This window comes from Neovison vison, chromosome 11 (genome assembly GCF_020171115.1).
Source record: "Neovison vison isolate M4711 chromosome 11, ASM_NN_V1, whole genome shotgun sequence".
Classification (NCBI taxonomy): domain Eukaryota; kingdom Metazoa; phylum Chordata; class Mammalia; order Carnivora; family Mustelidae; genus Neogale; species Neogale vison.
In genome coordinates this window covers 209,579,232-210,684,377 of record NC_058101.1, presented here as the reverse complement: position 1 = coordinate 210,684,377, position 1,105,146 = coordinate 209,579,232, and the positions used below count along the sequence as shown (strand labels likewise).

The 1,105,146-nt window shown below is 42.4% G+C and overlaps 1 protein-coding gene, 1 long non-coding RNA gene and 2 other non-coding genes across 5 annotated transcripts; 1 reads left to right on the top strand and 3 right to left on the bottom strand.

Annotated features, from left to right (window-relative positions):
• Nucleotides 1-269,168: 269,168 nt before the first annotated feature.
• On the top strand, nt 269,169-1,001,842 carry CSMD1 (CUB and Sushi multiple domains 1). Its single transcript, XM_044225749.1, has 65 exons — nt 269,169-269,281; nt 328,916-328,993; nt 409,507-409,594; nt 435,205-435,329; nt 446,292-446,413; nt 533,158-533,261; nt 556,318-556,430; nt 610,039-610,221; nt 611,455-611,781; nt 612,805-612,999; nt 619,505-619,643; nt 623,831-624,018; nt 635,740-635,928; nt 646,970-647,086; nt 649,009-649,224; nt 651,830-652,018; nt 662,339-662,508; nt 666,764-666,920; nt 691,951-692,142; nt 692,612-692,738; nt 707,856-708,058; nt 742,351-742,542; nt 747,659-747,797; nt 751,192-751,379; nt 756,523-756,717; nt 770,341-770,457; nt 774,567-774,680; nt 776,119-776,214; nt 783,607-783,810; nt 784,707-784,831; nt 785,383-785,479; nt 798,941-799,045; nt 818,670-818,788; nt 822,078-822,147; nt 825,602-825,718; nt 834,400-834,609; nt 844,722-844,910; nt 853,088-853,265; nt 855,425-855,570; nt 856,375-856,455; nt 857,511-857,624; nt 864,174-864,362; nt 868,481-868,627; nt 873,153-873,341; nt 902,120-902,305; nt 921,634-921,828; nt 930,115-930,288; nt 950,338-950,511; nt 951,901-952,074; nt 961,712-961,900; nt 964,793-964,966; nt 966,702-966,884; nt 974,461-974,637; nt 975,133-975,312; nt 977,873-978,046; nt 978,457-978,630; nt 980,229-980,302; nt 983,200-983,311; nt 984,983-985,162; nt 986,454-986,498; nt 988,970-989,131; nt 990,888-991,000; nt 991,776-991,863; nt 998,511-998,643; nt 1,001,604-1,001,842. The coding sequence occupies exons 1-65, from the start codon at nt 269,179-269,181 to the stop codon at nt 1,001,761-1,001,763; spliced, it is 9,867 nt and encodes a 3,288-aa protein (XP_044081684.1). The 5' UTR covers nt 269,169-269,178; the 3' UTR covers nt 1,001,764-1,001,842.
• On the bottom strand, nt 363,420-363,525 carry LOC122890745. Its single transcript, XR_006381173.1, has one exon. It is a non-coding gene; the product is annotated as a U6 spliceosomal RNA (small nuclear RNA).
• On the bottom strand, nt 472,960-473,061 carry LOC122890754. Its single transcript, XR_006381179.1, has one exon. It is a non-coding gene; the product is annotated as a U6 spliceosomal RNA (small nuclear RNA).
• Nucleotides 1,001,843-1,016,418: 14,576 nt separating the features above from the next.
• LOC122889207 lies at nt 1,016,419-1,017,794 on the bottom strand. 2 transcript variants are annotated; one of them, XR_006380844.1, is made up of 3 exons: nt 1,017,541-1,017,794; nt 1,016,920-1,017,174; nt 1,016,419-1,016,839 (listed from the first exon to the last, which is right to left on the bottom strand). It is a non-coding gene; the product is annotated as an uncharacterized LOC122889207 (long non-coding RNA). The 2 variants fall into 2 exon arrangements; XR_006380845.1 differs by having other exon boundaries at nt 1,016,419-1,016,751.
• Nucleotides 1,017,795-1,105,146: the final 87,352 nt, after the last annotated feature.

Here is a 1,105,146-nt window from a genome sequence, read left to right as displayed (position 1 = left end):
GCATGGGTACTTAACGTGCCCTCATTTGGGACTCTTGTAAAGCATTCCAGAGATGGCAACTAAGTAAGCTAAGTCGGTTTTTTTGGGTTTGTTCTGGAGCTGAGTCAATGTAAGCAGATATTTTTAGATGATGGTCATTTGGAAATGTCATGTTACCAACCGTGTGTCTGCTCCGCTGCAGACAGAGGAGAGCATATTAATTTTCCTTCCTGAAGACGCTGCACCTGGGAAGGTCAGAGGCAAACCATAAATAGTGATCCGACAGAGATATAAAATTAGTTGACTGAGGATCACTTCTCTGGCGTGTGTGCTAGTGGACACAGAAGAAAAGTGAGTCTAACCAATTACAGTGGATTTAGGTCCAGGTTTGGGTTGCAAGAATCGCATTAGTTGTGCCCGTAAATGCAGTGGAAGAGGGGAAATTCAGAGAATAGATGTTTGAAGACTTTATGTCTCAAATTCAGTTATTTGTTGTGAATTGAATTGGCTTTAATTATTTCATTCCTTAGTATTTTAAAAATTCTATTAATTCTCTACTTCAGATCTTGAGTGGTGAGCCAACTTGTATATATGGGTATATCAATGAGGGTGTAATTCAGAGGAGATGTTGGCCATACATGCTTTGGTAGAGGAGATTATGAATTGAGTGATTGTGAATATTTTGATGGGTCAAAGTTTGCTTTTCAGGATAAAGGTTAAAGTATGAAAAACCATCAACTGTGAAACATGTTATAAAATTAGACCATCTGTTTTAAACCAGTTATTGAAATGGAAATTTACTTTCTGAGGCTCAAGACCCAAAGCAGAGGTTCATATTAATGGATGAAACGCTTTCCGTACTTTAGTTATGCCGTGATTATATTAGACATTCCCTCAAGAGAAAAACAGTCCCAGACTCTCTGAGCTTTGTTTACATTTGAGTCATCTGAAACGATGCTGAACAAGTTACCTGTTGTTTGTTTTGTGTTCCACAGTTTTAACCGCTCAAGAATGTGTTGATCCTATCTGACTCACTTTGTGTAACATCAGCGTTAGTGGAAACAAGTTGGGAACCTAAAGCTGGCTTCCCTGGGTTCTCCTCTGAGCTTGGCCAAGTTCTGCCTTATGACCTTGGACAGATCACATAATGTTTTAAATGGCATAGGGGGGCTATTAAATCAACTTTTGAGTTCATTCGTTAAATATCTATTAATTCCATATTCTCCATCCATCATTATAAGAGATTCAGTGATTAAAGCATTTAAAATTGCCTTGTTTTGGTTTTCAGAAATTCGTTGCAATATAAAACATATGGTGAGTGATTCTCAGAAACTATCTGATTAGTGGGAAAGGTCTTATTTATGAGAGAGTCTAGAGATCGTGGGCAGGGACCACCCATCTTGCTGCTAAGGTGTGAGGTCAGGACAGAGAGGAGAAGAGTGAGGCATCTCGGACAATGATTTTAGAAGCCATGGTTGGGACGGCTGCTGCCAAACAGACCTCGTTTATGTAAGGGAGGAAACGTGAAGGTGCAGATGTCCATACCGAGGTCTGAAATAAAAATAGGGCGTGTGAAATCAGAAGGAGGCACAACTCTCCAAAAGGGCTTCTGGCTCCTGCAAACACTGTGACTGAGAGGCAAAAGCATTCATCTCATTTGTTTTCATAAAAGATGGCGGCAGGAGCTGGAGTGTTGTGACTTGTTGCTCATTTCTTCTTTGCTTATCCCTACTGTTTTCTCTCACACTCTCTCGTCTCTCTCTGTGCGTTCCTCGCTACTTGTCCCGGCCACTTCAATATCAGACTCAGAAAAGTGTGTGTGGATGGGGTCAGAGGTGAACGAAAATTGAATTCTGTCTGAAACGTGAGATGGGGCCCCTGATTCCTGCGGAGCCCAAGAGCAACAATTCCAAGTCGTTGTCAGAGTGAGAATTGGTGTGGCGGCCAGGAGATGGGCCCATCTTTTGGTGTCTGGATTCGGGCTAGAAAGCATTTTCTAGCTCTCTGAAATATATCAAGGTATTTGCCAGGGCACCAAGATTGATGATCTGTGTACAAATTGGGGACAAATAAATAAATAAAACATCGGCAGTCGTTGGGAAAGTTCTTGGTGGGAACTTGGATCCAGTCTGTGTTCCTTCTGGTCCAACAAACGGGGTGGCCCATTGGCTCAACGTGCTCTTTCTCTCAGCGGGGGCTGTTAGAGTTGCATTCGTACCTGTATTCATATGATGATTTGTATTGTCCTCTGGGCTTGGCAGGAAAGTCCCAGGGGTACTTGTTAGGATTCTCTGGCTTTGAGGGATGAAGTTGCTGAGAGCAGAGCTCAACTCAAGCCCTCTGACTCCAAGTTACGTTTCCTTCTCACTCCACTGCAGCCCCTGTAATGGGAGGACGTGGGTCTGGACTCAGTGCTGTTTTGCAGAATTACCTTTTCTCTATGTCGGGACCTTAGGTTGTATCCTAAAGGCTTGAACAGGTTACTACCACAGGGGACAAGAACCAGCTGAGAGGCAAGGGCACCCTCGTGCTGCGTCAGTTGAGGGTCGGTGCAGACAGAACGTACTGGGGCGACATTTGGCGTTGATCATAACTACAAACGGACTGTCCTGACACGGCCTTGGGACCACTGCAGCGAGCTCTCATCCCTCAGTTACTCGTCCTGGAGGCTACGGAGGAGAACGTGGGTCGCTACGGAAACAGGAACACATTAGGAATACAAAAGAGCCACTTGACGTCCCCTTTTAAGATTGATACAAATGCATAATATGGCTTATCCCAAAAAAGACTATTATTTTACTATAATTTTAGACTGAGAGTCTCTGAAATGTTTAATGGTTCAGACTGGCGTATTTAGAAGATGTATTATTTCTACCATTCAAGGAAGATCCCCAGGACAGTGTGTGTGTGTGCGGGTGTGTGTGCCCCCCTCGAGCGCAGGGTCACGGAGCCGAGACAGCCGGTCAGTGTGGAAGGCTGAGCGTACCGCGCACCGACACATACGATTTTCCAATCATCTGTTTTTAAAAGACATGAATTACCAGCAAGGGCACTCTCAGTAGAAGCTGCTTGGGAAATGGTTAAGAACAATAATAGGATTAGCCTTATTTTCATTGAATTTGGAGTGAAATTACCAACTCAGCTGTGTTTTATGTAAGGGTTGCCATGGCTACCTTGGAGCAGTCTAAATGTGGTGAATGATGTCACGGGCCACGATTATTCATATATTAAGTGTGGAGGGTGTGGGAGTCAAACCTAATCCACTATACATATGTTAGACAAGCCTGATTATCATCATCATCATCATTATTATTATTTTTATTTTTACTAGTCAGAGTCTAATTGTATACAGGCTCATTTTTTATCAATATCCTATTTTATCAGAGAGCTGCCATTTCTAATTCTCTTTGCAACATGGTCTAGTAATTATGATTTTTCTTGCAATTACAAACGTGGTTAGCAGGGAAGCTTGCCAAGTATTCTTTCTTTCTGAAGTGATTCGATGGCATAGCGTATAGCTCCTAACTCTGGAAATACCAAGAAGAAAGAAAATGGATTTTATTTCTGAGTTAACCTACGGTGGTTTCTAAATTAGGACATGGCGGTTAAAGGGACTAGGGACAGATCGTCTTGCCAGGGCACAACTAAGGGAGCCTTTACTGTCTTTCAAGGAGGCACGCGTGTCATGAGAGTAATTTATGCATCCCCACGTATGACAGGTAGAGCGTGTAAGGTGCAGAAGGAAAGGAAGGAAAGAAGAGTAAACCCATTTAAGGAGCATCTCAAAACCTGAAATGCATCCGTTCCTCCAGAATCTGCAATGATTGAGCCACAGGACATCAAAATTAAACCATGTGCCTTTGTGTGTATTTCGAGCCTTGCCATAGCACGTGCAGCCTGCCCTGCATCCCGCCACACTCCACCCCTGCATCCTGCAGACTGCCTCTCCAAACACATCCCTGTTTCTCGTTAGCACATATCTGTGTCCCTGGCCCATGTGCTCACGTACACACGTCCACATGGAAATCCTGCACCAGCGCGCAAATCCACATTCAATTAAAGTAGTGCTTACAGTGCCCCGTGGATGGTCTCCCCTAGCGGAGTCCCAGCACTGGACCAGTTTGTGGGATCTCCTCCCCCGGAAGATGTCCTCGGAGATAAGACGAGGCTGTTTCTGGGCTGCTTTGGGTTAGACCTGCCTCATTCTATCACTAAAACATCTGTTACTTTAGGATTCTTTTAAGGTTTCGGTCCAATTATTCACTAACTGGTGTATCTCTACCCTGTTGCCTATCTGATTTGTGCAAGACTAGTCCTGAGGGAACCCAAAAAAGTTTCGTAACCGCACTTTATTTTGTTCCCATTAACAACGCATAATCTCACTATTAAATCAGTCTAATCAGTGACTTGCCAAAGCCAAAACAGAACTTCAAAGACACTGGAGACGCTGAGTGAGCTTCAAAGAACCCTAGAAGGGTCAATTAACACCTACAATGTTTATCCAACTTGTCATTTAATTGAGAAGTGACTTGGTGCATATTTAATTGCTAATGAGCGGGATTATGGAGGCTACACAGAGTGACGTTTTCTGGAAGGCACTTTGCACTCCCCTGCCCAAGGTAGAAGAAAAGGAAGGACTCTTCCCCTCTCTCCTTATTTTGTTTTTTTAACTGTTCATTTTGAAATCATTTCACAGAGCATCTGTAAAGCTAACTCAGAGGGTTGTTGTATACCCTGAGCCAGCCTCCTCCGACACTAACGTCTTACAGAACGCTAGTATAATTATAAGAAATTCATTCTGGCACAGGTATAACTGAGGTACAGACCGATCTGAGTTCTCCTGGCCGTCCCGCCGGTGCCTTCGTTCTGCTCCTGGAGTCGGCCCAGGGAGCTACCTGGCACTGAGCGCCGCCTCTTCCGCTTCCTCCAACCCGTGACTGTTTTCAGTTTTTCTTTGTTTCCGTGGCCTTGACCTCCCTCATGTCGAAAATTCACGCTGGTAACATTATTTTGGAAAGTCCGTGGCATCCTTTAGGAAGACGGAGACTACAGAGCAATGCCCCATGATAGCCTGCTGAAATAACTGGGTTTGCCTCGTGTTTTGCATTTTAAAGTTAAATTCAGGAATCCTATTCTACAAAGATACTGTAATATATACACTTCAGCATTTTTATGGAAGCCAGCATAACATAGATAAGAAACAAATATTGTGTGCATACACAGATATATATGTGGATTTCTGTGTATTGTGTTTGTGTGTGTGTGTGTGTATATATATATACATATGTACATATGTTTGTGTATATATGTATATATACACACACAAACACAATACACAGAAATCCACATATGTGTGTGTATGTATACACAAACATACACACACACATACATATAATATGAATTTCTTCTTTTCTTGATCTTCTACACACTGCCTAGGAGTCTAAGGACATAAATAATGTGTTATCACATTATTCTTCTTCCTAAGCCTTTTTCTAATCAAAATATGTTTATAGGGGCACCTGGGTGGCTCAGTGGGTTAAGCTGCTGCCTTCGGCTCAGGTCATGATCTCAGGGTCCTGGGATCGAGTCCCGCATCGGGCTCTCTGCTCAGCAGGGAGCCTGCTTCCTCCTCTCTCTCTGCCTGCCTCTCTGCCTGCCTCTCTGCCTGCTTGTGATCTGTCTCTGTCAAATAAATAAGTAAAATCTAAAAAAAAAAAAATATGTTTATAAAAAGGTATTTGAATAATGTATTTTCATAACTACTGCACAGAATGATAATATGCACTGATTATTTGCAAGTGCAAACAGAAGTCACTTAGAGTCACTGCCATCTCCATTTTAGAGCTGAGAAAAACCAAGCCCAGAGGAGTCCAGTATCTTCCCATCCCGCTGTTGGGGGCGGGAGTGGGGATTTAAGCAGAGAGAGTCCCAAGCCATATTTCCTCCTTTATTTAGATATGTCAAGGTGGTACTTCTTACTGACTTTAAGCCAGGAAGATAACAGCGGTGTGCTTGTCCTCCAAGACTGGCGCATCTCTGTGGGGCACAAGGGAAGGGCGAGGCTGCTTCAAGTCCGCAGCTGGCCCTGTTACTTTGTGCTGTGGTTACCACGAAATCTGCTTCTGAAGGTTCATTTTTGTGTGTGTTATTAAGTATATAGCCAGGTAATAAATAAATACATCTTATTGTACTTACCTGTTATATATACTTTTGGGTATAAATATAATTGTGGATATTAATAAGGCTTCTAACATGTGACCTAAATGACAGGTCTGAAGTTATCCTAAAGATATGGCCCAGCAGTATAAATATTAAGGCTTCTCTTTGATTCCTTAAAATGGCGGGGGCGGGGGGTACATAAAGGCCAACTCACACCCCACCAAGCCCATGTTACCGTCATCCAAAAACTCAAAAGGGTCATAAAGGAAAATATATTTGATAACAGTAATTGCACAAAATGAAGAATTTCTAACTTGATCATGATATTCTTCTGCCTGTGTCATCCAAATGATATTTATCTTCCTGAGCCTGGGGGAGCTCCGTCCACAAAGCCTCTGGTGAAACCCGTTTTCACTCCATCCCCCATCCGCAGCCAGCTGCCCTGGATACTTGAGCAGGAAGGGAGTCTTTGGCAATACCGTTGCCAGCCTACAAGCTGAGCAAAGCGGGCAGGCTGTGTTGGCATGAGTTCCAGGCACTGGTCTCCTCCCACTTCCCTGAGATGCGCCGTCTGCAGGCAATGCTCAGGGGTCTTGGACGCTGGGATCCACCATGAGGAGAGAAGCAGGAGGTGCTTTCTGATGGGGCCGTAGGAAACTCCTGCCTTATTTTCAGTTCTCCAGCGGTAGGGCCAGGATTAGGAGCAGACACATGCGCTGGCAGTGAGGGGTTCCAAGCCGTGCACTCCCCTCCGACGAGTGACACATTCATCACGCGCCCCCTCACCACTTCTCTGTCCAGAATCAGGTCTGCCTTGGCTGTTGCTTCACCCGTCTGAAGGATCGTCCTCAGTTTGTCTTTGGTAACTTTCACTGTGGCTGAAGTCAGGATACAGATTTTCAGAAGACGAAGATTGAGGAAGTTAAAAAATCACCCATTTTAATTAATATTTTGAATACTGAAAGTTTACATAGTTTATTGAATGGTGGTAGTCATGGATAAAAGGCAGTATTCTCTCCTAGGACAGTCGCATGCACAATGACCAGACTAAGGGATAACAAAAATGAGAAAAATAAAACATCTCTCTTCCCTGAAGCTGGAAGCCGTTGGGAAAATGGATCGTGAGCCTGGGAAGAGTCCCAGACTGTGTTTCTGTGTCACAATCAGGTCCCGTACCACATCACAGAACCCGTGACTTTGTCCTAATATGGCTTTCCTCATGGGAAACCCCAACCACGTGACCTCATTTTATTGAAAAATGCATTTCTTATTAATCGTTTATGTCAAAGGTAATGGGAAAACTTTGCCCCTCTAGAGGTTTGCATTCATTTCACAAAATACAAGTACATGTTTTTTTGTAGTCACAAGTCTGTCTTTCTGCATGCACTCTTTTGTCTAGGAAACCAAAGCAGCACAATTAAATGAATGTTTTCAAATAAATTTGCCTTTTAAAAGCACTCTTCCTTTCACAGGGGACATTGTGCCCATTCTGTTCGACTTACTCTCCAATAATCCTTGCAGACTTTCAGTGACTAGCCCAACTCAGTCAATTTGTACCTCATGGTGTTCCAACTCTACATTTGGATATCTCCCTTTACAGTTTCTCTCAAAACCCTGAATATCTAATTTTTCTCTTCTTAAAATAGAGTCTGTATAATTTCATGGAGGACTGGTTAGGAGAATAAGGTAATTTTGTTCAATCCAGTACTTCTCCAACAAGTGTGACCTTTTATTGGTCAGGAGTCATCCTACAGGTACTTGCCATGCCAGCCTGATAACCCTTTCAATGAACAGTTGCCGGAAATGTTAACATTTCCCATCTTTTGACTTTAATAAATAAAAGCACCCAAGTTACTCTGATTTGAAACCCTTTGGGGAATTATAGCAACAATTTTTTAAACTTTTTAATTTTTTTATAAACATATAATGTATTATTAGCCCCAGGGGTACAGGTCTGTGAATTACTAGGTTTACACACTTCACAGCACTCACCATAGCACATGCCCTCCCCAATGTCCATCACCCAGCCACCCTCTCCCCACCCCCCAACCCCCAGCAACCCTCAGTTTGTTTTGTGAGATTAAGAGTCACTTATGGTTTGTCTCCCTCCCAATCCCATCTCGTTTCATTGATTCTTTTCCCACCCCCCACCCCCCCATGTTGCATCTCTACTTCCTCATATCAGGGAGATCATATGATAGTTGTCTTTCTCCGATTGACTTATTTCGCTAAGCATGATACGCTCTAGTTCCATCCATGTTGTCGCAAATGGCAAGATTTCATTCCTTTTGATGGTATAGCATCAATTCTTAATAAAGATCTACATCTTGGAAGTTTTGATTTTCATGCACTGTAAATTGTAGTGTGGCCAGAGCACGAGAAATCTAATCCAACCACTTTATTGCATGGGACGGAACGCTGCCTCCTAAAATAACAGGCACTTGCCCTAAATGCGCAGTTGGGTGGTTAGGAGAGAAGCTAGGTCTTCTGTCTGCTCGCAGAGCTCGGTCTGTCTTACGTGAAGCTGGGGCCCTGGGGGTCATTGCTGTTTTATCTGTCCTTTTCTCCCTGTGAACAGGCAGGACAGAGGTCACCAAGACTGAGGATTCATATCTCCTTGTAAATCAGACTCAGGCTCTGGTCCTGATCTCGCCACTTCCTGGGCTTGACAACCTAGAGCAGGTTGGCTCTCTGCAATCCCACATCCCCGTCTGTAAGATGGAAATGATCATGACAGGCTCTCGGAGGCTTGGCAAATGGAGCAAATGAGGGAATGTTTGTAAAGCCCTCAGAACAATGCCTACGGCAGACGGATTTCTGTAACTAACTGCCTGTCTGTTGCTCCAAGAAAACACCCGTCCTCAAAAGTTCAGGTTTCTACCTTAGATCACAGCAACAGTCTTCAGAAGTGAAAATCTTATTGTTGTTGTTTTTCTAAAAACAGGGTAGTTTCTAACATATTATTCATTTAAGAAAGACTATTTTTATGAAGTAAGTTCCAAATGTTTTAAATTAGAAAATTGCTCTTTTTTCTGTGATGGTCTTTTAGAACCTGTGTCTTCTCTTTGCTACAAACGTCTGTGATACTAAAAGTCACAGTAATGATAATCCTTTCAAAAAAAAGTTAGAACCAAAATGCTAACCCCTCTTTGACTTTGGCAATGTATTTGACCATAATAAATAATTTTTTTTTAATTTTTTTTTTCTTTTTTTTACTATTCAGGGATATCCGTATATACCCCATTCAATCTCTTGGAAATCCCACTGACATACGTGTCCGGATCAGATATTGCTAATGGGATACAACTTAGTAAAACACAAGACGTGAGAACCCTAGAATTCCTACTACAGTGAGATGCTTGCATTTGGCAAGTACTGTTTGAGTGATAGCATGTGCCAGAGACTGTGATAGGGGTGGGTCTAGTGCTTCTCAAATTTCAACATGTGCCGGAATCTCCTGAAATCTTCTCAAAATGTAGATTGTGACTCAGTAGATTTGGGGTAGGTGAGATTCTTACTTTGTACCAAGCTCCCATGTGATGTAGATGCTGCTGTTCTGTGGACCAGAAAAGTAATTAGGGTGTAGAGTGTGTGAACAATGCACAGTTGACACTAAGGGAAGTAGAGTCACAACGAGTGAAATTTCAGGTGTGGAATAGATTTCATTGTATACTGTATCCTCAGAACTTACTCATCATGTCACCAAAACTGTGTATCCTTTGACCAACATCTCCCTACTTCCCCCACCCCCGGAAACTACCATTCTGTCTCTGCCTGTTCAACCTTGTGTTCTGTTTTGTTTAGATTTTACGTATATTGTCTTTCTCTGCCTGACATATTACTTAACCATGATGCCCTCAAGGGCCATCCCTTTTGGTGTAAATGGCAGGATTTCCTTCTTTTTTAAGGCTGGATAATATTCCATTGTGCACATAAACCACATTTTTTTTTTTTTTTAATCTACTCCTCTGTTGATGCACACTTAGCTTGTCTTGGCTGTTGTGGATAATGGTGCAGCAGACTTGGTGTGGGGGGGTGGGTAATGGCTCTCTCCTCTGGATAATAGCTTCTCAGATTTCTGCTTTTGATCTCTTCCTGGTCATTGTGACTTGAAGATCAGGTAGAGGACACTGCATTCACCAAATGTATTCGACCATGAAGCCTCTCTTTATGGAAGGGTGTAGGTTAACATGAAGGATCTGAATAAGGTCTGAATAAGGCTGTGCCTCTTGCTGTGGTACAGACACTGGCCTGACCTTAGCTCTGTAGGCATTTACCTTGCATTGTGCACTTAAGCTGAGAGTGACTTGATTCAGCATACTGTTTCCCTTCACTATGGCTTCAGTCCATTTCCTCTGTCTAGAGGCTTCTCTTCTGTGCTGCCAGGAAAGCCTTAGTAACCCTTAATAGCTGAGCACCTCCCATCAAAAGGGATCTGGCCTTGGATGAAGAGAGGCGATAGGTTAACCATTTTGCCCTTTCCCTTGGAGTTGGGTGATTTCGGTTAGTTATTCAGACTCCCAGTTCTTGTTTCCTGACCATAAAATGAGGTTAATAATACTCATCTTGCTGGGTGAAGGTTAAAATATAGGTCAGGATCTAACACTGTACCTAGTACAGAGGTGCCTGATAAACTTTATCCATTAGCGATCATCATGCTGTGTATGAAAAAATGACAAAACAGCACTAGAGGTAACGAGATGTTGTCAGAGCTTGAGGATAGAGAAGCAGTCCCCTAGTGAGGTCATCAAAGATTATTTCACAGAGAAGTTGGTATTTGACATGTACCCATGTAGAGTAGAAAGGGTCTGGGTAGAAAATGTATGTGGGTATTTTAGGCATGGGATGTGTAAAATAAAAAGTACACATGTGGGAAGCACAAGACATATTTAGGTGATATGAAAGAAAGAAACCCATTGTTTTTGATGGAACAAAACCAAATAACTTCATTTTTGATGGCAAGCTCTATTTTTTGGTCGATAAAATGTTCTTTGTGTTCCTAAACGCTGCTGGTAGAAGGAAAATAACGCTTCAGGAAAATGAAGATGATTTTGGCATGTTGCATGAATTGAAAAAGAAGAAAGTAAAGATAATAAACAGTTATAAATGTCTGTGACCAGGACACGTAGAATTTATCAGACTGTGCGGTTACAGAATCAGAAAGACCAAGGGAAGAGAGGGCACTATTGGAAGCCGGGAAAGTCAGATGCTGGACTTGCCAAATGACTGTGCAGAACTATTTCAACTTTCAGCTTATGCTTAGGACTTGTTAACAGTCCACATGTCCTCGTAGCTGTGAAGTTTCACTGGGGATGTGTGGGTGTGTCCAAGAATGTCCATTTTGGTAGGCGCTCTGGAAGAGTTTGAGGGAATGGCACTTTTTAGAACCCTGTGCGTGATGTATGCCGAAAGCTTGGTGCTCATAGCTGGAAGGGGTCAGTTATGGAGGACTTGGCTGCCCTTCCTCTGCTCACCCCTCATCCTCCTGCCAACACAGAGTACTTGCCTGGTTTAAAATGGAAATGCTCTTGGAAGATCTTCTAAGGCAGTGGATCCCAAATGAGCTGAGGGCCCATGTTCATTTCAGCTTATAGCTCCCAGCAGTGCAATCCTGGTCTTCAGGGTGGCCTCTTTGTACAAGGAAGTAGGAGAAGAATCAGAGCCTTAAGGAAGAGCAAAGAGCCAGGGTGAAAGCCTACATAAATCTCGAGTAAGATAAAACAAGAGGAAATTTTAGGCTAAATTTGTAAAAAGAAAAAATATATATATATCATCCAGTTAACGCAGAGGGATTTGAAATGTTCAAAGCAGGAAAGCATGACAAATTTGAAAGGAAAAATTATTTAGTGGCCCAACAGACCCAGGGAAAACTCTTATCATTTGGAAAGTGTTTGTGGTAAGAATGCTAGCATCTACCTTGTGCAGCTTTTATGAGTGTATAGATTAGTGTTGTGAAGAACTTTGTTGGGGAGGAATATTTTTTCTCTACCCTTCAACATTCTTCTGGCTGGTCTTAGAAATAAATTGACATGAGACAGAATAATAGGAGAAAATAAAATTTAATTACATAAGTATGATGAATCCACAAAAATACAAGAGATTCCAAAAGGAGGCATAATAAGATGTATATTTCATTCCAGACTAAGGATAGAGGTTAAGGGCCTGGGGCTTCAAAGGGAAAAAGTGCAATCACAGGAGGGATAGAGAGAGTCATTAAAAGTTTGTTAAACAGATGTTTGTTGGGCCATAGAGCAAGAGAGGGACAAAGAGAGGATAGAGGGGCCCCTGGGTGGCCCAGTGGGTTAAGCCTCTGCCTTCAGCTCAGATCATGATCTCTGGGTCCTGGGATTAAGCCCCATGTTGGGTTCCCTGCTCAGTGCAGAGTCTGCAACTTCTCCCCCAACTACCTGCCAGCTCTTGATCTCTCTCTCTCTCTCTCTCTTTTTCAAATAAATAAAATCCTTAAAAAATAATCACCCTAAAATAATCCACATGCCAAAGACATCCATTTTGGGTCACCACTCTGTTCCCTTAGAGCTTCAGATACTAGAACGTGGCCACTAGTCAACACAGGAAAACCGTTACTGTTCAAAAGAAGAGCAACCAAGTAAATAGAATTATGTGTGCATTTTCTTCAGCTGTTGATGTATTGCTAATGAACAGTTTTTAAGCAGTGATTCTGTTCAAAAGCATGTGTGAATGTGTGTGTGTGTGTGTGTGTTAGACCCATCAAGAAGGTAGTTTTGCATATATTTGCTTTCTAATAAAAAAGAGAAACAGTATAATATGTAATCCTAATGAATGGAAACAGATATGCCTGCTTAAAAAACCATTTATTCTCAGCAAATGTGCCTTGTTGACGATAGGGGAATATCCTAAAGCATAAAATGGGACTTTAATTTATAACACATCAGTGCTTCTTTGGTACCTTCTAATTTGCCACCAGCTGTGGGAAGGGACAAGGAAGGCTCCATCTGCATCCATCACGCCACATCGCAGAGTCTGGAGCAGCACACAGTCTATGGTGTAATTTTTCATACGGGTCACACCTGAGAACCATCAAAGCGGCCGTGTTCTGAAAGCTGAGAACACGGATGTAGTCATCAAAAACTGGTCAGAGCAACTCTGTGGGACCAGCTTGTATTTCTGTATCTGGATTTTCCTCTTCTCCCCCATCATCACCAAATTCTAATTTGTGTTATTTTTATCAGCTTTCCCTGAATTAAACTACGAGCTGAGAGAGAGAGAGACACAGAATATAATTTTCTACACATTCAGGCTTTCTCTTCCTTGTGGACATCTTCCCTGCTCCCCTGTCTGCCTTGCCCTCCGGCCCTCCCCTTCTGTCCATTCTCGCCCACACACATACAGGTGCATTTGTATACTACCCCACTGAGCCCGGAGCCAGGAAAGTGCTGGGATTTTTGAGAAAAGATTGACAGTTTGTTCAAATCAAACTCTGGATATATCTTTTCCTATGTTAACTGAAAAATCAAACTATTAGCTATTTTTTTCCCTTAATGTATCTAGTGGAAAATCAAAATATCATACTTGTAAGTCCCAGAATTCAGAGTGACCTAGTCATTGTTTAATGTCATACTCCATTATAGAAACCTATATTAACGGATCTCTGTATCCAGCTGTATCATCTGATCACCAAAGATACTAACTGCTTTGAAATGGGACCTTCCACATTGGAAAACAACGACTCATCCATAGTCTACATTTTCTCTTTGGCAGGAGATCAGAATTTGGCTCAGTACACTGGGTGCATGTGTGAAATTGTAGCGAGAACATCAATCTGGCTGTTGAAATCAAGCTTGCCCCTGACCTGGGGGTATTGTTTCACCATGTGGGTCATGGATTTGAAGGATGCTGGTAGCCCGGCTCTGGATGCGGTACCAGGAGAGCTGTCGTGGTGGTAGTTACTGGCCCTGTTGCCTCCGTGACCCTCCAGCTTCTTCCCCTTCCTCTCTCTCTGTTCTGCTAGCATCAGCTTCTCCATCACCCCGTTCCTATGCATCACCTTCCCTCTGTCCTGGGAACATGAGAGACATCCCAGGATTGTGTCCTGGGCTCTGACCTCCCTGGAGAGCACCTTGCTGTCCTTAATATAGTCCTTCTTTAAAACAGTACTTCTTAATGGCAGGCGCACTTCTCAGTGGACACACCACATCTAAATGACATGCAAGTACTTTTTGGTGAATCAGTACTCTGCTCATTACAGAGTATTTAGTAACAGCAATAGTAATAAAAAGGGTGAAGTCTGTTCATTGAGTCTGTGTGCCAAGCGTTGTTGTAAGGGCTTCCCATATCTTAGCGCGCTTCATTCTCTCCACTACCCTCGATGCGTGAGAAGTCATGATCCCTATTTTGCAGAGGAGGAAACTAAGACATGGAGACATTGTGTAAATCACAAAGCATCGCCCAGCCCCTAAGAGCAGATTCAGGATTGAAATCTGAGTACTCAGACTTCAGCACAGATCACAGTTAACTTTCTTTAGCTTTATAGTCAAGGGCCTGCAGGTAAAACCAGAGTATCCGCACTCGGTGCCCAGCAACTCGCTGGCCCGCTGCAGAACGAGGCTCTGGGGACTCCTGCTCTCCCCGTCTTTGCCAAGGGCATGGGTGTGGGCTCAGAGGTCCTTTGCTGCACATCTGATGAGTGTGTGACACTCATACACTCATCCCCAGATCGTCTTTATTTAGGGGACTCTGCGAATCAAAGACATTGTAGTATGGAAACCCTGGAAGGCAATTTGAGGGGGACATTGCTTGTCTAATTTACCAAATTTAAAATGTAAAATTGTAGTCCTCTGTCGTGGAAAGTTGCTTAGAAAGATTTAGGTAAAGAAGGTTGCATTTTCTCCACTGGGGACACTTTGTGGACTCTAGATTCTTAGAGTACCTGTGCAGAGGGCATCGTGTTCACAGGTCCCTGATGGTCTCCTGAGCTCTCAGTGAATTGTGTCACATGAACAGTGAAAGGAGAGAAGCATCCACGTGGGGGTGTGTGACTGTGGAGAAGGGAGGGTTTGCACATGGCAGTTGGGCAGTGAGGGCCCTGGGTGTGGGTGGTCCTGTGGACCCCCGTGAGAGGCGAGGTGGGGTCTTTTATGGGAAAACCTGAGGGAAAAGGCAGAGACACTTTGGAGCAGTTGTGGGAGTTTCAACCTCAAAGGACTCCCAACACCTGAAAACCTGAAAGGACTTGAGGAGAAGCCAGCCAGCTGGGGGCCCGCGGGGCTGTGGGAAGTCAGCCAGGAGGCCACGGGGTCAGGAGTATGTGGGGTCAGGAGCTAGGACCTCAGTCCTTGTGAGAAGCCCGCCTGCACTGGACACGACTGGGACTTGCCACGCCGTCATGCCTTGTCGCACAGTCCTTTGAAGGGGAAAATCTAGGGAGAATAGAAGCTACCAAATTATTCAGATTTGGAAAAAAACAAGCAGAAGCTAGTTCATTTTAATGGGGGGGGGGCAACCAGAGAGCATTAGCATTAACTGAGTGGAAGGAAGGTATCCTGGGGAGTAACCAGCAAAGGGGCTTGAGCTGAAGGGGGCCTGTTGCCATCAGAGTGTGGGACAGGAAAGCCGACAGAGAACCCTCAGTACCAGATGGCAAAGCCACCCCCAGGCAGAGAGAAGCAGGGCCCATGGATGGGCAGTCTGGCCACAGATGTCTTAGCCGTGGTCTCAGATGCCAGAGGTCCTCTGACCGGAAGATGGGAGACTGCGTTGGGCTGTTAGGGACGCATCGCACATAAAACACATAATGTGACGTCCAGGAGCACGTGGCAGCCGTCTTCCCGGGGCACTTCGGTTGGGACCTAAGACAGCATTGAAATGTGCTCAGGGGCCCCGAGTATTCACTGTTCCCGATCCCTCTGTCCCCACACGGGCCGACCCTTTATGATCTGCAGAACCCGTAGGATCCTTAAACAGGTTGACGTTCCATCATATGGGAGAAAATGCTTTGTGGACTGGAGAGCAGTAGCGGACGATGAAACCAATTTTCTACTTAGGAAAATGTAGAAAGGAGACAGTGGAGAAAAGTAAGCAAGCGGGATGGGCCGGTGAGACCTTGCTGGGCCCGCGGGTGAGAACAGCGCGGTACTCCTGTGGGAACGCACAGCCGAAACTCCCCGGGAGCCACTGGCCCAGCCCTGCCGTTTGGGCCGCGGCGGAGGACAGCGGTCCATTCCTGGAGGCAAGCGGTCTTCTCGGAGGGCGCCGCGTGTTGCCTGGGTGGTTGGGAGCGTGCCGGTGCTCAAACAGCCCTTCACACGGAGCTCCGTTTCCGCAGGGTCTCCGTCTGCTCAGGCTGCTATGACAAAGTTCCATAGACCGGGAGGCTTATACACAGCAGAAATTCCTCACGCTTCTGGAGCCTGCAGGCCCAAGATCAGGGTGTGGGCCATTGAGGTTCCCGTTAGATCCCTCCTCCTGGCCCACAGAGGCCTCTCCTTTCTCCCCAGGTCCACCCTGTGGGGAGGGGTGGTGAGAAGCTTCATCTCTCCTTCTTAGAAGGACGGGGATCCCATGAGGATGCCCCCCCCCCATGAGCTCTGTCACCTCCCAAAGGCTCCACCACCAGATAGCACCCCTTTGGCCATTAAGGCATCTGCATAGGAATTGGGGAGCACACATTCAGTCCAGAAGACACAACCTACCCTGTGAGTTAAATACAAATGGGGTAAGTACGTTTCCTGCTCACTTTCCCATTAGCCTTTCCTGCTGTGCTGCTGCCTCCTTATAACTCTATCAGCATTTCCATCGCATCTTGTAGTGGCAGTCAGAATAAAATAATATGTGGTCAGCACCTCGGATGCCATATATAGACCCATTAGAACACATTACCATCTGCTCCCAGGAATGAAGTTGTCTGAAAGTCTCTGGCCTAAAACCTCCTAGTTGTTGGGATTGTGCCATGCCTGTGTCTGAGTGTGTGTTAGAACTGACCAGAGGTCTCTCTCTCTGCCTGCCTCTCTGCCTACTCGTGATCTCTCTCTGTCAAATAAATAAATAAAATATTTAAAAAAAGGGGGGCACCTGGGTGGCTCAGTGGGTTAAGCCACTGCCTTCGGCTCGGGTCAGGATCTCAGGGTCCTGGGATCGAGTCCCGCATTGGGTTCTCTGCTCAGCAGGGAGCCTGCTTCCTCCTCTCTCTCTGCCTGCCTCTCTGCCTACTCCTGATCTCTCTCTGTCAAATAAATAAATAAAATCTTTAAAAAAAAAAAAAAAAAGAACTGACCAGAGGACTGAAATTTGCAGAGGGGCAAAGGCACCATATTTGAATGGGTGAAGTCGAACCATCCACGGTAACTGTCTTTTGTTCAGAGACTGCTGTGCACATCTGGAAGAGACTTCTTGGAGCCCAGGTGTTGAATACTATTTTTTATGTATTTATTTTTAAATTTTTTTTGTCTCTTTCTCGTCTCCTAATCATCGCAAAGAGCAAGCTTCCAGGAGGCAGTTTAAAAACAGTGGAACCTGTGGCCAGCAATCAAATCCATATTCCGACAATAGTTCCCTACCCACTCGTGGCTCCTATATTGTGTTCCTTTCATTAAAGCTAATGACAGCTCTGAGAAGGTACCAGAGCAGACCAGACCTCAGGAAATAAAGGATGCCTCCAACATGGGGAGCTGCTTTCCCTAAAAGCATTAGCACTGCGATGCATTCATGTAATATACTTGGGATCCATCTTTTACACCAATATCAGAGTGTTCAATTAGTGGTAATTAGAGACCAGCTGGGCAAGAGTAATTTCAATACCGCAGCAGAGAGGGTGAGTGTTGCGGACGACTTTTCATCCGAATTACTTCCCCGCAAATATGACTCAATCTATTCATTAGTCCCTAGGAGGAGCTCTATTTTTCAAACCCCTTGCCAAATTTGCGTGTGTGTGTTACATGGGGCACTGAAGAGTGTATTGAAATATTTAAATTTACAGACACATTCATGGGTTTCTTGCAATAATGCCTTTATTGGTAGGTAGGTTCCAAGAGTGTGGATAGAAAGAATATGAGGTGAATAAATCCATGAATGATGAATATTTTATAAATGAGAGGTAAAAATTATATGTGCTCAGAAAATAGAGCCCGATGTAGAGAGAGAAACGTGGAACAGTCAGGATCCTGGGGGATGCAAGTTTATGGGGTGGCTGAAGCTCTCCCTGCCATGATTTCCCACTCGAGTGGGACTCGGAGCCCCCCGCAGTCCGAGGGGGCAGGACTTGTCTCCCCAGTAAAGCTAGTTGGGCTGGAGAGGAGCAGTTTCTTCACCAGAGGGGAAGCTTTTCTTGAGCGCAAAGCTGGCCAGTCATGTTGCTTTCCCCATGAGCTTCTCCATAAATGGTTCTTTGAGGATGGAGCTTGTTGGCATAAAAATTCACATTTACAGCTGCCTAGTTCAGCGTTTGTTCTGGTGCCGTCCTTATCTTTGGGGGAAGCTGTAATGTGAGATGAACAAGTAACATTCAGATGTCCATGTGCGCTCTCGTTGCCGTTATGTGAGGCAGTGGATCCAGAGATCTGCCACTGTTCTTTTGTTGATTAAATTTATTCATAACCTGTGTTTACAGATTCCTTCCAGTGACTTGTTTGAACAAAACACATGCAGAATAATATAATGAAATAGAAAATGAAAGTCAGGAGGATAGAATTAATTAACTATAAATGGAGATTAATAGAATCACGGAGACCAAAATTAATATTTAATTTTTAATTTCCAGGCATCTATAGCAAAAAAAAAAAAAAAAAAAAGGCAATTTACCACACTCTCGTTAGCAGAAAAGGGAAGTTAAAAAAAAAAAAAAAGAAAAGGGAAGTTTCCAAGTTTCCCTGAAGAGTAGCAAAGTTTCTTTTTCTTTTGTTTTGTTGTAGTGCTATTTGAAAATGAAATTTAACCTGGGACTATACACCTAGGCCCCAGAGGAATAGAAGTATTTAATGTTCTGAACAGGGAAGTGTGAAATTCAATCTCAAATTACCTATGAGCTTCTCTCAATGTAATTTTAAGTCAAGTTCAAGTCATCCAAAAAAATTTAGAGAACACACACAAACACACAACCCTTTATATGCAGAATAAATTTCAGCAAGGTTTATTCTTCACTTTCTATTTTAGGCTGCTGTGCCAGGTCTGGCAGGATATCCAGAGAAAAATGAGACACAGTTTGTCTTCAGGGAACCCATAGTCTAGTTGGATCCTCTTGGGGGAATTACTTCCTATGGTCAGTAGAATGTGGAATGTGGTCATGTAGCCCAAGAAGGGTAGTGACTATTGACGGATTGTAATCCCAGATGAATTTAGATGACACTGTAGTCTGAAAGAGCGGGCTCATTTTTTTTAATATTTCTTTAAAGATTTTATGTATTTATTTGAGAGAGAGGAGGGTCAGAGAGAGAAGCAGGGAGCCCAATGCGGGACTCAATCCCGGGACTCCAGGATCATGACCTGAGTGGAAGGCAGTAGCTTAACCAACTGAGCCACCCAGACTCTCGAATGGGCTCATTTTAATTAATGAAATTTGATTTCAGGATTTTGTAAGGCAGAGATTAGGGTGAAAGGAATGAAATAAAAATCTAGGTGGAAAAATAATGGAGTGAAAGATGTTTGAAGCCCTCCCTAGACGCACTTCCTGTACGCACGCACAGACCCTCACACTCGCATACTTGGACACATATGGGACTGAATCCCCGATGCTCAGACTGAGCCGTGTGTAAATACTGGCCCGCTGACACTCTAATCACCCCTCTGTTAACTAAAATAGCAGGAAACGTGGATGGCCTCCCTCTGACATTGCCGGGCCTTGGTCTGTTGAAGAGTTTCAGTCCAGTTGTGGCAGGAATTAATCTTACCACACGTCAAGGAGCGCTCATCGTGGGTGTGGATAGTCGTGATATCAATAGTCACTACCAGCTGCCCTCCTCCCCCTTGAGAAATAAATCTCCTGATGAAGACGATCTCCTGTTTGAACAGTTGGGAGACTAAAATATGCTTCTTTGTTTCTGTGTCCTTAGAAGGATACAGTTTCAAGTATTTGCACTGGTCTCCTGGATGGCCATATTCCATTTCTCAGGAGCTTTATTATTTGGTATAAAATCAGCACAGAGTGTGTAAACTGTATAATTGAGGCCAATCAATTAACGGGGCTTTGATATTTGTTATGTAACTGGAAATGAAATCCGTATACTTGGCAATTATTCTTTCCTACTAATATTTGACTGAAACATAAAGCTAGATTCTAAAAGTATTTTTTAACAATGGTGTAAAAGTTGAAAGTGTTCTTGTCATGGTGAGAAGAATAAGGGCTTTGAAATGAGACAAATCCCAATTCAGCCACTTAGGCAAGGTATTTAATGTAGCTGAAATTAATTTTATTTTCCTTATTCTCTAAGGAGAACATCTACTAGACCAAGTTCATTTATTAATGAATTCCATTTTAATTTTACCTACTTTTCCTAGGCTGTACTCAATGTCCTTGCCTTCATGGACTTTACAATCTATAAACATATAAAAAAGCAAATACCTACCAATTAGGGTAGAAGCCACGGGTGCCAGGGTCAACATGTCAGTGTGTGTCCCTCAGCCACACTAGAAAATGGAGCGACTCTAACATGGAGACATTATGGGGCCCACCTGAACTGGACACTAACTGGCTGGCAAGCCTAACCTGCCCTCCCAGGAATTTCTGGGATCTGGGCTTTCCCTGCTTTTGAGGATTCACAAGGATGGGATTCTGACATTGAATATGCAGTCCCACCACATTAAATGGCCAAGGCTTGAACTTAACCGAAATATGTTAATGTAAAATATGAGAAAAAAATCCACATAGATACTATTGAGCAAGTGTCCAACGGTTTAAATATACAACACAGCATAGAATGTAAATCCTAATGTATATATGCCCATAGTATATATTGTGTGTATAAGTTGGTTATAAATATAAACTTCTATACATATATAAATAAAGTTATTAAGTTATAAGTTAAAAAAAATTTATATATATATTTGCTTAATATGACAACTTCAGAATATATAATAGATATATATTAACTTATAATAACTTTAGTTATTATAATAACTTCACTTATTAACACATTTCAATAAAAACAAGTTAGGTAAAATATTTGCCTAATTAGATACTTTGTATAAAATACTGAAGGCTCAAGAAATGATAAAATATACCATCTTCACTTTAGCAGATACATTTTTCTATTTTGAAAGTAATTTGATAAGAATCTGAAAATGGTGTATACCATCTTGCCCTAAATCTTAGTCCTCAAAACTATCCTAAGAAATTAGTCCAAATCATTAAAACAAAACAAAAAACTTATGGACAAAAATTGTGTTAATAATAATGATTAAAATTATGCAATGGAAACATGTAAGGTGTAGAAAACCTGGGGGCGCCTGGTGTCTGTTGGTTTCTACCTTTGGCTTAAGTCAGGCCCACAGGGTCCTGGGATGGAGTCCTGCATCCGGCTCCCTGCTCATCACGGAGTCTGCTTCTCCTCCACCCCCTCGCTCATGCTTTCTCGTGTGCACACTCACTCTAATAAATAATTAAAATCTTAAAAAGAAAGTCTACCCGTATATAGGTTACAGATTTGGGTGTCTTAGAACCAGTGCTGGTAGCCGCGTTGATGCCCTTCACACTCTCCTTCTGCCAGAGAAGGTGTTTCCTGAGCCTTTGAAGCGGGGTGCTAGCAGAGGTGTCCCCTGAAGACCGGATCCGACGTTCAGTCAGAGAGGACCCTGGGAAAGTGAGTGTCCTTTGGTGGGGAAAGTCATAAAAGCCACTCATGGGGCTTGCAGACTGGAGCAAGTTTCCTGAGCCTTTGGGGTTCACTTTGACCATCTATAAAACAGCACTAACAATAGGGGTCCTGCCGTAGCATTCTTGTGGGGATTAAATAAGCTGAGAGAAAATCTGGGGACGATAGATGCTCAAGGAAGTCTTGGCCATGTTGAATGGGGCTGGTCAGGACAGAAGTAGAAGGACACTGTAACAATATAATTAGCATTAACGCAGATCCAGCTTTGTTTTCCTTGTTCTTAATTGGTAAGATTGAGAAGGTCGACAAGAGCTTGTAAAGGTATATTTTGACTTTATTCCACAAATATTTATTGACTGTTGTGTTAGTAACTCCCCTAAACTCTGGAGACTGATGCATCTATAAACAAAAGGGAAAAAATTTTCCCTGAGGTGTTCCACACTAATGAATAATGCACAACTTGAAAATAACTCAAGTGTCTTCACCAGCATCGTAATATTTACCTTCCTGGTTTAGTAATTAAAGAAGCATTGACCATATGAGAAAAATTTATGAGTTTACTCTGACAGGTAAGAGTAAGCTCAGAAGGTAAATTTTTAATAATTTAATAATATATATATATTTCAAGTATTCATGAAACCAGTATATAAGTGATTAAAAAATAAGCACAAATCATTTATTATTTAAAATCTCAGGTTATGCATCATTGCTATAGAGTTTCTACTCTAGTTAATGAGTTTTCTTTATTAGATTCTTACTAGTCTCTGGCCAAAAAAGTTTCTAGCAGGTGAATTATAGATTTCTATCAGTACATATTAAATAAATCTCTCACTTTTATTCTCAAATTTTTATTTTAATGATCCATAAAACGTCCTGCAAATACATTTGTGCAGCTGTACACTCCCTCATGTTGCAACTAACGAAAACACTATATTGTTATTTAACTAATAAAGGACAACAGCAACTAGAAATTACATGTGGAAAAATTCATATTGCAACTAATGAAAATACTGTAATAACAAAGGACAACAGCAACTAGAAATTACATGTGGAAAAATTACATTTTTTAAATAAAAATTAAAATACACAAACGTTTTTAAAAAGTAAGGTAGAGAATACTTTGGACTACCCTACCATGATTTCCCCGTTTTTCTTTAGTTTGCCTAATATGAAGTTGGTGCCAACCATGCCCTTTAGTCAATCATCTCCTGGACGTCTCAGTCAGTACTGCCAAGCACTCCTGTGGAGTCACAGGGCTTTATTCACAGAAACCCACTTTGTTTCACTCAGCATAATCTCTTCCAGTCCCATCCATGTTGCTACAAAAGTTGGGTATTCATCCTTTCTGATGGAGGCATAATACTCCATAGTGTATGTGGACCACATCTTCCTTATCCATTCATCCATTGAAGGGCATCTTGGTTCTTTCCACAGTTTGGCGACCGTAGACATTGCTGCTATAAACATTGGGGTACAGATGGCCCTTCTTTTCACATCTGTATCTTTGGGGTAAATACCCAGGAGTGCAATTGCAGGGTCATAGGGAAGTTCTATTTTTAATTTCTTGAGGAATCTCCACACTGTTCTCCAAAGAGGCTGCACCAACTTGCATTCCCACCAACAGTGTAAGAGGGTTCCCCCTTCTCCACATCCTCTCCAACACATGTTGTTTCCTGTCTTGCTAATTTTGGCCATTCTAACTGGTGTAAGTTGATATAAGTCAAACAGAGAGAGTCAATTCTCATATGGTTTCACTGATTTGTGGAGCATAACAAAAAGCATGGAGGACATGGGGAGTTAGGAGAAGGGAGTTGGGGGAAATTGGAAGGGGAGGTGAACCATGAGAGACTATGGACTCTGAAAAACAATCTGAGGGGTTTGAAGGGGCGGGGGGTGGGAGGTTGGGGTACCAGGTGGTGGGTATTAGAGAGGGCATGGATTGCATGGAGCACTGGGTGTGGTGAAAAAATAATGAATACTGTTATGCTGAAAATAAATAAATTAAAAAAGAAAAAGAAAAAGAAAAAGAAACCCATTTTGTAAGTCATATGAGGGAGGTGGCCTCTGTGGTAAAGGGCTGACCGTCCTCCCGAGGCTGGGAAGAGTCACTGCAGCGGGGAGCTGAGGGGAAGAGTCTCCATCCCGCCTTATGCCCTGACAGCCGTTCCACTGGGATTTATTAGTGTGTTTTAAAATTGAATTTTTGCGGTGTCTGAGTGGCTCAGTGGGTTAAGCCACTGTTTTCAGCTTGGGTCATAATCTCAGGGTCCTGGGATCGAGCCCCACGTTGGGCTCTCTGCTTAGCAGGGAGCCTGCTTCCCCCTCTCTGTCTCTACCTGCCTCTCTGCCTACTTGTGATCTCTCTCTCTCTCTGTCACATAAATAAAAAATAAAACCAACCTGAATTTTTACAGGGGGTGTGAATGGGTTCCATCTAATGGTTAGAAAAAGAAATGTGCATTTAGTGCATATCCCTAAAAAGCATAGAGCTTCTCCCTGCCCCACCCCCCCCCACCCAGGGGAAGTCCACAAACATCTAAAACTGAACCACACTTATTTATATCAATCAAACTTGTTCCAGGACGTGGAAAAAAATGAATTTGGAACACGCTCTTCTCTCACATCGCTGTTTCTGTACGACAGGATTAACACACAGCAGTGTGATGGATGGCGCAAGTGAAAGATCCAGACAGGAGAAACGACCTTGTGACTAGAAGCTGAGCGGTTCCTATACAGAAAGGAATTAAGAGAGTATTGTCCTGGATCCCGGGGCTGGTTGGAGGGCAGCCTTGCGGGGCTCCCACCAGAAAGGCATGTAGATAATGCTCGGTGTTTCAGGGAAGTCAAAGTGTTGGGTAGAATTGGAATGTAGAGGCTCTAAGTTTTATCAGAAATGCTGTTACTGGTAATCAATGTGTGGGTAGGTTAATGTCACCTGCCTTCTGCCCCCCACATCTCTGTTTTTAATTACCATAGTCATTTTATGATGTATTCAACCATTATGATATGTATAGTGTGTGGGCAGCCTATCTCCTAATTTTCACAAACGTTAAATGTGTATTTTATGTGTGAATGTGTGAGTAAATTAGGAGATAGGGATTATCCGACAAATAAAAAAAAGTGGCTTAGGATTTTCAGTAAAATGCTAGTTTGTCAAGTGAGTAGATGATCACCCTTCCTCAAATCTGGAACTTGTCAACTGTCCCAAAGGACTGTTGGGAGCCAAATGTGCGCACCCCTGGTTGGAATTGGTAACACTGTCTTCAGAAGCAAGGACACTATGTAATGAATTAATGATTTTTTTTTGGCCGCTTGTTATTGAGTTTGGTTATCTCCTGTTACGTAAGTCGATTTACATTAACACGTGACTCTGAGTGATTGTGTAATTCACATGAAGGGCTGTTCTTAAATTTGCATGTCTAATCGGACATACTTTAGCAATGTGCCAATCATGCGTATGACCTGTAAACATGAATAGTATTTTCAAATCATTAAAACAAGGGTTTTTTTTTTTAGACTTATGAAATAAACTTCCCAGGAAAGTTCTATATTCACCAAATGAGACTTCAGATATGTAACTCACTTTTAACATTGCCGACGAGTCCAGCAACAACTCGTTAGGTAGAGGACGTCCTGCTTTCTTAATGGACACTCGTGGGGATCTGTTCTATCTAAATAAGAGGATTTCATTGTAACGGTTAATCAGTCTGATAGCTTAAAACTATTTCAGTTCCTATGGTCTGGAGCTTATTTCACTGTAAATCCGGTAATGCGTGTTAATTTTCTCATTGCATACGTCCATCAACAGCTGTGAAGGCCAGCATTGCCACCCCATTTAAAGACATTCCCTGTTTTTTAAGCAGTTGAATGTTCTTTCACCAAATAATGAGTGTTTATTACGAGCAAGGGTTATTATTATGGAGAGGAATGTATGATTGTCACCAGTTGTGAATGTAAACATTTAAATATTTTGAGAGAACTAAATATGTACTATACAGTATTTCCTCTCTTATTATCCAAATATTTTTGCAGTTTTACCGTAACGTTATAGGCAGCTATGCACTATTATTTGCAGATACTACTTTGAAAATCTTGTTCAAGTGAAAATAGAATATATGCTTTATTTCCCCAGCAGAATATAATCTATATATTTTCTAATTATATACAGAGATCTATATATACACCCATGTGCCCCATAAGTAGATACTTTTAATTTAAATGTTTTTGTAAAAGACTTTGGATGGGGGCACCTGGGTGGCTCAGTCCATTGTATCTGGCTTTGGCTCAGGTCATGATCCCAGTGTCCTGGGATGGAGGCTCCCACCAAGCTCCCTGCCTGTGCAGGGTCTGCTTCTCCCTCCCTCCCTGCTAATGTTCTCTCTCTCGTTCTCTCTCTCTCTCTCTGTCCCTCTCTCTCAAATATATGAATAAAATCTTTTTTTAAAAATATTTTTGGACTTCTAGCTAGTAAACTGGGCTGTGTGTGTGTGTGTGTGTGTGTATCTGTGTTACTGTGAATATACAGAAATATAAAACTATATATAAAATACATATTAGACCACAATTGATTTCTGGGAACAAGCTGCTAATTCTAAGATCATGTCAAATTGAATGATTTAAATAAATACACAACTAAAATACTGATCTTGGACAATGATAAAATACTTCCTATTAAATCTTTGTTTCTAGTACCAATGATATTGTGATATATTTAAGGAATTAAATTTAAAAAAATCAAATACTACACTTTTAGAATTTTTCCCTTTCCATTATTACTTATTATTATTATTTTTTTGAAATTCTAGAATGACAAAGAGTTTGTGGTTTTCAGCAGGGCATTTCTGTTTACACAGGAATGATTTGTTGAGTCGTGGGCTATTTTTAAAAGATAACTTCAGGAATATTACAATATATTTTCAAAGGAAGTTTGTAATATGCACATGCTTCACTTGCAGAGCACGACAGGTCAGAAAAGGAGGTAAATATATAAAAGTTAAACATTCTTTTGAAAATAGTCTAACTAGCCCCAAGCAGGTTGTGGCGGATTTGCATTCCCTCTGTGCAGATGGGAACCTTTCTAAGCTGGTTCAGTTGGAGGTACAGCCCCCGGAGCACCCCACCAGGCCCGTGCTTTGTGTGAGGTAGGGCTGGAGGCAGAGTCCTCCATTCAAACTAGTTTGCAGTTAAAGTATTAAGGACTTATTCAGATTTTATTTCCATTGGTTCCCATCTGCCAAGAAAGTATGCTTGCAGGAAGAAGACTTGCTATAAAACATTTGTCAACAAATGATGTTTTTCCATGATGTGCTTGGAAAGTGAGTTTTAAGAGAAAAAATAAAAAGTTAAGCATACAGTTAAGTGTGATGAACCTGAGTTTTCCACTTATGCATTGAGTCATTTTTATTTTATTTTTATTAGTTTATTTTTTCACTAATTCCCTATCTCAGTCATATCACTGGTGTTCCTACTGTATACATTGGTGGGATTTGTTTTCTTTGCTGTTTTACCTAACGGAGAGATGAATGCCAACGTCTATGTGTAAATATCCAGATATTTTTCATGACATTCCTAAAACTGGCTAGGACATCGATTATGTACATTTTTTATGGGTTTAATTGGCACTGTACGTTTACTCCCACAAGAAGTATTTAAAAGAATCTGCTGGCAATATCTATGCTAATGCTGGTTCTAGTTGGTTGTGTTTTTACTATCAAATGTGAAATGCCTTCGATAAATGGCTTTGTAATACATTAAAAAATGTCATTTTATAAATATGAACAGGGTCGGAGGGCCCAGGTGGGCAATGAGTGCTCACATTCCCTCACTTTGCACAGAATGGCCGAGACAAAAACTCATTCTGGGAGGGAAGGAACAGAAAGAGCCCAGGAAATAAGGGTTTCAAAGACCTAAGGTAGCATTAAATATCTGTTAATCACACAACTTGCCAATGTGCCTTCTGTCTGTAGAAAGGAGACTTAGCAGGGGCGCCTGGGTGGCTGAGTTGGTTAAACTCTGCCTTAGTCTGGTCCCAGGGTCCTGGAATCAAGCCCCAGGTTGGGCTCCCTGCTCGGTCGGGAGTCTGCTTTTTCCTCTGTCCCTCCCCCAACTCTTGATCTCTGTCTTTCTCAAATAAATAAAGTCTTTAAAAAAAAAAAAGAAAAAGAAAAAAAAAGAGCCTTAGCAAGGAGTAAAATTTTAGGAAAAAACATGACATTATTGGAAAACTGGAATTTTAAACTTGGGTTATGGTAGGAACTTATGTAACCAGTGCTTTCAAAAAACCTTCAGAAAAAAGAAAACAACACCACCAAAAACAAACAAGGTCAACATACTCCAAATGACATCCTTTTTATTCTTTTTTTTTTTTTCCCCTTTCAAGAAATTGATAAAGAACGTCATCTCTGAATTTAGGCAGCAGGTACACAGGCAAACTGCAAGACTCCGGTAATTCATGTGCCAATCAGAGGAAACAGGGCAGTATTTGTTTCAACTCTCCACTTTGATGATTCCCCCTATGGGATTTACGAAAATACAGCAGTTTATTGAGTCATGAGAATTGATCCCAAAAGTGAGAGCCTGGTATTAACTCTTCCTCACTTTCCCGAGATCTCTGTTTTCTTATTTTTAAAAGGAATAGGATTGACCTAAAGTTCACCTCAGCCAGCAGAACTACAAGTACTCCAAAACTAGGGGGAAAAAAAAAATCCACATCCTATAAAAATTGTGGTATTGTAATTTTTTTTAAGTTTCCTGGACTTTGTCTCTTATTTAAAATTCGACCATAAGATTAGACTTCTGATTTACTAAATAGGTTATCTGAAGTTCTAAACTTGCAATTTGACAAGTCAAATCCCAAACCATAGGAAGAGGGGGGAAAAAAAATTGTGAAACATCTTATGGAAAATTAATGGGCACAGTAATCATTTGTATTTTCAGAATGTTACTGGAAACAGAACACATCTGAAAAGGCAGCTGCAGCCTGTGGGGACTCATGAGAGCCTGGGCAGAGGTGAGGGGAATATAAATGAGGGCTTGAGAGAGAAAAACACAGGCAGGGCATGAGCACCCTACAGACTCCAGCAAACCTAGACGTGAACAGGGTACTCAGTGCTGGGTCTCTCCATTGTGCCAGGAGGCAGGATAAATGGAGGACTTAACACTCGCGATGTCACAGAGGCTTGGACGACTAGCTAGCTGCCACAGTGTCCCCAGGACCCCCTGGACTTGCCTGGCGTGGGCATGGACATACACATGAGTGTTTCCTTAGACCTTCCCACTGTCAGCGGAGAGACCGAAGCTGGTAGAGGATGACTCGATGGCCCTGTTCCTAGCGTGTCCTTGAAGACGACTCCAAAGGGGTCATTTCTCTACATCCCTGGCTCGTAACTCTTGTTGTATTCATAGTACCATGTCAATAGCAAAATGCTGAACTCTGGCTTTGGGGTCCCGCACTGCATCTCTGGAGTCCTTCGTGTGAGCGATGATGAATTTCCCTGTGGTTGCTCCTTGAGTCGGCACAGACACGGCTCTTCCTCACGGCCCCAGCCCTGTGTCTGTAAAGTCCAGAACCTGCCTCTTCCCTTGTGGCTCAGGGGTCCCAGCCGGGTCACAGGTGAGCTCTTGTGAAGTCTTCTGCTGGTTCAGGACTTTTGTCGTGAACTTAGTGCCTCTGTAAACACATGAAGAACATATCCCTGTTTTTGGACGGACTCTCCCTCACTGAAGAGGAGGAGCTTCTGGGTGAGCACTTGTCAGGGAAATGAGACCCCGCAGCCGATGGGTTTCTTCCTTCATGACTAGATGTCCCCCCAAAGTCATTATTTCAGGGCGTATGGGAAGGGCTCCAGACCTCTCAGGAAAATGTGTACTTAATTTTGAACCATGTCAACACAAGTTGTGTGGTCATGGAGCAACCCTTTGTGGATGGTATAGGAAATGGGAAATCGCCCAATAACTCAGATGTTGACTAACAACTTTTCCTGGAGTCACAGCAGTGCTGGATGACATTGTTTAAATAGAATAAGGTTTTTTGTTTTGTTTTGTTTTTAATTTACCTGGATCTCTCCACTCTAACTTGGCAACTTTCCAGAGAGTCTCTCATAGCAGAACCCTTCATTTTAAAATCCCCCTTTCTCCTAGGGAGAAGATAGCTTTCTTCTTCAGTGAATTAAAATGACTCTCTCTCTCTATATATATATATATATAGATAGATAGATAGATAGATCATTTGTAAGGATTTTATATGGTTATTTTATTATCAGAATTATCACTTGGTCTTGATCTATCAATAGAACCAACCAGTGTCATCACCATAAAAACATTTCAGACTTAAATTGTTGTAGCAGTTACTTAAATATTGATTGAATTTTAGGCCAAGTTAGGAGGCAACACAGTTCACTTTCCTTATCCCATCACCAGTGGATACGAGGTTGGCATATTCTCATAATTCCTTCAAAAGCCTACTTATGTTCTGAATCCCTTTTGGGTACTAAGCTGACCACTCCGACATGGGCAGCCAAAATCCCGCTAAGATGCGAAATAGCCTGTCCTACGGTGTAGACTCGGTCAATACACGTGTCAGGGCAATGCACTAGGGAAAGCTGTCCAGATGGGATTTTGTGTTTGAGGAAGAGACAAGCTCTTGTCACCAAATTTTCATTCTAAAAAGAAAAAAAATCTATCATAAGGTGAGGGATGCTTTAGGGTAGACAGCCTTGAGCAAACGAAGAAGCGCGGAACACTCTCTTTCCATCGATGCTGGAACGTCACCTCCACTCGCTTCAGCGTCTAGGTTCCTGGTTTGCAGGAACAGCCCCGCCCACTGGGCACCTGCTGTCTGCAGGGGGGCGAGGGGAGGACACACAAAATGGAAGATGGACTCCTAGCCTCTAAGAAGCTTCACACAGATTTGAGATGAGAAAATGCCTACAGTCACCCAACGTAAAAGCTGGGAAAGTAAAAATAAATATTAGGAAAGGGACTTAATTTTTTGAAAAGATGTATTTGTTTTAGGGAGAGAGCAAGCAGGAGGGACAGAGGGAGAGGGAGAGAAAGAGAATCTTCCAGCAGACTCCATGCTGAGTGGGGAGCCCACCACAGGGCTGGAGTCACAGTCCTGAGACCATGATCTGAGCCAAAATCGAGAGTCGGCTGCTTATGCCCGAGTTACTTACGTCAGTTCTTTATAGGGTAACAGCGAATGAGTACAGGCAGCGAATGGCATGTTCTCCTGGAAAGGAGCGTGCAAGGTTGTGTGGCTGTTGATGACTTTCCGGTCCCTCTTTTTGTCCCCCTGAGCGAGGATTGGCAGCGTCAGCCCTCTGTCAACCCCCTCCTCTGGGTTGTGTGTTGGGAGACGCCAAGAGGAGTTGAGGGTTGCAAACCTACTGGGTACGCGGACTGAGTGCATTGTTGGGGTAACAGAGGAGCTGAGGTGGTCCCCTTGTTAACAGCTCTTTAAACCAAACGTCTTGGTGTCCCCATATCTGCTCTTAGGTGATCTGCATGTGGGTCTCCACTGGGGAGCTTCTCCCTGGGGCCATGACACCACGCTTCGCGGAGACTCCCACTCCAGCATGGAGAAAGCGTCAGAGGCATGATTTGCCTGTGCGTCTCCCCTCTACCTTGTAGTGTTTACGTTTTGAACGAGAACCCGAGGGGGAGGGCAGTACTTCACCCAAACCGTAGTCTCCACCACAGGAGGTCAAAGCACTGAGGGGCGCATGCTTCGGACACGACATTTGGGGACAGTGTGTCTTTCTCCCACCCCGGCTCCTCACTTCTGCTCAGCTCCTTCCTGGAGCCTGGCCATCCCAGCAGGCACGACGTGGGATGAGTCTGGGACGTCAGAGTTTAGTTTGCGTCGTCCACACTGGTGCCTTCCTTAGTCCGCGTTGACCCCGCACACAGGGCTCTGTTATGACTCCTTTCCTGATTGCCGCAGGGAAGCTCGTGCACATCCTGGCTCTGCTACCCTGGGAAAGGCAGAGACGGTGACAGGAAGCCTGCGGGTGCACCCCGCGTCCCTCGCCCCCTCCCCTGCATGCATGCCCTGCGCTCGGCTTCTGTGATCCCTTCTTGAGTTTGTCTTCTGTGCCGATTCCCCAGATGTGTCACAAGAAACAAGACCTTTCTTGTCCATCGCCGGTACTTGGCAGAGAAAGCCATGGTCGCCGTGAACTCTTTGAAGCCACTTCTAACCTTTTTCTTTCCGGATGGGAATGGAATGTTAGGGTTTCTTTTTTTTTTTTTTTTAAGATTTTATTTTATTTATTTGAGAGAGAGAGACAGTGAGAGAGAGCATGAGCGAGGAGAAGGTCAGAGGGAGAAGCAGACTCCCCATGGAGCTGGGAGCCTGATGTGGGACTCGATCCCGGGACTCCAGGATCACGCCCTGAGCCAGAGGCAGTCGTTTAACCAACTGCGCCACCCAGGCGTCCCAATGTTAGGGTTTCTTTATCCGTTGTTCGGTCACTGTCATGTTTACTATTTTGACGGCGTTGCACAAATGAAGGAACTCTGGCTTATTTTTGTTTCCCCTCGCCATGGGGTCCGAAGCCCGGTAAGACCCAAGGAGGGCGGGCAGAGCATTTGCGGACCCAGGCAGCAGAATACATTGGAATCGAGAAAGGAGGTGTCTGCTTTGCATCGTTGTCTCGTGTTCGGCGAGTTGCTGACTAGTGAGTGGGTGCTTAGCCGACTGTGCAGGTGTATTATGCATGCTTCTGGGGAGTGAGACACAGGTATTTGAAGCTCCGGGGGAATTTTTCTGTGGAAAATGCTACCATTGTACTGAAATAAAAATAATCATCTGTGACTATACACACACACACACACACACACACACACACAGTTAATATAAATTCCAACAAGTTGCATACATAAATATACCATTATGTGTGTATACGTACATATTATATATATTAGTGTATATATTCATATATGTGCATGTATATATTCCCAATAAATATTCATATAAGTATTCACATGAATGTTCATACATGTACACATATATATTCTCAGTAACGGGGGAATTATATCCAGTTCTCAGTCACTGAGTTCTCCCATGAACTGGGCAGAAAGTACCCGGCGTTACTCCAGGCCTATTGTAAGGGTTCCTTTTTCATCTGTTCGGGCACCATCTTAGTTAAGCTCTACAACATGGCAACAGGACGGGTCCTATTACCATCCCCAATTTATAGAGCTTTTTCCAGATTAAACAACTTTTATAAGATCAAACCAAACCCTAGTTCACAGGCTGGAGTCTTCGCCATGACCAGTTACTTTAAGCCGCAGTCTTGTAGGAAGGAGAGGGTGGGAGCTGCAGCTTCCGTTCTGAGTTTCACATTCTGTGCATTCTGGGCGGTCACAGCAGGACGCAAGGTGAGGAAACACGGCCCTGGGAAGGTGGGCTTTCCTTCTAATCTTAACATGCTCTGTCAGGTCTGTTCTATTTTAGTCTTTATTATTATTTTTTCAGTCCTATAAAAGTATAATTAATAACCTTGTAGGCAGCACCCGGCTGGATCAGTCAGTGCACCTTGTGACTCTAGGTCTCAGGGTCATGAGTTAAAGACCCACACTGGACAGGGAGCTTACTGAACACACACACACACACACACACACACATTGTAATATATATATTGTGAAAATATTTACACCATTAACACATGTCATCATCTTGTTCATATTGCATGCTACGACGACTGTCACACACCCCTGGCATATGTCACTGTGATCACGTAGGTTCATGCATGAGGTTGTCAAGCCCTATCCATCTTGTCACTAAACGCTTGTACCCTTTTTGCCAACCTTGCCCTAGTTCACCTGCCCTCAATCCCTGCCAACCACTACCCTGCTCTGTTTCTCTGACTTTGATTTAATCTTTTCATTCTACATAATAGGGATACATTTCCCATGTATCTTTCTCTGCCTGGCTTACTTGTATCCCGCATCCCAGGTTCATCTGTGCTGTCATAAACGTAGCATCTCCTCCTTCCTGGCTGAAAAACAGTCTATTCAGAATATGTATCTGAGTAATATTCTGGATATCTAGCTCTGTATGTCTCTATCTGGATATACACACTGTAGATACAATAGAATGTTGTACTCCATGCTTTATCTGTTCATCCATTGGTGGACACTTAGGTTGTCTTCATACCTTGGTTGTTGTGAACAATGCTGGAGTGGACATCTCAGGACAGATAGCTCTTCAAGATAATAGCTTGTTTCCTTTGGGTGTATACTCAGAAATGGAATTACTGGATCGTATGATAGTTCCAGTTGTATTTTCTCAAGGAACCTTCATATTGTGTCCCACAGTGACTGTACTCTAGTCAGTGCATTCCCACTGACCATGCATGAGGGTTACTTTTCCTCTCATCCTTGCCAGCACTTGTTTTTTCTTTCTGTTTTTTTTCTTTTTTCTTTTTTTTTTTTTTTTGATAATTAACATTCTGACAGGTGTGAGGTAATATCTCATTGAGATTTCACTTTACATTTCCCTGATGATTAGAGATACTGAGTATTTCTCATGTACCTGCTGGCCATTTGGATGTCTTCTTGGGAGAAAATATCTGTTTGGGACATCTGCCCATTTCTTAATCAGGTTATTATCATTTTGCTGTTTAGTTGCTTGTGGTGTATGTTTTGGCTCTGAACACCGTCTTGCAGCTGTGGTTTGTAAATAGTTCTTAACATTTCACAGGTGACTTTCATTTGGGTTCCTTTGCTGTGCAGTTATTATTTTTAATATCGCTTTTCTACATTTGGTTTTGAATAAAGGAGAATGGGAGGTTTCAGGCCCTGAAAATTTTGAAATGAAATAATATGCAAGGGGCACCTGTCTGGCCCAGTCAGTGAAGCTCGCAACTCTTAATTTTGGGGTCATGAGTTCAAGCCCCTTGTTGAGTGTAGCGATTACTGAAAAAAAGAAAATCTTTTTAAAAATTATGCAATATGCTTTTATAATGAAAATTGCTTAGAATATGAATTATGTGAATCTTGCATGAAAGAAATTACACTTGCGTGATCAAATATAATTAAGGGCCAAATATGGGCACATATTGGATCAGTGCCATTTTGTTTCTTTTTCCTTGTAATTCCAGATCCTGCCCCTGTCGTCCCCCTGTTGGTTCTTGAGGCTGTATATATGCTAAGGACCCAATAGATCATAGATACTGTAATTAGAGCTGCACAATAGTTAACACTAACTGAGCACTCACTTCTCAGTTTGTACACACAGAAGGTAGCATCTAAGGCAGTAAAACATTATTTTGTGTTCTGTGAAAGGAAAGACATCTTCCTTAGAAAATGTTCTGACCTATTTCCTCTGTAATTGTTAAAATATTTTTACAATCCAAAAGACAGCTTTAGCAGTATGTTGTTTAATTATGTTGAATGTGCAAGATTCATTTAACCAGAAAGATTTCTATAGGAAAAAAGCAACTCTCTGGCTAATGGGTGTGTCCGCATGCCGATAGCTGAAGGAAGGAGATTTTGAGAATTGTTAGGTTTCCACACTGGGTGGGGACTAGGTTTGGCCTCTCCCAGAATTAATAGCCTCTGTCCAGGCAACACCTACACTCCTACAACTGGGACATAAAATAAGTTACAGAAGAACCTTCTGGAAAATTCTTAGTGAAACAGAATGCTGGGGCATCTTGGTAGCTCAGTTGGTTAAGCATCTTCATTTGGCTCAGGTCATGATCTCAGGGTCCTGGGATTGAGTCCAGCATCTGGCTCCTTGCTCAGCAGGGAGTCTGCTTCTCCCTCTCGACCTCCCCCTCCCCCTGCTCATTTTCTCTCTCTCTCTGACAAACAAATAAAATCTTAAAACAAACAAACAAACAAAAAAAAAACAGGATGCTTTCATGATAAGTTGTTTTCCAATCCTGTAAGGATAAATGCCTAAACAGATAATACTCATATAAAAAGTAATATCTCAAGTTAAACGCCATTCTTCCTTCCTGGTCTCTGTTGGGTTCGCCTTTTGCTCAACCTCCCGTCCTCTTTGGAATGTATCTTTATCTATGGTCGAAGAGCACCCGTAGGTAGAAGCAGAGAGCGAAAGAACAGGGGAGGTGCGCACGTGACAGGACGTCGTGTTAGCAGAAATCATCAGAGTCAAAACAAGAGACTGAGCGCCGGCATCTGCTGGGCTCACACACACTTCATTTCTGTCTCCCTTGTTAATTCTCTGTCCAAGTCAGCAGTACGTCTGTCTGGACAACCGTCCCCATGTCCCTCCCTTAAGCAGGTAGATCTGGCCCGAGGAAGCTGACCCATCAGGTGATGGCAGGTTGAGTAAGAGCCCAATGCCAGAACAGCGAAGCTGTGATGCTGTGTTTACAGGCTCGGGGTCAAACTGGAGAAGGTGCACAGCCATCTCGGGTCCCGCAGAAACGGAGGAACCAAGACAAGAGGGCAGGGAGCAAACAGTGGCCAGACCTGGGGCAGAATAGGAAAAGATGGGAAGGAAGACGGATACTCCAGTTCAAAGTTGAACAGGGGAACGTAACAGTTTTAACGTGTAGGAAAATCCAAATAGATAAAACTATTTTATATTCTTCAATAAAAATCATAGCCTTGTTGCCCTTTCATAATGACTTACTTATGTCCGACTTTGATGCCTTGATTACATGGTCTAAAACCGCCTTGGAGAAAATTTCCTCAGTTCATTATATGACTCTGTAGTGTCAGGCTTATCCTCCACTCTTTAAAATTCAATGAAGGGCTTGGATTATCTGTGGATCACGTTCTATCACACCGCCAACCTCTTCATTCAGTTCACCGGCATTTAATTCAAATTGGAAACCTGACATGTGTAGCATGATGCCACTTAAATCAGTTTGTCAACAGACTCGATTCAGATGGAACATACGTTATTTCTTGAGACCCATTCTCAGACCTACCAGTGTGTGTGTGTGTGTGTGTGTGTGTGTGTGTGTGTGTTTGCGCGTGCGCACACATGTGTACACACACACAACCTGTCAGGCACTGTATAGACTCTGATCATGGATACCCAGAAACACAAGACATGGTCTCTGCCCTCAAGGACCTTTTAGGCTGATTGAAAAAATAATGAACATAAGCACTACCTGTCAAAGACTACAAGCCCATGTTTACCAGAGAGAAATCAATAAAATAAACCCGAAAATAACCAACGCCATTATTTTCCCCCTGGAAGTAGCTCTTCTGTTTTTCCAGGACACCCATAGCAGAAATGGGGGGAAAAAAAAGAATCAAAATTGCCCCCAAAGTTGCGATAGTTGGATGTTTATAATTTTGAGAAAGCGAAGGAGGAAGAGAGATTTTCTTTCTCTTTCTTTGATTATTCTTCATTTTAGCTTCTCTACAATGTTTGTACCTGTGCGATACTGATTACATATGGGAGGGAAGTCATTGAGCCAGAGAACTGGGAATCGGGCATATTTTGTACTGTCTGGTCTCAGACCTCCTCTCTTCTGCATCGTTTTTAATGGAGATCATGTAGACAGTATACCTTGGTGACTCTTATATAAATGGTGCATTTTTCTCTCTTCTCATTGCAGGTAGAACTTCCTTTTTTTTTTTTTTTTAATTCTATGATAATTCTCTAGTCAGTATTTCCTTCTGTCTAAAGTTGTATCTGTTCTTCAAATTAAAATTTCATTTTTCCTTAAGTTCCTTCTTAAACAACTTTAATAGCTCTTATGTCTTATAAAAATAATAAAAATTAGGGATGCCTGGGTGGCTCAGTGGGTTAAGCCTCTGCCTTCAGCTCAGGTCATGATTTCGGATTGAGCCCCACATTGGGCTCTCTGCTCAGCGGGGAGCCTGCCTCTCTCCCCGCTCCCCTGCCTGCCTCTCTGCCTATTTGTGATCTCTGTCTGTCAAATAAATAAAAACTTAAGAAAATATAATAAAAATGAACTCTAAGGTCTGGAAGGCTCTCTATTCCATGACCAATTTTTCTGGACTCTACAATTCAGTCAAAGTGCAAAGATTCATTTAAAAAAATTTAGAGAAGTTTTAGGTTCATCTCAAAATTGGTAGGAAGACACAGAGATTTCCCATCGACCCCCTGCCCGTCATGCGCACAGATCCCCCCCATTCAACAGTCCTCGTTATCCTGGTACATTTGGCATAACCGATGAACCTACACTGACACATCAGTACTGTCTCAAGTCTTCAGTCCACACGAGAGCTCTTCCTATTCTGTATTTTGTAAGTGTGGACACATGTATAGTGACACATATCCACCACTATAATTCAACCACCCTTAAAGCCGCTGCGCTTCTCCTGCTGGTCCCTCCCTTCCCCCAGCCCTGGCAGCCATTGGTCTTCCTGTCCCCCTAGCTTTGCCTTTTTCAGAGTGTCCTATCGCTGGAATCACACAACAAGCGGCCTTTCCAGATTGGTTTCTTTCCCTTAGTTACATGCACTTCAGGGTCCCTCCGGGCCTTTTCATGGCTTGAGAGCCCATTTCCTATCCGAGTTGGATACTCTGCCACGGTCTGGATGGGCCGCAGTTCATGCGTTCATCTGCTTGAGGACATCTTGGTTGCTTCCAAGTTTTGGCAGTTATGAATTAAGCTGCTATAAATGTCTGGATCCAGGGTTTTGTTTGGACATAAGCTTTTAAGTCCTTTGGGTAAACACCAGGAAACAAAATTTCTGGGTCTTGTGGGAAGAGCATGCTTGGTTTTGTGAGAAACCCCCCAACTACCTTCCCAGGTGGCCGTACAGTTTACCTGCCCGCGGGCGGCGGATGGCTGTCCTTGCTACTACTCTGCGTTCTCACCGACACTTGGTGCTGCCTTCTGGATCTTGACCCCTCTCACCAGTGTAGCCCACTGCTCATTCTCGGTCTTACTTTGTTATACCCTCTATAACATATAGAGGGTATAACATATGAATTCTATAGATCAAATAGAATTCTACCAGGAACATCCTACCTATTTTTCCAGTGGCATCTTAAAAACTACTTCTGTGTGATCATATATGTATATAAAGCTTGTTTACAAAAACTTTTAAAAACCTCATCTGCTTTCACTATCAAAGAATGGTAGTATCTTGATTTTAGCAGTAAGATGACCGATGCTTAGATCTTAGCAACAAATTCAAGAGAATAAATCCACAGCTAAGCCTAAAGCCTACCCCTTTTATGTTCCATAGCAACCCTGGACTCCCCTCTTTCCTCCCGTTCCTCATGAGTTTTCTTTGGGGACTCTTACATATGTGTACACAAACATATAATAAAGCAACATAAATCAAACATAAAACAAGATGAAATACACAATATATTTATTAAAAAGAAAAATTTATGTAACCCATTTTGCTTAATTTCACACTCTAGTATGGTAGAAAATATAATCTCAACATAATGAGAAAAATAATGTCTTACAGGGTCTGAAATGACTCAGCCCTAATCACGTGCTGAAAACAAAGTAAAAACCTATATATTTGTATATATATGATTAAAGAAAAGTATGGTTAATGCATAATCATAGTTGTTTTAAAAACAGAAATGCTACCAGTGAGGAAATACATATGACCAATTTGTGATCTTAACAGATTCTCAACAAATAATTGTTAAGTACATGAGTCTTTTGGGAGGGATCCAGGATATTTTGCAAGTGCGTTAAAACTGATTTCTAAAACTTCTTTGTGTGTTTTTTAAGTAATTATGGTGAGTTATAAAATAAAAATATAGTGAAATCTCCCCCCTAATAGATAGATTTAGTATTTTCCTTCCAACTAACTCAGAAATTGTATTTGAATTTTAAATGGATGCAGAAACCAGAGGACTACGTTTTCATGGGGGGAAGGGTGTGCATTTCTCTCCATCCCAGCTGGAGGACACAGGCAAAGACCGACTTAAAACAAACAAGCATTTGCTTCTCTTTCCACTGACTAACAAGGCCTGAGTCAGAACAGAGAACCAACTCTAAATAATATATTGAAATTAAAGCAAATGCATATAAATTAACTTGCGCAAATAGTCGAATAAGTCATGGTAGGGCTTATTGGTAGTGACTGTGGAATTTTCCCTGAAGTCACCAGTTCGCTTTAGAAATGTTAGTACGTGAGCTCTAAGTCTCAGAGGGAATATTAGCAAAAAGTATAATTTAGTAAATTACTCTGATTTATATAGTCTTTTTTTTTTAAAAAAATGACTTTAATGTTTACTTGTTAAGACGAAAATTAGTTGTCACCCTCTCCTGTAAATTTCACGCACAACCTCTCTTCTGAAAGCAGGTTCTTTTCACTGTTGACAAAAAAGTTATTCAAGCAAGCACCTCATGCCGTGCTATTAATGAAAATAATTTATGCAAAGCATGAAGTTTCTTTATATATTCTGTTAATGTTCAAGTAATTCTGTTTGACTAAATACCTTTTAAATTCTCAAACTTCTAAGAGGGAGAACATTAAGGCTGGAGGGAGTTTAGAAATTCCTCCAGGAATAAAATCACACATAGACCTTCCTTCCTTATACTAACATTTTACAATTCTATTTAATTTCATTTCAAAACAGAAGTTTTATACAGCATTTACTTCAAAATTGTGTGTTAGTCTGATGTGGGTTGATACACACACATACACACACACACACACAATAAGCTATTGTTACATGCATATAACTTTTATTTTGCCATCAAAATGACTTCATTTTATCTAGGAAGAAAACTGTATTATATAGAATACACATAGTTTTACAATTGTAAATGAAACAATTCCGGTATGTTTTATTACATTTAAACCTTATTCTTTTTGTTAGTATATTTAATGCACTTAAACTATTATAAAATTCATTTTACATTTTAACATAGAACAGTGTTAAAAAATAAATAAAAGAAAGTAGAACAGTGATCTCTAAATTTAAAAATATAAACCCCAGGGATGCCTGGGTGGCTCAGTTGTTAAGCCTCTGCCTTCGGCTCAGGTCATGATCTCAGGGTCCTGGGATCGAGCCCCACATCGGGCTCTCTGCTCAGCAGGAAGCCTGCTTCTCCCTCTCCCATTCCCCCTTCTTTTGTTTCCTCTCTCCATGTCTCTCTCTCTGGCAAATAAGTAAATAAAATCTTTAAAAAATATACAAACCTCCAATACTTCCAAAGCACAGTTTAAAATTGAGGATTTATATTAAGTTGGGCAATGAGATTAGTGAGATATTTTTAACCATAGAGTACAGAACATCCAGATATTACTGAATATATTACTAGATGAATACCAAACATTCTCTCAAAAACACATTTAATTGGCGTTGTTGGATGAAAGCCACTGACAAGACACCTTTGTCATTCATTTATTTATGTGTTCTTTTGTTAAGTGATTATTAAAGCTGCACAGTGTTTAAAGTACTGAGCAAAATGTCCTGGCTGTGGTGGGGTTGGGGGTGGATAAGGATACATAAAAACAAATGCAGACTTCACTAAGGTTTTACTGCCTGACACACACTAAGTAAGGGAAATCACTTCTGTTTCATCAGAGCATGTAAAGTGTAAAAGGACCCTCAATGCCTTCCATGTCAAGTAATTGTGCATGGGGGTGTAATCCCAACATCAGCCACTTGGAGTGCCCTAAGCCTTCCAGTCAATCAAACTGTATTTGCAGGCCCCTGGTACAGCACACGCAGGGCTCTCTGCACCCTTCCACTGGCTTCCTCAGCTGTCCCTGTAGTGCAGTACCCATGCTCCTATTTTAAGTCCATCCCCTCACTTTTGGGTTAAATGCCATTCATCTCACTTGTGTGAGGATATAACTCCACCAATGCTCCTGTTTCTATCATGGATTTTTTTTTCTCTTTATGATATGAAATCATGATCCTTACAGTTCTCTATGCAATTAACCTATTACTATTGATGTTGGGGCCATCATTGATCTTGATGTTACAAACAGGAGGGTGACATGTAGGACACAAATATTCTTACCCCATATGGCGCAAGAAGCGGGACAATGCTTACAGCTGGACTCTGTGTCTGCTGGGTGACCAGGCAGTAACTGTGACCAGTGTATGCAACCACAGGCTGAACTGGAAACGCCTACCATGTGCAGCCACACTACTGGGACAGAGTTCTTCCCAGCTGAACTTGTGTGGTGATTTTACAACGGAAGGACCGAGCAACGACCAGATCCAGAGTGGAAGTCTTTATGAAGAGAAGAAAACCATAGATGCTAGATGGTCTAATTCAAGATTTTTTTCCTTCAGCCAACACAGAGCGAACAGATACATGGATGAGATCCAGTAGCATTGACTGGATGTGCAGAATAGAAGGGCAGTCCTGGCTGACTGTGGACTCCAGTTGTGTCTAGAAAGGAAAGTTACACTCACTTGTCCAAGAATTCCAAGAAAACGATATGAAGATGATAGAACCATGCAAATCTTTAAAAAAAGACATTACAATGAGCAACACTCCCTTTCCTTTTATGTGTCAGGAAAATAATTGTTATTTTTGTAAATACACAAAACCGCATGTTTTTTAGTGATGACTCAAGAAGTAATAAAGTATTACCATTTAATGACTAAAGAATAAGGTCTCTGCTTCTCATGATGGTGCTTTATTTATCTCATGGTATTTCTAGGAGGATATGCTAAAAGCCCAGTTCCTCACCAATCCTGATCTCTATATAGCGAAAGACTGGGGCCATGTGCTTTACACACCACATGAGAGATATCCATATGAGTTTCATGGCTACCTTGTTTTGAAGTTTGGTTTTACTTGCCTTATTAGTTATTTCTGATTAAGAGGTTCCCACAAAAGGATATTATATTAGGAATGGTGTCAGAATTAAGATCTCAAGGCATTTCATTGACATTTCTAGTGGAGATTAATTCCTACAGCAGATCTAGTAGCATTTTCAGAACTCCAGAATTGTTTCCAATAGAGACCTATGTGGCTACTCTTGGAAATGGCGTCTTCATCTGCATCAAAGATGAATGAATATCTAGAAAATACTCTGGAACTCTAAAGCTGAGGGGACTCGATAACTCGGCATCATTTTTCTACCATGATTTACCTGGAGAAATATTTTTCTTTAATCAGGAGGATGAGTATTATGTTAGAGGCAGAGAGAATGCCGTGTTATATGAACAAAGATGCAGAGATTTCCCCCATGGGTGAGAAGAAATGTTCTGTGCAATCTATAAATTCACAGAGTCTTTGTAGCTTTTGGATTTGTTTATGTTCCATATTGCTTGGATTCTGAATTCTCTTTTCCTCAGGTGTCAAGTGAGTATTAGAATAGAATTTAAATGTTTCATAAGACTTTAACACATTCTGGGAAGGATCTGAATCATCCGAACAGCTTAAAGTGTCATATTACCGCTTCATTACCTGCAAGGATCTGACAGGAGAGCATAAGGACTCCGTAACTGATGCTCGGTACAAACATTCGGTGTACATTTTCCTCACTTTATTACAGTAGTATTATTACAGACTAATGTTCATCTGGTAGGAATAATAAGTGATAATTTAACAGTTTTCCTATGAGCTTTTACCATAATCTCTTGGTTTTAGGTGATTAAACAAGTCAATATATTAATACCTAAATTAGTATGTAAGTAAAATGTTTAAGATAATTTGTTTTGCTCTATCAATAAAGAAATCCTCCAAGTTTACAAATCCTTCTCTAAATGGTATGGCTAAGTGCTATTATTCAGATTTTCTCGGTAGTTTACATGAATTGAAGTTTCTAAAAGCATAATCAGAGATCCCTCAGATTTGGAAAATGAATCCCTCACTCAGTTCCAGCACACTTGCCTCAAGAGGTGATTACGGGGAGATGAACATATTCACTGATGTGCCAGAAGATTCCTTGCAAGGGTTTTAATCTTTATTTTTTTAAAAAAATATTTATTTGACAGATCACAAATAGGCAGAGGCAGGTAGAGAAAGAGAGGGAAGCAGGCTTCCGCCAAGCAGGGAGCCCAGTGCAGGGCTCGATCCTAGGACCCTGAGATCATGACCTGAGCCGAAGGCAGCGGCTTAACCCACTGAGCCACCCAGGCGTCCCTTCTTGCAAGGGATTTAATCTTTAAAAACATGTTGTCACTCATGGACCCTATTTTATTTAATAATTGTGCACATTTTCTGTGATGAAGAGCCTACTCTTGGAACTTGGAGGGTCACCAAGACATCCAACAACCGACAGGAAAACAGAGCACGCATCATGTACATTGTGATATGGGAAGTTTTTCTTTGTATCACTTGGTGCATTTTCTCCCACATAATAATTGTATTTGCTTGTCAAGGGGACAAAATGCTCCATATGGCTTTCACCGCTTCATTGAAATGTTGCCCTTCTCCTTCCAGAAACAGAGTAACTAAACATTTAGCTAGTCTGTGAAGAATATACAGGCAAAAACCATGCTCCATTTTCTGACACCATTAGTGCTGGAACACGGACATTACACTGTCAGTCTCTGAGGAACAGGATGTTATCTCTGGGCTCCCCCCGTTTTAACCTAGAATGTTAAGCACGCAAAAAGCCATAAAAACAAACAAAAACTCTTTTCAGCTATCATACCCTGCATCCTTGAGAAATATTCCTCTGGCCAAATGGAAGAAGGAAGCCCCCATTAGTCTCCCCGAACCACCCCGTGTGCCTGCCCTGGCTGCGTAATTCACCATGTCTGTGTCCTCTATGCCGAACACAGCTACCGATGCAGCTCTTCTTGATGTGGAAAATATACATTAAAGCTTAACATAAGTTCTTCATTGGTCTCTTAGGTATATCCCAGGCAATTTAAATTCAAGAACATTTGAGATGAATAAAAAAAATTTAAAACAATAATAAGTGAACTTGTAATAGACGGTGTGTAAAATACAGAATTTCTGAAATGCTTGCCAAGATTCTTGAAAGGCAGTTTGTAGGTTTATTGGCACAAGAACACCTACGGACTGGCATGTAGATTTCCAACCCTGAAATCATAATACTTCTCTGGTGTCTGTCACCTTCCTTGGAGCCTAGTATGTTGGCGACACTCATAAATACGCCTCAAAAGAAAGCAGTGAAGAACGCCTACTTCTGAGGGGCGCAAGGAGCATGGGTCCCCACTGCGAATGTAAGACATCGATCGGGAAGCTCTGTTTGGCCCCGTTTTCTGTCTTCTCTCTGTGGAAAGGTTCTAGGTCCTCAGTAGAGCAGGAATATAACAGGGACAGTCACAGACACAGGAGAGGGAAGTTGGGGAAAGTCAGGAATACAGGATATGAGAAGTCAACATTTTGAGGCACCTCGGAGTGTCCCACTAGTGTCCTTGTCCCCATAGTAACTTTCTTCCATCCACCATAGGCTCCCTGTTCTCCTTTCCCCTATGAACTCCAGCCTGGGTTCCAGTTCCTATCGTGGCCCCGCAGGAAGCAGAGGCAGTCCCTGTTCCTTGCTCCCCCGGAAAAGGCACCGCTCCTTTTAGATATGGAAGGCATTTTTAGTGCTAGCGACAATGTGGACAGGACATTCAAAGCACATGGGCTCTGGTGAAACTCCTAACATTCCCCCTTCCTTGAGTAAAGGTTCAGCAACATCTAAACCTGTGAGTCCATTCTTTCATTCATTTAAAAAAATTTTTTTAAATTTATTTGACACAGAGAGAGAGAGCACAAGCAGGAGAGGGGAAAGCAGGCTCCCCACTAAACAGGAGCCTGATGTGGACGGAGCTGGATCCCAGGACCCTGGGATCACAGCCTGAGATGAAGGCAGGTGCTCCCCCACTGAGCCACCCAGGTGTCCTGAGCCTGTTCTTTTAGGATTGTGTTTATTTGTGCTCGAAGGGTAGGGTTAAGGTAGTGGTCAAGTTCATTCTTCTGCGCGTAGTTGTCCGGGTTTCCCATAACCATTTATTGAAGGTCTCGTCCTCTCCCCGTTGTATACTCTTGCCTCTACTGTTGTAACTTAACGGGCCATATATGTGTGAGCGGGTCGCTTGGCTCCCTTTGTGTTCCATTGACTTGTGTGTCTGTTTTTATGCAACACCACACCGTTTTGATACTATAATTTGATAACAGTTTGAACTCAGGGGTCATCAGGCTGCCGTCTTTGTTCTTTCTCAAGATGACTTTGGCTATTCAGTGTCTTTTGTGATTCCATACAAATTTTATTATTATTCTAGTTCTCTGGAAAATGCGAGTGCTACTTTGATAAGGATTGCATTGAATTTATACTTTCCCTTTAGTAGTAGGGGCATTTTAGCAGTGTTAGTTCTTCCAATTGATGAACCTGGAATATGTTTCCATTTGCTTGTGTCATCTTCAATTTCTTTCTTCAATATCTTAGTTTTCAGGGCATAGGTCTTTCACTTCTTTGGTTAAATTTATACCTAAGTTGGAGTGCCTGGGTGGCTTAGTGGGTTAAGCCTCTGCCTTTGGCTCAGGTCATGATCCCAGAGCCCCGCACTGGGCTCTCTGCTCAGCAGGGAGCTGCTATCCCTCCTCTCTCTCTGCCTACTTGTGCGCTCGCTTGGTCACTCTCTCCCTCCCTCTCTCTCACTGTCAAATAAATAAATCATTTAAAAAATTATTCCAGAGTATTTTTTAAAGAGCACTTAGGATTGCTCTTTAAATTTCTCTTTCTGCTATTTTGTTGTTAGAGTATAGAAATGCAACCAATTTTTGTGTATTGATTTTGTATCCTGCAACTTTACTGAATTTATTAATCCTAACAGTTTTTTGGTGGAGTCCTTAGCGTTTTCTATATATCGTATCATGTAATCTACAAAAGTGACTGGGATGCCTTTTCTTATTCTTACCTGATTGTTGTGACTAGGATTCCCAGCACTTCTTTTATGTTGAGTAGCGTTGGTAAGAGTGGACATCCTTGTCTTGATCCTGACCTTAGAGGAAAATCTTTCAGTGCCCTACTGTCGTGTATGATGTTTGCTGTGGGGTTTTCCTCTATGGTTTTCATTATATTGAGGTACATTTCCTCTAAACCTACTTTGTTGAGTTTTTATCATGAACGGATGTTTTGTCCAAAGCTCTTTTCTGCATCTATTGAGACATTCATATGATTTTCATCCTTCCTCTGGTTAATACTACATATCACAATGATTGATTTGCAAATACTGAACCTCCCTTGCCTCTCTGGAATAAATAACAATCATGGTTAATGATTTTTTCCGATGTGATGTTGAATTTAGTTTGCTAATATTTTGTTGAGATTATTTGCATCTATGATCATCAGAGTTATTGGCACTTTTTTGGGGAGGGAGGGTAGTGTCTTTGGTTTTGTTATCAGGGTAATGCTGGTCTTGCATAGTGAATTAAGAAGTTTTCCTCCCCTGACCCCCGGATTTTTTTTAAAGAATAGTTTGAGAAAACTGGTTATTAACTTATTCTTAGGTTTTGAGTAGAATTTACCTGTGAGACAATCTGGTCCTGGACTTTGATTTGATGGGAGTTTTTGGATTACTGATTCAACTTCATTGCTAATATTAGTTCTGTTCAAATTTTCTGTTTTCCTGATTCACTTTTGGAAGGTTATACATTTCTAGGAACTTACCCATTTCTTCTAGGAGGTTCAGTTTGTTGACGTATACCATTTCATAATAGTCTCTTGTAGTCCCTTGTATCTTTCTGGTGTTAGTCGTCCTCCTCCCTCATCTCTGATCTTATCTGAGCCCACTTGCCTTTTTCTTGATGACTTTGCCTATAGGTTTATTAATTGTTTATCTTTTCAAAGAAGCAGTTCTTGTTTTCATTCATCTTTTCCATTGTTTCTTTTAAATCTGCATTTCATGTATCTCTACTCTAATCTTTATTATTTCCTTCTACCAGCTTGGACTTTGTTTGCTCCTCATTTTCTGGCTCCTATAGGTGTACGCTACATCATTTGAGATTTTTCTTTTTTCTTGAGGTAGGCCTATATAGCTCAAATTTCCCACTTAGAACTATTTTTGTTGCATCCTAAAGATTCTGGACCACTGTATATTATTCATTGCTATCTATATCCATGCTTTGTTTTTTTAAATTTCCTGCCCAATTTACTTTTTGACCCATTTGCTGTGTAGTAGCATGTTATAGTTTCCATAGGTCTGTATTTATCCCATATTTTTTGTAATTGATTTCTAATATTGTTGTGGTCAGAAAAGATATTTGATTTGCTTTCAATCTTCCTAAATTCATTGAGACTTGCTTTGGGGCTTAATGTGTGCTATATTCCTGAAAATATTCCATGTGTACCTAAAAATAACGCATATTCTGCTGTTTTTCGATGGTGTGTTCCTTACATATCTGTGGGGTCCATCTGGTCTCATGTGTCAAAGACACTGTTTCCTCATTGATTTTCCATCTGGATGATCTGTCCGTTGATACAAGTTGGTATTAAAGTCCACACTATTATTACTGCCAATTTCTCTCTTAATGTCTGTTAATATTTGCTTTATGCATTCCTGTCTTCCTACGTTGGGTGTGTAGATATTTAAAACTGTCATATCCTCTTTTTGGGTTGACCACTTTATTAGTATGTTTATCCTTCTTTATCACTTGTTACAGTGTTTTGAGTTTATTTTGTCTAATATAAGTATGGTTACCCCAGTTGTCATGTCATTTTGTTTTTACTTAATTTGCACATTATAGGTTTTTCTATTCCTTCACTCTGTCTACATGTATCTTTACACCTGAAGTGAGTCTTTTGTAGAGAGCAAAGATGAATCTTGTTTTTTGTTCTTTTATTGTTTTCAGTCACCCTGTGTCTCATGGTTGGAGGATTTACAGTTAAAGTACTTATTGATCGGTATGTGCTAATTGTTATTTTGTTAATTGTTTTCTGGTTCTTTTATAATTCACAAATTTTCCTTACTTGTCTTGTTCTCTTATGGTTTCATGGCATTTCTTAGGGTTATGCTCGGACTCCTTTTTTATTTTTTGTGTTTTTATTACAGATTTTTGATTTGTGGTTAGCATTTGATACATATATAACATCTTATGTGTATATAGTCTATATTAATTTGTTGGTCACTTATTTGAATGTATTCTAAAAGCACTATTCTTAGTCTCCATTTTTTTGGTATATAATGCTGTATTTTATATCTTTTTGTGTGTCCTTTGGGTTTTTATGTTTGTTTGTTTGTTTTTCCTGATAAAACAGATTTTTCTATTGTTGGGTTTTAACCTCCATCCTGGCCTTATAAGTGATTAATCAACTGCCTTTACTATATGTTTGCTTTTACCTGTGAAACTTTTCATGATTCTGTTCTATTTGTATTTATGGTCTTTTCTTTCCACAGAAGAGATTTCCTTTAACATTTCTTACATGCTTGGTTTAGTGGTGGTGAACTCCTTTAATCTTTGTTTGTCTGCGGACCTCTTCTTTTCTGAACGATAGCTCTGGAGCATTCTTACTTGTGTGTTTTCCTTTCAGCATTTTGTATGTATCACAACCCTCAACACTGCCTTCTGGCCTGCAAAATTTCTGCTAAAAAATCAGCTGATAGCCTTGAAGAGTTTGCTTTGTATATAACTGTTTTCTCTTGCTGTTTTTGAAATTCTCTTTATCACTACATTTTGCCATGTTAATTATTATGTGTCTTGGAGTAACCCTCATAGGTTTCATCTTGTTAGGGTCTCTCTCTGCCTCCTGGAACAGATGTCATTTTCCTCCCCTAGATTCGGAAAGTTTTTAGCTATTTGTTTAAGTTTTCTGCCCCTTTCTCTCTCTCCTCCTGAAGTGCCTATAATGTGAATGTTGGTATTCTTAATGATGTCACAGAGTTCCCTTAACTTACTATTTTCTATCGTTTTATCTTTTTGCTGTTCAGCTAGGTTGCTTTGCTTCACACCCTGTGTCCAGAATTCTCATCTGTTCTTCTGCATCCTCTAATCTGTTGTTCATTCCCTCTGGTGTATTTTTATTTTAGGTATTGAATTCCTTAGCTTTGTTTTTTGAAATATATATATTTTATTTCATTGCTGAAGCTGTTATGAGTTTATCCATTCTTCTCTCAATTCTGGCACATCTCTATGATCATTATTTTAAGTTATTTACCAGGCATATTGCTTACCTCCATTTTACTTAGTGCTATTGCTATGATTTTGTCTTGTTCTTTGATTTGTGACCTATTCTCTATCTCCTCATTTTGTCTAATTATCTGTGCTTGTCCTATGTTCTAGTAAGTCAGCTACGTTTTCTGGTCTTGAAGTGGTAGCCTGGTGGAGAAGAGGTCCTGTGGTGCTTTGTAGTGCAATCTCCCAGTTACCAGAACTAGGAACTCTAGGGGTATCCCTGTGTGGGCTACATGTGTCCTTTAGCAGTGACTGAGGCATGGCTATCCCAGATGGCTGCAGTGGCCCACTTGGTTTTATGGGCAGGTTTGGTCCTCAGGCTATTCAGGGACCTGTGGCTGCCTTGGGCTTGTTGGTGCACATGGCTGGTAGTCCACCTGTGCCACAGCTGCAGGTGCACAGACGAGCAGGTCTTGCTCCCTATTCAGGTAGCTGACTGTAGGATCTGTGGGCACGTTGGCATGTAAGCTTATCTCCTCTCCCTAGGGCAAGAGTCACCCTGTACTGGTGTCACAGGGACATAGTTTCTAAAGGACATTGAGCAACTAGATGTACTTATTAATTAATTTTTAACAGTTTTATTAAGATAGAGTTGATATACCAAAACTGTTATGTATTTATCATATACAACTTGGTGGATATCAGCATATGTATGATGCTAAAATTTTGACCCTCTATTTTTTCTTGGTTTTGGGGGGAGTGTTTCGAGTTGTGATGTCCGTACCATCCATCCCCTCTTGTAGCCCTCTGGGACACTGTTTCTGTATCAGCAGGAATAGAGGCTGGGAAGTATTTGTTGGTAACATTTAGTGTTGAGCAGAATGGGCAGTACAGGTGGCAGAGTTGCCACCTATAATGTTGAAACCTGTTGTTCAAGCCCCGATCTTCTATTGGGTCAGGCTGATAAGTTGAGAAAACAATAGGACAAGAGTCAACGTTAAGTTTTGTTATTGTTGTTTATGTATCTCAAAGGGAACCTAAGGATCCACTTAAAGTGTGAACTAGTGAGAAGGGGAATTTATTGTTTTTATTGCAGCATATTAAGGCAGAGGATCACTTAATGGGTTCAAGGTGCTCCTGTGAGACTTCATTCAGGCTGATGGGTTCAATTCAGCAATTTCTCCTACTTCCCTTCAATGAAATACGTACTAAATTCTAAATGTTAAGCTACAGCCATCAGTCTCGGAAATTTTTATTTAAATATTTTAAGCAATCTTTAAAAATAGGAGAAAATGTTGAAAGTCACATCTCCCAGGTGGCAACATTGAGATATGTGGAGCTAAAATGTTCTTCCTGCCTCTCTCTTCATGAGTTTTGAAGATGATGAGCAAAATTCCACGTTAATGTATATCCAGTGCATTTTTTATGCATTTTTCAGTGTAAAATGTCTCAGAATGATAGTTGTATTTATCAAAGTAAAAATAATACGATGGATATATTAGAGGATTTCTCCTTGTCAGCACACTCTAAGGAAAAATGAGCTTATATTAAATTTTACTCACAACTCTATGGGACAAGATATACTTATATCCATTTTACAAACACACAGACACACAATAAATGGAGACATAAAGAAACTTGAGCATCGTCACAGAGTATGAATCCAGGGTATTTTTTTTCCCCTCACAATTGTTTATTCCTTTCCACTTTCCCATATACTTAACCATATCAACTGTATATCTGCAAATAGAGGAAGTTTGTTTCTACCTTTGTAATATCTTCTATTTCTTTTTTTTTAATTCTAGAATATTTAATGCACGGCATTACATTAGTTTCAGGTGTATAATATAGTGATTTGCCAATTCTATACATTACTCAGTGCTCATCAGGATAAGCGTACTCTTAATTCCCTTCTCCTCTTTCACCGCCCTCCCCCCACCCCCACTGTAACCATCATTTCCTTCTCTATAGTTAAGAGTCTGGCTTTTGGTTTGTCTCTTTTTTCCACTATTGGTTTGTTTTGTTTCTTAAATTACATACATATATGAAATTATATAGTATTTGTCTTTCCCTTTTTGACTTATTTCATTTGGCATTATGCTCTCTAGACTTGTCCATACTGTTGCAAATTGGAAGATTTCATTCTTTTTTTATGGCTGAGTAATATTCCATCGAATATGTGTACAGTATCTTCCTTGTCCCTTCATTTTTGATGACACTTGTGTTGTTTCTATAATTTGGCTATTGTAAATAACTCTTCAATAAGCACAGAAATACACCCCTTTTCAAATTAGTGTCTTTGTATTCTTTGGGTAGATACCAGGTAAAGGAGTTACTGAATCACGTGATAATTTTATTTTACATTTTTTGAGGAACTTCTTGTCTTCCACAGTGGCTGCACCAGTTTGTATTCCCACCAACGGTGCCCATCGGTTCCTTTTTCTCCACATCCTCACCAACACTCATTTCTTCTGTTGATTATAGCCTTTATGGCAAGTGTGAGGTGGTACCTCATTGTAGTTTTGATGTGCATTTCCCTGATGTTGAGTGATGGTGAGCATCTTTGCATGTGTCTCTTGGCCATCTGGATGTCTTCTTTGGAGAAATGTCTGCTCATGTCCTTTGTCCATTTTTAATTGGATTCCGTTTTGTTTTGGTGTTGAGTTGTGTAAGTTCTTTATATTTTTTGGATATTAACCCTTTATCAGATATGTCATTTGCAAATATTTCCTGTCATTTAGTAGGTTGCCTTTTAGTTTTGTTGATTGTTTTGTGGGGCAGAAGCTTTTTATTTTAATATAGTACCAAGAGTTTATTTTTGCTTTTCTGTCCTATGACTCAGGAGACATATCTAGAAAAATGTAGTACAACCGATGTCAGAGAAATTAGTGCTTGTGCTCTTTTCTAGTATTTTTGTATTTTTGGTATCCAGTCTCACACTGGGTCTTTATTTTGAGTTTATTTTTGTGTGTGCTATAATAAAGTGGTTCAGTTTCACTCTTATACATGTAGCTGTCCAGTTTCTTCTGCACCATTTATTGAAGGGATGGTCTGTTCCCGATTGCATATTTTCTTGCCTTTTGAAGATTAATTGACCGTATAGTTTTATTGAAAATTTATTTTTTAAAGTTTCTTTTCAGTGTTCCAGAATTCATTGTTTATGCACCACACCCAGTGCTCCATGCAATACGTGCCCTCCTTAATACCCACCACGAGGCTCACCCATCTCTCCACCCCCCACCCCTCCAAACCCCTCAGTTGGTGTTTGGTTCTTAATTGCGGTCTTCAAATAAGCAAATGTATCTATCCTCCAAAAAAGCATGGCTCTCAGTAGGCAGGAAGTTCTAGTTATGCAAGATGAATAAGCTCCAGACATCTGTTATGTAACATGTTACCTGTAGTTAAAACACTGCATTGTGTATGCAAAGATTTGTTGAAAGGGTAGATCTCCTGTTGCGTGTTCCTACCACACAGACAAAACATGTGCAGTTCTAACTCATTATACTAGTTTCCTATCAGATACGAATTCTTTTCACCCCTCTGTATGTGGACATCCCCTTTATTTCCACTTTTGTCATTTTAGCTAATACTGTAATAAATGTATATTTACATATCCTCCATGAGAGAGAGAGCCCCATAATTTGGATTGTGTCACTTCAGCAAATGGGTTATTTTTTTATTTTAATGGCTATTGCCAGATGGTTTCATAAAACTTCTACCAGTCAGCTAAATTTATATAGTGCGTGTGTGTGTGTGTGTACACAGAGAGGGAGAACTTTGTTTCCTTTATGTATGGAGAGATATTTACTTTGCATTTCCCCATCGTCTCATGTTTGAATGTGCTCCTCCATTAAATATCTATATCTATGTTTGGCTCACTTTTTCTAGTAGGATGGGTTTCTTTTTCCCTGGTTGTCTCTTAATAGATATCATGGACATTGTCTTCTTGCTTCACTGTGAATGCAATAACTGTGTGCTTGGCATTGACATTGCTTTTAGCTGGCTTTGTTGGTAGTATTTTGAGGGGCTGCTTTATGACAGATGGAGGCCCATTTCACATGCTACCACCAAGTGGCCAAAGATGAAGGGAACACAGTTCTTCACTCTTCTCAAGAGCCTACAAAGCCTCTTGAGGGAGAGGATCAGGCTGTGGGTGCTAACAGGGATTCCCCCCAGCTCCCTGGGGTCCTGTTGGAGCAGGTGACCCTGCACCTTTGTGGGGGTGCTGGCCATGAAAAGGAACAGGTTTCTTTGCCCCTCCTTTCTAAAGGCTAGACCCAAACCATGCAAGTTTTCCTATGTGATTGTGTCCCTCACTGGTGGCCAAGAGGCAAACATTTAGGGCTTCAACAGTGCCTCATTCTGGGAACCTTTCATAAATTGATTCATTCAGCCATCGACCCAGAGAACAGGACACATGTCATAGATGTTCATTTCTGAAGGTCCAGTGGGTTTCTGGAAAAGTCTCAGTCATCACATGGCACTGGCCCGATGGTTCAGAAGTCTCCTGGGCAGCTCTGATGTGGGGTGCTCTCTTCAGGGCCAGGTGTCCACAGGGTCATTCTGGCCTCCAGCATCTCACGGGTCACGAGGATTTCAGATGAGGAACCTGGCTGGCTATAATGTACCATGCTCTACCCAGACCTCAAAGCTCAGTCTTTGTACGCTTGAACTTGGGACTTTAACTCCAATTGTTCATTTAGGAAATGTCCAACTTCTAAAACTCTACTCAGGACCAAGTGAATCCCTGAAGTTCCCAATGCCTATCTCTCAAAATGCTTGTGGGCGTATCTGTAATAAAGAGCTTCTATATACGAACAGTCCATATAATCATTACATGTGAACATCTAAATCTATACAGACACTTTTGTGGAGCTGTATATGTTTATACATAATATATACATTATATATACCAATAGTCTATTTTCCATAGTTCCTGTCCTTTTTTTTAATCTGTAAGGACAACTTTAATCCCTTCAATAGTCCTATAATCCTATTTTATAATATCTATGGTTTTTATATAGAGTTCCATGATTATTTTCTTTTGTATTGGTCTTTTTGGAAAAAACAAACAGATTTTGGGCTTAGTCCTTTTTCTTAACTATCATTTGTTTTATAGTCTTTGCAATAATCACAGTTTTGTCTTTGTTAATTCTTATTATCAAAATTTTAGGTAACTCTTAATGCCTATTTTTAAATTTTTTCTTGTTATTTTCATCTAATAGTTTAATAGAGTTTTAATAGAGTTCATACATTTTCCTATTTTCCTTACTACTGAAGTCATTTAAGGCTATAAACTGCCCTCTAAATACAGTTTTCATTGAGTCACACTGTGTTTCTTTTTGACTATATTCCAAATTTTTCTTTTTGATTAGAGTACTGGATATCAGGTAGTTATTTTATTGAGGTGAAATCTGGATATCGCATAATTAAACATTTTTAAGTGTACAGTTGATTGACATTTACTGCATTTATAATGTTGAGCACTCATCATCTCTCTGGAGTGTCCAAACGTTTTCATCACCCGTAAGAATAATTCGGTTGACAAAATAACCCTCCTTTCTCCTGGCAATCACTAGCCTGTTTTCTGCCTTGATGGATTTTCCTGTTGTTGTGATGTATGTGTGTGTGTGTGTGTGTGTGTGTATACACACACACAAAGAAGTCAAAGAACTTATGACCTTTTCTATCTGGCTGCTTTCACTGAGCATAAGGTTTGTAAGTTGTATCCAGGTTTCAACATGTAAACAAGTACTGTAAGTCTCTTCCTCATTTTATGCCTGAATAATACTCCATTTTACATATGCCCCAGTTTATCCATTCACCACCTGAGGAACATTTGGGTTGTTTCTATCTTTTGGCTTATTTTGAATAATGCTACTATGAATGTTCATGGACAAGTTTCTATGTGGATAGAAACTTAACTATATACCTAGAAGTGGAATTTCTGGGCCATTTGGTAATTCTGTGTTGAAATTTTTGAGAAACTACCAAACAGAAGATTACATGAGTGTGTACTGCCTTCTTCACACTATTAAATATTTAAATAATTAAATATTCTAATCCATAAATACTGGATGTCTGTTTAGTTAGGTCTCCTTTAATTTTTTCAGCAATGTTTCCTAGTTTTCAATGTCCAAGCCACCGCTTTGGTTAAATTTATTTGTAGATATTTATTCTTTTGGATACTATTATAAATGTAATTGCTCATCGCTGGCTGATAGAAACCCAAATGATTTTGTAGGTTGATCGTGTGTACTTCATCTCTGCTGAACTCATTTATTAGGTCTAGTAATTGTGTATGTGTTGCATGTGTGTGTATGGATTCCTTGGGACTCTGTACAGGATCATTTCATCTGAAAATGGTTGTCATTTATTTCTTTTCCCTGCTTAATTACTCTGGCTTGAAGTTCCAGTGCAAACTTAAAATAGCAGTGGTAAAAGTGAGCATCTTTGTCTTGGTCTGGATTTTAGGGGGGAAGTTTTCAATTTTTCACCACTATCATGTTAGCTGTTGGAGTTTATAAAAGCCTTCTATCATGTGGAGTAATTCCCTTCCACTCCCAATTTTGAGCATTTTTCTAAAGAAAGGGTTTTGAATTTTGTCAAAAGCTTTTCATCTGTCAATTGAGACAGTTATGTATTTTTCCCTTCCTTTGTTAATGTGGTCTAATGCATTCATTTTTCTTCTTCTTCTTCTTTTTTTTTTAATATCAAGTGACCCTTGCGTTCAGGGGATAAACTTCACTTGGTCCTGGTATAGGATCCTTCATTGTGCTACTCAGCTCAGTTTGTTGGTTTTTTGTTGAGGAACTTTGCATCTGTTTTCAGTAGAGATATTATCTACAATTTTCATATGGTATCTTCCTGAAATGGGGCCTCACAGAATGTATTAGGGAGTAGTTCCTCCTCTTCCATTTTTGGAAGATTTTGGGCAGAGTTGATGTTAACTGTCCTTAATAATTTGGTAGATTTCACTAGTGATATCATCTGGCCCTCGGCTTCTCTTCATAATTTTTTTTAATTTACTGATCCAAACTCTTTTATAGGGCTTTTGTCTATCTCTTCTTGAGTCAATTTTGATAATTTTTAATATGTTTCTAGTAATTTTTCTACTCAGATTATTTAATATGCTCACAAATAACTACTTGTAGTAAATTCTTGCCCTTTCCATTTCTGTGGATAGTATTATTTAAACTTCTTTTCTGATGTTGATTGTATCTTTTTCTTAGCCTGGATAAGGTTTGTTATTTTTGTTGATCTTTTCAAAGAGCTGGTTTTGTTGTTTCTGTATTTTTTCCTATATTCTATTACATTTATCTGTGATCTAATCATTGTTTCCTATTGTGTCTGGGTTTAGTTTTTTCTTCTGTTTCTAGTTCCATTAGCTGTATAGTTATAAATTTTAAGTCCTGCTTTTTAAATAATTTACAGCTATAAATTTCCTTTGAGCACTGCATTTGCTGAACCACATAAGGTTTGTTGATTTGTATTTTTTTATTTTATTTGTCCCAAAGTATTTTCTAATTTCACTACAAGTTTGTCCCAACAGTCTTTAAGGGTAGGTGATGTAGGAGCTCCTGGCTGGCTGAGTTGGAAGGACTTAAGACCCTTTGTCTTGAGTCATGAGTTTGAGCACCACACCAGGCGTAGAGATTACCTAAATACATAAATAAAACTTAAATAGAGAGTGGACTAATTTCCATGTATTTGTTTATTTTCTAATTTCTTTTTGGCTAATTGTTAGCTTTATTACACTATGGCTGTAAGGTGCTTCACATTTCATTGCTTTTAAGTATATCGATAGTTGGTTTTTGGTGTGACATGGGGAAATGCTCAGTGTCCCAAGTGCACTGGAGAAGAATGTGTATTTGGCTATTGTTGGCAGAGTGTCCTTTTGGTCCAGTCGGATTCCCACATTGTTCACTTAGGTGGTTTCTTTCTGACTGATCTTCTAGGCAGGACTGAAAGTACCACACTGAAGTCTCCAGCTATTTTTGTATAATTGTTTCTCCCTTTCATTCTGTCAAAATTTGCTGCATATTTTTAGGAGCTATAGTTTTTGGTGTGTATAGGTTTAAAATTGTTTGATGAACTGACCCTTTTTTTCACTAAATAACGTACTTCTCATAACAGTCTTCAACTTAAAATCTCTTTTGTCTGATGACAACATCTGTTTTGATTAATATTTGTGTAGCCAAATTTTCTGTACTTTCATTCTGCTGGTATCTTTTGGTCTAAAGTAAGTCTCTGTCATTTTATACTTTTTTCCATCTCACCATTTCTTTTATTTGGTGAGTTAAATCTATTTACATTTAAAGTATCACTAATTCTGCCATTTTGCTATTTCCTGTTTATCTTCTCTCTTTGATGTGCTTTAGTCCCCGTCACTGCTGCCTTCTTTTGATTTGGTGGAATTTTCTCGTGTACTAATTTGATTCACTGTCCTCCCCCATCTATTTTTTAGTTATTTTCTTAGTGGTTACTATGAAATTATAGTTAACATCTGAAGTTATACCAATCTTGTTTAAATTTATATCAATTTAGCTTCATTAACTCTGTACTTTTACAGTTTTGTTCCCCTCCGTGTTTGTTGTTACAGTTTATGTCTTCATCCATTGTGCCCATAAATGTTGATTACAATTAGTTTTATGCATTAACCTTTGAAAATCTCACAGAAAGCACCAATTTGTTTTAAAAAAAAGGATTACAAAGTAAAGTTATGATATCTTTTTAAAAATTTACCTGGGCAGTTACCTTATCGCTATTTTTTCATATGACTTTGCATTAATGTCCAGGGTCATCTTCTTTCAACTTGCAGGGTTTCCTTTAGCATTTTTTTTTTTTTTTAAGGAAAGATCTATGAGTAATGAAATCCTTAAGCTTTCTTTTATCTGGTAATCTCTTAATTTTTTTTTCATTTTGGAAGATCAGTTTCCCCAGATAGAGAATTCTGTTTGGCAGCTATTTTTTTTTTCCTTTTTTGTACTTTAATGGTATCATCCCACTGCCTCTTGGATTCCATGGTTTCTTTGACTGCTATTGAGAATCCCAGGTATAGGATTCTTTTTTCTTTTCAGATTTTTGTCTTTGTTTTTACAGGGTAAATGCAGTGGGTCTTGGTGCAGATTTCTTTGAATTTACCTTCCCTAGAGGTTATTTAAACTTCTTAGTTTTTAAAGGTTCTTGTTTTTAATCACAGGTGGGGAGTTATTCTGTCCTTTAGCTCTCCTCCTTCTATGACTTCAGTAATGCATATGCTGGATGGCGTCCCATACATCCCTTAAAATGGTTTTCTCTGTGCCTTACTTCTTTCTGCCACTCAGACTTCATAGTTTCAGCTGCCCTATATTCACATTTGCTAATTTGTTCTGCTGTCTGCTCAGATCTCTTGTTTAACTCTTCTAGTGTGTTTGTCATATAAGCTACTACATTTTTCAGATCCAGAATTGCTCCTTGGTTCTTTTTAGTATCTCTCTATAATGATAATTCTCTACTTATTTAGGCATCATCCTTTTAATTGCCTTTCTTCTTACTTTTTAAAAATTGACCCTATTTGACCTATAACCCGAGTAAATTTGATGTGTACTTGTTACTTTGTATTTACACATTACAATATTGCTGTTATGGTGATATATCACACCACATATTTATAGTATGGTATGTCTATATTCAATATACTGTGTATTAGATCTTTATGGCTTATTTACTGCTTGTTTTAAGTTTGTACTCTTGAACTACTTCAGTCTTATTCCTCTCCCCACTCCCCAATCCCTGATGACCACCATTTTACTTTTTTTGCTTTTTCACTAGCTTGACTTTTTCAGATTCCAAATTTAAGTAATATCATACAGTACTTGTCTTTCTCTGACTTCTTTCACTTAATGTGTTCAGTGTCCATTGGTGTTGCAAATGACCAGAGAGTCTGCATTCTTGTGGCCAAATAATACTGTGTATGTGTACCACATCTCTTTTAGCCATTTATCTGTTGTTATGGAAAGAACCTAAATGCTTATCTTGGCTATTGTGAATATTGCTACAGTACACATGTGGATACATGTATCTCTTCACAATCCTGTTTTCATTTCCTTTAGTTGTATTTCAGAAGTGGATATTCTGGTACATATGGTAGACCTAATTTTAATTTTTTGAGGAACCGCCATTTGGTTTTCCAAAGTTGGTTGGGCCAATTTACATTCCCACCAACAGGGCATAAGTGTTTCCTTTCACTACATTCTCACCAGCATCTGTTGTCTCTTGTCTTCCAAGGGTGAAGCCATTGTGAGATCTCCTTGTGGTTTTGATTTGCATTTGCCTGATGATTAATGGTACCAACCATCTTTTCATGTCTTTATTGGCCATTTTGATGTGTTCAATGGAAAAATGTCAATTTAGCACTTCTGTCTCAACACACACAAAACAGACAATCATATCAAAAAGTGGGCAGAAGATATGGACAGACACTTCTCCAGTGAAGACATACAAATGGCTATCAGACACATGAAAAAATGTTCATCATCATTAGCCATCAGGGAGACTCAAATAAAACCACATTGAGATACCACCTTACACCAGTTAGAATGGCCAAAATTAGCAAGACAGGAAACAACGTGTGTTGGAGAGGATGTGGAGAAAGGGGAACCTCTGACACTCTTGGTGGGAATGCAAGTTGGTGCAGCCTCTTTGGAGAACAGTGTGGAGATTCTTCAAGAAATTAAAAATAGAACATCTCAATTTAACACTTTAAATTGACTCTGAGAGAGATACAGTCATCATAAAATGAGCATAATTTTACTTTTTTTTTTGTTTGTATGCACTTTTTTTCTGTCTTGCTTAATTCTACCATCTGGGGTTTCTAATATTTTATTGAATAAGAGTAGTGAGTAGTGAGACTATACATCCTTGCCTTGTTCCCAATCTTAGAGGGAACAGTTTCAACTTTTCTCCATTGAATATCCTGTTCATTGTGGGTTTCTCATTTGTAAACTTTATTAAGTTGAACGATGTCTCTTTTAGACTATTCTGCTTTTTCGGGAAAGGATGTTGCATTTAGTCAAATTCTTCTTCCACACCTATTGATGTGATTATGTTTTTTAATCTTTTACTAATTAGCACATTTATAATGTATTACATTTATTGATTTGTGTATGTTGAATTGTCCTTGCATACTGGGATGGGGGGAACACTTGATCATGTTGTGTAATCATTTTGGTATGTTCTTGACTCTGGCTTGCTAATGTTTTGACAAATTTTGCACCTATAGTCGTCATATAAATAGGGCTATAGTTTAGCTTTCTTATGGTATCCTTTCTGGTTTTGGTGTCAAGTTAATAATACCGACCTCTTAAACTGAGTATGAACACATTCACTCTCCTTGATATTTTGGAAGAGTTTGAGAAGTAGTGGTATTAATTTATGTTGGTATATTTGGTAGAATTCACCAGTGAAGCTCTCTCATCCTGGAATTTTCTGTGGTGAATTGTTTCGGATTATTAATTCAGTATCTTTACCTGTTAATCTGTTTAAATTTTCTCTTTCTTCCTGATTTAGTCTTGGTAGGTAGTGTGTTTCTAGAAATGTATTCATTTGTTCAGTCTTGTTTGTTAATATAACTGTTCATGGTATTCTCTTACAATCTTATAAATTTTCGTAGTACAGTTATGTCTTCTCTTTCATTTCTGACTTTGTTGAGTCTTCTCTTTTTTTCTTGATGAGTTGAGCTAAAGATTTGTCAATTTTATTGGTCTTTTCACAGAACTAGCTTGTAGTTTTATTGATCTATTTTATTGTTTTTCTGGTCTTTATTTCTACTCTGATCTTTATTATTTCCTTAATTTCAGTAACTTTAGGCTCAGTTTATTTCTCTAATTCCTTGAGGTGTTATGTTTGCTTGAAATTTTTATTCTTAATTTATCTATATTGCTATAAACTTTACTCCCAGCACTAATTTGTTGCATCCCACAAGATTTCATAAGCTGCATTTCCATTTTCATTAGTTTTGAGGAAAAAAAATTATTTTCTTTTGATTATTTAGAAGTGTGTTATTCAGGGGCTGCCTGAGTGGCTCAGTTGGTTAAGCATCTCTGCCTTTAGCTCTGGTCATGATACTGGGGTCCTGAGGTCAAATCCTGCATCTGGCTCCCTGCTCAGCGAGGAGACGGATACTCCCTCTCCCTCTGCCTGCTGCTCCCCCCGCTCATGCTGTCTCTCTTTCTCACTCTCTCTCAACTAAATAAAAATAATAAAAATCTCAAAAGTGTGTTAGTTTATACATCTATATGTATATGTATATATATTCATAATTTGTAGAGCTTCACTTTCTTTTTATTAATTTCTAGTGTCATACCATTTTGGTTAAAAAAAGTTGATATCATTTCAATCTTAAATTTGCTAATCTTTTTATGTTTTGTGTCCTTTCCTATGATCTATCCCAGAGAAAGCTGCATGTGCACTTGAGAAGAAGGTGTATTCTGCTGCTATTGGATGGGAAGTTTTGTATATATCAAAGTATAGGTAGAACAAATGTACTTAAGTCCAATGTTTCCTTTCGATTTGCTATCTGTATGACCTTTCCATTGTTGACAGTGGGATATTTACAGCCTCTACAATTACAATATTGTCTGTGTTTCTCTTAAGTTCTATTAGTATTTCTTAATATATTTTGGTACTTACTTATTGTTAGAAGCATATATACTTTTGATTGTTATATCTTCTTGATATATTGGTATTTTTATTACCATTTTGGATTGAAGTCGATTTGTCTGATATAAATATGGCTTTTCGTTTGCACTTACTTGAAATATCTTCTTTTATCCCTTCTTGTGAGTTTATGTGTCTGTACAGCTGAAATGAGTTACCTGTAGGTAGCATATTAACTTTTATTTTGTAATACATCGAGTTACTCTGTGCCTTTGTATTGCTGAGTTTAGTCCTATACATTCAGAGTGATTTTTGCCTTCTGGTTATTTTATATCTCTGTTGTTTTTCTTTTTTCATAAGCTTCTGTAAATTGATGGTTTTCTGTAGTGGTATGCTCAATATCCTCTTTTTATGGTTTAGGGATCTACTATAGAGTTTTCCTTTGTGGTTACCATAAAGTTTACATATCTCATGGATAAAACAGTCCTTTTCTTCTGATAGGAATTTCATTTGTTTATGAAGATTCTATCTGTTTACTCCTCAAATAAATTAATAAAATCTATAAATAATTTATTTGAGAGAGAGAGAGAGAGAGAGGGAAACCCAACATGGGGCTTGTTCCTAGGACGCTTGGATCATGACCTGAGCTGCAAGTAGACACTTAACTGACAGAGCCACCCATGCACCCCTCCACTTTATATTTTTGATGTTGCAAATTATCTCTTTATTCTGTGACTCACTATGATAAAAACTACAGGTTTTAATCCTCTTTTAACCTTTCCCATATCATTATCACACTCTTCTAGAGTTATGGTTTTCTAATTGTGTAATTTTTGTCACCTTACTCAGAATTTTTTGTCATTTAGATTTTTTGTTTTAGCTTGAAGAACTCTTTTCAACATTTCTTGTACAGCAAGTCCAGTGGTGCTGAACGTTGTTCTTTCTTTTATCTGGGAAAACCTTTATATTTCTCTTTCATACCTGCAATATAATTGCTGGATAAAATATTCTTTAAAGTTTATTTTTGTGTATGGTAAAGGAAAGTAATCTAGTTTTCCCAGCACCATTTATTAAAGAAACTACCTTTTCCTCAATATGTATCCTTGCCTCCTTTGTCTTAAATTAATTGACCCTGTAAACATAGGTTTATTTCTGGGCTCTCTATTCTGTTCCATTGACCTATGTGTCCATTTTTTGTGCCAGGACCCCAGTTTTGATTATTACAGCTTTGTAGTATAGTCTAAAAACTGGGATCATGAGATATCCGGCCTTGTTCTTTTTCCTCAAGATTACTTTGGCTCTTCTGAGTCCTTTCTGCTTCCTACAAATTTTATAATTACTCTAGTTCTATGAAAAATGATACTGATATTTTGATAGAATCTGCACTGAATCTGTAAATACTTTTGGATAGTATAGACATTTTAATAATATTCTTCCAACTCTTCCATTTATTTGTGTTATCTTCCATTTTTCATCAATATGTTATAACTTTCAGAGTATAGGATTTTAGCTCCTTGTTTAAATTTACTCCTAGGTATTTTATTCTTTTTGGTGCAATTATGAATCAGATTTTTTTCACTTTCCTTTCTGCTAGTTTTTATGAAAACACCACATGATACCTTCTAGCTCCATCTGTATTGTTACAAATGGCAAGATTTCATTCTTTATTATGGCTGAATAATATTCCTTTGTAGGAAAAATTGATACATATTAATATATACAATTGTAGGGAATAAAATTTTAGGGAATAATATATTAACATTAAATTTAAATATTGTTTATATTATATTTAGATATGATGTAAATTAATAATTAGTATATAACTATTATATGTTTTATATAATACATGTAATATATTAAATTTTATATATCTATATATAGATCTATATATCTCACATCTTCTTTATTAATTTATCAATAGATGTTTGGCCTCCTTCCACATTTTGGCTATTGTATGTAATGCTGCTATTAACATATGCATGTGTTCCTTTGAATTAGTGTTCTTATATTCTTTGGGTAAATAGTCAGTAGGGCAATTGCTGGATCATAGGCTACTTCTTGAGGAATCCCCATGCTGTTTTCCACAGTGTCTGCACCAGTTTGCATTCCCATGAACAGTGCACAAGGGTTACTTTTTCTCCATATTCTTTCAATGACATAACTAGAGCTATAGAGTAGAATGCTAATCAAAATAAGCAGAGAAAGACAAACACCAAGAGTGAAATAATATGTGTGATTTAAGAAGAAAAATGAAGAAGCAAAGGGAAAAAACTAAGAGAAAGGCAAAGCGAGAAACAAATTATTCCTTATACAGAACAAATTGGTGGTTCCCAGAGGAAGGTGGGAAGGGGGTGATTTTTAGTAGGTGATAGCGATTAAGGAGTGCCCTTGTCATGATGAGCACTGGGAGTGGTACAGTCGCTATATTGTACACTTTGAAGCTAATATCACACTGTATGTTAGCGGTATTGGAATTAAATCGCATGATATCTTAATTAAAACAAACACACCACAGATTTCTATGATTCATGTCTTGCAACATTACAGAATTCACTTCAGTACCATGTCTTCTGCAAATAGTGAAGATTTTTTCTTTCTACGGATTTTAATATCTTTTATTTCTTTTTGTCTCTGATTGCTGTGGCTTGGACTTTCTTCCAATACTATGTTGAGTAAAAATGGTGAGAATGAATGTCCTTGTATTGTTCCTGATCTTCCTGGAGTATACAGTTAGCCTGAGTTGTCATATATGGTATTGATTATATGTTCCTTCAATCTTCACTCTTGAGTTTTAACCAGGTGTTGTATTTTGGCAAATGCTTTTTCTGCATCTATTAAGATATCATGTGATTTTTATCCAGTTTGTTAATTTGGTATATCATTTTGATTTGTGACTATTGAACCACCCTTGCATACTTGAATTAAATCCCTCTTAATGGTTGATGATGATCCTTTTAATGTGTTCTTCCATTTCATTTACTGAAATCAAGGATTTTTGAATCTATGTTCATCAAGAATACGGACCTGTATGGGGCATCTGGGTAGATCAGTTGGTTCAGTGTCTGCCTCTTGATTTTTGGCTCAGGTCATGACCTTAGGATCCTGAGACTAGCCCCACATGGGGCTCCATGCTCAAAAAGGAGTCTGCTTGAAATTTTCTCCCACCCACTGTACCTTCCCACACCCCAAATAAATCAATCTTGGGTGGAGAGAAAAGAATATTGACCTGTAAACTTTTGCTTGTATTTTGATTTTGTAGTAAGGTAGTGATGACCTTATAGAACGGATTTGGAAGCATCCTTCCTCTCTCTCTCCTTTTTTTCCCTTTGCTGCAATAGTTTGAGAAGAATAGGTTTTATCACTTCTTTAAATGTTTAATTTAAACAAACATTTAATTTAAACATCACTAGTGAAGCCATGTGGTCATGAATTTTCGTTTGCTGGGATTTTTTGTTCACTAATTCAATTTTGTGAATAGTTAACAGTCTGTTCAGATTTCCTATTTCTTCTTGATTCATTATTGGAAGATTTATGTTTCTAAGCATTTATGCATTTATTTTAGGTTGTTCAGCCCTTTCACATATTTTTTTCATAATCTCTTATAATGATTTGTATTTCTGTGGTATCATTGGGTCTATATCCTATATCTGATTTTGGGTCCTATCTTTTTCTTGGTGATCTGGTTAAAGGCTTATTTCCCTTTTCCAAAGCCAGTGCTTTGGTTTACTGACCTTTTCAATTTTTTTTTTTATATCCTTCATTTTTCTGAAGTCTGATCTTTATTATTGTATTCCTTCCAACATTGGACTTTGTTCTTTTTAGCCCAGTTTGGTGTAAGTTTAGATTGTACTTTTTCTTGTTTCTTGAGGCTGGCCTGTATCATTATAAACTTTTCTCTTAGAATTGCTTTTGATGCATCCCCCAAACACTAGAACCATAATTTGTTTCCATTTTCTCCTATACTTTTTGATTTCCTCTTTGGTCATTGAAGAACATATTGAGTTAGCCTCCATATTTGTGGGGTTTTTTCCCCCAGTTTGTTTTGTAAATTCTAGTTGCATAAATTCTACCACTGTGTTGAGCAAGATGGTTGTTATTTCAATATTAAGCATTTTGAAACTTGTTTTAGGCCTAACTTGGAAAATGTCCATGTTCATTTGAAAAGAATGTATGATCTATTTTGGGATTTGGTGTTCCATATATATGTGGTCTAATGCTACTTATTCTTTATCGGTTTTCTATCTGGTGATCTGTTTATTGATGTAAGTGGGGTGAAGTTCCCTACTATTATTGTGTTGTCAATATCTCTCAGTCTTTTAATATTTGCTTTATATATTTAGGTGCTCTGATATTGGGAGCATAAATATTCACAATCACTATATCTTCTTATTAGCTTGATTCCTTTATATTATGTAATGTCCTTTGCCTCTTGTGAATCTCTTTTAGTGTCTATTTTGTCTGAAATTAAGAATGCTACCCCAGCTTTTTTTTTTTTTCCTTTCACTGACATGGAAATTCTTTTTATCCCTTCACTTTGTGTCTTTAGGTCTTAAGTGAGACTCTCGTATGCAACATATAGATTGGTCTTATTTTTATTCATCCAGTTACCCTATCTATGTCTTTTGATTAAAGTAATTATTAATCGATATGCACTTCATTGTTTTCTGGTTCTTTTTGTAACTTTTTTCCCCTTATGATCTCATGACTCTATGTATTACAGGTTTTTTGTTTTTTGGTTTCTGTGTGGTTACCATGAGTTTCATCCATAGCATGCTATGTGTATAGCAGCCTATAGTAAATTTTTTCTGTCTAATTTCAAACACATTACAGCACTGCAACGCCTCATTCACACTTGCTCATATATATTTTGCATGTGTATCTATTGTAGTTATAATTGATTGTATGTTGTCTTTTAAAGTTCCTACTTGCTTACTCTGCTCTTACCACCATAATTTTTTCCTATTATAATTTTCTTTTGGTTATAATGATTTTTTCTGCTTAAAGAAGTTTCTATAAGGCCAGTTTAATGCTGATGAACTTAACTTTTCTTCATCTTGGAAACTAGCTCTCCTTCAGTTATGAATAATATACTTCCTGAGTTCAGTATTCTTGGTTGTAGGTTTTTGTTCATTTTTTCTTTCAGGACATATTATGTCCCTCCCATGGGCCTGAAAAGTTTATGTTGAAAAATTAGCAGATAGACTTATGGGTTTCCTTTGTATATAACTATTTGCTTTTCTCTTGCTGCTTTTGCGATCCTCTTTTTAATTTTTGACAATTTGTTATGTGTCTTGCTGTGGACTTTCTCATCTTTATCCTTTCTAGGCCTTCTGTGTTCTTCTAAGACCCTTTTCCCCTCCCCGTCTCTCACAGTTTAAGGAAATTGTCTGCCCCTTTTGCCTTCAAGGACCCATATAATGTGAAGGTCAGTATGCTTGATGTTGTCTCAGAGGTCCATTAGTATAACCTCATTTTTAAAAATCCTGTGTTTTTGTAGTTCAGCTTGGATGAATTTCCACTTCCCTGTCTTCTAGATTGTAGATCCATTCCTGTGCATCCACTAATCTACTGTTAATTCCCTCCAGTATATTTTCATTTTAGTTATGGTATTCTTCAACACTGAATGGTTCTTTTTTTATATTTCCTATTTCTTTGTTGAAGTTCTCACAGAGTTTATCCAATCTTCTCTCATAAGCATTACACTGAACTCTTTATCAGGTAGACTGCTTATCTCTACTTCATGTAGTTTATTCTAAAGTTTTGTTCCTTTGTTTGGAATATATACCTCTGACTCTTCATTTTGCCTGTTTTCTATTTGTTTCTGTGTGTTAGGTAGGATGGCTCTGTCTCTGTCTTGAAAGTAGTGACCTTATGTAGGAGGTATCCTGTGGGGCCCAGTAGCACAACCCCTGCTGGTCATTAAAACCATGTGCTCCAGAGTATCCCCTGTGCGAGCTGTATACACCCTCCTGTTGTCACAGATATGTTGATGGACAGGCTTGACCCATCTTCCTGATTCAAGACTCCCTTTGGTGTGATACCAGTGCTGCTAGCATGATGGCTACCTTCTAGGAACGCTGATCCCAGATGAGGTTGGCCCACTATGTATGGTGGGGCTTGAGACACTTTGGAGAGGAATAAGCTGTGGTGGGTGAAGAAGATAGACTGAAAGATGTGAGGAAAACTTACGCTTTCATAAGTTAACCACACACCAGTTGCCTTTAAAATTCTTTCGTTATTGTTGATCTTTGCCAGTTTCATTATTAGTTTGTCTTGGTAAAGTTCTTTGTGCACTGAAATAATACAGTATTCAGTTAGCTTTGTGAAATTGTCCAGTTCTTGTCCCAAGTTTGGGAAGTTCTGAGCTAACATTACTTTAAAGAATTTATTTATTTGACAGAGTGAGAGAGCACAAGCAGGGGGAGCAGCAGGAGGAGGGAGAAGCAGGCTCCCCTCTGAGTGGGGAGCCTGATGTGGGGCGGATCCCAGGACCTTGGGATCATGACTTAGATGCTTAACCAAGTGAACCACCTAGGCAGGCACCCTGTAATATTCTTTATTTCATATCTATTATTCTTATATCAGTTTTTTCTAATAAATATTTAAAGTTTCTTCACTTTTAAACACTACCAGTCTCTTTTTTTCTCCTCTTCCACCTGAACCATTTCTACATTCTTATTTTCCAAATTATGTATTCTCTCTTCCATTTGATCTGCTCTGTTTTCAGCAGTTTATAATGCATTCTTCATCTATTTTGAGTTCTTCAGTTCCAGAATTTAATTTTATTCATGAATTCATTGAATTGGCTTTCTGAATTTTCTTTGAGCTTGTTGAGTTTCTTCATAAGAGCTAGTCTGAAATCTTTGCAAGTTATATCACAATATTCCTTGTCTCTGAGTTTGGTTACTGGAGAATTCATTTTCTTTTTGTGATACCATATTGCCGTGCTTCTTCATAGCATTTGATGGATATACCACATTGTTACATTTGAAGTAGCGAATGTTTGTTTTCATAGAGATGAGACTTTGTTTACCTAGAATTCTATAGCTGACCCTTGACTAAAGCCCCGGCTTGGGGTGCTAACCTCTTGTACATTGAGAAATTTGTGTCTAACGTTAGAGTCTACTTAAATACTTAGGCAGCTGTTGACAGGAAGCCTTGTAAACTATTTAAAGTCAATGAAAACATATGTATTATATGCCTTAAATTAAAATACTGTACTGCATCAAAAAACTCCACAACAACAACAACAACAACAAAACATCTACAATTTGCTGAGCACAAATAGTTCAAGGGCCAACTGTCATTACCGGCCTGTTGGACTGGTAGAATCATTCTTTCATTTTCCATAAGGTGGCACTATAGCATAAGTTTTTGGTTTCTTCTCCCAAAGCTGACTTTCCCCACTGCCCCTGCTCCCTAAGCTGGCATAAAATTCTTTCAGCACAGTCTGGAGAGTTGTGTGCTTAGCACTTCAGGGCTCTGTATGATTATTCCTGTGTTTGGGCATATATATTGCATTTCAATACGTGCTTCATTTCTTACACTTAAGTCCAGTCATTTTGTAGGCAAGTGATTGAATTCCTATAAGTGGAGGGAAGTATGGCATTCTGTGTCTCTGTAAAGAATAGAATTTAAGTTGCCATCAGCCAACCCATGTCCTCTTCCCAGTCATTCAGTTAAGGTGTTGTTATATCCTTGCTCTGGGCATGATGCTTGGCTGGTAGTTTGGAAGTAAACATGCCATGTCAAGCTTAAAGACCAAACAGGGACAGGGAGAAGATCCAATCCAGTCTTAGTGCACTCTAGAAGCAAAACCACCTGTGTCATCCCCCACTAAGTCTTCATTTAGGGTTTTTGCTTGAAACTGTCTAAAGACAACCAACTTCCAGATATCCCCTCCTTCAAAGAGATTTATAGCTATGTTTCTACGTAAGCCATCTCCTCCCTATAGGTCAAAACTAACCCTAAATGGATTATGCTCTTGCAATGGTTGGGTTAAGAAAAATGTTATGATAGGTTAAATAGTAGAATATTCCTTTAAAAAGATTAATTTCATTATCAGGTCTATTACGCCTGAAGAATTTATGAATACTCTGCATTGTTCATTAGTGCTGTGTAAAAATAAATAAAATACTGAAAATGTTAATTACACATAAAGTAAGAAATTTTATGGACGGCTCAATAATGCATTATTAAAGTAGTGGTGAAACATATACTCTTTAACCATAACAGAGAGAAAGATCAAACGTTTCCCTGCAGAGTCACAACCTAATGGTGGTTCAATATTTCATGTAGTATGGCTACAGGCAAGTGGAATGCTTGTACTGAAACCCTGTCCTGCTGTGAAAACTGACAGTGGAGGATGGAGAGACAGCATTATAGGCCACACCGTGTTGGTATATTAGTGGCCAAATGGCCAGTGCTTCCAGGACACAGAGCTGTCTGCCTCTTAAACTGACCCTTAGGCAGCTGGGAACTCTACTGGAGAGTTCTATGCTCTTTGCTGGAATTATTAGCATTTGCACAGACTAGCTAAAGCCAGATGGCTTTTCTAAATGGAAACCATAATATTGGAAATTAATTCTTTTTAAATAAATTTTGTTTTAACATCAAGCTACAAATAAATTCAACAACTTAATTCTAACCTTGCCTGGTAACTTTATAGTTATTATTTTTTGTGATCTCAAAGAACTTTGAGTTTATCTCTTTTCCTTAAGTCTCTGTTATTATAAGGTATCTAATTGTCATTATTATGATGATGATTAGCATGGAAATAGGTTCCTTTTCATTTCTCAGCAACTCAGTTCTGTCTTTAGCATGACAGATGTCTCTACCACACACAAGAGTCCCCCAGGGTCTTGGCCCTTGTGGTGGGCAGTTCCATATGAGCTCAACGCTGTCAGCATGCACCTGCAGCTGTTCCATTTTTCTTTTCACATCCTAACACAGTTCCTAGGGCTCATCAGGCCTGTATAGAGATGCAGCCTGGAAGACACAGTTGGGGGAGGGAGGGGACCTTCCCAGGGCACCTTAACCAATGGAGAATAGAAGCCAGTAGGGGTAAAATGCCTCAGTTTTCCATCTATTGAGAGCACAGTTTTGGTGGTCATGTTGTATACTTCTCAGAAATATCAAAGGGATGTAGCCATATAGCACGGGCTAAGAAACACTCATACCATATCTCCTTCCTCTTTCTCATTCACCTTGTTCATCCAACTCTGCCGGAAATTACCTGCCAACAAACTACCCACATTGAACTTCTCAGCATCTGAGAACCCCCCAAGCAGCAGCCCCACTCACTATTGATAACATTTTAACTCGTGTAACATAGATGGTTGGTATTTATTCTCTTGTCTACATTACATTCCTTTTACAAAATAGGAAATTCTAGTTCAGGTTTGAGTAATCTGAATCATACACACAATTTCTCACGTGGTGATAAATATTTTCCAGTAGTGCTTCATCAATTATTTTACCAGTCAGTCCTCTGGGGAACTTTCTCTTTTTTCATTGCAAAACAGTGTAAACAATGAAAATTCAAGCTTCCATGTGAAACAAATGTCTTATGAAAATGACAATGGATGCTAAAACTGGGCTCATGGTCATACAAGTCATATTGAATAAATCCCATATCTATTCCACTGAAGTAAGAGACCGTATCATTGACCATTTTTTTATTCATTACTAAGTTGACAGCATAGAACTTATCCTTCTATTACTTATATAGAAAACTGGTGCCTTATGAAAATATTTAGAAATAAGTATGTGAAACCAGTATGCCAGGGATATTTCACATTCCTCCTGAAACAGGAGGAAACGTCAAACAAAAATCTCCACCCAGCACCCAATTATAATTAAAAGGCAATTAAAATATTTAAAATTATTTGAGAAGTATCCATCTCCAACAAAAATGTTCACTACAAAGCACAATAAAACCTAACATCTTGCTCTAATTTTCCTCTTCAACAGGGTAAAGCTCCCTTAATCCTATATTCACACAGATATTAAGCCCCTCAAGTTCTAACCCTAACAATACTGTTAAAACACAGCCTATAGCAAGTACCTGGAAGCTTTCCGTACTCTTCTGTTTTTTGGAATAGTTTGAGAAGAACACATATGAGATCTTTAAGTGTTTGGTAGAATTTGCCTGTGAATCCATCTAGTTCTGGACTTGTTTTGGGAGTTTTCAGATTACCAATTCCATTTTGTTACTAGTACTTCTCTATTCAGATTCTGTATAAAATAGAAGAGAAAGAAATACTACCAAATTCATTCTAAAACCCAGGAGTACATGGATATCAAAAACAGAAAAGAAAACTACTATTATCTCTGTTTAGTATAGATGTAAAAACCATCGATAAAATATTAGCAAAACAGATTTAACAAGCATCATTCATCATGATCGACAAGGACTCATTCCAGGGATGCAAGGACAGATTAAGATCTGTGAATCCATTGACAAGAAAAACCACACTAACAGAATCAAAGATGAAAATGATGTGATCATCTCAATAGATGCAGAAAAAGCATTTGATAAAATTCAACATCCATTCATAATAACAACTGTCAACCATGTGTTAAAGGGAAAATACCTCAACATAATAAAGGCCATATATGAGTAACCCACAGCTAACACCATACTCAATGGGGGAAAACTGAGAGCTTTTCCTGTGGGATCATGAACAAGACAAGGAGGACCACTCTTGACACTTTCATTCAACATGGCGCTGAATGCGCTAGCTGCCGCAATCAGACAAGTGAAATAAATAAGTGGCATCTATCTTGGTAAAGAACTAAAACTGTTACTATTTGCAGATGACAAGATAAGATACATAGAAAATCCTAAAGACTCCACCAAAAAAAACTTATTAAAGTAATAAATTCAGTAAAGTTGTTCCCATTCCCACGGAGGGCATGTGGTTTGCCTATGTTGCTGCACACATGTCCCTGATGGGCCCAGAGCCAAGTATTTCACACCTTCTATTTTTTTGTGGTTTTAAAAGCAACCTAGTGCGAGCCTATATATTCATGAGGGAACAGACTGTGGGGGAGTACATGTTGGTAAATGGTAGAGTCAGGACTGAATCCCAATGCTGGCAACCAAAGACCCCTGTGCACACCAGTCTTCCCCGTCACTGTTTCGCCCCCCAGGTCTTTGCTATGACATCGGACCACTGGACCAATATATGCTATTGCCACTACTGCTGAATACTGCTTAATTTGTTTAGATAAACAGTAAACATTAAAGTACAGGTATACTACAACAATGGATATACTGTTTCCTCGAATGCTTTTTCTAACAGGAGAATTTAGAAGTGAAGTTTTTAGTCTCAAGATTTATTTATTTTTCCTAAATAATAAAAGCTAGCCCTTCTTTAATTAAGGGACGGTAAGGAGGATATAGTAGGTAGATCATTAATACAAAAAAAAGAAAAAGACCAAAGTTGAATGCTGAGAACTCAAATTACTAAGAAGACAAGAAGGAAAACTCCAGAGAAGTGGGCTACAGAAATTAGGCAGGCAGCATCCAAGACATGCCCATGATCCTGGCTTCCTGTAGTCACACGTTGCTATTAATCCCCCTGGAGTGTGGGCTGGACTGGCTAACTCAGTTTGCTTTCTTCTGCTTTAACACTAAAATTGCAACCTGGGCCTCTTGCCCTGGGCTTCCTATCCTCTCTCTTGCTATGTGTTTCTCCTTATCATTCACCATTATGTATACTGTAACTTCTACTTAAATTCAACTTGTTTTCTGTTTCCTTGATAGAATAAAACTTCGTGAAGCTAGGTTATGCTATCCTAGCCACTTATTCTTCCTCGGTTTCTTTTCTGATTTATTATTAAATATCTATTTATAGTATTTGGCATTAACATTTGTTGCATTAATGAATAAATATTTTGCTGTTATCATTTTGATTATATTTTATATTCATGTGTTGTTTACTAGAGGCAGATGATTTTTCTTTTAATTTTTACTTTAATGCATATTCTAACATGGTAAGCTCCAAATATTATTCATTACTTAAAGCATTTTATAGTTTATAATATAAATTATTAAAATAATTGACCTGGAATTTTACATTATTTTTAAATATTTTTTATTGTATTAGTTACCATACAGTACATCATTAGTTCTGAGGCAGTGTTCCATGATTCATTGTTTGCATATAAAACCCAGTGCTCCATGCAATCCGTGCCCTCCTTAATACTCATCATTAAAATGCAATTACTGTCAATCTTAACACCTTTTAAAGTATTTTCTCTTTGCGGGACGCCTGGGTGGCTCAGTTGGTTGGACGACTACCTTGGGCTCAGGGCGTGATCCTGGAGTCCCGGGATCGAGTCCCACATCGGGCTCCCAGCTCCATGGGGAGTCTGCTTCGCTCTCTGACCTTCTCCTCGCTCATGCTCTCTCTCACTGTCTCTCTCTCTCAAATAAATAAATAAAATTAAAAAAAAAAATAAATAAAGTATTTTCTCTTTGTCTTATTTTTATAAGAGAATTTAGAAACAAACTCTTCCATTTTGTTTCAGTTTCAGGTTCGGGGTTATTTTGGTGGTAATGATGTTTTGTTTATTTTTTTACATTTTTAATTTTTATTCCAGTATAGTTAACGTACGGTGTTACATTAATTTCAGGTGTACAATACCGTGATTTAATACTTCCCTACATTACTCAGTGTTCGTCATGAGAGGTGTACTTAGTTTTACAGTTTGTAAACTGAGAGTCATGGGAATCACTGCGAGTGGGATGAGGTTATCACAAAATGCTGAAGCTGTAATTCATTCAGGGCTTCATTCCCATCAGTCTCCAGTGGATAAGTCCTGAATCTCCTTTATTCTAGTCTGAATACAAACAAATGGGTCAGGTAACATATTATACTTTTTAGCCTTAATCAACCAGATAACCCAGAAGATTCTCAGTTAATCTTACATTATCAGAACACCAACAACAATATTTGCCAAATATTTTAGGTTCTAAGTTAAGACTAAAAACTCACCATTACTTTTCAGAAAGAAAATTTGTCTCAAAACAAGTATATAGTGTCAGATGTGATCTTTTTGATATCTGTCTTATCATTATTTGGGTAGATGTATAGAACATTGTATGTGTGTGTGAAATGTAGTTACCAAGTAGCATGTTTCTAACCTATGAGAACACATGTGGTTAACAACAAAGCAAATTTTAAAAATAATCTCATAGGAACAAACACTTGTTTAATATGATATTTAAGGCTTAACTTTAAAACATATTAATTGCCAGTTTTGCAATACCATCTGCTGAATTCATTTTAGTTTAACATTTTAAATTTTTTTTGAATAATTGCAGCATCCAATTTTTCTGAAACTTACCAAAAGCATTGGTGGAGGTTTGTGGTTAGAAAAAAATACTAGAAGTACAAAGAAAGGTAAATAATCTACAGATTTAATTTCTATTAAAAACTTATATTTCAAGTAAGCTACTGAGAAAATAATATGAGAATGATGTTAATTTAGTAAAATGGAAAAGACAATAGATACAAATTAGGAAGCCTGATACAATGTCAGTCATTCCCTCCTTTATTTATTTTTCTCTTAATTCCGAGGCTGAGTTGTAAATATGGGATTTCTTTCCCCCTGCAAAGTGTAGGAAAAATTTGTAGGTGGCTGTAAGCATCCTCCAAAGTCCTAACTTTTCTAAAAACCAAAGTATACTTTCCCCGATCAGGGAGCCCTAATGGGGGCTCCATCCCAGTCAGGACCCTGGGACCTGACCTGAGCTGAAGGCAGACACTTAACCAACTGAGCCACCGAGGAGTCCCCAAACACTTTAAAAAACTGCTTAGTACAAGGTTAAATTATTTCTTCAGGTATTTATGATATATACAATAAAACATTTAAATGAGATTTGGTTTAATTATATATTTTACACTTTTTGCCAACTTTACCGAAATATAAGGAGCAAATAAAAATTGTATATGTTTAAGAGGTACTTTAAGATGCTTTCAAATAAGTGCATCATGAAATACTCAACACAGTTGAGGTAATTAACTTATCTGTCGCCTCACGTAGTTAGAATTTTCTTCTTGTGTGTGACTAAAACACTGCAGCTGTAGCCGTGTCGCAACTGGCAAATGCACAACGTATTGTTAAGCAGTTGCGCGACTATGAGCTCATCTCCAGCCCTTACCCGTCCTGCTCAACTCTTTGTAGCCCTCGGACCGACACCTCTCTTTAACAGAGAGTATGTCTGATTTATTTCCTCTGAAATTCTCTATTAAGAAAACCTGCATTACAAATAAATCATTTTCAGGGTAGAAAATGCATATACATATATTCTTATTTTAGACAGTCGCAGTGGGGGGGACTCTTTTTAATTGAGACTCAACTGATCTCATTATATTTGCTTCAGGAATGCATCATAATGATCTGATATCTGTATATATTGAAAAACAATAACCATAATAAGTGGGACATCTGTCACATACATAGTTACAGAATGTTTCTTGTGATTAGAACTGTGAAGGTCCTCGCAACTGGAGAATTAACTGTACCCGTCAGGCTCTATATTACATCTCTTTGGCTTATCTATTTTAAAATTGGAAGTTTGTACCATTGGGCTTCCCATATCTTACCCATTCCCTACCTCCACCTTCGGCAACGAAAATCCGTTCTCTGAGTTTATGGGGTCTTTCGTTCATTTGCTCTTTATTTTAGATTCCACATACGACAGAATCATATGGTACTTATTTTTCTGTCTGACTTATTTCACTTAAGATAATACCCTTAATATCCACACATGTTGTCTCAAATGGCAATATTTAATTTTGAGTGGGTGAATAATGTACTATTGTACGTAGAGGACGTTTTCTTCATTCTTTTGTCAGAGGACACTTAGGTTGTGTCTGTATCTTGGATATTGTAAATAGGACTGCATGCATGTTTTGGAGTTAATGTTTTCATTTTCTTCACATAATACCAAGAGTGCAGTTGCTGTATGATCCACTAGTTCTATCTTAATTTTGCGAGGAAATGCCATACTGTTCCGCACAGTAGCTGCACCAATTGACATTCCAATAAGAGGCACACGCCTTCCCTTTTCTGCACATTCTCACCAATGCTTATCATTTCTGGTCTTTTTGATTCTGACCATCCTTCCTGTTGTGAAGTGAAATCTCATGGTGGTTTTGATTTCAATTTCCCTGACGGTTGTAATGTTGAGTACATTTTCCTGTGTCTGTTAGCCATCTGCATGCCTTTTATGGAGAAATGTTTATTCAGGGGTATCTGTGTGGCTCAGTGTGTTAAAGCCTCTGCCTTTGGCTCGGGTCATGATCCCAGGGTCCTGGGATTGAGCCCCGCATCGGACTCTTGAGCCTGCTTCTTCCTCTCTCTCTGCCTGTCTCTCTGCCCACTTGTGATCTCTGTCAAATAAATAAATAAAATCTTTAAAAAAAAAAGTCTATTCAGAAACTGCCCAATTTTTAATCAGTTGGTTGGTTTCTTTGCTATTGACTTGTATGAGTTCTTACATAATTTGTGTACCACCATCTTCTCAGATATAATCTACAATATGTTCTTCCATTCAGTAGGTTGTCTTCTAATGCTGTTGGTGGTTTACTGTACAGAGTTTTTTAGTTTGATGTACTCTTAACCAATTCTTCATTTAGCTGCCTTTGTTTTTGCTGTCAGACTTGAAAAATCATTTTTAAAACTGATGCCTTATTGGCATCATGGATCTTATTGCCTTTATTTTTTTTCTAGGAGTTCTATGGTTTCAGGTCTTACATTCAAGTCTCTAATCCATATTCAGTCTTTGTATGTGGTATAAGATTGTGGGGTTGAAGAGATTGTCTTTCCCTCATGGCATATTCTTGGCTCCTCTGTCATCAATGAATTAACCATATATGGGTGGCTTTCCTTCCGGGCTTTCTGTTCTGTTCCTTTGAACTATGTGTCTTTTTTATTCCAATGCCACACTCTTTAGATTACTGTAGCTTTATAAAACAGTTTGAAATCAGGGGGCATGGTACCTCCAGCTTTGTCCTTCTTTCTCAAGATTGCGTTGGCTTTTTTCTTAAGTTTTTATATAAACCCCAGCTAACCTCCAGTGGCTGTTAGTCTCAGATGTACAAGATAGCGGTGCCGCAGGGCCAGGCATCCCTCTGCCCGCTGTGACCAGTGCACTCCGTCAGCCCGTCATCTGCGGTTTCACACAAATTTTAGGATTGTTCTATTTTGTGAAAAATGTCTTTGGAATTTTGATCGGGGTCACATAGAATCTATAGATTGTTTTGGACATTATGGACAGTTTAACGATATTCTTCCAGGAGCGCCTGGGGGGCTCAGTGGGTTAAGCCTCTGCCTTCAGCTCAGGTCATGATCCCAGGGTCCTGGGATGGAGCCCGCATCGGCCTCCTTGCGCAGCGGGGAGTCTGCTTCTCCTTCTCCTCCTGCTCTTGCTCTCTGTTGCTATCTCTGTCTCTGTCTCTCAAATAAATAAAATCTTTTAAAAAATACAAAAAACAAAAAACAAAACTCTTCCAATTTGTAAACATGAGTATCTTTCCATGTTAGTGTCCTCCTCAGTGTGTTACAGTTTTCACTCTCCGGGTCCTTTATCTCCCTGGTTAAGTCATTTCTAAATATTTTATTCTTTTTAATTCTCTCTCATGGAAATAGGATTAAAGAAATTATTTTTCTGATCCTTCATTAATCAGATATGAAATACAGCAGGTTTCTGTTTATTGCTGCAACTTGACTGAATTCACATATGAGTTTTGTTTTTTTTTTTTTAAAGATTTTATTTATTTATTTGACAGATAGAGATCACAGGTAGGCAGAGAGGCAGGCAGAGAGAGAGGGAAGCAGGCTCCCTGCTGAGCAGAGAGCCCGATGCGGGACTCGATCCCAGGACCCTGAGATCATGACCTGAGCTGAAGGCAGAGGCTTAACCCACTGAGCCACCCAGGCGCCCCTCACGTATGAGTTTTAACAGTTTTTGTTTGTTTGTTTTTTGGTAAAGTCTTTAGGGGTTTCTGTGTATAAAATGTCCTTGGCAAATAGTGATAGTTTTACTTCTTCTTTACAGTTTGGAAACATTTCATTTCTTCTTCTCATCAGAGTACTGTCGCTAGGGCTTCCAGTGGTGTGTTAAGTGAAAGTGGTAGGAATGGGTACCCTTGTCTTGTTCCTGACCTTAGAGGAAAAGCTTTCAGCTATTTTTTTTAAAACTTTACAAAAAACATTTTAATTATATGTCTATATTTTGCCAAATAAAACAGCTTTCAGCTTTACCACTGAGTGTGAAATTAGGCAAGGGCTTGTTACAGATGGATTTTTTAAGGTCAGGTTAATTCCCTCACCTATTTTCTGGAGAGTTTTTATAATACATGGGTGTTAAATTTTGACAAATGCTTTTCCTGCATCTACTGAGTTAAATTTTGACAAATGCTTTTCCTGCATCTACTGAGATGGTCATAAACTTGTTATCTATTTTGTGAATGTGCTGTGTCACATTAACTTGTGAATATAGAACCTTTCTACCCCACAATAACTCTCACTTGGTCATGGTACATGATGATATTGTTGAATATACCATTGAAATGCTTATATTTTGTTGAGGATTTTTGTATCTATGTTCCTTAGGGATATATGCCCCTTTTTTGTAACATCCTTGTCTAATTTTGTTATCAGGGTGATTCTGGCCCATAAAATTAGCTGGGAAGCATTCCCAAACCTAGTTTTTGAATGTTTTGAGAAAAATAGGTAATAATTCCTCTTTGAATTGTTGGTAGAGTTCTCTAGGGAAGCTGCCTGTTCCTGGTCTTGATTTTTGGAAGAGATTTGGATTTTGGTTCAAATACATTACCTGTTATCATATGTCCAGATTTTGTATTTCTTCCTGATTTAGTCTTGGTTTTAGTCTTAGATTTTATCTTTCTGGAATTTATCCATTTTTTCCTAGGCTCCCCGACTTTTGGAGTATTGTTGTTCCTGGTAGTCTCTTAGGAGCCTTTGTATTTCTGTGAGAGCAGGTGTAGTATTTCTTTGTCGTTACTGGTTTTGACCCCTTTCTTGTTGAAGCTAAAGATTCTTCAGTTCTGTTTCTTTTCAGAAAACCACCTTTTAGTCTTACTGAACTTCTCTATTGTCCTTGGAGTCCCTATTTAATTTTATGGTCTTGTCTCTGTCATTTTCTTCCTTCTCACACTGGGCTTCATTCATTTATTTATTTATTTATTTATTTATTTATTTGAACTAGTTTCTTGAGTTACCACGTTAGGTTGTTTGAGATTTTTCTTGTTCCTGGAGGCAAGCATGGATTGCAATGAACTTCTTCTTGGAACTGCTTTAGCTGCATCTCATAAGCTTTGTTGTATTACTGTTTTCATTTGCCTCTAGGTATTTGTTTTAACCCATTGGTTGGTCAGAAGCGTATTGCTTTATCTCCAAATATTTGCGAGTTTTATTTCCTGTGACTGACATCCAGTGTCATACCACTGTCATTAGGAAAGATGCTTGCCGTGAGATCAGTCCTCTTAAACTTACTGAGACTTGCTTTGTGGCCTGATATATAATCTATCTAGAAGGTTTTACGTGTGCTTGGGGAGAATGTGCATTGTGCTGCTTTGGGTTGGTGTGTTCTGTACGTATCTATTAAGTCCCTCTGAGTGGGGCCCCCAGGGTCTCAGCGGGTTGAAGCCCTGCCTTCAGCTCAGGTCACGATCTCAGGGTCCTAGGATTGAGCTCCGTATTGGGCTTCCCGCTCCGTGGGGAGTCTGCTTCTCCCTCTTCCTCTGCCCTTCCCCATCTCATGTGCATGCACAAGCATGCACACAGTCTCTCAAATGAATGAAGTGTTCTATATATATATAAAAAAAAACTTCATCTGATCTAATTGTTGTTTAAGGACAGTGTTCCCTTCCAGATCTTCTGTCCAAGTTGTCTATCCGTCGATGTAAGTGGTACTACAGCCCCCCACTAGTATCGTATTGCTGTCGTTGCTCAGTTAGGGGCGTTAGTATTTGCTTTATGGATTTAGGTGCACCTGTGTTTGATGCATGAACAGTTATGAGTGTTACATCAACCTGTTGCATTGATCCATTTATCATTACGCGATGCTTTTGTCTCTCAGTACGGTCTTTAAAGTCTGTTTTGTCTGAAATATGTATAGTTAGCTACCCCACCTTTCTTTTGGCTCATATTTGCATGGAATGTCTTTTTGTACCTCTTTACTATCAGTCTGTTTGTTCTTATATCTGAGATAAGTATCTTGGAGGCAGCATATATAGATAGGCCTTTTTTTCTCCAGTGATATGCTTAGATTAACTCCTTATCTTTATATATCTACTATAGGGTATAAGATTTTTTGCTTGCTGAGTATGTGAAGCTTACATAGAGCAACTTAGATATTTAACAGTCTAATTAAGCTCACTCAGGTTGAATTGCATTCTAATGCTCTACAGGTTTACTGTCCCTCATCCCACATTGCATGTTTGTGATGCCACATTCTGTATCTTTTTATGTTTCTTAACTTATTACAAATTATTTGTATTACCTTTGTCTTTTAGACTTCCTACCATCTTTATAAATGATTAATTCACTACATTTGCTATATATTTACTGTTTGAACTGGGACTTGTGTTTTCATATGATTTATTGTTACTGATTAATGTCCTTTTTAGCTCAAAAAAAGTTCCTTTCACATTTCCTGTAGTGTTGGTTTATTGGTGATAAATTCCTTTAGCTTTTGTCTGCCAGTAAAACTCTCTCTCTCTTCTTCTATTTGGAATGATAACTAGGCTGAATAGAGTATTCTTAGTTGGAAGTTTTTTTTTTTTTTTTCCCTTTCAGCACTTTAAATATACTGTGACTCTCTCCTGCAAAGTTTCTGCTGAAAAAGCTCCTGGTGTTCTTGTGGGGGTTGCCTAGTATACAACCAGTGGCTATTCTCATGTTAATTTTAAGAGTCTTTAACTTTTGACATTTTAATCATTATGTGTCTTGGTGTGGGTCTTTTTGGATTCACTTTATTTGGAAGTCTGACATTCCTGAATCTGTTTCCCAGCTTAGGGAATTTTTCAGTCATTATTTCTTCAAAAAAATTTTTTTTTTCTTTTTCAGCTTCTTTCTCTCTCACTTCTCTTTCTGAGACTCTTATAATGCAAATGTTCTTGTGTTTGATGTCGCCCCTATGTCTCTTAAGCTATCTTCATTTTTTTTTTTTTTTCGTTCTTTCTTTTTGCTGCTTGGATTGGGTGATTTCTAGTGTTCTGCATTTCAGGTCACTGGTCCTTTCTTTTGCTTCATTCGGTTTGCTCATGAAATCCTCTCACTATTTTTAAGTACAGTTATTGCATTATTCAACAGTAATGACTTCTGTCCAGTACTTTCTTATATTTTATATTTGTTGAAATTCTGTGTTCATCCACTCTTCCCCTGAATTTTGTGTGCATCTTTATGAGTAGGAAGAGGGGTCCACCAGCTGGTCCCCAAGGAGTATCCCAGCGGGTCCCTGCCCCTTAGACAAACGCTTTAAAAATAGCAAATGAACCACTTTCACATAAATCTGGGCACTTTTCAAGGAGCTGCATCTGAGCTGGGCCCTGGTGGGGGTATCTGCATGTTAGATAACATGTTAGAACCTGTTATGTCTGTTTCATAGTTCCACAGAGCCCCACAGGTCTCGCTGGTGAGAGCCTCACTGGTCTCCAAAGCCAGGCTTTAGGGTATGTGTCTTTACAATGTAGGGTGCCTGGTGTGGGCTAAGAAGCATTTCCTCCTCAGGGAGGAGCTCCAGATTTTGAGTTCCCTCCTGACTGTGGGTTGTGGGCTAGGATAGGTTTTATGGAAAGACAAGGCTCTGCCTCTGCCACCCATTTCCATGTGGTTCCCCCCTTGTCTTATATCATTGAAACTTGCCAGCTTTAGGGGTTTTCTCAGAGGAAATCTTTCTATATGTAATTGTAGATTCAATGTACCCTTGAGAGGAGGTACATTCAGCTCTTTCTTGGTGTCCATGTTGATCCAGGACCTCAGAAAAGTCTTAGAATCACTGCAGCTAGGGTTGAAACTTCAGTTCCCTCCCACTCAACCACCTCTTGTGAGAGACGTGTTGTGGGGGAGGGGCAGGAGGTAGAACGGCTATGGGTGTTTTGTCTGTGCAGGGCCCTGGAAGCTAAGTGGTGAAGCTCGAAGTTAATGCCATTAACAGGAAATGGGTTGCCTGTCTATTCTGATGCAGTAGTTTTATATAAAACATGGAAAACAATGATAGTCACTATTTTGTCTTTAATAGAAAAAGTATCTAATTTGAAAACACATTTATATGAATAAAAATATACAACTCTTGGGGCACCTGGGTGGCCCAGTTAGTTAAGGGTCTGACTTCAGGTCATGATCTCACGGGACTGAGCCCCGTGTCAAGCCCCATCTTCAGTACGGAGTCTTCCTGTTTCTCTCCCTCTGCCCCTTGCCGCTGCTCATTCTGTCTCTCAAATAAATAAAATCATGCACACACACACATACACACACACACACACACACAGAGCTCTCTTACTAGAATGTGTATGGGATAAACATTGAGGAATAATTGGTACAATTAAAGTTTTCTTCTAATGTTGATTTATGGGAAATCATCTCTGAGAGGTGTTTGTTGTTTGGGGTTGGTTCTCTTCTGGAGATATGGTCTTTATCTGGTGGTAGAATTACCTACAAACAGTTCCAGAGGACTAACAATCAGTGCTATCATGTGATAGTGAAACAAACAATGACCAGGTTCTATAATATGATTCTAGACAAAGGGACAAGATTTTCTATAAATTTGCACTTAAAATATGTATTTTTAGGTATTGTGTATTTTAAGGCTCAACCTATTTTTACCCTATTTTTAAAACTTAGTCTATTTTGCAGAAAAATAAATTATAGTGTTTTTAAACCAATTGATTCACTTCTTGGTAAGGTCCTCAATAACCTAATTTATATCAGCAAAAATGTCCAGTAGTGTAGTGCACTATTTATACATGTTAACTAGCCAGAGTGCTAATTACCCCATGGAAAATCTTCCCTGCGGTGTGATTACTAGAATAAGGTTTTTAATCTTCGTCATCTTTAAATATATCTTAAAAGTCAAGAATTATGGTTCCATTTACCACAGATAATTTTAGCTAAACATCTTTGAAACTTTCAAAGCATCACCACTCACATTTATTTAAGACAACACTGACAAAGTTGAGAGTCTCAGAATAAATTTTGTTAGGCTCTGACTACATTCTGCATTTTGGATTTAAAATAAATGGTTAATAAATGGTTTTCTTAAATGTAAAGGATTTGTGAAGTAAAAGTAAACCAAGGGTGGGTTTCTCCTTATTTCTTTGGCTCTGACTTGAATGTCGGACTTTATTTATTCCAGGGGCTCTGGGAAAAAAATGTTTGAAACGGTTTTGTTTTGTTTTTTTAAACATGGAAACTCATCAGGTTGTGACTCTTTTAAAAATTATGGATACCCATGCTCAACCACATCCTTACCAAATTAGAATTGATCGATTTAATAGACTTCTTTCAGAAGAAGGTCAAGAGAAACTACCTCTTAACTGACTAAACCCATTGTCCCATGTGGACAAAGCAGCTAGTGAAAAATGTGTACAGTGTGATGGTTTTTTACCTCACAGAGATGACTTTTTTGTAAGAGAACTGCAGCATAAAAGAATAAAGCCATTTGAAGGCTTTAATCTGGATCCACACAAGAGAGAACAGGTGATCAAGGAGAGGCTACTCCTTGGGTCCATAATAGTGAATGGACAATGGGATGGTCTATTTAAGCATATGACTGTATTATCTTGAATGCAGAGATGCAAAGGGAGAGGTGATTTTTATTTCCAAGGAGCTTAGGAAAAAGGAGACAGGAAGAAAAACCACAGAATCTAACTGTAGCTGTAAATTGGGAAAAAAAAATTTTAAACATTAAACTAGTACAGATTTAGATCTAGAGGTGCCGGAAGGAACACCGTGACTTCCTTCTTCAACTCTAATCTCATCTGGGGGTGGGATTCCTTATAAACAGGCCTGTTTAAATGGCTGAAATCCAGAATGTTTTGAAATTAGGTGATTTTATGGCTGGTGTACTAAGGGCGCCACTGGAGTGGCACTGAAACAGATGGAGGCGTCTTCTTGGCTCTAGCTCGGGTCCCTAGTACTTCCCAGCCAAGGATCAAGAGGAGGAGAGAAAAATCCCCCCAAGGTAATAGCTTGATTGGAATTCTCGAGAAGTTTTGTCGCTTAATCATGTGCACAAAATCTTTACTGATGCAACTTTCCCTGTTTATGTTACAGCCACTTGGGGGTTGCTCTGTATCTGCAACATACGCTGCCTACATTGACATTTCTAATGGTATTTGGCTCTTCCAGCACAGCTCAAGCTCGGTAATAAGACCTTGATACGTAGGGCCTTGATACTAAGTCTAGGCGAAGTGGCAGATGTTAACCTTATTAAATCAATCAAGCCACACAATTAAAGTTCAGCTTATTGCAGTTTAATTAGTACTGTGGCTAGTTAAAAGCCTATAAACAATATCCTCTTTCACCAAACATTTATGCTGACATTTTGTATCTTGTTGAGGAATCCTCAAAAAGCCTGTCCAATAAGCTTATAGGAACATTAATCATTAAGGATGGACTTTAATGTTAACGGCTTTAATGGAATGTAATGAAGCACGAATAACAGACATAAAAATGTTGAATTTTAAGTGTAAATATAAGGTAATTCATGTGTTCTCTTTTTGAAACAGTTTTATTAGAATTCACTATTTTAAGGTATAAAGAGAGCGGGTGTATTCTGGATTTTTCACATTTTTTGAGGGAGACCTGGATGGCTATGTATTTCCTCCTTAGGACCGCCTTTGCTCTATCCCATAGATTTGGGACTGAAGTGTTTTCATTCTCATTAGTTTCCATGGATTGTTTAAGTTCTTCTTTGATTTCCTGGTTGGTCAAACATTCTTGAGCAAGGTGGTCTTTAGCTTCCAGGTATTTGTGCTCCTTCCAAACTTTTTCTTGTGGTTAAGCTCCAGTTTCAAAGCATTGTGGTCTGAGAATATGCAGGGAATAATCTCAGTCTTTTGGAATCGGTTGAGCCCTGATTGTGACCCAGTATGTGGTCTATTCTGGAGAAGGTTCCGTGTGCACTTAAGAAGAATGAGTATTCTCTTGTTTTAGGGTGGAATGTTCTGTATATATCTATGAGGGCCATCTGGTCCAATGCGTCATTCAATGCTCTTGTTTCTTTATTGATTTTCTGCTTGGATGATCTGTTAACTGAGAGTGGTGTGTTAAGACACTTTACTATTAATGTATTCATATCAATATGACTCTTTATCTTGATTAACAGCTGTCTTCTGTAGTTGGCTGCTCCTGTATTGGGTGCATAAATATTTATAGTTGTTAGATCTTCTTGGTGGATAGTCCCTTTAAGAATGATGTAGTGTCCTTCTGTATCTCTGACTACAGTCTTTAGTTTAAAATATAATTTATCTGATATGAGAATCGCTACCCCCACCTTCTTTTGAGGACCATTGCCATGAAAGATGCTTCTCCATCCCTTCACTTTCAGTTGGGAGGTACCTTTAGGTTCCAAATGGGTCTCCTGCAGACAACATGTGGATGGGTCCTGTCGTTTTATCCAATCTGCAACCCTGTGCCATTTTATGGGCGCATTTAGGCCATTCATGTTGAGAGTGATTATTGAGAGATACGTTTTTATTGACATCGTGTTTCCTGTGAAGTCCTTGTTTCTATAGATTGTCCTCATAAATTTCGGTTCAATGACACTCTTGGGTTCTTTCTTCTTTTATAGAACCCCCCCTTAATATTTCTTGTAGAATTCACTATTTTGTGAAATTCAAAAATGCTTTAGAATTTCTTATTCTAATGAGAACACACTTCTATTAAAACAAACAAAAATAAATTTAAAAAAACCCTTCAAAATAAGAGTATATGAATTTTGTACTTTTGCTTTCTAACATCCTAAAAATTTTATAAATAGTGTGCATAGATTCGGAAAGGTATTTTATTTTAAACATTATGGTAAAATGCATTGTTAAACAGAAAAGAAAAAAACACTATATTCCTCCTAGCCATCAGGCTCATATATTTGGATTTTTACATACTGTAATAATGAATTTATTTAAGACACAACATTATGGTGAAACCATTAATTTCACACTTCAGCTCTTAATTAAAAAAAAAAAGATGAAATCAGATTTAGAGTGAGTGCATGTAAAATGGATTTTTTGGAGTCCCTTTTAAACTGTGCTTCTCTGCAAACTAAAGGCATTTTTATATCACTGGAACAATTTTAAACTGTTTAAGGAGACATTTCAATTTAGTTCCCACTAAAGTACATACATAAAAGCAATATATCCAGATGAGTGTGTGTGTGTGTGTGTGGTAGGCAAAGCCGCGCACTTGCCCTGCCCTCCCCACTACCTTCTTGGAGGGAGAGAAGTCTGGGGAGTCTTAGAAAAAGAAGACAAGAGTCCAGGCACAGCACACAATACTTTAGAAAAGACATGAGCTGGTATGATTTTTAGAATATATTGTTTTGGTTAAGAGAATGGTAGTTCCTATGTACAAGACATTTCCGCAAAAATTTAATTATTTTTAGAAGTATTTTGCATCCGATCTGTAGTTCTTTTTTGTGCCTTAGAATGATGGAAAGGTCCTTAAAGCAAAAAGGAAGGTCAGATTTATGAGGCTTTATACACTTTCTCAGAAGTTTTATTTTTTTAATGATTTGGATCTCTTACTTAGGACCAATTAGTCCACGAAGGCTGTACTTCCGTGTTCTGATTCAGTCTGTTGCATTCAACAAAGCTTTTTTCTGTACCTTTGTGAGGCCGCCTGGTGTGTACAGGTGAAAAATGCAAAGAAAAGTAAAGCAAGGTCTTGGGTACGAGGAACTCACAGGCCATTGCCGGGAAATATCTTAGACCAACATTAGCCACAGTATACGAACCCGCAGTGTTTACTGTGCTCTCGACGCTGTCCAAACGGACAGTTTTATTTTTTTAAGGCATGTTTCTGAAAACTAAAAGTCCAGATATAAAATGAACATACTTCATGATGAAGATGGTCTCATCACATTACAAAGATAATGAACTAGACTTTTGGGTAGACCAGAATCTTAATTCTATTGGAATCCAAGCTAATCAATGTGGAAGAGTCGATTGATAAGTGTTCTCAATCAATCACTGGTTGTTTGTCAATTGAACCTGTGCTCTAATGCCTGGAAGTGTATGTGAGTATAGGAGCTACAAGAGTTAACATGCAAATACAGAGGAGAAAGAGAAATGATCTCACACTAGTTTTCATCCATGTCTATAGAAATCCATCAAATGCAGAGGACCTTTACGGAAAAATTGTCCAAGTTTTCAAAATGAGCAACTGATTAGTTTGCAAGTATTTTCAGAAACTGAAGGGAAGGTAATACCACAGGACTAGGTGTGTGCGACCTTCACTGCAGTCATGAGACAACAGGTGAAAGTCATCAGGCGTAACCGGTGGTCCAGGCCAAGGCATTTCATACCTGGTATTTCATAACGGACTCAGGGGTTAGTGCATTTGTTTGGGTTCTCCAGGAAGAATATTATAATTAGGGGAGTGGAAGACAGATGGAAGTAATATTTACTAAAACTTTACCAGGCATCCAGATCTAAGCTCAGTGTACATATAATCGAGGACAACCTAGATTCAACTCCAAAACCTAACCTCAATCATTCTTAATTATGAAATTATAATATGCTTATATCTAGCATTTAAAATTGTGCTGATTCACACATTTCCTCTGTCAGAATTAAGAATTTTAAATGTTAGAACATGACCCTTATTTTACTCTAAATTGTAAAAGCTCCAGTAAGAGAAATGGGAATTATTTGAAAAATTAGAATAACGGAATTATATGAAAGGTTCTCAGAGATAACACATTTTATATTTTAGTATATTCCAGATCATAAAATATTTATCAGTTACAACTGGTTATTTTATTTCATAGATTTTCATATACATTAATAACAGGCATTTTATCCATACATATTCTTATTTTCTTTCTTAAAACATCATATAAGTTATTATTAGTTAAGATGTGATTTACTCTTATGTAGTAAGAGCCTCACATAGAATATTTACTTGAATTGTGCCTTCAACAGGAATCTTTATGATCTATAGTTTAAATAGCCCTGAAACTCAATTAAATGTCATTTCTTGTCACTCATCATGAGGTAACTTTGTTTGACCATATTACATGACACAGTCCCAATTTCAACTCTGCCAAGTGTAAAACCCAGCCCCTAATAATTATAAAACAATTGACAGAAATGCTTCTCTAAGTTCCAAACACATTAAGAAGATTACATAAGTTCATACATGTAACCTTTTTTGAAAGTAAATTATATGGAACGTCAAGTGAAAATGAGCATTTTACTGATTCTTGGAAAATCTGAGTCAGTAAGACAGTGCATTTGCCTTTCACATCAGTGCCCTTTAGTTTTGCTATCCAGTCAACAAACTTGCGCTTAAAAAGATTTACTGTACAAGAAAAATATAATTGCAGACCACGTAACATTTCCTTCTAGCTGAAGAAAAGAAATCACCTGTTCAAGGGAATAATTCCTTAGGTCGTTGGTGTTTTGGGGAGACACACAAGTTTATATAATCTTGAACCAACGGATGAACTTAAAGGTTTCGTTGGCTGGGAGGCAGTAAATTGAGCACAGTGCATGCAGCCAAGGAGAGGTTCTGCGGGGAGTGGCTCTAGGGGATGGGACTACCACGGGTTACACTCTTTCAGTCAGCACTTGGACAGCAGCGGGGCCCTGGGCCGCCAGAGCTGTGTTGTGCTGTGGTCAGGCAGGATCCTCTGTGGCTGCCTCGCCTTGCTTCCTTGGACTGGTGGTAGCGTAGGCTGCTTTCTTTACAGCCCGGCCATCAGCTGGACAGCTTTAGAGCACGGGCTGTCACTCTACAACAGGTAGACACCTAATATAAATTACTGTTCTCATCTCAAGAGAGTATCCAAATGGAGTCCCTTTGCTATCAACTTGAGATAAATCCAAATATTGTCATTAGTTAGATAGTTGCATAATGTATCTTTTATACAAAGTAAAATTCTCCAGAAGATAAATGAATTATTAAATGTGGTAACTATCTATCTACATGTTAATTTTTTTTTTTTTTACCATTCTCTAACACAGTAATATTTGTGTGCTCCATAAAAATAACACTCGTGCCCAGGGGGCTACAAGGTATGGAAGGAAATTTTGTATTAACGATGAAATGATGTTTATTCTCACATAGGAAATGTTGAGGCGACAGTCTAAATTTCCTAAGATGTGTAAATTGTTGAGTTTATTGATTGAGAATAAACCGGAGTGTTTGTGAATGTCAGTCTGTACTTAGGAACCCAACACAAAATTATGATTTTTATTTAAAATAGTTCACTGTGAAAAAAGTGTAAAAACCTTGTTTCAAATCTAAAAACTGGAGACCTGTAGATTTGTAAATAACATCTAAATTCAGGTAACCTGTGCCCAGTTTGTTTTATAAGATATTACAAGTTACTGACTTTCTATTTTAACCATGCAGTATTTTGAGTATGATTGTTGAAAAGTTCTGCCCTAAAAAAAAAAAAAAAAAAAAAAAGAAAAGTTCTGCCCTCACATATTAAAATAGAGGAAAAAATAATTATGATTTTACATATAGAAGTAAAAGAACTCTAGAATATTAATGATGGCCATTTTAGGATAATAAATAACTTTAATATTTTTAAAAATCTGTATTTTTATATAAGTATGTTAGCAATTATAAGAGAAAGCTATTCTGAAAAATATCAAATAATGTCAATATTTATAACAAGTAGATTGTTAAGAGGGGAAAAATATAATTTGAAACAAAACATTCAGTACATTTAGTGAAATTTCAATTTGTGTCCTAGTGGGTGGGGAGGAGTTTTGTGTCTGTGTGTGTATGTTTGTATGTATATACATATGTCACAATATTGATAACTGACACGTAATTTTAAAGATTTTTTAAAAAATTATTTGACAGAGATCACAAGTAGGCAGAGAGGCAGGCAGAGAGAGAGGGGGAAGCAGACTCCCTGCTGAGCAGAGAGCCCGATGCGGGGCTGGATCCCGGGATCCTGGGATCATGACCTGAGCCAAAGGCAGAGGCTTAACCCACTGAGCCACCCAGGCACCCCCATATGTAATCTTAAGTTTTGTCTTTATGTTCCCTATTTCAGGGATTTCGAAAAAATATATGTTATATAATGTAATAGTAAAAATAGTAAAATTGATAATAAAATATAAAAATTTTAAAATAGTAAGAATAAAAATATATTAGTAATAGTATTAGTAATAGTGGTATTAAAATGTTATATTAATATACACTTAAAAATAAAAATACTGGGGCGCCTGGGTGGCTCAGTGGGTTAAAGCCTCTGCCTTCGGCTCAGTTCATGATCCCAGGGTCCTGGGATCGAGCCCGGCATCGGGCTCTCTGCTCAGCGGGGAGCCTGCTTCCCCTTCTCTCTCTGCCTGCCTCTCTGCCTACTTGTGATTTCTCTCTCTCTGTCAAATAAATAAAATTTTTAAAAATAAAAATACTATATATTTTAATTAAATAAGAAGCTTGGATCTAGCTGAATGACTAAGTCCCAAAACTAATATTTTAATCAGAAGCTATAAAATGTCCTATTTCAACTATATTTCTTCATCCATATCTTTATTATATAAATTGATTATTATTATATAAATTGATAATTATTTTCAAATAATTTTATGACTTACCAATATTTTCAAATTGAGTATTTCTGTCCATCAACCTAGGAAAATTGATTTCCTAAAACACTGAATTCCTATCAAATGCATACTTGAGGCACCTGGCTAGAAGGAGTTTCGATTTAAATGTACATGAGTTAATTGGCCTTCTCTCCAAGCAGTGAGTTTCCAGGAATGCCTACTCAGTTAAGTATTTGACAATTCATGAAGAAAATACTCAGTTGAAAAAGAATTAAAACAGACCCTTGAACTACACATGCCAACAGAATTTGACTAGAATTTGAGACTTTTTTTCCAAATACTTTTTTTTTTTAAATGATGTAGCTAAACCTTGCATACAGCAGGATGGTTGTACACAAACTCTGTACTATGATTCACTCTCTTCTCTTTTCCACATAAACAAGGAAAAGTATAAATTTAATGCAATTCCTCAACCAAAACTTTTTTTTTCAGAAAGTGATGTAGCTAATGCAAAGACCAACAGCTGATGATGTTAGAATGCCTCCAAACATCCTCAAAACATCGTCTTCTTACCCAGGATCACAGGGCATTCTAACAAAGCATTCACCTAAAATCCCAAGTGAAATCATCCGTAATGCAGCACAGCAGCAGAATTTTATGATGTTGGTCTTACTGTAGCCTCTCAAAACTATGACTTCATGGGGTACCAAAGTAAAACTTGAATAACTTAGACCTAGTGATAGTAAAGTACGAGGAAAGCAACTGGAATATATTGACTTCATGGTGTCATAGTCAGTGGTATTTCTAATTAAAAGATTGAGAAAGTGCCTAATGTTATCTTCACTGGGTTTTATTAGCCTATCACATCAATTTGTGGGAAATTACTATAGCTGAATGGTTGTCCTTATTATCATGTATCCCCAAACTGTTTCCCTCATCTCACTTAGTGTTTAAACAACAAAATGCATAAATGCATCATTTGACATCCTTTATTAGGACTGTAGGAATTAGAAAGGGATTTGCAAGTTACATACAGTAGAAAAAGTGAAACTGAAGCGGATCCATAAGTAGGACAATCAGTTTAGCATTGCATTTGGAGTAACAAATACCATCTTCCCCAGCACACGGACTTGAACACAGTTTCCAATCTAGCTACATCGCTCAGAGTTAAAGATCATGAGTCGTCATAGTACATCGCTACATCACGAGGCAGGGCATCTGTGCCAAATAGAAAAGCTTTGATAAGGCTGCTCTCGAAACTGAGAACTCCAGGGTATTTCTAATGCACTGCTTGACCTATAGTGTTCAAATTCACAGCAATTCTGTAGTTTTTCTCCCCCGCCCCCAAAAATGCTTCTGTTGTCTCTTGGTCACCATTTCCCATCCCCCCCCCACACATAGCCACCCCTCAAACACGCCTGTTTCTTTTGGGTCTTGAGTCAGAATACATATAAGAAATTGATGCTGAATGTATAAAAGTTAAAAACTGCTAACTTATTTTTGTTTGGGGTTAATTTTTTATACTAAAATCATTTTGAAGAACTTTAGTTCTCTCTTTAGACTTTTTACATAAAGGATACAGAAGGTATTTTTTTTTTCCTTGATAACTGCGAGATAGTTGACTGAGATATATCAGAATGTATCTTAGAAGTTCCCCAGTACTTGTTTGTAGCAAAATTATCAGTGGATGCTAAAATTAGTAGGGGAAAATATTATGGGAAATGAAATATTTACACAAATTCAGATCTCAATATGTGCTTTTTTTATTGTCATGCCTGCCAGACACCACTTAAATGAGAGTTCAAATTTATTATCACCAGTAATAAGATATATCAGCATACACCTCCTAAATAATTAATGGAGAAGGACACCAGGCCAATTGTATTGCTACTTAAAAAAAAAAAAAAAAAAAAAAAGAACGAAAGAAAGAAGGAAGGAAAGAAAAGACCAAAATCCAATTATAAGGAAATAGACAAGCCCAAATTGAGGGACAGTCCACAAAATAATTGGCCTTACTCTTGAAAAGTTTCAAAGGGCACCAAAGGCAGGTTTATTTTGTTTTTTTTTTTGTTGTTGTTTTTGGTGGTGGTGGTGGTTGGTTGGTTTTTACTAAGGACGATAAGAGATGGCAACTCATGAATGTGAGACTGAATTACATTCTGGACCCCCCACCCCCCAAAAAAGTGAGATTATTAGTATTTGGTGGTGATGAAGGATTCCCATTTTTGCTCTCAGCCATTTCAGAAGAATATGTAAACAGAAAAGTAAATGTGCTAAAATTTTAACATTTCGGGAATCTTGATGAAGGGCGCATGGAATTTTTGTACTATTTATGTACTATTGGGTAAGCCTGAAATTATCATCTGTCTCTTTCAAAGAGAAGGCCAAGAAAGGAAGTCTGTGGCCTGGATAATGACCTTTTGTAAAATATTTATTAAAGCATTATTTCTGTGATAAAGTTCGAGGTACTCTGGTGTATGCCTCAATATTAACAACTCGGTGTGGGGCCTTCTTTTACATCACCAATGAGAACGCCGTTCTGGTTTTTGTGGGGTTTTCCCCTGTAAGTTTTGATACTGTCAGATCCCTTTAACCTCTGTATTAATCAGAGTCTGCATTTTAACTATAGCATTTATTTTCAAGCAAAGGAACACTAGCTATAAATTTTGAAACTTCTCTGTGTGAATCCTCAGGTATGTCAACAAATTCATTGACAGATTTTTCCTATAAAATTGGTGGGCTCCTTTTTTGAGGGGTGGAAAGTAAAAAGATCTACATTAAAGATGCTTCAGGACTTTAGCATCTGATTGAAATTTCAAAGTAATTTGTTTTCTTACAAATGCACAGATGATCTGTTGTTGGTTTCTTAAAATGAATTAAAGACAAAATGGGTTTCTTAAAATGCATTAAAGACAAAATAGTTGCCCAAATTGGTTATATCTCCTGAAGTCAGTCCTTTAAATTTTGTTTTCTAATTTTCTTTCCCACATCGGGCTCTCACTGGCTTCTGCCTCTATGTTACAGTGGTAAGCAAGGAGCCTGGCCATTGCTAGTGAAACATTGTTCACCCCAAATCCAATATGAAGGGCTAGAGACCCAGATCGAGGAATCCATAATCTCACGTTATAAAATGTTTAATTTGAAACTCAGAAAACATGAAGTGCCTTGTCTAAACTACCCACGAAAAACAAAGCATTTAAAAATGATAGTTTAAAAAATAACCTTCACTAATTTGACCATGATAAGTGGGAAAAAGCTAAATACTTACTTTAGAAAATTGTGTTTTTAGGTAGAAGATGTATATAATCAGAAGTACAACTTCTGAGGGTACTTGGGTGGCTCAGCGGGTTAAGCATCTTCCTTCGGCTCAGGACATGATCCCAGGGTCCCGGGATTGAGCCCTGCATCGGGTCCCTGCCTCTCCACCCACTTGTGTGCTCTCTCTCCCTCTCCAATAGAATCTTAAAAAGAGAACTTCTGTTGTGATCAGCTGGGTTGTTATACATAACTAATGAATCATGGAACACTACATCAAAAACTAATGATGTACTATATGTTGGCTAACGGAACATAAAAAATTATATATATATGTAAAATCTTCTGAGGCACCTGGGTGGCTCCATCACTTAAACGTCCAACTCTTGATTTCAGCTCAGGTCATGATCGCAGGGTTGGGAGATCAAGCCCTGTGTCAGGCTCCCTCTAGGCTTGGAGCCTCCTTAAGATTGTCTCTTTCCCTCTCCCTCTGCCCCTCCTGCTGAACCCTCACGCTTCTGCATAGGCTCGCTCAAAAAAAAAACATAAACAAAAACAAAAAAACAAATATACATAATTTTCTCTCTCTCTTTAAGCCATTTATAATTTCCCTTGGATATGTTTTAGAGTTTGAGCACAGAGTCCTGCCCATTTAAAATATATATATTTCTAAGTATTTCATATTTTGATATTATTATAAATAGTATAGTTTTCAAATTTCATTTTCTAATTCATTGCTGGTATTGATTTAAATTTTGGCCTTGCCCCAGGCAGCTTATTACCTCACTTGTCCTGTTAGGTTTATATAGATTTATTTTAAATTCTACAGTGGTGATGACATCATATAAATAAAGACATCTTTATTCATTCTCTTGACCTGGCACTAGCCAGGAACTCCACTACAATTTGAATACAAGTTGTAAAAGTAGACATTGTTGCCTTGTTACTGGGCTTATGAAAAACGTATATACGCTTTCATCATTAAGAAATTAACTATAAATTTTCTTTAGGTGCCCTGTATTGGGTTGGGGAAGTTTCCTTCAGTAACCAGAGAAATGAGACTCTGTATCATAAAAAGGTATTGGCTATTTGTCAAAAACCTTGTCCCCCATCTATTGATATAATGTTTTTTAGTTTTAATGTTTTTTAAAAATTTTTTTAATTTTTTAAAAAATTTTCAATCTATTAATACCATGAATTGCATAAATTTTCTAATTTTGAACCAGTTTTGTTTTCCTGGGACAGACCCTACTTGGTAATGATATACTATGAATTTTTTTAACTTGCAGGATTTGATTTGTCAGAATTTTGTAACAAGATTTGTGTTTCCAATTTCACATAGTTCGAAATGTTTTCGTATTTATCCTTGTGATACCTATTTTGACCTGTGGGTTATTTAGAAGCAAATTGTTTAATTTCCAAATATTTGGAGATTTTCCATAATCTTCTGTCAATTTTTAGTCTAATTCCTATGTGACTTAGGAGTGTAATTTTAAACTTTAAAAATTTATCAAGCCATCTTTTAATGACCCAGAATATAGAGTAACTTGGTGAAAGTTCCATGTGCACCTGAAAAGGTGTGTGTACTGCTGTCCTTGGAGGAGCATCTAAAAAATAACAATTAGGTCAACTTAGTTAATGGGGTTGATGACGTTTCCATACCCTTACTAATTTATATCTACTTCGTTAATGAGATGATTAATTTCCAACTGCAATTGTAGATTTCACTTTCATATCAGTTTTTGCTTCATTTATCCTATTTTTAATATACATAATATTTAATGTTACTTCATTTCCTTTTAATAAATTCACTGGTTTGTTACTATATGTTGTCCACCACTATTTCTGGAAAATACCTTGTTCTAAATTTTTTTTATCTGATATTAATTTCAGCTTTGAGTAATGCTCAATTTACATACATATTTTATCTTTTTAACTACTTTTAATATTAATGTCTCTATATTAATGTAGATTTCCTAATAGATCTCACTCATAGATTTTCTGTTTATTTGGGGATTTTAGACCACTGTATCATATATATATTAATATGTCTAGGTTTCAAAAGACTAGGTTACCATTTGTTCCCATTTTTTTTTCCTTTTTCATTTTTTTCCCTTCTTGCTGCCCTTTAATGGATTAATGAATTTTTAAATATGTTACATTTTCTTTACACAGTTATTAGCTAAACCTTACTCATTGTTATTATAGCTTATTGGTTGCTACAGGGTTACCATATACATATTCTTACACTATACATCCTACCTTCAAATCATGGTTCACGTAGAATGTAAGGAAAACACAATCATATGCCTCCATTTACCTACTCATTTCCTAGGTGTTGTCATATTTTATTGTACATATATTGTGAACACTAAACTACATGAATTTAAATTTTGCTTTAAAGAATTATTTTGTATATGTGCTGCCGAAGTGAGCTATCTCAAAGTGGTTAAAATAAGAAATATATATTTACTGTTTCAACAGCTCTTCATTCCTACTTGTAAGGCTATATTGCATTTTTTTTCTTCTGCCTAACTCAATTTTCAAAATATTTCTTACACTGTATATCTGCTGGCAATGAATCTTAAGATTTTTTTTAACATTTTCACTGGGTATAAAATTCTAAATGAATTTTTATCTCTGGATTTTGAAGATACTGCTCTACTATCTTCTGGATTGAACAGTTTATCTTCTGAAAATGAGCCTGCTGTCATTTTATATTTGTTCCTTTGGACACTATGTATCTTTTAATTTTGGATGCTTTTAGAATTCCCTTTTAATACTTGGTTTTCAGAAGTGTGAGTATGGAGTGGCTTGGCGTGGTTTTCTTTGTGTTCCTTCGGGTTGGTGTTGGTTAAGCCTTCTAAGATCTGTAGGTTTTTATTTTACATCAAGTCTGATAATTTCTCAGCCATTATCTTTCATGTGTTTTGTTTTGTTTTTATTTTTTCCCCATGTCCTTTTACACCTCTGTAGATTCATATTATCTGTATATTACATCACTTGACTTTGTCCTACAGATCAACAAGAATATTATTATCAGTTTTGTTTCCCTTTTCTTTGTGTTTCATGACCAAGTGGGAAGAGATATAGAAGTAACTTGTGATAAAGTGGCAGAATTATTAAAAGAGTCGAATTGTTGGAGAGTGTCCTAATCATGAAAACTGGAAACTATCCCAGACGTGAACTTAGCAAGAAGGACTGAATAGGAAAGCAAAGAGCAGACAGAGTAAGTCAACAGTTTCTTAGGGCATGTAGAGATTAGTCAATGACAGATAATTTGCAGTGAATAATGAATGCCATTCCTTCAGGATTACTGTTAGCCTTACTGAGTTAATATATGTAGAGTGTTTAAAACAGTCCAGGAGGGCACCTGAGTGGCTCAGTGGATTAAAGCCTCTGCCTTCAGCTCAGGTCATGATCTCAGGGTTCTTGGATTGAGCCCCACATCAGGCTCTCAGCGGGGAGTCTGCTTCACTTCCTCTCTCTCTGCCTGCCTCTCTGCCTACTTGTGAGCTGGGTCAAATAAATTAAAAAAAAAAATCTTAAAAAAAAATTTTTAAAAGGTCCAGGAGAGTATGTTCTATACGTATTTATTAAAATAATAAAAAATAAAAATGCAGATTACAAGTCCCTTAAGTACTGAAGTATAGTTTATATACAATGTTACATTAGTCTCAGATAGTGATTCAATATGTCTATAGTTATATCATGCTTCCCACAAGTATGGTTACCATTGGTCGCCAGACAGTGTTACTACAATACCATTCATGATATTCCTTATGCTGTACCTTTCACCCTATGACTAACTCATTCCATATCTGGAAGCCTATATTTCCTACTGTCCTTCAATTTTTTTGCCCATTCCCCTACCCTTTCCCCTCTAGCAACCATCAGTTTCTTCTCCTTATTTCTTGCACTACATATATTTTGTCTGTGCATTTCTTTTCTTTTTTGATTCCCCACAGAAGTGAAATCCTAGGGAATCTGTCTTTCTCTGACTTACTTAGCTTAATACATTCCAGGTCTGTCCATGTTGCCGCAAAGGGCAAGAGCTCATTCTTTTCTATAGCTGAGTAATATTCCATTATACACAGATGTGCATGCGCGCACACACACAACACACACACACACACACACACACCACATCTTCTTCATCCATTCCCCTATCAATGGTTATTTGGTTGTTTCCTTATATTGCCTATTCTAAAACACGTTTCACTGAATATAGGGCTGCATATATCTTTTCAATCTTTTGAGGAAGCTTCATACTGTTTTCTGCAGTGACTACATAATTTTAAATTCCTACCAATAGTGTAGGTGCCTTCCTTTTTCTCCATATACTTGTCTGCATTTGTCATTTCTTCTCTTTCTCATACTAGCCATGCTAACAGGTGTAAGGTGATCTCATTGGTGATCTCTCATCAAGATCTCATTTCTTGTTTTTGAGTATTGGTGAAACACATTATTACATTAGTTTCAGGGGTACAATGTAATGATTTGACAAGTTTATACATAGGCTATGTTCACAAGTATAGCTCCCACCTGCCCCAATTCATCACTGTTACAATGTCACTGACCATGTTGCCCATACTCTGCTCTTCATTCCCAAAACTTACTCATCCCATACTGAAGGACTGTATCTCCCTCTCTTCTTTACCCATTTTGCCCAACCTTCTCACTTCTGACAACCACCAATTTATTTATTCATTTTTTAAAGATTGCATTTATGAATGCAGGCATATAGTATTTGTCTTTCTCAGTCTGACTTATTTCACTTATCACAGTCCCTTTAAGTCCATTCCTCTTGCCTCAAATGGCATAATATCAACCTATTTTATAGCTGTGTAATATTCCATTATATAATATACATACACAAACACACACACACATTTTCCTTATTGATTTGTTTATCGATGGCTACTTCCATGTCTTAACGATTGTAAATCTGCAATCAACATAGAGGTGCATCTATCTTCTCCAGTTTGTGTTTTCATTTTTCCTGGGTAAATACCCAACAGGAGAAGTATTGGATCATATGGTATTGCTATTTTTAATTTTTTAAAGATTTATTTATTTTAGAGAGAGTGAGAGAGGGTAATGGGAGAGGCAGAGGGGGGAAGAGAATCCTGAAACAAACTCCTGCTGGGTGCGGAGTCTGGCACAGGGCTCAGGCCCAGGACACTGAAATTACAGCAGCCAACATCAAGAGTCGGATGCTTAACTGACAGTGCCCTGATGTTTTTAATCTTTTGAGGAACCTCTAGACTCTTTTCTACAGTGGCTGAACCAATTTACATTCCTACCAACAGTGAAAGAGAATTCCTGTTTCTCTACATCCTTGCCAACTTGTTTGTTTTCTTGATTTTAGACTTTCAGACAAGTATGACAGGATATCTTTGTGGTTTTGATTTGCATATACCTGGTGGTGAGTGATGTTGAGCATCTTTTCATGTGTCTGTTGATGTATCTGTACATCTTTAGAGAATGTCTATTCAGGTCCTCTGCCCATTATTTTAATTGATTTTGGGGGGGTTCTTGATTTGTATAAGTTCTTTATATATTTTGGATATTAATCCTTCATCAGATATATCATTTGTAAATATCTTCTTTCCTTCAGTAGGTTGTCATTTTGTTTTGTTGGTTTCTTCCTTTGCTGTGCAAAAGCTTTTTATTTTGATGCAGTCTGATAGGTTTTTTGTTTGTTTTTGTTTCCCTTGCCTTTGGAGACATATCTAGAAAAATGTCAGTGCCAGAGAAATTATTGCCTGTGTTCTGTGCTAGGATCTTTCTGCTTTCAGGTTGCAACATAAGGTCATAAATCCATTTTGTGTTTGTGAATGGTGGTAAACTGTAGTTTCATTGCTTTGCATGTAGCCATCCACTTTTCCCAGCAGCATTTATTGAAGAGATTATCTTTTTTACAATTGTATATTCTTACCTCCTTTGTTGTAGAATAACTGGCCATGTGAATGTGGTTTTACTTCTCCGTATTCTGTTCTATTGTCCTATATGTTTATTTTTGAGCCAGTACTATACTGTTGTGATTACTAGTTTTGTGATATATCTTGAAATCTGGAGTTGTTATATCTCCAACTTCATTCATCTTAGAATTGTTTTGTCTACTCAGATTCTTCTGTGGTTCCATACAAATTTAGGATTATTGTAGTTTTGTGAAAATTTCTGTTGGTATTTTGATAGGGATTGCATTGAACCTATCGATTACTTTGAGTAATATGAATATTTTAACAGTATTAGTTCTTCCAATTCATGAGCATGGGCTATCTTTCCATTTGTTTGTATTTATGGTTTTCCAGAATATGGTTATTTTGTCCCTTTGGTTGTCTATTCCAAAGTATTTTATTCCTTTTGGTGCAATTGAGAAGATTGTTATTAGTGTATAGAAATACTACTGATTTCTAGATATTTGTATTCTGAGATCTCTTCTCCGAGTCTCTTTTCGGGAGCAACTGCTACTATTCTGAGTAGCTGCCTAGTTTCTATGGAAATGTATCATAACATCAGATGTCAAGAAGCAAATAAAGTGAGTTTTCATTAGTAACATGGGAACATAGAAAAGTGGAGGCTCACAATTTTTCTCTGGAAATAAGAGATAAGAAGATAAGGAGCAACTTCTAGTTTATTACTTTTTTTTTCTTTTTTTTTTTAAATATGCCTGAGTTCTGTTTCCCGACTGGCTGGGAGTTTTCCTTCGGATTCCCACCTCCACTCTCCACAGAGCTCACAAGCCTCCAGGTTCCGTCCGCACCCCACACTTTGTACCGCAGACTGCCCCCTTACTCCTCTGAGGACTCCCGAAGAAACAGCACCTGCTCCATCAGCGCAAGGAGGGAGGGATGTGTGTCGGGTTCCCGAGCAGTAGCCACGTCTGCATGCATCAACCGGTGATGCTAACGTCTGAATTCAACCAAGTGTACGTGGTTGATTGCTGAATGTTGTAACCTAGGCAGAGGGGTCATTCAGTACCCATTAATAGAAAACGTAGAGAAAGCAAGACTTCCTAGGAAGTAAATATCGTAGTTAATATTAGTATCTTACTTTGTTAAAAAGAAAAAAAACCTTTAGACATAGTAATTTATAAAAATAATTTCATGTCCTCCAAAAATCCTGCACGTGGATGTTTATGGCAGCTTTCTTCATAATTGCCAACACTTGAAAGCTTCGAGGATGTCCTTCAGTAGATGAATGGATGAGTCAAGTGTGGCACACCCACATACTGGGGTATTACTCAACAGTATACAGAAATGAGCTTTCCCAAGTCCGGGGTTTATTCTCTGGAGAGGTCCCTGAACCTCAGTATCCCAGGCACATACCCTAACCCTTGTCCCCAACCCTAACCCTAGATTTAAGGAAGTGGCTTTCTGAACACATGACAAGAAAAGATGAGTAGCGGCCTAGTTATTCTGGAGAAGATAGATAGTATCTCTAAAATGGATGGGAAGGTGGTAAAAACAGGCTAATTCAGTATCTACTTAAAGAGAGTTTAGAGGCCCCAGTCCCCTCCTTGCCTCAGCTCTACGGCTGGCTGCCATGTCTATTATTTTCTTTTCTTTCTTCTTCTTCTTCTTCTTCTTCTTCTTTTAATATTTATTTGACACAGAGAGAGATCACAGTAGGCGGAGAGGCAGGTGGAGAGAGAGGAGGAAGCAGACTCCCCACTGAGCAGACAGCCCGATGTGGGGCTTGATCCCAGGACCCTGAGATCATGACCTGAGCCAAAAGCAGAGGCTTAACCCACTGAGCCACCTAGGCGCCCCTGCCACATCTATTCTTAACCCCCCTACGCCACCCCCAAAAAAGGGAAATGAGGTATGAAGCCATGAAACCACAGGCACGGGTCTGATATGGACACTCTTCTAGGCAGCTGCTGTTCCAGGTACAGAATGGCCTCTAGTGACTGGAGACCAACACTGCCAGATGACGGAAGCAACAGAGGACGTCCGCCATTTTATCTCTTGGAAAACATGGTCAAAAATATTCTTGAATTACAAACGAAAGACGTTCAATACTTGCAAGTCATAAAGAACCCACTCAAACCATGATTCCTTCTAACAGGATTTATTACTATTTAGAAATTAATTTGTAAAATTTGGTGACAAATATTTTAACTTTGAAATATGGTGTTTAAGGCAAACATATCTTCCGAAAATATTACTTCTATTTTAGGAGCATTTAAGTTTGCTTGAAAAGTAAAACCCCAAAGTCAACCCCCCCCCAAAAAAAAAAGGTCTGCAGAGGTCTCCGAAGTATACACTATAATGTAGCTTTAGTTGAGGCGCCTGGTGGCTCAGCTCAGTCGGTGAAGCATTGGGCTCCTTTCATCTCAGATCCTGATCGTAGGGTCATGGGATTCATCCCTGCATCAGGCTCTGTGCCGAGTGCAGAGTCTACTTAAGATTCTCTCCTGCCCTGTCTCCCATTGCCCCTTACCTCTTCATGTTCTCTCAAATAAATCTTCTAAAAAGCAGTTTCAGTTAATGAACATAAGTTTATGTACTTGAGTTTTAGTAAAATTTCACGAGAGTATCAAGTAAGTTGTGAAAACAATTAACTTGGTGAAAAAAATAAATTTGGCAAAAAAAAAAAAAGTATCAAAAACTCCCTGAGTGTCTAGTTCTTCAGTTTCTCCACGTATTTCCCAGCATCCCAGCTCTGTGTGGGTATGTAGCAAGGATTCCTTACATGGACCTCCTTAACCTAAAAACCCTTCTGCAAAGGTGGAATGGAGAATTGTAGAATTAACTCTTCTAAATCCTTTTTAATTTATTATCCTTCCGACAGAACATCACTTTTCTTGTTCCTCTGATTCTTAATTCTTTTTGTACTAAATTTTTCTAAAAGTTGACCAAAGTGTAATATGCAACATTCAACGCAGGCCTCTTGATTTCCTTGTTCAAAAATGACTTTCTGGATTGGAAGGCACAGACAGGCAAACCCTAAGTGGTTTAGGACAGTAACACTGCGTATGGTCCTGTAATGATACGTGCCTGCCTTCCTCGATTTACCCAAAGCCATGGAATGTACAGTTTCAAGAGTGAGCCATGACGCAGGCTGCCTGCAGGTATCTCAAGTGTAACGGACATGCCCCAGCTGGGATGTGGATGGTGAGGGAGGTTGTGGGGGGTGGGAGGGGCAGAAGGTCTGTGGGAAAGCTCTGTACCTTCCTCTCAATTTTGCTGTGAACCTAAAACCATGTTAAAAAAGTTATTTGAAAACAGGAGTGACTTCCTAGTACATAATATGATCCCATACGATCAATAAACACCCATTGGGAATAATGTGCTAATCCACATCTGCGTCATGGTCATTAAAGCAGCTACCACCTGACTTAATTTTTAACGGCATGTCTGATGACGAGAAACAAGTGCACGACTGAAAAACCGACACCAGAAGGCTTTGTTGTTCATACAAATTTAAGCATTTCTGCTCATTTCTGCATAGCAATCCTATCACAGATTAACTTCGGAAGAGCCCCCCGCTTCTGTTAGCCGTTGTCCATCTTTCCCTCTGTTTGAGCTGCCGAGCAAACAGCCGGTTGATCAGTCCTCAGCTGCCACTTTACAGAAAAGGAAACTGAGGCCTGCAAGAGGAAACCGTTTCAGAAGTGGACACAACTGAGTGGAAGAAGCTACAGGGGGTTTCTTCGGACTCCTACGTCAATGCTCTTTGATGCTACCTCTCAGCATTTAACACACTCTGTGGGAAACGGCTCCCCTCTCTATCTGCAGCACAGAACGAAATTTCAAAACTCAGACATTTCCCTGGAGAACTTCTAAAGTCCCTGAGACTTTCCCACCGGGATCTTAGCCTTCTGGCGTTTCTTGGCGGGTAACTATTACTCCAAAGCAGCTTGAACCGCTGATTCTGTGGCCTGGGAGTGTCTTCTCGTCTCTGGGTCTGAAGCAGAGGGGATGGCCGTGGGAAACGTCAGGACGCATCTGCGGGAGGGCGAGGGGCAGCTCGGTCCACGCTGCAGCCCATCGCATCGTCCATTTCCTCCCGAGCACGAGCTCTCGGCCGTGGCGGGCCGCGCCTTCTCCAGATCGCAGCCGTCGTCCGTCTCAAGTGACCTCAGCAGCGGCCCCGGCTCCTTTTCTATTTTTGAGACTTTTCCTTCCCATGTGGTTCGTCCGATCTGAGTCTCCGTGACTGTCATTTAAAGCAGGCCATGTGTTTTTCCTGTTCAGAAACCAATATCTTGCGTACTTCTCGACTTTCAAGAACAAGTTCATGTCCAGGCACACCTGCCGCGACACACCGGAGTCACGCCAGCCCCTTCCCCTCTCCTCTCTGACGCGGCTCCTCTGCTTCCGTCCCTGGACATTCACACGGGACACCCGCCTCTTCAAAGTCTCCCAGCCCCTCCTCGCTGTTTAAAACGCAACTCTGGTGTCAGACCTTCACAAATGCCACTGAGTTCTCACCTCCATTGCTCTGGTGATGTCTCAGCATTTGTTGACCAGTTGCAATTCATGATTCAGGACAGGTTAATATGTTTGTTTTTGTTGGCGTTCTTGCACATTTTTTATTTTTGTCGAATCATCTCTCTGGAATAGAGTTAGGCCTTGAGGGCAGAGACCATGACTTTGGCCTCCTTTGTTCCTCCCCCGGGTGCTAAATGTCAGGGACTGCATACAGGAATCACTCAATAAAGAATGACAGAGTGACAGTGATGGGCCATATGGCCAATAGTCTGCCCTTTGGAACAGCTGTAATTCTCCTAATACTCTTCCCCTAGACCTGGATGAACACCACCACATTTAAAGGCTTCTCTTTTCTCCTCCCCAGTTCGGCCTCATCTTACACACACATAGTCCAAGGTCTTGCTACTAAAACACAAACCTGTTCAAGCAGCATCGCCTTCCCCCGGTAGCTTGTCAGAAACGCAGAGCCACAGGCCATATCAGGCCTGACGAAGCTCCTCTGCTCTTCTCGCGTGATCCCTCCCAGAAGGCTGTGTGCCCATTAACACCCAAAAAGCAATATTGTAAGGGGATTGATTTTCTTCTAGGTTTTCTCCCTCTGGAAAGCCCTATCCTATGAAGCCATTCTGTTCACAGCCTGCAGCTGATGTGGGGAACAAAGGCAAAAGGAAATGTAGATGAAATTACATTTCCTTATTCCCCACAGCCCACTGACAAATACTTGAGGCGGCCGAGGACCGTGGTCCTCCCAGAACCTCCTGTCTGTCTTCCTGCTAAAGCTGTGCTGGAGGAAAAGCCCCCTTAGCTTGACAATAGCCGGGCCTCCAGGACCCCTGTGTGTCGTCTTTCACACATGAAAATCCTCCGGGACACTTCCTTTACCTCTGCCATCACCTCGCCGCTTAATGTACACCTTATATTAGCCGAGGACCACCTGCCCCTCCCCATCTCTGCGCCGTTCTTTCTACTCACACATCCTGTCTGGAGGCTTTAATAAAACCAAGCTTTTTGTACCAAACACATCTTAAGAATTGTTTTTTAACCATGGGCTCCCAGACCCCCACATCAAATCACAGCCCAGCTGCTTCGTTTCACACCCTGGGCTGTCGGCCCTTAAACCACTGAGCTGGTCAAGTTTTAAACGGGGATGAGGACAGGCACCCCTCAGCTACGTTACAGGTTTGTTTCCAAACCACAGCAACAGAGCAAATATCACCAAAAAGTGAGTCGAGTAATTTTTTACGTTTCTCGGTGCATCTCAAGGGAGGCTAACATTGTAGTATAGTCTGTAAGTGTTCGATCGCTTGTCTAAGGAAGCATGCTCGCCTTCACTTATAAACATTCCTTGTTGCCAAATAAGCGAACCATCGCCTGAGCTTTCAGCAAGTCGTGTTTTTGCTGGCGGAGGGTCTTGTCTCAGCGCGGACGGCCGGGACTGAGCCGTGAGCTGCTCCCAGCGACGGAGCTATGGCCGTTCCTTAACAAGAATGGAGTTGACCACACGGCTTGACTTTCCTTCCCAGATGGTTTCTCTGTAGGATGCAGGGTTTTTGCTACCAAGTCACCCACAGAACTTCAGCTCTGGAGTCAGTCCTCCCGAACGCTGCCGCTGCTTGTCAGCTACGTTTCGGGAATGTTCTAAGTCCTCGGTCGCCGCTTCACCAGTCTTCCCAGCACCTTCCCCAGGAGCGCGTCCGTCCCCGGAGCCCACGTTCCGTCTCCTGCGCGAGAAGCAGCTCCTCGTCTGTCCGAGCGCGGCCCGAGAGCGCAGCGGAGCAGCCCCGGCCGCAGGCCCCTCTGCGGAGGCCCGTTCTCCGGCCCCTTCGGCCCCGTCTGCGGTTCCTCCTGCACCGAGGCCGGACCCTCCGGGTCATCCGTGCGCGCCGGACGCCCTTCCTCCGACCTCCTCTTTGTGCTGACGCTCCGATCTCGTCCCAGGAATCGCACGTGTCCTCAGTGGCGTCGAGGACGCTGAGTCGTTTCTGGAAGGTTTACTCTGCCCCGATCGGGAGAGGAATCCCCGTCCGCGGCAGCCGGGACCTGACGAAACGCATTCCTTCGGCGAGAGGATGGAGAGTTGAAGTGACCCCTTGATCGCGGGCTGCAGGACGGACGCTGCATCCGCGCCGGGAAAACCCGTGACTCTCGCGGTCCGGCCCCGTCACAGCTCTGGGGCGACCGGGTGCCCCGTCCGCGAGCAGCCGTGCTTTGGAAGAAACCTTGTTCTCGAGCATTTGGCCCCGACGGCGGGTGGACCGTACTCAGGGCACCGCGTTGGGGACGGACGCGCCGTCATCGGGCCGTGTGGGTCCGTGTGCGGGGCCCAGGCAGAGCCGACCGAGCGCGATGCCGAAGGACCCCAGGGTTCTCAGAGCGGGACGTGCGCGCCGGCTTCCACTTAGGGTCACCGGCTGCACCAGCCCCTCACGGGGGAGCGGCCTGTCCTTCGCGGCTCTGAAGCCGGGCGCTGACTTGTCTCTGGCGGTGCGAGTCCCAGATGGCGTCGTCTCCCGGCAGAGGCTGCTCGGTCTACACCCGCAGTCCGTTGTGGAGCGCAGCCGCCAGCCTGAGCTCTCGGAGCTGCATCTCCTGGGTGACTTGCTGCAGCGTCTCCGTGGGCACCTGCGGCCTCACCTGGTCCTTGCATCTTACAGAGTCGGCTGCTTCCCTGAATCCCACTAACACGCCTCTGCTGCTTCAGATGTTTCTTCGCCCCTTCCTTACCTCTCTCAGCCTTCATAGAACTGAGCGGAATTAGGGCCTTGCTCTGCATCAGGCTTTGGCTTAATGGTGGCTGATTTGATTTTCAGTTCAGACCACTCAAGCATTATACATATTGGCAAGAAGGCCGGTTGGCTTTCTTATTTTAGCACACTTACTAATTTCTTTAAGAACTTTTCCTTTGTGGGCACCTGGAAGGCTCAGTTGGTTAAGCGTCTGCCTTAGGCTCAGGTCATGATTCTGGGTCCTGGGATTGAGCTCTGCATTGGGCTCCCTGCTCAGTGGAGAGCTTGTTTCTCTCTCTCTCTCTCTCTCTGCTCCTCACCCCACTTGTGTTCTTTTTCATGCTTTCTCTCTCTCACTCAAATAATTAAATAATTAATTAAAAAACCAAACCAACTTTTCCTTTGCATTCACGCTGGTGCGTGAGGTCCATCGTGACTCTCAACACACCTTCTGCACGAAGCTTAATCATTTCGGTGTGAGACTTTGCCTTTCACTTGAACACTCAGAAGTAATGCGAGAGTTACTAGTTTGCCTAATTTCAGGATTAGGGAAGAGGGATGCCCAAGGAGAGGGGGAGAGATGTGGAGATGGCTGATAGATGGAACAATCAGAACATATATTTTTCCTTAAGTTTCCAGCATTACAAGGACTGGGTTCGTGGTGCCCCCAAAACAATGATTGTAGTGATATCAAAGACCGCTGATCACAGATCACTGTAACAGATACCGTAATGAAAACATTGGAAATATTTTGAGAATTACCAAAATTTGGGAGACACAAAGTGAGTATATGCTTCTGGAAAAATGGCGCTGGTAGACTTGCTCAATGTCAGGCTGCCATAAACCTTTAATTCATTAAAAAAAAAAAAAAGAAACTTCTTGCATAATACAATAGAATGAGGTATGCCTATGTATGTTCACTAAATAAACTTATCCTTGATCACAAAAGTTCACCCATGTACGCTTCAAAGTCTCCTGTTCTATGCAGTGAGTACAGAATCAGTACTTAAACCAGTGAATCAACAAATAGATTTCCATTAGCTACTCTGTGAATTATTCTCTATTATGTGTCATGGTATTGCAGTAAATATTCGACACACCTTCCCTGTCTTCAAGGAGCTTGCAGCCAGTTGGTTTACTCACCCTATCTTGATATAATAGTATTTTTTAATTTGTAAAATGAATGAATAAAAATCCTATGATTATTTTAATTATTTATCCTATCCTATAATTTAGCTACTTTAATTATGTAGCAATATCTCACAGTTCTAATTTGCATTTTCCTGATGATTACTGATGTTGAGAGACTTTTCAAGTGTTTTTGTCATTCTTAGATCTTCTTTAATATTTACTCAAGTTATTTGTTCATTTTTAATATTTTAATTATTGATTTATAGTAGTTATTTATATAAATACCAGGTATATAACTTTATTATATACAACTGTTTTGAATATTTTCTTTCAATCTATAGTATTATTTCCTTAGTTGCATATTTTGATGATACAAAATGTATCAGTTTAATTTCCCTTTATGGTTAGTGTTTCATCTATCCTAGTACAACTCAGTCTACCCCACGAGTGTGAAGTTACGTTATCTTTCAGAAGTTTTACAGTATTATCATTTACACTTAGGTCTAACATATGTCTAAATATTTTTTGCAAGTGCTGTCAGGTAAGAATGGAGTTTAATTTATATGCTCATTTTCCTTTCAGACTCTACTTGATCCATTGCTTTGTGGACATACTGCAATTTTAAAGGTTAGGAACGAAATACAGCAAGGATCATTTATAAATACTTTCCTAGAGATTTAAAAGGTCATTACAGTAGAAAGTCAATTAAAGTGAAATAATAACTCCCTGATCCTGTGAAACCAGGACTCATACAAATATATATGTATTTGTATCTATAATGTGTAAAGGAGCATATGTATAAATTTACACACATGCATATATATTTATGCACCTATAAATAATATAATTGTGACTATACACACAGAGAAAGGACACCTTGTATCATGATGTAGAAATTTTTGAACTATATGCTTATCTAATTCTGGGGTATTGGTTTGTAAGAGATGGGACAGCTGATTCAAATTGAGTGAAGTATATCTTTCACTAATACTTTCATATTTTTTTTTGTTCAGAGAGACATAAGTTTATATGTATAAATGAAAAAGAAAATGTAAAGAATTAACCTAAACATGTTACCTTATATACAGAAAGTTCTTCCATAGATTCTCTCATTCAGTATGTATGGGTGAATAATAAACCACATAAACGTAATACTCTTCTTTTAGTGCTGGAAAAATGAATAAACTATGTATCATATGCATTAATAATTAAGATATGGAAAAACTTCCAAGCATTTTTATCACCCTTGATTTGCTACATACTGTATAATAGTATTCTTTAATACTTTAATAAAAAGTTTCATAATGTATTCATTTTAAACCATAAAAAAATAGGAATGGATGACACAGTCTACTTATCACAACTCGTTTTACTATTTTGGGATTTGAAAAAGTGAAACGTGCATAATGTGAAATAGTGCTTCTGAAATACATAATTAATAAAACTTTTTACTTTGAAATTGAATAAATCATTTTCCCATTGGTACAGTTTTATATGCCCTTATAATTGTAGCACTGCACAAGTCAGATATGTATTTTGGGTTAATTTTACCCCATTCTTTGAAAGTTAAAGGTGCTTCAGTTTCTAAGTGTCTAACACTCTAGTCTTATAAGAAAGTGTCCAAAACCTTGATCATTGCTAGATCACATAATCAAATCCATGAAATTCTGTAACTTCTATGACAAATCTCTAACTTGAATGGAGAGGACATTAGGTTTGGCATACCATAGATTTTAATCCAGTGTAAATTACCCATCTGCTGTATAAATTGAAGCTACTCATATAACCTTTCTGTATCCCATGTTTCATTATTGAGGTTGGGGAAAAAAAAAAAAAAAGAATATCCTGGCTTTACATGTAACACTCTGAAATGTACTATCTGTGATGCTTCCACTTGACTTTTGAATCTTGAGTCTCTTGTTGAACTGTGAATAAAAGTACTCACAGCTAATGTTGTGTTACGTGAAGCTCTAATGAGATATATTGTGTGTGGGTTGTTGCTATGTGAAAACAGCGTAAAATGAGTGCCTGAATATAAATATCCAGCAAAGAGCAGGCTTTCAACAAACATATTGATTATGACATAATTGCACTTGATTGGAATAACAAGATATATTGGGAAAATAGAGACTTAATGTCATCAGAAATTATATTTGGAGTCAGTTCAAAGTGGTGACATAGGAGGATCCAGAACCCCCATCTACTCATGGACATACCCAATCTACAGTTATATATGGAACAATTTTCTCTGAAAAAAGAACAGAAAACTAGCAGAGCAACTGCTTCACATTGACAAATGAGGGAAGAGCCACATCAAAATGGTAGCAGAGGCTGAGACCCAATCCTTCCATAAACCTGTTACAGAGACCTACATTAGGAAAGGAACCCCAAAACATGAAGCTGCTCACTGAGGCACACAAGATTTCATACCCTACATCAGGCAGCTCCATTTTGAAGATTTGCCCCTGACTAATGAGCACGCATAACATCTGGCTGTGAAAACCAATGAAGCTCTCATCAGCAAGCCCTAAAGCTGTTAGAAAACCATGAAGTGCCTCCTGAAGGGCTCATACATGGACTCAGTCACTGCATGCCCAGGTTGGAAGTAGCCATTTGACAAATATAGATTAAATGGCAGAGGTTCATTTGCTAATCTTAAAGCATCAGCTTCAGTGGTAGGGGCTACTCGGATAATTTACAGTAATGGAAGCACAGGCAGGCATCATGGTTGCTCTCTCTTTGTACCCTATGAAAGCCAGTAGGCACCATTTTGTTTTCCTCAGAGGGTGCAATTTTCACATCTCCTTCTGCTATGTTTCAGAACCATTTTCTCCTAAAAGAAGATTCTACACACATCTGTTGCCCTGTGTTTAAATCTGTATCCCAGTTTTTGTGGCTGTAGCCTAGGGTCACCTCTTCATTGCCTGGCTCTGGAAGCCAAGTGACCTTGTGTTTCTGGGTCCCATGGGATTTTAAACAATAGAAGAGATAGTTCCTGGCAGACTACCACATCCACCACACTAGAGAGATAGCATACTAAAAAATGTCCCCTGTCTTTCTGAGAAAGATACCTATTTGCTTGAGCAGAAGCTTTGGCCTCAGCGGTAGTCTTCAAGCCTGGCACATGGCTAGAGGCTACAGAAGTGCTCTCAGGGAACAGAGACTAAGGGATGCCATCTTGTCACTTTCTCTTTGCCTTGCTACAACTCATTGATATCTTTAGGAGTTTATATGCTACTCTGGGGCCCCAAATTTTATGACTGTTGGTCAGGGGACAGGTCTCCATGACCTTGTCTGCTGGCCAGCAGGACTTATGCTTACAGGTGCCCTTCCCCTCCCACCCATGGGACCACATGTATTTCCATAATTTAAAAACTGCTGCCTATGATTCTGGCTTCCAATCAATCTTAAACTATGTGTCAATGAATATCCTCCCTGTGTTAGGATACTGACAGGTCTGGGCACAGACTAAACTACTGGCATATATTAAAAATGAAATAGGCAGTTTAGGAAATGAGAAAGGTTTGAGAGACAAGAATTGGACAGAGTTAAATGATAATGTTCCTTTGCTCCACAAAGATAATTCATCAGAAGGGAGAGGTAGCTGTTTTATCGAATGCATAGAAACTAACACAGAGAGTCAAACAAAATGAAGAAACAGAAGAATATGTTCCAAATCAAAGAACAAATAAAACCTCAAAGAAACAGAGATGAGTAACTTTCTAATAAAGAGTTCAACATAGTGGTCATAAGGATGCTAATTGAATGTGGGAGAAGAATGAACAAACATTGTGAGAACTCCAACAATGAGATAGAAAATATGAAGAAAAACAAACAGAAGTCACAGAGCTGAAAACTATAATCGATGAATTGAAAAGTACATGACAGTGGGTACAAACAGACTAGATGAAAAAGGAGAAAGAATTGGTGAGCTTGAAGTCTGGACAGAGGAACTCAAAATCCAAGTGATGATAGCTTAAGGGACTTGTGGTACAACATCAAGCAGGCTAACATTCTTATTCCAGAGGTTACAAAAGAAGAAGAGAGAAACTGGCAGAAAACTTATTTGAATATATATATAATGGCTAAAAATTTCTCTAACCTGGGGAAAGAAACTGGCATCCAAATTCAAGATGCCCATAAAGTTCCAAAAAAGATAAACACAAAGAGACATAAACCAAGATACCTTATAATTAAAGTGTCAAAAGTTAAAGAGACATCTAAAAGGCAACAAAAGGAAAACAAGTTGTTATATACAAGGCAACCCCCATAAGATTATCAGCAGATTTTCAGCAGAAACTTTTCAGGCCAGAAGAGTATGTTGGTATATATTCAAAGCACTGGGAAATATATCTTTCAACTAAGAACCTAGCAGAGTTATTCAGAATTGAAGGATGGATCGTTATCCTGACAGTCTAAACTGAAAGCTTCCATCATCAATAAACCAGCTTACAAGAAATATTAAAGGGACTTCTTTAAAGTAAAAAGAAAGGGCACTAATTAACAGTGAGAAAATGTATGGAAGTGTAAATTTCACTGGAAAAGGTAAATATATAGTAATGGTTGTGAATTAATCACTTATAAAGCTAGTGTAAAGGTTAAAAGAGAAAAGCAGTAAAGATAATAATGACTAGTTAAAGAATACTCAAGAATATGTAAAATGTTACATAAAACAAAGTTTTGGGGGGCACCTGGGTGGCTCAGTTGGTTGGGCATCTGCCTTTGGCTCAGGTCGTGATCCCAGGGTGCTGGGATCAGACACTGCAGCGGGCTTGTTGCTCAGAGGGAATCTGCTTCTTTCTCTGCCTCTCCCCTGACTCATGCTTGCTCTCTCTCTCAAATAAATAAAAATCTTAAAAAAAAAAAAAGTTGGTGGGGAGAGTAAAAATGTGGAGCTGTAAAAGGTATACATTAAGTTGTTAGAGAAATATACTATTAAATATAGGTTGTTATATGTAAACTTCATGGTAACCATTAGCAAATTCCTATATACACAAAAGATAGAAAGAAATCTGGGAATACCACTTAAGAAAGCCATCAAACCATCAAATAAGATAGCAAGAGAAGAAAAAATCAACAGAGGAATTACAAAACCTAGGTATGGGGAGGACCCTCCAGAAAATAGAAAGTGACAAGTACATACCAGAAAATTATTAGTTTACATGTAAATAACTTGTTCAGTGAAAAGACAGAATGTCTGGGGACATCTGGGTAGCACAGTCAGTTAAGAATTCACTCTTGATTTCAGCTGAGGTCATGATCTCTGGGTCATGAGATCAAGCCCTGTGTCAAGCTCCACACTCAGCAAGGAGTCTGCTCCTCTCTTCCCTCTCCCTCTGCCGTTCTCCCTGCTCATGCTGTCTCTACAATGAATGAATGAATCAATCAATCAATCAAAGAAAGAAAAGACAGAGGGGCCGAATGAGGAGAAAAACAAGACCTATCTGTATATTGCTGGGAAGAGATTCGCTTCAATAACCAAAACCTCACCAGAAAATAAAATCTTAAAAAAAAAATGGGGGCGGGGTGCGGGGATGCCTGCATGATTCAGTTGGTCAAGTGTCTGCCTTCAGCTCAAGTCATGATTCCAGGGTCCTTGGATCAAGCCCCATACCAGGCTCCTAACTCAGCAGAGAGTCTGATTTTCCCTCTGCCTGCTACTCCCCCCGCTTGTGCTAGTTCTTTCTCTCTGACAAATAAATAAATAAAATCTTTAAGACACAAAACCAAACATAATTTTTAAAAAATATCACCAGATACAAAATCAATGACCAGACAACTTCACTGGTGAATTTTACCAAACATTTAAATAAGAATTAGTATTGATTCTTCACAAAATCTTTCAAAAAACAGAGTAAGGTCTGCTTTCCATCTCATTTTAGAAGGCCAGCATTATCCTGATACCAAAACAAGGACAACATGAGGAAAAAATATATATATATAGGCCAATTTCTCTGATAAACACAAATACAAAACTACTCAACAAAATATTAGCAACCTAACTGAACAATACATTGCAACAATTTTAAACCAATATTCTGTGGGATTTATTTCAGGGATGTAAGGATGGTTCTGTAACATCCACAAATCAACATGATACACCACATTAACAAAATAAAGGATAAAGATTATAGATACTGAAAAAGCCTTTGATAAAATTCAACATCAATTTGTGATAATAATGTTCAATAAAATGAGTAGAGAGGGAATGCATCTACATAATAAAGGCCATTTATAACAAGTCCTCAGCTAACATCACACTCAATGGTGAAAGCTGAAAGCTTTTCCTCTAAGATTAGGAACAAGACAAGCATATCCTCTGTCAACATTAAGGCCTAGCCTCAGCAATTAGGCAAGAAAATTAAATAAAAGTCATACAAATTGGGAAGGTATAAGTAATACTGACACTATCTGCAGATGTTATAATATGTATTAAAATCCCTAAAGATTTCACATACACACAGGAAAAAAAAACTATTAGAACTAATAAATACAGTGAATTTTCAGGAAGCAATATTAATATACAAAATTCTGTATCATTTCTACACTAATAATGAACTATAAGCAAAAGTAAAAAAAAAAAAAAAAGCAATCTCATTTGCAATTGTGTCAATAAGAACACTTGAAAATAAATTTAGCCAAAGAGATCAAGCATGTGTATTCTGAAAACTATAGAACATTGATGAAAGAAACTGAAGAAGACACAAATGGAAAAATATTTCATGCTTGTGGATTGGAAAAAAATTAATATTGTTAAAATGTCCATATTTTCCAAAATAATTTAGATTTTCAATGCAATCTGTATCAAAATTCTAATGGTGTTTTTTTCACCATAGAACAGTTCTGAAATTCATATGTAACCACAAGAGATCCTAAATAACCAAAGTAATCTTGATTTAAAAGCAACGACAATAACAACAAAAAGCTAGAGGTGTGCTTCCTGAGTTCAAACTATATTATAAAGTTCAAGTAATCCAAACAGACTGCTTTGGCATAAAAACACACAGAGATCAGTGAAACAAAATAGAGAAACAAGAAATAAACCCAAACACTTACGGTCAGTTGCAACAGAGGAGCCAAGAATATATAATAAGAAAAGGACAGTCTTTTCAACAACGTGTCGGGTAAATAGGACAGCCATATGCAAAACGAAACTGGACCACTCTCTCACACCATATACAAACAGTAACTCAAAACAGATTCAAGACTTGAGTGGGAGACCTGAAGCTAGAAAAATAAGCCTAGAGAAAGATAAGCAGTCAGCTCTGTAACATTAGTCCTAGCCATCATTTTTTTAGATTTTATTCCAATAGCAAAGGCATCAAAATACAAAATCAACAAGTAGGACTATATCAAACTTAGGAGGTTCTGCACAACAAAGGAAGCCATCAACAAAATAAATAGACAACCTATGGGATGGAAGAAAATATTTGTAAATCATCTATCTGATAAAAGTTAATATCCAGAATATATAAAGAACTCATACAACTCAGTATTTAAGGGAGGGAGGGTGGGAGAGAAGAAGGAAGGAAGGAAAATCCAGTTTTAAAAAATGAGCAGAGGATTCTAAGTGGGCATTTTTCCAAAAAAAGACACATAGATGGCCAACAGGTTCAAGAAAAGATGTTCAAAATTCCTAATCATCAAGAAATGCAAATCAAACCAGGTGCCTGGGTGGCTCAGTGGGTTAAGCCTCTGCCTTTGGCTCAGGTCATGATCCCCGGGTCCTGGGATCGAGTCCCGCATCAGGCTCTCTGCTCAGTGGGGAGCCTGTTTCCTGCTCTCTCTCTGCCTGCCTCTCTGCCTACTTGTCGATTTCTGTCAAATAAATAAATAAAATATTTTAAAGAAAAGAAATGCAAATCAAAACCACAATGTGATTTCACTTCACACTTGTTAGAATGGCTACTATTAAAAAAAGAACAAATAAATCTAATAATAGATTATTGCTTTGGGTGCACAATGTTGTAAATACATTAAAATGTATTTGTACATTTTAAGTAGGTAATTTAAGATATGAAAATTATATCTCAATGAGGCTATTTAGAAAAAGACAAAATGAAAATATCCTTTGATGCTGCAAATATAAAAATATATTACAATCGTAATTAAGGGAGGAATTAAAGGCTGGCTTGTGCTAATCCCACAATTGATTTGTGAATCCTTAAAGATATACATTATGGGAATGTATAATTATCTTGGGAAATCGACATGATTTTCCACTTTAAAAAACGATCCCAGGGGTGCCTGGGTAGCTCGGAAGTTAAGCGTCTGCCTTTGGCTCAGGTCATGATCTCAGGGTCCTGGGATCAAGCCCCGCATTGGGCTCTCTGGTCAGCAGGGAGCCTGCTTCCACCTCTCTCTCTGCCTGCCTCTGCCTACTTGTGATCTCTCTCTCTGTCAAATAAAATCTTAAAAAAAAAAAATTAAAATCCCATTTTTATGCTACTTTCCATTATATGTTTGTGTGTATATATATGCACATTTGTGTTTGTAGATAAATTTAAATTTTTTATGTTGTATTTTCAAAATCATCTTATATTTAAATAGATTTTTCTATTAAATTGATAGCTTTACATAGAAGCATCTATTTTATCTTCGTGAGGTTAATGTGAGGATACCTGGTAGGCTCATGGGGAGTATTTTTCCATAACAGCTTTGCTCCTGCTTAAAGAGTGAAATACAGATTTACTGGATTCTATAGTCACCAACTATTTATACAATTTTATGCCCTTAGCCTTATAGCAATCACACGGTTGTTGTTATTTTGCTACCTTAACCATGGCACATCAAAACTCAATAAAATCCTGCTCTTCAAGATTTTCTTTAATTTATTATAATTAAAAGATGTCCCAAGAGGGCAGTAGGCATGCTTGAAAGTTTAAAGCTTCGTTCCCTTTGCTACATCTAAAGAAGGGTTCGCTTCTCGATTAAGTGAAGTACACTTCTGAGATTCCAAACTACATGATGTAGTCTTTCAAAAAGAGTAGTTTGACATGATGAAGGAAAAGAAGAATTTTGGATGGGCCTAGAGGACTAACGTCTTCTAATGTGAAATTTTTATTTCTTTCTGTAATAGGAAAAATTAAGTCTAGAAAAATAAAAAAAATTAATTAAGAAAATGGTGGAAGCAGATTTTTCCTCCATGTGTGTGGCAATGCCATGGTCATTCCAACACGCTGCTTCCTTATGAAGGACTTCATTCTAAACACTTCGGATCTGGTCATCCCTGAAGCAATGTGAAATCATCTATTTTTTCAGAACTAAGTATTCAGTTTCTACTGTGTGCCCATACCTGTTCTAAGTGCTCAGTAAATAGCAGGTACAAGGGGTTTTATTGATTAAAGCTGATAGTTTACAAGGTTCACTGGGGACATGGATCGTAAGCAGATACTTGGGCAAGAATTAGAGGCTAACCTGATCCTGAAAACTCAGCTGGAGAGTGGAGAGCGAGCTATCAGAGAAGGTGTGGTCAAGGACAGTCCTCGGGGGAAATAAGGTAAACCCTGAAGTATGGTCTCAGGGTTGGGGCCATGGCAAGGCGTGGAGCACAGCAGATGGGCTGGCCAGGGCAGGAGTGATGTGGGGGGCCCAGGTCACACCAGGGCATTGACAGAATGTGAGCCTGGAATAGAGGAGGTGAGCGAGAAACCAGTAGGAAATCACCTCTAGTTTTGCTCGGGGAAGGACCCTGAGAGTGGACGTCCCAGATGAGTTCTGATCAGGGGTGTGACATAATCCAGTGGACATCGGGGAACAATTACTCTTCTTGCTGTGCTGAGAATAGACCACAGTGTTCCATGGAGGAAACATGCTCCCCAGCGGGAATGAACAAACAGTAAAGATACAGAGACATTCCCCTTCTCCAACTGTCTCAACTCTCAGTTCAGAATATTTAAGTCATAGGTGCGAAGTGCTAGTCTGAGCCCAGCTGAAATTCTAAAACATCATAAAGGAAGCAGTGCCAAAAATATGCAAGGTAAATTAACTGGCCACAAACAGTGAGGAAGGATGGCATAAATTGAGGGGTTTCCCCCGAGAAGAAAGAAAGGTATTCATTTCCCAGATCCGTGTGACTGAACATAACAGACTATGAACAACGGATGTGGTCCCTTTATTAACGTGAGTGGTTCTAATGCGGGTGTCCGCCCCCTGCTGTGGATGAAGGAAATGCAGCTGAAGCCCCAGTGGCTCACTTCTATGCATGTATATATTTTTTCTTTAAAGTCCCCTCCTTTTTTTTTTTTTTTTTTTAGTTTGAAGTTTTTATTTAATTCTGGTTCATTAACATACGGTGTAGTATTAGTTTTAGCTGCGGGATTTAGTGATTCAGCACACGGAGAGCACCCCTTCATCCCCCCCACTTCATCCCCTTCTCCCGTCCTCCTCCCCACCTTCCTCCCACACCCCTTAGTTTGCTCTCTTTCAATAATCGTCTTTTATGGTTTGCTGCTGTTTCTTTCCCATATGTTCTTCAGTTTTGTTTCTTAAATTCCCCATGAGTGAAATCATATGGTATTTGTCTTTCTCTGACTTCTTTCCCTTAGCACAATATGCTCTAGTTACATACATGTCATTGCAGATGGCAAGATTTCATTCTCTTTGATGGCTAATATTCCATCACACACACACACGCACACACACACTCCTGCACACACCACCTCTTTATCCATTCATCAGTCAACGCATATTTGAGCTGTTTCTATAATTTGGCTGTTGTTGATAATGCTATACATATCAGGGTGCATGTGGCCCCTCGAATCTGTGTTTTTGGATCCTTTCTGTAAATACCCAGCACTGCAGTTGCTGAGTCATAGGATAGCTCTATGTTTTACTCTTTGAGGTAACTCCATGGTGTTTTCCAGACTGGCTGCACCAATCGACATGCCCACCGACAGGGTGTGAGGGTTCCCCTTTCTCTACACCCTTGCCCACACCTGTTGTTCTTATGTTAATTTTATCCATGTTGACAAGTGTGAGATGATATCTCATTGTGGTTTTGATTTGCATTCCTCTGATGATCAGTGACGTTAAACAACTTTTCAGGTGTCTGTTGGACATCAGGATATCATCTTTGGAAAAATGTCACCTTGTCTTCTGCCCATCTCTTAAGTGGATTGTTTGTGTTTTGGGTGTTGAATTTGTAAGTTCTTTATATATTTTGCATACTAAGCCATTATCAGATACACCACTTACAAAAACACCACAGAAATACAAATATAAGAGAACATTTATGATAAATCATGTCCCAACACGCTGGGCAATATGGAAGAAATGGATAAATTCCTAGAAACATATAAACTGCCAAAACTGAAACAGGAAGAAATAGAAAACTTGAACAGACTGATAACTAGCAAAGAAATTGACTCAGTAATCAAAAATCTCCCAGAAAACAAAATTCTAGGGCCATTAAAGTCACTTTAAAATAAAATATACACACTCTTCAAAATATAAAGAAAATAAACAGGAATATGATTATAAAGGGAAATATGTACCATATTTCTATAAAATATTTTCTTCATTTCACCATTAAATGTATCTTTGAATTTCTTGACAGTCAAGACACAAAATATGTTTGGTCACATATTTTCCTACAGGATCATTAAGAACATCTGATTACAAAGAACGAGTGTGTTTGACCTTGCTGCTATGTGACTATGGAAAGTGGCATGGGTCACTTCATAGCACAGAGCTGAAGCACTTAGTTCGTCCCTCCCTGTGTGCCGGAGACAGCATTTTGCTCACAAGTCCCCTCTCTTGGCCATGATGGCCTGGCTCCTGTTAGCGGTGGAGGGCAGCTCAGCCCTGGCTGACGGCGTTAGAGCGATGCGGATTATAGACACACCATGGCGGTGGTCATGAACGGATAGAAGCTGGGCTCACTACATTTGCCTCCAGGATGCCAGCATGTCAGAGCAAGAAGCTACATCTGCCCCCTCAGAGACCATGATCATAGAAAGAGACACACGTTTTTCTGGGACACCATCACCACAGGGGAAAAAAAAACACCACTTCCCTTCGAACACCATCATCCTGAGGGCTAGAAGACATGATTTCCCACGAGCACCATCATCTAGGAGCGACTACCATTTCCTCTGGAACAGGCATACCAGGAGGGGGGAAGTTACATCTCCTGAAGACTCTGTTGTCACATTCATGTGGCACCTCCCTGCCGGGGAGTGGAGCCTTTATCCATCTACCTCCCTCCGTCTGGTGGCCAGCTCCAGCTCCGCAAAGGTTTCTGGGTTTTGGAACATACCCCCTTCTTCAGGGTAAAGGATTTCTTGTTTGTAAGAACCATGTGGAACATATCTGAATCAGCGTCCCAGGCCAAAGCGATGTCCTTAGCCAGACAAGGGTCTTCGGCTGCAGGCTGATGGGGGGTAGTCGAGGCTTTGATTGCATCAGGATACCACTGTGTTTGCGTCTCTCATTTTTAATTTTCTTTTTTTAAGAATCTCATTAATTTGGGCTGTTTGAATCCCCTCTACCCTGCGTTCATTGGTGGCCTCTTCCACTATGTTAGGATTAAAACTTGTACCTGTTCAACCTCATTTATGACAGCAGTTCACCGTGCCTCAGTTTCCTGGATTGCTCTCCTGGGGCAGCCTTAACACTTTCTTGCAAAGGAGCATGTTCCCCAGAAATCACCCAGAGATCTGCTCTAGAAACACCCACTCCTTCCGCCTTAGATTCTGGGTAGAACTTTTGATCATGCAGGCTGAGGAGGGCATCCCACAGTGTTGTTTCACATAAATTGGTTCAACAGATCTTAATTTGAATTGGAAAAAAATCAGGTGGTTTGGTGGTCTCTAATGTCCCATTCAGTTTTAAAAGTTTTTTGGGAAGGCATGAAAACAACACAGTTCCACCTGTAATAATCAACTACATGCGAATACTTGGCATGACTTGCCTGAACGCGCTACTTTGGATTTTTTTTTTTTCTCCCTAGATCCTGGAATAAATAACACTTGTTTTAACTGTCAGTTAGAGGGCCCAGTTTCTATCCTCTCTAATGGATCACTCACTTAATTAAAGTGGATAATAGCTTTTCTATAGCCAAGTTTGAAAATGGAAATGCTAGCCAAGATGTTACTGAGGCCATGTGGCACCAATATGTGGGCAAGTCTTAAATATCCAAATACTGCGAAGGGCCCACCGTGACGAATTTGAAGATATCAGCTTCCGTAAGTGACCTCTCCAAGAGAACCAAGAGGGGGCTTTGGCTTTCCATGTTCACATCTCAGCACACACACGCACATCACAGAAGCATAAGCGTTGGTAGAGCCCCTTCAAATGGTGCTGATGGCAGTAACAAGAGTAAATTCAACTTGATTCAGCCTCGTGCACACTGAGAGATAATCTGATCACCCCCCCTTCCGAACAATCCAACGAGAATCACTACTCCCAGATTAGATACAGAGAAACTGTAGCTGAGTTATTATAGAAGGTAAATTACCTGGAAAAATATTAGTTGCTTTAGCTTCTAAACACTAGATAAAACATACTAGAGAATTATTTTTGTCTACTTTAACTACTAGAAACAACTTAACGTAATAGAGATTAAAGGACAGCAGCGCCCTCTTATTTGTGGGGGCTACGTTCCAATACCCCATTCTATGACAAAAACCACAGATAATACCAAACCCCATAATATATGCTTATAATAAAGCGTAATTTATAAATTAGGCAGAGTAAGAAATAAACAGTATTAAATGAATAATTATAAAAATATGTTGTAATAAAACTTATGTGAGTGTGGTCCTTCTCTCGAACTAGCTTATTGTCTTGTCCTCACCCTTCTTATGATGATATGAGATGAAGAGATCCCTCCAGGAGGAGGTGAAGTGACCTAGTGATTAGGCATTGAGATGTGGGATCAGGCTACTATTGACCTTCGGATGCTGGTCAGAACAAGGACTGCCTCTTCTAGACCTCGACGGACCTCGGGCAATTGAAACCGCTGAGAGCAAATCATGACTTCCTCCAACTCCCGAACCCCAACTGCCACATGTCGGAGGACTGGCGACATTGTAGCCCAGGCAGTCCGACGGCAGAACCAGTAGCCTCCTCTCCCCCACTTGCCGTGTCCATGCCCTGGAGCACGCGTCCATCGACTTAGACAGGCTGAATACCAACAGGAGGGTTTGACCTTTATTCTTGGCCTTCACTTTTCTCTAGCAATGATCTGCCCTGGATATTTCCATGAAATAGCCAGGACGCTGGTAAACCCACATTTCCATGCCATAGTAATTTTCCTTCTGTAATCAACAGAATCTTAACCAATTTATACAGCATGCCAGCAAAATATTCAATTTTGTACTTGACAGAAAGAAAAGTAATAGAAAGAGATTAAGCTGGGAATATCACCAAGCCCTTTAGAGTAATTCAATACTGTGTTTAGCAGAGGGTGTTTTCTCGTTTTTTTCTTTTTTCCTACTTGTAGTGAAAGGCAAAGATCATTAAACCAGAAATGTCAAGTTATCTTTGAAAGATGAATTCAGTGTTACCAGTGTGGAGCTTAAATAGATACTAATGATATGTTAATTGGTTAATTGCACATTTTAATAACAGACTCACAAAGCCAGGAATTCTTTATGTTTAAATAACATAATTATGTGTTAGTTTTGTTTTTGATAAACACTGGGATGTTTTCATTCACCTACACGTCTCTATATAATTAAGTTTTGGCTTTTTCTCCTCGAGCTATAATTGATCCTAATGTCTTTACTAAATAGGAGTCATCTTGAGTAATCTATTTTTAGTCCCATTTCTGAGCTATCTAGGTTGTCATTCAGACACCAGAAAATAGACAGACCCTCACTGGGATGTTAGTGCTTTACAAATGCTGCTGTCTCTCGGGTATTACAATGTCCAAAAGCGCTCTCTGCTCTTGTCTGGAAATCACAGAAAAGAAATTATCAATTTCTGAGGGTATGTGGCTTCCCTAAGTTGCTCGACAAGACATGAAACCCTGTTCTCATGTCATTTAAGATATTTTAAATCCTTCTTGAACTCTTTTTTTTTTCCTTTATTTCTTTTTTTGAGAGCAGGGGCAGTTGCCAAGCCCAGCCTGAGCCAACGTGGGGCTCAGTCTGTCAACCCTGAGATGATTACCTGAACCCAAACCAAGAGTTGCTGTCTCAACCAACTGAGCCACTGAGAAGCCCCTTTGTTTCTATTTTTTTTTTCTATTTTTAAAATGACTTTTCTTACAGAAGTTATAGCAGTTGCTGGGGGAAAAAACGTGGTTTGACTGGGGAAGACCTGTTACGTTTCAGCCGTATCATTCAAGAATGTGTCTCTTTGAAATCATCTAAATGGTCCTCAAAAGTAAATATATCTGTATCTATATCCATCTAGTTAAAGACTTTTGCAAGACAACTTTATCATGAATTGTATCAAGAGATCCATGATACACAATATAACATTTTATAGTCACACTAAGGGAAACATAGGTGTCTTCTTTTTTGGTTCTCATGTTAATTGGAAACTCTAAAATAAAGAAAATATGGGAACGACTGGAATCTCAGTATAACTGGAGGGTTAGCTGTGATCTATAAAACTATCATCAAATTTAATTTTTATCTACTCAACAAAACTTGTGGAAATGACTGTTCATAAATCTGTATCCTTCTCATGAAGAGTTTACAATTGTACATCTTCTCTATCATGAACAAGGAAGGGGTAATAACACAGTAGATACAGGTCAGTCTGCATCATGGGCAGGAGCCTCATGTTTGGCAAAAATTGTGCCACCATCTCACTAGTATCTTATTAAGTTGTGCTGTATCAGAGGTAATTCCTAAGCAAGAGAGATTTAAGTCTATCCATAGAATCCTTCTGGTATTTAGCAATGAAGCAGTTTTCTCTGTTGCTTAAAATTCAAGGGTTCATCCTCTCTCAAGAGTATGATGGCAAGAATGCGAAAGTTCGATTTATATAATTTACAGTTTGTTTCAGAGTGGGACATGGCGGGGGGTGGAGGGAGTTTATTTCCAAATCAAAAAGCAGTCCTTTTGCCCTGATGACAAGACTATGGAATCTCAAGGATTTTAGACTTTCCTCTGTCTTGAGCAAAGCTCTGTGCAGGTGCTACGGAATAGTCCGCCCATGCAGAATGTTCGTTTGCAAGAACAGACACACAGATACAAATAGCTTGAGAAGACACAGATGCTCAGAAGGTAGGGAGGGGATGGGATCTGCTCAGCCTTCAAACAGCCCCTGGAGAATCAGATAACTTCTGTGATGTGTGGCAACCTCCCCCCGGCCAAACATTAGCCTTTATTTAATAATTTGGGCTCAGTACATCTTTGCTTGATGTGACTTCTATATGCAGTGAGATCTCTGTGTACAATTATCATGTCCTTTTGTGTGCTATTATGTAAATACAAATTTGTGAAAAATCTGTTTGAGAGCAGATTCAAAGTCAAACTTTGGTTTCCTATTCTGCTGAACACAGTTGAGTAATCGGAAATGCAGAAAGTTTCCATGAATTACACATGGTGGCCACTAACTAGCAAAAGGGCAAAACTCAAATGCAGGGTAAGTTAGGCTCGTTCATACCACTGCTGCCTGCCTTTGCAAAGAGAGAACCCATGACAAAGCATAAAGATAGGAAACGCACTGAGGCTGGAGGCCAGTAGACCAGGCTGCTCCTGTCCCTACCCATCTGCTCAAAAGATTAAGGGTATCAGTCTCTTAGGTTCCATATCCAACAAGGCAGGAAGTTCTCCTCTGAAGGACCATGTATTATTCATGCGGGTGCACATGTTTCTCAATGAAAATGCACTGTTTATAGCTCTTATTCAAAAATATCATTGATAAATATTTGTGTAATTATTTATATTCGTCTTTCTCACTAGGCTCCATTTTGTGGAATTGGGCATGGTGACTCTTTATCATCCCTATATTGGCAGTGATTAGTACAAACTATCTGGTTCTTTACTTGGAAAATGAGGTTGTCGGGCTACATGATTGTTAAGGTTCCCTTCAATTTCCATCATCCTAGAAACGTGGAGTTCTCAAACTTCTACCTGCTTCAGAATTACCTGCTGGCCTTGATAAAACACAGAGGGCTGGGATCCCCCTCGAGACAGATGGTTCAGACATTTTCTTTGGAACACATTTCCACATAATTGTCAGTCTGCTAGTCTGGGAATCAGAGTGTAAACTAGCATCACAGGGGTAAACCCCACGAGTATGGTCAGGCTTTGTTGGGGGGTGGAGACAGCAGGAAGTCATTAGAAAAGTCATTAGAATTGATGGTTGCTGGAGGAGGAAGAGAAGATGCTCTGTTCCCGAACTGAAAGACAAGCTCACGGGCTTCTGGTCGGACCCCTCAGAAAGACTGTGACGTCACCCTTGCTGTGCCTGCATTCCTTTCTTCTCTAAGCCATCATCATTCGCTCGGCATTCAGCAAATGCTTACCTATGCAGGGACCACCCCATATGTGTGATTCAGCCTTAAGCTCACGTTGGCTCTGGTTTCCACATGCACAATTAAGAAGTTTTCCTTCTGTGTCATTACTCTCCCCATCTCTATGGTCATCTTGGGGAGCCTCGAATGTTTCTCTTGATTTGTTATGATACTAACACATCTCCTAATGACCGTTACAGGGCCGGGTATAGAGTCAGCGATCAAAAGAAATCCAGAACAGCCAAGGGAATGTCTCGTCTCTGATGGTGTAGAGAACTTTCATCAAGATATTAAAAGGAACTCTGCTGTTTCTTTTATGTCTGAGATCTCATAGGAGGAAGGGAAGCCAAAAGCCAAACTACGAGAATGATCACACAAAATTCATTCTCATTCATGAAAATCAAGTTCGGATTCAGGAAATATCCTAACTTGGGGGAAGGAGTCCTGTCCATGTGTTGCCTCTTCCAAAAGCAGGCAGGACAGAAGGATACGAACCTGGCACATGCATGCGATGCCTCCGAGGCAGCCTCCCACCTCTGGGGTTGGGTGTGCAGGGCTGAAGGTGGAGGTACCTTTTCAGGGAAGGTGTAATTATCTAGCTAGGACAACTCCTCACCATCACACACCCACTGGTGTTGGCAAGGCTGGAGGTTGTCGTTTGTACAGTTTTTTGATGAAGTGGGGAGAAACTATTAGCTATGAAGAAAGAACACTGAAATCATGAACAGAAAATCCTGGTTCCCTTCCTGGCTGTGGCAGTTAATAGCAACGTGCTGGACCCAGCCGTACAACAGTTGGCCATGCTCACATTTCTGAACTTCCGAGTCAGGAGGTAACACAGGTGATGTTATAGGGCCTTTTTCAGCTTGAACCGAATTTGCTTTGCCCAGAGGTGCGGGGAGTACTGCCCACCTTCGGGCCCTTTGTTTATTTGAGAAATGGAGATGAGAAAACTTCTCCTCTGTTGGTCCAGATGAAAGTGCTTTGAGGCTCCCAAGTAATGTGACATCCATTTGATGGTTCCAGCTTATTGGCAGGGGATGAGCCTTAAATTTTTCAGAGCTGCCTTCTTGAGTGCACAATGAAAGCTTGTTCTAAGGACGATCCTTCTGTGCCAGTGTCTGTACATCTCTGCTCTGTGTTGTTAAAAATCTACAGTTCTGTGATCTTGGAATCCTTCCTATAATTACAGTATTTGTAAGGAGGAAGGGAACTATGTGAGCACAAAACACTGAAATTAATTATGAGGCACTGAGATCACTGGAGGTAGGTTTATGACCACAGAAAACTGCCAACCTGTTGTAAGGTTAGCACGGTAGCTTAATTACAGATAATTAAGGCTTTAAAATTCCACCTGTACCTACAATTCTTATTACTTTGGATTCACAGAGCATCTTAGGGGACAATTTACTTCACTTTATTCTCACTTATAGTAGGCGTCTGCTTTCATCTGTACTGGATATCCACTTTTCCCCTTTCATGTGTCTCTTGACACCGTGGTAAAGCAGTTTGCTGACTTTTCTTTAAAAGCACATTCTTGGGGTGCCTGGGTGACTCAGTGGGTTAAGCCTCTGCCTTCGGCTCAGGTCATGATCTCAGGGTCCTGGGATCGAGTCCCACGTCGGGCTCTCTGCTCAGCAGGGAGCTTGCCTCCCCCTCTCTCTCTGCCTGACTCTCTGCCTACTTGTGATCTCTCTCTGTCAAATAAATCTTTAAAAATGAATGAATGAATGAATGAATGAATGAATGAAAGCACACTCTTTTCTCTGTGGTCTGTGTAAGTGGGCACACTGAGAACACGCCAGGTCAAGGACCAAAGCAGGGTAACATAGCAGCTCACTTCTGGCTGTGGGATTGGGCATTGGACATAAGCCAGACCATCCCCTGCCATTATAAGCACCAAGAACGCATTGTAAGTGTTTGTTTTGTTAGGAAAATGGTGGACTTTTTTCTTGCTGTATTTGCTAGAGAAAAAAAAAAAAATTGGATTTGCTGCTGTAGGAGATGTTGAGAATACCAAAAGGAAGTGACTTCCCAGACCAAAGCTGAACCAGGCTTACCCCAGAGACCCAAGAGACAAAGAAAGCTACAGGGCATGGCTTGCACACCCATTCGGCAGCGTCTGGGTATCCTCCTAGTGCTGGGGTTTCCAGTCACCCCCTCCAACACATTCTTCAGTTTTCCTTAAGCCAGTTTGGCAGAAAGTTTTGGTCATTTGAAACCTAAACAGTCTAAGCAAAAGGTACATTGGTAGGAGTGAAGGAAAGTGCTTCCTGAGTGTTTCTTTGAGACGCTTGGACCTTAACCCTAAGTCAGTGATTGATGATGTTTTAGTAGGTTTTACTGCTTAGTGTGGGGGAAAAAAAATTCCATGAAACACTTCAAGGTTTTCTCAGTCACTAAGATGAATTAGTGAAACTTGATATAATGATTTCCTTAGAGGAATACAACAGACACCCTTGCTAGAATATGTTTATATACCTATTTCTTTAATGTTTATGCAAATTTAAGCAGCGATTATTCTGATTCAGAGACAACATACAAATAATAGTTTTCTTCTATGCCTAAAATATGGGAACAGCAAGTTCGTAGAAGAAATGAAATAATAATGCCATCGTGTCTTTGGGGGACTAGAATCACACAGAGCACAGCTCTGAGTTTTGCCCACCGTGAGCAATGTGTGTGTCAGTTTGTTTTCTGAACCCAGTATGTATGCCAGATGGTAAGATACTTAAATGAAGGAAAAAGTAAGGAGTTGCCACACTTAAATATTAATTAAAATGTTCCACAGTGACGTGACTAGATTACAATATGACACAGTCCCTTCATCATGGCTCGTGTGGTTTTAGAACACTCAAAAGCCACTCTGTGGAAAATAGTTCAAAAGTCAAGCTGAAATTCCATTCTATGTGAAATCTTGTTTAGGGAGGGATGAAAAACTTAATCCATAAATGACCAAGACAGAAAATGCATTAACTAACGAATCCGTGTACTGTTCAGAGCAGAAAAGCAGTAAGAGGTGATGAAGCATGTGGATGACAACGGGAGATCTTTGTTATCCCAGCCGACCCGGGGTACCCTGCACCTGTCCATTCTTGCCCATTTTAATTAACCAAGGGTCAATCAATAGTAGCCATTGAATTAACCGCCTTTCCTTTGAGGTTGCAAAGAGTTTTGAAGCATGCATTCAATCAGTTCCCAAATTAGCCAATGAGGACCAGTTTAATGGCATGCCAGTTCTTTTGTGGTCATGATAATGTGTTTTGTCTTTTTTGATAACATCAGGTATCTATCATGGTAAAGGGAAAAGGCAGTACAATTCTGTGGGAGGAAATTTGGAATTAACTCGGGCTCCTCAACAGAGTAGGATGACACCATTTAAAAAACAAGGGTTTTAGGAAGACGAGTATAGAAATAAAACCCTATTTTCAGCTAGTGTCATTTTATTGGCTAGACACTTTCACATATGTTTCCACAAATTTTTAACACAATTACACCTCAAAGAGACTCATGACATTTTAATTCCAATTTGACATCTTTACTAATAAAAAAAAAAAAAGGAGGGAGAAACTATGTTGCCAACATTAATAAAGCAAATCAGGTTGCAAGTATGCATCAGCAAATGTGTACAGACACTTACTGGTCTAAGAGTTTACGGGATATGACAGTGCAGGAGCAGATAGATTCACCACAGATGCATCTGATTATGCAAATGATTTGAATAAACGATCCCAGCCCTTGAAGGAAGCCATATTTCCCTGAAAGTCCTATGTAAGGACATTTTTTTAAAAAAAATTTATTTATTTATTTGTCAGAGAGAGAGAGAGGAGTGAGAGCGAGCACAAGCAGACAGAGTGGCAGGCAGAGGCAGAGGGAGAAGCAGGCTCCGTGCCGACCAAGGAGCTCGATGTGGGACTTGATCCCACGATGCTGGGATCATGACCTGAGCCGAAGGCAGCTGCTTAACCAACTGAGCCACCCAGGCGTCCCTGTAAGGACATTTTTAATTAAGTCTGTGAGCCCTTGTTCAGTCTACCTCCTACGCTTTGAAAATGTGTATGAATTCAAAGAGAGGGCACAATGAATGTGAAGATTGACGGACCTAAAAGGCCCTAATATTAACAGAACACAAAGGTACCTACAACTCAATTTAACAATTTCAGTGTAGTTTTAAGACGATTCTACAAACCGCCTGTGTCCTATAGGGAAGTTAACATGTTACTTAGAAGCAATTCTCCAAGTGGCTTAAAAGCCCTAAGCTCGCCCTTCTTCAACTCCTCCCCCACAAACTGTCCATCCCTGAGTGAGGTGAAGAGTGTGGGGGGGGGGAACGCAATAGAAAACGACATCACTCTACCAATGCCCTCCATGACTGACTGAACTTGGAGTCTAATTTTCATCTCTAAAGCTTGGAAATTTTGTATTTTCAATCAGACACATTAAGAGGAAAAAGTGATCACTCCCTTTTCTGCTGCTGTTCTTAGTAAGTCTCTGCTCTTGCAACCATTTGTGACAAATCTCTTGAAAATCTGAAATATGTGATTTTTACTTAAGTAAAACGACAGCACGTTAATAGATTCATACAACAGAATAAAAGTAGCTATAAAATTAAACTGATAATTACTATCCTGAGATAATTTAAACTGAGAATTATTATCCTAAAATTCTCCAATTTTCCAAGGGCAATATGGGAGTTTCCAACACTTGAGCTGCAGTTCCTGGCACATCCTTTTAGTTGCGTTCAGAAGAGTAAGAATAGCACGTATTGACCTTCTCAATACCCAGCACCAGGCTCACCCGTCCCCTCACCAGCACCCCGAAACTCAGCTTGTTTCTCAGAGTCCAGAGTCTCTCATTCTTCTTCTCCCTCTTCAATCCCACCTTCATTTTCCTCCTCCTTCTGCTCTCCTCCATGCTATCCCTTCTATTCCACAAATAAGTCAAACCAAATAACAACTGACTCTCTCTGCTTGACTTATTTCACTCAGCAGAATTTCCTCCAGCCTCACCCATGTTGATGCAAAAGTTGGGTATTCATCCTTTCTGATGGCTGAGTGATAGTCCATTGTATATATGGACCACATCTTCTTCATCCATTTGTCTGCCAAGGGCATCTTGCTTCAAAAAATTAAAAATAGAGCTACCCTCTGACCCAGCAAAGGCACTACTGGGTATTTACCCCAAAGATACAGATGGAGTGAAAAGAAGGGCCCAATGTTCATAGCAGCAATGTCCACAATAGCCAAACTGTGGAAATGAGATTTTTCTTACACCCAGTTCTGAAATTCTGCCTCTGAACCGCAAATCATTGGTCTTACTACCATTGTTCCTGCAAAACAGGACCTATTATCCAATTGAGGACACTTTCAACTCCAAAAATATCCTCTTTTTATATACCCTATCAGAGACTAAACACTCTGCAGACTGCCACGGGGTAATGGTATTGGCATGAAAGGATGCCTTCGTACACTCCACGTAGTCCCTTAGCTCAGACTTTTCAACTGTGGGAGATTTTGCAACCCTTCTCTCTCACGTTTGACACTGTCTAGGGAGAAATCTGTTGTCATATCTGAGTGAATGCCCCTGAAATTGGGCAGTAGAAGCCACAGATGAACTAAATATCCTATAAGACACAAGACAACCCCCATAAATAAGAATTATCCAGTCCACACTGTCAATGGTGCCACGGTGGGGAAACCCGGTTAGTCCTATGGTTATTGGTAGTTTGGGAGTGGTGGTCCTATCTCACACATGAATCTACAACATGCATTTTTTATTTACCATTCTACCACTCTTTTCTATTTATTTATCATTTTATGATCACATCAATTCTAATTCTGCAAAGAGACATACTACAGCAGACTCACTTGTGTTATTCAAAATTATAGCAAAAAAACACACAACTTTCATTACTTCTGAAACCACTCATTAAGCAAATATATTTAAAGACATAATGGTCTGCCCAGGTTAAAAAAAATAAAGATAAATAAAATTAAAAAAATAATCAATGTGGTTACATAATATCAGTTTTTAGACTGATAAAAGTTTTTAGACTGATAAAAACTGATAGTTTTTAGTTTTTAGACTAAACTGAGCAAAGGCAGAAAGTGCAAAGGTATTTAACTATCTCCTGACAATGAGCAAGACATTTTTTAGAAGATAATTCAAAATAGGTGATAATTTGCTTAGTATCTGTCTCAGATAGGGTGATGGTAGCTCCTACATTTCAGTTATTGGTGGTCACTGGAGTTCTCTCTTTTACTCTTCTATTCAGTTTTATAGGAACACAGGAAACTGTAAAATCTGGGGGAAATGTCTACAGATGTGTGACCCTGAAAACAGAAATAAAAATGAATGTCGTTCTCTATTAGTCCACTCGTGGATGGAGTCATGCACGACATGTACCCTAGGAGTCAGGGAATGCCATGATATCTTATAAATGGTAAATTTATTAAGATTAATTATGTTTATAGTATATAGAATTGACATGGAAAGCTATTTTGCCAGTTCCTTGGGTTTCTGTGCAAATATAAAAGGTAAAGTCTAAAGTATATGGGTGGTAATGTTTAAGCATGATAACAAATGAAATGAAAGAAAAAAGTGTGGTTTTGCAAAAACTAGTAGTGCTTTGAAATTATATGAGATAATACAATTCCAAAAGGTCTAGATCTGATAGACAATTCAGAAATCATGTTTTCAACAAAAAACAACCTAGACTACACACTCCCAGCCTCTTATAACTGATCATGACTTTTTTCATATTCTGGATTCATCTAACACCATCTGTCTCTTTGAACTGAGAGATTTTCACACAGATTACAGAAGGTCATAAAAACACATTGTTCCTTTGATCTACAGTAGTGAGTCAGTGAAAGTGTCTCAAGAGGTTAAATTCTAGCCTTTGAATCACAGCATGTGGCCATGAAATTAAAGCCAGCTTTCCTCCACACTTATTAAACAAAATTATCATCAAAAGTAAATGGAAAGAGAAGAAGAGAAATAATTCATTGGACTAGAAATTTCATTTATTTCTCCAATAGGTTTACTGATAAAAGCATTATGGAATCAAACTTTAGAAATCAATAAGATATTGTCTGCAGTATTAGGTCTTACTGGGTCATCTCTCTTCAGGAAAATTTTTGCCTTTATGATAAACTTCCCAGTTGCATTTTTCCTAGTCCTCCTTTGAACTGAATTTAGATAACAGCCGTTACCATTCAGGTCCTGTTTTCAGGAAGCCGTGCCATAACCAGCTAGTATAGTTATATATAAATGGGTTGGGCCCTCTCTTCCCCAAGTTATAAATAGTGGTAGATTAGAAAAGATGTGGTTTGCTCTGTGGGGTTACTCAAGAATGAAAAAAAAAAAAGTGTATGAGTATCATAAGCAGATTAAGCAAATCTTTGGTAATATGTAAATCAATTAACAGTATATACTGTGACTCTTCTAAACGATGCCTAGTCAGGCACTTCATGAGAGAAAGTAACCACAGGTGCTGATCGTCCTGGGCTCTGTAGAGGATGTAGAAAATTTCCCTTCCTTGATGTTGAGCCCGTGTCTACCTTCTACGTCCCTTACCATCAATACCCCACGCTCCAGGTCTAAGAAAACACAATTTTAAAAAAATGTTTCTCTCTCATTCCAGAATAAGGAAGAAGCACATTTTTTTTTTAATATAGCCAGGGAAATACTTGATTCCAGGCATTACAAATTTCTTTCTTCTAAATTAAGCTGTATTTCACTTTCACCACGCTCTGTCTCATCTCTACATGACCCTTCTCCTAGACAATGACCCAAGAAGAGGACAAGCCAACAAATAAATACATAAACAGACTCAAACCATGCTTCTGAGGGTTGCGCAAGGAAAGAGAGGGAGTCACAAGGGAAAAGCAGCAGCAAAGAGAGGGAAGAGACTAGCATCGGGCTGGGCTCCTGCGAATATGACCTGACGAGGAGAGGGAGTGATGCAGAGCGTTTAGCCCACTGGATCTGAGGACCAAAGTTGTCGAATCTTCTGTCCCCAGATTCACGAGGAACGGCGGAGGGGCATTTTAGGAAAGCACTCGCGTGTTAAAGCCCAAGTGGATTTCCACTCATCCACCTTCAGAATGTATCCTGAGCTTCCACATCAACAGAGGAAAGAACCCTCCAGGCAAAGGGGTAGAAAAGATTCAGAATATTTAATACACACGTTTATCGACCCTTGCCAGACCTGATTTTCAGTGACTGCCTTGAGCATATGCCTTACCCGCTTATGTGCTTGGTATGGGTCCCGTGAACTGTAGACGGGAAGCTGTTAGTACAGAACTGGCTTTTGCTGGTATGTTCTGAATGCTTAGGTTAGTTTAAAGAAAAACAAACATTTCGACATTTTCCACTGAGGCCCAAAGCTATGACTTTTGGTCCATTCTGTGGGAGGCAGGAATGGAGGTGCGGGGCTTGGGCAGTGTGGTTCAGTTTTATTCCCTGAGGCAGACTTGGGCAGGCTTTGGACCCCTAAAAAGCCAGTGTGTCGACCAGGGTTTCAGGCAAGGGCAGTACTTCCTTTGGTTCTCACACTGTCCCAGCTGCCCCCTCCCCAGATCCGCTCCTCTGTGGCAATGTGCAACCCTCCGATCCCAGCCCAAAAGATACCCCTTCTCTGCTCTGAGTCACAAGAGGCGGCGACGGAGAGAGAGATCGCTCACACAGCTCTCCTAAAGCTGCGCTTGAAAAGGGGGAAGACGCCTCCTAATGGAAACTTCTGCAAGGCTACGTTTAGAAGAAGGTCAACCTCAAGAAATTAAAAATAGAGCTTCCCTACGACCCTGCAATTGCACTCCTGGGTATTTACCCCAAAGATACAGATGTCGTGAAAAGAAGGGCCATCTGTACCCCAATGTTTATAGCAGCAATGGCCACAGTCGCCAAACTATGGAAAGAACCAAGATGCCCTTCAACGGATGAATGGATAAGGAAGATGTGGTCCATATACACTATGGAGTATTATGCCTTCATCAGAAAGGATGAATATCCAACTTTTGTAGCAACATGGACGGGACTGGAAGAGATTATGCTGTGTGAAATAAGTCAAGCAGAGAGAGTCAATTATCATATGGTTTCACTCATTTGTGGAGCATAACCAATAACATGGAGGACAAGGGGCGTTAGAGAGGAGTAGGGAATTTGGGTAAATTGGAAGGGGAGGTGAACCATGAGAGACTATGGACTCTGAAAAACAGTCTGAGGGGTTTGAAGTGGTGGGGGGGTGGGAGGTTGGGGTACCAGGTGGTATTATAGAGGTATTATAGAGGGCACAGCTTGCATGGAGCACTGGGTGTGGTGAAAAAATAATGAATACTGTTTTTCTGAAAAAAAAAATAAATTGGGAAAAAAAAATGAAAGGGAAAAAAAAGAAGAAGGTCAAACTTTCAGGAAAAACAGAAAAAATATAGCTATCATTAATAAATTAGCCCGTGCATCACATATTAATTGAGCTCATTATATGTGCCCAGTACTTCCTCCGGCAGTAGAGACACAACAGCAACAAGACAGTCTGGGGATGTCCCCTGAAGGGGCAGCAGAGCGCAGAGATGGTTCAGACATACACGGAAAGCTCTCAGAGGGGAAGCACTTGCACCTGGGGACCACACAGTTGGCGAGCTGGCCTCACCTTAAGCAAGCAACGATGAGCTGCCCAGAAAAATGACATTCACTACAGCATGTGAGGCGGAGCCCACAGCCCAGTGACAGACACGGGTGTGAAAGCACACCTGCACTATCCCAAACACGGCTGTGTCCCTCTCTGGCTGTGTCCCTCTCTGGCTGTGTCCCTCTCCGGCTGTAAGCCACCTGGGTCACTCTCACTAATGAACCCCGTGTTGGAGAGTAACCGTGGCCGGAGCTGGGGTCAGTTACTACAGTGAGGCAGAGTCAGGAGAAGGGAAGGGAGAGGTAGGACAGAGACTGACCTACACAGCGGGAAGGGACTAAACACCACCAGTAACTTAGAGGACAGTGCTTCCGAGGTCCCCGAGGCTGATTTCTATACAGCCCCTGCTGCTGTGTGGGCAGGCGTCCCCTGCTTTAAACTTCTACTTATGAGGGAGCTATTTTTCTCTCAAAGAAATTGCTACAGTGATTAAAACAGAATGGTACTGGCAAAGAGACAGGCATGCAGGCCAACGGGACAGAACAGAATAAATACAGCCAAGGAATAAACCCATGTGTATATGGTCAACTGATCTTTGACAGATGTGCCACAAAAACACAATTAGGAATGGCCAGATGTTGGGGAAATAGGATAGCCACATGCAGAAGAATGAAACTGGCCCTCATCTTACTTCAACGAGGTCAGTGGATTAACGATTTAAATACAAAACTATAAAACTGCTAGAAGAAACAGAATAAGAAAAGCAAAATTAGACAGGTGGGGCTTCCTCTAACTAAAAAACCTCAGCACTGCAATGGAAATAGTCAAGAGTAAAAGAAAAAAAAGCTTTCAGAATGGGAGAAAACATTTGCAAACTATATATCTGATAAGAGACTGCTATATAAAATATGTTGAGACTCTCCTTCAACCAACTACCAAAAACGAAATCAATTTTAAAAATGAGCAAAGGACTCTCCATAGAAGACGTGCAGGTGCTCCTCAGTCCCACGAAAAAGTGCTCAGCGTCCTTCGTCGTTAGAGGACAGCAAAACGGAACTGTAAGAGACATCCCCTCACACCCACTAGAAGGTTATTTTTAAAAACCAAAGAGAAGTATTGGCAGGAACATGAAGAAATTAGGACCCTGGTGTATTGTTGGTGGGTATGTACAATGCTGTGCTGCTGCTTTGAAAAATCGGCATGCAGATTTCTCAAAAATTAAAAATAAAACTAGTATTTGATTCAGCAATTCCACTCCTGAGTATCCAACCAAGGGAAACAAAGTCAGATTCTCAAAATGATACCTGCACTTCCATATTCATTGCAGCATTATTTAGAATAGCCGAGACATGGAAACAGCCTAATTGCCCTCTGACATGTGAATGCATAAAGAAAATGGGGCATATGCATACAACCAAATAGTATTCAGCCTTCAAGGAGAGGGAAAGCCTGCCATTTATGACAATATGAATGAACCTGGAGAACATTATACTAAGCAAAATAAGCCAGTTGTAAAAGAGCAGATATTGCATAATTGCACCTCCATGAATTCTCTAAATTTGTTAACCTTACAGAAACAGAAGCATCTGGTTGTGATTGCCAGGAGCTAAGAGGAGGGCTGAACAAACAGCAGTTGCTCCCCTGATAAAAAGCTTCAGTTACGCAGGACAAATCAGTTCTAGAGTTTTAGCGTATCTCGAGGATATCTGCATTCCTCCAAAGAATTGCTGGATACATGTTTCTGAACATGTTTCTGAACATTTAGGGTGTGCTCTGACCTTCCGCTTTCTTCCAGTGGGTTTGTATTTCCCTCAGTCAACACACAGGTTCATGAGTCCCTGTCTTCTCTGAATCCCCACTTCCTTCACGCTCTACCCACTTTTCTATGTCACACCATCATTTACGTCTTCTCAAGTCTGTGCCAGGTGGACTTCCCGGGTGAGCCGCATCTTAAAATCCTCTGAGTTTAGGATGGCATCAAACTTTCAGTATGGGTTTGTTGACAGCAAAGAACAGACGAATGATTGATTCATGAAGCAGGACTGTGGGTTTCCTTTGGATTAGTGACACAGAAATAAGTGCCTGTGGCATTTCAGACAGCGTATCTAAATTTGAGCTGGATTAACTTGCCTTGCTGTAGAGAGCTAATGAAGACTCGCTGATAGCCCATGATCCTACCAAGCAACATTGGAATCAACTCGATATGTTGTCTAGGTTCCCTTTGGTTATGAAGGCTGCGTCAGCTGAAGAAATAATTCAGCATCAATATTCTAGGATGTACATGGTCATGGAAGAGCTTTCAAAAGGAAAAAATTGCCTGTGATATTATGGGCCTTTTAGACAAATGCCCGTTATCCTGCAGATGTAAACTGTTGTCTGTGATTCCAGAGCCTCTGCATTTCTCTCTGCTACGTAAGAGTGATCGCAGTTGGCAATATTGTTACCAGTTATTGGTTTAGGTAAAGAACTAAATAGTTGAGAACTTCAAAATGGGTCAATTTTGCCAGAACATGTGCAGAATCTCTTTCTCCTAAAAAATACCCTGCTTTATGTGTAATAAAAATCTAGTACTGTCATTTTTAATCCTGGTTGCATTACTTAACGGAGAATTAAATATCCTTAGATTTCAGGGGAGAGATCACATTTCTTATGCAGACATTTCAGGAAGGAACTGTAATTTTAACTGTTTGTTTGGTTTTTGTTTTTTTGTTTTTTTCCCTTAAGGACACTCCACACTCAATGTGCAGCCCAGTATAGGGCTTGAACTCACAAACCTGAATTCAAGACCTGAACTGAGAGTAAGAGTCGCACATTTAACTTACTGAGCTACGCAGGTGTTCCTTTAATTTATTTTTGAATTAACTTATTTTTTTCATGATGCATAAAGTATGCTTATATGTTTGTCCCTTTTAAATATTTTGTCGATATTGGTTAAATATAAACATGTTAAAGATTATTTTGATAAAGATGGTAGTTTTTTTTAAACTAGCTTAATGATTTTATAGTTTTGTCATTACAGTCCTCCATTAATGTGGAGAATTAAAGCTTAGGTTTTTGCATCTACCTCTCAATTTCTACTATTATACAAACATCTCAAATGCGCTAATTAAGTCCAATGATGCCTGTGCCCCTGATAAATGGCGCTGCGCTTTCCTTTTATTCAAAGGTCCCTTTTGCTTTGCTTCATTTTGGTTTTGGATGGTTTGTGAGGTTTGGGAATAAAGTGTAAATATGAAACTAGTCTCCTATTTCTGAAGAAATATTTCCTTCAGAATAAGAATAAAGTATTACAATATTACAATAGAACAATAGGAACATCTGTAGTTTGGGAGACTATGTCTAATTTGACAGAGTTCTTGATTTATTTGAAAAAGGAATTCTAAAAACAAAAAACAAAAAACAAAAACAAAAAACAAAACCCTGCCAACTCCTTTCCTTAATCACATTTTCCCAAACCAGCGCGCATGCGCGCGCGCACACACACACACACACACACACACACACAGTCTATGAATTTTCTGAGACTTCCAGGTACACTGTACAATGTTTTTCAAATGACAGCAAACAATTTCTGAGCAAAGCTCAGAGCCATAAAGCTTCCAGTAAGGGGGTACCTGGGTGGCTCAGTGGGTTAAAGCCTCTGCTTTCAGCTCAGGTCATGATCTCAGGGTCCTGGGATCGAGCCCCACATCGGGCTCTCTGCTCAGCAGGGAGCCTGCTTCCCCCCCTCTCTCTGCCTGGCTCTCTGCCTACTTGTGATCTCTCTCTGTCAAATCTTTAAGGAAAAAAAAGAAGCTTCCAATAAGAAGTAAAATGGACATTATAATCATATGTACCTTTTTCCACCCCTCCAGAGCTGTAATGCCCAATATAGCAGCCACCAGCCCCATGTGGCCATTAACTCTGGAAATGTGAGTAGACATGCATTGCAATTGTGTGAAATACAGGACGAGATTCAATGACTTAGTAGGAAAAAAAGAAAGTAAGATTTCAGTAACATTTTTATATTAATCATATGTTGAAATCATTGGTATCTATTGAGCTAAAAATTCACATGGAAATTAATTTCACCTGTTTTTATTCTTTTTAATTTGGCTCCTAGAATAATTAAGATTGGTACGTACGGCTCACAACCTACTGCATAGCATTGCTCTGTAGCCTACACGTGGGTGCGAAAATTCTCTGCAAGATACTTGCAAATCAAACCTAATAGTACATTGAGAGAATCATTCACCATGATCAAGTGGGGTTTATGCCTGGACTACAGGCTTAGTTCAGTATTCGAAAATCAATCAACGTGGTATACCATATTAAAAAAGGCTAAGAACCATATGATCTTCTCAATACATGCAGAAAAAGCATTTGATAAAATATAGCCTCCATTCTTTTTTTTTTTTAAAGACAAGGTTTTCAATTTTTTTATTGACTTAATGTAATGGTTTTTTTTATTATTCTTTTTTTCCAATTTATTTATTTTCAGAAAAACAGTATTCATTATTTTTTCACCACACCCAGTGCTCCATGCAAGCCATGCCCTCTATAATACCCACCACCTGGTACCCCAACCTCCCACGCCCCCGCCACTTCAAACCCCTCAGACTGTTTTTCAGAGTCCATAGTCTCTCATGGTTCACCGCCCCTTCCAATTTACCCCAACTCCCTTCTCCTCTCTAACGCCCCTTGTCCTCCATGCTATTTGTTATGCTCCACAAATAAGTGAAACCATATGATAATTGACTCTCTCTGCTTGACTTATTTCACTCAGCAGAATCTCTTCCAGTCCCGTCCATGTTGCTACAAAAGTTGGATATTCATCCTTTCTGATGGAGGCATAATACTCCATAGTGTATATGGACCACATCTTCCTTATCCATTCATCTGTTGAAGGGCATCTTGGTTCTTTCCATAGTTTGGCGACTGTGGCCATTGCTGCTATAAACATTGGGGTACAGATGGCCCTTCTTTTCATTACATCTGTATCTTTGGGGTAAATACCCAGGAGTGCAGTTGCAGGGTCGTAGGGAAGCTCTATTTTTAATTTCTTGAGGAATCTCCACACTGTTCTCCAAAGAGGCTGCACCAACTTGCATTCCCACCATTCTTGATCAAATCCACAACAAAAAAGGGGGTAGGTGGAACATACATCAACATCGTAATGGCCATATTCAAAAGTCCCACGGCTCCCATCATCCTCCGTGGGGAAAACCTGAGAGCTCTTCCATTGTGGTGAGGACGAAGACCCGGACGTCCTCTCTCACCACTATAATTTAACATAGTACTAGAAGTACAAGCTTCAGGAATCAGACAACTAAAATAAGTAAAAAGCACCCAAATCAGCAAAGAAGTCAAACGTTTTATTGACTGCAGATGACATGACACTGTATGTAGCAAAATCAAAAGACTCCACCAAAAAATGACCAGAACTGATACACAAATTCAGCAGTCACAGGACATAAAAACAACGTATAGAAATCTGTTGCATTTCTACACAACAAAAATGAAGAAGCAGAGAGAGAAATCAGGGAATCAATCCCATTTATGACTGCACCAAAAATAATAGGATACTTAGGAATTAACCTAACCAAAGAGGCAAAAGATCTGTACTCTGAAAACTGTAGAAAACCATGTTTTCTACAGTTTGCTCATGGATTGGAAGAATATTCTTAAAATGTCTACCCTACCCAAAGCAATCCACACATTTAAAGCAATCCCTATCAAAATACCACCAGCATTTTTCACAGAGCCAGAACAAACAATCCTAAAGTTTGTATGGCATGATGAAAGACCCAGAATAGCCAAAGCAGTCTTAAAAAAGAAAACCAAAGCTGGTGGCATCACGATTCCAGACTCCAAGCTCTATGACAAAGTTGTCTTCATCAAGACAGTATGGTACTGGCACAAAAACAGACACGCAGGTCATTGGAACAGAGTAACTCAGAAATGAACCCATGGCCAACTGAACTCTACGGCCAACTAATCTTCGACAAAGCAGGAAAGAATGTCCTGGGGAGAAAAGATAGTCTCTTCAACAAATGGTGTTGGGAAACCTGGACAGCCACGTGCAGAAGAATGAAATATCGTACACAAAAACAAATGAAAAATGGATGAAAGACCTGAAAGGGAGACAGGAAACCATCAGGATCTTAGAGGAGAACATAGGCAGCAACCCCTTTGACATCCATCACAGAAACTTATTAGACATGTCTCCCAAAGCAAGGGAAACAAAGGCAAGAGAAAGAAAAACAAAAAATGAACTTTGGGGAATTTATCAAGAGAAAATCTTCTGCACAGTGAAAGGAAAACAAATCAACAAAACTAAAAGTCAGGCTACGGAATGGGAGAAGATATTTGTAAAGGCTGTATATGGTAAAGGGTTAGCATGAGGATCTATAAATAACTTAACCAAACTCAACTTACAAAAAGCAAATAATGTAGTTAAGAAGCAGGCAGAAGACATAGACACTTTTCCAAAGATAATATCCAAATGGCCAACAGACACATAAAAGGACGCTTATCATCACTCAGCATCAGGAAAATGCAAATCAAAACCACAACGAGATACAGGGGTCAGAATAGCTAAAATTAATGACAAGGAAATATTAGGTGTTGGTGAGGATGCAGAGAAAGGGGAACCCTCTTACATTGTGGATAGGAAGGCAAATTGCTGTAGCCACTCTGGAAAGCAGTATGAAGGTTCTTCCAAAATATAGTGCCCTACGACCCAGCAGTTCGTTATTTACCCAAAGGATACAAAAAATACAGATCCAAAGGGGTACGTGCACCCTGATGTTTACAGCAGCAGTGTCCACAATAGCCGAAGTAGGGACACGTCCATACATGTCCAGCTGTGGAGATGTCCATCAACAGATGAATGGATAAAGAGGTGGTGTGTGTGTGTGTGTGTGTGTATGTGTGTGTGTTTGTGTGTGCACGCGCGTGTGCGTGCATGTGCGTATGTACAATAGCATATGACTCAGCTATCAAAAAGAATGAAATTTTGCCATTTGCAAGGACATGTAAGAGTTAGAGAGTATGATGCTAAGCGAAATAAGTCAGAGACAGACAAATACCATAAGGAGAAAAGAAGGAGGGAAGCCAAGCAAGAGACTTGATTATAGAGAACTAAGGGTGTTCGGAGGGACGGCGGCTGGAGCACGGACTAGAGGGGTGAGTGCTGGGTGGAGGACGGGCTAAGGAGAGCACTTGTAGGTGAGCAGTGCCTGGGGTGGTGTAAGTAAGGACTCACTAAATCCTACTCCGAAAATATATTATGCTGTATATTAATTAACTAGAGTTTAAATAAATATTTGGAAAAACAAAAACAAAACCAAACTGGGGCGCCTAGGTAGCTCAGTTGGTTAAGTGTCTGCCTTGGACTCAGGTCATGATCCCAACGTCCTCAGCGGGGAACCTGCTTTTCCCTCTCCCTGTCTGTCACTCCCTATGATTGTGCTCGTTCTCTCTACCAAACAAATAAATTTAAAAAGTTTAAAAAGAAAAAAAAAACAACAACAACTGATGAACAATTGAATAAATAGTACCACCTGACACAGATTTTAATAAAATTAGAATTCTAAAAACTTTAGTGCTGTTGGTCTAGTACTATAAGAACAACTGTGATGTATTTTTAAAAACTATTATTTAGGGGCACCTGGGGGGCTCAGTGGATTAAAGCCTCTGCCTTTGGCTCAGGTCATGATCTCAGGGTCCTGGGATCGAGTCCGGCATCAGGCTCTTTGCTCGGCGGGGAGCCTGCTTCCCTCTCTCTCTCTGCCTGCCTCTCTGCCTACTTGTGATCTTTGTCAAAAAACAAAGTCAACAACAACAACAACAAAATCCTATTATTTAATACTGATGCTATTTTTTAAGTTTTAAACATTTGAAGTGTGCTAAAATACTGGTGTTCTTTTATCTTTTATGAGGCTTCATTATGATTGAGACCCATGGGTGTGGTTTATTCTGCCAGGCATTTCTCAGGAAATTCCTTTAGAAAAGGGAAGCACATAGGAGCATTCTAGTTTTGTATTTTGCAGAAGTTGAGGGTCTGATTTTAAAGACTGTTCACTGAGGGGGCAGTAAAAGTAAATGAATACAAAGTCACATAGAAAACACTTGAGAAGGACTTTCTTTGGAGGTGTCAAGGAAGGCATGTGGTTGTGGGGTGGGGGGTGCAGTTTTATTTATTTACTTGGATGAGGGAGGGGAACGCAGAAGCATATATGATTTGTACATGGGATATAAAACACACAATCCTTAAACCTGCTGAGAAACATGTCTGCTCTGCAGAGAACCAACGGCTCTCTCAAAGATGCAGAAGGTAGTTATGAACAATTATCTCTGAAGCACATATGGAGGCTGGTGAAGCCACATGAAGTGTTGAATTAGTCACATTTTCAGGCTTAGTCCAGATTGTGTAGAATTTAGAGGCTTTAAGTACAATTTTGATATAAAATGTGCTTCTATAATTATCAACTCATTGTACAGTAGAGCAAGATGGAAAATTGAGATGAAGAGACAAAATCAGACACAAAAGTGGAAATTCACTTTGATGAACTCTGAGTAAAATAAAACCCCTTGTTTTATTTAGACTTTCAGCAGGAAACTAGTCTCTGTCCCTTTATCCTTTCTCCATAAAGACCAACATATTGCCTGCCGCCTGTAGCCCACCGGGACGCGTTTGTAACAAGTCAGCTAGACACGACTTCACTTATGCAGCTGGCGAGCTTGTTCTGAGAAGAAAGACTTTTCTATGTGATGATGAAGGGCCTCACTGAAAGCCCACTGTCGCGTGTGGGAGCGGGACTGGCCACTAGAGAGAAGACATTCCGCCTGGGGTTAACCCAAGCAAAGCTCGTGCAAAGAAGCCACTACTTCAGGTCACAAAGGAAGTTGAGATTGTCTGAGTCTGGGGCTTGCAATGAATCACAAGAATTATTTCTATTTAAAATCAGCCTAAGATGCAGATTCTGAAAGAATTTCCAGGGGAAATGATTGCTAATTAAAGACTTAAATGCTAAAACAATTTTTAAGCGAGGATAGTCCTTTCTGATAGGTGGGCTCTTCTTTCCTTCATACTGAAGGCAGTCCTTTTCTATCTTAGAGGTAAGGGAACCATAAAACTACTCCAGATTCAACATTTCAGATGTCTTGTCTTCTGATTACCTAACATAAGACCTAAAACACATGCTCTGGGCTGTCTGGAATCTTTCCCAGTGGGTTAAAGTCTGCTTCTGGGTCAATCAAGCTGTTTGCCTCTTTTTCCTTCTCTGGGATCCTACATCGGAGTCCTGTATCTCTTTGCAGTATATACCTAGGTATGATTTGGCCCTTAATCATTTATTTAAAAATTAAAGGTTAGTATTAGAACCCAGTTATGAACATATTCTTAAACATTGGCATATTTGAGGTAGAGAAGATAATTATGAAACCCTATATCTGCTAACACAGTTTTGATCTTTAATATAACCATGCTTGTTCCTTCTTGAAACACCACATGCTTTTTCAGAATAAGTACAAACTTGCCTTTCATTCTTGCTATGCCATGTGTGTTTGCTCTCCCCTAAATTTCCTAGTTGAGGTTCTGGTGCATAAACAATGGATCTTGGAACACTGAAAAAAATAAAGACGTTAAAAATAAAATAAATGTCCTACTTGAAAATCCTAACACTTAAAGTGATAGTATCAGAAAGTGGAGTCATTGGGAGGTTTTGGGGGCAGGAGGGGAGATCTTGGGAATGGGATTAGTGCCCTCATAGAAGAATCTCCAAAGAGTACCCTCGCCCCTTCACATAGGGAGAAGTCAACCGTCTATGACCAGAAAGGTGTTCCCAGCTAGAATGCAACCGTATTAGCTCCCCAATCTTGGACTTCAGCCTCTGGAATTGTGAGAACTAAATGTCTATGGTTCGTAAGCCACCCAGTTGATGGTTCTTTGTTATAGCAGCTCAGGCCGAATAAGTCCGGAATTGTCTGCCAATACTAAAATGAACTGCATGTACCCTTGCTAGTTCTATTTAAACCACAGGTGATTGGAATCAAAGGTTCTATATAAATAGAAATAATTAATCATGAATAATTAAAGACCTTAAAAGACAGCCTGTTTTAGTAGCACCTGTATTTAGAGATCATCTGTATCTGGTTGAAAAAGAAAAAAACAAACACATTTTATTAAAGTATTATTTTAGTGGCTCAAAACATGTCTAGTCATTTATGATGAGATTTTTAACTTGTTATTCCTCTGTGACATCTAGATTTCCCCAAGGTACTGTCATATTCCTGAAATGTTTTCTGCTAGATCAAAGTCCAAGATAAAATTTCAATTACATCAATGAAATGAACTATTCATATGGAACTAATCTTTCTATAAAAACCTCTTCAAATAAAAAACATCATTTTTGAAAGGCAGATAAACCCGATTTATTGACTCAGTGGTGACTTTTATCAGGATATATGTTGTCAACATCCTTGTATTTCTCCAATGCACAATAATGGATGACTGACTACAAGGAGTCTGCCCTACGAAGTGTTGCCGGTTATGCAGATTTTGGAGCTGGGGAAGTTGGCCCACTAATCCCAGGCATGCGTGTTACAGGATGGTAGCTCTCAGAGTTCCATCCCCAAGAGCTCATTCAAGGTAAATGATACAGTAAGCACAATTTGAAATCAGAAAATAAAGTATCTTGATATTGTTACACAAATAGGAATTCTCATGCTTGGCAGACCTGCCATCTATATGAATTTGTGGGTGATGTACTCCACATCGATGAGCAAAAAGTTATGCCACAAAGAACTTAATTACATTCTATAGTGGATGCGAACAGCCCATATGGTGGTACCTGGGAACGTCCTAATTGAAAGTCACTTAACATTTGCAAAGACAATCCGAAGCTTAACCACAATACAATTCTTCACATCCCCGGCCAGAAAAGACACCTTTGCTCTCATGGAAAATAAATGATAATGCTCTGTAAGTTCTCATGATTCTTCTCAACGTGCTTATTTTCAGTTTGGAACACCTGTCACGGCTTTCACTTAATTATAATGCATCTATAATTAAGAATCTGTTAGATTTTCATAGAATATTCAGTTTTGAGAAAATTGCATTAACATACTGTCAGATTCCAACAGCCTCTGTCTTGGAGTACAAAAAAATATAGAAATAAAAAACAAAACAGAAAGACTCATACATAGAGAACAATCTGGTGTTTGCCAAAGGGGGTGGGGAATGGGCAAAACGGGGGAAAGGGATTAAAAGGCATGAACTTCCAGTTATGAAATGAAACAGGAGGATACAATGTGTAGCAGAGGGAATATAGTTAATATGTAGTAACTTTGTATGGAGATGGTTGGAGCTAGGTTTAGAGTGGGGATCACTGGGTAACGTATAGAACTGCTGAATTACTAGGTTGTACGACTGGAACTAATCTTGTATGCCAGCTGTAATAAAAACGACCTATACATGTCACATGAACAAAGAACTTGATCTTTATCCGTGTTTCCCAAACCCTAGTTTTCACCAATTTCTCCTCTTATCTCACTTCTCACATCTTCTATGACAAGCCTCACCGACTCTCCACAGAACCTCTACCCATTTCTCCTGCATCTCTTCCATCACGGTTATGTCTTCTTTCTCAACCCTAGACCAAGCTGTCATCATCTTTCTGTGGACATTTTTTCAGGTATTTTTTATCGTGTTTCACGTTTGTTCTTGGCCTCCTGCCCCCTTTCTCTATGTTAGCCACAAATACTTTATTAAATCAAAAATGGGACCGAGTATTTTCCCTCTGGAGTATCCCCTATTGCATCTCAAGTTAAAACCAAATTCCTTGCTCTTGGCTACAAAATCCAATGAGACTGTGTCTTGTCTCTAATTCCATTTCACATCACGGACCCTCTGGCCCACAACAACAACAGCCCCCAGCTTGCCTGTGACTTCAATGTATTGGTCTCTGTTTCTCAAGTGTGATAGGCCCAATTCCTTAGGGTTTATACTATAGAATGTCCTCTGTCTGCAATGATCTTTGCATTGCCTGGCCATTCTTGTTACTCAGAAGTTAGTCTAAATGTCACCCCTTCAGAGAGGCCTTCCGTGGCCATCGATCTCGCAGCCAGACTGAGACAGGTCAGTCCTTAACTCAGCTACGAGTTCAGATGCTGTGCCAAACCCTGGCCACCATCCTGCCCTTCTTGTTTGTTTGTTCCGTCTGTCCCCAGCCTGCATTAGAATATGCATGAGCTTAGGGAATTGCCATGATTTCCCTTGCTGTGACCTCAAGTATTCAGAATAGTGACTGACACATAATAGCTACTGAATAAACATGTAAGGAATGAAGAACTGAAGGTGTCCTATGCAATACATATAATGGAATCAAATGGGCTCAAGAAATATTGGGATAAAAATTCAGTTTTCTGTAGCACTTTTTTCCAGAATTTCTCATAGAATGTGATCATGCAGTAGCTTCTTAAATGATTTCCAAAAATTCGTTTGACCCCTGGATACTTTTTTTCAAGGAGCAGCTCTGCCTAGTCTATGAAGATTAATTTACAAGTCACCCACATGAACACATCTATCTAAACAGACCTATTGAAAAATTTAAGATTTTTTTTTTAAGAAAATGATCTATGCAAAAAAGGTTTAACTCATTATTTGGTTTGTTTTCCTTTTTTCCATTTTATTTTATTTCTTTTCAGTGTTCCAAAATTCTTTGTTTATGCACCACACCCAGGGCTCCGTGTAATGTAATCCATGCCCTCCATAATACCCACCACCAGGCTCCCCCAATCCCCCACCCCCCTCCCCTCCAAAACCCTCAGTTTGTTTCTCAGAGTCCACAGTTTCTCATGGTTTGTCTCCCCCTAAGATTTCCCCCAACTCACTTCTCCTTTTTACCAAGATAATTAGATTCCAAGTCTAACTCTGCTAACGACTACTTGTGTTGACTTTCAACAAGTCATTTTAATTTTTGTGCCCATTTTATCAATTGTAAAATGAGGGAGAACAATTTCTGTAGTTTCACCTGAGTCTGTATATTTTAGAGTTTCGCTTCCATCAAGACTGATAATAAAGAGGAACAAGCAGGGCTTGAGGTCAAATAATGAAAAACACTGTTATAAAAGTGATGACGCATGGTTGAAGCACAGAGGAGCTCAGTGATCACTTAGGAAGGCACCTGTCTTTTTGGCAAGCCGAACCATCACCTCTGCAGACCCTGTGGCTAACCACTGGCCTTTCAAACCTCAGCTCAGAGGCTGCTCCCCCCAAGAATCATTTGCTGCATCCTAGAGCCCAGATCAGACCTTCTTACAAGTCTCTGCTTCTTCCGTTCAGTGTGATTCTACATGGATTCCCATGAATTCTTTCACAGGAGGATCCTGCTCTAAGTTTTGAGCTCTATGCAAGGGAGCATCACGGTGTTTTGAAGACTCTTACCTCCTTAATACTTCAAAGACGTCTTGGCAAGTAGAAGGCACTTAATAAGTATGTGTTGAAGAATGGGAGTTAAAAAAAGCTCTGATATAAAATAATTTAATTCGCTACCATGGTCAATATCAAAGTGCATAGCCATTCATATTCAGATCAGAGTGAGATAATGAGTCTGAAAATTCCTCCCAATTCTGCTCAATTTTGGGTTTATTCAAATGTGATCACTGTTTCAGAGCACATAGTCTCAGGATGAATAGACAGACGTACCAGTACAAATGCTAATTGAAATAAAATGATTAGGGGCTAGTAAGCTCTCCTTCCATGAATGCCTAATGACAATTTTAGGAGTTTCTTCATTGAAGTTGGCTATGCTACTAAAATCTATATCCTGCTTCTCCCTGAAATTCTTTGTTCCTAAAACTCTTTCCAGGGCGAGTTTATATCAGGACAGTCAACAAATGGGAAGCGATACCACACAAAGAACTTCTGCCTGTTGGCTCTGAAGGGAGCCTGGTATGAGATCAAGACGTGGGTCATGGAACTGACCAGAAGGAAGTCATCGGATATTGAATATCTCATACCAATGAGAATTTGAAGTTAAATATTATTTCACAAATGTTTTCACAATTGAGAAGAAAACCAATCTCTCTGGAGAGCGCAGATGGATGAGTGATCATTTTTTCATAAAAACATGTGAAAAGTTAAAAGAAAAGAAACATTTTGAGAGAATGCTGTTATTAGTTATTTCTGCTCCTCAGGGGGGCTGACCCTGGAGGGCTGCAGCATGTTGCATTCATTTGGCTCCATCTGTCTCCTTCTGGAATTATTAACAGCACTTGCAAGCTTGTCTTTGTGATGCAGACAAGGATTCTTGGACTTGCCCTAACAATGACCAAAAGCACACTAGAATTCCATAAGAAAATATCCAGGGGATTCCTTATAAATATGTTAGTAAGCTATTAAAACATACAGTGTAGAGAGTTAAAAGCTAATTTTAAAGAACAGGCTGGAGGAAAATGATATTTTAACCCTCCTCTGTGCTCACTGCAATAGCAGAACATCCCAAATGTTCTCTTTATTATCGAGCCATTTTCATTACATTGCACAATTTACGGATTTCCTTCAAAATGGGTGTATGAGGAGTACGCTCTCTACTGACAAAAATGTTTAGGAAGCTAACGCATTTGTGATTGAGAAAGAGAAACTCGGTTTCAGACTACTGTTATCAGATGGAGAGTGCCCTTGTGACAGTTCTGTCCACTCATCGGGGTGCTGTGGGATACGAGGTATGAGGTTTCAGATGGCTCTTTCATGAAGATAGCATCTTTTCAATTAAAGTTGTACAGTTTAGTAATCAAGAAATATTGAAACATGAAAATACTCTATATTTTGGCTGTGATGAATTGGCAGAGTTTATTAGGTTTCTTTAATTCGTGTTGCCATGTCCCACATTAACAGATGATTTTAACTCTGTGGCTCTCTGTACGGTCATGTACTGTGGCATCTCGACATCGACAGGCTTGCATAGAAACTGTATTATGTAAAGGTAGGGAAGTGGTAACTTTGGGGTTACTTGAGGAAATGGAAATGCAGTTACACCAGCCAAGTCAAATGGGACAAAGGTGCTGTCCTCATCTGAATCCACACTCTGCGTTCCGACCTTGCCTGAGGTCCTTTCTCTGAGCACACGGAATTAGCTTCCTCTTAATTTAAAATCAAAATGATGTTGCTTGTTAAAAATATTTTTTTCCAACCTCTCTTTAAAAATAGTTATTTTCCCTCTTTTATTTATATTTTCACAATTAAGTCAGTTTGTAGTAGTCCTTAACTGAAACTCATTATTTGTAAATTATTGTTATATAAGGATTTTTTCTTATTCTAAATCCCTAGTCATATTTTTCTCCTGCACAGTATTACTTTTTTTTTCTTAACCTTTTCTTATTTATATTTCTGAAGTAAAAGCATGCTAAGATGAAAAAAAAAAAATTTAAAAAGCCCAGCCACAACAATATGGGTATTTGAAAGAGTCAAAGATTTCAAGTACTTGAAAGGAAATTGAGAATGAAGGACCTTGGAACACCACAGATTTGTGACTGTGTCTCAAGAGGAAACAAAAATGGGGCTGAAGCATTGATGGGCTTCTACTCTCTAGAATAGAATCCTGATTTTAATTTTTCATCTGACTCAGGTTTGAAATACCCTTTCATTAAAGATAACATGACAACCTTTCTCTAGTGGTATAGAGGAAAGCAGAAACCAATAATTAGAGAAGAAAAACCATTTGCATAAGTAACAGAAATAAGAATTGAGCATTCCTTCAATGAATTAGACATTTAAGTTGTTATCGATCATTGGGAAGCTCATATAATGTTTTATATTCAAATGAAAGTATCAGTTATTAAATCAATATCATAACTACTGAGGAGAGGACTTTCAGTTTGATGATATTTGAACCTTTCTGATGGCTTCAAAAGCAGTTTCCCTGGGGGAGGGGTGGGTAGCTAATGGTAAATTTCATTAAGTTTCTTAGGAAAGTAAATAATCACAGTAATTTATCAGAAAATATTAATCACGATATTCTTGTGTTTTCCTATTTCCATTGTGCCATTACAGCACTAATTTTTATTTGGTGCTGATCTCTCTATAATAAAGTACTGTTCTCAGCATCTGGGCAATTTTATATAGAAGAACATTTCATTGGCATTGAAAATAACTTTTGTTCGACTCTTTGTTATAATTATTTTATATTTTTATATCATAACTATAACATAATACTCTTCTAAATGGTATTATCTTATGTTTCTACTTTAAGAAAAACTTTCGTATCTTCATATCTAGAATGACTTTCAGTGGATAAACATTTTTATGTTCTGCAAGTGGTGACAAATGTTTCTCATCAAGTCGATTGAGCTTTGGACAATGATTTCTTTAAAATACATTGGAAAGATTTCCTTTACCATATGGTGTAGTTAGACAACTTTGAACAGGAACTAGCCGTGTTGTAGTTGGCTCTTGTCCAGTCTTGTGGCGCTGGCACTGAGTGGATAGCTAAAATAATGTGGCCGTGTTTGCATCCCCTTGATAGATAGGGAAAGAAAGCTTCCTCAAAAGGGAGGACAAAATGGTTCAGAAGCCATAGGCTTCTTCTTTGACCACCAAACATGAAGAGTTTAGTTGGAAATGTTATGCTTACACCATCTTTGTGCTATATCAAGTTTAGATACTGTTATCCATTGATCTGTATTCTTTCCAATCATCCTCCCCATGTAGTTAAAAAACCTGCTTACCCGTTTGGGGGTCTGCCCTTAGGAAGATGTGTGGGAGTGCATCCAGCTCCTTGTGGGAATTCCCAACACCTGAATGCAAAGATACCTTCCCAAGGGACATACAGTTTCTCCAAAGCAGCAACCTCCAATCTCCAAATTAGATGACCGAGGCATTATTCAGTACATTGCTGATTTGTATATGGTTTCAACCCCATCCCCTCCTTGGGGAAAGAACTTGTCTGGAGTGATTAAGAAAGACTAGAGCTAGGTCTGAGAACAGTGAAGTAATTCCTATGTGCTGAACTAAGTGATATTTAACTTAACCCCAATTACACACTTACCACATGCAACAAGTGATATCCTACAAAAACCTTGGTTCAGGTATGATTACAAATTAGAAATAAGCAGATTAAAAGCCTGTGAGGAGGGAGTGAAATTTGTGAACAAAACAAAACAAAAGGTAAAATGTATTTTCTTAACTCTGCAATCTGGGAATTTTGATTCTTATCACCTTTTAAATGGTGATAAAAATGGAAGGTTCCAATATTAACATATTGGCCATTTTATATAATTTGGTCAAAATGATGCTTTGAGGTTCTCATTCATTAGATACTTAAATGTCAGCACGCTGGTGTTGTCATGACTAAAAAGTCCTGTAAGAGAAAACAAAACTGATACTGGTCCTTCATCAGTTACTTGAAGTGAAGTTACGCCTTTCCTGGGGTGAGGTTGGGTGAAATTAGGTCCTTGAGGGTTTAACATGGATGGATAGGAAGATAGCTATTACTTAGCAGATTCTCATTCTTATTAAGTATACATTAAGTATACTTAAGTACTTAATGCATACTTAATGTATCCTTAATCTTATTAAGTATACATAGTAAAGGTATGCCCACGAAGGATACAGTTCCCTTCCAACAGTTCCATGGTCTGTGGTCAAAGAAAACATTGGCCAGTTATTCCAGTATGGATGTGCATAGAGAAAACTCACTTAACCCTTAGAGATCTCCTTTTGACATAGAGATGAATCTTTGTAATAGAAGAAAACGGGATTGCAGCCAGCACTCATTTCTACATCGGAGCCCGAGGCTGGAGCTATATTCAGCCACTGCAGGGTCGGAGACATATTGAAGTAGCATGAACTTTGATCTCAAATGACTGTCTCAGTCCCAACCGGCATGTGTTTCTAAGAGCAGAGATGCACCCCTGGGATATAGTGCCAAACGGCAGAAGCAAGATTTGAGGTCCTGAGGACATTGAAAAAATTTAAAAACAACATAGTGGACCTCCCCAAGATACCATTACAAATAATGTTGTTTGAAATGATTGACAAGGTAGTTTAAAAGTCTTAACAGAGAGTCTAGGATATGTGCAGTTTTCTATGGGCTGTGAGAAAATACTTTCATATGTAGGCATGGGAGGGCCTTTTCTTGGGCGAAAAGCATAATGTGTGCTGAAAGCACCTGGCCCTCTCCTTAAAATCCTAGATGGAGATCTCCCACCCATCAGCTCTGTCTTTGGTCTCTGACTGCATCCTTTGCAGGCAAAAACAAAACAAAACAAAACAGAGCAGTGCTCCCTTCACCATTGGTTTAGGGCATTACAGTCCCACAAGCCTTGTTGCAACCTCACGGGAACTAGCTGTTTGTCTGCCCCTTAGAAAATGCACACATGGGTATACAATGTTTCAAATTCATATATCATGCCTGTGATGCTCAGGGATTTATTATTAGTATTGTCCTTGCCAATGTGTCCCACCACAATGTGTATTTCTTCTCTGTGTGTCCAGCCAGCTGGCCTCCTCTGCTAGACTAATTCTTTAAAATTAGTCGTTTTCGACATATATACACATTCTGTTGACGGCTTCTCCAGAGAATCCTAACACAACACACTACAGGCTTATGTCACCCCTGCTTCGAACAGACCAGCTTAGCTTTGATTTTTTTCTTCTAAATATTTGAACTTCCAGATGTAATTTCATTCAGAAACAAGTCTCTACTGATTATGAAAGAAAAACGTTTGTAAGTCAATATTCTACAGTGTTCTGGGGCATGAGTCAGATACTGGGAGTGAGAAAAACATGTGCATAATACAATCATGCACTTGAAGAGCAAAAAAATAAACGACTACCTCACCAAGGAAAGGTGTTGTGCATTCCAGACGTATCGCAGGCCACGGGTTCCTGGAATCGAGCGGGTTAGTGCTTGGCACAGTCATCCTAGCAGAGGGCTTACCGATAGGCATTATTAGCGCATTACAGATGCCTCCGCAAATAACGGTGGGGCTTAAATAACAGAAATGCATTTTCTAGTAGAAAATATGTATTATCTTAATATATTAAGATAATTATCTTGATAAACAGAAATGTATTATCTTCCCTTCTGGAAGACAGGGATTGAGGAATCCGCAAAGCTGGCATCTCGCGGGTCCTCTCTGGGATTCCTCTTCCCCTTATGTCTTCCTGGAGTCCTACTTTTAGTTTCCTATAAGGACACTAGTCAAATTGGATAGGGCCTACCTCCCAAAAAAAAACCTCATTTTAACTTAATTATCTTTTTCAAAACTATCTCCAAATCTGGTCACATTTGAAGGTCTTGAGGGTGAGGACATTACCATGTGGATTCTTGAGGAGGCACAATTCAGCCCGTAACAAGCTGCATCCGGCCGCTCGAATAACCGCGGTTAGCTTTCGAGCAGGGAGCGTGGCCTCTGCGGCCATCATCTTGGCATTCTTGATGCCACACCTTTCCTAGAGGTTTGGGGCATCTCTCACGCTTGGGTGATGGTCACCTATCCTGGGTAGCAGCAGTATTTTAACATTTACACAAAACCGTGCTTGTTTATTCTTTGAAAAACAGCATTTTCATGCACATTACAAGACCATGAGGGATACAATGTGAAGTCTAAACCCAGGGCCATAGCTGTCCATCCTACGGTGCACAAACAAGCACGTGAGTTGGAAGAGACTTCATGATGCAGAACTGACCACGTTTATGAAGAATCAACCCATACAAGTCAGCTCGAATCATCTTAAACATATGAAATCATCTGAATTATTTGCCGTTTATATTAATTAATATGATTTTGTGAGAGATTTTGTGGAGCACTCAAATACTTTACCCCGGTTTTACTGAGATATAATCAGCATATGATGTATTCGTTTAAGGTGCACAATGTAGTGATTTGATGGTATTTGCATAAATTGCAAATTGATTACCAGAATAAGTCAACATCTGTCACCTCACATGGATATAACTTTGTTTTTCTTGTGATGAGAGATTTCAAGGTCTCACTTCACAAATTTCAGGTATACCACACAGTATGGGTAACTATAGTCACCGGGCCGTATACTACATGCCCAGAACTTCATTATCTTATAACTGGATGGCTTTTCAGAAAAAACTATCACCCACCTTGACCTCGTGCCATCACCGCCAACCCACTGCCTCTGCCAACAAGCAGTCTAGCTTCAGCCATACGGAAGGAGGAAAGTGTGACATCTCCAACAGCAGGGGTGGATCCTGAAGGCGTTACACGAAGTGAAATTACATCAGAGACGAACACGGTGGCTGTCACATATACGTGGATCGAAAACTGTCAAACCCAGAGAAACAGAACAGACAAGGGGTCGTCAAATGCCTCTAAAGCTAAAATCTTAAATATGCGTTATTTATTCATTCACTTATTAAAAATAATAGGGCCTGGAGTATATTATGCTCAGTGAAATAAGTCAGAGAAAGATAAATTTCATAGGATTTCACTCCTATGTGGGATCTAAAAAACAAAACAAATGAACAAACGAACAAATGAACCAGAGTCTTAAGTACAGAAGACAAAGTAGCATTTGCCAGATGGGAGGTGGGTGGAGGGATTGGATAAAAGAAAGAGGATTATGAGGTACAAACTTCCAGTTATAAAATGAGTCATGGAGATGAAAACTGCAGCGTACAGAGTATAACCAGTAACACGGCGATAACGTTATCTGGTGACAGATGGTGACTGCCGTTATCACGGTGATCACGGAGTAACGTACAGAACTGTCCAATCACTATGTCGTACACCTGCAACTAATAACACATTATATGTTGTTGTACTCCAACAACAACAAAACCCTATGGAATCTCTGTACTAAATATGTCCCTGGGCTAATATCAGAGGAGATATAGTAAAGCCAAAACCAGACCTGGCTTCTCTCCCTTTGCTACTCACAATATTATGATAAAAAAGAGTATTCATGAAATAGCTTTGTAAAATGTAAATACATCACAACTGCCCTGGTGAAGAATGCTCTAAAGGGGAGGTAACGAGGCTATAGGATTGACCTGTGGTTGAACGGAGACATGAGAGATGACAGGCGTGCACCGGGATGAGGTGGACAGAAGTATTCCAGGTAGAGGAAAACGCACGCTGAGCTGACCCACTGTGGGAGACGACAGGTAACTGCCAAGAAATGGCAGGGTGGTTGGAACCCCCAAGCTGAAGACATCTTGGTGGACAGTGTAGCTGGTAGGTCATGCTAGTGATTGTTACCTTTATGTTAGCCACAGTGGAAAGCAGTTTCACACAGGCAGGAAGGGAGCAAGGTGCAGTTATGTTTGGAAGAATCCATTAGTGGCAAAAATGAGGGATTTGGAGATGGGAGATAGAGACCTTGTGTTTGGAATGTTTCAGACAGCTATTGTAATAAACCAGATGTGACGATCTGATGATTTGGACTAGAAGATACATAAAGAAGTAGACCTACAGGAGATATGTTAACATAAAATGGTAATTGAGATGTGAGGGATGTTTCCACTGGGAGAGAGCTGGTGATGCCATTCTCTAAGCTGGAGAAGTCTTGTAGAGGAAGAGTGCACAGACAACAGACAGAGACTTAAGGTTTCTGGGTGTGTACATAAACATTCATGTGCACTCACATATACGTACATGCATTAATACATGTCTAATATGTGTCTAATATGTATATGTGCACTCTTCCTCTGCAAGACTTCTCCAGCTTAGAGAATGGCATCACCAGCTCTCTCCCAGTGGAAACATATAGTGTCCATACTACTCAATGCATTCTACAGATTCAATGCAATCCCCATCAAAATCCCAGCAGCATTTTTCACAGATATTAACAATCCTAAAATTTGTATGGAATTTCAAAAAATTCTTAATGGCCAAAGCAATTTTAAGAAGAACAAAGTTTGAGTCATCAACCCCCTTGACTTCAAACTATACTATAAAGCTATAGTAATAAAAACAGTACGAATTTGACATAAAAACAGACTTAGATCTATGTAACAGAGAAGAACGCACAGAAATAAACCCACATTTCTATGGTTAATTTATGACAAAGGAGGCAAGAATATGCAATGAGGAAAGGACCATCTCTTTAATACATGGTCTTGGGAAAACTGGACAGCCACTTGAAAATCAATGAAAATAGACTTCTATCTTATACTACACACAGAAATTAATTAAAAAAAATCAAGACTTGAATGTAAGGCCTGAAACTATGAAACTCCTGGGGGGTGGGGAAACACAGGTGGTGTACTCCTTGACATCAGTCGTGGTAAGGTTTTTAATTAACACTGAAAGCAAAGGCAACAAAAGAAAAAATCAACAAGTGGGACGACATTAAACTAAGTTTCTGCACAGCAAAGGAAACCACCAACCTACAGGATGGGAAAAAATATTTGCAGATTATCTGAAGGGGGTTAATGTCCAAAATATATAAAGACTCCTATAAAACAAACAAACAAAAAGAACTTGTATAACAAGCAATGGATTTTTTTAAAAGTGGACAGAGGATCTGAACATTTTTTTTTTCCCCAAAGAAGACATAAAGATGACCAACAGGTACATTAAAAGATGTTCAACATCACTAATTACCAGGGAAATGCAAATCAAAACTACAAGGAGATTTTGCCTGTTGGAATGACTTAGCAAGAATGATCATTTTTGGCAAGGATATGGAGAAAAGGGAGCCGTTGTGCACTGTTCTTGGCAATGGAAACGAGTGTGGCCACTACGGAAAACAGTGTGGAGTTTCCTCAAAAACCTAAAAATGTGACCTGCGAGACCAGCTCTGATGTGCTAGGAAAATCTGAGGGGTCACACATAGGAGCAGCGAAGACCTATCATCGAGGGAGGAAACCATGCTACAAGCTGTCCCTTTGCACATTCTTGGAGGTGGGGGGGTGAGGGCATCAGCAGTGAGGAAGAATGAATTTCCTTGGGACACTTGGGTGGGTGGCTCAGTCAGTCAAGCATCTGCCTTTGACTCAGGTTATAGGCAGATAGATGATTAGATAGAGAGAGAGAGAGATAGAAATTATGGGACCATAAGCAATATCCAGATCCTATATCCAATGAAAAACCATATATCCAGGCCCACTACTTATGGACCCAAAGATCAGAGTAATATGAAAAACTAGTTTGTTGTACTGAATGACTGGCTCCCTAAAACTGTGACCTTACATAATTCACTCACCTTTTCTGCACTATCCTCCCTGTATCAGAGGCAAGGTCTAGCAGAATTTTCTAGAAATAATATGTGCTCTGGTCTTTACATATATTGCCACCTTCTTTTTCCTACCAGACACATCAAAATAGAGTGAATGTGAATGTATGTGTGTGTTTGCTGTGAGTCCCTGGAATCTGCCCAGCTCGATTCCCCAGGGGCTTCTGCAGTACTGGCTCCCACTTATTATAGTGCTCCCCCCTCATATTATTTTTTGGTGGCTTCTGGGCAATTAGGCTACACCTCAAACATCACCACAGGGACCTTCCCTAATTACAGTGGTTGCCCCCAGCTCCAACACCCATACCCCAATCTATTACCATATTTGTTTTCTTCATTTTTCTTACCATCCTTTCTTACAATGTAACCTCCTCAAAGATTAGGACTTCACCTTTTTATCCCCAAAGTTTAAGAATGGCATAGAGAAATTATGGAATTAAAAAAAAAACTATATCCATTTTGTTATTATTTTTTTTAATTACTATTATTCTTTTTCCTTCTTTAAGATATAGAGTAAAAGGGGCACCTGGATGGCTCGGATAGTTAACCCTCTGCCTTCAGCTAAAGTTATGATCTCCAGGTCCTGGGAGACCCATATCCGGCTCTCCGCTCAGCAAGGAGTCTGCGTCTCCCTCTCCCTCTGCTTGTGCTCTCTCTTGGTCTCAAATGAATTAAAAAAAAAAAAAAAACTAAAAAAAATTTTTAGAAAAGATATACAGTAAAATATAATAAAATTCCTCCTGGAGTAGTAAACAGTCCTACATGTTTTGATAAATGCAGGTTGAGTTATCACCACCACCAAGAGGAAATGTCCCTTCAGAGCAGACTCCTCCCCACACCGTCAGATCACTGGTTATCAGGGTGTCTATTTTATTTTTTAAATTCAGTAACATCCGCTGGAGATGCCAATGTCATTATTAAACCACATGACTTAGTATTGTATCCTGTCTCACACCATAAGATCCCAGACTATTCTTTCAACATCTGGACCTATTATATGGTTTCGCTTCTCAATCTCGTAATTTGGGAAGGGCTATGTAGAGCGAGGCAGAAGGGAGTATAGCAGTGTGCTTGCTTTTAAACACACGAGGGCTGGCATTTGTAGGAAAGCTTCAATTGTTCCAAGAGAATCTGGTGACAAAATGGGAGTCCAACGAATAAGAGTAAAAGGAAGGAACATTTCTGACTTACCTCCAGGAAGGAATTTCTAAGGGTCAGAAGAGGCTTTTGAAGTAGTAAGTGCCTTAGTAGAGTCTCTAAGTGTAAATGCAGTGCTCATTGTCTGTCCCGGGTATTAGGAGACTGAATCATTGGGGGAAACATTGAAAGAAATGCATTTAAGGTTCATTCCAAAGCTAAGCTCCCAGGAATCCTACGTTTCTTTCATATTAAAACTCTACATACATTTTTACAATCATTTTCTTCACTGTTAAAAAAAAAAAACTATTATGAACAGCTTGCTTCCCTTTTACTTAATGTTTTCTCAACATGCCTAAGCCATCAGAGAGGTTTCATGAAGTAGCTAAATGCTTCTGTAACTTTGAATCTTTAAAGAAAAAAAAAAAAGAGAAAGAGCATATATTCACCAAATGGCGAGACAGATGTTCAAGACTGGGAATGCTCAAGGAGGAGATTAAAACGGGAAATAGGATCCTAACTGTCCCTTTAAAAGAAACATCCTTGAGAACTGTAGGGTGCGCATACTCTGAGGGAGAAGAGTTTGTAAATAGGCAAAGTAGATAAAACGGTCTTTGTCTTAGCAGCAAGAATGTCTATTTCCTTGACCACAGAGGCATTCAACAGATGGTTGATTGAGAGAAAAGAATCACACACATGAAGACCAAAATGGTGCAGGAGATCTATTCCTATAACAATCAAAACGCACATATGCTTCATTGGTTCAGGATGAAGTGTATGCGTTTCCTGAACAGGGACATCAGGTCTTCAGTTCATGAGATACAGGGTAAAGTCCCAGGGAAAATTCAAATTTTTCCTGGTTGATTTGTATCCAGGTCTTTATACAAAGGATTGTGCTGGGCAATTCATTATTGTTGGTTACCCTAATGAGGAAACCCATCAACCGACTGGTTGAAATTGGGTTTTTAATCTATGTGATGCAAACAAATACAATAGAATTTTAATGAGCTTTTGGTTTGGAAAAGTTTTAATTACACAGTTTTAAATACTTCATGAGCTTAATTTTGATCCTCAAAATTAAACTAAAAAAGATTAATTGGTAAAATAAACTGTTGTCAAATATATATTCTCACTGATTTAACCATACTTTGACTTTGTGGTTCAAACCACCTAAAGCTAGTTTTTCTTTTCATCAGTGGCAATGAGAGGAGGGACCCTTGACAGCCTTTCACAGTAAAGACCAAATGCTATATTACCTGTTACTCACTTCTTATTTTCTATGTGTTGTGCTTTTAAATTTCCACATAGTACATTAGCCAATTAAATTTGGTGTTCATTGACTAAAATACACAATACCAAACTACACAAATTCACTAGTAACTTAAAGCAAGCTATATTAAAAACATACACACAACATACACACAACACTGCCAGTTGGTGTACCATCTCTGTCCAAAGTCCTAAGTGTGCATAGGTCTTGTACCTCCTCATAGGGGCATAGCCCTTGGGTTGACAAGCACTTGCCATGGGTAAGCCTTTCCCACAAGGCATCTTTGTCCCAACTCAGATTGTACTCACCCCCAAAGTGAGGGGAAAGCCAATATTTTCCAAAAAGCATTTATGTCCCTACTTTTTACAGCACTAATTTTCATGTTAACTTATACTGGTTCTCAGATCTCGCATTGATGAAGCACGAAATGACTGTAACTAGATGATACGCACACTGTTGGACCCCCGTTGTTTCACATAACACTGCCAGTTCAACCCACAGCTTCTACTCCTTAAATGAATTCTAGTTTCTTTAAAATTTTCTTGGTGACATGAGTCTAAGTCGTACACTTATTCAAGGTCTGTGGTAGAGGTGTGCCCACCTGAAATCCAAAATGAATTCCAAGTCTTCCCATGAGACTAGGACTTCTCATTCTAGAAAATTCTATGTATCAGTACATCCCGAGTAAGTCAAATTTAGATGAAACACGTCAGTGCTGCTACTAACCTATAACCTAGGGTCCCAGTGATTAGTTGGTGTGTTCTTATGCTCATTCCCCCGTTTTGAGCAGATGTTAAAGTATCTCACCCCCTTGTGCATCACTGCCTCATTTCTGGGTTCTGGTCTTGGATCTCCATCAGAGACCCTTGAAGATCCACGTGGCCCAGTAGTCCACACGACACAGACATCTCCTGCCTGTGTGGAGCTTACGGAAAGAGGATGCTGACGGTGACAGCTTCTACTACTTGAAACACTGATACGTTACTTTGGGTTTCAAAGAGAATTTGAAACTAAAACCAAACTAATAAGAAACTGACAAAAAGTGTCAATATTCAAAGCGGCAAAGAAGCAGTTAATGTTTGGTTTCAAAACGTTCTTTCAGAAAGTGATAAAAGGAGTAATTTCTCAAAAATCCCATGACAGATGGCCACTGTCATGAATGGGAATGTAACAGCATTTGTCTCACAGACCTGATGTGAGAAGTAAAAATACAAGATTTCCTGAACGCACTAAAGACATTGAAGAATTGGACAAAACTACCAATACTGAACATTACTCGATTAGTTTACCTTATTTGATTTCTAAAAAACCCACAGACATAAAGAATGTTGCTACAGTTGACCCTTGAACAACATGGATTTAACCCACACGGTCTACTTATGCCCAGGTTTTCCATAAATACACATACAGTACCGAAGACCTATCTTCTTTTTTGGAATTGAACAATGTCTTTTTTCTAGCTTATTTTACTCAAATAATATTGTATATAATACATATACAAAATATGTGTTATTAATAATTCTTCTGGTCAACAGTGGGCTATTAATAAGATTTTGGGAGTCAAAAGTTATTCATAGATTTTTTTACTGTGATCAGGGGTCGGTATCCTCACTCCCATTTTGCTCAAGTGTCAAGTGTATTGACATTACATAGATGATAAATGTTATGGTGATTTTTTTACCTCTGCATTTCTTTTTAATCACAAAGTTTTACATTTTCTAATGGAATCAGCTTCCACTACCCATTCTGGTTGCCTATAAATTTCTAGTTTTCTTGGAACCCTCATTTCCCCGTTTTTTTTTTTTTTTTTGCAATTAACACAAAATCATCTGCTCCACTGATAATATTTTCATCACTTGCTAAAGATTTTCTCTTTTATACTACTTTTATTTATCATGAGTGAAATATTTTAAATAATTTATTTGATATTATTGTATACCTACTAAGTATAATTGTTAGCACAAATATTAAAAGAAAGTCAGTGTGTGTTTCGTGTGTGTTTCATTCAGATGTTGAAAATGGCCAGCCAAGAATAAAAATAGCAAATTCTACCCAGTCCTTGTGCACATGAAACATATAACAGGTTTGACAAAAATATGAAAACAAAAGATTAAAAATCAGTAATTGATACTTATATTAAAATTATTAGTTTTGGGGAGGGTTTGAATAAAAATAGAAAGACTAAAATCACAAATGCTTCTATGTCACTACATCAAGTTGGAAACCCAAATATTTGAATATAAAAAAAAACAAACCTGCTAGGATATCATGGCATGCACCTTAAAAAAACAAAAACCAACCAAAGAAACAAAGAGAAAAACGAGGTGGGGGGGGTGTCTGGGTGGCTCAGTCGGTTGAGTGACTGACTCTTGATTTTTTTTTTAAGATTTTATTTATTTATTTGACAGACAGAGATCACAAGTAGGCAGAGAGAGAGGAAGGGAAGCAGGCCCCCTGCCGAGCAGAGAGCTCGATCCCAGGACCCTGAGATCATGACCCAAGCCAAAGGCAGCAGCCCAACCCACTGAGCCACCCAGGCGCCCCTGACTCTTGATTTTGGCTTAGGTCATGATCTTAGGGTCCTGGGATCGAGCCCCAGGTTCCTCCACATTCAACACAGAAGTCTACTTCAGAGTCTCTCTCTCCCTATGTCCAACATGCTCACACTTTCTCTCTTCCTAAAATAAATAAATACTTAAAAAAAAGAAAAGTCAGGCAACAAAGACACTAGAAAGAATCTGCTGTGGGGAGGAGGATAGGGTCTGTTAGGATGTGCATGGTCTGAGGGAAACACGGAAGTCTAAAGGAGTCTCAGATCCATCATCTGTGACAACAACAACACGCACGTCAGAGAGTAGTTTTAGAGTTCAAACGCAATGTATCCTCGGAAATTATAAAGTGGAACACATATGGTGAGTAAAAATTAGAGTAGGCTAATTGAAACGGAACAGAATTTTCCACCGTGGCATCCCTACAAGGCTCTAGGAGCCTTAATGGTGAGCCAAGAAAACATGCTCCAACTGCTTGGCCCAAAGTCTAGCATCCAGCTCTCAAAACATCTTGTTCTTCTCGCGGTCATGATGTTTGCATAATTAAATCCCCATCTCATTCCTCACAAAGCCATCTAAGTGGGGTCCCCTCTTATCTTTATTTAAACATATTTAAAAAAAAAAAAAGAAAACAATAACAGTCCTTTGGGAATAAAACAAAATCTCGAGAAGATGCTAGACCATCCTGACCGTGCCTGATCTCGGAAGCTAAGGAGGGGCAGGCCTGGGTGGTACTTGGTTGGGAGGAAATGTCTATTTTTATTTCCCCTCTGTAAGAAGTTCAGAAAGTGGGCCTGCCTGATGACTCACATCTCTAGCAAGATTGCCATGGTGACTGGTTAAAAGGCGTTTTTCGATGAATCAAGAAAAATCAATAAGGATTTTGGAGATCAACTCACATTTGGGGGTAAAAGGGAATGATAAATATTTGCAGAAACTCCTAGATGTTGTATTGAGTAGATATACACAAACCTCACTTTCCGAGCAAATTATTAAAAAAGAATGATTTTAGGACTCGAGTCTGTGATCCATGGTGGGGGCACGGAGTGGATTTATGTGCTCAGGGAGTGCAATCTGTTTGGTAATGGGACTAACAGCAACTTTATCATTTCTTAGCAGGATTGTCACAGGGAAAAAATTGGATTTTTAAGAAAGCAATAACTAGGGACCAATGTCATTTACACAGGCAAGTGGGGAGACCTCGGATCTGCAGGTGGAGGAAGTCCTCTGAGCAAGCATCTGGGAACTCAATACTTGAATTCATCATTGTCTGGAATTGAAACCTTGCTAGCTTTATTTCCAATAGGGAGAAATACAGAGCTTCATTGGCAATGAAGTTGTGTGACCTTAGTGGCTTCTCGGTAAAATATCCTCTGCCTTCTGGACTAATCAGAAGGGGTATTTTTGTGGAAGGAAAAATGTGTCTTAACACAGGTTAAAGGTAACTTCTTGAAATTCTTGCCACGACTTCTCTATCCCTTTAAAAATTAGGATCCTAGTTCCCCCTCTTTTCTTTTTAATTAATTCCGATTTCAAAAAAGTGAAATGAAGATACAACACAAGCTTCCAAAGTAACTGAGGTTCATAACATTCCAGTTTTATAATGCGATGAAGTCGACGTTTCTAATGAATCCATTGTCATCTTGAGCATGCACAGGGGCATTTGAAAATAAGTGTCATGTCTACGGCCATTGTTGTGAAGTCAGGAATATTTTCCAAGAATTAGGAGTCCTGTATGGTTGGAAAAATAGTACACGCTAAATAAACTTACGTCCCTCCGTATCAGACTAAGTGAACAATTAGGTGTTGTAGACCAGCTTCTTCAGCTGCTCTCAGGTCTTCAGAGGTGACTCAGGGATGATGCTAGGAAGTCCGCCTGAAGACTGCTGTGCGGGCCGAACGCTGAACTGTGTTACTGTGCAACAGGTTTACGTCAACTTGACGTTTGAAGCAGGAACAACAGCTAACATCTGTGAATACTGAACTCACCCTATTCCTTCAGCAAGGCCAAAACCCTCAGCCAAAGAACTTCTTTTTAAAATGCAATCTTCTGGGGTACCTGGGTGGCTTAGTCATTAAGTGCCTGCCTTTGGCTCAGGGTCATGATCCCAGGGTCTTGGGGTCAGGCCCTGGACCAGGCCCCACATTGGCCTTCCTGCTAAGTGGGGTACCTGCTTCTCCCTCTGCCTCTCCCCCTGCTTGTTGTACGCTCTCTCTTGCTCTCTGTCAAATATTTAATTAATTAATTAATTAATTAAATGCAGTCTTCCCATCTGCACAAAAGATCATACATTTCTCCCAGGAATATAGTCTCAAGGTTAGAAGCACCATGAGAAAGTATGTGTAGGGAGAATTTTAAGATGACCTTCATGACGTCTATGATGGTTGTCCCAAGTGCACGGGCAGGATTGTAACTCACTTCTAGCCAACAATGTGTGCAAAGACAATTTGATGTCACTCCTATGATCCTGTTGTTATATGGGGAAGGTGAATGGGGTTTTGCAGAGGTAATAGAAGTTCCTGATCAACTGACTTTGAGTTATCACGAGGTAGTTCACCCTGGGCAGCCTGACATATTGGCTGAGCCCTTTAAAAGTATTCTAGCTCAGAGAAAGCAGCTGATGGTGTCCCAGACACTTGCCGGCTGGCCTTGAGGAAACCCAGTGCCCTGTGCGGGGAGAGACTCTGGCATCTGGGAGCAGGCAGGCTTCAGGAGCCAAAGGGCTCAGTCCTCCAATCACTAAGCCCCGAATTCCACCACCTGCAGCAAGAGCTTTGACGAAGACCTAGAGTTTCAGATAAGATCACAGACCACTGCATGTCTGACCTTGACAGAGGACGCAGTGAAGCCTTGCCCTGAGGCCTGGCCCACAGAACCTGTGAGGTAATTACTGTGCGTTGTTTGTAATTCCTAGATGTAGTCGTCTGTTGTGCTTCCTTACGTCAACCCTAAATTCTTGATATAGTTTGGCCCCATTGTCCTTCCCATCACAGATGATTAGGATGTTCAGTTAGGTGTCGGTATTCGCACACTACGTTCAGCTCGTGGAACAGTCGCTGACTGACTTAGGTATAACCTCAACAGGTGTTTCTCCTGCAACTTTCGCTTTTCAGCTTCACGCATTTTCTCACTTTTTGAATAAGGATGTTTTCTTGCAAAAACAATGTTTTAAAATAACCAAACATCACTTTTCTACCTTGGAAGGGGACCCCCTCCTTATCACAACTCTTGTCACCATTTTTTAGCTATGTCAGGGATGTTTCCCTCTCTCTATATTATATATCATCTTGAATTTCTTTTTGCTGTGATGACTGTTCAGGGTTGGTGACAAGTTGTTTTTTCCCGAGTACAGAAGAGTGTCAAGGAAATCCAGAATGTCTCAGAGGAGACGTCCAGTCCCTCAACACCAGCCTCTAAGCATGGGAGCTCGTTCTGCTCTGCTTCCTCTAACAACACAGCTTACTTAATCAGGAAAATGAAACAAGAAACTTTTATTACACACACTAACTAGAAAAAGGCACCTGCTGTTCTTGTTCTTTATAAATACTTAATATTTCAACGTGTAGGAACCACTTTCATTTCTAACCTAAGTATTTTATTCAGTTAAGTGATCTGTAATGTGTAGTTTGCATTTTGTAACCAAAGTGGTAGAACTTATTTGCTTAACATATTCAGTATTACCTTAATTGGCACCCTTATGTTATTTTTTGTAAACATATCCTTTGCACTATTTGATAGTGCTCAATTTCATTATTTTAAAATGTAGATAATAGATGGAATTTAATTTTAAAGCAAGTATTTTCATTTCAGGTCATATTAATGCTGCTTACAAAGTCTGAGTGACTTGATATTTGAAAATAGAATGATGCCTGAGGTGTTCCTTTAGTATACGTTTCTAATCATAGTTATCAAATATTTAGCACTATAAATTATTAGCGGTAATTTTACTAAAGAGATGGCACTTTAAAAAAAAAAAAGAAGTTTAAGAAGTATATAGGTTTTGGGAGTTAGGTGAGCCTGGCGGTGGGCGTTAAGGAGGGCACGGATTGCATGGAGCACTGGGTGTGCTGCATAAACAATGAATCTTGGAACACTGAAAAAATAAATAAAGTAAAATTTTAAAGTATATAGGTTTCTATCCAGAAATAGCAAACAGTGGCATATATCACATATCTCACTGCAGAGGTAGACCCGTGTGCAGGGAGGTTGTGACCACAGGAAGGAGAGTCCAACTGAGAAGACTAATCTATTAAGAACCAAAACACAAGGGTCAAGACCATCAAAAAAATACACCAAATTGAAGCACCCGCCTAACTGGCCCATGAATTAATTTTTTAGAGAACATGTAAACCGTGCTATCCGCTTGAGGTTGTTGCCTAAGACTCCCTTACAGATCCTTGAACGCAGAGAGGAGCACCTTAACCTCGCAAACACATTTGTGTTTCAAGGAGGGAAATCCAAATTACAAAATGTAAAGTAACAGTAGGTAAATTTGAAATGATATAATCTAATGAGCTTACACCTATTTTGTTTTTTAACTTTTTTTTTTTTTTTGGCATGGCAATCCAAATTTATTGAACTACTGATGCTAAGTTATACAAAATTGCACCACTTTAATTAAGGCTTTTAGTTTACATTTGGAGTTGTAACATTAGGGGGTTTTTTTGTTTGTTTGGTTGGGGTTTTTTGTGTTTTGTTTTTGTTTTTTGTTTTTTGGTTTTTTTTTTGCATGCCAATCCAAATTTATTGAACTACTGATGCTAAGTTATACAAAATTGTTTTTTTAACTTTCTTAAATATTTATCTTTTATTATGTTCAGTTAGCCAGCATAGAGTACATCATCAGTTTTCAATGTGGCATTCAACGATTCATTAGTTGTGTGTAACACCCAGTGCTCATCCCAACACGTGCCCTCCTTAACACCCACATCTCTTTTCAATAGTAAAAAGTGTTTTTGGAATCTTGCTAATTACTTCGTAATCAAAATCAAAACAAGAAAATCTGAAACTGTGTTCCCAATTGACATATACCTGGTGGTACTGTGTCAGAGGATTTTCTTATCCCTCCAGAGAAAAAGTGAAAAAAGGACTATGTAAGTTGGCATGATACTGTAATTCATACTAGAAATATGTATATAGATATTTGGTCTTTGTCCCATTGCTGGCACAGAGCTGCTGAAACCACTGCCATTTTTGACCTACTGAGAACAACTGTGGTGTCTTCTGTTAATGAAGGGACTTCTGGAAAGCACCTAAAGATGGGGGCTGGTTGCCAGGAGAACCAACCACATGACTAGACAGTTGGAATCTTCAGCTCCACTCCCCATCTCTGGGGAGGGGTGAGGGCCTGGAGGTTGGATCCGTTGCCAGCGGATGCCCATGAAGGGAATCCTGCATCAAACATACATTGATGCACACTGGGCAGAGCTGAGACAACATTTGGGCTGGTGAGCCCATGAAGACGCTGGGAGAGTAGCACACATGGAGGGATCATGGAAACCCCACAACTCGGTCCCCAAACCCTGCCCTGAGTATGCATGTCTGCCGTGGGCTGTTCTGAGTTCTGTCATTTTAAACTGGTAGGCAAGTCAGTAAGATGTTTCAGTCGTGTATGCTTCTCTAGCAAATCAATCAAACCCAAGGGGAGGGGAAGGGTTGTCGTAACTTCCAATCTGCAGTATGTCGGTCAGAAGCCTGGGTGGTGAGATGGACTTGAACTGCTACCTGCACTCCTGAGAAGGAGTCACCTTGTGGGACTGAGACCTTTACCTGCAGGATCGGACCCTCTCCCCTGTTAACAGTGGAAGGATGGAACTGAACCCCCAGCTGGCCGCAGAGTGTGTGTGTGTGTGTGTGTGTGTGTGTGTGTGTGTCCTCCCTTCCCCCACCACACACACACTGGAATTGGTGACCAGATCATTAATAGGAAAGATCCGGTTACCAACAATTCCATGGAATCCCAAATGATTATCTTTTTCTTCAACAAGAATTAACAATCCTCCCCAATCTTAGGATCATGTATTTTATTTATTTATTTAGTTTTTTTTTTTAATAATTTTTTTAATTTTTTATAAACATATATTTTTGTCCCCAGGGGTACAGGTCTGTGAATCGCCAGGTTTACACACTTCACAGCACTCATCAAAGCATATACCCTCCCCAATGTCCATAACCCCACCCCCCTTCTCCCAACCCCCCTCCCCCCAGCAACCCTCAGTTTGTTTTGTGAGATTAAGAGTCACTTATGGCTTGTCTCCCTCCCAATCCCATCTTGTTTCATTTATTCTTCTCCTACCCACTTAAGCCCCCATGTTGCATCACCACTTCCTCATATCAGGGAGATCATATGATAGTTGTCTTTCTCCGCTTGACTTATTTCGCTAAGCATGATATGCTCTAGTTCCATCCATGTTGTCGCAAATGGCAAGATTTCATTTCTTTTGATGGCTGCATAGTATTCCATTGTGTATATATACCACATCTTCTTGATCCATTCATCTATTGATGGACATCTAGGTTCTTTCCATAGTTTGGCTATTGTGGACATTGCTGCTATAAACATTCGGGTGCACGTGCCCCTTCGGATCACTATGTTTGTATCTTTAGGGTAAATACCCAGTAGTGAAATTGCTGGGTCATAGGGCAGTTCTATTTTCCAACATTTTGAGGAACCTCCATGCTGTTTTCCAGAGTGGTTGCACCAGCTTGCATTCCCACCAACAGTGTAGGAGGGTTCCCCTTTCTCCGCATCCTCGCCAGCATCTGTCATATCCTGACCTGTTGATTCTGACTGGTGTGAGGTGATATCTCATTGTGGTTTTGATTTGTATTTCCCTGATGCCAAGTGATATGGAGCACTTTTTCATGTGTCTGTTGGCCATCTGGATGTCTTCTTTGCAGAAATGTCTGTTCATGTCCTCTGCCCATTTCTTCATTGGATTATTTGTTCTTTGGGTGTTGAGTTTGCTAAGTTCTTTATAGATTTTGAACACTAGTCCTTTATCTGATATGTCGTTTGCAAATATCTTCTCCCATTCTGTCAGTTGTCTTTTGATTTTGTTAACTGTTTCCTTTGCTGTGCAAAAGCTTTTGATCTTGATGAAATCCCAATAGTTCATTTTTGCCCTTGCTTCCCTTGCCTTTGGCGATGTTCCTAGGAAGATGTTGCTACGGCTGAGGTCGAAGAGGTTGCTGCCTGTGTTCTCCTCAAGGATTTTGATGGATTCCTTTCTCACATTGAGGTCCTTCATCCATTTTGAGTCTATTTTTGTATGTGGTGAAAGGAAATGGTCCAATTTCATTTTTCTGCATGTGGCTGTCCAATTTTCCCAGCACCATTTATTGAAGAGGCTGTCTTTTTTCCATTGGACATTCTTTCCTGCTTTGTCGAAGATTAGTTGACCATAGAGTTGAGGGTCTATTTCTGGGCTCTCTATTCTGTTCCATTGATCTATGTGTCTGTTTTTGTGCCAATACCATGCTGTCTTGATGATGACAGCTTTGTAATAGAGCTTGAAGTCCAGAATTGTGATGCCACCAACTTTGGCTTTCTTTTTCAATATTCCTGTGGCTATTCGAGGTCTTTTCTGGTTCCATATAAATTTTAGGATTATTTGTTCCATTTCTTTGAAAAAGATGGATGGTACTTTGATAGGAATTGCATTAAATGTGTAGATTGCTTTAGGTAGCATAGACATTTTCACAATATTTATTCTTCCAATCCAGGAGCATGGAACATTTTTCCATTTCTTTGTGTCTTCCTCAATTTCTTTCATGAGTACTTTATAGTTTTCTGAGTATAGATTCTTAGCCTCTTTGGTTAGGTTTATTCCTAGGTATCTTATGGTCTGGGGTGCAATTGTAAATGGGATTGACTCCTTAATTTCTCTTTCTTCTGTCTTGTTGTTGGTGTAGAGAAATGCAACTGATTTCTGTGCATTGATTTTATATCCTCAATTTACTGAACTCCTGTACAAGTTCTAGCAGTTTTGGAGTGGAGTCTTTTGGGTTTTCCACATATAGTATCATATCATTTGTGAAGAGTGATAGTTTGACTTCTTCTTTGCCGATTTGGATGCCTTTAATTTCCTTTTGTTGTCTGATTGCTGAGGCTAGGACTTCTAGTACTATGTTGAATAGCAGTGGTGATAATGGACATCCTTGCCATGCTCCTGACCTTAGCGGAAAAGCTTTCAGTTTTTCTCCATTGAGAATGATATTTGCGGTGGGTTTTTCATAGATGACTTTGATGATATTGAGGTATGTGCCCTCTATCCCTACACTTTGAAGGGTTTTGATCAGGAAGGGATGCTGTACTTTGTCAAATGCTTTTTCAGCATCTATTGAGAGTATCATATGGTTCTTGTTCTTTCTTTTATTGATGTGTTGTATCACATTGACTGATTTGCGGATGTTGAACCAACCTTGCAGCCCTGGAATAAATCCTACGTGGTCGTGGTGAATAATCCTTTTAATGTACTGTTGAATCCTATTGGCTAGTATTTTGGTGAGAATTTTCGCATCTGTGTTCATCAAGGATATTGGTCTATAGCTCTCTTTTTTGATGGTATCCTTGTCTGGTTTTGGGATCAAGGTGATGTTGGCCTCATAAAATGAGTTTGGAAGTTTTCCTTCCATTTCTATTTTTTGGAACAGTTTCAGGAGAATAGGATCTCCAAACAAGCAAAAGCCCAGGGCCAGACGGCTTCCCGGGGGAATTCTACCAAACATTTAAAGAAGAACTAATTCCTATTCTCCTGGATCATGTATTTTAATAGTGAAGGTCCTCCTCTCCCTGAAGATAAACTTGGTGGTATGTAGTCTTAACCCTCAACAGAGAAGATCAAATTTACTAGTTGAGTGGATACTCTAACTGAGGGCTAATTCAGGGTCAAGTCAGCCTAGATTGGTAAAGAGAGGTTTCTTTAGAAACGGGAGATCAGTTTGAAGGAAGTTTAGTTTGAGAAAATATGGAAAACATTAAAAATAAAATACAGACATGGGTGGGCGCCTAGGTGGCTCAGTGGGTTAAGCCTCTGCCTTCGTCTCAGGTCATGGTCTCAGGGTCCTGGGATCGAGCCTCACATCAGACTCTCTGCTCAGCAGGGAGCCTGCTTCTCCGTCTCTCTCTGCCTGCTTGTGATATGTCTGTCAAATAAATAAAATCTTTAGAAAAAAAACCAAAAAACAGACATGGGGATAGGAATATATAGGACCTTGTGTGGGCAGACAGACAGGGCACCCTGGGGAATGAAGGTTTGGAAAGAGACCATGGGAGGTCAAGTTCAAGGAGGCAGAACATATCAGGGAAATAAACTCAGAAGTCCGAGAAAGGAGGTACGAGAGAGAGTCACTGCTGAATGTCCAGAACACACTAATGTCGGTATGGTAGTCTGTAGTTTCACTTACACCCAGATTGTGAACCAGCCACAAAATAAGCAAATAAATAATTCAAAGGTTGGAGTGGTGATTTTCACATATCTGTACCTGTGATCCCTGTGAGCTCATTTAATGCTCCATATGGAAAAAGAAATGGGATTCCCAAGACTGATCGCAGGTGGTCTACCTCACTTAAAAGGAAAAGCCCCCAGTGACAGATCCACTTCAGGGAATCCCCCTGGATTGGTGACATGAGAATCTAGATAGGAAACAGGATTTAAATTCAAATGTTCTGAGGATTTGTAAAGCTATTCATGAGGAATACTATTTTTTTAAGAGTTACCGTAATGAAAGAGATTATCTCCCATAAAAATACTGATACCTTTGGAATTCTTGACATTCTCATATCGTATGTCTTACAAATTCCAACAGTCTAGGGCAAGTATGTCATGTGCCCATTTATGCTTCCCATCAAAGGTCTCAAACACAACAATCAAAGCTAATAGTTAAGTCTCACGACCGAAGCTGTCTTGTGTTGATCATACTCCAGTCTGGCTTGAGTGACTATTTCCCACGCGATGCCTTACCCTTTCCTGCCGTCACACTGCTTCTCTGTTGCTCTGAACATTGTCACTGAACTATTTAAAGTCCCTGCTTGTAAACATCATATAAGTGAGATTTAATAGGTTGTAAAAGACCAAATAAACCAATCTCAAAACATAGTAAAGGTTAAAAATTCATGTGTCATAAAATTTAGCTCAGAGACTCTATAGATTTGCAGAAATATTATATTCTTATTTCATCAGTTATATTGTTTTCAAAGAAAATGGAATGTTTCTAATCTAAAGGAAATAAGGGAATTTCTGAAATTCTGAAATAAATGAGCATAGTAAAAGGGATGAGTTTCAAATTAAATATGAGTATATTTTGCTGCACTGGTGTTAATAACTACTGTAATTTATAGAAATTAATGTGGGAAAAATTAAGTATTTAGGTAAAACTGTGGATTTTATAAAAGATGAATGGTTTTCCATTTACAGTAAGATTTTCAAGGAACCACATTATGACAGAATGTATTATATCAATTTTCAAAAAAATAAACCTGGTCATAATTTTACAAGGCAGAACATTTGAAATGATGACTCTGTTTCTTGACAACAGTATGTATCCCAACCCTGAAATCTCTTCAAAAAAGATTTTCATACTTATTGTAGAAAAACAAGATTAGGAAGCTCCAGATCCATGCCCAACTACCAAAACCACTGTTTAGATACATTTGGTTATCTCTTTTTGAATCTTTGTGTCCAAAGCAACTGATTTCTTAGATGCTCAGTTTTATACTGACAAATTATCACAAAGGGAAAAAAGGAGGGGGAAAAATGGTTCTAGAGACTTACAGTTTTGTCAGTCGGCCCCTGAAAAAGTAATGCTTTAAACTGTGATTAACCACCACTTCTTACAGGTCAGAAAGAGGCTAGTGTGGCCACTGGACTTGCTCTGTGCCACACACACACACACACACACACACACACACACACACAGCTATAGCAAATTAGGTTTTAGGCAATTGTGAGAGAGAAAAGAGAAAAACGTAAGTAGAGAGGACAGAGAATAAGGGTAGGTAGCAAAGGTGAAAGAAAACGCCCATGGAGGCGATCGCAGTGAGCGAACATGCCGGCCCCGTACCTCAGCATAGAGACTCCTCAGTCTCAGACAGAAGGATGGTGGAGGACAGTGAGAAACTGTGAAAAAGATTCAGAAGCTGCTTGGGCCAATAGATCAGAGAAACTGCTGGGGTCAAAATACTGAGGGGCTGGCATGTAAGAAGCAAGCTGGAAAGATAGTCAGGCAGAAATTCATACATTCATAAAATTTAGACTGTGGAGGGATTGCAGCCTCTGGTAGAGATGAGTTCTATGGGACAATGACTGAGGTCAACTGGAGATTATTACAGAAAAGTATTCAAAAAACTGAACATTTAGGTTGTTGCATAAGACATCTAAACATACACTGAAATCACTAGACGTCTGGAGAGTGTCTCTAAACCGGGAGGAAGTCCATGAGAACAGGATAGAATGGGCCCCGTGTAGTTGGTGACAGTGCATGCTGTAAGCCGGGGGCTCAAGAAGCAAGGACCAGGGCTGTCAGGTAGAAAGGTCTGAAGTCAGTAGAGCAAGGACACCTGCCCTGCCCCCAGGCTGCTGGGAGAAGAGTCACAGTAAACAAAGCACCACCAGTACAGGGGGAGGGCTGGATGGCTTCCGGGTCCGCAGGGGCTGAGCAGGAAGTAGAAACAAATTCAGAGACCAGAATGAGGGCTATGGAAAATGCTGTTCACAACCGATAAAGAATTCCAGAAAATATGTGTGGTCTCAGGCATAAGGAGAGGTGGGGAATGGGGGTAGAACAGAGAACATAAACAGTAGCAGGATGAGATCCAGGTGAGCAAAATCCCCGTGCTTATCAAGCAATCAAGAGAGACAGGAGATCAGTCTGTGTGCATCTACGGCAATGGGGGAGACATTCTAAGTACTGGAAGTATGAAGGGGGGATTATCCGTCTCCTTCCATACCGTTTGTGCAAACCATTCACATCCTTCTTGCTTCCGGCAAGCACACTGCTTCCGTAGCTCTCCTCTTTCCAGACACCTGATTTCTGTGTCTCACCTGGTCATTTTCTTCAGCTTCCAAGCAGGCTCTTATTTCTCTGATAAAAAACACATTTCCCATCCCCACTTCTCTTGCTAGGTATCGCCCCGTTTCTTTATGAGCCTTTACAGCACAACTCTCCAAAAGAGTATTCTGTGTTTTGCATCATCTCTTGCTCTCCTCCAGTGTCGTTTGAGAACCAGGCCACTAGGCACGCGGTCTCGCTATTCATCTGGAGCTCTTCTCCAAGGCATGAGTCACCTCCACATTGTTCAAGTCAGTGCTCCCCTTTCTGGATGCATTGTTCTTGATCAGGAGCATTTGCCCTCTTCACTGGAATTCAAGGATATCCCCTTGGTCATGCATCCTTCTTTCCTTCCTGCTTTTATTCTTTCAGTCTTCTTTTCTGGTTCTTCCTTTTGAGAACTCATACCTGAAGCTCACAACTAAGCCCCTGGTCTTTTTGATCTCTCCTACCATGTGCTTAATCCTTCTTTCCATCTCATACTTATTACTTTATACCATATTATTTACTTGAAATATTTATGTTCCATCTCCTCTCGGGGAAAAGTAAGCTCCATGATGGCAAAGCTCTTTATTTTGTTAATGGATATTTCATGAGCATTGAAACTAGGGACTGGTAAATAGCAGAGGTATGATCCAGTATTTATGGAAGGAAGGAGGAAAATGAGATAAAAAGGGAACATTTATCAAAAAGATGTCCCAGTATGGGACAACATGAGTAATGGTCTTGGCCAATAGGGGTTATCTTCTCCTAGCCCAGAGGATTTGAAAGCATGCAGTTGAATGAGCCTCAGAAACCTTCATAAGTATCTCTTTTTGAAATTTGATCACATTTGATTGGTTCTACAAACCATATAATTTTATAATTTTGAATAAGCTAAATAAAGTGTCCACATGCTGCTTAACAATGGAAAGAAACTGGCATATTGTTTTCTGCAGTGCGACAAATTATTCCTTTGTCTGCATCAACTGTAGGAGTGATGCAGTTTCACTCAATAAGCAAATAATTTGATTATATTACAAAAAGAATAAATTGAATTTGCTTACTTCTTACTCATTAATTTATTTTCAAAGAAAAGACATCCTTCTCATGTTTACATTTTTGTTGGTATTTTTCCTTTCAAACATAATACCATTTTTATTAATTATTAATAAGCATAAAAACAATGACATTCCCTTTATAAGAAGATATTTAATTTGAAATGAACGCGATGCTAATATTTTGGGAATGCTTGAAACTTTCTTAAATGCATAATACGTTAAACCAAAACACTGAATCAATACTCCTTGTAAAATGAAATTTTAGTGTGCTTTGCGACTTTGTTGTAATTTTCTTTGAAATGATTGTCTTTCCTTTTGAATGGTTGAATGTGCTTTAAAATTGCAGATAATAAATTAATTCAAAATCTTATATTTCTAGGGGTTTTCAATGCTAATATGAAAGAATATCCAAAAAGTAAAGCTTCAAAATTATTTGGCACATTTTATAGTTGTTTGAGTTTTTGATGTACAAATAAGGGAGGCATAGTCACTGAACAGCACAATTTTATCAGCAGTTTTGCCTATCATTTCTATTCCTCTCCACTACAATTCTTATACCCAAGGAGACTTCCAAGTTTGCCACCCAGATTATCAGGCTTGACAATATAGAATCTAGACAGTGAAAAAGAAAAGAGAAAGAGAAATCAAGAGAAATGCAAAGATGGGATAAGGGAAGAGAGTAAGAGAGGCTCTGTAGAGAAGAGGAGAGGAGCTATTAAGTGGTGCCATGATAGAGGTCAAAAATCAAGGAAAAGCTGTTTGTTATATCAAAGTAATGAAGATAGTAAATTATTGAATACATTTTGATTCACTATTAAGTGCAAAGATTTAAGAAATTACATAGACATTACAGTTTTTATAAAACATTTCTAACATGGAAGCGTGTTTAAAATGATATGCAGTAGAAAGAAATATGTGGAGACTGAACAAACAACCAGTGGGTCAATGATGAAAGAAAAATAATTCCTTGGGAAAAAATGAAAATGACATAACACAGTGAATTTTATGGAATTCATCAAAAACAGTTCTAAGAGGGATGTTCATAATAATGAATGCCTGCCTCAACAAAGATACATCTCAAATAACCTGTCTTTACAACTCAGGGAACAAGGGGAAAAAAAAATGAAGCCCAAGATAGTAGAAGGGAGGAAATGACAAAAATTCGAGCAGAAAGGAATGAAAGAGACAAAAATGAAAATAAGAAATATCAATGAAACCAAGAGTTGGTTCTTTGAACAGAAGATATTGGCAAAAATCTATCTAGACTCATGAGGAGAGAGACAGAGCATTCAAACAAGTCAGAAACAAAAGAGGAGACATTACAACAGATAACACAGAAATAGAAAGCATCCTAAGAGGCTGGAATTATATTCCAACTAACTGTACAACCCACCGAAATGGACAAATTCCTAGAGTCAACCTTCCAAGACTAAATCACATAAAGAAATAGAAAGTCTGAGCAGACCAAATGCTAATAAGGAGATTGAAGCACAAATCAAAAACCTCCAGACAAACAAGTACTAGACTGATTCAGAGTGAGTTCTATCAAACATTCAAGGAAGAAAATACTAATCCATCTCAAACTTTTACTGGAAAAAAAAATTAGATAGGTAGGACAGAATTGCTTCCAAATTCATTTTTGAGGTGTACATTATTCTGATATCAAAACAAGACAAGGACATCACCAGCAAATTATAAGCCCACATTCCTGTAAACATCGATACAAACATCCTCAACAAAATATTAGCAAACCTAACTCAGCACTACATTGGAAGGTTCATACACCATGATTAAGCTGATTTATTCCAGACATTCAGGAGTGGCTCGACATCCATAAATCAAGCAAAGTGATAGACCACATTAACAAAATGAAGGAGAACAATTATATGAAAACCTCAGTAGATGCAGAAAAAAAATCACTGACAAAATTCAATATCTGTTCATGATTCAAACAAACTCTCAACAAAATGGGTTTAGAGGAAACGTGCCTCAACATAATAAAGGTCATGCATGTCAAGCCCACAGCTAACCCCCTCTTCAATGGTGAAAAGCTGAAATATTTTCTTATAGGATCAAGAACAAGATAAAGATGCCCACTTTTACCACTTTGATTCAACACAAGTAGTTTGAGCCAGAACAATTAGGCAAGAAAGAGAAATAAAAGTAATTCAAATTGGGGAGAAAGATGTAAAACTGTCACTTTTAGCTGATGACCTATTTTATATAGAAAACTTAAAGGATTCTACCAAAAGGTGTTAAGATTAAAAATAAATTCAATAAAGTTTCAGGATCAATATACATAATTCAGTTACATTTGTAAAAACTAATATTAAACTATAAGAAAGAGAAATTATGGAAATAATCCCATTTACAAATGCATCAAAAAGAATAAAGTGTCTGAGAATAAATTTAACCAAGGAGGTGAAAAACATGTACACTGAAAACTGTAAGACATCTGAGAGTAAAAGATAGAAATAAATGGAAAGATATTTGTACTCATGAATTGCTAGAATGTCCATCCCAACTAAAACAATCTACAGAGTTAACACACCCCCTCTCGAAATTCAATAACATTTTTCACAGAGACAGGACAAATAATTCTAGAATTAATATAGAACACCAACAGAAACCTGACAGTCAAAGCAATCTTGAGAAAAATATAGCCAAAGGCATCGTCCTCCCTTATTCAAATTATATCACAAAACTAATCAGAACAGTATGACATTAGCACAAAGCCAGACATATAGATCAGTGGAACAGAAGAGGGAGCCCAAAAATAAACTCACCTTTTTTAAAAGATTTTATTTGAGAGACAGCATGAGTGAGGGAGCAAAACCAGGGAGAGCAGCAGAGGGCAAAGGAGAAGCAGGCTTCCTGTTAAGCAGGGAGCCCAACACAGGGCTGTTAAGCAGGGAGCCCAACACAGGGCTGGATCCCAGGACCCCAGGATCATGACCTGAGCTGAAGGCAAATGCTTAACCAACTGAGCCACCCAGGTGCCTCTAAACTCACATATCTATGGTCAATTAATTTACGCCCAAGGAGGCGAAAATAGACAATGGAGGAGGAGATTCCTTTAGTACATGGTGCTGGGAAAACTACACAGTCACATACAAACAAACGAACAAACAAAAAACACAAAGTTAGAATGCTATTTTACACTGCACACAAAAATAAACTCAAAATGGATTCAAGACTTGAATTTAAGAAATGAAACCATAAAACTCCTAGGGGGGAAAAATGAGTGATAAGATTGTTGACATCAGTTCTAGTGATGATTTTTTTGGATCTGACACCAAAAGCAAAGGCAACAAAAGCAAAAATCAACAAGTAGGACACGACCAACCAAAAAGTTTCTTCACCACAAAGGAGAACATCAATAAAATGAAAATATACCGAATGAGAAAAATTGCAAGCCATATATTTGATAAGGGGTTAATATTGAAAATATAGAAAAAAAATAAACTTACATAACTCAATAGAAGAATCCAAATAATCTGATTTAAAAATGGACAGAGCACTGGAATAGACATCTTTCCAAAGAATACATACAGAGTACCGACAGACACATAAAAAGATACTCAGCATCACTCATCAGGAAAATGCAAATCAGAACCACAATGAGTATCGCCTCACACCTGTTGGGATGGCTGTTATTAAAAAGATAAGAAATAACAAATGCTGGTTTGTATTTAGAGAAAGGGGAACCTTTATGCACCGTTGGTCAAGACGTAAATTGGTATAGCCACTGTGGAACACAGTATGGGGTTTTCACCAAAAGTTAAAAATAGAACCACCCCATGACCCAGCATTCCCACTTCTGGTTATCTGAAGAAAACAAAACACTAAGTTGAAAAGACATATGCATTCCCATGTTCACTGGAATATTCTTCACATGGAAACAACTTAAGTTTGCCCATGGACAAAGAAGATGTGATATGTGGACTATTCAGCTATAAAAAGGAAATATTGCTACTTGTAACAATATGGATGGACCTTGAGGGATTTATGTTAGTAGAACGAAGTCAGACAGTGAAAGACAAATGTGTCTGATCTGCATGTGGAATCCAAAAACAAAAACCCTATTGGTACAGAGAACAGATGAGGGTTGGCAGATGGCCATAGGGGGAAGTTAAGGGGTGGGTGACGTAAATGAAGAGGTTGAAGTTACCAACTTCCAGTTATTAGGGGAAAAGATCACGGCGACGTAAGATGCAGCACGGTGGGTGTGGCTGATCTTGCTGTGTTGCGTATTTGAACGTTGCTAGGGATCATCTTTAAAGTTCTCGTTACAGGAAAAATATTCTGTAACTATGTAGGATAATGAATGCCAAGCAGACTTATTATAGAAAACATTTTATAATATATGCAAATATCAAATCATGTTATCTGTGAATTATACTTCAAAAAAGTGTGATATTCAGTAAAAAAATCATACATACCTATAAACCATAAGCTGTCAAACACGCATATATTCACATATTCACAAGTAAACACACATATATACACAGAAGGAAACAGAAATACTCCAAGAGTGGTCATTTCCTGTTAAAGCTACATTTAAATTTCTTTAGTATAATTTTTATTTTCAAAGTTTTGCTAATGATAATGATTTTTAGTTAAGACAAATCTTTTAAAAAATGAGCAGTCATAGTCAAAGCTATAATGTAAAAGTAGTGGGAACAGTAGATTTTTATCATATTATATACTAAAATCTCCCATTGCAATTTAAAGCCCAGGTATTTTATATGTAGCTATTATATGTGTATATATGTACATGTACTTTTCCAGAAGAAAATGCGGTCCTATCCTAACTCTTAAATTGCTAAAGACCAAAAAGACAAAGGTCTACAATAAAAATTAAAAAAATATAAAAACTCAGAAATGTTTTCATGGAGCTATGCCCTGGTTATGAAGATTAAGTCTTGTGTGTTGAGAAACTCATTTTCTAACTGCCATTCTGCCTCTGTAGGTGTTAATGAGTTTAACAGAAATATTGATTAATCAAGTTCTAGTTGGTACAATGCCAGGTGACTGAGTATGCTAATTCTTCTGATAGTTGACTGCTTGAAACATGAATTTAATTATGCTGATTTCATTTATCATAACTGTCACCTACTACATAGTGGAAACTTTTTCTTCTCACAGATCTTAATGAATCAGGCGGTAGTAAGTGGTAGTGTGCTTATGTTGAGTGAAGTTAGGCTTTCTGTACATTCCCGCTTGTGGGCTTCCCTTTGCCTCCATTGACTTACAGCTTGACTACATTTATTATGACACACCAGGAACACCGTCTTGTTTGCTTTTCTATCTGCACTGCCTAATGTGTACAGGAGAGCTAAATATGGCATCCCCGTAGTGTCTTTCTGGTAGCGTTATAACACTGGTACATCTCAATCTGATCTTCTCTACATTCTGACACCTAGACAACCCTTCTTTCATACCATATACTTCATCCTGCTATCAACAGGCTGTCACCCATCCTGCGATCAATCCCTAGTCTGTAAGGGTGCAAACTCCCAAAAGACCATGTGTAATGTGACCACCACCAATTTCAAGATTTCCCAATATAGTTTTGCATTGGAATAGAAGTACAGTAATTGTACTCTATAATAATATATTTTATATCTAATATATTGCCATATATTCCATGTCCTGTCCAGGGCAGCCTTGCTCATAGCAGAACAGACATTTCCATGCTGATAAACTCAGGAATGCCTATTATCTGTTGAAATATTGGTAGAAAGGACTCGTGATGTCCTACCAAATCTTTCAGTGTCAATGTCTGGTTTGCCATACCTCCTTTCCCTCCACTTGGAAACAGAGCACTTCTCAGGTGAAGGCTGAAGCCCAGAGCAAAGACGGCAGGGGACAGAGCTCAACCTGACACATGGTGGACATCCGTCCTGGAATAAACACTTGTAAACTACTACAAGTTGAAGGGCATGTGTTACTGCCACATAGCCTCACTATACTGATAGTTACGAAGAATCAGATCATATTTAGAAACATTTGCACAGAGAAAATTTTATGGGAAAGGCATGGCAAGGATTATAAAAGTTTATTGAGAGCTTATATTTTCTGTGCTTTGTTTTCTGCAGGAAAAATAAAAATGACAAAACTATAGTACCTGCCTCAAGGTCGTATAAGAATAAAATGATGGGATTGTATAAGCTTTATGAACAATGTCCCAAAATTGTACAGTAGGAGATAATTGATTCAACCTGAGTAGTAGAGAAATTCTTCACAAAAGGGGTGATAATTAAGTGGGCCTTTAATGTCAGGAAGATCTTTCTAATCAGGAAAAGGAGAAGGTCATAGCAAATTAAAGGTAAATTAGCAAAAGCTCGTATTTGAGAGATTGGCTTGTATCTGGAGTAGCAAGACCATAAGAAGCATGATAACAAGGCAGAGAACCTTCTGTCAAACGCCCCACTTGTACTTAGGAAGATGCCCATGTCCAGAAATCGTATGCAGCTTGCCTAAGATTGTACCGCTGAGAGACGGTGGACACCATCTACATGGGACACCTGCTGCTCTGTCTGGTCCATGGCTGAGCTCCACAGTGGACCGATGGAGAGAACAAGAGTGGGACCTGAATGTGACAGTGGGATTTTAGTCTGTTTCTTCGAGTCTTCATGACCTGCAAGCCCCTTGCTTGAAGATTCCTTCACAAAGACGGTTTTTAATGTGGGCTCTCGGAATAAAAACGTGGAGAGAGGTGGTGTGGGGGAATGCCAGTTTTGGCATTCGTGCAAAATTGAAATGAAGACTCAGGAGAAAGAACTTATTATTTTATAAAATCTGGTCACTTTCATCGAAGGAGAGGTTATCCGGCATAAAGTAGATTTCTTCAGTCTTTACGAATGTCAGCCTTCGGTGCCTAGCCAATCACCGTATGCCTGAATTACATTTTTTTTTTTAAATAACCTATCTATTTTCTGTAAGAAATTGTTCGCATTTGTATTCATTCTTGAAGAAATGAGTGATTATGTTTCCATACATACAACTGCATAATCGACCCTTAGACAACATAGGTTTGAACTGTTCGGATCCCCTTTTACAGATCTTTTTGATTAATAAAGCAGTGTCCCTACCCTCATGTTGTTGAGGGTCAACCACACTTGCCTCTGTGAAGATGTAATTTATGACTGTCCAAGCGCATTTTATAACTTAGCGAAGATTGAAGGGATTTGACTAACTTTCTTTCATCAAAGTTAGAAACTGAGGTTTTTGCCAATGGAGTAATTTTTTTACTGCCCTAAATATCTCCATTCTCTATAATCATAATTCAGAGTAAAAGTTAGGCAATGTTTTTCTCTAATATAGTCCACAGAATCAGGGTGGACCTTATCAAACCCTCAGGATTTCATTAATATGAATAAGAACTTCAAAAGGTTCTTTTTTAGAAGAATGCTTAGAATATTTCATGCTTGACCTTGATTTTACAACAGTGATTTAAAATGCACTCTGTATTATTGCCTACCTTTTTCATCAGTTTGATCTTTTGCTTTATTTCAGCAGAATATAAATACTACTTTATCTTTACATAACAATTCTAACCATTGGTAGGAATTGAAGGTCTACTTAATTATGAATAGACGTTCATAGAGTGTGGTGTTAAATATGCATAAATGAACTATATTAAAAAATACTGTTCAAGTATTAATTTTTGCTAAATGCTTATAGATTGGTTTTAAAATTTCCTTTTATAGGCACTGAATGTCTTTTAATTGAATTGAACTTATAGTTTTCTGAGGGATTTGTTTGTTATACCCCAAATAAAATAGTTGATTAATTTATATCACATTTTTAAATTACTTTGTAGGTTACAATCCTGTACCAGTTAAGAGGTCAAAATTATTGAAGCAATCCTCCTTATGGTCTTGGGAAATCAGGTGATTTCTGTGGCACATTAATCTTGTCAGTAGGATCAGGTTCCTCTTGACTAGGTAAATTCATACAATGGATTGGGAGGTAACTGGGGCCAGGTCAGGTAGCAGAAGCAGAAATAAGGACTAAGTCAATTGTCCTGTTTAACACCTTTGGAAATCCTGAGGCTTTCCCTTAAAGAACTTAACCTGAGAGAACTTTCACAGAATTTGTGGATTTAATAGATAGCTACCCTCCCATATGCACACAACAGATTATAAGCTCTATGAATAGCTATAGCAGAGAGGGAGACAGGGGGAGAGGGAACACAAGCAGGGGGGTGGGAGAGGGAGAAGCAGACTTCCTGCAGAGCAGGGAGCCGCACGTGGAGCTCAATCCCAGCACCCTGGAATCATGACCTGAGCTGAAGGCAGATGCTTATCGACTGAGCCACCCGGGCACCCCCGTCACAGCGGACTTAACTCAAAGTCCTAGCATAGTGCTGGAAACAGCCTCTAAGAATATTTGTTGAATTCTTCAGTGAATGAGCAAAAGGCACCATTCAACTGCTTGATATCTGTCATCCACATACACATTGTATCTGCCTACTTTTCCTTTGGCACATCTATCTGATGTGTCTACCATCTTTAGGATTCTTTTTCTCTATCACATGTTAGGTCTGGAAATAAGAACTCTTTTTTGTGTGTGAATATCTTTAGAAATGTCATTATTCATACTTTTGTAGCAAAAATTGTGGCCTTGTCTAAAGGAAGGTCTGATTTTAGTGCTTGGTTTCAGGGAAGTGATCAACACAGATGAAAGAAATACCTTTGTTTCAGGTGGGGATGGCCACACCTGAGAGTCTGACCATGCCACAAAGACCAACACTGTGATTTATGGTGGTGACTTTGGGCCACATGGTTATCAGGTGGCATGGAAATTGAGTTCAGTCATTTGGATAACCAAGCAATCATGCCTATGTAATGAAACCCCAATGAAAATCCTGGACAGTGACTTAGGCAAGCTTCACTGATGGGCAGCGCGAGCTCATACTGGTGGTGAATCACTGCTGGGAGCGTAATATACCCTGACTTCAAGGAGAGGGGACAGGAGGAGCTTCATGTAGAACCCACGGCTCTCTTCCTTCGGTTGACTTTAATCTGAATTCTGTTCCTCTAATTAAAGGAGTATAACACGTGAGTTCTAGGAGTTCTAGTCATTACGAAACCTGAGGGTGTGGTTGACGGAAACGTTCAACTTGCAAGTAAGGGTCGGGAGTGAGGCTAGTCTTCCGGAGGACTGTGCCCTTGGCTGGTGCAGTCTGGTTAACTCTGGGTAATGGCTGAAGCTTTACAACATAAAACATAACTTTCCCATCGATCCCATTTGAATGTCAGACTATGTATTGAAATGTTCATTTGGCAAGTGGAGGGATTCAGCTAAGATTCTCACAAAGGAATGACTGCATCAGAACAATGTCTCCAGCTGCCTGCATTCTGTGCTTGCCAGACCATTTTGACATTAATTATCTATTCTGAGAACTCTGTGCTCCAGAAAAATGTCAAAGAACACAAAGGTCTTTAAAATCTGTCCCAGGGCTAGTATGAAGTAATTTAAAGTAGTATTTATACTATGATATGAAAAATTATCTGTCCACGCTGAGTCAGTGGATGTCTGTCACTAAATCAATAAAACATTTACAAGTTTGAATATAGGTGTTAATTTCAGAAAAAAAAAAAAAAACAGAATATACTTGAAATTCTTCCATGCAGGGCACCTTGCACATAAAATTCTCTGGAGGCCTGGATTCACAAATGATGCCAGAAAACATTTCTCAATTATATTGTGAATAATGCACAAGTCCCAAGTGATGGTTAGTATGAAAGTTGTGTTAGTATGGATGAAAATAAGGAAAACTGATTTTTTTATTCTTTTCACTGCAATCACAATTCTGTAGTTATTTATTTGTTTTACAAAAGGTGAGTGAAATTAGTGAATGAAACTAGGTGAATGGAATCACCAAACTTTGTAAGTTGGCCTAAATGCGGTACTTTGTAATAGCAAAGTCCACATTTGAACCCAGGTCAGCATGGAGAAAGCAGACCCCTTCCACACAATCCTTAAAACTTCTGATTAATAGCTCTATATTCCTTAAGAAAAGGAGACTTTGTTACCTTATTTAAGTCCACGTTAGCACCAAAAGTCTGTTCTCTAAGCCCTTTTTCTTTTCTTTCTTTTAACTTAATTCAATCTGTACAAAGTGGAGATATTGTTAATTTAAGGTAGTTCGTGAAAGGCATTGCAGGTATTTCAATTTTTTAAGCATCAGTTGGTGCTTTTGGCATTTTTCTTTCTACAGTATCGCTTCTAATGCCAACTGAGTGCACCGTGAAAGAGGAAACGGCTTCGGTCGTGTCCCAGACCACCGCCCTCTGCCACATTGGCCTCCATTCCTTCCCCAGACTCCTCACCTGTTCCTTGACAAGCATGGTCAGTTACCTATCATTTGATTGCAACATTTGATTTCAAAAATCCATCAAGGACTTTTAGGAAGCCAACAGTTTTCCCAACTAGCTTTGAACTTCTCCGAAGTTCGTGCCTTTGAACTAGGACAGACACCTTGGGAGGTCTTTGGAAGTAAATCTTACACACGCAGAGATTACGTAGGAATGAGTACTAAGGGAGCTGGTTTATAACACTAAAGTGACCTCATGCCCACCTGTGTGGGCTCTGTCCTCTTGGGCACGTCCATACCCTCTCTTGCTTGGAGGAACAAGGAATAGTCCTATCTGCCCCAAGAATTTTACCAAAAGAAGCCTCCCAGTGTTTCTACTGGCCCACTGAGTACCCTAACGCCCTATCCTTCCAGGTGAATCTAGTGAAATTTGTGACCTATGGAGCCACATGTGTATAAATGTGTGGGTGAGCCTAAGAAGATCCATAATGGAAATTTCCACCCGCAATATACCTGCATTTATAGGACTTCAGGTCTCCTTGAAAGCCCAACTGTGTGTAGTGTCATCATAGCCTATTCTGTGATGCATATATTTATACTATTTCATGCATCTCAAATCAATACAATAAATCCATGTGCCTTTCTCCACTTGCTAAATCTAGGTTTCCTTTCCAACAAGCACTCATCTTTGCCATTAGTCAAAACACGCTATCGTTTTTTTCAACTTCTAATTCCCATGCTATGAAGCTAATCCAATTCTCCATGGCTTTATACCTGTCCCATTACACAGTGAGTTCTTTTCTTGTCTAAATTATGCCGCGTCACAGGCTTAGCCTGCCTGCTATACCGTCTTCCACTCCAAAAAGTACCATGACTCACTGTCACCATTCGGACCAAATCACAGAATCCAGGATATCATTCACGGACAGGCTTCTACCAGTGGACCCAACCTGGCTTCTCCAAGTATGTCCTTTTATGGGGCCCTTCCATTTTCCTGTCTTTCATGATCCTTTCCTGGAATAGTGGTCACTTCTCTTACTCAAATGCCATCCTTTCTCCAGAACTCAAAGACCATGTTTCCCAGAGTTCACAACATTTTGATACCCTAAAATTCATCTTACTTGCAGCACCTACATCTGCAGGGCATTTCCTTAAACAAGGAGTTTGCTTACATATTGTCTTGCAAATGATCCCATTGTTCGATTAACTGAATCCTCCGATACAATGTTTCCTTTTGTACTGAGGGCTGCTTTACACACAGGGATTCCTGTTCCTTCCTAACAGCTGAGTGTGGGATGTAAAGGGAGATCATTATGTTTCACAAATAAAGAAGTTAAGGCCCCGAGAAATTAGTCACAAATAGCATCACTTACTTCAGTGGAAGAATTAGGATTAATGCTCAAATCTTTGGTCATGAATTTTATGCTTTTGTTACTGGAAGTTCTTTTGGAAGATTGCTCCAGAACTGCTGCCCAGCCTCGTGAACAGATTCCACATTGTGGCTCTACAAACCACACATATACCCTAACACACACCCTGCGATATGCTGAATCACTAAGAGTCATGTGCATAGTGTCTAAGAAATCTCTTTCCTCTAAAACGTTAAAAAGCTACCCAGAAGATAATTTTCTTCTAGTTTTTCCCTTTAAAAAAATCCCATAATCTCTCCATTTTTATTTTATTTTTTTATTTTTTAAAGATTTTATTTATTTGACAGACAGAGATCACAAGCAGGCAGAGAGGCAGGCAGAGAGAGACAGGGGGGAAGCAGGCTCCCTGCTGAGCAGAGAGCCTGATAGGGGCTTGATCCCAGGGTTCTGGGATCAGGACCCAAGCCAAAGGCAGAGGCTTTAACCACTGAGCCACTCAGCCCACCCGCCCCACCCCCCCGCCACCTTTTTTAAAAAGGATCTCTCCATTTTTAATGCAGAGTGTTAAAAATTTAAACACCTGAAGAAAACATCAATTCAAACAGAAATGATTTAATTTTCCCCATTACTTTCATTTTAAAGGAGTAATATAAGAACGGGGAAATTGACCTGTCTTTTGGAACTTCATAGAAAAAAAAAAGGGTCTCCAGAGGTTCTGAGGTTTGATTTCATTCTTTTCTGTTGCTCCATTTTAGGCAGGTAGTGAAGGCACAGGATAGAAAAGAAAAACAGATTTGCAGGTCTTAGAATTCTTCAGTGAAGGGAAACGTGAAAATGGATCAAATATATATTTTTTAAAAGTTAAAAACATGCCCTTTCCCACCTCATTTTTAAAGCTCTTGGTTTTGTTTGCTTTTGTTTTTGTTTTTGATCAATATGTATGGAATTCTTTTTATCTTTCAGGAAATCTAAGAAATAAAAACACAGTGGTGATGTAGGCATTCCCTGTCCACAAAACCTCATAGTTTGCTCTGCTATAACCGAGTTTTGTGGGAATCAGAATTTACTAATTCAGCAAATATTGGTGGAGTTCTTGCTCAGAGTGTTGGTAATTCAGCAAATATTTGTGGAGTTCTTGCTCAGAGTGTGTTGGGCTGGACAGGGAAGACAGACGTGCAGAATCATAGGTGCTACTCAGAGCTGAGAGGGAGCTGCAGCCGGAGGAAGGAGGTCCATAGTAACGCCAGGAGAGTGGAGAACAGGGCAAGGAAGCAGAGAAAACAGGAAACAGCACAAGAACTGAGGTGCTACTATTGACATGGTAATGATCCTTCATTCATTCCTTTACAACATAACAAAATAGTATCTACTGTGTCTCAAGCAACAGCTTCCACGGAGCAGTAAATAAAGACAGTCTCTACTCAGAGATTCCAAGCTCCTGGACTGATGCTATTCACTAGATTCCCTCAAAAAAAAAAGAAAAAAATATATATATATATTTTAATAACTGTACTTTTAGTATTGGTAAATTTGAACTAGAAACATTTATTGTAGAAAAATCAAGTTGAAGGTGATAGTATTTACAAGTAACATCAAAATAATATTAATTCATGTTTCCCTCATATCCGGAAGTATAATTAAACTAATAAAAATGGAGAGGAACTTTATAATCATCTGTGGCCACATTCGAGAAAGAAATCTCCCCCAAACAACACAGCAATACTTTTGAAAAACCAGAAAATATCTAAAAAAAAAATCATAAGCTTTCTTCCAAATAAGGATCACACTACTGCGTAAATGTTTATGATACACCAAAGAGACTACATTAAGCATTTTATTTTGTAAGTGCTGATTTAAGCCTCGGTAAGCCATTATTCTTAATTTAAACCTTTAGCCACAGTTTTGAACATCATTTGCAGTTATCTACAAATAATACCTTTTGATGAATATATTTTAAAAGAGAATAATTTAAAAAAAGGCTGGCAGAGCCCTGGGCATTGGCATTCCTGGTCTTTTAATGGAATATAAAATTTCCCAGAGTTCACTTTGCTACTCTGTGTGTGTGTATGTGTGTTTAGTAAATGGAGGCATTAAATGGAGGCATTTTCACTTTGACTTATTTAAATTGTGCATGTGTGTGTATGTTTATGTGCGTGTATGATGTTAATACTCCGGGCACCATAGTGAGACAGAGTAGCACCTGCTAAGGCGTATGGTTCAGTCCGCAAGTGGTCCCATCTGTTCTGGAGAAGCATGAACCGTTGAAAAAATATCAAGCAGTCTCTGCTTTCCATCTTTCCACCTTGAAGCCAGTATTTGGAAAGGGAGTCAAGGAAAAGGGAGTAGATACAGTTCTTCTCAAAGCTGTTCTCTAAGAATGTCCCTCACACTGCTCAGCCTCGAGGATCCCCCTGACGGTGCACACATAGCCAAAGTGAAGATCCCTTGCTCTCGTTACGGCTTCACATCTGGGAGGATTTTGTCGGTCTGTTTAATATGGTGAATGACTGCTCATTAATAACCTATTGCTAAGCCTTTAAGCAATTACTCCAATTTGGTTTTGAGAAATTAAAGTTTTCATGGCGTCAGAAATAGTCTCGAGGACTCTTAATTCGGAATGTTTCTGTCAGCTGTCACTGGGACTCAACATGTAACAATGCTACCGTGTTGCCATGGGACAAATGTGTGCATGGAGAAGTGGCCAGCCAACATCTTGAATTGTGCATATTAGTTAATAGGTTTATAGAATTGAAGTTTTACTGTCATTTACCAAACACTGCTTTCTAACAAGTTATTACAACCATTTTGATTTTATTCTTTTATGCTTGTCTCCCCCCCCCCCGATTACATAGTGAGGATGGATAGGATAATTGCTTGGTCTTCTGTCTTGGCAATGGATATATGAATGAAAGAGTGAAATTCTTTTTTTTTTAAGATTTTATTTATTTATTTGACAGAGAGAAATCACAAGTAGACTGAGAGGCAGGCAGAGAGAGAGAGAGGGAAGCAGGCTCCCTACTGAGCAGAGAGCCCGATGCGGGACTCGATCCCAGGACCCTGAGATCCTGACCTCAGCTGAAGGCAGCGGCTTAACCCACTGAGCCACCCAGGCGCCCCAAAGAGTGAAATTCTTAATTAACTACCTAATTTGATGACCAAAGCCATATAGTCAGCAGCCAGAAACCATGCTTTGAATAAAAGAGGAACTGTGATCTAATAATTATGACATAGTGCAGGAAGCATTAGAGAATGGATTAAAACTATAAAACTTAGTATGAGAAATGTCCAGTATCCAAGTTCCCTGCATTCCTAGGGTTTCAAGGTTCTCATTCAAGAGTGGTTTACTTGTGTCTCCTCCTGGGCAATAGTGTAATTAACCAAGGACAGCAATGCCGCTCTGAAGATGAAGGCAGAGCAGATCGCATTCTGATGTGTCCATGGGCATGCGAGGAGGGGAGGATCCTCTAATAAGATGTGCAGGTACCTAAGACCCACACACAGTCCTTTCTACACACGATCTTGGTTAATCTTTGCAGAAACCTGGGACGTAGACTGCATATACCTGACAGTTACTGAGTTGCTTAGTTAGACAAAGTAACCAGGAGCCCCCTCCATCGAGACCTGGGAGGCAGCCCGTGTCTGTGGACTGTGGCTGACACTCTCCCAGAGTCCGCACCTCCATTTCCAGAATTGAATCCTGGAGCATGGGCTCCATCTCCCAGAATTCAAACCCCAAAACTCACTGCATTTTCTCCTCCTTCTGCCTGGAGACTGTAAGGTCCAATCTTCTTACTATTTATGTGTTCTATAATATAGATATATTAGGGCTTATTTAACAACCATCCTGTTAGTAGACATTTAGAATGTTAGAAATTATAACAAGTAATGCTTTATCGAGCATCCTTATATTTGCCATCAATGAAAACAGGCAAATATTTTCCTAGAATGAATACTAAGGAACTAAATTAAATGAAGAGGCAAAATGTATTTAGCACCTAAGAACATATTACCTCCCAAACTGCTGCACCAGTTTAAACTCCTACTATTATTGTTTGAGAAATTTGCCTTCAGTTTATACAAAATGACTTTTTCAGAAATGCTTCAAAAAAAATTCACCATTATTTTAACTTGCATTTCGGACAATTACTAATGAGGTTGAATGTCTTTTAATATATTTGACCACTTTATAGATCCCCTGCTGTGAGTACCTGAATTTCTTAGTCTCTTAGCTTATTATTGATTTTTTAAAACTCTTTACATATTGGGATTATCAATCTTCAAAGTCATATTCCGTATGATGCACCTATCTTTCTCATTTTCATTTGTCTCTTAAGTTTTTTTTGTTTTTTTTTTTGTTTTTTTTTTCATGTAGAGGGCAATCATTTTCTGTGGGCAAAATTAATTTTTACATAATTGCTTCCAAAACCTACACTTTAACATCTAATTTGGTCAAACAGCAGATGTCATGTAGGTTAAATATAAAAATGCTGTAAAGTTTGAAGTTAAGGATGATGATTTTAGAAATTACTGAGCCATGAACTCCCTTCTCAAAGAAAACAGCAGCTATCCATTTTGAAATAGCGATGAAACAAACTGGCTTGTAATTCTGAGATCAGCTATTCTCGTCTGCCTTTTTTATTTTTTTAAGGTATAAAGTGTACAGCTGTGAACTGAATGTGTTGTGCCTTGGGTCACTCAGTAACTGCTTTTGTGTTCATTTCGATTCTGCCCACGTTCCCTCCTGTGGAAGCCAGACTCAGTGCTGGAAGATATTTCTGCTTCCCTTACCCCTACTCTATTCATTACAGCCTCCCTGAATTGCCTAGTTAACAAGCATTATCCCAGTCTCATCTTGCAAATGCAAAAGCTTTGGGAAAGGACAGGTAAAATGTGTTCCCTGGTGCCTTAACTAGGTAATACTCTGCCGGGTCACTTAGATGATGGCCCTCAAGAATTGAGGGTTCCTATTTCAGAATTTCCTGATGTGTTCTGGTTGAAAGACAGTCATTTTATAACTCAGTTTCTTACATCTATTCATTTGACCTTTATTTACTCATCTTTATTCCTCCAGCTCTTCAATCCTTTAGACCTACTCTATAGAAGCCTTATTCTCCCAGCAGTATGGATACAGAAAAATGAACAAAACAAACAAACAAACAAAAAACACCAGTCTCAATCAAAGTAGCTCCCCTGCATGGGTGTGGGAGAAAGAAATGCATAATTATTGTCTGGCGGCCTTCTAGGAATATGTGGTCTGTCAGAGCCGGAGTCTATGTTTGTAGATGCCTAATGTTAGGAACTCAGAGATGTTCACTCAAATCAGACTGGCTAAGAGAGGGAGGTCACCAGTCTTGAAAACAAACAGATCGGAGTTGGGATTCCAGGAAGAGAAAAACAAGGTCTCTGGGACTGTGTTGGTATATTAGGTATGTTCTGACACACCCACGTGGCTGAGGCAGGTCTACCATGGTTTGGCATCTACATAGATTTTGTAAGGGTTCTGAGCCCAATTCCAGTATGTATATGGACGGGAGTCCCTCCACACCACCAAGCAAGTCTCTGGAGAGGAGCTGGGTGTCCCACACGTGAATTGAATTCCGACACTGTTTACCTGCAGATAACATCAGATCCCATACCTCAAGGGCTCAGTCCTACAAGACTGCCCTTCATTCAGATGCCACTCAGGAGTTCAAGAGGATACCTGTACTTCTAGATCCACTGGTTATAAATCAGAAGTTCCCACGACTCCTTTTTTGAGTCCAATTAACTTGCTTCCTCAGCTTGGAGAATTCAGACACATTCTGTGAACTAGATCACTGAGTAGTTATAGAAGGCCAGAATGCAAAGAGCCAGATGAAGAGATACATAGGACAGGTATGGGGAAAGGGCACAGAGTCCCCATGTCCTGAGTGTGCCACTCTCCCTGAATCTCCAGATTTTCACCTACATGGAAGCTCTCCAAACCCACCCTTTTGGAAACTTCTCCATTATGTAGACATGACTGATTAAATCATTGGTCGTTGGTGATTGGTTTAACCTCTAGCCCCTCTCCTGTCTCCATGGATTACAGATAGTGACTGAAACTTCCAACCTTCTAATCACATGGTTGGGTCGGTTCTCCTGGCAACAAGCCCTCATCAATAGCTGGCGTCCAAAAGTCACCTCATTCACATTATTTCTTCCTTGTAAAACTTAATTCCAAGGGCTGTAGGAGCCAAGAGCCAAGGAACCCAGGATAAATACTATATAGAGAGAATATATTTTGGTAATCTAAACAACCAAATATATATTTCTTATAAACCACAATATCACACTTTCCAGAATCTCTTTGTAATTTAGGAGGCAACCTGTACTATCCTGTTACCAGACCCCACCTGCCCTCTCTCATCGACACTTAACACTGTCCTCAGCGAGGTGCAGTCTGTTACCCTTCTGTGACTTAAAGTAGAGCTAGGTAATGCCTCATGGCCATGGGGATCACCCTCAAGGTCTTGCCATTTTAAAAGTGAGGAAGGATGCCTCATTGTATAACTACAAGACTCAGGATTCCTGTGCCTCAGGCCTTCACCTGGGCCAGAGAGGAAGTCCTATATGACGGGATGACAGGCTGCCCAATGCTGTACAGCGGTGGAGCCTGGAGAAATCATACTTATGGGAACCGTTTGAAGACACACTTTCCATTAGTTCCTATACCCGTCATAGGTATTAACCCTGGACCAAGCAGAGCTGTCAGAAACCAGAAAATTCAGCATTTATTGGTCTCCTATAGATGTCTTTTCACAAGGTTATATTGGATCATGTGCCCTAAGACCTCACTGAGAGCACATAAGCAGCACCTTATGAAACATCACTGCATCTGCTCCTGGGGTGTGGTTGGTGATGAAGGTCAAGCAGAGAAAGGCAATTATCATATGGTTCCACTTATATGTGGAATATTGGGACTAGCATGGAGGACTTTGGGAGAAGGAAGGGAAAATGAAGGGGGGGAGTCAGAGTGGGAGGGGAACCTTGAGAGACTCTGGACTCCAGGAAACAGGTTTCAGAGGGGAGGGGGTTGGGGGGGACGAGTTTGTCCTGTGTTAGGTATTAAGGAGGGCACGGATTGCATGGAGCACTGGGTGTTATATGCAAACAATGAATCATGGAACACCGCATCAGAAACTAATGACGTGCTGTATGGTGACTAACGTAATAAAATAAAAAGAAACATCATTCAGGATATTATTGCCCACTTGTGCAACTTAATTTTTTAGCTTATCTCAGAAAGATTAGACTTCCAAAGGAAACTGCTGATGTTTCTCCCCATAGATAATGAAGCCTGCAATCCCTTTATACAGCAAAAGTGGTGGAGAGCCCACTCCATGCCTGACATGGCCACAGGCAACAGAGGCAACACCAAAATGGGTCTGTTTTGTTCAGATTATATATTGTTGGGAGACACTGACCAAAGAAAATGAGCCAGGAAATCAAGACAGGGCTAGCTTCTGGGAATGAAGTCATTAAAGGACTACGGTGACGCGACAGAGATGTTGGCCGTCAGGGATTTCGACAGGCCGTGGGGAAGGCCAGCCTGGGAGGGGGCGTGTAGTGGAGAACCTCATAAGAAGCCAGAAAGCGGAAGCATCGCAAAGATAGCACAGATGCAAAGGCATCGCGGTCGTTAAGAGCTGGGGACACTTGAAAAGCCGAGGAAGGACGACAGAAAAGTTAACAGGATCAAATCCCATAGAGACTTCACGACCTCAGGGAGGTGTCCGGAAGTTTACACCAACACCAGGGAAATGACTGTAGGGGAGGGGGGAAGGAGTGAAGCCGTTTGGGGACCCCCTGGGATGGCCCAGAATGTGAGGACAGTGGTGGAGAAAGAGGGAATGTTTGCGCAGCGTCTGGGACTCCAGCCTCCACGGGTTCGCTGTTGCACTGAGCGAAGCAGAAGGGACTGAGGACTTCGTATGGTATTTCTGAGTCCTCAGAAGATGGAAGGTTTGTAAGTTTGGGGGGTTGGAAGAGGCTATCATGTTATTCTCAGGTTTTGCCTGCATACCCACTGCCCCTGGGTCTCTGCAGCTTCCTTGCTTGGGAGACTCAAAGAATTTCAGGTTGGGCAGTTCAAAGATAGAACAAAAACAGGTAGTGACAGACGGATGATTTCTTAGATTATACGGATTCCAGGAATAAGACTAAAATGAGCTTACCCCATCTCTTAGGCATACTATACACACGGTTCTTAAAATATCCCTGTGCTCTATCTTCTTCATGCGGGGAGAGAACATCCTGGGATGTCTTTGTAAGTATCCCCATAAACGGTTAACTATTACAATGACAGCAGTGATGCCAGTTTTACTTTTCATGTAGGAACAGGAATACAAATATCAGTGTTAGTTAAGCAGAACATGAGCCAATTTAAATGTATACTTATTTTAGAGAGAGGTAGGATGAGCAGAAGGGGTGGACGGAGAGACAATCTCGAGCAGACTCTGCTGAGTGTGGAGCCGGACACGGGGCTCCATCCCAGGACACAGAGATAATGACCTGAGCAGACACCAAGAGTTGCAGGCTTCCCTGACTGCACCGCTCAGATGCCCCATATCATGAATTAATTTTGTTTTGTTTTACTTGTTATAAGAATTGGAAGTAGGGGCGCCTGGGTGGCTCAGTGGGTTAAAGCCTCTGCCTTCGGCTCAGGTCATGATCTCAGGGTCCTGGGACTGAGCCCCGTATCAGGCTCTCTGCTCAGCAGGGGGCCTGCTTCCCCCTCTCTCTCTCTGCCTCTCTGCCCACTTGGGATCTCTCTTTGTCAAATAAATAAAATCTTTTAAAAAAGAATTGGAAATAAATCATACAAAGAGGGAAACCATGTAATCAGTGTCCTTTCAAGAATCTATGTCTCCATGTAGTTACTGAGCAAAAACTTTTTAAAAGACCCAAATAAACTCTTATTGAAGGGGTCTGGCTTGCTGTCATGGCTGATGCTTTGCCTAGACCCTGTTTAAATGGCACATGTACTGTTGGTCTACTTCAGGCCAGCCACCTAGTCTTCTGGACTTTGAGCTGAGTAACTGTCTCATGGCCACAGATTCCTTTTTTTCATATTTTATCACATGTGTCCAGGACACAAATAATATTGAGGTTAATTCTTGGCTTATACCAGAGTGATCATTAGACTGGATACAAAGGAATGGATACAAGTTGGCTACAAAGGGATACAAAACTTCTACGTCTTTTAAAATCATGACTCAGGTACATCCTTAGAAAACTTGTATTGATTCAAATCCTTGTATACCTTTTACCTATCCTTGATATTTATTGCGCTTGTATTGCATTACTTTGTATTGCATTACCTTTTGATATCTCTGTAGGCATAAGTATGCCATCTTTGTGATTCTTCATTCTCCCAGGATTTTGTTTTTTTCCTGATTCGATGGTCAATAAATCATTCTATTTTTTCATTGTCAACTCCTGGTTTAGGAAGGTGTAGGTCATGATTACTAGCAAATTCATTAATAAAATTATAATTCTTTTCAAGTAATACATTTATACACCAATAAACACATGTATTACACATGTACTACGTATCACTTATTAACCCATATCAAACGTGCTCTATAGTCAAGTCTAACATTTTCAGACTTACTATGATAATCTAGGGATAGTCTGTATGCATCATGTATTTATTTAACAAAAGTCATACACGTGAAAGAAAGTAACCACTGTGTTTGTTCGGGACTTTTCCCAGGTAAGGCTTGGGTTTGCAGGGAGGTGGGATGCAAAGCGTGTTATGTGAGGACCCCTCCCCCAATGCAGTGTACTTTTCACTGATACCACCTTAAAGCTACACAGGCGGCAGAACTCTGTTGGTTTCTATTCACTGGTTTCACTACTGATGAAGCACAAACATCTTTCTCTTTAGGGAATAAATATTTCAAGAGATCTCATGGTTAACAGAAAAACATGAAAGGCTGATTCTTGTACTACAAGGAAAAAGTGTTGTATGTGGATTAAAGCACACATCATCCTAAGTTAAAACTGCCTTCAGATTCAGAAAGTTATTGGTTTATTCTGTTCCTTTTGTGTGTGTTTTAATGTTATGGTGGGGACTGTTCCAGTCATCTTCATATCCTTATCAATGACACAGTGTTCAATATTGGCAGAAACCTGAAAGCATTTTTTCAATCAATTAGAGATTTATTAAAGATGGACTCGTAGATTGGATTCTATACTGAAGTGACAGACTACTGGAAAGTGTGAGAACCTGTAGGATTATAAAAGGTTTTCTTTCTTTCTTTTAAACAGAGTTCCTAACCTAACAAGCACATTACTTGAATCCATTTACTGCCATAAGTCTCAGTAGTGAATTCTAATGCATTCCATCGCGGTACAGAGGAAATTGGATTCAAGAATAGCCAAGAGGAGCAGTTAGGGGAAACAATGTGATTGTAAGTGAGATTCTCTATGAATTACCTTCTCTTAGCATGCATCATAAATCAAATTCTCTTGCCCTGTGTACTGATATTTGGTTACATCTTTCAAAATCCCCAAAATACTGAGTCTTGGTTCTTTATTAAATTTTACTTGAATGAAAACAATATTCCAATTTTCCATATAAATGAGCTGTCACATGACAAAAGCATTTTAAGGCATTTGAGTGTTTATTTTCCATATAAATGTAAATTTTAATTGTCTACATATTGCTATTCAGCTTAATTTCTTTATAGTTATAGATTAAACTTGTTTTCCAAAGCTATACAGCAAATGGATTTCATTAAACACTTTTGAATAGGACTGTATATAGCCTGTTATCTTCTAAACAAATACTATACTTTTGGATATTTCTTTTCCAGGCTAGAACATGTGCACTTCCTAACCTTTCATATAGATCTATGTAGAAAGAACGTGTGCACATATGTTTCACACTCCCTCAGCTCCAAATCTCTAAGGGACGAAAAAATATTCTGATAAGTTATAGACATATTATCCTAAAATAAATCTATAAAAAGCAATGCATTTTCCCTTAAGATGACTGATCATACAGGATTTCATTAGAATAATCTAATGCCTGGGATATGTTTGTGTCCATCTTTGTCTTTGTTTCTAACAAACTTCCCTAGTGCTCCTTTGTGTCCCATTACATGCAAACGCAACATTACTTAGCAAGTGTTCACATTCGACACCAAGCCCATAGACAGAAGATTCTGTTTTTAAATACTAGCAACATCAAAATGGAAAATAAAATTTTTAAAGGTGCCACATATGACATCAACAAAACCTCAATCCCTATGAATAAACTTAAGGAATGATTCATTAGAATTTAAAACTTGGGGGGGGGGGAATTAAAGAAGAGCCAAGGAAAATGCCGAGCCACAGGATTCCCAGGGATTAGGAGACAGGACTGTAAAGGTAGCTGCTCTCTTCACATCAAGAAGTTAAGCGCATTCCTAACCCAAACATCAGCAGGGTTTGGGGTTTTTTGTTGTTGTTGTTTGGGTTTTTTTGTTTGTTTTGTTTTGTTTTGTTATCTTTGGGATACATTGACAAACCGATTCTAAAATTTACATGAAAATGTAGAAGACTGAGTGTATAAAGAATGATTTAAGAGAAAGTTGGAGGTCTATTACCAGCTATGAAGACATCCTATAGTAATTGAGTACTTATGACTTGAGGGACTGATTCAAGGACATATAGTTCTGTGCAGTGGGGAAAGGAGTGGGTTCTCAATAAATGGTGGTCAGTATAAAGTGAGCTCTATTTCCATGTGTAGAAAGTATCTGGACTGTTTATAATTCCAGATCTAGCAGTAAAATGATCAATTTCCTAGAGCCCAACCCCAGAGAACATCTTCATGACCTCTGAGTAGGCAGAGTTTTCAAACATAAAAAAGTATTATAAGAAAAATGAGTTAAACCATATTAATTAGTTATTAACCATATTAATCAAACTATATTAGATTTGTGGAATTCTATTTATCAAAAGACAGTTTTAGCACATAGAAAAGATAATCACCATTGATAGACCCAATTAAAGATTTACTGACAGGGGCACCTGGGTGGCTGCCTTCGGCTCGGGTCATGATCCCAGAGTCCTGGGATTGAGCCCCACATCAGGCTCTCTGCTCAGCAGTGAGCCTGCTTCCTCCTCTCTCTCTCTGCCTACTTGTGATCTCTGTCTGTCAAATTAATAAATTAAAAAAAAAAAAAAAAAGATTTACTGACAGAATGTAGAGAAGTCTTATAAATCCATAAGAAAAAGACACAACCCACTGGGGGCACAAAGGCAATACTCTTGAAGGGACAATTCTTGAAGAAAGAGATCAAATGAGCCAAACCAATAAGTATGAAAAGGTGTTCAACTTTGTAAGTCAGAGAAATTCAAACAAAACCTCCATGAAGAGATACCACTATCCCTCAACCGGAATTACTTAAAATGGAACATACCAAATATTAGCAAGTTTGGAGAACAAGAGAGTCCCATAACACGACCCAACACTGTTGGTAGATATATTTGCTCAAATGGCTGCCAGACTCTGTACTGAATAAAACCATACTCAAGGACACCATACTATTTCTAGGCATATATGCGATAGGCATTCATTTATTTACCCAAGACATGTTCAACATGGCACTCTGTGTCATTGGCACAACGAGAAGTTATGTGAACGCCCATCAACAAAGAAGATATGTGAAAGATGGTATATTCCTAAAATAAAGTAAAATACTACACACCAACAAGGAACACACTGCGGTGCAGACAACTCTTGAATGAATGTTAAAATTTGGGGGGCAATTAAAGAAGAACCAAGGAGCAGTTACGGGAACCAGTGTGATTGTAAGTGCCAACCCTGAATCAAAGACGCCAAAAACAATGTGAAATCTCTGGCTCCATTTATATAAAGTGCCCAGATAGGCAAAATCAACAAATGCTGTTTGCAATCAAGAGCCTGGTCGCTTCGGCAATGGGCTTTCAGTCTGAGCAACACTGGAGGTTACTCTTGGGGTCATGTTCCATGACCTGACCCTGAGCTGGTTTCAAAAATTCAGGTTGTGAGCATTTTGAATTCTAAGTGGAGAATGTGCACGCATTTCCATACGCCTGTCTTTTGTTGAAATGACCAAAATCCTGAGAACATCTGAGAACCACTGATCAAAGTTTCTTGTTGACTAAGAAATGTTCTAGAAATCTTTAATACCAACAAACAACTAAAACTAACACAGCAGCATGGTTAAAGGCTGAGGCCTCTGTCAAACTGGGTGCAAACTCAGGAACGACAGATGATTAAGCAAGTAATTCATATAACCTCTCTTTTTTCCTAGTGTTAAAAATGGAAATAAATTATTTCCTACCTCATAGATTTACTGTAAGCCCTGAATGAATCCTACCAGATACAGCGTCCTAAATACTAGGAGATCTCCCAGCTACTAATACACTGTAATTATAATGAATATAATTATATGAATTATAATGAATGTAATTATATGAACGACACGTATATGCATGTACATATATTAGTTTTCACTTCTCTTGTGAATGGATCCTTAGGATTAATAGGTCTTTGGTCACTAACACACTGAATTAATGCCTTCAAGGAAAAGTTTGCAAAAACTCCATTTTTTGATGATATTTATTCACACAAACTTGCGAATCAAGCACCATGTACCATGGTATGTTTGATCTTCTACAGTTGGAAAATTACCAATTGAAACTAATCATTGTAAACCAACGGGGAACTAGCCCTTTTTAACTAAATGTTATACAATTTTGGATATAATTATTGTTCAAAGGAAACAGATGTATTCACCAATTGGGACCAAAAAAAGAAAATTTTGGCCATATATATATATATATATATATATATATGTTCACCATGTAAATATAAATTACAAATTATAAAGTTATTTAAACATATGCATATATACTTAAATAACACATATACAGCCTAATGAAAGAAGGCCAGATTTTACTACGTAGGTCCCATACCAAAGATGGGTTTTTCTATAGTTTTCCAAAGCATTTATTTTCTAGTAAAAGTAAAGAGCACAATGAAAGAGATCCAAAGTCCTTCAGCATTTTTGCCACTTTCAATATATTCCTAAGAAAATATTTATAAACTCCGGCGGCTTAAAATTTGCTTTTTGGAAAGCTTATTGAGTGAGCCCCTATTTTCCTTTTATAGGCTGTGACAATGCTTTTCTATTTAACATGTAATCACCACTTGTAGGATATAAACAGTATGTGCATTATGGAAAGCCAGGTCAACACAGAGTTCTAAATGTATTCCCTCTAGATTTGTTAGGAAGACATCACTGTTGCCCAGAGGGGCATGATCTGTTATAGGTCTTGAGCTCAAAGGACATTAAAGAATACCGGGGAACAAAATGCAGAGTTCCCAGTGCTGAGGAAGACTAACACATTAGCATCCTTCCAAATGTGGCTGTGTCATGTCATGCAAGGGTTCAACACGTCCTCCTTCCCGATTCCCTGATATACATAAGTCTACCAGTATGTGTTCACAAAGAGTTTATTCTGATTTTGTTAAGTTTCTTTAATGTTGATTAGTGAATTATGAATATTCTCCTTTAAATTATAATTCAACTAGAAAAATGTTTGCTATGATTTGCCTTAGCTTGCATAAAATCTGTAGCTAAGAGTGCAAGTCCCATTAATATTCTTTTTGTGCTTCTGTATAGAACAAATAATAAAAATATTTACCTCATCCTCATTTACTTATAGCAAAATTTCAAGGCTGAGAAACTTGCTATCATAAAATGATCATTTTCATGTTAAAGTCATGTGTTGTATGTACATACATGACCAACTCATGTCTAATTGTGGGATGCTTAGACTTTAAAACATCTACTTGCTGTATTATATTGACAACAAAAATTGATCTTAAGAATGCACATTATCTAGTTTCTATGGGAATTTCAGAGAAGAAAAAAGTGATCCAAATTTTGCTTTTGTGGTCCAGTACTTGTTAAGCTAAACAAAAATATGTTGAAGGAGAGGTGAATAAAACGTGTTTCCTGAACACTAGAGGCTGAGCAGTGGACCCAGTGTGCAGACATTGGTTAACGATGTGGAAGGTTCTCTGTGGAGAAGTCTTGCCTAGATTACCTACAGCTCCAAGGACTCAGGCATCCAGTGAACAACCAAGCAGACATCAAGTATTTGCCAGACACCACGTAGACACTAGAAAATAGAGGCAAATGAGACAAAAGTCACACTTGTCCTTCTAATGAATGGTGCAGGCTAGAAATCACAGTATGACAGGCATGGTGATAAATGCCATGTGAAGTTTTGAGAAAATATCATTCCAGCTTTGGGGGGGCGGGTTAAGTGTTCAAAAAAGATTTTGTGGTTGAGAAACAGGAATGAAAGCAGACAACGTTGCAAAGAGTATCTGTACCAGTGTTACAGTGAAACGGTCTTGATGGGGGTAAAAGGTAATTCTGACTGGGTCTAGCGTACCTTCCTTAAAGATAAACAGAAAATGAGCCTGGTGAAGGGGAAGGGGAACCAGGTTTGGAGGGCTTGGAAGCCAGAGCGTAGGACTTGAGCCTCTAGAACTAGGAAAGGGGGAGCAAGTAGAAACATGACCGGATATGCCCTACACAGGATTCCCAGTGGGTCCCCAGAGCACAGCAGTGAGAGGCAGGAAATAAAGGGATCCCACCCAAGAGCAGGATTTTTGGAGAGCAAGTGGGGCACACTTGTGTCACCTAGTGGTACAAAATTTTCAACATAGGGGGACAAATTGTACAAGGTGGGAAAAGAAGAAAATCCGATTTCTAGTTCGGTGCTGGGTGGGGACGGTTACTCAGAGTATGACCAGCATGTTTGGGAAGACAGATCATGGATTTGATAGTTGTTCAAGAAAGAGTATAACAAGTGCCTGGAAAGCTTACATTAATACATTAAATGAAACATACCTTTAATATATCCTCAGGCAAGCTAAACTATGTGTGTGGTTTCCATGGCTGTACCCCGTTCCTGAAGCAAATAGCTTCCAGTATACAGCTAACAGACTCTAAGCTTTATTAGGAGGCGTGCACATGCAAGAAAAGAGGAAAGGCTCCTCTGGGAGACCATCTTACACTGGGCATGGAAAATCCTGAGAAGCCATTAGAATCGGACAGGTGTGTGAGTTATAGGATCAATCTGACCTTTTCTGGGGTTTGTCAGTATTTATTGGCACACTCGGTGACATTTATATTGTTAAATGAAAATATAAAAGCTTGAAGCTGCCAGTGCAATGGTTATAAGGACAATATCCGATCACAGGATGCTATAAATTATGTGAACAAAGCTGAAGTACAAATTTCTACTGTTCTCAAAGATGAAAATTTCTGAAAAAACCTCTCTCCACAGTCTTCTCTACCATCAGAGGATGAAGGAAGAAGGGGTGCACATCACCTAGCAGTGGAGTTACATACACGATTACCCAGACTCTCACTTAGCCATGGACATCCTCATTCATCTCCCCATCTACTAATTATGCCTTCTGTTCTCTATTCTGTTACCTTCTCCTCTAGGAAATTCATAAGAATGTGAGTTCATGAATCTGCATGCACAAACCAATACCCCACCCCCAGCACACTGAAAATGAAAGCTTATTTATGGTTAACTTTCTGAAATAAACTACAGAAAAAAATACTTCTTTTGATTAAAGAATATTTCAATTATTCCAATATTTCCAATGATCAAAGGCTATATTTGACTTGGCCAAATTCTCTATGGACAGAAAAATGTGGAATTTTTTTTTTTAAAGTTTTTATTAAAACTCCAGTTTGTTAACGTACAGTGTAATGTTTGTTTCACGTGAACAAAACAGTGATTCAGCACTTTGTACGACACCTGGGTGAGCATAATCAGGGCACTCCTTAATGCCCATGGCCTGTTTGCCCCCATCCCTCCTACCCATCCCCTCCTCACCATCAGTTTGTTCTATAGAGTTAAGATTGGTTTCTTGGTTTGTCTTTTTTCTCTTTGCTAATATTTTTCTGTTTCTCCAATTCCACATACATGTGAGGTCATAGGATGTTCCTCTTTCTTGGACTCATTTCACTTAGCTTTTTTGCTTGACTTTTTCTAAATTACTTTTAAATTTTTATGAGGTCTGTTGCTTCTCTACGAATCAGTACAATATTATACAGTCATAACTCAAGGTCTTAAGCTATTAAATTACAACATAATGGCATTAATAGGATTCTAATTATTAAAAAAAAAAAGCTATCATGACCAATTATCTATTTGCTAAACGTGGTAACAGCTACTTAGAACATTAGCGATTCAACGAGCTTTTCCTTTATGGAACCAAAGGCTAAATCTGTCAAGTATCATGGGCCATACTCTGTTACAGCTACTTAGTGTTACTGATATGTAGAAACAGCTACGGACAACACATTCAGGACTAAGGTTAATTGTGTTCCAGTAAAACTTTACAAAAAACAGTGGGACAGATTTGGGCAGAGTTTTGTTTGCTAAATCCTGGGACAGATCTTGGGATAACTGCTATTTGTTCCTTAAGAATCATAGATATGTTATATGGAGCCTAAACCCTTCATCTGATGACTTTGAAATAGTAATCATCCCTCTTCCCCAGAAAGGCTACAATTTAGAAAGTTTCAGAGATTTTACCAAGATTACATAAATAGGGAATAAAACTGGGATTTGAACCTTGTTCTAACTGTGCAGTTTCTGCCCCCAGTGGCTACACTGACTCGATCTGTACTGACTCATTAAGCATAAACACAGCCAATAATCTGGTCCCCGTGTCTCTTCTGTGTTTTATTGGACTCTGGAGGCGTTGAAATGCTCTTCAGTGGATCAAACCAAAGCAAAAATAAATAAATAAAATTACTAACTTTCAGAAAAACCTAAACATACCCAAGATTGAGGACAGTAGGTACTTTCAAAGTCTACCCTAAACATTTTCCCATTTATTCTTAGGACACAATTCCAGGCAAGCTGAGTATCTCAATTAGAAATTGAGCATTTTACCAAAACTGAGCAGGTGAAGCTGATGGCATTCGTAGAGGATGTTCCATAGGTTTGGTGTTCAAGCTCCCAAAGGAGCTTATCAACAAGCAACGGCTGAGTGCAGGGAATCAATGTCCTTGTAGCCGCAGAGATAACAGAGCCACTTGGGAGACCCACAGGGCAGGCTCCTTCCTCTGCCAGGTGATCTTTTTTAGGACAAAAATAGAGCAGTGGTTCTTTCTGGACGCGTCCAAGGGCATGCTATTTTCTTTGTCTGAAACATTTGTGAATATTAGGTATTCACAGAAGTGGAATTAATTTTGTTCTAGATCCCGGTTTCTCATCCCTGGCTGCACATTAAAATCACCTGGTGATAGTTTAGGAATACGAATGCCCAGACTTTCTCCTGAACCAATTAAATCAGAGTCTCTATAGGGCTAGACAAAGGGAAAAAAAAAAAAAATAAAGCTCTCCGAGTAACTCTAACATGAATACAGAATTGAGAGCACTCTTCTTGACCTAGAGCTGAGATCCTGTATCTTCATAACTGAGGAAGAGAGTGACTAGAGATTTTCAAAGAAATAGCTTTGATCCAGGGAGAAGACTAGAGCTGTTGCCACTGGTCAGTACCTGAGCTAGGTGTGCCATGGTAAGAAAGGCTTTTTGCTTCTAAGCCCGAGTTTCTTCCTATATGCGAAAGAGAGCTTGTAAATGTATAATCTTCTCCAGGCTTCCAGGTGGGGGGCGAGTGAAACAAAGAACCCACGTAGCAAAAATTATAATTATGAAAATAGTGGTGTTATTAACAGGTTAGATTGGAAAATGGGAAAAAGTACCTTCAGAATTTTTATCTAATGATCAAAGGAAATTAGCTTCTGGCAAAAAAAATCGAGAGACCAAAAGAGATTGGAAAGTAGGGTACGGTTTTTGTTCTGTAGTGCCGTACAATAAAAACCAAATACCCTTTGTCCAAGCCGGATGATACAGACGGCAAAGGTGATTTGCATGAAACATTTGCCGTACTGTAAGATTTTTATTGGCTCTAACCTGAGAATCTTCAGATCGAAGCCTAAAGATGATGTTAGGGGTACTAAGGAAGAACTGAGATCTGCTAAACATACCCACGTACTAAGTCCTCATTAACAGAACTGACAAGTGCATCTTCAAGGCAGGAATTTGTATCCAGATTCAAAGCACAGTGATTATTCAGTTGGAGGAACTGTCAACAAGCTTGATAGATAAGCTTATTTCATTCCACACCAAAAGTGTTGGGTTTTTTTTAACCTTAATACAAAGTTCATGTGCAAAATGCATAATTAAAAGGAGTGTCATTTAGGAGATGATTATCGACAAGTTCAAATGAAACACGAGGTGTTTTGCTAGCTCCCCCTCCTGACCTTGCCAGGACTCCGCTTGTATCAAGTACCCAGCTGGAGAAAGCTGAGCTAATAATGGCCCAGCTGCATCATCTAACAGGGTCTTTGTGGTACAAGCAAGGTCAAGTGCTCTATCATGGAGAGTATTAATCTCACTGTGCAGAGAGAGAGGGCGGGGTGCTGCTGGGACAGAATTATGAGCTGGAGAGCCTGGGGGGTCCAGGCCCTGGGACGGGGAGCAGAACCGTTCAAGTTGAAAGGAATAGCGCGTCTAAAAGCAGCTGTGAAGGATAGTCTGGAAATAAAGCCTGGGCTTCTGAATGCATAATATTTCAAAGATACTCATCATAAACAATTTTTACCACAATAAAAGCATACCTTTATATCATTAAGCATATATGTTATTAATTGCATTCTCCTTGAAACGTCTGTTTATTATGACTGGAAGTGCTTATAAGCCCAACTACTACAATACAATTCCACACAACGGCAAGGGCTTAATTTGCCGAATGTTTTATCTGTAGATCACCAATTTGTTAGAAGTTTGACTCTAATAATTCAAAACACAAAAATCAAGGTCTCCAGAATAAAATGAAGATTGTTAAGGTGACTCCTCCAAGAGACATTTATGAATAATGGTAAAGCAACAGTGGAAAACAAATCAGCATTTTGTAGATGTTGATCTTCTGGATATCCATTGTCCCTAATTTCAGAAGTAAAAATAAAAACCTGCCATGTTTATGCTATTAAAAACATTTTAATATTATTTTATTTATTTTTAACTAAATAACTCACTCTAGAATGTGGCCATTACAGGATATTCTCCTTACCTCAGATCCAAAGAAATGCATTTGCACCATAAATCCACACAGCTGAAAATCTAGAAAGGACAAGGAGTTTGCTTCTAACGTGGCCCTACCATATGCAAAATGAGTCTTGACTTTATAGTCAACATGTGGGCATAAGTGAAGGCATACGTATTTGATCCTCATTCTGTTGTGGAATATTTAGGAGCATTAAATAGGCAACAAGGACATAAAGTGAAAGCTCAAAGGTCAAAGACACTGAAATTCCAAAAATTCTTTCTGAATCAGTATTATTGCATTTTCTCTAGTTTGATGTCAAGGCAAATTCAGTAAGTTGACAGTATACCTTTACAACTTACTAGATGTATGGATCCGACCTTCCTTTGGAGCAGTTTGATAACTAGAATATCGCATTCCCTAAGAAGGATAGAATTTTACTTCTGATAAAAGTAATATTATCCGTCCAATTTGCAAAGGAACCGCAGACCTTCTGCGGGGTGTTCAATGTAACCTGCTTGGAGACTTGGAAGAGTGGAGAAGCGCACTCATTAATGGAACCCGCACCTCTCGTGCGTGCGTGTTTGGCCGGCAGCCCAGCGGGGTGCGGGAACAAAGGTCAAGGACGACGTCGCCCCGCCTGGAGGAGCTTCGGGTGTCTCGGGGAGGCAGGTGATTGCGGCGGACGCGGGGCTGCCGGAGGCGGCGGTGGCAGGGGCGGCGGGGCCGAGGAGACCGGGTGACTCTGGCTGCCGTCGGGGCCACTGTGCGGGTGTCCCGACGACGCCCCGAGGCGGCCCCGGGAGGCCCGGACGCTGAGCATCTCGGGCACCCAGGGGGGCTCGGAGACCACGTTCACGCAGACAAACGACGACGCCTGAGGGGACAGAGTCTCCGTCCCTGGGGGAGGCGATTCGGGGAACAGGACGTGGAAAGACGTTTCTGACCAGAGGGAGCGCGACTTGCCGGCCTCGCCAGCGAGGGTTGGGGGCTCCGCGGCGCGGCGGCGGCCACAGCCCGTCCGGGAACCGGGGGATCAGCCGGAGGCGTCCGCTGGCCCGAGCGGCTGAAGCCGGGCCCGCGGTCGCCGGTCGGCAGGGGCGTCGCCTCCCCCGGGGCTGGCACAGGGCGGCCTCCCGGCCGGTCCCCGCACGCTCTCCTGTCCCCGCGCTGGCGCCGGCCGCGCCGCCCGTCTTGTAAGGACGAGGGTCCTCCGGGCGTCCGCGCCTCCCGCGGCCTCGGCGCACGTCCGGCCTCCTTACAGGCTCCGGCCCCAAACGGTCGCCGCGGGGGCGAGAGCTGCGACTTCGACGGCGGATTTCCAGGAAGCGCATCCCGTCCATGACACGGGCCATTACAGGGTGTTCAGTAACCGGGAATCTGGGGAACGGGACGTGGCGCGGACGGACGGGAGGACCGTGGGCAGAGGGGAGCCGACCCCGACGGCCGGGCGGGCGCAGCGCTCCGCTCCGGGCTCCCCGCGTGGCCTCAGGGAATCGCACAGGACGGTCACTCGCCGGCAGCCTGGTGCTGCTCGTGGTTCGCATCGAGGCCGAGGCCGGGGCGGACGGCAGAGACCTTCATGCAGGTCCTACCGCGATGCAGGGCGACAGCAGCCCTGCCAGCCGCGGGGACAGATCTGACACCCGTGCGTCCCCGCAGGGACCCGGAGTGCCCACGGTCTGCCAGCCGCGTGGCCCCTTCGCCGAGAAAGCCCGCAGGAGCGGCTGCGTTCCAAATCCCCGCAGGAAATAGAAACGACACCAAATCATCTCTGAAGGGACCCGACGGGCTAGGACTCGGCGGACACCACGTGCGAGCTGAGAGTTCACGTCCGCCTGGATTTCCAGACACGGACGAACCTGCGCAGGGTCCGCCGTGCTTCGATTACAGGGTTGGTCCGGAGTGAAGGGTCCCAGCTTCCTTACTGGGACAGGAGGAAACCCTTCATGTATCTGCAATTAAAATAACATTTATCTCTCAAAAGACAGGATAGTACCTAGTTCATGAGGATTTTGAGTAAAGATTACACGAAATAACATGTGGCCTATTTCCCACCCCACGAAATGGAGCATCTCTTCGACCCGAGTTAAATAAAAACTTACTCCGGATGAATCTTCCCATAGAAAGAACTTTAAAGGAACATGCTAGGAGCATTTCACAAATTAGCAAGCGTGTCTGAGGCTTATAGTAATGTAAATTTTTGGTCTTGAGTCTTTCTAGTGACTAAAATACTGTGAGACCCGAGTGATATGTGATACAAAATGTTTTATGTTTAAAAAAATGTTCCTATTCACTGAGTGTATGGATTGGAGGAGGAAAAGCACCATTTCTTGAGAGTTTGATACAGACTATATACTCTCATTCACTCTCGTATAATCCTCCTGACAACACATGAAATAGATGCTACAAGCATCTTCCAGATGAGGAAAATGAATAGAGAGACCATGAGGTAGGTCTGGAGGCAGGTCTGTCCAACTCCATAATCCACACACTTTCCACCGCACCACCCTGCCCCCGAACTCCCCTCCACAGCACATAAGTCTGACCTGAGATCGAATCCCAGCTCTGTAGGTTCATACCTCTGTGCTTTGGGCACATTCAGGATTTGCACAAGCCTTAATTACCTGATCTGCAAACCTATTTGAAAGTGCTCACTGAAAGCTAGTTATTGATATATTTATTATTTCTGTGTATGTTTTATAAAATTGTCAGAATGCCAAGCTCTTAAGAAGTAAATGAATATTTTCCAGTTAGTTTCCAAAAGCGTATGGATTATTTTGATAACAGCACATGGTAGTGTTACTAACATTAGCACTCAGCAGCAAAAAATAAAAAGGCAGGTCACATTTCAGTAAGGTTTTACTGTGGGCATGCTGAAAAATCCTCCTTCACATTAAGGCAATACAGATATATGTATATATTCTAAGATAATATTAGCAAGTGAAAGGTAACAGCCCAAAATATATGGTACCTTTAGACTGCTTAAAATGTGCAGTTACGTTTTATAAGGTTAAACCAAATAGCTGAGGTCAAACATTTACTCAGAACCAGAACATTCAATAATTCAGCACATCAGCTACATACCACTCACCCATAATTGCTGAAGAGAAAAGACCTGTCTTCCACCTCCCTCTTCAAGAAGAAGTGTGGGGGAAGACATCACCCTTTATACATCTTAGCATTTACCTACACGGATTAGAGAGAACCGTTTCCCCAACACGAACGAACCTCACGCTCCACAACCACTCACACGCACCTGTTCTAGCTCCTGAATGTGCCCTTTTCATGTGTCTATATAGGACCCTGTGCTTGGAGGATTTTGCAAAAACAAGAGATGCTGCACATGGCTGATGAAGCCTCTTCTCTCCCTGTTCCATATTTCCCTCTAGGCTACTCGAGCAGGGTTACTTGGCATGGAGAGGGTCTTTGGGAATGGACCAAAGAGAAGATAAGCCCTTTCTTATTTCAGGACTGAGCAGCTGGCATCACTTCTACGCATAACTGACTTATCACGGGTCCTCCCCAAAACTATTCCGATGTGACCTCGGCTGGGTCGCAACCCCCAGCACAGGTTACAGGCATTCTGGAGGTGAGGATGGGTTTCAGTGCCAGACGCTGGGAGAAGGCAGCTCAGGAGGGTGAGCCACGGGTTGATACGGACAGAGACGGATGCTAGTCTGCGAAATTAGCTGGACAGAAGGTTTCTCAAGTGGGACCACAATGCTAACAGCGTACGTGACTTTACCAAAACGAGTCATCACATAGGCATACAACTTGCTAATAAAAGTGATATTTATAAAGCAAGTTTGACAAAGTCTCTGGCTAAGAAAAGCCCGGTGATTGTTCTATTCTCCCCACAAAAATCCTACAGACTCATATTGTCACATGAAGAGATGATCAATCGGCCAAAGCTGTAGAAAAACACACGTTACAGGAACAGACAGAGGTGGCTACTAGGCCATTTGGATTTCGTATTTTCCTCAACATTTAAGATGCTTATAAAACTGTTCACTTGTGGTTTCTTGTCTAATTATAAAAATATCCTTTTAACTTAATATAATATTCATAATTTTGTGTCATTGTTCATGGGAGGGTCACCCAAACTGTGGGACTTTTAGGCTTGCCAAAACTTCAATCATCGACTTAGGACCGTTTGCTATCTCATTCCACAGTTTTATAAAGAAAAAATAAAACCATCACATTTGCTGAAATGTCTCCCTTTGCAAATGAAACTCAAGACTATTGGAAAAGAAGAGGCATGTACCCTTCTTCTACTTTCTGTACTTTCTGTCTGTCTTCCTTTCTATCTCACCCCCTAGAAGCTTCGCTTTGGGTTTTCTCTACTTTCGGCAGCAACTGGACCTCACAAGGCCGCAGGCAAAATATCTCTGGTAGCTGTGGCGTTCATAAAGTCCAGTGTCAATTTAAGTTCGTCTAATTAAAAGAAATCAACTTTGTGCTACCCTGAGCCCCCAATTATTGAGCTGCAGATAGCTTTAAAATCATCTAATCAAAAAAGCCCTAAGATATTTTCCTCAAAAAATATGCACTTAAAATAGTTTTTCCATTTTCTACCGATTTGTTGTCAGGCGTCAGGCTATTTACAGGAAAATAAATGGTTGGCGCTGAGGTTGAAGTGAGTGTTCGTGTTAATGCTAACAAGAGCGTTTAATTGAAAAGTGCATTGATCCCTTTTCCTGCCTCCAACTCTATGAATTACTTTCTTGATTAACTACAAGGACCAAAGAAGCGTCTCCTACTTCCACACCGCAGTTAGAAGCACATATGGCCGTGAAGTATCTGGGGGCCCTAATGTGGATTCATTGGCAATGTTTTGCTCTGGTTCTGCTAATAGGAACATCATTTTTATACCTGTCTTATAAATCCGACAAAATTATAGTGCCTCAGTAGTATTCACAACTGAACTGTATAGGTGACTTAACTTCCATGATGATGAAGAGGCTGATTAGAGACATCCATCATGGGACGTCCAGTTGGCTTCAAACCAGCTTGATAGAGGCGATCTGAAAGTTATTCGTGAGCTGAATGATGCCAGGTGAAGTACAGCCAACGGTCATCATCATTAAATATTCAGCAGCTCCCTCACACATTGATTAAACATAATTCCTGAATCATCTAGATGTTGGCTTTGCCTCAAAATCACAAATTTGAAGACACTAATAAATATTTCCTGTATATTAGGAAAATGAATTTTAATCAAAATAATTGACTTTTTAATCATAATTGTGGCTCAGCACAGTACAGAGTCAGAACGTCTGCTGCAGGGGAGCTATGGTTTATAAAGTAAATGTAGGCCGCCATTGATTAACATAGATTCCTATTTTAAATTATGACTGAGAAGATTTATAGCCAAGGGGAATGTCTTATTTTATGTATTAAATGCAATGCTGTGTGATAATGTTTATCTTTGTCCCTGTTAATATATTATAGACCCACAAAATTTAAATATTAGCAGACAGAAAATAGAAATATCAATATTATTAGGCCCAGGATTAAGGTAGGTGCACCTACCTTTGTGAAATTTGTAGTACATAAATACATTTGATATGTACATCCATGCACGTATGAATTTCCTGTGTCTAATGCCAGGACCTATCTTGCTTTTATTTATTTATTTATTTATTAAAAAGATTTTATTTATTTGCCAGAGAGAGAGAGAGGTACACACAAGCAGGCAGAGGCAGCGAGAGAAGCAGGCTCCCTGCCGAGCAAGGAGCCCGATGTGGGACTCGATCCCAGGACCCTGGGATCATGACCTGAGCTGAAGGCAGCAGCTTAACCGACTGAGCCACCCAGGCGTCCTCATATCTTGCTTTTAGAGGTTGTCCTGATAAATTCTCAAGAAGGGAAGGGCCCTATGTTCAACTAAAAAAAAAAAAAAAATTACTATGTGTTCTACACGCATATTTATAGTTTAAGACTTTGTATTTAGCTCCTAACTTGGCCATTGTTGGTCTGGTTCTTTCACTTAGTTATGCCTTCAGAATTTACTTTCCAACAAATACGACAGTGTTTGCTTTTCACACACAGCATGTGGGAGCTGAAGAGCCACACCTCAGACACTCAGGAATGCAGACTCAGATTTCCCCCAGATACACTGATTAAGAATTAGAAGTTTCACAATATCCCCGACGGCTGTTAGAGAAGGTTCTGATTGGAAAAGCATTGTTTTATGGGGTGTCTGGGTCACTCAGTGGGTTAAAGCCTCTGCCTTTGGCTCAGGTCATGATCTCAGGGTCCTGGGATGGAGTCCGCATCCGGTTCTCTGCTCAACGGGGAGCCTGCTTCCTCCTCTCTCTGCCTGCCTCTCTTTCTACTTGTGATCTTTCTCTCTCTCTCTCTCTGTCAAATAAATAAATAAAATCTTAAAAAAAAAAAAAAGAAAGAAAGAAAAGAAAAACATTGTGTTAAACCGAGTGCTTTGGGTCACACTTGGAAAAGCTGCTCTGTTTCACCCCCGTGTGGTTTTGTGTCCCGTCTAAGTAGCAGCTGGTTCTAGGAAAAGAGAGGCCTGACCGACCGTTGATTTCTAGGTAGACGGACTGCAGCGGATACCAGGCCTGATACATTCATCACCAACGCAGTAGAGCTTGGCTTAGATATTTGGATATTGGATTGATTTGGATATTTGATTGAGTCCCACTTGATTTAATCAATAATCAAATAATACATTATCTTGAAATATGTCAAAAAAAATTTCTTCTAATTCTAAAACTTCTTGAAGTTGACCAAAGTTATTGAACCAATCTTTCCCAAAGTGGAAATATACCTTTATGAATGAGATTCCCCTATGAGGGGAAGGGGGAGGACACATAAACTGATTGCCAGGAATGTGTCTGTCTACTTTGCAAGTTAGCAAAGTATTCAGAGCTAAAAAATATTGAGGCTAATGATCACTTTACAGTGGAGAAAATCTATAAAGATGCTGAAACACGGAACTCACAGGACGAGAACACAGTCAATAAAATGCTGCCAAATTCATATGGAAAAACTCTAGATTCTCTCGTTCTACAAAAGGAGAAACAGAGACTAGTTCTTAAAAAAAAAGGAACAGAAAAATAGGGGACACAGCACGCAGGTGGTCGGAGGCATTGCCATGCCGTCAGGTGTCAACCACGACAGTTGTAGTTGCCCATTACCTAATTCATGCTGACACTTGGTTTTTGACTTGAGACTGTCATCTCATGGATAACTTCATCAACATCACTAGTGAAACCTGTTTGATGTCGCGTCCTGCGTAGGGATTCTGCTGGCTATTGATCTTGAGCAACGTAATCTCCCTCTGGATCCCATTTTCCTCATTTGTGATAGGAACTCAATGCCCTGGAACGTTTTCTGATGTACCTTTCAGTGCTGTCCATATTCACGAGAGCCTCAGAATCATGGCGACTCTAAAGGACAGCCAATATTCTTCCTGCGGTAGTTGACATTTCAGTGAGGTAAGGACAGAGGAATGGCGGCAGGAAGTTGTCAAAACAAAAGACATTCAGTGACACCTACCTGGAGACAGTGGTCACAGCTGCCTGGAAGTGCAAGTCACCTACGCTTTCCAGTATCTTCATTATCCACATAATGAGAGCTATGTGCAGGGGCAATCAACGACGTGTATCACGGTTCTTTTATCACCAATAAGCTCTAGGTGTTTCGGCCTCTTCTATGGACAGGTCTGACGTTATTCTGATGGGCTTCCCTCTGTAAGTAAGGAGCCTCTTTGCCCTGGCGGCTTTCAAGAGATTATACCTACAATTATAATTCCTCAATTTGACTATCAGGTGTCGTGATGTTTTTTTGGAGTGTATAATATTGGGTGGAGACCGTTCAGCCTCTAGTACATGAACGCTGGTTTCATTCGCGAGATTCGGAAAGTTTTCATGAAGGACTTGTTCCACGACATCTTCTAGACTTCTTTCTTTCTCCTCCCCTTCAGGAATTTCAATAATTCTGACGTTGGAACGCTTCATGGCATCATTTATTTCCCTGATTCTGCTTTCGTGGGATCTAAGCCGTTTGTTCCAGGCTTCCTCCTGATCCTTTCTCTCTATCTGTTTGTCTTCCAGATCACTAATTCTATCTTCTGTCTCAGTTACCCTAGCTTTGAGAGAGTTTAGATTGGACTGGAACTCATTGAGAGCATTGTGGACCTCCTCCCTGGTCGCTTTGAGCTCCGCCCTAACATTGTGAACATCCTGTCTGGTCGCTTTCAGTTCGGCCCTAATCAATTCTGTTTGGTCATCCATGGCTTCGGCCTCTTCTAAAGCAAAATATTTTTCAAGGCTCTATGGGCTGATTAGTTTGGTGTTTCAAATGATGATCTTAAATTCATACGATTATAAAATTAGGAAAGCTTGTATACAACTATAAAACAATAAATACATTAAATCCAGATAAAACTATATAAATGATAATTTTTAAAACAATGCGATGATTTTTAAGTAATAAATTGCTACTCAAAACTGATTCTTTTGGCACAAATCATCTTTATTACTATCAATATCCTCACAATACTCGGATGAAACACTCTTTAAAAATATGGCAAAAGTCTCTTCCGTAGGAAACACTGACAATAATGTGCCTTCCTTTGCCCGAGGTGTGTTGTTTCCATGGTAAATTCACTTGCATCTTTTCCTCATTAGCCTGGGGATATAAAAGTAGAGCTACTTACAGCCTATGGAATCTTAAACACAATACAAACATGGTGGTCCTGATGATTAATACCGTCCACGGTTACATAGAGTTATATAACCACACAGTTATATAACCACACAGACTTACGTGTAGGCACAAACCACTGCGAGACTCCTAGGAGGTCTTCCGATCCAGCCTGAGTTTGCTATCCTCACTGTTTACATGGTCCTTGGAAGCAGTGTCCCAGGGAAATACGTTGCAACCATCGATCATCATAATGCCCAGTTTCTACAGAATAGCAGACTCGGGACAGCTATGAGTCACACATTTCCCCATATCGTCCAGCTACAAGCTTATGAACCTGGAAAATGTCTCCTGTGTATTGATAGGGGGATCAGATAAGCTGAAGCAAGAGGCTTGAGTACAAACGGTAAGCCATCATGTGAGCATTGGAAGTGCAAACAATCCGCTGTTTCTTAACCCTGGTGGAGTAAATTATCTGTTATGTGTCATAGTCTGTTGTTCAAAGTGAGAAATGCCACTAATCAAAGGTCATTATGTCAAGTTAAAATCTAGGACTTCTCATACACTAATTTAAATAATAGTATAGGTCACCATTGTAACTGCACTAAGTGCAATGTTCCAGAGAGTACTTGGGGTTTATAATGTCTCGAGGTTATCACAACAACACAAAATCTTCCTGTACTGAAGGGTGCAGATATGTAAACCACACGAGACTGGACACTCATTACTTCGAGGTGCATCCGTATGTCCTTTTGTATCCACATGCTCTCTTAGTAATTCTCAGTCTGTCTCAATCCTCAGAGTTCATAATGGACAGCTCTATGAATTCCTGGGTAGAAAAACCTGACTGTTATGCTGCAATCAAAACTTCTATCAAAATAAGAAGGCAGCCTTCCCCCAGGACAGTCACACCTTCCCTAAATTCAGTCAATGGATCAAGTATTTATTGATTACTCAGGATGGAACCGACAGACCAGTGCACAGCTGGCCACTGCTGGGGGATACAGGCATGCAAGCTATACAGACTCTGTTCTAGAACCTCAACCCCCAAGACCTGCATGTGAGCGACCTTACCACACACCCCTCCTACCACACTGCCCTGACTTATATTTTGCACCTTTTTTTGTTTGTTTGTTTGTTTTTAAGATTTTATTTATTTATTTATTTAACAGAGACAGAGATCTCAAGTAGGCAGAGAGAGAGAGAGAGAAGCAGGCTCCCCGCTGAGCAGAGAGCCTGATGCGGGGCTCGATCCCAGGACCCTGGGATCATGACCTGAGCCGAAGGCAGACGCTTAACCCACTGAGCCACCCAGATGTCCCTATTTTGCCCCTCTTTTTGCCCAGTGTTTGTAGAAGTTATAGTAATGTCATATTCCTTTCTCTTTATGTCTCCCAAACCAGCCTGCCTGACCTCATTGTGAAAATGTGAGTAAGACAGATGTAATAGAACAATCCTGAACCAGTGCAGCAGAATTACTGCTACTAAGTGAAGAATCACAATTCTAATACTTGAGCTTTTCTAAACTGTAGTTTCCAGGTAACCGACAAGCCCGCTGACTCCTGTCCAGCAACCAGAGTTCAAAGTGGCTCTTTCCTGGGTCCGTTGCTTCACTCACTCCCTGCTCCCTTCCCCACTATCAACTTCTCTTACCAGACCAACACCCAGAAAGGAGTTACAAGGTCGAATCTTGCCTTTTCCATTTGCAAAACTGTGTGATCAGGAGGAAATTATTGTTATCTCTCTAAGGCACAATTTTCTTATCAGATAAAGTGGAGCCAGCTACTTTGCAAAGTTTCAAGAGGACTCAATGACATCATGCACTACCTTGCCCATTTTAGATACTGAAAAAAGAGTATATTCAACCTTCCTCCCATCCACCCTTCCACTAATCATTCTTATCTTAAACCACTTATTTTTACTCCAGTTCTCCACGATTAGCTCCCTGTAATACACTACTTTGATTCACTATGAGTTACTTGGAGTTTGAACCAGGCACCTGAAAACTCGACGTCATACCTCCACTGTTGGCACCCACCTTGTTTTTCCAGGCTTAGCCTAAATGTCACTCCCCGAAGTACTGATTTCCCTACAGATGTGGGATCCTCACTGAAATCTTACATTGTTTTTGCTGATGACACTTTTAGAGAGTGAGCCAGTCCTGTCCTATACTAAATTTGTATAAATATTTTGCTTACTTTGCATCAGTATGCGTTTCGTGGGAACCAGAATTGTGTCTCATTATGGAACCACATAGGCATATTAAGAGCTGAATTACAGTATAGATTAATACTGTCTTTCCTTCCCAAGCAGATTCTAAGTTCTTTCGGGAAGGATACTGGTCACTACGATGTCATCCAGTCTAGTTCTAGCAATACAAAAGATCTGAAACCTCCTCTGTTTTTCTGATTATTATGATGGACCTATGCTGTGCTTCTCAAACTTGGTTGTGTCTTGGAATGGCCCAGTGATTGAATTAAAATGCAAACTATAGGCCTCTGTCTGAGTTGAGGCCTGAGATACCACATTTCTGAGAAGCTCACGGGTGATGCCAAAGCCGCTTTTATGACGCACACCTTGGAAGACGAGGAATTAAATGATCTCAAATCATATTTTTGAGAGGTGACCTTTTATGTCAATGAAAAAAATGTGTGGACTGCATATATAGAATATTTTTAAACTGGGATTTGTTCTCAAGACTGACTTTCTCTGTGTTTACTTTTCCACAGAGCGGATATCCTCCTAAATCTCTGTGGGGAGCTAGTACGACCTCCTTGATATTTTGTAAGAGATTAGGAAAGAGTCCCTCCATCTAAATAATTATTATTAAAGGTAAATCCATAGCCAGCAGGTTCATATGAAGACGATCCATCCCTCTCCACCCTTTGTTCCCACCCATGAAAACATAAATTTAAATTGTCTTCTCTTATACACAAGGAGAGGAATATGTCCACTAAAACACCAAAAATTAATGTATGAAACCCAGCCTATTTTAAATCCGACCTAGCAGGTGGTGGCAGTCATCTGAACAAAGCTCTCTAGGGATTCTGTTTGCAGCTGTAAGCAGGGGCATGGCTTCAGCCGATCAGGCAGGTTCCATAAGGTCACTGTGCTATGTAGTCCCACCACAGGCTGGTTGGATACCTACAGTGTTCCTAAACTCCTAAACTTGATGTGATATGTATCTGCATCTACTACCCAGTCGAACTCAATAGTCATCATTCATCAGTATCCCTGGGAGAGCTTGTTAAAGTGTAGAGTACGGGCCCCACTACCAGGGTTTCTGATTCTGTTTGGCCGAGAGCATGCATTTCCACAGGCTCAGCTCACGCTGCTGACCCAGAGACCACACCATGCAAACAAGTCACATGGATAACGGAGTCATGGCAAAGCTGGCAAAGCTGGGTTTTGATTATGTCACACTTTCATTCAGAATTTTTCAATGGACTCCCCTATAGTCAAAGTCCAAACACTCCATTCAGCCTGTTGCTTAAGTTCTTCTCTGACTTTGGACCTCTATGATGTAGTTGCTGTGCCCCAAATGTGCTTTGGTTTTTTTCAAAACTGTTCCTTCACCAGGAGGTTATGATGTCTGAAGGCTCTTGTTTTTATCTGCCTCCTCGTACCGTACATGTTGGAAGGAGGTGAGGACACTCGCATTCTCTTCCTTTGCTTATCCCTACGCTACCTTCAGAGCTTCAGGACCTGTCACACAACCTCCGCACACCCTTCGAACATCATTCAGCAGACACTGCTGGTGTCAGGTGTTCTCAGTAAATCATAAATAATTTTCTTGATTCTGGCACCAGAACGCCATGGTATAACACTGACTTGTAGCATAGATCTGCTTCAAATGAAATCAACTGTTGCAAGAAAAAGAGTATGAAACATCGATTTGGCACACTAACTAATTCAAAATCCCCAGGTACACCTGAGTCATCTATTGTATAGGCCAAATATATCATGTGGAACATTTAATAAATTTCCACCAAATATGACGGAGGAATGCTTAATCTTTAGAAAGCTTGTTGTAAATTCTAGAAAAAAAAAAAAGCTATTGACAGTTGTATCCAATGGGGAGAATAAAACACAAGGTTATGCTCAGTGAAAAAGTGTTAAAGAAAAAGGGTTTAAGGCAAAAAAAAAAAAAAAAGCTGTACTATGATCCCTGAAAACTTCTCATTATATAAGGTCATAATTCAGTATCAAATGAACCTAGATTATTATTTTTTTTTAGATTTGCAAAGTATGATTTATTTATGGTTTATGTAAAACTAATGTCAGTTAACTCAGTGGCTGGTAGATCTTCCCTACTTCTGGGAATATAAATACCTCTGAGAAGGCGGGGGGAAGTATATGTATGTGTATATATATATATACATATATAAATTATTATTATTATTTTTTAAATATATTTGAAAGAGAGAGCACACACAGAGGAGGGCGGAGAGGGATAGGGAGAAACAGAGAAACAGACTCTCACTGAGCAGGGAATCCGGCCAAAGGGCTCCATCCCAGGACCCTGAGATCATGACCTGAGCCAAAGGCAGATGCTTAACCAACTGAGCCACCCATGTGCCCTATATGTTTTTGTATGTGGTATATATATAAGTTTATATAATGTGTATATATTTTTATATAACATATATAATGTATGTACATATTTTAGGTATGTATATCTAATACCTATGTATGTGTACTTTCTATATAACATGTATATGAATATGTGTGTATATAATGTATATATCTATGTATACAATGAATATGTGTGCTAATTATATATAACATATATGTCTACCTTCTACCTAACTTGTATGTGTGTATACAAGAAGAAGGATGTCATTCCTACTTTGTAAATGATATGAAAGTATTAGGATCAGGGCACCTGGGTGGCTCACTGCATTAAGCATCTGCCTTTGGCTCAGGTCATGATCTCAGGGTCCTGGGATCAAGCCCCATGTGGTGCTCCCTGCTCAACAGTGAGTCTGCTTCTCCTTCTCTCTCTGACCCTCCCCCCTGCTCATACTCTCTCTTTTCTCAAAATAAATAAATAAATAAAACCCTTAAAACAAAGAAAGTATTAAGATCAAATCCTCCTATATAACCGCCAACATTATGCTAAACTGTTAGAAGTGAACACCAGCCTGCAGTGTTGCTAGGTGCCACTCCTAGTACTAAGTGCCATTTTTACCAGACAATGGAATCTCCTCAAATACTCTGTAAATAGGTTAAATTGCCATTTCATGATGAAGAAAGTAGTTGAAACAGCTTAAAAATGTTCCCAAGTTACATAAATTAGCAAACAAAAAGTATTCAAATCTGGACCTGTTTGATCCCCAAACCCTGGTCTTTCATCAGTCTGCTATTCACAAAAATTACTTTGTGTATTACTCTGAATGGCAGAAATGCACTTTACCTGAAACCAGGTATCTGATCTCCTACAGCATGCAAAGTTGGCCATTTGTATAGGAAAAGTAGAAAAAAAAAAGTTGCATTTTACTACAAGTCTTTAAAAGAAAAAAGGAGTTCCATCAATGTAGGTTATATGCAATTTCAAGACCATGATAAAGCAGTCAGTGCTGTAAAATAGATACTTAGTGTTTAATTAAAATTACAATTAGGAAAAATATCAAAGTTCAATTTTACGAGAACGATGCAAATGTGTTAATTTATGTTTTTTGTTTTATTTTGCTTTTGTTTTTTACTTTATTCCTCTTAGAACTTCCCCTTGTATACTTTTAGAGATAATGGAGAGCCCTCATGATACTCTCTAAAGTCATGCTGTGATGAGACGTTCAAGAGCCTGTATGACGAGGATATTGTAGAACCACTCAGCAGGTCTCTGCTTTCTCTGTACGATCTCTCAGCCAAGGGTGCAGTACCCACGCTGTGGCTAGTGCCAGAATAGGGCAGCCTCACGAAGAAACACCCTAAGCCAAGGTTAGCTAACAAAAATGCCACCCAGTAATTTGTGTTAGGGAAGGCAGGGGACAAGGTCATTGGGAGCAGTGTGAACTCTGTCTCTGCCATCATGGGTGCATGTGAGCAATCGGGCTCTACCTTTGACCCTCCACCAGACGCAGAATTCATCCCCTGCTACGGCTGATAAACAGACAGCCCCCAAGGTCTCATCGTCATCAACCCTACATTCTCGGGTTCAGGCATATAACCTCCCCTCTCTCTGAGAACATTACTGGGGTTCTCGCCTCTGAAAACAGCATTTATTATTTTTCAGGGGGTGAGGGCAGAAGACACGGTGATTTGCTGGGGCTAGAAAGAGCTCCCGTGTGTTCATGGCCTCCTCTGACCTTCAGGACTGCAAGGATTTGACCTGCAGCAGAGACGAAGTCGAATGCCTCAAGTGGGACCCCCTGACACTCAGAGCCCAAAACCTGCGCTGGCTTCCGGAACGTCTCTGAGAGTAGCAAATACACGAATTACCACAAAGCTATCGTTACAGACTCTTGACCGTGAGGCAGACTAGATGCTGAGCATATAACATTCACAATCTGAACTTAGTTTTCACAATGCTGTTAGAAGATAGGACAACACTGGGTCCAATTTTCATTAAGAAACGCGTTTGCTCCAGGCCATGTGAGCTGTGAATGGAAAAGCAGAGATTCAAAAAATTCTAAGTTACTTCGTAGCCGATGCTTTAACCACCATGGTTGGAGACTCCCCCCAGTGCAAATGTGAGGAACGCAAAAGTACCAACTCCTTGAAGATAGAGCAGAAAATATGTCTGCAGTTCAGGGTGTTCCCAAATGCCCCGAGCCTTCAGGGGGCCCTTGTCTCCTGGTAGGAACTCCTAACCTAAGGACAACCTTTCTGTAGCTTAGAGATCTCACGCTTACCTCTCTGTAGTCTTAGTCCTGAATATGCCACAAAACTTCACTCAAAAAAAAATTATATATATATATATATATGTATATTTATTTAAAATAAAAAATATGTATGTATGTATGTGTGTATGTGTGTGTGTATATATATATGTATGTATCTATATATACATAATATGTATGTGTATATATATATATATTTTTTTTTTTTTCCATTGCTCTGCTGGGCCTACTCTAGCAGCATAAACCAACTCTGCTGAAACAATCCTTAACAGCAGAAGTCTGAAAGATATTATTAATGTAACTTCCAGAGGTGCCAAACTTGCTTACAGGCATTAGAAGAGGATCTGGCTCTTTGCTATTATTTGAAAACAGGATCCGTATGTGAGGACAGGCAGCATTTAGACTTCTCAAATACCGCTTGTGCATGTAATGTAGGAACACATTCCCCCTCAGAGGAAGATCGCCCCTGTTTGACTTCCATTGCTCTGCAAAGCCTGTTGGGGAATAATGTTCTTCGTTCATGTTATTTCAGTAGGAAAGGCCTCACCTCTCATCTCGTGAGGTGAAAGGAAGGAGGCATCTGAAAAGGTCTTTGGGGGTTCTAGCGAACAAGAGCAGTGGGCTGAAAAGATGACAGCAATGCGCTTGGAGGGACTGGAAGTAGGCTGCGGTTGGACTGTCGGGAGGCGGTCAAGCCCTAGCGAGGATTAGCTGATGGGGCAGGTCAAAGAGTCATTCTCTCAACCATGCCCCTGCCTAAGAACTGATTTCAATCTTCAGACATAGATGGGTGCAGAAGCACTTTTTCTTGGTGGGATCTTCCATTTGTATACCTTCTCTGATGATTCCGTTAGACAACCATGATGGAGAAGCACGGATCCTGCTGATGGCCATAAGTAGGAAACAAGACCAATCCACGGGGAAGATGAGCCGGACGGTGGTCAGGGCAGCACTGCTGGATGAGACCAAGCACGCAGCCCACTCCCAGGATGACACCGTGGATGAGAGCCCGTGTGTTTAGTTGTGTTACATGAGGAGCAATGTGGTGGCCAGGTGCTGTCACCTTTGTCCAGGCAACAAAGTGTTTGCCTTTTAGCAGCTTAAAGGGACAAGTTCGAATGCCCTTCATTGTCCATCACTGCAGGAACAGGGGAAGATCCAACTGGGCACCTTCATTAACCTCTACGGACATCTGGATTCCCCTTCATAGGTTCTTGGGAATTAGGGGGCAGCTCGTACTGGGTTAGTTTACCAAGAAGTGCAAAAACCGATCAAGATAAGGGCCTCATGACTCTTGAGATGAAATCCATGCATTGAAAAATAATTACTCATTTCCATTCCCTCTTTGGATAGTGTCCATAATGAAAGCACCATGCACCCTGCCGGATAAACGTTGATGGAATGGGTGCAAAATCATCAAAGGACTAATTCCTGAATCACAGCTATTTTGCCTGTGATTCAATAAGAGAGACAAATGGCTTTTTGATTTGTATGAAGACAAAGTTTGAGAGTGGCATGAATGTTTTTATTTCCCCCAATAATCACCTACATTTTGCTGTAAATTGAGACATGCCTAGAGCAAAGGTCAAATGGTAACACGGCACTGGGAAAGGAGAATTAAACCTAAAATAAGGATAATAGCGGGGTGTGGGTTGTAAGGCTCGTTTTGGACACATTTTTTATCTGAAGAAGAGCAGATTGATGATACAGTCAAAACAATTCTCCTGAAGTCCTGCACATTTCTGTGTGGGAGTGAAAGGCTCTCAGAGGTCAGCCTGGTGTCCCTGTGCTCAGATGTCTCAAGGCCGAACTGGAGAGATGGTGGAAGCAGGACTTTGCTCGCCCCTGCCCGCCCCTGCCCGCCCCTGCCCCTCCCTTCCGGTCCCTGCCCGTTCCTGCCTGTCCCTGCCCGTTCCCTGTTCGCCCCTGCTTGCCCCTGCCCGCCCCTGACCATCCCTCCCGGTCCCTGCCCATCCTTGCCTATTCCCTGCTCGCCTGTGCCTGCCCCTGCCCGTCCCTCCCGTTCCCTGCTCGCCCCTGCCTGCCCCTGCCCGTCCCGCCCGGTCCCTGCCGCCCCTACCTGTCCTTGTCCGCCCCTCCCCGACCTTGTCCGTCCCTGCCCGCCCCGTCCACCCCTGCGAACTGACCACAGGGAACCCGACGCACTGAGACCCCAGGGCGGACCATGAGACTGCTCTGCCTGCGCTGCCTTGGTCGTCATGAGGACTCCGAGTCCTTTCCCAAAGTCATGAAATGTAACTTCGCTGATTTTATTTTTTAATATATTATATATTTTAAGTATGAGTCGAATAAGCATGATCCTAATTTCACCCAGAAGTGGGGCTCGGAGGGAGCAGATGCTCTTACGGATGTGTTATTGGGAAGGCTCGAACACAGCAAAAGACAGATGAGTTTAATATGCAGCTATTATGGTTAATAAGAAAACAGACCAATATTGCTAATTATATAATTTATTTTTCTCCTTTGTTATTTGGATATGCTTCTCAGACCATTAGGGGTGTAAACACGCTACCGCAAATCCAGCACCGTTTTGGCAAGTGCAGTGCCTTCCCCCCAGAGGACGCTATCGTGAGTGTAAACTGTTCATGGGACGTGCCTAGAGTGGACTAAATCTCTACCTAATTTCTCCTTTTCTGGATGAGATAAATGTTAAGAGAAATAGAAAAATAAGTGTTTCCCACGGATTATCTGCACAGTATTGTTAGTGTCTTGATGGACAATGATCATGAAGGCTGCCTTGGGCGTATCTCTGCAGCTATTTCCAGGCGCCCTCTAGCCAAGTCCTTCTTATTCAGGGGCTGCCCAGCTAGCCCTTTGGGAACATTCCAGTGCTCTAGAAATTTGAGATGACCAGGGCACTCTGTCAAGTTTCCTTGGCAACAGTGGTTTACTGGCCAGGATGCCAATCTCAGGATTCAAAAGGCTCCCAGAAAATCACATCATGCAGGCGTCTGCTTCCAGGCGGGTCTCTGGGGACCGCGATGTCATAGTCTCACTTGAAAGCTTATTCCAGGACTAAATCACATCATTCTTCAGGTTCTTTTCTTGGGTTTAACTGAAATTGCTATTATCGTAGATTTCGGAGTTTTTTTTTTTTTTAATCCCCTTTTTTCCTTATGAAATGGCCACAAACACCAGCTGGTCCTATTTGCAGTGTTTCTCTTGTCTAACCTAATGAATGACTTTCATCACCGCTGTGCCTCCGCCGCGCTCCCGTAACACCTCCGAATCCCTCACCCCAACCCTAAGAAACTCGTCAAATACCTCGTCTTACCTGCCTCACTTCTCAGTGTGCTGAAGCTTGTACCTCTGATCAATTAGTCATTTCTGTGACCTGCCACAGACACAAAATACCAGTTCTTGCCTGATTATTCCCATCATGCTCACCAGAAGGGAAGGTCCTGTTCTTCTTAACTCCGTCATCTTTTCTTACCAGCAGGTTCAAAACAATTGTCCTGCATGGAGTTTCCCATATGCCCCACATCTCTTCAGAGCTTCACAAAACTGATTAGTTTGATTAAAAAAAATTAAAGCATCTTGTCATATATATATATATAGTGTGTGTGTGTATATATATATATATACACATATATAGATTATATTTTCTTTCATACTATTTTATACTTTATTGAGACTTTTCAAACCCTAAATCAATACAAATAAGAGCCTGTCCAATCCTGTGAAACTGATTTTCTATTCTTAATTAATCAGAGAAATGTGAATTTCACATTTCCACTCAGCTTCAGAGAAATCTTCCCTAATTCTCTAATTTGTCACATTTTGATAGGGATGTGAATTTATTGGGAAATGTCACTAAATATGGAAAACACAATAAACTGAGAGTTAAGATACCATGTTTTGTAAATTATATGAGATGCAAACTCACCAGTCTTACTTCAGTCAAAATGCTTATTGACTGAATACTTCCTACATTCATGTCTATCTTCTAGCCCCTGGGGGGCAAGAACAACCAGGACCTCATGATTCCTGACTTTCGTCGTCCAGGGAATGCACTTTCAAACAAGACAGTGTAAGTGTTCCTAGAGCCTCATGGCAAACCTTGGACTGGCTGAGTTTAGTCTCCTTAGAACCTCTATTTGGGACTTGAGAGTTGAAGCACAAGCAGGAACGTAGGTGAGAAAAGAATCACGTATCACGGTGAAGGGAGAGGGAGCATTCAGTGCTTGTGGGGTCCTCAGGTGAGAAAAGTACAGTGTGCTTGACACACCAGACACAAAAAATGAAGAAGAGCATACAAATGGGGTAAGAGCTCCAAGGGAAGGCTGAGACATAGACTGGGGTCCGTGCTTCTAGGCTAAGAGCAACATGGAGACATTAAATACAGTTTGGTAGAGGACGTGGCCATGGATTGATTTTTAAATGATCCCCTTTGACAGTATGGGACAAGGATTCCCAGGGAAGGTGATGATCAGAAAGAATTAAGACTGACTAGTTGGCAGCTATGAGAGATCACATGCACGACAGAGCACAGCGGGCTTGGAACTGGGGGTGGTTGTGAGGACGATAAAAACCAAATATGAGGGCGAGATAGGAAACCGTACTTGATGGTGGATATAAAAAGTGAGTGAGAGGGGAAAATCATGACTTGGGCTACGATGTCACTGGAAATGGTGCCTTTGAAGACATATATCCCTACAAAAAGGACAGCTTTATTGTGTGTGCGATGATTTGGGGTTGGGCACGTTGATTTGTGAAGTATCCGCGTTAACCTATATGGAGACATTGAGTTGAGCGTTGAGTATAGTTGCTGGAACTCAGAACAGACATTAAGGTTGGAATAGACATTTGGAAGGTTCCTGACACTTTCATGGTAATTGGAATGATAGGACTAGCTTATTCGAAGGACAGTCTGAGAACCATCTCACTACGTAGAGAAGATCCAAGGCCAGTCAGGACAAAGGGAACAACTAGTAGAGAGAAATAAGCATCCGGAGTGGAAGAAAGAAAAACATGGGAATGTGTGCCAAAGTAAAGGAAAAATAACTCAAAATGCATGGACTGATGGCAAGGCAATTAATAACGTGACCACTGAGTTCCAGTGCATTTGGCAGTAGAAAGATCAGGACCTGCCTAGGAAGAGCACCTGCCATCAGTTGATTCTTTACTCATTACCAATCTATTCCCCAAATGCTTATTGAGCATCTACTATACCATGTATCCTTCTGTTACACTTTAAATACTTCAAAGACAGAGACCGTGCACTCTTTAATTTTGTGCTGCTTAAAGCTTACACATAATTCAATAAACATTTATTGAACTCTTTGTAAAATGGAGGTTTACAAATGGCAAAAACAACAGAGTTCCGATGCAATGAAAGCTGGCAGAGAAAAGATCTTCATGAATATAGGGGTGTCCAAGATGGCCTGATGGTACACTGGCATCAAGGGATACAGAGTGGAGATAATCACTGAAAGAATCATTAGAAAATCCCTTTCAATAAAGGAGAAGAATTTCAGTAGTACTGTGGGTTCAGAAGCTCAGCCTCAAGATAAGGAAAGGGGAAAATGGCAGGGGAAACTAGACACAATTGTACGTTACCTATCATCCATTCCAAAAATATTTTATTTATTTAATTAATAGAGAGAGAGGACCACAGGTGTGGAGGGAGAGGCAGAAAGAGAGGGAGAAACGGACTCCCCACTGAGCAGGAAGCCTGACACAGAACTCAGTCCCAGCACCCTGGCATCATGACTTGAGCCAAAGGCAGATATTTAACTGACTAAGCCACCCAGCTGCCCCTCACCCAATCCAGTTCTAAAACAAGTCTCGTATGGGATGCATAGTTATGTAATTCTGAGAATATCAATAGAATTCTAACTAAAACATTTGGAAAGATTACCATATGATTAGATTTAATTTTAATATAACTAGTGTTCTTAATAACTTATTAACATTACTGATTATGTAGCATTCCAAAGCCCTTCTAATTTACAGGTTAAACATTGATGTAGTTAGGATTTCAAATTATGAACTCTCTCAATTTCCATTACATCTGTTCCTAAGAATTTAACATCATTTTTATTATATTTGTCTACCTTGCCTTTCGAGCTTTAACATTTCAAACATCACCCCCCAACTAGACACTTTCATTCGCGTTGGAATTAAAGTGAAATTAAACATCATATGAATTTTCTAGCAGAGGTATTTAAGGCAGAATTACATGAATCTTCTCCCAAATTTAGGTAAATGGACTGAATGCATTTTAGTGGGGTTCATAAGATTGATACAATGCAATTACTTGGGAAATGTCACCGCAGACAGAAGACAAATGAGCAACATAATACTTTGCTTTTCGAAGTATCTGCTTAGGAAATGTCTTCGAGTCAATGATTCTGTCAAACAAGGTAAGATGCCAGTAAATTTCACTGAAAACAAAATACTAAACATTCTACTACTACAGAAAAATGGAGACAACAATGCAATGGTGAAGCAGTGACTTCCAGATATTGCCAACAAACTCCTTAATGTAAGTAATACAAGGACAACATACCCCACAAGAACCCACGAGACGTTCTGTGGAGAGTGCCCCATAGCGTTCCATGGTCCTCAGAACAGCGTTGGGGATTTAGATCCTGTTGTTGAATACTCCCCCTCTACTCCTACTAGTTAATTCCATGATAAAATCACTCTAAATTTATTTTTTTTAATTTTATTTACTTGTTTGAGAGTGAATGAGAACGAGAGAGAGCGGGGGAGCACACACAGAGACCGAGGGGGAGGGAGAGCTAACTCTCCACCCTCAATTTCCAAAATATTAGAACCTCTATTTGGGACTTGAGAGTTGAAGCACAAGCAGGAACCTGGGCTCGATCTCAGGACCCTGTGATTGTGACCTAAGCTGACGGCAGACCCTTCAGTGACTGAGCCACCCAGGTGCCCCCAAGTAATTCTCAATTTCTAAAGTTATTTTTTAAAATGTTTTTCTTCTAGAATAGCTTTAGGATTACAATAAAATGGAGAGGGGGGTTATGGAAGTTTCCCTTGTGCCGCTTACCCCCTCACACGCCTACCCCCTCACACGCCGTCCCCAGCAGGCGGGCCACGTGTAACCATCAGTGAACCAATGTCCACCCATCATTATCATCCAAGGCTCGTCACTGACATCGGGGTTTGCTCTTGTTGTCATGAATCGTGTGGGTCTGGACAAACAGAAAACAACATGAATTCCTAAGTACAGTGTCTTATAGACTCTTGCCACTGCCCTAAAAACCCTCCGTGCACCATCGGTTCCTCCCTCCACCCGAGCTCCTGGCAACCACTGATCTCTCCCCTGTCTCTACAGTTTTGCCTTTTCTAGGATCTTACAGACTTGGAATCATCCTGTAAGTAGCCTTTTCAGACTGGCTTCTTAGTGATGTGCATTCCTCAGGGCTCTGACCATTCTGGGTCCATTCATGGCCTCGTGTTTTCTAACACCCCAACTCACTTTTCTTAGTAATTATCAGCAAAGCCCATGATTCTTGAAATGAAGAAATTCTGCCATTTTTCCATCAAAGATGCAACATCATGTATAAAGAAGTTTGAATCACTGTGTTGTACACCCATAATTAATGTAACATTGTGTGTCAACTATACCAAAAATGTTGTTTTAAGTGTAGATCGGAAGATGAAAAACAGCTCAATTGAGAAAAAAGTCACAATTATTAGCTCTCTATTTTATGGACTTAGAGGAACTTGGGTAGGTTACGGGTATTACTATTGATAGGCTGGTATTGCCATGTGTTAGTACATGGTCACACACACACGCACACACACACACACACACACAATCTGTGGCTCAGTCGTGTTAATCATCATGGACTTTGCCGTCATCATCATCAGCAGCAGCACACGTTTGAATCAAAAACCGACAGATAGATACGACTCTTTCTGTCTCCAGTTGCTAACTCCAAGTGACACAGATGTGCATTTCTTCCCTGAAGGGGTTTCATGTGGGCGGCATTGCTTCTCCAGGCACATCCGAGTTCTGATCATAGACGGGGATTTGTAACAAGGCGCAGAAATTTGATTCTTGTGTCTTAAAATGACAGTAAGGATTTCTCGCGTACTTCCACTTAATATGCTAATAACAGGCCTTCCGTGATGCTCTGTAAATCCTCACATTGCCGCTAACCGTGACCATTTTAACGTTTGCAATAAACACTAACTAAGCAAACTTGTAATGCCTCGCTAGGCTACGTTGAGTTTTCACCATTTCATTCTTTAGAGGAAGACTTACAGAGTTATTCAGCATTTCTGATTAGATGACTTTATCTAGGAAGAGACTAAAAATATTATCTGTAAACTAGAGTATTAACATGCATTCATAAAATAGGATGGTAGTATTTCATAATCTGTATCACATTTCTTATTACAGTTTTATACATTACTTAAAAAAAAAAAAAGCAAACATTAGCACACCTGTGTCCTGTTTTTGCCCAGCTTCGGGGATAGTGTAATATACAGTGAGTATAACTTAAATTAGATTTGGAGTCGGGCTGAGTGTGAGATCTGAAATGACATCCATGAACCACATGTCCATAGCCCAGCCACTAAGTCCCTCAGACCCCGTTTTCTCATGTGCAACACGGGCATGATAATAATATCTACCTCAGTATGTTACTGTCCGGGTTGCCTAAAATAAAATTGTAGGTGCATTTGTGTTTGTATTCCTCAGCATCCCTTTACACTCATCTTTAAAAGCAAGAATATTCTGTGGGTGTGAACGCGCTTTCTGACTCTAAGTCATCGTCTAGCTGGACGGCCCCTTTGGTATCTGGAGGTGTGGCTGCATCTCCTGCTGTGGGGCTGGGGGGACCGAAGTCATCCAAGGGGGCCCTTTGGTAGATTGCAGTGAATGAATGAATGGATGAACCCCTGGATGTCAGGAGCGAGATGAAGCAAATGGCTGTTCCCATTGCTCCTTGTTGGGAAGGAGGAAATTCCCAACCTCTTCTTCAGCTTCAACTTCAACTTCAACCTGCTGTGTGCCTCAGAGCAAGAGTCCCTGGGGGGTCTCCAAGGCCAAGTGAGGGCTGGAGAGGTGCAGAGGGTGGCCTGCACCACTCATGGCATCTTCACTAGTGTCGCTTACTCTTGTGATTTTTTAGCCAATTGCTGTCCTAAAATTTTTCAGACACCCAGGAATATTTTAAGGAGCACTTTAAAACTGAGTATGGGGAGTAAGAATCCATCCAAAGGGTCCTCCCACTTGGTAGCCAGCTATTTGGCTCACTGTGTGAAGTTAAGATTTTAGTCAAAGACCCATTCTTTTTTCTTGGGCTAACGATCATAATTTTCACTCATGGTGCAAGGACTTCATAGTTCTATGGAAGAAATTCTTACTCCCCCCTTTTCCCAACTACAGTGCTTCGATTTGTTAAAATAGAATGATACTATTGCATTCTAGTCCTGCTCTGTGTAAAATAGGACAGTAGCATTCTAAAGCATGCAAAGTACCAAAAATTCAAGTTCTATGCCTGTACTTTAAGAACATCGAGGGGAGGGATCTCCCCCAGTCACAATAAACCAGTGAGCAGTGTGTGTGTGGGGAAAGAACTTCAACCTTTCCCATACAAGGCCCCTGTTTTCCTTATAAATATAATAGAGATTTTTAGTTGTCTGAAAGCTTATAATAATTTGGAACTACCAAGTGGCCTTATTAAAACAATTATTTCTTTAAGTAACTACCTGGAAAATCAGTGTTTTCCCATATATTCATGGATATCAATATTATCTTAATTTGCACTAACGTCTTCTAATTAGCTGCCACTCTACTTGATTAATAATGATTTTGTTTTTCACGTGGACACTTGCAAATCAATCAGAAAATATTTGAAATTCATGAATTGGCCACAACATGGGAGAATCCTGGTTTTCTGCTAATTTAATTGATTTTGAACGTAAAGTAGCATCAACATGAGGCTGTTTCATCTACAGCTTTCAGATTCAAATATCTATAAAAAACTTTATCTTGTAAAATTGTGTATAGTTCTTTTTACAACCAATGACCATTTCCTTTCTTTCAAATCTCTCCTGTCAATCTATAATTAAGTTCACTTGTAATTAAATGGGCTAATATTCTGCAAACTCTGAACTCAAAAATGAGGATGATTAGCATTATGCTTAATGTGTGTAGAATGAAATCAAGCTTCTGATTCCTATCCTAACTCCCCACTGCCTCTACTCTAGCCACAGCTTACCAGTAGGCCAACAGCCCAACTGTGAGTTACCTACTCCACAAGACGCTGTTTATGTCCCGGGTCACCAACATGGCTACCTCAGGGCTTGGGTACTTCTGATTATTCCCTCCATTCTGGCTTCCATCACAAACTCTCACCACCTTACTTCTCCCTCTCCGTCCCTTCATAAGCATGACCTCTTGTCCTCTTCTCCTTGGGAGGTCATCCAAGCCATGGATTCAGTTGCTGTGTGTCCATCCAAATGACTCCAAGATCTTTGTCTGTGTTGTTCAATCTCCTCTGATCACCATGAGAATGAACCCACTATTGACGGGGCATCGCCCCTCAAACATCTCAGAGATACCTCCACCCCAACATGCCCAAGATAGTACTTGTCATTTCCTATTCCAGCTCTTGCTCAAGACCTGGTTCTCTTCTGAGAACCAGGGGACTCAGAAGAGTGGGACTGTCCACTCCCAGCAAGCAATGGTGTCATGTGTCGTGTTATGCAAACCAAGGGCCCAGAGTCACCTCCTCTGCTCACTCTCTCTGTCGTCACACACAGCCCACCTCTGAGTTTACTGATTTCTGCCTCCTAAGTACACCTCCATCCCTCTGCTGTCCCCCACTTCAACAGCCACCACCACAGTGCGAGTTCTCCTACATCCCAGGGAGAGCTGCAGCAGCTGCCCTCCCTCACCTGCCTCCATCGCCTTCTGCTCAACAATGCTTCTCAGAGAAATCTTTCTGAAATTTCAGTGTGCTCATGACCTATACCTCCTGTCTGCCTTCAGTGTTGTTCAGAGCAAGAAGGAATAAGATAGTACTTGTATATACTTGTACTTGTACTATAATAATAATAATCCTTGTCATAGTCTATGAGGCATCCCACAGTTGGAACCTACCTCCTTTTCCAAGTTCCTAAGGCATCTGCTCCGTTTAACTCTCAGCACCCAGCTCCTGGTCCTGGCTCTCAGCTGTCCTAGGTGGCACTGCCTGATGGGCCACCCACTGGCTGGAGATCTGGGTGCTGGTCAGGCCCACCCACTGGCTGGAGATCTGGGTCCTGGTCAGGCCCACCCTCTGGCTGGAGATCTGGGTCCTGGTCAGGCCCACCCACTGGCTGGAGATCTGGGTCCTGGTCAGGCCCACCCTCTGGCTGGAGATCTGGGTCCTGGTCAGGCCCACCCTCTGGCTGGAGATCTGGGTCCTGGTCAGGCCCACCCTCTGGCTGGAGATCTGGGTCCTGGTCAGGCCCACCCACTGGCTGGAGATCTGGGTCCTGGTCAGGCCACCCACTGGCTGGAGATCTGGGTCCTGGTCAGGCCCACCCTCTGGCTGGAGATCTGGGTCCCGGTCAGTCTCAGTGTCTGTCAACCCTGTGCTGGCCACAGATTGTCTGTCACTCTCGCACGTGTGTGGTACCTACAATGTCAGCCTGTGGCCACTTAGACCTGCCTGTCTACACTGGCCACAATACCAGCCCAGGCACAAAGGGTTGTGATGCTGGTGCTCTGCTGACAGACTTACACAGGATTTAAATCATCTGCCACTAGATCTGTTCGTCCCATAAGCCCAGTTATTTCTAATGTGTAACTTTGTGGGACACAAGGGTTTTCAGCTGCGTGGGCTCCACTACTTCTGTGCCCCTGCTGTCTTCACAGAAGATATCAGAGTGTCTGACGATGGCCCTACCCCTGCACGAGATGATGGGAGGGGTAAACAAAGAAAGCAAGTGGAAACATGCTAAAACTTTGGCAAAACTTAGACAAATTTAGGCAAAAATTAGGCAAAAGCAGAATGCTGGCTGCCAGGGACCTGAGTGACAGGCAACAAAGGTGCTGCTGTTCAATGGATATAAAGTTTTATTATTTATTTATTCTTTCATTTATTTATCTTTATTATTATTATTATTTCTGAGAAAGAGAGACAGAGCAGGGAAGTGGAGGGAGGGGCAGAGGCAAAGGGAGAGAGAGTGCGTCTAAAGCAGGCTCCACGCCCAGCACAGAGCCTGACGTGCAGCTTGAACTTAGGATCCTGAGAGCCTGACCTCAGGCAAAATCAAGAGTTGACGCTTAACCCACTGAGCCACCCATGTGCCCCAAGACGGGTATAAACTTTTAGAGGAAAGAGCTCCAGAGAATGTACAATAATGTGCCTGTCGTTAATACCATTTTCCATTTCACTTAAACACTTGTTTAGAGCATGGATCTCATATGGTACACATGTTTTTACCATGATTAAATAATAGGGGGTGGCCTGGGTGGCTCAGTTGGTTAAGTGTCAGCCTTTGGCTCAGGTCATGAGCTCGGGGTCCTGGGATCGAGCCCCGCTCCCCGTTCAGCCCGGAGTCTGCTTCTCCTTCTCCTCTCTGCTGCTCATGCACTCTCTCTTTCTCTCTCAAATAAATAAATAAAATCTTAAAAAAAAAAAAATCACCTACTTCCATTTAGGTCTGTTGTGGTATTAATGTGTCACTGCTGCCCCTGAAGTAACGTTCTTGTACAACAAGATACTATATTTGGGGACTATGTTTTAGTTAATAATGATCTTTAATATAAAAAATTTACTTACTGAGGTTTCCTTTTTGGCCGTTTACTTCCCATAGGTCAGCAGTTTAATAAAAGCAGAATTATAATTAAAATATATAAGCTAGTAAATAATTGCCCTTAACTTAAGAACAAGCAGTGAATTAGGATTCAGATGACTTATTCTATCTCATACTGCATTATAAATCTGCTTTTCATGCGACACAAACCTCCTTGGTGTCAGATTCTTCTGGTATTAAAAAAGGGATTATACGACCCCTGAGTTCTTTATGGTTCTCTAATTTGGTTGTTCGAGTTATCAAGTTATCAGTATCTCTTACCAAACACATAATAAGTAGACAAAAAGATAGATTAATTGACAGATACTCTTCAATTACACCCTAAAATATCAAAACGTCTCCTTATCTTATCACCTCCTTCTGAAACTACTTATCCTTTCTTTAACAGAATTGGTATTTGAGATTATAGTTTTTATAAATGAGTCTGTTAAAATTAGAGAATGATTTCAGATGAGAACATGTAGTGGGGAACACCACTGAGCCAATGGATCTAAGAAGAACAGAGAGAAAAATGATCAAAACATGAGCTATTTCACGGGGACATTCACTACCGAGTCTCCATCACGTAGTGTCCTGACCCCACGGCCTCTGCAGGCCCCTGCTACCACCTGCATGCGATGGAGGCACGGTTGGAGGCACGGTTCCTCCCAAGCACCTGCCCTGCCCATTGCATGACAACCACTTCTGTGTAGAGTTTCCTGCCTGTGAGGCTGGAGGGAAGTTGGTGGGTCTTGGGGAGTTCTCCTTGTCGGTGGGTAGTAGATGGCCAGATGGACCATCTCGCCATGTCCACAATCACACACCCTACCTCCGGGGCCACGAGATGGCTCCAAGGGGCTCCCTTCCCTCACCCCACAGTCCGTGTGAGGGCAACCCCTGGATTGGGCAGCCCGCGGTCGGCTTGGCGACGCTGCAAGACTGGTTAATTCCACGGAGAGTACCTCGCAGAGTAACATGCCGAGAAGAGAGACAGGACTACCATGCAAACGCGATCTCACCCACACCGAACGCGCAGGGAATGAAAAAGTAAATACACGTATGAACGCTTTTTGGCATTATGCGTTCTAACCGACGGGAATTAGCAGGTGCACCTAAGTTTCTAAACTTCGCCTCCCTGAGCGACCTCGAACTTCTGGAGAGTTAGATGATAAGGAGCTTTGACTTGTTTCAACACCTGAGCTTGGGCGCTGCCAGGGGCTGAGGCTGTGTCTTTTCCTTCTCCGAACAGCACACGCCCCACACATTCAACAGGTTCCTAACTATCTGTCGCTTTTCGATTTGATTTGATTTATTTTTATTTATTTATTTATTTATTTTTTTGATTTAAATTTCCTTTATGAGGGGCGCCTGGGTACCTCAGTGGTTAAGCATCTACCTTTGGTTCAGATCATGATCCCAGGGTCCTGGGATCCGGCCCGGCATCAGGTTCCTAGCTAGGCAGGGAGCCTGCTTCTCTCTGTCCCTCTGCCTGCCTCTCTGCCTGTTTGTGCTCGCTCTGTCTGTCAAATAAATAAAATCTTAAAAAGAATTATATAAAATAAAAAAAATACATTTCCTTTATGAAATACTGCATTCCAAGTTGTCAAAGGACTCGTCATGGATATTTTCGGGACAAGTAGACAAATATCTCTAAAGCCCCCTCTTTTACATTTAGAAACCTACGATCTTATCGGAGTTCTCTAGGGGCACCAAAACCCCTGCCACTCTCTGCAAATCTCAAAATATCCAATAAACAGAGAAAATTATTGAGGAAATTGTTTTGAGGAAGAACACGCGGGCCAGCTGATTGAATTACTTTCTTTTAGATTGATCTGTCTATAAGAATGCCATCAAAGAGATGACATCGGCTTTATGTGCAAAGCACTGTCACCTTCCACACGGGTCTGGAGGCTTCTGCTGTCAACCAAAATGGTCAGTAACGTGGAAAGTGCTTCCTTCTAGCCTCTAGTGGCCAGGAAAAGGTCCAGTTTGGTGTCAGTTTTAGCAAATTATTAGATGACTTTATGATTTGTGAATTAGTACCAGTGCAATTCGACATTACCACGAAAATTGGCTTAATGGAATGGTTTCTGATACTGGCTTTGGGATCTAATTTGGAACTATTACAGTTGTGAAATCCACTTTTACTAGTGAGTCAGCAGTGTTTGTCACGTGTACTTAAAAGGAGATAATTAAGGACCAGGCAGCCTCTTGATTGTGTGCCGTGCTTCCAAAATTTTATTCTGACGAACAACTGTTATTTTAGCGCCCTCATTTGTGGCCTACGAAGTAATTGCTTCATTCCATCCGTGAGTCAGAAGGGACTAGACAATGCTGATTTGATTAATCCTGCTGTACTTACACAGGGAGATAAACGGTGCCATTCACTTTGAACTTCTGATATTTGATTTGTGCGTATGGGTTTTTATCTGGAGGGCACAGCTCTGTATCAGACCAACCCTAATGATTTAATACTGAGTGGTAAGGCAGGAGGGTTTAAAATGATACAAAGAAGGGTTGTCACAAAAATAAAAGGAGGACGTTTTTATTTTGAAATTCTTGAAGTTCACATTATTTTGGTAAAAATAAAATAAAGAAATAAAAACATCTCAACTTTCAAATATTTAAAGATTTGGAAAAAAAAAAACCTCTCAAAATATTCAAGAACATCTGAGCAACTATTTTTCTTGTTCTCTGTTAAATATATCTTGACATTTGACTACTCAAAATTTCTGGACATTAATCTTTTTTCTGGAATAAGCACAAAGACTTAGCTCAGGATATATTTCAAATAATTTCAATATATTTTCATGTTCTTCCCATATATGCATTAGAGAATCTTATTATGCCTGTTTTTTTCATATTCCAAGTTATATCATGACATATGTGTATAACTAAATGCGTGTAACTGAAATATTAACCCTGTCATCATTTATATTTTATTAAAACACCAACTTATTCACCAACATAATTGCTTTTGGATATTAGAGCATAATTCACTGCTAATTTGCATGGATCATTTACTAAGGTAATTTTACATCAAGTATGGAATGAAATCGGTGAATAATATAAAAAGATTATTCTAAGACATATAAAATCTTTTTAAAAAATGACGATTTAAACAATCTCTCCCTATGCTCCTAATTGGCATCCATCCATTACAGATTTTTTTGAAGCCGTTTCTCTACCGAGGATCCTTGCAATTTATAGCTCAGCTGCTATTTTTAAATAATGAACACACTCACAAGTCCGTATAAAACCCAAAGCCTGGTTTTTTAAAAGCACAAGCAGATAGATACTGCTCTTGCTTGTTGTCATGTTAGGAAGGATATTGTCAGTGCTCCTGTACGTACCCTCAAATATCTTACCAAAAAGAAGCAATGAAAACATTCTATATCTCCAAAAGCTAGATTTGGAGAGTCTTTTAACATGTATTACATTTGGAGGGGAATAAAAATGGTGATTTGTTATAAAAATGTTGATCATGCAAACATTCTGGTGTGTCTGCGCTTATATGAGCCCAGAAAACGAGCTGGGAATCAAAGGGATACAAGAAGCCTAATTGTCCTCCCAGAATCAGCATTTTTAAAGAACATCTTCCTTATCAAGGAACTCCTGCCCTACTTTTCTTATAAATGCCTACAAGCAATACATTTTCTAAGCCGTACGTTCAATGCGAAATCATAAACACGTACAGCCATCAGGAGAAATGTGTTTAGAGCATAAAACAAGACTTCAGGATACCGAATCCTAAGGAATTATATTTAACCCAGTTTTTAAAGACCCTGAGTAGAGGAGGGGACTACTGGGGAGTCAAGGCATGGACAGGTCTGGAGCTGCAGGGAGCTACAGTCTAGATATAACCTGAAGACAGAGGGGGGCCAGAAAGGGGAGATATGGAATGGGGGCTGGGCAGGGTAATGGTGTCTTTTCCTCTATCTGTAGCCTCAGGAGATGAACTCTGGGGTGTCTGTATACCTGGCATTAGTCACAAGGAATGTAGTAATGGGGGGCAGGGACCAGAAGGTCTCAAAGATGGAATATGGACAAGGTGAGGGACTCTGTAATGGAGTAGATATGGGAAGATATCATTACGGGTTGTGTTCATTTATTTGTGTCTGTCCCTACGTTATTACAAAGTGATTTCAGGCAGCTGGTGTTTGCATATGCTACCCTAATTAGAGAAGCGGTAATAAGAGAAAGAAGCCCTTTCAGATGTATTTTGACCTGAAAGTCGAAGTAGGACAAGATAGCAAATGTCAGCTGAAGAAATACAGTAAGATTCATCAACTTCTGTGGAGCAGATGGTCACCTCCCCCTTCTCGTGCCTTCTGCCCCTGTTCCTAACTGATCCTGATGTCATTTCTTGCTGGTCCCAGATTGAGTCTCAAAGTCTTTTTCTAGAGAGTGTGTCAGGCCAGTGATTCCCCTTCAGTTTCCCCAGGAGTCAGCTGGCATGCTCCTCCATGATCACATGGTCAGGTTCTGATGCTGCAGGTCTGGACAGGGCCAGGGAATTTGCATTTTAGAGAAGTTCCCTGGAGAAGTGTACGTTCTACTTGGGTTGGAGATGGCAAGGAACCTCACTCTGAGAACCATCCTTTAAGACACTTCTCTCCTGTTGACTGGAGCAAGCACGGGAGATAAAGCCTTCCTGCACAGAGGATTTTATGGCTCGCAGAGCATCTCAAATCCGTCTTTGTTCAGAAGAGCAGGACACCAGGAGGAAGTCTCCCTTTGGTTAAGGACAGTGCAGGGATTGGGAAGATCTTCGGGGCTCAGAGCTCCCCCGTGGGACCTTAGCAGTGCCCTGCAGGTACCGGCCACCAGGGGGCACTACTGGCTGTACTATTGCATGAGCAAGACTTTTCCTTCATCCAACAAACACTGAGCATCTACTAATCCCTAAGCAAAACTCAAACTGAAATCCTGCCTTCAAGGAGTTCATATTCTTTTTTTTTTTTCATTTTTTAAAATTTATTTTCAGCGTAACAGTATTCATTGTTTTTGTACCACACCCAGTGCTCCATGCAATCCGTGTCCTCTATAATATCCACCACCTGGTACCCCGACCTCCCACGCCCCGCCCCTTCAAACCCTCAGATTGTTTTTCAGAGTCCATAGTCTCTCATGGTTCACCTCCCCTTCCAACTTTCCCCAACTCCCTTCTCCTCTCCAACTCCCTATGTTCTCTGTGTTATTCCTTATGCTCCATAGATAAGTGAAATCCTATGATAATTGACTCTCTCTGCTTGACTTATTTCACTCAGCATAATCTCTTCCAGTCCCATCCATGTTGCTACAAAAGTTGGGTATTCATCCTTTCTGAAGGATCTCATATTCTATAAGAGAAGACAAGTTTCAAAAATTAAATAACAAACTGTATAGCACAAGCAAACACACATACACACACATCTGTGTTTATATAAATGTGTGTAGATATATCTATATCAATAAATATAGCTGTATATAATCTTTATAACTTATCTTTTTAATAAATATGTTATTCATTTATTTGACAGACAGAGGCACAGCTAGAGAGGGAACACAAGCAGGGGGAGTGGGAGAGGGGGAAGCAGGTTCCCAGCTGAGCAGGGAGCCCGATCCCAGGACCCTGGGGTCACGACTTGAACTGAAGGCAGACACCCAACCGTCAGTCACCCAGGCACCCTGCAATCTATTTTGATGGCATCATGTCCGTCCCTCCCCCAACTGCTCAGAGCCTGTACTGAACTCTACATTGACATTAGCACAGAAGTCTACATCAGGAAACATTGTAAGATCCTCTTCTAGAAGTTAGTTCTTCTAATTTTTCTTCTAAAAGTTTTCCTCGTAGTTAGCATCCCACTGGTGATATCATCTGTGACCTCAACCAGTGTCCTTTTCAGGATTATCATAACTTAATGCCTCTTTTCTTTTGTCCCCCAAATGTGGCTGGTTTTCAGTTGATGTGCACATTGAAATAAATCCCATTTCCTTTTCTGCTCTGTCTCTGAAAGAGTCAGACCCGAATGTGCGGGAGCATCCCTTCGTCCCTTGCTCCACGCCTGGATTTGTCTTATCTTCCCCTGTTTTCCCTTTCCTTTAACTCCTCCAATGTACGATGTGAATTTTTGTTTTTGACTTGTTTTGCAATGTTTTGTACATACCTCCCAAATCCCTTTTTGACTTAAGTTTTATGTGAATAAATGAACACTCATTTACAAATTGGCCCTGTACCCCCCCCCAATATTATGTTGATCAGAACGGTACCTGGAAATCCTTCTGCTAAAATTTCAGTCTAATTAGCAGAAATCAAGATGTTATACTTTTTAATCTTAGCAGTGGTCAAATTGATTTGTACAGAAGTCTCCAGCTATGTGTTCCATAGTTCAAAAGGAAAGTGAGAATTTGAAATCCATTCAGAGCTGAAGATTAATGAAGCTAATGCGGAAAACACTGGCCTTCTGATAGCTTCCAAGGGAGAGGAAAGAGTAATACTGATTCGAATACACAAAAGACACATACGTATGTGTTGAAGCTTCCGCAGGCCCTGTGGGCAGTGCACGGCAGCCCGCAGTAGGTACCCCAGCTGGGCAGCAAATGTAGGGAGCAGACAGCATGTTCTCCTGCTGTGTCATGGTCGCGTCCGGGGGAGAGGACAGACATGCAAACAATCAGCGGTGGTACAACATCTGAAGACCATTTGCTCCACTAAAGCTCAGATGCTGGGGGAAGGCATAGGAATGCCCTTCTAATGGGGGGAATCTGTAGGAATTTATAGGGAAGGTGACATTTGGCCCACATCTCAATGGATAAGAGACAAAAAAATTAAGGTTGGAGAGGGAGGTGAGGCTGGGAGATCTAAGCTTTTAGAGGTTATGCTAGGGAGGGCACATTTGTCCTCAGGGTCTAACAGGAGATGGACGGGGAACATTTTGAGACGTGGAGTGGCCTGAGTCAATCTGTACTTTAGGAGACGATCCAGAGCTCGGGCATCACCGCTGACGCGGCGGAAACGGGAGCGCACAGTAAGCAGCAGGCCAAGGGGGCCGCCGCCGCTTCAATTCGGGCTCAGGCTCTTCTTAGGGTTGCAGCAAATTACTCGACCTCACAGATCCCCAGGTTTGTTTTTATGCTCAACGTTAATAATCCCTGCGTGGAGGAATTGGTGACTACGTTGTGACGAAGCATAGAAACGGGGGCGACACTTGAATCCTTTATTCTGGGTTAACTGTTCCCTCCGTCATCAGGCCGTCACCTTCAGAGTAGATCCGTTAAGATGCTGTTGCTCTCAACGAGCGAGTCAACAGTAAGTCCGAAATCTAGGAAAACTGCAAAAATACTTACATGGCACTTATCTGGTGTTTGCTAGCAATATGTAAGGCAAGTCCCGTTTTGTCCCCAAGGGACACAGAAGACATCTAAGGCTCAGGCCAGCGGCACGCTCTGGGGACAAACAGGGGAGGCGCAGGACACGGGAGGGGCGGCTGGCGGGCTGCGGGGGCGTGGGTCGCGCCGGGGCTGGGGCAGTGGACTGGGATTCGTGGCTGTCACAGGGCCCTATGGACCCTTCGGTTTTGCGGGATGAATTTGGAATTTGATATTTTCTCCTTTCCAAGGAGACAAGGATTGGGAAAAAGAAACACTCATTCAGAGTTTAGGGCTCTCGCGCAGATCGGCCTCGCCCTGACTGGGAGATGCGGAGTCGAGGGAAGGAGCGGGACGAGGACTCGGGCGTCTCGCCGGACGCGTTAAACGAGCGCACAGGTTCTCACCGGCCGGCAAGTGGATAAATGCTGTAATTACCGGAGGCCAGTGGTATTACAGGGCGTGTTGAGTTGCCTTCTGGCTATTTCTATCCTGTTCATATCTGGGTCAGATCAGGGTTGTGGCAGCTTTGAATGTGGGCAAACAAGGACAGCAAGAGGGTCCCGAGAATATACCCAACCGGTGCGTTTTCGCAGAGAAACGGGATCCCAGAGGACTTCCTGGAGCGGGAAAGTGCCCGACGCTGTCGTTTTGATCCTGTACTCGATGCCGCCGAGGCCGCGCCCGCTCTCCCTTGAGCTGGGCCGGCGGCGTCCGCACCCTGTCCCCCGGCGCGGCCGAGCCCTGTCCCCCGGCGGCGTCCGCACCCTGTCCCCCTGCGGCGTCCGCACCCTGTCCCCCGGCGCGGCCGAGCCCTGTACCCCGGCGGCGTCCGCACCCTGTCCCCCGGCGGCCGAGCCCTCGGGAGCTCTGCGGGATGCCGATGTCCCGGTCCCCGCACTGCAGCTCTCGGGGCCTCCGGGGCCGCGGGGGCTGCTGTGTTTCTGCCTTGGCGGTGGCCTGTGCGAGCGCCCGCAGGAGCCAAGTGCAGAAACGCAGTAGTCTTGGGAAGGGGAAGCTGGTGACGAGGCGCGGCCCCGCTGGCCGCCCCCAGCGGCCGCGAAAAAGAGCCTCGTCTGTCTGTCCGCCGCGTTACGGACGCAGGTTCTCCCTTGCGCGCGGTCAGCGCCGAGTCTGAAGCGGCGCGGCCTGAACTCCCGGGTGTTGCTCGTGCGCAGGCGAGAGCGGCCGCGGGCGGAGAGGGACGCGCGGGAGGGACACGCGGGCCGCGGCTGCACCTGCTGGGATCGCGGACAGCGGTGGCTCCGGGCAGCCAAACGCAGCTGGTTTGAAAACAGGAAGTAGCTGGCCCTGAAACAAGCAAGATTTGCCCCAAAATGTACCAAGTCATGTCATAATTGGCGCATAGTAGGTTTTTTTTTCAAAAGAGAATTGTGTTTTGTTTTGTTTTTCAAGACTTATTTCAGAGAGAGAGAGAGAGAGCGCGCACCAGAAGGGAGGGAGAGAGGGAGAAGCAGGTTCCCCACTGAGAGGGAGTCCCATGGGGGTCTCCTGCCCAAGGCCCCGAGGTCATGACCAGGGCTGGAGGCTGAGCCACCACGTGTCCCAGTACGTTTTTTCAAAATGATTGGGAGAGAACCTCCCAAGTTCCTAAGAATACAATACCCTAGTGGTCCAGTGTCCCCATAGACACACACATACGTGCACTCCCCCGTGAACAAGCCGGGGGAAAGGTTTGTTCACCTCCCACCACAACAGGACACTCACGTGGCAGTCTGAAAACAATCATTTTCCTCCTGAGAAATATGTCTGATACTAAAAAATGATTTGCACTGCAGTTCGTGGTCTGTTTGTTTGTTTTGTTTTGTTTTTCCTTTGTTACAGAGCTGGTAAATATGGCCTGGTTAAGAAAATGTAAAGAAAAATGGAATTATGCACAGGTTTTGTAGCAGATGGGGAAGGGTAGGGATCACAGCCACAGGGACAGGAAGTTATGGTTTTGTGAAGATCAGTCAGTCGCAACAGGGGAAAAAACCCACAAAAACACATGCCCCGTGCGATTCCTGTCTTCCTCCATGATGGCTGTTCTGTGTGTTAAGAGCCTCTCAATGGTTCCAGGCATTTCCTCGTGAGGAAGGAAAAGAAGGAGGGTCGCCTGGGTGGCTCAGTGGGTTAAAGTCTCTGCTTTTGGCTCAGGTCATGATCCCAGGGTCCTGGGATGGAGCCCCTCATCCGGCTCTCTGCTCAGCAGGGACCCTGCTTCCCCCTCTCACTCTGTGCCTGCCTGTCTGCCTACTTGTGATCTCTCTCTGTCAAATAAATAAATAAATAAAAGGAAGGAAAAGAAGGAATACGTAGACAGATGTAGTAGGGAATCCCGTCCGAGGGGCCTCGTGCTGATCGGCGCATGCGGTGGCTCCAGGAAGCTTCGGGTGTCTAAGTAGAGACAGATGTGTTAGGTAGCAGGGTGGATGAGAGAAAGAACAGAGGAATAACCAAAGAGTAACAAGCTGTTTGGGCACCGAGTTCACCAAGAAAGGGCAATGGCACTGCATGTAAAATAAAAAAAAGCAAAGAGGTCATAGGTTAAATTCAGAGAATACTTTTGAAAGGCTTCTTTCCTAAGCTTATATTTTTAAAGGACAATTTTATGACGTGCATACAAAAAAGGCCTTGGGGAAGTACATCTTTTTTGACCCATAAATTCTACTTCTAGGAGTTGATCCTAAGGAATTAAAAGCACTGATTCAAATCATTTTAATGTGTTTTATTATAAAATGTATTAAGCTAGCAGAAATAATATCAAAGAGCTACACTGGGACATTGGTCCATAAGTAAAGGAATATTCGTTCAGTGGGGGAGTACATAAAATCGAGAAAGTATGTGTATGAATGCAGTAATAATAAATGCTCTCTTAGAGAGAAAAAGGAGGTTTTCAAATACTAAGTAAATCGGCACATGCTTTGTCTACACCTGTATAGGAAAACACTTAGAACAATAGATGAATTGTAGTAACTAATTTTAATTATTCATTCATTTATTTATTTTTCATTTGGAGAAGTTTTTATTTTTTATTTTTTTAAAGATTTTATTTATTCATTTGACAGAGAGAGATCACAAGTAAGCAGAGAGGCAGGCAGAGAGAGAGGAAGGGAAGCAGGCTCCCCCGCTGAGCAGAGAGCCCAATGCCGGACTCGATCCCAGGATCCTGAGATCATGACCTGAGCCGAAGGCAGCGGCTTAACCCACTGAGCCACCCAGGCGCCCCTATTATTTTTTTTAATGATGTCATGTTAGTCACCATACAGGACGTCGTTAGTTTCTGATGCGGCATTCCATGATTCATTGTTTGTGTAGAAAACCCAATGTTCCCTGCAGTCTGTGCCCTCCTTAATGCCCGCCACCAGGTTCGCCCATTCCCCCAGTCACCTGCCCTCTGAAACCTCAGTTTGTTTCCTGGAGTCCACAGTCTCTCATGGTTCATAATTTTTTAATGTTTTAAGAAATTTTGTTTGTTTGTTTGTTTGCTTATCGACTATTTACTCATTACCTGTGGCAGAAACAATAGTTCAGGATATCACTACAAGCTGAATCTCTCTAGAATATGCTGTTGTATCAGTGAATGCTTTTTTTTAACTAATTATTTTTATTAACATGTAATGTTTTATTTGCCCCAGGAGTACAGGACTGTGAATCATCAGGCTTACACACTTCACAGCACTCATCATAGCACATACCTTCTCGAACGTCCAACACCCAACCACCTTCTGCATACCCCCAACCCCACAGCAACCCTCACTTTGTTTCATGAGATTAAGAGTCTCTTATGGTTTGTCTCCCTTCCAATCCCATCTTGTTTCATTTTTCCCTTCCCTATCCCCCAATCCCCCTACATTGCCTCTCAAATTCCTCATATCAGGGAGATCATAATTGTTTTTCTCTAATTGACTTATCTTGCTCAGCATAAAACCCTCTAGTTCCATCCATGTTGTTGCAAATGGCAAGATTTCATTTCCTCTGATGGCTACATAGTATTCCATTGTGTATATATACCACATCTTCCTTATCCATTCATCTGTTGATGAATATCTAGGTTCTTTCCATAGTTTTGCTATTGTGGACACTGCTGCTATAAACACTGGGGAGCATGTGCCCCTTCAGATCACTGCATTTCTATCTTTAAGGTAAATACTGAGTAGTGCAATTGCTGGGTCAGAGGGTAGCTCTATTTTCAACTTTTTGAGGAATCTCCATGCTGTTTTCCAGAGTGGCTGCACCAGCTTGCATTCCCACCAACAGCGTAGCAGTTCCCACCAACACTCTGCATCCTGTCCAACATCTGCCATTTCCTAACTTGTTAATTTTAGCCATTCTGACTGGTGTGAGTTGGTACCTCATTGTGGTTTTGATTTGTATTTCCCTGATGCCCAGTGATGTGGAGCCCTTCTTCATGTGTCTGTTGGCCATCTGGATGTCTTCTTTGTAGAAATGTCTGTTCATGTCCTCTGCCCATTTCTTGATTGGATTATTTGTTCTTTGGGTGTTGAGTTTGGTAAGTTCTTTATAGATTTTGGATACTAGCCCTTTATCTGATATGTCGTTTGCAAATATCTTCTCCCATTCTGTCTGTTGTCTTTTAGTTTTGTTAACTGTTTCCTTTGCTGTGCAAAAGCTTTTGATCTTGATGAAGTCCCAGTAGTTCATTTTTGCCCTTGCTTCCCTTGCCTTTGACAATATTTCTGGGAAGAAGGTGTTGCGGCTGAGGTAAAAGAGGTTGCTGCCTGTGTTTTCCTTAAGGATTTTGATGGATTCCTGTCTCACATTGAGATCCTTCATTCATTTTAAGTCTATTTTTGTGTGTGGTGTAAGGAAATGGTCCAGTTTCATTCTTCTGCATGTGGCTGTCCTGTGTTCCCAACACCATTTGTTGAAGAGACTGTCTTTTTTCCATTGGGCATTCTTTCCTGCTTTGTTGAAGATTAGTTGGCCATAGAGTTGAAGGTCCATTTCTGGGCTCTCTATTCTGTCCCATTGATCTGTGTGACTGATTTGTGACAGTGTCATACTGTCTTGGTGTTGGCAGCTTTGTAATAGAGCTGGAAGTCTGGAATTGTGATGCCACCAACTTTGGCTTTCTTTTTCAACATTCCTCTGGCTATTCAGGGTCTTTTCTGGTTCTATATAAATTTTAGGATTATTTGTTCCATTTCTTTGAAAAAAATTGATGGTATTTGATAGAGATTGCATTAAATGTGTAGACATTTTCACATTATTTATTCTTCCAATCCATGAGCATGGAACATTTTTCCATTTCTTTGTGTCTTCCTCAATTTCTTTCATGAGTACTTTCTAGTTTTCTGAGTACAGATTCTTTACCTCTTTGGTTAGGTTTATTCCTGGGTATCTTATGGATTTGGGTGCCACTGTAAATGGGATCGACTCTAATTTCTTTTTCTTCTTTTTGTTGGTGTATAGAAATGCAACTGATTTCTGTGCATTGATTTTAAATCCTGACACTTAACTGAATTCCTGTCTGAGTTCTAGCAGTTTTTTAAAAAAGATTTTTATTTATTTATTTGACAGAGAATGAGATCACAAGTAGGCAGAAAGGCAGGCAGAGAGAGAGTGGGAAGCAGGCTCTCTGCTGAAGAGAGAGTCCGACTTGGGGCTTGATTCCAGGACCCTGAGATCATGACTGGAGCTGAAGGCAGAAGCTTAACCCACTGAGCCACCCAGGCACCCCTGAGTTCTAGCAGTTTTGGAGTAGAGGCTTTTGAGTTTTCCACATAGAGTACTGTATCATCTGCAAAGAGAGAGAGTTTGATTTCTTCTTTGCCAATTAGGATGCCTTTTGTTTTGATTGTTGTCTGATTGCTGAAGTTAGGGTTTCTAGTACTCTGTTGAATAGCAGTGGTGATAGTGGACATCCCTGCTGTGTTCCTGACCTTAGGGAAATGCTCCAGTTTTTCCCCATTGAGAATGATATTTGCAGTGGGTTTTTCATACATGACTTTGATGATACTGAGGTATGTACCCTCTATCCCTACACTGTGAAGAGTTTTGATCAAGAAAGGATGCTGTACTTTGTCAAATGCTTTTCCAGCACCTATTGAGAGTATCATATGGTTCTTGTTCTTTCTTTTATTAATGTATTGTATCACATGGATTGATTTGTGGATGTTGAACCAACCTTGCAGCCCTGGAATAAATCCCACTTGGCAGTGGTGAATAATCCTTTTAATGGATCCTATTGGCTAGTATTTTGGTGAGAATTTTTGCATCTGTGTTCATCAAGGATATTTGTCTGTAATTCTCCTTTTTTGTGGGGTCTTTGTCTGGTTTTGGGATCAAGGTAAGGCTGGCTCCATAAAATCAGTTTGAAAGTTTTCCTTCCATTTCTATTTTTTGGAACAGTTTCAGGAGGATAGGTATTAATTCTTCTTTAAATCTTTGGTAGAATTCTTCTGGGAAGCCATCTGGTCTTGGATTCTTGTTTGTTGGGAGATTTTTGATGACTGCTTCAATCTCCTTACTGGTTATGGGTCCGTTTGGGTTTTCTATGTCTTCCTGGTTCAGTTTTGGTAGTTTATGTGTCTCTAGGAATGCATCCATTTCTTCCAGATTGTCAAATTTGCTGGCGTATAGTTGCTCGTAATATGTTCTTATAATTGTATTTCTTTAGTGTTGGTTGTGATCTCTCCTCTTTCATTCATGATTTTATTTATTTGGGTCCTTTATCTTTTCTTTTTGATAAGTCTGGCCAGGGATTTATCAATCTTATTAATTCTTTCAAAGAACCCCAGCTCCTAGTTTTGTTGATCTGTTATACTGTTCTTTTGGTTTCTATTTCACTGATTTTTTTCTGATCATTATGATTTCTCTTCTCCTACAAGGTTTAGGCTTTTTGTGCTGTTCTTTCTCCAGCTCCTTTAGGTGTAGGGTTAGGTTGTGTACTTGAGACCATTCTTGTTTCTTAAGAAAGGCTTGTATCCTTATATACTTTCCTCTCAGGACCACCTTTGCTGTTTCCCACAGTTTTGAACAGTTGTGCTTCCATTTTCATTTGTTTCCATGAATTTTTTCAATTGTTTTCCATGAATTTTTTCAATTCTTTAATTTCCTGGTTGACCCATTCATTCTTTAGGAGGATGTCCTTTAATCTCCATGTATTTGGGTTCTTTCCAAACTTCCTCTTGTTATTGAGGTCTAGCTTCAGAGTATCATGTTCTGAAAATATGCAGGGAATGATCCCTATCTTTTGGTACCAGTAGAGACCTGATTTGTGACCAAGGATGTGATCTATTCTGGAGAATGTTCCATGTGCACTAGAGAAGAATGTGTATTCTGTTGTTTTGGGATGGAATGTTCTGTATATATATGTGATGTCCATGGTCCAGTGTGTCTTTTACTTGGATGATCTATTTCAGTAATAAGGGTGTTAAAGTCCCCAACCGTTATTGTATTACTGTTGATGTGTTTCTTTGATTTTGATATTAATTGATTTATATAGTTGGCTGCTCCCATGTTAGGGGAATAGATATTTAAAATTGTTAGATCTTCTTGTTGGACAGACCCTTTAAGAGTGATATAGTGTCCTTCCTCATTTCTTATTATAGTCTTTGGCTTAAAATCTAATTGATCTGATATAAGGATTGCCACTGCAGCTTTTTTTTTTTTTTTTGATGTCCATTTGCATGATAAATTGTTTTCCACCCCCTCACTTTCAATCTGGAGGTCTATGGGTCTAAAATGAGTTTCTTGTAGACATCATATTGATGTTTTTTGTTTTTTTTAACCATTCTGATCCCCTCTGTATTTTGATTGTGGCATTGAGCCCATTTACATTCGGGGTAACTATTGAAAGATATGAATTTAGTGCTATTGTATTGCCTGTAAAGTGACTGTTACTGTATATGGTCTCTGTTCCTTCCTGGTCTGGTTAAAGGACCCCTTTCAATATTTCCTGTAGGACTGTTTGGTGTTTGCAAATTCTTTTAATTTTTGTTTTTCCTGGAAGCTTTTAATCTCTCCTTCTATTTTCAATGATAGCCTAGCTGGATATAGTATTCTTGGTTGCATATTTTTCTCATTTAGTGCTCTGAATATATCATGCCAGTTCTTTCTGGCCTGCCAGGTCTCTGTGGATAAGTCTGCTGCCTATCAGATATTTCTACCATTGTATGTTACAGACTTCTTGTTCTGATCTGCTTTCAGGATTTTCTCTTAGTCACTAAGACTTGTAAGTTTTACTATCAGATGACGAGGTGTGGACCTATTTTTATTGATTTTGAGGGGGATTCTCTGTGTCCCCAGGATTTTGATGCTTGTTTCCTTTGCCATATTAGGGAAATTCTGTATTATACTTTGTTCCAATATACCTTCTGCCCCATCTCTCTTTCTTCTCCTTCTGGAATCCCAATTATTCTAACATTGTTGCGTCTTATGGTAGCTCTTATCTCTTGAATTCTCCCCTCGTCGTCCAGTAGTTGTTTGTCTCTCTTTGCTCAGCTTCTTTAGTCTCTGTCATTTGGTCTTATATATCACTAATTCTCTCTTATGTCTCATTTATCCTAGCAGTAAGAGCCTCCATTTTTTATTGCACCTCATTAATAGCTTTTTAAAAAAAATTTCAATTTGGTTGGATTTTAGTTCTTTTATTTCTCCAGAAAGGGATTTTATTTCTCGAGGAAGTGTTACTCTAATATCTTCCATGCATTTTTTTGAGCCCAGCTAGCACCTTGAGAGTCATCATTCTGAACTCTAGAGCTGACATATTACCAATGTCCATATTGATTAGGTCCCTAGCCCTTGGTACTGTCTCCTATTTTTTTTTTTTTTTTGTGGTCAGTTTTTCCACCTTGTTATTTTATCGTGATAAGAATATATGAATGAGAGAATAAGAATACTAAAAGGGTGGCAAAGACCCCAGAAAAATGTACACTAACCAAATCAGAAGAGATCCAAAACTAGGGGGAGAAGGGAGGGGAAGACAAAAATAAAAAAATTATACATATATATATATATATATATATATATAATAGACTGGTGACTAGAACAGAGACACACATTTGATTTTGGGTACATTTTGGTCTCTTAGAAGAAACCACCTCCCAAAATTTTAAAAAAAGAAAAATATATATACACACAAAAATAAGGGTAAATATGATGAAGAGAAGGAATATGACTGTAAAGGTGAAAATTTTAAAAAGAATTCTAAAAAAGGAATTGATAAGTCGGTTAGAAAAAGAAAAAAAAAGAGGAGGGAATGTGTTCAAGCTGGAGATTAGAACAAAGCCATGTGCTAGATTAGGGTATATTTTGATCTATTAGAAGAAATTGTATCCCAATTTTTTTTAGGAAAGAACCCACCTATATGTATATAAAAAATAAGGTTAAATATAATAAAGGGATAAAATATGACTATAACAATAAAGGTTTAAAAAGACTTTTTTAGAAAGGTCTTGTTAAGATAAACTAGTTAAAAAACATTAAAAGAGGAAAGAGGAAATGTAAAAAAAATAGAGTAAGAAAAAAATAAAAGAAAATTTACCTTTGCAAGACAAAAGGATCATGGGAAAAAGCCATGAATTGTATGCGCTGCTTTCCCCGCGGAGTCCCTCTGTTCTCCTCCATCAGTGAGCGCGGTCTGGCTGCTGGTCTTGCCGATCTCCCGCCCGTGGTGCCTGTTGCCGGGATTCTCACGTGTCTTTGCCGGAGGCGGAAGTGCGCGCCCTTGCCGGGGGCGGGGCTAAGTCACCTGCTCGGGTTCGCGCTCGGAGCTTTGGTTCCCTGCGCGCTTTCCGTAGAGTCCGGACGCGGAGAAGATGGCGGCCGCCCAGTCTCTGGCTGGAGGAGCGGAGCGCTCGGGCGGCTCCTCAGCGCGCCCTCGGGGTTGAGCCGTCCGTCCCTCCGGTCTCTGTGGTCTCCGCTGCAGTCCGAGCTCGCCCGCCTGTGACCGGGCGTTCTGTGTCTGGCGCGCGGCCCCGTTTGGAGTCTCCGAACCCCGCAGATGCCTGTCGTGCTGCTTCTCCCAGAGCAGGAAGGTGAGTCTCCCCGGGTCTGTCTCTTGTGAAAGACCCGAGAGGACCCGCACCCAAGGACGCCTTCCCGGACCACTGGATGCAATAAGCAAGAGGATTTTATTCGGGCATGCTCGGGCGCCCAGGGACACTCGACCACGAAATCCGCGAGGATGGGTCAGTGTCTGAGAGCCCCGATCTGTTCCGGGAGTGACTTAATATAGAGTCTTACAGTCGGTTCCGGCAGAGCCCGCGCTTTTCTGGCCAGTAATTTTAAAGCGTTACAGCAAGGTCTGCAGCAGGCAGCCAATCCTTGAAGACAAACCACACGTTTTGGCCAGTCGCCGCTCAGGCGGCGTACAGTAGAGGGTACGCGTGGAACTGCAGGTCTCTAGCCCTTTCAGTGCGCGTGCTGGGCTGCACGTCTCCGGCCGTGGTACGGGAAACAACCCTTATCAATTTTACTTAGTAGTAGGGACAATCTTTTTTTTTTTTTTTTTTTTTTTTTTTTTAGTAGGGGAAAATCTTAACAGGGGAAGGGTAGAACTTTATTTGATTACACAGCGGGGGTTAAAGCAATTTTTCATTTCTCAGCAAAGCATTAAAAGCATAATTATACAGAAGCCAGAAACAGCTGGGTTAAACATAGAATTTTGCTTTTTACATTTTTCCTTTGTTATCCTGTTGTGCTGCTTGCTGACGCCCCTATCTATGGTCAGCTGGCCACAGTTCCTTAGCTAGCAAAAGCTGGTTATAAGAAGAACGTGTTAAAACTTATAGGCTGTACTATGGCTCTGACCTGGGGTCCTTCACTTGGAGTCCTTGCACAGTCCCCACCTGTGCCACGGAGCACAGTTCACGGTAACCCCGGGCTGAGAACTCACGCCTCCGCTCCGTCTCTGCCGCGCTTCCCCGCTCCAATCCCTGCGAGCTCCGTGACACTCGGACACCCCGATCCTTCTGTGACCCCGCGGGACCTGAGACCGCACTGTCCCTCTGGGCTCCAGCTCAGTTTAGCCTCTGGAACGGCGCCCTCGGTGCAGCGGACTAATAGAGGCTCCGATGTCGTGCTCCGCTGCTCCTGCGCTTGCTGGGAGCCGGCCGCTCCCCCCCGCGGTCTGTCTTCCTGTGGGTTCGATTCCCTCCTCCGCTTCCAGAAAGTGGTTGATTTTCTGTTCCTAGAATCGCTGTTCTTCTTCTCTTCCATCTCCTGCTGAGTCTGTAGGAGTTCACAGTGGTTTGATAACTGTCTGGCTGATCTCCTGTGACCTGATGCGATCCATATTTTTAAAGTGAATGATTTTTAAATATAATAGTTAATAGATAGTTCTATCCAATTTGGCACAGCTTTCTTTTAATACTATTTCAGTTCTTTTCAAGATGATCGTAGCTACAGACCAATATTTGACTATGGTTTATCTGTTACTGACTTACAGGGTAGAATCACAGTGAAGATTTAAATTAAATTAGAATAATTGCCTTCAAGGGTCGAGAGTCTCACTGTTGTCCCTGCGGATATTTAAAAGTTTATGGGAAAATGACAAGAGTAAACATATGTGTTCATTGATTTTTAATCAATTTAACTCTGCAGTTATTAATAAGGAACCATTGTATGGTTAACGAGTGGCTTCCACTCTGCTTATCCACACTGACTTTTGAAACAAATGCCATTCCTGGCAACCGTGTTCTTTAGGTGTGGTGTCAGTAGGCTGGCGAAGATGCCACTTGGCCTCCTGCGCTGTTACCCCCCCTTCAGCACATAACAGACGTGTGAAACGCTCTAGGAACCAAGCAGGCTCTCCCTGGATAAAGCGATATGCATAGATTCATACACACGTCCGCAGCAGATGCAAGCAGTGTGTGTGGATACACATATGCGGTGTGTGTGAGGACAGGTCCCTGCCAACATGCAGCACGACGCACTCCGCCATCCGGGGAAGGAGGTCCTGCCACTTGCAACACTATGAAATTCTCCTGTGGCATTCCTTCCACTGTCAGCCTAGAAATGGACTCCCAATCCCAAGGATGCTTCTTGAGTTAAATGGCTTAAATGAGATATTGAATCCTACCAGCAAGAAGGTCAGCTAATGGGGAAGAGGGATGGGAATCAGTAACCCTTGCTCGGGGCGAGGGCACAGCAACATGTCCTGCCTGACAGAACAAGGAGGCTGGCTTGAAGTTTTCTGGCAGCAAGTCCTCTGAGGTCACCCCGACTCACCTGTCACCTGAGCTCTTGTACCTTTTCAAGAAGCAGAATTTGGCTCAGTGGGCAAAGGGGTTGTAAATTGGGATATGGTTTGTCTTTGACCTATTCCCAGAGTCCCACAGACTTGCACTGATGTGTGTTCTCAAAAACTAAAAGTCCGTCCTCTGAAAAACAATCTGAGGGGTTTGCAGTGGGGGGTGGGAGGTTGGGGTACCAGGTGGTGGGTATTATAGAGGGCACAGCTTGCATGGAGCACTGGGTGTGGTGAAAAAATAATGAATACTGTTTTTCTGAAAATAAATAAATTGGAAAAAAAAAAACAACTAAAAGTCCGTCAACTCACTAGTCAACATTCATTAGGCAAATATACTTGTCAAGGACTGTATGCTAAGTCCAGAGCCATACTCCATGTCTAGAGGCTTAGTTCCTCATCTGTAAAATGGGAGAAATGTTACCTATTCCAAGTCAAACAAACAGATCACAATCCTGGGTGGATGAATGGCTCTATCTCCCATAAGACCATGGAATGATGAACCTGAAAACATTGCTTTGAGCCCAATAAGCCAGTCACGGGAAGGGAAATACTGTTGATCTCACTTTTATGTGAAATAGAGAAAAGCCAAACTCTGAAACAGATCGAATGGCGGTCATCAGGGCCGGGGGGAGGGGAACCTGGGGAGAGGTTTGTCAAAGGGTCTAACCTTGTAATGATAGAATGAATAATTTCTGAAGACCAGTACACAACATAAGGACTGTAGTTAACAAGACAATATGATTTACTTGAAAGTTGCTAGAAGAGTAGATTTTAAATGTTCTCACCCCAAGGGAATGTAACTGTCTGAGGGAATAGATGGGTTAATTTGCTTGGAATGATTAACCAATAGCAACAAAATGCCAAGTCGGTCCTATGAAAAAGAATGCATTTAGTATCTCTACAGTCCACATTTTCCTAAAGCCTGTGTGATTTTATGTTAGATTAATATTCATGAGAATACTTTTTAAGTGAAATTATTGGCAAAGCTTAGGACAAGCCCTACCATTGCTAAGACAGTGCCAGAAATGTGTGATACATAAACTTGCTTTACGTACCAGTAAGGTGATTATGCATCTTTTCTAGAATGGCCAGAAGGAGCAAACTCACACATACCAGTCCCAATCACGGGACCGTGTACAGCTCAAGACTCATCTTACCCCATGATGAAGGGGAAAACAGTTTTGACATTGTCCTAAAAAACACATATGCTAATTGGAAGGGGAGATGAACCATGAGAGACTATGGACTCTGAAAAACAATCTGAGGGGTTTGAAGTGGTGGGGGGGTGGGAGGTTGGGGTACCAGGTGGTGGGTATTATAGAGGGCACAGCTTGCATGGAGCACTGGGTGTGGTGAAAAAATAATGAATACTGTTTTTCTGAAAATAAATAAATTGGAAAAATAAAAAAAAACACATATGCTAAAAATATCAAAGAGAAAATGATCAGTGATCTGGAAATCAAAGCGATTTTTTCTTTTTCTACTGTTGCTGTTGCTGGTCTTCATGCATTGGCTGTGCATGTGTTTATTGTGGAAATCTGTAGGCAACATCTTTTTTAATTATTAGAAAATGATACTGATACTCGTCCATGTCTAGCACCAAGTGTTAACTGTTTTGAAAGTCCAAGTAATACAGGAGACAAAGAATGTTTTTCCTGTTGGCAAAACCCAGAACCTGTCTTCACAGATAGTTATAAAACAACCCACCAGGATATTGGACAGAGCAGAGGATTAGAAAAAGGTACTGGAGGTTTCATTTTCCAGGTCACTGACTTCGATCCAGACTGGTCTGCTGCCACAGAGACCTGTAATTCAGATATGACCTTGCACCGCCAGTGGACCAGGTCCCCCTGCCCTGAAGGGCATGACCCTGAGTAGGGTGGGGCCACTCTCCAGTCTAGGAGGGAGACGGTGCCAGCAGTGGTGCTGCTTTCCTCCGTCAGCCTCCTCCCCCTGTCTGGAGGGTGGACATGGGGCCCAGAGGACTTCCCACTGAGGAATGATGTCTGAGCCTGCTGCCGCTTGACTGTCTTATCCTGTTACTCGTCTGTCTGAGTCCATTCCTGGACTTCATTCCAAGCAATTCCCTGACGTTTAGTCTTTAAGCGTTAGAGGACAGGATTTGTCACTCTCTCTCCCAAATGATCCTCTTTTCTTGACCTTTGGGTTAATTCCTAATGCTTGGCTTGCTGAGGTTGTGGACATGTTCATGACCCTCTCAAATCCCTGTGGTCTGTCCTGGGCCCCTTTGCCCCATATCTAATAGACTCAATTGTCCTCCTCCTGCTCCTTCCTTGACATAGATGGATGTTCTCATGGTCTTAAGTGAGCCCAGAGTTACTGCTTTGGATCCCACGGTTATTCTAGGAGGAGTACAAGGAGATGCCAGATCTGTCCCATTTGACATTCCTACTTGGCAGAGACATGTCTGTGTGCAGAAAGGTAGGAATGGCCGTCTCTTAATGACCTTAACTTCTGACCATTTTACAGCGCGGAGCTGTTTCAGTTGTTCATGTCATGAGCAAAAAATAAAAGCATAGAAACCATTTAATATGAATTTATTGAGACTCTCCTGTATGCGCAGTACTGCAAGGATGAGGGAAATTAGTAAAATGCTTGTGATACCCTCAAGAGGCTCCCAGTTCAGTCAGGGAAGCAGACATCTGCACAGCCACCGAGTACACCAGACAGATTCTTACCTTTTCCACGAGAAGAACATGAGCAAGTTCTGGTGGAGTGTAAGGGCGAGCGTGGTCGGTCGGACCTCAGATAATACGGGCAAGAGTTTTAGAGGGAAAATCTTTTCGGAAAGCTTTGAAATGTCAGAAGAGTGTAAACAGGCAAAAGTCAGCTACAGGGTTCCAGATGGGGGAGGGCAGGAGGAGTACGCGTGGAAGCACGGTCACACGGGGCAGCCAGGGAGCAGCCGTGGTCCCTTGTGGGCTACGGAGGACTCAGGAAAGAACTTACAGGAGATAAGGCAGGTGATGGTTGGAGTCTCGTCAGGAAGGACCTTCAATCCCGTGCTAAGAAAGTTGACGTCTTTCTCAGACTGACTTAGGGTCATGAAAGCATTTTTATAAAAGGGTGTGACGTGATTGAATGTGGGCATCAGCACAGACTGTCACTGTTCTTCCCAGCGGTCCTTGTTATCTACTTAGCTGACGAGTCTCAACTCAGATATCACCCAATGTAGGAGTGGCTTCCCCCCAGGAAGAGTGGAAAGCCCCTCTCGGGGGAGCAGATGGCAATCTGCAACCCCCATTTGGTGACACGCATCCTGTGTCAGCACTGCTGATGCACGCTGGGCACCGAAGCTGGCTCCAGCTCTGTCTGCAGGGCCCGGGATGCTGTTAGGCACATGCAGGTCATTTGTAAAGTTGATTTGAATTGTGTTTAGGGCCATTGATGTCATAGTTGCACAGAGTGGATGAGAACATAGGGAGGGAATGAGACCTCTTCAACAGCACGAGTGAAGGTTTCAGTTTCGCCAGGGCACAGGCAGTGCCTGGTTAGAACAGCGGCATGGGGGGGCACCTGGGTGGCTCAGTGGGTTAAGCTGCTCCCTTCGGCTCAGGTCATGATCTCAGGGTCCTGGGATCAAGTCCCACATCAGGCTCTCTGCTCAGCGGGGAGCCTTCTTCCCTCTCTGCCTGCCTCTCTGCCTACCTGTGATCTCTCTCTGTCAAATAAATAAATAAATCAAATCTTTAAAAAAAAAAAAAAATTTAGAACAGCGGCATGTAGCAGGCATCACCGGGTTCCAAGGCCACGGCTTAGCGTCTGAATAATTTTGCGCTCAGGTCCAGAAGGTGTCTGTGAGATGAGGATATGTTGCACGCTCTGATCCCTCCCTTAGATACACGGCTGTCATGACTGCTTTGGTGTGGCCAGAATTATACATCTGGGAGCTTGCCACTTACAGAATCCCATGGGGCATGCATGGTGTGTCTGTGTCTAAGCATCTGCCGAAGGGTTTAATGACCACCAGAGGCTGAGCTGGGGGTGGGTGCTGAAGACATTTCTGGAGCAGGTGAACGGTGACCGCTCTGTATATCCTAAGGGGTTATTAAGTTGAGGAGACAGTAGATTTCCTGTCCAGGTTGGAGAGACATGGAGCTCTGGGAGAGGCCATCCAGGTCTGATGCCCGGAGTTGTGCTCATCTGCGTGCAGAGACGTTGGTCTTGGGGCACAAAGCGAGCCGCTGCTATTTTCCTGGCACTGATTCTCCTCTCCTTCCTTGCTTTCCTCCAGTGCCATGAAGGAATATGTTTTCTCCAACAAAGACAACACCTACACCCGACACATCCCAGCCTGGCAGTGTGGCAGGAAGGATTGCCTAGACTAATGCACGCTTTGTGAAGGTCGCTCTTCTATTTAGGTGTCCGGTGTGTGCTGAGCGTCTGTTATATGCCCAGCACTTTGATAGGTTTCAGAAAGATAATACAAGGTTCCTGTGGGGATAATACAAGCTTCCTGTGTTACTGGCAAGACAGCCATTCAATAAATAATCACACAAATCATCAGGACATCACTGAAATGTCTGCACGAGAGGTGCCAGGAGAAGACATTATCAGGGAGGAACAACCTCAACATCACAGTCAAGTCAGGCTTCCATGACAATGTGAACCGTAATCCGAAACTTACAGGAGGACCAGGAATGACTAGGCCAGTGAAGAGGAAAGGGCACCGGGGTGGTTGGGTGTCCCGGATCACGGCAAGAGAGCAGTATGTGCAAAGGTCTTGAGGAAGGAAGGAGCAGATGGGGCTTTCTGTGGGGGGACTGAACCACAGACAAGCACATTCCAGTGTAGACACCAAGGGGAAGGTACGGAGCCTAGAAATAGGAGCCAGAGATCTGAAAGGAGGATAGAATACTCAAGAGACTCAAAATCATTTTTGTAAACAGCATAGACTATACAAGGGGAGCCCAGACACAAGCGTGTGTGAGGTTTGCAAGACGGGGAGAATGGGGACACCTGGGGGCTCAGTTGTTAAGCATCTGCCTTTAGCTGAGGCCATGATCCCAGAGTCCTGGGCTCGGGCCCCACATTGGGCTCCCTGCCTGGCAGGAAGCCTGCTTCTCCCTCTCTCACTTCTCCTGCTTGTGTTCCTGCTCTATCTCTCTCTGTCAAATAAATAAATAAAAACCTTAAGAAAGAGAGAGAGAGGAGAAGGTTATCAGTGTTTACACCTGAGAGAACCTTCACGTGTGCCTTGAGCAAAGAGTGAAGCCAGAGAGAGAAACTCTGTCCTGGAGAGAGCAGACCTGTGTGACAGCCCGTCAGGAACGCCACGGCTAGTGGAAGGAACGTCAAACAGAATGAGCTGATTGTGATGAAAGAAAGATTGTTCTCATGGGGAGGTCGTCTTCTGTGGCATGATTTTAAAGAGGCTATGGATGGGTGGTTTTCTTGTTTGTTTGTTTGTTTCTCCCAAAGGGTAGATGTGTGGGTGTAAAACTTTTGGGATCAATTTCTAGAAATCTCTGGAAATGCATATATCGTTGGGTCCATTATCAAAGGAACGAGACCGAGACAAAGTGAATGTTATGTAAAGCTTTATTCTATGCCAAGCATTAGAAGTCAGACTGACGGGCCAGGGCCGCCTCTGAAGAGAGCGACCCCCCTTGGTCTTACAGGCTAGTTTTTATAGGGCACAACTGCAGACCTCTTTGTATAAGGCTTTGGCTAATTGTATGTCTTTTACCTGTCTGGCCTTATTTTAGGTGTGTGTTTCAGCAACGGTTACCTGGACCTGCTATCACTAACTGCTGAGGCATTTACTAAACAACAGAATGGCTACCTACGCAACACAGAGTCCTTCTGGCTCAGCAGGCCCAGGCAGGCCCTAGGGGTTTAACAGGTTTTAACGTGGCATCGGCCCCAACAATATAACTATCGTGTTACACGTGTTTCTGTGTCTACGTATATTTATGTGTGCACAGACTTCTGCCTCTCTTCTCCAACAATATAACTATTGTGTTACACGTGTTTCTGTGTCTACGTATATTTATGTGTGCACACACACGCGCACAGACTTCTGCCTCTTCTTTCCATGAACTCCCATTTGAAGAACTACCTTTAGCTTCCATTGTTTCTTTCATCAAAGTCTAAAACAGAGCTTAGAATAGCAGTCTGAACTCAACATATATTCATAAGACAATGGTGTTCCCTAGTAACACAAATAACACTCAATCAGAAACACGACATTTCAGGAACCTTTTTTGTATCAGATTCTCCCGTTTACTTTTCATAAAACAGAGATAAATGGAACACCACCCTCTGAATCATGTTGGTTACGTGTCCATGAGAGCACAGGAAAATGTGAGGACTTCTCTGGGTGTAATGACTTTCCCTGGATGACAAGCAATCAGCTCTTCCAAGTGATTGGTTTATGAAATTCTCCAGGCTCCTTAGGGAGGGTGGGTGATTTACAGTCTGTGTTGATGGTATTAGTGCTTTCTGGCTTCTTAGTCATCACAGTTAAAGACGTTTAACTACAGAGAAACTCCCAGCAATTTATATGATGGTTTTCTAAAGACATAAGAAATCTGGCTTAATGTCAAAGAAGTGCTCAGACAGAGCTCTCTCAAGAACCTTAGCATTTTCAAATGCGTTTTGGAAAATTATCTCGATAAATTGACTCCATGTTTTTCAAGTTACATAAGTAAAATGAATGAGTCACAGACACAAGGCTGTAATATTTGAGAAGAACAACGTCTCAAACCCCTCATTTTATACTGGGGCAGTGTGGGGCTGAGGGAGGTTAGGTGGGAGCGGAAGTTGTGGATGGATTATAAATAAAACCATGAAATTTATGGTAAAGCTATTTGGAGAAAGTGGAACAGTCTGGTCAGTTCTATTTTGGCTCAAAGAAGGTCGTCTTTGCTTTAAGTACCCTGTGGGTCCTACATCTATTTTTACTGTTGGCAGGAGCAAAACCTTGTTGAATCTTTGAAAGAAATGAGTTTGTCAGTGGATTAGATTGCCTAATTTGGCAATCTTGGGGGGAAGAGTGAGAACTATCAATTCCTTTAGCCATGTCTAAAGGGACCACTCAGTATTCTCACTGTGAAGTTCTATGGGTTTTTTGACCTAGTTTGAGATGTTCCAGAAATGAAATGCATCTAACATTCCCTCAGAAAGACTCTTTCCTGACAGATCACGTTGAGGTGTCCTTAATTTTTTTAAGTCCAAATATATTTGAATCCCCTGATTTCTCCAGATTACTTTCCTGGGTTTTCACATGTTTAGTATTTTTTTAAAAAGTAAGAGTACGTTAGATACCCTCAGCTAATAGGCAAAGGCATGTGTTGATCTATGTCATTATTAAATCCTTTCTGAAAAATGTTTCTGCTTTGTATCTTATACTCACTGTGTATGTCAATTTGGAAACCAAATCCAGCCGACTTTGAAGACCTAGAGCTAAGAACTAAGGAAGACTTTTAAGAGGCAAAAGCCCAGGATGATGCATGCTAAGTCACTGATAATTTTACAGTGTTAAACTGAGATTAGAGGGATGGCATTGTCTACTGAATTTCTTTCTTTCTGGACTGCTTTAGAATGAAAGGTTCGATATATATATTCAAAGGGTTGTTTTTCCATTGTGGTCCTAACAAGTTCACACAAACATGGTGGCTTAAACCAACACAAATTTATTATCTTCTGGTTGTACGGGTTATAAATCTTACAGAGGCTCTGCTGGAATAAAATCAAGGTGTCAGTAGGGCTGTGTTCCTCCTCAAGGCTCCAGGGGGGATGCATGTTTGCCTTCTCCTTTTGCAGCTTTGTAAGGTCACTCACATTCTTTGGCTCATGGATTCTTCATCTGCGGGGTCAACCACCATGGTTACAGTTCTCACATGCATCCCCCGACCTCTTTGGTAGGTTCCTTCTTCTCCGTGACTCTCTTCTTCTGTTTCCCCCTTCCATTTGTAAGCATGTTGGTGATGACATTGGGCTCCCCCATAATCCAGGAGAATCTCTCCTTTGTCTGTATCTTTATCCCATCTTTGAAGTCCCCTTCAGTGATGTAGTCACAGGCTCTAGAGATTACGATGTGGGCACCTTTGGGTGCCTTTATGATGCCACAGAGGTTGGCATCAATTGATTCTTTACTTCTAAATTATTTGCTTCTCAATCTTCTCTAACCCATCCAAGTTCTTGGTAAATCTATTAGAACATCCACTGGCTTGTCTGTTAGTCAACTTCCTTTAAATTCGTGTGCAGTTAAGGAACAATTGACTTTATAATGTAAGTTTACTGTTAGATGGCAGCTTTAAGATTATCACAGGCCTGTGGAAGAGAGCCAAAAATCTCACAATTCCCAAAAATATGTCTGATACAGAACAACCACCAACTCAACACCCCAAAGAAAGAGGATGTGAGTATTTGTTATTTTCCACGGACACATTCAGAAACCCATGCATATTAATCCATTCTGGAGTGTGACTCATTTGCATGGCTCTAACCATGGGCAATGAATTATATAATTATTAAAAATCCTCACATTTGATTCTGTGTAAAATGAATCTATACAGAAAGAAGATATTTTTTCAAAGCTATTTACATGACCTTGATATACATCATCTAATTATCTATCTGCTCAGTATTTTTACAAATCGCCTTATATATATCCAAGCAAGGGTCAGCAGACTGTGGTCCATCAGCTAAATCTCATCTATACAGTTTTTACACTGTTCAGTGTCTGAAAAACCATCAACAAAGAGTAAAAATTATCTTTCTCTGACTGACTTAATTTCACTTAGCATAACACTCTCTAGTTCCATCCATGTCACTGTAATAGCAAGATTTCATTCTCTTTTATGGCTCAGTAGTATTCCATCTCACACACACACACACACACACACACACACATCTTCTTTCTCTGCTCATCAGTTGACAGATTGTTGGGGTTCTTCCCTATAGCCAGTAGTTTTTCTGAGTAGATAATGCTGCTATAAACTTTGGGGTGATTTCACTCATGTGTGTGATATAAAATACAAAACAAATGAGCAAAGGGGAAGGAAGAGAGAGTGTTGGAGTGCAAACCAGGAAACAGACTCTTAACTGCAAAGAACAAACTGATGGGACCAGGGGTGGGGGGGACAGGGGTCACAGGCGCTGGGGATGAAGGCGTGCCCCTGCCGTGATGAGCACTGGGTGATACACAGAAGTGCTGAATCACTATATTGTATACCCAAAAGTAGTATTGCACGGTATGTTAGCTAACTAGAATTTAAAATATAAAATTGAAGAGAGAGAAAAGAAAGAGTAACATTATGTTTCTTGGGAAAATAGCATGAAAAGCGAGGGTCTGTCAGTGGACTGTTGCTGGAACCTAACCTTCCCCGCTCTGTGGCTGCCTTTGAACTCCAGCAGCAGCGCTGACAGCTGCAGCAGAAACCGTGCGACGAGTAAACCGTAAAATATGTGTGCCTGGCCCTTTGCAGATGAAGTGTGTCGATTAACACAGAGCTGGCATTGGGGGTGCGGGTTTGGTATGTGGAACACGTGGGAAACGAAGAAGGGATTTATTTCCGTGCATTGCTAATGTTGATACACCACTAAAATGCAATCAGACCCAGGTTCTGAGATCAGAACCATTCAAAAAGAATCTAATTAAGAAAAAAAATACTGTAAGATCCATAACAAATAAACATGGGATTCAGTTATGAAACTTTCAGTAAGTGTATGTAGGTAAGCTGGATAGATCTGGGTTTTTGAATCCAGACGTTAGTTATTTTCTGGTCCTTGCCAGTATTAGGCAAAGAGGTAACCTATTTCCAAGAGAATCTGTAGCATCAACTCCCCAAGGGAAACAGGTGAGAGGGGGCGGGAGCCTTCAAACAAAATATCAAAATAATGAAATGTTTCCTGGAAGCAGCTATATCCGACTTCAGCAGTCAGAGCTACATAAACCCAAGCAAATCGGCAGATCTGAGTTGTGCATTTCCTCTAACAGACGATTATTTCAAACAGTGACATAGACACTGTTGCAATTGGTTACAGTCAAGGTTTGCTTTTAACTGTAAATGCATACTGCGCATTTTCAAACCTGAGAGTTTAAATTGAACACCCCGACATCAGAAAGCTTGCCTCCATATTTCATTTGATGCTGTTTTCCTCCCAGGTAATGGAGTAAGGAGGGAAACACTCCACACACCACCCGTGCCTGGTAAATCTGGCACACAGAATACAGTTTCCAGCTGACCAAGAAGCTCCAGGGTCCACCGGGCAGCCCACAAAGGGCAGCACCGGTTTCAGTAACAAGCAATTGCTTAAAACTTTTCTGATCACCCACACTAATAATACAAGTCATTTTGAAAACAGATTTGGCAAAATAATTACACAATGCAGAGCCATTGATGACATTTAAAATGTGCATCAGGGACATTTATACATGTATCAAAATCATTTCTCTTAACCCCTTGCTGGGGGTACGTTCAGGTCCAGTTTACAGACTGGCAGGTGGAGGTTCAAAGAGCTCCGACAAGGCAGCTGCACCCAGCCGCCTCCCTGAGCACCCGAATCCAGGGATCCCTCTGCCGTCGGCCCAAACTGACGCTGCCGTGGAGTTCACAGGGGGACTTTTATCACCTGGGACGACTTTCACTTCCTAATGATGCAGGTTTTCAGCAGGAAATAAATTTCTCACTTTTTTCCTGACAACTAAAGCACACAGTGTCAAGGAGGATGGGGAGCTTAAACAGCTTAGCCAGAGATGGATTGTGTCTGATTTTGGAAGATTGAATTGTGTTTAATATACTGCTTTCCCCAAACAGAATTTTATTTCATTTCAAATCTCTCTGACAGTGCTTGTCACCACTTCCCTATGTGCGGCTCCTCTTCCCGCGGGTGGGAGAGGCCCGTGCTGTGGACTGTGGGACGGGCCCCTAGAAATACGGGATGCTGTCCAGCGTGATAAACAGCGGATCTGAGGGCAGTAACGGTGAAACCGAATCATGAAGCGTCCAAAGAGTGAAAAGCGCGGTGTTACCATTTGCCTGTTTCTTGTCTTTTTTATAATTCATTATGACTGAGGTCCTGATGAAAAGGAACAAGTGATCCAAAGAATATCTTCTCATGGATCCGTCGTTAATAAGGAAGAATAAACATGTCAAGTGTTGGCGAAAGCCTTCCCTCCCTCAAGGGTAAACCCAGCACCGATGGGTGGACACACATGAAACTGCCCGGGGCTTTTCAAGGTTTTGGTGCAGCTCCACAATGATCTCAAAATAACGACCGTCAGTAGTCAGTTGTTAACATGGGTTTGCTATAGGACATTTGCTCGGTTGGCTTATAAGGGAGATTTTTTCTGGTTCTCTCTTCCAGGTTGACTGGCATGAACCTCCCTTCTCCCGTCATAAGTAGCAAGAATTGGTTACGACTCCATTTTACATCTGACAGTAACCATCGGCGCAAAGGATTTAATGCACAGTTTCAAGGTAAGAATGCCCCATTTTCTATATTTAAAAAAAGAAGATATTTTGGTCTTTTTACCCTCAAACTTTAAGATTCTCTTGCTAGAGATAGAGCAAGAGATAGAAGCTTAAAAATACCCTCTAGCTCTTTTATGCACAATTAGCGCTGGAAATTCTGCAGATACTCCTAATAATTTCTCAGTAAGACTTTATTACTTTGACAGTATATCATGTATTTTCTTGTTTTGCTTTAATTATTACTGAGTTTTTAAAAATAAGTTTTTATCAGTAAGTTTTTTTTATTAAGTTGCAACATACATGGTTTAATACAACAAAAAACACTTAATCAAGTGAAAAAAATAAACTGAACAATAAACAAATAAACACTCAAACAAAATATTTTCTATTGGAAACATGCTAAGATGAATATGGGGTTTCATTATCATCTTTACTGCAATTTTCTTATTCATTCATTTTAACCAGAAAATATCCGTAGCTAACCAGAAAATATCCGTAGCTGGCTGGCTGTTTTCTTGACCCACTCATTAAAACTGGTACAGCATATAAGTTACATGAACATGCATAAGTGTATCATCCTACTGCTTCCAGATGTAAAATATATCCACAGTACATAAATCCAGCTACCTGCTTTAATAATTTACAGGTAAGTGAATATCAAAAGAAAAACACGAGATGTTTTTTGGAGCTGAGAGAAACGGAGTCTGTAGTCACTGACACGCAGTTCTGATTTTGAAACTTCCTCTTTGTATCAAATTTTTAGTGTTTATACCTGGATAGTATTGTGTCACTGCATGTATGTTTTGTTGGGATTTTTTTTTTTAAGATTATTTACTTATTTTAGAAAGAGAGAGAGAGAGAGGGAGAGAGACAGAGAGCAGGGGGAGGGAGGAGGAGACACAGTCCTGAAGCAGACTCCCCGCTGAGAGCAGAGTCCCTCATGGGGACTTGGGGGCTCCTTTCTAGGACCCTGAGATCATGACCTGATCTGAAATCAAGATTCAGACCCTTAACTGGCTGAGCCACTCAGGTGCCCCACCCATATGTTTTTAAAAATTAATAATCCTTATCAATACCATAAAAAGTTTCAATTTATTAGGAGATCCACTGAAAACAGTCCACTTTGCATTTGCAAGGAACAATAGTATGACTGTGTCAGAAAGCAGGATGTGCTCCCAGGAAACCTCTCATCTTCCCCCAAATCATGACTGTGAGAATGTCGAGAGTTCAGTTAGAGCACATTCCTTAAGCACTCGCTGTGCGCACGCCAGGACCCGAAATGAGGAAATTATAATAACCCCCATGTCCAGAATCTCATTGGTCAGAAAAACAGTTTGCAAACAACCCCCATGAAAGGCAGAATGGAAACCAAAGTCATGGCAGCCACTTTGGGAGATTTTAGTAATGTTCTAGCAAATGGTCTGAATGTGTCCTTCTAAAGCACAATTTAAATCCCATAATGCCTTCAATGTATCTTTTTGGGCAAGAAGTAGAAAACTAAGCGTGATTTGCAGGAAATTAAATACAGATGGTGCTGAGGGGCACATGTGGAGGTGAGCAGACTTTATTTGCCACCTGCTCCCTGGGGCACGCCAACCTTCACAGAATGTGCCTGACTTTAGAACGCAGGGCCAATTTTGTTTCACCAAAATGCATCTGGTCCATCATCAGGAGCACTGCCCATCTCACATTATCTGTGGATGTGCCAGAAAGTTCCTTATTTTATCCACTTGGACTGCCTTCCAAGTTTTACAGGAGTCATACCAATTGGTTTCTTGTCCTGGAATCTAGACAAGGCTGAGCTCCTTTTTCAGACCTGCCTCTATTTGCCTTTATCTTTTAAGACCATATACTGTATCTGCAGTCCTAACAGGGTACCTGTGACATATGTGATATGTACGTACGACGTGGACGGACACATGGGTGGGGGAGGGGAGGTCACACAGGGACACGGTAGGTGGGCTGTGAAGTACTCCATGAGGTCTTGTAGGGAAATCCACCTGAATTTGGTCTGTATCAATCCCCATTCACTGATACATCTATCTCTAACATAAAACAACCATAAATTAATATTCCGAAGGCAAAGTGACTGACCAGTAGGTAGGGAGGTAGATCAATAGAGAGTCCTTTCTAAACAGTGGTTTGATCTTCAAAGGTCCTGATATTGATTAATATATTGGCATTGAACTGCAGAAAAAAATTCTAGGTGTCAGTCCTCCAACCTGATCAGTGAATTTGGCGTCTGTACCAGTGACTGGAAGAGAGGAAAAAAAACAAAATTGAAGACAATCCAAATTGGCAGATATAAGTAACATTCTGGTTGACAGAAAATTCAAATAATTTAGACACATTAGCCATTGAGAAATATATATATATATATATATATATATATATATATATATATATATATCTGTGTCTGTGAATGAGTTGGGTTCCCTCTCAATGTCCCTCATCAGCCTCCCACTTGACCATCTCTGCATGACTTTGCAACCAGGAGCGTCCATGGTTTTCATTCCACAGGCCAATGAGAACCTTCCCGACACACAGGGAAAAACGGATTTTTCACTGACGTCTTCCCTTCATTCCCTGTTGATATCTGTACTGTACTTTTGTTGCAATAAAACAAAACAAGGTTGTGGTTACCCACACAAATGAAAAACAGGAAAGCATGGTAGAAGAGCAATCCAGAAAACCAACAAGAAAAACAACAATAGTTATAGTGAAAATTCCCATAGTGTTTGCCAGATGCTATTTTAATATCTATGCCTGTATTCTGTCGAAGAATCTGAATCTTGGATCAGTCAGTGGAGGAAGGGGCACCTTCTGAGAAACACATGTGTCTGTGCTTGCTGCCTTTGAAACACAACTGCAGTCGCATTTATCACTTGTGGTCATGGTTAAGGATCTATACAGACTCCATCAGTGTTCCTTGGAGTAAGAATATGATTCCAGACTAGGTGGGATCCCAGTAAAAACCCCATGGGGTTCTAAGCCGCTGACAGAGTCTTCCAGTGGTAGCTCCTGATGACAGAGTGCTTTTTTGTTCAAGAGTACTATGCCTATGAAGAAGAGTATAACTTCTAAAAACAAAGAATATCTTCTTTTTAACGTGGTGCTCTTCTCGGTCAAATAATCAACCACCACTATAAAATGTGTTTTCGACTTTCATGTCTAAGTCCTTTATTCTTTTAATTTCACACTGTGTTCTTTGGCTTTTATCTCTTCAATCACGCCATCAAATTATGCCAAAAGTAGTAGTGTGCTTGACTGACAAGTAAGACGGCCCTGGGGCCGCTCTTCCAAAATCTATTCGCTATCAAGATAGCATCGTGGACAAAGGAGTGGCAAATGCAGTAAAAGCCACTGGATATATTTGTGTGTATATATATATTAGGTTCTTGTGGAATGGCAGATTTATGTGGGACACATTATTTCTTTAAGTCAGCTGAAACTTGAGCCCATTCTTTATCTGTTGCTGCCATCATTAATTATAATTAAATAAGTGCCTTGTTAGCACCATCAGTCATGTAGACACTTTTGATGTCTAAACAAGATAGATTTTTTAAAGATACATTAATACTGAAGCACAAATGCCTCGTCGCTATTAAGTAGCAATGTGTGTTGAGCTGCAGTCTTACTTTGTCTACTGGGCTGTGTATAAAAATACAATTTTTACAAAATGCAATTCCTATTGATTTCTGAAACTGATAAGTCATTTTAACTGTTTGTAATAAAACTGCAGTTTATATAGAGAGCACCTGTCTCGTAAATCAAAGGAAAACCTGACAATGGATTTTAAAATGTTGGGTTGACACAAATAATTAGCTTTCTCTTTAAGTGATACTTGTATATAATGACTAACTTTAGTTTTTAGTAAAATGGAGAATTTATATAAAATAAGGCTTTCGTGTTGTTAAAATATATCTTGGAAAATTGGGAGCTTCATCTTTTCAGATTAATTCCAATTTGGATGACATGTCCGCTCGCCCATTCCGCAGTGCTCCCTGAGACACAATCACAAAAGCTCTACCTAGAGATGATACACATGGTCTATCCTAGCACTGGTGCGTGTGTCTGTCTCTCCCTTTAGGACAGAAGCTCTGCAAATAGTAGTAAAGGCCGTAATCTAGAATCCAAAAGGCTCTCAATTAATATATGCTGAAGAAAAAAAGGAAACCAAATGAGCTGCTCCTACTCCCCCCAGACCCCAGGGACAGCTGGTGGGCAGAAGTAGTGAGGTGCCCTGTGGACGATGCTCTCACTCACTTGCATGACGTGGACGGGCGCTGCTCTTCCAAGGGGACTTTTCGGGTAGGTAGGGACACATCAAATCAAAACAAGTTAGCAACCTCTAATCTTATTACTTCTAAAAAATTCTGAAAACTTCTAAACCTCTAACAGAGAAACTGCTTTTAATAAATATAACTTCACTCAAATCAGATACACAGCCACTTTCCCACTTTCCCTAAATATGTAAGTTAGCTTCTCTTGGAACCAAAGATTCTTGCAAAGTGCCAATGCTGGTCCTTTAAAAATTCGAAAAAGATGCCAGTCTCTGTGTTCCAGGCTGCTGAATCTTGGCCTGCTCTCTTTTGTCAAGTACTTTCTGCCTCGTGTCCCTTGCTGTCTTACTCTACAAAGTCAAAATAACATTGACCTCACAGAATCCTTGCAGATAGCTAAGAAAATCACCAGTGTAACAAGGGCTCTCCAGGCCACACCGGAGTGTGAGAGCATTTGTTACCCGTCTGTAGTCCTTCTTCATGCCTGGTACGTGCCCAGCCCAAATTAACTAACGCAGCTTCATATTGCAAGTTTTAAGAGATATTTTAAAATTTCAAAAATGGGCAGATGCTGTCGGCAGAACGTTGAACTGGTGTACCATTCTCTCGAAGACTGTTTCACGGTGAAGCTGAACCAAGGCATTCTCTAGAACCCAGTGTCTACACTCCACATCCGAGCTTGTCGGAAGTGAGTGCATCTGTGCGATGAACTTCTTATATCAAGACTGAACTCAGACGCTTCATTCAGTTATCAACATGATGCCGCTGGAATTAACCACAGTGTTCACCAGCAGTGGATCAGATCAGGAAATTATACATGTTCATGCAAGGGCATACTAAAGAAAAATGACTGTACACCCCTCAAGAGTGAATCTCATCAGCGTAACACTGAGTGAGAGGAACCAGACACAGAAGCACCACAGTGCACGGTCCGCGCAAATGTCATCACATAGGGGCGCCTGGGGGGCTCAGTCAGTTCAGTGTCTGACTCTTAGTTTTGGCTCAGGTCATGATCTCGGGGTTGTGAGATCAAGCCACGTGTTGGGTTCTGCACTCAGCACAAAGTCAGCTTGAGATTGTCTCTCAAATAGATAAGTAAATCTTTTAAAAATAAATATAATAATACAATATAAATAATAACTTGGGACAATATATACATATACAATTTAGGAATCTAAAAACTAATTATTGAGTGCATGCTTGTTACTAAAAGAGCATCCTGCTGTGTGTGTGTGTGTGTGTGTGTGTATAATACTTAAACTTAAAAAGTGTTTTTTTAAAAATGCTCAGAACAGCGCCTTTCCAAGAGGATGGCAAGTTTTTCAGAACTTTCTTTTTACAAATAAGATCAGGCAAAAATACCTAGAGAACTCCTACTCACTGTCATGTTGCTAATTATTGTCCAAATTAGAAGCTACATCCCACACACAAGGACGGGGGGGATCGCAAGGCCGGTACCCACGCCACACAGCTTGTAGATGGCCGCGTCAGGGCGTAAACAGAACTCTCCATTTTTTCTTTTCAACGTCATCCTTTCCAACCCTATTTTTGCAATTGACTTGCTGCACGGCTTCTACTATTTCCAATCACAACATCTTTCTTTGGGGAGCAGTGATTTATTTTTGTAAAACAGAAATCCCAGTGAAGAAAGCAATACTTCAGGGCAGCTATAAGTGAGTAGCAACTTAATCTGCTTTCTCAGGTTGATCTGTTCCAAGCAGAAAACTGGCAGACCACTGGGGGAACAGGTGCCATAATGATGGGGAGGGGTTGGCAGAAATAATGAATCTGGAGCTTGAAGCCTTGGATAACTGACTGAGTAAATATATTCATGGGAAATGAATGTGTGTGTGTGTGTCTGTGTGTGTGTAACTAAGGGACAACATGAAAGCAGAGGATAGATCCAGCAGAAAGCTAAAGAGGAGCAAGGGAACAGCTTCACAGCACAGCCCAGGGCAGTCTTGGACGATCAGAAAGGCTCCCTGGGAACTGAGGGTGCCACTTTGCAGACAGGCGGTCCACCGTGTGAGTCCTGCCCCTGCCGGGCATGGCTGAGAGGGAACGGGGATTGGAGGTCGAATTCCCTGTTCTCAGTCCAGCGAGGCATGGGTCAATGGAGTCATGCTAGACAGGAAGCGCTGCTGGAGCAGAGCCCGTTGCTGTTCTGTATATGGGGGGAAAGAACCATCATCACCTGTGCACAGAGGCGGAGATCAAAAAGAGAATACCTCTGAAGCATCTAACAGGGTGCCCAGAATGGGATCGCCTGTGTCTCATGAACTTGGGGAACATACCTGTGTTAATCTGCTGATGCATCTTACAGACTTAGCTTAAAACATCCAATGAGGGCTTGTGCAGGATTGTATTACTTCCTCAGACTTCCTGCAACTTCTTGGCATGGTTTTCACTGCCCAGCTGCTTCATTTCTTACATCTCTGTTTACTCTTTCCATTTACCCTACTCCCCTGTCCCGAGTACACTGACCGTGCATTGGATGCCACCTTGATGTCGCAAGTACAATGACCATGCATTGAGTGCCACCTTGCATCATTTGGAAATCATTTCTCTCCATTTCCCTTACTGGGTATCTGCAGTGTGGCCCACAGTGTGCCAGGAACATGGAATCCAACAGGACGAATCATGTTTCAGCCCAATGCCAGCAAAGAGGTCAAGGGAGACACGTAAACTGACAAGTCCCATACAATGTGGGTGAAGTTATGCACAAAATGCCCTTGAATTAGAAAGCTGCACCTCAGTGGACTGGGCAGGGAGCAGAGGGCATTTGTGGGAGGTTTCCCGGAGGAGAGGCTGCCTAGACTGCGTTCGGTAGCCAGGAAAGAGGCAGGAGAGGATTCCAAGAGAGAAAGGCGAGCAGACCTGGAGAAGCAGGACACGCACGATGTGTTCAGGCTCCTGCACATATTGATGGTTCAATATTGAAGTGTGAAGGGAGTCGGGCAGAGCAATGAGAAATAAAGCTGGAAAGGGACGGCTGGCTCTGGGAAGGATTTTATGCTATCCGTAAAAACTTAGCTGCACCATGAGCAAACAATCAAGATCACCGGCGTGTTGGAGAAGATGAAGACAGAGAACAGCGTATACAGTTTTACCAACAGCGCCACTGGTAGGTTCCCCTTTGTTAGCTGGCAGGGAGCGCCCAGGGATTTCTCAGAAATGAGGGCCATGTACTGGAACGTTCTAAAACACTGACCATGGGAACAAAGATTGTCCCCAGACCACCATATTTAAAGAAGGGGAAAATGTTCCTGAGGTATATAAATTGGCCCCAGAGGGATCAAATGCCCTTCCGTCAAAGGCTTAGCCAAATCAAATTTGATGAATTAATATATTTGAGAAAGAAAGTGTCCACCGGAAGTGTGTGTATGTGTTTGGTGGGGACAGTCTTGGAAACTTCTTCAAAGCCCAGTGACCCAGGAGCTAGACAAGATCCTGATGTGAAGCCCAGTGACGTGCATTCCCCGGATCGGCAACTGTGGTCTGTGAGCAGCCCAGCTCCGTCCAGGGGACACAGGTATGGACGGGATGAATCAGCACATTCAGCCTCTTTTCCCAGGGAGTGGACATTCCAGAGAAGATGAGAGAATTGATCAAACACATTGAAAAAATAGCAGGTGCCAAGTACAGTTGAAAAACTTCATTCAGTCATGAAAGGCCCTTCTGGGGGAGGGGCACCTCCCTGCAATCTGAACAGCTTATGAAGGTCAAGACGATCAATGAGCAAATCGCACAGAGAAAGCCGCGGGGACGGGAGGGGCAGAAGAAGAACAGGGAGATGGGAAGTGACAAAGCACGAGAGAAGCACTCGTGCAAAATCCCGTAGGGACTTGCGAGGGTGTTGGGGGGGCTACGCGGGGTTTAGGTATAAGGCAAGGCTTCAGAATGTCTGATTTCCATTTTGAACACACTGAGATTTCCTGCAGAAAATGCACTTCCATACATTAATATTCTGTCCCCGTGATGAGTTGTGGCGTCCATTGTAAATTAATAAATGATCATGGTGGTTCTTCCTTCTTACCTCGAACCTTGGTTACCTGGCCACATCCTGCTACAGTACTAGAGAATTACGCTTTCTGGTCTACAACGCTGAGGGCACACCTGCGCCAAAGTGATTAGTTAAGCTGACCTTCCCAGAGGGGCTTTGTCCTGGCTCAAGTGAGAGGCACCTTTACTGCTCTCCTTTGTCCAAACTGCCATTTGGCCAAAACCTTTTACCTACTTAACAGTGTGGTCTTGCACTAGATGTCTAACAACAATCTCTTAGACATGCCCCATGTATCTTGTAAAAGGGGATAAATAAAACAGGTACAATTTTGTGTGTCTCTCCTTGTATTAAAAAATCCTCAATGTGGGGTGCCTGGGTGGCTCAGTGGGTTAAGCCTCTGTCTTTGGCTTGGGTCATGATCCTGGGATCCTGGGATCAAGCCCCGTATTGGGCTCTCTGTTCAGCAGGGAGCCTGCTTCCTTCTCTCTCTCTCTCTCTCTCCCTCTCTGCCTACTTGTGATCTCTGTCAAATAAATAAATAAAATCTTAAAAAAAATCCTCAATGTAAAAATCCATTCCGAACCACTGTTTGATATCTACTAAGGACAGAACGAAGAGAATGGGCTTAAACTTCAGTAGTAATTATTTTGACTAGACATTGAGGGTGATTTCTTACTAATGTTGAAATAAAGTAATGTATTTCCTAAGGAAAGTATGCACTTTCATTCCTCAGAGATGTTCAATTAATAGATAGAGTTCTCACCTCAGGGAAGCCGTAATGGGGTAAATGAACTTTTGAGTTCGTTCCAGACTTTTGATTTAAATCTATGCATTTTCATGCACCAATTTATTTTAAGGTTATGTTGGAAATATTAGCCCATGATAAATCCTAGTCCTCATATATAAAACCACTTAAACCAAAAACTCTCTCTTTCTAAACTTCAAAATGTGGTTTACCCTGGAAAACTGAAAGCCAGCGTCACCCCGGTTTACAACAGACTCATAAATGGAAACAGCCGGTTGATGCTCAATTTTTTTTTGTTGTTGTTTCAAGATTTTATGTATTCATTTGACAGAAATCACAAGCAGACAGAGAGGCAGGCAGAGAGAGAGGAGGAAGCAGGCTCCCTGCTGAGCAGAGAGCCCGATGCAGGACTCGATCCCAGGAGCCTGGGATCATGACCCGAGCCGAAGGCAGAGGCTTTAACCCACTGAGCCACCCAGGTGCCCCTGATGCTCGGTTCTTAGGCTTGGAGACTATAAAGGCTTACCAGGGTTATTATCCCCTTGGTGAATTGTCTTCCTACAGTTTCTGCTTATGTGATGTCAACGCACCTTGTTCTGGTTTTCCGTTGAACAAACCCCTCACCGTACTCATCCTTCAAGCCTTCCCTGTCTCGCTGGCAGTGTGGTCAGTCAGATTTGAGGACCGTGTTTAGGGCTTTGCCAAACGCACATACCACCTCTCAAAGGCAGGTGACAAACGCCCTGGAAGCTGAGACAGCACGGTCTACACTGCCCGCCCCAGGAGGCTGTCAAGCCAGGGTGTTAGCGTTTACCTGGAGAGCGGAGCCTCCTAGTGTGGCTCCTCCCTGGAGCTGCTGCACAACCCCTTCCCCAAAGCGCTGACCGGGAGGGGCTGTAGGGTGCCCAAGGGCCATGCCGGCTCGCTCAGAGCCCCGGGAAGCCAGTCGGCTTTGGAAGCCACACCGCTTGTTCTCGTCATCGTCTGGGGCGGGTTCCTCAGCTGAGCCATGTGGCTCAGTCCACGTCCTGGTCATCCGGGACGAGGCGGTGAGCCTCGGTACTCCAGGTGACTGCCGCGTCGCAGGGCAGCCTCACGCCGCTTGCAGAAGGCTGGGGCAGACGTCGGAGTCTACACAGCCCTCAGCACGGGTGCAGATGTGAGTTTAAGTGGGTTGGAAACAGCATGTAGCGGGAGGATGCGTGCGGTGAGCCGCTCAGGACGGTGAGTGTTGGGTCGCGGGCGGGTTCGTTTGTTCGCACATCGCTTCAGGGCACCGCACGTCTGGCTCTGCTGCTCCTCTGAAAGGCCTTTCTTGACCATGACAGCTCCCAGCAGGTTTCTCCGAGGGTCCCTTCTGCCGGGCAGGCAGCCCTGGAGATGGTCTCCAAGGGCTCACCAGGCTCTAGCCAGCGATTTTGCACAGGTGACCACCATGATCTTTACCATTGGAAAGGCTGTAGATTCCCCTCCACGAGGATGGGAAATTTCCTTTCCTTTCCTTTTCTTTTTTCTTTTTCTTTTAAGATTTTACTTACTTATTTGAGAGAGACAGAGAAAGAGCATGAGAAAGGAGAAGTTCAGAGGAAGAAGCAGACTCCCCCCAGATCTGGGAGCCCCATGCGGGACTCGATTCCAGGACTCCGGGTTCATGACCTGAGCCAAAGGCAGTGGCTTAACCAACTGAGCCCCCCAGGCACCCTGAAGTTTACTTTTGACCATGACTTGTACACAATCCATTAATCCCTGGATATATAGGGAATTAATTGAAGGGTATATAATATACGGAGGATAGAGTTCTCTTATCCCATAGATATTTTGGAATTTGCCTTGAAACTAATAGGGGCTTAGTTTTTACCAGACATATATTGGGCTGCAATTCAGCTTAGCTGACCATGTTTATTGTTAAAATATTGACTTGTGAATTATCTGCATGAAATGACAAATAGCCACAACCTATTTATCTGAATGGCCTCCTGAATGCCCTGCACCCTGCGTGCGCCGGGCTCTCCTGCAAAATGCGTCAGTGGTAACTCACAAACTTCCTTAAATATTTAAGGTCTAGACCTTCACAGCTGCCCAGAGGTAGGGGAGCCAGCAGCTTCTGCTCTGGTTGATTTGTGCCTGCTAAAAATATTTTTAAATATCATGCCTGAATATGGTTGTAAGAGCTGTATGTGACTCTTCATTGATCATGCTATTAAGTTCTCTAGAAATATGTAGCAAAACAAGCATAGATGTCCTTTTTTCTAAAGGAATATACACCAAGGCTTGTGAATACTTACGTTAATACATGTTTCTAAGTCACCCACTCTTCATTGTAATCCAGTGGTAACTTTCTTTGGCTGTATTTTTTTTTCTTTATTTGTTGTTTTGTTTTATTTTGCTTTGTTTGTTTTGTTTTGTTTTGTTTTTTACTTCCAAAATGTTTAAAAGACTTCCATACCAAATCTTCTCATGTTATAAAAGCCCTTATACTTCCCAAGCCTGGGGTTCAAAGCTGGTGGTGCGGAGTTCCCGGGCCAGTGCGGCGGTAGCTCCCGTTATGCACAAGCTGCTGAGCAGACACCGAAGCTCCCGGGGACAATGCTCTGGCCTCCCACTTCAGACTCATCTTTTCATCCACATTCCAGACCCCCGTGCACCGAGTGTCCTGGACCTGTCGCCCCCCCACCCCCCCGGCCATTCCTTCCCACCACAAACTGCGGCCTCTCGGTCTTTATATTTTTCCTCTCTGAAAAAGCCTTCCTGGACCCCGTTGCCAGCAGCAGCCATGCACCCGTATGTACCTGTACAGCCTGTAGCCTTTTCTTACCACTTTTGTGGTGAGCTTCACTGAGGTACAGTTGACAAAATTATCAACATTTAAAGTGTGCTTTCAGATGATCTCTTCGCACAGTACGAGAGGATCTCCTCCCGCAAGCTAAAGAGCACACATCCATAACCTCACATACTTGCCTTTTTAAAAAAATTTTGATGAAAACATTTAGGTTCTCCTCTCTTAGCAAATTTCAGCTGTACGATAAACTGTGTTCAGCTGTAGTCACCAGGGTACCCATTAGAGCCTCCGACGTTTTCATTTTATGACGAGGGCTGGACCCTTCCACCGACCGCTCGTGATTTCCCCCACCTCCAGCCCCTGGAAACCACCTTTCTGGTGTCTACAGTTTCTAAGTTCAACTTTTCTTTTAAGATACATATCCCATATTTGCTCGCGATGTTGCTATACCTAGTTTGTGTTTTGTGTTGTGAATGTGCAGACACATTCTCTGGTGTCTCCATCACTGGGCAGCGATTTTTTTTTTTAAGATTTTATTTATTTATTTGTCAGAGAGAGAGCACAAGCAGAGGGAGTAGCAGGCAGAGGGGGAAACAGGCTCCCTGCTGAGCAGGAAGCCCCATGCAGGACTCGATCCCAGGACCCTGGGAGCATGACCTGAGCTAAAGGCAGACGCTTTACCGACTGAGCCACCGAGGTTTCCCGGGACAGAGTGATCGTCACACACAGCATTCAGTCCCTGTTGGCTGAATGGATGGTTCAGTGTCTCAACAAATCAAAAGCCCCAGAAACAGATCTTCTGCTCTGCATTCATTAAGATAGTAGCATAGTGGAAAGACACTGACCCATGGGGTCTGAAGAGCGCTGTGACCTTGAGCAGCTCTCTCAGCCCCTTCAGACGGCTGCTTGGTCATGTCTTCACCGTGCTAGCCACGCTCTTGCAGAAATCCCATGGCGCGCCGATGGAGAAGCCGCCCAAAGTCCTCATTCTAATGTGGCACAGATCTGATTGCTTTCGCCGGTGCCGTGCTCTGTGCTTGGTGACCCATGCAGGGAGATGGCGGGGATACAGAGCCCCCTGGGCCCTCACAAGTTTGTGTGGCCTCGGGGTCACCCCTCCCCAACTGGAAGCCTCTGGAAGTCACAACTGGAAGTCACTGCCTCTACACGTGATGTGTGTTAGCAGGGGCAGTCAGGACGAATTCAGAAAATCAAAAGTAACTCTTCACAGGGAAAAAGTTGAGTCACTGATATCAGGAGTTCTCTAAATCTCTCTCCTTCTGATCCTTCACAAGTGCCCCACGAGAGGCGAGCCCTGAGTGGTGACTCTGCGGGTAGAGGGAAGGACAGGCAGGTGCTCTGCTACCTGCACCACCACAGAAGCAGGAGTGGAAGCTGTGACCCTTACGGGGAAGCTCAGACGGCCTCCAGGGAGTGCGCCACGACCTCTGTGCCCCATAACACCCCTGTGCACTGGACGGGCACTTCTGGCCCTGCATGCCTGGGATTCCACAGTCTGACGGGTGGTGGTTATGTGCTCCCGTCTGAAGGTGACGGTTCTGTCACAATGCACACGTGTTTCAGAACAGCAAGTTTTACACCTTAAATATAGAGTTTTTTGTCAATTATGCCTCAGTAAAGCTAGGGGGGTAGATAAGGATAAAAAGAAAGAATCAAAATTGAAGTTGGACAAATATAGACCAAGTGGCCTTTTTTCAAAGCTGAGTTATCATGTTCGTCCTCATGGTAAGCCGATTGTGCTGACTCATCTTGTTCTCTTTACGGTAAGACTGCCCAGATAAGTAGAGCAATTTTTTTTCTAATTCACAAAAACTATTACAGATGCATACATAGGCAACATCCTTTTCATTGATACCTTTTTTTCAGAAAATTCCAGTATTTATCTGTGGCCCATGAATAATTGACTTAATTTAAAAACGTCAACCAAGTTAACATTAGCAGTCTCTCTTACTTCCTGTTGTCTCCAAGTTGAGATGGCTGTGAAGACCAGTATATCCCACTCTCCTTAATTCATCCATTAGCAGCCGTGGCTAGGTACTAGTAAGAGCTGGAGGCTTTTTAAAAAAATTATTATTATTTTTAAAGATTTTACTTATTTATTTGACAGAGAGATAGAACACATGTAGTCAGAGAGGCAGACAGAGAGAGAAGGGGAAGCAGGCTCCCAGTTGAGCAGAGAGCCCGACGTGGGGCTCCATCCAGGACCCTGAGATCATGACCTGAGCCAAAATTAAGTCTGACACTTATCTGACTGAGCCACCCAGGTGCCCCACCTTCTTAATATTTTGAAATCATTCTCTGCAGTCCTACAAACTTTCTATCATCATTATTTTAACTTTTAGTCTTTAGAATGACTTGAGACATTACAGCTTATATTGGTTAATTCAACATTTAACACAAAGGCACAAAGATCGGTATTTTTCTCAAATTATTTTTGAGAATGTCCTTTTCTTTGCTCTGAGTAATATCTCTTTTTTAATTCTAAGTAGTCTTCATGTAATTCCAAATATTGAGACCAAAGTTTATAAAATAGGTTACATAAATGAATGCCAGTATTAACCTTAAACCTGTATTAGTTGCTACCATAACTATAAATAAATGTGGTATTTAATTGATAACATTCATTTAAAATCTAATTTAACTTGGTAACTCAAACATAATATACATTTAAAAAAATCCTTACCTACCACATGATAAATATAAATTTTGTAAATATATATCGTGTAAGCATGGGGTATAAAAATAACTCACTGTCTCTGACTTCAAGAGTTTATAATCTAATTAGTAGCTCTCAATATGTATTTGGGTCAGATTCCCTATTGACAATTTAATACAGATTATGGACTTAGAGTTCATACATACCCGATTTAACATACATTTTTGTGAACGTCCTGTTTGTATGAGATCCCAGACGCTACAACTAGATTGCGGGTTAAGAATTATATCTGTAGGAGTTTCAGGGTCAGATCTGCTGCTTTCAGTGAATGTTGGACTGGAGGAGACACATTTAATTGAAAGATGATAGCTACAGAGAGGCGAATAATCGATAGAAGGTCCGGATCTCTGACCGGGCTATATCGGTAGAGCAGCAGAACACTGAAGGAGATAAGAATGTGCCGGGGTGAAGCTGGCAGGAAAGGGGGAAATCCAGCTTGAAAGGGCAATTGGAGAGGAGAGAAAAATCAAGAGTACTTGGAAAAACTTGAATTACATTTGACATTTGTGGAAGATGATGATGGAAAAGGATGTGCTGGCCAGCATGTGACTGACATTAAAAAGAACCTGAAATTTATAATTGAGGTCGTTAGAGGTTGCTGAAGGATACCTGAACAGGGTTTGACCTCGGAGAGAGAGGACACTGGGCCTGGGGTAGGTCACAGAAAGGATCATGGTGTTGGCACAAGTATATTCAACTACTCTAGGTCACACTGCTCTTTCTAAACATGACTATCCATTCAGAGAATAGAAATTTGGCACAGTGTTCCTGTCCTACTTGGCAGTTTAGAAAATCCTTATTTTTATTATGCTGGAAGTTACCTGTCTGTACTCTCTGACTGCACTGAGTGAGTCAGGTTTTACCAAGTTGGTCCTAAAGTCTCTGAATGCATTTAAGAGAAAGAAGTCTGCCGACTGAAAGTGTAAACTGACTGGAACCGAATCACATTGCATTTGCCGATCTACTGGGTAAAATTGCGATCACATCTATCGGGAGACGTGACAGTCAAATGATGAGCAAGAGAGTGTGGGTTAGAGCCCCTAGCCCTGTAAGGCCTCCTGTGATACCGGTCTTCCTGATGCCTCTGTGTCAAGCCTCCTGAAAGGACGCCTGGCAGAAGCTCTTTACAGGCATCCGGCTTTGCTGTCCGCAGCCTCGGAACTGCCAAACCCTGCCTCCCTGACTCACACCTCCTTTACCTTCTTTGCTCGGCATTTCCCTTCTACTGCATAACTGGGGGACATGAGTAGGGTTCTGCCCTCCTTCCCTGCTTCTGTCCACTTACCCGCGGCAGCCCCGTCCTTCCAGAGCCTTGCTACGGTGGTGCTCAAGGTGAGAACGCTCTGCCCCCTCCCTCCTCCATCCCCTTGTGCCAGTAGACACCTCTGGGTGTTGCTTGGTTCGCTTTGCCTCTCTTCTCCACTGTGTGCAGTGGAACTGACATCCCAAGTTCATAAGCTTGTCTCTGCACCTCTGCCTCAAATCCCAATGCCTTCTCCCCTCCTCCTGTCTTCCCCACAGTTTCCCTATGGGAAACCCTCCCCTCTTCATGCTACCTGTGACTCACAGTGTCCCCTGAGTCCTCTACCCTGCAGCCCCCCACTTCTGAGAACTCCCATAGAACCTGCTCTTTTTCCCATCCCAGTGACGTGGCTCTTGACTAGGACTGCCTTGTACTGTCCATGCCTCCTTCAGGGTGAGCTGTGGGATGCAGGTGCTGCCGACCCCGTCGATGGAGATGAGCTGCGGATGTGAAATACACCAGGTCTAAAGGCAGTAGGGGAAGAGCACTGTGAGATGTCTTATGTGAGGACGGTATCTTCTATCACTTTCTTTATGTGCTTAATTTTTTTTAATGTGTCCACTAGAAAATTTTACATTACATACGTGGTCACCTTTGTGTCCCCTAGTTTATCTCTATGGACGGTGCTGCCATAGACCATTTTCGGTTCACAGCAAGATTGGGAGGGCTGCTCCAATAGGACCCTTCTCAGGATGGTTCTCCTACCAATTCTGAATGTCTGAACACCTCCCACGAAGGACTAAGTCTGGGTGGGACATCCTGACTTACAGTGCAGAATCTTCACAAACAGTAAGAACTGCCATTTGTTCTTCAACATCAATGAGTTTTCTTGCTGCTTTTTCAGAAGTAAACAAAAAAAAAGGGGGGGTATATACTATTTCCCATTGATTAAGAGAGAAAGAATAATACTGGGAAAGAAACAGTAAACACATATGGATCATCATTGCTATTATTATTGTAATTTACAAGATTGCCTGGGCCAGTCTTTGATATCCTGTTTAACACCAGCGTGTAGGAGAGCCTCGCTGCCACCCAGTAGATGGGCAAGGACTGCAATTTCCTGTTTCAGTTGCTTCCATGTGGAGGACAGTGACTGAAACCAGTATTCTGGGGGGAGACTAGTAACAGACAATTGCCACCTGCAGACCTAACACCTCTGAAAGAAGAATGCTGCTTGCAATAGTTCGGAAAACTGCTGTATGCAGGATGATCCAAAATCAATATTCAAAACTGAAATCTTTGTGTTTGACAGAGGGAGGAGAGCTTCATTCAGCAGAGCCAATGTGTGGACTTGTACTGGAGATAGAGGAGGGGTCTTATACCTCAAACGCATGGCTCCCCACCTAGGATGACCTTAGTCAACACACGCTTCCCACAGATTAAATCCTGATTGCAAAATAGGTGATAGGATTATTATTTTTATTAGGAATGATCAATTATTTCACTTAAGTTTATTTTTAAAACGTTCTGTGTCAATGTTTCTTGGAAAACCCCACTTGGATTATCACAGTGTTTAATGTGCGGAGTGAAGCAAGCATGCTATGGAAATCGTTAAGATCATTACTGAAAGCTTTCGAAAGGGCAGTTACGATGGAGAGCTAAAATAATAAAAAATTGTAAATCCAGTGAAACTTACTACCTCTGTTGCATTTGTCCAGTGTGTGCGAGAAGAGCATTTTGAAGCGGTTCTGTTCTTTGCAAATCCCTTTGTGTTTCACCGATTCACTCAATGGTCCCCAGAAGAGTCCAAGGGAATTTTAATCACAAGTAGAGCAATGATAAAGCAGAATTCTGGGATTGTCTTTCTCTCATTTTTAGAGAAAATGCCATTATTGCTGAAAGACTACATTCAGCATTATTTACCCCCTGAGGTTCCTCAACAGACCTACTTCTCAGAAGCACCCCCTATTGTAAAACGTCCATCATGTTTGTTGCTATGAAAATTGAAAATATTTTAACATTATACCTTGATCTCACCCAGTTATGAAATCTATTGCTTTTGTCTCATTAAGTATGGACCAATAACTTAAAACCCAATAATACATATGGCACCAGGGTCCTTTCACAGGCCTTTGTCAAATCCCTGATATGATTTGCAGTTTTCTTTGCTTAGGAAATTGCATCTGCAGAGTCATTTCAGAGTCAAATAAAGTTTTAAGTCAAATGACTGTGTAGAGACTACTCTTCAGGTTTTATTCCATTAGCTATTTTTAATCTGATTAGTTCTAGTCAGGAGGCTTATATTTTGAATGTTTCTATAATTTTCTTAGCAACAGGTATTCAAGGAACAAATAGACGAAGTCCTTTGTGGTATTTTGTCTAGAGTTTAAATGACAGGTGTTGAAAAATTGAAAAAAAAAACCCTACTCATTGAGAGTTCATAAAAATTTCACTTCTTCAGCTATATTAAGGAATAAATGTTTTCTTTGTTCCTTGAAAAATTGAGTCATGTTTTATAGATGATGAACAGGAAGTTTATTTGTAGCAAACTTAAAGTCATGCTCAAAAAAGATTAGCTTAAAGTAGCTAGGAGAAAACTCATATATAATACATCTTTCTTCAAGTAACAATAAAAATACGCCTATGCAATAAATATACAGTCCTTCCCTGTTCCATTGGTTGAAGATATTCTACATGACATTGAATCCAAGATGAACTTGTTTTCCCACTTTAGTATCTCCATGAGGAGAATCGTGCATTCGGCAGCATCCTGTCTTTGTCCTGTCTTAGCCGTGTGTAACAGGAAGGAAAGCTCGACCCCACCCCTGCCGTCCTCTGAGACTTGATGAAGGGCTCATGGTACTTGTTGCTCGGATTACAGACCCTTCTCTTTCCCCAGATGCTAAGACTCCATATGTGTATTGCTTCTTCTCATTCACTGCCTGCCGTTCCTTTCCTGGGCTCCTGGGCAGATGCAGAGTTCTGGAACCTTCTTCCAACTTGGCATGTGCCCTCCCTGAGGGGAACAGCAAGGACACGAAGAGGACAGGGAAAGAAGAAATACTGGGTCCGGGTGGGGTCAAAATTGGCATTCCTTAGTTTTGTAAAAGAAACGTAAATAAGTTAATCTAAAATTAACATTACGTTGTATGTCACAGGTTTACAATGTAAGAGTCTAAACATTAATAGATCTGACTGGGGACTGCAGATGTTCAGCAAACATATTGGCTTTGAAGGACTTAGACATGGCAACTGACAGGAGGGTGCATGTTCACAGATGGAATCAGCCGTGTAAGATGACGGGAGACGAGGACGTCCAGAAAAAAACAGGAGGGAAGAGGATTACATCCTTTGGGTCTAGTAGGTGTCAGATAGTTCGACTACAAATATTTGTTTACAGCTTAAAGTTGAAAAGCCTTGTCAGCAATACGGCTGATGGCTGCATAGGCGAGCCCAGGCCCTGTTGATCCACTCCCCAAACACACACACACACACACAGAGTTATACAACTACCCACCAACACAAACAGTCCTCGGACAGCTCGGAGTGCACTTAAGCTACAGCAAGGCAGTCGAGTGAAAAACCTGAGAATGACTTCACCAAGAGAGCGAGGAGGGCAGCTGTCTGTGCTGGCATCCCCCACCTGCAGCCGGGTGTGCCCAGGGTGAAGAGGAAGGTCCTCCCCAGGCTCCCCTTACAGGGAGAAGTGAGCAGCTGGAGGCGCAGGGTTCCTGGGCTCTGTGAGCCCCACAGGAGGGACCTGCTTTGGTTTCTCCCCACCCGGATTGCTGGGACAGTGGTGTAGATGAGGTGTCTGGAGATGGCTAGGAATGAAGACAGGTGAGGCTGCCCCTACCAGCCACATAGCAAGAGCGACCATGGGCCCCTGGGCCCTGCTCTGTCAAGGACTCTAGCAGCCTTCAGGGTAGAGGAGACTGACAGCCAGGTGTGCTGCCCATTCCTGTCCTGTCACTTTCCAAGCTAGGAGCCCCATGATTTTCTCCCCCCAGACCAGCTGTCAGGACCCCAGGTGGTGCTGGTCCAGGCACGCAAGCCTGACACACAACCCGGAGACCATGCGTGTGCCTGTAGCAAGCCCAGGCCACAGGCACCAGTGCCGGCCCTCTCCAGCACACGTGCCCACGGTAGACCCTGCCATCATACACACCCTCGCAGGCAACCCTGCAATCAAGCACCTGACACTCGCTGTAGTCCCTCACTGCTAGACCTAGGGTACAGCTGAGGACCCCAACAACTCCCCCCCGCCCCGCCACCAGGCATGCCCCACAGCTTTGGCTACTAAGCAAGGACCATGCGGTTGGCAACCCTACAGATGACAGCTATTTGAACAACTGGGACATCGTGCCCCCCACACACACCTGGAGCCACACCAGGCTGCAGCGTGTACCCCTAGCAAGTGAAAGTGTCTCCTCACTGAAGCCAGTCCACAAATTCTGGAAGAGAGTACAGCTTCTCCAGGTGTGCAACACCTGTGCAAGGCTATAGGCATCACAGAAATCAGGGAAATAAGACGTTGCCACACAAATACAATAAACTTCCAGGAACGAGCCCCAAGGGAGCTGGAGATCTATGAATGGACTGACAAAAGAGTCACAAGAATTGTTCTGAAGAAGCTTAGTGAGCTATAGGAGGCAGAGATCAACAGGAAAACAATATAAGAAAAAAAAATGAGAAGTTCAGCAGAGAGATACAAAACATAAAAAAGAAACAAACTTAATTCTGGACATGAGGAATTCAATGACTGACCTAAAAAAATGGAAGAGGGCCCCTTCCTTCCTTCCTTCCTTCCTTCCTTCCTTCTTATTTGTTTATCCTAGAGAGAGAGAGAGAACATGAGCCAGGGGAGGCAGAAGGAGAGGGAGAGGGGATTTGAAGCTGACTCAGCTCTGAGTGCAGAGCCTGATGAAGGGATCGATCTTACCACCCCAAGATCACCACCTGAGCAGAAGCCAAATGTTGGACACCTAACCAAGGCAACACCCAGTACCCCTGCATGAGTTTCAGCAGAGTTTCTTCACACAGAAGAAAGAACCAAATGCCTTTGGAATATATCCAAACAATCAAGAGGTGTGTGAAAAGGTGCTCAACACCACTGATCATCAGGTGTGTGAAAAGGTGCTCAACACCACTGATCATCAATCAAACCACAATGAGAGATTTTGTTGCACCTGTGCATGATCTCAACTGTATGTGAAATATTAAAAAAAAAAAAGATTAAAAGAAAAAGCAAAAACCTTAGTAATAGAGAAAAGAATGGTGGTCATCAGGGGTGCTAGGTGGAGAAATGGAGATTGATCAGATCAAACTTTCACTTATATATGAATTAGTTCTCCAGCTTAGTGACTGTAGTTCATATGTGCTGTACACCTGAACGCTGCTAAGACAATAGATCTCAGGTGTCCCTGCTATGCACACGTATCTGAGGAGATGCACGTGTCAGTAAGCTAGATCGTGATAATCATTTCGCAGTGTGTGCATATGTATCAAAACATCATCTCATACTTGTAGTTGTTATGTGTGGCCATACACATAAGCTGGAAGAAAGCTTAAAATTAACTTTATCTAAGTAAAAGAGTAGCTTTGTAGACTAATTCCCCACTCTTCTGAGTTTGTCTATTTAAATGAAATGTATACATGTATATTTATACTTTTAAATATATTTATATCTATGAAATATACATATTTATATTTTAATATATTCTTTGTATAAATATACATTTATGATTCATATATATATACACACACACACATACAAGACATAATCACTTCACAATAAAATGTATCTATCGAAATTGTTAGTCTGAACAAGTTTGAACATGCCTTTTGTGTCTGCTTATATGTCCACTTCCCAAGGCCAGAGGGATATCACTGAGCTTTTACCAATTTTTAGACCATGTAGTATTAATGTGGTAAAATTCAAACTAAATAAGCATCACTTACCAATATCTGCTTCACATAAAGAGAAGGATGACGTCCTTCGCAGCAGCAGCAGCATCTGCCAAGTTGTAGAATGTCCTCCCCTCCCACTGGTTGTCTTCTGTAATGCCACCTGACTCCGACTTTGTCTTTGGAATGAGCACCGATGACCAGACTATCAAGTCTTTCGTACATCATTTGAATTCAGTAGTAGGACACAGTCTGCGGCATCATCTAGGGCTCATTTTCTCAAAGCTTATGCTGAGTGAGGGTCTTTGCCATTTTCCCACGACTGAGCGTACAATTCCAACGAGGGGACGGCTCATTCATCATGGTCTGAGAGACTGATACTTGCATTTCTGATGGTCATGATCAACGTTCAGATTTAAATAATGCATTAGCTCCAGGTGTTTGCTTCAAGTGTGACTTCAACCAGCGTTTGAAAGAAATAAAATTTGTGACATCCATCCATGAATACTTTATGAGAAGAATGTACAGCTGCAGTTATTAAAGCCAGGCTCTGTGTGTATACACGGTAAGATGTATTGAAGTGTGAACAATACAGGTGGAAACACCTCAGATTGTTCTCTCCTTGCCAATGTGGGATTCACTTTTCCTCGTAGGGTGCTCTCTCTCTCTCTCTCTCTCTCTGTCCTTAAAAAAAAAATAATAATAATCCTTTGTTATTTTAGAGCAGGTTTAGATTACCAGTGATACTGAGACTTCCCACAGACCCTCTGTTCCCACACGTGTACCCCCCACTATCAGTGTCCCCCCCCCAGATGGTCCCTTGGTTATAACTGATGGACATATGCTGACACATTATCATCATCCATTATCCTTATTAGGGTCCACGCTTGGTGTTGGACATTCTACGAGTTTGGTCAAATGTATAATGACATATACCCATCGTTAGTTAAAGCATCACCAGACTTGGTTCATGGCCCTGAAAATCCTCCGTGCTCTTGTTTTGAAAACTGTAAAATTCACAACTTCAAAATTATTTCCCTATCTGTTGAACTCAGAGAACAAAACAGCTGAAGTGTTTGTACGCATACCTACTAAATGTATTCAGTAAATGTGCATGTTAGAGTCTGGATGACGGTCATGGAGAGAGACTGTAGTCCTCATTCCCTTTAATGTCTGAAACACATGAACACCAGCAATGGAGATATGGCGCCCCTGCCCCTCACTAGTTTGTCTCAGTTGCTTCCGCAAGCTCTTGCCGGTCATCTACGGGTTTCTGATAAAAATTTTCCTCGATAGTCATCTACTTATTGTATTAAAAAGCAATGTTAGAGTTCAAGCATAGTCTCACTTTGCAAAGATTAACTATAGGCTATCATTACACTAAATGGATTATGTTTCTTTAGCTTTCAAGACTACAATTCAGCTATTATTTTTTATTTTCTCCTTTGATTTCAAGTTCTCTCATGCAAATACAGGAGGTAAAGTGAATAGTGGCCAAGAATCTTTAATGAAATGTCACTGTCTAAATTTGGAAGTCAGAGACCTGAAGAGGAGAAACTACCATCGATTTTCCTGGACAAATGTAAAGAGATTGTGGGGCATCCGAAGTAGCTCAAGAAAATCTTTGTAACTAAGAGGGGATGCTCTGTTGGCCACATTTTGAATTAACTTAAGAGGAAATGTACTATTCTGTGCAAGGAAGGTTGGTAAAGAGAAATCAGTAACAGTGTAAGTAAAAGATATTAGAATCAATAGAGGGAGTGTGGCCACAGGGAGAACAAAATGATGACAATTAAAAATTATAAACCTTTCATTTAATGGTAAAATCTAACTTTTTTGTTACTAAAATAATTACAGAAATTTTTAAAAAAATACAATTTTCCATGAAGAACGAGATTTAGAAGGTCAACTTAGGAAGATTAGGTTCATGACAAGCTAGTTTCTTTTCCTCCTGGAAAAAAATCACACCGGTCTACCTTAGTGAGAGAAACATAGAGGTCATTACCGCTAATCGGTTTATCGCTAGAGAGAAAAAGAAAGAAAGAAAGAAAGAAAGAAAAGTGATTATATCTGTAGATAGCCATTGTTTGTGATAAGGACAGCAGCACTTGGGTAAAGGAAATGCAATTTTTACTAAAACAACAGTCCTTGACCTCATCCAACAGAGGGTCAAAATGCAATCTAGGACTACGGGTAATTATATAATTATTTAATACAAACAGTCCTGTGAGTCAGATGCTGGGAGGAAAGGCCAGGGATGGCCGCCCCACACGGTGCTTCAGAGAGAACACCGCGATGGGCTTAGAGTTGGTTCTCGCGCGGTCCTCGAGGCGTTCGGGACGGAGGAGCTGTCGATGCTGCGGATGCTGCTGTCCCTGCCCGTGACGAGCTGAGCAGGGCAAACGCGGGCAGGGTACGAAGTCCCCGCCAATAAGTGGGGGTGAAGTCGGGTCCAGCCCCTGTGTGGCCCACTGCGCCTTTCTTCGCAGCCCCCTCCGGAGAACCTTACCGATGCCAGGGTGGAAGGGCCCCGAGGTCTAGGGCCGGAGGAGGGCGGCGCAGCCAGAGCCGGACGCTGGGCTGAGCCGGGGGTGACAGGAGACGGGGCGGGATGGCGACGGGGATGGGGGCTGCCGCCCTGGGTCTGAAAGTCTTCTCAGACCTGGAGAACGAGAAATAGTCCCGTCGTCACCCCTACCTGCTAGGAAGTAGCGCGTCCTTTGCCGAGCACGTGGCTGACCCTCCTGCCCCTTCACGACTGAGTCGGGGGACGCTGCCCAGGTTTGCCCCTCAGCAGACTGGTGGAAAAGCAAGTTGCGTTCCTACACGTGGACGACGATGCATCAGGTGGGGACCACTGTAATCGTTGGCGAGGACGCAGACAGGTGCAGCGGCACGGGCCGGCCTACGGGGTTAAACGGTTTGTCTGTGCGGCTCTGTGCCCGGCTTGACACCGCGATCGTGTGATGCAGCCGCTGTCACGTCCTCGGCAAAGGCGCTTAGTGCTTCTCTTCTGTTTGTTCGCTTATTTGTTTATTTCTACCCCAAGTACTGTTTCCACTGAAAACCCATGTGTTTTAACCCATTTATTTGTCTTTTGTTTATCCCGTTGCCCTGGAAGGAAGGTTATGGGAGGGCAGGGATTTTTGCCTGTTTTACTTAACAATTTTATTTTCAGTATTTACAGCAAGGCTGGATTAGATTCGTCACTTAACACATATTCCTGAGTTAGTAGTGATAGAAAGTATCATTATAAATTCTTTGCAAGATTCGCAACGAGCTTGTGTTTTATTTGTAGTAATAGTATAAGGCTAACTTTGTGCTCTTATTTTTTTAAGGTGTATTTTTTTTTCATTGTGCATGTATTTAATACCAAAAGCAAGCCTGTTCAGGAGGTAAACCATTTCTCAGCCGAGTAGATCAGGGCACCAGGAGGTTAAAATCTGCTCGTGGAGAGAGGTAAATGAGTAGTAAACTCGGGAGCTGAATTGGGCTCATCTGACTCACTTTTTTTTAAATTACTATTTTAATTACTATTTAATATTTAATTACTATTTTAACTGTAAGAATTCTCTGTAACTTAAACATGCAGAAATTGTCTTTTACTCAAGAGCTGGATAGAATTATTATCCTCGCACACGTGCATGAGACTGCATTCACACATTTAGGAACATGTTCTACGATGTGCTTGTCCCGGTTCTCCACAGAAGTAGAAGGGAAAGGAGGGGACCGCCCCGTGACGCGGGCCCTTACTGTCCCCTCACTCTACTAATCAAATGCTAATGTAAACAAGCTCACAGACACACCCCAAAATAATATTTTTCCAACTACCTGGGCCTCCTTAGCCCAGTTAAATTGACACAGAAAATTAACCATCGCTGGGACTCCTGGATGCCTCAGCTGGTGAAGTGTCTGAGTGTTGATTTGGACTCAGTTAAGGATCTCAGGGTCCTGGGACTGACCCCCAGGTCAGGCTCCCTGCTCAGAGTGGAGTCTGCTTCTCTGTCTCCCTCTCTCCTCTCCTCTTTCTCTCTCTCTCTCTCTCCCAAATCAATAGATAAATGAAATTTTTTAAACCACATGTGTTTCCTAGATGGCTTCTAAAATCCAATCCCAAGATGAGTGACTCTGAGTCAGTATTTACAGAATGTGCACATTTTTAAAGCTTGCTTACATTTCGATGTAAGTCAAGCTTAGCTCTTCGTTGGGTGATGTTGCTTAATATCCACATCAGGCAAGAACACGCAGCCGTCAGCGGTGTGCCAATTAACACACGCCCTGCTCGAGGGAGACCTGACCTGTGCTTGTAGCAGCGGAGGGACGCTCCTTACGGGCTTGCACTGTGCAGGTGGGCTGCATCCCCACAGGGCCCGGTCGCTGCCATATTTCCATATTCCCTCACATGTTCATACTCTTACCACCTATTAGAAGAAGGAAAGACGTAATTTCCCTCCTTCCCCCTACATTAGGCACCACTGGGGAGTGCTTGTTCTTAGAATAAGAACAGAGGTAATTCTTCGGGGCTCAGCAAAGTAATCAGAGTTCTGTCTCTAACTCCGAAGGTAAAATTGCTTGAGAGTGTCTGTCTGCTTGTTACTATAGCAGTAGGTGCTTCAGATGTATTTTCATAGTAGAAACCAGGGGTAGAAATGGTATCTTTGTAGCCACTGTCCCCTGTCCCCCATTGCAGTGCATGGGGCCAGGGAGGGGGGTTCCTACCATCAAAGAAACACTGGCAGCCTTAGGCAGGTTACTATAGAAAATCCTTTTAAATTGAGCAACATTGTCAGTGTTTCTATTTTTTTTTTTTTAAGATTTTATTTATTTGAGAGGGAAAGAGAGAGCAGGAGCATGGTGAGGGTCAGAGGGAGAAATAGACTCTCCTTGAAGCAGGGAGTCCAGCATGGGGCTGGATCCCAGGATCCCAAGATCATGATCTGAGCCAAAGGCAGACGCTTGGCCGACTGAGCCACCCAGGAGCCCCAGCAGTGTTTCAAATCAGAGACAAAACCATCAGCCTTCGCTAATCTCTTGAATAACGGAGATACAGTAAGGTATAATGGACACTGTGTAGAATCCCAGGACATGCCATTAGGGGCAGAACACGAAAGCCAAGGCTGCAGCCCTCAACATGAAACACAGCCTTCCAATCACACGTGTCAAGTACATGTAAGCAGCGGACCAGTTGTGCGACAATCCCAAGTAATGAAGTGACTTTATTAAACACCAGCTGATTACATCAGAACCCAACAATGACAAGCTCTCGTGAAACTCTTCAACTCAAGTAGTGTGTGTATATTTCTGAGTTTCTCCAACATCCTATGCGTGTATACACACATTCATGCACGTGCTCGCATGCTTGACCAAAAATAGATTTTAAAAATTCTCTACGACCTGAAGCAGGTTGTGAATAGGACATATAAAATCTATGACACATTTCTCCATTAACATCCAATTTCAAACTAATTTTGGAATCACTTTATGGACAATCATGTGAGGTAAGGCAAGATGGACCAGAATGTGTGGCATCTCTTAAAATCCGTGGGACTCTGACGCTTAAACCTTACACTTCAGTGTTTGGCTTCCGAGTTTTCATTCCTGAAGGTTAGATTCATTGGGCAGTGTGTTTTGTCTGTTTCTCTTCCTACCTTAAAAAAAAAAAAAAAAAGTCAATTTAGGATCTAAGGTAGCTCAAGCAAGCAAACAAACAAAAAATGTCTTAAACATGAGTGTAGGTGAAACTCAGTTTCCACGGTGGCTGCCAGAGCACAGAGTCAGTACATGGGATGCTCTTAGTTTTCAGATTTCCAGGAAATATTGCCCATTGGTCACTACTGGGTGTATGATTCTCTCTGTTTTCTTGGGGAAGCTGCTATTCGTAGAGTTTACTCGATCCAGAGTAACTAAGGTGCCGTTGAAAGGTACAGTTGAAAAAGTCCTTGGAGAGACAACCTCATCAGTTTATTGACCGGGAGCCTGAAATTCACAGAGGTTACCTGACTCGCTCAAGGTTATTTCAGCAAAAGGTTAAGCTTTCCTAAAGATTACTGTAGCTCTCTATCAAGTGTTTGCCCTGCAAGGTGGCCTCAGGCAAACGGGCTAAATGATAGAGTTAATCTCCTCCTGGAGACTCCGGTTCCCAAGGCAACCGCCACAGGGGAGACACTCACTGAGAGCCTGCCCCAGGCTTCCGCTGGGAGGTCCCTGGCCCTCCTTCCCTGGTGATATCCATCTTGCTAAGTGTTTCTGGCCCCAGAATAATACAAGAGCACTAGAAAGAGCCTTCCATATATTATCACTGCACCCCCCCCCCAAAAAAACTATTCTTCTTAAGTGAAGTGATGCACTAGAGCTCATAATAGCTGTGGTAAACATAGGTACACATAGGGAAGGAAGAACTCCTATCTACCCTCTTAGGTTCTGTAACTGAGGCCTGGAAATTAAGCTGGCCTGAGATACATTAGTAGGAGAAAAGCATGTGCATTTTATGTAATATGTTTATGTGCCTATGGGAGCCTTCACAGGAAAAATGAAAACTCAAAAAAGTGGTTAGAAGCAAGAGCTTCTATACCCTTTTAAACAAAGAGTGGTACATTTGTGGAGAAACAGCAAGACAAAGGAGAAGAGGTTTTTAAAGCTCCAGAGGCAGTAAATTGCAGGGAGTGATGGAAACACTCAAGGGGAACCAGCTGAAGATACAGGTTATTTCAGGAGGTTTGTTTGTTCATGTTTCAGTGTCTGGTACCAAGACTGGTCTCTTCCTGGTGCAGAGAGGGACCTACCTTATGGGAAATTGTAGGACCTGTTTTCAGGTAGAACAACCCTGTCCTTCATCTGCTTTTTCTCAGGTGCCTTCAGCTTAAGATAATCAAGAAGCAGAAGGGGAATATTTTGGGGTGGCATGTTCTGAACCCCTTCATACACAATGCATCACGGTATCCAAGCTTGATGCAGCCTTTCCTGCATGCCAGGAACTATGAGGTGTTGTACAGGCAGGCAGAAGCCTTGTTCATGCCGTCATGTCCCTATAGCCTACATCTGGACATTCCCGCAGCCGAGGTCAGAAGTCCTCATGCTGGTGGCCTCTCTTCTGAAGTTCTTCTTCTCCCTGCTTTTTGGCCCGAGGATTTTGTTCTCTTACTCTGGGAGTTTTTCCAGCACAGACTGGCCTGGAAGTCTGGGAATGCAGTTTCCTGTCACCCAGGAAGGGGAAGGAACAGGTGGGAAAATCTGCGCATCTTCAATCTCTCACAGGTTCTTCTACAGGAAACCTCGGTGAACTGTAGGCCAGGTGCCCCCCAAAGCATCTCCCTCATCACTGAGTATTTTTCTTCTTGTTTGACTTTCTCGTTCCCTTACTTGTGCTTCCCAGGACCATTCCCAGATCAATGGACTGCCCCTGAGTCCTTATTTCTAAATCAGTTTTTGAAGAAATAGAGCGAGCATCACCTCCTGAAGTCCTACAGTAGCGGCCTTGGAGGTGCATAACAACTGTTCACCATTTTGCTTTATGATACTGAGAGGAATAGAAACTTTAAGTGATTTTCGCAAGCACCTGCCACTCATTCAGTGGCAGAACCCAAATTCAGTATCGATTTGTGGAACTCCCAAGCTCATAGTCAGAAAACCAACATCAGCGAACCTGGTTGTGATAATATCTAGCTTGGTTGGGAGAAAGAACATGACCGTGTTTTAGCCCCTAATAAAATAATGGACCTACATAATGGTCATCAGTAGCTTCTAAAATCACAAAAGGAAACACAAGCCTGATACCACGTGCTTCCTGTTAGAAACACGGAATGTATCTAGGAAGAGTTCTTGCCAGAAAATCAAGCCTGAATCTTATCAAGGCTTTATCTGACCGACAATTTAAAGGACGTCCAAAGGACGGAGAAGCACACAGAAGATGTGCACCAGACTATGATTAGCACAGTCTATGTGTGGGCTCTTTGCAACATGCTGCTTATTTTGTTCACTAAATAAATTATAAGGTGGATGGGGAGGGAAGAAACAGAAAGAGAACCTACAGAATTTTAAGAGACTTTAGAGACATAAAAACCAATTATAATCATGCACCTTATTTGAATCCTAATGGGTAATTACTTTTTAAAAATAGATAATTAAAGAAATTTGAATCCTGATTGGATATTTGAGGATACTAAGGGATGATTGTGAGTTTACGTGCAATCGTGGCATTGTGGTCATTTATCTTAAAAAAAAAAAAAAAAAAAAACCTTAATCTTTCAGTGATGTACTCTGAAATACTTATGGACTTTATGGTCTGAAGTTTGCTTCAAAATAACCTGGGTTGGGAGGTAAGGCTATAGGTAAACAAAAGAACAACTATGAGTTGGTAATGACTGCACTTGAGTGATGGGTACATGTGGGTTCAATACCCTTTTATCTGTAATTCTGTTTATGTTTGAAATAATTTTTTCATCCCCAAAAGATAAAGGAAACAGTGACCCTTGGCAAGAAATGAGACTTTGAAGCAATAAATTATTCTACCTATCATAATAGCTAAAAGCACTTTCTCTTATCCCCTCTAGCATATTTTTAAATATCCAGCATAATATAAATAGTGTTGCTTTTGAACATGTCATAATATTCAGTTGAGAAGTTCATCTCTGAGTGACCTCCTGGCTGTTTCTATCAACCTGGAACAATGGAGAACTTTCTAGGTCCACAGAATGGAATAAGGGCAGAGCCTTTTGGGGAGGATAGTAAATGCTAGGGAAGGTCACTGCCCAGAAGGAAATCATAGAGTTTGGGAGCGTGGGGGAGCAGAAGTGCATCTGTAGCTGCCGAGAGCATGTGGCACACAAGGCCATTCTCTGGTGTTCAGACTATCAAGTGTGCAGGCCACTGACATGTGGCCGGAATGAGAATCAGTCATTAAAGGAGAACGCATCTGTAAAGATTTTGTGGACGAAATTCTTTGTTCTGAACACCCAAGGAATTGCTCTGTCAGTGCTCAGTGGTGGTCAAGCCCAGAGCAAGTGAATCCCACTAATTAAACTGTCAAAGAGCCTGAGAAGACACCAGGATGCTCATTTATCTACAAAAATAAATGGCTGTGTCAGGGACCATAAATGCAAGGGAGTGCATGTGATCAGGAAATCTCCCCTCTCATTTAATTTTGGGTCGCCAAAAACACAAACAGGAAGCCACATTATTCTCCTTCTCCGGTGGAATCGCTTGTTTCACGGAATGGAAGTTAGTAGAAGCGGCATAATGACCACATGGTCTCCTTCCAAGTAGATGCGTTGGCAAACAAGGGTCTCACAGGCAAGGGAGACACAAGGCAGGAGAGTAGGAGGGATGGAATGGGCCTCGGTGAGAAATGCTCGAAGCCCCGGACCAAAGATGCCTCTCCTCGGAACACTGATGGGAGAAGTGATAAGAGATCCTGGAAGAACTTTTAGAAAGCTTTGTCTCCTCTTCAGATAACCCCTTGTGTCTTGCCCATTCTCCTTTACTAAGACACGCTGATGAATTCAGATACGTTATCACGCAGTCTGGTGGTCTGGTGGCAGCCTTGGTCACGTTCGAGCCATTTGGTGCTGAGTCTGCAATGCACTTTGCTCGGATAAGCTCCTGCCCCCATTTCTAAGAGCATGCGAGGCATTTACCCTAGTTGCAGATGTTATTTCCATTTTAAGATGCGGACGCCTGGGCCTCACGACTGATGAAGCATAACGGAGCTTAGGGCTAGCGAATGATTTGAAAAGTCTTGTTCTAACGTCCTCCAGAAGAGAGCAGCTACTGTCATGGGGTTCTTATGCCAGTAGATGAAAACATTCCCTATGTGAAGGCTTCTTTATGCAAGCAAAACAGAGCAGAGCATTTCCATAACCTGCACTGGCTTTAAGACTGCAGTTACACCTTGAGTGGTGATAAATCGTATCATGGAAGTATTTGTCAAGTGGTCAATAATGCATTTTCTGAAATGTTGTCCAATTTAGTGCCAAACTTGTGTTTCTCTGGTGGGCTACCTTAATCTGCATGGAGGATTGCCACCAGCTGGTTGACGTGGAGTTCTTTCCCTAGACGTATTCTACCACAGAGCCTTACTAATATTTTGATGATGTCAATTCACATTAATTTATAACTCATGATTAAAAATGCAGTAGATGGCATATTTAAAACCGTGGGTACAAATAGTCCTGACACGGCCCAGGCATCTTGAATACAGGGAATAATGATACTTCAAAAATTAGTGGGGAATTAACAGACAGTGCTCTGAATCAACATCATATTTGACATTTGGAATGATGCATTCATGCTTCTGCTCTGTGACTAAAGGCTGATCATTCAGGTTATTTAAAATTGTATGATTTGCAAGACTAAAAGGGAGCTGATTCCATTTTTTTCCCTTTCCAACTGAGTTCCATCTACCAGTGCGATGGGGAAGAGATGCACAAGCCCATCTTTCATTGCAGGAGATGCACAAACTAATCACTCCATTGAAGAGCCATTGGACATACCCAAACCTGTGCCCACACTTATTTTGAAAGAAAGGGATTAAGCTGCATTAACTTTTGATTGTTATTTTTAATTGTAGTGCAATAATCCAAACATGAAATTTATCACTTAACCACACTTAAGGAGGCAGGTCAGTGTATTAAGTCTGTGCAACCACAACTACCATCCAACTCCAGAACGTTTTCATCTGCCCCAACAGAGTCCCTGTGCCCTGTAAACACCAAGACCCCACTTCCCCCTCCTCTAGCCCTTGTATGAATTTGATTAGCTATCTCATTCAAGTGTAATCAGACAGCATTTGTCTTTTCTTGAGTGGCATAATGTCTTCCAGGTTCATCATGTTGTAGCAGGTATCAGGATTTCCTTCCATTTTTAAGGCAGAAATATCCCCGTGAATGGAGGGACCGTACTTCGTTTATCCATTCATTCATTGTGGGGCACTTGGATTGCCTCTGTCCCTTGGATTGTGAGCAGTGCTGTTGGGAGCATAAGAATACAGATATGTCTTTGAAATTCTGCTTTCAATTCATTTTGATCTATGCTCAGAAGTGGAATCACTTGCTCATGTGTACTTTAATCTGTAATTTGTTGAGGAGATGCCACACGGCTTTCCATAGCAGTGAACCATTTTGCTTTTCCGAAACAGTGACCAGGGTTCCAACATCTTAAGCTTCTTTCCGTTTTAATACACTACTGGCGTCAGCCCCATGTGAGAACGTCAGACAGAAGAAGCCCCCGAGGGTGAAGGTATCCAGGAGGAGGAGCTCCCACTCAAGGGACAGAACGCCCCACTTTCACGCCCGTGTTTCCTTCCAGTACATCAGGGCCGATTACGGTCCTGCAGTCCATGCACCATGTCTGTGTAGGTCTTCGTAATAAGCTGAACCAGTTTATGTACAATTCCCTTTGTGAAGTGCGCTTTCTCATCTGCTGAACTATCAAAACCCAGGACTGGAATAAACTAAATTTAAAATAAAAAATTCAAATCACTGTATGAAAGTAACTATCTTTTAAAAATGAAATACTTTTGGGAGCACATACGTGACTCAGTTGTTTAAGTGTCCAACTCCTGAACTCAGGTCAAGTTTTGACCGCAGGGTCATGAGTTCAAGCCCTGTGTTGGGCTCCATGCTGAGTGTGGAGCCTGTGTAAAAAAATAGTAATAACAAAAAATTAAAAAACAAATAAAAGGAAAGGCTTTTTTATCCTAAATATTATAATAACAATGGATATTTTGGAATAATAATGTGTTATATTTATAGGTTACATTTTATATTCATATTGAATGTTATTACCTTTATAATGAGAGCAAAAAGGCTCCAGGCTATTGATAAATAAAATGGAAAAAAATAAGTTCAAATACTTAGGGTGAGCTCAGAGTGTTCTCTAGTGGAGTGTGCATTGTAAATGTAATACTACACAGCTTAGTAATTGTTTGTTTACCTGCATCAGCCCTTAGGCAGAGGGCTTCTGAGACAACAGGGTCTCTGTCTTTGGGCTTGGGATACAGTGCTTGGCAGTAAGTCTTTAACTGATTTGAAAAAATACATTAGGTGCTCACATAGCTGCCTATTTAAATCAGAGGGCACAGTGATGAGTAAGGTTCAGGAGGCAGAAACAGGCAGGCCCGTTCCACCAGCTCTGTGAGAGCCTGTGGGTAACTACGCACCTTGCGCCGCTCATAAATCAGAAACACAAGCTGGTCAGTTTCTGGTGTAACATAACAAGAAATGGTTGCCAAACTTGTAAGAAACTTCATATAGATATCTAGGTTTCCTGCTTCTCTTGAAAACATGAAGATTCAGGACCACTGGACTCAAATTTAGTAAGAAAGCATCTGTTGCTGAAGTCTCTGCAATGCCCAGGTCCACACTCCTACCCCCGCCCGACTACACATTCAGCTGACTGCAGGCCTGGCCCTGCCAACATGCCTCCAACTGCTTTAATCACAGAGACCACAGTCACAGGCAGATGTATTTTGTAGGTGAGGACACTAGAAAGAGCTGGGTCATTCTGGCTCAGAGGTTCTCATGAATTTTCAGTCAAGATGTTGACCAGGGTTACTATCCGAAGGCTCAGCTGTGGCAGGAAAGCCCGATTCCAAGATGGCTCATTGCCATGACCGTTGTCAGGACACATAGGTGTCCTGATGGCTATTGACAGAGTAGCTCAAGTCCTGACTGGGTGGGTGCTTCGGCCAGTTTGGGCTGAGATAGCAAATATCACAGACCAGGTAGCTTAAGATACAGACATTCATTTCTTCCTCAGTTCTGGAGGCTGGGAAGTCAGGATTGAGGTACTGACATTGCCAGTATCTGGTGAGAACACTCTTCCTGATTTGCCGATGGCCACCTTCTTTCTGTGTCCTCACGTGGTAGAGGGAGAATAAGCTCTCCAGTATCTCTTCATAAGGACACGAGTTCCAGTCTTGACTCCACTCTCATGAGCTCATTACCTGCCAAAAGCCCCATCAGCAAACGATATGGGGAGTTAGGGGTCCAACATAGGAACACGACGGGACATTCAGTCCATGGCAGTGCAACTGTGTAGGGGCTGCTTGGGGGTCTTCAAGATATGGCTAATCATTTCCCAAGAGGTGAGATATCAGAGAAAGTCAGAGACAGAGCTACAGACAGACAGAAAGATACAGAGAAGAAAGAGCAGGGGGGAATCTGTATTGCCATTCTGGGGACCTGGTCTCCAAACTTATGAATGATTACTTCCACTTTCTTATTACTGAGCACAAGTGAGTCATAAGGTTCTTCCTACCATCAAAGGGAGGGGAATTAATTTTCACTTTTTGATGGAAGTGTTAAATAGCTTGTGGATGTATTTGTGTGTGGGGGGGATACTTAGAGTTGAGGGAAATTGGAAGGGGAGGTGAACCATGAGAGACTATGGACTCTGGAAAACAGTCTGAGGGTTTTGTAGGGGCAAGGGGTGGGAGGTTGGGGGGACCAGGTGGTGAGTATTAGAGAGGGCACGGATTGCATGGAGCACTGGGTGTGGTGCAAAAACAAAGAATACTGTTACGTTGAAAAGAAATTTAAAAAATAATAAAAATAAGTATGGTGTGTACTAAAAAAAAAAAAAAACCCTTACAGATAGGGGCACCTGGGTAGCCCAGTGGGTTAAGCTTCTGCTTTCAGCTCAGGTCATGGTCTCAGGGTCCTGGGATAGAGACCCGGATTGAGCTCTCTTCTCAGCAGGGAGTCTCTCTGCCTACTTGTGATCTCTCTCTCTGTGTCAAATAAATAAAATCTTAAAAAAAAAAGATACATTAAGGAAAAAAAAAATTAAAAAAACCGTTACAGATAGATAGGTGATTGAGATAATGTCAGAGTCCTTAAGACAGTCCCTGTCCAATTGTCTTCATGTTCTCCCAGTCTTGTGGCACAAGATCTCACACTGTTGGCCCTACAGTTGTCATGGCAACCACCTCGGCTTCCTCTGAGACCAAGCTCTCTAATGGTACACCAAATTCCATCTCTTGCCTTATTCTAGGACATAACCCTTTCCTTGACACCTTCTCTGTTCTGAATTATCAGTGTTCTCTTCTTTAGATCAGGTCCGTTAAACACAAACTTGCTATATGGTGGCAGGGGAACACTAACACACATACAAGCGGTGTAAAAAAAAAAAAAAATCATTCACCAACTATCACCCTAACTTCCTGCTTCTCTTTCCCAACAATAATTTTCAGAGTTGATGTCGAAACTGGCCATCTAGAATCTTCCTATTGTTAGACCCATTCAGTGAAGCCTCTGTCTCCATCATGGGAATGAATCTATTCTTTTCAGGGTCGCCATTGTCCTCCACTTTGCCAAATCCAATGACCAATTCCCAGCCCTCAGTTTGCTGGGCCATCCCTGCAGCACTTAGCTCTCTTTTTAACTCTGTTTCCTTGATACGTTCCCTTTCATAGCCGCAGGGGTAGAGCCACCTCCCTAACTGCTTTTCTTAGCTTCTCACTCCTTAGCAACCCTTCCTGAAAACTCAACTTCTAACCACCGTGCCAGGGGTTCTTAGCATTGCTCCCAGGCTACTCCAGTAGCTGGAAAAGTTTATGGTCTTATTCTCAGAAAATCATTTATAAGTGTATAAAATAATGTAACAGGAGGCCAAGCAAAACTAGTTGTATTGAACTATGGTCATCAACATATTTAAAGGATAATTTGTAAATAGTGATGTAGATGTATCTTTATTAAACAAGATCCAGTAGTGGTCTAATAGCCATGATATTCTGAATTCAAAAACTCATATTTTAAGGTATCTGTGATAACTGCTTAATTTGATAAGAAAATATCTGTGATTTCTCCTGGTAACAAGGTACAGCTAATATTGCTATGGTTGGTTGCCTTTAGTCATAAATGAAGAGGAGGCTTATTTTCAATGAAAAGTTAGTTGAAATAAAAATATAATTTTTTTTCCTTATTTGAGCTCATGGACTCCTGAATCCTAGCCATGACCCCAGTGCGAATGCCCTATTTGCACATAAAGCGTGACTCAGAGACCAGTTCTCATCCCATTGTCTGTTTACTTTTATAGCCTGGAGCAGTGGTTCTTAAGCCTTTAGGCTGAGGATTATTGATAATCCAAAACACTTTTATGTGTACGCATTACAGCTACTGATGTTTTACATATTAGAAATTATATTTAGAGAAATTTAAAAATGTTCATTCCATTTAAATTGACTGTAATAAACCCATTAAAATTAACAGAATGATGTGTTTTAAAGAAAAACTACATTTTCCAAAAACAAAGACCAAAAAAAAGTTGTTTTCTATTTTTGCAAAACATCTTACCATTGGGCCAGGAGGAAGCAGCTGCTATTCCCAGTAGTAAACACGTTGTACCATGTTGTTTTGGTTGAAGTCAATGAATGAAGAAAATCAGAGCAGCAAACAGGTAGATATTTGGAGAGTAGAGAAATACTTTAAGTATTTTTAATGTTTTTTAAAGATTTTATTTATTTATTTGCAGACAGAGATCACAAGTAGACAGAGAGGCAGACGGAGAGAGGAGGAAACAGGCTCCCTGCCGAGCAGAGAGCCCGATGCGGGGCTTGATCCCAGGACCCTGAGATCATGACCTGAGCCGAAGGCAGAGGCTTAACCCACTGAGCCACCCAGGCGCCCCTACTTTCAGTATTTTTAGATAATTAGTAGATATTCTTTAATATTACACCAAACTTAATAAACAGAGATGTCTAAAAATTAGTAGCTATGTAGAATCTTAGACTCTATAAAGTTTTATACTCTATTATGATGAAATCCATTGATCAGTTGGGCTTTTTGAGTGGATATTTTTCCCTTGCGTGGTTTCATTGTCCCAACACCCAGATCATTATACAGTTACTTGTTCACTGGGTTTTTCTGACTTCCCATTTGTTGGTGTCAATATCTAATTAGATACTGTACAGTATCTTTAAAAAATTATGTTTCTTAATATCACTATTTCTTCAGATAACTCTAAATATTGAAAAGTTGTAAAGATCGAGGTAGATACTGGATTTCTAAAATTCTAGAATTTGTTTAAAAACTCAAATTTCATCATCAGCAAAAATGTTATCCAGTTATCTTACGGGGACAATAGCTGGCTATTCATTTGCAAGTAAGCGTCGCCTGGTTTTCAATTTTGAAAACCTGAATATCTGAAGATCACCGTGATTATACGATGGCCTCGGTGATCTGTGATCTTTTATCACACACAGCCACGGAGTGAGTATGAGTTTTCCCTCCTCTGATCAGGTTGCATTTTATGGAGGAGCTGGCTTCAAAAAGGGGACATTCCCTTCCTTCCTCACCTGAACCCTTCCCAGGGTTCCTATCCAGGACAAGACACGGTGTGTGTGAGACAGTCAACGTGGGTGATTCTCCATGGTCTTGGGTGGATGGGGCCCCATGGCAGCGGATGGCAGGTGACGATTAGGAATTCCTGCTCAACAATAAGATGGGGACCCAGTCCAGCAACCATGCATCTTGATTTCACCAGCACCCTGACTGAACCTGGAAGAAGGTTCTTCCAAGGACTCCTGGGTGAGATGTCAGCTGGGCCTCCTCCTTGAATATCAGAGACTCCAGGGGAGCTGCAGCTGGATCTCAGACCAAGAGAACTGGGAGCCAACCTACCACAGCTGGGATAAGGCACGGTTCTGGGGTAATTTATCTGAGATGCAATCACACTGGGACACTCAGCATAGTCTGTTAATCTTCCTTTCAAGTAAAGATGGTGCTCCATGGAAAAGCAGGCAGAGCATCTCCGAAGTCAAAGGCCTGAGCAAGTATTTCTCCACAAGACCAGTGTCATGTTTTGTCATGCAGCAGAAGTTCTTAATCAATACTTCCCATTTCACTGAGCAGCACGTTAAAAGGACATACACCGAAGCGCTGAGATTTAATGAAATTAATTATTTTCCTTGCTTCATCCTTGGCATTCTTTTTTTTTTTTTAAAGATTTTATTTATTTATTTGAGAGAGACAGTGAGAGAGAGCATGAGCGAGGAGAAGGTCAGAGAGCGAAGCAGACTCCCCATGGAGCTGGGAGCCTGATGTGGGACTCGATCCCGGGACTCCAGGATCACGCCCTGAGCCGAAGGCAGTCGTCCAACCAACTGCGCCACCCAGGCGTCCCCATCCTTGGCATTCTTAAGTGACCCGAGGTGTCGTAGGGAACACGGTGGTCACGAGGGCTGTTTGGTGCCATTGTCGTGATTCAGACTGACGCACAGCAGGTTTAGGTAGCTACCTCTGCTTTTGTACACGGTGAAACAGGCGAATGCATCGGTATGGATGTGGAGCCCGCTTCGATCTGACCCGGTCCTGGAGCCGAGCTGCTGGACTCCACGTGTGCTTTGCTCCTCGAGAACAGTGACCATGTGCGTCTCAGTCTTCTCCGCCGCGTCTGGAGGCCGGCGAGTGTCCCCCACGTCGGTCACCTGCCCCAGTCTCACACAACCGAATTCTTGGCTCCACATCTGGGCGTAGGAATAGCGACCTCGCCACACCCAAATCAGTCACTTTCCTACACAACCTGGCTCTCTCTAGTCTGCCACATTTCATCATAGGGAAGATTTTTCTTTCACATGTTCAGAACACAACCCAAAGTTAAAAAAATTCATATTTTGCGTGGTGATCTAATTAGAAAACCGAACCTAAAAAGACTTGAGTTCATAACCTTGAGTCCGGAAAAAAGCTGCTCTGAGGCAGCTCAGAAAAGCCTGTGCTGCAACACACACATTTCATCCCTCAGTTGAACGGTCACTTTGCCTGTTGTGTTTTCTTTTTCCCCCCTCAGGTCAGTTATTAATGGCAAAATTTGGGGGTATGTTGGCAGGAGGTAAAAAGGTAAGATCAGACAAAAGGTCAAAAGTGAGAGAGCAGAGATTTTTCATGCAGGATGGTTTTAGATCGTAGGTTGGGGCACATAGTGTCTTAGATTTAGGCTCGATGTGTGATTTCAGCTGTGGGTCGACTCCTCAGCTATGGAGGCTTCAGAATACTAAATCCACTTCCAGGTTCATCTGAACTTTTATGGAAGTCTGATGCCATTATATTTAAATTTATCTTTGCCTCCAAATGTTTGCCTCCCCAAATTGAAGATATTTGCATGTCCATCCCTTACAACTGGTTAAAAAAAAAAAAAAAGGCTGGAGCTTTTGACAAATCCCTACATGTACAATATACTTTAAATCCTCTCCCTTTAAATAGGCTTCTGTGGGTTTCGGTGATGGTGGGAGATGAAGGGCACTGAATGATGTCTATGTGTCTATGTCTATGTGAGTCGGTGGCGTTTACGTTTATCCGTGTGTTTGCATCGGACAGTGTCCACTGCTCCCTGGGGTTCTTCATGCCCTGCTGTTTCCCTCATCCAGGATCTCTCAGAAGATGCCCTGTGATTAATTACTCAAAAGTCACTTAGGATGGCTCATTCAGAGAAAAAGTTTATTATTCCCATGTAAAGATTTTACAATTCTGTCCCTTTTTATCACCACATTAAGTTTGATTTAATAGACCATTTAATGAAATTAATGAGGCTTTCTCAAAGCATTGGGGGAAAACAGCAAAATAATAGTACTTACAAAATAAGAAAAATTAGGGTGAACGTAAAGGAGGAGGAAACCATTTTAAACAGATAACACCATTAGAATTCACAAAGAAAAATTCTTGAACTAGATTTCTCTCTCCTGCCGTGCACTAGAATATTGGAGGTTGTCTTATTCTCGGTAGCTGAAGCCAAACTGACCCACTGTCGGGGTTTTGGGTGTGATCCCGGCAAATAACTGGCCCGGGCTGGCTGTTCAAAGTTGAGTAGAGAGGCTGTCCAATCAGTTCCCGGGCATCCTCACAAGGGAAGGTCTACAGTCCTGCACGCACATGCTCTCTCCCCCCTGGTCTGAGGGCAGACGGACCCCTAGACTTCGGAGTTCCAGTGAAAGGTGCATTTGAGAACGGGGCAGACTAGAGAAAGAAATCGCGGCTTTCAGGGCTGCTCATCCTTGCCTTATTCAAAAGGAGAGCTGTCAGATGCTCGCCACGCGTGGGCTGCTGCGAACACAGCGCGCCTCTGGAGGCTCTCCTCCTCCGCCCCGGGAACCAGGCCCCGCGCTCAGCTCGCATGTCTACCACTAGGACTCCTTTGAGCTTCCCCGTGGGTTCTGGAAGACAGATACGCTTCGTTCCAGTCCTTTGTGTGGAAGAATAAAGACTTGGGCCACAAGTGCTGTGAGCGTGCCCCACCTGCGCGATGCCCTCTGGCTTCAAGACTTTCTGCTCCTGCTGGATGCCGTGCGCCCCTCAGAGGCACTGACAGTCCATGGTTGCAGGAAGAAACGGGGATCAGAGAATTTCTGTTCAGTGCACTCACCTGGTCTGAAGGGATGCCTGTGCATGTTGAAGAGCTTATGCAAATAGTGGACACTGACCTTCATCTAGTAGAAGCTTCTACCTATTCGACAAATGGGGGGTGGGGGTGGGGTACCAGGACTCGCTGAGAGATGTTCCAGCAGGTTCCCTCCTTTCCTCTATCCAATTTCTTCTTCTATAAGTAGCCAGAATTAGAATCCTTTAGTCAAGATTCTGCACCCACAGAAGTACATTGTTTTTTAAAAAGCTTCACTTTGTCTACCTCACCAGTTCTATTTAAGAATATCTTGATGGTAGTACCTTTGCCCACATTGAGTTTTAACATATTAATAAATATTTTCTTCTCATTTAATGCCCTGAATATATCTTGCCAGCCCTTTCTGGCTTGCCAGGTCTCGGTGGACAGGTCTGACGTTATTCTGATGGGCTTTCCTCTGTAAGTAAGGAGCCTCTTTGTCCTAGTGGCTTTCAAGAGGTTATACCTAAAATTATGATTCCCACGCAGGGCTTGATCCCAAAGACCCTGAGATCACAACCTCAGCCAAAACCAAAAATGGGGCGTTTAACCGAATGCACCACCCAGGTGCCACTTACTTATATTTAAAATGATTAATGTGCTTATTTATTTATTCTTTAAGATTATTTTACTATTATTATCTCATGATGATTTATATAATATTTATTATAATTTAATTATAATTTTAATTTAATAAACTCTAATTTTATATGGAGTTTGTACCTGAAATGTATTTTTTAACCTAGAAATAATGGGGTTGTCTTTACTAGGTTGTTTTATTACTTATTTATTATTAGCTTTTTAAAAAAACGATTATACATACACCAATTACTCTGCTAGAAATTAAGGTGGTAAGACCTGCCCCAGTTCTTCGGTGTCGATCATCAGGGTGTTTACAGTTGGTGAAGCTGGGGGAAGCAGCTCAGGAAAGGAGACATAGTAACACTTCACAGGGAATGCAGTCTGAGCTGGAAGCTTCTTCTTTCTGCTACAAAGTATTGTTCAAGTGCTTTGCATGCCTAGGAGGCCCAAAGTCCCACCCAGGTGCTTGTATGTATCTCATTTACTCTCACAACTCTATGAGGCTAGAGACCTCATCTTTATTAAACAGAAGAGGGACCTGAGGTTTGGAGACATCTTAACCTGTCAAGGTGACAGCAATAACAAGTTTCAGAATGATGATTAGATCTCACATTGAACTCCAGAATCAATGTTGTCTTAAGTGCAAGTGCTTTCCTATTAAAAGAATCACGGATTTGGGGCGCCTGGGTGGCTCAGTGGGTTAAGCCGCTGCCTTCGGCTCAGGTCATGATCTCAGGGTCCTGGGATCGAGTCCCGCATCGGGCTCTCTGCTCAGCAGGGAACCTGCTTCCTCCTCTCTCTCTGCCTGCCTCTCTGCCTACTTGTGGTGTGTGTCTGTCAAATAAATAAATAAAATCTTAAAAAAAAAAAAAAAAGAATCACGGATTAGACCGATGTAAACCTGGAAATGCCCTCAGTATGTCTTTGTCTGTCCAGGCTTCCGTAACAAATTACCATAGTCTTGGGGAGCTTATAGCCACCAAGTATTTCTCCCTCACAGTTCTGGAGCCTGAAAAGTTCAAGATGCAGTTTCTGGTGAGGGTGCATTTTCCGACTCTCAGAGAGGGGCAAGGAATCTGTCTGACCTCTTCAGTAAGGACACTAATTTCATGCCCTGATCACCGACTCAACGCCTCGCCTCCCAACAGGAGCACTTTGGGGTTAGGACTTCCACATGTGAATGGGGAGGGGCAAGCATTTGGACCATAGCAGTATATCGTGTAGGGCCTCCTGGGTGCCCAGTACCAGGAGACAGGAGACACAATACAATTGTGTGTGAGCAAAGTCCGCACCTGTTCAACTTTCCCCAGCAGCTTGGCCCAGCTGCACGCTTTCCCCTAGGTGTAGGGCGTGTTCTTAACTCCTAGTACTGCTCTTCCAAGAGACACAGTCGATCAGGAGCGAGAAAACCCTAAGAGACTCGTAATCTCACAAAACAAATTGAGGGTTGCCTGGGGGAGGGAGAGGGTGGCTGGGTGAAGGACATTGGGGAGGGTATGTGCTACGGTGAGTGCTGTGAAGTGTGTAAGCCTGAGATTCACAGACCTGTACCCCTGGGGCAAATAATACATTACATGTTAATAAAAATAAATTTTAAAAAAAAGAGAGGGGCACCCTGTCACTCTCACCTTCCAGAAGAAGTCACAGAAGTCCACCTTGTAATAAATGGTAGAGGGAAGGCGGGAATTGTGCTCTGAAGTAAATACCACCTGCATTACACGCCAAAACAAGAATAATTAGTGTCAGGCTCATGGAAATTCGAGCCCTTCATTTATTTGGTGAGGAAAAAAAAAAAAAATGAGGCCTTGGCTTAGGATTTCAGAAGATCTCCAAAGTGAGACTGAACTTGAGAGGCCTGGACTTCTAGGACAGTCGGCCACTCTGCTGAGTGGGACATTTCACAAAGCGGTGGCACACACTGCAGAGACAGGTGGCTTCTCATAGGCCGGCTGGGAGCGCTGGGGACATGGCAGTGGAGAGCCTCCATGAAGTGAATGGAGGCATGAAGATTGTGTTAAGGGGAAAAGACACAAAATCTTTTTGGGGTTTTCTGAAATGATTCTGCTTTTAATAATCCTCTGGATAAGTTCTACGTCTAACACATGGAAGATGGTGAAGTGAGAAACGCTATTTCTGGGGCACGAGATGTCACCCTTCTCCCTCTCCTTCTCCTCCTTCTCCATCTTCCCTTCCCCTTTCCTTCCCCTTCTTTCCCTCTTTCTTCTGCCTTCTCCTTCTCCTTCTCGTCCTCCTCCTCCCCCCTTCTTCTTCTTCCCTTCTTCAGAACGTCTCCAAATAGTATGCCTACCTTCTCCCCCTTATATCCCTTGCTCTTCGCCATCCCTTCTGTTTTGAAGGAAATGGCCTAAAATAACTTATGGGGGGGCAATAAATCACTACAGAGCTAAGGAAAGTCTTTCAGTCCCAATGTGGTCCAATTAAATCCTGAATGTTCTTTTCCCTGATAACTTAAATTACAATGAAGTACATACTTACATATGCAACACACACACACACACACACACACACACTGATATATGTGTGTGTGTATATATATATATATATGGTATATATATAGTAGTATATATATGCACATATAATATATATTCTATATATAGTAGTAACAAGCTTCCCATAAAATAATATATGGACCAAGAGATAATGATAGTACGATTTATCTCAAAGAATAAATGAATAAGCATATTCATTAATTTGAATGCATATATAATGGATAGCATTTTCAACTGCCAACTTAGTAAACATTTTATTTTTATGCTAAAATTCAACATTGGCAAAGGTGCTATAGTCAAGATATTCTTAAATAAACTGCTGAAATTAACTGATACAGTTTTTCTAAAAATCAGATTAATACTATAGGTTAAGAACTTTGACTGAAGAATATTAATTCTAGAGATTTATTCCATGAAAGTGGTCAGAGCTTGCTGATATGGTCAAAAGGTGTTTGGTATTAAATACAATTGTAAGAAGTGAGAAAAGGCTAATGTCTGATCATAAAGGAACTAAATGTATTGAAAGCATTTTTTTTCAAAACTAGTTTTTCAAAACTATTCAGTGACCTCAGGAAAAATGCTCAGAGCAGTCATAAAAGCAGATTAAAATGTATTTACAGTGTTATTTGTATTCTGTAAATATCATATATGTGTTTTTACCTCTATAGCCCAACTACTTACATATGTAATACATAAAGTTTGGGTTGGAAATAAATACATTAAAAGTGAAAACAGTGGTCATCTTTAGATGATTCTTTTCAGTCACTTTTGTTTTCTTTCTGATAATTGTTAGATTTTCCCAAATGTTCTGCCTTGTCCACATATGACTCAGTCATAAGTAAACGTATCCTATGGAAAAGGAACACTAATGTGTGTGCGTGGCTCACTGCATACCTGTGATTGTAACAGGATTGGTATTAGCAGACATTGAAGTTTAAGCAACTAACATATAAATTTATTAAAAGATTTCTTCAGTAACTACTTAAAGAGAAAATCACATTCTGATTTTGAAAACATAAATGTTTTAAGAAGACACATCTAGGGATGCCTGGGTGGCTCAGTCGGTTAAGTGTCTGCCTTTGGTTCAGGTCATGATCTCAGGGTCCCGGGATCCAGCCCTGCACTGGGCTCCTTGCTCAGTGGGGAGCCTGCGGGTTCCTCTCCCTCCACCCCTTGCCCAGCTTGTATCATGCTCTCTCTGACAAATAAGTAAATATCTTAAAAAATATATATATATGCCTACTAATATACAAATATTTAAGTATTACATCTTATGATAGAATAACAAGAAAAATTTGAACTCTACAGAGTGGTTAAAGTAAGTGGCGTAATCTATAAAGGAGGCAGCTTTGGCTCCAGAATCAGATTTCAGCTCCAATAAGAGCAGCACCTCTCAAGCTGCGTCACCGAGGATAAGTTACTTAACTTCATTGTGGTGTTTTTCTGGAAAGGACTGTAACCGTAGCAGAACTCTTACAACATTGTGATGCGATGTACAGAATGTATATACATTTTGTGTAGTGTCAAATGTGTATTAATTTTACAAAACATTGTTCAGTATTAATAACATAACAGTAATGATATTTTAGTCCATGAACTCAGTACTTCTTTTGGGTATGTGGCCAAGGGATTCACAGGGAAATTTCAAGTACAAGACGATAAACCAGGAAGCCTGGGGACAAGGAGCTGACGGTCATCGCCACAGCGGGGATGTGCTAGTGGAGAAATGACCAGAAGGTTTAGCGACAGGGAAGGTAGAGCTCACCTTGTTCAGGACTGATTTCAGACTCCAGGGAGGGTGGGAGGGGGAACAGCAGTCCCCCTTCTCTGGAGCCTGGCTTTCTGGTCTCAGTCCCCTGGGGAGCTGAGTGGGAAGCAGAGGTTCCCCTCCTGAGGGCCCCTCAGAACATCAGCAGCCGCCTAGGTCACAACATCTGGGTCAGTCGTATCCCTTCATCTCTCGACCTGGGCATTTTTTCATCTCACCTGTCACAGGAGGGGTGAGCACAGGACAGTAAGATGTTTCAGGAGAGAGAAAGAGCACATTCACAAAACTCTATATAGGTATAGCTGCTCTATTGGATTACTAGTTATTCTTGTTAATCTCCTACAGCGCCTAATTTATAAATTACACTTTAACATAGGTGTGCATGAGAAATCATAGATTGGACAGGGTTCTGTGCTAGCCACCATTTCAGGCATCCCCTGGGGTCATGGACCTAGTCCAGCAGGTAAGGGAGGGAGGGAAACACTGTATCAATATAACAGTTTATTTGAGGACTTTCCTCTCCCTGCTCCCCAAGAAATGACAAAACAGGGACGGTGGCCTCTGTAGGGGAGTGTGGACCATGAAGCTCTTCAGTCTCTGCATGCTTACTTTCTTGCTGCTCCTTCGTTTTGTTAGGGTTATAATCATGGGAAGCAAAGCAAAACAGCATGATAATGTAATTGATCCAGCAGAAAAGGAAAAAAAAAAGGTTATGCAAAAGGAGGAAAAATTATGGCACAGTGTTTTTGGTGCTGAGCTCTAGAATGGATGTAGAGATTCTGATTTTAGACGGGAGAACGTCTCCGTCCTCCGTGATAACAGACATAATTACTGTATGTGCTGTCCCCATGAACCATAATTAACAACAGGAAACTGAGTAAATACTTACATATTTAGTGAAACTTCGGTTATTTAACTCCAGATGCATTTGATTTGCAGTTTAAAAAGTTTTTAGGGACGCTTGGGTGGCTCAGTTGTTTAAGTGTCTGACTTCAGTTCAGGTCATTGTCCAAGAGTCCTGGAATCAAGTCCGACATCAGGCTCCCTGCTCAGTGGGAGTCTGCTTCTCTAGCTCCCCCTGGTTGTTCTTTCTGTCTGTCAAATAAATACATAAAGTTCATAAATAAATAAAGAAAAATTAAAAAAAAACAAATTTAAAAATAAATAATAAAAATCTTTTAATGTGTGTTTAAACTAATTTGAATTTTGAACTAATTTAAATGGAATTTAAACTAATTTGAATTTTGAGCACTCATTATAGACGGTGAAATCTCATGAAGAAACGTTAAACAGTTTGGCTGGGGGTGCTCGGTGATTAGATCTGTTAATAAAGCAATTGAATATTTTAAAAGCATTTTTTAAAAATTAGAGTATAAATGTTCTTAGGGGGAAAAGTGAATAAAAGCAGGCAAACCACTGGAATCCCTCAAGATAAATTACTTTCAAAACATTTATTTTTCTCTTCAAAAAACATTGACAAAACTCTGAGATAATGCAAGTTTAGTTTTTTCTAAACAGAAAATATGCCAAAAACTGATGGGGCACAATCTCTTTTAATGCTGTTGCTGGACTGTGGCAAGTTGGCGGAGGAGTAGGACACCCCGTTTCAACCGGTCCCCTCAATTGAGCTAGCTACCCCCCAGCACACTCTGGACCCCCACGAAGTCAGCCACAACGTAAGGTCACACACTTCTGGATGTCTGCGGGGGCAGAGGATCCTCAGTGAGAGGCACAGAGGAGCTGCGAGTGTGGGACAGACAGAGGGGGAGGGACCCCCAGAAGCCAGCTGCTGGGGTAACACTCCGGTGCGAAAGCGCCCTGCGCATGGGGACCCGCCTTAGTTTGGGGACCGGTGGCTGCAAGAAGGGAAGGGACTGACAACAGTGCTGAAAAAGAACAAGGGGACATAAGGACTCATTCTGGGCGGCCACAGGTGTGGACCTAAGCCCACGGTCCCAGGACAGACCATAGCTGCCGCCGCCCACGCAGGCTCAAGTCCACAGTCCCAGGGCTGCCTGTGCTACCTCCGCCACCACCACCCGGGCTCAGGGCATTTGATGTGGGCTCCAGTTGGTGGTCCCTGGGGCTGGCAGCTGCCGTGGCTGAGAGGAGCCGCCCTCAGCGGTTGAGTCAGCGGTCCCAGGAATAGCAGCCGCTGGAACCGGGCTCACTGGGACCAGCATCCCTCATGGTTTTGGTAGTGGGGGGGTGCAGAGATGAGCGAGGGCCTCGGGCAACCTCTGAGATGTGGCGGAGGTGGGGGGCGGTGCACACCACCTCTGCGAGGCTACAGTGTTCAATAGGGTTTGCAGAGGTGGAGTCTGTGTGTTCTGGATCATTCAAAGCGGAGCAGCTTGAGGCTTCTCTCTGGGGCGGAGGTTTGGGTAGACCAGTTTACTTTGCTCCACTCTCCAAAATGGTGGGAAAAGCTGCCAGAGAACAAAAGCCTCCAGAAAACAGAAGCCTGAAAAGCTAGTTACGGAGCCCAGCCCCTTGGTAAGGGGCAAGACAACTAAACCCAGTCAGGACTGACTGAAAAACAATGCAGCACTCCCCCACCGCCACCAGAAGACAAGTTGAAGGAACAAGAGGACAACAACCACAGGGTCCCCATGAAACTTTAAAACCCCAACAGCATGGGAAAACAGAATATTAAGCTCCTGGTATTGCCTCATAGCCTGTATATTTTTTAGATTCAATATAGCTCTCTATTTTTTAAATTATTTCTCATGATTTTTGTTCTTTTGTCTTCTTGCCTACTTACCATTTCAAATGTTATTACAATATATTGCATCGTAACATTTTAACTTGAACTTTTTCATACACAGACTTTTTTCTTTTTTAGATATAGATATAAGCTTCAATGTAGTCCTTTTATCCCTATTCAATTATATATATATATCACTTTTAATTTCCCTGTATCTCTGGAAAGTTGAGTTCTCTAAAACAGATAACAGGATACATCCAGGAAGGACTGAAATACCCCTCCTCACCCACATCTGAGGGATTATAACCACCTTCCTGTCATCCCCCCCCTTTTTATTTTGTGGTGTTTCTTTTCTTTTTCTTTTGTAGGTCTTTCTGTTTGTTTTTGTTTTTGTACTTTATAAATCTTACTCTCGGGGCTCATTTGTGTCTGCCTGTCTTTCTTTCTTTCTTTCTTTCTTTCTTTCTTTCTTTCTGGTGGTGACTTCTGATTGCTCTGAACCTTCTCAGGGTTTACCTGGTCTGGATTGTGGTTGATATTTTCAGCTATACATCCCCTCAACCACAACTCAACAGAATGACAAGGAGGAGGAATTCCCAGCTTAGAAAAGATCCAGAGACAGTGGCCTCTCCAGCAGGTCTAATGGTTATGGATCTATGCAGGGTACCAGAAATAGACTTCAGGGTAGCAGTTATGAAGACAGTAGTCAGGCTGGAGAAAACTATCAGTGGCAACCTACATTCTTTAAGGGCAGAAGTGATAGATCTGGCAGAACTTAAAAATGCTATCAATGAGATCCAGTCTAATCTAGATGCTCTAACAGCTAGGGTAAATGAGACAGAAGAATGAATTAGTGATCTTAAAGACAAACGGATAGAAAAGAGGGATCAGGAGGTGACCTGGAACAAAGCAAGCAGCTTAGAATCCAGGAAAAATAGAATTAGTTAAATAAATGATGCCATGAAACATTCCAATGTCAGAATTATTGGGGTCCCTGAGGGAGTGGAGAGAGAGAGAGAAGACTAGAAGGTGTATATGACCAAATCATAGCCAAGAACTTCCCTAATCTGGGGAATTAAACAAGTAATCATGTCCTAGAGGCAGAAAGGACACCCCCAAGAACAATGAGGGGAGATCAATCCCCAGGCATGTAATAGTAAAACTTGTCAATTTGAGAACCAAGGAAGCCATCTTAAGAACAGTTGGGGAAAGAGATTCCTTAATTACAGAGGGAGGAACATCAGAATAATGTTAGACCCATCCACAGAGACCTGGCAAGGCAGAAAGTCCTGGCAAGACGTATTCAGGGCACTAAGTGAGAAGAATAAGCAGCCAAGAATTCTTTATTCATCAAGGCTATCATTCAGAATGGGTGGAGTGATAAGGAGCTTCCACAACTGGCAGATATTGAAAGAATATCTGACCACCAAGCCAACCCTGCAAGAAATATTAAAGGGGAGTCTATAAAAGGAGAAACACTCCAAGAGCAATACAGAACAGAGAAATACAGACACAATCTGTAGAAACAAGAACTTCAGAGACAACATGATGACAATAAATTCTTATCTGTCAATAATCACTCTCAATGTGAATGGCCTAAATGCTCCCATTAAATGGCACAGCATTGCAGATTGGATAAAAGGAAAGATCCATCCATGTGCTGTCTACGAGAGACTCATTTTGAAACTAAAGATACATCCAGACTGAAAGTAAGGGATGGAGAATCATTTTTCATGCCAACAAACTACAAATGAAAGCTGGGTAGCAATTCTCATAGCAGACAAATTAGATTTAAAGGTTAAGACTGTAGTTAAAGATATAGAAGGACACGATATCATTCTTAACGGATTTATCCAACAAGAAGATCTAACGATTGTAAATATCTATTCCCCCAACATGGGAGCAGCGAACTACATAAGCCACCTGTTAACCAAAATAAAGAGACATATTGGTAATAATACATTAATTGTAGGAGACCTCAACACTCCATTCTCAACAACAGACAGATCAACTAAGCAGAAAATCAATAAGGAAACAAGAGCTTTGAATGACACACTGGACCAGATGGACCTCATAGATATATACAGAACATTCCAGCCTAAAACAAAAGAATACTCATTTTTCTCAAGTTGACATGGTAGATCACATACTGGGTCACATACTGGGTCAAAAATCAGGTTTCTCCAGAATAGATCACATACTGGGTCAAAAATCAGGTTTCAACTGATACCAAAAGATTGAGATTATTCCCTGCATATTCTCAGACCACTGTGCTTTGAAACTAGAACTCAATCACAAGAAAAAGTTTGGAAGAAATTCAAACACTTGAAAGCTAAAGACCATCCTTCTCAAGAATGTTTGGGTCAATCAGGAAATCAAAGAACTTAATCAATTCATGGAAACCAATAAGAACGAAGACACATTGATCCAAAACCTATGGGATATGACAAAGGTGGTCCTAAGGGGGGAATACATAGCCATTCAAGCCTCACTCAAAAAAATAGAAAAATCCTGAATACAAAAACTGTCTTTATACCTTAAAGATTTGGAGACTCAAAAACAAATTGAATCTAACCCATGCACAAGAAGGGAAATAATTAAAGATTAGAAAAGAGATCAATGAGTTAGAAACTAGTAATACAGTAGAACTCATTAATTAAACTAGAAGCTAGTTCTGTGAAAGAATTTATAAGATTGATAAATCACTGGCCAGATTTATCCAAAAGAAAAGAGAAGGGACCTAAATTAATAAAATTATGAATGAAAGGCAGGAGATCATGACTAACACCAAGGAACTAAGGAAAATCATCAGAAATTGTTATCAACAGCTATATTCCAATACATTAAGTAACTTAGAATAAATGTATGCATTCCTGGAAACCTATAAACTTCCAAGATTGAAACAGTAAGAAATTGACAACCTGAATAGACCAAAAAATGGTAATGAGATTGAAGCAGGGATCCAAAATCTCCCAAAAAACAAGAGTGCAGAGCCTGATGGATTCCCTGGGGGAATTCTACTAAACCTTCAAAGAAGAAATAATACCTATTCTCCTGAGGTTGTTTCAAAAAATAAAAAAGTCCCGATTCTTTCTATGAGGCCAGTATTACTTTGATCCCCAAACCAGGCAAAGACTCCATCAAAAAGGAGAATTTCAGACCAATATCCCTGATAAATATGGATGCCAAAGTTTTCAACAAGATCCTGGATAACAGGATCCAACAGTACATTAAAAGGATTACCCATCAAGACCAGGTGGGATTTATCCCTGGGATGCATGGGTGGTTCAAGATCGGCAAATCAACCAATGTGGTAGAACAAATTAGTAAGAGACAAGAACCACCTGGTCTTCTCAAATGATGCAGAAAAATCATTTAACAAAATACAACATCCTTTCCTGATTAAAATTCTTCAGAGTATAGGTATAGAGGGAACATTCTTCAGCTTCATAAAATCCATCTATGAAAAACCCACAGTGAATATTATTCTCAATGGGGAAAAGCTTAGAACCTTCCCATTGAGATCAGAAACATGAGAAGGATGCCCACTCTCACCACTGTTGTTCAACATAGTACTAGAAGTCCTAACAATAGCAATCAGACAAAAAACGAAAGAAGGAGGGAGTGAAGGAAGGAAAGAAAGAAAGTAAGTAAAGGTATTCAAATAGGCCAAGAAGTCAAACTCTCTCTCTTCATAGATGACGTGGTAGTTATGTGGAAAGCCCAAAATTCTCCACCCTCAAATTACTAGAACTCATGCAGCAATTCAATAATGTTGTACAAAATCAATACACAGAAATCAGTTGCTTTCGTAGACACCAATAATGAAACTGTAGAAAAAGAAATTAGAGAATGGATTCTATTTGCAATAGCACCAAAACCCATAAGATATCTTGAAATAAACCTAACTAAAGAGGTAAAGGATCTATACTCTTGGAAGTACAGAACACTTAGGAAAGAAATTGAAGAAGACACAAAAAGATGGAAAAACATTCCATGCTCATGGATCAGAAGAATAAACATCACTAAAATGTCTATGCTGCCCAGATCAATCTATACTTTGAATGCCAACCCAATCAATATACCAACAGCATTTTTCAAAATGCTGTAACAAACAATCCTAAAATTGGTATAAAACCAGAAAAGGCCCTGAATCACAAAGGAAATCTTGAAAAAGAAGAACAAGCCTGGGTGCCTCATGTTGCCTGATTTCAAGCTATATTACAGCATACTATTGGCACTAAAACATATATATATATATATATATATATATGTGTGTGTGTGTGTGTGTGTGTGTGTACATACATATATGTTCCATGAGTGAGTGTGTATGTATGTATATAAACACACACACACACACACACACACACACATACATACATACATACACACTCACTCATGGAACAGAGTAGAGAGCCCAGAAAGGAACTCTCAACTCTGGTCAAATAATCTTCGACAAAGCAGGAAAAAATATCCAATGGAAAAAAGACAGTCTCTTCAATAAATGGTGCTGGGATAATTGGACAGCCATATAGAGAATAATGAAACTGGGCCATTCTCTTACACCATATACAAAGATAAGCTCTAAATGGATGAATGACCTTAATGTGAGACAGGAATCCATAAAAATCTTAGAGGAGAGCAAAAGCAGCAACTATTTTGACATCAGCCACAGCAACTTCTTTCAAGGCACATCTCCAAGAGCAAAGGAAACAAAAGAGAAAAAGAACTTTTGGAACTACCTCAAGATAAAAAGCTTCTGCACAGCCAAGGAAATATTCAAGAAAACAAAGAGGCAACCCACAGAATGGGAGGAGATATTTGCAAATGATACTACAGACAAAGGGCTGATATCCAAGATCTATGAAGAACTTCTCAAACTCAACACCCAAAAAACAGATAATCAAATCAAAAAAATGGGCAAAAACCACGAACAGACCCTTTTCCAAAGAAGACATACAAATGGCTAATAGATGAAAAAGCCTTCATCATCATTAGCCAACAGGGAAATTCAAATCAAAACCACATTGAGATACCACCTTACAACAGTTAGAATGGAAAACGTCAGCAAGGCAAAAAACAGCAAATGCTGGAGAGGTTGTGGAAAAAGGGGAACCTTCTTATATTGTTGGTGGGAATGCAAATTGGTGCAGCCACTTTTGAAAATGGTGTGGAGTTTCCTCAAAAAATGAAAAATAGAGCTACCCTATGACCCAGAAATTGCACTACTGGGTATTTACCCCAACGATACAGATGTAGTGAAAAGAAGGACCATATGCACCCCAGTGTTCATAGCAGCAATGGCCACAATAGCCAAAATGTGGAAACAGCCAAAATGCCCTTCAAGAGGTGAATGGAGGGACGTCTGGGTGGCTCAGTTGGTTAAGCAGCTGCCTTCGGCTCAGGTAATGATCCCAGCGTCCTGGGATCGAGTCCCACATCGGGCTCCTTGCTCGGCAGGGAGCCTGCTTCTCCCTCTGCCTCTGCCTGCCTCTCTGTCTGCCTGTGCTCGCTCTCTCTCCCTCTCTCTCTGACAAATAAATAAATAAAATCTTTAAAAAAAAAAAAGAGGTGAATGGATGAAGAATATGTGGGTCTTATACACAATGGAATATTACTCAGCCATCAGAAAGAAGGAATACCCAACTTTTGCATCGACTTTATGAGACTGGAGGAGATGATGCTGAGAACAGAGAAAGTCAATTATCATATGTTTTCACTTATTTGTGGAACATAGGAATAACATGGAGAGCATTAGGAGAAGGGAAAAATTAATTGGGAGAAATCAGAGTGGGAGATGAACCATGAGAGACTATGGACTCCAGGAAGCAAACAGTTTTAGAAGGGAGGGTGCCGTGGGGATGGGTGAGCCTGGTAATGGCTATTAAGGAGGACACAGATTGCATGGAGCACTGGGTGTTTCATGCAAACGAAAAATCATGAAACACTACATCAAAAAGTAATGACATACTGTATGGTGACTAACACTACACAATTAAAGAAAAAAAAAGAATGCTGTTGCCACTAATTCAAGAATAAATTGATATAAATATGAAATTTGAAATAAATCATATTTACTAAGGGGAAAATATGAAAAGACAACATAGATACAGAAGATTAATAGATTATAGGATATAATTGTTTATCAGATTTAATAAAAACCTTTTGATTAAATAATTGCAAGATGAACAGAATAAGAATATTTCTGACAATAAGAAAGCTCCGATAAGTTCATTTGTATACATGTTAGAAACTTAAGTCTTTTATATAACTATATATATTATATATACATTTATATTAAATTAATAAAACTAATGAATTATGACAATCCCCGGAGTCAATAATAAGTGCAATTAACAGGGTTTATATTTTTTATTGCAAACCTCGAGTTCCTCAGATGTGTCCATGGTTGATGTGTATGCACAAAACAATTTCTTCTCTGGTTGGTTAAGATTTCTCAGTGATTCCTGGTCCCGACTTTAGTAAATTAATTTTTTGAAATCATTTTACACTTCTTTTACTTACTTGAAATGATCTGAGCTTTTCCTGACAGGTAAAGCACCGTTTTAGGCAGTGGAAGCTGAAGATATGACTTGGCTTCCCAGTAGAGGTCTAATAAGCATGAGCACCTCTGTGATGTCCCCTGCCAGGGACAGGGGAGGGAACCTGGGAAGCATCCACGACTGAGCTTGATTAGGAAGCAGTCGTGGACGCAGGAGGGAAGGAAGTTCCCTTTGGAACGGATAGGGAAAGCAGCTGCGTTATAAAGGAACAGTCGTATTTATGTCTCAGCTTTCTGCCACTTGAAACGTGGTTATGAAAAGCCATTGGCATTTCAATATGGGGGTGATTCTCTCAACTCTCCAAATGACCTGAAGTAGGTTTATCCTAACCCTGACTGATTAGAGTAAAAGAAAAAACAAAGAGTGAACATATGAAACAAAATAACACATCCTTGCCGGTGCTCCTTCTCAGTCTTTTCTATGCTTCATCTGCAAATATTGTTGCTAGAGTTTTACCTGCTTAAATTTCCTTATAGGAAAGGGGGGACTGATGTATCTGTTTGAGGCCGTGGAATCTGAATTACTGAGGAATAATCTAAGGGAGATAGGCCAGTGACTCTCAGGCTCGAACCTTAGCATTTATCCAGTTGCCTCCCCCGATCCCCCAAAAAGAAAACAAACTAATGGAGAGGAAGGAAAACAAAGCAAAAAGAGAAAAACAAAGCAAAACGGGGTTGCTAAAAATATGAAGTTTGAAGATGGGGCTTATCTCCAGGGTTACTGATTCCATACGTCTTGAAGTTGACCCAGGAATTAGTATTGTTATCAATCAGGAAGTGTGATTTTATGATTCCTTCTAAGAATTGAGAGCAAATGGGGTAAACACTTAAATCTGTGAACAACTTCAGGCTGTTGGCAGAGATTGTCCTGGGAGAGCCATGATTCTGGAGAAGCTCCATCTGCCTGCCCTAGTCTCTCCCTCACCCCCTGCATCTTTCCTGGTCAGAGGAACTCTGGGTTCAGGTCTGTGGGGAGCTGGGGGAGGAAAGTAGGACCCTGGGTGGAGGAAAAGAGGGCACCATGAGAGGAGGGACCCTTGGAGGATGGACAAGTCAACCGCCCTTTCTTGACAATGTTGCCAAGAGCCAGTGCAGTGGAATCGGAAGAGCAGCGATTTGTCCTAAATCAGGACTCAGTGGAGCACATTGGCATCAGCTGCGCGTCACCATTTTATTGGAGGAAAAACCCTTGGTGGATTGAGCTTCACACAACTACATAGACTTATTTGCAAAGTTCCAGAATCCATCAAACTCCCAGATCGGTCCCGTATATTTAGACGTCATTACTGTACCGTGAAAGCTACTCTTTTTATTTCTCTATATTTTCTGCGTGCATGGAGTCCTGTTTGTTCTGTCTGTTTATTTGGGTGACATTTGCTTTAGTTTTATGTTTGTTATTATTTCGCATTGATCCCTGTCTGTTATTTATTGTGCACTCATTGCCTCTCTCCCGAGTAACTTCAAGACAAAGTTATTTCAGCACAAAACAGTGGTTATGATGGGTGACGCACACGGAGGCATTCACCAGTTCAAATGAAAACGTTGTTCCAGGGAGTCTGACGGACACAGTCCCTGCTGCCACCAGCACTGTGATGAGAGCAGGTGCCAGAGCTCGTTTTCCCACCACAGGGAGATAAGGATGAGCAGAAGGGCAGATGAGGAGGGAGCAGGCGGAGAGGACTGCCTCCTGGTGCTTGCCGCCATGTGTTACCTAAGCTTGTTGTGCATCTCAGCTCTGGTGAAAGCTGCCACCCCTCACTTTACCCATCTGATGGCAGCTTTGTCTTGTCCACTCCTAAATCCCAAATCCTGGATCTGCTCAGTGGCCAGCATTCTGGTAATGGCTATCTCCATTTCTTCCAAAGAAACTTCCTGTGATTCCCTCCTCAGGGGAGGTGTTTGCAAAGGTGCCTTCTACCTAAAAAGGTGTAGTCAGTGCCAACATGGAGGGATTGTCTCCTCAAATGTAAAATCTTTCTTTTTAAGGGAGAGGTGGAAAATGATGGAGAATCAGCTTTTATCCCATTTCAGAAAGAAAAACAAAAAAGTGAAAGTATCCATAAACAATCATTTCCTTCAACTTTGGTGACACTCAGGTGATTCTGAAGTCCAAGGGCAAGGCTGTCTTCCATGTTCAGCTTCCTTCCTGTTAGGGGGACTTTACCTTCGTGCCTTCCACACTCAAGCTGGCCAAGCACACGGAGGGTCTTGGGTCCTGAGTGAGAAGATCTGTATCCAAGTGACACATCTTCCCCCTGTGCACGTTCTACAAATCTGTGAGCCTTGGTTTCCTGGCGTTCTAATATGAGTAAAGTTCTGCACAAGACATACCTGAGTTGTGGGAGAATTAAAAACCATAGCGTTTGAAGATGGTTCCCAAAATGTAAGCTGGCAGCCAATGTCCTTGTGAAGAGTGAGGTGAAAAGTGGGAGGTGGGGCTCTGAGAAACAGAGCTGCAGAGACCTGATAGCCAGAAGGTTGGAAAATAGTGTGGCCAGATGGTGGCAGAGTGGAGAAGGAACAGAGGTTCATCGATATGAGCCACGGAAGGACAATCCCAGAGGACAATTCCTGGGGCCACAGCTAGAGCAAATATGACCATGGAGATAGGAAAGTAATAGCAAACACCATCATAGACTGAGTCTACTATGTTCAGGGGCATCTGTTACGCTGAACATCTAAACCTTCCTGCACAACATTAATAACTCTGCTTTTGATATCAGCATCCCATTGTTTTAGGGATCTCCAGAGAATCAGAAGTAGTAAGATGCATTAATTTTTTTTATAAGAAACTGGATCTCAACAGCTATGGGAGCTGAGAAGTCCCAAGACCTGTACAATGAGTGGGTAAGCTAGGGAACCATGAGAGCTGATGGTGTAGTCCCTGTCCAAAGGCTGGTAGACTCAGGACCCAGGAAGAGCTGATGTTTCAGTTGGAATTTTAAGGCAGGAAAACAAAACAAAACAAAACAAAAAACTAATATCTCAAAATGAAGGCAGGTAAGCAGGAAGAATTATTTCCTATTCATGAGAATGTCAGCATTTTTTTCTATACAGACCTTCTACTGATTAGATATGGCCCACCCATATTAGGAAGAACAATTTGCTCTACTCAGTTGAGTAAATTTTTAAAGATTATCTATCTATCTATCTATCTAGAATGGGGGAAGCAGTGGAGGGAGAGAGAGAATCCCAAGCAGACTCCATGCTGAGCATAGAACCCAACATGGGGTTCAATCCCCTGACCCTAAGATCATGACCTGAGCTGAAATCAAAGTCAGACCCTTAACTGACTGAGACAACCATGTGTCGCAGTTGATCTAAATGTTAATGACATTCAAAAAGCCTCCCACAGAAGCTCCCAGAATACTATTCATCAAGTATCTGGAAAGTCTGTAACCCAGTCAAGTCGACACATAAAGCTGACCATGGCACACCACGTTACAGATACTTTAACAGACTCTGACTAACTTACCCAGACCACATAGCGAACGAGTTGTTAGCAAAGATTCAAACTCAGGTCTGCATGCTTTCAGCTACTCGAGGTCCAGGCTCATTTATGTAAACCATTACTGTTTAAACTAAATATTACATTTATTTATTATAAATATTATTAAACTATTAAGTTAATTAAAAAGAATACAATGTTAATATTTAAAACATTAAATTGTTTAAATTAAAATATTATTTTCTAGTTTCTTCCCATAAATGCCTCCTCACTATTTTTTTCCCCAGAAATGACCAGAAAATTAGAACTTCTTTAAATGTCTGATGTAGGATCTAGAATAATAAAGTTACTTAAATTTAAACCTGATAACTATGACTTTAGAAATCAATTTCATAGATGATTTTTAAAAAATATTATCTATAGGTAATAAGCATCTGGAAGGATTGGCATTCTTTTATTTAACATTTTATTGAATATTTTATCCCCAGCACTCAGAACATGCTTTCCCATGTTTGCTCCCCATCAATGCATATTTGCTAAACTTTGCATGGTCAGATAACGATGTGAATAAATAAATGAGCAACTTTCAATTGTGTCTACAAATTATCGTGAATAGAGCAGATTTAGAAAGCTCTATAGTCAGCGCACGTACACTGAGAGAGCAATCCCCTTGAGTACCTGGAGAATGATCATGGTTTCTAGACTGGCCATTGCTACTGGTGAGTGACTTCAGATGGAGAAGTTACACTGTATTGCATATTATTTCTAGTTTCTGTCACTGCGGTTACAAGATATGATCTTGCTGTTTGATAGCCTTGCATTAATTATTCACAAGCTCTTATACTTCATTTTCTTTGCATCATTAACCTCTTAGAACGTGTCCCATTTTCCAGAGCTTGGTAGGCAAGCAGTCACGACTGGAAATGCTGTGAGGATAAAGCACTACTTTATGGGATCTCTTTGAGCTGTACCTACTAATGGCTTTCTTTGGTTTCTTTCAGTGAAAAAGGCAATTGAACTGAAGTCAAGAGGAGTCAAGATGATGCCCAGCAAGGACAGTAGCCATAAAAACTCTGTCTGTAAGTCCTCTTCCTTTTTACATGAGGATTATTATGTCAATTGTGGTGAAACAGAGGAGAGAATGGATGGGTTCTGGAGAAGTAATTCTATAAACTACTTTTCTCGCTTCAACTCTTGCTACTTTTCTCTCTAAAAGTATTTTCTGACGAAGAATATGTGTTGGCTTCATGTTGTTGGGGAAGAACGTCATGTAGATATTCTCCTAAATGAATTTCCTAAATGTATCTCAAATCGATCTTTATTCTGTGTCCTCCTTAGTCACCGTGAGACTGGACCTTCCAATTTCTCCCTTAAATAAGTGTCCCACTGTCAGGTGTTTTGATCCTGGTTCCTTTTCCATACCTGTATATATCATACCCCACCCAGATTGGTGTGTGGGATATAGGAGGCTTGTCTTATCATTTTTCTATTAAAATGTTCTGAGGAACTGGCCTGAAGAATAAAATAGCTTCACTGCCAGAAATGCCCTCTCTCCTGCCACTGAATGCAGAATTCCAAGCAATGCTTAGAGCCCCCCTGACCCCACCTGGAAGCGTTTGCTGACACAGGCACAGCTAGCTTTTCCCTGGTTTTGTTCCCCTGGTGTCATGTTCCTACCTGTTACAGTCTTTGTTTGTCACAGTTTCACTGTGGGTTTACCTGTCCCACTAAATGCACATCAGCAGGCTCCATCAGCTGGTACCCAAGTGGGTATTTCCGGTGTGGTCCTTTCCCATGCGCCATGCTATTTTTAAGCTGTTCAAGCTGTTGGGTTGCCTTTTCTCTTCTTTCCCGTGACTTCTTTTGGTGTCCCTACTTACCCGCTCTCTTGGTGCTCCTTAGGGAATATTTGGGAACCATGCATCTTCTCTCTTTTCTCACTGCCTAACACTTAGTAGAAGCAGAAGGCTCAGGATGGACATCTGGAGTTCCTGAGCTCAATTTACTCTATTTTTATCCTTATGATATATTGGGCTTCTGCAGCAAGTTTTATCCATAAGAAATACTCCACAAAAACTAATAGACAAAAGTAAAAACAGTATACATCATTTAAAAATTACGTTGTAGGTTGACCTATCTCTGCTTTCTTGATATCCCTATTCTATGGTGTCCTTCTCACTGTTTAGGTAACAATGGTCTGTTGACTGTGTGATGGCCCTGTTCCCTGGCACTTGAAAAAGGCAAAGAAATAGACACAGACTCCTGGGTTGTAGGTGTCGAATACTGGGCATGTCTTAGAACTTTTAGGTTATCATAGCAAAGTACCCTGGATTGAGTGGTTTAAATTTATTTCACATGGTTCTAGAGGCTAGAAAGTCTGAGATAAAGGCAGATTCAAGGTCGAGTGAGAACTTGCTTCCTGGTTCAGTGATGGCTGTCATCTCATTGTACCCTTGCATGGCAGAGGGAGAGAGCATCTCCTGTGTCTTTTTATAAGGGCACTAATCTCATCATGAGAGCTCCAGCTCATAACTTACTTACCTCCCAAAGGCCCACCTCCAAAAGCCATCACAGCAAGGGTTAGGATTTCAATAAACAGTTCTGAGAGGTGCAAAGATTCCGTCTATCAGATGGTGGATTCCCTAAACTCTGACTAGCTCAGGCCCTAAGGTACCCACCTGCCCACCCCCATCACTTTGTAAATATCTTCACTAGACTTTCTTTATGATAATCATGGAAATCTCATTCAAATTAAGTTGGACTAAATAAAAGGATGGAATCCAAAGGCAGAAAACAACTGAGGGGCGGAGGAAGAAAGGAAGGGCTTTAATAGTAAAGTTTTAGTATTTTATATTGTTAACTTCTAATTCCAGATGTTCAACAGGGTGGGGCTTGTGGTTCTTATAGTAATTTTGAAACTTATTTCTTATAGTTGAACTTCTTACTAAAATGACCCACAGCGATGTAGAACCACATGGCAGGTGAACCGTCTATCCAGTCCATCTTAGGTCTGACATTGAGCTCACCTGCTAGAGCCACACTTAGGCAGAAGATTTCCTGGTAAGGAGAACATCTCTCATCCTTATCTGAACAGGACACAAAATGACCAATGCCTGCTTACTCATGTGGTGCAAGAAGACATTCTGTCCTTTCTCCCGTGGTATTCAACTTGTTTTTGATCAGACATGAGACTTAATTATTAGGAAAAAAAAATGAGGATTGAACAACCTGAGGACCTTCTAATGTCAGTGATGTAATAAGTGATAAAAATGCTATTTCCAGGGAAGGTGTGGCCAGAAAAACAAGGGACGTGTTTCCTAGAGAAATGGACATGGGTTTGGAAGCTAGAGAGCCGGGATTCAGGGGTTGTCAATGCATGGAGGGTTGCTAAGTCCAGGTTTCATCATTTTGAAGTTAAGGCCATAATGACTTTTGTCCAGTAGATAAAGCAAGGTGTTTGTAGACTGTCCATTCCAGGGTATGGCACAGCAGGGGCATTCGGCAGACCAAATCTATCACAAACTTTCCATCTAGTAATGGGAAGAAGAGACAAACGTAAGTAGAAGGTTCATCCAGGAATTTACATGGCTTAGGGGGTCTTTTTCTATAGAGGAGGAGGTAATATTGAAACCACTGCACTTATTTCTGTGATCTTAGATAATAGTTGGGCCAATCATCAGAGGTGAGCCTACAACACAGAACTCTCTGGCATCCCTGCTTTATCCCGAGAGCTAGGTTCCATGTAGATCACAGCCTCCGAGGTTCTCAAAATTAAACCCAAGCATACAAGTATCTGATGTTCACCTTCCACAGTTATCCTGACCTTGGCTCCTCCATTGGAGAGCTTTGGCTAATGGATAACAAGGTGCCCATCACAGATGTTTAGCACAAGGTTCAACAGCCAGGGCTCACTCTTGTCCCTTCTCATCCTGTGCTCACCTCTGTTTTAGTGTTTTTCTTTGTATTTTACATGTTTTGATGTTGTGCCCAAGTCTCTCTTCTTCATGACACCCAGCACAAAGTAAGAGATGTGGCAGCCAAGCTGGCATGATGACCTTTTTAACTCCAGAATCTTGGACGGGGTGTGCCGTGCAGTGCTCACACGTGCCCACCTACGGATGCCAGACACGAACAGACACAGGGACAGCCGTCTGCTCATACACGCAGCTCATGTCCACAGCAAGGGGCATGGGGCAGCTGAGGGAAAGCAGGAATGGGAGGCCTCCTCTTACCTCCTTGACAGTCCCTTCCACCTGGTTCTGCTCCAAGGTGCAAAGGCCCAAGGTCGCATCTCTTCCCAGACATACTGACCCTACATGACCCTTTCCCTCTCGATTAGGCGCTAATATTTTTTTGCCTTGTTGCTTCCAGCCTAAAGGCAGACAGTAGCCTAGCTCTTAGTTACATGGTTGCGAGGGACCATACTATGCCGGTGGCATATCTGGATCTACTCTGAGATAAACAGTCCCCTTGTAAGTACTCCTGCCTTATAGGATTCTTCTCTGGAGTGACTCCTGCTCCTTCAACATCTTCCTGTTAAAGATGATAGAAACTGCTCAAGATTCTGGTCAACCACAGAAGGCAAACCACCCAGGAACTCAGGTATTTGAAAAGAAACAAAGGAACACAAACACCAGACAAGGCAAGGAGTCTTGCCTTCTGGCAACGTCAGTCCAAGTCTAACCAAGTGCCGGGAAGAGAGAGGCCCTGGGTATAGAAAAGGAAGCATGTGACAGACAACCTCAAGGACTCACGGTTTGATGTCAGAAGGCTGGAATCATGACAACAGCGAGATCATGGCCGTGCTGAGATGATGTCAAGGCACCATGCTTTATAGCCAGAGCAAACCGGGGTTTTATAACTTGTACATTGAGAAAGTTTATGCCAATATTTAGTAGCTGGTATGTAAGTTAAGATAATCCATTTTCGAACGAAACAGATAACCCATCATTTCGTTTGAAAATAAATGGTGTATATTCCTAGATACGTCACACAGTCCAGTTTCCAGCCTCTTAGCTCAACTCCTCCCGGGCCAGCATGCATTTCCTCCCTAGACCTGCCTGCATTATCCATTTGGTCCAAGACGAGATCCATGAGAGAAGAGTGGTCCTCAGGGAACCCCCCAGCTGCCCCCTTCACGGGGTCACGCACTGCACTTCCTCATCAATAGCCCAAACTAACATGCACTTAGCATGGATCTACTCATCAGAGGAAGAAAGGGGAAACACGTGAAAGGCTCATTTTCCCCGTTGTGGAACGAAAGTCCTACACATTCTCTGTTCTACTCTTCTTGACGGAATTGAGTCTTCTGTGAATTTGGCTCCGGAATCCCTGTGTTGGTCAGTTTATTCCGCCAGCCTGGATTTCACGTAGCAATGAAACCTTAGTGATTCACCTTCATCCTTAACGTGCGCAAGCTTCATCGCAGAGGCTGGGTGATGGCACACGCTCTGGAGATGCCTCAGCCTCTACCTAATGAGGGCGATCGATTTCCTACATTACTCTTAGGATTAAATGACAGAGGAGTTGATTTTTTTTAATCAGGCTCATTTGTTATTGATTAATAATGTTTTCAGAAAATCTCCAAGATAATTTAGGTGCTAATTTTGGCTGTTGCTCTAAATTTCTAATTATTTTAAGCTTTGAAAAGATTGCAGCATAAATGGGGGCTTCATGCAAAGAAGGGCATCTTTAATACGCTCAGTGAACATCCTACCCCGATCTTCCTTGCTCTCCCTCAGCGAAAATGGGCTCACCCTTACTCTGAGGTTGGATCCTCAGAGTAATTTAATAATCCAAGGGATTATTTAATAATATTTAATAATAATTATTGTTTAATAATCCCTTGGATTATTAAATTGCCACTGCCTATTTTTGAACGATAGTAAAGAGTAGACATTGTTTCTTCTCACTCTTCTCTTTCTTGGCTTTCTCCTCGGAAGAATACAGGTTTAGCAACCCCAAGTGTGAGAACCCTGAGGCTAGATAATCCGTTGGTACCCTTCTAACGCCAAAGTATGACAATCTGCAGGAAGGAGGGTCAACGGAAGCCTCGGTTCTTATTTTCAGCTAGAGATTGTTTTCCCCATGTACAGTTGAAGACAAGCGACTTTACAAATTCAGTATCGATGTGTTGTAAGTCGCTCGGATGAATTGATGGCACATGCTGTGTATTGGCTTCTGCAGTCACAACTGTTCTCCCCAAGCAGGGCAGGACATTTAGTGCAGAATCATTATTTAATGTAAAATAGAATAAAACATTGCGGAGAAACCGAACACTGCCGTGCGTTGTCTTACTAGCACTTGGGTAAAAATAACACCAGAACATTATAAAATAAATGACCCTAGAATTCTTCTACATTTGACTATAAACCATTTATTTCATTGACTTTTTTTTCTGCTATGGACAATCAATATTTTTTCTACCCTGAGAAAAAAATACCTGAAGCAAAATAGTCCAAGTTGCCCAACAGAGCGTCCCGCTAATGCAAAGCGATTGACCGAGTATGGTCTTCCGTGACGACGCTAAGTCGTTCCATCTTTCTCTGGTTTTTCTTTTGTCTCAAAAATAATTATTTTGAAGGGCACATCTTAAAACTTGTGCGGCTCTGTTTTTAGAATGACACAGCTGACTGTATGCAGCCGAAGATACAATCACAATTAGATAAAGTCCTAGTTACCTTTCTGACACCCTCTGACGGCTTCATCCATTTTCTAAAATACAGCGTCATTAATGATTTTCTATCTGCCTGGGATCATACCGCATTTATCCACTTATCGCTGTGATTGCTACATTCCTAAACTTAATTTTTTGTTAAGTTTGGAAAATTTAAGAACATGTGGAATATGCTGATTATAGCATTCTCTTTCTACTTACATTCAGATGTGCTAAAAAAAAGAAAAAGATTAACCTTATGCCTCGCACAGTTTCTTCTTTCTTGTCAGATTCTCCGCTAGTAAGGTTATCGCAAACAAAGGACTCGGTCCAAGAAGAGTCTCTCATATCAGCCTCTTCTGTAAATAGTGACTCATGGAAGTTAAGGGAAAGAAAAAGAGAAACCATTAATGCGGTTAAAACAAGAGATTTTAAAAAAGGTCATGTGATCCTAATAACTATCACGTGGAAAGCAGTTCCTATATGATCCACTTCCAGAAAGGAATGAGACCTGCTTACTTTCTGATCCGGACTTCTCTCTGGATTTCCAGACTCTGACATCCACCCGCCCACCCCACATTTTTACGCCTGTATGTAACAGGCATCTCTCCCACTTACCAGATCGCTCCTTTTCCTCACCCCGGACCTGCAGCTGGTCCCGGTCCTCTCGCCAGGAGCCATCAAGCCTGACCTGTCCCAGCACACAACAAAGGTCAACCAGTTCTGTTGACCTCCCAGCTGCCATTGTCCCTGGCAGGCAGCACTGCGTGAACCGCATCCAGCCTCCCTGTCTGCCTGTTCCCCCGTGGTGACCTCCACGCCATCACCAGAGTCATCCGGGAGAAACAGCAGTGTGTTCTGGTCATTCTGCTCTAAACCATTCCGAGGTTTCCTTCACAGCCCCCGAAAATCCAAATTCTTTTGGAAGTCCCACAAGACCCCCTTCCGTCCCTGCTCTATCTCCTCTTCTTGCCTCATCCCCTGGGTGGGAGGAGTTTTGTAAAGACCCCAGACCCTCTTCCTCCTCTCTCTGTTCCTCTGCGTTTTCATTTGTCCTCAAGAGTCTTTTCCCTCCTTTCCTTCAGGTCGTTTCTCAAAATTCACCTTCTCTGAAAGACTCTCACTGATCGTCCTGACTTCCACCTGCCTTACCTACCACTTCATCCCTCTTATTTCTTGCTCTGCGTTTCTTGTCCCACTTACAAGTTGTCATATCCGCCGTGCGTATATACTTGGGCTGTGCATGTATATTTAGTGTGTACACTTGTGTATACGCACGTGCATGCGTGCGTGTGTGTGTGTGTGTGTGTGTGTGAGAGAGAGAGAGAGAGAGAGAGTTCTTAGTTACTTCCCGTACCTCCACTCCCCCTACCAGGATATAAATTCCTTGAGGACAGAGTTTTTTTCTGCTTTCTTCACTGATATTTGCCAAGTACCTAGCAGAGTCATGGGCACGGAACAGTTGCTCAAAAGTTTTGTGCATTAAGCAACTGGGGTTCCTAGATAATGTGGTGGCCTGGAGCAGTGTGGCCGAGTGAGGCTCACATTTTTCTTCAGTTGTGTCTTGCATTTCCCGTCTTATTCATGCGTTCGGTCACCTCACATTGAGGAAAGACCAGAAGTGTAGGGCTGTTCAGAATATGTCCCTTCCCTAGAGGAAATTACAAACTACTGCTATTTCTAGTTAGGTAAGTATTTACCAAAAAATGATTGTTGTAATACATGTAGCAACGTTTATTGAGGTTTGAGTAAGGACAGAAATTTATTCTTTCCAAAAAGTAGCAGATTGACCCATAAGAAAGGATCTACAGAAAGAGAAGATGTAGAGCAGTATTCAACTAAGCAGGTGCTACGCCAACCAGGTCTCCAGATCTTCTGTATCAGACCTCTCTCATGGCTGGGTCACTTGACTATCCCATTTATAGACATTTGCTTGGCCTTGGTCAAGAGGAGCATACTTATCATCAAAATAATATGTGTTATATTAAAAAGACAAATAATATCTTATTTGAATGACACATCAATTAGAATAAAATTCCGTGTTCTTAGAACATGATACCTACTTCACATAAGGAAACATTAAAACCATGAGGAATTATTTTTTTTTAAAGTTTCTGTTATGAGTTGATAAGAGTGTGTAGCGAAATCTCACTGTCAGTCCAGATTTTGTGCTCTTAGAGGTCAGAAAGCACTCTGTGATACATGGCTTTCCCTCCCTGCCACTACTGAATGGGTCTGCCCATCAGTGAATTACCAAGTGGGACATGCCTGCTTTGGGAGAGGTCATTTGAAGAATGGCGTGAAGGGCGACCGCCTTTCTCCAGCGTGCTTGCCAGAGTCAGAGCCAGAGGGGGGCTGGGACGGAGGGAGGGATGAGGGAAAGAGAGGGGTGAGGCAATGAATAACACGGAATAGCCCACTTAATACAACCTCTAAGAGAAGCTACCCAGGGAACAGAATCATCCCTCATCCCTTAATCTTACCAGCTGTCCAAGATGCTGTGTGCCTCCTACACCTGAGATTTTGTCCTGGAATAATTTTCATCTGGCTGTGATTTCCCAGGTACCTGCATATGCTGCTGTTCTATTAATCCCCACAGGAATCATCTTCAAAAATTAACACAATTTGCTTTACGCATTCTGCAAAAACCGTGTTTTGTTTCTTAATAATATTGTTGTAGTCGCGACGCTTGTTATTAAATTGCCAGCAGTGGTACTCATCATTGGGTTTTGTTTTTAGGGGACCTTCTTGTGGTATTATTAATGGGTGATTTATTTGAATGGTAGTAGACTACAGTGATTTGTAATAGCGCTACGGAAAAAAGCCATGCCTGTTATTCTCCGTGCTGGATTTCTGGCACTAAGTGCTCTAGATCTTGCTTCGAAGCAGATTTTGACAGTAGGAAAAATAATAGCCCCATTAACCTCTAACAGTCGTATAAAGGTTTAATAAAACACAAGGGATAATTGCCCCAATCTACTTTGTTCTATCATAAAATGCAATAATATGGAGTTTTACAATTGTTAAAGATCCTTGTTTTCTTAACAAAGACCCATACCCATATAGCATGAATATACTAGATTGCATAAATTGCTTCATAAATCAGGTAAGTAAATTATGCTTGCAGTTTCTAAATAGGCCTTTGTCACTGCAGGAGCTAAAATATCTTTCAAAACGTTATGGAAACTGTTGCAGCACAGGGAAGTGCTGTCTGGATACACGGGGAGGGATAGCATCATTGGTAACTAGAAACAGAAGTAGGTGGTTCATCAATGATTTAACACACCATTTACATATATAATTTCTTAAGTAACCAGAAAAAAATATCTATTAAAATATGTAAAATGAGATATAGCTTGATTGGATTATAGACGGTTAAATTGTAGTGTAACCCTAGTAGGAAGTAAAATCCTTTTTAAATAGTTTCAGCATACAGTTATGGAGTGGAATTGATTAACTAAAGGGAAAAACCCACTTTGTGAGATGACTAGAAAACACATTCTTTTACTGCGAAGGGTGAGCGGCAAAGAGTCTACAGATCGTGGAGGGCTTGAAAGGACAGGGTGCATTTTAGCATTTCTGTCACTTATTTTTTGGAAGCCCAACATATCACATGAGTTCTATTCCAATTTAATAAATAACCTAATCTTCCCCAAATAATTGGATGAGAAAAATTCTGAAGCTCTGGAGAATTGTGGGATTGTTGGTATTTCCAGTAGCGCTGGAAGGAATCACCGTTTTGTTGTAATTAAATCACCTTATATGATCGAATGTTTGCCGGTGAATAACTTTGTTCAGAAGTTTAAGGATGAAACTACTTAATCGTGGTATTTTCTTTATAAATTCAATAAATCCCTCCATTTTATACACAAGGAAACTGAGTCAGTGAAACACATTATTTAGCCTCACAGTAAAGACAGAGCTGGAGTAGCATCAAGGGGAATTCAGAGAAAAGGGACATATCCCTTAAGCATTATCATTTTATCTAAATCGTATTTTAAAGGTACAAGGATAAAACTGAAAATATTTTCAGATAAAGTCCTCTAATTTGAGTGCTTATAAAATGACAAGATTGTAACTTTGAAATTGACTTCCAGTTTTCCAAGGAGAAATAAGATTGCCCAGACTTGATAACTTTGCCTCACAGGTGATAAATTTGGATAAATGAACTCATGTTGGACAAACGGTGATTAGGTTGATAATTTATGTTAATTTTTAGGAAAGCTATCAGTGTGTTCGGTAGGAAAATGTCAGAAGCAGCATGGGTGCTGTGTGTGTCTCGATTAAGGAAGAAGGGGGAACACCCCCCTTTCTGCAGTTACTCAGTGAGGACCTATCCAGAGGACACTGGTGTTTTCAGATCCATGCCAAGGTCTGGTGAACTCATGTCCTCTGTGCATCACAGGTGACCCTCCAAAGACTAGAACACCTGACATGTGCCCTACACAGTGTCTTCCTAACATTTGACTTGTTGCCAATCTCTCTTTTTATCTGTTTGTTTGAAATGATGATAGATTCTGAGGAACTTGCAGTAAAGTCGACAAGGAGATCTTGTACCTTCTCTGTTGTCCTGAATGGTGACATCTTTCCTAACTATCGCATAATATCAAAAGCGGGATATTGATTTTGGAGAAACCCACAGAGCTTACTCCGTGTTACTTGCACTCATGTGTATGCGTGTGTGTGTAGCTTGTGTCACACGTGTGGGGTTTTGTAACCACTACCATAATCAAGATACAGAACTGCTTCCTCCCACACGGCTCCCCGGTGCTACCCTCTGAGCACTGCTCCTTTTTTCTCCAGCTCTCGGTCTGCTGTTGCACGAACATCACACAAATGGGAGCATTCAGTGTGTAGCCACCTGTGATGGGCCTCTTCCTTCAGCACAACCTTCTGGCCATCCATCCAAGTGGCTGAGTGTTAAGTCTGTTCTTTTTCCTTGTTGTGAGGTGTCCCGTGGGCGACATGCCAGTTCGTTCAAGCACTGTCCTGTTGAAAGGAAGTGGGTTTGGTCCAGTTTGGGGCTATTAAGAATAGGCAGTAATGACACTGTGTGATGAATGGCTTCCACGAGAACATGGGTTTTATTTCTCTTGGATAAATACCAAGAAATGTAATTGCTGCCTCACATGATATTTGCCTGTCTAGTTTTGTAAGAATCTGATATTTCCAGTGATTCTGTATCATTTTTCACCCTCACAGGCAATGCTTGTGTGATCAGTTTCTCAGCATCCACACCAGCACTTGATGTTATGACTTAAAAAAAAAATAGCCATTCTGATAAGTAGGTAGTGATGTCTCATTATGGCCTTAATTTGCATTTCCTCATGGCTAATGATGTTGAACATCATTCCGTGTGCTCGTTTGCCATCTGTACATCTCCAGTGAAATGTTTGCTCACATATTTTGCCCACTTTCTGTTTGGATTGTTTTTGTTTGTGTATTTGTTTTTCCTGTTAAGTGTTGAGGGCTTGTTGTGCAGTCTAGATGCTCATCCCTTGTTGAAGTATAGTTTGCAAACAATTCCTCCCCATCCGGAAGTTATCTTTTCATTCTCTTCAAAGGGTCTTTTGCAAAACCAATCTCTCTCTCTGCGTTTTTTAGCTGATAGAGTTCTATCTATAAATAAATAAATTAATTAATTAAATTGATTCTGCTTTCTGCAGTCACACATGGCATGGGCAGGAACAGCTGGCTGGTGGCTTCCTTAAAGAGGAAAGGTGTGAGGCCCATCCCCTGAGCCCCAGGACCTGCTTGGATCTGCAGGCTGTTTGCAATATTAGATCCTACATCCTAAATGCCCTAAATATAGAAGACAAAGAAACCGATAAAATGTCCTCATTTATAATCCCACAACTGATTAGATGTTTTCTTGGGGATTCAAATGAGCTATAAAAATCGTAAGAGAATTTAAGTTGTAGAAATAAAGCTTAATTCAAATAATAAATAGTAAAACAAACATATTTTACAAATTCTTACTGATTTTTTCCAGGAATTCCTTATCTTTTATTTCTACTTCGACCATATATTCTTAGGTTTGAAATGGATAAATCTGTTTTCCTACTTACTCTGTTGTCTTGGCTGCAAAATGAAACAGCCTTAATATAAATCATCAAAGAAATATAACACTTAAAAAAAGAAATTTAACAATGATATTTTAACTTCAAAAGTATTTACCATTTTTTATAAATCTACCCAAATTAATTATAATGATAATTGGATTAAATTAGAAAATTTAATCATGATAAATGACTATATTTATTTGACACAGTACGTATTAGATTATATTACTTGAGTTCCGTACATTTACATGATTTTTTTTATAAAGAAGCAGCATATGGAAGGCACCTGGGTGGCTCAGCTGGTTAAGCATCTGCCTTCAGCCCATGTCTTAATTCCAGGGTCCTAGGATCGAGCCCCACATTGGACTCCCCACTCAGTGTGGAGCTTCTCCAACTGCCCTTCTCCCCTCTCATGCTCAGTCTCTCTTTCAAAATAAATAAATAAAATATTTTAAAAAATGAAGCAGCATTTGGAGAGATGTGATACATGGAAGTTTATGCCAGAGGAGAAAAATAAGGTGTACTTTAAGATGTGTATATGAAAATATATGACAAATCAAGGAGATAAGAAGCTAAGGTTAACAAATCAGGTAATCTATAAAGTGCTTTACAGACAGAAAGCACCATATTTTGCAAGCATTGTATGTTGCAATTATTATGAAAATATTTTCAGGATTTCAGTTTGCTTATTTAAATCGCCTGTCGACAGTTTGATCTGTCAATCTGAAAGACATATAAGATGGTACAAACCCTGTGACATCTGGACAACATACTTTCCTTATGTACCTGGGGAATCATAGCTTCAAGTAAAAATTCAAGAATGATCATTAATATGTAGGAAACTTTCCAGACACCCCTCATGTCCCATGAAAATCTTTACAGCTTTCATTTTGTGCAAAGGTAGGCATGATAAGGATTTCACAAGACTTTGACTTTGGGAAAAATGATCCCATGTAGTTATGTGTACTTTTCGGAAGGGCTGATTCACCTGTTACCCTTAAGGAGATAGAAGAGAATTGGGAGAATATGAAATGCATTCGGTAACTGTATCATGTAGTGAACACAGCAGTAATTTCTATTAAATGGAAAAATAATCCTATTATAAAAGGAAGAAGTATTTGCCGATCGATCTATAACCACATCCAGCTGGTCATGTTTGAATATGGTTAGAATAGCGCTTAGCTATCAACTCTCCCGCCAACCAACCAACGCGCCTTTTTACTTACTTTCAGTCACAGTTTTCTAGTATCCATATAAAAACTATTTGTGACAGATTTGGACCCAATTTCTTTTCATTACCAATTCTTTACATCGGTATGGCTTGCTTAAACTTGCTTTAGTTGAATGAAAAGATTCACTTTTGGTTTTTATTCACTTAAAAAAAAATACAAACTAAAGCCTCTTCTTTTTTTTTGGATGTTCTTGTAAAATATATGAACATTTGAACATTTTCCTCCAGGATTATCCTTCAAAATAACGTATATATCTTTAAAGTCTGGTAGAAAACAAATGAACAATATCCTATCCATGTTCTCTTCTGTATCTGCTATAAACGTGTGTTTCTCATGATTTGTATATTAATACTCACTCTATGAAGAGGGTTAGATGGAATGTACTTTGTTAAAATGAGACCAAGTATACCAGACAATTTGAGCAAGTCATCTCTACGTTTTTGCTACTCAGCCTTTGTTTTGGGGCATGACATGTTTTCGATAAAGGCCACTAATTTGCTAATCCTGCATTATGGCACTGTAATTTTAATTGAATTAAGATCTTTGTTTACATTTCAACGTTTTCAAAGGTTTGTTGCACTTTTAAGATAACTATTTTTTGACAGTGTCCTAAAGGCCCTCTCTGCTCCTCCAGTGTCATTGCCGTATGCCTTGGCAAGCACCACACACGCACACGCACACACACAGACATGCACACACACACACACGCACACACATGCATGTGCACACATACGGACACACACACACATGCACGCACACATGCACACACGCACACACACACATGCACATTGAAAAGTGCCCCCTGCCTTTGCCCCTGCTAATTAATCAGTTATGAATATCCTTTCTTCCCCGGCCCCCCTACTCCCCAGACTTCTCTATCTCTTCTTTGAATGTGTTCCAAATCATCTTTTAAAACTGGAGGGGGAGACCAACCCTGAGAGACTGGGCTCTGAGAGACAAACGGAGGGTTTTGGACATGGCAGAGACGCGGTGTGTGTGTGTGGGGGGGCGCTGAGGGAATGACTCGGTGAGCTTCGTGTGGCCGCCTTCTCATCCGGCTCTCAGTCACAGGACCCAGTCCTCAAACACTCTTTCCCTGAACACCAAAGTCACTTAGCCCACTTCATGGTTCTAATGAAGTTACCACATGAATGTGCCACATTACCCTGTGTCACATGTGTGTCACATCTGTCAATAATGGGAAAGATTTACTTACCCATTTATGTTTTTTTTTCTTTCTCCTACAATATAAGCTCCTTGATAAAAGGTCTTAGTTTGTTCTTGCTTGTGTACTAGACTCTATAGTGCCCGTCGGTATCATGTACCTTCTCTAGATGGTATCACTGTCCATGCTAATTTTGCTCTTGTTACTCAAGAAGCCATGTTCAAGTCATTCCCATGGAAAAGGGGATCATATATCTTTAAGATACAAAGGACAAGCACCATTAGAGTATTCACATTTTTCCAAAGGAACAACTCCTCTATCTAGAAGCAGTATTTCTGTGATGCATGTTCAGGTCCACAGACCCCAAAATATCCAACCAGGGGAGGCTTATGTGCCGAAGTCAGACTTTCCATGTTTTCCTCAGAAGAGTCCATTGTGCGGCATCTTTATTCGAGCGTAAATGTCAGGTGGCTCTGGGTCGGATGCGGTGCGGGAGCCTCGGAGCTGACGGGCTCCACACGGAGCATTTCCTCTGAGCCCGTCCTTCGGGGATGCCGGGGAGAGACCGCAAACACCCCCTGTGCTGGGGAGCAGCAGAGAGGGGTGTAGGGACCTGCCCTGGGGCACTGGAATGGGAAGGATGCGAACATTTAAGTGAGAAGTTCCTTAGGACAGTGTGGAGAGCAGTAATCGGGGAGGGAAGGGACCGTAGAGTCGGTGTGGGGGCCCGAGCTGGGGAGCGTGGCCGTGGGGAGGGGGAGTCCGGCCAGTCCCGTGCCTGGGGCGCAGACACCCCGGCTCACGGCCTGGCTAGCGACAGCCACGCTCCAGAAGCAGAGGGCGCCGAGGTCACCTTCCCGACGGAACTTGCCGGGCCCCAGGACCAGGCCGCTCACAGGTTCAGGTTCCCGCTGGCGACAGTCCGGCCACGTCGGCTCCTGCGCTTAGACCGTTACCGCTGGAACCGGCTCTTAGTGCTCTTAAACTCGGGGGAAGTATTACAGATAAAACAGCATTAAGCTAATTTCTTAATTTCTTGAATAGTGATGATGGTATTTACCTTCTTAGTCGTTTTGATCATTTATCGCACCTCGTCGAGAGCACTTAGCCCAGTGCCCGACACGAACAGCACTTGGTAACAATACCCGTTGTTGCCGCACGTTTTTGTTAGGACGGAAACCAAAGTGGGGCACTGGGCGGAGGTTCTGGGAATAGAGTATTGTTTCTACTTTCACCTTCATTCAGGTAGATCACGATCATTTTACCTTGAAATAGTCATTTTTTAAATGCCCTGTATTGAAAGGGAGATTATAAACTACACAGTGTAAGTCCCTAACCTGCTCTCTGTGGAGACATATTTTGTAAGTGATGTTCACAGGTATGGTCCAGAAGGGAAGACGCCAAGGAGCAAACCCCTCAGCACCCTCCCTACGGACCCCACACCCACATGCTCACACACACACACACACACACACACACACACACGATGTGTCTGACTTGTATTTTATTTGGACGTGATATTTATTTTTAAACATTCATGCATGTGGGTAATTAAGTCACCCACTTAATGGTCTCAAAATGTGTTAGTTAATAAAATAAAAATATGGCTATTCTAGATTTTCTTTTTAGAAACTGAACTGCATCACGTGAAAAGTTGCTCAGCCCAAGCTGTGGCCAACACAAAATCAGCTTCAAGCTGTCTGTAATTCTCAGTTAGCTTTCACGACGCCACTCATCTCGTAACAAGAACTAGTCCAGTAAAAGTCTGTGTTGAGATGAGCAGCGATGTTCTCACAGGGATGACCTTCAGTCAGTCCCAGCTGGTGCAGAAACAGGGCAAATGCTGGCTAACTTATGGGTGCGTGGTTACCCACAACCTATTTTGAACACATCACCTGATTGGGTCACTGTGCTGTATCACTGGTTGAAAATCCCTGAACACACCTGAAAGGGGCCATCTGCGGACAACGCACAACACTTTTGAATATTTCCTCCAAGCCTAATAGTTCTGAGGTTTGCGTTTTGAGTTTATATTATTTTATGTTTCCTAATGCAAGAACTCCATTTAGCCCCTGTTCCCACCATGCTAAAATGTGATGTACAACATATAAGTACTTACTGTTGTCATTTTATAACATCCTTATTACTTAATATGATTATTTTGCAACTTTATTTAATTTTAATTTTATCAATGTGACTTGCTAGAGACAGTAATCTCTTTTAGAGATCATTTTCTCTTTAAAAATTTTTTTTGTTTTTATTATTATTTTTTTTTTTTAGCTGACTGAGCTAGAATGATTGGGCCTCCAGCAAGTGTCTAGTGACTGTGCTAAAGACATTTCATGTCACTGGACTTCTGAGATGAACTGTCCTTAACTGCATCTCAGGGAAGTAATCAGTGGGAATAGCTTTTTTTCCGAGAAGAAAAACAAATGGTGTACCTAGAGTGAGGATAAAATGCTTGGTCATCTTCAAGAAATAATTTATAAGTATTTCTTAATGTCTTTCCATACACTTTGTTTCCTAAATATTCTATGGAAAGGAGATGCTGGCCTTTCCTCATATGATATGTGGGATGGGCAATACAGAGTTCACCAGGTCCTCCTGTGGAGTCTTGGTCTGTGGTTAGTCTCAGCCCTCTGGCACTGACCTGAAAATTCTGTGATTGACTTAAGGAAAACTGTGAATGAGCAAAGAGGCATGCAAGGGGGGAGAAAGGGACTACCGCTCCCCGAAATTCATGACATGCTCCCAAAAATCATGTTAGCGCACATGGTCCTACAGATTAAACCAAAGCATGGAATTGTTTGCTGTCATTTTCTCCTTTTATGGATGGGCTGGGGAAGATTGTGTTATTCACATTTTTACTAATTTGGTCCTTAAAATGCAGCATATGAAATGAACACATGGTACATAGTCTACATAAAACAAAGTGAGATACCACTTTTTAACTTGGCATATTTCATTCATTAGCTTGTTTAACACTAACCTATATATTATGGATAATTTAAAACATACACGGAGGTGGAGAGAGTTGTATAGAGCGCCCCTGTGTCCTCCAGACCATCTTTTGGGTTTCGTCCGCTTGCTTACCGTCTGCTCACAATCCACCCCCAAGGTATCTTGAAACAAATACCAGACTTCACACTATTCTATTTGGAAATATGTAACATATAGACACAGCATATATAGACAGATACAACTTTTCTATAAAGCATGACTATAGTATACTTTTAAAGCACCCAACAAAAATAAATTCATTAATCCCTTAAAATGTATTGTTTTTCACAGGTGTCCCAAGTTATCTTCAATATATCATTTGCATAAATCAGGATCTCAAATGTGTGTACTCTGCGATGTATACCTCCAGCTTATGTATCTTCATCTCTCTTCCTCTCCACATCTGCACTTTTTTTCTTAGTTCTTTCCAATGCCCTTCACAAATGTTTGAAGGGGAGCATGTTTCACACGGTTGATATTTTCAGTATCAAAATGCTTATACCTCTACCCTTTTGTTCGCTTGATTTTTTTCTCCTATCTTCCTGTTTTACATTTGGGCTAAAAGTGGTTTCAGAAAAGCCTGACTAAAAATCCGCTTCCTATTACATTTTTAACACACAGTTTGGGAGCTGATTTCAAGTTCACTTCTGCTACTTAGAAAGGAACTTATTGGAGTATATGAACAGTATTGATAAACTTTTCTTGTAGGTGCTGATGTGTGTCTGCATTCCTAATCCTACATTTGTTTCTCACATTTTTTTTTGTTTTGTTTTTCCTAGTGCTCATTTTTTTAAAGTAATAAACAATTGTTTTAGAAAACTTGTTAGGTCACAGAAAAATTGTGGAAAGTACACCAAGTTCGCATATATTATCTGTATGTTATATTTATTATATGTATATATTACCTACGTATTACCTATCACCCCAAACACACGACCTCCCCCCAGAGTGGCTGGTACTTCCGTTAGAACTTGCAAACTAATAGGGACACCTCATTATCAACCCAAGTCCACCATTTATGGTTCCCTCTAGGTGTTGTGCATTCTGTGAATTTGATTAATGCATGACGTCAAGTGTTCACATACAGAATCGTCTCATTGTCCTACAAATTCCCTGTGTTCCACTGGTTTATTGTTCCTTGCCCCACTAAACCCTGAAAAACACTGGCCTTTTTACTGACTTCATTGTTTTGCCTTCTCCAGAATGTCTTATAGTCGCAATCATACAGTACGTAGCCTTTTCGGATTGGCGTGTTTCGTTTGGTGATATGCGGGGTTTTCCCCACGTCTTTTCACGGCTCGATAGCTCATTTCTCTTTAGTGCTGAAGAATATTCCATTGCGTGGATGGGTCACAGTTGACTTATCCGTTCACCAACTGAATGGCATCTTTGTCGCTTCCACATTTTAGCAATTATGAATAAAGCTGCTATTAAGGGAACTGTGGGCGGCGCAGTTGGTTAAGTCTCCGACTCTTGATTTTGGCTCAGGTCATGATCTCACCATCATGGAACGGAGCCCTGCGTTGGGCTCCCCACTCAGCCGGGAGTCTGCTGGAGAGTCTCTCCCTCTCCTGCTTGCGCTCTGTCTCTGTAAAATAAATAAATCTTTAAAAAAAAAAAAAAGACGCCTGGGTGGCGCAGTTGGTTGGACGACTGCCTCCGGCTCAGGGCGTGATCCTGGAGTCCCGGGATCGAGTCCCACATCAGGCTCCCAGCTCCATGGGGAGTCTGCTTCGCTCTCTGACCTTCTCCTCGCTCATGCTCTCTCTCACTGTCTCTCTCTCTCAAATAAATAAAATAAAATCTTAAAAAAAAAACACATTAAAAAAAAAAGATCCTATTAAAAGCCACACACAGGTTTTTGTGTGGACCTAAGTTTTCAACTCCTTTGGGTCAATATTGAGTGTAATTCCTGGATCTCGGAGTAAGAATATGTTTGGTTTGGTAAGAACGCACCGTGATACCTTCCACAGTGGCTGCACCACGTTTCCTTGCCACCAACAAAGAATGAGGGCTTCCCCTGCTCTGCATCTTCACTGGCCTGTGGTGTTATCAGCGTTCTGGGTTTTCTTATTCTAAGGGATATAGAAGAGTATCTGGATGTCTAATGTGCATTTTCTTGGAGCATCTTCTCACATGCTTTTGGCCATCCGTGTGTCTTCTTTGCTGAGATGTCAATCCAGGTTTTTCGCTCATTTTGTTTGGTTTGTTTGTTTTCTTACTGTTGAGTTTTAAGAGGCTTTGTATATTTTGAATAGTAGCTTTTTTTTTAAATCAAATATGTATTTTGCAACCATTTTCTTCCCAGTCGTGACTTGCCTTCTGATTTTCTTCACATCACAGATCAAAATATTTTAATCTTAACAAAGCCCAACTTTTCAACTTTTTCATGGGTCATGCTTTTATTGTTCTGTTTAAAAAGTCACTGCCAGGGTGTCTAGGTGGCTCAGTTGGTTAAGATTCCGACTTTTGATTTCAGCGCAGGTCATGATTTTGTGGCTGTCAGTTGGAGCCCCACGTTAAGACTCTGCACTGGGGGTGGAGCCTGCTGGACATTCTCTCTCTCCGTCTCCCTTTGCCCCTCCCCACTGCTGGCTCTCTCTCGCGCTCTCTCCCAAATAAATAAATCTTAAAAAAAAAAAAATGTCATTGCCAGACGCAAGGTCATTATATTTTCTCCTGTTACCTTCTGAGACTCATATATTTTGCATATTATATTTAAACATATAATCCTTTTTGAGTTAATTCTTAGAAGGATGTGAGATCTGTGTTTAGAATCCATGTTTTCCGTGTGGATGCCCAGTTGTTCCAGCACCATCTGCTGAAAGGTCTGTCTTTTCTCTGTGGAATTGCCGCTGCTACTTGGTCAAATAGAGATCGGTTGACTGTATTTATGGTTCTGTCTTTGGGCTTTCTGTTCCCTTCCAATTTATTTGTCCATTTTGCCAATATGGAACTGTCTTGATTACTGTAGCTTAATAGTGATCTCCATTCTGTATGGCGGTTCCGAATCTCACTCATTCTACAGTTTCACCCAGAATGCTCAAAATCGAAATTTGTTTCTTAAATTGAGAAATCTTGGCCCAGGGAGATCTTGCAAGAGTGATGGTAAATTTCAGTGCACTGAAAAATCTAGAATTTATGGGGTGCCTGGGTGGCTCAGTCATTAAACATCTGCCTTCTCCTCAGGTCATGATCCCCTCCTGGGGTCAAACCTGCCTCTGGCCCCCTGCTCCGCGGGGAGTCTGCTTCTCCTTCTTCCCTTCAACCTGTTTGTGCTCTCTCTCTCTCTCTCTCTCAAATAAGTAAATAAAATATTTTTTTAAAATTCTAGAATTTATATATTTTTCTCCAAATGGGCTTCCCCCCAAACATTTCACTTTGAATAGAATAGTTACGGATGGCTGCTAGTATTGATTAGGCACACGTAGTGTAGGAATGTTTTATGCATATTAGAAAGAGTAGATTTTATTGTCCTTCTGAAAACAGTAATTACTATCTCTTTATATTAGGGAACCAAGGTCCCAAGTGCACTTAGCAGATCCAAGGCCTAATATCTGAAGGCCACGCACATCTACACACTACGTTATCTCTTCTTTATAAGAATCACTGGATGATTAAACTCTCTACTGGCTTTCATAAAAAAGAATTTTAAGACTTTCCACATTTAAAATCAGTGCTTTATACTTTATTGTATTCCATTTCAAAATAAAAGAGACAACATTTGTAATTTTGGATAAATATGCACTATTGTGCTCATTCAGTTTCATGAAACACGTATTTATTCTGGCCAACTTATGGCCACCGCTGTTAAGTACTTTAATTGTATCAGAATATAAGGTATTGAAATACTTCAAAATAGTTAAATAGACTCCATGTTCAATGGTCTGAACTCACTGAACATCTTTATAAAAAAAAGAAGTGGAATAAATGAGCGAAGAAATCACTAAAAATTGATAGTAGAATTTTTCAGATTTAAAAGGAAGAAGTCTTTAAATTCAGATAAGCAAAGAAAGTGGTTGGCTACGGAAGAAGAGGGACCTGCCTAAGGTGGACAAGGGCTCAGAACTGCTCTCTCGCCCCCGACCGTGGTGGGCAGTTATGGACACTAAGCCCCGCTCTCTTTTCCTCTCCTAACAGACTTCAGTAGGGCAAAGATCAATTGGTTTTACAGGTAGCACCTTGCCGTGACTCAAGGTCCCAAAGTCTCCACGAGAGCTGCTTGTTTCCAGAGGCCATCAGCCATTCATTAAAGAAACGAGGCCCAGAGTATCACCGGCCCTGGCGTGGGCTTTCAGAGCAAAGTGTGAACAATGCCCAGGGCTCCCTGAACTCCTCAGAGGGACACCTTCGAGACGGGTTTATCTAAACTGGGAGAAAAATAGCATTTGCACTGAGAAGGTCTGCAAGAAAATAAACCTGAGTTATTTTTCTTCTAGATTTCTCACTAATGATTCTGCTTTATAATTTATTTTAAAGTTTGGTGTTAATAGCCTTAAATTAGAAATAGAGTAGATTTCCTTTTAGATGTGGCTTTCCTACTCATCATACATTGAAGTCATAGACAGAGATGGTCTTATCAATCTCTGAACAGGTGACAGATAACTTTTTTCCACCTATCCCACGTACAGTAACCTTATACTTTATTACCAAACAGGAGCATCTTTCGGAGTCTGGGGGGGAGGGGCCTGGCACAAATGTATGAATTGGAAGTTCTCCTGGATACACCACGATGTGAGGTCCCGTGCACAGCACCACATGGACATTCCAGGAGAGAAGAATGAGCCCATACATTTGTAGCCATGCCTTAAATTTGTGTAGGATTCTGTATTTATTGGATGTGGATTGGATACTTGGTTAGATTCTGTAGTGTGCTTCAGGGCATCTCTTCACCCCCACCCCATTTCTCTGCACCCCTCCTCATGGCCTCACATGTTTGAATGAACTTCTGTGGGGAAACGGAAAAGGCACTTGTTCAGGGATTCTGGGCTAGACCGCCACATAGACGGACGCCACACGCTGATCCTGCGATGTGTGTGGTCTTACCTCCCCATTGTGCAAAATCAAAAACAAGCCTAGAGGTTCTGAGGCTCTTCCCTGAGGTCACACTGTCGTCATGAAAGACAAATCTTGGGACAGAGGCTTCCTAGAGAGTATTTCAGACCGTGGCCATTATACAGGAAGCCAAGAGCCCGGGCGGATGAGCCAAGCTCTGATTTCATAGAAACGAGCCCAAGCTTAGCATCAAATGATACTCCAATCCTGGGTAGAACAGTTTTAAGGAATTTCTACAATGGAAAAAAACCTTAAACTGCTGAGTCATTAAATTCAGTGCAATGGGTGAAGTGAGCCCTAGGGCAACTTTATTTTGTAGCCACTCTGGGGAAAAGCAAAAACCAAAAACAGTGGCTTCACTTTTCTAAGCCAGGCTCCGATTTTATAAGTCAAGCGTTCCCCAAACAAGGGAGTCTGTCATTGTATTCTTTATAATGAAACCAGCAAATTGATTTATAGCTAATATATGTCTCATTTTTACTTCAAGAAGTGAACTTGAATTATTTCAATCCTTTTTTCTTTTTCTTTGTTAGGATATAACTGGCATATAACATTGCATAAGTTTAAGGTGTGCAACATGATGTATTGATACATTTATGTATTGTGAAACAGTTACCATAATTAGGTTACTTAATGCCTTCAGTGCCTCACATAATTAACTTTTTTAGTATGAGGGAGTGTGGTGAGAACATTGAAGATCTACTTTCTTAACAATTTTCAAGAATATAATACAGTGTTATTAACTATCCATGCTGTGTATTAGATTCCTAAAACTCATTCTTCTTATAATTGGAAGTTTGTATCCTCTGACTGGTCTTTCTGGGGTCATTTCCTCCACCTCCTGGGACCTGGCAGTCACCATTCTACTCTCTATTCTATGAGTTCTGCTTTTTCAGATTCCAGTATAAGTGAAATCATACAATATGTTTCTTTCTCTGTCTGACACATAACGCCCTCAAGGTCCACCATATTGTTACAAATGGTAGAATTTCCTTGTTTCTCAGTGTTGAGTCATGTTCCATTGTAAATATAAACCACATCCCCTTTATCCTTTCATCCACTGATGGACACATAGGTTGTTTCCATGTCTTGGCTATTGTAACTAGTGCCCCAGTGTACATGGGAATGCATATATCTCTTTAGACAGTGAATCATTTCCTTTGAAGATAAACTCAGAATGGGATTGTCTAATCATATGGTTATAGTCCTATTTTTTTTTTTTTTTGTTCTTTGAGGAACCTCCATACTGTTTTTATTTGAGGAACCTCCATACTGTTTTCAGTAGCAGCTGTACCAATTTACATTCCCACCATATGTTGCTCCTTCTAAGTGGAGCTGGTCTGAGTCTAGAAATGTTGGTTCCAAAATGAACTCGCTTGCTGCACTTTATTCCAAAGATAGCTTAAGGGTGAAATTTGGCCAAGTTCTTCTCCACAATGCAACAAATTCAAATAGAAAATTTAGAATGGCATAAAATACGTAAAAACGGTGACTGTAATAAATGCTTTGATGGAAATACCAAAGCCAGTTTGGAACATGATCTGCGGCATTCAGAATGAGAGTGAGTCTGTGAGCTGTGGTCATGTTATGACTATTTTAACTTCCGTATCGTTATCCCAAACTGGATTCCAGAGAGAACAAACTACGTGGGTAGGAGGGTGAGGTCTGATGTAGGACGGCAGGTGAAGAAGACCGAATATATGCACAGCATTGGCAAGCAAAGAAAAATTCCAAAATTTGCATCTAAATAGGACTGTTAAGTATCAAAGAATCATTCGGATGAAAAAACATTTAAAGTTGTGAATTTTCCATATTTAGAATAAGCCATCATTAAATTAAAATCAAGAAAACTTTATTTGTTTGGTGTTCATCTGTTAATTCAAATGGGTTCTCGAGAGTTCAGGTCAGTTTTTTCCTTCACATCAAACAAAAAATTTACATGATTCCAGGTTTTCCAAAACTTTGTATTCTGATACACATTTCAAATAAATAATAACATTAGATGAAAACAAACACACTCTCAGCTTAAAATTTAGGAATATCCTTTATGTCCTGAAAATTCGGACAAAATATTTTGGTATCAGGCCACAACAGAGCAGACAGGGCTTTGCTGGGAGAACACTGAGTCTGAAGTCTGAGGAGCCGGGTTTGAATTTAAATCCCTAGTGGTAAGGACGCTGGTAAGTCGCTGACATCTGTGTCTCAACCCCCTCATGTGGAAAAGAGATGACAACCTCAGGAGATAAGAACAGGAATTAAATTAAAAGAGTATGTAAATGTTTTCAGTAGAAGAAAGATCAGGCACAAAAAATGATGCTGAAAAAAGTGCTTTACAGGTATTTCACTTTTTTTTTCAACCTAAAATAATCCTTGACCGCCGCACTGCAATGTCGCAGGGACGGAGAAGGCTGATGCGCCCACGTGGGCGGCGCTCCACCCGCGCTGGTTCTCGTTCCGAATTCCCCAAGACAGACGCTTCCTACCATCACGTGTCATTGCTTTAGCCAAGAAGTGGTGACGACAGGCTGCCCAGCGTTAACAGTCCCTGGTGATCTTGTGGAGGCCTGGGCAGGAGACAAAGGCAAGACTCAGTCTCACCAGGGCCCACCCACGGGCTCGGGCCGGGGAGCACCAAGATTACGTGTGCACGACGTGCTTTAGAGAGGGGTACACGCCTTTTATTGGGGGACTGATCCAGCTTTCCTGCGGCTCGAATCCATTCCCCTTCTCTCTGCTCTCGTAGAGAGTCGTTTGGGATGATGCTGTTCAGTGACGAAAGAAAAGGATGAGATGCGTAAGGCAAGGTTTCTCTGAGATTGAGAGTTTAAGGGAAATACTGAGTTTTGTATGACCCACTAGTTTAAAAAACATGCATGTAGGATATGAATAGAGGTTTATGATTCAGTTTTACAAAGATCAGTGCTTTTTCATCAGGGCGGATTTCCACAACAACATACGTGAGTTTTCCCCAGCCCGGCCCCAGGAGCCCGGGGTGATAGAATTCCCGAGCAGACAGCCAGAGTTCTGCTTGGAAGGGTGCAGCGAAGCAGACGTGGCCAAATTCTCTCAAGCTTGCTTCAAGCCCAGGCCTCTCCAAAGCCTCCAGTGTTACTTCCCGACAATGGTCACCATGGCGACCCTGGGCTGTTGTCTGAGGTCCCTCCTGGGGGGTGTTTGATGGTGTTCTGAGGGCTGCGCTGACCCCTGCTCTGCCCTTCACATTATGGAAGCAACGACAGCTACGTTTTTTTTGCGATGGCCTTGGACGGGGTCTGTGTTTATGCGTGGGGACCTGTGGGGGGTAATTAACTGCATAGCTAGTCAAGAGTTACGCTTTAACAGCCCGGATGATTACTAAATCTCTTTGTTACATGAATAATTAGCTTAAAAGATAACTTTTCTGAGGGAGCAATATTAGATGCATGCCATTAATCCTGTACTTTTAAAGGGTAGTTTTCCTTTGCTTATTTGGATGGCATTTATATACCCGTTTGGGTTATCTCACAGTTGATAGAAATGGACACTCAGCCCTAGGGTACTGAGTTTCATCAACACATTATACGCAAGGGCCAGCCTTCTCAGGAAGCAGGTTCCCCACGCCGTGTGTGATGGGAGTTATTTGGAAGGGCGTGCGTCTCATTAGTCGGTATTTAAGATATACGGGCTTCTGAGATGCAAAAGGTTTTCAGACAATTGATGAAACTGGGTGAAATTTAAAATGAAGTAACTTCTACAGGGATTCCGTTAGCGTGCAGTGTTGAGTGCCGGGGGATGCTGAGTGTGGTGGGCAGTACAGATTTCCACCAGTCCCCCGACACAGAGCTAACGTGCCACACAGCTCAGGAATGAACGCTCGGGTCAGCTCACTTGCCCCACGGTAACCCAGTGCTTAGGGCCACGGACCAAAGCCGCAGCCTCTGACTCCACGGTCACTGTTTATTTCTGTACACAATGCAGTGCGGATAAAGGGGGGAAAGATGACAAAATCCAGCGGAAGGAAGTAAACGAGTTATTTCAGGCAGAGCTAAAGCCGAAGAGAGAATGAAATGTGTCAGTGCGAGCGTCTGAAAACAAGCATTCAAAATCAGCAGACAAATAAACGTTTTTTTTTTTTTTAGAACTCAAATGTAATTTACTTCCTGGTTTCTTAAGATATTTCAGAATATATAAATATATTAAGAGATACAGGTGCTAAACAAATGAATATTCCTTCTGTCTATATTTGTCATCAGAGATAAAATACTGAAGCCCAAAGGGGAGATGGTGACTTCATCTCTTTGGCAGGACGGTGGCAGCCGTGGGGCTGAGGCCGTGCAGCCCAGGACTTTCCTTTCAGCAGTGGGTCCCCGGACACGAGAGCCTTGCGTGGTGAGAGCGGGCAGGGCTGCGCACCGCTGTGGACGGCGTGAGCTGCTGTAATCAAGCACGGTTCGCCGGGTGGCACGACCCACAGACACACGTTCTCACAGTTCTGGGGGCCTCGACATCCCCCGTCAAGGTGGGGCAGACAGTTTCTGGTGAGGGCTCTCTGCCTGGCCGGCACACGGCAGCCCTGTCACTGTGTCGTCGGGCAGTGAGGAGAGAGGCCTCAGGTCTGTCCCTCTTCTTGTAAGGACACTAATCCCAACGGGGGCCTACTCCCATGACCTCGTGTAACCCTGTTTGCCTCCCAGGGGCCTCACTTCCAAATAGCACCATGTTGCACGTTAGGGCTTCAACGCAGGAACACGAACATGCGGGCCAGCACCGCCTGCTTTTAGCCTGTGGTCTTCCCAGCCCAGGTCTTCACGTGCTCATGAACAGAGAAACCAAGACAGTAGCGCCCCAGCTCTGTACCTGCCGAGTAGCAGGAGCGTCGTGTGTGCTGGACCCGAAGGCCACGGAGACTCTCTAACAGCAGCATTTCCCCGAGGAGGAGGTGGGCCAGGTCGAGGGTGTGTGCTAGGTGCCGCGCTGACCGGAGGGAGGGATCTGTCCTTCTGCCCCTGGTTTAGGGTGGTGACGACGAAGGGCCCTGTTGCAGAAGACACGGGGGAGGATGGCGCTCGAATGGCCGCTGCTGGGCAGTGAGGGGGGGCACTGGCGTCCCTTTCACAAGAGGTTTCGTGGCGGAAGAGATTTCCCAAGTGATAGAAACACAGGCAGGGGCTCCAGTGTCATCGGGATCCCTGCGTCCCTGAGCCTGAGGACCCTCTGGTGCAGACGGCTCGGAAGCCGTGGGTTTCCGGCCTATTTCTGTTTCCTGCCTGCACGACACCACGAGCAAAGGCGCCGCAGGCAGTCACCGTCTTTGAGGATGTAAAAAAGGCTTCCCTGTTGATTGGTCCTGAAACCACCCTTTGGAGCTCTACTTGTCTGAGAAGTGTCCTGGGAACGTCACTGTGCCCTTATTTTGGAACCCATTCCACTGTTTGGAAACCTTACGTACCTTTTGTTTTATTTTACTTTTAAAGATTTTACTTATTTATATGAGAGGGAGAGAGAGGAGGGGGAGGGACAGAGGAAGAAGCAAACGCCCCCGCCTAGGAGGGAGCCCGACTGGGGGACTCGATCCCAGGACCCTGAAGTCAGGACTGGAGCTGATGTCAGAAGCTTAACCAGCTGCGCCACCCAGGCGCCCCCGTACTTTTCTTGTAATTTCGGAAGAGTTAGCACGGGCTCCTGTAGCAGCGAGACTGGGCTCTTCCGTCTCTTCTCAGGGGCTAGCTGTGTGCCCGGCACGGGTGAATCTTCTCGACTCGGTTTCCTTGTCCGTAAAATGGGGATAATCCTACTGAATATCTGGGATTATGATGGTATATAATGAAACACTCTTGACAATGCTCAGCATGGTGCCTGACACATCGCAAGCATTTAATTAGCACAAGTATCCCATTAGCTAACAAATCACGTACACTACACGTTCTATTTAAGACTAATTATTATCTTTTGCTCTGTTTAGAGTAATGGTAACGACCATGACAGCATTTTCTATTTGAAAATCTCTGATTTCAAGGAGACCTGCTTGGAAAATGATGGCTTCTACTGAGTTGGTGTTAATTGGTTCCCCTACTGCATAATATAGCATATGTGACATCCTGCTTGAGGAGCGGTTTCCGCATCCATGTTTAAAGAATGTGGCATATCTGCTGAAGTATCAGTTTGCAATTAATTAACATGGGTTACGTACAACCAACAGAAGGAAGATGACCATGATGCAATTTGCTTTTGACATTATCGAGGACACCTCCAGACCTTATATGGTGTCAAATCCTCATTCCGAATGCCAGGCAATGGGACAAAACGGCAGTTTGTAGGGTTCCTGATGATGGCATAAGCCACACCAGTGGCTACTGCACATGTCTGTGCCTTTATTCTCCAGAGAATAGTTCCAATTTCTTTCCAGGCTAAAATCCATACTCCTATTATGCAGCAAGCCAGCTGATTGGGTGTAAGTTAAAAATATCTCACACCATAAATGCTTTATGTATAAGTTGCCAGTGCCCCCTAGGTCGAGGGAGCTCAGTTATTCAAGTTAAAATTAACTTCTGAATCAAGTATGTGCCTACTGAGAGGGCAGGCTCTCGGGGAAATACTGAAGATGCGAATGCTTCGCCTGTAAAAGGTTTATGAGCATTGCAACTGGATCGGTTGTTACACAAGTTCCTGCTTGTCATGAGGCAAGAGCCAAGTTGTGCCTAGAGACGGCGGAGAGATGAGGCTCTTTCTTCAAATGCTTTCATTCCATATTCTTGCTAAGTAATTGTCTTATCCTAAGTCATGAAACTGTGTCTCTCTCTTCTGGTACCTGCCCCGTTTTCCATGCACCCGTTACGCTGGATGGTAGAGGACATGGACTTGGCAGGAGCACGTGGAGAAGATATCGGATGCAAATACATGTGGGGGTGTTTATTGTGGTTCAGACCCCAATGACATACCTGACAGGGCGATTATCCTCTCTCTCTGAGCCTTTCCAGCAAGTGCCAAAATCCTGTTAGTCTAATGGCACAAGAATTTCCCTTAATCTCTTCCTTCTCTATACTAATTAATGGATTCATTTACTATTAACTCTGTAAACACTTAGTGAAAGTCTACAATATATTATACTGCGAAAGAGAAATAAACGTTAATAAGTAAATTAAAGCAGGATATGTGTTGTAATAGATTTACAAGGAGGTATAAGAATTAAGAAGGGGGAAAAGGTCATCGACTCTCTTTGGGGTGCAGTGGTTGGAGAAAGCTTGATAAAACTGAAACCTGTGGGTTTGGTCCTGGAGAGTGCAGTGGGAGCTTTCTGTCTGTCTCTTGTACTCAGTGCTGTGCTGGTCCATGTTTAACCATGAGTTATATGAGGGGTAGAGCCTGATTTATAACATTCCTCAAACTGTCTGGTCTAAATATTTCCATGTTGGGCAGTTTCTTGCTGTCAGTATGACGTCACTGGACAATAATCTGCAGTACAACTCCCTTGGGGCGTCTCTCCACCAGATGAGTGCTGGGGAAGTAGCTAGACTCAAGGGTGCAGATCAAGGCCAGATACAATGAAATGACTAGAAACGTGTGAGATCCAAGGAGTTTTTACATCTGATTTAAAGTAACAGGTTTCATTTTACATTTATATAATTTCACCAATAAAGGCTATGTTTAATGATCAGTCATCTTGCAGACTTTCTCAGCACTTAACGCACACCTCTCACATGCTGATATAAATGTACCATTGAATTTTTTATACTCTTTCTGAGATCAGTAACCAGAATATAAGAGCATATCCCGAATGTTGACACACACATGACAACAATGTGAAATGGATAAGATGATTAACGGTCAGTCCTTTGGAGAAAGAACTTCAGAAAGACTTTAAGATTCTCTGTCAACTTCTTGAGTTATGGTCTAGCGTCCTTTGATTTAAGGTTTAGAATTTTAAATATTACGAACTTTATGAAAATGTTACGGATTTGTCGGGCTCTTTTCTGTTAACTTCTACAAAGTTCTAACTGCAAGATCCCTTTCCTTGGATTTCATTAAGATAAAAAGATTTTAAAAAGGAAAAAGAGTAGACACTTGCAAAATCTCTAAAACTACATCAGCACATTTAGAATAGTATACTTTGAAAGGAATGAAAGGTGTTTGCTTTCCTTTATTTCCTTCAGGTTTTGTTTAGCCTCTTGTATTTTTGCTTTTGAATTATTTTAGCTTTGTTAACATGGTCAGCCCAATGAAACTAAAACTATACTGTGATAAACGCTCTGGTATGACTATCACCATGAGAACAAGATAGAAATAAACCATCTATACACATTGGGAACTTTGTTGAGAATACATAGAGTAAATATTTATCATTTTTTGATCATTCAAAGCAGTTGACTTTTATTCCATTTTATTGTCAATTTTTTAATTTAATTTTATTTTGTCAGTGTTCTAAGATTCATTGTTTATGCACCACACACCAATGCAATTCGTGTCCTCTAACATTTTAAAACACTGCAAGAAACCAAAAAAGTTGGGATGCTTTGTAAATGACCATGGCCGGAATAAAGCATCCTTGCACAAATTCACTATGTGTCATGGCGTCTCATCTAAAATGATAATTTTCTGAGCCTTCTGAGCTGTAGGAGGTTGTGCCTAAAATACAATCTAGAATATCTAGACACAGTTGTAGATACAGTGAGTTTTGAAAAAAATTTAAAAGCAAAAAACAAACAAACAAAAACCACGGGCTTCCCTCTGCTTGCTCTTACTCTGTTGAAACTATGTTTAATGAAAATCCAGTCCATGGCTGCGGTGACGCCTCTGCCCACGGCCCATCTTCTAAAGTGAATGCAGAAGAGAATAAGGATAAGAACGAAGACGATGCTGGTGTTTACTGTCATCTTCACATTAACCTGAGCTCATGCAGCGGCAGGTTGTCGTCCCTGACGAGCGAGAGCTTGCTCGGAGAGGAGGAGAGACCCCGTGCCACTGAGAAAGCAGCCAGGGAGCAGGGCACGGAGAATGGCTTCCCTGCCTTCAGCGCTTCCCCAGGCCGGCCTGACTGAAACACATTTCTTGTAATTGAAGCACCTGATGCAATTTGGGGAAAATATGTGCACGCATCAATTTTTGCTTCAAAATGAAAACAAAATATAAATCAGAATCTTACTATGCTTTGGAGAAAAATACTAGCTATAAACAAAGGATCATAAAACTAGAATTTTAAAGGAATTTAAACCACTCAATCTGATGAAATCAAAATCCTAAGAGGGTTTTGAAAGCTGATTACTACTGCCAGTTATGACGCCTAAAACCTCCATAAAATATATCACTATATTGTACCTGAGATTTTACAAAGAGCTTTCCTGCCTACAATTCTCGGTACCACAGAAAATTTACCATGGAGGTAGGGGGGGCAGTAGGGCTTCCTTTCTGCCTAGAGTCACCTGGGGCTCAAGGAGTTCAAAACAAATTTATTCCCATGGACACTCATTTATTGGGTCAGCAGATACTCATTGAATGCCTTCTGCATTTTTGTTGTCGTTCTGAAATCTGTGGGTGTACCACCAACCTTACACCGCTTGTGTTCTGGTGGGCTGAGCACCGATGAACAACTATGCCAAGTAATGAAGAAGGATACCAGGATCAGAGGATAGAAGAAGGTGGTGGATATTTTTGTACATCACGTTGGTCAAGGAAGCCCCGTCTATTCAACCAGCTTTGGCTGAGTCTGGTAGACGGAGAGGACTTGAGCCCAGAGGAGATCAGCATTCCAGGAGGATGGGCTGGCACATGATTGGTCTCTTCGAGAGACAGTCAGGAGGTCAGTGATGCCAGAGCAACATGAGGAGGGAAAAATTAGTTGGAATAAGGAGGAGGGTTTAGGGAATTGGGTGGCAGTTCACATGGGGCCACATAAAAAAAAAAACAGTTTTTATTCTACCTGGAGTAGTAAATCTCTGAGGTATATTTATTGGGGGAGCCAGTCTCGTCTTGCTTAGGTTTTAGAAGCACCACACACAGTGCTGCTGGGAGAGTGCACTCTTCCAGGAAGATGGGAAACAGGAAGATGAGGTAGGAGGCTCCTGTAGAGCTGCAGATGAGAGACGAGGCTGCACCAGTGCGGAGGACACACGAATCAAGCAGCTGCCACGTCCTGCAACTCCTTGACTTCAAGCCCAGGTCTGTCCTTCAGGATACAACAATAACCAAGCAAGAGAACCTCCTATTTTCTAGCATTTTGAGTAGTTGTTTAACATCCCAACATATGTATGCCCTCTAATGTCAGGAGAGGAGGATCAAAGTCATCCATTACCCCGATGCTTTGCATCGTTGATGGTCTAATGCCAGTGTCACTTTCTCCGAATTGGCCAGAGTAGAAGCAGGAAGCCTGTAATTGATGAAGCCAGTGTCTGTTATGTGCCGTGTCCTTTCCATCCTCTTTATATCCAATTCCCGGTGCCGTGCCTCACTCAAAACAAGTGGTTAGTTAATACCTGTCGAATGGATAAATCATACAACTAATGGGCATGTCAATGAACAAGCGATGTTTCTAATAGGTCATGATTTTCATGTCCCTGAATATGGTCATTCAAGTTGTCTTCCCCTCTGCTTCCTGAAAACTCAATTTTCCTTTGCTCAAGATTTGTGACCTTGGGGCTGTCACTGTCAATATTTGGTTGGGGGAAAATCATTGGTTGAATGAATGAAGGAAGTACAAATAAGTGTTTTATCAGGATGCACGTGGCAATGCTGTGCCTTGCCCAGTCAAGCCCTCCCAGCTGAGAAATGTTCTGAAAAATGGGGCCAGAAAGGAGATCACTGGTTATGCAAAGAGGCAAAGTGATAGTAAACTAAAAAAAAAGTGAAGAAAACACAGAAGAAAAAGTTTTACTTCAAATTGTGTAATCTGCTATCTTAAATCTTAGTTGTTGTTGTTTTTAAGTTGTGTTTCCAACTCCTCAACTTTTGCTCATTTGCTCATATCTATTTATCTAACCATTCTGACTTTGAGGAATAATTACCAATTCTTCTGTTCAAAATGGCTTCCGCAAACATATGTGCATTAGGGTCAGTCCTTAGTCTTTGAAGAAAGGTTACCGTCAACTTCAAACGTATGGATTCCGTTGAATGAAACATTTTCAGTGAAAGTCTATGCTAGTCTGTTTCATGAGGGTTCCGTGCCCCACCTGCAGTTATCATGCCTTCAAGAGCTACGACAGTGAGAAAGTACAATTCAGGGCACCATTGTGATGAAGGCTGGTCGGTATCCGAGCAGTGTGACCGTGGTATCTGCAGGTCTGCAGTGTGCCCTGGGATTTCTGTTCCCATGACTGCCCAGGCTAAGTGCTCCCTAACGGACACTCCCCAGAGCTCCTCTCTTCTTTTATGTGAAGAGCTGTTGATCCTCGAGAACTCAGTGCAGATAGGACCTTGTCCTGAAAGCTTTCTCTTACCCCAGTCTGGTTAAAGGTCTGGGTCTTCAGAGCAGCCTGAACAAAGACAGATTTTTCTGTGCACTCCTCTGTTCCTCCCTGACCTCATCCCTAACATCCTCTCTCACTGGGCTCCACCACAATTTCCCCGACACATGGCACACAAGATGGTACCCAAAACCTTCACTCTCCTCTTACACACGCTTTATTTCTCTTGTAGCACACATCATCTGATGGATCATGGGATATATTTATATACATATTAATATACATCAGTATAAGAGCTAATGTGTGTGTGTATATCCTATCTCTGCCCGTATCTCTAATCTGCACACTGGTCTGTCTCCTCACCAGAACGTGAGTACACGGAAAAGCCCCGACACAACACGCCTCTATTTCCCAGTGTCTGTAGGATTGCCGAACTCTCACCAATCACTCAATGGTTGTTTCAAGAATGAAGACATGAAATGATCTGAGCCCTTTCAGGACTGTGTAGTATTTATCTGTTTGCTACAGTCTGGGTTCTTAACAATTAGACTATTCACTTTATTTCCATATCTTTTACACCTAGGAAAGCACATGGAATGCTGCACACATTTAAGAGTTTCTTATTATTATCATTATAATGTATTTTTATATAATTTTTATAATTTATATAATTTTTTAAAGAGGCTCCACACCCAGTGTGGGGCTCAAACTGAAGACCCTGGGATCAAGAGTTTTGTGCTCTACTGACTGAGCCAGCCAGGTGCTCCCAAGAATTGCTTGTGAATACATGTGCTGGGCATGCTGGTCATATATATGTTAATAGCAACAATTAATCATGATCTTATCTTTATCAAATGACACTCTGAATTAAAATAGTGACATTAAAGTCACACATAAAGCTTTATAATCAATTTTTAAAATTGCATTGAATATATCCTTAATTTTTTTGTGAGATATATTTGACAAAAACAGGAGCCTTTTTCCAAATTTGGGTGTCATCCTTGTGCAGAAACCATTCTAATTTTCCCTGTACTGTTCCAGTTTCAAGATAGTACGACTGAGCACTGATAGGAACCTTCAAGTAGCAAATATACATATTTATATCATTTACGTTATATTTGAAGCATATTCTTATGTCACTTCTAATGAGCTCCAGAGAGACGAGGGTAGGATGACACTAAAGAAACACAAGGCATAGAACTGGAGCCCTTTCCAGTGTGGGTCAAACAAAGACAAATCATCAGAAAACCACCGCTGAATTCAGCAACAGTTGAGGAGGTCAGTCTGAGTCTCTGATCTTCAAAGCATTTCTAAGGTTGTGCTGAGGAACAGTCTGGGTCTCAAGCTGCCTCCTTCCATGAATACTTGACTATATTTTAGCGCTTACTTTAATTCATTTTATATTGAGTGAATTTAATGCTTTGAGACATGTCATTGTGCGTTTATCCCAGTTAAGTGGAATTTTTCAGTATTTTTCCCAGGAGTTATTTAGAAGTCCACTGAGTCAACTATTTGATTAAAATTAAGTTGATAACAAAGAATCCTAATCCTGATTATTTTTCTGATAAATTATACTTTATTTGGTCAAACCAATACCTAAGTTAGAGATATACAAAACTATATATTGTAGCAGTAATTTTAAATGTATTGGTTAATATTCAGGAGGTAAAATTCCTTATCAAATAGAAACATTCATATTATAATGATTGTTAATCCTTGAGATTGTATACATTTCTTGGGTGTCATTTAAAAATCAGTCAGGTGGGTGGTGTGTGTGTGTATGTGTGTGTGTGTATGGTGTGTGTGTATACAAAGAACTCAAACACCTTTAAATATACATATTTAATTCCTTGATGCACAGGTAGACAAACAGAGTAGTATTTTAATGGATTTTTTTCATGTCATTGGAATTCAGTCTGAAGAGTGGTTGGTATGTTGCCTTAGTGATAAACTCTTAACTATTTTAATCCTGATCGTCTTGATAAGTGCTGTGGATAGTTCTAAGACTGTTTGACTGTGTCCCCTGTTTTAAATGTTAATCTGGACATTTTAATTAGGAATCTGTATTCAACACCATGATGACACAAAAGGCCAGCCATTTATAGCATCTGGGTATAATGGAAAGGAGAGAAAATGCTCCTGATTTTCATGGTATCACTGAAATGGTGTGGTGACAGCTGAAATAATGCAAGACAGGTGAAAATCCAGATTTCTTATCCTACTTGCTTTCCCTCATGGGAAAAAAATGATCCTTTTGACCCGCCATCAATATGACATCCCCATGAAGTATTTTAGAGGTCCTGTACATGTTAATACTGAGTTAGTGGTGCTTCCTTACCAATTTCCATTTTATCTAAAATAACATGGTTTGGGGGTAGACTTGGTTCAGATGATTAAAATGGAACAGGAGCAGAAAAGCCTTCCTTGTATAATGACAAAAGTTGTAATTTTGAGACAAAAATTTGGGTTCACTACCTTGTCTGACTGTTGGAGATTTATACTCTGCTTCAGGAAGCTTGTGGAAGCTCCCGTCTCCGTGACGATGACACGTACATCTGAACCTCATCCTTCTCGTGTGTCTGACCATGCATCCTTTCACTACGTACAGGAAACTTTTGCTTAAATATCTCTTTGTCACATCCAACTTGTCCTGTCCCAGCCTGAACATAGGACCTTCACCTGAGACAAGGGTCTTCTCGTTTGCAAATTTCCTTGTCTTCCCGCAGTATCGGGAGTGTCTCACTGCGTGGAGAAAGCCCTCTTTAGTCTTCCTTTAACAAACCATTCCTTTCCCTGCGCTGGTCATTCCGTTCTGTCTGCGTCGAGGATAGGAGTGTCTCAGCCGCTCTTCCTGCTCCCTGTCCTCCTCCTCTTCTAAGGATGCTGCTGGTCCCGGCCCGCATCACCCGCACCTCTGTAGACTCTAATCTTCCTCATGGACTTTTTTCCCCTTTATGTTCCACCCTTTTTCCTTTATCACTGTTTCTGACAAATAAAGTGGAGTCTTGATATTCAACTGTTTAAGTTAAAGAGAAATGGACAGAAAAAGAGAGACACAGAGAGAGTATTTAAATAAGTCAAACGATTTTCAGAGTTCGAGGTGCAGACTGGTTTCCTGCGTAAGCGGATGCCGTGGTGAGCCTGAGGACAACAGCGCGACCCCCCCTCCTCCCGCCGGGCAGTAGTTGGTGAGGCTGTATTTCCTAAACTCGCTGTTAATCCCACGCTGATTTAGACTGGACACATTTTTTTTTTTTAAACTTCATGCAGTATCTTTGGAGCCTCACTCTTGTATTCTAGCAATGTCTCATTAAGCATGTTCCTACCTTGCTTAAACACAGCTACAAAACAGTTCTTTTTCAGTATTTGCAGCCACGTGGAGTAAAAATTCTTCTGCTTGTCCGTGAAGGTTTTCTTCTCTCATCAAGTGTGCTCTCTCCCGCAGCCTCTGGACACGGCATCCCCATCTGCTCTGTTCTCCCGGGCATAATACTCTCCATCTCTAGGGACATGCTGCCTTCCCCCTCTAGGCTGCGGACCCTGCACGGTCTTCAGGACTCATCTAGAGCATTGCTCACTTTGGAAAGCCTGTTACCTCCCGTCCCGTCTCTGTTTTCTCTTCTCCGGCTGTGGTGGTCGCCACAAACACAGACGAGCCCAGGGGCTAACCATGTGGACTTTGATCATGTCCCTCAGCTCCGTGTGGCTGGTCTTGCCTCACTGTCTCCAGGAGCTTCTGTACATGGGAAGTAGACTTGCATACGAAAATGTCTGCCCTTGAGTCTTAACCAAGTCGGTCACACACTGGCTCCATCAGCGAGAACTAAGAAAAAGCCACCTGAGCCACACCTCAGTGTGCAGACGCATCCCAACCTGTGTGTTTGCTGGGATGATCTAACAGCCACCGTGAGAACGGCCCTCAGTGCCCTGTCAGCCTCTCTGGGTCAGGCACCGTGATGGCCGGTGTTCGCTCAGGCATCCCACGGGAGGAGCATTCCTCCTGCTGTGACCGTCCCCACGCGACAGGTGGGGAAACAGAGGAACACAGAGGTCAATGAACGTGTACAAGATTCCCAGCTTAGGTGAGGCGTGGAGGAGGAGCCAGTCTCGTGGTCAAATCGAGGCAATGCCGGGGCAAGAATTTTACAAGCTGACAGCGTCAGGCACATACATGACCAGCACGTCTTATTTCTGGGCCAGTGGTGGAGCACACAGTCAGTACCGGGTGAAACCCGACGGTTAGAGCGGTGTGGTTCAAAATGAGCAATGTGAGATTCGATTCCGTTCTTATGAGTGTGGAGTTACTGCTCTTCCTCCGGGTTACACCATCAGGATCTGCTCCTGCTTCAAACTTTCATTTTCATATTTCAGATTCATATACATTATTTCTCTAAAGAAGTTAAGATTTTATAGTCCATTTGGGAATGTTATTTTATGCCCTATGATTTTACTCCCTAGTTATATAGCATATTGAGAATTCATTATATTTACTGATTGTTTTTCATAAAGGTGTTAAGGGAATTAATATAACAGAGTTTATAACAGAGTTTGAAATGGATTTGAGCTTCTTTGAAAAGCCCATCCTGTTCATAAAAACATTATTTTCTTATCTGCTTTACAACCTCACCACTGTCGTTCTCTTACAGTGGGAGACCCCAAAGGGATCAACTCATAGTTAGTTCCATTGTGCAGAGAAGAAAAAATAGGGCTACCCAGGGGTGGTTGATAAAGGGAATACTCCCATGGCTTAGGCTTCTCTTTGTGTGGGCTACAGATTTGAAAAGTAAATGGAGTTCTTGATAATCATAGAGTAATTCTAGACACTGAGGCAAATTACATGTGCTCTAAGTTAAAAAAAAAAAAAATGTCATCAGGGCAAAGGGTACTTAACTAGAGCACCGAGGCTGAAATCAATTTTTCCTTTTTGTAACGACAAGAACATCATTTATCAACAGAGGTGATCATACTTAGAATTTACTACTATTTGTTATCAGTTGTTCCAAAGGCCTTGGAGTAAATATACATGATTTTACTTCCCAGAGCCTGGTGCCAGGCCACAGGAAACAATTTTGCATTTTCGTTCTGATTTCTTGGACATGCAGCAAGTAATACTTAATTTCAGGAATTTGTGCTATTTATATAAATTTTTCTGAAATACTTATATTAGCATTGAGAAAATTAGACTCATTTCTAGTACAGGTGACCCCTGAACCCCTGACTGTAAGTAGACTCTTCATTTACAGAAGAGTTAAGTGGTCCACTTGTACACAGGTTTTTCAATAAATAAGCACAGTATTATAAAGGTATCTTCTCTTCTTTATGATTTCCTTCATAACATGTTTTCCTCGAGTTTATAAGAATGTGGCATTTAATACATAGAACATGCAAATAGGTATTGATCGACTCTTTGTGTTATTGGTAAGGGTTCCAATCAACAGTAGCCTAGTAAGAGGTTGAAAAAGCCAAAGTGATCCGTGATTTTCAGCCCTGCGGGAGTCAGCGTCCCTAACCCCTGCGTAGTTCAAAGGTCAGCTGTAGATGTGACCACTCCATGTTGAATTAGTGACAATCTTCTGAAGACCTAGCATTATTTTAAGTGAATGTGCTGTGAATATTAGGTCTTCGTGGCATATGAAACTTATACACACTACACATGCACACACTCTTTAAGAAAAATATTTTATTTATTTAGTGGACAGAGAGAGGGAGGGAGGGAGCACAAGCGGGGGGAACCGCAGAGAGAGAGGGAGAAGCAGGCTTCCTGCTGAGCCCGGAGCCCAGTGCGGGGCTGGAGTCCAGGAATCCGGAATCATGACCTGAGCCGAAGGCAGACGCTTAACCCAGTCAGCCACCCAGATGCTCCTGTTTTGTTTTGTTTTTTGTTTGTTCGTTTGTTTTTGGTTTCTTTCTCTTTGCTTGTTTAATTCTTGTTCTTTTTTTCAAATGTTTAGTCTTCTACAGATCTTCGATACAATGAGGATACAATTTACCATCAATTTATTACAGACATTGTGAGCAAGGGTCCAAGAAAAAGTCCGGGAAGGTCAGGGGGTCCTCAGTGGGGTCTTGGTGGACCAGCGTTACCCCGGCAGCAGCTTGGAAACTGGGCTTCTTGTAGGGGACCTGGGAGCCCGAGTGTTCAGTGGGGTGTGCCCTGGGCTCAGAGCCCAGTCTGCATGGCCATGGAAAGGGGGAGTTTTGAGAAGGGAAGCTGAGACACTTAACAACTGGGTAGCAGCGGACAATGGGCTGCGGTGATCATTTGACCCACTTAGAATTGTTTTCCTTTCTTTTATTGGTTCATTTTCTCCACACACAATGGTATGAAGACGTCCAAAGCAGGGACAATGCTTGCTTAATGGCCAGATGCTAGGGTAGGGGTGCCTGTTTTCATGAAACGACATCATCACAACGTTTTTATGAGCCCTGGACAGGACGTCTGGGCGGCTCAGTTGGTTGAGTGTCTGGGTCTTGGGTTTGGCTCACGGACTCAGGGTCGTGAGTTCGAGTTTCCCACTGAGCTCAGCGTTGGGCGTGGAGCCCACTTGGGGTTTTCTCCTTCCCTCTGTCCCTCCCCATCGCTAAAGGAAATAAGTAAATCTTAGAAAGAAGAAAAGCCTGAAGGCAAAATTTTTCCCTCAGTACACGGATGTCGGGTGGTTTTACTCCAGCTCGTGGCCGACTGACGCTTCTATACTTGATCGCTTCTTTTTCTTTTAAGAGTAAGTTTTATTTACTATATGCAGGTTCATATGACATAGATTTTAAAGAGTCAAAACATGCTTTTAGAGATTTTATTTATTTATTTGACAAAGAGAGTGAGAGAGAGCTCAAGCACAGGGGGCATCGGAAGGAGAGGGAAGGGCAGGCTCCCCGCTGAGCGGAGAGCCCCACGCAGCACTCGATCCCGGGACCCTGGGATCATGACCTGAGCCGAAGGCAGAGGCTGCACTGACTGAGCCACCCAGATGCCCCAAGTGTCAAAACATTTTTACAGAAGAGTTAAAATGAAAGACAATACTAGACTGTAAGTAGACACACACCAAAGAAGAAAGAAAGAAGGAAGCATAAACACGTAAACCTTTAAGCATTTTATCTGTAAGTAAGGATACCTGTCTTCATGCCAGTTTAAGAAGGGTCACTCTGGTTCCAGAGTTTGCTCCCTTTCTTTGCCAAATGGTTTCCACTGACTCCGGGAGAGTCAGGTGGAGGAGGAGCCATCTTTACTGCAGCCTAGGAGACTACCCCCGTCTGGTCCCCAGCCACTCTGGTTCCCCCACCAAGGGCTCACCGGCTGTCCCAGCAGCACTAACCGCTGTCGGTGCCTCGAAATGTAGAGGGATATAGATGGTCCTTCTTGACTGGTGGTTTCTCCTCATGTCCTCCCTCTTAGGAAACAATCTTTCCTTGCCCAGGTAATAGCAACATGTTCTTTTTTTCTGTTTTTAGAGGGGGAGGGGCAGAGAGAGGGGGGAATGTCAGGCAGATTCCATGACAAGCATGGAGCCTGATCTAGATATTGATCTCATGACCCTGGGATCATGACCTGAGCCCAAGTCGAGAGTCTGAACCTTAACCAGCTGAGCCACCCAGGCGCCAACCCACAGCATGTTACTTTTTAAAATGCTTTTTCCAGTATCACAAGATTGAGGTAAAAGGATCATGAAACCCTGTGTACTCATCACCCCGCTTCCATAATTCCCAACATCTTACCAACTGCAATTTAAGAATAGAGTGTTCTAAAGCAAATCACAGATATACTGTTCCACCCAGAAATCCATGTCTCTAAGCAATACTTTTTTTTAAAGCTGTACTTATTTATTTTAGGGAGAAAGAAGGAGCGTGAGCCATGAGTGGGGGGAGGGGCAGACGGAGAGAGAAAGAATGTGGAGCAGGTTCCCCGCGGAGTGTGAGCCCAGGGATCCCACAGCTCAGATCCTGACCTGAGCCGGAACGGAGAGTCTGAGGCTTAACTGACTGAGTCTCCCAGGAGCTCCTCTAAGAAAGTCTTCAGAAACTTACCTACAACAGCATCATTGTACTTAGGACAAGTAATGTTTATTATTACATAATATCCATGACACATTTTTTGGTTGTCTCAAAAATATCTTGAGACATCAATCTATTCAAATTGGATTCAAATGAGTTCTACTCATTTGCATTTGGTTTTTACATCTTTACGACCCGTTGAGTCTATCAGTCTTCTCCTCTCTCTCCCTCTTACTACTTACGTGTTGCGGAGGAAGGGTCATTTGTCCCATTAAATACGTCCCATTCTGGACCAGTCTGATGGCAATCTCTCTGGTCATTGTGTTCCTGTCTCCTTTATTTCCTAAAAGTTGATAGTTCTATCTAGGGACTAACTTGACAAAAGACGTGTGCGTGTGTGTGTGTGTGCATGTGCGTGTGTGCGTGTGTGCGAGAAAACCCTCCATGATTGTCCTGCGTACTTCCTATCTGCTCTATTTCCAGAACCGATCGTGCTCCTCCTCGTAATGGTGGTGTGGATCGGGGCTCAGGACGGTTAGTACAGACGCTCCATTACGGTTTTCTCTACCAGCACCGACCTAGTGGGCGGATACCTCACGGAACATTCTCACCTTGTCCAAGGGCCCACCCAGTAATGTGCTTTGTCCACTTGCGCTAAATCCATCAGGCAGAGCCCCAGGAGATTTTCAGCCAGTGTCGTTTCCCTTTGCTCTCCGGACTTCTGGAGAACATATGGATCGGGCCCCGGGAACATCAGTCTCTCCTGCAACTAAGGAGACCGGACGCCTCACTTGAGACACCAAGCCCAAAAAGAAGGAGGTCTTCTCCCATTGCCCCCACATCAGACTCTGTAAAGCATGTTCAATTTTGCCAATCATGGAGATAATATTGGGTCATATATCCTTCCAAAAATCATGCTTGCCATCTTTTGCCAGTGTGCTGAAATTCCTGTGTGTCACAGTCACTGGAAGACATTCTCGTGCAAGAGCCTGAGTCCGCATGATGTGCGCGCACCCCCCCCCATAAAAAAGCTAGGGTACAGTGAAGGACACTGGGCGGAGGCTCTCAGGGATGTGAGATTTGGGGGGGTGATGTGAATGCCTACGATACCCACCTCTGCCACTTGGTTCAGAGAAACTTCTCATACTGCGTTAGCTGGATTGGGTCATTTTATTTTAATTTTTTTAAAAAAAGATTTTCTTTCTTTATTTGAGAGAAAGAATGAGAGATACCATGAGAGAGGGAGAAGGTCCGAGGGAGAAGCAGACTCCCCATGGAGCTGGGAGCCCGACGTGGGACTCGATCCTGGGACTCAGGGATTATAACCTGAGCTGAAGGCAGTCGCTCAACCAACTGAGCCGCCCAGGCACCCTGGATTGGGCCATTTTAACAAAATAGCTGAGACTGGGTGGCTTAAACAAGAGAAATGTATTTTCTCACAGTTCTGGACATGGGGAAGTCCACAGTCAAGATCCTGGCCAATTCTGTTAAGGGACAGGTAGCCCCTGCCTGCTCTGTCCTCACATGCAGAGAGAAGGTAAGAGCTCACCTACGTTTCCTCTTACAGGGACCCTAATGTGTTAGTGTCAGATCAGGGACCCGCTCTGAGAATGTCACTGAACCCTCACTACATTCTTACTGGCTCTATCTCCAGATTCAGTCCCATTCAGTGTATGAATGTTGGGAAGACACAGCTCAGCCCATGGCAGACCTGTGCAAATTTCAGCACCCACCGGGGACCCTTGCTGCCATCGGACTCGCTGCCTACCCGTGCTCGTCACGACCGTTACAGAAGTGAGCGCTGGCAAAGAACCTAGAACCCAGAACCTCACAGAGCACAGGGCACACTTCACCCACAATGGTGGGTCACAGTTGCAAACCAGGAGGGTGTTGTCACTCTAAATCTGACTCCTCATCGTCCAAGGGAACACAAATGCTTCCAGTCTGAGCAGTGATTGTGTTGGACACGGGTCACCTGCATCTGTTAGCTGCTATCTCGTAGCTCCTCATTCAAAATACAGTTGAAAATACTAAGATAAAATGCCAAACTAATCAAGTGGGATTTCATCGTTTGCTCTATTAATAGTTGCTTATTTTTCTCAGGGATATGCACTATGGTAGTTGTTTTGACCCTTTACAAAACCAGCCTTATTTGAAGTCATACAGTTTTATGTAAGGCTCATGAAAATAATCCGTTATATTATATGTTAGCAGAAAGAATATTTCTACTTTTTAAACTATATATAGCTTTACTTGCCTCATTCTTGAGTAAATATGACATAACACATTTAAGCCATAAAGTAAAAGTAGCATGCCTTTTCTTAGGCATTAATATAGTTTGATCTGATGTCTTATAAACATAAAACATCACAGAATAAGCATGCCCATTCACAGCAACTTTCTGAAATAAGAAAAGTAACCACATCACATATACCGTATTCCACAAAAATTTCTGCTGTTGTCAGCAAAGGCACATAGTTCAAAATCTTGGCAGTATTTGTTTGGAATAAAATGTCACATTGACTTCAAGGCTAGAAGTATATTTGCTAGAAGCAAAAAATAAAAAATAAAAAAATAAAAAAGGGCACTTATCGAGTATTCGCTGAATGTTTAAATTTTATTTTAAAGTGTCAGAGATGATGGGATGCCTGGGTGGCTCAGTTGGTTAAGCTGCTGTCTTCAAGTTGGGTCAGGATCCTGGGGTCCTGGGATCGAGTCCCGCATCGGGCTCCTTGCTCGGCAGGGAGCCTGCTTCTCTCTCTGCCTCTGCCTGTCTCTGCCTGCTTGTGTGCTCTCTCTCTCAATCTCTCGGACAGATAAATAAATAAAATCTTTAAAAAAATAAATAAATTGTCAGAGCCGGCACGTGTTGGGATGAGCACTGGGTGTTACACGCAACTGATGAGCCATTGAACACCACATCAAACACTAATGACGTAGTAGGTTGGCTAACTGAACATTACAAACAATAAATAAATTGTCCGAGACGTTTAAACCCTAAATTCTAATTACAGGAAAGCATACATGGTTTCGATGGTACTTCTAACCCTTATATATGTAGAGATTGATGTGGGAGCTTCGGATACAAGGTGGTAATCGTGAAGGCTTCCAGAGTTTCGAATGGGAAATGCTAATTTTCCATGAATTCAGTATTCTATGCGGCTGTGATCATCAAGTCGTCCGCACCCCTCCGAGCTTCTCTAACCCTCTGGGCACAAACCTGCCCGTCTACCAGCACCTGCGGTTCTCACCCTCCTCTTGTCCTCCCCGGACCCTCAGGTGAGCCGTGGGCTCGCAGAGGAGGGGGCGGTGCTTTCCTTCTTGCGGAGAGTCAAGGGCAGAGCTGGTGTGAATAAGTGTGGCATGAGCTCATTAATCCCATGTTTGTTTTTTATATTTTGGTCTCTTTCTGGTGGCCCTCTCTGTTGTTCGCACAGGGCCTTCCCTAGGCGGCCACTCCCAAGGATCCATTTCCTTAGGAACTGCAGTTTGGGTATTAACCCAAATGTTTGGATCATTGCAGAATTCCCCTGGGTGTCCAGGTCTGCTGGAGGCCCCTGGGCTCCCAGGTGCGGCAGGCCTGTCTGGCTTGGCCTCTCTGCTCTGTTTATCCTCTTTCCCAAATGCCTGTGGTCCCTAGAAATCTCAGTTTTAGGTTAGTACGTTAATGCTCCATTTCTTCTCTATTTTCCTGCTTTCAGAGATTGTCTTGGAAGGAATACTCTAGGACCTAAAGTGGCTAAAACAACAGAGATTTGTTTCTCTTAACGTCAAGAAGTCTAAAGATAGGGATCCCGAGATCCCTAAATGGTGCAAATACATCAAGCTTCTGGGTCGATTTCAGAAGCACTTTTCTTGGCTTGCACCTCCTCCGGGAGGCCCTGTCCTCCCAAGACAATGTCTAGGGCAGTGAGAGAGGGCTGGGGACTCATCATGGGGGAGCATCAGTCCAAGATACACCCCCACAGACTTTTCTACCTGTTGGACTTGCCGTGATAGGGTGATATGCCCACATCCTAGAAACTGCCTGCTGGCTGGCAAACTGAGTCTGCGATGTCTAAAGCCTTTGTTACAGGGGAACACCTGCACCAGCACGAGGAAACGTGGCAAAGCCTCCAGGTAACGACCCAAACTCCCCACTCTCTGCTTTTACTTGAGCTCATGCAAATTATTTTCAAGATGAGGATGGTGAAGCTTGCCCTATTGCCTAGTCAGTGCGTTCAGTGCAGACTTCTCTGCACCTCTTGGAGAGCTCAGAAACCTTGTGTCTCAGTGATCCGCAGAGAGCAGAAGAGGGAAGCGCATGCACAGCTCTTTGAATGAAAGCCTCTGCTTAGAAAGCTTTCCTGAGCAACAACGCTGTGCGGCTGCGCTCCAGCCTCCACAACCCCTGGCTCCATCGACACAGAACGTCCTGTGTCCAGAGCACTCACACCCGCCTTTCTCTTCCCTGTCCTGCTTCTCAGTGATGGCCATGCTGCTGTCCGCAGAACCCTTGCATTAGCTGGTTGGAAACATTCTCACTCGGGCTGCAGACATCCCCTTCCTCCCAAGGGCTTCCCTCCAACACGCTGAGTCCGTACACTTTGCACTCTTCTCAAAGCAAGTGTGCATGGACATTGTTCAAACGCAGCATGTTGTGTTTCCCAGAAGGATTTCCACCAACCCTGTGCAGGAAGAGGGATCCTGGACTAGGTACCAGAGCCCATTGGTGCACCTGGTCCTTCCCCTTGTTCCTGGCATCACAGGGAGAAGGTTACCCCTGTCCTGCTCCCTCCTGAATTGAAGTCTGGTGCATCTTCCGTCCAGTCATCTCTCTCGGTTCAGTCTTGAAAATACTGAAGGATGTGGTTTTCTTTCTTGCTCTCAGAACCAGCCTCTTTTGCTTTCTAACATAGTAGCTAACTTCCTAACTGCAAGTTTATGCTAAGTTATTAATGATTTAGAAGGTGGAGGTACAGTAGAGGGGTGTGTGTGCGCGTTTTATACTTTCCACTTAATCAACTGGCAGGATTAACTGTCTCCTTTGTTTTTTTATTACTATGTACCGTTAGCCACTGAATAGTACATCATTAGTTTTTGATGTAGTGTTCAATGACTCATTAGTTACGTGTAACACACAGAGCTCATTGATGCCTCCTGCCTCAGACACCCGCAGGCTGGGCTCTCCCCACCGGGGGCTCCTCCCATGACCTCGTTCTCTTGGGTTACGCAACAGGTGTGTGGCAGGCTACTCCAGAATTAAAGGTGTGTTTGTATCACAGCTAGTATAGCAGTGTCATTTGCCACCATAATTATTTAATTTTAACAAATATTATATAAGCCAATGAAATATGAGTTTAAAAAAGAGAGCTAGCATATTTATAGAAAAATAGCTAAAAATAAAAATTACTCTCAAGTTAGCTGTAGACAAGATGACCGCGAGCTCTCGTCTCTGAGTGGAACTTCTTCAAGGACGGGAGGGTAGTGCATTCAGTTGCTCACCTTCTAGCAATCAAAAACTGACTGTTTCAGATGAAAACTGATGAGTAATTTATTTTATTGTTATTATATTTTTTTTAAAGCTCTTGTCTGTGAACCAGTACTCAAAAGAAAAGGGTTAACGTTAGAACTTAAGTTTGAACCATTCATGTACATTTTCACGTGTGTAGTGAAAGTGAACTGGTCAGACGAAATACAGGCCATCTTTTATGATTTCTCTCTTTAATTGATTTTTTTAATCTGAAGGAAATAAAAAGGCAGGAGAGCATTACTGTGTCAGTGCCCGTACACGTGGCATTTATAATTTGAGAAAGGCATCAAGATCACAAGATGGTCATTGCCAGACCCGAGGCTCAGGGGCTGTCTGTGTGGAGGCCAGGTCGTATCTCCCAGTTCGCAGAGAGCCCGCCCTCCCTGCGCATCACGAGTACGGGTGGGAAGCAGGGCTAGTGGGGTGGGGGAGCGCGCATGCTGTACGGACTCCAGCCATTGCGAGGCTCTGGGTCAACTGGTACACCTGTTGAGAATACCCTGAGTCCTGTGTCTTTCTGCTCAAGGACCACAACTTTCTGTCACCTGCTGGGATGCCCTGTGCCCCCTGTGTTTGCTCTGACCTAGGACTCAGCCATTCTTGCTTGGTTTTCCTTGGATGGATCTCTCACACCCAGCAAATCAAAGACTGACATGTTGAGAAAGATGTGTTGGTTCTCTGAGTATAAGCAGAGATTTAGCTTCTCTCTCGAACTACTCATACAATCATTACTAATTCATAATTTTCAATTTAATTTCTCTTAATATTGTAGATTTGGAGTTTTGTTTTCTCTTAACATTTTTAGAGTTTTATTTATTTTAGAGAGAGAGAGAAATAGAGAGAGCGGTCATGCATGTGTGAACAGGGGCAGTGGCAGAGGGAGAGGGAGAGAAAATCCTCACACGGACTCCCCGTTGAGCATGGGTCCAGATTTAGGGTTCACTCTTATCACCTTGAGATCATGACCTGAGCCCAAATCAAGAGCGGGACATTCAAACCACTGCACCATCCAGGCACCCCTGTTTACTCTTGATTTTTTCAAATGCTATTTACCTTTCTGTCTATAACATATCTTCCCTAAACACATACCCATATGTATATATACACATATATGTACACTTAACATTTATACACTCCTGTGATATGCATGCTTGATTTAAGCGAAAGATATTTCAACTTGTCAACAAATACTTATCTTTCCAAACAGCACTATGAAGTATTACATAATTTTATAAATCTTTATATTTCTGTTACCTCTAAGTTTTGGCTAGTAATGCCATTTTAAATCAGCACCCATAAGGTATACAGTTCAGTCAAACTGAAGACGGGTACACAGATGCTAAAACTGAAAACGATGTGTGTGTGTGTCTGTGTGTGTGTGCATGTGTGTGTGTGTGTTCATGCATGTGTGTGCGTGTGTGTGTGTGTGTGTGTGTGTGCACGCTATAGAGATGATTGGGAATGGGTGGTACCACAGCTTCCTGAAAACACCCGCTATTCTAACACAAATGAGACGTGATCATGGCCATTTCTGCCTCACTGGGTGTTATTTACTGCCCCCCCCCTTCCAGCGACAAGACTTTTCACATCAGTGATCCAGGTTCAGATCGTGTATTTTATGTGACAACTGTAGGCTGTCATGGGTGAAATGAAACTGTCGTTCTAGACAAGAGAGCAAGTGCTGGTTGTTACCAGGGATGCGGTCAGGGTGGAGACTGTCATTCCTGGGAACGAGGGTGAAAGTAAATATAGAATTAAATCTGTCGGTTGTGAATTGGTCATTAGACTTGTGTTACTGTGTAGGGATGGGTCATCTTCAGGACCCTGATGGGGCACTGCTGAGACATGGCTTACCCCTGGGGCTGTTGCTTTTCAAACTTGGCACACGAACGCTATTGCCTGTGCCGTGAAGAGGGGCCTCCCTGGGCTGGGTGGTCTACGGGGGGAGCAATCTAGAAGCACTATTAGCTCATCCTTTTAAAACACTGCTGGTATAAAGTGCTTTTGTTCTTACATAGGACAAAATATAAACAAGCAACCTGTAGACATAGATTAAGTTTGTGAAAATATGCTTTTAAACTTTGAAATTTATAACGTTTTTAGTTTTTCAGTTGATAAAGTACACCCATGGAGAAATGAAGCTTGACATTGACGAGGGTTTTAACACAGTTCTGTTTTCTGATAAAAACCCTTTTGGTATGTTTCGTATTGGTGAGAATTGCCCATACTGTGTAGTACTTTGAAGGTAGATCTACCAGGATTTCCAGTGGGTAAGCTTTAGGATAAACTGAGGCAAGAGTGACCAAGTGTTCTGGTCTAGCAAACAGAAAGATGCCGCCATTAGTGTGTGTGTGTTGTAGAGGTGATTGGGAATGGGTGGTACCACATTTTCCTGAAAACACCCACTATTCTAACACAAAGGAGATGTGATCATGGCCATTTCTGCATCTTTGGGTGTTCTTTGTGGAGGTATTTACTACAGGGATTGGACTCAGGTTGGAGGTATGAGAGTGGGGACACCAGAGGTTCTAGGCGCTTGTTAGATACCCAGAAGGAGGGCTGGGTCTTCAGCGGGATGGATGGAAGGGTTCCACGTTCAGGGGAGAGGTCAGGATTGGCGACCATCTGACTGTCACTGAAGCCATGAGGAGAGCCTGTGAGCTCCTTCTGGAGAAGGACTTGCACTTAGGAAGTGGAAGTGATGAAGAGGTCTCGTTGAGCCTTTGCTGCCCTTTCTCTGTGAGGCCGATAGATGGTTTGTCACTGCGAGCTATACTGGCGGAGTGATGGTGGTTTGCTCCTGTGTGTGCACAGCCAGCATCTCGGCCCTCGAATGACAGGCATCACATACATTTAGAGTAAGTGACAGCATCCATGAGCACAGAATGAGGCAAGGCAAGAGCCGGCGCAGGGCGAAGCCTCGTTAGCCCTCTGTTTCCAGCAGCTAAGCTGCAATTACCCACAAGGCACTCCGTTTGGCTTTACGTGTGGTCGGGTTTTTTTTTTTTTTTTTTTTTTTTTTTACCACAACGCAGTTTCAGTTAAAACATAGAAAACACTTGAAACTCAAGGTATAATTGCTTTTCTATTTCAATTTGGGACTCACTTATTCTTTGTAGTGTATTTTGTAAATTAAAATTATTTTTAAAAAATGCAAAATGCATCAGACTGCATGTGCCATGGAGGAAGCAGTCAGATAAATAGCATCAACTCAATGTGTACATAGGTTAAAAATTGATAAAACATCTAGAAAAAGGGGGACCTGTGTGGCTTAGTCAGTTAAGTGTCTAACTCTTGGTTTCAGCTCAGGTGATGATCTCAGGGTCCTAGGATCCAGCCCCACATCGCAGTCCCTGCTCCGTGCAGAGCCTGCCTCCCCTCCCTCTCTGCCCCTCTTCTTGCTCACGTATTCTTTCTCTTTCTCTAAAATCAATACATAAATCTTTTTTAGAAATCTAGAAAGATACTCTGACTTATTCAGCGACTTATATAGTGTGCCGTATGTTGATATCAGTGACCTGAATATCCCTGCTGGATTTTAACATCAGTTCTAGAAGTAGACATTTTGATTTCCTGTGACACAATGAAATATAGTTAGACTTGTAAGATTTTTTTTTCTTTTTATTACTCCAAGACTAATAATAAGTTTGAGATCCAGATTCAAGTTGCAGAATATATATATATATATATGGCAGAGAAGATACCAAAGGCCAATGGGAGCATGTCGTTGCCCAGACAGATTTGCTGAGACCTAAGGTTACATTGTAACCTGGATCTTACAATATTCCTCTTGACCATTTAGTGTGCTAGAGTCCCAGAAGGGAACAAGGAAAAACAGAAACAAAACCAAAAAACACCTGAGATTTCATTGGTGTTATTCTATTTACTCTCTGTACACTCTTGAGTGCCACATATTTTGGGAGCCTCAAGTGCCCAGCACAGATCTGGGCTTGTAGCAAGAGTTCTAAAAGTCAGAGCTGCTATTAGACTGGGTCATGTAGATGGGAACATAGTAACATTATGGATCAAGAGCAGCATCACACTTGAGCATAAGACGCCTGAAGAGAAATGGAATGGTTCTAACAGTATGCCACATAAAACCAACAAAAAACCACCTAAAGGTCATGTGTCCGTCGCGCCGAAACAGGTGCCAACACTCGGCCTGCTCCCAGAGCACTTTTTAGGCATTTGCTGCCACCATCTACGTCCAAGGTGGGTCCCTTTCTTGTGTTTGCATCTAGAAGGCTTTGAGGGGAAAGTCATTAAAATCCTTCGGGAAACCAAAACAAAATTCAAAAATGATTTTCTGTACTCTGAAACCAGAGGAAAAATAAGTCATTTACAACTCTCAGCTACATTTTCAGAAGCTCCAAATTCTTTAACCCTTGCTGCACTTTTTACAAGTGCTTCTGTCCCTCAACAAAGCAGGTATTCAGGTATGAAAATCTGAGTCTGAATAATTCCCTGTCATAACTACAACGTTGGTTAACATTGCAGTAAGTAGTGTTTTAGAAAGGAAGTTTTCAGGACCGTTTGAGCTATATAACTTTAGGAAAATGAAGAATTGCAAAATAAAAGGAGATTACTTCTCTAACATAGCTATATGTAAGTTTGTTTCTATTTTTTTAATTAATTAATTTATATACATTCTGTTTCTACACGCTGAAAATTAACAGTTTGCCCACATTCATCCATAATCTCCAAAATACTTCAGGAAAAAAAAATACCACCTCACAAGGCCTTAAAGAATATAGTTGTTATGTACATTTTAATACATTTGAAAAGTAACATATTACAGTAAAAGAATATCTACATGACAAAACAATACTTACATAAACATCACACCTTTGTAATGGGATATTTACCTTCTAATGTATTTACCTGTAATATTTTTCAAAGTAAATGATCATTTTGGTACAGCTCTGTAAGAACATTTTTGTGTATTATAATGTAAAAATGTTAATGTTTGATTAGGTGCCTCTGAGGCTTCTGGGGGTTACCCACTGTGCAGCAAACGACAGCTGACAATGAAATGAACCACAACTGGACACTAATGAAGAAGAAACGCCATACGAATTTTTAGAGGGGAAAATACTGCATTATTAAATAGCCTCCACAGGCAGATGTTAGCGGGTACGAAGTGCAGCAAAAGTACCAGTGTTTTTCAGGAATAAAAGCTCTTTGCAGTTCCCAAGCTCAGGTGACAGAAAGACATTAGTATCCCATCCGGAAACTTGGGGAATTGTTGTAATGAATGTCACAGAACATTAGCTAGGTTGGCAGACTGCATTCCCCTAGTACTTCTGAAGTACAGATACGCAAACTCGTCCACACTAACGTGATCTTTTTTAATAGAAACTTAATCGTAAGAAAACAAAGTAAGCTTTGTCAGGAAGACTGATCCTGTAGATTGGCTGCCGGAGACCAAGGCCAACTCCATTCCTGAGCAGAAACTGGAATTCACGCTTGCATGTGCCCCCCCCCAACACATACACACCCCCCCCAGGTTCCCTTCCTGAGCAGAAACTGGAATGTACACACACATGCACACTCACACACACACACACGCACACACACACATATGCACATACCCCAGGCTCCCTTGCACTGGGCTTCTGGACTTGGTTCCTCCCACCTGAGTGACTCATGAGGTTGCTTCATTCAGAAATTGAGTCCCTGGTTGTGTGCAGTGGGGCACAGGTGGGGGCCCTGTTAGCATGGGATCTGCCCTTGGGCATCGGGACACTGGTCCAGGCCTCCTGATCGCGGTAAGACCTGCTCATTTCTGGAACAGGTGGTGGTGGCAGGGGTTTCTGCTTCTATCCCTTCCTCTCCGTGACGGAGGCGCCTGTCTTCCTACCAGCTTCAGCTGTGATTTGAGCATGTCCTGGACAGAGAGAGGGAGAGACAAAGGCGGGGAATGGGAAGAGAAAAAGAACAAATCAAGTGAACCCTGCAATGAGGAAAAGAAGAGACTGGTCCCGAGCCATACTCACTTAAATTTGGAGAGATGAGGGCATCACGGCAGGTGCACAGGCTTTTATGCTGGGAACTTGAGATTGTGTGAGACAATATGAGATGGAAAACAGAGCGTGGGGCATTTGGAAACACAAGAAAGAGTTAAGAAAGGCTGTGGAATGCTTTAGAATGAGTTTCATGTAAGCTGTTATTGAATCGGGCAAATTTGGGCCTAGTCCTTGCTCTGCCCTTCCTGGCTTGTAGAACGTGTGGAAATGGTTTGCCATCTATGTGTTTCTACTGCCTCACCTGTGCAGGGCCTGGACACTGGCCTCGACCTCCCTCACCTTGAAAACAAGATTGTGGGTGGGATAATTCCATTGGGATGTGCAGGGGTGGGTGGGCGGAGGGTGTCTCCAGTGCCATGGAGTATTTAACATCTTGTCCTTTGCCCACAAATGATAGTAGCATCCCCGGTTGTGAAACCTGAGATGTCTGCAGATGTCCAGTGTCCTTCCCACTGCTAATTTGTCCTGGTTGAGGACCACTGGTGTAGATTTCCAAACCTTTGCAGTCACATTTGACTCGACCCCTTTCTAGAGTCATGACCTTGTGACACAGGACATCATTCCCTACCCAGTATTTTTTTTTTCTTTTTATGTAGAATTTCTTATAATGATACTGAAAACAAACACCTTAAATTGTATGGTTCTAAATTTATTTTGATTTTGTTTTTAATGAGAAATTTCTGAAGCAATAAGACATTTGACCTGAAAAGAAAACCATAGATTGATTTCTTTTAGAATAAGTTACCCGATTTAGAGAAATATTATATATATATATATATATATAAAATATAATAATATTCCTATAATGTGTAATAACTCAACACAAAATGTTGTTAAAAACATCTTGGCTTTTATAACAATAAGTGGAAAATGTTGAATCTCTCATCAACCAGGGTATGCAAATTTTTTAAAGCAAAAATGATTTTTTAAAAGTAAATATAAAATCAAAGTTTGAGTGAGGGGGAGAGGGTATATTCACAGAATCAGGTTTTCTCCACCACATCTCTATTCGATGTCAATAAAATGTGCCCCTGACCACCTTGTAGAGGAGGTGGATAAAATGTAGGAAGTCTGTGTACACATCCCAGTTAACTCATGGACAGAAAAGGGAAGAAGACAGGGAATACAGACCAGGGCATAGAGAAAGTTTCTGACTATGGGAACAGAGTCCCAAATAAAGGAGTACGTTCTTGTCTTACTGGACACCTGCTGTCTGCAGCTGGGACTCCTCAATCCTGTCTTCGCCCTCCATTCCCAGCCATGCAGGTCTGTCTGAGTCATTAGTTGGTTGCATGACAAATAACAATACGATCTGCCTCTTTGCCCACTTCTGCTGCTTACAATAGATGTTTCCTGGAGAGATGCGTGTCTTACGTACATAAACCAAGCAGAGCCATTTATTTTGAAATAGCTCTTATTATAGATGATAGATTATAGATTGACCAACATCGTGAGTTTTGCCACATTTGTTCTTTCAGTGGTGGTCTTGGTCTCCCTCTCTCTCTCTCTCTTCCCCACCTCCTTCCCTAGTCCATACTCTGATGTTCATTTTCTAAGAACAAAACTGATACCTTACAATGACCGCACTGTAGTGTTCAAATTTGGAAAATTTCATCTAACGCTTTCATCCAAAAATGACAGGTTTCCGGGAATGCACTTGCTGCTTTGTTTCCCTGCTGGCCCAGGGCCTGTTGGAGGCTCCAGGCTGCCTTTGACGGTCCTGTGGCTGTAATCCCCTTTCATCCGGAGCATCCCTCCTACTTCCTTTATCTTTCTCAGCAAGGGCGTTCTCGAAGAGCACAGGCTCTCCTGCCCTTCATCTCTGGTGGCACCAAAGAACGATCCTGACCCACTCACTTATGTGAATGTGATTGCTGTCTTCAGTCTCGAGTCCGGCCGTGGAGTGGACAGCTGTTACCCTGACAGACTCTGGGCTCGGCCTCCCCTGCTGGGCCTTCGGGGCCTGACCCAGGAGCGCCAAGACCTCACCAGAAGTGGCAAGGGAGAGCTGCTGAAATGTGTTTAAAATTGCATCCTGCCTGGTCTTTTAAGTCGGAAATAAGTATGGAGGATGAGGTACTATTATTTAGATATTAATATATTTCTTTCCTGTGGCCTATACCCACCCCGCCGCCCAAGGCAGGGGGCACACACACCAATTTAAGTCAGAAAAGAATGAGGCCAGGGTGGGGATGATGCCGGGGCTAGATCAGTAAACAGAAGATCGATGGCTGCCTCCTTATCCATGGAAAACATCCTCTCCCTGTGGCCTCTGAGGAAACAGGGGTGCCAGGTTGAAAGCTCTGTTTAAAAGAAGTGCTAATGAGGTGTGAAAACTAAGCAAATCATGGCCCTTTGAGTCTGCCTTTGGCAAGAACCTAGAAAGTTACTCATTTTTAGTGGTTTACTGGTTTCCTAACTGCTGTTTTGGGCAGTCCTACTGAGTAACAGGGAAACAAATTCATGCATTATGAAATGTTACTTTTCCCCAAATCCCCACAACTAAACCACCAGATTTTTATTTACATTTCAAATGGAAATGATGATTATCTTTATAGATGCCATTTTCCCTTATTTTCAAACAAGGTAGTTAATTTTGAATATTAAAATAGATTTCGTTTCGATTTCCTGTAACAAAGCAATGCAGATATAGAAAAATTGAAAAATGCGGAGCGCCTGGGTGGCTCCGTGGGTTAAAGCCTCTGCCTTTGGCTCAGGTCATGATCCCAGAGTCCTGAGTTTGAGCCCCACATCAGGCTCTCTGCTCAGCAGGGAGCCTGTTTCCCTTCCTCTCTCTCTGCCTGCCTCTCTGCCTACTTGTGATCTCTGTCTGTCAAATAAATAAATAAAATAAAAAAAAAAAGAAAAATTGAAAAATGCAAATAAGAAAACAGAATATTTAATTAAAATCTCTATTTTTACAATACAAAAACTTATGGTTAATATCTGGGCATACAGCTTTCTTTGTTCTTTGTATACGTCATGTAATCTTTTTCTAATATGACAAAATGTCGTATGACTGTTTTTGATGTTTGTTTTCTTCATTTCATATATTGTGAATATTTTTCTATGTTGATAGACATTCTTTGAAATACATTTTACTGGCTGAAGAGTTTTAGATTTTGCAGCTACACCAAAATTAATTAATATACTTCCTTTTGTTGGGAGTTCGGGATCTAACCAGTTTAAGTCAAAATGTCCAAGATATTCTCTTGATAATATCACTATACTATAATGGTTATCAGTATCACTACAGCCTGTGTTTTTCAAACAAGTTCCTTTAATTCTTTCCTTAGAATACATTTTGAAAAGTAGGATTTACAAGGCAAGAGTTAAAAGAAGACATATTTTGAAGATGATAGTATTCATACCCCAATTTCCCAGTGCAGCTTAAACATTCATTGAGCGATGGAGTTCCTCTTCTCCTAAAGTAGCATAATTTTAATGGATCTCTTTTTCTTTAGTATATATCTTAATTTTTAATTTTTTAATTAAACTTTTTTTCGGTATGTGTTTTATTTTTTTTTTTTAAATAACCTAGCTTTGACTTCACAGTCAGATGTCAAACCTCCATGTCTTTTGCACAGTAGAACTCTCAGTGTGTCCTTACAGATAGCCTGTGGCTCCCCAGGTCGGCTGCCATGCCTGCAGAAGGCTTCCACCTTCAAGATAACCTCTCTTTCCTCGACCTGTGACCGCCACGCTCTTCATCAGTACTCATGCAAGGTCTCCCCTGGTCTCCTGCTGAATCTCTGCTCCTTCCTCTGAGTCCAGAAGGCACAGAGAGATTTGGAGCTCAGCTTCTACCATAATCTGGCTTGTGGACCATTGTCCTGCATCGGGGTCCATCGCTGTGTCTCAGTACCCGTTGCAGCTTCTAAGAGACTGCATCTGAGTCCACTGGTTGTCACTTGCGAGGACGAGGGTCTGGGCACCGCCTCCCTACCGGTCTGAGAGGTCCTACCAGTTGCACTGGTTTGTGTCCTGCCCGTGATTCTGTGCAGTCAAAAGGTTAATGGGCTATGAGCTCACGTCACGGATGGCAGGATTCCGGCTGGCACAGGGCTCCGGGACAGGGGTTTACAATTTAAGACTGTAGACAGGTAAGGATGGTGCTGCTGGTTCAGGGCACTTCCTTAGAGATAAAAGTCAGATGCTCTGATTCTACTTGTTTCAAATATTTGTTTCCATCTCCTGGTTTTGGAAACCAGGAGATAACATGTGCTCTCCTTCCTTGCTGGGAATTCCCTTGCTACCACCTTCAACTCAACCAAAGCCTCAGGTCCCGTCAGGCTTCCCATCCTTGGCCCAGCCATGAAATCTAACCAAGCCAGTTAACTGAACGAGTACATGAACTTGATTAGCTGATAATTCCCATGATGGTTCGAACTTGATCCCCACGAGCTGATCCCTTCCTTCCTCTCTGTTGCTGACAGATGGGCAAAGACTCCAGAGAAACTGGGAAAGCCAAAGGCAGTGGTTGCACCAACTGGTGCCAAAAGCCTACGTGTCTGATGAACCCACTTCCCCACCTGCTCTGTCCTTTCTCTCCCCCCTTCCCTCCGCCTCATCAGTAACTGTTAGGACCTTCTTCTTGGCTGCCGTCCCACAATGACTGCCGTTTCATCTTATTCTTCCTGGTGGGTTGTTGGAGCTTCCTGGATCTGGATCTCACACAGCGTGCCTTTAAGGGTTGCCTCTTCCCGATTTCCAGATCGGCTCCTGAAACTCCAATGAGTCACGTACTGTACCTTCTCTATCCCCCGTGCCCCTAAACTTTCATATCCACTGTGGTTTGTATATTTATATTTATGTCTGTAAGTACACGTGGGCAATACACAAAACACACAGGATGCAGTAGATAAAGCACCTGTGGCCCACACGAGTGGAGAGTCTAAAAGTTAATTGATAGTAGTATAATTGATAATAGTCTACACATTATATAACATGTACTTGTGTATACTTATCTAACACATATAATTATATATAATTACTATGCAATTTAATATATCAGATAATAACATATGTTATATGTAATTATGTATTATACATATAAGTATATGTGTATTACTGGTAATATATAATATAAAATTTGTTTTTATAAACAAACGTACTTTCTATCCACTATACACACACACACATAGTACTTATATACCTCATGGTGAATATAAATTATGCTTGAATATAAAATATATATCATGCATTATATAATTTATTATATATTGCATATAATTTTATGTATACTATATCATGTGTAACACGTGTACATTGTATCTTATATACATATTATCTATCTCTGGTTCTGCTCACCCACCTAGGTAAGTGTAGACTTTCCACTTTTCGGCAGTGCGAGCTTTATCTACCATACCTTTGTCCTGACTATAGTTATCAAAAGGGAATCTCCAGGTGTCCCGGCTTTGAGATCCTGTTGGGTGGGTCCCTGTGTTCTGGGACTGCTTGTGTCTCAGGATGCCTGCTCTCACCTCATTTTGTTGGAAATTTATTCAGTGTTTCTGTTTCTTAACGTGAGCTGTTTACATCTATTGCTTCCGCCTGCAACCTGGCTGCAGTGAGCTCTACCGAGAACGGGACACTTAGGGTGCTCTGCAGGGAGGGGTCGGCGGAGGAATGCCCGGTTCCTGGCATGTCACCCGGATGGGGTTTGTGCAGCGATGGATGGTCGCATGGGGAGTGAGGGGACGGGAGAGCCTCACGTTGGGTGTTTCCGTGTAGCCGAGAGCCTGGCTCTCACGCGTGAAGGGTTACTTGGAATTCTGACATGAATATAAATACTAGTATTCTCTCAGAAATCTTGTGATGGCTTATTGAGATATAAGAAGCATTTCAAAACTGAGGTATAAATCATGATTTTTAAAAGGATTTTCGTCATTTCCCATGCTTCTTTCTTTTTGTACTGGAATAAATAAGCGTAGCCAAGAACCCAGTTACACTTCATGGTAACAAGTGTCTCCACATCCTGTCAGATAAAAACAGAGTCATAAGAAGCCACTTAATAACAAAGTAGGAAGTCTGTGGGTTTTGAGTAGAACCAGATTTTTATTACTGCTTCTAAGATCGACTCAGTTTGAAGTTGTTACATGAGGTAGTGAATGAAATGTCCCCACGGGGGATTCTGGGTTCTATTGTTAGCGACTCATTGTTTCTCCATCTGGAGGAGAGGGCTGGTAATTGCTAACACTTCCTACCCTGGATCTGCGTGGGGATTAATGAGTCACACAGAAGAAGCCAAATGGAAAGTCTGAAAGAGGCAATTTACTCCAGTAAAGTGATTACCCATTTCATGTTAAATGTGCATTTTTTGAGAAACTGTCTGAGAACCTTCTGCAATAACTTGAATCCAACTTTGCTTTCGGCTTTCTCGTAGGCCCACAGAGGCCTGATTAATGACAGTTTTAAAGGTCACTATTCACACATGCAAGTGCACACACACACACACACACACACAACACAGAATGCACATGAAAACAATATAGGGAATTTTAAAAGATGCTATCAAATTTCACAAAGCTTATTTAACATATGATTGTGTTGCCTTTCTTTCTCTTTCACAAGTAAGGACAAATCTAACACACCATGATTATTGATATTAAGTATTAAATATTGAGCACATTTATAATTTTTATGAAATTAGCAGCATAAGGCTCACATTCCCCTTCTCTGTTCATCACCCTGAGACTACCTCTTCCTTGCAGATGGGCTCCAGGCGCTCTGCTTCCTGGCTACATTCTCCTTCTTCTGACCATGAGCCTGTTCTTATCTGTTGACTTTCTATTACAGAGAGAAACATTCTTTCTAGACACAGAGTGTGCATGTTTCTCCTGCTCCTATAAATCCCTAGGCAAGAGGATCTTATAGAGTCTCGACACGTTCCACAGGCTACACCAGAGGGAGATACAAGTATTTCTCCTTTTTTTTTTTTTTCTTTAAACCTGGATCTGCAGATAAAACTGGAAGCCTTTCATCACTCTCATCCGGTCTCCAGGCTTGGAATTTCAAGAGAAGCTTGTGGGTTAGGGGTGGACCAAGACTAGGATCTTTCTCTCCCCACAAAATCAACATTTGAAGCTCTTGCTCTAACTTCCCCAGAGAAAGCCACGTCTAAGCCTGGGATTGGAGATGCAGCTCACATGGTTGTTTAGGGTGACATTGTATTTCTTTATCTTTGTATCTCTCTATCATCTATCTGTCCATCATCTATCAGTCTTAGTATGTGATGTTTAAAATCATAGTTCAAGAAACAAAAATTTGCAGCAATGGTTCCTTGAAGTTTGGTGAAATTCAGGGACTAAAACCTCAGTTGCCATCAGGAAGGTATTGTATAATACCCACTATACTTGGGTTCAAGTCTTAGCTCCTCGATTCATTGGTTCTGTGTCTTTAGGAAAATTACTTCATTTATTTGCGCCAAAGATGTTTCTTCATCCCCTGATTTCACAGGGTCCGTAGAGATCTTTCTCTATTAAATAATATATTTGAAAAGTGTTTACAATGGTGATCCGTATATCACTCATTAAAGGATTAAATAATTGGCATTATTTTGGTAAGGTATTATCTGGGTACAGAAGAAAGCAAACCAGTGAATGTATTCTTTCTGTTAGATACCTTTAAGGTCATGGAACGATTCTTTTATTACCTTTATTAAAGACCAAAAAACAGATTGAAAGGGATAATATAATTCATTCAGTTTTATAAGGTGAGTTGACCTTTGAATTCAGATCTTTACGATGCCAAAGCTCACAACAATCTTCCAACATATGTATAATTGCCATCCTGACTTTACAGCATGCCTAGACAAACACTGTATGAATCTTTCCCAGAGATACATACATAAGTAGCAAGTGAGGCAACCTACTTTCCAGTTAGGATGCCTCTGACTGAAAATCATATAACTTAAAATAAAATGTATCACATAGATCAAAGGCTAGCTTAAACAATTAAAAAATGTGTCATTATATGGATCTACAATTCTGGAAGTAGAATATTTCCAAGGTAAGTTATACAAGGACCCGATAACATTGTCAGAAGACCCTCCTTGTATCTGTTTCTGCCACCTTCTTTGGGTCTGCTAATCCTATTGTGGCTGCAAAGAGGCTGCTCCAGGCTTCAAATCTCCATGTGCACCAATGACTAAGACTAGGAGGACTGCCCCTGCATCATGTTTTTTAAGAGAAAGAGTATTTTTCCCAAAGACTTTTTTTTCACATTTTATGGCCAGTGTTAAGTCACATGCACATACCTCAAGAACAACTGATAACATGCATAAAATGACTTTTCTTAGCTTAGATAGACTCCTAAAGATGTCACATACCACCCCCACCCCAACCCCAGATTTTGCAGTCAAAGATAAAAAGGGTAGCAATCACTATGAGTTAGTCAAGAGTTTGTTCCTGAAATAAAGATTTGAACCAGGCATTCTAGTTAAGCAGAGTACTTATTATACCTATTGTTTTCTTAGTTGGTAATGTGCTTCATAGTCCCAAGTATAGCTCTTGGGCTCAATAATTTGCTGGAAGCACTCACAAAAATCAGAAAAGCCATTGTACTCACATTCAGATCTTATTTCAGCAAACAGACACAGCCTAAAGTCAAAGGAAGGAAGAAATGTTAGGACTGAGTCCAGAAGAGATCAAAAGTGAATGTCCAGTCATCCTGTCCCATCCGAGTTTCTGTAGACAGCACTTGCTTCTCCAAGCAATGAGATGTGACAAGCACATATGGAGTATTGCCAACCAGGGATGCTCAGTGAGACTTGCTGTCCACAGTCATGACGGACCACCCACATGGCTCCTACAGTCTACAGGCTCTGCAGAGCTCAAGCTGATACCATGTGGCCATGTGGCCCGTGCTTTCCACAAAACCACACCATTAGCACAGACCCTCTATCATGGCCCAAGGGCTCTAGCAAGCAAAGATACTTTTATCAGGCAGGTGGACATTCCAAAGGCTTACAGGTTACCTCTTGGGGGAGGTCAAGGACCAAATTTTCAATATGCAGGTGAGGACAAGCAGGCCTGGCTGGCATTATTATACTGGGTTAAGTACCAGAAGAAAACGATCTATAGATGTTTTAAATAAGGGACATGTATATTCATGATCACATTTTGTACTGAATCCTCTTAAAATGGAATGATTCAATTCTATGTGTTTTAAATGATTTTGAATAAGTATATCACTTTGCTTTTCTGATTTTCATGGAAATTTGAAGCATGTAGCTGCTCACATGCTATACATTAAGTGGATCCTTGAGAAATAATACCTGTGGTTCCTGAAAAGACAAAAAATAGTTTTGCATGACATTTTTAAATTTAGGGGTCTTTGAATCATTTCAGGTTGATATACAACGTGTTTATTTTATGTCTTACATTTTATGTCTTACATTGGGAAAGTATATCCCTTTAACATTTATTTTTTTATTAGGAAATAACAACACACCCTTTTAAAATTAGAATGCACATTTGTGGCTAAAAATTAAGTATGATTTTTATGTGACTTTACAACCAGTATGGTTCTGCAATCTATTTTGATTTCATAACATTTGTTTTGCACTTCTGAATTGGAACACACCTGTATTTGCATATGTCAGACTTTATTTGCACCCTACAGCAGAAAGAGGCATTCATTCACTGTCTCATCTCACCTTGTTTACAAATTTGTCAGTCTGAAAGACAATGTGCCATTCCTGATAATACCTTTGACACAGCGCATCTCAGTCTTTCCCCTCCTGAGCCTCCAGGCTCTATATTATAAACATACTTTTAGGTGTTTCTTTCACTGTCATTGTAATTTGTATTATACTCAATATAGACATTTTAAGTTGTGTTTTATGTAGGTTTTGGGAGAAAAAGAGTGTTCGTGACATATATTATTTTCAAGAATTTAGTAGTCTATAATATCCTTGGTGATCAAGAATTAGAGGGAAAATGGAATAAAGAAGATATCAGCAACTCTTAAATAAATTAGTGAAGGGATCCAACAAGGCACAGAGTTTAACACTAAAAGTACCAGATGGGAAAAACAACAACAACAACAACAAAAAAAAAAAAAAACAGAAAAAAACCCAGTTACTAGGATTGTCACTAAGGAAAAACAGCTCTCAGGTTTGAAAGCACCCACTTTTCAAGCTGTGTGTGTGCGTGCGTGTGTGTGTGTGTGTGTTTCTTTTTAAAGTGGAATTTGTGCTTTTGCAATGATGCAAAAAAAAAAAAAAAAGCCTGTTGCTTCACTTTGTCCTCCACTGTTCTCAGAAGGCGGCCTTCCTGACGCGGATGACAGGCAGAAATACAGTCTAATGAATGTCTTGGACCTCAGACCTGCACCTGAACAGGGACAGCAGATGGAGGGGGACGGAAGGAGGCAGAAGAGAGACACTGAAGCCTAGTCGTGATGTTTCCTGTTGTCTCCTTTTGAATTGGAGTCATTTCCATACTTAAATATTCCCGAAATAGGCGTGTCTGGGCGGCTCAGTAGGCGGAGCTCCCACTCTTGATTTCAGCTCAGCGCGTGATCTCAGGGGCTTGAGATCCAGCCCCGCTACGGGCTCTGCACTTAGCACCGAGTCCGCCAGAGAGTCTGTCTCTCCCTCTGCCCCTCCTCCTCCTCATACTCTCGCTCTCTCTAAAATAAAGAAATAAGTAAATGTTACTGAAATGACTCATTAGAGCTAAAGTCCTTTTTTTTTTAAGATTTTATTTATTTATTTGACAGAGATCACAAGTAGGCAGAGAGAGAGGGGGGGGGAAGCAGGTTCCCTGCAGAGCAGAGAGCCCGATGCGGGGCTCAATTCCACGACCCTGAGATCATGACCTGAGCTGAAGGCAGAGGCTTAACCCTTTGAGCCACCCAGGCGCCCTGAGCTACAGTCCTTTTAAATTAATTATTTTTGGAGGAACTCCAGTGATTCAGAATCAAGTCATTTATGCAGTAAAATAAGGCATCCTTCCTGCTTTCAGCCACCAGCAACATCCACCACAATCGGAGATTTCATCACCGCAGTTTAATTGAGATGTGTGTAGACAACTTTGGCATTTCCCTCAGTAAAATAAACAAAATCATCACCATCATCATCATCTCTTATTAAAATGAAAATATCCTGAGGGATAGTCTTAAGTTTTGGCTTTTAACTCCGTGTGGGTAACAGGGAGAGGGGTTAGGGGTAGAGGTCCCGGGGCAGGATACTGTTCTCATTGTGGACATGAAAGGGAATGCCCAACAAGCTCACAGACCTCAGACTTGACCTTTCCTCAGCGCAGTGGCTGTAGCACCGCACAGTTACAAGCTAGTACTAGAAATCGTAGCTTTTTTTTTCTTTTTTCTTAACTGCCTAAGTATTTTTAATCTTGCAGTAAGCTTTTGCATTTATATTATATCAGTCTTCTCTACCGAGAATTGTAAAGAAAAGCCTTGCTCAGTTTTCTTCTGGTGATCATCAAAACAACAGTAACAGGAGCGCCTGGGTGGCTCAGTGGGTTAAGCCGCTGCCTTCGGCTCAGGTCATGATCTCAAGGTCCTGGGATTGAGTCCCGCATCGGGCTCTCTGCTCAGCGGGGGGCCTGCTTCTCCTTCTCTCTCTCTGCCAGCCTCTCTGCCTACTTGTGATCTGTGTCAAATAAATAAATAAAAATCTTAAAAAAAAAAGTAACAAAATCTAAATAGAAAAATAATCACATTATTATACCAATAGTGGGAAATCGCTGGTGGGTTTGCCCAAGGTTGTGGAATCCATGTTCTAATTCTGCAGCTCGTAACCTGAAGGCTGCTCAGTTGCATTTTGAAAGGGCAGGAGGAGGTGACACTCCCAGACTGCTTCCTTTCTTGGTCTCTCAAAGCTAGAGCCAGTGTATCTTGGGAGCAGGCGAGAATTCAAGTTTTTTAAAGATAGATTAAGTCTCTTGGGTCGCTTGTATACCTGTTAGTACCTGAGGCAGAAAAATCCCAATTCCCTTTATTTACTCAAAAGCTATACCTAGAACATTTCCCTTGGACAGCTAAGTCCACTTCCTCCACCCAGCGACTTTGGTTTTTCATTATTTGACCTGAACTGAACTTGCTAAGATCACCAGTGATCTCCAGTGTTGTTAAACCGATAGAGATGTTTTAATCGTCTGCGTACTTAACTTCCTAGCCTCATTGCAAACTGTTCACCGCCCTCTTGTCTTGAACCTTCTCTTACCGGCTCCTGTGGCACTCCGTGCGCCTCTCCGTGTGCTCTCCTCGGGCCTCTGCTGCTTATCTACGGTTCTTGACCTCGGCATGCTCAGCTGCTCCAGACTCCACTGTTGCCCGGCTTCTGTTGTTTCTTGAATCAGCCGTCAGCTCATTGGTAGTGTGGTCCTACTGTGTGCCAGTCCCTGCGAGATTCTGCGGGGCAACTAATAGGACAGAAAAATCTCTGCAACCAAGAGACTTCTGGGATGTAGGGAGGGTCCCAAATGCACAACAGGTGTAATTTCGATAGTGTAAAGGGTTCTCGGGGCATGTGGAGGTTGCTAGTGTAGCCAGCATGGTGATGGAGACCTTCTCTGCGAGGCAGATTTGGGCTGATCTCGGTCCACTAAGAAGAAGGCAGTCGTGTGAAGATGGGGCGGGAGGGAATTTCAGACAGAAGGACCAGCCCAGGCCAAGAACAAACTTGTGTGAGGATGAAACAGGGCTGGAATCCCCTTCTAGATCACATCAGCAGTTCCCATGATCTTAAGTGTCACCTCTGTGGTAACGCACCCCGTGTTTCGGTAGAAGATCGCTCCTCCCAGTGCAGACTCGCTCATCCCGCAGCGTCGCTGCCCCGTGCGCTGGGCTGCGGGCACCTGCCGCACAGCAGACCGCACGGAGAGGCCGGCATTGCGAGCGCCTGCTGCTCTCCGCTCGCTTTCCCTGCACAGGAGCTGATGACCCCTCTATTGAGTTCTGCAGACACATAAATGCATTTTCTTCAATCCTGATGACCAAATCAGTTACTAAATCTTTTCCATTTCCCATCCAACACAATGAGATCTGTCGGGGGCTCTTGCCACCGTGCCTGCGAGCCTCTACCAGGTCTGGTCTGAACTCTGCGCACGGCTTCCTCCGTCGGTCCGCCTCTCTCTGCTCGACCTTCCCAACCAGCTTCTAGGAGTAGCCGGAGTGAAGGACTTCACCTAAGCAGACCTCACGCAAGCATCGTCAGTGGTTTCCAACTTGGTTTCTACTTCCAGGGAAGTAGAGAAGAACAGGGACTTCTCTTTTACTGGGATGTGACTGTTCCGGCATCTTTCCTCCCTGAGGGCTCCCTGTGGGCTGTTTCCTTGCCTGGAGGGTCAGGGTGTGTGCTCTGCCCATGGCTAACTGATCCTCACCATCAAATGTCAGCCGCAATGCCGCGGCCCTTCAGGGGTCATCCTGACCGACCCCATCCTGAATCGGGGGCTCCCTCCCCTCTCTCTAGGCATGTTTGTCCTTCTCCTCAGGGCACACATTCCAAGCTGTAACTGCATACTGCTTTATGTTTTCATGGCTTGGCGTCTTCTCCGTGAGGTCTCCTTGTCAAGCCTCCAGGAGGCAAAGGCAGGGCCTCCCTCTGCGGGGCCTTCAGTCACCGTGCTGCTGAACGGTGATGAGGAACTGAATGGAATCGGCCACAATGAACTTCCTATTTCTCTTTTCAAGTGTTATTTCCATGGTGATTTGGATTGCTCTAGCATATCACAGAAATCATCATTTGAATTGTTTGCTTCTTATGAATAAAAATGCATAGTCTCTTCAAAAAAATATGTTAACATGTCTTGTTGGCTTTTAAATATAACACAATAACACTATAGGAAACCACTACAAATGCTGTACAAACAAAATTTCAAATCCACTTACTTCTAAGTTGAAAGGCCTGATTTCCCCTACAACTAGATCTATTTGAGTTACAAGACACTAAATCCTGTGTTTTTGAATGACAATTCCAGTTATATTTCTTAGCCTTTGCTTACATTATGCAAATAATCTTTTCTTTCTTTGTTTCTTTTTTTTACTTTATGAGAAGTGCATGTTGCTGTCAGTATAATATTATTTTACCTGTATTCTTTCTGTGTGGGGTTTTGTCTTCCCCTAATCTTTTATAAAGGAAATTTGTGTTTCCTAACATCCCTGGCTGAAATTTCCCCAAGGATGAGAATCCTAGAGACAGACTCACAGAATATTAGAGTTGAAAGAACACACTGAAATAATTTCGCCTAGAGCTTTTGCAGGAGAAGAGGAGAGAAACAAATATGGTAGTAATATTGTCTTTATTGAGCAGTGCCCAGCAGATTGCCTGAACCATCGTTAAAGCTTCACAAGAAGGTTGCATGGTAGGTGCTTCAGATGAGAACACAGAGGCTCATAGACGTTGAGTAAGGAGCTCACCCAAGGTCCTGCGGCCAGAAAAAACATCCATCTCAATCCCGGCTCTGCTGCCACCACAGACTGACAGCCACTTGGCTTTTCTGCACTTCAGTCTCTAGCACTGAAATACAAACACCTGGACCCTATTATTTAACTTTTTAATTAGTAATTTCCTGTGATGTTTTTAACACAAGCCCTATATTTTATTTTTCAATCTGTGTCCTTTAGTGGTGATACCTGATTACTTTCCTTCGTTTAGCAGGATTAAATTTTGTCCTATTGGTAGGAGAGATGTTGCCAAATTAGCTTCGACATGTCTCTTCCACTGTCTACCAAGTTCCATTTCCTAAAGAAACATAAAAATGTTGATTAATTAAACTCCCATGCTAGGTACTACTTACAAAAGTAAAAATCTAACTCAGGGTTCACATGAAATATTTCAAAATGTATCTATTTGACTGTATGTGCATACACAGTTCATTGTTTAACTTTCAAATTATAACCGTGTGTAACTAAAGACACACACACACACACACACACACACATGTGTGGGAGAACACATATGAGTGTCCTGTGGGGTGCATACATGAAGTGATGCCCAAGGAGGAAGTAAGACTCCGCCTCTCATGAAGGTCCTCACTCAAAAAGCTCCAGAGCGGGAACATCACCTCAGCGCCTGACCTGGGTTGTCCATATTTGCCAGTCCTGCTTCCTAAGCGATCCTGCCTGCTGTGTGGCCTTCCCGTCCTCATTCTGCTGTCCATGCCTCGCTCAATCGGTTCATATGCCGGGTGCCCTCCTCTCCGGCAGCCCCTGGCCTCCTCTTGACGCATCCCGGTTTGTCTGTGCCTCAAGCCTTGAGGTCCTTCAAGCGCAGGTTAGAATTCTTGTTTTTCTTTCTTTTTGTTACCCTCCCCCAACCTCATCCTCGCCTTTTTCTCTTTTCCTTCCAATCGCTTCTGCCTTTCTTCTTTCTTTTCCCCTTTTGTTATTTGATTTGAAGACGATTTTTGGAGTATTTTTAGTTGCATAACAAAACTGAAAAGAAAGCACAGAGATTTCCCATATACTTCTCTCCCCCACACAGGCACAGCCTCCCCCACAATCGGGGGGAAACCCCCAGCAGACGATGCACTTGGTGCAACTGATGAACCTATCTTGGCACGTCATCATCACCCAAAGCCCATAGTTTACATGGGGGTCACTCAGTGTTGTATGTTCTACGGGCTTGGACGAATGTATAAAGACATGTATCCCCCGTTATAGTATCATTCAGAGCCCTTGCATAACCCTACAGATCCTCTGTGCTCTGTCCGTCCGTCCTTCCCCCTTCTGTACACCTGGCAACCACTGATCGTCTTGTTTCTCCATGGTTTGGCCTCTTCCAGAGTGTTGAACAGCTGGGATCAATAGCATGTTGTCTTTTCAGATTGGCTTCTTTCCCTTAGTGATATCCACTTAAGATCCCCCCAGATCCTGAGGGGCCTGGGTGACCCAGTGGGTTAAGCCTCTGCCTTCTGTTCAGGTCCCGATGCTGGGGTCCTGGGATCAAGCCCTGCATCAGGCTTGCTGCTCAGATGGGAGTCTGTCTCTCTCTCTCTCTCTCCCTCTGCCGCTCCCCCCTGCTCATTCTAACTCTCTCTCAAATAAATAAATAAAATCTTTTAAAAAAATCCAAGAAATCAGGATCGCAGGTGATAGGTTATTATCGATTTAAAGAAGTATAACTTAATTATTCACAATTTATAAAATTGAAGCATTATGAACATAATATATCATCGTTATTTCTTCCAAGTATTTGTACTTTTAGATTTTCAAAATGACCACGGCCATGCTGCAAGAAATCTACTTTGTAAGAGTCCCAAACTGTGTTCTCTTTCTTATTTATACATTTTCAGAACATCTGGATAATACACAGAGTGAAATCACCCATACAAATCGGCTGAGATAAGGAGAATTTTGAAAGAGGCCAAAGCGATTTGATTTATTGATATATTAGTTATAATGGTGAACTATGTATATCGCATAAATTCTCAGAGAATTTAACACTGATCAACTCTTAAAATACTTTAAAAATGTTTTTATTATATAGTATTACTGTCAGAAAATATTAATAAATGTTATAATTACAAAAATATAAATGATACACAAAACATTTATATCAAGTAGCGTTGATTTATCAATATTAATACTATTTATGCAAAGCTATTTTATATAAGCAAATATATAGTTATAAATACACATTTGCTTGACCACTTATATTTATTTTATGTGAAATCTAAATTATTTAATAGTGGGATACATATGAAATACATATATATGGTAAATACACACATAAAGATGTGATACATGTTTATAGAATTTGTATTTACTGTGCTAGAATGCCTTTTTTTAAAAAAAAGATTTATTTATTTATTTTAGAGAAAGAGTGGGGGGAGGGGCAGAGGGATGGAGGGAATCTCCAGCAGACCACCTGCTGGTTGTGGAGCTCGATGCAGGGCTGGGTCCCACACCTCTGAGGTCATGACCTGAGCGGGTCGAGTCTGACGGTCAACCAGCTGAGCCACCACACCCCAGTCAGAATGTCTTTAAATGAGAGGTTCTGAAATCACTTACACACCACCATGAGAGAGAAGTTTTCTACGGGTACTCATCACTTGGATATGTATTTCCTATTTTTGAAATCTAAGAATTGACAACTAAGGTTTATATCATTTAAGTAAAGTATCTTTATATATATAAAGATATAGATATAGATATATACCAGAATCAGTCATAGTATACATTGATGGGGTTTTTACCATCATCTTTCTCATCATTCAAAGTCATGTAAGGTAACATACATCCCATGCAAATTATCATAAATTGTCCTGGTCAAAAGCTGTCTTTACCATAAATAATTAGGGACCTTGTGAGATATTTCTAAGATGGCCTAAACCATTTCAAGAATCCTAAGTCCAGGGTCCTTAAATTTGCAAAAAGAGACTGAGGCAGAAATGACACTGGTGGGACCCAAGATAAGGCTTCCTAGTCCCCAGATGATGGCCACTATGCCTTTGTGGGAGCCAAGACAGGTGCACAGAGACCTCTCTGTCTGTCCGCATGTGTCCAGTAAACACCTCGGGGTGGCGTGGAGCCACTGATAGCTGTGATGTCAAACCCCAGGGCTTTCAGAGAAATTTCAGGGCCGTTCATTTGCAGAGGCCGTTTAGACTGATTCTATACTCACATATTCTTATTTTTCATTTTATTTGAGTACTAAAATAAACATCTCAGTTTAATTTGAGGATACAGGAGGAAAATACTCGCACTTTGAACATTCACTGCCATAGTAATTTTAGCAGTCAGAAGGATGATGATTAATATCACAGCCCTTGTAAGAAGTATACTTGTTTTTCCCTCTGGCAGGAAAACAATCTAGAAGAGGCAATGTTAATGGCAAGAGAATTTGGAGTATTTAAAATTACCTGTACCATAAGATCCCCATAGGAGGTAGTTATAATAATGTTAGAAAGACACGAGGTTTTCAATGACAGCCAAATTGTCCTTATTTGTTGTGCAGTTGAGAACCATTAAAATATTGAACATTTCTTGATGATATGTTCATTACTGTATTTTTTTAAAAGATTTTATTTATTTATCTGACAGAAAGAGAGATCACAAGCAGACAGAGGAAGACAGAGAGAGAGAGGGAAGCAGGCTCCCTGCTGAGCAGAGAGCCTGATGTGGGGCTTGAACCCAGGACCCTGAGTTCATGACCTGAGCCAAAGGCAGAGGTTTTAATCCACTGAGCCACCCAGATGCCCTCTGTATTATATTTTATTACATTGGAAGCTAAAAATATATGTTTATGTGCACATATGTGTATGTGCATATATAATGTGTGTGTGTGTGTGTGTGTGTTTAGAGAGAGAGAGAGAGAGAGAATCTCAAGCAGACCCCATGTTGACTGTGGAGCCTGCTGTGGGGCTCAATCTCAATCTCATGACCCGATACCATGACCTACGCTGAAATCAAGAGTCTGATGATTAACTGACTGCACCTCCCAGGAACTAAAATGTATTTTAAAAATGAATTGCTATCAACTAAGAGTTTGATTTAAGAGTAGGCAGTAAGACTAGAAATAAGAGAACATGGCAAAATCTACACGTACAAATGTTAATAGTGGGCATTCAAGTACTAGTGTTTTAGAAGTTGGCAAATTGGGGCACCTGAGGGCCTCAGTGGGTTAAACCTCTGTCTTCAGCTCAGGTTATGATCTCAGAGTCCTGGGATCGAGCCCCATATTGGGCTCTCTGCTCAGTGGGGACACTGGTTCTCCTGCTTGTTCTGCTGGTTCTTCCATTTGTGCTCTCTGGCTCTCTCTCCTGCTCTCTGTCAAATGAATAAATAAAATCTTAAAAAAAAAAAAACTGGGGCACGTGGGTGGCTCAGTGGGTTAAGCCTCTGTCTTCAGCTCCCGTCATGATCCCAGGGTCCAGGGATGGAGTCCCACGTCGGGCTCTCTGCTCAGCAGGGAGCCTGCTTCTTCCTCTCTCTGCCTGACTCTCTGCCTACTTGTGATCTGTCTCTGTCAAATAAATAAATAAATGAAATCTTAAAAAAAGAAAAGAAAAGCTCTCTCAACTTCTTAAAAAACAAAGCAAAACAACAACTGACAAATTAATGCAATGAGGGAAGAGACAGAGTCCAGACAAAATGCCCATTGTGCTATAAATTAGGCATTTGGAAAATGTCATCCTAGAAGCTCACACAAGGGGCTACAAGGTCTGCAAGTTCTGTTGCTTGAGAGGTATTTCATTGCAAATCCTTTAACCTGAGATCCAAAACAGTAGATGAAAGACATGTGTTTTTGGTTATTTATTTCTGTGTAAGCTATCTCTTTAAAACTGTAATGTTGCACTTGTAAGGCTTTATAATCCAAATGTCACCAATTTTTATATACCTCCTTCTATAAACCTTGTAAATATTTGCTTACTATTCTGGGATCAAACCATCTACTGGTAAAGACTAAATGTTCAGCAAAAACAGGGAAAAGTTACCCCAAATTCTCTTATGCATGTGGAAATATCCTACATGATACTCTGTTAAAACAAGAATAATCTTGTTATACCTCAATGAAATAAATTAATACAATATCAAAATGGTTTGGAGATTAACAATTAAGTTAGTGGTTTTTTTTTTTTTTTTTTTTTTTTTTTTAGGAAGAGCTAACCTAAGTAAGCTTTATTCTTGATGAGATAAAACTTCTTGAGCATCAAAACGAGGAAATGTATCAAGAAGTAGAGATGGCTTTTTATTGCAGTAAAGAAATACTGAGTCTATTAAATGTGGAAGGAAGAAATGTCAGTGTTGACTTATTTCAAACTGATTATAGCAGGAAGCTCTGAAGTTTATGGTGCCCCTCAAACACATATGCGTGGAACGGGATATCTGTCATATAAAGGTCACTGATGGAGTGGAGATATTGTTACCAAGGAATTTCAACCAGAATGGTTTCTGTACAACAGCGTGTTTTATGTTATGCAACTAAAAACATGTCACCTCTCTGAAGCTTTAAAATGGTTAGAATTAGTCTCAGAATTGATCCAGCGAACACATATACTTGGGTCTCTAAAGAAATGAGTATCAACAATAACAATATGCTGTAATATATCTCGGGAGCCATGTCACTAAAGAATCTGATTTTCTTTCAATGACTCTTATTTTGGATTATTTATTTATTCCAAAGCTATACAAGCTAAATTTTAACAACAACAGCACAAACATGGCACCTTCCATGATGATTTTAATCTTCAGGCCAAGCCATGGTTCCAGTACTCTGGAGATGGCTTATGGGCAACTATGGAAAGCCACTGAGCCTGGTCCTTTTACCACAGGAAAATTGCCACCAGATGGTACATGAGCGAAAGCCTCACGTCCTGAAGCATACGGCTTCCCGAGTGTATGTTGATTGCAGATATCCACGAAAACACCTTTTTACTTCACCTTTTGGTACTTAGTGTCTTTTCATTATAAATGGAATATTATTATTAAGAATCTTTTAGAATTGTTTTTTTTTTCTATGTAACATCTTTTTTTAAATTAACATATAATGTCTTATTAGCCCCAGGAGTACGGATCTGTGAATCCTCAGGCTTACACACGTCACAGCACTCACCATGGCACACACCCTCCGCGATGTCCATCACCCACCCACCCTCTCCTTACCACCCCCCCGCAACCCTCTGTTTTGTGATATTAAGGGTCTCTTATGGTTTGTCTCCCTCCAGAACCCATCTTGTTTCATTTTTTCCTTCCCAGCCCCCCAAGCCCCCCACTCTGCCTTTTAAATTCCTCATATCAGGGAGATCATATAAAGCCTCACTTTAAGGTACAAAGCTCTTGAATATCCAATGTTTCATTAGCTTATCGCCGCAAATGTAAGGAAAAGAATCTGGATTTTTTGATCAAGAGAGTTATGACTCTGGCCCTAGTTTTCTCTCTCTTAGGATGGCTTTACTATTATCCCCTCACAGAATGGGTGTATGGATTCTGTCTCACACAGGATGTAAGTGACCCTTGGGGTTTCTAGCCGATATTGTAGATTTAAATTTAAAATCATCATCATTATTGTAATTATTATTCTTAGTGTTTTATTTTTTATTTTTTTAAAGATTTTATTTATTTATTTGACAGATCACAAGTAGGCAGAGGCAGGCAGAGAGAGAGAGGAGGAAGCAGGCTCCCTGCTGAGTGGTGAGCCCAATGCGGGGCTCGATCCCAGGACCCTGAGATCATGACCCGAGCCAAAGGCAGAGGCTTTAACCCACTGAGCCACCCAGGCGCCCCTTAGTGTTTTATTTATTTATTTTTTTAGTGTTTTATTTTTAATTATGCCTAATTATTACACTAATTATAATTCTTATCCTCACAGATTGGTCTATAATCTCCTTTATCATACATGTAGTTGTTTATACCTCTGTTCTATTAGTTGCTTCTTTCTCTATAGCACTGGTCTAGCTGTACAGTTGGTTGCAAATAGATTAATGTTGAATTTTTAATTTTTTTTTCAATTTTATTTATTTATTTATGTTGAATTTTAATTGACAATCACAAGTCATGTTCTCAAGGAGCAGGGTAATTTGATGGGAGAAGCATCTTCTTCCTGCTAGACATACTTCATGGGAATCTTGATATTATGAATCAAGATACTTTGGAAAAGGCATTTAAATATATATACATTAATATAATTTACACATTAAATCACAATTAATTAAAGCATTTTACAAACTGTCTAATCTGCATCTGTTCAGCCATTTGCATAGTTTTACATCTTGTCTTAGTATTAGTTAATACCCATCGGATGTTTCCAGTTTTGATTTTTATCTGCAAGGTTTTGACTAAAGTTTTATATATTTATTAATATCCGTGGCTTGTGTCCCCTGAGATTTGAAAGGATGTAATTTGACAAAATTGGAGTTAAAAATGATATTCAACCGGGGAAATCCCCTCTTCTGAAAGCATTTCTCTGAGGCACTGGGGATCCTGCTTGAATCCGACTGAGCTCCACGCTCGTTCCAGCTTTAAAGCTTCAGTTCTTAGGGAAATTAATTGGTCATGATGCTGATGGGATGGGTAGTTGGGATTTATGGAGCTTATTGTTTATTTGTACATACCCTGTCCGTCACCATGTCTTTGTTGTCATTATCCCATTAAAAGCCTATCTCTGTTTCAGAAAACCAGCCATATTTTACATTTAGTCTCTCATCACTTTTCTGTTATCTTCTGCCATCTGCAAGCCATTCAGGCTTGTCTAACTCATTCTGTGCTCTCACAGAATTCCAAGTAAGTAACCTTTCTGGAATAAATAAGAGACTTTGACAGGATCTTTAAAAAGACCCAGAGTGTTTTGATCTGACTTGGACGGGTACGTCCAATTTCTTTCATTTCCTTTTATTACGATTCCATGGAAGAAAACACAGAAAAGGGGAAATAGAAGTAGACCTTTTTTGTAAGGCTTTATGCTGTGTTTTAGAGCACTTTGTTATTGTAGAATAGTGAAGTAAGAGCCACACTACGGCAGATGGCTTCTGATAAAAGCAGCGATGCCCACTTACCTTGATGAGGGTGTTTTCGGGTGACACAGCAAAGACCATTGTGCTTGGGGGTAAGCAGGACACATCTAAGTGATGATGACAGGAAAAACATTGCACAAGTAATATTCTGCACTGGAATGGAGGTCTCTTTGGGAAATCAGTTTCAGAGACTGATTAAGAGACAACTGCTTACTGATTGAGAACTCTGCCCTAGCACATAGTATAGACTATGAAACCGTGGGGCTGGGGATAAAAGTAGGGCAGCCATGCCCCCCTTCTCTGTAAGGGATACATTCCCAGATTCCAGATGGATGCCTGAAACCGTGGACGGTATGGGATCCCATAGGCACTAAATATACACAGATACGATAAAGTTTAATTTTATTAATTCAGGCACAGTAACAGACTAACAACAATTACTACTAATAAAATAGTCCAATTATAACAATATTATCTAATGAAAGCTATGTGAATATTATCTCTCTCTCTCCTTCAAAATAATTTATTGTCCTGTACTCACCCTTCCTCTTCTGGTGATAATGTGAGATGATAAAATGCCTACATGACGAGATGAACTGAGGTGAATGATAGGAGTTGTGACATAGCTTTAGGATTTAGGTCACCTGCTTTTGGATCATGGTTGACCCCAGGTAACTGAAACCACAAAAAGTGAAAATGTGGATAAGGGGGCATGTTCTAGAACTATCAGATTGATAGAAATTGATTTGCTGATAGGACATAGATTTATAACTTGTTAGGATGCACACACATACACACAGAACAGTGGTAATAGACAAATAACATAAAGTTTGCCATATGAAATATCTTCTTTGTATATGATTTTGTGGCTTTGAGTGCATTCACATTGTTGCCCACCTGTCACCGCCATCCCTCTCCAGAAACATTGTAGCTTCCCTACTGAAACTCTATGCATATTAAATGATAATTCCAGAGAAACCTACTGAAACTCTATGCATATTAAATGATAATTCCAGAGGCCTTTCTCCCTATGCCTTGAGAAACCAGCATTCTACATCCTGGCTCTAGGAATCTGGCCACTATTCCCCTTAACCTCTGCCTGTCCCTAGACAGAAAGTGAGTCTCTTGTAGGCGGCAGATTGTTGCATCCTGGTTTGTCGTTGTTTATCCATTTTGCCAAACTATGTCTTTAACTGAGAAGTAGATTAGCCTGCTAGAGCGACAGATCACAAATTGAGGGACTTAAGCAACAGAAATTTATTTCCTCAGAATTCTGGAGGCAGGAGGTTAAGATCCAGCTGTTGGCAGCGTGTTTCACGTGATGGCTCTGTCCTTGACTTGTAGATGGTTTTCTTTTCCGTGTGTCTTCATATGGTCTTCCCTCTGTGTATCTGTGTCTAGTTCTCCATTTATAAGGACATCCCTCTTACTGGGATACACACACCCTAATACTTGTTCTAACTTAGTCACCTCCTCAAAAACCCTATCACCAATGCAGTCACGTTCTGAGGAATGGGGGTTAGGGATGCAACATATGAATGCTGAGAGGTAACAATTCAAACCATACATATCATTGATTCCATTTACATTTAAAGAAAGTACGGATTGGAAGGCACTTATTTTTACCACGTTTATTTGTTTCCTGTTTGCCTTACAGCAGTTTTGTATGTTGTTTCTTCCATTACCATCTTCCTTTGTGTTCAGTTAATTTTCCTTCTGACCTATTAGGATTCCTTTCTCATTTCCTTTTTTGCATATTCGATAGATATCCTCTTTGTGGTTGCTGTGAGGATTACACATAAGATCCTAAAGTTACAACAATCTATCTTAAACTGATACCAACTGAACTTCCATCACAAAGTTATATTCCTTCACTGTTCCCTCACCGCCACTTTGTGCTCCTGATGAACAAATCACATCTCTGTATACTGTATACCTATTAATGCATTTTTATAATATTTTTATGCATTTATTTTTTAAATCATGTAGAGAATTTTTTACATGGAATTGTGAATCAAAATGACAAAATAGTGGATTTTTAAAATATTTCTCTCTATATTTACCTTTACAAGAGAACTTCGTGTTTTCATATTGTTTTCAGTTATTGTCCAGTGTTCTTTCATTTCAATTTGATGGACTCCCTTTAACATTTCTTATAGGGCAGACCTATAAGTAATGAATCCTCTTTGCTTTTTTAGTTTTTTTGTTTGTTTGTTTTTGTTTATTTGTCTTTTGTTGCTGTTGTTGTTGTTGGTGGTGGTGGTGGTAGTGTTTGTTGTCTGGTAGTGTCTTAATATTTCCTTCAACTGGGTAGCTCAGTTGGTTAATATTTCCTTCATTCTTTGAGAAAGTTTTGCTAGATATAGAATTCTCTGTAAATAGCTTTTTTTTTTTTTTTCTTTTCTTTCAGCACTAAAATATTTCCCCTCACTGCCTTCTGTCCTACCACTTTTCTGCTGAGAAAACTGCTGGGTTGCGGGGAGGTCTCTTGGTGATGAGATGTTTTTCTTTTTCTTCTTTTAAGATTCTTTCCTTGTCTTTATCTCTTTACGGTTTGATTATGTGTCCCACTGTGAGCCGTTTTGAGTTTGTCCTACTTGGAATCTGTATAGCTCCTAGCATTTGTATATTTATGTCTTTCCTCAAATTTCCTCAAAATTCGTATTTAAGAGAGTTGTTTTAAAGTCTTTGTCTAGTAAGTCTGATGCACGTGTTTCTTCAGGGACTATTTCTAAAGATTAATTTTATTCATTTGAATTGCACACATTTTTCAATTTTTTGAATGCCTGGTGATCTTTGTGAAAAACTGATTTGGGAAGAAACAGCTACCTTTCCCAGTTTTGCAGAATATTGTGGAAGACTTTAAAAATTAGTGATCCCCTGAACCTTCAGGGGATGAAGGTAGCATGAAGACATGAGGTCTTCCTGGTCTTGTCTGGGAATGTGTCCTATCTGGGTCTGTGTGTGTGCTCTTCCGGTCCCCCATTCAGATGCTTCAAAATATCTTACTTCCCCAAAAAGCCTCACTCCAGCTTCTCAGGATCTTAGCTATTCTGTTACATTCTTCTGCCTGTAATTTCTTGACCCCAGGTGTCTGCAAAGCTGTGGTCCATGAGCACTTTCTCCATGTAGCAGCCACCATGCCTTCCATGGCTTCTGGCTGCTATTGTCCGTATGAGCTCCACGACAGGCAAAGGGGGAAAAAAGTCTTTCATGTACCCCACAGACCAGAATATTTCAAACAGTTTTCTCTTTGCTTCTTCAGCCTCAGTGAGGGAACCCAGGAACAAATAAACAAAAACAAATGAGTGCCATGTCAGGGAAGGTATGGGGTAAGAGTGAGTTGAACTTTCATGAACTCTCCTGCTATTATGAATGTGGCTTCTTCTTCACTGGATGTTCTCCTGGTGGCTCTCAGCCTCTGACTGGTATCCAGAGCTCCTAAAACGTTACTTTATTCCTTCTGTAGTTTTTATTTGGTGTTTCCGTGGCAGAAAGAGAGACTGGAGCTTTCTATTCCACAATATTACTGATGTCACTGCCCTATGTGCTGGGTTATTTTTAAATGATCATGAGAAGAGCAAATGTGTGGGAAAGAAAGTTTGAGAGTTGAATCCATTTCTCACACCATACTATTAAATGATTTTTAGATGATATAAAAATCTCAAGTAAAAGCTGTAAGGAATATAGATGGACTAATTTGGAATAACGAAGTGCTTCCTAAGAATGCATTTATTTACTGTGTTCTAGAAAGACTTGTAGTTAATGTGGGATTATGTCCATATCCCAGGTTCATCCTAACTGAGCAGGGAAAACGGAACCTTGATATAATTATCAGCACTTTTTTATGCATAGTTTTAATAAAATGTTTAAAGATTTCAATATTTATCCAGATATCTGTATTTCTTTCTTATTGAATCATACAAAATATATGTGGGGAAGTTATATATATATATATATATATATATATACACACACACACATACATTTATGATAGTATTATTTATATATTACATGTATTATGGACATATAAATACAGCTATTACCTGTATATACATATGCAGATAATTAAATCATCTATTCAAATGGGCTTAAGCTGTAGGAAATATGAATTATCCAACAGGATGTTGAGATAGGATAATTTTGGAATTGGTAAATATTCTGTCTCGACTATGACATCAAGGGTCCTGATTCTTGCTATATATCTTTTATCCCATCCATATTATTGTTCCCATCTTTGGACCATAGCAAAATGGTACCAAACCTTCCACATTCAAAATCCAGACACAGTAAGATCCAAATAAAAACACAGATGGTCTCTTTTGGCTCCCTGGAATGTCTTCCCAGGGGCATGGCTACAGACTTCCCCTCATGTTGCTCTGAATGGAATGGGTCACAGGCCCATGGCTGAGCAAATTTCTGGAAAGAATGAAGGACTTGCCTTGGTTGCATTAGACAGCTTAGATAGGATTGGACGAGTGTTTGAGTGGCAGTGCTTTAAAATCTTTGAAGTACCATGACTGTACATCATCCCAATAGGAGGGAAGGCTCTTCCTGGAGCAGATTCAGGAAATAAAGCAGCATGTCTATAAAAGAGCAGTGTTTGGGTTTTTTGGCTCAGTGATAAACATGTTCAATGTTGAAAACAAAAAGGAGTTTTATTTAAGGTGCCTCTTGTATAGGTATGAACAGATTATTTGTTTCTTCACTTTCTCCATGGATTGTGGAGGAAGGCTTTCTTCTGTATCAGCTTTGACACTTTCATGACTCTACTCCTTTCCCATCAGGCTGTTGCTGTAACCGGTCATAAAGTTGTCCATAATGAGCAAATGCATTTTTCAAAATTAAATTTTGCCCACTTCATAGAAAAAGGGTTCTAACTAAACCATGCTGGCATCCTTTCACTGGGTGAGAAGACTTTCTCTGACATAAGAATAAAGATTCATTTTTTTTTAATATAGCTAAAGCATCTTAATTCTAAATAAAGCACAGTTTTAAGTTATCGGAATTTAAGAATCAAGCCTGCTTAACATAAATTTATTCTCTGACGATTTCCCCAACAGCTACACAAAATTACAAGACTGTTTCTCTCTATTCCAGTGAGTCAAGGAGGTGTTGCATTGGTTTCTGACATGTGTCCGGATCCTGGGATTCCAGAGAATGGTAGAAGAGCAGGTTCTGACTTCAGGTAGGTAATACATGGGTTATTTGAAAATCATGTTATTTTCAAATACATACATATATATAATTTCTATTTGTTATCTTTAACTGCTGTGTGCTTTTGAATTAAAGATACAACTTCTCCATTATTCTGCAGCTATATTCTCTGTAAAACTCTAAAGCATATTGTGTTTAAAACTTTCACATGTTGCAGTGGGGATGCTTTTCACTATTTGAATCAGTCCTAAACATTTAATCCTAAATATGTATGATCAAAATTTGTCTCCAGAATTTTTTCCTCCTCTTTTTAATGAATTACCTTCCCGTATTCTAATGCATTTTGGTTGATGTTTTAAAAAATACATGGAGCAAAAATTTACCTCTAGCCTCACAATTATCTCATTCAGGTTCTAGAATAACGACTATGAATGACATTCAATGCAATTTGTTTTTTCAGAAAATGTTATGATCCGTTTCACTAAAAGGACTGTGATGAGCTAGAGATGAGTCCCGTTGTGCAGGGTTCATGTAGTGCTTATGATTCGTGTAGATAATCATTACAATATCATGTCTTCGGATTTTTGAATTCCTTTCCATTAGTTCAAGAAACATTTGCCAGCTTCCAAGGTGGGTACTCACACTGGGAGTAAGCTTCAAAATAAAGAAGGAAGGGCACAAGGGAAATGTTCTCCTCTCCTAACATCTCACCATTTTTAAAAGGAAAACAGGAAGATAGGTATAGAGAGTTTGGGCTGATAAAGTGAGCTGAAACTGAAAATGCAGTTAAAGGGGAGCCTGGGGGGCTCAGTCGGCCACGCGTCTGCCTCTTGCTCTCACCTCAGCTCGGGAACTCAGGGTTGTGAGATCAAGCCCCAAGACAGGCTCCAGGATCAGCATGAAGTCTGCTTGAGGGTCTCTCTCCCTCTCCCGCTGCCCCTCCTGTTCATTCTGTCTCTGTCTCTCTCTCAGATGAATACATACATCTTAAAAAAAAAAAAAAAAGTTATACCTGCAAAGAAGGAAGAAGTATAATTGTAGTAGCAATGGTTATTTTTTTAAAAAAAGGTATTTAATTTTAACTTTTCATTCTATTAGTTTCAAGTGTACAATATAATGGTTCAGGTGTTTTACATGGGTGCGTGAGGGTGCGTGAGGTTGAGCGTGACCTTACTCCCCGTTACTGCGCTCCTCACCACCCTCTCCCTTCTGGTAACCGGGAGTTCTCTGTATTTAAGAACCTGGGTTTGTTGTTGTTGTTGTCTGCTTTTTTCTTAAATTCCACATATTAGTGAAAAAGATAAGTAGCAATAGTAATATTTAAAAGGCGAGAGAAAGAATAAAATTGTCTATAGGCTGGTTGTCATGAAATGTGTGTCACAGAAATGTGTGTGTATATATATGTGTGTGTGTATGTATATATATATAGTATTTTTCCATTAAAATGTAACAAAAAGCTTTTGATTTCCTAGCAGTGTCTGTCCAGTTTGAAGCAAATGGAAAGTTGTATTGTTTTCAGGTTAAAGATACAAAGTTTGAGTGTCGTTAAGGAGCTGGTGTTTTAGTTCAAGTTCCTTTGAAGCAGAGCTTGAGATGAGGATTCTTTTTCAAGTGACTTTTTTTTTCTTTTCTTTTTTTTTTTAATGTGCATTTTGGAGAAACAGAATGGAGGAAGCAGGATAGGGCCAGGGTGAAAAACGAGCAAAGATGCAAGCTGCTTTTAACTGGTGATGAGCCTCAGTCCCTGAACCCGGGAGTTTTAGGCCACAGATCACACCAACCAGCTGGCTCCATCCTTTATACCAACCCCCGCCCCCGCCCCCGCCCCACCCCCGCCGGGTCTGTCACTGGCTTCCTTCATTGGACTCAAGGCTTGAGGTTCTCTAGAGCCGGGCTCGGCTGGAGTAATTGTTGGCCCTCTCAGTGGGGGTGATGCGTCTCATGGCTATGCTGGTCTAGTAAAGACAGAGGCTGACTTCCACTATCACATAAAATATGTCAGTTGAAGGCATTCAGGAATTTTATCACTTGAAGATAAAATAAATGAAACGTACACATTTTTTTTTAATTTGCACACTCTTGCTAGAATCCATCAAGTTTTGTTTTGTTTTAATTAACGTATAATGTATTATTTGTTTCGGGGGTGCAGGTCTGTGAGTCGTCAGTCTGACACAGTTCCCAGGGCTCGCCATAGCCCATGCCCTCCCCAATGTTCCACTGAGTTTTTTTATCTTAGGTAATCTTTTTCTTATCTCAAAAACGACTACCTCCATTTTCCCTCCCCCACGAAAAAGTGTTCTCCATGCCTCAATAACCATACACATCCTTCCATTAGACTTTGCGGCAATGACTCTTCATGATTGTCCACATGTCCATTTTCCTTGTCTGACTCACGCTTCCCAGGTGCAGGAGTGGTGTCTTAGTCATCTTGTCCTCTTGGTGACTAAAATAGAGCCTGCCACCCAGGCACTCAGCGTCTACGACGCAAGTGCACTGTGTGGATGAGGGAGATTGCCCATGGGTACTCCGTCACCCCTGGAAATCTTCACAGGAATCTGGAAACATCTTTGACCTATTTGGAAGACCTCCTTTTTTAAACATAGTCAGTGAAATGCTATCTGGCATTGCCAAATTGTTCAAATTGCATCCTATAGTAAAGAGAGTTAGAGAAGCGTCTTAATCTCCAGAAGATCATGGGGAATTGAGAAACATCCGAGGCCAGTCTCCAGTGTCCATTTAGCATAAGGGCAGTAACGAAATGTTTTATGAGCACTTTAGGTGACTATGCTGACGTTTGTTCTAGCTTGTTCTCACCACAGCCTTATTTCCAAAGAGGTTTAATTTTGGGATAAACATTAGCTCCTAAGGTTGTGTTGATGTGTGTTGGGGAAAGCCAAGGATGAAATGGAGTACCTTATCTCAGATGAGACATCCAGACTTCCAAGTATTTCATTTTTTCTAGGGAATCTCTATTATTGCTGACATGTCTCCAAGTTCATGGCAATCAAATAATATAAGGGAAAATGATTTGAAAGATTAAAACTTACTGTAAGAATAAACACAAGGGCACCTGGGTGACTCAGTCGGTGAAGCATCTGCCTTCGGCTCAGGTCACAATCCTGGGGTCCTGGGATGAGACCCACATTGGGCTCCTTGCTCTGTGGGGAGCTTGCTTCTCCCTCTCCTTCTGCTCCTCCTCCTTCTCATGCTCTTGCTCTCTCTCTCTCTCTCCCTCTCTCTCTCGAAACGAATAAATAAAAAATATTTAAAAAGCGAGTAAATACAAACATAAATATTTTTGCTCTCTTTGAGTGTATATGTGTGTGCATACATATGTGTGTCTCTACAGAACTGTGACAAGCCAGTTCTACTAACTCCACACCTCAGAGGACTATCTCTCTAGATGATCCTGATAACTACAAATAAAACATTTTTAAGAAGAGATTTTATTTATTTATTTGTCAGAGTGAGAAAGAGGGAGAGAGAGAGAACGAGAAAGGAGAGGGGCAGAGGGTGGGGCAGGTTCTGCACTGAGCAAAGAGCCTGACGTGGGATTCTGGAATGTTCCTGAGATCCCTGATCCCAGGACCCTGGGATGAGACCAGAGCTGAAGTCAGATGCTTAGCTGAGCCACCCAGGTGTACCAAAAAAGGCTGTTTTATGTTTTTCTTTCCAATGTGAATATATTTTATTTCTTTCCCTTGCCTGAAGGATCTGGCAAAAACCCATATTATGAGATTGAATACAAGTGGGAGACATGAGACATTCCTGCTTTATTCCATTTGTGTAAGTTTTAATTATTATTAGTAATCTCTGTCCCCAGTGAGGGGCTCAAACTCAGGAGGTCGAGGTCAAGAGTTGCATGCTCTTCCCACTGAGCAGACAGGCACCCTCATTCTTGCTTCATTCTTGATCTTTGGTTAAAAACATTCAGGTTCTCATCCTTAAGTGATATTAGTTGTAGGTTTTCATAGATTACTTTTATCAGGTTAAGAAAGTGCCCTTCTATTCTTAGTTTGTTTTAAGTTCTTACCAGAATTTGATAAAGATTTTGTCAAAGGTTTTTTCTAGTTCTGTTGAGATGATCTGTTCTGTTCAGTTGTTAATAAAATTAATTATATTAATGGATTTTCTTGCATTCTGGGATACATTAATTTGGTCATGATATATAAATATATATGTGTTTGTGTTCTCAGAGAGATAGAGGCCTCTAGTATATCCTTATATACACTTATATAGTATGTGTATATATGACTTATAATGTCTTGGTCTGGTTTTGCTATTAGAGTAATGCTGGTCTAATAAAATTAATTAAGGGATATTCTCTCATCTGTAATATCCTGAAAGATTTTGTGTAGAATTGATAATATTTCTTTTTTAAATTTTTGAGAGATTTGTCAATGAAGTCATCTGGGATTGGAATTTTCTTATGAAAATTTTAAAATTACAACTTTTCTCCTATTTACAAGCTAATTCAGATTCTCCCTCTACTCGAGTATGTAGCTTTGACAGTTTATCAATCTCAAGGAATTTTTCAATTTTTATCCAAAAATTGTCAGATTTATCATCATAATGTTATTAATAATTTTTCCTTATTGTCTTTGAAATCAGTAGTGATGGCACAGTCCTACTTTCTGATGTTGGTGACTTGAATTTTCTATTTATACCTGATACATCTGACTAGTGATATATCATTGTTATTAATCTCCAAAAAACTACATTTGGTGTCACCAATTTTTCTATATCAGTGTTATTTATTTTGTACTCTGTTGATTTCTGCTCTTCTATTATTTTCTTTTTTCTTTTTTTTTAAAAGATTTTATTTATTTATTTGACAGAGATAGACCACAAGTAGGCAGAGAGGCAGGCAGAGAGAGAGAGAGAGGGAAGCAGGCTCCCTGCCGAGCAGAGAGCCCGATGCGGGACTCGATCCCAGGACCCTGAGATCATGACCTGAGCTGAAGGCAGCGGCTTAACCCACTGAGCCACCCAGGCGCCCCTATTATTTTCTTTTTTCTGATCACGATAGGATTGATTTGCCCTTCTTTTTCTTAAGACAGAAGCTGTGATTTAAGACAGCGTTCTAACGTGGGTTTTCGGTGCATTGTCTTTCACTCCAAGGTGGAGTTCACTACGTCCCATAAGTACTATGTTTTCCGTTGCTTGCCATTCAGAATACTGCCTGTTTTCCCTTGTGATTACTTCAGTGACCCACGGTTTACATGACAGTGTTCCAACTATTCCTGGGATTTCCCAGGAACTGTGTGGTCAGAGAACATGCTTTTACGACTTGAGTCCTTTTCAACTGACCGAGAGTTGCTTTCTGCCCTATAATATGCTCTATTTTTGCAAGCATTTTATGTAAACTGGAAATAATGTATATTCTGTCACGGTAGGTGAAATAGTCTGTAGATATTGATTAGGTCAAGTAGGACAGTGTCAAGCAGGTCTTTACTATCCTCACTGATTTCTGACCATTTGTTCTGTTATTGAGAGAGGTATATTGAAATCCTTTACTACGATTGTGGATTTGTCTATTTTTATTATAGTTTTATCAGCTTTTGCTTCATGTATTTTGAAGCTCTGTTACATGCATGTTTAAAGTTGCTTGTATTTTTTAAAAAATTATTTAAATTCTAGTTGATATATTGTATAGATCATATAGATAATATATATGTATATTGTATTCTATTAGTGTTATATAGACAGCACATGTTATACATACAGTGCCATAGTGGGTTCAGGAGTAGAATTCAGTGGTTCATCGCACGTACAGCACGCAGGGCTCATCATCACAAGTGCCTCCTTAATACCCATCCCCCATCCAGCCCATCCCCCACCCACCTCTCTCTTTCGGCCTCAGTTTGTTCTCTATTGTTAAGACTCTCTCTCTCTCTTTTTTTTTTTTTTTTCAGTATGAGTGACTTTTTTCCCCAACGTTCAGTGATTCATTAGTGACGTATAACACCCAGTGCACATCACAGCTCGTGCCCTCCTCAATACCTTGTCTTCTTAATGAACTCACACTTTTGGTGTTATGGAGTGTCCCTCTTGATCTTGGGTAATATATTTTCCCTCTGAAATCAACTTAGCCCTCTTGTATCATAGCCACTCCTACTTTTTTCTGATTTTTGTTAGTATGGTAACACTGTAAACGGATTCATCTGTCTGTTGCTACATTCAGTCTGTTACATTATGTTATTTTGGTTAAAATATTTTTTAAAATCCTGCCTCACATATGGTTGAAAAATAAATGAACTTTATTTTATTTATTTTATTTTATTTTTTCCAAGTTTTTATTGAAGTTCCATTTTACTAACATACAGGGTAATATTAGTTTCAGTATTAATTTAGTGTAGATTGAGTGATGCCTCACTTACATAAATACCCAATGCTCATCACAAGTGCACTTCTTAATGCCCATCACCTACTTAACCCATCTCCCACCATCTCCCCTCCAGGAACCGTCAGTTTGTTCCCTCTGGTAGAAGCCTGTTTCTTGTATGTGCTACCGGGAGTTTGACAGCTTTACAAGCGTAAATATTTTTCCAGTAAGTTATATGGAGATATATAATATGTGATATTATAAAAATTGACAAATGATATTTTCTTAAATATTGGTTGAAATTTAGAATATGAAATCATAAAAATAAATATTTTATACTTCTTTGCCTTAAACACCTCAAAGCTTCCATCTTAAAATGTCAGACATGCACGATTTTGTACCATCATGCCTTTGTCATTTGACAAATAATTGACTGAGTTATGAGTGCTTCAAAATGTTGATACACTTCCCTACACAGTATCAAAAACACTGTATGTCTTAATATCTCTATAGATCTCACTGGAAAAATATTTAAACTTTGGGAAGGTGTCAAACTCATGGTGACGCATACAGCTTTTCAAAATTTCTAATTTTTATTAAAAAACTTGAATTTTATTATTGGCTACAATTTTGTGTTATTTTTCTTGAATAAATCTCTCATTCAAAAAAAGGGCTCATTCATTCAATTTTTAAAGAGCATGTCTGACAACTCAAATATTAACAATAATAGCTTATTAGTTATTTTTTCACATAAGAAGGTGTTCTGTGAAAATAAAGCAGTTCATTTAGCTCACAATCCAAACAGTTTCAATGCACTTTTTTCCTTGAGGTCGTGTCAGACTTCAGGATATATCACTGATGCATTATGCACTCAATGGTCAAGATTTATTAAAACTGAAAATTTTTTCTCCTTTCTCAAGACCTTTCTTAAGTGATGCTGGCCTCTGTTCATCCTCCTCCTCCCCCTCCTCTTCCTTCTCCTTCTTTTTCTTCTTCCTCTTCATCCTCCTCTCCTTCTCCTCCTCCTCCTCCTCCTCCATCTCAATGCTAGAGCATGGTGCTATTGCTTCTGTTCACGTTAGGTCACTATCATCTTTGCTCACCATTGCTTTTTCACCATCAGTGGAAATAGCAACACATGGGGAAAAGCACACATCTCTTAGTGTTATAAAAACAGTCTCATGTAAAAATATCATACCCTCTGAAGGGGTCTCATGACCCACTCCAGGGATCTGTGGCCACACCTTGAAACAAGGTGCATTAGATAGGAAAGTTGACTCTATACAGCATAAAAATATTGTTGAAGGCATAAGAAAAAAGGGTATGTGGACAAAGAAACATGCTATTTAGATATTTTCTATGTTTCCACTAAATTAAAACCCGGTGTCATCCCAGCTAGTAGTTTGGTACTATGTGTGATCCTGGGTATCCTTGATGTAAAATCTTCAGTCATCGATTGACTGCCTCCCTCCAGTGACAGTAGAATCCATGTGTGTTCATATGCAAAAAGAAGATCACAACCATGTAAAAATGCCTTATGACCACGGAGAGGAATGACATGTCATGGGCCCAGCACATGATAAGCTGACTATAAACGCTGGTGTTTTAAAAAGAGGGAGGATATTCTTGATTGTTTAAAGTCTTTTTGAGACTGTTTTTAATGAAAGGCAATTCAGTTCTTTCTAAATTCATGTAATCAAAACTAATGACTAACATATAATCCAAACTAATGACCAACATTGTCAAGAAGAGTGGATAGAATTCATTTGTAGTTAGCACTGTAATTATATGTAATTTGGGGCTGTTTCTGTTTTTAAAAATGTGCACTTTATTAGGTTGGTAAAATATTCCTCATCTGATTTTATTTATATTATTATTTTTGTTTCTATGGAAGTCTTTTTTCCCCATAAGCAATCTAAATATTAATTCCAGTATTATCTATAAAGAATTCTAAATATTGAAGCCTAAAACTCAAAGGTTCCTTATTTGAATTCAAATCACTTTGGGGACAATTTTTGGACATTTTGTTCACCACTGACCACTCTCTAAAAGACAAAGTATATTCATTAGAATGGAGTATTTATGAATAGATTGATAGGAAAATTCAGATACCATACGTAAGGGATGGAGCTGGAGTACGGATGGAGAATTTATGGATGGGTGGTGACGTCTATTAACATCTATTTCCTATGGTAGTAACTTAGGTAGGTACTATAGGTACAGGTGGATATCATCATCCCAACTTTTGAAAACATAGCTATTGAAATTCAGAATGTTAACATGCCAAGATACTGTCTCTACTCATAGTTAGAGCTGGGATCTGAAGCCAGATCTTCTTGACTCCAAATCCCCATTTGACCTCAAAGGATTGTTAATAAGGACAATTACAATGACTGAATGTTTTCACACCTGCCATGCAGGGCTACTGGATGGGGTTTCCAGTTTGTGGACACCCCAGTTCACCCCATGAGGAGTCCAGATGTGGTTCGAGCCTAACCTTGAGCTCAGTGTTCCAACCCATGTGCCTTAGAATGGGGTTACTTTGTTTTAAGTGACAATTAAGAGCGAATGTCACCTTGTAATTTTGCACAAAGGATTTATATAGACTAGCGGCACCTGTGCACACAGTGCTGGGCATAGATTTTTTATATAGTGTATAAATAGTGTCTATTATATAGAAATATTATATAAATAGCCACATGTTATAGGTTCTATGTATATTGTAGAAACGTTGCATATGATATATTTATATAGATATTACATTTTGTATTGTTGCTACATGTTATAGGTTCTTTATGTATATTATTTCTAATCTTGTGTTCTTTTATTTTTAAAGATTTTATTTATTCATCTGACAGACAGAGATCACAAGCAGGCAGAGAGGCAGGCAGTGGGGGGGGAAGCAGGCTCCCTGCTGAGCAGAGAGCCCGATGAGGGGCTTGATCCCAGGACCCTGGGATCATGACCTAAGCTGAAGGCAGAGGCTTAACCCACTGAGGCACCCAGGCACCCCTTAAGTTGTGTTCTTTATAAAATTCTTTATCACATTTAATACAGGCTGAAATTGAATTTAGGGACCTCTGGTTCCCAAAACGTGGGCTTCCATCCTCTTTTCTCCCATATGTGCACCTCTCACTATCCCACATGGCAGAACCACATTTAACAACAATCCTAAATTTGTACAAACTCTTTTTTACCTATCCTAAAACTCCCTCCTCTCAGGAAGCCCATTGCTACCCTTAGGGTTAAGGTTAGGGTTAGGGTTTTGTGTTTCTGTTTCCAATTCTTAGTCATATTCTTAAGCACAGTTTTCCCTCCTGCCATACCTCGCCACCCATGTAAATTGTTCTCAGGTGATAGATATCCCACAGGTAGAGTAGGACGAGCTAATATAGAAACACGAGGTGCTTGAAGAAGCAAGATTGGGAAATGCTGACACATGCTCCGTGGTTCCCCCTCGGATGAGTTTTTTGTAGGACAGAATGTTTTCTAATTGTGTCTGCCTTTCCCATCCACACAATCGCCTTCCGTTTGTAGGACGAGGAGTCTTTACTGCCACCTTGCTTCACCCCATAATTTCAGCCTCTTCAGCACAACTGTTTATGTCACTTGGTTATGTTGCTCTCACGTTAGATGTATGTTTCTATCATGTTGAATTGTGAGGCCTCGATGGAAAGAGGACAGGACGGGATTTATTGACTTGATTTCTGATTACTGTGCTCAAAATATGGTAGACAGGTTTTTATGTTAAATTGCATTGAATTGAAACTAATAAGACTGTTGCTAGGGTATGCAATCATAGCCTAATTAGCATCCAGCTAAACCCATTAAATTAACTGCCATCAGGCAGAGAAATTATCAGTTTTTCTTAAAACATGACCTATGCTCAAAAGAGAATTTGGGTGTTGGGATCGTGATAATTCTGACTTAAAAAACAAATATTTAGGGACACCTGGGTGGCTTAGTCATTAAGTGTTTGTCTTTGACTCAGGTCATGGTCCCAGGGTCCTGGGATTGAGTCCCATGTCCGGCTCCCTGCTCAAAGGGAAGCCTGCTTCTCTCTCTCCCACTCCCCTTGCTTGTGTTCCCTCTCTCACTGTGTCTCTGTCTGTCAACTAAGTAAATAAAATCTTTTAAAAAATAAATAAATAAAAGAAAAAAGAAAAAAATCCCAAATATTTAATTTAAATTCTTGACTTTTATAGATCACTATTCAAATTAATACCATTTGTTCTTACATCTTGGCCCTTTTAACTCAAAGGAATCTCACATTTATATGAATATATGAAGTCAAGCAGTTTGAAGTGGAACTATGAGTCATCCCATGAAAGAAGATACTGGGATACATAAAATACAGTTACATAAACAATGAGAAGCAGAGAAAAAATGCATATCCCAAATCTCTTGATAAACTACTGCTCATTTCTACCTTCCATACTCAGCCCTCTTTCATTTCTTATAACACGCTGATAATTTATTTTATTTTATTTTATTTTATTTTTATTTTGTTTTCCTTTGGTGTTCTTTACCACTGATCATTTTCTTTATGGTTTTAAAATGTTGGTGCAGCAAGCTTTAGTATTTCTTCACTGTGAGTTAACTTCAGGAACACCAAAGCCACTTGCCTTTTGTTACATGAAAATATAAAGAATTACACTAACAGCACATAAACCAGCATACATGCCATGTAAAATTGGAAAAATATTAGAGGGACATCACTTGTTTCAATGCTGTTTGCTGAAGGTGGGCGTCTTACTCTCTATAAGATTCACTGTTACTAAGAGACTATAGTCTGCGACAAATATTTGCCAATGACTACTCTTCTTTCAAAGAGCCCTGGATGTATTTTTTAAAACTACTTAAAGAAATATCACAACCAATATTTTCCTGTCCACATTATCTGAAACCATTATGTGCCTCTGAAACAGGGCACCCCATGCATGTTTCAGGTCTTGTTTATCCGGCCAAAGCGGTTTCCAATAAAGAATCCACCCAGCAGAACCCACGGAACATTCCCCTCTCTCTTTCACAGTCTTTCCAATGTCTGCAACAATAAATTATTTTTTTATCAAAATAATAATATTCATCTAAGTAGTTTTCTGGAACAATAAATCATGGTTATTTAGGCATACCCGAACTTGTCAGTTTCAAAATGCAAGTGATAGTTGATGACATCATTAGCCCACTTGGTCATCATCAACAGAAATGCCTTTTTAAGGGCTGGGTGAATACTAATGCTCTCTACAGTGACTTTGGGTAATGCAGTTTATTTCTCTGTTTATTGGTTTCCCCATCTGTAAAAGAAGGAGTTGAAATAGAAGACTCGAGGATTTCTGAAGTCTGATAGATCTGCAAAGCTCTGTCTGTGTCTCTTAGTTATAGTTGTCCTTGGTCTCTTAGAGCATACAGTTCTACAAAACTACTATGATGCTACTAAGGGGTACCAACAACCTTGAGGCCAAAGGAAGCATGTGAGTTCATCATCACTGATACAGAGAAGAGTTGTCAACTTTAAGAATATAAACGCAGTGAATTCTAAGAAATTAACCAGTGCATTTATTATTTGGGGTCATTCTCCTGCTCCCCAATGTTTCCAATTCACTTAAAAAGTCCTCGGCATCTCTGGTCACTTGCTTCTTTGCCTAATGCACTTCCACCAAAAAAATGCTTCCATGGAAAGAATGAGTGGAGAGTTCGTGTTCATTGATCGCCACTAGTTAGAGAGTGGCCAGCCACCGTGCTCTTAACTGTCCCCAAAGATTCTGAATTAATTGACTAGGAATATGGCCTGAGCGTTAGGATTTTCTTTTAAACCTTTAATTGTGGTAAAATGTATTTAACATAAAATTCACCATCTTAACCGTTTCACAGTTCAGCGACGTTAAGCTCATTCACGTTGTGCAACCATCTCCACCATCTGTCTCCAGAACTATTTCCTCTTCCAGAACAAAGCAGTAACTTCTCATCCTCCAGTGCTTTGTCCCATAGAAACCATGTTTTGTGTTTAAGAAGTGGATCCCTCCAGCTACCTCAATATTTGGATTTTTTTAAGTGCCCATGTGATTTCAATGGGCAGGCAAGTGAACGGCCACTGGACTGCCTGATGTATGTCAAACACAGTAAGTTATTAGAGACAGATGGCGTAACCAATCAGAAGGGCTCACACTTGAAAACAAGCATTTAAGATCATGTATCTTGTTTGAAAAAGTGTGTATAAATCTCATTATTAGAAGCCTCTTCCAATAACTTGTCTTCAAAGGCATGTATGTGTCTGCAGAAGCTTAAGAAACAAGGGTTGCCAACTTGATTTCCCCCTGCAAAAATATTGCCCAGTCACGGCCTCCATCAAATAATGTTCTAGGGAAAAATAATAAAGAAGTAAGTCCTGTGAGCAGCTTCCATGAATGAGCAGGGATTTCACGGGTACCATGATAGAATACTACTGGAAACCAGAAAACAAAGTCTAGAAGTAAATATAGGTACCACTGAGCTTTTTGGAACTTCGTATTACCAAGCTAGTTTTCCCAAGATCACAAGAGGAGGGTTACTGAAAAACTTCTGCTTCTGACTGGAGAGGACCTCCTGGCTCTGAACACACAAGGAGACACAAAGAAAATGGGAGAAGAGCCTATGGAGAAGTTCTGCCGTTGAGCATCCAGATCCCCTCTCCACCTGTTTCTTTCCAAAATGCATCCTTTGTAATAGTGTGGACCTGGCTTCTGCTTCTGCAGGGATGGTGGGTGGGTGGTGAAGAGGAGGCTTTGCCGTTTCTACTTTGTCGGACAGGAAACGCTCTTGTTGGGCAAATGGCAGATTCCCACGATATTTTAGCATCCTTGGAAGACTGAAATTAAATTGCCTCATGGGAAAAGTTGCATGCCTTCCTCTATGTCGTGCTTCTGAAGGCAGGTCGCAGTTTGAAGATCCCTTGCCAGTTGAAGGCCCTTTGTCCTGGCATTGTGGTTACTCATCCCCTTGAAGTGCCTTATGTTCCAATCATTGTTAGGGGTCTTTGTTGCACAATTGTTAACATACAGCCTCTAAAAATGATATGAAATATTAGTTTCTGTTCTTTCCTTAGGCTAGAGGGATCCATCTAGTCTGTGATGCATTTCTAGTGGTGCTAAATTGCCTCAAGGTTTGAGGAGATGAGTCTAGAAATTGTTTCTATAAAAAGAAAAAAAAATGACCCAGAAATGATACATTATGTGTGAAAATCAAAAGGGTAACAAAAGACATTCCAAAATTCACAGCATCTGTGCATTGATCTCTCTGACGATGGCAATGTCTATGTCACTGTGCAAGCCGTGCACTTTGATGGCATCTTAGGCACAAGTGCCTGGGTTAGCACAAATTGTCCTTGTAGGCTTTCAGTCTCCTGTGTGAGGACCACATCTTTCTTGAAATGGAGAGCGGCCAGTTAAGTATCAAAGATCCTTTCTGAGTGGGCAACAGACTCACTCATTAGAGAGTCAGTGGGCTTATCTGGAAGTTACTTATTTCGGGGACAGTATAAGCTCAATGCTAAGGTCTGGGAGAGATTTCCAAGTGAATAAAACACAGGGCATTCCCTCAGGATCTTTTGTTCTTGGTACCTGCCTTCTCTGGGTGGCCTATTTGCCCAGACTCACATTATCTGGACTCGTGTTAATGTTTCTCAAATGACACATAGAAGGGAGCATTAAAAGAAGAAAGTTCCTTATCAAAGAGAGAGAAAGTAGCAGGGGTGAAGGGCAGGAAACCAGAGTTGTGTGTCTCTGGGGAAGAAACTCTGGGCCGGCGGGGAGTGGGGCACTTGCCGAGGTTTTCAGAAGAGCTTCGCAAAATACCATTGTGGACAGAGCTGGCTGTCTTCGATTCCCGGAACAAACCATCTACTCTGAAGCCAATAGGGCTTTCTGTGAAGTGTAGGCTGGGGAGTTCAATTTAGAACACCTGCACTCATTTTGGGAAAACAAAACAAAACAAAATAGTTAATAAATTCTGTGTATCGTCTTTTTCTAGTAGTAACCTTTTTTTTGCCTTTCACTAAAGGCAAAATGTGTTGTTCTCCCATAGCAGAGCAGATTTATTTAACACGTTATGCATTAATTGATGAACTACCTCTTGCCCCCAAGAGCTCATCAGTACAACCTTCTACTTTGCACAGTGCCCAGTGCATAAAAGGCTGACCATAAGCAATTGTCAGGCCGAGGCAGGGAAGGCAGATTTTCATGCATGGGAACGTGGCTTCTCTTTATTCCTTCAACACGTATTTTCGAGTGTCTTTGATGTGCCAGGCCCTTCTCCGGGCACTGGGGATATTTATGAATAGGGTTAGAACTTGAGTCTCACCATTCTAAAGATGTTGAAGGACATTAGAATTACTCCTGACAGTTTCCTCTCATTTCTTTCCTTGGATCAAATACCATTTTTTTTTTCTTTTCCTAAAGTTAGGAAATACCTTCAAATCATTCTAATTTGGTTTTCTAGAAAAATGTTTTGCACCCTCCTCTGGAAACCACTGGAAGAATTAATTTTATTTATGGGAGGTAGTCAATTGTTAATGATTAAGAAAACCCGTAAGGAGAAAGAGGCAGTGAGCAAAACAAAAGCTGAATGGGAGAAGCAGGAGAGAGACCTCCGTATGATAAGGATATTGTATTATTAACTAAAATGTGTATAGGAGATTGAATTCCAGGCTCATGAATTCAGATGTACAGCATGAAATTTCATTTATACTATCATTATTTTTTTTAACAAATCCCCATTTTGCCTGTCTCAGAAAATTTTGTGTATTCATTGTTGAAGCTTTGAAAATCCATGATGTGTCAATTCATTAGGATTAAAGTCAACTACTTCCTTCCTTCTCCTGCCTTTACAATGTTAAATGCCAGGGCTTAAGGAATGGCCATCCCAGCAAAAGGGGGGAAGAGACATGATGTGTCCACCTCATCTGTGCCCTGTGGATTGCCACCGGTTCCCCCCCAGGCTCTGGCAGGATGCACACCCTCCTCCTGGCTGGTGAATGACTTCCAAATCTCTGGCCTCCGCAGCCAGCACATAAGCGATGTGAATGTTTGGGGGTGCACTGCTCTGTCATTCCAGGGGCCCCATCCTCTCTGTCTTAATTAGGCTAGCCATACTTCCATGCTCTCCCCCTGGAAAGGCTGTACCATAAGACACAGAGACCTCGCTGTGTGGTCAGAGCTGGAAAATGAGAACAAGTCTGGGATTACCCTGGGATCCTCACAGAGAACACTGAAAGATGATGTCTCGTTCCATCCTCATACTCCAACTTGCTTCTTGGTCCAAGGCATGGTAGGGAAACATGGCCGCATGTTTCCACAGCCATGACATAGCCTCCTCTCTTGTCTCTGCTAGCGTTTCCTGTCCTTCACTGCTCCAACCTGGATTTCTGCGTTCAACAAAGAGGCAGATTCTCTATCTACCTATCATCTATCTATCATCTATCTCCATCTATATTGATCCATCTATTGATTCAGAAAATTCCTAATGGAGAAATTGGTTTCTTCATTAGATTTGATAGAAGTCAACCAGTATGGGTTGAGGAAAGATGTGGGATCTCTCTATCCAGATGGTTTATATCTCCTGTAATGCATAGACAGATTTTACATATCTTATTTTGGATTCTGCTTTGAACTTTAAGTCACCTGAGGTGTTTTCTTCATTTTTTAAAAAGATTTTATTTATTTATTTATTTGACAGAGATCATAAGTAGGCAGAGAGGGGGGCACACAGAGAGGGGGAAGCAGGCTCCCTGCTGAGCAGAGAGCCCGATGTGAGGCTCGATCCCAGGACCCTGAGATCATGACCTGAGCCAAAGACAGAGGCTTTAACCCACTAAGCCACCAAGTGCCCCTTCAGTTTTTTTTTTTAAATCAGAAATAATTATGGTACCAATATTAAATTAATGCACAGCTATTATTTAGGGAAACCAAATTTGGAAATAGTTCTTGTTAAAACAGAACCATATTTAGAAATAGTTCACTCACCTCAAAAGACTTTTCAGATCACGGTCGTTAAAGTCAAGTATATGGTGACAAATGAAATGTCTTTGGAAATCAGAAATTTGACTGATGAGCTTTTCAGAAGAGCTAAGCATTGAAGAACTGAAACATTTATTTTCCCTGTTCTATTTAAAACACAAGATATGCTACTTTTACTGTGTAACTTAAATTTTGCAACTTAGGTATTTATTATCAATGTACAATATATCTTGATCTTACACAAATTCAGTTCTCTGTTATTTCTTACACTTTCCAACTACTAACAATTGTCAAAGTTGTTCAACACAATTAATCTAAGATGTTCTAAATTTACCTGTCAATGAGAAGGTATTAATAACTTCTTTTTTCTGGAATTTTCTTCTAAGAGTTCTTTCCAAAAAAATCAACTTAGATTAGGTTGGGACCTTGATAAATTTTAACTTTTTATTAACATTTGCATCTTGGATACCTAGAGTGAAGTAGCACATAGGTGTTCAATAGAAATGTGTTAAAAGAATGATAAAATGTGTGAAATCTGAGATTTTGGTGAATAGAAGAAAGGGAAGATGGGACCGAACACAAAAATAAGAGCTGTTTTCAGAACAAAATTTTTGGATTTATTGCATTTATTCACTGTGGCTCCAGAGGTTTAAACAAAAGTCAGTGAGCAGAAATTATGGACAGATATGTCTAACATGCATACCTGTTTTAAATAACCGGCAAGACTGACAATGAAAATGAAAATTAGGTCTAGAATTTGATTTTTATACTTTTCACTTTCAAAGATAAGACCTGTTAAGTACCTACAATACAGTGTTTCTAAAAATCGGTCCATAGAGTTCTAGCTGCCCTGGATAGTTGGTGAGAAGGGGCTTCCTGGATATGTAAGTTTGGAGGCTTTTATATACTTTGTCTTCTCTTAAGTAAGCAGAATACATTTTCTCATACTTAATTTCAGTATCCTGAGAAGCCCCTTTAGAAAAGAAGCATGCTAACTTTTGTTGAATCCAGAATTTTTTAAGTTGGCTCCCCCTGATGTGATGATTTTTGAAGACAATGACCAACCCCAGAGTGTTATTTAGAAGTGTGGGAAATTCTGACAAAATTTCACTTGGTTAATATTCACTCTGAGATCATAGGCGAAATGATTTCAAGAAGCAGGAAGGGACGGCATTAGTTTACTTTCCCTCACTCTTGCATCTATTACTAACTGTATCCATGCACGTGAGTCACTGTGCATCTTTCCCCACAGACTCCCTGGCATTCTCATTTTTGTCAACACGAATCTGAGGGTCTATCCAATAGAAAACATATGTAGAATTTCCTCTTGTAATAGGCTTGTCTGATACTAATAGGCATGTCAGCTCCATGCCAGACAAAAGCTTAAAGGAAGGAATCACATGTGTTCGGACCTGTGGTGAGTCTGGCACATTTTGTTATGCACCTGTTGAATCGTTTTGCAACATTTTGTTTTTCCTATAACCTTAGAGCATCAGGTTTGCAGATGCACCTCTGGAGCCATAACCAGGTGCCATCCAACTTTAGGCTGGATGGATTCCTTTTTTTCTAGAACAAATGATTCTTTTCCCCTAAGGTGTTTTTCTGAAATAGCATATCACTCGCCTTGTGAATGTAATGTTTGTGATAGTAACATAGAATTTTTATACTTGAATAAAAAGTATTTTATTTTTTATTCTTTTGTATGGCATATAATGTATTATTTGTTTCAGGGGTACAGGTCAGTGAATCATCAGGCTTACCCAATGCACGGCACTCACCATAACACACACCCTCCTCAGTGTCCATCACCCAGCCACCCTCTCCCACCCAGCCACCCTCTCCCTCCCCCAACTTCCCCCCACAACCTCAGTTAGTTTTGTGAGATTAAGAGTCTCTTACATTTTGTCTCCCTCCCCAGTCTCATCTTGTTTCATTTAACCCTTCTTTCCCCCACAAATCCCTGCCTTACCTCTCAAATTCCTCATATAAGTGAGATCATGATAATTGTCTTTCTCTGATTGGCTTATTTTGCTTAGCATAATACCCTCTAGTTCCATCCATGTCATCGCAAATAGCAAGATCTCAATTTTTGATGGCTGCGTCGTATTCCATTATATATTTACACACACACACACACACACACACACACACACATCTTCTTTACCCATTCATCTGTTGATGGACATCTAGGCTCTATCCATACTTTGGCTATTGTGGACATTGCGCCATAAACATTGGGATGCACGTGCCCCTTCAGATCACTATGTTTGTATCTTTAGGGGAAATACCCAGTAGTGCAATTGCTGGGTTGGAGGGTAGCTCTATTTTCAACTTCTTGAGGAACCTCCATGCTGTTTTCCAGAGTGGCTGCACCAACTTGCATTCCCACCAACAGTGTAGGAGGGTTCCCCTTTCTTTGCATCCTCACCAAAAACTGTCATTTCCTGACTTGTTAATTTTAGCCATTCTGACTGTTGTGAGGTGGTATCTCATTGTGGCTTTGATTTGTATTTCTCTGATCATCAGTGATATGGAGCACTTTTTAATGTGTCTGTTGTTGGCCATTTGGATGTCTTCTTTGCAGAAATGTCTGTTCATGTCTTCTGCCCATTTCTTGATTGGATTATTTGTTCTTTGGGTGTTGAGTTTGATATGTTCCTTATAGATTTTGGACACTAGCCCTTTATCTGATGTGTCAATTGCAAATATCTTCTCCCATTCTGTCTGTTGTCTTTTGGTTTAGTTGACTGTTTCCTTGGCTGTGCAAAAGCTTCTGAGCTTTATGAAGTCCCAATAGTTCATTTTTGCCCTTCATTCCCTTGCCTTTGGCAATATTTCTAGGAAGAAGGTGCTGTGGCTGAGGTCAAAGAGGTGGCTGCCTGTGTTCTCCTCAAGGATTTTGATGGATTCCTTTCTTACATGAGGTCTTTCATCCATTTGGAGTCTATTTCTGTGTGTGGTGTAAGGAAATGGTCCAGTTTCATTCTTCTGCATGTGGCTGTCCTGTGTTCCCAACACCATTTATTGAAGAGGCTGTCTTTTTTCCATTGGACATTCTTTCCTACTTTGTCAAAGATTAGTTGACCATAGAGTTGAGGGTCTATTTCTAGTCTCTCTATTGTGTTCCATAGATCTATGTGTCTATTTTGTGCCAGTACCATACTGTCTTGAAGATGACAGCTTTGTAATAAAACTTGAAGTCTGGAATTATGATACCACCAACTTTGGCTTTCTTTTTCAACATTCCTCTAGCTATTTGGGGTACTTTCTGTTTCCATATAAATTTTAGGATTAAATAATCCATTTAAAGGTACATTTCTTTGAAAAAAAATCAATGGTATTTTGATAGGGATTGTATTAAATGTGTAGATTGCTCTAGGTAGCATATTTTCACAGTATTTGTTCTTCCAATCCATAGGCATAAAGCATTTTTCCATTTCTTTGTGGCTTCCTCAATTTCTTTCATGAGTACTTTATAGTTTTCTGAGTACAGATTCTTTGTCACTTTGGTTAGGTTTATTCCTAGGTATCTTAGGGTTTTGGGTGAAACTGTAAATGGGATCAACTCCTTAATTTTTCTTTTTCCTGTCTTGTAGTTGGTATATAGAAATGCAACTGACTTCTATGCATTGACTATATATCCTGACACTTTAGTGAATTCCTGTATGAGTTCTAGCAGTTTTGGAGTGGAATCTTTTGGGTTTTCCACAGAAAGTGTCATATCATCTGCAAAGAGTGAGAGTTTGACTTCTTTGCTGATTCAAATGCCTTTTATTTCTTTTTGTTGTCTGATTGTTGAGGCTAGGACTTCTAGTACTATGTTGAATAGCAGTGGTGATAGTGGACATCCCTGCCATGTTCCTGACCTTAGGGAAAAAAACTCTCAGTTTTTCCCCATTGAGAATGATATTCGTTGGGGTTTTCATAGATGGCTTTGATGATATTGAGGTATGCACTCTCCTTCCCTACACTTAGAAGAGTTTTGATCAAGAAAGGATGCTATATTTTGTCAAATGCTTTTTCAGCATCTATTTAGAGTATCATATGGTTCTTGTTCTTTCTTTTATTATTGTATTATATCACATTGATTGATTTGCAGATGTTGAACCAACCTTGCAGCTCTGGAATAAATCCCACTTGGTCCTAGTGAATAATCCTTTAATGTACTGTTGAGTCCTATTGGCTAGTATTTTGGTAAGAATTTTTACATCTATGTTCATCAGGGAAATTGGTCTATTATTCTCCTTTTCTATTGGGTCTTTGTCTGGTTTTGGGTTCAAGGTCATGATGGCCTCATAAAATGAGTTTGGAAGTTTTCCTTCCATTTCTATTTCTTGAAACAGTTTCAGGAGAATAGGTATTTATTCTTTTTAAATGTTTTGTAGAATTCCCCTGGGAAGCCATATGGCCCTGGGCTTTTGTTTGTTGGGAGATTTTTGATGACTGCTTCAATCTTCTTTTTTTAGTATATGTGCTGCCGAAGCGAGCACAACTGCTTCAATCTTCTTACAGGTTATGGGTCTGTTCATGTTTTCTGTTTTTCTTGGTTCAGTTTTGGTAGTTTATGTGTCTCTTGGAATGCATCCATTTCTTCCAGATTGTCGAATTTGCTGGCATATAGTTGCTGATAATATGTTCTTATAATTGTTTGAATTTATTTGGTGTTTGTTGTGATCTCTGCTCTTTCATTCAGGATTTTCTTAACTTGTATCCTTCTTTCTTTTTGATAAGTCTGGCCTGGGGTTTATCAATCTTATTAAATCTTTCAAGGAACCAATGCCTAGTTTCATTGATCTGTTCTGTTGTTTTTTTGGTTTCTATTTCATTGATTTCTGTTCTAATCTTTATTATTATTTCTCTTCTCCTGCTGGGTTAAGCTTTATTTGCTGTTTTTTTTCCTCCAGCTCTTAGGTGTAGGGTTACACCTACATCTTAGGTGTAGGGTTAGGTTGTGTATTTGAGACATTTCTTGTTTCTTGAGAAAGGCTTATATTGCTATATGCTTTCCTCTCCGGACTGCCTTTACTGCATATCAAAGATTCTGAACAGTTGTGTTTTCCTTTTCATTTTTTCCATGAATTTTTTAAATTCTTCTTTAATTTCCTGGTTGACCCATTTATTCTTTAGTAGGATGCTCTTTAGTTTCCATGTATTTGAGTTCTTTCCAACTTTCCTCTTGTGATTGAGTTCTAGCTTCAGAGCATTGTGGTCTGAAAATATGCAGAGAATGACCCCAGTCTTTTGTTACCAGTTAAGACCTGATTTGTGACCCAGGGTGTGATATCTTCTGGAGAATGTTCCATGTGCACTAGAGGAGAATGTGTATTCTGTTGTTTTGGGATAGAATGTTCTGAATATACCTATGATGTCCATCTGGTCCAGTGTGTTATTTAAGACCTTTATTTCCTTGTTGATCTTTTGTTTGGATGATCTGTCCATTTCAGTGATGAGGGTGTTAATGTCCTCTACTATCATTGTATTATTGTCAATATGTTTCTTAGATTTTGTTAATTGGTTTATAGAACTGGCTGCTCCCATGTTAGGAGCATAAATATTTAAAATTGTTAGATCTTCTTGTTGGACAGACCCTTTAAGGATGATATAATGTCCTTCCTCATCCCTTATTATAGTCTTTGGCTTAAAATCTAATTGATCTGATATAAGGATTACCACCCCAGCTTTCTTTTAATGTCCATTATCATGGTAAATTGTTTTCTACCCCCTCACTTTAAATCTGGAGGTGTCTTTGAGTCTAAAATGAGTTTCTTGCAGACAGCACATTGATGGGTCCTATTTTTTTATTCATTCTAATACCCTGTGTGTTTTGGTTAGAGCATTTAGCCATTTACATTCAGGGTAACTATTGAAAGATATAAATTTAGTGCCATTGTATTATATAAGGTATAAGTATTGTATAAGGTATAAGGTGACTGTTATTGTATATTATCTCTGTTCCTTTCTGGTCTACTACTTTTAAGCTCTCTCTTTGCTTAGAGGATCCCTTTCAATATTTTCTGTAGGGATGGTTTGGTGTTTGCAAATTCTTTTAGTTTTTGTTTGTCCTGGAAACTTTTTATTTCTCTTTTTACTTTCAATGACAGCACAGCTGGATAGAGTATTCTTGGCTGCATATTTTTCTCATTTAGTGCTCTGAATATATCATGCTGGTCCTTTCTGGCCTTACAGGTCTCTGTGAAAAAGTCTGCTGCCAATCTAATATTTCTACCATTGTATGTTACAGACTTCTTCTCCCGAGCTGCTTTCAGCATTTTCTCTTTGTCTCTGAAACTTGTAAGTTTTACTATCAGATGATGTGATGTGGACCTATTTTTATTGATTTTGAGGGAGGTTCTTTGCACCTCCTGGATTTTGATGCTTGTCCCCTTCCCCCAATTATGGAAGTTCTCTGCTATAATTCGGTCCAATGTAACTTCTGCCACTTTCTCTCTTTCTTCTTCTTCTGGGATCCCAATTATTCTAATATTGTTTCATCTTGTGGTATCACTTATCTCTCGAATTCTCCCCTCATGGTCCAGTAGTTACTCATCTCTTTTGCTCAGCTTCTTTTTTCTGCATCATTTGGTCCTCTGTATCACTAATTCTCTTTTCTGCTTCATTTATCCTAGAAGTAAGAGCCTCCATTTTTGATTGCACCTTGTTAAATCTTTTTTATTTCAACTTGGTTAGATTTTTGTTCTTTTATTTCTCTAGAAAGGGATTTTATTTCTACAGAATGGGATTCCCTAGTATCTTCTATGCTTTTTTCAATCCCTGCTGGCACTTTTTGTCATTCTGAACTCTAGTTCTGACATCTCACAATGTCCATATTCATTAGGTTCCTAGCAGTCAGTACTGCCTCTGTTTCTTTTTTGAGGTGAGTTTTTCCACATTGTTATTTTATCCAGATAAGAATAGATGAAGAAGAGAATGAAATACTAAAAGGATAACAACAACCCCAGAAAAATATACACTAACGAAATCAGAAGAGACCCAAAACTGGGGGAAGAAGAAAGAAAGAATAAAAAGATATGATTAGGCTGGTGAATAAGGAAGAGGCACATACTTGATTTTGGGTTTATTTTGGTGTGTTAGATGAAATTGCCTCCCAAAATTTTAAAGAAATAAAAACTTTATACACACACACAAACACACACACACAAAAGGGTAAAAATGATGAAGGGATGGAATATGACTGTAAAGATGAATATTAAAAATAGATATTAAAAAAGGAATTGTTAAGAAGTTGGGTGAAAAAAGAAAAAACAAAGGGGAAAATATGATCAGCCTGGAGACTAGAAGAAAGCCATATGCTAAATTTAGGGTATGTTTTGGTCTGTTAGAAGAAACTGTATCCCAAAATTTTAAAGGAAGAAAAACTGGTATGTATACAAACAACAACAACAACAACAAAACCCCAAAAGACTAAATACAATTAAGGGATAGAATATAACTTTAACAAAGGAAATTTAAAAATAATTTTAAAAAAGATATTGATTAGATAAAAGAGATAAAATAGGTCAAATAGAAAAGAGAAAAAATTAGGAAAAAAGATAGAATAAGAAAAAAATACAATTAAAAAACTTACCTTTGTAAGACTAAATGATCATGGGAAAAAGCCATGAATTGTATGCGCCGCTTTCCCCGCGGAGTCCCTCTGTTGTGCTCCATCAGTGAGCGCGGTCTGGCTGCTGGTCTTGCCGATCTCCCGCACGTGGTGCCTGTTGCCGGGATTCTCACGTGTCTTTGCCGGAGGCGGAAGTGCGCGCCCTTGCCGGGGGCGGGGCTAAGTCACCTGCTCCGGTTCGCGCTCGGAGCTTTGGTTCCCTGCGCGCTTTCCGTAGAGTCCGGAGGACGCGGAGAAGATGGCGGCCGCCCAGTCTCCAGCGGAAGGAGCCGAGAGCTCGGGCCGCTCCTCCGTGTGCCCTCCGGGATGAGCCGTCCGTCCCTCCCGTCTCCCTGGTCCCTGGCCGCGCTCCGGGCTCCCCCGGCCCGTGACCGAGCGTCTCTGTCTCTGGCCCGCGGCCGCATGTGGAGTCAGACTGGGCAGATTCCTGCCTCACACTCCTGTACCTCCTCCAGAGGAGAAAGGAGAGGGTCTCCCCAGATCTGCCACCTGTGGGGTCCCTGCTCGGTCCCAGCGCTGCCGGGGATGGCAGTTTAGGGCACCTCCTCCGCTCCGTCTCTGCTCCAATATGCGGCAGCTCTGCTGCACTCAGGTACTCCCCGTGTTTCTGTGACCCCGGGGACCCGAGACCGCGCTGTCCCCGGGAGGGCTGGACCCCTGCTTAGTCTCTGAAGTCCTGTCCCTCCGTGGAGCAGACTTCTAGAAGTTCCGATTTTGTGCTCTGCTGCTCTGCTGCTGGCCGGGAGCGGCTGACGGAGGCTCCCTCCCTCCGGGTCTGTCTTCCCGGGGCTTCGGATTCACGTCTCCGCGCGTCCCGCCTTCCAGAAAGTGGTCGATTTTCTGTTCCTAGAGTCGCTGCTCTTCTCTTCCATCTCCTGTTGGGTTTGTAGGCGTTCGGAGTGGTTTGACAACTGTCTAGCTGATCTTCTGGGATCGGGGAAATTTAGGTCTCCTATTCCCAACATAGAGACTTGTTTTTACTGAGACCTTTTCTCCCTCCTGCCCTTCTTTTGGAGAGTTTTATTCTATTTTGTTGTAATAAAACACTTCTCATGAGGTCTATCCTCTTAGTCATCTGTAAGTCCACATTACTGCTGACTTAGAGGCTCGATGTTGTGTATCTTGTGTCTGGGGCTTGTTCATCTTAGTAAAATGAAACTTTTTGAAAGTTGGTTAGTAACACCCCATGCCTGCTCACCCCAGGCTCCTAGTAACTCCCCTCTAGCCCTTGATTTTATGAGTTGACTATTTTAGGCCCTTCAGGTAAGTGGGGCCCTGCAGCACTAGACTCTCTGTGTCCTGAGACATTTTCCTAACCTGGACTTTCTCAATCCCTGTTTTTGTAGACATTTATTCACACAGAGGGACGGCAACATTGTTTTATTGTCAGGATATGCAACTGTTTCTCTACACCCATGAAGTCTGGTCACTTTTGTTATTTCGTCTATTTTGCAGATAAGAAATGAAGGCTCATACATTTATTTAGCTCTGAAGTTGGCACAACAGAAATTGGAACCCAGGTCTTGAGACTCTATCCCATGCTAAATTAAGTGGTTATATCTAAGAATAATCTCTAATGCATTGCTTGAAGTGTGATATTGATTGGATGGCATAAGACACTCATAGCACGATGCTGATTTTTTTTTTTTTTAAGAAGGCTTCCAAGAATAATTTGGGTTGTTTTGTTTTGTTTAATTGCTTAGGGTTGGTGCAAATGTACAGTTCTCCTGTGAGGACAATTATGTGCTCCAGGGATCCAAGAGCATAACCTGTCAGAGAGTCACAGAGACGCTGGCTGCCTGGAGCGACCATCGGCCCATTTGCCGCGGTAAGGTGCACGCACTGTGTCCTCGCCCTGGTTCTGTCTTCTACCACAGTTGGCACATTTTGTGAATGCGCGGGGAGACTTAAGGGCAGAGCAGCCTCATTTATGTGTCATACAGACAAAGCCAAACAAAGCAGAAAATAATGCATGTTTTCCTAATGATGAAGGTAGAGAAGATATAGTTCTTTGAAATTGGTTAGCCAGCAAGCATGTCCAAGGATATTAGTGGTTTTCAAATTTCAGGAACTATGGGAGCAAATCTAATCATTGAGATGCCTGCACACAGACTTACTCAGTAGAACTTGGTACTCGCCTATATATATACACAGCATTTGCATATTATGGAAATAGGTTATGTAACCAGATCCTTCGGCAAGTTTTATGCACGCCCCTGCAGATCTGAAAATGCTTACCTTTCAAGGGCAGTGAGGTTAATTCTTGGGTTTTGATGATACCAGTGATAAAGGGAGTTGTCATCACTATCCTGAGTTAATATTTCACTGATAAATTATCTTAAACTCATCTCTGACATAGCAGAGCCGAAGATGCTTCATCATCATCCTCACAGATGCCAAACTTTGACTGGTCACTTCCAGGAAGTATCGGAATGGTCCTACCAGAATTATACAAACCACAGTCAAACCAGCAGAAAACCGTTTTGGCTGTTTTAATATTGAAAATCACTAAATATCCAAAGAAAAACAAGGGTTTGATTTTGGTTTTGGTTTTTGCATTTTGGCCATAAGATAATTTATGTAAAGTGTTACTTTTAAAGGAGGGTGGGGGGAAGCATGAAGTCAACCAAGGAATAAGAAGCAAAGTTTCATATATAAGCATATCTTATGCCTCCTTTTTAAAGTCTTTTTAAAGTGAAAAGATTCCATTTTATAAATTTTAAAATATCAGATACATCCTATGAAATCAAATACAGTGCTAGCTTTATCTACGATACATAGACTGTGTTGCAGGATCTGCTCTCTTGTTCCCCTTACCTATAACCACTTGAGGGTTTATAGCCTGTGGGAAATGCACCTTCTGACCTCCTCATGCACCCTGAGGACAGACTGTTGTCTGTGTTCTGGCTGAAGGAGGCTCTTTCCTATGCTTCTTGGAGATGCACCATCCTCTGGTTAAGGAAACATGAATTCTGTGTCCTTCTGCTCTTTGTCATTAGACTACTTTGTCTAATCCTAAAGTGGCAGTGCTTGGCTTCCAGAGGAACTACAGCAAAAATCATGTTTCTACCAAGTGATGGTAATGTGTAATGCTCCCAGAAATAAATGAGGACTAATTCACTGGTATTATTTTTTCCCCCTCAAGGGGAAAAAATGTTTTTATTCTTTAATGTTTTCCTTACTCTTCTATACCAGAATCATATTTCATTATTTTAAAAACCCAAACTATACAAAGCTAGGAAATGTGCATTCATTTTAAATTGATGTTTTGGAGTCACATAAAGGAAATATGTATGTAGGCTATTATTGGATTCTTATCTTATTTCTTAATTTATAACTTATTTTTTTAATTTCCTGAATTTCATCATCTCATATGAAGCTCAAAACACTCTGTTAGGATCTTGGTCCCCACTTACAACCTGACTTGATATCAAAGACCAAACACCCAGAGGCTCTCACCTCTTAGAAGACGCCCCCCCCCCCAAGGCTGCAGGGGCGGGGAGGGCATCCCTCTTCATTCTCCACCTCTGAACACGTCACTCTGGGATAATTGTACACGAAGCTTTTAGCTTCCTGTTCTCACAGATTCTCATGTCCTACCCACGATATTTTAGAAGAGAAAGGCTCTTCCTGCTGCATCTTTGTTGTGTGATTCGCTGGGCTTGTTTTCTGCAAGAGACCCGCCGCTCCGACGCCCAGCTCCCTCGCCCAGAAGCAAACAGCACTCACCTCCCTCATCCCCTCTTTTCTCCTCCCAGAGAAGACCCCGTGGTCTTGCCTGAACGAGGTACACCTTCAATTTTATGGAGTAATCCGCTAATCCTTGTCCCATTTAGTTCTCGTCCAATTACTTTTTAGCTCTCTGAAGGGATGAGCTCTGGTAGCTGCAAGTAAGCCTCAAGAAGACCTTTCCACAAAGGATGTATATAGCTTAACCTAGATTGTGTCTAGGGAACAATAACAAACAGTATTTTTTTTAAACTGAACTTTTTAAGGAAATTATATTTTAGTATATTTGGAGTAGTAAAACATTAAACAACGAAAAATTTTAAATTGGAAGGCGTGAAGCCTTCTAAGAAGGAGAATTTGAGATACACTACGTAGAATTAGGTGATGAAGTCTAGGTGAAAAAAATCCAAAACCACAAGGAGCTTCCACCAAATGGAAATCGTTTCTCTCTCATAAGGAAGGTAGGAGGCAGGCAGTACAGGACTAGAATGGCAACTCTGTCTTAGGGATGAAAATTTCCTCAACACCCACCTTGTCAGCGTGTGGTCAGCCCCTCCTGCTCATGGTCCAATATGCTGTCTAAATCCCAGGTGACAGGACACAGGGGGTTTAGAGGAAGCAGGGAGAGGCCCAGCAAGAAATATCAGAGGTATTTCTGCTCAGTACCGCTGGTCAAGTATTCCGACCTTGTTGTGGGTCTTTGGAATATAATTTTGAGTCTGGGCAGTCAAATATAGAGCAAGTAAGTGTGTTTCCATGGAAGAGAGGGGATGTAGACATTAAGTGAAACAGCAGTTGTTGCCAAGGGGGTGTACTTCCTAGGAAGGAGAGGTCGGGTGAATCACCGGACAGACGTCATGACGACGGTTCTGGTTCTGTTTCTGTTTTACTGGGTGAGAGTTGTTGCTGTTTCTTCCCTAAATCACCTGCACTTTCTGTGAATGAGAGGGCACCCGTGGTCACTCAGCGTTCTTTCACATGCGTTGGCATTTTTGTATCAGTGCTGAGTTTAAGCAATATGGATTAAAAAGGCTGGAACGTTGTCAAGAGGACTACCCCAGTTCCTGGACTGGAGAGGCTTATCTGGGAGCATCATGGTTAAGAAGGAAACCTGCGCATTCCCCTTCTCCACCATGCACTCCCCTTCTAGACACATGGTTCTCCAACAAGAGGTCAGTCTTCTTGTTCAAGGCCAGCAGGAACACACACCTGCCTAGTCTGGAAAGCAGAGTCTCCCACATCAGGTAATCACCGAGTAACATGACAGGATCAATTACTCCTGCGCAGAATGGCCAAAGGCATTAGGGCATCCGTGGACTGGTCCTTGAGAGGATTGTTTTGAGGAACCTTTAGATTCGTGCTCTCCACTAGAAATAAAATACAAGCCATACATGTAATTAAAACTAGCTTTAAAAAGTTTACTAGCAGATTAAAAGCCAAGCCAGTAAAAAGCAAATGTGAAACAGGTGAAATTAATTTTTGTGACATTTTATTTCACACACTATCCCACAGATATTATCCTTTTAATATATCATCAATATAAAGATTATAAGAAAAAAAATTCTTAACCTTCTTTCTTTTATTTTCATGCTATGACTTGGAAATACAGGTGCATTTTAAACTTAGAGCACATCTTGGCTCAGACTAGCCATGTCGCCCGTGTTTAATAGTCACTCTGGCCAGTGCCCACTGTGGACATTACAACCCTAGATTCTTAGCTTGGCCTGTGGGAAAGCAGTAACACCTTTATGGATACAAAGAAGAAATAAGGGCAGTGAGCCATGGTGTGTTGCTGGATGGCGTGCCTCACTGGAGAGTGTACTTTCTTCTATTAAAATTAGTAAGTTTTTCATGTGGGTAGTATTTAGGAACTCTGAGTGTGTCATTGTTCCCTTCATTAAATAGTGCATTTACTTACTGCAAATGATGGGCTTATCAATTATAGGAGAGTGGGGAGGAAAACAGTTTTTAAGTGGAAATTAAAAAATAATTAGGGGAGATTTTATAACTATTTCTGTGTAAAGGTAGCTTTGATATCTAAAATATAGGGGGAGATGGCTGCCATGAAATGTAGTGATTTTTTAAATACCACCCAAAAGAGGCTGTAGGAAATGTTTCTTAGCTATCTATAGGTCCCAAACAACAAGTGGGATTCTCTGAGTTCAGTTTCCAGTCTTTGCTCTCACCGTAATAAATAGTAAGTAAGAAGAAAAACTCATGGTTTGGGTTTTCTTGATTTGTTCTGAGCTTTTAAAGAAGCCTTTAAGGAGGGCACATGATGTAGTGAGCACTGGGTGTTATACAGAACTGATGAGTCATTGATCATATCAAAAGCCAATGATGTTCTACATGTTGGCTGATTGAATTTAAATAAGTTGAAAAAATAAAGGAGCCCTCATATGGATCATCTCAGCCAACATGTTCTAAATTCAGCCGTCTCTCAAAGGCAATAAAATGCCCCTGGTCTGAGCTTTGCACCCTTCTGAGATTTCGGATGGATGAATGAAGGCCTGGTTCTCCAGGTTCCCATCTTCATGAAGGGTCTCTATCTTTAGTCATTACCGTGACTTCTCTAGAGAAGGAATATCTGATGGGAGCATCTGACAAATTGTCGTGAGTCAGAAGTGATCTTTCACATCTGGACACTGGTGTCCCGAGCCAATGCTTACTAATGCTAATTAGCCTTGAGGATGGGGGAGGGGTGGATTACCTTTTCCTCCTGTTACCAAATGGATGAATGGTTGTCACAGCTGGATAATCATACAAGAGACTTTGTCCGAGATTGTGCTTCCTTCAGTTAGAGATATGAAAACTACTATGGTTTTTCACAGGATAAAGTACTGTGCACTGTGCAAACGTACATAAAATATCTTTGCCAGTAGACTTACAATAAGCAAACAGACAAAGGAAGAGGACATAGTTTTATTATATTTTTTTAAAATAAAGTGTTTCAGCTTGGCATTTCATTCCATCAATATTTTCAGGGGTTTAGTGAGAGAACTTCCTTTAAGACCCATGCACTCCCATGAGAGACTATGGACTCTGAAACAGTCTGAGGGGTTTGAAGTGGCGGGGGGTGGGAGGTTGGGGTACCAGGTGGTGGGTATTACAGAGGGCATGGCTTGCATGGAGCACTGGGTGTGGTGAAAAAATAATGAATAATGTTTTTCTGAAAATAAATAAATTGGAAAAAAAAAGACCCATGCACTCTGATCTGTGGAATTAGTATTTTTTTTAAAGATTTTATTTATTTTATTTGACAGAGATCACAAGTAGGCAGCGAGGCAGGCAGAGAGAGAGGAAGGAGGAAGCAGGCTCCCTGCTGAGCAGAGAGCCCGACGCAGGGCTCGATCCCAGGACCCTGGGATCATGACCTGAGCCGAAGGCAGCGGCTTAACCCACTGAGCCACCCAGACGCCCCTGGAATTAGTATTTTTAGTTGCTCATGGAGTTGGAAGAGCACTTAAGAAAAACGAAGTATCATTTGCAGTTGTAACTGTGGTTACATGGAAGCCAATTAGAGCCACAGGGGGTCACAGAATAAAGCTGTTGCTTTGGGACTCTGGGTTAGGCCAGCTAAGAATGACCTTCTGCTTACTAAGTTGTCATTTACCAAGAACTTCTATAGTTTATTGTTTCCTACCCATATTCTCTGTCCACACAGAAATGACTTGTAAATATTGAATGAGCACTCTTCGTTATGTCAGATTTAATTTTAAGATGATACTTTGATTACTGATTATTTTACCAGATAGCTGTGACCTCAGAGATTTGAAGAGACATACAGACTTCTAACTTTTATTATAATTCCAGTGTACGGGGGAAAGTTTCTCTTGTTGCTTCTAGACTCCCAATGTTTTATGCTTTTCAGTTAAAGTCCACTTGGGTAAAAAATATATTTTTATTAGGTTATTGGAAATAATAAAGCTGTGTATTTTTATAGTCCTCTCAAATTATGTTGACATAAAATGACTTGAACACTAATATTAATTTGGTGCTGATTACATTCCTAGAAGATAATTGGGAAGTTTCTGACTTAGCCTTCTCTCATGTGTTGTCCTTTTACCTGGGACACTTTCCCCAGGTGTCCACATGGCTGGCTGTCTTGCACCTTTTTTCAAAATCATCTCTTCCAAAATCCTTCCGTGGCCACCATCTTTCCAAGTAATCCCTTTCCAGATGCTCTGCTAACCCTTACTCAGACCTTCCTAGAAAGCTGCCATGTCTGTGTTAGATTAGATGGCGTATGTCTACGCATTGAATTGTCCAAGGAAGGCAAGGGTCTCGGTTTTGTTCTTTCTCTGCTATAATGTCCATGCCTGATACCATGCCATTCTCACAATAAGAATGTCACATGTATTTCTGCAGTACAGAGCCTGTGATGTACCGGGCCACGTGCTGAGTGCCTTCCCTGATCTCCTTCTTTCAGTCCCGACAGCGCTCACAGATGGAGTTACTTTTATTATACTCATTGAATAGACTGAGGGGTGTAATATGAAATAAATTAAGATTAGATGTCTAAGGACTGCATAAATCAGGCTTGGAACTAAGCTGTGATAAGGAAAAGCAACTCCTAACCTCTCAGACATGGGTTCTTTGCTGCGATTGACAATCTGGAAGTAACCATAAAAGCCGTTGTTGGAAACAGTGCTTTCTCCTAAAAACATACAGGAAACAGAGTATCAGATATAATATTAATGTGCTTGAAACATACTTCAGATGTGAGTCTAGGTAACCTCTTAATTTAAATTTAGTCAATTAGAATATTCCCCTCCAATTAACTTGATTAATTAAATGGTTACTATAGAACAGTACCGATTCCTGGAACTGAATTTACATAAGTAGACAAATTATTACTTCATATTACATAAGATAAATTATGTGAAACAAATATGGTTTGTACTTAATAAATATTCAGTGGTAAATAGAAAAATGGCATATATTTACATTCAAAATCAGCCTTTTTCTCCCTGTCCACTTTCTCTCTTGATGTATTTTCCACTATCATTTTGTGAATTCTCATTTAATTTTAAAACCATAAGACATATAAGTAAACTTTGAGCTTCCAAGTTTAGAACACAGCCTCTGAGTAATACTACCTGTGCATTAGGTCACAGCGATTACCCAAGGCCATTTATTAAGCATCATTAAGCATTTAAGTGTGTATTACTTTATATTAGACATTGTATTTCCAGGAAATCTTGATAAGGGAGAGACTTAGCAGGAGTAGAAAGTGGTATTCAACTATAATATGTATGAACATAAACATTTACATTTCAACTAAGCGAAGATTTTTAAATCTTTCTATAAAATCTTGTTTGATATTACAGTATTATCATTACTTAAGTATGTTGGCCAATGAAATACTTTAAGGACCACTGAATGCTTGTTTAGTACAAAAGCCAGTGCTGGGGAGGAAGGCCCCCCTCCTCCAAGGACACTGTGCAATTGCTCTGCCGTCATCCCGACAGCTTTGCTAAGCTAACGGGTTTGTACTTGTCTGAAAAGCTACAGGATCCATGCCCAGCGTGCGCTGAGGAGTCAGCGAAGAGTCCAGGAGTGGAAGGAGACAGGCCAGGTGACACACCTTCAGAGTTCTAGCCATCTGAATCAGATAATGGCATGGCTTTTTGAATGTCCACAGCACTGGTCGAGTTCCTCATCAAGGACAGCAAGAAAACCACTGGCAAAGCAGCACAGATGTGGCTTGTGGATAAACTGGAACCAGTCGTCCTCCTACAGACGGTTCTGCATGCTGGGGCTGATCGCTCAGCTCCCTTCCTTCCTGCCCTGCAGGCGGGCCCCTCCCTCGTCGTCTCACAGAACATGACCTTGGGGAGAGGTCAAGGTGCAGAAACACACACACCGAACATCCTGTAGCTCTGTAGGGTGTGCTGCTTGCCCGTGGGACACGTGCCAGTGGAGCGCTCAGTCCTCCTTCCTCTCTCCCTTCCGGTGTGCTCTTCTCTGGCTCTCCTTACTCTGCACAAAGATTAGGTTTTAAAAGACGTATGATAGACAGAGGATCTGAAGGACCTTAGCCTTCCAATGCTTGACGCTGATGAGGAAGAAGTTTGGGGTATAACACAGCAAACGGTGTGGCTTACTTGGCCCTAACATTCAGGGAGCTGGCCATTTCGTATAACCTGCCACAGAACCACAGGATAGGAAGAGAACCCCGGGGAACAGACAGCCGCAGGAGATGCAAAAGATAATGCCCAGTCTGCATGACAGCCACTGTGTGGCCCTGGATAACAATCCATGGAGTCATGATTCAAAATGCATCATTATTATTTCGTAAGGATCTGTACAAAGTTGGTTGGACCGTGAGTGGTTGCCAGTGGAAGGTCTGAAGGTGATCTGTGATTGGCAGGAGGGCCGTGGTAGGGAAAGTACCACCGATTGAGTCATTAGTAATTGGTGTGATGATGGCAGTATCATCATTTGGGGAAGAAGCAGATGATGGGGATGGAGAAGACTTAGAAGGGTAAAGTCTATGATACTAGCTAAAGTTCTATCAGTTTCCTAAAACAGAGGATTAGAATTAAATAACTATAGTTAGAGCATATTATTTAGGGTCATTATACTATTTAAAAATGACAACAAGTATTTATGGGGAAAATGATCAAATGCTAGGAATTGTTCTAATTATCGAGACAGAATACACCATGTATCTCATTTTTGCTGATTATTTTGATGGCTTGATTAAAAGTATGGGTTAAAAAATACTTATAGATTAGAAAAATGCATTGAAAAATGGAGATACGTTTCTAAGACAAAAAAGAAAAAGAAAAATTACTTTATGAATTAATCTGACAATTTCTGGTGAAAAATGTCTGAGGCGACTGGATTCATCCCTGGCTCTATGTGAAACACAGTTCTCAGTATGCATGAAACTCTGGGAAACTTGCTGCTTTCCTATAAATATTTTACGAATGGTTATCTCACTGAAATATATGATCACTAAAAATCATATTTCCCCAAGCAATGGTAAGATGAATTTCACGGAAAGCTGGTAGGCAATTTGAATAAGTCAAGTTAAGGGTCAAGCTTCAAAGAAGACAAGTGGGACGCAAGGCCGTTGAAGGAATGTCAGATTTGGTGAACTTTCTAGCAGAATGACAGCTGGGGCTAATGGCTGGATGGGCACAAGTTGTTTGTGGGAATATAACAAATTAGTTCCCCACTGTACTCACTCACTCACTCTTTAGGAGTGTTGTTTTGAAGTTTGAAATCTTTAGAATGGCACCTTGATACTATTAATTCAAAATTAAGTCAAAAAATATCAAGTAACAGAACACTATGCCTCCATCAGCCTTTCCCTGTGAAATTGAGCCAAGAATGAGCATGTTAGATAAAGATATTGCAACTCCACACTTATTGAGGATAACTTTTCTTCTGAGGTTTCCTCATGAGTGCTGTTGTTAAGGTGCTTTAGGAAGCTTTCCCTTCTGAAGCTCACGATCTTTTCTGAAAACATGTTCCTAAAACAAGAGTCCTTGAGTGCCGAGGTGGAATCGTATGTGGGCAGTTAGCTCTCTGTTGGAGGACCTTTTGAGCCAAGACACACCAGAATTTTGAAAACCAGACCATCTTTCATACATCTTCATCTAAGAAATCTTATCCATTTGCAGAGTAAATGCCAGTATTTTAAATGTTGATTACCCCATATTTTTGTTATTCATTGTATAGCAGATTAATTTTTAGCTAATTATTTTCAAAGTATTGAACCACTGAAAATTTGTCTACTCTCACATGTTTATGTCTGCAATTACGGACAGCGGACATGGAGCTGAGGATAAGGGAAAGATATTTTCTCAAGGTCAAGAAATTCACAACCCTGTAGGAAAGATAGCTCTGTAAGTTAATTATTACAATAAAGAACTATCATTAGGAATAGGTATGATTTGTCTCACTATTATGTTGATATGTAGAACAAGAAGTATATATTTCTGGGGGCAATTAGGAAAAGCTCAATTAAATGGTTTCTCCTGACCCTTCAGCAATAAGATGGCCCTTGGAAGTCAGAATCCTGTCTCTCAATTTTGTGACTGAATCTCCCAGAACAATCCTTGACCTGGAGTGGGTGCTCAGCCAAGAAAAAGAACAAAGGCAAGATGGGTCCTGACTAGGATTAATCTTTTATTGGGTGACAGTTTAATCAGTTTGTGTAATATGAAGTCTAAGAAAAATGAACTTGAGCTTCCCTTACATTAGTTCTTTCTTGTGAAATTAGTTTCTCCTTCTCTTTTCTCAAACCCACTTCAAATTATTAATGTGAAGGCTGGGTTGCATTGTAAGCCGACACTTGATTTCTAAAAATTATCTATTGATTTGGAAAAAAAAAAAAAACCAAAACCAAAAACAAGCCTTTCTTAAAATGGAGGTCAGTTGAACTCCTTGTTTTATTGTAAAAAACAGTCATATTTGTGGGTTATGCCATTTCTATAATTTGCTTGGCCTCTCAATTTAAGGTCTTTTTTCCCCCTTTTTTCCTTTCAGAGTCCTTACGTCTATTTTCTTTCTCTAAATTGTCGACTCTATTTGAAGTTCCTGTTTGCACTGTGCTGTAAAGGAATTTGCATAGTTGATTGCAGAATAGAATCTAAAGCTTGAAAGAGACTTTGGAGATGATCTGTCCCACCACCCTCATTTTTAGTGCAGAAGATGAAATTGTCCTAGAGCAGAGGGCATAGTGGGGGGTCTCCGGAGCCCCCTGCACTCGCTTTCCCCTCCGCGGCATCCGTGTCCAACTGCATGTACGTGCAGACTCTCTTTGAGTCAGAGTGGGATGGGGATGGGCCAGTTTGACTGCACACTGTCCATGGAGGTATCAGGAACATGGTCATTCTGTGAAAGGTAACACCTTGGGTGCCGTTGCACGTTGCAAGTCCCAAACAAGGGTCCTGATGGCTGAGCAAACTTCCTCACCAACTTGAGTTGATGAACCATTTTTTATCATACTTAGTGGTTAGCTAATTTGACGGTCCATGTTTCTGTTATGTCTTCACCACACTGATCAAATGATGCAGAAAATAATACCATCTCTATGTGTTTCTAGCTAGAACATGTGGCTCCAATCTACGTGGACCCAGTGGCGTCATTACGTCCCCTAACTACCCGGTGCAGTATGAGGACAACGCTCACTGTGTGTGGGTCATCACCACGACAGACCCGGACAAGGTAAGGCTCTCGGCTTCCACCCTTGCAAAGCTGATGCCATCAGTACTCCAGCTCAGACGGCTGTTTGCGACACACAGCCGCACAGATGTCATGCACCCTCACTGTTTGCTGTTCGAATGGAAAAGCTCACACTGCATTTGTGTAGATAGATCCGCATTTATCAGAAAGCCCGTGCAGGGCTAGATACAAAGTGAGTGTCCTTCATTCGGTTGCCTCCCACTGATCTGGAGGGTCTGTGCTCTCCCCCTCCCCCAGCTTTGCTGAGATATAATTGACATAATATTGTTTTACTGTAGGGTGTATAATGTAATTATATATATATATGTGTGCGTGTATACACACACGCGGATGTAGCAAAACAGTTTGTGTATATCATCTCACGTAATTATACTTTTTTTATTATTATTATGGTAAGAACTTTTAAGATCTGTTCTCTTGGCAAGTCTGGAGGATACAGTATGGTGACTGTGAAGGAAATGGACTCAGGGGAGAATCAAGAATGGGTTTGGGGGGCACCTGGGTGGCTCAGTCGTTAAGCCTCTGCCCTCGGCTCTGGTCATGATCCTGGGGTCCTGGGATCGAGCCCCACATTGGGCTTCCTGCTCAGTGGGAAGCCTGCTTCTCCCTCTCCCACTCCTCCTGCTATGTTCCCTCTCTTGCTGTGTCTCTCTCTATCAAATAAATAATTTAAAAAATCTTAAAAAAAAAAAAAAAAAAAAAGAATGGCTTTGGAAGTGGTGGTGAAGCCCTTACCAGAATGCGCATGTGTTCAGCCACTCTGGGGACACCCTACCCTGCAGCATCTGTGGTCCCGGCACCCTTGTTAATAATGACCTTTCTTTATTATCCAGATTGTTCCTGTCTGGAATAGTATAGGTTCTCCATACTCTGAACCAGGGAAGGGTCCTCAAGAACCAGTGTTTTTGTTTTTTGTTTTTGTTTTGTTTTCTTATGGGAAGAGATAATGGGTTTGGTTTGGGGCATAAAGAGAGTGAGGAGCCTGCTGTATATTCATTCAAGTGGACATAACTGGTAGATGTAAATTTGGAATTCAGAAGTGTGTTGTACGCTGCTGAGATCTGGGATGTGCATGATGTCCTGCAGAGAAGCCACGCAGAGTCAAGAGAGGCATGCTGATGGCGTGTTTTCCTCCCTGTGTCAGTTGGAGGGTGGAGTGGGCTTCCACTGTAAGGAATGGTGGGATTTTTGCAATTCTGTGTGTCAGGTAAAGAACTTCAAAGTACTGAAGGCCTTTGTGTGGAAGAAACAGTGAACCCATGGTATTCTGATAGGACAGGCAGGGACTCCAAGCTAAATTGTCAGGAAACTTGATTAAAACCCTTCCAGTATTTTCAGAATTCATTTAAATCCAGATCACAGATGAATAATCATGAATACTTTTATCCTACAGATATACCTATATATCTGAGTTTCTATCCTTCCCATACATACTAGAATAATCGAAATCCCTATCTAAAAGGAAGCTTCCGATTGTCTAAACACCATTTACCTGACAGGCACGAGACCGAGATCCCTGGGATGTAAACTACGCGTTAAAGATTTCACAGCTGTTTTGCTCCTACGGAGGATGAGGACCTGGGTGTCTTTTCACTGCCCTGTGATGGCCTTTCATTAGCTCTTCTCTCTGGGAGGAGAGTCACTTATGTCTGCACCTCCGTATTCCATTATCACCGTGAGGGGTGCCATATGGAAATGAAATCATAGGTTATTCAGTGTCTCAGTACGATGTTTTTGGCTGTAGGTATTAGAAGAAGTTTTTAAGAAGCTTTATTTCACATAAGAAAATGGCAGAGCCAGCGAGATTGCAGGTGTAATTTAGGAGCTCAGAAACGTTGTTGATGATTCCGGTATTTCCTCCTCCGTATCTAGGCGGGTAACCCTACTTGTTTCTTCTCTGGGGGGTAGTGGGTAGTGGGTAGTGCCCACCCTACCCCCCCTCAGGTCACAAGATGGCTGTGACATAATGATGGTCAATGAAGAAATGAGGCTTGTCTTTCTCATAAATAGAAGAAGTTTTCTAGAATGTCCTAGCCGACTTCTCTCCAGACTTCTCTCGTCTCTAAATCAAATGCCCATGCTCCAGCTCCCAGGGAGCCTGAGGAAAGAACTCTCTGGAAGCCAGAAGGTTGTGGTAATGGGTGTGCCTACCACATGCACAAAAGCATAATGTCAAAGAGGTTTTTGTTACCATCAGATTCATATTTTGTTTATGATGCGTTTTAGATCCCATTATTTTCCTGTTTTAGCAGACTCCAGTAGCCTAAAAATTTGTTAAAATGCTTGAAGTGTGTTCTTTGACATTTTGAATTGGATTTTTCAACTTGGCCCAACTCTAAAAAAAAAAATCAGTAAAATAATGAATGTATGCCATTTAGATGGACACATGTTTCTCATTTTAGAAGTTTCTCGTTTCTGTCTCATCTTTGCATACATTTACATGGACATTTCTCATGATTTCATACAGATTTTGTTGGTTCTGGACACTCAGAAATGAACACATTAAATTTTGGGAATCTTGGGTTACATTGCTTCCTTTAATTCTTTGTCTTTTTCTCCTTTATTTTGGTGAAATGTTCAGAGAAGAAACCAGACATTGCAGGTTGATGCTCTCGTGCACACCAGGACTCTCTACTAGAACTCCACTTAGACACCTGAAGGCATCTCAATTAAGCAGAATTACCATCCAAATTAAGAAGCAGTCATTGCCATTAAGTATAATTAGGCGTAATTTGATTCCTTGGGAGACATTCCAAATAAGGGGGTTTCCCGACTAAGCACATGGCGATGAAGGTATATTACATACTGAGCATAAGAGAAAAGGACAATTATGCAAAGGCGTCCAGACAATGACTCTTGCTAGAAGCATGAACGCAGAGTTCTAGATGAGGAGTGATGATCTGCCTCAATCTGTATGTTTGACTTGATTTGCAAACTTTTAAGAAATAAAATAGGATAGAAAACTGAAATCAACTCCCAGAGTCAGTTGGAGTTTATGTAGTAAGCTCATCTTTGACTGAAACCTTAATTCTCTCAATGATTATAGATGCTCCTGGTCTCATTTTTTGCTTTGACTCTTACACAGTCAAGTGACGTGTCCATGTGTACGAAGCATTAATATAAGCTCGCTTGTACGAGATAATGACCAAAGAAAGCTGGGTCATGAATATCACAATTTATCATATTGTGGAATGTCAACTTAAAAAGACTACTAGAAATCTATTCATATATATATATGTATATATATATTTATATATACACACACACATATAATTGTTCTTAATTATATCAATATATTCTGCATTATTATTGAATACATAATACATATAAATGTTATACATACTATAACAGATCATATATTAAGTAATCAATTAATTGTAACTAATAATTGTTAAACATATATATGATGTGTGTGTGTACAGTATATAGATATATATTAGGAGAAATTGCTATGCAGTGTGTTCTAGGTAGAAAGTTAAAGAATATTTCCTCAGGGAGTCTTGCTGTTGCCATGGGTTGAGCATCTGGGTCTTGGTTTCAGCTCAGGTCCTGATCGCAGTGTCCCTGGCTCAGGGCAGTGTCCCTGGCTCAGGGCTGGGCACGGAGTTTGCTTAAGATTCTCTCTCCCTCCCCTTCTGTCCCTCTCCCTGCTCAGTCGCTTGCTCTCTCTCTCTCTGTCATACAAATAAATAGATCTCAAAAAAAAAAAATCCTCAAGAAGTCCCAATTTAGTGGAGAAGCAAATTTCTGAACCCCCAGGTGTAGTAACCGTTCCTGCCATACGCGTCTAGTAGAGGGTCAATAAAAATTAATTCAGCAATTAGATATTTGCTAAATTATTTCATCAATATACGTTCAATAACTCAGCTTTCTCAGGTAAAACTTGCAATAACTTGTATGACCCAATTCTTGAGAAGGTGATATATGGTTCATCCATTACAGATTAGAGGAATTATTAGCAGATTCTCTGAAAAGTTCATCCACATTGTTTCCATTGGGAAGATTAAACACCGACTGCTTTCCCTAGAGTCCATACATGGAATGCGAGTGTACGTCTGTATCTTCATATGTATACACATAGATATATTTATATTTCAGATGCATTCTGTGGTGACGTAATTTTAGTACCTAATTTTAGTTTGAGCTCCTTAGAGAGTATTTTTGTTAATGTCAAACTCTGAGAATTTCAATGATTTTACGCATTTGAATTTTGTCTGTTCAGGCTGCTATGACAAAATACCAGAGATGGGTACCTTATAAACAAAGAAATTTATTTCTCACTGTTATAGAGGGTGCAAGTCGGCAATCCAGGTGTCAGCTTGGTTAGATCCTGGGGAATGCCCTTGTGAAGAGCAGGGTATCAGCACGAAGCACCTAGAACATCTTCTGGAAGTGCTCAGTCCCTCCCCCTCTTCTTCCTCCCAGTCCTCCTCCTTCCCTCTTCCTCCCCCCTACCTTCCCCCTCATCCTCCTTCTCTTCTTCATTACAGTTATTAAGGACTACATTTAAAAAGACCTAATTCAGATCTTGAAAGATAGGTAAAGGGTTTGCATGTCATGGTAGTGACTGGGAGTCAGGAAACAGAGGGGGAGAAAGTGGCACTGCCATGTGAACTCTTGGAGACATCACTGTGCCAAGAGTCAGGTGGACAGATTTGAAGGACACGTGACTGGAAGCAGGAAACATCCGGACTTTGTTATAATTATGGAAGATGATATGAGGCTACGTCAGGACAGTGGTGTCAGGATTGGAGAAGAGAAGATGAATTTGAGAGGTATTTAGGGAATAGGTAACTAGTCACAACTGTTATGCATTTACACCTTTGATTCAAGGAACAAGTCTTACCATCTAAAAACATTTTTTAAAAGTAGCTTTAAATTTACTGCTTTTAAGAAATACAACTGTCTGTTTGATCCCTTTCTGGGGAAGGAGAATGAACTTTTATTACTCGGGAGATTTTTCACATAATTTGAAATAACAAATTTATGCAGGTTTAAAGTCATTCATTTGCATTCAGATAATTTTAAAGTTAAGGCAAAACTAAATATTACATGTAATAGTTTATGGTTTTGAAATGGAATTTGAGTAAATTCAGTAGGTGATATTTACCCATTAGGGATTCCCAGATTGGTAGAGAGACATCTAGGGACATGACTACTGGTGGTAACAGTGTCCTGAGTAACTCCATCCTTTCTGTCACAGACCTCTTTCCCAGCCAGAGTCATGATGTGCTCTGTTTAATGGCCCCATCCTTGTCTTCTGGGTCACTGAACACCTCGGGAGAAAGTCCGGTTGCACGCCAGCTTCCTTCCTGGCACACAGCGTGCCCCTTAGTGCCTGCTGGCCATCATGTTCTGACTTGCTGTTTCATCCCTGTCCACTCTCAGCATGTCCTGTCACTGTGGCAGCTCCTCCATTGCCAATGCTGTCCCCCTTACCACTGTTTCGTATTTGTACCTTGTTCACGAATTGAGTTTGTTTTTGTACCTTGTTCGCGAATTGAGTTTGTCTCCTGAGACTCTTTCCCTCTCGAGTCTCTGTGCATCCCCTTCCTGGCATCCTTTCTTTCCTGCCACAGGGAAGCCTACAACCCTTCTTCCCACTAACCTGATTTTCTCTCAACACCCCAAGTACTGCCTTCTTAGAGCAAGTGCAGCTGTTTTTTATCATCTCATTTTGGTGCTCCAGAATAAAACAAGAAACAAGGTCTGCACTGTGGATTCACTTGCATCTTAAGCCAAAACATGAATTACACACACACTTCTGTCCATGCGTATATGTACTTATACACACACACATGATGGAGAAAGCATTTTTAGAATGACTCACCTGTCAGTAAGTAATGTGCAGACCACAGTAGGAAGATTAAAAGAAAGAAAGAAAGAAAGAAAGAAAGAATAGAGAAAAATCCAGTAAGAGTTCACTTGATGTGAGTGAATGAAGATCTAGGCTAGAATGGTGCTTATTTATGGCAGTGGAGAAGCATGTGATGCCCAGGAAGCACTGCTGTGAGAAAAGTCCACAGAATTTACTGAGGATTTTTTGGTGGTGGTGTTGTTTTAACACAAAACTGGCTTTACAAGAGGACACTTCAATAATTGTATGTCCAGAATTTGCTCGAAAGAATGAATCTAGTCCTTATGGCAGAAAGGCAGAAGTTTTCTATTTCTGTTTTGTTTTCTATGAGGGATGTGTGTGTGTGTGTGTGTGTGTGTATTTTATGAGAAAAGGAGGCAGAAATAACTAGTTTTCCTTTCCCACTTAGGTTGACATATCTTAGGAGTGGTTTTTTTTTTCTTTTGCCTTTTAATATTTACTAAGGACTCTGCATCTAAACACATCTCCTTTCGCATTTTCTTCTTTTCAGTGCTTTTCTTGTTTACGCACATTAATAATTACACGTGTAGCAAAAGCAATACAAAACTTATTCACTCAGTGTGTTTTGGGGTCACACACTGTTGATAGTTGCCAAAGACTGGCAAACAGCAGCTGAGATTCTCTGCTTGCTTGGAGATCCCATGTCAGAAGAAAGATGAGAAAACCAGCCAAGAAGCCATTAGCCTGATAAAGTCAAATAAAGGAGGATCACAGCAAAACGTCCCTTTGCAGGGATGCCAGGCCCATGATGGTCACTGATTTCCCCCAAAGTGCACCTTGAGAGAAATTCACTGTTTCCTGAGGCCCCTGCAAGCTAACAGAAGTCTCTAGGGAGTTGTTGCCACCATATTCCAGCTTGTTTCTCTTTTCTCTGGCCTTTCTTTACTTCCTTTTCATCTCCGATTCACCTTAAGAGACAATTCTAATTTTATGATCGTCTCTCCCAGATACATGATTCCGGGGTCTTGCAGGGCAGTGGCATGGTGGGAGAGAACCAGATGCATTACTTAAAGCCCCGGGCTCCAGCCTTTGTCCATTTCCTGGCCGTGTGCTTTTGGAAAAACCTAAAATCTCTCTATCAGTTTCCTCATTTGCCAATAATCTTAATAATAGTGATATTATTGAACCTGATGGTGTTTCTGTGTTTATCAGATGAATGACCATGTATGGGAACCCCTCAAAGTTATTAATGTTACTGCTACTATTAGAGGATCACCTCTTAGTCTTTCTTCTTACCTCCGTTGCTTCAAGCACTGTCTTCTCTGATGAGAGTGATGTGTACCTCATCAGCTTACCTAAGCACCGTGCTGTAAGTCCAGATGATCCCAGGGCATTTCTGGGGCAGCCTAGCAGCCCTTAAAGTGGACAGATAAAGAGAACATCGGTTCTCTCTACCTCACCAATCTGCTTCCCTTCCAAAAGCCTCTCTCTGAGTCCCTCATACTGTCGTGCAATCCACACAGTGACCTTGATTCTAGACTCTTTTCCTCCTCTGCCTCCTCTACTGAGCATTTATCCTTCACCCCTAAGTCTGGATTCACTCTTCCTTTTCCATTTGCCAGTGTTCCAGCAACCAAGTACTCTAGGTCAGCGTCTTTGCGTAGTGTGCAGTGTGGTGGCTGTGAGATAGCTCCGCTGCTCGTCGTGTCCCGTTCTCCACCTTCCTCACGGATCTTCCACAATGGATGGGAAATATCCTTAAAAACTGAACATGTATATAAATGTGCATTTAATAAAACAAATATGGGATCTCTATTTTACAAAGTCAAAGGACACAGATAACTGGAAAGCAAAAAGCGAAGGAACTAAACATTTCAGTCCCCAAGATGTTCAGTGCTGACTGTTGCTGTGTACTTTTCTAAGACTTTTGCATCTATGTTTCTGCCCACAGGTACATACACAAGGACATGGTTTTCCTTTATTGCCTTCCTTCCTCCTCCTCATTGTGGTTCTTAATGGCACCTTTTAATTTTAAATATTATTGCACAGTTTTACAGATTGCTTTGTTACTCTGTAACATGTTGCATATGTATGTGGATATGTAATGCATATACATAATATACAATACGTATCCAGATATAACGCACTTTTAGTAGATGCAGAGTGTATACATCTCCAGATACTACTTACAGTTTTTAATGGGTACACAGTGTTCCACCAGCCTCTTCTTTTCAACAGGTGTCCACACCGTCCTGCTCTCCATAGTCGTCAATGACGCTTCCACAGACATCTTTATGTTCGCTCTCTTAGCAGCCATTTCGGCAGGCTAAAGTCCTTGAGTTAGAATTAGAGTAATAGCATGGAATGGTCTTCCATCTATTTGTGTCTTCTTCAATTTCTTTCATGAGTGTTCTGTAGTTCCTCGAGTACAGATCCTTTACCTCTTTAGTTAGGTTTATTCCCAGGTATCTTATGGTTCTTGGTGCTATAGTAAATGGAATCGATTCTCTAATTTCCCTTTCTGTATTTTCATTGTTAGTGTATAAGAAAGCCACTGATTTCTGCACATTGACTTTGTATCCTGCCACATTGCTGAATAGATGGAAGACCATTCCATGCTCTTGGATCGGAAGAATAAACATTGTTAAAATGTCTATACTGTCTAGAGCAATCTATACTTTTAATGCCATTCCGATCAAAATTCCACCGGCATTCTTCAAAGAGCTGGAGCAAATAATCCTAAAATTTGTATGGAATCAGAAGAGACCCCAAATCGCTAAGGAAATGTTGAAAAACAAAAATAAAGCTGGGGGCATCACGTTACCTGATTTCAAGCTTTATTACAAAGCTGTGATCACCAAGACAGCATGGTACTGGCATAAAAACAGACACATAGACCAGTGGAACAGAGTAGAGAGCCCTGATATGGACCCTCAATTCTATGGTCAATTAATCTTCGACAAAACAGGAAAAAATATACAGTGGAAAAAAGACAGTTTCTTCAATAAATGGTGCTGGGAAAATTGGACAGCTATATGTAGAAGAATGAAATTCGACTGTTCTCTTACACCATACACAAAGATGAACTCAAATTGGATAAAAGACCTCAACGTGAAACAGGAATCCATCAGACTCCTAGAGGAGAACTAGGCAGTAATCTCTTCGATATCAGCCACAGCAACTTCTTTCAAGATACGTCTCCAAAGGCAAAGGAAACAAAAGCAAAGATGAACTTTTGGGACTTCATCAAAATCAAAAGCTTCTGCACAGCAAAGGAAGCAGTCAAGAAAACAAAGAGGCCACCCACGGAATGGGAGAAGATATTTGCAAATGACAGTACAGACAAAAGGTTGATATCCAGGATCTATAATGAACTCCTCAAACTCAACACACACGAAACAGGCAAACATCAAAAAATGGGCAGAAGATATGAACAGACACTTCTCCAATCAAGACATACAAATGGCTATCAGACACATGAAAAAATGCTCATCATCATTAGCCCTCAGGGAGATTCAAATTAAAACCACATTGAGATATCACCTTACACCAGTTAGAATGGCCAAAATTAGCAAGACAGGAAACAACATGTGTGGGAGGGGATGTGGAGAAAGGGGAACCCTCTTCCACTGTTGGTGGGAATGCAAGTTGGTGCAGCCTCTTTGGAGAACAGTGTGGAGATTCCTCAGAAATTAAAAATAGAGCTTCCCTATGATGCTGCAATTGCACTCCTGGGTATTTACCCCAAAGATACAGCTGTCGTGAAAAGAAGGGCCATCTGTACCCCAATGTTTATAGCAGCAATGGCCACGGTCGCCAAACTGTGGAAAGAACCAAGATGCCCTTCAACGGACAAATGGATAAGGAATATGTGGTCCATATACACTATGGAGTATGATGCCTCCATCAGAAAGGATGAATACCCAACTTTTGTAGCAACATGGACGGGACTGGAAGAGATGATGCTGAGTGAAATAAGTCAAGCAGAGAGCGTCAATTATCATATGGTTTCACTTATTTGTGGAGCATAACAAATAGCATGGAGGACAAGGGGAGTTAGAGAGGAGAAGGGAGCTGGGGTAAATTGGAAGGGGAGGTGAACCACGAGAGACTATGGACTCTGAAAAACAATCTGAAGTGGCGGGGGGGTGGTGGGAGGTTAGGGTCATGTGGTGGGTATTATAGAGGGCACGGATTGCATGGAGCACTGGGTGTGGTGAAAAAATAATGAATACTGTTTTTTCTGAAAATAAATAAATTGAAAAAAAAAGAATTAGAGTAATAATTTACACACATTCATAATTTTGATACTTATTGCTCAAATATGTATCTTGAGCTAAAATTGTGTTCATGGGAGCTCCCACCACAGTGCCTCGACGCCCGCAATTCTACAGCAGTGAGGACAGAAGTAAAATACGAGTCTGTTCTTCGTTAGCATTAAACCCTCAACAATTCTCTATGGTCCACGGGGAAAGGTCCTTTTCACAACATCTATCTTTCATGGCCGGGGACCCGACACCATTCCACTCTTATTTTGCCACTTGGCTTCTGCAAGCTTATTTCCCCAGCCATGCTGCTAAACTCGCAGTTCTTGGAGGAATGGCACTGCTGTGTGCTTGCGTGTCCTGTCAGACTCCCTGAACTAAGACAGCGTATCACCCGTATCCGGGTGAAAATGTGGTATTACTGAATGATCGAAGCTATAGTCATCATCGGATTCATGGCAGAAATTCTATATTTTCTTGCAAACCAACAAACTAGTTAATGGGTTGACCATAGGATTTACTAACTGAACCAAAACTCTTTTAAAGAGTGATATATTAATAATTAAGCTGAAAACAGCCCAAACCTATAATTATCCTGGTAAATCAGGATGTATTTTACTCTCTGAGGGGGCAAAGGGAAAAAGAACCACAAGTAGGTGAAGCTCTATTTTATTTTACTATCTGAAGTTGTAAAAAGATTGCCTCCATACTCCAAGCCGTTCTTGGAGCGTCTGACCATGACTTTCAACAGAAGTAGGAGAAATGGTCAAATCTCCCAAAATATAGGGAAAATTCCCCAAACAGTCACAGCTTTGTATGACCAGTTCCTAACTTGCAGAAATCTAGAATTAAATATTGCTTCTTATTTTTAAGTGTTTTTGTTTGTTTATTTTTTAATGGTAAAAATGTGAAAGCACATCTTAGAAATCTTAAATTTGAATGAAATAACTTACTTAAATTATCTTTTGCAAGCAAGCCTATGTATATGACATCTTTGAATTTCCAGTCTTGCACAGCGGATGGCCAATTGTGAGACCCAATAAATGATTTTGATTAAATAGCTGTAATAATGACCAAACATTTATTGTTTTATATCGCTGAGGAGGCAGAGAAGTTTGTGCTATGACTGAAGTTTTGTTTTGTTTTGTTTAATATCATATAGCTATTTCCAGGTCTCAAGTCCCAGAAGTTTACACATTATATGGTCCTAAAAATAGCTAAATATATTGTACTAATAAGTTTCCAGATAAACAAAACACTATTTTCATCAGAATGTCACACACACAATGCAGAAGCTTCATTTGTCATTATTAAGCTCAGTTGTGGTTCATATTTTCCAGCAGCAGGCTTTCCCATGGCCCGAGGCTCGGCACTAGTCGGTCTGTATTTGTGACCGTCGCTCAGTGGCTCTCACCGATGTGCAGACTTACAAAGAGAATATTCCAAATGCTCTGTGTCCTGCTGGTCGTCACAATCCTCTAAGTGATGGTTGGACCCGTGTATTTGAAAGACGGTGTTAATGACCTGGTCGTTGTTTTTCCAGGTTTCCGATGACGCGTGAAGTGTGTTGATAGCTGTCAACGGTGCCAAGTAGGACCCTGGCAGTGGGGAGGAGCAGGGCAGCTCACCGATGGGCACCCTGTGGCCATCTCCCCACAGTCAGATGCTGAGCAGCTGCCCTTGAAACAATACATCTCTGGAGTGGGACAGAAATGTGGAGTCCCACCCCCCTTTGAAGGTGCTTACAAGGGAGAAATGCAAATTATTATCATTTTCTTAACATGAAACAGCAAGCACCCCCATGGCTTCCTTGAAGTCAGTGAAGTGATTTTGAACTTACTTGAAATAGGGATTGTTTTGCTGTTGAGGGAAAGGCTTGTATTTCCTATGACACGTTTTGCTGGAAGACTGAAGCCGGTAGGTGATCTCACAGGATCACTTCTGAATCCTAACATGACGAACCAAAGTGTTCCTAATTAAATATTTCATGTTTATAATGTCCACGGAGGGCATTTATGATTCTAAATAGCTCCAATGTCTTGTGCTGTCAAGTGTTGCAAGAAGTCTTATGCAATGAGCACATATACGGAAAAATAAAGATTTTAAAATATCTAGAGCATCACTCTTTTAACTACATTCCTATCTGATGTCATCTACCCTTGGTCAGAATTAAAATGACCAGTTTTAGCACCCTCCCATGAACACTGGGAGAAAATGACCCTTCGAATATTTGCTTTATAGAAGCAGTTTTAATACTGCATGAGTATCATAATTAATATCATTGACTTGCAGAGCCCTGTATAGACACAATGATTAAAATGCTCAACTACATTTATTTCATGGACCAATGTCTGAAACCAAACTTAAGCATCTTTATATACGTACATTTGCATATGTATAAGCATATGTATTTAAATAATTAAATGAATGAAAAAGGAAAATAAAATTAAAATTATGATTGACACATATTTGAAAAAACCTCATATTTGAATTAAAAGTCCTCAGAAGCTAGCATATATATAGATAAATATATATTTAAAATTTATAAGGAAAATGAGTTTATCTTGATGCAGGTTTCAAGAAGATGAGCAACAAATATGTAAAATCTTCAATGAAGGAAGATTTTTTTAAAAAAATTTATTTTCAGCATAACAGTATCATTATTTTTGCACCACACCCAGTGCTCCATGCAATCTGTGCCCTCTCTAATACCCACCACCTGATCCCCGACCTCCCACCCCCCGCCCCTTCAAACCCCTCAGATTGTTTTCCAGAGTCCATAGTCTCTCATGGTTCACCTCCCCTTCCAATTTACCCCAACTCCCTTCTCCTCTCTATCTCCCCATGTCCTCCATGCTATTTGTTATGCTTCACAAATAAGTGAAACCATATGATAATTGACTCTCTCTGCTTGACTTATTTCACTCAGCATAATCTCTTCCAGTTCCGTCCATGTTGCTACAAAAGTTGGGTATTCGTCCTTTCTGATGGAGGCATAATACTCCATAGTGTATATGGACCACATCTTCCTTATCCATTCATCCGTTGAAGGGCATCTTGGTTCTTTCCACAGTTTGGCGACTGTGGCCATGGCTGCTATAAACATTGGGGTACAGATGGCCCTTCTTTTCACTACATCTGTTTCTTTTGGGTAAATACCCAGTAGTGCAATTGCAGGGTACAGTGGAAAAAAGACAGTCCCTTAATAAATGGTGCTGGGAAAACTGGACAGCTATATGTAGAAGAATGAAACTCACCATTCTCTTACACCATTCACAAAGATAAACTCAAAATGGATAAAAGACCTCAATGTGAGACAGGAATCCATCAGAATCCTAGAGGAGAACATAGGCAGTAATCTCTTCGATATCAGCCACAGCAACTTCTTTCAAGATACGTCTCCAAAGGCAAAGGAAACAAAAGCAAAGATGAACTTTTGGGACTTTATCAAAATCGAAAGCTTCTGCACAGCAAAGGAAACAGTCAAGAAAACAAAGAGGCCACCCACGGAATGGGAGAAGATCTTTGCAAATGACAGTACAGACAAAAGGTTGATATCCAGGATCTACAAAGAACTCCTCAAACTCAACCCACACGAAACAGACAAACATATCAAAAAATGGGCAGAAGATATGAACAGACACTTCTCCAGTGAAAACATACAAATGGCTATCAGACACATGAAAAAATGTTCATCATCACTAACCCTCAGCGAGATTCAAATTAAAACCACATTGAGATATCACCTTACACCAGTTAGAATGGCCAAAATTAGCAAGACAGGAAACAACATGTGTTGGAGAGGATGTGGAGAAAGGGGAACCCTCTTCCACTGTAGGTGGGAATGCAAGTTGGTGCAGCCTCTTTGGAGAACAGTGTGGAGATTCCTCAAGAAATTAAAAATAGAACTTCCCTATGACACAGCTTCATTTTAGAATAAAGTTGCTATAAGTTGTCATGGCAGAATTGAACTGAAAATGAAATTTATTACAACAAATTCAACAATCATAGAGTCAACATGTTAAGGTTATATATCTAACATTTGTTTATCCACAGTTATAGTATGCATTTCTACAGTTTTTTATTCCTGTTTTATATTTGACAAAATTATATATTTTTAAGGCTTAAAATGTGATGTTTTGATATAGGTAAACATTGTGATTATCATAATCAAGATGAGTGACATGTTTATCCCCTCATATAGTTACCTTTTCTTTTAAATGAAGTTAATTGAGTTATCTTAATTATGAGAGCAAATAGGATCTACCATTTTGGCAAGTTTCCAGTGTACAATACAGTATCATTACTATAGTCACAGTGCTAGACTTTTGATCTCCAGAATTCTTCATCTTGATTAATAAAAAAATACTTTTTTTCTCCATTCCCTTCACCTCATGTGCCTTTCTTCTCTTCAGACATTTCCTTTCATTGTTCTTCTGTAATAAAATATCATCCTCATTTCTGCCTTAAGTTGAAGCTCTCCTGAAGGTTACTTCTTGCCTATCCTCTTTCTGTATTGTCTATAGTCTATGAAAACCACTGACCTAGATGGCAGTGAGATACACTGTAAAGAATTCATCATATAACCCTTAAGAACACACACATACACATGATACCATTCTGAATTGTAAATGTGTATTTCAGTTCTTTTTGAAAAATAAAATAAAACACAGAGAAAGTATATGTCATCCAAATTCTCACATTTAAGATATGAGCAAATTAAATTCTACTCTCTGCCCCAAATCTGCCTTTCTGTAATTATATAAATATAGGTATTTTATTATTCATGTATCTATATGTGTGCACAATTGTGGAGCTATATCTCTATATATCTATATATATATCTATATACATACACACAAACATATATGTCCACACATATGTATGTATTTTACATGTGTATATGTATTTTTATATACACACATATTATTAATGTCCTGCAATCCTTTGCTTATTTTCACTTCATAAAACATGGATACCTCCCTAGATCTATTTATTTATATGTCTACTTCACCCACATTAAGGTCTTCAGGATGTCCGTGCAGGTGTGGGTGTACTAAAACTCGTTCAGTCATTCCAGGTTAATAGATATTCCAGTTCTTTCCAAAATGCTGTTCTCATAAGCAGTGCTGCAGTGGCCATCATTATGACAGTTACGGGTCCTAAAGTCCGGTGTAAGTGTTGACTACTCCAAGTCTGTATCAGTCAGTCCTGCCTTCCCATTAGCTTCCTCTTGTCTTGGTTGCCATGGATAGCCTCCCTCTATCCTGTTGTCCTTTTTGAGGCATCTAATGTCTCTGATAAGTTCTCATAATAGTAAAGAAACGAAGGCACTGAGCAGATATAAGTTTAGATTATGGATCAGCTATCCGTGTCACATTGTTTGTGTTTTATAAAGTGGTTTATCTGAAGAGGCAATGAACGACCTCCCAAATTATTATAAAAATCCCTGAAAGTTACTCGTATACTCATCTTTCGGCAAGCTTGTGGCGATGGTGTATGCCTGTGGATCTGAGTCTGCTGTGTGAGTGCAGAGCCTCTTTAAGTCTGTCCTCACGTCTCCATCCATGAAGACCCTGTTGCATTCAGTCTGACCTTACACTAACTGATGAAAGGCACTCAGAGTAGTTTTGTTTTGTTTTTTCCTTCCCATAATTTATTGGTTGGTTGGTTCATTGGTTGGCTGCCTGTCTGGTTGGGTTTAGAGTCATATATATCTACTACTAGAATACATTCGATTCTTCAGTGTCAGCCTTTGACATCACTTCAAGTCAGGGCTGCCTGGGTGCTCAGTCAGCTAAGATCTCACTCTTGATTGTGGCTCAGGTCATGGTCTCAGAGTTGTGAGACTGAACACCGTGCCTACGTAGGGATCTGTGATCCATGGGGAGTCTTTGACACTTTCTCTCTCTCTCTCCTTCTTCCCTTCCCCAGTGCTCTCTTTCTCTCTCAAAAAAATAAATAAATCTAAAAGAAATCACTTCACATTACAGATGGTAAATGGCATGTCTACAACATGAGGTAGACTTCCGGAATAAGAACCCTCTTCTGTGCGGCCTTCAACACAGTATACCTCTTCCACCTCCACTAACTTCAAGAAATGACAATCATTCATTTCCATTGAAATAAGTAATTTTTTATAATTTGTTAGTTGCAAATAAAATTGGTTTTAAAAATTTATAAAAAACATTCCATTCTTGTGTGTCGGTGTATGAGGTAGGATCCGTTTCATGCATGTTACATTCCTATGGAGCAGAAGTACAGATGACTTAGATCGTCTGATGCTCTAGGTCAGCGGGCACCTGTGGATTGTCTGAGTGGAGTCTGTGCACATAAATATTCTCGCGTCAGAATAGATCTATCTGTAGGTGTGCGTCGGCTCTGAGTTCTCTTAACTTATGAAAGTGTTTTATGCCTGGTATCCACGTGTCTCCCCACTTCCTTTTGTTGTGTTGAGGTTAAACCGCTTCTGAGGATGTTTGCAGCCTACGTAGAGAAGTTTTCTGATGGACAAAGGGAAGTTGCCACAGTTCAGAGGGATCTTTGTAATGAACTGCCTGAAACTGCTTTTTCTAAAAAGACATTTGAGAGGGCACCTGGGGAACTCACTCAGTTAAGCATCTGGCTCTTGGTTTGGGGTCAGGTGGAGATCTCATGGGTTGTGGGATCAAGTCCCCATGTCAGGCTCCCTGCTCTGCGGGGAATCTGCTTCAAGGTTCTCTCCCTCTACCCTTCCCCATGGCTCATGTTTGCTCTCTCTCTCAAATAAATAAGTACATCTTATAAAAAAATAAATAGACATTTTTGAGAACCCCTTAATTTGGCATATACTACTTGGTTCAGAACATAGCGGAGATACAAGTTTCTTGAATTCAAAAATATGCAAAAACTACAAGTCTGTGGGCTGATTTCAGTTCTCAAGCTTTGTGTCAAGACATTTTTTTTTTTAAGTTTCCAATAATTCTCTGTCCTTCCTTCCAAACCCTAATTCTGTTCTCCAAAGGGATAGCCCTGCCCTCCCTCCGGAAACTGCACCTCTGTTTCTCGGAGGTTCGAAAGGATGCCACTGTGCCCGTAAGGCTCCTCTTCCCATAACTGCTTATGATTGCTTCCCCATTCCTCCCAGGGCTTCAGAATACGGGTCCACAAAATTCCCATCCTTGTCTTCAGACCTTTGCCATGAGCCGTCTTTCTCATTCTAAGCTTGGGCTGTCACTGTCACTGTGGGATTGGGGAAGGCTTCTGTTCCAGCGGTGGCTAGCCTCACCCTTAAGGATCAGAAACCAAGTCCGGGTTTGGGGAAGCAAGATGGCGTGATGTACCTGCATCACAGTACGCATGTTCATGCGGCAGACAGTCTTCTGTCGAGCTGGCCGTGGGCTTGAGCGTAGAGGGCATGTGATGCCCTAGAGTGAGTAATTCTTATCATCAGTCACATCTATACACAGTTAACAAACCACACTGTAGTTTAATATCCAACTGATCTATGAATAGCAAAATATATCATCGAGAAAACCCTTTTTATACCTTTATGAAACAAATCTGAAAAAGGATTTACAATACAGAAGTCATGATCGGAAGCTCCGTATCCCTAAAGTTTGTTGTGTTCTCCCAGGCTCCCAGAGGGCGGTTCTGTCGTTTCAGGCAGGGCACCCAGTGCCCACTGTGTCTCCCCGAAGCTTGCAGCCAATCAGCTTTCAGATGCATTGAATTTTACAGATTTTAATATGTATTTTGACTCAAAATATATACTCATCCTTTCAAATTTCCAAGTATCTCAAGGATGGGAGCAGGTGAGAGATGCTATATTACAGAAAGTGCCAGAAGATATCTGCTAATATTGTTTGAAAAATTAGCTGGTTTTAGAAAAAGAAATAAATTATGTTCATTATTTCACCGAATCCCTACATATTCTATGTCGTAGGTTCTATTATTAATGTTTTTTCTTAAAGCTGAGTCACAAAGACTTCAGGTGTCCCTCTTCAACTGCTGCCCAGCGCTGCCTCAGCTCGAGAAGCAGAGGAGACGGCTGATGCCGTGAGACACAGGCTTGTTGTGACAGACAGTGGCTGGGACATTCTGAGACGCAGGTCTCGCTTTGTTCACACTGAGAAGTGAGTAGTGACGTAAGGAGGGAATCGGGTGTGATGCTACACTCCCCTTCTAACAAAGAAAGCAGATTTGCGACATCTACGCACATAACGTGTGTTTCCTGTTTCTCTGTTTGTTTGCTCCTCGATTATTTACGACGGTCCTGGAGGGTCCGCATGTCGGCTGTCTAGGGCCTAGGGTCACAGCATGCTCAGGGCAGGTGCTAAGAGGTGCCACAAAAAGCAAACAAACAAGTAAATGAACCGAAAACTGGAGCAAAGGGATAGAGGTTGCTGTGGTCAAGGTCATGGATGTTAGGTGTGACGTGTTGATGGGACGGGGGGCAGGACTCTGTCCTGAGCTGAGCCCAGGGAGATGTGGGGATGGGGGAACGGAGACCGGAGGTCAGTGGAGGCAAAGTCAGGGCCCTGTGGTGGGAGGGATTTGGGCATGACGAGGAGGAACAGAAAGGCCGGTGTGGCCGGAATGAGCATGAGGGCCGAAGTGGTGAGTGGCCAGATTTTGGACCCATTTTATGGAAGAGACAGAAGAAGATTTGCTGGTGATTGAGCTTGCGCAGAACAAAATGTGACCGCAGGCGTAGGGCCTGAGCGGCCGGGGACAGTCGTGCTCCTCACCGTCTCCCGGGGGCCTTCATTCCCGCTCTCCTTCCCCCAGCCTTTTACCCAGAGTCTTTCCGGTCAGCCATGAGCAAAGTTATAGTGAAATGGAAGAATATGAGCATTTACGTATCATCAGGAACACGCGGATCAAGTCCGTCCACCCTCCTGGAAGAAATGCACTCATTTCCTGCTCGCCTACTTTCGGGGGATGCCCGTGCCCCCGTATTTATGGGCGCGGGCCCCGTTTATTATACCTCCGGGCCGTGTCGGACCCGGGTCGAGCAGGCCCGGCTGCCGCCACCGGAGACCGCAGGACCTGGAACAGGGCTTACCAGACCTTGCCCCTCAAGGGGACATGATCAGACACCGTGGGCTCTGCAGGCCGTGCCGCCTCTGCCATGTTTGCGTTGCATTTCTCCCACAACTTCAAAGAATCAAGAAACCATTGCCGCGGACGCCGGACGGGACCTGGCACAGTGGGTCTGGCGTGCGGCCTGCGGACCGTGGCCAGGAGGGGAAGCGGACACGTAGGCAGACAGCTGCCGCCGCGTGCGGGCTGCGGCGGGCGCCTGCGGACGGAGAAGCAGGGCAGGGGTACAGCACATCACCTCTCCCCCAGGAGGGTGAGGCGGCACGGCTTCGGGACACGGGGTCAGCGCCCCGAGAGCGGATGTGCAAGACGGGACGCCGCTGGACCGTGCAGCGGTGTGGCCCGTGATCACGGGGTCGGTGCTCCCGGGAGGGAGCGCTCGCCGGCGGCCCCTGCGCCCGGCCGTGGGGCGCACGCCTGCCCTCCTGACCCGAGCGCCCTTCACGGTGAAGGGTCGGGAGCCGGAGGGGCTGCTGGGCCTGCAGACGGCCGCACCAGGCTCGCGCTCACGTGCCGGGCCGTCGCGAAGGGCAGCGCGGCGCGGGGGACGCCGCCGGGGCTCAAGCAGCCTCTCTTGGTCCCCCGCGGGAGCAGGGCTGGAGGCGACGTCCCGCTGCAGGACGCCGGTGCCACGCGGTCCCCGACTGCGCCCCGGGCGGAGGGGCGCCGGCGCCGGCGGGTGTCCGCGGCTCCCCGTCCCGCGGGACCCTGGCTCGGCGCGTCCCTCCGGCCTCGCCCGCGCCGCGCCCTGCGCCAGACGGGGCCGCCCGCTGGACAAAGCTTGTGAAACCGTTTTCCTTCTTTTCCTCAGTCGTTCCATTTATTTATCTATGATTCTTTAACATGAACTACTTTTATTATTTATTTATTTATTTATTTTCACCTACCTTTTTCCAATAGACCACAGTCCTATCACAAATTCCTTCGGTAAGGGATGCTAACAAGACATGGTATGTGACCCTGTAGCCTTTGGCACAGTCCTTTTCTGCTTAAAAAAAAAAAAAAATAGAAATGACTTTTTGTCCAACTCTATAAAAGAATATGAACAAGAGTTTTGTTTACATTTCTTGAACTTAATTTTTTCTTTTATTATTATTGTAAATATTAGGTATTATAAACCTATAAGAAAAACATAACATATTTCTGTTAAATAACTTGTTTAAGACAAAATAGAATTTTTTCTTTCTTTCAGCAAGATAGGCTCAGTGAATTTGACTTAAATAAAGGTAGTAAATATACTTAAGTTAAATTATATTAATCATGTGAAATATTAAAGTTGCTATCTAAACCATAAATCAGTAAGAATAGAAATGGAGCCTAAAGTACAATTTAATACAAGATTAAAAAACAATTTTCTTACTGCATGATATGATCAGACACAAATATATGCGTAACAATTGAAAAATATCATCTGCAACTGTTGGCCTCTTCCTTTCTTATAAATCTATACATACCTAAGAAGTAGGATCTTTATAAGTACAAACAAAATCAAATATATCTCTTCCGTGTGAAAATTTTGCTTTTTTGTTGCACAGTATTATGTTCTCAGTTTAGAACTTATCTAAGCACACGTGGATTTCATTTTTTACTGGAAGGAGAGTTTCTGTCTTCAGTCCTGATCCCTGAAAACAACATTGCTCTCGCATGGAAGAAACTCACGTTGCAGCCATAGGCTGTCTGCTTTCTTAGACGGAGCTGGATAACCCTCTTTCTTAGACCCCAAGAACTTGGGCAGGGGTAATGGTGCCAGACCACAGTCACGACATTGGTCCGCTTCCCTCAAAGTTCAGCTCCACAGCTGAACAGAAGATCCGGAGAGCGGGTTCCTCCCCCAGCTGCCCACTTCTGTGAAAAGGGGAAGGTACCCCACACTTCTTCCAAGAAGTTTTGAAAAACACAGGAGGTGTTTGATAGCTGTCCCTGTCCTAAACCCAAGCAGCCCTGGAAACAGTTCAGAATTTTCCTTTGCAACATGGTTTCTCCAATGTTCCCATTTCCTTTTAAATTCGGTAATATTACTTAAAACCTAGTCACTTTCTCCACAGGGCTGAGGAAAGCTATTCAACAGATTCACTTGATGAAAAATGACTGAAAATGCTCATTTCTGCAGCGCTCTCGACGTCCCTGATGCTCTGTGTCTGCGTGTCCACAGTCTCGCAAGATTCCGAAACTTGTCTCTGTCTTACAAAGTTAATGATTTTTTGTAGCATTGTCCAAAAGCTTTTTACCATGTACCTCCCTGTGAACAATTAGAATGTCGTGAAAACATGAGGGTTTTGTGTGTTTGTTTTCGGTTGTTGTTTGTGTCAGCAGTGGAGGCAAATCCTCCTGTGAGGTCCACAGTGGACGGTGTCACCTGGCCAGACACTCACACTGTTTCTCCAAGATCTTTTGTTTCTGGACAGGAAAGCAAGTATTTACATACATCTTGGTCTTTGCCTTTTTAAAGCACCTACTTATCGCAGAAAAAATTTTCTTAAATGTTACCACCATTTTTATTTCCAGGTAGCTCTTTGACTGTTTACTTTGTGGAGAAGCTGTTTCTAGAAAGTTCTCTCCGTATCAGGGACATGCCCTCAATGTGCTGGGCGATCAGTCCAGCCCCTCACATTGCGTCCTATCTTGGAATTCTCAGTGTGTACCCACGATAATTTTTCATGCTGTGTTACTAAGGTTTTACCAAGTATTTGACTTTGCCTTCTCCGGCCAATAAATTCTGCTACTAAGTAACTTGCTTCCTGAGCCTTTCCACCAACGTGACTTTTGGCTTCTCAGCAGAAACTTTACTCTGAGCTTCAGTAGCTGTGAAACAGTCGGCACCGTTACACACTGAGTAGCTGTGATTTGCCGTTAAGTGTCTTCGGTTTTGCCAAAGCCAGTGCTTCGTTTCTAAGTTGCTTTCCACTGGCAATGCACAGTGAACGGGACAGCTTTGATTCCCCATGCAATACCCATGGCATGCGACTTTCTTTCTAAAGATGAAATTCCTCTTGCGTTTCATGCAACATTAGTGCAGTGAAATGATTCAGAAGATTGTAATTCTTTATCACTAACCTTATCAGAATTGTCTCGACACCGAGAAAATCCCTCTTCTACTTCCCAGCTCATCTTCAGAAATTGCCACTTTGGTCCATCAGATGTGTGCCCATGAAATCAGTCGTAATAAAATATAAAACTACAGGGCATCACCCATAACTAAGATGAGCAGATAGGGAAAACAGAAAAACTTCACTGTACCATTTACCTGTCAGTCTGCACAATTCATCCTTTAAATATATGCAACAACATCAACGTTTGATGAGGCCAGTTGGGTGATGGTGCATAAAAACTTCTTTACGATGAGATTTTTGTCTTAATAATTTATTACAAAGTGGGTCTTATTTACCTTTATGAGCCACTCAGCAGCTTGCTGAGGGGAGTTTGGGGAGGTAATTCTGGGAGAAGGGAACACCATCCATACGGCTCTCTGTCCCTCAGCAGCCTCCCAGCCTCATGGCAGAAATCAAGAATAGATTCAACCAAATGAAGACCGTCTTACTCAGCACTCATCTGGGGTACCTGCTGGACAGGGTCACTGCTGGGTCTCTCATTCAGTGCCCGTCCCCCTGAGCCGTAGCATCATGTAGTAGGTAAAGTTCAAAACAGCAGTCTTTCACAAAACCCCCTCCTGTGGTTGCCAATTAAGGAAACCCTGGTATTGAACAGATATGTTGGTGATTCACCTGAATTAAGTGAGAGTCAAAAGGAAGATATAGATTTGAGAGTTACTTAGGAGGTGAAACTAATAGGATGCTACAGGGGGAGGGAGGAGGGGAGATCATTTCTTTAGACCTTTCTCTGAGTGCACCTAAACGACTTTGTAGAAAGAAAATAATTAGATGCTATGGAATATGTTTACGCTGCAGCAGAGTATGAGGTTTCTCCTGGCATCACCTGGCACAGAACTACTGTTTCGGCAGCCGTAACACAGAGCTCCTGCTCTGCTGCCTGGAACTAGCTTTCCCAGCCACTGATGCAGAATTCCATCAGTCTTTTGTTGCTGAGTCTACTGTGCTCCTTAACAGCAAATAAAGCCCCTTATTCATAATAGAACACTGGTACAAATATGGAAGTTTAGGGGAAGATAATGGATTGCTCCCCAGAGTTGAAATTCTTGAGGCATTTCCCAATAAACTAGGGAGTGGGTTTTCCAGGAGAAAGAGTGTGCAGTGTAGAAAGCACTGTCGAGAATACTGCATGGCTCCAGTGTGCACAGTAAGTTGTGTGTGAAATGCAGTGCCCTGAGAGGACTAGTCCAGGAACCCAGCCAGAGCGGAGTGTCGCTTCTATGGAAAAATTAAATCCAACTTTCTAGAGGCTAATTTATGGTCGCATATTGAATCGAAAACCATTAAAATCTGAGACTATCTGTATTTTAATCAGAAAACAAGATTATCTAATAAGCAATTTTAAAAAGTTTTATTTAAATTCAATTAACACGTAATGTATTATTAGTTTCAGAGGTAGAGGTCAATGATTCATCGTCTTCTAGAATACTCAGTGCTCATTCCATCATGTGCCCTCCTTAGTGTCCCTCACCCCGTTACCCCATCCCCCTACCCCCTCCCATCCGCAACCCTCAGTTTGTTTCCTCTGTTTAAGAGTCTCTCATAGTTTCTCTCCCTCTCTGATTTTGTCTTGTTTTATTTTCTCCTTTCTTCCCCTACAATCTTATGTTTTGTACCTTAAATTCCCCATATCAATGAGATCATATGATATTTGTCTGTCTTTGATTGCCTTATTTTGATTACCATAACACATTCTAGTTCCATCCATGTCATTGCAAATGGCAAGATTTCATTTTTGATGGCTGAGTAGTATTCCTGTGTGTGTGTGTGTGTGTGTGTGTGTGTGTCTGTATGTCTGTCTCACATCTTTATCCATTCCCTGTCAGTTGACATCTAGCTCTTTCCAGAGTTTGGCTATTGTGGACATTGCTGCTATAAATATTGGGGTGCATGTGCCCCTTCAAATCACTACATTTGTATCTTTAGAGTAAATACCCAGTGGTACAATTGCTGGGTTGTAGCGTAGTTCTATTTTCAACCTTTTGTGGAACCTCCATACTGTTTTCTATAGTGGCTGCACCAGTTTGCATTCCCGCCAACAGTGTAGGATGGTTCCCCTTTCTCCACATCCTCACCAACATCTGTTTTTTTTTTCCTGTCTTGTTAATTTTAGCCATTCTGACTAGTGTGAGGTGGTATCTCATTGTGGTTTTGATTTGTATTTCCCTAATGATGAGTGATGTGCATTTTTTTATGTGTCCATTAGCCATTTGTATGTCTTCTACCGAGAAATGTCTGTTCACATCTTCTTCCCATTTCTTGATTGGATTATTTGTTCTTCGGGTGTTGAACTTGATAAATTTTTTATAGATTTTGGATACTAGCCCTTTATCTGACCTGTCATTTGCAAATATCTTCTCTCATTCTGTCAGTTGTCTTTTGGTGTTTGTCAGCTGTTTCCTTTGCTGCGCAGAACATTTTTATCTTGGTGAAGTCCCAAAAGTTTATTTTTGCCCTTGCTTCCCTTGCCTTTGGTAATGTTTCTAGAAAGAAGCTGCTGCAGTGGTGGTCACAGAAGTTGCTGCCTGTGTTCTTCTCTAGGATTTTGATGGATTCCTGTCTCACATTTAGATCTTTCAACCATCTATTTTCATGTGTGGTGTAAGGAAATGGTCCAGTTTCATTTTTCTGCATGTGGCCGTCCAATTTTCCCAACACCATTTGTTGAAGGGTCTGTGTTTTTTCCATTGGACATTCTTTCCTGCTTTGTTGAAGATTAGTTGACCATAGAGTTGAGGCTCCATATCTGGGCTCTTTATTCTGTTCCATTGATCTAAAAAACACAAAACAGTGTTTGTTTTTGTGCCAGTACCAGGCTGTCTTGATGATGACAGCTTTGTAATAGAGCTTGAAGTCTGGAATTGCGATGCCACCAGCTTTTAATAAGCACAATTTTTTATCCGAACATATAAGACCAACTAGTTTTCTTTTCTAGGAGTATGCTTTTCCTGTTTTGGTATCAGGATAATGTTGGCCTTATAAAATATGTTTAAGAGTTTTCTCTCTTCTTTAGTTTTTTGGAAGAGTTCCATACAGGTTGATGTTAATTCTTCTTTAAATGTTTGGTAAAATTCACCAGTGAAGCCATCTGGTCCTGGTCTTTTCTTTGTTGGGAGATTTTGGATTATTGATTTAGACTCCTTACTAATACCAGTCTGTTAAGACTTTCATTTCTTCCTGATTCAGTCTTGTAAGTTGTAAGATTCTATGTATTTTTCCATTTCTTTGGGGTTTTCCAGCTTGTTACTGTATAATTGTTCATAATAATGTCTTATGATCATTTGTATTTATGTATTTATGTGGTATCAGTTGTGATTTCTCCTCTTTCATTTGTAATTTTGTTCATTATTATTTTTTTCTTTTTTCTTTTTGGTTAGCCTAGCTGTTTATCCATTCAATATATCTTTTCAAAGAACTGACTCCTAGTTTGGTTAATCTTTTCTATTGTTTTCCTGTCCTCTATTTAATTTATCTCTGCTCTCTCAATATTTTTTATTATTTCCTTCCTCTGATAACTTTGGGCTCAGTTTGTTCTCATGGGATCTCCCTTATATGTAACTTCCCTCCTTTCTCTTGCTGACTTTTTTTTTTTTAAGATTTTATTTATTTATTTGACAGACAGAGATCACAAGTAGGCAGAGAGGCAGGCAGAGAGAGAGGGGGAAGCAGGCTTTCTGCTGAGCAGAGAGCCCAATGCGGGGCTTGATCCCAGGACCCTGAGATCATGACCTGAGCCAAAAGCAGAGGCTTTAACCCATTGAGCCATCCAGGCACCCCATCTCTTGCTGACTTTTGACAGTGTCCTTATAATGTGTCTTGGTGCAGCTTTATTCAGGTTCAACCTATTTGGGGTCTATTGAGCCTCATGGATCTAGATGTCCATTTGTCACCTCAGGTTTAGGAAACTTTTGACCATTATTGCTCTAAATTTATTTTCTGGCCCATTCTCTTTATTTCCCCCTATAATTTCCATGTGATTTTTCTTTTTATTGTGTCCCATAGTTTCCATAGACTTTCTTTACTCTTTTTCATTTTTCTTTTTCTTTTTTTATTTTTCTTCTGGTTCCTCTAATTGGGTACTTTCCAATGTCCTGTCATTCAAATTTCTGGTTGTTTCTTCTATCTGGTGGTCTACTTCAAAACTATTGAATTCTTTGGTTCAGTTACTGTACATTTCAACTCCAGGAGTTTTTGTTTGTTTGTTTCATTTTTGATGGTTGGTAGTTTCTTATCAAGCCTCTTATTTTGTAATGAAGAAAATATGAACATTTCATGGGTATGCATGTCATCCTGTTCAGGGGACATGCTCGTCTTCTCGATTCTTCCAATTTTAGTAAATGTGGTAAAAGCATGCACCAAATGTATAAAAGAACACCATATTGAGCTGATAAGTTAAGCACATGCACATACACACACACACACACAATCATTCTATAGAACTCTCCATTGTTGGGGTACCTAGGTAGCTTAATAGATTAAGTGTTCGACTCCTGGTTTCAGCTCAGATCATCATCTCATAGGTCATGAGATTGAGTCCTGTGTAGGACTCCACACTCAGAAGAGAATCTGCTTGAAGAATCTCTTCCCTGGGTCAGAATCTCTGTCCCTTCTCCCACTCGTGAGCACACATGCCCTCTCTGCCTCAAATAAATAAATCTTTCAATAAAAAAATAACTCAGTTATCATATGGTTTCACTTGTGTGTGAGCATAACAAATAGCATGGAGGACAAGGGGAGATGGAGAGGAGAAGGGAGTTGGGTAAATTGGAAGGGGAGGTGAACCATGAGAGACTGTGGACTCTGAAAAACAATCTGAGGGGTTTGAAGTGGCAGGGGTGGGCGGTTGGGGTACCAGGTGGTGGGTATTATAGAGGGCACGGATTGCATGGAGCACTGGGTGTGGTGCAAAAACAAGGAATACTGTTATGCTGAAAATAAATAAATAAATTTAAAAAATAAATAAATAACTCTCCAGGAGCACCTGGGTGGCTCAGATAGTCAAGCATCTACATTTGGCTCAGGTCATGTTCTCCAGGTCCTGGGATCAAGCCCTGAATTGGGCTCCCAGCTCAGCTGGGAGTCCTCTTCCTCTACCTCTCCCCCTGCTTGTGCTCTCTCTGTCTCTCTCTCTCAAATAAATAAATGTTAAATAAAATAGCTCTCCATTGTTGAATAAGTTTTTTTTTTTTAAATTAAGGAATGTAGTTAAGCTATGTAGTCTCTTCTGGCAGAATGATTTAAATATTACATCGTTCAGGGACACCTGGGTGGCTCAGTGGGTTAAGCCTCTGCCTTCAGCTCAAGTTATGATCCCAGGGTGCTGGGATAGGGCCCTGTTTCAGGTTCTCTGCTCAGCAGGGAGCCTGCTTCCCTCTCTCTGCCTACTTGAGATCTCTGTCATATAAATAAATAAAATTTAAAAAAAATTACATCGTTCGATGTAAGGCTAATCCATTTTGATTTATAAATTCATGAGACAATATTTTTCTGATAAAAATAGTTATTTATGTTTCAAAGGTTTTTCTTTGTAAAAGGATTCTTAAATATCGGGGCAGGAAGGGGACACTATAATTTTACTTAATAGATGTAGAATATTAAGGACAGAGGGAACTTGAAAATCCTTAAGACCAGCTTCCTCATTAAAGTAAAAAAAGCACACGGGGTGCTTGGATGGCACAGTGGGTTAAGCTGTGACTCTTGGTTTCAGCTTAGGTAATGAGATAGAGCCCTGGGTTGGACTCCGCACTCAGCTAAGTCTGATTAACACTCTCTCTGTCTCTCACCACTGCCCCCACCCCCACTTTCTCTCTCTCAAGTGAATAAATAAATAAATAAAAACTAAAAATGCATAAATATTAGCAATATGTACTCATACACATATGCAATATTTCATCTGCTACCATGTGCTAGGAATGGGGCCATTCACTATCATCTATTATAAGTAACAAGTGAGAGATAATTTACTAGGACTTGTTAAAATTTAAGGTCTTAGACAAAGTCATATTCACAGAATAATATATATTGAAATTAACTATTTATTTATTTATTGAAATTAACTTTAGACTACCTTGAAAAATCTCCCTGAGAGAGGAAAAGGACAAATAAGGAAGGGTCGAGTTGATACAAGGAGGGGAGAAGTCAGATATTTTAAATACTTCCAGATTAAATATAAAGTGATACTGATTCAGAAAGATATCCGTATTTATATTTTAATAACTAGGACATCTTGGACTAGTACATTTATGGGCATCCCCTTCTTGAAATTGTTTCTTTTTCTTTAGGGAAAAACAAAACAAAATTATTTTAATCATTGGTTGCATTACCTATGTCCAACCCTTCCCTGGTCTTTCTTGAGCCCAGTTGAATTAAGCTTCTGCCCTTCCCCCACACTGCACCAAACTAGGTCTAGGCAGGTCACAGTCCATGGCCAAAGTGAGATTTGCTGGTCCACACTCAGGTGTACACCTTGATCTGTCCATGGCACTTGACACAGCCGATCATGCTTCCTCTATGAACACAGCCTTCACTGCTGACTTGGACACCACTTGTTGATTCTCTCTGGCTACTCTTGTCTCCTCAGTGCCTTTACCGATGCCACTTAGTATCCCTAACCCTTGAATATTGGATATCTCAGGGTCTGCTCTTTTTCCCATTGATATTCACTCTATCTTGTAGCTTGAAATACTAAGGTTGACCTTTTCTGAAAATGTCTCTCGTCAGGTTCCTCCTCTGAACTCCACATGCATACATCTAATTGTCTACTTGACATCTCCATTTACGTGTTCAGTAGACATTTCAAACATAACATGTCCAAAATAGACCTAGATTTTCTCTCCAAAACCTGTCCCTACCATCTTCTTGGTAATTTTTCTCTTTCAGCTCCTTCAGCTAAAACACTTCATAGTTATTTCTAACTCTGCGTTATCTCTCATTCTCCACATTTACCTCTACATATATATACTCTCTCTGTATAGTCTGCCCATCCTAGGCAGAATCCGACTTTCCAGCACCTCTACCATTAATCACAACAGAGGCCTCAGCAACCGTCATGTCTTGTCTGAATTACTGCAGTTCTCTCCTGACTGAGCTTCTTACTTCTGGTCTTGCCCTTGTGCGGTCCATTCTCACCACACAAACTGTAGTGATTCTTTTTAAAGCTACTGTACGTCACTTCTCCACTCAGAAGCCTCCAGCAGCTTGTCCCCTGTCTCTGGAAAAAATCAGAGGTCCGACTGGCTCTTCAAGGCTCTGCATAACCTTCCCCATCACCCCGGCCGTGCCCTGCTGCTCCCGCTCCACACTGCCCTCTGCAGTGTCCTCGTAGTTTCTCAAACATGTCAAGCACCCTCTGTCTCCACGTTTTTGCCTTCTCTGTCGGATGATCTCCTCTCAGATATGTGCAGCCTCTCTGCCACGGGCTGTAGATCTGTGTGCAGCCTTGTCTGGGAGCAGACGCCGTCCTCTCTTCGATACCCATTACCCTAGATGGGTGTTTCTCCCTGTTACTGCCACCGGGGGACATGCAGACTGTCACTGATTTGTTTGTTGCTTCTGATACAGCACTAGACGGCAAGTGAGGCAGGCGCTCTGTTTCATTCACTGTTTTACAGCCAGTGCGAGAGCCTTGTTTGGAAGATAGCGGATGCTCAGAAGTGTTTGTGGGATGAAGCCAGAATGCAACACTTACCCTCAGCGTGGTCAGGGAAACGTACTGCTGAGGAACGGAAGCAGCTGACATACTAAACGCGATGTCTTCCAGGTCCCTCCGTGTTGTTGCAAATGGCAGGATTTCCTTCTCTTTTCAGGCTGATAATAGTTTGTTGCATGGACAGACGGTGTCCTCTTTAGAAAAGGAGCCATTCATCTGTATGCACTTTGGGTCCTTTCCATATCTCGGCTACTGTGAATAATGCATGATTCCTCCTAAATGAGGCACCTAAAAGATTCAGAGTAGAGAAGAAGACCATTTGATGGTGATTATCATGGACTGGGGGCAGGGGGCCACGCACAGTTTTTGTCCGATGGGTATAAAATAGTGGGTATAAAGATGAGTATGTTTCTGAGATCTGCGGTATATCACAGTTCCCGTAGTTAACAATAAGATATTGGGAACTTAAAAATTTATTACGAGGATCTCAGGTTAAGTGTTTTTCTTGCAAAGAAGGGGAGGTGGGCACAAGGATATCGGAAGTGATGGAAACGTCCATGACCTCGATCGCAGTAGTAGTAACCTAAGTGTATGTGTGTGACCAAACTCATTAACTTGTGTACATTAATTATGTGCAGAATTTGTGTGCCAACTATATCTCAATAAAGCTGAAGAGAAGTGAGAAATAAATAATACTAAAGAACTCGGGACAATACCTGACAAATACTAGTTGATCAGTCAGGGCTAAGTATGGACATTAAGGTCAATCAGAGCCCTTAGGATTGAAGTGCTTCATAATAATGTAACTCCAAAGGGATTTCCATAGGGAATAAAAAAGTCCACTTCATCTTCTTATAAACGATGTAGAATAAAGAAAAAGAAATAATATGCGTGCACAAATACAGAAGTAGATGATTAGGAACAAATTTGAACTTTAAAAAATGATGTTAAGCTGTATCTAAAAATAAGATCTTTTGTTTTCAAGGAGGTTTGGTGTAGAGCATTGATGTGAGGCAAAAGCTCTAGGTATTTATAACAAAAACTGTTAGTACCAAATTTAATTAACTCCCTCCACTTTGTTGCCAAATGAGAGACTTGATTTGTGTGTAAGTTAAATCAGGAGACGTTGGCTACAATTCAGAGTCTAATAAGCCTGAAACATTGGGGCAAGACTTTTTTCTCAAGACTAAGCTGTCACTGGGCTGCCTTCGATTCAGCTTAATTTCCAGGTGGGGAACCTCTATCTGCAGCAAACAAGTTCACAGATGAGTCAAACCAGGGAAAAGTCCCTGAGGAAGAAAACACTGTGCTGTGTGCAGCGGAGCTGACTACGACACGGCACTGCTCTCTTCCCGAGGCGGGGAAGAGGGCTTAGAAGACGGCGTCTCAGTCTAGCAGCAAAGTGCATAGACCAGAACTGTTACCATCAGAGCATGGCGTGCCCGTGGCTGGCTAAAGGAGACCACTTCGTAATGGTTTGGTTAGGGAAAAGTGTCCCCTGGGTTCTCAAGGCAGCTTGGCACAACTTGAGTTTTCCATCATGTTCTATAGGTATTTTCTTTCCCTTTTCTTTTGTAATAAAGAAAGGGGCAGAGACTCTTTTTTTCAGAGTGGTATAACCTGTAATTTTACATCACAATTCCATGCTTTATTTGGTTCGTAAGTGTGTGACAAGATCACCCAATGGTGAGAGACAGCGAAAGGAGCAGTTTTGAGGATTTGGGGTTCGACAGAGCTTTTTAAATTCAGTCCATGAGCAAGTTACATGACCTTGGAGCCATCCTTGGCCTGGTGTGTGTACGGTGAACGTCTGCGCAGGGGCCGCTCGCACGATGCCTACGTGTGGCCCTCTTGCTGCGACCTCTGCCTTGCTTTCAGCACTGAAAATAGAGATTTGGACACACAGAAATATCACTATCGTCAAAACTGCTAACCCAGCGGGGAAGACATACACCACGTTTTGTCAAGAAGATAAAACTGCGGGGGGCGGGGGCGCCTGGGTGGCTCAGTGGGTTAAAGCCTCTGCCTTCGGCTCAGGTCATAGTCTCGGGATCCTGGGATGGAGCCCCGCATTGGGCTCTCTGCTCAGCGGGGAGCCTGCTTCCTTGCCTCTCTGACTACTTCTGATCTGCCAAATAAATAAATAAAAATCTTTAAAAAAAAAAAAAAAAGAAGAAGAAGAAGAAGAAAAAACTGGGGATCAAGCAAAGGGAAGGAGCCGTGCCGTTTCACCCGTGTTCATCATGGAGGTCGTCTGGGACAAAGAGTGGAAGGTTAATGAACAGGTGGTGGCTGGTGGGGTCACTGCAGGTGGGGATGTCAGGAAGCCCTAAAGCAGAAGAGGTGGGCACGTTGGAGGGAGAGACACATTGTTAGCCACAGGCTGGGGTAACGTTTGTAAGAAGCCACTCAGTGATGGCAGAATGGACATCTGCCTTTCAGGCTGTGTGTGTTTGGATTTTATCCTAATTGAAAGAAGAAACTGCTGTGGCATTTCTGGAAGGGGTGTCCTTCGATTAGTTTGGAACCTTAAGGAGACTTCTGTGACTACTGTGTGCAGAACCAGGTGTGGGCAAGGCAGCAGTGGAGGTCACTGTCGCATTCTGGGAGAAAGACCACAAGGTTCCCAGTGCTGGTGGCTGTGGAAAGCGTAGGCAGAGAGCTCTCGGGGCTGCGGAAGGCCTGGTGCCGGCGTGATGGATTGTTGCAGGCTTTGCTGTGTTGCTAGAGGGGTGAGCCAGGCTGACAGCATAGGATGGGGCTGTGTACCTGTGCTGGGTGTTGGAGACCAGAGGCAAGGTGAGCACACGTGCCATCCCAGGTGGGCTCTTACACTGGGTTCCAGTTGGCAGTTGCCACGTGGGAATGGTTCACAGGCTCTGCTGAACCCATCAGCTAAGATTTCAAGGAACGTTGTAAATCTAGGGTTTCATGGATAATCCTCATTTCCAGCTGTTGGCTCAGAACTTGAAACTCTCTGCTTTGTAAACTGTGCAGGTAGGATGGAGGCATATGGCCACCAGTTTTGCATCCTAAGTATAAAGAGTACTTAACACAGTGTCTCATAAACTTTACTCTCACAAGGGTATGGTACATGTCAGACCACATCATTAGCCTTAGTAAATAAACAGCTTTAATGGAAGAAATGCTCATTCTTGTATATTCAGGAAAAACTAAAGGAACATCAATGACGAAATATGGGAGAGGAGGTTGTTGAATTAATTAAAAAGCGTTTATTGATTCTGTGCTATCCAGCCAAGTTTGGGCCAAGGGCTAACAGACGAGACATCTTTAACGGGTTGAGTGTCTCTGATTTTCTGCCCTACAATTTCCAGCTACCACTGGGTCGTTAAAAATGTTTTGATTCTTGATAATGTGTGAGGTGATACATGATCCGTGCAAACATAAAGTGTTGTAAATCAGCCTGAATGTGTGTGAAAAAGTTGCTCCATAAATGTCATGAAAGCAAACGCAACAGCCATCATGATGTCATTGTACCAGCACGGCCTTCGGAAAACAAACGTGTAAATATTAGTGTTTTTTCAAAGAACGATTGATATGTAGGAGTTTGTCCACACATTTATGAACCATTGTCTTAAATTCCTGAGGAAATCATTTAATTTAATTTAATTTTTTTCTACACTGCAGTTAGCTAATATATTATGCCTGGTCGGTTTCTGGAATGCGGTGGGAACAGTACGTGGCATTATTGCCTGATACGTTGCGTTGTGTAAAACAAGCACCCTGGACAATAAAATATCATAGAGCTGTGGTAGGAACACAAGCCATATAAGAAAGAAAGAATTCAACTCATTGTTCCCTAATGCTGCTCGGGAGGGTTCTCAGTAAATCCTGGCTCCTGCTAAGTCAGATTTCTTTTCTCAACCTGGACTTCTACAGAAGACAGGCAACGTTCAGGTGCCTTTCCCAGCTCCCCGTGGAGGGCACGTAGCTGCTAGCATTTCGGCTGCCGAAGAGGGCCGTGGGTCCGTTAGATACGGGGCACCTTGAGGCGTCACGGCTTGTCTCGCATGTAACCTGGGAAGGGAACATGCTCTAAGGGTAAACTATTTTTTTTTTTTTTCATTCCTCAGTGACTACATTTCTGACCACTGCCACTAGATGGTGGTGACAGTTCACACTTCCACTTCACAGCTCTTCTCCGTACTAGGTGTTAGGAAGATGACAGATGCCATTTATTGAGTTTCTACTATAAGCCAAAGCCATTCCTCAGGTTGGTAACTGTCCCGCAGGGAGATGAGGTAACCCCCAGTCGTCATGCCAGAGACTTCCCTCCACGTCCCGTAGCATGCAGGTGGCCGTGTCTTCTGTCCCTGTGCACATTCTTCTAGTTCCCTCTGGCACACTCCTGAGGGATGGGATTCCAAAACCTCCCTTACATGTTTATGTGGAACGAGGCCAGAAGCTGCCCCTTCAAGTATGTTGTAAGCAAATTGGATAAAATAAATGCAGATACACATCGTACGCACAGACTGATGAACTCAACTCGGTTAGGATTTATCCTGATGCTTCCAGATGTGAGAAGCAAAGCTGCCTTGTCTGTGTGCGTGTCTGGGCCGTCTCGGGTCCCCACAGCCAGAAGCTGGTGCCGTGGTAGCGAGCATGGTCCCAGGTAGCACTCACGAACGGTCCCTTCGTGCCAGAACTCGCAGTGCATCCTCAGAGGAATCCCACAGGCATGAACCCCAGGAATTCCCTTGTCCGCATGGGAAAGGTAGGAAGTAGAGAGGCTTGGTCGCTTTTCCAGCATCGCCAACACCTTGTGAGAAAGGATTTGGGGACTCAGATCTGTGCTGACTTCGCTAAAGCTCCGGCACTCGGTTACAGCCGGCGGAGGCAGGGGACCTGCCGTGAGCTCCCATTCTTGCTAGCTGGACCGAGACCGTGACGGGCCACGGAGACGGGCGATGATGTCCTTCTGCCAGTGGATATTTGCTCTGAGGCCAAACACATGTAATTGTTCTCATGCAGGAATGTGCATGGTGATTAGATCTTGGGCTTTGTAGCCAGACGCGTCCGGGTTCAAATCCTGCTGGCAGTCACCGTCTGCCGCTGATCACCGGGGTTACCCGCCACCTCTCTGAAACTTGAAGAAGGCTGTCAATAAGGAGCCCACCTTGCCGTGCAGTTGTAACAGTTATGGAGAGCATGCAACCCCCCCCCCAGCACAGCACAAGGCACACACTGGGTGCTCACACTGGTATTTTTATTACTTTTATTTTATGAATTTTTTCATTATAAAAAAATCTAGTAGAAAAATTCTTGGAATGAGGTCTGTGTTTGTTTGGATTACTTCCTCATGCCGTTTGTGTTAGAGGCTGAAACTCGTGTGTACAGGATTTGTGTAAAATTGCAGCAAAGGGAGAGAAACTGGTCTGCCTTCGAGGAATAAAGGATACTTTATGGGTCCTGTAAAGGGGGCTTGGAGTACAGGGGTAGGCGGGGGGATGGTGAGGAGGGTATGGGTGTCTTCCCAGATGTCCTGAAAACCTCCAGGAAAGTTACCCTGTGCTCCAGGAAATGCTGAGTCCACATTGTAAAACATGGTGAAGAGAGGAACCGCTCACGCAGATTAGCGTGGGGCCGGCATTCAGGGTCATTGCCCGGCAGTGCACCCCACACACTCAGCAGCTCCCAGCTCTTCCCTCCTCATCTCACGCTCTCTCTGCGTCTGAAGGCTGGCCTGGCGAGGCTGGGGTCTCTGCTCAGGATCTTGTAAGTCTGAAATGAAGACGTTGGCCAAACTGCAACCCCATCTGGAGCTTAGTGGCCTCTTGGAGACTCATTCAGGTTATTTTCAGAGCTCGGCTCCTTGCCGTTGTAGGACTGAAGCCCTCAGTCACATTTCTGTTGGCTGTCATCTGGGGAGTCCTCTCAGCTACAAGAGGGTGCCTTCAGGCCAAGCCAGGTGTCCCTTTCACGCGCTGGCAGCAAGGTCTCCAAGGCAGGAGAATGCCTCTCCGTGTGGCTGCAGTGGAGTCACGTAGATCACAGGGGTCCGAAGGGAGCAAGGCTCCCGTAAATGCAGCCTAATCGGGGGAGAGATTGCCCCGTGATGCCCACGGACCTCGGCCACACTGAGAGGAGGAGAATACCCAGGGCGTGTACACAGGGAGTTCTGCCGACACCAGGATCAAAGACCACATCCACAGAGAGAGAAACTGTGGCAGACAACTCAAACTGAAGCCGGGGGGAGCACCGAGGGAGCCTTGTTCATGGGTAGTGCTGTGCTCTGCTGAGGCCTGAATCCAGCCAACAAAGGAATAGTGTTCATGGTCAACACGGGCTGTCAGAGAGGAGAAGAACCCAAAAGTTCCCGGGGGTGCCTTCAAGTTAGGTGAAGTGAAGAAATTACACATTTAAAAAAAAAAAAAAAAGGCAGCAAAGTGCATATAATAGAAAGGTATTAAGATTCACTATGAAATTGTTCTTTAGTTATGTTGTTAAAGGTAAGGGAATGACTGCCCAAGCCTTTTGAATCACCTGTAAAATCTTGCTTCGTGGGCTGGATAAGTGCGATTTGTCTGCCTTTCTCTATCTGTCTACTCATCTATCTCTCTATCATCTGTCGTCAACCTATCATCCATCTACCCATCTAGTCATCTGTCTCTCTGTCATCTATCATCGGTCCTTCTACCTATCATGTGTGTATTATCTGTCGTGTGTCCATCATCCTTGTATACTGCTGGCATGTAATAAATACTAAATGCAAAAAAAAAAAAAAGAATTATACTTCTCCCTGGAATATTCCATTATAGAACTCTGCCATTGGACAAGTCAGGCTGACTCTAGGTACCCTGCTCCCCTACCCTCACAGAGCCCCATCTTCTGGAGTGTGCATCCTCTTTAGTTCTGTTTTCTTTCCAAAGTTTATTTCAATAACACAACAGCAGCAAGCTACACTATTTTCCTGACATACACAGGGAAGCTTCTGTAGGATAAACCATGTGTTAGGCCACCAAACAGAATGTTTAAGGGATTTTAAATGTTAGAAATTATGCAAAGGATCTTTTCCAATCATAATGAAATCAAACTAGAAATCAATGGCAGAACAAAAATTCACTAATATGTGAAATTTTATAATACCCTTCAAAGAACCATTGAGTCAAAAAGAAATCAGAAAGGAAAGTAGAAACCAACTTGAGACAACTGAAAATAAGAGCCTGACACACCAGAGCTTATGGGGAAGACCAAAAGTGGTGCTGAGAGAGGGTTTGTAGCCACCAACAAAGGCTTTAAGAGGATCTCAAATCAACAACCTATCTTTACATGGTAAGGAGTTAGGTAAAAAGAACCAGTAAATTCCAAAGCTAAGAGAAGGAAGTGATTAATGCTGAGTAAAGCCAGAAGAAAAATAAAACAGAAGATAAATAAAATAAATAAGATAAATAAAATAGTGGATAGAAAACAATAGAGAAAATCAACATAACCAAGAGTTGTTTCTTCCAACCCAGATCAACAAAACTGACATTTAGTGAGATGGACTATAAAAATGGTGGTTTTTGACACTAGAACATCCAAAATGCATGACTGGGCCCCATTCTTCTTATTCTCATTGATAAAAAGTCCTAAGAAAAAGAACAACAACACAGGGTGCTGGGTGGCTCAGTAGGGGAAGCATCTGCGGTGGACTCATGTCATGATCCCAGGGTCCTGGGATCCAGCCTTACAGGGACTCCCTGCTCAGCAGGAAGCGTGCTTCTCCCTCTCCCACTCCCCTCTGCTTCTCCCTCTGCCACTCTCCCTGCTTATGTTCCCTCTCTCACTTTCTCTCTATCAAATAAATAAATAAAATCTTAAAAAAAAACAACAAAGAGAGAGATAGGGCACATCATGATTAGGTGTGTGAATATATTGTGCATGCACTTAAAAGCACCATTTCTGTGAGTAGGGAGACACTGCTTATTCCCAAACTGGGTACCCTGCTCCCCATTTCCAACAACCCATCTACTGCTCATGGGACTCAGATCAGACAGGGACTGATGACTGCGATGGGACATTCAAGGCGAGTGTTGCTTGGAAGGTGGAGAAAGTCACAGATGCACCGGGCAGGATTAATTTCAGTTTTGTGTGAAGGAGACATCAACAGCAGTGTTCTCCAAGATGTATTTATGGATATGAACGGGTTCATGAACTCCTCCGAGGAGTTGGTGTTTTTCCCCCCTGTGGGCGCCGTGCTCTTGACAACTTGTGAACAAAGACTCAGAAAGATGTTTGTTCTTGCCCTGGTTGTGCTATTACATCATGAGGTCTTGGGAAATACAGTTAAATTATCTGAGCCTAAAGGTCCCCGTATGTAAAATGTAAGTCTGGGTCACCTGACCCTTCTCTTCCTCTAACCCAACTCTGTGATTGTATGTTGTGAGAATCCTTGCTGGATTCTTCACTTACGCTCTCATCCCCCCTTCAAAATGAAAATGCAATTTCACTTTAAGAACGAGCTACTTGTTCTTGAATTAATTTGCTGCAATTAGTTGGATGGTCTTTCAAGTGAAGTCACACGAAACTTGAAAACTGCTTATTTTGCAATCTTATAATTAGTGCTAGAAACTATAAGGAAAAAAAAACTTCGCATTGAAATATGAGGTAGTGGACTTTGCATTTTAGTGACACAACTTCTGATTTTGGTAATCTGATTCAGATAAGAAAATCTGAACCAATAGTATATATATCACCTTAGTTCTATTATTTAATATTTTAATGAAATTAATAAGTCTAGTTTTTTAAAGAAGTCAGTACATTCTCTTGAATGTATCTAGTTTATAGTAAGCATTGTTCAAAAGTTTTACTGGGAATGATAATATCTGGGGAATGTGAAAACACGTCAGTATGACTATACACTAGTTGTCATAATTTTCCCTGACACAAAATTATCTAAGACTTATATTATTTATTATAGTTTTATAAATAAATGCAAATGAAATACATTTGTAATACATAAATAGTAACAAAACCTTAACCAGTCACATCACCTTACAATGAAATAGGTAACTATTTTCAGAAATGGCCCTATCCAGATATTTTCTCTTTATCAGCTTTCAGTATTGGGGGGAGAATATAGTCTAAATAATTGTACTTCAACCATTTCAGCTTCTCAAATTTCCAAACCACATGGATCTTTTTTCCCCACATGCAACTCCTCTGTCCTAGAAGAAATTTAACCAATCAATTCATACAAATTTTATTTTGAAAAACAAATTGTATGTTTCATGTGGTTTACTGGGCCATCACTCTGATGAATTGTATAGGGATGGAATGGATACTGTGGGGAAGACAGTCTCTTAGGGAATGTCTGTTCACCAAGACTTGAAGCTCAGAGAAAGTGTCGTAGAAACAGGCACAGAGCCCTCCTCTGTCCCCTGAGTTCCAGCACCCCCTGCTCTTAAGACACTTTATGACTCTGGTCATTTCTCCCTCCTCTGTGAAAACTAGGAGAGAAGAAGCATTTCGTCACTCAGCTTTAGCAGAACAACTCGATAATCTGTGAAAACCTGGTCATTTAATATGCATCTATATCACTTTTCATAAGAGGTAGTTCAGAAATCCGCCCTGAATTTGAACGTTTGTGCAACAAATCAAATTTTAATTCCATTGGAGGATTTAACCATGTGGAAGAATTCTACACCAATCTCTTTTGTAAAAGGAAGAATCGTTTTCCATTACTCGTAAGTCTCGTCAAAATCAACCATCCCCAAACAAGGGTGATTTTACCACCCAGGGCATATGTGGCAGGGACTGGAGACATTTTGGGGTTGTCACATCCTGGGGGAGAAATGAATCCAGGTGGTCAAAGCAGCAGAAGATGGCGTGTGCTAGATGCTGCAGGGCACAGGACGGCCCAGAATGCCAATGGTGCTCACTTCGAGAAATCTCATCCTACCTCTAGTATATCTACCAAACGTAGTCAGATGGGACACTGTGTAACTTCTATTTTGAAGCAATTTTATTTTTTTTAAGATTTTATTTATTTATTTGACAGAGACCACAAGTAGGCAGAGAGGTGGAGAGAGAGGAAGGGAAGCAGGCTCCCAGCCAAGCGGAGAGCCCGATGCGGGGCTCAATCCCAAGATCCTGGAATCATGACCTGAGCCGAAGGCAGAGGCTTTAACCCACTGAGCCACCCAGGCGCCCCTATTTTGAAGCAATTTTAAATTCAACAGGAAGTTGAAAAAAAGTACAGGAAGTTCCTGTGTACCCATTACCCAGATCACACAAGGATCGTGGCTCACATGCCCTTCATAGAACATCAGAACAAGCCAACTGGGAGCCAGCTGGCTGTGGTATCATCTGATATCACCAGTTTTTACGTGCACTCTGTGTGTGTGTGTGTGTGTGTGTGTCTGTGCCGTCTTTCCACATTCATTTCACTGCCACACACTCAACCACAAAGACTCCCCCACGTGTCCCTACCCCACACTGGCTGTAAGCCTCAACAACCTATAATCTATTTCCATCTCTCTAATTGCGACATTTCAAGAATGCTCTAGAAATGAAATCATAGCCTATGTAGCCTTTTGAGATTGGCTTTCTGAAAGGGCATGAGTACCTTTAAAAATAAGAAACAAGTATTATGACAAACACTTCACCTGAATTTCCCCATTAAAATTTCACATCTCCATGTATCAATTAGGAACTATGTTTGGTTCTGAGTAATGAAAACCAGAAAATAGTGGCTTATAAAACTAAAGCTTTATTTTTTTGTTTTTCAAGTGATGAAAAATGTGAAGACAGATAATCCCAGAGTGATAAGTTGGCTTCGCATTGGATGCAGGTTCTTTCCAGCTTCTCTGCTCCCCTCATAGTGTGGTCTCAATCAGTCTTGCACAAAATGGCTGCCATCGCAGCCATGCCCTCCCTCGGGAGGAAGATGGGGCAATAGGACAGAACAGTGTTACCCCTGGCTTTTAGAGAAGCCTCAACCAACTTCTGCTGAGGAGCCTTGGACAGAGATTTTATCATCTGACTACTCCCAGCTGAAAGAAGTAGGAGGGAATGTGGTTTTTAGCACATTTGCACTTCAAAGAAAACGGGGGATTGGGCCTTTTAGAAAGCAAGAGATAACAGAGGTTACTATGTAGACAACTAGACGTGTTTGCCACACACCTTAGGAAATGCATTTTATAGGTAAAGATACCGTGTTTTAGAAAAGTCAAGTGCCTTGAAGTCGATAGAGTTAGTAAGGGGTTATTTGGCTTTGCAGTGAGCTCCGAATAGTTTCCAGACCCTTATTTTCAGCTCCTCTGATGCACAGGTTCCCAGAATGTCCGCTGGATTCTTCCCTGCAGCATGGGTGGGATCAGCTGGTAGAAACTGAGGAATGAGACACCTGTGTCAGTTAGGGTTCCCCAGAAAGAGGTAACCTACAGGGTGTGTGTGTGTGTGTGTATGTGTGTGTGTATAAGGACATTTATCAGGAGGGGTTGGCTCATGTGGTTGTGGAAGCTGAGAAGTCCCACTATCCGCCCTGTGTAAACTGAAGATTCAGGTGCAAGAATGGTCCCAGTCCAAGGTCAGGAGAAGACCAACACCCACCTGGAGTAGTCAGGCAGAGAAAGAACACTCCCTTTCTCTCTCTTTTGTTCTATTCAAGCCATCAATAGGTTGGATGGTGCCCACCCACACCGAGGAGGTCAGTTTTCTTTTCTCAGTCTGCTCACACTTTCTTCTCAGTCTACTGGAAGCACCGTTACAGATGCCCAGAAATAATGTTCAGCCAGATACCTGGGCATCCTGTGGACCAGTCACGATGAAACATAAAATTACCCAGCACTGGACTAACCAATGGGGCCAGCAGATCAGTCTTGTGGGAGGGTTTTGTTTTGTTTGCTTGGTTTTTTTGTGTGTGTGTGTGTGGTCTCATTCTCATAAAAGAGAACAGAATGCCAGAGGCCTAAAAGTGTACCTTGATCTTCAGAATCAGCCTAGATGAGGTCAAATATATAGACAGATAACTCACTACTCAGGGCAAGAATCATTTGCCTTCATCACTTCCTCTATTTCCTTCTGGGTGAAGGTGGTGTAGATCTACTAGGTTCTCCACAAACACCTACTGACTAGTGCATGTGTCTGGTTTTGTTGCCGATGATCCCAGAGACACTGAATCTGCCTATGTCAGGACAAAAGACACAAAATATTGACAGGGAAGGCTGTTTGGGAGAATTGAATACTATTACAATTACAATCACGTACTGCCTTAGAAACAACACAAGATAGTGGTTCATTGGTGGCGATCTGGAGCCGTTACTGTTCACAGAGATTTTTAGTCTGAGTGATTTATGCCTGACGCTTGGTCCAGAGAGCAAGTTCTACAGAATAACCAGTCTGCAGTAATATATTTGCTTTATTTAAACTGTGCAGAAATGTTAGCCACTTATAATCTAAAATATTCTTATACTAGAGAGGCTTTATGTCTCTTGACTCACACAAAAGGGATTCGGAGTGTCCATTTACACAAAAATTATACTTTAGACAGTATCTCTATTTGAAAGAATATCCTTTTCTATATTTGCTTTCCTGTGATAACCTTATATTTTAAGACAATTACTACTCTATAGAGAATTTAGGAAAGGAAAACTGTTTATTTTTATGATTGATGGGGAAGTGTCAGAAATATGTGCAGGACTACTGTCTGTAGAAGAAGTTAAAGAACAGCGTACCACCTTCAGTTTCTAAAATGAGAATATATGTGCGTGTTGTCATTTGTTCGTTTTAACCTGCATCGACAACTCGGTACCTTGACAGCTTTCAGCTCTTTGAAGCGCCATGCACCTGGCCGCTAATTGCTTGATTTGGGGTAAATTTTTAAGCCCCCGTCTAGAGAGAGGGGCTGATTCCACTAGCATTAAAGTACTTGTAAAGTGGAAAACCATGTTGTGAAATGACTGGTGGGTCGTACATGCCTGATGCGTTCTACTGAGGAAACCAAGTTGAAGACACTTTCTCAGGAAGGTTCTGGTGACCTAGGGCACTAGTGATTTAACTTAATGGTAACAGCTGAGTATTGCTATTACAGTTCTTGTGATGCATTGTTCCCACTCATTTCCTCTAAAAGGGCTTTCCCACATATAGCTGTTAAAGTCTCAGTGCGTCATAGGACGCTGAGTACATAGCGCCACATTTAATGCCATTGATTGGTGTCAAGATGAGATTGATAAGATGTCAGCAAAGAGGCTTTGGAGATACAGTGGACACCCTGGTGACAGGCTCATTCCTGTGCTGCCTGAACTGTCAAGAAAGGCAATAGTTTCCACCAGTATTTTCAGAGTAAAATCAATGGCATGATATAGCATTTCTCATCACAGAGGATAATTCTCCATGTCCTGCTGTCAGTTATAATATAGCTCGGCTTGTAAATTTTTGTGAACTCAGTGCCTGGAATATTCCTATGATTACCTTGAAATTAAATCCACCGTAGAATCTTGATCCTTATCCGACTCCCCAGAGTGCTTTTGAAATACTGCCCTTCTCACTGAAAATGCTAATTCCCTTTTAACCTGGCCTACTGCTTTGAAAGTTTCTGAGTACTTTTAAGGGCCCTCAGCATACAGAAATGCCATCTTACCTAAGAAAGGTCAAGTCCTTAATGGTTTCTGACTGGTAGAGTCCCAGAGAAACTAGAAAACTCTAGTATTACAGGACTCAGTATGTACAGTTTGCAATTTATATGTGTATGCTGTAGTAAATTGAGGTTTAAAGGAGATATTGAAGAAAAGTGAGATGTCACTATATCCCTATTTAAGTTACCGAAATCCAGAGCACTGACCATACCAGAAGCTGGTGAGGGTTTGGAGGAACAGGGACTCTCCATTCATTGCTGGTGGGAATGCACAATGGTGCAGCCACCTTGGAAGATAGTTTGGTGGTTTGTTACAGAACTGAGCATACCATATGATCTAGAGACGCTAGATGAGTTGAAAACTCATGAAAAACAGTTTCATGCATTATAAAATTATGTTTACACAAACATCTGTATATGGTTGTTTACAGCAGCTTTATTCATAATTACCAAAAAGTGGGAACAATCAAGATGTCCTTTCGTAGCTAAACTGACAAACTGTGGTTCTTCCAGACAATGAAATATTATATAGTACTAAAAATATATAAGCTATCTAGTCATAAAAAGACATGGAAGAAACTTAAATTCCCATCACCAAGTTAGAGAAGCCGGTCTGAAAAGGCTTACGTACTGTGTGATTCCAACTCAGTGACATTCTGGAAAAGGCAAAAACATAAACACAGTTAAAGAATCCGCAGCTGTCAGGGGCTGGGAAGGTTGACCAGATGGAGCAGAGAGGGTTTCTACGGCAGAGAAACTACTCTGCATGACACTCTAATGACGGATACATGTCCTGATACATTTTTCTGAAAACCAATAGAATGTACAACACCAAGAGTGCACCCAAACATGGACCTTCAGTGATTGTCTTGTGTCACTGCAGGTTCAACAATGACAACAAGTGACCCTGTGACGGGGATGCTGATGGAGAGGACATACATGTGGGGGGAGGGGTGAATGGAAGGAAACTCTTTGCACTCTCCCCTCAATTTAATTGGAACCCAAACTTGCTCTAAAAATATAATCTTAAAAAATAATAACTTCATAACCAATGAACATTGTATGAAAATATATATAAAATTTGAACATTATATGAAAATTAAATTTCATTATCTATGAATAAACTTTTGTTAGAGAACAGGAACCTGAGATATTCACTCTAGTTAGTGCTTTATTTAGAGTTCCGTTTATCCTGGAACTATCCAGGGATTAGTGCAGAAAAAAAGGTTAAGTTGAAAATCACACATGGTCATTTCCCCTGGGGCACCAAATGAGTACATAGCTGTGTACTTCTTAGGAACATTTCCTGTATCAAATGACATCAAATTTACTACTTTTTAACTCTACCAAAAGCTGATTAAAAAAGACTATGATTTAAATAAAAATGAAGTTATAGAGATTGAATAACATAGTTCTGAATGCTCATTATTCACTGTATGTGCGTGTGTGTGTGTGTGTATGTGCATGTGCATGTGTGTGTGCGTGTGTGTGTGTGTGTTAGATTGCCTTTCTGATCCCCCTTCCACAACCGTGTAACTTGGAGTACAAGTGGCTTACTCTCTCTGAGACTCAAGTTCTATACCTAGGACATAAGCACGTATATTTCTAATAAAAATGTCTTTCATTTCCAAAATTCTCTCATTTAGTCTTTAAGAGGAGATGCTGTGCCACAATAGAATGAAATATTCTTATTTATTTATTTATTTTCAGCATAGCAGTATTCATTATTTTTGCACCACACCCAGTGCTCCATGCAATCTGTGCCCTCTATAATACCCACCACCTGGTACCCCGACCTCCCCCCACCCCCGCCACTTCAAAAGCATCAGATTGTTTTTCAGAGTCCATAGTCTCTCATGATTCACCTCCCCTTCCAATTTCCCTCAACTCCCCTCTCCTCTCCATTTCCCCATGTCCTCCATGATATTTGTTATGCTCCACACATAAGTGAAACCATATGATAACTGACTCTCTCTGCTTGACTTATTTCACTCAGCATAATCTCTTCCAGTCCTGTCCATATTGCTACAAAAGTTGGGTATTCATCCTTTCTGATGGAGGCCTAATACTCCATTCATCCATTGAAGGGCATCTTGGTTCTTTCCACAGTTTGGTGACCGTGGCCATTGCTGCTATAAACATTGGGGTACAGATGGCCCTTCTTTTCACTCCATCTGTATCTTTGGGGTAAATACCCAGTAGTGCAATTGCAGCATCATAGGGAAGCTCTATTTTTAATTTCTTGAGGAATAGCCACACTGTTCTCCAAAGAGGCTGCACTAACTTGCATTCCCACCAACAGTGTAAGAGGACTCCCCTTTCTCCACATCCCCTCCAACACATGTTGTTTCCTGTCTTGCTAATTTTGGCCATTCTCCCATCCAAGTACTAACCAGGCCCGACCCTGCTTAGCTTCCGAGATCAGACGAGATCGGGCGCGTTCAGGGTGGTATGGCCGTAGACTAATTTTGGCCATTCTAACTGGTGTAAGGTGGAATCTCAATGTGGTTTTAATTTGAATCTCCCTGATGGCTAGTGATGATGAACATTTTTTTATGTGTCTGGTAGCCATTTGTATGTTTTCATTGGAGAAGTGTCTGTTCATGTCTTCTGCTCATTTTTTGACATGATTATCTGTTTTTTGTGTGTTGAGTTTAAGAAGTTCTTTGTAGATCCTGGATATCAACCTTTGGTCTGTACTGTCATTTGCAAAGATCTTCTCCCATTCTGTGGGTTGTCTCCTTGTTTTGTTGACTGTTTCCTTTGCTGTGCAGAAGCTTTTGATCTTGATGAAGTCCTACAGCAACTTCTTTCAAGATATGTCTCCAAAGGCAAAGGAAACAAAAGCGAAAATGAACTTTTGGGACTTCATCAAGAATGAAATAATTTTGGTAAAACAATTATTACAGGAATAAGTCACTAGTACCGAGGATTTATTTTAGAAATCATATGACAGATATGTAGACCTTATTAAATTATGGAAACAATTTTATTAGCTCATAAATAGCCCATTACTACTTTGTGGTCATCCCAGGAGGATATCTTCCTGCATGTTTGGAGATGAACTTACAGAGATGACTGTAATCTTGGATGAAGAATCAGAGATTTGATTCAATCTTCCTTTCTTATTATTAAAATTAAAGATGACCTGACTCAAGGAGTTATCACACATACAAAGAAACACACTTGAGAAGCCCATGTATGGATGATTAATGTAATAAAAATATGAAGTGTACGCGACAACAAACCTGTCACCTGTCTTATGATGGTGGCTCCACCAGAACTTGGACTTTTCTGGGGAGATGTTAACTCACTGTGGCTGTTCTATCGACCAGAGAGTTATGTATGAAAGCATTTAGAAAGATAAATGTGGCATTATTGAACTCACCGCACTCCTGAATACAAATATCCAAAAGACAAAATACGTTTAAATGCCTGAATGTTTTCCTTCTCTCTTCAAGGCATGTAATTAATTTCTTAAAAGACATTCTGAAAATAAAATAATAAAAACCACTACTGAGTGAGTTTAAATATTTGAAAGCATTCATGCTCATTATTTAGCTGAGACAGGAGATCATTACTCATGTACTATTTTGCAATAGTTAGTTTTATAAGTATGTATGTATTATTCATTTTACCATTTAAGAACTAACTAGGGTGTCTATGTCTTCAACTAGATCCCAATGCTGATTAAAATAAAGATAGTGTTTGTGTCCACCTACAGACTTATGTATGCCAGATAACTCAGATATTTAAGGAATCTTGCGTATTTCAATTTCTAATATTATCTTTGTTTTCTGCTTTCTGTGAGAGCCTTACTCTTCCTATCATTACTAATGTTATAGAAAGAAATTGTTGAGGGGTATTCACATAACTTTAAAGGATATGATTGAATAGCATTAGAGTGTCAAAATAGATTCTAGTTTTCCAACTTCCTTTTCCATAATTTTTTAAAAATTTTCAGCATAACAGTATTCATTATTTTTGCACCACACCCAGTGCTCCATGCAATCCGTGCCCTCCCTAATACCCACCACCTGGTACCCCAACCTCCCACCCCCCCGCCACTTCAAACCCCTCAGATTGTTTTCCAGAGTCCATAGTCTCTCATGGTTCACCTCCCCTTCTAGTTTCCCCCAACTTCCTTCTCCTCTCTATCTCCCCTTGTCCTCCATGCTATTTGTTATGCTCCACACATAAGTGAAAACATATGATAATTGACTCTCTCTGCTTGACTTATTTCACTCAGCATAATCTCTTCCAGTCCTGTCCATGTTGCTACAAAAGTTGGGTATTCATCCTTTCTGATGGAGGCCTAATACTCCATAGTGTATATGGACCACATCTTCCTTATCCATTCGTCCATTGAAGGGCATCTTGGTTCTTTCCACAGTTTGGCGACCGTGGCCATCTCTGCTATAAACATTGGGGTACAGATGACCCTTCTTTTCACTCCATCTGTATCTTTGGGGTAAATACCCAGTAGTGCAATTGCAGCATCATAGGGAAGCTCTATTTTTAATTTCTTGAGGAATAGCCACACTGTTCTCCAAAGAGGCTGCACCAACTTGCATTCCCACCAACAGTGTAAGAGGACTCCCCTTTCTCCACATCCCCTCCAACACATGTTGTTTTCTGTCTTGCTAATTTTGGCCATTCTAACTGGTGTAAGGTGATTATCTCAATGTGGTTTTAATTTGAATCTCCCTGATGGCTAGTGATGATGAACATTTTTTTTCATGTGTCTGATATCCATTTGTATGTCTTCACTGGAGAAGTGTCTGTTCATATCTCCTGCCCATTTTTTGATATGATTGTCTGTTTTGTGAGTGTTGAGTTTGAGGAGTTCATTATAGATCCTGGATATCAACCTTTTGTCTGTACTGTCATTTGCAAAGATCTTCTCCCATTCTGTGGGTTGTCTCTTTGTTTTGTTGACTGTTTCCTTTGCTGTGCAGAAGCTTTTGATTTTGATGAAGCATTAAAGTGGATGAGAACTTGGGAATTTGAGACTGAGTTTCTCTATATTCTTTTGACTTTTTCTTTTTCAATGTATTTTTATAGGACTATAGATTTATTTTCCAATAAATTAGAAGGATGTTGTAAAAACTTCTACAAATTCCTGTGGTACCAATAGTATATTATCTATATGATAAGATATGATCAGACTTGTAGGAAGATAAGATCTTCTTAGGATAGGAATTTAAAACAACTTAAGGCAGTGCTCTCCTTGTCAGAGTTAGACTATAACTGCCCTGAAGAGAGCCCTGTCTTGCTAGCCATCTGTGTGTTGTATGCCCAACATTTCCATACGGTTTCCTTATACCAACCCTAGAACATCTTTCAAATGAGGAACTTAAAGTTCGGAGCAATTCTAGAGTTCCTTTGAGCTCAGCTCAACTTTAATGTTTAAATAACCAGGTAGAATTGTAGCGCATTGTGAGGATACAGATCCAGAGACACTGGACTCAGGTTGGACAGCCTGACAGTCACTGGTGAGTTGTTGGCTCTTTTGATCATCCAGTTATAGAGTAAAGCTTCTGCTGTCTCTAGGCTAAAACCATGTAAATACCAAACAACTTCCTTGTCCTTCATTTTTCAAACTTAGAATGGATGAAAGTCACAAATTAGAGATCGTCTTTTGCCATAGTGTAGTTCAGGACCAGCAGAATCTCAGCAGGGTCTGCCCCTAGAAGGCCATGGATGCCCCTTCTAGGACGAGGTGGTACCTAAGACCTAGTTGCTGGAGAAGCACCGCCGCTTGGCCTCCTTCCTCGAGTGCCTCCCCTTCTCCACCTTTCAGCCTTGACGACCTCTCACTTTATCTGACACTTCTCACCTCAAATATGACCTTAAGGAAAGGCACTATTGTGTACTGTTCTGTGCTACTTAGCTAAAAGAATGATAGCAAACAATCCCTATCTTTAAAGTGGCTTTTGTGTTAAAAAAAAAAAAAATGGTAATAAAAAAGTCACTTTAAAGATGTGCTGTTGGAGGTTTGCCTCCTCTGTTACTTCTCTGCCTATAAACTAGAAAACTGTCCCAGGAAATTTAAATTAGCCTTTGATGTCAGTGGTATGAGAGAACCCGAGGCTTCTGATGTGTGACCCAGAATGGTGTCCTTGTGTCGTAACAAAAGCTGTTTTCTGAAATATATGTCATAGTGGAGAATCAAATATACCATTGTTTATTTAAATAGATTTATGCAAATTAAACAAATTAGACGAAAATACTTTATTGAGGTTAGCTACTGAGGAAATGAGTGTTTAAATAGGGTAAGAAGAGAAAGGGTTTAAGATGATTTTTAATTAGCCTCCCCATGTGCTGGGAGCTTTATATGGTATTATGTTTGGACTTCTCTCCCAACCCTGGGAGATAAGCAGCAGTACGCCCACTGGGTGAACAGGGGGCCCGCATGCTGAGGGGTTATGGAAGGGGTTATGGAAGCTTGCTCAAAGGAGGACAGCCAACACATGGATGATGAGTTTGAGTGCTTTTTGTGCCTGAGTAACTGTGAACATTTGTTTGGTTCAGAGGGCATCTGTGATGAGCCACTTTGCATCATTTGATGTCCGCACGTGGGGGCCTAGAAGCAGTGCTGGAAAGGAGGGGTCAGGTATCACTGGGTGGGGAAGGAGTACATCTGCCCCTCCCTGAAAACCATGCATCACCACATCGTACTCAACCACCGCCATAGGGCGCCTGGCTGGCTCAGTCAGCTGAGCAGCTGATTCTTGACTTGGCTCAGGTCATGACCTTGGGGTCATGAGATTGAGCTTCGTGTAGGGCTGTTCTTTGTACTTGAAATTCTTTCTCTCTTCCCTCTTCTCTTTGCCCCTCTCCCTCTCTCTTTCTTGCTCTCTCCATCTCTCAAATAAATAAATAAATCTTAAAAGAAAAGAAATAAACAAACTACCACCGTAGCCTCTGCACACTGACACATGCAGCCCATCTTCTAGGGTTCTGGGTGTGCCCACCTTTTCTTCTTTGTCATAAACTTTCATTCACTGAAATTCATCCATTAGCTTTATAATCAGCTTTCATTCTTAGATGTATCCCTTCTGTAAAGGGTCCTTCCTTCCCCAGGTCAGACCTTTCCACCCCACTCCCACAACCTTTAGTTCTGTCCACCCATGTAACACATATGCTGTGAGGCATTAGGAAACTTCCCTTTCTGGACGGTCTCTGACATAGGGATGGCTTTCTTGTTCCTTCCTCTGTCCTCACAAGGAAAATGCACAAAACTCAAGGGTTTACCAGAGTTTCAGCAAAACAAATTATCAAATATTTTATAAATTTTCATGCCTTTTTAAAATAAATATTGCTGTCTTGCTATCTAAAGGACGTAATGTCAGCTGACTGATACAAAACTCAAATGGTGTTGACCCATAGAGTGGAAACTACATGTATTTTTTACACTTGTCCCCAGTAAGTGTACCTTTAAGTATTAGGTCAAAAACCCTTCGGTACTTTTTCTTCCCTTTTCTTCTTACTCCCCGATTGCCACTAAAAACCTCTTGTTTTGGGGTGCCTGGGTGGCTCAGTGGGTTAAAGCCTCTGCCTTCAGCTCAGGTCATGATCCCAGGGTCCTGGGATCCAGTCCCACATCTGGCTCTCTGCTCAGTGGGGATCCTGTTTCCTCCTCTCTCTCTACCTGCCTCTCTGCCTACTTGTGATCTCTGTCTGTCAAATAAATAAATAAAATCTTAAAAAAAATCTTGTTTAATGGAAATTAATGTTCTCACAATAATATATATGTAATATCATACATATAAACAATAAAAAGCTAAAATTAATGATTTTAAAACTATTTGCACACTGTTGAACACTAAATAATTGGACTTAATCAGAGAAGTAGTTTAAAGAATAGAGAATTGAAGGGGGGGAGATAATGCAATTTAGATAAACATTCCAAATATCTATAGAGAGAAAAAAAAGTCATTCACAAGCAACACTCTCATATAATTGAGATAAAAGATAATGCAAATAAGTACTTGTTTACACTTTGCAGAAACAAATGTTTTGTTAATTACATTTTCATACTTTAATATATGCAGTGACTAAGAATTTAATTGGGTTTGCCTCAGCTCCTGTTAACAACACAAAATATGACATCAAACTATTTCCTGAAATAAAAGCAGATATATATGTGTGTGTGTATATATATATATGTGTATATATATATAATATTTTAGACTCAGAATTTTTAATAAAACAGCATCTATTATTTGTTAATGAAATAATTGTGCTCTTTATGTGTAGTGGGAAAGCAGTAAATGAGAATTTGCTTACATCTCTGAGACTGTGTCCCCACTAAGAAAATTTATGGTTGATGTGGATAACGCTTAATGTCCGCCCAGTTATAGAATTGAGTAATGAAGCTGCTTTACATATACATTGTTCTGGTTACAGGAGTTTTACTAAATACAAGGGAGAAACAAATACAATGAGTTACAGATTCACCTTAAAAATAGCTGAGTTGAGGTCGGGGTACCAGGTGGTGGGTATTATAGAGGGCACGGATTGCATGGAATACTGGGTGTGGTGAAAAAATAATGATACTGTTATGCTGAAAATAAATAAATTTTAAAAAAATTTATGTAAATAAAATAGCTGAGTTGGTGAGATTAGATGTCCGTTTACATAATCGTTAGAGCAGGGTCAAGCACTGCCAAGATAAGCGAATGATGATGGAGGCCATGGAACTTCAAGGAAAGTGATCTTTCTTCCTCACTCAAAGAAGACTTCATGGAGTTGATGGTGTTGAAGTTTTGCTAGGATTTGAATGTGGAAGTTGTAGGATTGGGATTTCAGGAGCAGGGGCTATAAGCAAAGATATGGATGTGCAAAAACGTGTGTACGTGAGCGAGCAGCGCTTACATTTAACTTGTGGTGTACGAGACAGTGTTGTCAGTGAGAGTCATCGTTCTACTGGATCTTCAGGGCTGTCACCCATAATAATGGTAATGGTCAGTATGTGAGGTGATAGATCTGTCAACTGAATCTCAGTAAAGCTGAAAAGAATAAAAGAAAGAGAGATGGGGAAAAATTAACCAGGTATTGAGTGCATGGAAGGAATACTGAAAATTGACTCGAATGACAGGCTGGAAAAGTCACCAAGGAGACCAGTGGCCAAGAGAAACTAGTGAAACTTTTGAGGCAAGGATGGTGGGCGGCCATGAGACACTTTATCTGTCTTAATGAATTAATTTATTGTCAGTGTAGAAGGTGCGTTGGAATGGTGAGTGGTTGAAGGTGGCAGAGCTGTTAGGGAGATAGTGGCCATCAGTATTAGTGGTGAGGGTGGCCAGATGCACAAAGTTATGGGCAGGAAGGGTAGGAGAGCAGAAGGAGGTGGTGGTCCCCACCAAGTTTTGACTTTGATTGACAAGTGATTTTTCATGGAGGGCAGAGGGTGGAAGGAACCAAAGATGCCCATCAAGTTTTGAAGCTCAGTGACCAGGTAGTAGTGATTCCATAAAAAATAGTGATAGAATCCTAGAGAGGTTCAGCGTGGTAGAGTTTGAATGTGAGATACTGACATTATCCTGCAGAGCTTAGGGAATGGTGCTCTGGGAATGGGCTGATGGTCAGCAAGGATGATGGTAGGAACAAACAGGTGCTAGACAATAGAAGCAATGGGCATACAGAAGGGAGGACGAAGGTATGAGAGCAAACAGAGAGCACACCTGGCTTTGCAGAGGAGCCAGGAACAGGGGATAAGTGAGCCGGGCGTGGGTGGCACTATTATTAGCTGTAAATGCAAAATGTAGGCAGAGTCTAGAACAGAGTTTAAACAAAACAACTGAAATTTGCTATGGAATCGTCAAGGTAATGGACATTCTATTTTGACTTTGTATTTTAAATTCTTCTGTTTTTCCTCTTTAGGGTTTTTAGATGTTCCCTGAAGTATTTGGTTTTGAAAATTGTATTTCTTAATGCTCTGAAATTCTGTGGTTTATGTGGATGATACCAGAATGGGTTCATCAGTATTTTAGGGAAGGCAACTCGAAACTTACACTCAATGTAATATTTCTCCTTTGACTTTCCTATTTTATTTTATTTTTCCACATAGCATTAGTATTAAAATAATCACAATGTAAATGAAATTCTATTTTATCCTGTTCTAATTTTATAATATTAATTCTCAAAAAATACATCTCTTTTATTATAAAGAGTCTTAGAAATCATATTTAATCTAGAAACAGAAAATGCACCGTTTTCTATTGCTATTGTGGAGTATATCACGCTATACACCATTTACCATTACTATTGTGGAGTATCTCACACATACAAAAGAGAAGTTATACAAAGTCTGTGTATCTCCAAGTGCAGTTACTAGCTTTGAGTTTTAAAAAAGTGAACTATTGTAGGAGTACGTCATAAACGTAACATGAGTAAAGTAATTATAATATTAGCTGGTAAAATGGTGGTCTGGACAATGTGGTAAGAGGTGTAATAAAGTTAGAAAGTGAATTTATTTAAAAAATAAGATGACAATGAAACAAGATGGGATTGGGAGGGAGACAAACCATAAGTGACTCTTAATCTCACAAAATAAACTGAGGGTTGCAGGGGGAGGCGGGTTGGGAGAAGGGGGGTGGGGTTATGGACATTGGGGAGGGTATGTGCTATGGTGAGTGCTGTGAAGTCTGTAAACGTGGCGATTCACAGACCTGTACCCCTGGGGATAAAAATATATGTTTATAAAAAATAAAAAATTAAAAAAAAATAAGATGACATCTGTTCTATTCAGCCAACTTGCTATCTTTACACATATCACAGAGAAAATCTGATTTTTTTTACAGGGGAAGTTGTTTTGCTCATTAAGTTAAACAAGTTGTAGGCCTGCATTTTGCATTGTAGGTGGTCCTGTGCTCATGCCATGGGCTAACTGTGGATGGTTTGTCGTGGGATCCTTCCTCATGTTTTACTGTTCTCTCCACTGGCCATTAACTGCCGGTGAGGCCGGAAGGGGACTCCTGAAACTGTTCTGCTTACCGGACAGTCTGGCTGAGTTGAGTTCAGACTCAGTATCAGTCTTATATTTTGTTCTTACGTGATCAGAAAGCGCCACGAATCCTTCTTGTGTAGCCTCCAGACTGTTCAATTCCTAGACATAGCCTTTAGAAATCTTTTCAGTACAGACTTCTTTTTTTTTTTCCTGCAGATATTTTTTTAGTTGTTAATGCAAGGAAGAAAGTAGAACTATAATTACTTGGCAGACACAAAATCAAATTTTTCTAGGTGAAAATGGAGATACCACACATCTAGGGTTTTCAAACAATTGTGTAAATGTTACAGCTTTGAGAGTCAATTTCACAAACAGAATCAGTATCATGACAGCTTCGCTTGCTATAGAGTAATTGAATGACAGGTTCATGATTTTATCTGAAATGCAATAACAGAGCACCCTATTTAATCCTTATACTCGCTTCACAAATTTAAGGCCAAGGCTAGCTTTTTAACACATTACTAAACACTTCCTTTTCCAGCAGCAAAGAGCCATTCAGTTATCTAACAAGAATTTACATGAATTATTACTCTTTCATGAACAGTTGGGAATTTACAAAGTGATTAAGATAAAATATTACTTAAAAGTGGACAAATAATTTTGGACTTGGGTAAGATATTCTGACGGGGAAAAATGGAGAAAAAGAGTATAGTGAGCTAGAAGCAGGGAGCCCATGAGAAGACAGGTGTCCATGCCACAGAGGAGCATGGCTATTCCAGGGCAGTGGGGCCCGTGGAGGGTGAATGACAAAGGGCCCCCAGTGTGCCATCAGCCACATGTGTGGTGACATCAGGAGGAGCTGACAGGGGTTGTGGGGTCTATTTGATCATGCCCAAGCAGAGAAAAGTTGTGAAAATATTGTTGAAGAGAAGGAAAGATGACTCATGATGGTAACAGATACAGGGGATGTGGTCAAGAAATAAATATTCATACTAAAAAGAAGCTATAAATCGTATTTTCTTATAGATTAATGAATCTGGCTCTGACTTACCTTCCCTTGGCTGTTGCTTTCAAATGCTTTTGTAACTTGTGTTTCTCCTGGCTATTGAATTATCACAGAAGTTGTCCTAAGTGTTCTCCAATTTCTCCACGTTTAAAATATTGCCACCTCATGCCTCAGGTATGAACATATTTGAAAGTAAAGAAAATGGGTCATAGCTAATTTCAGAGACAGAAGCAAATTAATAGACAGTAGAGCTACAAAGAACGTTGAATTGGAGGTGGAAAAGTTGACGGAGGTTGATTGTCCTGGATGCCCAGTTCATCTGCAGGAAATGAGAATGTGGACATGGAGTCCAGGATTAGAAGCAAGTTCAGAAGACTTGGGAGAGATCTGGGAGCATTTTCAGAGAGGTGAAACAAGCAAGAGAAAAACATAGAAACCAGTGGAGATAATTAAGTTTCTAGTTCCTCTTTCCAGCAGGCTCGGGGGGAAAAAAAAATGGAACAAGCGATAGAAGCTACCACTGAATGAACGGACACAGCTATTTTTAAGGAAAAACCCACTACTAGTAAAACATAACTTCCAGGGGCGCCTGGGTGGCTCAGTGGGTTAAGCCTCTGCCTTCAGCTCAGGTCATGGTCTCAGGGTCCTGGGATTGAGCCCCGCATCGGGCTCCCTGCTCAGCGGGGAGCCTGCTTCCCCCCCCCCTCTCTCTGCCTGCCTCTCTGCCTACTTGTGATCTCTCTCTGTCCAATAAATAAATAAAAATTTAAAAAACCACATAACTTCCATACACAGGGGAAGAAAAAAGAGTTGATAATTTGGTCCATTGAACATAATTAATCATTGTGTTTAAAATTAAGGAATAACTTAACTTAACTTAGTAAGCATATATGTTTTTCTTTTTAATTTGTAAGTCACCCAGATATTTCCAGAGGGGACAATAAAGCACAGAAGTTGAATTCTTTAACTTTAGTTTAGAAATGATTTTTTAAATGTTGCAATAGAAACAAAAGTTAGTTTATAAAGTGTTTAAAAACAGATAATTTATCTATCAATTTTAAAAATATATTGTTGTTTTGAAACTAAATAAAAGGACAATATGAGGAAATTCAGTAGCTAAGAAGATAAGCATTTTATGACTGATCATAAATATTATAGCTGTATTGTTACTGGAATGACTGCAGACATAAACAGCATTTATTAAGTTGGTTTGTCTGAAGATTGCATGGTGCTTTGTTCCATCTAATAATTAACTCTAACGAACAGAACATGTAAGGAAGCTTTTATTCCCACAGCCTCACAGGAGTTTGAGAATCACACCTACAACTTATTTAAATTACTCTTTGGGGCATGATTAGTCATTTCTCATTCGCTTCACTTGTTTCTTCCTTTCACTTCTGATATACTACATTAATTCCAAATTCTGAATTATTTTGAAGTAGGCACTGAACTGCCACATTCTAATTTATTCTTACATGGAATATTGCATTTTATTTTATGGAGATCATTGATCCTTACCTTTTAGTAATTTTTCAGACTTTTTTCTCGAGTCATCAATGACATTTAACAAAAGCAATATTGTTTCTACAACTTGTTATTAAGAAATACTTGTGTATCTCCCGACTATAATTGAAGAATATCTTAAATGTCTACAATTAAATGGTAATTTCCTATATAATGTTGATGGGCAGCCCTACAATTTAAGCTCAGGGGGAAATTGCAATTTTCTTCAGTTGTTGGATGAGTTAAATAAATTTTATTTTATATGATCTTATTTTATTTAAAAGGTGTGTACATTTATTATGAAAAATTGAGAGTACAAGAGTAGGAAAAAAAGAAGGAGTTAATCACTGGTCCATAATCCATCTTGTATCATTTGGGGCTATTTCTACCTTTTTTAAATCCTAGAAATACCTAAGTTAATATTGTTTCATAGTTATATTCTATAGTTGTCTTCTTTTATGTGTTATAATCACATTTTCTATACATTTATAAATATAAAATAATCTCACTCTTGAATTCTTAGTTTTGATTAGTTTTTCAACTCTGTGGGTCATATCATCAAAACGTTTTGTTTTTTTTTTTTAATTCTCACATTTTTTTCCATGAGCATTTGTATATAAGAGCATGCCTTTCTTTTTGCAAGTGAAAAATGACCTTAGCTAGTTTTAAAATTCTTTCAGAAGTCCTTTTCCTCTAAAAACACATATGTAATACTACTCTCTTAATCTGTGTTTGGTATCGCAGAAGACAGCAGTACTAAAGTGTGTTTTCTCTCCCACAATGTCAGGTTTGAGATAACACCAGAGACTATACATTTTCCCTCAAACTATCTTTAGGTGCAAATCTCACTAGTGATCTTAAATCTATGCTGAAATTGTATTGTAGAGAACTCTGTTGGTTTGGCTACTGAGGGCTCTGTATCAGCACAGTTTAAAAAAAAAGAAATATATAGGGGCGCCTGGGTGGCTCAGTGGGTTAAAAAAAAAGAAATATATATATAAATATATATATATATAAATAAATGCATATATAAATATATATATATAAATACATAATTTATATATAAATATATATATTTATAATAAGGTATTGATCTACTTTCTTCTATAAATTTTACTTTGGTTCTCTCTTTGCTATCCATTATATCTATCCTGTTCTTTCTTCTCTTTTCTTGTAATTACAACTCTGTGACTTTTCAAGTTTTCCATCTAGTCACTGATTTCATTGACTTTCTCTGATGGGTGACAAAGGGTGTCTGATTTCCAGACATCCCATTCTAGTACCTGCTTGACTTGATACACCTGCTTCTCTTCTCCCTCAGGACCGGCTCCTACCATCCTGTGGTCATTGTTTCCATCCTAACCCTTACAGAAACATCTTCTTCAACCTTGAATGGGTCTCTGTGGCTACGGAATGATATTCAGGCAAATATGTTTTCTTTTGGTTTGATTCTTTCAATGATTTGATGAAGGAATTAAATAATATTACTGGTTTTTCACAGCCCTCCAAGAAGGTACTTGATTCACTCAGCCACAGGTGACTTGACGAGTCTGAAGACTAGTCTCAGCTCCAGGGCTTCTGACATACACCTCTGTTTTTCTCCATTATATTAGACTTTGTCCGTTATACTAGTCTGCCTTGTAACTTTGGAGGGGGGCACTATCCATCTGAGGTGCTGACAGTCTTCACATTATTTACAATCTCAGTGCCTGGCATTTAGCTAGAAGCTAATAAAGAATGGTGAATAAGTCTTCTGCTTTGCAAATGTTGCAGAATGTTTCTTTCTGGAACAGTTATATTTAAACTTGGAGGCAATAGTACTGGTTGGGAACATGGCCTTGAGGGCTGCCTGGGTGGCTCAGTGGGTTAAGCATCTGCTTGCCTACGACTCAGGTCAGGATCCTAGTGTCCTGGGATCAAACCCTACATAGGGCTCCCTGCTCAGTGGAGAATCTCCTTCTCCTTCTCTCTCTGCTGCTCCCCTGCTTGTGCTCTCTCACTCTTTCTCTCTAATAAATAAATAAAATCTAAAACAGAAACAAAAAAGCAAACAAACATGGACTTGAGGTAAAAATGTTAAGAGGCAAAGTTTTGCTTGCGGTGAGACCTTTTTCATGTAAATGGACACTTTATCTCATAGTTTTTTCACCGGTCAAGTGGGGGATTCTCTTCGGCTCTTCTTCACAGGGTTGTTGAGAAGATTGAATACATGATTTTTTTTTTTTCACTTTCTTTTTTTTATTTCCAATTTATTTATTTTCAGGAAAACAGTATTCATTATTTTTTCACCACACCCAGTGCTCCATGCAAGCCGTGCCCTCTATAATACCCACCACCTGGTACCTCCACCTCCCACCCCCCCGCCACTTCAAACCCCTCAGACTGTTTTTCAGAGTCCATAGTCTCTCATGGTTCACCTCCCCTTCCAATTTACCCAAATTCCCTACTCCTCTCTAACGCCCCTTGTCCTCCATGTTATTGGTTATGCTCCACAAATAAGTGAAACCATATGATAATTGACTCTCTCTGCTTGACTTATTTCACTCAGCATAATCTCTTCCAGTCCCGTCCATGTTGCTACAAAAGTTGGGTATTCATCCTTTCTGATGGAGGCATAATACTCCATAGTGTATATGGACCACATCTTCCTTATCCATTCATCCGTTGAAGGGCATCTTGGTTCTTTCCATAGTTTGGCGACTGTGGACATTGCTGCTATAAACATTGGGGTACAGATGGCCCTTCTTTTCACGACATCTGTGTCTTTGGGGTAAATACCCAGTAGTGCAATTGCAGCATCATAGGGAAGCTCTATTTTTAATTTCTTGAGGAATCTCCACACTGTTCTCCAAAGAGGCTGCACCAACTTGCATTCCCACCAACAGTGGAAGAGGGTTCCCCTTTCTCCACATCCTCTCCAACACATGTTGTTTCCTGTTTTGTTAATTTTGGCCATTCTAACTGGTGTAAGGTGATATCTCAATGGGTTTTAATTTGAATCTCCCTGAGGGCTAATGATGATGAGCATTTTTTCATGTGTCTGATAGCCATTTGTATGTCTTGATTGGAGAAGTGTCTGTTCATATCTTCTGCCCATTTTTTGATGTGTTTGTCTGTTTTGTGTGTGTTGAGTTTGAGGAGTTCATTATAGATCCTGGATATCAACCTTTTGTCTGTACTGTCATTTGCAAATATCTTCTCCCATTCCGTGGGTGGCCTCTTTGTTTTTTTGACTGTTTCCTTTGCTGTGCAGAAGCTTTTGATTTTGAAGAAGTCCCAGAAGTTTATTTTCGCTTTTGTTTCCTTTGCCTTTGGAGACGTATCTTGAAAGAAGTTGCTGTGGCTGATATCAAAGAGATTACTGCCTAGTTCTCCTCTAAGATTCTGATGGATTCCTGTCTCACATTGAGGTCTTTTATCCATTTTGAGTTGATCTTTGTGTACGGTGTAAGAGAATGGTCGAGTTTCATTCTTCTACATATAGCTGTCCAGTTTTCCCAGCACCATTTATTGAAGAGACTGTCTTTTTTCCACTGTATATTTTTTCCTGTTTTGTCAAAGAATAATTGACCATAGAGTTGAGGGTCCATATCAGGTCTCTCTACTCTGTTCCACTGGTCTATGTGTCTGTTTTTATGCCAGTACCATGCTGTCTTGGTGATCACAGCTTTGTAATAAAGCTTGAAATCAGGTAAGGTGATGCCGCCAGCTTTATTTTTGTTTTTCAACATTTCCTTAGTGATTCGGGGTCTCTTCTGATTCCATACAAATTTTAGGATTATGCTCCAGCTCTTTGAAGAATGCCGGTGGAATTTTGATCGGAATGGCATTAAAAGTATAGATTGCTCTAGGCAGTATAGACATTTTAACAATGTTTATTCTTCCGATCCAAGAGCATGGAATGGTCTTCCATCTTTTTGTGTCTTCTTCAATTTCTTTCATGAGTGTTCTATAGTTCCTCAAGTACAGATCCTTTACCTCTTTAGTTAGGTTTATTCCAAGGTATCTTATGGTTCTTATGGAATCGATACTCTAATTACATGATTATTTTTAAACATGTAAAATAGTGATTGGCATCCTGCAGGCATTATTCAATTGTTTGACATTGTTTATTATTATAATTCTGTCCCTCTTTCATAACCAAACCCTTGTCTTTCAGAGTGAGCCCTGAGATGTTAATCTTCCCCACAATTAGCCTTCTTCTGTGTCCCTGCATACAAACGGTCCCTCCAATGTATAGGGTGAGGAAGGACTTTAGTGTATGTTCAAAAAAACAGCTGTCAAATGAGCTTGGGTTGGGAGGGAGGCGAACACATGAATTAGTGAGTACCAGATAAAATCCTTATTTTCCCACAGAATATTTGGTTATTATCTTGTTCCATGTCAGTCCCTAATCTCCAGCAGCTTGCCAAAGTCCATGAGCCACAGGCATAAATTAAGATTGGGAGCATTCTAAATGTGGTAAATTGGCCATGGAAGACCAGAAGATTGCTTTCTCTCCCTCCTGATTGTCGAACACTTTTGACATTTAATTTTCTCAAATCTTTAAAATTACATACATTCTAGAATCTTGACACCTATTCAAAAAGAGAGTAACATTGATGACATTGACTTTAAAAATGTACAAAACCCTTAATTTATTAACTATAGTGGTATTTTGAAAGGTAGATGTCATGTATAATTGCTATATTAGGAATCTGAGTCATATATGTCAATTTTAGGATGAAGTTTATTTTTAAAAATTATATATATTCAAATAACATATATCAATTAAAATAAATTTATTTGATTAATATATAGCACAGGCAAATCAATAAATACATAAACAGATGATAAACCCTCATAATGTGTTTCTCTTATTTTTCTTGTTTTTATTCAAGGAAAATCCCTTTTAAATGATTGTTCTTTAAGCCAGATGTGTTAGTCAACCTCAAAAGCAATTCAGTTTATTTGAATATTTATTGTCCTTCTCAACTGTATTACAATTATAATATTCATGAAATTTACAACCTATACAGGGTAAGCAATAACTTAGAGAATTGTAGATGGCAGAAGGAAGTTTCCTTTATATTTTAGAGGTAAAGCAGTGAAAGCTGAGAAGGTATTTTTAGTGTCAGTGACCGTCATATTTTCTAGAACACAGAAATTTCAGTGTCTAATCATAGGCTTGAAAACACCTGGGTTGTGTCTCACTCATCATAGGTATAGAGGTGTATGTGATTCTTTACGTATTCTTCCTAAATGTATTTAATACACATCTGCTCATCTCCAGAAATTCTAGGGTACATCTTGACCAGTGGTGTGCCAGTAAACAGCCTAATTTATAGAGTTTGCCAAATTACATGACCCAAATAGTCACACCATGGATGATTTCAAGATACTAATGGCTGAAAACTGCTTTGCAAAATCCCCTGAATATTTAATAATTGGCTCTCAGAAACCCCAGTACACTGTAGAAGGTTTGGTATTTTCATAGAGAAAAGGCTATCGTCCTACTCTCTTATTCTCCAGTTGAGTTTAGCAAAATGACAATGACTCCAGACATATTAACTGTGGAGAATTTTTCCCCGGTGAGATCTGTTCATAAATGAGAATTTCCAAGAAAACTCTCACAGAGGAGGAACTGGATTTCTCCAAATGTTGGAACCTTACCACTAAGCTAACTCTGTGATAGGATGTATAAGTCTGGTCCGGTGGTTTTACAGATGTCATTCTTTCTGTGATGAAAAGTGTTATGGGCAGGAAGGGTATTTGCTGTGACATAACTAACATGGAATCATGTTGGAGATTTAGCTGAATTTAGCTTCACTTAGGTAACAGTTTTGATGACATTCCACACTATGATTATGATATAAATGACACACAGATTTCTTGAGTTGATTTTTTCCTGTCCTTTTCTGCTATTTGGTCAGAATAAAGTATTTTTTCACATGATTGTAGAATGTGTGTAACTTCCAGTTACATGAGTGGATTTGCTACGCACAGTAACCGGCTCTGAATGATGGCAGTCTTGATATTTTTGGCATCAGAGCACAGTGATATGTCATAATAGTTGGAACCAATAACATTTTTCTTTCCATATTGATTATGGTAGCCATAATAAAAATTTTAAAAATTCTTCCATTTCCAATATATGTTAATGAAGTGACTGGTTCAGGATGTGTTTCTTTAATGTTATATTTATATGTTGACTGAACTTTATAGACTGTTTCCCAGAATATAATGAGAAGGCCTTCGAAGTATTGTCTCCACTCTCCTCCTGGTTTATGATGGTTGGTTCATTGATAAGGATTATTCAGTGGTGATTATCTGCAAGTTGACAATTTAATGCTAGACAGGCACAATATTTTCACACATTTGCAAGACATCCTAGACCCCCTAGAGAGACTGCACAATTCGTCAGCTGGTGTGAGGTATCTGAAGAGTCACAGTAGCCTGAGAGATGTCAGACGTCTGGCAAAAGAGTCTCTTAGCAACAATGCACTGAGAATATCTTTACGATGTGCCCTTCCATAATGGCTTGCTAAGGAAAGGGAAGAGAATCTGAGAATGCTGTTCTTGCTTAGGGTCCTTTACACAGGAGAACGACCTCAAGAAGAGGCTGAGGAGATGGAGATGGGACTTGTGTCCCGTAAGAGAGGCGGGTTGAGTGAGTATCTGCAGAAACTAGAAACATCTAGAACATCTAGAAACATCTAGAAACATTCTAGAACATCTAGAAAGCACGTGTGCTGCCTTAACAATATGACCTTTCTGTACTCTAAAGAAAGGCTTAGGTTAGAACCTATTCCTTCATCCACTGTCTTATTAATATCATTACTCTTACTCTCTTATTGTCTCCTCTTTTTTTTCTTAGCTTGAATTATTCTTTAGTTATAACCTTTGTGTATTTTTCTATTTTTTTATACCCCAGGATTTCTTTCCAAGTCTGTGATGCTTTTCTCTTACAATTTATTCCTAAAAGTGAAATGGTATACCCTGTAGACCTCATGTGCTTAGAGAAACTGTGTGTTAGAACCAATCTATGAAATGTGTAGGCAGTTGATACTACTAGTACCCTAGTTAGTACCCTAGGTACTCCAGTATGCATGGTTTGTGGGCATGGAGATACACTGTCAAGTAGACTGTCTTAGGTAACGGGGGTTGAGCAGTGCATTTTATCGTATGTTCTCTAGGACACTGATATGGTCAGGGAGATCACTGCTGGCACCACTGTGCATTCTGGACTGGCTAGGCAATCACATAAAAGACTAGCCCTGTTTTCTGCAATAGCATCAATGTATTCACAAATCCATGACAAAATGTAGGGACTAAAAGGCAATGCAATTGATTAAGTTAGTAACCAGAAGGATTAGTCTCTTTCCAACAGAACATTCCATCCCCTGAGCAAATTCCATTAACATTTTATTTGATTAACATGGAGTGTTTAATGCTAAGGCAGGATTGTCAAGTCTCCTCAGCAACATTAGGAGACCCTTTCTGATTCAGTTTTCTTTCCAATGCCAAAGTAAGGCTTTTCCACACATCAATTTTACTACCGAAGCATCTGGGAAGGAGATACCCCAAATTTCCTCATCCATCGGATTAAAAATAAGTGTAATGTTTCATTTATCTTCATGAAATTCATTTTTTAAATATTTTTTTGACAGACAGAGATCACAAGTAGGCAGAGAGGCAGGCAGAGAGAGAGGAAGGGAAGCAGGCTTCCCTGCTGAGCAGAGAGCCTGATACGGGGCTCGATCCCAAGACCCTGGGATCATGACCTGAGACGAAGGCAGAGGCTTTAACCCACTGAGCCACCCAGGTGCCCCTGGAATTCATCTTTTGTTAGAAAGTCAAACTTTGAAAAAAATGAGAATATTTGGTATGCTGAACTCTTTTGATATTTCCCCACCTGTAGTTTTCGACATCCTGGTTGAGAATTATGAGTTTGAGTATTTTACGTCTATTTGGGTCATGCTTACTGAGCATTCCGTGATGTGATTGCATCCACTTACGGCTCTGTAAGGTCACCCTTGTGTTTGTGGTCATGAATCACATTGGTGGTGCAACCCGTGGTTATCTCTCATCCGGGCTTATCTGGTGTTGCTCAGGATCTCATCCCAGGCTCGGGTCTGCCCACATCACCACCACAGCCTGAGTCTGTGTACGAGATCCGGTGGCTTGGTCGTCTTCAGGGGCTGAGATGAAGCCCGCTTGAGGAAGCCATCCCCATCCCCCCAGAGCGCCCTGTCCCTCTGCTCTGCCACAGGTCCTCGCCCATCTCTGCTGACAGAATGGCATGCCCTTGGCTCCATCTCTCCCTGCAGACTGAGGGTTCTCCGTGTGGGGGGTTCCACTTGGGTGTCTGTATTCTCCAGCAAAGTGTGGTGATGCTTGAGGACTTAGGTCTGCGCTGAAAGAGTGAATGGGTGTGATGCACCCGTGGGTGGGTGACGTAAAGGAGGGGGGACTTTCTTTGACCCTCTTAGGGTTCCTGGTCAGGTCTGCAAATTAAACTGACAAAGATAGATCCCAGGAGAAAGGGGGAAATATGTGGAACTTTTATGTGTTCATGAGCGCCTGCGTAAAGAATGAAGACCTATAGAAGTGGCCAGAGCAGAAGGTTTTGTACCTTTTAGACAAAATAATTGTGTAAAGAATTGATGAAACAAATGGGTTTGAACTAGGGTGGTAAGTGGTGCAGAAGTATCTGGGAAAATATGCATGAGTTTAACAAGGTTGGCTGTACCGCTTTTTTGTCCCCCAAGTCTCCTGTCCCTGGTCCCCAGTGATTGCAATGTCTTCCTTCGTCCTGGCTCAGGGAGGGCACCCCTCACAGGAGAGATTTATGATGCATTTCAGGGAGAAGAGTGAGCCAGGGTAGGACAGAGTGACCTTCCTGCTTCTGTTGTTTTTAAACTTCTTTCAGCATAGTATACTAAATATACCAAGGTGCCATGATTTGGGTGAACCTGGTGGCTAATAAAGTGGCCTGAGCAATGAACCCTCTTCTCTAGAACCTTGTAGGTCTTAGGGAGGCAAGACACAAATACATGGACCAATCGTGTAACAGTAATGACCACAGATATTGGATGTCATGCGAGAGTTCTCCCTTCTAAGCATTAGCGTGTCTTAAATGATCATTCAGAAATAACACTTGACATTTCAGAATTTTAAACATCTAACATAGATAAGCTTAGACTGTAGCAATGATGATTTCACAGATGGAGAGCTATGCTTTCATCATCGTGGTCCATCTTTTGAGTGAATACCCAGGAGAGGGAAATCGATCCATAGATAGGTAGATCCATCGTACGTAGGATAGATAGAGTATCTCTTTATTGCTTTCATAGGAATTCGTAGATTTTCCTCAGGCAAACTTTTGGGGAAATACTAATCCTCTGGTTTTAATTTAATTTAAGAAATCCCTGCTCATTTTCCTATTTGGAAATGGGGTTGTTCACTTATTTATTTATTCCATTATTTTGTATTGTCAAAGGGCTCTTTTCTGAGTCAGGAAATCCTTCATTCAGTCCTGACTTTTTCCCTTGCCCACAGATTTTGAGCATCCCGTCTCTCACTGTCTCTCTGAGGGTAGTTTGTAGAGGGTCCACATCTCTCCCATGCCCGTCGCAGTCTCTTCCATCCTGTCCTAGCGTCTCAAGCAATCTACCATCTGACGTCTTTTTATTAAGTGTTACTTCTCTTGCGAAGGGTAACTGGCATTTCTCGAGTCATCATTTGTGTTGGGTATGTGCTAAGCACCTGGCAAATGGTCCTTTGCTTAGTCTTTTGAAGACTCACTAAGATACTGTTTTTATGGTTGGGGACATTGAGTCAAATAACAGTTACATTGATGTAAATAAATTACATCACACCAAGTAATAGATTTTAGATGGAAAAATTTAGTCTGACTTAAAAAAAATATGAGGCACCTGCATGGCTCAGTCAGTTGAACCTTCAACTCTTGATTTCAGGTCAGGTCAGGATCTTTGGGTCATGAGATCAAGCCCCATGTTGGGGCTCCAAACTCGGTGGTAAGTCTGAGATTCCCTCCCCCAGCTCATGCGCACTCTCTCTTTCTCTCTAAAATAAATAAATCTTGAAAAAATTAGTCTGATTTCAAAAATGAATTTTCTTTTTGCTGTCCTGTTCTCTCCCTATCTCCAGTGTATTTCTGTTTTCTGTGACTGGGGAATGGGAAGGGGAAAAAGAAGTGAGTAAGGACCCAGGGCTTCAGGTAGAGGAGTAAGAACATAGATGGCAGCAACAGCCTCTGCTCCTCTTGCGTTCCTGGATAACCCCCAACCAGCAGAGCACGTGCTACTTGCCTCAGTCTTTAGAAAAGCAAGTACTTGCATTGGTATTCCCTATCAACAAGCCTTCTTGTTCACGTGGGAGAATGTGCTCTCTTCTAATTAATTCATTTTATTAATCCTCACCAGTATTTAAATAATTTAGAGGGGAAAGACATACATAACTTGTATATGTTAGCTAGAAGGATATGTTCATATTTTTTTTTTTTTTTCACGTACTAAGAAGTAGGTTTCCATGTTGGAGAGGGTGGAACACCGTGTCTTCCACATTTCACTAGGACATCCCTCTCACCGTTGCCGTGGCCACAGACATGGGGCTGACCTGATCACTGCTTTCCTGACCAGGCCCTCTTGCACCTGACTGGGGGTGCTGGACCCCTGAGTCCATCCGGGAAGTGAGACAGCCAGTAGACCTTGTGGTTTAGAGACCTACTACCTCACTCTGACCACTGTGTCAACTCTCAGGAAGCTAGTGACTATGCCCTAGAGGACAATCATGCAGCCGCCATTTGCATTCCATTAAGTTGCCCTCTAGATACTAATAAAACTCTTCCCAGATTTATAAAAATAATTTTCACTAGGTATGTTTTCTAACATACAAACCAAATTATAAAAATTAAAACTTGGGGCACCTGGGTGGCTTTATTGGTTGAGCATAAAACTCTTGATTTTGGCTCAGGTCCTGATCTCAGGGTCATGGGATTGAGCCCAGAATAGTGATCCATGATCTATAGGGAGTCTGCTCTCTCCCTATCTCCCTCTCCCTTTCCCTCTACCCACCCCCGCTCCCTCTCTAAACAAACAAACAAGCAAACAAATAAATAATACAATTTTTAAAAAAAAGAACTGTGTGAAAATCTAGAGTGATCTTAATATAATAGTGTAATGTTTTCATTCTAGGCGTAAGGAAAGTGAGATGGGAAATAGTTCAGTTACTTGCGCATGTCCACATATCTCTGAAAGAGAATGTTTTGCTGAGAAAATTGTCTCCGATTTCTTCCAATGGTGATGGATGACTCTTTTAAGACTGACTTTGCTAACGAAATCTACTCATAGATGGTAAGAGGTCGTCGTTGAAGTCTAGGGTGGTGAAAGCCTTAAAAAATAATTTGCAGTCTTCAGACATGTTCTGATTTCCTTTAATCTCTACTTTTTTCCCAGAAACCAGCCCAGATTGCGTTTCTTACCCACTTGCCCAGATTCCCTTGACAATCATGTTTTCTTGACATAGGAACTTGAGTTTACTTACTGAACACCTACATTATATTCTTATGAGAACCCTATTAGGCAAAAATCATTTTTATCTGCTTTTGAAGATGAGGGACCTAAGGAACAGAAAGGTACAGGAATAACTTACGCAGGAACAAGTAGCTGGTAAGACAGGGTTAGGATGTACACCTGGATATCCGCTCAAGTCTAACCACATAAGTACTGGAATAAAAGCTGTCTATGTTCTGAGGAACCAATTTTTCCTTCCACCAGTGTCTGTGGACTCTTCCTCTCTAATGGCTGTGACTGGCCTGATACATCTTGGCCTCACACGACAGGTTAGTAACAACTGACATATCTGCTTTCTATACTGGTGGGAAAGGGTCTGTGGAGGTTTAAAGAATTTTTTTTCTCCATTTGACTAGATAGAATACTGATTTTATAGGTCTTTAATATTAGTGGAAAACATTTATAACAAATAAAACTTACACAGAGTTTTCCATAAGTGATGAGAGGGTAACAGAGTAAAACCTACTGAAAAAACTAATAGAAGTAAAACTTTTCTCAATAATTACGTATTATGTCTGTGTCCTAGTTCATTGATCAGAGTTTCTTTGTGCTTAGTTTTATGCTTAATATCACTTTGTAAAAAAAATTTCTTAGTAATTAAATGAAATGGAAAGAGATCTTTATTTTATTTCCAAGAAAAAATAGTTTTATAGTTTCAGTTTTTTCAAAATACTACAAATGTACTTCATGATGCTTCCTGATTGAGTTCACCTCTACATCAATTTAACCATCATTTCCAACTGTTTAAATTCTGTTTTTTAATTTCTGTGATTTCTCATGATGATAATAATTATCATTTATGAAATGTAATCACCTGCCAAATGCTATGTCAGCACTCGGCATATACCAGGTTTTTGTTCAGTCCTTATACTGTTCTAAGATGAATTATAATACCCCATATTAGAAGTAAACAGAATTACCTAGATTAGTTAAGTGAAAATTCGTATACACCTAGTAAATGGTAATGCCAGACTTGAAATTCAGATTGTCATGAAGTAATTTTATTACACTTTTATATTTATTTTACTTTTATGTCTGTCATAAAATAAGACATTTAAAAGCTATAAAGAATAATAAAACAAACCTATGTTAAAGTAAGTAAATGGCTGCCAAAAGTTAACAATATAGTTCAATTTCCTTGTATTCTCCTCTATAGTCATGACCTCCCTCTTCTTGCCCTCAACATATCCCTGATTCGGAATTTATTTGTTCCAGGAACTTACTGCATATGCACATTTCCCTAAGTAGTAGATAATCATGGTTAGGGATGTTTTGTATAAAATTTTCTAAGAATTGAGGAGTGATAGATGTAAACGGTGGCTAGGAACTTGAACGCTTCAGTAAGTAGAAGACAGGTACAGGGACATGTTAGGGTGAGAGAAAACAGAGGCAAAACCACAGAGAGGGTGATAGACATGAGGGGTAGAGAGAGTGATGCGAAGGAACACTCTGTTTTGAGAGCCGTGACCGTGGTACACCCCACGGTACAAGGGAATACCAACATACACCCTTCACAGGGCTGCCCTCTGCGCCCTCGCCAGCATGGTGGGCACCTTGGTTGAATGGCTCTGAGTGGGTCACCACTGGGTAGTGGCTTCCTGTGGGGCAGCCCTATGGCACCCCCCCCCAGTGCCATCACACCAATAAACACATTCTGTTCCATTGCCAGGTTCACAGGTAGTCACCACCAAACACACGTCCTCACGAAGCTCAACCACCACCCGCCCTCCTTCAGCCTCCTTCACTCGCTCCCTCCTTGCCTTCCTCTTTCCGCTCTCTTGCTCCTTCATCCCTGGCTCTCTTCTTCCATTTCTTCCTGCCCCACACACCCCAGCCCTTGCGTCATCAGCCCCTCTCCCGCAAAACTCAGCACCCCCCGGCCTTCCCTTGTCATGGCCATGGAGCAGCACACCTGGAAGGAGCTGCATAACCAGGCACTCGGGACCATTGTCTTGTCATCCCCATCACTACAGTCACCGGTGCTATTATTTCCTGTTGTTTCTTTTATTTCCTGGTGTTGCGGCTTTCCCATGAGTCACAGTCATGACTTCCCTGACTCATCACACTGTCAAACCTGGTGCTCTCTCTCTCTCTGGCAAATGAATAAATAAGATCTTAAAAAAAAAAAAAAGAATATAGTAACAGAAGGAGTTCTTTGATATCAAAATGAAAAAGAGTCTTCTGTTAATTTAAGAGTGCAAAATAGCAAGAATTATTCTTTTGTAGTTTTTTTCTCCGTGAGACTGGGAAGTTGAACTAGTGATTATCTTATCAATGTAATGACTTAAAAACTAATTTCTGAGTAGTTTACTCTTGTTTAGTTTTCTGTTACACAGAGTACTTTAGGGTAAGTATGGCCATTCGGTATCTATTCTGACCCTTAGTGAATGGTAATTCCACAAACCAAAGAAAAACGAAAAAAAAAAAAAAAAAAGACAAAACAAAACTCTCTAAGCCGCCCAGCATGCAGGAAAGCTGCATGACCTCTGTGAGTGGGATCTTGATCCCTGATTACGAAGCCCATTGATCTGACTTTGCTTTGCAGAACTTCACTGCTACTCTGGTTTATACTAAGAGGAAGTTATCAACTTTGCCTGCTGTAAGAATCTACAGATGCATAGTAGTCCTAGGTTCTTTAGACTAAATGATAGTACAAGAGGGAAAGGTAGGTGTATTGATTCAAGAAATATTTATGGAACATCTAACACATGCCACGTACTGTGCAGGGCTCAGTAGTGAACAAAGAAACATGAAACAACTCCTGTTTTCATAGATTTTTATAGTCTCATGGGAAAGACAGAAAGTCGGTAGATAGATGACACGTAGCCAGATGATAGGTAGATGATAGACAGATATCTGGATCTATAGATGCATAGACAGAAAAATACCAGATTTGGGGGGTGGGGGATACAAGTGGGTCATTAACATGACTGTCAGTAGATAGAGAAGGTCAGTGCTCAGAGGGGGGTCAGCGACAACTCCATGAGAGAAGGATTCTAAGCTGGGACGGGGTTGGAGGCTAACTAACTAGCTAAACTAACTAACCAGCACTGGACGTGCCAGGGACATGGCAAAGAACTTTCTAGGAGGAGGCAAAGTAGGTATCATGCTGTAGCTTGAACATAACAATGAGACACAGAAGTCACTGGAAATTCTGTCTCCTTTTCCATCAAGGCAGACATTTAGGGTCAGATAATACATTACTCTTCAAATCTTTGTATCCAGCATAAATGAATACCCATCACTGGCTATTTCTGCTTGCTCTGTTTTTTTCTTTATTCTTGGTGGAAATCTGACATTTGGAGCACGTCTTGCTGGAAAGGGAGATGTTTGTAGACAAACTGAAGATGGAAGAGAGATGAGTGAAGGGATGGGGCATGTTAATGCATAAAGCAGCGAATAAATAAAGACATAAATAAGAGCACGTATGTCGCCACTGCTTCGGGGGGCTTGATCTGAAGCAGGACTAAAGGTAGTTGATGCCACACACCCAGTAAACAATAACGAACAGTGGCACATCCCTGTTTTCCTACTTCTCAGCTTCTCTTCTGCACAGGTTGGACCCGTCCATCTGCTTCACATTTGGTGGAAGCCCAGCAATCTGGAGCTTCCTCTCGCCTTCAGGAGATGGGCCTGGGTGGCAGTGGGAATTGGACACACTGAAATGGCTTCAGGAAGCTTTTGCTGCTGACATCGGGGTAGACAGACACACCACACTGGGATGGCCGCATCTCCCTGGCGGCCGGTCCTGGGATGGATGCTGTGGTAGTAGAGGTCCAGGTCTCCCTCTGCTGCTCCTAGCAAAACTCCCCAGCCCCCGGCCTGTCTAGGACAAGCCATCTCCATGGGGGGACATATCTGGTTTCCAGGCTTCAACCTCAGCAGCAAAGGGGGTTTGCTTGTCTTGTCTATTATTTAATATGTAAAAATAAATATGTCTGCTTTTATTTTTACCAATTCCCCCCTTTCTAGTTCTGTAACTTCCTTTATGTCATTATTATTAAATTTAAACAAAATGTCCTTTAGCTCACTCTTTAAAACTAATCTCATTGTTGGAAGTGTCTTTCAGCCTAGGTGGAGGTATGGAGTGGGTTAATAAAATACCCAAGACATTTAAAAATCTGTAAAATATTTTTCTCTTCCTTCTAAGAAAAAATAACCTCTTCAAACAAATATGCTAAAAAGAACAGCCTTTTACTTTTTACCTGGGACTCTCAGTCTTGCGGGTCCATCATTGTTAGGCTTTTATTGTGTCAGGAAGAAAACAAAACGAACTTTGATTTGAATTTCTTCAGATATAAACCACCCATTCTTCTGGGTTTGTGTATGGAATTCTTTTGGTTATCTTCAACAGCTCTGTGAGACGCATTCCTTCTTTTTTCCCCTTGCTCTGTTTTGTCCAAGTGCGGCCATAACGCACCATTTTTAGCCTCCATTCTCAATGCTTTTATCAGCTGCAAAAAACACGCCTTCCATTATTATTATTATTATTATTATTATTATTATTTTAATTATTGACTAGCACCCTTTGTTCCACTTACTTCTTGGCAAACTTAACATCTTCTGCTTTTATCTATAGATCTATAATTTTCTCTTGCAATTTGTTCATCATTTAGACCTTCAGAGTTCTAGCTGATTTACTGCACGTACCTTCGGTTGATAGATTTTGGTGTTCTACGAATGTTAATTCCGAATTTCACCACATCTGATCATGCCTTGATGTGTTCTGTAGCAGTTATTTTATTGAATTCTTAAATTCCCAGTTTCCCTCCCTCTCTGTTTTTAATAAACTGCTGCCCTCTTTCCTCCATCTGAGAATCTGTTTCAATCATCTTCTAAATAGTGCTTCTCATTCTTTGCTTGCTTCATTTCAGAAATTAGTAAAATTCTTTCGGAGAGCTCGCTGGTTTGTTCTCTCATTTTATACCATAAAGCACTTTGAATGTTCCCCCACTGCTTTCAGTTTGCTTCCTTCCCTGGTGATCTGGTGTGTCTTGGTCGTTGCACAATGACTGTTCTTTATCTTGGACAGTTTGGGTGGCATTTTGATGATTTTTGCTTGAGGGATTTCATTCGTAATGTTCATCTCGGTCAAGTTCACAGAATGCCTGACTCGCTTCTTTCTTCAAATATTGTAGATTTTTCTTTACTCTTTAAGAACCCACCATACCCACATCTTAATGTTTTGCCAAGACACTTCTCGAGAGAAACACAATGCTGTGAAATAAGAAGGAAGCATGTAGGCAGGAAATTTTCTCTGGAAATTGGAGGATAAAGGATTCATTTCTGGATAAAGTTGGGGGTTAGGAATGGCTGTGCCAGAATGAAGGCAGAGCATTTTCTTTGGTTGTAAAGACTCAGAAGGTTTGGAGTAATAGAAGCCCTCAGATCTGTGCAGGCACAAGGAAGTTTGCTATGAAGCAGAGTGTCAAGTACTCCTTGGGACCTTGACCCTGGAGATGAAGGGTCTACCCAGGTATGGCAAAGAAAGAAGTTGCATTTCACCTAGTGTTCAGAGAAGCAAGGTGGGGATCAGAGAAATTCACTGCTCTAGGAACCAACCACCTGGGAGATTTCGGAACTGGGAGTCCGAGTTCTTCATGCTCTTGTGACTTGATGGTACCACCTGGAGAGCTGCCAATGCAGAAGATACACACACGTCCCCATGTATGAAGGTTTTCTTCTCCTCCTCTGCATTGCTTATTAAGCTGACTCTTAGTAGCATGGGTTAATAATAACACAGTTACATTTCAAATAACATTATGTAACCATCTTTTGATTAACAGTGAATCGAGGTGTTTTTTTTTTTAAGGATTCTATTATTGGGGCACCTGGGTGGCTCAATAGGTACAGCATCTGATTTCAGCTCAGGTCATGATCCCAGGGTCCTGGAATGGAGCCCCCCACTCTGCTGAACAGGGTGTCTGTTTCTCCCCCTCTGTCTGCCTCTTCCCTCTACTCTTGCTTTCTCTCTCAAATAAATAAATCTTTAAAAAAAATAAAGGGTTTTAGTATTTATATGTGGGGCAAAATATAAAGCAAGGATTTGTAGAAATATCTTTCTCCTAAGTTTTTTTTTTTTTTCTTTCAAGGTTCTTTTCTTTCTCAGTTGGAACCAAATCTTGTATGTTATTTGAAGATCTGAAAGCTTATTTGTACTTTCTGGTGGGAAATTTAGATGTGTATTTATCTAGTCTTTATGGTACATATATTTGGACAAGATGCTTCTCTGTAATTAATTGTATTTTTTCAGTTGTTTTATGGTTGGTCCTCAGAACCTCAGGCTAAAACACTTAAAATTTATTTTTAAAAATGATAATTTTTGTTTCATAAAGTGTGAACTTTCCTTTAAGATGTGTAATAAATTGCTATTGATGGTCATGTTCATAACTTCCAGATATAGATGTTCTCTAGGAGGAAATTCACAGTTTGAAAAATTTTCTTCTGATAAATAATTTGTAGTTGGTGAATCAGATATTTTATAGCTTCTTTTTGCTGAAGTTTTCACCTTTGTACTCTAAGTTCTCATTCCTATCCTGTTGACTTCAAATCTACAGTAATTAAGGCATTTATAAATTATCTTCTTCCCAAATGTATAACTTTTTACTTATTTATTGTGCGCTGTGAGTTTTACATCTTGGAAAACTATAAAAATATTTTCCCGTTGCAAATGTCTTTCTACCATCACAATTCCTGGCACAAACAAAGGATCCAGGAAAAACAAATATAGTTTACACATCAAAACAACAAAGGGCAAATACAAAGTAATTCTTTTTCAATCAGGAAATACAGTGCACATGTTGTGTATGTGTGGTGTGTCTGTAACTTGTAACACACAATGTTGCATTAGTGTCAGGTGTGCCACATGGAGAGGCAGTGAGTCTGTAGGCTGTGCTGTCCTCACCTGTGCAGTCCGCGTCGCTCCCCGCGCCGCACCACTGATTCTCTTCTCTGTGCTGCACCGTCTGTCCTGGGGCTCACTCACCCCATCACTGGACACCTGCACCCTCCTCTCACCCTACCCATTTTACCCGTCACTCAACCCCCTGCCCTATGGAAACCACCAGTTTGTTCTACACTGCCGCGTCCTGTCGGCACACGGGAGAAGAATGAGGGCCAAACAAGTCAGCTGCGAGGGAAAGGGAGCAGGGGACGAGAAAGGGAGCAGGGGACGAGAAAGGGACAGCAGAAATGACTGTCTCCCTGGACAGCCCCTCAGTCTCCTATTTGTTAGAAAGTGAGTCACGTCCAACAAAGCCAGATTACACATTGACCATGAGTCTTGTACATAAGTAAGAAGAAAAGCAAAGTGTGTCTGGTCACATAGTACGCGACCCATAGTGAGCAAGCTCGAGTGAAGCGAGTGTCTGACTAAGTGCTGATGCTCTCGGCAAGGGGAGATGGGAAAAATGCGGCAGGCGGCATCCTCCCGCCGCGGGCCGGGCCATCCCAGGTGCTGGGCTTCAAGGACATCTATCGTCTCTTGTCCTCTCCGCAGTGGCCTGTTGCCAGTACGTGGTTTTCTTAAAGCTGTATGGAAGCGTGCTTGGTCACTAGTGCAAGTTCGCATGGGTTATATTTTAGGCGGTACGTTGTTCTGAGGAAGGGTTACACAATGTACTCACGAGTCCGCTACTGCTTTTGTTGGTTTGATGCGCCGTTTGTTTTTGTTTTAGATCCCACGTATGACTGACATCATATGGCACAGGTCTTTCTCTGACTGATTATTTCACACGGCGTTATACTTTCTAGGTCTGTTCATGCTATTGTAAATGACAGGATCGCATCCTTTTTATGGCCAAATATTATTCTTTGTTATATATACCACTTCTTTATCCATTCATCTGTCAGTGGACGCTTGGCTCACCTCTATAGCTGGCCTGTTATAAATGATGATGCGGTAAACCTGGGGTGCATCGTGGCAGGGGGTTGGGGAATAAATACCCACTACTGGAATTACTGAGTCCCATGGTATTTCAGTTTTTAACTTTTTGAGGATCTTCCACAGTGTTTTCCAGAGTGACTGCACCAATTTCCATTCCTACCAACGGTGCACAAATGTTCCTTTTTCTCTACGTCCACCCCCAGACTTGTTATTTCCTGTTCCTTATTATTATTATTATTTTTAATCCAGCTATTCTGGCAGGGGTGAGGTCATATCTTATGGTGATTTTGATTTGTGTTTCCCTGGTGGTGAGTGATGTTGAGCATCTTTCCGTGTGTCTGTCGGCCGTCTGTATTTCTTCTTTGGAAAATGTCCATCCAGGTCTTCTGCCCATTTTTAATTGGATTATTTGTGGTGTTTTGGTGTTGAGTTTGTGGCAATATTTAATTATCAGAGACTTGAACTAGTCATATAGGAAATAGTTTTACGTCTGTATTATATAAAATCATTTGAGATTTTGATCAGAAAACAGAATGACAGTAGGCCAAAAATTTCAAAGGAATTACTTTAAAAATGAGTATTTCATGAGAAAGGTGAAAAATGTCTTTGAAAATGGAGTTGTATTTTAGAACCTCTACTCTTATCTTCCTCATTTATATGTGACCGTGGAATCAAAGATCTAGAAAACACTAAATCGATGCTCCGGAGTTCCCAGTGTGAGTTCCTCATCCGTCACGGAGGATTGCGAGACGAGTCCTTTGTCTCCCTTGCTTTTAGTTTTCACTTCTGAAAGCAGAGGGTGTCAGAACAGTAGTCATGTTCAGTCTCCTCATGGTCTGTATTCAACGTTGGATTGTACTCTGTGGCTAACCTCACCTCATCCTCTGCTGAAGGAAATACGAGGGGCTCCTGGGTGCTTAGTTGGTTAAGCGTCTGCTCTTGACTCAGGTCATGACCCCAGGGTCCTGACTGAGCCCCATGCTCGGCTCCGCTCAGAGGGGAGCCTGCTGCTTCCCCTGCTCGTGCACTTGCTCTCGCTCTCTCTCTCTGTAAAATAAATGAATAAATAAAATATTAAAGAAAGAAAGAAAGGAGCAAGAAATAGGAGCCAGTGTCCTTGAACTCCCCAATTTTCCGGCCATCGGATGCCCCAGGCTGTCTCACCGTCTTTCTGTGGTTTTCTTTTACATTGTAGGGTTGTTGTGTGTCTCATGAAAGTCAAAGACAGACTCATATTTGCATTCAAGTAGCAGTATTTTTTCTGTCCTGAAAAACCATTTATATCTCAGATCATGGAATCATCATTGTGCAGTATATTCTAGGATTTTCCATCTTAATAAACGAAATCTGCCCGTGGTGACATGTTCTCATTTTTCTCTCCCTTGATAGGGAAGCGATCAGAGGTGCCACCCCCTGCACTTCGCTTCCTTCTCTCCCAGGCTCTCAGCGGCAGGCTCCAGCACATCTCCCGTCCCGCAGTGGCGATCCTTTCTTCCTGCCACGGTCATCATGTTCCCCGTCTAGCCAGACCACGGGGCTCATCGCTGTCCACATCTATTTAAGTTCTCAGTAATATTCAACCCATTTGACCACTGCTGCCTCCTCAAGACCTTCAGTTTTGTGGGGCATCCACAGCATGGGTCTAGGCCTCGCTCTCACTGGGGGTCTTCTGTCTGCGTGCTTCCTCAGTGCCGTGCCTCCACACACTGCACGGTCCGGGCCGCCCTCCCCAGCCCTCTTTGTTTTCACGTCCCGTCTGGTGGATACGCCATCAGTCCTGTTACTTCTACCAGTATCTGTGGCCAGTGGTCCCCTGTTTGCTTCTAGTCCCCAGTATCCCCCTAGCTCTACACTGTGAGTTCAAACTGTGCACTTGGCATCTTGATTTTACTTAATATCTAGGAATGTTCAAAAGTCATGTTAAGCTTAGTTTGAAAAGAAAACTCTCATTTTTCTACACAAATTTATCCTTTCCATGCCCAACTGTACAACCTGGTATCCCATGGAAAGAAAACAAAACAAAAGCAATAGTCATCTTTGATCACTGCATTTCAGTAACTCTTCAGCTAAGCCGTCATTATACCTTGTGGACTCCTGTTGTATATCTAAGACCTGCCCCTTCCCCATGTCCCCAGCCCCAGCTCAGGCTCACAATGATTCCCCACTGAGAACATTTAACCATGGCTGAACTCAGCCTGCAGAACCCCTATTTGGTGTGTTCAATGAATGAAGTAAGAAAGGAATTTTTTAAAAACTAAGAAACATTTGATATATATAATGTCCTCACATGTTTCTGGTAGTAATTTGTCTTTCCACATTACTAAGCAGGCTGAGGACAGTAAAAATAGCTATTTATTATGCATTTCTTTTTTGTTAGATTTCATTTATTTATTGGACAGAGAGAGATCACGAGTAGGCAGAGAGGCAGGCAGAGAGAGAGGAGGAAGCAGGCTCCCCGCTGAGCAGAGAGCCCGATGTGGGGCTCGATCCCAGGACCCTGAGATCATGACCCGAGCTGAAGGCAGAGGCTTAACCCACTGAGCCACCCAGGCACCCCTACTATGCATTTCTTATCATAACACTGTAATGGAAATGGTAGTCAATAATTTGGCTTTGAATTTTTAAAATTTTAAATGTTTTTTGAAATTTCAGTTATTTACCTTGCTGAATAAGTCAGTGTATTTTAAGTCTCTTTTCTGTGGGCTAGACACTATAAAAAGAGAAGGTTAATATTCTGGTTTATAATCTCTGACTTGGGCATTATTGCCAAAGTACTCAAATGGCCCTTGTATGACACTTGAGTTCTGACCGGAGGCCAGGATATAGGGGAGAGAGCTGTGCTTTTGGGTTAAGCACTGTGTTTTATTTGTCCAAACTATGTTCCTTGAGACTTCCTCCCAAGAACATCTCAAAGAACTGCTTTCCCACATTTCTGATTTTTACAGTAGCTTTTGCGAGCGATCTCTTCATATTATACTATATACCGTATCTGTATATCCATGTTCAATTTTCCTAGACTGTTAATGTCACTGGCTGGATTTACCAGATTTCCAAAAAAAAGTTGGTTACAGTTGATAGAACTGTAGATACAGTTGATACAATAGAGTTGATACAGCATTCCATTTGGCTCCTGGTTAACAATGGAAAATACAATAAAATGGCAGGAGGAATTGTGTATACAGTTTAGTGCTGAAAGCTCCTGGCATTTATTACATGTTTGTACATTTTATAAGAATTTATTTATACCACATTATTGCATACCAAATTTGATATCCATCATTTATGGATATAGGCATATTATTTAACCTAAATAAGGATTTAAAGGTCTACTCACTTAGCAAATTTTATATTTGTATATATGTATATATATATATATATATATATACACACACATATACATATATATATTTCCATGGTGTTACTAGTAAATGTAAATTATTAATATTTTATTATAGATTGGAAAGAACATAAAATGTAATTATAGGTTTATGTGAATATGATGGTCTCTCAATTCATCATAAATTAGGTATGGAAAAAGTAGCAATAATAATAAAAAGTGTGAACATACAAAGGAGAAAAATTAATTCTGTTGACCTTCAGGTATAGATGCATACCCAGCATTCTGTAACTACTTAGAGATATCAAGAAAACTGCTTTCAGGGGTTCCTGGGTGGCTCAGTGGGTTAAGCCTCTGCCTTCGGCTCAGGTCATGATCTCAGGGCTCTGGGATCAAGCCCCACATGGGGCTCTCTGCTCAGCAGGGAGCCTGCTTCCCCCTCTCTCTCTGCCTGCCTCTTCGCCTACTTGTGATCTCTGTCTGTCAAATAAAAATCCTAAAAAAAAAAAAAAAAAGAAAGAGAACTGCTTTCATTTGAATAGTGTTTGTGACAAAAACTTTATAGGACATAAACACATAAATGACAAACTGTAAGTTACTAGTGAGATGAACTAGAATGTGCCCGATCTACCTTATCACAAAGGCTGTAGCTACAGGAATGAAGTGTAGGGATTCTTTCTGTGGCCTCTTTGAAAATACCTGGAGTTTCAGCTTCCCTACACAGCCAGGGTTTTGAAGTTTTTTGGACCCTTGGCGCATGTTTTGAAACTACTGTGTCAACTTAGGAGATATGAGCTGCTTCTGAGAATAAATATGTGATTTGTCACGTCCTAGCATGAACAAAGCAGAACCTGCTGTGCTAATAAGAAGATTATTATATGCTGGAGGTTGAGGATTAATTGCTGTGTGCTACAGCACCTCGGGTGTATTCACGTCGGAAAAGGGTGTGCTCATGCATTCGAGCGCACGTTTCCACACGTCTGTGTGTGCCTGCAGAGCTAGGTTGAAGCAGGCGAATTTTGGAGTGCAGCTGAGGCCCTGCTATTAAACAAGTGAATGCGTGAAAAGGCAGATGTATAACACCGACCCGTGTCGGGGATCACCCATGGCGATCACCCAGCCGTGAGTGCAAAGACTTAGAGCCAACAAGATGCGGAGAAGGAGGTGGTATTTCTAGTCCAGGAGATGGCGGCTTCCAGAGAGGGTGGGGAAGACCCACCTTGAGGCAAGTAGTTGCCCTTCCTTTCTCTTTGGCTGGGCGGCTGCGCGGTGGGGAAATGAGCCCCGGGAACACCCCTTCATCCTCACGAACGGGTCCACTTCAGCCCCTGCCTCCGGGAGCAAGCAAGGTCGAGTTCATCTGTTGGCGACACCGTGAGAGCCCGTAACGGGGCCGAGCTTCAGAACACAGGTCTGAGCACCCCCGGATGCCGCAGGCGTGGCTGCACCTGCAGGATCGTGCGATGCCGTCAGCGCATCACCGGGATGTTTCCGTGTCATCGATGCGGTCGGCTCCCCGTTGCTGCTCACGTGCACCGCCCAGTACGAATTCCGGCTGCAAGATGGTCCCCCGGAGCGGTCCACCATTTGGGGACACACTTCAGACAGATCTCCGGCTGACCCTCCGGCTGCCGCCGGGACGGAGGCGAGCACAGTCTGTTTATGTCCAGTGACAGACACCAGAGTTACTCACAGCGGAGCGCCCAGCACCCCCGCGTTGGTCGGGGTCGTAGCACTGACCCAAGAGCTAAAAAAAAAAAAAAAATTCCCTTTTGCTTGTTAGCTTTTGGTTTCCATTTGAATTCCTACATGTTTTCTTAATCAGAACACTGAAAAATAATTAGGTAGAAAAACAGGGTGTGCGCCCGCCTCGCACAATTAAGGCAAGTGACATGTACGGGAAACATTACATATAGCTTCCATAGGTTTGGAGATATTTTTAAGTAGAGTTCATTTTGAACTAATTACATGAGAGAAACTCTCCAGACTCTGATAGCAAAGTAACAGTCTCCTTAGATAAAATATATGATTTATTTTTTATAAGAAACAAAGGTTCATCAAAAACTAATGATGTACTCTGTTCATTCTGTAAAAGGAAACAACTTTATATGTTTTAGAATTTCAAAAGAGGTTTTAGTTTCACAGCAAAATTAACATGAAGATGCAAATTTTCACGTACCCGCACCCGACACCTGGACAGCCTCGCCACGCTCCGCGTCCCCGCCATTTGGGGCATTTGTTACAACTGAGGAACCCACGTGGACACGTCATCGACGCCCGCGTTCTAGAGTGTATGTGAGGGTCCCTCCTGCTGGCGTACATTCTATGGGTTTGAGAAAATAAACGTGTACCCACCATTATGCTCTCGCACAGAGTATCTCCACAGTCCTAAAACTCTGTCGCGCTCTACCTAAATAAAGACTTATATTTATTGGCATCTCCGATCTGTCTCATTTCACATAAAACAATGCGTACTTAGGCTTGTTCTGTATCAGTTTGGCAAATCTTTCTTCCAAGTCTGACTAGCAATTAAAATAAAACAAAGATAACACAAATTTATTAAAAATTCACCATAAATCATTGTTTCTGCTTTAATTTGCTCAACGATCCTTCGCAGGAAAGCACATAATTCATTTCTACAATGCAGGGGAATTAGGGATTCACGGACATAGCGTGGATGGTGAGATAGCTGTGCTCCTGCACGCAGACACGCAGGTGGGAAGGGTCACTCGGCGTGAACTGTTCTTGGATCCTTCGGTGAGCCACTGCCATGTACGTCCATCTTGGGGTCAGAAGAGGGACACGGAATCAGGAAAGAGAAATGAGATATCTTTCCAGCCCTTTCCCCACCATTTCTAATGCTGATTTAAATTACAACAGCAAATGCTGCCCAATTTAAATGCTTCCGCTTTGTCTTGAAATGTGTTTTCGTACTGATAAAACTTAGCATTAGGGACAATTGACTTAGTACCTTGCTCTTTTAAGAAGACCGCTTGTTGATAAGCACACCACTAGTCTGAGTGGTGGTAGCCGTGTGTTTAAAATGTACTTATACAAATGAAGAGATCTGGACAAAGCCTGTTCATGATAGAGCGCTGGAACATTAATTTGCCTTGAATATATGAATAAATGAGGAATTAATGAACAATTGGGAACACAGAGAAGGAGAGATATGGAAGAATCATGTAGGGAATTAATACTTAAATGTTTTTAATTGTTCCCAGAAGATAAACATACTGGAATAACCTCACCCCAGGATATATTTTATAGATATTGTTTTACATTCCTTTTACGAAGGTTGAGAAACAAGTGTTCTCTATATTTTAGAAGTACCTGATTTAGAAATGTTTAAACAGAAGGTAGTGTTTTATTTTCATAGAGTCTATAGGGGTTTTGATATTCTTGATAATACAAAAAGAAGCCTGTAATGGGGACTTACTCAGACCAACTGTCTTACAACAGTGAGATGCTTAGAATTGGTAAAAAATAGAAAATATTACAAAACGCCAAAAATATATTTTAAAAATTGCACCAAAGTCTATACGGAACATCATCTCTTTCTCTCAGGCCTGAGATCCTGTTTGAAGGTGAAAAAGTAAATGCTTTCATCTATTGTCATTAAGAAATTTTTACTTGTAAATGTTAAATTCTGTAATTATTCTGTATTTATTAAAATATACCCCATGGGTTTTGAATTTTTTGAAGTCTCAAACTTTGTCCTTCTTTGCTTTTCTTTTTCCTTCTTATTTTATCTATTAAGGAATCTTTATTTGTGACAGTTAAGAATTTTGTAATTACTGTTTCTCAAAATACCCGCTTGTAGACTCTTAAGTTGTTTTGAAGGTCAGAACTTTGCCCATTTCGTCTTTGTTTTAATTCCAAGCACGGTGGCCCGGGCAGAGCAGGATTCAGTCAGTCCCAGGCACAGGGCCGGCCCTCGTGGCACTGAGCCGTGGAAGGGTGTGGGGCACAGACAGAGCACGTGAAGTTCCAACAGCTGAAACACGTGAAGGGAATAGGCAGTGTTGGCAAAGAGAAGGATGTCTTTGGACAGAATGAGCAGAGCAGGCACCACCAAGGGGCAGCATCGTGCAGAGACGTGAATGTAGGGCAAGCCATCTACAGGGAACCAGGTCAGGGCACGCCTGTGTTTAAGGAACCGAAGAAACCACTTTGGTCACTGAGTCACTCACAATCCCAAATATATCTGAGCATTATTAATAGTCACAGTAGCCAAGAGAGTGAGAACAACCTAAGCGCTCCTCGACAGTGCATAAAGTCAAGGTGTGTGTACTTTTGTATACACACACACGCATACAGGAATATTATTCCCCTGTGAATAGGAGATGACTTCCATTTGTAACAGTTACTGATGAACCTCCAAAACATTATGCTTAGTGAGACAGATCTATAAAGAAAAAATGTATTATTTCATTTATCTGTGGGATCTAAAAAAGTCAAATACATGTATCAACAAGTAGATTGATGCAGGGAGTAGGGGAAGCGGGGAGATGCTGGTCAATGGTCCAGAGCGCTAGTTACGCAAGACGAGTAAGTGGAGAGATCCAGGTGTTACAGTTAATAATGTACTGGGAACTGGAATTTTGCTAAGAGCACAGATTATCACCACACTGAAAAAACGGCAACTGTGTGAAGAAATCGGTTAGTTAATTTGACTGCAGTAGTGTATGTGTGCATCAAATCATGGTGCACACCTTACATATATCCAGTTTTTATTTAAAAATGTATTTACTTGGGGATGCCTGGGTGGCTCTGGGTTAAGTATCTGCCTTTGGCTCAAGTCATCCCTCGGTCCTGGGATCGAGCCCGTGTCCATCTCCCTGCTCAGCAGGGAGCCTGCTTCTCCCTGCCCCTCTGCCCTGCTCTCCCAGGCATGCATTCTCTTTCTTAACTCTCAAGCAAAGAAATAAAATCTTTAAAAAATGCATTTACTTAACATTATTTATCACTTGCATCTCTGCCCATCCCTGATGGAGAAATGATGGCAAGTTTCATTACAAGTGTGAATTTCTGTTTTTACACCAGGTAGAGTATTTACGGAATGCCACATTGTCTGACACACTCTAGGTTCTTGGCCCAAGACTGGGTGTACATTTTATCTTTATGGAACATTAACAGCATGGAGTAGAGATTATTCTCTGACAACAGGCTCTGGCTGATTGTTGAGGTGAAACACTGAAACAAGGCTCTCTGTTACTCTTTGCGTTGGCTTGACAAAACCACAAAATGGCCATTTCTACACCCCTAATGAAAGCACAGTTACGTAGTGAGACCCCCTGCGTGTGACTCATTACGAGGTGCCCAAGCGCGACCCTCGGACCTTAGTGGATTATCATCGCGTCACTGCAGGGTGCCGCACGAGGCAGGCCTGGGTACATCTGTCAGAAACGTGGTGGGAACGAACCTGCTGGTCTCAGTGCTTTTATTCTCTTCTTACTGGACCATGGTCACTTACAAACAGACCCATGAGAAAGGAAAAAAAAAAAATAAAACCATGCTCAGGTCCTAAGTTTCATATGCAGTATTGATCCTGGTTTGCAACAGGTGTCAACCCCCACGCCTGTTTCGAAGACAACTACTAAAATAATGTATTCACACAAACACTGCACTTTGAAAGAGTAGCCTTTTATAATAACTTCTAATAACTGTATCACTAGTTTTAGTAGGGACTTCAAATGGCAGCATCAATGTGTTCTGCATTAGCTCGGCTCGGAAGAGCACGTGTGTGGAGCCGCTCCGGACCGCACACTGATCTGCGGTTCTGCCACACGCTCTTTGCTTGGAGGTCTAGCTAACAGGCATCAAAGTGTAGTTCCGTTTCTGCTCTTCCTGTCCTGTGTTCCTCCTCTGATTCCTGCTTCTCTCCATGTATCTCGCTCTTCTATCCATTTGTCTATCCATCCGTCTGCCTATAATTTGTATTTATCTATGCACTTACTTTCTGTGTCACTTCCTCCTATTCTCTCCAGCGTCTACCAGCCATCTCCTCTCTGTAATGATTGAGGAGTCTGTCTCTGTATCTCTCATCAGTCTTTTATCTGTGTGTCTCTTTTATCTCTCGATCTGTTGGTCTGTCACGTCTATGTATCTGTCTTACCTGTCACCTGTCAGTGACCTTCACATCTTATTTTATCTGCCTACTGTCTGTCATCTACCTCACTCTCTGTTCCTTGATCTCTTTGCCATTCAGGTTTCTAGCCTGATTTCATGACATCTCGTACTGTCTTTCTCTTTCTTCACAGCGTTGGTCATGGAAGAAAGCATTTCTTCTTTCAGGAGAAAAGAGTCCTGTGCTCTGTAAAAAGAAATTCATAGAATCATAATATATAGGTGAATCAGACATAAACCGATCATATCTAGTTGGTATGGTGTCCATCACCACGGCAAAGTGTTCTTTAAGAAATAAAGCTTTGCAGAGTTAAATGTAGAGGAAAACTTTCTTGCCTCAGGAGGTCTTTTTAATATGTTAATATGGATAATTAAATAAAATCTGCATACATTACTCTAAAAATGTTTGTTTCAGAGTATTTGGGTGTCCTCAAAATATATTAAAAGAAATATGAGAAGAATTAACATATGAGATATATTTTAAAAGAATTAAAAAGAATTAATGAACAATTCTTTTGCTTATATTACTTTGGGTCTTTCTCAGCACTATAAAAATAAATAATTGATAAACATTTGATTTAAACTGTAATAAGACTATTTCGCTTTTAAAATCACTTTTAGTGCTGATAATCAGTATCTCTGGAGTGATAGCAGTTCAGAATTCTTTAAAATTCTGTAACGGAGTGTCCTCAAATGTAGGCAGAGAATATATAATTGTATCGAGAATATACAGCAGGGAATATACAATTGTCCGTAGTTATACCAGAACTAGGTGTTTGCGTATTTAAAGTCATGGAAAGTTCCTGTGGTGCTAAATGAGGATCTTTGTTTTCTGCAGGTCATCAAGCTGGCCTTTGAGGAGTTCGAGTTAGAACGAGGCTATGACACGCTCACCGTGGGCGACGCTGGCAAAGTGGGAGACACCAGGACGGTCTTGTACGTGTAAGTACGGGCTGACGTGGGCCTTTTCCACCAGCGCGTGCAGACAGCTGGGCCAGCATGCGTGGATTCTTGCTAAGCCAGTGATGTCCAAGTCTGGTTCCACATGAGAACTAATTCAGGATTGCGTTTCAGCGGTTTTGATTTTTTTCCCTCACGTCATTAAAAAAAGTTACAATGTACAGAAGCGCAGAAAGCAGAAAGGGTGGTTTCTTAACAACCCCTCCTTCGTCTCTCCTACTTCCCTCTGCCCTTGCCCTTGCCGTGTGTTTGCAGTACAGGTGCTGTCTCGAGTATCACCGTGAGTCCTGAAAAACCACTCGCAGCCTGGAAGGGCCACGTGCCGAAAGTCAGAGGTTGGGGGTGATTGCGCTGGGGTGAGCGACCGTGTACTGTGGCTCTCAGTGTCGAGCCCTGGGAAGTACAGTCGCAGCCTCGATATAAAGATCAGCCCAGGAATCCCTGCCCTGCGCTTGCGGGGGGGTCATGGTCTGCCCTGCCGGCCTCTACCCGAGATGCCTTTACCTGCTCCCTGAAGCTGGGCCTTCGGGACACTGTTGTCGCTTTCGTGAGACCCGCACGATGCAAACTGAAAACAGGATCTGGGGGCGGCCTTGCTCGTCAAGCTCAAGCTAGTCAGCACCGAGGGAAATGGCTTCGCAGCTTTCCCTCCCGTGTCAGGGGCTCGCGCCGGTGGCCACCGCTCCTGAGCCGGAAACCGCGGTCTTTAATGCAGGTCATGCTGCAAGGTTTCACTTTTTTATTTTTTTGGTTGACTCGTACAGTGCTCAGGCTTGCTTTCTGTTTGGGAAGGATCTTGCCCCTGAAACTGTTGGAGGGCTGCAGGGTTCTTGTCTCGTGAAGGCGAGGAATGAATCTCGCAGACACAAAACGTTGTCTTGTGAAGGCGAGGAATGAATCTCGCAGACACAAAACGGTGACACGAAGTGCAAGTTTATTAAGTGCAGGTGAGAACAGAAAGGAAAGAGAAAGTCTCTCTGGGGTAAGAGGGATGCGGAATGGGCTGCCGCCTCAGGCTTTTAGGGTCAGACTCTGATAGAAAACTGACCAGGGAACTTCATAAATATCCCATCTATAACATTTAAGACAAAACAGGTGAATTTGTAACCATTGTGTAAATATCTCCTCTATACTCAGGAGAGACAAGGTGAATTGTTATGTTCCCTTCTCCCTGGTTAATGTCTATAACATTTCTGCACCCCTGGGATGTCTGTGAGCCTGGCCAGGTAGTCCCCTGTGTGGGACTATTCAAGGGCTTCCTATCTCTCCCTGCCTAGACCTTCACCCTTTCCTTATCTAATACTTTCAGCTTATTATTCTGCTAGAGAAAAACAGTACTGGCTATTACACTCACTCATTCTATACTTACAGTTGCTTATGGGGTAACCCACATTTAAGAAAAAAAATACCGTAGATGGACATGCTGTCCGTGCCTTCAGCAATGCATGGGCCGTATTCTGACTGCATTGGGAATATGCTCTTACCATTTATCATAGATTGGACCTCATTCCTTACCACTACATGTCTCTATCTCATCTTATTATAGGTCATATACTATTAGGACTAATAATTAAAACCATTTTACTGGCCCATGATTTATGATAATAATTACAGTAGTATCATTAGTCATATTGTAGCTAATAGTCATTGAGTATCTCATATAACATGTGTTGGCCTAAATGCCTAATACATATTATCTTATTTTGTCTTTACCTTAATCCTGTAAATTAGGGGTTAGTAGTATCCTTGTATTATAAACGATAAGACTAAGATATAGGTACATGTAGGTAAAATCCTTTAGGATTTACCCCACCTTGCCAGCCTGTGATATGCTGACGTGCAGAGACCGGAACACGCTGGGTGTAGACAGATGCTGAAAGCCCGTCGTTGTTCTACAGGGTCTGCTGCTTACTGTGACACATAGATGCAGCATGGTTTTTAAGGGATTCTCATTATTCTCACTGATGGGCTTTGCCATCCCCCCCCCCCGCCTTAGCATTTATAAGCAACTGTGCAGTAAACAGCTCCTTACGAGGGCCTTGCCACACTTGTTTTGTTTGCCTTCAGGAAAGTTTGCAGCAGGTGAATTTCAGGGGCGAGGGTAACTTCATTTACCTTGTTATCCTTCTCCAGGAATCACCTGAAAACTTTCTTGGTAGAAGCTCCTCTGTTCCTCTGCCACATGTATGAAGTTCCCTATTATGCCACCCTCACCAAATACTTAATAATTTTTTTGCCAAATTCTTAGAGATTTCATCCCTGTACAGGAGTATGTGTCCTGCACAGTGGAACTCTGACCTCTGGGTTGTTTGCAGCTGCCACACTGACCACGTGCTCACAGCCGGGCATGGGTCTGCAGTAGAATTTGTGACAGTGACAGGATGGATAGGAACAGGGCCAGAAAGCCAAAGATGGAGTTTCTGGCTCCAGCTTTGCTATTAACTACCTCTCTGACCCAGAGGGACGTCACTTTACTACTCTGTACCTCTGTTTTCATGCCTATAAAATATGTATAATAAACTTTCCCTGCCTGTGGCAAGGAGCAGAATGAACTAATGCATGCAGCAGAGTTAAGAAATGTAACCCACAAGTGAAGTAGCTTTATTATTACCATAACAGCTAATTTAAGAAAGGTGTCACTATAGCAAATGAGAGAAAATTTTAAATAAGTGCAAAATATAAAATATAAATGCAACACAGCAATGCCTTATAAAATCCCTTAGGTCACTATTAAAGATCTAAAGTCATGCACTTATTTTTTTTTAACACTATTTGTTCTTAAGAGAGCAACAGGACACTCTGTATTACGTTGACATAAGTGTTATTAGAACTTCTTCTTCATAGCTCAAATCTATAAATGAAGAACTAAATAGCCAACTGAATCAAACTGAGACGCCCTTTGGGAGACATAACGTAACAAAGATCAGTTGGGCATTTAATCAGCTGCAGAGAGACAAGAGAAGGCACTGATCTGTTTCCTTAGTATACACAATTTCAGAAAAAAAAGGACCCAGTTAGAGAGTTCGCAGCTGGTGTCTTCAAATAAACAGGTACTTTTAGAGAATACGTCAACAAATATTTTTGAAGGACTTATCTGCTAGATGTTATTCTCAGCACGGAGATGAAAATCTAACTGGAGAGATGGCAGACACGTGGGGGTAGTTGTATGCCAGAGTATGGAATCATGGGATCTCATGATGCAGATTTCAGATACAACATGAGCTAGAAATCTCCTTCATGGAAGACTGCTATTTACTGCCTCAGGCTTACTGTGTTACCGTAGGTTCCTTCTTTTGGAGTGGGGGGATGGAATTCTAGCCTTGGATTTTTAGGAAAAATCTGGAAAGCCAGCTATCTAACCCATATTTAGCTCATCCTAAATACGGTTTTCAATGTTCTAATTTTTGTTAATGGTATTTTCATTTCTTAATATTCTTGGCACAAAAAGAGAATAACTGAATTTAGGAGACCCTTTAAATGGTCTAATCTTCCCAAGAGATGAATGGATTTACTCAGGTTATTTTTAGAGAGGGACAAGATTAAAATTAAATAACTTACTTAACAAACCTCTGTTGAGATCTGTCCAAGAATATGTATTGATAGTTGTTTTGAGTTTAATTTGCAGAAGAATTGTATCTGGAGTTCCTTCTGGCCTTTTCAGTGATTCGCAGATGGTGGCCAGGATACTGCTTTAATTTCAGGTTATAGGTTTGAAATGTCTGTGCCTCTAAGGGGATGGATAGCCAACCTCAGGGACGTCCGTGAGCGAGCAGCGCTGCCAGATTTGTGGATTAATGGCAAAGGATACTAGTTGTGACTTATGGCCGCTCAATCTATTATTTCTGAAACCGCTGCTTGTTTTCCTGGAAGCTCCTCAAGCCATTGAACGGCTGTGGCCGCATCCCGCTGCTGTTGTTGGCAAATCCTGAGCCGAAGGGCATCATTCTTTTTTTATTAAAAGACTGTGGAACAGCCATACAAAAGCAAACACTAAAAACTGATGTTTCCCTGTTTATATATCTTCGATATTATCAGAGAAGCCAATCAATATCCCTCTTAGTGCTTTGGAGAAAAGCTCGAACAGCTTATATTAGAAAGCAGTACACAAAGGTAGCTGCTTCAAGGCTCTCTCGGTAAAAACGTGGGTTTTCACGATTAGGAATCAAGCACACTCCTTAGGTTCTTCTAAGTCTGGAATCACATGTTCACAAGTGTTTTTCTTCATAGTTTCATTCTCCTAATGGCACTGCCTGTGCACGTGGGTGTATCCGATAACACAGGTCACACTCATGCTGCAAAACCATTTTTGTTTTTTTATTTTTTCTTTCCTTCTTTCCTTTTTTTTTTTTTAAATTTATTTATTTATTTATTTGACATAGAGAGAGTTCACAAGTAGACAGAGAGGCAGGCAGAGAGAGAGGGAGAAGCAAGCTCCCTGCTCAGCAGAGAGCCTGATGTAGGGCTCGATCCCAGGACCCTGAGATCATGACCTGAGTCAAAGGCAGAGGCCCAACCCACTGAGCCCCCAGGTGCCCCAACAAAACCATTTTTCACTCAGACTTCATGCATGTCAGCTTTCCTGTCTCTGCCTGTTTATCTGAGAGCCTTCTTCCTCCAGTCTTTGAAGTATTTATTGCAATTCAGACAATGTAGTAGGATTCGGGGTTGGGGGAGCTTTAGAGGAATGACCAGCAAGGAGAATTGGAAGAGGCTGCCCAGCCTGTTAAGTTCCCTGGAGATGGTGAGCAAAGCAGGACCCTTCTCAGTACGCTACAGTGTCTAGATTTTCTATCGAAACAATTCCAGCAACCCTATCAGTGGAGAAATAAACAGACAACGGAATATCAGCATTTTAGCTTTGGGATACCAGATGTTTCACTGGGGTCTGGGAGGGCACATTGGCCTGGGACCCTGAGAGCCATGGCAAGTTGTGTTTGGAGGTTACCTTCCTACATGGGAGAAGCCGTAGGTCCCAAAGGAATCAAAGCTCACCCGAGTGCCAGCTGGAGATGGGGTGGGGTGAATTCCAACTCGCTGGGGGCCCCGACAGCCTGAGCCATTCTCCAAATACTCTGCTCATTCCGTCACCAGTATTGATTCCCTGTGGCTCCTTTCTCTAAGAAATGAAGAGATGCACATCTTTCTCTGCACGCTCTTGACCCAAAGCGATAAGGATCTCTTTCCTGTGAATCATCAGTCAAAAGCATTTCACGTTTGTGTTGTGTTTTTGACATTAAATTAAGTCAAAGGCAGAGCTATTCTCTTTGGGGGGGGGATATAAGAACATTTAAAACAATATGGGGCATCCCTTTACTGCAACAAGCCTGCCTGTCTTAGGCCTGTGAGCCCCAAAGGATGGTTGCAGGTGTAAATAGGGATGGTAAATAAAAAATTGGTTTAAAAAGTGTACTGCGACTGAAGGTTTATCTTACTGTAGTTATGATTTCTCCTTTCGTGTAATGCACTTGCAGGGCTCGACAGTGTCCTGAGTCATCGTGGGCAATGGAAGGGGCTAGGAAGGAGGAATGCAGGGGATTGAGCTGTCGTTCACTGAATCTGTCTGCACCTGCTTTGTCTCTTGGTGATCTCGTGATGAAGGTGTTATTCCCATTTGCTAGATGAGGACAGGGAGCGCTTGGATTTATGGTTGTGAAGTCACGAGACTGCTCCATGGATATCGGGACCTAAGATGTTGAAACAAAGCGATGCCTGCTCACTTCTTCATCCAGAACTGGTCATCGCAGCCAGGATGTTGATGCTGATACAACTCATCAATCTTGGGCCTTCCTGTTTATTCATGTGTGTGTTAAATTCTCAATTCAGTCCTTGTGCCCATCACCGGCAAGACACACGGTCCCCAGCTCACAAATCTCACTTGTGCAACCTTTCCTCATCACATCTGTCTCCCTCTCCCACTCTCCCCCGCTGACGCTGAGAGCCGCTCTGAATGCCACCTATGAAATTGTACCGTTGTCGGCGTGTGATAGCCATGGAACCACAGAGTATAACCTTGTACGATGGTCTTTTTTTTTTTTTTTTTTTTCCCACTCAGCAGCATTCCCTGCATGTTGGAAACCAGTTGGGGAATAGTTCTGTCCTTTGACTCGATTTCCAGGATGCGGCCTGCCTCTGTGGTCACCGTCACCACCGCAGAGCCTACTGCATGGATTCCAGGCTGACTGTCAGCTCTGTGCGGGTTTCGGTGGGAGTGTGCGTTTCGTTTGCCTTGGCTAGCCCCCGCACGGATAATGCTGGTTTGTACATGAGTCGCACGTCTCATCGCAGAAGAAACTTCCAAATGATGCTGAGTGTCTTTTTCTTGCCTTCCCCCTGCCTTTTTTTTAAATTTTGCCATCTGTATACATCCTCTTTGGTAAATTGTCCATATGTCTTTTTCTTATTTTCGGAATGGATTATTTAGCATTATTTTTTTAAAGATTTCTTTGTAGGTTCTTAGGGTGCCTGCGGCTCAGTCAGTTAAGCGTCAGATTCCTGGTTTGGTCTTGTTTCATGATCTTGTGTTTGTGAGATCTAGCCCTGCATCAGGCTCTGCACTCAACAGAGAGGCTACATGGGATTCTCCCTCTCCCTCTGTCCCTCCCCTCCCCCTGACTCTCTCTGATGGAAGGAAGGAAGGAAGGCAGGCAGGAAGGCAGGGAGGCTGATTTCTTGGCCTATTCTAGATAACAGTCCTTTGTAGACTACATGGTTTGCTAGTATTTCCCCACAGTCTGTTACTTGTCTTTTTATCTTGTTCATACAAGTCTTTACAGAACAAACGTTTTTAATTTTGATGTGGTCGAATTTATGAACTTTCCATAACTTGTGCCTTTGGCATCAAGTTTAAGGACTCTGCTTTCTTAGGCACTAGTCCTTTTAGATATTTTAGTGCCTACACCATTCTATATAAATTTTGGAATAACCTTGTATACATCTCTAAAGTTCTTGGTGGGACTGCGGTAGGACTTGCATTATACCTGTCGAACATTTGGGGGAGAGTTGAAACCTCCAGTTCATAATATAATATTTGCTGTCATTTATCAAATGCCTTTTATGTGTCATTTGATGTATAAAATTGTCCCTTGTTAGCTAGTTTCTATTGTGGATTACATTACTTGAATTTGAATCCTGAACCAGCCTTGCATGCCTGGAATCAATTCTACCTTGTGGTGGAGTCCCGGGAACGGCCAGCAATCCCTGTACCAAGGGAGGAAAGATGACTGCGGACTTTGCTCTAAAGAGAGGAGAAGGCAAAGGGGGCCATGCTCAGAGAGGAAGACCCTTGCTCTTTTTCGTTCCTGCTTTTTTTGGTCCTTAGGATAATCACAGATCTTATCACTGTTTCTCAAGCATGTGAGTGTGACAAGGGGTTTTGCTGGAAGTGGGGGAGTCTGTTTACGGGAAAGACACGATATGCTGGTCTGCATGTTCCGCGAGTTCTGGTACACATAGCGCAAAGGGCAATGCATACATCTCTTAGGACACAGGATGGTCGCATGGGCTAAGAAAGCTTTGGGGACGACAACTTCCCGTAGCATTCCTATGACAGTGTGGTCACGCAGGCCTCGGCATTCTAAAGGCCTAAGCCCTTCTCCAAAACCTTCCATCGCCCCCAGCAGCCTCCGTGTTACATTTTAGCAAGACAGGTATTCTGGCTGATGGATGCTCTACGTTAACCCCCATAGTGGAGAATAATTCTTTTTTTTTTTTTTAATATTTTATTTATTTATTTGACAGAGAGATCACAAGTAGGCAGAGAGTCAGGCAGAGAGAGAGAGAGAGAGAGAAGCAGGCTCTCCGCTGAGCAAAGAGCCCCATGTGGGGCTTGATCCCAGGACACTGAGATCATGACCCGAGCCGAAGGCAGCGGCTTAATCCACTGAGCCACCCAGGTGCCCCAGTGGAGAATAATTCGTGTTGCACATTATTGGAATAAGTTTTCTAGTATTTTATCAAGGATATGTGTGTCTGTGTTGATGAGACATATTGGTCTGTGCCTTCTTCCTTCCTTATTTGTCACTTTTCTTTCTTTCCTGTCCCTTTCCCTTCCCTTTCTTCCTCCCTTCTTTCCATTCTCTTGCCCTGGTTTTAACATCAGATTAATAGTGGTTTCATTTGATGAGTTGAAAAGTATTACTTCCTCTGTTATGTTCCAGAGAAGTGTATAAAAACATAGTGCTGATTCTTCAATAAAAGATTGGTAGAATTCTCTAGTAAAGCTATCTGGGTCTGAAAATTTCCTTTGGGGAATCTTCTTAATTACAAGATCAATTTCTGTAATGGTCTTAGGACTATGTGTATTGTCTATTTCATCTTGGTTGAATTTTGATAGTTTGTGGTATTCAGAGAATTGTTTCATTTTTAATAATCTGTCAACTTTATGAGTCCAAAGTTATTCATAATGTTTGTTATATAATCTTCTTTATGACTTGACTCTGTAATAATATCTACGATTTTATGCCTAATATTAAAAATGTGTATCTTCTTTCTCCCTCCCTCCCTCTCTCTCTCTCTCTTTCCCTCCAGTCTTCTAAGAAGTTTATCAAGTACGTTGATTTTTTAAAAAGAAATAGCTTTTGTTTCTTTTTTTCTATTTTTTTTCTCTATTTGCAATTTTATTGACTTCTGACACTTATCATATTCTTTGCCAGCTCCTTTGGGTTTATTTTGCTTTATTATTTGTAGTTCCTTGAGGTTGGAACATAGATAATTATTTAATTCCTTTTCCCTTATGTAATGTAGTTATTTTAGTACTATAAATTGTCTTGTTGTCATTGTAATAGCTATATCCCAGATTTTTAAAAAATTATGTTTTGTTCTCATTTTGATTCTGTTCTTTGTTTGTTTCACTTGAGACTTTCTCTTTGGATCATGGATGTGTATTGTTTAAGTTTCATGTGTTTAGAAATTAGTATTAAAAATATTATTATTTCTGTTTCTTTTTTTTTTTTTTCCCAGCGGTCCAAGATTCATTGTTTGTGCACCACACCTAGTGCTCCATGCACTCCTTTACCTCTTTAATACCCACCATCAGGCTCCGTGCAATCCTTTACCTCTTTAATACCCACCATCAGGCTCTCCCATCCCCCACATCTCCCTCCCCTCCCAAACCCTCAGTTTATATTTAGTTTCTTTAAATGTGTTGAGGTCCATCGTCTGACCCAGAACGTGGTCTATGTTGGTGAATGTTCCATATAGCTTATAAAGCATGTGTGTTCTGCAGCTGGGGGGGTGGTGAAGTGTTCTGCATGTCAGTTAGATCCTGTTGGTGAATTGTATAGTTCAGATATTCTATAAACTTGCTGATTTTTTTTTTCCAGTTGGTAAATCACAGCTGCTAAAGTCCTCAGCTGTACTGTTAATTTGTTATTTCTTCTCTCAACTCTGTCAGTTTTGTTTCTTGCATTTTGAGGTTCTAGTATTTGTTGTTTGCACATTTAGAATTTGTGTTTCTTCCTGGTGGATCAATCATTTTATCATTGTATAATGTCCATCTTTGTTTCTAGAATTTTTTGGTTTATTTATTATTTTTATTTTATTTTATTTTATTTTATTTATTTATTTTTTTTTATTTTAGAGGGAGAACACCATGAAATGGTAGGGGAGGGGCAGAATCTTAAGTAGGCTCCACATTCAGTGCAAAGCCCAGTTCAGGGTGTGATCTCATGACCCTGACATAGTCATGACATGAACCAAAATTAAGAGTCAGACTCAACTGACTTGAGGCACCCAGGTACCCCCAAGTTTTTTTTTTTGTTCTCATGGCTATCTTGATCATATATTAATGTGGCTACTCTTGCTTCTTTGTTATCAATATTTGCATGGTATACTTCTTCTCATTCTACTCTCAACCTACCTATGTCCTTGACTTTGAAGTGTGTTTTTTTTTTTTTTTTTGTGAACAGCATGAATTTGGGTCATGATTTTATCCATTCTGCCTCTCCGTGTCTTTTAATGAATTACACCATTTATATTCGAAGTTATTACTTCGAAGTTATTACTTTGAAGTTATATTCGAAGTTATGTTATTGTTTGCATCTGTCATTTTATAATTTGTTTTCTGTTAGTTTTCTCTAGTTCTGATTCTGCTGTTTCTTTCTTTCTTTCTCTCCCTCTCTCTTTCCTTCCTTCCTTCCTTCCTTTCTACCTTCCTTCCTTCTTTCCTGTGAATTACTGCAACATTTTTTAAAGGATTCCATAGTTCTCAAAATGGTTGCTCTAGGTATTATAATAGACATTAATGATGTGTAACAGCCTACAGATTATGAGTTTTCTATTACTGTTGTAGCAACTTGGTGAGTTAAAACAGAAATTTATATTCTTATAATTCTGGAGCCTAGAAGTCCAAAGTCAGTTTTACTCAGCCAAAATCAAGGTGCAAGCAGGACCACACTCCCTCCGGAGGATCTGGGGAAAGATCTGTTCCTAGATTCTTCAGTTTTTGATAACTGCTAGCATTTCTTTAGGCTCTGGCCCTGTCACTTTCCTCTCTGCCTTCAAGGTCACACTGCTTTCTTCTCTTGTGTTTGAAATCTCCCCCTGACCCCTCTTAAAGGACACATGTGAAGGCCTGTAGTGCTCACGGTCATAATCCAGGATCATCCTCCCCCACCCCTGCCACCTCGAGATGCTTAACTTAAGACACATTTGTGGAAATGATTGCCATATAAAATAACATGCACAGGTGCCCTGGATTAAGACATGCACATTAACATGGCCATCATTCATCCTACTGCAATGATTTCAACTTTTACCACTTTGCCATATAACCTTACTTCCATTTAGACCCCTTTGGCTTTCCAACTTTTACATATCATTATCTTGAGTTCAGAGGGTGTTATAATTTTTATTCCAAACATTAAATATGATTTATGGAACTTACTATGGAATAAAAGTATAATTTGTGTCCTATATTTTCTTCCCTGTCCTGTTCCTTCTTTCCCTTGATGTTTCAGCTTCCTCCTATTTTCTTTTTTTTTTTTTTTTCTTTTTAAAGAAGTTCATGTAGCCAGTCACTAAGGTTGAGTCTACTAGCAGCAAATTCTTTGTCTGACATTTTAAAAAACTCCCTTGATTTCTGAAGAATACATTCACTGGATATAGAATTTATGGTTGACAATTCTTTTCAAAGCTTGAGAAAGGTTGTGACACTTCCTTTGGTCCTCCAGTGGTCAGGAGATACACATTCAAAAGGGTAAATTTGAGTAAATAATGAGTATTTCTTTGGCTATTATCCAGATGTTGTTCTTTGTCTCTAGTTTTCATTTAATTGGATGTGTCTTGGCATGGTTTCGTTTAGGATTTATCCTGTTTGAGGGTCACTGAGTTTCTTAGAACTGTAGGTTTATGTGTTTCAAATACCTTCACTTCACGGTCTTTCTTTTCTTATTATGAGACACAGGTGATAAACAAAGATTGGCTCTTTTGCTTCTGTCCCCAGGACCTGGAGGTTTTGTTCACTTTTTTTCAGTCTATATATTTTCTGTTGTTCACTGTAGGGGAATTCTATTCATGTGCTCTCAAATTCATTGATATACTCACACATCTCTACCATCAGCCTTCTATCAATTTTTATTTTAATTTATGTTGTACTTTTTAGTCCTATAATTTCCATCTGGTTCTTTCTTTATAACTTCCATTTCCTCACTGATATATTTTTCATCTTTATGCAGATAATTTGTAAATAACTGTTGAATCATTTAATGATGGCTGTTTTAAAACCCTTATAAGATGATTGCAATACCTGCTTTATTTCAGGTGCTGTCAGTTGGTTGTTTTTTCTCATTCAAATTTTGATTTCTTAGCTCTTAGTGAGATAATTATATCCTGGCTATTTTGTCTATCATGTTAGGACACACTGATACCATATAAATCCCTCATTATAGCAGCTAATGACCCTGGGTAGGCTCAGCATACAGGTCTTTGCCAACGTTGTGGGCTTGGGTTCCAATGACATGTTAATTTTCAGATAAATTAAAGTGTTGTCTTGGTCATCTTGGTTGATGTAGTGCCATAGGCTCTTGTACTCATTCTTATCGGGACCAGGATGTTTCTGGGAGGGGAGTATTTGGGATCCTGCAACCAGTTCCTCCTTCCCCACCCCCCTCCCCCTGCCTAGGTTTCTGGGAATGGAGGAAAATCTCAGTTTCCCATGAGCCAAGACAAAATGTCTTCCTCAGTCAGGTCACTTGTGTGGCTGAGTCTCTCTTGCAACTTCTATCTGTCTTGGTATCTTTCCTCAGAAAAGAGAACCCTAGGTTCATGGGGAAAGTGAAGGCTGGACATTTGTCATTGTTAGGGCTCTTTGTCTTAACAGCTACCTTGCTGCCTGTTGTTGTTAAAGGGATATCATCTACATCCTAGAGGAAAATGAGCTTATCTGGAGCCTTCTGTTGCCTGCTTGGGAAACACCCATCTGGTTGGTATTCTATTTGTGCAAGCAAGGCACCTGGTACTGTGGTGTTGCTTAGGTCCTGGATCCCAAACCAGCTTTTCTTCTTCTCCCTCCCTTTAGAGTTCTCTTGTGGTCGTCTCTTGTGATGTTCCAAGGGTTTATGCCTATGCTTAGCAGCCAAGAACATGGAAGAAAATTTCTCCCAAGTCTGAATTGGTAGTCCATATACCTTTAAATAGTCTGGGCTTCCCTCAACAGGAGAATCCTATAAGATTACTTTGGGACTTAATACTTTGGCTCAATACTTCAAATTTTGGACTAATATTTTGTCTACAGTTCTATATATAAAGATTTCATGATTTGGACTCAGCTTCTTGAATTTGAAGTAGAGGTTGCAGATGACTGATGTAATGCACATCCTGTTTTGTGCTGCTTGGCTGGAATGGCTTACAGCGTAGTCAACAAAGTCAGCCGCGTCAGAATGAAACATGTGCTTGAGTCAATTACGTGTAGATGCCAACTAGGAAAATCATGATGGCTTCAGCATAAGTACAGATTACATCCAGGTTTCATATTTTACATCATAATATGGTAATTTATTCTATAAAGCCACAGCCTTGGCTTGTTTCTCAGAGTCAGCTCGATTTGTAAGTCAGAGAAGAATTTCTCCTCACTTGTTCAGGCTCTCTCTGCCGGTGCATATCACGTAAGTAGACCTGGTGTCTGTGACTTCCATGAGAGAGGAGCCCGTCTGGGTATAGGTCGGATTAAGAACCTTTAGTGCCCATCAGGGCTCCCTCCTAGGCTGATTTGCTCTCAGGTCTGGGTCAGTACTTGGTCAGTACTGTATCTGAAGAACCCAAGATCACAATATGACCAGTGTTTAAATCCTGTCTGCCTTGGTTTTTTTAGTGAATAACTTGACTTATGACCCTGGCTGTGACATCTCTATGTCAGACAACCTTTACCAAGGGATCATATCAGGGCATCTCTTAATCTTATTAAAGGTATTTTCCTCCATCCCTGAGAGGGATGGTCTGTCCAGGTGCCTGAACAGATCAGATATGCTATCTTCTTCTAAATTAATTAAATTCTTCTTAGAACTCCAGCACTACGTAATTAAGACAGATGGCCAAGTGAAATATTTATTTTAAATAACTGCATTTTGTACACTTCCTGCAGAACTTATGAAATTTATGGACAGGAAGGAACTATAAAAACTTCAAGATCAGTGAATTCTAGGCCAGTTTGTAACTTAGGAGGAGAATTTGTTTTTCAACTGCCCATTTACCATAAAAATGCTTATGTTAAAGGTTTAGCACACTATCTTCCTTTTAGACATCCACCAGAAGAATGAGTTAAAACTTTTCTGTCTTACTAATTTCATGCTTAGACAGCTTTGTGGCGTGCTCACTGTTGGGTGTTTTTTATATCCAGGTTTGAACAAATTACTATCTTTTATAAATTGGTATACAATAAAATAGGAGTTGTTGGTGCACAAATCTGCAAGTATCAACACATGAATAGATGTGGAACCAGCACCAGAATCAGGATATGCAGTGATTCTGTCACCCCTAAGCTTTCATTCCTTCGTAGCCACACCTCCCACCCTGAACACAGCTGCTCTGTTCTCCATCACTAGTGTCATCTTTTTGAGAATATCACAAAGAGCAGTTACACTCTACATAATTTCTGAGAATGTAGGTGGGAGTGTAATGGCATATCCTCTAAAGAAAACAGGCAAGCAGTTCCCTATGAACTTAATATACATTTATCATAACATCCAGGAATCCCACTCCTGGGTATTTACCCTAGGAATATAAAATTTACCCTCCGTGAATGTATACACCAACTCTATTCCTAACTGCCAAATGCCTGTAGCTATAGAAATGCCCTTCAACTGCTGAATGGACAAATATGCCAGTAGCATACTCATCCAAGGGAATTCTACTTAGCAGAACCAAAGACAAATTTACATATGTAGGAACACAGGTATTCACAGAGGCATTGCATTGAGTGGACATTATCATGGTTGGTTTAGCCATCCTTTCAAGCAGACCCATTTCACTTATGTAGGGACAGAACTCTTGAATCAACAAGGACCAAAGAGAAGATCTGTTCAGAAATGAGTTCACTCTTCTATAAATTATAATATTTACAGCTATCAAAACATCATAAAGTCATTGTGTCATATGGGTGCAATTATGGCTTAAAGAACACTGACCTCCCAAAAAATGAAAGAAAGAAAGAAAGACAGACAGAAAGAGAGAAAGAAAAAACTCTGACCCATTTTCATTTGAAAGAGTTGAGATTTTTCTCAATGTAATGTGCTGTGTTTGTTAGAAAGGAACAAATATATAACCAAAAGTCATTTATTTCAGGTTGACAAAATCATTTAATATACTGGGAATTATTGTCATAAATACTGTCTATTTCTCTTTTTAGAAAAGATTTTATTTATTTATTTGACAAATAGAGATCACAAGTTGGCAGAGAGGCAGGCAGAGAGAGAGGGAAGCAGGCTCTCCGTGAGCAGAGAGCCCAATGCAGGGCTCGATCCCAGGCCCCTGGGATCATGACCTGAGCCGAAGGCAGAGGCTTTAACCCACTGAGCCACCCAGGTGCCCCGAAATACTGTCTATTTCTATTCAGCAGGAGCACTGACTGCAAGAGACATATCAAACCACTAAATGCAAGTCAGCTCTACGTTCTCTGAAATCTATCAAAAAGCAAAAGAATTTTAGATTTCAACAATTCCTTTAATATAACTTAATTCAATTATTTAACAGATGAGGAAGGTCTTAGAGGGGAGGGGATGTGGAGGTGAGTGAGCCAAGTAGTGGGTGCTAAGGAGGGACACATTGGGTGTCATGGATCATGACTGGATCATGGACCACAGCGTCAAAACTAATGATGTACTGTGTGTTGACTAACATGACATAACAAAACAAACAAACAAACAAAATGAAGAAGCTGACATAGAGGTAAAATAAGCACAAGCTTACCCTCAAGGAAGTTCAGAATTCAGTAGGACATAGATGTTGAAGTAGGTGCTTTTATGTATTTGTCTTAAAAGAGGTATATACAGAATTCTACAAGGGGCTAGAGAAAAAATTCTTACATTCTCTAAAATAGTTAAGAAATACCTAGCGAGAACCTTCAAATATTTAAGAACTCTTAGTTGCTGTCCAAGAAGTTTGGGCATCCTAGACGGTGATTTCAGTATTTGCCAAAAACCTGGAGGATGAGAAATGCCAGTATTTTGGAGAATGGATACAAAGGTCAATATGGTTGGGGCATAAGGAGCACCTTATGTGTGGGACAAGTTGGGAATTCCGATGTAGAGACAGAGGGCAAGAGAAAGCTGGGAATCTCCAATATGATGGCTTTTTTTTCCAAAAGAAAATTTCATTGGAGTTTTCTAACAAAGCAAGTTACTTAGTGTTTCATTAGGATAACTTTATTTTTATGTTTAAATAAAAATATTGTATCTCTCTGATATGAGGAATTTGAGAGGCAGGGTGGAGGGCTTGGGGTAGGGAAGGAAAAAATGAAACAAGACGGGATCAGGAGGGAGACAAACCATAAGAGACTCTTAATCTCACAAAACACACTGAGGGTTGCTGGGGGTGGGGGTTATGGAGACGGTGGTTGGGTGATGGACACTGGGGGGGGGTATGTGCTATGGTGAGCACTGTGAAATGTGTAAGCCTGATGATTCACAGATCTGTACCCCTGGGGCAAATAACACATTTTATGTTAATAAAAATAATTTTAAAAATGATGTACTCTAAAGAAAATTTAAGAAAAAAATGAAGTTGTTTTAAAGAAAGTAATTAAAATGTATGTGTTAGGATGACTGCTGAAGTTTTGTTTTGTTTTCTTATTAAAACAAGCATCTATTTTAGTTTCAGATACTAATATATTTTTTTAAATTTTCTTTTAAACAGATAAGCAGTTGCAAAGGGTAATAATATAATTTTCTCTTTGTTTCCAAAAACACATTTGTCAGTGTCAGAAAATGAAAATCACCCCAGAAACATGAAAAAAGAACAAGAAGGGAACTATTTTCCTTTGTTTTAAATAACAGTACAATAATTTTAAGATTAAAAATTTAGCATAAAATACTTCAAAAAATTTTCAAGTAATTTTAAAAACATTAAAGAAACTTAAAATAATTATTTAAAAATAATTGGGAGTTAAAAAATAATTGTGAGTGTCATTTCACAGTTATTTTCATAAATCAACCAGCTAAAAATAGTTGGTTTAAATGCTAAAGGGAAATACAAACCGTGCTAGTCTGACCTTTGATTGAACGAACTTTGTGTTAAGTACAGCAGTGCACCTGCTTGCTCAGTTTTACGTGAAGCGACAGACTGGCATAGAGAGAAGTAAAGTACCAGCTAGTGCAGAATGATGAGAAGCTCAAACATATGCAGCAGAGGTATTTCTAACGTGGTAAACTTGGCAACAAATTTCTTCAAGGTGTGAACATCTTCTACATGATAGTTCAGTTTCTAACAACTTAGAATTAAGCCCAAAGCCTGGAAAGGAAGGGATTCCAGGACCAAGAGGCGGTTTTGAGGCTGCTTCCGTGGTGCTGGTATGGGACGGTCAGCACTCAGACTAAGAAAGTAGAAACCGAGGGAAGTGATGTGATTAGTCGGACCTGCTGGTGAATGGGATGGCCAAGAGGGGGAAGTGAGAGAAAGAACTACCTCTCCCAACCTCCAGGGACCAGGCGGCTGGTGGAATGAGGAGGGGTTTGGGGGATTCAGAGAAGGGGGCAGTTCAGACTCCCTTACCTAAATGTTCTTTCTCTGATGTTTACAAATAAAGTTATCTGTGGAGAGAAGGGACGTAGGATTGGGAAGGAGCTTGGGAAAGATGATGATGGTTTGAGACAACAGCTAGTGGGATGGGAAGGAGACGTACGCTGGGTGCTGAGGGTCGGGCAGGACTCTGGGGACCATGGTGTATATTGGTGTAAGTCAGAAAACTCTTCACCAGGTTAGAGGAAGATGGATCAGATTGTTAGGTTGGTCCTAAGTGGGTTCTGTCCGATGAATGGAGCAGAGGGTAAGGCAATCGAGAGCACCATGGAGGGACCACTGGGCGCGTGTACCAGAGTATCAGCCACACTGTCCAGGGCGTGTAAAATGCAGTGAAATAAATAGAGGCCCCTGGAGTTTGAAGACTGGGTTTCAGGGGAGTGCAAGCCCATAACTGTTCAAAGACACCGGTGGTCAAAGAGAATGGTTAAGAGCCTAGGATTTTTATTATAAAGAGTAGCAAAGTGACCAGCACCTCACTTTAAATGGAGGGAAAGGAAGGGTCCCTGCACTTGAAAGGATCAAGGGACTATGACTCGCTTAGCAGAACTGTCCGTGTGGACACTCCTAACAGCCACGGGTGAAGATGGCACCACAGGTGAAGATGGCAGTCACCCTGCGGGCTGCAGGAAGATGGCAGAGATGAGAAGCGGGGTGGTACTGGATAATGTCCTGAATCTCGAGGTCCGGGGTGAGTCGAGAGTGGACATAGGGAATGTAGATCAGAAGGACGTTGACTCCACCCCCTTGCAGAGTTGATAAATGCCAAAAAGAAGATGTGGTGTGTACACACACACACACACACACACACACACACTCGAACGTTCTTCAGCCATTTATAAGAATGAAATCTTGCCATCGGCAACAATACGGATAGAACGGATGGACCCAGATTATATTATTCTAAGTGAAGTAAGTCAGAGAAAGACAAATACCGCCTGATTTCATTTGTGTGTGGATCTAAATATAATAATGATAAAATAACAAATAAACACAAAACCAGGGACAGTCTCATAAATCCAGAGAACACATTGGTGGTTGCCAGCAGGGAGGGGGCTCCGGGTGGGTGAAGTAGAGGAAGAGATTAAGAGGCACAAACCTCCAGCTGTGCAGTAGATAAGCCAAAGAGATGACAAGAACAGCATAGGGGTATAGTCAGCAATGTAATAGCACTGACCGGTGACTGGCGGTGTCTACACTTACCATGGTGAGCATCGCATAATGTACAGAGTTGTTGAATCACTATGTTGTACCCTGAAACTAATACAGCATTGCATGTCAAACATTTTTTAATAGAAAAAAGAACAAAATAGGAAGAAAAAAAGCATCATTGTCTACTTATTTTATAAGTAACTAAGAACCAATATATATTAGTGTGTAAGAAAAATCAGTGGTTATACTTCTCTCTTCTTTGTGTTTATATAAACTTTATGACAGAATGATACTTGTCTTTTTCTATTCATTGTCTTACCCAAGGCAGTGATTCTTTTTAAGGATTCTGTTCTTATGTAATCTCTACACCCAACATGGGGCTCAAACTCATGACCTCAAGATCGAGAGTTGCTTCCAGGGGAGCCAGCCAGGCCCCTCCCTAGAACAGTGAATGTAACCTAAGTTACAACAAATAACTGTTTATAATCGCTGTAAGAACAGACTTCCCTCCATATATTCACATAGTCCGAGGCAGTACAAGAGAAATTTAAAAAAAAATGGAAAAGAAAGAAGCCAGGTAGAAAATGAGCACCAGAGTCCCCTTCCTTCAGAAACACCAGACATAACCTCTGCTGAGAATGGTTAGGAAAACTGAATACAGAATGAATCGGCAGGTCTCTCAAGGCTTGAGAATGATATAAGGCAGCCAGGATTTTAGAAGATAGAAATCAGAGAAGAACAAATATGCATTAAGATGAATCGCATATTTCATAAATCACTTTCCCCTGGGGGCATTTTCTGATTCTCAGTTTAGGGCATCCTGGCAGACAGATATCAGTGACTCAGAGAATATGGCTTTGGGAGGCAGGGGATGTGGAGGCCCCTGAACTGGGCTATAAAAACAGTGAGGACTTGAGGGTCCAAGATATCAAGGAAAAGAGAATTACAGGGTAACCAGCCTGGCATCTGCTGGGTCTTGATGTATTTATCTAAGCCTCGCTCTCCTGGGATTAGAAGAAAAGAGCCCGAACAAAAATTTGCTGTCACAGTTCTATAGAGCTCAGAAGAACTGGAATTTTCAGGCTAAGTGGACAAAGATGATGTCCAAGACCTATTTTTTTAAGGAGGAGATCTAGTCGTAAATGTGTTCTCTGGATTGTGGCATAAGAAGGAGTGAGCCTTGGGCAGCAGGCTGGAAATATACCTGGGAATCATTCAGATGACTGATGGGTCAAGGCCGTCTCTCTAATGTCAGAGGAAAATGAAAACAGTATTCAGAATTCTAGGTTGGTGTCTAGGCTATGTCTGCCATTCAGTCAAAGCTTACCTGGAGTGTCCAGAAACTATGCCCAAGGACCCCAACCCAGGAGACAGAGGAGAAAAAGAACGAGACATCCAAACATCGCAGTTAGCACTCAGGGACTCTGGTAATTAACTATGATTTATAAAATTTAAGAAAATAAGTGAGAATGCAAGTTGGTGCAGCCTCTTTGGAGAACAGTGTGGAGATTCCTCAAGAAATTAAAAATAGAGCTTCCCTGTGACCCTGCAATTGCACTCCTGAGTATTTACCCCAAAGATACAGATGTAGTGAAAAGAAGGGTCATCTGTGCCCCAATGTTTATAGCAGCAATGGCCACAGTCGCCAAACTATGGAAAGAACCAAGATGCCCTTCAACGGACGAATGGATAAGGAAGATGTGGTCCATATACACTATGGAGTATTACGCCTCCATCAGAAAGGACGAATACCCAACTTTTGTAGCAACATGGATGGAACTGGAAGAGATGATGCTGAGTGAAATAAGTCAAGCAGAGAGAGTCAATTATCATATGGTTTCACTTATTTGTGGAGCGTAACAAATAGCATGGAGGACATGGGGAGTTAGAGAGGAGAAGAGAGTTGGGGGAAATTGGAAGGGGAGGTGAACCATGAGAGACTATGGACTCTGAAAAATAATCTGAGGGTTTTGAAGTGGCGGGGGGGTGGGAGGTTGGGGTACCAGGTGGTGGGTATTGGAGAGGGCATGGATTGCATGGAGCACTGGGTGCAAAAATAATAAATACCGTTATGCTGAAAATAAATAAAAAGTAAATTAAAAAAAAGAAAATAAGTGAAATAATAATTTTACCAGAAAACTGTAATCCATAACAACAAAGCAAATGGAAGTTTAAGAATTGAAAAATGCAGTATCTGCTATAATTAACTCGATCTAGGTGTTTGAATTGGAAGTTAGTTTAGTAAAAAACATTCCAACTGAATCAAGGAGGAAAAACGCAAGGAAATGATGCGTATCTTGGGAGTTTTGAAGGAAAGAGAGTGGACAATATCTGAAAACATTGCTAAGAACTTTCCGGTACTGACCATGGACATTGAGGTCGCGATTCATGAAATTCCATCAGCCAGACAGGATAATACAACAGAAACCTCACACTGGCACATTGCAATAAATCTGGTGCCAAACAGACAAGGAAATGTCTTAAAACCAGCATATGCAAAGAAATATTTTCCAAAGAGCAAATACGAGACTGATGGACCTGTCTCAAGACCAACAACAGAAATGAAAAGACAGCAGAGCGGCATCCCTGAAGTGCTGGGGGAAGGGAAGCTATCAAGTGAGGGCATGAAGTCGAAGGTCATCGACCAATCGAAAAAGGAAAACCAGGAAAAATGAACTTTAAGTTATCATGAAATTATATTCTAAATGAAAGGTGAAATTCTCTGGTTAGGTCAAGTAGTATAAATAAAATATAAAAATAATATGAATCGGTTATATGATGCTTACAAGAGGAAAACACTGTAGAGAGAGAGAGTAACTTGAAAGTAAAAGTTCAGGAAAAGATCCTTGTGGCAAGGATTAACAAAAAGGAGAAAAATGTGGCATTATAGTCGTCAGTCAAAGTAAACAGACACTTATACTGGACATTGATGGTCTGTTCACGTGTTGGTATGTTGCACTTCAACAAAAGGCATGCATAGAGAAGAAAACAAGTCTCTTTGAACCAAACAATCAAATAAAACACCAAATATAAAAGAACAATCTCTCTAGCAAAGAAAAATCTTCAAACAGAAATAATTTTTAGTGACTACACATTCCTCACTGAAATTCTGTGGTTTTTTTTTCCAACTTTTGTGTAACATTGCATAAGTTACTGCCCATGTCATGACGACTGTTCATCTCCCTTCTAAGAAGCAGGTTTTCTGTACGGCCCAAGGTGAGCGTGTTGGGTTGACAGACTGATGGCCCGAGTGATGGAGCCGGTCATTGTTCATATTCCTGGAAGTGCTCTGCTGAAAGCAAAACTTCCTATTTGATTAGAGACATTTATTTGGGTTGAATTGATTTTTTTCTTACCCTTTTTGTATTTCAACATTTTTTTTGTCAGTGTCTTGAGTTCAGTCAATGGATTTAGTGTTTCTTCGTACTGGCTGACAGCAGCCACTATGTGACTATTTTTTTAACAAGGAATAAATGCTTCATTGCAACTTCCATTTGGCGTGACCTGGACGTTGGTACGCAGAGGGGAAGTTCAATAAACTTGCCACGTCTATTTCAGCTTTGCGTGCTGTTCTTCTTGTCGATATTTTCTTAACATATGGCAACTTGTGTGTGTGTGTGTGTGTGTGTGTGTGTGTGTGTGAGGGAGAGAGAGAGAACAGTTTTAGTTTCACAACAAAATTAAGAAGGAGCAGATACTTCTGTGTAGTTCCCTCCTCCCTTACACACAGCCTTCCCCACTCTCAGCAGGCCCCCCCACCCAGGTGGTACATTTGTTACAAATAATGAAACCACATTCACACATATTATCACCCCAAATTCATACTTTGTATTGAGAGTCACTCTTGCTCCTTTACATCCTATGGGTTTGGTCCAACACATAAAGACATGTACTGACCATTATAGTGTCATACGGGGTAATTTCATGGCCCTAAAACTCTCCTGTGCTCCACCTCGTCATCCGTCGTCCTACCCCAGGCACCTCGGATTTTTTTTTTTTTTTACTGTCTCCATAGTTTTTCCTTTCTCAGAATGTCATAGCGTTGCAATCACACAGTATGTAACTTAAGTTTCTTTTCATGACTTGATAAAATCAGCTCATGTCTTTTTAGTGCTGAAGAATATTCCATCCTATGATGTATTTCTAAAAGAGATTTTGTGGTCAAGGTACGTGATAATTTCAAAGTAGGAAATCTAAGCCTTTTGTGGATGAATCAGAACATTTCTCAGCCTAGAGATATGGATGGTGTGACGTTATTCATGTTGATGGCGTGACGTTACACAGCCCATACGGAAGAAGATCTCTCTCTCCTTCCCATGCCGGGGTCACCACCTGTTCCGGGTCTGGGACCGAAAGGCCTGCACCTGGAGAAGCCCTTCAGTTCCAGACAGATAGGACGGTTGGTGACTCTGGGTCAGTTCTTAAAATCGAAGATGTACATTTTCAAACATAGAAAAGAGTAACTAATATAAAAAGTCTGTTAATGTCGAGTTTACATAGAAATATAAATTGCAAGTGGCTATTGATTCTTCAAAGGAGGGTCTGAAGGCACGCACCATACTTGTCTGTTGAGGCAGAAAGACATGATGGTCTTCCTCAAGGTAAAAGTAGAGATGTTTGGTGACTCCAGTAACGGCTCTCACCTTTCTCTTCTGTGCAGACTGACCGGGTCCAGCGTCCCGGACCTCATCGTGAGCATGAGTAACCAGATGTGGCTCCACCTGCAGTCGGACGACAGCATCGCGTCCCCCGGGTTCAAAGCTGTCTACCAAGGTAGGGACGCGCCCAACCGTGCCTGAAGCTAGCATGTTTCCAGAGGGCGAGCGCCGTGCTCCATGTGTGAGATACACATAAACCCGGCGTGCTTTAAAAAGCAGGGGCTGGTTATTTGCTATTCTTTAGTTAAAGCTCCACTTGTGGACCTTTTTTTTTTTTTTTTTTTTTTTTTGCAAAAGCTTTTTAAGTTGGAAGCCTGGCTTGCCAGGATCTGTGCTGTCAGTAGGCCAAAAGGAGGAGTAGGACCGAGTAGGAGCGCAGGCTCTGACAAGTGAGCACACGGTGGGTCTCGGCGTTTTCTCCCTTCCCGAGAGGCAGTCATGATGCTCATTAACTAGAGGAAGCATTTTGAACAATGAATCGAAGTGGCATTGATGTAATTAAGCTCCATTCTGTGCATGCTTGTGTACAGATGTCTGTGTGGTGGTGGCGTTGAACTGAAAACAGAGAAATCTATGTGAAGTTGGAGAGAATTCTACCAAGTTCTCGTGCAGGAGAAAATATGTGGTTTGGGAGTTAGGAGTCACAATTACTCCCAAGACGTTGGCTTCACCTCTGAATTCATGTGCGGGAGCCATTTTGTGGGAGAAGGTTTCCGTCGAGCAGTACAGCTGTGTGTCCCATAAACCAGGGCCTCACGTGGGGTGTCCTCTAAGTGGCACATACACAGACCATTTTCATTCAGCTGCACGCTTTGGTGTTCCTGAGATCAGTAATCAAACAGTTTGACTCAAGAGATAAACGTGAAAGAAGCTTGGGAACACGTTCCCTTCTCCATTTTGAATTATCCAAGTCATGGGGGAGCAGCCTCTGTCTTCAGCTTCAACCCTGTAATTTTCTGACGAAGAGAAAGAAACCATTCTCTTAGGCGCAGATAATACATACGTGTCCCCAGAAGCAGTCGATGTCTCAGATTAAAATGGTCTATAAACTATTTTATGAAACTGCTTATTTATAAAACTTTAAAGGATATATTTAAGCTACCGTTTGCATTTGATGTCATCCTTTCAATAAGCTGCAAACTGATTTGAAATCATTTTCGAAAAGATCGAGAAGAACCTTTTACCATCTTGAAAGCAAATTAAGAGAAGTCTTTTCAGGGTCAACTTTATACTATCACACAAATGCCTGTGAACTGACTGCCACTTTATTAAAATAACCAGGAAACTGCATTTTAAAACCATTCATATATTTTGGTTAATACAAGAAAAATCAATTATTAAAAGAAACTGTTTAGACTGTAGTATAAGAAAATATGCAGTGGCCATTCAGAATAAAATCTGTGTTTTACATAACAATGTACATTTAAAAAACTTAGACATTTTTCATAAATACGGTATCAAAATTTTAGAGAACTAATGAATTACAGGATAATTTAATACAATAAAAATGGTGATGATTTTACTGGAATTATTTTGCTGGAGGGGAGCTGTTAAAAGAAAAGAAATAATTAATTTGTAAGTTTCATTGTCAGGAAAACTTTTGAAGTTCCCTGGGCAGGAAGAAAAAATTACTCATTGTCCTTTCAATGTCTGGCGCAGTGTTCGTGGTTAAAGGATGGGGTAATGGTCTGTGCCTTTCATTGTCCTTGAGCTAGTTCCTACTTGGAAGGTTGTAGAAAACTGATACCAGGCAGGCAATCCCTGACCACGGAAACACACGTGAGCTCTGTGGGGAGGAAACACCATCAGTGACTGCCCGACGGCTAAAGACGACTTTGGCTTCTCTTATCAAACTCATGTCAGCGTTGCTAATTGTCTTTGTGTGTGTGTGTTCTTTGACTTCTCCTTGGAGATGGGTTTTCAAATGTCTTAGAGGTTCCTTCATGGGTTGCCAATTTTCTCAAAATCTTTAACATGATCCACATGTGCGTATGTTGATGAAAGGGAGGCAAGCAGACCTACAGAGGTGGGATTTTATTTTCTTCACTTGTGCTCTGTGAATTTGCATAGAAGGATAGTAAGCCTCCATTTCTAACGGCGTATTGTAGAGTCTCAGGAGCTGAGCATACGTCATCAGAACTTATTGCCTACCAAGCCAATGAGGTAGATCATTAACAAGCGTCTTCCAACCCCAAACCGTAAGCAGGCTTAAGTGACAGTGACCTGAGCTGGGATGTGCGCAGCTGGTACAGCTGCACGCTCCCTGTGAGCAGCAGAAGTCACGATGCTAGAGAGTTCGATGGTGGGGAGAGCCAGCGTCGGTGTCCTTCTCTGTAAACTGTGAAGGATTCCTCCTTGCTGGGGAAATGGGGTGGGATGGGGAACTGATGGCTCTTCTCAGTAAGAAATGGTTCGACAGACGTGATGTGTACATCCCATCAAAGGTTAGGGCTCAAAAGCACAGATAATTGCCGAGTACTTCCTGACATTTGGCTATGTAGACTTGACCTTTCATTGAACTTCTGCATCACCGTACAGCTATTGAAGAAAGCATGGTACGAGCGGAGTCCTTTCCACATGACCTATAGTGGCTGCTGCCCTTGGTGAAATCTGAAAGCATCAGTGAAATACCAATACTTCCCAACAGGGCAAATTGCAGTAAATTGACTCAGGCAGCATTAAGACACACATCATAAGGTTTATAGTATGAAGTCTAGAGGGACTGGCGGCATTGCCAAATCGTGAATCCTTGACTATTAAGAGATACAAGTATTCTCAATTAAAATATAATTTTATTTATATTTATAAAATAAATATATTTATTTATATTTATAAAATTATATTTCACTTATATTTATAAAATATTCTTCCAAGTGTTGTATATCAGTCTGAACAACCATATAGCATTAATTATCATCACATTTAGCTGTAATTGATACTGTGCTTACTGGCTCAATAGTCTATTCATAGCTATAGCTTGAGATGTCATGGAAACACAGGTGGCCGTCAGTCCTCGAGAGATTACCAATTCAAGACCACACGTTATCTTCTGACAAAATAATATTCCAAGTCAAAGAGATAATTAAACCAAAAGAAACTAATATAATATTTGAGGATTTAAAAAAGCTAGAGAATGCTGTAAGGAAAGGAAACATTGTAGAAATTGTTATTTCCAGATTGCTGTATTAAGCTAATGGGGATAAAATAAAAGCCACTTGTAAAGGTTATTGTCAAAAATATAAATAATTGCATTATTTTAACTACAGTTGTTTGGGGCACCTGGGTGGCTCAGTGGGTTAAACGTCTGTCTGCAGCTCAGGTCATGATCCCGGGCTTCTGGGATCAAGTCCGGCATCAGGCTCCCTGCTCAGTGGGGCATCTACTTCTTCCCTTCCCCACCACTGGTGCTTACTTATGCTCTCTCTGTCAAATAAATAAATAAAAACTTAAAAAAATAAAATAAAATAAAATAAGCTGCAGTTGTTTGTGAATTATAATTGTCAGAAAAAATATATATAGTCGATAGTTATGCATGATTTAATTTTCCAGTTCTTTTAAAGATTTTATTTATTTATTTAGAGCAAGCAGTGGGGAGAGGGAGAGAGAGACTCTCAAGCAGCCTCCCCACTAATGCAGAGCCCCTAAGAAGCTTGATCTCATGACTTGAGACCATGGCGTATACCAGAACCAAGGTTCAGACCTTAAGGGATGGACCCACCAGGCACCCCAAACCTCTAGGTTTCAGTATTGCATGCCTCTCACTAACATACAGCGTGGTGGTTCGTGGTGGTGGAGAACATGCCGTGGGGCTGTGCCACCTGCTAGCTGTGTAACGTAGGACAAATAACTTAAACTCTGTGTGCAGTGGATTCCTTGTTCAGAAAGAAAAGGGAGGGTATAGTAATGACATTTGCTGCACAAGTCTGTGGTAGAGCTCAGATGACTGAAACCATGGAAATCCCGTAGCACATGGAGCAAGAAATGTTAGCTGTTATCTGCATACAAATAATTTTGAGTTGTCATCTAAGTAAGGTTTTCCATGATATAAATAGTAGAGCGCATAATAAAGTATGTAAGAATAGTAAAGTTCCTTCCCTTTCCCTTTCATCTTGCCAGGTGGCTTTCTCAAAGGCAGTGTCTCTCAGCTTTTCCTCATGGGTCCTTCCAGAATTTTCAGTGCATATAACATCAGATTTGAAATCTCAGTTTGTCTGTGAGTCACAGATTCCAGAGGAACTTGATATACAAGAAATGTCACCACCTCTTATTTCAAAATCAACTTGAATTTCTTTCAGAGACCCTATCCTAACCTTGTGTCATTGGGGGGCCCCACTTTACCCCTTATCTGTTCATCATCTTCTCACCAAGAGGTTGTGAATTCCTCACGTGTTGTAAGGGATACACAAGTTTTGGGGGGGTCCTCAGATCCCTGGATCACGTTGTTACCCTGAGACATTCATGGTCACTGTTACTTTGGGCGCTGTTCTCCCTCCAGAAGAAGCCTGGTGGACCCTGCTGGCGGCCTCTTCTCCCCCACCTCCAGCACAATGATGCTCCAGTGGTTTTCTGCAGGAGAACCTTGGGTCCAACCGCCCACCTGTGCACCAATATCACTGCAGGCTCCCAGTCCTGGGAACATCCCAGTTCTCTGTATTTGCTGCCGTCGCTTACCCCTCAGGGACATTCACCGAGAGCCTCCCTCATGATGCCTGGAGTATGCTGGATTTTTTTAGTCTTTTAAAGAAAACGTTTGCATTAAAGTAGACAGGACCAAGAGCAGACACAGCCTGGCGATGCTGGGGAAGCACAGAGCTTCAGGCAAACTCAGGAACTGGAACAGGAACAGGCTGAGCCGGTAGTGCCCGAGCCGCCACAGGAAGTCTGCACGGGTGTGAGCGATCACACGCACGTCTGTACGACAGAGGGGCGCGCAGAGACCGTGATGGCCAAGTCTGCCGTAAGAGAGTGCTGGAGAAAATAGGAGGCCAAGTTAAAAAAAAAAAAATTAAAAAAAAGACAGCATTTTCGGGAGGTTTGTTAGTTATCTGAAAAAGTGAGGGAGGAGAGGTGAGGTACCTTGTTTGCTCAAAGGGTTGTTTAAAACCTTCATGAACCTGAAAATATTTCATTCAGAATAACCTGTTCAAAAATCCAACAGGGGAAAAAAAGGTAGAACTACCCACAGCTGGATAAAGCAGCCCTGTGTGGCCGAGTGTGCGTGCAGTTATTGTATGATGGTGTATGACACACACACGTGGCGTATGAATCTGTAATAGGCACAGCTCATACATACGTATAGTGCACACACATTACATCACATATATTATGAGGATCAGAACAATATGGAAAGCAAACATACATTTACTGCACAGTTTTCCACTTTCTATTTAAAATATCTTCATTTCTTATTACAAGTTATAAAAGTAACTACTGAGGATCAAAAAAATGTTTTGTAAACCACCTTGTGTTTAACAACACAGTACAACTCTTTTATAAATATTATATAGACCGTGCAATTATGTACATTTAAAATATGCCTTGTGTATGATAGCAGATCGTTATTCACTAGAAACGAAAGGGAAAAATCTATTCTCACTTCAGTTCGTGACCATTGTCCCTTCTAGCACCGAGGAAGGTTGAGAAACAGACTCAGGGCCTGAATGTTTGCCTAAACAGTTGGGAGTTTGCTGTGTTGGTGCACATGCCATTTTTAGGGCATCACTGTCTAGACTTGAGTGGGCTAACTGTGGATCTTTTTTGTCGCAGAAATAATGTGTGGTTGGCGTTCATCATACATGTTGATGAACTGCTTTTCCACAAATCATGTTTTGTGTGATTTGCCATAGCTATTTAAATTTTAGCAGGGGGTAAATTAAAGGAAATGCTCCCTGTGATGTGCTGCTGTGTGGTAAAAACAAGATCTATTTTAGGCTCACGCTAAGAATTATTGCAGTAAAATAATCTGAGTTCAGCATTACTGTTTTGTACCAGAAACACTACTGGCTTCCTGTGTCCAGTGAACACAGTGGAAATGGGAGTTTGGGACTCTTTGTGCTCGGGGGTCTCTGCGTTTGTGCCGAGCGGGAAGGGGCTGCTCCGTGGTGCACTGAGTGCAGGGGAATTCATCTCTGCCGCCCCTGGGAGACAGCACTGCAGACACACCACTGACCTTGTATAATCTTTGAGATACTTGTGATGGTTAATTCCATGTGGCACCCTGACAGGGCCTGGGGTGCCTGGATATCTGGTCAAACATTATTCTGGTTGTATTCGCAAGGTTGTTTCTGGATGATGTTAAGTTCTGAATTAGTTGACTGGATCTTTAAAGCAGTTTGGCTCCCCAGTGTGGGTGGGCCTCCTCCAATCAGCTGAAGGGGTGTCTACATTCATACCTTGGGGATATGGTTGGTTGAGGTCCAGACCACCACAGTAAAATAAATACAGCAGTAAAGTGAGGCAAATGAGTTTGTTTTTGGTTTCCCAGTGCATATAAGTTTTGTTTACGCTGTATCATATTTACATTTATGTTTACTCCTGTATCAACTAGGAGCCTAGTGGCATTATGTCTAAAAATCAATGTACCTACCTTAATTTAGAAATGCTTTTTTGAGGGAGTGCCTAGGTGGCTCAGTCCCTTAAACATCTGTCTCAGGTCATAATCTCAGGGTCCTGGGATGGAGCCCCATGCTGGGCTCCCTGCTCAGAAGGGAATCTGCTTCTCCCTCTGCCTTACCCCTCCATCCCCCGTGTGTGCTCTCTTTCTCAAATGTAAAAATAAAATCTTTAAAAAATACTTTATTGTTAAAAAGTGGTAGCCATCACCTCAGATTTCAGCAAGCCGAAATCACTGATTACAGATCATGTAACAAATACAGTAATGAAAACGTTTGAGATAGTGCAAGAATCAGCAGAATGGGACCCAGAGACAAGGAATGAGCCAATGCTGCTTGAGAATTGGCAGTGACGGAATCGCTCAATGCGGGGCCGCGCGAAGTTCCCTTGGTTAGAGAATGTAAAGCTGTATCTGGAAAGTACGATAAAATGGACAATTAAAGAAGTGTGCTGAGTGAGGAGAGTCGGCCCCTCCGCGCGGCTCTCTGGGCCTGTCACGGTCTTCCCCTCTCGTCAGACTCAGATTTGGGCCAGAACTTACGTCGTTGGCTCTCCTGGGTCTGGACATCCCAGGCTCCAGAGTCATGTGAACCAATTCCTTCAATCATCTCTCTCCATTGATTGATTGATCAGGAGATTGATAGATTAGGAGATACCCTATTGGTTCTTTTTCTCTCGGGAACCCTGATTAATACAGTATTTCTCTACTTTTATGGTTGGATCTCACCCACTGTCTCGACACAGACTCTTCCTTACCATCTGTGTGAGTAATTGTACGTCTCTAAGGAATCCAAGGGAAATTCGAGGCATGGGGTGTGACCGCTGAACCCACGAAAGCTGGTCCGTGTCTAACTGAGCTCATGCCCCTGGCCTTGCTAGCGTGAAGCAAGGTTGCTGCTCAGACAGAGTCAGGCATGAGGTGCCTGTCGGAGTAACAGACTGATTTGGGAAACCCTTAAGACAAGGTAAAGCTGTGTGAAATAACTCTGCGTAAACTTCAGTTTTAATCCTGTGCGAATTCCCAGGGATTGCTGAGCATTTATAATGTGTGCTTCCTTCTTCACAATAAATGCCGGCTTGTGTCTAAAGTGCGCACAAAACATTCTTCAAGGGCCTGGATTAAATCTGTGACAAGTTAGCCTCAGTCCTGTAGCCAGAGTCTGGATGGAGATTTGTGTATGAGAAGAGAAGGCCTTTGAGGTCCCTGAAGAGGAGGGAAGGAAGCAGTGTGGGGTCAGGGAGAAGCTGGACTGTGCCTGGTGTCTTTGCTACTCCTCCAGAGCTCTGGATCTGGGATGGCCCTGCGGGGTTTCCTCAACAGATGCAAAGGGGCGGAGGTCGCTCGGGACCTTGCACCATCACTGTGGGCTGGCCCAGGGGCAGGGGCGTAATGCTGCTGGAGGAGATTGCTCCCAAGGGATGCGGCCCTCGTGAGAAGCTTGTTCTGAGGGAGATATTCAGGTGGACCCTGTGGGATCTGTCCATCCAGGAACCATTTATCCAGGTGTCTAACTGGTCTCAGGTCCTAGGAGACCTTAGAGTACATACCCACAGCTGCCTTCCCTTCCTACCCAGCTGAATTCCCCTCTCCTTCTGCACGCCCCTCTGCTGGTCTAGGTGCCTAAGGAGGCAGGAAGACCCAGACCGACATCCCTGACGGGTCTCAGCGCCCAGTCGCCGTGCCCTTCTCAGGCGTGTCTGCTGCATTCATGCATTTTTATCCTACTTGCACGTGGGCACACTGAGAGACGCCCCAGCACCCGTGTTCTCCCCGCTCTGTCTACAGCACCCTGCCCCTTTCTTTCCTCCTGGCTGGGGAGGTTACCCCAAACTTCCAAAGGCGTCTTCCTTGCTGGCTGTCCTTTGGCATGAAGCTGTTGAAGGGAATAGGCAGCAGGTTAGCCTTAAAGTGGAATTGGACCCTTCCCTCTCCACTGGTGAAAACGTTTTCCCTCAAGAACCATCGTACTAGACCCACGGAACCTAAAGTGAGAGGCTCGGGAGCACACATTCCCAAGTCAGCCCTGGGGTGACGGGTGACAGGCCCCCTGCTCCTGCCCCTCAGCGCCCTGCCCCGTGCTTTCCACGTACGGGGAATCGGCAGCGCGTCAGGCTGCTGGTTCAGGGGGTTGCCGTGTCCTGCGGAAGGGCGTCCCAGCCCCGCTGCATCGTCTCTGCGCTGGCTGCATCCTGTCGCTGAAGAGCTTCTGAGTTCGCGGCGGATGACCGCAGCGGTGGGCTCCATTTCCCCCCGCTGCTGGCTCCTTCTCTGATACAAAGTGAGTCCTTTGTCTGAGAGCAATTCCCAGAGAGGCACCATATACCCTACAATCTGTAAGAAGCCCTGTAAGGCAAGATGTCCTGCCACACAGTGAACTCCTGTGTTCTAAATTTTAGTTCCTCACAGTGGGCTCCTTGGAGGATTTCTGGTCATTTAGTAGGCTAAAGAAGAAACGCACTGTCATTTCCATCAATACCCCTGACAGAAACTTGGCCACGTCCAAGACCTTCGATCCCTGGGGCCAGAACCGGAAGCATGTACTTTGCTGGTGCGAGACACGTGCCTGCAGATGCCATGTTCCCAGTACCGACTTCCTGACCTGAAACCCACACAGCGCAGTGTGTCCTCATCTGTCCTTGTCCTCTACAGCTGCTGGGTCATCTCTTGCATTCTCAGAGGATCCGGGCAGCAGGTTCCTAACTGTTACTATGAACAACATATGTTCGTCTCATCTCTTAGCAGTGTCTGTGGTAGGTGGTCCCATTCTCTCTTCTGGAAATTTCGGGGAGTCCCATCTCATGAATACCTTCCCGTCACATCCCCTGCGCAGACTCGAAGGCAGCCCTCCTTTGTATCCGTCCCAGCTGGTCATGGAAATGTTGCCTTTCCCTCCTTCCCAGCTGGCTTCTCCCTTCTAATCCACACACGCCGGCAGTCCCGTCCAGATCACCTTCCCGTCCAGATCACCTCTACTCGAGAATGAAAACCGAGCATCTTCTTGCACTGTGAGAACCACGGAGAGCCCACAGAATATAATGAAACCCAGTTACCGAGCCCCGGTTTTCCCCCAGCTTGCCCCTGTATATGCTTCGAGCTCCAGCCGTAGCAGGCTTCCGGATCGTCAAGCATCATTTTCCCTCTCCTTTTGCATGATATTCTTCCCCAGCAAGGATGTTTGTTCATGGGGATAATTTGTAACTCTTTCTGTCCCAGCCCGGACACTACATTCTTCAATAAGTCTAACATGCACGCGCTGCCCTAGATGCCCCTCTCCGCATCCCTGTGCCGCCTCATGCAGACGCCATCACACTAATTCCTTAACTGTTTGTCTGCCCTGTAGGTTGGAGCTCTGGGGTACAAGGAGCTCTTCCACCACATGTGACAGCGCAGTCTCTGGCATGCAGCTGTCCCTTAAATGCAGTTGACCCGTGGACAGCAAAGACGTTAGGGGCGCTGACCCCCATGCAGTCTAAAATCCAAGTATAACTTTTGACTTCCTCAAAACCCAACTGCTAACAGCCTGCTGTGGACCAGGGGACTTTCGGAGACAGGAGCAGTTGATTAACACATGTCCTGTAGGTTCTATGTGTTGTATACTGTATGCCTTCAATAAACTAAGCTGAGGTAAGGGAAATGTTACTAAGGAAGTTGTAAGGAAGAGAGAATAAATTTACAGTTCTGTGCTGTACTTATGGGGAAAAAAATCCAGGTATATGTGGATCTATGAAGTTCAAATCCATGTTGCTCAAGGGTCGACTGTATATGCCAACTAAGTAAGTGGGCAGAGGATGCCCAAAGCCACAGGAATTCCCAGACTGTTTAGAAACTTGCAGTGTCATGTTGGGCCATTGACCCTTATTGATAATCTTAAGTCCACTCCAGTTTCTTTCCTGAAGAGTTTAATTTAGGCCTCCCATTTTATGTAACTCTAGCTGAGTCGAAAAGAAATGAAATGAACACACAGCTGGGATGTTTCCAGTTGTTGGTCTCACTCTGGTGCAAACACCCACATTTGCTCCTGCTTGAGTCCCCATGTGATTAGTTGCCTTAGTACCTGGTCCCTAAACAAACAGCTGCCCTTCCCTCGGTTCCCTTTGTCTCCTTTCCCTGGACTCTCCGTGAATTCCGGGCGCCCACCCTGGATCGCTGAACTCCTGCAGTGGCAAAGCGAGGGGATTGTGCACAAATTCCCCGGGAGCCAGTGGTTAGACATTTCTTCAGTATTACCTGCTGCTCACGCTGGGATGGGGTGCAGGTCACCTGGAAATCTCAATAAGATGCAGATTAAGGCCGGGATGGAGGGGTGTTCTTTGAGGGTCCACAGTTCTGTGGTGGTGAAGTTGCGCTGCAGGGATGGCTGGGGGTCAGCTCCTAGAGTCCCCCACATCTGTATCCCCCCAGGTCAGCATGGAACACCCTGGCATCTGTGTTTCCGGCACACACACCTGCCGATGCCGCCGGTCTCCAATCCCCAGTCCACGTTCTGTCTGATGAATCCTTGTCTTTCTCCACCCGCAGCCGGTGGACCTCCGTAATGGCCCAGCCACAGAGGGTGAGATGAATTCTGTTCCTCATCCTTTCCCAGACGGCCCGTCTGTGCAAGAGCAGCCATTTGCCGCACGTGTGTGCTTGGCGTTCTTGGACCTCACACGTCGTCCACTTTCCTACATCAGTATCCGTGCTGTTTCCCCTGTCCTGACGGGTCCTGGTTCACCCCTTCTGCCTGGACACATTTCCCCAGCCTTCAAGGCCCATTTGGAGTGCTGCCCCGGTGGTGAGGCTTTTCCTAGCACAGCCAACGGGGAACAAGCCATCCCTCTAGTGTTCTCGATAGCTCTAGGCCACAATGTTCTCTCAGCCAAGAGTTAGTGTCTTGTGCATCCTGCAGTCCTTGAGAAAAGGGACCCATTTTATTCAATTTTCTGTCTCCAGGCTATGCCACCAAACACGGTGTCTTCATCTTGGTAAGCAAACAAAAGTGCCCCAGGCTCTAATCGACAGAATGGACTCACTTAGGTCTGCAGAGCTCGTGCCTTTAATTAATACTCATTGGCTTCAACAAGGCGTTGGGCATGGTTTTTAGTATTAAGGTACAATTCTCCCGGGAGCTTGCATTTTAGACTCGGCAGAAGATAATTTTAGGTAATGATAGCAAATGAGGAAAACAATAAAATTGATATCTTATACAAATAGAAAAAAGAATATTGAGTAAAATATGCTCTATTTCTAATGTAATATATTGTTTAATGCATTCATGTTGTGTTCATACCTTGATCTTAAAGCTCTGCCAATGAGTTAAAGGACACATTACCTTTCAGCTTTATAGGGTTGTCTGCCTTTTAGCTTTATGGGGCTTTTTTTCTTAAATCTTTTCCTCTCTTGAATATGCCTGCAGTCTTTTAAGATTTTAGATGTCATATTCTTGCTGGGTTTTTACTTGTTTGTTTTCATTTATACTACTGTAAAGGCATTCAAGCCTACGTGTGTATTAATTGAAATAGTCTTTGAATATTTGTTGTGTAATGTTTATAAATGTGTTTCTATATGTTGATATACACATATATGCTAAGTTTATCTATATGCATCTATTCATATATATGTATATAATATCTGAAAATGTTGAGACTAGCAAGCTATTCTTTGATAGGGATCATTTATAAATAGTAATTCATAGAATTTTTTAGCAGTTTTTTTTTCCCCCTGAGAATATAAGATTTAGAGCAAGATTGGGTTAATGTTGAGTGTATATGGAAAATTCTTGATTATAAGTTTCCTTAGATGGGGGGTGTTTAGCAATTTGACAATGGAGTCAGTAGTCAGCATGCTTACCACGAATCCAGTTAGGACAAGCAGAGTTTCTATTTGTCATAATTTTGTGCTATACAGCATTTTTCTGTGTGTGTAAGAGAGGCGTCAAAAGAGAAATTGTTAGGGTTCATAGAAACAACTTTACATTGCTTCTAAGAACACTGGTAGCCTCCTTTGTGTTGCTAATTCCACAGTTTAGGAATTCAGCCAAAAAAACCAAAACTCATTTGAACACATCATTTTATATACAGTGAGACCAGAGTGTAAAAAGAGACAGTATAACTATGCTTGTAAACAAACAAACAAACAAAAAAACAAAACAAAAAATTACGCTTGTATTGCTACTTTACCTTTCCAAAGCTCTTTGAGAGAATATGTATAATCTTATAGATGAGGAGTAAAGTAATATGGGTAAACACAAATGTCGCCAAATTAGAAAAATGGCAGATTAGCTAAGAAATGTGTTATTTCAACCAACATCATTGGAAACATCTTCGTCAGATAGCTCTTAAATTTTACCGAGATTTCTAGTATAGGTAAATATAAAAATTGAATCTATAAAATAGCTCTTGAGATGAATTTTCTCAGAGCTTTATTTAATGAAATAAGAAACATATGGTATATCATAACACAGGAGTCATGTTTATAAAGCAAACAATTCTGATAACTTAGTTATGTATTTTTATTTAAACAATAGCAAAACATATTAATAATTGAGTGCCAGCGGCTGGAGGCATTTGGTTTTAGATGTTTGTCGTTGCTGGTGTTTTCTGCTGGTGAATCACACGCGGACCCACCCAGCGTTTGGTTGTCCTGCCCAGTCGGACTCACATATGCTATTATATTTAAAACAAAATAAAAATAAACACACAACCATGACAACAGAAATACGTCCTAGAGCAGTATTGAGTTTCAGATCATTATTCATTTCGTTGCTGAACGCGTCAAAGAATTTGTGTGAAGATTCGCTCACACTCAGAGTGGGCCCAGCTCGAACAAAAATGTATGTCAGGAGCGCCGCTTACTCCCAAGTGTCTATTTTTCCTCCTGGGTTACACTTTATGAATGAATTATAAATATCGCCTCCTCTTAACGGTGTGAGATAAGCCACTATGAAACACTCAGCTGCATCAGCACGTATGAGCCAGGAGAGCAGGTCGTGTCCTGCAACAGGACGTTGAGTTGTGATGGGGAAACGTGACCTTTAAATTCCAGGTCTAGTGGCCCATCCGCTTGGGCTGCAGCCAGCAATCCCGTCTGAACCTTCTGGTCACAGATAAAGGTTCAGCCTCAGCGTGAACTGCAGGGAGCTGCAGCGGCATTTCGTTACTATGATGAGCTGGAGCGAGACCACCAGGGCGGACCGGTTTGGGAACCACGTTGCAGTCGGCCCCGGGCAGCCTCTGGGCAGGGGTAGGAATGAAAGCGTTGACAATGAGGATGAATGAGAAGAGGGTGTAGAATAGTTGAAACTACCAAAGTATCGTTCTTTTTTTTTAAATTATTTTAAAGATATAATTTGTTTGAAAGAGAGAGTGAACAAGAGAGAGAGAGAGCATGAGAGGGTAGAGGAGCAGAGGCAGAGGGAGAAGCAGGCTCTCCGCTGAGCAGACAGCCTGATGCGGGGCTCGATCTGGGGACCCTGGGAGCATGACCCGAGCGGAAGGCAGAGGCTTCACTGACTGAGCCACCCAGGCGTCCTGCAATATGTCTTTCTGTGTTACATGTGAGCTCTGTGAGATCAAGTTTTTTGTCTGTTTTTCTTTCTCTTTCTCCTCTCTTCTCTTCTCTTTTCTTCCTTCCCCTGGCCACATTTGCTGTCTTCCTACCTTCTCACATGTTGTGAATCTTTGAATGTAAAGCCTCATCTGATGTCGTTACCACCTGCATCTCATGGGCATTCAGACTGCTGGATTTGTTTTGTTTTGTTTTTCCTTTGTTCTACCATGTCCCCACAGCCTGTTTGGGTTTTTCTTCCATGTTCCCGTGTCCTTTAGAATGTTTAGTGATTGCAACAAAGTAGAGTCCTTGTGGGAATTCCTGAAATTATTGACTTAAAAATGGGTACAGATTTCAAAGTTGTAAGTAGAAGTAATATTTTCTCTACATGTAACCTGTATTTTTTTTCCAATTTATTTATTTTCAGAAAAACAGTATTCATTATTTTTTCACCACACCCAGTGCTCCATGCAAGCCGTGCCCTCTATAATACCCACCACCTGGTACCCCAACCTCCCACCCCCCCGCCTGTATTTTAACCCACATGCATTTGGTCAGGTGTCTAAGCCAGAAGTGTCCTTCCGTCAAGTTTGGTTCTCTGTGACTCAGCCCAAATGTATATTTTTGAATCTTTCTTTCTCTCTCTCTATTCTGTTTTTTTTTTCCTTTTTTTGCTTTTCTGTAGGGATTAGAGGTAAGCATAAAGGAGGTTAGTGCAATGCAAAGCTAAATGAAGACAGAAACCATCTGGGGGAAACAGGCTGCTCCATACAAGGGTTGGAAAGTTCCAGAAGGGCAGCAGTTCCCTGAACAGGGTAACGAAGAACAGAACTCAAGCAGAACTTGAGCCAAGAGATCTGAGCTAAAGTTTGCTCTGAATTTCTCTTTCCTCTCATCACTGTATCTCCTGGGAGGGGTGGAAGAGATCGCCTGCAGGCTCTCTCCCAGCTCTAGAAAAACAGACATCAACAGCTCCATGAATATTAGGTTTCTGTGGGAAGCTGATTCCAGGAATGATTAGCAAGCAGAAAGAGAGGGGATCCTTACCCTGGATAATGAAAACCCTCCCCGAGGCATACTCCAGCGCTAAGACGGAGATAGAGGAGGCAGCCTCGCTGTCCACCCGGTGGGAAACCACGGAGTGACGCTGAACTAGATAACCACGAGAGCGCGTGACGGGGCATCTCGGAGATGTTTAATATCAGCGTCCCCTACATTCTACTGGAGACTGGGGGCGGGCTGTCTGTCACCACCTTAGGTGGAAAGACTGCTCTGAAGGATCGGGACTCAGTCGTGCCTGAGGTCGTACGGTCGGGCGGCCAGCGGAGCGTGCAGGGCACCTTTGAAGCAGAGCTGGGGGCAAGCCGAGGTCCCTTCCTGTCACTGGAGGGAATCCTACCAGGCAGGGGGAACGGAGATGGAAGCAGTAAATCAGGGGACTTTCTGAAGGCCCCATGGTCACAAGAGAAGGTGAGGCCCCGAGGAGCACAGACGGTGGAGACTTTTCTGCGTCCTTCCGGCCCCAGGACTTTTTCCTCTGCCACGACAGGGCCTGCCTGTCACAGTCACGTTCGTCCTAGACCAGAGCAGCAGGGAATGTCTTAAAGTTCTGAACGTGGAAAATCATTTGAAACTTTCGAGCTGAAGATTTCAAATATTATTTTCTGTGTTCTCACGTGAGCTCTTTTGCTTATTTTCTCTTTGCTGCAGGGAACAGATAGAACAAGAAAGGAAAGATTTCCTTCCCCAGCACTGTCTGTCCTCAGGCACTGAAGCCGCTTGGGGTGGTCCCTGACGTGGGCAGAGCCGTCCCGTTTTATACTGTCGGGTAACATAGGGGCACTCGGAGAAAATGGGAGTGAGAGGAATAGAGAGTTGTGCTGATTAGAACTTCTGATGTTTAAGAAGCAAAGAAACTGAAGTCAGCCTCTTAAGTATTTTTCACACTAAATCCATTTGCTTTCGACTTCCCTCTAAGATTCTTCAGACTTATACCATTGTGATACAAATAATTAATTTTTTTCTTATTTCTTGAAATAATCCGGAAGGTTAGTTGCGTCGTGATGCTTCCAACACTACCTTTTGTGTATAGACTTGGATATTGGGGCTGGGAGGGCCTGGGCAGAACGTGCCCTTTCCCGGGACCCCGCCCCACTTTGTGGCAGGTGATCGTCACCAGCACCTCCACTGGTGCTTCTCTGATTCCTGTTTTTGTCCAGTGGTTCACGTGCTTCAGTGGCAACTTCCTGCATTTTGTTTCTCCTGAAGAAGGTTATTTATTAACGTTGGTACGGGCTCTTCCTTTGGAATACTGTGAAAGCAGAACTATCTTTCCAAACTTAGTGCAGGGTAGACAGCGTTGCCCAGCGACCTGTGTCCTGTGATGCTGTGACGGAGGACGTTAGGTATCGTTGCCTGAAGCAGTGGCTCCCGTGGCTGCGGGCGCACGGTAGGTCTCTGCCTGGGAGAGGTGCTGGGGCTACTGAAGGCCAAAGTGGCCCCCCGGGGTCCTTGCTACCCCTCCCGACTCCCTGGTGCTCGGCAGGCAGTGCTGTCAGGCAGCGTGGATGGATTTACGGCAACCACGGCCAACCTTCACCTTCCTTCACACCTCCACTCATCACTTCTACAGCAAGCCCCCCCCCCACATTGTAGGGGGAAAGCCTTGTGTTTTACAGCACGAGAAGTTCTTCGGCATTTCTCCTTCGTGGACATCTTCCTCTGCACCCATGCTTTGTCCTGCTGGCCTCAGAGAAGGACGCGTGGACCCTCTTGTCCCAGGATCAGTCTCCTTGTCCCCTTTGAGGGTTGGTTTCATCAAGAGACATTCAGCAGCTTCTCTTCTAAGTCAGTCCCTCTTACTTCACTTAGGCTAAGAAGCAGCATTCTCTTTGCTGTCTTAGCCTTTGGTCTTGTATTTTTTAAAATTCTTCTGTTTTCAAACAGACAAACAAACAAACAAAAAACCCAAGCTCTGTTGGTCACACTTGAGAGCTCTCCCTCTCCTGCCAGCGTTGGAGGCTCAGGCGGCCTCATGCTTCCCCTCTCCGTTTCCCAGCGCTGCTTCCTCTTCTCATGGCTTCGCTCTCAGAGAAGCTTTCTATATATGGCAGAAAATTAAAACCTTTTTTTTTTTTTTTTAAAGAAACTTTCAGTTTCTCTGAGTCTCTATTGTTCGTCTACTTCATGGCCTCAGAGAATGAGGGAAAATATCGTCTGTGACATCAGCCTTAATCCTCAGAATGATTTCGTGGTCCTGCCTGGCTGAGGTTCCCACCATCACCTCCTGGGTCCCCTCCAGAAAGAATCCCATCGGCCGTGCGCAGGGACCTGCCATCACTCAGCCCGGAGTGGCAGGCGAGGCTCCCACCAGAATCACGTGCACTGGATGCAGAATAATTTCCAAAACGAGAACCTGAGCAGCAGAGAGCAAATAAGCTTTAAAAAGACCAAAAGATCCGATGGTCCTTGCGTGACTCTACAGAAACCTCTGACCTGTCCTCTCCTTATCATCCCCGGCTCCCCTTTGCCCACAGTACTTCGAGCAAAATGCTCCCCCACGCTCCCCGGGGACTTCCCGGCACCCTGTCGGCAGAGCTCCTAATCCCTTAAATAGTTCGATTTCTTTCTTTTTTTTTTTTTCAATTAATTTATTTTCAGAAAAACATTATTCATTATTTTTTCACCACACCCAGTGCTCCATGCAAGCCGTGCCCTCTATAATACCCTTCGATTTCTACTTCCTCCTCCAAGGCTACCTAATGTAGTTTTATCTTTGAAAAAAGCGTAAACCATCGTCTTCTTTTTTTTTTTTTTTAATTTATTTGACAGAGAGAAATCACAAGTCGATGGAGAGGCAGGCAGAGAGAGAGAGAGGGAAGCAGGCTCCCTGCTGAGCAGAGAGCCCGATGCGGGACTCGATCCCAGGACCCCGAGATCATGACCTGAGCCGAAGGCAGAGGCTTAACCCACTGAGCCACCCAGGCGCCCCCATCGTCTTCTTTTTTTTCTTTTGTTCATTCCCTTCCCTTTTTCTGGGCCCAAGTATTCATCTTCACTACTAAAATTAGCATTTTTATTTCATTAAAATATTGAATTCTATTGAAATTTTGTCATGAGGGGAAAAAAAGTGCCGCCATGTTTCGCTAATTTGGGTTTGACGGGCACAGAGGGACGTGGGTGCGCGGGTGCCTGCTTCCACGCGCTGCTTTCATCTTCTTATCGGTCCTGGCTGCTCTTTGATCAATTCTATTGCTCTTTTGATGTTTTCTAAAGCCTCTTAATAATGAGGTGCTCAAAATACAACAGCTGATGTTGTGCAGTATTCATTTTATAAAGAATGTTCTACCTTCCTGAGGATGAACTCACATTTTGCTAATTTTTTTCCTTCATATCTTCAACTCTTTTAATAACAAGTCATTATGTGCAAGCAGACAGTGGGCTAATTATTTCCTTTCTTCCTCCAACTCAATTAGTGCTATAATTTTTCCCTGTCTTCTTCTTCTTCTTCTTTTTTAAAGATTTTATTTGTTTATTCAACAGACAGAGATCACAAGTAGGCGGGGGGGGAGGGAACAGGGAGGGTCTCTACTGAGCAGAGACCCCGATGTGGGGCTCGATCCCAGGACCCCGGGATCATGACCTGAGCCGAAGGCAGAGGCTTTAAACCACTGAGCCACCCAGGCACCCCGGTTTTTCCCTGTGTTCTTAAAGTTAGAAGGTTTATTAAGGGTGCCTGCTAGTTACTGAGCAGAAGCAATGCTGGTTTGTCTTTCCAGTGAGTTATTTCAAATAGGCATCAGAATTCCAGTCTGGATGATCTTACCATAGGTATTTCTGTCCATCCTAAATAAGATAATTGAAAGAATGGCATACTTTCCTGTTTATTTTGCCCTCCTTTTCCTCCTCTTCCTTCTCCTTCTCTTCCTTCTTCTCCTTTACTTTTCATAAGAACCTTGTTTGTTTCTAACTGTGTTCCTAACAGTTATCTATTTTGTCTACACAGCATAAAGCCTTCATTAGAGTAATCAACTTGTACATGGGATTTAGATATGACCCCAGTATTTTAACCCAGACTTGGCTTTGATTTGCCAGTAGGACCAGTGAGCTATTCAGTACTCCTCAGAGCCTCAGTTTTATTATCTGTGAAGTGGGGATGCTCACAGCTGGGCCTTTGCCTGGATACATTGTAAATATTGGTAGGAAATTTCATTAAAGTCTCTGATAGGGTCCTCTGCTGGAAGTGGCTACTACTCTGTGTTTTGCAGATGAGCTCGAGAAATATGCAGTTACCTAACCGGAGTGCTGTTTAGAGAGGCAACCTGATTGTTGGAGAGTCAGTGCCTTGTGATTCATAAATGCTTTCAGCTCTGGGTCGCCTCTCTCCTGGGGTCCAATGCAGCGTTGGAAAGACAGGTTGCCCTGTTCTCCCTGTATCCCTCCTTGTGCTCTTGTCCCTGAAGCTGTGGCTAGTTCCTTTCTTGAAGTCAATTCCATTACAACAAACTTTCAAATTAGTTTTCAGTCCATTTCAACTTTACTGTTATCTCTCCAAACTGTTCACTTTCTTGTCAAAAATGTAATTATCCACCCGGGTCTGGGACAGTATTTTTGGCTTTCCATTATGCCCGAGCTCCCACCGGTGTGCTCAGAACATGAAGTCATTTCATTGTTTCCTCCATGTCCAATCTCCTTTGGAGTCAAAATGACGGATCTGAATTTTATGCTTTTCCTTTTTCTGTAGCGCACCGGCTTGAATTACTTTCTTTTGTTCAAGGATATAATCCCGCAGTTGCCATTCCTGCTGTTCTCTTTGTCTTTCCTCAAACTCGTGTCCGCTCCGATTTACACTGCTTTCTTCTTATTCTCACTGATCTTATTAAAATAAATCAGAAACCCTCGCTTGCGACCTGGCCTTGTCCCTCCCATCCTCACCATTTACTATGTATCTCTACCTAGACGAGGGCGACTGTCTCCCAACTGAGATCCTTTTTTCTGGGGCTTTCTCTTTTGTGGTGTGGGGTGCACAGACAGGTTCGTCACTCTCACATTCACGAGGTCTCTGCTCCGGAGTCCAGCTGCGTAATGAAAACACTGGGAGCATCCCTGCCTCCGAGGCTGGGCTGGACGAGTTCTGGGCTGTTTTTAAGTTTATCTCTTGTGACTTAAGTCCATGTTGCCTAGAACTAGCTCTGAGATGGAGGCCTCCCATCGACCTGGCAGGGTCCTGGTGAAAGTTAAGTGAGATGCTGCTTTATGTAGACACATAGGCTTATCCCAGAGGGTGACAGGCACTCAGCACATGTCAGCCCCCATACTTCAAGGCCATTAAAAAATTACACTTTCATCCACCAGTGAGACCCAGATACTGTGTTCAGACTATGTGAAATGTGCTTTTCTTCTCCATGATTCTGATGTGCTGGAGGGCCTCAAAGTATTATGACGCAGCCTTTGGTTTTAATTGTAATCAATTGATGTCTTTTGCAAGTAAATCAATTTATAGTTTTCCCCTCTTTTTTTAACTTGTTCCAATTTATTTGTGAAGAAAGGGGGTCAGTTGTCCTGTAGAGACCGGCACAGTATGCGTTTTGCTGAACACATCCCGCCGGTGTTTAGGAAAATTGCTGTCAGTCGCACCTGGATACCGAGGCTCGGTCAGACTCGAGTGTGTCTTCTCAGCAAGGTGACTGTCCCTCAGGCTGTGCTGTCCCAACAAGAGACATCATCACTGTAGGGGGGGGGCTAGATCTCATCACTGAATAGGGACCGCAGAGGGAACATTCTAACGGAACTCCTTTTTCATCGATGCGCAGAGCTGCGTCTGTGAGAAGTATGCAGTTGGGTTACCCGGTGGTGATGTTCGTACTGCAGCAAGACAGGGATCCGTGCTTGCCCTTCTGTTTACCCCCATCCTCGCCACTGGCACCCCTGACATTTGGGCTCAGTGCCTCCCTCTGGGCAGCGGGACAAGGGGGTCTGTCCTGTGCAAGTGTCACCCCTGGCCTCAGCCCGCCAGAGAGCAGCACCCCTTCCCAGACTTCTCAGTCTCCACAGTGTCCAACACCTCCCGACCCTGGACTGGGGCGAAATCTCCCTAACTGGAAACTCCTGCTCCAAATGCAGTTAATGTTATTGTTGTATTATTAGGAGCTCATGGAGTTAAACATATCCGATGGTTCTTTTTAGTCTGTAGAGCTTACTGTCCTTCTTGATGCTGAACTGTGCTATCTTTGCCTTTGACACCTTCCCACATTACCTCCTGAGGATGTGGCCGCCACCTCAACATCCAGCAGAGCAAATACCCCAACAGTGTCTACACAGCAGGCCTGAAGCCGCTCATTCACCTGGGAAAGCTTGTGCGTCCTCTGTGGAAAATGATATCAAAGGATATAATCTGAGCATTTGTAATGTTTGTTGCTTCTTGGAATTCTATCTGGGCTCTTTCACTAGGGAAGGAGTGTGTGTGTGTACGTGTAAGTGTGCATGTGTGTGCATCTGAATGTGTGTGAATACGTGTGGGCTTGGGTGTGTTTCTCTATGTGGGGATGAGTACGTGTGTGCATGTGGATGTTTGGGTGTCTGTGTGTGTGTGTGTGTGTGTGCGCGCGCGCAGGTGTGCATTTTTGTATTTGTGCGTGTGTGTTTGTATAAACACAGATGCATGTGAACCTTCAATCATCCAAATAAAACTTATTTCAAAAATAATAAAACCCCATAGTAATGCTTTACTAAGTCACAGCTGGAACCTCAATAGTCACACTTTCCCAATTCTGCCTCTGTACCTTTTCTGTTTTGTCAATTCTACAAAATGCTCCTCCATTCTTATGTGTATGAAACCCTGCTTGGGTTTCGAAGCAACAATCAGCTGCATCTAATGGCAGGTACCGGCCGCGTTGGCAAGATCATCTTTTCTGTTTGTTTGTTTTCCTTTTTACAGTTATTAGAAAGAGAATGTATTAATTCTATCAATAAAATTTAATTACTATCATATTATATGGGAAGAACATAATCTGTTCTTTCGTTTGAGTATCAGCTGCTGCTGCCCAGCTTTTTGTTGGGTGTGTTTCCTCTTATTGGATCTTTGAAGCTGCCAGGGCTGATCTTGTTCTCCATTGTCCCCTGGCAGTAAATATTTGTTGACCTTGTCTACAAATTATACAGCCTATCTAATCAGCCTGGGAACAGTCAGAACTGCATACATTGTCAGAGCATGTTTTATATGAAAGCAAACTCCACCTCATACATGGGATTTCCTGCATTGAAACCAGTGGTAATGGGTCGGGCTTGACACTCGGAGAGCTCTTCCACCATCCAGGATGCGTATCTTACACTCTGTAAATGATGGTACTAGACAAGGATACATCAAATCAAGTGAGCAACAGATAGGATTTTTATGAGTTTTCCCCTTGAACAATATTATGATAAATTCATACAATAGCATTTGATTTTTTTTCCCTCCCTACCAGGAGGATCAAGCAAAGAAAATGAGTTTGCCCTTCAGTCTTTGAAGCTTTTCAATGCATGACAACCACAGGCTGGTGATAAGAATTAAGCTCCACACTTTAAACGACCAATAAGTCAGTTTTTCAGGCGTCTCCTTCCCTGTTCCTGTCTGCATTTTTTTCTTCTTTTTTAGCCATGTTATTATTTCATACTTTTTTTACATTAATTTTTAGAGAAGCAATACACAAAGCAGGTAATAAAATAATGATTGACATAACCCTAGATTTTCCATCTATAATAATCCCTTAATCATATTAGCATATTGGAAAAGTTTCGTAGCCACTGACAACATTTCATTCGAGAAGAAAAGGAAACACCTTTTAGACTTATTCCTAAAACTGCTGTCAATATATTGAAAGAAATATCTTTTGTCCAGAGATCCCTTCTAAGGTGTCATGTGCATAAGAGTGTATGAAGCACTACCCTTTTGTTGCTTTGAAAATGTGTGATAATCGTGTTGTCGTAGGGCTTATTATTGGTAATAAAATACATAGAAGATGTAGACACAAAGCTAACGCCACTCGATAGCTTTAGTTGAAGTCGTTGATTTCATTGATAGGCATGGGGTATGTATTGTACCCGGCACTGCTGTCCGGTCTGCAGACATACAAGCTAAAATGCAGAACGGACCAGGACTCCCAGACTTTACGTTCTCTTCAGGAATGGGGGCGCCTACCACATTCCAGCCAGGAAGGCAGAATCCTCGCCACAGCTCCGACCAGAACCACACTTGGTGTCAGGTTCTGGCATAAATGCAAGTTTTCCTCTCTGGCTCGTTAACGATAATGTATTATTTTTTTGTGCTATAACTAATAACAAGGCATGGCATGTTTTGTTGCTTTTAAGGCATGGATTTTTTTTCACATTCGTGTTTTAACATCTCTGATTCGAGATGCATCTTACAGTCACTAGAAAGAAGACCTCATGCTACATTTTAAAATTTTCTTTTTCAGTGTTGCATGAAATCATGATATATCTCATAATTGATGGTGTGTGAGACTTGATGTCCTTCCAAGTAGTGAGAAGTGCAATGGAGAAAAATGCAGGGGTGGGGAAAGGGTTGGAGACTGAGGGGAGTGTGGGGTGTTTGGGATGTCGTCAGCACAGCTTGCGTGTCTGTGGAGAGAAGGGCAGGGTGACGTGGGGGTCAAGCCCTGTGGCTGTCCCGGGGCCGTCCCTGCAGGAAGCCCCGGCCAGGGCAGCACCGCAGAGTGGGACTGTGCACGCGGTGGGTCTCCCGAACGACAAGGCCGCGCTCGGCTCTGGGGGGCGTGTGGGGGTCGCGCTCGGGGGCGAGGCGGGAGCGAGGTCACGCAGGACCGAGCCAGCAGCGCTGTGTCTGCTGCTGTGGGGAGCCGCGGCCGTCGCGTGCGGGCAGCGGCCCGATCCAACACACGCTCGCCAGGGAGCAACGGTGTGTGAGTGTCCAGCGAGTGTCGCGGGCTGGGGGCGAGGCCAAGGGGAAGGCAGGAGCCGGACCGACGGCCCGATGCTGGGCACCACCAGGCGGCAGGTGCCTGGGACGCAGCGGCGGAGGAAGGACTCCTAGACCGGAGTGTGCATCGCAGGCAGAGCCGACGGGAAATGTGGGCGGGATTGTCCAGGCCATGGGCCGGGTGACGGGGCTTCGGGCCACCGGGCTGAAGGGATGAGAGAGACCGTGGTGGTCGGAGGGCACGGTGCTCTAGGCGGACGTCTGCAGCTCGGCGGTGCTCGTGGGCATGAAGTTAGAGGCGACCTGGGAGGGGCAGCTCTGGACAGAGGAGCTGTCCCAGAAGCCTTGGTGGGCCACTCTACCTGCTTCCCCTCATTCCCGGAGCTCTGTGCTCCGAGGGCCCCTCGCAGGAGCAGGGCCCCTCACCTCTGCTCCTCACTGGGTCTCGGCCGTGGGGAATGACAGAGGAGGCCGGGGAGTCAGTGGAGTGGGGCAGGGGTGTTCATCGCTGGGCCCCTTTCTTGTGGGACGCTCCATTATGGCTCCTCCTGGGTGCTCCTTCCTCTCCAGTAGCAGTCCCCTCACCTTGGCACTGTCACGCTGCGGTGACCCTCTGCTGCTCACCCCGGGGCACAGTCCTAACTTGTCCCTGTCATTCACTCAAGGCCAGCCACAGGTACGCCCAACAGCCCCTCGTCACCCAACCTCCATTCATCACTTTGAGTGTGTGGCTTCCTTCCAGGACTCCGCCTGGTCGACCTGTAGGTGAGAAGGTCAAGGATGCTGGGGTCCAGACGAACAGAAGACGGGGGTAGACTTGTCGGCAGAGCTGAGTCAGCGGCAAGACGTGAGCCGCTGGCTGGGGACGAGGGGATGAGGGGAAAGGTAGAGTCTGGATCAAACTATCAGGTTGAGAATTAACATGGTAAGGAGTATTGTTTTCTCCATCTTTTAGGTTAGGGAAGTGAGACAATCCATTTGACGTTCCCCACTTAGAAAGACATGATTGTACTTCACATGGAAGAGAGAAACATTTTGCAATATCTGGATGGAAATGCTGTGAACTCACATATAACTGTCAGGGAATACTATTTTCTTTAATATAGCCTTATGTGGCATAAGCAGTATTGAAGCAGCTAGATGTCTTTATAATCGCTTTGAAGAAATTAAACAGAAAAATCGTAAAATCAGCTTGACATTTAGTTTTGCCATTAAGTAGATGAACACCAACTACTAATTAGATAAACTTTGCATTAGGGATTATATTGACCTGAAAATGAAATAAGTCCTTAAAAGAATCTGTTTAATCATTTCCTAGATGTAACCTTCCGAAGGGCAGTGGCCTGGGTAGGCAAGACTCGGGAACACTTCTGGGCCCGACGTGTCCATGACTTCAGCGCCAGGGAACTTGCAAGGCCTCCTTCCACGCGTCTGCAGTGGCTGTGCAAGTGCCGGGCCGCGGCTCACACCCCAGACCCTGCAGTCCGTGTTCTCCCAGGGTGTGCCGGAGACTTTGCAGGGTCTTTCGGTTCACGGGAAGGCAGAGGAACGTCTTGCCTAAAAAGGGAGTATTTGGATCTCCAGACGGAATGTTTCACCTGGGAACCATCCAAAATGGTGAGGAGCCGGTCACCCCGTCCACCGGGCATCCTCGTCTGTGCCGGACGCGGACGGCGGGGCATGACGGAGACCTCCGCCCAGCAGGGACCACTGGACCATGCCGCGTCCGGCCGTCTGTCCGCCCAGAAACAGGACAGTGAAGAGTCCGCACTAGTCTCCTTTCAGTGGGGAATTTTTTTTTTTTAAGATTGTATTTATTTACTTATTTGACAGAGAGACAGCAAAAGAGAGAACACAGGCTAGGAGAGTGGGAGAAGGCGAACCAGGCTCCTCACTGGACAGGGGGTCCGACGTGCGACTCAGTCCCAGGACCCTGGGATTGTGACCGGAGCCGAAGGCAGATGATTAACAAGTGAGCTAACAGGCTCCCCTCTGTGGGGAAAATAAAAGCCATTGCAAACCTGAATCTGGCTTCAGAACTGGGAAAAAGAAAAAGAAAGAAAAGAAGAAAGGAAAGAAAATGAAGGAGGCAGACATTCTGTCCTCTACCACAGAAAGAAAAGCACCTTACCGGCAGCGGATGCCAACTAGCTTTCTTGTAGGCTGATGCGGCAAGCGCCGCCCTCATCCTGCTTAGCCTGTGGCCCCGTGCTCGGCTTTGTAAGGGGATAATTTTGACTACTCAACAAAACAGGTCTCCCAAAGTACACAGACGAATGGTGCTAATTATATAAGCCAGAGATCTTGAGAAAAGAAGCCAGAAGCAAACCGCCCACACCACACGCCACCACCACAAACAAAGAAGAAAATGTCAATTTAGGAACAAAGGGGAAATTAAGAAAGCATGTTGTTTACTTAATTCCCAACTTGAAAAGCAAAAGGAATTCTGATAGGAAAGAGTTGTGTAGGAAACATGTTGTGCCATGAAAAGCTCTGTTTAGGAAATCAAAATAAAGCAGAAAGATCAGAACACTTAGAAATGAAGAGTATTTTTAGAAACTTAAAACTACATCTTTATGTCATGAGCTAGAGATCCACAAGTATCATTTTTAGTTTCTTTGTTTCTTTAAAACATCTTTTAAAGTTTTATCACGATGTAACTTTCTAATTTCCTAAACTATAGATAAAATGGATTTCCTAGATTATCATTTAAAAAAAAAACTAGGCTCCTAGTAGATCCTACTAGTAGATCCTTTTTCAGTAAACTTCTTTTTTTCAGTGATTTATTCCCATGTCTTATAATGCATGTCATTGTACTATATGCTTTTGGAATAGGCTGAGAGTACCACATTTGTCCAATAACGGAGGTTCTTCCTTGGTTAAATGGACATACTCTGTGTCCGTGTGTGTGTTTAGTTAATGAACCTATATACCCAACGTATAAAAGCAAATTCAGTTCACATACACAGTGCAGAATATGAGTAAGTTTCCATATTGAAAGTTATTTTTAACTTTCATTAGTAAGAAGTAATGAGTCTTTCTCAAGGTTCCCATTTGTATATTTATGCCAAAGGACATGGCTATAATTCTCTGTAAAAGCTATATATAAATTTATTTGCTTGAATAATAATTTTACATGGGTGTCCCTTTGACCTTCTACATCCATTCTCCATCCCAAATATTTTACTTAAAAAATGTATTTATTTGAACAGAATTGCATTATTTTACGATCATATCCAACTCCCTCCCTCCCGATGCCTCTTCAGTGACATAGTATCTGTGATACAAAGGGATGAGAGCATCTCCAAACAATCTATTAAGTCAATGTTCTGGTGTTCGTTGATTGATAACTACCAGTGGGGTGCTGAAGCTCTTTCTTAGACCATATCTTTGTTATAATTCTTAGAATAGGCCACTGCAAGAACGAAACAGATGGAATAGAATTCACCTAAAAAGCTTTGATATAATCACATTAAAGTCATCCATACTGTTAAGCGTCTGTTTTGTCTGTTTACGTATGGAAAATGATTACAGAGCACTCTGTCATAGCGGTAAATAACAGACCACTCCAACCACAGCCGGTATCTTATCTTTCACTGTGCAAGTGCCCATCACGAGGCTGAGAGAAACGCCAGTCACATGCCCTGAAAAATTAATTTTTCCCGCATTACAGATAAATAGGAAGAAACTTAAAAAATCATGGAACAAATTATCATTGGGGACAGAAGATTAAAGTGAGTGGTGCAAAGTGTTTTATCTTTTTTTTTTAAATTTTTAAAAAAGATTTTATTTATTTATTTGCCAGAGACAAAGAGAGAGAAAGAGAGAGAGCGAGCACAGACAGGCAGAGAGGCAGCAGAGGCAGAGGGAGAAGCAGGCTCCTGCTGAGCGAGGAGCCCCATGTGGGACTCGATCCCAGGACGCTGGGATCATGACCTGAGCCGAAGGCAGCTGCTTAACCCACTGAGCCACCCAGGCGTCCCCCCCGCTTTTTTTTTAAAGATGATTTCTTTCTTTATTGGACAGAGAGAGATCACAAGCAGACAGAGAGGCAGGCAGAGAGAGAGGAGGAAGCAGGCTCCCTGCCGAGCAGAGAGCCCGATGCGGGGCTCGATCCTAGGACCCTGAGATCATGACCTGAGCCGAAGGCAGAGGCTTAACCCACTGAGCCACCCAGGCGCCCCAAAGTGTTTTATCTTAAGTTTGGCAAGACTTAGGGTAATATTCTGCCTGAATATTCAACCTGAGTACAAAGGCAGATCAGGAAGCAAGTTTGGTCAGATGTTCGTTGGCGAGAAAGAATAAGTCTATAAAAATAGGAGAAAGTTGATGTGGACTCTTATTTTGGCTCTCGTGGGAGCTCTGTGGGGGCATGCCCTCCTGCAGAAAGACGGGGTGGGTGGGGTGGAGTGAGAGGAGGCAGCGTGAAAATAGGTTTAAAAGATTTTTTAAAATTCAAAGTCAGATCCTGACTAACAGATAAAGACGGACCTGATTTGCTGATAAAATCAACATATACACAGACTGGAAGAGAAAAGGGGCATATTTAAAAACAGTGTTGGAATGCCAGGTGGGGGATGGTTCTGAGTGTCCAAGTGCCTGCATTTCTGAAGGATGAAGGAAGGGAATGGGTCGCCAGCCAGACTGGCAACAGCCCAGATATCACATCCGTAAATAGATACAGAAATGGAGGGACACTGATTTTCCACAGTGATAAAAACTTGTGTGCCAGGGGGACTATGAGCTATCCAGAGCATCTCCGTTCTGTGGAGAGAGCCTTTGGGTGGCTAACGACAGCCCTTCCTGACTGTCCGCTGTCTCCTGTGTCAGGTCGGGAAGCCTACAAACCCTGTGTCCCGGGACCCCTTACCACAGGATTCCTGTTCTCTCTAAGGAACTAAAACCAAACAGAGAGGGTTGAGAGTTCTGATAAGAGAGTCAGAAAATCCTGGATTTAAACTTTATCTTCACCGTTTATGACCCGAGCATCTGTTCCAGGCTTGGAGTATCACTTTAGTTTCATTTCCTTTTCTGTAAAATGAGGTAAATGACAGAACTTACCTTTTACTTACAGATGAGTCAGGAAGTGTTAACAAGGTGCAACAAAGAAACTGCATAAGCAGTATCCATTTGATAAATATTAATTCAGAATATTAATTTAGTGCTTACCATGTGCCAGGCACTGTGCTCAGCACTAAAGGAAAAAAAAATAAAATAAAAAAGGAGGGCAATGGGTGGCTCAGTCACTTAAGCATCTGACTCTTGATTTCAGCAGTTCAGGTCGTGATCTCAGGGTCCTGACACTGAGCCAAGGGTCAGGCTCTGCTCTGGGCCTGGAGCCTGCCTAAGAGTCTCTCTCTACCTCGGCCCCTCTTTCTCTCTCTCCCTCTAACAGAAAAAAAAAAAAAAAAGAAAGAAAAAAAAAAGAAAAGGAAAAGAAAGCAGAAAGCAGATATAGCCCTTGTTGTCATGGAGCTTATAAACAAATTTCAAGTCTGTGTAACACACAGTAAGTGATCTACATGGTTCTTAGCACACGGTACGTGGTTGCTCAGTATTCTCTCTTATCATTAATACTGGCAATAACAGTGTAGTTACATTTTCTTTATAGCAGATATCCCTCCATATCACTAAAGAAAGTGAGAAGTATGCATGCACGTATACGTGTATATATGCATACATGAATGTTACGTAAGGGCTCAGTCGGCTAAACGCCCGACTCTTGATTTCAGCTCAGGTCATAGGCTCACGGTCATGAGATTGAGCCCCACGTTGGGTTCCCCACGAGCACCTGCTTGAGGTTCTCTCTCTCCCTCTCCCTCTGCCCCCTCCCTCCTCGTGGCCTCACCCCCCTCCAAAAGAAGTTTGTATGTGTATATATGCCCATTTTTATATTTGTATACATATATGTATGTGTATATGTATATTTAATGATTGTGTTTTAGTTTAGATGTCCCCTGTATAACTATGTATATCTATATATCTATATCTATATCTGTATGTGTAAAACTTTTTAGGAAGCTATGAAAGCTATGAAATTGTGTCTCAAAGTGATCATAGTCTTTCACATTGCCACAGGTAGTTTATGGGAGTTTCAGTTTCTCTAAATTTTGGCCAGTATTTGGCTTGGTCAGTCTTTAAACTTCAGCCTTTCTAAAAGGTGTGCATGAAAATCTTATTTTCTCCATCATTTAACTTTGACTCCCCTCTTCGGGAACATGGTCTCATTGTACATATTTAGGAGTGAAGACGCTCTGTGCTATTTGCTTTCTGGTGTCGCTTCTCTGAAGGGTAGCTTCTGTCAAGGTCTTTGCTGCAGTGTGAGCACTTGCAGAAGTTCCAGAAGCTTCTCTGGAAGCCCTGAGCACTGGAGAATGCGTCAGAAACATTCCAGACGAAGAGCAGCTTAGGTCTCTGTCTGCCATCAGTGTTCAGTTCACAGTCATGGTGCATGGTTTGAACATGACGTTTAGGCTCTCGACAGTCTAGTGGAAATTCTTTGGGGCTTTAAAGACATATATGATATATTTTTTTAAGTCTACTTAATGTCAAATCTCAGGCATTGGGAGGATAATACCTGTCTTCTTACAAAATTCGGGGAGAAGAAATGGTAGACACTATCAGCAGATAATGTGTTTTGATAAAATCTCTAGATTCTTGATGAAATGAAGGCTTAATTTTGCTTCTAGATCTTAAAACTCCTTCACCTTATTACTCGCAACCTCTCCAAGGCGTTTGCTGGCTGCGTGGTTTAGCAGATCAGCTCATCGACAGGTGCTAACGTCACACTCTGGCAGCAATTGATCCTCTGTTTGAGGCAATGGGTCCCCGAGAGGGTTTTGAAGGAGCTCTTGTATCCTTTCTGAATTTGATTGGAATAGCTTATTAGTAGCCGGAGTGCGCTAGATACTGCCTTTGCATGTCCATGGAATTTGGAGAAAACGTTACAAAGGAAATTTCAGGAAGATCAACATTGTTCCAGGACCGTGTTATAGAGACGAGATTTGCAGAGGATGGCCCCGCGCGCTGTTTCCCACCAAACAGATTTGAAACATGAGTATTTTCTCATACGTAGTATTGATGGCAAAAGAGTCCCATGGAGTATGAGGTAATCTCCATATTCAAGAGTCAGTTAGTTCTAAGTAATTTCTTTCTCTTTCATCTTTATTAAACATTTTCCCCATTTGACCACAGAAATATACCTATAGGACTTGCTGAATAGATACATGTTATTGGCTCTACTTAATTTATATGACTACTTCTAGTTATTAATAAGAGGGGGCTGAATCCTCTACTTACTTGGGAACTTTAGATTTTAAAAAATAGGGATGATTTCTGCCTTCGTTTTCCAGTCTTCAACCTGTGCTCCCCATTTTATTTGAGGCATTTTATGGTTTGGAATGAAGTCGGCAGCTTTGGTATTGCAAAGCACAATAAATTCTGAACTTTTTTTGTTGTCCTTACCTGGTGTTTTACAAGGCAATGCAACTACGCTCAGTACATTAACTGTGACTATCACGGGTTACCTGATGCCTGGCCCCTCTTTATGTAGATTGCAAAGCTCAGTGTAGACACTGGAGGTAGTGGTTTCTAATATTAAAAATAATACAAGTTGACATAATAAAACCAATGTATTATTGCAACATGCCATTGTTCCATCTGGTTCCTATGAGAACAATTGCTTCAAGGACATTGAAGGAGAGGTGGGGGTTTCTGGGAAGATCTTATTTTCCATTCATTGATTTGGAAGGTGATGGTCCTAGTTTAAAAAAAAAAAAAAGAGGTAGACAACTCAGTATGTTCAGTAGTGTCAAGGGATATTCTCACGTATCAGTGAATCTGACATGAACCCCATGATATATGTTCTACAGAACAGAGTTGCATCTGGGATTGAACAGGAAGTCAGTAGTCGGGCGTTTAACTTGTGGGATGGGATTCCCAGGAGCCCTGGGAGCCTCCGAGAGAGTGTAAGCCTGAGTCTCCAGGAGGCGTCAGCTTTCTCAGAAGCAGCAAACCCCAGCTCCTTTTATTTCTTTTTTTTTTTTAATGATTTTATTTATTCATTTGACAGAGACCACAAGTAGGCAGAGAGGCAGGCAGAGAGAGAGAGAGAGAGGAAGGGAAGCAGGCTCCCTGCTGAGCAGAGAGCCCGATGTGGGGCTCAATCCCAGGACCCTGAGATCATGACCTGAGCCCAAGGCAGAGGCTTTACCCGCTGAGCCACCCAGGTGCCCCCAAACCCCAGCTCTTATATTTGCTGCTATTTCGAGGAAACTTGGGGAGACAGCAAAATACAAATTTGGAAAATGTTATAAAATATCCGTTTCAGGCAATTAACCTGCTTGGCTTTCTCACACTCTCACAAACTGCCGACAGTATTTTCAGGGCTGTGCGGGGTCTGCTTTGCTGTCCCTCATCCTACACAGGCCTGCGTTTTGCTTCAGAGGGACACAGTGCTGCTCAGGATAAAATTCCTTTTGTCCTCGTGGCCAACACAGTGCAGATATCATCCCTTGGCCGCGTTTGCCTCGGGCTGCTCCCATCTGCAGGGCTCACCTCTGGCTGGCGCAGCCTTGACAGGTCACAGGGGTCTGCCCTTATCATCCAGGCACACACAGGAATGCTCTGTGGTCCTACTGTGGGTACATGTGCTGTCCTTTGGGTGGGAAGAGAACACCTGAGCCCACCCAGGCTTTGGTCATGTTTTTATGGAGGGCAGAAGGCACAGAACAGCACCAGGAACACCAGAGAAACAGGAGCTCTCTATGCCCCTGCCACTGGGACAGTGGATTTCCGATTCCGTCATTTCTGCAGGAGATATTTACGCCTAGGCGGTTCCCACCCTGGTCCCCCAGTGCCCTGTTGCTCCGCCCGGGTTCACGGCAGCTCGCACCTTCTTTTACGTTCCTGCTATCTGAATGGCAGGTGACATTTTAAAATCTATATATATATTGCACTTCTGAATAATCTGAATCATTCCATCCTGATAAGAATGGCAGAGATGCCATTTTATAGCATAAAAACACATATTTTTTTAAAATCAGTGAATAAGAAAATTATGCATCCAAGTTATGATATCCCAGTGATATTTTAGGAATCATCTTGATTGCTTAATAGGTATTGTTATGTGAACTACAATAAGGACCCCTGAAGAATCTTTTAATTTCTTTTCCCTCCCTCTTCATGCCACCCTTAAGGGACGCATATTCTTATGCAAACGTGAATGGGTACACAAACTAGGTGTGTAACTTTGTGATTGGTTTTGATTGATACACTCCCAGGGAAGGCAAAATTTGGGTTACCATTTCCCAAATTTGTCATCACAGCAAAGTGCATTTTTCATAAATAGAATACACTTGGTGGCATCTGGCTTTATCAAACAAATACAGTAAACTTTATTTAAATTACAATGTGTTTACACTTTGCCCTCCCATGCGAATCCACTTCCTGTACTGATAAGTGCACGTCCCTATTGGCAATTGAAGAATGAATACATAAAACAAACTATGTTAAGAAAAGATGAGTTGTAAAATATTTGCTCTAAAAGACCATTGGACATTTCCTTAGCAATTCAGGGTCTCTTCTGATTCCGTACAAATTTTAGGATTGTTTGCTCCAGCTCTTTGAAAAATGCTAGTGGAATTTTGATCGGAATGGCATTGAAAGTGTAGATTTCTCTAAGCAGCATAGACATTTAAACAAAGTTTATTCTTCTGATCCATGAGCATGGAATGCTCTTCCATCTTTTTGAGTCTTCTCAGTTTCTGTCATGAGTGTTCTGTAATTCCTCGAGTATAGATCCTTTACCTCTTTGGTTAGGTTTATTCCCAGGTATCTTATGGTTCTTGGTGCTATAGTAAATAGAATTGGTTCTCTAATTTCCCTTTCTGTATTTTCATTGTTAGTGTATAAGAAAGCAACTGATTTCTGTACGTTGGTTTTGTATCCTGCCACGTTGCTGAATTCCTGTATGAGTTCTAGTAGTTTGGGGGTGGAGTCTTTTGGGTTTTCCATATAAAGAATCATGTCATCTGCGAAGAGAGAGAGTTTGACTTCTTCATTGCCAGTTTGGATACCTTTTATTTCTCTTCGTTGTCTGATTGCTGTTGCGAGGACTTCTAATACTATGTTGAACAAGAGTGGGAGTGGGCATCCTTGTCGTGTTCCTGATCTCAACAGGAAGGCTGCCAGCTTTTTCCCATTGAGGATGATATTTGCTGTGGGATTTTCTTGGATAGATTTTATAAAGTTGAGGAATGTTTCCTCTAACCCTATACTTGAAAGGGCATCATGTTGCCTGATTTCAAGCTTTACTACAAAGCTGTGATCACCAAGACAGCATGGTACTGGCACAAAAACAGAAACATAGACCAGTGGAACAGAGTAGAAAGCCCAGATATGGACCCTCAACTTTATGGTCAAATAATCTTTAGCAAAGCAGGAAAAAATATCCAGTGGAAAAAAGACAGTCTCTTCAATAAATGGTGCTGGGAAAATTAGACAGCTACATGTAGAAGAACGAAACTGGACAATTCTCTTACACCATTCACAAAGATAGACTCAAAATGGATAAAAGATCTCAACATGAGGCAGGAATCCATCAGACTCCTAGAGGAGAACACCTAGAGGTGGTAACCTCTTCAACATCAGCCACAGCAACTTCTTTCAAGATATGTCTCCACAGGGAAAGGAAACAGAAGTGAAAATGAACTTTCAGGATTTCATCAAGATCAAAAGCTTCTGCACAGCAAAGGAAACAGTCAAGAAAACAAAGAGTCAACGCAAGGAATGGGAGAAGATATTCACAAATGACACTACAGACAAAGGGCTGATACCCAGGATCTATAAAGAACTCCTCAAACTCAACACACGCAAAACAGATAATCACATCAAAAAATGGGCAGAAGATATGATCAGACACTTCTCTAATGAAGACATACTAATGACTAACAGACACATGAAAAAATGTTCATCATCACTAGCCATCAGGGAGATTCAAATCAAAACCATATTGAGATACCACCTTACACCAGTTAGAATGGCCAAAATTAATAAGACAGTGAACAACAAGTGTTGGAGAGAATGTGGAGAAAAAGGAACCCTCTTCCACTGTTAGTGGGAATGCAAGTTGGTGCAACCACTTTGGAAAACAGTGTGGAGATGCCTTAAGAAATTAAAAATAGAGTTTCCCTATGACCCTGCAATTTCACTACTGGTTATTTACCCCAAAGATACAGATATAGTGAAGAGAAGGGCCATTTGTACCCCAATGTTCATAGCAGCAATGCCCACGGTCACCAAACTGTGGAAAGAACCAAGATGCCCTTCAACAGACAAATGGATAAAGAAGATGTGGTCCATATATACTATGGAGTACTTAGGTACGTTCACACTCAGTTGTAAAAATTACTGATGTACACCTGATACTTTTGAATAGCTTCTGTCCAGTGAGTATTTTCTGAAAACCAAATGGAAAGACAATTTCTGGGAAAGTTTCTCCAGACCCAAAACACTTGTTTCTCCTTCATGTTTAACCCCATACGAGCATTTGTTTCTGTTCTGTCAACAAACCCAAGACTATTTATTGAACATTAGCTAAAATACCACACAGCTTGGGCGTGAGGCCAGCTTGGCAGGAAGTCAGAATTTCTTCAAGGGAGAGAGGGACCAATACCTAAGATAAATGAAACTGAACTTCAGAAAGAAACATTGATGAGGATCAGAGTGGCAGACGTTGCATTCATCAAGCATTCATAGGAAGAGTCAGCAGCATACAGATGACAGAAGCCAGTCTATGAATTTTAGACTCTATAATTGAGGACCACTTTTCTTGGGCATTTAAGGCATGATCAAAAAAGCAAAATATTTCATCTGAATGCACTATTATTTAATGGAGTACGCAAAACCATTACTGTCCTCCATTCATTATTTTGTATGAATGAAATGATAGAGGGGTATTTGGTGGAAAAGAGGACAAGATTTTGTTTTATTCTACTTACTCGTAACCAGAGATTTTATCTACTAATTCTACCTAGCTTCTGAAAACAGTTTTATCCCTGCACACCATATGTGTGGTTTCCTCAGGATCTCTGGGGCTTGGGAGAGCCCTTCTTGACATCCACCACCCTCCTGCCCCTGGACAGTTCCTGGTCGGTCACAGGACTCGGTGTCAGAACAGACCAGACCAGACCAGACCTCGCACTTTTTAAAATGATGCATTTTCTTCTTGAGTTAGCTTTCAAATATCTTACATTATCAGTGTAATGAAAATAAAGATTTCCTAATAACTCCATTAAAAACTTTAAAATATAATTTTCATTTATCAACCCTGAAAATGAACATAGAAGTAGCTGAATACAGTTTGATTGTTTTCAATTATTATAGAAAAATGACCACCACTATGGTCAAACCCCACGCAATATTTAGTGTCTTTTTTATGATGTACAGCACACGAGAAAACTATAAATATGTAGTATTAGCTTTTTTAATGTAGATGGGTGACAGAAAGAAACAGAGCATCAGTAATTATTCTCAGTCACAGAAAGCATTTTACTTATCATTAAGCATTTTACTTATTATTAAGCATTTTACTTTATTTTACTTTTGGTGTGCAAAGCTGTTCCAGGTTTATATTCTCAGTTTTCTGTTTCCAAGTGCTATTGGCGTACTGTCCTTCCAGCATTCACACTCAGACTTATCTGTCTTTTATCAAAATCAAATATATATGCATGTGTTTGTCTGCGTATATAAATAAGCATATATTTATTTAAACACAGAAATTATGTGTCTGTTTTTACTGCTTGAAAATAGAAATTCTAGAATGGTATGAATATTTTATTCTTTTTTAAAAATTTTATTTATTCATTTGACAGAGATCACAAGCAGGCAGAGAGACAGGCGGAGTGGGGGGGGGAGCAGGCTCCCTGCTGAGCAGAGAGCCCATTATGGGGCTGGATCCCAGGACCCTGAGATCATGACCTGAGTCAAAGGCAGAGGCTTTAACCCACTGAGCCAAGCACGTGCCCCTAAAGTTATTTTTATAACTGAATTTTGACCTGTTCATTCTGGAAAATGAGACGGCATGGTACATACATTTCAGTTGCTCTGAGATGCTTCTCATTCCTGCATTGTTTTGCATGTTTCTGGATGCGGATTGAAGACATGCTGGATCAATGGGAAAGATGGGACTAGAGACTTGGAAGTGTCTCGTTTTCCTTCCAGTTTCCTGACACACTTTGACGTGTGCATGTTGCAATCCCATGAACCTGATCACCAATTTGGACGTTTTCTGTGGATGATGGTGAGACTGATGCAGGCTCCTTGGGCTCAGACACAGAGCACCGGGCTCGCGGGAAGAAGGCTCATGCCGGAGACCACGCCAGGCCAAGCCTCTTCACGTAGATGTGGAGCGGGGTTGGCTCAACATCTTCAGCTTAGGATCAGTCCTTTAAGTCCCTAATCAGGTTACCAATCAGCAGGGAGACTGGGAACTTTGGCCAAGTCAGGGTGGCCTCCTGTTGGAGCCAGTCAGTATTTTGGGATGAAATGGACATTTTCGGGTCAGTGCTCCCCGAAGGCTCAGTCTCCTGAGCCGCAACACAAGCGCAGTTCTCCTCGCCAACAGCACTTGTAAATCATTTGCACAGACCGGACCTTGAGTTTGGATGCGGACCCTCCCATCGCCTCTGCGAGCTGACAGAGGAGAGCTGAAGCCCTTCTGCGGTCCGTGCCCCCCGGATTTCTTGGATCCAGAAGTTCACGGGGGTGGGGGGGCACAGAGGGGAAAGAAAAGCCAAACAGCCTCATTCATTCCCGATGCATCTTAGCTGTTGACAGTACCTTTAACAGCATCTCATTTTTATTTTAGTCAAACAAAGCACATTGGTGTGAAAAGCAAATACAGTGTTTTACCCACAACAGAATTTCCCCTGAACACCATAATTAAGCATGATTGCACGTAATTTTAACAAGCACCGGCCACTGTAATAGCAATCTGCTACTTTCCAGGGTCATGTTATTCTTTGTGTCAGAAACAAAATGGCCATGGGAGTTTCCAAGTGCCCGCCTGTGCTCTGTCCACACAGCGTTCTGTACACCGGGGGCGTAGCAGTGTCCACCGTGCGGAAATGCTCACGTTATGTGCGAAGGGCAGCGTGAGGGGATCGCCGTTCGTTGGTGGCAGTCTTGTTTTCTTAGGGTGATGCAAGGACGTCACTTCTTTTAGATATTTCTGGGTCGAAGGCCCCGGGAACTATGAATGGAAGGGCAGGTGCGCAGTGGCCATGGTATGAGGCACCATCCCTTTCCTTACCCCTGCCCTCTCCAGAGGACGGAGGCATTGGGGGATCTTGGGCACATTTTCATCTGGTTATTAGCACCTGCCCCATCAGTAGTGATGCAGAAGCCACCGATTATCTCTTATCTACTCTAGTCTTTGATTTGTTTTTTTTTAAACCCTAAATTCAGGATACAGGTGGCAGCCAAGCAGCAGATGATAAAAGCATAGACACACAAGCTGTGGGGACTTGCTTTTTACCACAAGAGTCAATCCAGAAGCAACTGTCTTAATACCTCACTCAGTCCATAAATAGGTTGTTCTGAGGTTATCAGAGAAAACCTATTTTCTAAAATCTGAGTGATTCTAACACTTTAAGGAAAGGTTACCTGAATAACTGGAACAAAGTGGTTTCTGAAGAAATTAATGAATTACAATCTCGTGAGAAACCTTAGAGAATTTAAAGGAGATTTTCATCTGCGGCAACCACATAAACTATATAAATCCTAGCATATTTTCCAGTTTTGTTGAGATAGAATTGGCATATGATGTTGTGTAAGTTTAAGGTGTGCTGTATGATTCAATCCGTGTGTATGTTGAGAGGTGACGGCCAAAATCACGTCAGCCTCTCCCTCAGACAGCTACTGTCTGTGCGTGACGAGAAATGTTCAGACCCGCTGCTCTCCGAGCGACGTTCCAGTGTGTAGTAAGTGTGAAGAAGACACCGTGTCCTATACCGCATTCCCAGGACTGGTTCCCCTTGTAGCTAGAGGCCTGTATCCTCTGACCACCTCATTCCTTGTCCCGACCCCCACCCCTGGCAACCACCGATTGGCCATGTTTCTGCGAGGTCTATTGTATGAGATTCCACTTATAAGTGAAATGATGTGGTCTCTCTCTCCATTTGACTGACTTCACTAAGCAGAATGCCCTCAAGTTGATCCACATTAGGGCAAGTAGTGGCTGCCCCAGCTCACATTCCCGCCAGCAGTGCAGGAGGCTCCCCTTTCTCCGCATCCTCGCCAGCACCTGTCGTGTCTTGTCTATTTGATGACGCCATTCTGACTGGGGGAAGGTGATGTCGCCTCGTGGTTCTCATCTGCATTTTCCTGACAATGAGTGTTGCCCAGCACCTTCACTTTTCGATGTACCTGTTGGCCATCTGTATGCCTTCTTTGAAAAAAATGTCTATCCAGGTGATTTGGCCATTTTTCAATTGGCTTATTACTTATTTACTTATTACTGTTTTGGTCTTAGGCTGTATCAGTCCTTATATAGTGTGGGTATTAACCTTCTTACCAGATACACGCTTGTAAATATTTGTTCCTTTCATAGGTTGCGTTTTCAAATTGCTGATCATTTCTTTTGCTGGACAAATGTAGTCCCACTTGATTCTTGCTTTTGTTGCTTATGCTTTTGGTGTCACATCCAAAAAGTCATTGCCAAGACCAATGTCAAGGAGATTTTTTTCCTTATGTTTTGTTCTAGGCATTTCATGGTTTCTGGTCTTATGTTTAAGACTTTCATCCATGGTTGGGGCACCCGGGTGGTTCAGTGGGTTAAGCGTCTGCCTTCAGCTCAAGTCATGATGCCAGGGTCCTGGGATCGAGACCCACACTGGGCTCTCTGCTCACGGAGTATGCTTCTCCCTTCCCTCTTCCCCTTCTCGTGTGTTCTTTTTCTCATACTTACTCTCTCAAATAAATAAATAAAAATAAAATATTTAAAACATTAATTTTGGAAAAAAGTCTTTCATCCATCTCGAGTTAGATTTTGTGCATGCTGTAAGAGAGGAGTCCAGTCCCGTTCTTGTGCATGTAGATCCCCAGTTTCACAGTACCTTGTGCTGAGACTGTCCTCTTTTTGTTGAGTGGTCTTGGTCCCCGTGTGAAATATCAGAGGACCATGGAGATGTGGGCTGACTTCCGGCTTTCTGTATCCTGGCCCCTGGATCTCTGTGACTGCTTCTGTGCCAGCACCACACTGCTTTGGTCACTGGAGAGTTGTAGTATAGTTCGAAACCAAGAAATGTGATGCCTCCAGCATTGTTCTTTCTCAAGACTGCTGTGGCTCTTTGGATTCTGTTGTGGTTACATACACATTTGGGGATTTCCCCCCCATTTTTGTAAAAAAAAATGCAGTTCTTCTTCGTGTGGGGGTGGCCCAAGTGCTTGAGCCCCAGGTTTGTGTTCAGGGATCCCCAGTGGTGTCTTACTATGGGTAGTTGCTGGTAGATCTTCTTGTCAAAGGGACAGATTGGGAATGACCTATGTCACCATCCTGATCATATCACTCCTAGTCCGTGGAGAATAATTTTAAAAATCCAAGTAAATTATTCTGTAGTGAGTGAGACCTCAGCAGTCTCGTTCATTTCCTGGGTCCGACAGAAGTTGCCTGACCTCGTCCCATGCGGACTGGGTGAGAAAATGCGTACCGAGGGGAGTGGGACATGGTCTGTTGTTAAAGACTAACCCTGAAGCATCACAGTCACCAGAAGGCAGGGGCATTAGCTTACAGAATCCACCGGTTATCTACTGAACTTTTAGGAAACTGTTTTCTGCATGTGTAGTTACGGGTCAACATAATTTTGGGATTCAGCTGTATGTTTGAGCACTTTCATGTGAAGAAACTCCCTGCGTGCTTCTGGGAGAGAAGAGAAAGAATCTGCTAAAACCGTCGACGGTGTTTTCATCTACCTGCAGAGATGGTTTACAGAAGTAAGAGAATAGTCAGGGAGGCGTGTTCTGCATTACTAGCCGATGCTGCACGACCTGCCTGGCTCAAGCCTGCCACGAACCAAGCAAGGGCGTCATCAGAGAAGAGGGCCACCGATTTTGAAGAAATGGTGGCTTCTCTGGGTGTTCTCCAGTATATCCCCCATGACAACCTGCAGGGGGGTGTATAAAACAAGCCATGCAGGCATGCGGACTGTGTTAGGATAATTGTACTTGGTCTTTCCTGCCTTCTTTCCAGCCCCTGTTGGAGTTTAGGCATCCAGCAAATGCATCCGCATGTGCATGTTTAGAAACCCGTCCTGGTTCCCACCGCGTACCCTAGACCTCCAGAGGTGCTTTCCCGCTCCTGCCCTCCCTGTAGCGCATCTTGTGTGAGTGACGCGTTTATATGCTTCAAAGGTGCTGACGTCTGCAGCACACCTGAAGAGCACTTCGTTTTCAAAGGGCTCATGAGGGTGAGGAGCCCTCGGTGTTGGTGGCCAGTCCCTGAGACTATCTAGACTTGCTGCATTCAACCCAAATTCTTATTTGGCAGGGTAGTATTTTATCTACGCGATTATCATGAAGACATGGCGATACACTTCCAAATAAAATAGATGCATTTTATAAGTTAAAAAAAAAGAATAGTATTTTTATTTTCAATCTATTATTTGAGTATTTCTTCATTTTCTCCCAATCCAAGACAAGGGCTAACAGTGATTACATGTCATAAAATTCTCCAGGGGTTACTAACACTCTTCTTATAAACATATTCATAAAATATCTCATTATTGTTTTCATTACAAAATTATTTTGTCTTCCCGCATAATGAAAGATACACTTTTTCTAAACCTACCCACCCCATCCTGGATCCTAGGTCAGTCAGTAGCTGGAAAGTGTTTCATGAGTGCGCAAGAGCATTCGAAATGTGGAGAGGAGCAAGTACAGATTCTAAAACCTTGTGTAAATATCAACTTCTGGGGCATTCATTAAAAATAATTTTGAAGAGGGTCCCCCGGCTGGCTCTGTCAGTCGAGCGGGTGACTCTCGATCCCAGGGTTGTAAGTCTGAGTTCCTTGCTGGGTGTAGAGATTACTTCAGAATAAAATCTTTAATTAAACAAAAATAAAGTTAAATAAACAAAATAATTCTGAAGAGCATCTACTGTTCATTGGCCATTTGGATCACTACTGGAGTTTTACTGGTCCCTACGATAGGCCCTCCCGGAGCTTACAGGAGAGCACGGAAGAGAAATGAAATGCAGCGTCACAGTGGTACGGTGGGGAAGAGCGACGCAGGCCGAACCTGGGTGTAGCCATCCTGGCGTAAGTGCCATCGAAAGGGGACTATCACTGGTGAATGGAACTGGAGACAGAAAGGCAGGTGGCACCATGTTTGCAGCAGGTGAGGAAGGCTGAGGGAAGAGGTACCATCAGTTACAGAAAGAACGTGTAGCCTGCACGGTGGATTGCAAGGAGGGGCATGAGGAAAGATGACCCAGAGGTGTTAGCAGTGTTTGGATCATGCCTGGCTTCCTACATAAACAAGAAGAATTTGGATTAACGATGGAGATGGCCAGAGGCGTTTCAAACAAAGGTGGCCACCACCAGCTCTGAGGTGTAGAAACATTATTTTGGCTGCAGCATGGAACGTGGAATGAAGAGCCAGAGTGGGCAGCGGTGATGGTGGGCACGGACAGTCATGGGCGATGATCCATGCGTGGGAATGCAGCTGACATCGCAGACACGACTTTGTGTGGGGTCTTCGGGGCCCGGGAAGTGGGCTGACATTACCCATAAGGGACACTGTACGTTCTTCGAGGTGGTCCTAGAACAATGTTTTCAGTAAAATTTATCAATCGTGGGAAAGCCAAGATCCACGGTTTATATTTTTTGCTAAATTCTAAATTTAAGACTTTAGAATGTTACAGAAATATAAAAGCAGAAGGAACATGAACGATTATCCAATCCTATCACCTTTGTTTCTCAATGAGATTAAATAATGTACTATTTTAAAGCTGCCTTCTGCTACAACTGAAATAAAAATTAGCTTCACCTGTGAAGATTGTGTACTTACATGTAGTTGTGGACCTTCCTTATTTCAAAGCTAAAGAACTCTGGCTGATCCCTTACACTGTACTTTCGCGTCTTTGAGAACCACAAAGTCATCTGGAAGCATGCGGAAGGAAACATGTCCATCGCATCAGAGATAGTTGTAGTAAATAAATTGAATGTTTAGAATGCCTCTATTACAAATGTTTTCAGCACATGCTGCTCTTGATAAAAGCAATAACAGAATTTTAAGAATACAGGTTTTACTGGAATTTCTTAAACCCCGAAGTGAATTCTTCAGAATGCATGAAAAGAGGGCACAATTCTAATTACTGACGGAAATTAGTATCTCTCTGCTCACTGTTCCTCTACGACCCTGACTGAGCAATAAGCTGAGGAAGTGTGAAGGAGTAGTTGGAGTGTCCGTCTCGGAGGGCCCGGGCCTCAGCAGTCCCTGGAAGGACGGGGTGCGCTGACAGTGGGGACGCGCAGGCAGTAGGAAGCACAGGGCGGGGGGTGGGGGGAGGATCTCTGCTTTTCTCTCCAGAGGAGATGGCACGCACAAGGGCAGGCTGACGACCACTCTCCAGGGCACACAGTCAGGACATCTGGGTGGACCTCAGGAAACTCCCTAAGTGACAGGATAGGTTGAAGAACCAGAGAATTCACAAGGAGAAAACACACACATGTGCCATCCTCATCAGCACCATGTTTTGTGATGCTGATCAGCAAGCGTGGCAGCAAGCATGCCATCAGCAAGCGTGGCAGCCTCCTGTGGCCATGGACCTCCTGACGCTGTGACAGACCCCTCTCCAATAGGCTCCACGGGGACACAGCGCTCATCTCTGCTGTCAAGATGGACTTGACCATGGTGGGCAGTAACACCGTAAACCGTCCACCTCAGCTTTCCTGGGACTGATGGTCCTTGGCCCTCGGGCTGAACGTTGGTGAGTTGTAGACAACAGACCAAAACACAGGCCATTTTCACCCAGTCTAATCCAGACTTCTTCCCGTACCCTCCTGTGCCAAACTGCTGGTCCAGGAAACTTTCCCTGTCTTAAAAGCTAGGGAAGGAAAGGGTCAAGTCTGGGTCCTACACAGAGCAGCAGGACGCATTAGCTACAACAACTTGTCTGACAACGAGCACATTGGCCCCTCTCCCATGGTCCTGAGGAAGGACTTGTTATCACCAGAAGTTTCCAGAAGCTCCATTGTCATCTCCTTGTGTGCTCACTACGCCTCCTTCCCATCCAACTCCAACAATACCCAACCCAAGAAGACCTCCTTTCTTCTATCCTTCCATTCTTGTCCTCATATAGTCAGAAAGTTGATGGACTAAGCACAAACCAGTGCCCCAAGAATTGTATACTACCAAAATCAGAGAATACTTTTCCTTTTGGGCTTCATAAAAATAATTTTTCACTGAAATATAAACAATAGTCTCAGGAGCATTTTTAGGAGATATTTATGAACAGGAAGGAAGCTACAGTCGTAGCTTCTCCCTTTTGACAATTCTCAGGATCCGCTGGTGGCATAATTCCGAAGACAAAAGTCAGCTGGAAAAACTTTGCAGAGACCACAAAAGCAACCTGATCCCAACCAAGTGAAAGGCTCATGACTTCTACAATCAGTTGACATCATGGGCATCACAAATCTATAAATATTTCTCTTTTATTCATGCCCTTATATTAGCTTGCCTGGGCTGCCACAACAGAGTGCCGCTCGTCAGGGAGCTTACATTTATTTCCTGAGACTCCTGGAGGCTACAAGTCCAACACCAAAGTGCCGGCAGGTTTGATTTCTCCGGAGACCTCTTCCCTGGCTTGCGGATAGCAGTCTGCTGCCTGTGTCTTCCCATGGCTTTCTCTTGTGTGCGTCTGCCGCAACTCTCCCTTCCTCTTCTTAGAAGGACATCAGTCCTATTGAATGAAAGCCCTACCATGATGACCTCATTTCACCTTCCTTCTTTCTGTCCAAACCCAACCTCCAAATACAGTCACATTCAGGATTAGGACTTCAACATGAATTATTGGGGAAGGGGGTAGAGGTGGGGGTTATAATGCATTCAATGACTCTGAATAATTATTGATAAGCATTTAATTTGATATTGTGTTCCCAGATAATTACTTGCCATGCAGATATCCTGTGTGACCAACTCAAGCCAGAGCCATATGCTTGGATAAAATGACATTATCTTATAAGATGAAACGTCTAACAAGAACACATGCCTGGGCAGATGATATGCCAACTCTGAAGAGATGACCTAATGAAATACCCGTGGGCCATGCCAAGATTCTTAGGAGAAGCAATTTTGGGTCTGCTCTCATGCATGGATGATTGGATAATCAAGTGCCCAAATGTTGTGTCTAATTGTAGAGCAAAGTTGAAAAAAAATTGGCCTGGAAAGTGTTTAAATTATTCATAGCTAAATGCCCATTTCAATCACAAAATAATCTTTGTAAGCTAAGCCCAAGTTATTTATCTCAGTAGATGTAATAAACATCGAGTGTTCATCTTTGGTATTCTATAGGAAGTAATATTTGGCCGTATTTAGTGCAGAAGGTAACCATATCTATCTTAGTAAAGCAGATATAGGGCATTTATCTCTAACAAGGGTGACTTCCTATCTCTGAGAAAAACTGGCTGGGAAACACACTTGGAAGAATTAGTGAGTTTATATTCTAGGGCTGCCAGCTCTAAGCATGTGGAATGCTATGAAAAATGGTACCTTCCTTTGGTACAGCTAATCTCCTTAGGAAAAAGTTGATAACGGGGCAAGTAATTTATTAAGCCTATTCCCTAGTTTCTAAAATTAAAATTGCTTTCCCCCCCTTGAATATGCACCTCTTTCTCTTCTTTATGGCCAGCCATCCAAATGTGCTTTCAAGCCCATGAAATTACAAATCAATTGGAAGTTAGCCAGTTAAAATGTACCTGTAAATTGCCACCTACTCCAACAAAAGCCACGGATCTCCTTGATTTCTATGGCAGAATGAAGAAAGAATCATGAAGGACCCAAATGATTTTGATTCATTATATCCTGTTGCATTTTCTTATTTTTCTTTTACCTAATTTTTCATTTTTCTACCTTTGTGAAAATCATTTTAGACATACTCACATTTACTGTCTTTTAGAGGCCACTCTTCTTTGTTTTGTCATTATGTTAGTCGCCGTACAGTACATCATTAGTATTTAAAGTAGTGTTCCATGATTCGTTGTTTGCATATAAGACCCAGTGCTCCAAAATGGGCAAGGCAAGACATAACAAATGTTGGAGGGGATGTGGAGAAAGGGGAGCCCTCTTACACTGTTGGTGGGAATGCACGTTGGTGCAGCCTCTTTGGAGAACAGTGTGGAGATTCCTCAGAAAGTTAAAAATAGAGCGTCCCTATGACCCTGCAGTTGCACTACTGGGTATTTACCCCAAAGATATAGATGGAGTGAAAAGAAGGGGCCCCTACACCCCAATGTTCATAGCAGCGATGGCCACAACAGCCAAGCTGTGGAAGGAGCTGAGATGTCCTTCAACAGATGAATGGATAAAGAAGATGTGGTCCATATACAGAATGGAATATTTCTCAGTCATCAGAAAGGATGAATACCCAACTTTTGTATCAACATGGACGGGAATGGAAGAGATTATGCTGAGTGAAATAACTCAAGCAAAGAAAGTCAACTATCATGTGGTTTTACTTTTACTTTTATTTGTCTTAATTATTATCTCCCCAAGTATTCCCCAAATAATTTTTAAAATGTATTTCTATTTCTTTTTCCTGAAAACTAAACACAAGCTAACAAAATATTTAAACACTGTCCTGGTAAAAAGTGCCAAACATATTAATGTTCGCTTGATGTTTGCGAAGTGATTTTTTTTCCCATTGAGATGATAATTTTGGTAAGAATTACCTACGTAATTCAGTTTTTAGTTTTGCTAACATTTTGTGGAAGATGTTGCAGTTTATTTAAGCTAGTACCGTTTATTAAGAGAAATGAAACTATTTTCCCTTGTTTTTCTTCACTGTGGAGTCTCCTATCACATTTCCTGGCTCTTTCAGATAAGAATGGACAGGTGACCTTCCAGACACAGAGGAATGAGTAGAAATCATTAGATATGACTTTGGTTTTGGTTTTTGTTTGTTTGTTTGTTTTTCTTATTTTGGTTTTGTTTTTGTCTTTAAAAGAGAAAACCTGCCCTTGTGGGAAACCTTGACTCTCCACTTCCTTCTGCCTTGAGACCCAGCAGCCACTTTGTACCCTAAAAATGTCAGCCAGCATGTCTGGGGGTGGCAGGTGGCAAGGGAGTGTGTGGGGTCAGCCCGTCTGCGTCTCTGCACTTCCAACCTCTGGGTACATGAGGAACATAAAATACCTCATTAATTTCAGTCAGTGTTCATTGGCCCTCTTTGTTCCTAGCAGCCAAAGGCAATCCTAATAAATAGAAATTCACAATACTTAGTGGCACTTTTATTCCGACCTATGAAAAAGAGAATATTTTGGCTTGCAAGATGACTTAGCAGTTTTTGTGTATGGGTATGATTTATGGGTAGATTTATTGCACACGTTGGATCAGTTCCATGTGATTTTTTTAAATAGACAAATATAATACACCCACTTTGGTGTTTCTCTTTATGCATAAATCTTTGCTTTAGTCCAGCCTAAGGACCATTATCAGGAAAGGACTCCATTTTCCCCTTTGACAGCACACATGCTCTGTGCTTATTTATGAAATATGTATTAGCAGAGGTTCGTCTAACTCAGTCTTTTTTTCTTTTTTTCCTTTTTTGGACTTTCCGTATCTGCATTCTGGTGCTGACGTGCGCTAGGCAGGGAAAGGCTGCTTGAGAGGAAGGGTGAGATTCTGGCCGCCTCCTGTCCCCTCCCTGGCCGCCTCCTGTCCCCTCCCTGCCGTTCCCTGAAACGGTCCCCCACGAGGTGCTGCTGCTAAGTGGAATCCTGTATTTCCTCCTGAAAACCACAGCCTCTCGTCCTTTTCCCCCCAGTAGGAAACGCTTCCTGTCCTCCTGGGCAGCTACTCTGCTTCCCCAGGCAGGACCTTCACAGGGCAGCTAAAGGCTTCCCTGGGAAACACTAGGACTTGTGACTGGGAGGGGTCTCTGTGACGCTGACCTGTAGACAAGTCTGGGAACCCCTGATGGTAGGCAATCAGAATGCAGAGGCCGAAGCAAAAGAGGGGCCCATTCAAAACTTTGCTAGAATTAAGAATGCTTCCTTCCTTTAAGATGCAGTAGTTCATGTGTCAAGCTCAAAGCTCAGCTAGGAAAGTCAGCTTTCCTAGTTACAAGAAAAAATAGCTCAGAGCATCATTCTCAGATCCTGCCTTCTATGGTGATAATGTATAGGTAGTGCTGTGAGGGGCAGCCTTGCCCGAAGTTCGAAAGGTAAGGGCTTTTCCTTTTCTTTCGGACTTGTTCCATTTTGAAACCAGGGACCAGTAATGCTGAGTGTTGGGTTAGATGGTAGACATTAACATTGCAAAGTAGAATGTGTCCTGAGGAACATCTCATTATGGCCGAAGGGAGCGTGTCGGTCACTGAGTCTGGCTGTCCCTGAGTTCCGGCAGCTCCCCTCGGTTCTGCTCTTGGCCGAGTTGCTCCGAACCCAGTCTCCGGACCCAGCAGTGTGATCATCACTGCTCTGGCTTCAACACGACCTTTCTTTTGCATGACCCACAAGGTAAACATGCAGGGCTGACCACAAAACATGTAAAAGTTCAGAGTACAGTTTCCTTCTGGCGGCTTATTTTTACTTTAAAGAGATTTGATTCATAGCTCTAACTTCAGGGTGTCTTCACAATGACTGACATCTCACCAAGAGTGCTGTGATGCTCCCCCATCAGTCTGCCCAACGTACTAGATTAGAGACCTCTTGAAGGTCATTAATTATTCTTGGTCCTGTTACCTTGGCACATAGGATGTGCTCCACAAATAATTTTGGAAGAGTATCAAAGAGAATAAGGGATCCAAGTTCCCATGAATATGGAATCAAAGATCTGTGACTTGAACCTGAATTCTCTGGGCAGCTCCCTTTCCTGTAACACATGTTGCCCACCAAGTATATACACATGGGTTGATAGAGGTTAAAATCTTCATGATCATTTGGGATTAGCGTTCTTGGCAATTTCACAATAGACTGAGAAGGATTACTTGTCCTGTGTGGTTTCTATAGCTCTTACAGCATCTTCATAATACAGTACAATGAAAGAACAGTGTCCTAGTCAAGGTCTAGAAGTTTGCGTTGCCTGGTCCTTGACCCCCTCATTGTTTTTCTGTTTTGCTTATCTCCTCATTTATCACCAGACTCTAATCACACTTTATTTCTAGCTGTTGGTCCGCCCTGCCACATGGATCTGTCATTCATCCCCTTGTCTTAGATCTGCTCACTCTGTGTACCGCATTCTGCTTTCTTATACTCATGGGCATGCCCTCCCTTCTCATCTCGGCTCAAATGTGAGTTTCAGAGACCATCCCTGGATGTTTCACCTGAAACAGAGAATCCTTCCCCTCTGCATTCCCTCTTACCCTGCTTTCTCTTTCTTCAGTGAATTTATCACTATCTAATATATTTTATATCACTGGTTTATTTTCTGCTGACTATCCTAAGCTACAAACTTCAGAAGACCAGTGACTTGGTCTGTTCTTTTTCTTCTTAGACCGTACAGTTAGAACAGTTGTACTGTGCTCAAAAATATTAGTCACAGACTGAAAAATTGGGCAAAGGCTAGTAACTCTTTGTTAGGGGGAAAAAAAAATCAGCAGCTTGTGTTATAGCTGGAAACTGGACGTAAGCCTGGTCAGACATTTCAGAAGTTCCTTTAAAGAACAAAAGAATACCAACCATCCACTTTATATCAGACACTATTTCTCGTACTAGCAAATACAAAGAAAGATATGGATTAGTCATCACTGGAAAAATTTAGTGCCATGGGGTAGGGAGACAGGTTCACAACTAAAATCAGTCCTGACTGGATTCCTTCTGAAACCTACAAAAAAGCTACCTGTCATTTCTGGAACAGGAAGCAAAATCTGGGCCATGGTAGGTGGAAGGGGCTTAAGTGAAGGGGGTGCCATGACAGAAAAGGTGGTGTCTTCGATGGGAGTGGGAGGGACCAGAACAGAAAAAAGCTGGGGAGTATGAGAGATCATGGACGTTGAGCGGCCTTTGGCTTGAGTGCAAGAACCCTTCATGGAGTGGGAGAAATTTAGGTTGAAGACATGCAAAGTATTTGGAAAACACATGCTGCTGTGTGCTACTTGGTCTTTTATGACATGCAGGCACCTAACAGGTCTACCTACAGGTGCGCTCTTGTGTGGTGCTGGAAGAAGACAGACATCCTCTAGAATGCTGAGGAGAACATTCAGAAGTGAGAGCCAAAGCCACTGAGGTCCCAATATGTCAGAAAGTTGTATGGATAGCGTTTGTTAAGGGTCACAAAGCCAAGACATTTAGTTAGGCAAAGGAACCCAAGGGAACTTAGTTATGACTAAAACATGTGTTCGTGTATCTGGGCTTCTGCTGCCCTGTGCTGGGGTCATGACAGGGGCAAAGACAGTACAAGAGGAATAATCAGCCAGGTCTGCGTTAGGTCTGCACCACACCTCAGGTGAGTGTTGGAAAGCAGCCACGGTTTCATGGTTCAAGAGGCTTGTATTGAGTTGAACACGATTGCCTTTTGTAGATCAAAACTTGCCAGGTAACTCACAAGATCACATCATGCATCTTACTCTTTCTCGTGCTCTTTCTCAGAAATTTACCTCCCAGTTTTCCATGTTAATCTGGTTACACCCCTCTCTTTTCCAGTATCTAGTCCAAAGTGATATCCCATTATGCAAACATTTCATTCTCTCCAGAAAGACCACATGAACATGCCTGAAATTCGCCTGACCAGGCGGCCTGGTCAGTCTCACTATTTGTTCCCTGTCGTCTAATACCGATAGGCCGCTGAAAACAAAAATGCTCCGTACATCAAAAGAGCACATCGTGGATCTAATTACTCGTTTATCATGTAAACATTTACAGGCATAATATATCTAATAAAAATAAAATGTATTAGAGATGAATGGTAAATATGCAATGTCAAATGTACTTACTATAAATGTTTTAGATCAATTCTTTGTCATTCAAAAATAAACAGTTCATAAAATTCAGAAGAATTAATTACTATGATAATTGATAATGAAATAATGTTATTTAGTACTTTTAAAGATCACTGTCAAAGAAAAAGAAAAGCGTGTCAACAGGAACACTACGGAGCCCCCAGTAGACTGTGAAACGGCTCTTCCCGCTGAATGCACAGTACTAGATGGCCAGGGAGGAGATAATCACAACTGGGAGTTTTCTTTAGGCCCTAATTATCAAATCCCATTTCTAGATTGATAATTTGGAAGAGATATTTTGATCAACTTTTTTAATTTTCCCTGTCTCTAGGGGCTTCGATCTTTCAGCTGATAGCAAATTCTAGTATTATTTAAAAATCAGAATCTCAGGGTCATCTCTGAGTCATCTCTGAGATCTCTGAGTCATCATCTCAGACATTGAGTTGATAGCGAAAGTTGATAACTCCTACGTGCTGATACCAGACACCGTGCTGCCTGGTTGCTGGTCATAGTTGATGCAGAGCACCTCATGATAGTGTGTCAGACGGATAGCAGGCTGTGTTCCAGGCCAGCAGGGTCCTCGCATCTGGACGCGGGGACATCAGCATCATTGGTGGAAACAGCATTCTCTTGGCTCTCAGCATGAGGGGCAGATCTGTTGTCATCTACATCCACATCGTGGGTCAAACGACAGACATTTTATGTCTGAGCACTCTGTAGTCAGGAGTTCTCAGACTCCGTTAATGTAGAGAATGGCATCATCCCACATGCCATAGTTGATCTCCTTGTAAGAGGACATTATGAATTTTAGCATGATGGAGGCAGAACGAACTTCGAGAAGTCTAAGGCTTACTAACAATCATAGTAATGGCTAATATTTTGAGCCCTGTATGTGGGGTTCTGTACATGAATTACTTAAGTCCCTCAGCTGTCCTTGGAGGTAGGAAGTGGTCGCTGAGGATGTATAAATGAGACTTGGAAAGACTAAATTGCTCATGGTGGCCAGACGAAGACCAGGAGGCTCAACATCAAGTCTAGCTTCTTGACTCCTGAACTCAGCGCCATGTCTGTTGCCAGAAATGTGGAGTGCCCAGCCCCCTAACCAGCTGGGAGGCCATGCCACATGCAACCTCTTTTCTGTTAGAAACCATTGATGTGAATTGCCTTTTTTAAGTAGGGAAAACATAAAACTTGTTTCAAGGCATCCCAAGTATTAAATTCAAGCAAATCCACTTCTAGATCTGTTCAAGCAAAGGCCATCAACTTGAACTCCAAGGTCTATCCTTAAGTAAACATGTTCTCTGGTGCGTTCTTTAGCTTGGTTACATGCAGGAACACTTTTGTTCTTCTGGAATCATTAGCATAAGGGTCGCCTTCTTTATCTGATAGCCTCTCAGGTTAACAGAGCACACCGAACCTGTTACCCAACACCTGGATTTGTTTCTTTTGCTATCTGCCTAAGAAAGCAGATGTGACGATATCTGTCTATTGAAAATCTTGATGCCATTGTGATATCAACTGGTTGATCTCACTTCCCCTTCAACCGTGAGCTCCAACCACACTGGGCTGGTGTCTCTGGAGAAGGGGCTGATTTCCGATTTCCTTCAGGGCTGAGTTGTACTTTCTGTTTCCTCCCTCATCCATTATTCTGTAATCCTTTGAACGTCTTCATTTTGCTTCAAATCACCTATGGTGACCAGAAATCATATACATTTAAAGAATTTTATTGTTCCCTTCCTATAATGTAAACACCACGAGTGGGAGAATTGTGTCTTGTTTGCTCAGTAACCTCATTATGTAGGACACAGTCTGACACATAGCTGGCCCTCAAAACATATTTTTTATATGAATCCACAAGAAGCATTTTACTTAATACGTTCTGTGTGGTTAGCATTTAAGACAGAGCAAATGTTGAAATATATGGATGGTTTTGGTGCATTTGTGTCCGTCCTGTTCTAAGGCAAAGGGGCTTGACTTGGCATAGTGTCTTCCTGGCTGAAGACCATTAATTTATCCATTTTGTTTCATAAATGGGTTTTAAGATTAAGGGAAAGAATATTCAAGTGGATTTATTGATTTAAATATGCAGTAGTGAATGAACAATCTTACTTGTATTCTTTACATTTAAAAACGGATCGATTCAAACACACTTGGTCTTTGCATTTCCATTGCAGCAATCCTGGGCAGCAGGTAGGAAGTGCCTGGGCCAGGAACACGTACCTATAAATCCCAACATTCCTGTTGCCAACACATCTGCGTGGCCATCCGTCTCCCTTAAAAGTCAATAAATTAAGTACCTTTTTCTCAAGTTAAATCGTGTTTTTCCCCCAGGGTTTTGTAATTAAATATTGGATGACATGAACATCCTTTTGAAACTTTTAACAAAAGCTGAGTCTCAACCAGCAAAAAGTAACTTGCTCACTTTCTCACTTGTTTAAAAAAAAGTTCGCTGTGTATTTTTTCCACAGTTCATTTTTCTTTCCCGTTTTCAGAAATTGAAAAGGGAGGCTGTGGGGACCCTGGGGTTCCCGCCTACGGGAAGCGGACTGGCAACAGCTTCCTCCACGGGGACACACTGACATTCGAGTGCCAGGCGGCCTTCGAGCTGGTGGGAGAGCGCGCGATCACGTGTCAGCAGAACAACCAGTGGTCCGGCAACAAGCCCGGCTGTGTATGTGAGTACTGTGCTGGCCAGGGCTGCTCTCTCTGTCCTGCGACTGCCAGGCAGGGGGAGAGGGAGGGAAAGGTGCAGGTGCCCCTCGGAAGGGGAAGCATTCAGAACCTTTGGGGAGTGCTTCATTGACCAAACAAAGCATGGGTGTTCTTGTGCACCAACTTCCCTGCTTTGCTCACGGTAAAGCTAATCCATGCTATGGCTCCATCTCCTACATAACTTGTAGCTGAGATCTCTCTGTCAGCAAGAACAGACCATGCACAGAGGAGCCTTGCCTCCTTCTAGAGCTTCTGAAGTGGGAGGGTCTGAGACACCCACAGGCAATGGACCTGATAGCTTTGATAATGTCTAACACAGAAACACCAGTTGTGAGTGTGGGTGACATCAGCTTATGGTGCCCAGAACTGCCTGCTTCCTCCTAAGTACAGGGTTTTAACAAATAGAAACAAAGTACTTCATGGTGATTTAAAAGCAAGATTTATTTTTTTTGTAACTGAATGTAGCATGTAACTAATGTAGCATTTTTTTGTGACTCAGTGTAACATGTCACCTGAAAGACAAATAGGGACTTGTGTGGATTGAAAAGCAAAGCCACACCCTAGAAATAATCCAACAGGTGCCCTGTCGACATATGTGTGTATATGTATGTATGTAAACTGATTTTAAGTACATACTCTTAAAAAGGTAAATGTTCCAAGAGATTTTTATATTGTCCACCCAGTATATGGTCTGATTTTTTTGTTTTTTTTATTGTTACCCGATAACTAATAATACATAAATAACTTGAAAAATGCATTTTAAAGGCAAACATAAAATATAAAGAGAAAAGGTATCCAAGAAGATTAAACAGAACCAATATTATTTCTGGAAATTGCTCCTGAGACACAGACATAACTTATCATATTAATGTTTGCTCTTCTGAAGGCAGAAAGTTATAACTAGAAATTCTAATATTTGCTCCAGGTTTCCATGACCTCGGCTCGGATCATTTCGGAGTCCAGCTTATACTCGATTACGTGTGGGCTCTGGTTGTGGCGTGTGCCGTGAAATATTCTATTTACAGTTTAGGGAGCAAAGGGATGTCATGGTGTAGAATTACCGATGCAGAAGCGGTTGGACGGTCTTGCTCTGCAGGTGTGGGTGCCTTCAGAGGAGGCTGCCGTCGGTCAGCGCCACGTGGCCGGCTGTTTGGCCGTGTGCAAAATGGTACGAACACGTGTCTGTGTCTTCACAGTTTCCTGCTTCTTCAACTTCACTGCATCGTCCGGAATTATTCTCTCGCCCAATTACCCCGAGGAATACGGCAACAACATGAACTGTGTCTGGTTGATCATTTCTGAACCAGGAAGCAGAATTCACCTCATCTTTAACGATTTCGACGTGGAACCCCAGTTTGATTTCCTTGCGATCAAAGATGACGGCATTTCTGATATCACCGTCCTGGGCACCTTCTCGGGTCACGAGGTCCCCTCACAGCTGGCCAGCAGCGGGCACATAGTCCGCTTGGAATTCCAGTCCGACCACTCCACGACCGGCAGGGGGTTCAACATCACTTACACCAGTAAGCAAGCCTCCCCCGCACCACTTCTGGGCCCCATTTATTTAAATGGCTTGTGGGGTCCAGGCTGACACTTTGTAAGGTAATGGGAGTAACACATTTAGACGCCATTGTCCCATCAGCCTAAGGGCATCACTCCATCTGGGCTGGTGTCTCTGTCGGCCTTAGAGTAGGGCTAGCGCTCATGTTCCTTTTTTCTTTCTCTCATTTTCCTTCCTTCCTTCCTTCTTCCCTCCCTCTCTCCCTTCCTCCTTCCTCTCCCACTTTCTACACCTGTTTCCATCCGCCCATCCACCCACACATCCTCCATTCAAAGAAAGAGTGTAGTAAAAAGCATTGAGGCGTTTGGGGTCTGGAGCCATGGGTTAGAACACCAGCACTTGCGTGTACTTAGTGAGTTTTGGTTAGAGGCACTTTTCTTTGTCTCAGGGTCCTCGTTTGCAAACCAGATTGTATTTAAGAACATCTACTTCAGTGCATTGTTAAGGGAGTATAATGTAATAATGTTAAAGGTGAGTTATAAATCATAATTTACTGGTTGCCAACTTCTCTTAGATACTGTGCTTAGGTTTGCCAGTAATTATTTCATTTAATATTGCAGTAACACTGTGATATAGGCTTGGCATTCCTCACCTGTAAATTAAAATATCTAACCAGATCGTCAGAATGTCTGCCGAAGGGCAGAATAAAACACAAGAGCCAGGGTTCTAACCCAGATGTGTCTGAATCAAAATCCCTTCCAGCCCCTGCCATATTTCTGTTTTTTCTTAATACATGTGAAAAGTGCTTTCAAAGTGTGAAATGCAGTATAAATGATAGTTTTACATATCTATGTACCATCTATTCTTTCTCGTTCCCTCTGTCATACTAGGTATCAGTATCTTATTTGTTTAATGCGATTATCGGTCTATAAATGTAGAACTGAACTTTGGAACAATAAATGGCTTTTTAGTAGGCTTTGCTTCTTTCTTTTGAATACGCTTACCTAATGTTCAAGTATTTCTATTCATTTGTTTTTCCTTTTAGCGTTTGGTCAGAATGAGTGCCATGACCCTGGCATTCCCATTAATGGACGGCGTTTCGGTGACAGATTTCTGCTGGGGAGCTCAGTTTCCTTCCACTGTGACGACGGCTTTGTCAAGACGCAGGGGTCGGAGTCCATCACCTGCATCCTGCAGGACGGGAATGTCGTCTGGAGCTCCACGGTGCCTCGCTGCGAAGGTGAGCCTCTCCTCTCATTTGCCACTTCTCTCCTTGTGCAAGTCCGCGTCGGACTTGATGAACAAGGGGACCAGCAACCGCGCTGGTTTCCTCGGGCTGCTGTCACAAAGCCCACAGACTGGAGGCTTAAACAGTAGAAACTGAGTGTCTCACAGTCCCGGAGGCTGGACATCCAAGAGCAAGGTGCTGGCGGGACTGGTGCCCACTGAGCTGCGAGGGAGGATCTGTTCTGGTTCTCCGCCAGCTTCCGGGGCTTTGCTCATGTCTCTGGAGTGGCACGGCTGCCAGAAGCATCACCTCAGCTTTCTCCGTGTGAACGCACCTCTGTTTCCAGATGTCCCCTCTTTCTAAAGGCACCGGTTGCATGAGATCAGAGCCATGCTAATAACTCACCTTAACCCCATCTAAAAAGACCCTCCGTCCGAACAAGGTCACATCTTCAGGTGCTGGAATGAAAAATCCAAAATGCACATTTTGGAAAGACATAATTCAGCCTCTAACAATGGCACAGTTTTTAGTAGCTATGCTGTTTTATTGCCCTTCAGGTACCTGATGTAAATACTGCCTAACTAATTTTCTTCTTGACATTTCTACTCTGTTAACTGTGTAAAAAAGCCAGGGGGTGCATGCAGAATAAGGAGCATATCACCTCTAATGTTTGCTCATATGAAAATTAGTGACTTAGAATATATATTCACACCCTATCAAAATGTCCCATACATGCTGAGCTAAGAAAAGCTTTATAAAAAACTTATCTCCATTAATACCAAGAAACACATTTTTAAATAGACTTTTTTTACGAGTAGTTTTTGGTTCACAGCAAATTTAAATGGAAGGTATAGAGATTTCCCTTATGTCCCCCGCCCCCACGGAAGCACAGTCTCCCCCACGAGGAACAGCCCCACCAGACGGTCTCATTAGTTACAAGTGACGAACCCACGGAGACATGTCACTATCACCCAGAGTCCATAGTTCCATTTTAGGCCACTCTTGGTGTTGTACAGTCTGTGGGTTTGGACAAACGTATGACGACATGCATCCGTCATTAGAGCATCACACAGAGCAGTCTCACTGTCCTAACGTCCTGCGCTCAACCTGTTCACTCTCCCACAGCACCCCGCCCCTGCCCCCACCGATCTCTTCGCTACCGCTGTCACTTTGCCTTTCCTGGAATGTCACACAGTTACAACATACAGTCTGTGGTCTTTTCAAATGGGCAAAAATTACTAATTTTAATGCAAAGCTAAAGTACCATTTTTGTCTATCAGATGGGCAAATATTTGAACACCTTAATAAGATGTATAATTGGTAAGGTTGAGGAATAACTGACATTTTCTGGACAAGCTTTTGAAGGTATAAAATTACGGCATCATAGTGTAAATTCATATTAAGGGTTTTAAATTGTTTCTTACTTTTTTAGCTATAAATGGTATTTCTGGTTGTAAGGACATATTCAAACAACTCTGAAAAGATAATATTTTTTTCCCTCAAGAATGCTTTCTGCAGTATTAAACATAAAAACCAAAGATGCAAACAATTTAATTTTAAACAACAAAGAATGAGCTAGATAAATCATCACAAACCTCAATATGTTTTAAACATATATTTAAGTATCTCATGATGATAATAATTATTTTTCAAAGCCTGAGAAGAAAATATACACCAAAATGTTAGTCACAGTGATAGGTGATTTTTTTCCGCACTGTTTATTTTTTTTTATTTTCTCAATAGTCTTTGGCCAGTAGGTGCTCATTTTAGAATAAGTAAATTTAACAGAAATAATGTGTCAAATATAACCTGGAGTTGAAGGTTGTTTCCTCTCCAGAGTGACTGACCTACCATTGCCGGGGGGCGGTCTAGGCAGAACCTGATCTATCCGGGGAAGGATGAACTCCCTGGCCACCTGACGAGCCGTGCAGTGGGAGGGGCTCCTGCCTCATGCCCTTACCCTTCAGTCCAACTATCAAAGTTAGTGTCCATCGTCTAAGGGTCAGGATTATGTTAAATCTCCATAAAGATGTTCTCACTTTCACACTTTCATGAAGGGCTTCGATTGGTGGGCGGTGAACATCACTGGGGGGTAGGAACTTGACAAATTGAAGGGAAAGAGCTCAACGGAAGCTTTTCCATCCCTATCTGTCTCTATCACATATTTTAAATGTACAGCTTTTAGATGTTACATTGTATCTGGTGTTAAAAAACAGGTGGGTCATTATCCTTTACGAATAAGTGAACATACACTCCTGGGTGCACCAAAGATAGTAATGACAGCGTGTGTGCGTGCATATTTGCTGGTGCTGCTCAAGCATATCATATGGGGAAAAAAATGACAGTATTTCCTAGTCTCTCCTCTCTCCTGGCCATGATTCTCCGCATCCTGGGTGTGCTTCCCTGTAAAATGCTTGTGCAACTGTGTTAATAGGCTCAGGGCAAGTATGTCCATCCGCACGGTCAGGGGAAAGGAGGGGCTCTCAGAAGTGGCAGGTGATGTTTCTAATAAAGTCAGATGCCAAGAGAAAGTATCCTATTAAATGTGAATGAGCCATCCTCTCCAATTTGGAAAAGACCTTCAGAGAAGTTCAGTCAAAACTCAGCTATGGGTTAACACAGAGGACTAGTAAATGGTGAAAGAGTTTTTGTTGTTGTTGTTGTTGTTTTTGAATAATTTACTTGTACTGAAAAACCCAATTACAGTGCCCTGATGAGTCTCATACACACAGATACTCTGACAGTACAACTAATTCGATACCCCAATTGGTGTCTGGTGAAGAGAAACAGAAATACTACTTTCAGAAGTAAGTGCATCTAGTTGGAAAAAACCAAATGGGAAAGGAAAGATTTAGGAGCACCAGCACATTTAATTGAAGAGACCCAGAAGGAAGTTCAAGTATCTTAGAGTATATACACATTCCTTATTTTTTTTTCAAGTATTACTTGTTACCATCAATTCTTTAATTGATCATAAGGTCGAGGCCACATGCATGTGCAGGTACAGTGGAAATGTATGATACAAAGAGAATCACAGACAAATACTTGGGAGACGCCATGTGGTAAAGCCACAAGCCTGAAGGGATGTGCTACCCAGAAACCCTGTGAGGGGGAGCCCTTTCTGCTACGATAACGCGAGACAGGAAGCCTATGTTAGGAGGCAGATGCCCCAGTATCGAACAGAAAGACAAAAAGTGAAGGAACTTACTGATAATGTTAGAAAAAAAATAGAATGTTATATTACTAAAAATCAAGAATTAGAAAGGATAATGTAAGTGAATTATTTTTAGGTATCAATAAGATAGACAAGGCTTCTTTGATTTAGATTAAAAAAAACTAGGAAGAAAGACAATTATAGGTATTCAACAAAATAGAAGAAAAATAACCATGGTTACAAAAATAATAACTCAACATAATAATAAAATAATAAGTTCTTATTACTAATAATAACTTTACATAAAGAGTGAAAGACTCACAATAAATCATTTCCTCTAAAAATTATGTTTATTTTTTCTGGCAGAATTTACTGGATACCAGCACATCATGTGTATAAATTTTTTAGCCTCTGTAGGAAACATTTATCTCTACTTATTTGTTCTGCCTCTAGCCTCCCCATAAATTTCAGTGCAGCTCATTGTCACTAAGAGCACAAGGTAATTGGGGGTGTGTGTGAGTGTACAAGAACGCATCATCAGCTCTATGGCAACAAATTTTAATGTTCAATGAAACTGGTGATTTCCTAGCAAAATATTAATTATTCACAGTGACTCAAATAAAAGTGCAAAGTGTAAATAAACAGAAAACCTGAGAAGAGATTTGAAAAGAGTTTAAAGTTTGGACGCAGAGAAAGACACAAGCAAGGGAGGTGTGCAAGGAAGTTCTCTCTCTTCCAAGTCTGGGGAAGTTGAGCATTGAGAACACTATCATAGCTAGTGCAAAAACGGCCTAACTCCCGTGTACCATTTTACAACGGCAGTGTTAAGTGTAATATGCCTGAGCCAGAAAATTGCATTAAAACATAAAACTATAGAAAAAAAATATGTAATCAAGATGAGCTTATTTTAGAAATACAATATCAAGTAGTTCATCCATGCAAATACTCAATGAGTCGAGGAGTTTGTGTCCTATAGACCTGGCTCATTTCCTTTCCCTTGGGAATTTGAGCATCACTGGTGCTGTCCACTGGGTCTTCTGAGTCTTCTCCAAGCAGGACGGCATTTCTTGGCCCCCTTGGCTTTGAGGAAACTGTTTCAGTTAGGAATGAGTGGAAGTGATATATTCAACTTACGAATCTACATTTGATTGTCTCCTACAAGACTAGCTCAAGAAAGGAGCCCCTAGGGGCACCTGGCTGCTTCAGTGTGTGGAGTGTGAGACTCTGGAGCTTGGGGCCATGGGTTCGAGCCCCATATTGGGTGGAGAGAGTACTTAAAAATAAAATCTTACAAAAGATTCCTCTCTGTGTGATGAAAGAGAGTCATTTCTCACACAGGATACGTATCCAAGAAAAAAGAAGGAGCCCTTGGATACGTAGCCTGTGTGAGGAATGACTCTCTCATCGCAGCTAGTACAGTTGTGCAGTTGTTCCTGCGCCATGATGTAATCTAAGCGGCTGATACGGCAAACCTGACTTCATCACTTAATACTTTTTTGTTTAATTCTGTTGACTGAGAATATAACAATTAAAACATCTATTTCATCAGGATAAAGTGATACAAATTCTAACACACACGAAATTACAAAGTGATATGTAAAAGACAAGATATTAATAAATAATAGTGATGTGTGACAATGCTGGCACATCTCAAGAAATATAACAACTCAAAATTTTTAAAAACCTTTACTGAAATGAAGGAAATATACAGGTTTGTATTTAGATGGGAAGTAAGGCTTATAAAAATAAGGCAATTCAAACAGATTTAGAAAGGTCTCATATAGCAGATTTAACAAAAAAATCTATATTTGCTCTAGGTCTTTCTTACATAGTATCACTGAATAGTAAAACATGAAACAAGTAAGATTGTTCAATTTTGCTTATGTCATATTCTAAAAAACATTTGCTACAGCATGTCAGAAATGTAGGAGTGAAGGCTAAAATATAAATAACTGATATAATAATTATACAAATAATTATAAAATGGGAATAAATAATAAATAAATAAAATTCCTAAAGTCAATTATTAAAAATTGGATGTTTTAAGATTATGATTGCATAAAGTAGTGAATGTTTTCTTCAAGAACTCAAGGTCATAAAAATGACTCTGATTTCCTGTTATATCTAACTATAGACATAATGCCCACCTAGCACAGCTGATTTAGAAAAGAAACTGTATCAAGAAAAGCATGATCTGCAAGGTGGCCATTTGTGTTCTCCCCCATTAACGTATTTTTGAAATTCTACCTCCCCTTTACTTGGAACAATTTTTAAAATAAAATTTAGAATATGCTTTATTATAATTTTGTACCTTGCTTTGCATAATGTAATGTTCTAATTGCAAAAGTCACTCATAGTAACAAAATCTCAGAACATTATTTCAAATGTATTAGTGCCATTCCAATATGTAGTCATAAACTTTGCATACATTTTTACTTTTTTCTTTTATTATTCCATTATAAATGAAGCCACCGTGATTACCTTTATAGATTTCTCTGTCAGATGTTTTTCTCCAGCAACAAAACCTGCTTGAAATCATGTACAGTTTCTCAGCATTTTAAAACATTATGGGTATATCTCCATAAAAGGCATAATTTTTTTCAAAAATGATTTTTTTAACTCGAGACATTTGTATTTTTATTTCTTATCAGTGGATTTACAAATTTGATTACAAAGATAGCAAAGAGCACCAAGCACATACCTTCCTGAAACTTCTTTTCTTCTTTATATTCATGAACTATTCAAATGGACTGATGCAGATTAATTCTGTCTATTGAATTAGGAAATTTTGTTTTGTTCTGTAACATTCCCTAATGATTTACTTTCATGTAGGTGGCAAGTCATGTTAATAAAACAGACATCATGCAGAGTGAATAAGCAGAACACACATCACTGAAATGTGTCTGCCCATGCACACACACACACACACACACACACACATGCACGTGTACACACACACACACACCCCGCAGGGTATTTCCATTCAGATGTGAAGCAATTTAGTTTGCTCATCAGTAGATGTTTGTGGAATCACACACACATACGCAATATGGATATCAGGGCTGTGCTCTCACGAATCCATTGTGACAGTTGGATGGGACAGTTTATGGGGGTCATTCATGTCACACGTACACCCTGACCTTTTTGGATCATAGGAGCTTTGCTGTGGGCTGATGATGGATGTCGGATGAGGGATAGATGTGCTCTGCTTTCAATAAATGCTGTTTACTGGAGAGCACGTTTAGTGCGAATACTTGAAAACGTGAAGTCCGTGGGGACAAGCGCATTCCTGTGGTCACGGGCGCTGCCGGGGGCGTCCCCGTGCACTCGGTGGGACCTGCTGACACCTGCTCTCTCTTTCAGCGCCATGTGGTGGACACCTGACAGCTGCCAGCGGACTCATTTTGCCTCCAGGATGGCCAGGGTACTATAAAGATTCTTTAAATTGTGAATGGATCATTGAAGCAAAACCAGGACATTCCATCAAAATAACTTTTGATAGGTAAGAAAAAGATGTTCCCTTTCTTACCTCGGACCTGAAGACCCATGCATGACCAATGTGTTTACTTAAGTGGATCGTGAGGCTTAGAAATAGGATGATTCCTGGTTGGTTTTCCCAAAGGAGTTCACTTCAGAAGAAACAGGCTTTCATTCTTCTTGAACTTGACCCTCTATGGCTGCAGCTAAGTCCTCTCCAAAGGCTCGGTCAGAGAGTGCCAGTCCCTAATCATTATTCCTCAGAGCTCGCAAATACTGGCCCTCGTGTCCAGCTCTGGGTTTTGGACCTGTGGCTAAAATACATTCTGATTGCAAATGGAAGCCTGTGGTGTCCCTGAGGTGCCTTTTGGAAGAGCCCAGGAAAATGTTTTCTTGCTCTAGTGATGTTTCGGCTGCACAACCCACACCTGTGAGTGACAGATTAGTGACCTGTGAGTGGTTCTATCCCTGGAGTGGTGTGACTTGGCTATTTGATCATGCATTCGATAATCATTTTTTTAAAGATTTTATTTATTTATCTGAGAGACAGTGAGAGAGCACAAGCAGGGGCACTGGGAGACTGAAAAGCAGGCTTCCCGCTGAGCAGAGAGCCCGATGCAAGTCTTGATCCCAGACCCCAGGATCATGACCTGAGCTGAAGGCAGACGCTTAACCAACTGAGCCACCCAGGTGCCCCATGAATTCAATACTATTAAAAAATAATCATGCAATTTGAATTCTCCATAATAAAATGTGTTTCCATTTGTCTCTGCAATAAAATCACCTTGATGATTAACAGCCAGAAGTGTTTTCAGAAAGATACCTGCTTTAAAATAGAAGGGGACATATTTGTTTAGTGTTTTAAGCTTAATCTCTGAACAATTTTAAGCTTCCTCTAACAATGAACTTCTTCTTGACTAAAAGAGTTTGGGTTTTAATATTCAGGATATTATAATGTCTCAAGGCAGATTAACACTGTTATATTGTTTTGTTTGTTTTCCACTAATTTTCTATTAATATATACAGGAAGATTTTTAGTGGGAGTCACATTATCATTTAGCACTATTTGTATTTGAAGTTATTGTTCATTTTATTACATCTGCTAACATAATAATCTCCAGTAGGATAATCTCCCAGAAGAAAATTAAAATTGTGGCTTATGTATCCATTACACTGGAGAATGGATCCTTGCATATAAACTTAATCATTGAGGAAAAAATTAACTCTGTAATATCCAGTAGATTACATTGGGTTCCTTATTAGTTTTCATAACTTTCTGGTATTGAGAGGGGGAAGAGCAAAGCCCTTCCTGATTCCTGGCATCACATCAAGCGTAAATCATTAGTAAAACTTGTGACTTTACATCCTGGTTTGGTACAAGTGTGGAGCACATTGTTTTCTGTTCACACTCCTGAACAAAAACATACAATTTTTCTCTAGCTTTAGGGATTAGGGAACTGTGATACTTTGCTGAATTCCATCTTTAAGAGCCTGTATTTCTGACATTTTTAGGCATTTGTGATTGTTACACTACTCTAAAGATTTCTGTCTCCAGCAGAGGGCTGACATCCTAATAAAGCATGTGTTTGTAAATATAACTATAAGAGACCCTACTGATGTTATTGTTGTACAAAGTGCATCGAGTTGCCGAATAGTGGGAAACACTTGGAGCGCCCTCTCCCAGGCTCCCCTGGGAATCTTCCCGCTGTTGCAAGGGGCACTTTCTGAGTCCTCACTGTTGCTTCAGAAAGAAGATGTGAAAACTGTAGTACAGATTTTTCAAGTAAGATTTATTTCATGCTTACCCAGACCTCTTAAATCTAAGCTCAGCAAAGGAAACAGTCAAGAAAACAAAGAGGCAACCCACGGAATGGGAGAAGATACTTGCAAATGACAGTAGGACAAAAGGTTGATATCCAGGATCTATAATGAACTCCTCAAACTCAACACACACAAAACAGACAATCATATCAAAAATGGGCAGAACATATGGACAGACACTTCTCCAACGAAGACATACAAATGGCTATCAGACACATGAAAAAATGTTCATCATCACTAGCCATCAGGGAGATTCAAATTAAAACCACATTGAGATACCACCTTACACCAGTTAGAATGGCCAAAATTAACAAAACAGGAAACAACATGTGTTGGAGAGGATGTGGAGAAAGGGGAACCCTCTTACACTGTTGGTGGGAATGCAAGTTGGTGCAGCCTCTTTGGAGAACAGTGTGGAGATTCCTCAAGAAATTAAAAATAGAACTTCTGTATGACCCTGCAATTGCACTCCTGGGTATTTACCCCAAAGATCCAGATAGAATGAAAAGAAGGGCCATCTGTACCCCAGTGTTTATAGCAGCAATGGCCACGGTCGCCAAACTGTAGAAAGAACCAAGATGCCCTTCAGCAGATGAATGGGTAAGGAAGATGTGGTCCATATACACTATGGATATGATGCCTACATCAGAAAGGACGAAGACCCAACTTTTGTAGCAACATGGATGGGACTGGAAGAGATTATGCTGAGTGAAATAAATCAGTCAAGGAGAGAAAGTCAGATATCATATGGTTTCACTTATTTGTGGAGCATAACAAATATCATGGAGGACAAGGGGAGTTAGAGAGTAGAATGGAGTTGGGGTAAATTGGAAGGGGAGGGGAACCATGAGAGACTATGGACTCTGAAAAACAATCTGAGAGTATTGAAGGGGCGGGGGATGGGAGGTCGGGGTACCAGGTGGTGGGTATTAGAGAGGGCACGACTTGCATGGAGCACTGGGTGTGGTGCAAAAATAATGAATACTGTTATGCTGAAAATAAAAAATAAATTAAAAAAAAATCTAAGCTCAGATCAGTGAGAAACCACAGGGTCTGTAGAAGACATTTTACAAAGGTAAAAGAGGAAAACCTGCTCCATTGGACCCCGAACCTGTGGTCAGGGGAAGTGACTGGTTTTTCCAGTTCTCTGTGGAAGATCCGGGCCCCAGGGTCATCCCAAGTTCGTTGCAAGACTATGGCGTCGTCATGCATTTGCTCTCAGAGGAGTCTACGCGATCCAGTGAGAACCAGGGCAGAGCCCGATGCTTTGCGCCCCTGTCTTGTGGTTACAGGCCATGCGGCTGGGGAGCCTGGGTGTGCCCGCGTTCTTCCTCTCCATCAGCATTATTGGAGGAAGGTGGGGGGATGACAACCCAGGCTTCCACAGAAGTCTTAGTCTGAAAGTCACCGAGTGAATCAGGGGCTCTCTGGGCATAAGCTGTTCCCTGAGAGCACAGCCGGACCCTCGGAAACCGGGTTAGCTCTTGGAGGACGAGCTGGGCCCATTTAGACAATTATCTCAGTTCCTGGAATGGTGTCTTCATTGCTTCAAAGAGGACCCAAGCGGCTGCGACTGGGTGTAAATAGTATGTCAGGCCAGATTCTCTGGAAGCGTAGCATCCTTCTCGAAGAGAAGTTAAGCACTTTCTGGAAGCTGTTCCGATCACTGAAGCAGCATTTCTTTTCTGAAGCAGGAATGTGCTGATTGTTCTTCCAGCGGCCAGAAAGAGTTAATGCAGCTTAAAAAGACACAGGATTTTTTTTTTCCCCCTGAAAAGTATTTAAAGTATTGCCATGTATTTTGAATTACTCTCCTCCTTTAGGAGATTGTGTTTCTTCATGTGCGCATTTCAGGATATGTGTGATCAAGCCGAACAGGGGATCATGAAACAGATTTTGAAAATGTGTAATGATTGTTCACTAATCGGTGTTTTTTAATTTAATTCCCCCTCCTTTCCTTTCCTTTCTTTTTTCTTTTCCTTTCCTTTCCTTTCCTTTCCTTCCTTATTTCGTCCCTCCCTCCCTCCCTTCCTCCTTCCTTCCTTTCTTCTTCCTTCCTTCCTTCCTTTTTTCCTTCTTTACTTCATCTCTCTAAACACTAACCTGGTTCACAGTATTTTTATTTTAGAGCTAAAGACTGCAGTTTTTTGAGTTTGGGATGTTGCATGACTGAGTATTCAATACTAGGGGAGGGTTTAGGGTGTACTTTTTCTCCTGGAAAAACTGATGCTTCAGTATCATTTGTGCACAGGTGTTTTTTAAGTTTGTAAAACTGTAAATCTTTTATTTATAGTGATACACATCAGTTTGTAATTAATGAATGAAGATATTTGGGGAATATCTATAAGTTAATGCAGCTTTACTTTTCTGACTGGATACAAATCTCCACAGATTTCAGACGGAAGTCAACTATGACACTCTGGAGGTCCGAGACGGGCCCGCCAACTCGTCCCCGCTGATCGGAGAGTACCATGGCACACAAGCTCCCCAGTTCCTGATCAGCACGGGGCACTTCATGTACCTGCTGTTCACCACTGACAACAGCCGCTCCAGCGTGGGCTTCCTCATTCACTACGAGAGTAAGTCAGAAGGGCACGCTGGCCATCACTGGTCTGCATTCCAGACGCACGTCTGGGTCCCGGGCATGCGCCTGACCATCACTGCCTCTGTCAGAACTGCATCATCATAAGCACTTTTTCTTATTAATAAGAGAGCGTCTTGTTGGTTTTTACTTTAAAACTCCAAAAAATATATGTTTATTATAAAATTAAATAATTAGTGTGTTCATTCACTACAAGATCTAATGATAAACTTCTACCATGAGAAATAGAGCTCCTGGACAGAGAGGCTATCGCTACAATTGTATCTCCTGAACAATAGCATAGGGGAATTCTTTGCTGGGAAAATATGGTTAGGGCCAACGTGATTCTTATCTGTTGGTTTCTTCACATGAGCATGTGTCCCTGGGGAAAGGGACGTGGAATGCAGACAGCAGAGAAATTAAAATGCAGCTGGACCTCATGAAATGGCATGTGATTATTGCTTTGAAAAAGTGTGAGCAGAAGTTAAAATGATTATTAGAAACAATTAAAATGATTGCTAAAATATGACTGTGAAGGATATCCTGCCCAATGTGAAATGCTTACATTTCTGTTTCCATAAATACAAATTTGTCTTAACATTAGCTTCTGAAATTAGAAGATCAGGTCACTATATTTTATGATTTTATAATTTTTTTATGATGTTAGTCACCACAAAGTACCTCATTAGTTTTCGACGCAGTGTTCCATGATTCACTGTTTGTATATAATACCCAGTGCTCCATGTAATCTGTGCCCCCCTTAATATCCATCACTGGGCCAACCTATCCCCTACCCACTCCCCTCTGAAATCCTCAGTTTGTTTCCCAGAAGGCCATAGTCTCTCATAGTTCATCCCTCACTCTGATTTATCCACCTTCATTTTCCCCTTCTTTCTTCTAATGTCCTCCATGCTATTCCTTATGTTTCACAAATAAGTGAAACTATATGATAATTGTCTTTTTCTGTTTGACTTATTTCACTCAGCATAATCTCCTCGAATTCCATCCATGTTGATGCAAATTTTGAGTATTTATCCTTTCTGATGGCTGTGTAATATTCCATTGTGTATATGGACCACATCTTCTTTATCCATTTGTCTGTTAAAGGGCATCTCAACTCTTTCCACAGTTTGGTGACTGTGGCCATTGCTACTATGAACATTGGGATACAGATGGCCCTTCTATTCACTACCTCTGTATCTTTGTGGTAAATACCCAGTAGTGCAATTGCTGGGTCATAGGGTAGCTCTATTTTTTAACTTTTAGGGGAATCTCCACACTGTTTACCAAAGCGGCTACACCAACTTGCATTCCCACCAACAGTGTAGGAGGGTTCCCCTTTCTCCACATTCTCTCCAACACTTGTTTCTTGCCTTGTCAATTTTTGCCATTCTAACTGGTGTAAGGAGGTATTTCAATGTGGTTTTCATCTGAATTTCCCTGATAGCTAATGATGGTGAACATTTTTTCATGTGTCTGTTAGCCATTTGTATGTCTTCTTTGGAGAAGTGTCTGTTCATGTTGCCTGCCCATTTTTTTTTCCAATTTATTTATTTTCAGAAAAACAGTATTCATTATTCTTTCACCACACCCAGTGCTCCATGCAAGCCATGCCCTCTATAATAACCACCACCTGGTACCCCAACCTCCCACCCCCCCACCACTTCAAACCCCTCAGACTGTTTTTCAGAGTCCATAGTCTCTCATGGTTCACCTCCCCTTCCAATTTACCCAAATTCCCTATTCCTCTCTAACGCCCCTTGTCCTCCATGCTATTTGTTATGCTCCACAAATAAGTGAAACCATGTGATAATTGACTCTCTCTGCTTGACTTATTTCACTCAGCATAATCTCTTCCAGTCCCGTCCATGTTGCTACAAAAGTTGGGTCTTCGTCCTTTCTGATGGAGGCATCATACTCCATAGTGTATATGGACCACATCTTCCTTATCCATTCATCCATTGAAGGGCATCTTGGTTCTTTCCATAGTTTGGTGACTGTGGCCATTGCTGCTATAAACATTGGGGTACAGATGGCCCTTCTTTTCACGACATCTGTGTCTTTGGGGTAAATACCCAGGAGTGCAATGGCAGGGTCATACAGAAGTTCTATTTTTAATTTCTTGAGGAATCTCCACACTGTTCTCCAAAGAGGCTGCACCAACTTGCATTCCCACCAACAGTGTAACAGTTCCCGTTTCTCCACATCCTCTCCAACACATGTTGTTTCCTGTTTTGTTAATTTTGGCCATTCTAACTGGTGTAAGGTGAAATCTCAGTGTGGTTTTAATTTGACTCTCCCTGAGGGCTAATGATGATGAGCATTTTTTTCATGTGTCTGATAGCCATTTGTATGTCTTGATTGGAGAAGTGTCTGTTCATATCTTCTGCCCATTTTTTGATGTGTTTGTCTGTTTTGTGTGGGTTGAGTTTGAGGAGTTCATTATAGATCCTGGATATCAACCTTTTGTCTATACTGTCATTTGCAAATATCTTCTCCCATTCTGTGGGTTGCCTCTTTGTTTTTTTGACTGTTTCCTATGCAGTGCAGAAGCTTTTGATTGCCTGCCCATTTTTTGACTAGATTATTTGTTTTTTGGGTGTTAAGTTTGAGAACTTCTTTACAGACAAGTTCTTTATCTGTAATGTCATTTACAAATACCTTCTCCCATTCTGTGGTTTGTCTCTATGTTTTGTTGGCTATTTCCTTTGCTATGTAGATGCTTTTTATCTTGGTAAAGTTCCAGAAGTACATTTTCACTTTTGTTTCCCTTGCTTTTGGAGACTTGTTTTGAAAGAAGTTGCTGTGGTTGAGGTTGAAAAGGTTACTGCCTATGTTCCCCTCTAGGATTTTTATAGATTCCTGTATCATGTTGAGGTCTTTTGTCCAATTTGAGTATCTTTGTGTACAGTGTAAGAGAATGTTCGAGTTTCATTCTTCTACACATAGCTGTCCAATTTTCCCAGCACCATTGATTGAAAAGACAGTCTTTTTTCCACTGGATATTCTTTCCTGCTCTGTCAAAGATTATTTGACCATAGAGTTGAGGGTCCATCTCTGGGGTCTCTATTCTGTTTCACTGGTTAATATGTCTGTTTTGTGCCAGTACCATGCTGTCTTGGTGATCACAGCTTTGTAATATAGCTTTAAATCACACCACATGATGCCCCCAGCTTTGTTTGTTTTTTTTTTTTTTTTTCAACATTTCTTTGGTGATTTGGGATCTTTTCTGGTTCCATACACATTTTAGGATTGTTTGTTCCAGCACTTTGAAAAATTCCATTGTTAATTTGATTGGGATAGCATTGAAGGTATAAATTGCTCTAGGCAGTATAGACATTTTAACAATGTTTGTTCTTCCGATCCACGAGTATGGAATGCTCTTCCATCTTTTTGTATCTTTTTCAATTTCTTTCATGAGTGTTCTGTAGTTCCTCGAGTACAGATCCTTTAGCTCTTTGGTTAGGATTCTTCCCAGGCATCTTATGGTTCTTGGTGCTATAGTAAGTGGAATTGATTCTCTAATTTCCCTTTCTGTATTTTCATTGTTAGTGTATAAGAAAGCCACTGATTTCTGTGCATTGATTTTTTATCCTGCCACATTACTGAATCACTGTATGAGTTCTAGTAGTTTGGGGGTGGAGTCTTTTGGGTTATTTTATAGTAATATGTCAGAAGATACACTGTTGGAATACAGCTGAGGGTGTTCACCATGGGAATGCATGTTTTACACCAGCCGATTAAAACAAACAAACCCAAGGCACTTGGGTGGCTGCATTGGAGAAGTGTCTGCCTTGGTTCAGGTCATTATCTCAGGGTTCTGGGATTGAGCCCCGCATTGGACTGCCTGATCAGTGGGGAGTCTGCTTCTTCTTCTCCCTCTGCCTGTTCCTGCCCCATGCTCTTGCTCACTATCAATCAAACAAATAAGTTAATCATATCTTTTAAAAAATGTAAACAAACACTATGCCCTCTGAAAATGCTTCATTTTCAGAGTAAAGTGAAAAAGGAGGGTGCATGCATGCTAACACTGGATCTAAGGGAATAAAACCCTATTTTTCAAGATTTTTATGGTTGTTCTTTTTCACAGTCTTATTCCAAAACAAGCAAAGTGAAGTTTCAGTGTTATTTAAAATATATATATATATATATATATATATATATATATATATATACACAAACACATATGTATATGTATATGTATACACACACACACACACACAATTTCACAAAAGCTGATGCACGAGGTAATATCTAACATGTTAGATGTTTAATCATACTTTTCTTCTTGCCTTCCTGTCCAGTCATTGCCCCCTTGTGACTCGTGCCGACCTCTGCAGAAGCTCAGATCCATGACCTGTGATGTACATCTCTCTGATTCACTTGCTCACGTATGGGGTTACATGCACACGTACATGCATATACACGTATAGAAGTCTGTGTGTACTTCTTGATGAATAAAGTCACATTACACTTGTTTGGATAGCAAGAAGATTGTTCATGATATAATGATCACTTTCAAATTTAATTCAATTAGTTTCACTTCAAATACATGCAACTTTTATTTCAAAGTAACATATTTTTTAGATTCTGGATATAGTTTAAGAACCAGAGACTTTCATATTTCATTCCTTTCTAATGTCCCTTCACGTCATTACTTTTCTTTGGAGTAGAGATATGTGCACGTTAAAACCATCCGGATCTGCAAAGCTTCTAAACACCAATGACCAAAATACTTATTTCCTCCGGCACAGCCCGGTTCTTAAGTCTGGAGCTCCTTGGCCTTTGAAGACCCAGGTGGATGAACCCTAAGAGAACAAATATTTTCTAGCCCTGAGAAACCCTAGAACATTCTTCCCTTTCCTCTCCCTCATTTGTGTAGCCATAGATTAGTTTGCTTGTTTTTTCCAGAATTCTTTAAAAAAATGTGTCATAAGCCTACAGGCAGGTCATGGCAGCTGACGACGTTTGCTCACTGAACTGGTTTAAACAAATGGTTTGTTCCTCCTCATTCTTTCTGGATTCGAAGAATGAGAGGAAGTCAGCTCACACAATCTTACCTAGCTTCTCATCCTTACTAACAGAATATCTTATACAGATAATTGGAACAATAATTGTTACAATGTACATGAATGACTGTGTGACATTTCAGGATTCTTTTCATTTCTCCCGTGTGTGACAGTAGACCTGAGCCTTAGCCAGGCGTGCGTCCAGAGCCTGGAGTGGGCTCTCAGGCAACAGTCCTCATTGTCTTTTTTGTTCAGGGTGTCAGTGAAAGAAGACGAAAGTAATCACAAGCTGGTGCCTTTGGGTGGAGTGATAATTGTGTGGCTGCTGGACATTTCTGATCCCTTGAGGTCTAGAATCCCAACCCCTCATCCTTGACAGGAAGAACAGGAAACTAGCTCTGTAGCCCCAGAAGACCGCAGAGCCATCGCTGGTGGCTGGGTTGGGTAAAGGTCCCCATAGCATCCAAGTGTCCCACACTCTTGGAAGGGACACAGGTCGAAAGCCCCAGGCTGACTTTTACATTAGGAAGTCCTAATGGTCCTTTTAGATGCCCCCAGCATTTTTATGAATTCCTCTGTAGGGAAATATAGAAAGTATATGAGGAAAATATTACCTGAGAACACCACCCTGAAGCTTGACTTGTTATCACCTTGACTGATTTGTCAGTTATTCTGTATTTGGGGAGAAACAAGGAAATGTGCAAAAACAGGATATGGCATTTTTGTCAAGAAATGAGTCTGGAAATGTCTGGAATCTGCGACCTGGCACCTGCCGGCTGGCCTTGCGTGTAACCATTACCTGCCGGCTTGGAGACGGGACAGATGCTGAAGACCGGCTGGGACGTTCCGTGTTGCTGCAGCCGTTGAGGAACAGAGATCCGATGCTAGCTCAGGCGGTCATCCTTGTTGAGAAAGTGTGCTGAAGGGTAGTTTTTCTCCAAGGTCGCTGTACATTAGCAGTCACCCGGGAATCCTGGTAGAATGCAGGCTCCTATGTTCACCGTCCAGCCGGGGCTTCAGGACGCCTGTGCTGCAGGCAGAATTCTGGGTTTCTGTCGCGTCCTCTCAGGGGTGGCACGAAGGCGGCAGTGGGTGTCTGACCCAGCCCAGGCAGGCCTCTGACTCAGGAGTTCCAGGGACGAGGAGAACCTGCGGGCAGGTGGGTGGAGAGGAGGTGCAGGGGACACTCGTGGAACAGAAGAGTAGAGAGCAGAAGGAGAAGCAGGCAGATGAGAAGAGAACATAAAAAAGATGCGCATTGCCAACCCCGTTAAAATGTTGACCGTTTCTAGTATTCCTTGACGAAATCTGTTCAGAAGCCAATAGATTGGAAATACTAGAAAACAAATGTGATTTCTCATCGAACACATTAAAAGAAAAAGATTGTCCATGATGCAAATGATTTATATCACATTCTTTATGCCATTTGAAAATAATAATATAGCTTGTCCCCTTTTCATACTTTGTCCTAAATGTTGGGCACTGTCCACCTTCCTTGCTTTAATAAAAAATTATTAATGGTACTACTCCATGCCCACATGGGCACGTGAAAATCTACTTTACACACATTACCTATTGCAGAAGAAGCCACAGTCTCTTCAAGATCGAGTTCTTTCTGCGGCGGTGGCATAAGGTGACCGGAGCGACTGAGCAGTGCTATTTTCCGCTCTCCTTAAACTGTAAAGCAGACGGCCGAAGTCGTTTTTTCAGTGTTTTCCTTAGAGCCTGCCTAGAATTGTAGCTCTGTTCTGTGGGCTGAGTCTTATGAATCCTTGATCTTATAAATACAGGGTCTAATTACAGCCTGTCCTTTGATTACTTTACTTTTCATAAGGAATACTATTACATAAAGGAACTTTACTTTTCATAAGGAATATGCCACAGTTCCTTGATGTAATAGTCATTGTATTATCCCCCAGAATAATCATGTGCTTGCTCTGTGTGTTTGTAGAGCCTTGAAACGGATGTCTCAAGTATATGGATGTTTTCCACTTATTTTAGAGCATTTTTTGGGAAATGCTTTCAAAGGTATCTTTTAAAAGCATTTCAAGAGAGAGGTGGGAGTCACCGCATGTAATTGTTTATATCCTGCTGTGCAATTCATGCACAGTGTAATTTTTAAAACTTGGAGTGACACAGAAGTGTGTTTTCTGGAGTGTAGGTGTGGAGTGTGTTGTACACATGCAGATTCGATTCTGAGATTTAATGATATTTCTTGAGCTCAAAAGGAAAGCTGATCGGGATGTAGTGGGTATGGATGCCATGCCGTTGGGAAATCAGCTGCGCTGTGGGCACGGGCACGCACGCCCACGTGAGCAACGGAGAGAGCTGGCTGGGGCTGAGCTGAGAGTCCCAGGGAACGATGGAACATGACCGATTCACTTAAGTTCTCGGCTTGTTTCCTGCTCTGTAAAATGGGATTGTAACCACTAGTGCAGATCCTGCAAAGGCTGTGGGAAGTGACCACCATGGGGAGATGAAAGATACTCAGACTATCCATCCCCTTCCTAGGATGATAGCTTGCATCAAAACAGGTAGTTAAGTAGAACTTTGCTTATATCAAATGTACATTAATATAATCTGTGCCTGGAAGGCTTCGAAGTCACCAGCTTCTCTTACTCAACGGAGAGCAAGTTTATTCAGTCACGTCTTTGGGGCCAAAGGACAGGAGTGGATTTACATAGCCAATGTCAAATAATGCGTCATCCCCTTAAGTTCCAAGGACAGAATAGCCGGGAGGAATCGCCTGGATTCAAAGCTTCAGCCAAATCCCTGGATGCTAGCTCCTCTTTCTATCATCCGTGCTGGACACGAGGAGGGGGATTGCTGGAAGCAATGCCTTGGGGCACTCTTTTTTTTTTTAATCTTTTTTTTCCAATTTATTTATTTTCAGAAAAACAGTATTCATTATTTTTTCACCACACCCAGTGCTCCATGCAAGCCGTGCCCTCCATAATACCCACCACCTGGTACCCCAACCTCCCACCCCCCCGCCACTTCAAACCCCTCAGATTGTTTTTCAGAGTCCATAGTCTCTCATGGTTCACCTCCCCTTCCAATTTACCCAAATTCCCTACTTCTCTCTAACACCCCTTGTCCTCCATGCTATTTGTTATGCTCCACAAATAAGTGAAACCATATGATAATTGACTCTCTCTGCTTGACTTATTTCACTCAGCATAATCTCTTCCAGTCCTGTCCATATTGCTATAAAAGTTGGGTATTCATCCTTTCTGATGGAGGCATAATACTCCATAGTGTATATGGACCACATCTTCCTTATCCATTCATCCGTTGAAGGGCATCTTGGTTCTTTCCATAGTTTGGCGACCGTGGCCATTGCTGCTATAAACATTGGGGTACAGATGGCCCTTCTTTTCACGACATCTGTATCTTTGGGGTAAATACCCAGGAGTGCAATTGCAGGGTCATAGGGAAGCTCTATTTTTAATTTCTTGAGGAATATCCACACTGTTCTCCAAAGAGGCTGCACCAACTTGCATTCCCACCAACAGTGTAAGAGGGTTCCCCTTTCTCCACATCCTCTCCAACACATGTTGTTTCCTGTTTTGTTAATTTTGGCCATTCTAACTGGTGTAAGGTGATATCTCAATGTGGTTTTAATTTGAATCTCCCTGAGGGCTAATGATGATGAGCATTTTTTCATGTGTCTGATAGCCATTTGTATGTCTTGATTGGAGAAGTGTCTGTTCATATCTTCTGCCCATTTTTTGATGTGTTTGTTTCATGTGGGTTGAGTTTGAGGAGTTCATTATAGATCCTGGATATCAACCTTTTGTCTGTACTGTCATTTGCAAATATCTTCTCCCATTCCGTGGGTTGCCTCTTTGGCACTCTTGCTTCAAAGTACTTTGCACTTTTCCTTCAACGTAAATTGGCAGCTGTCCTTACAGACTGGTCTTAGTTCGTTTTGAGGGTCTGGTCCTAGCGAGCTGTGTCACCCTCTTGGCCCCGCAGTCTCCCTGCTGCCATCTTGTTTTGAAACCCCTGCATATGGTGCGTTTCCAGAGAAATAGACATCAGGTCTGTCACGGTTCTCCCACTCAACAGCTCTCCTCACGTGGACCCTCCGTTCTAATATGTTTTAATGCAAAGGAATATGGTAACTGTACATTCTACAACCTAATATTTCTGTCCATTGTTTTGTAAAAATGAATGAGTGAATGATGGAATAATGTTTTCACTTCAACATGGTATTTATTTCTTAGTTCCATTTTACGTGTCCAGAACTCCACGTTTCTATTTGTATGTTTTGTTTTCCTCAGATGTTTTTTTCTCTTTTTTCCCCCTACACATTTGTGTGGGGAAAAGTGTGCTTACAGTTATGAATGTTATTAGGAATATTGTTCATTAATATATCATTCTCACATCACATGAAATAATTGTCCCTATTTATTTTGTCTGCTGCTGTGAGCTTATTGTTGTTTAGTGGTCACTGGGAACCATTGGACAAAGTGGGATAATGTTGTGAAGGGTCGGTCAGGGATGTGGGGACCACTCCATCTCTTAGACAAAGCTTCTTTCGAGGGAATTCTTTTGTTAATCCATCTTCTTTTGCTAATTCTTATGTACCCATTGTAAACAGGGCATATATGCAGTATAACTGCTGACGTGTGATGGAAGAGTCATAAACATTACCTCAGAATATGAACGTGTGTGCAGTGGGAGAGGAAGAGAGGGGAGCAGAGCAGGGGAGGGTCCAGGGACAGATGACGCCCACCTTGTTTTTGGCAGAACTGTATCTGATGCAGGAAAGGAAAGCGCGCATGCCTTTGCCGCCATGCTTTGCCAGAAGTCACGGCCATTACATCCTGCTGTTTAGGCAGTAAGCACATGTTAGCTCTTAGGGAATTCAAGTATTTAAGAAAAAGTTCTTGAGAAAGTAGTGCTACATACGTATATTTTTTTCACTTTGCTTTTTCTCGTCATTGTTTTATTTTTTTCCTTTGGAAATCTTCACTGCGACGGTCTTCCATTTTTTTACCCATTGTAACCAAACTCTGGGGTTAAGCACACAGATTTGCAAAGGGTAAAATCTGCTTATTTTGCTAATTCTAAAACCGACTGCAAGTTCAGGGTGTTCCCCAATGACCCTTCAGTTCTGATAGTTAGATAAAAGGACTCTGCCCTTACTAAAAGCTGTTACACTCACAGTCACATTCATTATGGAAAAGGATCCAAGATAGACCAGGCAAAGGAAAGACACATAGGATGGAATCTGGAAAGGAGTTCTGACCCGCAGCTTCCGCTTGTCTTCTCCCCCTGGAGTCATGAATGATGTCCTCCTAGCCACAACGTGTGATGGTGTGAAGTCCTGCCAATCTGGGAAACTCACTGAAGTGTCCATGTCCAAAGATTCTGTCCATGTTTCATTACAGAAGCATCGTTGATTGAATCACAGGCTGCATAGTTGAACTCTGTCTCCAGCTGCCCCTCAGTGTAGGGTAGCCTGAAGTCCCAATGACCCCGGACATGCTGTGAACAATAAGAACACTCCCAGCACTTGAGAAATTCCAGGGTTGACAGGTGACCTGTGAGGGGCTAGACATCTCATGGAAGGCACTTTCCTTACTGCCCATTTTTCAGCAGGGTCTCAGTTGTCCTCCTTGGGATCAGGTGCCTATGGAATCCATTTTGCTGTACTAATGAAGAAATATTAGCACTTATTGTTTATTTTAAAAAGCCACCCTGTAGTTTCATATTATGTATTTGACTTAATGAGAGAGGGATTAAGAAAAAGCACATAACTGCAAGTCCGGTAAAATTATGCAATGGTTAGAAGTGCGATTCCCAAGATCATGAGGGGGACAGCTAAGCAGTTTGCATATTGGTAATGATTTCAGATGTTTGACCCATAGCCCAGGTCATAATTGTTATGTTCTGAGCCTTGCTGAGAGAGTTGTGTATAGCTCTAGCAAAGTCATTTTTATTTCTTTGAATACGTAACCATCGCAATGACATCTTCTTCCCCGTTCCCATTTTCCTTATCTGTTCAAGTAGATATTCTAAAAATAAAGACAAATCTCAGAGACAAAGAAAAGAAACTCTTATAATGACATAATCATAATCACTTGACTTTTTATAGCACTTTACTTTTTAGCATCTTTTAGCATAGGCTAATTGTAGCCATCTCCAAAGTGGCTGACTTAAGTGCAAATTTGAAAAATGCATGGTTGTATGGAATGCAATTTTAGAAAATCAGACCCAGTGCAGTTTTAATTTGCATTATGTGTGTGTAGGCTTGGGTGCCTGTGTGCATATCTATGAAAGCTGAAGTGTGACGACTGCCAAATCGAACTGGAACATAAAATATAACAGGAAGAGGGGAGGGCTAGGGATAGAAAACAGGACAATACCGGCTTCATGTAGTCCAGTTCCCTGGTTTTCAAATAAAGCGAAGTAACATTCAGACAGAAGGGGTTATTCTGTGCTGTACTACTTACATGTCATCTGGTAAACAGTTAACAAGGTATCTCTCTACACAGGAAAACAGGGTCAAATATAAGAACATGTATCGTTATTATTATTATTATTATTATTTTACATTTAGGGATTATTGGATTTACTTGAATAATTTTCCAGGTGTGATAATGTCTCAGAATATTTTATATGTGTATGGAACAAGTGTTTTTTTTTTCCCTAGAAACCTGCAAATTTCTGTATGTCATACATTTTTTCTGTGCGTGCAGGTGTGACCCTGGAGTCGGACTCCTGTCTCGACCCCGGGATCCCCGTGAATGGGCATCGGCATGGCAGTAATTTTGCCATCAGATCCACAGTGACATTCAGCTGCGATCCAGGATACACGCTCAGTGATGATGAGCCCCTGATCTGTGAGCGGAACCACCAGTGGAACCACGCCTTGCCCAGCTGTGATGGTAGGTGGAGATCGACGAAGCAAGACATCAGAGTGCAATGTAGAGACGTGGAAATGTTTAAATTGTTCAGGTGGTATCTGGTATTTTAAAGGGCAGTGTGATATGAAAAGTTGCACACCTTAAAAATGTTTCCGTGTAATGCTTAAAGTTTACCTAGCTCGTGTTTTCCTAGGAGGCAGAACATCTATTTAGAACAGAGCATAAACAGTTATTGGGCAGCCTTCAGATTTGTGCCCAAACACCAAAATGTAGGGAGCTTCACGCTGCACGTATGCTCCACGTGCATTTGTTGAAAATAGTGTGTGAGCCGGGGAGTGAGCATGTGTGTTGTACATCGTCCAGCGTGGCTTTCCTCGGCACCAGGTCCAAGCGTCCAACAGCCATCTGCCGTTTGCACTGTTCCCTCTGCGCTCCCACCTCTGGGGGACCACTCTCTCTGGGGGACTGGGAAGCATTTCTCAGAAGATCCCCAGGTGGTGTCTTGGCCATACCAGCCACTCCCCCTGCCCTGCACAGATCTGCTCTTGGAAGTCTCAAGACAAGTAACATTCTTCATGATCCCACTGCATTGCTCAACTTGGTGCTAGGCTGTGTGCAGTTACTATAACCAGATACACAAGGATGTTGCTTGTGTTCATTTGCAAAGTAAGGGATTTGCCCTTTGGCCATAACTATAACCACATTATAACATTGTTTCTATGAAAAAATATATATTTTACCATAACATTTTTCAACAATTTTGTAATGTAGTTGTAGGTGTGGCTTACAGGGAACCATAAAATAAGTGAATTATCTATAGAAAGCATCATACTTCATAGCAAAGTATTATAAAAAGTCCCATGAAATCAAGAACAGAACAACTTTCTCAGTATCAGAAATGTTACTTATGTTATCCAGAAGATACTAACTCATACAATAATTTAAAAAATGGTATAAATTGTAAATATTAGAAAGAGAAGATGGTCATGTTTGGCAAATCCACAAAGGATATGACATATTAGAATTATAATATCAACACACCCTAAAACTCTCAGGAGTATATCTAACAGGAGATATGAAGGATTTTTTTTTTTCCCGAAGACTTATCTTAAATTTAGATGTTCACAGTGGGATACAAAAGAGTACTTTAATAAGTGGGAACACTTAGTACATTTTTAAATGGTAGGGATGAAATTTAAATATACAAGTTTTCTAGAAATAGAGGGTTTTTTTTGGGGGGAATTTATTTTTTCTTTTATTCCCCAAATTTTATTGAGATATAATTAACATACAATACATATAAGTTTAGGCTGTCCAGCATCATGATTTAACTTATATATATTGTGAAATGATCACCACTATAAGTTTAGCTTTTATAGATACAAAAAAAGAAAAGAAAAAACAGAATTCTTCTTGTACCGGGAACTCTTAGGATCTCCTCTATTACCGCTGTTTCTGTGTATCATACAACAGCAGTAGCTCTAGCCATCCTATGGCACAGGACATTATGAACACTTATGTATCTTGTGACTATAAGTTTGTGGCTTTTGGTCACTTTCATCAAATTCCCTCTCCTCCTCCACTCACCTCTGGGAACCACAAGTTACCATCTCTTTTTCTATGGGTTTGGTTTTTTTTACAATTTTTTATTAGCATACAATGTATTATTTGCTTCAGGGGTATGGGTCTGTGAATCATCAGGCTTACACACTTCACAGCACTCAGCATAGCACACGCCCTCCCCACTGTCCATCACCAGCCACCCTCTCCCTGACCCCTTCCCCCAGCAACCCTCAGTTTGTTTCCTGAGATGAAGAGTCTCTTACGGTCTGTCTCTCTCTCTGGTTTCGTCCTGTTTCATTTTTCCCTCCCTTCGCCTGTGATCCTCAGTCTTGTTTCTCAAATTCCTCATATCAGTGAGGTCATATGATAATCAGTCAATCTACAAATAGAGTTTTAGTTTCAATAAAGTCTAAAATAACTGGTATTCTTAATAGAAATTAATAAACGTGTTAGTAGTTGTTCTGGGAGAGTAGAACCTCCAAATAGAAACATATATTTTTAAGAATGATAAGAAAGGGCTCCCTCTGGGACCAAAGCATCTCCAAAATCACCTTTAATTAATATAAAGTCCGTGCAAAAATATTCAGATAGATGAGTGATATGGTGTAGGCATTCTAATACCTGTTCTATGCCTGTATAGGAACTTATTTGGTTGAAATTATTCCAAGTCCATGAGGAAGGATGACTTGTTTCATAAATTATGTTGATCAACTTGGATGTTTAGGCACAATTATTGGAAAACATTGACAGATTTCACTATATACAAATTAAAAGTTCTATTTTAAAGAAAGAGATAAAGCAAAAGGATCCGACTATAGAAAATAATTGCTCTGTCCATACATGATTCTACATCATGTTATCATACAAATGGGTGGAGGGAAATCAGCGACACACGTAAGACATGAGATCTGTGGGGCGAAAAACGTACAGGCTGTTCACAGAAGGAGACAACAGACCCCAAAACGCTTTAAAATATGTGCACTCTGATGTGGGCTCAGGAAAATGCAAATAAAGCATGGTAATTTCTCTACCCTGTTGGATCTGCGAAAAAGTAGAAAGGTCAACTTCTACATCATTGTGGGATTTCAGAGCTTCCTATTCATTCTACCCTGTTGCTAAGAAGGTGAAATGATACAATGTTCTTGGAGGAAGGAGATAGCGAGTCACAGGATAATGCCTGTTGTACATGTTAGCATATACACGTATGTAATTACAGGCACATACATAGGATATGCACAGAAAGTGATGGAAAACAGGCATTCTCTAAAACTGTAACCCTAGTGTCCTCATCTGGGGAGACCGGCAGGCTGTAGAGAGAGGGAAGAGAGATTTCCAACTTCTATCTCTATGGTTTTTTTGTGTTATGTTTATTTTTATTACCATAATGTTTATTTTTATTTTCGTAATTGAAACTCTAATAATGAAAAAATAGATAAAATTTACCCATGTGATTAATTAACAGTGTCAGAAGGATACTAGCTATTGGACTCATTAAAATTTTGTAAAAATCAGAGAATATCATAAATAGTTGCAAAAATATTAACTGTGTTTGTAGGGTTCTTTATCATCAATAGTTATAACAACGACAAAAAATCTGAAAAAGGCCTAACTCTTAAAGTACTTAGTTGTTATTCATGTGTAACTGAACATCCGTCAAAATGTTTATTAAAGGGGTGCCTGGGTAGCTCAGTGGGTTAAGGCCTCAGTGGGTTTTGGATCAGGTCATGGTCCCAGGGTCCTGGGATCAGGCCCCGCATTGGGCTCTCTGCTTGGGGGGGGAGCTTGCTTCCTCTTCTCTCTCTCTCTTTCTATATGCCGCTCTGCCTACTTGTGATCTCTGTCAAGTAAATAAAATCTTTTAAAAAAATGCTTATTTTTTTTTGAGTTTTTTTTTTCCAATTTATTTATTTTCAGAAAAACAGTATTCATTATTTTTTCACCACACCCAGTGCTCCATGCAAGCCATGCCCTCTATAATACCCACCACCTGGTACCCCAACCTCCCACCCCCCCCACCACTTCAAACCCCTCAGACTGTTTTTCAGAGTCCATAGTCTCTCATGGTTCACCTCCCCTTCCAATTTACCCAAATTCCCTACTCCTCTCTAACGCCCCTTGTCCTCCATGCTATTTGTTATGCTCCACAAATAAGTGAAACCATATGATAATTGACTCTCTCTGCTTGACTTATTTCACTCAGCAAAAAATGCTTATTAAATCATTTAATCCAGAATTTGCAGCAGATTAATCATATACATAATTGTGTTATTTACCAGATATGCAAACCCATGACTTTATTGGGTGCCACTGTGCAAATTTTATATATAAATATATAAATATAGATAAATAAATGAATATATATATTATATTATTTTGGACGGAAGCTGAACATGGAATTTGGGAGTGGAGCGCACGTAAGCTGTTCCCTTGATTACGTTCTTGTTAGGGGTGGCTGTTGCTGAGTTTCTGAGTTGCTTCTACTGAGGGAACTGAGTCTACTGCAGACTTTTCTGGCAGAGCTGGGAAGGTTGAAAAGTTGCGGAGTCTGTAATTTAAACTCTGTGATGAAAGCACCTGGTTCATCGTAGGAAAATACACAACGGTTGTCCAATTCACTTGACTCCTGATCTGGCAATGAAAACTGATGTGTGCAGGTGAGAGAGATGTGCCCCGATCCATCCGAGATCTGTCATTTTGATTTAAATTGGATTCTTCTCAAAAGAGAACAATATTCTCCACGTATTCTTGATTTAACAGTGGTAACTTCCTTTGTTTAAATACTTACGTGTCTGGCCAGGGTAGTGTTCTCCTCTGCCCTGCACACAACATAGGCAGACTCACCTGTTCCCCCTTGCACTCTTCGTCCCCTGGAGCAAACCCCGTGCGTGCACGGGTTAGCCTTTTTCTGTCCCTGCGTATTGTGTTGCCCAAATGCCCCCCTCCTCCAGGACGAGGATGCACTCAGCCGTCACCGGAATTCTGGATTCCTGCCAGGTCACTAGCATTATTAACTTTTCTAAGAGCCATTTCTCCTTCTATGCAGTTCAATAAAGTGGAACTTTGATTTAATTTAAACTTATAACCCCACATAACCATAGTCCCCCTGCTTTAACCCGTGCCAGCTGCTATAACCAAAGACCTTAGAGTAGGTAGCTAATAAGCAACAGAAATTTATTGCTCACAGTTCCAGATGGCGGGAGTTGACGTCGGAGGGACAGCGTGATGAAGGAGTTGTGACCCCATGTTGGAGGCTGCAGAGGGCCCTGCCATCTCATGGTGCAAGGGCAAGGGGCCTCTGTGGGGCCCCTTGTAGAAAAGTAAGACTCAGCCCTCATGACCTGCTCACATCTCAAACACCCGCCTCCTAAAGCCATCACCTTAGAGATCCAACATGAGTTTTGGGGGAACGCAGACGTTCAGACCGTGGCATAAATATCCACATACACTTAACCGTGCAGTACAGTCTCCTCTGTAGAAGAGGCATCTAGGCAGAGGACAGGGATACCGTCTCCTGGACCAGATAGACATGGTGGCACATTCTGGCAGTTCTCAGAGGTTTGGTGGAGTAGAGTGAATGGAAAATGAACAAAATGTTCCGTAGGAAATTATCGAGGAGACATGACGACATGGCGTGAGGACAGACAGAGACGGCTCCTAGTGCTCGCAGGGAACTGACATGCTGAGAAATGACAGTCTACGTTTGACATTTTCCATAGAAAATAAAGCACATGAGATTTATGCATTTATCTCTTCTTTTTTCTCCCTACTCGAATGCATGTAAATTTGAAATTTAACCCTTGTAGAGGAATTTGTAACATAAGCTATCTGCTTTGTTTTGGCTTCACTGAAAACTATTTCAGATGATAGTAAATTTACGATCAAAGGCTATTAATAGAGATGCAAACACTGTGGGATTTTAGAGTTTGATGTAAGAGTTTAGTCAGTCATGCTTGATTGTTTTCATTTAACCAGAAGAATTGTTCTTGTTGTATTTCCAAATCTTAAGCAATCTCTTAACCCCCTGGGTCTTTATTGTGACAAATGACACATCAATAGGATATTTAAACCTTTAAAAATTCATAACTTTGGGAATGGAAGAAGAAATAAGAATTAGTTATAATATTTTATATTGCCATGAAAAAAAAGGAGAATCTCTGTCAGTATCTTTCCCATTTCCGTAGCATTGCTTCATTTTTACCAATTATGCCTTAGCATACTCAAGTTTCAAAGAAGTAATATGAGCAGTTGAGTAAGTTTTCTCCCTCTTATTTGGTGAAAGACAAGTGCAAGAAATATTCTGGAAAGATTTGTTCATTCAGTAAATATTTTTGTAAACAGCTGGTTCTTTCACAAACGTACTCCGGAGAACTACCGTCTTTGCAGCCACACACTTGAGAAGTTTATCATCTATCAGCATAGAGAAAAGAAAGATTTATTTTTTACAGCACGATGAAGTAACTGTTTTATTAGGCACAGGAAAATTGGGAACAAAGAGATGGACGAGATCATAGCTACAATTTGGAGTCGTTAACGTCCTGGGAGGCAGGTGTCCAGATGCATCCTTAGCAACAAGGCTGAGAGGAAGGATGGGAAGTGAGGGAGTAGTAGGGTCCAGGCATGGATGTGTGACGGGGCTGGAGGATTTGGGTGATAAGGAGTCATTTGCTGTGGATGATGAGAGAGCTTCAAGACACCCTTCGAGCCTGGACCTGATTCCGTTGGCGAGAGTCAAACCCAGAGGACGCCGTGATCCCGTGGTGGGCCTCGAGCTCTCTGTGCGGAAAAGCTGAGGAGGACGGCAGGGCTTGGAAAACACAGCCTCTGCTTTAATGCGGCAGCTCTAAATCCCTCCCACTTCTCTTGGTAGCGCCTCCTTGCCGAAAGTCTCTTGGGGAATAAACTACAGTTTCAATGGATGAGTGAAGGAATGCAGGCAGAGACTCAGTAACTCCTTAAAGCGTGGAGAGGTCGTGGATAGTTGGGAATGGAATGCCATCCCATTAGGATTCTGATTTAAATAGAATTTTATTAGCACTTTAAACAAAGAAGGGAAGCGGAGAAAAGCAAAAGACAAACAAATCAGGCAAGATCCCGGGGGCTCGTGCTGTTCATCTCTTTATGGAAGAGGACGGAGGACAGGAGGTGCGGCGTAAAGCAGACAAGCCAGACCTGGAACACACTGGTTTCAGAAAGTATGAGTCAGAAACACGGGGGCCGTTATGAAGACGGGGCTGTTGCAAGGTGGTTAAGTTCTGAGAGCCTTAGCAAGCCGTGGGAAATTCAACCGAGCTTTGAGAAGGAGCCCGTGATTCACACGTGAATTTGAGATCTATCATGTCTGTCGTTAGAGCTGGTGGAAACAAAGGGATCTTCCCAGGAGAGAGGAGAACCTGCCCGCTCTGATATCTCCAGCTCTGTCACCTCCCGAGTGCAAAACGCCTGACGCCTAGAATGTTGACTACATGTCTGACTCCTGCCTTCCTCTCGTTCCAACAGAGCAGACATGTGGACATGAACATGAAAGCCAGGGTTGGGCTCTGAGACACGGCTGTCGGCACACGGCAGTGGGTTACCGTGGTCTGGCAGGGGAGGGCGAGAATCAGGTGACAGGAAGTGAGCCCCTCCACAGTCCATGGGCGGTCTGTGGGCTTTGCCTAGGACACCAGGAGCCCCCCAGCCCAAGAGCCTGCGGTGCACAGGCCACCGGCAGCCCATCGCAGAGCAGTCTGTGAACACGGGGTCGACTCAGACAGTCTGCACTCCCTCCATCCTTCTGTTGCCTACGCAGCAGTCCGCATCCTGGGCGCGGACCGCTGCGGGGACAGACACGCAGCCATCGCTGGCCAGCCCCACCAGCCCACTCTTCTCTAGTTACCTAGACTGCCTTTGAGCTCTGAGAACCGGCGAAGATTCTTGTTCTTAGAATAAGTCATGCTCGGTTACTCTGTAAATTATTTGCCTTGTCCACTTGGATTTTGGAAGAAGAGGGACTTGTCTGTATTACTTACTGTTATGTGCCCAAGGGCAAAAAGGAGGGCTTAGAGAATAGTAGTAACTTCTTTGGGAAATCATTTTGGATGAAGGTTTGGATGGGTGAATGGGTCGAAGCAGCCAAAGGTAGAACTCGACCCCTTTTGGAGGTTCCTCAGCTCCTCTGGGCAAGACTGCGGTCGATGTTCACCTCTTTTCGTCTGTTCTAGTCCCTGCACACCTTCGTTCTCGGCCCACGGGAGCTCCAGGATAATGCCTCTGGGTCTGTAACGGTGGGCGTGGAATATAAATAGAAAAGTAGAATTCAAGAAATTATAGCCCTGAGGATAGCAAAAGTGAAAGCTTACTGTGTTTTGTACAATTATGACAATCGTCATTCAGATCTTCTGCGGCAGTGTCTGTGGCTCTGCTGGGGAGATCCAGAGGTGTCTGTGGGTGCATCTGGTCAGACAATAAAAACAGAGTCGGGTCTCTTTTTTGACTGTCTCTTCTCTTCAATATCAGGTCAGAATACTTGTGCAATTTGTCATATATCAAATCTCTTTTCATTGAGAAAAGACAAGAAAAAAGTATGCTTAGTGGATGAAAAGACTTTCATTGAAAAATCTTCATAATGGATGAATTAGACTATGTTGTATTTGCACAGATGACTCAACATGAGCAGTGGATTTGCTTTATCCAAAGTAACTTCATTATTTTGTTCCGAAATGGCAGTTTGATGGTATTAGTCCGTGATATCCTGGGTCGTGTGTGCGCTGAGTGAAAACATCAGTAGTCCGATGTCTTTCCACCGAACTTCTCCCCCGTGTATAATCATCCATTTTATTTTGATGGCGTGAGGCCAGAGGATGAAGCAAAGATTGAGAAATTCTATAGTTTTTAAATGTAGCTGGGTAGAAATTCATTTTTACCAGTTTTCCATAGCACGTGCAGATTTTAAGGTAAAGATTACCACAAATAACTGTATATATGATATCTCAAGTTTACATCAAAGGGTGTCACTCATTATGGTTAAATCCTTGATAAATATTTGGGAAGCCAATGCCCTGATTTACAAAGATCCAATCACAGCAGATGAAAGGTTACGGACGTGCAGCTTCTGTACTCTGGGCTGCACCCTCTCCTGGTTCTGGCCGCCACTCCTTGGCCACTCCTTTCCCCTTTCCTTTGTTGAAGCTCCTCACCTCCCTGAGCTGCTCGCCATTGGAACAGCCTGGGCTTTCGCTCCCTTATCCACAGCCCGAAGCTCCACATCGATGGTGTACTCTGCGTGTGCTCTTGTTTCTGGCCCTCGGCCAAACTTGTGCGCCCGCTTGCCGTGGACGTGTAGGAAGCATGCAGCTTGATACATCTGAAACTGAACTGGTTTATGCTCAAAGCCTGCTTCCCCCAAAGTCTCCTTCATGCTCGGTTCCTTCACACTCAGCCTTAAACCCCACAGTCATTGGTCATGGTGCCCACTCCCCATTCATGGAAACACCCCCGTGGCTGTGCCTTCAAACTGTGGTGAGAGCCTGCCCACTTCTACCAGCTCTGCTGCCACATGCCAGCGAGGGTCCTACCCACCCTCTGCTACCCTCCCCTCATTCTCACACAGCGCCAGTGACCAGGCAGGAGCCCCTGTGATCCCCTGTCCTGCCCACACAGGAATCTCCAGAGCCCGTAACTTTCACTCACTCATGTGACTCTCTGGAAGTTGTTCAACCTCACGGCTCATGCTCCCTCCCGTCCCCTCTGTCCTGCAAACTGTCCTGTGCACAGGCCCACTCGGGCCTCTGTCCTTGGTTGTTTCTCTCCGTGAAGTTCTTTCCAGATACCCAGTGGCTCCCTCATTTGCTCAAGGCCACATCCCAAGTACACTTCCCTGACCACCTGCTCGAGATTGCTGCCAACCCACACAACTCGGGGAATGTGCTATTCTTTTTCCTTCTCCCTTTGTTTCCTTGGTGCTTATCGTCTTCCAACATCACGTATAATCGGCTCTTCACGTTATTATGGGCACAGTCTCTCGTCTTCAGCTGGATTTTTGAGTCTATGAGAGCAAACACTTTTGTCAATTTTGTTCATCATTTCCAGTGCCAAGGGCAGGGTCTACTTGTTGAATGAATGAATTCCAAATGTTATATTAATTTTACCTCTTTTGTAATGAAATGTAGAGTCAATATAATTTTAAGATATGAAAATCTTGCATTGTCAAAATATTCCAAGACTCACTCAAAAAGTTTTTATTTTGCTGATTTTTATATAACTCTTCCCATGTGGTTTGCATATTCAGTGAGATTATTTGCTCCCTTAAAACCTATGATGAGTGACCATGATGGGACGTATCATATCTTTTGGCAAATTAGCTAATTCTTCTGAAAATATTACTTATGGAACTAGTTTTGAGGAGTCACAGTTCAGGACACTCATATTAATAAGGATTATTTTAGGTATCCGCCATTTAATGATAATCTTGCCCAGTTCCAAAAAGGAAACATGAAAACATGTGTGCATAGAGAGGACACAGTAACAGAGAATCTTCCTTATTACACGGATTCTCTAAATGTCTCTACTTCCCCATCAAATGGTTACATATAGCTTTTTTCTTCCTTCAAAAATGGATCTCCAAGACACATTGAACAGGCCAGATTTTGTTGATGAGGATTGAAATCAACTGAAGAGCTGCTAAGACCAGCAGCTCTAAAACATGCAAACCTGCACCATTTCTGAATCTCAGAGTATATACGTCAGTGTCGTCTAGAGAAACGGAACCAGTGGGGTGTGTGTGTGTGTGTGTGTGTGTGTGGAGAGGGAGGGAGGGAATAAGGGAGAGAAGGAGAAGGAGGGAAGGAAGGGGACGGAGGGAGGGAGATTTATTATAAGGAATGGACTCACCTGGTTTGAGCCTGTCAAGTCCTGAGATCCACAGTGGACAGGCTGGAAACACAGGGAAGCCGATGGTGTAAATTCTAGTCTGAAGGCTGGCAGGCTCCCGACTCAGAAAGAGTCAGTACTTCAGCTTACGCCCAAAAGGAGGAACAAAACTGATGTCCTAGTGCCAATCATTCCAACGGGGGGGGTTCCTTCTCATTTGTGGAAAGTTCAGCCTTTTTGTCCAATTCAGTCCTTCAACTGATTGTGCAAGGCCCACCCACATTAGGGAGGGCAGTCTGCTTTGCTCTGGCTGTCCATGCACATGTTAATCTCATCCAGACACGTCCTCTCAGAAATGCCTGGGAATCCCAGGGCCCAGTCAAGTTGCCACACAAAATTCCACTCCCACTTACTTTGTGTTATTTCCTTACTCTCTTCTTTCACTAGGTTATGTACTATTTAGGACACCCTTCTATGGCATATTCCAATTTTGAGTAAAAGGAAGTTTTCATTTTGTTTTATTTTTCATAGAGGTGATATTTGATATTCCTTTAGTCCTTGTGCAAAGTAAATGTTGCTTTAAAAGTAGTTTATTCTGGCAATTCTTGTGAAACTTTAATACTACAATAATCATTTTCCTTATCTTTTTCAGCCCTCTGTGGAGGTTACATCCATGGAAAGAGTGGGACAGTCCTTTCTCCTGGGTTTCCAGATTTTTACCCAAACTCCCTAAACTGCACATGGACCATTGAAGTGTCTCATGGAAAGGGTAAGGATGTTGCAGACTTTATATGTACAGAATAACAAACAAGGGACAAACATGAGGGCAGAGAAAAAAGTATGCATGCGTCAACAAGTAAGTTAACTCATTTCTTCACATATATTTTAACTTTTTATTTGGATGTTTTATATCATCTTAGAAGAAAAATCGTCTAAAATGATTGATGTTACCAGAAAAGTAGATTCCTTGTTTTACATTCAATTAGGTAACTTGGATTTATGCAAGTAGGCATGCTTGAATACATCCTTGAAAATTAGGTATGATGCTTGAAAAGTAGGTATGATGGTAAGGAAAAGAGATAAAACAAAAATACCAATTAAATTGAAGGAAATAAATTATCTCAAGTTCTCATTTCCATGGTGATAAATCTAGGATAGCTTTTTAAAAATATATTGTATTTATTTATTTGAACAATGGCAGGGAAAGGGGCAGAGGAAGAGATAATCCCAGGCAGACTCTGCACTGAACAGGGAACCTGAAATGGGGCTTGATCTCAGGACCCCAAGATCATGACCTGAGCCAAAAGCAGGCACCCATCTGACTGAGCCACCCAGGTGCCCCTGGGATAACATTTTATACTTGCCGTGGTTCCAAATTTACTCAGTACTATTACACATAACAGATCATTTACCTTTGTCATCCAGTGATGATTTACAGAGCAGATTTTATTATCTTCATTTTATAGGGAACTATAGTGAAGGCCAGAAAGTTGGTAAGTTGTGTAAGAAATGTAGATCATAAATACTGGATATAGCATTGTACCCTGGGTCTTTTCTGTAGGATCAAATCTGTCATTCCATAGTATGAAACTCTGATCACATAAATATCATGGACACACTGGCTTCACACTTAGCTTTGAACTCAACTTGATTTTAAATGGACATATTAGATTATATACCCTGTATTAACACTATGCTAACATGTATTATGAATGCATGTTAAGAATTTCCTTGGGGTGTCTGGGTGGCTCAGTCAGTTAAGCATCCCATTCTTGATCTTGGCGCAGGTCATGATCTCAGGGTCGTGAGATCGAGCCCCACACCAGGCTCAAGGCTCAGTTTAAGATTCTCTCTCACCCCTTGCCTCTGCCCTTCCCCACCGCTCCTGCTTGTCTGCTCTCTTTCTCTTAAAAATGAAAATAGAAAAAGTTTCTTGAAGGAAATTTAGAATAAAGAAGAAATAAATTGTGAGTGACCAAGAATTTTCATAAAAATGAGTATTTTTATTTAAAAGGAGCTATTTGTAGTTAATTTTATTAGTAGTAGTGTAGGAATCCACAATACTTTGTTGGTGTGGCTGATATGAGCACATGTGTGTAAGAGGAGCATAAAACTGTGATCTCAAAGAATTCTTCCCCTAGTTGTAGAAGTTTATAGGCTAGACATCCAACCTAAGATTTCATAAAGGATACTTTATATAGTTATATATACATACATATATATATATAGTTAAACTTAACTATATATATATGTCTATAGATAGTTAAATATAAACGGCAAAATTATCTGGTCCTTTATTCCTCTAGGAGAAATGCTTTCCTGGTGACCTTTCCCCCATGTGTTGCACCGTAACACCCCAGCGTGCTGTACTTGGGCATCTCTGTCAGACTCAGGATCTGTGTCCTTCTCTGTCCCTACAGTCCTAATGTCGAATCTATAATTGTACCTGTACTTACATATACTTACTCGTTATTTTGGCTACTTATCCCCTTCTTTCATTTCTAAATACATTCTATCCATTTCCTGCATTTTCCGTTGAGTTTGCATATTAAGATCGTACTTTGATTCAAGAGTCTGGTGTCTCTAAGCCAAGAATAAAATATTTTCCCTCAACTGTTTACTGATCTCTCTCTTTCCCTCCCTTCCCTCTCCGGCCCTCTCTTGTCCTCTCCCCCTGTCCGTGCTTCTCAGGTGTTCAGATGATGTTTCACACCTTCCACCTCGAGAGCTCGCACGACTACTTACTGATCACGGAGGACGGGAGTTTCTCCGAGCCCGTGGCCAGACTCACGGGCTCCGTCCTGCCGCACACTATTAAGGCAGGTTTGTTTGGAAACTTCACCGCCCAGCTTCGGTTCATATCAGACTTTTCCATTTCCTACGAGGGCTTCAACATCACATTTTCAGGTACGTTGTTCTTGTCGGTGGTGTCTCTTCTCCGGCGAGGAGGGAACCTTTCGTGGCAGCGTGCGTGTGCGCGTCCCATGCGTGTGCTGTGTCTGAGCAGTGGTAAGCCTTAGCCGGTGGCAGAGGAGGCTGAACCTCCTGGAAGAAGTGTGGGAGGTCACCTACCCAGAGGCCACGAAATGACCCTCCGCAAATTCTCATTCCTGCAAAACTGTCAATGGCACTAAGTTCTCCTGAAAAACCTTCTCAGCCACGTCTCCTCATCGATTCTATCAAAATCTCTGAGCGAACTGTCCTCACGGGGAGAGTCTCGGGGGAGCTGGCACCTGATGGTGTTGGCTCCCGCCCTCCCGTGGATGCCAGTGCTTGTCTGGAGAACCACCTCGAGAGTGAAACAAGCAAAAGAAGGGTGAGCACACACCGCTGAGGACGAGCTTCCCTTCGCCGTGTGCAGTTGCGCACACACACAGCCGTCTTCCAAGGCGATGTACCGTGTTCACGATGATACTTCCATCATATGTGTGCAGGGTTCTGTTGTCTCAGACACTCTGCCCAGGCCACATCGCTCAACACGGACGGCGCCGTGAGTGGCCGCACTGTGTTTTTATGGAAGGAGAAACGACGCACACTTACAAAACGGTCAGCCACGAATGAGATGCACTTCATCACATGAGCCGTGTTCGGTGACCGGACGGTGGTCAGGGCCCTGCAGAAACAGACAGAGCCCTCACCGCCACAAAGGGGGCTCCTGTTCTAGGATTCTGACGGCCGCAAGCCGTGGCCTAAATTTGCGTTTCTGCGTAGGATGCTTTGGAAGGGGAGCGTTTTTTTCAGCTTCACTCCTCACAGCCCGGAGCTGCTGCTGCTTTTGTAAGGTCGTAACTGAGTCCTATGGTCACCGGTGATTTCTTCTACTGTGAAGCCCCCATCGATTCCTTGATGACCTCCAATGCCACTTACAAGATGCTTTGTCCCAATAGAGGAGTTTTTACCTGCTCTCCTGTCGTAACGCTGAAATGCTTCAGCAAAGACTTCCTGTGCTTTCCACCTTTCCACCAGCGGCAGGTGTATTTCCTGTGACTTACACACAGTAGGAAGCTAAGAATCACTTCTCTGTATTGCATGATCGTTAGCAACATAGACATGGAAGTGCTGTCTTAAAGAAAAAGACTTCTCCGAGATTTTAAGATGCTCCGGACTATTCTATACTCCCTCTAATTACGACCAATTGCCATGTATCTTTATCTGACTTTGTTGATTTTTCCTGGCATTTCACTGCATTAGTGGAACTCTTGGGACGAGCTCAGATGACTTGATTTCTTGGAAATTTGCCGTAATCGAGGGTAATCATGAAATTGCCTGCTCTTTGCAACAAAGACTTAAGTCTTCCTAACACGAATGCCTAATGCCTCTGTATCGTCTTTCTTGGTGGATCTCAATTAGGGCCACTGTGAGAATGTCGTTCCCTCTGTTCTCACTTTCATCAAGATCCAAACTGAAGTCACACAGAGTGCGCCTCTGCCAAGGTGTGTGGGTAGGTGGTCACACACTTTTAAAAGAAAAGAAGTGGCCTCGATGCAAGTCTGGGAATCCCTTCCCTAGATGTTTCTCAGGAGTCGGTGTTGTTCCCACCATCTGTTTCTAAAATCCATTGCTCCCAGCACAGAGCAGACGGTAAGTCTTTGGATTCCTGAAGGTCAGAATTCAAGTCTAGAGCTGACTTCTTGCACAAGCTCCCTAGACAAACAGACAACAGGCAAGACGAAACACACTTCTCTGGGTCTTTGCAGCTTTTTGAAATGGTTTTTAAATATTTTAAAACCTTGGGGCACCTGGGTGGCTGAGTTCGTTAAGCACCCAACTCTCCGTCTCAGCTCTGGTCTTGATCTCAGGGTCCTGAGTTCGAGGCCCGTGTTGGGCTCCCTGCTGGAGATTTAAGAAAAAGATTTAAGAAATATTTAAGAAAATCTTAAAAACACTTTTTTTTTTAATGATAAAAAATAATGGGGTAACTGTCGGGAACATGTGGAATGATTCATTCGCACACACCCAGTGGAAGAAGGATCTGTAAAGACTGCAGAGGGACCCCCTTATCCGTCGCAGGCCGGCTCAGTCTGAAAAGAAAGACACACCAGGGAGGGCACAGCCAGTGCGGAGGCGAACTTGCCGTTCTGATGCGCTGAAGCGTGATTTCATTTGCAAGGATTTGGCCTTGACACTGGCTGCCAACAATTGCCGGGGACACCAATACAATGGAGTTTATTTCTTTAAGTGTCCAAATAAGCAGCAAGTTTATCATGCAAATGAAGAGTTTCCCATTTTGGGGGCATTTCAGATGTTTGCCTAAAATCAGTGTGTTTTTATGTCTGTTTTTCACCTGCTGGTCTGGCTTACTTCTGTCTTCTCTAGAAGGTTTTATCAGAGTGGAATATCCCTCATCATGAGACGGCTCCCAGTATGAAGAGAAACATGTATCAGTTTTGGAGGAGTTTGAAGAAATGTATTTATGTACCTATTTAATAACAGCCATTTTTTATTCTTGCTAAATACTTTGTGAGTATTTACCCAATTTCCCACAAACGGAATCTGTCTCTTCATGTCTCAGAGTATGACTTGGAGCCTTGCGATGATCCTGGCGTCCCTGCCTTCAGCCGGAGAATCGGTTTTCACTTCGGAGTCGGGGACTCTCTGACCTTTTCCTGCTTCCCAGGGTATCGCTTAGAAGGTGCAAGCAAGCTTATGTGCCTGGGTGGGGGCCGCCGTGTGTGGAGTGCGCCTCTGCCAAGGTGTGTGGGTAGGTGGTCACACGCTTTCATTTCATTCATCCAGTGGGGGTGGCGCGTGCCGGAGTCAGGACGCAGGGCCGGGTCGGCAAGGAGGGCGGGCGGGGGCTGGCGTGCCGGACAGCGACGGGCACCCGGCTGCCCTGGGGACCTGAGCCCCTCTGGACTGTACTCCCCTGTAGATACAGTCGGCTCTCGAGTCTTCCGCCTCGAGAAGGGTGAGTCTAGAGCTTGTGCCAAGCATGTTTTTGAAGGAGAAGTGGACATGTAGCCAGAAATAATCTGGAACAAAAGGAGAGGTAAAAGCGGGAAGCCAGGCTGCGTTCACACAACCGTTGCGGTTCTGTCACTTAAGAGCAGTGAGTGTCTCTCGGCATGAGGACGGTGACAGTTTCAAAGACTAGTTTTGTTGTACTCACTGCTCCGTTCAGCTCTCTGGTTGGGTGACCGTGGCTGGCTGTTGCCATGTGGACGTTGTAGAAGTCTCAGGGCTGAGTTGGCCTCCGCAGTGCGTTCTTGAAGAATTCAGGAGGTTCCAGAAACAGGCGTCTTTAGTCTGTACTTTGAAACGAGGTGCTGTGCTAACACAGTGGGTCCGGGAGGCGGCTCGGTGGGGCTCCCCTTCCTGCTAGTCTGGGAATGAGCTATAGCATAAGGCACGGAGCAGAGCAGAGCTGTGCGGACAGGCCTCGCTAAACAGGGGGTGCCTCCTGCTCGTCTACGGTCTGCTTATCCCCCAAGACAATGGCGACACCTGCCCCTTAGCCACGTTGCTGCTTGTGAAGCGTTGACAGTCTGTTCTTTCAAGATACAGAAAACGGCCTAATGCCATCTGGAGATGTCGCCGCAGCCCACTTTAGCTATGAGGCTTCTGAGTCATGGGGGTCCGTGATGCATCCCACTCTAGGCCTCCAGTTCATACAATAGATGCAGGTGGCCAAGTCTTACAGACAAGATTTCATACAACTACTGGATTGTAATTTAGTGAAACCCATTTTTCCTCCCATGGCAAAGAATCTCTTCAATTACCAGCATGGTTTAGGGATATTATTAATTTAACTGGTAATACCATCTTTTCGTGTTTTAATGATAGTCCCACAGTTAGGACTTCCTTTACAAAAAACTTACACAGGTGACCATGAATCAGATCATCTTCCTGTCTCACCAGGGTGCATGTCTGTCAACGTCTGTCATCTTGCTTTCTCCTAAAATAGTGGTTCTCACCTTTTTAGGGTTATGATTTTTTTTTAAAGATTTTTATTCATTTGACAGACAGATCACACGTAGGCAGAGGCAGGCAGAGAGAGAGAGGAGGAGGAGGCAGGCTCCCCGCTGAGCAGAGAGCCCGATGCGAGGCTTGATCCCAGCACCCTGGGATCATGACCTGAGCCGAAGGCAGAGGCTTTAACCACTGAGCCACCCAGGCGCCCCTAGGGTTATGATTTTTAATTGAGATTTGGATATCATTTTTGAACAGGTTCTCAAGAAAAAGAGATACTTTGTCCATGATCCTAGGAACTCGTAGAGTTGCCTAGAATCCATGTTTCCCAAAACTACAATTATTGAATAAGACAGTTGAAGATCTGCAGGAAACTCCTGACCCAATGAAATGAAGGCTTCGTTCCATACACATAACATTCAGTAGTTTACTGGTTATCATATTCTGTCCCCGGTTTCTCTGTTCTATATAGATTCATCATCTGTACACTGTCACTCTTTTTACTGGACTTTTTACATTGTCCAAAATATAAAATAAGGATAAACAGTTGATATCCGCTGAGCCTAATTCTGGATGCCACACTGCTCTGCGCTCTTTACACATACTGACTCATTTAATTCCCTGGAACTAATGAGGTAGGCATTGTAGCTGTCCCTTCCATTATACCGATGAGGACACTAAGAGGCAAAGGGTCTAGGACCTTTGCCATGGCAAGGAGTTCCAGATCTGAAAGCAGGCTTGTCCCCTGCACGGGGACAACACACAGGGGCCTGGCTGTGCCCTTCCCATATTTAGGCTCTTGTATTTTTCCCAGTGTTTCCTGAATTTCCTTCCAGCCTAACTGGCTACAAAGTTCCTAGAAATAAACATGTTCCTCATGATGGCAACACCCTGGCGGACCCACGAGGTAACTAGGACTGGTCCATATTTCTTCTTTTCTCTCAGTTTCCACGTGTGATTAGTTGTTGGTTTGGAGGAATCTGTGTCCCACTTGGTTCTTGAGTCAGGGTTCCCTGCCATTGTGTCTGCTTCAGCCCTGGGAACATTCTGCCAAGCTCCAGGACGGAGCTCCGGAGGGATCCATCCAAATCCAAGCCCCACCATCTTCTCCGTTAGGAGCACCTACCAATTAGCCCCCTGTAATACTCAGAACTGGCACCACTGCAATTCTGTGGTGGCCGCACAAGGCTCATTACTCATCACGGAGACTCCCTGGTTCCCTGCACAATCCAGTCTGGTCTTGAAGCCGGAGCATGGGAAGTCTGCCCAGGCTCATGGCCACCGTAGTTCTCCGTCCCTCTGTGTCTCTGTCCGTGCTGCTCCCTCACTGCCCAGCGCACATCCCGCTCTCCTGTCAGGATGCCTCTTCCTCGTCGTTTGAACTCATCTTACGTGTGCTGTGAGCTGTCTCTCCCTCGTCACCTTCTGGCAGAAGGGGGACCTCCCTAATAACAGCAGGACTCCATTAATGTTCCTCCACGTTTCTGTCTCCCATTAGGCTGAACTTTACAGTGGGGAATACCTGATCCCCCAAATCCAGCTCTGTGCCTTGTTTCAGAGATGCTTGTCAACGCTAAAGATTCCTTCCCTCCAAACCTTCTCTCTTGATCTCAACATTTTGATTCTATGCCTGTGTTTCTTCTTTTAAAATCACAGAAATAAGAGTGGTCAATCCATAGCCAAAAGTTACAAACCCATTCCAGAGATCACAGGTGACACGGGAAGAATGTCTGCTGAATGACGAGCATGCAATTTTGTTTTTCCCTGATAAGCATCTCATCTGAAGTAGAATTTCTAATGAACACCTAAATTAAAAACTATTTTTCTCTTCATCACTTCACTCAAAATTCAAGAGAAATGATTTTTTGTTTGCATTTATTCATTTTAGGGCTATTTCCACCTAATTATTTATTTAGGATACTGGAAATAACATTATTCTGCACTCCACATGCATAACAAAATGTACAAGCCCTTTCTTGTGCCCCCTTTTATATTACATTATGTGCATATCATTCAATATATGTCTTTTTTTTTCTTACAAGTTAAAGAAAAAGGTACTCAATTGGTCTAAATAAAAATGGAGGTTTACTGGCAATATGACTAAATAATCATAAATTAGGACAGCGTCAGGGGAGGTTTGATCAAGGACTTGACTTTGTGACTGAAGCCTTGTTATCTGTGTTATCTCTCCTGTTATCTCTCAACCTGCGTGCTGGCTTTATCATCAGGCTCCACATGCCCCTGGGGAAGCACTGGGCAGCAGCCTGCTCTCCCCAGGGGGCTTCCTCAGACCAGGCTCTTACATCAGCGTATAGTGCTATAATATCAACATCACGCTGTCCAGTGAAACGGCTTTCCCAGAATGGCTTCTGGGTAATACCTGGATTGCCTCTGATTGGCCCAAATAGAGTCACGTGCCTGTTTCTGACCAATCACTAACCAGGACAGTTTTGGTTATCTTAGAATATTTAGGGACCATCATGCATAGGTGTTGGAGAATGAGGAAAAGCACATATTTTATGATATTTTGTGACATCTTGTTGGGGAAAAAACAAAAACAAAACCTAGGCAGAGGAGAGCAGACATGATTCAAATGGGTATCTACTAGAATTCCCTAATCTAATGTTGCATCTATGAACAATTTTGAACACAAAATTTTCTCAGGCAGAGTGTGATAAGCCTTTATTTCTTCATCTGATCAATTACCAAATAATATCTGCTCAGAGAATTAAAAAAAATCAATGAAAGCAAGAGTTATCCTATTGTGGAATATCTGCATTAATTCTATTTTTTAGACAAAGTATAGTGTCCTTGGATGGAATAAAATGGGGAAAAAAAATTGACAGTGTTAGCCTAAATTGTATAATGGGTTACAAATATTTCAGAGAGCATAGTAGAACAAAATAGCTTGCCTGTATTTTGATAAACTAAATTTAACTCTAAATCTTTTGACCAATTCTATCTAAATATTATATTCCTATGCCAACCAGTCTGTTGTTTCCATTTATTTCTTTAATTCTTAGTTTAAAACTTTGAAACAAAATTAAAAGCTGAAACTAATCTCTGTTGAGTCTTAAAAGTTAGCTCAATAATAGAATTAAATTAAGGAAATTAAGGTTTGTAGGATAATAAATAGATTAAAATTTGGATCAGCATTATATGCAACTCATATATTCTTTGTAAAAATAAGATTGCAAATTTAAAAAAATATATATATATGTAATAGAGTTCATGTTTGCAGACTCTATAAACAGTAAGACTTCATATACATAGTCATATATACATAATATGTGTGTGTGTATATATGTATAATGATTCCATTTACTGATTTGTTCTTATTTAAGAACCAAAATATTGTTGGTTTGAATAGAAAGGAAGTAGGTTTTCTGCCTCCCTTTCATAGTCAAGCTACTGTCAATGTCTGTGCTCTTCAAACAATTCTCTCAAAGCATATATACATGTGTTAATTAATGTAAAATAATCAACTTACAATTTCAAAATGTTCTCAAAGACCCCCACTGCAATTTCCACAAAACTTGAATAACCACCACCAAACACCTTCACATCTAGCCACTTTGTTAAGAAAGTCCCCTCCCTGTGGCATGGGAGACACTGGGCTTCCTCACTACTACTTAAGGGCAAGTTGGGCAAAGAGACTTGAATCCCCAAGCTTCTTATGTGCATAAGGAGCACAGACTCTGCTGTGGGCAGTGGCCTTCCAGCCTCCAGAGCTGTGAGGAGTGCATGCCTGTCATTCAAGGCCTGGCTGGGGTGTTGGGTTGGGGTAGCCTGAGCTGTATAAGGTTGGCCTCACAGGTAGATACTTTTCACAGAATTTATGGAAAATCAATTGGCTCCTTTCTATTATGTTAATTTATTTTTAATTAGTTCATTTCCATTACGAAAGTCTAAATGACAATCCGATTTTAATTATATTTTCAGTAGGTGCTTAATAAAAAGAACCAATGATTCATCTGAAGGAAAATGATATCCATTCATCTTAAAGTAATTTTAAATGGATTATTGAAAGAACTTAAAATTGATACATTTAATTGCTTCGGTAATGGAGATTAACAATAGATTCTTTCAACCAAGTTCACATATTTTTGAAACTCTGATGATTTAAATTTTGTAATATTCTGAACTCTGGCTTTTTACAGTTCGTGTCTTATTTTCTTTAATTATTTCCTATGGGATAGCGTCCCAGGGCTTAGTGGGGAGAGAGCCGTGACATTTTATTTGCTCTGCCATTACTTACTTTGATTTCCCGGGGTGTCCGTCTGGATCAGGAGATCTAGAACTCGCGTTACAAGGCCACCTTCACAGCACCGCCTCCTTTCTGTTTTCTTCTAGAGTCTTTAAGTCTCATTGCTTTCTCGTAGGCGGTTTCTTCTTCTGCAAAGTGCCCTTCCTCAGGACACCCACGTGCTCTGCACTGCTCGGAGCCTCTGACCTTGGTTCTGTGAAGCCAACACAGTCCCGGGGATCTGGCCAAGTCTGTTTGCAGCCAGAGTGCCCACAGTTGTCTTAGATGAACCCCAACCTCATTCATGTCCATGAGCCCCATAAACAGCCTGTCTGTCTCACACCCAGACTGTCTGTGTGTCCTAGCGCCATGGCCCCACACGCATCTCTCACTAGACCTTTGCTGTTGCCAACCCTGTTACAACACCAAATTGAGTAATGAACCAAGGCTCTCAAAATAAAAAGGCAAATCATGTTCCACCCTTAAGATGTCATTTTCTTATTGGTCTTGACATAAAAATCAGAAAACAACAGAAATGACCACACGTGTTCACTGCAATAGTGCCAGCCAAAACACACAACTGTTTAAACTTGAAGCAAAAGGTAAAAGTCATGATTTAAAGAGGAAAAGAAAAATATGATTATATGACAGTCTGTTTGAAAGTCTTTGAAGAATGTAAAATAATACAAGTATATATGAAAATAGTTCATCGTATGTAAATATATAAAATGAAACAGTGCCCTGAAATAGATTTTTAAAATCTATTTGTTTGTATATTGTACTGGCAATTTCATACCCTCAGAGAAAAATTCACTTGAAAGATCGTCTTTAGGTGCCGCACCAAACTCCTCTGGAAAAATGAAAGTCTGTCCCTGGCCATGGTGCTTTTGACTCAGTTACAGATGTATATAAAATAAAGGAGTTCTTGTTGGATGTTTGCTTAGAAATTTCCCTGGTGTCTTGGGCAAAGAAACAGTTGCTCTGAAACTAGGGGAAGTTAGTTTTCAGGAGGAGGAAGAGGTGACACGCAGGAGTGCGGTGGGTGCGGCTTCCGTGCCGTCTTTCAACGACCTCGCTTGTCAGTGAAGGGTTACCGGTCACAGTGGCCAAGTACTTCCTCCCATCTCTATCCCCATAGAGTGCCCTTAATTTGCACCACTTATATATCTGCCTTAAAACAACATCCCAGCATCCAAATCCCAGTAAAAGGATATGCAAGCGGAGCTCCTGGGTGGCTCAGTCGGTTAGGCGTCTACTCTTGATCACAGATCAGGTCTTGATCTCAGGGTCCTGAGTTCAGGCCTTCCACTGGGCTCCATGCTGGGTGTGGAGCCTACTATAAAAGATATGTAAAATTACAAAATTATATCTTTAGATTTAATAGTTTTTTTTTTCCCTTCTCATGTCTCAAATGCCAAAATGCCCTTTCTAGTCCTCCCTTATGTGAAACAAGTACATGTGGGGTTAATGTCTTAAATGCTAATGTGAAAACAAATACCTCTGCTTAATTGATCACCTGTTGCTCCAGATAAAAGTCCCTACAGATGTCCTCCCATCTACGGCAAATGCATGCCATCTACGTGTCACTGTGGCTCATAATTAATAATACTATGAATAATTAACCATGAAGTGTTTCATCATTAATTAGGATAAGAAAAGGGCACAATTCTATTCCTAAATACAGAGAATTTATGTCAAATCAATAATTGATCTGCACTAGTTGTGTGACCTTGGGGAAAGCCCCTGGTTTTCAAACCATTCTGTTTCAGTTTCCTCACCTATATAACGCAGTTTTATGAACCTGTTAGACAGGGTTACCATGAGGATTTCATGGGTCCCTATAGATGAAGAACTTTAAAAAAAGTGTGTGACACACACTACAGGGATTAGAATTCACACATCAGTCTTGTCATGATAGAGTGTCACCTTTGAAAAAGGGTACTTCTGCCGAGTCTGTCCGATTCTCTGTGGCAGATCCATGGAGGAGCAGAAGCATAGTGATGTGAGACCAGAAAAAGGGTTTCCAGCCAGAGTGAGCACAAGAGAACAAGCGCTCGCCACAAATGCAGAGTCCCAGAGAGAGCCGGTAGTCCGAGACAGCAGCGCAGCCCTGCCTTCAGGGGTGGGTGAAACCCAGCCAGTCGATTCTTCTGGGCTTTGCTTTCCTCCCGGAATGCCCCCGAAGACAAGTTACGACTGCGCTTACATTATCTCCACGGTTACCTGACAGTGGCAAAGCTCTCATTCCACACTTTGGGTTCAAGACTTACCACTGTGTTCAATTAATTGTCCCTTCTGTGTTCCAACCCTCCCTCCATCCTCCTGACCTCATTCAGTCAAGAAGGAAGACCACGGCCTCTCCTGATGACCAGATGGTGACCAGAGTGGGGGGCCAGGACCCTCATTATCCCGTTCACCTCCAGCCCACCCCCAGGGAGGTTTGACTCGGGACTGCCTGTGTTGGCAGAGGACGTGCAACGCACACGGAGCTAATGGACTTGATACGTGCGAACGCATGCTGAACCCGAGTTAACCCAACTGGTTATCACAGCCGGAAAAAGTGCTTCTTCAAATGTTTTCCTTAGACTAAAAATAATCTATTTGCCACTCTATCAGTATTTTCCCATCTTCCTCTGAAAGACTTTTCCCCCCAAACTTATAAAGTAATGGATAGAAGGACTTAAGTTTGATTTTTGAGAAGCTCATTTTATTGATCACTGTCAAATTCGATTTTAAATAACAATTCTTGATATGTGTGACTAGGTTTTATATTCCAGTTACCAGAATTCAATTGAGTTTCTTTTTTAAATTCTTTAGAAGTCTGATACATTTATCATGTTTGAACCCCCCGCCAACTGTTCCATCCACAAAGCAGCCAAAGAAGGATACTCTACTTTGATGTTTTCATGTTCTTTCTGTGTATTTTGAATTCTATGTTTAAAAAATCTTATTACTTTTAGAAATTAAAAAAGACAAAAAATATACAACAAGGCCCATGTATTATTACTATTTCCCAGGGGGATTACACACTGAAATGCTTGTTGAATTTGATGTATAAACCCCACATGTTTTTGGGACGCCTGCGTGGCTCAGTCAGTTGAGTATCTGACTCTTGATATGAGCTCAGGTCTTGATGTCTGGGTCCTGAGCTCAAGCCCTGCATTGTGGACTGTGCTGGGCGTGGACCCTACTTTAAGGAAAAAAAAAAAAAAAGAAAGAAAAGAAAAAAAAAATGACTTCCCACCATTCAGAGACCACCAAGGCACAGTCCTGAGACTGAACACCCGTTTTCGTATCCCGCAGGAATAATACACCACATGCTTTCTCCCCATCTTTTTTTCTTTTCTTAAAAAAATTTTAAAAGATTATTGTAATTAAATATATACATAATTATATATAAATATAATAATACAAATATATCTATAGTTTTAAAAAATATTGTGAAACCCCACTTCCATTGTGTTGGGTCCCTATTCTCCTCCACTGTCCAACAAAGCCCACCTTGTGTCTTCAGTTAGGGAGCGATAAGGGGGAGGTGAGCTGGAGCTCTTGTGTGTTTTCCTCCTGGACTTTCTCCCTACCCTTCTGTGGGGGCCTTTACGAGACCCAAGTGCACAGATCCACAGGAGCTGATCTTAAATCTTAAATTTCTTCCAGCACGCAGGCTAGGGGATCATGCTAGAGATGTGGCTGGTTGTATTAATTGTTGGAAGAGGATGGAGATGTCAGAGAAAATCACAATTATGAAAACAGGTACACACACGACGTCCAGCCGAGTTACAGAACACCACACAAAACAAACACCACGAGCCCTCACCCTCCCCACCCCACTGCATATGTTCACTTTCCCACGTGAACATTATTCTTCACACTCTTACTTATGTTGTTGATTTTTTTTTTAAATGACTGCACTTGGAGCACTGGGTGTGGTGATTAAACAATGCATTTTGGAACACTGAAAAAATAATTTTTTTAAAAAATCACTGCACTTGGCACACAGTATGGCCGATAAATTATTTGGTGCTGAATCCCATGGAGCTCTTTTATCTCACACACACACACACACACACACACACACACGTGCATGGAATCTCTGTTATTTTATGATCATTTTGGACTGATTGGCTTTAAAGCTCAAGACTTTTAGCTAAACTGCTCACTTTCAAGGTGAGCTGGGAGCTTAAGTGATTTTCTCTGAGTTGACAGCAGAGAGCTCTGTTTATTTTTATTTTTTTTAACCTGGATTTAAGCTATTCTACGCAAGTTTGGAACTAGAAGTGAATGACCTTCTGCTTTCCTTGGGAGAAGGGGAGAAGAAGCTAACATGTACCTACAATGAATGGTCTTTTGTTCTGGGACATAATGCAGACCAGGCTCAGGGCTGTGACATAGGAGTGGTTTTCTCTGTCATAGGTCGCCTTCCCACGTGTACAGGATGATGCCACAAAATATGAAAGTCAGGACATTACTTGCGTACGATGGAGCCATCACACTAGAATTGGTGGGGATATTTCACGAGGTAGAAATGAGACGTGGGGAGGGCGGACTGTGACTGCTCTGTGACACAGCCAGTGAGCTTGGGCAGTGACTTTATTCTAGATCTCTCTGTGGGATTGCAGGCTGCTTCCGTGGGGCAAGAGGTATTCTGTGAAAAGAAACAAGAAATCTTGGAAATGGACGCGTGGAGGATATTTCCTGTCTAGCTGGTAAACAGTTAAAAAAAAGTCACAAATCTAAAGAACAATGTATTAATGAGAAACTTCCGTTGAGACAGGAGAGGGCTGTCATGATTGTAGAACTGTTCTGTATTAAAATCAGTAATTCCACTTTTCAATTCTTTCTTTTCTAATGTCCTATTTATTTTAGCTGAATGTGGAGCAAGTGTCAAAGGAAATGAAGGAACATTGCTGTCTCCAAATTTCCCATCGAATTATGATAATAACCACGAGTGTATCTATAAAATAGAGACGGAAGCTGGCAAGGGGATTCATCTCAGGGCGCGGAGCTTCCAACTGTTTGAAGGAGACATTCTAAAGGTAAAAAAAAAAGTCTTGAATGGGACTCCATCTCTTCTCAAGGAACCGATTAAAATAAGTGTCCATCCGTGCACATAGAGATGTATACATGTTAACATACCATTAGAGATACACCATGTTTCCAGCTTATTTACCCAGTTGGTCTGTGAAGGTGCTCCTCAGGGTCTGCAGCCCGGGCTCTGATCCATCTTAGTCTGGAATCCTGGATCGAACATTTGTGAGCTGCATATCTTGGGCACAGAATTTGATGTTTGTGGTTTAGCTTCCTTGTGTGTCAGACATCTGACGATACCTATCTTCAGAGAATGTTTATGAGGTTTAAATAGTACACTGTTGTAGATGTTTCTGGGACTGTGCCGAGCCCACGGGTGTAATTATTAAAGCTACATTGTCTGTAGTCATCCTTGATTTTTAAATGTGCTCATGGCATCCAAAGTGATGTGATCGTGAAAGCAAGTTCAGCCAGCATGTCTAGAGCACAAAGCAGTGCTCACACAGAGAAGCCACACCAGGATGAGACACAATGTTAGTGGACGAGTCTGTGCTGTGTTTACAGGACTCAGGGCTGTGCTTGGAATGGGACCAGAAGCAAGGGTTCTGTGCATAACAGGATACAAGTACCAGAGCCTCCGGGAGACACTCTGGGCAGCAGCACCCAGCACAACCCCCACACTGTAGATGGACTCCAGGAAAAAAAGGCAGGAGAAGTGGATTCTGGGGACATTCAGGTCTAGCTTTGATCTATGAAATCTCAGCTTTAACTGGAAAGCCCCCATAGCTCCTAAAGCTTCTAGCAATAGTCCCCACCTCTCCTATAATTTCAAGAAAACTGAGGCCCTTTCAGGGTCTGGGGCCAGGGAGGAGACATTTGGAGAGCAAGCACGCACCAAGACGGGCATCCGGCGAATGCCAGATACTACCTGATCTATCTCCCTGCTCGGTCCAGTGAGGAACAAGCGACTGACCCAGGTCACACAGCTGAGCTGTGCTGAGAGAGAGACACTTGTCCCTTGTCCTCCCTTTGTGAAGTTCTTGGGTTTTCCACTTATGTTGACCTCTGCATGGACTCACATGCCGACGCCTCTCAGGGTCAGGAGAGTCCGTGCAGCTCAAGCTGCGGGCAGTAGGAACAGATTCAAAGAGTCCCCAAAGGAAACATCAGTAACCCCCTGTTTGTCACCCATTTCCAACATGGTTAAAGAGGGACTCTCCAGGACTGCACCGGACTGCGTGAGCTGTTGCACGCAAGCCTGGGGGGGCTTCCTCCCTCCTAAGCCCAGCTTGACGAGTTCAGTGTCGTCACTGAGCAGAGTGGCTTTATTCCTGTCGTCCTTCTGTCATAGCCGCCCTCCCCAAGCTCATGCTGACATTGTGAAGTTCTGTAATGAAGCAGTGATTTTCAGGCAGGAAACTAGTATGTTCTCACTGACCTAAAAAATAAAAACATAAACTTGTTTCATAAGTAACCATTTTCTGAGTCCTTTGATAACCTTAAATTTAGAAGTCAGTAAGCCTTTAGAGAAAAATTTCAGGTACCTGTTAAGTGCAGTTGGTGCAGGTGAATGACTTGGAGATACTGCACGTTGGTAGATATTACTGCCGTGGCGTGGGGGGGATGTTCATCCGTGATATCTGCGGTTTAAAGCTGCTGGCTATAACAAAAAGAAAGACAGAAACCTGGCTTATCCCACTTAATTGCAGAGAAACCATCAATCATCTGAAATACCTAAGTGTCTTGCGAGCATATATTTTATTGAATATGAGAATAAATATCTCAGTGTTGAAAACACTTCAAGTGGGATTATCTTATTTTTTAGCTTTGAACGCTGTTCACACCGCTTCCTCATACACAGTCTGATCTGATAAAACCAAAATTTTATAGACATATTTTCATGCACAAAAACATGCTGTTTCATGCTTCATACGGAAAGAAAAATCATGGAAAGGAAATAAAGCTTGAATGAAAATGTCATGAAGGACCATGTAATGGGAAGTGAAGTGAACTTGGGATATTTGGGGTATGGCCACGGTCACACTGGCAAGGGCTCCCCAATACCTCCAGCCTTGGGGCTTCAGGTCTCACCATGAGGTCTCCTAATTCATGAGCATCTGCTAACTGGGCTCGTCTGCTCGGATCATTGATTAGATGCCAAAGCCTGAGAAGCATTTGTGATGTAAATAGTTGCAGTCCTGTATTAACATATGGCTCAAGGAGCATTTTTCTAATACCTAAGAGGCAAGCTTTGATTCCAGGGGGCATGTAGACAGGGCATGTAAGTGACAGGCGGTATGCGGAACTCTAATGGCTTGTTCCTAATTTAATTGCAATTAAAAACCAAGCCTTCTGACTTCCAGTACTATCTGGGTTGACCTGTGTGATCGAAGCAAAACTTGAATCCAGATTCCACCTTGAGGGAGCTGAGAAAAGGAGGCTCAGTGTAGCGGGTCACTCTGTCTTCCTGACGTTTCCGCCGGCTCATTGCCACTGATGTCAACAAACAGGACAGAATTTGTTAGTGGTTGTTGTAGTTTGGAGGATGCCAGGAGTTGGCTGCAGTCCAGATGACCTTTGTCATCGGTGCCGAGCTCCCAGCCAAGCCTGCGGAGGCCACTCGGGACAATGCTTCAGAACTCCAAGGACGGAGCTCACAGGAGTGCTTTCTTGCCCGAATGCTCCTCAGTTTTGTGGGTTTCTGCGGCTTGCAGAGAATTGTGTGGTACGTGGAGTTCCATGAGACCTTTCTGGGAAGGCCTGGACGTTTTCTTTCTGAGCCGGATTCCTCTGGGTTTAAAACTCATTAAAGTCTGGGTGTCACCGACCTTGTCCGACACATCCCCATATTAAACCAGGCGGGTGATGCTCTTCCCAGCGGGCGCCAGTGGCTGGACGGATTGTAACTCACCCTACCCCACTCTTCCAGCATCTGCTCGTTTAACTGGGAAAAAAATGAAGTGATAACTTACGGAGTTGATTTTTCCAAACGCATTGTCTTCTTTTCGGATCCGTATGTGTGTGAGTCCGTTGACAGGGGTTATGGTCATACACAGACTAGAAGCAGGCGAAGGCAAGACAAGTGAGAATTAATCCATGTGAGAAGGAAGACAGTGGAACTAAATAGGTATTAAAGGAGTCTGCTGAGTCTTCTGTGCCCTTTATTTAAATACAATTTTTTAAATCAAGAAAAACGGGATGTTCTCTCGTGTGGTACACATGCACGCTATCTTCCGGGAGTCCCTCGTCTGCACCAGTGTGGTTCCTTGCTACGAACTACTGCAGTAGTTCAAAGAGGCAAACGGATTAACTATCCCACTATGCGTTCTAGTCTTGATAGTTTCCTAGGGGCCTCGGGGACCCTCAGCACTGAACCCTTCCTGAAAGCAAACACGGTCAATCCTGGCCTTAGCAGGAAGCACACACGGCCACACCCGAAGCTCACGCAGCCCCCACTGAGGAAGCATGGCTGGTGCTCATCCACGCTCGGGGCAGTCTACCGTGGGGAAACTTGGGACACCGCCCAGAATGCCCCCTCCCTTACCCCTCACGTCCCTGCAGAAGCAAGCCTGTCTAACTGCTTCCAAATATTTGTGTAAGCATGCCTGCTTACAACCACCTAGGAAGGTAGAGTCAAGTACAAAGTGTTTCAGAGCAAGTACCCTGTGTGTCTGTGACATTATTACATGATGGGATTCTTTTATTTCAACTAATTCAAGACTCAAGTTGCCTCCAGCTCAAAGGCTGCAGAATGTGACTGGATCCCCACGTCCTGTCTTGTCTTGTATTACACTCGGGTAGGAGAGCACAGGGAGAGATGAGGTGTCTGGTGACTTACAGGACAATTCAAAGACCGCGTCCTCCCTAAAATAGCATAGGTCCCTTCAGGCTTGGGAAGTAGATTCCGAGGGAGGGGGACAAAGGGAAATAATGGAACTTGGAAATATAATAAGAATATTTATAATATTCTTATATATAATATAAATAATATTTATAAGAAATAAATATTTCTTTAATTTAAGTAAAATAGGAAGAATGCCCAAAGTGATCAGGATAGAATGAAGGGACCACAAATGAGCTCTTTTTTTCTTTAATGGGGATGGTAAAGGTAAAACTTAGAGGAAAAAGACGGTGTCTCAATGTCACGCATTCAGCTTCCACTGAACCGTCAGCCTTTCCCAAGTGCCACACAAAGTCACGTCTTTGAAGATTTGGATGTCCCGTTGGCATCGCTAACATACGAACGTGACGACTTCTCCGCAGGTGTACGACGGAAGAGACAGTTCGTCCCGTCCGCTGGGAGCCTTCACCAAGAATGAGCTCATGGGGCTGGTCCTCAATAGCACGTCTAACCACCTGTGGCTCGAGTTCAACACCAACGGGTCGGACACCGACCAGGGCTTCCAGCTCACCTATACGAGTAAGTAGCATAAGACAAAGCATTGCATTTCGTTTTATTTTCTTGGGATGCGTCTATGTCTTAGCACTTTTTTTTTTTTTTTAAATTTAGCTGATAAATTTTAAATACTGATTTTTTTCCCTCTCCTCTGGTCTCTCTACTGTGTATCGGATTGCTGTTTAATTCTTAATTGAGACATGTTTCCAGAAGTGATAGTTTGAGATTTATTGTCTTGGAAGTATTAATATTTTCATAAGATAATGGCTGTACCTGAAAAGAAAATATCATGACATTTAAGAGCTCCCAGGCTTAAAAAATGCTGATTATGATGTAGTGCACAATGACAGAGAGTCATATATGTGTATCTGAAAGATTTAGAGTGAATGTTTGATGTAATTAATAGGAATAGTCTTGGATCGCCTAATCTAATGTCAATGCTTCACTATTATATCTATTTATCTATCAACATGATATAGTAGCATCTATATATTATAGAACATAAACTGCAGGTGCGTAACATATATTGTCACGGGTACATATAAATACACATGTTCTATGTCATAATATAAAACAACCCTGTGTACCAAGCTCGTTCTTTGCACCACTGATGTCTTAAACATAAAAAATTCCAGTATTTGCCGAAGATAGCAGGTGCACGGGCTGCTGGATCCAGGCTCTGATCACAGGTGCCGATTGGAGCAACGTCCTTAGTGCCCCCTTATTAATACACATCACTGTAGAGAAAAGGTGTCTGGAGATGGATGTGGAGAAGACAAAGAAGGTTTAAAACAAAGGAGGGAAAGAGACGTGCTTTCAAAAACAGAAAAGTGCAATATGATCTCTGTTATTTCCAACATTTTTAATTCTGAACAAGTAAAGTAAAACACGCAGCTCTGTGGTGTGGATCACTAATGAAAATGAAGTGATCAGTGAACTAAAATGCTTAAAAGGTAGAAGACAGTCCAATTCTGCATTAATCTGATGTTTAAACATACTGATAATGCCAGCACCATGACGAAAAATATAAAATTTTGGATTTTTTCAACATGAAAGCGTATTAGTGATCATCGAGATTGATTTCTTTGACAGATAAGCAAGCAGGAGGCTGGAAGTGATAGGAATTATCCAGACACAGAGCTAATCCAGGTACCTCAAAGGAAGATTAATCTCCCCAAACCCCCTTGGTGGGAAAAATTACAGGGGACGGGCCCTAAGGCTTTAGACAAAAATAGAAGCAGAGACCTGACATCATGAGAAAACCTGTTTTTCATGTTCGTGAAAATAACCGTTTACGAGATTCCATACACAGCAATATATGAATTATATGGTATGCAAAATAAATTAGTAGCAGTTGGCATTCTAAAATCACTTTATAATTAGAATTTTACTTTTCAGAATTTCACTTTGAAACATGTTTCAAAGAGGTCTTATAAAACAAACCCTTTTGCTCACTTTCAGGTAAGACGTACACTGTTGTGATCTCCTTTTACCTTTGGCTTTGATTTCCCCGTCAGTTTGCTCGTGGTCTCGTTCGGTTACTCAGAGGCGTTCATCCCCACTTCCAAGCTATTGCACCCATCTTAGGGGCTTAGAGGAATATGGATACTTGAAAAGGAAACCAGTCTGGAACCTCTTTGGTAACTTTCTGGGTTTATTGGAACTGAGGAGGAGTTCCAGCCACACTTGGCTTGTTCCTGCGATTTTGCTGTTGCCTTAGCTTATCCAGAAAACTGTGCCGCGAATTACGGTTCATCCCCAGAGAGAAGAAAGCATTGGCCTGTGGGTTTCCCTGTCACTGGGCACGTCCACGTCCTCATCCCCAATACCAGCCAAAGTCTGGATGTAACTAAGCTCGATGGGACTCTTCCTCAGCTCCTCACAGAAAAGCCGTCACGCGAAGCTTCTGCTTTGCGTCCCATCTCGATCCTAGTCTTCGCTTCCTGTTTTCTCTCTGTTTCCAACTGGAGTAATTCTTCATTTATGAACTCTTGCCTCTGTATTCTTGTGGTTGTGCCGAAGATATCCAGAAGCAAGTTCATGCTTTCTGGAATTTCAAGCAAGGGGATTGATCATCAAGGAGGGAGTTCCTTTACTGTTTCCAGAATTCGGACTTGCCTTTTATTTTCCCAAAAAGTAGTTAAGAAGGTCCACGGGTCCTACAAACGTGTGGCCGGGGTGCAATGAGAAGGGGGCCTCCTCTGTGTATGACGCCCACCTTCCCTCATCACATGGGGTTGCTTCCATGTGCTTTTCTCAGCTCCCCGCAATGTCTCATGGCTGTTGTGAGCCCATGTTTCTCCCTGGAAGCTGGCATAGCTCCAGGACCGTTTGCTGCTTCCCTGTTTCTCTGGGTGACTTTAGGAAAGTTGGAATCTGTGGTCTGTGATCTACTTATGGACACTTTCTAATTATATGGACTTTTTCCCTTTCCTTTCCTTTTATTTATTTATCTATTTATTTATACCTAGCAGCACAAACTTTCTGAGTTTTTCAGTAGACAAAATATTGGCAATGATTGGTATTTAGCTCCGAGTATAACTGATTTGACAGGAGTAATTATCTTTTCTGCATGTTTTCCCTCTTTGCCTCCACCTACAAAAACACAGATGCTCCCTGGGTGCAATTTTTGCCTGCAAGATTGTCCTAGATCTGTAACATACTGCCAGATGGGAAAATATATTTGTAATACAGAACTGACAGTACTGATGCCTATATAATCCTGATATTATTAGCTTCCCATTGAATTACTGGGTTTAAACACCAAGTAATTAAGTTTAAAAAATCCCAAGCTCCCACAATGTGATCGAATACCTGAATCAGATATTCATCCCTAAAAGATAGCTCAGAAATAATGAATGGTTATAAAATGTTTTGAGCCAATTATTAAAGCTTAAGAGGAGGTAAAGACAGTTTCAGTTGACTTCCAAAGACTTTTCTAATTGCCTCTTGCTAGTTAATTGCATCACTTAAGGAAACATTCATATTCAAATGTTTCAATCCATAATTAATCTACACACATGAATGGATCAGAAAATGTCAACAGAAGGTAAATATATGCTTATCAAACATCCTAATGTTTTCGAAGTGGGTACAAGTGATATTCATATCTCCTTTAGTATTTATGGTGTACTTTTGCATACCTTCTGATTTTACCACCTTGATAATTCTTGATCCTGATAAAGAGCTATTTTTCCTCTTCTACACCAATTAGAAACTGAGTCTCCAGATCTTTGTGTGGTTTGCTGAGGCTTTTGTATCTGGAAGAGTTATAGGTAGGACCCAAAATCAGAGCTTAATTGAAGCCTAGAACTTCAATTAAACTATAAATTAAGTTGATAAACTTAATTTTGCATATTTTAGATGATCCCTCCTTGTTGAGTATCCTGTGTATTGCATGATATTTATATATGTAAGAGCACTGGCCAGGAAGAAAAGCCAGGCATCTTTGGAGAACTTGGGATAAATACATTGTATCTTAGGTAGCTACTGGTTTCTGAGTAGTAGGTTACAGCAACTCGCAACTGAAAAACACCTCCACGACCGAACACTCCTTTTTATTCCAGATTTGTTTGTTTTCATAACAGATCCATAGTCTTCTGACTGTATAATTATGTCACATGGAGGCATAACCCATGAGCTCTGAGATCAGGGACCACGGGTGTTCATACTTTATTGTCGTCTGCTGCGCACACAGGTGTCTGATCTGTAAGACAAAAAGCTTCGATTGCATCATTGTTATTCCGGCTGTAATCCATGAAGCACTAAGATTCCACAGAGCTGTCTCAGGGCAATAAGGTTTTCACCTTACCTAAACTTAAGCATTTTTGTTTTGCTTTCTTCTGGTTTGAAAATCTCTTCAGATATCAGGAAAAGGTGGATTTGATGTTTTCTAAATATTTCAGCAACTTCTTTTACAGAAAAATGGTTCTGAATTTTTTTTTTAAATCCTATATTTGAATTCAGAATTCTTTTAAAAAATATGCTGAATCATTTTAGAGCTCCACAAGAATGTTCCCAGAACAGTCTCTCTTTGGAAACATTTTAGCACACGACATATGGGAGGATTTGGGATGGAAGCAGGCTTTCTGGATTGTACGCTCTTCGTTATTCAAACAAACCCTCTGTGACAATTCCAAAAATGTTCTCTCTGTAGTGAAATAACCGTAGTTCAGACAAACATGTCTGGGCCGTCTGGGTGGACCCGTGTTCCAGTTAATCAGTGATTCTGCCTTTGTATGGAACATTTAGCCCGATGTTGGGATGGAGTAGGCAAAGACAGCATTCCCATTCACAGTAAAGGGCTTAGAATAATCACACATGGAACTCATGGCACCCCAGTCAATAGAACTGTGACTCAACAGTTGTATTCTCAACTAGAACGGGTCTTAGGTGTTGTCGTAGGAGTCAGCTCTTGGCCCTGATTCACACTGATATTTTGGACCCTAAATATATTTTTATATTTGGCTCTGCATACAGTTCATCTTTATATTAATTTGTTCTTCTCCCTCAAATAAACTATGATAATAGATTCATATTAATGATAATATGTGATTTTTATATTTTAAGCCACACACACAAATAGAATTTTCCAGAGAAACGAGAGATCATTGAAGGCTGGAATAACAGTAGAAGCCTCCAGAATGTTCTTTCCTTACTGCTAGACGTCCTTTCTTCTTTCCTTAAGAGTAAGTTTAGATGCCGTTTCCCATATGAATGTTGTCCTGCTGTCCAGCTTCCCGAAGAAGAATCACTTGCTCTTTCCTTTATGTCTTCAATTTTATACTTTGCACGTCTTTTGCTTTCACACCAGTAAAGTGTGAGGTTCTTCAGGAGAGGAACCTTACCGCCATCAATGCTATGTCACGTCCGCAGCCACGTAATCAGTGAGGACCGCCGGCGCTGAGCTGGGTTGGTGTGGGAGAGGCTGTGAGGAGATGACCATGACCTCTGCGCTCCTGAGCTGGGGAACAGGAGAGTCCGAATAGAATGGAGGGTGTGTGAGAAGGAGGAAAGTAGGACCGTGGTCGGCTGCAGGAATCTGATTATGGGAGTTTTTTAAAAACTAGGCAGAGGGGTCCCTCAGCATCAAGGCAGAGCCACGAACGGTATCTGGGGAATGAGGTTGCGCGGGAGTCTGGGGTGGCCGGGCGGGGAGCTGACAGCGACGTGGATTCCGGGTTTGGAGGTTAACAGAGGCTGCAAATGGTGAGGTCGTGCCGTCAGCCAGCAGGTGTGGCTTGAGGAAGCGGAAAGGCTATGTGCTGGCTTTTCCAGTGATGCATAATGGGGCAGAGCAGGGACATTTAGTGCTCGTTAGAAATGGCGTAGTCTGATGGAACATGATACATATCTTTAAAAAAAACTATAAAGAAGGGACGGCTTGGACGGTGTACGGTGGTTGGTCATGGACAGACCTTAGAACTGGAAGCTTCGCAGTGACCACCCCCCCAGATGTGTCTGGCCAAGAAGCCTAAGGAAGTTGATGCTACGGTCCAAGTCCTCTCTCTGGGGGACCCCATGCTGTGTTAGAGACACACTGATTCGACTTGCCTTGACCTGCTCCATTTCCGTTGTTACCAGGCAATGTTCTTGTGATTCCTGGGGGGTCAGCATGACTCCCCAGTAGAAAGAGAGCAGCTTATCTGTGTTGACATACAGATTCTGGTGACATACGGATTCTGGTTGACATACAGACTCCAGTCATTACTTGAAATCAGGCTATTGACATTCTGGCATTACAGTGCAACCCTATTAGCCTTCTCATGGGAGGCATCTGTTTTGGGTGCACGGACAAAACCAGCGTCTGGTCCTGCAGAGTCATTGTTCTGAGAGGCAGCTGGCTCGTGTTCCTGGGCTACTTACCTTCCTGGCTATGACGAGCCTCATTTTCTTGCTTCAGACTTTTACAGGAGAAGCCAGAGAGTGGGGAACCCCCCTTCAAAGATTGCTCTAAAGTGTCAGAGAGAAAGTAGCATGAGCAGAAGGGTGTGTGGGATCGATGAGGAAGCTCAGGTGGTCCAAGGGCCATTTCAAAGAGAGGGGGACAGTTGGGAAGTGAGCAGCCTGACCCACAGCACTGAGTACTAGTCCATGTGGCCCTGTTGTACCAATTACTTTTACAAAGGGAAAAAAAAAACAAAACCAAAAACCAAGGCCTTACTCTGGAGGGTCTGTGCCTTCCAACACGTCCTACAGTCGTGTGTGCTGGCTCCAAGAGCAGCAGAGCACACAGCCCGGACTCCAGGGAGCGGCCCAGCTCCTGCATCCCTGTCCCTTGCAGAAGATCCGGTTCCACTGGGCTGTAGCAGAGTCAGGGGCTCTTCCTTCCTTCGGCTCCTCCGGGATCCTCCTGTCCTGGGACCGGATCGCTCAAGGCCGGCTAATTTCCATTGTTCACATTCCTAAAATCACTCCCCTGTCCCCACCCTGAACTATCTGTTCAAATAGCACAGAGAGAAACCTCAAAGTCCCTCCACACTGTTGTCTGCAACAAAAGGTTGTGCCCCCGCCGGCCGCCCGTTTCTACCGATCGGCCCCTCCGTCGGCGTCCTTCTTGATGGCGACCCTCTATGGGTTCTGTTTGCCGGAGCCATGAAGAGGCGGAACACTGGGTTGACAACTGAGTCTAACTGAGGTCCTGTGTACCGTGCGGGTGAGACAGCCAAGCCCAGCGCCGTGGGCTGCTGCAGCTGTCACGCTGGATTCACGCGCTCATCGGATCGAAATGACACCAACTTCACACACTGTTCTAAGTGAGCGCGGCTCGGGCTGGGGTTGGCTTCTCAAGGCCGATGATGAACACTAAGCATCGTCGCCGTCCTGCTTCCAAACAAGGCAGAAACACCGTGGGCGGGAAGTCTACTCAGACAGTGAGCAGTCAGTCACTGGCAGGAAACTGGACGGGGAAGAGCGGCAGACGTCGGAAACGGTCGCCGCGTCCCTGGCATCACCGAGGGTAACGAGAGCTCATTCTCCGCCGGGTCCGTAGGTAGCCTGCGTCGCTGGGGGCGGCTTCCTGTGGGTGTCCCTCTTCCACTCCTGTCTCCTCCCTTATACCAGGAACCCCTGCCTCTGTGGCTTCTCCCCAGATTTACTGGGACACAATTAACAGGTTTGTGAGTTTAGGTGACGATGTGACACACACATACATCATGAAATACCATCACCAGAAGGTTAACACAACCGTCACCTCGTGTGACTCTTCGTGTGTGTGTTGAGATCTGCCCTGGTTTTTGTTTTATTTTTTATTTTTTATTTTTTTTTCTTTTTTCCCCTCATTTCTGCTATAGATTCTTCTGGTGCTTGGACCTCCCTGACTGAATGAGATTCACGCGCACAACACTCTGCTTGTTTCCTAACCGATTCCTTCTCTCCTTACAATGGGGTTTTGGAAACTCTATTTAAGCGAGAAGGCAGTTCTCAAGAGCAGTATCTAGCATCTAATTTTATAAATAATAAGGATTTCACAAATGTCCCAAACATTGTTGGTTGTCATGTGTGTACATGTTTAAGTGTCGCTGCTTTAGAGTAAAATTAGCCTTTATTCTTTGAAGAATAAGGTTCATCACACCCTCAGTCTTTGTGGTGTGCAACATCATCTAGAAAATCATGCCAAAGTGTTGGATGTTGTGTTCCATGAGTAGCTTGTAAAAGCATTTATAATTGTGCTGCAAACAAGGACATGCATGGAAGGGAGCCAAGAAAAGGACCAGCTCGCACATAAACCCACATGAATGCTGGCAGATTTTTATTTTATTTCAACGAAGATTAAAATTGTGGCAAACACATTGTGTTGCTTTGATAGAGATCCTGGAGGACGGAGGGGCGATTTCTAAATATGAGTTCACAGAGCACAGATTTGTTCTCAGAGAGCCATTAATTCAGCAGATAAAACTGCTGGAAAAATGTAATTAGCAGTGTTCATTTCCCCCCAGTTAACTAGTAGGAATCTTATAAAGGTGTTTCAAAATAATAGGCAGTCATTTTGTGTATGAGTTTTCTATTGCTGTGTAACAAATTACCAAAAACTTGGGGGACCTAAAATACCTTTATGACTCACAGTTCCTGGGGGCGGGAAGTTGGAGCCTGGCTCAGCGGAGCCTCTCAGGGTCTGGTGGCCGTGATCCAGGTGGCCGGGGCCCCAGTCTCACCCGAGGCCCCTGTCCCTCCTACAGGCCCTGCGGCTGCTGGCAGGCAAAAAAGAATTCTTCAAGTGTCTTCAGTGCAAAAATGGTGTTCTTATTAAAGCACAAGGATAGGACCCTGGGGACAGACAGAGTTGCTCCCCTGGGCTTGTGATGATGACTGATTATACTGATCATACACTTTCAGGGAGGGGGTTAGCGAGAGCAAACGTCTCTTAGGAGTTTGGAAGCAAGGTTTCCAGGACTTGAGGGGCTAGCTCTTGTTGGAACAAGGTCATTTATGACTGTCTAGTGAAACATGAGACCGTTCAGATGTACATCATAAGCTTGGGGGATGATTGCCAACACGTATCTTGAGGGTGTAGAGATAACGGAAATTTCTAAAGGAATTTCTGTATGTCAGAGTAGCTTCATAGGGTCCTGAGGGTTGGGCTAGGATTGCCTCTGGCCCTTGGCTAAGTGTCAACATCAGGCAGCCAAGTCCCTAGTGGAAGGTCACTCTTCTATCGCGGGGACTTATTAGTAGGCAAGTCCTCCTCTCCCCAGGGCCGGCAGGAGAGCCCTCCCTCGTGCAGACCCAGGCCTTCCATCTGAGTGAGTCAGGTACACTCAGGAGATCTCCGTTTTGACTAACACAGACTCCCTGATTTGGGGCTATACAGTGGCTTAGAGCTTTCTCTTGCCTCTGCCACAGATCCTGCCCGCCCTCCAGGAAGGAGGAATGTCCTTCAAATTTTCCTCCAGGAATGTCCCTCACATTTTCCTATTTAGGAATGTTGCTTTTTAAATCCTTTTTCGGATCATTCTGTATTCAAAAATGTGTGTGTGTGTGTGTGTGTGTGCGTGCGCGCGCACGCAAACATAAAGTATGATTGTTTACTTGTACTTTTAAATTTCAGGGATATGTTTGGGTTAATAGTGATAAATCTGTCTTTCAAACAAGACCATTGCAAAGTCACTTTCTGCATTGCCGTAGTTTCAGCTTTTGTCTTTCAAGCCCCCATATCTCCAAAGCATGAACCTGTCCATGACTTTGGTCTACCTTTCATGAGAGCTAAGGTGACCCTGTTGAGGGATTTGGGTCAAGAAGAATTTCCACAAAAGACGAGGAGAAGATGTGTGGCCCACAGAAGGGGACGAGGCACAGAGAGAGCAATCTGGGATCCAGACCACAAAACATACTTATTCTACAACTTGACTAAAAGAAAAACCAGTTTGAAAGCACTAAATGTTTAAATATGACATACTTGCATGTTTGTATTATTCCCAGAAAATGAGCCATACATCTCTCCCTTCATTATTTCTGTGTTGGGTTCATTTTTCATTCGGGGATCACCATTGAAACAATGTTGCCGTGAATTCTTATGAAGTGCAACACAGTGACTCTCCCTATGGGAGAAAAGAAAAGCCAATTTCTAATAAGCTTCAAACTGTATATTCAGTGAAAAATTTAATTCCCTACTCAATTTGTTTCACTATACAAAGGAGAGTATTACAAGGAGGGAAAATTGTAACATCAGTGGTGTGACAAGAACTCTATGCTTATGTGATTGCCTTGTTGGAAACCTTTCCTATCGATATATCAAGACATACCCATGCATGTTTTTAGAAGCTTACAACCTTCCAGTAAGAATTCTGAAGATTGCATTTTCACTCTGCTTCTACAAGAAAAGAAAACCTAGAGAAACATATCATATATGATATATTCTTCAAAACAGACCAGATTTCATTGGTAATATCACAGTGGCAAAAGGGGTCCATGCCATTCAGATACAGTAGAGAGGTAGGTGGCTAGCGAGTCCCGAAAAGATCTCTCTAGTACTCGTAGAACAAGATGGACATTTTATAAAGAGGAAAGGCATTCTGTCTCTGGGAATGTCCTCAGTCCCCAGTCCAAGTACATAATTCTTCTTTGTTTGCATCAGAAAGCTTTACTGATACATGTATGCTTTTAGATAATAATCAAGACAAATGTTTACTGTAAGAAATCATCAAGAGGATATTAGAGCCAAACATGATGGCCTCTCTAAGAAAAAGGCTTGGACATGAGTCTTTGTCAAAGCCCAGAGCTCGGGAAGAGAAGCACCTCCCACCTTAGTCTGCCGCAAGGTGAGGCTGTCCTGAAACCAGACATAAATCTTCATCCATTTCTCAGATGTAGGAATGAGCAAAGTCTTATTATGACCATTTCAAAAAAGGAAGTTGGCACAAAGTGATGCTTAATTGACTTACTCAATGTCAGACACAAATGAGAGGTAGATATGCCTGTGACATCCCTGTCCTTTGATGATTCCTTCTCCTTCTTCTTCTTTTTTAAGATTTTACGTATTTATTTGACAGAGAGCTCACAAGCACAAGCAGGGGGAGCAGCAGAAGGAGAATCAGGGTCCCTGCTGAGCAGCGGATCCCAGGACCCTGGGATCATGACCTGAACCAAAGGCAGACGCTTAACCGAGTGACCCACCCAGGCGCCCCGTCCCTTGACTTCTAATCCCATGTTTACCATCCCGCTGCCTTACTAACATGTATAGCATCACAAAAACTAAAATATAAATATTTTCTGCATTTTTAAAAATTCCAGTGAAGGGGCACCGGGGGGCTCAGTTGGTTGCATCACTGCCTTCAGCTCAGCTCGTGATCCCGGCATCCGGGGATCGAGTAGCGCGTGGGGCTCCCAGTTCTGCGGGGGATCTGCTTCTCCTCTGACCTTCTCCCCATCATCCCTCTCTCACTCTCTCAAATAAATAAATGAAATCTTTAAAAAACAATTAAGAAAAATTCCAGTGGGACCATGACGTGGTTCTCTTCTGCAGTAACGTGAGAATTGTGTAGTTAGGGGCGGAGACCGACCCGGTGACCCAGCAGCTCATGTCCCCACAGCCTACAGAAGATACCACGTGCGCTGTGGTCCATGCTAGTGTCTACGTGGCTGTCCATGATTTTCCTGGAGGTTTACTGTGGTGAATTTCTTTTGTTTGTTTTAGAATTAATTATTCCTTATATTTTGTGACAGTTTGCTAGTCGACACACACTGTTATTTATTTTCATCTTTTGGCAAAGATGGATGTATTGCGGGTCACCGGCACGTTGAGAAAGACAAAGGAACCTGGGAAGGGTGACATAAATAATTTAATTCTAAGGATTAAACCAAAAGCACATGACTTGAGAGGGCATTAAAGGGAGGCTGACAGATGATATCACCCAATGCTATCAAATCTCACATTTTATGAGAAGGGTGATGCCAGAATTTTTTTCCCCATTCTCCTTTAGGGGAAATAAAAAGTAATAATTATTATATTAGTCAAAGGCATAGATACACTGTTTTCACAAAAGGTCATTTGTGGGAAGATAAGAATCCCTGAGACTTGCATGCCTTGTCAGAGAGGTAATGCTGGGTAATGAATCACAGGTCAGTTTATGTCTGATTTTGATTTTTCTTGCATGTGTTATGGCATTCGTAATAATGCTATAAAAAGAAAAAGGCCATGAAATCTATTCAGACTCAAAATTTTTATTTTTTTCTCCACGGTATGAATTTTGACAGAAGGACATTCGAAGGCTCTTTTGATGTCTACAAGAACATCAGATGAGTCTCTTTCTTTTCATTCTTTTAACTAAGTAAACATTTCAGAAAACAGTGATATGAGCATTAGCCCATCTGTTAAATTCCAACATGAAGCGATTAGACCAGGATGTGAAAAAAAAAACGTGACGTTTCAGCTCAAAATTGACAAAGGCTCCGGAATGATTCTCTGAACACCGTTCAGTAGCAAATGCAAGCATGGACATATGTGGTCCAGTGTTTTAACTCAATTGTGAAATGCGAGCTGAAGGAGTACAGCTGCCTGTGTCTCTGGGGACGCGCACTGAGGCTCCTCGCCGTGGCACCTGTCAGCTGTGATCTGTCATTGCAGCACACACTCTTCTGTAAATAAGTCATTGTTTTTGGACATCCATGGTTCTGACGCTGGAAGCAATCAGAAGATATTTTTACTGTTGAAAGGGATATGAAATTTTTCTTGTGATGGTTTCAACAAAGTTTACCTTTGACTCCCTAAAACGATGGGGTAAGTGAAGGCTTGTATGTGGGGTATGAGAAAAGAGAAGCAGAAGGTGACCCCAGTCCTGCTGGGCTCTGGAACTGTTACTTATTGACTTGGGAAGACAGGGATGGTAGCTTGGAAGTGGAAGGGAAGTAGATGTCATTTTTCTGTAGCAGGGTTTGGACACCCCTCGGTGCTTGGTGTTAGGTTTTTAATCTTGTTCAGTATGTGGCATAGATTGAACAATGTGAATGAAATTAGAATTTTCCCACTGGATGTTGTGTCGTCTCATTCTGAGGTAATGCCAATAAGAAAAGGTGATGGAGGTAAAGATGTCAACAACAGATTTTCTAAAATCTCCTCATTTATAGGACTCTGATGAGTAGGGTTGTAAATGAGGTAAAAAGTGTGGACTGTGGCTGAAGGCTGGGTTCTGGCTGGTGAGGCAGGAGTCTATACTGTTAAGATCTACAATAAAAACGGGCACTTATTTGAAAACCCCAGGATTTTTTAAGGCAAGTTTTTACCATGATGTTAATTAGAAACCTATTTCCTTTGCCAAATAGAAAGTGGATTGAACAGGGATGCTGCCTGCATGGCAGAGTGTGGGTTTCGGGGTCAGGTGTTGGTAGGCTTGGTCGGGGGCTGATGGGTGCCCTGGCCCCACAGCTGCTGGCTGCTGTCATGAGGTCCCATTGTAAGACAGCCGCACCTGGAGTCAGGTGTCCAGAGGATTCCCGACAGCTTCGGTGAACTTATTGAAATCTGAGTCATTATCCATCTCGATCAGTGGAACATTACTTGAAGAGCCAAATCATGAAACTCTAGTGGTAGTGTATCTGCACATGGAATGGCTGTCTCTTCTGGAAACTTCTAAAGGTAGTTAATGCATGTCTGTACAAATAAGATCTGTAAGAAGTGGGACTCTCGGGAGACTTACTCATCTGTCCTCCTGAACAAGAGTTGAATGCTGAAATGCTGAAAAGTTGCCAGTTCTTGTCTATTATTTATTTACTTATTTACGTGAATGTTTAAACATTTAACTGATTTTTTTAAATGTAAAAGACAAATTCCCAGACCTAAAGGAACAGATTGGTTCTAATATAAAATACAAATGAACACGTCATTCATCAGGAAATGTAGGAAAGTTTTCTGCTTCTACACAGAATCTGGTAATGCGGTTTTCTAGACTATCAAAGATGCTTGAAATTTCTGTTGTCATCATCAAACTAAATTCACTGCGACCAAACGAAGAACATTTTATGTTCCTAATGCTAAAGGTTTCTGTATTGAATTTCATATAGTAATAATTTCATGGAAATCATTCTATGAAATACCCATTTCATTATATAGATATATTATTACACACGTCCACAACAGTATGTGATGAGAACTGTTGGGATTACCTCTTTGGAAAATTGATTTATGGAGGAATATGAAACTATAACATCCAAAGTTGGTTAAATAATCGTGTAGCCATTCTGAATTTTCACTAACTGGATATTTCTGACTAAAGATTATTTTTAAATTTCCAAAATTTTGGGAAAATTAGAACATATGAAAACTTAAAAGTCATGTATTTACTTTCATGATTTTAAAATCTTCAGAAATCTTCAGAACCTTATTCATTTATTTGAATTAAAAGCACGTACTAACAAGTTGGCATTCATATAAGCACCAGCGAAACATAGTGGCATGGATACGTTTCGGGGTTTCTATTTTAACTGCCCAACTTCCTCAGATGATGAAACAAACAGTGTTCACTAGTTTAACCCTCTCCTCAAAGAAGCACATTTTTAGTGGGGTGATGTACTCTATCCATGGGAAAACATTGAAGGGTCAAAAGCACGCAGCCACCGGCTGTCACTTATTTTGTGGTGACGCTCATGAGAACTTCAGGAAGCCTCAGGGGGGAGAGCTAGGGATGCCGGAGCAGGAATGGGCTGAACGTGGTCTTCAAGGGCAGGTGTGACCTGGAGGACATGAGTGATGCTGAGGCCCAGCTGGGCAGTGAGCCTGGATACCGGAGGCAAGAGCAGGTGACAAGATTGTGACAAGACTGTGGCCGTGCTTTTCACCCGCATCTCAAGGATGATCCGGCCAGGAAATCCCCTGGTAGACCCTGGCAGCATCCTTGGTGGGAGTGAGGGAGGCGTGGGCCAGCACGGAAAGTCAGAAAGGAAGAGGGATGCTTGTGAGGGAGCAGGCTGGGGAGGCTGCCCAGCGCCTGGGCACATGGTTTCCGGAGCAGCCGTCAGAAGGGAGTCAGACCATCTCATGGTGCCGGGCTGTGGGTGTCTTTGACTTGGGCTGGCGGTGTGGAAGTGGAGCCCATCCGGACAGAGGGTGAATTCATGGGCTTCATTGGGTTCACAGAATTTTGGCTCCCTGTTTCATTTTGCTTGGCATTCGGGTTTTGCAACTAAACCTGGGCGATGTTTATCGGCCGTGAGAATTCACACGCCGTGTGTCACCCTCCCAGTGAGCAAGCGTATCAGTGCGGCAGGGTGAGATCGCACCCCGAGGTTCTTGAGTCCGTGATTCCCTCTACTCCTGCCTCCGAAGCCAGCTGGGTGAGGGCGGGCCGCCGCTTACAAGTCACAGGTAGGCTGATGGGTGGCGACTGCCGCCCCTCGTGCAGAAGGTCTGCAGGAACGAGAGGCGGAGCGGGAGGAAGGGTGCTCGTCCGTCCGGACGCTCGGAGGCGCCGGCAGGGGTCCCGTGCTGGCTGTCTCTGCTGGGGACTGATGGCCTGCGGCATCGCTTGAGGGGGCGCGCTCTGCCCTGCGGTCCGACAATTACCTGCTGTGGAGTAATGCAAGCTACGACACCCGAGTAGTCACAGCAGCAGTGAACCTGAGTATTGTTGGTAATCCCTTAGGTTCACACAGAGTTTACTTGGGAAGAGCTCAGTGTATTTTTTTTTTACTTTTTCTTATATTACTTTTTCTTATAAAATCTCTGCAATATGGGGACAGAAAGAAGGAGGCATTCGTGTTCATTGTCAGCGCTTGGAAATGGAAGGGACAGAAGAAGGTAAAGGGATTTGGAACTGCAGTTAGTCCAGACATCATTTCAAAATGTCCCATGGTCCTTCACGTCCCTTCTCCAGTGAGTCCTCATGCCCCGGGGCCACTGGCCATCTCGTCAGCTGTTCCCAGCAGGGGACCTTCCATTTGGCAGTCATCTGCTGCTTCTGGTCAGGGTCTCCAGACACTGTCCGTGGGCGCCTCCGCCGTCCTCACACACTGGTTTTCTCTTTGACAAGAATGAGATACGCTGACCGAGGGGAGCCGAGAGCCGTGTTCCTGGAACCAGCACTCGGGTCGCAGGCTGACCCCCGAGCAGCCCCTTGGGGGGAGAGTGTGGTTGTGTCTGTATTTGACATGTTTCTTGACACGATCTAGGGAAAGGGGAAAGGTTAGTTATTTTATGAGCAAAGAAGAATGAAATCCCCAGGGGCCTTTGCAAAATGATTTTCATTTTGGAAATTTTCATTCTTGATCACATTTTTTTTGGGCCCAACCCAGAGACTCTCCCACAGCCAGCGAGAACAGACCGAGCTGTCTCCTGTCCAGTACGTCAGGATGTGTCTGGGATAGTCCCCTTTCCCAGAAAGGAGAGCAGAAGGAGCCAGGGTGGGCATAGCCATCACTGGGAGAAGCTGCCAGGGAGGGGGTAGGAAGGGGCCGTGCCGAAGGGAATCACCACTTAACCCTGCGTGTGCTCCTGACAGAAAACTGACTTTCTCCAGGGCACCTGCGTGGGTTTCGGCTGTGACAAGACTCCGTAGTCTGCCTGACTCGCGGTCCTCCAATTAACCGTTGTGTAGGGTTATTTTGTAGGATTATTTTCAGGATAAAAGTGGTGGCATGGGCAGATCAGCCTAATGCACTGCATGGCCCAGTGTGTGCTCTGCTAATTAGTAACTAGCAGATCTAGTTACTAATAGTACTAGTTAATCTACTAACTAGTAACTAGCTTGATGTTAAGCTAGTAACTAACTAGCTTCATGTTCACCATTGCCTTTATGGAAGATACCTGTCTCTTTATTCAGTTCCTAAGAAAGAAGAAGGTCCTAAGATCCGTGGCTGAAAACAATGAATTAGCCACAGTTTGTACTTCTCTACTAAAGTAAAAAAAAAAAAGAATTAAATGTGTTGATTAAATGTCAATTCCATAAAAATAAATGCATGCAAATGTAAACATTGAGTTTTAGACAATGGGAATTAAGATGATGTGCTGATAAGTACATACTACTAAAAAATGGTGGTTTTCAAGATAACTCAGTGATGTGTTCCTAATGTCACTTTTCCCATTTTTCTACCAATTTCATTTCATGGATCAAGATTTTCATAAGTAATAAAGCAAAAAATGTGATAATTTTTTACCATTAAAAACTGGAGGACACTAGGAGAAGGAAAGGAAAAGTGAACTGGGGGAAGTCAGGGGGGAAACCAACCATGAGAAACTGTGGACTCTGAGAAATAAACTGAGGGTTTTGGAGTGGAGGGGGGTGGGGGGTGGGTGAGCCCGGTGGTGGGTATTGAGGAGGACGAGGATTGCATGGAGCACTGGGTGTGGTGCATAAACAATGAATGCTGGAACACTGAAAAAATAAAATAAAAAATAATAATTGTACAGTTCAATTTATAGGAATGCTCTAGTTTCTTAAAAGAAAACTTTGCTGAAAGTATGTCTTGGTCTTTAAAAATGTGTAATTATATAGCAGTGGATCAACGTGTATTTTAATTGTGGTATTTGTGATAAACATATTAGTAGATGTCTTTGACTTGCCACTTTGCTATTGGCTTTTATTGATAATTATTTTCACAAACTAACAGAATCTGTGTTCAATCTGGCTTTAGTTTCTTCCCTATTTTGATATTAAATTAGTTAAGTACAAATTGCTAGTTTCCAGTTCTTCTGAACCTCATACATGGACCTGAAGATTCTTCAGGCTTGCAAACTGTAGCTCAATTTTAAAGAAATCAACAGTAATCAGATTCTTGGAATAGTCAAGGTATTTTAAACAATTAGTGAGTGTCGGAGTTAAAAATAAAAACACTCTGAGTTTTATGTGTTTTATTTATTTATTTTGGACTTCTCCCACCCCAGAAAACAGTCTTTTCTAGAGAGAAGTTACTCCTTAAACTATTCTGTGTAGACGAAACACAAAAGCTATCACTCTATCTGGAAATAGAGTCGAAAAAGAATCGAATTACATCTTATGTAGTTAATGTGATATATTGTTGGCTGAAGTCACTTCATTGTATTTCTGGATATTGCTTTGTATCGATGTGTATATGTACTTGTGTGTGTGTGTGTTCATTTGCAAACCTGGCGGAACCATCCGGCATCAAGCATGGCGTGTTCCTTGCGTCACCTGCGTCCCCTTGGAAAGTCCAGGTGGCTCATTTAGAAGCAGCCATATGTCATACTGTGTGGCTGCCTATAAATGGGTTGCCCTGTACTAGCATCCTGTTTTCACAGAAATCCTGACAGAGGACGCAAGACCCCGCTCGGAGAACTTCCTGTGGCCCCCGGCATGCGCGTCCCTGCTGTTCTTAAGCACGTGTTGATGTAATAGTGACACGTCCGGTTAGACTCGGAGCCCTGAAGGGCATGGCTGTGTCTGTGTATTGAAACAGGATTTGCTGCCATGTGCAATGTATTGTATATTATGTGTGTAATAAGTCTGTATTGAGTTAATGGATGGATGTCCCATTGAGATGTAAGATGTTAACTGTGGTATATTATTTGTCTCCCCGTCGAGATTGTGAGCTCCCGGTGAGCCAGGACAGACATCAACTAATTTTATATTTTCAGCATCTAGCAAGGTCTCCAAAGTACAGTCAGCACTTTACAAGTACATTTTCACTACGTGATTTCAGGAATTAACTAATGTTGTGGGTTAGAGGGTAAGATTTTCTAGATATGTGTCTTCAGTAAAATTATCTAAATTATCTTTCTTTTTCACTTTAATGTCCCCTAACATTGGGCCAGAAACCAGAAACATTATATTACAAATTATACTCTTGATATATTTTTTTGATAAAATGAAATATTACTAGGCTAAGCTACTGTATGTAAATTACTAACCTTATCATCAGGTAGAAATGATAATAAAAATTACATTTTATAAAAATCATATTCATAATATACATTATCAATTAAAGTCATCATGTTTAACATTGACATTTTTAACACTTAAACACAGCAAAGATGCGGATCGTCCGAGCCGGGAGTAGCGATGTCAGGCAAGCGTTCATCTTAACCACATGACGGTGCGCTTAGTTCTGTGTGACGGGGCCGCACTTATTGAATGGACAGAGGTTCCTGTTTGTTTTAAAAAAGGATTCTGTGCTCCTCTGTTTCTCTCCAGTAGAAAAAGAAGTGAGTACCACAGAGCAGACAAATAGCCGGGGCAAACAGATAAACCACAGAAGGCAGGGGCGGTGCAGAGAACGCAGATGTGTCCTTGTGGGCTGGTGTCCAGGTCTCTCCACGCTTCCATGTCTTACTGCTGGGGTCTTGCGACAGTCTGTCAACACTCATCGTGTCAGATTCCTCCGCGGGACAGTGAGCTCTGGGAGGCCTGACGTCGCCTCGTGCCATGCCCCCCAAAGTGCTCAGAGCGTGTTTATTTATTTCTGCAAGTCGTTGATGAAGGAGTTTCTTCTTTTCCTGGATCATGCGCGGGCTCACCGTGAGAGGACGCTCATCTGAGGCTTGTGGGGCTTCTCCTCGGCCTCAGGCCCCCGTGCAGGCTCAGTGCCTTCTCTCGTGTCGCCCCAGTACAGCCGTCCTCCGTCGTCTCCCTCATCTCCCAGAGGCCACTTGCATGATGACATGTTTGCGTGCTTCACGCGCGTGCACACACACGATTTTGCCTCGTGCACCAGCCCGTGTCCCACTGCTGAAGCCCACCCTCAGCGCTAGATAAACACGGCCCAATTCTTTCTGCTATGGTTTCCGCTCACTCCAATCCATTCTCCATACTGGCCCTGATCGTTTCTCCGAAATGCTACAGATATCCGTGCCACTTCCTCGTGCAGACACCTGTTCCCTTCAACCCCCACTGGGTCCTGAGTCAGTCTGCACTCAGTAGGGCTGCAGGACAGCCCTTTCCTGATGCTTTCAATAAAGCATCTGTAAGATGCACACACTATTGGAAAGTACCCTGCATCCCAGGATAAGCCATATCCCTCCGAACCCCTCATGTAATTGTGCAGACGTTATCTGGAGAAATCTCCTCTGGTTCTAGAACCACCAATGCCTACCGTCCTTCTAGATGATCTCAATTATGCCTCTTCTGCAAAGCTGTGCCCAGGCTTCCTGCTTCCCCTGTGCCTCTCTCAGCCTCCCCAGGAAACGTACCTGTACCGAGTACCATACTGTTTTCAAAATATTTATTTTCTTACCTGTGGATGTAGGTAGACCGTGGAAAAGAGGGACCTGTTCCATGCCATTCTACTCATAGTACCTAACAAACTCCCTGCCTCATAAGTCACAGATCTGTTTTAAAACTTCAGATAATATGCTGATCATAAGTCCTTATCACAGTGTGTGAGTTAGAACACTGTTCACCGGTGGGATGCTTTTAAGAACTGATTCAGAGTAAAATGCCCTCGGCCTGTCTGTCTCCACGCCCTGCTGTAGATGCTGACCTTGATTCTCCTCCAAGAGCTCCCAGCCCTCTGTTTTAAATACCCTCGGTGAGGACAGTTGGCGTGCAGTGTTAAACATGGGCGAGAGGAGGTGAACAAGGGAGATTCCTTCTCGAAGCCTCCCCAGAATGGATAGTAACACCTTGAACCACCTCAGAGCTCTGTGGAAGGTCAGGAGTAGGTTTCACTTGAAAGACTTACTTTGGGTGTATACAGTACATTTACAATTGTGAGTTATTTCGAGGTGGACTCCTGGAAATTTTAGCTATGATTACCTTGCTCTATGATGTTGTAGTGACATAGTTCATGAGAACCAAGATGGGCCCAGAAAAGGAGGTGATGACTTTGGTCATCTGCTTTCTGTTCTGGACTCTACAGGCTTTTTGATGTTTCACTCTCTAGCTCATGGGGTCACCCTTCCATTGAGACAGTGTCACCATCCTGTTGAAGAATGCCATTTTGGGGGAAATTCAGAGGATCTTTCCACATAATCCTGAAATAAGAGCAATAATAAAACAATATTTGGGAAAATAAATGAGAAGCTGATAATAAAAATCAATTTGAAACCAATAACAGCTATAGCTAAAACATGACGTTGATGCATAATTCCATACGTAATAATTTAAAACTCAAAGTCGAGCACACATGCTTCACCTAGAATTTTAATCCTAAATAATGAGAGCTGTGTTTAAAAAACAGGAATCAATCAAACGTTTCAGGAAATTGAGTTGTTAATGAACTTCCGTGTCTCGAGTCCACCACAATAGCCAGAACCAGTGCTCCGATCCCAAACCACATTTCTTTCCAGAAAACTGCCAATCAAGGAGTGAATAAAAATATACATAATTCAATATACTTCTTCCTACCGCATGCAAATGTGAAAGCATGTCTTCTTTGTGAGTGTGTGTGTGTGTGTGTATGTTTGCTTTGTTTTTCTGCATATGAGAACTTTTTCTATATTACCAAGGAGATTTTACCAAAAAGTACAGTATTCAAATTGAAATAAGTCTCAAGTAAGGTTATATGATAACAGGCTTCTATAAACATTTGAAGGTTTTTCAGTGGTTCATAGGAGAAGCTACCGGAGAGCCACAAACAGCAAGTGCTCTCCTTGCTCAGTGGTCTTCTCCAAGGTCGCCTGAGCACGAGTTCACCTTCTCAAGGGCTGTGCACACAGAGGCTGGAGGATGGACAAGACCGTGGGCTTCAGGGTCCAGCCTGGAGGCCTTAAATGGATTCGATCTAGAGCAGGTTCCCGTCTCACACAAGTGCTGTGTTTGGAAGATAAGAACTGGACCAAGTACTTGAGAGTTAAGTAGAAGGCTCTTAGAACACTAATATTTTGTTAGACGTTCAAGATATATAGAATTTAATCCTCCAACAATGCAGAGACTGGATAAATAGTGCAGAAGATAAGGAGTAGTCGTTTTCATCAGCCGGATGTTTACAGCCTGTTTTCACTGGAACATTTAGTTCAGGGCGTCTTTGCTATTTATATGACTTCAGAAGAAATCACAGAAAAACAGAAAGAAATGGAATTGCTAAATAAATTCAATACAATTGCAACTCCTACTAGATAATGTTTTGAAACAAATAAGTTGATTTAATCTTTTTTAAAGGTTCTGTGGCATAAAGAATATAGAGAAACAGCATTTGCTGCACTGATTTCCTGCAAGCTGGTGGCTTCAAGATAAGAAAGCATATCTTCTCTCTATTTCTAAAGGCATTACTCTTTAGAAGCATTAAGACTGATTACCATGAAGTGTTTTAGATCCAGATCCAAATGGAACTATCTCTTCATTAGAGGAATATCTTTGTGGATCTAAAGATAAATCTTAAAAAGTCTTTTGAGATATTTTTGAGAAACCACAGGAAAATCCTTTCCTGAAACAGACATGAGGTTAATAGCGGGGTTTTATTTTTGTGCTTCAGACGTCCGCTGTTACACGTCAATGAACTTATTTCACCGTGTTAGAGAGCAATGTTGAAATGTTTAGAGCAGTGATAGGACTCCTTCACCCCAAAGTGAGCAAAACTTAGTCAAAATGAATCTCGTTTGATGTGTGGAGAGGCACAGGCGAGCAGGACTGTCTCTGTTGCTTGGGATGAGACAGAGTTCCACACCAAACTGGAAGAGAAACGTTGGGTTACCGATCTTTTTCTATTTCTTTAAAGATATTAATCAATAGCACTTTCACTGTTTCCTCCAGGAATAAATGTCTATGGTTCCGTCCATAACTGGAAATGAATTATTACATCATGTGAGCAGCTTTGCAGGAACAAAGTTCTCTTCAGTGAAATGAAGATTGGAAAATTGGATGATCTAAATGCCTTTCAACTTTATGATAGAGACAAGGAATACATTTCATATAATGAAATTGGGTTGGCCTGAAGGCTCTGGGCATTTAGGAATCAAGTGTAGAAATTTTTTCTAAATACTAAGTGTTGTGATGTCATTGAAGACTTTAGTAAACTTTAAAAAAAATAATAGAAGGCATCATAAGAAAGAGAGACCACTAATATTGGAAAGAATATCCTATCAGAGATAACTTGGCTTACCTTGTCTGTATGACAGGATGTGGTTTTTAAAAAATCAACATTAAATGATAGAAAAAGCTATAAAACAAATATTTCTCTAAAAATTCCAACCCAACTAAAGTTTGATAGTTATTTTTGTTGGTACCTCTTTGTTTTCTTTTTTTTTTTCCTCTAATTACTTTATCAGCATAGATACACATCTCCATCAGGGAATATCTTTTATAACAAAACCCTTCTACGTAACCCAGAAACAACGTGTTGTCAGAATGGAAGAGTCTTGGACACACTAGACCATTTCTTTGTCCAGGCCTTAATTGCCCCCAGAAGATGTGTGTGTTTCAAAGCTAAGTTTAGAAGAATTAGGTGGAATTGGCCAACTTTTTGCCATTCATGAAAGCCTTCACCAAAAGGCAATAAAATCATCTAGTTCTTTGTGTTATTCACATCTGATTTTAATAATCTGATTTGGGATTTTAGGCATCTCCACTTACAGAATATTTATTCATTCAACGATCATTATAAACTAAAAAAAAAAAAAAAAAATCCACATTTCTGGCTCTCCTCGACAAATCAGAAGTTTGTGCCACACGAGGTGTGGATTTTGGGGGCAGCAGGTCCTCACCGGCTCTCGGGCTGCTGTTTCTCGCAGACCTTGCTCTTCATGGGTTAGCCCCGCACGGTGCGCTAGAATTTAAGGCTGTCCTTGCTCATGCAGCTTTCTTGACTTGCCCAGCACCCTGTCACAAGGGCATGAACCATTGGGATAGGTACCTGGTTCTTCTTTATAATTTGTGTGCCTGGATTTTGTTTGTCTACTGAATGTTTTCAATTGCATGTCTACGGAAACTGTTCCAATTTAAAGCATGTCAGATACTTAATGTGACTTCAAATAGTAAAACATTTTGAGAAGTTGCCTCTAAGATGAGTGGGGACCTCCTCAGGTGTGACCAGTGAAGCTCTTGCCTCCTCGCCGGTGGCTTTGGTCGAGGTCGGGCAAGCTGGGCTTCCCAGTTCCCCACACCCCAGCAGCTTTGCCTTGATGCATTGCTCAGATGCCCTCACTGCGAACCCAAGAACTAAATAAGACAACAACAAAGACTTAGGTTTCTTTTCTCTTTTTTCCTTTTGTAGAAAGAGAAGCTCAGGCTAATGCATCGGTAAGGCCCGTGGGGACACTTACATCTGACGGCTGTCCGTCAGACACAAATTCGGCAGCTTACCGTCTTACTTTCAGCCAGGAGTGTTGGCACTCTGTGGTCAGACTAGAGTAGTCAAAACCTGCACAAGTCTGAGACCCCTCCCCCTAATGCCTGCCTCCCCTCCGTGGTGATTGAAAATAGCCCTTTGCTTTGCACTGGCGTTGGTAGACTCTTATGTTCTTTCTTTCTGGGCATCCTGAATTACAGTTACTTGGATTTCTTAAATTGACCAGAATTATTGTGAAGGCAGATTTGTTAAAGATTAACACTTTATAGAGAGAAACTTGTAGGAAAGAGACTTGTCCTAGCAACTGAGTGCAAATGACCACATGTCTTTTTCTCTCTCCTATACAAAGTCCCAGAATTCCATCTTGAATATGCAGAGAATATCAAGGTGTAATTATATTGTAAGTTTATAGCTATATTGTCCTCCATGGAAGCCATCTCCAAATGCAAATCTGAGAGACATATTTCCCCCCAAAAAATCACGTTCTTTTCTTTTCTCTTTTCTTTCCTTTTCTTTCTTTCTTCCTTTCTTTCTTTCAGAACAGAAGAAGTCAAAGTTAGGCAGAAATAAATGTAAACAGACCATATGGTACATCAGGTTTCCAGTTCTACTCTTTAGAAGGGCCAAAATTTGCATCAGGATGTGGGAAGAGAAATGTTAGTGTAAGACTGTCTTCACAGATGGCCTTAAAATATTGCTTCACATAAAAGCAATATACAGCGCTGAGTTCTGCAGAAGCTAAATCTTCATTTCTGTCATCTATTCCTTTGCGTTTAAGAGCTAAGTCTGAGGAAGTCAGTATAGTGATTCGTTTCTGGGATTTCCATCACGCATGGCATCGGCTGCCCGCTCGGCCCCTTCACTGTGTGCCGTAGGAGTGTGGCAGGTGGAAATTCACACGCCCGTCTTCTGTCCACGGGAACAACTTTTTAATTTCCTAGGAACCTCGGATCTTGGAGAGTTAGGGGAGTCGGTGTGAAGGTGGGTAGCTCGTGACTGTAAGCTAGGGTGCGTGCTCCTGGCAAGGACTCCGCTGAGTGTCCTGGGGCAGCGGGTGGGTCCCTCCTTCTGGACGGTTTGGGCTTCACCGAGAGCGGTGCAGAGGCAGGAAACGCAGCTCCGTGAGGGAAGCGTCCGAGGCTTACCGAAGAACCCAGCACAGCAGCGGGCCATGTGGGTTAGTAGAGGACAACTCGGGACTCAGAAATTAAGATTCTCCTCACCGTTACACAAGTCGATAAGAACAAAGGAAGTGATCCAGGCTCATGAAACAACACACGGTTCGCAAATACAAAAAACCCAGCCGAGACCCACATTTGGCTTTTCCCTTTTTGAATTCACAACCTTCTTCTTCCCACGCTTCGAGGGGCACTCGACGACCTTCTCTATTTTGTCTTCACTGGTTTTACTACAGCTACTTCCACTCAGTCTCTCTCCTCCTTTCTCATAGGTTTTGACCTAGTAAAGTGTGAGGATCCAGGAGTCCCTAACTATGGCTATAGGATCCGAGACGAAGGCCACTTTACTGACACTGTGGTTCTGTACAGCTGTAACCCGGGCTACGCCATGCACGGCAGCGACACGCTGACCTGCCTCAGTGGTGACCGCAGAGTGTGGGACAAACCGCTGCCTTCCTGCGTCGGTGAGTTGGGCGGCCGGCTTGCAACAGGACACAAACGCACCCCTAAGGGCCGGAGCTCCGGGTGCTTTGGAAGAGGGCAGGATGCTTCTGCGCCCTCTCCAGTTCAGGATCTTTCTTCCAAGATGTACATGTTTTTTCTGGCGTTTTCTTTATGTATGAAAGAAAGATTTCCTGGTCCTATTTTACTGAGACTGTGTGCACGGAACTGTGAGAATTATAACTTGAGTGTTTCATTGTTTTATAGTCTCAACTTGAATTGCAGACGGGGCCGTGTCTTTCCATCAGGATAGTGCTGGGGAACAAGGCAAGGAAAAGGATGATGGCGACACACGAGTCTGATTTTTTTTTGGGGGGGGGGAGCTAGGTGTATAATGTGGATGTGAGGGTTTGGGGTTTCAATTTTAAAATAGCTAAAGTGAAGCCTGTGGGGCCTGGAGTAAGTCTTCTCAAGGGTCTGCATCTCTTACAGCCGAGTGTGGTGGCCAGATCCACGCAGCCACCTCTGGGCGGATCCTGTCTCCCGGCTACCCGGCCCCCTATGACAACAACCTCCACTGCACCTGGATCATAGAGGCAGACCCAGGGAAGACCATCAGGTACCTGTGCTATTTTGCTTTCGAGGACTTTAGAACACGGGAATGTCTTCTATATTTTGTAGTGGAGGTAATAGCACCTCTATTATTATCCGTGATGGGTTTCACATCTGAGTCCAAGAAAAGCATGCAAAGGTGTGCAAAAATTTTTTATTAGCTCATTTATTTCCTTTGGAATTTCTCTAAGAACTGCTATTAAGCCATCTATAAAAAAGAGAAAAATAAATTAAATGTATCAGTTAGCTTTTGCTGTATAACAAACTGGCCCCCAAAGCGTAGTTGCAGAAAGCAGTTCTTTATCTGCCATGACTGTGTGTACTGCCTGCGCAGGGCTGGCCTGGACAGGCTTGTCAGGGTGAGGGTCCAGGACCACCTCACTCGGGTGTGCAGACCTCAGCTGGATGGTCAGGAATGCTTGGGTGTCTTCAGACCAGGCTTCTGTTTTTTTAGCAAAGTATTCATGGTGGAAGGTTTTTGGCAGCAAAAGATGACAGAATTTTCAAGCTTGGGCTTGCATTCATTTGCTAATGTGCCATTTTCCAAAAACAAAAACAAAAACCAAAAAAAAAAAAAAAAAAACCCCAAAACCAAAAAACAAACAAACCTCATCAGCAGGCAAGATAAGGTTTGAAGACATATACTCCATCCCCTACTGGAAGAAAAGCAAACACACCAGAAAGGGGCCTGCATACAGGGATGGAGGACAGACGGCCGTTTGTAATGCACCAAAGCAAGTTTGAGGCAGACCAAGAAAGCATTTCCATCTAAAGTTGCACGTGTAAAGGAAAATCATTTAAAAAGCACAATAAATTGTGCAAGCATTTCTAAAGAAAGCGTTGTATTTCAATGGATGGCTCTCAGTTACTCCAGTAAAGTTTTTATACCAATAAATAAACCAGCAAAAAGTAATCTTTTTAAGTAATTTTCCATGTTCTAGTCAGAAGGCTGTGTCAAAAACCACAGCACATAAATCAAAGAGTAATTTCAGATTAAGTTGTTTCTTAATTATAGTTCTTGACGAACTAGAAGAGGGCATACAGTCCTTTGCAGTGCCTTGTCAAATCGTTTTTCTATCTTCATTAATTTTTCCCTTTTGTTGTAGTTGCTCTGAAATATCTGTACAAAATTTATTGTTTAAAAGTTCTGTCTCAGCCCCAACAGTGCTAATCCCCAGGTCCCTGATACTTTCTCTCCACCTACGTGCCATTATGGCTGTGAGAGACAAAATGGCCAATTCGTCCTCAAACACATGAAGTGGAACAAGTGGGAGGTCAAACCCAGCAACCTCTTTCTGGGGCAGATGAATGGATAGATGTATTGACAAACTACTGAGTTTTGCCTTATTCACAAAAGTCACGCTAGCAACCTTAGCAATGTATGTAAAACAGACATAGACCCACCATACCGTGACTTTATAACTTAGTTCAGTGAAACGGAAAGAAAGCCAAGGGGAGATGCGTGTTGTGTCCCATGACACTCTGTCCCCTTCATGTGCCATTGGTCCTCTGACATTCACCTGCTCTCTTTCATGTCACGACAGGAACACCTTGCAGTCTAAGCTAACATGGCAAGGGCCATTCCCAGTTACAGACCTGAAGAAAAATGATTATTAGTTAAGAGGAACAAGAGAAGCAACCCAAGTCATGTATATAATACAATGTCTTATTTTATAATAACTAATTTAAAAATAAATTTGTGTCCTTGGGGTGCCTGGGTAGCTCAGTCTTTTGAGCATCTAAGTGTTGATTTTAGCTAAGGTCTTGGCGCCCGTGCTCAGCATAGAGTCTGCTTATCCCTCCCCTCCCCCAGCATGAGCCCTCCCGTGCTCTCTCTCACTAAAGTAAGTAAATAAATAAATTCCTTTAAAAAATAGATAAATAAATTTATAGTCTTAATTAAGATAAATGATTAATTAGATAATTATTGATCTATTGGGACAAAAATAAGGTATGTTTGAGTAACAATTTAAAATTGTATTCTTTATGGAAATCAATGTAGTTATTTTTCCATTGAACTAAATAAAACTAAAGATTAGTTTTTAACCTTGAATTCCTGAATGCTTGATCTGAGTATTATAAAACCTACTACACTAGTTTTTATTTTAAAAACTTCCAGGAATTCTTTGGATTGACAAGTTAACTTTACATAAACAGAATATATTTTCTTTTTGGAGGATTTCAAATTTCTGTATCTTTTCACAAGTTCTGTTGTGTCTCGCTTCCTGAGAAATAAAGTGAGCATTATTCTCCTAAATGCAACCCAAGAGAAGAATTCATTCTTTCCCGGTGAATCTAATACTTCATTAACATTTTAATAAGAAAAGAGAAAAGAAAGTAATAAAGAATGACTTGAAGTAATAAAAAATGTACATCTTTTACATCACGAACTGGCTTTGAAGTCCAACCATTAGTATTCTAGGGGGAAGAAAAAGACCTTGGATACTCAGTCTGTTCTGGGAATGTCTTAGGTCTCTTCCCTCTCTTTCTCATATGATAATTAGTCTTGCCAAATTTGTAAACAGATCTTTCTGGTTTAAGCCACAAAGCCCTTCCTAAATAGGGAATGAAGAAGGAAGCATCAGTATTTGTAGTTAATTTACTCAACTTTGTCTCAAAATGTTTTTGGTAATTGCTCTTCATTAAGAAAATATGTATTATTGTTAGAGTGGTACTTAAAAAAAAACAACTTAGAAGTACATGAGGTTCAATGGTAGGCTTAACATAGTACCAATAATACTCCGAAAAATAGGGTCTGGTCTTAGCTTTGATATTGGTTGGCTCGTCACGAAGTCTTAGTTTTTCCACTGGTAACATAGCCAATATTAACTACACCATTTACTTGATAATGAAGAAAACATCAGTTATAGAAACATGAGCCCAGGGATTAATTTAAGTATTAAAAAATTCTTAATATAAATGGAATTCATTATTATGCATTCAGACTATGATTTCTTCAATGTAAGTGTTTTTCACTCTCAAAGAATGAATAAGCAGCAGGACCCCAGAAATTATAAAAGGGATGGTTTCTATACACCTCAGGGCCAATTCTTGCTGGGCCTGTTCTGATTCCACTGGAGCCCAGAGCAATTTCTGATTGCATATTCCTATAACTTTTTGTTCAAGGTAATAGAAGAACCCTAAATAGTTGTTGTTATAGGGCACTTGGGTCTGGGAGAGGTTTGTAATTTTAACATATATTTGATAAAGCAGTTACCTAAGCCGAATTTAATTAAAAGTCTAATCACAAGACATTGTAGTAAATTTAGCCACATTTAGTGTTATATGTAAACATTTCTCTAAGAGACTTCCTGTATTTCACTGCGGAGCACAGCTATAATTTATATAATAAAGGTAACAGTGCTATAAACGTCTTCAGCAAGCAACAGCGGAGGCCACATTTTACATAATCACATGTGTATATTGTTCCTTGGTTTTAATTGGTTTTCTGCAAGTGTAATTGTCTGGAAAACTCACTTTGAAAGTATTTCTGTTCCTAATCATTCACAGGAAATTGCATTTAGAGGTATAGTTGAGGGGAATTCTTTTAGAAAAGCTCACGCACTATTAGAAACATCAGACGTACATCAAAATTTTATCAAGATTGTCACAACTGTCCCTGTGCAGACTTTTACAGAAAGTGAAACGAGGGATGGTGATCCTCATCTTACCTTGGTGTGTCTCCGAGTTGTTTCCTGGTTGTGTTGGGCGGTGGAAACAGTACAGTGGGATTTAGCTTGGAAATCTAGGGATATTTTAATTTATTTTTGACCAGACTTTAAGCTCTCCATGAGAAATAGAGTCTAGAGGAAAATGGCAAGCCAATAGCCTCTATTTATTAGACATTTATGTCCAATCTCAGTGTTGAGCCTTGCTTAGCAAACAGCTAGAAACCCAGGTTGGAAGCCTTTTGATGATAGCAGTTAAGCATATGAGGCCAGAAACAAAACGTCTGAAATTTCTCCTTCCTTATTTAGAACACCACAAGTTATACCTAAGTTTTAGAGATAATGTGAGGAAATAACCAGCCAGGAGAATTTCATCCAGCAAAAGGAAAGAGAACGGTCACACTACCAAGACTCCCATGTCTTGGGCTGTCTTCCAGTCCTTAGTATGGGGCCATGGGGACAGCCATTGTGTTAGGGCACCTCCCCAGCCACTCAGGAGACAGAAAGTTAGAGGTAGGAGAGCTGCAGGCACTCCTCCCTTTGCAGGATCCTGATACACCGAATTTCAGATGTGATTATTTAATTAATACCATTTAATTATTAATTAAATGATTAATTAATTATTTAATTAACTTTAACGACACAATTGAAATTCCAGTAGAAATGTTTGGACTGACTGGAAGAATTGTGTGAAGGACAGACTTCTCTTTTTGCTCTTCTGTTCCCGTATCACTACACAAATCACAGAGGCACATCACAATCACTGGCTGACCAGGTCTTCCGTCAAAGTCCCTGGGGAGTCAGGCACCAAGCATCTGCTCTTCAGGTCGTACACAGACAGCAATGCATGCTGTGTTGCAACCCCGTCTCCCATGAGAAATCCACTTGACATTTTACATCAATAGATCATGAATAAGGGCATTGGCCAAAAAAAGAAGAAGGTATGGGAAAAAAAATAAAGAAGAAGAAGAAAAGTGGGTCACACTTCAAATTCGAGTTGAACGTAGATGGAATTTTGGAGGACTTGACAGTGGAAACATTGGTTTTCCCACTGCGTCAGAAATGAGGACTCCCCACCGATAGACTCTAGACACCTCAACATCTGCCTTTACTACTGTCATTCCTGCTGTTACAATTCCTGCTTCTATATTCCCTATTTCTCTTAATATCCACCTTCCTCCCGCTGGCTGGGGATTCTAATTTTCAATATGATCTTCTACTCTTCCTTATTTCTCCTTCCTTGGTCTCAATATTTCCCCAGATAGAAAATCCAAGATGTCAGTAGATGTCCCACAGCATTCTTCTGGTAATTACATTAGATGTCTTCATAATAAGCACTGAGAAAAAAATAGCTGCATATAGGTCAAAGCCTTGTCATCTCTCCATTTGTTTATCCTCCTTTCTTGTTATCTGCCACTTCCAGTTCCTTACTTAACATGCTCATTACCTGTCTTATTTTAATCTTCTCCCAGCTGACCTTTCCAAAACCATGGCTTACTCTCCCCAATCTCTCAAACGCCCCCCGATGATCAGCTCACATAAGCTCCTTAACCAGAGCGGTAATACCCTCTTTGATTTGGCTTACTGTGCCTTTACAAACTTATCTCTGACTCCTCATGTATATGTTAGTCCCTAATCCCAGCTGTGCTATACCAGCTCTGTCTCTTGACCTCCGCTCTCCCCGTTCTTCCTTGTTGCCTCATCTCCACTTTCTTCCCATCTAGTAGGACCCCGTTAAAATATCAACTCCTCCACAAAGCTTTCACTCTTTTTACCCCATCTAAAAATAACCTAGTTTCTTCTCTGAACTCAGCATTTCTGTCCTATAACAACCTTCCTTCAGACGGGTAGTCTGTGCTAACGTCATAACCATGTATCCAAGGATGGAAGACAAAACTCTTCATATCACAAGCCTCTCTCCCACCCACACTCATGTGACCCTCACATCTCCTTAATTCCATGACTGAAGCTCCCAGATAGCACTTACCGACCCACAATTGCCACTACTCCCCTTGTCCAGACCCTTGTAATGCATGGGACCTGTTAACTGACCATCTTGCAAAGGCTTTCTCTAGTTCACTGTTCTCATTCTAGGGAATATTTTTATTTTCTTTATTAACAATATTAGTTTGTTATGGCTGAATAATGAAGACATATAAAGACATTTTGAAAATTGTAAATAAAAAAAAGTCTTCCGTTATCCCTATAACATACATAATTGTTGACACATGGATACATATCTTACATGTAACTAAGCATATTCTATAGTTGTTAAATATTGTCTCTCTTGTTGGTTATTTATATTATTTCTAGTTTTCAATGTTGTATATAATCATACACCAAATAGTACTACAAGTAAACCTTTGCTTTTATTTGTAATTAATACCTTAGAAACAACAACCACAGAAGTTTTTGCTGGCTCAAACGGTGGAAACATTTTTACATATATTATTACAAATCTTTCTATGATACAAAACTGATCATTTCACCTGCCCACTTAAAAAATTATTTTGTCTGCTTAGTATATGCAGAATAAATTAAAGTCCACTGACATACTATTCGAAGTATCTGTTTTTCCCTTATTTTTGAACTATTAGAAAAGTGTTACAGAAAAATAAGAAGCCTGAAAAGTAGTTTGCTGTCATCCTAGGTGTGAAATAACTACAGTTGGAAATTTTATCTGTATTTCTATAGTTTCTGTATGCAAAAATGAATATATAAAATTCTGTTTATTCATTTATCTATTTATTACATTATTTTTACAAAAATAGTATCATGTCACATAGTATTCTGAGCATTTTTTTGGATAATAAATGTAGGTAGAGTTTTAGGTCCTTCCTAGTGATTCCAACGTATTCTCTCATGTCACTGCATGACATTGTGTTGGCTGAATGTGCCAGCATTTGTTTAAACCACACCCTGTTGGATTATTGGGTTATTGTAGAGTTTCCCCTGTTATCCTCCATGAGGTGTGTGTGCTCATCTAAGTTTTGATGGCCATTACAAAATTGTTTTTAAAACAAATAAAAAAAAATAAAAAGAGTATATATCACCTCCAACAGTGTATGAAAAGGAAGTCTCCACATTTTCACTGAAACCCAACAAAGTCTTTTAATCTTTGTCAATGTGTTAGGCAAAAAAAAAAAAAAAAAAAAAAAAAAAAAAGTCTACAACATTTTATTTGTTGTATTTATTTGCAGATTTTATTTTTTGGCAGTTTTGACGTATTTAGGTATTTATTTATTTCCTCATTTCTGTCCCTCTGTCTTTACTTGAATTTCCTTCCTTCCTTCTCTCTGCCTAACAAGACCTCTTGGAGACATCTTGAGACACAGTGGGACACATGTCTCTCTATGCTGACCGAAAGCTTTATTCGTAACTGCGGATGCTTGTGATTCTGTGCATTGCAATGTGTATGGCTTTTTTGTTTTCTAATGTGTCTGAAATAAGTATGAGTTCTTTTGGGATGATACTATATCTTATTTGATTTTTAAATGTTCCCTGCCTAGTGGTGTAGTGTCTGGCATATTGACCTTTAGTATTTATTTTATTTTAAATGGCTGTGGATTTATTTGTATTTAAATTTTGTTATATTGTATTTATTGTTGAAGACATCAGACATTTTCCAAATTGGCGAATATCACAGCACCAAGGTGCCTGGTTGGTTGGTTGTCTGTGGAAGCTTCTCATCAACGCACATGCTTAGAAGGACACAAGCTACCAGTGTATGGCTTGTCCACACAATAGCACCTTGTGTAACCAGCAACCAGATAAAGAAATAGACTCGCCAAGACACAGCATGTGCCCTTTGAGCTCCATGTGAATCATTCATCCTCAAGGATGATCACTGTGGCCTTCAGATGGTCTGGCCTAATTTGGACGTTGTATAAAATAGAATTATGCAGTGAGATTGGTACGGTATCTTCATTTCTGCAAACTTTGCTCCCACTGATAGAGCTTGATTACGCCATCGCATGAATACACCATCACTTATTTATTCATCCTTCGTGTTGATGGACGTGTGGGTTGTTTTGTCTGGCTTGGGTTGTCATGTTGTCTATGCTTTCATGTAGTATTTGGTGAGCACACGCATGTTTTTCTTTTGGGTCATACCTGGGACTAGAATGTCTAAGTAATGGTGAGTTCTGTGCTCAGCCCCTGGTAGATTCCACCGAATGACCTTCCAGAGTGTTCATACCAGCTCCAATCCCAGACATGTGAGGTTTCCAGGTTCTCCACCTTCCAACCACCCTTGGCACTGACTTATCTTTTTCATTGTAGTCATTCCGGTGGGTGTGTAGTTTTAATTTGCATATTTCTGATCAAGTCTTAATTTGCATTCTCTGATTAGCCTTTGGAATATCCTCTTTTAGGAATTGCCAGTTGAAGTCTTTTGACCTTTTTATTTTCCTGGATCAGATTGCCTCTTTTACTTAGTGATGTGTGTATAGTTTTTATATATTCTGAATACAATTATTGGCTAATTATAGGTTTAGCACTTACCTTTATACTCTATGGTCAGTCTTTTGGTATCATAATGTCTTTTGATAAACACAGGTTCTTAATTTCCATGACTCAACTTTATTTTTTATTCATTTTTCTTTTATAATTAGTGGGTTTCTTACATATTTTTAAATTGTGTTATGTCAGATGCTTTTTGGAGCTGTTAGTATTTGGGAGTCCAGATTAAGAAATTCTGCATCTCCAAAATTGTAAAAATATTACCTGAGGTTTTCTTGCAGATTTATTTTACTTTCCACATTATGTCTCTGTTTCAACTTGAATTGATTTTCATGTATGTATGAAAAATATTCAAGTATTTTATTATTGTTGCTGTAGTCATTGGTGAAATTAAATTGGCCATTTGTTAAAAAGTCAATCTTTCTTCATTGCATGTTACAATGCAATCTTTATCATTATCCAGATCTATATATATATATATAGCTCTGTAGGTATTTTTCTATCTTAATTACTTAATTATTTGTAATAAGTCTTGATAACCAGTGTTATAATCCTCCATCTTTGGTCTTTGTAATGTAGATTGATGTAACTATCTTGTCCTTTTGCTTTTCCATATTTAGTTTAGAAAGATTTGTTACAGTCTACAAAATAAATTTGTAGGACTTGATTAGAATCACATTATATCCATAGATCAATTTAAGGAAAACTTACATCATTTACAGTGCTGAATATTCTGATTCCTAACATGGTGCTTGGAATATTTATTTAGACCTTATATAACTTGTTTTTTTTTTTCTTTTTTAAGACTTTATTTATTTATTTGACAGAGAAAGATCACAAGGAGGCAGAAAGGTAGACAGTGAGAGAGAGAGAGAGAAAGAGAGAAGCAGGCTTCCCGCTGAGCAGAGAGCCCGACGTGGGGCTCAGTCCCAGGACCCTGAGATCATGACCCTAGCTGCAGGCAGTGGCTTAACCCATTGAGCCACCCAGGCGCCCCTACTTGTTTTGATAATGCTTTGTAGTTTTCTGTGTGGAGGTCTTGCAGATCTTTTGTTGGAATTACTCCTACCTACAGGATTTCTTAATATTAACGTAAATAGTATTTTTATGTCATTTTGCATTGGTGGCTGCTATATGAAAACAAAGTATATTTTTGTATTTATCTTTTATAAATTCTCTTATTAATTCTAAGCATTTGTAGGTTTTTGAGTTTTCTTTATGCATATAGGCATGTTATCTACAATAATAAGTGTTTATTTTCTTTTTCCCAAGTCTTATGCTTTTGTTTGTCTTATTGCAACGGCTACAATCTCCAGAATAATGTTAATTAGAAATGGTCATAGTGGACCTCACTGTTCTGTTCCCAATCACAGTGAGAAAACTCTTAACTGTCCCTCAGTAAATAAAATTTAATTATACAAAATAACTCCTCTATATAGAAAAAATAATAAATAATAAATTTTATCATCTAAAGTTATAAAATTCTCCTAAAATCTATAGGAAAATTATTTAAATTAATAAATAAAATTATTTATACAAGACAATTAAACATCATAGTATTCCATATTTCTTTTTTTCACTTAGCTATATTTTACAGACTTCTCTCTAGATAGATAAGTAGGTAGATAGATATATCAATATGTCAATATTTACTGGACTTTTAATACCTTTGTTGTTGACCATTTATCTTATTTTCAATTTAGCACCAATTTAAAAATATTTTGTTAAATGTAGGATGTATATTTCTGTATGTTTGTCTATATTGAGCTCTTGGAGTCAATTTCGATAATCTGTATTTTCTAGAAAACAATTTCACATGTAGTTCAAAGTGTATTGCCAGATTTATATACAGAGACATTACTTAGTTTCCTCCTTTTCTTCTTTTTTTTGTTAGGTTTTTTAAAAAATTTTTAACAAAAATTACTATAAGCACACAGTATAAAAGTATATAGTCAGTTCTACAGTGGACAGTTACATAAATAGCTCATAATTCTATAGCGATAATTATTCCCTACACCATCTTAAATTCTGGAATTGATAGACAATGTGAGTTTTGCAGTTAATAAGTCTAATATGTCCTGAGCAGTATGAGTGGAAATCAGTGACCACCTAGATACATTCTAGTAAGACTGAGAGACAGCAAAGGCAAGGTGAGCTAACGAACAGGCAAAGAAAGCAAGGCCTCTATTAATTAGCCTGATAAAAGACATCTTAGCAATACAGACTAAAAGGAGATCTTTGAAGAACTAAAGGGAAATAACCATTGATCTGGAATTCTGTCCTCAAACTGTCATTCCTTACTAAAGCTTCCTGTTATGCAGTTATTAACACAAAAAATAGCACTAGATTTTGTTTAGTGGAAATATTTTGTTTACCAGAAATATATGATAGTTAGGAACTTTCACTCAGCTAAGAACATAATTTAATATATACATGAATGGATTATATGGAGACATTGGAAATGGCACAGTACACTACTTAGAACTCTATATGACCCATAGATCAAGCAGATAACAAATCTTAAAGAAGATCTGAACTATGCAGTTATTGGACTAATTTTTAGAAGATATTCAATCTCCAGTTAGAACCTGCACATTCCATTCAAGTAAGTATGAAACGTACATAAACATGATCACGTACTAGGAACAAACTGTAAGTAAATACACAGAATTATTCTCTTTTATGCCCCATATGCTGACCAAAATGGGATAGAAATAGAAATCTACAGCAAAAAAGTAATGTAGGGGAAGAAAACACTCCCCGTCTCCCCTTGTAGCTTCTTGGGCTGCTCTAATCATGACTCTGACATAAGGCTGATGAACAGGAGAAAAACCAAATTTAATTTACATGTGCAGAAACCGCATTGGACATGTGAGACTCTAAGAACTGGCTAGATCAGGCAGTTTTTACAGCTTTTATACAAGGAGATAATCCATGAAGAATTCACAAGACAAAGGAGTTGGGACTTGGGGTTAGGTGTTAGTGAGGAAGTCGCAGGTTTGGCTGCACAGCCTAGTCAGCCCTAGGTTCCCTCTCCTTGGTGGGAAGGATGTCTCTCTTCCTGGTACAGGAGGGTACGTCTCACAGCGGACGTTTATCTCCTGCTTTTAGGGTGATGGGGGAGTGAAAGTGTCCCTCTTGCATAACCTGTTTCTTAAGCAACTTTAATTCAAAATAATCAATGTTCTGTACTGTAAGGTGACTAACATAACACAATTAAAAAAACCCCCCCCACACACAATATTCAAATGTGGTGTATTGGAGTTAGCAGATTCTGCTCCTCTAAAAAAATGCATGATTAATAATTTCATACTTAATTTATAGCACAGGATGCACATATTAGAAAAATACGGGAACCTGAAAATCAACAAGTTTCTAGCTAATGGTGCATATAAAATAGTATCAGAGTAAATTCACAGAAGTAGAAATGAAAAACCAAATAATGTGTAAGAAATTAATGAGAGAAGCAATAGAGGAAATTAACGAACCCACAAACTGGCTTTTGAAAAGGTATCATTGAGTAGACCAATAAGTGAAGTGATTTATTAAGATAAAATATAGGAGGCCCAAATAATTAACATTAGGAATGGAAATAAAAATATACCCATGTGGTAGAGATGAGTTTTTAGAAAATATAAGAAAATGATAGATTATAATATATCAATATATTAGAAAAATTTCCGGTCAAAAGAAAAATAAGGCAGTAGTTTGATTCACTTAATGAGGCTAAAAGAACCTGTGTCCAATGGCAAGAAAGCATAAGAAATAGAAATTAAGACCTAACTCTGTAATTCATTCTATTATTTAAAAAATAACTATATGATTTTATAAAAAGATGTAGAAAAAATAACTTAGCAGAATTTAGTACTTTTTTTTTAAAAGATTTTATTTATTTGAGATCGAGAGAGAGAACATGAGTGGGATTGGGAGGTCAGAGAGAGAAGCAGGCTCTCCACCGAGCAGGGAGTCTGATGCGGGGCTCGATCCCAGGATCCTGGGATCATGACCTGAGCCGAAGGCAGAGACTTAACCCACTGAGCCCTCCCCAGTGTCCCTAAAATCTAATACTTCTTCATGATCCACTACAGAGCAAACTAAAACAGAACCCTCCTACCATGGGAAGCAGTAGCGATTTTTCTTAAAATGATAAAAGTTTGTGATGAAATCTTTCAACAAATAATATAATATAATATAATATAATACAATACAATAAGAAGAATGACAAAAGAGGTAGCACGTTGCAAACGTGGGAAACCTGTGTGTTCAGGAAATTCAAAGCCTGGGTCTCTCCTTTCCTTCAGCCACGTCCTTTGACAGCCTCTAACAACCCGTCTGTGCTGAGACACACACATTCACTATTTCCATCCAGACGCTTTTCAAAACTCACGGTTCATATGAACAGCTCTGTCCTGACCGCCTCTACTCATGCCAAGTTCGAATCTCGAACCCGACACGTGCAAAGCCCGTCCTCTGGTCTTCCCCATCCCACAAAACCTCCCCCACTTACTGTTTCTCAGCTCACTTGATGGCAGCGCTGCCTTTGTATTTTTGAAGAAGGAAGCCTGCAGTGGCCTTGCTCTCTATGTGTCCCGTATGTGCCTCATCCACTGCCGGTCCTCCCCTCAGAATGTGCCCGGAGCGGGACCTCCACTCTGTATCTCCACCGTCGGCTTGTGTCACCCCCTGGGATGCTTCCGTGCTTCCCTCCCCTGCCCCCGGACGGCGCAGCTGGTGCCCTGGACTCTGCGTTGCCTCCTTCTCTCCCCACGTGTGTTTGCCACCCACAAACACACAGTCTGCCTCCCTCCTGTGCGGAGTCCTGGTTTCGGGTATTCGCTGGCCCCTCGCGTCACCGTGCCGGCGCCCTGATGGCAGGCTCTCTGTTTCATTCTCTGATGATTCCGAAACTTCTGGAAGAGTGCTGGGTACACAGCTGGTGATCCATACATGTTTGTTGAAATGCTGACCAGGCTGAAAGAGGGGTGCCTTAGAGACACAAAAATGGGTTCTACCCATGAGAAATCAGGGAAATGGAATCTGCACAGGCCACCTCAACCAGCAGATGCTTATGTTCCCAGCCCCAGAGTGAGTAACGTCAGATATTGACAAAGATGGGCCCGAACAAAGCTATGCATGCATTACGGAGAGACTAACCACCGACTGTCCCTCGGCAGAGCAGCTTCTAGATTGTTTCTGAGCCTGGAAAGACCCTGGTGAGTCCACAGGCTGCTTCTGGCAGCACTGCCGAGACTGAGATGTGCCAATGGGACGACTCTTGTGCAGCACGGTGTAGACACGTGGTAGCACCGTGTAGAGCATAGACACGTAGGAGCACCGTGTAGAGGTGTAGACACGTAGGAGCACGGTGTAGAGCGTAGACACGTAGGAGCACCGTGTAGAGGCGTAGACACATAGGAGCACCGTGTAGAGGCGTAGACACGTAGGAGCACCGTGTAGAGGCGTAGACACGTGGTAGCACGGTGTAGAGCGTAGACACGTAGGAGCACCGTGTAGAGGCATAGACACGTAGGAGCACTGTGTAGAGGTGTAGACACAATGTAGCACGGTGTAGAGCGTAGACACATAGGATCACTGTGTTGTACGACCGAAGCTCATGTGATGCTGTGTGCCCAGTACACCTCGACAAAAATAAACAAACACACATGCACACAATAGATAAAATGCAGAAGCAAACTCCTTTTCAGTAGATGACTAGAAAAATAAAGCACTTTTGCATGCTTGTGAAGTGGACTAAGAAAACCTACATTTTCTGGGATAGAGAGAAAGAGACTTTCATGTAACGCTGACTGCAAAAAGCAGCTTGGAGGGGCCCATGCCAGACCAAAATGGCATCTCTTATGCAACCAGTGTTGAATGTACAAATTAGGACCCTATATTGCCTGGGGATCTATATGCACACCACGGCAGTGAAAATCACCGAAACGTAAACGGAACAGGGTCTGTGAACGTTTCAGAACGTGGACTGAGAGGAAGAACAGACGAATTAGTGGAAGGCGTGGCAGTGGGGCTGTGTCTTTAGGGTTTTGTTTTAAAGATCTGAAGCATGTCGGGCAACAGGTGAGCGCGGGCGGCAGTGGGCTCCGAGTGTCGGCTACCCTCTGTACTTCCTTCTGTACTCAAAATATTTCATATGGAACGCCTTGAAAATGTGCCGCGGAGCACGTACTTTCTACAAGTTGAGACAGACACTTTCTTTGAATATATAATATGCAGAGAAGAAATTATCGGGGCCCGTGTCCCTATTTCCTTCTGTCATTTGTTGTGATGTTTGTCATCTCCCGGGCGGTTTTGTGGAACAAGCAGTGAGGGAGAAACTGGAAAGCGAGGCAGCCCGGAGATGCTGGCAGCTGAGCTCCCTGCCGTCTCCCCCTGACCTCGGCCGCCGCTAGGAGCGAGCTTTCCAGACCCAGAGGTGTTCCCCTCGCTTTGGGAAGGGCCTCGACGGCTGGTCAAGGTGTGTTAAAATGTTATCCAGAAAGGAGTCCCTACGACACTTTCCCGCCTTCGTGTCTGTCGTGCACACACTGTGTCTCTCTGAAAACGCACTTGCTAGAAGGAATCCCGGTGGCAGGTGGGATGGTGAGGACTCAAGCACCCGTCCTCGTGCGGGACCCTCGTCGCCGGTGTGTGTCCCGGGCACGCACGCTGCCCCCCAGTGGGGCATCTCGGGAACCGCACGGACGCCTGTAAAAACCCTTGATTTGCTTAAAGCAAAGCGAAGTCAAACTCCCCCTGCTTTGGGAGGCTGAGAAAGCTTTGAGTCATACAAAGAACGGGCAGTCTCGGAAGGAATTGTTTGGGTCCTTGAATACGTAGCTCAGCGCAGAGCCCCGCAGGCTCCGTGTCCTGCACCTGCCCAGGTAACTCTCACTTGCCTGCGGGGACACGTGTGTCTGAGGCTTCTCGGGTCTGAGGGGCCGGGGTGGCGCGGGGGGCCGTCCCGGCAGTCAGCACCGGCTCTGCTCTCTCCACAGCCTGCACTTCATCGTGTTCGACACGGAGACGGCCCACGACACCCTGAAGGTGTGGGACGGCCCGCGCGACAGCGACATCCTGCTCAAGGAGTGGAGCGGCTCCCTGCTCCCCGAGGACATCCACAGCACGTTCAGCGCCCTCACGCTGCAGTTCGACAGCGACTTCTTCATCAGCAAGTCGGGCTTCTCCATCCAGTTCTCAAGTAGGTGCCGGCCGCCTCCCGTCTGCGCGCGGGCGCCCGTCTGCCGGGTCGCCAGACCTCGCTGCCCGTGCTCGGGCCTCCCCCGCGTGCAGGTCGCTTCTGTTGAGCGTCGTGATGTGACCTTTGGAACGGGCAGGGGGAGAGAAAGGTGGTGTCCCTGGCCAGATAGGGCGAGCGAGGCATCTCCGTAGTTACAGGAAAACAGAGACGTGTCTTTTTTTTTTTTTTTTTTAAGATTTTTATTTATTTATTTGACAGAGAGAGATCACAAGGAGGCAGAGAGGCAGGCAGAGAAAGAGGAGGAAGCAGGTCCCCGCAGAGCAGAGAGCCCGATGTGGGGCTCGATCCCAGGACCCTGAGATCATGACCCGAGCCGAAGGCAGCGGCTTAACCCACTGAGCCACCCAGGCGCCCCAAGACGTGTCATTTTAAAGGCTTCAGATGACCAGCAGAATGGGGGCCCCGGACGAGGCTGGTCTCTACCCAAATGGGAACTTGGTCTCGGGTGGCCCCGTAAACCTGCACCAACACCAGGCCCCCCGTCACCCCACTCTGTGCTATGACGTCCCCAAGAAGTGCAGCTGCTCATCAGACGGGAGGGCCTGCCGTCCGCTCCTGCAGAGACGGGCCCTGCGTTGCCCCTCCTCCGGGCCAGGGTTTCAGGTAGTTGGTGTGACGGAGTTATCCTAGCCGGGTCGCCCGTGGGACCTCGCACGTGCACACTGGAGCTCTTACCCCCTGAGGAGACATTCCACCTTTACCGTCAGGCCCACTTTTTTTTTTTTTTTTTTTTAAAGATTTTATTTATTTATTTGACAGAGAGAAATCACAAGTAGACTGAGAGACAGGCAGAGAGAGAGAGAGGGAAGCAGGCTCCCTGCTGAGCAGAGAGCCCGATACGGGACTCGATCCCAGGACCCTGAGATCATGACCTGAGCCGAAGGCAGCGGCTTAACCCACTGAGCCACCCAGGCGCCCCAGGCCCACTTTTTAACGAGCAGTTTCCCAGGAAGGAAGGAGCGCAGGGACTTCATGGACGCTGACCCTCTGAGCACCTGTCACCTCGCACCCTCTGGAGAGGTCGTGGACCTTGGTGGTGCGCAGGGTCGGCCATGAAACAGGTGAGATTCGCACACAAGCACATTCCCCTTCAGCTATTCTCTCGGCAGGCCACTGGTGAACCACTTTTAGGATTTACATAAGAAAGTGGACTTAGTGCTCCATGCAAGCCGTGCCCTCTATAATACCCACCACCTGGAGCACTGGGTGTGGTGAAAAAATAATGAATAATGTTTTTCTGAAAATAAATAAATTGGAAAAAAAAAAAAGAAAAGAAAGTGGACTTAGCTCAGTGTAATGTTTTAAAAGGTTGCTAATAAAAATGAAATTATCATCTGCACAATTTTTAATCTCCGGTTTCACTGAGCTTCCAGTGCAGTGATTTGCAAACATGTGCTAAATTTTCCACTGGCCTGTTGTAAAAATATTTGAGGTAATTTTGTTCCAGCTAACCTGGTTTAGGGGAAAACATTCCTTTATTCTATGATTTTTGCTCTTTTTATCTTCAGAAATGGAGATGAGTAGATGGTAGATGTGTGACTCATTGCCCTTATCTGGCAAACCTAAAAGTTGGCAACGCAATGAGGTGGTGTTTGTTTCTCTCTCCTACTCATTCCATCGTTACCTCGACTTTTTTAAAATACATGATTATTTAGAGCACGTTTAGGTGCACAGCAAAAGGGAAGGGAAAATACAGAGGTTTCCCATCTGCACCCCCCTCACGCACAGCCTCCCTGTGATCATTGGTGGTGACATGTCATCACCCACAGGCGTGGTTCCCTTGGGGTTCACTGTTGGCGGTTGACGTTCTGTGGGTTTAGAAACAGGGATAATGCCGTGTGTCCACCATTATAGTACCACACAGAGTAGTTTCACTCCCTAAAAGTCCTCTGTGTCCTGAGTACCCATCCCTCGCCGGCACCCTCCACCCCTGACAGACCCTTTACGGCCTCCAGAGCTCTGGTTTCCCCAGGCCGTCCTGGAGTTGGAGTCCTACAGTGTGTGGTTTCTCAGACGGGCTCTGTCGCTGGGCGACATGCATTTAAGGCTCTTCCGCGTCTCTTCACCGCTTCACTCATCCCTTTTTAGTGATGGAAGATATTTCATTGTCCACATGGGCCACAGCTCATTCATCACTCGCTACCGAAGAGCATCTCGGTCACTTACACGTTCTGGCGACTGGGAATCGTGGCTCTGAGCATTCTTGTGCAGGATTGTGTGTGGGGGCACGTTTTCCGTTCATGTTGGCCAATGCCGAGGACTAGGACTGATGGATTGTAGGGTGATGGGGTGTACGGTTTTGTTACTGGCCTTTTTAAAAGTTCCCCTTTATAAAATTCTTACAGAACCCAGAAAACACTTATTTTCCTGTGTTCCTTCATGATTTCCCTCTCTTCAAAAGACAACTTCCTAGTTTTTTTTAATAGGCCCTTTATTATAGTTATTTGAGAATCATAGATGTTTTGATTCTCCTTGTTAATTAATTAATCAATATGTTGATTTTTAAGAAAGTGATCAACATGAACACACCCATTAAAATTCCTACAGAAATGAAACTTAGTTATTTTTTAATAAATTCAGTATTCAAAATCCAGTTTGAACCATGTGAAATTGTCATTTTTGTAGATAAAAATGTTTGACAGTTGGCAATTTCATAAAGTTTGACAAGACCTTGCACAAGAACTTTCCCTCCCCAGCTTCCAGCTGATGAGTCCGTGAGTCTGGTATGCTCTGGAAAATTCCATGTTAGGAGCAAAAATATACTGCTGACTCTGAGGCTTTTTTGTGAATGGATTACTTCAAGGTTGTCTTTAAAACTCTATAAAAAGGAGAAAGAAACAAGACATACAAACTTTGTTTGGCCTAATTTAGAAAAATTAACCTTGGACCCTAAGTAAGGAAATGTGGGTTTCTGTCTTAACCTCTAAAGGTCTGTGACTGGCCTCTTGTCTCTGTCCTTTTTGCTTTATTTGTGAATTGAAGATACGGCACCAATTTCTAAGGACCTTTGCATTTCCAAGACTCTGTATTCCGTATTGTACATTTTCCCTTTGCCTTATAGATTATTCTTTTCCAATTCTCAGGCTGCTCTCTGACCCTAGGAGTGAACTAGTCTTCTGTACTGTTGGGATTCATCCAGTGGGGAGCTCTGGCAGGACATGAGAGATACCAGGGAAAGAGAGGGGTCATGGTTCCTATATACCCTGTTCCCTCCCTGCTGGTCTCCCAGGGTTGGCTCTGTCCCCCAAGTCCGAGCTCAGTGCTTGTCTCAAGAAGCCATCCACGTTCTTTTCTAGTTCTTATACCCAGTTCCCAGGAACCACACTTCTACCTGGGACTGACCTTTGAAAGAAACCCTTTCTAATTATCCTATCAGAATTGTGCAGTATGTTTTGTGTTGGATCCCCACAAATACAGTTCTATAAGCAACATCGGCAAGCACATGAGATGGTCAAGGGTGTGTTCCACTCTCCCGGTTATTAGCACCAATCCCGTTCTCATTTTTCTGAGCGAACTTATATCCAGTTCAAGCTCCCATGTGTTAAGATCAATGAGAACCCTGATGTCCGCTGACTCCCCGGAGCTCCCTCCCCATTCTGGTGCGTGTGGACATCAGAGATGTATTCCTCGGGGTGCATGGGGAGGACCAGGTCCTCTCTGTCCTTGGGTGTTACTGCTACTCTTGTGTCCCCACATGGTCCTGGTCTGTCCAGGTGCCATTTCTCTTGGCAACCACCCTGATCTGTCTCATGTGGGCTCTCTCTGTAGACCACAGGCTGGAACATGGGCCGTCGTCCGGCCATCTCCACAGCCAAGATGCTCCGTGAACCACACAGCAAAATCTGTCACTTCGGGAATACCAGCAGGAGTGGGACACTGTGTGTCTGAGAACTTGATGAAAAGTTGACTCTTAAGCCTGGGTTACTAACTTGTCAGAGTTTGCCCAGGACTTGCCTGATTTTTTAGCAAAGAAGTTCCTGAAACCCTTTAGTCATATTATAAAACGAACACCCCCATGTTCCAGGAACTTCTTCCAGCCCCAGCAAACTGGGACAGCTGGTCACCCTACCCACACCCATGACCCATGTGCCACTGTCCATCTCTCCAGTCCCAGAGCCTTCCTTTCTCCACTGGAGGTCCCAGCAAGAAAACTAATTCAAGCTGGAGTCTTTCCAAACCAAAGGCTTAGTCTCTTCAAAATCTGCAAAAGAACTGTCCAGACCAAGAGGGCTTTGCTCCTCTTCTGTACCGAGAGGAAGGAAAAGTCCATGTATGTGCTTCTGTGATCTTGAGACAGGGGAAAAAAAAAAAAGAAAAAGAAAAAGAAAGGAAGAAAGGAAAAGAAGAAAGAAAGCCTACTTAATGTATGTTACATTGTTTTACCACTCATGAGTCGAGCTCACGTTAAATCTGAAGTATGAGCACAGCTCTGTGGGTTCAAAGTAAAATTTAAAATGATGGAGCTGAAAAGGAGTGTTTTCCTCATGGAATTGATGTTTCAAGTATGACCACTGTTGCCAGGCAGGAGTGCCGTTTATCCACTAGTATTAAATCAGAGTTTTCTTGATGAACCATTTTGACTTGATAGTATGCCAATAGCTTGTGAGCTAAGAATTACAGGTGTCACTGAAATATCAGAGGGAGATACTCGTTCGGCCATTGGTTTTCTTAGGGACATTTGAATCATCAGATTTTAAATAAATTTGGGGCATAGGAATGGGACATCAGGGCTGCTGTACCTCACAGGCACATAACTCCACGGTAAGTTGGAGCTTTGTGATTTTATCGGACGTGTCCCTGTCCCCACAACACCGTCGTCCACTGTTCCAGGCTTCCCTTTCTCTCTTAGTCCTCCTGCGTCCGGTGGCCTCCCTACGGCAGCCTTCTTTGCTGGTTTTCCTCTTCCTTCCCCCAAACTGTAAAGGCTGGATGTCCCCAGGGTGACATCATGCGTTTCTTCTCGACCGGCATTCCATCCTAAGGTTCTGTGAGCCGCGCTCCCGTCACCCCCCTCCGCCGAGCGCTGGCTGTCTAGTCGGCCCCGCTGTCCGCGCTGACGCAGAGACACAGAGCAGGCAACTTGACCCACGACACTTGACCGCACTTCTCATCAGTCCTGTCCCGAGCCTCATGTTCTTGAAGCCTTCCCTGTCACAGCAGATGCCAACGGCACTCTGAGAGTGGCTCGGGGTAAAGCCTTTGTTTTCATAAATCTCTTTGTTTCACATCCCACGTATCGTCCAGCAACAAATTCAGTCGGGTCCGTAGTCACAGCCCCAGTTCCAACAGTCCTCTCAGCCTGTACCCCTGCCACCTCGGTCTGAGCCGTCTGGGATCGGGCTGAGCTGTCGCAGTCAATGAACTGGCTTCTCCTCTCCTGTCCCTGCCCACTTCCTCATTCACCCGAGCACGGGAGCAGGACGCGCCGTGAGTGGGGCAGCTCAGATGACACCTCACTTCTGGCCGGCACTCGCCACCGCCTCCCATCCCAAAAAGACACATTCCTGATTCTTCCTACTGCCAACGCGAAGGCTCTGAAATCTCCTGGGCAAACGTCCCCGCATCCAGATTCTCCACGTCACCCACAGTCACTGCCCCCCACCCTGTCAAGCCCCTTGTACCGGGCGCTCCGGCAGGACAGCCCCCTCCCTCGGTATGCCCGCATATACGGTGTACGTTCGTTTTACTCCTTGCGTCCAGACCCCCTCCTCTCTGCTGGCTCCGTGAACCCCAGTGTCGCCGCAGCCGCCTTTTAAGGTTGGCTTAGCAGGTGAGTCATTGGTCTCTTAACCGTCTCCCAGCCCAAGACCCACATACCTGTTCCCGCGCTCACAGCGAGAAGCCTGTTTGCAGTCAGCACACTGCGTTCCTGGAGGGCAGATGGTGTTTGTACTTCTGCAACATGATGGATAATTAGTGGCTAAAACGTATTTGCTAATTGAATATGCTTGAAAATATTAGGGTGACTGTGATGGCTCTGCAGACACTACGTGCCTCTATGGGGGATGTCGTCTTTTGCATTAACTTTAGCTTCATTCAAAATTTCTGAAAGAAGATTTTAATAGTGCATATTTAAGTGCTGATTTTAATATTATGATTCTTTCACTTCTGGATTTGTTTTTACCCAGTGTTGACAGTTAAGATAAATTATCTTCTCGTAATGTTTATTATCAGGAGTTCAGTGGCCAGATATGGCTGCATTTTGACTAGTTAAGAACACATTATAAAAATGCAGTCAAAGTCAGGCATTTTTGCTGACCATTTGCGTTTTGTAATTATTTAGGAAATTATTTATCCTTGATTCCTTCATGTCTTGATGCCATTTAGAAACAAGGCAGAACATTTTCATTTTATCAAGCTTAATACCCATTTTGAAAACGAATACGGTTTAATCCATCATTTGATACATTTTGTTATTTCATTAAGGCATGGTCGTTTTTTCTGTGCGCTGAAATGATTTTGGGCCGGAAACAGTCATTGCTTATTGTCAGCTCTGCGTGTCTGCACGTGTTTCATGACGACCGACGGAGAAGGGAAGGACCTCTCGCTTCCCCATGTGTGTGTTTACTTCACCGGACCGTAAGGCCAGGCTTCCTGTGCTAGGAAATGAGCTGCTGATGCTCACGAGATAAGCAAACCCCATTAAAGGCCCTTGTCCTGCTCGCTCGGCACAGCGTGTAAACATGAGAACATGCGCTGACTAGTGCGATTATGCTAATCGTAATCAGACTAACACTTTTCATTAAAGCTTAATTACCACTTAATCATGCATAAAATGCAAGAAAATGGAGTTCAGCACACAAAACTGACCTTTCCTCCGAGGGTTGAATAAACTTCCAGCCAGCCTTCCGTGGTCCGGACAGCCCGCTCCTCTGTCTCCGGGAGCTCTAGAGCCACTTGGCATCTCAGATTTTCTGAGACTGAATTCTTCGTAAATCTCGACTGTAACTTAGTGGCTACATGACATCTCTTCCTAATTTGCTTTATTGAAAGATAATTTAATAGGTACACTTTTATGTTAAAAAAAAAAAACCCTCATCCGTTGTTCGTGATAGGAGAGCCCACGGGGACTGCCGGATGCAGATCGGCGTGGGATCGTTTTATGGGAGAGACCCAGCCACGAACCCTAGCTTTATGGGCCGGGGTTCTGGAGGGGCAGCTAGAACCGCTGCTCCTCTCGGCCCTCCCGGAACCTTCCTCACGGGACCGATGGAGAACTGACCGTCAGTTTGTATCACTGGCCACTCCCAGGCACGGACCGTGAACGGCTCAGGGTCAGAGAGGGACGCTCGGCGTTGATTCCCAGCACCTGCTGGTGCTGATGCAGCGCTGATGTCCTGAGTTGACAGCGCGTAAGATGCCAGTTTAGTCGAGACGTTAAATCCTGTGATTTCGTGGAAAGCAGGGACCTTAGCCGTGATCAGTTGTGTGATACCCTCAAGACTGGTAAGAAAAAGAAAGGAGAGAAACAGGACGTGTAAATGACACCTTTCCTGTTTGTGAGAATACGTTGTGAGAATACGTCTCCCCCCCTAGTTTTACTGAAATAAAATAAGACAGTTGTATAAGTTTAAGGTGTACAAACTGGCAATTCGATACATTTATATTTGGAAAAATGATTATCGTCTTAGCTTCTGTTAACACCTCCCTCACAACACATAATCACCGTTTCTTTCTAGTGGTGAGAACATGTAAACTTTACTCTCTCTGCAACTTTCAAGTTTACAATGCAGTATTTTTCACTATAAGCACCATGCATTAGAGTCCTAGGATGCATTTATTTTTTAACTAGAAGTTTGTACCATTTGACCAACATCTCCCCATTTGCTTTATTCTCCAGCCGTGGTAACTGACATTTCTACTCTCTGGTTCTATTAATTTGTCTCTCTTTAAGATGTCACCTGTATGATATTATACAATATTTGTCTTTCTCTGTCAGATATTTCTTTTTAAAAAAATATTTATTTATTTATTTATTATTTCTCTTCAGTGTAACAGAATTCATTGTTTATGCACCACACCCAGTGCCCCATGCAAGCCGTGCCCTCTATAATACCCACCACCTGGTACCCCGACCTCCCACCCTCCGCCCCTTCAAAACCCTCAGATTGTTTTTCAGAGTCCATAGTCTCTCATGGTTCACCTCCCCTTCCAATTTCCCCCAACTCCCTTCTCCTCTCTATCTCCCCATGTCCTCCATGATATTTGTTATGCTCCACAAATAAGTGAAACCATGTGATAATTGACTCTCTCTGCTTGACTTATTTCACTCAGCATAATCTCTTCCAGTCCCGTCCATGTTGCTACAAAAGTTGGGTATTCGTCCTTTCTGATGGAGGCATAATACTCCATAGTGTATATGGACCACATCTTCCTTATCCATTCATCCGTTGAAGGGCATCTTGGTTCTTTCCCCAGTTTGGTGACCGTGGCCATTGCTGCTATAAACATTGGGGAACAGATGGCCCTTCTTTTCACGACATCTGTGTCTTTGGGGTAAATACCCAGGAGTGCAATGGCAGGGTCATAGGGAAGCTCTGTTTTTAATTTCTTTTTTTTTTTTTTTTGACTGGTAAAACTTTTTATTTCAATTTAATAAGCTAACATATACTACATCATTAGTTCAGATGTAGAGTTTAGTAATTCATCAGTTGCATATAACACCCAGTGATCATCACATCATGTGCCCTCCTTAATGCCCATCACCAGGTACCTCACCCCCATACCACCCCCGCTCCCGCAACCTTCAGTTTGTTTCCTATAGTTAAGAGTCTCTCATGGTTTATCTCCCTCTCTGATTTATTCCCATTCAGTTTTCCCTCCCTTCCTCTATATCTTCTGTGCTGTTTTTTATATTCCAAGTATGAGTGAAACCATATGATAATTGTCTTCCTCTGTTTGACTTATTTCGGTCGGCATAATACCTTCCTGTTCCATTCACATCAATGTAAATGGTAAGATTTCACCCTTTTTTGATGACTGAGTATTATTCCATTGTATATATACATCTTCTTTATCCATTCATCTGTCGATGGCCATCTGGGCTCCTTCCAGTTTGACTATTGTGGACATTGCTGCTATAAAAATTGGGGAACAGGTGCCACTTTGGAGCACTACATTTGTATCTTTGGGGTAAATACCTAGTAGTGCAATTGTTGGGTCATAGGATAGTTCTATTTTTAACTTCTTTTTTTTTTTTTTTAAGGGAGTTCAGACATTTTATTTATTTATTTATTTTTCCAATTTATTTATTTTCAGAAAAACATTATTCATTATTTTTTCAGCACACCCAGTGCTCCATGCAAGCCGTGCCCTCTATAATACTCACCACCTGGTTCCCCCACCTCCCACCCCCCCGCCACTTCAAACCCCTCAGACTGTTTTTCAGAGTCCATAGTCTCTCATGATTCACCTCCCCTTCCAATTTACCCAAATTCCCTACTCCTCTCTAACGCCCCTTGTCCTCCATGCTATTTGTTATGCTCCACAAATAAGTGAAACCATGTGATAATTGACTCTCTCTGCTTGACTTATTTCACTCAGCATAATCTCTTCCAGTCCCGTCCATGTTGCTACAAAAGTTGGGTATTCGTCCTTTCTGATGGAGGCATAATACTCCATAGTGTATATGGACCACATCTTCCTTATCCATTCATCCGTTGAAGGGCATCTTGGTTCTTTCCCCAGTTTGGTGACCGTGGCCATTGCTGCTATAAACATTGGGGAACAGATGGCCCTTCTTTTCACGACATCTGTGTCTTTGGGGTAAATACCCAGGAGTGCAATGGCAGGGTCATAGGGAAGCTCTGTTTTTAATTTCTTTTTTTTTTTTTTTTGACTGGTAAAACTTTTTATTTCAATTTAATAAGCTAACATATACTACATCATTAGTTCAGATGTAGAGTTTAGTAATTCATCAGTTGCATATAACACCCAGTGATCATCACATCATGTGCCCTCCTTAATGCCCATCACCAGGTACCTCACCCCCATACCACCCCCGCTCCCGCAACCTTCAGTTTGTTTCCTATAGTTAAGAGTCTCTCATGGTTTATCTCCCTCTCTGATTTATTCCCATTCAGTTTTCCCTCCCTTCCTCTATATCTTCTGTGCTGTTTTTTATATTCCAAGTATGAGTGAAACCATATGATAATTGTCTTCCTCTGTTTGACTTATTTCGGTCGGCATAATACCTTCCTGTTCCATTCACATCAATGTAAATGGTAAGATTTCACCCTTTTTTGATGACTGAGTATTATTCCATTGTATATATACATCTTCTTTATCCATTCATCTGTCGATGGCCATCTGGGCTCCTTCCAGTTTGACTATTGTGGACATTGCTGCTATAAAAATTGGGGAACAGGTGCCACTTTGGAGCACTACATTTGTATCTTTGGGGTAAATACCTAGTAGTGCAATTGTTGGGTCATAGGATAGTTCTATTTTTAACTTCTTTTTTTTTTTTTTTAAGGGAGTTCAGACATTTTATTTATTTATTTATTTTTCCAATTTATTTATTTTCAGAAAAACATTATTCATTATTTTTTCAGCACACCCAGTGCTCCATGCAAGCCGTGCCCTCTATAATACTCACCACCTGGTTCCCCCACCTCCCACCCCCCCGCCACTTCAAACCCCTCAGACTGTTTTTCAGAGTCCATAGTCTCTCATGATTCACCTCCCCTTCCAATTTACCCAAATTCCCTACTCCTCTCTAACGCCCCTTGTCCTCCATGCTATTTGTTATGCTCCACAAATAAGTGAAACCATATGATAATTGACTCTCTCTGCTTGACTTATTTCACTCAGCATAATCTCTTCCAGTCCCGTCCATGTTGCTACAAAAGTTGGATATTCGTCCTTTCTGATGGAGGCATAATACTCCATAGTGTATATGGACCACATCTTCCTTATCCATTCGTCCGTTGAAGGGCATCTTGGTTCTTTCTACAGTTTGGCGACCGTGGCCATTGCTGCTATAAACATTGGGGTACAGATGGCCCTTCTTTTCACTCTATCTGGATCTTTGGAGTAAATACCCAGGAGTGCAATGACAGGGTCATACAGAAAATCTATTTTTAATTTCTTGAGGAATCTCCACACTGTTCTCCAAAGAGGCTGCACCAACTTGCATTCCCACCAACAGTGGAAGAGGGTTCCCCTTTCTCCACATCCTCTCCAACACATGTTGTTTCCTGTTTTGTTAATTTTGGCCATTCTAACTGGTGTAAGGTGGTATCTCAAAGTGGTTTTAATTTGAATCTCCCTGATGGCTAGTGATGATGAACATTTTTTTCATGTGTCTGATAGCCATTTGTATGTCTTCATTGGAGAAGTGTCTGTTCATTTTTTTAATTCCTTTTCAGTGTTCCCGAATTTATTGTTTATGTACCACACCCAGTGTTCCATGCATCCATGCCCTCCATAATACCCATCTGTCTGATGTATCTTGTTTAACATAATACCCTCAATGTCATCTGTGTTGTCACAAATGGCAGGATTTTTTTCTTTTTTTTAGACTGAATACTAGCCCACTATGTGTCTGTAGAGATGTAGATATGGATCGATGTGAAGGTAAACACACACGATGGGAGTACGTCTTCTTCACCTACTCATCTAGTGATGGACATGTAGGTTGTTTCCATGTCTTGGCTACTGTGTGCAATGCCGCAGTGGACACGGGGTGAGGATATTTACTCAAGATCCTGTTTTAATTTTCTCTGGATTAACACCCTGTAGTGAGATTGCTGCATCATCCCGTAATTCTACTCTTTAATTTTCTGAGGCACCTCCATACTGTTTCCCACAGTGGCTGCACCAATCTACATTCCCACCAACAGAGCACAATGGTTCCATTTTCTTGAGGACGTCTCTTTGATGCTTGACAATAAAAGAGGTTATCCACATTTTTCTATAGAACTACCAGTTGGAATATCATCTGTGACAGCGTTTCTGCTGATATAAACCCTACCCAGGCTCAAAGCTCATGCATCAGACCTCAGGCAACTGTGATTTCTGTGGACTGTCACAGCATGCTGACCCTCTCCTATGACCTTGGACATAAAATGTCCCATGAATCTCAAACTCTAAATCAACTCATGTTGTATTAGGCAGACTTGAGCAACCTTATTTTGAGGAAAGGGCAATGCTCCCAGATTTAATAGACTGAATTCTCACAATGCCTTAAAAACATGACATTCAGAAATAAGTTGAGTCAGTAGTTGAGAGCATGAGACATGCAAATCGCTGTGACGATAACACTTGAGGCTGACCATCCAACCTCACCCTGTCCAGGGTAAGGGGACCCTTAGCCTTGTAGAGTGTGTCATACCGTAACTATAATCATTTGGCGGTAAGAAATTTAACCAATTCCTTCTTCACTCATGCATGAATGGCATTTATTTACCAACAAATATTTGACCCCTTCCTGTTATGTTTTTGATACGATACTGGGGCGGGAGACCCAGCGCTGCGGAAGGCGGGAATCGCCCCAGTCATCAACAGTGGTGGGGGAGAGGCAACTGGACAATTACATCTTCGGAGTGTACGGTTATAGCACCATCGGAACTGCATCTGTGCCGTTCAGAACCAATCCTCTGTGTCTCTCTGGTTCTTGTGGATCCTGCCCTGCCCTTCCCCACCCTTGGATGACCAGTCCAGCTCTGGGCCTATCAGTTCCTGTCCTCTACCCTTTGGTCTTCTCCACTGCACTTCCCTAACCCCTCTGGGGATGTGCGCTCTCTATGCTTCACCTAAAATGCTTGAAGGGTTACGTTCAAACATGTCTTTCTTCTACTCTTGTCTTAACATTCCTGTCCTCCCTCCACACCTTTACTTGATTTCTTTGCTTTTACTGGGGCATGGGGGCTGTTGCTTTCTCCCTCCCAGTCCTTCGTCTCAATTCATGACTCTGCTTCCTCTCAGAGCAATGCCTTCCACAGAATCACATCCCTTATGATGCGCTGCCCCCTCCTGTCTTGTGGGCTCACAGGCATTGTCTCCTGCCCCAGTTCCCATGCAGGCTGACAGGGCTCCTGACAAGAACCACACAAGCCAGCGGCGTCTTCACTCTCAATGTTGGCCACCACCTGCGCAGGGCTCTGCTATGGTCATTTACTTGTCCGGCGAGCTCTTGTCCCCACTCTCCTTAACATTTTCCGTTCTTCACCACCTTCCTCAAACGATCAAACTTCTCGTATCCTCTTTCACTTAGTAGATGACCTCAAGTGACATCTCAGCAAAGACAAAGCCATCAGATGGGTGCCCTCTGCTTCCCTCCCACAGCTATACAGACCAGTGGAAATGTCTGTTTCCTCACTCCTGTTGCCCAGGACATCAGCCCCTTCTCGGGAGCAGGGCTCGCCCTAACGGCGCAGCAGCCGTGGGGACTTTGTTCTGTGTCGACCTCTCTCTCATGCTCCCTGATTGCCTTATTCAGGTGTATAAGTGCTGAAATCACAATTCAAAATAAATACCTATGACTACCATGGTCCACGTCTGGGTTTCCTCTTGTTTCTCTGCTTTCATAGAACACTTGTCCCAGCCCCACAGGCCACCCGTGGGTGATCTGCACGGGAACCTCATCACATAAGGCACTGAGACAGCCGGGTCTCCTCCTGCCCAGACTCCGTCCATGGGGCCATTCAGAGCGGTGCAGTTGTGCTGAACGTGGATGTGAGGAGAGCCACCTTGGCAGAGACAGATCTGACCACACTGAGCACCTGCTTGAGAGCTACTCAAGTGTCTCCCTCTCGTCGGAATCAAACCCACGCTCGGTCACACAACCTTGAGTCCGTCACCATCCCGCTTCGGACTGGCTCCATGCTCGCTCGCTGCTTCTGCTCCTTATTCCATCAGATCTTTGCTCTTGTGTGCGGACCTTCCCTTGGTCGCTCCCTGGGCTGAGGCCCTCCCCCACCACAGTCTTCATTTTACAAGTCGCAGTGAAACACAGCCCCTTTTCGGAGATTCTCTGCATCCAAGAATAAGTAAGAACCCATTCTATAATGACAATTAAGGGGAGCTAACACTATCAAGTGAATTTTTAACAATATATTATATTAATTATTATAATTCCTGAATCTTCTTGCTCGGGAGGCATGTACACTTTTTAAAAAATTGTATTAAATTATATATTTGTTGTAAAAAAAATTTTTTTTTAAAAGAACCCATTCTATCTGATTTTTACACTTCCCTCTCATTATATTCAACACACTTTTTTTTTTTTTAATGACTTTCTCATTGTTACTGAAAGCCCGGTACTCAGAGGTCAAAGGTCCTCGCTAGGACTGTGTTTACTTTCTGCTTCACAGTGACACAAACAACTTTGCCTTTCTGTCTTCTGCCCTGTGTGTACGTCTGCCTTTTCTGCATATTTCTTACTTTCTTAGTTGTTGGTTCTGGCAAGATTGAGTTTTCTAAACGAATTATTTTCTAAAAATAGTTTTGTTCTAATATTCGTCGTCTCTCGGATGGTTCCAGATCCGCCCAGAAGATGTGTGTCAGATTCCACTCAAAGTACCTTCAAGTAGACCCCCCCACCCCCGACGGCTCACACCCTAACCAGGGCAGGCAGAAACTCGCATGGGGCGTGGGCCGGAGTAAGGTCCTTGGCAGCACATACATTACTAAAAAGACTGTAGGCTCTCCAGATGCCAGCAATCCTGTCACTGAGCGTAAGGAGAGACCATATACCTATGTCATTTCTATTACATATAGAGTCTTTATTTTATATTTATATATAAAAATTATGTGTATAACTTAAGCTTAATTAGACTGATTCAAACTTCGAGAAACGCCATGACCTCAAATGTACACATAACACACACACACACACACACACAATTTTTAGACTCGAAGACACAGAGGCGTGGCTTTCCATACATGAGAGCCCCTGACCAAGGGCTTGCCCCATCCTTACCAGTGATGTAAACTTCAGCATGTGAGTCAAACCCATTAGCGATAATTTCCATGGCAATTAGGTTAAATGAGGACGGAACACCGTGTCTACCGTGGCAGAGTTTAAGGCGGACTAAACGCAAAGGTACAGAAGGTAAAAGCACTTTGACTTATCCGTTTTCTCCAAATCTGAGGAATTGCTATTATGGATTCTTGGTTCTAGAAATAGACTCCAGGGAAGTATTACGTGATAAATGGTGTAGTCTGCAGTTCTCAAATTAGATTTTTCCCTCGCTTTGGCCTCCTGCTTCACACCACTCAATTCAAACTGACAGGGGGAAGGTTCTCCTGACTCGGGCTTGGCAAGAAAGCTTATAGATAATGTAGCTTGGACTTCAAAACAGGAGAAGATAGTAAAGAAATAAATATCACTTTATCATGTTAATGATATGATACCAGATCTTTGCAGTGCTTCAGCGGGCTGAGGTTTCTACAACATATTGAAATTATTCATCATGCCTTTGTAATCAATCCATAATAGGCGAATTTGCAACACTTTTAATGAAAAACCTGATGGTGATGATTTCCTCTCCTCCAATCTGTTTTTCGTCAATACACAGATGTTCATTGTTCGTACCAATTGGAAAGCAGATAATCAGTTTAATCGTGATGGCTTTTGTGAGTAGATATTTAGAGAAGGCTCTTCGGAGGATGACGGTTGAGGTTTTTAATTTGATTTTGACTTCAGATATAAAGAAACTAAAATTACGATGATTCACTGAGTGAGGGATCCTTCAGTGTTATAAGGACGCAAAACACAGCCAGGCTGGCACGGGGCATTCAAAATTAAAATATTTGTGTTGGTATTAGACATAAGGTGGTTTATAACTAACGAGGATCATATTTCTAAGACTCAAAGGGCAAACATACTTGGTTTCTCCTAGGTTTCTACATTTGGCAATAATAGAGGAAACACTGTTGATTAGTGTAACTATCTCCAAGAACGTCCAATTCCTTCCCCAAGAGGAAGTTTGACTGCCTCACCACGCAGTCCTAGGAAGTTAATTAAGACAAGTGAGTCAAATATTGGGAACACTATTACTCTGTTATATTTTTAGGCCTTTTTATTAAAGAGTTTCAAAGTACATTTCTTTACATGGTCTAAGTTTTACAACTACATGATATCCAGAATTCGAAAACACAGTTTCATGACTAAAAAGAGGTGTTGGAACATTTGTTTGCAAGAATTAGGAAAACCATTTGATTCGTAGATATTGTCTACACTGGGAATTTATTATATACTAGTAATATGGTCTTCCCAACCACTGATTTTAAGTGTCTCTCTGAGCTCACTGAGAAAGTTAGTTTAAAGATTTTATTTATTTTATTTATTTATCGGGGGGGGGGAGAGCGAGCACAGGCAGACAGAATGGCAGGCAGAGGCAGAGGGAGAAGCAGGCTCCCCGCCGAGCAAGGAGCCCGATGCGGGACTCGATCCCAGGACGCCGGGATCATGACCTGAGCCGAAGGCAGCTGCTTAACCAACTGAGCCACTCAGGCGTCCCGAGAAAGTTAGTTTAAAATGATTTAAACGAGGTAGTTTAAAACAAATTCCAGTATTATAATATACCAACTGGAGAATCAGAATCCAACTACAAGACTGGGCAGGGGAAAAGGGAAAGTGAGTAAGGCCTGAATTAAAAATGAAAATCTACAGGGTCAGGGATCGTGGCTTAGTCTAACAGTTGCCATATCAATAACATCTCTTGAATTATTATATTTTCATTTAATTAGCATGAAAGCTTTTTATGGGATTCAGACTGGGTTTGGCTTTAATGAAATACATATTCCTCTTTGTGCAAAAGAAAGGTGATTGATTTATTTCTGTTGCCTATGAAGTTGTTTTTAATTGTAGAATTCAATTTCTACTTGTGTTCAGCAGATATATTTGACATATTTCATAGCTATTCAACACATGTCCTGTATAAAGCTCATAAGGCAAATTTTTCCACTTTTGAAATATTGTGACACAGAACTCCCAAGTGGCAGATCATCAAGGGTGTTTCATGTTTTCTCAGAATGTCACTCGTTCTGTCTGCACATCTGTCTTAACACCTGTGTTTCCACTGACAGCCTAGAACCTTCCATGCTTTCGGAGGTTTTAACATGTCATGGAATCCTTTTCCTCCGGTACGTTATTCCTCCCTCCTAGATCTTGGTAACAACACTGATAGTGCCTCTGGGGTTAGTAATTGTGTTCACTGGGAAGGACTTTTTGTTTGGTTTCGTATTTTTTTCCCCCAAGAGAAATTGTCATTGTCCCCAGGAATAGGGGGACACCATGTAGGGTCCGTCTTCAGATTTGCCAATATTGACCAAGAATTTACAATCATGAAACCTATATTGCTTTCCTTCATGAAGGAACAATAAGAAATACATGATTTTTGTGTCGGGTCTGGATAAAATTTTAATCCCTTTCACTATGAATTGAAATGTTTATTCACATACTTTTATACGATACAAAATTTTTATAAGTGAAATGACTAATATTGATTATATGTAATTCAAATGAATGCTATAACTTATACATATATATTTAGTTTTTATATTTTTTACATTAAAAGTTTTCTTTAGAAGTCATTATAAATTCACATGCACTTGCCAAAACTAAAACAGAGATCCTATGGATCCCTCCCCCAGTTTCTCCCAAAAACAACACTTTACAACGAGGGACTGTGTATCCCAGCTAGGGTCATGGCTTCCATTTACTCAATACACAGACCATTCATCAGCACAGGGAACCTCAGGTCGCTCTTGAATGCCCACACCCACGTCCCTCCTGTACCCACTCCATCTTAAACCCCACAAACATTAATCTGTTCTCCATCGCCATAACGTTGTAGTTTCCAGAATGTTCTGTGCAAGGAGTCACGGAACATGTCCTCTCCTGATGGACTTCTCAGTCAGCGTAGTTCTGGGGAGATGCCCCCTGCTCCTTGTCTGCAGCCACAATGTATCTCCTAACAATGCTGGACAGTACTCCACGGATCGGATGTGCTAGCTCCCTTAATCACCCACCCGCTGACGGCGATCTGGGTTATTTCTAGTTTGGGGCTATTATGAATACAGCTGCTATATACATTCATGTACAGATTTTTGTGTGAACATAACTTTTTGTTTCTCAGGGATAAATGCCCCGCAGTCTAATTTCTGGGTTGAATGATAATTGAATGATTAGGTTGTAATGGCCAAATGATTTTCCAGAGTAGCTGACCATTTTATGTTTTCACCCATGATGCATACCTGACCCATCCCACCAGCATTTATGTTGTCCATGGGTATGCACGTAAACAGAATGATACGTCATATTATTGACTGTGCTCATAGACATTATGCAATTTCTTAATGGCTAATGATTATGAACGTCTTTTTACGCCCTTATTTATCATGTGTATATTCTCTTCAGTGAGATATTTCCTTATGCCTTTTGCCCATTTTTGGTTGGATTATTACTTTTCCCATCTTGAGCATTCTTCATGTATTTTAGATATTAGTCCTTTGTCAGGTATATGGCTTTCAAACTTCTTCTCTCAGTATGTAGCTCTTCTATTCAGCCACTTAAAACAATTTTTCAGAGGAAAGGCTTTAACTCTGATGATGTCTAATTTATCAATGATGTCTAACTTGCTTTTATGGATCGTACTTTTGCTTCCTTGTCTAACTACGAACTCCTTGCCCTGCCCTAAAGCCTGAAGATTTTCTAAAGCTTTTAGAGTTTTATCTTTATATGGAAAGCTGTGTTCTGTTGTGAAGTAGTTTTCATATAAAATGAGACTTCGGTCAAGGCCCCCATTTTTTTTTTTTTCAATCTCCTATGCATTGCTCCAGCACCGTGTGCTCCTTTTGAAATACAGATGGAGAGAGACTCATTCTCCTGTGCACTTGAGCAGTCATCACTCCCCTCTTTGAAGGGCGTAGATCTCGGTAGACTCCATGTCTCCAATTATTGAAGGACCTTGACATTTTCAGAAATTAAAGGAGGTATGTTGAGACTTAATTACGTGGCTCTTTGTAGAATTCAAACCCACTCTCTTTAATTTAAAGTTCAGGCTTAAGTGGATGTACCCCGACAGATGAATTAAGGTGTCTCTTTCTGTCTGTTTTCTAAACCTTTTTCAGCCACTTACGCAATAATGGACATGTAACAGAATTCTGACTGCTGGTTCATGTTTGTCCAATGAAACATGAAGTCTGTGACCTTCAAGATTTCCTTATTCGTCACAAGGGTCAAACCTAAAAGAGAAACTTTCAGAAAGATGATAACCTTATCATGTGCATGAAGAGTTGAATTCATAAAGAATTTAAATCATTTTTCTTAACTCAAGAACATAAGGATTAATGAGATAAACTGTTACTTTCCTGATGATCCATAGAAGGGTAACGAAAGGCCACAGGAATGCTAAGAGTTATTGCATGGTGGTTGTGTGTGGAAGGGCAGCAGACCCTCTCTGAGGAGGGTAGCAAGTATTCCAGGCTTTGCAGGTCACAGGTGGTCCATGCTGGAATCGGTCAGCCCTCCTGCTGTCCTGGGAAAGCAGCCACAGACAGGATGAAAATGAACCATCACAGCCGCGTTGCCGTGAAATTACATTCACGCACACTTGAACTTCATGAACACAATTTGAATTTCATGTGTCATGAAATAGTATTTTTTCTTTTGATATTTTTCAACCACTTAAAGATGTAAAAACCATCCTTACGTTGCCAGCCCTAGCAGAGCAGGTGTTGGGCCAGGTTTGGACCTCGGGCCGTAGTTTGTCGACTCCTGTTGGGGACCGTTAAAAGCAAAGTCTGTCAGTCGGTGCCGTTACATCTGCATTAGGCTCCCCAGTTCCATAAATGTGGGGATGAGATAGAAACTCCAGTGTCTCACGTACACATTGAAGTTGCTTTTATGATGATTAGGAGACAAGACAAATTATGTTTAATCGATCCCTGTAATTGGTTTGTAAACTCATCAAGAAGTAAATAACCTTTTACAGATAAAGCAAATCTGACAGTATAATGCCAAGAAGTCAAATCCTAAATACATAAAAAAGGATATTTATGTTGTTTATTAACATCATCTGTGGGGGAGGGATCTTCCAACCTATTTAAAATTGCAGCCGAGCCCCTCCCCGCTGTTCTTCACCGGCCTCTCCTACGTCCTAGTTCCCCAGCATTCTGCATCTTTTACTTCATTTCTCTTATTATCAACTCCCCCCACAGTAGTCCGAGCCCTAAGGGGGAGGGGCCCTAACCAGCTTCTCTGCCCGGGTGGTCCCAGTGTGGAGAACATTGCTGGACACACGGCAGGCACTGGAGGGAATGTGAAGGAGGGAATAAATGAGCCAATGAAAATGCACCCCACCCTGGTTTTTGTTGTTGTTGTTTTCTTTTCTTTTAGCAATTTACTGACTTTGGGGTAATACAAACATGTTCTTACATAATATGCTTATTTTTGCATTTTGAATTATTTAGCAGAGGTAGAAGAAAGCTCTACCATAATGTAACATTCTTGCCTAGGTAAAAAACAAAATAAAGTAATAAACCTGTCAATCCGGAAATTACTACGTGAAAAGACGCCTTTGATTAAATACGGCATCAGCCTGTTCTATTCCTATGATCGGCATTTCATCGCACAGGTGTGGGGTGCAGGTGACTGGAGAGCCTCGCTCTCGAAGGGTTCATGTTCACAGGACCAAGTTTGGGGATGAGGGTCACCATGGAGAACAAGACCCTCCAGTGTCACCCATTCCTTGGGCTATAGGCATGAATGAAGAGAGGGAGATTAGGGAGGCTCAGTGGGTTAAAGCCTCTGCCTTCCGCTCAGGTCATGATTCCAGGGTCCTGGGATCGAGCCCTGAATGGGGCTCCTTGCTCACTGGGTAGTCTGCTTCTCCCTCTGCCTGCTGCTCCCCCTGCTTGTGCTCTGTCTCCCTCTCTCTCAAATGAATAAATTTGAAAAATATTTTTCAAACATAGGGAGATTAAAGCTCTATTCAGTAGATGAATTAAGGGTCTAAACAGAAGTCCTTTTACCCATAAAAGTGGCAGGTTAATCTAGAAGTATCAAGAAGAAGAAAATGAGCCAACTCTCACCCAGGAGGGCTACACATCTAACATACAGGCCAGTGTTTTGCACAGTGTTATCATCGCACCAATTAATTTTTTATGTAAAAACTTGCACTTTTCCATTTGTAGTTTTTCATAATAGGGCAGCTTTTATAATCAACTGTATTTTGTGTGTACTTTTTCTTAGCTTTTATGTGGCTCATAAAAAATGATAATTTCGCACTTTGCATTTATTCCCCTCCTGTTGGTTAGTTGGCTCTGCACAGTGTTTTTGGTGCCTTTCTGGTCATGGAAACACAGCTCCATGAACCACGTATAGAAATTAACATCATCGACTGAAAACTAAATTTCTGAATATGAGGTCCAGACCAGGAAGTAATTTAGGCTAAAAAAACCAAACACCTCATTTCCTTCATTCTTCTGGGTGGCTGTTGTAAATTACTATTATTTTAAATTAAATCCAAGCTTATGATACATTTTTCAATCCAGGTTTACAGTACATGCAACATATGTGTAAAAGTGCAAACTTATTTTTTGAGAATTGATCATTTAACTTACTATGTTTGTTTCACAAATAATTCACCTTCCTTCTGAAACATATCCTTTGTTATGTTAATGCTAGTTGTTGTGTCAATGCCAGTAAGAGTTACTGTTTATTAAATACACCTTCTGGGCCAGGCTTCAGGCTAGGTGCTTTAAATCCTTGCTTGCCAGTATTTATTGAGCGTCTACTATATATAAATCAGTGTGCTGATAGCTTGGCTTATCAATGAGCAAGACGGACAGGGCTTTTGTCTCATGTGCCCTCTGGCCAGGTACACTCAGATCAATACTGCAGCCCCGTGGGACAAGTCCTCTAACTGGAAAGGGCCAGGGGGCAGTGAGAAGGGTGACTCCCTTAAGGGTGAAGGAATGAAGGAAGGACTTCTGGAAAAGACTGTTTTAAGCTAAGACTGGTAGGATAAGTGAGCAAGGGTGTGGGGGACTGTCCTAGCAATGGGTACATGTATTTGCAAAGGCCCAGAGATGAGAGAGAACTGTAAGATTATTTTGTCAAGGTCGTGTTGGGGTGATGGATAGAAATCTTCCAAACCAACTTAAGAAAACCCTGTCATTGGCTCCTGGGAATGAGAAGGGTGAGCGGGCGCCCGGCACACCTGCCTGGACCCAGCCCTTCCAGTGGGGTCACTGGGACCTCCCCGTCATGGGTCTCAGATCCTGGCCATCTCCCTTGTCCCAGTTCAGGGGACCATCACAAGGAGGGCGACTTTATCATTTTTATTCAAAGTAGGATAGTTTTTCGAACAAACCTGGGTGCTCTGAGTAGTTCCGCTGGGACAACCGGTGTCAGCCGGACCTGTCCTGAGCAAAGCTGAAGTCCTGTGTTGGGCTGGCCATCGTGGGTCTCCACAGCCAAGACAGACAGGCTCCTTCTCTCAGAGCTGTCTGTCCCAGGGGAGACACAGCCACATGTAAATACGGCTGCTCGGGGAGATCGGGAAGAATGCCTGGGAGAGAGGTCTGGACAGTTTGGTACATGACGGGGTCACTGAGTGACCAGCTCCATGATGACCCAGAAAAGTCTTTCTGAGAAGCTGACATTTAAACATGACCCAAATACCTTGACTTGCAAAGATCAGAAGAAGGAACATTTCAGAGGAAGGGGGTTGCCATCGGAAAGCCCAACGGTGTGGAGTGAGCCAGCGAGTGTGGAGGAGGAACGAGGTGGTCAGCGCGGTCAGGCCTAGAGAGAGCGGGCGTGGGCGGGGGGCCCTAGCGGGTGCAGGGCTGGGTGGGGGGCCGGCTCCTGGGTTTTGAGAACCGCCCAGCTGTGGTCAGACTCCACCAAAGACTTTCTATAGCGACATGATAGGACCTGACTTGTACTGCTGAAGGGTCATCCCCGATGTCATATGCAGGAAGGGTTTCACCAGGAGACAAAGGAGAACCGAGGCCTGGCAACTGTGTTGAGGAAACAGAATTAAAAACACAACCTTCTGGGGTGCCTCGGGGCTCAGTCGGTTAAACTTCTGCCTTCCGCTCAGGTCATGACCCTGGGGTCCTAGGATCGTGTCCTGCATCAGGCTCCCTGTTCAGTGTGGAGCCTGCTTCCCCCTCTGCCTCTTCTGCTCCCCCTGCATTTGCTCTTTGTCAAATGAATAAATAAAATCTTAAAAAATAATAAAAACAGAAACTCTCTCCATGAAGGGAAAACAGACAGAAAATAATGGTGTTATTAAATAAGCATTAAACCAAAGTGTGATGTGCCTTCTGCTATGAGTTTCCAAAGACAGGAAAAAAGTGTCTCCTTTTTATGTAACAAGATATAAGCCATTATGTGCATGTTCTCGGGATAGACTGTGACCAGCACTCAAGTAAGAGGACTTGGCAACACCATTTACGGTGACATAGTTCATCCTATGCTAACTCGGTAGTTGGATAGTTAGGGAGTTCATCTGCGTCAGTTCATTGGCTTTGTGTAAAGGAAAACCACACTTGTGAAAGGAGGTGCGTGGTTTCGTACCTTGGCTTGCGGACTACAGAAACACCAGCCTGCTGTTGAGACAGTCCAAGGGATGACTCCCAGCACCTTGAAAAACACTGTGTTTCATCGTGAGGATGGCAAGGGGTCCTAAAAATTTAGCATCCATTTTAGAGAGAGCAAATACTAATTGCAAGTTTTCCAAGTACATATTCTAAGAAGACAGGCATAAACCTCCTCCTTTGTTTTCAGCAGGGAGAAATGAGCTTGGACCTGGGCTTACAGGAGTAACGAGGGGCTGGACCCGGTGTGCGGTTCACTGAGGACCAGGGGTCAGCTGTGCTGTGCCGCCCAGATAGGGACAGGCTGACAGAGCAAGTGTTCCTCCTGCGAACTGAGGACAGCGGTTAGACTGTCATTTTCTCTCTAACTCTGAGTTCTTGGCTGAGACCTCCCGTAATTAAAGTCAGAAGAAAACAAACACGAGTTTGTTAACATGTATATGTCACGTGTGCCCAGGGATGCCCAGGAAGAGGGAGTGAGTCACCTGGTGCCCCAGACTCCTTCGTAAATGCTGTTCCTAACTAAAGGCAGAAGAAAAAGCCGTGTGGCCAGGGCAGGCTCTTGTGGGGGGCTTGGCAGGAAGAGCAAGGGGAAGGACGGAGATGATGGAAATGTTCACTTCTCCGAGGTCAGACGATCAGAGCCTCCTGTGAGCCTTTCTCGTCGTCCTGGCTTGGAGAGGAGGCACTGTGGAGAGTGCAGATGTCCTTTCCTTTCTCTTACAAACGGGTAACTTCTACTCTGATTTCAGAACTCCTGTGTCTGCTGTTGTCTCAACAATCCCCTCGAAATAAACCGAGGCCAGAACAGGATACTTCCAGGTGGCTTATTCTCCTACCCTTCAGTGACATTTACAAAGATGGGAAAATAATAAATGCGTAATGAATTAATTAGTCAAACAGTCAAACGCATGCTCTTTCACGAAGTGGACATGGTACAAACATGCCCACTTGCCTCCCCAGATGATTTTCAGAAACACCTCTGGGCTCTTTGACAGCCTCAAATCCAAAATCTCCCTCAGAGGGATTCTGAGCTCGCCCCTGAAATGTCCAGGAAATGAAGTGTGGGTCTCCACGTTTGGAAAATGACTTTTCTTACTTCTGAGAACCTGGGGTGGGCAGAGGTGAGAGTCTGTCCCTGGGACATCTTGGGCTTTAAGCCACCAGGTAACGCCTTCACAGAGGGACAATTGAAAACCAGGCCTGCCCTCCTCCGTGGCTCCCATGCTCTGAGGATGGCTAGAGCTCTCATGCCCTTCTTTCTTCCTCTTGTCTTCCTCGTGTCCTCTCTTCCTCCTTAATATCCTGGCACCAGCCTTTGGTCCCCAAATGGTCACTCATCAGTTCTCTCCTCTGGGTCCTAGAAGGCCCAGATCTCAGCCACTGTCCCTGCTGAATCCACTGTCCCCACAAATGCTTCTGCTCTGGCTGGCCTGCCTCCATGATTTGCCTTTGGGGGGCTGACTTGGAGAAGCAGTCTGAGTTCCTGGTCACGTGTCCCTACAATGGGCTCTCTTACACTTTGCTGGGAGTTTACCCCCTACCACCCCCCACAAAGGTGCTTCTGCAAATTCACTGCCCCTCACCTGGGTGACCTACAGGCTATTGGAAAAGATCCTCCCATCCAAACAAAAGCTGGCTTCTCCCCCAGAGGATGGGAGCGGTCCCCCACATTTACATGACTAAGAAGACCACCCAAGAGACCATCCCTCCTTCCAAAATTATTTCAGCTGATGCCTGCAAATAAAAGGAGATAAGCATGCTGCCCCCTCCAAAAAAAAAAAAAAGGCCTCACTGGGCACCCCCTATAGTCTCTGCCTAGCCAGTAGCCTATTACATACTGCAAAGGGCATTTCAAGTGCATTAGCTTTCCTTAGTAAGTTGAACGATATGGGTTGTACTTAATGTACACGTTGTGTTTGTATTAGATACACCTGCTTCCGTATATGGACTGCACTGGGGCTGCGGGGTGCACTTTTCTGTCGCGTGCTAAGCATTCTATCTATTGAGATGTGCTACAAAGGGGTATTTTAAAACAATGTGTGTATGGTCAGCAAACTCCTATAAACCAATAACTCGGTCAATGAACATATTTAAGTGGTGTTTAAAAACATGGAAGGAGGACTTTACGCATTTAATAGTTCATGGCCCCATCCTTAATTTTTATTAGGAAAAAACATAATTTTGTATATAATGTGTGTGTGCATATATATATATATATATATTCTAAATACACACACATATATATGTATATGTGTGTGTTGTATATATATAGATGTGTATATATGTGTGTGTGTGTGTGTGTGTATATATAAAATAAGCTGTAGGGTATTTTTGTTAAAATATATATAATATTTTATAGAAAATTTTATAGAAAATATTATTTTAATTTTCATGATAAAATATTAATTACTAATAAAATATTATTTTATAATATTTTGTATACAAAATATGCATATGTATACATATATATACATATAAGTCTATAGGTTCTTCAGAGTCAAAAATTACTTTATCTGATTGGAAGGAAATGTGGGCCCACTGCAGGTTCTTATTAGGTAGTAGTTCTATTCTGTCTATACTATTAGAAACAAAAAGATGCATTTTTTTTACATGAAGGGGAGCCCATGTTTTAGATCGCTCAAGTTGACTGGAATGGTCCTGAATTCCTGTGGACGAGGATTGGAGATGTCCCTTAGATTCTGTGGGGCCTGTGGGAAGTGTCTTTATGACCTGAAGTGTTCCAGAGAACCCCCTGGGAAATTAAAAACCTCAATATTCATCATCTCAGAAATGGTACCTTCTTTTTCTAGGTAACAGAGGGATAAGGCTCATGACACTGTTGAAGTATTGTTTCCCTTTCTTTTAATGGTGAGAAACTAAGAAGATTCAGAGTCACCAAAATCCCATTTGGAGAGAAAATATTGAAGAGAAAAAGGGGTCAAAGGTGTGTTGTGGCACATAAAAGAGCACAATCGTGAAAAAGAAATGAGCTCATGGTTTCATCGATAACTTTGTATGACCCAGAGAATGGAGGAGCAATTTCTGACCCCATCACAATGTCTTTGGTTGAGGGTTTTCATTTTAGTTTCTGGATGAGTTTTATTGCCTTTACCAGGAAACATCTTTCCACAATTCAGAACTAGACGAAAATAAAATGGCATTTATTTCAAAGACCCAAACTATGTATTTCCCCTGCATTATTTAAAATTGTCATCTTTGTTTCACCTCAAGTGCTCTCATTGCTTTCTTAATCCAATCTAGATAACCGTAGCACCTTTTTATTTTCATGTCGTAATTCTAGAAGGAAAGAGTAAAGGTTTGGGGTTCATTTCAATTTGACTAAGATGTCATGGTTGATTAACTGCTAATTTCAAATAATCTTTGAAAATGCACAAGCAAATATATGCACCTTTTCTAAGAACATAGAAAGAGCCATGTTATGACAACTCACCTTTTCATATATTTAGCTAATTTTGTGAATGCAATATTTCTATGTATTAGACAACATGAAATTCACGAGTATTTAATTTTTAATGGTGTGCTCTAGTCTTACTCTAGACATTTCAAATGAAAATTTGGTTTAAAGGTAGAAAATGTAGGATTTTTTGTGGCTCAGTTGGTTAATCTCCTTCCTTTGGCTTAGGTCATGATCCCAGGGTCCTGGGGTCCAGCCCCAAGTTGGACTCCCTACTGAGCGGGGAACCTGCTTCTCCTTGTCCCTCTGCCTTTTCCCTCTGCTGGTTCTCTCTGTTTGCCTCTCTCAAATACATACATGCATATACACACACACACGCACGCACATGCGCGTGCGCACACACACACACACACATATACATATATATATATATATTTTTTTTTTAAGTAGATAATGTACTTGTAAACCTGAATTAAACATCAAACCATTGAATGACATACAACCATTAGTGCAAGCCAGTGTTTTCTATACTGGCATTCTGTTGATCTTTATTTGGAAGAATTTGAAGAATTTAAAGGTTTGTTGAGAAAAATGTGCTCTTTGTTACATAAATTTAGGAAACACTAGATTAAACTATTTTTAATAGGTCTCTTTGCTGTAGAATTTCTCTGAACCTTTAATCCCTGCTGTGCAACATGAATGCACGAGAGAGTGCTAGAATACACAGTATGGTTAGAGTATACAGTATCGATTGCCAATCTTGTTTGACCAATACCTGTTAATAACCTACAGAAGTTTCCTATGGGCCAGTCATTTTTTGCAAGGCTGATGTACCTGTTGAGATTCTTATTCATGCACAAAATCTGTGCACCTTTGTGTAAAGTTTCTTTATTGGGCAATGTGTGTTTTTGAATATGAATTTGGAAAGAGAAGTAATTAAAACATATCTTTGTTTTAAAAATTACAATGAAGGGAGCCTGGGTGGCTCAGTCTGTTAAGCATCTGTCGTCAGCTCAGGTCATGATCCCAGGGTCCTGGGATCAAGTCCCGCATTGGGCTCTCTGCTCAGCGGGGAGCCTGCTTCTCCCTCTCCCTTCTTTCTCTCACTCTCAAATAAATAAATAAAATCTTTTAAAAAATAAAATTAAAAATTGCAATAAGAGTCACCCATGATCTCCTTGATGTTCATATCATATAAACCGTGGCAGAAATTATCAGATGGAATGGCATATGTAGTAATACGCACAACCATTTGCTTGAGGAGAAGATGAAGTTTCCTTTGAGGATGTGCAATGAAGTCCAAAGGAGAGGTTTGTAAATGTACAATAGAATTTGCTTATGCTTTTGGCTTGCTCGTATGTATGTTTGTTTGTTTTTCTGAAACTCAGCAAAATCTCAGAAAGGTGGAAGTCAAGTAGCTCTTAGGTTATTTAAGATCATTACCTAAGTAGTAAGCTCCACGTTGCTTCTAAAACACTAGTTCCACACGAGTACATGTTGTTGCCTAGAAGGCGACCACTATGGGTGATGAGTCTGGTGACTGAGTTCTGGAATTGCTGTTCTGTATAATACAAATGTGTGGCTGACAGGTGCTATGCTCCTGACTTTATCCCTAAAAGTTCTGCATCCTGAAGTCTATTCTGCATTCCTGTCTTCTTTCGGGGTGACGTGCTCGCTTTCTGCCCTGACTTCTAACCTTTGTAGCTGATCATGATAGGGCATTTCCTGCTCTTTTCCCTTGGGAAACATCTGTGAGGCTCAAACCCTTCCTCTCCTCTTAGAATCTACTGAGAACTGTACTTCCCAGTAAGATTGTCTTCCCCGAAACACTAGAAGTGATAGTGATGTGGAGGATGGCAGGCACGCCACGCCAGACATCATGCTGTGGTGCTGAGTAGAACTGTAACTGAGGCGCTTCAATGTCTAGCATTAGAGTAAAATAGGTACTTTGGTAATGTATTAGCTGAAAATACATTAATGATGTTGGATAAAATTGTTGTGAGTCTTCAAAAATGCATCACTAAAACTTTAAGAAAATAAGAAACCCTCAGAGCTCCCAAATCTTGTTAAAAAGGGAGAAGTCAGGGAGCCTAGAACTGAACTTTGTCTCGACAGCAACTGTCAGTGGATCCTGGTGACCCGAGCTGCCCTTCTGAGAGTCCAATGGGCTGAGGGTCTAGGCAGCAAATTCTAAGATAGATCTATTGGATACCCTCATGTATAGCTGGTACTCAAGGGGAGAGGGTTTACTGTGCATGTAAGAGAGAATAGAGAGATTGTAAATAGATAGATACCAGATAGATAGATAGATAGATAGATGATAGATATTGATGCATAGAGACATGGATAAATGGATATGTGGGTATAGGCGTAGACATAGATATGCATGATCTAGAACTCATAACCAGAAGCAGGTATCAAACTAGCTTATAGGTGAATTCCTACCATCTCTATGGTCAAAAATGCATCACATTCCCATAAATGAAAATTTATTTTAAAGAGGTAGAAAGTTTTTAGTATTCCAGCCACATGGTAAAGTCAAATATGAATCCCATCTGGATGAAAATACCTTCAGAGTAGACCACAAAGAATTAGTATAGGTGAAGCCCCAAAAAACAGAGGTGCAAATTCAAAACTCAGAAGCACTATAGTTTCCATGAGGTATTGGAATTAACATCATATCAGGAAAAGTGTAAAAAATAATAGAGAACCAAGCTAGAGGTATCAAAATTCCAAGTTTCAAGATATGATACAAAGCTGTAGACATCAAGACAGTATGGTACTGACACAAAAATAGACACATAGATCAATAGAACAACAGAAAACCCATTAAGAAACCCATAGACATACAGTCAAATAATCTTTTTTTAAGATTATATTTATTTCTTTGAGAGAGAGAATGAGCAGGGGGGAAGGGCAGAAGGAGAAGCTGACTCCCCACTGAGCAAGGATACCATCCCAGGACCCTTAAGTCAGACGCTTAACTGAGCCACCCAGGTGCCTCTCAAATAATCTTTGACAAAGGAGTCAAGTATGTACAATGAGGAAATGACATCCCTTCAATAAATGGTGCTGAGAAAACTAGACAGCCACATGCAGAAGAATGAAGCTGGACCACTTTCTGATTCACACATAGAAATAAACTCCTGAAATAGACCCCAAATCATAAAACTCCCAGAAAGAAAATAGGTGCTTATTTCTTGGACATTGGCCTTTGCAGCATTTTTCTAGATGTACCCCCTCAGACAAGGAAAACAAAAGCAAAGAGAAACTATTGAGACAACACCAAAATAAAAAGCTTCAACACAGTGAAGGAGACCAACAACAAAATGAGAAGGCAGCCTGCTGAAGGAGGGGAGGTAGTTGCAAGTGATATATCCTATAAGGGCTTAATATCCAAAATACATAAAGAATTTGTATGACTCAACACCAGAAAAAAAAATAAAACAATTAAAAACTGTGCAGAGGAACTGAATAGATGATTTTCCAAAGATGACATCTAGATGGCCAGCAGACACGTGGAAAGATGTTCAGTATCACTAAATGTCAGGGAAATGTCGATGAAAACCACAATGAGATACAACCTTACACCGGTCAGAATGGCTAGAATCGAAAAGACAAGATGTAACAAATGTTGGCAAGCATGTGGAGAGAAAGGCACACTTCTCTGTTGTTTGTGAGCCTGTAAATGGTGTTGGCATTGTGGAAACACTTTGGAGGTTCCTCAAAAAGTTAACAATGGAAATACCATACAATCCAGTAATTCTACTACTGGGTAATTACCCAAACATAACAAAGCAAAAAAAAAACCCACTAATTTGAAAATATGTATGCACCCCTATGTTTATTGTAGCATCATTTACAATATCCAAGATATGGAAGCAACCCAAGTGTCCATTAATGAATAAGGAAGAAGTGACATATATATATATTTATATATATATACTTAGCCATAGAAAAAAATGAGATCTTGCCATATGAGACCACATGGGTGGATCTAGAGGGTATTAGGCCAAGTGAAGTAAGTCAGACATCCAAAGATAGGTACTGTATGATTTCAGTTACATGTGGAAGTTAAAAACAGAACATACACACAACAAAAAGGCCCATAAATCAGAGAAGAAATTGATAGTTGCCACAAGGGAGGGAGTGGGGGGTGTGGACAGAATGGGTGAAGGGGAGTGGGAGGTGCAGACTTCCAGTTACGGAATGAGTAAGACGTGGGAGAGAAAGGTCCAGCACGGCGATCGCAGTCAGTGGGGTTATACCAATGTTGCATGGTGACAGATAGCGGGCAACTTGTGGAGAACAAGTATAGTGAGGGGAGTTGTCAAATCATTATGTAAAACACATGATAAAAATGAGTGAAAATATGAGTAAGTAACAATATACCATATGAATAGCCACATATATCTGAAAACGAGTGATGACTAATCAAAAAGCACAATGATGGAAAAGTTAAGTCACTGCCGTTTGAAGACAAGAAATCGGATGTAGACACAGATGATGGGAGGAGAACCATCCCCGTGATCGTCCGGAAGAGAGAACAAAGTGGACAAAGATTGTAAAATGAGAGGAAGCTGAAGAGACATGGAAGAAGGAGACATCTGTTCCATTTTAATTTGAGAAGCAGGGAAAGGAGATATTCCACAGGATAATGGCTTAATCCTCAGATTCAAAAGCTCCAATAAATTCCAAGCAGAGTTAATGAAAGGAAGATCATGGGTAGACACAGTATGATGAAAATTTGAATACCAAACAACAGAGCTTGATCTCCTCATGGTTTCGGACTGTGAGGTGACGTGAGAACACTGGAAACAAGAAGAACTAAAATAATGTCTTAACAGTATTGAGGGGGAAATGGCAGCCAGTAATTAACCCTGAGCTACAAACTCAGTAAAAACATCCTTTCGGAGTGAAGGAGAATTTCAGATATTTTGAAAGCACTGAAGTATTTTTGGACAAAACACAGTTTACCACTGTAGGACTTGTTTCGGTCAGCTATTGCTGCGTAACAAAACAAAACAAAACAAAACAAAAAAAAAAAAGCAAAATATAAGTCCTGTGTACGTCAGGGGGGCAGCTCTTCTGTTTATGCTGTGGAGCAGCTTTGCTTCAAGGTCCCGATCTGCAGGCCGACTGGAAGTTTCGCCTCCTGTTCCTCTTAGTCTTCCAGGACTAACAGACATGGCTTTAATGGTCCCAGAACGTCTCAGAAGAACCTGCAATGTGTGATTCCATTTATGTGAGTTCAGAAGGGAGGTTCTCCATGCAGCTACTGTGGGAATGCAAACATTTGCGCTAACTAGAGAGAAGCGAAGGCATGATAGCTGTGAAATTCCAAATGGTTACTTCATCGGGAGTGAAGGGAGGGCATGAGGTAAGGAAGTGCAGGCATCAGTAGGTATCATCAATATTTCTAAGTGATAATAATCTATTTCTTAAACCTGAATGTTATTTAAATGTTGAATTTTGGTTGTTAGTAGTGTTCTAGAGCCACGTGATTGTATATTCAATACCTGATAAAGCCAATTAGGGAACAGTAGTGAGTGAGTAAGGCAGCCTCAGCCTTCCATTAGCTTAGAGCACACCAGGGGGAGAGCCAGGAGCTATCACACATCCGCGGTCACGACAGATTTGATCAGTTAGCATTTGTCCTGATTAGTTACCCGAAGGTTAGTGAGCTCAAGTGATCTGCATCCCATGGAGCAAGGCTGGGATCAGAAGCAAGTCGGACGTCTCTCCGGACCCTTGATGCTCATCCTTTCCTTCCATCTGCGCCGTTGAACCATTTCCTTTTGTCTTGGATTGTTCGTTCTGCTGTAAGTTAATTAAAAATCCCTAGAGAACAAAGAGCAGGTCCTGCACATTTTGCATCTCCTATCTTTTATTTAAATTTCTTCTATCTTGCCAAATATATAACAATGCCCCAGGATTTCCCAAACCAAACCAAATAAGAAACTCAAAACACAGACATCAAAGCGTGATGGACCTTACATCTATAAACATTATGGACCTCCATGCTGCACACAGCATGGTGGCATGCCATTGGGCAAGAGCTGTTTTTCATCTTTCTTTCTCAGCAACAAGTGTTACCTGCCCTGGAGCATGCCGCAAGAAAAGCTAGCTTTCTGTCACAGCCCCTTCAGCAGTGAAGAGGGACAGAGCTCACCATTGTAGTTGAAAGTGAAAATGGAATATATATATATATATATATATATATATATATATATTTTTTTTTTTTTTTTCTTCTTGTAAGCTTTGGACCCTGATGTGTGTCTTCCTAATTTTTAGTAGAACGTCAAGTACGTAGCAGTTACAGAAATTGGAGAAAATAGCCAGTACTTTCCTGGCTATTTCCTTTCAGTGCAATGTGGATGTTAGAATTCTGGACCAAAATCTGGGTAGGAAGGCATGCTCATTGACTGGCTTCAAGCAGATCTGGGAGCTGTCTGTGTGACGTGACTCTGGGTGTGTCTATTAAATATGCACACCTGATGATTGCCAGAGGCTCACGTTCCAGTGCTCCAGCTGTCCCTTGAAAGCTCTCTTACAAGCTTGTTGGCAGATGCTGGCCTCTATTAAGCTCACTTGAAATTCCTAATACTTTTACTATTTTTTGACCCCAAAGTCATCATTTTTAGAGCTTCTGTTAAAACCAGGATGACCATATAACTTATTGTTCAAGTTAGAAATTTTTTGAGAGTGAAATGGCGTTACTGGTTTTTTTACCAAGAAAGTAGCCCCTATGAGACTAAGAATACCCTGGTTTGAGCTGACCTGCACCTTCTCTCGGTGGCTCCCATTCCAACGTCAATCCGGTCACCTCAGCTGGTTGTCACCTGGAAGGCACAGACTGTAAATTTATCCTATTCTGTTTTACTCAAGGTTCTTTGCGATTGATGTACTTTAATGAAATATTTTAAATGTCATGAAAGTAATGTTAGCAAGAAAATCAGAGGCGAAAGTGTGTGTCCGCGTGTGTATTCAGTAAGGCATGATACAGTTCCTTGACTATTTCATCACTGTGCGTTTTCAGCGAATTTTGCCTGTGCTTGTTCAAAGAAACCAATATCAAGATTCAGGTTATGGGATGTACCCCTGGGAACAGAAACTTCTCATACATTCGCATGCGGACCGACGAGTCGTGATGCCCACCAGTCAAGAGGACTTCCGTACCCAAGGGCTGCTACGCCTACGTAAGGGTGGGGACCCTGTTCCCGTGGCTTGACCTGCTCTTGTCTCTGTCTTGCAGCCTCCGTGGCATCCACCTGCAACGATCCAGGAATGCCTCAGAACGGCACCCGCTACGGGGATAGCAGAGAGCCCGGTGACACCATCACCTTCCAGTGTGACCCTGGGTACCAGCTCCAAGGACAAGCGAAAATCACCTGTGTGCAGCTGAATAACCGATTCTTTTGGCAGCCGGACCCTCCTACCTGCATAGGTATGGCACAACAGTCATTTTGTAGTTTGGAATGAATGCATGTTATCATTGAAATTGCTCCATAAAACAAAACGATGTCTCCAGAGTTTCGTACATGCCCTCTAGTTCAGAGACTCTATGGAAATTTTAGTGTAAACCTTTCAACCTTACTTTATTAGGTGAAGTAAAGAAAATAGTTTACTTAATGTACTGTAACCAACATTTATCTAACATTTCCTATCCTTAACAAATCTTGTAAAAGTATGGGTCAGTCAAATTACTGTAATTTAACATTCTGGGTGCCAGAACATTCATAACCCTACTATTGGTATTCTCATTTCCAATACAGAAACATGCCCTTCAGCAAAACCAACTCAATAAGAAGTATTTTCTTTTTTTTTTTAGATGGTTCTTCTATAATATTGGTACATTTTAATAGAATCCTGAAAACCAGAAATTATACTGCTTTGTCAAAATGAAGATAAAGAGAAACATGCTTCTGAAATTCACTAGAATTTCATCGTTTGACCTTATTGAAAGGGTATCAGTTGGTTTTCCAGACTTCAGTTTGAATAACTATCCACGATATTCTATCAAAAGTATGGTTTTAGGGCACTATACAATTTTATATAAAATAGTAATTACATGCAGATTGTCCCCTCATTCAGTTAAATATTTCACCGTAAATACCTATTTCATCTTATTTTTGAAAGAAACTCTGCTGAACTTTATTATTTTAATGAACTGTCACGGTTTAATTTGTGCTTCTTCATGATCTGTTTGAAAAATGTAAAATTTAATTAATCTGTGGAGAGAGGAAGTGATAATGAAATGCTATGCACATAGTTAATGGGCCATTTTGCATAGGGTGAACTTGAGGGGATTTTGTGATTGAAATGATTTTTATTGTCATATACACAGCGGTAGAGACATTCTCCGTGGCGCCGTGCGGCGGGGATACGCAGGTCGTAACTTCCCACTAAGTGCTCCGCACCGGGAGGCTGCGTGAGGTCTGGTGGCTCCGCTTCTCGGCGTGCTCAGCCTCCTCCGAGAGCGGCCCGTGTGCACTGGGTGCTTTGTGCCGAGTTTACCTTCTGTAAATCCAGGGCGCTGTCCTGCCTTTTACTTCCAGCCGCGTCCTCTGGAGACTTGCAAGATTTCTGTGCTGCTTTTTTAAAGCAGAGTGATTGCCTGTAAATGCAGCATCATTTTAAACCATGTCTCTGCTTTTAAATGGACAAGGACACTCCCTCCGCCCCCATTTTGCATGATTTCAAACGCATGGAGGTGCTTTCCAGACCAATGCTGGTACCCGTTAAACTCCAAAAGAGTATATTTCAGTCCCCATGATTTTAGACACTTATAAAATGTGACCATCTTCCCAACTAATCTATCCTCGTTCATTAGTTTATATCTTAGTTATATAACTTTGACCAATGACTAGATATTTTGTGAGCTGAATAATCCAGTTCTCAACAGACAATATAGGCAGCATTTCCTCTGCCTTGAGGGTGGGCCCCAGGGACAAGCTTAACTCACTCATAGGCAATTGAATATCAATTGTGTTGACAGCCCGGCCTACACGCATAGGCATTATATAACAGAAAAATAGAACATGTGTATTCAGGAATAAATTAATGTTATCTTTGCATTACATTGTAAACATTTCTTTTCCCCCAGAAATGAGGCTTATGTCCTCCGTAAGAAACCCATCCATAAGGACGGCAGCTGATCATGCCTTAGCACATCGCTTCTCGGCCTTTTGGCTAAGATCAAGTGTGATCATGCCTTAGCACCCATGTAAAGTCTGCTCTGCTGACTTCAGACAGTTTCTAATTTTATGTTTTAAGCTTTTTCCTTATTAAAAAATAATACATTTTCAGTTAAGAGAAGAAAAGAGGAGAAAAAGCTGTCATCTTTCTACCTGGAGGCAAATACTATTAACATAAACATGCATAAATAAGCATCATAATTATTTTATGTATGTCTAATGTATTTTTAAAATGTTTTTAAGAGACAGCATCCTGCTTCTTTTGTAAATTGCACTTTGACTTACCAGTACTAAAGGAGGACCTCTTTGTGCTACTGTGTACTCTCTGCTAGTTTGTAATGACTGCCCAGCACCTCTGTGGACTGGCCAACGTTGAACGCACGATCCCTTCTTACTGTACACTTAGGTTGCTTCCGTCCCTCCTCTACTATGATGATTGCAGAAATGAACCCTCTTGTTGCAAAACCCATCCATGCTTATTTATAAATGATGTTTTTCTACACATTTATGTGTTTCCAGGGCTTTTAAAACATTTTTCAAAACTCTTTGGGATTGTGCACCAATTTACATCACCAACAGAGCCACGGGTGTTAATTTTCCCCGAAGGAGGTGGGGAAGCCTCATGTCCATTGTTTTTAAGCTCATAATTTGATATGGGCAGAAAGTGATGATTCTTTGATGTTTTAAAGGGCATTTAAGTTAATAGTGAGTTTGAATGGTTTTTTATTTCATATTCTTCTCGGCCACTTGAATGTGTTCTTTCCCGACTGGCTGGCATACTAATTTATCTTCCCCCTTTTATTATTAGTAGTCCTTCTCCTCCTGTTTTTGGTTCTTTTCTGAAATCTCTTGACCTCTCACCTGCTGGTCTGGTATGTTGTCCATACTTCCACAACCTTGTCATTTGCTGCTGATTATTCTTGTGGATGGTTTGGATAGCTCCCTTTCTTCACTTACCAAAGGACTCTAATGGTGAAGGCACCTCCTTTTGGGGTTTTCAGTGGAGCCCAGAGGACTTGCCTCCAGACCAGAGGATGCTCACCACTTTCTAGTTCTGAGTGGCAGGTCCCTCAAAATCTCCGTATCCCCATTTTCTTATATAGCTTGCAATCCCTTTTGTCCAAGTCCAAGTTATTAAGAATTCTGAAAAGCAAGTATTTACCCTAAGTTTACAGAAATTCATTATGTGTCCACATGTAGCCCTGATCGGCAGGGAGGCTATTTCAAGACTAGTTATGTTGTTTAATGGCATAAACACGGAACCGTCTTGATGCAGGAATGTTTTGATGCGGGAATGTGTCTCATTAAGGAGGGCTGCTTCAGACCATGAGGGATGAAGACGTGACTGGGTACAAGGAGTGAGGCTGAAGGATTTCAAACAAGGTGCCGAGGATTAATACAAATGAGTGGTTTTCATTTCTGTGTCCGTTCCCTCCGAAGAACTTCCTGGAGCGGCTGAGTCACATTTTGTACTCATTCCTCATGCTATCCAAAATATTTTGCAAGCTTTCAAATTAAAACCTAATGAAGCTAAAATGAAAAATGCCTGACCCAACGACAGAGCAAACATGGCGAGTCGGTACTATTACTCCCCTGGAAGTTTCCAGATCCCCTCATGTAGAAATGCCTCCTTGGGTCTGTTCAGGATAAGACCAGGACACCCCCTTTGTTGATTCACTTAAGTCAGTACCTAGTGTCACCCCCAGATTCTTCCTGCTGGTGACACCCTGGAAGCCAGTGGCTTGAATCTGTCATTCTTCATTTTGCAAACCCTGCGTGCAGTGGAATGTCCCCAGACCCTGGGGTACCCGGTGCCTCACCTCCAAGCCACCTGCCACCATCCGCACCCCATTCTCCACCTGGTGCCGTGAGAGGCAGCCTCCTGGGAGAGCTGATGAGTCAGTGGTCTCAGCGGAGTTTATTAAAATCAGACTGCATGCTGGGGAAATGTGGGTTTAACCATTTTTGTGAAAATTGTATCATATTACTCTTGAAGGCATATCTGAATTCATTATAAGTATTTCCTATGATGCTATGTAGAGTTTGCCTTTAATGAGACTGAATTTTAATAGAAAGTATAAAACAAATTCTAGTACTTTCTAAAATATATATGGTATATAAAATATTTATATATAAAATATTTATTTATTTATTTATTGAAAACATTGTTTTCAGAAGCACTAAATGAGTATAGAAAACATAGCCATCACAGAAATTTAGAACACAGGTATCTTCATATAATTTCCAAAAAAGTCGTGTGTGTGTGTGTATGTAGAAAAAAATTACCAATTAGGGTATTTCTTTCTCTACTTAACCTTTTTTTCCCCTAAATGCATAGTCAGTTATACGAATACAATATCTCATTTAGATGGAACATTATAATTTAACTGGGCTGATTCCTTAAAGCAACTTGGTGACAAGCCACAGTATTTAATATGAAGAACCATAAACTTAGCACGTTCCTGAATGCATCTGAAATGTACATGCTTGTGAATTTTGCAGTGTTTTCACACCTTCCACATGATGGAAGATTTAACAGAAAGCTTACGTGAAAACCATCCTAAATGTTTTGAGGTTTAAGAATGAAAATTGGCTTGCCTGTTAACATGGTTGAACTTCATCACTGTCATCTTCTTAAAGTAAATGTCAACCCAGGTAACTAAAAAGTGACAGGTATAAAAAATCAGCATCATTTAAAGTGCTTCTTTCGATGGAAGCCTACGGAGCGTTGTGATCATGTAATATTTTTAGGACTGATGTCCCAGCTCACTCTCTTACGGGTTCCCTATTCCAGGGTGTCACTTAACCTTTGTCAATTCTGTCATTTCTGAATTGTGTCTCAAACCATACACCTATCAGAGGATGGTGAGAAATATGTGGTCACAAATATTTCCTGAAGACTTGATCAAACACTGTGCCAGGCAAGCGTGAAACACAAGCGAACAGGAAGCATGCCTTCTAGAACAATGTGGCAATGACTTTGTGGACCAGAGAGGACAGAAGAATTAGCAGGACCATAAATGTTGTTCGTTGGGATTTCATTCCCCTTCCCAAGTGTGTGTGTGTGTGTGTGTGTGTGTGTGTTTGCGCACGCACGCACATCCTGGGAGTGTGGATGAGTAAAGTAATCTGTAAAGTTTAAAATTATAACAAGTCAAGTTTATTTGTCAGCAGTTTAAAATCCTCCCTAAAAACATGGTGGGACGTTATATAAACATGAACAAGCCACGGAAAATGCACAGCCCTCCTAGGTCTTAAATTTTCACCTAGAAAAGTGTTCAATCACCCAACAGGTAGGGCATGTCCTTGTTAAATTCAGTGGTGTCCTGTCTCTCGCTGACCTGCATTGTTCCTCTTCCGTGACAGCCGCCTGCGGGGGGAACCTGACCGGCCCCGCAGGGGTCATCTTGTCGCCGAACTACCCCCAGCCGTATCCTCCGGGCAAAGAATGTGACTGGAGAATAAAAGTGAATCCCGACTTCGTCATTGCCTTGATATTCAAAAGGTACCATCTCTTGTAGAATCCCTGTTGACAGAATGTTAAGGGTCATACCTAAAAATTATGCCACGTAGCCCTTCATGCAGTGCCCAGTTTTACCCAAATGAAACCCTCCATCTCGTTCTGAGAGCTGCTACCTCGGGCTGCAAAGGGACGTAAATGGAAATAGATGACTTGGCTGCCGAGCATTCTACTTGTCTTAGGACAGACATGACACAGCAAGAATTACTTTTAAATACTATCTTACATGCGGTATGTTCCACATGAGAAGGCTTAATTTACAGAATAGTCAAGAAGAGTAATAAAACAGTGAGAGAAATGGGCTTAGTCTAATCTCATCAGTGTCTCCTATTCCCCACACGTGTGATAATGAATTCACGCCCATCACACATCTTGTCTGACATTCCCAAAGGTAGCCGCTTGTATTTGTGATAGAATCTTTATTATCATTGAGATATCATCACTTGATAGAATCTTGAAAGTGGAAGTTCCCCCAATGCGGTTGCCGTAAAGTCTGAATTAGTAGACGTTACTCCTTAAACAATTACTGCTGACCTACTCCTGCTAAACTTGATGATGAAGTTTCAAACATGCTGATTGTCTTATAAATTCTATAGGACTATCATATTACTTGTATCTGGTGTATCATAATTGAATTTTTTTGCAAATCCCAAGACCTCCACTTCTGCATTTTGAACTAAAGGAAGAGACGTTTTAAAAAATAAAACGTTCGAAAGGTCATGCTGTTGACCTCTTACCTTTCCGGGGTGAAGTGGTCTAATTACAATTTATTTTCAATTGAACACATTTCCTTTTCTGATGTTTATGTCACCATTCCAGGCCTGGTGGTGATTATCTTCCTTCACTTTCTCCTCCTGATGGGATCTGAATCAGTGTAATTTTAAACGCCCGTGGTGCTCAGTGTTAAGTATTCTGATAAGCGATCGTGTCTTGAATTTATCCAAGCTGCTATAAATTTGCCTCTTGATGAATACTTAGTATGTCTCTCAGCTATTGCACAAAACCACCGAACATTTGCAGCTATATTTTTGGACATCTTTGTGGGTTTTGTGAATGTTAACTTCTACCAGTGGCTTCTTTAACACCAGGAGACACCACTGGTACCGGGAGATGGAAAATAAATGAACAATTAAAGCCTTTTAGAGAACACAGAACCTTAAAAATAAGAGTCTCCTATCTTCCATTGTGTCACAGTGACTGATTATCAAGGTTCCCCAAGGGCAGTCCATGTGATAAGACAGAAGTTGTTTTTTGTTTTGTTTTGTTCTGTTTTTTGTTTGTTTGTTTGTTTGTTTCCTACTTATGTTACACACCTCTCTGGAAAGAAGGTAAAAGTAGAAAATCTCCAACTTTTCTTCCACCTTTTAGATCCCTAAGTCCTTAGTGGACTCAATTTGATGGAAAACTGACATAGTTGGGAATTACTGTGAGATCTCCCAACCAGATCGACTTAGTAGATAGAGGGGGAACCGGAAGCAGTGGGTGGGGACACGGGTTTCACCCCAGCAAAGGGGGACAGACCCTGACCCGTGCTGCCCAGATGCACGGTTTTAAGAATGTGAGGCAAGTCAAGTGTGTTTCCGTGAGGCTGGGGCGGGTGGCCGCCGGCCTTACTACCAGTGAAGATCGCGTATTACTAGAGCTGCAGCACTAGCTCCGGAGTCATCCCGGTACTTGGGATGACTGGGGAGGGATGGCTTCTCTCAGGCCCCGTCACCTGTGGGCTCTACTCACACACCGGGACTCAAATGAAATTTGGCTCAACAGCTGGGCCAGACTTTGGTCTCTCGTTGGGGTTCATGGATTGTGCAGCTAGCATGAGTAGAAATACGGATGGATTTTACAAATGGAATCGTAACGAATTACAAATTTCACTCCAGACTTTTACGCATGGATTATGGTATATCCAGAGAGAGAGAGCGCAGTCAGAAGGCTTTGTGTCTGTGCCTTGTTGTATTTCCAGCGCTTGAAAATTATGTCATGATAATTCCCTATAGCAGCTCTTAGGGCACAGTGTGATCAGGTTCTAATAACATTCTTGTTAGGTATTACAAAAAAAGTTCTTATTCTAATTAAAGCCCACTTGGTTGATACAGCTCCTGCTGGTGCCTGTATCCTTTCTCTTGCCGCTCTTTTACTCCTTCTTCATTTCTGACTTCAAGGAATCTGTCCAATGATCAGACTAGGAGACCTTTTACAACTTCCTTTAGTAAATATGTCCGGGGACCTCCCACGGGACCCAGTGTAGCCTTGACATAAGGCAGGCTGGCACGATGCTGAGCTGGGGTCAGGATTAATGTTGAGTCCTCCGTGGTGCCCCCTCTTTGTCACTTCCTTTAGAATCGGTGGGCGATGTCTGAAGACAGCTGTCTTCCTTGTCATCCCTTGAATCTGCAGAAAAACAATGCCACCATAACAAAGCCCATGTTGGCGGCTCGAAGGAGAGTAGAAGGTTCTTAGAATAAGTCCTTGCTATGGACTCAAAGGCCTGATTCAGAGATGGGGGAAGTGGAATGCTGGCCAGAATGGATTACTTAAACTCCTCCAATTTGTTGGCTTGTTCTGATCTCCTCAAGATCTTATCCCTCTGCACATTTAGTCTTTCACTGGGACTGTGTTCCTTTCTGAAGCTCCCAGATTATCATCCGCTTTCTCATCAAAGATGGCGGAGACATTGCAAGCCAAATCCCTCTTGAGAGCTTTGGGGATTACCAGGATATTTAATAGTAGAGAAGAAAGGGAGATAGAGAGGGGAGTGGAGACAGGGGAGGGGGATGGGAAAGGGATAATTGGCTGAAGTCAGCGATGGGGAAGCCTGGGCTGGAACAGGTGCCCCCCACACTCTGTGACGTCACAGCAATGACTTATATCAGCCGCTTTACCCAAGCAAGGAGAGGCAGCTACCTTTTTAAAAGTACACAAAACAAAACAAAACAAACAAAAAGCTCACGAAAAGGAATTTTTAAACAAAACTTTAGTAATTGTTTTTCAAACTAAAAGTATTCACATAAAAATCAAGTATCAGTGGGAATTCTTCCCTTTTAAGCCCATTTCCTTCAAACCACACTTCCTTAGCCATTTCATGAGTGTGGGGAAGAGCTCTTCAGTCCTCAGTACTAGGATCAGCTTCAAAATCATACCATTTTGAATACAATGGTCACCCCGTAAAATACGGACAGTGTTTTTCATGGATAGTTGTTACACGCATAGCTATTTTGACATGTAAATTGCTGTTACATTTTACTATGGGGTTGTTCTAAGATTTAACAAGCATTGCTTGGAAGCCAAGAGACTCACACTGTGATCCCAGTAACGTTCTAGTCAGAGGGATGAGAGGCGCGTCATAGGTGTCTAAACGGATGAGTTCTCTTCCCTCTAGTTTCAACATGGAGCCCAGCTATGACTTCCTGCACATCTATGAAGGAGAAGATTCCAACAGGCCTCTCCTTGGAAGCTTCCAGGGCTCTCAAGCCCCAGAAAGAATCGAGAGCAGTGGAAACAGTGTTTTCCTGGCATTTCGGAGCGACGCCTCTGTGGGCTTGTCGGGATTCGCGATTGAATTTAAAGGTACTGTGGCCATTTTCATTGGTGCGTCAAATAATTTGTATCAGGACGTTTCCATTGTAAGCATTTATTTCCGCCATCTTGCCTGTCTGTCTAGTATGTAAAATGCTTACATCTCTGTCATCTGTCTGGGGAAAGACAGATCGATCTTTCCAGCGCAGAAGAAAATGCGGAGACACAGTTCTACCTTAGCTAAAAGAAAAAAAAACACAACAAACAAACAAAACTCTGGATAATTTCTTTTTCCCCCAATTTACGGCTGTGTAAAAATAAATTATGGTTTGTGTAAGGAAGGGTTTGATGACATAGAAGAATTATTTTAATACGTGTTTTAGTATCTTCTAGTTTATTTCATCAGAATGACTAAGATTAAGTACATCAAAATAGCTTGGATGCATTTATGGTTTTCCACATGTAATACCCGTGGCCCTTGCCCTGTCCTACCACCTGTGGGCCCTGGTCCCATGAATCGTCCAGGGCAGACAGGGGTTCCGGTGTGTTCATCGGACAGGTGACCCCAACTTCGTTTTGGATCCACCATCCCGTTATCAAACACCCAGAAAAAACAGACAGAGACAAAATCACAAACAAAAAGCACCCTAAACTAATTGTTTTGCTATAGGCTCTGTGAAAATAATTACATACTTTTCACATCCACTTCTCATGTGAACAAAGAAAATGCAAAGTATATTGCTAAGAATTAGAGAAAAGGATTTAATGGAATATCATTTCACAGTAGTGAGTGCTTTGTAAAAAAAATAATGAGAATACATATATTTAAACTTTTGAGTTACTTATTACTAGTAATTAAATTGTCACATACAGTGCAAAACACATTTCATCTCTGTTAACTCCTCACTGGGCATGTGTCTTCTTACATGGTTTTAAGTAGAAAATTAATGTATTTCCCTCTAAACAGCAAAACCTACAAACTTACTAATTCTTCTTAAAATGCACAGCAGGAAAAAAATCTAAACATTTCAGCAATCAGAGGAGTTCTTATGCTTTGGGGATGGGATCTGTTCATGTCTATGAATAATTGAAGACAGTACTTTCAAGCATTTTCTGTATCATCAGGTAGTTTCTGTATTAACAAGAACTCACAGAAACGCACTTCATCGTGACAATGCCCGGTCCATAATGAATCCACACTGCATCTAAATACAGGGCCGCACGTGTGCCACTGCCTGCTCTGACGTGTGTGCCCTCCAGGGCATTCTAGGACAGATGATCAGTGAGCGAGTGAGTAAGCGTGGGAAGAAAGCCCTGCCTCCTTTGTCTGGGTTTTTTGTGACCAGGCCGGCCATCTCTCTAGTGGCTGGAGCTCCTAAGGTCTAGAAAGCGCTCCAGTAGAGGCGGTGGGCAAGTACAACCAGCAGAAGACAGAGGAAGGCAGCCGTAGCTCGCGCTGCCCCGGCGAGCGCCCCTGGAGGGCTGGGACGTGAGCAGTAGAGTCACGGGCAGCTTCGCCGAGCCCCCATCTCTGGCCCCTGGATGACCCCCCGCAGGGCCCCAGGACTGGGGTGCTCAGGGGTGTCTCCTTAGGGAGAACAGATGTGAACTATGGCAAAACACAACACGTTATGAAGTCCTGATTTAGAAAACGGGACAAACTGTGAGCAAAAACGGTATCCGTGATTTATCACGAAACACCCTGAACTGACAGCCGAAGAATGGAACCGAAAGATTAGACGCAGGACGTTTAGAGAAACGAAGATGACACTTGCCGTCAGAAATCCAAATTAGTGACACCGAGCGGATAATCGTGTAAGTGGCATTAACCAAATATTCAACTAAACTCAGAGAGGTACAAGGACACATGACTGAAGAGACTGAGAAGGCAAGAGTCATGTGGGGGAGACCTCTTCTCTGAGGTTCACTGCCCTGTCTTGGTCTGGGGGACAGGGTCCGCCACGTCTGTCCTGAAGCAGATGCCCCTCCCCCCGGCTATAGCCTCAGGGCCGCAGGTCACCTGACGCCATGTCCCCCGTCTGGGTCATTCTCCTTACTTCCAACATCGTGGGCACCTTGTCCTCACGCATCATCCAGGAAGAGGGGTGAGGACAGGGCAGTGAGACATTTAGAGAGAGAAATGGAGAGACCACACTCCCATAACTTTACTTACAGCATATGGTTACGGTGGTTTTATTTTGTGATTAGTTATTATCGCTCATCTCTTAGTGTGCCTAATTTATAAGCTGAACTGTTGTGTATGAATAGAACAAAATGAAGCATACGTAGGGCCTGGTGCTGTCTGCATTTCCAGCCGTTCCTGGGGCCTGGGGACGCATCCCGAATGGGGGGCTGCTGCGTATGGAGAAGTGTCCATGCCTGGACCACTAGCTGCCCAGTATGCTTGGCGGGCACCGGCGGGCAGCCAGGGAATGAACCTTCCAGTGCCCGCAGTCATATTTTTTCATTCCTGCTCTGCTTAAACTAAATGTTCTCTGCTCTAGATGGGATTCACACAGCTACAAAGAATTAACACAACATCACCTGCCCTTCAAAATATCCAAATTGGTTTTCAATAAAATGATTAGAATGCTGGTCCCAACATGGTACAGAGGGACAAACTCCAGTAACAGTAGAACAAGGGCCTGCAAAAAGGTGTTACATTGTTCTACATATGATAGTATCTGTCATCAGTTATATGTTAACAGAAATTATATATTCATATAATATGCATTTATTTATATATATGTCTGCATACATTTACATGCTTTGGTTACAATGCAGTATATGTAAAACACATATATGGCAATATAATAATACATTATAGTATGATAATACAATAATATATATTATAACAATGGTATAATATAATAAGGTATATAATAACATATTATTCAAATAATCTATAATACATTATGTATTATATAATGATATATATTATAATATAATCTATAGTATTTTTAGTATATATTTCATTTTAGCCAAAGTATGTAAGTAAATAACGTAATAGAGTCTTATAGTTAAGCATAAAGTTTAACCTGCCACACACTGGGATTGGGATCCCGTGTGGAGAGGCCCTCATCCCGGAAATGCAGCCGAAAAGAGGGTCGCCCCCTCTACTGTCATGCAACACATGTTCATGGGGAACCTGGTGCTAAACCATGTGTAGATGCCCTGCTTCTGGGCTGGGGTTTCGTGTGTAGCAGAACAAGCTTCCTCGCTGTGATCTATTGAAAAGTCAGCCCTGGACACAAGGGTTTGTACAAGAAAACAAAAAAAGAAGAAAACAAATTTTTAAACAATTTAAGTCAACAATTGCCAAAGAGATCTCTGTTTGTCTGATGTTGACACTTAGATCTTCATAAATATAATGGGAAATATGGAATAAGTACATTTAAATAAGTCTCCTTTTTTCCTGCAAAACTTCCCAAACTTTGTACCTTTTTCCTCTTCTAAATAGCATCCATTCCTACGAGAATGTGCAGAGTTTTCAGAGCTCATGTCATTCTTCATCTCTCGTGACACATCTGCCGTCTCTCAGGAGGGTCTTCTCCAGACACGAGTGTGTAGAATCACTAATAAGCAACATGCAGACAATCAGTAAGAAAGCATTTGAATAGGGACCGATATGAATCCCCACCAAAAAAGTTGCAGTCTATACCTTATCATTTCCAGAGATCTTTCGTGTGTGTGATCAGCACCGGATTTTCTACAATGAATTGCGGAACGGACGGGTAGACTCTCTACAGTGGGAGGGATTGTCAAGCCAAAAGCAGAGAGCAAAGACATGTTTATTTCCTACACTCAAGCTGTCTTCGAGCCTGTTGGCACTGATGGCCCCAATCACTTTCTCTGTCTCTCACACACGCGTAGAAGCCAAATTCTCTTTTTATACCTTTCAGCTAAAAAAGGAAGATGAAAATCTCAGGTAACATCTATAGTGATCACTTGGAGATCTGTAAGATTCAGTTCCTGAGGCTTCTGACATTACCAGGAGCTTTGATGATGGCATGAAGCCTGTTGACATGCATAAGTAAAAAGCAATTCAAATGATGAAATGATGTATAACTATATACACATCTATGAACATTTAATACCTATAAACATATATAAATATATATATACATATACATAGAAGCATATATATGCATAAACACACACATATAACATATATATGTGTACGTGTGTGTACATATATACATATATATATTTCCATTTAGAGGTTTTTGGAAGATCTCTTGAATATAAAGACATTTAAAATATTAAGGTTACTAACAGTTAACTGGGATTAACCATGTAGCTACAAGCTACAAAGACAGTTTTGTATTTATATTTAGGAAAAGACAGGTTTTTAGTGAAAGATTTTTAACTCTTCAAGCAGCAGGTTCAGATTCTCTGTGTTTAAAGCGGGCTGGGGACCGTCCTCACAGAGGCGTGCTGAAGCACTGGGTTAAAGCCCGCCGTGCCCCCGGCTCTGTGCCTGGTACGAAATGGGCCTGGAACCGTCTGGGCAGTTCCTGTCGTTAGGCTGAGTGATTGGGGGCCAGTCCAGGGCGGACACAGCATTTGGCTTTCCTCTAACCATGCGTTCCCGGGAGGGTGTGCTCTGCGTCAGGAAGCTCGGGGGGCGCTTCCCCTCCACGTCTTCCCAGCCGGGCTGCTGTCACAGTATCTGAAAGTGCACGAACTTGCGTGAACCCGCCTTCCCGAGACGGCCCATCTTCTCATTGTTCCTAACGTGTGCTGTGATGTCATGTTAGCAGGATTTAAGCACAGGGGTGGAAAATGACCTCAGCGTTTCCTGAGTCAGTGTCTTTGGTTCAGTACTATAATCCAGAGCAAAAAGATATATACAACAATAATGCTGTATTTTTTTAACATAAATGACGGTAATTCAATAGCAATTCTTCCATAAAATGTCGTTAAAAAAAGAAACCTAATTTTATTAGATAGGAGTTTTCCTATTTTTCTACAATATTTTCTATAATATTTAACTGATAGTTTTTAACTTGATAATCATTTTTATGGCATATCACTATTAATAGTAACTTGATAATTAACAAATAAGTTGGTCATCGTTCAGTCTGTGAGTACTGTCTGAGCCGTTCTAGGCACCAAATGAAACGGTAAGCAGCTCAAGGGACGGAAGCTTAAGACTGTGCTCTCGTGCGGCTGACATTTATTTCCTCCACAGAGAAGCCACGGGAAGCCTGCTTTGACCCTGGAAATATAATGAACGGGACAAGAATTGGCACAGACTTCAAGCTTGGCTCAAGTGTCACTTACCAGTGTGATTCTGGCTACAAGATCGTGGACCCCTCGTCCATCACGTGTGTGATCGGAGCAGACGGAAAACCTGCCTGGAGCCAAGCCTTGCCTTCCTGCAACGGTACGCACGGATTCTAGGTTTCTCTCCAATAATCCTTCTAATTTGGAATGCCTGGTCTCCCTTTAAAAGCCTGCCACACTTCAGTGCTCTGTTCCTCTAGCAGGAGTTGGCGTCTGATCACACACAAGAACATCACACTTCTCCCCCATTTAGTGGAATTGGCCATTACCTGGGCTTCTGGAAGGGCTGGTTTTTTTCCCTCAGTTAGATAATTTGACATTTTTAACTTTTGTGTTTGCATATTCCAGGCCCAAGGTGCATAAGAGATTCAGATGGACATCCGGTGTCTCCGTGCACTGTTGGTTTCTGGGTTTCTCTGTGTCTCTCCTTCTTGTCTGTATTTCTCTCCATATATATATTTATGTGTCATTTTCCCCCAAGATACCAATCGTTGTAATTCTTTATATGGGCATTAAATGAATAGAGCCACGTATTATAAGTTATGGTCAACCTTCAGGGCCAGAGCTCGCTGCGGTGAGAGCAACCTGGGGGCTGGTGCCTTGGGCCATGAGGGACAGGAGGCGACACAGATTTCCTGGTCTGTGGCCACACTCTGTGTGTGACTCTAGGCCGTGGTTGCATCAGAGTCTCCAGACAAAACTCCTCCAGCTCTAGACGGGTGACTTGTGTCCTCCCCTCTGAGAGTGACACACATTAAAAAAGAAGAGGGTAAAACCCCATGAGTTTTGGCAGAAAAAAAAAAAAAAAAAGATTTCCAAGTTATATTGGGAAGAGCTCAAGGACCAACTTAGTTAGATATATTGAACTTACCCCAACTTTTTGCTGACCCCCCAGTTCAGCTCACAGTGTTACTAGTGCTTTCAGACCAAATAGGTGAAATTTAAAAGTCAGCACATAAAAATTAAAGCAAACCAAACAAACGTGCCTTATGCCCTGAGTTGCACCACGCCTCTGGGTTTCGGTGTTTATGAACCTGGGAGCTTTTCGTCTGAGGAAGCCTGTCCTGCCAGGATCCAGCTCCAGTTTCTGGCACTCAGCAAGCCCTGCGTAGAGGGTTCTAGAAGAAATGAATCAATCGGCAAATGGCCAAAAGCCATTTCTTTTTTTAAGATTTAATTTATTTATTTGTTAGAGAGAGAGAGTTAGAGAGTGAGCACACAAGCAGGCAGAGGCAGCAGAGGCAGAGAGAGAAGCAGGCTCCCCGCTGAGCAAGGAGCCCGATGTGGGACCCTATCCCAGGACCCCGGGTGTCCCCAAAAGCCATTTTTAATGGAAAAATCTGAAGAAAAGAAAATAAAAGAAAGAAACAATCTGTAGCCTGTTGAAACGTTCTAATCTTCCACGTTTCGATAATAAAGATACAACCCTGATGCCTCTGAGACCAGGGGGTCTGGAACAGCAGAGCTGCAACAGCGTGTAAGTGCTGTGGTCCCTGCGTGGCGCGTGTGTCCACGCGGTTTCCATGCGTGTCTGAACGTGACAGGCCCATCCGAATACAGTGCCTTCAAAGGGTGTGTCAGGGCCTGGAGGGTTTCCCGTTGCAAATCGATAGTGCCCCCGTGGCCTCTGCCCAGCGATGGGGTGGTGGTGGGCGTGCCTGCAGGATCTCAGCCCAGAGGCAAAGCCACACGTTTGGAACCTACTTCCAGACCAACGGTCAAGCCCCTGGGTGAGGTGGAAGTGGCCCAGAGCCCGCGGACCTCCGAGGCCTCTCTAGAGCGACACGGTAACATGCCTCGCAGCACGGGTTACCCTAATGGTCACGTGGACATTTAGCTGTACGAGATAGACTTAAAAGTGCACAAACATGTATAGACTACATCTCACAGGAACTAAATACAAATTCCTTCTTATATTAGTTACATTTAAAAGGCAAGTACCACTTATACAATATAAATAATGCCCCATATATAGAATAAAATGTCCAAGCATCTCATAGATTTGAAATGACCCGGAAATATCATTCATCTCAAATTCTTAAAAAGTACTCTAAAATTTCTGTTTCAATGTTTGCTACTATTTTTTACATTTGAAAGTTTGAAAATCACTTGTTATATTTGTGAATTATTCTTTATATATAAGCATATCCACACCTACAAATATAAAGGGAAATAAACCTATAAACATATAATAAATATATATTATTTATTTATATTGTTAGTAATGCACAAACATAATATATAATAATGTATATTAAATATATAATATTTAAATAAATGCATTAGGAATAAGTAAATATATTAGGCTAAATTAAAAAATTAGATATATATTACATTTAGATTAAATGTGTATGTATCATGTACATGATATGTGTACATATATATGTAAAAATAATACGCATATATAAAAACAATTTTATAAGGGAATTTTGTAGATTTTTAGCTCTTGGTAACATAAGTTAGTTTTGAATTTTAAATCATGATCAGAAAGGTTGGTTTATGAATCCATACTTTCCAAGGATCTATTTTTTTTTAGGATTTTATTTATTTATTTGCAAGGGAGAAAGACAGAGCATGAGCCAGGAGGAGAGGCAGAGGGAGAAGCAGACTCTGTGGCTGAGGAAGGAGCCCAGTGCGGGGCTCAAACCCAGGACCCTGGGATCATGACCTGAGCCAAAGGCAGACGCTTCACCCACTGAGCCTCCCTGGTACCCCTCCATCGATCTATTTAATGAAAAATGCTAAACAGCTACATATTTAAGTTACTGCGTGAGTTGGTTTGGGAGATTGAACGACAGAAAGGCCGCAGGTCCTTTGTGCTAAGTTTACTAAAAACTAGGAGAGGCCCCTGGGAGGTGAACACAGTGGTGGGCACTGCAGGGCACCCGCAGGAAGCAGGAAGGAGGAGAGCCTCTAGTTGGAATACAGGAAGGGTACGGTGTGAGCTCAGGCCCCTGTCAGGCAGTGGGTCCTGCTCGTGGGGGCCCTGTGCCCCATCCCTGTCCTGCAGGAGGGCCCCTGGGACATGGGTGTGGAGCCCGGCTGGCCACCAGAAAACTGCCCTCACATTGAAAACCACCAGCCCTGTGGCTCCTGAAAGGCCTGGAGAGTGCACACCACGGGCCATGGTGCCGGGGATCATGGGCGGCCTGCAAGCTGCCCACCTGGGTCTTGAGGACCCTCATGGTTTGGGAAGGGGGTTCTCAGGGTGGGGCTAGAGCCGTGCCCCAGGGTTATGCACCTAGAGGCAGCCGAATCCTGGCTTCACCGTCCAGGAGTCAGAGGGCAAGGATTTCTACCTCAGAGCACTGGGAAGATTGAATGGGGTATGCATAAGGCTCCCGAGCAAAGTAGATGCTCAACGAATAGAACATCTTGATTCTTTATGTACATTTTGTTCTATACATGCATTTTAATCTGTATGTAAATGGCACACATGATCATTTTCAGGTAACAAAAGGCAATGATCCCAGACTCACATCCAGTTGGCATGTGACTGTTGAGCGTGTAATCCCATTATCTCCAGTGCATTCACACACACTGAAATTCCCAGTAGATACACCCCATCCATGATGTACAAACACATTTACAAGGATATCACTTCAGGTAAAAGTTGCAGTATCTGTTTTCTTGTATTCCATTAAATAAATAATCTGTACCTCCCAGGTGTGTGCAAATCCCTCTCAGATATCTCAATAGAGATTATATACAGGGACTAAAGGAAAAGTAAGAAAGAAGGTGAGTTGTAGACCTTGTTAAATAATAATGTTGGAGGAATGAAATTTGAAACTTAAATGCAATTTGAACTGATTGGGGAATGATAATAAATAGTTTAGCCATAGAGTAAACATAAACAATGAAGTCACATCTGGACAATATATATATAGTCAAATTTTAAATTAGAAACTATTTCTTTTTCCATATTTGAAGACCTATAACATCAAGCACTGTTTCTATTTGCCAGTCCTCAAAGTGCATAAAACATAAATTTTTATTAATGCTATTTATTTACATTTCAGTAAAACTCAATTCCCAAATCATTAAGCCAGAAATTATCTCCCACATAGTTTATTTTGGATCTGTCATGGAGAAAAGCACATTTCTTGCATGAATCAATAACTGAAGGTTGTTCAGATGACTCGTTAAATCAGGGGACTTCAGCTATATTTTAAACATTTTGATAGTTCATATATTTTGGAATGCAGTCAGTGCATTTTGGACTAGTTTGTTTTAAATGTAGGATATTTTTTTTTCTTGGTGATTCATCTGTTGCCTCCAATTTTTCTTCACTGAAATTTACTATAAAGTCAGAACTGAAATTGAAACACCCTAGATCCCTTTCATGGGGCAGGGTGTTTGCTGTGTTATTTCTGGTTTGCTTTCAACCTGATGGTATTTTGTTGCCTTTACATGTGAGACATATATTCCAATTAACCAGAGGGATGAGTACGTTTCTTGTGACCATCTGTAATGATGCTGTTGTTACTCTATTCATTTGGGAAATGATCTGTTTAATACATTGATTACCAAAGAGTAAGTATATATCTATTTTTCTTTTATCACAGTATCATAATTTTTTATTTATGGAAAAGCCCACACCCATATATTTCTTACATCAACACAGTCATATGGACAGAATAATTACTGAGAATGAAATGAAATTTCTCTACATTTTTTTAAAAGACACTTTATTTTCTTTCTTCTTTCTTTCTTTCTTTCTTTCTTTCTTTCTTTCTTTCTTTCTTTCTTTCTTTCTTATCAATTATTTTTATTAACATACAATGTATTATTTGCTCCAGGGGTACAGGTCTGTGAATCATCAGAGACACACTTCACAGCACTCACCATATCACACGCCCTCCCCAATGTCCATCACCCACCCACCCTCTCCCTACCCCCCTCCCCCCAGCAACCCTCAGTTTGTTTTGTGACATTTAGAGTCTCTTAAGGTTTTTCTCCCTTCTGATCCCATCTTGTTTCATTTTTTTTCCTTTCCTACCTCCCAAACCCCCTGCCCTGCCTCTCAACTTCCTCATATCAGGGAAATCATATGATAATTGTCTTTCTCTAATTGACTTATTTCACTTAGCATAACACCCTCTAGTTCCATCCACATCACTGCAAATGGCAAGATTTCATTTCTTTTGATGGCTGCATAGTATTCCGTTGTGTATATATACCACATCTTCTTTATCCATTCATCTGTGGATGGACATCTGGGCTCTTTTCATAGTTTGGCTACTGTGAACATTGCTGCTATAAACATAGGGGTGTACATGCCTCTTTGGATCACTATGTTTGTATCTTTGGGGTAAATACCCAGTAGTGAAATTGCTGAGTCTATTTTCAACTTTTTGAGGAACCTCCATGCTGTTTTCCAGAGTGGCTGCACCAGCTTGCATTCCCACCAACAGTATAGGAGGCTTCCCCTTTCTCTGCATCCTCGCCAGCATCTGATGTTTCCTGACCGGTTAATGTTAGCCACTCTGACTAGTGTGAAGTGGGATCTCATTGTGGGTTTGATTTGTATTTCCCTGATGCCCAATGATGTTGAGCACTTTTTCATGTGTCTGTTGGTATTTGGATGGTATTTTTTGTCTTATTTGTCTTCTTTGCAGAAATGTCTGTTCATGTCCTCTGCCCATTTCTTGATTGGATAATTTGTTCTTTGGGTGTTGAGTTTGATAAGTTCTTTATAGATTTTGGATACTAGCCCTTTATCTGATATGTCATTTGCAAATATCTTCTCCCATTCTGTCAGTTGTCCTTGGTTTTGTTGGCTATTTCCTTTGCTTTGAAAAAGCTTTTGATTTTGAGGAAGTCCCATTAGTTCATGTTTGCCCTTGCTTCCCTTGCCTTTGGTGATGTTTCTAGAAAGAAGTTGCTATGGCTGAGGTCAAAAAAGTTGCTGACTGTGTTCTCCTCAAGGATTTTGATGGATTCCTGTCTCACATTGAGGTCTTTCAACTATTTTGAGTCTATTTTTGTGTGCGGTGTAAGAAAATAGCCCAGTTTCATTTTTCTGCATGTGGCTGTCCAATTTTCCCAACACCATCTGTTGAAGAGACTGTCTTTTTACCATTGGACATTCTTTCTTGCTTTGTTGAAGATTAGTTGACCATAGAGTTGAGGGTCTATTTCTAGTCTCTCTATTGTGTTCCTTATATCTATGTGTCTGTTTTTGTGCCAGTACCATACTCTCTTGATGATGACAGCTTTGTAATAGAGCTTGAAGTCTGGAATTGTGATGCCACCAACTTTGGTGATCTTTTTCGACATTCCTCTAGCTATTGGGGTCTTTTCTGGTTCCATATAAATTTTAAGATTGTTTGTTCCATTTCTTTGAAAAAAATTGATGGTATTTTGATAGGGATTGCATTAAATGTGTAGATTGCTTTAGGTAGCATAGATATTTTCACAATATTAGTTTTTCTAATCCATGAGCATGGAACATTTTCCCATTTCTTTGTGTCTTCCTCAATTTCTTTCATGAGTAATTTATAGTTTCTGAGTACAGAAAACTATATATTCTTTGCCTCTTTGGTTAGGTTTATTCCTAGGTATCTTGTGGTTTTGCATGCAGTGGTAAATGGGATAGACTCCTTAATTTCTCTTTCTTCTGTTTTGTTGTTGGTGTAGAGAAATGCAACTGATTTCTGTGCCTTGATTTTATATCCAGATACTTTACTGAATTGTATGAGTTCTAACAGTTTTGGAGTGGAGTCTTTTGGGTTTTCCAGTATCATATCAGCTGCAAAGAGTGAGAGTTTGACTTCCTCTTTGCTGATTCAGATGCCTCTTATTTATTTGTTGTTGTTGTCTGATTGCTGAGGCTAGGACTTCTAGTACTATGTTGAATAGCAGGGGTGATACTGGACATCCTGCCATGTTCCTGACCTTAGGGAAATGCTCTCAATTTTTCCCCATTGAGAACAATACTCACTTTGGGTTTTTCATAGATGGCTTTGATGATATTGCGGTATGTACATTCTATCCCTATACTCTGAAGAGTTTTGATCAAGAAAGAATGCTGTACTTTGTCAAATGCTTTTCAGCATCTATTGAGAGTGTCAGCTGGTTCTTGTTGTTTCTTTTATTAATGTTTTATAGCACATTGGTTGGTTTGCAGATGTGGAACCAACCTTGCAGCTCTGGAATAAATCCCACTTGGTCGTGGTGAATAATCCTTTTAATATACTGTTGAATCCTGTTGGCTAGCATTTTGGTGAGAATTTTCACATCTGTGTTCATCAAGGATATTGGTCTGTAATTCTTTTTGGTGGGTTCTTTTTCTGGTTTTGGGATCAAGGTAATGCTGGCCTCATAAAATGAATTTGGGAATTTTCCTTCCATTTCTATTTTTTGGAACAGTTTCAGTACCAATTCAGTTCAGTTTAATTCTTCTTTAAATCATTGGTAGAATTCTCCTGGGAAGCTGTCTGGCCTAGGGTCTTGTTTGTTGGGAGGTTTTTGATGACTGCTTCAATCTCCTTACCAGTTATGGATCTGTTCAGTTTTCTATTTCTTCCTGGTTCGGTTTTGGTAGTTTATAGGTCTCTAGGAATGCATCCATTTCTTCCAGATTATCAAAATTGCTGGTGTATAATTACTCATAATATGTTCTTATAATTGTTTTTATTTCTTTGGTGTTGGTTGTGATTTCTCCTCTTTCATTCATGATTTTATTAATTTTGGTCCTTTCTCTTTTCTTTTTGAGAACTCTGGCCAGGGATTTATCAATTTTATTAATTCTTTCAAAGAACAATCTCCTAGTTTCATTGATCTGTTCTACTGTTCTATTTCATTGATTTCTGCTCTGATCTTTATGATTTCTCTTCTCCTCCTGGGTTTAGGCTTTCTTTGTTGTTCTTTCTCCATCTCCTTTGGTGAAGGGATGGGTTGAGTACTTGAGACCTTTCTTGTTTCTTGAGAAAGGCTTGTATTGGTATATACTTTCCTCTCAGGACTGCCTTTGCTGTGTCTCACAGATTTTGAATAGTTGTGTTTTCTTATCATTTGTTTCATTAATTTTTTTTCAAATCTTCTTTAATTTCCTGGTTGACCCATTCATTCTTTAATAAGATTCTCTTTAGCCTCCATGTATTTGAGTTCTTTCCAACTTTCTTTTTTTTTTTTTTTTTAAGATTTTATTTTATTTATTTGAGAGAGAGAGACAGTGAGAGAGAGCATGAGCGAGGAGAAGGTCAGAGGGAGAAGCAGACTCCCCATGGAGCTGGGAGCCTGATGTGGGACTCGATCCCGGGACTCCAGGGTCACGCCCTGAGCCGGAGGCAGTTGTTTAACCAACTGCGCCACCCAGGCATCCCTCTTTCCAACTTTCCTCTTGTGATTGAGTTCTAGCTTCAGAGCATTGTGGTCTGAAAATATGCAGAGAATGATCCCATTCTTTTGGTAGCAGTTGAGACCTGATTTGTGATCCAGGATGGGGTCTGTTCTGGAGAATGTTCCATGTGCACTAGAGAAGAATGTGTATTCTGTTGCTTTGGGATGGAATGTTCTGAATATATCTGATGTCCATCTGGTCCAATGTATCATTTAAGGCCTTTATTTCCTTGTTGATCTTTTGCTTGGATGATGTGTCCATTTCAATGAGGAGGGTGCTAAAGTCCCCTACTATTATTATATCATTGTCGATATGTTTCTTAGATTTTGTTATTAATTGATTTATATAATTGGCTGCTCTCATGTTAGGGGCATCAACATTTAAAATTATTAGATCTTCTTGTTGGACAAACCCTTTAAGTGTGATATAATGTCCTTCATCATCTCTTATTATAGTCTTTGGCTTAAAATCTAATTGATTTTAAGGATTGCCTTAAAATATATAATATTTTAATATTGATATAAGGATTATACTGATATAAGGATTGCCACCCCAGATTTCTTTTGATGACCATTAGCATGGTAAATTGTTTTCCACCCCCTCACTTTAACTTTGGGGGTGTCTTTAGGTCTAAAATGAGTTTCTTGAGACAGCATATTGATGGGTCTTGTTTTTTTTTTCATCTGTTCTGATACCCTGTGTCTTTTGATTGAGGCATTTAGCCCATTTACACTCAGGGTAACTACTGAAAGATATTAATTTAATGCCATTGTATTGCCTGTAAGGTGACTATTACTGTCTCTGTTCCTTTCTGGTGTACTACTTTTAGGCTCTCTCTTTGCTTAGAGGACGCCTTTCAGTATTTCTTGTAGGACTGGTTTGGTGTTTGCAAATTCTTTAATTTTTGTTTATCCTGGAAGCTTTTAATCTCTCCTATTTTCAATGAAAGCCTAGATGGATATAGTATTCTTGGCTGCATGTTTTTCTCATTTAGTGCTCTGAATATATCATGCCAGTTCTTTCTGGCCTGCCAGGTCTCTGTGGAAAAGTCTGATGCCAATCAAATATTTTCACCATTGTATGTTATAGACTTCTTGCCCTGAGCTGCTTTCAGGATTTTCTCTTTGTTACTAAGACTTGTAAGTTTTACTGTTAGATGACAGGTTGTGGACCTATTTTTATTGATTTTGAGGGGGATTTTTTGCGCCTCCTGGATTTTGATGTTTGTTCCATTTGCCATATAAGGGAAATTCTCTACTATAATTAGCTCCAATATACCTTCTGCCCCCCCTCTTTCTTCTTCTTCCAGAATCCCAATTATTCTAATACTGTTTCATCTTATGGTATCACTTATCTCTCACATTCTCCCCTCTTGATCCAGTAGTTGTTTGCCTCTCTTTTGCTCAGCTTCTTCACTCTCCATCATTTGGTCTTCTATATCACTAATTCTCTCTTCTGCCTCATTTATCCTAGGAGTAAGAGCCTCCATTTTTTATTGCATCTCATTAATAGCTTTTTTAAAAAATTTCAACTTAGTTAGATTTTAGTTTTTATATCTCCAGAAAGAGATTTTATTTGTCCAGAAAGAGTCTCTCTATTATCTCTATTATCTTCCATGCCTTTTTTGAGCCCAGTTAACACCTTGGGAATCATTGTTCTGAACTCCAGTTCTGACATATAACCAATATCCATATTGATATTGATTAGTCAATATTAGTCAATATTGATTAGTCCCTAGCCATCAGTACTGCCTCTTCTTCTTTTTTTGTGTGTTGTTTTTCTGCTTTGTCATTTTATCTAGATAAGAATATATGAACAAGAAAATAAAATACTAAAAAGGTGGCAAAACCCCAGAAAAATGTACGCTAACCAAATCAGAAGAGATCCATAACTGGGGGAAGAAGAAAAGGGAAAAAAGAAATAAAAATTTAAAAAAATAAAAATAAAAAAATTATCTATCTGTCATCTCTCTCTCTCTCTCTCTCTCTCTCTCTCTATATATATATATATATATATATATATGACTGGTGAATAGAATAGAGTCACCCACTTGATTTTGGGTATATTTTGGTTTCTTAGAAGAAATTACCTTCCAAAATTTTAAAGAAAGAAAAAATTATATATGTATATATATACAAAAATAAGGGTAAGCACAATGAAGGGATGGAATATGACTGTAAAGATGAAAATTTTTAAAAAATCCTAGAAAAGGGAATGGATAAGATAAGTTTGTTGGAAAAAGGAAAAAAAGAAAAAAGAGGAGGGAATGTGCTCAGACTGGAGACTAGACCAAAGCTATGTGCTAGATTAGAGTATATTTTGATCTATTAGAAGAAATTGTATCCCAAATTTTTTAGAAATAAAAACCTATATGTAGGGATGCCTGGGTGGCTCAGTTGGTTAAGCAGCTGCCTTCGGCTTAGGTCATAATCCCAGCGTCCTGGGATCGAGTCCCACATCGGGCTTCTTGCTCCACAGGGAGCCTGCTTCTCCCTCTGACTCTGCCTGCCACTCTGTCCGCCTGTGCTTGCTCTCACTCTCTCTCTCTCTCTGACAAATAAATAAATAAAATCTTAAAAAAAAAACCTATATGTATACAAAAAATAAGTTTAAATACAATGAAGGGATAAAATATGACTATAACAATGAAGTTTTAAAAAGTTTTTTTTTAGAAAGATATTATTAAGATAAACTAGTTAAAAATGCTGAAAGTGGAAAGAGGAAAAGTTAAAAAAGATAGATGAAAATAGATAAAAATAGATAAAATGGATAAAAATAGATAAAAATAAGAAAAAAATAAAATTAAAAGGAAATTTAACTCTGCAAGACTAAAGGATCATGGGGAAAAAAGCCGTGAATTCTATAAGTTGCTTTCCCCAGTGGAGTTCCTCTGTTCTCCTTGATTAGTGAGCTCGGTCTTGGCTGGATGGTCTTGCTGAATTTCTTGGGGGTGGGCCTGTTTCAGTGATTCTCAAATGTCTTTGCCTGAGATGGAATTGCACCACCCTTGCCAGGGGCCATCCCCACCCCCACCCAGTGGTCTATCTTCCTGTAGCTTCCGATTCACGTCTCAGCACGTCCTACCTTCCAGAAAATGGTTCCTTTTCTGTTTCTAGAATTGCTGCTCTTCTTCTCGTCTGTCTCCTGTTGAGTTTCACCAAATAGTTTAGAATGGTTTCATACCTATCTAGCTCAGCTCCTGAGATAGGATGTCGTTTTAGTCTTCTACCCCTCCGCCATCTTGCCTCTCCTCTCTACATATGTTTTTATCAATTTCACAAGTGTTGGATTGTGTTTGAAGTATACAGTTTGTGTGTTTATCTTTAGTGTCTGAGTAAGAACATGCAGGCATAATGCAATTTATCAAGGCAACAGTGGACCTAAAATATTAGGTCAGTTTCCTTTCATTTTGTCTTTTTTTTGTCTTCTATTATCATAAAATAATACTCTTTCATCTCTTGAGCAAAATAAATCTTTGTAGTTATTGTTTCACAAACTCATCAGACCGTGTCCTTGATAAGACAGAAGTCTGTCTGATAATTTGGGCATCCAGATGTTACCCCAGGATGATTTACTTGAGTTTTTTATTTATACCTGTGCTTAAAATTTGAAATGGATGAATTTTCTAGATGAAAAAAAAAGGATATTTGCACAGTTATCTGCTTGAATTTTATGTGGCTGAAAGATGATAAATTTCTATTTTTTATTGGTACTTGTTTTTTAAATTTTGAACTTTAAGCTTTTTAGGAAAAAAAATAGTCCTGAGATAACCCAATTACACTTATGGATGAGGTGAAAAAAATTGTTGTATCTAAAATAGTAGAATGAGTCACCAGCATTTCTTGCAACTTGGTAGTTTAACTTATTTTTTTTTAAGATTTTATTTATTTGACAGAGACAGAGATCACAAGTAGGCAGAGAGGCAGGCAGAGAGAGAGAGAGAGGAGGAAGCAGGCTCCCCGCTGAGCAGAGAGCCCGACGCAGGACTCGATCCCAGGACCCTAAGATCATGACCTGAGCCAAAGGCAGAGGCTTTAACCCACTGAGCACCCAGGCACCCCGGGAGTTTAACTTATAACCAGAAGTTGAAACAAAATGTTTCTATTTAGAATTGTAACAACACCAATGGAAATGCATTTAAATGATAAAACTATTCCGAATTAAGGCATCAGCTTGAAGACCACACTTAGTATAGTTAAATAAAATCTCTGGAAGCTGATCACAAATAGATCAAAGCTACTGGATTCATAAGCTATTTTCCTTTGACACTTAAAATAAGATATAAGTTTAGCGTGCCATCATAAGGTACAGCTTCAAAATCTCGCAAATCACGAACGAGGTGCTTGGAAGTTAGGGTCAGTATATTCCCAGGAGCGTGAACCATTGTGGAGAAAGCCCATCAATTAGGACTTCCCATATCCTGATTAACTTTTAAAAGAGTCAATATATTATCTTTTACTTCTGCCTTCTTTTAGTGCTTGAATACCCTCATATCAAGAAGAATGAGTTGTAGAAATACAGACTTTGTCAAATGCTGAAAAGGACTCTGACTTCCGGCCCAGGACGGTGTATCTGAGATGAGGTGGTCAGGTGGCCGGGGTCGTCCGCTCAGTGTCTGCCGTTCCCGGCATGCTCCGCAGACCGGGAGCTCTTCTTAAGTGAAAGAAGCGGGACTGGAGTAGAGGCCGTTTAATTAAAACACTGGAAATCACGAGACTGGGATTCAACTGAATGTCCGTTTTAAGAAGTTTACAGAGATTTTTCTCAGCAAAAGCATCACACAAGGGAAGAAAATCATCAGAAGGGAAATAAAGGCACCCAGACCCCAAGCTCTGCGAGTAACCCCCCATCTTCTATCTGCCCAGACTTCCTAGTTAGGAATTAATTTGGTTTTAAGCCAAACTTACAGGAAAAGACTCTGACACATTAGTATTCCTTCTGTTACTCTTGAACTGAACCCATGAGACCAAAAGTTAAAGCAACAACCCAACGCTAAAAGCAAACATTATTTTTTCTAAGACCCATAGTAACATAAAATGAGTAGAAAACTGAAATCATCCTTGTAGGTCTGAAATTAATCTGATGACTGGGACCGACCAGAAAATTCTGGTGAGTTTTGGTAATTCAAGAATCTGTCTGTATCGAACTTGTCATTGGGTTAGAGCCGTTTTCATGATTATTTCAGCCCATCTGAGAGAGGTTCAAAAATCATCTTAGGTTGTCCTCCTAAGCTGAGTTCTCTTTATTCAAACCTGGAAACCCTCTGCGTTTCATTCTCCATCACTTGGGACAGCAAGGTTAAGTAGTTTCTCACATTGCTACTTTGTTACGTTTTGGGGACAATGGTGGCCCATGACCTTTGCTTGATTGCTCCTGCAGCTCCCTGCGGAGGCCAGTACACGGGATCCGAAGGGGTCGTCTTGTCGCCCAACTACCCTCATAATTACACGGCTGGCCAGATATGCCTCTACTCCATCACGGTGCCCAAGGAGTTCGGTAAGTTGGCTTTTCAGCCTTGTAGTCATCATCCCGTGTCATATTGGTTTCATTGATGATTCTTCTGCCATTGCAGCTCTCGATATAATAAAATAATACACAAGAAGATGAGTTGTATTACAGCAGAGGTTTTCTGAAGGTACAGAGTATCCACTACAATTCTTTCATCAATGTGATATAAAATGCTTAATGTTCTTCTGAGATCGTGATCCAGAATAATCAGAGAGAACACGATTGGCTTTGCTTCTACTTTTGCTAGAAAGCATCCCCCCCTCCCCCGCCAGGGAGGATAACCAAGAAAAATGGGCCAGGGGAACACTGTCTGTTAATTGGTACATACATTTTGTAATCAGATTATAATGGAAATCCCTGGATCACTGAAGTCACCTCTGAGTGATTGTGATGCAGAAATAGGCTGAGCCCCTATCTGGTTCCTTTGCACGTAATTTGTGATGGTCCCTCCGCATGCTTCCAATCTGAGCCAGCTTTCCGAAAGGCTTCGTTTCTAGAAGGGCCTTCCTGGGGTGGGGGGTGGAGGTCTGCCCTCTGTCTACCCAAAGCTGGATTCCCACACCTCTAATCTCACTCTTGACCACAGATATTTCTTATGATTTGAGTTATTTTCTGGAGTCAATGAGATAGAAGCTTTTATAGCTTCATAGCCAAGTTTCTTTTTTTCCCCTCCAATACTAAAATTTAAAACCTTACATACTTAAGGTGTTTTTTGTTCTTTAGAGTCAAAATAGCAGCTACCTACTCATAGATATAAAGCAAAATTATAAAAATTCTAAGGGTAGAATCTGTTTGAGGGAAAACATTTTAAAAAGTACAGTTATATGATAGGAATATATATATATATATATATATATATATATATATATATATATATAGCTGGTTAAGAAAATGGCATGTGGGAGACCAGTGGTTTCTGTAAATTTCTGTTATTTACGGTGCACAGGTCTGTTCACGCTAATGAAAACCTCTGCCAGGCGCTGATGTCAGCCTTAGGTAGTTTAGATCACGGGCCCTTCGTGAACGGTGTGATGTACCTTGCTTGGTCTCTGAAGCCCCAGCACTAGTGTCCACCCTGGGCCAGTTGTTAAGAGCGATGGGGTTTTCAGGTGGGGCCTTTCTTGTAGCATCTCGCTCGGTTAGGAGGAGATGGTGTTGGGAGCGTCAGCGATGATGGACGTGTTCCTGGAGACCAGGGCAGAGGGACCAGCTTCCCAAGGGCAAAGGGCTTCACTTACTCTGCGAATGAATAGCACCTCCTACTCTCATTTAAGAAAGTGAGAGGACTTCAGAATGTTCAATTTTGTTATGATAAACAGACAAGAAAACTTAGAATAGCTCCTAATCCCCACTCTTTATGCCAGACCAATTCCTCTGATGTCACTTACTTGGACCCAGTAAATCCATTTTTTCCACCCAAGTGCCCCGCAGCAGCCTCCAATTACTCCCCGTGAATATTCCTCTTATTTCTGTTCATAGATACATGACAAACTGTACTTATCACAATGGAATACAGCATCCAGAGCCTATGACGTTGGTTTGTTTCAAAGTTTATTGAATTGTCACAATGTGATTTTTTTTTTAGCAGAAAAAAAAAGGGTCAAACCTTTATCCTAAATATTGAGCATTGTTTCCCAATCTGAAATGTGTAATGATATACATGTATCACATTGTATCCAGGCAGAAAGTTTTAATTTGAAATTAAAATAGTTATACGGAGTATTTAATGAAAATCTATAGTGTCTTATATCTTCTACTTTCTACTCTTCTTTACTCTTTCCTGGGAAGTAAATTAATTCAATAATTAATTCAATAATCGTCACAAGGGCCAAGACGAATAAAATATAGTCTGTGCCTGTGAAATGCCCAGTTTTGAATCCCTCGTCGGCTGGTGGGGTGAACATTGCTAGGCGGGAAGGGACACAGTGCGGTGAGCACAGGCTCCAGTGGGAAGGACGTTCAAGGCAGGTCTTCACATACCCCAATCTCTCCCTGTTTTCACTCAAAAGCATCACCGAAGTATCCTTTCTAAAACAAATCTCTGATCATGGAAACACCTTGATCGACATCTTTACTCCCTTTTTTGCCCACAAGCAAACTCCACGTATGTAGGTGTGGCCTGCCAAGCCCTGAAGTCTCAGCTGCTGTGGCCTTTGCTGCCCAATTCCCTCCTCTCTCCCTCCCTCTTGGAGCACCTGCCAAACCAGACCAAGGACCACATTCCATGGTCCCCTGCGGAACCAGCGTCTGAATGGTCCCGGGCAGAAAGGAGCGCCCCGCATGTCATTTGTACACACGGAGGGCTACAGTCCTCCTGCTTTAAGACCAGCGATGCTGCTGTCTCCCCAGCCGGACGTGGACTCCCCCACAGCTGGAAACAGCTGCCCTGTGGCTCACGTCCTATGGCCCCATACTCATTCCTGTCACAGTCACGTCTAGCTGCAGTGTCCACAGCCCTGAGCAGGGGTCACTCGTGGCAGACATCTGCTCTGTGGGGCGGAACCAGTCAGGGGCCTGAACTCAGCCCCAGCAGCCTCACCAAAGCAGCCTCAGTGCACGTCAAATAAAGACATGCAGAACCTGACTCTTTCTTTGTTGCGGGAGCACCGCACATGTTGGCACACAGCCGGCCCAGGGCCTTGTTTCTAATCTCCGCCGTCTTCAGATTCTGCTGTAAAGTGGATGCTTTCTAAGAGTCTCTTAAAGTAACGATTGATTAATTAGTTAGATCAAAGTTTCTTGAAATTATGGGCCTATGATTCACTTTTATACTATTGAAAAGACGCAAGCATCCTCCTCCAACATGATGAAGAATTGTTTTGGGGGGCGGGAGGTTTGAACAAAGGCATTGTATGAGCCAGAACCATGTGGAAATCATAATGTTCTCTTCCTCTTTCTAATTCTTTGTTTTAGACTACCTCATGCACAGGGAAAGTCCTCCTTGCTCTCATGCTTCCTTAATTGTTTCTCTCCAGGAAATTATAAAGGAATTATAAAATCTTAAAATACATGTGTACGGGTGTGCATATATTTATTACCTGTTCGGTACATGTGATGCGTATTATACATGTCTGTATATGTGATGCACACCTGCAATAGGGTACATGGCATGTGTAGAATACATATATATGTGGAACACACACACACACACACACACACACAAGCTGTTACAGTTAGAGCCCCTCCATTCTGCCAACACTTACATTAATTCCCTCATTAAATTCTGATATGTGTACCTGACATGTCCATATCCATTTCTTGCTCAAGATGATTTAGAAGGATTCTAGTTTAAACCTTACATATAAACAAGAATCAGTTGGTCCTGGTTTACGTGCCAAATCACAAGTTTCTAAATGTTCTAAAGTCTCTATTGTCAATTTGAGTACAAAATAATTTATGAAGTTTGAAGTAGTGAAATGCACAGCTGTGCTCTACTGGGAAGAGGTGTGCTCTTTTACTGATACGGCCTATCAGAAAGTATCAGAAATAAAGTTGGGCAGTGGAATGACAATAAACAATTTCTATAGCATGTTGTTGACTTGTGTATAAATTGTAATGAGTTTGTAAGAATTTGGCCATAACAATCCTAAGTAAAGAATTTTAATTTCTTTTACAATTTGGCATGTTTTTAGTTTAATTTTTTGGGTTGATTTTAAAGCCTACAGATGTCTTGATCCCTGTTCCCACAAAATGCCATTAACTGCTCATAAATACGTGGCGGGCCTTGTGGCTGTTCTTCTACTATCCTAATATAATACTGGAAGGAATTAATATTAACATTCAATTAATTTCCAATTAATTTAATTAATTCCAATTAATATTCAATTAATATTCAAACTATATGGGGAAGTATTATTAAGTATGAAGTCATCAAGAAGCAAAATAAAATTATTTAAGCAAGTAAAACATCTTAGAAAAGAGAAAACCCCCAAAAAAGAGAGACAGAGAGAGAGAAAGAAAACCAGTTAACTGTTTTCTACAGGATTCTTAGGATCATGATCTTTGGAGAAACCAATAAATAGGTAGGACAACCACAATCTCCATGTCTTTATTTGCGAGACAGCACAACATGCCAACCCTACCCCTTTATTTTGCAGTGGTGTTTGGACAATTTGCCTATTTCCAGACGGCACTGAACGATTTGGCGGAATTATTTGATGGAACACACCCACAAGCCAGACTTCTCAGCTCACTCTCTGGGTCACATTCAGGTAAACATTCAATGAATATTGTCTTGAATTTAATTTAGACAGCTAGAATGAGTCATTTTGAACTTGTTTTTTTTTTTCTTTTTAATGAAAGAAGAATGCAATCCTCTTTGAGTTTTCTTGCTTGTTTAACAAAATCTTATTCCTGATGGAAAATTTCAAATGTATTTTATCCTACGTATAAAACCACTGACTGTTATCATTTTACTTATTAACATTGTAGAAAATATAATATCTGTCTCAATAACAAAGACAAATATCAGGAAAAGAGGGGTAATAAACTGTCTTGTGTATTCTGTTTTCTCTTTCATGTCTCATGATCTTCCTGGAGATAAACAGTATCAATGTTTTGGTCTAAATCATTACCAGGCTTTAAATACACACATATAGGGAGGCATCACACTCATGCATGCCCTTGAGTGCGTATGTGCACACATGGACATGAGCGTGTGCACACGAACGCATGGGAACGTATGGGGGTCTTCATGAAACAGCGATGTCATTTCACAACTCAGTCTTTTTGCCAAACTCTTGCATAAAAGCAAAAATGGAGTCTTCCCCTACCAAAAAATAAGAATATACACCAAAAACAATTAGTTTTAGTGCTGATTAGTATTCACTTGGTCAGTGCAGCCTAATCTCCATAGCCCCTCGTGCACTCGGACCTTGTGCAAACCGCACGGTTTCTGCCGCTGGTGCGTTTTCATCGTTTACCAGAACAAGGCACATCGGTGCATCACAAACTCTTGCCAACCAAGGTTAGGATTTGATTATTTCTGGTTTCTCCCTATTATTAACTGAGGGCCTTAAGATTATTATTTCCTGCCAACGTCCAATGATGCAATGTCTGGAAACGCATCAGAAGATACAGGTTTAAAATATTGATACCTGGGGACAAGTTCACCTCTGAAAAGCTAATGCCGTTCACCTGCCCTGTAGCAGCATTTGAGAGAGACTGTTCCTCTAGGGCAGGTGGACTTTAAAAGGTGGAGATATGTTTTCAGAACATTTTGTTTGTTCGTTTGTTTTGTTACTGTTTTCTGAATGCTTTAGTATTTTTAAAATCAGCTTTGGATTCAGATTTTCTTAACTTTCTTATTTAAAAAAAAAATCCCAGCAAGTCATTTTCAAATATAGTTGATTCTGAGTCAGCAGTAAGTCGGACGCTTCGGTTGCCCGCATTGTCGGCTGGCAGACCCGTCACCAGTGCCCGCTCCATGAGACGATTGCTAAAGCAACATTTGAACAGAACGAATGGATAAGAACAGTTTTAAAATCTTGATAGATACAATATGTCTGAGTCCTGAACCCAAAGGGAAATTTCACAGAAGTCCAACAGTTCCATGAGAAACTCCAAGTTAATAATTACTTGCCAAATATTGTCCCCAATGGTGCAGTGCCTCCCGTGGATCTCCTGTATGGTCTCTGATTTTTTCCTCAGGTGAAACATTACCTTTGGCGACATCAAATCAGATTCTTCTGCGATTCAGCGCCAAGAGCGGAGCGTCTGCCCGGGGCTTCCACTTCGTTTACCAAGGTAGAGTTCTGCACGCTGCGGTCTTCCCCGGTGCTGTCCCACCCTGTGCCCGGTTAAAGCACAAACGATATCTACGTTGCGTTGTTTTGCTTTATATTTAGGGAACTGAGTGTATTCGTATATTTATACCCAAACGATTTATCAGGAACATCACAGCTTTCCTTTTGACACTGAAATAGGATATTGCTTCTACGAAGACACGGAACCGGCTCTTTGCTCCGGCACCGTCGGGGACCGTGCGGACCACCTCTCCTGTCACAGCCCCTCACATTAGCCAAGGGATTTCACAATTATCACAGTATTTTATGTAATTAGGCAAAGTGTTTCATGATGGTTTAGATTTTAGTAACTGCTTTAATAAAATACCTTTAAGCACATTGTACAATTCCAGACCTCCCTGTAAAAACTATTGAAAAAGCGACTTCACAAAATCACACAAATCCCCAAATACTACCCATGCACCTTCCCTCCACCTGTTTTATTTTGTTTGTGTTCTATTAACTTCTGACACTTTGAAACCCTTATATTTATTTATTTTTAAATTGGAGAGTATTCAAAATGTCTAAGATTGCGCAAAGATTCTTTAAAAATGAGGAGTTCCCCCCTATTTCTAGTTTACCTTTATTTTGCATGTTCATTACATTAACTTAAAAAAACATACGTAAACTATTTTTACACTTTCTGAAGACCAAAGCAGGCCTTTGGATGGAACTTGGAATTGCTGTGTAGATTGCGACGTGCGGAGATCACCATCTACAGAGATAAACTGTCTGTTCCAAAATAAGAAGGAATGCTTAGTTTTTCTAGGTTTCAGTGTTGCTGGAGGCTAGAGAGATTCCTCGCTGCTCTTAAATATTTTCTTCAGAAGTGGAGGAAGATCACTTTCTAGCACTGCTTTCTTCCTTTAATAGAGACTTTTTCAGAAAACATACTAGGCAGCATTATCATGTTTATAAAAAAATTATGGAAAATGTGTTATTTCATTAATAACTCATTCCTAAGACTCTTACATGGCAAAATCCAAGCCCTCAAAATATTTTTATCATCTCTATAATTATAAAATAATTATTTTATAAATTATAGACTATTTTGCTATAAAACCTCTTCTGTGTTCAGCAATAAGATGATCTGAGAAAGAATGGAAAAGGAATAGGAAAGTATCTGACAGCAAGCGGCAGGGAAAGTATCTCTAATCCAGTGTAGGCAGTAAGTGCTTCAATGATGTTTCTACTCAATTACGATCAGTTACATTGTTCTAAATTATACCTTTTCTTAAAATATAAACCATTAAACCAATATTTTAATGAGCTTTATTGGACAGTGACCAATGTAGGCAACTCACCTTTTAGTCCTAATTTTCTTTAAATAAATTATTATTTTGCAGAAGCAAATTTACAAACCCAGATACATTGGGGTAACATATAAAGATACCAAGGACCTCTTGGTTTAAATACATATTTAATCCTGGAAAAATTCAAGTTGCTGGCATGGTCCATCTTGATAAGGGGTGTTTTTTGGTCTTTTTTTTTATACGATTAGAAAATCAATCAGATCATTGGATAAAATATCTGAGGCAACTGACCCCATGTCTATCCTATTTACAAATATTATCATCAGAAGTCATGATTTTAAAACTTACATTTCTTGGTTTAAAGTAACATATTACCATTACAATGAATCAAAACAAAAAAGTAGAAAGAAAATCATTTATAAGAGGAATACATCCTCCTTGTCTTTACGAATATATAATGACTCTATCATCCTCAATATTGTATTATATTAAGTCTCAGTATACCTCCTTTTCATGCTTTGTGCCTACAGTGAGTTTATGCAAAAATTGATGTCTTTTTATCAAAGCTAAATCCTTTGGAAGTAAAGAACTAGAATCATGAACGCAGTTTATAAATCAGTGAGGAGCACCTGGGGACGTTTTCGATGTATACACAAAGCTCAATTGAACATTGCCTCCGGAAGATGGCAGTTCTATGGAAGCCAAGCAATTATTTGCAATCTATGTTGTAAAAACTTCCTGAAAAGTTCTTTTGTATGCCACTTATGGCTTCATTCTTTCACAAGTTATTAAAGCCTGAAATTGCACAGGGACTTTGTGACACCCGTGATGATAGGGTGTCTAACCCTGTTAACGGACAGCTGTGTTATATGGAGTGGTTAGAGACCTCTCTGGCCAACAAGGTGGCAGGACCAGGGTGTGGAGGCCAGGATTGCTGTCTCTTGGCCTCCATGTGGTCCTGGTTAATAAAGAGGCATTAATAATGAGGAAGTTTCTGTCTTTCTGATCTTGCGGAGAAATGGATGTGATAGAGGCTTTTTTACTTATTTATTTATTTTTTTCTTACAAAGTATCCTCATTGACTTTTGCCTTTGCTGTTTTTCATTTGCTTTCCACGCTACTTTGAGGTAGAAGGGCATATTTGAAAGAGAGTTAGTTAGGACCCATGAGCACCCCAAAGGAGGCTAGTCAGTGCAGGGGAGGGACCTTCCTAATACAAGACTTTAAATAGCTCTTCCACAAAGGTTTAACTCAGCACCTGCGAAGAGTTTTGTTTGGCTGCTGGACGTTATGGAATTAAAGACTCAAGGACATTGTCTACACGGGATGGAGCAACCAATTCACGGGTCACCAGTCCTACAAGGATGGTGTGCGCTGGACAGAGACTGAGAAGAAATAATGTGTTTCCCTGAACATTGAGCACCTTTTAGAAAAAGTGGCTCAGGCATCAGTCCTCCTTGGGCAACCTGGCATCTGCCTCTGATTCAGCAGCCACACACCTCAGCAGCGTGACCATCAAACAGAATTCAGAAGCAAAAGATGCTGTGGGAACCCACCACGAGCAAACATCTAGGGATTCTACTGAAGTGTGAGCATCTCTCTCTCACTGTTCCAGAATTCAGCACCAGCCTGGACCTCTGTAGTATTTGTCCTGCATAAACACACTCCCATGAAGACAGGAGAACAACATACCTGGCTTGTAATCACGAATACATCCCAGTACTTTCTGGATTTCCTTTCAGACATGCAGAAGAAGGTTTCCTCCCAGCCTCAGCCCAGCTCCTAGGGATGCCTGAGCCTTTCTTCTCCTCCCTAGCCTCCCACACCTAGACCCTGGCAGGACCTACAATCAGGAAATGTGGTTCTGCACATTTAGATAATCTTTGCCACTGCACAAAAGAAATATATTACACCTAAAGTCGATGTATTCTTAGATCAATGAGAAAATCAGAATTCATGTCATCCTAAGAAAGCCTCCATGTGGGAGACTTACCTACTGTTTCTTAACAAATCGAGCACAGTCTGATTCCTCCAGGATGAGAGGAATCCTCATCCATAGCTATTCTATAAAGGACTTACATGGCCTTTATAGACTTTTTGTGGCCCCAAAATACACACCTTATAGTATTAAATCAACCTTAGCAACACTGGAAATAACATGGGAACCAGTCTGTGCATCCACAGAGGCCGACTAAGGCAGAGAAGACACTCTTCTCCTGTCTTGTTTGTTCCCAGGTTCATGCTGATATATGCAGGATGGTTCAAAGCCACCTACACTGCTCCCCATCCCTGCACTGCCCACCCCTCCTTGCTCTGCCCGACCCCTCCCTGCCCTGCCAGCCCCCTCCTGCTTTGCCTGTGCTCGGGACTGAATGTGGCTGACTAAACTTATGGTTAGTATGGGTGGCTCAGTCGGTGAAGCGTCCAATTCTTGATTCATCTCAGGTCCTGATCTCAGGGTCATGAGTTCAAGCCCCACGTGGGGCTCCCGCTCACCGTGGAGCCTACCTAAAATTAAACATGGTGGTTGCCAGTGTTCCTCATCAACAGAATACTATTTTGAACTGTCTTATGTTTACGACTTGGCTGTTTCCACATATCAATCATTTTTCTTATGTATTTCCATGTAGAATTCAACACTACCTTTTCTTGAAATAAGTCACTGATTCCAAACTTGGTAAACCAGGTAGGACTTACTGAGTATTTCAAGGGGAAAAGGAGGGCACATTTTTAGATCAAACCTCTGCACAGAGTCCAGCTTAAAAATGTCAGCTGGCCCCGAATCCCTGTCTTTCTGAGGCGTATTAGCTGTGTGGACAGCTCTGACCTAGATCCCCTCCCCCAGCCTCACCTGAAACGGCCTCTCGCCTCCCAGCCCGGCTTCCCAGATTCTCTAGCTCAGGGCTTCCTGGTCCAGGATCCTCTGATGGCAAGACTCACCTCCTTAGCATGACAAGAAAGAGAGGAACAATCTAGACACCTGGAAATGCATTTTTTGAGTTTGGGGAGGAAGAACTTTCACTAAAATTTCCTTTGCTCGAGGTCCTTCCGCGGCACATAAATGCATGTCTTGATTGATTTTCACCAGGCTTCATCTCCTTTTAGACGGCATCAATTACAAGGTTTTCCACTTCTAAGAAGTTCACATCTTGTATGAAAGGTTATAAAATACATACGTTTACCAAGATGAGTAAGCATAAATTTTGGTCATGATTCAGTGATACGTGTTTGAATTCACTGACTACTAATGGCTGCCCAAGTTTGATTTTTCAACGACCAGAACAGAATGATTTTGAAAAATAGACACATCCGTTGAAAAACAGATATAAATGAAACCGGGACGGCCGCCTCACTTAGACTTTGCAAGTGATTCGGTTTCGTCATTATTATGGCTGTTGTTGTTGTCTTCTTGTTACCCCTGCTCTGAAAGAGCGGCCGTGAAGATCCAGGAGACAGCTCCCACGCTTCCCCTCTCTGTGGGTGCTCTGGAAGCTCGCAGACCAGCCCCAGCTCCAGCCCCGGGACAGCGACAGCGCAGGAGCCCCCAGGACGTCGCTCATTCTGACCTCATCCCCTGTTCGCTTTCCATGGTGCTGATTTCCATTTTGTGTCTCAGCAGTAGGAAACCGTTTACTAGAAATAGAGTTTAATTACCGCAGAGGATGGAATTTCTCTCCGATGCTGCCTGAAGCATCCAGGGGAAGGGCAGGAACCAGAGGACATGCAGAGAGCAAAGGGAGCTGCCCACCGATTTTCCCCAGACCTTGCATGGACGTCAGGCCTCCCAGTCCCTGCTCGCTTCTGTTCCTTCTGCAGAATCACAGCTGTTCTTCTCCTCACTTTGGGAACGTCTTCTTCTAAAAGCTGTTCTTCATAATCTTATCCAAATGCAGGGTTTTTTTGTTTGTTTGTTTGTTTATTGTTATTTCCCTTTAAAAAGGACGATGATGAAGTTCATGAAGAAAGGCTCAACAGTGGCATGGGTCTGAATGACCTTGATGGTGTGTTGGTGCCCGTCCACGGGACCCTGGCGTGGCTGCACTACCCGGACAAACAGGGGCGAGGCCACTTACATTGGTGTGGAGGATTTGCCATCCCAAGAATGGGGGGCTTTCAATGTCATTCAGGACAAGTAGAAAAGAGGCCCTTGGAGATATTTCTCCATTTGGGTTAAACAAATTCTTGAGAATTGAAGCCTCCATGGGATATTTTTTATTCATTTCCTTTTTGCTCTCATGCTGTTTGCTCAACTGTTACAAAATACTCAAATATAGAAATTCAACAAATTGGAGCTTTGAGTAATTTTTATTATAATATTGGAGTTATTCTGCATCCTGTCTTTAGTTACAAAAAAAAGTCATTCTGATGTATCATTAATTGTTTCAGCTGGAGTTGTTAGTCTATAATTTTACAAATCGCCTTCTGACAGGAAACACGTCAACACTGAACTCAAGCACAGTTTTGTCAGAATCTCCTTCCGCCTTCGAGGCTCATAGAAGCGCTTGCTTAGCAGCCGTGACCCACGTGGCGTCTGCCACTGCTCAGGATCAGTCCCAAACATGAGGCCAGCCTGTTGGGAAAGCAGTGTGAGGAGCGAGGGGTTTTTGTTTTTTGTTTTTTTTTTTTTAAAGATTTTATTTATTTGTCAGAGAGAGAGGGAGAGAGAGCGAGCACAGGCAGACAGAGAGGCAGGCAGAGGCAGAGGGAGAAACAGGCTCCCTGCTGAGCAAGGAGCCCGATGTGGGACTTGATCCCAGGACACTGGGATCATGACCTGAGCCGAAGGCAGCTGCTTAACCAACTGAGCCACCCAGGCATCCCGAGCGAGGGTTGTTTTAAGGAAAACGAGTACCCAGGCACATTCTCCCCGAGGCCTGCACTGTTGCATGAGGACACACACAGTCTGAGAGAGAGGATCCCGGTGACGATAGAGACAGAGTCGCTTCTAGGGAACTGTGCAGAACAAAGACAGAATAACGCATTTTCAGGTGCCTCCCTCCAGGTCTGTTTCCCAAAGAGTTGGTCTAGTGTAATTAACAGGCGTCATTGCCAGTGGACGTATTTTTCAAACTGGATCCCTGCCCCTTTGGATTAAACAGAAGAATCTCTTACAGACAAAGAATTCCAATGGGCAAGGTAAATGGAGGCTCACCCCACCCTTGAACGAGGCTCGCCTGCTCTCAGCTGCCACCAAGGACCATAAGCACATGCCCGCAACCAAACAAGCTGCCCCAGTGAAGACCACACACCCGGAGACCCTGGGGATGTCCTTGAGAAAGTTCCAAGAGGGGCCAGTGATAGGACTGAGGTCCGTGCTCAGTGATTTGGGACAGGCTTACAGGCAGCTTTGCTTTCGCTCTGAGTCAGGTGCTGGCAGGGGAATCCAAGTGGTGTAGGGCATCTTGACTTTCATCAGGAGGCAGAAGGAGCGTCCATGTTGGTACAAATGGCAGAATCCTTTCTTTTTTTTAAGGCTAAATAGTATTTCACTGCATGGATAGAACACATTTTCTCTACCCATTCATCCCTCAGTGGACCGTTGGTTTGTTTCCAGGCTTGTTTCCATGGCATGTTCAGGATGCACTGAACATGGGGGGAGAAACATCTCTTTGAGATGCTGACGTGCGTACTGTTTGCATAGGCAGACCCAAAAGCGAGATTGCCGGATCCTACGGGGGAGTTCTATTTTTATTTTGTTATTGCATTGCAATGGCCTTGTTATACTCACTAGACTCTAAGGTCTTTGAGGATAAGAGCAAGTTCTTAGTCACCTCATTATCATGAGCACAGTGATTTGGGTGCTTGATTAATTTTAATTGCCTGAATATCACTCAATTCTCATAAGGCACTAATGCTCCTTATGCCACGTTTTCCTCGTCTGAAATGAGAATATAAGGCAGTCCTCAGGGTTGGTAAGAGGATGAAATGCAGATGGGAAAGTGCTCCCCAAGTCATTCCCTCTAGAAATTGCAGAGAGCGTTATTAATTCTTATATTAACATAAATTCTCTCTGGACTCCTCTTAACTCCGCTTAACTTCCAAGAGGTTATTTTGGCTTCCCAAGGAAGATACAGACGACTGTGTTGTATGTTTGCTTCTAGCTGTGCCTCGAACCAGCGATACCCAGTGCAGCTCTATCCCTGAGCCCAGATACGGAAGGAGAATTGGCTCGGAGTTTTCGGCAGGTTCGATCGTCCGTTTCGAGTGTAACCCGGGATACCTCCTTCAGGGCTCCACGGCTATCCGCTGCCAGTCCGTGCCCAATGCTCTAGCCCAGTGGAATGACACAGTCCCGAGCTGCATAGGTAAGCCTGCGTCCAAGAGGTGGGATTCCTTGCGCACGCTGCCCCGCCCAGCCTCCCAGCTGGTTGAAGAGCTGTTTCCCAGTGCTTATGTCCGGTCTCCAACTGGTCATGCTCAGACCTGTCTAAAAACGAGGCATTTTATCCGACGTAATTGAGCAGCAGCTAAACCCTCAAGATTACTACGTTTCATGAAACTGCTCATTAGATAAAAAAGTATGAAACATGTTTTCTTTCTCAGTACTTATTAAGTATGCCATTAACTCTCCAGCCATGGGGATAGAACGTAATTTCATTTTGGGGAAGAATCATTATAATGCTGATTTGCTATATTGTGGAATGTCCTTTTTAATAAATGTGTGCTGATGAAGGTTTAAAAAGTAATAGGTTAATGTGGCCCCAATAACAATAATATTGTTAGTTATAGTTTATTTGCTTCATTTGGTGTAAGAACCTCTAGGGCAGTCATGATTAGTTCTGAGTTCCCCTGCACATTCGCAGCGTCTCTTCTCCGCTCTGCTTTGCTCATAAATCCCATTAATATCCTTTGGAGTTTCAGGTCTGCCTCTAGGAGACAATACTCTGCAAAGCTCCTTACATTGTATGGATAAAAGTATTCTAAACAGAATTCCCTTCAGAGACGCCAGTGTTAGGTACTACCCCTCGTAGAGAGCTTGAAGAAATTAACTTTTAGACACCAGATCTATAACCTGGTAATATTGGTAGGTAGTAATCAATGATGCTATGAGTTTCTAAGAGAACAGACTCGATCTGACCCTGGCTAGAAGTGCCGTTGCAGGCCTCTGACTATCTGATCACGTGGCAAAGAACGGTGAGGCATCAAATTCATGCCGTCCTTTGCAGTGCTTATTTTTATGAGACATGGCTTTGTCTTTTAGTCCCCTGCAGTGGCAATTTCACTCAGCGCAGAGGTACAATTTTATCCCCTGGCTACCCGGAACCATATGGTAACAACTTAAACTGTATCTGGAAAATCATAGTTACAGAGGGATCAGGCATTCAGGTAAGCCCCTGGAGCCCAGAACGCCTGAGCGCACACGGTTTCGTCAGCCCTGTGCTTGTTTTCTGTGCTTGCTTTCTGTGTTTGCCTGGGTTATTTTATTTTATTCTATTTTATTATTTATTTCTGCATTGGTTATTTTATTCTATTTTATTATTTATTTCCACATTGGTTATTTTATTTTATTTTTTTTGCATTGGTGTATTTTAGTTTAGTTTTGGTAATTTTTAAATTTATTTTTGCGTTGGTTTATTTATTTATTTTGCAATGGTTATTTTAAATATTTAAACTATAGTCTGTCTCCCTTTTCTTACTGCTTCTGCAGTGCATTTCTAATTGCATTTTTCTGTTTGGGATAACAATGATAGATTTTTAGGATAAAAGCAGTCAAAAGTATCATTTGTAGAAATTTTCAAATGTCTTTTCATGGTTTATTCTCCTAGGTGTCACGCTTCTCTTATGCATATATACTCGGTTTCATGGGAAACCCCCCATGATCAGGCTGATTTCTTTAATCCAAGCACACACACTAACCGAAAACTGTTGTTTGCTAGATTCAAGTCATCAGTTTTGCCACGGAGCAGAACTGGGACTCTCTGGAGATCTACGATGGGGGTGACATGGCGGCGCCCAGGCTGGGAAGTTTCTCAGGTAAGATGACACCAGCTCCCCAGGCTTTGTTTGTGAATCATCAAACACTAGCACAGGAACACCAGCAACAAAAAGATCGAGGCAGACATTTTCGTGGCAGACTGCTGCAGACCCGTAACAGCGTGGCTAGTGTTGAAATCTTGGAGAAGCCCATCACACCACAGGTCAGCCAAGGGCCAGCTCTGCTCCCCGGGCAGAAGGGGCAGGTACCAGCACGTTCGCAGGTGATGGGCTGAGGCCAGAGCCAAGGGGCCCAGTGAGAGTAACTAACGGGACGTGGGGTCATGGTTCTCAGCTCCGGAGACGACATGTCCTCTGAGATTAGGCGGTCCAGGAAAATGGCAGTCTGCAACGGGGACACTCAGGCCTGAGACTTGCAAGTGTTTTGATCCATCAGCATCGCAGGAAATCTCGCCCCTTTGCCTCACTCGTGAGCCGCTGCCGGGAACCGTGGCCGGCGGCCGTGCAGCCCTCCTTGCTCTTTCTCCCACCTGCAGCCTCCGCACACATCGCTTCTGCCCTGGCCCTGGCAGCCCCTCCCCGCCTTCGCCATACCCAGTGCCCTTGAGCTCGGCCTGCCCTTTCTTTCGCCCTGGCAGGTTCTCCTGCCTCTTCCACCCTGTCGGGCACGGACGCACCCACACTCCCGACCCAGGAGCTGTCATCAGCATCACCGTCATGGTGCCCCCGAGCCCCGAGGGGCCAGGCTGAGTCCCACACCGGCACACTGCACGCAGTACTCCTGCTGACTTGCGTTACAGGTGACGAACAAAGATGCACACACATTTCGCAGTCATCCAGAATTGTACGGAGAAAAAGTTGCTTTTCGAAGAGTGTCCCCCAGGCCATAGATCAGGGCTTGTGTCGCCCAGGCTGGACTACGTTGCCGGCTTCTCTGTGCGCATCTCCACGCGTCTCTATTCTGCCGCTGCTCAGGGGTCAGAAATGCTGGTGGACGGCGGCTGGCCGTGTGCAGCGTCCGCAACTTTCACTCAATCACCTCCTCTTAAGTGACTCCCCAGACCCTGTCTCTGGATTCCAGCAAATAGAAACACATTTTTTACGAGGCCACTTAAAGTTCATGCAGTAAACACCACTCTGATGTGTAATTTCTCACACGCCATCTAATGTTCGTCTGTCTTGGTATCATGCATCTTTTGGGATTTTATCTCCCACCATCCCCGACAGTTCCCCAGTCCCTCCGGCTTCCTTGCCTGTGAAGACTCACGCACTCCGGTCCACGCAGCTCCTGTCACAGTTCAGCTTAGCGTGCGATGGCTCGGAGTACCTTCTCTGTGCATCAAGTACCCTATATGTTCTTAGGAATAAAAAAGAAAGTCTTTGATGCTAAAAATAGCAACAACAACAGCATGATTTAAAATCTGTATCCAGACAGCAAAACACAATAATAGTTACAATAAAATATGTTTGAATAATTCCTAATAATAATAATAATACAAATAATAATATCTGTAACTTCTGGCAAATATGCAGCACTCTAAGTAGGTGTGGGTATTAAAGGAAGTCCAAAGTAATATTTTTCTAGGATTTGGTAGAAAAATAAAAAATATGTGTATCTTAACTGATGTCATAACATATCTCAGAAAAAGTATAGTATCTTAACGGATCAGCAGAATATAGGCAGATAAATCAAGGGGGGCAGAAATGTTCCAGGCAATGGAACCGTTTGGTTCAGAGCCTGTGTCTGTTACACAGACGACCCTATGCAGGCTTGGACCCCATAGAAGCACTTACACATGGATTTTTTTCAAATAGAGTACAGTACTGTGAATATATTTTCTCTTCCTTATTCTTTTCTTAAAACTTACTTAAAAGGATGTGTTTTGCCATTTTTTATCTGAAGTTCAAATTTTACTGTTCAGATTCATTTTTATCAATTAATATACACCAGCCTGTATTAAACCTTCTCTTGAGTAATGATTCAATGTGAACTTAGCTTTCAGATGTGTGATTTTGTATTTTCTCAGTTAATATTCGGACTAGGCTGACTTTCAAAGAGAAGGTAGAACGTCAAACTGGTTTTTCCACCGGGTTTTCTCAGGCACGGGGGTGTTACTGAGCGCTCCGAGACGCAGACGTCCACATCACTGACGGGGAGCGGGGACAGCCCCCAGAGACGGTTGCATGACTGACTGAGGCCAGCAGGAATGACTTACTGAAAAATGATAACAATAATAAAAGAAGGAAACACATTGCCTACATATGCGGGGAAGAGTAACAGTAGTAATTCACCTTCTCTTCCTTGTTTGAGTTTTTGGAAATAGCCAGAAGAAAAGACCCTTTTTTTTTTTTCCTGTTATTTCATGTGTACAAGTTTAAATTTATTGTCCATCAGTAGAATTGAAACGATAGAAGGCAAGATGCATTTCTAAGTCAAAACTGGATTCACTTTTAATAGTAAACTATGCCTCTAGCTAAATGTATAGATCTTAGCTACATATAAGTTTTTCTTTTCTTTTTTTTTAAGATTTTATTTATTTATTTGAAAGACAGAGATCACAAGCAGGCAGAGAGGCAGCAGAGAGAGGAGGAAGCAGGCTCCCTGCTGAGCAGAAAGCCTAATGCGGGGCTCGACCCCAGCACCCTGGGATCATGACCTTAGCCAAAGGCCGAGGCTTTAACCCACTGAGCCACCCAGGTGCCCCCATATAAGTTTTTCTAAGTTTTTGTTTAAGTTTCACTTAGTTAATATTAATTCACTTAATTAATATTCACTTAGTATTACGATGTAATATTAGTTTCAGGTGGACCATTTAGTGATTCATCAGTTTCAAACAGCACCTGGTGCTCATCACAAGTGCCCTCCTTCATCCCCATCTTTTAGAAAATATTTGACGTAAGTATCAGTATAATATAATTCTGACCATAATCACCAGGAGTTAGCACACACTTCGTGGCTTGAAGGCATGGTTTTCCAACTTCCCTCTGATGCCTGTCCCAAGCTCAGTGTCCCCAGGCCACCCCCGCTTTGACCAGTTGGCTAACAAATCAGGGCTTTATCTTAGTTTGCATAGTTCTCTGCTATAACTCACAGAACATGAGAAAGCAATATGCTTATGAGTACAGTGTATTATTAAGTGATCAGATTGGGAACAGCCGGATGAGGTGACTCACAGAGCATCATTGGGGAGGTGTTGAACCTGAGGCTTCTGTGTCCTCAGGTTGTGTCACTTTCCAGGGATACATGCATCACGAGCCAAGAAGCTCACCTGAACTTTGCTGTCTAGAGTTTTAACTGGGTTTTCACAATGTTGGCATCATTAATTCAATCACTGGATACAGATTGAACTCAATATTCAGCTCCTTCCCCGCCCAAAGGCTGGGAGGTCAGGCTGATGCCATCTGGCTCAGAGTCCCAAGCCTCTTAGTACATGATTGTCCTTCCCACAACTACCACCATGAATTATCCTAAACATAATCACGATCTTGGTGACCATGAACTCAGGTATAGTTGGAGGAGTCTACCATGAGTAACAAGGATGTCCTATTGCTCAGAATAGTCCAAGGATGGAGAGTCTGGCTGACAAGATGTTCTTCCAGGCACTTGGGTTGAATTTCTTTATACTTAAGTAGAATTTCATTAAAAAGTGTACAACATTGTACCACATACAAATCTATTATAATATCGCAATATTACAAACATGCTTTTTTCTGAAGTTAAACAGACCACTTACATTATTTTAGTTTAATATTCAAAAGTTTATATGTTTTTTGAGATGACCCGAAGATGTTTGATTTGTGGGAGATTTGCATTGTTTCTAGGACATTTCCACCCTCCAAGACAATAGCGGTTTTTTTGTTTGTTTTTGTTTTTGTGAATGAGCCTAATCAACACATCGTCCTCATCTGGGCTGTTTTCTGCCTTTGCTACATATGCATTCCATGGGGGGGGGGAAATGAGTGGGAGCCATGTTCACAAATTTGACTTTTTTTACAGTTGTAGCCATTGGGAATACCAGAGGTATGTTCAATTGAAGAAATGACTCATGGTTCTTGTATATGTCCAACTGAACAAATAATCAAGAAAATTGCTAATTTATGCTCTACATACATATATGAGTTCCCTCTTACCTGTAGTTTTGCTTTTCCGTGGTCTGAATTACCCACATACAGCCGTCGGTGGCCCATCTGGAAGCAGAGGCTCCTCCTTCTGACATGTCGTCTGAAGTCCGGGGCAGCCTGACACTCTGTCACATGTTGGGGTCCCGCACCTCCCGTCATGCTGTCCCACAGGCATTTCATCATCTCACACCGTCCCGAGAAGGCTGAGGACAGGACAGTAACATATGTTGAGAGAAAGGAGAGACCACATTCACAAAGCTTTTATCATGGTACTTGTTGTAATTATTCTGTTGTATTTAGATGTTCATCTCTTACTGTGCCTAATTTATAAATTACACTTCATCACAGGTGTGCACACGTAGGAAAATACACATAACATCTATAGGGTGTGGTGCACCTGTGGTTTCAGGCATTCACTGGGGTCTTAGCATATACCCCGTGTGGTTCAAGGGGACTGCTGTGTGACACTGCATGTAATACAGCACCAGCAGGGGATGGGAGGCTTTACACCCTGCACCTCGTACATAGTTCCACATGGAAATCTGAGGTTTCAATATCATTTTACTTACCCTCACCCAAGGGTAGAGCGATGGCTTTTCTGATGGTGAGAGCCTCTTGCTCTTGGGGTTCAGAACCTGATGACCCACTGAGGAAAGGAATGTGACTACATTCGTCATCATTGGTCTCTTTTAACTCATCCTCCTACTCATGGATCATGGGGCCCTGTCTGTCTCTTTCTTTCTCTAAGTTTTGGCTGAGACCAAGTATCTGAAGGGTCACCTATCTTCACCCCTGCAAGCTTTGGGGTAAATTACCTTAGGTTCTGGCTTCTAGCCGTCTGTGTCTCTCCTTCTCTGTCTTTCTACATGTGTGCTTCACTGTGTGGGTCCCCAGCCAAACCTTGGCCTCGACCCTCATCCTTAACCCACACAGGTTCTCGGAGGCTTGCTCCCTCTTCTTTGGAGGGTTATGCTACATTTGTCCAAATTTTAAAAACAGAGCTTCATTTTACTTCTGGATCTCCTCTTTACTACCGGCTGGACAGACCTGCGAGGCTGTGAGGAAGAGCGGTTTCAAACCCAAGGGACATAACATGGCATCTTTATAGTAGAACCTAATTTTGTGAGGGACGGCATGAATTTTAAGACTTCGTTTTGGCTGACTTTCTTTGTCCGTATGCTAGCTGGGTGTGTTTGGTACAGTCTGGGACTACGCAAAGAGTGGAGGAACAAGCCAGCAGCTGGGAACATTGAAAGGCTGGGGGCACACACGGGGCTGGGGATGTGACTCACACTGAGAGTGGAGCGGGGTGCTCCGCGCTGGAGAAAGGAGGTAACAGATGGGAATGAGGAAAGCTAACCGGATTTGAATGAGGGGGATCACGGTGAACTTGTGGTTTTAATATGTATAGATGAAAATTAAGAAGTCAGTGTGCACGCGTGCATATTTCTTACCTCTGTCTTTTGACAAATACGAAACAGCAGCCCAGCAGCAGTGAACCCCTCTAGTACCGATCTGGGCTTCTAAATCACAATGTAATACCGTCTTCCCTAGAGGAGCCAAGTGTTCTTGGATAAATGAGGACTCATTTCTCAAGGCTCTGGCAGGAAGGAAAAAAAAATACATCATGAATCACTTTGTATAAATTAGAAATTTATGAATCCATCCAGCTATAAGAGGATACGTGCATCGATGAAATGAATGAAGAAGATTTCCCTTACAAAATGCAAACTAATAGATCTAGAAGGAGGCAGAATTAGAGCATCACCATTTGGCAACCGTTAAGATCATGAATGATTCAGGCTGGAACATCAGTGGGTGCTAAAACTGACGTGTGAAGTTCCCGCGGGAAGGAGCACGTACGCCGTCACCGTGCGCGTCCCCACCTGATCTGTGCTCATCAAAAGCAGGGAAGTGGTAACTTCAGGGGGAAGAGCCTGGCAGAAGCCACCTTCGCCAAGCGTGAACGTGAAGGTCACCAAGAACACAGCAAGGTTCGCACTGGCGTGCTGGTACACCTGCTGTCCAGACAGACAAACCGGAGAGCTCCACGGGTTGGCCTGCAGTCACGGGAGTGTCTACACTCCCATCCTGGCTGGTTTGCAGCCGACACGATGCCGCGTACGCAGGGCTGGGATGACATGCAGCCTTTCAGCCTGAACGAGCCGGTTCCCTCACACCCCGGGAGCGAGCGGGGAGCAGAGGAGACAACCCAGCAAGAACACAGCGTCGCCTTCTGACGTTCTTGCCCAAAATGCAGACTGTCGGACAAACTCAAATTGGAAAATATTCCACACAAAAAAATGTGCTTGTATTTTCAAAAGTATCAAATCGAGGAAGGCCTGGGAAGACCAAGAAAGTCTTCCCGACGGAAGACGAGGAGAACGGAAGACGGGATGCGTTGAGGGATCGTGGACGGAACCCTCTGCTAGCAGAGAGGACAGTCCTGGAAACCGAACGAGATCTGTGTGTCACATCTCTGCCGCATAAATGCGCACGCTTGTTCGTTTTTTAGAGTTTGCTGTGTTCTGCTGTCAGGAAACCATACTGAATTTTTACAAGAAATAGGCCGTCACATTTGCGACTTGCTCACAAGTGGTTTAGGATAAGATAATTTTACATGTACTCATAAATGAATGGGAGGTGGAGACAGACACAATGATGGTATGCTATGTGGAGACACAGTGGGTATGTGGAAGCTTTTGTACTAGGTTGGCACCTTTTTTTTTTTTAAAGATTTTATTTGTTTATTTGACAGAAATCACAAGTAGACAGAGAGGCAGGCAGAGAGAGAGAGAGAGGGAAGCAGGCTCCCTGCTGAGCAGAGAGCCCGATGCGGGACTCGATCCCAGGACCCTGAGATCATGACCTGAGCCGAAGGCAGCGGCTTAACCCACTGAGCCACCCAGGCGCCCAGGTTGGCACCTTTTTTAAGGTAGAGATGATTTGAGATGTTTTAACAGGAGATTTTAATAAAACTCTCTATGGAAAAAATGACAAATTGGCCATAAAATTTGAATATTTAAAAAAACGTAATCAGTATTTAAACATTTCCTGTTTCTATGGTACTTTTAAAAATACCTATGAAAGAATAGCGAACCCATTTTGAAAGTTAGTGGTCGAGTACAAACAAACAAGAAAGAGAAGTCGGTACATACTTCAGGAAAAAGAATCGACTGACTTCTTGAATAAATTCATGTTTTTTAGAATTTTTATTTCTGTTTGAACAGCTCTGTATATGTAAGGCTTATGTTGTAAGCCGTCTAAAATTATTTTTGAGAGTAGGCAGGTTATAAATTATAAATGAATAGAGTCCATCAAAATTCATACCAATTTGTAGCTGACGATCCGTATTAAGGGAAAGTAAATATCTGTGGTGATGGTAGAGTCAGTAGAGGCAACAACATCCTTTCTCCGTTTTCTTTGTTGGGTGTCGCTCTATGTCGGTCACGCTGAAACAATGTAATCACAAATACACTGCCTGCGGCAGCACTAAAAAAAAAAAAAATCTCCCAGCTGCCATTTGTGTGGTGGGAAAGTCTTCCCCTGCTGTCCCTCTCCAGGAGGAGCCCCAGGGGCCGCTCTCCGAGCAGCCGGTGCGGGGGCCGGTGCTCGCGGCCCAGCATCCCCCCTGCTTCTCCGGCTAACTGGCACCTGTGTGTTTTGTGTGTCACCTGAGGCAGCCAAATCCAGCGGCTTTTGCAGAAGAGCTGGTGACGATCTGTCCTGGTCAAGGTCCGAGCAGGGGCAGGGCATGGTTCAGGAATTAGCAGTAGCGCGTAGAAGCAATGAGATTCCCAAAGCATGGCTCCATACACAGTCACGTACGACTCACGGGTCCGGGACTTAATATCGTCTTCACCTTCTAGAATGGGAACGTGTTAGATGTTTTCTGTGACTGAATCTGTGTCAGAGTGGGTGGGTGGGTGCGTGGACGTGAGTTTCCTGACCCCACCGTAACTCGGTCGACTGCAGACGAACAGACGAAAACGTCGAGCAATGTGCAGTGGGTCCCGCGTGTGCAGATGTGGGGACCAGAGGCAGTGGAGTAGCTTCTGGAAAGTGTATGTTAGAGTCTCGTCTCCCAAAGAGAGGCACAGAACTAGCAGGAAGCCCTTGGGACGTGTCGTCCTGCATGTGCTTTCAGGGAAAAGCTGTGTCACTACAGCCCTGGGTGGCCAGGGAGCAGTTTTTGGAGGACATGGGAGCTGGGTCGTTTTCTAGTCTTGGGTAGAAGACCCATGGGTGGGAAGCGAGGAGGGGCAGCTGTGCTTGAAAAGAGTGTTAGTTAGTGAAGCCGAGCTACGTAATGGGAGCAGTCGCTGATCGCCCCAGCATGGGTAAAGCCAGGCAACGGGTCGTGCAGGGGCTGTCGTGAGAGCGGATGTGGTTAGATGAGTTACATCTATTGCAACATTATTCTTTCTGCAAACTTTACCTAAATCTACAGACACTGCTTGTGTGGGCAGCCGGGTCCTGAGACCCTTGCTGCGACGGGCGCTGAGGACCGTGCGGGGTTGCTCAGTCACGACCTTGCGCGCCCGAAGCCAGCACGACATTCTGGAACTACACTGGCTTCACAATGGTAAGAAGTTGGAAAACCACTAGAAAAAAAATTAAATTACAAAAACAATACCAGAGTGAGAAAACAGCAAGCATCATACAGGATCAACAAAAGTGGGTAAAAATCAGTGTTTCTGGCGGGTGTGTCGAGTTGTGCCAACTTCCTGGCCTTCCTCCGTCCTCCCCGGTTCCTCTCGGAGGCCCTGGGTGTGCCCTCTATGGGGTGAGGACAGTGTTTCTCAGAATAATTACTTCTGTTTTGGGGAGCAGGCCAGGCTACCCCTCCTTTTTAAGATTATGTTGATTTACCCCTGTGTAGGCGGTGTCACTGGCTTTCCATGTGGTGTCCCCGACTCCGCAGCTGCGTGCAGCGCCCAGGGCTCACCAGCACACGTGTCTTCCTCAATACCCACGTCTCCTGTCCCTCACCCCCGCACTTCTACGACCCTCGGTTTGTTTCCCAGGATCCAGAATCTCCCATGGCTCGTCTCCTCTCTGGTGTCTTCCCCTTCAGGTTTCCTCCCCTCCGCTCTGGCCCTCCCTGCTAGACCTCACGTTCCACAGGGGACTGAGACCGTATGATAGGGTCCCCCTGTTTGCAGCACCCGCGATCCGGACTCTCCGTTACTGGGTAGTTTCAACACGAGTCTCTCTAGGTTTGCGCTAACCAGCCGGGATGGGCTAAGGTTGAAAAACAACTTATGTGTCTGCCTCTCTCTGTCTCAGACTGAGGTCAGGCAGCACCTGAGTCAAACCTTCCAATCTCTTCTAAGTATCCGCCACGCGACACGCGACACACGGCGACGTGCTCGTACAGTGAGTCGTGCTCTCACGCGTCAGGCCGGAAAAGGCAGCACCTCTCAGAGCGGCCCGTCCGGACAGCCAGGAGGGCGTTTAGGACACAGACCCCACATCTGTCAGGGACTCCAACTTCCAGAGGAAATTACCCGCATACATAGTTGTGAGCCTGCCTGCGCACAGGCAGAGCAGTGCACACAGTGTTTCGTATTCTTCCCGTTTCTCACTCTCCTCCTTCCAGTACGGAACGGTTTGGATTCTGACGGGCCAGAGATGCCCAGGCACATCCTCGATCTGAGTGTGACCCCTGGTAAATGCAGGGAAGGACGCTCAGTGCGAAGCCGAGTTCGACAGAAAGTCCAGAATGCACTTGCAGAATGGAGGCAACACACTCATCTGCACTTACGACAGGATATCTCACTGGCATGTTGTTTCTGTCTCCCCGCACCGGCGTGCTTCCTGACCTCGAGCCAGGAGACAGCCTGGTTTTGCACTTGGTATGCTCTAAAGGCAGCAGTTGTCATACCTGGGTCCAAGCCTCTCCTGGCTCTGGACTTCCAGACCCGCAGCTCCCGAAAGCAGAGAGGATGGCAAGGCTCAGGGTGCAGACAGCGCACGGCCAGAGGAGGGTGAGGAGCTCCGCAGGCCTGCAAGCCCTCTGGGGACTCACGTTATGGTGGGATCGCTCACGGGCTGCAGGGAGGTGGCGGGTCCGGGGCGTGCGGGTCCGACACGCTGACGGAGGCCGAGAGCAGTGTGCTGAAGGCGGGCTCTGCACCTTGGAGCTGCTGGAAACCGAGGGCCCCTGTGAGCTCGGGGAATGAGCCGATGGGATGTGAAGAGCGGAAGCCCCAAGTGTTTGGGGCCGTTTACTCTGAGCAGGGAGGGGATTGAATTTCCCCGGCCTGCGGATGAGCCCTCAGAGCACTTAAAAGAGTTTAAAAACGTCAGTGAAACATGTGTCTTTCGTCCATGCCTAGAAGTGAAGTTTACCAGCAGTCTTCATTTGTGACGAGCTGGTTTGTGTGCGCAACGAGGAGAAGGCGGGCGAGGGTGTGGGAGGCCCACGGATGCGCATCCCAGCAGCCCCGGCGGGAGCTGAGAGCGATGGAGCTGCGGGCCCCAGAGCAACGCTTCCACAGCTCCGTGGTTCACGGGTGGGTCTCTCTGTGTCTTGTCGTCAGCTGCTGAACGACGCACCGGGCTCTGGGGCTCTGTGCTGACCAGGGGAGGCTCGGCCTGGTGTGTAGCCAGGAAGACACGGGTGTCTGGTAGGAGGCTTATGGGTGTATCAAGCTGATGAAGACGTGTTTCCTGCACGAGCAAGTGAGTTGGTGTGAGAAGGGAGGGAGGTTGTTGAAGGAGGAGGACGAGGAAGGAATGACTATTGCATCATGTTAGCTCAATTTTTGATTTTTGGGGAAACTCCATCCTGTTTCCCAGAATGGTTGTGCCGGTTTGGATTTCCACCAACAGTGTAAGAGGGTCCGTTCCCCTTTCCTGCATCCTCGCCGGCCCGCGCTTGCGGCGGGGATTCACAGCAGCCGGACACGGAAGCAGCCTGTGGGCCTCGGACCGGTGACTGGATGGGGACGTCACCGCCGGGACGCAGAGTGGCGTCTCGCCGTTGGCAGCCGCACGGGGGAGCTAGCGAGCGCGCGGCTGAGTGTCCGTCCGAGAAGGATTTCCCTGGTGCGCGCATTCTAAGAAACAAAACAGATGAACAAATTTAAAAAGAGAGACAAAAAGCAGACTCTTCAATGTAGAGAACACACCAGTCGTCATCACGGGGGGCGGTGTGGGCTGGGGAAGTAGGTGTTGGGGATTAGGAGTGCACTTGTCGGGGCGCCCGGGTGGCTCCGTGGGTTAAGCCTCTGCCTTCGGCTCAGGTCATGATCTCAGGGTCCTGGGATCGAGTCCCACATCGGGCTCTCTGCTCGGCGGGGAGCCTGCTTCCTCCTCTCTCTCTGCCTGCTTGTGATCTCTCTCTGTCAAATAAATAAAATCTTAAGAAAAAAAAGAAAAAGAGTGCACTTGTCGGGACAAGCACTGAGTAATGCGTACAAGTGTTGAGTCCTATCATGCACCTGAAACTAATGTAACACTGTATGTTAATTATAATGGAATGTTAAAATTAAAAAGGTAAAATGGGTTGAAGAGAAACAGGCTACAATTATAAGGACACCTCGAACAGAAAAATCAACTGTGAAAAAGCAGCTAGAAATACAGGCAGTGGTTAGATCATGCAAGGTCTTTAGGCTAAATCTAAGGTCTTTAGGCTAAATTCTAAGATCATCATGAATCCATGAGAATTTTAGTATGAAATAATCATAAGTTCATTTTTTTTTTAAATCCTTTCTTCTAACTCCTGAACAGAGAATGAACTCTCTGAGGACAACAGTGGGTTCAGAAGACAGGCCGAGAGAGGGCTGCACTCCTCAAGCCCACGGGTGCAGGTGGAGGGCACTGGGGTGATGGCGGTGAAGGGGCGGAGGGGCGGGCGAGGTGGGGTCCGTGGGCAGGTTGCAGAGGAGCACGGGGTCACAGAGAGAAGCGAAGCTCGGATGGGAGAGGGAGGAGCTGAGGGTGCTGCTGACTGGCGTGAGGGGCGCAGGAGGCTGGCACATTTGCAGGCTTGGATTAAGAGGCTTGGCACACGCCATCTTCAAATGTCCTTTGGACACCCAGGGACGTGAGGCCCACTGGACTCTCCACCTGGAGCCGTTGACTTCGAGCTGGTGGAGGACACCGGGACCCTGGAGAGGGAAGGATGATGGAGGAGCGTCCCTCTTTGACAATGTTCATCTGTCTTGAACAATTATGAGCTTATCTCCTTATTCTATGATTTGAAATAGTGTTTCTTTCTTGACACAGTAGGGTCATTTTCAGTGTAGCTTGGTCTAGTCATTGGCTCACACCACGGTGAGTTCGACCCGGCAGGCGTTTCCGCGACTCTCCTCCGTGCTGAGGATGCGTTTAGAGAGCCAGGCCGCGCAGGCGGCAAGCATGTGCCCTCGTAGAACACGGAATTTAAAGCGGCTTATCGTTTCCCTATGGAATGCCTCCCACCAGAATACTTTAAAATTCCTATTGATGGACATTCTCCTTCTGCTCAGCCCCTCCAGGATCGCAGTGTCTTTGTTGCTCTTGTCCTGCACGTCTGTACATCTCCTACTGACCTGTCTGTCGGTCATCACAACACAAGCAGAAGCTTTTAAGTAAAGACGTGATTTGTCATAAACCTGCCTTTTCCTTTTCACACGTGCTTAGTTGGAATCCTGTGCCTATCTCAATGGGAACATCATTTAGCATGGCGCACACAAGGAGAGAAGAGACAAAACGTAGTCAAAAGCAGCATTTTCTCAATAATATATTGGATCAGTCCCCTAGGCTAACTGTCCCCCTCTCTCCTCCCCCCACCCCCGGGCCTCCATAAGACATGCTTATTTAAGTTTTGTCCCTTCTTAGTTCAAGCCAAAATAAGAAAAAAACCAAAATGATTGTGTTGTTAAAGGAATGCAGTGTGGGGGGCACCAGGGTGGCTGGGGTGGTTAAGCGTCTGCCGTAGGTTCAGGTCTTGATCAGAGGACCCTGGAGGGAGCCCTGCATCAGGATCCTTGCTCAGCGGGGAGTCTGCTTCTCCCTCTCGCTCTGCTCTCCCCGCCATGCTGGTGCACGCACTTTCTCTCTCCCAAATAAATAAATATAATCTTAAAAAAAAGAAGAAGAATGCAATGTAAAAAGCCAGTGCATGGGGAAATACGAGAATTGGTGAGTTAGTGCACTCAGACGATAGATGTCATGTCAGCTTGAGGAGAACAGAGAACATGTGCCCCTTGATGGTATGAGAACAAGAGAAAGGCTCAAAGTGCCGCAGGATTAGAGCCCGTACGCAGATTGCACGGGTAGCCACCAGGCCATAGGGATTTACAAACTGAAGCAGACACCACATCTGTAGTCTAGATGGAAAAGTGAATGCATTTGTCCAATGACTGTCCTACCCCATGTCTCCTGCAGGAACCACGGTCCCAGCCCTTCTGAACAGTACCTCCAACCGACTCTACCTGCATTTCCAGTCTGATATCAGTGTGGCAGCTGCGGGCTTTCACCTGGAGTACAAAAGTAAGGTCAACTCTTTCTGCATCCCACTTCCCTTGTTTTACCGAGCGCTTTTCTGAGCAAAATGGAAGTCCACGCCCTTACTACGTAGGAAAATAGTGTTGTTCCAAAACTACAAGTTGCATGAACGTGCATCGTTTAAAATCTCTCTCAATGCAATATATATTGTAAAAAGCAAAGGAATGAGGACATGCAGATGTTAGTATCTGGAGTAATTGTTGAAAAGCACAAAGCGACACTGTGTGATTCCTGATTTCTTTTGTGAGTGATAGCAGATGTTCATATTAATATCCCGAAACGTAGAAAATAATAATTTCCAACAAATTATGGTCATAAGGCCTTTCCACTTGTAGCCTCCAAGGCTGTTAGCAGAGGCCCAGCACGGAGCCACCACCGAGCCTGCCACTTTGTGTATTATTCATTTTAATTGGAAGAAGGTATTGCGAGGGAGATGCTAACCTTTTAAAAATGAATGTGCAGATGAATCAAGAGTCTGATAAATGGGTTGACAAAGGTCAAATTCGCAACTCTTCTTTGGCGTTTGATGATGCAGGTAAACCTTGTAAAAATGAAATAAGAATTTCCAATGAGAGTCAGGTTTATTTTAGGACATGTTTTCAAGCACTGAAAATGCTTAATGTTGATATTCATCATCTTTAATAAGCAGTTGCAAATAAGCAAATACATGGATAAGTTTTAATAAGTGATCTTTTGAATTGAGATAAACAGTTTGCTGAGATGTAAATGCGTGCATGTTTTTGAACAGTTTGCTGAGATGTAAATGCGTGCATGTTTTTGAAAGACCAGATTTCCAGCTGATGATAAATATTCTGAACCAGACACAAACCACGGGGCTGTTTCCCATTTCAGTTAAATTCCCCTACTTATTACAGGCATTTGTATGCAAGTTTATTCCAATTTATTTGAATAGGACGACTTTGGTGACAGTGTAAAATGATGGTGTGGATGTTATTTATGTAGGAAATGTCTGGGGAAAAATCTGCTACTTTGATACATTTTGTGAACATCTGTAGATAGGAAGCTATCAGCCTTATTTATGATAGTGTTAATAAATTCACTAATATTTTTAGCAACGTTAGAACTCAGGAATGCTCTTCTGTCTTTCTCTCAAACTCATCTCATGGATTTGGGCTTTTCACTCACTTCTTATAAAAAGAGGTGCTCGTAAAATAATTCATTCTCAGTTGTTATTATGTATAATTACAGCGGCAACAATATAATTATCTACTTTCCACTTTATTCCTAACCAGTATACTTCATTAAAAAAGAAAGACCGAGATTTTTCCCACCAAATCCATCTTCCTTAAATATCCAAGGCCTTGCTCAAATACTTACCGTATTCATTTTTTCGCTGCTCAGACATAATGCCACATTTTCATTTGCTAACCTTTGTTCTGAGGGACTGTTTTCTGGTGCTAACACCATTCTGACCACCCCCCCCCCCATGTCATTTGTGTCCTCCCAACTTCCTGTATTATTTATAGGCACTCATTTCCTTCTGATTCCTTGGGCCTGAGTTGAAAATATCTGTCATTTTAAGGCTTTATAGAATTAATCTCATTGAGGCCAACCTCAAACAGTATAAGGACTGTTGCATTAAGCTGCCAAAAGACTGTTGCATATTTTTAATCCGTTGACATATTTCCATCTACTTCAAATATGTACAGTCAATCTCCAAGCGTCTAAATTCAGGTTTGTCACTAAAATTGATATTCATGAAATTATAAGTAAAACGACAAAAACACACACTCTGTGGGGGTCCTGCTACGAACATGTTACAGCTACTTGTTCACTTGTCCTCCAAAAGCCCTGGTTTGAGGGATACCCAGCACTTAAAGAAGGAAGGACATGGCCTGTAGTCCCACTGCTCGTGACCCACGGAACGTGAGACACTTCGTCACAAAGGCCCTTGACTGAACCCTCTGTGAGGATCCCAACAGTCCCGTCAGAAAGGCAGCACGCACTGCTCTGTTCTACAAGTGATGACCCCAAGGGCCAGGAGCAGGTCGATGACCCAAGGAAGGGAGAGGAGCTTCTGAATCAGTTTGTCTTTCCCTAAAACCAGAGCTACCGTGGCTGGTCCACATCTGCTTCTGAATGAGGGCTTTGGAGTAAGCACGAGGCCCGGGTAATTATCACAACCCGTCGTTCCAGATGGGCACTGATGGGAACGTCCCAAACAGAAAACAAACATTATTATTTGAAGGGATGAATTATCAAATTTTTCCAGTCGCAAAAGTGATTCCAAGAAGGCCTGATCCCGTATGTATGACCTGGGTTCTCTCGCGTGATCTGAGTAACACTCGAATGATCAGCATCATTGAGTGCTTCCTGCGTTCGCCAGGTCGGCCGTCCCTCTGACCTGGATGGGAATGTTGACCTAGTTCCACAGTAGGACACACGAGTCACCCTACCTCTGGGCTCTTTTCTTCAGAAAAACTACCAAAACAAAAAAAATAAATACATGTCATGAAACTTTAAAGGTATTTATAGACAATAATGATACTGGTGGATCCCGGAAATAAGGAAATCTGTGCTAAGGGTATGTAGCATATGAACTCGCTCCTAAGGAACAATATGGCGGCAGCTGTCCTTGAACTCAACACGGAAGAGCCGAGGATGTTTTATATATAGGAATATCTCTTCTGCGTGCGTGTGTGTGTGTGTGTGTGTGTACACAATGTGTATCAATATGTCAGTAACCAGGGTTTATTGATTTCAGTGGGGTTTGCTGGCAGAAGAGGTGGTCAGATCGAAGCCATATTCCATATTGGAACCCTTCTCTTTGTTTTCCTTCTGTTTTGTTGATTCTCCCCTCTTTTCCTGCCAGCTTTTGGTTTAACTGAATATTTTTATTGCTTCAATTTATCTCCAGTATGGGCTGATTAGATAAAACTTTAAAAATGTAATGATCTGCCTGGAGTTTAAAAGATACATCTTTATTATTTTAGCACCGCTTACCTTCAAGTGATATTATACCCTTTCATGTAAAAGAGACTTACAAGGGTGTATTTCTAATATCTGCTTTCCTGCCGTTATGTTATTCACTGCCTTACATTTTATTTTTACAAGCTATAAAGCCCACAAAATATTTTTACTACTTTTGGTTTTTACATTTCTACTACTTTACTACAACAGTGATCTTTTAGAGTAAATAGAAAATAAGAAAAATAAATATCTCATGTTTACCTTTGCTTTCAGCATCTCTGGAGCTCGTTATGTCTCTGGGTCAACCCAAGTTTCTATCCAAGGACTCTCCTTCATCTTTCTTGTAGTGCGGGTCTACTCACTATGAATTCTCCCAGCTTTTGCCTTTTTTTTTTTTTTTTTTTTAGTCATTATTTCACCTTCATTTTTGAAAGATACTTTCCAAGCACAGAAGTCTGGGTTGAAAGTTTCTTTGTTTTCAGTGTTAGATGTCGTTCCCTTGTCTTCTCATCTCTTAGTTGACGGTGAGAAGTAACTTCCTCCTTCCTGCATCTGTGGACACGCGTGTGTTCTTTCTCTCCGGCTCGCCGCAACATTTTATCTTTTATGTGCAGTTTTCATCACGTTGATTACGATGTGTCTAGGGCAGAGTGTCAGTGTGCTCTGAAGTTCTTGACGTACTTGATCTATGCTCTGACATCTTCTGTTGGTCACGAACAAGTCTCAGCCACATTGTCATCCCAAACATTGCCGTCAGCCACCTCTTTCAGCTTCTGCCGGTGCTCTGTTACACGTGCGTCAGGCTCTCGCACATTCTTTCACGCTTCTTGCGCTCGCTTCTGCTTTATTCACTCTTTTCTCCTTGTGTCCTGGGCTTGTGTGATTGCTCCTTTTTTTTTCTTTTTTGTAGATTTTACTTATTTATTTGACAGAGATCACAAGTAGGCAGAGAGGCAGGCAGAGAGAGAGGAGGAAGCAGGCTCCCCGCTGCGCAGAGAGCCCGACGCGGGGCTCGATCCCAGGACCCTGGGATCATGACCTGAGCTGAAGGCAGAGGCTTTAACCCACTGAGCCACCCAGGCGCCCCTGTGTGATTGCTCTTAACCTTCTTCAGGTTCACTAAGTCCTTCTGAGTTGTGTCACATCTACCAAGGAGCCCGTTAGAAGCATTCTTCATCCCTGATCTTGTGGGAACTCCCCGACTAAAATTTTCACTTGACTTTTTCTATCCTTATTGTCTCTCTGCAATCATCACTCCATCTCTTCATGCATGCCTCCTGTCTCCTAGATTTTTTAACATATTTCTCATAGTTATTTTAATATTCCCATTTAATATCTCCTTTCGGGGCCCCTGGGTGGCTCAGTTGGTTAAGCATCTGCCTTCGGCTCACGTCATGATCTCAGGGTCCTGGGATCGAGCCCCGTATCTGGCTCTCTGCTCAGCAGGGAGCCTGCTTCCATCTCTCTCTCTCTCTCTCTGCCTGCCTCCCTGCCTACTGGTGGTCTCTGTCTATCAAATAAATAAATAAAATCCTAAATAAATAAATAAATAAATAAATCTTCATGTAAGTAGACCCGCCCAGTTCAAACCCATGTCGTTCAAGGGTCAACTGTGTTATAAATCCTGGCTTTTATTTTACATCACAGAGAATTCCAGAGACCCTCCCACCCCCTCCCCCCCAAAAATTGAAATCTGTCTTAGGAGATTATTTCAGGCATGCAACATTACCATAACTTGGTTTGGTGACAGGAGAATTCAAGCTTTATTTGGAGTTGAATGTAACACTCACAAAATGGATAACAAATGAACGCGTTCTTCCCCCCTGTGATACGTGAGCATTTTTACGAGTATTACATTTAAGTGAAGGCGCAACAGACATGACTTAATCTCATGGTTCTTCCGTTGACACATCAGTGATTGAAAGCAAGTTTCCCTGTAGTCTTTGGAATCTCAGGCATGACACCTGCGCAGCGGCGGGGTGGACAGCTAGGACGGAGGGCTTATCCTGCAGCTACATCGGGAGCATCGCCTGGTTCCCATGCATCTCTAAGACGTGCGTCTTGGCATGACATGCATTGTTCAGCGGGCCTGCTGGTGGCTGCCTGAGAGACTCAGCAGTCACTAAATCAACGAGGCTGCCACTCCTGCCGCTCATGACTAAGACAGTTGCCCACACGGAAAGGAACCCGGTTTCAAATTAACAGTTGTCATTTGGTGCATCTGCCCCCGTGACTCATTTGAGATTACTTTTAGGTTTGATGGTTCTCCATTCGGAGTGGCTTTCACGGAACACGCAGATTTGCCTTAATTTCATCTCTAGGGGATAACTGCCCCTCTCCCCCACAATCATGTTCCTCCTAAAGTAGACAGTGGGCATCCCAGCATCCATCATGAATTATTCCAGCATCTCTTAGATCCTCTGCTCTGTCCTCCAGGCATCGCAGACAGCGTCGTGAGGAGGCGAGCAGCCACGGTCTCTGCTCAGGTAGAATTTGCATTCTAGTGGTGGGCGTCCTGCACCAGAAAACCGGAGAGTCCGCGCTGCTTACAGACTGTGCTAAGCACCTCGGGGAAAATAAACCGAGTTCTGACGCGTAAGATGAGTTCCGTGCTGCTCTAGACGGAGAATCTTTCTTGAGGGAAAGATGGGAGAACGGGCAGGAGTCAGCCACAGAAGAACGCTGAAGGAGCAGCGGCGCAGTTACAGGAGCCAGTCCCGGCGGGGCCTGTTGGAGTGTGAGCACTGTCCTCCAGGCCCGTCCTGTTGGAGCGAGTCTGTGAGCGCTACGGAAAAGTAAATCGGTTGAGCCACAGTGGGTTTCTGAGTCCAACTCTCGGACCATCATATGGGAAGCAGTTATCAGATATCAAGCGAGCATGCTGCCACGCAATGGGTCAATCTAGACTTCTCGTCCTTACGGAACAGATATTTCAACAGAGTCCCACCTACAAACGTACATTGCTTTGTTGAAACCTTGTGGCCTCTTGAAAACTATGAGTATTCTGTTTTTTAATCATTGATTTGGATTTAGGGTCTTCTTACTCAAAGCTTAAAACTCAGGATGTTACATTATTAAACTCATCCCTTGGATGTAAAAACTTAAAAGAGTTCTCTGTTCTATTGCCAGTCTTGCAAGTTTTCCATGTTGAGTAACTGAGGAAGAAAGATCATGGAATTTGAATAAGTAATGACTAGCGGCAGAGGGGCTTAGGCAGCCCGTGGCTAATGGCATTCATGAGAAGCCCGTCCTATCACATTTTGCGTCAAAGCTCTGGACACAGGAGAGTGGACTTCAGTCATGTAAGTGACTGAAGGGAGAAAAGTTCTGAATGTCAGAGAAAGAAGCAGTTTTGGAAGGGGAAATGACATGAGGCTGTTTCTCACTCCCCAAACTATGAGATCCCCTCTACCTCTTCACCAGACTGGTCTACTCTTGATGTCCTGTTTAATAAATAAAAATGAAGCACAACTTCCTTTCTGAGCGGGCTTCCGTCAGGTTCCTCTGTGCAGTCATGCGTGACTTCAGACCAGATACACAGTCACCAAGGAAGCCTTACGGCCCCTCCTCCTCAGGTCGCTGATGCGTTTTCCGGTTAACATGCATTTCCCTCAATCTTGATATTCCTCTCATTCTTCACATTGGTCACTTCCCACCGGTCCTCCCGTTTCTGTTCCTTTCCAGCCCAGTGCCGTCCTGCTCAGGGTTACGCCCACTGTCTCTTTGCTCAAAACTTCACCCCTGCCCAAAGCCCTTCAGTGGCTCGACATTTCCTCACTCCTTATCTAGGCATCTCTGCCTAATGCGTCAGCTGGTTTTATCACCCACCGTTGTCCCTCAAGCCCTTTCATTCGGCCAGTTACAGCCCAACAGAAATGTTGTGTAAATTATCATTTTTCCAGGAGTGTTTCCGCACTTCTCCTCCCCCACGACCTCTCCCTCGCTTCTCTCTGCCTTTCTGAATCCCCCCTGTCCTTCCGGAGCCGCTCAGCCTGCTGCCCACACCGGGTCAACCCGTGTTCATCCCTCTGACCTCTGCCTTTTGTCAGCATCGATTATCCACATGCTTCAGTTACAATGCTTTTTTCTTTGTATTATTGGTCTTTATGGCCTTTAAACCCAATTAGACTGTTAGTTCTTTGGGATCCCGGGAAATATTACTCTTCTCCACACCTCCTTTCTTTAGTCTCTGTATAGGACTTAATAAATTGCGTTGGCTCACTTGTTTGTTTTCATGTGACTTAATTATGAAGTGATCATGTCCAGTTAGGGAAAGAGAAGAAACTTAAAGAGAAAAGGGATAGATCGGTGGCCATATCTGGTTTTTGATAGTCTATTTGAAACGAAAATTATATAATTCACTCTTCTGTGTGAACAATTTTTTTTATCTTTACATAGTTATGAAAGGTTTTGTATTTTCTACAGATACACTTGACGCATGTGGTTTGTTAAAAATTCTATTGAGTGAGGCCCTGCTGGTTCTTGGAGATACACAGTCTTCCCAAAGAAGGAGAGGGTTGCAGACAAGGGGATTGAAATGCAGTGTAGCCCGTGCTACGGGAGGGTAAGCTACAAGTTAGAGGGCGTTGTCCATACCATGTTGTGTATCTCAGTCTAGACCTGACATACTTATCCCCACCCCTGCTTATTTTTTATTGTGGTAAAAAACACATACCCTTAGACTGACAATCTTCACCATTTTTAAATGTGTGGTTCAGTAGTGTTAAACAGATTCGCATTATTGTGCAACAGATCTCTAGGACTTTGTCATCTACCAGATCTTATACGATAAACACTAATTCCCCTTCTCCCCTCCCTCCAGCCCTGGCAACCCCATTTCTATTTTCTGTTTCTGTGATTCGGTCTGTTTTAGACATAGCAGCATCATACATTATTTGTTGTTTTGTGACTGGCTTATTGTCTTCAAGGTTCCATCCATATTTCAGCCTGTGACATGCTTTCCTTTTGTTAAGGCTAAATGATACTTCATTTTATGTATACACTACACTTTCTCCTGTCGGTGGACAGTTTGGTTATTTTCACTTTCTAGATATTGTGAATGATGCTGTAAGTGAGTGCACAAATATTTCTTTGAGTTTTTCTTTGAAATACTTTGGATATACACCCGAAAGTGAGGGTGCTTGAACATATAGCTCAGTTTGCTCTCTTTTTCTAGTTCCTTGAGGTGTAGACTAAGACTGTTTATTCAAGATCTTCCTTCTTTTTTAAAGTAACCATTAACTGCTATAAATTTCCCTCTTAGTCCTACTTTTACTGCATCACAGAAGTTGTTGGTCTGTCACATTTTTGTTTTCATGCATCCAGATATTTTTTATATTCTCTTGTTATTTGGCCTTTGTCTTATTGAATTTAAGATTTTGATTAATTTCCACAAATTTGTGGAAATTTATGTTTTCCCTCTGCTTTTGATTTCCAGTTTCATTCAATTATGGTCAGAGAAGATTTTTTATGATTTCAGTCTTTTTTAATATGGTTAGGATTTATTTTGCAACAGAACATTTGCCTTACCTTTGAAAATGTTTCTTACACACTTCAGATGAATTTGAATTTTGACTTTTTGGGTGGAATATTCTGTAAATATCTGTGAGGCCTACTTGGTCTTTTGTGTTGTTCAGGTCTTCTCCTTCCTTGCTGATCATCTGCCTGGTGGTTTTATCCCTAAGTTAAAATGGGGTATTTAAAGCTTTCAGTATTATTTTGCTGTGTCTGTTTCTTCCTTCCATTCTGTCAATGCTTGCTTCAAACATTTGGGAATCCTAATGTTATATATATAGATATATATAATATATATTTTATATAATATATATTAAAATAATTATTACTATATAATAATTATTCTATCTTCTTGGTGAATTGATCATTTTCTCATTATATAATGCCTATCTTTGTCTCTTATGCAATTTTTATCTCAAAATCTATCTTGTCTCTTGTAAGTGTGGCCACTTAGATCTCTTCAGTTTCCCATTTTTATGGGATATCTTCTCATCCTTTCACTTTTAGCTTACGCATGTTCTGAGATCTAAAGTGAGTGTCTTGTAGACAGCATATAATTGGATCTTGTTTACTTTTTATCATTTTGCCAAACTATGTCTTTTAATTGTTTTAGTTAATTCATTTACATTTAGAGTAATCACTGATTAGGAATGGCTTGCCTTTGCTATTTTATTCATTTCTTTTTGAAAAGTCTTATAGCTTTTGTTCCCTTCTTTTCCTTTCTTGTTGACTTTTGTGTTTTGCTGATATTTTTGCAATGATATGTTATCATTTCTCATTTCAATTTGTGTGTATTATAAAGACACTTCCTTTGAATATACCATTGAAATTACATAAAACTTCTTAAATAATGTATTTTCAACTAATAGTAACTTCCATCACATATAAAAATTCTATTCCTTTATGTTTGTTCTTCTTGCCTTCTTTATTGATGACACAAATTTCCCTTTTATATTTCATATCCATTAACATAAATTTAAAATTACTTTCTATGTTTTTGTTTTAAAATTTTTAAACAGATTTAAAAGTAATTTATTTAACTAGATAGCAATACTCCAGGATTCTATAGTTTTTACATATTTCCTTTTATCAGAGAGTTTTAAAATTTTGCATGGTTTTCTATATCATCTGATTTCATTTAACCAACAAGATTTCTGATGAGAAGTCCACTGGTAGTCTGATAAGAGGTTCATCGAACATTACTTTTTTTTTCTATTGCCATTTTCAAGAGAAAAAAATGTTTTCTTTTTGCATTTTTATCTGTGATGGTTTAATTATGGTGTACCTTTAGATTATAGGTTTCTTTAGATTTATCCTGGACTTCTTTGAGCTTCTTTAATTGGTATGTCTATTTCTTTCCTCAGTTTTGGGCAGTTTTCAGCCACTATTTCTTCAAATAGACCCTCTGCCTTCCTTTCTCTTTTTTTCTTCCTCTAGGATACCCATAAAGCATATATTGTTCTGCTGGTTGGTCTTCTGCAATTCCCTTAAGCTTTATCCATTTTTTTTTTGCCTTTTATTCTCCACTGACTTGATAATTTCAAATGACTGATTTTCTTCAAGGTTGCTGTTTCTTTCTTCTGCTGGATTAAATCTAATGTTGGTCTTCTCTAAAGGGTTGGTCAATTCAGTTATTGGATTCTTTAGTTTAAAATTTCCGTTTGGTCCTTCTTTATGGTCTCTTTGTTGATGTTTTTTCTTTGTTCATGTATCCTTTTCTTGATTGAGGTGAGTGGTTTATCTGTTCTCCTATAATTCATTGAGCAGTCCAATGAGAGTAATTTTGAATTCTATGGTAATTCATATTTGCATTTCCTTAGGGTAGGTTTCTAAAGATTTAATTTGACCCTTTGGTTGGGCCATTTCCCGCTATTTCTTTGTATGCTGTTTCACCTTCTTTTGCAACAATGGCTTTTTAAGCATCAGCCACCTCTCCCAGTCTCTAAAGTTTGGTTTTACAGAGGGGAGACTTTCACCAGTTGGCCCAACTGGAGATTCTATAGAATGCTCAAGCCTTTTCTGAGATTAAAACCTCTCTGGGCTTGTGCATGCATCAGGAGAGGTTTCCCAGTTGCTAATGAGGAACACCCCCTTAGATCTGCCTGCTGCTATGGACTCTTTGTAGTTGAGCCCCCCTTTTGGTCCTATCCATCATATTATAGATTCCAGTATGGGTCAGACCACATTTACTACCTTTGTTCTGAGTCACCAACCTTGCATCTTTTCCTAACAACCCTTGTATTCATACAAGAGAGAGACCAGTCCCTTGGACAGCTCTCTAAAAAGTCAGAACATTGGATATATGTCCCACTGTTCTCTCTCCCTTCACAGGGAGAAATCAGGAGTAGGGCCTACTGTGTTGTGGAGAGAATCTCTGGCCATGAATTTTCCAACCAACTTCAGTGCAGCTGGTTTTGATTCCCTAGGGTTCAGGAAACTTTTAATTGGTTTCTATATTTCTTACAAGGACAATTTGTCTGTATTTTTGTTAAGTTTTTATCTCCATCAGGGAAGGAAGGTCTACGGTTTCCTATTTTGCCATCTTATGACATCACTCCTAGACTTGATACCTTTTTTTTTTTTAGTAAGAGTTACACAGTTCAAGGACTAGTTAAATCAACCCACATCATTCAAAGAGCAGAGAATATTTTTTAAAATATGTTCCTTTACTTTATTATTGTGCTACCAATTTCTTAGTCAGCTAACAAATAGTATGTTTGGTCTGAATGTTTGTACACAGTTGTAGTTTTTGTTTTGTTTTATTTTGTTTTGTTTTCAAAGATACACTTAGATTTGAATTTTTGAAACCATGCTAAAGTAAAATCCTATGTATTAAATTATATCACATTTGTCATTATATGAATATGGTTTATTTGCAGACTTCTGGCATTACAGACATTTTATTATGTAAGAATGTTCATATTAGTCTGTAATGTTTCCTCAAGTCTCTATAATAATAAATACCACAAATTTATGTTTACAATGATCAAATATCTTTATGAAAGTGTTTAGTGTTATACCTTAAGGATATGATAGAATACTATTAAACATGGTTTAGCAGTATATTTTTGTAAAGGGCCAGAGAAAATATATTCAGCTTAAGGACTAAAGAAAGGGGTCAGTACAGAAAGAAATGAGCATGACCAGGTTTGGCTCAAGGGAAATTGTTTGCTAAATCATGTTATAAAACATCAAACCAAGAAAAAGATACTAAAATTATCAGTATATTTTACTAAAAACATATTTTTTGTAAAGTTCCTTGATTCAGTCAGGAATCTACTGTGATGATTTGGCCTATTAAATCTTAAGAATTTCAATTAAATCTGAATATTTTATATTTGCTTTTTTTAAAGAAAAGCAAAAACATATGAGCATAAATACATGTGTTACATATGCATATGTATACATAGAGTTACATGTACAAATGCCTGTTTTATTTGATGAGTATTACCATTAGTCTATCTGATATATAAATTAAACAATCCAAGATACTTTAAGAAATTATTGTCATTGTTATAATTTTAAACACATAATTGACCTTTTATTCAGAAATCCTGGAAACGCTAATAAATGCACATACCATTACATTATGTTTGTGTAATTGAGGTTAAGTTCAAGTGTAAGGTTTGACATTTAAAAATTTCAACTACATTTAATGTTCTAAGTTTTCTGAGGTATGTGTGTCTGGTACATTTTGAAGTGGGAAAATTTTCTTTAATTTGTAGTAAATACCGCTCTGGCAAAGAAGCCTGATACAGTCATGGCTTCAGTGATTGTTCTCACCATGAAGGAAAGGGTAACATTTCAGGCGTATGCAAATTACTGAGGTCCTATAGAGGACAGGATGGTTCTCTTTTTACACCAGTGAGAGGAGGTTTAGCGATACGTCATGAGGAAGAGTTAACCTGCTCGATCTTACTTGTGTGAAAGACAGGTGAAGGGCAATCTGTTTCACAACATTTGTCCTTTATTAATAGGAAATAAGAGAACACGTTATTTAGCAGCCAAAATATTTTTAGCGATTAATTGTGGTCATTTTGCCATAATTTACTATCCTTTTATCCATTTATCAATTCGACATAAGTATCTATGCTTCTTCCAGGCCATGTGCTAGATGTGTGTGATGCACACACTGGCTTAGCTCTGGATGCTCAAGCAGCAGATATTTGCTTCTCACTGTTCTAGAAGGTGTGAGGCCCAAGATCCAGGTGCTGGCATATTTGGTTCCTGGTGACAGTCTGCCTCCTGGCTTGTAGACAGCACCTTCTCAGTGTGTGCTCATGTGGCCTTTCCTGGTGTACGTGTTTGATGAGAGAGATCTCTCGTTCCCTTCTCATAAGGACACTAATCCCATCATGAGGGTCTCAACCTCATAAATTTATGTAAATCTAATGATTTCCCAAAGACCTTACCTCCAAAAACCACCTTGGGAATTACAGCTTCAATATACACATTTTTGGGGAAGGAGGGACACACAGGCATCCTGCCTATAGCACTGATGAAAGAGAAGGAACCACTTTGCGTTCTCCTGGAGCCTATACTTTAATTAGGGAAACAGCAACGTGACGGTCCAGGAACAATTTTAACAGGGCTCTGCTGTGGGGCGGTGGCATGCATAATTCACTGACAGTCAGAAGGCAGAGTGGCCATAGCCCGGCCATTTCCTGGTCCTGTGGACTTGGAGCAATTGCGTATCTCCCCATTAATGAGGATATTGGACAAGATCAGTGCTTCTCAGAGTGTTCTGCAGGACCCTCCTGTCCTGTGTTATCCATGGGTAGTATGCAGACCAAAATGGTCCTGTAATACATTTCGGAAATCCTTCAAATAATGTTGAAGCGGATTCATCTCTGTAGGATTTCTTTGTGCCTTTTATATACTATAATACTTTCAAATTTCCAAGAGAGATACAATATTCTATTTCCCCCAAATTTATGCTATGACATCTCTTGACACTGGACACACAATCCCTTTTGCTTTGAAGATTCCTTATGATCTACTAAGTGGGAAGAATAAAGAAAGCATTTATTATGTGGACTTAACATGCCCACAGTTTACAGATGAAAGAAAATATTTTTAGCTCCACATACATGCTGAATTCTTAGACACTGATTTATTTTATTTATTTTTTTAAGATTTTCTTACTTATTTGTCAGAGTACAAGTAGGGGGAGCAGCAGGTAGACGGAGAAGCAGGCTCCCCACTGAGCAAGGAGCCCGTCATGGACTCGATCCCAGGACCCTGGAATCATGACCTGCGTCGAAAGCAGGCGCTTTAAACAGTCTGAGCCACCCAAGCGCCCCCACAAAATGATTTAAAAAGTGGTTTCTTTTCTTGACTTCAGATGCTGTGTTATTAATTGTGGAGGTTTCTCTATACATATTGTTGTCATGGAGATGTATGGACTCCTAAAACAATGTCATCTAGAAGTCTGAGTGTACAGGCTGACCTTGTTATGTTTATGCCTGTGTGATCATGGGGTCTGACATTTCGTTCATGGATTGTCAACCTCCCATGGTGTCTCTCTAAGTGAAATTGGGATGTCTTTATTCTCCTATTTTCCAACACAGTGTCTGACCTTTAATGCAAGTTTTGATTGATGGGTTTAGAGACTCAGCAACACCCCTGTGTTAAGGTATCCAAACCTGTCTGCACAGGAAGAAAGATTTTTATCTACTAGTTTTGTGTGAATGGATGGTTATTATTAATTAGTTACAAAATAATGGGCTCAACACTTTGTTTTTTCTTTTCAAAAGTAAGGAATAGCCTATATGTCCCTATAGTGCTTATGATGACCTCACCATGTATTTAATAAACCTCATATATCTGCACGTGTTCTTTGACCTCTGTGCCCTTGTGAGCTACCCCAGCTCCAGGGGTCTCACTATCCAGCTCTGCTTTCCTCTCTCTGTAGTTTTTATCTTAATTATTGTTTTGAGCAGTGCAGCTAGAATGACATGGTTTTTTTTGTGTGTGTGGTCTTTGAAAAGCCTACATTACGCTAGTCATGCTAAGTTGACAAGAAGTGCTCAGAGTTGTGTCACCAGTACCTCCACAGGCTCACAGTTTCTGCTCCCAACATGGCATGTCTGTCATGGATTTCAAAATTATTTTCTTTCTCAAGATTTATTTTTTTTAAAGATTTTATTTATTTATTTGACAGAGAGAGATCACAAGTAGGCAGAGAGGCAGGCAGAGAAGGAGAAGAGGAGGAAGCAGGCTCCCTGCTGAGCAGAGAGCCCGACGTGGGACTCGATCCCAGGATCCTGGGATCATGACCTGAGCCGAAGGCAGCGGCTTAACCCACTGAGCCACCCAGGCGCCCCTCTTTCTCAAGACTTAAACAAACCATCTCTGAATTTTACCTAATGAATTTAGGATACTGACTATAATACCTTCTGGACAACTGATGAGGCTACTTGCTATAGTCCGGTTCATAACATCCACATTTGACGTTCAGTGGCAGGTAAAACCATTAAGCTGTGGGTTTGGTCAAACTAGGTTACTTGTCTTTTTAATGGCTTCGTTTTATATTCTTTGCCTTCACAGACTAGACTTGTGGGGAAATAAAGACTTTTTTAGCTACCGTCTAAATCTAATCCTAACTTTATAAATCCATACATGTCAAAATGTCCAAATTTTTACATAAAATATTTATCCCTCTTTCATTACTTGTTTAGAACAATAGATCTAAATCTTCAGAACACTCAACAATAACCGTCTCATTATCACGTTTAATCAGGATACCTCATGGTTCGGAATCAAGGGGCTTATGAGTCACCTTTTAAAGAAACCTAGCTGGGGACACCTGGTGGCTCAGTGGGTTAAGCCTCTGCCTTCAGCTCAGGTCATGATCTCAGGGTCCTAGGATAGAGCCCCGCATCGGGCTCTCTGCTCAGCAGGGAGCCTACATCCCCCCCCCTTCTCTGTCTGCCTCTCTACCTGCTTGTGATCTCCCTCTCTGTCAAATAAATAAATAAATAAAATATATATATATTTTTTTATTTGAGAGAGAGAGAGATAGTGAGAGAGAGAATGAGCGAGGAGAAGGTCAGAGGGAGAAGCAGACTCCCCATGGAGCTGGGAGCCTGATGTGGGACTCGATCCCGGGACTCCAGGATCACGCCCTGAGCCGGAGGCAGTTGTTTAACCAACTGCGCCACCCAGGCGTCCCAATAAATAAAATATTTTTTAAAAATTGAAAAAAAAAAGAAACCTAGTTGCATAACATTTGCTATATTGTCATCTATAGTGCAGAATGTAAATATGCCATACTTTGAAAAAATTAGAAATCTATTCTATAAAAACTTCTGCTTACAATATGACAATATACTCTACCAGATGTCTGTCCTTTTAGAAAATTAATTTTGAATTTTTCTGCCAAATGGTTTTGTGTCACAGCTTGATTTTAGAGAAGTTCGTTCTTTCTTTCTTTTTTTTTGTATGTCTTCCAACATGTCTCATTTTGTGTCTAAACCACTGTCTTTTAGTTCACTGGCTTTACGACTGTACCTGTCACTTAGGTGATAGACCACCCATGATTTAACATTAAAAATCAGTTTTGCTCCAACAACATTCTTCTAAAACTGTTCTCTTTTTAGGTGCTTTAAAAAGTGATGGACACACATATGGACTTAAACCGACCATCCTTCCAGCTCCTGTTCACTTCCCTGCCTTTTTCTTCTCCTATCTTCCTTATCTCATGCTTTGATTACCATAATGATTAAATGCAAATAGTCTGCCCATTCTCTGTATCAAAATTCTTCAATATACCTCCTCCTGTCCCCTGGCGGTCAGAAAGTTCATTGTTCTACCTTCTAAGGTAGAACTTCTTACCCTACATCATTCCCGGCATTTCTGGGGCTGCCCTGTCTCCTTCCCGGTCTTCCTGTGTTGGGTACGTAATGCACTTGGTTGCCCTTTCTCTAAAGGGTGCTACCGGGACTCTGTAGATCACAGGAGATGGTGAGCCTCCGCGGTGCTAGCATACGTCTGTCTGGAGAAGAACTTCAAACCCAGCTGGTTTGGGGATCTGAACCTGCCACACCTTTAACTCTCCCCTCTGCTAGAGTCATGGTTCTCTCAACCCCAAAATAAAAATCTTCCACTCGTGGCCTAAATCGACTATTTTCAAGGTGACTTGACTCAGCATTGCTGGAGGCATTGCATGGTTAGGAGAGAAACGTGTTGTCTGGAACATACTTGGGCTCCGGTCCAGGAGAGCTCAATAAATGTCATACCGATCACATACTTACTTATCTCTGCGTAATATATGTAGATGCTATTACTAGAAAATGTCCCTAGAGACACCAGATATCTTTGTGCTGTGGCTCCTCCCATATACCTAGTGACACTGAAGAGCGAGGGGCCGCTGTTTCTCTCTACACAAGTGTCTGGGTCTGCATATGATGGCTTCCTGAGTCATCAGATTAAACGCTGATTAAAATGACTTTATGTATGCTTTTAATTTATTCAGAAAATGTATTATAATTCCTGTAGGTACAGGTAAATGCAAGTTATTTTTTTCCAGAGGATGAATGGGCTTTACACATGGAATTTAAGGAAGGAGAAAATTAAAATAAATTAGCATATAATACAGACATATCCATCACCATGTAGTAAATTAAAAAAAAAAGTCTATTATATCTGATTTGTAAAGGGATGGTTTTGAATGGTTTTGAATTACTTGTTGCATTTTTTTAAATTTCAAAATATGTTATCAGGTTGTTTTTTTTTTTAACATTTGGGGGTTACTGATATTCTTTGGTCTCTGTGTGTACTTGAAGTATACCAGAATGATGATGTGATATCACCACAAATTAGCTTTTTAGTATTTCCGGTTGTAATTAAATTCATACGAAAGGCAATTTAACTATTTTTTTCAGGGTCAGATAAAAATGTAGTGACAGGTGGCAGGTGATCTTGCTACACTGTGATAGGAGAAAGGGTAACATTTAAATGCAATATGTATTCTAGAGTTAAGAAAGAGATACATTAGACTTAAGAAAAAGATACGTTAGAATTACGCCTACAAAACAAGATAAAATCCTAAGGGTTGAATTTTTCCACATTTTAGCAATTTTATCATATAAATATAAAGACTCAATTATTTTCAAATTTTGTGCTGGGAATAAAAAAAAAAAAACATCGCCACTTCATGCATATGGTGTTTTATACTTTTAAATAAATAGTCATTTAGGAAAGAAACGGTCCCAATAGAAAAAGTCTATGATACACTTCAAACCTGCTCATCCCAGATACAAATCAATGTGTTCCAAGGATTGAAATTATCCAGTGAGCTTAGGAACCGGGGGTGTCCATTCTGATGTAGATTCTGTAGCATGGCGCTCTCGAATGAAGAATCACACCCTTGATGAAAAAACGAAGATGCTTCTCTCTTTGCTTCATCTCACCTTTGGGGGGAAAGTGAGACAAACTGGTGATTCTCCAACTTTATTGCACAAGAATCCGTGGGATGGCGTTGGCAAGATCACTCTGATTCAGCCGTTCTGAGCTACGGCCACAGGTGTGGGTCTTGTCAGGCTCTCGGGCCAGGCCTTGGAGAGCAGGGAAGGGGAGCAGGTGAGGGCGGGTGGTGGACCGTTGGTCTGCTGGCGCTGACAGAGGGGCTTCCTGCGTGCGCTCCTACCTGCAGAACTCCACCTGCCACTTGATCGACTTCGTCCTTTCCTTAACATCGGCTCCAAGCAGCCGTGGCTGTCGGCGCGTGGCGGTGCCTGGAGCCATGTCATGCATCTCGTTTAATGACATACGGTCGTGAGCGTGTCTGGTTCCCCCAAGAGCCGCCGGCCCGGGCTCGGGCTCCGGTGCAGAACCATCTGCTGGGCGCGTGGGCACCCGGTGGAGCTGCGCGGAGCCCTGCTTGGATGCGGACTGTGCAGGCTGCCGCCCACCTTGGAAGTCTCGGGAATTCTACCACGGACCCTGTGCTCTTCCAGTGAAATCGGACGGGCCGAGGGGCTGTGCGCTAGCTCAGAGGAGGGGGCCTGAGCCAGAGCCCGCTCGCGCGGATGCGGTCCCGTGCGCGGGGGAGCAGCGCGTCCTCACCCTGCACTGGGACTGACCCCTGCAGAGCCGCTTCCCGCCAGTTTTTGCCTCCAGCTCCATTAACGACCAGACGACCCACCTTCCCCGTCCCAGCCGCATCCCTCAGAGTCCCAGTCCCAGTCAGCTAACTCACCTGACCAGTTCACGCCCCTTAGTGTGGTGACCAAGACCTGGGGTGAAGCCCAAGGTCACACGGAGCATTTTAAGCTGGGCTGCTCTAATTAATGTGCTTCCCCATCTCTTACCCTGTAAAACCCGGTTCTGTGTAACCAGGGATGAGAGAAGACGTTACCACACGGATGAAAAGGGTAATTTGCAATCCCCACGTCTTTAGCACCATTTCAGAGGCATTTTTTTATTCTATAAAATACCAGAGCTGCATAATTTGTCTATCTGTGCCATGGGGTTTTTAGAGAGGTTTCAGCACTAAACACTTAGAGTTAATTTTTCTATATTTTGGGCTGAATGCCACTGTTATGTGATGCATTAAAAAAAATTGTTAGTGTCCTAACTGAAGGCATTTCCATCTAGAAAACTGCCTGATGATAGTCTTGGGACCCATAAGGAGTGGTCCTGTTTATCTAAGAACATACTGTTTGTGGGTTTTGTTGTCTTTAAATGAGAGAGAGAATACAAAATATTTCTTCTCATATTATGTTTTTCTGAAAGGATAGAATTCCCAGATTCACATTTAAGTTTTTTTCATAAAGATGGCCAACTATGCTTGAAAAACAAAGCAAGAGAGGATTGTCATGGGGTTTGCATATTATAAGAAACATAATTTTAAAGGACCTTTTAAAATGTGTATGTGTTGGAATTGGAGTGTATAATAGGAAACGTGGAAGTAGCAAATTTTATTATTTAAGGAAAAGCTTGATTCACTGCAGACTGAATATGAAATGTATTGATGAATTAGCTAAACCTGATGTAAAGTTGCCCGAAGTCTTCTTGGTAGAGTAACAAGAGAAAGGCTCAGTGTCTTTGTTCATTTTTTTAGGAGGAGAGCAACAACGGAAAAAAGCCATTTTGTTCTTCCAAAAATAAGAATGTTGTTTATATCACATACTTCCTAAGCTTTGTCCCTGCATTTCTACAGCTGTGGGTCTCGCCGCATGCCAAGAACCAGCCCTTCCCAGCAACGGCATCAAAATAGGAGACCGGTACATGGTGAACGACGTCCTCTCCTTCCAGTGCGAACCTGGCTACACCCTGCAGGTACCGTCCTTCGGAGTGTCGGGACCAGACAGGTTACACCTAGGAGTCCCTGGCCAGCTCCAGAAGCCATTGCCTGAGATCTGCTCTCCTGGGAGCTAATTTAGTTTCTCCCACTTCGTTTGTAAATCAAAGTACTCACATTAAGCCCTGCATGCTGGTAATCTTAATTGTAATGTGGAAATAGCTTCTAATGAGGATGCACTCTTTCAAAGTTGAGCATCTTGTTTTGTTTTTTTTTTTTAAAGATTTTATTTATTTATTTGATAGACAGAGATCACAAGTAGGCAGAGAGGCAGGCAGAGAGAGAGGAGGAAGCAGGCTCTCACCGAGCAGAGAGCCCGATGTGGGGCTCGATCCCAGGACCCTGAGATCATGACCTGAGCCGAAAGCAGAGGCTTTAACCTACTGAGCCACCCAGGCACCCCCGAGCATCTTGTTTTTGTAATTATTTTATTTCAAAATGTATGTTCTCCCCATACGTATGCAGATACAATTCTAAGGGACAAAGCAGGGACAGAAGTCTCTCTCAAGCTGTCACCGTGAAGCCCCTTTGCACACTGGTCTCATGGGCAGTTGAGCGAGTCCTCATTCGCACCTGCTCTGTGCCGGTACTGGAGCTCAGATAACCGCTTTCCATCATTCCCAAGAAACACTGAAGCCCCTTTATCATTTTTGTAATGTTCTATAAAAGTTTTCGTGCACGTTCATAACCTCACGTGTGCCAGGATTCATTATTTCCTGTTATTTTTCTGGTCTAACCACAAATAAGCTTACTCACAAAGTAGTTTCTCTCTGTCACTTAGCATAATTCTTACAGGATTCTCCCTGCCAGCAATGACTATTAATAATCGAAGCACGCGTATTACCAAGTCAAGTAGGGAAACTTAAGCCTAATTATGTGTCTCCTGTTGGGTTACTTCGGGTAATAGAGTACTTTGGCTGTCTGCTTATTACCACACTGAAGCTGATCATATTTTAAGGAAAACTGTATTAGTTCTACTCTTTAAGGGACTTAAACAAATGGGCCTGAGGCAGCTCAGAAAAGCATCACCGAGGTGCGGCCGGGAAGCGACGGCGTCGCGCCGAGCGTCCGCACTCCGTGTGCTGCGGGAAACGGCCCTCGGAGTCTTTCAGACAGCCGTCACCGCGTTACAGTGTGAAGAATCCCGAGTCACGTCCCACGGGTTCCGTGGAGAGGGACACCCCCGTATGGACTGAGAGGCCCTTACTATATCCTTTTTTTCTTTTATTGTCTGCTTTATAACCCACGCGTGACTGCTTGCTTTGCTCCGGGACCTTCACCTTCTTCCTACTCCTCCGTGATGAGGTTTTGCAGCTGCTGGGAGAATCCTTTTACGCACGATGCCTTGGCAGCCCTTAAGGAGAAAACAGGAAAGAGGGCTCTGGACGGCCCTTCGTGAGGTTGGCTTGTTTACGGAGCTGCTGGCCCGGGGAGGCCTGTGGACACACAGAGGCAGAGTCCAGCCGGGCCTCTCACTTGCTCTGGTTTTCAAATGCAGAGCAGCCGCCAGGTCATCTGTAGGGCCTGGGCCAAGCTTCGACTTCACAGGCTGCTGTGTTTGTCCTTCATAGGAGTGAAAAATGTTCCTGACTTTTTCTTTTCTTTTTTTTTTTTTGAGTTGCTGCTAAGCGACAGCACGTGTGCTCACACGTTAACATAATAGCAGCATGCGTCACGACCCGTCCTTTACGGAGGACCCTGCTCCTTGTCGCGTTCACACAGAGACACGCACGGCCCTGCCCAGGGAGCCTCCTGGACGCGGCACAGAGGGGCTGTCCCCACGACACACAGACGGAAGCCGGACCTTGGTGCACTTTGGAATTTCCATCTTCTCCAGCCTTTTACAGGATGAAAAACTGAAAACAGAAAATTCTTATAGTTTTAACTAGTGAACACATAGAGCCCTATGTTGTTTTGGGTCCATGTTACACACTTCAGCTGGAATCACTGATATCAAATGTTTGTGCCAAAATCAGTAACAGGATATGGCCCAGATTGGTACTAAATGACTGTTTTATTGGTAGTCATCGATGCTGTCTTTAAAGGCCTTTGCACTTTACGTTTGCCATAACTCAGGAAGAAATTTATTAAGGATAATTTACAGAACAGAAAATGAGTGCACACAGAGCATGGACCTCGGCAGGCACAGAAGGTCTTCTTTAAGGATAAGCAGCGTCTCCTCTTGTGTAATGACTTTTTGACACATCAGACGGTGTGAGGAAATGAGTTTTGTGGCAGATGAATTGCGCAGGAAACGTTTCTGAGTTTAGGGAATCGGTTTGTCGTTGGTAACTGCGTTAGTCCAGATTCCTGGGTGGTGCGTCCCCCGTGTGGCTGGGTTCATGGAGCAGGAGTTAAAGATTTGTCTTGGGTCGCCTCTGTGCCAGCTGTGGCGGCAAATGGAAACTCGCATGATCAGTACCACAGCTCACGAGGCTACCGCGTCACAGGGAGGACAAGAAATCAAGAAGAGCCGTCTGCACCACGGTGCCCGCTTACCACCTTCTCCTAGTGTGAGAGAGACTACAGCCCGACACATTCAGAATTTAATCTGCGGCCCTGTGGTTTTAAAAACAGAAATAATAGGACACACCTTTCCAAAGGTCGAACGTTGAAAACGTCATATATTTACAGGATAAAGAGACTGTGGGTGACGATTAATTTGATTGTGGCCACAATTATGTGGCACTTTGTGAGCCTGTCTGGTAATAAAACGGATGTTAAGCCTCCTTTTTCTCCGATGAAGGAGGACCTGACCCAGTGCTTTGTGGGACCAGAAGGGGTGTGTGAGCCGTGTGTAAACTCTGAGCAGGCGGGGTGACCAGGACGGTGCCTTCTCAGAAGCTGATGACGTATTATTGACCTTCTGCTCTTCAAACTGATACCTAGCATTTTCTAACCAATCACAGCCTCTCAGATCAAAAGCTGTAACTTCTGGTGATTAAACAAGGAAAAAAGCATGAAGATGTGTCTTTTCGAAGCCATCCCGTTAAGCATCGGGACGGAGCACGTGGCAAACAGACCCTTGAGAGGGACCCTGCAACATTTTGGTGTTAGTGAAAAGAAATACAGTGATTACGGATTTTTTTTTTTTCCCTGTCTTGAGTCCAAATATGTGGTTCATTGACCAACACGAGCGTACTACATCTCACAATCCGTGGTGTGTAATTTAAAAAGGAAACCGAAGGAAGTACAGATAGCCTCACACTGAGTCCTTGAAAGTCTGTCTCTGGTGATGTGAGCTTTGTTTCCTTTTCTCTCCAACAGGGCCGGTCCCACATTTCCTGCATGCCGGGACCCGTCCGCCGCTGGAACTACCCGTCCCCGCTCTGCATCGGTACGGCCGCCCGCCCCGCTGTCCTCCCTGCACGCGCCCCAGCAGTCGCTGGGCTGCCGGCTCCCGCGGCTACGGGCCCGGGCTTCAAATGCCCACTTCTGAGTCCCCTTCAGAGTCACATCATAATGCAGTAGAAGTGTAGCCAGACCTGAGCGTGCGTCCTTTCCCCCGGGAGGGACCGGCTCGGCTTTCTCATCCTCTTAGGTGCAGCCTGCACGGATTAGATGTAAGTCGCCCGGCTCGCGGCTCGAAACTCAAGTCACAGCCTATCGGAGGCCCCGTAGATTAATTAGGAGAAGGAAGGGACACAGCAGGTCTGAAAGTCTGTGCAGGACTTTAGGCCTCAGGAAAATCAAGTTTCCAGAAACGAAATTCAGAAATAAACATAAGTGATTTGAAGTTGGAGGGAGCGTTTCGTTTAGGAGAAACAAGGAGATACGTTCGTTAGGACGGGGACCCGGCCCACCTCTTTAGGGGAAAACCTTCCCAACATAGCACAGCAGGACGAAAATCTCGTGCCCTGAGAGGCCCATTTGACGTTTTGCCTCGAGGACGCAGTCAGAGTGAGTCCCGGGCAGAGCAGGGGGTTTTCCTTCAGCTCCATTATGGGAAGACCTTGAAGCGTAAGGCCCCGTAACCTTGGCCGGTCTCCCTCACCCAGGCCTCTGACCGGAAACCCTCACTTACAGCTCAGGCGACCACAGGACGTCGTCAGGGGCTCCCCGACCTGTGCAACTCAGTCAGCCTTCACTGCACACTTCCTGTGTGCCTCAAGCCCTGCCCCACCTCCTGACCCCCTTCCTGGGTGACCCGTCCCCCGGATGTTGTCTCGGCTTCCATGTCACCGGCCGAGAGCAGACCGAGCTCCTCCCCGCACCGGCCTCCCGCCCGGATGGTCCCTAGTCGCGATGGTCGCCTGTTAAGTCCCTGACCGTAGGTTCTCACAGCCTTGTAGCTCCCGACGGACCCCTCCTAACTGACCGCCGTCAGGATCCGAACCTCCAGTCCCCAGTTTCGGGGATCCTCCTACCGTATCGGGGGAGGGAGCGTGTGTGGCTGCTGCTGGCCCTCGGGTGCTCCCGCTCACCCGCGCTCCGCCCAGAATAGCACTGGCCGGCAGCTCGGCCTGGCACGGCCCGCCTTCCCACTCTCACTTCCCTGAAATGCCGGAGGCCACCCCTCTCGAGTCCGGGCCTCTGGCGCGAAGCCCTTCCTGCTGCCTCGCCTCCCGTGAGCTCTCTGCTGGCCCCCAGTGAGGGCCCCGGGCCGGAGGAGAAGGCGGCAGCAGTCTGTCTTTATAGGAAATGATGCTATGAAATGCTGCTATTTTGTTCATCACAGTTTTTTGTTTTTTTGTTTTTGTTTTTTTTTCCCCTTGCATTCCTTTGGATGTTTCCAAATTTTGCACCAACCTACTGTTTGGGGGCCCAGGCACCCTCCTGAAGTGTGCACCCGAGGCAGGCGCCTCGCTGGTCTGACCCTCACCGGGTTCCCAGCCTCAGCTCGGATCAGAGCGATGACAGAGGGTCATTTCGACCCTGAGGATGGCTCTACTTTCTCTCGTGGAGCTGTGAGGTCCTGGAGCTTGGGTTAGTCGCCCTGTTCCACCCAGGACCTTGAAGACAGAGCCTGGGCCACTCAGCTCTCCCCTGTGAGCACAGGGTAGGCTCTCAGTAAGTGTGGTTCCAGAATGCCCAGCAGATGACAACATGGGTCGTCGTGGCAGGGACCACGCACACCCGGTTCACAGTCTCTCTCTTGCTTCCCGCAGTGGACGCTGCCTGGGGTGCACGCGGCCAGCTCTTCATGCGACACGGTGCCACTCCTCGATTGAAGCAGTACCTAGATGCTTCTGTTTTATAGTTTCCAATCTTTCCTCTTCTTTTTCATAAAAATTGTGTTCAAAATCAAAAGGCCTCTTTAAAAATGTCACCTTTACTTCACTTTGGTCATCATGCTGCTGTCATTGATCTGGCGTTTTCACGCCCGCCTGCCCTGTGGTTGGACGGACGGACTTGCCCTCACTGCGGGATGACAGCCCTATGGGGAGGGGGGACGGTGCTGACCGTACTTAGGGATGCCGCTTCGATCCACCAGCTGCCCTCTGTGGAACGGACAGACTCATGGATGAAGTGCATCCCAGAGCCCGTGTTTCCACATTCCTGGTTTTCCCACAGAGAAGACACCTGAGAGGTCATACACAGACAACGAAGTTCACATTCACAGTTTCACTGGAATTATTCACTCATCCCACAAAACTACCTTTCTAATTTTTTTTTAAACCTATATCTTTAATAACTTATACTGTCAAGCCCAGATTAGGATTCCCTGTTTGGGCCATTACCATATACACCAGAGTTGATTTTTTAAGACTAGATTTTTTCCCCTTGTGCCATTCCCCAAATGTACCCTTGACAGGTAAAGTTTTTCTACATTGGTGATTAAAAAGAAGAAAAAGAAGGAAAAAAAAAAAGTCCGCTGTAGGCTTGGAAGGGAGATTCAGAGGTCTAACAGAGGTTCCTTCCAAAACGGAGTTTGCCTGATAAGAACGTTGTTAGAATAGCAAGAAAGCCTTTTAATGCAACTTCTGCAAAGATGTGACAGCATTTGCATTATTACTTTGAAATATAAGAAATTGCCACTTAATAGGTTACAACTGGTCAAGGGTCAGAATTTCCTCTGCTTGCACATATATTTGACAAGTGTGTTATACACTCGGCTGTTTCCTTCTAGCCAGACCTCAGCTACCGTAGACATAAATTACGGGTAACCCAGGTCAGGCTCCGTGGAGGCTTCGCTCAAGCCCGGTCGCAGCCACGAGTGTAGGTCTCCGGGGAAGGAGGTGTTGGAGAGCCGCACTCCCGTGCCTCAAAGAGCTCCAGCGCTGATCATCCTGCTAAAAAGATGGGTCCTGGGAACCGATGGAGCCGGCGCCGTATTCCAGTTGTGTTGTTCAGGCCCGTTACTTCATCTGTTCAGGCTCGGTTTCCTAATCTGTAAAAGGGGTAATCGTAACACCAACTGTTTTAGGGTTTTATAAGAATTAAGTCATGCAATGTGTTTACTCAGCCTCGGCAGCACTTGGTGACCAGGGAATAAAAGAGGTAATACTCCCGCTCAATACATCGTCCCCCGTCACCTGAACGTCCTGGGGATGCCTGACAACATGCATTATACTGACGCGCCTTCCCTCAGTCTCTGGGTACCAGAAGTACACACATTTTGAAAAACAGTCTTTGTTCTTCAGGAGTTGGCATGGGATAGGGAAGAATCAGTCCCGTAAATATAACGAGGCATTGCATGGTCTGTATAACTAGCCACTGGGTCATGTATGGTCACATACACTTCTGCAGACTTGCTTTAACGCAGCACAGTAAAACAGAGCAGGTGGAGTTAAATCCTCAATGCTAGAAAGCGATGGCCCCAGCACTAAGCATGCCTGTCCACTTCACAGCAACCTGCGGAGGGACGCTGAGCAGCATGGGGGGCGTGATCTTGAGCCCAGGGTTTCCGGGCGCTTACCCCAACAACCTGGACTGCACATGGAAAATCGAGCTGCCCATTGGCTATGGTAAGTGAAAACATTTTTATTTTTTTAATTCCTAAAACTTCAACTTTTAATTTCTGTCTTGGAAAGAATTCAGCTGAATGAAAAACACACCTTATTCTGTTGACATAACTGTCTTTAATTGAAAGTGGCTTAGAAATTTAAATAACGCTTTGGCAGAATAACTTCAAGAACAGACAGTTATTAAAAAATCAATTCAGCCATGCAGCTCTTTTCAAGGCAAATTAAATTAGATGGATGATGATAGAGTAGGCACATGAAGTATAAAATGCAGCATCCCTAATTCAGTTATCCGTCTCTTTATTTATAGTACCACCTTTTATAGTCTATTTCTGGGATGCAGTAATGGTTGTTTTTCCTTTGGTATGATTTTGGTATGATTTTGAAGGCTTTTTCAAGTTATAACACATTTTAGGACTGTTTTATAAATTTTTGTAATTATGTATTGCATTGCTTTAGGTTCACGAAAATGGCTTTTTATAATATTTACTTAGGAAGTTTCAGGTTCTCTACCTTAAATAATGGATAATTTAAATCATTATGAACACTAAAATTTCATTATGGCCCTTTCCAGAAATTCAGTCTTTGTGAAATTTTGACTCCTTATCATGCCTTTCTTTGTCTGTGTCATGATTTCCTTCATATTTGAGTTCATTAATGTGGGTTTTCCCCACCTGTGAATTTCTCCAAAGCCCCCACTGGTAGGTGTACCAAATAAGGTCCTCACTGAGTGTCCTAGGAGATGGTGATTGAGAACTCATCCACTAAGTGAAATGTCAGTTGAATGATGAATGAACTGAAACCTAAGTGGAAATCCCTGCCCTAGAAGATCATATGGTTCATTAGGTTTTCAAAGCTTTGGCTTAAGAATCTGTGCCAGGAATGGCAGCAGCACTGGGAGTGAAGATGCAGAGGACTGTCCACTTGCTCAGCAGAGAGCAACCAAGAGGCATTGCGGGCAGGAGGGCTTGGCGGACGTCAGTCAGGCGTGCGAGCATGGACATGCTGCGGACAGACACGGAGTTTTACACAGGGAAGTGGGGGAGCACAGAAGGTGGGACCTCATGGGAGGTTCATGTCCATTGAGCTCTTTAAGGGGCCGGCCAGAGAGTGAGTGGAGAGGGGAAGGTGAGCAACCGCAAAAGGACTACAGAGGCTCTCTACTTCTTCCAGGATTTTTAGTGTAGTTTTGTTTTTCAATCATCAGCTCCAAGCAGTGGGGAAGTAGCTCTGCCCCATGTTCAATCAACATTAGCTCAGCTTTTCTCACAAGTGCCATCTGTGCCCCTTCCATGGGGATCTGAGATATGGATGTGGTGGATGCAATGGTCGAACCAGGCAGTGGGTTTGGATCGGACATGCCTGTGACCCCTGTATTCCAGCAGCATCTGAAGGCTGTTGAGGGTCACAGGTTTATTAGGCAAATGACCACAATAGTTAAAAGCAGAGATTCAGAGAAACATAGGCCCACTGCAGCGCTGACTGCTGGGGTGTGGTCTACTGAAATGGGAGATGTGCTTTGCTCATCTGAAAAAACAAAAAAGCCACATGGGGTTATGGCTAAGGCTAACAAACAATTCAGAGGTGTTCAACACAGGGCTCTGCATTGTCAACAGCAAAAACAGAGAAGAAATAACTCAGCAGGTTTATTATTATTGTTGTTATTTTTATTCCAAGTATGTCTCACTTCTCTTTCAAATCTCATGAGAAATATATTATTCATAAGTTGATATAAATATTTCATTATCTTGTTTTTCCAATTTGACCATTCTGTGGTGGAGAAGGTTATTGTCTGGCATTTTTTCTCATGTTGCTTACCCGTAAGTCAATATAAAAGATAATAATTCAGGGGGAAAATCAGCCAAGTTGTCTTAGGGTCATGACCTATGAACTCAAACAAAATATTTATTTGAGGAAATGGCAAAATGAAAGAAATGATTTATGATATGTTACAATTAAAATGATTTAAGTCTTTAAATATTTGATATTGCATGCTGTTGCATTTTGAAGCCATCTTGAAGAAAAGGCCAAAAGAAATTTTATGTCTTAAATCCTAAATATGTATGAAGTAGTATCACTATTCCTACCTCTTTAGAATAAATGTAGGTTATGCTTCAGAATACAGTTGAGCCATGAACAACCTGAGGTTTGGGGTGCTGACCCAGTATACTCAATGATTCAAGCATAGCTTTTGATTCCAAAACAATTTAATTAATAATAACCTACTGTTGATCAGAAGCCTTATCGATAACATGAACAGTTGATGAACACACGTTGTATGTTGTATTTGCGTTATGTACTGTATTCTTACAATAAAGTGAGCTAGAGAAAAGAAAATGTTAATAAGAAAATCTTAAGGAAGAGAAAATACACTTATAGTTCTGTGCTGTAAAAAATCTGCGTTGTTGAAGAATGAACTGTAATGTTACAGATTCAATGTCAGGCACCAGGTTTGCTTGTGATAAATTTTATAGTCTATAAATATCCTTCTAAACATGAAGTTACAAATGAGGGAGAAGGCACGTAAGTGGTAGAGGTCCCTCAACACGGTGAATATTTGGGGTTCTTTCATCCCTGCTAAAAAAGCTTTCTGAAGTTTAAAAAATTACAGAGCATTTTGCTGATGTTGAGAAAACTTTACATCCTAACTTTCAACCCCCCATGAGATTTTTGAAACTCTTAAGTCAATTTATTTTATCCAGGTCTGCCATTTCTCCCTTATAATAACACGCCTCAAAACACCACCTCTCGCCTTGCTCTCAAACACACACATTTGAGCTCCCCATTTTCAGCTGCCTCTGATGTCTTTTCATCTGGGGCACCCAAAGGTGTCACACAGACTCCGTTCAAATTCAGATTCGTCCCTTTCTTCTTCTCTTCTCCTCCGTCTGTCCCGCGGTGGAGTCTCCTGTTTCACTCCGTCTCTGTATCTCCAGCACTACTGTTCTCTCGGCTTCCCTTTCCCTCAGCCTTATCTTGACCACAGGTTCCCCTATACGCACCCACGTTATAGGCAGACATGAGATCACTACCGTGGAAAATTTGAGAAAGGACGTTTGGGTTTGGAACCCAGGAATCTGAAAGTTTAAGTTAAACACTCCAGAAGTTTCTTACCACAGAAACAAACAGCGGCATAGCAAAGATGAGCATCATGGGCCTTAATGATAATTTCTTCCCTCTCTGATCTCCCATATTGTGTCCTGTTAGTGGAACACATAAGGAGATCGGGAAGATATGTTTCTAGGGATGTCACTGCAGATGTTTAACCTGGAAAAATCCTGCTGTTAGGATGATTTTGGTAAGCAAGCTGGAAAGCATTTCCTCCTTCAATGCATAATGTGATGGATACTTTACAATAGAAATGTGGTAGAGCTAATCAGCTCTTCCAAGTGAACGTGGGCATTGACACAGTGCTGTCGCTACTCACCGCAGGGCCCTATTCTAGTTCGCCCGCACGTGCGTGTGTGCACGCGCGCGTGTATCTGTGGGGACGGGGATCTCCTAACAGCCCTTTCTTTGTCTGAGGTTTGGGAAACCATTTTAAACAATGTATGTTGTAGTAGCTCTGGGAAGTTCATCAAGAAGTGGGCGTGGTGGGGAACTTGCTTCCGTAAGGCACAAAGAGAAGACCAGTTATTGTGGATACGTACTTAAACCGGCAATACTAAGTACCAAGGGAAACGGTCGCTTAGCCCAGCAGTTCTCAGACTTGGCTGTGCACAAGAATCATTGGCAGGAAGGGGTCCAGTAGGTACAATGGAATTCCTGTGGCTGCCCCTCCATGCTCCCTCTCAGCACTGCTGGCCAGACCGGGAAAGGGGATCCAGAGTTTTCTTAAAAATAGATTCCATTTCAATATTTTTACAGTTAATTTCATTTCTTCAAGTGCTGGGGATTGCACATGCATTCCTGGCTGTGGTTTTTGGTTGCTCGGGGCATGGTGACTATCGTACTGGTGAGCCCAGATGCTTTCAGTGCCCCCAGCTACCTGAACAACACGCTGATGCAGAACACGGTATCACTGCCTTCCTTGACGTTTTTCAGTCACGGAGGATTTTCCTCAGGGTCGTTGGGGTCTTTCCGTGCAAATGCATTGTGTAGGACTGCCCGAGAGCTTCTCCAGTCCATTAGTAAAGCTGCTACAAGCTTAGAAAAACCGTCTTTTGATTATCTCATTCTCTCCCATGCCCAAGGTTAGTCGATAGTTTAAACAGGCAAAAGGAGTAGTGACTTTGGCAATATGTGAAAACCACCTTTGTCTCCATTGCTAATTATTCGTTCCAGTGGTAACTATTTCCTGCATCCTGTCTCAGGCAGAGAACTCGGCTCTCCCAGTGATGGGGGCACTTCGAGCCAAGGGGTGGACAGCAGGGGTCCTGAGTGCCCATGTTTGGGGTCTCTGAGTTGAGTAGAAACCTTAGCACTATCAGTCACTGTGCCATGGATTTGCACAAATTACCACAATGGTTTTGAACCTCAGTTCCTTATTTTTAAATTAAATATCATTGAGGCACCTGGGTAGCTCTCTTGGTGAAGCATCTGCCTTCACCTCAGGTCATGATCCCAGGGTCCTGGGATAGACACCTGTGTCTGGCTCCCTGCTCAGCGGGGAGCCTGCTTCTCCCTCTCCCTCTGCCCCTGCCCCTTCTCCCTCCCTCTCTGTTGCTCTCACTCATGTGCGCTCTCTCTCTAATGAATAAATACAATCTTTAAAAATAGTAATAAATCAAAAATAAGCAGAATAAATAAATATCAGAAAGCACAATTCTCACAGGGCTCTTCTGAAACAATGTAACGCCTGATGCGAGGAAGGGGCTATTGAGTCGTTGGCTGCTTTTTGTTGCTACACCAGATTCTCTAATGAATTTTATGTCATTTTCTTTCCTTTTCACAGATTTGGGTTGCTGGTTTGTGTTGCTTTGGCACAAGCCTCATCTACACAGAATGTTTGTCTCTATTTTCTCAAATTTTTTTCAAGTCACAGTCAGCAGATGTGCAACCACGTTTTTTGTTGGTTGGTTTGTTTTTGCTTTATCATTGCCTTTCATACGTAAAACTTAAAAACCGCCCTTCCAGCTCTGCATGCCCTGCTGTCCAAACTGACCGTGTTTTTGGCCATCTCGGGCACATGCAGGGAGGCTGTGAAGGACTCTCCAGAGCGTTCACCCAGCTCGAAACTGTGAGCTGCCGGAGTTCATGGCGCACTGGAGGCGCTTCCTAGAGCGCGTCATGTTCACAAGGTCTATCGACTAAAACACGGGGTTTAACGGAGAAGTCACGGCCACATCAGTGTTTGAAGTTTTGTCAAATCCAAAGTCAAAAACCCTTTGTGCGGGTGACTTGTACTGACACTTGGTTTTCGGCGTGAACGGAGATGAGATGGGCTCCGAGGTAACGCGCTGTGTTAGTCGCCAAATGGACAGTCAGACGGATTCTCGTGTCGCGGTGACACATTTGTACAGCGTTTGGAGAAATGATAAGAGGATAGCTAGGTAATGCTTCTGTCAATCCCTCCATTCTGGCTTCATGGTCCTAAACTCGACCCAAGTCACTGAAATTCTGATAGCTGAATAATTCCATTTTAAACCAGATTAACGCTGAGCTCTATTCTGTTCCATTTCCTGATGTGTATTAGGAGGTTTGAAATGGGGCTGGGTACTTTATCCTGCTTAAAATGCTAATGTTTCTCCTAAAATTGTAATGGACATTATTCTATTTCCATGTCAAGTTTAATCCCAAATCAGTAAAGACCACTCTTACTGTTTCCGTCACTTTGAGATTTTGTCCGTCTTTGACTGCTTCACCCCTGACCTGCTTGCCGCCTTCGGTTTCTTCCCCGACTATGTCATTCCATGAATTTCAAAATGTATCTCTGGACAAATACATCCGAGGTCTGTGTGTGCATATCTGAAATGAGCTGACTTGAAGCCATTTCCCTGCTCTTTGATTTGATTTGATCCCCAAACTGCGAATGTGTTCTGTGAGTGTCTGGTCTCGTGCTAATTCCCCATGGTCGCCGCACTTTGGGACATGGACAAAAATGTCAGTAATTTTGGGGTTGTTTGTGGTTGCTCCCATGTCCGCGTTATGCCTCACAGTGACGAATGTGACAGGTGTCCCTGAAATTCTAGACCTCAGGGCTCAGCAGCCTTGACCTAGGCACAGACTCACTCAGAAAAAGGACAGGTTATTAGTAATAAGCTCTTTTATCAGATCTCTGGGCCCTGCTACAAAAGGAAAACTTGTTTCTAATTCAACAGTGAGCGAGGGAATAAACCCAGTGCATGTGCAGGTTGCTAAGTGGTCCAGGAGCTCAGCTGCCTGAGTGTGGACGGGGCCTTCCGAGCCCAGAGATCCACTAGTCCTCCCTCCCCGCCTCCCTCTTTAAATGAAGTATCTTCCTCCCTCCTCCCTCCTCCTTCGCTCCTTCTCTCCTTCCTCCCTCAATCCCCCCCGCTTTTTTCTGCTTCCAAATTTGACCAACATATTTGTTGAAATTTAGGGAAAAAAATGAACACTTCATTGATGGTTCTTCAATAAAGTTAATTACTTAACATTTTTAAAATATTTACAGACACGTTTTAAGTTGTAGCATGACTGCTTACTCCTATATTGTATGTAACACTGCGGTGGCCAAGACCAGGGCAGACCAGGATCCCTCTTCCCTGATGGCTCAGGTGCTGCTACTGTCACAGGAATTTAATTACTCATTCTAAGATGATTCTAAGTTTTGATTGACTGGTTAAAGACCTTTCCCTCAGGCCAGGTTTTTCTCCTGCTTCTTGCTTCCTGGTTCCCTTTGTAAAGTTTCCCATGTTCTTTTATTTTTTTAAGTCTATTTTATTTTATTTTATCTTATCTTATATTCAGGAATCTCTACACCCAAGGTAAGGCTTGGACTCCTGGCTCTGAGATCAAGAGTCACACACTTTCCCGACTGAGGCAGCCTGAGGTTTCGCACATTCTATTCCTTCTGTCCTTCCTCTCGTTGTCACGGTTGAACAGACTTAGCACAAGCAGTCTTCTCCAATCAGAACTGGAATATTTCCAGCGTCTTGAGGTTGCTCGCTCTCGCGCAGCCCGTTTGCAAACTAGGAACATGAGTGTTTCTCCAGCTGGGCTCAGGTGTGAATGTAGCCCTGCGTGTCCGTTGCTGCCCAGCACCCAGGGCCTTCGCTTGCTTGCCTGTCGAATCGTGACGGTACTGATAAGGACTTTGCTGGCTAATTGTGAGAAAAGTGTTTGCTCGGTGGCTGGCCTCACATTTACTCCAGACAAAGGGCCATTGCTTATCCCTCAATGCTTCCTCACAAAGTTCTCTCCATCTTTGATAGAATCATTCGTCTGGGATCACGATCCATGTCCTGAGTGCCTGTGTTTCTTTCCTAGTCTACTTGGACTTTTCTTCCTCCTTTTGCACTGAATGCCGCTCGTGGTAACTGTATTCCCCATCAGGACCTAAGTAGAAACGTTTATTATCCTTTTTCTCCTCACGAACACTTACGTGAGGCAACCCACATAAGCATTATCTTCAGTTTTCCAGACCTAGCAAGCATGTGTCAGATATATTAGATGAGAAGTAAAAATAAATCTTCTCTTAGTGATCAAGGGAGAGAATAACACAGAATAATGCTTTTCTCATGGGTTGGGAGAATAATTAGTAATGGCTATTGGAATTCTCAGTTTAGGCTTTATAAACCTAAATTAGTTGCATGGATTTATGTAAAAACAAATGCCTTTTGAGCTTTTAGTCAACTATTTAAGTGACTTAAAATATTTCAGTCACAGTAGTCAAATGAATTTTCAAAAAATGCCCCGACGTTATATCAAATAACTGAATGATTCTGATTTTGATTTCCTCTAAATCTCACATTCTTCTAAATTATCAAGAGGAATTTCCTCTAAATGCTTCTAAATTATCCTTTAAGATAAACACGATACCAGTGACGCTGGTCATTTGGACAGTCCTGTAGTGTGCGACCCGAGCCAGGCTCTTGACTGAAGTGTGTAAATTACCGTGGGATTTCTGGATCGGGTTTCTTGCAAACATCTATAATGTGCTTCGTGTGCATGACACAGTTGAAATGATCCCTTGTTAAATTAGCAAGTCTCTTGTGTGGCCGGACGACCATCCACTTACAGGCCACTGGGTGTGGTGAAAAAATAATGAATAATGTTTTTCTGAAAATAAATAAATTGGAAAAAAAATAAAGGCCACTTGGAATGGCTGGGCATTTTCTTAGACCCACTTTGGCTTCTTTCTCGATAAAGTTGTAAATGAGCGCACGGATGATTAGACACAGAATTACAACCTTGCATTTACGGCTGTAATAATGTAACAGAGCTGGACAAAATCATTGCCAGGTGCGAGTGCCAGTCATTATTCTAAGTATTGTACCCGCATGTCTCTGTGATGTACTCCTGCAATCACACAGGACCAAGCCGCTGACTTTAGGGACGTTAATAACACGGACGAAGGTCACAGCGCCAGTGGGTGGCACAGGCAACACTGAACCGAGGTGTGTTGTGGCTGGAGCTGGGAGCTGTCTGGCACCCAGACTGAGCTGTTCTGCCTCCTGGAGAATCAGTGTGGGGAGACCAGTAGAGCTTGAATCACTTTGGATAAGCATTGATCGTACACATTTTGGTAGTCATTTCCATTAATTTTGCGTGTTTTTTCCCAGGTGCGCATATTCAGTTTCTGAATTTTTCTACGGAAGCTAATCACGACTACCTGGAAATACAAAACGGCCCCTACCACACGAGCCCCATGATCGGGCAGTTCAGTGGTCCGGACCCCCCCTCCGCCCTGCTCAGTACGACGCACGAAACGCGCATCCACTTCTACAGCGACCACTCCCAGAACCGGCAAGGGTTTAAGCTCGCTTACCAAGGTAAGGGATCCACGAAGTGCCCACATACCTCCTCCCTTGAGATGGTACTGAATTCCAGACCTCCGTGTTTGGTGACAACTGTGCGTGGCTGGGCCCAGGGGCTTCCCGCCACGTCACAGAGCCCAGGCTGTCCGTGTCCGCACAAACGGAGGCACGGAGGGGGCACACGGCCCGCCCGCCCGGCTGTCACCAGAGCCTCACGCTCAAGACTTGCCAGCGGTCACTGCCTCCCCACGGCCGACACGACACTCCTGAGTTACCCACTCAGCATCACACCTCCTCCCACTTGTCACTGTCCTCTGAGCCGCGGGTCCATCGTGTCCCTTCCGGACCAAGGAGTAGAGTGTCCGCTCCCAGTGGCTGTGGGACTGGCAGCGTCCCTCATGCTTGGGACCTTGTCTCACCTCAAAAGAGTGTCTAAAGGTATTATTGAAGCCGTTTCACATGACTCAGAGAACCAGCCCAGTGCCTGGATTTCTTCTTTTCTCAAACCATCTAAATATAAGACTTTTAGACAAGTCTGAACCCAGCATTATCGAGCCATTTCTGACATGGGAGAAAGTTCGACATTTTCCTCTTGTACCCAATAATTTAGGAGGCCTTTCTTGAATATTGTTAAGTCAGACGAAGCTGAGAATGTCAATGGGGCTTTTTTCTTGTTTTTCAATGTGGTTAAATCCACGCTTTCTTTAATTTTGTAGACTGTCTTTGAAATTAAGGGCTTTACTATTTTCTTACTAAAAGGTGATGGTATTTTATGTTGAAGTTTCAGACATTGTTACTTAAGTCGTTACTTAAATATAAAATAAACATTTAGATTTCCAAACGTGGGGTCCCTTCAAATATAAAGTCCAAGTAGGAGGCCAAAACGGGGGAATGAAGGCGGGGCCAGGGTGGAACAGAGCAGGAGGCGTGGCCGACCTTCCATAGACACAGGGTCTTCATTGCTTCCAGCTCGACCTCCTCCCCTCGCCCCTTAGGAAAGTGTCAACTCCTGCTTGGGAGGTGCGTGCACACACACACACACACACACTCAGGTGCACACACATACACAGCTGTGTGCATACACATAGTGGTGAACAAACATATTCATGTACTCGCAGGGACACACCCACAAGTGCACACAGAGACACACAGCTGTGCACACATGCACAGGCATATGCACACACACAGGTGTGAAAAGACACATGTACACACACAGACTTATGCACACACAGGGCCACACACACATAGGCATGCAAACGTACACAGGCACACACACAGGTGCACACAGAGACACACGCACACACATACAGCAGCACACACACAGGTGGGCGCACACACATCTATTTACATGTAATTTTTAGTGTAACTGACTCGTGTTTCTTCAGCTTCCCCTTTCCGGGAGGGATTTCTTGAGCCGCTGTGGACAGCGGCTTTCTCCGTTTCCATCTCTCCCCACCTGTCCTTCCTGTGCTCACTCAGGCTTCCAGCCACCGTCGTGCCCCGCGGCACCCCCACGTGCTCACCCCTACGGGCACGCATCCTGCCCTCCGCTCCTCGGTGGCGTTCCCCGCCTCCCCCACTGCTGGCTCGGTGCCCCCCCCCCGCTCCCCTGCTCTGTGGGACGACACAACTCTTTTGGTGATTCCACTGTCCACCAGCGGCTTCCTTCTCCTTTGCTCTCGGACTCACACCTTCCATGCAGGGCTCCCTTGGAGGCCCCCTTTTCATCGTTCACTTCCCCTGAGTGTCCCCAGCACGGCTGGATTCAGAGGCAGCGGCCGCGATGAGCAGGGGATAGGTGTCCTGCTGATCTCACCATTCAAGTTCCACGTGCCCCAGAACCCGACGTCTGTCTGCTGCTGCCCCGACCCCCGGCTTCATGCCGGCGTTGGAACCCTGTGTGCAGCTCTGAGCACACGGTTCGCCTTTCCGGGTCGGCTCATCTTCCCGTCTTCCCCAGCTCTCCTAGTAAACAGGGCACATTTTAGACTGTTGTTTGGGCTGTAAACCCGGGGCTGCTCGTGACTCCTCGTCCCCTCTGCTTCCCCAGATGCTGCGCCATCATCCCTGCCCCAGCCCCTCTCTATCTCTTGGGTCCCGGCAGGTCCCTCTGGCTACATGACACAGCTCCTCCTCACCAGCCTCAACTTTCTCCTAGAAAACTGTCAGACGCTTAAAACTCTTTAACACATTGATTCTTCTTACTTCAGAGGCTAAGGCATGAATACCCCTGGTATCTACAATTAAATGCCAAGCAACGTGAGACTTAGTAGGGAGACATGTTATTGGGGGGCATTGTTTATCGCCCTAGGGGAAGAGCTCTATTGCAATAGAAAGAACAACGCTCCAACCATAAGATCAGCACAGGTCTTCAGGTTTAGGCAAAAGGGGTCTTCCTCTACAGAGAGGAGGAACAAGCCTATGGGCACTGGGCGTGGGGAAGCTGGAGAGGCCATGGTGGGCAGTGGGCTGGAGAAGGTCTCACCCAGAGGCAGACCTGCTCACAAGAGCACTGGCCGCTGGCTCCGGCAGAGGGTCCCAAGGGAGGGGAACCTGTAGAGGGAGACACATGCTGAGCTAGCGTGCGATTTGTTCTGACCCATCAGCGAGAACAAGCAGCTCAGATAACCATTTCCCAGACCAAGAATGAGAATTTGGAAGGTTTATGCCTCATCAGGTCCTAGGCAAGCGCGGGTGCCCCCGAGTCTCATCTAGGCTGTAGGTAGAGGAAGGTTGTGGAATGAAGGCATTTCTGGGAACAGACAAGGGAGAGAGGGTGTGTGTGTGTGTGTGTGTGTGTGTGTGTGTGTGTCTTGGGAGGCTTCCCTCCCCTTTCCTGGTGAGAAGGCTTCTGCCGGTGTCTGAGAGAGATGTGCGTTTCACTTTGACACACCTTCCCTTTGCCGTGTCCCTTCATCTGTCCATGTGGCTGAACTTAAAACTTGAACAATATTTACGGTGAATCCATGCCTCTCTTTCCTATTTTTATGTATCTTGTCTCTTGACCTTTTAGCTGTTTCTGTTGAAGCATAGTCTATGGAAGTATGAACATTGCGTTTATGATCATCATTTTAAACTTGGTTCTTATAAGTTGCCGTCCATTCCTCGGTCGGCATGATCTTGATGTGTGAGTCAGCAAGAAAGATGTGCATAATTACCGTGTCTTCCATAAACTTCCAATTGAGTGATTGATCTCTGTTGATCTCAAGAACTTTTGAAAAGTCATCATTTTAAATATTTTTAATATTGAATTCAAAATTTAACTTGTCTTTCCTTTTTGTCCTCCAAAAATCAAATACAAATTCCCATGAATTTACGTGAAAGTTTGGGAACTAAACTTTAGTATAGTTTTGAAACTACATTTTATCTTACATAACACTAACCTCCAGAGTTCAAAAATATTTTTTGTTTTATTTCTTTTGATATTTTCCAGGTAAGTTGATTTAGGCCATATCTACCCATTTTTAAAGCTTTCAATTACTCAAATCCAAAAAGAATGGTCTAAAATAAATACATACACACACACAGAGTCTAAATAGAAATTATCTAGACAAGAGGTCATACGTTGCTGCCGTTGGCTGGCACAATGTTATTATATATATATTTTCTCTAAAGACTTAATTTCTATGAGAGAGACACACAATGAGAGAGAGCACAAGCAGGGGGAGCAGCAGAGGGAGAAGCAGGCTTTCTGCTGAGCCAGGATCGATCCTAGGACCCTGGGACCATGACCTGATCTGAAGGCAGACGCTAAAAGACTGCACCACCCAGGCACCCCCAAATATTATTTTTTAAATTTAACTTTTAAATATTTAGAATCAGATTTCATACGATTTGTAAAATATCCATAGATCCACTTTCCTGTATCTTGCAGTGTCAGAATCTGCAAACTTTCGGTCTGTGTTTGCACAGAGGGACAGCTCCTTCAGGTGTCCTAGTGACGGCCCCCACAGAGGGGAAAAGCATTGATTTCAAAAGTTTCCTTTAGTCCCTGCAAGCTTTGATCGCTGATTATGCCTCTGTGGCCTTCAAACGTTTTATTTGGTGAATTCTCATCTAGACCAAACATCTGGTTGCCTGAGCAAATGTTTTATTTACTTGACGCCTGACTCTAAGTATCCATGTCAAAAAATAAATAAATAAGCAAATACTTCCTAAGAAAGATATCCTTTTATTGTAGGCAATTAATTTCCTATAAATTAGAGCTGTAACATAAGTTAAATAAAACGAATGGGAACACGAATTTGAGATGTTCCAATTTCTTGAAGCGTATCATATCTGACAGGGATGGCAATTAGGGAGCTTAACAGTATTTCTCATTTTATGAAATTTATAAATGGCCAAAATGACACCATTCTGACTGGTATGTCACATCAAAATTCTAGGTCCTACTTGAATTTATAAGTTAAGTTTATAATTAATAACTCGTACGAAGATGCATAAGTCATGCAGATAAAACTTGTCATTCTCAACGATGTCTCTGCCATATCCCTTGTTCTGAAACCCTGTCATTTATTTATGGCTGTGGAAAGGTCAAAAATGGTACAGTGGATGTAGCTGTCCAGAAGTTAAATCACTTATACAGAACTTGAGATACGGAAGGTGAAGAGCCGTGTTGAATAAAATTGGGTTCATGTGCCCTATTTCTAAGTCAAAGGCTGAAAACAGAAGGGTAGCGTGAAGATATTTATCAATTCTTTAGATTTTGGAGAATATAGCGGACATCGGGAAGACACGGCCCGCTTCCGCTGGCATTCCCACTGCACACCTGTGATTAGACACAAGAGGCCGCATTGCTTGCGATTGATAGATGTCGATAACAGTTACTTTCCTAGACCCAAACAAAGGATTCCTGGTGGAAGATAAAATCCAGTGTGTTTTCTTCCTCTTTTCATATGGGTGTGGGCTTATTGGTGCTGAGGTTTTCAGAATGTTTGTGAAATTTGGGGTCATTAAGAATTTTAGTGACTCTCTTTTGCTTTCGGTGTTTGTAAGTCAACATTTGGAGAAGTTGAATATTCCTCTCTCTCTGTGTCTCCTTCTTACATTAGCATGTAATAATGTCATGCCAGAAAAGAACTAAGAAATTTTAATTACTTTAGCACTAGGGAGGAAAAATGCTTTCTTTCTTCAACGATCTACTCTTCTTCATTTTCCTTTTGCTCTAGGTACTAAGCACCTTTTTTTTTTTAATTTATTTATTCATTTATTGAATCCTAAACTGTGGAATTTGAGTGAATTGACTCTGGGAGAAAAGAGATGTTGCTTTGTAGAAGCAGATGTTTTCCCCTTCAGGAGGAAAGGCAATCAAACTGCCTCTCTGCGCGGTGAGCCGCTGAGGGTACCGTCGAGCTGTCCCCGCAGGCGCACTAACTGCTCCTGGTCCACACCACCGCACTTCCCTGCACGAAACTCCTGTGCTTCTTCAACGGGTCGCTCTCCTTGCTTCCGCCGTGACATCTGAGCCGCCCTGGGTCAACGAAAGAGCGAGGCGTCTACTCTGTCCTTCTCCCCCATCTACATGTGCGAATCGAGTTCTCAACAGGCAGCTCTTTCTGCGGAGGATTATCTCACATTTAACAAAATGCTTAAAGGGACGCCTGGGTGGCTCAGTGGGTTGGACGACGGCCTTCGGCTCAGGTCGTGATCCCGGAGCCCCGGGATCGAGTCCCGCATCGGGCTCCCAGCTCCACGGGGAGTCTTCTCCCTCGGACCTTCTCCTTGCTCATGCTCTCTCTCACTGTCTCTCTCTCAAACGAATAAATAAAATCTTTTAAAAAAAAATGCTTAAAGCCGTGGACAGCTGGTAGCTGCATCCATTCCCATCCGCTCTCGGGCATCCTAGTTCTAGAGGCAGAAAGTGCCCCCCGCAGTGGTGGTCCGCCTTGTAAGCTGACCCGCCTTCTCCCGCAGGGAGTGCGGATTTGCTCTTCCTTCTGTGGGTTGGCCGAAAGCAGAGGTCACGGTCTCAGTCGGCTCCTCCCTCAGGAGACCGTCCCTCTGCGCCCCGACGCACTGGACAGTACATGTCAGCTGTGTCTCCTGGGTGACGGCACCGTCAGGAGCCCGCAGCTCAGGTGAGATTCGCTGCGTGCTCCCCAGTCGGTCCTCCCCAGTCGGTGCTCCCCAGGCTTCTGAGGCGGTCGAGAAAGTGGATTCTCAGGGCAGTGTATTGTCCCTGGGACTCCCAACAGTTCCTTTTGATTAAAATCAGACATTTCTCCACGAGAAAAGTCGACTGAGCCCTCCTCCTTGGTCAGTCGAAGCACGAGACAGGATCATAGTCGCCGTCTGGAGCAGGCCGCTTGGCTTCCCACCCCAGCCGGGGCTCCGGGCTGCCCGAAAAGCGTGGGATCGGCTGTGACCTTGGCGCAGGTGGAGGCCGGCTTCACCAGGAGGGCCTGGGGTCAGGGAGTTTAGGTAGCCGAGAAGGAGCTCTGGGGTGGGGAGGGGGTCATCTGCCTTCCCAGTGAGAGCCAGGGTCATTACCTTGTCACTCGGGAAGAGAGCTCTGCCGTCCCAGCTGCCCTAACGGCCGGTCTGGGACACAGGGAGCTCGTGTGCGGCGCCTGCCGAAATCCTACCAGCTGCCACGTGGCTTCGGTGCTGCCGGGCCCCCAGCCGGGTTTTTCACGCGGCGGGAAGTCGCACACCTGAGGCGGCTTCAGAGCCGCGCTCCGCGTAGACGTGGGCGCGTCTGCAACCTTCCCGCGTGGCACAGGCTGCGGCTTTGAGGGGACACGTGGGCGTCTGCGTGCATGTGGCTTAACCGCTCCTTCACGTGACGACTCAGTAGGAGCCTCTATTATCTGTTCCCTCGTTGGTGACACATTGTCATAACTGAAGCTCGTGTCGGTGCCCCGGGGGCACTGCCGAATGTGCGTAGGATCTTCCAGTGAGGAGGTGCCCTGCGAGATGAAGTTTTATTCTATCCTTCCCACGCGGTACCCGCCGTCCGCTGAACACGCGTGTGCGTGTCTGTGGGTTCTTGGCAGCCGTGCCGTGTGCTAGAGTTTATTATATTTCAAGCAAAACCAGAGTGAGGACAAACGGCGGCTCTCATTCTGAAGGATCTGGTAAGGAAGGACCGGCTGCTCGCTGGGGCACAGTGTGGGGTCCTGTTCTGTTCGTGAACCTGGGTCCGTAAAGTAACTGAGACCCAAAGAACAAGGCTGCATGCAGGCACGTCACGCACCGTGGGTACTTGCTGAGCCATCCGGCCGCGGCCTTCCGTGTGGGGCGGCCCTCGGGAGCGGAGGTGGCCTCGCTGGGTGGTGGCCAAGCTGTTGCAGGGAGGAAGGGGCACAGGAAGGGGAAGAGGAGAGGAGTGTGTGTGTGTGTGTGTGTGTGTGTGTGTGCATGAGTGAACGCGTATGGACCTGCCAGTGTGTGTGTGTGAACGTGTGAGGGGTGCTTGTGTGCAGGTGTGTACATGTGCACATGCACGCGTGTGTGTGCGTCTGTGTGTTCACGCGTATGTAGTGGAAAGAGGGAGGCAGGCTGATTTGGGCTGGTTTTCTGTCCGAGCGGTCCCTATCTTCATACTCACTGCACACTTTTCTAAGCTTCAGGCAGGAGGTGATGATTTCGTAAAGCAACTGTTAATGACTGACATGCCACTGGTCTGTGAGGCCTGTTCCTTCAAGGCAGTTTTTTTTTTTTTTTTTTCGTATAGGTTAGAGCGCTCTTTTCTTTCGGACAGCTCTAGATTTTTTTCTCTTGAAGTCTGGTACTTTGTAGGAGATTTCCACAGTCAAATATTATAGTTTATAAGATGAAGAAAAATAAAATTAGATAACACCTTTGTAGGCTGTGCGAATATTGTCTTGATGCTAGATTGCAAATCCCAAATTTGCGAGCTAAAAGCCCTTTTTCTTTTGCAAACAATTATGAGACCTTTTAATTTCATTAATAATTGTGATTATGGTGCCGGAAGAAGTTCTTAAGTAGGTAATTTCTCCTTCTTATGGTCTTAGGAATTCCGTGTTATAATGTAGCCTCACCAAAAAGCAGCCCCAGAAAACTCATTATATTATTGGCAAATTTTTGATTTTGTATAAAGGGAAGTTTTATCTCCACACTGAGTTCTAAAGCCTCCGTTCAAAGGAGAATGGTGAGTAAAGAATCCTCTAGCAACTCCTTTGCTCTTAGTACCCTCTATTGTGCGTGTAATTCCCTATTAATCATCAGATGTGCTACAAATAAAATGGAATAGAGTTTTAGCACACCACAGTCTATGAAGTCCCCTGCCTGGACCACCCTATGAGATTTCCACTCTGACCTTGTAGAGCCGACAGCCGTCCCTCCTCCTGTGCTAGTCCAGGGGACATCTGAGTGGACTTGTGGGACAGGTGGATTCCTCCATGGCCCCCCGGGGGGACTTTGTCTCCCTCCAGGTTCTTCCTTGTTCCACACCCTGGGGGAGCCGGTGCCGGGCATTATCTCCAGCTGCTGAAAGACCTTTGCACTGATGCAGCTCCTGATTTCTGCTTCCTGCTTGCAGTCATGCTTGAACTGTTTATCTGACTCTTGTCCGGACACATACAATTGCAAATATCAAAATAAGTAATGAAATGAAATTAAGGATTTTTTAATCTGCTAAATACAGAGAGGGTTTAACTATACTGTTACAATTTAAAATGTATTTCACGATTCTGGAATTTGCAGCGACACTATGTGTCAACTTCACAGGACTTTAAAAAGTTCTACAGGAACTTTTAAAAAAGATAGAGTTATGCCCGAGTTTTTGTGTCTGAGAGACCACCAAGGAGCCAAGCACTAATGCAATCACACGAGGATTTATTTGACAAGCTTAAGCTTGGGCCCAAGTATACCCGACACAGTGGAGTAGGGACTGGAACCCCGAACTAGATTATAGTCAGAGTTTTTAAAGGCAGAGTCGGGGTGGACACGGCGGTGGGTGAGGACAAAGGGGATTATGGATCCTGTAAGTCTCCAAGGATTTTTGGAAGCAAGGTCTGCAGGACCTTGAGGGCCTAGCTATTGTTGGGAGAAAGGTTATTTATCACCAATAATAAAAATCTTCCCGTGAGACCCTTTAGATGTATCAGTGGGCCACATGCTTGGGAATGATTCTCGACACTATCTTGGAGGTTTAGAGATAAAGTTTCCTAAAGCAATTGTTAAAGTAGACTTACAGGATCCCGGTTGGAGCTGTCGGGGTAGAGGGTCGGTCAGGCTAGGATTGTCCTTACCGAAACCTCAAGGTGAGGGCAGTTGAGTCCCCAGGGGAGAGTCACTCTGTCTGTTTGAAGGGCTTGTCAATAGGCAAGGAATTTTAATGGTTTTCTTCTGCCTCTGTTTCCCACATCAGCTAAACTTGAGGTGGGATGGCCTTAATTTTCTCAGCATCCACAATAGAAAATAGATTTTTAAATTTTTTTAAATTAGAAAATGGAATAAATTTTTAAAATTTTATTTGTGATGAACAATCAACAAATCAAAACATAAGAACCACATTATTTCTTAGTCAACAACACTTAGACTGGAGCGCTAGTATAATTCTCTTTTAAATTAGAAGGAAATTAGGTCCACATTCGCCTGACATTCTTTATGGGCAATTTTTACTATCATTTGTTTTGCTTTTTTTAAAAAGTGAATTCACGGCATCTACTTTTCTTCCAAGGTAAACCACCATCAGATGTATTGTTGGTATGTGCTTTCCAGGTTCTAAAGCACGCAGTTAGCTACTTATTAATTGGAAGTTTTTATAATTCTGTTACTACTGATAATTGGCTGTTTTACTTAGGATGGTGAGCGGCAACTTGGAGAAGATACGTTTTAATAGTTATTGAAGGGGCGCCTGGGTGCCTCAGTGGGTTAAAGCCTCTGCCTTCGGCTCAGGTCATGATCTCAGGGTCCTGGGATCAAGCCCCGCACTGGGCTCTCTGCTCTGTGGGGACCTGCTTCCCCTCCTCTCTCTCTGCCTGCCTCTCTGCCTGCTTGTGATCTCTGTCTGTCAAATAAATAAATAAAATCTTAAGGAAAAAGAAAAAAAAAAAAAACTTACTGAAAATGTTCGTCTTAAGAAACCGTATGTGATCACAGCCTTCTGCATCCCAGACTACCTAACGTCTTACGCACAAGCTTCATTCTGTCCCTTCCAGCCTACGAGCTCCAGAACTGCCCAGACCCACCTCCTTTTCAGAATGGTTACATGGTCAACGCAGACTACAGCGTGGGACAGTCCATCTCGTTCGAGTGTTACCCCGGGTACATTCTGCTTGGCCACCCAGTCCTCACCTGTCAGCACGGGATCAACAGAAACTGGAATTATCCCTTTCCAAGATGTGACGGTAGGCTAATCGTTCTTGGCAACAATTTAATTTTTCATGTGTATAGTAGTGTGTTAATTATTAAATGGAGATATTTAAAAATCCTTTCATTTACTCAACAAATATTGATTAGGAATCTATTACATTAAACTCATTCTACTTAGTATTTCACGAATATATCATATGCCAGTAAATTAATATGCATAAGCAGGCCTTGCCCTCATGGAAATTGTAAAGAAAACAATGTAATAAATGCAAACATGTGTAACACAAGCCAGACCCCAGAACAGTGTTTGGATGGATTGCATGGAGAAGGATGGCGTTGGTTTGCAAAGTGACCAGGGACATCTTTATGATGGGGTAGTACTTAGAATTACAGTCATCCCACTAAATTATGGGATTAGTGGAGGAAAGGATGCTTATAAATTTTACCCTGCACTGTTTTTTCCATTTTTATTGTTAAACTTTTACAATAATCATATATTGCTTTTATATTTAAGAAAACTGATTTTATTTTTGTAGTGGGCCTTGAAATATATATATATATATATATATATATATATATATGATATATATATGTGTGATTTTTCATATATAAATTATATTTTTCACCTGTATTTTTCCATTCTATAGTATAAAAAAACTATGAAAAAAGAACTTTAGCTGTATTTTTAATTCCTTATCTTAAAAAAAGAAATAAAAATTAAGTTACCCCACTCTAATGCAAATTTAATAGCATATAAAACAACATTTAAAAAATTACTTTATAAAACTAATATAGCAGCAGTATATCTGGTGCTTTTTATTAAAACACTTAAAAACCTCTTTTTACTACTCTCCATTTAAAAATTCATTTATTTGCATATCTATAAAATACTTTGAATTATCACAATTAAACCCTTTTCTTATTTGTAATTTTCACCTGAGTTCTTTGTATTCATATACACACGGAAGACGGCTTGGCTTGATATTAAAACGTAGAATTAAACATTTAAAAAGGCTTCATCACTTTGTCAAGGTCTGTTTTCAAATATAGAAATAGCCGTGGCTTAGAATTATTCTGTGAGCGTGAAAGTAACAAAGTGTATTGTTTGTGATGTAGCCCAAAGGGGGTGCACCTTGTATAATGACGTCGTGATGTGTCACACTACCCAGAGTTGGCCAGACTGAAGCTGAGGGCCTGCCGACTCCAGCTGAAGGACCGAGAGCCGCCCCAGACCATCCTGAGGTTGGACGACTGACTAAGACGGCTCACAGAACTCACTAAGCTAGTGGACTCTGCTTGTGGTTTATAAGAAGGAAAGGGCATGTGAAGATCCTGGGGAAAGAAGCCCAGGTTAGAGTCTAGGAGGCTGCATCACTGATCTAGGGACCGAGGGGTGACAGTGTGCCCGAGTATGGCCAACCTGAGAAGCATCCTGAGTCTTAGTGACCAGAGGTTTGAACTGGGGCTCCCTGAGGCAGGTATGACTGATGGATGGATGACCTGGTGGTCGATGTCAGCTTCCGGACCAGCTGATATGTTGTAACTCAAAGACAGCAGCTTAGAGTCCTTCGGCATAATCAGCCCATGCTGAAACTACCGGATATGGCCAGCACCCACGTGAGATAAAGACACGGCCACCAGGTGTGTTCTTAACCCCCCTCCCAACCCACAGCCCCCAGAATAGAGGCCTAGACCTCTCTATAGACAAGGTCAAATTCTTTACTACCCAAGTATTTTTACCATCATATCTCTCTTCATATCTATAATGTCATAGACAAAATAAAAAACAAAACAAAACATAAAATTCAAATAAAATTATATCATAAAGTGAATTATCTAGGCCAATGTATGTTGAATATCTTCTCCATATTGGATAAAACACACACAAAAAATAAGCAGAGGGTATTACTATATAACAAAAGTTATTTTATCTGTTTTATTTCATATATATATGTACACATATATGTATGTGTATGTGTGTGTGTGCATATATATATATATATATATATATATATATTTAACATTATAATGTATTAGTAGCCCCAGGGGTACAGGTCTGTGAATCGTCAGGCTTACACACTCAGCACTCACCATAGCGCACACCCTCCCCAGTGTCTTTGTTCGCTGACAATGATGGGCTATAAGATGTCCATTCTTTGGTTACACTCCTCACAAGACACGGGCAAACTGCTGATTATCGGGGATGCTCACCTGGAGTGTATTTTGTTAATTCACATTGGATTTCTAGTTCAGACTTATTCGTGGTGTATAGGACAAATGTGCTGGAAACAATCTTCAAAGGTCCAACCCTATAAACCTCAGAAGAATCTCAGAATAGATGAGAGATACTTGGGAAAAAACAAAACATAGAAAACTTTGAATAGCTTCTGGCATCTTTAGTAAAAAGTGAACAATTTAGACAATCAAGAGTGAAGAATTCTGAATCTTAAGGCATCCGTCTTCATAAGCATATATTAAACCAATTCATAGGTACGTGACAGTATTAATATGTTTATTGTGTAAGGATTTATTATGTAAAGTTGGTGTATTATAAATTCATCCAAAAACTATCTGGACTAAAAGTATGCTATCTATTAAAATAAAAAAGAAAAAATAGGTCTCAAAATGACTTGAGAAATTAAGACATTATTTTTTCCAATAGCATAATTATATAGAAGTCTCAGTTTAAAGGTGTTTTTTTTGTTTTTTTTTAAAGATTTTATTTATTTATTTGACAGAGAGAAATCACAAGTAGATGGAGAGGCAGGCAGAGAGAGAGAGGGAAGCAGGCTTCCTGCTGAGCAGAGAGCCCGATGCGGGACTCGATCCCAGGACCCTGAGATCATGACCTGAGCCGAAGGCAGCGGCTTAACCCACTGAGCCACCCAGGCGCCCCGAAGTCTCAGTTTAAAAGATGGATTATAATTGTTAACATATGGTTAAAAAGACTTATTAGTTTACTAAATGTAATTTGACAATTAAATATGCATCTCTATTTACACAGTTTAAAAATTTTAGATTTTTTGTTGACCTAATCTTTTATCACTGAAATATTTATGTAGTTAGTTATACATTTAGGATTTTTTTTTAAGTTAAGTCCTGTTCTATTGTTGCTCAACCTAAAATGCAGTAATAACTAGTGGGAACTATGTGGACAGAGACGATTAATTAGCAGGATAACTTACTACGCTGCAATTAGCATGTTAGCCACGTCTTTCAGACCGACAGATTTTGTAAGCAGAACGCTATTTGACTGCATAATTGACATGAGAAATTCAACCAACCAAAGGATGTTATATACATAATTTTTAAAATTAAGGCTTACCAAGTTGATTGATGAATAAATAATCTTTTCTAATAGTTTAGAATAAAAATGGCATCCTGAAGAATATACTTTTTACTTATATCTATAAATATTTATACTATTTATGTATATTATATTATGTTATATATTGTATATACTATTTGTGATATGTATATAAAATATTTATCTTATAAATATTATTTTAAATATTTCCATTATGAAGCAGTCCCTAAGATCGAGTACACTATGTCCCCTTATCTTAAAACCATCATAAGGAAACCAAAGTTATTGAAGGAAAAAAAAAAAATAGGTCAAAAATACCTGTAGAGTTCCACACATCCGGCGAGATCAGGCGTTCAGGTCCTGGTCACATTAACAGTCAAGAGTTTAAAATTCATAAACACCCAGGCCAAATGTAGGTACTTGTTGTGCACTGCTGTAGGCTTTTCTTCAGCCTCCTGTTGAAGGGTAGGCAGAAATCTTAATATAATCCTGGAGAAAACCATCTGTAAGTTATCTGTAACTGTCCTGGTGGATATTTAGGGCTTTTAAAATGTAATTTCTGATTGAAATCACTTAAGCTCTTTCTATCATCTCAATTCAGAGACAGTCACTTCGTACACATTTAAGTGGAGGAAGAGCCCAATAAAGACATGTCTTGGCGCCCCTTGACTTTTCCCAAGTCTATCCCCAGGTGGAATGAAGTGATGGTGAGTCTCCACGTCCCTGCGCTGAGGTCCAGCCTGGCCACCAGCTCATCTTCCAATATCTTCTGGCCCTGGTTTCCCTTGGGCAGGAACGGGTGAGACACACCCATCACTTTTTGTATGAGCCACCTAAAAGCTCACGTCCTCAAACCACGGTGAGGTGAACAGAATCCACGGTGATACGGCAGCGATGCCCCATCCAGTGGAGTGGGGTAGGCAGTGAGGACGAGGCGGGGGACATTTTACATATCAGTAGGCACTGAACGACACATTCAGGTAGGACATCCCCTCCGTCATAGTCAGCGTACCTAATGCTGGCTCTAGAGTTTGCTGCAAGCGGACAACGCAATCATCTTCACGTACATGGTTTTCTCTGGAGAATCACATGCAGGAATAACCTGAGAACTCTTTCCCATAAGCGTACCTCACACAGCAGTCCCTCCCAACCTATTCTTCACAGGCGTGCGCGCCAGGAGTTGTAGACAGCACTCCCTCTGACCCTGCTGGCCGCCAGTGGGTGCCTTCATCCTACAACAAGCCATTCTGTGACACCGCTGGATAGTCTCCCCAAGGACAGCTTCTGATGCCACCGATGAAACCCCCGGGCCCACAAGGCTTCCCTGTCCTGCCCCAGTTTGGATGACAGTCCCAAGTCCAGACTGTCACTGGTGCCCCTCATTGACTGGCTTCGATTCAGGTCTCCATGACTCCCTCCTCCTCCTGGATGACTTTACTAGAGCAACTCACAGAACCCAGGAAAACACTGTACTTACAAGACTGCAGATCAGGGGTGCCTGGGTGCCTCAGTTATTAAGTGCCTGCCTTTGGCTGGGGTCATGATTCCAGGGTCCTGGGATCAAGCCCTGTGTCGGGCTCCCTGCCGGGCAGGGAACCTGCTTCCTCCTCTACCCCTCTCCCTGCCTCTTTTCCCTCGGTCTCTCTCTCTGTCAAATAAATAAATAAATAAATAAAATCTTAAGGAAAAAAATAAAAAAGGTTACAGACCAGTACAGAGGCTATAACTCAGAAACAGCCCGATGGAGGAGATGCAGAGGGCGAGGTGGGTTGGAAGGTGAGCAGAACGGCGTATTCTCTCCGGGAGGACCATCCTCCCTGCTTCCCAAGTGTTCACCAGCCCAGAAGTTCTCCAGACCCCATGCGCTGGGGTTTTTATGGAGTCTTCACTACGGATGTATGATGATTAAATCACTGGCCAGTGGAAATTCAGTCGACCTCCAGCTCCTCAGTTCTGTGAAGGTTAGGATGCAGCTGAGATTTCCCGTCCTCGGATTACTTACCTGGTTCCCTGGCAACTAGCACCATCCCTGGGTGCTTTCCTAGTCACCTTATTAATAGCTCAGGTGTGATCAAAAGGGTCTTGTTATGAATAATGAAGGATGCCTTTATGTCTTTTATCCCTTAGCTTTTATCCAAGGTTTCCAGAGTCCTATGCCAAGAGCAGGGAGGAAGACCGCATATTTGTTTCTTACTAGAAATCCCATCACTCCCAAGTGAGCACTCCCAAATACAAGAACGACTGTGTGTCTAGTGACTCTTCGGCTCCTGGAGTGGGGGACAGTCTGACACGCATGCCACGTCCGATTGTGAAGCGCAGTGCCTAGTACGCCCATGTGCTCTGTCCGGCCAGCTGGCGGCCTCCCTTGTCCCTCTGTGGCCAGGCTCCCAGGCTGGCAGTGAGGGGCTTCGAGGTGCCCAGCTTGGTAGGGCTGTGCCCATCCTCTGGTGACCAGGTGCCCCTCACAGCAGCTTCAAGACTGATCACCTCAGGATTCACGCCACCTTAGATCCCACATCCTCTGTCCCTGTGGACTTTGGGTGACTTTCCGCCCAGATGTGGAAATCTAAACATGCCTTTGGGGCCATGACAGGGACAGTGAAGCCTTCTCTGTGAGCGCAGACAGCTCAGGGGAAGAGAAGGAAACTTCCCCTCATGTTTCTTAGGATCCTCTTTTCTCTGCTCTAGAGTCCACAGCAGCATTTGCCTCGAGGAATGTTACGTGCGTTCATGGAGTGTTACTAGCTCAGGTGACAAGTAGGGCTTGTTCTTTCCCTCATCGGACTTGCACAAGTAGACCTTTATACTCAGCACTTGCTCGGTAGCTTCTCCATCACTACCTTCTCCGCTCTGTCCCCCGCTCTAACCCCACACGTCCTGGTCCATGATACACTCTCAGCAGATACTCCTCGAGTACGTAAATGGTGGACCTGTTACTTGACTACCACACATAATTCATGGCAAGGATATCTTTGTTCAACGTCCTACAGCTATTAAGTGACATAAAGAACATCAGAAGCCAGAAATGTGTCCTCCCAAGGAAATTATCGTATTGTTTCTTTTGCCCTTGGAAAGGCTTTATCCTTCATGTTTGTTTTGTCGTGTTTTTCCCCATTGGGAAGGGTGCGCCTATGTTTAATATGGTTATACGAGCATAAGATTCACCTTGAAAGGTGAAAATGCACTAGGGAAGCCTTGGAGATCACAGATCATTGGTCAGGAGCGGGTGCAGACCCTCACGTCCCCAGGAGGTGTGCCGGCCCCTCCCTTCAGTGCATTCTATATGGAAATACTTTGTGGGGACTGTCTTACTCGGTGTCGGCCCATCTGCTCTTTACTGTCTCTTATTTATTGTGATGTGAGCTCGGCCCTGGGGCGTCATGGGCATGGACTGTGGGTAAGGGTGAAAAGGAGCACCGTCCCTGACTTCTGGCCGCTGACCCACGGTGGTGAGAGCAGATAGCCCCAGACAGGGGAACAAACGTGGCCGGCCAGAGCCCAGCTGCCTTCAAGGTGGAAGGACATTTGAGTGGAGCTGAGGAGAAAGGGACCAGCTCAGTCTGGAAGCAGAGTAGGAGGAAAGCTTTTGAACTTTTCATACAGAGTGAACTTCTGCATGAAGTTTGGGGTTGAGACAAAGTATGACATCTTCTGGGGACACTGACTAGCTCCTAATGACCCCAGACTAGATCATGGCCTCGTTTCATAAATTATAGCTGTCCCTGTGCTTTGCTTTGCTAGTTTACAAAGCAAGGTTTGGGGCCTGCCTCCAAACCCACTTACCAATATTCATGCCTTAACATTTCTAAAATGTTCTCCATGGCCCCAAAACTCTGTCCAAAACTTGGGCCGGATTCAATGTATTTTCCACTGGAACATTCCCCACCCCCTTAGACATACCCATGCCTCTGTGTGATGAACACAGCAGCGTACCACGTACCGCCTCATGCCATGTCATCGCTCACTGTTTTCTACAGAAGGTTCGTTTCTCTCGTGTTACAATGTAGTTTCACCAGTTTTGCCACCTAAATTCGACACCTTTTATAACAAGTCTTCGAAAGCTCCAGAAGATTCATGCTAGTGGCAGGCACTCCGACCCCTCTATCAGAGTTTGGTTGATTAAAAAGTCTACTTTGTTTGTGACTTTGATGTATCATACTGCTCTCAAGTGTCGTAATGTGTCTCAGATTATGCTGCTAATATGTAGTCACTTCATTTTTCCCTAGATAAGACAAAATAATTGCCATGGCAACAGAAAATACCAATTCATTAAGTAAAATAAAATAGGCTGATTAGGGATTGTGAGTCTTGGCAGAGATGAAAGCTAGTGAGAGGAGGAAAAGCTTCAAGAAAACACCACGTATATTATTTTCTCTCATTTCTTCAGGTATAGATCTGCCAAGAATTGATAACTTATTTTTTAAATTTAGGCAGGTAGACTTGGATACCACCTTTTTAGGCAGTTGAATATGTTTTAGAAATCTCACTTAAAACAACAACACAATTTCCATGATTTATTTATGAATAATTTCCATGTAATTCCTCATATCACATAGCACAATGGATTATCAGCTCGGTCACAGAAGATAATTGAGTGACTGAGTAAGGACTTTTTTTTTTTTTTAATTTTTTTAATTACATGGGAATGACTTTATCCTGAAAGGATTTTGAGTGTTTGGAGAATATATTAAACGGAACTTAGATAACTTAGCTTAGAAGTATAATTCTTCTAAGGTTTTAAGACTTGAGTGGAATTGCTTTGACAAAGTAGCTACTGAAAATATTCACCATTATTTCTCATAAGGAAAATTTTGGCAAAGGGACTTTAGAGACTTAGAAATTTTTAACTGTGTCCTTTCTAAAGTTGACTGTATTGGGGCTTAATTTTCTTTGCTTCCTTTTCAGCTCCTTGTGGATATAATGTAACATCTCAGAATGGTACCATTTATTCCCCTGGATTTCCAGACGAGTACCCAATCCTGAAGGACTGCATTTGGCTGATCACCGTCCCTCCCGGCCATGGGGTCTACATCAACTTCACGTTGCTACAGACGGAAGCCGTGAATGACTACATTGCTGTCTGGTAGGGGAGCCTTTCCGTGTGAACTCATCTGTGACTGTGTCTAACCGTTCCCGCAACCACAGACGTGGGACTTTGATGTCAGATTACACATTAAGAAGAGAAGTTTTTAGGTAGATATTGGAAAGGATATTTACCAAGGAAATCAAGTGATGTGGGGAATAAATGTCATGTGACATGTTTACATTGTGTTAATTCAGGATTCCTCTGAATAGAGATTACCCCAACATAGTTGGATTATACATTTTTTTTAAGTGCGATTTTTCTTTTTTTATAAAAGAAAAGTTGGTTAGGAATCTTTTGCCATGATAAGAATTCGGTGCTCCCAGAAATATTGAAGAGATAATTACACAGCCCTCCCGCCATCCTTTGTACACATGGCAGGACTGTGTGTCCATATGATGTGCGGGGAGCGACGCTGAGCCAGCTCAGGCCTGCGGATTTGGGTTCTGGTTCTCTTTCCAAGGAGTCGTGTGGCCTTGGGTAATTACTTACGTGAACCTTGGCTACATTCACGTCCTTGGGAATGACTACCCTACTTTTGCTTTTGGAAGTGAGAGGTTATAGGGGACACAGATTGACAAGTTCTCTGTGATACTACGTTGGGAGAAGGGGGGAGGACCAGTGGGGTGTGAGGAGGTGAGCTCAACCCAGGCTTGAAAAGCAGGATGTGCTGCCAGAAAATATTTCCATGAAAACTATGAATTTATGGGAGGTAGCAGTGTGGTATGCATGTGTGTGTGCCTCAGAACTTGGTGTAGAAAGTTGGTGTAAATGGTACGGGTTATTGTGGATATTGGAAAGCTTGTACAGCGAGCTGAAGACAGGTGACTTCAGGGTATTGGAAGGTGTCAGGGATGTGTTTTATGGGGTCCAAGTGAGCAGGACAGAGAGTACAGGAACTTATAAATCACGTGAAAGATCCCAGGCTTAGTTCTAAGAGTGATGAGGATTTGCTATGGTTTTAGGAAGGGGAGTCACTGGCTGCAGAATTCCCAGTCTTGTTTGGTGGGAAATGAGTCAACTGAGGGCAAGAAGGGAGACCGGCTTCTGAGGCTCTAGAAGTAACTCTTGCAGGGAGGAGAGATTGGCAGAACCAGTGGCTGAGGGGTGAGGAGGAATGGGGAGCCTGAAATATTAAATTTTTGCCCTTTCAAAAGCAAGGCAAAACAAAAACCACATTATACCACCAGCCGTTTCACCTGGATTAACCTACAGATGCAGCAGGTAGAAGCAAAAGCTCCTCGTAGTCAACCAAGTGCAGAGTCCATTGTCAGAGCCCTAATGAGAAAGAGACCAAGGAGGCTGGTCAACTCTGTGACATTAAACACTCGCTGTTTCTAAACACCGTGTCCACAAGACGGTAGTATTTTATTCAGTTTGTTAAAAACACAAAAATTCAACTGAGTAAATTTGAAGATCTAATTGGTTTTATTTATTGATTCCTGACTCCGGTTAACACTCCATTGGGCAGGAGAGAGGTGCTCTGAGGAGTTAGGTGTACAGAATGGAAGATTCTTACAGGAAGAGGGTGGGGCCAGACATTGTTAGCAGGAGAAAGGATTGTTTCAGGCGAGGTCACCTTCCCTGAGGGGGAGGGGCTGGCGGTCTCATCATGCAGTTTACCTCATCTTGGTGAGGGGAGGGGGTGCTGGGCACTATGGAGACCTTCCATGCAACCTTATGGACGCTGAACATTTCTGAATGATTGGCTTAAACATTGACTCCAAGAGTAGCAAAAAGTGCAATTAAGGGTTGCTTTGCTATCCTGGGGCAAGTAACTGGACCTTCACACTGTCATTTCCTTTTTAAAAAAGTCTTAAAAACTTTGTACTTCAGTAGCAAGATCTCCATAAATTTCACCCATCGTTAAAGAGACACCATGGAATTGACACTTTCAAACATGGACGTTTGAAAGGCAGCTGATACGTGATATTACAGTCACTAACTATAAGAGCCCTAATGTGTCTCTGTTAGGGCTCTGAAAAGGTCTACAGTGGGGTGAGTAAAGTCAGCCCCAAGATCTCCAGGTGCTCACGTCCCCTGGAGCCCAGGCTCAGACCAAGCTGCTTGGGCAGGATGGAAGCCACATGTTGGAAGAAAATGGTTGTTGGTTTCAGCTGTGATTAGGAACTTTCTCCTCAAACTTCTCTCTTTCCTAGGGATGGTCCTGACCAGAACTCACCTCAGCTGGGAGTTTTCAGTGGCAACACAGCCCTGGAAACGGCATACAGCTCCACCAACCAGGTCCTGCTCAAGTTCCACAGCGACTTTTCCAACGGAGGCTTCTTTGTTCTCAATTTTCACGGTCAGTGCATTCTCACCTTGTCGATTAAGGCGAAGAATTCCATTTGGTTCTCCTGGTAGTGTTGACATATGGCTCCTTTCCAGCTAGAGTTCCTTGGTCTTGCCAAGCGAGAGCCTTCTGGGACTTTCTTGCTTTCGGTGCCAGAGGTCCCTGTGACCCTCTTTTGCTTAACGCTGTTTGTAGATGGCCCATCTGGTGTGTGGGAAGCTTGGACTCATTCCAAGAGAACAGTATTGCTGGTGAGACTCAGATCCAGGGACCCTTGAAATGAATTTAGTAGCTTTCCTAGATTTCCTGTGTCGCCTGCAGAGGAGTCAAGGTAGCAAATGCCATGGAGTTATGGTTGAGGCAACAGGGAATTAAATGATTTTGAAAACCAATAATTTGGGGAAAAGCGTATCAATCCCTTATATCTCGTGAGGGCTGCACCCATGGAAGTCCTCAGCGTGGGGTTCCGAGAGGGACCTTAGCAAATGTAAATGTGGACCTGGCACCAGGCCATGGGTGAACCATTTCCTTCCAGAATCCCCAAAATTATGTAAAGTGGCTTTATTTAAATGCCCGAGTTTTAAAAAACTGTACCCTTTTCCCCTTTGACTTTACATATTCATGGGTGTGAAATAATCCCGTAAGCTTGAGAATGTTCTAAAACAATGATTTACAAACCTAGACCTCGCAGGGTACCTGGGCATGAAAACAATAGAAACAGAATGCTTTTTGTAATAATTTTGGTTTGGTTTGGTTTTATTCAGCAAATGTAATTGTAGGTTTTGTTTTTTTGTTTTTTTTCTATAAACCCTTTAGCATTTCAGCTCAAGAAATGCCAACCTCCTCCCTCGGTTCCACAGGCAGAAATGCTTACGGAGGATGAGGATTTTGAAATAGGTAACGTGTTCTTTGTTGCAACATCATTAGCTCAGCCCTACTTTTTAAACACTGACCCTCACTGTGATAATTACTCACGTGAGTAAGTGAGTATTTGTCAGGATGTCCTAAAGCATTGCTAGGGAGTTCATACATCGAAGAAATATGCATTTCTTCTCCACTGCTATGGTGTGTGTTTTTAGCTATTTGAACTTTGCTTCTGTCATCTGAGCATATCCTCACCTCACCAGGCCCACCAGCATTTGCTAGCTTGTATTTTTCTTTTAAATAAAGTATTCGGAGACAGACTTAAACAGATATTTGCGTTTAGTTAGGAAAAGATGTTCTCACACAAGAAGGGCTTAATCATTTGTAGCTAAAATAATGATGACTATGACTTTGACCTTTCATTGAAACTGGAATGTAATTGGTGAGTGTATTTAGTGGTAATATTTAGAAATTCTGCTTTATCATTCCGTATTAATGGCGAGTTTCATTAAATAACCATCAGGTCACATTAGGTGACCCGCTGCGGCATATGTCTGTGGTGTAATTACTGTGACCCAGGATTTCTCTGTCTCAACTACAAATACAACACTGTGTTCTCCTCCCGAGTTTCAGACCACTGATCAAACCACGTGACCCAGTTTCTGCTCTCCTCCTAATGGCTCAGTTAATGGGAACATTGTGCTAATTAGGCCAAGGTCGCAGGTTAGCCCTCTCTGGATGCACTGAAGCCATTCTGTGCTACATCCGTAAATCCCAAGCAATCCCAATCCGCCTTCTTTTTTTTGAATAGTAACTGTGGGGGAAGGGGCGGGACCATAGACACATCAGTCTGTGACATAACCTGCCCCATACGCTGTATGGTATCTGGGAAGACAGCATTTTTATAAGTCAAGAAGTGACAACAGTCCCCTTTGAATAAACAAACTAGAAATGAATCCCGATGTGGGTCCAGAAGTGGTTTGCTCACTGACATCATTCAGTAGGTGGCCATCTCGACCTTTCCTGCCCTCACTCACGGGGTGTGTCATGGAAACATAGTCCCAGGTGTGCTCTGTTGGCTCTTGCAGGGGACTTCGTGAAGTACCAGTGCCACCCTGGGTACACGCTGTCTGGGACGGACACCCTGACCTGCAAGCTCAGTGCCCAACTGCAGTTTGAAGGTGCCCTCCCAACGTGTGAAGGTATGCACAGCTCGCGGCGGCCTGCGCGCTTCCCATAGAGTTGTGAACTGTGCACGATCTCCTTGCAAATCAGATCACCTGGCAACAAATACCTAATTACCTTTCTCCTTTAGCTACGTGTAAAATACAAATCAAAAGCGTATCAAATAAGAGGTCTTTTCTTCCCCAGTAGCTTACCAGAAAATGTTCAAATATATGGCTAAGTTAAAATAATTTAGAAATAGGGGCACCTGGGCGGATCAGTGGGGTAAGCCTCTGCCTTTGGCTCGGGTCATGATCTCAGGGTTCTGGGATCGAGCCCCACATCAGTCTCTCTGCTCAGCAGGGACCCTGCTTCCCCCTCTCTCTCTGCCTGCCTCTCTGCCTACTTGTGATCTCTGTCTGTCAAATAAATAAATAAAATCTTAAAAAAAATTGGAAATAACAGTCTAAATACCTACCACCGAGGTTCCACCATCAATGTACTCTATATATCCTTACTCGTGTGTCTCTTATCTTTCTATTCATCCAGTAATGTTACTTTTGATGCATTTCAAGGCAAATTACAGGCATCACAACACTTCCCTCTAAATACATTAGTATCTTTAAAATTATCTAGTGCTTACTATTTTCTGTACGATTTAAAAGCATTGACATGCACCTAGGTGCAATAAAATGCACATATTTCATACATTCACATGTCTTTAAAACACATAGAGCAGATGCAATCACAAGATACACAATAGCGCAAGATTTGAGGCTGTATCTATTGATTTAAGTGATTGAAGTATTTAAGTAGATCACTTTAATCTATTTGAAAGTCTCTACTCTTAAGTAATATTGGGGCAATAAACACTTGAAAAAACATAAGTACGCTAAAATATCTCAATATAAGTCAGAAGTAGGATGGTTTTGTCAATTGGAAAGCTTTCCAAATTAGAACAGTTTTGATTTTGTGACTTCTGAATCACAATAAACATTCAATTCATTTAAAGAATGGGACCACCCCCGTTTCAAGAAATTTGAACATTGTCATATGATATAAGCACCTAAAAGGCCCCAAAATTTAGGAAGAGAAGACCCAGTGATTCAGTGTAGACAAGTGACCGCAGGTGAATCTTAATCCCTTGGGCATCGAGTGTAAGGAGGGTGGTCGATCGGCCTCATTTGTGAGATTTTTGTGAAGATGCAGAGAACATTAAGTGGGTCATTACAGGTGTTCTAATGTGAATTATCAGCCCCACTAAGAGGTAACTTCCTTTGCACTGTGCACGTGCCCCCACCCTTGAATGGAGTCTCCTAGAATGTGCCCTCACGTCCTGCATCCTTCTGCAAGAGGCGCCGTCCTAGCCACCTGGGGAGAGGGAGACGATTCTCAGCATCTGAAGAAAGTCTGGAACGCAGTGGTCTTAAATAACCATGACAGCTCAGACCAATTCTAAGAAACATTGCTTTCAGATTGTACCTCGGGGAGCACAGGTGTGTGAGGGCAAAGACCATCCCCTCAGAAGCACACCCTCTTCGGTCCATGGGATGCTTTAGCCACTCGGAAGGACCCACACGGTTCTGGAAGTCACTGGCACTTTGCCTCACACCTGCCTTATTTAAAATTGGGACACCGCTCGGGGTGATAAGTCAGGAGACTGAGTCATTACTTTTTAGGAACCAATTGGTGTGTCTGTACCATATTACATCAGCAACAACCAACTACAGTGGGTTTTTTTTTTTTTCCCCTCAAGGTGCAAGGGGATATAAAATATTCATCTTTTTCCATTTTATATAGAAATTACCTGAGGTAAACTCTCACATTTTTAGGGTACATCTTAATTCCAACGAACTGCCTAAAATTTCTCAGCATAGATGATTTCAAACAGGGGTGGTCTTAGTTGATGAGTGAAGAAAGGCACACATATTTATTTAATATGCTACTTCAAAAAGAGGGAAAATTACTTTATTATGTTGGCTATCCCCAAGATTAACCTCATTTTTATTTAAATGAAATTAATTCATGACAGTCCAGGAACCGAGTAAATCAGCACAACATGAGCATCATTCTCTAAATTACTTGGCTCTCACACACGGTTGCAGGAAGGATTCTGCTAACAAGACACGTTCTCTCTGCTCAGACCGAGTTTCCATGTCCCACTGAACACCCAGCAGTTACTACAGAGGACAATGTAGTTCTCTACTGTTTGCATTCAGGAGTAAATATCTTTAAACAAGGTATTTTAACAAGACTTATTAAGAGATATTAAAACAAGATATTAAGAGATATTAAAACAAGAGTTATCTAAATGCATTCTTTAAGAAAAAGAACGAGGTGTTCAGATGTCTTTTATCAAATAATCATTTAATGATAACCTTTCTCCCAGCACTTTCTAAAATTATTTGGTTGGTCTCAAGGGGAGGGAGTCAGTAATGCCGTGATAAATTTTAGGTGGAAAATTGTGTGAGTTATGAGTCCTACTAAGTTTTGCTTTGAAAATTGTCTCCACAGGCGCCTGGGTGGCTCAGTGGGTTAAGTCTCTGCCTTCGGCTCAGGTCATGATCTCAGGGTCCCAGGGTTGAGTCCCGCATCACATTAAGATGTGGCCTAAAAATGTGAAGGTTTACCGTCTTGCTCAGCAGGAAGCCTGCTTCTCCCTTTCCCTTTCCCTCTGCAGCGCTCCCTGCTTGTGCTTGTTTTCTCTCTTTCTCTATCAAATAAATAAATAAAACCTTTAAAAGAGATCTTAAAAAATGAAAATTATCACCACTTTGAGGGTGATTGATTGTTCCTTGGGAACAGTGGGAGCAAATTGTTCCTTGAAAATTAGCATCCCATGTAGATACACCTTGTTGGATGCCCATCTTAATTTAGGAAACATTGAATGAGGGTCTGGAATGTTTTCCAGAACCACCAAGCAAACCAAACATGAGCTGAGTACCCTACAGTTGAAATCAATTCTGATACTCTCTGCCTGGAGACAGTGCCTGACCCCACAGGTTAAGGGCTCAGTCCTAAAAGACTGCTCCCACTTCGGAGGCCCGTCACAAAGCCAACTTGTCATCTGTGTTACTGACAGACCTGCTATAGATCAGAAGCACTCATAATCCCCTCTTTGGATTTTATCCTATGCTAGAAGAGCGTATATAACCCAGGGAAACATTTACTTAGAGTTAGCATTGTGAATATAGTATTGCGAAGAATTCCAATCTGTATCCTTTACTATAGAAAGGGGATAGGTGAAGAGTCAGAGGAAGAGGTGCGCGGTGCAGGGTCTAGAGGGGTCTCAGCACAGGAGCTTCTGTGCCCTGGATTGGGGTCTAAGAATTTTTATAGAGCTAATCATCACTTTTTTTTTAAATTAAGAAACAGGTATTTTCAGTGAACACTAAAGACAGCCAGTGTCCTTTTAATAATGAGCACTTCTCGGAGAGCTCAAGAATGACCGTAAGACACAGATCAAGAGCTCCCAGAGACACCTTTCTCACCGGTCCATGGGGTTCTCCATTCACAATTCTCTGGGTCCTACACGTGCTTTTAAGAATTAGTTTTCATTGTTTATAAATCCTAACATTTGATTGCATTACTTTTGCTGAAGCCCTGAAAGATGCTTCAAATAATATGCTTTGGTTTTAAGCCTCCCATTTCTTTTTTCTTCAAAAACAAGCTGAAGGAATAACTTCTTGTGGAGGTGTGGTGAGTCAACCTTCAGGTGCCTGTCTCAGAGAGGCACGTGCCCTCAGAGGCGCCTTTGATGGGAACCTCCAACAGATGCTTCCCCCAGCGGGAGGTCGTCAGGGTCCCTGCGGAGACAGGGCTGTGTCTTAAGTGTGAGTGCTGCTAGAGAGTGAACAGCCTGGCCCGGGGAGAGCCTGTGGTCTCTGAAACTTCCCACCGTGCCTGGGCACTGCTTCTAGCAACACTTTATAGCAAGGCCCAGGAAGGTCTAGGCACGTATGAAGGAGCAAGAGACACAAATGAATCAAAACCACGTTTGCTCTCAGGGAGACACACTCAAGTGAATTTTTAACCAATACGTACATCTGGAAAAAATAATAAGTGTTGTAAGAAAAAGGAAGCACATCATTTCAGGTGCATTTTCATTCCTTCTTCTCCCAGCAGTAGAAGCAGCATTTTGGGGAAACCGGAGGGAGTGAGAATAGGCTTGAGGTTCCGCTCTGAGTCATCACCACTCACTCCTTCCCAGCCTGGCAGGGACTCCGGCTCTGCAGGTGGATTTTGCCAACGTGGCGTCGGTTTCCAGTTTCTAGATGATCGGAACTTCCAGTGTTGCCTAATAATGATAGTGGCGGTGATGCAATCAGAAGGATGCGACTTGGGCTAAATGTTTTCGGGCATCATAGCACAGAAGGAACTGGGCTGGGTCCTCAGAGGCTTTAGTCAGGAGGAGGCAGGAGGCGGTCCGTGCCTCACGGGTGTGGAAATGCCTTCTGCCCATGTAGTGCTTCAGACCGAAGGAAAGGGTTTGCATGTATCTCTCTGATCACGATCCTGACAAGTAGCTTTGCTGCTGTCTGGTTACATCATGGCTGAGAAACGCTCATAGTCTCACGGTGAGGTCAGGCGGGTCGGTGGAGATTCTAAAGCTCCAGGCGCTACACATATGCATCGGATGAAAGGCTAGTTGTCTTCTACTGTGTTCTCTTAAAAAATGCAGATGTGTTCATTTTTGAAAGGGCATAATACATTTCACTGAGTGACCTCACCACCCTACTGTATATAGAAATTACTTTCTAAACAAAATTGCTTTAGTCTGAGTGTTTTGGCTTTATTTGACAGACAGAGATCACAAGTAGGCAATCACAAGGGCTACCCAATTTAACATTGTAAATATATTTTTTAAGATTTTATTTATTTATGTAACAGAAAGAGATCACAAGTAGGCAGAGACAGGCAGAGAAAGGGGGAAGCAGGCTCCCTGCTGAGCAGAGAGCCCGATGCGGGGCTCAATCCCAGGACCCTGAGATCATGACCTGAGCTGAAGGCAGAGGCTTTAACCCACTGAGCCACCCAGGTGCCCCAACATTGTAAATATTCTTAAAAATCTACCTAAAAGACTTCTTTATCTAAAAGGTTCTAGGAAATGTTTCATTGTTAGTGATCTTATGCCTAAACATTTTGTAAATTTAAGGTACATCCGAATAAGAACACGAAGGTAAATTTTTTAAAAAAGGAAAAATTCCCTTTTAACAGTTACTTGAATCAAAACATATTATATAAGCTTCACTCATCTTTTTGGGAAATAATTTCAAAATTTATGTAATACTAATATAAATTTAATTAATCAAAATAAAATGAAATTAATTAACTAAATTTAATAATATAATTTTAATTAATTAAAAGGAGATGATTCAACAAGACACATTTCCGTAATGAAAGTCCTTTCTCATGAAGGGAAAGCTGATCATTTAACTTTAAAATTTACAAATTGTCTTGCTATATCTCTATTAAATTTGAATCATTATCAATAAATGATATAATTTTTTCTTAATAGTTGTATAAATACATTATTTCTGAAAGATAGTTAAATTATCAATTAGATAAATTACTAATTAGGAGTCTGGTGATTTTCTTTTGCATGTTCATACCTAAGCAGATCAGTTTTATTTTGATTACCTTAAAAGTAGTAGAATAAAGAAAAAAGGAAAGCAGGAGGGATAAAAGTATGTCAGTGTGTCCACACTATCTTAATGATTCATTCATAATGATAAACTCATAAGTTATTCATTTTGATAAAATCATCCTTTAGAAAACACATTGTTACAACCCAGATATCCGATACGGCTTTCAGCCCAGGACTTTCTGACTCGTCTCTTATCATAGTGTCAAGTAATCAAGTCAAATTTTTAAAATTTACTGTTATAAATATAATCACAAGTATAATTAAAGGCATATATAAATGCATTTTTCTACTACTGTATATAATTACACAATGTTTTTGTAATATTGCATTGAAAAGGGAGATCTTGCTTTTCAGTTGAGTTGAGAAAACATGGGATCTTAAGATCAAATCTGCAATGCACCTGCCCCAAAATGAGGTGTGTGGGCAATTCCGTCCTAGAAGGTTACTACGGACGGAAGGTACAGGATGGTTTTAAGCATTCCTGTACCCGTACTTCCCACTTCACTCGCAATGGGCAGTTCAGCATTGCTTCATGACCTTTTCCAGATAAACAAAGCTTTCAGGTTCCAGGCTTCTTTTCAGCTTTGTCAGATGGGGCTACCCTAGAGTTGTGTCAGTGACAATAAAGTCTTTGACCCTACATTTCCTTAACGGTAAATGAGATCAATCAATCAATCAATCAGTCTAGTCACCCTATGTCCCAACAACATTTCTATATGTATGTAATTCTCGTTTAAATTACAGAGTGCTAGTAAAATGTGACTTGTTATCATTTAGTGCCGTTCTGCTGTGTTTCTACCCTGTACTAAATTTGGTCATAGTTCGGTAGGGTCGTTCCCCCTCCACCGCCATTGGCTCATAAGTACAGCGATAGAGACTCTCCCACTGACGTTGGCTTCACTTTGTTAAGGAAGACTTTTTCTGGCATGTTTCTCGTTAGCACAATGCCCTGCGAATGAAGTCCGGACGGAGTCCTCTGGAGTCATCCTCAGTCCTGGTTACCCGGGCAACTACTTTAACTCCCAGACATGCTCGTGGAGTATTAAAGTGGAACCGCACTACAACATCACCGTCTTCGTGGACACATTTCAAAGTGAAAAGCAATTTGATGCCCTGGAAGTATTTGATGGTAAGTTTCTTTGCTGTTTTATTTATTTATTTTTTTTTACCGACCAGTGATCTCTATGGAGTGTAATAAAAACCCCACCATGACGCTTTTACTACACGAGGGCTTTCATATATTCTTGAGTTGAACTGTATCTTCCCCAAACAGAAAATAAATTATTCCACCCTGGTAGAGTCTCAAGAGTCTGGAACATGAACATACTTTTGTTAATGTTTCAACTTTTATGCAATTGATATGCTAACAATGAACTGTGACAATGTCCTGAATTTACTTGAACTATTACTTAATTTTTTCCTGTGGAAATTTAAAGTAAATGACCCCATACAGCTCTTCCTTTCTCTCTTTCTAGTATTCTATTGATGCAGAGGATATCTTAGGAAATTTAAGAGAGCTAAAGGTACTTTCATCCATTGAGACAATTATTTTACTAGAACTACATAAAATAATGGGTCACAGAGATTTCCAGATGATAAATGCTACAGAAGCCTTTAATATGCAATCTTTTAAAAAATCATACAATGCACTTACCAGATGTTAATACTGTTTTCAACTCTAGTGTTGTATGTTTTTATACATTTCTAACAAACTTATTAACAGAACAATGCCATGCTTACAAGTAGTATGTGGTTGAATTGTCAATTTGTAATGGAGAAGTTGTTAATATTTTTCTTTGTATAGCAGCATTATCATAGCCCAGAAAATTAGACCAAGATACAATTATGGCTGCACATAATAATAAGGCTTTTGCATGTTTTGAGAGACTGGTCATTGAGTTGAGTAAACTAACAATAATGACTGTAGTTTGTACTGTGAGTGTCTACATGCCTTCTACGTCCTCGATGAATTGTCATAGTCGAGTCGATCACATGGATAGATGCTGCATGAATCAATTTATGTATTTCCTAAGATGATGAGCCACTAAACTGGAAATTGAACTCACACTTATATACATGGAAGCAGAGGGCTGAGGAGCATTATTTCCATTTTCAGAGTGTTTTGTCTAAGTGTATGTTGAAGCAGATGTGGGCTGCTGAAGACTTTCCTGTAGTGTTTATGATAGAAAAAAGTCACATATTAGCCAAGTAACGAAATGGGATTCTTATGTCAGTGAGGAAGCAGGTAGACTCGGTTCTGGGATCAATTAGATGACACGCACACCAAGGTAGGTGAGCAGCCCATTTCCGGGTTAGGGTTAGGGTTGTGTGTGCGTGTGTGTGTGTGTGTATTCTTATACACATTGTATGAATTAAATGTGTTTACATAATTACTGTAAATGTGTTCATGGCCCCTCGGTTCACCTCAGGTGGATGGGAGTTCGGCTGACGGTGCTTCTCCTGCTTCCGGTCACAGCAGTTTTTATCCTTACGGGCTTACAACTGGATCTCCCCCAAATCGGGGTAGATCATCCCTATTACAAAAGTAGACGATAGAGCTAATATCAAAACACTTGCTGTTAAAATTACCAGAGATCCATGGTTAGCTTTGTTCTAGCCTCAAAGATTTGTCTATAAAATGAAAGGGAAACATTTTATAGGAATAGTTTTTAAGTTTTAGCATTTCTGTTGCATTAAGGGTCATGTCTACCGTACCTCTCTCTGTCTTCTGGAAGACAGTCTTCCTTTATGGCTCAAGAGTTGCCAAAAAAACATGTGGAAAATACTGATTTTAAACTTTATTATCCCAGGAGTGTATTCTTATCTGCAGTTCTAGTAGTGGCTAACCCTTGATTGAAAAAATAAATGAACAAAGAGCTTGAATCATTATACAGCTCAAGTGAGAAAGGTGTCAGCATAAGGACTGTGGTGTCCACTTGCAACATGCTTCATGGTTTCCACGCTGGTGGTGGGGACAGCTGCCCTCCATGATGGCTCATGGTCTTTGGTGCAGGCTGACTGGATGCGTATTTTTAAAGGCGAGTCCTTGAGGAAGCTTGTTATGCATCAGGCGAAAAGAACAGATGGAAAGTGATGAAGAATTAGTTGCTGAATTAAAAATACCTGAAGCTTTACCCTTGGGTTCTGTCATGAAAAGTGACATTTTAAAACTTTACAAGCGCAAGTTAATTTCCCAGGGATATTTTATTTTAGAATATATATCATCTCTTTAGACAACAACAAGAAAACCAGTGCCCAAAACACATAGTCTTCTTTAAGTATCAAGTATGGCCATCCTTTTATGGGACGCTTTCCAGGAAACTGAGTGGTAGCATTTCATCTGTTCTGACTTTGCTCCAGTGAAACCGGACACCGCCTGAATCATCTCGAATGTACTAGTTTTTGTATTTGGTGACTAGGGCTGCCATCCCGAAGTACCAGTGTGGGGGGCTTCGACAACAGGCATGCATTTCCTCCCAGGACTGGGATGCAGGTGTGGGCAGGGCTGGTTTCTCCAAGGTCTTGTCTCTCCTCATGTCCTCACGTGGCCACCCCCGCAGTGTGCCTCCCTGTCCTGATCTCTTCTTTGCGCAGGGACTCCAGTCCTACCAGATGAGGGCTCATCCCAGGCTCCTCCCTTAACTTGAATTATCTGTCTAAAGATCTTATCTCCAAATACAGTCACACTCTGAGGTCCGGACAGGTATGACCTCACTGTGTATATATTTGCGGGAATACAATTCTGTGATGTTTTGTTTGTTTGCTTTTGGAATAACTGCCCTGATTGGGTTTACACAATAAGCGAGGTTGTGGTTTCTCAGTCACTTTGCTTGAATACAAAATCCTACGTACAACTCTCAGAGTGGGTCCCGTATGCTGATGAGACGGGCACTGGCCCTCGCAGGGACAACCGCGTTCTCCCTCCCGGCATGTGCTTCCTGGGAGGGAGCTGCGCAGTGCCGAAAAGCCACAGAGCCGTCAGACTAGGAGGTGGCGCTGAGTTCAGCAGCGGAGGGGTGCTGTACGGGACACCCAGGAAGTGAGAATGCGGGTTCTGTCTCGAGAAAGCGGCTCCTGTCGGTCCTTGCCGCACGGTACGGCCGCTGGGGCCATTTTACTTCATCGCACGCTGCACCTGCCTCTTCTGACTACCTACTAGTTACTGACTTCGTGTCTTGAGTTTTTTAAAAATTTCAAATGTACCAAAAGGTGAAAAAAAATTTAAGATACAGATGTGGACTCATTACTGGATATAATGAATTTTAGGATTTGGTCCAATTTACCTCAGGCTCTGGTTTTTTAAAGAGGCAAGGAGTACAGAGTCGCTTGGGGGTTCCACGCGTATCCAACGCCACGGGCACCTCTCCCAGGAGGAAACAGTACCGAAGGGGATGGGGTCAGTGGGTCCCGCTTGCACACGTTCTGTGGTTCCTACTTGATCTCTGTCTGAACATCCGTCTGTCTCTATCATGTAACTGTGCATCTCTATCTGCATCCCGTCCTGTACACACACACACACACACACACACACATAATTTAATATGGTACACTTTTAATTTTTACATAATTGCTATCATATTTAGCTGCAGTTAGACTTCCTTAGCTGTCAACATGCTATTTTAAGGATCACCTATGCCCGTCAGTGTTTATGGTGTTCGTTCATTCTAGATGTATATAGGATTGCTTTCCATGGCACTGTCCATTCTTTTCTAAAATGCCAAAATACGAGTTAGGATCTAGGTTTTGCTGTGCCACAGCAATGCTGGAGCAAACATTTGGCTCTATGAATAACGCTGGGGCCCATGGGCTGAAGTTTGCAGAACTAGGAAGCCTCCGGTTGTGCTGTGTGTCACGGACTGCTCTGCTGAGTGACTGTACTACTTCGTCCTGCTACCAGTGTCACATGAAAGTCTGCATTTCTCCTGTACTTACAATATCATCTGTATTAATGGGGATAAAAATTAATTTCATGTATCGTAATTGTTCCTATCTTATAGTAAGGTTCTTATGATCTATGTCTTATGTATTAATGTGAAATGATGTTGATTGACTATTTTCTTTTGTTTGTTTTTTAATCAGGGAATTTACTTGTTGCTTGGTTTGTTTGGAACTCAGTCTACTTTGGAAATAAGTGGAAGTATCTATTGTACATTTAGACTCCTAAATGTGATAAAAAGCTAAAAGTAGTCTGCATCTTGTAGGTATGAGCTCATAACTGAATTTCTTTTGGTTTTCTGTTTTATTTAGGTTCTTCTGGTCAGAGTCCTCTGTTGGTGGTCTTAAGTGGGAACCACACTGAACAGTTGAATTTTACAAGCAGGAGCAATCAGTTATACCTTCGCTGGTCCACTGATCATGCAACCAGTAAAAAAGGGTTCAAGATTCGGTATACAGGTTCGTAAGTGAAGCTTACAGTCAGCGTAAACGCATTTTTAATACAAGTGATCTGCAGTAAATAAAGAAAATGGAGAGAGAAATTTGTAACGTAAACCTAATATCCAAGGATGAGAAGTAAGTCCCATAGGAATAATGTGATGGGAAATTACTCTGAGTAAGAGGTGTCTAACCTATAGCAGAGAAAAGAAACAATTTATTGATTGATATTTTAATAATGATTGCTAAAATCATCAAGGTTCGAATTCACTTAGGGAAAACAAGGGCATTGCCTCTAAAAGATAAAGAAATATAAAGCTAATTTTAAATTAGGTTTAAATGCTAAAGAGACAAACAGGAAGGGATATTCCTATTGATGTTAATTTTACAAGTGATAATCTCGTACTATTAGTTGTTTGTCTTTTTATTGATTATCTGTGTGTCTCTTCATATTTGTAGATTACGTATATACACACACATATAAACACATACAAAATTAATACATATTACCGATGTATATATTTCCTCATCAACATTTTCCTTTGTCCTTTCCTGTGTATTTCAATTATTCTCTGCCAGTGCTAATTGTACTAATTAAGACAGCCAATGTATTTATGGTCTTTAAATCCTCTGTACATCCGTCAGTATGACCTGACCCACCCCTAATGTTTTACTGTCCTACAGAAAAAATAGACAACTTAAATTCCTCATATATTTTAATTAATGACAAAAAACAACATCCACGTTTTTCTCAGTATCTCACTCAATGATTTCCCGCGGTGGTAACTGAGCTAGTTTCCCTAAGGAGGGTGCCCACCGGCTACGTTTAATTGAGCAGTGGCTTCCGGGAGGGCTGGGACGTCCTTTCTTGGTGTTGGACTTGGTGGGTGCTAAGGAGCGTCGTGAAGAGGAACAGCAAAAAGGCACAGTAGTTTAAAGGATAAGATTTCAGCTCTCTCTGGTTGGTAGACATCATGGAACATTACAGAGTATCGAGGGTTTGAAAAGGCTTTAGATGTGCGGAAGGTGGGCATGAAATTCAGTCATTCTTTCTTGATAAAGTTTAATCAAACACACCCAGCCCTTCGTGCCTCTGTCCTTCTCTCAAAGTAGTTATTCAAAATGCTTATTGATGAAGGGCTCAAAGTTGAGATTGTTTCCATTAGACGGAGTTAGGAGAGCATTAGGGCGATGATTGGATTTGTGTTCCTCACATTTCTTGTTTTGAAAAAAGATATTGAAACCTTTAGAATCGTTTGAATTTATTTCCAAGGTGCAAAAACAGACATTGCAGGGGAAGTCATGGTGAACCTAATTGATTTCCTTCTACCTGTGGCAGATCACTTAGTAGCCTGGTGATGTGATTATACCTTGAATTCTGCCTTTCAAGGCACATTTTAATTCATTATAGAACAAGAAGATTCTCTTTGTTAAACTGTGTTGGGAGAGTTGGAAATTGGAGAATTTCAGAAAAGCTGTAATTTTTTTTTTATTTTTTTTGTCAGTGAATACCTCTATCTTTTACCAGGTTTTCATTTAAATTTGGTGCTTCAGTGACCTCTGCTAGGAGTTCATCACCAGTGGTGTTAGCGCGGGAATGAGATCAGCATGTCCCCGAGATGTAGTGGAGTGAGCAGGGGGCTCTAGCCTGTTGTCTGACCACACGGCGTACCTGACATCTCTGTTTGCCCCACGTTTACGAAATACTGGTCATCCGGGCTACGACTGATACACCTGAGCAACATCATTTGAAAGCAAGAAAGACAAAGCCAGGGCTGTCCAAAGGTGGTTCTCGTCAGTGCACTGTACTGTGCTAAGTGCATGCAGAGTTAGTAATGGTCCTTCCATACTGAGTGAACCGCGTGAGCTTCCGGATGGGGACAGTTAAAGATAGAGGTGGGTCAGACATACATCCAGAAATTCCAGAGTCTCTGACTTGCCCAGTCTTCTCCCGTAGTGGACGCCTCCCTGCTCTTCCAACGTTCTACCAGCAGCTTGAGGTGGGCATCGGTCCTCTGTGTCTTCCTATAGCCAAGAATCAAACAGGTGGGCCGCGTGCTCTGATCTGTCCCTTTTGTTCCCAGGGCTCTCTTCTCCCCTGGGCCCCTCTCTAGCTCTCCCATTCTAGGTGAGTTAGGAAAGAAGAGGTATCTTGAAAGCCCAGTGATAAGAAAAACATAGTAAATAGGAGAGAAAATGGACAATCATCAGACTGCACAGAGTTGGACGATCCCACACATTATATCCCTTAACAGACTAAACTATGACAAAAATCATGGGTGACATGCAATGAATTATGTGGTCCCTTTGTCCCTTCAGAGCCGTTTCAGACTTAATCTTCTCTCTCCCTTTAGAGTAAGGCCTACAGTCTGCTCCTTCTTCCTATAAATTATCTTTCTGTTTTGTTTTGGTTTTTGCCAAGGTGCCTGGTTATACTCATTCCTTCCCTAAAATAAATACTTTCATTCATTCAAAACTTAGAAAATTCGGTCTGGTATGAGGACATAAAAAAAAATGGCTTGGCCCATGGGGCAGCGAATCAAAAGTTTCTCGCAATACTTCGTGAAATTTCACTTAAGAAAAATCAGTCCATTAAAAAAAAAAAAAAGAAATGGAATTTCTGAAGATCACCCAGCTGAAGACATTCTCTGAGGATGCTCCTTACCGCAGCATGGTGGAGAACCCAGGCCAGACACACAGACACTGCTTCTGGGCAGTGCTATGATAGGGAGCCTTCAACAAGTTTCTTCTGCATTGCCTTCTAAGGACGGGTTCCACATTAAGCACTCAGACTTGTAAGTGTGTTCGTCTATGGAGCCCCACGGGGCTGGTGGTACATTTAAACCTCTTCTTTCCAAAGGAAACAGCATTTCTAGTCCTTCACAACTTTCTTTGTTTTATTGTTTTAATTCATCTGAAGGGAGTTCATAGGAGTGTTTGGTGCAATGAAACTGATCTTGTAAGAGCGAAATTAGTTTCTTTCTCTAAATGTGTAAATAAGACGCAGAGCTTTTAGCCGTCGGGATGTTGTATTCTATGTAGGTGAGACTCACTCTAACAAACGCCTGTCCCCAATTTTAGAAAGTTCCTTCACAGGCAATGACTAAAACTATTGGAAGATTTGTGTTGACCTGGAGTAGTGCATTTTCTTAGAGATTTTAATTAAATCCCATGTGTTAAAAAAGAAGCTTCATATCTCCATTATGGCGCAACTCACAAGACCCACTTAACAACAGCGACAAAGAAAGAGTTAATGGCTTTAACGACAAAATGTTCTATTTTTCTATTTTCTCCATATTAATGATGCTTTTCTTTTCCAATATTGAGAATTGTTTTGTTTCAAGTAAGGTGCTCAGAGCCGCCCCTCCTTGTTCTTATTCTGGTGGCCAGTCAGCTTACTTAAGTGTGTCGGCCTTAAGGGAGTGAGTGAGGGAATTCAGCATGATTCTTTCGTGTATTTCCTTACAATGTTCAGAAAGTTGAGATCCTCCTTCACACAGAGCAATAACTGCCTGTAGTCCAAACTTCAAAATAAGAGATTGGATCTTGGCTCTAGGCTTTTAGGATGCATTTTGGTTTAGTTTTGTTTGGTTTTAGACTTTATTTTTTTAGAACAGTTTTAGGTTCATAGCAAAATTGAGGAAAAGATACAGAGAGTTCCCATATATTCCCTCCCCATATATCCATCAACATCCCCTACAGATGGTGCGTTTGTTGGAATCAGTGAGCCTGCACGGACTCATCATCATCACCTGGAGCCCGGGGTCTGCATCAGCGGGGCTCTTGGTGTTGAGTACTCTGTGGATTGGACATGGGGTAATGACATATACCCATGGTTACAGTATCACAGAGCAGCCTCACTGCCCTAAAAACCCTCGGTGCTCTACCCGTGCATCCCTCCCTATGACCCTTGGCGACCACTGTTATTTTTAGGATCCCTATAGTGTCGCCTTTTCTGGAATCCCATACTTAGAGTTGGAATCACACAGTCGGCAGCCTTTCCAGGCTGACTTCTTTCCATTGGTAAAAAGCACGTAAGTTTCCTCCTTTTCTTTTCATGGCTCGATGACTCACTTCTTTTTGGTGCCTAAGAATATTCCACCGTTCAGATGGGCCACTGTCCATCCAGCGCCCACCGAAGGGCATCGTGCAAGCTTCAAGCTTGAGCGGGCCTGAGTCGAGCTCCTGTAAACATTCACGTACACATTTTCTTTTTCTTCTTGTGGACCTACATTATTAAGTCTTTGAGCAAACACCAAGGTGGCTGATGGCTGGATCGTAGGGTGATAACATGTTTGTTTTATGAGAAATCGCCACTGTCTTCTAATGTGGTGACGCCACGTTTCATTCCCAGCAGCAGTGAGCCGGAGGCCCCGTGCCAGACTGTGGTGTGTGGGGATGCTTGTTAGAACACGTTGACATATTGGTGCTGGTTTCCCACTGTTTGAACAAGAAAGATACTTCATTTATATGCCTTTAACCGAGAGAAACCCCTGGTCTCTCCCTGTTTATTTATTTACATCTGGATGTGCTCGTGTGTCCGCAGCGCCCTACTGCAGCCTGACCCACACCCCGAAGAACGGCGGTGTTTTCAATAGGACCACAGGAGCACTGGGGAGTAAAGTGCATTATTTCTGCAAGCCCGGGCATCGGATGATTGGCCACAGCAACGCGACCTGCCAGCGGAGTCCGGGAGGCATGTATCAGTGGGATTCCCTCGCTCCCCTCTGCCAGGGTAAGAAAGGTGCTTTTACATCCCCAAACTTGAATTCAGTTCATTGTTGTTATTTGAATCACATATTGAGAACTACTGCAGCAGCGGTGATGGATAAAGGTAAGGAAAAATTGAATGTGGGTTTATAGAAGTGCAAATTAAACTTTCCACCGGCCACGCAAACATTTCTGACATTTACACTGGGCTTGGTGTAGCTTTACAGCCGGCATTCAGAGGTTGGTTGGATGTTCACTGGAAGCCGGGTGGTGACCCTAAAGCTTACTTGTATTTCATTTTGAAGGAAAAAATGTGTTATTTGATGTAGATTCAAAGGAATGTTTCTTGACAGTTGTATTAATTAAAAAAATCAATTTACTAAAACCCCCTTTTCATAATTTAGATTAAAAACTCATTCTTTGAGCCATATGTCATATATTTCATTTTCCTTTGGTCATTTAAATCTAGGACTTGTTAAAGTTGATTTCAATATTTCATGCTTTTTGGGGAACTTTATCTGTCATATGCATAAAAATCAAATTTTCAAATAAGGCATTTTAATTTTAATTGAAGACTTTGGAGTCATGAAATTTTCATAGTTTTGCCTTATCGGGATTTATATTCATAATAAAATATATTGGTCTTTGAAAGCTAATTATGATTTATGAGTGGAACCTCATATTGGTTTCCGTTTTTCCTTTTTTCATAGATATTAGATTTTCTGGCATTTCTCTCTGAGACAATAATGGATATTTATCACAGTGTCTGTATGTGTCTTTAAGCACCAGAAGTCAATCAGACATGTAGCTTGCATTATTTATGTTCCAGCTCTGGAAATTCTTTATAAACATAAGACAAACATGAAGATCCCAAAGCTTCTTTCATTCAGAATGATGATTTCGTTCTTTACAAGAAGAAATAATTCTCATTTTCTTTTAATGTTCTGTTACTCAACGACAGAGACTCTACCACTCAGCGAGTAGCTCTGGCCACTGTGTGTCCTGTGCCCCGGGGACCGGGTGCCAACCGCAGTAATCATGGCAGGACCCCAAAGTGGACAAGGGTGGGGTGCGGGGCTGGGGCTCAAGCAGCGTTGGCAGAAGGTCCAGAGTCGGGATCTCTAGAGCCTGAGTCACAAAGGAGAGCTCAGGTGGAAGGTGCTCTCAGAACAGAAGACACTAGAAGGCCGGGGGACAGACCCTGGGGTGACGGGAGGGACATGGGGGACCCACAATCCGGGCACATTCCGGGTGTCCTCCTGCTCCTGCTTCCTCTGTCTGGAGACCCCGACAGAGCTGGCGACGCTCTTCCTATGAATGGCTGAAAGGAACAAGACGAGGTCTGTACCCCTCTCTCTCCTCTCCCATCTCCTCCCTTCGCAGAACTGTTTAGGGCTGCGGTTAATGACTCAGAAATGGTGCACCAAGTCCCAGGTCCTCAAGGAGCCCGTGCAGCGTGGGCTGAGAATCCGAGTGAGTGTGACGCGTGTGTGTGTCATTTGTGTTGTGCGTAACTGAGAATAACACAAACACGCAGCATACTTGGCGTGGAAAATAGGCTACCTTCCTTCAGATTTCATCTGGGAGGTAGAGACCCACAGGACTGTGTTCTCCGACGATCACACACCCCAGAAGCCCCCTCTTCCCACAACAAACCCGCCGTGTTTAACCCATTTCGTTAACTCTTCGGAGAACCAGGCAGCCCGTAGGACCGTGTGCTTTCTTATGAACTACGACTTACAAAACAGGAGGGGGGTGCACTTGAGAATCATCTGGTTGAATTTACTTGCTTTGGAGTATCTAGAACTGAAGCCTGTAAAAGTTAAACTGACTTTTACCAATAATCGCAAACACGTTGACCCAGAGTCCAGACCTTTCTGCCCACACGTCTGTGTCTGAATCAAATTGTTTTTCCACCAAAAGGAATTCTCCTCGTAAAAAATCTTGTAGGCACCAACTCTGGAGAGAATCTGTATTTTCTGTATTTAAATCCATTTCCTGTGGAAAAGTCTTTTGTCTTTCCATCATAGGTATTTTCAATTTGTATAAAATAGCATTTTAGTTATAATAAGATACAAAATGTTTTCATCATAGATGAGGCTATAATAGCATTTACAGAGAGGGTGTATGCTATGCAATCCCTGACCTGTTTGTTTTCATAGAGAGGCAGAGCGACATTAATCATGATGACACTGTTTGTAGATCAGGGTCATTGTTGTAGGTGTAAAACCTAATGGCAAGCGTTAAAGACCATATGTCAACTTTGACCTCAACCCAGACTTACCTCTGAGTCAGGCAGAATGGTGGCAAGATATCTTCCCAACCCTTAAATCTCTGAAGGTCCAGGGGGAGCAACAGATGTTGGAGGCGGTGGAGACCGTTCAGCGTGACGTTCAGTGACAGTAGGTTCACATTGAGTAGAAGTGGCAGAGAAGGCCAGGGATATTTCTGCCATCATGGGACACTGGGGCTAGAATCTGCGGGGTGTGTGTGGGGGGTGTCATGAAAGATGGGTTTGCGGAGGAGATGGGCCTCTCATGGGAGACCTTAACTGCCAGTGTCCCTGGCTTCCGCCTCCCATCCTGTGACTGGTGCCCGTGTATCGACAAGCTATGATGTTGCCTTACATATCTCTCAGAGGTACGGCCGATGGCGGGCCACAGTATTGCCTGGAACACAAGGGTACTTAGACGCTCGGGAGGGTGTGCTGGGTCCTTGAAAACACAGGGGACATAGGTCTGTGAGAAAACAGATATGGGACACACTTAGGAAGAAGCATCAGAAGACCTCGTGACGGCTGCGGAGGGTCAGGATGCGAACACGGTCAGTGAGGACGGTCACTTTAGTTTCCCTTGCCTGCAGGGTGATGGACAGTCCCACTGTGTGTGGGGAGAGGCTCCCGGGCCAGGCCGACGAGCAGCCCCCCGGGTCACCGTGGGCAGGCTGTGTCCCGCAGACGCTGGTGCTCAGAGAGGTCATCGTCTCAGACTTCTCAGGGCGCCACCGCTGAATGCGTTCAAGATACTGGGTGTGTCGTTATTTGTGTCTCGTGAGAGGAGATGCACCCTTGTAGGTTCTGTAGGGACCAAATCCAGTGAATAAAGTTATGATTAGACAATGCATGCTCCGGGACAAACTTGAGGCTGAATGTACGCCCCTCCCCCCCCCGGACGGGGCTCTCTGAGACGCGGGACCACAGAGCACACGTGCTCCGAAGCGGTGGGTAAGTCCTGTAGTCCATTCTCTCCGAGGCCTTGGGGGTAACTGGGAATTTCATTCTTGAAGCCACATGTTGAAATATTCTAAGACCTTTAGCAAACTCAGGGATCACCGTAGTTATTATAATTATTTCTATCTGAAAATAGAAGACTTGAAAATTGGAATGAATGAATGAATGAATGAATAGATAAAAACATTTCTCTCGAAGGCCCTGGCAGTCTAATACTTAACATTTTTGATGTGTAGTTAATATTTCAACGTATTACGTGAGATTTCAGGGCCCTTTCTTGAGTTGTGATTGTGTTTTCTCAGTGATTCGAGCACCGCTCCTTTTAAGCTTACAGAAGAATGAATACAAGTTACGCCTTTTCTAACTGCCCACACATTGTGTCCGTCTGCATCCCCAGGACACCCAGCCCGACACCCTGTCACCTATGGCATTTGGTAAATATTTCAAATGCAAAAACTTTATAAATCTATGAACCTCATGAGACACATATTTGAGAATGATTTTTTTCTTTTTCTTTAAAAACGATCATCATCTTCTGCCAGAATCTTTCAATTTCTCTTGTTTTCTTTGACTTTTTTTCTCTTGTTTTCATGGACTTTTTCACAGCGGTGAGTCAGAAGCACAGAATTTTGGGAGAAACTTAGGGGCTGATGGTAAGGGAGTCCTCATCTCTCTGAACCGGGGCAATTTGATAGCTCGCTCTCCAGATTGTTGTGAGGACGGAAGAAAAAGCCTAGAATCACTCTTCAAGACTGAAACCTGAGCACTCGTGCTTCCTGTGAGGTCTGGGGGCGGGTTTGGGGGGCTTCCCCCAGACGTAGCAATGGGCCTGTGGCTCCCAAGACGCAGAGCTTGTAATTAGCAGTTAGAAGATTCGGGGTGGGATTAACCAAACGGTCAGGTCGTCTGTGAAAAAACTGGAGGAGGAGAGATGTAGCTACTGGCTGCAGGGACTTCAGGTTGTTTTTCTCCCTTTGCTTGACCTTTTGAATTATTTTTCTCAGAATTCTGTATTGGTTCATATCCTCCCTGATAAAGCCAAGCATATCTTCTGTCCTTCAGGCTTCATTTCCTGCCTTAAAGCAAGAAACTCTGCGAAGCAGCTGTTTCCATTATCGATACATTGATCTCATTCATCTTGAAGAGACGCCTGAATGAGAACCGAGATTTTCTCTATTATCTCAAAGACCCAGGTGAACCCGGGCAACACAGCACAGGGCTTTCCGTCTTCCCGTGTTAAAGAGACAGCAGCTCCCAGAAACCATCTGTCTTCTCTTTCTTTTTAAAAAACGTAAATTTTATTTTTGTTTTTCTCCAGGTTTTATTTAAATTCTAGTTAGTTAACACGTAGTGTAACATTAGTTTCACAAGTAGAATTTAGCGATGTGTCATTTCACCCAGCGCGCATCCTGAGGGCTGTCCTTGATGCCCACCCATACCCAGCCCCCCAGCCCCCTGGCCCTCCCCTCCAGCAGCCCTCAGCTTGTTCTCTGTCCTTAGGAGTCAGTTCCCTGGTTTGTCTCTCTCTCTCTCTCTCTCTCTCGCTCGCTTTCTCCTTCTGGAGCTTGGATTCTCAGCCTTTTGTGGTCTTAGCTTCAGCCTGGTGCCGACACTGACCACTCTTCCTGCTCTGCTTGCATTGTGCAGGCACAGAAGAGTAGGAAACATGATCTTTCATAGAAATTATGTGATTAAGCGTCTGCTTATCAAGTCAGACCTTGAAGATGGAGAGACCTAAAAGCCTAGAGGCGTGTAGCTGCCTAATAAAGCTGTAGCCACGGATGTGAAGGTCATAGTGCAGTGGGGGGGTGGATGATGAAAATGGGGTGTGGGGCTCTTCTGGGAGTCAGGTGTGGCCTGCATGTCTGTCTCCTCATCTTTAACCAGTGTAGATTCCAAATCTATAAAAGGTGACATTCCCAAGCAACACAAAGACTAACCCCCTGAGATGGGATTTGAACTCGTTTCAGATGCAAAAATCTAGGTATCTCCACTGTATCATACATGTACCCCGTACACATTGTTGCTGCCTCCTGAAAGACCATCTTTTAGAAGGAAACTATTTGCTTTATTTTTTTATTTTTTTAAAATAACAACATTATAAAAAATTAGGAGAATATGTTTGATGAGTTATTTTGTAAATTAAATGTGAGTTATTTTGTAAATTTTAATAACATTTTAAGATTTTTGTAAATCTTAATAACTTACTTATGAGCATAAAATGCATAGGTCATTATGACTCTTGGCTTGAGTTTTTTCACATGCATCATTATTTGCTTCTATGAAATGGTCGAGCTTCTATGTGTCATGGCAATAATGTAAGGCTTCTAGAAATTCAATAATTTTTTTTAATACCAAATCACATGTTACGTTATATAAGAAAATATGTGTATATACGCATGTAGGTTGTGGTCATTATGCCAGCATATTCTAAGTTCTTAGGTTTGAAGCCACATAGTTCATATAGCCAAAATCTGCCAATTACTGCGCATTTACCCCTGGTCTCTTCATTGGATGTTGGATATTTCAGCCAATCTCCAAAATTTAGATGTGGATCCCGGCTGTCCCCAACATTCACTGACCGATGCGACACTGAGCAGGAAATTGGGTTTCCGTGAGGTTCAGCCTCCTCTTCTGGCCATGGGGATAGGAAGACCCCACTGCTGCCTTATTTGAAGGCATAAGTGAAAAATTTGACATGAAATCTTTACCATAGAACCGTGTACTAAGAGATGCCCAATAAAAAAGGACTCTTTCACAATACAAACATATTTTCATCCATGAGTGTTTTCAGAAGGTACTTATCAACTTGCTTTCATGCAGAAACTTATGAATGTCCAATTAAAGTCAGTAATGTTTAAGTCACTAAGCTGGAGATAGATTTCTCTTATTTTTCATGATAATTGAAATGAGACAGCAGCAAACTTCTGTACAGGCCACGTAATAAATATTTTAGTCAGTTAGAGTGACTGAAGAGTGAGTTACTTAGAGTTTGAGTCACTTAGAGTTTCCGTCACGTAGCCTTTGTTTGTAAATTTCTCACAAACCTTCCAGTTGAGCCATCGCTAGTGGGTGAGCTCTACGAAAACTCGGCCACTGGTCTGAACCCTCGGGTCATGGTCTGCCATCCTCTGACCTAAATGATGGGGCAGGATCAGACCAGAAAGAAGATCCTAATTCAGCCAAGACCAGTTATCTTCTAGAGTTTACAAAGTGTATCTCAAACATTTTATGGATCACACAGAAGTATCCTCTATCCTGTACAAACACCAGCATGTTTATTCACTGAATTAAAGAATGCATCTTCCCTGCTCATGCCTGGCATGTGCTGTCTACCCCACAGTTCCCTGTTTTCTGTCTGAGTCTGGGACGTGTTCCTAATAAAGCAGTAGTGAGTGCAAATGCACATATAGGGTAATTTTGTATAATAGTACTTGTTATTTGAGGCTCTTAACTTTCCTGGGCCAGGAACTACCCAATGCACAAGCAGGAATTTTTTCTGAGAAACTCCAGAGTTGTACGGATGAGGGCACCTAATCGAGGTCACCTTGCGTTCAGGGAAATGCCTCTGATGTAGTTTTTGCACTGAACCCTGGGCAGTGCTTCTGACATGGAATATTTCCCCAGACCAGCAGCGAGGACCACGTGGGTGCCGTCACACCTGCAGAATCGTGCTGGGGAAGACCTTCCCTGGCAGCAAAGAGGGAAGGGTCCATGCAGAATTTTCCACTGCAGCATGAGGCACCTGGAAATGTTGGCTCCTGAACCAGTTAAAGGCAAGGAGGAGTGGAGATTGTAAAACACACTACGCGATGTTGAAGTTACTGACATTGAAGAGTAGGTCATGGTCTCTCATGATGAGCCATGATGAGGTGACAGGCTGCACCAGCAAAATCGACAGTGTGAAAGCGTCCGTCCCTGGAAGGGGGCAGAGCTGCCCAGGCAGGGAAGTGGACAGTGAGCCCATGCAGGGGTGCTGCCCGGGAGACCCCAGGGGCTCACAGGAATAAGATTCAGGTTCCCAAAGCAGCTGGCTTTCTAAATTCCACCAAGTAGAGAGAGCTGAAAAGTGGAAGCAGAGTCAGCAGCTCACAGAGAGGGCTGATAAGTGCTGGAGAGTCTCAGGGTGACGGACAGGACGAGCCGCCTTACACAGACCACGGCAGGTGGAATGAGTGACCTTGCCGAGACTGAAGACAGGCGTGGGCGACTCGCGTCCACACACTCTGCGCCTGGTGTCTCTGCCTCGGCTGTGCCGTGCCAGTACACGGCATCCGAAGTCACCTTTGCACGGCTGCCCATGACTTCCCCAGGGCAAGCCACTGTCTATCTCCAGGGGGATTTAGGGGCCCTACCCTGGGTCCCAGAGCATCTTTTTGTATCCACATATCAGCACTTCCCACTTTGTTTTGTCCGGATGTCTGTCAGTGTCTTCTCCTGGACCCGTGCTTCTCAACTTCCACGGCTCACAAGAGTCATCAGTAAGAGGGAGACCCTCACTTCCAGCCTCCGTGTTCTCTGGTTCTCTGGCTCTGAATGAGCAGGTCCTACAGAATCTGGAACCTGCAGTTTCAGGAACATGCTAGATGATGTTGGTGCAGGGATCTGAAGACCACGTGTTACAAATCTGCATTCTAAAGAGAGAGGCATTTTTTATTGGAATCCTTGGCATTTTTCATAATCCTGGATCATAATTGTCATCGATACAAACTTATAGATAAATAAATATGGTCTCACCATCCCATCAATTGCCTTCTTTAATAGCATTTCTATCATACATGCTGCTGTTGGGTGAAACCCAGATCAAAATTTTCAAAATTAGGGCACTGATGATGCTATCTCCAACTTTCAAATACAGCAATAAAGAGGTTATAGGCATAGCTTCTACAAATCAGAGCTTCTGTGTGCATGGCAGACGTAGGCTGTAGTGTTCTGTGATTAGGTGTGTGATGCTAGACAGTGGGATTTCAGGGGTGTCATGCCACATGGTATTATGGCCTGAAATCTGCCTCCCCCCAGAAAAAAAGATATATTGGAGTCTTAATCCCCAGTACCTTCTTTTTTTTAATTTTAATTTTTTTTATTTTCAGAGTAACAGTATTCCTTGTTTTTGCACCACACCCAATGCTCCAGGCAATCCGTGCCCTCTCCAATACCCACCACCTGGTTCCCCCAACCTCCCACCCCCTGCCATACCTTCTGATGTGACCAAACTTGATAGAGGGTGTTTACAGAGGTAAGCAAGTTAGAGTGAGGTCATTAGGGTGGGCTCTTAATCCAATATGACTGTTGTCCTTTAAGAAGAGGAGATTGGGACAGAGGGAAGACCGTGTGAAAAAGACATAGGTAGAGAATGGCCACATGCAAGCCAAAGGGACTGGCCTGGAGTAGGTGCTTCCTCATGCCCCTCAGAAGGAACCAACGCTTACAACTCCTTGACTCCAGCTCTGTCCTCTAGAACCTTGATGTCGTATATTTCTGTTATTTAAACCCCCAAGTGCAGGACACTCCATTAGGGCAGCCCAAGGAAACCCACAGGCATGGCGAACTCTCACTTCCTGAATATCCCCTCCCTTTCCTTTCTCATTGCACAACCCCTCAGAGGCTGGCTCCTCCCACTCCTCAAGTCTATAATTCAAACCTGTCAATTCCACCCTCTGTCCCTTTTCTTTTACTATAAAAAAAAAAAAAAAGAAATAGAAAGTAACTGCTCTTCAGAAAGTTGTGCCCGCAGTGACATTATGTGGATTGAAACTGAAGAACCTCGGGGCTTCACTACAACTGGAGATAAAAGGTCAGATTCTTGGCCACCTTTCTCTGCCACATCTGCCTTTCTGATCCCAATCAAAACTAGGGCACTGTTAGAGAGAGACTCACAGAGGAAACACTTGAGGTCATTCTAGTAGTTCTTCAATTTGACCTGAAAAATTCTGGGCACATGTACATAAGGACCCCCAGGAACTGTGTTCTCCAAATGCATTTTGGCCGCGGCAAAGGAAGTTGGCTGACCATTCTCTAGTCGATGGTAATGCATTTTTCTTTAAACTAATGCATTCTTGGCATATGAATTTATGCAGTGATTGATTTTCTAATGTTAAAAAGCTCATTCTTAGCTTTCCCTTTTCAGGGAGTTGTAATTAACCGTCGAATATCCTTTGTTGATTTTAGTGCAGGGTGTTTGTTTTGGGGATTAGTTTGATATATTCCCTGGTTCCATATTCCTAGTTGGGTCAGATTAATAGAGAACATTATTAAATTGGACTCGTCTGTGGAAAAGCTTAGAAGCAAACCCTCTCACCTCTAATTATAACAGCTCGGATTTGCAGGACAGACTCAGCAAAACTTGATCTCGGTTTTGCAGACATAGAATGGGGAAGGATGGGTCTTTCAGGTCCTTGACTCTGAAATTCACTTGGTTTCTTGACTTTGCTTCCAGGCATCATGGGTAATTTTCTTTTAAAAATAATTTACTAGAGCATTGGCCAAAGAATGCATCGTCTTGAGAGTAATTACTGTGCCAATTTCTAATAGACTATTAGCTCACCCAACGGCATTTCATTTGTTGGAGTAGTTAACTCCCAAATGTCATGTGAAGAAATCAAATGAAAGGGAAACTGGACCCCATGATCTTGTGCAGATGGTGCTGTATTTTGAGTTAGATGCTGCCTCCATGATAAAGCACATATGACAGGCAATTACAAAGATAAGAAATAGCATATTTGCAATGAACCAATGAACCCCATGTAGGAGACTTCAGATGGAGGTGGTTTTGGTATCATCTGCATCTGTGCCCATTATGCGACTGAATGTGCTTGAGCATTCATTTTGTAGGGAGATGTAGCTGCTCAGACAGGGAAGGGGGCACTGTCAGATTTTTACTATTATTATTATTGTTTCTAAATTTGGATTTTTGAGAAATCATACCATCTCCCATAGAAGATTATTACTGTACATTTAGCCTGATTACTTTCACAAATTTGTTAGAAATATATTTTAATGATCTTCACACAGGGAGTTACGGACATACACGCAACTGTTTGTCTGTGTACATCAGCACTATTGATTATGAATGGGAATTACCCCATGATGGGTTACTCTGTACCTCTCAGGATGAAAACAGTGGGGATACTCTGTTATGAATCCTGCAAGTCTTGGAGAGACTTATGGTTTTCTTGACGGTCTTATCATTTTCTATAAAAAGTGAGTAAGCATATTGTTAGGCAGCAAAATGAGAGATTTTTTTTTGAAGCCAATGGCATAAAAATGGGAAAGTCATTTTCAAAATATGAAAATATGGAGATGTTAGTGACACAGGCCCTGATATTTTCTTCCTGGAAAGAAATATTGGGAAAAAGGGAGTCCCAAATATTTTGTGTTATTTATCACAGTGAAAAAGGCCATTGCACTGCAGTTTATGGAGTATAAACTTCAGAGTGAGACATTTGACACTGGGGGCTGGCTTGGCTCCCTACCCACTGAACTTTGAGTAAGTCTTTACTGTGTTTGGACATCAATGTCCCTACTTAAAATGAAGATAACATGGACACAATTTCTTAGTCTGAGGATTCAATGAAATGATTTAGGTAGTTCTTTAATCTATGAAATGAAGGAGAAAAAGTATACAAAGTGATATAAAAATATAATCAACCATTGGCTTTTAATATGATTATAGAATTATTGAAAAAATATGTTTATTGTAGTATATTTATTATATGTCATATTTATTGAATTAACAAAATGATAATGTATTATGATGTAATACAAAGTAAAGAATGTTGGTTGACATTTTTACATTAATATTATTAAAGTGAGGATATGAACTAGTTCTCCTCACTGTAGTAATAGTATTTAATAAAATCTGTAATAGAACATTGTTAGTATATTATATACATACACATTGCAAATATAATTTACTGTATGTATTTACACATATAAGAGAGGATGTTTGAACTAATTTTAAAATGATATATTGAGCTTTAAATTCTGATTCTCAATTTATTCTTCAGTATTTGTGTGAACTTGTTAAAAACTTTATTCAGTGTCTCTGGGTCTCGACTTCATGTGGAAAATAAGGATTGCTTCAATGACCTACATTATCTCTTTCAAACCAAAAGATCAGTGAGCCCAAGAGGAAGCCCGGGTGACCTATAGTACATAGCTAGCCTTAGAATGGGGGGTCATTGAGGTCAAAAGATGGGATTTGAGGGGGCACAGAGGCTGAAGGGATTGAGCAAAAACTCTCCCAACTTGAAGATGAGAACAATTATGTCTCCTTTCTTATATGTGCTCAAGAAGGGGAAATACTTGTTTGCTGGCCAACTAGCTGAGGCTTGAACATATCTTGTAGAGAAGGACAGGGTCCATTCATTCCTTGGATGATTCTTATTGCACTCTTTCCGTGCTGGGCACCAGACTTACCACTGGACACACAGTGAGCACGAAAGGAGAAATTGAAGGAGATGGGATATATTAGTCAACCTCTGAAAACCTTCGTGGATTTTTGTTGGTCTGTACCTCTTTGTTAATGACTAATGACACCGCAAATCATCCCAGGTGGAATCTCCTCCTGAGGTTGACAGCAGGAATTGAAGGTTATGATTTCATGTCAACTGCAAATGACTGGCTCTTCATTCCAGGCATTTGGGGGAAATGAATATAAATGTGAATTTCCAGTTGTGCAGCTGAGTTTTCTGTTCTCTCTGGAGCCTCCATTCCTAAGCAGTTATCAGAGTGGTACTGTCCTCCCCTTCATCATGGAAACTGAAGTCAAAGGACTTTACTGGAATTGTGATCAGGTTCTATCCATATGCCTTCTGCAGGACCATAGGACATATACCATGGTGTCCTATTTAAAAAACAAAAAAACAAAAAACAAAAACTGATGGTTATTGTTTTACTAAAGCTACTGTGTTCTTGGATGTTTTTATTTGAGCTTCTCCAGAAATTAGAACAAAATAACAGGAGAGAGCCACAATTAACCAAGGACCAGAGTGCCCCAGAGACTAACTTATAAAGTTAGTTGATTCATTTATAACCCACCTACTTACAGAATAACTGCATTGGCTGCTCACTTGGTTCAGTTCCCTGTGGAAAAGACAGCAAAACCTGAATTTAAATTTTATATTTGTCACCGATTCATTATACCTTTTTATGTGTCACCTCATTCTCCCTCTGACCAAGGCTGAGCTTCAAATGAACCACAAGTCTGGATTGTCATGGAGTTGTTTATTGGAATATATTCAAATTCCAGTTTTTAAGTAATTGGTAGTTTCTAAACATTAGGATGCTTCATTTCATTATCCGTTGTAGTAGTGCTGTTAACGAAAATGAAGTTTAAGCACCAAGAGCTGTATGGGAGAGTTAGAACCAGGAGCCCTTGGAAAAAGAGGCAATTTTCTACAATCCAATGCATTTTGCATTGCCTATGGCCAATTTTAGTAATCAGCCTTCAAGAATATGGTTAGAAAATCTGCATAATATTATTAAAATTTAATTTAAATTGCTGAGCAGTCATTTGCCAATGTTCACATAGTTCATTTAGTGTTGGAAGAAACAATTTGGTCAGGTAGCGGGTGATAACCTCTAAACCCACAGAAACTATAATCTTCAATCATTTTCCTTTATGATTGTCCCTCAGACTTATTTTATTATCTCTGTTGCTTTCCTACTATTACCAAGGAATCTAGTTTCTCAGCTTTATTAATACTTGTGATTTATTGATGTGTTTTAGTTTACTCTTGATTTTCCTTTCATATTTTGAGAAAAACCCCTATGAGATATTTTGTAGGCTATCTATCTATCTTTCTTTCTATCATCTATCATCTCCATCTCTTGATCACTTATATTCATATATCTGTCTATATTTATCTTTTTCTTTTTCTCCATGAAATGGTAAACACACTATTTGCTTGGTTTATGAGCTGAGAAATTCCAAGCTGGTTACCTCTTTAGATGTGCTAGGGAAATTCTTCTGGCCCTAGACACATTGATTTATTTACTCTCCCACTAAATAAAAGGTTAATGTATGTCACTGGAGGGAAGAAACCATGAGCAGATATCTATAGTAGTGTTTTCTAGCATAGATACAATAGAGTTTTGTTTTTAAGGTTTTGTTCTTACCTTTTTGCCCTTCTACATGCTTATATCCTGGGCATAAAAGAAAAAAGAGAGAGAGAGAGAGAAGAAAATTTTTTCTGGTCCTTGATTCTGAGATGAAGACCCTAATTTGCCTGTAGTGCCTGCTTTATTGAGATTTTAAATTAGCAATAGCTTAAATTCATGTTGGATATTTCTAAGGAATTGTACTTAAATTTTCTGAAAGAACCAATAGCAGAAACGTGGGAAGGTTTTGAATTTCCAACAGTGGGAAAGGAAGGGTGACATCTTGCTCTGAGCTCGCTCTTCCCTTAGCTATGTCCTGTTCCTCCTAACAGCCCTCCCTGCTTACATCCCAGGTTTATTTCTTCTTTAATTTCCGTGTTTTTCAAAAACTTTTTAAATAAAGCATAGCCAAAATGTCAGGTCGGCAGTTTGGAGGATTTATCAGTCAACACGGCATGCACTGTGTCTTTCAGGAGGCGACTCGGCCTCTCCTTGCCGCTCCATCTCTCACTTGGGAAGGAATGAGGACAGCTGACTGACTGATTCGTTTGCAGCCACGGTTACCATTCCCTAACCAACCTTACCCGATGGCCAGGCAACCACGGGGGAGATTTTACTATCTTACTGGCAGGTGGTGAATCTCAGGCTGAGATCGGTGAAGTGCATTGTCCGTGATCAGAACCAGCACGTGTGTCTGTGTTGATACTGTTACAACACGATGCTCTCATGACCCTCCCATTCACCAGACTAGAGAAAGGTGGCCCCCAAAATGCCGATTCCCATGAAAACTAGCCCTAAGTAAAGTGCATCTGGTCCTTGTGTGGTTTCCTCGATGCCGGACTGAAAGCTTGGTCAGGTCACTTGCAAACGTGGGAGACTGAGTGCCGTGGCAGGAGGTGATCGGACTAGTCTTGGGACACACCTGAATGGTGCTTTCCTTTCCTTTAGCTTTCTCTCTGTATGGACTTGCTTTCCGTTGCATGAAATTTTTCTTTATGTTCCTAAGAAATGATCCTCCCTTTAGGGTTCTTTACAACATTTGTGCCTGTGGCTTCCTACAGGATTCTAGAAGCAGATGGACAGAAGTCACTTACTTTTCTATATCCTGGTGTAAGCCATAAGACGCGGGTTTGCCCCAAAGACAACCTAGCTTGCCAAGTCATAGCCTTTCCTTGTAATTAGCCATTTATATGCTGAGCTACTGGGTCACCTTCCTTCCACAGCTTTTTTTGTTTGCTTCAAATTAGTAAGTGCTTTTTTCCTTCCTTCCTTGTGCCATGGGGTGCTAAATATGTTCAAGAGATTTAGAACAGCTCAAGATCGTTCTCAGCTGAGTCCTGCTATCCTGCATTTCTCGGTTCATTTCTCGGTTCTGTCTATTATTTATTCACTTACTTATTTATTTTTTTTATCTTTGTCCATCTGTTTGCTTTCAGGGTCTGCAAATACAAGGAATCCCTTCCCTCTGTCTGTTCTCATTTTCAGAGACTCTTCTTTGTCCTTCAAAACAAAGGGAAGGATTTTTTTTTTTTTTTTTTTTTGATGCTAGCATTGCTTTCTTAAGTGTCTGACATGGCCCCTGTCCCCGGGGAATGGATGAAGGCAGCGCGACATGTTAAGTCCCAGAGCCTCCCGATTATTCTGGTCGTTTACCTGCTCTTACCGTCATTGTCTGTCTCAGCCTCCAGCACAGTGTCAATGGCATATTGGGTTCTGGCAAAGTAAGCAGCAAGTGGGTACTGCTTTGTATCCAGTTATGCTGAGAAGTACTTGGGAAATCAGAGAAGACAGGGAGAATTAAAGTAACAACAACAACAACAATAATAATAAAGGGTCCAAAATATGACCATCAGTGCTCAAATTCAATGTGGCCTTTGTATTTTCAAAATCATATTTTGAAAATATATTCCTAACAATTTATCACATGAATATTCATTGCTAGTGGTCCAACGCAAAATAGAAAATGTGACTGCAGTGAAATACAGCACGTGGCCCCTCAGAGACAATAGAACCATCACTAAGAGGCACACTTTGGTCTCAACCACTCTGAGATCCCAGCCCCAACACAGCCACTGGCTGGTTATCAAATATGGCCAATGCTCACTTCGCCGCAGGGTTCTCTAGGGGAGCAAGACGGACAGGATGCAGATAGATATCCTTCACAGGGGTTGTGTAGAGGCATTGGCTTGGTTGATGATGGAGGCGAGGAACCCCAGGATCTGCTATCTGCAAGTTGGAGAATTAGAAAAACCTGGGGTATAATTCAGCCCAGTAGGAAGACCTAAAACCAAGGAAAACAGTGGACGTGCGAGGGAGGGCAGTGGGTTTAAGTCTTGGTCACAATCTGAAGGCGGGAGAACCAGGAGGGCAGCTGTCCCAGGGCAGGAGAAGGCAGGTTCCAGGCTTTAGCAAGGAGAGCAAATCCACTCTTCCTCTGCCTTTTCATTCCGTTCAGGCCCTCGGGAGTGGGTGATGCCAGATACTGTACTGAAGCAGGAGATGCTGTGGTTTGAAGTTAGAGATTTCTTAATGATGTCATCCATCTCTACCACCTCCCTGGGCTTGGGTTCATCTGCACCCTGTGCTCAGTGCTGTTTTTTGTCTTAAAGATTTTATTTATTTATTTGAGAGAGAGAGAGAGTGTGTGTGTGCAGGAGCCGGGGAGGGGCAAAGGGAGAGGGAGAAGCAGGCTCCCCACTGAGCAGGGAGCCCAATGTGGAACTTGATCCCAGGACCCTGGGATCATGACCTGAGCTGAAGGCAGCCACTTCACCGACTGAGGGACTGGGTGCCCCCTGTGCTCAGCTTGTAGTGTATCTGGCTCTGTCCTAGTTCTCTTGGGGACACAGTGATGGCTGCTAGCACGGCCAGCACTAAACCCACGTCTCCCCTCTCAGCCCGTACCGCCCGGTCTCTGCTGACAGCATCGTACCACCTCTGAGTGGTTAACCATCCCTGCTTTCCTTGGTCTCCAAGATGGAAGGAAAAATACTCTTCCAAACCTATTGTGTTCTTAGTTCACTCTGCAGCGTTGGAGGACTGCTTTCCTTTTTATTAAATGTGAAGAATGATTATTTTTATGAGGCAATAATAAAATTGGCAATTTGCTTAGAGTCTACTGTGTACCAGAGGCACATTAGATTATACATTCTACTGAGGTTACCTTGGTGAGGAGGCGTGATGATTCTTATTTTACAGGTAAGGAATCAAAAGCTCCTATGAATTAGGCAAATTTTCTGAGTCATAAATAAACAACAGACTCAGACTTCCCTATCTCTGAATCCATGTTCTCAAATATTCTATCCTTTTTCCTATAGACTTTTAATGAGAAGTCAATATGAAATCATCACACAAAGCTTTAACTGCACTTTTGTATGTAAACTTGTGATAATGTGCCCTCACCAACACACGTGTTTGGCTGACAGGCATGAACCAAAGACACAACTCAGGCAACACAGTACACCTGGATTTGCTTTGTGTTCCAAAAATATGCCCCCAAACCTAGCAATGTTCAGCTTGCACTGAAAGGTTTCCCGGACTTACTGCCTGAAATAAAAGTTAGTAGTAGATGGGTACCATCTTCTCCTTCTTATACTCTCATTGTGTCACATCTTCCAACACACTGAAGATGGTGGTGACATTTCATTTAGAAGATATTGGCCCTGTTGATTAATACTTTCTAATGCAGGAATTCTTGAGCCATATTTTACCCCTTGTTAAATATTGGTTTTATTTTTTTAAAGATTTTATTTATTTACTTGACAGACAGAGATCACCAGTAGGCAGAGAGGCAGGCAGAGAGAGAGAGGAGAAAGCAGGCTCCTTGCCGAGCTGAGAGCCCGATGTGGGGCTTGATCCCAGGACCCTGGGATCATGACCTGAGCTGAAGGCAGAGGCTTTAACCCACTGAGCCACCCAGGCACCCCGTTAAATATTGTTTTAAAGGCGAATTCATTTATTCATTTTGCGTATCACCTGTATGTCTACTTAAAATCACTGGTTGTATGGAATGAGTTGATGGAGAAAGTTATGATCAAATAACTCTGTTAATCAAACTTGAAACTCGAAATGCCCATATGCCGGCTTGCAGCTCCGTGCCTGTAAGCTCGTATGGCTGAGGATGGGATCTCCTCTCATCCGTCAACAAAGGTACCCAAGACTCCCTGATTAAACCCAGTGCTGTCGCTGGCTGGTGTGGGTCCCATGCGAGGTCCTGATGAAACTGCTGGGTGGTCAAGGGTTTATTACAGAGACACACTCTCCAGCTGAAACATACTCAAATGCCATTTTTAGCTGGCGGTCCTCATCAAGCCTGTCGTGAAAAAGTCATCATGTGTTTGCTTGAGTGATTACTGGAATGTCCAGAGTTCGAAGAGCCCAGCTAAACAAAAACTGCATTTTCCCCGGGAAAGCTAAAGAGGTGCTTGACCATTGTAAGCTCCTGGAGACCTGCACCCCGGTGCAAGATTACAGAAACTGTTAACAGCTCTGCGGACATTTCATGGTGTTTTAAATTATGTATTAAATAAAATAGTTTTTTATTGACTTTTAAAAATCAAGTAGTGCGTTTTAGGAGTCAGAGACCATGCTGGCTGCTCTGCTGTGCCTACCGCCGTCCTGGGGAAGTTCCCAAGTGTGCCTATAAGGGGAGTTAGAGATCCGCCTTTACTTTCCTTGTCCATATTTCATGTAGAAATAATTTGGGAAAAGACACTTTACAACAGTGTGGCAGGAGGAAGTGGATGAGATGGCAGGCACATTTCTCTTGAATCTGATGAAGATGCTTTTGGGTATGATTGTAAACATTTAGAGATGAGACTGTACAGACGACCTAGGAAAACATCCTCATTTACAGATGAGAGTCCTTAAGCCAAGACAGAATAACTATTAAAATATTTTCCTTGGGGCATTTGGATGGCTCAGTGGGTTAAGCGTCTGCCTTCAGCTCAGGTCATGATCTCAGGGTCCTGGAATCAAGTCCTGCGTTGGATTCCCTGCTCAGGGGGGAGCTCTCTGCTCATGCTTTTTCTCTCTCTGCTCATGCTTTCTCTCTCTCTCTCAAATAAACAAATAAAAATCTTAAAAAGTATATTTAAGGGGCGCCTGGGTGGCTCAGTGGGTTAAGCCGCTGCCTTCAGCTCAGGTCATGATCTCAGGTTCCTGGGATCGAGCCCCGCATAGGGAATCTCTGCTCAGCAGGGAGCCTGCTTCCTCCTCTCTCTCTGCCTGCCTCTCTGCCTACTTGTGATCTCTCTCTGTCAAACAAATAAAAAATCTTTAAAAAAAGTATATTTAAAAGTATTTGCCAAATTAAACAGATTTCAGGACAGAAATGAATAGCCACTGTAGCCACGAATATCATCGTTTACACCAATGCTCCATTCTTGCATCTCTGCAGGGAACAACTCCGCTCGGACACACTTCAGGCTTAGACCTCACTTGAGGTTTTATTTCTAAAGGAATCTTCTTGCAAAAGAAAAGCATGACTCTGACCAGGTATCTTAAATACCTATGACATTCAGGAAGAAAATGACTTTAAATAATCAATTCACTCTTTTAATTTTAAGTATCTAACTAGGGTTCTGCTCAAAATGAGGAAAAACGTAGAGATGCCGTGTCCATTTAGTTCAGGAACATTTTCTACTTTTTGAAATAGAATTAAATTATTAGTAGAAAATTCTTCAGTGTTGATTGAATCACTAAACTGTTAATTATTATATTATTCCTTTCTTCCCAGTTCTGCTTTGTATTTATTAACGTGTGTGTCATATTGGAAAGGACACTGACTGACATGACAGGCGACCGGGAATCTGTCTTTTCCAAGGTGACAAAAGGAGTCATTTTTGAAACTCCCCTTGAAAGTTATATTAGAATGCTAGGCAGTTATGTGATTATTGAGGGCTTATTGGCTCTTTTTCAAGAAAGACGAGGCATTTATCTACCTATTTCCTATCATTTCCCACTCAGTGGCCGCCAGTGTCACTTTCAGTGCTTAACTTGGACTGTAGCACGGTGATCTACAAAATGTGAATAATAATGCGTCACCTTCCCCAAATGATATGATAATTTTATAACTCAGATTAAATAATTCATAGGATAAGAATGTATGTATATATATATATATATATATTTACAATATATATACTCTGATAAAACTTTAAAGTAGAACCAAACATAAATTTATAAAGTTATCTTTGTGGGAAACATCAATTCTCCAGATATCTGAGGAAAGGTATTCTGTTTTCTTTTAGAAGTTCTGCATCTATAATGTGCTGATGTGTTTTATTCTTCCAACAAATTAGTTCCGTGGTACATGCTTTAATAAATCATGAGTCCGTAAATAAACAGTGACAACTCTCTTCATCAGAAAGACCGAGTGAAAGATAAGAATTTGTTATTCCTTAAACATTGCTTGTAGACTAGAGGATACTGAGTTCACTTTATGGTCTGCTCATACAGTCTGTGGTTTGAACTGAGTCCAGGATGATTTAGAAAGTGTGTTACGGAGATTGCAATAGGTGCCGGGAATACCGCTTTCTCTCTGCTTGTCCCCCATCCTTTCTTCTGAGCTCCAAACACAAAGGTCCGCCTGCCCCACTGAAACATCTTTTGCACCTCTGGGTCTCAATGCCAGGACAGAACTCTCTGTCCTGTGTCAGAAAATGAGCCTCCTCCAGCCCACCCACTTGCTTAATGCACTTCTCTCTCTTGTTCTACCTGAAGTTCTGCCTGAAGCTGCCAGGTCCTGCCGATTGTAGCCTCTGAGGGTGTCCCAGTCCATTCACTTTGTTGGGATGGGGGGGGAGAACATTTTCTGTACTTTTTAAAGGTTCTTGCAGCTGGTCTAAGAATTGAATTGACATGAGAGAGATTAACAGGAAAACATCAGGTATAATTTTGCATATGCAAGAACCCTACCTGCATGAGAAGTTCAAAGAAAGGAAGATAAAATAGTGTCTGCACCATCCTGAGCTATGGAATGGGAGAGGGTCTGGGGCTTCCCAGTTCCTCCTTCAGGCAGAGGTCAGAATGGCCTCACTAAAACACAGATGGATGTGTGTCACGACGCAGCGGAAATCCTCTGAAGGGGTTCTGAAATATAAAACATAAAATCCAGGCTCTATACCCTATTTCTGAATAACACCTTCTCTAATTACCTCTCAGTCTTTGCTTTACATGGTGCCCCGGTCAGCACCACCCTGGCCTTTGATCAGTGTTCTCCGGACTCAGGCAGGGCCTCCTCCACTCCTGAAGGTGCCTTCCAGGACCTCTGGCCTGAGGCGCAGTGCTTCAGTACTGAAACATTAACTGAGGTCCCTCTGCCTTGATTTAAATAACTTTCTTCACTTTTTCCATTTCTTTCAGTACTTGTTCTGTCTTTTTATAACACTAATACAGTTTTTTACAGGCCGTAACTGTATATTTGTTTCTGAGCCAGTTTGTCTCATCAAGTCATAGTAAAATCTCACAACTAGCTTCTAAGGTTTAAGAGGTAAAGGAAAAGCTCGGTTTTATCCACTACCGATGACACCGTACTTTGTACCCATCCTGGCACATAGTAGATAATGAACATTGTCAAGGGAGTGCAGGAACAGGTTGTTCTCATTCTCTGATTGGCAGGACATGTGAAATATATCGTAGATATGCTCCCTGTTCTCCCATTGGACAATGTTAGATCATTTCTATAGATCTATTTGCCTAGAGTGAAAATAATCCACTCCGCTAAACACTGTGTAAAAGGGGGCACCACTACTGGTCCCCAAATACATTTCTCCAAAAAGTCTATCCATTCGTCAGTATGAAGAAGATATTAAGAATACTTATATTTATCTTATCTACTTCACAGAAATTCAGTAACGCTCAAGATAGATCAAGTTGAATACTATCAAATTAGGAGATATTTCTTCTTGGAAGCGATCCAACATTTGTCACTAACAAAATGGCCACTTGGGATAACCTAAAACTCATCACAAAATGTGGCTGAGTTTATTCAGAACATGAACAATGTGAGGAATTAGAACTTTACAGATATAGTTTATAAGAATATGTGTTTGAGTAACTATATATGTTATTAGGACATGCATATAAGTTTAGTTAGCTGATCTTTTGGAAAACACATAGAAATCATAGGATAATTCCTCATCTAAATATAACTCTTTTATAAGTATTTATATTAATGGGTCTAAAGAAAATTTTCATTAAAATGAAATTCTACAAATCCTTAAAAATAACAAAAATGCGTACAAAGAATTTCATAGGCAGTTACATATGTAAAATTTTCTAATTAATAATTTTCATAAAAATAACATGGTCAGTTAAAGTATTCATAATTAAAATATAGTGCTGGGGCACCTGTGTGGCTCAGTCATTAAGCATCTGCCTTCAGCTCAGGTCGTGATCCCAGCATCCCAGGATCCAGCCCCCCATCAGCTTCTCCCTCTCCAGTTACCCCTCGTGTTCATCTCTCACTGTGTCTCTGTCAAATAAATAAAATCTTAATAAAATAAAATATAGTACTTATACATTATAAACTTACGGTGAAACATTTTCTTACTGTTGGTTGCTCCAATTATGAACTATTATCCATATACTGAAATTTAGTGTCATGGTAATTAAAAAAAAACTTTAAAATTATACCTTTGGTAGTATAATATTTTTCCATATTCCCTAAATAAATAAAATTAACATATATTTATTGAGTGCTATGATATTCAAGGCAGCAGGAAGGATGAAAATGTGTACGGATGTTCTGCCCTGTAAGGATTTTTATATCATTAGGGAGTGGTAATAGGCACCATTCAGGTAAGAGGTAAGCATGTAGGGGGAACAGACAGCCAGCGCTGAGGATCAGATATTACAGGGTCCATGGTCCATGTGCCTCTTAACTTCTTTGCCATGGCAGACATTACCAATCTATCACAGAACCTTTCTTGCTCAGCCTTAGATCAAGAAGCTACTTAAAGAGATATTCCAACTTCCACTTCTAGAAACATGAAGTTGATGTTCTTTTCTCTATTTTACTCCCTAAGTACAACTAAAATCCCTGGAAAGTATATTAAAAAATTGTAAGGGAACTCTGAAAGGTAGAAAGAAGATGGTAAACTGGTTTAGGATCTCAGAATAGAAGGAATGACCTAGTGGTGGGATTTTTGGGTTCTCTTTACTGGTTCAAATCCCTAACAGGATGCTGGGGAAGCTGGTCACCTTGAAACACCAAGGGTCACAGGCAACAAAAAATTCCCAAGAGAAAAGCCTGCTCTATCTGCCCAAAGAACAGGGAATGGGCAGCCAGATAAGACAGGAAATATTTAGTCAATAATCACTCTCCATCCAAATCTTACAGAAAAACCAGTGGCCGTACCCTACCACCAACTGCAAAGACCAAATGGAGAGTTTTTAAGGCTCTCTTAGATGCTCCAACCGTCCCCATTGGGTGGTGGTAAGAAGACTGTGACACAGCATCAGTGATGGCACTTGGGAAACTGGACCCCAGCTCACCTGTTGGTGATGAGCTCCCCTTCACTTCTCTTGCTGGTATTACAGGACACATATTTGGAAGTCAGAAATGTGACCATTCCTCAATCAGGACAAAGCCGTCATGTCAGTGGATGCCATATGGGAACCAGTAAAGAAGTGCCCCCTACTCTCCCAGCTAGGGAAGTATCAGCAGAGACCTGGAAACAAGCTGGAATTCCCACCTTACACAGCAAAGACCCCACTCACCTGTACTTCTACCCCCAACCTGAAGGTAGAAGTGGTACCTCCCTTCACCTACTAGAGTGATGTTAGATAAGGCTTAGGAAAACACAAGACTTAAATAAAAGCCAGAATCTTATGAATGACATAATGTTCACAATGTCCAGGTGTTAATGCAATATCACCTGTCATACCAAGAAGTGGGGAGATATCAAACTAAATGAGATGAGACAATCAATAGAAGCCAAAGCCAAGATGACGCAGATATTAGAATGCTCTAAGATTCTAAAGCAGCCATAGTCAACAATTATAATGTAGATGAGCATTTTATTATATTATGCCTATGAGTCTACATAAATAATTAAGAAAAAAGGAAGTCTCAGCAAAGAAATAGCAAGTATAAAGAATTACCAAATGGGATGATTAGAACTAAAAAATACTATAATTGAAATAAAGAGGAAAAACTCTTCAGTAGATGGAGTCAACAGCAGAATAGAGAGGACAGAGGAAAGTTGCTCTTTCCTCTGAATCTAAGACAGAATGATTGAAATTACTCAACTTTGAAAGACAGGGAGAAAATGTGCTTAAAAAGACATGAACTCAGCCTCAGAACATGGGACTTAACAAATGACCTGATGTGTGTCATCAGAGTCTCAGAAGAAGAACAGGAAGATGGAGAGGCTGACAAAGTATTTGGAGAGATATGGCTGAAAGCCTCCCAAATTTGGAAATATATGCAAACCTAACAGATTCAAAAGGTTAAGTGAACCCCAAATACCAGAAACCCAAAGAAATGCACAACAAGGCACATCATGGCAGAATTTTCTCTGAAGACTAAAGGCAAAGAAGGAAAAAAAAAAAAAGCCTAAAAGAAGTCAGGCAGAAACAATGGATCACATATAGGGAAATAAGGATTCTAGTGACAGTAGATTTCTCATCAGAAACCCTGGTGGGTAGAAGGAAGTAGAGCAGCATTTTTTAAGGGCTGAAAGAAAACAACCAGAATTTTATAGTCAGCAAAAATATTGTTAAGGTCTTTTATCTAATAGGCTGGTAGTGAATAAGTGACATGATCTCTATATTATCTGCCCCTAATGCTTATTGGGTATTAAAAAATCACTGTTCCTTGGGCTACAACATGATTATAAACACAAATCAAACACAGGCACAAATATTATAGAGTAGAGCTAAATTATAGATGGCAATTTGAAATATTCTTCTATTAGAATTCTTTTTAAGGAAGATTTTATTTATGTATTTGGGAAAGAGAGAGAGGCAGACTACAGAGGGATAGTGAGAGGGAAAAGCTGAATCCCCACTGATCTGGGAGCCCAACATGGGCCTCAATCTCAGGAGCCTGAGATAATGACCTGAGCTGAAGGCAGATCTGAACTTACTGAGCTGCCTAGATGTCCCTCTTCTATTAGAATTCATAATTTATATTTATACTTATATATACATATATATGTTTTGTGTTTGTGTGTATATATATACACACACACACATATATGTGTTTGTGTGTATATGTGTGTATGTATATATATATCTTTGTGTGTGTGTGTGTGTATATATATATAATGACATGCATATACATACTTTTTAAAGATTTTATTTATTTATTTGACAGACAGAGATTACAAGTAGGCAGAGAGAGGAAGGGAAGCAGGCTCCTTGCTGAGCAGAGAGCCCGATGCGGGCCTTGATCCCAGGACCCTGGGATCATGACCTGAGCCAAAGGCAGAGGCTTTAACCCACTGAGCCACCCAGGCACCCCTATAAATTTTAATTGATAGAAAATTCTTATATGCTTAAATTGTATACTTAAAACCCCTCAGAAATCCATTGTCTGCATTTAAGGGCTTGGCTACATCACTGCATTTTTCTTCATCATGCTTTCGGCAGAGGGATTTGCAATGTTCTCTTGTAATGCAGGTCCTCTTCTGTACCTCTTAGCACATCCTGTTCTTTATAGAGCATTTCGTGAGCACTTGTCCCTGAGCTTATCAGTCGTCCTTCATTTTTGTTTATGCTCCTTTCGTATTTGATGCTCAGCTAGTTTTTTGGTTATAAACCAGGTACCTATCAGATTTCCTACATATTCGGTTTCAGATGTTTTTATTTAAACATATGTCTTACCTTAACCAGGCCATAGGAATCCCTACTGCGGGATACTAGTTTTACTCTAAGCTTTATGGTATGGGGATTGATCTCCCTCTGGGTTTGCCTAGCTTTATGAGTGGGCTCCAGATAATGAAAATGTAGACATTCCATTGTGAGATAATGGGTGTGTGTGCTAAGGTATTGAGAGTATGAAGCAGATGTTCAAATAAGTGAACAATGCTTAGCCGCCAAGCAGATCAGGGCTGTGTAGAGAAAGAAGTGAATGAAAAAATCTGACCAGACTGGCTGGAGAAAGTTTGTCAGGACAGCTACAGTGAAGGTCACTTCTCCTGGGCTTCTCACCCAGAACCTGCACACATTTAGCTTGAGATGTGGGCATTGCTCAAGGGGACTAAGAGGATATCAGGGCATGAGAATCACAAGTCTAAGGTGATAGTCAAAGCCCAAGAATCACTGAGCTTTTTGAAGGGAAAAAATGGAGAAAGAAAGAAAAAAAAAAGAAAAAAGAAAAGACAGCAAAGCTAATGGTACCGTGTTGAAACTTGATGGGCTGTAGAAAGAAAAGGATCCTTTTTAGTTACAGGAACAATCATTTAAAGTGGGGAAAAAAATCAGAGAAGCATTTAAACCTACAAAGACAAGAATGGCTACCGTTTGGTCTTAAATACGTAAGAAAAAAAATCCCACATAGGCTTCATGTTCTAAAAGAGGAATAGGGACACTGGACAGTGGAGTAGTTCTTCCACTTACATATTTGAAACCAAAATGTTAACTATCTCATGATATGTAATGGAAATAAGCTGATTTACTACTGATTTCCTCTGCCTCTTTGCTCTCTTTAATAAAGACATTACAAGAAGTTTATCCTGTCAACTCATATTTTTCTTTACAAAACAGATAAGATTAAATGATGATCATGTATATAACTACTACTGCTAATACTAATAACACATTCCTATTTATGGGATGCCTACATTGTATGAACCCAGTGGTACTTGCTCTGTATACATTATCTCATTTACTCCACACAATTTTCTCTGAGGTGGCCTTTATTGACCCAAAAGCAATGAGACAACTTTCGTTAAGCCTTTTAACTGAAATCATAGAGCTGGCAAATGTCAGAGACACACGCTAATATAGAAATCTGACTTTAAAGTCAGGTTTTAAGGGATGAGTAGGTGATTGTTCACTTAGGTTGGCAGGAACTATAATGTTATATTCGTATAGTTAAAAAAATGAAGAAGATTTATTCCCTTCAGCTATAATAAAAGTAAGAACCTTCTGCATATTTTGAAAGTCATATGCATTTGGGTCATTGACCTATAAAAAGTGATCTTAAGAATATCTGCCACTTAGTAATCATACACAATTTTTAGAAGGAGTGAACAGATGAGACAATACTAGACCTTAATAGGAGGCTCCTTCATCCCATGAACCTAGATTTCTAACTCTGCAAGGGTTATGCCGTCTATCTTCATTGAATCAGAAGTCTGAGAATGTCATGGTCAATTGATTGCCAACATTTCTGTAAGCCCCACCAAACAGCCTACTGTTAAGACAGTCTAGAGAGGCCAAAACCATAGCTCAAGGCCAAAAAAGATTCCCTACTGTTGATCAGATGACAGAAAGTGGGTCTCCTTAAGTCCTTGGAATCAGGGTTCATGTTTGAAATAAGCTTCCAGATTTAGCAGAAGTTGTTAGAAAGCTTTTCTGTTTTGGCCTCCAGGGTATGAATCCCTTTAAGGTAGGGTTTCATGGATATTTGCAGAATGTTACCTGCCAAAGAAATGTCATTTCATTTGACGCTCGCCCCAATGAGAGCTAGAGGGTAGCTGGGCACTAAGCATGCTTCAGCAAAAAGAGAAATTTAGGTTTGTGAGAATGAACAAATGATCATTTGAGTGAAATCCGAGAGGAGTTGGGAGGAAACAAGGGATGGGTGATGCCAAGAGATCCAGTCACGAAGGACATTCACTGCATTCAATAAATTAAGATGAACGTTTTGCAGATGCTCAATACATTGCCTCAATAAAGCAATGGATTTGGAAAGCCAGAGGATAATAATTATTTTAAATACTTTGTCCAAAATCATGTCTATATGTCTGCATTTCTATCCCCTATCTATTGCAAATGTTTATTAGAGTAATATTTATTATGTATGTATTATACTTATGTATGTTTTAGACAGTTGAAATAGCTGATTAGACATTTAAGCACAAGAGAATCATGAGTACTTGGACTTTCCAGAAGTTTCATCTTTGTCAGCCTCTACATGTAAGCATTGTTTTAGCACTCTCATAGTTTTCCATTGTATTTATTGAAGGTTGTGCTAAAGAAACAACAGAACAGCCAAAAGACGCAGAGTGAACCTCGGGTAGTTCGTAGGGCTCTCGTAGGATTCGAAGGTGGCCTCGGGAGTCACAGGTCTGCTCTGTGGCCCAGGTTCTACGCAGAGTCCCTCTGATTCCGTGGGCGAGTCATTTTCTCCTTCTGACCCTCAGTTTTCTTTATCTGTAAAACTCTGAGTTTATATAAAGTCATTCAACCTATCTTTTCAGCTCTAACAAGCTACATGTTTTTTTTTTATTAGAATAATATGGAAACATTTTAAATGACTCAAACTTAGAATCCATGTGGTGAATAATATGTTAAATACCGATCGCAAACACGGAGGCCAGTACTGTAGTTATTGGAAAAGTTCTGTTGGACAAGGACACCTGGACTCGGTTTGTGTCGTAGGGAGTGACTCTCCGTCTCTTCGTCCTGTCTTACTGTTTTCTTGACTGCAACTTACAGTCACGTCACTTGAGATGTCTTTTATGTCGGTTTGTTTTGTTTTGTTTCCTTATATCTCATAGTAGATGAGTCTGGATCCGAGCTAGGAAATTGAAGAAGGCAGTGTTTACCCTGAACTCTCCCGCCACCTTCCTTGTCTCGAAAACCTGTCCGCTTCCCTCATCCCCCTCGCGCGTGGCCTCGCCCTGAGAGCAGCCTGCTTAGGGCTGCGGTCTCTGCCCTGGGCATCTGCCCCTTCTCCTCCTTCCTCCTCTTCCTCCTCCTCCTTCCTCCTCAAAGGCTTGGGTTCTGACAGGTGATTTATAAAATAACACATACTATATTTGTAGATGCATCAATGATCTTGGCTCAGTGATTTGCATTTTATTAGAAATGCCTGGGGCTTTCAGGAAGAGGCGTCATGGGGGGAGGGGAAGGTGCCCGTTAGGGGCAGTTAGACGGTGGCTTCAGTTCTGATTCCTGAGAGATCTCCGCACCGAGGCATCAGTAGATTTTGCGATGGTAGAGATGCTGTTCCCTCCTTTCTTTGCAGTATTAGATGAAGTAGAAAGCATGACCCTTTGGCATCCTGAGCGTGGCCGTCCGAGAAAACACCTCAGTGTGTTTCAACGGTTTCACAGCAGTCAGACGTACCTTCCGGGATCCTAATCACACAGATGCTCTATTCTGAGCAGTTTTCCACGGCTTCTCATCAACCCTCAAGATCCTTAAAACATTGAAAATGTGTCTACTTATCCCACACATGAGAAATATAAATATCTCTCTGCTTGTCTATGCACTGGCCATGAACCATAGCAATGGAGCAACGAAGTGTCATAACATCTTATAAGAATAATTGTGTTTCTGCCATTTCTTTCCAGCTGTGTCCTGTGGAATCCCCGAGTCCCCGGGAAATGGTTCATTTACGGGCAACGAGTTCACGTTGGATAGTAAAGTGACCTATGAATGTAACGAGGGCTTTCAGCTGGAAGCCGGCCAGCAAGCAGTCGCTGTGTGTCGGGAAGACGGATTATGGAACAACACAGGGAAGCCTCCCACGTGCAAACGTGAGTGTCCAGGGCCTTTGCATATCCTGGCAGATTTAATTTGGAGTGAGATTCATGGGTGAGAGCTCCAGATTACGAAGTACAGAGACCCTCTTCTACAGCAAGTGAGGCCCTGGTCTCTTGCATTGTGGTGATATTAGAGCCAGTCTAAATTTGAAAGAGCTAAGAATAAATGGATAAATAAACAATAAGATAAAAAAATAAAACCAGTCTAATCCCCAGAAAATGCTGCAACCATATAAGATAAGCTCAGCCTTCTTGAAAATTGGTCAGAAAGAATCACGTTGGTTCTGTCAAGATCTAGACCCTATGATTTATGCAGCAAACCTTGGCCATGCTGTCACTTTCAGTGTGGTCAGATGACTTCGGGAGGACATTGAGACACAGCTTGGCGTAGTAGTCTCTGCGAAATATTAAGACATAACTCAACATGAGTTTCCTATCTGCCTCCCAACTCTTTATACATTTCTTGAGGGTAAAGCAGTGCTTTGCTTCTTCGTGTATCAGCTACTCTACGTAATACATGGGTGTTCAGTAAATGAGTCGCTGATTTTGAAGAGTAAGTTTTCTGGAAAGTTCTTTAAGGTATATTACAGTGTTCTTAAAACGATCAGAAGTTTGGGCTCGCGCTTATACTGTCGTCGTAAAAATAATAATAAACTCCATGATGCAGAGCCAAAGAGAGCAAAGTCACACACACACATAAATGCATACAAAATGTACACCAAAATATCTCTGTATCTATATTAAAACTAGCTTCAAACTGGATGTAATCTATTTAATTTCTAAAAATTGAAAACTATATATTTCTGCATAAACAGTATTTTTGCTCTTATGATATTTGAAAAGTGTTTCCACATGGTCTTATAAAAGTAGTTATAAAACTAGTTTATTGACCTCTTTTTATGTGTAGCATTTTGGTTGTGTTAAAATCATTTTAACTGCTTAGCTATGAGCACGTAAGTGTTTACAGAACACGGTTGACGTCTCTCCATAGTTCCTGTTTTCCTTGTCATCATTTTCATCTATTTTTTTTTAATTTTTCAGATAACTATTGCTTTTCCTGAGAGGCAGTGAGACCTCTCAACAGTGAGACACTGTTGAGACAATAGAAATATTTCTCACTTTTTTATTTAAAACTATTTTATTAAAAACTATTTTATTATAATTAAAAATAATATAGGAAACTAGAATAACAAGATATATTGGTAGGTTTTTAAGTTCAATTTTTTCTCTTGAAATGAGAGCCTAACCCCACAGATGTCAATAACATTGTATGTTTTGGCTCTTTATAATGGAAACAAATTCCTAGGCATTTAAGACACCGCTCACTTTGCACACAGCCTAGAGGTTGTTATGAATAGTCCTTGTCAATGTAAGGTGTCTACCTCGTGCCATATGTTTCAAACAATTTATCTCTTAATCTCCTGACAGCTCTAGAAGGAGGACACGCACCACCTTCCCAATGAAGTGAAAGCCACTTGTTGGCAGAATTTGGGTTGAATTCATTTTCTCTAGTTCCTAATCCTGTGCCCTTTTCCTAACGCCATGGTTTGGCACTCTGGTTACACATAAAATCATGTGTGGAATCATTACTAGTGTCCAGATCTGACTCTCAGAGATCCTGAGTCAACTAGTCTTGGATGGAAAGCAGGCATCAGTGTTTTTGTTTTAAGTGCTCTGGGTGCTATGCTTAAAATGTCAGGTATGTGCTAGGTCTTAAAGGGAAGGCCATTTAAAATTTGTATAGCATCTGAGAAAGATACGATAAATGACAAGGTAACTGTCTAAATGACATAAATGCAATTTTTATTCTTACATCCTTTTTAAAAAATAGACTTTGTCTCTTAGAACAACTTTAGGCTTATAGGAAAAATGAGCTGGAAGTACAAAGATTTCCCGTATACTCCCTCCTTCCCATCATCACCAGTCCCCCCCCCAACAAGTGGAGAGGTTCATTTTTACAAGTGATGAACCTGTTTTGATACCCCGCTATCACCCAAAGCTTGGCTTACAGAAGGGTTCACTCTGGGCATCATACATTCTGTGGGTTTAGGCAGATGGGTAAATATATATATCAACCATTATGGTGTCTAACTATATTTCCGGTGCCCTAAAAATCTTTGTACTCTGCCTGTTATCTGCTCCCCCACTCCCCTCCCCTCAATACCTCGTAACCATTAATCTTTTCCCCTGTCTCCATAGTTTTGCCTCGTCCAGAAAGTCCTATAGTTAGAATCATACGCTATGTACCTTTTCAGAATAGTTCTTTTCACTTAGTGACATGCATTGAGGGTTCCTCTATGTCTTTTCATGGCTTGATGGCTGATTTCTTTTTGGTGCACAATATTTTGTTGTCTGGGTGGACCACAGTGTATCCATTCCCCCAACTGGAGGAGAGCTTGCTTACTTCCAAGTGTAGGCTCTTATGAATAAAGCTGGTATGAAACATTTGGGTGCAGGTTTTCTGTGGACACAAATTTTCAACTCTTTTGAATAAATACCAAGAAGTGTGACTCTTGGGTCATATGGTAAGAGTATGTTGAGTTTTCTAAACTGGCTGTGCCGTTTTACACCCTCCCCCTTGCAATGAGCGAGAGTTCCTGTGCTCCATGCCCTCATCAGCATTCAGTCTTACCAGTGTCCTGGACGTTCGCTGTCAGATATGCATGTGGGGCATCTCCTTGTTGTGCTAACCTGCATTTCCGTGGTGGCCTATGCTGGGAACCATGTCTTCATGTGCCTATTTGTCATTGGTCTACCTTCTTGGGTGAGATCTATATGTAGGGCTTTTGCTTGCTTTTAATCAAGATGTTTGCTTTATCGGTTGAGCTGTAAGAGTTCTTTGAAAACTCTGGCTACCAGTCCTTTAACAGAGATGCTTTCTCCAAGTGTCTCTTCCCAGGCTCTGGATTGTCTTCTCATCCTCTTGATGGTCTCTTTCTGTCTTCTCATTGTCATGATAGTGTCTTTCAGAGCAGGAGTTTTCAATTTTAATGGAGTACAGGTTATCAATTTGATCTTTCATGGAACATGCCTTTGGTGTTGTCCTTAAAGAGTTATCTCCCCAATAAAGGATCACTTAGATTATCCCTTGTGTTACCTTCTAGGAGTTTTCTACTTCACATTTGGATCTTGGTCCATTTCAAAGTAATTTTGGGAGCAGGTGTAAGGTCTGTGCCTATCTTCATCTTGGCGTGAGGATGTCTGGTTGTTCCAACACTATTTATCGAAAGTCTAGATGTGCTGCAGTTGTATTCTTTTTGCTCCTTTGCCAAAGATCAATTTACTATGTGTTTGGGAGATTTAATTTTCTGCTCCATCTATCTATGTGTCTTTTTTTTTTTTTTGCTAGTATCACAGTGACTTCTCACTTTTGTTTTTATTTGGTTGTAAAACAGAATACAAAATGACACTTTTTTTTCAAAACATTTTTAAATGAATGCAAAAATTTGGAAACTTAATTGAAAAAATATTTCCCATTTTCCTACAAAATCAATTCTCTTTTTGGTTGTCAATATTTCTAGGGACATAATTGATTTTACTAAAAATGCCCTGATGAACACAGATACTTCCATGATTTGTAAAGCTATAGGGAAGGCTTTAAAGCCATAATTTTTTCCTAAAGATAATCCAGCTTATTGGGGATCACAGACATAGTATCAGTGGTGTTTTTATGGAATTTTATTTTAACCAATAAAACATTATCTTTGGATTAATTAAAGGCTGTTACTTCAGATTGAAGCAATGAGCAAGAACTGTTAGTGTGTCACTGTAGTGTTGAATTATTTCATCCTGAACACATGCAGGACAGAAGGCCTTCTGTACAAGCAAAACTCTTTTTTCTGTATGAGCCATATTTAAGTGTTAAGGCCATCCCTCATTGGGTTAAGCAATTATGCACACCAGGATTTTTAACCCTGCTTTACAGCTTAGTCTCCAATGGAGAATGCCAGTGCACGTGGTTTCTATTTGGCAATGAACGAGTCACCATCATAAAACTGCAACATAAAGAGCCAACTATGTCAGATTAGGAGGAAAAGAGGCACGATATAGCTTTCCATGTCAAATGTGTCTGTGCTACATCATTCAGTTACAATAACAATCCTGTGGAGAAACTATTGCTTTCCTTATCTTACTGATTAAAAAATAATAATAATAACTGAGATAGCCCAAGTCTGCAATTTGCAACCAGGTAAATGTGATTGGTCATTCTAAAAACACCGAGGCCAGTATTTCATTGCACCGAAACTGCCCTGTTGGAGGTCCCCTGCTGCCCCAGGCAAAGCTATATGGTAACACTGATGGGTAGGTAGGGATGCTTTGGGCATTTTGAAAGCACAGAAATTGTGTGACACTCCCAGAACCTGTCTGGGGACACAGACAATACACAGAGTTTTTGTAATAAAATGGAAAATCAGCCCCAAATTTTCAAAATATTAATTGAAACTTTCAAGTATTTGTCTCCTTATTCTCATTTCACATTTCACATTTCTCATTTCTCATTTCACATTATTTCACAAAAGGGAGACATAGATATTTTGTTTAAGTTCTTTGGTATTCCGAGACTGGAAAACCTATTTAATCTTGTTGGGGTGGCGTTTACTTCACTTAATTTAAATTAAAGAAATTACACAGAGTAAGCATAAAAGTTTGTCTCCAGGTCAGAAAAATTTGGTTGCTATGGAGCTCTGAAATGCGAATTTCCCCCAGGCCAGTTCCTCTGTGTACTTTGTTGACATGACAGGATTTTGTTTCTTTGCTGTCTGCAGTGGTATGTAGATCACTACCCAGACTCTAAGGAGAAAGGAAACACTTCTGCTTTGATACATGGTAAATGTAAATGGTAAATAAAATGAGTTGGTGTGGCCCACAGGTTTACTGAAGGGAAGGCTGTAATAAATCACTGTTTCCGTTTGCACATCTCCCGACCAGGCAGATCTCCCAGGCAAGTGCCTGAGGCTCATTTCTTTTCATTTGAATTATTTACTGAGACTGAATTTGGATCATTGAAGATATGATTCATGCCAGTGGCATAATAGAATGAGGGAGGCTCTTGGTATTAATGTGTGGGTTTAACAGTTTGGCGGAATGATGAATAGGCATGTATAATATACTCTGCATTTAGGAGAAAGCAAAACCATTAAAACTGCCTTCTAAGGAGAAATGAATTCAAAGTCCTAGTCCCAGTGTATAGGTTTTCTTTTGTTAACCACTCGTGTTAGTCAGTGAAGCAATTTCATCATGGATAATTTGTCAGAGACCTACTGTGCAGACCTACAGGACTATGAGCATGTTACCTGATCAAATGCAACGCCTGTGTGTTTTGGGAAAGGAAGAATAAGTTAAAGCCATACCAAATAACTTTATATGACCTGTAAATAGCTCAAACATAGAAAAACTAAGATTAGATATAAACAAATTATAGTTTATATCTAAATTACTTGGCTAGTTAGCTGGGTATGCATCAGCATATATGTAGGTAAATGCATCCATCTGTATATAATCCATTTTATGACTATATATGCACATATAATCAAATATACACCTGTATAAAAAATTATAAAAAAATACACACCTGTATGTACATGCATAAATGCAAGCATGTGTATTCATGCATGTGTATCACACACTTAAAAATAGAGGTATGTAATATATGTGCATATTTTATATGTATATATTTATATTAAATAAATGTATATATGTATATATCTGTAATGCTCATAAATATAAAATAATATTTTATATAAAATGTTTTGGGGGATGTATATTTATCCACTTAGTCCCTTAAAAAATGGACTAAAAATTGCTTACATGTTGTTTCTATTGGTTACCCCCATTTTCAGAGTAGAATACATGTTATACTTCACATATTACACCTTGATAACATAGTGGTATCCTAAATCATGTCCCTGAAGCCCTGTGTTATGTAATCAGTTCTGTCTGGCATCATTGAGTTTCCACTGTGTGTCAGGCACTGTCATAAACATCTGATATGCTTTCCATCTTTGAGTCCTAAATTTAACAGACATTCGAAGCACTATTATGATCCCCATCACGCAGATGGCAACTGGGGACCCCGAGAAGTGGAAACCTCCCCAGGGTTGCACAGCTGGACCTTGGCGGAGTCGGGACAGAGGGTGAGGGCGTCCGTCTGGCATCGGCCCTTCCGTGCTTGTCGCCGGGCCGGGTATGCACATGTGGCTGCCATGAAGAGCCCGTCCTGCCTACACTGTGCACTTACAAGGGACTTTGGTTAAGATCTTAGCAAACTTGATGAAGAACAGTCCAGTTCCCACCTGATCTAAATACATAACCTTCATGTGCTTATGTATTTAAAAAATACATACAAAGCTAAAAGGAAAAGCAAAGGAAATGTCTATGTGTGAGTTGGGAGGTATAAATCTATCCTTGTCTTCCAAGCGTGTTTGTTACCAGATTCAGAAAGATGGCCGGACCAGGAGGTCGGATCAGAGCCAGACTCCCCTGCAGCGCCCCATAGTGCTGCACTGCCCCACGCCCAGCCCGCCCTGGTTGGGCCCGGGGCTGCTGCAGGGGAACAGAGCCGGCAGGTGCATGGGAGTCCGTCTGGCAGGGTTCTGATGTGTCAGGTGAGCCTACACACAGTTGAGAAACGTCTACTAGAAGCTTGGCCGGTTTCTGCTCCTCGATGTTGGGACGCATCGCTTTGTGGGGCGGGTTGTGGAGCTCTGTGCGAGGCGAGGAGGCACGGCGGCCCGCCTGCGAAGCCTCTTCCCGGCGGCCATCAAGTAGTGCCCACCTCAGCTATGGCACCTTCTGCTGGGATGAAACGTTTTCAGGCTGCACGGCAGGGCGTGCACCCTTGACCCTGTTGCTGAACATGTTCTGAGATCTTGATGCTCTGTTGGAGTTCAGATATCATTTCAGATTAGATTCAGTCCTTTTCTTTAGAACAAGCTGGGTTTTACTCTATGATTTTTCTGCTTCTTTTATTTGCAAAGATTGGACATGACTTAGTCCAGCTTTTTGTCTTTTAACTGGAGTTGTGAACAGGTTCCCCTTGGCTCCTTGGTAAACATGAGAAAGAAAAATTTGCCCTTTAATGCTCAGTGGTAAATCTGGGTCTTGTTTTGTGTAGGTCATTTATCTTCCCTAGGAACTGGGCTATGTGAGTTACTATTGTTTCATCTTTAAGAGACATAAACACTGCACAGCAGGTGCGTCTGTCCGTTTGGCTCATGGCTGCATCTTTATAATGACTTGTCGGAGGATTCTCACGGCCCCTGTCAGACAAGGTGTGAAGACACTATTTGTTTTTGTTTTTGTTTTTATGACTGTTTTTTTTTAGAAGAACTAAACCAATTTATTGAGGCATAAATAACTTGCATACACCCCCAACTCTGTTTCATCTTTAGTACATTTTAATTCATAACTTTTATATATTTCTTTTAATTTCTATTTAGTTTTGAGAATTTAAAAATAACCATTTTTATTTCATAACTGTTGTCTAAAATATTTAGTGTTAAGATTCATTTTAAATACAAATTTAATATATAAATACCTAGATCTATTTACCATCTATGTTAAGACAGGAAATCCAAAGACAGGAAATCCTTAAATCTCTGAAACTTGATTTATCATCAGCAACTCTCTGCAGTCATATTGATGGTTGTCTCAACCTCAAGAGACTTTGGTCAGGATTAAATAAAATTAATTCCTGCCACCAGTCTTGAAATATGGTAGATTCCGCCCTGTGGAGATGGTCAGTGGAAGTGTATGACTCTTTTAATTGCTGCCGTGTAACCAGAGCGCCTCATGAGCAGGAGAGCTTTTCACTCTTTCAGGCTGGGTAGTTGAGTCTTCCCAGCCAAGTAGTCTGAAGTGTGTGCTCGACCAGGCAGGCTGCTCTCTGCTGACCAGGGCTCTGTTCCTTGTGTCTTGCTCTAAAATGCTTCTCCACCCGGTTCAGGCACAGAGTGAGCATGCACTTATTGAAATGCAAAATAATCCTGAAACATTGAATTTGTGTATGTGTGTTATGCACACATACACACACACACACACGTATATATATATATATTTTTTTTTTTTGAGGAACTAATGTATTGAACACAACACTTTAAAGGTCATTCTGCATATTCTGTACATAACTAATATTCTATTCTATTCCATTGAATGATGAAGTTTATTAATTTTACTAAATATAGGTATATGGACCTTTCAACTTTCATATGATGATTCTAACCCTAAAGTATGGGAAGATAGGAAGCATAACACAGATCCCTAGCTCTATGAGTTCTTGAACTAAATCTCCCCACAAAATGATGTGATGCTGGTTCTTCTGAATGTTTAATCACATCCCAACCAAAAATAATATTTCCATTCATCTGTCACCCATACTGAAGTATTTTGAAGAAGAATGTAACCAGATGCCATGTGCAATATTATGCGTTGAGTTTTAAGAATTTAGAAACAATTTAAGCATTGCTAGAAGGCAGTTTTCAGGTCTCAAGTTTTCGAGTTGAGCCCCTTCTCAAGCGTGGTCATGATGTAACACATGATCCTTTATGTGTGGAGTCTTCATGGAAGGAAAGCATGTACGTGCAACCTTTGTTGTACTGACACCATAATTTGTTCCGTACTGACATCATCATAGTGCCAGAGTCAGAGGACGTAGCTGACCCTTTACTCCCACTGGCCATGCCTTCTTACACACCAGCTTCCCAGGCGCCTTCCTCATCCTTTCAACAGCAAAGCGCCACCAACGTTCTGGAAGCATCCATGGCTGCCCACTCTTCTTTTATCTTCTCCTTCAGGTCTCTGCCAGCTTGTATCCAGAGCATTAATGGTTGAGGATCTGACCAATAAAGCAGGGGTCTTCAACCATTCATATAGCATTTCCTCGTGGCTTACATTAGTTGAATGACCATGGGCATAGACACCAATTCCTAGTTTGTACAGTTTATCTCCATAATAGAGCTCAGGGGTCTTTGGGCAGAGTCCTGGCCCTGCTCTCATGGAACTAACTGTGCTATATATACAATAATTTTAAGATTTAGGGTCACATTCATCATAACCTACAATTACCCAGGAGACATTTTTAGACTCTTAATTAAAACAATCCAAGGAGGCAGTTCTCACTAGGGGAAATGGGAAAGAATATTTAAGCAAATGCATTAGATATTTGTGAGCAAGCAATTTTCTTTCCCCAGAAACTCTAAAGATGTTCCTAATGATAGGAACTTACTCATAGCTGGCTCAGTGTTGACTGTCGGTACCTACTGAGACCACGACCTTAGAAAGTGGGGCTAATAAAATGGTGACATCAGTGTTGTGGATTCCTTTGTTGGAGGTGCAGTCAATGACATCGTGAAACACCGAGATTTTGTACTTTTAATCTTCACTTAGATTAGCAGCACCATTTCATCCTGTCCAGGGGGTGGTTTAAACTCATTTAGTATAATTAAAAATAAGCCATTCAGTAATTGAAAAAAATAGCTCTACTGGCAAACCTAGATTATAGAATTACAAACAAATTCTGAACCATATTTCCCATTATCACTACATGGATGAGGTTAATCCAACACTGGTCTTGTTTTCTTATTGAGAACAGATTTCCTAGAAGGTGTTTACGCTACATTAGAGTTGGAATATTAGTTTTTTCTCATAGCTACAGTCAGTTATGTAAATGCTCTAGGGTTCGACTTGACTTAGATATATTTATTAGGACTAACATAGCAGCAAAATCACAAGAAGACCGGGACAGAAAATGTCTGATCTCAAGAGGCTTTTGGATGAAGTTCATAACTGAAAAAGACAGTAGTCAACAGAATGAGAAGTCCAGAAATTTCAGGGTCAGAATATAAGAATGTTCAGAGGTTTTAGATTTAGTCAGGAACCTTGGAGAGGGGGTGGGTAGGAGCTCTGAAGTGTTTGGACGTTTTTGGTCTGAGAGTGAAAAGTTGATTGCTCTCAGGTGACCCATAAATTACCTGCCAGAAGTTTGCTTTTAAAACTCCATGATTTTGCTCTTTATTAATTTGCTACACTTATTCTATTTTTAAAGATTTATTTATTGATTGAGAGAGAGCAAGAACACAAGCAGGGTGAGGGGAGAGGGGTAGAGAGAAGGGGCCTCCCACATGAGCAGAGAGCCTGATGTGGGACTTGATCCCAGGACCCTTGATCACGACTTGAGCGCAAGGCAATGCTTAACTGACTGAGCCACCCAGGCGTCCCTCACTACTCTTATTCTAAGTAACACACACTAAACATTTGGTTAAAATCTGATATAACGAAAATCCAAAACCAAGTTATTTCCTTAAGAATCCCATACTCTCAATCCAGTCTTTGTCAAGGGACTTCCTACCACAGCGATGTTGAAATTGGAGGGTGTGGAATGCATTTCCATTGCCTCTGTATGGTGCTTCCCCCCGAAGACCCTATATTCATTATTTACCTACACCAAAGCAGGCGTGTTCTTCAGTTTCTAATGCTCCAGAACAGAAACCAAGTTCTCCCTCCCCTGTCCAGAGTCTAGATCGTTGCTGACATGCTGAAAGCTCACTTAAGTTGTGAGTAGGAAGAACATTATGAGGCTGCTTAAATCATTTTACTCCAATGGCATCAAATTGTAATTTTACAAATCTAGTTAAATGTGCTTGAACTAAACTTGGTAATAAGAAGCACTTACCCGCATTGAGTATGATGGGGGAGAATCTGTTAAGTGAGAAATCACAATTGCATCCTGGCAAGCAGGGGCTGATTGGAATAGTCCAGAAGATTTATGATACGTGTCTGTAATTTATGAGGGTGGGGAGGCTGAAGGGCTTTTATTTATAGTGGAATACTGTCATTGTCTGAATATCTTAAACAAAAACAACTGTTAGTCTTCTTGCTTTGCCACTGGCCGAGTGAGTCTATCCTAAATCAGAATCACTCATGGTAAGATTAAAAGCTAGGATTTCTCCAGTACAATGCAAAATATTTTGTGTTGTCGCTGAAATGTTCACAAGATAGAGAAATGTGTTTCCCCTTTTTGTGCACAGGAGCTTTGCATGGTCTGCACTTTCAGCTGAGCTGATCTGAGAAGTATCATTTTGGGATTTTTACTTTGTCAAGCTCATCAACACTTAATGCTATGAACTGTGTCAAATACTTGGGAATGGTTGAGAACCCGTGTTCTCTGGAACTTGTCGAAATACAAGAAAATGGTTCCATGAGAGTTGTTTTCTTTAAGGTGACAGAAGAGAATCTTTATTTCCTATTTTGAAGATTTTTATTTATTTATTTGATAGAGTGAGATAGAGCATGAGAAGGGGGAGTGGAATAGGGAGAAGCAGACTTCATGCCAGCGAGGAGCCCAGAGCAGGACTCGAGCCCAGGACCCCAGGATCATGACCTGAGCCAAAGGCAGATGCTGCACCGACTGAGCTACCCAGGCGCCCCTGTATTTCCTCTTTTATAAAGGAAAATATATAAGGTCAACTGGCAGACTGTGTACTTTATACCAAGTCAGCCAAATCTACATTTATTTATTTTTTAAACCTTTATTTATTGAAAATATTTAATTTCCCTAAAGTAAACCCGGCAACTTATTCACTTATAATTGTCATAAAAACTGATTTATAAGATTTATGTAAAGAGGATGCTTTCTCTCGCTACATTTTCCAGATGAACTAGCCTTTTAAAACTCTTTTTTTAATTATGTTATTATTTGTACAACATTCATAGGCTAGTGTGCCCGGAGTCCTCATTGACTTAATTCTGAAGATCATGTCCGGCATCCCTTGTTCTAGTCATGTGGAGTAAACACAACGTTCTCGCATTGTTCCTAGTAGTGGAGGAAATGACCGGGTCAGAGAAAAGGCAGGACAGCGGTGAAGATTCTGGCCCGGTTTGGCTGAGCCTGAGCTGACTGCCTTATCACAACGAAAACACGTTGTCCTGGTCGCAGTGCTGGTGCAAGGATCAGCGTAGTGTGAGGTTGTGTATCCGATTCCATATACCACGGGAAAGGGACTTTGTGGAAAACACGACATGAATGCGAGTCTGCAGAAGACGCAGCTGTCCGTAGCAGCCGTCTGTGGCTGCAGGTAACGGGAGGACGGGCAGGGGCTTGGGCCAAACCCCAGTGAGTTCCAGTCTAAGAAGCTCCGGAGGAAGAATGAAGCGTTTTCTTTCAACTCTCAGCGCAGTGGCATTCCCAGTGCTCTGTGTTGGCCGGTGACCATAATTCCACGTTGTCTTTGTAAGTCTCAGGAGAGACACACGTTCCCCGCACGGCTGGCTTCTGACTGGGGAGCCGGCCCGCGGCCAGAGTGGAAAACCACAGCATCTGACCTCCGGGACTTCAGCACGCGCCTCCTGCCTTCCTGGGCTCCTTGCTCAAGCCCTTAGCTCAGCTCCCCTGACTCTGCCGTCCCGCAGATTCTCAGTCACACTTACCCCATTCTTCTGTTGCACCCAATGTCCCAGAATGGAACGTCCCCATGGGGCAAAACATCCAGTGGCGCACGCGTCATTTTCTGCACCTGTCCTTAGGCGGCGTGCATTTGCCTTCCTCCTGTAGCTTACATTTTTGCTCTCCTTTCTTTTTTACCCACCAGGTTGGGATGTCGTGGAAAGAAATAAAAAATTAAGAATATACAAAAACATTCTGTTTCTCTAAGAGACCCCTTGTTAAATAATTACACATTGACTTATTTAACTGCGCAGTGTGTGTCATATTTACACGATACATATTGTGTACATGCATAGCTTAGATCAGTATATATGCGTGTATGTGTGTACAGGTGTGTGGGACACATCTGTGTGTAAACATGTGTTTTTGTACCACAATACAGCATATTCTTTCATGGTCTCTTAGTTTAACTGTTTTGAGTTGTTTTTTTTTTTCTAAAAAACAAACAAACAAACTTCTTTCAGTTTTCATTTTTTTTTCCAGCCTATTTTTCATTAAAATTTATTTATTTTTCTTAAATAAATGTACTCTTATGGCCATCAGGCTCGTAGTCCTAAATCCTCCGATCAGGTGATGGGCTTTTCTCTGGCGCGGCTCCTGTGTGGGCAGCTTGGGGCCCACAGAAGAAGTGACAGAAGGAAGCAAAGCCATGTGCAGCCTCATCGTCCAGCAACAGCCACGTCCGCACTCGCTGCCTGCCTCCTACCTTATTTCCCTTCCGCCCCTTTTCTGGAGGTTCAAGGCCCACCTTCCAGGGGTTCCCCGAGCTGCACTCATCAGCACAGCCCTGCTGTGTGTGCTGCACCTTCTCCTGTGTCCACACGCAGAGCAGAGGTCATGTGGAATAGTCTTAGAGCTCCCGATGTCCGGTCATCATGCAGGCACAGGAATGAAGCCCGGGAGGGACCGGACAGCGGAGCACAACCAGAGCTGGGGCAGAGATTGCAGAGTGCAGGACACACGGGTTTGAATTCCAACAAAAGCACAACGTGGGAAAAGGTGGGTTTTGGAGCGAGTGGTTCACTGGAAACACATATGGAAAAGATGAATTTTGAGCCCCTGCATTCTGCGTGTACAAAATTGATGCAAGGTGGTCACAGGCGTAAGTGAGAAAGGTCAGACCTAAAGCTTCTGTAAAATTACAGCCTCATGGATTCTGTTGTCCCCCTGCATGAACTTGGCATAGGGAAGGACGTCAAAACGGCACGTGGATTCCGGCGCCAAAGGAAAAAGAAGGTAGATGGGACACCATTAAATTTTTATATTCCGTCTCTCAAATCACGTGTTTACAGGCCTGGTCGAGACCAATCCAGGAAGGGCGAAGATACTTGAAGGCTGTGTATGAAACACAGACAGTTTAGAGAACTTCAGTGAGAAGAATGCGGAGTATCCGTTAGCCGCCACTAACCTCCCACAGGGGGACTACAGGTTTCTAGAATACAAGACTGCAGACCCCGGGGCTGACAAGAACGTGAAGCAACCGGTGGGCTGTGGGCTAATATGTTGCTAATGAACTTGGGGAGCCGATACATTGTTTTGAAAGAAGACGCAGTAGCAGGTGTGAATGCTTATGCAAGGACGTGGGCAAAGGTTGTGTAGTGTTAGAGGGCACGTGTCTGTCCTTAGAGGTCGGACGACATCCCTTCTGTCCCTGAAGCCTGTGCACGTGGTGCTGATGGGGTCCCGGGTGAGCTTTTTGGGTGCAGCTAACGTTTGGATTCTTTAGATTGGCACCGATCACATGAGGGGTGTTTACAATGTAAAAACCCGTTGAACTGTGCAATAGTAATTTGTGCATTTTCTATCTGGGTGTTTCCATACAAATTTACCTGGAAACCTAAGGAGCAGAAAGAAACCACCAATCGGAATGACAACAACAAGGAGAAATAAGCAAACAGACTAAAAACCGTCCAAGCAGCAAACGGGGGTGAAAACACAGAACGCTGGCTCGAGTGCAGGGAGAGGGGCTTCCTTTGTGGAAGTCTAGTGGTTTCCGGCTTTCTGTTTCCAGTGGCATTTAAGGAGTTTTCTGTCCATCGGTTTCTGGTGGTGCTAGTATCCGGTGTTATAGCCAGAGAGGAGGGTGAGCACTGGGAGAGAAAGCGCTGAGAAACTATTTCCTTTACCTTCTGATTTATGCCAAGTTTTCTTAACAGAAATAAAATAGTTATAACAAAACACTTGTAAAAAGTAAAAATTAGCAATAAAATTGAAAGTAAAGTTTGTCTCTTTCTAAAGATCAGTAATGCGTAAGTCAGCAAGGCTCAGTAATTTGTCCTAAATGTCAAAATGAATAGCGGAGCATATTGTCAATGAAATGCCACTTTCTTCTTTTAAAATAATCATAAAAATTATTATATCTTTAATGTAATCAATTATATATTATTAATAGAATGACAACAGAACGTTGCTGTTGTTAAATACGACGGGACTAGTTATAAAGCTTTCAAACCTAAAATCACATTAGAATGTGTTTCTGTGGGGACTATGGAATAGGACAATTCAAGGGAATACAGAATGAAATAAATTTGGGGGTAGACATATAGTCTATAAAAATGAATATTTGAAAGTGTCAAATTGCTGTTTTTTTTAAGTCTTGGATCTGAGGAAAAGTGTTTTTGTTTCGTTTTTTGTTTTTGTTTTTGTTTTTACTTGAGGTATAAGTAGTTACCATAATTCGCTTGTCATAAGCTGTCAATTATTTAAACTTACAAGGACAACTTTTAGGTCTTTAATGAAAAAGTGCAAAGAGAAATACATACATATTTTTAACCCCTTGAAAGGCACACAGGTAGAGTTTTACACCAAAAGTAAGAGCTTGCTTGTGGCCATGCGGGAGGCGGGGGGATGAGCTTTGGCAGGAGACAGGGTGGCATGGGGAAGGGTCAGCCGATCTGTCCCTTCCAGGGAGGTTTGGGGAGAAGAACTGAGGAAACTGGAGTCAGGTTTGCGACCTGGGCGACGGGGGTGCTCAATTCACAGAAGCACCAAGGGGAGAACGGAAGCGGTATTTGGGGCCTGCAGAGCATCCTGTTTCCTTGCACAAGGCCCCGAATTCAGGCACAGGACTGCTGTTTGCCCTTCCAGCAGGCCGAGGCTCCTGTGGGCACAGCCTCCTGTGGCACCCTCTCCCCAACACTTGACTGGCCGCACCTGCTCAGGGCTCCCCGGTGCCTGGGGCAGCGGGTGTGGTTTGCTCAAGGACGCCGACATGCACGTACACAGACTGTCCCACCGTCCCGTCCCCCTGCCTGGAGGAAACTGTGCTCTCCCACCAACGTGCTTTATCGGCCTCGGGATTGCAGCCCCCAGACCGTGCCCTCACTCGCTCACACTCACACACGGGCTACTCTTGCTCCCTCAGAGCATCTTGGAAACCATGGAACAGAATCACAATGGCGACAGTTTCCAAGAACCTTCCCCTGCCCCCTCTTTGGAGTACAGAAGGACGGGTGAACGTCCACATTAAATATCCATTCAAGTCTCCCTTCTCCCTTCTCTCTTTCCTCCGCTTCCCAGCCCCCACCCCTTGCTCCACTTCTCACCTCCACTTTTGGGGGGTTTGTTTGTTTGTTTTGGTTTGGTTTGGTTTGGTTTGGTTTGGTTTGTTTTTCTGCTGCATCTTCTTAGTACATTATTTTCCAAAGCAGTTGCACACGCACGTAAGGATGTATAAATACGTCACCAGCACCTGTTTAAGGGCAGGGAGAATGCTCAAGAAAAAAGGGGGCAAGACATAGTGTTTACAGTGAAAGAGCTTATGGCCTACCAGGGAGGAAGAGATCCAAGCGAACAATTAAACCAGAGTCGGATAATTACAAAGCAAAGCGAATAGCATTTTCACAAAGGGAGAGGTAATCATCCAGAATGTGGAGATCACCACTGTAGGTAGTATTAGCTCCAAGAAAATGACCGATCCCCTGGGCTCGCCCGCATCGCCTCCTTCCTGGGAGAAGTAGAGCTTGGAAAAGTTAGTCCAAGCAACTGAAAATGGTCAGGTTCGTTTTAGAATCACCCTTCTTGGTGAAATGAAATGAATTTTATTTGAAACGGCCGTGGGATTGAAGCCGAGTTACGGATTTACAAGGTTAAAGGCACCGAAGACTTTTCAGAAATCGTCATCTTGCCTGGAATTCTAAAGGTATCCCAGTTAGAGAAAAATTTGCTTGTATCATTAGGTAAAATGCTTGAATATCCATGCAAGTTCTGCTGTTTTCTTATTCAGTTACAGTGAACATACAGTGCTATAGTAGTTTCAGGTGTACACTACAGTGATTCCACAACTCGGTTCCTTACTCAGTGCAGTAAATGTGCTCTTAACCCCCTCAACCCATCCCCCCATCTCCCACCCCCTGCCCTCTGCCGACCACCCGCTTTGCTTCTATGTGCAAGAGTCTGCCTCTTGTCGTTCTTGTTGTTCATTTGTTTTGTTTCTTAAATCCCACATATGCACGGAATCCGATGGCATATGTCTTTCTCGGACAGACTCACGTCACTTAGCATCGCGCTCTGTAGCTCCTTCCATGTCATTGCAAATGGCAACGTTTTATTCTTTTTTTATGGCTCAGTGATCTTCGTGTGTGTGTGTGTGTGTGTGTGTGTGTGTGTGTGTACATACCCCACATCTGTGTTCATTCATCTTTCCATGGACACTTAGGCTGCTTCCAGATTCTTAGCTGTAGTAAATAATTCTGCTACAGACGTAAGGGAGCCTGCATCTTTTCAAATTAGTGTTTTTGTTTTCTTTGGGTTAATAGCCAGTAGTGGAATCACCGGAGCAAATGGTAATTCTATTAATTTTCTGAGGAAACTCCATGCTGTCGATCACAGCGGCCGCAGTCTGCATTCCTATCAACGGTGTGCGAGGGTCCCTTTCTTTGATCGCCTGACCGACATTTGTTGTTTCATGAGTGTTTCTATTCTGGCAGGTGTGACATGGGATCTCATTGTGGTTTCGAGTTGTACTTCCCTGCTAGTAAGTGATGTTGCGTCTCTTTTCATGTGTCTGTCGGCCCTCTATAATTTTCATTGGAAAAGTGTCTATTCAGATCCTCTGCCCATTTTTTTTATTGGGTTATTTGGTGTTTGGTCATATAAGTGCTTTATATGGTTTAGATATTAAAGCCTTATTGGGTGTATCATCTGCTAATATATTCTTGTGTTCAGGGGATTGTCTTTCTATCTTGTGGATGGTTTCCTCTGCTGTGCAGAAGCTTTTTTATTTTGGTGCAGTCCCGATAGTTTAATTTTGCTTTTGGCTTCTCTTGCCAAAGAAGTCATATCTAGGAAAATGTTTCCACAGCCAATGTCAAAAAATTATTGCCTGTCCTTTCTTCTAGGATTTTTATGGTTTCAAGTTATACATGTAGGACTTTTGAATAGCCATTTTTGAATGCATATAAATTTTAGATAATCATTTTGTTTATAGATATTTAAGGGAAATAGATTTAGGGTTACTTTTTAATTAGCAAGTCCTTTTCACTTTTTAAACCTCATTGAAACATTTTCATAACAATATCAAAAAGTCCTTTTTTTCAGTTAATTTGCACATAGTATTGGTAAATTACTGATAGAAGATTTGATGAGATTTTTGTAACATTTGAATACGCCTAATTAAATTATATTAAACTTGTACAGAATTTACTTTTCAATTTAATTTGCTTTTAAATAAGTAAAATTATTTATTAATATCATTTTGAAAAAGCTATGGTTTTTCTAGCTGCCTCATCCAGGCTCAAAAAATTCATCTGTGGAGTCAATTCTGAAGGTGATTTACTGTGGTAGGTATTCATATTTGAGGAAGTGGAGTCCCAACTTTGTAAAATTCATTTGAAATATTATTGTACCTTTCAGAATATAGATATACTCACATACATTAACTTTTGCATATATTTTCAGCATCTTTGCAGATCCTCTGAAGCCCACTCCAGAATGGGAAGCCTACCACCTTTCCTGATATCATCACTGTTGTCATATTTGTAGCTACTGCTCTTTATTAAGTAGTTACTGTAATTCTAGACTTTCTCCTAAAAGCAGGAAAAGATTGTCTTCTCTGAGATATATTGAACATTTGTCTGCCCAGTATTAATGCAGTGTGCATATAAATCCAATAACTTACAGAATACACACACACACACACACACACGTATGTATGTATATATGTAAAAATATGTATGTAAAATATAGGTGTGTATAGGTGTATAAAATATAGGTGTATATATATGTAAAATATAGGTGTGTTTCATAAGGAGGAAGGGAATGAGGACACCTGCTTTTCTGATAACTTGTGTCCAAGCTGGTTTTCAATTACTCAATTCTATTCCAAGTTCCTCAGAGGAAATGGAGACAAATTATATGCAAGATTCTTCTACGCATGTGCTCGTTTACCTGATGAAGATTTTCCATCCAAATGAGCTATGCGACGTTGTGTGGGTGATTTTTCCCCTTTACATCACAATGTCACTGCAAGGTCACCCGTGGCCCTGCAGTGGAGGCTGTCAAGTGCATTTTATATGCACGATCGTCCTCCTGTGACCATGTGGGTGGTAGAGAAAAGTACCTGAAATAGTAGATAATGGCTTTTGTTTTGCACAGAAAGATCCGTTTCATATAGAAGGGCCTTAACATTAAAAATAAACAGGATCTGTGGACTCTGAAAAACAATGTGAGGGTTTTGAAGGGGCGGGGGTGGGAGGTCGGGGTACCAGGTGGTGGGTATTATAGAGGGCACCGATTGCATGGAGCACTGGGTGTGGTGAAAAAATAATGAATACTGTTATGCTGAAAATAAATAAATTAAAATAAAAAAAAAAGAAAAGAAAAAACAAACAAACAGGATCTGATCATTTGAGAAAAAAATGGTGGTGTTATGTTTCTCTTCTAGCCGTAACTTGTCCCAGCATTGAGGCTCAGCTCTCGGATCACGTCACCTGGAGACTGGTTTCGGGATCCCTGAATGAGTATGGAGCTCAGGTAGTCCTCAGCTGCAGCCCCGGGTATTTCCTGGAGAGCCAGAGGCTGGTGCAGTGCCAAGCGAACGGAACTTGGAGCATCGGGGAAGAGAGGCCCAGATGTCGAGGTGAGTGACGGGTGCCCTTCCCAGATGGCGCAGCCATTCTGAATGATTGAGGTCCCTGGCAGTCACCTTTAACCCACCCCTGTAAGTGATCGAGTCTGTAGATTAATAATATAACCAAATGGTATTTCCTGTCATTATAGTGATGACTATGGATTTTCTTGTGACATGCTTAAAACATAGGACTGCTGGATAAAATGTTGAATGTTATCTTTTTCTTATTAATGATCACACTTTATATATGTAAAATAATAGAATATTCAGATATTTCAAATCAGCTCAAAAACAAATCCAGGCCTATGTTTAGAAAGATAGCTCTTATTCCATGCACTGACTAGTCAAACCTAATTAGGATCGTGGGAAATAGTATTTATGCTGAAGATATCGTATGCTTAAATAATGACTGTCTTGAAAAGGACGATTATTATTCTCAAAGGTACAAGATAAGCGTTAAGCTTTTGAGTGGGTTTCATAATAAAAATGAATACACAGAGAAATAAGACAATATTCGTGTTGTTCAGAGCACTATTTGATTCTGATATGTTTAACACAGAGTCGTTAGCAAGTTGTTCACAGGGAATTACCATGCAAAAACCAAATAGTTAGACCAGTGTCAGATGTATAAAACACACAGCTTTGCAAGAATAAACCAGCATAAAAACAAAAAGGACAGAAGAATTAATGCTTTGCTGTCTTTGACATGGCCATTCTAATTCACCTTTAATAGAACCAACGGCAATTAAACACATATTAAGCTCTTCACCAAGAGCATGAAGGTAAATCAGGGAGGGTTAGTGACCTTCAGAAGCTCACTCGGAGTCAAGGTGGACAGTACCCCAGGTGCCCAGACAGCCCTGCCAGAAGCCTGTTTTCCACGTAAATTACTCATGGTTCCCTTGTCATTCTCACAAGGTCCTGGTTTGACTCATTATCTGCTTACTGGGATCATAGTGCCTTTCCTCTGGGTTTCCCCCCATCTGAGTTAGCGGGTCCCTCCTTTCCACATACACACCCCTACCCCCTTCAAAGCATTGTGATTCAGAGACTCAGTCCTTAAGGTCATCAAGGAGAGTGGATGAGAAAGATTTGGGAGCCTCTACCTTTGGCCTATCTCAGACTTTTCTAGACAACAACCTTTCTGTCAGTTTTAAGCCAGAATCAGTGTTAAAAATAGGTACCAGCGAACTTCCTGGGAGTGGGGAGCACATGCAGGGCTTCTGCCAATGCAACAGTCAGTGTAGTTTGGGCTGGTCTCTCTAGCTGTCTGGGGCACCGGGGTAGGATGGTGTCTGCTGTGTACTTGCTACGCCCTACACTTTACATTAACGGCTCAGATCTCCGTTCTGGGAGAGCCGACACTGAAGGAGACTCGTGTTTCCAAGACCAGGCTTTCCTGATGGTTGAACCAAACTCCTTAGCAGCAAGGAGGTAGAAAGCAGCACTGGGATTCTACCATCCACAAATTGTATTTTCATCTCCATCCTTCTGAAATCCTAGGAAATCTGTCCTCCTGACTCTAATAGACTTCAGTCTGGTGATTCTAACACTGAGTCTGGTCCAGGATCAGCACTCAGAAATCCGTGTATGCGGGGACATCTCCCGCTGACTCAGCACGTGGATGGATTTCATACATCGTCAGCTGTTCATTGACTGGCCTTGCTTGTCATGAGTTGTTGTACCGTACTTTGTGACTTGTCTCTCTTGAGGGTCATCATGATCATGTGACCTTGTCCAGAGTCAGTAGAGTCCATGAAGTCATTGCTTGCTATTTGTGTGTGTTTTTATTTTATTTACTTATTTGATTTATTTTTTATCAAGGTTACTAGATCACACCATCACAGTGTGTCCAGAGTGAGTCCCTTCTACTTGACTCCATCTTGTCCTTCTGATGTCTTTGAAGTTGTCCCGTTCTTGCATAAAGACAGGATGTTTCATGCTCATCCTGATTATTTTTCCCTGCCTAAGCATGGAATCAGCCATTCTCCAAGGAGCCCTTTTGGTGGAAAATGGTGTTAGGGACCCACTTGTGTGCCCAAGGGTATGCATCGTGTTGTTCATGTTATCGGTGGGTAGGGAAAGCTGATACCAAGCCTATCATTATTTTTGAGACCAAACTGAAAGTTTTTTGTTTTCTTCCCACCAAAAATACTTGATATGGATATTTTAAATTAATTTCTATCTCTACTGATTTTTTTTAAAGTTTTACCCTACCCAAAGAGGTGATCAAAGATGTTCCTCTCTTTTCCAAAACATTGATGTTTCAGTGAGATATCACAGTGCCAACATTGTGTTCAAATTGGGGTGTGATCTGAAATCTCAGTAGTCTTCCCCTCCCCCTCCCCAATTCTCTCTTTGGTTGAAATATTTTGGAAGTGATTCCAGAGAACACAACCCTAGAAACTCCATCAACGACATCATTCTATAGACCTCTATGGGATATATACCCCAGCCTCTTAGACAGTAGTGGTTTTCAAGAGTCTTCATCCTAAGCACCTCATAATGTTAAACATTGTTGGGGGCCTATCTTCATTCTCTGTTGCCATGGAATCATTACAAACACAATGTAAAACAACACAGATTTGTTGTGTCACAGTTTCTGGGTCTTCTGCTGAAGGTTGAGATCAAGGTGTTGCCTGCTCTTATTTGGAGCCAGAACTGGGGGAAGATGGGCCACACTTGTTTGTTGATGGAATTCATGTCCATGCAATTTACAGCTGAGTCCTCACACTGTTGCTGATTCTGGACTGGGAAATGCCTTCAGCTCCAGGGGGCCATGTGTAGCTCTGTCCCATGCACTGCCCATCCCTCCAGGCCCTCCTGTGATTCAAATCTCTGGCTCCAGGAAGGCCTCTGTTTCTTTAAGGGATCCTCCACTGGGCCAGTCCCCACAGAAAATCCCATGTTGATTAGCTCAGAGAAGACATTCACAACCTCCTCATCGTTGTGCCTACATCAAGGGGAGAGGATTTTACATCGGGGGCAGAAATCTCAGGGTACCATCTTTGAACTGTGCTTCCCATTAGACCCCAAAGACCTTTGTAAAATTTTTAACATAAGTTCAAATCAAGAATTATTTTAATGTGTTTATATTAGTTCATTCAAATTTACATGGAAAGCATCATTGTTCATTTATTTAAAATAACAATGATACAATTACACCTTACCATGTACCATATTTCTATAAATAGTAATGACTATTATCAAAAATAAAGGAAAAAATTTAGAGTCTTAACATGTACGTAATATTTTCTGGGTTCTATAAAAAATAAAAGTAAAGGTATGTTTTAGTTCATTCTTGGCACAATACCTTTTAATTTTATTTTATATTTAAAATACGTGTGAGTTACATTTATCTCCTATTTCCCTGCCTTGCCAACATACACTCAGAAAACCTGATATGAATCCTGGTAGTAGAATACTTTGCAATTAAGTAAGTGCTTGATAAGCCCCAAGAAGTTCAAATGCTACTTAAGTTCTGACTTAAAATTAATTTAAAATGACACATTTGTAAGGCCGATTTGCCATTCTATAGTAGCTTGGTCACAAAAGAAATACCACGTCACTCTCTATATCCTAATGGAACTAGACCAAGAGAATTTTCAAGGGTGTCGTTTTTCCAATCTCTGCTGTAACTAAGGAGCTAACTTTGTATTTATGTGTGATGTTGTTGGTCTGTGGTCCATCTTAGAATATTGCTGTCCACAAGATCACCTGGACCTAACTGCTTCAGTTATCCCCTTGCTTAAGGACTTGGAGATGTCCTCTTTTGCTTGCCCAATTAGCTCCAGATGAAGGAGCGATCCTTGACTACCTTCTAAGAATATCCGTAATGAGTACAAAAGCAGTGCTTAGTCACCACTTTTTGAAGGGGTCGTGTTATCGTAACTCCAGGCTACCTGAGACCAAATCCAGGTGAAAAGAACAGGAGACCTAGTCCCACCTTGAAACTTTGAGCTTTGCAGTCACTCTCTTCCAGGAGAACCAACTTCCAGTGGTTACCCCTAAAGAGACAAGATCACCAGATTAAAGTTCCTTCTCCAGACTGTCGTGTATCTCCCTAGCACAAGGACTACATCAAAGTGGGGGGCTATTGACTTCTTCTTGTTGCATTTCTTTGTTTGACTTATTGCTTTAAAAAGTAAAAAAAATAGGGCGCCTGGGTGGCTCAGTGGGTTAAGCCGCTGCCTTCAGCTCAGGTCATGATCTCAGGGTCCTGGGATCGAGTCCCGCATTGGGTCTCTGCTCAGCAGGGAGCCTGCTCCCCACCACCACCACCTGCCTCTCCATCTACTTGTGATCTCTCTCTGTCAAATAAATAAATAAATAAAATCTTTAAAAAAAAAAAGTAAAAAAAATTTAAAAAATTATCCAAGAAAAGAAAGAAAAATATTTATCACAGAAATCTGTAAAACAGGAAGAAACCATCTTTGCATTTTTAATTTTACACGTAACTCACAGACAGAGACCCTTACACTGGGAGTTCATTATATTGTAGATGTTCAGAAAACACAGCCTGAACTCTGGACTGTGGCTCCTTCCTAAGTGCTAATTTAAAGAGTTAAATTAGACCCGGATCAAATGAGGACATAGGCGGGTGGGTCTTTGATAACCTCCCATTTGTAACTGGGGGTGCACCTGGGTGATCATTAAGTTTCTAAAATAAATTCATTATTGGTCATATAGTCCCCTCCATTACCAGTGGGTTCACGCACACAGCAAGCACAAGGGAGTATGTGTCCACCAGCCTGCTCCGTCTGTCCTAGGAAACCACAGAAAGAACGTTCTCCCTCCCTTCCATCATGGAGCGGACGTTGACCATTCAGAGCAACCTGAAGTTGAATTTTCCCATAATGGACTCACAAGTACTTGTCTGATTGACATTAAATAACTCTCGGGGCATGCTTGAGCCCAGGAGCAGGTGATGGCATGTGTGAATATTTTCACTCCGAGCAAGGTCTTCTTGTTGACTCAGAGCCAGACTTCTTGGCTCCCTTTCTCCAGACCTAATACAGTGAACTCAGACTGTGGTCTACAAGCCTGCCTTCGCACACTTACAAAGGATCATGTTCCTTTGACCTTTCTGCATGATAAGCAGCCCCCCATACATATGCACGCCACCTCCTGTGTCTGCTGTCCATCTGTGTGTAGGCCTTTTCCAGAGAGAACGTAGTTGGAAGTCCCTTCTCTTGACCTTATGCTTTTTGCCCCACTCACTAATAATACCCGTAGTTCTGATAGAACTGCTGGCCTTGCAGGCATGAAAAACCTTGCGTCACAATAGGTTTTTTTTTTTCAGAGTTGGGGATTTCGATGTGAAGGTACTCTTGGAACTGAAGTCAAGGGGAAGGAGGCTTCCCTGGGTGGGGGAAGGGGAGACAGGTGGCTTGTCATTCCTGGGAAAGTGAGGGAACACCTCATGGACAGCACATTGGGGCAGAGTGGGGGGCAGGCGGGGCTCTCCAGCCGGTCCCCCTCTGTGTGCGATTCGCACTCTGACAGCTCAGAGGACGGGCTTTAGACTGTGTGCGTGAATATGTCTTTAATGGAAAGGAAAAAGGCAAACGATTCATTTTGAAAACCGGAGGGAAGAAAAGAACATGGAAATGAGGCATTACCTTGGGTGTTTGATAAACTCAGTGTGTGTGTGTGTGTGTGTGTGAGAGAGAGAGAGAGAGAGAAAGTGAGTGTGTGTGTGTGTGTGTGAGTGTGTTGGGGAGTTCTCCAGTTCAATTACAGTAGCTTTTCCAAATTAGTGCTGCCGTCCTCGTTAATGTATCGGGTTTGCTGCCAGCGGAAACTGCGCCATCTGAAGCCCCATTATCCAGCTGCTGAAAAGCTACAAGTTTGCTCCATTAGTTCTTCTTTACAGCCTAGTGAACCTTAGTGGAGGACAGACCTAAAATATGTGCGTTCCGGGATATTTTTCACAGAGGCGGGGAGAATGGGGCAGAAGCAGGGCAGCGCGAGCCTTGCTGGCAGGCGTCCGTGAAGGCGCGCGGAGACCCCTGAGGGCAGGCGCTCAGACCTCCTTGCTGCTCAACACTTTCCCGACCCTTGCAGAAGTTTCTAGACACCATCCGGTTATACTAAGTGACTCCACGTGGCTCTTTAAATACCATAATTCGAGGTGAAGTTCATAGCATGTTTGGGAAAGGCTTAATGAAAAGTTCATAATAAATGTAAAAAAATAAATTATACAGGAATTCGTTAACATTCGGTACAGCACACACTTTAACAGCGTTACTAAATGCATGAGACGTAACGCCGTAAGAGTTCAGGGACCCCAGAAACCAGTAAATCAACAACCTTCTGCTCATGACCTCTTCTGGAGCTGAAGGGCCAGAAAACCCGGTGAACGATCCCCCAGGAACACACAGCACCAGCCTGTGTCTGTGTGTGTGAAGTGGAAGGACGGTTATGACCCTCAGAGTAAGCTCGGCCAGTGCAGGAGACGGGTCTGACGGCCACACCCGCAACCTCGTCTTCACTTGAACTGCCAGTAAAGGGTCCCCCGATGCGGCTCACAGGATGGGTCCCAGGTCTGCTCTGCCCTGGCTAACCCTGACCGAGCCCTGGTCCCAGCACGGCATTGTTTTGCTGTTTGCCGGTGTCCTCTCTCTGAATCCAGTGCACGGTTCTGGGCAGCAGGTGCTGCTGTCAGCCCTGGGGAGAAGAGCTAACGAGAGCCCAGAAGTTGGAGGAGATCCTGGCAAAGCTGGCGTTGAACCTGAGTAGCCTGAAGGCAGAATCTGTTCTTAATCACCGTCTTACCTTCTCTGATCTGTGTACTGTTCACAGGGACTCAGGAATTGTTGGCCACACACCACCTTTGCTCTGAGCCCCTTGTGCACGGTGACTCACTGAGTGCCCTGGGGGCTCTCCGTGCTCCTCTGAGAGTGGCCTTCAACACCTTGGTGTGTGGGACACACGTAAGCCCCTGAAGAACCGTTGTCCTTGATGACCTTGTGGTTTCTTCTGTCCCTGAGATTCCACTGACCTTTTGTGCTCAAACGTCTCAGGGTTCCGAGTGCAGGGAGTGGGGTGGTGCCATAAGGATCAACAATGAAGGTGACCATTGACTGTATCTCCCCAACCCCGATCACCCTGTGCTTGAAAGTAGACCCTGTTAGTGATCCTGCTGGGAAAACAGGTGTTCATCGGGGGCTAATGGGACCCCAGCTACAACCCCTGGAGGCCTGGATTTTGTATTTTTTAATTTTCAGGAAGGTTCAGGGACACCTGGATGGCTCAGTCAGTTTAGCATATGCCCACATTGGGCTCCTTGCTCGGCAGGGACCCAGTTTCTCCCTCTGACCATTCCCCCCACTAATGGTTTCTCTCTCTCTATCTCTGTCAAATATATAAATAAGATCATTTTTTAAAAAAATAAATAAATAAATAAAGAGAGACACCACATGGCCACAAAGTCACTATTTTTTTAAAGATTTTATTTATTTATTTGACAGACAGAGATCACAAGTAGTCAGAGAAGCAGGCAGAGAGAGGAGGAAGCAGGTTCCCCGCTGAGCAGAGAGCCTGATGTGGGGCTCGATCCCAGGATCCCAGGATCATGACCCTATCAGAAGGCAGAGGCTTTAACCCACTGAGCCACCCAGGCATCCCCACAGTCCGTATTTCTATGGAGCTCTCCATCCCAGTGAATCATGCGAGGCAATGAAAGAAACGGTGAACTTAGGCCTTCCATTGGAGCAAGCGAACTCAGTTTTGTGCAGCTCTAGCTGGCCTGCGGAAGCCCACTCTCCTTCCTTCATTCCTGCACTCCAGGTCATGTCCAGTAACTGCCTGGCGGTTCTCCCGGCTGGGGCACACAGGAGGGCAGGTGGGCAACCCACGCGTCTGACCAGACTCCTTGTGAAATGATGTCTATACACCGCACGGTTTTGGAATCCGCTCTAAATGCTCACATTTTCATTTCAAGGTTGTAAGAAGGAAAATTAAGATTTCTATGTGGTTGACCTACCATCCCTAAGCAGATATCCCCGTTCCTAATAAATATTTTTACCAAAGGCTCAGTCTTATTTATTTATTTGACAGAGAGAGACACAGCGAGAGAGGGAAGAGAAGCAAGGGGAGTGGGAGAGGGAGAAGCAGCCTTCCCGCTGGGCAGAGCCCAATGCGGGGCTCGATCCCAGGACCCTGGGATCATGACTGGAGCCGAAAGCAGCTCCTTAATGACTGAACCACCCACACGGCCCTGATTTTGTCATTTTTAAGCAAAAGAATAATCTGTGGACTTGAAACAATTTTCACTTTTTGTTTTCCTTCCAGTGATCTCCTGTGGAAGCCTCTCCTTCCCCCCAAACGGTAATAAGATTGGCACACTGACGGTCTACGGGGCCACGGCCATATTTACGTGCAACACGGGCTACACCCTTGTGGGGTCTCATGTCAGAGAGTGCTTAGCCAACGGACTCTGGAGTGGCACGGAAACGCGATGTCTGGGTAAATTCATCTATCCTCTGCCCCGGTCTTTCATTCACATAAGCCTTAAAAATTCAGCACGGTTGGGCAAAGCATGGCACTTCTTACTGTAAATGTTCCCACTGAGCTACTAAATCCTCCCTCTGGTATTAACACTCCACTACACCCCGGGACTTCCTCTGTAAGGAGCTAAAGGGATTTTTTTTTTTTTAATCTGAAGGTCACATATTGCCTTAAGTGACTTAAACACTATTTTACAAAGTGCTGAGGACATCACTGCCCTTAATGTCGCCAGGATTTTAGGACACACAAACATGATATTCAGAAATACGATGCACTTTATCTTTTAAAACTTTTAAAAATATGTCAGTAAGTGAAAGTAAGATCAGTCAACATTAAGTACAATGAATTATTTCAAATGGAACGTGTGTACAGTAACTGGTTCTTCCTTTCCCCCAAGATGAAAATTTTATGCATGCTTGTTTTAAAAAATTGAGTTGAAAATTTTATTCATTGGAAAAATCTTTTGTGAATAAACATAAGGAAATTGTTGAATAGGCAGCTTCAAGTATACTGATTTATAATGCTCCTGTAGGTCTCCAAGTAATTTGTAAAACATGTTAACTGCGTTTCGCCCTTTCAACTTCTTTCTGGGATCTCAGTAATTTTGTAGTCACTCAAAATCTATAGAAGCTGGAAAGTTTAAGCTTCTGACTCTCTGTGGGCTGGAAATCACGTCAGGACCAACGTAAGGACCAGTAAATTTTGAATAGTAAAAATCTGTTCTTTTTACTTGAGGTGATTTGAAGAAATACTCAGGAAAATTGGGGAGAAAAAAAACCCACAGAGATAATGAAACTAAAGTAGTAATTCCAGAGAAAACCAGCAAAGGGAATTTCTCACTGTTATCCAAAAAATGGTACCTGCTTTCTTGAAATCACTGTGACCCCTACATGGAAGCTGCTAGCATTCTACTGTGTGTGTGCACGTATATTCTCGTTGGTGTGGTCAGTGTGGTTTTCCGTGGACTGCAGAACCCCCTTGGACTATGTGAGATGCTTTGTGTTCAGAGTTGCTAATGCTTCTGAGATTGTCTGTCTCCCTAAACATTCTTCTGGGGTGTCTGTTCATTGAATACCACCCTCTTCAAGGCAGCTTGCGTTGGGGTCGGTCTTCTCGGTTCTCGTCTGTGACATCAACACCGTAGAGGGGAAGCAGGTAATCTAAACAATTTGCATTCCTGCTATGACTGTGATGATGGAAATCAATGGCAATTTACATTTGATTAGGGCTGTATTACTGACTAAAATCTCATTAAATAAGAGGGTTATCGTGGCCTTGGGGAGTTTGGGTGGCGCGTCCAATTTCGGGAACTGTTCTGTTAGGGGGCCTGCTGGAGTCTGATCCCAAACAAGCCTTCACCTTTTCTGTGGGATCTTCTGACTAAAAACTTTGAGATAGTAAGGTTGGGCACGTCCTGCATGGTTGGCCGGGACAGGGTGCCCAAAAGTGTGGCTTTGGTGTGATGCAGTATATCTTAGAAGCTTCTGGGAGAGGGAGTGTTCAGAAGGAATTTAAACTGGAAATGAAGAGCAAATGTATACTATATAAAATAGTATATAAAAATCAGCATTCTAGAACCTGGATCAGAATATAAGGAATATTGAAATTAGAAGAGGCAGAGAATCTTAAAGAAAAACTACTTAAACAGTATTAGATATGACACCGTCATGTCTTTTTATGAAGCAGTGAGTTTAGAATGGGTAATAAACTTAGTGTACAGACATTTAAAAGTCAGTGGATATGCTTTCACAATTACCACTGAGACTTGAAAGTTTAATTCATAATATAGGCCTGCCTTGGAGATATTGTGGATTTGGTTTCAGACCACCACCATAAAGCAAATATCAAAATAAAGTGATCTAATGATTGTTTTGGTTTCCCATGCATATAGAAGTTGTGTTTATACTGTACCATAGTCTATTAATGTACAATAGCATTGTCTAAAAAAAGTATATACCTTAATTTAAAAATACTTATCTGGGGCACCTGGGTGGCTCAGTGGGTTAAAGCCTCTGCCTTCGGCTCAGGTCATGATCTCAGGGTTCTGGGATCGAGCCCCGCATCTGGCTCTCTGCTAGGTGGGGAGCCTGATTCCCCCCACCCCCTCTGCCTACCTCTTTGCCTACTTGTGATCTGTCTGTCAAATAAATAAATAAATAAATAATTTAGCTGCTCAAAAACAATAACTACCACCTGAGCTTTCAATGACTTGTCATCTTTTTGCTCGTGGAGGGTCTTGCCTCAGTGTTGGTGGCTGCTGGCTGATCAGGGTGTGGATGCTTACATTGGGATGGCTGCGGCAATTTCTTAAAACAAGAACATTGACGTTTGCTGCATTGATGGACTCTTCCTTTCACAGTTTTTCTGTAGCATAAAATACTGTTTGATAGCCTTTACCCCCTGTAGGACTTCATTCCGACTGGAGTCAGACCTTCCACCGCTGCCGCTGCTTGTCAGCTACGTTTCGGGAATGTTCTAAGTCCTCGGTCGTCGCTTCACCAGTCTTCCCAGCACCTTCCCCAGGAGCGCGTCCGTCCCCGGAGCCCACGTTCCGTCTCCTGCGCGAGAAGCAGCTCCTCGTCTGTCCGAGCGCGGCCCGAGAGCGCAGCGGAGCAGCCCCGGCCGCAGGCCCCTCTGCGGAGGCCCGTTCTCCGGCCCCTTCGGCCCCGTCTGCGGTTCCTCCTGCACCGAGGCCGGACCCTCCGGGTCATCCGTGCGCGCCGGACGCCCTTCCTCCGACCTCCTCTTTGTGCTGACGCTCCGATCTCGTCCCAGGAATCGCACGTGTCCTCAGTGGCGTCGAGGACGCTGAGTCGTTTCTGGAAGGTTTACTCTGCCCCGATCGGGAGAGGAATCCCCGCCCGCGGCAGCCGGGACCTGACGAAACGCATTCCTTCGGCGAGAGGATGGAGAGTTGAAGTGACCCCTTGATCGCGGGCTGCAGGACGGACGCTGCATCAGCGCCGGGAAAACCCGTGACTCTCGCGGTCCGGCCCCGTCACAGCTCTGGGGCGACCGGGTGCCCCGTCCGCGAGCAGCCGTGCTTTGGAAGAAACCTTGTTCTCGAGCATTTGGCCCCGACGGCGGGTGGACCGTACTCAGGGCACCGCGTTGGGGACGGACGCGCCGTCATCGGGCCGTGTGGGTCCGTGTGCGGGGCCCAGGCAGAGCCGACCGAGCGCGATGCCGAAGGACCCCAGGGTTCTCAGAGCGGGACGTGCGCGCCGGCTTCCACTTAGGGTCACCGGCTGCACCAGCCCCTCACGGGGGAGCGGCCTGTCCTTCGCGGCTCTGAAGCCGGGCGCTGACTTGTCTCTGGCGGTGCGAGTCCCAGATGGCGTCGTCTCCCGACAGAGGCTGCTCGGTCTACACCCGCAGTCCGTTGTTGCGCGCAGCCGCCAGCCTGAGCTCTCGGAGCTGGATCTCCGGGGTGACTTGCGGCAGCGTCTCCGTGGGCACCTGCGGCCTCACCTGGTCCTTCATGTCACGGAGACGGCTGCTTCCCTGAATGCCAGCAGCCAAGCTCCACAGGCTGCCGACTTTCCCTCTGCAGCGTCCCCGCCTGCCTCGGCCTTCGCAGAACTGAGGATTCGGGCCTTGCTCTGGATCAGGCTTTGGCTTAAGGGAACATTGTAGCTGCTTTATTCTTCTGTCCAGATCGCTCAGCCTTTTCCACATAAGCAATAAGGCTGGCTCACATTATTATTATCACTTGTGTGCTCACTGGAGTAGCATTTTTAATTTTCTTCAAGGGTTTTCATTTGCATTCACAATGTGGCCAACTGTTCAGCGCAACAGGCCTTGCTTTGGGCGCGTCAAGGCTTTCCTCACGCCTTCCTCAGTAGGCGTAATCATTTCTAGGTTTTTTTTTTTTTTTTTAAAGATTTTATTTATTGATTTGATAGACAGAGATCACAAGTAGGCAGAAAGGCAGGCAGAGAGAGAGGAAGAAGCAGGCTTCCTGAAGCAGAAGCCTGATGTGGGACTTGATCCCAGGACCCTGAGATCATGACCTGAGCCGAAGGCAGCGGCTTAACCCACTGAGCCACGCAGGCGCCCCATTTCTAGGTTTTGATTCCAAGTGAGAGACATGTGACTCTTTCTCTCGCACTCTCGGAGCTCACTGCAGAGTTATTATTCGGCTGATTTGGATATTGCTGTGCCCGAGGGAGCAGGGCGGCTGGAGGAGAGGGACGGGTGGGTGGCTGGTCAGAGGCGCGGTCAGCACGCGCCCATGTCAGCGGAGGCCCCGTGTCACGCGGGCGTGGCTCCGTGTGCTGCAAACCAGCGACAGTGCTGAGAGCCGAGAGCCCAGGCCGGAGCCGCCCAACACACAGAACCCAGCGATGGTCGGAATTGTTGAAATGAGACTTGGAGACATGAAGTGAGCAATTTCTTTTCTTTTCTTTTTATTTTTTTAAAGCTTTTATTTATTTGAGAAAGAGGGAGGGAGGGAGGGCACCAGCCGGGGGAGCAGCAGAGGGAGAAGCAGACTCCCTGCAGAACGAGGAGCCTGAGCCCGGCGCGGGGCTCCACCCCAGGACCCTGGGATCCCGACCTGAGCTGGAGGCAGACGCTTCACCGGGCGCCTGAGTGCGTAGCGGTGCGGGGTCGTCACGGACCTTCCTTCTGCAGTCACGCAGTATCTGCGAAGCACAACGGAAGGAGAGGGGCCTGTGCGTGGAACGCGGCCGTGCAGCGTCTCTTCCCAGCCGTGGACTGTCGGTGTGTAGATAACGTAGCCTGACTCAGGAAGAACGTACGTCCTGGGACCCACAGAAACGCAGCTGAGGTACACAGATAGGACAACAGACATAAAGTCTGCGCCGGTCGGACGGACCAAGGGAGCCCCGGCGCCAATCCTTCGTCTGGCACGGGAACGAGATAAACTAGCTAGTGGATACCACCATAGTCTAAAAATTACCTAGATGCCTCACTTGGATGTAATAGTTTGAAGGCTATTGTTTAATGATGATGAAAAATGTACAATGCATTTTTCAGTTTTATTGAATCTTCAACTGAAGTTTTGGGGAGTGCTTATCACTCCTATTTATAGATAAGAAATAACTTAGAACAATGAGGAGTTTGTCCAACATTATAAAATCAATAGTATCACAAATGGAATTTAAACCTAGGCAGTTCGACCATAGAACACAGACTTCTGAACATTAGGGAATATAGTATATTTCAGCAAATATGATACATTATTTTGCCAATAATTATATTCCTCAAAATCAAGAAAAAATAAAAGAGGCCATGGGCTATGGGCTAATTCTGACCAGTAAGGTAGAATTGTCTGGTCAACTAGAAGTTAAACAAGCCCAGGGACTAGACGAGACCTCACCCCAAAGCACACACCATCAAAGGGGGTTTTCTGCATTAGTTGTTACACACGGCTAACCTTGTCCATTCTCTGCTGCTCCCAGACCTCTTGCTTACCAGTCTTTCCAGTATTTTCTCCCATTTCTTGTCATTTCAATTATTCCTCTGTCCCTTCCTACGGTGATGGATCTGGCTTTTTACCAAGCAGAATGACTTTACGTGACTTTCAGGTTCCTCTGGACCCTATGAGGGTAAATTGGACAGGGAAAATGACTTATAATGACAATGAAGACAACCAATAAGAATATTTTCCAAAACATCCAGAAAATAATTGATATAATCCCCTGGCTTCAACTTTAAAAAAGAGACATCCTCTAAATGAAACAACCCCTCAAAACTCTGACTTTGAGAAACAAATTGCTCCAATGAGAAGAAAATAGGAAACTGCCCAAAGAAGCAAAGGTGGTTACGCAAGACATCCTCCGAGGAACTCAGTGTGCTGGCCACGCCACGCCCCAGCGGCAGTGAGCAAATGCAGCAAGGCGAAGGTCACGGATGGGAAAGATGGTCCACCACGAGCAGGGAAATATGAAAAGATCCAGGACCATGAAAATAGAAGGACCATGAGCAAGTTATGTTTGAAATAAGAACCAAATTCACTCATTGTGATTGCTATCAAAATAGCGGATGGTCTACGTAATGTAGAAAGTTCAGCGAACTCTTCCTTCTGTCTTCCATGTCAGAAATTGTTCTGGTGCGCAAAGGTTAGAGCATGCGCTTGTACTAGAAATCAGGATGCGAGCAGAGAAAGCAGTCTGTCCGAAAGCACGTGAGAGCTTCAGGGGAGCGGCTGTGAGGATGCAGGGTGGTGGCTGAGTCACTGGCGGTGCCCCTGTGGGACGTTAGTAAAAGGAAGTTCTGCAGTTAGAGGAATGTCTCCTGTGGTGTTCACGGGAAAGGGAAGGAAGCAAGCTGGCAGAAGCTGTGGCTCTGTTAACTGGATGACACGCCCAGCTGATCATGGACTCTGTTGTTCGTAAGGTCTTTGGTGATGTGTTTATGAAGAGCTACTGCAGTTTCACAAAATAACGTTCAAGCCTGGGTCCATCCCGGTCTAACATTGCTCTTAGATAGAAATACTCTTTAGAAATGGTGCTTCTAAGTTCTCAGCAAGGTGTAGATCAAGATTTTCTATGATGGTTCTTACAGTTGAGAAAGTATAACATGGGCTGCGCGTTGTCTTTTCACAATTGCTGGTGGGGCGTGCCACGATGGTGTTGATCACTGGGTTGAAGTCATTGGAAAGTTTCTGGTAGTCTGGTTTTCTCCCTCATTCTGGACCATTCTAAGACTTTTGTTCATATCTTGGGTCAGATCTAGGGACATAATAATCTTAGCTGTGAGAGTGAAAATACATAATTAACAGCATATTCAGGATCTTTTCAATTTGAATGATAGATAATTCACATACAGAAATGATGGAATTAATGGAAAATTTCAGTCAAAGTGAAAAATAGATACCTTCTCATGTATGTGATGGCAAGAAAATTAGGAAATCTTGGCACACAGGGAAGGACTTGGTGTTTTGGATAACAGAAGGTGCATAGGCACCCAGGTGTGCCAGAGGCTGATGACCAGGCCTCATGAACAGGTTCCACCCCATTCTCTGTGTGTCTAGGAAGCCTACATCCAGAATGATAGTTTCACTTCAGTGAAATAATTTAAGTGTGGACGAGCAATTGGCATGGTCCCGAGGTAAAGGGTCTGGTAACCATAAGAGTTGACAAATGTTTGAAAGACTCCTGATCATCAGTGTGGCAGAGAGAAAAGTTAGGAAGCAAATAATAGCTATTTTCAACTATTTTAGATGCTATTGAATGAAGATGGAGTAAAATTTTGGTCATTTTCTTTCTTTCTTTCTCTCTCTCTCTCTCTCTCTGTATACACACACACACACACACACACACACACACACACACATCAGCCCTGATTCACACCAGCCATAAGGACCTGAACTGAGATCTCTTAAGTTTTAATCAGGCCTCAGTTGGCAGGGACAGGAGAAGAAAAAAAAAAGGAAAGAAACAATAATAAAATTAATTAAATGCATCTACCAAAAGCAGGGACCAGGCTTGCTAATGTCATTAGTTATGTCTAGATCCGTAATTTGTTTAAGACCCAATATAAGAAATACCTTCCCTTTAATTATTTGTCGATGTGTTAGTTCTGCCCCAGAATACAAAGAAGAGTTGGGGCATTGCTGGCCTGGTAGGTTTTTACATGGGATCCTGCAGCCTCTGAGCTTACCAGAGTCCCTGTGGCTGGTGCTTGTTGTTATAGTGCAGAATACTTTGATGAGAGCATTTTTCCAATCTGGGGGTGAGGTAGCTCATTGATTTTCATGGTTACTAGAAATGAGATGTTGCTTCTACTTCCTATGGACCATGGACCATATTTCCAGTTGTAGCCCTGTGGTTATTTCCAGGGATTTCCAGTGGGGAAGCCTGTGCCAGACTGCCCTGATGATCTGTGCAGCAGAAATGGCTAAGCACATGGATGGGCAGCACTTCCACAGTGTGAGGCCTGAGACTCCACCGGCACGAAAGCTGTGTTTCAGGAGATGAAGGGTGATCTTCTTTGCCAAACACCCCAGGCCTGAACCATGCTGTGCTGGAGCCTGCTGGTCTGAATTCTCTGCCAGAACCCTGGAGACAGGATCCTGTGAGGGGGGCTGGACGACTCTGTGTGCAGACATCATGGCGACTAGACTCCAGGCGAAGGGAGGCCCCTGTGCACCAGAGTATTTTTTTTTATAAAGTTTAGCCCATACTTAATTACCATTGTTATATTACTACTGGGGTCTCCCCAGGCTCCACCAATTGCCAAGGACTTGTTCTAATTCACCATCTGTGTTGCGAGATGCTACTCATCTCCCTGGGCTGGGGAATTCAGCAGCGAGAGTACTGACCCCATGTCTACTCATCACATACCTCAGAATCCGTCAGGGAAGCCTGATGATCCCCTTGCTCCCTTAATTATTTTCTTCCGTTTATCTTCCCTGTGGTAGTTTGCACTGAACCCAGCAGAGAGCACACAGACTAGATGAGGCGGTGCGTTTGTAATACAGGTCTCCTGCGGTGGAGACTGACATTAATCTTCTGATAACATCTACATCATTTAGATTATTTCACACATCATAAGGCATCATCTCCCCCACTTTGCCACTGTTTTAATGTGCAGCACGTGAGATGTCAGTGATAGATGGAGAGGTCTCTCACACAGAAGAGCGTGATCTGTGTTTTGTATTAGATTGTTTTGCTAGTATTTGAAATACATTTGCCTTGCTATATTAGAGTGACCTGTGAGCAGATGAGTTCTTTGTACATATAATGTCATGGTGACATTCATATGGGTAAAATGACTAGATGACATGATTCAAAATAATATTGTTAGACCGCATTTTTTTTCAGTTCTTAGAGAACAAAATGGGAACGTATTCTTCAAATGCCTGGTATTTTGTGATAGATCCATGTAAAATATTTTTACAGCTGATTATGGGAATGCTTAGTTCCATTATAGCACAAAGATGGTGTCAGAGCAGAAAGTTCATGCCCCCGTTCATGATCTTAGCTATACTATCTCCCATGTAAAGCATAGGCCGCAGGACACCAGGGAAGGGGAAGTGTTGGAAACCGCCTGTGCTCATCTTCACGTGTTACGTATGCGCCATCTGTGGCTGGGGGAGAGATGTCCCGATACCCTCCGTAGCCACAAGCACTTCTGTCTGTATTTCTGAATATTTAACTATACTCACTTAATTCCTCAGGAAATATGCCATAGGATGTAAAGGTTAATAGGATGCAAGTCTTCTTTTTTCAGGAATTTATAATCACAGGAATAAATAAGATAAATACCAAATGCCTTCGATAAAATCTGAGATGAATGAGTGGCCGCAGAGAGAACGTTAGGGCAGGAACGGGAGGGGCTGGTAGAGGCAGTGCCATGGAGGAAGCCACACTGAGGGACAGGAAGAGTCTCCACGCGCAGAGGGGAGTTGATTCATCCAAGGAACGGAGACGCAGAGCAGTGCAGGAGGTGACCTAGATGCCACGGGACGCTTGGTCTACCGGCACAGACCATGTCATGGGAAGCAGTTCTTGTGGTCACAGGGCGATGAGGGTCTGCCCTCACATGAGAGCACAGTCAGGGAGACTGTTCCCACAGACTCGGCCTCTAGGGGATGCTGGTGTGTGGAGCAAGACCTGCTCTCAGAACTCATGATCTAACAGTGGCGCTAAATGGGCGAGAAAAAAAAAATCATGTTTTTGCTTGCTGAATTCACAACACCACGAAACAGCGAAAAATCCAGAAGTATGGTTATTATAAATGCATGGTAATAGAAATAGACTCTTCTATTTCAGGGAAACCTAAAATAAGGGAGTTTAAAAAAAAAATCTTTTAAATTTCTTTTCAGTGTACCAGAATTCATTGTTTATGTACCACACCCAGTGCTCCATGCAATCCGTGCCCTCCTTAATACCCACCACCAGGCTCCCCCAGCTTCCCCCCCCGCCCCTCCAAAACCCTCAGATTGTTTCTCAGAGTCCATAGTCTCTCATGGTTCCTCTACCCCTCTGATTTCCCCCAATTCTTTTCTGCTCTCCGTCTCCCCATGTCCTCCATGTTATTCCTTATGCTCCACAAATAAGTGAAACTATATGATAATTGACTCTCTCTGCTTGACTTATTTCACTCAGCAGAATCTCTTCCAGTCCCGTCCATGTTGCTACAAAAGTTGGGTATTCGTCCTTTCTGATGGAGGCATAATACTCCATAGTGTATATGGACCACATCTTCCTTATCCATTCGTCCATTGAAGGGCATCTTGGTTCTTTCCATAGTTTGGCGACCGTGGCCATTGTTGCTATGAACATTGGGGTACAGATGGCCCTTCTTTTCACGACATCTGTATCTTTGGGGTAAATACCCAGGAGTGCAATTGCAGGGTCATAGGGAAGCTCTATTTTTAATTTCTTGAGGAATCTCCACACTGTTCTCCGAAGTGGCTGCACCAACTTGCATTCCCACAAACAGTGTAAGAGGGTTCCCCTTTCTCCACATCCTCTCCAACACATGTTGTTTCCTGTCTTGCTGATTTTGGCCATTCTAACTGGTTTAAGATAGTCTCTCAATGTGGTTTTGATTTTAATCTCTCTGGTGCTCGCTTCGGCAGCACATATACTAAAATTGATTTTAATCTCTCTGATGGCTAGTGATGATGAACATTTTTTCATGTGTCTGATACCATTTGTATGTCTTCATTGGAGAAGTGTCTGTCCATATCTTCTGCCCATTTTTTCAACATGATTATCTGTTTCGTGTGTGTTGAGTTTGAGGAGTTCTTTATAGATACTGGATATCAGCCTTTTGTCTGTACTGTCATTTGCGAATGTCTTCTCCCATTCCGTGGGTTGCCTCTTTGTTTTGTTGACTGTTTCTGTTCCTTTGCTGTGCAGAAGCTTTTGATCTTGATGAAGTCCCCAAAATTCATTTTTGCTTTTGTTTCCTTTGCCTTTGGAGACATATCTTGGAAGAAGTTGCTGTGGCTGATATCGAAGAGGTTACTGCCTATATTCTTCTCTAGGATTCTGATGGATTCCTGCCTCACGTTGAGGTCTTTTATCCACTTTGAGTCTATCTTTGTGAATGGTGTAAGAGAATGATTGAGTTTCCTTCTTCTACCTATAGCTGCCCAGTTTTCCCAGCACCATTTATTGAATAGACTTTTTTCCACTGTATATTTTTTCCTGCTTTGTCAAAGATTTAAAATAAGGGATATCTTTGAGGTGCACATAAATGGGCAGTAATTCATTTAGGGTTTAGAAGCAGAGGGCAGATTTGGGCTAAGTTAGGAGGAATGTATAGATGTATTATAGGCAGACAAGTTTGGGAAGGAAATTTAAGGCATAGTGGGAAGTGATGGAGTGATTGTTTGGGGAATACACAAAAAGGGATGGATGAGGAATTTCTGAAAGCCCCAGAGCCTACCCAAATCCTGAAATTTTATTTACATTAAGTATGGCTTAAAATAATTGCCCTTGACTAAGACGTGTCAACAAAGATTTGATGCACATTTTTTTGTGATGTGTGGCGGACCCTCCTTTGATGTACTAATGCACAAAGTGCTCTTTGGCCCATGCAAGTGCCATACTGGGTCACCAACGAAAATACATGTGTGCTGTCCCAGGTGCCACATATTCTCTTACTCAGGCAAAGTTGCTGAGCACTGTCCCTAGAAGTCACACTTGCAGAAGATAAGAATTTCATCTGCCAGTATTCAGATGTGTTCCTTTAATATGTACAGATCTGAAGATTTAAATGCATCCATCCAGTGATGTTTAATGCCAGCTGGTTTTCCCTGCATTTAAGTGAATCAGAGTCACCTGACATTTCGTGACTGCTAATACTCAAGAAGAGCTTATAAACAGGCTTTGGAATCCACTGTCAAATAACCTTGCCCTTAGCCCAAAGCCAGTGTTAGTACGTGGAATGGACAGAATGAAACAAATTGCGTGTCTAATTTGTATAGAACTAGATTAGGTCCTGGCCATTTATAATGATTGTTTTATTTTCAGCAATGAGTACCAGTAATCACAAAGCTGTGATTTGTGCAAAGGTTGAATATTTGTTTTGTAGATTTTCAAAAAATGTATACCTGTATTCTGTTTTAATCCCCAGGTCAATATTAGCATTAGTGCAGATACAAGCCGACACAGAGAAAAGGTGACCTTACAGTAGTGAGCTCTAGGTATGGGAGGCAGTGGGCTGTGTGTGTGTGTGTGTTGTGACCCCATTAGAGGAGAGTGATCCAGCTTAGTTCCTGCTAATGCATGATTCCATGCCAAAGAATGCAGGGCTCCAAGTCTGTGCATGGCACACCTACAGGGCACGCCTGTACCATGGAAGATATCGTGTCCAACATTTCTTTTACCTTTTCTGTTTTTATAGAGAGAGAAAAGCAGAAAGAGTGGGGTCGGGGTGGAGGGCCAGAAGGAGAGGGAGAGAGAGATTTCCAAACAGACTCCATGCCCAGCGCAGAGCCTGACCTGGGGCTCAATCTCACAACCCTGGGATCACGATTGGAACCAAAATCGGGAGTCGGACCTTTAACCACCTGAGCCATCCAGGCGCCCCTGGTGTCCAACATTTCTGCTTGGTAGAGTGGGTTTCTAGGGAATAAAAGAAAACACAGAACTTTGTTAAATTTCCAAATCCCAGAATCCATTTCTACAATCCCACGAGCGTGTGTAATTGTGGAAGATCTAACATACATCACTTGAAAGGACTCCAGAGTTGGAAGTGTTCAGCTTCTGCCTGTGTCGTGATATTAAGGTCAATCTGCCCTCTGACACCCGAGGCCCAGGGTCTGTCAGTCAGAGAAGCCCCGTTTATTTCTGGGAGGTTATTTTCAGGAGGTTACAGGATGAGAAATGGAGCATGACACATGGTGAGAAGCTAAGCAGTGCTCACAGCCTCTGTCTGGAGATGGCTCCTGCTCCAACATAGAGCTCTGCATCCACATTCCAGAGATCCAGGATAGAATCCTTGCCCAAACGGAAGGGACCCAGTTCATTCACCAGTGTGTGTTCAGAAGATCCACTCTGCCAGGAACAAGCTCAGGAAACCACCTCTGTCCTCTCAGAAATCTTGGACAAGAGCTGCTAAAATGTAGAATTTAGATGGACTTGAAATACCTGTTTGGTGGGGGTGTTTCCTGCTGCAGGCTGCAGGGTAGTGTGTAGAACCTCCCTTACTGACCTGCATGGTCCCCATGTGCTGGCCCCTGAGATGTCAGACAGCAACCTGGGTTCCTGGGGAGTGTGGCCACTTCCCAGCCGTGGAGTCCTACTTCCAGCCCAGTTTGTAGGGAACATTGACCCAGGGGGACACCAGAAAGCAAAGCCAGCCCCTCTGACATCAAGGCACTCCTGTATCTGCCTTGCATGCTCTGACGTCAACTGGGCGGCTTGAGTCAACTTTGCTCCCAGTCTGTTTTAGTTAAATTTGTTTGGCAGATTTTTATCCCTCCTAATCCAACTTCAGAGAAAGATTATGAAAAGCAATTATCTTTTTGATATTAGGGCATCTAACCAAAATCTATATCTACAGTAACAGTTTATACATGAAAACAGCAACGTAGCTCTCATTCTAGAGAGAGCAGCATGCACTTCTGAGGCAGTGATGGTCCGAGCTCGTGGTAAGAAGCCGCCGGCTGGTAAACAAGGGGAAACATCCAGATTCCTCTGACCTGGCTCATTCTTCGACAGAACAAATGGAATCTCAGCAGTGTTGGGGTTTCGTGGACTTCCTTGTCCATCGTTCCGTTTGTCTTTATAGACCAATTTGAATGACCTCTTTTATGTTCATAGCATGTGGGGTACAGAGACACACCCGACCACAGAGCTGGGCAGTAGCCGGTCTGGCACTGAATTCTTGATTCTACCGATGATTCAGAATCTGTTTTCAGAATTGGTGAATCCCCCCTGCAGAGTCGTACCTAGTGTGCAGGTGGGGAAGAGGCAGATGGCCAGACGCACGGGAGAAGAGGAACCGCTACTCCACATTCGAAGCAGAAGGAAATCTGGTCGTTTCTTCAGGCTGTGTCTCTAAACTTCTCTCTCTTCTGAATTACAAATCATATGGAACTGCCGTTTTCTTAGCATTGTGCCTCCCTCCTCAGCCTGCTGTCAGTCGGTGGCACCGGGGTCAGCTTAGTGGCCGATTACGAGGCTCATTAGTAGGACGGACTGACATTAAACAAGGCCAGCTCAGGCTCCTCTCTCCCAGCGACTCCTGTCTACACGTCAGTGAAAGCACTTCCGACCGGCACTTCTCAAGAACTGACGTCCTAGTGTGATTATACTGGCCACAGAATTGTCCATTAAAAAAAAAAAAAAAGAAAGAAAGAAAAAAAAGTTCCATGATCTGTGTTTAAACTGAAGCCAAATGAAACAAAATAGAAAGAGGTGAAGAAAAACACCAAAAACACGGAACCTTGGGGCCATGGCATGGGGCTTCCTATATGATCACATTGTCTTAATGAGTCGATATTTTGTTCTGAAATATGTAGGGCTTCCCTCATTCCAATTACATGTTATATTTTGCTGTTGATAGATTTTCTTATCCTTTGCTCTTGTTTATACTTCGTGGACCTGCGAGTCGTGGATAACTAAACCCATCCAAATCGTGGCAGGCGCACGGAGTCAAGTACGGCGTGCATGGCTCAGAAGCTGAGAAGGGCGAAAGGGGATACCCTTGTAGTAAATGGACCATTTGGCCATATAACTCCATATTCTTCAAACTTGAACAGAGACCGAAACGTAAATAGAATTTCTCATTTCAGCAACTAGACTGCCTTTCCATCATCTTTACCTGGCTAATGAATGGACACTGTTGAGCCCTAAACGTTGACTGCGTCAGGCTTTCCTTCCCATGTGCACTAATGGCACTGTGTCCCTCCCTGCCCCACAGCCCACAAAGCGCTCCTGACCTTGGGCCTTTCCGTAGTCTGCCCCGACTCTCTTTTTCACTCGTCCTGTCTGTGGTTGTATCTTACCCTCTGTGTAATCTCAAGCCCAAGAACCTTGCTGGCTGGTAGGAAATGGTTGTGAAATTATTGTCAAGTAGGTGGAAATCACCTAGCAGACAACATTTTTGGATACACTTTGACAGTGGAAAGGACATCACCATCAACTGTGAGGTTGCTTCGTTTCTGTTTGCTGGCGCGAGTATTCGATGAGTGACTCACAGCTTGAAGAGCATGAAGGCGGTTACAAAGCCTTCCACGGTGGATACAGAAACACACTTTCCACAGAGTGTATAGAACAAAACTGGAGCTGCATCAAGGTTAAAAGAACTCACAGAGGTTTTAGCGCGATATTATCATAAAATCATAGAATCTTACACTTAAAAGAGACTGCTGAGTACACTGAGTTCAAATTCTACCTATAGTTGTTTTCCCCATACAACATTTTTACATAATGTTGACATTTCTTGTTAAATATTCTAAGTGAAATTGTGTGAATATTGTGTATTTGTGGATAGCCTAGAATTGGCTCATGACTTTGACTGTTTTAAAATGGAACTCAGTAGAGGGCTGGAATATCATAGAAGGGAAAATCAGATTGGTCTGTCTTAGCTTCAGATCAGGCTGTCACATGGTCTACGTTCATTCAAATCAGAAGGCAGAATTAGCAGGAGATGTGGTTGATGCTCCCCTCAGGCCCTGAGCTGAAACGGAGAGTTTCGGAAGGCATCCTCTCTTTTCTTCTGGTATTGAAGCCCAGTTTCTCAGAGAACTGAAATGGCCAGGTGTTCTGGAAGAGTTGCTGTTCGGAATTGCTGTTTCCCCACATGGCTGTCAACCCTTTGATTTCGAAAGAAGACGGGTACCTCCCTGACTTCTAAGAGTAGCTCTGTGCCAGGCTTTCAAAAGACAGTGCAGCCTTAACTATGCGGTCTTACTAAAAAACACAATAGAAAAGGAAATATTTTTGAAAGTTTGAAGGTGAGTGTAGCCAGGGATATTGTCCAAATCAAGGTGGGCAGATACGATGAATGATGTGGGCTTTCCATCGCAATGTATCCTTCTCATCATCCAGTCGCCATGGGGTCCATGCCCGCTTCTGCTGGAGTGGTGGCAGGCTTCAGAGGTAACCCCAGAGTACATACATGATCTAGAACAATAGCGGAGAGTCAGGTGACCCACTCTGTTTTGAAGATTGAGCTGTGTTTTTTGGTGCACATTTCTAGGAAGCAGATATTTTACTGGTCACCCCACCACCATGACTGCTTTCCTCCCAGTCTGTGCAAGCCTGTGTGCCGCCCCTCTGGCCGCCTTTCTCATCCCTGTCACTGCGGTAGGAAATCAGCTCCGTCCCTCTACCCAGCAGTGTGCATGCTGTGCGTGTGACCGCCTCTGGGTGGGGGAGGGCTTTGGAGCCAAGGCCAGTGTTCTGTGGTAACCCTCACCACGCCAGCGTCTCATTCTTCAACCCCCAGAGCATATTCTTCCTCCTCTGAGTTCTCTGCATGCATCAAGTCTCTGTTTGCAAGAGGTGATCTGGACCCTTGCCAGAATCGACTCAATTGATCTGGCCAAGTGGAAAGAGCCTGTCAAGGCTACAAAGAACCAACCGAAGCTAGCATGACTTCTTTGACCCGACCTCTTACAAACGTCGTTCAAGCAGGAAGGCCTAGCCATCGATCTGGTTTTCTCCCTCTCTGCTCTGCAAAGTCCCCTTGCTGATAATAAACTTAGCTCAAAGCCCAGGAGAACGCAGTGCTGCTGAACAGTGTTTTAAGCAGAAATACAGATTATTATTTTAAATTCTTCCAGAATGGTGAAGTTAACTCCAATAGTTGCATGGCAACAACTTGCAACTTTCTCTGTCTTGGGATGGTGGAGTAGGTTGTCTGTTTTGTGTAAACCTTTGATAGCTGTGTGCTCTATTTGGGAAGCAAATGGCCAAGGGAAGCCTACAGCAAACTACTCTCCATGTACTCCAACCTGTATCATGCCCTGCCCATGTAAACTTTAAGGTTTGAATGGATCATTAGGAACTGATGGTGAATGACTTTCTCTTCTTGTCTATCTTAAGCCCATGTGTAACATGGGTAATGTTGGGTACTCCCAACGCTTCGTATTTTGTTGATTAGTAAGATACTCTCTCCATAGGAGAGGAAGGGAGAGATTAAGAGGGAAAGGGGAGGGAAGGGAGACAGGTGAAGAGGAAGGAGGACAGAACAGAAGGAAAGGAAAGAACTTGGAAAGGAGAATGGAAAGACTGACAGAAACACCTAGCCCTGCCCGTCCATGTTTCCTCTGTGCCATGCGGCACCTTATGGTTTTTGAAGGGGAAAAAATGGTGAGGACACTAGATGAGAATGGGAAGGCAGACCGTGTTCTGGACCACTGCCATAGGGTCAGAGTCACAGTGGATTTTCCAGTGGAAGGGAGAAATGCATCTCAGCTCTGAATGTTGCCTAGGGAATGAAGGTTACAGCCAAGGAGAGCTGGAGTCTCGGCTGGGAAATCTCCAGCAGGGAATGTCAGGGGTAAGGGTTCTTGCTAACGTGACCTAGCAGGACCTTGCTAAAGTCGGGGCAAGTGAGCAGACCTCACCTGGGGGTTGGAGGTGGAGGGGGAGAAAGCCATCAGATATGGGGGGTGGGGGCTTCTTAGTAACCTGACTCAGCAGAGTGTTTGCTAGAACTGAATTTTCCAGGATGGGGCATGGATGGTCCTATGAGAAGGCTCAGGACCTAGGCAGAAGTCGCGTCAAGCCAAGCATCTCCATCACTATTCCAACCTTCTCTCACAAAGAACGACTGTCACTTTACTTCCTTCTCCACATGGCTGTTGTGTGTTAAGAAGCTTATCTCAACCAGGTTCGCCAAGTGATCATCTTCTTAGAGTCCAGATTCCTTCCCCTCCATGCTGTTCTCCTCCCTTTAAGTGTGAACATCCACCCCATCCATCGCCCCACCTTCTCTGTTCCCACTCTGTGCACGGTTTGTCCTCAAGTCTAGGCACATTGGGCTTCAGTAACATCTACAGTCCCGCTTCCCCTAAATCTACTCTGTCTTCAGGCTCCCTTCCCTGTGTGCTAGACTCTTCTTTCAACCGCTCACAGGCCTGGTCCACCTCGACGCTGGAGCAGGAGCACATGGTTTGTTTTTTGTTGTTGTTGTTTTTGTTTTTCTTTCTTTTTTTATTTTCAGCATAACAGTATTCTTTGTTTTTGCACCACACCCAGTGCTCCATGCAATCCGTGCCCTCTCTAATACCCACCACCTGGTTACCCCGACCTCCCACCCCCTGCCCCTTCAAAACCCTCAGATTGTTTTTCAGAGTCCATAGTCTCTCATGGTTCAACTCCCCTTCCAATTTCCCCCAACTCCCTTCTCCTCTCTAACGCCCCTTGTCCTCCGTGTTATTTGTTATGCTCCACAAATAAGTGAAACCATATGATAACTGACTCTCTCTGCTTGACTTATTTCACTCAGCATAATCTCTTCCAGTCCCGTCCATGTTGCTACAAAAGTTAGGTATTCATCCTTTCTGATGGAGCCATAATACTCCATAGTGTATATGGACCACATCTTCCTTATCCATTCGTCCGTTGAAGGGCATCTTGGTTCTTTCCACAGTTTGGCGACCGTGGCCATTGCTGCTATAAACATTGGGGTACAGATGGCCCTTCTTTTCACGACATCTGTATCTTTGGGGTAAATACCCAGTAGTGCAATGGCAGGGTTATAGGGAAGCTCTATTTTTAATTTCTTGAGGAATCTCCACACTGTTTTCCAAAGTGGCTGCACCAACTTGCATTCCCACCAACAGTGGAAGAGGGTTCCCCTTTCTCCACATCCCCTCCAACACATATTGTTTCCTGTCTTGCTAATTTTGGCCATTCTAACTGGTGTAAGGTGGTATCTCAATGTGGTTTTAATTTGAATCTCCCTGAGGGCTAATGATGATGAACATTTTTTCATGTGTCTGACAGCCATTTGTATGTCTTCATTGGAGAAGTGTCTGTTCATATCTTCTGCCCATTTTTTGATGTGTTTGCCTGTTTCATGTGTGTTGAGTTTGAGGAGTTCATTATAGATCCTGGATATCAACCTTTTGTCTGTACTGTCATTTGCAAGTATCTTCTCCCATTCCATAGGTTGCCTCTTTGTTTTCTTGACTGTTTCCTTTGCTGTGCAGAAGCTTTTGATTTTGATGAAGTCCCAAAAGTTTATTTTCGCTTTTGTTTCCTTTGCCTTTGGAGACATATCTTGAAAGAAGTTGCTGTGGCTGATATTGAAGAAGTTACTGCCTATATTCTCCTCTAGGATTCAGATGGATTCCTGTCTCACGTTGAGGTCTTTTATCCATTTTGAGTTTATTTTTGTGTACGGTGTAAGAGAATGGTCGAGTTTCATTCTTCTACATATAGCTGTCCAGTTTTCCCAGCACCATTTATTGAAGAGACTGTCTTTTTTTCCACTGTATATTTTCTCCTGTTTTGTCGAAGATATTTGACCATAGAGTTGAGGGTCCATATGTGGGCTCTCTACTCTGTTCCACTGGTCTATGTTGTTTGAAACCAAGCATAGTTTCTGGTGTTCGTCTTGCCTTTGAAATTTCACAAGTAGTTTAACCATCCACCGTCAGACACTGAAGTCCTTAACATCCTTCTCCTGACCTTGCACGTTTAATAGGCTATGAGATGGTTCCCTGTTCACCCCAAATGTCTCTTCCCCTTTTATAGCTTTTATTTGGAAATACCGTAACAGGACAAATGACATAAAATCTCAATAAGAAAAAGAAGTAAAATAAATGCATGGGGAAACCGTAATTAAGGAAATAATTTCATTAGCAACTCATATTTGTTAGCAATTTCATTATTTGAAATATTAGTCACTACACAGGATTATTCAGAAAAAAATGGATACAAGTTACAAAGAAAAAAATTATATCAAACAAAAATAAATGTAAATGGAAGAAATTCCAATAAGTTAGGCACTCAGTGATGTTATTCACTTATCAATAAAGGTAAACAAACTGTGACTACAGTACTTTTATAAGAGACAAAATCTCCAGAATGTGTTTATTGGTTTTACTTGTGTTTGTAGCCGGCCACTGCGGCTCCCCGGATCCGATTGTGAATGGTCACATCAGCGGGGATGGCTTCAGTTACAGGGACACTGTGGTTTACCAGTGCAATCCTGGCTTCAGGCTGGTGGGGACGTCGGTTCGGATATGCCTGCAGGACCACAAGTGGTCGGGACAGACCCCGGTCTGTGTCCGTAAGTATGCTGGGAACCAGTTCAGCAGGTGCTTCCTTCAGTGGCGTTTTCTCTTGGTGTGAAGTCTTAGCACACACATGTGCAGCCTCCGGAGGGAACGAGAGTGGAGAAGCGTCCCTCTCACCTGTGCTGAGAGACATGCTATGGACGTGACTTCCCTCTTCTGTCCCATCCACTTCCCGGTTCGATTTCCTTTTTGTGTCTCCAGACGGCTGTGCACAGTGGATGTGCTCCCTAACTCTTCACAAACAGGTCCCAGGACGAGTGATGTCATGCACTCATTTTCCTGATTTTATCCCAGGATCAACAAGGTGGAAACAGAAGCTAATTATGGGAGGCAGAGACGCTGAGTCTGTCTGCAGGCTGGCTTTGCTGAGTCCCCAGAATAGCCTCACGCCCTTCCTCTTCTGAGTTCTTTTCTATTTTTGTCATTGGTTCATCAAGAACACAGAGTTTGTAAGCAGTCCCTCCTTTAACAGGGAGAGGTGAAACTATTTAATGACTGTCTTCAAATTTTATACCATCCAAGGTCAATATGGACCTGTATTTTTAGAAGACGGTGTATGCTCTATTGCAAAATTTATTTTAAGCCAATTGGTTTTTTTCCTCTAGTCTATTCTTTATTTTCCTGTGAATTAAACAAAGGAAATGTTGATATAGTTCTAGTATAATGACAGAAATTCTCCGGGATGGTGCAGTGGGGGCCGTGCAGAGTTCAAGGGTGAAAGCTTGGCTTAGGAGGAAGAGCCATTGACAAGATAAGTGAGGAGGAAATCACCACTTTTATGTGATGTGTTTCTTTTGAAAGGGCCACAGAAGGATATGTTTGGGATTTGTATGGCTGTTATTTAGGGTGTGACATTAATGACAGTTCACTACATGTCAAAAGATCCTAGGATTAGGATCGTCAAAGGAAATGCTATTTGAACACACACACTTATTTTGCTAATTTCATGGTGTTTTAGTTCACATCGGCATAACTTGTGCATATGCAACTTACATCGTCAGCCAAGCCCCTATAATGTTTCAGAACAAGGGCTCCACAAAATTGGCTGGTGTGTTCTAAAAAGAGGTATTCAAAATTTGTCATTAATTTAAGAATTTTAGCGCTTCTTGTTTTTCACTGCTTTCACTGAGTCATTCAATACTCTGTCCTGATGTGAGAATAATTATCACGCTGAAGAAAGCGCACTCATTTGCCAGTGTTGGTAGTTTTCCACATTTACGTTAAAAACCGGTGGGTCCCCATACAGTGCTTCCTCGTGATTTCCCCTTCCAGACATAGGTGGGATTTGTAACGTACTTGTATGTCTATGGAGGAGGAATTCCAGGGGAGGGCAACGGCCTGGGTATTTTCTGACCCTGACGAGGACCTGTGTTCCTCTGCAGCCATCACCTGTGGCCACCCCGGGAACCCCGCGCACGGGTTCACCAACGGCAGCGAGTTCAACCTGAACGACGTGGTGAACTTCACCTGTGGCGCCGGCTACCTGCTGCAGGGCGCCGCCCGGGCCCAGTGTCGGAGCAACGGCCAGTGGAGCAGCGCTCTGCCCACCTGTCGAGGTAGGAGAGGCTCCCGGAACGAGCCTGTGAGCTGAGGGTCCCGGCCGACGAAGGTACCCGCGGGCATGAGGCTTCATGTCAAGGCACAAGATGCCACAGATGCTTTCACTGCTGGGGCCGGGGACAGTTGTGACAATAAAGCAAAAATCCCTCCATGATCTTGCTGGCTCTGGCCAGGGGCTCGAGCAGGACGGCCGAGGAAGCTGACTCAGGCACGCCTGTCGCCCTCTGCTTCTCTTTGACCATCCCCTCATCCAGACGGCACCTCTGCATTTGGAGCTTCTAGACGTACAGATCCACTAGGAAGTTCTCATTGCTTTCAGATCTTTTTTTTCGTCATTCTTTCCTTTTTTTAATTGCCACACAGCTGTAGGCTAAAACCTGAATTTTCAAGAAAATGCTATTTTGGAGCTTCTGTATTTCCAGATGCTTGAGCTCATAACATGTAAGTTTCTGCTTCGGCGCTTTCCATGAAATGTCTCCCGCGCTGACGGAGAGTCAGTGGGACGCCACTGTAAGGGTGAGGGGTGTTTACGGCAGCTGTGGTATGAAAGCCACATACTTAACGCGTTTTCCTCTCGCTGACAGCACCCCCTGCCCACCGGGCTCCCAGGGAGGCCACATCCAGATAAGACGGCAGCACACAGGATCTAAGCCATTTTTGTAAAAATCGTTATGTGAGCTTGGTAACAAGCCGTGCGGTCCTGGTACAAGTTTTGGGTGACGTGCCGGGCTTGAAGTCTAAACGAAGCGAAGTCTCCTAATTTCACCTCCCTCAAACCCTAGCGTTCGATTCACCCTATTTCCGTATAGAGGAAAGAGAGCGCGCCCTTGGTCCCCTTGTCCCCACTTTCCCCAGAAAGCAGGCTTCGGTCTGGGACATGGTTGGGCACGGGGTGCACTTTCTCCCTGAGGCTCTTACAGGAGGGACCCTCGCGGGTCTGCTGACAGGGTGGTTGGTGTGGTCGGCTGGACAGCTAGCAAGTTTACCTTCATCGCTCTTACCATCAACCGCATGAGCCAGGGGCCAGGGTGAAGGCTGAGTGGGGTTAGGGGACAACTTTGTCCCCTAAGGCTGGCCTCTGTGCGGCGTCCCACCTCTCAGCTCTGAACATCCCAACAGCGGCAGGAAGGCCCTCGCCTCTCGCCTCTCCCAGGGAAGCAGGACTCACACGTATGGGGCAAGCGCTGGCCAGGACGTGAGCAGCAGCGGGAAGACGGAGCGGGGATGCCGGCCGTGTGTCCGCATGGCTGTAGGGATTGAGAAGAAGATGAACCAGTTTGAATCAGACTGTTTTCTCCAGTTCTAGGGCAGGAAAAATACAGCACAACTGAAACAAGGATTGAATGCCCGTAAGTGTGGGCCTGACTTACCCTCACGTGGGGGTACAGACGGAGTGTGTGCTGAGGGTGAGGCCCATCAGACTCTCCGTCTGCTCCCCAAAGCCCTCCTATGCAGCGGACTATAACGTCTGTGAAGCTTGGGCTGTAGTCGAAATGCTGTTCTGCACACTGTCAGTACCGAGACAGGTGACGGGATTTCACAGCTTTAACGAGACACAGTGAAGAGGACCAGGGCAGTGAGCTAGTTGGCGGCGGGGGTGGGGGGGGCATGCTCTCCACCGATGCTGAGACATTGTCCATCGGACACATGACATCTTCTTGCTGGACAAAAGACAGAATGAACTCCAGTTGGGGGCTTTTCACGATCAGACCTTTTTTGGGATCTATATTCTGTTTTCCTCTAACCTATACTGATGAAGAGGACTGGAAATTAAATGCTATCACTTGCTCATTGTCTTCAGGGTTTTAGACGCTGCCCTGGAACGGACAGTCCCCTCTTCAATCTTCGTTTCGCCTTCTCTTACCGTTCTCCCTTTTTTTTTTAACAAATAGGGAGGTACTTAATTTTTTAGCAGACTTTATTTTTCAGAGTGCAGAAAATAAATGTGATAACTAATAGAAAAATTAAGCAGAAGAAGTGGATTTCCCATGCGCCCCCTCCCCACGCAGGTGCACAGCCCCCCCACTACCGGTGTCCCCAGCAGACGGAGTGTGCTACGGTCCATGAAGCCCTAGGGACACGTCGTCTTCGTCCAGAGCCCACAGTCTACAGCAGGGTCACTGTTGGTGTCATTCACTGTATGGATTCGGACCAGGACACAATAACCTGATCCCCTCTGCGAGTATCATACACCGTAGACTGACCGCCCTACAAATCCGCACCGCCCCACCTGTTCATCCCTCTCTCCCCAATTAACTGTTGGCAACTACTGATCTTCCTACCGTCTCCGTAGTTTGGCCTAATGGAGAAGGTCATAGGGTTGAAATTAGGCTGGAATGGATTAGATTAGACGGGCTAACAACGGTTTGTTTACCCACCACCTACTGAAAGACATCTTGATTGCTTCAAGTTTCGGTAAATAGAGGAAACATAGTAGTTTTTGGTGGACATGAGTTTTCAACTCCTTTGGGTAAATACCCAGAAGCATGACTACTAGACTGTGGGGTAAGAGCATGTTTAATTTTGTGAGAAATCACCAAGGGTCTTCCAGTGTAGCCGCACCGTGTTGCATTCCTGCCAGCGATGGGAGAGGGTCCCCGTGGCTCCCGTCCTTGTCAGCTCTGGGTGTTCTCAGTCTTCTGGACTTTGGCCCTTCTCATACGTGTGTAGTGACTCTCCTTGTAATTCTAATTTGCATTTCCCTGACGACGTACCTTGTAGGGCCTGTGCCCTGCGCTTCCCTGCCTGCTGGGTACCTTCCTTAGGCAGGTGTCTATTAAGGTCTGTGGTCCAGTTTGTGCGTGGATTGCTTAATGTCTTATCACTGAGTTTTAAGAGTTCTTTGTATATTTCCAATTAATCGTCTTCATTCATTACCTCCTTTGCTAATATTTTCTCCTACGCTGTGGCTTGTTTTCTCATTCTCTTGGCACTGCCTTTTACAGCATAGAACAGTTAAATGTGTGGTCCATTTGGAAAGCTGCTACATCTGTGGCCTTTGATGAAAGCAGGGGGAGGGGGTGGCTGGTAGATGCTGTCCTCTGGGTGGTGAGTGGACTGGGAGTCACTAGAACACCTCCAAGATGCCTTGCAGATTGCTTCTTGTTCTCTATTGTTTTGTTTTCTTCCTTTATAAGCTAAGAGATAGGATCTAAGGTACAGAATTTACATGTTTAGTATAAAACCAGGAAAAAGCCTAATTTCAAAGAGGACGGGATCATAAAGGTGGTGAAGCCTTAGGAATTAAAAAAAAAAAAAAGCATAAAGATAAAAAAGTTGAAGGTAACAAAAATAGCTACTTTTTAAACAAAATTTCCAGGGATTTGTACTGTATATTGCAATAGAACCCGATTCTTCTCTTACGTGGTTCCTCTGGAGTAAGTCCACGGAAGTTTTAGGATGTCTCAGCTCATGCAAGCCTGCTGTTGGGCTTGATTTCTTCTTCCAAGTTCCGGATCATATCTAGTTCTTCAGTGTCTGATTGTGGGTCAGTGAATTGTGGAATTTGGGGTCATCGTACAACATTTACTTAGTTCCTGATGTGAAAGAGAAATTCCACCCAGAACTTTGGAGGGGACTATGAGTAAATCTGACGTGAGGCCACATTACAGAGACATAGACATTTCTAGTGTCTGTGGACACTCTGGGGCCCCTCATTGTTCTCAGACTCAGCCCTTCACAGGGACAAGCCGTGCCTGAGCCTGCAGCGTCTGGGGTCAGTCAGGAGCCTCACACCCAGGACGCTAGCTACGATGCTTAATACTCAGCCACCAACGCTATCTTTGCCAAGAGGACTAGGAAGTAAAAGAAAGGATGTTTTGTGTTAGTAGTTCTAGCTCTCCGGGAGAAATACATAACACAGGATATGGTTGCAGATTTCATGAGAAGGCGTGAAAACAGGTGTCTCACATCCATTTTAAGAATCAGATCATTAAAAAAAATAAATAAAAGAATGTCCTTACACTGTCCTGGAGACCCCTGTTTCTGTATGCAAGCTTCTTTGTGCCTTCAAGTCCTAAATTCCAAAACAGGTGTCAGTAAGCTCAAGGGTTCTGTCAATTCAGTGAGAACGCCAAGTTTGACAGAGTGTCAGGTAGTCACTTAATATTTCCTTTTTTAATGAAATAATCTTCATATTGCATATAAACCTTAGACATTTCTTTCCTTTCTACCTGTGGTTTTATAGGATTGGGTATTTAAGTTCAAATATATATGATAAAATATATGTCCCTGTGAGATTACACACATGAAGATAAAGAAAATTAAGAAAATATAGAGTTAGTGAAGTTTTGGTTATGGTTAGAGAGGAATTAAAAAAGGAAGCAGTAAAAAAAAACTTACTAGTGAACCACGATGCATATGGTTGCATTTATATGTCTATGAAAAACTATATATAATACTATCATGTCGTATCATATAATTTCATATTTTCCAAAATTCAAAAGGGTGAAGTTTTTGAATTAAGGGAAACATAAGAACCAGTTCCATGTTTGTGGCTTGATTCAACACAGTCCTCGCGTGTTCCTGAGTTCTAGAGAAACCGGTATTTGTGAAATTCTCCACCAAGTGCCTGGCGCACAGTAGGTCCTCAGTCTGCCCTCCATGTCCACATCCCTCAGAAATGTCTATTCGCTCAGGAAAGTCAGCCAATCAATTATAATCCATGATAATTAGTGCTTATCTGTTATCACACCAGAGTGCCTGAATTGCAGCTAAAACTTACTTTATCAGGTACTGATTAAAATGAAAATGTAACTCTCATGTATTTGGACAACAGTCCTCAAAGGCTGTTGCTTTTTTGCATTTTTTTTCTCTCTGACCAGTAATCCCTTTTTTAAAATGTTGATTCATCCAGTTAGTAAACAAATCCAAAAATGTTTATTATGTGCAGTGCACTGAATATTGCATATTTTGTCCTTGTCCCATTCTTCTATTGAAAACACTTTATTTTTTTTTAAAGACTTATTTATTTGAGAGAGAGAAAGAGAAAGAGGGAGGAGGGGCAGAGGGAGAGACACCCTCAAGCCGATTCCCCGCTGAGGGCAGAGCCTGACTCCAGGCTCCATCCCACTATTGTGAGATTATGACCTGAGTGGAAACCGAGAGCAGGACACTCAATCGACTGAGCCACCCAGGCGTCCTTATTATAAACATTTTAAAAACATACTATGCAGAACTCTAATCAATTATGAGTGCTTTAAAAAATTAATAAACTCACTCTTACTCCCTTTTCCCACTACCACTGAAATTAAATAGCTATTCTTAGGTGAAGAAGCATCATTTTCTTATTTTCCTGCTCACAAACAGGTTTTTATGAGCTGTAAAAGATAACAGAAGAAGCAGGAGTAAAAACCAATTAGAAATAGAAACACAGATATTCAGAGAAATTATGTTGAAGTTAAAAAATATATATATATATCTCTTCCACAAAAGGAACCTGTCATCTAAGAAGTCAGGGCTACTCATTTCTAGTTTTTCAAAAACTAAACTTTGGGAGGAGATGGATGTTCTTGGCCCATTTGGTGGTGACGGTTTCCTGGATGTACACTTAGCCCCAAATCACACGGCTTTAAGTCAGATGTGTGCAGCCTCATCCAAGCCGGCCGTGCTTGCGGGAACTGGCCGAGAGTCAGAGCGCTAGATTTGTAGGAATTAGCGTTGACGCCGAAGACTGAGAGGCACTTTGGATTCTGCTCTGGGTTTCCAATTTCCAACCGGATTCTGGATATACAAGTAAAATCACCAGACTCTGTTATCATCATCTCAGACACCTGCTAAGTAAAACCTTACAAACTTTTTTTGGTGCTATTTTAATTTCTTTTTATTATTTTTTATTAACATACAATGTATTATTTGTTTCAGGGGGACAGGTCTGTGAATCGTCAGGCTTACACAGCTCACAGCGCTCAGCATAGCTCGTGCCCTCCCCAGTGTCCCTGCCCCAGCCAGCCCAGCCCTCCTGCCCCTCCCCCCAGCACCCTTCACTTTGTTTCCTGGTAGTAAGAGTCTCTTCTGGCTTGTCTCCTTGCCCAGTCCCACCTTATAAACTTTTATCAATTTTTATTAATGATGAATTAATACATTTTAATGAGTAGATAAATGATGTAAAAAGCATGCAAGGAAATGTGTTGTGTGCAAGGTAAGAATTTATTATGAAAATTGTTTCTGAGAACCAGGAGATGGAGCTCAGAACGGCTTTAGTCAGCTCAGAAGCAATTGAGATTTTCAGATTGTCCCAGCCAAACCACAGGATGGGACCAAATCCACAACAACCCTAGGGAAGTACCGCAGGAGTTTGACTGTCCAGACGACCCCGGGTCCATGCTCTTTGTGGCTGAGGCCAGCTCGCCTGCATACGTGGTTACTGCTTTTTACTTCAGATTTCCACAACCCATCAGAAATGAGTGGCCTCATTTCTATTTTTCAAACGCTGGGGAGAGTACTGGGACTGAGCTCTGTCATTTCCCCTCGTCGTCAGAGAGCTTTTCCATGAAAACGGTTGTTGCTTTGAGTCACGCACAGAACCGAGGACCTGGGTCAGGTGCTGATCCCAGGGCCTGACGAGGGAGCAGAGCGGGGCAAGCGAGAGCCGGTGAACGTCGCTGGTGTCTAACGAGATCTGCGCGGCAGGTGACCGAGCCGGACGGGGAGGAACCGGGCCCGGAGTTGGAGTGTTTGGCGGCGCCACACGGGGTGCACCATGCCAAGGGAAAGAGAATCCCTCCTAGAGACTAAGCGCAGAGCAAATCAGATCCAATAATTAGCAAATCGCATTTCAAAAACTGGCGTTCTCCTGTTTCATTAGTCAGATTATCCACACACTGGATCATCAGACTAGAGCATTTGTGGATAAGCTGTGTCCAACTGCAGCTGTGTAAGAATAATTCGACAGGACAGCGCCAAAACACGCGCGAGCAGATTTAGGCTAAAAGGAGATAAAAAAGGACAATTAGTACTTAGGAAAGTTTAACAAGGAATATATTTTTAAAAGTGTAAGTCAGAGGGTGTAAAATGTTTTTATCTCTATTTGTCAGCATGAGTATTTTTTTTAAAGATTTTGTTGGCTTATTTGAAAGAGAGAGAGAGAGAGCAGGAGAGGGGAGGAAAAGGAGAAACCAGCTGCCACAAGCAGGGAGCCTGATGCGGGGCAGGTCCCAGGACCCTGAGATCATGACCTGAGCCAAAGGCAGACGCTTAACCAACTGAGCCACCCAGGCGCCCCTAGCTTGAGTGTTTTTAAAGAGAACTTCTCCAAGAGTAAGGAGTGTATGTAGAGAAGAGGCTCCGTACATCTCCCATAATTAAAATTGGAAGCTAAGACTTCCAGCAGGAGGCACGCTCCCCCCCTCAAAAAAGTGGCGGGCACACCCACGCAGGGCGCGACACACCCACGCACCACACAATACAGATGCTCAGAGGGCCTGTGGTCGTGGACAAATAGATCAAGTCACTCTAGTCCCCAGCAGAGAGCTACAGCCCATCTCCTAGCAGAGCCTCCACAGGGAAAGGGAAGGAATCCAGGTGGACGTGTCTGACCACCACAGCACAGGACTGATCTGATAGGACAGGGTTCAAATCAAACAAACAAACAAACAAAAAAACAGGCAGATGTAGGGACCATGTAGACACAGTCTTTCGACCCGAGGAAGGATTCGGTTTCCCCCATTGGTGCTCATGGGCTGTTGATCACTGCCCAGCACAGTCACTGCTCACTCATTTAAGGGGCTGGACTAGGTGAAGGACGGGGAGACACCTGGGACTCAGCGCTCCAGCGTTCCTTCCAGGAGGTTCTGTGTGACCTACGGTCCCGGAGGGGCCGCTTGCAATGAGGGTGTTCTTGTCCGGGATGCACCTCTCCTCCACCAGGGGCAAGAGGGACCACCAGGGAGACCCCAGCCCAGGGTTTCCAAGCAGCCAGGCAGGAAACCAGCTATCACAACCCTCTTCCTCTGGCCACAGAGGAGCTCAGACCACCTTGCCTCCTGCGGCCTTCAGAGAGAAGGGTGCGGCTGGGCCTCTGTGCGCGGACTCCTCTGCTCCGTGCTCTCATCTCCAGCTGGATCCTTCTTTCAAGCTCCGAACCCATTATGGCCCTTGCTTTGTGCATCTCCTCCTTCTGGCCCACCACAGGAGTCCTGGGGCAAACCATTCAAGTACAAAGAAAGAAATGCAGGAGCTCAGCAGGGCCAGCAGATTCCTGAGCAGGGCTGGGCCTCTGCTGGGCGTCCGGGCAGAGGCATCTGAGAAGCAGCTCAGTACCATCCCTGCGGGTCACCTCTGCCCTCACAGCCAAAGGCTCTGATACTGGGCTCTGGACAGTGTCCCGAGAGGAGCATAAGCACAGACACAACAGACACCGGCTTCAGCACGCAGACACTTTGCTGTCTCAGAAGGTATAACACTAGGAAGCCGCTTCCATCTCCTGGGCAAGACGCACAAGGCCAAGTGCCAGAACCCACCCAGGCAGTTGTTTTTCAGAATGTAAGAAATCATTAATCATTCAAGGGCACTAGATGTTCTTCAGGTGGGGAATTCCTGCTATTTCAGTGGGTTTGGTGATCGTTTTATTGTGGATGTAATGCATAAGGGAGCCTTACAATTCTCTGTGCTCCATAAACATTTTTTTGTTTTGGCTCAAAAGAACTTGAGTCTTTCTTCTATAAGCTCAGAGTTGTTCCAAAAAGCACAGAGTACTATTTCCCAGTGCTGAAAGGGGTCTCTGTAACCCTCCCTTCTGCCCCACACCTTCCTCCTCCCTACAAAGACGAAATCCAATGCACAGATAGGGTAAAGGATTTGCCCCGGGCCGCTGGGACCCTGTGACTTGCTGTGACTGCCTGAGAATTAGCTGAACGGCCCCTTTCTGAGCCAGAAATATCTGGAGAGAGTGCAGCTTTCCCAGCAGCTGTGTCATTCACGGGTGTGGGGGTCGAAGCATGAGATAATCAGGGGTTCTTTCTGTTCCTCTGCACCTGCAAAAGCTCATTGCTAATTCCCTCACAGAAGCCAAGACACATTCAGGCTATAGAGTGCCATTCAGATTAACCAGAGCATGTCCCTGTCCCTGTGCCACAGCGGACCCTTCCTCTACGGGCCCTCTCTAAAGGAGGAAGGGGCTTCCATCTGAGACTGGCTTGATTTCCATTTCTATTGAGGGTGGATGGGAGAATTGTCATTTTATCTGCATGCCTCAAGCAGCAGAAACGACTCTAGGCACACATACTGAAGCATTAATTAATCCATGGGGTGATTAAGTCCCTGCTACCCACCCCCCCCCCCAGGAAAGTATGGCAAGGAGACGAACTTAAACAGGTTCTAGTTCAACATTTTTATAGCATAAAACCTGAACCAGGGAAACGAATTTTAGACTTTACGTTGACGTCTCTGCTTAAGGAATAAGTAGAGGAAATGAGCCTCGCGTCCTTAAAATTGCCAGGGTAGCAGAGAGACCGCTGGGCAGTTTTTGAGGCATGGTGGCCCAGAGCAGGAAGCAGGGAGGACTGTCCGATGACAGCCATGCTCTGATGCTGTCGTCTGACGAAGTGTCTCCCCAGTGAGCGAGGAGCAGCCCTTTCCGCAGTTCTCCTGTGTGTCTGAGCGCCCCTAAATGACGTCTCCTTTTTTTCCCTCTAGTGGTGAACTGCTCGGATCCAGGCTTTGTGGAAAACGCCATTCGTCTCGGGCAGCAGAATTTCCCCGAGAGCTTTGAATACGGGATGAGTGTCATGTACCATTGCAAGAAGGGGTTTTACCTGCTGGGGTCTTCTGCCTTAACCTGCATGGCTAACGGCCTGTGGGATCGTTCTCTACCCAAGTGTCTGGGTAAGTGCGGGTTATTTTGGATTCTTGTGCCTCTGAGCCCATAAGACTACCAAGAGAGCAACGACAACAACATTTTAAGTCTACGAGTTATAGAAGTTATATGGTGTCTTTATCGACTAGCCGGAAATCACAAATCACAACTCCAAGTAGTTTCAGAGTCACAAAGGAGCGGGACACTGGGTTGTCTCCGACCTGGCTTCAGAGAGAAACGGACCCGGGTGTACTGGGCAGTGCTCAGACCCCTCCCGAGTTTGTCTCTGCTTGTTACAGCTCGTCCTCTACTCGAACCTGGCAGAAACATTTACCCTACACGGCTCAAACATAGCACCCAGTGACCTAACGCCTTGCCCCCCTCAGCTTCACTCTGTCTGGACCCAGATTTAGAAATATTGGCAAAGGGCTCTGGTAGGGAGTGTCTGTCTGTTGACCTCGAGTCTATGGCCAGAAGGGTCGAGTTAACCTGAAGGACCTAATACAGGTCTCATGAGCGGTTCTGGTACCAAGGGGTTAATACAATAGAAAAGATAGTATCTTGCCGGTATCTTCCTCCTGATCATATGATTACATAAGAGGAAGGCAGATTACCCTGAGCATGGAGGTTCTATTCGGGGCCGACAAGTTATACATCATCACTCTGGCCCCCCTCTAAACACGTCGGTTTTTTAGACCACGCAGATCAACAAGAATACACTTTTCCCCAACTACTAGCTCTAGTCTTACCTTCTTTCAACTTGAAAAAGCACTTTGTCCTTTAGCTTGAAGACATCACCTGTTAAGGCATCTGACAGTTTAGGGAAAGGGGTGACTCTCCCTGGCCTTTTAAAAATCATTCAGACAGGGTGCCTGGGTGGCTCAGTGGGTTAAAAACCTCTGCCTTCAGCTCAGGTTATGATCCCAGGGTCCTGGGATCGAGCCCCGCATCGGGCTCTCTGCTCAGCAGGGAGCCTGCTTCCTCCTCTCTCTCTCTGCCTGCCTCTCTGCCTACTTGTGATTTCTCTCTGTCAAATAAATAAATAAAATTTAAAAAATAAAAAAAAATAAAAAAAATTCAGAAACAAAACAAAACTAAAAAAACAAAACTAAAGAACAAAACTAAAAAAACAAAACTAAAAACGAAATGTTATCTTCTTTGTATTCATTTTGTGTGCATCAAGAATGTGGGGAATGACAACTACCTATTAAGTTGAATTTACTGGAAAAAAAAAAAGTGGTTATCTTACCTCTTGGAATTTCAGCATTATTGGTACATTTTCAGAATAAATTAGTCCCAGAGACTCTTTTTTTTCCCTGTGATTCAGTGTCCCTCATAACCCCTCCCAATCTACATAGACACTTGTCTCAATTATAACAGCATAATTAATTTCTACGGAGAAAGAGCGACTGCTTTCAAAAGCAAACGCACAGCCTCGTATGACAAAAAACTCATCTGTGAATATTAAAATGTTCATCACATTTTATCTGCTTTCTGGTTTTCTAGGCCATCACACGTGGGAATTTTTCAGAGAAATTAGTTTTTCTTTCTTTGTCTCCCCAAACATTTCTTTTGCATCGTTCCGGGCTGATGTGAGACTCCCATTAGTTCTTGTAATGATCCCAGTGTGCCCCACGTTTCCAGGAACTAGGTTGTAAGTGACTCTCGTTCTCCTGGGTGACTGCTCCCCACCCCTCGGGCTCATTAACACTTGGAATCACCATGCGTCTGGGAATACTGGTTCTCAGAGGAGCCCTTTGCTCGTGCGCATTCTAGAGCAGCCAAGCCTCGCCTCTGGTTTTGGGGTTATGGTTTCACAGGTTTTTTCCCTTCTGTTAGTTTGAGCTGGAACTGGCCATTTACCAATCGCTTATTGACTTGGTTCTAGTTAGCTTCCTTTTGGGACGCTGTCGAGGTAAAATCTTGTTCACCAATGAGTGCATGTCCGTGTAGGACTGAATCAACCTAAGGGCTAATGTGACTCCCCAGGATTCTCAATGTCTTTCCACCTTCTACCGTACCTCTCCGGTGAGATCACTTTCGGGCTAACAGTGATCAATACAAGTGCTCTGGGCGTTAAACCAGTGGCCTTTGAGTAATCTTTGGTAGCCTGAATGCAGTCAGCTATTTGCACATAGAGCAACATTTGTCCATTTGTCCATGGTTAACCCTAATCTGGGACTTCATAGAAAGAGAGAGACAAATCTTCACTGTCCTACATTTATCTTGATTCCAGAGTTTCCTCTTTGAAAGATAACTTATGATTAGATTATTAGCCTGATTTGGCATCATTTAAAAAAAATGTATGGGAATATGGAGATAACTTGAGGAAAAATTTAATCACTGATTTATTATTTATTATTATTACTTAAACATTTTAAACTGCCATATGCTCAAAGAAAAATTGTTAGAAGGTCATCACGATCCACGAACGGAAGAGTAAGCAGATATGATAAGAGCTTTGAGCCCAGCAAGTGGGTGATTGTTGTATTAGCTGAAGAGATAATGGAAATGGTTTTCATGACTTGATGAAGTTTTTGACTTTGTATACCATACTGCTTTTTTGGATTACAGTTAAGGACAAATGGAAAAATCGTAGGTAGAGGGACTTTCTCTTTGAAAGCCCAGCTGTATGATTCTATCTTAAACAAAACCACCTCAAGATAGAAGAAAACGAAACAAAAGCAGACATCCCTGACAGACCCTCGTCTTGTCCTCAGTAACACGTGACTGTCTAAGGAGAACATCTGAGGAGATGGAAAATGATGTTGGTTCTCCACAGGGCACTGCAGGAATTGGCCAGTGTGTTCAGCTGCTTTTCATTAATAGGGGATGTGTCTATGGGTGTCTGTGTGCGAGACCTACAAGGTAAAGCAGTTCTACAAACCTGACATACTCATTTGTTTTAACTTTTCCTTTAGTCATATCATGCGGCCACCCAGGGGTTCCTGCCAATGCTATCCTGACTGGAGAACTGTTCACATACGGTGCCGTAGTTCACTACGCGTGCAAAGGGAGCCGGGACCTTGTGGGCAACAGCACCCGGGTTTGTCAAGACGACAGTCACTGGAGTGGGACGCTTCCCCACTGCACGGGTGAGCAGTGACACCGGCACATAGTGACTTGTCAGGCTGTAGAGCATCACAGTTATTTGAAGTTGTTTTTCCGTGTCCAGCCACATACGTCAGTGTTCTCCGTGGCCGTCTTCATCCTCATCAACACCGTGGAGCTCCCGTCACTTCATCCTCCCTCCTGTGGGAGCCCTGGGAGGTCATCGTCCTGGCCAAGAGGCCGGCCTCCTTTTGCTCAGTTTCTCCCTGTCCTTTTTTGGTCCCTTGTCTGTGCCTCCTCTCATTTCCTCCACATCTTTCCTGTCTTGGAAACACCTTTCAAAAAAAAAAATATTAATTTTTTCATGAATAGTTCTTAAATAAATTAAACTCAGTGAATCAGCAACCTGGGCGTAATTGAGAGGGATCAGACTTCTCATGGGATTTTCTTTTCTTTTCTTTTTTTTTTTTTTTTTGATTTTTTTTTTAATAAATGTATTTTTATCCTCAGGGGAACAGGTCTGTGAATCACCAGGTTTACACACTTCACAGCACTCACCATAGCACATACCCTCCCCAATGTCCATAACCCTACCACCCTCTCCTGACCCCCCTCCCCCAGCAACCCTCAGTTTGTTTTGTGAGATTAAGAGTCACTTATGGTTTGTCTCCCTCCCAATCCCATCTTATTTCATTTATTCTTCTCCTACCCACTTAAGCCCCCATGTTGCATCTCCACTTCCTCATATCAGGGAGATCATATGATAATTATCTTTCTCCGATTGACTTATTTCGCTAAGCATGATACGCTCTAGTTCCATCCATGTTGTTGCAAATGGCAAGATTTCATTTATTTTGATGGCTGCGTAGTATTCCATTGTGTATACATACAACATCTTCTTTATCCATTCATCTGTTGATGGACATCTAGGTTCTTTCCATAGTTTGGCTATCGTGGACATTGCTGCTATAAACATTCGGGTGCACATGCCCCTTCGGATCACTATGTTTGTATCTTTAGGGTAACTACCCAGTAATGCGATTGCTGGGTCATAGAGTAGTTCTATTTTCAACTTTCTGAGGAACCTCCATGCTGTTTTCCAGAGTGGTTGCACCAGTTTGCATTCCCACCAACAGTGTAGGAGAGTTCTCTTTTCTCCGCATCCTCGCCAGCATCTGCTCGTGGGATTTTCTATTCCCCAATACACTTCAACCCTGTTTCCCTTTTATTATCTGTCCTGATGCAGTGGAAAAATGTGTTTATGATTCCCAGAGTCTTGTTTCTTCCAGAGAGGGTCAATTTTCTGTTGTCGACATATTTTGATAAGCTAGGTTGTGTTTAGTTATACAGGAACAATTTTTTCATGTTTGTCACTTTTGTGCTATGATAAAGAAAGTCTTTCTCACGAGATTTCTGGAATGCAATGTGACTGTAACACATGTAAATAACTTTTCATTCTGGGGTGCCTGTGTGGCTTGGTTGGAGGAGTGGATGACCCTGGGCTCACCTCAGGTTGTGATCTCACAGGTCGTGGGATCAAGACCCACCAAAAGCTCTGGATTGGGCTCCATGCTTAGCAGGGAGTCTGCTTGAAGATTCTCTCCCTCTGCCCCTCCAGACCACCCCCTCCCAGCTTGGGCACACATGAATTCTCTCTCTCACAAATAAATAAATACATAAATAAAAATAAATAACTTCTCATTCTCTTTAAACATAACAGCTCTGTTACAAACTTGTCTACCAACATTTTGCTTCACCATTTGTGTTTCTGTTCAATAGGAAACGACCCTGGATTTTGTGGTGATCCCGGGACCCCAGCACATGGGTCCCGGCTTGGAGATGAACTCAAGGCCAAGAGCCTTCTCCGCTTCTCCTGTGAAATGGGCTACCAGCTGAGGGGATCTCCCGAGCGGACGTGTTTGCTCAATGGCTCGTGGTCTGGACTGCAGCCTGTGTGTGAAGGTGAGTACCTTCAAGTCATGCGGTCAACCTTTGCAGTTGAAACCATGTATTTCTCTCTAAAATGAGGGATACCATTCTACAGAAATCCTAGACACTGAACTTTTTATCACTAAACTACTTTCCCCCGAAATGTATAAGAGAATCATCACAATGCCTGATGGGGTACATGGAGATAGCCTCACTATTCAAAAGATCATCTAACACAGATCCTTAACTTTTGAACGTTCATGACCTAGAAGAGATTTCTGATCTAATAATAACCTCTCTGTGGTGTGGTGGTGTTTCGTGGCTGCCGGCAGTGCATAGCTGAGAAGAAAGAGCAGTGAGCATAAGCAGTGTAAGTCACTGATGGGAAACTCTGCAGGCTGGGGTACGCCTCTCTTCCCTGCTATTTCCAGGCTGTTGGTGGCCCTTGTCAAAAACACTGCATCTTCAAAGATCCTAGGGTGATTCTCTGTATATTTTAGACCAAATATATTTTATCTTAATATTTGAGAGGCATAAGAGGACATGGTGGGATACCTTAGTAATAACAGTAAAAGACCATGAATAACTTACTGTGTTGTGTATTAGAAATGCTCACCTTAAGCAAAAGTGTGATGAGATACCCTGAGTTTGTTTAGCATCCAAAAAGGAACTGATTTAGAATGCAGATACATAAGACTTAAATGTTAGAAATATTTAGCATACACACTTCTCATACACACTTACTATTTGAGTCCAAAATGTTTACAGAAGATAAATATCCATTTTTATACTTTATTATTTTTATTAACATATAATGTATTATTTCCCCCAGGGTATGGGTCTGTGAATCATTAGGTTTACATATTTCACAGCACTCACCATATCACATACATAAATATCCATAAATATCCATTAAATATCCATTTTTACATATCTGAAATATTTTCTATGTAAGTTGACCAACTTGAATAAACTCACATAATATCAATATCAGAAATATAAGTCAACTTTCTTAATCTTTACTTTCTTTATTCTCTTGTACCTGTGTCTCTCTCACTTTATTATATGTATTATATAGAACAGTAGAAAATAACACATGTGTTTAATCTAACTATATTGTATCCAGACTACATTTTTAATCTCATAAAATCATATGTAAATAGTATAATCATATATATGAAAAAATAAATACATATCTTATACACATCATGCCTATATATATATGTCTATATTCTCATCTGAGTGGAAAGTTATCTTGGAGATCTCTACACCTACATAGAGATATACATATATATAATAATCCAGGGTGCTTTTTGATTCTGAATCACCTCCTGACAATCAAGTTAGTATAAATCTTAATATTAGGCCCTAAAGAAGTTGAATGAAATCATACGTGACTGAATAGTGGTCATGGGGTGCCACCTGCCACTGTGAGTTGCAGAATGATACTTTTATTGCCTGGAATATGGGATTCTGAATTGTTAGACTTTTTCTTATTCAGACACAATTTTTTCTGTTTCCTCCCCTTTTTTAGAGTTTGCATATTAAAATTTGCATGACAGAATCTCTTTCTCACTGAAAACAGAGTGTTTTCTATTCTATAATATGGTGCCTCAAAGTTATACGTGACTTTTGTAACCTACATTTACACCCCATCTAACCTTTTCCCTCTATACTGTACCTGGGAATTGTTGGTCCAGAATATATTTAAATATTATGAAAACTAAATAAGAGCTCCACTTCACTCTATGACATGTTGAATGACAATAGGCTAGCCTTCTTACTGAGGACAACTATAAACCAACAAAATATATGAGACAATTATCTTATTAAACAACATACAGTACATAGGAGAAATCAGGGAGGTGAGCCCATAATCCCACCATTATTCTGTATTTTTTTTCTTATTTTGTAGTTGAAAAGTGAAACCCAGGTAGCTTGGTGAGGTGATGCAGTAGAAATTATTCTAGGTATCAGTATCCTAGAAATTATTCTAGGTATTCAGTATCCTAGAAATTATTCTAGGTATCAGTATCCTAGAAATTATTCTAGGATACTGAACTAGAACTTGCAGAAGAGGGAATCTGAGAAGGGCCAGCTGAGAATGGGACAGCCCCATTAGTCTGGTGAGCTTTCACTGTCTGAGGGTCAGACAGACAAGCATGAGTGAGACCCAGAGATGCAAGGACTTTTGCTGCAGAGGTGAGAGTGGACCCATGATATTATAGGTCATACCCTACTGAGAAACACTGGACATCTGGCCAGTCAGAGCTCTCACTGTGTGCTTAGGACATTTCACAGATGCCCAGAAAACTTCATGCATTATGAATATGTACCACTCCCCTAAAATAAGTGGAACATGCTAGAACTAAGAGCAAAAATGTGTTAGGACTAAGTCTGAATAGATCTCCTCTAACAGAGAATGAAACTGATGGCAGGACCCCAAAGACCTACAACTAATTTAAAAGTCCACCAGAACAAATCCCAGCATCTTTCGAAGGAATGACATAATCTGGGCAACATTTTGTTCACAATGTCTGGCATACAATGAAAAATTACTACATATGCAGACCTCATAACAATATTACCCATAGTCAGACAAACAAACAAACAAAACAGACAATAAAATCAGAATCTTATCCTGAGAATACAATCCTGAGATGAAACAAATGTTGAAAATAATGCACAAGGGCTTGAAGAGGTTATTTAAGATATCTTTTCACACTGAAGTTAGAGTAGTAAACAGATAAATAATTTCACAAGAAATGAAAATAATTAAAAAAACACAATCATATGGAAACTCTGGAATTGAAAAAATAGAGTATCTGATATAAAAACTTTTGTAGATGAGTTTAGCAGATTAAAAATGGCAGAAGGGTCAGTTAACATGAAGACAGATCAATGAAAATTTGAAAACAGAAATGAAGAAGAAGAAAAAACAATGATATCCTATGGGATAATATCAAATAGTTCAACATTCTTTTAATTGGAGTTCTAGAAGAAAAAAAAAAGAAAGAATGGAGCAGAAGGATGGTTGAAAAATTATTGGTTAAAAATTAACCAAATTGGGGTGCCTGTGTGGCTCAGTTGGTTAAGCAACCAACTCTTGATTTAGGCTCAGGTCATGAGCTCAAGACTGTGAGCTCGAGCCCCATGTTGGGTTCCATGTTGGGAGCCTGCTTAGGATTCTCTCTCTATCTCTCCCTCTGCCCCTCCACACCTGCCCCCCACAATCAAAGTTTAATAAATTTGTTGGGAAAATATAGCTCCTAAAAGTAGAACAAACCTCATTTAAATACATTGATATTCTGTTAAGAATGGTCACTCACTTGGGTCTGTACATTCTATGTCAGGTTTACTGATATAAAAAGCCCTTTACTTTGCACATTTAAAAGGTGAAAAAAATTAGAACAGCTGAGAGTGAATGATGTCTTTCTGCAGAAATCTCACTTTGGTGCTGTGATATAACACCTTGAGTTCTACTCCAGCAAAACAAGTGAATTCATTTATTTGATTAGGAGAGCTTAATTGGATTTCATTTCATAATAAACCTGATTCAGACTATACAAGTATTTTTAGAGTAGCATTTGGTTTATCTAAAGTTAGAAATGCAAGTGTTTCTTATAAAATCCTTAAAAACTTGGCCATTAAAATCTGTGAAAGAAGTATAAATGTTTCAATATGGCAAGCAATTCTCAAATACTTTTGATGTTCTCAAATAGTTATGCTATTCCTCACAAAACTGACTCCCTCCAAACCTGCATTGTATAGAAATCATGGGAGGTTGAGTAAATAATAGTGTAATTGACTCTCACTATAACAGCAAATGATAGGAAGGGATATGTACATAATCTTACACACACACCCCAACACACATCTTTAAAAAATTTTGGACAATCTGTAGCTTTCTGTGTTTTTTTCTCACTTGTTATTATAGGTCTGTATTGGGGGGGCACATATTATTACCTATAAAAAAGGGGGTTATCAGTGACTTTCTCATTTCCACTTAATGATAGCCATGACCATGTATTCAGCCCACTGAGAGCATCTCTCTCCTGATGAATCACATTTTCTGAATCTACCAAAAGCCTTAGAACCTGATGGGACACTTGAATAAATGGTAAAAAGAAAAGAAGCTTTCATAAAACACAAAATAAAAATATTCTAAAATTTTAATCATCAAAGAACTTGTATTTCTTTTTTTTCTTATAAAATAACTTTATTAAAAAAGATTTTTTTCATTTATCTGACACAGAGAAACAGTGAGAAAGGGAACACAAGCAGGGGGAGTAGGAGAGGGGGAAACAGGCTACCCACCGAGCAGGGAGCCCAATGCAGGCCTTGGTCCCAGGACCCTGGGATCAGGACCTGCGCTGATGGCAGATGCTTAATGACTGAGCTACCCAGGTGCCCCCTATCATAACTTTGAATATATTTCTCATTGTGTTTAGTTATCAATTTTTTTGAGAACTCAGATGATAATCTTAGACATTCTCTTGTACATAACAAGTTACTTCTTTCTTGCTGCTCTTAATATATTTTTTCTATCTTTTGATAATTTGATTGTGTTTTTGTTGGTCTCTTTGAGATTATCCTACATGGAGTTTGTTGAGTTTCTTGGATTGTATATTTGTGTCTTTCATCAATTTTGAGACGATTTAGCCATTTTTTATTCAAATGATCTCTCAGTCTCTTTTACTTTAATCTCCTCTGGGATTTCTGTAATATATATATTGTTCTACTTAATGATGAACCAGTTATACCATTGGCTATCTTCACATTTGTTCATTCTTTTTTCTTTCTGCTCCTCAGAGTGTACAAATATATTTCTTTTTATTTTTAAATATTTTTTTATTTATTGACAGAGATCACAAGTAGGCAGAGAGGCAGGCAGAAAGAGAGGAGGAAGCAGGCTCCCTACTGAGCAGAGAGCCCGATGCGGGGCTCGATTCCAGGACCCTGGTATCATGACCTGAGTTGAAGGCAGAGGCTTTAACCCACTGAGCCACCCAGGTGCCCCTACAAATATATTTCTAATTTAGTTCCATGATGTCAATCATGTTTTCTTTGTTAGCAATCCAGTCTTTTAATTATAGATTCATTGACTGAACTTTCCAGATGAATAGATCTTAGGAAACCGCTTAAATATATCATTGGTTTTAGTTGCCTTATACAACTCTTAATCCTCTTTCCCATGAGACTGTGATAAAGCCTACATCTCATACAGGTAATAGATGTGTGATGACAGTGATTATAACGAAAATGACAACACATCAGCTACCTTGTGTACCCGTACTTCTGCTAAGATGCCAGATTGCGTTCAAGGCATTTTGTACACAGTGTGTTTAATCTTACAACAAATGAGAGCAATCACCTTTATTATACCCATTTTACAGTGAAGATGCTACATGTCAAGAGCTTGGTCATTCACATTCACTTAAGTTGTGTGAGCCAAGACTCATAATAAAGCTATTTAGCTCAACTTAACAGCCATGATCAAAATACAGCATGCTATGTGAAGTATTGGTGTCTGTACACAGGAAGTGGATTCAGCATAAGTATAGTGGCCTTTTATTATAAATCAAGTAAAAGAAAATTATCTTTTACTGGAAGGAGTCACGTTAACCAAATGTACTTGGAAAGAAAGGAAGTATTTAAAGAGTTTTAACTTTTTACTTATAAAAAATCTTGTTTCCCTTCTGCTGACTATAAATGTAATCTACCATTTTCCTTTAAGAGGTCCTCCTATATCATGATGGCATTAATATGAACACAGACATATTGAGGGTAATATCTAGCCTTCATCTTCTTGGGAATAACCATAAGTGAAAGTGTCCCTGTCAGGGAGGAAAAAAAAGTTAACCATGAATTTGATTTTGTAGAATCCAGTATTTGGGGGACTTTCTAAACATTAAGATGGCATCATCATGATGAGTGTTCTCTTACTGACAATGTACGTGTCTATAAATTAAGTTGAATATGTCCACCAATCCCTTGTCTCATTCTAGCATTATCCTTTACAGGTGACTTTTAAAAATTGCTACACAGATTTTAATAGCAGATACGATTAGAATCAAATACAAGAACATGGTTGTCTTGTTGGTTTGCTAAATTATGAATTAGATTAATACAATTCTCTTCCATGCCAGGCTTTCTGTTAGTACATCTACCCAATAGCTGTCATGTACAAAATGATAAATCAGTGTTTGTTGAATGAATAATTGTCTTGGAGAGTCCAACCTCTTGGTGTGTTTGCAATATGACATTTCAATTGATATTACAGCCATAGCAGAATTTTTGAGCTTTAGAGAATGTTAAGTATCATCTGCTTCATGATTGGTAAATAGATCTCATTTCAAAGGTAGCCAGGAAACTGCGGAAAGATCTGTGTGAGGAAGGGTTGTAAGTTCACAGCAGGTCCCTCAAGAAGAAAGGGTTGTCGTGGAGTGGCTCTGTCTGCTGTGGGTGCAGGTGGAGAAGCCCCAGAACACATGCTTTGTGCTCGTCAGACAGGATCTAGTCCGAGCTGAGGGCCGGCATCAAATGGTGGGCGAGTCCCTAAATGTCTGCTACATGACAGTTCTATGCTATGCACATTTCATAGTCTGTTTCCTTTCATGCTTCTGAGAAGAGTTTATCTTTGTTCTCAAGGCCAAGTTCGAGAGTGGAACCATGAGAGAGGCCACAGCATTTGTAAATATTTGGTCATTCTCAGAAATGGTCTCAGGATACATTCCTGTTATTAAAATCCAGCCAAAGGTCACATTCTTTCTCTGACTGCCGGCGGCACATTATGTGGGAGAAAAACTTAACATTCTGTAATAAATAGACTCAACTACAAAAGGCAAAAAACAAAAACAAAACAAAAAACCCTTGTTCTGGGTTAAAATCATCACCTTGATACATGCCCACAAGCTGCTGAGTTTGCTTTGCTGATTGAGGTATGTGCGAGGGACACATGTGGAGTTTGGAGCTGTCAGCCTGCCTGTCGTCAGCCGGCATCTCGCTGCCCGTACTTGGCATTATTTCATCTGGAGAGAAGCGGAGAGCAGAGCCATGCCAACGCCAATTAGCACAGCGGCCGTTAGAGGGGGAGCGACGAGGAGACCACTTACCTAGCAGTTCGGGCGTGATTCCTGTTCCTCAGGCATCCCTCGGGTCCCACCAGGAATTATCCAGCAGTCGTGAAGTATGACCTGATGTGTCCAGAATTAAAGAAAATCCATCACCTCCTACATGAAGAAGGCCCTTCTGAGTCGCTAATACCATATAGATCCTTTAAAAAAAAATCCTCATTTTTTTTGTATTATAAACATGTTAAATCTCAAAAGTAGCAAGGCGTTGAATTTTCAGTGCTTTAATTCACTTTTTAATTTGTTCTGAATAATGTACTTTAGGAGGAATAGTATGACCATGTAACTCTCACATTTGTAACTCATCGAGAAAAGAATGGCATGAACCGTAAAGTAAAATGCATATTACACATGTTCCATAGTAATAGAGCCTATTTAAAAAAACCAATATGTCATCTGCTACACCGATGACCTTTGGTCTCGGGCATTTGTCATTTTGGTGGCAGCTCACTCTGTCTGCGTCCTTGTCCCCATAGCTGTGTCCTGTGGAAATCCAGGCACGCCCACCAACGGCATGATTGTCAGCAGCGACGGCATCCTCTTCTCCAGCTCGGTCATCTACGCCTGCTGGGAAGGCTACAAGACCTCAGGGCTCATGACGCGGCACTGCACGGCCAACGGGACCTGGACGGGCACGGCCCCTGACTGCACAGGTTAGTGGTCACTGTAATGGAAGCTTGAGGCCATGACCATGAGAGCTACTTGACTGAGAAAGAGTCATTTATTTTTTTAAGTATTTTATTTTTTTTAATACATAGAGGATAGAAGGATATACGCATGTTTGATATGATGATGATTTATTAGGTAGTTGGAGCTCTTTCTTCACTTTCTAATCTACATGGCTGAAACTCTGTTCAATGGCCAGTTTGGTTGGACATTGTAAAGCTGGGTCCAAAAAAATGTCAGTAGACCATTTATTTTCCAGGGAACTAAGAAAAACATTCAATTCTCTGGTCACATTCCAAACACACTGTCCCCTGACAGTTGGTCAGGAGTGTCGTCAGAGGACAACGGTGTTCCTGTAACAATTTTCTGCTCAATCACATTGAATTACCACTTAAGGGGAGTAACTTGAACAGAAACCATGACTATTTAATGGTAATTTTGTATTTTTCTAAATTTTTTTTTGGTCGTCTTCTGCTCATTAGTTATAAGCTGTGGGGACCCAGGCACCCTGGCGAATGGCATCCAGTTTGGGACGGATTTCACCTTCAATAAGACCGTGAGCTACCAGTGCGACCCTGGCTACCTCATGGAGCCCATCACGTCATCCACCATCCGCTGTACCAAAGACAGTACGTGGAATAGCAGCAAACCTGTCTGCAAAGGTGCGCGCCATCACATTCTTGGTCTTATGCACATGGAAGTGTTTCCTGAGTTACACTGGCGGCATCCGCAAGCATTTTGTAGTCCCTCTGTGTGCTAGGAGTTCCTGTAAGCTCATTTGCAAACAAAAATCACTTCATTTTCTTAATACAGTAATCACAGTTTTAGAGATGGGAAAACGGACTCGCAGAGTTAGTAAAGGGTCAGGGCACAAATTAGAGACAAGAGGTTTTGGGACTCAGACAACAAGCACGCTACCACTAATGTGTGTGTGTGTGTGTGTGTGTGTGTGTGTGTGTGTTTTAAGATGTTGTTTATTTATTTGAGAGACAGAGAGCACATGCCAAGGGGAGAGGGAGAAGCAGCTCCCCACTGTGTGGGGAGCCTGACATGGGACTTGATCCCAAGACCCTTGGGGTCATGAACTGAGCTGAAGGCAGATGCTTAACCGACTGAGCCACCCAGGTGCCCCTAAGTCTGTTTTGAATATCCGCACATTCCTGTCTCCTGACACACATGTTAACCCCAAATCTATTAAGGCTTACAGCAGAGATGATGAGGAAGTGTAAATATAGGACTTTCAAGTCAGCTGAGATGCTGATCATCAAATAATGGCAGAGAACCTAAGTACCCTGGTGTTCTGGGGGGTCCAGCTGCCGGGACCGAACCTGCCATGGGAATATAGAGGTGGTAAGAGAACATTTATGACTCATGCGGTTGGACTTTCCAGGGAGCGCAGGGAAGGCTGAAGCCAGTCTAGTGACCTGAATGGCAGATCCGCAGGGGTGGGCTCTGATGGTGATGGAGGACGGGGCCCAGTGGAAGTTGTCCATAGGCAGGGGTCTGCATGGTTTGGACCCCTGTGCGAGCAATTGCAAGCAACACACACAGGTTTTCTTCTCAGCTGAGCCAGAGTGGAGCAGGAGGGCCACAGAGAGAGCTGGGACATGAACAGGGCTGGCCCCATACACGAGTGTGGCACCTGGCTCCTTATCGGCCTAGGATCGAAGACAGTGCTATGGGAGTCATACGCTAGATGCTGGGCAGTGGTGTGGTCATCGGTGGGCTCCGAGAGACAGATGGGCTTAGGTTTCACAAGGACAGAGCTTGGTGTGAGCCTCAGTGAGAGCCCAGTGCTCAAGCACACGGCTTCCTCTCCCTTCTGAGGCAGCCATGTTCTGGGACCCTGCTTCCCTCCCACTGGGGTTAAGGATCACCGTGTCACCTGTCCTTCCACCTGCCATATTAAAGTGGCACTATTGCAAAGCCAGCACTGGACAATGTTGACTTAAACTCGCAACGTAGTGTCAGGAGGGCTCTACCCATCTGTTGATGTTGATGTTGATGACAGCGGCCCATACAGTTGTCCATTCTCTGGGATATCTTGTGTTTTTGTCAACTTCTGTTTCCCTTTCTGATAGGCAGGGTGGATGTCATTACCTCCATGGCCAACCAGGCCCTTCCAGGGGAGACCACTCTCACCCTCTGAACTGGCCTCAGGCTTGACCCGCCTTCATGCCCTGTGTGGAACCATGTGACTCATCACTACTCTCGCCTGGAGCACGGTCCACTTGCTTCTCCTGTCTAGAGCACATGTTTCCCACCCCCTCCCATGTGCATTCTCAGAAACATTGGCTGAGAACATGCCTGAGATTAAGGGCACTGGAAAGGCCTGTTTCCAGCTGCTGGCTGTTCACGTGTGATTCTGTGTGTGATTGTGTCTTCTTCACATGAGGATGTGTGAGTGTGAGTACACAGGAGAAAACATGGGTGAGGACATACGTACAGCTGAGTCCTTTCTCCTGCTGCCTTCTGTCACTGGCACACTTCCTCCGGAGTGGGTGAAATCCAGAAAGCTCCTAGCTCTCCCAGGAAGATGTGTACAGTGTTCCCCAGCGCCCTGCACTGTAACGGCCAGACTGGGAGGGGCCATGCAGGGCCAGCATGAGCTGCTGATCATCTGTAAGAACCGCACTCATCTCTGTGGCCCCTCACAAAGTGAACGTCAGGCTCAGGGACATTGTACAGCAGTGGCTAGGAGTATAGCACAGAACCTCTGTAACCATGTAACTGCCTAGTTTTTAATGACTCAGCCAAAGTTTCAACAGTCTATATCTCCTAGATCTTATGTGCTGTCTTTAGATGTGAAAAATACAGGGAGTTTACCGTCTGTGCACATAAATCCAGAAGGTTGTGCTCACACTGCATGAGTGATTTGTCCTCTGGAGCCACCATGAAGAGACACGTATTAAATATGAATATCTCTTCCTTTCTTGGCCTTGTATCTACTGAGAAGGTCATGTTCAATCCTGCTTTCTCTTACAGTGGGGTATGCTGTGACTTGGCTTTGCTTTTTTGTACTTGATCTAAATTAATGAAGAAATGCTAGAGAAAACTTTTATTATTTTCATTTGTTGTCTTCCTCAATCCTCCTCTTATTGAAAGAAAACAGCCCGACCTAGATGTCATTTATAATTTGGGTGAAATGAAAATGTGCGTCATGTGAGGGTTGCAGCAGGGCAGAGGCCCTGGACATTCAGTCCTGTCGTTTTTTGGAAACAGCTGTCATGTGCGGTCAGCCGCCTCACGTGCTGCATGGAAAAGTGGAGGGAACGGATTTCCGCTGGGGTGCCAGCGTAAGTTACAGCTGCGTGGACGGCTTCCAGCCCTCTCACTCCGCCATCCTCTCCTGCGAAGGCCACGGCGTGTGGAAAGGAGAGGTCCCCCAGTGCCTGCGTAAGTCTTCCGGCAGTGCTGGCTCCTGGGGTCCCATGTGCTGGACCCACGTGAGTGCTTTCCAGTCCCTGTCATTGCTGGCCTGAAGGAGGCCAGGGGCTCTCATTCAAGGCCGCCTTGCTCAAGGCAGACCCCTCATTCATTGATGAGTTGAATAGTGATACTCAAAGATTTTTTTTTAATTTATTTTTTATTTATTTTCAGCATAACAGTATTCATTATTTTTGCACCACATCCAGTGCTCCATGCAATCCGTGCCCTCTCCAATACCCACCACCTGGTACCCCGACCTCCCAGCCCCCTGCCACTTCAAACCCAAAGATTTTTGCAAATGCCCAGTACACAAATTGGAGAAGTTAATCTGACCCAGAGATGTGGATCATTAGCTGACTCCTTGTTGTCTTCCATAGCCGTCTTCTGCGGAGACCCAGGCACCCCTGCAGAGGCGCGACTCAGTGGCAAAAGCTTCACCTATAAGTCAGAAGTCTTCTTCCAGTGCAAATCTCCCTTTGTACTGGTGGGGTCATCCAGAAGAACCTGCCAGGCGGACGGCACGTGGAGTGGCACACAGCCCACCTGCATCGGTAAGAACGAAGGGACAGCCCCAAGGGTGCTTGGGAATACGGACCTTCTCTCTAATATCTGGTCATTTGTTCCCGTAGTTGTTCCCACAATGTTCCCATAGATCGTTCTCTGTGGAAGCTCTCCTTGGCTACTCTGGTTAAATGGTACAGACCAAATTTGGAATTGAAGTTAGGAGGCTGTTAAAACACCTGCCAGACTTTGTTCTCTTGTTTCCATGTCCCCACGTCAGCAGCAGGTGCATTCTTGCAGGGGAAGACTGTTGTTGAAGATGCTAGGACTGGCCTGTTCCAGAACAGCCACCGCGGGAAAGACAGCCTGGCTGTTGCTTGGTGCCTGTGCCCTCGGTGCCTGTCTCTTGTGCACGGGTCTGTCCCCCTTGAGCCCCTGCACCACCAGTGCTGGAAGCCCTGGGGCACGTACATGCAAAGCCACATTACTAGTGGCATAGATACCAGAATGGTTCATTTTCACTAAGAGCAGATTTCTTCAGACCTCACTGCCGCAGACTCGTTTACTGATGGGCTACTTTTCTTCACCCAGCTGTACTGAGCTGAAGAGGAGATGTTCTGCATGTTTGCAGGAAACAATTAATGATCTATAGTCCTGGTTGTTTCCTAAGAAATGGAATGATTTCTACTTAAAAACAAAGGTGTTCAGAAATAAACTCACTGAAGCACTGTTTTTTGTTTTCTTTTTTTTAAAGATTTCATTTATTTGTTTGAAAGAGATCACAAGCAGGCAGAGAGGCAGGCAGAGAGAGAGGGGGAAGGAGGCTCCCTGCTGAGCAGAGAGCCCGATGCGGGGCTTGATCCCAGGACCCTGAGATCATGACCTGAGCCAAAGGCAGAGGCTTTAACCCAATGAGCCACCCAGGCACCCCACACTGTTTGTTTTTAATAAGAGTCACGCTACTGCTGTTTCATTCAAACCATTGCTACACGCTTGCTATCTTGATACTAAGACAGGCATTCCTCCCTCCCATGTTTCTCTTGAAAACAAATGTTTCCATGGCGGCTAGAGAGCAGCAAATAATTGAAGCTCCATGCTCCTCCTTGCTCAAGTTGTACATGTATTGAGGGGGCAAAATGTGACTTTGGGTCTACCATGTGTCTCAATTTTGAAGCATTCAATGTATTTCTAATTTGGAAGTCTCAAAGAAAATTAAGAAATTGCAATAAGGTGAGGGATGACTAAAAGAGATGGTCATTAATGGAATCCTTAATCTAAGGGATCATAATCATTGAAGACAGTGTATCAGGAAACAGCCAATAGAGTACGTTGGACCAGAAAATGGGAAGGACTATTCATTCCAACACAGAAAATAATACACAGAACACTTTAGAATCTGGTAAAGGACTAAGGGGCAATACCTACAGTGTGGAAGGAAGATGAAAATAGCAATTTACTTTAATTTTTAACTTTCATGCAAAAATGTCATACATTTGTCAAAATATAATTTTCTCAATTTTGTAAGACATTTTAGTAAAAATATTGGAATCCTTATAATAATAATATCTGGCACTTTTCTTTCTTTCTTTCTTTCTTTCTTTCTTTCTTTCTTTCTTTCTTTCTTTTTCCCCCTCTATGTGAAATTCAGACCCTGCTCATAATTCCTGCCCAGACCCTGGTACTCCACACTTTGGGATACAGAATAGTTCCAGAGGATATGAGGTATTCCATTTTTATTGTACTGTGTTTCTCTCTAAGTATAAAATAGGGACAACACCTGAACATCTGTATGTGTATGCCCCCTGTCTGATTCATGGTATATTTCTGAAACAAATACATCCAGAGGGGATTTCTGCCTGAGGTTTTAACTGTCAGAATTGGGATAGAGGGGTGTATCTTCATTCACACAGTATCAATTGCCGTATTAATTTCTATCTGAAAGTTTGCATAATTGGGTGCTTTTTGTCTGCTGAAATGACACAGAATTCTCAAATCGGAGTGACTGGTCACCAAGTAGCTACACAGAAAAAGCCCCTGCTTAGTGACCTGATATGGGAAAGGAGTATTACATTTTCGAGTCAAAAACTGGAGAAGATGCATGTGGGCCCTTTAGCGTACACTTACATTGTGATGTTTCTCTTCCGTATGATCCCTCTGTATGAATTACTATGAATCGCTTTTGACGTTCATTTGACTATTTAAATAAAATGTACATGAATGCAAAAAAAAAAAAAAAGTACATGAACACTTTAGGTACTATTAGAGGAATACCTAAAATGGAAGGTAATGAAGCCTGAAACAAAATGTTTGCACCATCTAAAGTGATCAAATGACTTCAGAGCTGTATGATGACATGACTTTGAAAGCCCCAGTGACATATGTATAGTGCTTTCAAGTTAGGGACCCCATTAATTCAGAACAAAAGACTTCTTTCTTCAGCCCCTTCCCCCCAGTCTCTACTGAAACCTAAAAATTCTAAGACCTAAAATTCTCATTTGGTTGGCTCTAACACACATTGGTTACTTCCTGACGGCATTCTTACACCCTACAAAGGAAAGTCACAAGGGTGCCTAATGAGTTGAATCTGGTGTATTTGATATCAGGTCTCAAATATGGCTGAATCCTCAGGTAAAGGCTTTCTGGCATGTAGAACTGTAATGCCACATATATGGGGTTCCTGGGAGATACTGCATGTGAGTTAGCTCTTGCCAACTCACCACTGGTTTTGGCACTTCTAGATCTGTCCCTGCAGAGCCCATGTGAAGTCAGCATTTGCGGTGACTTCTTCCAGCAGCCTATCCCTGCCGTCCCCCTGCCGTCCCTCTTAAGACAGGAATAGGGACGGATAAACTTCTCATGCCCCTTATAACAAAATTAAGTTACACCAAAAAGAATGATACATTGTATCGAAAGGCAAGATTTGCTAACAAGTTACAGACACAGATGCCATCTTTTCAAGAGGTGCTGGACACAGTCAGGAATCTCCTCAAAATATTTTTTTTTCTTTCTTGCTCATCAGACACATTAAGTTTTGAATATAACAGACTTTTGTTTGTTCCCTTCCGCACCATATTCTGAAACATGCTCATGCAGAGTAAGCCATTTTAGTCTCAGAATATCTTGTGTCCTGCTGTGTTAATTGTGCGATTCAAATGACTACCCTTTTGTCTCTAGCCTTCCACATCCCATCAGTTCTAAACACCAGGTGAATTTACAGTGATCAGTCTGGAGTAGTCAGGGACCTTCTGCTAGGAGATACTTTACTGAGAAGGACACTGTCTTTTCCTCCTACCCCTCCATGAGAGAGGCTCTCCATTGTCTTCCACCAGTGAATAATTGAGCATGTTTGCAGGAGGTCTGATGGGGTCAGTGACATGCGGACAAGGAAATTCGGTGGAGGCTATCCTGACAGGTGACAGATTAACCTTTTCCCACCTCTGAATCTTAAATCCCTTATTCCTTGGCAGTTTAGATAAATTTGAATTTTTTTTTTCTATATAAACCCCAATCCCTACTTTGGGCACCAATGGCAAGAAGTGGCTATGCTTTTCGGACAATCACTGCTCAGTGCAGCAACTATTACCACACGTGTGACTCATAGTTATTCCTCCCCAAATCCCAATGAGGGAAATGAGAACGGGGCCAGATGAGAAAGCAAAGGTCAAGCAATGAAGCGTGGGTCTGTCTCCTCAGAGCAAGAACCAGATGGACTCCTCCCCTGTACACTCACTTGGCTTCATAATTAATGCCTTAGGAAAAGACTTGGTCCCACTCATGAGTGCAGAGGGTACAAAGCTGCCTTTCAGGCACAGACCACCTCTCTGTGAGCTCATTTCTGTGCCCTTTTCTCTTCCCCCAACCTGGTCCCATGTCCCAGGCATAAGTGATCAGGACTTGTTTGATTCCCTTCAACACATGACCCTAACTCATCCTTTACAAACGTCTTTAAAGTGGCCTTTAAAAAAGACCACTGCAGATTTCCCTTCGAGGCATGTCCTGTTAGGTGAGGAAAGCAGATAAACATACAGACACTTCCCGAATGCTGTCTTAAGCCATGTATGATGCCTTCTTGCTAGTCAGGAGCGAATGTGCAGAGAAAGTAAAATTTACCAAAATACCGAGTATTAAGGGGCGGGGGAGGTTAGCTTGCGAAGGTCCGGAGGGAAGTTATTTTATACATGCAGGTGGCAACGAGCAGTTCATGTATCTGAGGCTTCAGGGGAACAGATTGAGTTTTGAGACATTCTAAAATAGAGCAGGAGTTGGCCGGCTCCCAGAAGCATTAGCAAAAGTAATTATTTAATAAATACCAACTGGAGTAGCAGGGAAAGAATGGAAAAGGGGGAAAAATCATCATCACAAATGGAGAGGAAGGCTGAAAGGAAAGAGAAAAAACACGTTTTTGTTACCCAAATAAACCCCTCGTGACTGGCCATCATTCACCGTGCCTAGCGGAGTCTCCTCATGCATGGGACAGTGAACGATGTGAACGACAGCGCCCCAATGCTGGTGAGAAGTACCACTGGCGTGCTGCGCCCTGGGATGCGCTTCCCAGCAGGACGGCTTGATGTCGCCTCCGTCCGCTCTGCCCCAGAGCTAATGCTGGATTTCCTCTGTAGGTTGGAAGCACGGTGTTTTTCAGGTGCAGGAAAGGCTACCACATTCAAGGTTCTACGACCCGCACTTGCCTCGCAAATTTAACTTGGAGTGGAATTCAGACCGAGTGTATACGTAAGTGTTCTTTCTTCCCCCACAGCCAGAAATGGCCTGTTTATTCTCGGATGACTAGGAGGTGTTTACCCTACAGAGAAATAACGAGGAACTGCCCTATTTTTGTTTGTTGGATCTTCTTTGATTCCCAAAATCAGAATTTCTCAGAGTTTGATTCCCTAGGACTGGCAACATCAGCAGCCCGTGCTAGTGTGATAGCATTTAAATTCTCAAGCCGCATCCCAAGACCTACAGAATCAGGAACTCAGAGGCTGGGGTACAGGTGGGAGCAAAGGGCAGGAACAGCAGTCTGTAACTCAGCAGCCCCTCCAGGTGGTAGCGGGGCACACTCAAGTCTGAGAACCTGCCCAAACGGAGACAGGTGAATGCCATCAGTTACACTTGCAAAAAGAAAGCTTCTTAAGCATGCTGTCATTCTTCTAGAATGTTCACATCAGCTCAGGAAAGAAGGGTAAAATGGATCATGGGATATGTCACAATATTAAATAGAAATATCTTAAATGTTATTTTTGAAGTCTATATGAATTGGTCATTCAAATCATTACTTTGGATCAAATTTTATTTTTTGACTTTATCATGAGAAATAGAAGAAATGTTATAGGAATCCTCCATAAGCCAGTATTTCACCCTCTATCCATTTAGTGAGATATAGAATCTTAGTCTTACTGTGTTAAACCAAAAAAAAAAAAAAGTGTTATGAAAAATTATTTTAATAGTATGTAAGATATGATTTTTTTGTGTATTTCTCAGTATTAGAAGTGTATTTATTTCAAAATTATCATTACTAATACTCTAGTCAAGTTACACATGTGATATCACATGCACACCCGGCACGCATATATGTCTGTACGTACACGCGGGAGTCTGGACAGGTTGGCGCTTGCAAGTACCTGGTATCCCTATGCTGGAAATTTACGGAAGTGTAAAATATCTTGACACTGAAAACAATTGCATCTGTAAGTTTTATATTGTCAGCTTGTTTTATAATCATCTGTCGAGTCCTTTGCTTGAGACGTAGGTATGAACTTTATAAAGAAAGAGAAGTTACTGGAGATTTAAACATCACAATGTTATTCACTCCTAAATTAGATTTTCAGGGAAATAAGAATTGATAATATTCAAATTAGGTTCCTAAACATAAATTAAGCTTTTACCAAAATTGACTATTCATTTAACTGAATAACAGATTTCTTACCTGCCATCAGACAAAAATCAAGTCATATTTCTAAATATTTGCCCATTGTGTTTAACTGATAGGACTGGTCTTTTAGGGCAATTAATGTATTATTTATCTTAATAGTATGTTAGAAGTGATTCATTTCAATGCTGTGATTTATATTCTAAATTTCTACACATAATTGATCATATGCACATAAAAGTAGAGAATGAGATTAGACGGATGGATGGGTAGATAGGTAGAAAGATAGATGACAGAGATACTTGGAGGGAGGGACCGCAGAGAGAGCTGAAACATCCCCAGTGCTCAGCATTTTAAACATTGCAGAGAATTGGGGGGATATTTAAAGCTACCGTATTCAGAATTTGGGGTTTTAATTTTGACTTTACAGTCATTTCCAAATTTTGGCATATTTCCTTATTTCTTTAGATGCATGTGCTAAGTCTGTCATAAACAGCGGTCGGTGTTTTCTAATGCAATCCGTGCTGTTTCAGCCCACACATGCAGACAGCCCGAGACGCCAGCCCACGCGGACGTGAGAGCGATCGATCTCCCCACCTTCGGTTACACTTTGGTGTACACCTGCCATCCGGGATTTTTCCTCGCAGCCGGGTCCGAGCACAGGACGTGTAAAGCAGATATGAAATGGACAGGAAAATCACCCGTCTGCAAAAGTAAGTCACCGGTGAGGGAGGGAGCACGCATCCTTGCAGAGCACAGAGGAGCGCCGGCAGCCCACCAGGCTAGCTTCCTGGTGTAAGGCCCACCAGGAAGCCACGTCACTGAAGTGATGTCAGTCACCCCAGCCGAATCTGTGTTCATGTGGTGAGCTGTGTGTGTGAACGTGTGCGTAGACAGTGTTGGGTACAATGGAGGCCCGGTGGTGGAAGCCAACCTGTACATAGTATTATTTGCTATTCACACTTTAAGCCTTGGAGAGAAGCTGTTTGCCTCTAGAAAAGCATTATGAGTTAAAAGGACAGGAATATGCACCATAGCTTTGGAAAATGTATATTTTTCAAATGCAAATGGGCAAATATCGCCAAGCACTGGTAGACATACAAACTAAACTACCTGTTATTTTTAAGACCACGAGCTGTTTGCTGGTGGAATTTACATTGACCTACTCTTTACATAGCTCTGATCCTTTAAATTATGAAAGCAATTAGCATGGAAATGCATTAATTCCTCACAAATTTTTGCAGTTACCAATAAGAGTAATGAACCAGGGTCGGATTTGACAACAGCTGACCTCTCATATGCTCCATGAAACGTTGATCATACAGGCCTCAAACACTAACAGCAGAAGGAAAATTACGGAGTGTGATAAAATCTGTGACTTTAGTTCTCCTTTCCTGGAGCCTCTTTATAGTTATCAAATGAGGAATTCATAAGGCATTTGTGTTTCCCTCGCCCTTCCCTCTCAGAAATGGAAGAAAACCAACTTTAGAAAGGTAATTTGTAGTCTGACACAGAACCATAAAGGCTCAGAGATTTTGAGTTCAATCCAACGTGATAGACCAAATTAAACAGTCCGCAAGGGAAACGATATGGTGTTATTCCTTATCAACTTGTACTTCCATCGATTTGGGCGAGGCCTTGGAAAATTAAGAGGGGTTATGAAATCTTAGCGATTTTGTAGGCCATCTTCCCTTTGCGGCCAGTACTTCCCGAACAGGAGTGAGCACAGGGCCATAACCCACCCTCGTTTGCAAGGCTCTCTGTTGTAACACACGACGCCTCTTACAGCGGCATTGGTTTGCACCAGTAATCTCCATTTTTCCACAAACACGAAGGATATTCTGCTGTGAATACAGGGGTTTAAAGCGGCTATGTATATGACATTCATATTTTGTAGAACCTCAAGAAATCTGGAGAAAGGAAAATTGCATCAATTTGACATTTTTTCAGACTTATTCAAAAATACATGTTTTTGAAAATGATAATTTGTCTTTTTACTTGTAGGTAAAGGAGTGAGAGAAGTTAATGAAACAGTTACTAAAACTCCAGGTTTGTATACCAGAACAGTTCTAGATTTCAATCCAATAAGTGACTTGTTCTCTACTCTGCACAGTGAAACAAGTTTTAACACACAAATTTCCGATTCCATTAGTCCACAAAGGAGTTAATGTTTCAATTATGGAAAACACCAAGTTTATACTGATTTCTCTTTCTTCCATAATGGTGGTTGGTCAAGGGAATAAGACTTGATTAGGAGGAACCCCTCTGGCCTTCTCACATGCCGTCTCGTGCAGAGGGGCTCAGCATTTTGTGGGCAGAACTGGACGTAAAATGTTGACAACAGAATGTGATATAATGGAGAGCCTTATAAAGAGGGTTGCGATTCTTTCTTCTAAACAGGAAGCTAATAGAAATGAAGCCTTTTGACAGTATCACCTGTCCCCTTGAGCAGTAAAAATGAGGAGCTCCAATTTTTTCCCCCAAGTATCTCCATCATTCAGGCATCCTCTGCCTCCTAAAATGTTCATTATTTGTTGTATGTGGTGTGTTGCTAAGTGCATGACACAGAAAATCGGAGAGATGAAGTCCCATTTCCCAAGGAAGATGGGCATGACTCCAAATTAGCTGGCCCATTCTATCTGTTATAAATATAGAGACTATTTTAATAATTCAGTGTGTCCCCAAATTACAACTTAAGTTAACTTTTTTTTAACAGAAATAGAAAACTTATAAATATATAAGGTCATTTCCCTAGTGTTTTCCTTATTCAGGTTTTAACACTGATTTCTTAGGAAGGTCTGTGCTGACCTCAACTGTGGAGACCATTTATGTAATCCTCTTTTAAATCACAACGCTGAGTAATACATGTCTGTCTCAGACAAGGGCAAATGTCCCAACATGATGAAAGGACTTTTTCCAGTGTACAGCATGAAGGATAAAAGCTACTTCTGAAAATCATTATGAATGATTCTAGTCCAATGTCAAGTTCAAGTCAAATACAGAAATCAGTACTCTTTATCCAGGAACATGGTCTTCAGGGGAAGGAAACAATCTGTTGTGGTGGTGGTGTGTTTGTTCTGTTCTTGTTTGCTTATTTTTTGTTAAAGATACGGACACACTCACATACTTTATGTTGAAGGCACATCCATTCTCATCAGTGCCCCTCTTCTCATCCCTTGGGAGGGTCTCGCTAATGGAATGTGGTTCTTTGTGGAGGTCATGCAGCCTAACATGCATCCACATCTGGATGTGGTGTTACACTGCAAACCAGAAGGGCCCTGAACGACCATCTTTGCCACGTTGCCCATGGCCTTATTTGGATACAAACAAGCTGCCTCTGGGACGCTGGTTGTCCCTTACTCTTCCCAGTCAGGCATGACCCACCCAACTGACACACCAGCCAAGACTCTTACCTCAGGGACAAGTACATTAATAGCTTTCTCTGAGAGGGCATGTTCTAATTAGGGGAACAATCTTGACATTATTCTAAAGGGTATTAATTTTGGTAAAGGAAAAGAAAGTCCTTGGGTTTGGCGTTTGAGCCTTGGCCCCTGGAGGGCCACCTATGGATAGGTAGACATGTCCAACATCCCTTATCAGTCATCAGATGTGTTAGATGTCTATGCTGATAATCATAGTTTCTAGCCTATTTAACTTCTCAAATTGATCCTTATTACAAGTTGAGTCTACTGAGAGCCACAGGAAGGGATGACACACTCTTCTTGAACGTGGCTAGGGTAGGTTTCATGGATGGAGCTGGTCTGGGAAGACAGGCAAATGGAAAGGGGCCTATGAATATAGGCCCGGTCTATGTGTGAACTCATCACTAGTTGCTGCAAGTGGATTTGCCAAAAATCATAGGGAGAGATGTATCTTTCTCTATGTACATGACATTTGACAACAGTGGCTCTGACTTCTTAGCGATCTGGGAGCGTTTTTCACAAGCTTGGAGAAGTATGGGTGAGTGGGTTGGGCTCTCCTTGTGAGGTAAAGATCTCTGGACCCAGAGAAGCCCTGTCTTCATGAGCTGAGCTGATGTCCTCTGCTCGCACTTTCAGTGCAAGGTTTCTGGGGCCAGGGGCTCCTGGCAGGTGGTACATGGCAGCTCTCTGAGCCTTCTAAGCTTCCAGAGAGTCCACCTGGACGTTAAAGAAATATCACTACAGGCTCAGCCACCATGTGCTCATTATGGCCCAGTAAATCACCCTTCTGGAGGGAGTACTGATTCACCCTACCCTTTGGCCCTGGCAGGTCCACTCAGATAGGAGAGTTTTGACATCTAAAGTATTCCTCCAACAAATCAATGAACACACATGAATATGCATCTCACAAACATCCTCCTTCTCATGTCCATCCCACGTACGCTGTGAAGGGCCCCGGATCTGCCATGTCTGTCCTCATCACCACCCCGATCGGGGTCACTCACTTGACTCTTAGTACGCCTCTGTGTTGTGAAAAAGATCTCGGCTTAATTGTTCCATGTGTGCTAACGTTCCTCTGGTTTTTCTCCCCTCCAACAGTTCCTTCCGATGTATTTTTTATCAATTCTGTGTGGAAGGGATACTATGAATATTTAGGGAAGCGACAGCCCGCAACTCTCACGGTGGACTGGTTCAATGCCACGAGCAGCAAGGTGAACGCGACCTTCCTGGAGGCCTCGCAGGTGGAGCTGAAGTTGACAGGTAGGCCCTGGGGCGTTCCCTTTTAGGAACTGCAGACTGTAGACGAATACACCTTGACCCTCTCACCCGGGAGGGGGCTGACGTTGATCACGCGCTCCTTAACAGTCCGTTGGCTTGGCACCAACTGCATCTCCTGGGATCCTCTGGGTAACGGGTGGGTCTGTATTCTCCTCTCTGAAGATAACAAAACCAGGACAGAAAATCTCATTATTGCTCCATAGTATGCCCAGGACAGACTGAGTCAAAGGTGTGAGGTTGATAACCAGATATGCCTGTCTCCAGACTTCTTCTTGCAGTTTCCTTTTCTTCAGCTCACGTGCCTCTCAGCCTCTCAGGAGACTTTTTTTTTTTTTTTTTTTTTTTGGTGGGGAGGGGTCATCCCACTGTTAGTAAAATAGCAACAGTTTTGGTTCAGATGCCAGGTGCCATCTTGGGTACTTACATACATTATCTTCCTCAGTCCTACCTCAAGCCTATGATATGGGCATCCGTATCAGTCACGTTCTTTCCTGATAACTGGGCGACGAGAAACAGAGAGAGACCCAGGAAACTCTAGTCGCCTTCCTAAGGGGACACGGTAGATGGACCATCTGAACTCAGGAATCCGAATTTTAGAAATCTGAATCTTGAGGCGACACTCTTAACCACTAAGATGCATATCACCTTTATGTCTACATCAAATGTCTTTTTTAAAAAAAAAAATTCATTTATGTCACTTCTTACCACCATGTATCCTTTTGTACACGAGGGCTGGGCTTTTCCTTGAGTTACCCACCAGGCGGCCCTGGGTCTGAAGGCCAAGAGGCCTCGGACGGCCCCTGCTCTTTCGTTCACCACTGGACAGACGCAGGCTCGACCTTCAGAAAGAATGATGGTGGGTCAGCTTCCCCCATTCTTCCCTGAGACGAACCCAGGATCCTCCCTGAACCTGAACCTTGAACCTGTCTTCTCTGCAGAGAGGACATTCGGGCCGTGTTATTATCCATTTACTGCTTGCTTGTTTGTTTCCTGATTTATCTGTGTCCTCCCACGGGCGGGCAGCTCTGGCTGCAGGCACACCCTCCCCGTCCCTGGGCCACACTATGACCTCTCCTTCCGGGCGACCTTCTTTTTTTTTTTTTTTTTTTTTTTAAAGATTTTTATTTATTTATTTGACAGACAGAGATCACAAGTAGTCAGAGAGGCAGGGGGTGGGGGAAGCAGGTACCCCGCCAAGCAGAGAGCCCGATGCCGGGCTCGATCCCAGGACCCTGGGATCATGACCTGAGCCGAAGGCAGAGATTTTAACCCACTGAGCCACCCAGGCGCCCCTCTGGGCGACATTCTTAAGCTCTCCCTCCAGCCGCCTCACAGATGGCTGGAGCTGTGGCCTTCGAGTCCCTCCTGCCCAGAATCGGCCGGTGACCCGAGCGACACACTTTGTCCGCCGCGCTGTTCGTTTCAGGGTCACCACTCATCCGCAGAAGCAGCAAGATTTATACTTATGGTCTTAATCTCTTTGTCCTCAAACATGAGTGCAATCTGAATTTAAAATGCTAGATTAAAAAAATAATAATATAAATGATATGAGTATTACCTTGATTTCTGGGTGATGGAGATGTTGAGTTTAATGAAATGGTTGTACCCATCCAAGCTAGGAAAAGCCTTAAACAGGAAATGCTTTTGAAGGAAACAGGCAGACTAAAGCGACAATTTAAGAAGAAAAATAACAATTTCTGTTATTATTATTATTATCTTTTTTTTTTTTTTTTGGTAGGCATTTATAAGAAAGAAGAGGCCCACTTACTTCTGAAAGCTTTTCAGATTAAAGGCCCCGCAGATATTTTTGTAAGCAAGTTTGAAAATGACAACTGGGGACTGGCTGGTTATGTAAGTACTCTCTGTGGGGACTGTCACTCAGCCCAGGGCGCTGACCTTTGCTGTCCGTGCGCGTGGAAGAGGACGCCCGAAGGGGACTGCCGAGGGGAGCCGGGCGGCGTCTGCTCCGGTGGCATCTGCTTTTTGAAAACACCTTGTTCCCTCTGCTTCGCAAACATCATGGTCCTTTTACCCCTTTGTTTTAAGAAGGAAGAAACCTTGACAAACAAATGAGCAGTTACCGCTGGGGACAGAACAAGAGCTTAGACCCACGTCCTGTGCTTAAAGGCACATTCCAGCAGGAGTCTGAGCCCAGCCACCGGGTAACCGCTCTGAAAGTCCGAAAAAAAGCTCATTCCTAGATGCGGAGACTTCCCAGAACTCATTGAGATCCTTCTCTGCGAGGCAACCATGTGTGTTCTAACACATTATATGGCCTCAGTGGTGATCACCGGCCAAGAGCTGGGTCACAAAGTGATTTTGATGTCATCTGGGTTATATTCATGGAACAGTCGAACAGTCCCCTGCACAAAGGATGGGTAACCTATGACGATGTTGTAAATTTTACTATTTCTAGTTAAAATGAGATACTGAGAATGTAGATGTGAGTTGAGGTTCACGTAGGTCTTTTCCAGTTTTAACTGCTCCAGTACCCCTGGGAGGTGGGACCGAGGACAAAAATATCTAACTGTGGTATCTCGCCGTGACAGGTACAGCTGCCGGGTGGTCAAGGAGTGCGCCATTAATCCTTGCTGTATGTTGTTTTCTTCATTTTTGTGCATATCAGGTTTCATCAGGACTGGAAAGAGGGGGATTTACTTTTCAAGGTGATATTCACGGAAAAGACTTTGGAAGATTCAAGCTCGAAAGACAAGGTAACTGCTCTTACGTTCTGTGTTTGAAATCAATTGTCTGTTTGGTCTTCCCACGCCAGGGCTGGAAAGTCACGGGAAGGCACATGGACAAATAGCAGGAGGGGCGAGCGGACTTTACGGGGGAAGGAGAAATAAGCGCTATGAACAGCACAACCGAGCAACGCCGGTCTGGAAACAAGAGGCCACATATGGAATAAATACCCTTACCCTAGATAGAGACAGTAAAAATGTGGGGAAAACAAGGCAAAGATGAAACTCAGTTAAAGGATTAAGCCAATGACGTTGCCCTGAGAAAATTACCAGAGGAATTAGGAGTGGCCAACAAACGACAAAACAATCTTTAACTTCAAAAAAATCCATATTATGGCAACAAAGATTTTCCATTTTTCATTTTTAGAATATAAACTTTTTAAGCAGTTATTCTGGGGAACAGTAGAAATGGCCACTGGGGTGCTCCATTTTGGAGGGATGTTTGAGTAGATAAGGTGACTTGATGATACCTGTCACTGAGCGTGTCTGCCTTTGGATTTCAACCAGATGAATGTGCAAATCAATAGTGCATCTCACACTTCTATCATCAAAGAGTTGCTTAAGTACATAATTTGACACAACATGTCCCATTAAATAGGGAGCTAAATTTAATTCCATATTTTTCATTAAGAGGTGAGGACTGTGTATTGACGTGCAGAGATATCCATGACCTCTACAGGAGAAAAAAGTTTACCACAAATAGACAGACGGGTCCTCCCTCCTACCTTCCTCTACAACTTCATTTTTACCTTAGTCCTCGAAGAGAGCAATGTATGAAGAGAAATCGCTAGATGAGGTTCCTATGTCATCCACCAGCTGGTTTTGTAATGTAGGATGGCTTGCAATCTTCTCAGGCCTACTTCTTCAGCTGACATCCCAGTAGGGAAGTCAGTTCTGCCTTGTCACCAAGATTAAGAGACAGTGTGAGCCTTTGCTTTGTGCGGTCTGGACTTCTTCCCTCACAGAAGTCACTGTCGCCCCTGCTGGCAGGGATGGGAAAATGCCTTTCTGTCGGGAGACTAGCACATGGCTCTCTGGCCAGTATAGACCACTTTACTTGTATGCCCCTACAGGCTTTGATACCTGAGCTGCCTTTCAGAGGCACGTGAGTGTAATATCCTGTGACGGTTGTCATCGGTTACTCATTTTGTAAGACTTCTGTCACGATATGGAGCAATCCCAAAGGAAAGGCATCCCAACCTGTGTATTACTACGTATAAAAAAGCATGTGACGTGATGAGTACTGCGTGTCATAGGCAACTGATGAATCATTAAACACCACATCTGACACTAACGATGCACTCTATGTTGGCTAATTGGATTTAAACTTACAAAAAAATTAAAAAATAAAATAAAAAAATTCTTGACCAAAAAAGAATAATCATAAAATACTCGAATTCCACTGTTCCAAATGCAGTGCTTCTAAGCAAAGAGCTTTAAATCAGAAGTCAGCCATGGTGGGTACAGCACTTTAAACTGGGTGACGTTATTTTGAGGCAATGAAATAGAATAAATGCACTGGACCAACACTAATGACGAGTAAAATTTTCTCTTGCTCGGAGCCAAATCCCTGCAGTTCTCTGTCCTCCTTTCTCCCTGGGCACACGCTCTAGTAATTCTGCAGAAGGACGCCCCGGTGAGCTGTACGAGGTACCCCGTGGCTGTCTGGGTTCACTCGTCCGTGGAAGCTGGGCTCAGTCTCGCTGCGCCGTCACAGACCCCCTTGCCCGACACCCTTTCTGCCTAATCTCACAAAACAACGGCTTGCTTTAACAAGTAATCTTTATTCCCATGTGATGAGCAGTTTGTTGTCAGGAAAAGCAGTTTGCCTCGCGGATCATTTGAATCCCAAGCAAGTCTGCCCTTCAGCTAATTAGAAAAGTTGACGCTTCCATATGCTTCCCCGGCGACCATTCATCTCAGATTTGGCTAAACACTTTTTATGGATAAAAATAAACGTCTTCATTGTCTCCAGTCAGTAGATAAATGGGAAGAAGGAGATTTGTAATAAGTGGACACCAACCAAGTTGGGTGAAAAGGACACTCCGAAGCAAAAACAGGTGTAAGAGACCACATGATAGGCTGGCTTCCCCAGGTAAGCCGAATTGTCCGACCGCAACTCCAGGTGTACCCAGACACACACACACACACACACACACACACACAGACAGAATGGAAGAAAAGCAGTGCAAAGTATGCGTCTGAGAAGGGACTTGTATCCAGAACATGTAAAGGGCTCATCTGGTTCAATAACACAGACACAAATAACCTAACTAAAAAATCGGCAAAGGATTTGAGTTGGCGTGTCTCCAAACACCTACGAATGATCGATAAACACCTGAAAAGATGCTCAACATCACGAGTCCTTCAGGGAACGTAAATCAAACCACAGTGAGACGCGCCCCTCCCCCAGCAGCACCAGGATGCCAATGAGCAGACAGACAAGCGTGGCCGGAGTGCAGAGAGATAAGGACCCTCGTACCTCCCAGCTGGCGTGCACCCGTGGTCCAGCCACCGTGGGAAACAGTCTTGGCCGCTTGTCAAACAGTTAATCATGGAATTACCGTGCGGTGCCGCTCCACTCCATGTACGGCCAACAGAGCATGTGTGAGAACATGTCCACGAGAAAACATGGACACCAGGCGCGTAGCAGCATTATTGCTAGTCGCCTACAGCGGGGAACCACTCAGCTACCCGTCCGCTGATGAGCAGGTGAAGAGAACACGGTGTCCGCACAGCCCGGTGGCCTCTTCAAGACCTTCTGCTCATAGGGGGATCCACTCACAGAGAAAACCCACATACTGTATGATTCCATTTATGTGAGGAAAAAGGCAGATCTCAGGAGGCAGCAGCTCAGTGGTTGCTGGGAGCTGGAGGGGGAGGGTGAGGAATGCCTTCCAAGGGACACTGGGTTTCTCTGAGGGGGAACGGCGGTGTTCTCGAATTGAACCATAGTGATCATTGTAACATCGTGTGACTCGACCAAAAATTTTGGAAGATATATATGCCTTATTATTATTATTTTTATGTATGTTTATATTTATTATTGAGGTAGAATGGACACACAATGTTACATTAGTTTCAGGTGCACCGCACAGTGTTTCCACAAGCTTGTGCATTACTCGGTGCTCACCACGATAAATGTAGCCCCAAGACGACATTATTACAATATTAGTCACAATATTCTCCATGCTCTGCTTTTCATCGCTGTGACTTATTTGTTTTATAACTGGAGGTCTGTCCCTCTTAATCTCCTTTGTCTGCTTCCGCCATCCCCCAGCCACCTCCCTTCTGGCAGCCGTGGTTGTTCTCAATTTAAGGGTCTGTTTGCTTTCCATTTGTTTTAGGCTGCACATGGAAGTGAAATCATCTGGCATTTGTCTTTCTCTGTCTGACTTATTTCACTCGGCATCACACCCTCTGGGTCCACCCATGCTGTCACGAATGGCAACAACTCCTTCTTTTTTATAACCGAGTAATATTCCACGCTGCTTGTCTGTACCCATTCATGTACACACACACACACGTCACATCCTCTTTGTGCACCCATAGATTTATGTATATCTTCGGTGCATTATCAACAGTATATGGATTTCTTTCATTAATGATGTTAAAAAAAAACCTGAGTGGACTAGCTTAAAACAGAGGAAGAGATGCCCCCTTCATTCCTAAGCAGAGAAATGTCAGTGAGAAAGGAAGGACCCACGGCGTGAGACTGCAGTGTGTGACTCGTGGGAGCAGCAGCAGTGCTGAAGAGTGTGAAGAGGAGGCCCGAGGGAGGAGGGGGAAGGGAGAGCAGGGAAGGGACGTTCTATCATTGTTCCCGTGTTTCCGTGCTAGCCTCATAACATAATGGTGGAAGTGAGGTCGGAGCCCAGCGTTAGGGGGTACGGTATAACAACGTGGCAGTTACAGATTCTTTTAGGCAATGACTCTACTTGGTAGAATTTATCCTGTATGTTTCAACTCCTACGGATGTATCGCTCTAGGGGAAAAAAAAAAATGTCCTTCAAAGGTAGACTGGCTGAAAAAAATTCTGCCATATCCCATTAATACAACACTATACATCTGAAAAAAATAAATTTAATTCATATGTACTGAGAAAAATTTCAAAGATATATGGTTAAGTTTAAAAAGCCAAATACAGGGCGCCTGGGCAGCTCAGTGGGTTAAGCCACTGCCTTCGGCTCAGGTCATGATCTCAGGGTCCTGGGATCGAGTCCCGCATCGGGCTCTCTGCTCGGCAGGGAGCCTGCTTCCTCCTCTCTCTCTCTGCCTACTTGTGATCTCTGTCTCTCTGTCAAATAAATAAATAAAATCTTAAAAAAAAGCCAAATACAAAAAAATATATCTAGTGTTCTTATTTTTTAGGGAAGAGAAGCAAACATATATATTAATAGCACGTTGCTGGAAGGGCATCAAAAAATAGTTAACCTTAAGAGGAAGACCAGCATAAAGGGCAAAGAGTGGCCCTTTATTTCCATTGTCCTTTATGTTCTTTCTGTTTATATCTTTTTATGCTGTTTTAATTAACATCATGTGCATGTATTACCCTTTAGATTACATAAGCAGGGGTGGATAACTGACATTAACAGCAACTCTGGACAGCACAATAATTCCAGAGTAGAAGGAAGCTTCGCTGTACAGTTTCAAAGACCTTCTTTTATGGCTGTGTTGTGATGCACAGTCTCTTTTGGGATATCCATGATGAGAAGTCCGATACCCATGATGGTGAAAATAGATAGTCTTGACTGTGAATAACAATAGTCACTTTGGTTCATTTAAGCAGAGCACACGTTCATGAGAAGGAGGCAGAGAGACTCACGGAATGCCAGCAGCCTAGAGGACGCTGGGTGGTAGCTTTGCTCGAGTACCATTGGGGGCTCAAGTACCATATGCCCCGTTTTCCACTTGACAGGCCCCGAGTGAGCAGCTCCTGTGTTCGGAGTCCTCTTGTAGGCGCTGGGGATTCAAGAAGAAAGTGAGCCCCAGGCTCCCCGGTACACATATCGGAGCTTCCGTTCTGGAACACACGGGTCGCCGTGAACTTGGGCTGCGTGCCAGGCGGGGGAGGTGTCCTGACACTTAAATATCACAGGGAATTAGTCGACTTGCTGCCACCTGAGGGTAAACCTCAGCTCCCTGTGCAGGGCGGCATCACCCTGGTCCCGAGACTCTGCCCGCTGCTGCTGGACCCGTCACCGCGGCACTTGGTGGTGTGCTCCAGGCCGTCCAGGACCACAGCCACGGGCTGCTTCCCGGCCCCCTCGGGTGCTCTGCCTCTGCCACCCTGACTAGGGCCCAGGCTACCTCCAATGGGGTATGAGATTTAGAGAGAAGCAGTATCTGGTGGAAGAGGCTTCCCTCCACGGCAGGTGGTGGGCGCATCCGAGAGTGAAACACCACGGCTCGTTCACAGGCGCTGAGAAGGCAGGAGCTCAGAGAAATACGGTTAAGATACGCAGACCCAACATCAGTTATAAAGTATACTAGAAATGCAGGATAAAGTACTGGACCCTAAGATGGCAGGAAGTCGCAGGTCCCCACGTCTGTCGTGGGAATGACATCATACTACTGTCACGTTTTTAAGGTGAAAATGAGAATGTTCATGTAAAAACCTACTTAGATGTGTATAATATTTGATTGTTTATTTACAATTATGGTTTGTGGGTTAAAAAAAAAAAAAGAATGAAAACTTCTCTTTTACTGAACAGTCCGTGCATTCCCGACGGATACTTCCAAGCCGCGCCCCGCTTACTCGGAGCGATCCTGCCGCATTCGGAGGCCCGGGTCAGGATCCCGGACACACGCGCCCTGAGTGAGCCCGCGCGATTAAGCCACACACATTTCAAAATTGAGCTTATGAGTGAGCTCTTTAGAACAAACCTTTTTATTTGGCAATAGTTGCTTAATCAGTATTTTCTAACTTGAATTTTCGAAGTTCGCATGCGTCTCCGGGTCGCGCACGCATCTGCTGCCGTGTAGACACGGATTATAGATGCACGGCCAGGTCCTCTCCGTGACGGCCGGGATGCTGACCTCTGCCTTCCGCTCTAAGGGACAGAAGTCGTGTTTCTCACGGTCCGTGTCCCGTGGGAGCCTGCCTGGTGACACTGAGCTGTGGTCTTGCCGCGCGCGCTCAAACGCAAGCGATGTGCGGCCCAGCCCCAGTAACGGAGGCCGCACCGCCGTCGTCGCGTGCGGAGACCCGATGCCGCGGGCAGAGAGACCCGGGGTGTGGACGAGATCTCCGGCTTCTGTCGCGCGGACTCGGTCCGGGACAGGAGAGAAGAGCCGGCGCTTGCCCGGCTGCCTGTGGACGGCGCCGCGGGGGCCTCCCTCGGCTTCGCGCACCTGCTGGTCCGGGTCACGGCGGGCGCCCCCGTTAGCCCCCTCCCAGTCCCCCTGTCCAAGTCCTCTACAGCATCCCTGACGTCGCTAACGAGTCGTTTTCTGTCCCCGGACCGTTAGCCCGATGTGACCGGCTCGCAGAAAGGGCGCCGGGTTGGGGAGTCGCGACTCCTGCGGCAGAGCCGGACCCACTCGCGGGGCCCCGGCGTCGGTGCGTGTCCCTGTGGGTGCGGAGCCTGCAACCGCCGCCGCCTCTTGTCTTCCAGATCCCCTGAACTCGGATCAAGACGCCCCGAACCAGCACCAGGGCACGAGCAGCGGGTCTGTGGCGGCCGCCATCCTCGTCCCGTTCTTCGCTCTCATTTTGTCGGGGTTTGCGTTTTACCTCTACAAACACAGGTACCCGCGGCGGGACCCTGCGCGCGGCGGGGGGGGTGGGGGCGGGGCGGGGCTCGCTGTCCCTGCGCGGCCGCAGACCCCGCACCCGCACCCCTGCATCCGCACCCGCACCCGCACCCCTGCACCGCACCCGCACCCCTGCATCCGCACCCGCACCCCGCACCCCCTGGACCCGCACCCCTGCATCCGCACCCGCACCCGCACCCCTGCATCCGCACCCGCACCCCTGCATCCGCACCCCGCACCCCTGCATCCGCACCCGCACCCGCACCCCTGCATCCGCACCCGCACCCGCACCCCGCACCCCCTGGACCCGCACCCCTGCATCCGCACCCGCACCCGCACCCCTGCATCCGCACCCGCACCCCGCACCCCGCACCCCCGCAGACGTTAAGGAGGCTTGCGCGACATGCTGTCCCCGGCTTTGCTGGCCGCACATTTCCAGCGGCCTTTCCTTGGAGTTAATGTGGATGCCCCCCACCCCCGCCACCAAAAACAAACAAACAAACAAACAAAAAAGCAAAAATGAATTGTGGAGGAATTATGAGTTCTCACACATTTTGTCTTTCTCTGGATAACGTGTGTCCTGGAAGAATATGACATATGCCAAAGTGTTCCAAAATGCTCCCTAGAGTAGTGACGTTCCCTACCTATGATTAAAAAAAAAAAGTCCTCTATGATTCCCTAAAATACGATTAAGGTATGTTAAAAAGTGTTCAACGTCCATTTATATAATGCAGATATTTCTATTTTTCTATTGAATTCCACTTTAAAAGAAGAAAAACTGATATAAGAATTTTTAAATGAATCAGAGAATGGTTTTGAATATGTACTTTCTTATGCTTTTTTAAAAATATATAAAGTAGTAAGAATGTTACTTCAAAATTATATTGCATAGCTGCCCGCACGCACGTCTTCACGTTCTTGTGGTTAGTAATGTACTTACTTAAAAACAAAAGATGAAAGGAATCTCTGATGGCTCTTGATAAAATTATACTTTGGCCCCATCACGTCTCTGAGCGTTTCGGGAGATAAGCCTACACAGGCGTACGTACACGTGCATAAGCCCATCAGCTCTCCTGGTTCTCTCTTAATTTGGAGACAGCAGAGTATTGGGGAACAGTCAATATTTATCGCACTGAGGTCTTTCAACCTCAGACGCTTCCCCGCGGCGTTCAGAACACGGAGCCTCTGCGACAGAGGTCCCACTTACTTGTTTTGTGACTTTGATCCCTTCTTGGCATTTCCACGCCTGTGGGCTGGCGGGCGTTTAATCTCTGCCTGTCTCGCTCTTGACGTGGCTCCTCGCCCAGGAGGCTGTGCTGTGTCTAGAACGCGACACAAGGCTGTCTGACCTCATGGCTCTCGAGAGCCACTCAGCCCCGGGACTGCTGAGTCCGGAGGCTCCTGGAGTCCTCTGGTTCGGTGCCCTATGAGGAACTGGGGCATTTCTGCAGAAGCCAGCCATGCCTCCTCACCTGGGCGTGTCGGAATTCGTTTTCTTTTGAGTTGCTGCCAGGTATCCAGGGAATACACCAAGCTATGAGCTTTCCCTACACGGGCTCCTCACCCTCTACAGGTGTCAAGTTTCCCTCACCAGCGGGCTCTGCATTTCGCAAGTGAAGACCTTGTTCCCGCTCATTTCTGAGGCTCTCTCATTACTGTCTGCTTGGAATTTCTCCTTCAGTCAAGGCCAAGCTCCTGACTTGGGACCCCCACATACCTGCTCTGTACACATCTCCTTCTCCACGGTCCTGGGGTCCCCTCCAATTCTGTGGGGTTTCCCTGCAGTGCGGGGGGGGGGGTGGCTCCTGACCTGGGAGGTGACATGGGCTTTTAGCCAGCTTTCAACTGCACTAACGCTTGGCTGAAATTGTTGATTAACTTTTAATGCTGGAGCATTTTCAAGTTCAATGTCAAAGACCTTCCCAAGTCTTGGGGCAGTTGCAAACTGCTTTTCTGGGGACTGAAGCCTAATTCTCTGAAACTGATACCGTTTGAATTCTCTTTTTCTCAGTGACCATAATGTCAATTAAGAAAATCTGCCAGCAGGTCCCTGAAACAGAAGCATCTTCGAATCCAGTACGCAGGGATGTTTCTGCTGGTGTGGGCATTTACATGAAAGTTCCGTTTTCACACCTGGCATATCTTCTTATATAATTTCTCCTGGAAAAGATTGAGGGGGAGGCAGACTAGATAGATAGCTTTATATCTTTTACCTTTAAAAATCATCCAATCTCTATAGAGGGCACAGCTTGCATGGAGCACTGGGTGTGGTGAAAAATTAATGAATACTGTTTTTCTGAAAATAAATAAATTGGGGGAAAAAAAAGAAAATCAGTCTACGTGAACATAACTGAAATAAAAAAGTTATAAACAATAAAAAAAATCATCCAATCTCTAATCTTAGGTCACACACAGGCATTTCTTTTAATTAGAAAACGTAACCAATAGTTTGAAAAAGAGCCCGATGCCATTTCTGTGACTTGGTCACTGGCTGTGTCATGTCACAAAAAAGCTGGCATTCGGTGAACGTTACATGCAGCGAACCAAAGTCTGTTTCTCTTTTCCTTAATCTGAAGGGTCCATGTCTTGACAGGAAGTCTTGCTTTTTTCTTGGAGTGACTTCCCCAAGGTCATGGAACTTAAAAGTGACAAATATCTAGTCCAACATCCACCCGACTCTGGCTCTTTCCGTTTTGCCAAGAGTATTACCAGGAATCCGATAATTCTTTGATTTTGAAAGAGCTTCAGTGTTTTAAACCTCCTGCAACACCCCAACCACGGACTCTAAGAAAGAAAATGGCCTAAACGTGTGAAGAGGGGCCCCTTCCCCGTCACTGTGTGCCCTCGTGGGCGTATCCCTGCTGAGTCGGAGTGACGCGGTGCCCCCAGACGCCGCTGCTGTGCCTGGGTCCTTGTAATCCGGGTGCTAATCTGTGTTCCTTCTTCCCCCTTAGAACGAGACCGAAAGTTCAATACAATGGCTACGCCGGACACGAGAACAGCAATGGACAAGCTTCCTTTGAAAACCCCATGTATGATACAAACTTAAAACCCACAGAAGCCAAGGCTGTGCGGTTTGACACGACTCTGAACACAGTGTGTACGGTGGTATAGCCCTCAGTGCCCCGTTCGGACCGACTCATAGCCATACCTCTGACGGACGGCAGCAAGTCCTCTGGTGCCATATACCGCCTCCCCCCTTCTCTCGGCTTCGCTGCGCTGATCGTGCCCCTCGTGGGCCGCGTCCACGCGGCGGGATCCTCCAGTCACGTGCCAGAGTCTTCTGCGGATGGGACGGCGCGTTGGCCCGCGTCCCGGCCGGCTCGCTGCGTCTGCCTGCGGTCCCCGCGCGCTCCAGGAAGCCTGCCGCGTCGCCGACAGCTTGGTACTCGCTGTACCTCCCGTTTCTGTGTGGCCGGGAGGCCTCTCAATGCAATCTTCCGGGCACGCGGATCCGTCCTCCGGGTGCGGTGGCAAATGGCAGCACCACAATACACCACAATACGTTGTTCTGGTCTTTTGTTTTGTTTTTGTCTTGGTTTTCTTTCTTTTTTTTTAAACCCCCATGAATATCAATACTCTGGAAAAAAAAAAAAAAAGCTCTCTTGAAGAAGGCACCTTTCTGGCAGACGCACACACCCGCAAACGCTTCACTCTGTCCTTCCCGAGACCCGACTCGCTTTGAGGACTCACAGCTCCCTTCAGTGTCCATTCCCAGGGCCATTGGCAAACTCCCCAGTCAGCTGTTCTAGTGCAGGATTTTTTGATGCACAATTTTTTGCACTAGTGTGTTATGAATGACTGAGTAAGATTCAGAAAAAAAAATAAACTATTTACACAGGGTTTATACACACTATCCATTGTATATAAGCATTTTCTCATGTGGTCCAGCTAGACATCCACCACCCGGCCGGTTAGAGAGAGGAGGTATCCCCAGACACGGCGCAGGTTTTAAAGGGAAATGTGGTCTTGGAGAAATTTATTCTGTTCCGCTTCCTTTAGCTACCTTATGTGTGTTGAATTCATTGGCGATGTCGAAGGAGGGGGGGAAAAAAAGAGGGGCTTTTTATGTTTCATTTCCCACACAGGTTCCGCCTTTGGCATTGCCCGGCAGCACCGGGGTGGGGGCACGGGATGGCAGGGCGGCCGCGGCGTGTGTCTCTGCCATGTACCCACGTCCACAGCACCTTACTTTGGAAGCTCATGAACTCGGGGGCTTCAGCTCACCGTCGTCCTCTCGTGCACCGTGGTTCGCCGCCCGCGGCCGTGGCGTTGAACGATGGCACAGCTCGTGGTCAGCGGGGCCGTCAGGACCGCCCTCCCGCGTGTCTCTGTGCAGGCCGGGGAGGACGGCGCACACTCCTCTGTCCTGAGGACACGCGTCGTGCCTCGCTCGGTCTTCTGCTTCATGCGCACGCCAGACGCCAAGGCCATCCGGGGAGTGTTCGCCTCTCGAGTGTGCCCGACGTGCGTCGCGAGGCCCGGGGTGGGTCGGGCAGGGGCGACCCACGGTGCGGGTGAGATCCACGGATGAAGCAGAAGGCGCGGCGACGGGCATGCGGCTGTAACAGAATCCACGTGAAGATCGTGTTTATTTTTATTTAAAATGGTTTGGTAGAAGCATTTTGAGAAGATGTTGCTTATTTTATGATTTGGGTTAAACTTACCTGCTTCACGCGCTGAGACGTCTCCCTCCTCCCCTTCTACATCCACAGGGGGTTTCATTCGCGTGGTCGTAGTGGACGCACTCCCTGGCTTTAGGACGGATGCAGCCGTTGCTCTGTTGAACACTTAAATGCAGGACTTCACAGGTGACAAAAGGGGAGGGGGAGGAAGACACAAAGACCTGTGAGGAGAGTAGCTCATTCTTTCCCGTCCTGTGTTTTCATATGAGTGGTTTTGTGGCCTTGTCTCGATGCCCGCCGTTCTGTTACTCATTGGAAGGGGCGTACGCTGTGACGAGGGCATCGCTGACCTCTTCTAGGGACTTCCTTGCCTTTTAAACTCCAAATTCTGAATCCCGTAGTTCCATGCTGAACTCTCTGCCCCTTGTTCTCTGGCCAGCCTGGTAACGTGACTGGAGATTTGCCTTGCAGACTCGGGTTCCACTCCTTAGACTAGATGAGGTCAGCCAAGGCCAGGCTCCCGACACGCACACTGAACCAGCGCAAAGACAAAGGGAGCTCGAGGCCCGTGGTGTGCAGGGGAGAACAGGGTTCCTATATATATTCGTGTATATATATACATACATACATATCTATAAATATACTGTACATATCTAAGTTTGAGTCATTCAAACTAGGTGCAAAATGCTGACTTCAGAGTCTGAATTAATGTCTCCCCTCCCCGTCCCTGACCCGCTTGCCGGTCCATGCAGTCACCGATTCCTGAACCGACAGGACATAGGTACACACACAGAAACCACGCGTCCGATCCGATGCCACTCTCCTTCGTGTGCGGAGCCGGCCGTCCTCTGGTCGCAGTTTGGGCCGTGGTGTTCCACAGCCACAGCAGAACACCCCACGGAATTCTCCCGCGAGAATCCCGCCCAGTTTCCTCCTCGGGTGTGTGCAGTGTTGACGCAGACCTCCCGCCAGGGGTCGGCGGGTCTCCCGCAGGCAGTCGGCCCGCGGGCTGCCCGCGCTGGGGCTGCGGGATCCCTTCTGGAAGCCGCCAGAGCCCGCGCGCGGGCAGGACCCCAGGCCAACACAGGTTCCGTGCTTCAGAGCTGTTGAAAACTGCTGCTTGTTTCCCACATCTTTTGCCTTTCTTCAGGCTAGCTGCAATAATTTTTTTCTTCTGTAAGATATTTTGTAAACAACAACAAAAAGAGCGATTCTCAAACAGGGGGAAGGAACGCTGGTGTCACGGTCAGGAAACCCGCCGCATCTCCGCCGCCCCGTGTCACATCTCGCCACATGCTGCTGACATGAAGTAGGTGCAAACGACCTTTTTGTACAGAGATATATTTTTTATGAAGAATTTGTAAAATTATTAAATATGCTGTAATTTTTTGATTAATGTAGGTAAATTGTTAAAAAAATAAATGTTTTTACGATACAAAACTGTAATTTTCCCAATAATGTACCATGTACCATCTCTAGCCGATTCTCAGTTCCAATCCTATTACACATGTATTAATATTCAAGTGGCCTGTTAAAATCAACAGTATCATTTTTTGTCAAAAAATTACAAAGAGAGTGTAATACAGCCTGTGCAATGACACCTATCTTTAAAGCAAATCAGAGTTCTAATTAAATATTTAATTTTAGATTTCTATTTCTTGGTGTGATTTATTTCAGCCTCGCATGTGCCTGTGGGTCTGTGGCAGGGGAGGCAAAGGACGGAGGCGTTCGTGAGGCGCTTTCTCTGAATGGGCAGCCGGGCTCAGCACTTGCGCAGACGTGAACATCGCAGAGACGACTGATAAACCGCGCACCTGGGAGGAGACCCGGCCCGGGGAATGGCCGTGGGGAAGCCGACTTACTTCTTCAAGCTTTCACTCTTCTCCAGACCAAAATCAAGCTGCATATTAATAATTTTTAAAGCTTTTTTCTTAGATTTTTTTTGATGTTTCCAAGTCACTGCTTGAACGTAGCCTTTACTGAGGGAGCCCCCCATTCAAACAGAGATGCTGCAGTGGTCGGCTCCTGCTCAGCGTGGTCCCCACAAGGAAGGCTGGTGACCCACATCTCAGTGAAATTTTAATTTCTTTAAGAACAGCTTTTGTAAGCCAGGGTGATTTCTTTTGTTTGTTTGTTTGTTTTTACTTTTTATTTTGTTAATTTTTTTTTATTTTTTATGATGTTCAGTTAGTTAAAACACATTACATGGTAAGTTTTGGTTGAAGCATTCAACGATTCATTACTGTAGGTGACACCCAGTGCTCCCCCTGACATGTGCTCTATGACCAGCGCCCATGAAACAGAAACAATTACTAGAAATTATTACCAGCAACTAGATGTCAACAAATGCAGCAATTTGGAAGAAATGGACACTTTTTTTTTAGATTTTTAAAATTTACTTATTTGAGAGATTGAGAAACAGGTAGCAAGAGCAGGGGGAGGGGCAGAGGGAGAGAGAGAAGCAGACGCCCCACTGGGCAGGGAGCCTGATGTGGGGCTTGAGTCCAGGACCCCGGGATCATGACCTGAGCCAAGGCAGAGGCTTCACCCACTGAGCCCCCCAGGTGCCCCAGTATTTTTATAATTTGAAAAAAAAATTGGGAGTTCTTTCTGCAAATGTTTATAATGCTGAAAAATGACATATAAGAACATTCTGCACATATTTAACGAAGCATTTCAAATGTCACACTTGAAGAAGGCTCAAAAAAATCCTCTCAAACAGCCTTTAAAATCCAGAGCCAGCTGTCCTCTGCTCATTTTGGAGCTGAGAGAAAACAGAGCACTTTACAAGTCCTATGTGGTCCATCAAGCTGAAATGTCCTGCAGTTAAACAGAATGATACACTAATTTTCCTGAGAGTCAAGTTATTTCAAAATGAAAAACAACCAATAATAAAAAAAATTTAAAAAATCACCGCACAGGGGCTTCCGAGAAATGGAAGTTTTCTATCCCGCGTAGATCGGTCTCTGCGGATCCACGGACGCTTCTCGTTGCTTTGCATTGAGCACCTGCTATGAAGCCGCGACCTTTCGGTGTGACCTCCGTCCCTTCCCGTCACGCTTCAAGCTAGCCGACTAGGTGTGACGGTTTTCCCTTCACAGAGCACGACGCGGAGTGTAGAGAGGCCGGTTGATCCTCCCGAGGAGGCCGGCCAGGTGGCGGCCGGGGAGGGTCCTTTCCTCTCGCGTCCCCTGTCTTCTTCATGGGCTGCATCAGCGCTTTCGTACTCGGAATTAAAAACGAACGCGCTCATTGTAGCTGGACGGCGTTTGCGTTTGGCTTCACGCCGTTAGACATGACCCCGAGCGAAGGACCCCGGGGCACGTGAGCAGGGCCCGGGATCACGTTCGCTGCCTCCCGGGTGCCCCCGCCTAACGCGTCCTCGGGGCGTCGGGAGCCTCGCAGCGTCCCGTGGGCCCGGGCCTGATGCTGAAAGCGTGTGGGAGCCTGTCCTTGCGGACCTGCCACCCGCGCCCCCCGGCAGGCGGCCGCGCAGTACAGCTGCTTCCCAAGCTGCCCGCGTGTCGGGGCTCGCGGCGGGCGGCGGGCGGCCCTGCGGTGGCGCGGCCCGAGCCCGGCCCGAGCGGCCTCCGCTCCCGCACGCAGCCCCGCGCTTCCTTCTCGGGAAGACGCCCGGGGGGCTCCCGAGGCGGGGACCGCAGCCACGAGGCCCGACCCCCTCTTCGCCGCGCTGGACGCGCGTTCCAGGGCCTTGGTTACCGAACCGACCAGAACGGCGCCCTCCGCCCTCCGCCCTCCGCACGCCGTGGCCTGGCGCCGGGCTGTCTCCCCTTCCTGGCGCGGCGCGGCCTCGGGAGCTCCGCGCGCGGCCGTCGGCTTCGGTGGCACGTGTCCCTCGGAGCCGGGACGATTCTTCTCCGGGGAACTGAGCCCGACAGGCGGGATGTAAGCGAGAGACGCGCCCGCCAGGGCCGACGCTGACCCCAGCCCAGGCCGCCCCCGGGGCTGACCCCAGCCGTGCACCTGCCTCGCTCCTCTCTGCGGCCCGATCTCCGGGCTGTTCCCTCGTCCACCCTCTCTCCGTACCCCTTCGTTCTTCCGGCCTCCAGCCTCGGTCCTCGACCCTGCACCCAGGGGACCCGGCGGTAGAGACACCCCTGACGGGTCCCCGTGATGCGCCCCGACGCCCGCGCTCTGCACCCGGGCCCGACCCGAATCCCGCCGGGCGTCCCCGGGACACCACGGCCGAGCCCCGGTCTCGGACCATACAGGACCCCGAAGGGCCAACCATCAAGTGACACAAAACTGCTCGGTGGGCCGGGAGAGTGTGCAAGAGCTTCCTGCGCCGGCTTTAACGCGGACCCCGTCAGGTGGGCGGCCGTGTCGCTGGGCCATGGCCATCCCCACGGGCCGCGGCAGGGAAGGGAGGATGACGCAGCCCCGGTGCAGCTTTTGTTAAGGAGTTTTGGGGACGGAGAGGGCAGTAAGCACGGTTGTGCTGTCCTGCTTTAGAAGACAATTTTTGTTGTTGTTTATTTTGTCTTTTGATGTTGTTACCCTTTTGTGGATATTAAAGCAGATTTCACTTTGTTACAAGATTACGTAGAGAGGCGCCTGGATGGCTCCGTGCGTGAAGCCCCTGCGTCCAGCTCAGGTCATGATCCTGGGATCCTGGGGTCGAGCCCGCATCCGGCTCTCTGCTCCACGGGGAAACTGGCTTCTCCCTCTGACCCTCCCCCATCTCATGGTCTCTCTCTCTGTCAAATAAATCAATAAAATCCTTAATAAAACAAGATTACTTCTAGGGAAGGAGCTGGATGACAAGTGAGCCTAATTTTTCAGGCCTCTTGGACTCCTTAATTGATAGGATTATATACAATTAAAGTTCTTAAGGGGGCGAGTGAGGAGAGGAAACATACCAAGAGAGTAAAGATGATGCTCTTTTCTCCCCTGTGCATGCTCAACCCTCTCACAACATGAGGGGGTCCTCCTACAGCCTTGGGGTCGGGGCCAGGCCTGCACGCCCACACGTATCATACGCTGGCCAGGTCAGGGGTGCACGGACAGCCACGACCCCGCGAGAGTCTCCGCTGTGGTCACCATCCTGACAGGCTCAGCGCTTACTTCTGGCTGGGTCCTCACCGCTATAGCCCCAGGGTGACACGTGGTGCCCTCAGGGGGTCTAGTCGGCTGGGGGCACATGCCCGGGATGGACGCACATAGTGGAGGCGCAGGTGCTCACATCCCAAGCGCGTGCCTTCGCACGGAAGAAAACCAACCAGCAAACGATATGAACAATGTAACCCGTTTACCAAGATGATTAAATTGATGCAAATGGACACTATATGTTGTAAATGGATACATACGCACATAGTAACGGGTTAGAAATGCCTGGGATAGGCTAACGACCTATTCAGGTTAGGCATTCCTTCTAGGGAGGGAAGAGAGGTCTGGAATTGAGGGGGTACGTGGAGCTGTCTGCTGTGGAAATTTGAGCAAGGTTTTTACTAGTGCCGTGGAAGATGGGAGAAATCATAGTTTCTCCCTTGTCTGGGTGTAGAGGATGGAGAATGTGGGAGGGGTTTTGAGATGTATGACACACGGCCTAGGACACATCAGTGCCCAATTATCTGCCTCTTATCTCTCTGACCCATCACGCACCTTCCTATCAATCACCCAGTGATCCATGAATGAGCCATCTTTTATCTATCGCTGTGTAAGTAATCTACGTATGTACTTGTTTAAGAAATGTGAATCAAGTAGAAAAGAAAATGTTAATATTGACAAAGTTGTACAAGTAACTTCATGTTGTTTTTATCACACAGTATGGCTGAGTTGGTTTTGGAAAGCTTTACAGTCTAAATTTTATTTATTTATTTTTAAAGATTCTATTTATTTATTTGACGGAGAGAGACAGAGCGAGAGGGCAAAAGCAGGGGAGCAGCAGGCAGAGGGAGAGGGAGAAACAGGCTTCCTGTTCCCTGCAGGGACCCTGACGCGCGATTCGGACCCAGGACCCTGAGATCATGACCTGAACCGAAGGCAGATGCTGAACCGTCTGAGGCCCCAGGCGCCCTACGCTCTAAATCTTGAAATAACGGGCACAGCAGTTCAGCCTGTGGAGGTCAAATGTGGCTCTCCGCCACCCATCCCTGAGACTGGAGGACCCTGTAACCGCGCCTTCTGGCCAGTTTCCCAAAGTTTTACATCAGGAACACCAATCTCCGGCTTCATTTGGAAAGCCTGTGAACGTCTGTAAATAATGTTAGTCAGTGGATACTTGGGGAAAACACGGGAAATACTCCTACTTTAGAGTCAGTTGGAGAGAACCATTCTTTCTTCTCGTGCATGGAAGGCATGCCTGTTTCTCCCCGAGGCAGGTGCATTATTCCGGAATGCTTTTCAGGCTCCCCAGTGATACACAGAGCAGGGAACCAACACACTCCGTGATTACTGCAAGGTGCTCTGAGCTCTGCTTTTAGTCTTGTAAGTGTGTCATTGTGCCCATTAGTCTTTTTTCTTTTTTTTTTTTTTTAAGATTTTATTTATTTATTTGACAGAGTGAGAGAGCACAAGCTGGGGGAACAGCAGGAAAAGGGAGAAGCAGACCCTTCGCTGAGCAGGGAGCCTGGTGGGGTACTCGATCCCAGGACCCTGAGATCACGACCAGAGGGGAAGGCAGATGCTTAACTGACTGAACCACCCAGGCACCCCCGCGCCCATTAGTCTTAAAAAAAAAAAAAATGCTGCAGATTTTTCTTCTCTGACCAGAGGCAATCACGGAGCCGTCGTCCAGGGAGTCAGTGGCGGACTCACTCCTTCAAGCACAGGGGCTGCGGCAGGAGTGTTCAGAGGCAAAGCCCCAGCGCCAGGCCGCTGAAGTCCACACAAGGCAGGCAGCGTCCCGGTACACACAGTGACCGCCTTGCAGGGAAGCAGCCTGGGGTGTGTGTGAAGACAGCTCGGATGATGTGGCCCCGGGGGATCTGTTTGTCTGCTGCGGTCTCTGCTCTCTCGCTCGGGTCGTTTTAAGTCTTCGGGAGAGTGGGAGGCCTGCCAGAAAGTACTCAGAGGGGGACAGCTGGCTCGCAGGGGAAGCTGTGCGAACCCCAAGGGCCCCCGTGGTCAAAGTCAGTGGGAGGGCTGCTTGCGCTATTTCAATTCTATTATGATTTTAGTGAATTATTGTAATGAAATAATTTATATTTATGTAAAAGATTTTACATATACTGTTAATCTTCCTTTTATTTTTTTTTTCTTTCTTTTTTGGCATAAGAACCTGACATGAGCTCTGCCTGCTCCATCAGCTTTAAGCACAGGTCACCTGTGACCTCAGGGGCAGCACGGTCCTGGGGGCTCTAGAGCCCGTCCGTCCTGCGTGATGGAAGGAGCTTGCCGTTCATTCCAGAGGGAACTAGAAACACTTGTGCTAACATGTGTTCTTCAGAATCTGGGTGACTCGGGTCGATCAGGCTGTTTCTTTCTTTATTTTGCCTCAGATAAATATTACACTTAATTGAACATTTTGATAAGCAATGCACAGCTAAGTGACATTATTAAATCATTATGGATTTAGTAAAAATGGCTAATTATGAGCCGATGGATAGAAAATTTGGAAACGAGCATCGCTTTGTGCACTGGCTCCCAGGTCTCGCCTGAGGTTATGTTGGCCTCCAGCTGTCTGATCCTTTACTGCCGGAGGGCTCAGGCTCTGGGACACTAGGCACTGCCTCTGTCCTTCCCCTTCCTCCGCTGGTACCGTCAAGGCCCAGGGTGGGGGCCCTCATCAGCTGTTGGAAGGCAGCCAATCTCCAAACTTCAAGAAAAGATAAACATGGTTCCCTGGAGCTCCTCCCAGGAACCCCGGGCAGCTATGGGAGAGCAGAAGACGCTCTGTCAAGCATTCACAATTGTTGTGTTTCTAAAGCTGCACACAGTAATGAGCTTTGAAAACATGCCGAGCAGATGAAAAAGTAAAAGATCAAGTTTATCCTACTTTTTACTTGGTTGGTGAAAATAGATTTTGGAGACAGAGTGCATGGGAGAAGGTATCCCTGGTAGTAGGTACTCCCACACTTTGCGGGTGGGAGTTCAGACCTTTGCAGATAGCAACTAGGAAAAGAGGACCTCAGAGTTTCTCAGCACAGGTGAGAAAGGGTCATCACCAACCATGACCGTGCTGTTTGCCAAGCCCCTTGCTAATGGCTTTGCAGTCCATCAGTGGGTCAAATCATATATTGTACATTTTACACTGACAGGGTGTTACATGCCGATTGTATCCCAACAAAGCTGGGAAACAAACAAACAAACAAAAGTTCCGCTTAACGTAGCAATTCCCCATGAAGTAACATGTGCAGCCATAGCTCTCCAGTCCCAGGAAGGCAGTGAGGCTAGAGCTCCAGCACTGTTTCCAAAGGTAACATGTCAGAGGTGAGATCAAAGCCCCCTGGCAGGGAAGAAATTTAATTATTGTTCATCTGTGTACACGTCCTCTGCCCATCTGTGTAGTGGAATACAAAGGAGCTGGGGGGAAAAGAAGGCACTGTAAGGTGTACTAGTATCTAATGATGTACTAGACTTATTTAAAGTAAAAAAAGAAATTAGAGCACTTGGGTGACTCAGTCAGTTAAGCCTCTGACTCTTGGTTTCGGCTCAGGTCATGATCTCATGGTCATGAGATCAAGTCCAAGCCGGTTTCTGGGTTAGGTGTGGAGCCTGCTTGGGATTCTCTCTCCCTCTGCCCTTCTCCACCTCTAAAAAATATAAAAAACAAATAAAGTATATAAGTATCATGGAGAGCTGAATTTCTTTTTTTAAATTTTTTAAATTTATTTTCAGCTTAACAGTATTCATTGTTTTTGCACCACACCCAGTGCTCCATGCAATCTGTGCCCTCTCCAATACCCACCACCTGGTACCCCGACCTCCCACCCCCCGCCCCTTCAAACCCCTCAGATTGTTTATCAGAGAGATGAATTTCTGATGTGCTTTGATATCTATGAGCACTAGGCCAGAGGCACATACATCCCTGAGCACACGCGTTTTATCTGCAGACCCTTTACGAGATGGTGGAGGGTTACTGAAGACCTCTGACAGAATCGGGGGAGGATATGAAGGAGATTTACACTTCAATCTCTAGCATTTGATGACTTAAAACTGGGGGTGTTACCCATTCACACAGCTGAAAGTATATTTTTAAATTAAAAATAAATAAATAAATGCAGATCTGTTGTTAGATTGCTGTTTTAGCCTCGGACCTGGTTTGACCACCAATGCAGGATGACCAATAATCCTGATCGTAAATCCACATACTCCTTCTTGTCTTTGCTCTCTGAAACTAGCAGAGTAGTGTTAAATTTTGAAACAGTAAATTTTAGACACTAAATGGTTCTCTTTTTTAAAAGATTTTATTTTCTTATTTGATCAGGAGAGAAATAGAGAAAGAGCCTGGACAAGCGGAGGGGCAGAGAGAGGGGGAAGAACAGACTCCCCATCACCACGCACTCGAGGAGTAAATGGTTCCTCATGGAAAGTCCTTCACCCCTTAGATGAGGGAGGACCTGGATTCCTTTAAGGATCTCGATATTCCCTATATTATCATGCCTCAGTCCTCCCTCATTCCTAGAATTTCATGGTCATTGGAAAAGTATAGCTAAACTAATAGAATTTTTCTGCCTGACAGGCTACACACCAGAAAACTAAAGATAGTAATAAAAAAGAAAAGAAAGCTAGTCAACCACAGTTATCAGAAACAAAAGTTGGTCCAGTTGAAAATGCAAAGAAATAACACATACACAAGCTTTGTACTCTATTGGTTATTGATGCATTTTATCTGAGGAAAGTTCCCAGCCAGCCATAAGTGAGCTTGGCCAGTTCTGTACAGCAGATAGCTTTAGTATTTCTGAAGGTTATAAAGTTAATTCATTTTACAAGCATTTATGGAATCCTTACAAAATGTCAACACTTACATTAGGTTCGGAGAGCTTAATAAAGCAGAGCCCAGGCGCCCTCAGAAATTACAGTCCAAGCAGAGAGGCAGGTGCACAGACAAATGCTGACATTGGAGTGCCGTAATTGCACCTTTCCACGCTGGAACAGAGTCATGTGTTACAGGATCAGCAGGAAAAGATGCCTGAACAATTTGGAAGAAGAATAGGTGAAGAGATACTCAAGGAAAGCTCTTCTAGGAGTTGTGACTACAACCTTATAACCCTGAGACTATGGTGACTTATTATAACCCTAATGTCTCCGTGTCTCCTTAGTAGGTGAAGAAAACTGAAGTCATATTATCAGTATTCTATTGGCTCAATGGCTCTCCTCTGCAAATTTCCAGCTCATTAGTCCTGATCATCCCTAGAGTTTGCCTTCCATATGTTTCCAAGGTCTTCCATTTCACATGTTTTGTGATATTTCTTGACTCCTCTGGAAACTGCTATTATTCATTAATGGCCCATCTAAGTAATGGATCAAATTTCCTGCTATGCTTACCCTTGCCCTCATGACTTCAGACTGGCTGCCATTGCATCAGTCATCACAATCAGGTTAAAGGCAGAAATTCTCAATGTGTGAAGTAGGGAAAACCTGATAGCAGTCACATTCTTTAATATCAAGGAAGCAAAAAAAAATCACAATAATCTTCCAACTTCCCCACTGCTTTCAACAAACTTCCATTTTCAGCTCACAAGACCCACAGACACAAAGGAAGTTGGAAAAACAAAATGTGATTTTTCAGCTTCCTTATGATTCGTCATCTGGGGAGAGTCAAAAATTTCCCAATTATCTTGTGTGTTTTGGTGGTAACTAAAAATATAGGAGATGGATTGCTTCAAAACACTTTCCCATTGAGAATGAATAAATGATTGCCACATGTTTGCCTCTCGAAGTAGAAACCAGACCCCATGACTCTCAGTAGGATGGACGACTTCTTCTGCACTCAGTCATTCTGCATCAAGGCAGGATCTCTTAATTATTGTATTCCCTGTCCCTCCCTGTTTTGTTATTTTGAGCCTTAATACAAAAGGGCACTTACGGAAAAACAGGTTGATGCATACGTGTACTTACTGAGTTAAATTTATTTATGGGTAAAGTAGTGGTAATTCAGTTCTATCTTACCACAAGACAGAAATACACACAAATAAGCTTTTATTGGGGAAAATGATTTACACTGAAGTCACCTTTTCCCTTTCCTATTGTTCTGGGGAAATTGTGTGTGTGTGTGTGTGTGTGTGTGCCCCTGTGTGTGCCTCAAAGACCCAAGCAGATGTTTTGGGGAAGGAAGAATGGAGGCATCATACAGTGTATGCCTCCATGAATATTTAACTGTTTTGGCACATGGCTTTTATTACTCAGAGAGCAATTGAACGGCTTGTGGAAAAATCAAACATATGTCGTTGTTGCTGTCACAACGTCAGTTTCAGAAACAGGTCTTGTAACCACTGACATATTGGTTTCGAGTTACAGGAAGGAAAATGGATCTGCTTTTTCTCACTACTGTATTTGAGTCACAGAGTGTAGTGACAAATCTGAAATCAAATAAAAATAAGACCTGAACCTCAGCACTTTGCCTGTTGAAAAATTCTCAAAAAAGTAATGAGAACATATTTATGTTCTTAGACATTAGTGACATCCCAGCAATACTTTGCCAGAGATGGGTCGAAGATTATAATGTTTTATATATTCATGAAATGCATTGGCATTCAATAGTCACTGTAGGAATGAAGAGAAGGAGCTTGCTTTCTTAACTGGAATATGACAGAAATAATAAGGCAGGGAAATAGTCACAAGTCCGTGTGTGGGGTGTGGCTGCACACGCCGGTCCCACTGGAGTAAGCGGTCGGCCCGCCTCGCAGAGCTGGTGAGGCCACCATCGGCTGATGCCGTCTCTACGTGGACGTAACCTGGATGTAATTTGGCAGAAGGTATCAATAATCATAATTGTGTTGCTATGATTTGACCTGTTAACATTAGGGATGGGAACAAATCCTAAAAAAATATATAAATCTGAAAGGAAATGGAACCCAAGCCTAGAGAACAGATATACTCGAGATCAGTACACAGAGGAGTGTGGCTATCTGGCTAAGTAGCAAAAATGAACAGAATTGATATTTCAAGTAGAAGAAAATGTCATTTAAAATGGAATTGGAGAAAACATACTACGCAGCCATTGGGAATGCTAAAGGTGAAGGCATTGCAGCAATTTCCTATAGTGAAGAGATGTCATAAAAATTAGGATTGATTAGTGATACAATTATGGCCCATCAGGCATTGCGTGGTGGGGGCCCTGGTGGGGAACTGGCTGGTTTTGTTTGAAGGGAACAGATTATGGAAGTGCTTTTTTCCCCTCTTTAATATTTCACTGGGTCTACTGCCATGTGTTTTTTTTTAATTTATTTTTTATTTATTTTCAGCGTAACAGTATTCATTATTTTTGCACCACACCCAGTGCTCCATGCAAGCTGTGCCCTCTATAATACCCACCACCTGGTACCCCAACCTCTCACCCCCCCGCCACTTCAAACCCCTCAGATTGTTTTTCAGAGTCCATAGTCTCTCATAGTTCACCTCCCCTTCCAGTTTCCCCCAACTCCCTTCTCCTCTCTAACTCCCCTTGTCCTCCATGCTATTTGTTATGCTCCACAAATAAGTGAAACCATGTGATAACTGACTCTCTCTGCTTGACTTATTTCACTCAGCATAATCTCTTCCAGTCCCGTCCATGTTGCTACAAAAGTTGGGTATTCATCCTTTCTGATGGAGGCATAATACTCCATAGTGTATATGGACCGCATCTTCCTTACCCATTCGTCCGTTGAAGGGCATCTTGGTTCTTTCCATAGTTTGGCGACCGTGACCATTACTGCTATAAACATTGGGGTACAGATGGCCCTTCTTTTCACCACATCTGTATCTTTGGGGTAAATACCCAGGAGTGCAATGGCAGGGTCACAGGGAAGCTCTCTTTTTAATTTCTTGAGGAATCTCCACTACTGCCATGTTTTAACAACAGAACTGGGAGGGGCCCCTGGTGGCTTTTCCCTAAGCACCTGCCTTTGCCTCAGGCCATGGTCCCAGGGTCCTGGGATCAAACCCCGCATGGGGCTCCCTGCTCTGCCTGGAGTCTGCCTCTCTCCCACCACCCCCTGCTTGCATTCCCTCTCTTGCTGTGTCTCTGTCTGTCAAATAAATAAACAAAATCTTTTAAAAAAATAGAAATGGAAAAATCGAATGTAGCAAGATCAATGAGGGAGAAGATAGCGAAGTGCTGCTCGTCTGCAGTCACCACATCTACCTGGCACACCCGAAAATGTGGTTTTGATCACAGCTTCCAGCGGTCGGCCTTCCCCAGCAACAGAAATAATGGCTCTTCTGTAGTGGTCGTCTTGATTCGCATGTCCTCAGGGGTCACAACTCAGGTGGGCTGCTGGGCATCGCTGTGCACTGGGAAAATGCGGAGAAACCAGAGTCTCCGTCCGTGGCCGGTGAGCGCTGGGTCTCATGCAGGCGGTTTGGAAAAGAGCTGGCGGATGGAGCAGCAGACGCGTGAGATGCTCCCCAGGCTCCTGACGCCGTGGGCCAGGGTCATCTCCAGAGTGACTTGGGAGTCACTGTGGAGATCCCAGTCTTAGCATGGGAAAGGAACGTAATGATTAAATAACCAAAAGGTCAGGAGAAGGTTACCACCTACTTGATCAGCAGAAGTAGAAGAAGAGGAGAAAGGCAGCGGGGAGCGGGGGCGCAGGAGGAAGGGTCCAGAGAGAACCAGTCCTGCCAGGGGTTTGCTCGTGCGGATGAGTTCTGCTGAAAGCTACCGGGGAGAGCCCTGCTTCCTTCACTGTCCGTTGTCTGGTGAAGGTTTCCTGGTCGAACCCAAGTTCACAAATCCACCAAGGGCTCCTGGTGCTGAGGCCAAACTCTCCCTCGGATGTTTCTGAATCTGCGACTTCTCCCCAAAATAACAAGCACAAAAACTGTAGTACGTATTCTGTTTGTCATTGTTTTAAAAAAATTAGTTCCTTGATTCTGCTTGTAAAACAGGCTCATTCTTGGTATATACGTGATGGCTTATGGGCACTAAAAACTGGGTTCTTCCTTAAAACTAAAGACATGTATTAGAACATACCTTGACTATTGTCATTCTGATTAAAATGTCAGATTATGGTTTCTAAGTTTTCAGTGAAGCCCAGAGCCACTCAGTATCCCACAGCTGCCCTCCCCCTCATCATAATTAATTTACATCGCCTCAGTAATTTTTCAGTTCCAAACAGTTTTTGTCATGATATGAGCTCCCAGTTTAATCAATACTCACATGTGTCCACTATTTCATGGAAAAGAAGTTGGTCTTGGAGTATCACAATAGTCTATAAGATGGTTTTTCTGATCTCGTCTACCCCGACTCAACATAGACCATCTGGTCTAATTCCTGTCGTCATTTCCCTTTTTTCTCCCCCACACAGGGACATGCAGCCGATGACTCACAGAACTAGCTCCAGATTCTCCTCCTGGTCCTGAGTCCTCTACGGCGTGATGTCGTCATTGCTCTTGTAGTATACCGTCCCCTTGTTCTGTTTCGTATGGAAATGATCTTTGTAGTCAGAAAGTTTGGGTTTAGATCCTCACTGTGTCACATGCTAGTTTTGTGACTGGAGGGAAGTTCTGTCTGTCTCCGGCCACAGATAGTTGTTGGCCCAATTCAACGTCCAGGAGCACGGCTCATCCGCGGAAAATGACCCAGGAGGGGAGAGTGTAGTCCATGGTGTTGGCTACTGAGTGGGAAGCTAAGCCAACAGTGTCCTGCTCTTCCCTTCTCACAACCGCAACGTCTGCTCCGTGGTAACATGCCCATTTCAGACGAACTGGTTTTGCAATACCAGCGCCCCACATTCAGTAACCGTGTTACCAGTTAACATTGAACAGATGACCTTCCAAAAGGTACTAATGCAATGGGAAGAAGTTGGCCGACGGTCAACCACAACCTCAGTATTTGTGGGATCCAGGCCAAGATGAAACATCCCGGTGAACACTCAGGAATCTTAGGCCTGATTCTTTCTGTACCTAAACTGTGAGGGCACCTTTGCACGGCACCACTTGTGATTTGTGCTGACCTATCTGTTCATGGAGCCCTTCCCAACAGAATGGCCATCAGCACGGGTGCCCTCAAGGGGAAGAACAAAAAGCCACAGGAGTCTCACTTCCAAATTCTGTATGATGAAGGAATTCTCTGGAAAGACCACATACCTTTTGTAAATTCCCGAAGAGGTAACATTAAGGAATTCAGGAGCACCTGTTACTAGGATCACGTGACTCTGGTGAGCAGCACCCATTCTTACTGGAGGTCAAGAAAGACGGAGTGTTTGCAGCTTCCAAGTCATGATGTCATTGTGAGTGGGACGTGGGGAACCAAAGAAAATCCCCGTAATGGTTTGGCCGCTCTGCGTGTGGACTGAACGTGATTTATTGTAATCCAGGAAGAAGGAGCTCATATTTGAATCGACTGAGCATACGGCACATGACACAGACAAATGGCCATGCCCAGCCTGGCCAGTGGGGTTTCCCTCTCTGAGACAGACTGTAAGTGTAAAAGGGTTTCGCGTTTTAAGGGGAGAGAATTTAATCAGCGGCCATGAAGACAAAGTTGGGGAATCTGCAGTTTCCCACTGAAAACCCCAGCCGGCAGATTACGGAGTCAGGGCCTTCGTGGAGCTCCACGCAGAATCCCGACAAAGAAAATGGGCTTCCGGCAACGGCAGCCAGCGCCGACCCCACGGCTTCTCCGTTCCAGGGACATTGACCTGGCACCTTCCTTCTGTCCGTGCCCACGTGTGACACGCGGTGCCCCGCCCTTCCTGCCAGGGTTAGCAGATGACTATTTCCCTCAACCATGAAAATATTGAATTCCCCAGCATGTCGATATGGTTCATAGGAGAGTGTTTGGCCTGATGTTTGGGATCACTTCAAAGGCTGAATGTGGGACGTCGGTGCCACAGAAACAGTTCAAAAGCGGTTTTATCTCCCATTCCGTTGGTGCCCACTGATTGTGGGGCTGAAACAGAACGGGCCACCTCACAAAGAAATACCCACAAGCCCCCCATCAAATCAAATCCCTTCCATGTGTGGGTCCTTTTGCAAAAGAGGACGGGCAGAGTTCGTCCTCTGCCTCCCGCTTCTAAAAAACAGGCATGGAAACACTGTCTTTGGTTATCAGAGCCCATTGATGTCATACCTGGTGTTATGTCATTAACTATTTAAGCAAATGACTAGAAATCATCGTATTTTTTATATGTCTCGAAAGAGCACAGTACCTGAGCAGGTCCCAAAGCAGCAGACGCCTTCCGGGTCCATGACCTGCACACGCTGAGTATTTGTCCCCAGAGGTCTGACCCTTGAGGCGGTGGCAGGAGACAAAGGAGTGCCCTCTCTTAGCCTGTAGACTTGGGCACCTACTTGGTCTGCCGACAGCTTAGTTCTACAGACTGCGAGCAGGTGCCCTTGCGAGCTATCAGCCTGGAGCTCGGTACCTGTTGGAGTAAAATGGTTCACAAGTAGCATTCCCGAAACGTGAGCTGCTCCCATAACCCAGGTCGCTTCCTCCTTGGGAGGGGAAAAGAAGATCCCCGTTGTTAGATGATACCAGGACCACGGGGATGACAAACCTCCCCAGGATGTCACTGCAGGGACACAGCAGGAAGCCCCTCGCTCGTGGACCCCACTTGTGTCTGGACTCTGCTTCCAAAGGCAAAGGACACTCTCCCACACCCCCAGAGTGACTGCGTGTTCACGGGCCCAAATGTAGATAACTCGGTAGGTATTGGCCCAAAGCAACAAAGAGGGGAAAGCTGATTGGCCAGTAAGTTTATAATCTGCTTAACTGAACTCCTCATTCTAGAAATGCTGATTAAAAGCATTAATGTCAGGGATCTGGCTGGCGCCCCCCCCCAGAGCCCACGACTCTTGATCTCCAAGTCGTGGAGTCCAAGCCCCACCTGGTCATGGAGACTATTTAATTTAAAAAGATGAATAAATCAAACGAATAACACTTGAAACGAAGCCTTCATGTCCGTGCCACCTGTCACGGGGCCAGAACGTGAGGACAGGGCGACGGTGTCGCTGGGCGTCTGGGAGAAAGGCGCCCTCTCTGCTCCCGGGGGCAGGGCGAAGCTCCAGCCCCGCTCCAGCAGGCCTGGCTTCTGACACTCAATGCCAGCTGTCAAGGAGCACATCCAGCCTCCCGAGCCGCCCGCATCTCAGAAACACAGTGCGCACGCAGCTGGCTGCAGCCTGGCCTGGGGGGCCCTGGGGGGTGAGGGCCAGGGGAGGAGCGACGGGGGGGAACCTGCGGGGGGTCGTGGGTGTTCATGGTGGGAGTGAACCCGCTGGCATCCCTGCTGAGACATTCCCTGGCCCCCCAAGCCAGATCTGGGTGCGGGAGGCCCTGTGCCGGGACCTGGGGACCACGAGCAGGCATCACCCCGAGCAGCCAAAGGCACCTGGGAGGAAAGAAGGGCCCGGACGCCTTGTCCTGCTGGTGCGGACTCACGGCCTGACGGCAAGGATGTGTACGTCTGGGGTCAAATCCTTAAGAAATAAGTGTCTAACAGTGACCTTTTAGACAAGCATCACGTGGATGCGGCAGCCAGAGGGATGGGAGCTTCCACGGGAGCCACGCAAGGCCCCTGTACCTGACACCAACCTGGTGCCACCACAGGGTGACCAACACTCGTGATCATGTCAGTCGGACGTCCTCAAGCCCTGGGAGGGAATCCCTCCCCGACTGCGACGCAGCCGCCGCGATGGAAACACGACCGCTCAGCACGTTTCTGCTGAAAATGCCAGGATGATCTTCCTATCGGAAAAACAGCCGGGTCAGCCTGCCCTCGAGCACAAGGCAAGGGGTCCGCGTTTACGTGCGGTCGGTGAGAAAGAGCCGGCTGTGTACGGGGCACCTGCCGGAAACAAGAGTCATGAGAAAAACAGCAAACCAGCAAACAACGAACAAGAACAGAAATGAAACAAAACAGATAAGAACAAGAACGAGAACAAAAACAACAACAAAAAAGCAAAAAACAAACAAAAAACAAGAATCAAACCAAACCAAGCCAAAACAAAACAAAAAAAGGAAGAGAAAGGACAGAGACAGCTTCGTACACTGGGCAAAGGAGATGTTCAAAGAAGCTCTCCCGCCCTGCTCTCTGTCCGAGGGCATTTACTTAGCACGCGTGAGCAACAAGAGGCTTTCCTGAGCGGCCTGCAAGGACTCTCCCCCCGGAGCATAGTTCCTTGGCAATGCAGCTTGTGGCCCCCAAGATAAGATCACAGAACAAAAATAGAGCAGCGATCAGAATACCCACAGACTCAGTCGTCTGGAGAACAGTTTACGAAATAACCTGAAAAGTCACATGATGTCGTGTGAGCAGAGAAGCTAAAATTCACGGTCGGTGTACTTGAGCTAAATAGCTCCGTCACATAGAAATTATTTTTTTTCCCATTGAAAGAAGGATACTGAGAGGGAAAAATGTGTGTCAAGCTACAAGCGTGTGAAAACGTAGTCATCATGGGTGGGTGAGTTCCTGCTGTCTTTCGCAGCATGAATTCTAGCAAGACCTCCCAGGAATGATGAGTTGAGTTTAGCAAAGCAAGAGGGAAAACTCACAATGTCTCCCCCAACCCCTTCTGCCCTTCTCTCACAAAATATGTCTTCCATATCTGTTCTTTATTCACCAATTTGTTAGAAAACCTTTCCCCAGAACCAAGCAGGCAGCTTCTCGCTGCCTCTAACACCAGGAACTGTCAGAGGCGTGGACATCTGACCCACGTGGAGCTTTGTGGTGGGTTTCTGGGAGGAAGCCAGACCCCAACACCCAATGCGAAGCTGGGCATAGAGTAGCCCATGACCGTGGTGGTCGTTCTCATTGTTAGCAAAGGTCCCATTATCAAGAGGGAAAGTGTGACAATCCAAGGGGCCTTGAACGTGTTGCAGTTTGTTAGAAAGTAAAAAATCAAGAATGCAAACAAAGACACAGGCTACAAGGAACCCCATGATGGAAAGCCAGCATCTTCCTGGGGCTCGGGCAGTGCGGCAATACAGTGTGAGTCGTTCCTTCGCTTCTTCACGGCTCCTTCATAGCGTTGAAGTCCTTGCCCTTCTGCAGCCAGTGGCTTTCCCTAGTCATGTCTGACAGTTTCTCAGTCCCTCTGCCGTGAACGCAGGGTCTCAGCGTTCCTCCGGAATATGTGTGCTTCATACCAGGGCAGCCCCCCACAACCTGAAGCTTCTTTCTTCTAAGACAGAAGAATCTAGGTTTCTTCATGGAGTGAGCCGCCTCTGGAACTGACCCAGGACCTGCGTTAGAACATAAACGAAGAAAGGCAGGAGTGAGTGATTATTGAAAGGAAGATTGATAAGAAAGCTCATCACGGGAATGAAAGCCGAGAAGTTTGGGGGCGACGTTCTAGAAGCTGTTTGGCAGAGCCGTGACCCTCTGATCCATCAGCCCGACACTGTCTCGGGGACACATCGCATGCCTGGCTTGGGGTTCAGGATTTACTCCACGGAAGCCCATGTGGGCCTGGCTGCCTCATGTGGGGGCCCCGCGGAGGGAGCCATGCAGGTCCCTCGTCCGACAGCAGGACATCAGTGCTGCATGGGCCCCCAGGAAACACACGCCGTGACAGACATGAAGCACAGCAGGCGAGCCCTGAAGCAAGGGGTTGTCTGTCCATAAAGGGCTCACAGGCCAGAGTGGGCCGGGCCTCGGCAAGCCAGGTGCAGAGATGGGGGCACGTGAAAGGGAAGAGGCAGAGGGTCCCTTGAGCAGGAGAGAGCCCCAGACCTGTGCAGGCGTGACCGAGCCTGGCCAACCCAACAGGGACAACAGGGCCATGAGTGCCCATCGGCACAGGAGCCCTGGCCACCCTGTGTGCTCACTAGGCTCCCTCGGGGCTGGGGCCACCATGATGGCCACAGGTTAAACCTTTCCTTTTCCCCTTTAATTGAACAAACATTTTTTTTTCCAATTTATTTATTTTCAGAAAAACAGTATTCATTATTTTTTCACCACACCCAGTGCTCCATGCAAGCCGTGCCCTCTATAATACCCACCACCTGGTACCCCAACCTCCCACCCCCCCCCGCCACTTCAAACCCCTCACACTGTTTTTCAGAGTCCATAGTCTCTCATGATTCACCTCCCCTTCCAATTTACCCAAAAGCACATACCCTCCCCAATGTCCATAACCCTACCCCCCCTTCTCCCAACCCCCCTCCCCCCAGCAACCCACAGTTTGTTTCGTGAGATTAAGAGTCACTTATGGTTTGTCTCCCTCCCTATCCCATCTTGTTTCATGGATTCTTCTCCTACCCACTTAAGCCCCCATGTTGCATCACCACTCCCTCATATTAGGGAGATCATATGATAGTTTTAATATTATTTTTTTCTCTTAATTTTGGATTAAATATTTCCATGTTGATTGTCAAATTATGACATAAATACCACAGAAAAGATGGGTGTCTGGGTGGCTCAGTCACTGATGCCTCTGCCTTCGGCTCAGGTCATGATCTTGGGTCCTGCACTGAGCCCTGCATCGGGCCTCCTGCTCCGCGGGGAGCCTGCTTCTCCCTCTCCCTCTGCTGCTCCTCCTGCTTGTGCTCTCTCTGTCAAATAAATAAATAAAATAAAATATTTTTAAAAGTATCACACCAAAGAGAAATATATATATAGCTAATTTTTATATATATATATGTGCGTGTGTATCCACACATGTCTGCATACATATTTTTACTTCTGTGTTTATAAAGGATGAGTGCTTTGATTTTTTTCACTTGTGATTTTAGTTTTATTTTTTAAAGAGATGTTGTTTTTTTAATTTTATTTATTTATTTTTGAGATGTTGTTTATTTATTTGAGAGAGAAAGAGCAATGGAGAGAGACAGAGAAATTGAGAGAACGCGTGGGGGAGGGGCCGAGGGAGAAGCAGGCTCCCTGCTGAGCCGGAGCCGGATGCGGGATTCGATCCCAGGACTCAGAGATCATGACCTGAGCAGAAGGTCAACGCTTCGCTGACTGAGCCACCCAGGCGCCCTCACTTGCAATTTTAATCTGTCACCTCAAGTTATTCCAGTCCCGTATCTTTCCCATTTTCTATCCGTTTCTCTAATTTTGAAACGTGTGTTTTTTGGTAGGAGAACGACAGCTCTATCAATGTTTTATCCTAATCCGGGGACCTGAGCCCACGCCTGCTAGGTTACGTGGCAAAGGGAATTAAGGGTTTCGGTGGAATGGAGGGTGGCAATCAGCGGACCTCCAAAAAGGGCGACTGTGCTGAATTATCCAGGGGCCCACAAAGAGGGCAGGGCAGGAAAGAGTGTGGCCCAACCTGCTGGCTTTGAAGGTGAACCAAGGGGCCCAGGCCGGGGCCTGTCCTGGAACAGGCAGGAGGCAAATACTTCCCGGAGCTCCGGGAGCATGTGGCCCCCACAGACGGCAGCCCAGGGAGCCCCTCTCCAGACCTCTGACCCCCAGATGGCGGGATTGTAAACTCCTCATAGGGATTTGCTATCGCTGCCCCAGGACACTAATACACGCTGCTGTAAGGTTTTGTGAATTTGTCGATAAGATATTTCTACCCTCCGTGGCTGTTTTTGTTTGGCATTTTAAGAAACGGTTTCTTCTCTGTTAGGAGGTTAGATAGATTTAGTTCTGTTTCTCTTTTTGACTCTCTTTTGGCAGTTTTCATACTGCTTTTCAAATTAATTCATGTACCATGACTACTGTTCCTAATTTTCCATCTCCTTATTTTGCTGGTTTCCTTAATTTGGTTGATTGTGCTTTTCTCTCTTTTTTGTGATCAAACTCCCCAGAGGTTTCTTTTTTAATTTAATCACAGAAAAACTGTTTCTGATGTCTTCGATCATCTCTTTGTATACCGTAATTCACTTTTAAAAATTTTTTTTTCTTTTATTTATTTTCAGCGTAACAGTATTCATTGTTTTTGCACCACACCCAGTGCTCCATGCAATCAGTGCCCTCTCCAATACCCACCACCTGGTTCCCCCACCTCCTACCCCCCACCCCTTCAAAACCCTCAGATTGTTTTTCAGAGTCTGTAATTTTATTTATTGTTTTCTGTCATTTTATTTTTGTTCTTTGTTATTTCAATTTCTTGATTTTTTGGGTTTATACTAAAATTAAGTAACTTTAGATTTTTGTGGGGTCAAACACACTTGTTTAAAACGTAATGGCAAAATATAAAATAAAATGACAACCACTTTTGGAATAAAAAGAGACCGTGTCATTTTCCGTGTAGCAGAGAGCAGAAGCAGAAACAATCACAAGTTCAATCAGATTAAAAATATTGAATATATTTTTCAGAAATTTATGAAAAATAAAAGCACACAAACCAGATGGTATACAAGGAATTTCTTGCAATACTGAGAGGTTCCAGACTGGATTCAAAATTTCCTCCATGAGCTGTTAGAAGGAGACAGATCTAGAATGCCCACGGGAGGAATGGTGACATTCCGGTGAGACATAAAACAGGTAAGTGTTGGCCGTGGAAAGCAGGAAAAGGAATGCGACAGAGCAGATGTTACGGAAAACTCCCTCCGGGAGATTTGAAGTTAGGGTGGGAGATGCAAGACAGAACAGGTCACGCAGTGATACATGAGCGGCCAGGGGCACGCGGGGGGACGTTCGCAGGCGTTGATGCTTAGGAAGCGCACACCGTTGATCACGAGCGGGCTCCTGAGGAGGAAGGAAAGCACATCTTCAGAACGAGCCAGGACTGCAGACTCCCGGCCAATATTTAATCTACTTGTGGGAATTCAGTGACAAGCCACAGACTACTGACAAATAGTAAGAAAAAAGTGAGAAAATATGTGTTTTGACCAAACCCAAAGGTCCAAATAGAGACATTTCTAAAATCCCAGAAAATTCCATGACGTGGCATATAGAAATACTGTCTACCCCATAGCTATTTTTGTCCTCTTCCCTTTCGGACGCAAATAGGGTTTTGTCTGTGGACCGCTACTTTCCATTTCACAATTGTGGGGGATTGCCCAGTGGTTTTGGAGATGGAACAAATTCACCAGAAGGGCAGAAGAGCGAATAAGCAGTTTGTTTGCAGCGAGTAAGCTAGTCTTACAATAGCAAAGAAAACATTGTCGGAGTTGGGAGGAGAAACTGATGGACCCAAAACATGATGGAGGAGATTTCGGCATTATGGTATCCAGGAGCAGACAGATCAGACGGAAGGATTTGAAAAACCTTGTGAACAAGCGTGGTAACTTTGCTTATAAACCCGTCTGCTCCATGCACCTTCCCCATTCAGAGTCCCTTGTAAAGAAGAGCCCACTAGTTCGCTACCCATTATTGCCCCTTCGGAAGACCCCCTCCGAATTCCTGGTTCTCTTTCAAGTAGAAGGGAGGCCCTGGGGAGGATCATCATCAAAGAACAGATTTTGCCGTCCGTCTGTGAATTCTGCCAAGAATTTATGACCTTCTGCTTTGAAAGAGGAGTCACATTTAGAAGACAACGTGAAAGGACAGAGGAGCCCCGTTTGGCAGCACAGGACACCGAGTACTTTAAGTGATCTGTTTTCCCTGGTGGGTAAACGCTCCTTCCGAGTTAGGAGAAGGAAAGCTGCGTGGTCCCTAGTGGTGACCGTATCTCCTGAGTGATGCCGACAAACATGTTTATTAATCGTCCTTTGTGGTGGACACTTGCTGGCTTGGACATCCTGGATTAGAGCACATCAACCCTCATGGCTCCCTGTCCGTCCTCTGCTGGTCCATGTGCAGTGGGGACTCTGGGTCCCAGCCCAAAGCCTCATACCGTAGCATGGGACTCGGCTGTTCTCGGGCACAGTCACTGCCTCATTAACACAGAGTGCATTATATTTAAATTTTGGTTAAAAAAACCCTGTCTTCCCTCTGCCTGGGCGTTAGAGCAATGGCCCCAGAGAGCCTGGCAGTTCCCTGGTGACCATGGTGGGCGAGCGACTGAGTGAGGGTGTTGTCCCAGAGGGAGCCGCGCCGATGGTGGGGAGGGGGGGCTGGTGCTCTGGAGGGGCCCCTCCTCTCTAGGACCCAATGTGACTGCATGTCGCATGTGCTGTGGGTTTCTATTGCTTGAAAGAAAAGCATTCTTAATTGTTACAAACAGCAAATAACCTGAAATCTCCCTGCCGTACTCAATCATCATGTGGAGCTTTATTAGCGTCCGATGAATTCGACGTACTTCAGGACGCAGGACAAGTCAGTGGGAGCACGGACAGCCGCGGGGCGCAGCGGCCGGGGGCAGTGCTGGGATGTTGCTAAGTCTCGTCCTCCGTCCGCTCTCCAGGGCTGAGCGCACCGGCCTTGGGAGAAAGAGTAAACGCTCCCGTTGCGGAGAACACGAGGAGGGCAGGGCAGACCTCTTGTCTCTGTCTGAAAAAACGTCCGGGAACGTTCACTAGGCACTTACGCTTCAACTTGGCTGAAAGTGATGTTCACGGTGACGCGTCACTCTTCCCCCGACGGAGAGCCACCGAAGGAGACGGAGACGGCTGAGCTGGGCGAGCGGAGGACTTACCCTCTCCCTCCCCGGTCGTTCATCTCTGCCAAGGTGAGCAGTGGCCCCAGAAAAGCTGCTGGTTCTAGAAACAGGGGAATCCCTCCCGCTGCCTGATTTCTCATGATGAAATGAGGTGGCCCCAGACCTGTGAGATGGTCATGTCCCACGAAATACCAGAGTGATTCCGTTATCTGGGCTGCTTAGCAAATGCTCCATGTCCCGCGGCCCCGTGCGTCTCTTACCAGAGGAAGGTCCTTGTTAGGGGAGTGACGTTAAACCCGCAGTGGGGCTGCTGCCTCCTCACCCGGTCACAGCGGCTGGCACTGCTTTCTGTGTGGAACCACAGTGGCAGCCACCCCAGCAGGCACACCCCATGCATCAGATGAGGAGGCACCCCCCGCCCCCATCAACCCATACGTGGGGAGTCCGGGTCATGGGCGGGGTCCGCCTGCCGCTGGAGTGCTCATGAGATATCAGTGAGCTCACTGCACCGCCTCAACCAGACCCCAGAGACCACCCCGTCCTCCATCCCCTGCCAAGAAAATCCCCTTCTCAGCCTCTGTCTCCCATCACTGCTCCTCCTTGTCCCTGTGTCCCCGGCCCAGCTCAGGGGGTCGGGCTGCCTCCCAGCTAGATGGCTCTGAGCTCAGTGTCTCTGCTCCAAGAGCTGCTCTTCTCCAGTGAGGCTGTAGAACCTTCTCTCTCATTCAAACCCAAGCTTGTCATCACTCCCTTCCAAACCCTTCAGTATATGCACTGCCAAAGCGAGCACAGTTCCAGACCCTTCAGTGGCTCTCGGTGCCCAGCATCCCCTACTTGCCCTCCATACACCATAACATGGGGTTTTCCCGCTCAAACTCGGCCATCCCACCGCCTCTAAATTGGAAGCTCCGTGGGAAGTTCTTGGGGATCTTGTCTACATTTTAGCTCAAAACCTAACAGGGCTTGGTTCACAGCTAATATTCACCCATCTCTAGAAGAAAGTATTCCACATGATATATACTGCCTAGAGTAACCCCAGAGTGTTTCAATTTTTTAATTTAAAAGAAGGTATAAATCCTGACTATACACAAAGCCCGGTGAAGGCTTTCAGGCTGCAGGTAAACGAGATCAACTTAGTGTCAGCTGTCATGAAGTTACACTGTATCGGAGAAGAGAGATTGGACACCACACACCTCATTATTGTGGGTTGATATTTTCTATTAACTGAAATCAAAGGATTCCTAATCGATATAAACAGCAACGGAGTCAGAATTCCTTTGTATCATTTAATTGTGGTGTAGGACTTGATCATTAATGCTGCGAGCCAGGAGCTCCCCAAAATGCAGGTGTCAGCATCCCGGTAGGGCAGCCTTGTAGGACACAGGTGTCAGCATCTTCTTGTAGGATGGCCGAAGCCTCAGATAAATTCCTACCTCCCCACACTCTCCCTGGGGCTGCTGCGTCCACAGAGAAGGTGGAGAAGACAGAGAGGCATGAGCACAGGGCCAGCGAGAAATGCCTCCCCAGCCAACACTCAGGCCCAGCATCCCTGTCACGTCCTCCCTGTCTTCTTCCCTCAGTGCTCATGGGGCCTTGGGGACACACTGATTGTGTGGCTCCCATGGGCCAGTTTGTGCAGAACCATCACACCTCCTGGCTTCCGTGATGCTGCTCAGGGACTGGGGAGTGAACCATGTGCCCACTTCCAGGCGCTTTGCAGGATCCCTGACCCCTCAGCCCCCCAGGAAGCCATGGTTCCTCCTCCTGATGTGGCTCAGAAGCTCCAGAGTACATCCCCCTACATCCTGCCTACATCCATCTACATCCCACCTACATCCTGCCATACCCCCGTAAATCCCCCTGCATCCCTCCCTACATTCCCCCTACATCCCACCCACACCCCCATATCTTGCCTACATCCCATCTATATCTCCTCTACACCCCACCAACATCCACCTACACCCCGCCTACACCCCCTTCACCCCGCCTACATCCCACTACACCCTGCCTACATCCTGCCTACCTCATTCCCCTCCCCTCCCCTCTGGGGTGGCACCGCATCATCTCACAGCATCCTGAGAAGGCTGAGTACAGATCAGTAGAATGTTCTGGGATCCCGAGAGACCACAGTCACCTGACTCGGGACAGGAAGTGGTTCGAGCTGTTCTATGTGCTTGTCAGGTACTGTTGTTAGCCTCTCACCGTGCCCGCCTTCTCAACTGCGCTGTACCATAGGGTGTGTGTAGAGGACAGAACAGACTCCATAGGGCCAGGTGCCCTGGTGGTCTCAGCCAACCCCTTGGGAGGTGTGGTGACCCCCAGCAGAAAAGCAGGAATGACTGTCCTCCAGTAAGCCTTTGGGTCGCTGGCCTTGCTGGTTTTGGGACCAAGTGGTGGAGCAAGAAGCAGGCATGGTCAAGAACCCTGAGGCCTAACAACGTCTGACCCCAGGCTTCACCTTGAGTGCTGCATGCCCCACCCCCCCACTGTGTGTTCTGTTTGTTCAGGGATTGAGGGGGACCATGGTCCACTGGACCTTCAAGTGTGAAGGCCCTCAGGAAGCTTCGGGATGCATGCAAGGAATCAGAAAGCCCAGGTGGGAAGTAAGACTCATGAATAGCTGGTGAGACAGGCAGGTTCAGACCCCAGAGCCCTGTGGGGCCAGTGTCCATTCTTAAAAATTTAATCACTAACTGGGAAGCCCATATCAATCTTGATCAGAAAAAAAAAAAAAGAATTTGTAAAGAGAATTTAGAAAACAGTGTACAGGTCAAAGAGAGCCTATGTTAGGAAAAATAAGACGGTGAGTGGAAATGAGCATGTGGCCATATTGTCCTTTTGACCAAAGGAGAGAAGGAAACAAGGAGGCTAGTCCGAGCTAAGCGAGGGTGCTCCTCATGGGTTGATTGTTTCTCGGTCATCATCTCCCAGCTGGTGAGCCGGGAGACTTCCTCCATCTCACAGGCTCAGGTGGGTCCCCCAACCGTCCGGTGAGCCAGGCACGCCCCACAGGGGGACCATGCTTCACCCCAGGTTTGTTTCCTCTTTGAGTATTCTCACTGCCTCCACAGCCAGGAACTGGTCCCTAAAGCAGCTCTCTCTCCCTGTGCTCTTCAGAATTGCATATTTTCTCCTGAGTAAGTTACTCTCTTTATTGGTGATAATTCTTTATATTGAACTTTTTCTGGTCAAAACCTGTTGTGTGGTGTTGTCTCTGATTTGATCCTGATGAATACATTGGCATTGGATTTTTCTGTAGACCAAACCACACATTCTGTTGTCCTGTCCATGGCTCCAAAATTTATGGCAATATTAAGGGAATCTCCACATGCAAATTGAGTAAAAATCAATCAGATGTGGAACAATTGTTCTAGCCCGTTTCCTCATGGAGGAACATTGAAGGTAGGATCTTGGGGATTTTGCCACACAACTGAGTCAAGGGAATGTGAGAAAGGATTTGAGATATTTTTGAAGTCTTCAGTGCCCTGGAGGCTTCAAGAGCTTCTGAGACCAGAACACGTATGTTGGTGTCCCTGCTTCTTTGGACACAACCAACGTTAGCATGTTAAATACAAACGTTCTCTTTCTTTCAATGGTGCCAAAGTGATCCAGAGTCTGCAGAAACCTTCCAAAGTTGGACTTGATCTTTTCCTGGGGCAACAGTATGTGGCGGGTCCGTTCCTGTGATGCTGGGCAGCAGCAGCCACAGCCCCCAGAGGGCCACACCACCACCGGGTCAACAACCAGCACAAGGACAGGTGTCCTACACACAAGCACACGTTCTATTTGTCACCTTCAGGACAATATCCACTACATCACATGAGAGAGTCAGCCCTTTATGGTAAGAAAGGCTTTGCGTTAGAGGATTTGGCCCAACTATCATCTGATGTCAGTGTGCTGAGGGCATGTGAGGTGGGCTGCCTAAGCTAGGATTTCTGGTAGGTTAGACATATTAAGTGCATTTCAATGCGATATTTTCCACTCAGGCTGGGTTTATTGGGACGTAACCCCATTGAAGCTGGGGAAGATCTATAGCTGGTGATTCATGTCGTCTCACCTTGTATATTATCATCATTACTTCTCGGAATGAAGCTTGGCTTTGAAAATATGAGTGAGTTTACTCTCCATGACAAATAGCCCGGGACCTTCAATTATGATGTCTTATGGGATCTTCCTTCGCCTTTCTTTTTTGCAGAGGCTGCTGTGGAAGAAACGGAAGGTCGGCACTTGTCATGAAAGAACGAGAGGCCACTGGATTACTTTCCCCAGGACAATGAAATGACCCACTTGGGTTTCTAAACAATGCTCATCTGTTTCATGAAGGATTTATCAGCAGGAACGTTCGCAGGTTCACAGAGGTCCCTCAGATCAGTCAAGTGATTATGGCATTGTAATGCTGCAGACAAAGAAAATCGATGGACCAAACCCGTAAGAGACAGAGGTAACGTGGCTTTTGCACTGGTTAACCTTGTGCATTGGAGAAACGGACATGTGGCATGAAGCTCTCCAACGGAGGGTCTCGAGCTGATGCATAAATGTGAGTGTAAGTCACAGAGAAAGAAGAGACAGGACCTGAGTTGATCTGTGGAGCTGTAAAATCTCAGTTAAGGTTTGAAACAGAGAAACTCAAAGTGAAACAACACCTTGGTGGCTCTCGTGTGGCTCTCGTGTGGAATGCACGTATATGGGTGGTTGGAACAGGAGGTGGAGGAACCCACATGCACTTGGTGACCAGAGCCGTGGGAACAAGGACGCTGATATGGCCGTTCTTCCTGAGGCGCCCCAGGTGTCCCCACAGCCCTCGCCTGGGACCAGCCTCTGCTGAACGTGATCTGTGTAATCATACCGCTGTCCTGACTCTTCAGCCCTCGGGCAGGTCATCCTTTCCCCAGGATCCATCACAAATCCCCTCTGGATTTAGCTCTTACAGAGCAGCGAGAGTGGGATTTCCATGGCACTCACTGCCTTTTGCGTTACTCGTAGGAGGTGGACAGAGTTTCTGCCAGGAACTCATCAGCTCACTGAGGAGTGCTTGCATCTTCATTTTATCTAGGTCTCTGCTGTGGCAGGTAGCAAGTGCCTGATAAATTTTATTTAAAAATTAGCTTAGGGACCTCTGGTTCTGGGCATGAAAAATTCACCGGTATTAAATTTAGCCTCTGTTAAAACTCCTCTGAAACGTGGACCAAATATATAAAACAACTGTTTTATGAGCTCTGAGCCCCAGCAGGTGCAGCCTTGACAGGAAGCACATGGGTATTGGGAAGCAGCTCTCCACGGACTCCTCATGTTTCTCCATGTCTACTGAACGGAGGCATTACCTGCCATTTATCCCAGACAATCACGTCGAAGCTTCTGATACAGCAGGTGGCTCTGGGAAGTGGTATTTCCCACAGAGCAAAGGGCAAGCAGGTTTGTAGCACACCATTAGAAAAACACGTGGGGTCCGTAAGAGTGAAGTTTCTCCAGCTGTGACTCACAGTGAGCACCTGCCTGGGTCCGTCAGTGTCACCCCCCGCCCCCCCGGGACTGAAGTGCTAGGGGAAATGACGTGAAGGTAGAAACGGTACTGTTCGCTGTCCTGCGAGTAAGAGTTCTCTGCCTGTGATCCATGAGTCTTGTAGACCAACATCTTAGCTTGCCAGTAGAATACAATCTGACCCATCATGGTTCTTCTGAGTTGATGCTGAAGAAGACGAGGTGGGATATACTGCGGTTTGGAGAACCAGGAAAGCCGGTGGCGTGACTCGGGCCAAGACCAAGGGAGCTAAAGGCCCGAGAACTAAAGCAGACGGGACTCCTGGGATATTAGTCCTTGAGTCTGAACGAGCAGCAGCGATGTCTGAGGGCAGGAGGAGGTGGGTGTCCCAGCTCCCGATGGACAGAATTCCCTCCTGCTCTGCCTTTCTGTTCTCTGCAAGCCCTCGGCAGCCAGATAAAGCCCACTCGCACTGGGCAGGCTTCACTCAGCCTGCAGAATCAGATGCTAATCTCTTCCCGAGTCACCTTCACAGACACCAGGAAATCATGGGTCACCAGCTATGTGGGCATTCCATGACCGTACACTGAACCGTCACAAACACCAGAAAGGAGGCACCTCATCTTCGTGTAAATTTGGGGGCTGGAGACAGAGTGTGCCTCACTCGGGCACTCTGCCATCCCACTCCAGCCTCCTGCAAATCGACGCTCTTGGCACAAAACAGAGCTACACAGCCAACTCATGACCTTAGCTTTCCCACGACCTTCATGGCTTTGAATAATGGTTGTATCAAGCAGAGGCTCTGGGAAAGAGGGGTAGCCTCGTCGACAGAGCTGCGTGTCTCCCCTTCCGACAAATGTCTACAAGTTTGCTATGGGGTCCCGATCAAAACCGCATTCCCCACCTTCTTACACTTGGAGACTGTCCAGGCTGATATTCCCACTTGGGAGGGGGTCACTCTGCATTCAGTGACTGGATGGAAAAGTTGCAGTGAGCTTCAGCGGTCGCGTGGAATTGGGATGTTCGGGAGTGTGGCTGCTCTGTCCGCAGCGCACTGTGGTTTTCCGTGAAAGACCGACAGCACTTCCGCTGTGGAAAACTTATTTGCCACCCTGATGCTAAAAGGAAAGATCTGACTCAAGGGGGTCCTGGATTTACAGTTTTCCTTAAAAGGCTGGACCAGTTTAATGACAGTTCAGCTGAGCTTAACTCCAGGAGTCCCCGGACGGCTGCGGGCATCTCACTTGCACTGCCCGGAGCGAATGCAATAGTCCTGTGGTGGGGAGAACCCAGACGACGTCTCGTACTCCAGCCGGGGCTCTCCTTGGTCACCCGTGCTCTGCACTTACTGGTTCCTAGGCTGGCGACTGTGTGTGGACGGAGAGCGCGGGGCGGAGGGAGGCTGGCTTCCTCAGGGGGGACGACACAAGCACGCGCAGCCCGTGAGCTCTCACGGACTTGCCCACTTAGGGCATCAGCTCTTCTCTCCGCATAGTATACTCTGTGGACAATGTCAAATACAGGAACAGAGTTTTATAGGAAAGAAAATGCTCTCACGTATGTAAAAATGCTTGACCCCCTCCCAGTTAGAGAAACGAAGGTTAAATGTGCCGGGAGTGACCACCTCTCATCTGGAATGGAAGAGAAAAGAACAGCATGATACAGGGCAGCGATGACAGCAGCCGTAAGAGTATGAACACAGAATGCACCTTTCCGCACTGATGGACCGCAGATCGGTACGACTTGGATGGAAAATGTGTCTTAAAATTAAAAATGCTTTTGCCCATAAATTACCATATATATATGGTAATATATATAAATAAATATGTATAAATTTATATATAAATATAAAAATAAATTATATATCATATAATTTATATGTATTTATATGTAAGTAAATATATATTTACTTAAAACCATAATTACCTATGTGTGAATGCCTTACAGAAAATGTATTATATTTGTTGTATATAATAGCCAAACCTTGGAAACGGCTCCATGTTCTTCTGTAGAGGACAGATTAAACAAATGATGACACAGCCACCACACAGGTGCCAGGAGCTGCTGCTGCTTTCTCCAAACCAGCACAGGACAACCAAGACACACGGACATAGGGAACCACACATGGACGTAAAGGCAGGGTCCGTAATGGCAGTGAGGACAGAAGAAACCCCAAAGCACATCTCCAACAGGGTGTGTGACCAACCCGACGCTGACCTGGGAATCCCAACTGTGTGGCACTGGCAGATGGACCACGTTTTAGGGCATCCAAGTCAGGATCAAGTTTAAAACATACCATTATTTTATGGACCGCTGAAAAGGCGAATGAGAAAGATAGCAATGCCGATTCCAATGTTGTACATCTCTGGTGGTAAGACACATGCCCAGATCGCAACTTCACACAGGTTACAATGTTTAAAAAAAAAAAAAAAAGTACATTGTAGAATCAATAAAGCCCAATGCTTTTCTCTTCACATTCTTTGTATCTTTTGAATTTTATACTAAAATTCGTACTTCAACGCCTGCGTGGCTCAATCAGTTCATCATCTGACTCTTGATCTCTGCTCAGTTTTTAATCTCAGGGTCATGAGTTCAAGCCCCACACTGAGCTCCACACTGGGCATCAAGCCTGTTTAAAAAAAAAAAAAAGAATACTTTGTATTACCTATTTTAATTTATGTTCAGAATAATGTATTAGAATCCGTTGAATCTTCTTTTTATGGTTTGGTTGTGTTTGAAAGGTAAAAAATGTTCTATATAACGAGTTAGAAGTGTGCTGGGTTGCCAGCGTCAGAACATGGTTATAGGGACACAGTCGAACCTCAGAGTAGTGAGCGGGGCACGCACAGCTGAGCTCTCCAAGTGCTGGCGCTGTGCGCTTGGAGAAGAGAATAGGAGATTATATTTCCTGATGACACCATGCAACTGGCATGGCCTTGGGGGATCGGCAGAGAAGGGAAAGGGCAAATGGTCTCACACATAGTGGAGATGGAGAGTGACTTCATTTCACAGCCTCCAATTCTTAGAAAGATGTTTTGGAAATAAAGAGCAAAACCACCCTCATTTCATTAAAGTGAAATGTGCATAAAAATAAAGAAAAAGAAATTCTAGTATCTCTTCTGTGTGACTGTACAGAACATGAGGTTTATTTATTAAATCTGCTACAGAATAAATAGGGACACCCCTTTAGCTTTGAAATAATGGTTATGATAGATACTATTTATGGAGCATTTATGACGTGTTGTGAACTATTTAAGCTGCTTACACGTATTAACCTATGATTGAGGATCCTCGGTGTGTAAATAAATCATTTCTCTGTTCATTTTCTTGCAAAGCTACAATGCTGTGACCTAATTAAAAATAAATGAAAATTTCTAGACCTGAAATGAAAATCTGACTCACAATTCTAGTTTAGTGGCTTAAATGACATTGCATAGAAGTCACTGTCTTCAAAACGATATTTTCCTATTCAAGTAGAGAATTTCCATTATTCATCAGTTCACCTTATAATTCCATTGTGCACTAATTAGCTGTACAATTTAATTAGGCACAAAACTCTAATTGATGATATTAAGGGTGTCCAAATGGGTCTGTCAATCAGCAGGAACAAATTGGGTTTACTGTGTGGTTTTGTTAGGCTGCACACCAAAGAAAGAAGTGTAATTACCCATATTGTGTGCATTTTACTCCTAAAGGTGATCAGGGCCTCAGCATCACCGAATCAGCTTTAAACTAAGATTCTGCTGGTCACGCCGTCTTATTAACCCACTAATTAAGCACATATTAGCACTGCGTAGTCTGCCTTCAAGCCTCCCCATGTTCAGATGCCCTCACTACATTGCAGAAAAGGTGAACAAAAACTAACGGACTTCGTTTTGTTTCTTTGATCAACATCGGGGTGTGCTCTCATCCTGATGTGGAAGTAGACTGGAGCTTGAGGAATGCACGAACTCTTCGAACCCATTAGGGTGTCATTGCATTCCTCTCCTATTGTTTTATCTTTAATCCAGCTTTTAGTTTTAATCGAATTATACTTGGTCACAATTTAGAGCAAACATTTTATGAGCACTGGATCCCCCCTCCTCTGCCACCCTCTCCCTCTCTGGGGGCTGCCACATTCTGTTCTTTTCATTCTTCTTGTTATATTTGCCTCTATAATTTTCAGAATTATCTTGTACTTGCAAATCACTGATATGTACCCTGTGACCATATTTATTGCCTTGGTTACGGAGGATGCTGATTTCCTCAGCTTCACTCCTCCTCCCCCTGGTACTTTCCATGTGTCCTGCCTCCTGTCCTGTCTATGGCCATCTGGCTCAGAGTGACACTGACCCCAAAAGCCATTCGCAGCCAGGCCATGGACCTCCTTGCATGTGTCTTCTCTCTTCTGGAGCAGCTCTGTGGCTCTCAGACCTGATTTCTGGCCGTCTCCGCCTCATGCATGTTCTACTCATGTGGCATTACGGAATTGCCCTCAGGGTGGCCTTCTAACACTTTCCTTTCACACAATGAGTCTATCCTGGAGGTCTCTGACCTGTTCCCATTCGGGCTGACACGTCCCCGGGAAAGCCCGGCTCTTCTCACTGTCATTCTGAGAGCTACGCTTCTCCTTCCCTTTCTTGGGCTCCAACAGCCCTCAACCTGCGGCATCTCTGTGTTTGGCTTATTTACCTGGTTTAGTAGCCTGTACCTTCCTTACCATCCTGAGCCTCAGCATTTAAAAGTTACATTTCTGAGAACCTTTTTGCCCTAAATTGTCTTTAACATACATACGACATTCTGGATTGATAGCTTTGTGATTAATTCTAATCCAGAAGTATGTTTTTCGTTAAGCTGTGAAGGCATTATTTGATTTCCATCCACCTGTCAGTGACGCCATTTTGAATCTAGTGCTCTATATTGATTAAAGGCTCCAAACATCAAGAAGACGTAACAATTGTAAGCAGATATATATCATCGAAGATCCTCAAAATGCATGAGGTAAAACTGACAGAAATGAAGGGGTAGATAATTTTATAATTTTATTTTATAATTTTTTTTATTTTATAATTTTATAATTTTGCCCCTGCTTTCAGTAGTGGGCAGACTGACGCGGAAGAACACCAATAAATAAAATTAGAACAGTATTATAAAACAATCGGATCAGAAAAATGTATATCGGGCGCCTGGGAGGCTCAGTGGGTTAAGCCACTGCCTTCGGCTCAGGTCATGATCTCAGGGTCCTGGGATCGAGTCCCGCATCGGGCTCTCTGCTCAGCGGGGAGCCTGCTTCTCTCTCTCTCTCTGCCTGCCTCTCTGTCTACTTGTGATTTCTGTCAAATGAATAAATAAAATCTTTAAAAAAAAAAAAAAAGAAAAATGTATATCAACAATGCATACAAAAACAGGAAACATTAATCTAGATGTTGTTATGACAGGATTTTGCAGGTGTACCAAGATATAATCTGTTTCTTTATTTATTTACCAGGCACCCGGGTGGCTCAGTCAGTTAAGTGACCTACTCTTGATCTCAGCTCACGCCTTGGTCTTAGAGTGGTGAATTCACAGCCTACACTGGGTTCCATGCTGGACAGGAAACCTCCATAAAAGATAAAAAATAATTAAAAAATAAAGTTTTATTTACCATGCATGCCTGTTATAACACTTCTTGAATCTGTGGTTTGTGTCTTTCAACAGTTTTAGAAAATTTTCAGCCATTGTCTTTTTTCTCTTTCTGCTCCTTTTGATCTTTTAAAATATATTGATTACACTTCATTTTTGTGTCTTATCATTTGTTCTCACAATTTGATTTCTGAATAACCCAGGGGTCTTTTTCTATTGCATATTTTTCTCTTTACAATTCTTTATTTTTAAAAATAAATTTTATTTGCAACAATTTTATATTTGCAAAAAGAGTGAACACATCATACACAGTTTTTGTAAATATTTCCATCTATTTTCTCCTACTATTAACATCTTACATTCGAATGGTACAGTTGTTAAAATGAATGAACCAATATTGATGATTAATAACTAAAGCCTGTAATTTATTCAAAGTTCCTTAGTTGTCCTTGATGTCTTTTCTTTGTTCTGGGATTCCACCAGGACATGATGTGGTATTCAGTTCGTTCCTTCAGCTTCCTCTTGGCTGTGAATGATTTTCAGGGTTTCCTTCCTTGCCATGCCTTTGGTCACTTTGATGAGATCTCATCAAGCTTATTGTAGGATTTTTTTTTAATTGGTATTTGTTATTTTTCTCACAATGTTTCCCTCATGGGTTTTCTCACTGGGATTCTGGGTTTGGGGGAGGGATATCTCAGAGGTGAAGTGCCATTTTCATCAACTCATACAAAGGCCCCATATTAGCGGTGTGACAGCATGACCGCTGATATGGAACTCAATCCCCTGGCAAAGTGGTGTTTCCCAGGATCCTCCTCTCTCCCTCTCTCTCTCTTTTTTAAAGATTTTATTTATTTATTTGACAAGGAGATACTGTGAGAGAGGGAACACAAGCAGGGAGAGTGAGAGAGGAAGAAGCAGGCTTCCTGCAGAGCAGGGAGCCCAATGCAGGGCTCCATCCCAGGACCCCGGGGTCATGACCTGACCCAAGTCAGTTGCCCAATGACTGAGGCAGCCGGGCACCCCACCCAGGATCCTCCTCTACCAGGTCACTTTCTCCCCACTTCCTCCTGTGTTGCACCCTTCGGAAGAAGCCACTGTGAGCCGCCTCCCAGATGCAGTGAGCTGTTATGTCCTCCTTCCTTGAATATGGGGTATGTCTATAAACAATCTGGGATTCTTCTCAAGGGAGGGTGTCTCCTCTCTCTTGTGGATTCATTGTGTCAGCATCAACTCACGGATATTCATTCAACGCTTGGTGCTATCATCTAACACTATGTTATTTTGTTGCTGAACTCATTCCAGTTTGGGCCAGTGGGAGTTCTTCTGATTTTCATCTTGGGCTGTACATCCTTACATCCTGGCACCACGGTTGCTGCAGGCTGGGTTATGTCTTGTCACTCTGGTAAAATCAGTCATTTCTCCAAGGAGCCTGTCTCCTTTTGTTTAAGAATGGTATTGGAAGTCAAGGCTCAGAGTGTTCTAACGGCTGTGAGGACATATGTTCGTGAAGTCCTCTCAGATGACAGAGCAGAGAAACAGATGTGCCAACTTGTGTACAAGCACATATCCATGCATATTTTATCTGTAGCCATCCATAGCTATATTAAGCTTAGCAAAAAGCCACACTGACATCTGCCATTCTAATTCACTACCACGTGGACCATTCTGGACTGCCCCCCCTTGTTTGTCTGCAAATTCCCTTTCCAATGATGACACATCTGGCTGTGGCCCTCTGTCCTCCATTGACTTAATTGTTCAATTCTAGTATATCATAGAGCAGTATCAAAACTGTTGAGCTATATCTCCCTGGCTAACAATCTTTTCAGCCCACATGCAGTGAATGTGCAGTTGTGAGTGCCTTTAATCTCACAGAGTTCCTTCCCTCCAAATTTCCTGGGTCAGCGCCTTTCCCTCCACCTCTTAGTGATGTTGACTCTTACATTTGAATTACAGTTGGACTCTCTTGTCAAAGTCTCCATTCCTTCCAGGGGTTCTCCAAACTTTAATATGAGTTTATTTTATGTTACACATGTTAAGTATCACTCTTTGAGCTGTAGAGTTCTGCAGGTTTTGAGAAATGCATTATGCCCTGTGTCCACCTTTGCAGAATCATACAGAATAACCTTCTGCCTTTAAAATCCCCAGTCCTTCAACTGTTCTTTCCTCCAACCTGTTCTCCCAAGCCCTAGGCAACTGGTGATAATCTAATTATCTTTATAGTTTTGCCATTTCTAGAATGCCATATAATTGGATTCATATAGTGTAGAGACTTTTCAGACTAAATTCTGTCACTTAACAATAAGCATTTAATGTTCCTCCTTGTCTCTTAGTGGCTTGATCAGTTATTTCTTTTTATTGCTGAGAAGATCCTGTAGTATGTATATACAGTCTTACCATCTACCCTTCATCTGTTGAAGGACATCTTGACTGCTAACTGTTGGGTGATTATGAATGAAGCTGACATAAATCTTTGTGTGTAGCTATGTGTGCTCACATAAGTTTTCAGCTCAAATACCTGAGAGCATGATTGCTCGGTCATATGGGAAGACTATATTTATTTTCATAAAACTGACAAACTTTCTTCTAAGGCACTATTCCTTTTTGCACCCTTACCAGCAACGAATGAGAATTCTTGTGTTTCACATCCCTGCCAGTATTATGGTATTGCCAATTTTTAGATTACAGCCATTGGAATGGATATGTAGTGGTGTCTCGTTACTTTAACTTTCAGTTCCTGGATTAAAAAAGACATAGGCCATCTTCTCAGATCATACTTATTTACTATATGTGTGTGTGTGTGTGTGTGTGTGTGTATATATATATATATATATATATATATATATATATTTCAGTAAGGTTTCAGTAAGGTACTTCAGACCTTCTGCCCATACTTGATTTGGACTTATTGTTATGGGTGAGTCTTAAAACTTTTTCATGTATTTTAGATAGAAGTCTTTTGTCAGATAAGTAGTTTGGAAATGTATTCTTCTAACAAATTACTTGTCTTTGGTTCCTTTAATGATGTCTTTCTCAGAGCTTAAGTTTTTAATTTTAATAAATCATTATTTGTCATTTATTAATCACTCAATAGATATCATTGCTCTTCAGTGTTTTTGGTTATATTATGATGATGATCTTTATAGTGATGAATATAACAAAGACAAAAGCAAAGATTTCCTGAATCTGAAATAGAGTATTGTAGAAAAAGATTCCCAAACACATACTCTAGTACTTTATTATTCAAGTCTGGTTGAATTCTCATTCATAAAATACAACACAGATAAAAATTCAGCATTAATATTGTCAGAAAGCAAAGTAACCCACAAAAACTATATTTGGAAAATACACAAAGAAACAAAGGTTAAAATTTTTCAAGGAATTAGTTCACCTTATTCCTCCACATTTCAAACCTAACATTTTGGTATATATATATATATATATATATATATATATATATATATATATATATATATATATATATATATATATATTTTTCATGTTGGTATATTCTACTTTGATTTGATAGTTATGTCCTGGCTTGATTTGAGATGTGTATATACAAAGCTACAAACTGACTGACTGACTTTGCAATCTCGTGTTACATAAAGTAAAACTAGGGTAAGGTCTGTGTGTTTCACAGTATGTCCTAAAGTACAAAACACCTCCTATGTTACATCTTAAATATAATATCCTTTATTTTTGTTAGTTTATTTGCTTTCGACTTAACTTGTATAAGCTCTTTGCACAATAATGTCGCATGAACATAGTCCTCCATCCCGAGTAGTGATGCCTCTCCACCTTCTCCTCTGACCTTTGGCTCCTCTCAGAAAAGCTCTTTAGTTGTAAATCCTCCATGTCAAGTGTCAGGGACAAAGTGTCACTTCTGAACTTGCTCCCAGCTCTCCTACTTTCGTTCCTGCCAGGGTGCTAAGTTCTGTTTTCTCCCTTGTATTCATTTCAGAAAAACTGAGTCCCATCCTATCTCCTCATGCCGGGACCTCTGCACTCGGTGTTGGCTCTGTTTCCCACAACTAGAGGACCTCCTCTCTGTCCCCTACCCTGCATAATGGTGCAGGAATCTGAGTTATACTCTGCAGGAGGCACTAGAGAGTGGTGGCTGGAGGAGCAGGGGCTGCTGTACTCTCTGGCCCTCCCCCATCACTCCTCCCTGCAAGCCTCAGTCCATCTTTCTGATTTTACTTGCAGGCCCAAACTCCCACCTATTACCTGACCTTCCTCTTGTCACTTCTGCCTACCCCTTCATCCAGGTCTGTCTAGACCCACGCCCGTATTTCATTCCTTACTCAAGATTTTTCCATACCACTTCCCCATTTCCTCAAAGAGTTGGGGGGAAATAGTTGAAGAACCTCCAGCATTATACTCAGAAAGTTATTATTATTTTTTTGCAGTGTGTGTTGATTGATTGCTAGTAGTTACAGGTCTTCTTAGAATAATGTGGAGTGTCCAGAAGCATCTTGACACACTTCCATGTGACAACATACTATTGCCAAAATGTCACTGCATTTGGAGGTCGTGATGTTACTAAGCATTTTCTACAAAGTGAATTCAGTATCTTTACTCTGTACAAGCTATGGGAAATGTAAGTGTGATTGTGACATAAATGCTAATGGCAGTACTTTTCTTTTTTTAATGAAGTGACTTACTCAAAGTCCTGTTTATTACGCATTAATTATATTTCAGACTCTTTTTAAAAATTTTTTTATTTCTTTTCAGCATAACAGTATTCATTGTTTTTGATTCTGTTTGTTGATCTTGCTGTCCAGATTTTCACAAGCTTGTTTTCTGTCCAGCAGTCTATCAGTTTCTGAGGGAAGGGCACAGAGTCAATTTGCCTATTTCTCCTTTATCTCTACCACTTTTACTTCACATATTTTGAGGCTTTGCTGTTTGTTGTGCACATGTTTACAGTCGTTATGTCTTCCTGGTAGATTGATCCCTTGCCCTTCCGTAATGTCCTTCTGTGTCTTGAGTAATTTTCTCTGATCTGAAGTCAATTTCTTTGATGTTAAAATGGCAACTTAATTTTTAAAAAAAATTACATTTGCATATATGTAGTTACTCATCCCCTTTTAATTTCAACTTACCAGTGGCATTGAATTTGAAGTGACCTTCTTATAAACAGCATATAGCTGGATTCTGGTTTTATGGGCTGCCAATCTCTGCTTTTTTACCAGTGTGTTTAGGCCATTTACCTTTAAGCTAATCACCAACATGTCAGAGCTTAAATATTCCATTTTATTATTTGTATTATATTTATTTTCTCTGTACCTTCTTTCTTTGTGTATCTTTCCTTGCCCTGCTGAGGGTTAACTGGAAAATTTTTAGGATTCTGTCCTAACTTAGCTTTTGCATTCTTGAGTGGATCTCTTCATCTTATTTTGATGGTGGTTGCTGTCCACAATGTACAGATAGTCTTTATTGCAGTCTACTGAATTATACTACTTTTGAGTAAAGTATGGAAGCCTTATTTTTATTTAGATGACTTTATCTTACCTACTTTTATTTTTTAATTGTGTTACATTAGTCACCACATAATACATCATTAGTTTTTGATGTATTCATTGTTTATGTGTAATACCCAGTACTTTTAAAAACCATTGTCTTCTCTCTTAGATGGTGTTATGTACTGTTTGTTTCGATCATCAGATATGAATGTCAGATTCATTACAGGAACATGGGCTACTCTATATACTCACATGTCTGGTCTTACGGTTCATTCTTCTTTCTAAATACCCCAAGATTCCTTCTCTTGTTTGAAGAATTTGTATTAGTCTTTTTCTATGGGTATTTTGGTTAGGAACACTTTTTTTGCTTTTCCTTTGTCTGTCAATGTCTTCATTTTCACTGCATTCCAAAGGGATTGTTTTGCAAATATATAATTATAGAAGTTTCTTTTTTTGTAACAGAAACCTCTTGGTGACTTCCTAGCCATCCAGTATCCCTCAGTGGGAGAAAAACCTTCTTCTTGAGTTCATATTTTAATAACCTGTACTGATCACATAATGAACAAAACATGTACCTCTGAGTAAATGATCTTTATGAAGAGATGAGAAATATCCAGCCATGCAGAATGCTAAGAGAAGGGTATGCCTGTCAAGACACTCAATATCCTCCAAAAAGTAGAAATTCCTATTTCTGTACAGTATAATCACTTTCTTTATGGGGTAAGAAAATAACCTAGTGCAATAGTTGTAATACATTATGTGTCTTCAACCTCCTCCTGGGACATAACTTTAAAAAGGTAAATACCAAATAAAAATTGTTAAAAACTCACAATAGAATGTTGCATAAAAATTAACCAATGCAAATGAATAGTTTAGGAAATGTCTAATTTGGCAAATACCTAAAATATGAGCCAGTTAATAGTCCAGAACATGCTTAATTATCTATTTTCATTTAGGACCAATTAGCTATGGTTAATTTAACAATAGTTGTTACCATATGTAAAATTTCAAATTAGTTGTAGAAGATATACTATCAATCCATTTTGTCTGTGATTTTTCCTTGATTTTATACTGGTGTAAAAGAAATAATATAGCCCCATTTTCTAAAGACAGCTTTGACATTTTCTGATTTCAGTCAATTGTTGAAGTCTACTTGCTATGCATGCTAAATCCAGTGAAAACTGAAATCTTTCTACAGAGAATGCCGTGGCACTCTATCAATTAGATATGTAGATATGTGATACCTTCCTTATGAATCTTTAATATTTTAAACTCCATGTTACATAGTACTTCTGTAGAGAAAGTCATTTATACATGCAATTTGTCCTTCTTTATTCCATATCCACAGGGAAGCTGAGATAGGAATTCCAGCACTACTTTTCACTTCAACTTAACTATAATTTATTGGCATCTGGGGTCTTTCTCAAGTGACGGATCTCAATAGTTTTTTTTTTTTTTAAAGATTTTATTTATTTATTTGACAGAGAGAAGTCACAAGTAGGCAGAGAGGCAGGCAGAGAGAGAGACAGGGAAGCAGGCTCCCTGCTGAGCAGAGAGCCCGATGTGGGACTCGATCCCAGGACTCTGAGATCATGACCTGAGCCGAAGGCAGCGGCCCAACCCACTGAGCCACCCAGGCGCCCCCTCAATAGTTTTATAATAGGATAAAATATTATCAATATTAATGAGTATCACTTTATTCTGAAGAACTATTATTGAACAAAAACAAACAAACAAACAAAAAATCCTATCCAAAAGGGAAATGGGATGCCTCTAAACTAGTAATAGTCAAATATTGTTAGTAGCGGAAATCTTCAGATAAAGCTGGATCTTACATATGTGACAGGGCAAACTGGTAACTTCCCTAACCATGTGCCCATCTGTGATCTCACTACATTCCATAGTTTTATTGAATGGAGATTCCAACTTATTTTGTGTTTCCTTGATCAACAATGTATGAAGGGGTTTAAGATGTTTACTTTCTCTTGGCTGAGGAAGACCGAACAAGATTTCCTTAAGACAATATGAAGGGATCTAGGGTGTCAATGCAAGGTGTGTCAATAGGGGGAACATCACTCTTCAGTGTGCATGTTGTTGGTCATCTGTGATGAAATGAAGTATCTTGAATTCTATTGCTACTTAATTGATGGCTGAATTTAGTGAGCGCCCATCGTGTTAACTTTTCCAGCGCACATTGAGGCTTCCCATCCTACCCAATTTCATTGAGAAAATCCACTCATCATTGAGAAAATGTCTGCTTGTGGCTCTTTTGTTCTATTGACCGTGGTATACATTCCATTGTTTAAAGTAGAGCCGTAATCTGAACCAAGCCAACCAGAATTCATCTTTGCCACTTTTACGGTAGAACTCAGAGTAAAGACACATGAGGGTGATCTCTTGCTTTGGATGAAAAGGGCGAAGACTGTGAGGTCATCCCCTCCATTTGGAGACATTAGAGCACCATAATCTAACCCACAGCAGAAGGGAAAGAAGAAATAAAGATGTGAAGACAAAGTTCAGAAGTCGTTGTGCCAAATTAGTCCTTGGGAATGATACATTTTTCCATATTTATTTTTGGTACATACATTCTTTTTTTGTTTGCTTGTGTGTTTTTATTCAAAGTTATTTGAGTTGGGATTCTGTCACATGGATCCCAATCCCTGACATATGTACCTAGGGCACAGACCTATGAAGGAAAGATTGAAGCAGAATTGAATGCCCACACTCTCTCTTACATATTCTGTACTTAAAGTCCACAAGATTTGGGGAAGAACACAGAGATATTTATATGGCTGAAACTCAGGTTACTTTTCCTTTTTGCATGATAGAAGAAATACTTAAGGAACAAAATCACCCTGCACAAAAAATAACAAAGATTTCCTGTGGGAAAGGATGAGGTGATGATGTAATGAGAATATAAAAGTTTTGCCTCTCCTATGGTGTAGTGACATCATGAAGTTAGCTGACCCTTGACTTAGGAAATATATTTAACCACTTGAGGCTCGAGCCCTGTATTTGGCAAATCTAAAAACAAACAAATAAAACCCAAAATGTCAAAAGGAAGAATGAATGCCTCTTCTACCCAACTCAATTTAGAATCAAACATGATACATGGGACCCTTGGATAGACTGAAACTCAGAAGCCATGTGGTTCTCAGTGGGAGCAAGGTTCCCACCAAGGTTCACGGGGTTTCACAGTCCCAAAGAAAATAAAGGGAATCTCACAGAGAGACAGCAAGATGAAGCATCTGGATAACCCTGGGAATATGCTAGAATTTCCACCTTTTTTTAAAATTTATTTATTTTCAGAAAAAGAGTATTCATTATTTTTTCACCACACCCAGTGCTCCATGCAATCCGTGCCCTCTATAATACCCACCACCTGGTGCCCCAACCTCCCACACCCCCGCCACTTCAAACCCCTCAGATTGTTTTTCAGAGTCCATAGTCTCTCATGATTCACCTCCCCTTCCAATTTACCCCAACTCCCTTCTCCTCTCTAACACCCCTTGTCCTCCATGCTATTTGTTATGCTCCACAAATAAGTGAAACCATATGATAATTGACTCTCTCTGCTTGACTTATTTCACTCAGCATAATCTCTTCCAGTCCCGTCCATGTTGCTACAAAAGTTGGGTATTCATCCTTTCTGATGGAGGCATAATACTCCATAGTGTATATGGACCACATCTTCCTTATCCATTCGTCCGTTGAAGAGCATCTTGGTTCTTTCCATAGTTTGGCGACCATGGCCATCGCTGCTATAAACACTGGGGTAAAGATGGCCCTTCTTTTCATGACATCTGTATCATGTGTTGGAAGGGATGTGGAGAAAGGGGAACCCTCTTACACTGTTGGTGGGAATGCAAGTTGGTGCAGCCTCTTTGGAGAACAGTGTGGAGATTCCTCAAGAAATTAAAAATAGAGCTTCCCTATGACCCTGCAATTGCACTCCTGGGTATTTACCCCAAAGATACAGAATTTCCACCTTTTAAGAAGAACAGAGGTAGTAATTCCTAGGCTACAAAGGAAATTACTGTATAAAAAGGAAATTAAAAACAGAGTTATTTTGTGCATGGAGGACAAAGTTAAGGGGAGTTGAAGTCCTCAAAAGCCTCACACCCTCCCCAACGGAAGACCTCAGGTCTTTTGTGGAAATCCTACACTTCCATAGAATATGATTTAGAAAATTCTTTTCCAAAACCCTAATTAGAAAAAAATGAAAAGTTGATAGAGTTGTTTATCTTTAGAGAAGTTACATGAACAGCTCAAGTTTACAACTACGTTTGAGATAATAAAATTGCTACATTTCATGGTTATTCCTTGTCAAGAAACTTATGCTGACTTTGCGTTTAACAAGTACAGACTAATTTGCTTCCAGTGTTTCAAATGTACAGGGAAATGTCAGACCCATCCAAAGGCTCCTGGGAAGCTTAGATTTGAGCAGGACTGCCATACACTAAGCATTCTGAAGGTATGGATGATGGAAATCTGATCAAATTCACCTGGGCACAGCGTAAGGTAGTGTGTTCCGGCCACCAATGTTAGCAGTTGTCTGGAAAGGTTGGGGTGTAGGGCTTTCATTTTTCTTCCTTTTTTTTTTTTTTTTTGCTCTGGGAGCCAGCATTTCCTAGATGGCTGTGAAATGGCCGTTCAGAACATAATAGGTTTTTACTAACTCATTACAGAGGATCCCAGTGGTGTTCTGTATAATCACTTCCCTGAACTCACATGGCTCTTCAGGAAAACTGTGCAAGTGAGCGGCTTCCTGCCCTGGACTCCTGCAGAATGACCGTTGTAATTCTGGTCTAGCCCTTCCCGGACTCTCCGAAAGTATTCTGCTTATCTGCCTCTCACTTCAATTAGACTCTACATTCTTTGGGAACAGCGACATTTTATTTCGTCATGTGCTTTTCCATTGCCCAGTAGATGCTCTTGCTAGGTAGGTGCTTTCTATTCAAACGGAGTTCATTTCTCAAGAGAGACAGCACAGTATATACATCATAAAATACATATGGTTTTCATACATATATAGGCATATGTCTGTAGTATACATGTATTTTAGAGAGAAGGAAATGCTATTGCTAGTATACATCATTCTATTACACTATTGTTAGAATTATTATGAAGCTTGTGGGCCTTGAAAGGGATTTGGAGAAACCCCGGGAGCAGGTGTTTAATACCCACTCAGTGATGGCGCTGAACCAACACCTGTTATTTAATAAAACACCTTTGGCAAATACAGACAAGAACACTGTATGATGAGACCCTGTATTGGGGTTTGGGAACCCAGAGGCGAAGAACTCAGAGGGAACACCCTTGCTAAGTCCCAGGAACAGTCAGGGCCCCAAGACCTGGGTTTAGGGTGGTCATGGCGTGTTCTCTGGGGCCTGTGGTTGGAACAACAGATCTTCCTCCCTCTCCTGAAGTGAGCAGACTCTTTCCCGTTTGTGTGGACTTTGGGAGAGAGCAGACTTCCCACCAGAACTCTTCTGGAGCTTTCTTAGGATGAATTTCTGCCAGCTCCGCTTCGCCTGCCACCTTCTACATTTTCAAAATGGCAAAATCAGACACCAAGACTGACTAGGGATGGTGTCACCTCACCGTAGTGACCACCTTTTCTGAGCCTCTTGAGACGCAGCTGCTCTCCTGAGGACTTGAAGGTGGTTGTCCATCGACAGCATTGTGCCGTTTTGTTCCTGAACACTCTACTTACGAAGTCGGAAAGGATTTTCTAATGTACAAATCTCAGCCTCCCCAGCCTGGTTCAGCCTCTCTCAGTCATGTTTCTCAGAATAAAAATAGGATCTAAAATCCTCCTTATCCAAGCTTGTTATTGGTTGTCTGACCTGTTTACATGGCTCATCCCCTGTGAGGGTCCGGACCCACTGCCCAGCTCCTATGGACCAAAATGCGCTTTCGTGCGTCTTGGGACCCACAGAAATTCCCTCAGCCCAGCCGCTCGCCATGGATACCATCACCCATCGGTTTCCTAAGCTTATTTTTCTAAGCTACGTTCAATTATTAGTATTGAAGATTGGGAGACCAACCGTGAGAGGCTCTGGACTCCAGGAACCACACTGAGGGTTACAGAACAGACGGGGGTGGGGCATGGGGTAAGCAGGTGAACCAGGTGGTGGGCGTTAAGGAGGGTAGGTGTGGTGATGAGGACTGGTGTTAGATGCAACTGATACATGACATCAGAAATTAATGGTGTACTGTGCTGGCCAACTGAACACAATAAAAAATATACACATAGAGTGAAAACAATGCTTCACAAATATTTAGTCATAAACACCATATATATGTAGATATCTATGGTATATCTATAAATATATATCTATATGGCCTGCTTATATTACTCATTCAAAAACCTCTCTGAAATGATCTGCTCGTCCCGATGATATTAGAAGAACAGGGAGCAGGGTAAGAATTCACCATTGAGAAATCTGTTCTCATGCCTTTCTCCCTTCCAATTGCTGCTCTAAATTCACCTAAGAACAGTTGTTAATGTTATGTAAGAAGGTATTGCGTGCTTTCTCATCCACAGAAAGTTCATTTCAAAGATACCGAGGTGCAGATGTTTCCCATAAAAAATTACAGACAGGATCGGCATCTTCTGCTTAGAATTTGAAGGTTCTAGCATGCTGTGCATCTAGTACCCCACTGTTTTGTTTGCCAATTGAAAATTAGTAGGAATGCAAAGGAAAGTGAAGTTTGGGAATTTTGAAGGAAAGCTTCAGGGTTTCTCTAGGAGCAGAGCTGTCCTCAATATCCAGAAGTAATTTCAGAGTTTTCCCACAAGCCATCATAAATAACCACAATTGACTTCTACTAATCAAACAGCAGAATCAAAATTTAAAACAACAACAACAACAACAAAACTTCAAATGTTTTCTTCTTATTTCTCCCTGTCAGCAATCTGGTTTTATCTTCTTTTACTAAAGCAGACACTTCTGTTCTAACAAAGCTGTTTATGAACAACGAAACAGATGCTGGACAGTGACATGCTCCTATGATCTGAAGCTGCAACTTTCTCCCTCCCCCAGGGCTTCAGAGCGGGATTTCTGAGCCACATACTGTGTGGGAAATCCGTAGCTTGTCGGGTCAGGCCACATGAGTGCTGTACCTGGGGCTGAACCTGGGGCCGCTGCCACTGTCCCAGGGTGAGACTGATGTTTTGGGTGCCGGGACATGGACTGTGGCACCACAACATCAGTCCCGCAAAAAAAAATGCAGCCCAGAAAAGACTTTACCATTTACCTGTGGAAACATGCCCATGCATAGACTGGGATTCCCCTGACAAGGACAAAGTGGTGTATTTGTACAACCATCCTCTAACTCGTTACCTCTTGGAATTGTTCTGTATATCTTCATTTTTTAAAAAAGTTATATAGATGATGTCATAAATAAACATATCAAATTAATCACATCGTGTTCCTAATCCCAACCATAAAAGGATATTTTGTTTCTTTGCAGAATACTTCAAGACCTTTCCAAACTCAGCTAGCAGAATACATATATGATACCAGCGAAAAATTACAAGACTTATTCTAAAAGAAGAACAAATCATAAATTCATTAATGTATGCTTAAAAATAAAACTTAAAAAAATAAAAAAATAAAACTTTAATACTAACGTAGTATACCAGTATGTTATAGATAGGTGATAAAAACAGCATTTAAAATTCAACTGTAAAACATGGATTATCATACAAATAGTGCAGAGCTCCAGACCTTGGGAAAGTGGGTGTGGGTGAAATCCGTCCTCCCGTGTTCCACACTTAGGTCTACCAACAAAACAATCACAAAAACATGTAAAAATAAGAGAAGAAACTACAGGGGCGCCTGGGTGGCTCAGTGGGTTAAAGCCTCTGCCTTCGGCTCAGGTCATGATCTCAGGGTCCTGGGATCGAGTCCCGCATTGGGCTCTCTGCTCAGCAGGGAGCCTGCTTCCCTCTCTCTCTCTCTGCCTGCCTCTCTGCCTACTTGTGATTTCTCTCTGTCAAATAAATAAATAAAATCTTTAAAAAAAAAAAAAAGAGAAGAAACTACAGATGCATGTTTTTAGAAAGAGCTCTGAATTATGGTTTGTCCAAAAGCTAGATTCTCACTCATTTTCTCTTCCCTTCTTCACCTACCCTACTTTGTGTTCTCATCTAAAAGCTGTATTTAGTTGGATGTCTTCTGAATTTTCTTTTTTTGGTCCTTGCGGCCACCCTGAACTACAGAATCTACGTGTCCCCTGTCTCTCTTACTGAGATATCTGCAGAACATCTCATCCTAGATGCCTTCTAACACCTACTCCCAAGGCTGGTGGTCCCCTGCTTCCCGCATGATTCCTCCACGGCTCTCACACAAAGAGACAGCAGGGAGACAAAAGCCAAGTTTGCACTGGAAGCCTCTAACCCAGGCCCCTTTATCCCACGACCTCCGTGGCATCGGGACGCAGAGCTCCTGACCAATGCCAGGAGAAGCCTAGTGTTTCCTAAGGACTAAGTATTTTATTTTCAGCAAAACACATTCCGGTTCGTAGATCTCCCCAAATCTGCACCTATGCACAGTGTTTGCAAACTCAGTGGATGATGCCTCTATTCCCTAAGGTCTCCACCCCAACCCCCTCTTTCCCTGCTGCCTGTCTGCCCCCGCCACGAGTCAGCTGATCATCCTTCTTGCAGACCGACACAGCCCCTTCCCGCCAGCCTCCGGCTGCCACCCGCCCTCGACGGGCTGACCTCTGCAGGGCCACCAGGGCCACACTGCGGGACTGTAAGTCTCACCCATAGCTCCGCTGCTCCCCGCTCTCCAAGGACCTTCCTGCTTCCTTAGAGCAGCTGCCAGAGTCCTTCACAGCTTTGTGTCGCCCGCTCTGTCTCGTCAAGCTCGACGTCCTCCGATGGCAAGTGACCCCTTTCCTTCTGTGCCAGCACCTGCTCCCGGCTGTCCCTCCATGCCCCAGAGTAGAATCCTATCTCCAGGCTGACGCATTTGCTGTTCCACTCACCCCTGGTGGTCGCACGGCGGAGGCCTCGCTGTTCTCAGGTCTTTGCACATTGTCGAGTCACCCACGAGTTCCTCCGGACGGGCAGCGCTGCTGTGCCTTCAGCTCTTCCAGGAGAGTGGAGCACCCCCACGTCACTGGGCTCTAGCCCTCAGCAGGGGTTTCACCGTAGCCGCGGCCGGAGTGCCTGCCTGGCGCAGTCGAAAGAGCCTGGGACTCTTGATCTCAGGTCGTGAGTTCGAGTATAGCGTATAGAGATTGCTTGGCTGAATAAGCAAACTTTTAAAAAAGTAGCTGGAGGTAACTCCTAGTTGATAGAAAAGTCACCACAATTCTAAACATGCGGTACTTGGCTTCTTCTTCCTGACTTCACAATATTAAATGCAATTGAATGTAGGAGCAAAAGGGGCTCTGGCCCCCGGGTTTGGGGACGCGCCCCCGCGGGTGGGAGCAGGCACAGCGTGGAGCCCGTCCTCTGTGGAAACAGTAAGACAAACGGGTGAGCTGGCGGTGGAACGTTCCATCTGCTACATGGTTGCTTTTTGCTCCTGTTGGATACAGATCGGATTCAGGGAGCCTGTTTATTCTGGATCCTGTCTTCCTCTTAGGGTTCTAAGCCTACAGCCTCTCAACAGGGCCATGATCCTAGCGTTTGGGGAAGAAGCACAGAGCACAGTAGACTGTGAAGACAAACAGTGGTGTGGGGACGCCCCAGAACCTTTTCCCAGTTGTCATGCTTGGAACTGGTTCCATACCCACAGTATCTAGATAATCGAATCTGATCCCTTTCCATGACAACTTTTTTTTTTTTTTTGCATTCTTTAAAAAAAAAAATGCAGATGGCAAAGTGGTTGAAATGCACTATGGGTGTTGATGTCTGCTCTCCTGGAACGTCATCTGGAGATCTGAGGGTGTGACTGGGTGTCCTGGAGGCTTAAGGAGTCCCTGATGAGTCAGTCAGGGCTCAGGCCGGGCACCCTCTCCTCTCCCAACCCCTCCTGTCGGGTGTTCGTTTGAAGTGTTTGGGCTCTGGACAGAAAGATCATTTATGGTCTGTATTTTATTTCTAGCCCTTTGCATAGTTCCTGGCAGGCAGACATTCTTTAATTTTTTTAATTGAATTAAATTATTATCTGTTATCCTACAAGGAACTCACGGCTACCACTTTCATATATTTATATGCACAGTATATGGAGATCATATATATATACACATGTATATATGGCTTATGTAAATATTTTTATGGACTGAATGCATACTCATGTACATTATGTAAAACCGATATATACACAGGTCATACCAAGAGTCTCAATTTGCATAAACTTCTAAGCTTATTGGCCTTTGCCTTGGAGTGGCACAAATATTGTCTGTGAGTACACACACAGGGTCTTCATTAATTTTTAAAATAAACATGTCCCACACATGTCCACACGCATAGACGCTGCCTTTTTACTAACTCTATGTCCTTGAGAAACAAGCCGGCTCAGAGGAGAAGGAGTCCCGGTAGTGGAACACAATTAGATCTCACGGGTCACGCTGACACCTGTGTATAGCATCACATCTCTAGTGTGCTCAATCATCTACTTTTTACATAATTTCCCCAACAACATAATTTAAATCCCCAGAAGCAAATGTGTTTTTGAAGTGGTTTTCAAGCTGTTAGGGTTCAGAGGACCCTGGAAATCATCAGATCCAATGAAACGTAGTACTTTCCCAACGCACAGCAGTGGTTGCTGCTCAAAAATATTCTAAATCAAAAGCCGAAAGTAAATATTCTCTTAAACCATATTTTGTTTCAACTGTGAGCAACTGGCAGAATCCTGAAGACTACGGTTTGCATCACACCCATCCACGTGGGGGACGCGGAGTTCTGTCTTCCCCAAAGTGGTGAGAGGGGGCCACCCTTCTCTCACAGGGGATCTCCCAGGATAGGCGTTCACAGAACACACTTTGGAAAATTCTGATTTGGGCAAACCCAGACATTTTATTGATAAGGAGGGTGGAACACGTCATTTCAAAGCCACATCGTTTGAATCAGAGAAAACACAAATGGTCTTTGTCTTACTCAGCGATACGCTCACTACAACATGTATGTGCAAAGCACCTCTCCGTGTGCTATGTATTTGACATATACCTACACAGATAAATAGATAAACAAAATCATAAATTCAGTGCTGATACGGATACAGTTCTGGATGCCGATACTTACACACATAAGTGTTCTGAGTCATTGAATTGTTTAGGACAACAGCAAGGAGAACACTATGGTGATAAATTCCCCTCCATAGAAAATGTACAGCACTTTTGAACAAGTTCTGCCTTAATTTGTAATTTAAAATTATAGACATAGTCTCCAAACACTGCCAACATCGTGCATTCTATGTTGTCAAAAATATAATTTGAGAGAAAGAATTCCTTCAGGGGTGCACAGTGGCTGATTTTCAGAACAGACTCCTCCAGCAGGTGGTAGCTAGTGGGCAGGAACTCTGCATCGGGGGCAAGGCAGGGGCCAAATAGAAGCTCCTGAGCGCTGTAATTTCAGTTCGAAGTCTGCCACTACATGCGACGGACACTGTGCTTCCGTTGTCAGAACACAGTGGCCTCCACGCAAGTCCACGTTGAATGCACCAGGAGGCACGGGCTCAAAGGCCACGACTGTGAGATCAGCCATCAAACCAGCCCAGCGCGGGGCGGGCCGGCCCCCACTAAGTCTGTGCCCACCTACAGGAGGTGTGTCACGGCACTGCACAGACACCTGTCCGGCCTCGCGGGCGGTTAACATGCAATTTTTACCTAAAGACGCTGTCAAATACTGCGTTTCATTTAACTCCAGGTGAACTTGGCCTACGGGGCAGGCCTGCGTGATGCGGAAGGACAACGGTCCAAGAAGACGGGGCCGGAAGCCCTTGGAGAGACGTCGGCTGGCAGGTCACGCTGTCAGACTCTCTCAGAGGAAGCTCCCCCTTCAGATGTGCATCCGTCTGCCGAGCAGATTCTCATTTTATTCTCCGGAACACGAACCCTTCCTTCTATTAAAGAGCAGAGCGCTCAGCGTCGTTGAGGAAACGATGTGTGTCATGGGTAGGATTGTGTACGGGAACATGACACGGTCCTTCCCGGGCATAAAGTAGTCAGAGGTAAGCTTCAGTCCCCGACGGGGTTGTTTCTGGGATTCTTGGTGCCTAGCGGGGACCAGTGCCAGTCTCCATTCCCTGAGCTTTCCGGATTCCAGGACAAGGAGCCCACGGCCGTGTGCAGCGCCTGCTGGGCTCACCCTGGTCTTCCCTCCGCTTCCCTCCATGTCTGTCCACACCGCGTGGGTTTCCCAGGGAGTAAAGGAAAGTGCACGTGTGGGCCAGCTTCTCCTCTGGCAGCCAAATCCCACTGAGGTGCAGACGTCCTCCTGAGGCACGATGTAGAAGAGTCTTACTTTGATCAGTAGATGTTCTGCTCTGACTTAGCGCAACAGCCTTGACAGAAAGCCATGACGGCACAGAAATCAGCACCTTGTGCACTGCCGGTTCCCCGTCAGGTAACAGTCCGTGTGCTTCTTGCTTGTTTTCAGAAATTAGTTCGACAACACAGAGCCAGAGACGGGAGGAGAAAGCTCCTGATGCTTCCCTTGTATCTGCGACATACAAGTGCCTTCCAGTCGTAGTCAGGGACCACGGAGCCGACATCCGCTGGAAGCTTCTGGAAATGCCTCACCCTCATACCAAGGCAGGAACACAGACCCATGCCCTTCACCCTCTGCTGCACGTGGCTGGGGCTCTGTAAAGTCTAGCACTGCTGCAGCCAGAGCCCAGGCGGCCCATGGCCATAGGAGCGCAAGTACTGAGCAGCTGAGAACGGCCGAATAGCCACGCAGGACTGTGTAGCCCCGGCTGTCGTCCAGAAGCCTCGGAACCAACCACGGAACCGCCGTCTCTCAGCTTTTATTATGTGAAAGGACAAAAGCCTTTTTTGTTAAATAACCTTTATCAGGGCATTCTTTATTTGTAGTCCAAATGATGCAAAGAGTTTATCTCTTACGGCCAAGAGTCTGGCAATCTAACAGCCAAGACGGCTGAAATCAGCACAAATAAGGGAAAGAGGAGAAATGCATGTCTGACACCCCTAGACCCAGCAACTGTCCCTGCCTGGCTCACACCAGGTTCCTATACATCACTTCCTTTGGCTCTTCCTCACCTTCCTGTGGCTTATTTCCTTTGGGGCTGTCGGATCAGCGCACACATCCATGGGGCTGGAGTAGGACTGAGCATCGAACTTGGGTTGGTCCAATAAAATCGGATTCTAAACCCCCTTTATTGCTGAAACAATTACAAAATACTCTTTACTCTCTGGGTCTCAAGAATGCGGACTCTAAACCCAGAGCAGCTGGTAGGTCCAAGAACAACACTTCCCTGCCCCAAAGAGAAGCCAGCTGTAAGGAGAACAGAGCAGAAAAGCAAATGTGCAAATAAGACTGAGAGCGGTTGTGAGAAACACACACACACACACACACACACACACACACAGAGAGAGAGAGAGAGAGAGAGGTAATTTTACCACCTGGATCCTGCCCTGCTCTACTCTTGAATTTCAGTTTACTTTTGGCTGGTAAATGTTGCTTTACCCCATAAGCATTGGAATTATTATCGATATGATTCAATTAAAAGAGCTGGAGTTCAGATAAGGGGGAAAATCTTATCCGGTTGTCATATTCACTCAAGTCTTGACATTGGCCATTCTCGCTACAGGAGACAGAGCACCAGACAGAAATGGGATAGCATTTCATCAGGACAAGAGCATGACATCCGAGTCGTGTTCAGGGCCAGGCAGGAAGGAGGTCTGCAGGACAACGTCTACTAGGTGGGGTGGTTGGAAAGTAATCTGGAGTAAGACGGGCACAGGCCGTTGCCAGCTGAGGCGGCGTCTGATTTTGACCCAGCAATGAGGGATGGTCCCCAATGCTGAGACGGGTGTCCAGGCGTCTGTCGTTGGGCAGCAGTGAGCGGATGCAGCGCCAGTGCGTGTGGACGTCGAAGGTGGGAAACGGTAGCTCCATCCTTCAGATCTAAGTGACCCTATGTCGCCATCTGCCCAAGACAATCTGTTTAACGGCCGCTGTCCTGGACTCCTACCAGGCTGATCCAGTCCCAGATAAAGGTGTCTGGCTGACACAGGAGTGCAAAGGTCTCCGCTCTCGGTGATAATGAGGTCCTGGCTGAAAGGTACAGCATGACATGGGGATTCCGGGTACTGACACCCTCCTCCAGGACTGACTCCCAGAGGCTGGGCACTTCCCTGAGCCTGTGGGAAGCCAGTCCCTACGAGGGACATAGAAACAGACTTGAGAAGGAGCAACTGTTCGTACCGGGAGGAGGGAATAACAGATCAAAGGAAAAAAATGAGGGAAGGAGAGAGAATGGAGGAAAGAGATTTGGGGGTGGACGGAAGAAAGTGAAGGACGGGAGGGAGGAAAGAGCCTGTAAGTTACCAGCTCTGAAGCAGAATCAGACCCGCAGAAAGGAAAGCTCGGGAGCGGGTCCCTTCTTGAGTCACCGATGGGGAGCCGGTTGACACGCTATTTACACACGAAAGCCGGCCTGGGAAAGCGGTTGAAAGTGTTGGCAAGGGTTCTATAAATCCGATGCATCATTCACCCGTCTTTAAAATAATAGCGTTCTCGAAATAACCTGGTGGAAAGCCCTGCATTATCAGTTTGACAGTTGGGAGGACGGGGAGCTTGCAGGGCTGGAGTCTTTCTTTCAGACGCGGCTCCCGCCATGCTGGGAGGCTCAGAAGTGCCTCCGGGAATAGCGCTCTGAGGTGGCTGGTGCGGTGCGGGTCAAGGAGCTTCCTTCCCTTTCTAGAAGATGCAGCGTTTGGGGGTTGACTTTAAAATGCTCCATGTAAGCAGCAAGATCTGTGTGTCAGTGAATACCCTGGGGACTTGAGTTAGCATGTGCAGTTCTGTCCCTGGAATCCTCAATCCAGATGTGGTCGTTAGCAGCTGAAGCATTTGTAGAGGAATGAGCACCTTGAAGGCTGGTCACTTAGCTCCTACTGCCTCCGTGCTGGCGTCCGACCCCACGGCCGGTGATCCCGAAGCTCACTAGCGTCTCTTTGCTCTTATCAGTGAAGTGAATGGTATTTGAGACTGTTGATGAAGAATAAATAACGCACACATCTTGAAAAGAAGAATCACAGACCCTTGCAAGCCAGAGGGGGGAGCCTCTGTGCCCCACTTGGGGTCTGGGGGGTCCACTGGCCCTACGTCTCTTTACAGGCTAATCACCTGCTGCCTGGACCTCATCACCGGGTCTCGTGGCTTGTAACAGGATAGCATCCGCGGATGGGGTGGGCGTGCTCCTTACCCCATAGTGATGGCCCAGGTTAGAGCTCCACAATGGGGAGGAGCGCAGAGAAACATCACCTCCAGACGCCGTGCCACCAACAGCCCGTCACCCGCGATGTCCCAGCAGCTCTCGGAAGCCGTCTGGAGACTGGGCGGCAGGTCGACCTCTCTTCTCCGTTACCTCCTGTCTTGTTTCTGCTCTATTCTCTCCCTTTTTCTTCCCTTGGTGATAAAAGGAAAATTGGGAATGATAATAAGCTGCATTGTCAAAGGAGTATATATTGTTCCTTCCCTTGGACTAATGAGATGCCCGATGAGGTAGAAAATTTAAAAGTATAACTTCCCCTCTGAAATCTATATTTGGAGACTGCAAGCCGACTTAGAGCAGACTTTTCTCTAATTACGGGATGATTCACTTCAATGGCTTCTATGCAAAGGGAAGGGGAATTAGTGGCTGTAGTCCTGAGGGAAGGAGGCAACCTTGAACGTCTGTGGCTGCGGGGCACGCACTTTCCTGATGCCCTTTGCTGTGTGCAAAGCCTGGGGCCGGCACAAGAGGAAACACTCAGCTTGTTGCCTGCCTCCGCGGCTCTCTCTTCACAGCCCCTGCTGGAGAACCCACAGTCCCAGCAGGTCTGAAGCCCCAGCTGGGCATCCAACCCCTGAACTCATTTCTGACACAGCCTTCTTGGAGTCAGCCTGCAGATCAGAGGGCTCCGTTTTCAGGCTGAGTCGTCGGCTGCATCGGCTCACAGAACTCAAGAACATGTTTTACTTACTAGGTTGGGTACAATTCAAGAACAGGTGGGAGGGAGAGATGCACAGGGCAGGGGCTGGGGAAAGGGAGCCTCCACGCCCTCTCTGGGGCTGTCCTCCCCCCCAGCAAGCCCACCTACTCACCAGCCTGGGAATGTTCCAAATGCGTCTGTCAGGGTTTCAGTACACAGGCTCCAGTACATAAGTAAGGTTCACTAAATCACTGGCTGTAGGAAGCAGTCAAGCTCCATCCCTCTCCCTGCCCTGAAGGTCAAGGCGGAGGCTCAAAGTTTCACCCTCCAGTCCCACCGCTGGCTTCCCTGGAAACCATCCTCAGCCCGCAGGGCTTTCCCAATGTCAACTCATTAACAAACTCTGCAGTGGTTGCAAAGGGCTTGCTGGGAATAACCAGAGATACCCTTCTCTTCTTGTCCCTTAGGCCATCACAGGGTTTTAGGAGCGCTGTGTCAGAAGCAGAGAAGAGACGAAATACGTATTTTTATTGGGACTCACAATATCACAGGAGGATCAATTTGTGTAGGGAATGTTGGGGGTCCTCTTGGAAAGAAAGGGATGGCCTTGCCTTCACATTTAAGACTGGGGAACACTTGTCAGAGGCCGGCTGTTTGGACCAGCGACTGAGGGCCAGCATGGGGAACGCCCCATGAGGAATGGCCTCTGGCTTAGGATGTTCTCTTCTGCACGGTGGCTGCTGACTGGAGCACAGGCCTGACACAGCCCCTTTATACTGGGCCAACCTGCCTTGAGATCCCACACAGAGGACCCCGAGCTGAGAACCAGCACGAATGCCGAGGGCACCTGCCACAGAGGACCGGCCATGGACAAGGGCGCAGGGTCCTGCATGCACCCAGGGGTCAGCGAAGGACCACTTGTGCTCTCTGCCTAGTTGCTGGAAGCTGGGCTTGAATCTTTTCTACTAAGTAACCTCTGAGGTCTTTCTGGGGGGTAAGATCGAGTTTGACATAAACTACTGATGTTTTGTTTTTCCCCAACTGTGTGAGCTCTTTCCTCTCCTTCCTTTTTAGCTACTGTGAGGACATCATCACTCCAGGGGTTTGACCTGATTCTTGTTTATAGATTCAATAGCAGTGACCTTGCTTCTTTATTTTGTTTTATTTTATTTATTTGTTTGACAGAGACAGAAACAAGAAGACAGGGAACACAGGCAAGGGGAGAGGGAGGGGGAGAACCAGGCTTCCCGCTGAGCAGGGAGCCTGATGCGGGGTTCGATCCCAGGACCCTGAAATCATGACCTGAGCGGAAGGCAGACGCTTAACCCACTGAGCCACCCAGGAGCCCCTTGACCTTGCTTCTTTCCCGGCTCCGCAATCCCCCGAACCCCCACTCCTAACACCCCAGAGGGGCCAAGCCATCGCGTACGGGTGGACTCGCAGATCGCATGCAGCAAACCTGTGCCCGTTAGATGAATTAGACTTCTGTGTGGGTCTGCGGGCCACCTGGGGCCTTCACGGGCTGATAAAGTTCAGCGTCACGTTCTTTCTGACCCCTTAAATGCTCTTTAGTAAGTTAAAATTTGACTTAGCATTTGTCTCATAAAAACGCTTTTCAAAGGACGATATAGTAATGAGATATCCCACATAAATGTCATTGCGTGAAGGCGTCGTTTTCCAGAATGTCAGCTGTAAACTGGCATGATCTTTAAGGTGTTTAACTCTGAGCCCATTTTTTTTAATCTTAAGATAAAATTCAGATTTCCTCTAGAAGGAGCTAAGAAAAATAAATAACAATCAAATACGTATGATTAGCTTTCATTTTAGCCAAATGGTCATATTCCTAAAACTCACTGCCGTTCTTAAGACATGAACAAGCCCCTTCGGCAATCTACGAGTCCACTGTTTCTTCTCTAAAATGTATTAAATGTTTTAGAAACTACTGAAGCTTGGAAATCACGCAGCTTCACTCGCTGCTTTTAATGTACTTGTGAGCTGACAAAAATTAGGTAGAAATGATGTTAGGGTGCTCTAAGCTGGTAGTGTCTGTTAAATTCATTTGAATAAAGAGGCGAGCCCCACAGGGTATGTGGAAGTGGGTGGGCACACTTCCAGTTTTATTTCAGTTTTTGAATCTGGATTCGGTATAGAGCTGTGGCCAGACAAAAGGTCACGAGAATGAAAGTGGGGCAACAGGAAGTCTTCCAGTGCAGTGGGGAGGCGACCTCAAGGGCAGGAATACTGACCAGGTGGCAGAAAAGGTTCGTTTGTTCTGTTTGCAAAAATTAGGATAATAAGGGCGCCTGGGGGGCTGTGGGTTAAGCTCTGCCTTCGACTCAGGTCATGATCTCAGGGTCCTGGGATCGAGCCCCACATCAGGCTCCCTGCTCACAGGGAACCTGCTTCCCCCTCTCTCTCTGCCTGCCTCTCTGCCTACTTGTGATCTCTGTCTGTCAAATAAATAAATAAAATCTTTAAAAAAGAAAGAAAGAAAGAAAGAAAAAAGAAAGAAAGAAAGAAAGAAAGAAAGAAAGAAAGAAAGAAAGAAAGAAAGAAGGAAAGAAAGAAAGAAATAGGATAACGGGCGTGAACATACCTTTCTTCCTTTCTTCCGCGGGACATTTAGAGAAGCACTTGTCCTGGATTGACATGTTTCTCTCTTCAGGCCCCCAGTTCCCGGCATCCTCAAACTCTTCTTTAAACAGTGTGAATTACAGTAGCAATCATTTCCAAAAAATTAAAAACTAACATAACCAAATATTTTATGAGGTGAGTATCTATATTGCATTCACCAGTGAAATATTTAAAATCTGCATTTTAATCTTCAAAGTGAAAAAGATGATTTCTCATCTCTGGGAGCATCATCGGCAGAAAAGTTAAATTTTACGGAGACGGCAGAAGCGTGAGTAACAAGACTCTACGGAAACCTCTCCAGGAAGAGAAGACGGCTGGGCCCGCGCCCGGAGGAGGGAGGCGGCCTCGCGTGAGCCACGAGCCCCGGCTCCCAGCGCCCCGGGTTCCTCGCCACGCCTGGCCTTCCCTCCCTCACTCCCAGGTCACGGAAGGTCTTTCTCTGCAGTTAGGACACAATATGTACCTAAATTCCAGTTTTGCATTTCCTCTTCAGCTTTCTCTGCCCGATCCTTCTGGACAAAGGTGCCTTTTGGTCATTGAATCCCTATCACCAAGAATCGTACCTGGGGCGGCGGGGGCGGGGGGGGGTGCGCCTGGGTGGCTCAGTGGGTTAAGCCTCTGCCTTCGGCTCAGGTCATGATCTCAGGGTCCTGGGATCGAGCCCTGCATCGGCCTCTCTGCTCAGGGGGAGCCTGCTTCCTCCTCTCTCTCTGCCTGCCTCTCTGCCTGCCTCTCCGCTGACTTGTGATCTCTGTCAAATAAATAAAATTAAAAAAAAAAAAAAAAAAAAAAGACTGATACCTGGCACCACGAGCCGCTCCACAAATGACTCTTGAACGAATGTATCAGTGAATGAATGGATAAACATGGTTAAAAGAGATCTAAATAAATGAATTGAAAATAATAATAATAATAATGATGATAATAAAAAGATGCACTCTTTCTCAGTCTGTTCTTCTATTTCTGAGTGTCCCCTTTGAGGCCTTCCCGACCCAGGAGTGCAGGAGAGTCTACCTGAAGCCCCACATACGCTTTCCCGGCCCAGTAGAGCAGGCGGAGCCGTGGGCACCCGACGCGGTGGGCCGGGAAGGAAGGAAGGGCGCAGGCCGAGCTGGTAGCGGCGCCAGAGCAGCTGCCTGACTGCGAACACGGTCCTGTCACCAAGGACAGCCCCACGGGGACAGGCAGTGGGATACGGGCAGATGAGGCCCAGGCAGAGGCTGTGGGCGCGTGGGGTGGGAAGGAGCCAGCAGGCGTCCGGCCGCGGGAAGGAGGCAGGAGCGCCGTCCTGCGCCCTCCTGGGCTTCCCTCTCCCCGGATCTCCCGCCGCCCATCTCTGCGTCGCGTGTTTCCCATCAATCTTGCTGCATGTAAGTAGCTCAGCGAGGGTGGAAACCATGGGGTAGCGGGAAATGGTGCTGGAAAGAAAACAAAACCCAGCGACACTCCGTCTCCGCTTGGCGCGCTGGTGCGGCTGGCGCCGGGCCGAAGCGCACCGACGTTCCCAGCGCATGAGGGGGCTCTGGAGGGGCTGCACAGAGCGGCCCCGCGTCCCTGCCTCCTCGTCCTCCACCTGCTGACAGCGAGCGCGACGCGGACACCGCGGGGTGCGGGGGAAACGGCCGCGGTTCACGTAGACCCGCCCGGACCGCAGCCCGGTTAGCGGCGTCAGGCCTGAGCCCCGGGCTGGCCCTGCGCCCCGTGCGCTCTGCGGTCTCGGGAGCCGGAGCTGGCGACGCAGGCGCCCGGGCCACAGCCGCTCGCCGGGCGCAGGTGCGTGAGCAGCGCTCAGGATGCCTTGGCTTCCTGCCCACAGCTGCCCGGGACCCTGGAGCCGTTATACCCAGAATGAAGAACCTTCCTCCCTCCTCATGAGGTAACTCAAACTCCTGACAAAGCGCAGCCTTCGCTGTTTCAGGGTAAGTTGGCCGAGTCCTGCGACCATCCCCGCGTCCCGGGCGCCGCATCCCCACCGCAGGGAGACCTCCGTGCTCCCTGTCTGCCCAACCCTGACCCCCCCACGGGTCTCAGGCCATAGGTCATCCACTTTCCATCTCTATTGGAAAACGTGAGCTCTTCTCTCTCCTTCCCTCCCTTTTTGAAGAACGCTTTGGCTGTTTTTGCATATTTATTTTACTTGACAGTTTTAATGCTCCATTATAAAAAGATTCCTTTCCTAATACATCTCACATACAAGGTATGTGTTAATTGACTGTTTATGTCATCAGTAAGGCTTCTGGTCAACAGTAGGCCATTAAGTTTTGCGGAAGTCAAAAATTATACCCAGATTTGACTGGGCAGGGGGTGGCTGCCCCAAGTTCAAGGGCCAATTGCAATTTAAATTAAAAAAAACATTTCTTCATGTTTTCTTACTATAAAACTCACACATAACATTTTTGAAAAAAACTTAAAAATACATTTAAAAATTCACTCATAAGTAACAATAATCAAGATTTTGATCTATTTTTCCTCTAATTTACTGTATTCCTATTTTAAAAAAACAAAATTGGGATCACACTGAATGTACTGTGCATTTCTTATTAATTACATCATGTTCTCATGTCATTAAAATAGTCTTTAAAAACAAAACCAAAAAAAAGATTCCTTTTGAAAAAAAATGTATTGCTTTTGAACTAAAACATCTTGTGCTGGGTAAACAGAGTTCAAGCATTCTGTCCTTCCAAACGCTGTGCACCAGAGTAAACAGGGGGTTGATTGACACCTTTTGTTCATTCAGAAAATCTGGTTTGGAGGCAACAGATGTAACACACTGATAGTTGTGTATGGGGTGGGGGGAGGGGGTTGAGCAGGAAGGCTGCTGGGGTTTCTCTTTCCCTTATAGGATAACGGTTCACACTATGTTACAACGCTATCCACGATTCAAAGAATCCCAGGAAAATGATGTATTTTAATAAAATGCTTGATGGAAGGATTCAGATTCCAGGTACTGGAAACAGAAGTAGGAGCATGTGTGTGACTCACCTGACTTGCCTTTGGCTGACTCCCACTTTCCAGCGGAGATCGTGAGCACACACAGCGACCAGGCTGATCTGAAACACCCCAGGGCACTTAGGCTCCCTCCTGAGTCATTTGCTTTATGGTTTTCATAAAATAGTAACATGGAAAGCAAACTGGAAAACAGCCTTTTCACTGAAGATTCTTGATTTCCATCTTAAATGGTAATCCAGGATTTAAATATCTCAACTGTTTTGTAAATACACGTTCTGCCAGACGGTCGGCAAAAAACCTCCTGCCTCCTTCCTCAGACTGCCCCGTGGACGTGCATCGGTGGAGAGATTCACGTCATAACCGATGCAGAACACTGATGCCAGGAACGACGGACGGATGGAGGACCCGGTACCCAGGGAGGAGCTCAAATAGGAGAGGAGAGAAACGAAGTAACAGAAGAGTCGCAGGGATTATATCTCCTTCCTAAATCTGAATCCCCCAAAACAGAAAGATTAATGACATTTGATGAGTTTCTTCACTGTCTATTGTGTTGCCATCTTTATTTTTGTACAGCTCTTTTATTTGGGAAAACAGGCAGTGGGTAGACTTTCCTGCCCTTCATCCATACTTCAATAAATGGAGTTTCCCTAGATTAGAATAAAGACTAAAATTCTGAAATATTTACTTAGTAGTTTAGGCTTAATTTCTTATGGCAGGAGTTAGTGTTCTCCCTTGACTTAAGTGCTAATAATTTAAAATTATCCATATTTAATTCATAGGAGTTAGTTGTTAAGTTGTCCATAACTGACTAGACTCGGCATATAAAAAAGGGTTATTTTTTTTTCCCTAGCTAATATCTCAAACCCTTAGCATAGTGCATGGGTCATAGTTGGTCCCCAATAAATATATGTTGGGATGTGAAGAAGCTAATAAGTTGACGAAAAGGTCTTTAATGACCGAGAGCAAGTTCTCCCAGGAATATAAGCAGTGACAGAAGTCGGCTCGATTTTTATGTTCAGACGTGAGTGTCGTTCCATCCCTTCGCTCCAGCTGTCCTAACACCTCCCCGCAGAGGCGCTGCCTGAAGCACAGATACTTATTTCCTCACAGTCCTAGAGGCTAGAATTCCAAGAAGGTGTGGACAGTCTCAGCTTCTCCCAAAGCCTCCATCCTGGACCCGCAGGTGACCCTCTTCTCGCTGCCCCCTTTGTGCGCACACATCCCTGGTGTCTCCCCTTTTTCTAAAAGGACACCAGTCCTTCTGAATTAGGGCCTCACCCTAATGGCCCCATCCATCACCCTCTACAGCCCCTGTCTCCAAGCACAGTCACATCCTGGGGCACCAGGGTCCAACGCGTGGATGTAAGGGTGTGGATCCTCTCTGTCCACACAAGGCCATCGTCTAGGTTTGCCTTGACGCACGCCACAGTGGTTGTATTTCACGTCAGTCTGTTGTGACATTGTTCATTTTGCCTCTTATTCCAAGAAGCTCAGCCCTGTTAATTCCCTCTCCCAGGGTTCATAGAGGTGTCCTCTTCAGTGTATTCTTCCTTTTTTTTCTTTAAAGATTTTATGTATTTATTAAACAGAGAGAAATCACAAGTAGATGGAGAGGCAGGCAGAGAGAGAGAGAGGAGGAAGCAGGCTCCCCGCTGAGCAAAGCCCGATGCGAGACTTGATCCCAGGACCCTGAGATCATGACCTGAGCCGAAGGCAGCGGCTTAACCCACTGAGCCACCCAGGCGCCACCTCTTCAGTGTATTCTATCCGCTTGCAAATACAGGTGTATCAAGGATTCGTACTCAGACCTGGATACTGACTGAGGTTCCCAGCAAAGCTTTTCTGGGATCAGGATTCCATGGTGGAAATGCAGCTTCCTAGTCCCACTCTCCTGGGATCCCCTCCTTCCCCTCCCCCGTGGTCATGGCTGTAGGTTTCTCATGTGTATTTATGACCCTTCTCACTGGGCTCTGAGTTGCTTTAGGGAGAAGAACTTTGTTTTATTTATCATTGTGATTTTAATATCTCTAATTGGATTCTTTGCTTACAACCAAGTTCCATAAATATTGAAATAACAATATAAAAACAGTCTTTATCAGCATGTGCTATAAATCAGTGTTTGCTAACTAATTCGTGACAGTATCATGTTTTTTTTTTTGCAAATATGCTTGAAAGCATAAAAATAACCTCTTCCTATCAGATATTACAATCTACTCCTATTATTTTCAGTACAAAGAAACTCTAATTTAAAATGGGTGGTTTTCCAAAAGTTGTATAATTTGAAAAATGAGACCAATAAACTAGAAAGTGCTTTCCCTGGAAACAGTGACAAAGCAGTTCACGGGGCTGCGAGGTCAGAGTTCACGGCTCTTGGCTAAATTCAGTCTACACTGATGCTTGCCAGCAACCGGCACTCAGAGTCAGAGCAAGTGAAGAAGGTAAGAGTACGTTGATCTGACAAAAACATGCGGGTTCCCTATTATGAGACCTAAACCCAGGGTCCCCGTGAGTCTGTGCCCAGTAGCGACCCAGTTAGCTCTCTTGTTAGCTCTCTCGTTAGGTGATGGGGGTCGTCTCCATCATCTTCATCCAAAACCAAGCTCCAGCATTGTGTGATTCTAAGGCAGCTTGGTGAGTGCTCGTGCATGTGAGAGTGTGTGCATGTGTGTGCGTGTGTGTGCACATGCGGTTGTTGGTGAAAAGCACCTAAAGCTAATTCTGCCCGCGGCATGACGGAAAGGCACCTGCCGGGGGCTCCGGCCGCAGTCACTCTAGAGCTGGTAGCAACACTTGGGACAGACAGCACACGTTCCCTGAGGACGGTCCGAGGTCCCCAGGAAACAAGGAGGCCAACAGTGAAAACAACGTCTTTTCTTCTGTTTTCCTGTCTGGGGCATCACTGTGTCTTAGAAAGGGTGAAGGAGACTGTCGTGACGGTTTTCTTAAAATGAAAACATTTAATTTTCATTAAAATGAAAATTTCTCAAAAATGAAAACAAGGTCGGAGACCGTTGTTTCCTGAAGCAGAAAATGGAAGGAGTTGATGGATCCTGACAGCGGGTGCGGTTCTGGAGAGGAGAGGAGCCTCTTCCTCTGCCTCTGATGGGAGAGAACCTGCCTCCTCCCCCAGGAGGTGTTGCTCTTCGAAAACTGATGTGCCGCGTTTGCTCTTGGAAACTGGGCCGGGTTGGGAGTTTGGCAGTCTGGTCCCAGAATATGTCTGTTAACACCAACTGCTGGAGAGAAGATCAAGGTAATGGAATTTAGAAACGAAGAAGCTGACGGTGAGGAAGGGCAAAGGGTGCTCCTCTGGCTCGGAGGTTCTCCCACGTTGCAGAGGTGATTGCATGGTTCCAAGTATCCCCGGAGAACCAGAAGAGTGTAAGCCATGAAGCTATAGCCAGGATTTCAGAAATAATTAGGTTAATCCTCCTTTCCACCATGCAAGGCAGCAGGTGACAGATTTTAAAATTGGTTGTGAGATAGAGGCACCACCTACGGGGGGTCATTGGGACATGAAATACGTGCAGGAACTTGTGCAAGATACTCGACCACAATGGGGTTCAGCATTATCGATATAATGAGGCTGTGGGTTAACGTAGATGATCTCTGATCCCTGATATCTCTAGAATTCCTGAATCTAAATAAGCAACGTCCCATATCAAGTAAAACAAACAAAATGTTAGTATTTGGGATGGTGTGACATCACTTCAAAAGTTTTTTTATTAACTTCCCAGTATTTGATTTTTTTTTTTAATCTACCAGATTTTTTGCTTGCTTCTTGCTTTACTCAAATCATTATTTATTTGTTGTGGCAAATCCTAAAGCTTATGCCCATTTCTTGAGAGGTAGCATTATTGGTTCAAACATGCATCGTTTTTCCTTCTTGTTTTGAAGGAACAGCAGTTTTCTGGACGAGCTTCTGAACTCTCAAAAGTCTCTCAAAAAGTGAGACAAGGGGACTTTCACACAGTCCTCTCTGGGAGCACCTTTAGGAGGGAACACCAGCGTTCACCCTGAGAATGGACCATGGTTACCCTGGTGCACCAGAAAGTCTGGAGGGGATCTGCTGGAAGCACCTGCCGGTCCGTCCCTTCAGAGGTCAGCTCAGACTCAGCCTGTTTGCAGTGTCTGCTCGCTTTTCTTTCTAGACCCGAGTTTCGGCAAACCCTTCCACATTGTACATGAGACAAAGATATTTGACTTTCACTCTAAAGAAAGAAGAAATCCGTGTATTCAGCATATCACACAATGTTTAGAAAACAGATCTCTTCTCCTCTTGCTGACTTGGAAGTCAATAGTACACAAACTGTGAAACATCTAACTGCCATCAAGGGCTGTTTTCTCCGAGGGAAAACATGAGTGTTCTCTTACCAGAACGCGTTCCAGAATGACTGCCAAAAAGCACGTGACAGGAACCGGACTTTCAACTCAATGGCTCCTGCTTCATCTCGCCTGGAAATTGGATTAACTCAAAGCTTTTCCTTTCTCTCTTCCCACTTGATTTTTTTTCCTATTTATATTTCTAAGACCCTGAGCAAAGTCTTTCATCTAAAAATTCATAGACTAACCTCCTTAAAATGCATGGCAAAAGATCTGAATATCCATTTTGGCACATGTTCCTAGAATTTTCTCTGCTCAGTGTTATTTGAATTCTTCTCAAATAAGTTCAAAGAAGTGTTACAATCTACAGTGTGTGTAGAGTTCCTAAGACTGAGCTGCAGTTTAAAATCTCATATTCATTAAATGGGCCACATACATGGCATGAAACAGAATGGGGAATTTGACCAGGAGCAGTATGATGTGATCTACGTCTTGCGACTCTAACCAAGGAAACTTGTTTGATGTGGAATATTTTGGAGCCTACTATTATTATAGACTCGTCCTGTTTGAAAAGGCACTCTTCTTTTTAAATACTGAAAGTTCTACCATTTGAGTTTTTTATTATCTTATAGACACAAGCCAGCCAGAGTTATAAAAATAAGAAGAAGAAAGGATATTGAAATCAACCCCATATCATCTAACCCAATTAAATCCAATGCATCATATTCTACTTCTGTCTTACTCTCCTACCCTGCTTGACCCAGCCCTATCCTATCCAGTTTACTCTAATCAATCAGGTCTCAACATGTTCAAGGAAAAGTACTGGAAATGGTAGGAAACAAAGGGATGATCATAACGCTGCCTACCTGAAAGTGAATGTGTTTGTGTTTGCACATGCTTAGGGCTTCTGAACATCTTTTACCAGGTTCCAGTTAGCGGACAAGACACGGAAGATACCAAATAGACAGGAAGGGATTTACCTCCCTGAAGGTATGTGCTTGTGTTTCAGTGAGGATGAGATTTGGAGTGGGTGGACATTCTAGCAGTTGTGAACTCAGAGGCACGGCTCTTGCCTCTCCCTAAAGACGTCCGTTTATATTCTAAGGGGTAAGAATCCGGGATGCCGCCCCTTTGCTCCCCCAGGCATTTGTTTACACAAGGAAGCAAAGGGGAGGTGGAAGCTGTGCATTTCCTCAGTAAATCTCCAGGTTAGTGATTTTGGGATTCCTCACCTGTGGGTACCCTCTGGCTCTCAGCACATCACCCCGGATCAGGGAAAGATTAGAGCATATAAAACATAAGGTCACTGCTTTAACCAGGAAACAACAGCCTATCCCTGGCTTAGAAGCCGTCGTGGGACCACTTTCAGGATTATACATGCTTTGATGGACGGTGGAGGGATCATAGGTGAATAGACACGGACTCTGCAGTCGGGGAAGTAAGCATCACAGAAGGCAGATTGTAAATGTCCTCAGAAAAATACCATCTGGGAGAAGATTCAGGGAAGGATTCATCACAGGCGACTTAGGATAATCTGAGCAGACACCTTGAAGTCAGTCATTTGCTTTTCCCAGTGAGGTAGAGCAGTAACAGCCCTCCGAGAAAGCAGGCCAGGGAAGAAGAAAGAATCACGGACATGGAGGACACACTGGGGGCAGAACTGGGGCCAGGTGTGCACAGAGGGGATCGAGGACACCGGAGCATCGCAGGACGTGACATCAGAAAGCGAGAGACCATGTTTGGTCTCTGATACAGATGTGAGAAGTGTGGGTAGTTTTGAGTCCATTGGGACTTATTTCAGATTGTTGGAAGCAGAATGACATGATCAGAGATTTAATTATTTTTTCCTCAAAGAATTTGTCTTGCAGAACTGAGTCAACCTGGCTCTCCATATGCTTATGTCTATTATTTAACTGAAAATTAAAATATCTGCTCCAAATTACCAAAACCTTCTTTGATCTTTTTCTGTCTGTTTCACCATCTAATGCTTTTAAAAGAAACCTGGTTTTGAGGGAAACTGTGGAAAAATACTGACAAAGAACATGGACTCATTTCTCTCAAAATACTTGAATCCCCTGAAATTGTGAAATTATCAGTCTCAGAAAGGTCTAGTGATTCATAGTCCATTTCTTCTTATATTGACTGTTATTTTCTTAGGGCTGCCATAACAAGGTACCACCTGGCCGGAGAAACAGACATTTATTTCTCAACGTGTTGTAGTGTGAAGTTCGGGATCAAGGCGTCGGTGGGACAGGTTGTTCCTGAGTTGGTCCCCAGGGTGTGGATCTTGCTGTGTCGTCCCTCTGGGCACACACAGTGGTGCCTCCTCCTCTTCTTAGAAGGACGTAAAAGTGGTCAATCCCACCCAAGACTCCCTCCTTGTAGCTCACGGTATAGACTCCACCTCCAAGCATAGTCACAATGAGGAACGGGAGTTCAGCATGTGCATTTTCGAGGAACAAACACTGTATCGCTTGTATCTCTTGTGTGTCCGTGATTCCTAAACCATGTTTCCTGACCCCCGAAACTTACCTCTTCACAGATACAGTGTCCTCATGCCTTCCAGGGACATAACATGGGCATGACTCGTAACCTTTTACTTTTAAAGCTGATTTGCCTATTGAGGCATCAGGGGAAGGAAGAGAATATTGCAGTAAGATGGAAAGAGTCTCTCTTTCTGGGTTTCAAATCCTTCATTTTTGTCCCTTTTTTCCCTGTATGCTATCTGAGGTTTGCTGGGAAGTGGACAGATTTTTCCATGCAAGTGGGTAAATCTTCTTCAAGACATATATAAAAGAAAATGACTTTCCAGTCTTCCTGTTTTGTTTGCTTGTTTTCTTGTACAAACAGCAGACATTGGAGTTTCAGGGCTTTTGGTCTAGATTATTATAAAATAATTTATAAGACTAATTTTTCTCTTTCTTTCCAGAACTCATGAGTTGTCTTTATTTTTCACCCATTGTATTCCTGAAAATTATGTAATTATTTAAAAATCTCTACATTTGACCAGAATTAAGATGTCCTTTGCACAAACACCAACGCACATTGTGTAAATCAACAGATGTCTATCTAGAGCTTGTGCCCACATTATGCTGTCAGATGAACACGAAGAAAAAGAATTGGTCCTTGCCTTAAAGAAACCTATCTGATAGTGGCTGGTGCAAAATAATAATGAAATTCCTTAAAGCAGCAAAAATTATTTGCAAATGAATATTTTTCATTAAATTACCAAAGATCTCATTCTTATGTTGGACAGAAGCCTTATGAATTAAAAAATGCAAATTACCAACTGGAAATAAAGTGAATCTATTTTATTTCAGCAAATTTGCAAACCACATGCTTCTCTTACGAGATGTGGCTTTACAGAACCTGGCAAATATCTCAGGCAAAATCTGGGGAGGGAGGTGCGTCTGATGTCCTCCAGCAAGACCGTGAACATAGAGGGCACAGTCTCCGCTGGGCCTCTGGGAGCTTTTGATGCCAAACAATTCCTGTTAAGGACTCAGTGAAAATGTTCCGCATTTCCGAATCTTACTTTTGTAAGTCTCTAAAGAAATACGTTTCCAGGTTTGGAAGAAGAAAAACATGCAAGAAAGAAATGCTGTGTTTTCTCTGGGATCTGCCATAAAAAGTAGCCATCATGGGAGGACGGAGGGCCACCAGCTGAGACACTGGAATGACACCAGGAGGCTAGACCGAAGATGAGATCCATCCGGACCGGAGCAAGGTAACCAGAGTGCTCGGGTTTCAGCACGGCTCTCTCAAATTTAGAGAATTCTAAATACAAGAAATGTAAGTATGAATTAAATGAATAAGAGAACCATGGGAGTCTATCTGAGGCTTCCATTGGCCAGTATCGGACTCAGCCTCCAGAAGTGAACAATGGTGACCCCTGGACAAAACAGATCCAAGTGTTATCTGCATGAAAATCCAGAGGAGGGGGCAGGAGTGAGCCCCCAGGGGCTGCTCTGGCCACACGCTCTACCCCAGGAAGCCAGAGGCAGAGCCCACAGGAGAGCACAGCTGTCTTGCTGCATGAAGGTGACAGAGACCAGAGGTTGGAGACTCTGACCCAGCTGGGATTTGGGGGGAAGGTTACTGGAAAAGGGGGAGTCAGGAGGAGGAGTGACAAAAGTCTCCATGGAAAATCTCCATACTCAGGACCGGCTCCTGATGTGCACTGGAGGTGAGGCTCTGGGAGATCTGGCAGAAGGAAGACCAGCATGAATGCAGAGCTTCTCGGAGATGGCGATACTCCAGAAGTCACCCTGTGCTGAGACAGTGCAGTTGGCATCCAGTCAGAGGGGAAAAATTCATTGGATATTTTGTGAATATATAAGGTAACCATTTACAGCACTAAAAGGAGATTAAAAAAAAAAAAACCCACCATTGTAGTGGGAGTTTTAACACAAGCCCCATGAAACTGACAGACCCGTAGATAAAACCTGAAACCATATGATCTGAACAACACCATTAACACCATTAACAACCTTCCCATGTGCCATGTCTATGAATATATGCACGTGCACTTAGTTACATGTGTAAATGAGACATTTGCATTCTTTTCAAATGCTCTTAGAACATTTACTAATATTTCCCATGAGCTAATCCATCAAGCTCTCCACAACAAATTTCAAAGGTTTGAAACTATTCAGACCATGGTTTTTGATAAGGATGGATTAAACTAGGAATCAGTAATAGATACGCAGAAAGTCACCCACGGATCAGAAATTAAGCAAAACTTTTTAAAATAAACCCTAATTAAAAATTCAGAGCCCAATTTCTAAAAGCATTTTAAATGAATCATAATGAAATTTCAATATATCAGCACGGGCAGATGAAAGTTAATTAATGCTCGGAAGGAAGTTTGTAATAACAAAATATGTTAGGAAGACTATTGAAAGTAAAATATCTAAACTTCCATCTCAAGAATCTAGAAAAATAAAAAAAACAGAACAAAGTATGTTTAAAGAAGAGAATAAGGATAAGAGAAGAAATCAACAAAATGGGGGAAGACGTGAATGTTTTCTACCCTAATGGCACCCATAGTGCTTACTGCAATGTGGAATCATCTGCCGCTCATGGATCTCTAAACGCGGCAGTGTGGGTGGGCAGGATGTCCTGGCTCCCAGCGTAGAGCTGCCTCGTGCGTCAGGTTGAACAGCACCGGCTGGCCCACATTTGTGCGATCTGTGTGCAAAGCAGAACCCGGGCCACCTTGTATTTGCACACACACTTGATCCTCCAGACACGGTTTCTCACGTCAGGTGAGAAAACGGACATTCAGAAATGCTAAGCATCTTGCTGGCTGCCGTATAACTAAGAGACGCCGAGCCACATTTCCATCCTGATGATCTGTCTCCTGCGTATGTTCCTCAGCCATTCCCGCCATCTCTCCATTCACACGCTGTACGTCACACGGTGATGTCTGGGTCAGGTAAAGCATTTCTCTTCCTGTTATATACCGTTCTACCGTGGGAAGTCCATATAGTGTTAGAATTACTGTTCTGTGTCAGATTTATCTCTTGAACTATGCTTTAAGAGAATACTTTGTTTCTGTCTTTGAGTACTTGAATTAACATAGTATCTCTCTCTAGCTCTACCTTCATTCTCTCTCTCTCTCTCCCTCTCTCTCTAACTTATTACCTATGAATCACCCAGCATCTATTTATCTATCATCTAGCTATCTGTTTACCTATCTTTGTTGCACAAAGAAGAGCAATTTGTTTTTATGGGTCATTTATCTAAATGCATATGTTAAATGTGAAAAGAGCTTTTGAAAAGAATAAAATGATTTCAAGTGAAAGCTTTCTGAGTAATTAAAATAGTGGAACATCAGAAACAGTTAAAGATCATTACATTATTTAAAAATGTGATGCTCAATGTTCAAAGTACATTATGTCCATCTTCTAGACTAATGGGAAAAATTAGCCAATGGTTTCTACAATAAGTGTTGGTGTTCACCAACAAAGGATAAATTCTACCTAGTCTTTTTTAAAAATTAAAAAATTTTTAATTTAAGTTCAATTAACTAACATGATGTATTATTTGTTTCACGGGGACAGGTCTGTGATTCATCAATCCTATATAAAAATTTTATAGTCTTAATGGGGAACTAGATGTGTTTTCAATAAATCAATAATATTCATATCCTTTTCCACAAAAAGCTAAAAATGCCATTCAGAGGATGAAGTATAATAATTTGGAATTTTATTCTCACTCAGCTAAATATCTTATATTCCCTTGTGGTCAGCAAATCTGAGACTCTGGGTCACGGCCTGTTAGAATACAGATAGAGAACGTCAATTACAATTTTGTTCTTCTTCCAAAGGATCAGACTCGAGGTTAATAGAATCACACTGAATAATGAAGGTGAATGTCCAGACACATTTTATTAAAAAAACATGACCTCTTAAAATTCAATTATATACGTGCTCAATAAGGAAGCTTAACTCAATTATAATGACTCACTAAAATCATATAAAATAAATCATTCCAGATCTCCAAATTCATTATGGCATTACTCTGAAATCTCACTTTTAGAATTATATTGGAAAACAAAACATATTCTTTCCCTTGGTATTAACCTTTCAGGACATAGTCAAAATGTTTGCCAAGTATGTGCTAGCTCCTTTTAACGTTTTAACAGCCCGTTAAGAAAGAATGTAGAGATGGTGCGGTTTCTTTTCTTGCCTGCTTTGTCCCAGGTGCACAGCTCAGAGGTAGTTAGTGGCATGGAACGAGCAGACCTTGCACTCTTCCTTTCCTAATTTTTATTTACTTCTCTACAGCAATGTTATTCTCCCCTCAGAGCCGCTATACCTTTATGGAATGGTTAGGCTTATCTTCAACCTGCAATACGTGTTACTTCCATGTATATTTTCTGGCTACAAAGTTACACAATCTCTAAATCACTCCCTGTTCCAGGATGATTTTTCTTGCCTTCTAATCCTCGTGTGTACCTTGACTGTGATTGGAAGGCTTTTCCCTCCTCCTGGCCGGTTGAACCCCTCAGCTTCATTCAGGATTCAGCAAAGGGCACAACTTTTTTTTTCTCAAGAAAGCAGACTCTGAGCTCTAAGATGCCTTCTGTGTGATTCCCTGTGCTTACTCGGATTATAAAACTTTTATACAGAATCCAATTATTTCTATATCTTGAATTCCTTGGACCCTCGCCGGTATACCGCTGAGTTATAAGGTTATTAGGCCGTTGGTCTGAATCACAGAAGTGGGCAGAATGTGCAGTGCAGAGTAGGGCTTTCACAATACAGGATCAACAAAGAAATATCCTACCTATCCAGAGCTCTCTGTGATGCTCTCACTGTTATGGCTTGGCTCACATAAGGCTTCTCCTTGACCCGGGCCTCCTGCCCAGATAAAATCATTAAACCTGAATTCATCTACACTCTGTCTTGATTCATTTGGCTCCATGTTAAGAAGAAGAAAGAATTCCTTCCAACAGTATTCAGCAGTCCGTGTGCTTAGTATATTCAACTTCTGAAGAATTATAAAAATGATATATTTTTTACAAAGAATTGTTAAATTAAGGAAAATTGTTATTTTCCTGTAAGATTTTTAGAAATTACAGCCTGTGCCAATTTTGCTTTTATTTCATTTTGAAATGTCTAATGAAAAAACATTGAAAGCATCAACAGCTACAAAACAATAAGCCTGTATATATATCTTGGGAAATTTATTTTACATTTATTTTAAAAACAAGTATGTTTTGGTAGTCACAGCATTTGATGTTCTCTTTGGGAATAATGGGCAAAATGTTTTCCTTTTTAAAAAAATGTATAATGTAAAAGCGACCCTTTTCTTTAAAAGATTCTTTTTTCTTGAATTTGTTTTCCTGCTGACATTTCACTCTGTATGTGAGTTTTGATTACAAACACACATTTTAAAATTCCTATCAAGTGGATAATTATTGTTTCCTATTTCCTTTAAAATAATTTTCCCCATGAGGTACTTGCCCACGTAAGGTCTGCCAGCCTCTTGCAATCAGCCCTCCCTGCGAGAGAAGCCCACTTGCGATCGTGCTGGTGATTCCTGCTGCTCGTTGCTATCGTTTCTCCAACAAACCAATCAAGAAATCCAGCAGTACTCGGGGCACTGTTCATCTTGATGATTGCATTTTCGTCCGTATGCCCTGCTTACTCCTATCACAAAGCTATCCGCTGCAAAACGCACAAATTGCATTTGATGCTACTAATGTTAGGGAGGAGGAAATCTGAGGTTAAAATGATTAGAAGGTTGGTAATTTGAGAACCCACTTCTGTTTGCCAGTCTCGCTTCCTGTTCTGAGTGCAGACATGATTCCGAGTTGAAATCCCAGCTATAATGTAATCGTTTCATGTCTTTGTGAATTGATACCAGCTCGGCTGGTCTCAGGGCCCTGTGTGATTGTGCTAACCGTGGCCTCCCCAGCCAGAGCCGGAGGACATCAGATACCGTAACGTTGTGCTCAGCGTACGGCAAAGTGGTAAGTCATTACCACCCTTCTCTTCCCTTCCTTTTCCTCCCATCGGGGTCTTCTACCTGCTCAGGGTTTGCGTGCATTTTGCTACCACAGGAGTGGAGCAGGTAGGCTGACTATCTTCGACGGCAGCTTACATTTTCCTGAAGAGCTGATAGAAATGACGGACGGGTCCGCGTGCGTGAGCCTGGCACGGTGAAGCGACAACACAGAAGTGTGTCCGGGGACGGGGGTCTGCTGACCGGCCGTGCAGCCGTGGCGTGCTTAGTCTTCCCCAGAGTCTGCACAGCGCCGGAAAATGAAGCCAAGCATTGCTTACATCTCAGTCGCAGGCTTTCAAAATGTGATTTTATTCTAAAGGTAAGATCCGCGCAAGTAACAAAATGGCAATAAACCTAAACTGCCTTTACACCGCTTTCCTTCAGGGAAATTGCGAAGGCACAGGATCCAAGAGCTTCTCTGGTTTGTAAACTAATTTAGGACCTCATAACCGCACTCCGCTTTACTGTCAGAGGTGGGGACAGGTGTTTCTGGCTGGTCTGGGACAACCATCACCCACACTCGAGGGGGGCTTGGAAGACTTCAAACAGCAGGTTCTCGACTCGAGCAGATTTCCACCTGCAAGCAGTCCCTGCCTCTCTGTCCTCTCCAACAGAAGAGTGAGTCAGACAGCCGCGGGGGCGAGGAAGCAGCGCAGAGTTCCCCATGGATGGCAGAAGCCAGCCTGCGGAACGACACCAAAGGGCCACATCGTTCGCTCTAACTGTGCCCAGCCGTTCCCGATACCAGGATAAAGACGAGGATGGACCCTCTGCTAGTTTCCCAAAGTAACAACCTCGGGACCTCCTACCACCTCCAAAGCTACCCCTTCCGATTTAGTTATTTACCGGGTGCGTTAGGAAACACGACCTCGCGGTGTATAATGGGGCTGCGGGATCACGCAAATACCCCGATGTGAAAACTATTTCTTCTGTGTGATGCCTTGTCACTTGGACTCAGTTTTGGCTTCCAACTGGATGCAAGAACAGCAAAATATGAAATCTTTAAAAATCCAGTTTTATTATGTCACAGTTGCTGATTAGTTGGCAGTGGGATCTCCTATTCTAGAACAAGGGAGGGGACATGCCCCGTGTCCCTTCCATAACTGTATGTGGTGGGGTATTGAAATCAGGCAAAACAAGACAGCATAGAAACCAAATAGAAAAAAAGCAACACAAAAATTGGTGGCGTCTCTCAACTCAAAAGTGGAACTCAGTATCAACTGGAAATCATCGTGCGGAAAATCTAAAATATGGAACTAGAAGGTTGCGTTGGTGTCTTTCTCTCCTCGACATTTGGGAGTCTAAAACCAAATATCAACATTTTCCCCCAGAATATAACCAAATCCTCACAACATAACATTCACGATGTCTGGGCTATGACTGGCCCGAGACCACGTTGTAAGTAATGCCAGGGGAAGTTTGTGGGCTGAGAAAGTTGGGTCTTCAGGAATGAATAAGGAGTCCCGGAAATGGTGACTGTGGTGTCACCCAAAAATGCCTTGGATTTGCATGTTTATTGAAGCCCATCTTCCCAGAATATAGAATTCTGGGGAAGGAGTTCATTTCTTCTGCTTGTTTTGGTTCAGGTGTTGGGTCCAGAATTCACAATTGTTAAATGACGGAGCGTTCGTTTGGTAACAGCCCACTCCTCCCTGTCTGAAGAGTTCAAACACAGAAAACTGGGGAAAAATACAAAAGCACTCATTGCCTCGACGTGATCCTGCAAATCTAAATCCATAAGACAGGAAGCCAGCTGCAGCACTGAGACTTCTTCACTCACCCGTGAAAGCCTGTATTTCATGAAGTCACCTCGTCAAAGCCGAAATGTTGGAAGAGCAGTTTATGCAATCTGGGGCTGGTACATGGGGAGAGGATAAACAAACTCGTAGAAGAGCTAAGAAGGGGTCCCCACAGAAAGAGGAAGCACCAAGAAAGAGTAGCCGAAGAGGGTCTCCTAAAGGGACCCTCCAAGCCAGGAGGTCCAACAACAGATGTCGCTATGCCCAGGGTCAGCAGAAGAGAGGACCTATGTCTTCCCCAGCAAGTGGGGGAGCAAGGGAGGAACTCCTGGAACCTGGGAAGACCCACCGCTTGAGCACAAGAGAGGACATGCCTTTGGAGGAGGAAGACGGCCACGGCCAGCCCCACTCTCTCTCCATTCCCTGGGGGAGCTCCCCTTGCTGGGACACTGGCACAAGCCCAAGACAGCACAGCTGCAGGGAGGCAACCCCAGACAATCAGGCCTAAGCCCTGCATGCGGCGGAGCTGGCCCAGGGGAGTGAAAGGAGGACCCCAAGCCCAGGTGACGAGTGCGTCTTACTTCCCATGTGTTTCAGCCAGAGCTAAAGCAAAGCATGGACGTCTGGGAGAGCTTGTTTCTTGACTTACAGAAAGAAAGAGAGAAGGAGAAAAAGAGGGAAAAAAAGAAGGAAAGAAAGAAAGAAAGACAGACAGGCAGGCAGGCGTAGGGAGGAAGGAAAAAAAAAGAAAAGAAAAAGAAAAAAAAAGAAATTTAGACTCTTTTCCTTGTTTCTCTTTACTGAGTGGAGGGTTCTTTTTTGTGTTTCTCTCTCACTGAGGGTGCTGCCCGTGGCATTGCATTGTATGGGGTTACGCATGGGAGATATACACGAGTTAATCTTAAACCCCACAGGTCTAGGACACAGTAGGAACTCAGGAAATGTGTGTGGAACAAACTAAGGAATAAATCCAAAGAAACTCAACCAAACATGGATGGATTACGTGTGTGATTAAGGCCACATAAAATCACGCAGTTACTCATAGTAAAATGCCTGTATCCTAGCACATCACTGGCACCTGGAGGGCATGAAGGGGGACATTAGTTGTGCCTTTCCCCCATATTTCTGCCTGTCCTCCAAGGAGAGCCGGTATCTTCCCAAACCTTTACTCTGCCCGCCCCACGTCGACTCTGCCCCAGGGAGAGCGCTGCGGGCTCAGCAGGGCTGTGTCCCGGCTGCGGGGACTGGACGGTTTGCCGGGCAGACTTCCCCAGCACTGTTTCCTTTGTGAACCACAAGTCAGCAGCTTCCCTTCCCACCTCCTCTCCTGTTTCTCCCTCCTGATGGTCAGCCGGGTGGGGGCGCTGAGCCCGGGCGTCCCACAGGCTGTTCTCTCCGTGCCTCCCGCTCTGTTTGTGCCGAATGTGCTGGGGGGTTGGGCCTCACGCCCTGCCAGACCCTCACCCTCCCTGTGGGTGATACCATGCTCGGCTCTGGTGGGCTCTAGAGGATGCAGAGCAAGGAGAGCCAGACCTCTACCGGGGTCACTACACCTGGGCCGCCCGCTCTGGACCAGCTGCTCACAGTGAATGACGAAGGTGCATTTGGTGCTTGCTCAACGGTTGGTCAAACAGACTTTGTCACCGATTTGACCATGTGTCTCGGTGGTGCTCTGTCCCGGCACAGAGGAGCAGTGAACAGGGAGTCCCAAACCTTTGACTGTGGAAATCAAGGATTTGCCTTTAACTTTTATCAAGTCGTGATTTGACCTAGAAAATCTTTAACTTCTCTTTTGACTCAAAAGTTCTGCAAGTCTATGAATTATTAAAATAGGAAAATACTTGTATGGACGTGAAACACAAAGATTCTTTATTACTATTGTGAGTTATTATGCTATTTTAAGTGAACTGTAATGTTAAATGTCAAAATTCTAATAGCTGACAGTGGAACAGCTTCAACGATATTGTGAAAGATCATGGTTTTGTGGAGTTTTTACAGTCTTCACTTTTAATCCATCACTAACGGTCGACTTTTCCCCAGATAATTTCATATAATCCCCATTAACATTCTGTCATAAATTAACACTTAATTAAAATATATAATCGTGCTTTAATTCCTTGCTTGTTTCCCTAAATTCCTTGCTATTTATTATTACATAGCGGAGCATAATATTTGCATTTTAATTAACTTCTTCATACTTAATAATCATTTGTTATTGCCTCTGTATCTGTTCACAAACAATAGCTAATACCCTAATCTATTAATCTACACCCCCACTCCACAATTGCTTTATCTTGTAATTTCTCACTAAACTGGGAAAATAATTACAAGGACTTTCTTTGTTAAATGCTTTTTAAAATTATTGCTGTCTGCTTCAGGAAAGCTCACCATATTAAGTTGCAGAATCCATTGATCTGCTTAAAATTTATGTAATCGGGAGAGAACAGGGGCCACATAAGAAAATTAGTAGGGTGTCCACAAAGCCTCAACCATGATTTAATCACATTGGCACTTTTGACAAGAGGATTCTTTCATTCTTTAATATGCCAAATCAATACCGCTCTGATATAAATAACAACCTATTGCTTTCCTATTCTGGACTCTAACCCCACAGGGAAACCAGAGCTTCCCCTTTTCTCAGTAGCGAATCAATCCTGGAACTTTCCTGACCAGCAATCTTGAGCAATGTGCCCATGATCTTCAGTGAAGAAGGTCAGTGCTTCATCCATAATAAAGCCCGGCTTCCCGGTGAATACAAAGGCTCCAGATCATTTTTTTGTTGTTGTTTATTTATTTGACAGAGATCACAAGCAGGCAGAGAGGCAGGCAGAGAGAGAGAGAGGAGGAAGCAGGTTCTCCGCTGAGCAGAGAGCCCGATGTGGGGCTCGATCCCAGGACCCTGGGATCACAATCTGAGCTGTAGGCAGAGGCTTTAACCCACCGAGCCACCCAGGTGCCCCAGCTCCAGATCATTCTTAAAAGGCTTTTGAAACACTAATTAAAGAGGGAAAAAGTTTGTAAAGGGACATCATTTTATTTAATTTGTAAAATATTAGCACCACAGCTTCACGCGAATAGAAAATGAACTTATGCCAAAACTTTTATTGACCTGATTCATGAATAGGTGACCCAGTAAGGGGCTGACGCAGCCCCAGACACTGCTGTGGGGGAGGGGTACGTAGGGAGCACTCAACGAAGGAAAATTAGGAGAGGGATTTGGTGTTCGATACAAAAGTGATCGATGAGACGCAGGGCAACCGAGGGCCACCTTTCAGTTATCTTCCACACTGGCTGGAAATTATCTGCACTAACAAAAGAGAGAAACTTTATAGGTTCATCTCTGTCCCTAGAAAGTTACAAAATAGCCCATTCAATTAAAAAAAAATCAATCATGTTTCAAGTCCAATACTGCCTTTTTAAAATATCAGGTAATTTTTTTAACAATGGCTATTTAACAGGGAAAAAGAAAAAAAAAAAGTATCTAAACAGGGAGATGGCGGGCACCCCAGTGAGCGAGGCACCCCAGTGAGCGGGGTAACCTGTGCCGAGTCCAATCGGGCAGACTGTTCTTGGCTCGGGCGGCTGTAGTGCCAGCACCAGCACAGTCTCCCAGGACCGCTTTAACAAAACTCTAGAAAACAGATGTTTGGGGGGAAAAATAATTTGTAAAATACTATGTGGTACGAAAGAAAGAGAGAAAGAAAGGAAGGAAGGAGGAAGGAAGGAAGGAAGGAAAGAGAAGAAAGAAAAAGAAAGAAAGATCGATCTCTTTGGGTTCACAAGTTCATCTCCCGAACCACTCAGGATGACCGACTCAGGAGGAGTGTGTTTGTTGAGATTTTGGGTGACTTCGGACAGTACCGTCGCTGGCCATGACTTGCCACCTTCACGTGTTACTTCCTCTGAAGGCAAATTAAACATTTGCTACGTTGACTTCAGGCAGGGGTCCCGGATTCTCCCCCTGAAAACTGAGGGCTTCGGACTTGTACAGCCAAAGCCTTGAAGCTGTTGTTCCCCTTCTGCTCCGGGTCTGCCGCGGGACCAGGTTTCCCGGCCCCCGGGGTAAGCACAGGTCACCGGCCCCAGCGCCGGGGGAGCAGGAATCCTGCTGCTGGACATAAAGCGAGGCTTTGCTTTGTGGGCAGTTTTGGGTATTTGAGGGTAAACAGACTGCACACAGAGCGCGGGCTCAGGACGGAGTCCGTTCTGGACAACAGTGGAACGTGACCTCAGTCCCTCGTGACGGAGGGTCCTGGCCAACCTTCCGAACCAGGCCGCTTGGGAACACGCATCCCGGGCCGCGGCAGACAGGCCCCTGCTGGGGACTTCGGCACAGGCTCCCAGCGGGAACCCGCGGCTCCTCTGCTCAGCCACAGATGACCCTTTTCAGGGAGTAGAAACTCCTCGTCTTCGCAGGTAGCTCCTTCCCGTTCTGCATAACTGACATCATCGGGACCACAGACGGTGCAGCTCCTGCGTGAGCACGACCTTCGTTTGAGCCCCTCACCATGACCAGCAGCAGCCCGAGGCTGGAAGTTCTCTTCCCACCAGACACGGAGACTGAAGGGCTCCGCAAACTCTGCTGTTTGCCCCTCCTCCTGCTCCGTTACCCGGGTCCCCCCACCTTACACATGCCTCCGAATGCAAATAGTGTGTGACCTCCTTGTAAGGGACAAGGCGTGAACGATGCCTCTAGAATAGGAAACACGTAAGGAGGGACCAGGAGAGAACACAGGGAGGAGCCGTCAGGTGTGTATTCCAGACCCCGACCGCACGATCTCAACACACGAGGCACAGGCAGAACTGACTGACGACGGTCACCTGGGCCTCGGCTTTGTCCCAACAGGCTCCCGGATGCCTGCGAGGACACGTGCACCGGACCACAATCCTCGAGCAAAGACCAGACTCTCCCCTGCGGCTCCCAGACGCTCTGTCTGCACCTGCCTTCTCTCTACACCTTCAGCAGCTCTGCGTCCGCCTCCTGCCGGCTTGTGCTTGATTTCTACCCTGTGCGCAGCCAGGGACCCCCGGGCTGGTCCTGCAGGACCCCCTCTGGGTCCCTGGACTCTGCTGGAGGCATCACCGCCACATCAAAACCTGGTCGGTGGCGTGCGGCCCTGCTCTGACGGAAGACGTTACCTCCCACAGCAGCACGGGGTCTCCTCCAAGGTCACGAAGCCCCTAAACCAAACACGATGAAAGGCGCCGACTCGCACACACGGCCTGAGCTCTCCAGCTCCTCCTTGGCTAAGCCGCTCCCTGTTGTTTTATTCCACAATCACGTGAGACGTATCACTCAGAGACAGCAAGCCTGAGAGGCTACGGAGAGACGGCAGCGGGTTTCCACGCATACAACATTTATTGACCATTTAATCTGTACCAAGTTTTACCGGCCGTCAGGGTTCTGGGGTCTCCCAGGAGACAAAGCTGGTTCCCTCACAGAACTAGTTTCCAACAAGGAAGGCCGAGCGTGTGTCCCACGGAAGGCCGCTGACTTGTGCCCTTGCCGAGCGCAGACGCGAAGACCACGCGCGCCTGAAACCATCCTCCGACGCGCCACGTCTCTGTCCAGGGTTTGCCTCACAGATCACCCGTCTCCTTCGCGACATGCTCACCCAGAACCGCGGCTCTCACTAGGCGCAGGAAACGCTAACTGTCTTCCATTTAGTCCAATTGACAAACGAGCAAAGAGCAAGTCAGCACTTTGTCCGCAGGTCGGTGAGGGCTGCCTGTCTCCACAGCCTGCGCCCGGGCAGCTGGGCTTCGGCCGTCCGTCAGCGACCCGTCCAGAGCCTTGCGCCGCTCCACCCGGTTGCTTCCACCCCGAGCCTCTCCAGAGTGCGTCGGGTCCCAGAGTCCTGCGTCCGAGTCCTGCCCAAGGCTGCGTGCCATAAGCCCGCGTGGGCACGTGTCCCTGCAAACAGGACCGTCTCTCCTGGGAGCTTACGAGACGTCACTGTCACCATCCAGGCTTCCGCAGCCCACACCAGAGCTCACCAGCTCGCACGAAATCTGCATTTTCATGCCCCCATTGGACGGTCCATGTCTAAATTTCCACTTCATTTTCTTTCTTCATTAGTCCATGAACACATGCTGAGTTGCTAACTGATAGTTAAGAACAGACCACAGCTTGCCGTGACAGAGAACCTGGCCCGAGGCGACTGACAGTGGCTGCCACACTAGAAACCTAAGTTAAAACACAAAACAGAGCAAAACAAAACAAAACACACACAAAACAGATAATCACACCAAAAAATGGGCAAAAGACATGAACAGACACTTCTCCAATGAAGACATACAAATGGCTATCAGACACATGAAAAAATGTTCATCATCATTAGCCCTCAGGGAGATTCAAATTAAAACCACATTGAGATATCACCTTACACCAGTTAGAATGGCCAAAATTAGCAAGACAGGAAACAACATGTGTTGGAGAGGATGTGGAGAAAGGGGAACCCTCTTACACTGTTGGTGGGAATGCAAGTTGGTGCAGCCTCTTTGGAGAACAGTGTGGAGGTTCCTCAAGAAATTAAAAATAGAGCTTCCCTATGACCCTGCCATTGCACTCCTGGGTATTTACCCCAAAGATACAGATGTCGTGAAAAGAAGGGCCATCTGTACCCCAATGTTTATAGCAGCAATGGCCACGGTCGCCAAACTATGGAAAGAACCAAGATGCCCTTCAACGGACCAATGGATAAGGAAGATGTGGTCCATATACACTATGGAGTATTATGCTTCCATCAGAAAGGATGAATACCCAACTTTTGTAGCAACATGGACGGGACTGGAAGAGATTATGCTGAGTGAAATAAGTCAAGCAGAGAGAGTCAGTTATCATATGGTTTCACTTATTTATGGAGCATAACAAATAGCATGGAGGACATGGGGAGTTAGAGAGGAGAAGGGAGTTGGGTAAATTGGAAGGGGAGGTGAACCATGAGAGACTATGGACTCTGAAAAACAGTCTGAGGGGTTTGAAGTGGTGGGGGGTGGGAGGTTGGGGTACCAGGTGGTGGGTATTATAGAGGGCACGGATTGCATGGAACACTGGGTGTGGTGAAAAAATAATAAATACTGTTATGCTGAATAGAAATTTTTAAAAATGATAAAAAAAAAACCAAAAAGCTAAATGCGGTTTGCTTACTTATCAAATGGGAATAAAAATCCCTACTTCAAAGGGTTGTTGTAAACATTACAGGAGATAATTCAGTGTTTTCCAGACAGTGGGCGGCTGCACACCCGTGTGGGTCCTTGCACGCCCAATGGGACCCCATCAGGGACACCCCCACAGCCCCAGCTCCAGCATCCTGTGAGAATATCATACTCTATGTGATGGTTTAAAAAACAACCTGCAAAGTACCAGCATCTTGGTGAACTTCCCAACACCATCCTGCGCTAACTGCTGGTTAAGCCGTGCACCAAGTCAGCAGAAAACGTGGAAATGGGTAGTGATTTTTATAACTGAGCAATGCTCTGGTTTGGTTTCTGAGGGGTCAGCAACAAGCCACAGCCTAGGAGGGATGTTTTTTTCTTGTCGCACAGAGCATGGGACCCTGCTGCCCTGTCCCAGTCCTGTGTCACTTGTCCTCTGGTGCTGAAGGTCCGACAAGAGTACCATTCTCCTACCTGACCCTGGACCCTGACACCATTTCTCTGGTCTACACCTCCTGAAAAGAACCATATATTTCAATCCTGGCGGTGAGATTGACCTGGGATGCTTCTAAGTATAAGACAATGCCTGAAGCTCTGACTGTGATCCCTCAGGAACGCAAGATTTCTGGAGGCTGCGCGCAGGCAGAATGTGTTCATGAACGATCCCCTGCTTCTTGTGCATTCGGTTCCTCGGAAGTGCCTTCCTGCAGGATGTCCGAGAAAGGAACTCACAATCTAGAAGCAACAGCACACTCTCCCGGCCCTCCCGAGGCACAGCAGGAATCAAACAGCAGAGAGAAGCTCCCTCACCCAGCTCCGGGGTACTGACCCTCTCCTCACGACGGGATGCCCCTCTGGACCCAGTGTGGACCTCCGTCTGCCTTTGCGAAGCTTGCTCTCTCTCCGCTCTCCAGAGCCACCCGCCAACGACCAGCGTGCTCTCCTGGCGGAGCGTTTTCTTCTTGAGACCTTCTGACCTGTCCCTTCCCCGGGACGCCAGTATGGTGTCTGGTCCCCTCCTCCTTCCCCGCCTTCCTGGGGAAGGGTCTCCTGGTTTCTTGTTACTGCCATGGGTCATGATTGTTTGAAATACCCATTTTACTGCAGGTTAATACGAACATGAAAATGTGCCCGGTGCGCCACGGCTTACACTCCATGAATTTCCCCATTTCCTTATAAACAGCAGCAGCTGAGGTTGTTGGCTGTCACCAAATGAGGAAGGGGCGTATTAACAATTCCCCAAGTTCCGTCATGAACCTTGGCTCTAAGTGTGTCAGAGGATTTCTCCCAAGATGAACCTTCCTCATTTTGTTGCCGTCCGCACGTTCTGTCCCTGTCAATAACTCCCTTCTGTATCGCTCCTGATAAATCCTTATTTTGCATCCAGATGCTTTAAAAGGTACAATCACTCATTTATCGAACCGGTGTCTGGGCCGGGACGGCTTGAGATGCTGAGGATACAGGAGTCTGGGCACAAGGGATGAATCCCTCCCAGGCCTTCGTGTGGGGACCTGCCTTACTCGTTGCAGGAAACAGGTGTCTGACTCCCGTGGGTCTCCCCTCTGGGAAGCTGCCTCTGCCCCCCACCCAGGGGGTCCGTGGGGCTGACCCCTCGTGCCCGGCATGGCGCCCTCCGCAGGATGGAGACAGGACCCATCCCCAACCAGCCAGCCCTTCTGAAACACTCCTGACAAAGCTCGCTTATCCTTCCCCTTTTCTTGGGGATGGGTTACAGATCCGAGGCTCGGGAGATCCTGGGGGTAGTGTCTGGCCCCCTCGTCAGCCCTGGGATCGATGCTACAGGAAGGGCGATCCAGGCACTGGCGTTGGGGCTGACACCTGGGCTTGTTAGAGACGCAGAAGCCCAGCTCTGCAGGCACCTGCACCCGAGGTGTCGGCTCCACTGTACCCAGATCTCCGGCTGATTCCGGGACTACCTGACGCATGAGAAGTGCTGGTCTCAGGAGGTCAAGAAACAGAACGAGCAAACAGCACATCTGTCATATCATGGTCCCTATCCATTCCTATCAAACGTAGCCCGTCCCTGGCTCTTCCAGTCCGATCCAACGAGAGTTCCCCTCTTCAGTGAACAGCACGTGGTCACTATTTTCTGTCTTGGGAGTCAAAGTGCCCTCATTCCCCCAACAGCCTGGCTCATTGGATCCTCACCACAAAAGGAAGATCAACATTTAATCCCATTTAACACAAAAGCAAACTCCAGGGCTGAAGGACGAATAATCTGATACGTGACACAGTAGGGTTCCACCTGCACTTTCCCTCTTCCAACCTCCTACCCCCGCCGGCCCTGCCCATGAGACGAGACAGACCTGGTTTTCCCCACCAGGAGAGTGACGGTCTGCATCGGCCAGGGACCCAGCAGGTGCCGTGAGTGCCTGGCCTCCTCACTGTGGGATGAGCCTGGAAGCCTGGGGAGGGGAGCAGGCGCCAGGCCACATCCCCGTGTGCCGGCAGCTGTGGCCGTGGCTCCTGGAGGGGAACCGCGTCCCTGTAGAACAGAGATCCGCAATCCCTGTTCCATATGGTGCTAGTCCCTCAGACAGAGCAAAAGGTAACAGACAGTTCATTTGTTTGACTCGAATTCTGTACAAGGACAAAACGAAGGGTCAATTTACTGGTGTAATTTGCAGATGAAAGTCACTGTCATTCGTTGGTTTAACCTTCTAAGACCCTCCCTGTCATAAAAGCTGCACGCGGGAAATAAAGAACGTCCTCACATGGAGCAGCTGCATTGTGGTACATTCACTTGTCAACGGGCTTTTCTGAACGATCGTGTCTACTTGAAGGTTCCTTTCTTGCCGTACAAAGAACTGAGAAAAGGTCAGTCTCTGAAGAGAAATGGGGTCACGGACGAGGTTAATTTGGGCCCGTCTTGCCTTGAATGGTGTATTATTGCCCATAGTTTCGTCCATTGAACTTTTTTTAAGCAAAATTCTCTAGGAATTTCAGCCACACAAAAAACTCTCTTCAAGTTACTGCACACACTTAATATTTCTTTTTCTTGTTTTTCCCCGGGTGAAGGATGGACGCGACGGGAGGGGACCCCACCCCTCCCTATGACACTGTGCATTCTGACAAAACTCCGAGGCCTCCGTGTGAGCGAGGGGCTGGGCGGGGGGCGGCACACGCGTGTGCAGGATCAGTAGAAGCACGCGGACGTGCGGTGAGCAGGTGCGGCGGTGAGCAGGTGCGGCGGGGACACCGGTGCCCGCGCCCTCGCGCAAAGAAGGGTCGCCAGAGGTGGTCAATTGCGGAGAGCCCCGATGTCGGCAAAGCCCAGTAAAACAGGGCGCACCGTGCTCCGTTCAGCCTCCTCTGGGGGAACGCGGTACCAGCGGCGTCCCGAAGCCGGAACACACGACAAGGAGATCGATCCTGACCCTCCTGCTCCTCCCCGGGGATGCCGGCCGGCGCGTTCCCCTTCCCGGAGCAGCGTGCGGTTCCCAGTGTTTTGACGTTTGTGGATGTGCCGTATTCTCCGTTTCTCGACGCTTTTAGACTCTTGCTGTTCATTGTTCTTGCTTTTCTTTTGCGTAAATGCCTTTGGTTTCTAGCATTTAGGACTGCTTTAATACTTTTAACTGTCCTTCATGTACGTCTGAGTATTGACGTTGGCTTAGTTAACGCTGACGGCTAGCTTGAGTCTGGACGACGTTCTTCCAAGCGACTTGACGTTCTTTAATAAGGAGTACTAAGGTTTTGTTTTGTTTTGTTTTGTTTTTCCTTTCTTTTTCTTTTTTTTAAATTTGGCGATGACACGGATGTGCTTGTCCTTCAGCTCTGCCTCTCCCGCTCTCTCTCAAAAACCCACATGCACACGTACAGACACACAAACACACCACGTTCATCTGCACACGGTAAACACACATCTCCAGTGCTCACTCAGAGAAAGCTTTACTGTTTGATTTTACTTTTTTTTCCTTTTTTTAAAAATATTTTATTCGTTTATTATTTGACAGAGAGGGAGAGAGATCACGAGTAGGCAGAGAGGCAGGCAGAGAGAGAGAGAGGAGGAAGCAGACTTCCAGCCAAGCAGAGAGCTTGATGCAGGGCTCCATCCCAGGACCCTGAGATCTTGACCTGAGCCAAAGGCAGAGGCTTAACCCACTGAGCCACCCAGGCACCCCTGATTGATTTTTCTTATTAATCCATTGGCATGAGATCACCCTTGTCAGCTGCAGGTCTTACAGCACTGACTCTGTGTTTCCCGCTGTCTGTGTCATGTCACATGTCTGTGATTAATATACAACGCATCCGTTTTGTGGGACCATCTCATGTAGGATCTGTCTCCATCTACATAACTATGCAACACTGGAGTGGAAAGGCATTTAGTGGACACTCTTCGCATTGAGAAAGTTACCAGAAGTGACAGAAGAGATCTGTGACCCATGTTTTCACAAAACACCAATTTCTTCCCAGTGTGGGTTCATGTTGGTGAAAATGCTGGCCAGCTTTGCATCCACGGGTCCGGCTCTATACACAATGGACTGGATGTCTGTGTCCCCAGAATTTACATTTTGAGACCTAACCTTCAACACGTCAGGAGGTGGCGAGGTCATGAAGTGGGGCCCTCCTGAGGGGATCATTCCTGAATCGGAAGAGGCAGGCGGGCTGGCCAGTGCCTTTCCACCGTGTGAAGACCCCGCGAGAAAGCAGCCCTCCCTCAATCAGCAAAACGCCCTCGGAGAACCCAGCACTCCTGCACCTGATCCCAGACTTCTAGCCCCTAAATCTGTGTTATTTGAGTGGCCGGTGAACAGTGACTTCTAGAGTGCTGAGCTCAGCCCCTGCCAATGTTAACTCCCCCACCTCACACACACACACACGTCAGCCCTCCGCTGCGACGCGCCCCTCCGACAGGTGTCTGGGTCGTGGCTTACTCTACGTCAGGGTTCCAATTCGTCCTTCTAAACCAAAGGGACACGTTATAGATCAGAGGAGTATTTTGTTAATCCATTGCAATAGTGTCCCAATTAACCTAAATCATATCTATCTTATTTAATTTGCTATTTTCTTACTGTTGGATAAAAATGATATATTTTCCTATTTTTTCTTAACTTTCTAAATTCAGAGGCTCAAAATGGTAGTTTCTTTCTGCTGGTATTTTTACATCCATATGTGATTGTAAACAGTGTGTAAGCAGAGAACGAGCTCATATATTCAAGAGGCAGATAAATTCGCCTCATGCTTCCCCAAAAGCTATCGATTTCCACTAATGTCTCCTTTATTCATTTTTCATTGTTCAGCAGAATAAAGTGATAAACACATACATCTTTTTAAACCAGTGAGGTCTGTGCCCCCCCCACACACACAGTGTACTTGAATCTCAAATGAAAGGAGGACACCTGTTTTCTAACGAGAGTCCACGCTTCACGTTCTGTCCAAAATACGTGAACATATAGCAAAAGACCTCTCCTGCTGTGTTGCAGTCCAAACTGCCTAACGCAACGGCACTCACAGATTGAAATTATAAAGGAAAATATTGGTTTGGATGTAGAAAAGAAGAGAACTAAAAAATAGAAGGCAAAAGTTCCTTAAAACTAGGGAAGGTGGGGGGCAGCCCCTCCCTCCTTGGGAACAGTCTTGGGTCTGACGTGACCTTCAGGGGACCGTGGGCTCCTCATAACTTACCTGTGAATTACGGGGGTGTGAGATGCCTGGGACCCCCTCTTACCGTGAGGTTTAAATGTGACTCATGTAGAGTTTGTAGCTTGGACTCTGCACACAATAGAGTGCTTCACAGGCAGGAAACAATTCTTGCCTAATCATTTGCTTAATTACGGGTTTTCCCAACAGGATGTCATGTGGGAGGGGGACGGTCCTCACCCCCCTGGGCCATGGAAGCTGAGTCTACAATGTCAGGCCATGCTGAAGAACGGCAGAAGAGCTCAGAGCACAGTTTTTGAATCTGTTGTTTCTAAACACTTGAGAAAAAATTATAGTTATTTGAAAGGCCCATTTAGAATCTCACTGAAAACAGATTAAAGGTTCAATGTACACACCCACATGCACACAGGCACGCACACACAGACACCCACACACTGGTTAGTTTTTAAACCACTCAGCTAATTGTAGGTGAAACTCTCAGAAGAAAATCCGTTGTCTCCTTCATCGCAAACTTGGCGCTGAAAAGACTTGAAATCAATGAAAGCAGTGAGTTGGGAGAAAGACAGGAAGAGACGATCCAGCGACACCCAGGAGGTTGGATCTTCCGCGCGTCCTCCCGGGAGAATGTGCGGATGTGTTGTGTTTGTACCCAGTTTTGACGCTTTTCCAATCCGCTCCGCAGCTTCGGGCCCGGGTACGGACTGTGAGCGAACCAATGTTGTATTCAACCCAAGTGGCCTGCTTTCTTCACGCTGATCACAGCAAGCCTTGTCTCCCCCTTTTAAAAATATGTGAACGGTTGAAGACCGTGAAAACGCTAGTGCTCTTCATGTCGCATTTACGGGGCTTTCTGAAGAGGAAAGTGTCGTCCTCTGCAGAGGGTCATGTAACCCAAACATCCAGCTTGTAGCCTTTAGGGTCTGGCGTTGCTGCTTCGTGATGTCAGCTGAAACGTGGCCCCGAGAGATATCCAGATCCTTAAACGTTGAACCCGTGGCCACTACCCTGTGGGGCCGCCAGGGCTTGGCCTGTGTGATTCGGCTAAGGGTCCTGAGACGGGGCGAACGTCTCGCCTTCCCCAGTGGCTCCTACTGTGGCAGACGCGTGCCCAGAAGAGGCAGCACTGAGCATTGACCGTAGAGAAGAAGTCTGCCTGTCAAGACACACGAGATGCTCTGTGATGTTCCCTGAGGGGACGGAGCGTCACAGCGAGGGGGCCAGGCAGCGACCCCAGGAACAGTGAAAGGCAAGAACTCGGACTCCCCTCCAGAGCCTTTCCTGAAAGCACAGCCTGGATGACGCTTCCTCCATCCTCGAGGGATCAATGCGGGGCTTCTGGCCTGCAGAGCTAAGAGCATAAGATGGTCTCGTGCGCACCGAGTCCACGCCACCTGCGGCAGCAGCCATCGGAGGCGCACACGCCGGCAGGCTCTGTCGGTCCGCAGCGCGTCGCGTGCCCGCGTGCTAGGAGTCCGCTCCTTTTCTCCTCCCCAGTAGTACTCCGTGGGGATGCACGCGATCCGTCTTTTCCGCGTGGGATGGCTGTTGGGATATGGAAGATTTCTGGTCCTCGGGAAAATGATGCCTGGAGCCTCCAGGTTCGGGCTATTTTCCGTGGTAATATGTTTTCATTTCTCTCGGGTAAATCCCGAGGAGTGTGATTACTGGATTGCATGATCAATTATGTTTATAAGAAACAGCTTAAACATTTTCCCAAAGTAGCTGTATCGTTTTTCATTTCAATAAATCATGTGTCCGTGTACCAGCGACTGCCACTTTCAGGCAGTTTATCTCAATTTCTGTTTCTTCTTTTCCCAATTTTAACCATTTTTGTGTATGTGGAGGGGTATCCAATTTGCATTTCGTATGACTTAGAAGTGTCTAAAATTCTGCCTCTATAGTTACGAAGTCTACGCAACTGGTAGATTTGGCTTCATATATAGCGGCGGCAGGTGGTAGCGTGTAGAAATCAGGAAGAACAAAATGCTGGGGGATGCAAAGACAGAGCCGGGCACAAAGTAGGTGTTCAATTAACACACGTTCCTCTGTCTTATTTTCAGAAAGTAAACCTGCGTTGGGGCACATGATACAGCACAGCACATCCACTCCTGTGACATTTACTTTAGTGCTTTTTATGAAATGAAAATTTTCACTTTCTTTGTACATCAGGAAGAGTTGCATTAGGAACTTTATATGATTCCCTTCAACGTTAATATTAAAACTCACTGACTTTAAAAATCTAATGTTCTCCTTGATTAATTTCCAGTATCTTTAAGCAGGTGAAGGGTATAATTTTGATTTCCAAAACTATGATTAAAATCCTGAAATCACTCCAAGACATGGCCGTGTTTGATACTCTGGAGAAAGTGATCTGGTATTTCTCCAACATGGTCTATGCGACGTGCATGATGATCAAATACGCGAACCCAGGGCTCTTTGACGGTGCACAGCTGCATACTTCACCGCTCGTCTGACAAGGACACTGATATTTAGAGTAATGATGTCACAAAACTAGTACCATACCAGGCTTCTGAGTTGGGGACATCTAAAGCCATACAAGCACACTCCTGAGAGGACAGCAGAGAAGCACGTTTAAAAGAAGTTTTGTTTTTCCTAAATCTTCAGGGTAATTTCAAATCATCTGTGGGTGCGGAAGCTGTGGCGGGTCAGGGTGAATGAGCGGGAAAGGAATTCACGAGGCTCACCCCGGGTGCGTGAAGAGAGCGGAGCCAAGGCCATGCAGACACATAGTGACACCGAGGTCAAGGGCAGGTCAATCCTTTAGGGAAAAATGGCTAATATTAATAAATGTCAATAACAAAATCAACAGGTCACACCAGGCACGCGGTCTGCGGGAAGCCGTGTTTTAAGCACCTGACTCGAATGAAGTCGCTGATCGGTGACACCCTTCCGTGGAGGGGCAATTTGTAGGATGCTCACGTTCAGACGGGGCCACCAGCTCAAGAATCTCCCAGCTCTTCTGCGGAGGAAGCAGTTTTCCAGGCCAGGTCTCCTTGTCCTCTTCGCCCTGATTTCTGACCAATCTGCCATGGGCGTGACACTGCACAGTTTTTTAGGGCTCTGTTTTTAAAAACTCCCCACGACACAAAAGTAAAAAGGATTTTAAAACATGTACCAAAGGATCCTCTGTGGGTGCGGAGGGGAAGATGTCTACGAGGGGGTAAGGAAGCTGGGAAGGTGACCAGGACGAGGCGAAGGGCGTTTGCTTCCCCTGTGGGGGCCGTGAGGCGTGGCTCTTCCTGCCCTGGGTGGGGGCACCTTCTAAGCAGCAGCCTGGGTGTGGGTTACCCCATGGCGAGGCACAAGGTCAGACCCCCGCTTACCACCTCTTGATGTAACGTCTCTCAACTCTGGGGGAAAGATCCATATTCACTAAATCCTGCTAGTGTGGGCGATTGTAGGAACATCAAGGAAAAAATGTAATAATGGTGTGCTAGCTAGGGAATTCAAGAGATTTCCGAAAGTGTACGAAAGGAGGGAGTCCTATGCAAAGTGGACACAAAGGAAATCATGAGTTTCATGGAAGTATTTCATAAGACGATATTCGATGAGTCCTGTGTTCACCGATGGTGGTAACACCCGGGTTTCTTCTCACTGATAAGTACTTGGAAATGAAGGAGAATCTGAGAGTGAGACAAATTTTAAATTCATAAGCGTGTTGTTAGGTACACAGAATGGAAGGATGGGGGAGAATTTTCAGCTCCACAAACAAACTTACAGGATAAAACTAAGTAGCTTCGCACGACGGTGGCTCCGGAGAAGCAGCTCTGACCCGAGAAGCACGTGCTGCAAAGTCGTACCCCTGCAGGGGACTTCAGGGCCTTCTGCCAACCCCTGATACACGGGAGAGACACGTCGCTGTCTTCTCCTCAGCACCCAGCCGCGAGAGCTCGGGCCGACACTCAGGGGACGCTGCGTGTTCTAGACCTGCCGAGGACGCGGCCCGATCATTGCTGCTATACTGTGAGCCCTGAAATGTTGAGAAAAAATGTAAACCAGACGACATTATAGTGAGGGAGAATCACACACATGGGGTTCACGAGAGAGGCTCTGGGTGAGGCTTCTCAGCTCTCGTGCGTTTCCGTTCGCCTGGACACGACGACGCAGGAGCCTGGCGGTCTCCGACGTGCACCGTGTTTCCGTTCCGGCAGAGGTGACGTGGGGAATAACCACGCGGGAAGTCGCGCTCGTTAGGATGCCAACGACTGACAGCGTTCATAAACATGGGCCCATATAACACGTAGTAAAAATCCCCACCCGTGTTCGTAATACTACCCAGAAAATAATGAGGCCTTGAAAGGCGTTCTCCAGTTCACTACAAGGGACGCCATTATTTCCAGGGAAAGAAGCTGTTATGCAGCGTAGGTTGGGTGATTAACCAAAGCTCTTGATGAGGGGATAGCCCACTTGTCCAACAATGCTCCGGGGTAGAAGGATCCCTGGAAGGGCAGGGAGGGTGACGGCACTTAGTAAGCACTGGCCAGGATTTTGTTTCTTGCCTCTGACTTGCTGAAGGTTTGTGCTGTGTCCCTTCCTAGCAACTGCACATGTCAGTGAGTAAGTGCGGGGAAGCAGACAGAACACATATGTGATGGGGCACTCGGCACAGCAAGGGGAACCCTCTGCCTGCTGTGTGGAGCTGGAGGACCGACCCTGGGAAAAGGATCAACTAGAGAAGAGAGAGGAGCCTTCGTGCTGACAGACGCCAGACATTCTCACCGACGCCCACGGCAACCGCGGCTCTCCACATGGAAGATCCTCCCAAGTCCGCCAGCGGTGACGTTCTGACACAAGGTCCCGCTGCTCCCAGGGGTTCCAGGAACGGCCCAGACTGGGGCTGCAGACATATTTAGGGAACAGGCTCCTGGGCCTCGGACAGCACTGTTGGCTTCTGTGACATCACGTGCGGGGTGGTGGGGAGGATGCGGGGGCACATCCCATCCAGACGTGACATTTTCAAGATCTTGAGTGTGCTTGTGCACCCACAAATGTCCTGTTTCCTACATCTGGCCTACGGGCCCCACAGTATCTTACTAGGAACATGGGGTGAAAACCATTTTTCATGAGCCCCAGATGAGCTACACGTACGTATCACAAGACATTTGTCTCCTAAAAAATAATCATCCTGAATAAGACTTGGTCGAAAACGTCCTGTTTTCTGAATCCCAGCATGAGCGGGACCATCAGCGTGTTGACTCACAGACTCAGGAACTGTCAAGAATACGTAGCTCGTGTCCTGAAATCGGATATTTTCGTGGTGTTTCCCGGAGACAGAAACTGGAATTCTGCTTGGTCAGAAGAGGTCGGTTTGTCTGGACCCGTTAATGGAGGTGGAAGAGAGAGATCCTTCCGAGCCCTGGGAGATGTGCTCAGGGGCGGCTGGAAGGGATTCCGAGGAAGAGGGTTTCCGAGAGCCGCTTTACAGGAACACGCGTGTTTGGGAAGTAAGTTGTGGAGCAAACACGCGTGTTTGGGAAGGACGATGCGGAGCACAGATTTCAAGTTGACTGCCGTCGGCAAAATCTAGACCAGGGAGAAGACAGGGTGGGAGCAAGGGGGTCAGCGGTCTGGGTCAACACCGACGTCCGTGGGAGCAACCGCAAGGAAGACTTGAATCAGGGCGTGTGTGACCCCAGACGCAGGGGGCTCAGGCACTGACGGGAACGTTCTCCACATGACGGGGAGTCATCGCAACGATGTCGCTCAGAAGACCATGGTTTCCCCTGGGAATGGGTACATTTCAACTCCCTTGGTTTAGTTTTCCTTGATCAATGAGTAGCCTCTTCCTGACTCTGCCGTAACCCATCAGCGCGTCTGAGGAGATCGTGGGTCCCTTGGACAGCGTGTGCTGCGCAGTGCTGGTTTGTACAGACGTAAGATCTCAACACAGTCCTGTGCGCCTTTCCCGGAACAGCGATTTTTATGTGTGTTTGTAGATAAGAGTCCGTGTTCAACTCTACCTTTCCCTTTGCTCTCCCCAGCAATCTAGGAGGTGGATATTATACCACCTTGTTGTAAAAACTGGAAAACTGAGGTTAAGAATACTTATGGACGGTGCCAACCACGTCTGCATGACAGGTCCTATGGTCGGTTTCTATCATCCCAAATATTGTGACCTGGGCAGGTGGAGGGTATGAAATAACGTCCCCACTTTTAGGCAAATCTAAATAGCAACCTGCAGAATTAAGTTAATACCACAGTCAGGGACTCCCCAACCAGGGTGTCAATCACAGCCCGGATTTCCTTAGGGATGGAATTGGGTTACTCTCAAGAGGGCTCTTAAACAATTAAGGGACACTTTCACTTAGAAGCTACATGCTTCTTTCTTACTTGAGTTTCTGTGACCAGAGGACATTCACGATTTAACTGTGTACATGAACACAAACCTGGTAAACCTTCCTCCTGATGCATATGAAAGAGTCTGTGCTCCGTTAAAATGGGGAAAATTGACTGATCAAAATGTGTTCCTGAATGTCTTCAGTTTGGGGGAGAAAAATGTGCTGGAGGGAAAGGACAAAAGAAGTTAAATATAATCTCCTACCATGTAGTAGTGACAGGCAATTATAATGCCCTATGGTGGTCCAGCCTTTCCAGGACAAGTGTGCTTGCGTACCGAAATTAATAAATGTGTGTCTGTTAAGTTATATCCACATACAGCTTCAGAGCGATCCCATCTGAACCTCTCAAGAACACATTCACTGTGGTCTTACCTGGAATGTCTTAGTAGCTGTCTAATGGTGAGCAGCAAATGCACAAGACAATATTTAAAAAAAAAATAAAAATGGAAAATGCCCACATCAATATGAAGTAGGATATTCTCTCTTCCTTGGCGATTTTGGTGGCAAATCCTGGATATAATGCCTATTACCAAAGAGAAGGATAAACAAGTAATTTACCTAAGCGGAGTGGAAGAAAAAAAATATATCATATTCTTCATCACCTGGAGTTGGTAATATTTCTTTAAGCTGATGTTCCATGGTTCTCATTTAATTCATTTAGGGTAAGCTATTGTGTGTGTGTGTGTGTGTGTGATATATACAGATAAATTATATATACACATTACATATATATAATATACATACATATTTACTTTGTAGTCAAGAAGTTTAAAAGAAATCTTAAGATAAAACAACCAAAAGTAAAAAGGATTTGAGAGCCCATGTTTCACTAAATCACTGGTTAGTGCTGAAGACCGGCCCTCAGCCACCCACTCCTCAGTGGTTTGCGTGAAGAATACATGTGGACGGTCGTCGGACTCCCCTGCCAGTTTTCCCCGAGCATACCTGCGGTCTTCTCCCTTCTGCGCGGACATGCAGCTGTCCGCCATGGCATCCCATCCAAACAGGACTTGCCTGTGATTTTTTTACTTCCCAGTGGCTCCAAAATTTGACAGTTATTTTTCTTTTTGCAAGACATGTTGTAAATATATGCACATAAAATCTCCCTTACATTGACATTTAACAAATAATACATTTTACAGGGAGAGTTTTCGTATAGATTTATGTAGAAACAAACATAGATCTTTCCTGTCTGAGAAATAGAGATACTGGGTCTCTCAACTATTAGCAATGGTAGATATGACTGTGAGCTTTTGCAATTAAACCTGTCTCCTCTGCCAGATAAATTCTAGAAACCGAGGTTAGCCAGCTTAAGATGAAATGTACTAGGTAAGTGCATTCAAAGAGAATCATGCCATCAGGCATCAAGAGAAAAGGGTGAAATTGAACCTAATGACAGTTTTAATATGGTTAATTATGAGCAGTAATTGATATTAATGAGTATACATAAATGTGAGCGTGAAGACTAGGTACGCAGAAACACCTATTACGTTTCCATTCTTGTTATTCTTCATTAAACTGAATAGAGATTGTTGTAGAGTCAATCAGAATGACTTTTTTTTTCAGTTTCTCTATCAAGAATAATTTTGGTAAACTATGTAGGAAGAGTTTTTCATGTTTCCACAATCTTTGTTTCGTCTTTCACATGCTAGTCATTATTATTCAAACAATATCCATATAAATGTTCCTTATTTTTTTTCTGTCAATTATTTGTATTTTTTTATTTTAATTTTTGTTTTTATTTTTTTTCTTATTTTTTATAAACATATAATGCATTATTAGCCCCAGGGGTACAGGTCTGTGAATCACCAGGATTACACACTTCACAGCACTCACCAAAGCACATACCCTCCCCAATGTCCATAACCCCACCACTCTCTCCCAACCCCCCTCCCCCCAGCAACCCTCAGTTTGTTATGTGAGATTGAGTCACTTATGGTTTGTCTCCCTGCCAATCCCATCTTGTTTCATTTATTCTTTTCCCACCCCTCAAACCGCCATGTTGCATCTCCACTTCCTCATATCAGGGAGATCATATGATAGTTGTCTTTCTCCGATTAACTTATTTCACTAAGCATAATACCCTCTAGTTCTGTACATGTCATCACAAATGGCAAGATTTCATTTCTGTTGATGGCTGCATAGTATTCCATTGTGTATATATACCACATCTTCTTTATCCATTCATCTATCAATGGACATCTAGGTTCTTTCTATAGTTTGGCTGTTGTGGACATTGCTGCTATGAACATTTGGGTGCACGTGCACCTTCAGATCACTATGTTTATGTCTTTAGGGTAAATATCCATAAATGTTCCTTATATCTTAATTACAGTACTGTTGTTACTACCCTTGAAATAGGTTTTCTAGCATATAGATAACTCCTTTACTGAATGCACAATTATATTTTTTCCATCCAATGTTTCCATTGAAAACAAAAAAGTGAAGTACCAGATTGTCATTGAATATAATCACAACATTCAAAATTATCAGCAAAAACACGACATATGACACTCCATTTAGTTTTTGAGCTGGATCTTACTGTCCAGCAGAACATGAGACTCTGGACCTCACTGTTGAAATACCAAGTGCTGTAGTAGAGCTAGAAATACATGAAGTACTTCCAGATTCTGTTGTTCTCAAGCGTGTCTTCTCCTCATGCACGTTTTTCAGCGAGTAAATTCCCTCTGCTGAGCTCAAACATCTCCTGAGCCACACAACATTGCCATGTAAAGGTTTACCCTTCGGGCTACTTTGGTCTGTTTTCTCTTTGCAACAGTCATGTGATAGACGTATGAGTGAACTGGCCGGATGTCACGCACGCAATAATTTCCGGTCCTGAATCAGCCAGCCGGTCTGGTGGATAGACATGTGCACTGCTCACCTCCACCATACAGCAAAGCTGCCATGGAGTGGGCCTGCAGACCGCCCAGACTTTGTAGGCTAAAGGGAAACTCACTGCTAGCAAAATCAAAGGTAATAACTAACACAAATGTGTCGATTTATTTATACCCCAGTCACGTGAAGGCCAAAATCGGTCTTCTGGTCAAACAAGAGGCTCTCCTCTAACAGTGATAGAGACCTGACTCCTTAATATTTTCAACGCAGGGCATGCTTCACACATCATCCACTCCCTTCTGTTGGCTGCACCTATGTGACAGGAAGTGGGAGATATAATCTCACTTGTTCCCCGAAGGAAGAAGAAATGTGGGTTTAATTAAAATCCAGCTAGGCTCTGTGCAAGGACAGGCTCTACAGTAAAGTGCGTGTGCATGTTCAGATGCTAAAGACTAATTAACTTGGTTCCCAAGAGACAAAAGTCACTACACACTTGAGGACATTGATTCTCACATGTTCAGGAACCCAGGGGTCATATAAAAAAATCTGATTGCAGTTCTGGATCCTTGTCCCAGAGAAGTGTTTGAATGTGTAAGTGATGACTACGTACCTGTAATACATACATATCTTACATTTTTAGATGTGCAATTTCCACGATTTCGTAGTGCCCTGATGTTCTTTTCATTTTCTACAGGTCAAGAAATTTTTGTTGGAGTTACCATCTTTGCCCTCCTAAATCCTGATCATCTGAGTCAGAAGGACATAGGCCCAGGCCTTTCTCAGATCAAAGACAGAGCTTAAAGAACACTGAGGGAACCCTTAGAATTTCAGTGAAGGAAACTCAAGGATTTGGCACAAGAAAAGCATTTCTCATCCCAAGTTACAAAGGGAAAAAAATCTATTATGGTCAAAAAACTATATTTTATTTTATTTCCTTTGACATGAAGTAGCTCTTCTAACAAAGTTTCTATCTTTAAAATCATTACTGATCCTATAGCTCACCAGGTAACCCACAAATAATCCAATTAAAATGGTCAGAAGACCTGACTACTTCTCCGTAGAAGACCTACAGATGGCCGACAGACACATAGAAATACGCTCAAAAATATCACCATCAGGGGAATGCAAATCAAAAGCATAATGAGATACCACCTCACACCTGTCAGAATGACTAAAATCAACAACACAAGAAACAACAGGTGTTGATGAGAATGTGGAGAAGAAGGAACCTTCTTACACTGTTGCAGGAATGTGAACTGGGGCAGCCACTTTGGAAAACAGTGTGGGAGTTTCTCAGAATAAAAATAGAGCTACCCTATGATCCAGTAATTCCACTACTGACTATTTACCCAAAGAAAATAAGACCACTAATTTGAAAAGATGCATGCATGCTTATCTTTATGGGAGAATTATTTACAACAGCCAAATTATGGAAGCAGGCCAAGCTTCTATCAATATATATATATATATAAAAGTTGGAATATTATTCAGCCATCAAAAAGCAGATCTTGCCATTTCAACAACATGGATGGACCTATGGGGTATGATGCTAAGTGAAATACGTCAGGCAGAGCAACACAAATACCATCTGATTTCACTTATATGTGGAATTAAAAAATAAATAAAGAAAAAAAAAAGAGATATGAACAAAACAAAACCCAGACCCTTAACTACAAAGAACAAGATGGTAATTGCCAGAAGGGAGGTGACTGGGAGAACCAGTGAAATAGAGAAAAGGGATTTAAAAATACTACTAATTTTTGCAAACCTTTCCATTGAATTTCCTTCTATATATGTTCTATTACCTTGAGCATTAAATCAAGTAAATTGTCATGTGGAAACACGTATCTGCAGACTGACGGGTCTATCAAATAGTTTGAAAGCAAACAGAAACAGAGATGTGGACGCAGCCTGATTGTGTCGTTAAGGAGCAAGTGAACTCGAGTTGTCATCTAGACACATCTGAGTCATTACTCAAAGTCAAGTCACATCAGTCTCTATGTTTTGTAGCTCAGGGTCTACCAGGAGGTTGAGTTCTCTTTTGGAGTGAGGTGCCAGCCTTCCGCTCCCCTGCCATGAGATGCTTTTACGGAAGCAGCTGAAATCCCCATTGGTAGAAGTCCTTTCTGAATGTATGACCACCAGGCTAGGACCATGCCTGTCCATCCCTTGGCCTCATGCTCTCTTCATCTTTGACTCTTTCTTAGTGTTCAGAGACCTGATCCAAGTGAGTGGACCACAGATTTGCCTTTAAAGGAAAATCGGTCCTCGGTAAGCAACATGTCTGTACCCTCATGTGCATCCCATTCCAAAAACACCTTTCCATTTTAGACATTTCTCAGAAGCAGAAACACAAGCCAGATACTGCTTATTTCCTACTCTCATACATTTAACCGTGTGCCATGATAGTAAAAATAAAATCTAAATCCTTATCTTGGGCTTTCAAGTTCCTACATGACATTCGCCTCACTTCTTAAACTGCCTACCTCAGTCACTGTTGGTTCTGACTCATTTTCTCTCCGTTTGAGCATGTTTCTCAGTGTTCTCTTATTTGGGGTATAATGTACACAAATGCAGTGAAATGATGTTGATTGTATAGGTCGCTGAGTTTTGACAGGTGTGCAC

Coding starts and splice junctions, on each gene's coding strand:
- CSMD1 (XM_044225749.1), top strand. CDS start 269,179: ATGAACCTCCCTTCTCCCGTCATAAGTAGCAAGAATTGGTTACGACTC. Junction 799,046..818,669: donor CTTTCACCTGGAGTACAAAA/GTAAGGTCAACT, acceptor GCATTTCTACAG/CTGTGGGTCTCGCCGCATGC. Junction 921,829..930,114: donor AGAGAGGCCCAGATGTCGAG/GTGAGTGACGGG, acceptor TTTTCCTTCCAG/TGATCTCCTGTGGAAGCCTC.